Source organism: Carcharhinus amblyrhynchos, chromosome 30 (genome assembly GCF_965287045.1).
Source record: "Carcharhinus amblyrhynchos chromosome 30, sCarAmb.v2.hapA, whole genome shotgun sequence".
Taxonomy (NCBI): Eukaryota; Metazoa; Chordata; class Chondrichthyes; order Carcharhiniformes; family Carcharhinidae; genus Carcharhinus; species Carcharhinus amblyrhynchos.
The window spans coordinates 18,699,461-19,790,450 of NC_137353.1; the positions used below are offsets into that span (position 1 = coordinate 18,699,461).

A 1,090,990-nucleotide genomic window follows, 5' to 3' on the forward strand; every position below is an offset into this window, starting at 1 on the left:
TGATGTTTTTACTGTTGAGTTACCAAGTCCAGTAATGTGTGAGAACAAAATTGATAAACATGGGTGAAAAATTGGAAATGCGCCTTTAGTTAATTATTGCGTCTGTCTACTGAAGCTATTTCCATCCCCTGTGCACTGCCGTCTTCAAATCCTCTCAGTCAGTTCTCCTTGTATCACCTGAGGCAAGTAAGGCACAAGGCATGTTAAGAATTTTTCTAATCTCATTTCAAATGGATGGTGGGGCTGGGACTTAAGCTCCCATGACATTTAGCAGCTGCTTCCTGTAATAAGTCTTTGGAGGCAGAAGTCCCTTCATCAGAATTTCTTTATTTACAATTCCAACAGCAGTACACAGAGTGCTATCCATCAGCAATCTATCTTCGGGAATGCCAGAAGAGCTAACACTCTCAGTTAAATACAAGAAAAAACACCCTGATCGGCCCATCAATTGACTTCTTAATCAGGGAGTTCATATTCCAGTAGGCCAACCTCAATGGCCTGACTGAAGTCATTACACTTCCTCTCCAGTCTTCTGTACTCTTGAAATTGGCTGTTATTGCATGCTATTTGAGACCTTGTAATAAAAGACAGTGTTTATTTATTAGTCACAAGTACGCTTTCATTCACACTGCAGTGAAGTTAGTGAAAATCCTCTAGTTGCTACACTCTGTTGCCTGCAATATATTTGCAATATTTTATCCCATGATGTTTCCTCTTTACACACACACTTGCAACAGTCAGACTCCCTTTCAGATGCTAACTGTCAGAAATATACTGAAGGTCAATTAGTATCTGAAAGGGAAAGTTAGCATCACGTTTGAGGTCATCTCCTTCAACTGACGGATTCTCATTAGAACCAGACAGAATTATTTCATAAAATATGCATAAAAGTACTCCCGACAACATTAATCCCTTACAGCTAAGAATGTAATTTGTTTTGATTCAGAGATGCATATTTAGATATTTATAAACAAATACCAAACAATCCTACAAATCAGGTATATTTTGAAATGCATTTGCATTACTGATGAATTTTTGGCATTACAATTATTGTTTCAGAATCCAACAATCTTAACAGCCTCCAGTGATCTGCAATGTGAGATAATTTTTGAACTGAATGCATTAATGTAGAACCTATGCTTGGTAGTTTGAATTCTGAACAAAAAGTCCAAATAAAAGTGAAGTTTACTTTTTCTCAGTCGGAAACATTCATCACATCATAGAAGGTGCTTTTAGTAGCATCCTGAATAACTGACTAACTACTGATGGGCTTCTTTTCGTACCTCTGTTCACAGCAACCCGCACATCCAGTCAGGTAACATTTCCAATTGATTTCTTTGAACACAACCAGCAACTGACTGATGTTGAGTTTGGGGGAAACGATTTGCTCCAGGTGTACAACATGCAACAAATTAAACATCGACTGAACTCCACGGGCATGTATGTTGCCAGCACCAAGGTATGAGTCCATCAGCCAGCAAAAGCACCAACTCTTTTCACAATATGTTTTGCTCATTTTTGATCTGTTGCCAACTACTTGGCAAACCTCATCCACCCTTCCAATATTTCCATATTGCAGGAAGCATGAAAAGTGTAGACAGTGAATACTAGAAGGCATAGCACTTTAGTGACCAGTTGGTTCATCAGGTCTACAAAAGGGCTAATTAGTTTCACTCTCCTTTTCAAGTATATAACCAGTTCCCTATTGAAAGTTGCCATTAAATTTGGGTCGCGCTCCAGAACATCATAACCAGCTGCGTAAAACAAAACAAAAATCTCCTCATTTTGCCTGTGGCAATTTGACAATAGTATTAAATCTGTATTGTCTGGTTCCTTGCTCTTCTGCCAGTGGAAATAATTTCTTGATACGTTCTTTGAATTTTCTTTTGGCAATGTTTGGATTGCTTGGTAAGGGAGAAAATTTGTGTGATTATCAACTACCAACGGAATGTAATGTGCAGATACAGGCAGGTTTACTGAGGTTTGTAACATGTTGCATATATTTGATGATAAATTGAAATGTTAATTTTACCAAATATAATTGCATCTGCAATTTTATTGCAATTTTGGACTCTTTGCTAAAGGACATTGTTCTCTGAGCCCAAATCAATTCAAAGATGGGAAATCTGAGACTTAACATCTTTTTCTTTAAAGTTTTATTTATTAGTTACAAGTAGTCTTACATTAACACTGAAATGAAGTTACTGTGAAAATCCCCTAGCCGCCACACTCCGGTACCTGTCCGGCCACAGTGAAGGAGAATTTAGCATGGTCAAATCACTCACCTAACCTGTACATCTTTGGACTGTGGTAGAAAACCAGACCACCTGGAGGAAACCCATTCAGACACAGGGAGAATGTGCAAATTCCGCAAAGGCAGTGATCCAAGCTGGGAATTGAATGCAGGTCCCTGGTGCTGTGAGACAGCAATGCTAACCACTGTGCCGCCAATCTATGTTTCTTGTAGAAGGTAGAAAGGGGACCCCATACAGATTTTTAAAATGTTAATTAAAATTTAAGGCAATGTAGATTGAATTAAGTTAGCTCCCAAAGCACAATAACACAAGATTTGGAAATCTTAACCAGTGTGGTCTTATCAAGACTGATGATTGGGAAATACCAAATGCCAAATTCACATTCTGGACATTTCACTGATTGCTATCAGTGATGTGAGGGGATGATGTTTAAGGTTTCTTGCTGTGTAACTGGAGCTACTATTCACTTAGCAACTTGGATTGGACATATTGCAGTTGGTAATCTGAGAATAATAATTGTAGTTGACATGTATTGCTAGACATCTGTGTCCTTGCTATGTTGCTTGCTGCAACACTTTTTTATAAAAATCTTAAAAGTGCAACAGAAATACTGGGTTCTAATACACATGGTGTCAACGGCAGCAGTTGTTGAGGATGTGATGAAATGAACTAAGTTTATTACAATATGCTTACTTATTGCAGCAGTTTCAATAGCTGAGTATCCAGAAAACTAAAGGCTACCTTCTTTTCATATAAGCATTTATGCACCTATCATTTTGGCTCAGTCCATCTACTCAACTGCCACCTCAGGCAAAGTCTAGAGGGACCAAACATACATACACTAGTCTGAAATTTCCTTCTGTCAACTGACTTGAGTTGCTGAGCTTTTTAATCACTTCTCTCACATTTTTTTGGTTGTTTCCTTGTCTCCTCCATGCCTTATCATCTCAGTTGACTCACATGGCCTCCACAGTACATGTCTTCCAGAAGGATCTGTGCTTTGTATTCTTGCAAAACTCTACTGGCTCATCACTCAGCAAATTAATTTTAAAAATCCTTATCCTTGGTGATTTTTCGCCAAATATTTGTGCAAACAATTCACGACTCCATTCTCGGTTTATTCCTTGTTCCACAGCCCCTGCACCTCACCATTATGGATATCTTTCACTCATTGTACCTCAAACTTGTCTAAACATTGCCTTCCTATTTTCAAAAGCTTCCTAAAAACTTTTCTCCTTGTTTTTCCAATGTCTGCAGTGAAGTGGACCAGGTTCCAATGTAGAGTAACATATAACAGTAATAAGATTCTCATTTAGTTTATTGCTGTCATTTTAAATGTGTTTGCTGTGGGTTGGTATAAGAAGAATGGTTAATCCTCGGCTTGCATATCTTTCCCATTAGATGTCAATCTGTAACAGTGGACCAGAGGAAATTTAATAATTGGGCAATAGTCAGTAGATTTGCACTTGATTTGATCTGCTTTGGTTGATATTCAAATTCTCTACTTGGTTCTTTACAGCCAGGTGGATTTACAGTGGAAGGTGTCAACAACAATGCCACCATGGTAATGACAGGGATGCGGATCCAGGTTGGGACACAGGCCATTGAGAGAGCACCATCATACATTGAAATTTTTGGCCGCACAATGCAACTGAACTTGACAAGAGCTCGTTGGTTTGATTACCCATTTACCCGTGAAGAAGCATTACAGGCTGATAAGAAACTAACTATTTTTGGTAAGTGTGAACTAGCCAGGAGAAATGCATGCAATCCCAAATTTATAGAACATGTTATCCTGTAGGAGAATCATAGCAATTTTTTTGCACTGACCAATCATGACCCTGTTGAGACAGGCCAGGGTTATGTATTTCTGTATTAATGTCCTGTAACTGTTGCATAATTGTTTAGCTCTCTGTCCCAGTTTTCTGAACTCAGCCTAGGAGTATGCAAGAAGTGTTAGGTATTTCTGCTCTTTGGGAATAAGTACATTGCTGTTCTCCCAGTCTAGACCTCTGGCAGAGATTTAGGACCAAACCACCTTTATTTCTTATGTGCTGGTGCATCTCTTTTGTTCTATTCAAGATCTCAATGTTATGTTTTCTCTTTTTTTCCCCTGGTCCTTGCAGTTGGTGCTTCAGTTGATCCAGCTGGGGTCACAATGGTAGATTCAATAAAAATCTATGGGAAAACCAAGGAGCAGTTTGGTTGGCCCGATGAACCTCCAGAGGATTTCCCATCAGCCTCGGTAAATAACGTCGCTGTTCCAAGTGTCAGCCAGAGTAACAGCACAGGAGAGGTGGACTCAGCCACTCCAACTTCCACCAGCGGCTCTGTTCTTGAGAGGTAAGCACAAGCTGGAACTGCTTGAAGTTATGTGAACTGCTTACTAACTTCCAGCTCTTCAGTTGGTGAGGAACAAATGAAGAATGAAGTGCATAAAATTGACAGCATTGTAAATTAGATTCCATTGAATAATAAATGTCAAAATACACTTTGCCCCAAGCTTTTGACTCCTAATGGAGAAAAATTGACAAGAGTGATGATACAAAACAATTGTTTACATGAGAAATGATCTTTTGTCCCTCTTGCAACATTTGTTCTGTAACCAAAATCTGGGCGTTTTGGAGTTTCTTCTTGCTGAACCATGTGTGGCTGTTGTGTGAAAAGCTTTTCATTACAGCATGATCTCAGATTGTGTCCTGAGCTTGCCGTTTCTGCACAGGTGGATTCGTATGTTTCTCATGTTCCAAAATACAGTTGAATTGGGAAGTATTTAGATGTATAAAGATAACCATTTCTTCCTACTCCTTTCATTTTTTTCCTCTGTTGTGTTTACAACCCTGGGCATGTCTGTCCTAATCTCTGCCATGAATGCTGTTTTTGAATTCCCTGTATCCATTCTTATGTATATATTGTGGCTATTATTCCAGATCAGAGCCCTTTTTTGTTTTGCACCATTCTCTCTGTTTTTCTCTTTACCCCTTTCAGACTTGTCTATCCTGTTTTCTTCTCCATCCTGTCATGTCACTTTATATTTGCTCTCCTAATTGATAACTTTCTCTGCTTCCCTACTCTTTTGCCCCTGCTGCAGACTTGAATGTCTTGAATAAACATTCAGCTACTCCCTATGCCTCTCTTGGCATCCTCAGAAGGGCCATTGCAGACTTTGTGCAGGCAGCAATCCCAGCTGCCTCATACTCTTAGAACAAAGATAATTACAGCACAGGAACTATTACTAAGGACTATTACTTACGTGGCGAAAAACTGCAGCAGGCGACGGTGCAGAGGGACCTCGGGGTCCTTGTGCATGAGTCGCAAAAACCCAGCCTGCAGGTGCAGCAGGTGGTCAGGAAGGCGAATGGGATGCTGGCCTTCATAGCGAGGGGGATTGAATATAAAAGTAGGGAGGTCTTGCTGCAGCTGTATAGGGCATTGGTGAGGCCGCAGCTGGAGTACTGTGTGCAGTTTTGGGCGCCGCACCTGCGCAAGGATATTTTGGCCTTGGAGGGAGTGCAGAGGAGGTTTACTAGGCTGATACCGGAGTTGAGGGGGTTGAGCTATGAGGAGAGGCTGAATAAACTAGGCTTGTACTCGTTAGAGTTTAGAAGAATGAGGGGAGATCTCATTGAGACGTATAAGATGATGAATGGGATGGATAGGATAGAGGTGGAAAGACTCTTCCCGCTCAAAAAAGACAGTAGGACTAGGGGGCACAGCCTCAAGATAAAGGGGGGGCAGTTCAGAACGGAGTTGAGGAGGAACTTCTTCACTCAAAGGGTGGTGAATCTCTGGAATTCTCTGCCCGTTGAAGTGGTGGAGGCTGCCTCGCTAAATATTTTTAAGAAGCGGGTTGATGGGTTTTTGATAAGAGAGGGGATTAAGGGTTATGGGGAGAGGGCGGGAAAGTGGAACTGAGCCACGACAGATCAGCCATGATCTTATTGAATGGCGGGGCAGGCTCGAAGGGCCAGATGGCCTACTCCTGCTCCTATTTCTTATGTTCTTATGTTCTTATGAACAGACCCTTCAGCCTTCCAAGCCTGCACTGACCATGCTGCCGAACTCAGCTTGCAACCTACTCACCCAATATGTTGGTTGGGGACTAACTTCACCCACCCCTCTGTTCTGCTTGCCTATCCAGCACAGCCCCTTGAATTCTGTTAACACATCAACAATTACCAAAAGCCATCCCTTACTTTGAATGTTTGCATTTGATATTATACTTTTGAAATCTATTTCTACATCCAAGCTACATTCTGCACCCTCTCATTTCCTTCTCTATATATAGTATGCTTTATCTGTACAGCACGCAAGAAACTATACTTTTCACTGTATACTAATACATGTGACAATAATAAATCAAATCAAAAATTTGGTTTAGTATTGACATCGTCTTGCCTTTCACCAAAGCTGCTGTGGCTGACTATACTTTTCATCATCTCTGCTATCAGCAATTTAGCCCTTGTTACCAAGCCATGATCTACTATTTTTAATCCCTCAGAACTTTTATTTGGTAACTCCTCTCAACCCTCTCTTGCGCCACATCCCCACTGAGCCCCACACCAAATTTCTCCACAAAGTATTCTCCCTTTCTTAGCCCCTGAGCATTTCCAAATCCTCTGTGATTTTAAATTTTCATCTCAACGTCTTTTTTTTCTCTGTATTGTGTCCACTGCTTTCCACATAAGCTTTTCTCCTCCTGTTTATACTCACTTAACCTTGTGGCCTCTTCACTTGATCACTTATAAGAATACGGTCAGAAATGTTCTCGTATTCTTCACCTTACTCCCTTTCAATCCTCAGTACCTTCTGCACCTGCTTCTGTAAAATAAACTACCCAAAATTATCGATGCACTTACAAAGTCCCAGTTGCCTAGACTTAGGATTTCCATTTGCCGTAATATTTCTGCAGCTGTCAATTTGCTCAGCCATTCCCTCAACTCTATCTTCTGATGCCCTTGTGCCCAGAAAGCTGCCTCATCCTGGTCCATCCTCTGGTATGGTCCCATCTTGGCTCCCAAGAGCCGAATTTGTGCATATCTGGTGGCTAACTGCATTAGCAATTCATCCATCGAGCTAGACCACATCATGTGCAATTAGGCCTCTTTCATCTCCACCAAAACTGCTTATAATTCCTGGATCATCTTGGACAGCAAAGACAATTAATGCTTATTTTCTACATGATCATACATCTGTTTAAGTTCCTGGCATGTATTCCTTTTACTCTCTCCTTCACTGTCATCTCCCATTAACTATCCTTCCTCTCTAGCCTTGAATCAGCATCTCTCCTTAGTCTCTCTCCTTTCTCCCCTCTTCAAACTCATCTTGTGCATAGGACCTAGTTCCTTGATCTCATCATAGTAAACTGCTAATTAGCCAACTTTTCTTACTGCTTCCAGTGTTAGCTACCATTGTACTTGGTTCCTTTTCTGCTGGTATTGTTCCCTTCAAAACTGTCAACCCCTACAAGGCAGCCACTCTCAACTTCTTTGACTTTGCTACTGCTCCATTTTCAGCCTCCCTTTTGATTCCTTAAATGTTCTGTTGCCTCTCAAATCCGTGCCAGACTTTCCACACTCGAATCTCTCAACTCTGCAGTCCACAGCAACAAAACAGACCAAATCAAATTGACAAATAATCCCTGTGACTGTCTGTTTCACGTTCTTGATCTGCCTGCAGTCATTGACGTTGCTGACAACAGCAGTCTCCTTGAATGCCTCTCGACCCATGTCATTTTAGTGTCCTCTGTTCACCTCCCCGACTTAGCTTCATTTATGACTAGCTTAACATTGCCAAAAGGTCTCCTACAAAGGTTGCTCTTTGCATTTTCTCAGTGTTTGCTCCAGTGTCCTCCAAGGAATGATCATTGATTTTATCTACATGTTACCCCATCATTATATTATCCAACTGTATTAATGCTAACAATAGCCACCTCTATGTTTCTCAACTTCTTCACTGTTTTTCTGTTATTGGACTGCTTGTCCAAAACCCAGACAGCTACAGTTTCCTTCAACAAAACATGGTAACCCAAAACCATGTCGGTGGCAACACCACAAATTCCATATCCTTATCATTGATTCCATCCTCCCTCCCCCACCACTATCTCTGGTTGGACTGTTTGCAGTTGTGACATCCTATTTAACCCTGAGCTGATCATTTGATCCTCATCCAAAAAACCACCTCCGCAATGTGCTTCCATCCACACCTAGCTCAAACCCTGTTACTCAAATCCTTATCCATTTCTTTGAACTATTGCTGTTTGCTCTTGACTAGCCTCCTACTCTCTACCCTCTGTAAATTTACTCTGCACCAAGACTGCTCACCAATCTCTTCTGGGCCCACTGATCTAAGCTGGCCAATGCCTCAAAATTTTCAGCCACAAGTTTAAATCCCTGCAAGACTTTTACCTGTAATCTACTATAAACCTTCCCTTCGCATCACTGCCCCTTCAACCCCAAAATTTGCTTTGACCTGGGCCTCATGCATCTAACCGTCACCCTCACTTTGGCTCACTTTGACAGTTGTGCTTTCAGGCATGTAGACCTAATGCCATGGAACTCCATCCCTAAACTCTTTCATCTCTCCCCCTGTTACAATCATTCCAGAAAATCCCTCTTTTTCCTTTCACGTTATCTCATCTTTTGGAATAGAGGTTAAATTGGTGGCATAGTGGGAATATCACTAAACAAGTCATCCAGAGGTCCAGATGAATGTTCTGGGGAAAATGGGTTCAAATTCCACCACGACAGCTGGTGGAATTTAAAAATCAATTAATAAAATCTGAAATTGAAAGCCAGTTTCAGTAATGACCATGAAACTTGATAGCTGTAAAAATCCATCTGGTTCACTAATGTCCTTTAGGGAAGGAGAGCTTCCATCCTTACCTGGTCTGGCTTACACGTGTCTCCAGGTCTACAGTAATGTGCTTGTCTCTTAAATGCCCTCTGGAATGGCCTATTAAACCACTCATTTGAAGGACTGGCATATATCTCATGAAAGAATAGGGAGAAAAAAATGACTGATTCTAGCTCTGCCCAGCACTATGGGTTTTTTATGTTTAAGGCACCATAGAAAGGCAGTTTGTTGAATCAAGGAAAAAGATTGAGTAAACTTAAGGATAAGAGGATCTCTTACTTAAGACCCTATGAGGTGTGTAAAATTATGCTTTTTTTTATGTTGAGCTGATGGACTTTATGGTCTTGCTCAAAGCATTGATAGCTTAACATCAATTCCAGATGTTTAAAGAAAACTGATCAATTTAAAATGGCAAGTTTTGAATTACAAATAGTGTGTTTACACTTGGAGAACAGATACAAGGAATTGGGGTTTAAGGAAAACCAGATCTTTAAATGTTGAGACAAGAGTGGAGGAAGGGAAAGTGAGGGTAATCTGACAGCTCAAGTTGTCAGTGGCAAGCACTCAGAACAAATGGATATGTTTCCTGAGTATTTTCAGCCTGTCAGGTATTGCTGTCAGTGGTTTTGAATGTTTCAGGGTTTTTCTGAATGGTAACAAGTTCTACACTAATCCTATACGCTCGGACTGGAAACCAGACGATGCTTTTTAAAACCCCAGTATTCTTCTCCATTTGAAATTGAAATCTCCCAAGGGGTTTCCCCCACAACCTGCTTATCTTGGTTGTGAGCATGGTTGTGTGCTTACTGACTCAATTTCCACAATTGCAAGCAGTGCATTGAACGGGATCATGTAGGAATAAAATCTGAGAACTGCAAGTAATCCATCTCCACCAGGCTTGCCATCCTTCTGTGAGGATTCTGTGCTGATGGCCAAATGTTCGCAGCAATCTCATTGCATGACCCATCACATCCTCTGTGTGCAGGTTCTGCATGCCTGGCTGCTCGTCTTCTCTTTCAGTTTCTTTTTCTGAAGTGGTAAAAGGATTGTGTTTACTTTATTTAAAGTTCTCACGTGGTTTTCTTTTCTGTTGTTCCCTGAAAGTTGTGAGGCTGAATCCCTAAGCTCCTTAGACCGGTTAGTATCCCTCCTTTCTCTTTATCCTATTCTCTCTTATGTTTGTGTCTGTGTTCGTGGCATCTCACTATTTAGAACAACAGTAACCACGCACAATGTTGTCATTTGAACTGAAGACTCTTCAAAATAATACTGAACCCAGGAAATATGTTTAAATCCATGAAATCATCTTAAGCCATATCAGACATCTTGTATGGATAGACCTCAAATTTCCCATCAATGTGGAAGTATGAATAACTTACTGGGCAATTGAATTCTGCAACAATATCTCCAGACTGCATGTATTTGTTTTTTAAAGCTGTCGGTATTTTGGTTCTTTTATCTCTTGAGAGGTTATATTGGCAAGTGCTTTTAGAGTAAATTAAGTTGGTGAGCTTTATTCATCAACAGCAACTTGTGTTTATGTAGCACCTTTAACATGGTGAAATGTCCCATGGTGCTTCACAGGACGGTGGTCAAACAAAATTTGACATTAAGCAGGTATTGAGCAGATGATCAAAAACCTGACCAAAGAGGTCGGTCTTAGCGGATACCTTAAAGGAAGAGAGAGACATAAAGAGCTGGGAAGGTTAGAGAGGGAATTCCATAGTTTTGGGCCTTGGAAGATGGAAGACCCCAATGGTGGAGCAATTAAAATTGGATCTGCGTAAAAGGCCAGAATTGGAGATGTGCGGATAAAGTTTTGTTTTTGATGTGAATGGTTTGAATATGAGTTCAGAAGTGAAATCTTCATAATTTTGCACAGTGCCAGAATAAATGGAAGAGCATGTAATGAGAGAGAACTCTATCAGATTCAGAAGGATTTTGACATTACAGTTAAATTAGTAATGTGGGAGAGGACTTTAAATGTGGATAAGAATAAAATAAGAGAACAAGGAACCAAAGGGGGAAATGCTAAGTGGAAGAGTGGAGCAGTGAGCTGATACAATTACAGTGACTCACTATATTAAACAGTCACTATAGTCATTTGTTGCAGGACTAGAGGGATATTGATGTATACGGCATTAATTAGACTCCCATCTGAAATACTTGTGTTACCTGATCATCAGAATGCTTGTGTTGCCCTTTCAGCGATCAGGGATGAATAACAAAGCTCATGTCCAGTTGATCTTGTTGAGATTTTGAAGATTGTGAATAGAACTGAATAATGTGGTACAGGGTCAGCATGGAAAACCTTCAGTGTGATAAAGGATTCAAGTACTATTTGAAGCAGTAATATCAATGGGTTTAGGAACTTAGAAGGAATTGAATGATATAGCAACAACGTGAATTGTTGGACTTCATCTTTTGGGCATGGATTTATTATAATTTTTGCTTTTGACTTTTGTCCATCCATATCCCAATGTTGTCTGCTGGATTTCAAGTTTATAAAGCTTTTTCTATAATCCTTCAGAACTGTTTCCATTCACTCAAAATCCATTTGCCTCCCTCCTTTGTCACTGTTGCAATTTTGATTTACATTGGAAGTCATTGTCTGAAGCTCTGAATTATCCCTCTCGGCTTAAGTTGCATAATGTTATAATAATCACATTCATTTAACTTTTCTAAGTATTAATTTGTACTATTAATGTTCTTGTATACAGTTACGATCCTTTGTTCAAAAACAAAACTATTTATGATGTGTGCTTCAGCTGCAAGGCTGCCTTTATTTTCCCTGAGTTGAGTTTGAACTCAACAAAAATTTTCATCTGAAATGGCTTTTTAAATATGCTGTTAAGAAATGGTGCGCAGGCCCTTAGTTATCAGAAGTAAATTAACCATTTGAGCCTTGGAGGAAAATATTGGTAATTCTGGTCTTAAGTATTGAATGTGTTCCAATTTTGGAGACATTCTTCTTTCCATCTTTTGTGAGAGCAACCAAAGAATAGAATTATCCTAGAAATATTACTTGTTGGTTTAGGAAGTATCAAAGCCCTTTTATGTGTAGTTTATTAGTAAGAAACTCTCCTCCCTCTACCATTAATGAGTTCAGCAATTGAAAATCATGTTTCTCTTTCTCTTTAGGCTGGTGGTGAGCTCAATGGAAGTGCTGGAAAGCTGCTTTGCTGTTGGATCCTCAACTGAAAAGGTAACCTTATTTGCCTTTGTGATATGGGGGAAGGGAGAGAAAGGGTTTGCGCTCTTTACTTGCTTAGTAATTAGTGAGGAAGGGCTGTTTGCTAGAAATTTCTTTTGATTTCTCATTTTCCACGTGTTCTATTTGAGGATATATAGAGAACGAGTTACTCAATGTAAAATCTGAGAACATATAAATTTACCTTTTAAATGTTTACTGACTATATCTGTCCTCTCACAGGAAAAGAATAAACAGACAGCTTTGGAACTGGCCACCACATTGCTGTCAATGCCAACTCCATCCACTGTTCAGCAGCAAACAAAGGGGCTGCTGGCGAGTCTGCACAGTAGCCGTGGCAGTTATCACAATCACAAGGTAACGTGTGCTGATTAACTGCTTTTCACACACTTATGTGGAACCAATCTGTGTTAACACTAGTGGCGTCTGCAAGGCTATGTATTTATTATGGGGTTGAGAAGTGGAAACTTCACTGCTACAGTTTCACTGGTTTTGAAGAGCACAAGCCAGATAGTGACTGGGCTACAATGTTTAATGCATTTACAGCATGCTTGGAGCAGTACCGGGTGCACTGGACTGGCTTACTTTCAGATTGTTGATGGAATCAGCTAAGCTTTCATGCCAAAATCTGTTTTGGCTTTCCCATTTCATTCTTCAACTCAGCAAGAAAATATATGCCATCATGTATAAGAGAAGATGCTGCAACAAGAGATACTTTGTTCTGCAAGTACTCTGGTGCTGTTTATAATACCAGAAAAGGATTGTGTGAAAGTGTAGCAGGCATTCAACTGGTTTGTAATGTACGAGTCACATAATTATACTATCCTCAGCAAGATGTGCTCAAATAGTTCTCTTTGTCTGATCAGGATCAAGCTCTGCTGAATAATGCTGTGCAGATTCTGAATACTTGGAACAAGGATGGTCGTGACCTTGATCCAGAAGTATTCCAGCGGCTGATAATCACAGCACGTTCCATTGCAATGATGCGACCCAATAACCTCGTGCACTTCACAGAGGTGAAAGCACCACAAACGGATAAAGGTGAGCAAATTCAGAAAATACTGGAAGTATCCCAACAGGCTGCTGTATCAATAAAGAGAATGGATGAACATAGCTCAGCACAACACTGAGGGCCGAAGGGCCTGTACTGTGCTGTACTGTTCTATGTCCAAACCCAAGATCAAGCTACCCACTCCCTATCATTCTGGTGTGGTCCATGTACCTATCCAATAACCACTTGAAAGTTCCTAAAGACTCCACTATCACTACAGGCAGTACATTCCACGCCCCAATCACTGAGTAAAGAATCTAACTCAGACATCTTTCCTATATCTCCCACCATGAACCTTGTAGTTATGCCACCTAGTAACAGCTACATCCACCTGAAAAAATAGTCTCTGCATGTCCACTCTATCAATCCCCCTCATCATCTTATAAACCTTCATTAAGTTGCCTCTCATCCTCCTCCGCTCTAAAGAGAAAAGCCCCAGCTCCCTTAACCTTTCCTCATAAGACCTACCCTCCAAACCAGGCAGCATCTTGGTAAATCTCCTCTGTACGCTCTCCAGTGCTTCCACGTATTCCTTATAGTGAGGTGACCAGAACTGCACACAGTATTCTAAATGTGGTCTCACCAAGGTCCGGTATAGTTGTAGCATAACCCACAGCTCTTCAGCTCAAACCCCCTGTTCATAAATGCTATAAGCCTTCTTCACGGCTCTATCCACTTGGGTGGCAACCTTCAGAGATCTGTGGATATGAACCCCAAGATCTCTCTGTTCCTCCACGTTCCTCAGAACCCTGCCGTTGACCCTGTAATCCACATTCAAGTTTGTCCTACCAAAATGAATCACCTCGCACTTATCAGGGTTAAACTCCATCTGCCACTTTTCTGCCCAGCAGAAAAGTTAGTGTTCTGAGTATAGGTATTGCATCAGGATTCGAAACAGGAAGCGAATAAAACAAGATAGTATTATAGAAGGGGAAAGACAGAAGCAGATATCAAAAACTAGAGTGGTTAAATGTCCAGCCAAATTGGTTTTGAAAAGGTGACAAGAGACCAAAAGCTAATGGATCATATTCAGTCATCATTCCAGTATTTGAGCGAAAAGATAGAGGACAAAATGATACGAACTTCACTAGAGAAGGGAAAAGTTTCTGAACTGAGCGCATTCATGTATCCAGACCGATGTGGATGCAGGTGCCCACACTTGTAAACACACGCATGCGTGGACACACAGAACACTGAAAAAGTAAAATTTAAAAACTGAAAGTGCAGGATTAATGCTAAATAAAAATGCTAACAATTAGGCAACATTCAACTGAGTGAAGATAGTCAACGTGCCAGTTACAGATTCCCATCAAAACTATGTTGTATAAAAACAGGAGCAGAGTATTTAGTTCTATGAGCCTGTTCCACTATTCTGTTAGGTCGCAGCTGATTTATAATTCAACTCCATTTACCCACCTTTGATCCATATCTTTTGATATCCTTGCAGAATAAAATCTGTCTAACTTAGTTTTGAAAATTCTAACAGGCCCAACATCCAGAGGCTTGGGTTGTGAGTTTCAGATTTTTATTACTCCCTGTATGGGAGGGAGGTGCGGAAATCACTGATTTCACTCCAGAGTGCCCCTGATGTAGTCTAAGTACCTTAATTAGATATCTGCTTAATTGTCTAAACTCAAGGGACTATTAACCAAGTTTTTGCAACGTTTCGTCTTATTTAACCCATCAAGACCTGGTACCATTCTGGTAAATCTGTATCCAACCCCAGGCCAGTAAATCTTTGCTGAGGTTAGCGTCCCAAAGCAGGGCTTTGTACAACTGACGTATCGCTGCCTCCAGCCCCCTGATTTGCTGATTCCCTTTTTATGCCCTGCGCTAGCTTTTGGGTGAAATTCTCGTGAACAGATTGCAGGAAGTACATTTAATGTTTGTTAGGGAGGAAATGTTTGGGGCTTTGAACAGTGCTGTAGGAAGAGGTTAAGGAATAGATTTGCAGTATGTTTGGCAGCTGACCATTGGGCTGGGAGTATGACCAAGTTTCCTTGAAGGATAATCTATCTGGACAGGAGAATAAAAATGTGTTTAATGTGGGACTGTTATAGTTAATGGAAATGGTAGGAGTGATGTAATGAATGTAAAGGAGGTGAAGGTAAGAGGATGTCATAGTACAATACATAATACGCTTAATCTTAGATTGTCATTGTCTTGCATTAGCTGATCTTGCCAAATGCAAGCAGATTTTGTATGTCTCTATTCCACTGTGGACCAGTTACAAATAGGATAGTAATGCTTTGTTCATGTGTGCTCTGCCCAAAGGCTGCCTGCTGATGTTTTCTTGACAGTTTTTGTCAGTGATGGTTTGTGAATATCTTCCACTTATAGGGATAGGTTAAGGAGACAGATCTTCAGTCTGCTGGAACAGGAATTGAACTGTATTGTTGACACTATTCTGAGCCACATTCCAGCCATTTAGCCAACTGAGCTGATAGATAATCAGGATATTTCAGCAAGATCCAGACACTTGAATAAGCTACATTTACTATTCATCAGTTCAAATTGTTATCTTGGTTCCAGTAAAACTATATTCAAAATGAATGTTTACTGTTCATCCAGCAGCATCTGTTAACCATTCTGAATCCACAGTAGCAGGATTGTGTAATGCTGACTGTTGGTAATGAATTTTTAATCTTTACAATGATGTAATATCTGCTACTGGGTGGGTGAATAATCTGCCAAGACTGAAGTCTAGTCTTGTGTATAGATTAAACAAAAACAGATTTGATAAATCACTTTCAGCAGAGAAGTGTTCCTTATACTGACTGAAGGTTACCATGCATGGAGAGTTAAACAATCAGCATTGTGCAGTCAAGACCTGTTAGAGCATTGCATCTTGTTGGAGTGCTGGGCAGTTAATCTGAGTATTTGTATGTGAATATTAGTGCAGATCAAGACAAATGACAGGGTTTCATGTGAACATTTTCAACCAATAGCTGAATACACTTCACAGTGGTTATTTTGTTGGACTTGTGATGCCAGAAGCCCGGACTAATAATCTAGAGACATGAGTTCACATTCCGCCATAGTATTCTGTAATTTGAACTGATTTTAAAAAATCTTAAAATAAAAGGCTAATATCAGTTTTGGTAACCATGAAGCTACTGGATTGATGTAAACATTCAACTGGTTCACAAATGCTGACCCTTATGTGGCTCCAAAGCAAGTGGATGAAACTTAACTCCCTTCTGAAATGATCTAAGAAGCCACTCTGTTGTAGCACACAGCTACAAAGAAGTATGATAAAACATAAATTGCCTACCTGACAGCACCGTGGGAGTACACTCACTACAACAACTTCAGTGACTCAAGAATGCAGCTCACCGCCGCTTTCTCAAGGGCAATTAGAGCTGCACAATAAATGCTGGCTTTGTTAGTTATGGCCACAACCTTTGAAGAAACAAAAGTAGGGTGAGGCAGATACTCTGGAGTACCAGATTTAAAACCTGTTGTATTCTACCTAAAGCCAATTATCCTTTATCCTTTATTTTAGAAGGAGCAGATGAAAGAGATCAAACCCACAGGAATGCAGAAGTCGAAGGCTGCAGTTTTATTATGCAATTAGTCACTCATTTCTGGAGGCTCCATGCTTCCAAACCTAAGAATGCATTCCTGGCTCCTGCCTGCCTGCCTGGTAAGACAAACAATTAACAGAATGACTGCATGTTTATTTAGTGCATCAGTAAAGTAACACACGCTATAATTTGGACAAAATATACCAAAGTAAGATCCTAGCCACCAATCAAATATAAGTTTTAAAACTGGAGCCAGAATTCTAACAGAACATAGTTGTCTATGCTGTTTTTGTGAAAGCAACATAAATGGTTCACATTGTCTAAATGATAAGAATACTATTTAAGATTGTTTTGATTTGTAAGTAGTGACAAAAAGACATCAGATATTTTCTCAGGAAAATAAATATTGTAATTAGCCTTTTTACAGTGTGAGTGCTGAGTGTTAGCAACAGAGAGAAGTAACTTTTCAAATACCTACAATAACAAAATGTTCCAAGGAACATCATAAAGCAATTTTTTTCAATAAATATCTATTCTGTACCTCACTGCTTCATCTGCTTTACTTGTGCTGATTGTTAAAAAAGATTTAGTTGAAGAAAATATTCTTCAGTAATGTTTTCACTGGGTCTTCAATCTTCTGTACAGGTCTGACTCACATTGAGGCAACAGTGAATGCGCTAATTGACATTATTCATGGATATTGCACCTGTGAGCTGGACTACATTAACGCTGCTGCAAAAGTTTATATGCAGATGCTGCTATGTCCTGTAAGTCCCTCTGTTTTAACAGATTTTTTTTTATTGTGATCAATGTTATAACTACATTTTGTGACCAATGAACAACATTTTTAATATTGTTAAGGAATGAGAGTCAGTGTGCGTATATACACTAGTGTTATGCAGTTGTGAAATGGTTTTTATATTGGTGCTAGTTCCCTTTGTGAAGGGGCAGTATCTGTCTTCACTTGGCACTTGCTAGTGTTTGGATCTCAATAATTCTGAGTTGTTTTTTCCTCAGGACCAGTCAGTGAGTTTTGCCTGTAAACAGGCACTAATTCGTGTATTGAGACCACGGAGCAAACGTAGACATGTCACACTGCCATCTCCTCCTCGCAGCAACACCCCAATGGGTAAGGAACGAGAGATCTGAACAATGCCCAACAAAATGCAGTGATGCATTGTATCTTGAAATGTCTGGTTACAAACACTGTTAATGCTCACAAAAACAATGGATATACCGATTCCCTTTTACAAGCTTTGAAATCTGTACAAAGTTGTACTGTTTAAAGGACAAAAATTACACCCTTTGTGATAATTAAAAATGTATTTTTCATCTCGCGTCTTCCCTGCCTGAATAAAGGCAGTGGAGATCTATGTTTACAATCATCATTACATAAAACTTTGAATCGATCACTATTAGGAGTAGGAATTCTAATGCATTGTGTATATTTTGTACCAGGATATTGTCATATTGATATATACAACAATGTGTAAAAATTGCCCAGGACACCAGCGAACTTCAGTGTACATGCATTGCATACTTGAGGTTTCCCTGTTCGCATGATTTTGCATTGAAGTGTAAATGTTACTTGAACTCAAGCCTGTACTGATTCCAAGTCAGTGACCACAGAACATTAAACAAAAAAAGAAATGTTGGAAAATCTCAGGTCTGGCAACATCTGTAAGGAGAGAAAAGAGTTGACATTTTACGCCCAGATGACCCTTTGTCAAACTTTGATGCTGCCAGGCCTGCTGAGATTTTCTAGCATTTTCTCACTTGGTTTCAAATTCCAGCATGCGCAGTCATTTGCTTTTATCCAGTTTTTTACCACAGAACATTAGTTTGCAGTACAAATGATTTTAGTCTAAAGATCTGTCTCCATTTGTTTTTCAGGTGATAAAGATGATGATGATGATGATGATGCTGAGGATAAAATGCAACCATCGGGAATGGCAGGCAATGAAAATATCCGTCAAGAGAGTCAGGAACAAAGTGAAGTGGATCATGGAGACTTTGAGATGGTGGTAAGCACTTTGTAAAGATCTGCAATGTCTTGTTGCAGAGCCTTTTACCTCGGATGCTGATGGCTAACACAAGGGGACATAGCTTTAAATTAAGGGATGGTAATTATAGGACGGATGTCAGAGGTAGGTTCTTTACTCAGAGGGTAGTAAGGTCGTGGAATGCCCTGCCTGCAGCTGTTGTGGACTCGCCAATTTTAAGGGCATTCAAATGGTCAGTGGATAGGCATTGGAATAGTTTAGGTTAGAGGGTCATTAGATTGGTTCCACTGGTCGGTGCAACATCGAGGGCCGAAGGGCCTGTACTGCGCTGTAATGTTCTATGTTCTAAAAGATGAGAAGAAAAGAATAGATGTAGTTGGAGTTAATTCATAGAAACTTTTCATTGAATGGGGATTGAACGGGGATGGGGGAAACTAAAATCACTTTACTACATCACACCGGCAATATCGTCATCATAATACATGTTACTGCAGTTCCTAGGTAGTGAAACTGAAGATGAGTTAACTAGCCAAACTGTAAAATGTATTGATTAGTTTTGATCAGCAGCAGTTTTAGTAAAGTTTGCATTTGTAAATCTCCTGCTGCTTTTCTTTTTGATCTGCTTATGACATCATTTTCCTTTCTTTCCCAGTCGGAATCAATGGTTTTGGAGTCGGCTGAAAATGTAACAAATGGAAACCCTTCTCCTCTGGAGGCACTGCTGGCGGGAGCAGAGGGCTTCCCACCAATGTTGGACATCCCTCCAGATGCAGATGATGAGACGATGGTGGAACTGGCCATAGCCCTTAGCCTGCAACAAGATCAGCAAGGTACAGTACAATGTTTCTGATTCATCCAGATCTGCAGCATTATGAATTAGGGAGCAATGGGATACTTGGGATCTGCACAGACAATTTTTGCTGACTTGCAAAGAACTGAACAGAATGAAGAAAGATTCCTAAAATCCTTTTCTTTAGTAGTTTTTACAAAAAAAATTCAAAGTGTTAGAAGCCAAAACAAGAAAAATGAGAAAAGCTCCCTCAGCTCATCTGTCTTGTTTAAAACCTGGATTCAGACAGAAAATACACAGAAGGCCTGTGAGAGAGAACAGATAGGTTAATGTTTCAGGTGGTGACACTTTGTCAGAGCCAGGCAGCTCAGATTCAGCATGTGTCATTCGGGGTTGTTACTTTGACTTAGTTTATGTAATCTCTACTTTGGTGAGACTGAACTTGTAGATCTGGTGAATTTGAAACCTATGAAATCATGCAGTTCGCTGACTGGGTGCAGCCAGTCTGGATTTTAGAGATGCTGTTCCAGCTATGTAATTTAATATTTTATTGATTTTTGAAACATATTCTGGATTCTGTAAAGCAGGCAATGTGATTCTGCTTACGTAAACACAAGCTTAGTATCTTGTTGTTACGCCTGCTGATTGAATGCAGGGGTCCTGAATCAGATTTCTGTTGATTTTTACCTTTTAATAGGTAGCAGCAGCAGTGCACTGGGTCTGCAGAGCCTCGGACTATCTGGACAGGCACCCAGCTCCTCCTCATTGGATGCAGGAACGCTGTCTGATACCACAGCCTCAGGTAACTATAATGGCTAAATCTGGTATGGGTCTTTAGAAAGAAAATGTTTGTCTGATTGGGTCTTCATTGTATCAGTTGTTGTTGGACAGTGTTGACGATTCAGGGTGGCCATTTTAAGCTGGCTCTGTGGTGCTGTGGAGTTGTAGTTACAAATTGTATTGCGAATTAAATAAAATGAAGTTATAGTGCAATTCAATACAGTTAAAGATATTGGGTGGAATTTTTTGGCTGCGCTCCCCCTGAAATTGGAAAATCCTGCCTGAGGTCAACAGACCTTTGCGAGGTCCATTCCCCGCCCACTACAGTTCCTGGGAAGACTCCCCCATTGTGTTAATACTCTTAGTCAGGGACATTGGATGTTAGCTCAGGTAGCTGAGCATTGACTGTAACAAGAATTTTTAAGCCATGGAGTCTTCACTTTATTTGCTTGTTTCGGCTAGCTCTCAAGCCAAGACAACATTTTCTGTGTCTGTATGTGTAAAATGTGAAGTTCTGACAATTTTCAGTTTGGCAGGTGAAGACAATTGTTCCCAATTGATTTGCCTCACTTGAATTAAATTTCATGAATTAGAGTAATTGATAGGTTGTAGACAACGCCATAGCTCAGATGATTTCCCCCCTCCGCCTTGGCTCGAAGGTGATAATGTGGCAGTAATAACCTACAGGTGGAGACAGATATGGAAAGTGATAAAGAACCAGCCACGGAGAAGTTAAGATTCTGACTTTACTATTTGGACACCTGCTCCATGAGAGGTGTTACATTGAGTTAAATGGGAACCAAGCATTTAAAATAAACACAGTTGAATAATTATAGCTAGAATTGTTTTGCAAGTTGCAAAGTCATGTATTTTCTTTGGAGTGGGGGTGCCCTAAGCAAAATGATATGAATCTACACACGAGGAAATGTGCCATTTGGCCCATCCTGCCCGTGTTGGTGATTACCACTCCACCATAAGCAAATGTCAGTCTTGCATTTAGTCACCTTGCTCTTGTTTCCAGTCAACTCTTTAAACTATTTCTCCAGTCTAATCCTAAATGTCACAGTTGCTGCCCACATGAAGATGTTTATCCTGCTCGCTGTTCAAAATGTCTTGCATAGTGGCTCCTCATTTTTATGAAATCAAATTAAATTTGTATAGGCTCCCTGCTACCTCATGACTTGTATTATACACTTCTTGTGATAAAGCCTGGAATTTCATTAACTTCTGTTAAGGCTTGATCTACCTGAAGTGCAACCTTTAATGACCTGCGAACCTCTACCCCTCCCGCAAATTCCTCTGCTCTTCCACAACATCTAGCCTGCATCTTTACCTTTCAGTATAGTCACTTGATGTTAATTATATAGTTACAATCCCCAATAAATGAAACGAGGCAGTTTTTGAAAACTCATCTGTTTTGATGAGGACTGAGTTTAAATCACCACTATGCTCACTGTGTAAATGGCTTCTATTAGAGAGAGCTGAATGGAAATTAAGTGCTTAAATGTGCTGAACAGCCAGTCTGTGTGACAATGGGAAAAGTCAGTTTTGCAGACAAATTAAAGAATTTCTTAGTCACCAAGCAAAACTCTCTGCTCCCAAGTTCCTTTTGTCTTTTTCAGCAGTCATTAATTGTATGTCCAGATGCTGAAGAATAAAGCTTTCTTCTGTCTGTGGGTCTCATGTCTATGTGAGAAACTTTTTGTTGTTTGATCAGCTGCTAGAAATTTTCTGTACCTATAATGTCCTGCTTCTTAATTGTTGCGATGTTGAAAAGCTGCTGAAGGCTGTGCCAAGCCCATGGTCTGCAGCTATGTTTGTCTCAAACGTCTGTGCTTGTGCTCACGGTTTGTAAATATGGTGTTTTTACCTGTAACAGCCGTTGCTATGCTTTTAGCTCCAGCCTCTGATGATGAAGGGAGCACAGCGGCAACAGATGGATCAACGCTGCGAACATCACCTGCGGAGCATGGTGGCAGTGTGGGGTCAGAGAGCGGGGGCAGTGCTGTTGACTCAGTGGCTGGAGAACACAGCGGTAAGCATTTGACCTAAATATGCAGTAAGATGCTAACAGTTTAAAAATAAAATAGATGGAAGAGAAATTAGTTTAAAACTTTGCATTTTTGTACCTGATCCCTATGTACACACAATCCCTTTTTATCTTTAGAGCCAAGGCATTTAAGTGCATTCTAGTTGATTTATATTTTAAGAATATTTTGAGGATTGGAACATATTGTTTCACAACAGATCTTCACTTCACTACCTGTGGTTTACATACTCTGCAACCAGAGTTGCCTCAGCCATCTTACTGCAACTTCTGGTATTGTGTTATTTCAGGGATGACAGTAATGTGGAGACAACAGTATGCCACAATCAGCCTGAACAGGAATAGGGCCCGAGAAATAAATTAATCACACTTGTTATTACCTCACTGTTCTCAGGAAGAAATTATTGACACAAAATATATAATTGTGCAGTCATCAGTTCATGTAGCCATAATAACCCATAGTGGCGTATATATAAATACGCATCTATGCAAATGATCGTGTGTATGTATGTATAATATAGCGAGATACAGGTTAACATTTTTAAAAAATCTATATAGTGTCTGGACGCAGTAGTGCATATGGAGATACTACAGTTGAGGGGCATCCTACAGGACCAGGCAGTGTCAGTTCCAGCACGGGAGCCATTAGTACCACAACTGGACAGCAAGAAGGAGAAGGGTCAGAAGGAGAAGGTGAAACAGAAGGTGACCTACATACGAGCAACAGGTGAGAAAATGCATTTTAATCTCAAAATTGTAAAGTTATTCTTCCAATTCAGGTGCAGTTTAAAACGGGTTAGATTTCCTCGGACCTTAACCAGAAGTTCAATGAAAAGTTGTGTAAAGGGCTGGTGCTTGAGTAATCCCCTTTACTCCTTATCTCACAGGCTGCACATGGTGCGTCTGATGCTACTCGAGAGACTTTTACAGCATCTGCCACAGCTCCGTCACGTTGGTGGAGTTCGAGCCATCCCCTACATGCAGGTGAAAATTGTTTGTCCCAGCAGACTTTATCTGACTTATTTTACATTTCTAGGGTGATACAAAACGTAGTTTTATGTTGGGTAGAAATTGGCATATTAGGTCCATCGGAGAGATAAGTGCTGAATGTATTGTGTTGTCGTTTGGAGAAATTGCAGTGACACCAAGGATCAGAAATGGAAAAATGCTAAGTGCTTCATGTCTAGGGCTTGCTCTGGTTTTTGTTTCCCTTCCGTTACAAAGCCAATTAAAGGATGTGGATGCACTAAAATTGATGCAATCTGAGCTCGTATCATTGTCATTTTGTAGCATTGAACTCTTTATAATTCTAAACACACTGCATTTTCTTGTGCAACACTGATTAGTGATTGTGTCTTGTACCTCTCATCTGCTTCATTTGGTCTTTGATCCCTTAAACATTAGCAATACACCTAACTTGTAACATAGAATGCAGTCCCGTCACATAAGCCAGTTAAAACCCTTCAAAATGAAGCATCTCTTAAAATAGAACTAACTAACTGTCTGGTGGAGTAGGTCAGGACTTGATCCTCCTTTTGAGTTTAGGGAAAGCTTCCAGTTCCAGCACACTTTGACATCTCAGCTCCTTTTACAAGTATCAAAACATTCTACAGGAACAAATGAATAGCCATCATAAAGGAGAATTAACAAATAACAACCATAAAGGAAATGCAGTTAACAAAAAAATCAGGGACCAGTTTTTATGCTGTTGATCAGTTTGGAAATGTCTTTAATTTGTGCACAGGCTTCATGCGTTATTGACATTTTCTATGTACATTTCCTGTCATCCAAAAGGTAATCTTAATGCTGACTGCAGACCTGGATGGAGAAGATGAGAAAGATAAAGGAGCCTTGGACAACCTTCTGTCTCAACTCATTGCAGAACTGTGCATGGACAAGAAGGTACTGGGCCCTCAGCAGTCAATCTTCATGTGCTTTTCAGCATTTAAAAGTGAACCTTCTATTGATAAGCAGCTCCTAGGTTTGTGCAGGGCTGTTGTGGTGATCACATGGAGATATTACATAATAATTTGGACCCTTGAATTCTCCCTTCTCCCACCCACATTCATGGCCCTTCAAATCTGCACCGACCGCAATCCCACCCAGGCCCTATCCCCAGAACTTGAAGTGACAGAGCAGAGTTTGTGTAGTATATATCCTAATGATTATTCAGGCTTAGAGGTTCATTGGTGTCAATGAATCCCAATATTACAACACTTTGTTATATGTTAGCTATGTTGAATGCACTAATCCATTGAAATCTGCAAACTGCATCAGCTAGTCTCTGAGTAAAAATGCCGCTGTAGTCTATTATACTGAATGTTGTTACACATACGTACTTGACACACAGCAACCCAAGCAGTTATGGGCAGACAAAGGGAATGAGTGCCCAAACAGCACCTTTCTTCACATTGTACGCTGTGGTGGTTATGATTCTGGACAAGCTCAGTGTTGTAGTTTCACAAAGGCAAGCTGTGGAATTGAATTCAAGACATCTTTAAATTTGTGGACAGGCACCAACAGAATAACCATGAAAGCTACTAGATTGTTCTAAAAAATCTAGATGGTTTCTGATGCCATTCAAGGAATGGAGGCCAACCTTTTTGTCTGGCCTGGCCCTCACACAACTTCAATCCCACACTACCTGGTTGACTCTTAATGTCCCCTGAAGTGACACAGCAAATCATCCACAGTAAACAAGTGCTTTTAAAGTTAAGTGACAAGAAGAAAATGGGGACTATTACCACCTAGACTGCAGTAATTTAAGAGGAAATCCACCAGCACTGCCTCAGGGCAATTAGTGGCTTCCGGTAATTATAAATTTGCCGGTTTTGCGTATATCTTGAGAACCAATGAAGTTAAGAAATTCAGAATCTCTCTTACTGAATTGACTGTTTATAATTGTGTTGCTCAGGATGTTTCTAAGAAGAATGACCGCAGCCCACTCAATGAAGTGCATTTGGTGATCATGAGGCTTCTCAGTGTTTTTATGTCCCGAACTAAATCAGGATCAAAATCTGCTTCTGAGGTAAGTGACTGATGAACAAACCTGTGCAAATCATTGCACCATTTCTGTTAGTGAAATAATTTTTAGCTGCTTTACTTATGGGGAGTTTATAAAATCTGCTTGTTCTTAAACAAAATGTAAGGACAGTGGGGCGGGGCACGAGAGAGAGACTGAAATCCTCAATCTCCTTTCCCTTCTGACTGTAATCAACGTAATTTAATTTCTAAGGCTGCTGTGTGTCCCCAAACTGCTAGTCTGGGGTCAACAGCAGCAAACTTCCATAGATTTAAACAAGGGGTTTTTTTTTATTCACACACTGCCCTTGAAAGGTCTATTGCTACGTCAATCACAAGACATTCTCAGGAAAGATATAATTAGAGACAGTAGTGGACTTCCACAAATACTAAAACCAAACAGAATAGCTAGCAGTTTGGGTGTCTGAGAATAGAGTGAAAGAAGGAGGGAGATCTTCCCACTAGAACTGAAGTTCAGGTAGGTTCAGATAGCTGGGATCAAACCAGAAGGCTTCATTCAAAGTGAAGACTATTCAGCCAATTGCATAGACAGGTCCTAATGGCTATTAACCAGAGGCCCTATTTTTTATTTACAGGTGACCTAGGAACTGTTCAAAACTGGTTGGAGGAGGCTTCTAAAGAACTTTAAGCCCCTCTGGTCTTTAGAAAGCAGAATGACATGGCCATTTTTTGCCATTGTGGTGCGGTTAATACTGCATTACAGACTGCTCAGTCTCTTCCTGTTTTGTGGATAAAAAGATTTCAGTGTCAGAGAACAGTTTCATTCATGTGATGAATGGCCATTAATACACAATGGAAGACAAATGATTATCTTTCATTGTGCTGAATGATTTTCACATGATCAAAAACCATTGATATACATTAGAAGGTAGATAGTGGTCTTATGCACTTCATTGTTGATAATCAATCTCAGTAGTATCCTTTATTACCTGGCAGAGTCAGAGAATCGGAAAGTTTATTTTCCTTGTGTTTTGGAATAAGCCTTGACAGTAGCAGGCGTGAAATTCCACCAAAGAGTGCTATTTAAACGTGTCCATTCAAGAGAGCCCTCTGCCCATTATAATCAAATTTGGAACTTTCCAGTAAGCTTCCTAGGCTGTTGAAGTTGCAAAAGTCAGATGATTCTTTGGCAACCACCTTAATAGCTCATTAGGGTCCATTTTAAAAGAACAGTTTTTTAAAAATGTAATATTTAATGCCTGGACTGGTATGACAAAAGGAGCATAGATTTCCTGGAGGTTGCAAAAGTAATTATTATATTCCTTGCAGGCTTCCTCATTAATCTCCAATGCCACAGCCACTGCTTTGTTAAGTTCAGGAGCCATTGACTATTGCCTCCATGTTCTTAAATCACTGCTGGATTATTGGAAAACACAACAGGGTGAAGAAGAAGCTGTGGTAACAAGTCAGCTCCTGAAACCACACACTTCTTCATCGCCTCCAGACATGAGCCCATTCTTCCTGCGACAATATGTGAAGGTAAGGCTTTGTAATTAAATAGAAGGCACTGAAGTCGAGTATCAATAAAAAGACTGACATTATGCTTACAGTATGGGAAATAAACTATTAGTTATAGATTTGCAACATGTTTGAAAAGCAGGGAAAATATATATATGTTTACATATTTGAGATAAAAGATAGAGTTTATGTAAATGTGGGGAGGGAAGAATACACATTTTTGCATGAAGTTAAATTTTGCAGCTGACAGATATGTTAATTTTTATTGTGTTTGGTTCAATGGCACAAGTATTTAGGATTTTCTTTTTTAAAATCCTTCCTTAATATCTGCTGATTTTCAGGGTCATGCTGCAGATGTATTCGAGGCATACTCACAGCTTTTGACTGAAATGGTGCTGAGATTACCATACCAAATAAAGAAGATTGCTGATGCTAACTCTCGGGTCCCACCGCCTATCTTTGACCATTCTTGGTTCTATTTCCTGTCGGAAGTGAGTGCCTGATTCAGTGTTGCACTGCAACAGCAGCAGTTTGTGTTAGCATGTATGTTTGTGCAGTTGCTGTGTTCCTTTAACAGTGAAAACTTGCTCTCGTTCCAGTACCTAATGATTCAGCAGACTCCCTTCGTTCGTCGTCAAGTTCGCAAGCTCTTGCTATTCATTTGCGGATCAAAGGAGAAGTACCGTCAGCTGCGAGATCTGCACACACTTGATTCACATGTCCGAGGAATTAAAAAACTGCTGGAGGAGCAGGGAATCCATTTGCGTGGTGGTGTGGTCACAGCTTCATCAGGATCTGCTCTGCAGTACGACACACTCATTAGCTTGGTAAGTTGATGCTTACTGCACATAATCAGGGTTCTGAAATTTCTGCCTCACAGCAGACCACTAAGTCCTCAAAATTAGTCTGCTACTGTATAAGTGTTTGTATTATTGAATAATAATTCAATATTATTTGCAATATTGAATTAAGGGGCCTTTTTAGGCTTTTGTCTTGAACTTGCATTTAGCACTGTTCACAGTTTAATGTACACTGTATCTTTCATCAATTTTATTTTTCAACACTGCCAATTTTCAATTTACCAGTGCATGTTTGTTACTCTTTGCTTTATTCAAAGTGATTAAATGTTAGTTGATCTCTTTGCCTCTTTCAGATGGAGCATCTAAAGGCCTGTGCAGAGATTGCCAGCCAACGGACAGTAAACTGGCAGAAATTCTGCCTCAAGGATGATTGTAAGTGTAACATTCGCTAATTTCTCCAAGTTGCAAAGTTGGTGTGCGTACAAACAATTCATTGAACCTCAGTCTTAGACCCACCTCTGTGTTCTGCTACAGTTTCAAGATTGACTAACTTTTTTAAAAAAAAGCAGCATTTTTCTTCTCATATATCCCAGATTCAAAGAAAACACACATCTGGACTTGGCTGACCTGTCACACACCTTCAAGCTAATGTAAAGACTGTGGGATCACTGCATCCCGATTATAATTGAATGGTACAAGACATGGACCGTGCACCAAATCTGTGCCAGTCTTTGCCATATAAGCCATCTTGTTTAATTCATCTATCTCATGACCTTCAGTACTTTTTCAGGCAACTAATTTTCTTCTAAAACAATATATTAACTCTGCTGCTACAAAGATTTATGCACAAAATCCCATTTAAAGCACCCACAATTTAACAATAAATGAATTTTAAATGAATTACAACATTCCCTCCACTAAGTGCATATTGACTGCCTTTTAGAAAACAGCTACAAAACATTCTCATCATTTCAGCAGAAGAAATTTTTTGAACTTTGCTGGGATTAAGGTTTGTATTTATGCTGTAAGTAAATCAAGTAAACTTTTTATCTATGTTTGCCTCTTTCCTTCCCCTCCTCCTCCCCTCCAGCTGTTTTATATTTCCTGCTGCAGATTAGTTTTCTTGTGGATGAAGGAGTCTCCCCGGTTCTCCTCCAGTTGCTTTCATGTGCACTCTGTGGCAGTAAAGTGCTTTCGACAACATCGTCCAGCAGTACAGGGGGCACTGGGACAACTGCAACCTCCTCCAGCTCAGGGCAGACTGGGTCTCAGTCCAAATCCTCCAGCAAAAAGAGCAAGAAAGAGGAGCGAGAGAAGGAGAAAGATGGTATGCTAAAAGAACATTGTTAGAGTACAAACCATTGTTGGGAGAATTTTACTCTTATATGTACATTCGCATATACAATTAATTTTATAGTAAAATAAAAATATTGTTTAAAATAACTGTTAAAACAAATAAAAATGGAATTTAGATATTAGGTCAGAGAAAAAAATCTACAGACTTGAACCTCAACCAGTAGTTGGATTACTTATGGCTGCAGATAATGCCATGCATGAATTCTAGATTTTCCTTCAATGTCACTGATTTTAGAGTTCCTTTTAAAGAATGTGATAGTAAACAGTTAATATTTACATTTTCCCCCCCGTGACAATCTGTTAAATAAAAATGTGACTGTGCAGTGGGTAAATTTGCTATCCTTTCAGTTTCTGAACCTGGGGTCAAAACCAGATTCAAACTGTAGGGGGTCTGGACTGTTTTCTGCTGACAGTGCTGCATGAAATTCTGAAGTCTGGTGTGCTCGATTTGTTTTGTAGTTATTACAGATCCACAAAACAATGGTCGCCATGATTTAACAAAATTGGCAGCCGTGCTGTAAAACGACAGGTTGACTGGTATAGGAAATGGAAACATTTATACTGGAAAGCAATCAAGGTTCTTCCCAAGGCTAAGAACTTTGTTGAAAGAGACGCATGATATCCTCTTGACAATGCTGCAATTGACCTGGGAATGCTTGATGGAACAGAGCTTTACTCTATATCTAACCTCTTTTGTAACTACCCTGGTAGTAGCTTATGGTGTGGTTTATGGGACAGTGTTGCAAGTGCTTTACTCTATTTCTAATCCATGTTGAATCTGTCTAGAAATGTTGCCTGACTTGTCGCCCTGTAAAGTATCCTAGCAAGATACAAAACTACATAAAATATTCCTACTGTACTAATGGGAGAAAACAAAATCAGACTAAATCAATAACTGCGGCAGCATCTCAGGTCAAGATGTGGATTTATCATTACTCTTTCTTGTCCTTTGGTCAAAACCTTGGAATACCTTGTATTTTGGGTAGATGTACATGATAGAATCAGCACCACCACAAGGAAGGAAGTGCATTGACTCAGCCCACCTAGGGGTGGGCAATTTATGTGCCCTTGTCAGTGATCTGAAAGCAAAACTCAAGTTCCTGTCATTCTGAACAGTAGGAATGCCATGCTCGCTCATGCCAGCTGATAACATTTTCTCCATTGTTTTTGACAGAGAATACAAGCAGTCAGGAAGATCAACTCTGCACAGCTTTGGTCAGTCAGTTGAATAAATTTGCTGACAAAGAAACTTTGATTCAGTTTTTGCGATGTTTCCTATTGGAATCGAACTCCTCGTCTGTGCGTTGGCAGGCTCACTGCCTTACTCTACACATCTATAGGTAAGTCAAGGGTCCGTTTCATTTTTAAGAGGATAAACACCAACATGCACTGCTTAGGGCTAATGGCCTGTTAATGTCGTAATCTGAACAGTTTAAGCAATGCATGGCTGAACTTAGAGCCCTGTGTAGGAAGCTACAATAACAACAGCTGAGAGAAGTCAATTGTGGAGGTGTTTCTGGGTTTATAGCCAACTAGACACAGTTCAATTTCAGTGAGACAAAGTTGTAGCAGTATTTGAGACAGAACTTCAGTTATCTTCCACGGAAGGCTTGAAAAAGATGTATGTATGGAAATTAACAACAAATACGAGGAGGTTTTCAAACATCACTATGTTGGATATCGCAGTGGCATAAATGGGAGCAGAAAATTGCAAATGAACATTAACTGAGTGAGCAAAATTGAAAGATGGAATTCAATGTTGGGGCAATTTTTTATATCGTTACTGACAATGCCAGCATTTGTTACCTATCCCTAATTGCCCTTGAGAATACAGTGGTGAACCAAAATCATTTGCAGTCCATCTGGTATGGTAATCACACGATGTTTTAGAGAAGGAGTTCCAGGATTTTAACCCAATAACAATGAAAGAATATTGAAATATTTCCAAGTCAGGCTTGTGAGTGGCTTGGAGGGGAATTTTCAGGTGGTGATGTTCCTCTGCCTTTCCTGTCCTTGTCCTTCTAGGCTGCAGATGTAAAAGCTGTTGTTGAAGAACGCTTGGTGAGTTGCTGCAGTGCATCTCGTATATAGTGCACATATCTCCCCATGTGCGTTAGTGAATGAATGTTCATTCTTTGGAAGTGTTGTTGGATGTGATGCTGATCCAGCCTTCAACAACCTCAATCATTTTCCTTTGTGATAGATATGACTACAACCAGTGTTGAGTTTTCCCCTTGATGTCAAGAGCAGTTACCCTTGTCTTTATCCTGGACGTGCTCAGCCTCTTGAATGTTGATGGAGCAGCACTCTCAAGGCAAGTGGAGAGTAATCCATCACATTCTTGACTTGTGCCTTGTAGATGGCAAGCCTTGAGAATCAGGAGATAAATTATTTGCATCAGAAGTCCCAATCTCTGACCTGCTTTTGTAGTTGCAATGTTTATACGGCTGATCTAGTTCAGTTCATGGTCAATGATAATGCCTCTGCACCCCACCTCAGGGTGCGAATGGTGGGTGATCCAGTAATGGCATTGGCACTGAATGTCAAAGAGCAATGGTTAGATTCTCTCTTGCTGGAGATGATCATTGCCTGGCACTTGTTTTGCATGACTGCTGCTTGTCATTTATCAGCCCATGTCTGAATGTTGCCCAGGCCTTGCTGCATATGGACATGGACTACTTCAATATCTGAAGAGTTATGAGCAGTTCTGAACATTGCGCAAATATCTGTTACCTCATAATGGAGTGAAGGTTCATTGATGAAGCAACTGAAGATGGTTAGGCCTGGAACACTACCTTGAGGAACACCTGTGCTTCCCACAGTCCTGGGGCTGAAATGATTGGCCTCCAATAAACACAATCATTTTCCTTTGTGATAGGTATGACTACAACCAGTGTTGAGTTTTCCCCTTGATGTCAAGGACAGTCTCATCTCCCTTCTTGAGTTTCAGCTGTTTTATCTATGTTTGGGCCAAGGCTGCGTAGAAGTCAGGAGCCGAGTGGCCCTTTCGGAACCCAAACAGCATCAGCATGCAGGTTATTTGGTGTGTAAGTGTCACTTGATTGCACTGTCACTGACACTTTTCATTACTTTGCTGATGATTGCGATGAGGCTGATTGGTTGTATATGGCCAGATTGGGTTTGTCTTTTTTTTGTGGGTAAGAAATCCTAAGCAATTTTTCACATTATCAGATCGTACTAGTATTGGAGCTGGACTGGAACAGTATGTCTAGCTACAATAGTTGTTTAATTGTCTACCACTATTTATGACTGGATGTGCCGGGACTACAGAGCTTTTGATCTGATCCGTTGGCTGTGGGATTGCTGAACTCTGTCTGTCACGTGCTGCTTCCAGTGTTTGCAAGTGTGAAGTCATGTTGTAGACGTTGACACGTAAGTTGATTGTTGGAAATGGGGTTTTGGTAGTTCCTGAATTTGGACTTGCTGAACTACTTGTATGCTGAACGTAAAATGTGAGTGCCAGTGTGCATGGGTGGCTGCCATTTTGAAACATTAAAAAATATAAAACTGATAATTCATATTAAATTAATTGTTAACAAATGCCTTTAACCACAATGAAAGCATTTGAAAACCAATAAAATTCATTGGCTTTGGCATCCAATGAAAAGAATTCATGGAATTCCTTGAGACTTTTTGTCTATGGAGTCGTCAGAAGCATCCCCCTTGGATCAGATGTGGTGCTTTCAGTTTCAGGATCATCTGTCCACAACAAATCATCCCTCACTCCATCCATTGACTTGGATATTCCACACTTTTTGAGTGCTCTGATGACAGTTGTGCACTAATATCCTGTTAGTTGATGACAAAACCACACAAGACATCAAGCATTTGTATTTCCACCCTTTATGAAGGCTTATCCTCTCTCTCACAGGTGGGAGGAGGATTAACTACAGCCTGGATTTCTCTTCTCCGTATCCATCCATAAACAGACAGGTGCTCTGTTTATATGAAGATGATGTAGTGGCACTATCACCAGACTAGTAATCCAGAGGTCCAGGCTATGCACCGAAGAATGGCTGGTGGAATTTAAATTCAATTAATAAAACCTGGAGTTGAAAGCTAGTCGCAGTAATGGTGACCATGAAACTATGGTGACTATCTGGTTCACTGATGTCCTTTAGGAAAGGATATCTGCCAGCCTTACCTAGTTTGGCCTACATGTGACTCCAGAACCACAGCAATGTGGTTGACTCTGACTGCCCTCTGAAATGGCCTAGCAAGTCACTTAGTTCAAGGACAGTTGGGGATGAGCAACAACTGCTGTTCTTTCCAGTGATGCCCACATTTCATGAAAGAATTTTTAAAAACTAGTGGCATATTTTCCCCAATGATTAATTTTGGAGTGATCCAATCCCCTATTAATAAACCCACAGCAAATCTGAGATGAGCGTAGGTTTATCTTACACGCGTACGCAAAATGCAAGAAGAGGTTTTGCAACATCAGTTCCTTTTGCACTTGGACATTAAAAGAGGGATAAGGAAAAGAAAAAGGATACAGGGCAAGACCATGATTAACGTCTCCTGAGTCCAGAATCACAAGTCCAACAGTGTCTCCCTTTAGAGGTTAACGGGCTGAAACTTGCAGGGTGATCAGTCTTCCCAGAGTGGGTACTTCCATGATGGAAGAAGGCATGCAGAGATGAATTTAATTTTGCAAACATTGATCCAGGAGTTCTGATGTTTCCAGTAGTATACAGTGTGTAGGTGAGGGCCAGGCAATTTACCTGGACAAAACTCTTTCTCCTGCTATCTCTTGGCTGACTGCCTGATATTAGTTCCATACAGCAATATCATGTTGAACAACTTGGAGATGGTCATGTGACATACCTCCCACCAGTTCGTCTGAGCTTTGGACAAAGGATGTATTTCTTTTAGGTCTGGAATCTCAGGATATTTAATATAGGAGTCGGCATCCCTTTTGTCCTTGCTGGCATACCATCTCCATGGCCAGAGTTCCTCCTTTGAAATGTAAAAGGTATTGGTGCATTTCTTTGTGCAAGCAGCAAATCAAATTCCAAAGGGCATTAGTGCCTCTTTAAAGGCAAATAGGTCCCTGCTAGTTTCTGAAGGCAAGAAGTTTTGCAGTTTGAGTCAGGCTAGTCAGGCAGGTCAGTTTGTCCATTTTAAATATAAGATTTTATAAAGTAGTCAGTCTGACATTTTTTTCTTCCTGTCTTTTGGACGGGGCATCTCCATCAACCACCCATATATTCCTTTGGGCTCAAACATGAATGACTTGTTGAGGCACACTTTCAAAGATTAAACTATTGATTTTAGAACCCCTGGTTTACTTGCAATTTTGGTGTTAACTCTCAGACAAATCTTGTTCTCCTTGTTTATATGGAATCTGAAATGTGACCTATGCCAGTAAGCCACGGGACACCTATTCCACATTGTCAATCCATAATTTCATTCTATCGTCAACCATCCAATCGTTGTCATGGACGTGCTTAAAAGTTCCTGTACGAACTTGATTTTTGGCATGGTTTTACATTTTAAAGTTACCATAGGTACTAATTTTGTTCTGTTGACCATACAGTTTAGTACCACTGTAAATTTCTTCATCAAATGCCCTGTGGTTTTCACTAGAACTGTTTTCAAACATTCCCATTGCATAGTTCAGTAGCTGGGCACATCAAAATTCATTGGCATTTCCTCCATGTTGCGCATGTGGCATAATGGGTACTTGTGTCATTATTGCTGATGAGATGAGGAGCTGGAATCTGATCATCTTAGCATCACAATGTTGCATTGTCTCTAAGCGATCTTGGTCTGATAGCACCAGAGCATCGTGACCTCTTGCGAGCTACTCCCAGTATAGCCCTCTAATTTCATCTTTGACACCCCTTCTGCACTTTTAAAACTGAACTCTAACTCTTCTAAACTGTCCTGCAACATTATGTATAGATACATATATAGATAGATATACGTATCTCTCTCTATATCCTTTCCTTTTCCCCGACGTACCTTATGAACAGTATGTTTTGCCTGTATAGCATGCAAGGAACAATATCTTTCACTGTATCCCAATACACAAGATGATAATAACTTGAATCAAATTTTGATTCCCCAAACCAACTACACAATTAGCTTTTGTGCTGAAATCTCTGCCAGATCAAGGTTTACTTTGATCTGCTTAAGAGGGTATATCCATGTTGCATTTCTAGTGACGATGAAACCTTTCTGACAATTTTTGAGGGCCAATTTCAGTACATGCTTCTCATAATCAGGCCAGTGCCTGGTCCCTTTTCTCATAAGAAATAGGAGCAGAATTAGGCCATTTGGCCCACTGGATCTGCCCTACCATTCAATCATTGCTGATAATTTTCTCATCCCCATTCTCCTGCCTTTTTCCCCATAACCTCTTTATTAATCAAGAACCTATCTATCTCTGCCTTAAAGACACTCAATGACCTATCCTCCATAGCCTTCTGCAGCAAAGAGTTCCACAGATTCACCACTTGCTGGCTGAAGAAATTCCTCTTCTGTTTTAAAGGATCGTCCCTTTAGCCTGAGGTTGTGCCTTCTGGTTCTAATTTTTCCTACTAATAGAAACATCCTCTCCACGTCCACTCTATCCAGGGCCTCTCAATATCCTGTAAGTTTCAATAAGATCCCTCCTTGTGGCGCATTTGGTCATGCAAGTCTTCAGAGCGGGTTCCTCCTCCTCCTGTCCTTGCAGTTTTTTTCTTTCACACCAAATTTTCTCACTGCCGCACAATCACTCGATGAGTTATCAAATGTTGCAACTTTTAGTTTCATACTACTTGTGTTTTGTCGGAAGACTCATTTTTGTTTGTTGCTTGCAATGTGGGATCTGATTTGAGTGGATGTGCCTTGAAACCCCACTCACCTTTGCAACCCATTCTGTATTGCCTGCTGGATCCCTTGCATCCAGTTATAAGGTAAAACTTGTATCTGAGGGACTAAAAGTTAAGGCTGATCACCAGTGTAAGTTTATCATGTTGTGGCTGAAAATATGCTGAGTATATGCAAAAAATGGATTTTTTTTAGGGTTGGGGGAAAATGGGATCATCTTTTACCCCACAATTTATGGTAATTGTTTCATTGCCCAGCACCATTTACGACTGGATGTGACAGGACTGCAGAGTTTTTACCTGATCCGTGTTTGTAAAATTGCTTGACTGTTGCATGCTGTTCCCCTATCTGGCAAATCTAAAGTCATCTACTTTAAACCCACGGTAGACAAATCAGAGTATTTTGTAAATGGCAAGAAAGATTTAGAATCTAAGTACAGAATTACTAAATATTAGTGGGCAGATAGGAAAAAAAAACCTCAGCAAGTTTAAATGGTATGTTGGACTTTGCCTGCAATACAATGAGGTGAAAGCTGTCCTTAGCTGTGCAGCATCTGGTTAGACCCCCTTGGTGAAGCCCAAGGGCTTCAGGATTGGGTTGCCACAGATGTTGCAGGGACTCTTCAGAGAGTGAAGTCCAGGACTGGGACGTGTGGAGTCAGCAGCAACGGGAAAGAGGGGAATTGTGTGGAGAGTCAGATCAAGAGCTGGTTAGTGGGAATAGGGGGGCATTGGAATGGGGGTACTGAGGAGGTTGAGAACAGGGGACATGAAGTAGATGTGATGTCAGGTATGCCATGGGAACCCACTATCTCATGGTGGTGATTTGATTCATTGCCCATACCTATATTTTTTGATTTGTTGTGATTAGGAGCTCTGGCAAATCACAGCAAGAGCTGTTGCTGGACCTGATGTGGTCAATTTGGCCGGAGCTTCCAGCTTATGGACGCAAAGCTGCACAATTTGTTGATCTGCTGGGATATTTCTCGCTCAAGACTCCACAGACTGAAAAAAAGGTAAGAAAATGTCAATAAACTGTGGCTGACTGACGACTGTTATATGATAATTGTTGTAGAGATTTTGGTTGCTTTGCAAGTTCCTATTGGTGCTGAATACAACTTGTCGCCTTTGTTCTCATCCTAGCTGAAAGAATATTCACACAAAGCAGTTGAGATTCTTCGTACTCAGAACCATATTCTCACCAACCACCCCAACTCCAACATTTATAAGTGAGTAATATATTTGTTTAAACGTCTGTCCTTTGACATAAGTGAGCATATCCTATGTCCATCTAGAACTGTTGAAGAGGTGCTGCGGTGTGCTTTTATGCTGCTTAAATAATTCATAATGTTCCTATTTTTTCTGCTTTTGTTTTGTTCCAGCATGCTGTCTGGTCTAGTCGAGTTTGATGGCTATTACCTAGAAAGTGATCCATGTCTTGTCTGTAATAACCCCGAGGTACCGTTCACTGTAAGTATAGAAGTACACCTGGCTCAGTATGTGCCTGACATTGCAATAAGCTCTACTGTTAAGTTTTATCCTTTCCTCTGGAAAGTTGTTCCTTGAGGGTGTTCCTTGACAGCTAGTTCCTTGTGGTTCTCTGTCATTGTTAGCAGTTTCTTCCACGAGTAATATTGTTTAGTCATACAAAGAACAACCCAGCACAGGAAACAGGCCCAACGAGCCCGTGCCACCATTTCAACAAAGCATTTTCCTACACCTACCCTGCCCTGTGTGTATGTGAATGGTACCCCTAATGTAGCCAGATTCAGGGGAGAATAGTGTAGGGTCAATTTGGTACACCAATCAGCCTAAGAGCACATCTTTGGGGTGTGGGAGAGGAAACCGGAGCACCCGGAGGAAACCCACGCAACCACAGGGAGAATGCGCAAACTCCCACAGACACAGGCCCAAATCCATGTATCTGCACAGCTAGCAGTGATAGTCACTGAGCTGTTGTGGTGCCTGTCTGCTGGTCCAGGATTAAGCACACACAACGACACGAAGTACTAGGCCACTCTTGAAACCTCCAAGAGCAGCCCACGCACGACCCACCATGTGCATGCCCCTCGTTTGACAACAAGGTGGACCGACACCTGTGGATTAAAAGAGACAAAACATTAACACGTAATATTACATATCCAGAGTCATCCCGAGGTTCTGGCCCTTTTTAATACCGTCTACTATAACCCTCCATCCCTGTTTCCCTCATGTGTCTATCTAAGTAAACCTTAAACAAGTCCAACATGCCTGCCTCCACCACCTTACTTGGTAGCGCGTTCCATACCCCCCACGACCCTCTGCGTGAAAAACCTTCCTCTAGTATCCAAATTATACTTCTCCCCCTCACCCTTAGATCATGACCTCTCATAATAGTTGTCCCCAATCCAGGGAAAAGCCTGCCACTGTTGACTCTATCTATTTCCTTCATTATTTTATACACCTCTATCAGATCCCCCCTTAATCTCCGTCTTTCTAAGGCGAAGAGCCCCAGTTTTTCCAATCTTTCCTCGTAACTCAGTCCTTCCATACCAGGCAGCATCCTGGTAAACCTCCTCTGCACGCTCTCCAGGATCTCCACGTCCTTAGTATTCCGTAAGCTTTCTTCACAACCTTCTCTACCTGTGTTGACATCTTCAGAGACTTGTGCACCTGCACTCCCAGGTCCCCCTGTATTTCTGTGCTCTTAATCGGTCTACCTTTTATCATGTAACTCCTCCCTGCATTATTCCTTCCAAAATGTATCACCTCGCATTTGTCAGGATTAAATTCCATCTGCCCAATATACCAACCTATCTATATCCTGCTGTGTCACCTGACAATCTTTCTCAGTATCCACCAATCCTACCATCTTGGTGTCATCTGCAAACTTGCTGATCACACCACGTACGCCCTCTTCCAAGTCGTTTATATATATTACAAAGAGGAGAGGTCCCAGTACTGAGCCCTGCGGCACACCACTGGTGACTGTCCTCCAGCCAGAAAAGGACCCTTCCACTCCTACTCTCTGTCTCCTATTGCCCAGCCAGTTTTCAATCCATCTAGCTACCTGTCCTTGTATCCCATGTGCCTTAACCTTTTCTACCAGCCTACCGTGAGGGACTTTGTCAAACGCCTTACTGAAATCCATATAGATGACATCAACGGCTCACCCATCGTCAACCGTTTTTGTCACCTCATCAAAAAATTCTACCAGATTCGTAAGGCAATCTGCTCAGTTACTTCTCAGGTGGTTTTGAAATAAATCAATTGTATAGCTTTCTGTTGATATGGTCTGTACCAGTTAAATCAGCATGTCAACAATACCATTTCACAGAAACCCCCCACTTCCTGATGATTGAGTGATGTCCCTTTCGGGTAAAGCGGCTTCCCAGAATAATGTTTTCATCAGAGAGATCAATAGTTGAAACTGGCCGAAGGAATGAATCTCACACTGAACTGTTAGTTGCCTCGGTACATTTGGTTTTCTTGTGTACGTTGTCCACGTGAATTAAAACTACCAAAATTTTATCTCTTCAGAATATTAAACTTTCGTCAATCAAGGTAGACACACGCTACACGACCACGCAGCAAGTGGTGAAACTGATTGGCAGTCACACCATCAGCAAAGTGACTGTGAAGATTGGAGATCTAAAACGCACTAAGATGGTTCGCACCATCAACCTGTACTACAACAACAGAACCGTGCAAGCTATTGTAGAACTAAAAAATAAGTGAGTATCTGGCAATGACATTAATGTCCTTATAAATGATGATTGATGAATATTTAGTCTTAACCTTTCCATAAGCAGTCTGTGCAGTTTGCATATTGATTCTGACTGAATTATTGTGTGCTCGGGCTATAGTAATGAATATCACCTTGCCACTCTTTATACTTTGAGGTGAAAGTTTTTTACATGATTGTCAGCTTTGATTTGGTGGTAGTGCTCTCAACCCTGAGTTTGGGGGTTGTAGGCCCCATTCCACAAACCTGAGCGCACAATCTGGGCTGACGCTCTAGTACAGTACAGAGGGAACGTGGGCTATTAGAAATGCTTTCTCTTCGATGAGATGTGAAACCATCTGCGCTCTCATGTGGACATACAGGATTCCATTACACTATTCAAAAAAGATCATGGGAGTTTTCCTGTTGTCCTGGCCAATGTTTATCCCTTAGTCCACATCACTAAGTCAAATGCCTGGCCGTTTATTTCATTGTTGTTTGTGGGTTTTGTCATGCATACATTGGATACATCATTTCCCCAGCAGTGACGACACTTCATAATTGGCTGTGAAGTGCTTTGAGACATTCTGAGTCTCAAAAAGGCTGTCATAATTACAAATTCTTTCTTGAATGGGAAACACAGCCAGAAGGTAGTATTGGCCTTTTCTGCTTGATCATTTTAGGTGATTTTAATAGCAACAGGATAATGGGATACTTTAAATTTTACAGTTTATAATGTGACTGAAGTTGAACATTGTGATTTTTGCCTCACCAACTAAGTGACCATCTCTCCTTAGGCCTGCTCGTTGGCACAAAGCTAAAAAAGTCCAATTAACACCAGGTCAGACTGAAGTGAAGATCGACCTCCCGCTCCCCATTGTAGCATCTAACCTCATGATTGAGTTTGCAGACTTTTATGAGAATTACCAGGCATCAACAGAAACCTTGCAATGTCCACGCTGCAGTGCATCTGTTCCTGCCAATCCAGGCGTTTGTGGTAACTGCGGGGAGAACGTGTATCAGTGTCACAAATGCAGGTGAGTGGGGATTGTGGACAGTTGATGCTATGATAAAATGAGACTAAACAGTAACAGAACAAAACTACACTTTATTGTAGAGTTTAGAGATTTCTCTCAGATAGTGCTCTGTATATATGACATTTGGATGGTATTAATGTATTTTACTGGCTATCAATCACTGCTCTACGATTTGTAACAAATCTCCCTTCGTGGTCCTTCTAAATTGGGGCAACACGATGGCACAGTGGTTAATACTGCTGTCTCACAGTGCCAGGGACCTGGGTTCGATTCCCAGCTTGGGTCACTGTCTGTGTGGAGTCTACATGTTCTCCCTCTGACTTCGTGGGTTTCCTCCAGCTGCTCCAGTTTCCTCCCCCAGTCCAAAAGATGTGTTGGTTAGGTGATTGGCCATGCTAAATGTGCCTTAGTGTCAGGGGGATTAGCAGGATAAATACGTGGGGTTACAGGGATAGGATGTGGGTGGGATTATTACCAGTGCACGCTTGATGGGCGGAATGGCCTCCTTCTGCAATGTAGGTGTTCTAGGATTCTATGAAATTATGTAACTCACAATCCAGTAGTTAAGTTTCTTCAATATTGTTGGAGCATACTCCTCCAGGCAAGTGTATCACACTGGGTTAGGAGCGAATTGCTAACCTCAGAATCCTAATCTCTGATCTGCTTTTTAGTCACAGTGATTATGTGGCTAACCCAGTTCAGATTTTGGTCTGCAGTAACCCCAAGGACACTGTCTTTGTTTGCGTTGAGTTGACTTGATTTGACTCCGAAGTTTGTTGAAAAACTGAATTCTGACTCGAGAGTGATCTTGCTTTCATTTGCTGTTGAGTCTTTTGACTTGCGAGGGTAACATCTTGAGCAAATTCTGTTCATTGTGAGTAATTCGGCTTTGTCTTTACAGGTCTATTAACTATGATGAAAAAGATCCATTTCTGTGTAATGCCTGTGGATTCTGCAAATACGCCCGGTTTGATTTCATGCTGCATGCCAAGCCATGCTGTGCAGTGGATCCGATTGAAAATGAAGAGGACAGAAAGAAGGTGAAGTTGTCTGGGGAAATATTCTCATTAAGTTTCTGACTTTTCCAGTAACTAATGCCCTTTCGCTTTGATGTACGAAATTTTGGGAATGTCTGGTTAAGAACTCAGTGGACTCCAGCCCTTTTGATACATTTTGTCTTTCTGTTGTTTAAATCGCTGTGTTGTCATTTTTTCTAACATTATGTTTTGGTTTTTGTCCTGCAGGCAGTCACAAACATAAACACTTTGTTGGATAAAGCTGATCGTGTTTATCATCAGCTGATGGGACACAGGCCACAGCTTGAAACTTTGTTGGTGAAAGTCAGTGAAGCAGCTCCTGAGAAACCACAGGTAAAGGGTGTGTTGCTCTGGTTGGGTGACAGTTAGCACAACAACTCGCCCATTTATATCCCTTTAGTCATGAATGGAATCTCAGCCACGCGTCACAGAAATATTCAGAGAAGCAGACACAACGGGGGGAGGAAAGTACAGAAGTGATGTTAGGAGTAAGTTTTCCACTCAGAGGGTGGTGAGTGAATGGAATCGGCTGCCATCAGTGGTGGTGGAGGCGAACTCGCTGGGGTCTTTTAAAATACTTCTGGATGAGTATATGGGGTTTAATGGGATTGGGGGTTATAGATAGGTCTATAGATTGGTAGGTGTTGATGTGATCGGCGCAACTCGTGGGCCGAAGGGCCTGTTTGTGCTGTAGTGTTCTATGTTCAAAGTGGCAACTAAAAACTGCACTGAATAGATGCGATTAAAGATTACTTTTAAAGATAGAGAGGAATGGATGGACAAAGGGAGCAAGGGAGTTCCAATGTCAGAAATATTTCCCTAGAATAAGAATGTGAAATAAGCTATGCCTGGAATGTCTAGCAATTATTGTGTCTATTCCATGATTAAGTGATGAAGATTGATTTACCCCGTTCAGTTCTTCACATTTGACAGCTACGATTTTGAGTTAATTTACGTTCACTGTTTGACATATGTCTGGGATTCTGATTCTTCAGAATTATATTTTCAAGTCTGTTGTGTTCAGTTTCTGATTCCATTTCACAGCATGACCAGCACAAATGGAGGCTATTTAGCCCAAAGCCACAATGCCAACTCTCCAAAAGCTTTCTAATTAATCTGAATTCACTGCTCTTTCCCCATACTCTGCAAATGACTTGTACATATCCAGTTCCCTTTGGACGGTCCATATAGAATCTTCCAGGCAGTGTATTCCAGATCTCGCCAACTCATTGTGTAACAGAAGATTCTGCTTACTTGCATTTGGAGCTTTTTGCCTATCTGTGTGCTCTGGTTATCAACATCCTGCCAGGAGAAACAGTTTCTCCCCCATCTACTTTTAACAAATTCCAATGCTGTGTTAAACACGTGAACTTTCTTTGCTTTAAGAACATTCCCAGACTCTCCATGTGTAACTTAAGTCCCTCAATCCTGGTACCACTCGAGTAAATCCCCACTGCACACTACCCTTGATATCTTCCTAAAGTGTGCTCAGAATTGGCCACAGTACTTCACTGGGACCAAACTAATGACTTTTAATGGTTCAATATAACTCCTTTGTACTTATATTCTGTTTATAAATCCATGCATCCTATCTTTCTTTTTAGTAGCTGTGGGAATGGGTTGCATTTTGAAGGACAAAAAATTATCCTTAGTCATTGTTCTCTCCTATATTTCTCAGGATGATACCAGTGGTGTTGCTGGAATCAGTTCTACAGCAGCAAGTGTGAATCGCTACATCCAGCAGCTGGCTCAGGAATATTGTGGAGATTGTAAGACATCCTTCGATGAGTTGTCCAAAATCATTCAGGTAGAAAAATCTGAAGAAATATAAAGTTTGTCCAACGTGTAAGACTTAACAAGCATAACATAACTGGAAGCTGTGGACAGGATGAACGTACATAGAACATAGAACATTACAGCGCAGAACAGGCCCTTCGGCCCACGATGTTGCGCCGACCAGTTAAAAAAACAATGACCCTCTAACCTAAACCAATCCCTTTTCATCCATAAACCTATCCACGGATCTCTTAAACGCCCCCAAACTAGGTGCATTTACAACCGCAGCAGGCAAGGCATTCCAATCCCTCACCACCCTCTGGGTAAAGAACCTACCCCTGACATCCGTCCTATAACTACCCCCCCTTAATTTAAAGCCATGCCTCCTCGTGCTAGCTTTCTCCATCCGAGGAAAAAGGCTATCACTGTCCACCCTATCTAAACCTCTAATCATCTTATATGTTTCAATAAGATCCCCTCTTAGCCGCCTTCTTTCCAGCGAAAACAACCCCAAATCCCTCAGTCTCTCCTCATAGGACCTCCCCTCCATACCAGGCAACATCCTGGTAAACCTCCTCTGCACCCTCTCCAAAGCCTCCACATCCTTCCTGTAATGTGGGGACCAGAACTGCACACAGTACTCCAAGTGCGGCCGCACCAGAGTTGTGTACAGTTGCAACATGACGCTGCGACTCCTAAATTCAATCCCCCTACCAATAAACGCCAAGACACCGTATGCCTTCTTAACAACCCTATCTACTTGATTCCCAACTTTCAGGGATCTATGTACACATACACCTAGATCCCTCTGTTCATCCACACCACTCAAAGTCCTCCCGTTAGCCCTATACTCAACACATCTGTTATTCCTACCAAAGTGAATTACCTCACACTTCTCCGCATTAAACTCCATCCGCCACCTCTCAGCCCAGCTCTGCAACCTGTCCAAGTCTTCCTGCAAACTATGACACCCTTCCTCACAATCTACCACACCTCCGACTTTGGTGTCATCAGCAAATTTACTAATCCACCCAACTATACCCTCATCCAGATCATTAATAAAAATTACAAACAGCAGTGGCCCCAAAACAGATCCCTGAGGCACACCACTCGTAACCGAACTCCATGACGAATATTTACCATCAACCACCACCCTCTGTCTCCTATCTGCTAGCCAATTCCTGATCCAATTTCCTAGATTACCTTCAATCCCATACATCTGCATTTTCTGCAGAAGCCTACCATGGTGAACCTTATCAAACGCCTTACTAAAATCCATATAAACCACGTCAACTGCCTTACCCCCATCCACCTCTTTGGTCACTTTTTCAAAAAACTCAATAAGGTTAGTAAGGCACGACCTACCCGCTACAAAACCATGCTGACTATCTCCAATCAATTCATTACTCTCCAAATAACTATAAATCCTATCCCTAACAATTTTTTCTAAAACCTTGCCCACAACAGAAGTGAGACTCACCGGTCTATAATTCCCGGGGAAGTCTCTGTTCCCCTTCTTAAACAATGAGACAACATTCGCTGACCTCCAATCTTCCGGTACTATACCAGAGGCCAACGACGACCTGAAGATCAGAGCCAGAGGCTCTGCAATCACTTCTCTTGCCTCCCAGAGAATCCTAGGGTAAATCCCATCCGGACCAGGGGACTTATCTATCTTCAATCCCTCAAGAATATCCAGCACATCCTCCTTATCAACTGTAATACTGTCTATTCTACTCCCCTGCAACCCAGTGTCCTCCTCAGCTATATTCTTGTCCCCCTGCGTGAACACCGAAGAGAAATATTGGTTCAATGCCTCTCCAATCTCTTCCGGTTCCACACATAACTTCCCTCTGCTGTCTATAACTGGCCCTAATCTTGCCCTAACCAACCTTCTGTTCTTGACATATCTATAGAATGCCTTAGGATTCTCCTTCATCCTATCAGCCAAAGTCTTCTCATGTCCTCTTTTAGCCCTTCTTAACTCACTCTTCAACTCCCTCCTAGCCAATCTAAAGTTTCTAGTGCACTACCCGAGCCCTCAAGTCTCATCTGAACATAAGCCTCCTTTTTCTTTTTAACCAACGAATCAACTTTTTTAGTGCACCACGGTTCCCTAGCCCTACCAATTCCTCCTTGCCTGACAGGGACATACCTATCACAGACTCGCAGTAGCTGCTCCTTGAAAAAACTCCACATTTCGGACGTTCCCAGTCCCTGTAATCTCCTAGTCCAACCTATGCTTCCTAATTCTCTCCTAATGGCCTCATAATTACCCTTCCCCCAGCTAAAACTACTGGCCTGAGGTTCATGCCTATCCCTTTCCATCACTAAGGTGAACGTAACCGAATTGTGGTCACTATCACCAAAATGCACCCCAACTTCCAAGTCTAGCACCTGGTCTGGCTCATTTCCCAGCACCAAATCCAATATAGCCTCACCTCTAGTTGGCTTATCTACATACTGACTCAAAAAACCCTCCTGCATGCTTTGTACAAAAACTGACCCCTCTAACGAGCTAGAGCTATAGCAATTCCAATCAATATTAGTAAAGTTAAAGTCCCCCATAACAATTACCCTATTACTTTCACTCCTAACCAGGATCGTCTCCGCAATCCTTTCCTCAACCTCTCTAGAACTTTTAGGAGGTCTATAAAAGACTCCCAACAGGGTGACCTCTCCTCTCCTATTTCTAATCTCCACCCATACTACCTGAACAGACAAGTCCTCATCAAACTTCCTCTCTAACACTGTGATACAGTCCTTGACCAATAATGCTACCCCTCCCCCCCTTCTACCTCCTTCTCTACTCCGACTGAAGCATTTGAACCCCGGGACCTGCAACATCCATTCCTGACCCTGCTCTATCCATGTCTCTGAAATGGCCACAACATCAAAGTCCCAGGTACTGATCCACGCTGCAAGTTCATCCACTTTATTGCGAATACTCCTCGCATTAAAGTATACGCATTTCAAACCCTGCTCCGCCCCAGCCCCACGATGCCGTGCATTGCAGTCCCCATCTATGTCCCCCTCACTTTCACCCCCTCTACTCAGGATCCCACCCCCCCTCCGAATCAGTTTAAACCTCCCTGCATAGCCTTAGCAAATTTACCCCCCAGGATATTGGTTCCCCTCTGATTCAGGTGTAGACCATCACTCTTATAGAGGTCCCACCTTCCCCAGAACGAGCCCCAATTGCTCAAGTACCTGAACCCCTCCCTCATGCACCATCCCCTCAGCCATGAGTTCAAACTTTCCCTCTCTCTATTCCTCTCTAAACTATCCCGTGGCACAGGCAAGAGTCCGGAGATAACCACTCTATCAGACTTGGCCTTTAGTTTCCACCCCAACTCCATAAATCTCTGCTTAATATCCCCTTCTCTTAACCTCCCTATGTCATGCGTCCCCACATGAACTATAACTTGGGGTTGATCTCCCTCTCCCCTAAGAGTCCTGAATACCCTTTCCGATACATCTCGGACCCCAGCCCCTGGTAGGCAACACACCAGCCCCGAGTCCCTACCATTACTTCCAACTCTCCTATCCGTCCCCTTAACTGTACAGTCCCCAATCACAAGGCCCAATCTTTTACATCCCCTAACCACCTGAGCTTTCACACTAGGCTCACCCCCAGAAACCTGCTCCCTTCGGTTATCCCCAGTTGATTCCTCCTCAACTGTAGCCTCCAGGACCAAAAACCTATTTTGGAGGGGAACAGCCCCAGGGGATTGTCCCCCCAATTGCTTCTGAGGCTATATAAAGCTCTGCTCAGATCCCATTTGGAGTATTGTGAGCAGTTTTGGGCCCTCTATCTAAGGAAGGATGTGCTGACCTTGGAAAGGATCCAGAGGAGGTTCACAAAAATTATCCTGGAGCTTGTCGGAAAAGGAATGGCTGAGGATTCTAGACCTGTACTCGGAGTTTAGAAGGATGAGGGGGGATCTTATTGAAACATACAGGATACTGCGAGATCTGGATAGAGTGGATGAGGAGATGATGTTTCCACTAGTAGGTATAACAAAACCAGCGGCCACAACCTCAGACTAAAGGGACGATCCTTTAAACAGAGATGGAGGAATTTCTTCAGCAGAGAGTGGTGAATCTATGGAATTCTTTGCCACAGAAGACTGTGAAGGCCAGTTCATTGAACATAGAACATAGAACATTACAGCGCAGAACAGGCCCTTCGGCCCACGATGTTGCGCCGACCAGTTACAAAAACAATGACCCACTAGCCTATACCAATCCCTTTTCGTCCATAAACCTATCCAGAGATCTCTTAAACGCCCCCAAACTAGACGCATTTACAACTGCAGCAGGCAGGGCATTCCAATCCCTCACCACCCGCTGGGTAAAGAACCTACCCCTGACATCCATCCTGTAGCTACCCCCCCTTAATTTAAAGCCATGCCCCCTCGTGCTAGCTTTCTCCATCCGAGGAAAAAGTCTATCACTATCCACCCTATCTAAACCTCTAATCATCTTATATGTTTCAATAAGATCCCCTCTTAGCCGCCTTCTTTCCAACGAAAACAACCCTAAATCCCTCAGTCTCTCCTCATAGGACCTCCCCACCATACCAGGCAACATCCTAGTAAACCTCCTCTGCACCCTCTCCAACGCCTCCACATCCTTCTTGTAATGCGGGGACCAGAACTGCACACAGTACTCCAAGTGCGGCCGCACTAGAGTAGTGTACAGTTGCAACATTACACTGCGACTCCTAAATTCAATCCCCCTACCAATAAACGCCAAGACACCGTACGCCTTCTTAACAACCTTAAGTGTCTTTAAGACAGAGCTTCATAGGTTCTTGATGAATAAGGGAATAAGGGCTTATGGGGAAAAGGCAGGAGAATGAGGATGAGAAAAATATCAGCCATGATTGAATGGCAGAGCAGACTCGATGGGCCGAGTGGCCTAATTCTGCTCCTATGTTTTATAGAACATAGAACATTACAGCGCAGTACAGGCCCTTTGGCCCTCGATGCTGCGGCGACCAGCGGAACCAATCCAATGACCCTCTAACCTAAACTATTCCAATGTTATCCATATGCCTATCCACTGACCATTTGAATGCCCTTAAAGTTGGCGAGTCCACAGCTGCGGCAGGCAGGGCATTCCACACCCTTACTACTCTCTGAGTAAAGAACCTACCTCTGACATCCGTCCTATAATTACCAGCCCTTAATTTAAAGCTATGTCCCCTTGTGTTAGCCATCACCATCCGAGGTAAAAGGCTCTCACTGTCCACCCTATCCAATCCTTTGATCATCTTGTATGCCTCAATTAGGTCACCTCGTAACCTTCTTCTCTCCAATGAAAAAAACCTCAAGTCCTTCAACCTTTCCTCATAAGACCTTCCCACCATACCAGGCAACATCCTGGTAAACCTCCTCTGCACCCTTTCCAATGCTTCCACATCTTCCTTATAATGCGGCGACCAGAACTGTACGCAATACTCCAAGTGCGGCCGCACCAGAGTTTTGTACAGTTGTAACATGACCTCACGGCTCCGAAATTCAATCCCTCTACCAATAAAAGCTAACACACCATACACCTTCTTAACAACCTTATCAACCTGGGTGCCAACTTTCAGGGAGCTATGCACATGTACCCCGAGATATCTCTGCTCGTCAACACTACTAAGAGTCCTTCCATTAGCCCTATATTCTGTACTCCTGTTACTCTTACCAAAGTGCATCACCTCACACTTCTCCGTATTAAACTCCATCTGCCATCTCTTGGCCCAGCTCTGCAGCTTATCTATGTCCCTCTGCAAACTGTAACATCCATCCTCACTGTCTACAACTCCTCCAACTTTGGTGTCATCAGCAAATTTACTAACCCATCCTTCTACACCCTCATCTAGGTCATTTATAAAAATGACAAACAGCAGTGGCCCCAAAACAGATCCTTGAGGTACACCACTTGTAACTGAACTCCAGGGTGAATATTTCCCATCAACCACCACCCTCTGTCTTCTATCAGCTAGCCAATTCCTGATCCAAACTGCTAAATCACCCTCAATCCCATGCATCTGCATTTTCTGCAATAGCCTACCATGAGGAGCCTTATCAAAAGCTTTGCTAAAATCCATATACACCACGTCAACTGCCTTACCATTATCCACCTCTTCGGTCACCTTTTCAAAAAACTCGATAAGGTTTGTGAGGCACGACCCACCCTTCACAAAACCGTGTTAACTATCCCTAATCAATTTATTTTCCCCTAGATGATTATAAATCCTATCCCTTATAATTCTTTCCAAAACTTTGCCCACAACAGAAGTAAGGCTCACTGGTGTATAATTCCCAGGATGGTCTCTACTCCACTTCTTGAACAAGGGGACAACATTTGCTGTCCTCCAGTCTTCTGGCACTATACCTGAAGCCAATGACGACAAAGGCTCTGCAATCTCCTCCCTAGCCTCCCAGAGAATCCTAGGGTAAATCCCATCCGGCCCAGGGGACTTATCTATTTTCATACTTTCAAGAATTGCCAACACCTCCTCCTTATGTACCTCAATCCCGTCTAGTGTACTACCTGGTATCGCAGTATTCTCCTCGACTGCACTGACTTTTTCCTGCGTGAATATTGACGAAAAATACTCATTCAGTGCCTCTCCTATCTCTTCAGGCTCCACGCACAACTTCCCACTGCTGTCTCTGACTGGCCCTAATCTTGCCCTAACCAATCTTTTATTCTGGACATACCTAACTTACGGTCTAACTTGCCAACCATTTTAGCACCCTTACACTGACTTCTACAAAAAGTATCACTGCTGGCAATGGGATATTCTCTCAGGGAAGTAAAACAGGCTCCACAATCTTGCTTGTCCATTTTGACTCAAGCAAGCAGATCATAGTAACATGTGCTGCATCACCTTATGGCATAGGGACTGTACTTCCCCATAAGTTGGAAGGTGGCATGCAGCCGCCTGTTGCTTTTGCTCTAGGATCTTGTCTGATGCCTAGAGGAAGTATTCAGATTGGTGAAGAGAGTCTAACAGTTACATTTGCTGTTGAGAAATTTAATCAGTACGTGTATAATTTGTTTTGTTACTGTGTTGGTTGAATGTCTGGGTGTAAAAATGTGCATAATTTTTGAACTTTTGTTTAAATAAAGGATTAATTGGGTTGTGTGACTCTAATAGAACAGTTTGAACATTTTACTTATTTTGCAGAAAGTCTTGGCTTCACGGAAGGAACTGCTGGAATATGATCTTCATCAACGAGAAGCTGCAACAAAGTCATCACGGTCGTCAGCTCAGCCCACATTCACAGCCAGTCAGTATCGAGCTCTGTCTGTCCTAGGCTGTGGGCACACCTCTTCAACGAAGTGTTATGGTTGTGCATCAGCTGTTACTGAGCACTGTATAACATTGCTTCGTGCCCTTGCTACCAACAGCACTATCCGACAAATCCTAGTTTCTCAGGGCCTTATCCGAGAGCTGTTCGATTATAACCTGCGGCGTGGTACTGCCTCAATGAGAGAGGAAGTCAGACAACTGATGTGCTTGCTGACTAGGTATGTAGGGGGGAGGGTCAACTCCTTGACTAATATTAAAGGGCAGTGTTTCTGCAATCAATACATGAAATCAATAGTCAGTGTTTTCTGTGCCTGGGTTGTATCTGTTAGAATATTTAACAATCTTTTCCGGAACTATAGTTTCAGAAGGTAGACAAGTGCAGTGCTGCATCCAGACCAAATATGCATCTAAAATAGGTTGACTTTCCTTTTTCTCTTCCCTTTCTGTGTCTCTTCCTCCGTTACTCTTCCTATCAGATGTGTTTGATTATGCTGCAGACTGAACCCAGCTTTTAGTAGCCTACAGCACAGGGTTGATGTCAAATCAGAAGACTGGAGTGATTGAAGAGTCATTGAGAGGGTTAAGACTTTCAGTAGCAACATTCTTTATGTTATTGTTTCTCCTCATCAGTCGTACGCAGAATGTCTAATTTCAAAAAATGTTTGGAGAATGCTGCAAACACCACCTTGAAACAGGAATGTCCAAATTTGTGCCCTGTCCCTGCCACCTACGTAAAGTACTGTGTATCAATGTACGAAGACAGGATTGCCTAATGCAAGGCTGGAGACAGACAGGAGGCAACTGCATCCATTGCTGTGCTTTGCATCTTGTCGCCTCTATGTAAGGCATCAAAATGTTGCTACTAGCTTCGTTTTAATGAGGTGAATCTTGAGGATGAACATCAGAGTTTTCTTTAAAAATGATCTGAAAGATAATCATGGCCAGCCTCCAAAGTAATGCAAACCCTGGAATTTTAAAGGTGTATTACTTAAAACAAAGAGCCTGACTCGGTGCTGTCCTGCCCCTCTTGCATTTCCATCAGTGATATTTTATGTGCTGTCCACCTCTAGCCTGAAGGGGATGAAGAACCTGCTGCTGTAAATTTAATGGATTTTGCTCAGCCTTGCTCCACCTCTATTCCGGGCATATCCCCAGAGAAAGCATAGGTATATTCAACAACAGCCTTCAGTAGTCTAAGATCTCAGTCAGAAGAAGTTGACTTTTAAATCCAAGTTTTTCATTTTTAAAGTTAGTTGAGTTCAAAGGCTCAGGGACAGCTCCAGATTGTGAGTCTGTGAAATCATTGGAACGTTCTTTTAAAACATTTTATCATTTCAGTTTGATTAGTTACTGGACCTGAACAGTGTATCAGAGAGAAATCCTGTCATTGTTGAACTTAATATGGAAATTGTCGGTATTCATAAGAACATAAGAAATAGGAGCAGGAGTAGGCCATCTGGCCCTTCGAGCCTGCCCCGCCATTCAATAAGATCATGGCTGATCTGTCGTGGCTCAGTTCCACTTTCCCGCCCTCTCCCCATAACCCTTAATCCCCTCTCTTATCAAAAACCCATCAACCCGCTTCTTAAAAATATTTAGCGAGGCAGCCTCCACCACTTCAACGGGCAGAGAATTCCAGAGATTCACCACCCTTTGAGTGAAGAAGTTCCTCCTCAACTCCGTTCTAAACCGCCCCCCCTTTATCTTGAGGCTGTGCCCCCTAGTCCTACTGTCTTTTTTGAGCGGGAAGAGTCTCTCCACCTCTATCCTATCCATCCCATTCATCATCTTATACGTCTCAATGAGATCTCCCCTCATTCTTCTAAACTCTAACGAGTACAAGCCTAGTTTATTCAGCCTCTCCTCATAGCTCAACCCCCTCAACTCCGGTATCAGCCTAGTAAACCTCCTCTGCACTCCCTCCAAGGCCAAAATATCCTTGCGCAGGTGCGGCGCCCAAAACTGCACACAGTACTCCAGCTGCGGCCTCACCAATGCCCTATACAGCTGCAGCAAGACCTCCCTACTTTTATATTCAATCCCCCTCACTATGAAGGCCAGCATCCCATTCGCCTTCCTGACCACCTGCTGCACCTGCAAGCTGGGTTTTTGCGACTCATGCACAAGGACCCCGAGGTCCCTCTGCACCGTCGCCTGCTGCAGTTTTTCGCCACGTAAGTAATAGTCCTTCCTACCATTCTTCCTACCAAAGTGGACCACCTCACACTTGCCAACATTAAATTCCATTTGCCATTTCCTGGCCCATTCGCCCAGCCTATCCAGATCCTTCTGCAGACTCTCCACACCCTCCGCACAATTTGCCTTTCCCCCAATCTTGGTGTCATCAGCAAATTTCGACACCCTACACTCGGTTCCCTCCTCCAGATCATCTATATAAATGGTAAATAGCTGAGGCCCCAGCACCGACCCCTGGGGCACCCCACTAGTCACCAACCGCCAATCCGAATAGCACCCACTGACCCCCACTCTCTGCCTCCTATTTGACAACCAATCCTCTATCCACGCTAACACCCTACCCCCAACTCCATGTCCTCTGACCTTCTGCAGTAACCTCTTGTGAGGTACCTTATCAAACGCCTTCTGAAAATCCAGAAAGACCACATCCACCGGCTCTCCTCTATCCACCGCCCTAGATCTCACTGGAGAACGTTGCTTTGTAGCTTACCTGATTTAAATCTAAGTACAACAGAAGGTGGACAAAGCAGGATCAACTAGGAATGTTGTCAGACTAACATTTCACCTGGTAGCGTTTTCTACATTTGTTAACATTTAAATGAAAGCTTCAAAAGAACAAATTTTAACATAGTAAAGGATGCGGAATGCTTCACAGCAGCATTACCAAATAAAATTTGAGTATTAATGCGGGTGACTAAAAGCTTGGTCAAAGGGGTAGGTTTTTAAGAAGCATCTTAAAGGAGGAGAGGCAGAGAAGCCTATGGACTAGGCAACTACAAAAATGCTTACCAGTTGTAGGACAGTGGGAATTGGGAATATGTACGCAACCAAATTTGAAGAAGAGTGGAAATATCTGAGGGCTGGAGAAGGTTTCAGAGATTGGGAAGTTGGGGATGAGGCCAAGGAAGTATTTGAATACCTGGGTGAAACTTTTGAATTTAAGGCTTTGCTGGACCTGGAGCCAAGCTAGAGCAGATAGTACAGGGGCAAAAGTTCAGAGGAACTTGGTGTGAGTAATAATATGGGAATAGGAAATTAAGGTTGCAATCAGTTTAACTCTGCTTCAGACAGTGGCTAGAGAGGAGGAGGATGTTGCATCTTATTTGTGCTCAGCATATTCCAAAGCCCTTCACAGACAATAAATTACATTTGAAGTGTAGTTGCTGTTGTTATGCCAAACAAACACTGCAGCTAATTTGCACAGAGCAAATTCCAACCAGTGACCAACTGAAATTAAAACATAAATGCTGGAAATACTTAGGAGGTCAGATAGAATATGTGGAGAGATAAGCAGAATTAATATTTCATGTTGATGACACTTCAGCTGACCTTGTCAGAAGTAACCAATTTATTTGATTTTGTTGAGTGCTTGTTGCATGGAGGCAAGATCACCAAAATCATTTGTTGCTGCTCCTTAAATAGTGCTAGTGGATGTTTTATGTCTATCTACCTTAGGCTGATAGCCTTATTTATCTTAGTGTAAAACAGTGAATGGCATTACTCCTTCACTGCTGCACTGAAATGCCAGCCAAGATTATGGACTTGAAGTCCTGGTTTGGGACTTGAACCCCACAATCTTTTGATTCTGTGGCAAGAGTGCTATCAGCTGAGCCTAGCTGATGTTTAATACATTTGCTGGAAGCTGTTAACTTGCTTAGTTATTGGATTGTTACTCCATTTATATAACCATCATATTTTGCTCTTTACTTACAGAGACAACCCAGAGGCAACACAGCAAATGAACGACCTAATTATTGCCAAGGTTTCAACTGCACTGAAAGGACATTGGGCCAATCCTGACCTGGTGAGTATAAGGGTTTGGGCCTGCAGTTGAAGACAAAGGAATAGTGCTTGCCATTGTTCTCAAAAAGCTGCCTGCAAAGTCTTCTCGGGCTTTAGAGCACAATGTCACTTTAACTTGCATTCCCTACATATGATCTATGACATCCAGCATTGATCAGCTAGTCAAGTTGAAGAATTCAAAGAATAGGAAAGCAGGAACTATAAATCACATTTAAATCATTGTAGAGAAATAAAGACTGAGGCATACATATTGCTTTAAGGGAGAAATGTAAATACTAGAGTCCAAACTTCATCGTTTTTTTAAGCATTTCCAGTTTTTAAATATACATAGTAAAAGATTTAATTCATTTTTCAAGACTGGAGAGCAGAAACAATAATTGTAGCCTAGTGCCAATATTCCCTCTTAATTTGCTTTGCTGTGCATGACCAGTTTATTTCAGTGCATGGTACATTTATGTATTACAAAATAGATATATATTAAAATACAGCACACTGCGGTATTTTACAGGCATGAACATTGAGCAGAGTGTGTGGTACCTTTCTGGTTGTGCATGCAACAAAGCTTAAGCTTAAAAACTCAACTTACTCCTGGCTTAAGTTTTCATTGGGCTTACAATGAAAATAGTGTTTAAATTATTGAAGATCACAACATATAAGTAGCTGATAATTAATTCCATCTGTAAAGAGTAGCAATGCAGCCAGTGGGGGAGAAGGGCATCACTGACAGCAACTCTCAGATGTCTGCATTTAACTGTGCTTATGTCAGATGGTGCTGCCAGTATTGGGACTTGCAAATTCCAAGCCAGTGGGTTTCCTCTTTTGGCTTAATCAGCGATTTCTATGCTTTTAGAAGTTCTTCTGTGTTTTGCTGAAAATAATTTGCATATCACAATGTAAAATCTGCAACATGAAACTAGGCAATTAGGCAGTGTTCTAAAACATAATTTAACTTTTTTTTCCAAAATATTACTTGACATTTTGAAGAGTGGTAATTTCATGCCAGGCGCGGTGGCGTGCGCCTGTTATCCGGTTACTCGGAGGCTGAGGCTATCGGATCGCTTGCAGTCAGGGGTTCTGGGCTACCAGCGGACTGTGCCGATCGGGCATCCGCATTAAGTTCAGCATCTATATGGTGCTCCAGGGGGAACCTCGGATCATCAGGTGGGATAAAGAGGGGTAATTTGATGCAGTTTGATTAATACACCCGGAAATTAGTATTGAATAAGAAGTATTTTAATCAGTGGCGGTCTACAACCTATAAGTAACCCAATTTTAAATTACTTCTAAAAAATATGAAGTTATTTGGTCTTCATATTAGGGTACTGTGGTCAGCTTCTTTGTAGATTTGTTTAAAAAAAATACATTCAAAGCTTTTAAAACATTCTTGTCTGTGTTCTTGAACCTCAAAGGACTAGCTTAACTTGAGGTTTCTCAAGCAAGTGCTGTTATGGGAACCTAGGAGGTTAATTCATTCAGTTAGGTGGTATGGGTAGTTTTTTAGGCAAGGTTGTTCTCTTTTGGTGTCTTTTTTTCCTTAAACTAGTTTAAATGATTGTGGAAACCTGAACCTAATATGTGATTGAATTCTGCAATTTTTGCTTGCGTTACACTGATTTCAGGCAAAATGCACCAAGAAAAACAGCACAGTTGAGTGGAAACTGTGTCTCCATTGTGAACCAGCTGGTAGCTCCCCTGTGACAACCAGACACCATGACTTTATGGTATGGTGCAATATAATTCCTTGAGGTTTCACATTTGATGCCATGTTCAGTGCTGATACGACTGATCACAACTGGAGCAAAAAGGTTTATTTAATCTTTATATACCTGCTGAGGGAGGGGACTATAAGCCAGGATTTTGATTCCTTGTTGCTGTTCCATAACCCTGCTGAGAAGTGCAGGGGAGAAAATGTAAGGCTTTAATGTTGGTACAGATGATGCAACACGGTAGCACAGAATTGGAATTATCCTGTGTTCTGGAGGCTCCACTTAGAGAACACTGGGCCAATCTGATCAATTTAAAGGCTGAGTGAGTGGGTAAGATCATGGCAAATAAAGATAATATAGGGGAGTGTGAAGTAAATCACTTGTTGGAAAAAAACAGAGAAGCAGAGTATATTTTAATGGTGACAAAATGGGAAATGGTACTCAAAGAATTCTGCGTTCAGGTACAGTAAAGATTTAGAAAAGCAAATAGTATGTTGGCCATTATTACAAAAGGATTGGGATATCTTACCATAATACTATAGGAACTTGGTGAGACCACACCTGGAATACTGAGTACAAATTTAATTTCCTTACCCAAGGAAAGATTTATTTGCCTTAGGAGGAGCGCTAGAAGGGTCACTAGACTGATTCCTGGGATTAAAGGATTGTCTTCTCAGGAGAAATTGAATAGGCTGGACCTAAGAAAGACTGTCTGGATTACCTGGTGCTGTCTGGCCCAGCTGTTGAATTTTCACAGTGGAGGCATTCAAATGGCTGTACAATTTCATTGCTTTGTGAATTTCCCTGGTGCCTAATCTACCCTGTTTGACAACAATCACAGAGCTGGAATGGTGATTGTCCCACGGTCTTGGTCTGATCATCCTACAGCCCTGGCTAGATAGTGGTCATGATCCTATGCTGGCAAATTGGAAGCCAGGGGTTCAAATCCCACTAACACAAGTTGTTCAGTTTGCAGGTACATCATCCAAACTCCAGCTGCCCAAAGACTGGAATTGTCTGAAACTTGGACATTTTCTCTTGGGAGGCCTGGGCACAGCCCCGGAATAGAGTAAGCACAGGATTGAAGAGGCCATTCCTGAGTTGATCCCAGAGGATGGGCTTTGACAATATTCCAGCAACAGTGCTGAAGACTTGTGCTCTACAACCTGCCACACTCCTAGTCAAGCTATTCCAGCACAGCTACAGCACTGGCTTTTATCCAGCAATATGGAAAATTCCATAAAGAAAAGGACAAATCCAACCCAGTCAATTACTACCCCATCAGTCTTCTCTTAATCATGAAAGTGATGGAAGGGGGTCATCAACAAAGCTATCAAACGGCACTTGCTGAGCGGTAAGCTGCTCAATATGGTTTCTGTCAGACTCATTTGACTGCTGACCTAATTACAGCCTTAGTTCAAAGAGGGACAAAAGATCTGAACTGGTGAAGTGAGAGTGACTGCTCTTGACATCAGAGCAAAAAAGTTGTCAATTATGAGAAGGGAGGTGGTCAATGCAGGACTGAGGGTGTTGTACCTAAGTGCACACAATATACGGAACAAGGTAAATGAGCTTGTTGCGTACATTAAAATTGGCCTGTACGATGTGGGCATCACAGACGTGTGGCTGCAAGGGGATCAGGGCTGGGATCTAAATGTCCAAGGATATGTGTCCTATTGAAAGGATAGGCAATGGGCAAAAAAGAGTGGGTTTGCATGGTTAGTAAGGAATTAAGTTAAATCGGTAGCAAGAAGCAACATAGGATCAGAAGGCACAGAATCTCTATGGGTAGAGTTGAGGAATTGCAAAGGTAAGAAGACCCTGTCATTCGTCTGAATACAGTAAAAAGTCTGACAACACCAGGTTTAAGTCCACCCGATTTATTTGATAGTAAACTCACAAGCTTTCGGGGTTTGTCCCTTCATCAGGCGAATGGAGAGTTCTGGCCTCAGACAGAGCATATAAAGCACAGACAGTTTACAGATTACTGATTAGAATGCGAATCTTTACACCTAACCTGCTGTTCCAGTCCTAAAGTCCATATCCACGTCATTCGTCTGAATCCCAGCGAAAACAACCCTAATCCGGACAATCATAACATCAATCCCACCATTCCTGGAATCAGCCTGGTAAACCTTCGCTGCACTCTCTCGAGAGCAAGAACATCCTTCCTCAGAAAAGGAAACCAAAGCTGCACACGCTCCTCTACGTGTGGCCTCACCAAGGCGCTATATAATTGCAACAACTCATTCCTGCTCCTGTAATCGAAACCTCTTGCCATGAAGACCAACATGCATTTGCCTTCTTTACCACCTGCTGCAGCTGCATGTTACCTTTTGAGTTTAAGAGCCGTGGGGTTATGCTGCAATTATACCGGACATTGGTGAGATCACATTTGGAATATTATGTTCAGTTCTGGTCACCTCACTATAAGAAGGATGTGGAAGCATTGGTGGGAGTGCAGAGGAGATTTACCAGGATGCTGCCTGGTTTGGAGGATGGGTCTTATGAGGAAAGGTTGAGGGAGCTGGGGCTTTTCTCTTTGGAGCGGAGGAGGATGAGAGGCAACTTTATAGAGGTTTATAAGATGATGAGAGGGATTGATAGAGTGGACGTGCAGAGACTATTTCCTCGGTTGGATGTAGCTGTTACTGGGGGCATAACTATAAGGTTCATGGTGGGAGATATAGGAGGGATGTCTGAGGTAGATTCTTTACTCAGAGAGTGGTTGGGGTGTGGAATACACTGCCTGCTGTGATAGTGGAGTCAGACACTTTAGGAACTTTCAAGCGGCTACTGGATAGGCACATGGAGCACTCCAGAATTATAAGGAGGGGATAACCCGATCTTGGGATTGGATGTAGCTGAGTATGACACTGAGGGCCGAAGGGCCTGTACTGTGCTGTAATGTTCTATGTTTCTATGTTCTACAATAATCTCTTATCTAGGGATATAGATAAGCTGCAGAGCTGGGCTGAGAGGTAGCAAATGGAGTTTAATGCGGAAAAGTGTGAGGTGGAGCTGGAATTGGAGGAACTCCGGATAATTTGGGAGGTTGAGGTGGACATTGATAGGAGTTACAAGGAGATAGTCACTCCTAAAAATGAGTCTTAGGTAACTGCTAGGAAGAGGGGTAAGAAGCAATTGGGGAGACAATCCCCTAGGGCTGTTCCCCTCCAAAATAAGTTTTCTGTCCTGGAGGCTACAGTTGAGGAGGAATCAACTGGAGATAGCCAAAGGGAGCAGGTCTCTGGAGGTGAGCCTGTTGTGAAGACTCAGGTGGATAGGGGAAGTAAAAGATTGAGCCTGGTGATTGGGGACTCCACAGTTCGGGGGACAGATAGGAGAGTCAGCAGTAATGGTAGGGACTCAGGGCTGGTGTGTTGCCTCCCAGGGGCTGGGGTCCGGGATGTTTCAGAGAGGGTGTTCAGGAGAGGGGAATCAGCCCCAAGTCATAGTTCATGTGGGGACGCATGACATAGGGAGGATAAGGGAAGGGGATATTAAGCAGAAATTTATGGAGTTGGGGTGGAAACTTAAGGCCAAGTCAGACAGAGTGGTTATCTCGGGACTCTTGCCTGTGCCACAGGATAGTTTAGAGCGGAACAGAGAGGGGGAAAGTTTGAACTTGTGGCTGAGGGGATGGTGCAGGAGGGAGGGGTTCAGGTTCTTGAACAATTGGGGCTCATTCTGGGGAAGGTGGGTCCTCTACAAGAGTGATGGTCTACACCTGAATCAGAGGGGAACCAATATCTTGGGGGGGAAATTTGCAAAGGCTATGCAGGGGGGTTTAAACTGATTCAGAGGGGGGGTGGGATCCTGAGTAGCAGGGATGAAAGTGAGGGGGGCATAGATGGGGACTGCAATGCATGGCATCGTGGGGGTGGAGCAGAGCATGGTTTGAAATGCATATACTTTAATGCGAGGAGTATTCGCAATTAAGTGGATGAACTTGCAGCGTGTATCAGTACCTGGAACTTTGATGTTGTGGCCATTTCAGAGACATGGATAGAGCGGGGACAGGAATGGTTGTTGCAGGTTCTGGGGTTCAAATGCTTCAGTTGGAGTAGAGAAGGAGGTGGGGGGGGGAGGGGTAGCATTATTAGTCAAGGATTGTATCACAGTGTCAGAGAAGAAGTTTGATGAGGACTTGTCTGTTGAGGTGGTATGGGCTGAGATTAGAAATAGGAGAGGAGAGGTCACCCTGTTGGGAGTCTTTTATAGACCTCCTAAAAGTTCTGGAGAGGTTGAGGAAAGGATTGCGGAGACGATCCTGGATAGGAGTGAAAGTAATAGGGTAATTGTTATGGGGACTTTAACTTTACTAATATTGATTGGAATAGCTATAGCTCTAGCTCATTAGAGGGGTCAGTTTTTGCACAAAGCGTGTAGGAAGGTTTTTTGACTCAGTATGTAGATAGACCAACTAGAGGTGAGGCTATATTGGATTTGGTGCTGGGAAATGAGCCAGACCAGGTGTTAGACTTGGAAGTTGGTGTGCATTTTGGTGATAGTGACCACAATTCGGTTACGTTCACCTTAGTGATGGAAAGGGATAAGCATGAACCTCGGGACAGTAGTTTTAGCTGGGGGAAGGGTAATTATGAGGCTATTAGGAGAGAATTAGGAAGCATAGGTTGGACTAGGAGATTACAGGGGCTGGGAACGTCCGAAATGTGGAGTTTTTTCAAGGAGCAGCTACTGCGAGTCCTTGATATGTATGTCCCTGTCAGGCAAGGAGGAAATGGTCGAGCAAGGGAACCGTGGTGCACTAAAAAAGTTGATTCGCTGGTTAAAAGGAAAAAGGAGGCTTATGTCAGGATGAGACTTGAGGGCTCAGGTAGTGCACTAGAAAGCTTTAGATTGGCTAGGAGGGAGTTAAAGAGTGAGTTAAGAAGAGCTAAAAGAGGACACAAGAAGACTTTGGCTGATAGGATTAAGGAGAATCCTAAGGCGTTCTATAGATATGTTAAGAACAGAAGATTGGTTCGGGCAAGATTAGGGCCAGTTAGAGACAGCAGTGGGAAGTTATGTGTGGAACCGGAAGAGATTGGAGAGGCATTGAACCAATATTTTTCTTCGGTATTCACGCAGGGAGACATAAATGTAGCTGTGGAGAACACTGGGTTACAGGGTTGTAAACTGGATAGTATTGCAGTTGATAAGGAGGATGTGCTAGATATTCTTGTGGGTTTGAAAATAGATAAGTCCCCTGGGCCGGACAGGATTTACCCTAGGATTCTCTGGGAGGCAAGAGAGGCGATTGCAGAGCCTCTGGCTCTGATCTTCAGGTCGTCGTTGGTCACAGGTATAGTGCCAGAAGATTGGAGGATAGCGAATGTTGTCCCGTTGTTTAAGAAAGGAAACAGAGACTTCGGGAATTATAGACCGGTGAGTCTTACTTCTGTTGTGGGCAAAGTTTTTTAAAAAATTATTAGGGATAGGATTTATAGTTATTTGGAGAGTAATAAATTGATTGGAGATAGTCAGCACGGTTTTGTGAAGGGTAGGTCGTGCCTTACTAACCTTATTGAGTTTTTTGAGAAAGTGACCAAAGAGGTGGATGGGGGTAAGGCAGTTGACGTGGTATATATGGACTTTAGTAAGGTCTTTGATAAGGTTCACCATGGAAGGCTTCTGCAGAAAATGCAGATGTATGGGATTGAGGGTGATTTAGTTAATTGGATCAGGAATTGGCTAGCAGACAGGAGACAGAGGGTGGTGGTTGATGGTAAGTATTCGTCATGGAGTTCGGTTACAAGTGGTGTGCCTCAGGGATCTGTTTTGGGGCCACTGCTGTCTGTAATTTTTATAAATGATCTGGATGAGGGTATAGTTGGGTGGATCAGTAAATTTGCTGATGACACCAAAGTCGGAGGAGTGATAGATAGTGAAGAGGGGTGTCATAGTTTACAGAGAGACTTGGACAAGTTGCAGAGCTGGGCCGAGAGGTGGCGGATGGAGTTTAATGCGGAAAAGTGTGAGGTAATTCACTTTGGCAGAAATAACAGATGTGTAGAGTATAGGGCTAACGGTAGGACTCTGAATAGTGTGGATGAACAGAGGGATCTAGGTGTATGTGTACATAGATCCCTGAAAGTTGGGAATCAAGTAGCTAAAGTTGTTAGGAAGGCATACGGTGTCTTGGCGTTTATTGGTAGGGGGACTGAATTTAGGAGCCTCAACGTCATGTTGCAACCGTACAAAACTCTGGTGCATCCGCACTTGGAGTATTGTGCGCAGTTCTGGTCCCCACATTATAGGAAGGATGTGGAGGCATTGGAGAGGGTGCAGAGGAGGTTTACCAGGATGTTGCCTGGTATGGAGGGAAGGTCCTATGAGGAGAGACTGAGGGATTTGAGGTTGTTTTCGTTAGAAAGAAGGCGGCTAAGAGGGGACCTTATTGAAACATACAAGATGATTAGAAGTTTAGATAGGGTGGACAGTGATAGCCTTTTTCCTCGGATGGAGAAAGCTAGCACGAGGGGGCATAGCTTTAAATTAAGGGGTGGTAGTTATAGGACGGATGTCAGGGGTAGGTTCTTTACCCAGAGGGTGGTGAGAGATTGGAATGCCCTGCCTGCTACAGTTGTAAATGAGCCTAGTTTGGGGGCGTTTAAGAGATCTGTGGATAGGTTTATGGATGGAAAGGGATTGGTTTAGGTTAGAGGGTCATTGCTTTTTTAATTGGTCGGCGCAACATCGTGGGCCAAAGGGCCTGTTCTGCGCTGTTATGTTCTATGTTCTATATTTCCTAGAATTTAAAAGAATGAGAGGCAATCTTGTTGAAACATGTAAAATTCTTCAGGATCTTGACAGGATGGATGCTAAAAGGATGTTTTCCCTGGTTGGGCAGTCCAGGAGTAATTTCTGGATTGTCCAGCCTCTGTGACTCTATTTTTAAAAAACATTTAGACAGTTACATGAGTAGGATGGGTATAGAGCTTTAAAAAAAGACGATATGGAAAAGTTGGGCCAAAGGACTGTTTCCATGCCGTAAACCTCTATGATCCTATAAATAGGGTTCATCTTAGAATAAGATCATGATCATTTAGGAATGAGATGAGAAATTTCTTCAGTTTCTTCAAATTTTCTACTCCACTGAGCAGTAGATGCTCCATATGTTCAAAACCAAGGTTGATAGTTTTTTGGGTACAAAAAGAATTAGGGATACGGAAAAACTGTGGGAAGGTGGAATTGAGATTGATTAGCGGAGCAGGTTTGAGGAACGAATGGCCTATTTCTGCTCCCATTCCTAATGTTTCTTATATTCCAAAGTGACTTTTTAAAAATAGACAACCACTTGCTATATTGGAGTACAGTAGTTAGATTCTTAGCAAATTGACAAAGTAGCATTCAAAAGTTTTTAAAAAGTACCTAAAAGAAACAGCTTAATTTACAGTGCCTCTTCCATGACTGCACGCATGAGCAATTAGCAAAGCCTCTCTGGCAATTAGTTCAGCCTGTCTTTCCGTGGGCATTTGGTGAAGACAGGCTTGAGCTTGCCTGTGCAGTGTTTAATACCCTCTTAACATACAAGTTCAATATTTTAATATTTTGGGGAAAATTGCTTGAGGAAGTGGATGAGTGAAATACCTTTGAGATGTAAGATGGTTACCACCACCCACTTAACTACACCAAACTCAAAAAAAACTTCTGGAGAAGAAAATTGGGGAAGATACGCGAGACTACTGGTTAAACATAAATAAAAACAAACATATATTCACACTCACTTTCGAGCAATTTCTTACGTATTCTTGCACATCATCATAGGCTGTCAAACCCGTCCTCATGCCCCACCTTCTCACATGTACTTTCACTCTCATTAACATTTTGCCTCTCTCTGAATTTTGTATGTTTATTTCTACTTTCAGGCTAGTAGTCTTCAGTATGAGATGTTGTTGTTGACTGATTCAATTTCAAAAGAAGATGCATGCTGGGAGCTGAGACTTCGATGTGGTAAGCTTAACTCTGTGAAATTATTTAATAAAACTCACAATAGCAAGCAGTCTCATTTTCTAAGTTATAATGAAACATTGTCTTCAACAATTATTTTCATTATAAAACATAAAAATCTACGGAAAATTAGTTTAGATCAGTTCAAAACTGCATTGTTGCTAGACCACATAAATTTTGAATTACTGCATTGTGTCCTGATTTGTTTTTCCATCCATAGCTCTGAGTCTGTATCTGATGGCTGTGAATATTAAGACCCCAGTGGTTGTTGAGAACATCACTCTGATGTGTCTGCGTATTCTACAACGACTGATTAAACCACCTGCCCCAACCAGTAAGAAAAACAAGGTGAGCCTGCTTACTGGTGATGAATACACTTACGCAACCTATCTGCTCTCTGATCTAACACATTGATCCGGTTGCTTCTCTCTCTCTCTTGTTTATCACTATGCTCGCTCTCTTCTGCAGGACACCTCTGTTGATACACTTACAACTGTCAAACCCTATAGCAATGAGATACATGCGCAGGCTCAAGCATGGCTCAAGAAGGATCCCAAAGCATCATATGAGGCTTGGAAGAAGTGTCTGCCTGCCAGAGGTAGAGACAACCTTCATTCGTGATTTCTGATTTTAGTATGTTTACAGGTTTTAATGGTCCATTTCTAGGTTGGTGTGTATGTACAGAGAGTTACCACACCTGATGAGTAGAAATGCTTTTTTCATATTGTAATGTTATCAACAGGAATCTGAGGTGATTTGGAATACTATAGTGTTTATCTGTGCTGCAGAATCATAAGAACATAAGAAATAGGAGCAGGAGTAGGCCATCTAGCCCTTCGAGCCTGCACTGCCATTCAACAAGATCATGACTGATCTGAAGTGGAACAGTTCGGCTTTCCCACTTTCTCCCCATAACCCTTAATTCCCTTGTCTATCAAAAACCTATCTACCCGTGACTTAAATATATTCAGTGAGGTAGCCTCCACCACTTCAATGGGCAGAGAATTCCAGAGACTCACCACCCTTTGAGTGAAGAAATTCCTCCTCAACTCTGATCTAAACTGCCACCACCACTCCCCCTCCCCCCACCCCCATTTTGAGGCTGTGCCCTCTAGTTCTGCTTAGTAATCCTAAAACTAAATGGCTTACTGTGCACAAGATTTCCACAATAAAACTTTAATGGCTTCATTTTCTCCAACAGTAGGAGAGAGTAACTGACTTATTCGTTCATTTAAATAATCTCTATGGACTGAAGTGGTTTACTGAGTTCTTCCTCCTTTCTTTGATCTTCTTTTCCCCCGCTGTAGGATTCAGCAGATAATCACTGCCAAGTCTCTGTCAGCACTGCTTTTGATGCAGCTGGTAGAGAATATATTTTAAAAGGCTCAAATTACTTGTGACAACTGGTCACCCATTTGGCAGCACCTATTGATGGTGTGCCTGAGATCAGAAGCACATTGATCGGAACTTGCTAGCACGAATTGCCGTTTCACTGCAGTATTTGGAAAGTCCACACACTGCGCCACTGTTATCTTAATTTGCATAATGGACCATTGCCCTTGCTCAGTTGACTTTGATCAAATGTGATGTGACATGTGCCTGAGCATATTGGATCCTGTAACAAACTGTGAGAGTAGGGGTGCAAGCCAGCACCAAGTTGTGCAGTTCCAGGCAATATACTGAACCTGACTAAGTGACTTGAGCTGCTCTACTTCATTTTAAGAAACACAAAACAAGTACTGACAAATTATGCAGAATCGGGTCCTTGCACAACAAAATATTGTGAACGAAATAGATGATGAAATGATGGACTCATTTTGAATCATTCCTCTGGATTGAAGTCCATTAGTTAATTCTTTTGAGCATAGATGAAAGCTTTGTGATAACACTGATTGATTTGTGACTCATTTCCAACTCCCAAACAGCTTTGGACACTGAAGGAAAAACACCAAGTAAAACTGAGCTACGACACCTCTATCTGATGGAGAAGTACGCTTGGAAATGGAAACAATTCCTGAGCAAACGTGGAAAAAGGAATTCGCCATTAGACCTCAAACTAGGACATAATAACTGGCTTAGACAGGTAATGGGCAAAGATGGTAACACAAGAGGATAAAAGTATAAGAGCAAGACTGGCATGGGCCATTTACAGCAAAGATTTACCACCCATTATCTTCAATATGTGTGTTTAGATGTAACAAGCATATTCAATTTTTTCCTACCCTCACATACTGAGTGAACTTCTCCCCAGGGAAAAGAGAAGTTGGCAAGCAATAGTCTTTATACAGGAAGTTTCGTTCAGTCGGAGCATAAACATCAGCAGAAGCCAGGTGGGCAGAATGACCTGTTTCTGTGCTGTAAATTCCATGTAATCTACTATTTTCTTCATTTTGTAGAGAGACTAAGACTGGAATTCTGATGTTGGATGCCCTGCACCATTGCCAGTGATAAGAGAATTTGGTGCTCAGCCAAACCTCCATTCACTGCCCAGAACCGGAGAATCCAGCCATTGTTTTTGTTCAGTACAGTAATTGCAATCCTGCACGAATTGGTGTTCACAGGGAGAATCTAGCATTTGAACAATGCAGCATCATTGACTCATATCTTTAAGATATGATTATAGGTTAATTATAGTTCAAATTGGTCCCTGTAAATTTAATGCTGTCCCCTCTTGCCCACTTGCTTGTGATTACTTCCTCACATTGCTATATGTGGGAACTTCACAAAGGGGAAGACTTGGGCATCAAGCAGCAGGTGGAGGAACCTATGGGCTGGGAAGGAGGAACTGAAAGTGCAGAGAAAATTTTAGGGACACTTCTGAAATGGAGGAGGAAGAAAGCAATGGAAAGTCTGATAGAATGATACACCAGGAAGAGGACATTCATCAGTATGTCTTTGCTGATCCTTTGAAGGGGCTATCCAGTTAGCCCCACTATCCCCGTAGCATTGCAATTTTTTCCCTTGTCCTTTCTATCCAATCCTCTTTCAAAAATTACCATTGAATCTGCTTTTGCCACAGTCTCAGGCAGTGCATTCCTGATCACAATATGTTTCCAAGTGAGCTTTGAAGACATTTCAAGAGGGTAGGAGTTCTGACTCCTGAGGAACAGCAGAAGGCCTGAGCTGGAAAATGTGGCTGAACAATTCACAGAGAACAATGGGCAAAGCCACAGCGACGTTTGCAGACAAAATTCCTAGTGTTGATTTTCTGGGACTTGACAAGATTCTGGAACTTGGGGTCAAAGATGGTGGGTTACTGGGAGGGAGTATGGACCTGAGTTCTAGATTAGCAAAGGTTTGTGAAGGTGGGAAGAGTGTGAGGTAATTATTTCAGAATAATACAGTAGTGGTTTATGATTTCAGCAATGATGGGGATGAGATCAGGTGCAAGCAATCAGTGTTGTGGAGGTTGTCTGAACTAGTTATTGTGAGACAGGGATTGAGATCAAAATGAAAGACATCACTATTGTAAAACTGTGCATAATTTATTAAAAATGATGCAAGATTCCTGAATCCAGGTATGTATTTGTCATAATTAAAATGAGAGCCACAGTCAACTTTCCTGCTGTGGCCCCTAATAGCAATTGTTTTGCTTCGTGTGAACTTATTCATCTGGAAGGAACAGGTTCTTTCTTCACATATTGCCAATCCTTTGCAATATGCTTCTAATCCTACTCCTGACATTGTCACAAAATTCAACAGCAATTCTGCATTTGTTCACTCCCCGCTGAGTGGTGGCCAAGGCTCTGTCTCCCTCACCAATTGGGAGTCTCCCCCCTCCCCAGGCTAGGTAGCTGAGCCCACCCCTCTCTCTCCCCTGCTGGGTGGGTGTAAGTCCCCTTCCTTGCTGACTGGGCAGCTGAGGAACCTAAAATTAATGGTCTTGCCTGTTTTCTGCTGTTCTAAAATCATTGTGCCATTATGAGTGGCACACAAGCCATCTGACTTTACTGTTTTTCAGGTCCTGTTCACTCCTGCAACACAAGCTGCACGGCAGGCTGCCTGTACAATTGTGGAGGCACTTACCACCATCCCAAGCCGCAAGCAACAAGTTCTTGATCTTCTTACCAGGTACGTTTCTTTCAGCAATCCAGTTCTAGCCAGTTGGTGATATTTGTCAATATTAAACATCTGTGATTTTTGATTTGTATTCTGATCAGGTATCCAAGTTCCCTAATGTCTGTGAAAAGATTTGTGCAAGTTGGAGCAAGGGCAGATCAGCTTCATCAGACACTGTGAACTTATCCATGAAACAAATTTGCACTTGTAAATCCTTAGAGAAGGAAAGTGTAAAGGGGATATGATTTTATTGCAAGTAGATTGGACTTTTAACAATAGATAGTCTTGGCAGATATTTCTTCAGTGTTTTATATGAATATTATTTTTCTTGTCAACGTGTTATTCGTTCTGCTGGTATGTCAATTGCACGACATGTTCTTTAGCAATAAAAACTGAAAGGCTGGAAATACACAGCAGGTTATGATAACATATCATTTTGGGTCTGTGACGTTTCATCAGATCTGGGAAAAGTTAGAGATGTAATAGATTACAAACAAGGGGTGGGTTGGATTGGGGTTTGGCAGGGGGCTGGCAGAGCAGTTGCTCTAAAGTCACACCTCCAAGAAAACATCACAGCCTAGGATTGTGGATTTTCACTAATGCTAACCCCATTTGTTGATCAATGAGCAACCTTAAAGACTCAATGTTCATAGGTGGAACCACTGGGACACCTGCTCAATATTAAAATGATACTTTACAATTTCAGCTTTGTTTTTGTATTGTCAGTTACCTGGATGAGCTGAGTGTTGCTGGTGAGTGTGCAGCTGAATACCTTGCACTCTATCAGAAACTCATCAAACCGCCTCATTGGAAGATCTACCTGGCAGCCCGGGGAGTACTGCCATACATCGGAAACCTGATCACAAAGGTCTGTCTTTGCTTCCATTCCAAAACAAATCAGAAAATCCTCAGGTGGTACAATTCTTTTCCGTAACATTATGTCATGATTTGCACAGCCATTTGTCCCCACCCTGCTTAATGTCCCAATTAATTGGCTTCAGCCCAAACTTCAGAGTGAGGAAATGTTTACCAGTGTTTCTCACTCCCACACCCTGAGTTATTCAAGTGTGTCTGGTTGGCATTCGCTGCGAAACTAATTACTTGTTAATCCCTCAGGAGTCTATTGCATCATTTGGGTTCATTAGTTCCTAGACAGGTTTAAAGCAGATGTGCACAACCAATATGCTGACAACACTGGTTTAGGTCAGCTGTAATGGACAGGGTGACATTTCAGAATTGTCATTTTGTACCTGTCTGAAGGGTCGGGATATGAGCTGTAGTCTGAGGAAGTAGGTGGGTGCGTGATTGCTATTTTAGGGATTGGGTTAATTGAATCTCTACCTTCCATTGTTTTAGGGCGACATTTTATTGGAATATCATTGTCAGTAACGTCTGTTATTGGGCAATACTACCCCCATTGAAATGACTTTTTACAGGGGCATTAGACACCTTCAAAGGGTTCAATCCCAGTTATCAAAATTTTCCTGTTTAAGTACTGTGGGAACAGAGTTTGCAGTAACTTCATTACAGAAGTTTCATACAGCAGAATCCCAACCGTGCAGGAGGTGGCAATTTGGCCCATGGAGTCTGCACTGACCACAATCCCACCCAGGCCCTATCCCTGTAACTCTGCATATTTACCCTGCTAATCCCCAGCACTAAGGGTCAATTTACTTTGGCCAATCAACCTAACCTGTACATCGTTGGACTGTGGGAAGAAACCAGAGTACCCAGAGGAAACCCACAGAGACGCATGCAAATTCAACATAGATGCCGGCATTGAACCCGGGTCCTTGGATTCTCTGGCCACGCACACCCAAGACCAGAAATTCCCACCTGAGCTCAGTGGATCTTTAAATCGTCCGCCAAATTTCCTGTCTTGCCCACTATGATTCCTGTGGCAGGCGAGACAGGAGAATTTCAGCCTGTGTAGTTGTGTGTTAGTATGAAATAGAAATTGCCACGAATTTTACATGAAATAAGTGTTCTCCCTGTTTGACTGAGCAATACCTTGTCGTCTACGGTCTTCATTTAATCATGAATCTCATAAGAACATAAGAAATAGGAGCAGGAGTAGGCCATCTAGCCCCTCGAGCCTGCCCCGCCATTCAATAAGATCATGGCTGATCTGTCGTGGCTCAGTTCCACATTCCCGCCCTCTCCCCATAACCCTTAATCCCCTTGCCTATCAAAAACCTATCAACCCGCGTCTTAAAAATATTGAGCGAGGCAGCCTCCACCACTTCAACGGGCAGAGAATTCCAGAGATTCACCACCCTTTGAGTGAAGGAGTTCCTCCTCAACTCCGTTCTAAACCGCCCCCCCCCTTTATCTTGAGGATGTGCCCTCTAGTCCTACTGTCCTTTCTGAGCGGGAAGAGTCTCTCCACCTCTATCCTATCCATCCCATTCATCATCTTATATGTCTCAATGAGATCTCCCCTCATTCTTCTAAACTCTAACGAGTACAAGCCTAGTTTATTCAGCCTCTCCTCATAGTTCAACCCCCTCAACTCCGGAATCAGCCTAGTAAACCTCCTCTGCACTCCCTCCAAGGCCAAAATATCCTTACGTAAGTGCGACGACCAAAACTGCACACAGTACTCCAGCTGCGGCCTCACCAGTGCCCTATACAGCTGCAGCAAGACCTCCCTACTTTTATATTCAATCCCCCTCGCTATGAAGGCCAGCATCCCATTCGCCTTCCTGACCACCTGCTGCACCTGCAGGCTGGGTTTTTGCGACTCATGCACAAGGACCCCGAGGTCCCTCTGCACCGTCGCATGCTGCAGTTTTTCGCCACGTAAGTAATAGTCCTTCCTACCATTATTCCTACCAAAGTGGACAACCTCACATTTGCCAACATTAAATTCCATTTGCCAGTTCCTGGCCCATTCGCCCAGCCTATCTAGATCCTTCTGCAGACTTTCCACACCCTCCGCACAATTTGCCGTTCCACCAATCTTGGTGTCATCAGCAAATTTCGACACCTTACACTCGGTTCCCTCCTCCAGATCATCTATATAAATGGTGAATAGCTGAGGCCCCAGCACCGACCCCTGGGGCACTCCACTAGTCACCAACTGCCAATCTGAATAGCACCCATTGACCCCCACTCTCTGCCTCCTATTTGACAGCCAATCCTCTATCCATGCTAACACCCTACCCCCAACTCCATGCCCCCTGACCTTCTGTAATAACCTCTTGTGAGGCACCTTGTCAAATGCCTTCTGAAAATCAAGAAACACCACATCCACTGGCTCTCCTCTATCCACCGCCCTAGACACATCCTCATAGAACTCCAATAAGTTTGTCAGACACGACTTCCCCTTAACGAAACCGTGCTGCGTTAATCTCCTCCATTAACTTGAAAGGAAGCTAAATCTTACTGTTAAAAATCAAAAGGAAAAATGCTGGAAATATTCGACCAGCCAAACAGCATCTGTAGAGAGAGAACTATAGTTAACATACCAGGCCATAACCTTTTCTCGGAGCTTCAGGGTTGTTCTTTTCATTGTATTACTTATTTTTCCTTATTAACGTAAATCTAATTTTCCCAGTCCCGTTCAAAATTCTTCAGTATTCAAGAGATCATCTGTTCATTTGTTATGTTGCCATTAAGGTATATGAATGTGTTCTTTTACATAGTTAGATCTTTACCACTAATTCTGTACAGAACAAAAGGCAATAGTGATTGAGACAAACTAAAAATTCTCATTCAGGAGGACAGCAGGAATCCTGTTAAGGGGCAACAAGGTGTAGTCCAATTGCATAGCAAGTTAGTCTTGTGCATTACTGAGCACCATCATTTGTTTCTGCTGAGTTCACTGGTTTTAGCCTACTGTTAGATTCCTGATTGCTATTCACTGACTCCTATTGGAGAACATGTGTAGATGTCAAGTGAGGACAGAATAAGGCTTAGCTGTGTTGACTTCCATTGTAGAATAACCACACTGTAAAGCCACCCTAATGAAAATTGTCCGCTTGAATGAAATACTAGACGGTGACCAGAGCCTGGGTCATTCAAGGTGTCACCATTTTCTTGAGAAATCAAAGAATAGCAGTCTTTTAATTGCTGAATCACCTTTGCCCACCATGTCTGAGTCTGTCAGTCACAATTCTCCTGTCACCTGATTTGTGTTTTAGGAAATTGCCCATTTACTGGCACTGGAGGAGGCAACACTTAGCACTGACCTTCAGCAGGGGTATGCATTGAAAAGCCTGACAGGTGAGATGTACATTTGAGTGTTACAAATCAGTGTTGCACACTACCTACCAATAAATAATTTCATGTATTTTCCAAATTCACTGTTTTTGCTGCCATTTCAGCACTGCTTTCATCTTTTGTGGAAGTGGAATCGATAAAACGTCACTTCAAGAGTCGCTTGGTGGGCACAGTGCTGAATGGCTACTTGTGTCTGCGAAAACTGGTGGTTCAGCGAACAAAACTGATCGATGAAACACAAGACATGTTGCTGGAGATGTTGGAGGACATGACAACAGGTAATAGTAAAGCACGTTCAAACTTCCTTAAACTTGAGCTCTACTCACATTTAAAGGGGAACCAAAGTTTTTAGTACTTTTTTCAGAGTGTTCCCTGTCTCTCTCACTTTAAGATAAATATAATTATGTCTTTTCTCTAATTGGTAGAGCATACTTTCTGTCAGTTGGTTTGGATGTCTGCTCTGGTGATCTAAGTTATTGTGCATGCCCTATGTTAGCTGTGGTCTAGTGGATTCAAATCTTGCTGAGTCAGAGGTTGTGGGTTCAAGGGATTTGAGCATGCTATCTAGCCTGACAATTCCCAGTGCAGGAATGAGGGAGTGCTACATTTTATGGATGTGCTGTCTTTTGGATAAGACATTAATCCGAAGACCTGTCTGGCCTTTCATGTGCCGTTGGAAGAGTGAGAGCATTCTCCCAATATCTTATCCCTTGATCAGCTTCACTAAAAACAATTTGTTAGCCATTGTCAAATTGTTGTTTGTGGGATCTTGCTGTGTGTAACTTGGCTGCTGCCTTTCTGCATTATGACACCAGGTTAAAGTCCAACAGGTTTATTTGGTAGCACAAGCCAAAGGCTTGCCCCAGTCTAACACTGGCATCTCCACATCATTTCTGCATTACAACAGTGACTACATTCCAAAAAAGATTTGGAGAATCCCAAGGTTGCAAAGGACAGTATAAATTGGCTCTGAAACAGCTCTTCCAATCTTCAAAAGCCTATATAATTCTGAAGACCTCTATTAGACCACATTTGACATTTTTCTGAAAAGCTTCTGAGAAGTTGTTTATCCTCAGAATTAAAGCCTGTCATCCCTGGTGTCACTTTAGTGAACTACATCATAACCATGACACCTTCCAGAAGTGGTTCACCCAAAAACTGGTTTCAATATTCAAATCATTTTGAATTTCTTCAATAAATTGCACTCCACCTCTTCATCTAATTAATATAAATGGCAAATAACTGAGGCCCAGCACTAATCCATGTTTGATCCCTAACGTTTGTGGCATTTCTGTTTCTCAATTTAGCAGGGTGGATGAAGGGAAGAGTAGATGTTGTACCTATGGATTTTTAGAAGGCATTTGATAAGGTGTCATGCAAACAACCATTACACAAGATTAGATCTCATGGGATTGAGAGTAAACAGGGAGAAAAAATAAATGGTTTGTTTGGGATGGCAGGATTAACAGGGTAGGCTGATATGCTTAAAGCTCTCGGTGAAAATTCGAGCCTACTTGTTTCTTTCAGGAGTGAAGAAAATATTACGCTATTGATCAAATTCTAACCCACATACTTTTGTAGGTACAGAGTCTGAAACAAAGGCATTCATGGCTGTCTGTATTGAAACTGCTAAACGATATAGTCTTGATGATTACCGAACGCCAGTCTTCATCTTCGAGAGGCTATGCAGCATCATCTACCCGGTAAGCACAAAGGAAGCATAAGAATAAATGAATTTGTACATTAGACAAACCATCTGGCCGATTGGGAAATAAACAGTTCAGTCAGAAACCATATCTCCCTGAAGGTTAAGGTTCTACAAGACTGGATGCTGTATTAATGAACCATGTCAAAGCAAAATACAAGTAAAAATCCTTACTAAGCGCTGTTTAAGACACCATCATGCCAACATTATATACTTCTGCAGTAGCTCTGATGGTTAAACTAGAGTGTAACTGAGCAACAAGTGTTAGAAAAACGCATTTATGTTGTACCTTTAATACAGTAAAAAGCCTCAAGTCCTTCATAAACGTTTAGGAAAGAAAACTGATCTTCAACCAAAGAAGAAAGTAGAAGAGGTGACTTTGTTCAATGAGGTGGGTTTTAAGAAGTCTTAAAGGAGCAAGGACACTGAATGGAGGCCATTTAAAGAAGAGAATAGAGGCCAGAAACATGGTCGCCAGTGATGGACAATTGGAGAAAGAATGTAAAAGAGTTTGGAGATTAAGGCTTATGTAACTTTTAAAGCAGTTAACAGAAGGAAGGAGAGCAGAGTCACAAAGGGCTGCAGTACAGGTGAAAATGCTGCTAATATAGAGAAGTAGGTGGTCTGTGATGGAGCAAATCTGAGTTCAACTTGCAGTTGAAAAGTACACTCAAGTTGGTTCAGCCTTCAGTAATGGTCAGAGATAAATGTTGGGATGTCAAAACAGAGGTTCAGAACTAATCTGGAGACAAGATAAGTTCAATGTATGAAATTTTGGGTTTGAAAGTCAGACAAGCAACTGAATGGTGATTTTTTAAAAAGTGCTCTTGCAATCTTCGTTGGGTGAATAGGCAGCAATTTTCCTCACTGAATAATCCTATATCTGATGTTTGTCACTGATAAAACAAGGGTAAAGATTTGCTATCTCCAGCATCCACAATATTTTGCATTTATTAAAGATAAAGATGAACATTTTTATCAATAGATCTGTTCTCTTGGCAGGAGGAAAACGAAGTGACAGAGTTCTTTGTAACATTGGAAAAGGATCCACAACAAGAAGATTTCCTACAGGGCAGGATGCCAGGAAATCCTTACAGTAGCAATGAGCCTGGAATTGGACCACTCATGAGAGACATTAAGAATAAGATTTGTCAGGATTGTGACCTTGTAGCACTGCTAGAAGATGACAGTGGAATGGAGGTATGTATCAGTACAGAAAGAAACAGTAACAAAAAGATGCCATGGTTCCAATAATATTCTGGAAGCCACATATGGCATTGTAAATTTAAAGTTTGAATCATTTTTACGCTTGTTCTTGGGATGTGGGTACTGCTGAAGGTATTGTCCTTACTGAATTGCCCATAAGGTGGTGATGGCCACTCCGGTATGCTGCAGCCTGAGAAGTGCTCCAACAATATTGTTACATAGGGAATTCCAGAATACTGTCTCAGTGACAATAAAGGAATGGTGATGTATGTCCAACTCAGGATGGCATTCAACTAGGAGGCAATGGTATTCCCATATTGTTGCTGTTGTCCTATTTGGTAATGGAAGTAGCTGACAGAGTGATACTATTGGAAGTAGCTTTGTCATATTTCTGCGCTAAACTGAAGTAGCTGGTGGTGCTGATGCCTTTTTGTTTCCCCATCCCGCACCACCTTGTTTTGAAAACCCAGTGTCACTTTCTTTTCCTGTTGTAAGAAACATCTGGCTGAGACTGTAAACTAACATGTAATCACCATGGTCCAGAAACTTAACTAGACCAACCAGATACTGTGGGTACAAGATGTTAGGAATTCTGCAGTGAGTACCTCACTTCCAGGCTCCCTAAAGCCTTTCCACTATTTGCAAGGTGTGAGTTAGGAGTATAATGGAACACTCCCCACTTGCCTGAATGAGTACAAATCCAACAACACTCAAGTAAAAACAACCTGTTTGATTGGCATCCCATCCACTATCTTAAATGCTCACTCCCTCCACCACTGGCACATAGTGGCTGCAGCATGTACTATATACGAAATGCATTGCAGCAACTTACCAAGGTTCCTCTGACGACATCTTCCAAACCTGCAACCTCTACTGCTCAGAAGAGTGCCAACGTGGGAACTCCACCACTTGCAATTTCCTCTCCAAGTCTCACACTATCTTGCCTCGGAAATAAATTATTGTTCCTTAACTGCCACTGAGTCAAAATCCTGAAATTCACTGCCTAAATGCTCTGTGGGGTATCTATGCCCTACAGCCTATAGTGGTTCAAGAAGATTTTCGAGGGCAATTTGGGATGGACAATAATTGTTGCCTTTGCCAATGATGCCTGCATTCTGTGAACAACTTTTGAAAATGTAGAATGTTAGCAGAATGCTCTCTCTCCCGTTAATCAAACGACAAATTCCACTCCCAGATTAATTTTAGTTACATATGCTTTTGACAATTAATATTTTCAATCAGCTTGAGTCAGTTTATAACATTTGTTATAAATGCGTTGTTAAAACCTAACAAATAAGGGCAGGAGAAGAGCAGAGCCTGTCGAACCTGCTGCGCCATTCATTCAAGATAATCATAGCTGATCTTGGACTTCAACTCCACTTTCCTGCTCAGTCCTCAATTCCCCGAGAGACGACAAATCTGTCTGTCCCATCTTAAAGATATCCTAACTACAGTAGAAAATTTCAAAGCTTCACCCTTTGAGTGAAGAAATTTTTCCTCATCTCGGTCCTAAATGATAAATAATTTTGTTCTCGCCCTGTGCTCCCTTCATAATCTTGAATGTTTTGATGAGCTCACCTTTCATTCTTATAAACACCAGAGAGTATAGACCCCATTTGCTTAATCTTTCATCATAGGACAGCCGTCTCATCCCAGGGACCAATTAAGCAAGCTTTCACTACACTGCCTCCAATGCAAGTGTATCGTTCCTTAAATATGAGACCAAAATTGCACACAGTAGTCACACAGAAGACTGGAACAACTGAAGACTTCTTTATTCTTGTATTCCAATCCCCTTGCAATAAAGACCAACTTGCCATTTGCTTCTGCTTGATGTACCTGCATGTTAACTTTTTGTATTCCTTGTGTATGTGTACATCCACATCTTTCTGAATATCAACATTGATAAATTTTACATCTTGTAAAGATATTCTGCTTTTTTATTCTTTTAAGCAAAATGGATATCTTCCTACTTCCCTGTATTATTCCCCATCTGCCATCTCGTTGCTGCTCAAGAACCATAGAATCCCTACAGTGGATTCAGTTTCTTCCCACAGTCCAAAGTTGTGGGGGTAGGTTGATTGGCCATGCTAAATTGTCCTTTAGGATTAGCAGGGTAAATACTTGGGGTATGGGCATAGAGCCTTCATGACATTGTTGTTGGTGTAAGCTCAATGAGCCAAATGACCACCACCTGCACTATTTTGTTTAAAACCCTCTATACAATCCTGGTTATACAATTCACCAGAACACTACTCTCAAGGTAGTTCAGCTGAGGACCATCCCAACAGTACAGAACTTATTTCCTCAGTTCTGGTGCTAGTGCCTCAAAAATCAAAACCCATTTCTCCCACACCAATCCCTGAGCTGTGCAATCAATTTTCTCCTTTTATTTACCTAATTTCCTTGTGGCTCAGTTAGGAATCCAGAGATGATTATCTTTGCGGCTGTGCTTTGTAATTTATAAAGTAAAGTTTGTTTATTTGTCACAAATAGGCTTACATTAATACTGCAATGATGTTACTTTAAAAAAAAATCCCCCTCTCACCACATTCTGGTGCCTATTCAGGTACACGGAGGGAGAATTTAGTGCGGCTAATACACCTAACCAGCACACTTTTTTGGACTGTGGGAGGAAACCAGAGCACCTGGAGGAAACCCACCCAGACATGGGGAGAACATGCAAACTCCACACAGTGACCCAAGCTAGAATTGAACCTGGGTCCCTGGCACTGTGAACAGCAGTGCTAATCACTGTGCCACTGGAATTTAGCTCCTCGGTGCTCATATTCCTTCAGTAGAATCTCTTTCAAAGTCCTATCTATGTAGACTATGGCAATTGGATTCTTCTCATCCCACTCCCAAGTTCCTCTCCTGCTTGGTGGAGATGTCCTTAACACTGGCACCAGCCAGGCAACACAGCTTTCAGGACTAGCCCTCTTGGTTGTAGAGAACCGGTAATTCTTCTTGCTTACAGTATAACTTTTATTTAGTAAACATAATATTGATAATCTAATATCTGGAAATTTTTCAGCTCCTTGTAAACAACAAAATTATCAGCTTGGACCTACCAGTGGCTGAAGTGTATAAGAAAGTCTGGTGTCCAGCTAATGAGGTGAGTGCAAGCCAGCAATATAGAATGATCAAGAGATAGAGATACAAACCTGCAATCGTTAAGAGTACAATTGGCTGCTTGGTTGGGATGGGAATTGTTGGGTATCTCTGAATAGATAAACTAAAATGGTTTGAAAAGATACATCAGTGTGATGTAGTCTGGTACCAAAACATTTGTTTCAGTTGTAACTGTGAATTTAACTTCCAAGTGATTATTCAGTAAGTAACCAATTTGAATGTTGCACAGGGGGAGCCAATGCGTATAATCTACCGAATGCGCGGACTTCTTGGAGATGCCACTGAGGAGTTTATCGAATCATTGGATTCAACTACAGGTAAAAACATCACTGACACATGTAACGGTTCTGTTTACAGTCACTACCTCTTGTCCCAAGAGCATGTTCTAAACATATCTGTTGCTCTGATGTTCACTGCCTGTGATACATCTACAATAGTTTACTATAATTTTCTCATCTTAATTATTGTTCTTTCTGAGTAGATGAAGAAGAGGATGAAGAGGAGGTGTATAAAATGGCTGGTGTAATGGCTCAATGTGGCGGTCTCGAGTGTATGTTAACTCGATTGGCTGGGATCAAAGACTTCAAGCAGGGGAGACACCTTTTAACTGTGAGTATCAGATGTGGTATATTTTCTGTGCCCATCATTTCAAGGTGTATTATACAAATGTTGGGGCTCAGTGGCTAGATTCGTGGAACCAATTCTAAGAAACGTAATTTGCATCAATTTTAAGACTTTGCTTCTGCAATAAGGACGCCTGATGTAAGGTACAGATCCTGCCTGACGCGCACTAATGTGTGCTGGAGTGATCAGACAATACAGTGATCATTGCCATGTGCAATTGTAAATGGCTGGCTCCAAAATACTTAGTACTCTTCGAAAATCTGATTTGTGACAGCATCACAAAGTGCATCTAACTATTTCAGTAACAATGGGAAAGAAACTGAGGCAACGGTTGTTACAATTATGCTTTGACAAGAGGAGCATTTTAGATAATCAAGATCTGCTTTTAAACAGCGCAAGAAAAGGCACAGAGAGGAACAAAACATAGGTCCCGAGGAGGTAAAAAGTTAGAGTATGTCTGTTACTAACATCTGTTCATTGAAATATAGAATCCCTCTAGTGCAGAAGGAGGCCATTTGTCCCATTGAGCCTGCACTGACTCTCCCCATAACCCCACATATTTACTCTGCTAATCCAACTAACTTGCACATCTTTGGACTGTAGGAGGAAACTGGAACACCTGGAGGAAACCCACTCAGACAGGGGAGAATGTGCAAACACCACACAGATACCTAAGGCCAGCACTGAACCAGGGTCCCTGGCCCTGGGAGGCAGCAGTGCTAATCTCTGTGCCGGTGTGTTGCCCCGATCTGTTGTCCCAGCAAATGGATTTCTATCTGAACAAAGAAAATTACAGCACAGGAACAGGCTCTTCGGCCCTCCAAGCCTGCACCAACCATGCTGCCCGACTGAACTAAAACCCCCTACTCTTCTGGGAATCATATCTCTCTATTCCCATCCTATTCATGTATTTGTCAAGGTGCCCCTTAAAAGTCACTACCTTATCCGCTTCCACTACCTCCCCCGGCAACAAGTTCCAGGCACCCACTACTCTGTGAAAAAAATCGACCTCATACATCTTTAAACCTTGCCCCTCACACCTTAAACCTGTGCCCCCTTGTAACTGAATCTTCCACCCTGGGAAAAAGCTTCTGACTATCCATTCTGTCCATGCCCCTCATAATCTTGTAGACTTCTATCAGGTCACCTCTCAACCTCCGTCGTTCAATGAGAACAAATCAAGTTTCCCCAACCTCTCCTCATAGCTAATACCCTCCATACCAGGCAACATTCTGGTAAATCTTTTCTGTACCCTCTCCAAAGCATCCATATCCTTCTGGTAGTGTGGTGACCAGAATTGAACATTATATTCCAAGTGAGGCCTAACTAAGGTTCTATAAAGCTGCAACAGGACTTGCCAATTTTTAAACTCAATGCCCGGGCCTATGAAGGCAAGCATGCCGTATACCTCCTTGACTACCTTCTCCTCCTGTATTACCACTTTCAATGACCTGTGTACCTGTACACCCAGATCCTTTTGCCTGTCAATACTTTTAAGGGTTCTGCCATTTATTGTATATTTCCTATCTGTATTAGCGCTTCCAAAATGCATTACCTTACATTTGTCTGGATTAAACTCCATCTGCCATCTCTCTGCCCAAGTCTGCAACTGATCTATATCCTGTTGTATCCTCTGATGGTCCCCATCGCTATCCACAAATGCACCAACCTTTGTGTCGTCCTCAAGCTTACTAATCAAAGCAGTAACGTATGTTATAGGTCCTAGCACTGATCCCTGAGGAACGCCAGTTATTAACTGAAGTTACTAACTTTAGCCAGGAGGCCGTAAATTATATAATCAAAAGATAAGGCATTGAGCTTACATTGTCTCCTGTGCTGTCCCAATGAAGCTCAATTTCAGAGAGGGAAGAATCTGACTAAATGGACGTCTTCAGCAAAGCAATCATTCAATCTGTATTCGCTTTTCCCAGTTTAGAGGAGACTGTTCTGTGAAAAGGCAAAATATATTAAGTTTAAAAAAAGAAGTAAAATAGTTTCACTTGAAAGGAGTACATGAACCCTGGACAATGGGAAGGTAGAAAATGAAAGCCAGATGTTGCATCTCTCCAAAGGGGAATCAGTGTGGAAGAGACTTATCAGAATGTTGTGGAGAGGACGATCCATTTCTGAATCCTGAAAGGTGGGTGAAGGGTAGGTTTGTTAGGCAATTATATCAGAGGAATTGTGTGTCAGGCACTTTCACCTGATTTTTGGTGTCAGTGACTCTGGGCAAGACTGCATGTGGCGTATTACTCCTATACCATATGTAAAAATAAATAATTTTCTGGATGCCTGAACTATCCAGGATTAATGTCATGGACCCCAGTATTATCTTCACAGTAGCCCTTGAATGTTGTTGCAGGACTTGCTATTGTTCCCACAGTTCTTAGTAAATGTTTACAGTGCCTAGTTTTAGATTTTTTGAAACATCTCTGACATCAACCTATCACTGATTAATCCTCCTTCCCATCTTCACAGTATAAAAGCAGAAAAATACCAAGCTACTCTTTCCCATTTTTATCGAAATAGTTACCGGTGTTTTGTGATACCGTCAGAAATCAGCTCTGCCTGGAACTTTGTGTTTTGCTAGCTAGCAGATTACCATTACTCATGACTATAATCACTTGGTCTTGTTACCCAGGCACAACATTGATGTGCATCACATTTGCTTTAAGCAGGATATATGCCTTATAAACAATATTTGACATCTACTACAGCGAATTTTTAGAATTGTTGCAAATTGATGAGCTGCTGTAATTGGGTATTAGTTTCACAGAAACTATGCCAACAGCTATAACAACACCAGGTTAAAGTCCAACAGATTTATTTGGTAGCACAAGCTTTTGGAGCACTGCTCTTTCATCAGGTGCATGGGACTTTAACCTGGTATTCTGAGACTCCTTACTGTGCCCACCCCAGTCCAACACCGTCATTGCCACATAACAGCTATAACAATTATGCTTTGATGATAGGAACTTTTTGGACAAGCAAGATCTGCTTTCAAATAGCACAAGACCAAGGCTTAGAACACTCTAAGGAATCCAGTTGTATGGCCAGGCTTTTTTCAAGGAAGCATCTGCCCCAGCTGCAATATATGACATGTTCCTAAACAACAGCATTATTGAGTGGTTGCATTCTGGTATTGAGCAGCAGTTTTGCCTAACCACTCAGTCAAAAAAACCATCCTGTGAGGCTCTCACCTCTCAAGATATTGAATCTCCCTCTTCAACCCAACAATCTGATGGGCCAGGTGGAAAGTCAGTACCAAATGAAAAATATATATGTCCAACAGCTTTCTTCTAAATCATGTTGTTAAGTATATATTTTTCCGTATTTCATGGTTGGCATTAGGTTGCAGCCTATCTCCATTCAAAATATTGGATTGCTTTTGATAGCCATGACTGGGAGAATAGCACTTAATGACTCAATCAGTATGCCTCATGCCAAACATTTAATGTATTAGTCCTGCAAGATCACTATTTGTCCCTAACTGGGACCTGAACTGACCTTCCATCATTAATGCAAGATCTATTCTTTCTGTGACAGTTTTTATCATGGGAAACTAGAATTTCCTTTTGTAGGATTAGCAATGAATTTTAGTTGCTCAATTATATTTAATTTCACACTTCAGTGCGCCAAATGATTTCACCTATGATGGTTTGATGGTCTGGATATTGTGTGATTTAAGGAATTTGGAGATGATGATAATTCCTTGATAGCAATGTAGGGCTGTTGAAAGAATTTTGGTGAGTTGATGCAGAGTATCCTATACTTAAATACTACAGCCTCACTGCACTGTTAATGTAGGGCGTTAATGATGGGTTCAGAAGCAGAGGCCCCAATCAAGTGGCTAGCTGTGTCCCCAAAAGTGCTGTACTTATGGAGTACTGTGGTCACACCTTACCAGATGTGTGGAAAGTATCCTGTCACACTTCTGACTTGAGCCCTACAGTTAGTGGAGAGTCTGAGAGGATGAGATGTAAGCCATTCATCAAAGTTTCCAGCCTCTTCTTTGCTTGTGTAGCTACAGTATTTATTTCGCTGGCCCAGTTATACTTTCAGCAGTGCTATTATCTTCTGGCAAATAAATCCAATGTTCTAGTCCGAAGTCATTCTACCTACTCCTGCACATATCTATTCCTGCATATCACTAAGTCAAGTCTCAGTCAATAGGATCTGTAAACCTTCTATGTGGAGTAACTCTCATCTATTAACTAAGCATGGACTAGGTTTGGCAACTGTCAGTAATGATCTTGGCATATGTCCTTTGGGGCTAGCATTTCTGCCCCTGCAACGGCTTCCCTCTCTTCATTATTGTACTGTTACTTTGCTACATTGTGGAAAGTGCTGAATAAGGGAGATAGATAATCTATCTTGTAAAGTGTCTATTTAAATGCCATTTTCTCCGCATATTGAAACTCCCACTCAGTTGTCATGCAGGTTTTGTTGCTGGTTTATAGTTTTAATTTTTTCATTATTTGAATCAGCTGATTGTCTGATAGCTGGCCAGGATTTGCATGTTGCATATTTGCAGGAAGCCATGTGCATGGTAAATCATCGTCAAATGAATACTCTCTTAGCATGCAACTTCCCCAGAATGGATCCAAACACAAAATTATTCAGAAGGCTTCATTTGGGAAAGGCCTTATGAGGTATTCTGGAGTATTTGTTGATCATTTGAACTGAGACTTTAAACTCATTGGGTCAGTGCTGAGTTACATGTTTCACAATAGTCAAGTGTCACAAAGTATTTTTCTCTTTTACTCAGGTGCTACTGAAGCTGTTCAGTTACTGTGTAAAGGTGAAGGTGAATCGACAACAGTTGATTAAACCAGAGATGAACCCGCTGAACGTAATGCTGGGAACCCTCAACCTGGTGAGTCTCAGATCTCAAATGGAAATATTGGTGTAATTCTCCCAAAAACATTTTAAGTACTGAAATCACAGGAAAACTGATGTAAATCACAATTGTTCTCTCAGTGCAACTTCAGACTCGAATCTCCCACACTCTGTGCAATGCAGAGGTCACAATCGTGAATATAATTAGAAGCTTGGAGGGCAGGGCTTATTCACGCCAGAGGCTGATAGTTCCAGGCCCCTATCAGCCTGCAGTTTGCTGGCCAGCATAGGACCCTTGCAGTGCTGCCCCTCCTGACACCCCTATGGCCCAATCGCAGCCCCCAAGAGCATTTCCAGGCCAGCCTCAACCAACACCCCGCCCCCACTTCCTCTGCCTCCCCCACTATCTAGGAGCGTCCTGATCGCTGGCCTCCCTCCAACCACAACCGTTTGCCATGCAGAGTGGCAGCGAGACCCCCCCCCCCCCCCCCCCGCCGCCATAAATCATCTCCTAGCCCCCGTCCCCAGCTGGCCTCTGCCCCGTTGGTGCTGCCTTATGCCTGATGGGCAGCGCCAAGGTGCCCCCTGGGCACTGCCAGGGTGCCCATGCCCCCAGGGCACCACGCCCATGCCGCCTGTCCCCTGGGGGGCCCTAATTGCTTTTCCCTTCTCTTCTTCTAGTGGGGAACTAGTCCGAACGCTGCCTGTTGAAAATTGTACTGGGGAGGGTGGGAGATGCTAGCGGTCCTGGTGAATCCAGTCCTTGGTCTGGTGAATACATTTAAATTGTATTTAAGATAAAATTTCCACACCAGCCCTGCCTCCCAGCCAATTTCCGGTGCTGCGCAAATGCCGCCAGAAATCCGGACCTGGGAGGCGCAATCGCAGCGCAAACTCTCACAGGAATTCCACAAGTTGGCCGACACCCGATTCTCCCAGCCACCACACTAAAACAATTTAAAAATTAGTGTGGGGGGATGGGAGAATCGTCCCTATTTTAAATTTATTTACATTCATCAAACATTCCCCCAAATGGAACACTCGAGCAGATGTTCCACCTCAGTCTCATGTCTGTGCAAAGCAAAAAGTTTCTGTGTGGGAGACTCTTAATAATGATGCAATTCCTGGGTCCTTTTACTCCAAACTTATGAAAGAGGGTTAACTTGTAAAAATAATAAGTTGTATTGTTGAAGGAAGTATAATATATTCATTTAGATTACTTGAAATATTAGAAAAGGTTGGCAAATGCAGAGACAATCTAGAGAGCAAGATTCTCCAGATGACTCCATGAGCCCTGACAGAGATAAGTCTGATAATCTCCTGGAATTCTCTAACCCCAAAGTTGAAAACCTACATCTTGCATAATGTGACCAACTTGAAAAAAAAATTGCCTGTTGCTGACAAAATTATTTTCTTTTTTTGTTTGTTGGTTGTGTTTAATAAGGCATTGTTTTTGCATTATAGGCGTTGCTTGCGGAACAGGAGAGTAAAGACAGTGGTGGTGCAACAATTGCTGAGCAAGTGTTGAGCATCATGGAAATAATTCTAGATGAAGCAAATGCAGAGCCACTGACTGAAGACAGAGTGAGTACCTTAATCAAATTCTTCACAACTGAAGATTCTTCCGCAATTTGAATATACAGAGTGGAGCTAAAATATCGTGTGGAATGCGACTCCAAGAAGTCTGCACCCAGAACAAAAATAAAACATTAAGAAAAAATGGTTGCGCCAATTTGAGCAGCCCAATAACAGACAAGTTAAGTTCAACTCAAGCATTAGTAATTACACTGCAATTTGTCTTGTTGCCCTCAGTAAAAACTAGGGGACCCGATCTTCTTAAAGTAGGTCATGCTGAAAGTTCAAGTGTAGGCACTGATTGAATCTGATTTAGTTGTAATCCCGTCCTCTCACAGAAAAAACCCTAAATACTGATATTCACTTGCAAGGCTTATTCATTTGCCATTCATTCTTCAGATGAGTATCACTGTCAAAGCTGGGAGGTGAACTACCTTCTTGAATCACTGTGGTGTATATAATGTAAGTGCTTCCATAGTGAGATTAGGAGTAGGGAATTCTGGGGTTTTGACCAAGTGATTTTGAAACAGGATGGAACTGCGGGGATGCAAGTCCAAGAAGACTTGAAGAGGAATTTGGTATTCCCATGTGCCTTTATCCCAAACTGACTCCTGGGTGGCAGAATTGTCACATGAGGAGAAAACAGGTGGAACAAAGAATAAAGAAAAGTACAGCACAGGAACAGGCCCTCCAAGCTCATGCCGATCATGATACCCTAACTAAACTAAAGAAAGAAACCATCTTCTTTACTGGGCCCATACCCCTCTATTCTCTTCGTATTCATGTACCCATCCAGATGCCTCTTAAATGTTGCTGATGTACCTGCTTCCACCACCTTCTCTGGCAGTGCGTTCCAGGCACCCACCGCTCTGTGTATCCCTGCACATCTCCCTTAAACTTCCCCCCCGCTCACCTTGAACTTGTGTCCCCTTGTAACTAACTCTTACACCTTGGGAAAAGCCTCTGACTATCCACCCTGTCTATACCCCTCATAATTTTGTACTTCTATCAGGTCTCCCCTCACCTCTATCTTTCCAGTGAAAACAATCCTAGTTTATTCAACCTCTACTCATTGTCAACACCTTCAAGACCAGGCAACATCCTGGTGAACCTTCTTTGCACTCTCTCCATGTCCTTCTGGTAGTGTGGCAACCAGAACTGCACACAATACTCCAAATGCAGCCTAACCAAGGTTTTATGCAGCTACAACATGATTTCCCAACCCGATTTATTTATTAGATCACAAGTAGACTACATCCCTCTGCAGACTATTTGTGTCGTCCTCACCACTTGCCTTCTCACTTATTTTTGTGTCACCCATAAACTTGGCAATAGTACATTTGCTTCCCTCATCCAAGCCATTAATATATATACTGTAAGTAATTGTGGCCCCAGCACAGATCCCTGTGGCACCCCATTAGTTACAGTTTGCCATCCTGAAATGCCATGGGGCTCTTATCTTTTAAGTAACCTTTTTTGTAATACTTTATCAAACGCTTTTCGGAAATCATAGCATATTATGTCTACTGATTCCTTTTTATCTATCTTGCTTGTTACCACCTCAAAAAATTTTAATAAATTTTGTCGGGCATGATTTCCCCTTCATGAAGCCATGCTGACTTTGCTTGATTATATCATGCATTTCAAATGCTCTGCTGTTACATCCTTAATAACGGACTCAGTAACGTTTTCCAAATGACTCGGGAGCAGAACCCCTAGTGCACTTGCCCATTGAGCCATCCGTATAGCTTCTGCAGGGAATGAAAGGCAAAAAACATAAGAAAAAAGAATGAGGGGAAATAAATTTTTTTTACGTGCTCCTCCGATCACAATTTCAGTTATGGTTGTTAGATAAAAAAGGTTTTTAATATACTCTTGAATGTATTGAAGAGAAGAGGTAATCTGGAATAGTGGGAGGCCACAATAACGACAGATGAAAAAGACAGAACTGATTGAGTAAAGATGAGGAAGGAAGGAACAAAGAAGCTTACGAGTGTGAATGGAAATGTAGGACTAAAGAGATTGGGTGAGGATGTGGAAATATACGTAGAGGTGAAACTTTTTGGGGGGGGATACAGAAAGCCATTGGATTCATTGGTAATGGAAATATGGACATTGAGCAAATAAAAACATAGAGAATGGTATACTGAATGAACAGCAATTAATGAAGGGTTGAGACAGGACAGCTGACAATGTGGACATAGGAGAAATTGTGGCCCCAAGTGATGAACGCATTGTTAACTTCTCTGACAGCGAGGATATTCTCAAGGTGGTAACAGACAATCTTGCTGAGTCTGCAGTTGTAGAAAACTTGGCGCAGGTTTCCCACCAAAAGACTTTGCACAAGGTTACAGTCAGGGAGGTTGATAGCAATAAGGGTAGAAGCACACAGGAGTGAATGGAAGCCAAAACGCATGGCTTCAGTTTTTGCCTATATTAAGTTAGAAAAAAATTTGATGCATTCAGTCCTTAATATTGGTTGGCAGTTGTTCAATTGAGTAATTGCTCTGAAGAATAGAGCAAAGAGATAGAATGGTTAAAGCATGGCCATGGTGGCATCGCCATTTATGTGGAACATTATGCTTGGATTCTGGTATTGCCAAGGGAAAGAATATAGTCAATGAGTAAGAAAGGACCAAGGATGGACCCCTGTGACACAGTGAGTAAAAGGACAAAGCCAGTATAGAATTCACTCAACTATCTGAGCTCAAAGTTCATGAATTGAAATCATTCCAGCTGTTTAAGAACACAATTCACAAGACATAGAGATGTTTCTAAGCTTTAATTAACCCAAAAAGTTGACCATTATATCCTCTCTCTCTCTCTCTCTCTCTCTAGGTATAAAATTCTCTTGTGTGTAATAAAAGTCTGTAGCTAAATTTATTTCTTGCCACTAGGGTAACCTACTGCTGACAGGAGACAAAGATCAACTGGTGATGCTGCTGGACCAGATTAATTCGACATTTGTCCGTTCCAATCCCAGTGTTCTCCAGGGTTTGCTGCGTATTATCCCATACCTGTCCTTCGGAGAATTGGAGAAAATGCAGATTCTTGTTGATCGATTCAAGCCCTACTGTAATTTTGACAAGTAAGAGACAGTTGTTGGCCTATGATTGGTGATTCACACGTATGAACATCTTGGAGCCAACTACTTTGACTCGGTACTTTTGCAGAGCTAAGTAATTCACAGAAAGTGGTGGAGGAGCATTTAATTTGCCTGAATCAATGCAACTTCATGATGCATCTTCACTTTCGATTTAAAGTGATGTGAATAAGAAGACACCGTTTATACTAAAATATTTAAACAAACAGATTTTTAAAGTTATTCTGAAGGTTGGAGCATCCTGCTCAGCCTTGCTTCCCCTCACTTTTCAGTTTTCACTGTGATTGTTATATTCACTGCCTTTCTCATTCTTTCTATCTCTTTGTTGTGCTGTTCTCAGATATGATGAAGAACATAACACAGATGACAAAGTTTTCCTGGATTGTTTCTGTAAAATTGCTGCAGGAATCAAAAACAACAGCAACGGACATCAGTTGAAGGAACTTATCCTGCAGAAAGGAATAACCCAGAATGCTTTAGAATATATCCGGAAACATATTCCAAGTGCCAAGAAGTGAGATTCATTTCACTAGTACTAAGTGGTTAAAATTGTTTAGTTTTTAGATGTCATGCAATATTTCATGGGAAATTGTCGGGTCAAAGACATGTTAATAGAAGGATTCCTGTGAGGCTTTGTATACACGAGGAAGAAAGGCAGGAGTAGAGGTCATAGAAATACCAAATATTTGGAAAGGCACTCTGTTCCTGATTACTGGCTAAGTAACTGAAACTCCAGTTTTAACATTTACACTGTTATCTGCTTATAGTCTTGATGCAGATGTGTGGAAGAAGTTCTTATCAAAGCCAGCTCTTCCTTTTATTCTCCGCCTACTACGGGGACTGGCAATGCAGCACCCTCCTACACAAGTAAGTTTTTATCTCATTCTCATCTCTCCCATTTATCAACACTTTCTCTGGCTCTTGTACATTTCCTGTTCTCCGAGGTTGCTACACTTCCAGTATTGGAAATCAGAGCAGGTAGCTATTTTGTGGAGAATTTGTCCTCCATCATAGGCTCTAAATTCAAGGGGTATGCTTATCTGTTGTGGGACGAGTTCCCAAGCATGTTATCAAAGGATTAGCAAAATGAAAATAGAATAATGTGCAGGAGATGTGACCTAGTGGCATTGGAAAATACTAGCAATAACCAGGCCTATGGCACCTCACCTAGTTCTGCTGTAGAGCAGGGTTGGGCAAAGAGCAACTGAGCAGTAGTGATAGGGGACTCACTAGTTAGAGGCACAGACAGGCATAGAGACTCCAAGATGCCGTGTTGCCTCCTTGGTGCCAGGGTCAAGGATGTCTCTGAGCGGTTGTAGGACATTCTTAAGGGGAAGGGTGAGCAGCCAGGGGTCATTGTGCGCGTTGGTACCAGTGACATAGCTGGAAAAGGGATGAGGTCCTGAAGTGTGAATATAGGCAGTTAGGCAGAAGCCTAAAGTGTTAGATCCTGAGGATAGTAATTCCTGGACTACTACTGATGCCACTTGCTAGCAAGAATAGGAAGATTAGGCAGTTGAATGCATGGCTTAAGAGCTGGTGCAGGGAGCATTTGTGGATTATTGGAATCTCTTCTGGGGCAGGGGTGACCTGTTCAAGAGGGACGGATTACACCTGAACTGGAGGGGGACTAATATCCTGGTGGGGAGATTTGCTAGAGCCACTCGGGAGGGTTTAAACTAGTTTGGCAGGGAGGTGAGACCCATTGCAATTGGGAGATAGAAGGTTGAAGACAGCACAGAAAGTTAATAGAGAGGCCCTGGTCAAAATGGAGGAGGAGGCATCTAACATGCATAGGCAGCTGGGATCAAGTGGATCCCTGGAAGAGTATGGAGGATGTTGGAGTACAGTTAAGAGAGAAATCAGGAGGGCAAAAAGGGGACATGGGATTGAAGATAAGGCAAAGGAGAATCCAAAGAGTTTCTTCAAATACATAAAGGGCAAAAGAGCACTGAGGGAGAAAATAGGGCCTCTTGAGGATCAGCAAGGTCATCTATGTGCAGAGCCACAAGAGATGGGTGAAATCCGAAATTAATATTTCTCATCAGTATTTATTGTTGAGAAAGGCATGGATGTTGGAGAAATTGCGTAAATTAACAGTGATCTTGAGGAGTGAATATAACACAGAAAAGGAGGTGCTGGAAGTCTTAAAAAAGTGCATCAAGGTAGATAAATCCCTGGGACCTGATGAAGCAGACCCCAGGACATTGTGGGAGACTTGGGAGGAAATTGCAGGTCCCCAGCAGAGATATTTGAATCATCAACAACCGCAGGTGAGATTGGAGGGTAGCAAATGTTCCTTTGTTTAAGAGGGGCTGCAGGGAAAATCCCCACTACAGGCCAGTAAGCCTAACATCTGTAGTGGGTAAATTGCTGGAGGGTATACTGAGAGACAGAATCTACAGGTATTGAGAGGCAAGGACTAATTAGGAACAGCCAACATGGCTTTGTGAGTGGAAAATCATATCTCATGAATTTGACTGAGTTTTTTTGAAGGGTAGAAGGTAGATGAGGGCAGTGCAGTCAATGTTGTCTATATGAACTTCAGCTAGGCCTTTGACAAGGTGTCACATGGTAGGTTATTGCATAAGGTTAAAGCTCAAGAGATCCAGGTTGAGGTAGCCAATTGGATACAAAATTGGCTTAATGACAGAAGACAAAGGGTGGTTATAGAGAGATTTTTCCAACTAGAGGCCTGTGACCAGCAGTGTGCCTCAGGGATCAGTGCTGGGTCCACTCTTATTTGTCATTTATATTAATAATTTGGATGAGAATTTAGAAGGCTTGGTTAGTACATTGTAAATGACACTATGGTGGCATAATGGATAGTGAAGAAGGTCATTTAGGATTGCAGTGGGGTCTTGATCAGTTGGGGCTAATGGACTGATGAATGGCAGATGGAGTTTAATTTAGATAAATGCAAGATGATGCATTTTGGTAGACCAAATCAGGGCAGGACTTATTCAGTTAATGGTAGGGCGTTGGGGTGAGTTATAGCAAAGAAATCTAAGAGTACAGGTTCATAACTCCTTGAAAGTGGAATCACAGGTGGAGGGGATGATGAAGAAATATTCGGCATGCTTGGTTTCATTGATCAGAACATTGAATACAGGAGTTGGGATGTCTTGTTGAAATTATACAAGTCATTGATAAGGCCACACTTAGAATATTGTGTACAGTTCTGCTCACCCTATTATAGAAATGATATTATTAAACTAAAAAGAGCGCAGAAAAGATTTACTAGGATGCTACTGGGACTTGGTTTGAATTATAAGGAGAGATTGGTAGACTGGGACTTTATTCCCTAAAGCTTAGTAGGCTTAGGGGTGATTTTATAGAGGTCTATAAAGTAATTAGGGGCATACTTACGATAGCTAGTCAACATTTTTTCCCAAAGGTAGGGAAGCCTAAAACTAGAAGGCATAGGTTTAAGGTAAGAGGGAAGGGATACAAAAGCATCCAAAGGGGCAATTTTTTTTCACACACAGGATGGTGAGTGTCTGGAATGAGCTGCCAGAGGTAGTAGGAGAGGTGGGTACAATTTTGCCCTTTAAAAAGCATTTCGACAGTTACATGGGTAAGACTGATATAGAGGGATATGGGCCAAATGTGGACAATTGGGACTAGCTTAATGGTAAAAACTGGGCGGCATGGATAAGTTGGGCTGAAGGGCTTGTTCCCATGCTGTAAACCTCTATAAATGACCTCTGCTCCAATGGCAGCTCAAGTCTAGGCCATGACCTGTTTCTAGCTCAAGCTCACCAGCAGCTGAGCAGTTGGAGTATATTGAATCTAATTTTTTCACATTTGTTTTTATCTCCAATTGATTTTACTTTGCTTTTGAAGTTTATCAACAATATTTTGATGTGCAAAACTTTTTGTACTTGCAACAAAATCAACGTTTAAAAAACAATTTAGAGAAAAGGGGAGTTCGAAATTAACATTGTTATAAAGCAAAATTCAACTGTAAAAGAGTTTTCAATATTATAACAACAAATGAAGATGCAGATTGGATTGAAAATGCAGATGTACCAATAACTGTTAACTAAGAATAAATGGCTCCTTCCAGGAGGTATTCATCAGAAAGACACTGACCACTAGCATATGAGATTTCATTACAAGACTCCGTGATTTTGATAGTACTAACAGGGACATCATCCTAGGCTGCATTTAAGTTTTTAAACAGTCTCAGGAATGAACATTACAGTAGACAGTACAATGTTGCTCAGAAATCAAGAGGTGGATGAAGGGTCAGCTGAAAGAGAGCACGTTGTGAATAGAAGTCAGGGAAGTGAAGTGCACCTGAGACAATTACTATAAACACTGAAGTCCAGACTGTTGTTATGCCAGTGGCATCTTGGACTAATTTATCTCTCTCACAATGTATTATCAGATGTTAATTGGAACAGACTCCATCACAAACCTACATAAACTGGAGCAGGTTTCCAGTGATGAAGGCATTGGGACTCTCGCAGAAAATCTACTGGAAGCACTGCGGGAACACCCAGAAGTCAACAGGAAAATTGAAGCAGCACGAAAGGAGACACGAGCAGAAAAGAAGCGGATGGCAATGGCCATGCGGCAGAAAGCACTGGGCACACTTGGAATGACGGTAAACATTGAAACTTGTTTAATAAAGTGTGTGATACTAGACTGTGCATGTGCGTTAGGACCAAAAGTTGTGCAAACACTAAATAGCCTATGTCCATGTTGTAATTTCTACATAATACTATTCTAATCCTTTTTTGCCAACCCTTTACTTCCCTTTTTTGCTTTTCCAACCTGTTCTTCAACTCTGACATCATCTCTGCTGCAATCACTAATGTGAATTGCATTGTACTCTCGTGACTTCTTCATCCTAGATCATGGGCTCCCAAAATTGTATATGCAACCCCATTTACTGGTATTTAACTCCATCTGCCATTTTTTTCCTATTCCATCAACTTGGCAAAATTCTTGTCATTTTCTTTAGTCTTTGGAATTATTTATCGTGTTTCCTGTTTTAGTACTTTCTGCAAACTTGAAATACCACATTGCTGTCCACAGTAATCAAATGTGGCCCCAGACCTGAATACTTTGGGGCACTACTACCCATTTTCAATCCTTGAGAAACTTCCCTTTACATCTACTCTAATTCCTCCATTCTTAGCAGTTTTTAATACACCTTGCTACCCTTCTAACTCCATATTTACATGTAACCTTCTGCAATAGTTTTCTCAGTATCAGCTTTGGCTCAATAATAGCATTCTTGTTTCTGGGTCAATGGATTGTAGGTTCAAAGACTCATTATAGAATTTGAACACACAATCCAGGCTGACAGTTCATTGCACTTTCATTTGAGACACTAAAATAAGATTCTGTCCAACCTTTTAGACATAAAGAGCACTATTTGCAGAATTTTTGGGTGCTTCTCCTTGGGGTGCTGGCCAATATTTATTGCAAGCCACTGTCACTCAAATTGTTTAACTGGCCATTTATATCATGCTGTTTTGCCCACATTAAGATCTATTCCACCAACTTGTCAAACTTGCCGTTTTCTTTGGTCTTTAGAATTATTTATTGTGCTACTAATATTTTCTGCAAACTCGGGAGCACGCTGACATGCACAGTAGACAAAAGTGGTCCAGAACTGAATATTTTGGAACATTAAATTGAAGTGCTTTGGGACACCTTGAGGTCATAACAGCTGCTTCACAATTGCAAGCTTATTGATCCTCCTTGGTTGGCTGTGCCTTATCGACAACTTTTTGAAAATCTTGAACATCACACCTATTGAATTATGCCATCTAACATCTATTCACAAAATTCGTTCAGGTTTTCCAAGAAAACCACCTTTCTGAAATCCATGTTGCTTTTAATCACTTCCTTATTATTTAGAAATATTGTAATGTCATCATAGTTTAAGAATCCAAATTTCCTTTACCATACATAAATTAAGTTGCCTGCACTAAATTGGGTAAATGTATACTATAGAGTTCACTTTACAGACCTCTGATACACAGTATATCATTTCTAGGGCTCTCCACTTTGCCTTCCCTCATTTCTTTCAGCATCCTTAGAGTTATCCTGCCAGATGTGTGTGCATTTTTAAGTCATCTACCTTTTCTAAAATGTTTATTTGGGTATGAAAGATTGTTACAAAAATGGCATGGATCATTACAGTTTGAGCTGTTTGTGTTTTGTGAGTAGAATGCCTCGGGCATGCCATGAGCTTCCTCTTTGCCATTTGTATAATTTTAAATTGGCATATTACTAGGTGAGCCATAAAACAAGCTACAATCAAACAAACAAATCTGACCTTACATATTTTCCAGTATATAACTATGTTCTCAAAACACAGGTATTCATTTTAACTCTCAACTTGATCTTTCACCAAAGCGCAGTCATCTGTATTTATGCATGTGTTGCTGATACTTACATAATAATTATTGGATTCACTTGCAAGTGTTGCAGCCCACAGCTCTTATATTGCTGTACTGACAACATAATTTACAGTAACTTCATTGCAGTGTTAATACAAACCTATTTGTGACACTAATAAATACATTTTAGCAACTTCAGAGTTATACCATACTTTGCAGACAGTGAGAGCAGTGTCTGCTCAACCACTCTCATCTTAAGAATAAGAGATGATGATTGTGAAATGGATTACTTCTGTAGGAAAACCGAACGTAACCACGGTGCAATGTTCACTCTGTCCGGCAATTACATGGAAGGGTGAAACCATGATCAGGCCAGGGACAAGGCTAGCCCATTGCACTGGGGGTGTGCTGACGCCTGTGAACCTGGTTTTCCTAAGCTAGGGTAGAGTAAAGAATCAGGGTAACCAATGAGGTAAACCATGGCTTTATCTGATGTAATTTTTAAGTGATCTAGGTCTCTTGGCTAAGATGAAGCATTAGATCAAGCTCATTAGAGGGTACAGTGCCTCAGCTTGGATCTCGTTTGATCAAATCCAAAATGGGACACAAAGTCTTGTTAACTTGGATCTTGTTTGCCCCTCGTGTGGGGACCATGATTGGACTTGATTTGAATTGGCTTTTTGATTAGAAATAAAGTACCGAAGGATTCCTATTTTTAAAAAAGACAATGATTGAAGGTGTCCACTTTGGAAGCAGCGCAGCAAAAAAATCAAGAATAAAGTTGTTACTTGGTAGAAAAATACTAATAATTATAATAGCATTTGTTTAACTAATAATACATATTTTAATTGGAAAAGCTGCACAGCGACTTTAAAGCAACCCCACAGTTGTGAGAAAAGACATCTAAAAGTGGACTTGCTACTAAGAACACACTGTTAAAGGTAGTTGCATCTTATCACAGAATTCGCTTTTGGACAACTTAATGTCTTTGCATTTATGTTGTACATATTCTTTTTAAACAGACCAATGAGAAAGGTCAGGTGGTCACCACAACAACATTACTGAAGCAAATGGAAGAGCTTATTGAGGAACCAGGTTTGACATGTTGCATTTGTCGTGAGGGTTATAAATTTCAGGTATGCCTACTTTGTTCAGAAGAAATGTAGTTGCATGTAGCTTCATGATATTGATGCTTGCTTTTTTGGCAATCATAAAAAAAATCCTTATTTTCTCTGTTACAGCCAACCAAAGTATTAGGAATTTACACCTTTACAAAGCGTGTTGCTATTGAAGAGTTTGAGAACAAACCACGGAAACAACAGGGATACAGTACAGTCTCACATTTCAATATTGTCCACTATGATTGTCACCTTGCTGCAGTAAGGTATTGGTAACCCTACCCTTTTTTTTCCCATTGAGATTGAGAGGTTTTGATTGAGGAAAGCTATTTCAAATAATGAGCGAGATGGTAACTACAGGGCATAAATTTGAGAGCATGAATTTTCAGGCCACCTATGAGGACAAAAAAAGAGTTCGGACAGATTTCTAACACAGTGGTTGTTAGAATATAAAATGTCTAATCACCAGTGTTGGAAGCAGAATACATAAAAATGCTGAAAAAGGCAAAGGATAACCATTTGAAAGGATTCTGAAGAAAGGGACTAATTGGAGTGGCCTTAAAGTCCCTCAAAGCTGTAGCAATGTTTCTGCACTAATTTAGTAGCATTACATTTATTTGAAGAATGTTGTGATTTTAAAAATATAAGGGAGCAGAATTTTATGTTCTTGCATTTTGGAGTATTGGATCATTTGAACATAGCAAATACGTGATGAATTGGGTGGGGAGGAGTGATATTGAGGCAGTGCACCTTGTTTACTGTGGCTTAAACTAATAAACAAGTAAGTTCCACCCTTTCAGTTATCCTGGATTCCTGCACCTAACTAATCAATGCAGGAATGCACAACTTCCCAAAGTTAACGGGAATGGAGAGAGGGTAGGGTTTGCGGCAGGCATTTGGTATATCAAAACTCATCCGTTTTGTAAATGAACTATATTTTGGTACTGTACTTGTATTTTATAATCATTCGGTTATTTTTGCAGATCTTGTTTGAAAGAAATATTCATATGAAAAGATTTATCCATACTAGCATAGTGAATGGTTTTATTTACTCCCTACTAAATCACCCATGACATGATTCAGAGGTAGTTTGGAGTTGGATTGGAAATTTTTAGTTTTCAGGTGGAATTCTTTTTAAGTTTACCTTAAAAAGAATTGCTCAAGTACTTCATGAGAACAGGCAAGTCAAGATAATTATACCTTTTTGCATAGTCCACAATTTTCACTGTTTGTAAATTACAGACTCTGGATCAGGAAATCCCAATATTAAATGACTGGTTTTATTTTTTGTAAGATTTTATTTCTGTAACATAATGAATGGTTATAAAATAGGTGCAAGAGTTAACTATATATAATTCCCAGACTTCTAATTAAGTCACACTATGATTTACTAAAGGGTAGTACTAACCCAGTGAGATTGGTTTCAATAATTTGTGATGTAATTTATATAATTATTGATGATTTGGCTAACTTTAGTGAGTTGTTCCTTTTAGGTTGGCCCGTGGTCGTGAGGAGTGGGAAAGTGCTGCATTACAAAATGCAAACACAAAGTGTAATGGATTACTTCCTGTGTGGGGTCCACATGTCCCAGAATCAGCATTTGCCACATGTTTGGCAAGGTAGGAGATTTAATTTAAGCACAAAATGTAAACAGAGATTGTTCATTCTAAAATATTCCCTGTCATTTATATCGGGGGAGTGAAGAACCCAGGAACTGAATAAAAAATTAGAAATTTGCTGATTTCACACATTGAGGGGCGGGGATGTAAGAAAATTTGCTAAACCATAGGAAGATATAGTGAGGCTGGCAGGATGGGCAGTGAGGCAGCAAATGCAGTTCATTGCAGAAAATTGTAAAGTTATATATTATGTAAATAAGAATAGACAAGGAAAATAAGTATTACATGATGAGTATTGAAACGGAGGATGTTGGCATAGTGTTTGATGTACGTTTTTTATTTTTAAAAAAGCAGTTGGAATCCTTCATTTATTTGGAGGCAGAGAATATAAAAGCCAAGAGAGAATTTGTTGAACTTTTAAAGATCTGGAATTACTACTTTGTCATTTTGGGCGTCCCATTATGGAAAAGATGTAAAGAAATGTGCAGCTTAAAATAACAAGGATTTGAACCAAAGAATCCCACATTCGATTGTCTAATGACATTTTCCTAATCTTCCTTCTATTCTTTTTGTTATAATTATAAATTTATCCTCTCTCATTACTTTTCTTCCAAACATTGGAAACAGTCCAGGTGGACTTGAAACTCAAGTTCAGTGTTTCAGATCTGACTTTTAGACCCGTTCTCAGGCACCCCTTTACGCACTCTGCCTGCAGAAATATCAGCAATTCCGAGTTGTGCTGCAGAAGGCCTTGGGCAGGGCTTAACATGCCCAAAACCTTGCAGCTCCAATCGGAGCCTTCAGCTGCACAGCAAAAAAAATTGATAGAATGCGGCTCCCCTGCCATGTCCCTCCCGAGCCGGCTAATGCCTCCCCCTGGCCCCCACAGACATTGTTCCACCCCCTCCAACATTACTTGAGCCCCTTATCTCCTCCTACTCCCGATCGCAGGATTAGACAAGGTAATGCACAAAGGAGAACATGTACAGTCTTGAGCCAAATGGCTTGTTCCTATATTGTACAATTCAGAGTTGCATTCAGATGTTGAGCATGGTAGTGTACTGTATATTTGATTATCTTGTTTCTGATTTTAGACACAATACATACTTGCAAGAGTGCACAGGCCAACGTGAACCCACCTACCAGCTAAACATTCATGATATTAAGTTACTCTTCCTGCGTTTTGCAATGGAGCAATCATTCAGTGTTGATACTGGTGGAGGAGGCAGAGAAAGTAACATCCACCTCATCCCATACATAATGCATACAGTCCTTTATGTTCTTAATACGTAAGTATAGTAATTTTTTCATTGAATTGTAACTGCTTTATGAATTGCATGGACATTGTGATGATCCTGTGCTATTGATATATTTTATATTTTTGTAGAATGTTTTAAAGTTCTTTTTTTTCTACAAGGGAGTCAGTATATTTGGGAAACATAGCTCAGATGCTGGAAAGCAGAATGATTACATTTTAGCCATGTAGTGTTTATTTAGCAGAAGGCTTCATGGACTGTTGTTTATAAATGGAGATTTCCCATAGGGTTTCTTTTGATTGAAGAAATGGAATGTGAGTTTAGGTATTCAGAATCATCTGATACAAGAAATGGGGTGAGATTAGTTTGTAGCAGAGAAACAGTTTCTGTTTCAGTTTAGATTTCATTGGTGACTGGACTTGTTTAGAGAGGTCTGTTCTCACTATGCAAAATCTCTCTCTGCAAAGTTTCCTTGCACCTTTAGGACTTCCTACACTAATTTAAAGATTGCTTAGGTTTGCTAACAGTATTTAAAGTGGGTTACCACTTTAAATACAGTTAGCAAACCAAGACAATGGGAAGTTAGTCTATGGGAAGACTGTTGCTTACTTGGAACCGAAAAGAATCATAGAATCCCTACAATGCAGAAGGAAGCCATTGAATCAGTACCGACAACACTCCCACCCAGGCCCTATCCCCATAATCCCCGACACTAATGGGCAAAATAGTGATAAATTAGAACTTGAGTTGTTTCTTTCCATGTTTAAAGATTGTCCAACTGTTGAGTTAACTACTTCATTGTATTAGTGTTATACTTAAACTATGTTATGAATTGTTATGAAACTATGGTTGTTATGTTTGTTATGAAACTATGTTATGAGAGCTTGTTTTGATTTTTAGAAATCCCTATTTTATCAATGGAATTACTCCTTTTTTCACCTATAAGCTAAAACAGAAAGATTGTTGGAATCTAGTCTGGCTTCACAAAATACCTTGGGGTTCTGGTCCAGGATCCTAACAACACTGATGTTATTTAATTATTTCACAGGACCCGGGCAACGTCAAGAGAGGAGAAAAATCTACAGAGTTTCTTGGAACAGCCGAAAGAGAAATGGGTTGAAAATGCGTATGAGGTTGATGGAGCACATTATTTCACAGTCCTGGCATTGCACATTTTCCCACCTGAGAAATGGAAATCTACCCGTCTTGATTTTCTAAAACGTCTCTTGGTCACTACCCAAGCAAGGAAAGCATCACCAAGTGGCTCCAACAAGTAAGGGAATCAACAAACAGGCAGAAAAGTCAATACTTTCATAACTAGCAAATCTACTTACTACAGGCATCAAGTCAGGAAAGTGTTATTTGAGAGAATTTCCCCAGCCCATATTGTTATAATCCAAAAGTGACATCTTCTTCAGTCTAAACCTCCCACATTTACTGAGGAATCAACGTCAGCCCCCTAAAGAAATTGAACACTGTCTCCTTAAAAGCAACATGATCGTTGACAGAGGCGATAGCAGGCAAATTTTGATTCCGATGGCATTCTGTATCTTTGTATATTGCTATTTTTTTGAGTCTTCCAATCCATTGGCCTGTAAATAGATTTTTCAAATTACTTTTCATGTAAGCAAATTCTGTAGTCCTTTGTCTCAATATAAAATAGTTATGGCACTGATATAGATTTGAGCCCAGTGGAATTTAGTCCAGCATTAGATCAAAGAAAAGTTGGGATACTTCAAAGCATCTCTTTGGTTAACTCTCCAATTGAAGCCCCTTCCCAAGTCAATTAATTCTCCCTTAAAGATATTGGTCCAGAAAATGAATTCTCCCAACAGAGTCATTCCACCAGAAAATAAACTTGTCCATTGAAGCCCTTATTATAAATGAACTGTCTCATCTAAATCAACTTCTTGTCGACATTAAACTCTCATTACAACATCAAATTATGGGTGTGATTCTCCCAGCTAACGCAGCGGGTCAGGAGGAATCAACAGAGGCTGTTTAGTAAGTTTCTCACAGGGCGCCATGGCCTCTGCAAGTCTCCGACCACTGGATACCCAGCATTGTCAGCTTCGTGCTGGACATCGCCACGGAACTGATCTCCATATTTAAAGTCAAAATTTAAAACTTATTAGTGGGGCTGGGAGGAAAGTCTCCAGACCTGCTAGCCTCCCCTCCCGCCAAGAGTGTTTCACTCCAGCAGGGTTTACAACAGCTCCCCATCTATAGGGAGCTAGTGGCTTGACCCCACTGGAGTGATAGGAAGTTGAGGGTAAAGGGGGACTTCCAGCTTGGCTCCCTGGCACTGCCCACTGGGCATTGGGCAGTATCGAAGGGGTAGGGCCTCTGGGGTTGACCAGAAGGGGTGGGAGGTCCCACTGCCACTGTGCACGAATTGAGGACAGAAGGAGGGAAGGGGCTGATTGGGCGTGGCCATTGAGGCAGAAGTGAGGATATAAGGAAATCAGCACTGCTGACGGTGGGGCCGGGGGTCAGGGCTGACCCAGAGACGACGAGGGGGGTGGGGGGTGGTTTGGAGGGGCAGCATTACAGGGTAATGGGGCTGGCCAGCGATTGGGAGGCTGGCAGTGTGGGGCTGCTTTGCATGAGCCAATCTCCACTCTGACAGATTCGCGCATATGCAGTGGCCCACTCGGCGCTACGCTGCCAGCCTGTTGGGCGGGATTCGCGATTCATACTAAGGTGCTCTGCAGTGCTGTGTATAGCAGATTCATTTTGAAAATCTTGTTTATAAAAAAACAACAGGATTTGTTTTACTCCAGTTTTTACACAAATTCGACACTTAGAATTTTTTTTGAGAGAATCTCAGCCTATATCTTGAACATACTAAATATTTTCTAGATATTAAATTTAATTTTCACTATGTTTTGGCCAGAATTCTGCCCAAAAAATAAGTGCTGAATTTGCTTGAAAACTGGAGTAAGTCATGCTGGTTTCTTTCAGTGGGAGTTCAGCGAAGAATCTCCCACATTCTATACACTGCAGAGGCCACTAAAAACTAAGGGGCCTGGTCTATTCCCACTGGAGCACACTGAGCAGGACACTGCACGTGCCAATCTGTCAGTGGCGAGATCAGCGCGTGCATAGAGGCCCAGCACTGACAGCCTCCCGATTGCTGGTCAGCTCAATCCCTGGCCAGCCACATGACCCCACATCGTCATCCCTCCACCCTCTTCACGGCCCAATCGTTGGCCCCTCTGATGAGTCCTGGACCCAGCTCCAACCCTGATCTCTGATCCCTATGCAGAATGGCAGTGGGACCCCCCCCAAACTCCCCTGATTGCGCCGATCAGGCCCAGCGCCTCATATACATGGCCCCTTTAGCACTGCCTTATGCTCAATGGGCATTGGCACCCTGGCAGTGCCAGACCCTCTGAGGGCCCCCAATTGCAGCCCCCCCCCCAGCGGGGTCGGCCATTAGTTCCCTGAAAATTGGGAGTTACTGTAAACCCCGCTGAAGTGAAATACTCCTTGTGGGGTGGGAGAGGCTAGCAGGCCCGGAGACTTCAGTCCCAGGCCTCCTAACGGGATTTAAAATATATGTTAATGTCAATTACCATAAATTATTCACCTCCCTGCCAATTTCCAGTGAGGAATTGATGCTCACAGGCCAGGATGTCCAGAATGGATCCCACAATGGCGCTGCTGGAATCTACCAGCCTGCTGCACTGGACAATTACCGCAGCAGGATGGGAGAATTGCCCCCTTTGTGTCCTCTGGCCCTTGCTGTTTCATATACTTGGAAATAATACAGATTTATCTGAGCTGTACTTGCATGTTGAACTCGTATAATAGTTTGAAACTTACCACCTTTTGGCCCATTGTGTCAGTGCTGGTTTTTTGAAAGGACTGTTATGCTTAGTACCACACCCTAGTTTTTGCCCACAATACCAAGTTCCTAATCCTCAAATACATATCCAAATCCCTTTTAAAATGACTTATGGATTCAGCTTCCACCAACTTCTATGATAGTATTCCAAATGCAAAAAACTCTTTGAAAAATACATTTCTCCTCATCACCCATCTAGATCTTTGTCAATGATTTTAAATCTAGTACATCTAGTTGTTGATCCACTTGCCAGAAAAATGCATTTTCTCTATCAAAACTGAGCATTATTTTAAAAAAACCTCTGTTAGGTCAGTTCTTAACCCTTTATCCGAGGAGAACTATCCTACACTCTTCCAATTTCTTTTCATAACTGAAGACGCTCGTTCCTGCTAACATCCCGATTAACCTCAAATGTACCCTTTCAAAGGCTTTCCTGAAATGTGGTTCCAGAATTATTCTGCTGAAGCACCACCAATGTTTTCTAGCATGATCGCATTGCTTTGATATTCTATTCTCACGTAACCCATATTTTGAACCAATTTATTAACTTTGCCTATCCCTATAAGGATTTGTATATATGACAATAGTAATGGACCCAAAGCTGACCCCTTGGGACCACCACACTCATCTCTGAGCTGGAAAACTACTTACCCACCAACACCTTCTGTTTCTTGTCTCTGAATCAAATTCATACCTCTACTGCCACTTTCCTCTTAATACCACGGGCTTATAACACCTTCATGAACTTCAGCATTACATTTTGTTAAATGCCTTCTTCAAGTCCTTGATACAACACCGATTGCATTATTCTCTGTAACCTCCAAAACGTTCAGTCAAGTTGGTCAGACACGATTTACTTTTAACAAATCTCCTTTCTAAGCGAAAGTCTGTTTTATCCCTGATAATGTTTTCCAATAACTTTCCCATCATCAATGTTAGGCTGACTGGCCTGTAGTTTTCAGGTTGATCCCTCTTTTTCTTGCATAGTGCTATGACATGAGCAGCCTTCTAATTCTCTAATACTACTTCTGTATTCACTGAGGATTAAAAGTTTGTGACCATGGCCTCTGCCATTTATTTCAACGTAAAAAATCTGACAACACCAGGTTTTAGTCCAACCTATTTATTTGATAATATACTCGCAAGCTTTCGGGTTAGCCCCTTCGTCAGGTGAATGGAGAGTTCTGGCCTCAGACAGAGCATATAAAGCACAGACAGTTTAGAGATTACTCTCTAAACTGTCTATATGCTCTATATATAAACTATATGCTCTGTCTGAGGCCAGAACTCTCCATTCACCTGACGAAGGGGCTAACCCGAAAGCTTGCGAGTATATTATCAAATAAATAGGTTGGACTAAAACCTGGTGTTGTCAGACTTTTTACTGTGTTTACGCCAGTCCAACGCCGGCATACCCACATCATTTATTTCAACAACATAAGATGCATTCCATATGATTTATCAGTTTTCAATAATGCAATTCTTTTTAGTACGTCTTTATTACTATCCTGTCCATAATTTCCTCTATTAGTGTATAACCTTCACACCATCCACTTCCTTTTTGAAGATAAGTGCAAGGTTTTCATTCCATCCTTTAGCCATGCTCAGGTGAATTACGTCCTTGGTCTTTGCAGCATCTAATAAATAGTGCAGATTAGTTCACTTGTGCCTTATCTTATGATTGGATGAGAAGTTTGCTGCTTCAGGTAGTATTGATCCATTGAACATGGGCCTGCTTGATAAATGAAGGGCAACATCTTGTCAACCTTGACAGTGTAGGCAAACCCATTGCAGAACAACTGTTAAAAAATTGGTGAGTGTAACTTGCTTCATTCAGGATGTTCCAGGATACTAAAACATATTAGAAAGTTATTGTTTCTTGGATCAATGTGAGGGATACCTTTAAGTCAACTGAAACGCTGCCATCTTTCATTAAACATTATTCCTTTGGTAGGTGAGAGTATTAAATATTTCGATGCTGTCAGGTGCAAGCTGGCCTGAAAGAAATACATCCTTAGAGACCTAATACTTGCACATACGCTACTTTAATATATTTCCGGCTAACAAAGTTAGCTTCACGTATCTATCCTCCTTGTGTTTTTCCTGGCTGAAATTTGTGTTTTACAATTTTACTATGGAATGGAAAATAACAAACTTCTCATCCAATCATGAGATAGGACACAACTGAACTAATCTGCACTATTTATTAGATGCTGCAAAGACCAAGGGCGTAATTTACCTGAGCATGGCCAAAGGATTAAATGAAAACCTTGCACCTATATTCAAAAAGGAAGTGGATGGTGTGAAGGTTATACACTTATAGAGGAAATTATGGACAGGACAGTAGTAAAGATGTACTAAAAAGAATTGCATTATTGAAAACTGATAAATCACATGGAATGCATCTTATGTTGTTGAAATAAATGGCAGAGGCCATGGTCACAAACTTTTAATCCTCAGTGAATATAGGAGTAGTACTAGAGAACTAGAAGGCTGCTTGTGTTATAGCACTTAACGAGAAAATGAGGAATCAACCTGAAAACTACAGGTTAGTCAGCCTAACATTGATGATGGGAAACTTGCACTTATATAGCAACTTCAACATCCTCTGTATGCCAAAAGGGTCTTTATAACCAATGAATTTCTTTTGAAGTATAATCATTGTTGGCAGATCCTACAGCCAATTTGCACATAGCAAAATCCCACAAATAGCAGTGAGACAAATGACCAGTTAATCTATTTTGATGGTGGTGGTTGAAGGATACTTTTTGCCTGAACACCAAGAAAATATCCTCCCACTTTGACGAGTGCCAAAGAACCTTTTAAATATAAGGGCCTCCGTTTAATGTTATCAGAATACAAGATTTTTCTCTCTGGATTGCATTGCAATGTTAGCCAAGATAAACATAGAACCCTAAAGCACAAAAGAAAGCCATTCAGACAGTTGGGTCTATGATAGTTCTTTGAAAAAGCTATCTAGTTAGTCTTATTCTCAGTATGTAACCCTACATTTCTTTTCCCTTCATGTATTAAATTTCATGAATTTGCTTCCACTGCCCTTTGAGGCAATGCATTGCAGATCATCATTACTGTATGAAAACCTTATTATTTTGCCCTGGAATTTTTGCCAATTATCTTGAATCTGTCCCCTCGGGTTTCTGACCTTTTTTCCATTGGAAATAATTTCTCCCTATCTACTGGAGCAAAATCCCTCATGACTTTGAAAACCTGTAAGGAGGGAAATCTCAGCTTCTCTTGTCTCTTCATAGAACAAAACCCACTCTAAGATCTTTGGTATTCTAAATTTCTCTTTATAAAGTGAAGGGTTCTGTATGTTTTTGTAACAGCCTGTTTTATATGCTGACATCCTGGAATGAGTCTTGAACCCTATGGACTTTTGAGAGCAGGAATGCTATTATTAAGCTGAAATCTTATTTTTTACTGGTAATACTTATATACTGTTTCATTTATTAGTTTTTAACTTCTTGCTTCTCAGTGCAGCGTAGTAAAGATTTGTTTGAGGTCAATCGAGTAGCATAAGGAAAGATTGCTAACTACACAAATATTCTTAAACAGATAATGTCATCGGTGATTTTCTACTGTGCCAATTACAATAGATATTATTATTGTGTGGAGATTAAATGTATTTCAAAGAATAAGACAGACTGCATGAATCAGTGTTAAACACTATTTTGGTAATCCTTCTCCTCTTCTGTTTTCTAAGTACAATGAACTAAGATTATATTTTAGAGTTGTTTGAAGTATGTTCTGTGTCATTTTTTGATTAAATGTTTTGTTTTTTAGATTGTCTGACAAATCTGTAAAGGAATACTCTGTGTACCGTCCTGTGCTGCTCTGCTGGGGATTAGTGGATCTTATGTATGGAATATTTAAGGTATGGTATATATTTGGGGATGTATCAAGCAAATTCCCCTGATTTATTTGAGACACTAGATACGTGGCCATGGCCTGTTTAAAGAGGCACCAGACACATTGCCCTGACCTTTTAGGAGGACATGAGGCACGTTGCACTGGCTTGTTTAGGGAGGCACCAGGCACATTATCCTGGCCTGTTTCTGCATATCTGCTCTGATGGGGCTCAGTCAAGTTAATTTCTATGTTTTCACTTCAAACTCAAAATGCATTCAGAGGAGATAATGATTTATGTTTGGATACCAGGGTTGTAGTTGGGATTAATTATTCTGAGAGTTTGGTTATGTAATTCTTCTTAATGTTCATTCATTTTACGTCCAGTGCCACTTTTTTCCTCAAACTGCTTAATGTCTGTATGTTCTGCTTCTTCATAAACTAGCCAAATTATTCCCGTTTACTGCATTGTACACTTTTATTCTGAAATCTTTTTCTACTTTGTCACTATCAGAAGGTACCTACAAGCAACACAGAGGGTGGCTGGTCCTACTCTCTTGCCGAATACATCCGACACAATGACATGCCAATCTATGAGGCAACAGACAGATCTCTCAAAACCTTCCAGGATGAATTCATGCCTGCTGAGTCATTTGCTGAATTCCTAGATGTTGCAGGTTAGTATTTAAAGACTGTCCATTCACTTTCTTCTTCTACCCCAGTATAAAATAACTACGGACCTTTCTCCCAAAACAACAAGGTAGCTAAAAATTAGGGGAAAGCAGCCGCATAGTGGTATTGTCACTTGTTTAGTAATTCAGCAACCTGGGATATATTCTGGGAACCTGGGTTCAAATCCCACCGTATCTGGAATCTTAAAAATCTAATGATGGCCATGACACCATTGCCAATTGTCATAAAAACTCATCTAATTTATTAATGTCCTTTTGGGAAGGAAACTTGTCATCTTTTCCTGCTCTGGCCTACATGTGATTCCAGATCCATACTAACATGGTAGATTCTTAAAATGTCTTCTGGAATGTAATTAGAAATGGACAATAAATGCCGGCCCAGCCAACTATGGCCACATCTTGTGAATGATTAGGAAAAAAATGCCTTGATTTATTTGGGCCTCAAATGCTCATTCTGCCTGATGACATTTGTCATGAGAATTGTATCCACTGTTGTTGATACCAACATGATCCTTTGTATCATGGCCATCAGAGAATTGCAAATTTGAATTTCAGGCATATTCTTTGGGTAGATGAGATTTTGGTGGTGGTGATGATGATGATGAGCTTGGCTCACTGTCTGCGCGGAGTTTGCACGTTCACTTTGTGTCTGCGAGGGTTTCCTCTGGATGTTCCAGTTTCCTCCCACATTCCAAAGGTGTACAGGTTAGGTGGATTGACCATGCTAAATTCTCCCTAAGTGTCAGGGAGATCAGAAGGGTGCATTCGTGGAGTTAAGGAGATGAGGCCTGGCTGGGATGATTGTCAGTGCAGGCTTGATGGGCTGAATGGCCTCCTTCTGCACTGTGGGGCTTCTATACCAATAAGTACTATAACTGAAAGATTAAGCCTTTACTGGTTTTATCGCATTTCCTCAAAAATCTCTCCAAACAGGTTACACACAATTAATGACTTTTAGTTGTGGTGATGTGTTGTTTAGTTAAATTCCCACAAGAATCACTTAATCTATGAATGCTTTGTGTTTACTTTTTAGGTCTCTTAACAGAAGTTGAAGATCCTGACAACTTCCTGAAAGACCTTCTTAACTCTGTCCCCTAAAATGTTCCAAATTCATCCACTCAAAAACAAAGTAAATATTTAACTGTACTTTTAGAAATATTGTGTTTGCATTTTCACTCTTCAAAGCAGTTGAAATTAATTTCTGCCTCAGTTCTGCAGCAATGGCTTCTTTCTGTGTGAGCATTCTGGATTGAAGATTTTAACGTACATGTGTACAGAGGAATAATACTGGAATTGTCATTTAACCTGACTGCATGGAGTACAATTGGTTTAATTTCCTATTTTGTTCTTGTATTCAGTACTTCACAGTAACATGTTGCTTATTTAAATGTTGTGCTAAAGCTCTAGTTCACTATTTCGTCCAATAAAGTTAAATCATGATCTTTATCAATGCCAATCTATAATTGATTCAGTATTGAAAAAACAGACTTAACTTGTTCAGCTCTAGCTCAGATTAGGGCTCATGTAGAATTTTATTTGTGAATTGCATAGTAAATGGCAAAAACACTTAAATCTTGGCTAGGGTTAGTATCACATTTGAAACGTTCACAATTGAAAACATTGAGTATTTGTTTCACAAGTAATAACGCTTGTGAAACAACAGCAGCTTGGGTATATACAAGATGAATATTCCATGGTTTATGACTTAGAATCTGGAAGTATCTACTATTCAACCATCTAAGTTCCAATATGGAAACTATACTGAACAAAACAGAACTTAATGTATCCTCTTGCTTGCTCCATATTTGGGCTTTTTTTAATAGTTGATAATCAAAAGGGGGTAGCTGGCTCGACTTTTAACTTTGCAAATTCCATGTTTCAATTATAACACAATGCGGACAAAGATGCAACCAAATACAGCTTTCACTAATATGCTCTGATGAAAGATCTCCGACCTGAAATGTTTCCTTCTCCACAGATGCCATCTGACTTGTATTTCCAGTATGCTCTACTCTAAATTTCACTAAGATCAAGTCTGAGTCCCACCATCATTAAGAGATTCCATCACTATCTTATCCGATATCAAACTATAACAAATTGCTGGATATCTCAAATAGTATCCATCTCAAATTCTAAATGTAGGTATCCCATGTACCAACATTTACTATAAAGCTGATCAGGAAGAAACAAACCTATGTATAGGGTTTCTACAGTCTCCACAATTGTGATTCGTACGCCAGGCAATGGCTGCTATTACAAGGCAGCATTAATAGATCATACATTAATAGATCATACATGTCTCATACATTCCCTTTAAATTAAAGTGAAATGGATTAAGCAGCTTTCAACAACTTGTTTCCTATATAGAGCAAAATGTCCCAAAGCACTTGACAAGAGCAACATCAATATGAACATTTTTGACATGAACCACAAAAGAAGATATCAAGCTAGATAACCTAAAGTTTGATCAAAGCAGATTTTAAGGAGCAGTAGAGAGTTTTAAGGAGGAAATTCCAGATTTTAGGACCAGGGCTGCTTTAAGTACGGCTGTACTGGTGGCATAATTAAAATCAAGGATATGTGCGAGGCTAGAATTGAAGGAGCAAAGAAACTCAAAGGCCTATAGGATCAGAGGACTTTGCACAGATCAAGAAGGATGCGGCCATGAGGAATTTGAAAACAAGAATGAGGATTTTGTAATTAAGACAGCGTCAGATTGGGAGCTAGAGTAGGTCAGGAAGCATATGATGATAGGTGAAATACTTTCAGACAGAGTTAAGGCAAGGGCAACAGAGCTTTGGAAGAGCAGAAGTTTATGGAAAATGGAAGCCCTGCCAGGAAGGCATTACTAAAATCAAGTTGAGGCAGCATTAGAGAAAGGTGATGTCCCAGCCATAGAAATAAACAGTCTTGGTGACAAAGCACATCACTCGGTCAAACACAACACCAAGGTTGTGACTTTGCTTCATTCAGTTGCCAGGGATGAAAATACTGGCCAGAAGGGAGAAATTGTGGCAGAGATCAAAGACAATGGGTGATTCTCTCATCCTGCTGCACTACAAAATTAGTGCAGCCAGCTGGGAGATTCAAATCTGCGCTGAGCATCCTGCCAATAGCATCTCCCAGTGGTGGATTTCCAGCTGCGTCAGCTCTGCACCAGAAATCGGTGGGGAAGCACATAAATTATTTAAACCAGTATCTCCATATATTTTAAATACAATTAGCGAGCCCCGGACTGAAGTATCTGGGGTGGTATGCCTGGGTATTGGCATCTTGGCAGTGCCAGCTTGTGCTCCCTGCACTGTCCAGGAGGCATGTCCAGTGGGCATCTTGGCAGTGCCCACCAGGCATAAGGCAAGGCATAATGGGGGTGAGACCCGATGGGGCAAGCCTCATGGGGGGCGGGGGGGATGGTAGGTCCCACAGTCCCACTATTCAGCACATTTGGATCCAGCAAAGGGGAGGGAGGCCAGTGATCAGGGCTGGGCATTGAAGTGGCAGCAGGAGATGGGAGATCGGGGCTGGGGGGAGATCGAGGCTGGGCCCAGGCACATTTGGGGGGCCAGTGATCAGGCTGTGTGAAGGGAGAGACAGAGGGCCGGCATTGCAGGGCTGGCCAGCAGATAGGGGCCACTCTGCAAGCGCTGCTCTGAGCTGACAGATGTGCAGTGGCCCACTGGGTGGGACTAGGCCTTGCCCACTAATTTCTGGAGTGAATCATACTGAGGCCCTCTGCAGTGCACAGAACATGGGAGGTTCTTTTTTAAATTCCCACTGAAAAAACCAGCGTGAGTTACTCCAGCTTTCGTTCAAATTTGAGACTTAGAATTGTTTTGGGAGAATTGCCCCCAATGACTTCAATTTTTCCAGAGCTTAGTTGGAGGAAATTTCTCTTCATCCAGTACTGAATGTCAGATAAGCATTGTGACAAAATGAGACAAGTGGATGAGTCGTGTGAGGTTGTTGTGAGAAAGCTGTGTTGTCAGCTCTGTTTTTGGATGAATCACTAAATGGCATGAGAAGTAGCAGAAAACCAAGGGCAGATCAGTATGGAAGCCCCTATGTGATTTCCTACCCATGATTAGATACATAAAAACGGAACCAAAGGGTAGAGCTACTGAGCTGGATGACAGCAAAAAAGTTGAAGAAAGATGCAGAAACGTCAAGAAGAATTATAAGAGGCTTGAGAATGTAATTTGTGACTTTGATAAAGGCTGTTTCAATGCTATGGTAGGGCTGGAAATCTGATTGGAGAGATTTAAACATGAATTGAAAAATGATAGGACCGAATTTGGGAAGTAATAATCCTTTCAAAGACTTTGGAAACGAATTGGAATGGAAGGGTCTGAGGGACCAGGAGGTGGATCTAATTTGATTTATATTGTCACTTGTATTACAATGCAGTAAAAAGTATAGTTTCTTGTGCGCAATACAGACAAAACATACCATTCATACAGAAGGAAATGAGAGAGTGTAGAATGTAGTGTTACTGTCATAGCTAGGGTGTAAAGAAAGATCAACTTAATGCAAGGTAAGTCCATTCAAAAGTCTGACGACAGCAGGGAAGAAGCTGTTCTTGTTTCGGTTGGTACGTGTCCTCAGACTTTTGTATCTTTTTCCCGAAGGAGAAAGGTGGCAGAGAGAATGTCCGGGATGCGCAAGGTCCTTAATTATGCTGGCTGCTTTCCTGAGGCAGTGGGGCAACACGTGTGTTGGCCTGAGGGATCCAGGACAGGTTGTTGGTGATCTGGACACCTAAAAACTTGAAGCTCTCGACCCTTACTACTTTGTCCCTGTTGATGTAGGAAGGGAATGTTCTCCTTTACGCTTCCTGAAGTTGATGACAATCTCCTTAATTTTGTTGACATTGAGGGAGAGATTATTGTTAACACACCAGCTCATCGGATTCTCCATCTCATTCCTGTACTATCTCGCCATTGTTTGAGATCTGACCCATTTCGGTATTGTGGTCAGCAAACTTGAAAATTGAATTGGAGGGGAATTTGGCCACACAATCTTTGTAGGGCACTGGTGCAGAGGAGGTGTTGTAATGAACAAGATTGGTCGAAGAGAGCAACGCAGGAAGAAACTGATGAGAAATATGAATTAGTAACTGGTGAAACCCCGTGAGTTGGAATGTTTTCTGTAGTAAGGGAAACTGTAATATCTGAACCAATGTTGCACATTCTCAGCTTCAGTTCATCAAAAAAATCAAGCAGCAAAATGATGGAGTTCAGAAGTGAAGTCTGTCCCAGCGAACATCAGCATAGTTTGTTTCTACCCAAAACAAACTGACAACTTAAAATACTTTAATTAGCATGTTTGAAATTGCCATTAATGAATTTTTTTTTGACCAATGAAACTGATTATTTTAAATGTAGACATTTTAAGTGTACAGACTGCACATGAATTTAACTCAGCAAAATTTCAGTGCAGTACCAGTGATAGGCAACCTAGGCTAGTGAGTGGGCTGCATGATTGGCTCTCCTTCATCACAATGGGCTGTAAGGCTGAAATCGGGTCTGTTCACTAACCATGACCTCATGAATCAGATGAAATAAATTCACACATGCCAAAAATCACAATCATATATTAATAGAAGTGGCAACTTCAAATGGTAAGAACAAAATAAATATTTACACTTTGGTCTCACAACGTATGTGCAATCAATTTGCAACTCACCTCATTTGCCTAGGTTTTCATAGCAGTAGGGAAAAAAAAACTACACAGACAATAATCAACAGATTGTGGCAACCCCCATGCTTGGGCAACGGTCAGCAAAATGTCTTGCGCACCGCACTCAAATGAGCCACATGTGGCCCCAGATTGCCCAATACTGAACTAGGCGTAGCTTAAAGCCTAAGCCTTAAATAATTTCACAAAATTCTATTACCTAAATTGAAAGGCAGAGAAGTACCTACAATTGGATATAGTGTTTGTGGTATGCAAGGTATTAACAAGAAGGTAAGGACTCATTTTTAAAAGAGTCATTTCTTTAAGGTGGTATATCATAAACTGGAAAGCCTCTGTTCAGACAAGTCTGATTGCAAGTTTGGGGAGTATTGTCATTTCAATTCTTGGCACTCATCATTGCTTCTGTAGCAAAAAGTGGAGTTTATTCACTTTTCAAAGTTCCTATAAAGCTTTAGCGCAACCTGATACAAAAAGTTTCCACACCCTGTTACTTTGTTTATTATTCCTTTTGTTCTCTTCACCAAAGCCTTAAGGGAGAGGATACTCTCTAAATAATCTCTTTGCACGAAAGGTCTGTCAGTTTTGTTTGCTTGCCTAACTCATCTTAATCATATGGTTTCCGTGGAGAGGTGATGGCATAATGGAATTGTCCCTAGACTAATAATCCAGAGGCCTAGGGTAATTCTCTGGAGACTCAAGTTTGAATCCCACCACATGGCAAATTATGAAATTTGAATTCAATAACAAAATCTGGAATTAAAAATCTAATGATAACCATGAAACTATTGTGAATGGTCGTAAAAACACATCTGGTTCACATATGCGTTCGTGTGAGTCCGGATCCATAGCATTGTGGTTGACTCGTCAATGCCTTCGGAGGGGCAATAAATGCTAGCTCAGCCAGCAACATCTATATTCCATGAAAACAAAGAAAAATAACCTTGCACACAAAATGGTGCTTTTTATTTATCCACAAATGTGGGTTTCCTGGCAGAGCCAGCAATTATTGCCCCATGCCTAATTGCCCGTAAAGGTGGCAGTCATGAGATGCCTTTTTGAATTGTTGCTTTCTGTGTAGTGAAGATACGCTCACATTACAATTAGATAGGGATTTCCAGGTTTTTAACCCAGCAATAACGAAGGAATGGCAATTCCTAAAGTCTGGATGTGTGTAGCTTGGAGGTGATGGTTCTTTGTGTGTACTATCCTTGTCCTTCTACATGGTAGAGGTTGTGGATTTAGGAGATGCTGATTAAGAAGCCTTGGGAAGTTGCTGTAGTGCATTTTGTAGATGACACACATTGCAGACACTGTGTGCTGCTGAAGTGTGTGAACATTTAAGATGGGAAATGGGTGCCAGTTAGGTAGGCTTCTTTTCCTGGATTTTCTTGAGCCTCCTGAGTATATCTGGAGCCATGCTCATTCTGGCAAGTGAAGAGTATTCCACCGCACTCCTGAATTATGCCTTATAGATGGTGAGAGGTTCCTAAGAGCAAGGAAGTGAGTCATTCACAACAAACTACCCAACCTTTGATCTGTTCTTGTAACCACAGCATTTATATGGCTGGTCCAGTTAAGCTTCTGAACCATGTTGATGGACTCAACAATGCCATTGAATGTCAAGGGGAGGTGGTTAGACTTTCTCTTGTTGGAAATAATTATTGTCTGACACTTGTGTGTTGTGAATCTTAGTTGCCAATGTTTTTCACATCAGAATATTATCCAGGTCTTTCTGCATGTAGGCACACATTGCTTCATTACATACATAATTGCTAACAAGCTGGGGCATAAGTGATGGTGATTGGGGCTAGGACACTGCCCTGAGGAACGCCAGCAGCAGTATACAGAGCAGCGTGAGAGTAGCTAAAGACAAAGAGGTTTGCATTTTTTTGTGACAAATCATGTAAAAGCACTTTAATGATCTGTGGTGAAATGGAAATGCTTCTAGGCCACTTCAAATGGATAGAATTATTAGACTTCAAGTGAATAGAAATGTTAGTTCTCCTTTTGTTTACCTTCTATTACCCTCAAGCGTATGGACTAATGCATTTGTATAAAATTACTGGTGACCTCAGCATTTTAGCATTCCATGTAGTTAGTACATGTAATACCGAATGAAGTCCATCCTAATAACAGAACGTTACCTTGCTGGGTCATGTACGTGAAAAGTAAGGCATAGGACTACAGCAGTGCTTATCAGACTATTTTCTAATGTGAGACAGTTTTTACTCATATACAAACACATTGTAATCAGTTCATCTTTCCACTCTGCCACTTTCCCACCCCACCCCACCCCACCCCACCACACACACAAAAAACTTTTTCAATCCACCTCCCCCAACACACTGCAGCCTCTTCCCTACCCCTCCGCCTCTAAACAGAAGCCATTCTTCCCAAAGCACCTCCCCTCACTCACGCAGCCCTCTCACCGAGAAACACTCATTCATTCCCTCCCTGTCTCCCCACCCAGATCCATTCACTCATATTTTCCTCTATCCTGCATTTCTACTTGGATTTCTCCATCTTGTCCAGCCTTGGTTCCTTGTCACTGTCACCTCCCATTAGTGGGTGCTTGCATCTCTTGGCTGGTGTCATTGCCAGGGATCCACACAGCAGGGCAGGAGCTTAGCTTCTTCCACCTCCAGGCACTTCTTATTTTGTTTTTTGAGAAGTCAGCCAGTTACCATTGGGAGCAACTGTCAGTACAACGGGTGGGCGTCTCAATTTTCTTTAAAGGCTTTAAAATGTGACTATCAGAAACACAGAAGCAAATGGCAGATTTCCTAAACCCCCAACATTGGAAAGCCACCTTCAGGTGGAAATTTCTCATCCCTGGTGCAGAAATTGAGATAATTGGTCTCCAAGAACCATAATCAACTTCCTTTGTGATAAGTGTGGTCAGCCACTTGGGCTCCATGATGCTATACTCAGCATATGCTACCTTGATGACAAGGGCATTCACTCTTACGTCACCTCTGGAATTCATAGATTTTGTCTATGTTTGGACCAAGGCTGGAATTAATTATGCCTGACAGAACCCAAATTGAATACGGTGAGTAGATTGCTAGTGAATAAGTGTTATTTGACAACACTGTTGCTAATACCTTCCATCACTTTGCTGATGCTTGGAAGTAGACTGTGGGACAATAATTGGATGGATTGAATTTGTCCTTCAATTTGTGAAAAGGACAATTTTCCTCTTTTGTTGGGTAGATGCCAATACAATGCATTGGAGCAATCTGGTAAGAGGGACAGCTTTTTCTGGAGCACAACAGCTGAGATGTGGTTGGGTTTCATGCCTTTGGTGTCTTCAGCTGTTTCCTGATATCACGTGGAGTGAATAGAATTGGCTGAAGACTGGCTTGTGACCTTGTGGTAAAATATGTCATGATGCCCAGATTTGAGTTGCTGGAATCTAGCAGCTGCTGTTCTGAATCAAGACCACATAGCACGGTAGTAGGGTCTCACATCATGAGAGAAAGTGTCCTTGGTGTGAAGATGGGATTTCATCTTGATGACAATCAGGTGGTTATTCTTTCCAATAATGTTGTGGGCAGATGCAACAGGTAGACTGGTGGGGATCAGGTCAAGGGGGTTTTCCACTCATGTAGTTCTCTCTCCACCTGCCACAAGCCCAGTTCAGCATTTTTTCTGGATTCGGCCAGCTTGAACAATGGAGCTGTTGAGCCATTCTTGATCATAGAGTCCCCACCCAGCGTACATTCTGTGCCCTTGCTACTCTCATATTTCTTCCAAATAGTGTTCAACGTAGAGGAATACTGATTTAACAGCTAAGGGAAGGTAGTGAATACTAATCAAGCAGTTTCCTTCCTCACATTTGACCTGATGCTATGAGAATTCAAGGAGTCTGGAGTAAATGTTGAGGACTCCCAGGGCCACTTCCTCCTGAATGTTTATTATTGTGCCACCCGCCACCTTGCGTGGGTATGTTCTGCTCGTATTACAAGACATACCCAGGTGAAAGAAGAGTTTAGATCATTGGCCAAAAGATATGATTCTGAGAGTAAGGCTATATATATCAGTTTTTTGATCGACAAGTCTGTGAAACAGCTCTTTCAATTTTGGCATAAGTTCTGTGATGTGAGGAAGACTTTGCAGGATTGACTTAGCTGGGTGTGCCTTGTCATGTCTGAATCCAGTACCTAGGGTCTAACAGTGACACTTTGCTCATTGGTTTGACTGAATCAATTTGATTCTAATTCATTTGTCTTTAGTCGACTGGAGAAATATTTGACAGGTCACCAAGAGACAAGTCCTCTCGCTAGCCAATTAGTCATTTTCCCTGATAGACGTGTGATATCATGGCAACCTGGAAAATTAGCAAAATCTGCCAATACCTTTAAAATGCTGACAACACAAAAAAAAGGTTATTGGAAAAGTTAGTAGTCATTGGTAGTAGAGAACTTGATTATTGCTGAAAAAAGTGACATACTATCAAAGCTTTTTGTCTTGCACTCATCAAAACAGCTGGGCAAGAAAAGCCACTAATAAGGGAACAAAAAATTATACACTGAAGAGAGTGTTGATTGGTTGGCATGTGGACTTTGGTAGAGATGTTACCTTTGAGAATGCAGCAGAGAACTATTTACTGCCAAGTTTTTGTTTCAGATTCAAACCAGGCATCTCTACCAATCACAAGTGCCGAGTGGATGATCCATCGCGGCCTCCTTCTTAGGTCCCAGCAACATAGATGCCAGTCTTCAACAAATCCGATTCACTCTGTGATGACAATATTCCAGCAATACTATTGAAGACTTGTGCACCAGACCATTCCACTCCCCTTGCCAAGCTGTTCCAATATACAACATGGGCATTTACTCAGCAATGTAGAATGTTATCCAGGTATGTCCTGAACACAAACCCACATGCCAATTGTCATCCCATCCCATGATCTCTCAATCATCAGTGAAGTGAAGAAAGGGGTCATCAACAGTGCAATCAAATGGCAACTGCTTAAGCAATAACTGGCTCACGGATGCTCAGTTTGGTTTCTGCCAGGGCAACTCCACTCCTAACCTCATTACAACCTTGGTTCAAACATGGACAAAAGAGCTGAATTCCAGAGGTTAGATGAGAGTGACTGCCCTTATATCAAAGCCGTATTTGACTGAGTGTGACTGAATAAAACTGAGGGCAGTGGGAATCAGGAGGTTAGAATCATACCTTGCACAAAGGGAGATGATTGTTGTTGGAGGTCAGTCATCTCAGCTTTCCGGGACATCACTTCAGAAGTTCCTCAGAATAATGCCCCAGGCCCAACCATCTGCAGCTGCTTCCTTCCATTATCAGTTCAGAAGAGGATGTTTGTTGATGATTGCATAATATTCAGCACAATTCATGACGACTCACACACTGAAGAAGTCCACGTCCAGATATAGCAAGACTTGGACAATATCGAGGCTTGAGCTAACAAGTGGTAAGTAATATTCATGCCATGCAAGCATCAAACTATAATCACCTCCAACAAGAGAGAATCTAACCGTTGCCCCTTGACTTTAACGGCATTACCATTGCTGAATCCTTCAATATCAACATCCTGGAGGTTACCATTGACCAAGAACTGGAATAGTCATATAATTACTGTGACTATAAGAACAGGTCAAAAACTAGGAATTCTGAAGCAAGTAACTCCCCAAAGCCTGTCCACAATCTACAAGGCACAAGTTAGGACTGTGAAGCAATACTCTCCTCTTGCTTGAGTGCAGCTCTAACACTCAAGAAGTTTGACACCATCCAGGACAAAGCAATCCCCTTGATAGGCACCTTTTCCACAAACATTCACTCCCTTCAGTAGCAGCAATGTGTGCCATCTATAAAATGCACTGAAGGAACTTATCAACGCTCCTTAGATAGCACTTTCCAAATACACGATGTTACAGTTAGAAGGGAAAGGCAGCAGATACATGGGAACACCACCACCTTGAAGTGCCATTCGCTGACTTAGAGGAATATATCACCCATTTGTTCACTGTTAATGGGTCAAAATCCTGGAACTGCCTTCCTAACAGCACTGTGGGTATACCTATACCACTCGGACTGCAGTGGTTCAAAAAGGCAGCTCACCACCACCTTTTCATGGGCAGTTAGGGACAGGCAATAAATAATGGTCTAGACAGAGATACCCACATCCCCTGAATGAATAAAGAAAAGTAAAAACTCCTTTAAAGGGAAAATCCAAATGTTGAACGAACGTTTAGTGACAGTTTCTCATCAGCAGGCTAGTCTCACGAATTCGAAACAATTATTATTTTCCTACCTATTTCAATTTTAGAACATAGAACACTACAGCACAAACAGGCCCTTCGGCCCACAAGTTGCGCTGATCATATCCCTACCTACCAGGCCTATCTATAGCCTGCAATCCCATTAAATCCCATGTAAACCTGCAATCCCATTAAATCCCATGTAGTCATCCAGAAATCTCTTAAAAGACCCCAACGAGTTCGCCTCCACCACCACCGACGGCAGCCTATTCCACTCACCCACCACCCTGTGAGTGAAAAAAACATTTTCTAAAAGCATTCTACTTCATCCATAATTCATAATTGTTTTTCACCCGCCAATCTAGCTCATGCAGTACATCTCTTTCTAATCAAATCAACTTGACAGCTATTTAAGATAGTATTCCTCTTTCCCTTTTCCAGTGGTTTTCTATGCTATTCCCACACAAAAAAGGCTAAATCTGGATTCTTTTTAATTCCCCAATGCTCTTTTTCATTTCTCCTTCATTTTCATCCATTTCTTGTTTCTATTTCCATACACAGCTCTGTTCAATGTTGTCTTTTCCTTTACCATGCTTCTTTTTCCCCACCCATGACCTCTTGCCACGTATTCTTCCCAACTGCCCTTATCTAGATGTTCTGCTTTTGAATGTCTTGCACTCTTCACTCCATTTCCTCCCATTTATGTATTTTTCCTCCCTTACTCCACTACCACCTTTTCGTGAGTTCAGTATTAAATACAGTCAACTCCCACCACTCATGACTCCCTCTATTACAAATTTGTTTGCCCACGCAAAAGTATTTGTACACCCAATCACAGTCCCAAATCTTTTGTGCATCTGCAATTTAATGTTCAAAATTTCTCACTTTAACATATGTTGGTCCCAAGATAAATAAAAAATTGTTTTCTATGGCCTATAATTTCAATGTTACTGTGTTGTCTTTCCCACGTTGATAGAGCACCATCAAAGGAGGTTAATCGTCCAATCAGAGCATAAATAAAGCAGCACATAAAAAAATAGTAGAGGGTTGTGCTAGTGTTACCAGTGACAATGAAGGTGCTTCTCCTTCAACTTCCAAAGGATTCTCAGTCAGCACAGGACGGTTTGATCACTTTAAAAACGTACCTGGCTGCGTAATATCAAGTTGATGTTGGAGATTGCTTCACTGACCATGGAGCATTTCCAAAGCTGCTGACAGAATACATTGCACAAAGCGGTTACCAGACAGGTCTGCAAGACAGATTAAATTGCTCTGTTCTGAAAGAAAGTGCCAAATAGGACCAAAATTTCAGAAGAAAAGCTCCTGGTTTTAAAGCAGCAAAAGACAGGTTGACACTTAGAACCATAGAAACGTCACGGCACAGAAAGAGGCTGTTCAGCCCATTGTATCTGTGCTGGTTGAAAAAAAATGAGCCATCCATTTTCATCCCACCTTTTAGCATCTGGTCTGTAGCCTTGCAGCTTACAGCAAGAGAATAGATTGAAAATATACAATAAATTACAGCATTGTAATATTAATTAATATTATGTGCCAATGTAGCTGGTCAGAAAACTCTCAAGCTTTTAAAGGGGAAAATAAATCTCATTTGCCTGTCTATTGGAAGGCTAGTTGTAATGCCCAGGTTACAGGAGCAATTTTTGAAGACTGGTTTGCCAATTTCTATCAGAGATCAGGATTTATATGATGGAAAAGAATCTGTCTTTCAAGGTCTTACTTATCCTCAGTTCTGTAGATGAGCTCAAAATATTTGGGGTGATTCTCCCAAAAAAGTTCTAAGTGCTGAATTGACAGGAAAAATGGTATAATTCACAATTGTTTTCTCAGTGGGAGTTCAAACTTGAATCTCCCACACTCCGTGCACTGCAAAGGTCACAGTTGTGAAAATCATTAAAAACTCGGGGGGGCAGGGCCTATTTACGCTAAAGTCTGACAGTTCTGCAACTCTGTGAATACACAGTGGCCCTGAATTGTCAGCCTGCAGTTTGCTGGCCAGCCCGGGACCCCGACAGTGCTACCCCTTCAGCAACGCCCCCCCATGGCTCGATCGCAGTCCCAAATGATCATTTCCTCCCCCCCGCCCCCCCCCCCCACCCCCACCCCCACCCTGTCCCAGAGCAATGTCCACACCCCCACCTCTGGGAGGCAAATCCTCCCCAACCTAGCTGACCCCCACCATGGGAGGTAGCCTGCCCCAGTCACTGGCCTCCCTCCCTCCAGCCCACATCTCAAGGCAGCCGGATGCTATATCCCCATCGATTGCCCCAAAGACCTATCCACAATGGGCTCCAACCCTTGACAATGCCTGATGCCTGATGGGCAGTAATGGGCCCCCAGGCATGGGCATTTTGCCCCTTGGGATGTGCCAGAGGGCACAGGTGGCACTGCCAGGATGCCCATGCCCAGGGGGCACCACCCCCACTGAATCAGTTGCTCCCCCTTCATTCTAGTGGGGTCTCCCACTGGTTCCCCGGAAGTGGAGAGCTACTCTAAACCCTGCCAGAGTGAAATTGCACTGGCGGGGTGGGAAATGCTATTGGGCCTGGAGAACTCAGTCTTGAGCTCGATAATGACAGTTAAATCTCATTGAAAATAGATCTTCCTGCCGCTTTCCTGCGTGGTCGCGACCGCACCTGCTCTCTCTGCAGTGGGAGACACGCATGCATTGGGAACGTATGCACGAATCCCATAAATCGGCACACATGCATGTCTCACATTCCAACCCACCAAAAAATTAGCAGGTCAAAATGGGAGAATTGCTCCCATTAACTCTGTTTCTCTCCACAGCTGCTGCCAGACCTGCTGAGTTTATCAGACCCCCTTGAAACTATCATGAAGATCACAAACAAAGAAGTAGGCCATTGGACACATCTTCTCCATAACAGCCCTTTGAAAAAATCTACAATTAGCCTTGCTCTTTGTCCTTAGAGCTTCAAGTGTTCCTCCTTCAATTATCCAGTTCTCTTTTGAAAGTTATTATAGAATCTGTTGGCACCGCTCTTTCACACAGAGCTTTCTAGATGATAACGTCTCAATGCTGAAAAATATTTTTCCTCGTGGTCCATTTAATTCTTCTGTCTGCTATGCTAAAGCTGTGTCCTCTAGTTACCAAGCTTTTTGCCATTGGAAACAATTTCTCCTTACTTATTCGATTGAAACCCCTCATGATTTTAAACATCTCTATCATGTCTCCCTTTAACGTTCTTTGCTCTAATCAGCACAACTCCAGTTTTTCTAGCTTCTCCAATAACTGATGTATTTCATAGGAATTAGGAGCGAAAGTAGGCAATTCAGCCCTTGCAGCCCACTCCACCATTCTATACGATCATGACTGATATCCATCTCATCCTAACTCCATTTCTCTGCCTTTAGCCCTTTGTCCCACTTTTGATCAAATATTTATCTATCTCTTTCTTGAATCCATTGATTGGTTCTGATAGGGATTGATTCATTCTTGGTGTCATTCTCATTGCACTCGCTGGAAAATCCCACCCTGGTCAATGGTCCATTGCACGATCCCCACCACCTGCTATGATTCCCGTATCAGGCGGGACAGGAATATTCCACCCGTTGACTTAGAATTGTTCACAGTACTCCAGCTGGGACATGAACAGTGATTTATAAAATTTATGACATTTTTGCTCCTGAACTCTATGCCTCATTAATAAAGCCAAAAATTCCACATGCCTTTTTTAACAATTTTCTTAACTTGTCCTGCCACCTTCAAAGATTTGTGTATGTGTTCTCTGTTTTGCGCCTCCCGTAAAATTGTAGCATTTACTTTACATTGATTCTTCTAACAAAATTTCATTTCACAATCTGTGATAAATTTCATCTGCCATATTTCTAGCTATTTCACCAGTGTGTCGGTGAAATGTTCCAGACTATTTGCTACATTTCCAAGTTTCGTAATTTTCAACTTGAAAATTATGCCCTGAACATGTGCATGTCAGTGATACTTATCAGAAAGGGGAGGCAATAGTCAAGTGGTATTATTCTCTCCGACTATTAATCCAAAAACTCAGCTAGTGTTCTGGGAACCTGGGTTTCAATCTTGCCACGGCAGATGATGGAATTTGAATTTTTAAAAAAATCTGGACTTAAGAAACTACTGAAGGCCATGAAACCATTATCGATTGTCGTAAAAACTCAGCCAGTTCATTAATGTCTTTTAGGGAAGCAAATCTGTCATCCTTACCTAGTCTGGTCTATATGTAACTCTAGTACCACGACTCTCAACTGCCCTCAGGCAAGTAGGGATGGGTCATAAATGTTGGCCAGCCAGTGACACCCATGTCCCATAAAAAAAGAGCTGTGGGCCCAAAACTGACCCCAATATTTCTCTCCAGCTTGAAAAGTTGCTCTCTCAGCCCTGCAATTGCTTTCTGATCCCCAATTTTATGGTGGGTCATTTATTTCAATTGGCTAGATGGCCAACATTCAAAATATCACCAACAGTATGGCATTGTTCCCTGTTTCAGTTGGAGTAGAGTTGGGACTTGTCTTCTTGCCTTGTCCGAGTGTGGACGGCAATGACAAACCACAACTGACAAAAAAACTGCCAAGTAAAAAGTTCAGGATGAAGCATCAGCAGATAATGAGCCAAGCACACACCTTTAGACAGAGCACACACGCAATGCAATGGAATCAATTTCATGTTCAATTAGCTACTGCCCCTATTAATCACATGGCATGGACTTCAATTTTGCCAATGTAGTACTTTGTCAAATGCCTCTTCAAAGTTCATTTGTACCACTAATATTGTCCTTTCAACCTGTATTATTTTCTTCAACACAAGCAAATTTGTTTTCAAAATATCAAGAACAACAAAATATTATCAGCTTTTTTAGATGTGTAATGTTTTTGAAGCTGTTGGTAACCCTTTGCTAGATTTCTACATTACTAACAATTAATTTGTTGGCTGCCAAACTTGCCAGTGATCAATGATGTTTTCCATGACGTTAGCTACCATCTCACAGTCTCCTTCCGAATTTCCACAAGCCTGTGATGCAAGTTATCTGGCCTGCGGGAGTTGCTAACCATCATTTCTTTTAACCCTTGAGTACCTCTATCTCAAAATATTCTAGATTTTTTGGTGCACATCAACAATCAATTAGTAATTTATCATTATAATTTTCAGTAAATTCTTCTAGGAAATACAAGTGTCTAATTTTAATATTTGTTTAGCCTATAGTAAGAGACAACATTATTATAAACTTTACACCTTTGGCATGCAAAGTTCTCCTCCTATCAGATCATTGTGCTTACATGTTCACAACAGTTGTAATTCTCCCCAAATAGAAAATGTATATTGGAAAAAAAAATTCAGTGTACGGTTAAAGATTAATTGTGCGGTTAACATAGCTGCTCAAACTCCATATGTCATGCCTTCCAAATGATTAGAGTTCTGTTAAACAATAAAATGGATAAGCTACAATGTCAAAGAAGGTAATAGACAACAAGAATAATAGTTTCCTCAATGTCAGAATATACCTGTGCCGCATTAATGAAATTAGGTTCAGCAATCGCAAGCCATGTTCTTAATAAATGTAAAGGAACCACAGTCAGGAATGAAATCCCAGGTTTATAAAAATTGAAATTACCCAAACGTTTAAAGTATCTTTTGCCTAACAGAGAAAGAAGACAAACAGCTGGTTGCCTTGCTCAAAAACTAAAGCAAGTGTTTTGTGAGACACTTTTAGTTTGTTATACCTAAGATTGTAACAGTGAAATTTTCTTATTGAAATGGGTTTTTGAACTTCAGTTACTTTGTGTATTTTGTACATCCACCCAATGCCTACACATTTAATTTGCTTTTGGAGAGGAATAGTGTTGTGAACTCCCTTCAAAAACACATCCTGTTTTCATAACATCAAGAACTGTCCCTACAGAGTGGAATGTGTTTACACCCTGAGCAGAGGAAATGAGCAATATTCCTAATTTTCAGCTTTCAATTACATAAGTCGTCTGTTATTGAATAGGATATGTTAGAACGTGAACAATCCTAATTAAAATAAAACATTTTTCTCACAATTACTGAACTCAACACCTGCTCCCTACACAAGAATTTGCTGAGCCTGGAATTTCAAAGCCAAATACACTCAAAGGCTACAATTAAACATTCTTTTACACAAAGCTTACAGACAGAAGACTCCAGATGTACAAGTCAAGTTTTTTTCAACTAGAACTAACCAATACAACATTATTAGGTTTATATTTATTAGATAAGCCACTACACACGGTATGGAAACTAAGGTGGTCTCACGTATACGTTTTCTTTCCTATGAATAAAGTGAAATGATACAATGAAAATTAATTTCAAAAGCTGGCTTGTAATATGTATATATCTGCAACAATGTTGCTGAATTTTAACATGCTTTATGGTGGTAGTTAATTTCCTCAATATTAATTGAAAATTTTAAATGAATATATCTTATTTGTTAAAGTTGGTGGGCATCTGAATTGAGGGGGGTTTGCACTATATTCTACACAGAAATATTTAATGTCTGATTCAACTATAAATTACAAGAAGTTTTCCCAGAGTAAATATTTAAAATATTGCATGTTCCAAAAGGCAAGGAACTTTCTCCATTGATAATTCAGGCTGCCATTTTGAAACTGGATCTCATTCTCCCAAAAAAATTCTCTAAGCGTCGCATTCATGTAAAAACTAAAGTAATGCATGCTGGGTTTTTTTCAGAGGGAGTTCAGAAAAGAAACTCCCACACTCTGTTCATTGCAGAGGTCACTAATGTGAATTTCATTAAACTTTAGGGCGAGGGGCCTATTTCTGCTGGAGAGGCTGAAATCAGTGTGCTGAGTAGGCACTACACAATCTGTCAGTGTCGAGATCGGCACATGTGCAGTGGCCCCACAACGATGGCCTCCCGATTGCTGGCTAGGTCGATTGCTGGTCAGCCCCACCACCCCTGCAATACCTGCTCTCTGCATGGCCTGATCTCTGGCTCCCCAATCATTCTTAGGCCAGCCCCAAACCCCCCCAACCCCACCCTGATCTCCAGCCCAGCCCAGCCCACCGGATGTCACCCCCACCTGCTGCAGGTCTGATACCCACCCCTCCACCCAATTGCTGGCCTCCTTCCTTTCCCCACTGATCCTGACTGTAGAGTGGCAGTCCCACCCCCACCAATTGCCCCCTAAGCCCTGCTCCATACGCTTCACCCCCTTGGCACTGCCCCATGCCCGATGATAAATGCCAAGATGCCGCATGGGCATTGTCACTTTTTCCCTTGCGTGGTGATGGTGTCCCAGACTGGCACTGCCAGGGAGCCAATGCCCAGGGGCACCTCCCTCACCACCTTACCCTCTTGGGGGTGGGGGTGGGAGGGCTCTGATTGTCCCCCACTTCACTCCTGCTGGGTTGGGCCACCAGCTCCTTGGAAGTGGGAAGCTACTGTAAACCCCGCTGGAGTGAAATACTCTAGCAGGTTGGGAGGGCTAGTGGGTCTGGAGTCATCAGGCCCAGGTCCACTAATTGCATTTAAATTATATTAAAATTAGAATTAAAACACTTACCCCACCTCCCTGCCAATTTCTGGTGCAGAGCAGATGCCATGGATGGTGTCACCGAGAGGTATCATGTACATGAAAAAGTAAAGGCAACTGAAGATGGAACCTTACAGAACTTTTTTCGCAGTCAGAATAATTGTGATTTTGCAAGAGAAGCCATCAATGGAGCTGCACTGGGTGAAGATCCTACAGAGGTCTGGGTTTTCCTCCTGATGGTGTAATGGAAACAGGCCAAATACTTAATAGCCTAAACTTTTCACTCATCAGGTGCATGTACTTGATGACCCCAGAAGTGGACATGAAACACATTCTTGGCCAATCCCAGAGCATGATTTCAAGAAATGTATGCTGTGAAAGGCTTAGCGCTGGTGGGGAAGGCAGGTGCTGAGAAAAGGGATATCAAAGGTTGGCACTTCCAATGTGCTCCCTCAGGGGGACAGCCACTGTGGAGCTGTAACCAATGAAAAATAAATATCAACAGAAAACCATACCCTGAGTGTTGAGGTAGCACAATTAAGCCCAGACCTCAGTACCAGACACGTGTTAATTTTTTTTTTGAGTCCATGCTTTTCACAATGCCATGAAACTCAGTTCCAACTGATGACATCTGAAATGTCTGCTAGAGGAGAATTAGTATGTAATGCCAGAGGTGACCCATCCACTTAGGTGTGAAGATTATAGTTTGCTCCTGAATAGCTTCCTGGTGGCGCCTCAGAATCCATCAGCAGACACAGAGCTCAAAAAGAAATTTAATTCATGACATGATTGTGCAAGTCATTGACTTAAGAATCTTAGAATTGATTAACCTTTATGAGATGGAGATGTTGAGGACTGTCATGGTATGAAAGCAATTCTCCAACACATCTCTTGATCAGTGCTTAGCAATATTGATGAAGGGAATAGGTTTTTTTGATTGCTGTGTCCAAAGCTGTCTCGGCCACATCTCTTCCAAATGACAAAGCAATGCAGGAGGCACATTTCAATGAATATAGGGTTTAAATGTTTGGCAATAATCACATGATGGTCTTAGTGAACCCTGTCATAGAGGTTAATTTTAACTCCACTTTTGGGTGCAAGCTTTCTTTTATTGATCATTGCATCCTGTTATCAGCTGATTATAATACTGCTGTAATGCATATACCCAATAGCCTTGCAGTCTCTTGAAGGATGCCATGGACATTGACTTAATTGGCGCCATGGTTGAAAGGCCTACGCTATGTACAATTGCTTGTGTGTATACCCCTGTGTAATGTTAAGCACATTCCATAGCGGACTCATAGTCTCGAGGTTATTGTATCTTCCAATGATGAACCATTGTCATGGTTAAAAGTAACCTGCATTTTCTAAGAGATTGTCATGCTCTAGTAGCTTGTCAATCTGACCTCTCCTTTTCTTAACGCCACTCTTGCTTACCACTACCATATTCCCCCCCACCTTAGATTATACCATACCACCATATCATCCCCATTTCTTTGCTGTCCCAATTTACAGTCTGAAAATGCCTCCCCTAACTGTGCCATTTGCCTCAGAATACCATGCCTCCAACACCCCCAAGACCAAAATTGTTCAATGACTGACCACATCTTGCACATTATGCTTGCACAACTATCACTGCTGAAGAGATGACTTCCCCCCTATCATGGCCAATGCAGCCCTAGGACAGTATCTTCAATAATCTTTTTGATTTTTTACCCCATCCTTAAAGTTACAAAGCCAATGCTCAAGACTGGAATGGACAAACCCAAATCCATTCCTTGCCTCTCCAAAAATCAAATTCAAATTGAATCCAATTCATGGTCTCCCATAAAAGAGACAAATAAGGTCTAAGCTGACAAAATAAGGCATTGCACTCCATCTTGGGCTTGATCTGATGCTAGATCTTAGCAAGACAGTCTTTTCAATATGTCCCTGACAACATGGCCTCAGCCCCAGAAATCTCCTCAATATGCTTCCAATAGCGTGGCCCCAGATCCAAAACAATATCTTCAATATGTTCCTGATAGTGTGTCGTCTGTCCACACAGGAGAGACACATTGAATAACCTGACATTGTGGCCGCAGCCCCAGGATAGTCTCTGACTCCTCCTTGGACAGTCTTATAACTCTTGTAATTCCAGTGAGCTGGTCTTTTAATGAAGCATTCGTTACATGGAAATGAATACAAATGTAGCCCCCAACATAAATCAGCAAGAAACTCAATCTAATCTGTTATCAAAGTCGAAAGAACAAAATTCCAAACTGAATTATCGCCAGCAGACAACAAACTATTCCGACCATGCCAAATTTAGCTCCCTGGCCAATGTTTCTCATTGCTGGTGGAAGCATAAAATTCCGGCCACACGAGGAGGGGTCAATGATTCCCCTATTCTCCTAACCCACATCTAACCATAATTGTTTTCTGCAAGGCTAAACAGGACTTGCCTGATATTAAAGGAAAAACGTGACTATTAGAGGAACTACACAGCGCCCACCCAGGGATGTCTAAGACGAAAATGCTGGTTTGCAGTTATATGTGATGATCCATGTTAGACACAGACATAGAGGGTAGGATCTTCCAGCCATGCTCGCCCCAAATCTGGGAAATCCCACCCAAGATCAACATATCTTTGCACTCTCTGTAAATAGTTACTTTGTTAATAAATTGTTTTGTTGTTATTCCTTTCAGTGATTGCAACTCCTTCTGAGATTCCGCAGTTAGCCAATTGATTGAGCTATTATGGCCAGAAATCTCCCAAAAGAATTCTAAGTCCCCAGTGTGCAGGAAAATGGGAGTAAATCCCATTAGTTTTTTTAGAGTTCTTTCCAGAATGAATCTCCGACTTTCAGTGAATCAGAGTGTCCTAGCGGGATTCACTCCGGAAATTTGTGGATAGGGCCTATTCCTGCCAGCATAATGCTGAGTGGGCCACTGTGCATGAGCCAATCTGTCAGTGCGGAGATCAGTGCATGCACAGTGGCCCTGGATTGCCAGCCTCCAAATTGCTGGCCAGCCCCTCAACGCACCCCCGCCCCCCCCCCCCCCATTACTGGCCTACCATCCATTCCCTCCACCCCCTGCCCCCCCCCCCCCCCCCCCGCCCCAGCCACCCCGATTGCTGGTCTCCCACACCTCCCCAGGCAAGTCCCGATGTCCCCCTCCTGCCAGCCACGATTCCCCCTTCCCCCAGGGCAGTCCTGATCTCCCGATCCTCCCACTCTTCCCTCCGGCAGTCCCAATCTCCCGATCCTCCCACTCTTCCCTCCGGCAGTCCCAACCCCAACAGCACTGCCCCCACCCACATGGTAAGATGTCTCACAACACCAGGTTAAAGTCCAACAGGTTTATTTGTAGCAAACGCCACTAGCTTTCGGAACTGGCTGTTCCTTCATCAGGTGGGTGGGAGTTCTGTTGGACTTCAACCTGGTGTTGTGAGACTTCTAACTGTGTTTACCCCACCCAGATGGCCAGCGCAGATCACCTTTTCCCTTCCTCTCTCAGTCATCCCAATGCAGAGTGGCAGTGGGTCACCCCCCCATTCCCACCCACTGCTCACCCCCAATAGACTTCACCCCCTTGGCACTGCTCAATGCCTGGTAGGTAGTGCCAGTTTACCCCTTTGGCAGTGCCAGAGTATCTTAGCCAAAACCGCTCCCACTCTATCCCCATAATCTGTGCGTTGTACCATGGCTAATCCACCAAACCTACACATTTTTGGACACCAAGGGGCAATTTGTGCATGACCAATCCACCTAACCTGCAAATCTTTGGCTTTTGGGAGGAAGTTGGAGCACCCGGGCTCCAAAGTCACCCCAGGCTGAAATCAAACCTGGGTCCCTGGCACTGTGAGGCTGCAGTGCTAACCACTGTGCCACCGTGCCAGTCGCCCATTATGTTTTCTCTATGTTTATTCTCTTCCTCAACTCACTATCATCCAACTCTTGCCACTTCTTTGCTGATGATTTCATTGTAAATATATCAAATGACATTCAGCCTCCAAGCCCCAGAAAGAGATATTGGACCATGTGACTAAAGCCCGGCCAAAGATAGAAAAGCAAAATACATGCAGATGCTATAAATCTGAAATAAAAACATAAAATGTTGTATGACTGGCAACATTTGTGCAGACAGAGAAAGAGGACTAACATTTTGGATTGATAACCTTTGAACAGAACTGTCAAAAGTTGAAAGTGTAATACGTTTCAAGTAGGTCAAATATATGGAGGAAAGTGAGAATACAAAGTTGTGGTGTGACAGAAAGCGTTAAATGACAAATGAGGTCAGACAATCCGTTTAGTGCAAAAGGAAGTCATTCAGTCCATTGAGTCTGCACTGACAACAATCCCACCCAGGTCCTATTCCTGTAACCCCACATATTTATCTGCTAATCCCACTGACACTAAAGGGTGATTTAACACGGCCAATCCACCTATCCTACAGAATCCCTATAGTGCAGATGGAGGCCATTTGGCCCATTGAGTCTGCACCACCCACAATCCCACCCAGGCCCTATCCCCGTATCTCCACTTATTTATTATGGCCAATCAACAGAACCCGCACTGTGAGAGGAAACAAGAGCACCTGGAGGAAACCCACGTCGACATGGGGAGAATGTGCAAACCCCACACAGACAGTGACCCGAGGCAGAACTGAACCCGGGTCCCTGGCTGTGAGGCAGCCGTGCTAACCATCTTAGTTGATAGAATAGAGCAAAAGGGAATGGGACAATGAAAGAAACGAAAGACGTGTTCAGAAAAGGTGTGAATGGCAGAATGATGAACCGCTGCAGTCCGAAGATTAAAAACAGGGATAAAAAACATATGCAAAGGAAACAAAACGGTGCGACTGTGATTTCAGTCAGAAATTATTGAGAAGTTCGGTGAAAGACGTTTTAACGGTGGCGAGGGAATACCTCAGGTTGGAAGGGTTCTTTCGGCAGTCTCACATTTCGCCAATTCCCTCAACCGATCAAGCACGAGCTCATGCACGTGCAGCCAATAACCGCGCGTCACCCCGGCTCGCGGGGATGAGTCTGCGCACAGGCTACGACGTTCAGCCGCGCGGCCTCGGCTCGCGGGGATGAGTCCGCGCACTCAGGCTGAGGGGGCCGAGCCGCGTGCGCGAGGTGGGTCCTGTTGCAGCCCCACCCCCCTCTGACGCTGCGACTCTACAGTCACCCTGAAGCCGCGCGCGACGCGATTCTGTGCCGAAGTGACTGAGCATCACGGACGTGTCAGTGGAGCATCGCTCTCCCATTTCTGAGACCCAGGCGGCGTCTGGCCCAGCCCTGCCCTGCCCAGCCCAGCTCGTCTCCTTCCCCGGGCCATGGGCACTCGCCCGTGGCCGCTTCACTGAGTCCCGAAGCCCAGCCCTGACCATGAACCCGGCGGCGATGCCTCCGCTGCTGAGCTGCGGCCTTTCTGAGCCCAACCCCGTCACCCTGGCGCTGCGGAACGACCTGGGCTCCAACATCAGCCACCTCAAGACCCTCAACCTACGTTTCCGCTGCTTCCTGGCCAAGGTCCATGAGCTGGAGCGGCGCAACAAGCTGCTGGAGAAGCAGCTGCAGGCGGCCCAGGGGCCGCGGCGGGGCCGGCTGGGCCGCACCCGGGCAGTGGCCACCCAGACCCGGCTGGATTACTGCACCGGCTACAGTTACTCGGCCGGCAGCTATAGCTTCACATCTGGCGCCGGCTCTAGTTATTCGACTAGCTCCGCTTACACACCCAGCTCCGGGTCTGCTTACACGCCGGGTACCGGTTTCTCCCCCAGCACCGGCTCTGGTTACACTCCTTGTGCCGGCTACACTCCCGGTGCCGGCTCCAATTCGGTTTACACTCCCGGTGCCGGCTACACTCCCAGTGCCGGCTCCAATTCGGTTTACACTCCCGGTGCCGGTTACGCTCCTGGTGCTGGCTCTAGTTCGGTTTACGCTCCTGGTGCCAGCTCTAGTTCGGTTTACGCTCCTGGTGCCGGCTCTAGTTCGGTTTACGCTCCTGGTGCCGGCTCTAGTTCGGTTTACGCTCCTGGTGCCGGCTCTAGTTCGGTTTACGCTCCTGGTGCCGGCTCTAGTTCGGTTTACACACCCGGTGCCGGCTCCGCTTACATCCCCGGTTCGGGCTCTCTGCCTCACCACCATTACCCGAGCCGCCTCCCCGGGACCATTTGGAGCTTCACCCACATCAGGAAGGTGGGAGGCGGCCTGGAGACGGTGCAGGGACCCGGCGTGTCTTGGACCCACCCGGACGGAGTCGGTGTTCAGATCGACACCATCACCCCCGAGCTGCGGGCCCTCTACAATGTGCTGGCCAAAGTGAAGAGGGAGCGAGATGAGTACAAGAAAAAGTGAGTGAGCGCTTTCACTGCGGAGTTTGGTGCAATATCTGAGAATGGGCAGCAGCTGGGAGACTGATAAATGAGCAGCCTGTTCACTGGGCAAAATTCATAATTTTTCAGAGTTAAAAGGTAACTTGCTGGAAATCCACACCATTGAAGCTAATAAGCAAAGATGGTTTGGGAGTAATAGCTAATCGGTGTGATGTTGCCATGTAACGATCATGTATTGCAAATGCATATTTTAGCAGTTACTGGTAGTCAGTGTCAAGACTGTTCTGAAAAATTAGATCTTTTGCTAGCAATATTTTAAAAACATTAATCAAGGAAGTGGGACCGATATTAGAAAATTGTAACTAAGAATCGCTGACTTTGCTTTGAGAAGCTTTTGCTAAGATTGGAATGTCTTAACGATGTTCATTGGGTTTATGGGTTCTATCGAGCAGTAAAGAGCCCCTGGTCAAATTGAAACCCATCAACGAATCTTTGATAAAGGATTATTAAGGTCATATTTGGGTCTTTTGATAGTCCGCAGTGTGATCATAAGAATTGTGAATTTTGAGGTTTAGTAAATTGATTTGCATAAAGTGGTAAAACATTGCAAGACCCATTTCAATTTGAGTTTGTCCACAAGATTTTCAACATAATATCCACTAACGAGGTGGTCCTCTTGAAGAAATGGTGATCAAGTAGAGAGCCAACATCGATGGACTTGGAAAGATTCACCAGGGGTCAGGGGAAGGTGGGCTGGAGCCACTTCCTTTTCCCCACTCCACAATAACCCAACAAGCCATTACTGTTTCAACTGGGCAAACATGCAAGATTCTGTAAGCAAATTAAACTCCATCAGTATCCTCAAGTATGCGTGAGGACTTTTACATTTATCAGTCCTGAAATATGATATAAAATGAGCCTTGAGTTTCAAACTTTGCATGCACAGAAACTAACTGTTAGTGTTGTAATGAAAATATGACCTGTGTGGTTTTCCTGGTTTCATTTGGTTACCTAGATGGTTTATGTGTGACACCTGATGCACAAAATAATTTGTTACACATTTCAAGCAAGGTTTATTTGTAATGTTATATGTGGCAGAATCATATTCATGATTTAGATTGTTTCTGTGCATTGTTCTGAAATGTTGATGTCATAAGAATGTTTTGTCTACTAATATAATGCAACTCCACCATTTTTTCCTTAGGAAGGGCCATATGAAATGTATTTCTAAATTAAAGATCAAACACGTCCTCATTTTAGATTTGATAATTGAAGGAGATGGAAGTTAACTATAGAACACAGGTTATGAATCCAGCATTTGTTAATGCATAATTTTAGAAACTATTGTCAATGGTTGAGATTTTGTTATTCTGAACACATTGAAAAAGTGTGTTCAGGTTCTGCAGGACAACATACAAAATTTTCAGTGCAGAAAATTAATCCAAATATTTCTCATTTTTAGCTCTGTCAAACCTAAATTTCTGCAGTTCCAAACAATTCTCTGCTCAATGGACCGGCACATCATTTTATACAGTCAATTTGGATTTCAAATTCATTTATCAAACACATTAATTTAGCAATCCAATATGATCATGTTTAGGAAGCGGTTAGGAAGGATAGGCAGGAGGAAAGAGGGGGTGGCGTAGCTCTGCTGATTAAGGATAGTATCAAGGTGGTAGCAAGGGATGATGTCGGAGCCAAAGAGCAGAAAGTGGAATCGTTGTGGGTGGAGATTAGGAACAGCAAAGGGAGGAAGACGCTGGTGGGTGTCGTCTATAGGCCCCCAAATAATGATCTGGAGGTGGGGCGGGCTGTTAACGCGCAAATAAGTGCGGCGTGCAGGAATGGGACGGCAGTAGTTATTGGGGGATTTCAATCTGCATATTGATTGGTCGACCCATGTTGGACGAGGTGGGCTCGAGGAGGAGTTCTTGGAGTGCTGCCGGGATAATTTCCTTGAACAGTGTGTGTTGGAGCCGACAAGGGAGCGAGCTATCTTGGATCTGGTGCTATGTAATGAGGCGGGTAGAATTAGGGACCTTGCGGTGAAGGATCCTCTTGGAGAGAGCGATCATTGTATGGTGGAGTTTCTGTTGCAGATGGTGGAGGAGGAGAAAGTGGGTTCCCGGACACGCGTCCTTTGTTTGAATAGAGGGGAGTATGGTAGGATGAGAGAAGAATTGGCGAATGTGGACTGGGGGAGCGCGTTGGAAGGTAGGTCTGCTGAGGAGCAGTGGAGGATCTTTAAGGAGATCTTTCTTGGTGCTCAGCAGAAATTTATTCCGATGGTCAAAAAGGACCGTAGGAGGAGAGGTAATAAGCCGTGGATAACAAAGGAGGTGAAGGAAAGTTAAATTAAAAGCGGAGGAATTTAGAGTAGCTAAGAGCAGTGGGCGAGAAGAGGATTGGGAAAGGTTTAAATGTCAACAAAGATTGACAAAGAAGTTAGAACATAGAACACTACAGCACAAACAGGCCCTTTGGCCCACGAGTTGCGCCGATCACATCAACACCTACCAACCTACAGACCTATCTATAACCCTCAATCTCATTAAACCCCATATACTCATCCAGAAGTCTTTTAAAAGACCCCAGCGAGTTCGCCTCCACCACCACTGACGGCAGCCGATTCCATTCACTCACCACCCTCTGAGTGAAAAACTTACCCCTAACATCACTTCTGAACTTCCCTCCCTGCACCTTAAATCTGTGTCCTCTCATAGCAACCATTTCAACCCGGGGAAATAGCCTCTGAGAGTCCACCCTATCTATTCCTCTCAACATTTTGTAAACTTCTATCAGGTCGCCTCTCAACCTTCGTCTCTCCAGGGAAAAGAGTCCCAGCTCCCTCAACCTAACTTCATAAGGCATGCCTCCCAGTCCAGGCAACATCCTTGTAAATCTCCTCTGTACCCTCTCAATAGCTTCTACATCTTTCCTATAGTGAGGCGACCAGAACTGCGCACAATGCTCTAAATGAGGCCTGACAAGGGTCTTATAAAGTTGCAGCATTACCTCCCGACTCCTAAACTCAATCCCTCGATTAATGAAGGCCAGTACACCATACGCCTTCTTGACCACCTCCTCCACCTGCGAGGCCGATTTAAGAGTCCTGTGGACCCGGACCCCAAGATCCTTCTGCTCTTCAACACTACTCAGACTTCTGCCCTTGATAGTGTACTCGTTCATCCCGTTGGTTCTGCCAAAATGGACGACTACACATTTATCCGCGTTGAAGTCCATCTGCCACTTCTCCGCCCAGTCCTGCATCCTACCTATGTCCTGCTGCAACTTTTGCCATCCTTCCAGACCATCCACAACACCACCGACCTTAGTGTCATCAGCGAACTGACTTACCCATCCCTCCACTTCCTCATCCAGGTCATTTATGAAAATGACAAACAACAAGGGTCCCAGAACAGATCCTTGAGGCACTCCGCTGGTGACTGACCTCCATTCAGAAAAAGCCCCATCCACAACCACTCTCTGCCTTCTGCAGGCAAGCCAGTTCTGAATCCACAAGGCCAAAGGCCCTTGGATCCCATGCTCTCTCACCTTCTCAAGAAGTCTTGCATGGGGGACCTTATCAAACGCCTTGCTGAAGTCCATGTACACTACGTCCACGGCACTTCCTTCGTCAATGTGTTCAGTCACATTATTGAAGAACTCAACTAGGCTTGTAAGGCACGACCTGCCCTTGACAAATCCATGCTGACTATTCCTGATCATGTCAAACCTCTCCAAATGTTCGTAAATCTTGTCCCTCAGAAGCCTCTCCATCAGCTTACCAACCACTGAGGTCAGACTCACCGGTCGGTAATTTCCCGGGCTATCTCTGTTCCCTTTCTTGAAAATAGGAACTACATCCGCAATCCTCCGGAACCTCTCCCATCTCCATTGACGATGCAAAGATCATCGCCAGAAGTTGATAAAGGAGGGTAGGAGAAGCTATGAAGCTGGGCTAGCACTTAATATAAAAAAGGATAGCAAGAGTTTTTATAAATATATAAAAAGGAAGAGGCTGGCTAGGGTGAACGTTGGTCCTTTAGAGGATGAGAAAGGGGACCTAGTGGTAGGGGATGGGGATATGGCTAAGGTCTTGAATAACTTTTTTGTTTCTGTCTTCACGGAGGAGGACGTGAATAATTTGCCGGGTGTTAGCGATGGAAAGGTGGTAAGACTGGAGGGTCTTAATGACATTACTGTAACTAGAGAGGTGGTGCTCGACAGACTGGAGGGGCTGATTGTGGACAAGTCCCCAGGACCGGATGGAATGCATCCGAGGGTTCTGAAAGAAATGGCGGAGGTGATAGTGGATGCCTTGGTGGTTATTTTCCAGACGTCGCTGGATTCCGGGGAAGTGCCGGAAGATTGGAAAACGGCTAATGTTACGCCGTTGTTTAAGAAGGGTGCCAGGCAAAAGGCGGGGAATTATAGGCTGGTTAGTTTAACGTCTGTGGTAGGTAAAATGTTAGAATCGTCATTGAGGAAATTGCGAGGCATCTTGAAGGGAATTGCTTGATAGGGCAGACGCAACACGGTTTCATTAAAGGGAAGTCGTGTCTGACAAATTTACTGGAGTTCTATGAGGATGTGTCTAGGGCAGTGGATAGAGGAGAGCCGGTGGATGTGGTCTTTCTGGATTTTCAGAAGGCGTTTGACAAGGTACCTCACAAGAGGTTATTGCAGAAGGTCAGGGGACATGGAGTTGGGGGTAGGGTGTTAGCGTGGATAGAGGATTGGTTGTCAAATAGGAGACAGAGAGTGGGGGTCAATGGGTGCTATTCGGATTGGCGGTTGGTGACTAGTGGGGTGCCCCAGGGGTCGGTGCTGGGGCCTCAGCTATTTACCATTTATATAGATGATCTGGAGGAGGGAACCGAGTGTAGGGTGTCGAAATTTGCTGATGACACCAAGATTGGGGGAAAGGCAAATTGTGCAGAGGGTGTGGAGAGTCTGCAGAAGGATCTAGATAGGCTGGGCGAATGGGTCAGGAAATGGCAAATGGAATTTAATGTTGGCAAGTGTGAGGTGGTCCACTTTGGTAGGAAGAATGGTAGGAAGGACTATTACTTACGTGGCGAAAAACTGCAGCAGGCGACGGTGCAGAGGGACCTCGGGGTCCTTGTGCATGAGTCGCAAAAACCCAGCTTGCAGGTGCAGCAGGTGGTCAGGAAAGCGAATGGGATGCTGGCCTTCATAGCAAGGGGGATTGAATATAAAAGTAGGGAGGTCTTGCTGCAGCTGTATAGGGCATTGGTGAGGCCGCAGCTGGAGTACTGTGTGCAGTTTTGGGCGCCGCACCTGCGCAAGGATATTTTGGCCTTGGAGGGAGTGCAGAGGAGGTTTACTAGGCTGATACCGGAGTTGAGGGGGTTGAGCTATGAGGAGAGGCTGAATAAACTAGGCTTGTACTCGTTAGAGTTTAGAAGAATGAGGGGAGATCTCATTGAGACGTATAAGATGATGAATGGGATGGATAGGATAGAGGTGGAGAGACTCTTCCCGCTCAAAAAAGACAGTAGGACTAGGGGGCACAGCCTCAAGATAAAGGGGAGGCGGTTTAGAATGGAGTTGAGGAGGAACTTCTTCACTCAAAGGGTGGTGAATCTCTGGAATTCTCTGCCCGTTGAAGTGGTGGAGGCTGCCTCGCTAAATATTTTTAAGAAGCGGGTTGATGGGTTCTTGATAAGAGAGGGGATTAAGGGTTATGGGGAGAGGGCGGGAAAGTGGAACTGAGCCATGACAGATCAGCCATGATCTTATTGAATGGCGGGGCAGGCTCGAAGGGCTAGATGGCCTACTCCTGCTCCTATTTCTTATGTTCTTATCATTGATGAAAGTAGACTTTGAGATCACCAGGGGGTTGAAATATTTCTAGTGGCTTTGGCAACTTTAAATATCAAGGAGTGTTCTTATCCTGTTGTAAATTTTTTTGGTCCTTTGCTCTTGCATACTGTTGTTACTGATTTAACAGCAATGTATTTTTCTTTTCAATCAGTTCTGAATTTTAAAATTATTTAACTATCTTCCAATAACTCCCTAATATTTTTCTACATTCCAGTGATCAGCAATTTTTTTATCCTAACTGTAATTTTAATTTCTTGCATGATTCTGGTGATTTATATACCTTTTTTCGTCTTCATTCTCCTAATGCTATGAGATGTCCAGAGCTGTGGTCCCATTGGCATAGCCAAATGTTTTGCACTGATTCAATGTCACCTCTTTGCTTTTACATTCAGTACATAGGAATAAATTCCAAAAACCTGTTGGCCTTTTCAAAGAGCCTTTTTCTAACTTCTCCCACTCTCCAGCTTAGTTCCTTCTGTGTGCCTTCCTTGGTGGAAAGATAGATAATGGCTGGTAGTGGAAATTCAAATTACTTTCTGAATGCACTTGAAATACTGTGTGCAATTCTAGCGTATTATAGAAAGGATATTATTAAACAAAAAGATTTACTAGGATATGCCCGGAACTTGATGGATTGAGTTATAAGGAGAGGCTGGACAGACTGGCACTTTTTTCTCTGGAGCATTGGAGGCTGAGGGGTGAGGTCTTATAGAGGTCTATAAAATAATGAGGGACATAGATCAGCTAGATAGTCAACATCTTTTCCCAAAGGTGGAGGAGTCTTATAGACTTAAGGTGAGAGGGGAGAGAAACAAAACTGTCCAGAACGGCAATTTTTCCACACAGGGTGGTGAGTGTCTGGAACAAGCTGCCAGACATAATAGTAGAGGCAGGTACAATTTTATCTTTTAAAAAGTATTTGGGTAGTTACATGGTTACGATGGGTGTACAGGATATGGGCCAAATGTGGGCAATTGGGATTAGCTTAGTGGCTTTAAAAAAAAAGGACGGTATGGACAAGTTGGGCCGAAGAGTTCGTTTCCAAGCTGTAAACCTCTGACTTTAAATACAGCTTGTCTTTGAATCTTTTATTGCAAAACTAAATCTTAAAACATATCTTAAACCACTATTTCACGTCAGCCTTTGCTATTCCCAGTCAAACTTTGAATCTCACTGATTCTGGTCCACCACCTAGTTCAAAGTGTTTCTGATGCACAACTTTCTTGTCTATATATTTTGTCCAATTTATGTTTGGCTATTTTCCTGTGTTTGTGACAGCATGAGAATGAAATCCATTGTCGAATTGGGAAGTGGTAAATAGAGGGAGGGAAAGAAAGATTGAATCATGAGCCGAAAAATACGAAGTACGTTTTTAATTTGGAAAAAGTCTTCAGCAGCAATTAAAACCTGAAGGAGTAAGGTTCCACAAATGAAATATTTGTAATTGTTTTGACTGCCAGAGAGGTTGATTGGTAGTATTGAACATCTACCATATTGTACCTAGACTTGAAATTATTTAACTTTGTGTCAGGTTTATTGAACATCTAACAGGTAAGTACAGGAACTTAATGTTTAAAAGTTTAAAGTTTATTTATTAGTGTCACAAGTAGGTTTGCATTAACACTGCAAAGAGGTTACTGTGAATTTAATGTCACTCAGTGTATTTGAATGGAAAATCAGTCAGAGAAATGCCATTTTTACAAAAAGCAGGACAACATCACTCTGATAGTGATGTCACAATTTCCACTTTTTAATTGTACATGTACCTTTGCTTGAGGTTGCAGTGGCTTTTGCATATAAACAGTAAATGCCTTTGGCCTGACCCTTACTTTGTCTAGTTGACTGAAGCTATCTCAACCTACTTTTGACTGGCTGAAACAATATTTGGATGCTTAAATTGAACAACACATGACTTCATGGCCAGTTTTGATTGTTTCATTCCATTTCCTCCCTCCCCTTCCCCTTTCACAGCTGAATTTGATTACTTTTTAATTCATTCACCAAGGTAAAGGGCTATTTTGGAAATTGACCTACTGAACTGCCTTTTTGCCTGCTTAATATGTTACAAGCAACATTGTAAATGGCTCCTACGGTACTAGTAAATGGCAGTGCTATTTGTCTGTTAGTGTAGACCGCATAAGTACTGGGGACTGTCCTCGTTTTCATTGTTTTTCTCAATGTACTGCATATATTTGCATTGAGTTTTATCTGTCCACTCTGTCAATTCCTACCTCTTATATTTTCTGTCATGATTTGTAATGCTCTCATTTGGTATCATTCAATATCATTCTTTTAAAATTTATGTAGACGTTAGGAAGAGGCTCTAGCGTAGATCTCTGTACACCATAAGCCTCCTGTGCCTCATTATGTATACATAAATCACATTTCCTTTATCCAAACTTGATTTCCTGAAAAACACAATAAAGCTAATTGAATGCTATTTGCTCATTACAGATCCATGGCTGATTGCCCCGATTAATCCATATCTTCCACTAATTTCATTCTGCATTATGAACTGTAGAAATTTACTCAGAACTAAAATAAGGCTAGTTGTTGTATAATTAGATATTTTTCCCTTTTTTCAACAGGGTATGTATAATACTGCCACCCTCAAGTATTTTGGTCTGATCTGTGGTCAAACATATCTGAAAAATTGTGATTAATGCTTTTCTTTCTCAAACCACCTTTAGGACTCATATAGAAATCATCTGAGTCTTATGATTTTTCCATTTTTGCTATTAACTTAATGGTGTCCACCTTTTCCATAATGTCTCTGCCATATTCACCAGTCATTCTTGCAGAATTATTTTAATCCTTGTCCACAAGTGCTGACACATTTGCACCTACTGTGCCATTTGGCTGAAGTTAAGCTATGTTTCATTCTGGACCTTCCTGTGACAAAAGTTTCTGGTAATATACTGATTTTTCACTTATGGGAATTGAGTCTGATCCATAAATGGAGGGATCATGGAATCACACAGCATGGCAGGAGAACATTCAGCCCATTGAGCTAAGCAAGATGCCTTTGTCAGCTTGCTATCCTTACTGATCAAATATGGAGATGTTATTTTAATTTCAAGGCAGTTTTACTTTATTTCGCTGTTCCTCCTGAGTGACAGATTATCAGCTTAAATGTTTCTTTTTCATATTTATCTTCACAGTTTGTGAATGTTTGACATCTCACTTTTTGGGCAGTGTTTTCTCTCCTGTCTGATGAATCTTTAATTCTTTGTGCTCATGGTTTGTTTATTGTTTGTTATAAATGGGCTTCACAATCCAAAATCATGTTATAATGTAGGCTCATTATAATTGGTTATAACTGAAAATGCGCAGGAAACAAGTAAAACTTACAATCAGATTTAAACTATTGACACTCTGTACATTGGCAGTAAGGGGGAAGGGGATAATGTTCATCAAATGGCTTAACATTTAATCTGGTAAATGTGACTTCAGGTTTAACATCCCATCTCAACAATATGACAGGACACTATCTTTGAGACACTTACTCGATGATGTGCCAGAGTGTTTGACCAAGTGCTGCTCTGGGGCTTGAAATTTTTGCTGCATAGGGAAAATGCAACCAGCTGAGTCGCACTGACAATCTGACACCCACAGATGAACTGGGAATAAAGTAAAACTAAGAGTTGAAACCAAAATAGGATTTCCATATTTGAGTGAAGCAAGTGAACTAATACCTAGTTGAGTTCTTCGATAATGTGACTGAACACATTGACGAAGGAAGTGCCGTGGACGTAGTGTACATGGACTTCAGCAAGGCGTTTGATAAGGTCCCCCATGCAAGACTTCTTGAGAAGGTGAGAGGGCATGGGATCCAAGGGCCTTTGGCCTTGTGGATTCAGAACTGGCTTGCCTGCAGAAGGCAGAGAGTGGTTGTGGATGGGGCTTTTTCTGAATGGAGGTCAGTCACCAGCGGAGTGCCTCAAGGATCTGTTCTGGGACCCTTGTTGTTTGTCATTTTCATAAATGACCTGGATGAGGAAGTGGAGGGATGGGTAAGTCAGTTCGCTGATGACACTAAGGTCGGTGGTGTTGTGGATGGTCTGGAAGGATGGCAAAAGTTGCAGCAGGACATAGGTAGGATGCAGGACTGGGCGGAGAAGTGGCAGATGGACTTCAACGCGGATAAATGTGTAGTCGTCCATTTTGGCAGAACCAACGGGATGAACGAGTACACTATCAAGGGCAGAAGTCTGAGTAGTGTTGAAGAGCAGAAGGATCTTGGGGTCCGGGTCCACAGGACTCTTAAATCGGCCTCGCAGGTGGAGGAGGTGGTCAAGAAGGCGTATGGTGTACTGGCCTTCATTAATCGAGGGATTGAGTTTAGGAGTCGGGAGGTAATGCTGCAACTTTATAAGACCCTTGTCAGGCCTCATTTAGAGCATTGTGCGCAGTTCTGGTCGCCTCACTATAGGAAAGATGTAGAAGCTATTGAGAGGGTACAGAGGAGATTTACAAGGATGTTGCCTGGACTGGGAGGCATGCCTTATGAAGTTAGGTTGAGGGAGCTGGGACTCTTTTCCCTGGAGAGACGAAGGTTGAGAGGCGACCTGATAGAAGTTTACAAAATGTTGAGAGGAATAGATAGGGTGGACTCTCAGAGGCTATTTCCCCGGGTTGAAATGGTTGCTATGAGAGGACACAGATTTAAGGTGCAGGGAGGGAAGTTCAGAAGTGATGTTAGGGGTAAGTTTTTCACTCAGAGGGTGGTGAGTGAATGGAATCGGCTGCCGTCAGTGGTGGTGGAGGCGAACTCGCTGGGGTCTTTTAAAAGACTTCTGGATGAGTATATGGGGTTTAATGAGATTGAGGGTTATAGATAGGTCTGTAGGTTGGTAGGTGTTGATGTGATCGGCGCAACTCGTGGGCCAAAGGGCCTGTTTGTGCTGTAGTGTTCTATGTTCTAATGCCAGGCACTCTATTGTAACAAGGTTATGTTCTCGGGCCCCCTACTCCCCTCCTTATACACCTATGACTGTGGCCACACTCCTCTCCAACTTGATTTTAAAGTTTGCTGATGACACTACTGTAGTGGGTCAGATGTCCAACAAAGACGAGATAGAATACAGAATGAGGTGGTGAACTGGTGCGAAGACGATAATCTCTCCTTCAATGACAAAAAAGGGAGATTGTCATCGACTTCAGGAAGCGTAGTGGAGAACATATCCCTGTGTACATCTTCAGGGATGAAGCTTGACCATTTGTCAAGCTTCAAGTTTTTAGGTGTCCAGACCACCGCACCCCCCCCCCCCCCCCCCAACCCTCCCAATGCCGGCACGAGTTAAGAAAGCCCACCTACTTGAGAAGACTAAGAAAATTTGGTGTGTCAGCTGCGACACTCTCCAACTTTTACAGATGCACCACAAAAAAACATTCTTTCTGGTTATATCACAGCTTAATATTGCTCCTGCTCTGTCCAAGACTGCAAGAAAGTACAAAAGGTCGTGAATGTAGCCCAATCCATCACGCAAACTATTGACTCTCTATACTTCCCGTTGCCTTGGCAAAGCAGCCAGCATAATTAAGGACCCCACACACCCTGGATACTCTCTCTCCCACCTTTTTCCATCAGGAAAAAGATACAAAAGTCTGAGATCACATATCAACTGAAACAAGAATAGCTTCTTCCCTGCTGCCATCAGACTTTTGAATGGACCCACCTTGCATTAAGTTGATCTTTCTCTATATTCTGGCTATGACTATAACGCTACATTCTACAATCTCTCATTTCCTTCTCTATGAACAGTATGCCTTATCTGTGTAGTGGCAAGAAACAATACGTTTTACTGTATACTAATTCATGTGACAAATCCAAATTTGCTCCATTTCTTGGAAGTGGTGTGATTTTTGAAATGCCTTTCTTTAGCTTCTGGTGTTGGGAGAAATTTTATGAAAATGTGCACGCTGGTATTAGAAACCAAGTATAATAGGTCAGTAATCTCTCCAGGAACACATGCACAGATTTTGGCAGTCTTGTTCAGTCAGCTTTAAAATGGTCTTAAACTGAAGATACAGATTTTGATGCTGACATTATGAACTGGCATTATCGTGTTACCATACAGGCTTGACATCACCCTCCATTTGGGGAAAGTAGATCTCTATATTGGAGTACTTGTCACCCTTGCACACATTTATTTTAGTGCCATACTAACAGGCAATTGACGTTTTTGAGAGGATTAAAAATTAGTTTTAAAAAGTTGCTACTTTCTCTTTTGGCTTTTACTGTGACAAGTGGAGTCACCACAATACTGGCTGATCATGCCTTCATATCAGCTATAAATTCTTTTTTGATTGGGAGGTGGTTTTACAGCCAGATGATGCCCTCCTGCTAACTTTCCCCATTTATCCAGGCTGAGGATCAGCACCAATGCAGCTTAAGAAAATGCATTTAAATCTCAACTCTGCTTGTACTGTCAACTTACTAGCTTTTCATTGACTCAATGAAAAATGTCTAGTACAATTGACCTCTAATATTTTCTCAATTAGGTTTTCTTGTTTGGTTGTTCCAGTTTTTATCTTGCTGTACAAATGTCAATGGTGTTGTTGTGTTTCACCAGGCTTGGAGCTCTTGTCAACCTTTCATTTATCTGAACTGAAAGTTCTTTTGAACTGAGAGCTTGTTTACAAAGAGACTCAGTTGTAGTCGGGTGCTTCAGAAATTGAATAGTACATTGCAGTTCTTTCTGATCCGAATACTAATGATCAGTGTTACGTTTTGGGGTCTGTACTTTGTTAACTCTAGATACTTTTGTCTTCTGTGTTTGAGTAATCTTGTGTTTGACTCTGCTATATTCACTGAAAGGAATGTGTTTTCATTTGCCATCATATTTTTATCATTTATGGGATAAACTGAAAATTGCTTTCAATTTATTTTGCCATCTTACTCTTTGGAAGGCTAGAAATAATGTAGTAAGCTTTCACTAAATCTTTAACTGGCAAACAGATTTATTACACTGTAAAAGCATCCAAATTGTATAATACCACATTTACAGTAATCTCAATTTCATTGACATTTTTGTTTAAAATTCCAACGTCCTCTAACTGTATCTGGGGAATTGTTTATACTAAGGTATATTGGACGGCATGATGATACAGGTTAGCACTGTTGCCTCTCAACGCCAGGGACACGGGTTCAAATCTGGCCTTGAGTCATTGTCCGTGTGGAGTTTGCATGTTCTCCCTTTGTCTGCATGTATTTCAACCACATGCTCCAGTTTCCCCCACACTTCAAAAGATGTATGCATTAGGTTGATTGGCCATTCTAAATTGACCCTTAGTGTCAGGGCAATTAGGGTAAATAGGTTAGGTTAGGGAGGGTGGGACCTGGGTAGGATTGTTGGTGCAGGCTCGATGGGCCAGATGACCACCACCTGCACTGTAGGGATTCTGTGATTCTAAGGCCATGTCTGTTATGTGGACACGGTGTTATATTAAACACCTTAATTTCCAGGGCTCTCTTTGCATTTGCAGGATTTCATTCCCAATCCCAAACTCAAGATTTATCTGAAATGCGTGTTTTATAATTTTTATAATGCATGGAAGGCAATCCTAATTGTAGATAGGATAATATGTCCTTGGGATTTAAAAGGATGGTTTACATCGATGGGTGTAAGAACAATGGGCAATTGAGGCTGCAGCCAGTTGTTGAAATTGTAGATTATTCAGAAAAATAATAGCACAAGTTTCTCCAATTAGAAGTTGCTTCCAGATGCAGCAAGATTTTTTAAATGCTATCCATCCTTTGTGATGCTGGCAAGTTTTGAATAAAAGTGTTGCTGCAGTTTAATAGTTGATCATTTTATATTCTAAGTAATGGCAGTGATAAGTTTGGGATAAATGAAATCAAAAATGAGCCAATGCCTTTAAGTGAAATTTAATACTGGTGTGAAGCGTTGGGTGAAAAATGAGTGACAGAAATTATGTTTTAACGCTGTATTCAGTAATGAGATCAAATTATCTCTTGCATCCGGCTGAAGAATGTGGAACAAGTAGCTGTTAGTTGCTTAACTATCAAGGAGATCTGTGGGTTTACATGTGGCTCCTTTAAACCTGAGCAAAGAAGTTTAAACAGTTCACACTGTTATATCTAGCAGCATAGATCTCACATTTCATACATGTGTAATGATTTGATTTTATTGTCACATTTATTTGTATACAGTGAAAAGTATTGTCTTGCGTGCTATACACATAAAGCATGCCTTACGTAAGGAAGGAAAGGAGATGCAGAATGTAGTGTTATAATCATAGAGCATAGAGAAAGATCAACTTAATGCTCCGTAGGCCCAGTCAAAAGTCTGATGTCAGCAAGAAAGAAGCAGTTTTTGAATAGGTTAGTACATGATCTCATACTTTTGTATCTTTTTCCTGGTGGAAGAGAGAATATCCGAGATGCGTGGCTCCTTGATTATGCTGGCTGCTTTTCCGAGGCAGCGGGAAATGTAGACAGTGTCACTGGATGGGAGGCTGGTTTGTGAGGACTGGGCTTCATTCACGACCCTTTGTAGTTTCTTGCAGTCTTAGGCGGAGCAGGACCCACACCAAGCTGTAACACAACCGGAAAGAATGCTTTCTATGGTGCATCTTTAGAAGTTGGTGAGAGTTGTAGCAGATATGCCAAATTTCCTTTGTCTCCTGAGAAAGAAACGTGAGTGAAGGTAGAAATAACTTATTGTCAAACATATCATGGCCTTCATAACATAATCGCATTACATAATACATGTAGGAAAGTAGAAATGCAAAATTTATATTGCATATCCCCCCGCAAAAAGGTGGTGTATAGTCGAATATTTTGGGACTTTGAAATTGATGGATTGTTAAAGTATCGGGGAAATAGAGTGACGGTGGGGTAAACGGAGTTGAGTCAGCATGATCAATTTGAATGACAGAACAGGATTGAATAGCCTCCTTCTGTTCCAGTTATTCAAGCTGCACTCTGGCCTTGGATAGTAGTGTTCCTCTTCAGTCAAAAGGTTGAGAATTTAAGCCATTCCAAAGACTTGAACAAATAATTCAGGCTGACACTTTGTGTAATACCGAGGGAGTGCTACACCATCTGTGGTACTATCTTTCTGGGTGAGATAAAATCATAGAATCCCTACAGTGCAGATGTTAAACCAAGACACAATCCAACCTCTCAGATGAATGTTAAAGATCCCATTGCATCATTTGAGAAAGAGCAGGGGAGTCCAACATGATCAAAACCAGATTATCCAGCAATCTATGTCATTGCTGTTTGTGGTGCCGTGCTGTGTGCAAATTAACTGCCTGCATTGTAGGAACATCTGAAGTGCTTTGTTCTAAGTGGAAACTTTTATATAAATGCAAGTTGTTTCAAGTCTGTTTGCATTTCAAATGTGCCAGAAGCTTAGTGGTTACTGGGAGAAGGTTGCAACTGTAATTTAGTGCTTTTTCATGATGTTTTATGATTCTGCTGCATTCTAATTTTCTTAGGCAAGCTGCAACACTGAAACGCCAAGGTATGTCTCAAAACACATCAAAGTTGACTTGGCGATGAAAACATTTTGTCATTTATTGAGAATTTGCATGTTTGTCTACACACAATTAAATGATGCTGTGGGAAGGGTAGGGCTAGGGTGAGGCTACTATGAGTAATATATTTTTGATATTGTGAACATGAAGGTTCACCATTTTACCATTTTTAATTCTTGGAAAAAGAACTAATGACACATGCCAGGGTGCCTGCGAGCTAGCCTAGAAGAGACTGTTTACATGTGTACAAAAAGCCCGCACAACTTTGTGAATAAATCCACTTGAGTTTCATGTTGACCAAGCTCTCTTTGGGATTCAAGTTATTTCCAGAATGATCTTCCTACGATTGAAGATTTTAATCTGTCAATCTTGGGTTGTATTCTCCACTCACCTGCGATGTAATTGGGGAAATGGGGATTGTTTTTAGGACGAAAGTTTGCAAATAAATTAGTCGTGTACAGTATCTTGAAAATGGTCATTTTATTGACATAGTTAACAATGTATTTTAAGTGTGCAGTGGTTGTTGAAATGGAGCTAAATATGCTAGCTGCCTTTGCTATGCTAATAAATCTTTAAAATGGAAAGAAAGAAATGAACAATTAAATTGTTACCATTGGATTTTTTTCAGATATGTTAGCCAGAACACAACTTAGAGTAGCATGCTAGTTTTAATATTTTTACTCTTAAAGGGCAGAGAAAGTGAGAGCTGAACAGTGTGTTCTATATTGCAGTTGTTCACAAAATCTGACTAATGTTTAATGAGCACCTTTTTCTTGTTTGCATGCCTTGTGGTGTGTTATTGGGGTGTACTATCAAAACCACAGTTCTCTCACCAACTGATTTGTGGTATTGCGTCTATGTTGGAATAAAGAAATGATTGTACAAGGTTGGAATTTAATGATGCAACAGCTGAATGAAAGAGGAGGTGGTTTATGTACTTTGGATCTACTAAACCCTACCCATCTCTGTACAAGAATTATTCAAGAATTTAAATAAATCACGGGTAACACATATTGGGAAAAGCGTTGTGGTTTTGGCCTTCCAAAAGAATATTAATAATGCTAATTATCTGAAAACCAAGTTCACCTTGTGTTCTCCCCTTTTTATTTTCTCCCCACTACCCAAAGAAATGTGATCAGCAAATGAGAATAGCTTATATAAAATGTCTGTTACGTTTTGTCTGTATTATACAAATACAGTGTCCCAAATCTGCTATTTAAAAACCAATGGTGTCCAAAGACATCACAAGACATGTTCTAAAGCTGTCTTGCATTAATTTTTATGTAACATAACTTAGCGGCTTGTTGGGCTACATGCTGCATTGGCATACTGGTGCACCAACTAGTTAATGCCTTCACATAAGTCTTTTCCCTCATTCAATGGCCTGAACAATCCTTGACCTGGCTTGAATAGCCAGAGACTGGCAAAATCTGAAATCTAACACTGACTTAATTCCTAGTTTAGTGGTTTTGAGATTACTGTATTACCATAGCTAATGGAAATTCAGTGAAGTAGCAGCTGTGTAGTTGCTTTGTTAGACTGAGGCGCTGCAGGAATATTGTTAAAAGTCAACAGGCTATGTATCATTGTTGAAATGTAAACATAATTTTCAGAAACTTTATGAATTTTAAATTAATTTGATTAACTGTATTTTGTTCCCCAAATTTTCCATGAATCAGCTTAAGTACATTGCGCTTGGGATGGTTTTGCAAATTAAAGGGGAAGTAATAGTTTTTTTGCTATTACCTTGGCAAATAGGTTTTTTTTAATTGTCTTGGGACTGTTTGTTTCTTGGGAATATTGGTGCATTATAATACTGTTGCTAAGCTTTGTGGAATGAACATTTTCCACTCATCTGCAAAAATGTCCTTTTGACAAGTACAGACTTACCCAATTAAATTGAGATTGTAGCGTGTCATAAATGGAATCCTGCATTAATCTACACTAAGTAAATTTGAGTGATGCTTGGGACAGAGTCAGCCACGCCTGATTAGGTGTGGTGATCCACCACACCCAAACTGATCAGGTTTCTGGCACAGCATGAGAATAAGACTGTCAGTGAATTCCAAACCTTCACACTCGCAATTTTTCCAGAATTTCCACACCTCTTTTGTGAAAGTCATGGCACAGGGTAGATAAACCTGTGCAGAGATTCAGCCCTAATTTTTACCCATACCTTGAATTTCTTAGCAGAAAGCAGACCTATATTTTGTGCATTTACACTGTGCACATTTTAGTCAGCTTCAGCTTCTATTGAAGTATTTCAGTTTGTGTTCTCTGGGAATGGTTTCAATGTAAACTAGATGGAAAATTGAAGTTGAGACCATATACAAAACAAGGCTGACAGATTGTGTTTTTCATCAACCTATTTTGAATAGTTTTATCTCAAGAAAAACAGATTGACCTTTGAAAGCTTCTCAGACTAGCATTTACCTGTGTTTTGGTCTAGATTCTGCTTAGGGACAACTGTGAAAGAGGGAGTGAAGAGAGAGGCAGAGGCAAGTGTACAGAAATAAACGTCCATGCAGATTTGTTGAAAAGGGGCAACCAAGCTAACCCAGATAATTACAGGCCAGTTTCACATCTGTAGTTAAAAATATTTTGCAGTTGTCAATTGTTGTTTAAATTATTAAATATATGAAGAGGAAATGTTAGAAACAACCAGCAAAGATCTCAAAGGAGGATTGTGCTTGACAAACCTGATCCAAGTTCTTTGAGGAGGTAAGGATGTCATGGATGGAGAAAAACAGTGGTTATGGTGTACATGGATTTACCTTGAAACGTTTCCATGAGGTTCCACACCAGAAACTATTGGAGAATACTAAGGGATACATGACTTGTTGGTTGCAAGTTGAATTTAAAAACTGCTTAGAAACTAGGAAACAGTTGGAATGAAGGATAGTTTCTCTGTGGTTGGAAGCGTTGTAGTATCTCAGGTTTTGTTTCTGTTGACCATGTACCGCAAATCAGTGATTTTGATACGAGACAGGAAAGTTTTTGGTGCACATATTTGAAGTCCATTCTAAAAAGGTAAGCGTAGTAAATAGTTCAAAATCAAAGGAAGCTGCAGTGGAACTTTGCTACTTAAGTGGCATGGCCAACAAAAGTGGCAGGTGGAAATCAATATGCAGTAAATGTGAAGTAGTACATTTCCCATTATAAAAGAAAAATCTATACTTTGGGGGAAAGCTGGGGGATGTGGAAGATCAGAGGAATTTGAGAGCATCTCTTGTTCTGCAAAACCATAGATTCTCCCTTAACGTATGAGCAACAAGCAGAGTAAGCCATTTGGTGGCCCCTTCAGTCTACTCTGCCATTCAATAAGATCATGACTAACCTGATAGCAACCACAAATCTGCATCTTGCTTAGTCTGATTAACCTATCACCCCCTTGCTTGCTAATAACCTGTCCAGCTCTGCCTTAAAAATATTCAAAGACTTTGCTTCCACACCTTGTCAGGAAGAGTTCCAAAGACTCAATGTTTCACCTCATCAGTGGTTTAAATGAGCAGACCCTTATTTTTAAACAGTGACCCGTAGTTCCAACTTCTCTCAAGAGGAAACAACATCTTCACATCCTGTCAAGACCCTTCAGGATCTTGTATGTTTCAATCAAGACACCTCTTACTATTCTTAACAATCTACTTCCAGCAGATACAAGTCTAGCATGTGCAATGTTTCTGCATAAGACAGCCCACCCATTCCAGGTATTAGTATGGTAAACCTTCTCTGAACTGCTTCCAATGTATTTACATCCTTCTTAAATAAGGTGACCAATACTCCAGTACTCCAGATGTGGCCTCACTAGTGCTCCGTGTAACTGAAGCACAACCTCCCTTCATAGTTTTCCAACTCATTATTCTCTAGCACAGTTATATTGGACCATGCAAGCTGCTTCACCCCAATCCCAGACTATCAAGCAATAAAATCATTCGCTCAAGATCACCAAAAACCCAGGTAAACTCCCAGGTGCACTTAAAATCGACCCTAACTCACCAAGGCTGGAATTTCCCCTGCTGTGTCATTGGGACATTTCACCCAAAATTCACATCCTATATTTTTTGATGTGATTAAAATTTCAAGCCTTTTGTGCACATTACATATGTATTTCTAAAGATATGCTATCTTGGAAACTTTCCAATTTTTAGCATGACTCATGCACTGCAGTAAAAATACCTTGAAAAAAATATGATCTTGTAGCTCAAACAAAGCAATAAAACAAAAAATGATTTTTTTCTTGCTACACCTGAAATTATATGTGTAATTTTACAACTATTTCAAACAAATATAGTTGCAGGAATTTTTGTGCACAACTCTTAATGCCACTGCTCCATGACAACCAAATGTGTTCAGATTTAGGGACCAATAGGTAGTGTAGAATAATTATAAACAAAACAAGTGCCCAAGTTTCCATTTTTTCTTAATCACTGGGTATTTAAATCCCAATTACATGTGTCCATAAGCAGAAATCTCCACTCCCAGGGTGTCCACCTACAACCAGCATATGTTGCTTGAAATGTTGCTTTAATTTCAAAAAGGTAAAGGATTAAAGTTAATTTCTGCTAAAAGATATAATACTCAACATATTCACAAGCACATTTTTGCATAAAATCCAGAATATTTGTTAGAAAATGGAACTTTATTGGTAAGTCACTAATTAGTCCAGCTGGAATGCACACTAGATTGCTGAAAGTAGTAAAGATGGGAATAGCTGAGGGATTGATCATAACCTTTCGATCGCTGTTGGATACAGAATTAGTGCCACAATATGAAAGTTGTTAATGTTATGCCACTATTCGAGGAAGGGGAGAGGGATTAACTATGAAACTGCAAACCAGCCAACTTTACGTGGGTGGTAGGGAAATGATTGGAAACATTATCAGAGGTAAAATGAACTTTCTTTTGGAAAGGCCTTGACTTATTGAAAAGACCCTACATGGATTTTTTACTGTTCGGGTAACTTAATGGAATTAATTGAGGTAATGAGAAACGTTGACTATGGTTGTGCAATCAATAGTATGCCTCTCAACACCAGGTTAAAGTCCAACCAATTTATTTGATAGTAAACCCACAGATAAACTGGTTGGACTTTAACCTGGTGTTGAGAGACTTCTTCCTGTGTTTACCCCAGTCCAACACCAGCATCTCCACGTCATGTGCAATCCATGTGATATGACACTTAAGCATTCCTGTGAAGTGCCCGTAGGATGTTTATTAAGAAGATTGAAGCCAACGGAACTGGGGGGAATGTGACAGATTTGATCCAGTGGATGCAGTGAATGGTGACGGATAAGTGTTTTTCAGCCTAGGAGGTGGTTTGCAGTGGTGGTCCCCAAGAGGTTGTTTTAAGTTGACTGTTCTTTTCAAATTTAACAAACAATTTACATTCAGGGAGCAGCACTGTAAAGTTTACAAATGATTCAAAACTTGACAACCAAATATAGAAATGAGGATATTTATAGGTTTTAGGATGAACTGAGCAGGAGCATGGTAAATGAGGCTCAGTACAAAGAGGTGAGAATGTAGGGAGCACAGGCATCTTGGTGTTTACATATGCACATCCAGGGAATGTTGATATGGTGTTTATTAAAAATCTTATAGGTCACTTGGGTTTCTAAATAATCAGAGCTCGTTGATTTAAAATCATTGGCAAAAGATCCAGAAAAGGAGGGAAGTTTTTTTTACTCTTTTGTAGTTGTCAGGATCTGGACACTCAAGTGATATGCAGTTTGATTTCATAAGTAATTTTAAAAGGGAGTTGGTCAGGCATTTTCAAATGCCTGAACTAGCAAAGCAATGGGCAAATGTTTGTGGTGATGGGACAAAATGCAATTGCACTTACAAAGAGCTGGCAGAGTGTCCACCTCCAGTGCTGTAACATTCCATAATTTATTCTGATAATGAATCAGAGAATACATCTCATTATGTATTGCATAACACCCCTGTTATAAAGCAGTAAATCTTCATGCTCACGGTGAATATTGCCACAGGGGAAATAGCTAATTAACATCATAAAAACATTATATTGTGATACAAGCATATCTGAGTTGAAAGGAAGTGTGTATGTAATAATTAAGTAAAAGTATAGAAATTTAAAATGTAACCTAAATCTCTTTGAACATTAAATATGGGATTTTCAATGTCCAATCTCTAAATTGGCCTGGGTTATGATTAGCAATGAGAGTACAAAGTAAAAGTTGGATTTGTGCAGGTATAGGCCAACAATAATCAATCTTTGTAAGCTCATGGGAAATGCTGCCTTCAAGGAGCAGAATAATGCATTATACATTTCTACCCTGATGGACAACCAACTAACCGATTTATAGTAAGATATCCTTAATATCTCAAGCAGAGTACTCTCAGGATTCTCTGACCATATACAATAATGTCAAAGCTAAAATTAGAATGAATTATTTTTGTATGTTTCACTGACTTATTTACTTTCTAAATTTGTGTTTTATCAAGTAAAGTATAGACTACAATATAAATATAAATCCAGTATAAATTCTGGCACATTCTCATTGCCATTAAAGGTAAACTGTTTGTGTGGTGTTGCTGAGGTCACGTTGAGAGGGACATGCCTTTGATTTTTCTTTCTTCCCTCCTTTAGACGAGCCTTTTTGGGGTGGATAGTTATACCAAGAAAATATATTTTATTGGTAGCACTTCCTTTTGAATCAGAAGGCTGTGTTCAAGGCCACTCCAAGAGTTTAGTACACTAGGCTGACTTTTAATTGCAGTTTTGAAAGAGTGCTGCTTTCTGTTAGCTGAGCAGTAAGCCCCATTTGCGTCATCAGGTGGAAGTAAAAGATGCCAAGACACTTCTGGAATAGCGGGCAAGTTCTCCTGGTGTTCTAGGAAACAACATTTATCGGTCCTTGCCAAATGCAAATTGGCTGTCATATTTTTATATTCCAATAAAAACCATGCATAAAAAGTACTTTGCCCACAATCAAGTATGTTAAGTATCTTGAGGTTGTGTAAGACATACAATGGAAGTTATGTGCATTTATGTTCCCCAATTTCCTGTTCATTGGATGGTGAGTTTAGAGTGGACCTGATTTAAACTGTACACCATCAATTATGGAAGGTGAGAGCTATTGGAAGTTTGTAATTTTATTGTTGTTGCTGAATGTCCCTTGATTCATGGTTGACATCTACACAGGTTCATAAATTTTACGAGATAAGCAGGGTCCTGAAAGTAAGATTTGCTTCTTGTTCTTTCCTCCTTTGCTGCTGCTCTGCCTCATTCATAAGAAATTATGACTCAAAACATGATGCAGCCTGATTGTCAATTTGTTGCCATTCTGAATGATTAGTGGTCAGTTCCTCCCAGTCATTAATATCAATGATGCCATGCTTTAAGAAGAGCTTCAGAGTGTCTTTGAAAGTAGGACCTGGCTAGGGAGAATTTTTTTGCTATCCAGACATAATGCCCACCCATTGAATTTGATTTTGTGGGAGTTTTGCCATTTGTGTGGAGTTGGCTTCAAGAAGGACACAAGTTTTTGTTCCACAGTCTCTCCATTGTATCTGGAGGATGAGGCAGAGGCTTTACTCACGGGCTTTCTCTAAAATTCTCAAGTGTAGCTCTTGCACAATCCAGGTCTTGTTGCAGTATGAGTCAAATGCTTTGGTCAGGTTGACAAATGCAATGAAGAGTGTGGTTTTGTTCTCAACAATTTTCTTAGATTTGTGGCAATGAAGACCAATGGGGTTTCTCTGGAAGGTCATATTGCCTCTGGGAAGATTTCTTCAGTCACGAGAAAAAGGCCACTCGGGGGAATTGCGTGTCAGTATTTTTCCTGTTATGGACCAGAGGGGAATACCTCAATAGTTTTCACAGCATTATTTATTTGTTTGTATATTGTTTTTATCGTGATTTTCTCTTTGTGAATGAGAAAAGGGTGAATGTATTCGTTTCTTCTACCATGATCAGTGCATTTCCAATTTTTCTTGTGCTGTGTATTGTTTTCCTGGAGCTAGGCTGATCAGCCAGTGATGTGGAGAAAAATAATCCTTGTATTGAGTTGAGTTTATTTTGTCTGTTTTAAAATGCACTGTTAGATACAATAGGAAAGGTCCTTTGCTCATTTCTCCATGCCGTTGCACTTCATTGTTCATTTGCTCATAAGGACCTTCCATTTTCAGCATTTATGAGAAATGAGCAATGTGACTAGGAAGATGATGAGTTGGTTTCCTGTTCGCTTCCTGTTAGCTTAGAAGGAAACACAAGTCCTCTTTCTGAAGGATTCTCTGCACATAAATAGTCGTTCTCCCTCGGCTCCAGCTGTTCTATCAACATCTTGAAAATTTACTGGTTCCACTACCATTGGAACCCTTGCATGGGGTGTCTTGCAAAACGGCAAGGACAACCATCCCTTCAGGCCTCAAGTGAACTTCTTAGCCCATTGCTTATACCTTTTTGATTAGCCTCACAATGCACAATAGAAGGCCCTACAAATAAGGTCAAGGGGTTTGGTCTTTTTTTTAATGCTTGGTTCAGACTAGCCTCTTTCCCTCTCCAGTGCAACATTTATGTTTGCTTCATCCAGGATTTCCCAACCATATCAATAATTAAGTAGACCTGGCCTTGCTATTTATATCATAGGCACACTCGTTTTGAGAAGAGCAACTCGGATCTAAATTGAATAGATTTCTGAAGAGAACCTTGAGCAAATCAATTAGTGCAAAAGCTTATTTGCCAAAGACAGACAACTGTCCCAGTTTTCTGACAGTTATTTTGGTGATATTTATCCAAATTTAGTGGATTGAATGGATTGAGAACAGTGAATGTAAATGCATTGCACAGGTAATAAATTGACTTTTTTTATTCTACTGTATTTCAAGAATTGACTTAAAAGAAGGCTCTCCAGTCTGATTCTAAATCTTAATCCCTCGTCCCATAGTTTTGAACCAAAAGTGTTAAAATATTAGCAGCAGTCAAGCGAGATTCGAGGCTGGCCTGGAGCACTTTTAGTAGCAAAGGGAACAGATTGCAATTTAGTCTGTGTAAAGTCATGTTTAATTACTTTTCTTTTGTCAATTATGTTATACTTGTGTTAATTTTTCACTAAATATAATCAATAATCTGTACAGATTATTCAAGCATTGAGCAAGACATTTGAAACACAGGATTGCACAAACCTCTGCTGTAATGCAAATAGAATTCATATCTTTAGACAAATTGGCTTGTTGAGTTATTTTCACATTTGTGCTTGGGATCGCTGGCAAGGTCAACACTTACTGCCTTTGAGGATGAATTATATTTTTTAAAAAATGCATTCATGTGAATACAGAAAAGATTTTTAGAAAGGATTTTGCTGAATGTATTGAGTACTTTTGGTGTCGAAACATAGAAAATAGGAACAGGAGCCATTCAGTCCTTTCAGCCTGCTTCCCCATTCGTTATGATCACGGCTGATCATCCAATTTACTAACCTGTTCCCTGCTTTCCTCCACCCCATATCTTTTGATCCCTTTAGCCCCAAGAGCTATGTTTAACTCCTCCTTGAAAACACACAACATTTTGGCTTTAGCTGTTTCCATAGTAAAGAATTCCACAGGCTGTCCGCTCTGGGGAAGAAATTTCTCCTTATCTGTCCTAAATAGTCTACCCAGTATCCTCAGACTGTGACCCCTGGTTCTGGACTTCCTGCCATTGGGAACATGCTTTCTACATGTATCCTATCTAGTCCTATTAGTGTTTTATAGGTTTTTATGAGGTGGCCCCCTCGTTCTTCTAAATGCCAACAAGTATCCTAACCAACTGACTCTCTCCATGTACGTCAGTCCTGCCATCCCACGAATCCTCCAAAAATATCTTCCCTCAGATAAGGGAACCAAAACTGCATACTGTTTTCCAAGTGCTCTGCTAATAAATGTTTTATCATGGAATCTAGCTTTTCCCCACTACCGATGTCGGGCTGACTGGTCTATAATTCTTTTAACCTTCCTTTTTAAATAGTAGGGTTACATTTGCTGTCTTCAGTCTGTAGGAACTATTCCAGAGTCTAGATTGTTGGAAGATGACCACCAATGCACCCACTATTTCTAGGACTTTTTGCATAAGTACTCTGGGAAATAGATTATCAGGCCATGGGGATTTATCAGCCTTCAATCCCATTAATTCCCCCAACACCATTTCCCTACTAATACTGATTTCTCCAGTTCCTTCCTCTCAGTAAACCCTGTGTTCCTGAACACTTCTGGTAGGTTATTAGTGACCTCCTTTGTAAAGACAGAATCAAAGTATGTATTTAGTTGGTCAGCCATTTCTTTGTTCCCCATTATGAACTGCCCTGCTGCTGACTGCAGGGGACCTATATTTGTCTTCACCAATTTTTTTCTCATCACATACATACAAAAGCTTTTGCAGTCAGATTTATGTTCCCCAGACTCTTGCTCTTCTACTCTATTTTTCCCCTTATTCCCTTTGTCCTTTGCTGAATTCTAAACTATTCCCAATCCACAGCTCTACTAAATTTTCTGGCCAACATATATGCATCTTCCTTGGATCTAATACTATCTCTAATTTCCATTGTAAACCATGGTTTGGCCATCTTTCTCATTTTGTTTTTGTGTGACAGGAATGAATAATTGTTGCACTCATGCCCTCTGAATATTTACCATTGCCTATTCATCATCATCTCTAAGTAACATTCCCCAATCCATTATCAACTTGCACCTCATACATTGTAATTTTTTTAGAATCAGGGCCCTAGTCTCAGAATCAACTGTGTCACACTCCACTTTGATGAAGAATTCTATCATGTTTTGATTGCTGATCCCCAAGTGACTTTGCATGACCAGATCGCCAATTATTCCTTTTACAGTGTTTAGAAGCAGTAAAACAAAAGGTTGCGATCTAGAGCCAAAGGTGTAACTCCTAAGGCAAGAGAAATAGTTCTCAAATTGTGGCTTTGTGACCATATCCAGAATAGAGTTTTATTCTCATTGTTAAAAGGATATTAAGGGTTTAGATGAGGTAGAAAAGCTATGCATCAGGCGGCACGGTAGCACAGTGGTTAGCTTGGCTGCTTCACAGCTCCAGCGTCCTGGGTTCGATTCCCGGCTCAGGTCACTGTCTGTGTGGAGTTTGCACATTCTCCTCGTGTCTCCGTGGGTTTCCTCCGGGTGCTCGGTTTCCTCCCACAGTCCAAAGATGTGCAGGTTAGGTTGATTGGCCATGCTAAGAAATTGCCCCTTAGTGTCCAGGGATGCGTAGGTTAGAGGGATTAGTGGGCATAATATGTAGGGATATGGGGGTAGGGCCTGGGTGGGATTGTGTCCAGTGCAGACTCGATGGGCCTAAGGGCCTCTTTCTGTACTGTAGGGTTCATGAGTCTAATTCCAGACTGCAAAGGACAGAACTTGGTGGAGTGAGTTAGCAGTTTAGGGTTTTTCTGTGTTGAAAAGAGAATGAATATTTTTAAGAATAAAGGTTTTGGAGACCTGGATTCAAATGTTGCTGTTCACAAAATTCAAAGACATATTTCAAAATTCAGTATGATGAGAAATTCATGCAAAATATTTTTAGTGAAATGATAAGTATGAACTCTACTCAATAAACCTCAGGTTTCTTCTGGCCATATACATTTGTGTAAACAATGTGGAACTTATTAAAAGCATGGAACATGAAACCGTAAAATCTGATTGGATTTAAACATACTTGTGCTGGTTCCTGCCAGCACACAGGCTTCAGAGGTATTGGATTGAGATGTACTGGCATAACTTGTCGGAAGTTGGCTAGACAGCACAAGGTCCAAAGGACAACTGTCTGCCAATTATAATTGTTTGTTATTTGGTCACATCGAGCATCTGGTAATCAAGTGAAGACAACATGCCACTTTGATCTTTTAATCAAAAGATAGTGTGTTCTTTGAAACGTGCGATTTGCATTTCCTAACAATCATGTGGGCTGATTAACAATTCGTGAGACGTGAAAGTAGACCATTCACTAATTTTACCTCTTTGTAAAAGCTGAATAATTGGTCCCATTTCCTTCCTTCAGAAATACACCAATTCAGCCTTTTTCAGATGCAACCTTTTACAGATCCTGCTTCCCAGAACTTGTCCCACTGTCAGGAATTTGTAGCCCTCCCTTCTGCAACATTTTCCAACCATATGTTTGTCTGTTTTATTTTTTTCTCCTGTACACACTAGCAAAAGATACTGGGCAAATCCAGAGATTACTACCTTTGAGAAACTATTCAAGTTTTCCACCTAAATTCTGAAACTCTAAGATCGCAATGCTATTGTTTCCGTAGACCATGATCATCTCACCACTCATCATATTCTCCTCCAACCCACCCTGTCAGAATTTTCTATACTGAGTCTGAGATAGCCTCTACCTCGCCACCACAGAGGTGATACATAATCCAAGACTTGCATCAGCAGTTGTGGAATTGCTTATTATTGGAACTGCTTTGGTGACTAAATGCTCTTTGGGTGGCTAGGAGTTGTGATAGCTTCTCTAATACGATCTAAATTCGACTTCAGGGACACTTGATGTTTTGATACTCATTTATGCAAGTGGATGGTGCAAATAGAATTCATATGTTGAGTTTTTTCCAAATTGCTAGCCAGAACTAAATACCTATATCCTATTGCACATGAGGAAGGTCAAGAAAGTTGATAAGTGTTTTATCTGATGGTGCGTCTGCTGTTGGGGAAGGTAATGGATTGTAATCTGCAGTTGATAATCTGAGATGTACTCGCTAATTGACAAAAGTTTGTCTTGCACCAAAATTAATCTGATGTACTTGCTCCAACTATTATCTCAACCGTTACGGTGTTGCTTTGAAAGCTGTTAGTTCAATCATTATAGTGTTATGATTCCTGTTGTAACGATACCTGTTTCTGCCTTTAGGTGGGAGCAAGAACTCAGTCTCAGAGAGCATCTGCAGGAAATTGTGGCTGCATTGCAGGTGGTAAGATATGAACATTTTATTTTTAATGAGTTAGTCCAAGATATCAGTGAATTATTTGTGTGCATGCTTTGGGTTGTTTTGGATGGTGGGTGTTAATTTGGAAAATATGAGCAGAAGTAGGCCATCCAGCCTTTCAAATCTGCTTTGTCATTTAATGTTTGTGACAGATGCTCTATCTCAACACAACACTCTTGTGCTCTCCATACCTTTTAATACGTTTAGGATCTAGAATTTATCCACTGAAATATGTTCAGTGACTTGGCCTTCACTGCCTTCTGTGATTTTTAAAAAAAAAAATTCCCACAGGTTAACCATCACCTTGAATGAAGAAGTTTTTCCTCAGCTCTGTTCTAAATTGACCCTTGCATAACTTGAGACTGTGACCCCATGTTCTAAACATCCTAGCCAGAGGAAACAACATCCCTTCCCCCCCCCCCCCCGCCCCCCGACTCCCTCTGTTCCTCCTCTTCTCCTCTCCCCACCCCCCCTCTAAATGTCAATGAAGACGGGCCCAATTGACCCAATCTCTCATCATTTGACAATCCCACTCTCAGTTGAACTGTTCTCAATCCTCGGGAAACTTTTTTTTTCTAGCAACTTTCTATGCACTGTAATTTGAGATGTGATTATGTGGATTTTCAGTTCCAAAATTAATTTCTGTCTGTACTTTATGCAAATACTCTATGCAAAATCAGGGCTACAATGGCATCCTCTGCTTAAATTGAAACTGGGACCTATTTTCTGCCAATATCTTTAAAGTTTTTTTCTTGAGCTTGATAGAAACAGTTTCGTATTCGTGGTATCTTGCTGATGAATTTAAGCTTGTGTTTTCTTGTGTCTGTATAATGGGTTATTCAAAACTGCACACACTACTACTGACATCAGCCTAGCCATTGCCTTGCATGAATCTTCAGTCTTGTATGTGATCATGCTATTTATAAAAATCAAAATTACTGTTGGCTTTTTTATGGAATAATCTGTAGGCACTTGTGCAAAGACATTTACTCCATCCACATATTTCTGTTTCTTGTTTTACCTCTCAAATGCATAACTTCTCCACATTGAATAACATCTGCAACCTACCTGCTCATTCTGCTAATGTCTATCCTCCTTACTCTTGTATTGAATCAAAATGTCAATGAATGTGCTTTCTGTACCCAATTGCAAATTATAGACCTCCTTAATGTGCTGATGCTTCAGGCTCATTTCACAACATGCTTTTGTGGTCTAGGTAGATTCAAACTTGGGTTCCAAAGTTGAAAGCATATGCTTTAACCTTTTATGTAATTCAGAATTACTTTTTTAAAAATGATTTATTTTAATCAGCACGATAGAGCAAGTCTGCAAAGGCTAATGCCAGCTTTCAACCTGGTGGATTTTTTGTTATACAAAAAGATTGTATTGCAGAGTTGGTTTGATCATGCTGTGCTCATCCTCAGTTTCCTGATTGTGATGTCACAACTAAACCTGTACTTCATTTAATGTTTGCAGTTGTTCCTTGGTTTTCTTTTGTGACAGCTGAGAGCTCTGTGCTTGTGATTTCAGGATTCTCAGGAAGCTGAAGCCATTCAGAAGGAACTCAATGAGAAAGTGGAAAAGTTGAAGTCAGAGCTAGTTGTGTTTAAGGGCCTGATGAGTGATGTAAGTAGTTTACAGGTGAGCAGAAGAGTTGCCACGATAGAGATCATAACGAGCAGTAATGTGGCCAAAAAGAAATGAAAAGTTAAAAAAAAACTTGGTTATCTTTTAATCCATTTTTTAATTAAAAAGAAATACATGGCATGAACTATCCTTCTCTCACTCATGGTGTATAAAATGAGAAGTTGTTTCTGTGCCCACTCAATGCATTAATTTTTGCAGCTTTGTTTGATATTGGTTTCCCTCATTGACACAACATCAACTGCCATTATGGAAGACTTAGACCATCCTGTGCACATAGAAGAGTTTCCTAATTTTGACAGAATGGACTTGAGTCAAGGTTGTCCACTCTTGTTCCTGTTTCTGAGAAAAAGTCACTGGAAACCAACCAACATGGGAAGGGAAGACATTGATCAGGAATTGAATGGGAAGGGAATCCAAAACGGAATGGGAGTTGGGGAAACGACTGCAAAGTAATAAGAACAGACTTGGTGGGCAACTGGTGTCACAGTAAAAAGTCACCTGACGAAGGGACTAACCCGAAAGCTAGTGAGCGTACTATCAAATAAATCAGTTGGACTTAAACCTGGTGTTGTCAGACTTTTTACTGTGTTTACCCCAGTCCAACACCGGCACATCCACATCACAACTGGTGTCAGTCAGGGGCTAAGAAGCAATTATAGAGAAATGTGGAGTAAGGGCTGATGCACAAGATAGATACTCAGATTTGAAATCCATTTGTTTAGTATTTGGATTGAAAATGCATGGGGGGGGGAGCAGAGAGAAGGAGGAAGTGGGCATGTCTGGAGGAGTCTTATGTGAGGGGTGGGAAGGAAGATGCTTGGGGTTGTCCTTTCAGGGTTTATTCTGGAGCAGTTGGCTGAGGACATTGAGAGGAGCAATCATTGCCCATCCCTAATTGCCCTCGACAGTGGTGGTAAGCTGCTGCTGTAGTTGCTGTGGAGTAGGTAGACCTACAGTGCTGTTTGAGAGGGAGTTCCAGGATTTTGACCCAATGACAGTGAAGGAACAGTGATGTATTTCAAGTCAGAATGATTTGGGAGGGGAACCTCGTGTCTGCTGCCCTTGTCCTTCTGGATGGTAGTGGTCATGGATTTGGAAGATGCTGTCTAAGGAGACTCAACAAGCTAAATCAGAACTGCATAAATTTAATATCCTTAAGAGTAGAGAAAACTATTAGAATTTTCTTTTACTCAAGGTTGCTAGAAAATGGAATACACAGCTGGAAAGTGGTGCAAGTAGAATCCACAGTTGTTTTTAAAAGAATTATACAACAGAGAGCACTATTTGGCACATTTTACACATGCTAGCTCCTGGAGCCATTCATTAAGCCCATATGCCCTCCTTGTTTTCCTTTCTCCTTATAACTGCTGTCCCTTCAAGTATTTATCCAACTCCCTTTGAAAGTTATAATTGATTTTGCTTCCACCACCCTTTTTCGACAGCACATTGAGTTTATCGTAACTCACTGCATTTTGTTTTTAAACAAACATTTTGCTCATCCTCCTGAGGTTCTTTGCCAAATACTTCTGGTTATTGATTCTCTTGCCACTGGAAATGGTTTGTGTCAAATTACTCTGTCAAGCCCTCAGAATTTTGAATGTCTCTATTAAATTTTCACATAACCATTTTTGCTTAATGAGAAAAATCAAAATCTCTTGTGTACCCACTTATCTGAACATATTTTTCATGCTAGGACATCTCTTCATTGTCTCCAAGCCTTCCTAAAGTGTGGTATCCAGAATTGAACATATTACCCCAGTTAAGGCCTAACCAATGATTTGTAAAGGCTCACCGTAACTTTTGAACTATGCCTCTATTTATAAAACCAACGATCCCATGTGCCTTTATAACAGCTGTACCAAGTTGCCTCCTTCAAAGGTGAAAAAAAACTAAAGAAAAAGGCAGATCAGTGGTTCTTAAATATTCTTTTGGACAGTTGGTACAACTGCAAGAGACTACGTTGCGCAGTAAAATATTACATTTCATTTCAGGATTTCACTTGATTATGTAAATGCTGCCCATCTGCAACAGTTTCCAAACTGGGGAGTAAGCTTCAATATATATGTTGATAACCACCCAGCTGTACCACTTCACTGCTTTTCTTAATCCTTCTGAAGGTCTTATTGCTGACTTTGCATTGTCCACCCTCCCAAAACTCCCATTTGTGTAAAAACTCTGGCTCACTCATCTGTTACCACAGTCCTCACTGATCTTTGGCATCCTGTTCCTCAATGCAATTTAATCCCTGTCTGTATCTCTACAGTTTTCTCTCACCTGTGCCACAATCACAAGCATGTTTAAAGAACATAAATTCATGCTGAGAATTTTTTAATTGAACATGAAGATAGTAATAGGAACATAGGAATTAGGAGCAGAAGTAGGCAAATTCAACCCTTCAATCAGATCACGACTGACCTCTTCCTGGTCTCAAATCCACCTCCCCACCTGTTCCCTTTATCCCTTTTTTGTCAGAAATATATCTCTCTGCTGCTTGAAACTGTTTAGTACTATGAGGCAGCGAGTTCCATAAATTCACCACCTTCTGCGAGAAGTAGCTCCCTCTCATCTCAATTATAAATGTACTGCCTTTCAACCTATACCTGGGACCTCTTGTTCTAGATTGCCCCATTAGAGGAAACATTTGGTCTACACTCACTTTATCAATCACTTTTGATATTTTATCAACTTGATCAGATTCCCTTTCACCCTTCTAAACTGCAAGTATAAACCCAAACTGTTTAATCTCTTCTCATATGTCAACCCTTTCATCCCCAGAATCAATCTGATAAACCCCCTCTGAACTGCTTCAATGCCATCACATCCTTCCTCAAATCAGGAAATCAAAACTCGGCACACTATTCCAGATATGGTCTCACCAACACCCTATGCAATTGCAACAACACCTCTCTACTTTTATAATCTCTTATAATCTCTTTGCAATAAATGCCGACATCCCATTTGCCTTTTTTATTAATGCTGTGCCTGCGTACCAACTTCGTGATTCATGAACTTGATCCCTTTGCCCGCATGCATTTTGAATCTGCTTTCCATTTCGGTCATTTGCTTTTCCATTCTTTCCTGCCAAAATGGATAACCTCACACTATCCACTTTAAATGCCATGTGCCAAATTTTGGCCCATTCTCCTAGCCTATCTATATCCATCAGTAAATTTTTTTTCGAGTAATAGACTTCACGAGAACATAGGTTGGTGCACTGTGAGAACGTAGTTGATAACCTGGGGACACAGAATCAAGATGTTGACAGAAGAAATGGAGGTGATTATCAGGAAAAGCTTTTTCATGGAATGAGTGGTTGGGATTTGGGAAGTGCTGCCTGTAGATTCAATCAGACTCCAGAAGGGAATATGTTGAACACTTGAAAGAGAACAAATTGTAGAGATATAGGGTATGGGTGGCAAAGTAGAACTAACTAGGTTGTTCTTCAAAGGAGTCAGTGCACCACTTGATGGTCTGAGTGGCAATCTTCCATGCTGCACTCGTTTATGATCCTGCGACCCTCCCAAGTCATTGACTCAGACATTGTGCCCTTAGCCCAACCCTGATGATTAAACCTTGGGCTTAAGGTTTGGAATTCTCATTTGAGTTTTGACTTGCCCAGACTCCAGATGGTTATAATCTGATATAATTGATTCTGCTCTCTGGAACACTTCCCCATCCCCTTTCTTTGCTTTCTCAAAACCCAAATTTTCACCATCTCTCCACTTTGAGGCTCAATCTGTTCTAACTCACTTTATATTGATGAGTGATTGGAGATGCTTTTATGCTAAATGTATGTTGCCATTGGTGACCGAGATAGGGTGTACTGATTTTCAGCTTCAATCTGTTCTGCCAATGAACTCTTGAGTGACCATTTGAATATTTGACAATTATCACTTTTGATCCTCTTTAAGCCTCCCTTTACATATCACAAACAGAAAGAGATGCTGTAATGTGCTCCTACCACTCAGCTTCTGCCTATTCATTTAACTGTAATGGAAAGTCCATTCGTGTCATGTCCAGACAGTGAAATGTCTCATTTGATATGCTGTGTAGCTTTTGATTTTAATAAAATGTGGTTGATCATAAACATTTCCCAATGGTGGGTTTGAGCTGAAATTACATGAAATTTGAGGCTATTGTTATCACTGGGAAATAGTACCCATTGTACAGTTCCCAGGAGGATGCAACAAAGGATCATTGATGCTTGTGGGAAATAAGCTTCACTTTTGCTGGGTCAAAATTATGGAATTCCTTTCCTAGAAACTCATTGGGTGTACTTAGACCACCTGAACTGGTGTGGCTTAAGAAGATGGCTCATCACCAACTTCTCTAGGGCAGTTAGGGACAGGCAGTCAATGCTGCCCTAGCCAACAGTGCCCACGTTTCTTAAACAAATTTGGGCTCGAGATGCTCAATTCCTCATACTAATAATCACGCACTCTTAATGATTCATTGGGGTATATCAAAGTTGAAAATGACAGAGAAATGCTCTGAAAAAGAGACTCAGCTAAAGATTGTCTGAGTTAATCACATCCTGAACGTTCTGAAAAATTCAGCATAGGGTATTTTTAAGAATTACATTTGACTGGATATTCTTGATACTCTTGACAACTAGGTAGCATTGGCTTGGATACGGCATATATAGAACCAAACTCCAAATGTAAAAAATAAAACCGATCAATTACTATAAAGTAATCCACATTAAATGTTGAGACATGACATGCTTGCTGAGTCAGGATGATGTCATGTCTCAAATAAAATTTCAGCTAGAACTTTGTCTTTGTTATCTGGAATTCTCATTAGAGTTTTGACTTGCCCAAACTCCAGATGGTTATCATCTGTGGTATATTTGATTCTGCTGACTACAGACCCAGCAGTGTGGGTGTGCAAGATTTAGCCACAGCTGCGATATGTTTATTCTCATGCCATATTTGGTAGAATTGCTACTGGAATGTGACGATGATTTTTGCTGAAGGTTCCACTTTCAGATGCATTCCACTTGAATGCAGTTTGTTATGGTCGTTGAAGTGGAAGTCACATAGTTTCTTTAATGAGCGTCTTGTAACTCTGCTGAATGAGCTTTTTCTTTTCAACCAATGCAAGAATTCTTTTTGTGTCTTGATTGATCAAATACAAGTTGAAGTTTACAGCACCAGAGACTATTTGACTCATGTTTGAGAAATTTTGAATGATTGTTCTGATCTTAATTGTATTGGTTTGAGCAGAAATGCTACTGCAGTTTTGAAATAAATCTGTTTTCTGCAATGAATAATTCAGGAGCAGAGGCAAATGATCTTGACAATTTGTCAAAATCTTTCTTCTCTCCACTCCCTCTGCTCACTTTAAAAGAAAAAATGCTAAGCTCTGGAATACAATTATTTCCTTGCCATTTGTTTGCTGGCACTGTAGCTTAGTATGGACCCAAAAGACTCTTTGGTCATAATGAGGACTAATAAATGTTCATAATTGGTTTTGTCTGGGAGTTCAAGGAGAAAATGGATGGCTAGACAGCAGGTTGTGAATGGGCATTTTATTAATAGCAATGTGCAATCTGCAAGCGCTGGTTTTGGAAGTACTGCATGTTCAAAGGTTGAACAGTGGTTTGAATGTTTAATCCACTTATGATGTATGAAGGAGAGGCGACACCATAATTGCTGCAAGGGCACCACATGTGAAAATAAGCAGCAGCTGGATCACTGTCATATAGATGGTTGATGCAGTCATTTTCCTAACTAGATTAGGACTGAGATCAAAAATTTTAACTGCAATTTTGCTGGGTGCTGTGCCTTCATTTAGCTAACGTACAGACCTTCCTGCTGTAAATTTAGAAGCTTCAGGCTTTACTGTCCATTTAAGTTTGTCATTCCTTAGAGCTTGGGTATCTGTATGTTTAGAAATTTCCATTCTGCCAGCCAAATAAATGTTTGCAGGTTTCAAGGTTGTGTGGAGGATTTGTGTATATTGTTGTACAGTAGAATAAAGACATACAGCAACGATGACTTTATAATCAAATGTTATGACTTGAGATAAGGTGTCAAGACTGTGTGCTTGTCAGGGGGAGTGCAATGTAGTTGTTTAGCTTTGTAAATTTTTCACATGATTGATATATTTGAGTTTAAAATGAACAACAAGAGATCTGCATTGGGATTATCTTCTGCACTGACCCTGTTACAGAATAAGCAAGTTGCTGTTGCATGTGTAAGAAATGTGGTATTGGAATAACTGACCATTTAGGTACACAGCCTGTCCAGAATGTTTCACCGTTCAATTGAATCACAATGGATCTGTATCGTTTTCTGCCTTGGTGTGTAATTGTTTATAACTTTTTTGTCTAATAAAAATCAATCTCGGTTTTAAGGTTTTTATTGACCCACCCACCTCAAACGTTTTGGGGGGTGGGGGGGGAGGGTGTGGTGGGTGAGAGACTTTCAGATTTCCACTACCCCTTGTGTGAAGTGGTTCTTCCTGATATCACCCCAAGCAGCCTAGTTCTAATTCTAATGTTTTGGCCCTTAGTTCTGAACTGTCCCTATAGGAAACAATTTCTCAATCATCTTGGACATACAAATTACATCGTCTCCTTCTATATTCCAGCTAGTCCATGTAAATGTCTCCATAATTTAACTCCTTTACTTCAGTCAGTACTATTCTGGCGAAATTGTGCTGTAACCCCTCCAAGCCCAATTTCTCCTTCCTAAGGCATGGTGACAACCGAATGCTGCACTCATCACAGCATTACATAACCAACATAATTTCACCCTCATTGGATTCCAATCCTTGGAACTCCAGCCTAATATTTCATTAGCCTTTTAAAATTGTGTTGTATCATTTTTAGTGTTCAGAGATTTTTGTATTTGAACCCCAAATCTCTGCTCATTTTCCAGTTGCAAGCTTTTCATTTAGAAAGTATGCTTGAGCTGTCTGTCAGATTCCAAGTGGATGACCTGACACATTCTGCTTGATATCCACTTGTTACCATAGATTAAATGATAGACAAAACCAACAATATTTGTTTGCAACTTTCTGTTCCTAGTCACATGACTCACTGTACTATTTAACTTAGTGTCAGCAAACTTGGATATACTTCATGATATCTCTTCCATCAGCTAAGTGAGGCCCAGGGTAGACCCCTGTAAGACACCACTAGTTGTATCCTGCCAATTTGAAAGCATATCCACTATTCCTATTCTCTGTATCTTCAGTATCTCTCCCACCTATTTCTAATGGGTTGCCTTCCCTTTCATACACACTCAACTTTGTTAATACGCTCACGTGTGGAAACTTATTGATTGTCTCCTTTGTCTATCATGTTGGTCAGTTCTTCAACAATTCAGCTAGGTTAGTGAGATATTTTGTATTTGAGTATTCTATGTTGGTTCTCTAATCAGTTCATGTTTGCCCAATTGCCCTGTCACTATATGCCAAAGAGATTCTAATACTCTCCAAGTAGTGGAGTGGCATTGACAATTTTCCAATCTAAGGGATCAGTTCCTGAATTGAGTGTTTTTGAGATCATGAGTAAAATGTCTACAAATCTCCCGTCTACCCAGTTTAATACCCTGGAGAGGCAACCAGGTCTAATTTTCTATTTCGTCTTATTTTAACATTTGTTTTTTTAACTCATTAAATCCAGTAAGTTCCTCCTTTTCAATTTACTTTCAATTACCACCACTTTATTTTTAGAATAGTGAAAAAGAACTAAAGGAAAACATACTAAAGAATATGATGGGTCATGATATTTGCTTTGCATGTGTGAAATAAGGTTGCAAAACTAGAATGTAGTTTCATTGAAAACTTGACTCCAGCTGAGGCAAGATAGAGTTAACTATTCCAAGCTGTAAAATTTTAATACTGAACCTGTTGTATTGGGAGGGTATTACAGAGCAGCAAAGAGTAAGAAATAGCAATTTAATTTGTAGATAATTTTGAGACTTACAGTATAAATATAGGGGATTTCAAATATCCAAATGTACAGTGGGATAAGAATTTTTTTGGTCAACACAGGAGGGGTAAATAAGACACATGCAGGACTGTTTTGTTATTCAGTATTGTTCTAACGAGGAAAGAAGCAATGATATGGTTCTGGGTAACAAAGCAAGAAAGGTAGGAGAATACTTGGTAAACAGTGACCATAACTGAACTGGTTATTGAAAATATTTAAAGAAAACGAAGAGCTTGGCTTGAAATTGGCTATTTTCAATGGGATGTAAAACAACCCATCAAAAATAAAGACCAGCATGGGGGAGATTTAACTCAGATCAATAAATATATTTTGTCTAGAGTATTAGTGTTAAAGTTCTCAAATCTGAGTAGTTAAAGCAACCTTAGATTAAAAATAAAATGAAAAAAGAACACAACATAAAGGGAAATATGAGGCAAAAGAAAACATTGCCATTACCCTTTTTTAAACTATCATTGACTAAAGTGAACTTGCTAACCTGACTTTTGATCAGATAAGCGCTAAGACTTGTAAAACTGTGCTTCATTTAGTATTACTAATCAACTGTAGTCAAAGAACTAGATCACTTGTTAAAGGGTTGCTACAATGATATATTTGCCCTATGAGATTAATGCGGGTGCCCCTCAATATCTGGAAGCAAATTGGTAAGCTGATAACAGCAAATATTTTAAACATGTGCAATGTTTGAAATGCTGATGAACAGGCCATATACATAATGTAACATTGGATGGTTATTGTACAAGCTACTAACCACAGCATTAGGACTCTCACAGCAGGTCATCTATTTTAATTTATAGACATTTTTTCTGCGTTAGAGCCCTTTAACACTGTTGTTTCAGTTGTACTAGCCAATGTTCACTACTAAAAATGTCACTAACAACTGAAACAAAGCAGGTGATGCTGCTTTGTACAGCATTGCTGTTTCTCCAGGTCCCATGAAAACTCAACAAGTGAGAACAGATAATGGAAATATGAGTAATTGAGATTGGCTGTATGCAATACATTCTGTTGTATGTTTACATGATCATCTGTTGGGGTAATTATTAAATCTGCCTCTTACTGTTTGTAAAATAAACATTTTAAAATGAAATAGAATTGTGCATTTTGCGCCTATACTGTTGACTCTTCTCTTTGGCTTTGGAGGCACAATTGTTAATATGGTTTATGGTGGGGAGAAACAAAATGGTTCCAACAACATTTGTTATTTTAAAATCAAAAGTGCATACAGTGAACAGCAAAAACAATTCTGCCGGTGTTTGTGTAATTTGTTATACCCTTGTGAAATGTGCAATTTTAAAAAAAGTTTGCTGTTGTCTTGTGCAAGGTTCGTTTGCATTGATTTGCCTTTGACTGCAGGAATTAATCAAAGTTGAGAGTTTCACTTTACATCACCCGATCCAAAAGCATAGTTCATAAAACCTGTGATAGAATTACCTTCTGTGCTGTTGCAGCAAATGTCCGACTTGGATACCAAGATTCAAGAGAAGGCGATGAAAGTGGATATGGATATCTGCCGGAGGATTGACATCACTGCCAAACTCTGTGATGTGGCACAGCAGCGAAACTCTGAGGATATGAGCAAAATGTTCCAGGTGAAAGAAAATAGCAGTTGAAATTAAGTTTATGTTCATGGGAGCAAAGGCCTTTGATATTGGTGATTAATAGGTTAACACAATCCCTGCCATGGAGTGATTTCAGTTATAGTATGTTTAATGAATAGCTCTCAGACTGAGTTTCCTGTTTCACATGACCTGTCTGCTTGGCAATCATTTATTACAGGAAAGGATCTGCAGAGCAATGTTTGTTGAGACTTAAGAACTGGTCACCTGTTTTACAAATCATAACATTGTAAATTTAAATTCTATCTGTTCTATAGAATTTGAGAGAATTGGCAATTTAATGAGTAGGTATGCCTTTCTCAGATGCGCTTAAATGAAAAATAGAATGATTCCAATTTGTTTAGTTTTAAAATTTTAAATTAAAACTGATTTAATTACCTGTTGTTGTTTCTGGTTTAGAGCCAGGTTTTCTCACATGAGTCAACTACATTGGTTCTTGCCTCTGCTGTCTCATAGTTCTACTAATCTGTCTTTTCCTTGTGTCCTTTTTCAAAAAAAAAGTCAAATATTGAAATTAGATTAAACCCTCCTCCAAAGCATTATTTAATTTTCCACAATGTCATTAGTTCCAGCCCAATCCTGTTGAGGTACAACTTGCCCATCTTGACAGATCCTGCCCAGAGCTGGTTCTAATGTCCCAGAGATCAGAAGCCCTCCGCCATGCATCATTTCTGCAGCCATATGTTAACCTACTTATTTTGCTGCTCTTATACTTCTGTGATCCTGCTCTTTTAACTTCATCCTGCTCTTTACCTTAAGGTGGCAACTGTCAGCAAAAAGAAAGAGAAGAAGCTAGCATGTGATGATGAGAGCTCAGAAACTGATGGGGATACCACACGGCATTCTGATGATGATGTCAGCACATCCCTCAATATAACTGATGAAATGAAACGAATGCTCAATCAACTGTAAGTAAAATATTCCTCAGGTTACATTGGTTTAGTCATAAAAGATAAACTACTTTTATACAAAGTGGTTTTCCTATTGATATTTGATTATTAGCATGGGGAAGATGGTGAGGAGGAACATCCTTTATGGTTATTTTAAAGCCTTATGAGTTTGATTAATTTCGTTCCATAATGTATTTAATTTTGGATTACTTTGTGGGCAGGATGCGCAGTAAGATAATAGTTATTCTCAATTCAAGAATGCATAATTGATGCTACACTCTTTGAGGTGCTTTACTAAATGTGACTAGTGCTGCAGCATGGAGACGTGGATGTATTTTTGTACTGTGCTTTCGTAGATGGGAAGAAGATGTATATATAATTTTCTACTCACTAAACTCTATACTGGGGGCAGAAGTATAAGTGAGTGAGGCAAGTGCCCAGCTGTGGAAAATAATTTTAAATCTGTGTCCTGCAACCTTCGACAAAGGTTTTTTTATGCTCTATCAACCCTTCATGATTTTAAATACCTCTATTAAATCACTCCTCAGTCTTCCCTATGCTAAGCACAACATCTCACCTTATTTAGTCTTCCTATGTAACTAAAGCCCTGCATCCCTTCTACCATTCTAGTAAACCTCCTCTGCATTCTCTCAAAGCTTTAACATCTTTAAAGTATGGTGCCCAGATTGGGATGCAAGATTTCAGCTAGGTTATAACTAGTGTTTGAAAATTTCCTCCCTTCCTATGCCCACTGGTGTCCCTGCTCTTGCATCCCCTATAAAATTGTACCACTTAGTTTAAATTGCCTTTCCTCATTCATCCTAAGGGTGATCTTGTGGCGCAGTAGGCAGCATTTCTGCTTCTGAACCAGATGCTCTGGGTTCAAGTCCCATGCTGGCGTTGGACTAGGGTAAACACTAAGAAGGCTGACAACACCAGGTTTAAGTCCAACCGATTTATTTGATAGTAAACTCACAAGCTTTTGAGGTTTCCCTCTTTGTCAGGTGGATGGAGAGTTCTGGCCTCAGACAGAGCATATAACAGCACAGACAGTTTACAGATTGCTGATTAGAATGCGAATCTTTACACCTAACCTGCTATTCAAGTTTTAAAGTGGTTGAAGTTTCCCTCGGCTGGACATGTATGCCCAAACCATCAGGAGGTGTGTTAACACCAGATTCATCAGCCACACTCACAAGACAGCCCCGAGCATCACCCAAGCACAACGCAACGCCATCCACGCTCTCAAGACCAACTGCAACATTGGCCCCTCCTTTGTCTGCTGGTTTGATGACATTGTCATACTGAACAGAATGGATTACTGTAAAGAAGTGTACCGACCACTAAACAATGAGGAACACTGCAGACAGTTACCAGCAGATCTGACCAAAGAACACACTCGGCAACTCAACACTCCGATCAAGACCTTTGATCCGGACCTTCAGAGCACCCTCTGTGCTCTCATTGGACGTATTCCCCACGTTGGAGATCTCTACTGCCTCCCAAAGATACGTAAGGCAGACACACCCGGCCATCCCATCGTATCAGGCAATGGGACCCTGTGCGAGAACCTCTCTGGCAATTTCGAGGGCATCCCGAAACCCATTGTACAAAGAACTCCCAGCTTTTGTCGTGACACTACGGACTTCCTACAGAATCTCAGCACACGTGGAGCATTCGAACCAGGGATGCTCCTTGTCACAATGGATGTCTCGGCGCTCTACACCAACATCCCCCACGACGATGGCGTTGCTGCAACTGCCTCAGTACTCAATGCTGACAACTGCCAGTTTCCAGGTGCAATTTTACAACTCATTGGCTTTATCCTGGACCATAATGTCTTCACCTTCAACAACCAGTTTTTCATCCAGACACACGGAACAGCCATGGGGACCAAATTCGCACCTCAATATGCCAACATCTTCATGCACAGGTTCGAACAAGACTTCTTCACTGCACAGGATCTTCAACCGATGCTATACACTAGATACATTGATGACATTTTCTTCCTTTGGACTCATGGTGAACAATCACTGAAACAACTATATGATGATATCAACAAGTTCCACCCCACCGTCAGACTCACCATGGACTATTCTCCAGAATCGGTTGCATTCTTTGACACATGCATCTCCATCAAGGACAGTCACCTCCGCACCTCACTGTACCGCAAGCCCACAGACAACCTCACAATGCTCCACTTCTCCAGCTTCCACCCTAAACATGTCGAAGAAGCCATCCCCTGTGGACAAGCCCTCCGTATACACAGGATTTACTCAGATGAGGAGGATCGTGACAGACACCTCCAGACATTGAAAGATGCCCTCGTAAGAACAGGATACGGCGCTCAACTCATAGATCGACAGTTCCGATGAGCCACAGCGAAAAACCGCACCAACCTCAGACAAACACAGGACATGGTGGACAGAGTACCCGTCGTCATCCAGTACTTCCCTGGAGCGGAGAAGCTACGACATCATCTTCTCCGGAGTCTTCAACATATCATTGATGAGGACGAACATCTCGCCAGGCCATCCCCTCACCCCCACTTCTTGCCTTCAGACAACCGCACAACCTCAAACAGACCATTATTCGCAGCAAACTACCCAGCCTTCAGGAGAACAGTGACCACAATACCACACAACCCTGCCATAGCAACCTCTGCAAGACATGCTGGATCATCGACATGGATGACGACATCACGCGTGAGAATACCATCCACCAGGTACACGGTACATACTCTTGCAACTCGGCCAACATTGTCTACCTAATACGTTGCAAGAAAGGATGGCCCGAAGCAGGGTACATTGGGGAGACCATGCAGACGCTACAACAACGGATGAATGAACATCACTCGACAATCACCAGGCAAGACTGTTCCCTTCCTGTTGGTGAACACTTCAGCAGTCACGAGCATTTGGCCTCTGACCTTCGGGGTAAGCATTCTCCAAGGCGGCCTTCATGACACGACAGCGCAGAGTCACTGAGCAGAGACTGATAGCCAAGTTCCGCACACATGAAGGTCTCAACAGGAATCTTGGGTTCATGTCGCACTATCTGTAACCTCCCATGACTTGCCTGAGTTTGCAAAATCTCACTTACTGTACTGTCTGGAGACAATACACATCTCTTTAACCTGTGCTCAGTGCTCCTTCCACTCACATTGTTAGCCACTTTAAGACTTGAATAGCAAGTTAGGTGTAAAGATTTGCATTCTAATCAGTGATCTGTAAATTGTCTGTGCTGTTATATGCTCTGTCTGAGGCCAGAACACCCCATCCATCTGACGAAGAAGGAAACCTCAAGCTTGTGAGTTTACTATCAAATAAATCGGTTGGACTTGAACCCAGGACTTGATCACCCAGGAGGATGGGTTCATAATGCGGCCGAACATGTTTCCAATCTGTAAATCTTACCACCTGCCATGTGTGTGTTGGAAAAAGGACGACAGACTCCTGGTCAGCCATATGATGGAAAGAAATTTGGAGCCTCTATCATAGCTATCCATAGCTGCAGAGTACAACGTGCATATAAAAGGGCATCTTGCTGCAGGAACTCAAACTGCCTGAATGATGTATAACACACCATTCATTCTACCAAAACACATACCTTCAGCTTCTATGTTAAATGCCAAGTGTCAGTCCATTTTATTAATCTATCTTCCTGAAGTCTGTCAACATCCTCATTTACTGAGTTTTGATCATCAGACATACCCAAGGTCAGGATATTAAAATGTATCAAAAAGAGCAAGTGTTCCAACACCAATCACTGGGTTGCACTCTTCCAATCCTCTAGTAGCATCCCCATAGATACAAAAGATTATGGCCAGAATCTCCATAATGTTCACCCTTTTTATGCCTCAGTAGCTGAGGATGCAACCTATTTAAGCTGGTTGCCTTTTCTACTTTGAGGATTGACAACCTTTTAAATATTTCTCTTCCTGTTTTTATTATTCCTTCACTTACTGCTTTGGCAGTATATTCTTACTGAAAACAGATGCAAAGTTTAATACCTCAATCATGTCTCCACTTACACAAGAATATCTCACTTTTGGCACTTAAGCAGCCCTACCCTTTCTTTGACTATGCTTTTTAATATTGGTGTTTCTAAAAAAAAAACTTCTACGTTCAATTTTTATGTTGGCTACTAATCTATTCACCTTTGGCCCTCCTCACAGTTCGTTCTTTTAGATCTCTCTGCACAGAATCATTATTATAGTGCAGGAGGAGGCCATTTGGCCCATATCTGCATCAGCTCTCCAGACGAAAACTTCACTATGCCATTGCTCTCATCATTTTCCATTATCCTGTACATTCTTCCTTTTTTAAATGCTCAAATTCAAACTGCCTTATCCACATTCAGGCAGTGAAGTTAATCAATTTGCTACATGAAATGTTTTACTTCCTGTCGCCACCACTATTATGAATTACTTTAAACCTGCGCCTTCGCATTCTCAATTATTTCACAAATGAGAACTGTTTTTCCCCATCTAGGTCCTGATTTTGAATACCTTGATCAAATCTCCTCGGCCTCCTTTTTTCCCCAAAAGAAGACAGTACTGATTTTTCCAATCTAGTTTTTATAAACTGAAGTTCCTCATCCCTGGAACCATTGTCGTGAATCTCCCTGTATCCTGCTTGGTTCTCTATTGTATTACGTACCTTACAATTGTCATAAGTCTAATTCTCATTTTAACCTCTTGGGATCTAGCTTTTGACCCCATCCTGTCCCCAGAACTGAAATGTCTACTTCAGCTCTTTTTTTTTGAATCCATCCTTCCAAACAGTGGAAGAACATCATACAGCAGTTGTGTTCCTGGACTAATAATCTAGATGGAGTTTAAGTCCCACTGTAACAACATGATCATTTTAATTCGGTTTTTGAAAATACAAAGATGGTATTGTTAAGTGATAATGACGCTGTCAGCTTATCATTTGGTTCACATAGCCTTTCAATAAAAGAAACCTGACCTTGCATCTGATCTGGTTTACAAATGCAAGCTTTGCCAACAACGCCCAAGTGGTAAGAATGGATACATTGAAAAACTGATGCAACATCCCTCAGTGCATTGAAGATGAGAGTCACATACTTAGTTTTTCAAACCTTTGGGATTTGGCCAGAGTCCCTGGAAAAATATCTGCAGTAGGGCTCAATCGTCTGTCAATTCCTTCAAAACCCTGGACTGAAAATTATCAAAGCTAGGAGCTTTAACTGCTTTTGTGTTTCAAGAACCCCCTCAATATGTTTCCTTGTGATTTCAAAACATTTTACTCTAGATTTGTGTTTAAACTGTGCCTCCAATTCTAATATTTCTCACCCCATTTCTTTTGTGAACCATGTTGAAAAATAATGGTTCAACAATTCAATTTCTCCAACTTTACAAACCATCTATTGTCCTTTTTTTGTGGGCTACCTTCTCTCTGCAGCTTTTGTTTACTACCGACGTTGATTGTTGTTTTATGTTTCTACTGTTTTCAGCATTATTTTCCTCCAAATCCCTTCTTGCATAGCTCATTGTTTCCTGACATTCCTGAGGTATATTTATAATTTTTGTTCCTCCTTCCTGTCCATTTCCTACATATTCAAATTTAGGAATTTTCTTCTTTTTCTCCCATGTCTGTCTTAACATTCCCAGCTAAAATGGTCTTACTATTTTATTCTACCCTAACACTTCTAAGGGATAAATTAATCAAAACCAGAAACAATCCTTTCATTCTATTCCACATCTTTTCTCATATCCTTTTTGCCATTTCTAAGCAGTTTTTTTGCACTTGATCAGCATATTTAAAATTTAGCTTTTTTTAAATTCTCTTCCTCTTGTTCACTCTGTTGGAGTTATATGTAGTTCCAAATGTTGTCTTCTACTTTGTATATTATTCTCTACTCTTGTTGATTCCTTGATGACTTCGGGAGAGAAGAGCTTTGGAACACAACCTGCATTACCCATTGTGTAGCTGAAATTAATCATTTGTGTTTCTTCCCAGGCGAGAGACATTTGACTTTGAGGACGACTGTGACAGTTTGAGCTGGGAAGAAAATGAAGAGACACTACTCCTTTGGGAAGATTTTGCTGAGTACACGGCCATTGTGGAACCTCCAACAGAGGTACTCCTATTTGCAAGTGAATAATTCTGTGTAGACTGGCGGACTAAGTGAGGAGCCTGCATTACTCTGAATTTTAAGAGATGTTCTCAAAAATCTCTGTCTAGGCTATAGTTCTACATTACATTTGGCTGTTATTCATTAGTGAAGCCTTTGTATAGTATCAATGTCTGCCCCAGAGATTCTCATTGAATTAGGATAATATTTCCTCATGCTTAAGGTCTCATTGGAATCATTGGTAACTTTAAAGTAATAAATAGTTTGTCCCTCTAAAATACAGAAAGCAGAGAGAGTCCAGTACTGCCCTCCTTTTCCTTGCATCTTGAAGTGACCACTCTAACCCCAATGCAGTATTTGCACGTGAGCAAGTCATGTAATTTTGTTTTTCGACTCCTTGCATTATCTGCAATGTTGCTGTAAACCATTTCTCAGCTGACAAGGTAGTGAATAAGCTGTTATTCCTATCTGTCAGAGGTTCTGTGTTCGAGACCGTTAGAGTGGGCTGAATAACCTGGCCTCTATTTACCCAGCTTCTGATTTTTCTTTTCCCTCCTCCTCCAGGCTACCTGGATGGCACATTATGTGGAGATTACAGTAAGTACTAGCCTGTACTCCCATGAAATCTATATCTGAGTGGTGTAACACTGCCAGTTATGGGTAATGTAATTCCATCTTCAGTGGTGTTTGCTGCCTTAGTGTTGGCCATAATACAGGATGTGTCCCCCCTCTTCAATGGTCCAAGTAACTCTGGACAAATTTGGCGACAGAATTAGAGGCAGGTTATAGATGGAGAGGGGAATCATTTTGATCCCAAAGGTATTCATTCACTTAAGATCGTGGTGCTAAATCTCAATTGTGTACAAAATGTACACAATCAATAGCAATAACTGCAGTCATATCTATCAACCTGAAAGAGGTGTTTTCTTTGCAGAAGTGATTTGGTAATGGAAGTTTTGCTTTTCTGTTGCTCGTGCTGATCTCAAACTTTTGAAGGGTCACTTAATGTTCATCTAGTCTGATCTCAAACAGAATACATGTGTTTGTAATCCCACAGGGGATTATTCTTATAGATATTGAAGAAGAGTTAAATATGTATTAATGTTTTACTCAAAGGATGAAACATTGGAAACTGTGATCAAAGAAACGGAATCACTCTTCAAAACTAGGGAAAAAGAGTATCAGGAAACCATTGACCAAATAGAGGTGAGATTTATTTCAGTATCCATTACACAGTGCCTCATAAATAATTTTCAAACAATCTCGTGCTTTGCATCCACTTCTATTGCCTATTTTTTCACTCAATGTATGAGTTGTCTCCTCTTCCACTCCCCACCCCCCAACCCACTGATCATGCTTCACTATAACTGTATTTTCTTTTGGTTTAGCTGGAGTTAACCAGTGCCAAAAGCGATATGAACCGTCACCTCCATGAATATATGGAAATGTGCAGCATGAAGCGTGGCCTCGATGTGCAAATGGAAACCTGTCGTCGGCTCATTAAACAATCAGGAGGCAGGTAAGAGAGCCCATGATAAACTTCTCAGACTTCTTAATCTCTCCAACCTCACTAAGGAAAGAAGTTGCTATGCTTGTGTACAGTATTCAACTCAACGTTAGTCTGATCTAGCTGTTTTTAGATCTGACATATTTTAATGTGGAGGTAAGGGGTGTGAATGTCCAGCTGGAGTGAAATGGTTTTTCTAACATTGCCCACCCAAGTTTGTAATAGTTGGACTGAGGTGACTGGCAACATGCTCAGTTTTTCTTTTGCACCCTTCGGCTCAAGTCTTGTACCATAATTTTTCTACGTGCAAGCTGATAACAGCATGGCGAGGGCATCTGGAACATCAGTGAATAGGGCTGACTTTCTAAATTCTTCACCAGCGAAATTTAAGAATTGAGAAAGAAACTGAGAAACAGTTGAGGCAAAAAGAGTTAATTAGTTCACTCTATGAAAAAGAATAGAACGGAAAAGAAAGATCAGATTGAGGATGAAAAGAGAGAAAGGAGAATGTACTAAACACAACTTCCTGTGCAGATCCTACAAGTTAATAAAAATACTGGGGCCAGTGAGGGCACAATGCTGTTTGTGGGAAGTAAATGGCAGAGCAACGTAATTTACCAAGCACGTTCTGGAGATTTGCTATTTATGGCATCTCTCAATTAATTGAATCTGTTGGCCGAATTGTGCATGCAAGTAACCACGCGTGTCGTTCTATCCTGGCTGGGGAATGCACTGACCAAAAGGGTGGTGGAAGTAAATTTCAGTAGTAACTTTCAAAAGGCAATTTGAATTAATATTTGAAGGGGGAAAAGTTATAGGGATATGGGAAACGAACAGCAGAGTAGGAATAATTTTGATAGCTTTTTCATAGAACCAATATCAGTTGAATGGCATCCTCCTGTTCTGTGAGATTCTATGATCTTAGAGCATGATTTTTGTGTTTAGTTAACTTTTAATTTGAGACTTCCTTTTCTCTATCTACCCAACAGGAAATCTCCATCATTCAGTTCTGCAGCAAGCAGTGACTCAGGGAACACAGATGAAATCACTGATGAGTTTGAGCGAGATGGTGAAGGCGATAGTTCTGTGAGCTGATGAATGGATACATGTGACTCAACCTGCCTGTACCTACAGCAATTACCTTTTAACCCTATTTTTGCTAGGGTGCAAAGGGCTTTTTACATGTACATATAGTCAAGCCCTGAGCATTGGTGTTGTACAGAACAGTAACATCAGACAGAAGAACATTTGAGGACTCCCAGCTGGTGCAGAAACCCACCGTGATATTGACTACTATGCAAGTGGCTTGCCTTATACATCAAGAGCCTTCATCTCCCTAGGGGAGATGAACTCTGCAGCATTTCTGAAAGAGAACAAAATGTCTTTTGAAATGCATGTGGTAGCTGTTAATAATTGTAGAATGGGTTAAATGAGTGGTTTATTTACTAAGTGTTCATGTTATTTGGTAGATGGGATCACTGGCCATTTTGGGTTTCTACAGGTCTTTGATGTAAACAATTTGAATCTGATTAAACTGCTGTAATCACATAGCAATGGCTGAAACAGTTTGGACTGTTTGGCATGGTCAATTCATTCTGCACTGAAAGTTATGAACGTAAACCTCGATTGTCTTTATTCTCTGTAAACTGATGCTGCTAAGGGGCTGGATTATTGTGACCTGTGCAGAATCATTGTTTTATTGGGCTGTATTTAATATCTCAATACTGCCAGTGTTGTATTTGGGCATAAGTTACCATAGAAGTTGTGTAGGGTGCTGCTCTTTTCTGAACAATTGGATTACATTTATAAATTGGAAACTAGATAATTTATCCAATTGCTTAACCATTACTCCCAGAAGATAAAATTTGGCACAACTGTGAGCACTTGATTTTTTTCCTGAATTGTTGGGCTTCACTTTTTTGCCATGTGGCCCCAGAAAGAAGCTAGATGGAATCTGCCTTAAAGTTGAATAGAATAGAAATATATGGGAGCAAATGATCCTGTGACCATGAGCAGTTGATGACTTCGGTGCTTCTATTCCATAAATTTGGCATTTAATATCAATCGCAATCCTTGGAATCCTTCTGCAATTCAGTTTTAAACAAAACATACCTCAATGATCCTGATTGACAGGAGATGTTATTTATGGATAACAATAGTTTGTAACATGTGTTCTAATAAATTAACCAGCAGCAACTTCACAAGAAGATCCAGAACCAGGCAACACCACAGACATCTGAGCTTTGAGCCTTTGTCTCTCAAGCAGGATGTTCCTGTCACGGCAGTTTTATTCCGTCCACAAGTGGTAATGCTTGGCCCAGAAATGTTATTTACTTGCTGATTTTTGCCCTATATCAGTTTAGCACGCACAATAGCTCAGTTTGTAAAGCAGGCACCTGATTGCTTGTAATTGCATTACCTGGGATGTATCAGTGTTAAAATGATGGGGCTTGTACATTGCCTATGCTGGAATCTGACCATGGTGCAGAATATGTTGTCATCAGTGACATCCTGACTTCAAGTCATGGAATTGGAAATATTGACAAAACTGTTGTTATAACTTTAAAAAAATTGCATACATTAGTTTTTTTTAAAGTGCCCTGCACCTTATTATTTGAATTTTATATATTTTCTCATTCTTTAGCAAATCAGTTTAATAAGTAACCTCCCATCAGGCTTCATATCCACTAATTTTGAAATGCCGTTTAGTTGGTTTATTTCAGCAGCTTGGTAACCAAGCCTCTGATTTATATCTACTTTAGTTTTTTGTGGGAATGTCTCATCTGCTTTTGATTTTTATCAGCATGTGGTCATTGGAAGACAATTTCAGTGACTGGGTGAAGTTCTGGGAATGAAGGTTCTATTTTTGTACATACTCAAAAGACCTGTCTAAAGCTATAGCTAGAAAGGAGCAAGTGTTCTGTAGAGAACAATCCCTTAAGTCAGTTATTGCTTGTTATACTTCCAATTTCAAATAGCTAAAGAACTCCTTTCTCTCAACTACATTTTAATGACGATATACATTAGTGTAGGACTGACTGGTGTAGTCAGTTTTAAATGCTGTCCTATCACCCATACATTCTGCTTCAAATTTATTATCTCAGGCCATAATTTGGTTTTAAAATAAGTAAACTTGGCACTACTGCAGTAGGGGAACTTTGTAAGTAAAGAGAGAATTGCTCTGGCTCAGCAGAAAGAGCTTTATTCTGCATCTGAGCTTTATTCTGCATCTGCAGTTGCCCAAGGAATAATGCCTATGCTGGTGCCAAAATGAAAAAGAAAATTTAGTAACTTATAAATCCCTCATCTTGACAACCACTGAATTTTAAGAACGTGAAATTACCCATTAAGCCTGTTCCTTGTATAAAGTGTAAATGGTAGCTAGAATTAATAAATCTATAATTTATCCATTCTGTTGTGGAAGTACTGCATTTGCATTGGAGGCTTGAATTGAATGGAGTATAACTGAAGAAAAGACCCACTGTGGCTTTTATGGTCAATACCTGCCAATAGTGAATAGGACAAGCAGGCTTTTCCAAGCATGGGTGTGTGGACAATCCAGGAGAGTGAAGTACTTCCTCTTTTAATCTTCTAATTATTAGTGTACCCAAGTAATCTGTCTTCACTAAAATTTAGATCTTAAAAATTGGCAATGGGGTGACAGTTTTCAGTCAAAGCCTCTTTCCAGTGTGGTGGTTTCTGGTGAAACACTAAATCAAACTTTGTAACAATGTCACTCTTGGCTAATGTGCTTTGTTTAGTTCTCTTTTCAAAGACTGAACCATTTACCTGTGAGCAGAGCAAAGGTCGGTGAAAACTGATGGTCAAAACAAATGGATGTTTAATTAAAAGTTTTAATGCTGAGCTGGTCTGTTGTGAGTCTCTGACCTGTCCTCTCCTGAAGCCAGTCCACCGAATGGGATAATGTTCTATCTTTTTCCCCGAGGACTTAGGTTTAGCAATTTGACAGTATTGTAAATAGTTTAAATACTTTTATTTAAATGTACATTCAAAGCAATTGTCTTGATATTGGATCCCAGAATTGGAATATGTTAAATGTATCTGCTGAAGTGGTTACTTGATGAGGCAGAGATTGTGGTGTTGATTTGATATCTAATCGAGATGCGGATTACACGAATCTCTTGTTCTCTTAAAACTCTGAAAATAAATTCCATACACTCTATTTTTTGCTTTGGTCATGATGGTCTGTGCAGTTAACGAAAGACGTGGGGACTACTGCATGTTTAATGGATGTGATTTGGCAATTTGTGCCCCCGCCCACACTGGGTGCAAATTTACTTCGTGACTACAACTGGCTTTCCGTGGTTGCCTTTTTTAAAGTTCGTACCCATGGCAAGGGTGGCTTTCACGTGGTTATTAAATCGATTGCTGTACGGAACTTTGTTTTCTCGTTGGCAAGGCTGCTCAGTTAACATGAAAAGAGGTTAGATGCAACAAAGTAATCTGCTGTTTTCTTGTCATTTAAAAGATGCTAGCATTTCAGTTTTATTTCTCTTTGGACATTCGTAACGACAGAGAAACACAATCTCCAATTGACTGCTGAGCAAGAACTGAAATGTCAATAACGCACGCTAATTCTCGTGGCTGTCGCCACCATGTGGCGATGTACAAATGGTAACCTGGAGTTTTCTAATGCATTAACTCGGCGCCACCCATTTTATTTATAATCCCCAGTATATTGTGTAAACGTGGATGTGAGCTAATTTAAAAGTGTGAATGGGACTTGTTTGACTGTCAGTCATGGTGGGGTCCCATATATGGGTATATCAAAGGTGCAAAACTGTCAATTTATTCTCAGTTAATACTTGTATGAAATTAAACTGCAAAAAGGTCGCAATAAAGTGAATGATTAATTTACCTCGTGTTTGCAGACACTGCAGCTTTCTATTATCAGGCGGTCATGACGCTAGGTGGGAAAAGTAACATTTCCCATGTGTACAATTTCTGGTGTCCGGTTACAGTCGCTCTTCAGTATTGGGTTTGACGCCGTTGGTTGGGTTACGCTTGCCCTTGTGCTGCAACATTTCTGCATCGATTTTGTGTCTGGTTGTAGTGTAATTTTTTTGTGTCTTTTCAAACAAAAAGAAATAACTCCCGCTAAATTTCTGCCGTGTTGAATAGATCACACTGGACATTCCAATTTGTATTGGACTTGGCCATTTACCCTCGAAAATGTGTATTGGGGGAAAAACCCGTGGAATTGCACTGAGAAGGAGCAAATGTTACATTTTCTCAGCAAATCCGTGTCTGCGTGGTTTTCCTCCGGGGCGTTCCCGTTTCCTCCCACACTCCAAAGATGTGCGGGGTAGATTGTCCATACTAAATTGCCTCCTTCGTGTCAAAGGAATTAGCAGGATAAATTCGTGGGGTCACAGAGATGGGGTCTGGGTGCGATTGTTGTCGGTGCAAGATCGATAGATTTAAAGACCTTCCTCTGCACAGTAGGAATTCTATGATTCCAAATCTGGCTACCATCCTGTGGGCATCATAAATCACTGGAATTGCCTTGTCCTGGCTGAATTGTATTCAATTGAATATTGAGTTATGATCAATATCCTGTGAACATGTTAAATGTGTTTTGATAGTAAATGCCCAACACTGAAAGGTTAGAAATACAAAAAGTGTGTCCTTGCCTTGCCATCTCCTACCTCGTTTACTGCTGTAAATATGTGATGCGAAACCTGCTGCTACACATTATTAATAGAGGCTGAACGGACGGCAAACCTGGAAAAATAATCAATGGCCAGCTCTCATAAATGGTTTTAAACTTTTTTGTGTGGGGAACCTGGCTCCCATTTCTATCTACTTTTGTGATTGAAGACTTTTTTTTTGAAGTCCGAATTATATGGACCAATGGAGAATAAAAGATTCGCGGACTGAAATTTGGAAGCCAGTGGCTTTTATGGGAGGGTGAGGGGCAGCGAAGAGAAACTACAACAAATGTAAACTGCGTAAATGTCGAAACTGATAACATTACCAAATTCTATTTAATCTGCATGTACCAATTAATTATTCAAATTAGACAAAAATACATCTGAGTTTGAGTTCTGATTCTAACTAGGAGCCAAGCTGAGGTCCACTCGTTGCGCCCCTTAAATACCGATGTCATGTTCTGAAAGCACACTTTCTCTTCAAAGATGACGATATTAGCAAAATGGAACGAGGACAAATACAAAAGATACAAACTTTGCAGGACAACAGAGTGCAAAACTGGTAGGGGCAGACTGAAATCACATCACCAAACAAAGATTGACAAAGAAGTTGATAAAGAAGGGTAGGAGAAACTATGAAGCTGGGCTAACGCTTAATATAAAAAAGGATAGCAAGAGTTTTTATAAATATATAAAAAGGAAGAGGCTGGCTAGGGTGAACGTTGGTCCCTTAGAGGATGAGAAGGGGGACTTAATGGTAGGGGATGGGGATATGGCTGAGGTCTTGAATAACTTTTTTGTTTCTGTCTTCACGGAGGAGGACGTGAATAATTTGCCGAGTGTTAGAGATGGAAAGGTGGTAGGACTGGAGGGTCTTAATGACATTACTGTTACTAGAGAGGCGGTGCTCAACAGACTGGAGGGGCTGATTGTGGACATGTCGTCAGGACCGGATGGAATGCATCCGAGGGTTCTGAAAGAAATGGCGGAGGTGATAGTGGATGCCTTGGTGGTTATTTTCCAGACGTCGCTGGATTCCGGGGAAGTGCCGGAAGATTGGAAAACGGCTAATGTTACGCCGTTGTTTAAGAAGGGTGCCAGGCAAAAGGCAGGGAATTATAGGCCGGTTAGTTTAACGTCTGTTGTAGGTAAAATGTTAGAATCCGTCATCAAGGAGGAAATAGCGAGGCATCTTGAGAGGAATTGCTTGATAGAGCAGACGCAGCACGGTTTCATTAAAGGGAAGTCGTGTCTGACAAATTTACTGGAGTTCTATGAGGATGTGTCTAGGGCGGTGGATAGAGGAGAGCCAGTGGATGTGGTCTTTCTTGATTTTCAGAAGACGTTTGACAAGGTACCTCACAAGAGGTTATTGCAGAAGGTCAGGGGACATGGAGTTGGGGGTAGGGTATTAGCATGGATAGAGGATTGGTTGTCAAATAGGAGGCAGAGAGTGGGGGTCAATGGGTGCTATTCGGATTGGCGGATGGTGACTAGTGGAGTGTCCCAGGGGTCGGTGCTGGGGCCTCAGCTATTTACCATTTATATAGATGATCTGGAGGAGGGAACCGAGTGTAGGGTGTTGAAATTTGCTGATGACACCAAGATTGGTGGAACGGCAAATTGTGCGGAGGGTGTGGAGAGTCTGCAGAAGGATCTAGATAGGCTGGGCGAATGGGCCAGGAAATGGCAAATGGAATTTAATGTTGGCAAGTGCGAGGTGGTCCACTTTGGTAGGAAGGATTATTACTTAAGTGGCGAAAAACCGCAGCAGGCAACGGTGCAGAGGGACCTCAGGGTCCTTGTGCATGAGTCGCAAAAACCCAGCTTGCAGGTGCAGCAGGTGGTCAGGAAGGTGAATGGGATGCTGGCCTTCATCGCGAGGGGGATTGAATATAAAAGTAGGGAGGTCTTGCTGCGGCTGTATAGGGCGTTGGTGAGGTCGCAGCTGGAGTACTGTGTGCAGTTTTGGGCGCCATACTTACGCAAGGATATTTTGGCCTTGGAGGGAGTGCAGAGGAGGTTTACTAGGCTGATGCCGGAGTTGAGGGGGTTGAGCTATGAGGAGAGGCTGAATAAATTAGGCTTGTACTCGTTAGAGTTTAGAAGAATGAGGGGAGATCTCATTGAGACGTATAAGATGATGAATGGGATGGATAGGATAGAGGTGGAGAGACTCTTCCCGCTCAGAAAGGATAGTAGGACTAGGGGGCACAGCGTCAAGATAAAGGGGGGGCGGTTTAGAACAGAGTTGAGGAGGAACTTCTTCACTCAAAGGGTGGTGAATCTCTGGAATTCTCTGCCCGTTGAAGTGGTGGAGGCTACCTCGCTAAATATTTTTAAGATGAGGGTTGATGGGTTTTTGATAAGAGAGGGGATTAAGGGTTATGGGGAGAGGGCGGGAATGTGGAACTGAGCCACGACAGATCAGCCATGATCTTATTGAATGGCGGGGCAGGCTTGAAGGGCTAGATGGCCTACTCCTGCTCCTATTTCTTACGTTCTTATGTTCTTAAACAATCTTGACTGAGCTTCCTTCAGAGATTCATAGAAGATACAATAAGTTCTTTTGCACAGAACAGAAGTGTTTTATTTTCTTAAATAACACAAGACAGAAACGTGCCATTTGTAGGATCTGGCTGAGAGCAGTCTGCACTGCCGCTCAATTAGGTAATGCTGTTCTGTATCTTGACTCCATATCTTTCATACCTTTTACGGAACAAAGATGTATCAATTTAGTTGTGCAAATTTTGATTTGCTCCTGATTCTAACAGCTGAGGTTTTTGGAGTGACTTCTAGATTTCCCCTCCCTTTTACTACCTTGTTTCTTTGAATCACCCATAAACGATCTAGCTCTAATTAAGGTTATGCTCCCTTGCTTGGGACTTCCCTGCCTAATAGGGAAAATCATTCCTCCTTTAATCATTGTAAATATCCCAGACATCTTTAATCTATACTCTGGTAAATACAAGCCTCGTCTGTGACTTGTCCTCCATTTAACCCTCAACTTTGCATTGGTCTAGTGCAGCTATGCAACACTCCCTCCATAACCAATGTATGTTTTCACAAGACCCAGTGCTTCACCAGTTGGAAAATACTGATCTGTCCATGTTGTGTCCAAGTGGATGACTTCACAATTTCCATCACTGAATTCTTAGTTTTTGCCAACTTGCTTTATTATGTCCCTTTGTAATTTATAAACACGTCAAAATGAATGCAGGTTAATTAGACAAGTCAGTGTGGATTTATTAAAGGTAAATTGTGTTTGACTTAATTGCATTCTTTGAACTTCAAAATAATGGAGAAGATTAAGTGGACTTTCAAAAGGTGTTTTACAGTGAACTGTGTAATAGATTTGTAAGCATAATTAATTAAAACTGAGATTAAAGGATGGCGGTGTGGATTTTAAATTGACCAAGGTACAGAAAGTAGCATATTGGTGATCAATTGTTTTTCAGAATGGAGGAAAGCATATATATCCCCTGGGAGGTGGTGTCAGGGCTACCATTTGCATTAATGGCATGAACCTGGGTAAAAAGGACATAATTTCAAAGCCTGCAGATAAGATGGAATCTGGAAATTTAGCAAATAATAAGGATCATATCACATTTGACAAAATGGACATACTGGTGAAATGGGTAGAAAAATGCAAATAAAATGTAACTGACAAATATAAAATATTTTGGTTGGAAAATTGAGAGGCAATATATACTAAATTATGCAACTTTAAAATGGATGCAGAAACAGACTCAGTGTACATAAATCTTTGAATATGGCAGAACAGATTGAGAAGCCTATTAAAGCATATTGGATTCTTGGCTTAATTAAGAATGCAATCAGAATACCATTTCTCTGATAGCTAAAGTAGATTTTGAGACCATTCAACAAGTTGGCATGAAAAATTTGGGAAAGGTGAAGGGCTTGTGGGTTGGTAATATATTAGCATGGTGAGAATAAATGGGTCATTTTGAGTTGACAGGTGCTGCAAGGATCAGTGAGGCCTCAGTTATTTACAGTCTGTGGCTTAAATTATGGGATTGAACATAATGAAAACTTGAGGGTAGAATGTTAGAAGCTGTGTGAAGAAATCACAAAAGTGACATAAAAAGAAACAGCTTAAAGTGACAGAAGGGCTGTTAACCTGAGGACATAAAGTCAAGGAGATGAGCAAATTTTCTGCAGTCTGTTTTTGTGATCTGGATTGCATTTCCTGAAAGGATAGTAGAAGTAATTTAATAGTGTGATGATTTGTACTTTGAGAAATGCCCTGTATTTTGTTTTTGTGCAGTTTCCCCCATAAGACCAGAATGAACCCGGGGGAGTATTCTGAAAGAGGGTTTATTAGTTTCCTCATTTCTTGAAACCTAATTGTTATAAATGTCCAGGTGACCCAAGGCTGCCAGGATGAAAAGCTAAGAATCAGAGTAAACAAAGCTAATTGCAATGGTTTCAGCCTTTTTGCTGACAGGCAGTTCAGGACACAGAATTGGTGTGTGAGTGGAAACAAGCCAGGCTTCCCACAATTGGATCTGTTTTCTGTTAGAACAGATCTTGGTGTTGAAATAAAACTGAGAATACAGCAGAAACCATGATGTACAAGTGGAAAGGACATGGAACTGAAGATGGGAAGAACAAGTGATTCTGGATTGGACGAGGTGCACTGCAGCTGATTGTATTGTCAGGGTCAACTGCACCATCAAAAGGGATCAGAGACAAGCGTCTCTGAATTTTGTGCCATCAGGATGATCGTGACCCAAGTGAGAGAGGATTCATATATGTGCACTTTGTCGATATTATCTGTTCCACGGACTTTGGATGGAATATGGACGCTGCTGAATGTGACTATCAGACTGAAACAATTGAGTAGGAAGTTCAAGTTCCTACATAATGGTAGCTGAGATTGCACATGATGCCACACTTATGTGGGAAAGGATACAAACATATGTAACTATGCAAGGCATATATTTGTCTTGACCAAAGTGGAAGTCACTCTTTAACTGGTGAAAGATATTTCATGTAAATGTTTGAATTATTTTGGTTTTAGGTGGTTTCTTGTAGTAAAAGTTTTAAAGTGAAATCCGGTAATTTGATTTTCTTTCACTTAGTGTTGTGGAGATTCCTTTTCTTTTGACAGGTATTGGCTCAATGGAAATCATAACTTGGAAGTCGGATTTGGATAATCCGACTTGGGACACACTGGATAGCTCTTCCAAGGAGTCATCACATGGCCAAAATAGCTGCCTCCTGTGCTCTTTCATTGAGATATGTATTATACAGATTCTTAGAGGAGCATCACTAGTTATATCCTACCACTTTGAGTGTAACCATTATCCATACTCTCCATGAACTGAAATAGGTGAAAGGTAGAGACATACACAGAATCAAGAGTTGGTCCTTCAAACCTGCTCTGCCATTCATTCTGATCATGGTTGATATTCAATACCCTGATCCCACCTTTTCTTCCCACCCCCATATCCCTTGACCCCCTTTAGCCCCAATAGATATATCTAATTCATTCTTGAAATCACACAATGTTATGGCCTCAACTACTTTCTGTGGGAGTGCATTCTGCAGATCAGGTGAGGTTGAGCCTTGTTACAGTGGTCAACATCAGCCAGCCTTGTGTGAGGAAGTTCATCTTGGGTTAAAACGTGACATCAAGTTTGAGAATAGACTTCTCAGCGTGTTGTCAGGGAGAGAGATGGAGTCAGTCACTAGAGAACAGAGTAGTGAGGACCTGAAAACAATGGCTTCAATCTTTCCATTATTCACTTGGAAATCTCTGTTTCTCTGGTCCTAGATATCAGATAAGCAGTCTTATAATTTAGGAACATCAGAGGATTCAAGAGAGGTGGTGGTGAGCTAGACCTTGATGTCAGTAACGTATCTATAAAAACTAATGCTATATCTTTGAATGATGGTGCTGAGAAGCAGCAGGTAAATGCTTAACAGGAGGGAGCTAATCATTGGGAGACACCAGATGTAATGGTGCAGAGGGGAAGAGAAGCCATTCCAAAGTGATCTTCTGGTTATCGTTAAGATTAGAATGGAACTATATGAGGGCAGTCCCACCCACCTGGACATCAGTGGAGAGACATTGAAAGAGGATAATGTGATCAACAATTACAAAGGCTGCCAATGAACAAATAAGGGCTATGAGGGAAAGTTTACCTTAAACGTGGTCACATCAGATGTTGTTTAGGAGTTTAAGAAGAGCTGTTCTGGTCCTGTGGCAGGATTGAAACCTGATTGGTAGGATTTGAACATGGACTTCCAGCAAAGAACTAATCTGCAAGGCAATGATGCATTCAAGAATTTTGGAGATGAAAGGAACATAAGAAATAGGAGCAGGAGTAGGCCATCTAGCCCTTCGAGCCTGCCCCGCCATTCAATAAGATCATAGCTGATCTGTCGCTGCTCAGTTCCACTTTCCCGCTTTCTCCCCATAACCCTTAATCCCCTCTCTTATCAAAAACCCATCAACCCGCATCTTAAAAATATTTAGCGAGGCAGCCTCCACCACTTCAACGGGCAGAGAATTCCAGAGATTCACCACCCTTTGAGTGAAGAAGTTCCTCCTCAACTCCGTTCTAAACCACCCCCCTTTTATCTTGAGGCTGTGCCCCCTAGTCCTACTGTCTTTTTTGAGCGGGAAGAGTCTCTCCACCTCTATCCTATCCATCCCATTCATCATCTTATACGTCTCAATGAGATCTCCCCTCATTCTTCTAAACTCTAACGAGTACAAGCCCAGTTTATTCAGCCTCTCCTCATAGCTCAACCCCCTCAACTCCAGTATCAGCCTAGTAAACCTCCTCTGCACTCCCTCCAAGGCCAAAATATCTTTGCGCAGTTGCGGCGCCCAAAACTGCACACAGTACTCCAGCTGCGGCCTCACCAATGCCCTATACAGCTGCAGCAAGACCTCCCTACTTTTATATTCAATCCCCTTCGCTATGAAGGCCAGCATCCCATTCGCCTTCCTGACCACCTGCTGCACCTGCAAGCTGGGTTTTTGCGACTCATGCACAAGGACCCCGAGGTCCCTCTGCACCGTTGCCTGCTGCAGTTTTTCGCCCCGTAAGTAATAGTCCTTCCTACCATTATTCCTACCAAAGTGGACCACCTCACACTTGCCAACATTAAATTCCATTTGCCATTTCCTGGCCCATTCGCCCAGCCTATCTAGATTCTTCTGCAGACTCTCCACACCCTCCGCACAATTTGCCGTTCCCCCAATCTTGGTGACCTGCAGATGGTTCAGAAATTACAAGGACAGAGAGATTAAAGTATTTTTTTGAGAGGAGTGGTGACAATAGATTTAAAGCACAGAGAGATAAAACCTGAACAGATTGTTGTTTACAATATCAGCTACCAGCAGGGCCAGAGGTGGAAGTTGGGTGATGGGCAATTTAATGGGAATAGTTTCAAATGGACAAGAGGTTGGTCTCATGGATAACTAGAGCTCAGAGATAGCATGAGGGCAGTGTAATGATACTGTGCCTTTTAGAAATGTATTCATTTAATATTTATTGTAAGTGGTATGTTTGGAATTCAGCTGTTTTACACTGCTGATTTGTCTGCACAGGCCGTTCACATGCTGAGAATGCAGGCTAATGATTGATTTTGTGTTTGCTTTAATCTGATTTATGCATTTTTGTTTGTTTTGGCTTTTCCCCTGGTGCTTCAGAGTACGGTTTTGATTAGGTTGATTGACAGAGGCAGAGTCATGTGAATGGGTGAAGCTGAGTTTGCTGAGAAAACAACAGCTCACTTTCATTTTAAAACAATTTCTGTCTGGACGTGAAAGAAGCAAGAGGTGTCTTTCTGTCTCTCTCGAGGCTGCTACTTGGGGCTGTCAGAAGACAGGTGGCTCTAGGACTGTTAACAGGTATAAGCACGTAAGCCCTGGGGGTTTGGTAACTGATTCTGAAGTCTATAAGAGGAATGTTGTTTGAATTGGAACTAATAGAGATGGTTTGGCAGTTAAGATTTGTATTTGGTCATGTTTAAGTATTTTAATTTGTTATATTTAAACTGTTGTTAATTAAAGTTTGCTTTTATAAAAGATTTCCAGTGTATCAATAGAATTACACCTAGAGTGAAACACATTATCTTCTCATTAATACCAAAATAGAAAAATTATTTAGGTCTTGTTGGGCTTCACAACATACTTTGAGGTTCTTGCTCTGTACACTAATAGTAGATAGGAGAGAAACTAGAGAAAGATGTAAATTTAAGATTAGGGTAGGGACTAATAAGTGAGAATAAGGAATTCTAAAATGGAAAAGTGATAAGAATAACAATTCAGTGTAAAGCGGAAAAAGGTGTGAAGTAGACTGTTTTTACATAATATAAGCAAAGGCAGACTAACTAAACCAACAAATATTATATTTTAAGGATGTTAGGGTTAATATGGTTGGACTGGGAAAACAATACCACACACACAATGTTGTAGAGGATCAAGAGCATTTGAGAAAAGTCGACATTATGATAGTGCCACGTCCAGGCTATTCTTTGGAGATGTATAATTGTTTGTTGACAATGAATGATTCATATTCAACCATCCAAGCCTCCAGCCACCAAACAATTTTATAACTTGATAACAGCAAGTGCAGGACCCTGAAATCCCAAAACACTGCAAAATCTCAAAGGTGAAGACAACTGGGAAAGGAGAGCTGTGTTTGAAATGAATACTGAAGAGAATAGTCATACCGATAAGATGGAGAACAAAGTAGCAAAGATAAGTGACTACCCAAAGGCTGAAAGGAAGGGTTAGAGTACCTGGAGCTGTCAAACAAAATCTCTACTTCCCATCAGTAAAATGAGACTCTGGATAGACTCATCAAATAAATATTGATTAGTGGGAAGCCTTTAAAAGCGAACAGAGGACAACTAAAAAAAGCAATAAGGGGGGAGAAGATGAAATGTGAGTGTAAGCTAGCTAGTAATATAAAAGATAGGAAGAGTTTTTTTTCAATATATGGAAGATGAGAGAAAGGCAAAAATAGCCATTGGACCACTGGAAAATGAGGCTGGAGAAGTAATAATAGGAAACAAAGCAACGGCAGAGGAACTGAATGGTTACTTTGCATCAGACTTCACGGTGAAAGATACCAGCTGGATGCCAGAGCTCCAGGAGAATCAGCGGGCACAAGTGAGTGTAGTGGCAATCACTAAGGAAAAGGTTCTGGGAAAACTGTAATGTCTGAAGGTGGCTAAACCTGGACAGGATGGACTACACCCTAGGGTTCTAAAAGAGATAGCTGAGAAAATTATGAAGGCATTGGTGGTGGCCTTTCAGGAATTACTGGAGGCAGGGAGGGTACCAGAGGACTGGAAAGTAGCTAATATAATATTGCTGTGTAGGAAGGGAGGGAGGTAGCAGACAGGAAATTATAGGCTGGTTAGCCTGACTTTGGTCATTGGCAAGATTTTAGAGTCCATTATTAAAGATGAGATCGCAGAGTATTTGGGAGTGCATGATAAAGGACTGAGTCAGCACAGCTTTGTCAAGGGGAAGTCATGTCTGACAAATCTGTTAGAGTTCTTTGAGGCGATAACAAGAAAGTTAGATAAAGGAGAACCAGTGGATTTGACAAGGTGCCACATAGGAGATTGTTAAATAGGTTAAATGCCCATGGTGTTAAGGGTAAGATCCTGGCACAGATGGAGGATTGGTTGACTAGCAGAATGCAGTGAAAGGGGATAGAGGGGTCTTTTTCAGAATGGCAGCTGGTGACTAGTGGTGTGCCTCGGGGTCAGCGCTGGGACCACAACTTTTGACAATATACATTAATGATTTGGAGAAAGGAACTGAAGGCACAGCTGCTAAGTTTGTAGATGATACAAAGATATGTGGAGGTACAGGTCATATTGAGGAAGCTGGGGGGGGGCTGCAGAAGGACTTGGGCAGGTTGGAAGAGTGGGCAAAGAAGTGGCAGATGGATTACATTGTGGAAAAGTGTTAGGTTATGCACTTTAGAAGGAAGAATGGAGGCATAGACTATTTTCTAAATGGGAAAATGCTTAGGAAATCAGAAACACAAAGGGACTTGTGTTTGACTTGGACTCATTGTTCAAGATTCTCTTAAGGCTAACCTGCAGGTTCTGTTGGCAGTTAGGAAGGCAAATCCAATGTTAGCATTCATGTTGAGAGGGCTAGACTACAATAGCAGGAATGTACATCTGAGGCTGTATAAGGTTCTGGTCAAATCCCATTTGGAGTACTGTGAGCAATTCTGGGCTCCGTATCTAAGGAAGGATGTGCTGGCCTTGGAAAGGGTCCAGAGAAGATTCACACGAATGATCCCTGGATTGAAGGGCTTGTCATATGAGTCTCTCACATTTTTAGTTTAAAGAAGTTGAATCTCTCGTATTTTTAGTTTAAAGAAGTTGGACACACTATTGTACCACTCTGTATTGTCCAGTTAGATGTTGCTCCATCAGCTGTTTAACTTATGGTGGAGCTTATGGCCCCATTCACTCATCATCCTTGTGCTAGCTGACCTACATTGGCAGTCAGTTAAGCAATGGCACAATTTTAAACTTCTGTCATTTGCAACCATGCCTCCAGCTGCCAAAACCTTAAGCTCTGGAATTTCCTCCCTAAATGTTTCTGCATCTCTAGCTCTCTTCTGTCCTTTAAAACCTACCATTCTGACCAAGTTTTTTTGGTTATATGCACTTTTTTTGTCTGTGTTAAAATCTGTTTGATACTGTTCCTTTAAAATACCTTGATTTGTTTTACTAGCTTAAAGGTACTTTATAAATACAATGTTTTTATGGCTATGTGGCTGTAGTTTCATGTTTTAACATGCATTAGTTAAGCATGACTAGGTTGATAAACCTGACTCAGAAGGTTGTGGATTGAAGTCCCACCCCAAAGTCTTGAGCACATAATCCAGACTGATACTCCCAATACTGAGTAACACTGCTATGGCAGACCTGCCATCTTTAAAATTAGACTTTTTTATCTTTTCAGGTAATTGTATAAGATCCCATTGTGACACTGCCTTTAAGAAATGTCCTTGTGTCATATTTCTTGTGGAGAGATTGTTTACAGATCAGCTCTGATTACGGTGCTGATTGCCGGTCAGCAACCGGCAAACCATATGCTGAGCATGCAGAAAAATAATTGCTTCTAGCCATTGGGGTGTTGGTTTTAATCTAAGGTGGCGATAGAACGCAGAAATAGAAAAACTATAGCACAAACAGGCCTTTCGGCCCACAAGTTGCACCAATGATATCCATACCTACTAGGCTTACCTATAACCATCTGCCACTTCTCCGCCCACCCTTGCATCCTATCCATGTCACGCTGCAATTTCTGACATCCCTCCAAACTATCCACAGCACCACCAGCCTTCATGTCGGCAGCAAACTTACCAACCCATCCCTTCACTTCCTCATCCAGGTCATTTACGAAAACTATAAACAGCAAGGGTCCCAGAACAGATCCCTGGAGCGTTCCACTGGTGACCGACCACCACGCAGAAAAAGACCCATCTACAACCAATCTCTGCCTTCTGCGGGCAAGCCAGTTCTGGATCCACAAGGCAACAGCCCCTTGGATTCCATGCCCTCTCTCTTTCTCAAGAAGTCTTGCATGGGGGACCTTATCGAACGCCTTGCTGAAGTCCATATAAATCACATCTACCGCTCTTCCTTCATCAATGTATTTAGTCATGTTTTCAAAGAACTCAACCAGGCTCGTAAGGCACGATCTGCCTTTGACAAAGCTGTGCTGATTACTATTGAATATGATCAATAGTGATATTATTGCTTGATTACTAATCCAGAAGCCTAGCTAATGTTCTGGGGACCTGGGTTTGAATCCTGCCACGGCAGCTGGTGAAATTTGAATTCAGTACAAAAAAATTTAGAATTAAGAATCCAATGATGACCATGAAACCATTGTTGATTGTTGGAAAAACCCATCTGGTTCACTAATGTCCTTTAGGGAAGGAAATCTGACGTCCTTACCTGGTCTGGCCATATGTGACTCCAAAGCCACAGCAATGTGGTTGATTCTCAACTCCCTTCCAAGGGCAACTAGGGATGGGCAATAAATGCTGGCCAACCTGCAACGCCCATGTCCCATGAATGAATAAAAAAAGTTTTCTTTTGGTGTTGTTCCCTGGGTTTCAGATTAGACTTTAATGAGGTTGATTGACAAAATTGTGGGAATGGGCAGAGCTCTGATGTTCTCAGTCAACATACAGTCCCTTTAAACCCACAGGCTGGCTGTGGTCAGACAACATGCCATTCAATTGATCTTCCATATATTTCTCCCAAATTTTCTCTACATGAGTATGTGGATATTAAGGAGGAGAATGTGTTAGAACTTTTGAATTCTATCAAGATAGATAAGTCGCCGGGACCAGATGGGATGTACCCCAGGATACTGTGGGAGGCGAGGGAAGTGATTGCAGAGCCCCTGGTGATGATCTTTGCATCGTCAATGGAGACAGGAGAGGTTCCGGAAGATTGGAGGATTGCGGATGTAGTTCCTATTTTCAAGAAAGGGAACAGGGACAGCCCGGGAAATTACCGACCGGTGAGTCTGACCTTAGTGGTTGGTAAGCTGATGGAGAGGCTTCCGAGGGACAAGATTTACGAGCATTTGGAGAGGTTTGACATGATCAGGAATAGTCAGCATGGATTTGTCAAGGGCAGGTCGTGCCTTACGAGCCTAGTTGAGTTCTTCGATAATGTGACTGAACACATTGACGAAGGAAGTGCCTTGGACGTGGTGTACATGGACTTCAGCAAGGCGTTTGATAAGGTCCCCCATGCAAGACTTCTTGAGAAGGTGAGAGGGCATGGGATCCAAGGGCCTTTGGCCTTGTGGATCCAGAACTGGCTTGCCTGCAGAAAGCAGAGAGTGGTTGTGGATGGGTCTTTTTCTGAATGGAGGTCAGTCACCAGTGGAGTGCCCCAGGGATCTGTTCTAGGACCCTTGCTGTTTGTCATTTTCATAAATGGCCTGGATGAGGAAGTGGAGGGATGGGTAAGTAAGTTCGCTGATGACCCGAAGGTCGGTGGTGTTGTGGATGGTCTGGAGGGATGTCAAAAGTTGCAGCAGGACATAAATAGGATGCAGGACTGGGCGGAGAAGTGGCAGATGGACTTCAACGCGGATAAATGTGTAGTCGTCCATTTTGGCAGAACCAACGGGATGAACGAGTACACTATCAAGGGCAAGAGTCTTAGTAGTGTTGAAGAGCAGAAGGATCTTGGGGTCCGGGTCCACAGGACTCTTAAATCGGCCTCGCAGGTGGAGGAGGTGGTCAAGAAGGCGTATGGTGTACTGGCCTTCATTAATCGAGGGATTGAGTTTAGGAGTCGGGAGGTAATGCTGCAACTTTATAAGACCCTTGTCAGGCCTCATTTGGAGTACTGTGCGCAGTTCTGGTCACCTCACTATAGGAAAGACGTAGAAGCTATTGAAAGGGTACAGAGGAGATTTACAAGGATGTTGCCTGGACTGGGAGGCATGCCTTATGAAGTTAGGTTGAGGGAGCTGGGACTCTTTTCCCTGGAGAGACGAAGGTTGAGAGGCGACCTGATAGAAGTTTACAAAATGTTGAGAGGAATAGATAGGGTGGATTCTTAGAGGTTATTTCCCCGGGTTGAAATGGTCGCTACGAGAGGACACAGATTTAAGGTGCGGGGAGGAAAGTACAGAAGTGATGTTAGGGGTAAGTTTTTCACTCAGAGGGTGGTGAGTGAATGGAATCGGCTGCCGTCAGTGGTGGCGGAGGCGAACTCGCTGGGGTCTTTTAAAAGACTTCTGGATGAGTATATGGGGTTTAATGGGATTAGGGGTTATAGATAGGTCTATAGATTGGTAGGTGTTGATGTGTTCAGCGCAACTCGTGGGCCGAAGGGCCTGTTGGTGCTGTAGTGTTCTATGTTCTATGATTGTCATATGAGTGTTTCTAAATTTCATTCTCAGAAAGACAGACTTTAAAATCTGCTTTCAAATCAATGCTTTCTCTCAACTGTTTTTATCATGGATCTGCCTCCAGGTTTTCCAACTAGCCTTTCAATTAAGGCTTTCCCTCAGCTGTTTTAGCAAGGATCCATCTCCAAGTTTTCCAGTGCTTCTTTCAGTATTCCTTTGTCTTAAGTGCTCTAACAAAAACCCTGAGATCCACCCACCAATTGCTTCACAATTATTTCAACTAACTTTTCAAAGTCTGTGGTAAGATATCACAACCCTTAGAACTACTAAAGATATCTTCCCATACTCTCACTCGCCAACTCCTCCTGAGCTCTGTCTGTGACTTCACTGAATAGAATCCTGTTCTAGTTCCAGTTTCCTCTGTTGCTTTAACTTCAGGCTTCTTGGAAATTCCCCTCTTCAGTTCTCTGATTTCCTTAACAAGCTGTCCTTTAGATTTCTGGCACACCTTCCTTCTTTCCTTCTCCAAGCCTTTATTTATTTTTCATGTCAGAAACTCTTTCAGCGTAATAGAAACACAGCCTTAACTGAAACCAAAACTCCCTTACGTGCCAACACCCTTGTTTACCATGACTGTTATCCTTTCCGACACAAAAACATTAAATGAAACTCATTTAAATATATACCTTATTTTAAGATTTAACGAATCACTTAGCATTACCTCTGTTTTCCTGACACAATTGTAACTTTGGTTACACAAAAAGTGCTTCACTGACTTTATGACACTGGCTTTATGACAGCTTGGGGGTGTGATATTGAAAAAAAATCAAGTCTTTCTCTTCTTATAGTGGCTGCATGAATGTTTCACAATATCTTTTCTGGGCATCAGAGTACGACAGCATGCATTTGTATAACATCTGGTTCAACCTGAGCCAGTGGCCAAAGATGAAGTTTGTGTCTGGAACCAGTGACAATGGCTACAGCTTTCCTAATATCTAGTTGGACGTTGGGCAAGCTGCATCACAAATAAAAGTCAGGAGAGTGGTAGGTGTTAAGAGATGGATGGTGTCAGTGACATAGATTACCTGAAGTTGTGTTTTTGTATGTCACCAAGGGCCAACAGATAGATGAGAAATAGCATCACAGAATCCTTACAGTTCAGAAGAAGGACATTTGGCCCAGAGAGAGAGACAGTACCTTTCCCTACCATATCCCAGTAACTCTACACATTTACCATGACTAATCCATCTAATCGACATATCTTGGGTCACTAAGAAGCAATTTAGCATAGGCAATCCACCTAACCTGCATGGACCTCTTTGGAGTGTGAGAGGAAACCCACACAGATACAGGGAGAATATGCAAACTCCACACAGACGATCACCCAACGCTGGAATTGAATCTGGGTCCCTGTGAGGCAGCAGTGCTAACTACTGTGCCACAGTACTGCAGAGTTGTCAGGATAGATCATTGGGGAACGTGAGTTGTAATGGTGAAGGAGGGGGAAAAGTCAGTGGAGATGATTTTCTGACCATAACTGGATAGATGAAAACGGAATACGTGAATGCAATCTCATCCATCTGGACAATTGAAGAGGCAATGGAAGAGGAGGATGTAAGGAACAGTGTCAAAGACTGCAGCCAGTTAACAAAGAATGAGGAGAGATGGTTTACCATTGTGACAGTTACATAGGATTAATTTGTAACTTGAAAATGGATCATTTCAGTAATGCGGTAAGGCTGAAACTCGGAATCCGAGTGGACGCGGGGCGGACAATGGGAAGGTCCGTTGACCTCAGGCAGGATATTTTCACATCTGGGGTCAAGCAAGGTCATAAATTCTGCCCATGGAGTCTTGTGGAGATGGGCATATATTTGTGAAGGAGCTAAACATTTGAGACTTTTTGTGAAGAAGAAACCACAGTGGTTAACAGTGTTGTCTTACAGCACCAAGGATATAGTTTGGATTCCAATCTCAAGTGGCGGTAGTGGTTATTAGCATTGCTGCCTCACAGTGTCAGGGATCCGGATTCAATTCTGACTTTGGGTGACTGTGTGGAGTTTGCACATTCTCTCTGTGCCTGCGAGGGTTTCCTCCAGGTACTCTGGGTTCCTCCCACATGCCAAAGACGTGTGGGTTAGGTGAATTGGCCATGCTAAATTGCCTTTTAGTGTCAGGGGGATTAGTGAGGTAAAGATTTGGGTTTACAGGGATAGGGCCTGGGTGGGATTGTTGTTGGTGCAAGAATATAGGACCCCCTTCTGCACTGTAAAAATTCAATGAATTATAGAAACCCTACAGTGCAGAAAGAGGCCATTTGGCCCATCAAGTCTGCACTGACCATAATCCCACCCAGGCCCTACCCCCATATCCCTACATATTTACCCGCTAATCCCTCTAATCTACGCATCTCAGGACTCTAAGGAACAATTTTAGCACAGCCAATCAACCTAACCCGCATATCTTTGGAATGTGGGAGGAAACTGGAGCACCAGGAGAAAACCCACACAGATACGAGGAGAATGTACAAACTCCACAACCCAGGTCCCTGAAGCTGTGAAGCAGCAGTGCTAACCACTGTGCTACCGTCCCGTGAAGGGATGATTTGAAATAGGTTGGTAGTTTGTAAGGTCAGAAAGTCCTGGATCGAGCGAGATCCGAATCCAGGCGGTTGCGCAGTTGTCTACCACACAGCACTCTATAAGTGACCTTCACCATGGCTCTGAAGGCTAGTCTAACGTTCTCAGTATCAGCTGCGACTCAGTTGGCGAGCCACAAGTGTTCAAATCCTACTCCAGAAAGTTTGGGCACAAAAACCTTGGCTGACCCTCAGTGGGAGAGCTGCATTGGCAGAGAGTCTTTTGGGTGAAACTTTAACTCTCAGGTGGACATTAAAGATCCCATGGCAGGGGTGGTATCTGTGAAACATTAACCATTGTTATCTTGTCTCTCTATAGGAGATCGCAGACCTGAATTTGACCCTAATTACCCTCCCTGTCAGTGAGAAGGAACCGCTGATTTGGTGAAGGGGCGGGCGGCGGCGCCAGCGGCACTGAGTCCGGATCGGCAGCGTTGCTGCGGGAGCGGGAGGCAGCTATAACCCGCCGCAAAAAATAATATTAAATAAACAAAATATACAACGGGACCAATTCGCCAGGAGACTGCTTGACCCTGCTCCGGGTGTCCGGTTAGGGCACGGGAAAGGCTGCCTGAAGGAGACAGATAGACTGTGAGGCGCCATGCTGAGTCTCCGGCGGCTTCTGCTGAAGAGCCGCGGCGGGTGAGTGAGGGAGGAAGCGGGGAAGGGAGAGGGAGACCCCCAAGGCTCTCCAGGCCCAGTATAGGGAGAGACGGGGCGAGCAGCTGTGGCGGCTGGGCCCGGGCCTCGCAGGGCGGTCAGGGTGCGGGGAGCCCAGGGGAGCAGGTGGTGGCGGGCCCGGCAGGGTAGAGGGGGGAGGTTGAGGAAGGGAAAGTGCGCACCGGGCTTGGGCTGCGGGATCTCTCCCCAAGCGCAGAACCCGCTCTTCACTGAAAGACATGAGGCTCCCAACTAGGAATTGGGTTCAGTACTTTGTACCCAGCCAAACCAACACTCTGTCTCCCCCCCCAACCCCCGGTCTCTCCCCCCCCCCCGCCCCCCCAACCCAACCCCCGGTCTCTCCCCCCCCCCCGCCCCCCCAACCCAACCCCCGGTCTCTCCCCGCCCCCCCCCCCAACCCCCGGTCTCTCCCCGCCCCCCCCCCCAACCCCCGGTCTCTCCCCGCCCCCCCCCCCAACCCCCGGTCTCTCCCCGCCCCCCCCCCCAACCCCCGGTCTCTCCCCCCCCCCCCAACCCCCGGTCTCTCCCCGCCCCCCCCCCCCCCAAACCCCCGGTCTCTCCCCGCGCCCCCCCCCCCCAAACCCCCGGTCTCTCCCCGCGCCCCCCCCCCCCAACCCCCGGTCTCTCCCCGCCCCCCCCCCCCCCCCAACCCCCGGTCTCTCCCCGCCCCCCCCCCCCCCAACCCCCGGTCTCTCCCCGCCCCCCCCCCCCAACCCCCGGTCTCTCCCCGCCCCCCCCCCAACCCCGGTCTCCCCCCGTTCCCCCCCCCCCCAACCCCGGTCTCCCCCCGTTCCCCCCCCCCAACCCCGGTCTCCCCCCGCTGTCTCCCCCCGCTCCCCCCCCCCCAACCCCGGTCTCCCCCCGCTCCCCCCCCCCCCAACCCCGGTCTCCCCCCGCTCCCCCCCCCCCCAACCCCGGTCTCCCCCCGCTCCCCCCCCCCCCCCCAACCCCGGTCTCCCCCCGCTCCCCCCCCCCCCCAACCCCGGTCTCCCCCCGCTCCCCCCCCCCCCAACCCCGGTCTCCCCCCGCTCCCCCCCCCCCAACCCCGGTCTCCCCCCGCTCCCCCCCCCCCAACCCCGGTCTCCCCCCGCTCCCCCCCCCCAACCCCGGTCTCCCCCCGCTCCCCCCCCCCCCCCCAACCCCGGTCTCCCCCTGCTCCCCCCAACCCCGGTCTCCCCCTGCTCCCCCCCCCCCCCAACCCCGGTCTCCCCCTGCTCCCCCCCCCCCCCCCCAACCCCGGTCTCCCCCTGCTCCCCCCCCCCCCCAACCCCGGTCTCCCCCTGCTCCCCCCCCCCCCCAACCCCGGTCTCCCCCTGCTCCCCCCCCCCCCCCCAACCCCGGTCTCCCCCTGCTCCCCCCCCCCCCCCCAACCCCGGTCTCCCCCTGCTCCCCCCCCCCCCCCCAACCCCAGTCTCCCCCTGCTCCCCCCCCCCCCCCCCCCCAACCCCGGTCTCCCCCTGCTTCCCCCCCCCCCCCCCAACCCCGGTCTCCCCCTGCTCTCCCCCCCCCCCCCCAACCCCGGTCTCCCCCCGCTCCCCCCCCCAACCCCGGTCTCCCCCCGCTCCCCCCCCCAACCCCGGCCTCCTCCCCCCCACCCCCAACCCCCGACCTCGACCTCCCCCTGCCCCCGACCTCGACCTCCCCCCGCCCCCAACCCTGGTCTCCCTCCCAACCCCCGGTCTCTGTGGAGAGACAATAGAGCCAAAATTTTGAGTTTGGAGCAAAGCATTGGAATAGTCTAGTCTGACAGAGCATTTGCTGCCAAAACGCTAATCATGTCTCTGCCTCTTTCAATGCATTGTTGGCCAGAATCTCACATTCTATCCTCCCTAAACTTGAGGTCATTAAAGATCTGCTATCTATGTATGACCTAACCCATATCATGTTCAGTTCACCCATGTGCTCGCTGATCTACAATGGCTCCCATTTAAGAATCCCGATGCTTGTTTTCAAATTCTTCCCGGCCTTCTTCCCCCTGTCCCTCTCCCTATCTCTGTAATCTCCTGCAGCCCACAAATCTCTTAAGATCACTGCGTTCATCTATTTCTGGCCTCTTGTTCATCCCTGATTTTAATCGATGGCTGTGCCTTCAGTTGTCCAAATTTCTGTCTGCAGTGAGCCTGGTTTAACTTCAGACTTTATCTGGGAGAGGGGATTGAACCAGCGGCGGGAGTTTGTGTGGAGGCCAAAGGTGATGGCCTGTATCATGTTTAAATGTTGACGATTATCTTTGGTATGATTACTGTCTGTAATCATTTGCAGGCTCCGGTTGCAACACACAGCTCCAGTAGCTGTGAAGAATGAACCAGTCCTCGATTTCAAGCGAGGGAGCTCAGAACGACAAGCCCTGGAGGAGGTCTGGTCATAAGTTTTACTTAATATCTGGTATAACCTTTGCAAACACATGAATGAATAAAGTTCCAAAAAGTACAAAAAAGCATCAACATTACAGTTAACCAAATGAACAAAACAATAAACTGAACCATGGAATTGCTTTCATAACAGTGTATCTAAGCGCTCCAACATGTGTACACCTGGACCTATAGTCCTTCTTGTATTTGGCCTCTATGCATCAAAGTTGTTGCTCCAAAGACTGCATTTGTTACCCATTTCTAATTTTTGCCAAGAAGGTGGTGATGGACCAACATCTTGAGCTGCTGCAGTCTATGTGACAATAATGCACGTATCACCACTAATTTCCTTCTTTATCTTTGAACATTGGAGTGAATGACCATTTCAGAGAGTATTTTCAGCTTGAACTAAGAGGATAGTCGGTGCAAACCTGTGAGAAGAAATTGCTTGCTTCTTGTTGTAAAATATTGTGAATCTATGCACTGCCTGTGGGAGTGAGTCCACAAGGATAGAAACGCTTCGAGCAATTTCTAAATTTATCCACTCCTTTGAGCCCACTCTGTTATTCAGTGAAATCATGGCTGATCTAGTACTTTAACACCATTTCCTGCACTATCCATGTATCTCTTGATGTGTTTACTATGTAAAAATCAATAGATTTCAGTCTTGAACATACACAGTGATTAAGCCTCCACAGTCTCCTGGTACAGACAATTCCAAAGATTCACTACCCTTTGGGTAAAGAAACTCCTCCTCATCTCAGTCCCAAATAGTCTGTCCCTTATTCTGATTCTGTGGCTCCTGGTTTTAGACAAACAACAACCACCCTCTTACTGGGGGAACATCCTTCCTACATCTACCTTGTTGAGCCATGTAAGAATTTTGTACATTTGAAGGGGGCCACCTGATATTCTTCTAAACTCGAGAGAATAAAGGCTCAGTCTATTTAATCTTCCCTCACAGGACAATTACTGTATCCCTGAAATTAGTTTGTTAAACCTTTGTTGCACTTCCTCTAAGCAAGTATATCTTCCCTTGGGTATGGAGACCAAAACTGCGCGCAATACATTTACTGGCAATCATTACAAGGAGCAAATGCTATTCGGTGATGTTACACAGCTGTCCTCTGAGGAGTTGATATCTGAAATTATAGCTTTCCCAACTTCAGATAGCAATTCCTCAGAGGACAGTTGTTGACAATCAGGTTTAACTTCTCAACTTGATTGTCAGAACATGCCCATAGATATCTCACTAAACTACATTATCTCTTGAGCCCGAAGGAACAATGATCTGGCAGAAAGTAGTAAAATCTGTGGACTCCATTGTTAATCCATTAGAATAGAAGAAGCTCTAATTCCTTCTGGATTCTAACAGTGGAAATAGAAATACTTGGTAGCATTCATTTCTATTAGGATAATTTCCTGTTTTATGTATATTATTGTTAGTTGAGTGTTGTTCTCCCTGGGATTCCTAATCAATATTTACCAATGGAAAGATGAGCAAAGTAATGTGACAAGCCTTTCTCCTGGCTGTGTGGAAGAGAATATAGTATCAGTATACATTGTCAAGTCAACAAATCCAATTCAAAGAATTATGCGGGGAAACTTGCAATTTAACTTTTTCCAGCTCAACAACAGCATCATTTTGTTACCATCCTCCTGTACCACCTTAGGTGTACAACATAGTGATCAATGTCACTTCCATCTTCACAACTTGCTTGCCTCTATCTTGGTGCTTCCACTGCTGAAACTCCTGTAGGTACCTGTGGTTTCTCCAAGGTCCAAAATCCTTGATTCTGCCCTTGCTAGTCTTCCCATCCGCAACCTCCAGAAACTCCAACTTATTTAAGACTCCGAAGCATGTATCATATCCTGCACTGTTCACCCATCAGTCTCAGTGACTAACCGTGTGTCCATAGAGCACAAGGTTAGGCAAGGTAACCGTGGTCGTGCGGAGGCAATGGTTTGAAGGTGGGGAGGTAAAGTATGTTGTAAACCTTTGGGAAGAGATTCCAGGGAGCAGATCCACAATGATTGCAGGCCCTTCCACTACAGGTGAAGTGCTGTGAGCAAACAAATGTAGAGAAAGTAGGAATCAAAAATACAGAATTGTTATAGCATAGAAGGCCGTTTAGAACATAGAAAACTACAGCACAAACAGGCCCTTCGGCCCACAAGTCACGCCGAACATATCCTTACCTACTAGGCTTACCTATAACCCTCCATCTTACTAAGTCCCATGTACTCATCCAAAGGTTTGGCCCATCGTATCTACGCTGGCTCTTCAAATGAACCTTTTTATGCCATTCCCCTGCCTTTTTCCCATATCCCTGCACATTGTTTCTATTGAAATAATCACCTAATGTCCTCATGAATGTCTCAATTGAACCTGCCTCCACCACACTTCCAGGCAGTGCATTCCAGACTCGAACCACCCTCTGTGAAAAAGTTTTTTCTCATATCGTATTTGCTTCTTTTGCTAATCACTTTAAATTTGTGCCTTCTCGTTCTTGATCCTTTTATGAACAGGCACAGCTTCTCCCTATCTACTCTGTCTAGTCGCCTCATGATTTTTAAAACCTCTATCAAATCTCCTACCCTTCCTTCTCTCCAAGGAGAACAGTCTCAACCTCTCCAATCTATCTTCATAAATGAAGTTTCTCATCTCTGGAACAATTATAATAAACCTCTTCTGCACTCTCTTCAATGCACTTCCATTCTTTCTGTAGTGTCCGAAGGTAAATTGAATTCATAGACGATGGCTAAACTGGAATGCATGTCTGAACTGAGTTGTAGATTTGAGGAAGTGCTTTTTGTTTTTATGTGAAAGGTAACAGTATTAGATTTATGAATGTGACGTGTGCGTTTCCTGTTCTGTCCTCGAATTTGATGAGATTTGTCTTTTCATCAGGCCCTAAATGATTTGAAAGGAAAGACACTTGAGGTTCCCTGTGTGGTTGGTGGAGAACCTGTCTGGACCAATGATATACAATACCAGCTATGTGTAAGTATCACCAGCACTGAATTAGACATTTATTCAGATGAACCTGGATTTGCTCAGTGTCTGAATGTTGCAGGAACAATCTGATTTATATTATACTTAACTACAAAACACGATCTCAATATGAATTAAGATTTCCTTGTTTTCTTTATTTTAGCCATTTAATCATTCACACAAAGTGGCCAAATTCTGCTATGCTGATAAGGTAAGCTGACTCAACAGTGTGAAGGACATACTGATGGGACTATCTTCTCATCCAAACTTTTGTTGATTTAAAAATGTTACCAAACTAAATTGTTCTATCTCAAATGAGTAGCACACTCCCCTCTTAAGCTGTGGATTCATGCTTCACTCTAGAGACTTGTGTGCATTATCCAGACTGCTGTGGTGAGGGACCAGTGCCCTGTTCTAATGGGAAATTACTTTGCATGTCAGTAAGATAATCTTTCTACATTGAGAACGTAGGAATTCTTTTCTTCTTAAGTTGATTGTCGTTTGCGTAAAGTAAATTCACATACAAGTGAAGTTAGATGTTTGTATTTCACCTGAATATTTTCTCACTGAAATAGAATCTGATTCCCCTTTTCTCTCTGTTACAGCATTTGATTAATAAGTCCATTATTGCAGCACTGTCTGCCCACAAAGAATGGGATCTCAAACCTGTTGAGGATCGAGCACAAGTATTCTTTAAAGCTGCTGACTTGATTAGTGGGCCAAGACGGGCTGAGCTTTTGGCCAGAACCATGTTTGGACAAGTATGTAGATTTGATTTCCCCCTCTCATTTCCCCTCCCACACACACGCGCTCTCTCTCTCTCTCTCTCTCTCTCTCTCTCTCTCACATCCCCCCTCTCTGAGAAAGTAGAGGCATTGGTAGGCTTTTTTAACTTTTATGTCGGCATGGAGGGAGCAGGACAGGTTGTTGGTGATCTGGACACCAAAAAACCTGAAGCTCTCGACCATTTCTACTTCATCCCCATTGATGTAGACAGGGGCATGTCCTCCACTAAGCTTCCTGAAGTTGATGACTATTTCCTTCATTTTGTTGACATTGAAAGAGAGATTATTGTCGTTGCACCAGTTCACCAGGTTCTCTGTCTCTTTCCTGTGCTCTGTCTTGTCATTGTCTGAGATCAGACCCACTGCAGCGGCCAATTTGTACACAGCATGAATGTTTTGACTTTGACAGTGTTGGCTGAGTGAGTGGGGAGAGCTCCACTACTGTTATTCAGAATAATACCATGGGATCTTTTATATTCATCTGAAGGTAGACCGGGCCTCAGCTTAATATCTAGCATGAGAGATAATTTGCAAAATTCCAACACTCATCATTACACTAATAATGGACATTTTCTTCTGTTTTTATCTTTAGGGTAAAACAGTAATTCAAGCAGAGATTGATGCAGCTGCAGAACTAATAGACTTTTTCCGATTCAATGCTAAACATGCTGTGAAACTTCAAGATGAACAGCCAATTAGTGAACCACCAAGCACCAACAAGACACTGTACCGGAGTCTGGAGGTGAGAACATTTTCAAAGGAGTGACTGGTACAGAAAAATATGTAAAATAAAATTGGAAGAATGGTAGAGATGTAGTGACGGAATAACATACACTGACATCTCTTGGCTACTAAACTGATTAAAAAGTGCATTGCCTGCCCATTTTTGAACTCGCTTGATTTTAATTTCCACTGATATTAATGGAAGTGAAAAATGGTATGGGTTTTATTACATATAAATAACCAGCTTTGCCAGTTTACTGCATAAGTGAGTGGTGAGGTGACAGTCACTCATGAGGGGAGCCCGCTGACACAGTGGTTAGCATTGCTACCTCACAGCACCAGGGACCCGGTTCTATTCCAGCCTCGGGTTACTGTCTGTGTGGAGTTGGTGCACATTTACCCATGTTGGTGTGCGTTTCCTCCGGGTGCTCTGGTTTCCTCCCACAGTCCAAAGATGTGTGGATTAGGTTGATTGCCAAGCTGAATTGACCCTAGTGTCAGAGGGATTAATTGGCAGGATAAATATGTGGGGTTACGAGAATGAGGCCTAGGTGGGATTGTGGTCAGTGCTGACTCAATGGGCCAAATGGCCCCCTTCTGCACTGTAGGGATTCTATGGGACAGGCTGAGATCAGCGCACGTACTGCAGCGAATGATCCATAATATTTTATGCATTGATTTCTGATACTGTGCTTTTACCACCTTCTTCTTCCAGGGTTTTGTAGCTGCTGTTTCTCCATTCAACTTCACTGCAATCGGTGGAAATCTGGCAGGAGCTCCAGCACTTATGGTGAGAAATAAGATCAACAATTTTCTCTTTTTTGATGAGAAAGGTTAGAAAGTGGATTGGTACATGTGAATCTCCTGGTGCAGACAGGATCCAAAAGGTTTTCATAAATTTTAGCCCTATAAAAATGAATAAATGGATTTTTAAACTTTTTTTTTAAAGAACTAAATAACAAGCAATAATCTAACTGAACCCAAGGGATTATTTTTCATTGCTGTTGGGTACTTTCCAAATTGGTAAAGGCTTAAAGTTCCTTTTATTTGTAACGTTCAGTTGGGAATTAATAAATGTGCTAATGAGGGTGAAGCTGTTGAACAAATGAACTCAGTCTCTTGTGCCTTACAATTGTAGTATTCCTACAGGAGGCGTCCCCGTCCCCCTCCCCGTCCCCCTCCCCGTCCCCGTCCCCGTCCCCGTCCCCCTCCCCGTCCCCCTCCCCGTCCCCCTCCCCGTCCCCCTCCCCGTCCCCCTCCCCGTCCCCCTCCCCGTCCCCCTCCCCGTCCCCCTCCCCGTCCCCCTCCCCGTCCCCCTCCCCGTCCCCCTCCCCGTCCCCCTCCCCGTCCCCCTCCCCGTCCCCCTCCCCTGACACATTCCCCCCACTAGTCTCCCTAACTACAAATCTTGGGATACTAAGGGGCAATTTAGCATGGCCGATCCACCTGACCTGCACATCTTGGATTGTGGGAGGAAATTGGAGCACCTGGAGGAAACTCATGCTGACTCATGTAAATTCCACATGGACAGTGTGATCTCGGACACTAGTTACATCAAATAATAGTAAAGGAGTTTGTTTACTGAAATGGCTGCTGCAGAGCAGTAAGTTTAAAGGGGCCAATGAATTTGAGAGGCCAGGGTAAAAGTAAGGAGATAGGGTTTGGGCAATCGGATTGGGAGTTCAGGGGATGTGAAATTGAAAAGGGGGTAGTTTTGGGTGGAGTAGGATATTGGTAGAAAGGTATAGGAGGTTGGTGATGAGGGGGTGGCTCCCAGTGCTGGACAATGGTCCAGATGAAGCTATTCATCTGCTGTGCAAATGCTTACCTGAATGTCCAAGAGGGATTCCCCAGAGCATCTTTGGAGTACCTCCCAATCCAATGCTGGGAGCTCAGAGATTACAGTCCAACATATTGTGAAATTGCAAAATTTGATTAAATTAACTTGTATTTATATGCACTATTAACACTATAAAAATGTCCCAAGATGCTTCCCAGGAATGTAAATCATACAAAAAATTTATTCCAATCCTTGAGAGATATTGGCACAGGTGACCAAAGACTTGGTCAGAAGAGGTGGGCTTTGAGGGGCGATTCCAGAGTTTAGGGCCAGAACAAAAATATGGGGAAGAGATAAAATGGACAGTACAAAAATTGTTTCCCTTGGTGGAGAATTCTAGAACCAGGGGACATAAATTCTAAGTATGTGGCAGAAGGTGTAGAGAGGACATGAGGAAGAACTTTATTTCGCAGAGGATAGTGGGTGTCAGGAGTTCACTGCCCGAGTTGGTGGTGGGGGCAGTGACCCTAAACTCTTTTTAAAAAAGTACCTGGATCTGCACCTACAGGGCTGTGGGACAGGTGCAGGAAGGTGGGATGAGAAAGAGCACCTAGATGTCTTTCGACTGGCATGGACAAGATGGGCCGAATGGTCTCCTTCTGTGCTGTAGCTTTTCCATGGTTCTAACAGCCAAAGACAAGGCCACCAGTGACTAAGTGAGTGGTGAAAGTAGGTCATCTTGGTGATGGAGAGGGTATGGGGTCAGTAGCTCTGTTCTGGGTCAAATAGGACACTGATCTTGCAAACAGTCTGGTTCAGCCTCCAACAATGGCAGGGGGAAGGATGGAGTTTGTGGTTGGGACCAAATACATTGGCTTCAGTCTTTCCAATATTTAATTGATTGAAATTTCTGCTCATTCAATATTGTGTCTTGAATAAGCATTGTGAGAAATTGGAGGTGATGGTGGGTTGAGCCGGGTATTGTTCATGTACATGTGGAATTTGGTACATTTTGGATGAACTTATCAGCGGCATTATTTAGATAAGAGGTTGGGAACCAAGGACGTATCCTTAGTGACTCCAGAGGTAATGATGCAGAGAAGAGAAGCCATTACAGGTGATTCTGTGGCTACACCAAGATAAAAATTGAACCAGAGGCAAACAGTTCCACACATCTGGATTACTGTGTAGAGGTGTTGGAGAATGGTGTGGTCCGAAAACTGACCTTTCACGTATCTCTATTTCCCTCCAGTCTAATAAGCAACCATTCAACATAACTCCCAGCTTTCTTCCTCTTAGCCAATTTCATATCATAGTCCCGTTTTAATCGCAAAGGCTTTTGTTATAATACGGTACATTTCAAATGCCTTTTAAAAGTTGATAAGTATTTTCTGTATACCCTTGACAAATCTCTTTGTTACTTCATCATTACTTCATTACTTTGGAGGCTGCCTCGCTAAATATATTTAAGATGCGGGTTGATAGGTTTTTGATAGGCAAGGGGATTAAGGGTTATGGGGAGAAGGCGGGAATGTGGAACTGAGTCACGACAGATCAGCCATGATCTTATTGAATGGCAGGGCAGGCTCGATGGGCTAGATGGCCTACTCCTCCTATTTCTTATGTTCTTATTATCAAAGAACCTAAATCAAGTTTGTCAGGTGTGCCTTTGACAAATAACTTGTTAACCAATTAAATGAATTAAATTTTGCCTCCCAGTTACCTTGCCTAAAGGTTTTCCCCCTCTTAGGATCAGGCTGACTGATCAGTAAATGTCAAGCATGTCTCTCTCTGCTGTCTTTTGGAACAGGTTGCAAAATCCTCCAGTCTTCTGGCCTTTTTTAATGTATTTTTATCCTATTTTAATTATGTACCCTTTCCTGTTTTACCGTGACATTGGTAGAATCCTCTTTTTGTGAAGACAGAAGCAAGGCATTTCTCGGGAGGGGCACAGTGGTTAGCACTGCTGCCTTACAAAGCCAAGGACCTGGGTTCAGTTCCGCCCTTGGGTGATTGTATGTGTGGAGTGTGCACATTCTCCCTGTGTCTGCGTGGGTTTCCTTCAGATACTCCGATTTCCCTTCAGTCCAAAGATGTGCGAGCTAGGTTGCTTGGCCATGCTAAATTGACCCTTGTGTCAGGGAGATTAACAGGGTAAATATGTGGAGTTATGGGAATAGGGCCTGGGTGAGATTGTGTCAGTGTAAACTCAATGTGCCAAATGGCCTCCTTCTGTGCTGTAGGGATTCTGAGATTCTCAGAATCTTAGCCATGCCATATGCTTCCTGCATTTTCCTGGGGCATGCTATTATTTGCATTGTAGTTTTAGAATTAATTGTGAATTTCCAGCAGGAATGCAATCTGTTGTATTATTCTTTTAGGGCAATGTGGTAATCTGGAAACCCAGTGATACAGCTATGGCTGCGAGTTACCTTGTGTACGAAATACTACTTGAAGCCGGACTGCCTCCAAACGTCATCCAGTTTGTTCCAAGTCATGGGCCACTGTTTGGAGAAACGATTACAGAATCTGAGCATTTGGCAGGAATCAACTTCACCGGTAGTGTCCCGTAAGTAATGACAACGGCAACAAGGTCAGAGCAGTTTTAATGTAGTCCAAGGTCCAAAAGCACAACACAGCAGTGTTACATTGGCTTCAGTCTTCGCAGTGTTTATTTGGAGAAAATTGCAGCCCCTGTAAGATTGGATGTTGGAAAAATGGTCTGACAGCACAGAGACAGTGGGGAGGTGGTGAAGGGATATGGATGGCACCGTTTCTGGGATTGGAAGAGAGTCAGAAATTGTAAACCTCTCGGATCAGTGTCACGTATTGGTCTATAGTGCAAAGTACTGTTTCTTGCATGCTGTTCGGACAAAGCATGTTGTTTGTAGAGTATACAGAGGAGAAGGAAAGGAGAGGGTGCAGAATGTAGTGTTACGTAGCTAGGATGTAGAGAAACATCAACTTAATATAAGGTAGATCCATACAGAAGTCTAGTCTGTTGGCAGCAGGGAAGAAGCTGTTCTTGTGCCGGTTGGTGATCTCAGACTTTTGTATCTTTTTCCAGACGGAGGAAGATAGAAGAAAGCGTGCCCGGGGTGTATGGGGTCCTTGATTATGCTAGCTGCTTTTCTGAGGCTGCGGGAAATGTAGACAGAATTTAAAGGATGGACTGGGCTACATTCACAACCCTTTGTAGTTTCTTGCGGTTTTGGTCAGACAGGAGACATACCTAGCTGTGGTATATCTAGAAAGGATGCTTTCTATGGTGCATCTGTATATGTTGGTGAGAGTTGTAGCAGACGTGCCGAATTTCCTTATTTTCCTAAGAAAGTAGAGGCGTTGGTGGGCTTTCTTAATTTTAGTGTTGGCATGGAGGGACCAGGACAGATTGTGGGTGATCTGGACACATAGAAACGTGAAGCTCTTGACCATTTCCACTTGATGTAGACAGGGGCATGTCCTCCATTATGCTTCCCAAAGTCGATGATTATCTCCTTCGTTTTACTGACTTGAGGGAGAGATTATTGTTGTTGCACTAGTTCGCCAAATCCTCTATCTCTGTTGGGTCTATTTTTGTCCTTTGTTAAATATACACGTCAATGTCACGGCATTGTGTATGGGAGTGAGGAACAAGTCCAGTTTACAGGAGCAGGAGGATTGATAAGCAGACATGATTTAGTCACTATTTTAAAGTAATACATTCTGTTCTTTATTCTAAAAAAATTAGTAATAAATGACTAGCTATGGTTAAGCTGTAATTTGAAAGGAGAGTTTGCTGGATCAGAGGTGTTTCCCTGAGGTGCAAAATTGACCACCATCACAATTTCCATGATAAGTATGGGTATAGAAATTTAGATTGAAAGCAATTGCTTTTGGATTTTTTTTGCAGTAAGGAATCAGAACAGACACCAGGGGCTAATTGTCATCTGTAACAATTTTAAAATGCAGGTCCCTTTAAGGGTAAATCATATCAAGCTTCAGAATGAATTGATAGCAGGTGATTCTCATGAGAATTTGTACTTACTGGCTGGATTTTACCCCTGTCGAGAATTGTTCCTTGGCAAGGAGTGGATCCAGAAGGGAAGAGTGGAAACTGGTATTTGTACTCAGCTATAGTATCATAACAAACAGTCATAGAATCGTAAAAACCTTACAGCACAGAAAGAGGCCATTCAGCCCACCGAGTCTGCACCGAACACAATCCCACCCAGGCCCTACCCCTATATCCTTACATATTTACCCATTAATCCCTCCAACCTACGCATCTCAGGACACTAAGGGACAATTTTAGCAAGGCCAGTCAACCTAACCTGCACATCTTTGGACTGTGGGAGGAAACCGGAGCACCTGGAGGAAAGCCACACAGACACGAGAATATGCAAACTCCACACAGACAGTGACCCAAGCTGGGAATCGAACCCAGGTCCCTGGAGCTGTGAAGCAGCAGTGCTAACCACTGTGCTACCGTGCCGCCCAGTCATGAATCATCAGAATGTCTTTTGTTGCTTGATTCATTAAATGGATATTCGCCTGTAAAACATGGTGGCAGAGGATTGGCCTCAATCTGTGCAGGTGGAAAGTTAAAATAGAAGGTAGTCACTAAAATAGAAGGCAGCAAAGTTCAGGGTGGCTTTTATGGCAAAATGGCTGAGTCATGCTGTAGGATTGCAAACTATACTATCCACCAGTCCTTTCGGAATTGGTGCCATAACAACAGTGGAACAACGAGGCGGACATGCGGGCTCAGGTCACTTCTGTAGACAACAGTCAGTAAGGTATGGCACTGATCTTGACTATACCAGGAAGAAAGATTAGAGAGATAAAATGTTTTTGGAACTGAATGTGTCTGACTTGGTTACTGAAGAGGGATTGCCAATTCTATGACAACTTATGGACTGCATGTACAAGAGAGGTTAGAAGTTTACACAGCATGATCAGATTTTAATGAATTTAAGAAGATGAATAATCAGTCCATGGAAGAATATGTAATGGATTTTGAGAGGTTATATAAAAAAACTAATGAAATTGGATCTAAAATTCCAGTGTTTGTCCTTGCATTCTAATTACTGAATTGTGTATAAATCTCTCACATGGATAGACTTCTAGTTTTGATGGGCATTCAGTTTCTTGGTGAGGACTCTCTTGGAAAAATGCTGCCGTAAGAAAACAAGTTTGGGCTACCTTTGTGAGAGATGTTGGAAATTCTGCAGTGATACGGAAATTGGAGGATCCATAATTACTGACTCTCAGAATCAGTGAGGGCCTAGTCTCAGGTGCTTCTACAAGAAGGAATTACTCAAAGGCATCCAGAGGTAGGCTGTATTTATGGATCAAGGCTAAAAGCAAGTTTGGGATGATAACAACAGCAAATAAATCCCAGGAATACAAGGGGAATAACTACTAGGTGTTTCCAGTGTGACTCTAAATATCAGTTTGAAAGGAATTGTCCAAATGTCATGAGTCAGGCATTTGAAGTAACTCATGAAACAGACAGTTCTGATGAAGAAGATGAGGATGAATGGCAAGAAAATGTTGTATTAGTGACAACAAGCTTGAGTTGGTCTCGGAGTACCTCGGTTGCCGATTCAATCACTTGTGCTGTACGAGATAACAACGGCATTGTGTGAGGTTCATTGACTAAACTGTGGAAACCCTTGACAAAGCACATCAGAGAGTCAAGGAACATGGAGACATGACCTGCTTTTGATTTGGGTACGATAATACATTGACATCTTTCACAAGAGTGGTTCTCCAGGTGAAATTGCAAGAATAAGTCATTCCATCAGCACTGATATGGTTCAGATTGACATACCGTTATTGCCGAGTAAGTCTTTGATTGAAAAAAACAAAAATGCGATTGGACGTGGAGAGTAACAAAGCATTTACCTTTGATAAAACCACAAAATTGTAGTTCACTGGATCTGGACGTTGTGTTCTGTTGCAGAATTCGGGAGTTTCTTGTCAAGAAATATTGTTGACCTCTGGAGATAAAGGGTCTGGCTAGTAAAAAGAGAATTATCTGGAAATTGCATAAATAGTTTGCCCATCCTTCATCACAGAAGTTAGTCACTGCTTAAGGATGCCAGGGTTGCGGGTAAAGAATATGAATTCCTTGTAGAACAGATCACATCTCAATGTCAACATCATCAAGTCCAGTTGTTAAGTATCTTGTTAGCCTGGGAATTTAACAGTTACCGTGCACGTAAAGGTATGGGACAAGGATCAGAATATTTACTTGTTATATTTTGTAGATTCCTTCATTTCCTTTTCTATGAATGGGATGTTTTGTCTGTGTAGTGTGCAAGAAACAAAATTTTCACTATGTTAATATGTGTGACAATAATAAATCAAATCAGATATGGCAACCATGCTCAGCGTAGCTATCGTAATAAACAACAAAGATAAATGGGCAATAGTTGGTTTGAAAAGCCACAGAAAAGTGGGTTGGCACAGACCTTTGGGTCATCAACAAAATTCTTAGCAGAAATGGAGGTGAATTTGCGAATGAAGAGTTTAGGGGCATCTGTGAGAACTTAAAATGTCATTTTCATCTTCACCGTAGCAGGAAGTCTGGTCAGCAATGGCTTGTGTCAAAATTAATGAAATGTTATGCAAGATACTGACAGATTAGCCAAATTGCAAATTAGAAATACCACTGGCAAGGGAAGTGCATGCGAATAATTCCTTTCAGATGATAACACTCAGACCAGTTAGCGCATGGTCGGAATTCAAACTTGCCTTCAGTACTGTGTGACAATCCTCCAGCATTAGAATGAATGATGTGGTCAAATGAGCAGTCACTTAAATGTGCTACATGCTGAATGAAAAGTGCTTATCAAAGATGAATCAACAGAAGAAATTGGAGAGCTTTTTATATAAGAACGTCTGGGGGAGATTTCTGATGACCCAGTTTGTCATACGAGAGAAGGGCGCAGGGAATGAACAGTTGCGATGGAAAATTATTAGATGTGATGGGAAAACTCTAATAATACAAAATAGGAATCAGACAATAAGAGTACTTTCTTCACAAGTAACCGGGATAAGTAATAAACTTTCAAATTCTAACGTGATGATTGATAATAAGGCCACTTGTATTTGCATGCCCATGAGTTCTAGAATTTGGAGCCAGAGGGGCAGGATTTGCAAGCTCAGGGCTCGCATACTGATCGTGAGAAAGGAATCTCATGCAGGGATATCTTGCCTGACATAGACTCTCGGATGATGTACCAGCCAGAAGGATCAGACAACTGGTGGGAAGCCATGATATAGCTTGAGTTTGAACACTGATTGAGGAGATATGTTTAGGAGAAGGAAAGGAATGTGTACAGTAGAAAGAATCTCTAGCACACATTCTGTAGGAGTAGTTTAGTAAGAAGTCTCACAACACCAGGTTAAAGTCCAACAGGTTTATTTGCTAACACAAACCGCAAGCTTTCAGAGCACTGTTCCTTCATCAGGTAAGTGGGAGTTCTGTTCATAAACAAGGCATATAAAGACACAAACTCAATTTGCAAAATAATGGTTGGAATGCGAGTCTTTACAGATAATCGAGTCTTAAAGGTACAGACAATGTGAGTGGAGAGAGGGTTAATCTGTGTTTAAACAGGTGCATCCAAGGAAACCCATGCAAACTCAGGGAGAATGTCTATATGGGCTTTACACAATCATCCAAGGCTGGAATCAAAGCTGGGTCCTGGTGCTGTGAAGCAGCAGTGCTAACCGTTGTACCACTGTGCTGCCCTAGTTTTTTTTTATTCATTCATGGGATACGGGCATTTATTGCCCTGAATTGAGCGGCTTGCTAGGTCATTTCAGAGGGCATTTAAGAGTCAACCATATTGCTGTGGAGTTATATGTAGGCCAGACCAGGTAAGGACAGCAGATTTCCTTACCAAAAAGACATCAGTGAACCTGATGGGTTTTATAACAGTCAACAAGGGTTTCATGGTCATCTTATAATTCCAGATTTTTTATTGAATCTGAATTTCAACATCTGCCATGGTGAGATTTGAATCTGGGTCCCCAGAGCATTACTTTGGGCCTCTGGATTACTAGTTCAGTGACAATACCACTACACTATCGCCTCCAATTAGTATTCTTGCAACATCTCAAGGAGGCACCAGGAATAGAGTGGAAGCTTGGGAAATATCATAAATGTGCAATGGGTTAAATAATGCTTGTTGGAGTATTTTTTGGTAAGGACAGCTATGTTAAAGTTAGGATGTTCACAACTGAAGGTGGATCCAGTGAGGCACTGTAAGGAAAACCTTTCAGGCATCTTTTTCATAGAATCCGTACAATACAAGAGGAGGCCATTTGGCCCATCGAGTCTGTGCCAACCACAATCCCACCTAGGCCCTATTTCCATAACCCTACATATTTACCCTGCTAATCCCCCTGACATTAAGCATCAATTTAGCATAGCCGGTCCACTTAACCCACACATCTTTGGACTGTGGGGGGAAACTGGAGCACCTGGAGGGAACCCAATCAGATGTGTGGAGAACGTGCAAACTCCACACAGACAGTGACCCAAGGCCGGAATTGAACCTGAATCCCTGGCGCTGAGAGGCAGCAGTGCTAACCACTATGCCACAATGCCGCCCTTCTTGATGCATGTGAATGATTTTTTTTGTGTGGGATGGAACTAATGATTTGAAGAAAATGTTATTAATCAAATTAGAAAGGAATTTAAAATCAGCACTGGAGTTTCTGAGAATTTTAAATGTGTTTGGAGATTAAGCAGGGTGAGTCTGACATCATTTCACATCAACAGTCTTACTTGGACAATACCAATTCCATCACAATTAATTCATGCCAGATCAGGACAGAAATGCACGGCTGTTACCACGGATGAGATGGAACAGCTGAAGAATCTGCTGAGGTGCACAGACAAGACTAGATACAAGTTTTGATGTGCTGGGACTTGGTCTTGTCATGAAAAATCTAAAGGTGGAGGACATTTTGAGAGTGAAAAAAAAAGAAGTTTACGCTAAAGTTCCCAATACTGGATGGTCCCAATAACAATAAATTTTTAGTTTTAGTGATGCCATACACGCAAACCTTGGCAATGAATTTTCCAGTGTAGAAGGATTTGTGATATTTCTTGTGGGAGAGAATAGGAAAAATTGTCCCCTGGCTTGGGAGGCGAAGAAAGTAAGGAGAGCGGTGAAGAGCATACTAGCTGCTGGAACTCTTGCTCCCGTTGATATGGTGTTCTTATTGTCCAAGATCGTGGAGGAATTGCAATATTTAAAAAAAAGACTGAAAAAATAATACCTATATAATGTTACATAACCAATCTTTGTGGGATAATGTACCTTTTACAAAAAGTGTACATGAAAAAAAAGCATAGGATAGCCAGTTTAATGCAGATGTTGGAGAGGAAAGAGATCTTCAAGCTAAGGTGGGTAGATGCAAGTCAGCGATGATTGGACTGTTTCACCAAGAGGAATGCTTCTGCAGAAAAATTGTTGAAGCGTCTAGAAGAAGGATGTCTCGCTATCTAACAATGGGGAATTGGAAATAATCCTTTCCCTCTTTTTATCAAAGTATCTTTGTCTAAAGACATTTTTTTGCTTAAAAGAAAGGGAATCCGAAAATGTTCAAAGTGCAGATCCCTTGAAGAGTAAATCAGGCCATGCTTCAGAGTGAGTTGAGAGTAGATGATGCTCATTGGAGCCTGTACTTAAGAGCTGGGTTTTTCCTTAATAGGTGGTTGCCTCTAGACAGGGGAGAGAATCCAGAAGGGATGAGAAACTTGTATTTGTACTGAACTATAGTTCAACAATGAAACAGTTGTGAATCAAAGAAATTCTGCTGCACAATTCAGTAAATGGATATCCATCTGTTAAACAGTGCATACCAAATAAAAACAGTACCATGTTTAAGAAGAGAAAGGTGATGTCCTCTCTATTTGTTCTGCCAATTACCCTCAATCTGTGCCCTTTGACTGCTGACCCTCTGGAAGAGTAAACAGTGAGAAACAGACTAAACTGTCAAAGATTTTGAACACCTGTGTCAAATCCCTTAATCCACTTTGCTCTAAGTCTTTTAGAAGATTATCCTTAAAATTATCTATAGCTGGTCTGTGATGAGTTGAAAATTGTTTGGTACTTCCTCAAATGTTTAAAAGTTTGAATGCTTGTTTTCTATACGTCTTTATTACTTGGCCATTTCTTCTTCTTCAGAACATTTAAACACCTTTGGAAGTTGGTGGCTGAGAACCTGGACAAGTACCGTACCTTTCCTCGCCTGTCTGGAGGTAGGAACATACTTTTGTAACTGTAATGAACCCCATTTTGGGAGGAAGGATGAGGAGAGATAATGTAAAAGATACAGTTATAGAGGGGGTGCAGAAATAGAGGATCCTGAGAATATCTGTGCGCAAATCTTTGAAGAAAGCAAGACAGGTGAAGAGAGTGGTTAATCTCTTAATCATAGAAATCCTACAGTACAGAAAGAGGCCATTCAGCCCATCGAGTCTGCACTGACCGCAATCCTATCCAGGCCCTACCCCTATATCCCTATGTCTTTACCCACTAATCTGTCTAACCTATGCATCTCAGGACACCAAGGGCAATTTTTTACCATGGCCAATCAACCTTTGAACTGTGGGAGGAAACAAGAGCACCCAGAGGAAAGTCACGCTGACATGAGGATATTATGCAAACTCCACACAGACAGTAACCCAAGCTGGAAATTGAACCCAGGTCCCTGGAGTTGTGAAGTCGCAGTGCTAACCGCTGTGCTACCGTGCCGCCCACTAGTGTTACATAGGGGATTTGGGCTTGATAAATAGAAGCAGAGCTTATGGATGTGATGATGATTTTTGTATAAAACACTGGTTTGAGCTCAACTGGAGTATTGTGTCCAATTCTGGGCACCACACTTTTGGAAGAATGTGAAGGTATTAGGAAGAGTGCAGAAAAAAATTATAAGAATGGTTCCAGGGCTGAGGGACTTTAGTTACAAGATTAAGTTATGGTAGTTTGGACGATTCTTCACTGGAGAAGAGAAGATTCTGAGGAGATATGATAAGAGGTATTCAAAACCATGCAAGGACTGAACAGAGTAGATAGGGAGAAACTGTCCCCACGGGTGGGAAGGGTCATCAGCCAGAGGACACCAGTTTAAGGTGAATGTTTAGTTTATAGTTTACTTATTAGTCACAAGTAAGGCTTACATTAACACTGCAATGAAGTTAGCTGTGAAACTCCCCCAGTCGCCACGCTCAGGCCCGTGTTTGGGTCAATGTTCCTAACCAGCACATCTTTCAGAATGTGGGAGGAAACTGGAGCACTTGGAGGAAACCTACACAGACATGGGAAGAATGTGCAAACTCCACACAAACCGTGAACCAAGCCAGGAATTGAACCCGAGTCCCTGGCGCTGCAAGGCAGCAGTGATAACCACTGTGCTATCGTGCCATCTACCTGGCATCAGAGGCTACGTTATGGCAAGTGGTTAGGATCTGGAATGCACAGCCTGCGAGTGTGGTGGAGGCATATTTAATTAAGGCTTTCATAAAGGTATTGGATAATTGATCAAAGAGAGAATATTTTCAGGGCTAGGGGAGTGAGACTAGCTGAATTGTTCTTGAAGAATGTACATGAACACAAACTGAATGACCTCCAGTATGCTGTTATCATTCAATGCTTCTGTGCTAATCCTCTTATCATTTACAACACTTCCAACTCATCCACAGAACTAAGAATTTTACACAATGTAACTAGCCGGCATTTCTGAAGTCCTTTGTGCAGTTTCAAGGGAAAGTTCCCAAAATATGTAATGGAAATTAAATTCCAAATCAGTGCTGGCAAAAGGAGATTGCGCCTCGAGGATAGATTTTGTTAATAGGGAATTTTGAAGCTCTGCACACTGTTAGGCTGAACTGCTGCAGCCACCTGAAAAATTCTGCCTCCTCTTGCATTACATCGGGTATGCACTCGAATAATGATGAACAAGACAAGGGGTGGTACGGTAGCACAGTGGTTAGCACTGTTGTTTCATAGTGCCAGGGACCCAGTTTGGATCACTGCCTGTGTGGAGTTTGCACGTTCTCTCCGAGTCTGCATGGGTTTCCTCTGGGTGCTCCAGTTTTCTTCCATGTTCTGAAAGACATGCTGGTTAGGTGCATTGACCTGAACAGGTGCCGGAGTGTGGCGACTAGGGGAATTTCACAATTTCATTGCAGTGTAATTGTGACTAATAAATAAATTTTTACTTTAAACTGCAGCTTATTATCAGTATACTATTTTGCATAAAGGCAAGTGTAAAGAGCTCAAAATAATTTGATCGATGACCAGACTGAAAATTCAAGGCCAATACTGTAGGAAAACATGAATCATGACTGATTTGTTGTGAACAATAAACATCTGCTAAAATCCCAGTGCTTAAACAGTACTATAGAAACCCCTGGATGAAAAGGATGAGAGTTTTAACTGAATATGTCTTTTCCTGCTCTAGCTCAGTGGCTTTTCTTCCCTACAGCTGTCATGCTAATTTGGTCTATCTATCAAAATGTAAAACTGGGACCCTTTCAAACTGTAGCCACGGGATTTGTCTTGTGATCCATCGCGGTGCCAACATAGAGGATGAGAAGGATTTAAGATTTTTAGTTGGTTAACCCCTAGCTGCCACTCACTCACTCACTCACGCACACTTGCAGGTCTCTAACGCAAGCATGTTTCTAAGGGCAATTCTTATTTTTACAGAATGTGGTGGTAAGAACTTTCACTTTGTGCATAAATCAGCTGATATTGGCAGTGTGATAAATGGTACCATTCGTTCTGCCTTTGAGTATGGAGGGCAAAAATGTTCAGCCTGTTCAAGAATGTATGTGCCTGATTCATTGTGGCCTGAAATTAAAAAGAATCTCCTGGAGGAGCAGAAGAAAATAAAAGTGGGAAATGTAAGTAAGAATGAGACAAAATTCAAACAACTTGTCCTGTTTTGTTTTTTTTTAAATTGAGAATCCCAGGCAAAATGTCATGGTCCATAAGGTAGGACACTAGGAAAATTGTAATATGAGGTAAATCAGGAAATAGTAATTAGATGGAACCAAGCTTGTGCTTTAAAAGCCTGTGGATTAAAGAGAGAAGTTAATGTGAGCACTGTGAAATGTTTTTGGGCTTAGCAATTTGCATGTATCTTGAGTCTCAAACACCAGCTGCAGTCAAAAATCATGTTGAATCCTAAATCGATATAGATTATACTCTTCTGTTCATCTCCTAGGTTACAGGTTTCAAAGAGGAAGCACTTTTAGGATTGCACACTTGTTTATATATTGCTCCACCCTAGCCCTGAAAAAACATGTTCGAGCTCTGTCAATTTGCTCTTCAGAGCCTAGACTCCAGTACATTCTATCCTCTTCCCCTACTCCACTGACTGAGTGCTGGGACTGAAACCTGAGTCTCTGAACTTTGAAATCTTTTTCCAGACTTCCTGTACCCAGCTGTGTGTCTGCTCAGTTCAAAGACTTTTCAAACGTTAGCTCTTGAGGTCACCATCCACAATTTATGTTCCTATTGCTGCTCACTCTTCATCTGCCCCTTGTGAAATCCCTTTATAAACACAAGTTGTAATTGGTTTTGACAGCATCTGTGAAGAGAGAAGTGAGCCAACATTTCGAGTCTAGTTGACCCTTCACCCAGCTCTGACTTGAAACGTGTGCTCTGTTCTCTCTCCACAGATGCTGTCAGACCTGCTGAGATTTTCCAGCATTTTCCGTTTTTGTTTCAGATTCCAGCATCCTCAGTATTTTGCCTTTATCTTCTGTAATTAGTTTTAATGGATTTGGTATTCCTTTCTGGATACTGGGACATCTTTGTGGAACTTGGCAGTGCCCACGAAGATTTACAATAGCAAAACGATCTTAAGTACAAGCAGCCATATTCAACCATTGTATTAAGAAGAACTGAAACCATTGACCTCATGGTCAAATACATTTAAACTGTCAATTTATTGATTATCGAACATTAGAATTTTTGGACAGAGATTGGATCTGTTAGTTTTAATAGGCAGAAATGCCGATTCAGAAAACTGGAAAAGCCAGAACATCCTCATAAAAGCTGCCCTAAATACAGACCTTGTGATATGTGAAAACAAGGAGTTATTCTGAAAGTTCATTGTGACACAGGCTTTCATGAATTAACCTTCAGGTATACTCAGGAGCTCCTTACTTAAAGGCCTAATGAACAAATGAGTAAGTTTGTACAGTGGCAAATTCAAAACCTGCTGAAGGAAGGTGTGAAACTAAAAGCATGTGAGTTATTGTCCTGGGTGATCTGGAGATGTTTCTATAAAATTTTAATTATACTTTTTGGGTGGATGGGGACGCTTTTAATAGGGGAGGCAATGGCTTAGTGCAATTGTCACTAGACTATTAATCCAGAAACTTAGCTAATGATATGGTGACCCGGGTTGGAATCACTGCAGTCTGTGTGCGGTGGATTGATCCACAATATTCTAGGGATCCAGGTTTGAATCCTGCCATGGCAGATAGTGGAATTTGAATTCAATAAAAAAAAATCTGGAATTAAGAATCTACTAATGACCATGAAACCATTGTCGATTGTCAGAGAAAACCATCTGGTTCACCAATGTCCTTTAGGGAAGGAAATCTGACATCCTTACTTGATCTGGCTTACATGTGACTCCAGAGCCTCAGCAATGTGGTTGACTCTCAACTGCCCTCTGAACTAGGGCAACTAGGGATGGGCAATAAATGTTGGCCAGCCAGTGATGCCCACGTTTCATGGATGAATTTTTTTAAAAAATCACATCGGTGCCTGCCATGCAAGCCAAAATTAATTTTTCTCGGAAAGGTTTTGGATGTGTAAAATTAAAATAAATCAGTCTTGAAGACTTCGAGTTCAATTATCTTCACAACATAGAATCCCTACAGTACAGAAAGAGGCCATTTGGCCCATTGAGTCTGCACCGACCACAATCCCACCCAGGCCCTACCCCCATATCCCTACATATTTTACCCACTAATCCCTCTAACCTACACATCTCAGGACACTAAGGGGCAATTTTTAGCATGGCCAATCAACCTAATCTGCATATCTTTGGATTGTGGGAGGAAACCGGAGCACCCAGAGGAAACCCATGCAGACACGAGGAGAATGTGCAAACTCCACACAGACAGTGACCCAAGCCAGGAATTGAACCCAAGTCCCTGGCGCTGTGAAGCAGCTAACCATTGTGCTACTATGCCGCCCATGTTCTACTGTCCACGTTAACAGTTCTGCAATCCACGTTAACTTCTGTATTACTAAAATCTTGGATCAAAGTCCTGGCTCTCTCTCCTAAGTGCAGATGGACCTACATACACCACAAGGACTGCAGCAGTTCCAGAAGGCAGCTCACCATTACTTTCTCGGGCAGTTAGGGATGGACAATAGATGGCCTAACCAGTGAAGCCTATGTCCCTTGAATGAATAATAAAAAACCCAATAATTCTGTGTTCTACCAAAGAAAACAAATAAGCATCACTCCCTATCTCATTCTGTCATAAACATTCAATGTTACATGAACTGTTTTGAATAAAATAAACTTATTTTTTAATGTCTTCAGCAGGGGAGTAAGAATCATTGGAACAGCACAGTAGAACTGATTTCTGTTAAAGGGTCACACCCGAACATTAACCAGCCTTTTCCCCTTTTAGATCCAAGTCAACCACCGACTATTTCAAATATTTTCAAGTGTTAGGCTATAAATTACAGTTGGTGATGATTGATAGAAAGAAAATGCTTAACATTCCTGCAGCACATTCCTCTGTCCGCTTTTATTAAAGAGAGGAGTTCACATTCCTCTGTCCTTTTGTTTTCGAGAGGAGTTAACCCATTTAAGATGAGTGGAAAAATGCCCTGTATTAGAATAGCGTGTGGAGGAATGCCCCATGAGCACACTGAACATTGGTATGCTATTAGGACCATCAGTAATTATAGAACTATGTTGATTTTGTACTGGAAGTAAAAGCCATTACACATTAGTGAATTTTAGTTGATTATCGAGTATAGTTTGCACCATGAGAGGACTGAATTTTATGCGCTCGGATGAACCTGACCTACGGTTTAGAGATCTGTAATCTTATTACATTCTTATTGATGATTAATGTAAATGTTCACATTGCTGAATATGAATGTGTGACTGCACTAATTTGGATAGTACACCTGCACTCCCCATTTACCACTCAGTATTAAAATACCTTCACAAATATGCAAATTCTGAAAACTGGTTTCAGAAATCTTAGTTGGGCAACATTAGAACACTAAGCTGTAGTTTATATATTTCTTATTTCCAGCCGCTGCTAATTCTGCAGTGCAGTGGGCAGAATGATTAAATAACGCAAGATAATGTATTCACAACAGGAACAACCTCCGCCTCAACACCTTCTCCTCTTCAGATCAGAGAGCTTTTGGACAAACTCCAGAAAGTTGCTTTGAAGGCAAAGTAAATGTTTTAATTTCAAGGCCAAAGGCGAAATGTCTGATTGTTAACTCTCATAATGAATATAAGACCTGTGTTATTTTGATTCCCAGGCCTTATTTAAATACATTAGATCCCACTCCGAGTGCCAGCAATGTGACATCAGCAGACAGGACTTGAAAGGCTGGAACCAAGTCATATAGGCACGGTCCTCAAAAGTAGATCAAGTGAGGTTGTTAAAGTGATGGCCTTTTGTTGTTGAGGAATCTGGGCAAGGGGAGGCTTGTGATTTCTGCCGAGACAGTAAGAAGCCCTTTAACCTAAAAATCATTTGTGTTAATTACCTTTTCCTGCACCAACTGCTCCTTGACACTGAGTTTTGATGGCTAGGCCAGATCCAGGAACCAATCTGACTACAAGAAGTTAAAATAGCTTTGGAGTCTCACATCATCAGATCCTGGCTGTTGTGTCCCAACTGAAATATGCTTGTGTTAACTAGCAGGAAGGTCAGCATATGACATGCTTTTAGGATCTAAGCCTCTGTGCCTACCCTAATCTCATTGGACTTGGTGGGGCTGGGCGAATAGGTTCATGATAGTGCTTAGTTCCTCCTACCATTCCTTTGCATCAAGCCTCATCATCAAATCTTTCCCTTCCTTTCTCCCTTGTACGTGACTAGCTTTGCCTTGCGTCTGCCATTCACCTCAGCCATTCCCTGTGGTAGCAGGTTCCACACTCTGGTTGGTTAAAGATATTTCTCTCACCGTATTTTATATTGGTGACCCTGATGGGCCTTATTCTGACGTCATGGAACATAAACACAAACTATTGGGCAGAATGACATGCTTTTGTGCTGTAAATACTTTGCAGTATTTTTGCAATTTATTCAGCTATTCCTCAGAAGATGCAGTGCTTTAACAGCTCTCTACAAAAAAATGCAGTTTACAGCCAATTAAGTGTATTCACAGCTGTAGTTATTAAGCAAAGTGGCCAATTTATGCACAGCAAGGTCTCACAAAACAGCAAGGCGTTGTTTTTAATATTGTTAGTCATGGAATCAATATTGCCCAGCGCACTTGGCAAAACTTCACTGTCTTCAAAATAGTTACATGGGATCTTTAACGTCCATGTGATTTTCGTGGGCATGTCTCTGGAGTGGGACTTGAACCTACAACCTTCTGACTCAGATGCAAGATTGCAACCACTAAACCACAGTTGACAATTAATTCTCCTCTTTATGAAGTTTATAATGTTTATTTATTTGTTAGTCACAGGTAAGGCTTACGTGAACACTGCAATGAAATTACTGTGAAATTTCCCTGGTGCCTGTTTGGGTCAATGCACCTAACCAGCATGTCTTTTGGAATGTGGGAGGAAACTGGAATACCTGGAGGAAACCCACGCAAACACTGGGAGAACGTGCAGATAGTGACCCAAATTCCTGGCGCTGTGACGCAGCAGTGCTAACCACTGTGCCACCATTTTTTCAAAGGTGCAAAGAAAGTTATGCCACTGTTTCAAGTCTCTCCTGATATATTTAAAGAGAAGCAAGATAAACACAAAAGAAAAAGGAGCAGAAGGATATGCAGATAGGATTAGGTGAAGTAAGATGATGTTTACAACATCTGCATAAACCTGTTCAGCAAGTTGGCTGCTTCTGTGCTATTTATTCCATGCAATAACTAATTTTTAGACTCTATCCGTTCTATCACAAAGACCATCTAATTCCATCTTTGTAACATTGTTTATCTTCATTTATACCTGAATTCACCTGATGTTGAAACCCTCACCCATGCCTCTAGTCTCCAGATTCTCACAAGCTGGGCAGGAAACCATTGCATTAATCTCCTCCACCCTCTACAGATTTATACCCATTCATACGCTGTTGCTTGTACGCTACGCCCCACAAAGCCCCTCATTAATCATTTCTGATTTGCAATGTTCCCTGGTGTACCAACTCTAAAATGGAAAATTCTTGTTCGTGTTCAAATACTTTCATTGCGTAACTCCTCCAGGCTCTCACTCCACCCCAAACTCTGCCACTGTCCTCTTGTGAATGCCTTTCACCCACACCTTCTACCACTGTAAAACAGCTTGGGACATTGTGCTGATTTAAAGTCATCAAAGAACAAAGAACAACACAGCACGGGAAACAGGCCCTTCGGCCCAACGAGCCCGCGCCGCCGTCCCACTTGCTCAGTGACCTATTCATAGAATGCAAGTTGCCGTCGTAGCAATAGTATTAACCTCTAAAGCATATTCTATTACAATAATGTAGCGTTGACGGTGTTCACGTTAGTAATCTTGTGGTGTTCCCATTTGACATTGTCAGTGCTGGAAATGACATTAAGGCTCTGAAAATTAAAATGATTTGGGGCTCTTAAAGTTGGCAAATGGAGGAGACTACAATTTAATTGGTCTAAATTAGATCTAACCACCGAGCCCAGGGGAAAGAACTCAACAAATTGATGTTTGAGTTTTATCAGGGAATTTTGTTTTTACAGGTCTGCAATATTTCTGGATTAAGTTGATTATATAATGGATCTTGTATTGACTCTGAGCTGAGTATTGAGTCAAAGTCACACTGTAATACTAATTTGTGTTTTTGATAACATTTTGTCTCTTTTAGCCAGTGGATGACTTTGAAACATTCTTTTCAGCAGTTATTGATAACAAGGTAAAGACAATTATTGCCTCATTCTTAGTCAAGTAGAGAAAATTTCATCCTTCATGTTTTCTGTTTGTGTCCTAAGTATTGCAGCAGGATGATTTTTCTCTTTCTTTTAAAATTCTCTCAGTCTTTTGCTCGGATAAAGAAATGGATTGAACATGCACAGTCTTCTCCAAATCTAACAATAATTGCAGGTGGGAAGTATGATGACAAGATTGGTTATTTTGTGGAGCCGTCAATTATAGAGACAAAGGACCCTCAGGATCCCATCATGAAAGAGGTAAGAGTGTCACTTACCGCAGAATTTCTGCCAATTAATGAGGGAATACCTGACTTTCAAAAGAAAGTCAGGAAGCTGACAATATAGCATCTCTCTAAATGGATTACATTGACCAATTGGAAGAGCCACATGTACCTGTCAAAATGCAGTGATTTCCTCATGTGTGATGAGTATATATCATATCATAGAATCATAGAACTCTACAGTGCAAAAGGAGGCCCTTCGGCCCATTGCGTCTGCACCGAACGCAATCCCAAAATATATACATATATCTGTATCAATATGTTGTAGCAATATCCTCGGGCGGAATTCTCCCATCCCAGACTAGGTTCCATGGCAGGGACAGAGTATTTCCTGCTACAGAGGTTGATGGGAAATCCTGCAACTACCAAACCACGATGACCTCCATCTCTTCTGGATCTCTGCGGGCTACTCAAGGCATTCTTAAATCCCGACTTTTGCATCTGGACCAGCATGTTTTCTCACTGACAATGTGGAGAACCAGGCGTGGGGAAGGAAGATTCAAGTCAGGCCTTCATCTGCATCCCATTAGATGCAAATCTAGTTCACACCAGCTTCTTATGTGAATTGCCACCCGCCATAGCAGCCAGTACTGAAAGATCCTACAATCATTTCATGCTGGTGTCAAACCAGTTTTTTTTTACCTCCCAGTGACTTCCTTTCATTGCCCATCATTAAACCTGCTGACGAGGGCTTGGAAGAATTCTGCCCCTTGTCTGTGATGAGTTCATTTTGAATGTTTTAGAACTATGTCACTGGGGGCGTCACTGTGTGGAGTTTGTACATTCCTCCGTGTCTGCTCCGCGTGCTCCAGTTTCCTCCCACAGCCCAAAGATGTGCAGGTTAGGTAAATTGGTTCTCCCTCAGTGTACCTGAACAGACGCCAGCATGTGGCGACTAGAGGATTTTCAGAGTGACTTCATTGCACTGTGATTGTAAGTCTACTTGTGACCCTAATAACTAAACTTTAACTTTATCAAAATTTGCTTCAGAAACATTTGCACAAATATCTTGGGGAGATTGATCGTGCTGAGTACTGAGAAAATCTGCCACCTTAATGTCTCATATAAATTGCAAAACATTGTTGAATGAAAAGTTTTTTTTTGTATGTAGTTTGGGAAGTGGTTGCTTTTCAGTTTCTGTAAAGCTGTGATTTTTAATTAGTATAATGCCTGTGCAAGGAGGGGGTTTGCATGGGGGTTGAGTTATTGTCTCCCTAGTTGTGAAATGCTGCCGTCTGCTGTTTAAATTCCCAGGGTTTGCAGGCGTTGAGATACAATGACATCAATCGAACCCCAGTGCCAATTTAACCCAGGCTGTGTGCATCTTATGTGGCGCAGGTACATAAGGGAACAATGCCACATAATAGATCGAGAGCCAGAAGCAGCTTGGGTAAAAGTTGTGGAGCAGGATTTTGGCTCCCTCCACAACCACAATCATTACCCATTATTTTTTCCTTTCCCCTCACTCACTGCTGCGGACTGATTCTTCAGACACCAAATTGTTGCTCCCTGCTGTCTAGAATCCCACTCCTGACTGCCAGTCTCCTCCTCCAATCTCCTTGAGATCTTAAAGAGTACAGGGGCTTTTAAAATGGCTGCAGCCTCTCAACGATGCAATACAAAAGCTTGTCACACATCTGCATGGCCCAAGTTAAAACTGGGCCTCATGGCTCTGCTGCTGCTGCAATGGAGTTATCAAGAAAAGCTAACTACAAAATATGATCTAATTCAATGTTTCTTTTCTTTCAGGAAATCTTTGGACCAATCGTTGCAGTATATGTTTACCCTGAAAACAAGTATCAGGAAATTCTGCACTTGGTTGACACAAGCACCCCTTTTGGTCTCACTGGTGCTGTCTTCGCCCAGGATAAGTGAGTTTTTATTGAGGTGGAGGGTGCTGCAGAATATAACCTGTTACTATGATCTGTGGTAATAAATATTCCATGTGATGTACAGAGTTTACGTTTTTTAAGTTTAACTTAACTAAACTTAAAACTGTAGCAATTCTTCCATGTGATGTATAGATAGTAGTCTTTGCCAATCTCTCTTGTTTAGAGCAGTATTTAAACTCACTGGCAAAGGTTTGTACTTAAAAATGATCTATACTAATGCATCTAGGCTGTTATACTTTGCAAACTTCATAAAAGAAAAAGCCAATCACTTCCTGCCAGTTTCTTTTGATTGGAAGACTGTCCTATGATAATTAGGGCTTATCCCGGATTCCAGGGTGCCTCCCTCGAGTATTCCTCCAGTAGCCCATGAGATTAGTGATTTAAATTTCCCATTGCAGTGCACCCCTGGCTCAATCACATCACCCACAAAAGACTGTGAACACGTGGATTGCAATCTGAAGGAGGCTATGGTTTTGGGAATTGGGAACGTGGGTATTAATGCTTCATTAAACATGCTCCACTTGCCCCATTTCAATCCTCGGATCTAGATCCAGCGCTGGCTTCTTCCTCATTGGACTAGAAACAAACAGATCAAATTCTCCTGTACACATTTTAGGGATTCCTTCCCCATTTGTTCCCTTTACTCTTTTTCTTTCAATTTGCAATAGGATAATTGAGATAAAAACAGAAAATGCTGGAAAAGCTCAGCAGGTCTAGCAGCATCTGTGAAGAGAGTAACAGGGTTAATGTTTTGTGTCCAAATGACTCTTTAGAGTCCTACATTTTCTGTTTTTTATTTCAAATTTCCAGCATGCAGAGTATTTTGCTTTTATTTTAGGATAACTGATGTCGCCCTTACAACTACTCTAAACGAAAATAGAGCAGATGCTGGAATTTGAAACAAAAACAGAAAAATGCTAGAAAATCTCAGCAGGTCTGACAGTATCTATGGAGAGAGAATAAAGCCAACATTTCGAGTCTAGATGATCTTTCATCATTAGAACTACTCTATTCCTTTTATACTTTCTGGAATTTGCTCTTCCATTTTCTTCACAGTGACACCCAGCAGTGTGATAGCTCCTGTTCTGTTTCTTCCCTCTAACCAAATAGATCTTTCCAGGTCTGTTCCTATATCTCTGGTCAATATCTTTTATTTCTTTGAAATTAAACTGGAATCTAGACTGCAAAAACTGTGAACTGAAGGAGCTTAAACACTGGTGTGTGGGAGAGGGATTCTGAGCTTCTTGCAGCTGATTGAGTGCTGTACATAATCTCAGCTGAGCCTTCAAGACTGCTGGGAACATCTGTACAATTCGTATAGCGACCAACTAGAACAACCACAAAAAGAGAGACAACCAATGCCAATCTCTAAGGTGTCTTTAAAGACACCTTTGTTCCCTTTGTAGTTGACAAACTACAAAGTTTCATTGTAGTTGATCAGTGGAAAAGGAAAATTGGAGAGAGGAATCCATGTGGGAACTTAATGAAGCAACAGCTGGTGACCAATTACAAATAAGCAATGTTGAGATGAGAACCAGCTTGTTTCTTTGCCTCTCTTTGTGCTTGGTGTCTAATGTAGAGAGGACTAATTTGGAAATTAGTGATTTGTGATGCATATGGATGTTTTAATTTTTACACCATTTCTAAGTTCCAAAATGCTAATTGAAATGTTTTACATCACATATAATTATGAGTGACTAGGAACAGTTATCTGTAATTTATTTCCAATGTAAGTACATTTAACATTGAGAAACAATAACATTTCATATAAACTAAGGTGGGAGTCAAGTTATAATGTTGACAAATAGGCAATATCAAGACTTTGGGCGGGAGTTTCCAGTTCTGCCTGCCCTGAGTCCAGAAATTCCCACCTAAAGGCTATAGATTGATTCCCACAGCAAATGGGACTGGAAAATATACTCCATTGTGTTAGGATCCTAGCTGATGCTACTCTTGAACAAGTCAGATTCCAGAGCACGACCTGGCTTGATGCGTCCTAATTTCTATTTTTTTTAAAGTCATGGTGGACAGTTACTGAACAGATTCACAGGAGTCTGCTGATGAACCTTTAACAAAAGAAAAAACATCTGTTAAACAAGAAAAAAAAGTCTATATTGCACTAGGCAAAAATGATTTCAACACAAACACCAGTAAATGAGTCAAATCACACTATCCTTTCACCCCAACCATACAGATACATACACAGTCGGAAAGATAATACAACTTACAAAATCTATCTGATACTGACTATTCAGGATGTGTTTGTGGTACATGTGAACTAATAGGTGAACTGTGGTCAATCACAGCACACTCCAACCAGGTGCCACAAAAACAAATTCTATGGATTTCTCATCAACGCTCACCAGACGCTGTTGCTTCAGGAGCCAAACCTGGTCTCACTAAAATTGTCTTTCTCACGAGGGCTTTCAGTCTTCACACTGAAGAACCTGCCTTAGAATTCTCTCCCAGATGAAGCTTCTGGTTGGACATTTTCAACTAGGATCCACTTAGAGTTTCTTTTCATTGCTTTGTTACCCTGGATCTTTGTGAACACTCAGCCTTCACCTTGCCTGCTCGCTCTCAGACTTGCGGCTGCGCCAAGTGGGCCCCATTGCTTCAAAGGGTAACCTGTGTCAAATCTCTCTTTCCAGTTGGTTCTGAGGGAACATGTTTCACTTGTATCACTGCTACAGTTGTAGCAACTACTGTAGTCATATCATCCTTATCAGACCCTGCTTATATTTCCACCTTCAATTTATCTGCTAACTCTTCAAGTATACCCTTTACTTTAAATGCTCGACTGTTAGACTTTCTAAACCCAGAAAAGTCGTAGCAACAGTCAAAGCTATTTTTAAAGTTCCAACTCCTGTAAAATATTTCTCACAGTTCTATTTCAATGCCCAGTACATTTACAGGATTCACAGGGCCCATTTAAGTTCAAGAGTTCTAAATCCCATAAGAGGCCCCACCATATAACGATCTGGATATTTGGCTGCACCAAGCTGAACACCATTGCTCCCAAAGGTACCTTTTCCAACTTTTGGATACCTGCTCAGGTTCTCAGTCTTCATTCAAGCCTACTTTGCTTCAGGTCTGCTACCTGCAGCTGCATCTCTTGAGCTCAGAGCCTTTACCCTGCTTCTTATTATTAACTTTACTCAACAGGATCCATTTCCGATTCCCATTCTTCTTCCTTGACTTGGGACTGTCATCTGGGATCTGTTTCTGTCTCAATCCCTGGTTTGAGATTTTTTTATTTACTTGGGACCTGCTCCTTAGGACACCTTCCTTGAACTGGGGCTCTGGTTCCAGGTCTCCTAACCTTTATCCACTCTTTCACTTTTGGTCTTTTTCTTACCTTCAGTGCAGAGCAGATTTCCACTGTGAACGAATTAAAAGATGAACTGAGTGTGTGCAGGGCTGTTTACTGACCTGAAGGCGGTGAAAAAGGACAAAACAGCATTTATGCAACCATTTTCCAGCTAGCACATGCAGAAACCCTGAGGGGCTCCCCAATGAGAACTGTAGTCCCTGAACTTTTGACTAGCGATTTAAACTGTACTTTGTATTTTCGTTTTGGGGTTTGTCACAACTACTAGATTCCAAATTCAGGACTGCTGACACACAGTATTCTTAACCTTTGGTGACAATGTACAGCTGGCAATGTCAAGTTACACATCTGGCCCAATTTTAATTTGCATCACTGTCAATTTGGAGAGATGTTTAAATGTTTGGTGTTATCATCCAAGGTTTAAGAAGGTCGCACCCCTTTAAAAAGATCCCTTTTAATTGAAATTTTGATTTGATTTCAAAACATTCTTTATTTCAGAAACGTTGTAGCTGAAGCTTGTAAAATTCTACGGCATTCTGCTGGAAACTTCTACATCAATGACAAGTCAACTGGTTCGGTAGTGGCTCAGCAGCCATTTGGAGGAGCTCGTGTCTCTGGTAAGTGGGTAGAGTTTAGAACAGTCTGTGTTAACGACATTACAGAGAGTCATATTTCTGTTGGATATTTTTAGAGCTGGTATCCATTTACTCCAAATTCCTTTCAGGTGTCACATTTACAGTTCAGGATGTGAACCTCTGTTTTGGGATCCTTCATAATGTTTTATTTTCAGCATATCTACAGTTAAGGTTTATTTATTAGTGTCACAAAAAGTTTATTTATTAGTCACGAGTAGGCTTACATTCAGTGATGTTAAAATGCCCTAGTCACCACACTCTGGTGCCTGTTCAGGTCACTGAGGAAGAATTTAGCATGGCCAATGCACCTAACCAGCACGTTTTTCGGACTGTGGGAGGAAACCAGTGAACCTGGAAGAAACCCATGAAGACACAGGGAGAACATGCAAATTTCTCGCAGACAGTGATCCAAGTGGGAAATCACACCCAGGTCCCTGGCACTATGAGGTAGTATTGCCTATCAATGTGCCGCTTTCAAGTAGGCTTACATTAACACTGCAATGAACTTAGTGTGAAAATCCCCTAGTCGCCACACACCAGCGCCTGTTCGGGGACGCTGAGGCTAAAATATGAACTTTCTGTCGCTAATTGTGTCTTTGGCACTGAATCTTCTAAGGTTGCCAGCCTGACGACAAGTACATTCTTATTTATCAATATTGCACCCAGGTTAGTGGTTGTAGTTGAATTTGTGAAAGGTTTTTAAATGCTGGAAAAAATTTCAAACTTTTGATCTGACTACCTGCGTGCTGGTTATTGCAAAAGTCTTTCCTGTTGCCACCCCATCCGGTGATTAAAATGTTTCTAATTTTAAAAAACCATGCAAAAGGGAACTACCATTCCTAAAGACCTGCCCACCATTGAACAATCAATTTTCTTGAATCCTACAAATCAAACAAATTGGCAAAATAGAAGTTAAACTTTGCACAAGTGTTATTTGGACATTACAAGACTTTTGTCTTGGAAAATGGAGAAGATTTTCTAAGAATACAGTAAACTCTGATTATAGTTAAACAATTCACACCGGCATTAACAGCTTTTATTTCCTGCTTTTCTCAAGGAACTAATGACAAAGCTGGAGGTCCTCACTACATCCTCCGTTGGACATCACCCCAATCTGTAAAGGAGACACACATCCCTTTGACTAAATGGAGGTACCCTTACATGGAGTAGGTACATTAAAAGCAGCACAGCTGTGCTCCAATGACCATTGTTACAATTTAGTACTAAAATATCTACAACTGTTAAGCCACTACCTGAAGCTTATATCGGCCGTGCATTTGGGAAATGTTGCTTCCGTCCACTGTTATTTCTGAGTGGTGTAAAAAAACTAAATTCTCAAAAGTCTGCCTCAACACAGGTCAAAGTCAATGGCAGGGTTTATAACATAAAAGACTGAAGACTAAGTGAGGACATGTTTTAGTAAGTGCGCATGTAATTTTAATAACATTCTGTGTATTTTATTTCAGATTATGTTTAAACAGTAATTCACAGTATTGACACAACACGAATTGAATGTCTGACTAATGCTCTGACAAAAGCTATATGGGTACTTGCTAATGATTTTCAGTATGCTCAGTATTTTGCTTTTGTATGAATACTTAATATTTGTTTTATAATCTTACCTCTATTGTATAACTGTTTGACAAATCACAAGCTGCCAAAAAAAATCATCAGCATAAATCTGAACTCAAATTGCACTGTAGGAAGCACTAAATACACTTGCAATAATTGTTAAACATCCAGTAGATCACCAGAAAAATTGAAATAGTGGTAAAATACTGGAGCGTAGCACTGAAGGAAAACTAGGAATTTACTGACTTCAGAATGTTCATCAGTTTTTTTCTGTGGTGAATTGTTTTCAATTGTAATTTCTTCTTTTTTGGTTCTGGGCAGTGTGGTCTCTTTCTGTCTTTATTTTAAATGAATTTTATTGTTTAATGTGATAACCAGACCAGCAATCTGTGGGACCTCCTCGAGTGAGCAACATAGGAGAGCGATTTTAGAATCGGTTTAACTTATGGTGGGATTTTGTGCTGTGCCTTGTTAGCAATGACTAAAAGCTCTGAAAATGAAACATGCAGAAAAATTATCCCGTTTTATAAAATGTCCGAATGGCGATTGAAAATGTAAGTGCGAAACACAAATATTAACAATGAGGAACTTCAGTCTGAAAGAACATGGAATACTTGCTGCTTTTGTGAAAGAATGTGAAAATGACTGCATCGTGAATGCATAGCTCTGAGGTTTTGTTTGGCTGAATAATATTAAAGAATACCTGAATTGCAATCTTCTGTTTTCCTTACATTATTGTCTCTGATAATTGAACGAAATGCAATTCTAGGGTCCCTTTTCCTGTGAAGGCCAGAGCTGGAAACATAAGATTCTATTAATAGTATACAGCATACCACTGTATCCTGTACAGTAGAATTCCTACAGTGCAGAAGGATGCCATTTGGCGCATCAGGTCTGTACTGACCACAATCCCACCCAGGGCCTATTCCCATAACCCCAATTATTTACCCTGACACTAAGGGGCAATTTACTATGGCCAATCAACCTAACCTACACAGCTTTAGATCTCAACTAGAGAATCATGGTTTAGCCCTTAGAGTTATGAGTTGGGGAGAGAGAGAAATGAGAGAGAAATCATGACTATTTTTCCAAACTTAAAATGTATTAATTTCTTATTTAAAGCATATAAAGGATAGTATCAGTTATTTAATACTGGAGAACATTGGTTTTCTGTACAGGATACAAGATTAGAAGTGGGGATATTCACTGCTGATTGGACAGTTTTCCCTTCCCTTCCCATAAGTCCTCAGATAATGAAGTTATCCAAATGCAGCAAGATCTGGATAACATCCAAGCTTGGACTGAGAAATCCATTTGTGTCACAAAAGTGCCAGGCTGACTATCTCCGAGTACAACAAATCTATTCACCTCCTCTTGACATTGAATGGGATTGCTAGCATCAAATCCTTGAATACCTTAAGGGTTACCATTGCCCAGAACTAAACTGGACAAGCCAGATAAATACTGTGCCTTCAAGAGCAGGTCAAGAGGCCGGGAATTCTGCAATAACCCACCCCCTGACTCCCCAAAACCTGTCTACCATTTACAAGTCGAGAGTTTGATAGAACTACATTCTTCCAGGCAAGTGGCAATTAGTTCAACAACACGTAAGAACCTCAATGCAATCCAGGTCAAAGCAGCCCACTTGATTGGCATTCCATCCATCACTGTAAAACATTTGCTTTCTCCACCACCAACTAACTGTAGCTATAGTATGCCAACTTCCAAGATGTTCTGTAGCAACTTCCAAAGGCTTATTTGACACCATCTCAAACCTATGATCTCACACCACCAGGACAAGGGCATCAGATGCATGGGAACATCCCCAGTGGAAAATTCCACTCCAGGTCACACACCATCCTAACCTGTAAATACATCACTGTTTCTTTGTTGTTGGGTCAAATTCCTGGGAGCATTTCCATCCCACTGACTGCAGCAGAAGAACTTCACTCACCATCACCTTCACTAGGGAAATTTTGAATGGGCAATTAATTCCAGACTTAACAAGAATGCCGACATCCCATCAATTAATTATTTAAAAAATTATAACAATTGTTTCCTCATCTCTACCTTTGATGTCTTTGACACCATGAAACCACCGACTCTCTCCCATAATGCACATTCTCCCTGGTATGGCCATCTTGCTCATGATTCAAAGGGCATAGCTTTGAACATATCAGAAGCAAAACCATCAGCCATTCATTGCCAGATCTGGCAATGAACATATCAAGCACAATCAGAACCTGCTTTCCCCTGCTAAAGCTGCTCACTAATATCACCTTGCAATGTCCCTTTCCTGTGTCCTTTCAAGGTATTTTTCTGTCTCGAACTTCCATTTACTCCCATCCTTAAACCTGCCATCTCTATTTTGGGATTCTCTTTTTTGTAGTTCCCATGTTTGAGCCTTTCCAGTAAGTTTGCCATTCCTGCCACTGTGCAAACGTCCCTAAATCAATGAGAGAAATTAAATCTTGTGACTCTGACTCCTATTTTGAGTTAAAACAAATAACCAACAAAACTAGATCAAATAAACAGAGGCACAAATTAAAAGGATATCCTCTTAAAGATATATTCTTGAGCAAAAAAAAAGTTAAAACATCAAACCAAAATGTGACTAAGAGAATCAATAAGGCAATCAACCAGTTCCTGCGATGTCCACCAGGCACTGAAGGCTTCAACAGTGCCATTAGACTCCGTGTTCTCCCTCTTTAGGGACACCCGGCCATAAATGTAGCCATTGTAGAGGGGCAGACAGGCGGGTCGGATGACTTCCTTGGTTGCCTGCTGCCTGGACCTGTTTATGGCAAGTTTGACTGTGCCTAGGAACAGGTTCCCTGTGACTGATGCATTTTTCCTCCTCATCTTTCTCTGCAGCCTTTGATGTGTTTAACAATATCATCTTCCCATACCTCTCTGTTAACAACAGCATGTGTCTGCCCTCACCTGGTTCCATTTATCCAGTCAAAGCTAGAGAATGATCTCTAGCAATGACTTCTCTTACCCCAGTACTGTTACCCTAGAGTGTAGCCTTGGGATCTTCTTCACCCTCTTCCATTGTGAATTAACCTGAAGACATAGATAGGCTTATCTCCCTTTACAAAGGTCGATGACAACTGCTGACTGATCCATTATCTCTGCTTTGTCAGACAAGCAGCAGTTTCTCCCAGTTAAACATTGACAACTGAAGCCATTCTCTTTGGCCACAAACTCTATCCTCACCACTGGTTTAATGGCTCTCCTGGCTACTGTCCAAGGTTGAAGTTGACTGTTCACCATAGTTGACATCTTTTTAATTTTAGTCCACTCATTTTCATAATATTGATTTTAAAAGAGTACATTCATATGGATTACATGATGTTACAACTTTTGCATTAATTCTTTGTTCTTGTGAGACTCCAGGACTCCCATACAATGGATTCCCAAAGTGCATTTTGTACAGTGTAAAGATTGAGAAATGATTTTTCATTATTAAAATGTTGTCAGGCAGAGCTGATGATATGTGTGAGTTAGGTTCATTGGCCATGCTAGTTGTCCCTTAGTGTCAGGGGAATTAGCAGGGTAAATGCATGGGGTAACAGGGCTAGGACCTGGGTAGGGTTGTTGTCAGTGCAGGCTCAATGCGTTGAATGGTCTCCTTTTGCACTGTTGGGATTCTATGATATTGGATTGTACTATTGATACCACATTGTCTACAATGGAAGACATTGTCTGGGAGAAGAACATGAGCACTCACGAGCAAGTAAAGTGGTGAGGGAGTGAAGAATTAGCTTTCACATGTTTTCCTACATCATATATTTCTACAATACAACAGTGACCACACTTCAAAAAGTACTTTATTGGCTGGAAAGCTCTTTGAGACATCTGATCGTGAAAAAGCACCATGCAGTTATTTTTTGATATATTAAAGTTCTGTTCTAATGTTTCCTTATGTGGTTCAGTGTCAAATTTTGTTTTGAGAATCACCCTGAGAATCTCCTTCAGATATTCCCACCTTGCACCCACCGTGATCTGTAGCTGATTCACAACTCTGCTACCTGACACATACCAAGCACTGTTCACCCATCAGCCATGTGCTTTCAGACCTACGCTGGCTCCAAATTCGTTGACGCCTCCAATTTAAACTCCGCATTCTTGTTTTCAAGTCATTCCATGGCCTCGTTCCATATCTTTGTAATCTGCTCCAGCTCTACAACCCTCTGAATTCCTAAGATCAAGGAAATGCACTATCCAAGATTGTGTTGGAGGGAGATGCAAGCAGCACTTCCATTTCAGAAAGGAATCAGGTAGGCATCTGAAGAGAAAAAAGGAATTGCAGGATCAGGGCAATAGTTTGGAGGAGAGGAACTAGCTGAGTTGTATCATCTGTTGCAGAGATATGGTACAGGCACACTAGGCCAAACAGCCTCCGTCTGTGCTGTAACCACTGTTCATTTCACTCTCCAATTCTGTCCTCTGCTGTATTCCCAGTGTTACTTGACTTGCCATTGACTACCAGAACCGTACATGCTATAATTTCCTCTTTAAACCTCACGAATTCTCTTTCATCCTTTAGATGCTCTTAGAACCTGGATCCATTGTCCTCATTACTGTTTTAGTATCAGTTATAATCAGCCATGATTGAATGGCGGAGCAGACGCAATGGGCCAAATCTACTATATCATAGTCTAAAACTACTTGATGGAGCTTTTGGTCAGCTCTCCTGATCTGCAGCTTAGTGTCAGATTTTACTTGATAATCATTCCATTGTGCAAACCGCTGCCTCGGAAAAGCAGCCAACATAACCAAGGACCCCACACAGCCAGACATGCTCTCTTCCACTTTCTGCCATTGTGAAAAAGATAGGCCACATACCAACTGACTCAAGAACAGCTTCTTCCCTGCTTCCAGACTTTTGAATGGATCTACCTTAAATTATGTTGATCTTGTCTACACCCTTGCTATGACTGTAACAGCACATTCTGCATCCTCTCCCTTCTTTGTCTATGAATGGTATGCTTTGTATAGCATGCAAGAAACAATACTTTTCACTATATACTAATACGTGACAAAAATCAAATAAAAAAATTTACTGTTTTAAAGGTGCTTTGTAAATGCCAGTTGTTGTTGTAGTTATTGGTAACATCAAAATTTCTCCCATCCTCGATTTCCTCTCTTCACAGGCACACTCTTGACCCCCTCAACTTCAACAGCTAATGACATGAAGCCATAAATTAAAATATTCACCTATAGGGGAGCCAACCTCTGGAAAGGTACATCCAGATGTCACATGCCCTGCTCCCATCTGATTCAGATAGGTGCAACAAGTATTCCAGAAAACAGCAGCATTAAAATGGCCACAAGTGTTACAGGAGCAGTAAACATCCTTCACACCTGGTTTTCACTCAGTGGAAGTGGTTAACTCTCTTCCCCTGGAGAGTATTAATTAAATCTCTCCATCAGATGAATATTAAGAGGCCAAGACTTAATGGTTTAGTTTTAGGACAAAGGGACCTGGGGGCTCCTGACTGCTCTCTAGATTCTATCCTCTACAAATGTCATCGAAATTGATTATTCGTATTTAAACCAGCAGCAAATTCCATTCCCCTATCACTCCAGTGGTCACTGACCTAAATTGGCTCCTGGCCAAGCGATGCCTTGTTTTTAAAATTCCCAGCCTTGTTTTCTGATCTCACTATATGACTTTGTCCCTCTTTGTCTCTCTAATCTCTGTTGGTTCCACAACCCTCTGAAATATACATGCTCCTTTAGTTCTGGTCTCTTGTGCAACCCCAGTTTTAATTGTCATTCATGGTTGTGACTTCAGTTACCTAAGACCCCAAGCTCTTGAATATCTCTCTACGCCTCTCTGCTTCTTGATTGCTTCTTTAAAACACTTCTTAAAACCTTCCTCGTGCACCCTAATATTTCCTTATGTGGCACAGTGCCATGTTTTTTTTAAGCTTATTTATTAGTGTCACAGGCAGGCTTACATTAACACTGCAATGAAATTATTGTGAAAATTCCCGAGTCACCAGACTCAAGCGCCTGTTCAGATACACTGAGGGATGCCAATGCATCTAATCAGCACATCTTTTGGACTGTGGGATGAAACTGGAACACTTGAACAAAACCCACACAGACAAGGGGAGAGTGTGCAAGCTCAACACAGACAGTGACCCAAGCCAGGAATTGGACATGTTCCCTGGCGCTGTGAGGCAGCAGTGCTAACTGTGCCACAATGCTGCTTCTGTGAAGTACCTTGAGATATTTCACTATGTTAAAGGTGTTATATAAGTTGCTGCTGCTGTTGTAGATCTCAACTGAAGGTGGAAGGGCATATTGGAAAGCTATTTAGCAAAACATATGGGATCTTGGGGCTTTGTAAATAGAGATATTGGATACAAAAGAAGGGAATTTATCTTGGACTGTTATAAATGTCTGGTTATAGGCCATGCTGCACCCAGTTCTGGAACCAGGAAGGATGTGTGGAACAGTGTCCTTTAAGGTGCAGAGGAAATTTACAGACTGGTTCCAGAAATTAGGGATTTTGGCTACAAGTTTAGCTTGGAAGGTTGGAATTGTTTTCTTTGGAACAAAAAATATTCAAGGCACATTTGATAGAGGTGACAACAAGTTGACGATAGGTTTGGATAGGGTTGACAAAGAAAAACTGATCCAAGGACAAGGGAACACACGTAACATTTTGGGCAAGAGATGCAAGGGGGATATGAGGAAGAACGGTTTTACGCAGTGAGTAACAATGACTTGAAATGTGTTGCTCGTGGCTGGAGTGTAGATGATGGATGATTTCCAAAGCAAATTGGATGAGCACTGGAGGATAATAAATTTGTAGGGTTACAGGTTCAAGGATCGAAACTGAATGGATTACTCTGCGGGGAGCTGGCATGGATTCGATGGGACGAATGTCTGAGCTGTGGCTATGAGGAAATTTCTCCAAATCTGGGCATCCAAACCCAACCTGCGCTTTCCGAAATTTGTTTGTTCCGAACCCTTCAAATCTGTGAAATCTCTATAATTTTTATTGTTATTATTTATTGTCAAAGTGTTTCTCGGAAGAATCTACATTCACTCTCAGTGTGAAGAATAAACCCGGATTGTTTGTACTGCGGAACCTTTGTTCCTGCCCCGGCACCGGGGGGATGGCTTTCTGCGCTGCTACCGGAAGTGCGGGATATTCAGGACGGGGTGAGTTGCCGAAGTCCCGGTCACCGTTTATCTGTTTTAGTTCAATTCCTCTCCACACTCCATCCACGCCCCCTCTCCCACTCTCCACGCCCCCCTCCCACTCTCCAGCCCCCAAACTTTCCATCTACACCCCCTCACTCTCCATCCACACCCCCCCAGTATCCATCCCCCTACTCTCCATCCACATCCGTCCCTCAACTCTCCACCTTGCCCCCCCAACCCTCTACCTTGCTCCCTCCCCAACCCTCTACCTTGCTCCCTCCCCAAAACCCTCCACCTTGCCCCCCCAAAACCCTCCACCTTGCCCCCCCAAAACCCTCCACCTTGCTCCCTCCCCAACCCTCCACCTTGCCCCCTCCCCAACCCTCCACCTTGCTCCCTTTCCTGCCCTTCCTTAGGGCATACTCAGGCTGTGTTCCATCCTGGAGAAAAATTGTAGAATCCCTATACTGCAGAAGGAAACCATTCCATCAAACCTGCACCAACAAAATCCCACCCAGACCCTTTCTCCATAACCCCATCTATTTATCCTGTTAATCCCCTGATACTAAAGGGCAATTTAACATGGGCAATCAACCTAACCCTCACATCTTTGGACTGTGGGAGGAAACCCATACAGCCATGGGGAGAATGTGCAAACTGATTTGATCTTATTTATTATTGTCACATATTAATATACAGTGAAAAATATTGTTTCTTGAGCATTATATTGACAAAGCATACCATACATAGAGAAAAAAAGGAGAGAATGGAGAATGTAGTGTTGCAGTCATAGCTAGGGTACAGAGAAAGATCAACTTAATACAAGGTAGGTCCATTAAGAGGTTGAATTAAAGCATTGTTAGAGAGTTCAAAAGAGTTAGAATAAAGTTTTAGAAACATAATACAAAAGTAAAAGAATTAGAAGGAATGCTAGGCGCAGCCTACAAGAAGTCGTCATGCCCTGGTGCCGTCATGGATCAAGAAAATCCAACATGGACAAGACACCAAAGGCCGGAATTGAACCAGGGTCCCTGGGAGCATGTGACAGCAGTGCCAACTGTCATTGTCAGTGCTCAAAGAAAATGACAATTTTACCAGGTATAAAAATATTTAGAAAGGCAGGGGATGGTTGTTTGGATGACAGTCAAGCATTATTCAGTTGGGTAACAGATCTTTTTGCTTTTTGAAATAGGAAGACAGTATGTCACAGGGATGGATGTATTAGTTGACATATGGCTAGAGTGTGGGGCAAGTCATGTGACAAACCTCCAGAAATACATTTAATCATTGTTGGCAACTCTATTCCCTCCCTTTTCACTCCCCTTGCCTCCCCCATATATTTGATGTTCTAATGGAACAGAGACTAACTACACACCATATTTCTTTTTCAGATAAAACCGAGGGCTTTCCCCATATGCTCCTGAATGAAGAAATATAATGTTTCTGTCAAGGTTGGCTTTGCAACTTGTGAAAGTACCTAGATTTCATGGTAAGTTGAAGTCAGAAACAGTTCAGGTCAAAGAAAAACCATTTGCCCCATCATCATTACTAACACAGTAACCATAGAACTCAGAAATCTAGTCAGTACTTCTCTGCAAGTCTGAAATATAATTCCCCTGCTCTTTTCTTCCATTTGTTCAGTATCATTTTTTGCTTTAACTATTTATCCAACTTCCTATTTTTGTCATTTCTCTGGCTGAAATGCAATGTTCCAACTTTCTTAAAGAAGCAGCATTCTTGACTGACTTTCTGGTTAGTTGTTTCCCAGGTGATGAGTATGAAAATGAAGATTTAGTGGAGAGGCAATGGCCTAGTGGTATTATCATTGGACTATTAATCCAGAAACTCAGCTAATGTTCTGGGGACCCAGGTTCAATTCACACCATGACAGATGGCAGAATTTGAATTCAATAAAAAAACTGGAAGAATTTACTGATGAAGTGAAATCACTGTCGGTTGTCAGAAAAACCCATTTGGTTTATGAATGTCCTTCCGGGAAGGAAATCTACCGTCCTTACCTGGTCTGGCCTACAGAACCATGGGGGAACTATGGATGGGCAATAAATGCTGGCCAGCCAGTGACCCCCATGTCTCACAAATCACATTTAAAAAACTGTAAAAGGAGCTATGTTATGGCTCATGTAGGATCCAACAATATAGGAAAGAGTAGAATGTAAGTATGAAGGACTTTGACATTGATGGTAATCCTGTGATTACTCCCAGTGCTACACACTGACCAGGTCAGGGGGAAGCAGATTAGGCATTTCCATCTGGCTGGATAGACAATGTAGAAGAAAATGTTTTAATTTTCTAGGAAAGGACAATTTCTTGATAAGAACAAGCTGCACAAAAGAAAAAGGCCTCACTGAATTGGGCAGGTACCACTGCCCTGATTGACCAGATAATTAGGGAATTCCCCAACCCCACTAACCCCACCTCCCCAACCCCACTAACCCCCCCCCCTCCCCAACCCCACTAACCCCACTACCCCCCTCCCCAACCCCACTAATCCCCCCCTCCCCAACCCCACTAATCCCCCCCTCCCCAACCCCACTAACCCCCCCCCCTCCCCAACCCCACTAACCCCCCCCCTCCCCAACCCCACTAACCCCCCCCTCCCCAACCCCACTAACCCCACCTCCCCCCAACCCCACTAACCCCACCTCCCCCCAACCCCACTAACCCCACCTCCCCCCAACCCCACTAACCCCACCTCCCCCCAACCCCACTAACCCCACCTCCCCCCAACCCCACTAACCCCACCTCCCCCCAACCCCACTAACCCCACCTCCCCAACCCCACATCTCTTATCCCCATTTCGAGTGCTGGAGCGGGCACAATATCTACTTGTATGAAAACATAATCCAGGAATGTAACGCATCCATATTTCCGATCTGAAATGGATATTGGTGTCTGTCACATTTGATTTTGTCTTTTTAATTCTTTTGAAGGCAGGCCATTAAAAAACTTGTTAAAATAAGGAGATGTGAATCATTAATCTACTTAATTCACAGCATATGAATAGCCAGAGTGACAGTAATGAATGGGCTCACTTAATTTGACCTGTATTGTCACCAAAATGAACCAGCTCCTCTTTTCAGCACCAGTGGGTCGTCTTGCTTGATTAGGATCTTTTGCATTCATCTGGGAGGGCAAAACATTGGTCTTGGTTTAATGTCTCCCTCAACTCCATTGTTTGCTGGAGCAGACGAGTGAGGGAGCAGAGAGTCAGATAAGAAATTACCTGTTAAAAACCTGTTTAACTAAGTTTAAAGCACTTTCGTAGTAAGAACTTACCTTGTAGAACTGTAAAGCATTTTTGTGGGCTTTTTGTATTTACCGCTTTAAGAATTCTAAGGGAGTGGATAGCAGGGATTGGTGGGTCAGCAGGCTTTAAAACAGCGCCAGGTTTAAAAGGAGGCCTGGTGTAGACAGTGGGCAGCAGAGTGAGAGGGAAGCAGAGTGAGCTATTAGGGCTTAGGATCAAAGGGCTGGGGAGAAAAAGGGCCAGGTAAGTTCGTGTTGAAATTTTCAATACTACTACAGTGAATAATGGAGGGGCATGTGATGTGCTGTTTCTGTATGATGTGGGAGCTGGTGGACCCCAGCGTCCTTCCATGTGACCATGTCTGCAGTAAGTGCAGATTGCTGGAGGAGCTCCAGCTCAAGGTAGATGAGCTGGCCTCTGAGCTTCAGACACTGAGGCTCATCAGGGGGAGAGGGGGTGCCATTGTCAATGAGGTGCAAGAGACATCCACCCCCCCTAGACTGGCTAACTCTAAGGGTCAGGAACAAGAGGGGGCTGCTGAGAGGAGGAAGGAGGGTGGGGACCGGATGAAGGAGGGTGGGGACCAGATGCCTCAGCCTGTCAATCTGCATAACAGGTTTGAGGTTCTTGCTTCCAGTCTGGACGAGAACGAGGGAGGTGAGGTTGGTGAGCAAACTGCACACAGTACAGTGATGCAGACGCAGGATATAGGCAACGAGAAGGTGATAAGGAACGTAGTCGTAATTGGGGATAGTGGGGTTAAGGGTATTGACACTGTCCTGTGTCACAATGACAAAGTGCACAGAAGGGTGTGTTGTCTGCCTGGTGCTCGGGTCCAGGATGTCACATCTGGGCTGCAGAGGAACCTGGAGTGGGCGGGTGAGAATCCGGTCGTTGTAGTACATGTGGGTGCCAATGACATAGGCAAAATGCAGACTGAAGATCTGGGGAGGGAGTATGAAAAGCTGGGAATGGAATTAAAAAGTAGAACCGACAAGGTGGTTATCTCTGGATTACTACCTGAACCGTGTGCAGACGGGTGTAGGGTTGATAAGATTAAGGAAGTGAATGGGTGGCTCAGGGATTGGTGTGGGAGGAATAAGTTTGAATTTATGGGGCATTGGCATCAGTATTGGGGTAGGTGGGACCTGTTCGGGTGGGATGGGATTGGTCTGAACTGTGCTGGGACCAAAGTCCTGGCGAATCATGTAAATAGGACTGTAGACAGGGCTTTAAACTAATTGGTGGGGGGGGGGGGAGGGTGCGAGGGTAGGTGACATTACGGGGTCTAAAGTTAAGGAGAGGGTACAGGTAAGGGAAGAGGCCGAGGATGTCCCAATAATAAAGGGAGTAGGGGGCGTGAGTATGGTTGGTGGCGTTCTGGCAAATAGGGTCCAGGTGAAGGCTGGGATGGAGGCACTTTATCTAAATGCACGAAGCATTCGGAATAAAGTGGATGAGCTGGTGGCGCAGATCAGCACAAATGGATATGATCTGGTGGCCATTACAGAGACGTGGCTGCAAGGTGACAGGGACTGGGAGCTGAATGTCCAGGGGTATCAAGTGTTTAGGAAGGATAGGTGGGAGGAAAAAGGGGGGGGGCGTAGCTCTGCTGATTAAGGATAGCATCAGGGTGGTAGCAAGGGATGATATAGGAACCAAAGAGCAGAAAGTGGAATCATTGTGGGTGGAGATTAGGAACAGCAAAGGGAGGAAGACGCTGATGGGTGTCGTCTATAGGCCCCCAAATAATGATCTGGAGGTGGGGCAGGCTGTTAACGCACAAATAAGTGCGGCGTGCAGGAATGGAACGGCGATAATTATGGGGGATTTCAACCTACACATTGATTAGTCGACCCATGTCGGACGCGGTGGGCTCGAGGAGGAGTTCTTGGAATGCTGCTGGGATAGTTTCCTTGAACAGTGTGTGTTGGAGCCGACGAGGGAGCGAACTATCTTGAATCTGGTGTTATGTAACAAGGCGGGTAGAATTAGGGACCTTGTGGTGAAGGATCCTCTTGGGGAGAGTGGTCATTGTATGGTGGAGTTTCTGGTGCAGATGGAGGAGGAGAAAGTGGGTTCCCGGACACGCGTCCTTTGTTTGAACAGAGGGGAGTACGGTAGGATGAGAGAAGACTTGGTGAATGTTGACTGGGGGAGCGCGTTAGAAGGTAGGTCTGCTGAGGAGCAGTGGAGGATCTTTAAGGAGATCTTTCTTGGTGCTCAGCAGAAATTTATTCTGATGGTTAAAAAAGACCGTAGGAGGAGAGGTAATAAGCCGTGGATAACGAAGGAGGTGAAAGAAAGTGTTAAATTAAAAGCGGAGGCGTTTAGAGTAGCTAAGAGTAGTGGGCGAGAAGAGGATTGGGAGAGGTTTAAATGTCAACAAAGATTGACAAAGAAGTTGATAAAGAAGGGTAGGAGAAACTATGAAGCTGGGCTAGCGCTTAATATAAAAAAGGATAGCAAGAGTTTTTATAAATATATAAAAAGGAAGAGGCTGGCTAGGGTGAACGTTGGACCCTTAGAGGATGAGAGGGGGGACTTAGTGATAGGGGATGGGGAAATGGCTGAGGCCTTGAATAACTTTTTTGTTTCGGTCTTCACGGAGGAGGACGTGAATAATTTGCCGGATGTTAGCGATGGAAAGATGGTAGGAGTGGAGGGTCTCAATGACATTATTGTTACTAGAGAGGCGGTGCTCGACAGACTGGAGGGACTGATTGTGGACAAGTCCCCAGGACCGGATGGAATGCATCCGAGGGTTCTGAAAGAAATGGCGGAGGTGATAGTGGATGCCTTGGTCGTTATTTTCCAAACGTCGCTGGATTCCGGGGAAGTGCCGGAAGATTGGAAAATGGCTAATGTTACGCTGTTGTTTAAGAAGGGCGGCAGCAAAAGGCAGGGAATTATAGGCCGGTTAGTTTAACGTCTGTTGTAGGTAAAATGATAGAATCCGTCATCAAGGAGGAAATAGCGAGGCATCTTGAGGGGAATTGCTTGATAGAGCAGACGCAGCACGGTTTCATTAAGGGGAAGTCGTGTCTGACGAATTTATTGGAGTTCTATGAGGAGGTGTCTAGGGCGGTGGATAGAGGAGAGCTGCTGGATGTGGTCTTACTCGATTTTCAGAAGGTGTTTGACAAGGTACCTCACGAGGTTATTGCAGAAGGTAAGGGGGCATGGAGTTGGGGGTAGGGTGTTAGCGTGGATAGAGGCTTGGCTGTCTAATAGGAGGCAGAGAGTGGGGGTCAATGGGTGCTATTTGGATTGGCGGTTGGTGACTAGTGGAGTGCCCCAGGGGTCGGTTCTGGGGCCTCAGCTATTTACCATTTATATAGATAATCTGGAGGAGGGAATGCGTACTCGTTAGAGTTTAGAAGAATGAGGGGAGATCTCATTGAGACATATAAGATGATGAATGGGATGGATAGGATAGAGGTGGAGAGACTCTTCCCACTCAGAAAGGACAGTAGGACTAGGGGGCACAGCCTCAAGATAAAGGGGGTGGGCTGTTTAGAACGGAGTTGAGGAGGAACTTCTTCACTCAAAGGGTGGTGAATCTCTGGAATCCTCTGCCCGTTGAAGTGGTGGAGGCTGCCTCGCTAAATATTTTTAAGACGCGGGTTGATGGGTTTTTGGTAAACGAGGGGATTAAGGGTTATGGGGAGAGGGCGGGAATGTGGAACTGAGCCACGACAGATCAGCCATGATCTTATTGAATGGCGGGGCAGGCTCGAAGGGCTAGATGGCCTACTCCTGCTCCTATTTCTTATGTTCTTATGTAAAAGATGGCAACAGTGTAGCACTCACTCTGTGCTGCACGGAAGTTCCAGCCTAGGTTATGTGCTTAAGCCTCTGGAGTGAGTTATTTTTGTTCATTTATGCAATGTGGATGTTGCTGGCTAGGCTAGAATTCATTACTTGTCCTTAATTTCTGTTGAGAAGGTGGTGATGAGCTGCACTGCAGTCTTGAGGTGTAAGTACACCCATCGTGGTGTTAGTAAGTGAGTTCCTGGATTTCGGCCCAGCAACAGTAAAGGAGTGGCATTATATTTCCAAGTCAAGACGATGGGTGACTTGGAAGGAAACTTTCAGGTGGTGCTGTTTCCCATGTGTCTGCTGTCCTTGTCCTAGTTAGTAGCAGTTGTGGATGAGGAAGGTGGTGCCCACGGAACCTTGAGTTGTTTCAGTGCATCTTGTGGATGGTGCACAATGCTGTTATTGTTTGTGGGTGGTGGTATGAATGAATGTTTGTGGAAGGGATGCTAATGAAGTGGACTGCTTTGACCCAGATGGTGTCGAGCTTTTGAATGTTGTTGGGAGCTGCACTCATCCAGGCAAGTGGAGAGTAATCCATCACACTCCTGACCTGTGCTGTGTAGATGTTGGACAGTTTGGGGAATCAGGAGATGAGTAGTTCACTGCAGAATTCTTAGCTTCTGACCTGCCCTTGTAACCAGTGTATTTATATGGCTAGTTCAGTTTCTGGACAACGGTAACCCTCCCAGGATGTTGATACTGGGGGTTGAGCAACGGTAATGCCATTGAAAGGCAGGGGCAATGTTTAGATTCTCTCTTGTTGGAATGGACATTGCCTGGTACTTGTGTAGCACGAATGTTACTTGTCAGTTTAAGCCTGAATATTGTCCAGATCTTGCTGCACTTGGACATGGACTGCTTCAGTATCTGAGGAGTCATGAATAGTGTTGATCATTGTGCAATCATCAGTGAATGTCCCCACTTCTGACCTTATGACAGAAAGAAGGTCATAGGTGAAGCAGCTGAAGATGGTTGGATCTAGGACCCTGAGGAACTCCTGCAATGATAATATGGAACTGAGTTGGTTGACCTCCAAGCACCAGAACCATCTTCCTTTGTTGAAGGAATGATTCCAATCAGATTTTCTCCCAATTTCCTTTGACTTCAGTGATGCTCGGGGCACCTTGACGCCTCACTTTGTCAAATGCTTCCTTGCTGTCAAGGCAGTCACTGTCACATCACCTCTGGAATTCAGATCTTTTGTCCATGTTTGAGCCAAAGCGGCAATGAGTTCTAAAGTTTGGCTGAACCCAAACTGAGTGTATATGAGCAGGGTATTGTTAAGTAAATGCTGCTTGATAGCACTGTTGATGACTCCTTCCATCACTGCTGATGATCAAGAGTAGACTGATAGGGTGGTAATTGGCTGGGTTGGATTTGTCATGTTTCTTGTGTACAAGACACTCCTGGGCAATTTTCTACATTGCTGGGTAGGTGCAAGTGTTTTAGCTCTTTTGGAGCACAAGTCTTTAGTACTATAGCTGGAATATTATCAGGGCCCATAGCAACATCCAGTGTCTTCAGCCATTTCTTGACATTACATGGGATGAATTGAATTGGCAGAAGACTGGCACCTAATAGTGGGGATGCCCCCCCACCCCCCAACCACCACCACAATTCATGCCTAGATGTGACAAGTTTGCACAGTCTAGATCTAATCCATTGGTTGTAAAATTGCTTAGCCTCTGTCTGTAACTGGCTGCTTAAGCTATTTGGCATGCAAGTAGTCCTGTATTGTAGCTTCAGATAGAACATAGAACATTACAGCGCAGAACAGGCCCTTCGGCCCACGATGTTGCGCCGACCAGTTAAAAAGCAATGACCCTCTAACTTAAACCAAACCCTTTCCATCCATAAACCTATCCACGGATCTCTTAAATGCCCCCAAACTAGGCGCATTTACAACTGCAGCAGGCAGGGCATTCCAATCCCTCACCACCCTCTGGGTAAAGAACCTACCCCTGACATCCGTCCTGTAACTACCACCCCTTAATTTAAAGCTATGCCCCCTCGTGCTAGCTTTCTCCATCCGAGGAAAAAGGCTATCACTGTCCACCCTATCTAAACCTCTAATCATCTTATATGTTTCAATAAGGTCCCCTCTTAGCCGCCTTCTTTCTAACGAAAACAACCTCAAATCCCTCAGTCTCTCCTCATAGGACCTCCCCTCCATACCAGGCAACATCCTGGTAAACCTCCTCTGCGCCCTCTCCAAAGCCTCCACATCCTTCCTATAATGTGGGGACCAGAACTGCACATAATACTCCAAGTGCGGATGCACCAGAGTCTTGTACAGTTGCAACATGACGCTGCGGCTCCTAAATTCAATCCCCCTACCAATAAACGCCAAGACACCGTATGCCGTCCTAACAACCCTATCTACTTGATTCCCAACTTTCAGGGATCTATGTACACATACACCTAGATCCCTCTGTTCATCCACACTATTCAGAGTCCTACCGTTAGCCCTATACTCCACACATCTGTTATTCCTGCCAAAGTGAATTACCTCATACTTTTCCATATTAAACTCCATCCGCCACCTCTCGGCCCAGCTCTGCAACTTGTCCAAGTCCCCCTGTAAACTAAGACACCCTTCCTCACTATCTACCACACCTCCGACTTTGGTGTCATCAGTAAATTTACTAATCCACCCAACTATACCCTCATCCAGATCATTTATAAAAATTACAAACAGCAGTGGCCCCAAAACAGATCCCTGAGGCACACCACTCGTAACTGAACTCCATGACGAATACTTACCATCAACCACCACCCTCTATCTCCTATCCGCCAGCCAATTCCTGATCCAATTACCTAAATCACCCTCAATCCCATACATCTGCATTTTCTGCAGAAGCCTTCCATGGTGAACCTTATCAAACGCCTTACTAAAGTCCATATATACCACATCAACTGCCTTACCCCCATCCACCTCTTTGGTCACTTTCTCAAAAAAATTAATAAGGTTAGTAAGGCACGACCTACCCTCCACAAAACCATGCTGACTATCTCCAATCAATTCATTACTCTCCAAATAACTATAAATCCTATCCCTAATAATTTTTTTCTAAAACCTTACCCACAACAGAAGTAAGACTCACCGGTCTATAATTCCCAGGGAAGTCTCTGTTCCCCTTCTTAAACAATGGGACAACATTCACCATCCTCCGGCACTATACCTGTGACCAACGACGACCTGAAGATCAGAGCCAGAGGCTCTGCAATCGCCTCTCTTGCCTCCCAGAGAATCCTAGGGTAAATCCCGTCCGGCCCAGGGGACTTATCTATTTTCAAACCCTCAAGAATATCTAGCACATCCTCCTTATCAACTGCAATACTGTCCTGTAACCCAGTGTTCTCCACAGCTACATTTATGTCCCCCTGCGTGAACACCGAAGAGAAATATTGGTTCAATGCCTCTCTAGTCTCTTCCGGCTCCACACACTAATTCCCACTGCTGTCTCTAACTGGCCCCAATCTTGCCCTAATCAACCTTCTGTTCTTAACATATCTATAGAACGCCTTAGGATTCTCCTTAATCCTATCAGCCAAAGTCTTCTCATGTCCTCTTTTAGCCCTTCTTAACTCACTCTTTAACTCCCTCCTAGCCAATCTAAAGCTTTCTAGTGCACTACCTGAGCCCTCAAGTCTCATCCGGACATAAGCCTCCTTTTTCTTTTTAACCAGCAAACCAACTTTCTTAGTGCACCATGGTTCCCTAGCTCTACCAATTCCTCCTTGCCTGACAGGGACATACATATCAAGGACTCGCAGTAGCTGCTCCTTGAAAAAACTCCACATTTCGGATGTTCCGAGACCCTGTAGTCTCCTAGTCCAACCTATGCTTCCTAATTCTCTCCTAATAGCCTCATAATTACCCTTCCCCCAGCTAAAACTACTGTCCCGAGGTTCATGCCTATCCCTTTCCATCACTAAGGTGAACGTAACCGAATTGTGGTCACTGTCACCAAAATGCACACCAACTTCCAAGTCTAGCACCTGGCCTGGCTCATTTCCCAGCACCAAATCCAATATAGCCTCACCTCTAGTTGGCCTATCAACATACTGAGTCAAAAAACCTTCCTGCACGCTTTGCACAAAAACTGACCCCTCTGCGCCTAATTTCTCGGTATGCCTGGTGTTGCTCCTGGCATGCCCTCCTGCACTCTTTATTGAACAAGGATTGATCCCCTGTTTTGATGGTAATGAGGGACATGCCCAGCCATGAGGTTATAGATTTTGCTTGTGGACAATTCTGCTGTTGCTGATGGCCCACAGTGCCTCGTGCCCAGTCTTGAGTTGCTAAATCTATTCAAAATCTACCTCATTTAGCATGGTGGTAATGCAATGCAACATGATGGTGGATATCCTCAATGTGAAGATGGACTTGGACTCCACTATTAATACTGTTGTGCATAGATGCATCTATGCATGGCAGGTGGGTTGGTAAGGATGAGGTCAAGTTTGTTTTTCCTTCTTGTTGGTTTCCTTACCATCCTGATGACAGACTTGGCCAGTTCAGTCAGTGGTGATGCTACTGAGCCATTCTTGGTGATGGACATTGAAATCCCCCACCCAGAGTATATTCTGTGCCCATGCCACCCTCAGAGCTGCCTGTATGGTGTTCAACAACAAATGCTGGATCCATAACTTTCTAACTTTTGGTGATAGTGCTATATGTCGAGCCCCTTGGAAAGCATGTCACCATTCAAGATTAGATTAGGTAGATGAATCAACGGGTGCAGGAATTGGGCAGGTAAATGTCATTGTGGCTATGTCTTTGTGTGGAAGGTAAATGCCTACATGCACTGGGTGGGACAAATGTCATTGCTTCCTTGTATTGCAATGTTCCATGGAGTCTTTCACAAAAGTTCCGTTGTGACTGCAACTGTTTGTCATTTTGCAATGACCATTAACCGCTTTGTTAACCATTAACTGATAAAGTCACGTAACCCAAGTTGGCACGTAAAATGAACAATAATAAAAACATGGGACCATGACTAGTAATATTGAGACTGTCAGCGATTCAATTTCTAAATTGTGATGAGATGCAGTTCCCTGTTTTGCAGTTCCATTTGTAATACATTTGGTTTTCCTCACCGTTTGCTTTTCAGGAGGGCATAAAATCTTAGTTTGTTGAAGCTCTCTTTCATGGTGTGATCAGCTAGTGAAACATTATTTTACCTTTTAAATTACGTGACTTTGAGGAGCTTTATCGTCTGAATGGCGATGTGCAGAGAGGACCTTCGCAAGCAAATAATTAATTGCCTCACTGGTTAGCAGTGTGGCTGAGCTCTGACATTCACAATATAGTATTTAGACAATGTTTATTCATACATTAACCATGATATGAAAATATACAGACTTTTCCAGTGTAAGTGGTTAATTTCTCAACCAAGAAATTTCAGTAACAGAAGCATTGGTAAATTCCAGAGGTTGTGTTGTGCATGTTTTCCTGTGTCTGTATGGGTTTTCTCCAGGTACCCCATTTTCCTTCCACAGTCTGAAAAACATGCTGGTTAGGTAAATTGGCCATGCTAAATTCTCCCTTGGTGTACCCAAATAGGCGCTGGAGTTTGGCGACTAGGGGATTTTCACAGTAATTTCATTACACTGTTAAAGTTTACTTATTAGTCACAAGTAAGGCTTACGTTAATACTGTAACGTAGTTACTGTGAAATTCCCCTGGTCGCCACATTCTGGTGCCTGTTCAGGTCAATGCACCTAACCAGCATGTCTTTCAGACTGGGAGAAAACTGGAGCACCCGGAGAAAACCCACACGGACATGTGTAACATGCAAACTCCACACAGACAATGACGCAAACTGGGAATTGAACCCAGTAGTTAGCAGTGCTAACCACTGTGCCACCATGCCACCCACAATGTAAGCCTACTTGTGACACAAATAAAAAAAATTTTTAAACTTGCTTTATGGGGCAGCAAAATACATTTCCTTCGAGTCAGCTAGTGACCAGTTATTGTTGCAGTGTCATTTCAACAGTTTCCTGTTTAAAGTGATTGAGCAGCTGAAGCCAATACATTGCTAACAGATTTTCTGAATCCACATATGACAAAGTAGGTGCACATTACAAAGGATTTATAACACCAAATTAGGCCCAGTCTGCCACTGAAATTATCGAAAATCTTCCTAGTTTGAAGGTTTCCCAAATGACCAGTCTCTGTGGTCTAAACACTGACTTAATTGTGTTGCATAGCGGAAAGGAGATTGTAAACCTAATTTATGTTCAAGTTTTTTGGTTTCTTCAAAATGTTGTTTTACTTGGTCCCCTTTCAATGTTGCCCTTATCCTTGGACAAAGGTAGATGTAAGTGAGGTAGATGTTGTTGTTGGTGCTGTCAGTACTGCACTATGGTTTTGTTTCATTCATTCATGGGTCATAGGAATTGCTGGCTAGCCAGAATTTTTATTGCCCATCCCTTGTTGTCCACAGGTATTTAACAGTTAACCATATTGCTGTAGGCCTGAGTCACACATAAGAACATAAGAAATAGGAGCAGGAGTAGGCCATCTAGCCCTTCGAGCCTGCCCCGCCATTCAATAAGATCATGGCTGATCTGTCGTAGCTCAGTTCCACATTCCCGCCCTCTCCCCATAACCCTTAATCCCCTCTCTTATCAAAAACCCATCAACCTGCGTCTTAAAAATATTTAGCGAGGTAGCCTCCACCACTTCAACGGGCAGAGAATTCCAGAGATTCACCACCCTACATAGGCCAGACCAGGTAAGGATGGCAGATTTCCTTCCCCAGAGGACATTAGTGAACCAGATGGTGCTTTCTAACAATCAACAATGGCTTTATGATCATCAGTTGATCTTAATTCCAGATTTTTTTTTTATTGAATTCAAATTCCACCATCTGCAGTGGTGGGACTCGAACCCGGCTCCCCAGAGCATCAGCTGAGTTACTGGATTAATAGTCTAGCGATAATACTGTTAGGCCATCGCCTCCCCATAAGCCTCCATAAGAATGTGCTGTTTGTCTGTGAAGTGGGGAGTCCTTCATGCCTATATCTCTACTTCCTCAGTGGCATGTCTCAGTTTCTCCAGAAAATCGAGACTAGAACTTGAAATGTGTTCCTCAAACAATTCAGTGCTTTTGCAAAAGACTTAAACTAAAATAGCTGTTGGATTTTATGCAAACTCCATTTTGTTTATAGGAATGCGATCTGTCCTTGGTTCTGCTACTCAGCAATGTAAAGCACTATCCAGAAACTGCGACACACAGCCCCATCAAACTAAGGTGAACCCACAGCGCTGGTGTACATTGGAGCCTGAGCTGGAGGAGTTCTTGATTCCACGGAAACTGTCCATTAGTCCATTAGAAAGTTGGTTGACGATTAGGTACTGTCTACCCAGATTGGATCAAAACCCTGAGCAAAGTATCGGGATAAATGACCGACATCCTTCTCAGGAGTATGGCTGCCCTTCGACTGAGGGAGCTCTGCACTTTGGAGAGAACGAGGAAGCGACAAATGACAACATTGATAAAATCCAGTGTAAAAATGTACTGAAAATCCGCAGGAGAAAAATGAACAGGCACAAGTACAAAAAGTTGCTAAAGCGTACAAAATTTTTACGAAGACGGATCAAAGAAAACCGCAGGCGCAGGCGACAAGTAAGTTAATGGAATGACAGCCACACAAAATGTTTGGACTTTGTCAATAAGCCACCTAAGCAAATGGGACACGTGTAAATATAGTTTAAAGGATAAGCCAACATTAATTCCATGAGAAATAGTTTCACAGTATTTACATTTCATATCCCTGATTACTGTGTTAGTGGTACAATAATGAACTAAAGGTCACTATTGTACCATTCAACTATTGAAGCACATTGTGCCATACACATTTATCATAACATGTTGTGCCTCTTGATAAATGTGTTAAAAATTAATGAAAGCAAGTAAGTTCCCACCATCTAAGATTTCTCTTCCCACCTCTGTGTTTCTCACAGACATTGGAATATTTCATGATTACTGACAGGCATACAAAATGAGAGTCAAAATGCATTGTTCTACCCTTTTTAAGCCTGGGTCATCATTCAGTGCAATGTTGGCTGATATTCTATTTGAGTTTCAATTCATAGAATCATAGAATTGTTTCAGATAATTGGCCATTCTTCATATATCAAACAAAATTGGGAGTTGCAAATTGTTATTTGTGTGTGTATATATAAATAAACGTGCGTGTGTGGGGGATGATGGACAGGGCAGGAATGAAAACTTCATTCAACCATGTGCCCACCTGACATACACACAACCAGTTAACTACTGTGAGCCACTGGCTGGCAATGGGGAACAGATGTGACAGAAGCTTCTACCCCACCCTGTCCCTCCATTTCCTAGAGCCAGTTATTCTTCCTGCCTGTGGTTAGCCAATGCAGTCCTTTATCACAATTCGAATTTCAGATATTCCTGACCTTACTTGCACAGTTCAATATCAACGCATGTGTATGTGATTTAGTAAGTATCCTGCAGAGAACAAGGTATAATCTATTTTTCCGACCCTGTGTTTTCACAGGCGAAGTTTGAGAAGGATTTGAAGCGAATCTGGAAGAAAGCTGGACTGAAGAAGCCACCAGAAGGTTGGCAGGCACCAAAGATATTTGTGAAACGATACCATGGGAAATCTGAATGACATGGGAACAGCAGCTGTGTTCTATATAAAGTGAAAGAAAATGTTTTGAAGAGTAGTTGTCTGGAGTTCTATTTTAAAACTGTAATGATTCATGTCCTCTTTGTAAAGAGGAAATGTGGTCGACTATGGGATAAAATGGATGATTCGCTGATAAGTTTAAACTTTGAATTTGTGAGTTAGATATTCAGCTCAAAAATAATGAGGTATTTTCTAACAATGACTGGCATTTAGATAGTGCTTTTAAAATAGTCAAATATGCTTCACAGGAGCATTATCAAACAAAATTTGACACCAATCTGCATCAGGAGAAATTAGAACAGGTGACCCAAAGCTGGGAGCAGGAGGTCAGTTTTTTGGCATGCCTTGGAGGAGAAGAGAGGTTTAGGAAGAGAATTCTCAAGCTCAAGTTCTCAACAGCTGAAAACATGGCCACCGACAGTCAAGTGATGAAATCAGGATGGGAGGAGTGGAGAGAGGGTTAAACGGCTGGACGCGGTTTCAGAGATAAGGAGGGCAAGGAATGGCGGGATTTCAAATCCAGGTGAGAATTTTCAAATGGTGATACCAGACTGGAAGCTGATGGGTGCGAGGTGAAAGAGACTTGTTGCTAGTCAAGATGCAGGCAGCAGTGTTTCGGGTGAAAGGATGGTCATCCAGGAGGTAAAAGCATGGATGGGAACTTCTGTAGCAGATCAGCTGAGGCAGGCATGGAATCACATAATATTATGGGAGTGGAAGTTGGCAGAATTGTAGTTGGAGAGGTTATGGATCAAATAGGTTTCCATGGTTGCGAGCTGTGTGGTTCATCCTCAGACAGTGACCGAGAAAAGGGTTGGAATAAGTGGCTGGAGAACAGTGTACATGGTGGGACCAAAACCAAAGTGAACTATAGGCTCACCTAGCTCCTGGGTAATTCCAAAAATAAGCACGAGGTACATGAGCCATACATCCCAAGGAGCTGTCTTTGTAATTACTTGCTGTCGCTGCACGTTTTGGGTGTTTTTTGGTACAAGTACAGCAAAGTCTCTCTGTCAACATGTAATTATGTCATGACATTCAAGAACTATCCTGTGTTTCTACTATTGCAAACGTGAAGAACCTCACATTGCCGCACATTATACACCATTCACAGCAGTAAGCCATTTAGCCCTTTCAATTTGTTCCACTATTCAACAAAAACCCCTCAACTCCATCTACCCATTATGATTCCGTAACCTTGAACCACTCAGTCAGCAACATGAGCCAATCTCAGATTTAAAATTACTAATTGAGCTATGTTTCAGGTTTAGAAATATGAGAGTACTAAATAGACACTATTAAGGAAGAAGGGTCAAAGAGGGAAGATTGGTGTGTGGAATAAAGGGGGGAAAACACATCCATTTAAGGTGATAACTTTAAGGAGAGTAAATTCACAGACTGGGAATGAGCAAATCTGTGGGAAGAACTTCCAGCCAGGGCCATCGGAAGTTCTAGCTCACATTTTGAGAAGTTTATTAATTAGTGTCACAAGCAGGCGTACATCAACACTGCAATGAAGTTACTGTGAAAATCCCCTAGTCGCCACACTCTGGCGCCTGTTCGGGTACACTGAGGGAGAATTTAGCATAGCCAATGCACCTAACCAGCACGTCTTCCAGATTGTGGAAGGAAACCCTCACAGACATGGGGAGAATGTGCAAATTCCGCTCAGGTGGTGACCCAAGCCAGGAATTGAACTCGGGTCCCTGGCGCTGAGAGGCAGAGGTGCACCTGGAGGAAACCGATGCAGACACGGGGAGAACGTGCAGACTCCACACAGACAGTGACCCAAGCCGCGAATCTAACCGAGGCAACAGTGGTAACCAGAGTGCCATCAGGTACAGTATTGGAGCAAGACAAATATAAAATCTCATCCTCACTGTTGAGAGTAATATTTTGGTTCAGTTAAGTTTCTTTTGATGTTTTGTTCACAGTGCACGAGCAGGGGCTGTTTCCTCCCACAATCTGAAGGACGTGTTGGTTAGGTGCTTTGGCCATGCTAAATTCTCCCTCAGTGTACCTGAACAGTGTCTTTCTTGTTTCATTTACTGATGTTTTCTTTCCTTTAAAAAGAGAGGATAAAACCCAGCTCAAGTAGGTTCAGAAACTGGTCTGCAGATTTCAGGCAGGGGTATAGCCTCACCACTACCTCCCAGTTAGAATAGTTGCATGTTGGACAGATGTGGTTTCTGCCCCAAATGTCCAGAATTTGTCTGATCCAGACCTTCCCCGATCCTGGAATTCTGACTCATTTATTCAGTTATTAAGTGAAGGCCATTGTTTCAAAAGGAGAACTTCTAAATGTTTTAGTTGGAGAGAAAGAAGGCTCACCTACTGGTTGGGAACTTAATTTGACAGTGGTAGTTGCAAGTTTAGGCACAATGTGATCACACAAAAAAAACATAGCAATACTGGAATGTTTAACAAACAAATCAACTTTATTCTTAAAGAATATCTGTATAGAATCTCTATACATGCTGCATATGAAGCAGTTTTTTTTATACATAGAATAACAGAATTTTATAGCACAGGAACAGGTCATTTGGCCCAATCGGTCTTTGCTGATGTTTATGAGACTTTCATTAAAAATATACAAGGTTGATATATTACTTCCTGCTTCCTAGACTACATTATGTACAAGGCTGCATTTGAAAATGGCAAGCTCTGCAGACTATACCCGTATAATCTGCCCTTTAAATCTTGTTTTTATGATACAACAAAGCAAATACATAAAGTGGCCTGTCGCATGCTTTGGAAAAGTACTAGCCCTTTAAATACGAGTTTGTAATAAATAATATTTTATTAGAAAACTGTAAATGATCATTCCACTAAGAAAGTGCTGAGAACAATTTTATTCATTATCCCAGGCTGCCCCTCTCCTCCCTCCTCTTCCTCACTAAAACCCTCCTTTATCTTCCCTCCCTGAAGGATCATTTAGAACTGAAACATTAATTCTGTTCCTCTCTCCACGGATGCTGCCAGACCTGCTGGGTTTATCCAACATTTTCTGTTTTTAGTCCATTCGTGACCCTCCTGAGACCTCTTGCCCAACTAACCATTGGTCGTTTCCACTGCTATCTCACAGCACCAGGGACCCAGGTTCAATTTCAGCCTTGGGTGACTATCTATGTGGATTTTGCACATTCTCCCTGCGTCTGCATAGGTTTCCTCCAGGTGTTCTGGTTTCCTCCCACAGTCCAAAGATGTACAGATTAGGTGTCTCATAGTGTCCTAGGATGTGTAGGTCTGGGGGATTAGCGAGAAATACGTGGGGTTGCAGGGAGAGGGTCTGGGTAAGAACAAGGAAGGAGGGTTGGTACAGACATGATGGGCTAAATGGCCTCTTCTGTACTGTAGTGATTCTATGATATTAAATGATTGCCCAGTGGTTGTTCACTCATGCAGGGGGAAACTTAAATGTTTTTGTCTGAATTAACCTCAGTGGGATTCACTGGAAAAGATGATCAGGAACAAGAGCACCCTCCTTTCTATTGTCAAGGTGCTAAGGCCTATTATAGATGCTTCATTTAACCCATGTCAGCTCACTTATCACATATAAGGGGAGTTTGGAGGATTTCATCTTCAGATTTGTGAGTGTCAGTAATATCTTAAACTACCTTATGGGCAACAATTAATTGGGAATCTGCTCAACAAACCAGCTGATCTTTTATTATGATCCCTGGGAGAAGGATGTCCTGGCATTGGGAAGAGCCAGGGGAGTAAATACCTCACCCAGAATGAATACAACTGGAGGCAGCTTGATCTGTCAACTGAACAGCCTCAGCTTAAATCAATCCTGCACAGAACGCGTAGGCATCACGCACTTTTACAAATATCATACAGTATTGCACAAGTGTTAATAAACATCACAAAATGAGGATTGAGACAAGTTCACCGGCACACATCAGCATCGTGATACATTGTCATTGACTCAAAACCTCGGTGTCCCACCTTGGATTGGGTTGGGAGTTGGGGATGGTGCTTGGGAGAAATCACAGTTCCCTTAACATCCATAACACTGGATTATCGTATCACCTTAAATTAGAAAGAAATGCTTCCAACGTTCGCCCCTCTTCCCCTCACACTGCGGGCTCAAGCCAGGATCCAGTTCAACATCTCGTGTATCTTAGCCATATCCTTCGCAGCTGAGCTCAGATGATGAGTTTCAGCAACAGCAAGATAACATGGACTAGCTGGACCCTTCCCTTACCAGAATCACCCCTCCAACATCCCCCTCACTGCCCAGCAGGAGTATAGAATCATCGAATCCTACAGTGCAGAAGGAGGCCATTAGGAGAAAGGTGAAGCTCACATAAAAACATTTCTTTCAACTCACATTTTAGATCTGTATCCTACAACTTACGGTGCTTCTGGTAATAAATATCAGAATTGTCAAGTGTTCTCGGTCCCTAGCTGGAGCCCTGGGATTGATCCAAGCCACTCTCGTGTCCTCAAGGTCTCACTGGCATTGATTGCACTTCCTCGTGAAGTGACCATCACCATCAGCAGGTGAGCAACACACAAGTCTCCAGGGAACCTGAGCATGGGCCTCGGGGAAACCTCTCCAGCTACCTGCAGGAATGGCTGATGTAGAAACTTCTCCTGTTCAGTTTCTCGGGATTGTTGGACGCCATGTGGGAAAATTCCCTAAAAATGTCATGGTACGTTTCATCGCCTGCAAGAAGGAAAAGAAAAATGTACTTAGTTGGGATCGAAAGATGTTTTACAAGACAATGAGAGGGGGGTGCGGTGGGTAGCACCACATTTGGTGTATTGTTTTTAATGCCTCTTTATTGGTAGGACCCAGAGAGCCTACAGCATCAGGAATGGGAGGCTTGAGATCTTAGGCCTGACCTCAATTTGGACACTGAGGGCTCCGAGGAGATTCAATAAGCGATTAGGATCTGGTTTGCACCTATTGAAAGGATGGTGGAGGCAGGTTCAGTTCTGGCTTTTACAAAAACCTTGGACAAGAACCTCAAAGGAGAAAAAAAAGATGCACGACTATGGGGAACAGATGGGAGAGTGATATAAGCAGAATTGTTCTTCCATAGATATGCAGGGCTGAATGGCCTCCTGTGCTATAAGCATTCTATGATTCTGTGATTGTTTCCTCGAATTTGACGATCAGTAACAGGTGGTCATTATTTGAAACTGTCACTCAGGGAATGAGGAGAAAGTTTACAAAAAACCATGAGCATTGTTGAAACACACAAGTTTTTACACTGGAGAATAGTTAGAGGAGAAGATAGAATCTCATCAGAGAGAAGTGAAGCAGAGGAAGATACATAGCCATGGAGGGGTGGCAGTAGTCTGGTTTCTCCATCAAAGAACTTAGATCAGGTTTCTCCAACATAGGCTGGTCCAAGGGCCAGGTGCAGCCCATGAAGCCCTTCTATGAGACCACCAGAACCACGGTTCAAAATGCCAGTAACAGGCAAATTGGAATGGAAGATTCTGGAAGGAAAATCTCCTCCAATCACTAGTGAGCCTATCAGCAGATAATATGGGAGAGAAACAGTCAGTGATTGGAGGGGCAGCAAACACCAATGGTGGTGAGTTCAGGCCCAGAGGACAGAGAGCCAGGGACCAGGTCCCTGGAAACAGAGCCAAAAACAAGCCTGAGGGAAAAGGTCCCTGGGGACAGAGAGCCAGGGAGCAGAGAGTGACGGAACAGGCCCTGGGAACAGAGAGCCAGGGAATGGACTCCTGGGGACAGAGAGCCAGGGAACAGACCCCTGCAGACAGAGAGCAAGAGAACAGGCCCCTGGGGACTGACAGCCCAGGGACAGGCCCCAGGGAACAAAGACCCAGGTTGAGGAGAGGCTGGCTGAGAGGTCTGGGAGTGAAATGCTTTGGAGGAAGAGAGATGGGAGAGGCTGATTGCCACCTGTGAGAGGTTGAGAGTGAGTATATGTCAGTCAGCAGAGGTGGGGGTGGGGCTGGGGTGGTTGAGAAAGAGAGTATGCATGGGAGTGAGAGAGAGAATGTATCCGTGTGAGCGAGTGAGAAATGAATGTGTGGGAATCACAGAGAGAGAGAGATTGCGTGGGAGAGTGAGACACAGAGAGAGATTGAATATGAGAGTGAGAGAGTCTGTTTGTGTTCATGGGAGTGAGTGAGAGAGAGAGATAATGAGAAAGGGGGTGAAAGTGTGTTTGTGAGAGTGAATGAGAGAGAGTGAATGTGTGTGGGAGGTGAGTGAGTGAGTGTGATTGTGTCTGCTGGCTCAGGTTTCTCATTTTCACCACAACAAACCAACCCATACACAAACCTGCTCACACTGGGTGAGTGAGCGAGTGAGCTCGGCACCTGCACTGACTCTCTCACATGCTACTGTCTTTAACAGCCTAATGCTATGACATTGCTTTATTTTTCCTCAGCAATTGCTTATTTTCTTAATACCTCAGCCTTTTTTCTGAAATTCAGTTTAATAATGTACAAAAATTTGCTTGTTGGCTCCTTGAGAGAGGAAAATGTGGAAGTTGCTCCCCCACCCAATGTAAAGATTGGAGAGGCTTTTTGAATAGCTGCCTCTGTGCTGTAAACACTGCCAGTGCTGCTTGTAATCAATGACCTTTTCTATTTAATTAAGAAAAGATGCCCTTGGTTTTATTCCTCATTCTCTCCTCCAGAGCCACTGGATGCCAAAAATGAAGGAAGGTTCTAGAGCCACTGGATATTAAGAGAGAAGGTTCTAGAGCCACTGGATATCAGGCGAGGGATGGTTCCAAAGCCATTGGATATTATGAGGAGACAAAGTTCCGGTGATCAGAAGAGAAAATGCTGGAAAATCTCAGCCAGTCTGGCAGCATCTGTAAAGAGAGAAAAGAGCTGACGTTTTGAGTCCAGATGACCCTTTGTCAAAGCTAAAAGGTATAGAAAGTGGGAGATATTTATACTGCAGGGGGAGGGAATGAAAGATGAGTCATAACCACAAAAACGAGAGAAAAGGCTGCTGATGGCAGCCCATAGAGAGAATAGAAGTTGAGAATGACCGAACGGCAGAGAGGCTGAAATCAGGGGGTAAACTGTGACAGACGAAGAAATGGGAGGAAGTGGGGAGATGAGTGGGAGAGAGAGAAAATGGAGAAAAAGAGGCTAAAGGGAAGCAAAGGGGGAGAAAAGGTAAGAAAAGGGGGGACAAAAAAGGAGGAATAAAAATAAAAACAATAAAGAAATAAAAGGAAAACAGTTAGAGATTGAGGCTAATTCCTACATGTTGTCCAGAATGTGAATTGTTAGCCCAGCATGGTTATTTTAAGATCATTCTCTTAGATTATCTATTCCAAGAACTGCTTTGTTTTCTCACACCCTACACCTCTGTAATTGTATTGATAGAGCAGCAGGGGGCAGCATTTACTCACTATGCTGCTCCAGACAGAACGGAGACACTCAGCAATCTTTCAGCTTTAACCCAACATTTAAGAGAAATTTAACACAAGAGGCAAATAGGATGCCTCCCACTGCCTCAAGTGTTGTATGGCTCATGAGACCAGAAGGTTGACTCTGGGGTAAGAGGAAAGGAAAGGTAAGTTTATTTCAAACTCTGTTTACATACTCAAATATGTTTTAGTCAATTTGCTTCTTAAGTTAGTTGTTATAATTGGCCTCAATACCTCTGGCAAAGAACCGTAGAATCTACAGCATGGAGACAGGCCTTTTGGCCCAAACAGGTCCATGCTGACCAAAACACCCATTTAAACTAATCCCATTTGCCTGTATTTGACCCATATCCCTCTAACCCTTCCCTTCTGCTGTCATCATTTAGTAACCCCAGCTGGGTTGTGATGCCTCCTAACATTGCTGGGCTCAGTTTCCCAGTGGTGGCATCAACACTTGCGTTCAAACAGGAATATTTCAGAGAAATTTGGGTGAGAAAAGAAGGAAGCCGTGTTTGAGTTGATCCTTTGATTTTGATTTGGTCCTATCAGAGTTTGATTTCTTGTGAAATCATTGAGTGATTTTGTATCTGATTCAAACAGGATTCTGTTGATGCAGACAGTATTACACTATACAGAGATGATGTGGAGATGCCAGTGTTGGACTGTGGTGGGCACAGTAAAAAGTTTCAGAACACCAGGTTAAAAGTCCAACAGGTTTATTTACAATCACGAGCTTTTGTTTTGCTGTGTGAAGGAGCAGCGTTCTGAAAGCTTGTGATACTTCTTATTATACAGATAGTGTAACCTGGTTTAAATCATAAACAACCCCATCTGAATTGTCCAAATTCTTCCCCTTTCGGTTAAAAGCAAAATACTGTGGGTGCTGGAATCTGAAATAGAAACAGAAAATGCTGGAAAATCTCAGCAGGTCTGGCAGCATCTGTGGAGAGACAATAGAGTCAATGTTTCGAGTCTGGATGACCCTAACTCTAATGTTGGTGGGAGGGGAGATTGGTTGAGTGGTAATGGTAAAGAGGTTCAGACTAATGTTCCGGGCGTACGGGTTCAAATCACACTATGGGAACTGGCAGGATTTAAATTCAGCCTGGAACTCTCTTCCTCAAAGGCAGGGGAAGCAGATTCTTTGAATATTTTTAAGACAGAGCTGGATTAACAAGGTTATTGGCAGGCAGGAATGTGAGGTTGAGGGTACAATCAAATCAGCCATGATCTTGTTGAGTGGCAGAGCAGGCTCGAGGGGCTGAGTGGCCTACTCCTAATTCCTAATGTTGGTAGATGGACAATTTAGGGACAGTCAACCTGTGACTAGTTTGAGTAACCCGATTCCACTGATGGCCCAATGGGTGAATGTGTGGAATGAAACCAGATAATACTGGGAAATCTCAGCAGGTCTGACAGCATCTGTGGAGAGAGACTAGAGCCAACATTTGGAGTCAGGATTACCCTTCATCAGAGTTCATGTAAATATCTGCTGTGACTGTGGGCTAAAGGGATCATCAAGATTTTAGATGGCCATTTACCAAGACAGTGACCATCCCGCTGACCAGGGAAGGGGGGATATTGAAGCAAATTACCAATTGGTCACTCCCTGCTGGTAGGTACATAATTGAGTGGTAGGCAAGGGTAGAACTGTTCAAATCCAGCATGTGGAGTTATAAATGGATAGCCAGTTTGGCAAAGCACTGGGCGGATGGAGAACGTGAACCATGTCCGGCAGCAAAGGATGAGGTTATTAGGAAATAGTAGATGTGAGGGAATTCAGATCAGAGATTAGGTGCTTGATGGCTGGCACAGACATAATGGGCCAAAGGGCCTCTTTTTGTGCTGTAAAGCTCTCTGAGATCAGGCAGGATCTGAATGATTTGAGGTCCTGGGGTCAAACTGAAACAAACTGCAGAAAACAGGCTAGAATCAATAAGCCCTTAAACCATTGATAGATTCCAGATATTAACAGCATTATTTTAATTATAGCTTAACATCTCTTGTTAAGGCACCTGCTAACACAATTACACTGGGCTACACATACATTAAGCGATGTGAAGATATTACCAGTTTAACAGATCAAAAACTTCATTTCATTCTTGCTTCCTTGTTTAGTTAAATGGATTTTGTTTTCCACAAACTTCTTAGTTAGTCATCACTTTGCATTTCTCCTTTACATTTTTTCCCCTCCAATGTCTTCAGCAACTGTCTCCCTTGATGCCTGAATGAGAGGTGACCTGGAAGCAGGCTGAACACTTCCACACACCCTCTACCCTCCAGCTCAGTAACACAGTGAAACTGGGCTCAGCTCCAACTACCCATCTTGTGAGCTCAGCCAAGCATTGCAGCCAGCAAAACAGATCAAAGCGGGCATGAGTCCTGTGTCAAAGTTGACCTCTCGTCTCCATGGCTACCGTCATCTATGATGCCTTCGTTCAGTTAACAGCAATTGGATTTCCCAGTGGATTTGATGAAGGTCCTTACTCCCCCACTTACCAATCCCTTACAGGAGAAACATGTCAGGTGAACATGTTTTAAACAAGTCACCTTGCACTGAGATTCTTGTTTTGCAATAAGAAGTCAACCATAAATCGCTTTAAAAATAGGTTGTGGGGTGGGGGGGGAGCGGTGTTTGATGGTAGGGGAGAATTTTTAGTCTAGAATGGTTTCACTTTGATTTACATTCTCGTGTCACAGGGGCTGGCTGAACATATGGTGCTCAGTGTAAATCCTGAAAATGATGGCGAATGCACTGTGTCTTCATGAGAAAGAAAGGTTAATGTATGAGGTGTAACCCTTCAGCAGATCTGGCACAGTCAAAGGAAGATCCTTCTATTGTGCTGACAAAGCCTCGTCAAGGTTCACTGCATTCAAACCAAGATTCAACACCCCATCTCTAACTCTCATTCATTCCCAGTAACCCCTTATCCCCCACCTCCATCTCTCTCCTACACTATAGACTTTTCAAACAGAGGCAGTGAATCATTACACTCCTGATTTATCAAGTCGTCTGTCCTGTTTGCCCTCAGTGTTGTACTGCATCATGAACATTCGCTCCTGAATAGCTCAATGAAAAAGGATCTTTGATTTTCCCCACAACAGTCGGGGTGGCTAATCTGAAAGACTGAACCATTTTTCTGATGGACCTGCTGTGGCTTTCTTACACTTTCTGTTCCTGTCTCAGATTTCTTTTAAAATTATTAGTGTCACAAGTAGGCTTACATTAACACTGCAATGAGGTTACTGTGAAAAATCCCCTAGTTGCCATCTGCTCAGGTACACCGAGGGCAAATTTAGCACAGTCAATGCATTTAACCAACACATCTTTTGGACTGTGACAGGAAACCGGAGCACCCGGAGGAAACCCATGCAGACACAGGGAGAACATGCAGACTTCGCACAGACAGTGACTCAAGCCAGGAATCAAACTCAGGTCCCTGGCGCTGTGAGGCAGCATTGCTAACCACTGTGCCACCTTGACTTCTTACATTTGTGGCTCTTTTCAGAGAGTTAGAATATGCGCAATGGACAGAGTGGCCTTTACGTACTGTAAAGTTCAATGAGTCTATAACATACAGGATCGAAATGGTTTCAATGCTTCGACACCTGAGACAACTGTGATCAAGCATTCAATCCAAGCCCACAGCGCTTGGTTATTGAGTTCCATTAACTCTCAGTTCACTGGTGTCCACCAACTTTGGGAGGTGGAAACTGGGAGGATGCAGGCACTCCATCAGTTTCACATTGCGACAACGTGCATTCGCTACAAAATCTGATTAGTCCCAGAAACTATGGAGCCACAGAGAGGCTGGGGTTTGTGACGCATTTCAAATGGAAGAAAATCGATTGGGATAAAAGCAAATTACTGTGGATGCTGGAATCTGAAACAAAAACAGAAAATGCTGGAAAATCCCAGCAGGTCTGACAGCATCTGTGGAGGAAGAATAGAGCCAACGTTTCAAGTCTGGGTGACCCCTCATCAGCGACAACTCAACGTTGGCTCCATTCTCTCTCCACAGATGCTGTCAGGCCTGCTGAGATTTTTCTGCATTTTCTAAAATCGATTGGGATATGGAATGAGTTAAGGCAGTTACAGCAAATGTGAATTCAGATCACTGAGGGAGACAATTTATATATAGATTTATAATTTATATATAGATTATATATTTATATATAGACTTATAATTTATATATATTCAAGGTCACAGCAGCTCTTCTCCATTCTGGAGATTCTTTGCGCACTTCCAGCAGCTTTGGTTAGTGACTGCTCCCTCTCCAATTCCCAAACTGGATTCTTCTCATGTTGTTCCTATTCAGCTTTCTCCCTTTTGGACCAATAACTTTGGGAATGTCTGACTATCTAACCTCCGTCAGTGATCATGTTTTCACAAAGTACAGCACCTTGAATACCTGTCCAGTGTTTTGAGCTATCAACAGGCCAATATCTATTAGCTGCACCTTTGTAGATTTGAACTCTTGACCTCTGCAGCTTCTTTGTCAGGGAGCTGAAAGGACCATCTGCATGACAGCATAAATCCGAACGCAAATTAAAGCTCTTCAAGCTAAAAAGTCAGAGTCATACAGCACAAAAAGAGGCCCTTCAGCCCATCATGTCTGTACTGGCCATCAAACACAGTGGCACAGTGGTTGGCATCACTGGCTGACAGCACCAGGGATCCGGGTTCGATTCCTGGTTTGGGTCATTGTCTGTGCAAAGTCTGCACATTCTCCCCGTATCTACGTGGGTTTTCTCTGGGTGCTCTGCTTTCCTCCCAAAGTCTGAAAGATGTGTGGGTTAGGTGCACTGACCATGCTAAATTCTCCCTCAGTGTACCTGAACAGGCGTTGGAGTGGCATCTAGGGGAATTTCACCATAACTTCATTGCGGTGTCACTCTAAGCCTACTTGTGATAGTAATAAAGAAACTTTAAAAAATACCCATCTATTCTAATCCCATTTTCCAGCACTTGGTCCATAGCCTTGTTCGTGATGGCATTTCAAGTGCTCATCTAAATGCTTCTTAAATGGTGTGAGAGTTTCCACTTCTACCATCCTGTCTCCTTTCAGGCAGTGAGTTCCAGATTCCCACCACCCTTCCCCGGTTATCGGCCACTGAACCTCAATACGTTTTTTGAAATGCCACATACAATAGCTGGGTATTATTTTTTAAAACAGGAAGATCCTGCATTTTAAAATGATTTGAAGAGGTTTACTGCACTTGGTCTCCTGAGCTGGGACAGGAGGCAAGTTGTGTCTCACATTACTCTTGGCTGGTAGGTGACACAGCTTGTTGCTGTATAGGTGCCTGGTACAGACACCTGTTGATTTAGGTTCAAATGTGTTGGTACCAAGCCTTGTCAGGTCTGTGGATATGGAGCTTGGCCGAACCCCTTCCACCTCCCCCCATGTTTTTTCACACACCCCAGCTTGTGAAATTGGAGTCAAAGCTGTAAGAATTCAGCTGGTTTAGCAGCGCCTACAGAGAGAGAGGGAGAGGGGCAGAGCTAATGTTTCCAGTCTGTATACAGAAGAGTTAATTGCATTGGACTGGAAACTTTCTCTTCTTTCTCCCTCCAGAGATGCTGCCAGGTCTGGTGAGTTTATTCCCCCCCAGCATTTTCTGTTCTTATTTTAGATTTCCAGCATCCACCCCCCCCCTCCAAGTCTTAAAGCTGAATTGAAGCTTTTTGCAAAGTCAGTCGGCTAGGCAGCACCTCCGTCCTCCCACCAGCCTGGAAATCAGCCCATTGTGTGCTGCAGGAACAGGCATGCTGAGAACGCCAACACATCTTGTGGGAATTTTACCGATTCGGGGCTGGCGAGGCTCACAGAACGGAATTCTTCGTTGGCCTCAGGCGGGATTTTACGAGCCTTGCCCGAGTGAGGTTGCAAAATCCTGTGTTGGATGACTGAGGAGCTGGGTGTTGTTGGCGATTGAATAAATCACAAACACTCAGAGTCCGCTCATGCAGAGAGAACAGCTTTTTGTTGGGGGGGGGGTGGTAAGGGGGAGATGGGCAATAAAGTTACTGGCTTAGCCGGCAAGAATTAAAATGAAAACTTGCTCAATACAAGGCACCTTTCCCCTCAGGATATTCCTCAGTAATTTCAGTGAAATACTTTAGAAGTGTCTTCACTTTCATACAGCAGGCAGCCAATGTGCACATAGTAAGCTCCACAAACTGCCAGCTGTTTCATTGAATGTTGACTGAGGAATTTTCACCCAGTACATCGGGGATAACTCCCCTCTTCAGGGAAAAAAGCACCATGGGGATCTTTTATATCCATCTTTCAGAGCTTCAATTTAACATCTAGAACCAAAGATTTGTTTGCACTTTGCAGGTTCCCCCCCCATCCCCCGCTCACTGTGCCAGGAGGGTGGATCTGTATCTGATCAAACCCCTGGACTGGGGTTGGACCCACAACTCGGAGAGTAAAGAGGAAAGTGGTCGGGGAGGAGAGTTCTGCCCCTGTCAGTAGTGAATGTTGCTGGTGGGCCCAGAGAGAGAATGGGGTGGGGGGAGAACTTGGGAGGGGGATGGGGAGGACTGGAAGGGGGGGTGGATTGGGGAAGGGGTGGATTGGGGAAGGGGTGGATTGGGGGAGGGGTGGGGAAGGGGTGGATTGGGGGAGGGGTGGGGAAGGGGTGGATTGGGGGAAGATGAGGCTGAATTATCCATTGTAGCCGGACAGTCACTGGAAGTTGCCATTCTGGTGAAATGTGCACGTCAGTAGAAAGAGCAAATGTGGAGTGAGTGAGTGAGCTGGAAGAAGGCAGCGGAGAGCATCGATTGAGGTTAGGAGTTCAAACTGAATTTATTAACAGTTTCTCAAAAGACATTAAGAAAGCAGACACAAGGCAACAGTCAAAAGTGTAAATTGTACAAAGATATTCAGCTGCAGAGTGCATCAGTCTGAGTACAACATTCAGTACAGACAAAGAGTAAGATAGCACAGCCTTGTGGCAAAGCAGGCAGTGAGAGGGTTAAAAGTTGCTTAGCGTATTTACAGCTGTACAGCAAGACTCCATTCTACAGCATTTCTACAGAACTTTTCACTATTACTTTAGTTAAACTGCAGGTTCGTACCATCTATGCTATCTAACATACACATAAGTAGCTTTTGTGTTTTGCCAATTCATCTTTTGGCATTAACTTCCAACCACCAGCCCCCCCCCCCTCCCCCCCCCCCCCATTCCCCACTGTGTCTCCTCCCCTGAAGGGTACTGAGCTCAGGGCCACAGGGTGTTGGCTGTCTCCTAAGCCCTCCACCCATTGCTAGAGTGTGGGGTACCTATCAGGGTAGCTGACTGGGGAGTATGATTGCTCAGTCCATCCTGCGGGGTGTTCCCCGCAAGACTGACTGGAGACTGATCAAGGTGGGGGGGGGGAGAACTCTTTCTCTCAGCCCCCCACCCACTCCCCTCCAACCCAACAACTGAGGGTCAATTCTAACACACCCACCAACTGAAAGGAACGGACTCCGCACTTCCTGCTGTGAAAGGCTCCTTGTAACAAAACGGAGCCTCAAAGCAAAGGCAGGAGAATCCGCTCAGGATTTCAATCCAAACTTTCATTCTGTTATTTCAGCCCATCTGTCTATTGTTACCTAGATTCAGTGTACATCTTGTGTCTTATCCAGTCTTTGGCAGGAAGTAACAGTTTCATTGTACAGCAGTGTCCACTTTAAGGGATTTTAGAATACATCAATTTTCCTTTTAAAAACAGCACATTCAAATCTTGTATCAGGAAGCCCGTTTCCAGGGTGTTGTGTAGTGGTTGGTTCTGGTGTGGAGGGAAAAGTGGCGTTTAATTCCACATTAGGCCTTTTCAAACAAAAAAAACTGGTTTCCAAAATAGCAGTTTGAAAGAATCTGTCTGGGTGTGTCGCCTGCAGTCACCCTGATCCCTACAGTGCAGAAGGAGGCCATTCGGCCCATTGAGTCTGCACTGGCCACAGTCCCACCCAGACCTTATTCCCATAACTCATTCATATTTACCCTGCTAATCCCCTGACACTAGGGTCAATTTATCATGGCCAATGCACCTAACGCGCATATCTTTGGAGTGCGGGAGAAAACCGGAGCACCCGGAGAAAATGCATGCAGACTGAGGGGGAATGTGCAAACTCCACAGACAGTGACCTGAGGCTGGAATTGAACCCAGGTCCCTGGCACTGTGAGGCAACAGTGCTAACCATAGTGCCACCCTACAGACTGGATTTGCAGCAAGTTTGATAAATGATCCCTCACTTATGGGAGGGGGTGGAAATCTGGGTTCAGGTCAGAGTCCAGACTATGAAGATGAGAGTCTTTGACTGCACAGGTTCTATATGAAAGAATGTGAACAGATCCTGAGACCTGCCCATACTAATCATTCATTTACAGACAGCTTGGGCTTAGTAGCAGAGCAGATAGAGCTTTTTTTTTGCTGGTTTTAATTCTGCTATCCCTGAGTTGGTTTGATAGGGACTGAGGATGCCTTCATTGGAAAAGAAAGTTCATTTTCCGAGCATAAAATTAGAAGGAGCCAAATAATGGCTGGAATGTCATAGTCTTCACAATTGGACCTTGGCACATGAGCAGGGCTGTGCTGGCTGTAATAGTCTAGACTAGAAAGCTGCTATCTGACTGAAATCTTCCTTCCTTCACCTCAGGTGTCTGTCCTACAAACTCCAGCTGCTAGACAATAACTATTCCTGCTTCTTTATAAGTTGAGGTAAAGGGCGGTTGACTGGGAATGTTTTACGTTGATTATTTTTTTCTTTATTTTATGTTTTTTATTACCAAAAGTCACTAATCTATCCCTGGGACAGGGAGGGATTCTGACCTCCACATGTGAGGACACCATACTTGTTTAAACAAGCTTTTGGTTAATGCTTCTGAGCACATGGTGCATAATTATCTTTGCTCTGAGCCCAGGCCAGATAAATATCACATAATCGGAATGGGGATATGGATGTAATTTAAGCCTGGCTGGACAGATGGTTCTCGGGAGTGGAGCAGCAGGTTTGGCTCTGTGTTTGTGTAGCTGGATATAAAGGAGAACTCAGGCTCCATCATCACCTCCAATCTACCATCGCTGAAACTAGTTTCAACACAGGGCTGAAACAGCAGCAGCTTGGGTTACCATCTCTGGAGAATCTGGAGGCGCTTGTGTCATACCTGGAGTGTTTCAAGGATTTTGGCATTTTGCCAGTGGTTGCTACCTGAAAACAAGAGAGAGAAAAAAATAACTATCTCAGTGGCATTAACCTGATTAATCTCCTTGATCTCAAACAGCAGATGCTGTTGGAACTCGCCTCTTGAGCCAGGGACCTGGAGATCCCTCACTGAAGTATCAGGAAGTTTGAGGTGACTCTATTGTAATCACCTTGAATCTTTCCTTACCAAAGGAAACCAATCAGATTATTAGTTTTTTTTGGTATAATAGTGTATTTATTAGTGTCACATGTAGGCTTACATTAACACTGCAATGAAGTTACTGTGAAAATCCCCTAGTCGCCACACTCTGACACCTATTCAGATACACTGAGGAAGAATTTAGCATGGCCAATGAACCTAACCAGCACATCTTTCAGACTGTGGGAGGGAACCAGAGTACCTGGAAGAAATCCAAGCAAACACAGGGAGAACGTGCAGACTCTGTACAATTAGTGACCCAAGCCAGAAATCGAACTCGGGTCCCTGGTGTTGTGAGGCAGCACTGCTAACCACTGTGGCACTGGTTCCAGCAAACTTTGATTTTCAACCACACTTCTAGGTGGTTACACAATCACAGTGCATTAAGCAATGCCAGTCAGATCCCCAGCGATATGTTGTCAACTCCAAAAAGATACTTTTTAGGGGACGTGGTGTTATGTATAATGAATTACAATTCATTGCTAAGATTAAATCTCAACAGCTCAAAAAGAAAAGCAGAGATCTTATAAACTGCTAAAGAGATTCTGCTAATGAAATGTTAACAGCTTCCATGACAGAGGGACTTAAACATATGTGGAGGTATTTTTAGATGCAGCAGCATCGTGGTATGTTATGTTATTGGAGTAGCAATCTAGAGACATGAGTCCCAATCCCACCCGTTAACTAAATTAAATCCCCAATAAGAAGCTAAAATCAGAAATGGTGACTATGAATCTATTGTTGTAAAACCAACCATGTTCACCAATGCCCCTATAGAGAAGGAAACCTGCCATCCTTCCCCATTGTGGGCCTGTATGTGAGTCTGAAATTCGAGCCTGCTCCATTATTGGATAATGTCATGGCTGAAATGGTTCTGATCTCAACTTTATGTAAGCCTTGACTCCCTTGTTAATCAAAAACCTGTCTAACTCTGCCTTGGATCAATTCAGTGACCCAGCCTTCACTGTCTTCTGGGGGAAGAGAATTCCACAGAATGATCCATTGAGAGGAAATACTTCTCCTTATCTCTGTCTTAAATGGTACGCCTCGTAAACTCTGTTCCCTGGTTCTAGTCTTTCCCACAAGTAGAAGAATCCTCCTGGCATCTACCCTATTCTGCATGTTTCAATAGGATCATCTCTCATTGTACTAAACTCCAATGGGTATAGGCCCAACTTGTTCAACTTTTCTTCATAAGATAAGCCCCTTATCCTAATAATTGAAAGACTGAACTCCAGTCCCACAACAATGTGGTTCATCCTTAACTCCTTTCTGAAACGGCCGAATGGTTGTATTTACCATCACCTTCTCAAGGGCAATTAGGGATGGGAACTAAATTCTGGACTTAACAGTGACATCCATGACTCTCAAGTGAATACTGAAAGGAAGCTATGAAACAAACTGCTGTAGGGAGAATAAACGCAAATCAATTTAATGAACAATTGGGGCCCATAAGAGGTGGATCCAGTTTCTGGTTAAAGAAGTTTGCAGACAGAGTAAAAGAACTCCTGCTCTCACCAACAGTCAATATTCCAAAACAAGTCAAGACAGGTCAGAATTCCTGAGGGAGGATCAATATTCCTGAAATTGCATTGTCTGAACCCTGAAATTGTCTGCTGAATGCCTGCTCCTGGGAAATTTCTACCTCAGGATCTCAGGTGAATGGAGGAATGAAGTTCTTTCCCATCAGGATGAATTTGGGAATAGTTGTGCAGAATTGCAACCTGTATGTCAGTTGGGGGTTTAACTTGTGTGCAGAATCAATGGCTGGCTGCATGGGTGTCACATGACCTGTGGAATTGTTAAAGGTGAACATTTCGTTGAATTTCTTTGTAATGCATTGCATTAAAGTGGGAGCCTGCAGCCACTATTCCTAACACAGTCTCTACTAACAGGAGATTGTCAGCTCAACCTCTGAGTGGCATCCAATTGTTTTGCTATCAGTGGGGGGGCAAGGCGTAAAGGGGGAGGAGTGGGGTGGAGGGGAAAATCGAGGGTGAAGTCAGGGGCGTAGGATAAAGAGGGAAAGGAGTGAGGGGGAAGTGAAGGGTGTGGGGTAGAGTGGAACTGGGTGGGAGAAGGGGTGAAGGGGGGCTGTGGGGTGGAGAGGGGGTGGAGAGGGGGTGAAGGGGAGTGAAGCGGGGGTTGTGGGGTGAAGAAGGGGTGAAGGGGGGGTTGTGGGGTGGAGAAGGGGTGAAGGGAGGGTTGTGGAGTGCAGGAGTGTGGTGGGGAGAAGTGGAGGGTTAAATGGGGGAAATGGGGTGGGGGGTGAAGGAGGTGAAGGGGTGTGGGGTGAAGGGGGAGCGAAGTGGGTTGGGGGATGGTGGGGCGGAGGGGGAGGGGTAGGAATACTGTTCAATCCCAACTCTGGGAATTCTCCCAGCTCTGAATATGAGAGCCATAGAGCAGCAAACGGCAGGCCCACTACACTTCCTGGCCCAGGGGAGATGGCTCTGGGTATAGTGCTTTATTTACACTGTTGCTTTCTGCCCAAAGACACATTTCACCAGCTTGTAAGGATCTTGCATTAGACTATGAAACAATGTTATGCACAGCGTTTAATTAGAGATGCCGGGAGTCACAAATCAGTTTGAAAACATCGCTCCATACACAAAGTACAAGAAAAAAAATTCAAAATGAAAAACAATTTTTTTTGTTGAAGCTGAACCTGTTGCGGACCCTGTCGACCCAGGCTTGGTTGCAAATCAAACAGCTTTCACAAAACGCGGGTAAAAGAGAACTCGCTGTGTGCTCTAATCATCTACGCTGAGTTAAAGCAGTAGAAATCTGCACAGTGCGTCACACAAAATAAAAGCTCCGAGACATTTTCTGCCTGTACTGCACCGATACAAAACGAAGTGTTGTCAATTTAAAAAAATACACTCTATGGTGTTACAAAAAAAACCACAAATCCCCAAACACAGTTACCTGTATTCATTTTTTGTTTCATTGCACTATTCCTCTGGGCAAGTCATATAAATAAACATTTAAAACAACACGTCCACTGTTGAGAAAATTCACAAAAGTGTAACAGAAAACAATACTGTAGGTAGGAAAAGTGCACAAAGTTGTTCTCATACATATAATCTAATTCATATTCCATTTCATTTTAAATAAATTGTCCTAACCGGAACAAAATTCCATTTTAATATTTACAGAACTTCTTCCCCCTACCCCCCGAGTTCTTAAAATGTGTAATTTTTTTTTCGAGAAACAGCAAGTTGTAACCACCGTTACCAAGCAATACACATCAGCACACAACACCTACTGTACAGGAACAAGGGCAGAATCTGTCCTATGCTTGTAACCAAGGTCACCTGATCTGTTCATAATAATTACAACATCGAGATTTAAAAAAAAACAAAAGGTCAGTGTTACCAAGAAACCCAAATCACAGAAAACAATCAACTTCTTTCCAAACTGCTCAGGTTCTGGGTTACTAGATGCAGCATCTCAACAACGTAATGTTCGACTGGTTAAAAGATCAAAGTCGTTCATATGGCTCAACACTTCCCTAATTACATTTCTAGGGATGTTCTTCACCGTAGAAAAGTTGAGTATAGTATAAAGGAGTATTTTAGTTGCCATTTCAAGTTATTTAATAGTAATTCATTGGCAAACTAACCCTGGCTGCTTCTAAAAAAAATGATGTTATTACAGGGAGTCCCTTGGGACTGCAGCTTGCTCGGCACGCATTTGCTGATAGGTCTTCCCATTGAATGGGTTTTTTTTCCTCTTTCTGTAACCGTGGCAACGATTTTTGCAGCACCATTGCAAAAAAAAACCCCAATCACAGCACACAACTTTAACGTTACTTGTCTCGGACCTGACCTAACATAGCCTGGAACACGGTGAGCCCCCAGGCAGTGTTGGTGAAAGTAGAGAAGGTTTTGCCCAAGCTTCAACTGTTTTATTTGTGTAAAGTTTCCATTAGAAACAAAAGATTGAGAATACATTTTTGATTCCATTTTTGTAAATGACAGGCTTGTTTGCTAAATGCCGATTGTATTTGTTAACCTCCTCCCCCTTACCTGTGCTTTTTTGAATATTCTTGATTTATTTATAAATATACTCCCACACAATTTCCCTTGTGGCTGCCCTGAGCCTTACTTCTTGTACTCAGGGGACTACCTGTAGGTGTGGTTGTGTCCATGGCAATGACCAACATGCACCTCCAGCCAGCAAGGGGTGTTGAAGAAAACAGTTTCTCCTCGCACTAATATCTCCCAGTCTCATGATTGCGGCTGTTTAGGTGTTATTGCCGATTGGGACACTGTGTGCCCCACACCCCATTGAGAAGCATGAGTATTGGCAGCAATGCTTCCCCTGTTTATGGCAATGGGGTAGGACTGGTAATGCATAGTGTCAAAAAAGCAGCATGGGAGGCACTGCTGCCACATGGCGTCAAGGACTGGGGTTCAATTCCTGCCTTGGGTCACTGTCTGTGTAGTGTTTATACCGGAGTCCGTGTGGATTTCCTCCGGTGTTCCAATTTCCTCCCACAGTCCAAAGTTGTGCATGTTAGGTAGATTGGCCATGCTAAGTTGCCCCTTAGTGTCCCAAGATGTGTAGGTCAGGGTGATTAACTTGGTAAATACATGCGGTTACAGGAAAGGGCCTGGGTGGGAACCTCTGTTGGAGAGTCGGTGTAGACTCAATGGGCCAAATGGCCTCCTCCTGCACTGCAGGGATTTTATGATTCTAAGTGAGGGTGTGAACATTAGCCAGGGCTGACATTCACCCTTGGTTTGTCCCTGCAGGGTACCAACACAAAAGAGCCAAGAAGAACTAGCTAGGGTAAATGCATGGGGTTTGGGGATAGGGCCTGGGTGGGATTGTGGTTGGTGCAGACTCAACAGGCCGAATGGCCTCCTCCTGCACTGTATGATTCTATGAAGAATTACCATTAAAAGTGGGCATCTTTTAAAAATCAAACACAGCTATAGGGAAAAGATCAATTTTTAAGTTTGGGCAATAATTTAAAGAAGAGTTCATCAGGGTTTTATAGAAAAACATTTGGATCCTACAGTTTGTTGATTTATAATCAGAAATTTACAGCTCTCAAACTGAGCTTCTCTGATTTTAAGTGGAAGGAAGCACACTGACCTTTTATTTGAAGAACTCTGAACTGCAGTTACAGATTACTCTCTCTTTTCCTCTGCTCTTCTGCAGTCACTGACTTCTGGCGTACAATTTTACAGCTGCCTGCAACTCTCTGTACCTCATGCAGTGATTACAGAGAGTGAGTGTTCAAAACCCTTTGACTGGGGCAGTGGGCATCAATGTTGAACCCAGCCCTGTGCTCGATCCAATGTCTACAGCACATCCTTACAGGGATTGCTTGATAGTTACCAGGATTGGGAAACGTTGGTTGAAAATTCCCTCTCTTGCCCAGAGGGACTGAGGACAATTGGAGCACCTCTGCTTGCACCTACTGAGACCAGCCAGTTGAGTAAAAAAGCTTGCTGATCTTTATGGGTCAGTACCATGCCAGGGACCACCCAAGGACACTAATCCTTGAGAGTGCGGAATGTTTGTGAATGACTACTTAGTTCCATGCTTTAGAGCAACCACATTAAGACTGAAAGTGTGAAGAAAGGATCTTTTTACACAAGACGAAATAAACTTGAAGCACTGTCCTTTTCCTCTTTCACCATCAATGCCAGCTGTACACACACAGTCATAAAGAAAATAGCTCATCACCTCAACGTCTAGTCAAAAGAGGCCCAGTTATCATCACTACATCACCCAGTCAGGTTAGTTAGTGCTGGTTTCCCTAGCATTCATCTATCTTAAGGCTGATAAACTCCTGTATGCACTTCCTGTACTGAAGCTCAGTGGGACTGCTGCTAGGATATTGACCTGGCTGGCCAAATGGGCCTTCCGTCTCCCGCATCTCTTCATTCATTCTTGCCAGCCGCAATCTGTGGGCAAAGAGAGAGAGAGCAAATTAACATTTTCCCAAGCAACAAAGGAGGAGAAATGGTCACATGTCCTCAAGGTGAACTTTGAAGGTTAACATCTTAATTTGGGGACTGAGGCAAAAGTGTGGCTTCACCACTCACTTTATACCCGTGGAACCTGGGTTAAATTATGACTCAGCTTAGCAGAATAATTCTCTCCCTCTTCAGATAATTAACTTTCATTAAACTTTCAGACATCTTAAATGGGTTTCCTACAGGGGACAGAACTGGTTGGCTGTCTTGTTTAATGGGCCATTCTTCATGCACACTCTGATGTTGGGCTAATGTTAACAGTGGCAGGAAGCAGGCAGCCAGCTGGTTATCATTCACCACACCCGATTCTCTTTATAGTAGAGACAATAGGAAGGGAAACATAAACCTGCTTATCTGGCAGCTGTTTTCTGCCTTCACTTATAGATTATCAAGCCTTAACTGTCAGCAGCCACTTTGCTGGGGACAGCATCAGAGTCAAGCCTATTTCTGTCCACGTGCACCACTCCCAATCTCCCTAAATGCACCCAGACTACAGAATTTAAACTGAGATCAGCAGTGGCCAGATCAGCGAGGTGTCAGATCTGCTTGCTCTGGAAGCCAAGGGCCAAAAGTTCCTCCCAGGCCCTGTCTGAATCTCCCCAGCAACTATCAGAAGCGGGTGCAGAGCAAGGAAAGGGGCAGAAGCTGGCTAAGTCAGGAAGCAATGACCCTCTGCCAACAGAGACATGCTGGGAGGGAGTGAGGGGTCAGATCTACTGCCTGGCACCCTCAGGAGGATTCCTGCAGAAGGTCTGATCTTCGTGGCAACTGATTCATGGGAGCCGTGCCTGGGAGTAATTATAGGTAACCTCACAACCCTGCCCTATCTGTCCTCATCGTGAATGATAAAATTGGACGTCAGCAACAGAACAACGGGAAATGGGAAACAGGGCCCAGTCCAGCAACCCGTACTTGGGTCAGAAGAAGTAATGCTTTTCAATTTGATAACAGTAACCATTTTCATTGAATCAAATGGAATTAGAAATGCGGATTTTCAAATGATGGTGCTGGGACATAAACAATATAACAGAATGCAGGTTTGATAACAATTCTCAAACAGCAAGGACGAAGCTGTTGGGGCGGTGGGGGGGGGTGGAAAGAGAGGCTTACAGTGTCACGATGTCCGCATTGGCTGCTTGAACAGCAATGCTGAGTGGATCCTGCCCATCATCATCCACCGCGTTCTGACTGGCTCCTCGCTTGAGGAAGAGACAAACCTGACTGTAAAGAAAGTTACGCGAGGGTTAGTAAACACGTTAACTCTCAAAAGCTCACATTTAGACAATGCCTCTGATGTGTTAAAACCTCCTAAGGCGCCCAGCGCACTATGAATACGTTTACAGTTCACAACACAGAACCAGGGGATGGGAGGGAAACGTAATGTTAGAATGAGGGCGAGTTCAAAAGGTAGTGGAAACCCAGTACTCTTCCCAAAAGGCTGTTGAGGTTGGACAGGGCAGGAAGGTCAACTGAAAAGTTCAAGACACAGATTGATAGATTTTTGTTAGTTAAAGGGTATTAAAGGATATAGAACCCAGGAGAGGAAATATAGTTCAGTTGTAGAAGAGCCAAGATTTAACTGAAATGCTAAACAGGCCGGAGGGATTGAATAATCTCCTTCTGTTCCTGCGTGAGTGCATCAATTACTCTGCAATCCTTTCAGACTGGCACAGAGAACTGTGTCAAAGCTTGACCATGTCAGGCTTCAAAAGAGCTGCTGCAGACCCGATGGGCCGAATGGCTACCTTCTTTGCAGTAACATGCCATGAGTCTATAAACCAATGGTTCTTGGGCTGAATAGAAAGGGTCTTTGGAAGTCGAATTGCTCCTCTCCTCCCCTGCTGGGGAAAGTTGCTCTCACCTCCAAAGCTGAAGGCTCGAGGCAGGTTAAATGGAAAAGGTTTAAACTTGGAAAAGTAGGAAATAAAAATAGAATAAAAAGTGGGGAAAGGAGAGAATAGGAGGGCAGATAAAAGAGAATACTGCAAACGTAGGGAAAACATACATTTTATTCTAAACCGTATCTTGATGCTTAATTGTACAGAGATTCTGTAAGGGAATGTTACTGTCATTGCACAAAAGCTGAAATCTGACAAATCTAGTTGGCCCACAGTTAGAAGAAGTTTCTGAACCTGCTAGAGATTTTGGGAGTTATCAAGTGCAGCCACAGAAGCATGAGGAGGTAGGGATAAAGAGACACCGAGCAAAAGAAAGAGGTATTAGAAAGGGGGAGATCAAAAAATGTGTGAAGCATGTGGGTTTGGAGGCAGAGTGTGAGATGAAAGGAGGAAATCCCCATTCCGTGGGGGCTAGGAACCTGCAGGCTCCAGTGAGGAGGAGGAGAGGATGTTCAAGGCCAGAATGGTGGGCGGGTTTACAGAAATAACGTGGGGCAGGGCCACGGACTGGAATTTATTACCTACATATGGATTTTAAACATGAGATAACAGGGCACCAACAGACAGTGTATATCAGCAAGCAACAAGGCGATGAACGGGTTAACTTGGTGCAAGGTAGGATTCAGTTTTTAACAAGCTGAAGTTTGTGCAGGACAGGAGACAGACCAGGACAGTGTTGAAGTGATTGAGTGTGGAGATGATAAAGGCATGTGTGATGTTTCAGTTGTAGACGGACTGAGGTAGGGGAGGCATCAGAAAGTGTTCAGGGTCAAAATAGATGCTGAGATTGAGAACATCAAATTCAGCCTAAATACAGGTGATCCGGGAGGGGGATGGGGCCATTGGCAAGCGCCCAGCATCGATGACTTTCCTGTGTTTAGCTGAAGGAAGTTATGGTTCCTGTAGGACTGGATGTCCAATGCACATTTGGACAACGCAAGAAGTGGTGGAGGGATAGATAGAGACTAAGGGTCAAAAATATTCTTCAAATGATACCAGCCTCAGCAGTTTAGCACACATTCCTTACCCGGTGTGTCCCAGATAGGTGGCATGGTGAATTGGACCACGGCCCCGAATGTCTTTTTGATTTACATCAGCCCCATTTTGAAGCAGAAATTCGCAAGCAACAAGTGAACCCTGTTGAAGGCATACAAGGTAAGAAAGTTACATCTGAAGGGCTACCAATCCAAGAGCAGAAAAGATAATCTAACAGGAACACCTGTCTAGTACAGACTTAATACAAACTCAAAACTTCCCTGTCTACTTCCCGCCTTGAATGCTAAAATATTTACAGGCCCATTCACCATTCTTTGACAGACGTTCCAAATCTCTATCTCCTGGAAGGACAAGGGCAGCAGATGTGTGGGAACACCACCACCTACAAGTTCTCCTCCAAGGCACACACCATCCAGTCTTGGAAAGATGTTGCCTTTCCTTCACTGTTGCTGGATCAAAATCCTGGACCCCCTGCTTCTCTAACAGTACTGTGGATGTACCTACACTACATGAACTGCATCAGTTCAAAAAGCCAGATCTCAAGGGCAATTAGGCATGGACAACGAATGCTGATCTTGCCATCGATGCCCAGATCCCAAGAATGAAAAATAGCTTTTACACAATCCTCCTGTGCTTTACCAGTCCACTGTTCTTTAACTGTAACCCAGGGTAGAGAGGGCTGAAGGGTTATCTGACCACCAATGATGAACAAATGAGACCAATTCTACTCCTGTCTATTATCCACAGTTTAGTGACACACATCAGTGCTCTACCTATCACCAATACTGTAACAAACCACCACTTAAATTGTTTTATTTTTTAACCTCTGTTATCCTGTTAGCAAAACGCGCATAATCATCTCTTAAAACCCCTGGAGGTGAAGTGCTGAAACTCACCCCAATGACTGCTTGGATTAATGGAGTTTTATTTTCATCCTCATCATTGACCCAATTGACATCAGCACCATGGGCCAAGGCCTCAGCCATTACTGCCAGATTGCGAGCATGTGCGGCCTTGTAGACCAGGATCCCAGGGTGTAATTCTCGGAGGTCCTCAGAGTCAGAAGCTTCAGGCTCGATTTCCGCCTCCCCACTCGACTCCTCTGAAACTTCGCTCACTGTGAATAGTAAAGCGACAGTCAGCCATTATCCAGCCAGCCCGACCTCAATTTAATCCATTGATTAGATTGCACATAACTAGCAGGCCGCAGTGTAGCATTAATCTGGGGTGGAGGTTCAACAGAAGTGTGTACAGAATGACTTCTGCTTTATCATCGCTAATATAACCCAGAGATAAGAGGCAGCACAGTAGCACAGTGGTTAGCACTGCTGCCTCACAGCGCCAGGGACTTGGGTTCAGTTCCAGCCTTGGTCACTGTCTGTGTGGAGTTTGCACATTCTCCCCGTGTCTGTGTGGGTTTCCTCCAGTTTCCTCCCACACTCCAAAGATGTGCAGGTTAGGTTGATTGGCCCCTAGTGTCAGGGGGGCTAGCGAGAGTAAATATGTGGGGTTACGGGAATAGAGTGGGATTGTGGTTGGTGCAGACTCGATGGGCTGAATGGCCTCCTCCTGCATTGTAAGGATTCTATGATAAGGTAAGATGCTAAATGTGCGAGCATTGCAATCTTCTATAATTTTCCAACCTTGTACCCAAAGCACATTTCAGAAACTGAAGTGCTTGCAGCTCAAGGCCTTCCAGCCCTTCGAGTGAACAGTTACAAAATAGTGAGTGGTTTAGGCCATAAACTCCAATGTTGCTGGCTGGGAGCTTGATCTATTAATCTAATATCGTACTGACAGTGTGTGTCAATTCAACACATCTCTTAATAAGAAAAAATTCCAATAAAAGAGTAATCATTCTTTTAAAACAATTATCAGGGGTGCATTCCTCTCCGGAAGATGCGTACCCATTTTGGGTGTTATCCCACACAGGAACTATCAACTCTCTTTTATGCTATTTTGCTAGCCAGTATTCCTCAATGAGTATTGACATTTATGAGAATGGTTTTGGGATGCATCACAATCTAGCTTTACCCTATATAGTCCATTAAAGTAACTTTGGTGCAGGAGTCGTGGGACTGTGATCAGGAACTGTAAGAAGTCTCTCCAGGTTAAAGTCCAACAGGTTTATTTGGAATCACTAGCTTTCGGAGCGCTGCTCCTTCATTGGTTGAGTCCAGAGCGGTGCTCTGAAAGCTCGTGATTCCAAATAAACCTGGTGGACTTCAACCTGGTGCTGTGACTGTGCCCACCCCAGTCCAACGCCAGCATCTCCACATCATGTGATCAGGAAGGTAGACCAGGCTTAATCGTAAGTGATCACATTTTAATTTTTAAAAGCCATTTTGAGAGCCAAATTCACGAGAAGGTTTGTATGTTCCAGATCTGGATAGGCTGAGTGAGTGGGTGACAACCTGGCAGATGGAGTATAATGTTAGCAACTGCGAGGTTATCCACTTTGGTAGAAATAATAGTAGGAGGGATTATTATTTAAAAGGCGAAAAACTGCAGCATGTACTCGTTAGGGTTTAGAAGGCTGAGGGGGGGATCTCATAGAGACGTATAAGATAATGAAGGGGATGGATCAGGTAGAGGTAGAGAGATTCTTCCCGCTTAGAGAGGATAGCAGGACTAGAGGGCATAGCCTCAAGATAAGGCGGGGGGGGGGAATTTAGATCAGAATTGAGGAGGAACTTCTTCACTCAAAGGGTGGTGAATCTCTGTCCGTTGAAGGGGTGGAGGCTACCTCGCTGAATATATTTAAGTCACGGGTAGACAGGTTTCTGAAAGACAGGGGAATTAGGGTTATGGGGAGAAAGCAGGAAAGTGGAGCTGATCCACCAGATCAGCCATGATCTTATTGAATGGCGGGGCAGGCTCGAAGGGCTAGATGGCCTACTCCTGCTCCTATTTCTTATGTTCTTATGTTCTGTGTATTGCTGCAGGGAAATTCAGCTCATTGGTGAATTTTATTCCAGCAAAAGCATGGAATCCCTCAGTCGTGTTTCTCAGCCACATCCCTGCTGGGAAGCAATCGGAAACAGGACTTACCTTCTTCTGTGACACTGTCCACAACTGTACCGAAGACCAGGATATCGGTGCTACCATCAGTGCTGCCACCCAGGCCACTGTCGCTGCTTAAACCTGCAGGGCCAGCAGACAGAGAACAAGAAAAAGTTTAGCACCTTTACACTGACAAGGGAGGTCAAGAAGACAAGTATAGGTAGTGAGGGGCAAGGATGCCGAGAAACCACATCATTGGAGCACAATCAATACAATTGCAGCCTGTGCTGTGGATTCAGTCACTCAGGGTGGTGCAGTGGCACAATGGTTAGCACTGCTGCCTCACTGCGCGAGGGACCCAGGTTCAATTCCAGCCTCGGATCGCTGTCTGTGAGGAGTTTGCACGTTCTCCCCATGTCAGTGTAGGTTTCCTCCCACAGTCCAAAGATGTGTGGGTTAGGTTGATTGGCCGTGTTAAATTGACCCTAGTGTTGGGGGGATTAGCAGGTGACAGGGTTAGAGCCTGGGTGGGATTGTGCAGACTTGATGGGCCAAATGACCTCCTTCTGCACTGTAGGGATTATATATCTATATTTATTGTGTACCTAGCCAGTACATATGCTATATATGGCCAGTGCTGCATACTGGATTCCTGAGAATATACTTACTACGAGGCCCAGCTGTTGTGTCAAAGTAGGAGAACAGGGAATCGAGTTCATCGGGACAAAACAGGGAGTCTCTTCGAAATTTCCTCTCCAGGGCGGCCGCTGCGTTTCGCCACGATGACCAAAGGAAGAAAAGCAGTGATTAGTCCAAGCGGGATTACAGAGGGAGGAACAAAGCTAATACTACCAATCACTTTCATTTCTACTCCAATCACTCTCCCCCATCAACCCTGTTTTCCTGAAGGGGGTGGGCTCACATGGGGCACTGCTCCTTCAAACATTCACACATCATCATTCTTTCATGGGATGTGGGCGTCACCAGCAAAGGAAGCATTTGTTGCCCAGCTCTATTTGCCCTTGGACTGAGTGGTTTGTTAGGCCAGTTGAGAGGGCAATTAAGAGTCAACTGCATCGGATCTAGAGTTACATATAGACCAGGCAAGGAAAGAATTATAGAATCACTACAGTATAGAAGGAGGCCATTCGGACCATTGAATCTGTACCAACCACAATCCCACCCAGGCCTTAATCCCATAACCCCACACATTTACCCTAATCCCCCTGACAGTAAGGGCAATTTAACATGGGCCAATCAACCTAACCCGCACATCTTTGGACATTAGTTTATGACAATCAACGATAGCTGTCATAGTCACCATTACTGAGACTAGCTTTATATTCCAAATGTATTAATTGAATTTAAATTCTGTCAGGTGCTGTGGTGGGATCTGAACCCAGGCCTTCAGAGCATTAACCTTGGTTATCAGTCCAGTGACATTACCACTACCCCATGGGAGGCTTCATGTGCACCCTGAGGCAGTGAGTATTCGATCATGTGCCCTCATCTTGTCATATATTTGCTTTCATCTGGAATGGTCACTAAATGCCTTCTTCATTTTTGTTTCTTATCCTGATTCCACTTTTGCCACCTTGGCTGGCATTAGTCAACTCTGTACAGGGTCTGTAGACAAGCTCTATGGACTGGCTTTTACACTGGACAATCTATTTAATTATCCTTTTCAGTTTATTATCAATTATTTTACATTATTTTACAGTAAGATGAGTACTGTGTGATCTGTATTATATTATTCCTCAGACTAGAATTCTCCAAAACTATTGGAATTATTGATGCTTAGAAAGGACTGGATATAAGTGATGGCTACGATGAAAGAGTCATTCGGAGCTATTAAAAAAGTCACAGGGACAACCGCCCTGTGGTTTGGTTGGTAAGTGCACCTTCAGTGTGACCCTGTGCCACAGAGGAAGATCCCAGCCAACTCTGTGTTGAACCAGCACGGTTTCGTTAAGGGGAAGTCGTGTCTGACGAATTTATTGGAGTTCTATGAGGATGTGTCTAGGGCGGTGGATGGAGGAGAGCCGGCGGATGTGGTGTTTCTTGATTTTCAGAAGGCGTTTGACAAGGTGCCTCACAAGAGGTTGTTACTGAAGGTCAGGGGGCATGGAGTTGGGGGTAGGCTGTTAGCGTGGATAGAGGATTGGCTGTCAAATAGGAGGCAGAGAGTGGGGGTCAATGGGTGCTATTCAGATTGGCGGTTGGTGACTAGTGGAGTGCCCCAGGGGTCGGTGCTGGGGTCTCAGCTATTTACCATTTATATAGATGATCTGGAGGAGGGAACCGAGTGTATGGTGTCGAAATTTGCTGATGACACCAAGATTGGTGGAACGGCAAATTGTGCGGAGGGTGTGGAGAGTATGCAGAAGGATCTAGATAGGCTGGGCGAATGGGCCAGGAACTGGCAAATGGAATTTAATGTTGGCAAATGTGAGGTTGTCCACTTTGGTAGGAGTAATGGTAGGAAGGACTATTACTTACATGGTGAAAAACTGCAGCATGCAACGGTGCAGAGGGACCTCGGGGTCCTTGTGCATGAGTCGCAAAAACCCAGCCTGCAGGTGCAGCAGGTGGTCAGGAAGGCGAATGGGATGCTGGCCTTCATAGCGAGGGGGACTGAATATAAAAGTAGGGAGGTCTTGCTGCAGCTGTATAGGGCACTGGTGAGGCCGCAGCTGGAGTACTGTGTGCAGTTTTGGTCGCCGCACTTACGCAAGGATATTTTGGCCTTGGAGGGAGTGCAGAGGAGGTTTACTAGGCTGATACCGGAGTTGAGGGGGTTGAACTATGAGGAGAGGCTGAATAAACTAGGCTTGTACTCGTTAGAGTTTAGAAGAATGAGGGGAGATTTCATTGAGACATATAAGATGATGAATGGGATGGATAGGATAGAGGTGGAGAGGCTCTTCCTGCTCAGAAAGGACAGTAGGACTAGAGGGCACAGCCTCAAGATAAAGGGGGGTGCGGTTTAGAACGGAGTTGAGGAAGAACTTCTTCACTCAAAGAGTGGTGAATCTCTGGAATTCTCTGCCCGTTGAAGTGGTGGAGGCTGCCTCGCTAAATATTTTTAAGACGTGGGTTGATGGGTTTTTGATAAGAGAGGGGATTAAGGGTTATGGGGAGAGGGCGGGAATGTGGAACTGAGCCACGACAGATCAGCCATGATCTTATTGAATGGCAGGGCAGGCTCGAAGGGCTAGATGGCCTACTCCTGCTCCTATTTCTTATGTTCTTATGTTCCTAATGGTTAAACACCAGGGTAAATAGGGACACAGTTTGCCTCAGTACCCGTGGGAAAAGGCGGCACATCTCCCATTCCAAGGCAAAGCAGAGGATTGTTCTAGATGCTGCTGGGATCCAGTGTAGAGAGGTGAAAGGAAGCTTTAGTGGGGCATAAACTGACACACAGACATGTGAGGCTGAATGGCCTTGATTCTGTGTGATAGACTCAATCAAATGCACACTGAGTTGCATGTCACTTGGCTATAAAACCCTTTGTGTTCTAAAAACTTGGACTGTCTCCACACGAGGAGTAGCCACTTGACCAGTGGCCTGCCCATTCCTGTGTAGCCCAAGTCACACCTTCAGGTAAGGAGGGGATGTAATTTAAAAACACACACACACACACACATACACACACACACAGAATGGACAGAAAAAATGAATTTGGGTTATTTGGTTTTTACCTGCTGCGAATGTTGCTGGTGACACACTGCCGGTGTCCTGTCGGTACCTCCTCCGGGCGGTCGGAGCTTTGGTGGAACTGTTGTGCCGTCGGCATTTCTTGACGCTCCACCGCCGCGGTTTCCGTTCAGGGTCCGTAAGGGCATCGGCATTGGGCAGCTTTTTAAGGAACTTCTTTTCTACATATTTGGCTTTGATCCAGGCTTCTTTCTGCTGCCTAAAGCAAAAATGTGTGAGAAACGAACAGAGCAACACCACCCCCCCACAACACCCGCTAACTATTTGCATACAGAGGGTATGAAGACAAGGTGGCAGAGATCCAGGGATATTAAACATTTCTCAGAGGGTTTGCTGTAGCTCCCCGCAGCACGGTTGTTACACATACTCTCTGTGTGTGAGCTGCAAAATCTCAGTGCATCCTGTGGATTGAACCTAAGTGAACTAATCACAACCTGGGGGTCAGTGGGAGCATGATGCTGCTCTTAAGTTCCCAATGGGCTGAGGACAAGGAAAATCAGCCCGTGTTCCTTCAATAAGGTGAGACATTGAGTGGCCACGGCATGTGATGCCTCCCACTTAGGAGACAAATATTCGTTGCCTAGGTTTACATGTGACTGGCACTTGCTTATGATCATAGAATCCCTACAGAGCAGAATGAGGCCACTCGGCCCATCAAGTCTGCACCGACCACAATCCTACTCAGATCCTATTCCCATAACCCCAAGTATTTACCCTGGAAACACCCCTTGATATCAAGGGTCAATTTAGCATGGCCAATCAATCTAACCTGCACATCTTTGGAGTATGGGAGGAAACCGGAGCACCCGAAGGAAACTCATGCAGACTCAGGGAGAATGTGCTAACTCCACACAGATAGTGACCTGAGGCCGGAATCGAACCCAGGTCGCTGGCGCTGTGAGGCAGCAGTGTTAGCCACTGTGCCACCCGATATTGGACAAAAATCAGGAAGTGGAGGCAGATTCAATTGTGGCTTTCAAAAGAGAAATGGATAATTACGGGAACAGAAAGACTCACAGAGCTTTGGGGAGAAGGCAGGGGAGTGGTGGGACTAGCTGAGATACAATGCAAAGAACCAGCACAGAGAAAACAGGCTGAATACCGTCCTCCTTCAGGTGTCCTAACAATAATATGATCCCGTAGAAAGACCACCCCCACCCCCTGCAGGAGGCAGCATCTTCAGGAGCAAGAGAACAATATTTCAACACAATTTATTTTTAAAAAAAAAGCCCCTCATCAAAGGATGTTTGTGTTCACTACAGGCCACCGAGTTCCCCACAGCTACAGCAAAGCCTTGCTTTGTGTCAGAAAGGTAGCCTGTAGCTTGGTGGATAAAGCCACTCTGAGCTCCTCTCCCCGAGTCTGAGGCAAGTCAGTGTTATTTTGGAAGGATCTGAGAGTTGTAAACATGGCCAGCAGATCCCCAGAGTGGCAGGTAGACTCAAATCAGACAACCCACCACCATCTGGCAGGGGAGGCAGCACCATAATCACCAGTCTACTGGGAACAAGGCTAGAATTCTTAATGAGATATTGACTGGGAGAATTATTTCAAACCTGACCTTGTGCTTGCTGGCTGTGGTTTCTTCAGTTCATGTTCCCCACATCTTCCTTCGTATATGTGATTAATGGTGTTGTTTCCAAGCTCACACATCAACTGAAAGGGAACATTTTAATTTTAGGCAGCAAAAAATAATTCAGATTAAAAATAAAAGGTTGACGGAGATGTGAATTTTATCAAGATCTAAAGCTCAAGTTACCTTAAGTAATTCTGGCTCCCAGGAATCCAATGTGAGTGAACGAACTTTGGAACACTGGACACCCAGGCTCCTTTTATAAAATCACAAAAAAAAGGAACAACGCAAGAATCAAAGACACCTCAATTAATGATATTTGCAAAAGTAAAACACAGCACTGCAGATATGCTTTCCAAATTTGTACTTTGGGCAGAATGAGCAGTGGGAAATCCAGTGGGAGTTCAGAGCCTTCTGAGATAGAAAAGTCTTGTGGGGCCCACTGAGCTATTGGTCTGAATTCCTTCTCTGTATACTTAATATACCTTAAACTCTAGACCGAGACTCAGATAATAAAATCTATAACGGGCTCTTTATATTCCAGGATCGTAAAGCTACACATTGACCAAAGGGCTGCAAAGTGCAACCCTCACTATTAGCTCTCACCTTTGAAAATGAACCATATTGGTTAACTGGGAAAGAGAATTTTTGAATCTAGCCTCATCCTCAGCTAATCACAATCATCAGGTCATGCAGCATGGAAGAAGACCATTTGGTCCATCAGGTGTCTGTTCTGGTTTTACGGTTGAGTTTGGGGCATGGTAGCACAATGGTTAGCATTGCTGCCTCACGGTGCCAGGGACACGGGTTCGATTCCCAGCTTGGGTCACTGTCTGTGTGGAGTTTACAATTCTCCCTGTGTCTACGTGGGTTTCCTCCGGGTGCTTCAGTTTCCTCCCAGAATCTGAAAGATGTACTGGTTAGGGGCATTGATGCAAACAGGCAACGAGGGGATTTCCACAATAACTTCACTGCAGTGTTAGTGTAAGCCTTACTTGTGACTAATAAATAAACTTTAACTTTTGTTCTCCCATTAGTCCAACTCACTCACTCTTTCCCTGAAGCCCCATAAAAACCCCAAGGTCAGTTTTACTTCTTTTCACTTTATTTTGTGCTCAGTGTGATGCTGAATGTTCCCATTTCTTGGAATCCAATCACAGCATCGATCATCCCCATTCCCAATCAGATCGGTGTTAATTTTACTGATTCCAACCTCTACCACACCAATGTGTGGCATTTTCTCACCTCCGACCCCAGCTACCCTGCGACTCTCCCAGTGAGGCTGCCAGTTTAATAATGTTGGGGGTCATTTTAACTTGAATTGGGGGCAAAAAAATGGGACACTGACAAACCAGGAGCCTGAAACAATAAAAGAAATTGGAGGTGGCATAAAACGAATTCAATTTCACTCAATTTTTCACCTGGCAACGATCTCCTTCGAATCAGTGCTGAATTAGAGAATGGATCAGCATCAGTAGTTAATGACAACTCCAAAACTCACTGCAGCACAATAGTCAGTTTTAGTCTGTCACTACATAGTGTCTAGTGTGGATGTAAATCAGTTTCCCAATAAGGCTGCACTATTGCTGCCATAGTAGCTTCAGGGGGATCAGCTGGTTACTTAATCAAAACTAAATTTAAAATCATAATTAAGTAAAAAATTGATGGATTTTGAGAAAATAAAAACTTCTTGCTTGAGACTGTTTAATCAAAGTGACCAAGAGGTCATATACTGTTTGTTTGATCTTTTCACTGCCTCCAGTGCGATCGGTCACCCTGGGGAAATTAAAACAGCGATTTACTTCAATGCATTGTCACCAGCTGGAGCCAAGCAAACATCTGAAAGGTTCTGAAACCAGTTTCAGTGCTGTGGTTGGCAAGTCCAGAGAAACCTCTCCCAGGCTGTGCTTTTTGTAAGTGTAAGGCTCATGAACTGTTAACATTGGAAATGTAGCAACAGATTGCCAAACCTCAACAACTTGTTAGAAATTACAAAAACAATATCTAAACTACAATCTTTATTAAAATACTAAAATGGGAGCATGCCCCATTGATCACATCACCTCACAGAACCAGGGACCTGGGTTCAATTCCAGCCTCGGGTCGTTGTCGGTGTGGAGTTTGTACATTCTCCCTGTGTCTGCGTGGGTTTCCTCCAGATGCTCCGGTTTTTTCCCACGTGCCAAAGACATGCAGGTTAGATGGAATGGCCAGGCTAAATTGACCCTAGTGTTGGGGGATTAGCGGGGTAAATATGTGGTGTTACGGGAATAGTGCCTGGGTAGGATTGTGGTCGGTGCAGGCTCAATGGGCCGAATGGCCACCTTCTGCAGTGTAGGGATTCTACGATTCTAATTCCAGCCTTGGGTAACCATGTGGAGTTTGTACTTTCTCTCTATATCTGCTCCAGTTTCCTCCCACATTCCAAAAGATGTGCAGTTAAGTTGATTGCCCCTTGGTGTCCAATGTGTGTTGGGGGATTAGCAGAGTAAATATGTAGGGTTACGGCGATGGGGCCTGGTTAAGATGCTCTATCAGAGAGTCAGTGCAGACTTGATGGGCTGAATGCCTTCTTTTGCACCGGAGGATTCTATGATCCTGTTTCTTTGCCACAGCGACTCTAATTTTCACTCTTTTTCCTCACACAATCTCATTTGTTTTTCCTGTGAAGAAAATACATCTGTTTTCTACTGGCTTCCAACTGTTATGGGTTCAATACTTTTCTAGAAGTCAACCGAAAGCCCAAACCTGAGAAAGACAAATCCTCCATCATGTCTGAGTGTGGAGAAGAAGATTAAGACACACATGTTCAAAATCCTGATGGGTAATGAACAGGGTAGATAGACAAACTGTTCCCGCTTTTAAAGACATTTGGAATGAGGGGGCACAGATTTAAATGACTTGCAAAAGAAGCAAATGTGATGTGAGAAAAAGAATTTATTGGGGGGTCTGGAATGCACTGCCTGGAGGTGTGGCAGAGGCAGGTTCAAACAAGAGATTTGACTAGCTTAGGATTGTTTTCGCTGGCGTTCAGATGAATGAGGGGGGGAATCTCAGAGACTTATAAAATTCTAACAGGACCCGACAAGATAGACGTAGGAAAGACGTTCCTGATGGTGGGGGAGTCCAGAACCAGGGGTCACAGTCTGAGGATTCAGGGTAGACCATTTAGGACAGAGGTGAGGAGACATTTCTTCACCCAAAGAGTGGTGAGCCTGTGGAATTCATTATCTCAGGAAGTAGTTGATGCCAAAACATTGAATGCATTCAAGAGGTGGTTGGATATAGCACTTGGGGCAAATGGGATCAAAGGTTATGGGGAAAAAGCAGGATTAGGCTATTGAGTTGAATGATCAGACATGATCATGATGAATGGTGGAGCAGGCTCGAAGGGCTGAAAGGCCTCCTCCTGCTCCTCTTTGTTTCAGGAAGGGATTGGGTGATTCGTTCAATAGAAACAATGTGCAGAGGTATGGGGAAAAGCACTAAATCATGATGCTCATTTGGAGAGACGATGCAAATACCATGGGCCGAATGGCTTCCTTCTGCACTGTAATTCACTGCGCAGTGACTTAGTATCATAGAATCCCTACAGTGCAGAAAGAGACCATTCAGCCCATCGAGTCTGCATCAAATTCCGCGATTCTGTGATCTGGGCATTTACCTGTGAATACCAGAGCACTCGATGCACAGCGTTATTCCCAGGTTGATGCTGGCCCATCGAGGGTCAGCCTGCCCGCAGTCGCAGCACTGGTCATTGCCGGCGATTCCCTGCACCCGCTGGAGGATACTCTCGCCCTTCACGCTGCGGTCCCGCGAGTCACTGGCTGAGTCGATGCTGCTGGTGGATGGCGATGCGGTTCTGTCCAGCCTCTGCCAGGAAGACATGGGAACAGATTTCAAATGGGGGGGACACCCTCGCCGAGTTCTCACCGGGAGCTCCGCTAACAGCTCACTCTCATCCTGTCACAAACTCACAGTGACTACACTTCAAAGCCTGGCGTGAAACACTCAGGGACATTGTGACACATTAATGTGTTATATACTCACAGCGCATTAGTAAAATAATGTGTCTGTGAATATTAGCAGGCAACGCTGACAAGTAACACCACTAAACCAGACGGAAGCACACAGCCTCAGCTGACATTTCAGTGCAACACTCTGCTGAGGGTGCAGTCTTCTGGATGAGACAGTCATCTCACAGAATCCCTACAGTGCAGAAGGAGGCCGTTCGGCCCATTGAGTCTACACCGACAACATCCCATCCAGGCCCTATTCCCATAACACCTCATGTATTCACCCTGCTAATCCTTCTGACACTAATTTTGGCATTTTATCTGCATACCCACCCCACGGGATTGTACGAATCTCAGGCGCACTTGCCAGTAAAGTTCCGCCCTGGGGGTCAATTTAAAAACCGAAAGAGAAAACGGTGGAAAATCTCAGCAGGTAAAAGTGCTGATGTTTCGATTCCAGATGACTCTTTGTCAAAGCTTTGTCACCTCTTATTTTATATAAGGGTCGATTTATGATGGCCAATCAACCTAACCTGCGCATCTTTGGAGTGTGGGAGGAAACCCACGCAAACAGGGGGAGAATGTGCAAACTCTGAACAGACAGTGACCTGAGGCTGGAATTGAACCCGGATCCCTGGCACTGTAAGGCGAGTGATGCTAATCACTGTGCCACCCCCATCTGGCAGCATCTGCCCTTTTGGTGAACATAAAAAAATCCCAATGACACTCTCCAATTCTAGTTTTCTTCCAATGTATTTACTGGCAACAGGTTTTTCTCAAGTCTATTGAGAAAACCAGTGAGAGACAGATTTACAATTAGCAATGTTGGGCGTGTGGTGGTTAAACGTGTCATGCTGTCAGCTCTCAGCACCTGGGGTACTAGCACTGAGGTGAGGTTGTAGAATTAGAACATTGAGGTAAATAGTCAGTGCAGCTAACAGCCGGTCAGAAGCTATGCTGTTTTTATAGTGACAGAAGCAGCAGTCGGCAATGTAACACACACTGTAACCTTACAGGTAATAAGACGGGGTGTGTTTATCATAGAATCCCTACACAGTGCAGTACTTGCTAACCATTGCCTAATGGGTGTAAAAGCTTGAGGAAAACTGTCTGCTGCTGCTGAGGTTGTCTTTAATCTGGTTTGTCACAAATGCTTTACCTGCTCAATGGAATAAGAGCTCAAGGCACATTGAGGTCAAACTGAGGCTAATTGCTGTCACACTGAAAAATCTGTCTTTAGATTAGTGACTGCTTGTAAACCTTTGACTCCTTTCTGGGATCCAGGGCAACAGGAAAATTCTGTCCCCACACTTAAGATTTAAAATGAAAGATCTGTGATTTTATTTTTGCTGCTTTACCAATATGAAATTTGAATTCTTTAGATGCAAATACATAGTTTGCACCCGAGTGTGCTATAATGTTTGTACATTTTGACACTTATTGTATCATATGACTGAAGCATAAGTGGTCACCTGATGGGGTAGACCGGGCCTCAGATTAACATCTCTTCCAAAAGAACAGCACCTCTGGCAGTGCAGCCCTCCTTCAGTTCTGCAGTAAGGATGAGTCCAGATTTTTTGTTCGGGTCATAGAGGTTTATAGCTTCGGCCCAACTTGTGCACGCTGCCCTTTTTTTTAAGACCCCAAAGCTAGTCTCTGGAATGGGACTTGAAGTCGCAGCCCAGAGGCCTTAATGATACTAATGAAACCGCAGCTGACACCAGGCTGATTGGCAGACAGATAAAAAGGCCAAGGTTTCTATTACTGTTGAAATGACCGTCAGGGCGAGGGGACATTGATCTGAAAGGCTGTGTGGGACTTACATTGATATAGTTGTTATCCGGGCTTTCTCTATATGCAGTGGCAATGCTGGCTTGCACTGCCTGAATCCAGGCGAGGCGCAACTTTTCAGAGTCCGCCTGCAACATACAGCTCCTGTATAAAAGAAAGTGCCTGGTCAGGTAAAAATCTTAGAAGATTCATAGAATCATAGAAATGCTACAGTGCAGAAAGAGGCCATTCGGCCCATTGAGTCTGCACCGACTACAATCCCACCTAGACCCTATCCCCATATCCCTATATATTTACCCACTAATCCCTCTAACCTATGCATCTCAGGACAATAAAGGGGCAATTTTAGCATGGCCAATCAACCTAACCTGCACATCTTTGGACTGTGGGAGGAAACCCATGCAGACATGAGAAGAATGTACAAACTCCACACAGTGACCCAAGCCAGGAATTGAACCCAGATCCCTGAAGTTGTGAAGCAGCAGTGCTAACCACTATGCTACCATGCCACCCAAAGATTGGATAATATTCACTCTCTGCAAGAGGCAATAAAATGTTTTCTGTTCCTTTGGTGCCTGAAATGGAACATTCAAAATGATTCCCACACATGTGATGAAAAGGTGGTGACTGCTGTCTTTTGCTGAACAAGATCAGAGCAAACCTACTGCATTTCTTGGCCTGAAATCTTTCAGCCAATCTTGAGTGACTGGAGGGCAAATAAAAAAGGCCAAGGTTTCTACCACTGCTTCTCCTTCTCAAAGTCTGATCAGAAATCTAACCTCTATCTTTGGACAACAATCAGATTCCCTTTGGGTTGGGACACGAGGTAAAGTTGGTAGGAATGCCCAACTTGCACAAGGTTCAAAAGCCGAAACTCTTGACAATTATTTCCTGTCTCCAGACCGATCCAAATGCTGGGGGGAGTTTGTGCCCAAATCAGAAAGCAGAAACCAAGAAACAAGCCTCAGGCGCAGAATGCTAGTGCTGGCAGTACTTTAGTACCCAGGCACTGAGGGCAGGGTTTTGATATGTGTAAATGACCTGGACTTGCGTACACAGGGCCCAATTTTATCATCTACATTCTGCCTGGAAATGTTGTAAAGGAGAATTTTTTAATTCATTCATAGGATGCGGGCATCGCTGGCTGGCCATCATTTATTGCCCAAGTTGCCCTTGAACTGAATGGCATTTCAGAGGACAGCTGAGAGTCACAATGCTGTGGCTCTGGAATCACATGTGGGCCAGACCAGGCAAGGACGACAGGGCATTAGTGAACCAGACGGGTCTTTCTGACAATCAACAATTGTTTCATGGTCATCAGTAGACTCTTAATTCCAGATTTTTTTTATTGAATTGAAATTCCACCATCTGCTGTGACAGGATTCAAACCCTGGTCTCCAGAACGTTAGCTGAGATTTTAGGTTAACAATCCAGGCCACTGCCTTCCCAATAGTAGCAGAATTCAGGACTGGTGGTGAAATGGGCAGACAAGTAGTGGTTAAAATTTAGTGCAGAGAAGTGTGAAGTGACACATGTTGGTAGGAAGAATGTGGAGAGGCACTGTCAGCTAAATGCTACAATTTGAAAGTGGATGTTAGGAACAGAGAGCCTCAAATGTACACACATCTCTGAATCATGCAAGAAAAAGGAAAGCCAGGATATTGAGCATCTCCCTGTCAGGGATGTGATTATCTGACCCTCACTGTTAAGGATCACAGATGGAGAAGTGACGACTGGGCAAGATTCCGCATAGCAGTGGCTGGATTCTGCTGCTCACTCACTTGTTTGGAGAGACAACCTCAAAACAAAAGCGTCTCTCAATGTCCTCACAGGGTTTGACAGAACATAGTCGCAAATCGTCCACCACCACTGTTAGCGCATCCTGAAAGTTAAAGCAGAACAGTCATCAAAGATGGTAGATGGCCCATGGATGTCAGGAAAAAGAAGGTAATTTCATCCAATCACTAATTTAAGTCCCATCAAAAATGCTGCTAATTTTGGTAACTCCTGCGTGTGTGTATAATGCCTACATGGAGTGAAGCATCCAAAAGCAGTTCATGGACATGTAATTAGATAAACATTGACTCCAAACTAAAAAAATTACCCCAATTTAACAAGGTCACCTGATTAGCAAGGTTGCAGATTAATATTACTCTGTCCTTCCCAGGATGCCTAGCGATAATCTTTGCTGCCTAGCAACACCAAACAGCCAAGTTGGGCAATCAATACAGCTGGAAGTGATATGCAGGATGGACAGATTTCAGAGTTGTGGCCTTGTCAAATTCTGTTAAGGGACTATGATGCCCCCTAGGGTGGCTGCTGCATGCGATAGTTACAAGGAGGAAGGCCCCCTGTGCCACTCCCAGCATCAAAGCAAGCTGGTGAGGAGCTTGAGGCAAATGGACACCAATGAATTGTTACTTCCATCAAGGTGCCAGTTCTGTTTTGCTAAGGTAGGCACTTCCCTTAGTCTCAGCCTACAGTAGGTAAAGTGGATGCTGGCAGGATTATGATTACTGCCTGTCTTCCATTGCTATTCACCTGCTTTACAACACCAACAGAAACAATTTACACATGTACAACTCCTTTGTCATAATGAAATGGCCCAAGATGTAATTGGAGGTTGGAGGGCTATCAAACAAAAAGTGATACTGAGCTAAAGAAGCACTTTCAATCATTACTGAATCTCCCACCATCAATATCCTGGAGAGGGATAATCACTGACCAGATGTTTAACTGAACCAGCCAGTAGCTACAAGAGCAGGTCAGAGGCTGGGAGTTTTGTGGTGAGTAACTCACCCCACTGACCCCACCCCCCCTCCCCTCCACCACCACCAAAGCCTGCCCATTGTACAAATCAAGAGTGTGATGGAATATTTCCATTTGCTTTGATGAGTGTGGCTCCAACAACACTCAGAAAGCTTGACACCATCTAGGATAAAGCAGCCCCATTGGATTAGTATCCTGTTCACCACCTTCCATATTCACTCTGTCCATCACTGATGTACAGGGCAGGATTTTACAGCCCCGCTCAAGGCCAACAGAGATTTCTGTGGTTGGACCCTTGCCCACTCCAATTCCGTGGTGGGCAAGCTGATAGTTTCGGCAACAATGTGAGTAGTCTATACCATACAGAAGATACACCGCAGAAACTTGCTAACCCTCCTTTAATAGCATAAGTCATACCACCCAGAGGACAAGGGCAGCAGGTGCATGGGAACACCACCACTTGAAGGTTCCCCTCCAATCCACACATCATCCTGACTTGGAATTATAATCACCATTTCCTCATTGTTGCTGGGTCAAGACCCTAGAACTCCCTTCCTAACAGCACTGTGGATTTACTCACACCAGATAGACTGCAGTGGTTCAAGAAAGGGACTCACCAACACCTTCTTAAGTGCAATTAGGGATGGGCAACAAATGCTGGCCTGGCTGACAATATTTATGTCCCATCAAAGTTTTGAAAAAATTAGGACAGGTGACCAAAAGCTTGGTCATGGAGGTAGGTTGTAGGAAATCTCTTTAAGGAGGAGAGAGCTGGAAAAGTGGAGAGGTTTAGGGAGGGAATTCCATTGCCTGGGACCAAGTTGACACGGATCACCAGCGATGGAGGGAAGGAATTGGAGAATCCACAAGAAATGGATTTGGGAGAGCACAAGTCCAAAGAGGGCTGTGAGGCTTGAGAAGGTTATAGAGATAGGAGCGTGATTTTTGTTTTAGTAAAAGGGTTTGGTGGGCTAGGAACTAATTAGGCCAGTGAGTATATGAGCGAATGGCATGGTATGATTTAGGATACAGGAGCAGAGTTGTGGATGACTTCATGTTTACGGAGGGTGGAAGATGGGAGACCTGGAAGATGGAAAACACTGGAATTGTTGAGGCTAGAGGTGATGGTTTAGGGCTTAGCAGCAGAATTATGTCAGACCTTAACAATTGAAAAATCAGGCTTTGATCTTGCCTGCAATGTCCTATGATGTGAAATAGTTCATTGATGCTCAAAACTTGAGCCTACACATGAAGAACGGTGAAGTACAGCAGGTGTGCCTGGTATCCCAGGTATTATAGCCCAGTACCAGTCAAATTAGAGGGGAAAAGCGCAAATGGGAAAGAAAGCTTTACCATAGACTCCTGAAAATAAAAGCCACTGCTCAAATCTATCTGAAAGGGTAAACTTCAGTGTTATCTTTTCACCTCACTCCCACACACACTGAATGTTGCAAGCGTAACTGTGAAGTCAAATCATAGATTCAATCAGTGAAGAATTACAGCTATAGTTTTCAGAAATATTAAAGATTATTATTGATATATTGGTGCAGGTGTATTTCCATTTTTTTCCCGCCTCTTTGACCACAGTCGTTGACCTTCCCATGTTGCCTTACTGTTGAGGGATCGCAAACTCCCACATGACAGCAATACTCCCTGCTCCGACAACAAGCATCACTGGCTGGGGGCTTACTTTAGGCAAGGTGTGGGCAAAATGTATAGATTTTCTTTAGGCCAGATGCCCTGTTTTTATACGGCTTTCTAGCTCAAGGTTTGACTAACTGCTAACAAAACCCCTGAGTCCACAAAGGCCTCATAGCCTCAGCAAAGCAAGATAAAGAGCTTAAACAACTAGGACCCGAAGCACTGAGGCAAAGCTTAAAAGCTCAGGCAAGGAGCAAATTATCTCTCTGAAAAATCAAGTAAATATCATACTGTGGACCTCGTACCTTCATTTTCTTCTGGTAGACCAGCTGGCTGTTTTGTATTGAAAACCACCTCCTGAAAATAAATTTGAGGAAAAAATAACAGTTAAACACCATCAGATATATTTCATCACTAAACAAATGCAAGGAAACTTTAAAAAAATGTTCTGGTGCAGTAAAGTTCTCAGGCTATGTTCTGAAGTCAACAACACGGCAATTCCTATTAAACTAGCTTCAGCTTTAGATCAGGATGGGCCATAAAAGATTTCTAGTGCTATCAGCTAATGGCTGTCTTCTATCAATGATAACCTATATGTCAAGAATAGAGTAAAATGAGATATCAATTTTCCAAACCAGCCGGTTACTCGTGTCGACAGGATTAATAGGTGGCTGTCTGAAGGGACAGCAGAACAAAGCAAGTGTGGGGGCAGCCTCCAGTGATAGATATGTTACTGCCATAGGACTGGATTCAACTGCCAACATTCTCACAAATAGAAAGGTACAAGGCTGAAACCTCTTCCAGTTACAATGACAAAGACAAACAACTTTCTTCCTTTAGAGTGTTATAAAGAGGAAAAGCTCCCAATTTGGAACTGTCCATCCTGGGAACGCAGAAAGGAGACTCGAGTGTAGAGGTCTAAATGCTTGATAGGATCTGTGGAAACATCAGCAAGTTGACATATTCCTTGCGGGTCTTATTTTTGTTCTTTGGCTGATTGAGCCTCCACAGTGAGAGCTCTGTACATATCCTCTATAAACATACAGTATCTTTTAACATAATGAAAATATTCACCTACTGCAGGATATATTTGGCATTATATTTCGTGGGAACATGCAAATTAGGAGTGGGTGTAAGCCTCTTGTGCCTGCTCCGCCATTTAATTTGATCATGGCTGGTCTGATTGTGGCTTCAAGTCCACTCTCCCACCTACTTCCAATAAACTTTGACTCCCTTGTTAGTCAAGAATCTATTCCGACTTCAAAATATTCATTGACCCCATCTCCACTGCTCTCTGGAGAAGACAGCTCCAAAGATTCACGACTCTCAGAGAGAAAAAAAAACACCTCATCTCCATCTGAAATGGGAGACCCCTTATTTTTAATTTTAAAGGCCCATAGTTCTAGTCTCTTCCACAAGAAGAAGCATCTTTTCAGCATCCACTCTATCAAGGCCCCTCCGGATCTAATGTGTTTCAATAAAATCGCCTCTCAATCTTCTAAACTCCAACGGAAACAGGTCCAACTTGTCCTCATAAGATAACCCCTTCATCCCAGGTATATTGTCAGCCTAATCTTTGAGAATCCATTCTCAAGCATGCAACAGGGAAGCCCAGAAATTCTCATTTCAGCTGGGTGAGAAATGTTACAGGGATGAAATAGGAAAACATGCAACTTACTGAGTATCCCGTTTTAATCGTTAGGGAGGAATAATGAGGTTGGGACACACCCTTAGTGCAACCTTCAAAAGATGCAAGCATCTTTAGAATTTGCCATGCAAGAATTCCAATGTGCAAACCTGCCAGATATACACAGGAAATTCAGGGGTGCACTCCCTCAGTGCAACTCTGTGGGAACTGAGCCAATTTTTTTTATTACAAATACACATTCAAACAAGATGCTCTGGTCAACTGGGAAGTTGGTGCAGCCTTTAGACATCTCCAGGAATACTGACAACTGTTTTCTCCTTGGCATGGGCAGAAAATGATTACCACACCTCCTTTGGCCTGGTCACCATATCCAAAAGTGGCAAAGCCTATCCTTCTCAGAGTGCAAATATCAACCATAGCTGGAATTCAGATGCACACTTGAGGATCTATTACTCTGTCCTTGTATCCTTGAAACTGTCTTAAAAATGTACGCTCATATGTTTGTAATATTTCCTCTGCTGAGTAGATGGTTACCCAAAATTTAAGCACCCATTAATAACGAAGGCTGATCAGTGAGACACCATGATTGACACAAGGCAAGATCCAGAAACATGCAAATTCTCAATGATGACACTGCTGCTTCAGATAGAAGGGATATTAAACTGAATTAGTCATATGGTCTTAAAGGAATGCTGAAAGTTGTGTTGAATACAGTAAATGGATGTTGGACTTGGGTGAAAATTGACTGAATCAAATTTTCTTGCAGAAACCAGCTTGAAAAGGTAGATGATGTTCCTGAAATGATTACTAGGCGTAGGGTGTGTTTACACCTTAACTTCAAGTTGCACCAATGCTAAGCCCATAAACTAAGTGTAGTTCAGTTGTCAGTGTTGATTGCAAAGTTCCAAAGGCTGTTGGTTGGCTATTATCTAACATATGCCTTTAATTCTCCCAGTTTAGAAACACAAGAGGAAACATCACATACCGGTTCCATGTCTTAAAGGCATTGCTCGCTCTCTTGAACAAATAACCTTCCATCACCACCCCATTCGGAGCATCAATATTGAACTCAACTTTGGAATCATCGTATGAGAAGTCCTGTAGAAGGGGAAAAAAGTGCATTTGTAATGGATACAAATACTTTGACACTCAACTGTATCAAATTTAGCCTTTCAAAGGTTGATGATGTTGTCATCCATATGGCTTGATGACCAATGTAACAGCAAAGGATACATCTGAATATTGGAAAGGATTAGAGAAACAAAACATGATGGTTCATTCTAACTTTTCTCATACTTGTGACCAACAGGAGTGGGCGCTGCTTCCATATTTATGTCAATAAATTCAGCTCTACTCCAGTGGCACAGTGGTTAGCACCGCTGCCTCACAGTGCCAGGGACCTGGGTTCAATTTTGGGTCACTACTGTCTGTGTGAAGTTTGCAAGGTCTCCCTGTGTCTGTGTCTGGTTCTTCCTGGGGTGCTCCAGTTTCCTGCCACATTCCAAAGATGTGCGGGTTAGGTTGCTTGGCCATGCTAAATTGACACTAGTGTCAGGGGGGGATTAGCAGAGTAAATATGTGGGGTTACAGGGATAGGGTCTGGATGGGATTGTGGTTGGTGCAGACGCAATGGTTTGAATGGCCTCCTTTTGTGCTGTATGGATTCTGTGATTCACCTGCCTCAATACTACAACTGCCTTGGCGATTTAGATTGCCTATCTGTTTTCTCTAACTGAATTATTGATCTATCTTACTCAGCCCTCAAAAAAATTTGGAGCCATGCCAGCAACTCCATCACTCTCCTTTGTGTTTGCTATAAGCTTAATTGCCCCATAACCTTGTCGTTCAGATGATGGTTTAAACTCCATGTCCCTTCCAATATTAAGACTATATACTATCATCTCTGCAACATTAACTGTCTCTGTTTCTTCCTCTGTCCCAACACTAAAACATTTATGTGCTTTCAATTCCTCAGGGTGACTTCTCTGCCAATCTCGCCCACTTTCCTAGCATCATTCTGCATAACTCCAACTATTCCAAAACTCCAGTGCTCACATTTCATCTTGCTCACATTCTAGACTTTATTAAGTCCACTACCCATCACCACGGCTTCACTTAAAATAATCGCCCTGAAATGGACTGAATGATTAACAAACCTCTCCATGAGCTCTGGTTATCGCTGCAGCCTCTTCCAGCCCATAGCCCACATCACTCAATCAGAACTCCTGAATATTCTTGTGCTCCTGTTTTGCTGACAGTTAGGCCTTGTTCTACTCAGCTTGCCTTAGCGGCAGCACTCTTGTCATTAAATCAGTAGGCATGGGTTCAAAATGTTGCTCCTGGACTTGAGTACATAATCTATGTTGATGCTTCGATGCATTAGTGAAGGCGTGCTGCATTACCAAAAGGTGCTGTTTATCGGATGCGGCATAAAAGCTCCTGTGGCACTTTTGTTTGAAGAAGAGTTGGGAAATGTCTATTATGCTGTCAGCCCAAAAATGCAATGCTCACACTGACAGCAGCCACTAGATGGGGCTATTAGTCAGGAATCTTCATCCTGAGGCACCTGGTTGCATTTTGAAGTAGCGAAATAATGCTCCCTTAATGGCTCAGTGAGGTAATACATTGTGCAGTGTGCGACTGTGTCTCACAAACCAGATGATCCCAGGTTCGATTCTACTATTGATCACTTCAACTTAGGTGAGTGTTCAGCCACAGCTAATCTTAGAGCTAGGAAAGGTGGGAGGAATCAACAACAGATTCTAATAGCTATCATTGAATACCGTGAATGCTGGCTGAGGACAGGAACCGGGCTCGACGTGGGACACCCTAGGGCCGGATAGTTTGTCAAGATTCACTGTGTGATCTCACAATGGTGGCGTCTGCATAGAAAAAGCACCCAGCGGGACAGACTTTGTTTGTAGGCGTGAGAGAAAGCGAGTCACTCTCAGAGCAGTAAATGAAACTTTGGAGCAGGCTGGAAGGGCTGAAAACAACAGAGGCTGTCACACACACACACCGATATAATCTTTTAAATAAAAATCCAATCTGTCAATCCACTGGAAACTAAAGAAAATTAAAAGTGTATTAATAAATACAGGTCACATTATCAGGTATTTAACCAGATCAAAGGGAATCCTAACATACAATGGGACTGTGATCTCCTCTAGCCATGGTGCTGAAATTTCAGGGCATGCCATTTCATTTACTTAAAAACATATCGTGACTGGACCCATCTCATTAGATATGTTCACAAACGCATCCAAGCAATGCTAATGAGAGCTAATCTGATCAAACATGGCCCGCAGCAAGGCGAGCACTGTCAACAAGGAGACAAAAAACTTTGCCCTTTACCTCTCCATGTATTAAAAAGGTCAGATCCTTCATCTCATCTATTATTAATGGAAAGAGGCAGGCATTTTTAATTTGACTTCTTCATAAGTGATACCACGGATGCTTATTCCCCCAGCACCAACCACCCCCCTGCGCCCCCCCCCCCCCAACCCGTCTCAAACTATGACAACCAGTTAAAAGACTAGGTTGCCATTCACGTTCACCATTCACAAACATCAAACAATTTCATTTGATCCCTTCTCACAATTGTGTCCTCCACATGCCTTCGACAGCCTCTTCCATAAGAATCACTGAAAAGTTAACACTGAAGAAAGAGGCCATTCAGCCCATCGTATTTGCGCTGGCCAAAAGTGAGACAAAAAAAACTAGCCGCTCATTTAAACTCCTCTTCCCAACACCGGGTCCGTAGCCTTGCAGGTTCTGTAGTCACATTTATTACATTCAAATAATTGGCAAAATCTGGCAGCAGGAAAACCTTGGACCAGAGCTTCTCAGTCAATTCCAATCTTATTGCTATTGCAGCCCTGGTACGACTAAGTAACACAGAGAGCGCGAAAATAGGAAATATGGGGTCGAAGTGGACCTATCTATCAGCTAGTTCAACATGTTAAAGTTCTGAGCACTGATGGGATTTTTCTAAGTGGGAGTCCGATTTCACCAAACTGAAACTCAGTCCCTCTGGAGGGAGCAGAATGAAAATTATTTAACATCCATTCTTAATACATTCTCGGAATACCCCAGACTGAGCTCCGGAAAGGCGGATCCTGTGGGAATGTCAGTTTCCACCATAATGAAGAAACTTAAAACGTTCAGTGAGAAAGCGTTCGCCGAATGTTGATCAGGTCGACTGCATAAAATCCGTGCGTTAAATGTTAACTGTGGCTCGGATTTGCAAATCTGGCAGCGTTTAAAGCAATGCCCACGCGTCTCCTACACAAAAGAAACACTGCTTCCTTGTGCAGCGAGGAGCGATAACAGCAAAGAATATATTACCAGATACAACATCTGAAGCACTCCAATAACAGGTACAATATTCTATTGTGGACCGCAGCTAAAAACTCAGTCGCCAATTTACAATTGATTTATTACATCAGTAGAAAACACACTTTAAACATTCTGCGCCTCTCTCTTGCTTTTTAAAAACCGAGCTAATTATAGCAAATTTCCATTTTGCATTAAGGAAGTAGTAATTCTTTTTGTTATTAGCCGCGATTACAGCAGCCAGGACACGCTCTAATAGGGCCCCATGTTCACCCTGTGTGAATGGGGCTTTGAGTTAGTTTACATCCCGCCCAATTTACCAACTCACCAATGTGTAATCGAGTCTGCCAAAAATCTTCATTTTTTTTTGTTCCCCCAAAGATACAAGAAGAATAGAAAATTGGAACCAGACTCAGGAAAGACGAGGAAGCCTCAGAAAGTTCTTATCTTTTTAAATCATAAATGCATCGCCCAAAGCAAACAAAAAGTCGTTGGAGGAAGCCAGGTTTCAGTTGTAGCGATAATCTTGATGCTGTGTGGAAAAGCCCTCTGGGCAGCTTTGTCCCCTTAGCCTTTTGGAGAGACGCTCTGTGTCTGGCTGTCCCCTCTGAATGCCGACGCTGCTCTGCCTGCTGTAGAAGCGTGTCAGACCCACAAGAGCCACCTGCCCGCTGTTCATGCCTCTAGTCCCACACAATAGCTTCCGTTAGCATACAGCTGTCACCTCACTTGTAATTGCCACAGTATGGTTTGAAGTTACTCTCCCCCACCTCCCTCCAAAGTTTAACTCTTTCTGCCCCCTTGCTCACTAACGGCAAGCCTGCCAGCAGCAATGGGTGGAGGGCAAAGAGTTAAAAACCAGACCATAACTTCACATTCATTCCGCAGCCTGTACCAGAGGGCAATCCCCGCCCTCTCTCAGCAGCAGATAGGATAAGGCACTGCACATGCTCAGCGGTAAGCTGCTATTTATTGGTGGTTTGAGGCTCCATCTGCTTCATTCTGTTCTGGCATCTCTGCTTAATCAGGCAGACACCAGTCTTTTACCAGCCCTCCCGCCCCCCAAACCCTTTGCACTTTCGTTGCTAAGGAATAAATCAAATTGCTTTTTGTTTCAGAGAAAGGGCAAAAAGCCCCTCAGGGAGTAAAGTATAGGAATTCCGAGAAATAATTCTCTCAAGGGCAGAGAACAGATTGAAAGTTAAGAAGGTGACAGAATCCTGGTCAGCCTGTAAAACACGAGAAATAGTTTGCACTCTGAGACGCCTGTTTCCTATTATTAAAGTATCATTGCACTTTTTTTCGATTGCAATGTGTTGACGCATTTTGACAGATACATGGAAAGGGTTAAAGGGATATGGGCCAAATACAAGCAACTGGGGTTAGCTTAGATGGGCATTTTGGTCGGCATGGACCTATTTGGGCCGAAGGGCCTATCTCCGTGCTGGAGATTCTATGAGGCATGTTGCATTGATATAATATTCAATGCACACACTATACCACACTGCCTTTTACTGGGTGGCTCAGGTCGAGAACCACCCTGTGGAATTGAGGGGGTGGCACAGTGGTTAGCACTGCTGCCTCACAGCACCGGGGACCCGGGTTCAACTCTGGCCTTGGATCGTAGTCTGTGTGGAATTTGCATGTTCTCCCCATCTTTACGTGGGTTTCCTCCCACATGCCAAAGATGTGCGGGTTAGGTTGGTTGCCATGCTAAATTGACCCTAGTGTCGGAGAATTAGCAGAGTAAATATGTGGGGTTACGGGAATAGGGCCTGGGTGTGATTGTGTTTGGTGCAGACATGGTGGGCCGAATGGCGTCCTTCTGCATTGTATGGATTCTATGATTCCAGGGAGTTGCAGTGGTTTTTAGTGTGGAATGCAATGCTTGCCTGATGTTATCTACTTCTGGCTGTGCTGCCAAGGCCTCATGTGCTACTTTGTCCAGAGGGATGCAGAATGCTCCTCTGTTGTGTGCTGTGTGAGGAGACTTGTGTTGATGATGCAGGCCAGGTTGGTCAGGGCCAGTGCGCACATCTGGAATAATTTGGTCCAATTCAGTTCCTAAGGACACTGGATTTTTCAGTGGACTGGACTATTCCTCACTGTGCCTCCATCCATGTTGACTGAGTGGTAGGATTTCTACTGAGTGGTAGGATTTCTGCTGGTGATAGCTCAGTGGAATACACTGCTGGGCTGCACTGAGAATGAGATCTCTTGAATTCACTAACACTGCTACAGCATAGCACTTATAGGAGGGATATGTTTGCACTTATATAGCGACCTTCCTGCCCCACCACATCTCACAACCAATGAAGTCCTTTTCAAGCGTAGTCACCGTTGTTATGTTGGAAATGCCACAGCCAATTTGCACACATGAAGGTCCCACAACCATGTCTAGGAGAGTTTTGTTCTTATTACAACAGGTTAGGACTAGGACTAGGACTAGCATTTAGCACAAGAGGATCTGACGGTGACATTATCCTGGCTAACCACTTCTGCTCGGAAAGTGAGCAAAGGAATCTGGTTCCAGTCTGTTCAATGTTCATGCAGTAACATCAGACAGCCTAATTTCCAAGTCGAAACTCCTTTTGCTTGTTTCAGCCAACCTTCAAGCCTGACCTTTTGTTCTTGTTAGTCTTAGAGGTCACAGAATGTTGCCTGTGGCACATCAATAAAAGAACATCAGCTGCTTAGCTATAGAGTGATTTAATATTTATAGACCTTGCACAGCCTTTGCTCTTTAATTTTTATACCTCTCCTTCTCCTTGATCAGAATTTTCCTCGAATTGAATTCTTTGTGGAACATCTGTTGTCTTTTGTAGGTTTTCTCCTCCCCTCGGTCCTCTCCATTGTGGAAATGCTCCATCCTATATTGCTGCAGCACACCATTGTTATCTTGTATGTTCCCCCTGCTGTTTCGTCAATTCATGTTTGGCTCCCTGGTTCCCAAGCCCGTGCTATTTTCAAAGAGGAAGGTTTCCAGTCTTTGTCCCTTTCCCTCAGTCTGGAATTGATTTGTAAAGTATTTGCTTGTACAATGGCAATTATTGTTGCTTAAATCTTGGACAGATGAAAAGGAAACGGTTTCAGCTTGCCAAGAGATGGGTGCAATCTGACAAAAATAGGCCTCAAGCCAAAGATAAGATGTGAAGAGGGGGTATCTAAAATCTTGGTTAAAAAAGGTGGGCATTGGGGAGAATCATAAAGGAAGACAGGGAGGGGTGTAGAGGTGAATAGTGCTATAATTGAACTCCTTACTCAACATCAGAGGTGGGCATACAAAATTTGCTAAGAGTACCCCACACCCTCCCCATCTCATTCCCTCATCACTTTGCAATGAATTGCTCCTTCCATCAGATGAGGTGAGGACTAGGATCCCAGAGACCAAATAACTTGAAAAGTGACATTTTTGTGACGGCCAGTGCCTATAAAGCCACACCCAAGTGAGGGTTGTCACAGAATCACTACAGTGCAGAAGGAGGCCATTCAGTCCATCGAGTCTGCACTGACCACAATCCCACCCAGACTGTATTCCCACAACCCCACATATTACCCTGCTAATCCCGACACTAGGATCAATTTAGCATGGCCAACCACCTATCCAGCACATCTTTGGACTGTGGGAAGAGCACCCTGAGGAAACCCATGCAGATATTGGGAAAATGTGCAAACTCCACACAGATAGTGACCTGAGGCCGGAATTGAACCTAGGTCCCTGGCAGCAGTGCTAACCACGGTGCCACTGTGCCACCCCATTTAATGCCTTCATGAGAGAATGTGAAAACAAAATACATTTATACTCGACTGTGGTTCATTTCTGCTTCCACAAGTTCGGAATTCAATCAGATTCAAAAAAGACGTAACTCAACATCATACAGTCAAAGCAAACTATAGAATCAGATGGAAATGCAGCGTCTCCAAACAGATAACAATTTACTGCAATCATTTCATTTTGTCAAGTTGCAGATTTGATATTTTGGACAGTCACATTTAAAAGAACTCATGCCAGCCTGCAGCAACAAGCTGGCTGATATTTCATGCCTCCCCATACACTGTAGTGTATTATATAAATGGCCTATTTTAGTCATCAGTTACATAAGCACAGTCAACAAGAATATGTCACCTTCAGTTTTAAGCCTAGTTGAATTTCTGACATAGAATTCACATTTTCTGCTTATTGCCATTTTAACAGTACCTGACATAATGATGTCACTCACCACTTAATGCCCACTACATGCATTTTTTTTTAATAGAGAAGTTACTGATAACGGCCACTGGCTCTGGGTCAGCCAACTGCAGGGCTTTTGTACTTCTCAACAGTAGACAGAGATGTGTGAGGAAGGGACTTCTAGATCCTTATGTAATGCTTTATGCCCCCCCACTTTAAATTACAACTTCGGTACCCACGGTAGTACCAGGTGCAGTGGCAATGTTGGAATGTAAAACAGAGCTGCCATTCTGGAGGCTGAATTTTGAGCTCTTTTAGAGGCAGTCCTGCCTGTGGCAGTGAACGTAATCGTTCATCACTATGTTCTGCCAATGGATGGACTGAGTTACTCATGCCTTCTGCACAGAGCACCAATGCTGGTTTGGTTATAGTGCTGGCAAAGTACATTTGACTGCTGAACATCAGTGAAATGTGTTTAACAGTTCAGGCGACTCACTTGGTCTTGTTCCTGAGGCTTTGTCCTGGTTGTGGTGAACGGAGAAAGGACTCTGCCAACATAAAGTGGTGGTCGGTGGGGGTGGGGAGGGGAAGGGAGGAACAATGCTTGTCTGGAGCTGCTATTCCCCTTTTTGTGAGGGGCTACCTTATCCTCCTGCATTGCAGTTTCAATGTTCCTTGGTTGAGGCAGCCAAATGGATGACTGCTTTGTGGAGCACCTTCACTCAGTCCGCAAACATGATCACAATCTTTCCGTTGCTTGCCACTTTAAACTTGGACTGTTGCAATGCTCCAGTGAATGCAAGCTGCAGAAGTAGCAACTCATCTTCCGATTAGGCAAGTTACAGTCCCTAGGACTCAACTTTAAACTATGACCATTCTCCTCCATTTTAACCCCCTTTTTTATATCTCGTACATTTATGTCTCAATGCAAAAACGCTCCTTCCCCCTCCCCCCACCCTGGATCATCTATCACTTGTTCATCAGATTGCTACATTTTTGTTGCAATCTTTTCCAGTTTCAGTATAATAACTAACAGAGTTTTCTTCTCAGTTCTGATGAAGAGTCAGACTGACTCGAAACGTGAACTCTGTTTCTCTCTCCTTACAGATGCTGCCAGATCTGCTGAGATTTCCCAACATTCTCTGTTTGGCGCAGGGCTTGTTTTGCGAGGGCCCCTAGGATGATGATTTTTCAAAGTCATCTCAGCCTTTTGGCAAGGATGAAATGTCGGATCAAGCCCAAGATGGGATGCAACGTTTCATCTTGTCAGTTTGGATCTTTTTTATCTCTTGTGGGGACCATGAACTGGATTCAATTGGATTCTGAATTTGGGTTTTGGAGCAAGCGAGGAATGGATTTGGGTTTGTCCAGTCCACTCTGCGCATTGGCTTTGTGACTTTGAGAGTGGAGTAAAACATTTTTGAAAAGATTGCTCCTTGGCTTTTTGGCTAAGATCAAGGCTGGCATTTTACCACCTTGCCAGCCCCATAATCGGAGCAGGTGAAGCTTGCAGAACGGAGATCTCCGTTGGTCTCCGGCAGGATTTTATGATCTTGCCCGAGCAAGGTCATAAAATTCTGCTCCAAATGTCAGATTAAGATCAAGATCAGGTGGCAATGCCTTTCCTTGTCAGCTTGGATCTTGTATGCCTCTCTTGTGGGGACCATGAATTGGAATCAATTTGAATTGTTTTTTGAAGCAAGCAAGGAGATAAAGGGCTTGCCCTGTCCACTTTGCATATTTTTTTTTAACTTTAAGAAAGGAATAAAAACTTTTTAAAAAAACATGTTCTGTTTGCCTTTGATTAGCAAGCTGAGGATCCCACTTGCCTTTTTAACCTGTTCTGCAACTTTCGAAAGATTTGTGTACATAATCAGTTGTGTAGCATGTTAAAAGCAGTGTAAAAGTCTGAAGATGCTTCACTAAGGAGGAGAATGAACGCTGTCCTTGGTTCAATATTTCCTTTCCTGCTTTATAAATGATGATGGGTTTCCCCCTCAGGAATGTGATGAACACACAGACCTTTCCAGTTTATAAGCTGGGAATTTTTTTGTAGTTATTTCTGGTCTGTTGCCATAACTTTGCTGGAAGTGGGGAAGTTCTCACAGGAATTCCGTTGCACTTCCAGTCTAAACATATTCCTGGCACTTTTACAATGACACAATAGGGCTCATTTTAAATGTCCCAAACTGCTTTCCAGTAGCTATTTTATAATAAAAGGATCATTTAACAGTATAGGATGATTGAAGCACACTACTGAGTGTGTAGTTACCTAACATCATAACAATTTGGATTCAAAGGAAATCTGAATACAAAATAGTTCTGCTTCAATTTGTTGTTGATGGGTTATTTTTCTGTGGTGGTGGCGGGGGGTGGGTGGAAAGCCATCAGTGGGACTCAATCTAAGGTGTTAAAAGTAGAATTCCAGTTCTTGCCTTTACAAGGGGTAGCTGAGTAAATCACAGTTGCTGGTTCCTGGTTAAGGTTCAGTCAATTGGCCAGTGACTGCATGACATGGTGACACATCCAGCAGATTCACTAACAGAGGCATGGCAACAAGAATAGGCCATTTGGTCCATCAAGCTTGTGGTATCTTTCAGTTGGATCATCGTGGGCCTGTGACTTGACACCTGCCCTTGTTTGAAAATCTCTTGATCCTCACACTTAACAAAGAGCTGTCAGCCTCCTGGACAGAAAGTGGAAGGTGACAGAAGTGGAGAATGATCTTCTGTCACGACAAAACAAAGGGCCTGAAATTCTAGAGTCAATGTTCCACCACTGGAAGGAATACCTGGAGACCAACCACGAACAACTTGAAACTGCGGGAATGGAGTCTCTCAAATAGTTGGCGTTGGCAACCTGTTCAAAGTGCCAACCCAAAAAGAATGGGGAGTCAAAGGCCTTTATTGTATTGACCAGGTAAGTGCAATTTCCTTGGTTCTGTGCTCCCAGACAGACTCCAGGGAGGGCCTGACTTGGAACTGCATTAACCAATGCAAAATTTATTGTCCGATTCTGTGAGCATGTGTCTTAGGATGTGAACAATTCACCTGCAAGCAGTGGACTATTAGAAGCCTGCGTACTAGATTGTCATAAAGCATTGAAATAAAAAATCCTTGGGGAAATGTTCTGTTAATTTCTCACAATTGACGTCAAATTTTCCAGGGGCATTGTTCTTAAGAGGCCGTCCATTAATTTAGGAAGAATGTCAAAGTCAAAGTTTGCAAATCTTGTGACATAAGGAAGAAAAACTCTCCAGTTTCATTTAACTGATGGAGCCTTAATGACTTATAATGGCTTTTAAAAGCAATGTCTTTCCATTGCCAAACTTTCCTTTTAAAAATATAGAGCAAGTCGCTGTTTCCCATGAAGTGCACTGGATGATGCCGACAACATGTCAAAAGTGCTTGAGGAGCAGCAACCATGAATAATGGAGCTTCACGCACTGGAACATGAGTCTCCTCATCCACGGCAGCCCAAAAGTGCCAGTGCACAAATTTAACTCATTCACTGCCTGACGGTTCATAATGATTCCCCGCCAAAAAAGAAACAACCACTGTGGCTTTTAGATGGCACAATTCGAGCCACAAACTCTCTTACCTTTCCGTTGCCTGAACAGAGCCCAAAGGCTGGTGTAACTCACCCTCTTGTTGACACGATTTTGTGAATCATGATAATAATGGATGTCAGGAGAAACTCGAGCACTTATAAAGCACAGTTCACATCTTCAGGATCCCCTCAAAACACTTTACAGTTAATGTAGTCAAATCACTGTTGCAATGCAGGTACAGCAGCAGTCAATTTGTGCATGACAAGCTCTCACAAATAATAAGTAATATGCTCTAGGGTTTTGATTGAGAAATAAATGTTGGAGCTATGACTTTAACACTACATTCCTCACTCCCTCCTTTCCTTCTCTATGTACGGTATATTTTATCTGTATAGCATGCAAGAAATAATACTTTTCACTGTGCATCTGACAATAATAAATCAAATCGTAATCAAGAGGAATGCTCCTGCCCTTCTTCGAAATAATGGCGTCCATTACATCCACTGGGAGGGCAGGTGAGGCCTCAGTTCAACATCTCATCCAAAAGACTAAGGAGTGTGAAAGCTGCCCTTGGAAAACAGAGTATTTCCTAACAGACATTTTCAAAATTATGCAGGGGATTGATAAAACTGATTCACCAAAATTATTCATTTTGGCAAGTGAATCGAACGCCAGGAATACAAGTGACAGGTTCCAACTTAGTAATAAAGGGCTGTCAGGTGAAACTTTCCACTCAAAGAACATTTGACTTGATTTGATTTATTATTGTCACATGTATTAGCACACAGTGAAAAGTATTGTTTCTTGCATGCCATACAAAGTATACCGTACATAGAGAAGGAAATGAGAGTGTGCAGAATGTAGTTTTGCAGTCATAACCAGGGTGCAGAGAAAGGTCAACTTAATGCAAAGTAGGTCCATTCAAAAGTCTGACTGCAGCAGGGAAGAAGCTGTTCTTGAATCAGTTGGTATGTGACCTCAGACTTTTGTATCTTTTTCCCGATGGAAGCAGGTGGAAAAGAGAATGTCTGGGGTGTGTGGGGTCCTTAATTATGCTGGCTGCTTTGCCAAGGCAGCAGGAAGTATAGGCAGAGTCAATGGATGGGAGGTGATCAAGATTATTAGAGGTAACCATCAAAAAATACATTCCTGGAGAGGGATGACATTAAGGATTATGGTAAGGAGGTGGGTTAATGGGATTGAGGTCAATCTAAAGAGATGGGCCTCTCCCTTTTCTAAAATTTATTATGGTAAGATTTTGTTAGGCTGGGCCATTTTTGTTTTACTGAGAGAATGAAAGAACAGCAGGAGTGTTAGCAATAGCGTTCAGTCGTGTTAGACAGATCCATGAATCAAATTGCCTTTGTTGTCCAGCACTTCAGCAACTTGGCAAGTGTGTTGTTCAGTCAGTGCAAGAGGGCCCACCACTCTCTGAACTACCGGAATTCTAACAACATCCAGTGCTAGCGCTTTAACAATCGATTCGGTACGTTATTAACAATCACATGCCTTCAATTTGCTCAGGTGATATAGGTCTGCATTGATTTGATTCACTTAGAATTCCCAACTGTGAAAATAGACTATATTTATGCATAAATAAATTAGCCAAAATTGCTCAACTTAGAAGACTCGCAAAACAATTCAAGGTAGATTAATGAAGACAGTCTAGGAATTACTGGATACTAGCAGGCAAACACTTATGTTGCTTTCTCTGCTATGTTAGCAGGGATGTCAACCAGTTTAAAACAAATGGCTCAAAGCCTGGCTTATAATGGTGGAGAGTGACATCTAGACATATGCATTTTACCCAGCTTGTAGTTTTCATTCAGATAAATTTCAGTTGTTCTCTCAATACTGTAAATGTGAAGGATTTATATACCAAGACCAGTGAAACATTTTTTTTCGCATTCCAAGTCAAATTATTTCACTTTGCACTCAGCTCATATTGTAACTTGGCTACATGAGCATTTATACTTTGCCCTTCCTCCTGTAATGTGGGTACTTTAGCAGGATTATTGAATAATACCTGCATGTTTTTGAGTTTGTAGAACTGTTTTTATTAATCTCTCCATGTTGAAAGGCAGGTTGATAGCGATCCTGGCTTTATTATTGACACTGAACAGCGCTACATTTTTGTTGTACCAGTAAGTCTGTGTAGTCAAGGAGACGCTACTGTATCTTTAGTCATGGCTTCAGAGACTGGCAAGTCCTGCCCTTCCTCTTAATTCACTGGCTGAAGCAGTGGTGTCAATAATCACTAGCTTAAATTTATCTTCTTTTTGCTCTGTTATGCAAGAGGGCTATTGCTGGAGTGATATGCTCTCTTTCTGCAATTCACTGACACGCAACAAACAAAACAGAGATCGCCTTGGGCACTAAACTCAACGTTGCCTAACTTAGTCAATGAATCTACCTCCACTTCCTCCACAGATTACAGCTTCTGGGAATTTTGTGGCTACAAACAAGCCTGGCATCACTAAAGATCCCCCTAACACCACTCAGCTTCCTAGAATAAACACAGACAATAGATGAATCAGCCTTGCAGCAGTGCCCTCCATTTCCCAAAAGTGGAGTTAAAGTGATAAGCAGCATTAAACACGATTTCACAGTGACATGTAAGATAGGTACTTACTACCATGAAATGGTGCAGCGAGCTCGGAGAGAAAATTGTTCCAAATGCATAAAGAGTCTTTCGGTTAAATTAGGAAATAAAACAGTAATGTACACTTCCTGGCGTTGCGGTATTCACATGGATTCTTCAGAGCCTTTTCCCTTTCATTATTTGGTAGAACATTCTACTTACAGTGTAAGGGAATTGAACATTCTGGGGGTTTACCACTGACCAGAAATTTAACGGATTAACCATGTAAATACTGTGGCTACAAGAGCAGGTCAGAGGCTAGGGGTCCTGTGGGGAGTAACTCACCTCCTGATCGCCCAAACCTTGTCCAACATTTACAAGGCACAAGTCAGATGTGTGATGGAATGCTCTCCACTTGGCCAGATGAGTGCAGCTTCAACAACATTCACAAAGACTGACGCCATCCAGGACAAGGCAATCTGGTTGATTGGCACCCCATCCAAAAACATTCACTCCCTTCACCATTGACGCACAGTAGTAGCAGTGTGTACCATCTGCAAGATGCACTGCAGGAACTCACCAAGGCTGCTTAGGCAGCATCTTCCAAGCCCATGACCACTACCATCTAGAGGTACAAGGTCAGCAGATACTTGGGAACACCACCCACCATCTGGAGATTTTCCTCCAAGTCACTCCCCACCCTAACTTGGAAATATATCACTGTTCCTTCACTGTCGCCAGGTCAAAATCTTGGAACTCCGTTCCTAACAGCACTGTGGGCGTATCTACAGCACAGGGACTGCAACAGTCCAAGAAAAGCACCAGCTTCTCAAGGGCAATTAGGGACAGGCATTAAATGCTGGCCTAGACAGTGATGACCACATACCATAAATGAATAAAAAAAGTCAAAAAGAAATTGGACTGATCTAATCTCTTCATCTCCAATTAATTATCTGTTCTGGTTACTCTACCTCTTTATTTCAGTTCTGAGTGCAGGTCAGACACTGAGTGCCGTCACTGAGTGCAGAAATGTAACAAATAACTGTAATTACAAAACATAATGCCAGCTGCATTTATATTGCGTCAGTCTATTGTGCTATCTTTTGTCTGGATTACTAACAGAATCGTTGAGCTTTTGATGGACAGGAACATTGGTGACTTTGTTTACGGAATATCAAAAAGCATCCAATATTGAAGAGTTCCATTTCTGAAACTAACTAAAACCAGTTAACATTAAAACTTGCGTTCTGCATTGAATCAGTGAGAGATTAACTCTAACGATAGGAAATGATGCACCAATTTAACAGTTGAAGGTAATTCCATTGGAGGTGGGGGGAGTGGGGAGAGTGCGGGTGTAGATTTCTCTATGACTCATTCTGCAATGTGCCTTGAGACTCCTGCTAGTCCATCATACACAAGCTGTGAGCAGCGACAGAAACTTAAACTCTCACATCTGTTGATAAACAAAGAGTATGGATTATTTTCAGCATATCACAGAATGGGGCCTTTGCAAGTGTGGTCCAAACTACTCGAGGGCAATTCTAACAAAAATCTCTATTTAATTTGATACATTCCCAAGGCATTCTTGCTGATATCGGTGAAGGAGGTAGAATTGTTACAGATCGGTGTGGAATTGCTTCTTTGTAATCTAGACTAGCCAGTGGACATTAAAGGTCGGGGTGATGCATTATTTTATAAACATTAAGAGGAGCATTAAGTAGGCAACTGCTACCTTGTGTGTTATCATTTATTTGGGTGGCAATGGGGACATAGCAATGTACCACAGTAGCTGGGCATGAGGCAGGGGGCAAAAATGAGCCAGGGTCCCTATTTCTGGTCACTCTTCAGACATTCCCCGTTGGAAACTACACTCTCTCCAATACTGGGGGTACAGGGCTGCTGAGTGTACCCATAGAGCTTTACCCAGAGGCCAGAATTTTTTCGGCACACCCACCCCGATTTCAGGAAGGGCGAGGCTCGCAGAACGGCGTTCTCTGATGGTCTCGGGCAGGCAGGGTGGTAAAATTCCAACACATGTCTTCAGGAGAGTGGGAAGGGGTGGAAATGAGCTGGGGACGATTTTCAGTGCTCTTCTATAATATGTCCCACATTTCTGATCACTTTTTCTTGATTACACAACATGTTCCCAAAGGGGAAACGGTTTGAGAAAATGAGAATGTTTGCAGGACTGCCTCCTTGCATTTTCATTGGTACAGTCATGGATGTATTACATTTCAAAATCCTAGGTTACCCTACGTTGTTTGATTCTGCCCCTGCTATCTATCACTATACTCTCATCCCTCTCACTCTCACCTCCAGACTTCACTCAAACAATGTCCCCTTCGCCAGCCTCTCACCCTCTGTAGAATTCAGTTCCTCCAATCCATTGCTGGCCTCATTTTCTCTCCTGTAAAGGGGCTGCTCAATCATCACTGCTTCACTCGTCAATTTATGTTGGCCCCTGAGTCCTCACAAAGGGGATGTGTCAGACTTTTTACTGTCCTCACAAAGCCACAGATTTCAAATTCTTATCCCTGTGTTTAAGTCCTTTGAAGTATTGCCCCTCTCTATAACATTCTCCAACTCTACAGCCCTTTGAGATCTGTGTTCCCCAGATTCTTGTCTCCCAAGTAGAACCCATTTGTCTTTGCCTGACATTAGCTTCCTAGCCTTAGACCCCTGGCTGCAAAATTTCTCCTTAAATTCCCTTGCCTCTACAGCTCTTTCAAGACTCTCCTGTAAACCCATGCCTTTGAGCAAAATTTTATCTTATTTTGTCTGATCATGCTTTATGCTTGCAACATTTTTTTATATTAAAGGTGTTACATAAAATGAAAGGTTGTATTGTTCCCTGTATCTAGTTAACATGAAATTAGTGTCAATAGATCACAGCAAGTTAAATTGAGCAGAAACTTAACCAGACTAGCCATATAAATACTGTGGCTACAAGAGCAGGTCAGAGGCTAGGAATCCTGAAGCAAGTAACTTACCTCCTGACTTTCCAGAGTCTGCGCATGATCTACAAGGCACATGTCAGGGGAGCGTGATGGAATATTCTCCATTTGGCTGGATGATTGCAGCTCCAACAACATTCAAGAAGCTCGACACCGTCCAGGACAAAGCAATCTGCTTGATTGGTACCCCATCCACAAACATTCACTACTCCACCATTGATGAACAGTGGCAGCAGTGTGTGCTATCTCCAGGGTACACTACAGCAACTCACCAAGGCTTCTTAGATAGTACCTTCCAAACCTATGACAGCTACCATCTAGAAAGACATGGGCAACAGATACATGGGAACAGCACCATCTAGAAATCCTCCAAGTCATTCACCATCTTGACTTGGAAATATATCATTGTTCCTTCACTGGGTTAAAATCCTGGAACATCCTCCCAAACTGCACTGTGGGTGTACCTACACCACAGGGGCTGCAGTAGTTCAAGAAGGCAGCTCACCATTGCTTTCTCAAGGGCAATCAGGGATGGGTGATAAATGTTGGCCTAGCCAGCAATATCCACAATTTTGAATGAACTCTTCAAAAATTCCAAAGCGTGCCTTCAGGAGATTTGATTTTATATCAAAACCAGCTACTCAAACCTGTGTAACACAAGAGCTGGGTCACACTTACAACACTGACAATAAGATGTCATAAATTGCACAAAGGACATCGATGAACTGGACAAAAGTCAGAGAAGAGTGAGTATATCAATTTTAAGATTTAGTTATGAAATGAGATTCAGATTTAAGCTCATTCTCCCTTGACAAAGGAGATGGAGATAGGCTTCATGTCTTTAAACTGCTAAAAGCTGAAGACAAATAGACACAAGTAACTTATTTAACTCAATGTGATTGCCAATAAATGGCAGGAGTTAAAAATTAACAGCTTCAAGTAATAGAAAAGAGAAGAATCACCTGTTTACTCTCACAGAAAAAAACATATAGACTCTAATTATTTTGTTCAATAAGCACTGTAGAATACAATGGTTCATGTACTGATAGTTCCAGGGTTGAGTCACTGCTGAGAGCAGGATGTGCTAAATATAAAGCTGACGAGTTTTGCGGTGATTCGAGTGGCCTGCAGGGGGCTGTTTATGGGCTCTGTTAAACTGGGCGCCAAATTGACTGGAACACCTGGAGGAAACCCTCGCAGACACGGGAGATCATGCAAACTCCACACAGACAGTGACCCAAGCCAGGGATTGAATCTGGGTCTCTGTACTGTGAGGCAGCAAAACTAACCATTGTACCACCCATTCTCCCCTGGGTTTCCTCCAGCTAACAAACAAAGAACAAAATCAGCCTGGGAAACAGGCCCTTCGGCCCAACGAGCCCACGCTGCCATCTCAACACCACCTCTCTACCCATGAGCCCTATCTAATGTTTTATGGCCATCCAGATTGAGGGAAAACTGATTTAGGGACAATTTATTCCTGCCAATCAGCCTAACAGCACATCTTTGGGGTGTGGGAGGAAACCGGAGCACCCGGAGAAAACCCACGTAAGCATGGGGAGAATGCGCAAACTCCCACAGACACCAGCCCAAATCCATGTGTTTGCACAGCAATCAGCGATAGTCACTGAGCTGTCGTCTTGCCCAGTATCTTGTCCAGTTTAGGCACACACTAACGACATGAAGCACTAGGCCAATCTCGAACAACCAAGAGCAGCCCCAGTACGACCCATCGCGTGTATGCCCCTCGTTGGACACGAGGTGGACCGACTTAAAACCTGTGAATGAAAAGAGAAAAACATGCTCCGGTTTCCTCCCACAAACGGAAAGACGTGCTGGTTAGGGTGCATTGGCCATGCTAAATTATCCCTCAGTGTACCCGAACAGGCGCCGGAGTGTGGCGACTGGAGGATTTTCACAGTAACCTCATTGCAGTGTTAACGTAAGCCTACTTATGACAAATAAATGAACTTTAAACTTTATTTCTTCATATTCCTTCTCACAGTCACATTCATACACAATGCAAGTTTTTTTTGCACAGAAGGTGGTGAATGTCTGGAATATGCTGCCCGGGGAGGTGGTGGGAGCAGGTACGATAGTGGCATATAAGGGGCATCGAGACAAATACACGAATATGATGGCAATGGAAAGATACGGACTCAGTAAGTGCATACGGTTTTAGACAGGCACCATGATTGGCGCAGGCTTGGAGGGCCAAAGGGCCTGTTCCTGTGCTGTACTGTTCTTTGCTTTACAATTTCTTTTCCTTTTCTCTTGCTTTCTTTTCATTTATACTTCCCTTTGATGCTTGTCGTGAATTTTTCTGTTGCATGCCCTTCTCATCTCATTGATCCATTTCTCTAACTAAGCCCCTCTAACGTAAGGCGCAACGCAGACATGAACACTGAAAAGGTGCTTTGCAATACACAAGATGCCAGAATATATTTCCCGTATTGGTGAATAAATGTGAAGAAAATGTGTGCAAGCACCAGTTTCCCTGATGATTCTGCTGACACCAGTCCAGTAGACAGAGGAAAAATATCATTCCATAAATTTTCTCCAAATGTCGCAGTCTGACATTTACTGAGCCGAGATGGTTTGCACAACCTTATGTCATTATGTCACTTGGGGTTCTTTAAAATGACGGAAGCTCTGAGAGAAATGAGAGCACTGGCTATCTATCTGACTCAGGGCTTTGAGTGAAAATCATTAATATTATTGCAAGATTGGGATGGAGGGCTGTGTGACCACATTTCATCAATCTGCATGGGCGTGGAGAGGAGGTTAGAAGCATGCCTTAGGAGGTCGGATGGTATTTTGGCTGGGAAGACTGATTGTCCTTTACCTCTATTATCATTTTCCCAATCCTACATTACTTCATCCTCCAGCTGTCACATCACACATAATATCGATCCCACTCTGAAAGGGCAGCAATCACAACGCTCCCTCAAGTGGCCAGGCTCTGAGTAATTACCATCATGGGATCATTATGTACCAGTGCAGAATTTTCTTTAATGTACACATCAGCATGACTTGTTTCCTCTAGCCAGTACTTCCAGAAATAATCATTGAATGATTCTTACTCCAGGATTCAATCCCTTTCCTCTGTCCCCCTACCCTACTGCTCCCACCTCCACAAATTTAATCTTTGATAACGCCATTGCTGTGTTAATACTGAGATCAGTTCTCACTCATGTATTTGGTTTCTGGAGTGAAGCTTATCTCGACCCTCTCTGCCTCACTGACTGCCTTTTCTTATTTACATTTTTGGAGGTTCCTACATTACTGGCACAGTGGTTAGCGCCACCGTCTCACAGCGCCAGGGATCCGGGTTCATTTCCATCCTTGGATCGCTGTCTGTGTGGAGTTTGCATGTTATCCCATTGTCTGTATTGGTTTCCTCCGAGTGCTCCAGTTTCCTCCCACATGCCAAAGAGATTAGGTTGATTGGCTATGCTAGATTGCCCCATCAGTGTCAGGGGATTAACAGGGTAAATACGTGGAGTTAGGGGAGAGGGCCTGGATAGGATTGTTGTCAGTGCAGTCTCTATAAGCTGAATGGCCTCCTTCTGCATTGTAGGGGTTCTATGGTTCTATTTCAAAATAATTATAGCGGCTAAACAGACCATTCAACCCACTGAGCCAGGGAAGCTTATATGATCCACCCAAACCTCCTCCAACCCCTCTCCATCAACACATCCTTCTATTCCTTTCAGTCTCTTGTGCTTATCAAGCTTCCCTTGTTTCCTTACTTTGCATTGGATTTTGTTAATCCTGTTTAAATCATGTTAGTGTAGACCTTCATCCCTACTATAGTACTGACCAATTTATAGGGGCCAAATTTAAGAGAATAAGTGAACCATGTTTAAAAAAAATCAGAAGGGAATGGGGTAGTTCTCAGTGAAACTTTCATTCCAAACAACAGAATATCTTTAAGATGATAAATGTTGCGTTTATGCCCGATATCACAAGTATCAACTTACTGAGGTTTTGAGAAGTTGGTTTGGAATTTATGGGCTGCCAGAGGTGTTAGCGTCAGATAATGATCCACAGTTTATGTCACAAGAGTTTGAAATATTTCTGAATATGAATTAAACCAAATACATTCTAATACCCAGCAACAAATAAGAACATAAGAAATAGGAGCAGGAATCGGCCATCTAGCCCTTCAAGCCTGCCCCACCATTCAATAAGATCATGGCTGATCTGTCGTGGCTCAATTCCACATTCCCACCCTCTCCCCATAACCTTTAATCCCCTCGCTTATCAAAAACCCATCAACCCGCGTCTTAAAAATATTTAGCGAGGCAGCCTCCACCACTTCAACGGGCAGAGAATTCCAGAGATTCACCACCCTTTGAGTGAAGAAGTTCCTCCTCAACTCCGTTCTAAACCGCCCCCCCCTTTATCTTGAGGCTATGCCCCCTAGTCCTACTGTCCTTTCTGAGCGGGAAGAGTCTCTCCACCTCTATCCTATCCATCCCATTCATCATCTTATACGTCTCAATGAGATCTCCCCTCATTCTTCTAAACTCTAACGAGTACAAGCCCAGTTTATTCAGCCTCTCCTCATAGCTCAACCCCCTCAACTTCGGTATCAGCCTAGTAAACCTCCTCTGCACTCCCTCCAAGGCCAAAATATCCTTGCGCAAGTGCGGTGACCAAAACTGCACACAGTACTCCAGCTGTGGCCTCACCAGTGCCCTATACTGCTGCAGCAAGACCTCCCTACTTTTATATTCAATCCCCCTCGCTATGAAGGCCAGCATCCCATTCGCCTTCCTGACCACCTGCTGCATCTGCAGGCTGGGTTTTTGCGACTCATGCACAAAGACCCCGAGGTCCCTCTGCACCGTCGCCTGCTGCAGTTTTTCGCCACGTAAGTAATAGTCCTTCCTACCATTATTCCTACCAAAGTGGACCACCTCGCACTTGCTGGTGCTGTAAATGCACTCTATCACCCAGCAACAAATGGTGCTGTTGAAGGAGAAATCAGATTGTGAAGAGGTCTTTGTAGAAACATTCGTGAGGTGATAAGCTAGACAGCAATTTTCATGTTCCTCTTCTGCAAAGGCTAGGTAATTTTCTGTTCTCTTGCAGGAAAAAAAGAGTCTTCAACAGATTGCCTTACTGATGAATTAGTTTTTAAGCATGCTCGCAGGATAAGGTTGAGTTTGCTTAAATCTGATAGCAGTAGCAAAGTGAGAGAAAGACAAGGCAAAATTAAGATGAGTGGTGATACAAGATATGAAGCTGGTCAGAAGGTTATGCTGAAAAACCACTGAGGTGATAAGGAGAAGTATATGATCGGAGTTGTAAAGAGACTAGGGGTGGGATCTTGAGCCCACTCTTGTGAGATTGTCTGTGAGATTGCTGGCATGGGCAAAACCCAAAAGTTGCTGATCCTGTTGGTGAGATTGCAACTTCCGATTTTCACCGTCCCTTGCTGGCAAAATAATCAGGATAATGCCTAGAATGGGCCTGAACATGATTTAATAGATTTTAACATGTTTAACTCAACACCCCCAACACCAAATGTTTACCCCACCATTTATGTGACGTTACATCAGCGAGGTTTATAACATGTCAATCTGGGGGCATAAAGGTGAGTATCGCTCCTGGGGGAGAGGGACATGATTAGGCAGTGCCCTGGCAATGCCCCCTGGCACAGGTTGGCACTCCTAGGTTGGCACCATACCAAATTTAATCATGATACTCCAATCTCAGTGCAGCCAGACTTTGTTGGCATGTTTAAGTCCTGCCATCCTGTGAGCAGCATGATGGCAAAGTGGTTAGCACTGCTGCCTCATAGCGCCAGGGACCCAGGTTCGATTGCTGGCTTGAGTCATTGTCTAGGTGGAGTCTGCACATTCTCCCTGTGTCTGCATGGGTCTCCTCCAGTTGCTCCTGTAAGAACATAAGAATTAGGAGCAGGAGTAGGCCATCTGGCCCCTTGAGTCTGCTCCGCCATTCAATAAGATCACGGCTGATGTTTTTGTGGACTCAGCTCCACTTACCTGCCCGCTCACCATAACCCTTAATTCCTTTACTGATTAAAAATTTATCTATCATTGCCTTAAAAACATTCAATGAGGTAGCCTCAACTGCACAGATTCACAACCCTTTGTGTGAAGAAATTTCTCCTCAACTTAGTCCTAAATCTGCTTCCTCTTACTTTGAGGCTATGCTCCCTAGTTCTAGTTTCACCCGCCAGTGGATACAACTTTCCTGCTTCTATCTTATCTGTTCCCTTCATAATCTTATATGTTTCTATAAGATCTCCCCTCATTCTTCTGAATTCCAATGAGTATAGCCCCAGTCTACTTAGTCTGTCCTCATAAGTCAACCCTCTCAACTCTGGAACCAACCGAGTGAATCTCCTCTGCACCCCCTCCAGTATATCCTTTCTCAAGTAAGGAGACCAAATCTGTACACAGTACTTCAAATGTGGATTCACCAGCACCTTATACAGCTGCAACATAACCTGGCTGTTTTTAAACTCCATTCCTCCAGCACTGAAGGACAAAATTCCATTTGCCTTCTTAATTACCTGTGCACCTGCAAACCAACTCCTTGAGATTCCTGCACAAAGACACCCACATTCCAAAGATGTGTGGGTTAGGTGGGTTGCCCATGCTAAATTGCCTCTTAGTGTCAGGGGAACTGGCAATGGAAATGCATAGGGTTGTGGGGGTAGGCCCTGGGTAGGATTATGGTTGGTGTAGACTCGATGGGCCAAATGGCCTCCTTCTGCACTGTAGGATTCTATGACATTGTGAAACTTGGCCAGCTGTTTTTTTGACAGAGTGTGGTCCAATCTGGTGTTTTGATGGCTGTAATACACCATTACTCTGGACAGAAATACACCATTTTTCTCATCGGAACCAACACTCTGCCAAATTTTTGTAAGATCACCCCCTTGGTGTATTGAGTGAAGATTGGAGAAGGACTCAATCAGCGCTATGAAGATCATTTGCCTGAAAGGGTAAAGGGAGGGCACAAGAAACCTACTATAGTCCAAATCCTCCAACACCCAAAGTGAAAGTAAAGAATAAACTGAAAGTTTGCTAATATCATAGAATCCACCAGTAGAGCAAAGTGAATCGGATTATTTGAAGTAGACAAATCAATCACTGCCCCAGTGCCAACCATGAAGTAAAGTTGATAGGCAAAGTTCAGGTTTGACAAAGTCAGAGGTGTTGAAACAGCAGAGGCAAGCTAATAGAAGTAGAAGGAAATACCTAGACAGAGAAAGAAGCCAGATGGTTAATTGAAAGTATGTAGGAAGAATGACTAAGTCATTCCTTTCATTATTCATTGTTAAATCATGATACTTTTGTTCAATACTTACTGCTGCTAACAAAAAACAAATTTTTTAAAATGTAAATGATTCTGGCTGTAACAGTCAGATATGTTCTGGATAATTATTACAGTCAAACAAGTGTGCAATCCAACCTGTTAAATTTCAGATATTGTTGATGTTGAAATGTTATATTAACTTATGAACACGTACCATTTTATATTTTAATGTATATGTTTTTTTTAAGTGGGAAAGGAGTGTAATAAGGTGTCAACATTTTGTTATATTGCCCTCTCTGCCTCCCTCTCGGAGATATAAATAAAGTTGGTTCAATAAAGGCTGCCTTAAGTTGAGCATGTGCTACTCTTACTCAGCGCAATCCCAACAGGTTCCATGTAGTTAATTTAGAAAACCGTCCACAATAAGCTGATTCCTCAATTGAAGTGATCAGGGTACGCAGCATGATTTCGTTTCTGGTGGTTTAGTGACCAGTGATATTCCATAAGTGATTCTGAATCATTTCTCATGTGCAAGTCTTGAATCATAGAAGTCCTACAGTGCAGAACGAGGCCATTCAGCCCATTAAACCTGCACTAACAACAATTCCACTCAGGCCCTATCCCTATAACTCCACCCTACTAGTCCCCCTAATACTAAAGGGCAATTTAGTATGGCCAATCAACCTAACCTGCATATGTTTGGACTGTGGGAGGAAACTGGAGCACCCGGAGGAAACCCATGCAGACACAGGGAGAACGTGCAAACTCCACACAGACAGTAACCCAAGGCCAGAAATTAGGGTTCTGGCACTGTGAGACAACAGTGCTGCCCGTCTAGTTGATAGATGTCAGAGGACTATTCATTCGGATAGTGTTGGGAACTTGGAGATCAAGTGGTCCAGTTCCTTATCGGCTTCCCTGATTCTGATGGGGTGCACTGCTGAAATCCCCTTATTCTGGCCAGGGATGTTGAGGCCAAAGACAGCCCCCTCCTTCCAAACCTGATTTGAGATTAGTTCACAGGGTGCGGTGGTTAGCACTGCTGTCTCATTGTGCAAGGGACCTGGGTTTGATTCCTGGCTTGGGTCACTGTCTGTGTGGAGTCTGCACATTCTCCCTGTGTCTGCATGCTCTGGTTTCCTCCCATAGTCTGAAAGACGTGCTGGTTAGGTGCACTGGCCATGCTAAATTGTCCTCAGTGTACCTGAACAGGTGCCGGAGTGTGGCGACTAGGGGATTTTCACAGTAACTTCATTGCAGTGTTAATATAAGCCTGCTTGTGACGGTAATAAATAAACTTTAAATTTTAAATAGTGACACCTTCCCAATCTGCTCATGACTTTAACAGGGAATGCAAGTGGCCACGAGGACACATTTTTCACTTTTATATATATAAAAACTAACTTGTGCATTTGAGATTTTTGAACCGGAATGTTAAAGAGCAGGACAAATAGAGAGTAATAGCCATGGAGATAAGCAGGTAATCAGCTAACTTCTAATTGTCATATCAAACCAGCTGTTATAATGTGTTTAATGAGGACAGCCTACAGAGTCTGGCTAACAATCAGGATGTTATTTTGAACCACCCTTGCAGAAAATCTGAAGCTGCCTAGGCAAGAATATGTTGATTTGAATTTTAAAGAAATGATGAGAGGCAGCAGGCTCTTGCCTGAAAAGAATTTTGACAGATCTAGCCTCTGGTTCCCAACTTGCCAACCATATTAATGCTCTTATGTCAGATCAATCATCTACGGGACTCTACAATAAACTGGAACGCAGAAGGTGACTAACTCCTCCTGCTGCACATGAACTTCAGCTCATTTGCTCTTTCTTAGGCCACTCGCTAAGTTGGCTTGCGATGAAGAAACATCTATTTATTTACCCCCCCAATAGATAGGGGAAATAAATCGATGTTTATTTCCCCTATTTAACATATAGGGGAAATAAACATCTATTTTTAGATGTTATTTTGGGGAGACTGTGCAGATGCTACAACAATGAATTAATGAACACTGCTCGACAATCACCAGGCAGGAGTGTTCTCTTCCTGTTGGGAACACTTCAGAGGCCACGGGCATTCTGCCTTTGATCTTCGGGTAAGCGTTCTCCAAGGCGGCCTTCACGATACACGACAATGCAGAATTGTTGAGTAGAAACTGATAGCCAAGTTCCGCACACATGAGGATGGCCTCAACCAGGATCTTGGGTTCATGTCACACTATCTGTAAACCTCACAACTTGCCTGGGCTTGCAAAATCTCACTAACTATCCTGGCTGGAGACAATACACATCTCTTTAAACTGTGCTTAATCCTCTCTCCACTCACATTGTCTGCACCTGTAAAGACTTGATTACCTGTTAAGGCTCACATTCCAACCATTATCTTGTAATTGAGTTTGTGTCTATATCTGCCCTGTTTGTGAAACAAATCCTGCACTCACCTGATAAAGGGACAGTGCTCTGAAAGCTCGTGCTACCAAATAAACCAGCTGGACTTGAACCTGGCGTTGTGAGACCATTTATTATATCCTTGTAACCTCACATAATCCTCTTGGCATTAAGGGGCAATCCCACCCAGACCAGTTCCCTGTAATACCAAGTATTTACCCCACTAGCCTACACATCTTAGGAAACTGGTGCCGACTGGATGGACCAAATGGTCTCCTTCTGCACTGTAAGGATTCTATGACAACTCTTTATGAGTGATTGGTGCCTATACCATAGCAAACAATATTGCTCTGTTTGATCAATTTTGTGCTTGAATGTCAATTTGTGACAATTTTATAAAGCCTCCATTATGTGCGACTCTTCAAACAATTGTCCCAGAAAAGTCCAAGCCATCTCAGGAAGAACATGTTATTTTGTATTTTTATAAGCGCTCTTTCACCTGAAGGGAATCATGTCAGATTTACTCTCTGATGACTTAATTGGCAATTGTCTTAAGATGCTGACATTTTCCAACAGCATTAGAATTGAAACGCTCAACATTAAAATGTACCACTCACGATTTGAATTAATTCTTCAGAAATAAATCAAGCAGCACAAATTAAGATGCTTGGTTTTGAGAAATGCTGCTGCAGAAGCAGAGTTCAGATCATTATCGTTGTACCAATTGGTTCAGCTGTTAACAGGTCTGTTGCTAGGCAAAAAGCTCCTATTTATATGCAAATTGATGATGAGTAAGCTTCATTTTCCTCAGTGTGTAAATGGTAAATCTGATATTCTTTCTGTCACTTTTTCCTATTTATTTATTTAATTCCAGGCTTAATTTTCCTCAGAATTTCCTCCCTTGGAGGTGGTGACTTTGGTTTTTCTATTTGAAGTATCTTCACTCCCAGGGATGGGAAGCTTTCGAATTTTTTTTAGCTCAGAGGGTTGTAGTTGCAGAGACACTGGGGGCGATCTTCAGCCCACACTCATTGTCCATGCAAACACCAGCAGGGGCTCCAGGTCTGGAAGTTGCAGATCTCGTTGGCAAGATTGCAATCTCGGATCTTCCATAATCTTCGCGACATCATCCAGTTCACGCCCATAACAGGCATGGGTCTAACTTACATGCATTCAATAAATTTTAACATAAGTAACATATCCCCCTACCAGATATTGACCCTAATCCACACTCCCTGCTGTATATTGACACCATGCCGATGTGACATCACAGTGGGCAGCACAGTGGTTAGCACTGCTGCTTCACAGCGCCAGGGACCCAGGTTCGATTCCCGGCTTGGGTCACTGTCTGTGCAGAATCTGGACTTTTTCCCTGTGTCTGCATGGGTTTCCTCCTGATGTTCCCACAATCCGAAAGATGTGCTGGTTAGGTGCATTGACTATGTTAAGTTGCCCCTCAGTTTACCCGAACAGGTGAGTCAACTAGGGGATTTTCGCAGCAACTTCACTGCGGTGTTACTGTACTTGTGACACTAATAAATAAACTTTAAACTTTAAAACTAATAAATAAGCAATGGCGCCATCTACAACAGGTTCACCTAGACATGGGGTGGAGGTGGGTTCCTGCTCTGAATGTTGGGGGTGGGGGGAGGCCGATTTGATGAATGGAGTGGGGGGAAAGGGGTCAATGATTGGAGGGGGTGGGGGGGGAGAAGTGCCTACTCTGATCGGGGGTGGGAACTGAAGATCCTGAGACTTCTGTGGCGGGCTGGTAGTGGGGTATTGCTGTTCTGATCCGTTAAGGATGACACCCCGATCTCAGTGCAGCTGGGCTTTGCCAGAGTGTTGAGGCCCTGCCCCCCTGAATGATGGCATGAAATATGCCCCCGTGATTTTTCTTTTGACAGAGGTGTGGTAGAATCTGGGGAGAAAACCAGTGTTTATCTAAGATCTCCCCCGCTGAGTATATTCAAGTTGGCATTGATAGATTTTTTGGATACTCAGGGAATCAAGGGATACGGAGATCAGGCAGGGAAGCGGTGTGGAGGTTCAAGATCAGCTATAATTGTACTAAACGGGGGACCAGGCTTGAGTAGCTGTGTGGTCTACTCCTGCTCTTGGTTCTTATGATATTGCTGCACTTTTCAATGGGTGCTGGACATCGTCTGCTACCTCACCAGGCCATTCAGTCTGTGCAAACTCAGACATCCAGGCCAAAAGGCTATTTGGCCATATCTACTGCTCTTTCACAGGATTTCCCCAGGCAGCAGCTATTGGGTGAATGCTTAAAAGATGCCTTTTTGAGTTAGCTTCCTGTTAATTTAAATGGTAGTGTTGAAATAAACAAATGAACGTGTGTTAAAACAGTACTGTGTGGAGTTCAATGTGAGTACACCAGAGTTGAAAACAGTGACAGGAACGTCAGGGCATTTTACCCCGCATTGAAGATGCTATATAAATGCAAGTTGTTGCTGTATTTCTGGTGCATGCCTTTCCAGTTAGCCAGTGAAAATTGGTGAAGGTCAGCACTCGGCCTGTTAGCGGTTGATTGTTCATATTTTTAAGATGTGCCAGTGATGGGCACTGTTTTCATTAAGGGCCGAGAGCACATGTAAAGAGAGTCCGTCTCCCGGCACACTTGAGGCCTCCCCTGACTGGTGGACTGGAGTGCATCACCAGCCCTGGGAACAACATTTTAATTTGATGTTTCCTTTGGAAGTATTTTTTTAATTATAGTTTCATGAAGGGTCTGTCATCCCTGTTAATTGTTAATTAGTTTATTGTTTATTTAAAAGAGTATAAAGGGAATCTGCTGGGACACAGGGTTAGTCGTTAGGAGGCAGAAACCCGTGATGCTGCATCCTGTGAATAAACCAACTATTAAGGAAAAGACCTGGGTCTTGTTTCGTACTTGACCCATTTAACACACCCACCAGTTGGGGAAAAAAACCAACCCTGCTGGAAAAATCTTTATATTTGCCAACCAAGGGCAGCTACTGCCTCCTTCAGATGGCAGCCCAGCTACCAAAGTTGTGCAGCCAATGTTCTAACGTAAAGGGGGCTAATGATTTTGCCACAGACAGGTACTATCCAAGATTGTCCTATGCTGCGAAGAAACCGATACGCGACAAAGTTTTACGCTGTGGTTTCAGTCAGATCCTGCCTTATTTGAGTGGGAGGCACAACGGAAATAGTTCCTTCCCGCCTCACCCTGACAGCTACATGCTGCAAAATGTGACTGTGGAAAATACATGAGAAACTGGAACGTGGCTAAAGGGCCTTGTGGAACAGCTGAAAGTTTTCTACCCTCATGACGAGGTCGGGCAAGGTTTCTGGAAATTTAACTTAACGTGAAGCTGACAGGCTTTGAACTTCAGCCGCCCTCATTTGTGAAACCTCCCTCGTGTTGAACCATCACAAAAGACAAAGGCAATCACAGCTGCTGTCCCCTCCTTCTCCCATGAGCCAGACTGATGCAGAGAGCTATTCGAGCCGAATGTCATTGTGTAGGAGGCCAACAACGCTGAAGCCGGTAGGAACTCTGTTAGGAGGTTGAATGATGAGCTTTTGGCTGCAGCGTGCACCATTGTTTGATGCGCCTTCTCCTGCAGCTAGAGGGGGATTGGGGGGGGGGGGGGCGCAGTGGTGGGAATGCTGATAACAAGCTTCTGCCAAAGATACAAGCACCAACACAAGATTAAAGGTCGTGCTGTAGATGCTGGGGTGGCGCAGTGGCTAGCACTGCTGCCTCACAGCACCAGGGACCCGGGTTCAATTCCTGGTTTGGGTCACTATCTATGTGGAGTTTACACGTTCTGTCCGTGTCTGCGTGGGTTTCCTCTGGGTGCTCCGGTTTCCTCCCATAGTCTGAAAGATGTGCTGCTTGGGTGCATTGACCCGAACAGGCGCCGGACTGTGGGCAGTGTTAATGTAAGCCTCACTTGTGACTAATAAATAAACTTCAAAAAAAACTTTAGATAAACAAGAGGAGGGATATATGGATCTCAAATACCCTTGAAACTATAGTCCAAAAAAATGGTAAAAACCATCTGGCTTGAATTCTCTTTGCATATAAGATACTAATTTTCGTTTCTATATTTAAGGATTTTCAAAAAAAGTTATAAAATCCTTAGGGACAATTATAATCAGTCATTTACTGATGATTTTTTTTAGAAGAGGATTCCCATATATTCTCATTGTTTCTTTCCAAAAATCAAGTCATGAATGACAGCATCCATGAGTCCATATGTGCACTGCATGGTGCAAATGGTGTGCTGAGGTGACTGATGGTGATGAATGTGCATCGCTTGGCCTGATTTGCAGCAGGGAGAGAAACAAAGATTACTTGATTTAGATTTTCTTAAAGAATCTGAAACTTCTTTTTAGGGCAACGTTTATTTTATTCTTGTCCATCCTATCAAAGTGAGTTTATTGGACAAGACAACTTTTAAGTTCTGTGCTGGCTTCCTTGGGTTTTAGTACTATTGTTCTTTAGGAAAGGAAAAGTGCCATCCTTACCTGGTGTGGCCTATATGTGACTCTAGATTCATAGCAATGTGGTTGACTCTTAAATGCCTCTCTAAAATGACCTAGCAAGCCACTCAATTCAAGCGCAATCAGGGATGGCCCAGTGGTATTATCGCTAGACTACTTAACCCAGAAACTCAGCTAACGTTCTGGGGATCTGGGTTTGAATCCCACCATGACAGATGGTGGAATTTGAACTCAGTCAAATAATAAGAACTACTGATGACCATGAAACCATTGTCAAATGTCGGAAAAACCCATCCAGTACACTAATGCTCTTTAGGGAAGGAAATCTGCCATCCTTATGCGCTCTGACCTATGCATGACTCCAGAGTCCCAGCAATGTGGTTGACTCTCAACTGCCCTCTGAACAAGGGCAACAAGGGATGGGCAATGACTGTTGGCCAGCCAGCGATGCCCACATCCCACAAATTAATAAAAAAAGATGCTGGCAAAGCCAGCAACACCACCATCCCCGAATAGAGAAACTATGTTCAAAATAAAAGCTGATTTTCTTGGGACTTACCCCCCTTTTTAAGTCCAGTTTATCCGCCCATTAATTTTCATGCAAAAATAGAACTTTGAATCACATGCTTAAAGCAGTAACAACTAACTTTAACAATGTTTAAAATTACAACAAACTCAAAAGAAGGTGTTAAACCCACACTTATAAAATATTTCACTGTTGTGAAGGGATGCTTTATGGGTGGCATGGTGGCACAGTGGTTAGCACCCGGGTTCAATTCCAGCCTCAGGTGACTGTGTGGAGTTTGCACATTCTCCCCATGTCTGCAAGGGTTTCCTCCCACAGTCCAAAGATGTGTGGGTTAGGTTGATTGGCCATGCTAAATTGCCTCTTTGTTTCAGGGGGACTAGCATGGTTACACGGATAGGGCCTGGGTGGGATGATGGTTAGTGCAGACTCAGTGGGCCAAATGGCCTCCTCCTGCACTGTAGAGATTCTATGCTAACGCGCATTGTTGACCCCTGGGGCATAGGTAGCATCCTTACTTAATTTAGAACATAACAGGCCACCACTACACACGTCAAAAAGATGTTCTGGAAACTTCTACTGGCCAACACAAAACATCAGAAGTTATTTAGTATGAATGATCTTGGTAACGCCTATCTTGACAGGTGCATAAACCAGAAAAAATAGTGAAAAAAAATGATTGTGGTTTAGTCTAAACAGATAACATAAAAAGTAAAGGTTACTCAAAACTCCAATTGATTGAATTTGCTTCTATAATAAACAACTGAATCACATGCAGCATCAGAGAGAAATCATCTCTTGAAGTGGTTGGGTGCAACGGGACAAGATGCTTGCACAATCTCACTGGCGTTCAAGTCACGGCTGCTGTCTATAAAGGGGTGAAAATCATTGGTATTTATTGCCAATGACCTTGTCAAAATTACTAAACTAAACTCGGCACAGATTCCCAAACAAATTAGGATTTGTCGTCTCCATCTCAAATTGTGATTAAGGACTCTTTTCTTTCTCTACACAGTCCAGCATCATGTAGTCATGCTCCAGTGCAATCCACATTACCCACTGCCTACATTAATCTTGCTGGCAGGGACAGCAGTGAACTCCCCAGCAGTCTCCAGTCTGCGCACCTTCCTCAGGGAAATCAGCAGCCGTGTGAGTAGCAATTCTTTGTTCTGATTACGGTGCCTGATACTAGTTTGAATCCACATCAGTTTGACGGTCCTTTAAGCCGCACTTGCACTTCAATAGGCTGGCATTAAATAATTTTAATTACAGACCGGCGCAGTTACACTACTGACATTTTATTCACTGGAGTTTAGAAAAATGTGAGGAGATCTCATTGAAATGTATAAAAATCTGACAAGGGCTGGATAGATTGTAGAACATAGAAACCCTACAGTGCAGAAAGAGGCTAGCTGGTCCATCGAGTCTGCACTGACCACAATCCCACCCAGACCCTACCCCCTTATCCCTACACATTTACCCGCTAATCCCTCTAACCTACGCACCTCAGGACCCTAAGGGGCAATCGTAGCATGGCCAATCAACCTAACCCGCACATCTTTGGGCTATGGGAGGAAACCGGAGGAAACCCATGCAGACATGAGGAGAATGTGCAAACTCCACACAGACAGTGACCCAAGCCAGGAATTGAACCTGGGTCCCTGGCACTATGAGGCAGGAATGCAAACCCCTGTGTCACCGTGCTGCCCATTATTAGTTAGACTAAGGAGCAGGGTGTCTAGAGAGAGTCAGCAGCAATTTGTGATGGGCAGGTAGTAGAATAGAATCATAGAACCCACCACTCCGTTTATTAACTGTCACAGAACCAGCCAGGGATTTGCACAGGTCTTAAAGGCCTGAAGTGTTGCTCTTTCCCAGGTGATATTCCCACCTGGTGCCTATTCCCAGGCAGTATTCCTACTTGATGCTCATTCAGTCCATTCGGATGGGTTAAACACAGGAATGAAACAGGTTCAGTTACAATCTCTTTGTGGGAGGGGAAGAAAGTCAGCACCTAAAGTGTCCTGTAGAAAAAGGGTCATGGGCGGCACGGTAGCACAGTAGTTAGCACTGCTGCCTTACAGGGATCCAGGTTCAATTACCAGCTGGATCATTGTCTGTGTGGAGTCTGCACATTCTCCCCATGTCTGTGTGGGTTTCCTCCAAATGGTCTGGTTTCCTCCCACAGTCTGAAAGACGCATTGCTTGGGTGCATTGACCCGAACAGGTGCTGGAGTGTGGTGAATAGGGGATTTTCACAGTAACTTCATTGCATTGTTAATGTAAACCTTACTTGTGACTAATGAAATAAACTTTAAGACCCTTAGCCTTCTCCTCTTCCCATCTTAAGCAGGCTCTCATCAAACTTGCTTCACTCCTTTAGGTGTTTTGCCTTTAGAAATAAATCGATGAAAAAACACTCTACAAGGATATCAACAGGATTTGTTTTGCACTTACCTGTAGCAGAGTCTGTAGAGGTTTGATTGGAGAGCATCAAGGTGAACCGGGGGGGGAAAGAAACAGAAGAACAAGTTAGCACATTCACCCGATTTGATTGGGAACATTCATCCTGCAATTAAATGTGATCAAGTTAAGAAGACTCTTGTGAGCCTGCCCTTATATTCTTGCCTTGTCTGAAGTATTGAAACCACAAACAAACACAGGATGAATTTATACCGTTAATGCAGCATTGGTGGCTTTGCCTCTGACCGATGCTGCAGTTAAAATGCATTCAATTGTCTGGGTCCGAGCGGACTCAGCATCCCAAAATTCCCTGGAGGAGGGAATTGCACTTTGGAGTCAGGTTAGAGTTTCCTTACTGTTACCTCCCAAGTTGTTGTCACTGAGATGTGGCTTCAGTTTTGTTGCACTCTGTTACATTCCAGAGTTGGCAATATAGGAGGGTATGACAAACTGTGGACTTCAATTCCGTTCACCACTTAGGAAGTAAACAGTCACAATTCTGCAGCCAGGACGTGTCTGTTATTGGCAGTGGTTTTGCCTTGTGGGAAACCATAACCTTGGCACTCACCATCACTGCCCCTGGGATTGAATTGCCATTGATTGTGAATGCAATGCCAGTAACTTAGATTTATTTCTTCCAGTGCCATTAGCTTTACAGGCCAATTTTACCCATCAGTAACACTGTCTGCTCGCTGTGTACACACAGGCCGCACTGTGCAGCAGTTGGGTGGGGACTCCTCACTGGTAATATGTAACATCAGCCCCAAGGCTCTCCATAAAATTTAGCAATGACCTACAGCTTTTCTTTCAGCGCTTACACATACAGGACTATTAACAGTATTAGATTGAGCGCAAGATTATGCTGTAGTATTGCAGAGTTGCTTCAGTCACAGTGGATTCTCTGTTTTACAAGGCCATTAGAACTTACAGCTTCAGTACTACCTGAGACAGACACTGATCTCATCCCATTTGGCTATTTAAAAATCAATTAATGCAGTAAGGACCAATTAGCCCATATAATGCTGCCTCCCTGGAGAATACTTTCATTTTTACCAGCCTATAATTTTGTGGTAGATGCTTATCAGCAAATTTTCATCAACTTGCTTCCCAGCCTCCCTTGCATGGACAGGTGTGTACTTGTACGGCATCAAACATTAAGATCGAGCAAACCTCCCTCCTTCCTTCACTGTTGCTGAGTCAGACCCCTGGATCTCACTTCCTAACACGGTGGGGCGGCACGGTTGCATAGTGGTTAGCACTGCTGCCTCACAGCGTCAGGGATCCAAGTTCGATTCCCGGCTTGGGTCACTGTCTGTGTGGAGTTTGCACATTCTTCCCGTGTCTCTGCGGGTTTCCTCCGGGTGCTCCGGTTTCCTCCCACAGTTTGAAAAACGTGCTGGTTAGGTGCATTGACCCGAACAGGTGCCGTAGCGTGGCGACTAGAGGAATTTCACAGTAACTTCACTGCAATGTTAATGTAATCCTTACTTGTGACTAATAATAAATAAACTTTAAATTAACAGCACTGTGGGTGTACCTACACCATGCAGACTGCAATGGTTCAAGAAGGCAACTTCTCAAGGCAAGTAGGGATGGGCAACAGATGCTAGCCTAGCCAGCAACGGCGATATCCCATGTCTAGATTAAAACATCTGCATAGTTATGGGCAGGAAAAGGCCTTTGGTGCATCTGACCCTACCTATTCCCTTGGCATATTTCCAACCCTGAATCCCATTTGTTGATAGGAACTTTCCTAGTTCCATTTTGATATCCGTTAAGGTTTCTTGTTCCATCGCCATCTTTGTAAACTCTCACAGGACAGCATTCACTGTCCATTCAGGCACCACAAGCTGGAACTCAAACTCTAAAACCATCCACTTCCATTGCAACCTTCATCTGTTGTGTTATATCACGTGGGGTTCCCAAACCTTTGGATTTCAACCCCCAGTGGGGCCACAGGTTGAGACACCGATGGTGGCCATGGAGTTTAGCCTGAGTTTGGACAATCACAAGATGCATTTAAAGATTGTGCTTTTCCTCATTGTTGGGTGTGGCTTGATTGTCCATTCTCTGAGATGTCATTGGTGCTTCAGCAGCAGCCTGTAAAAAGACGGCTCTTCACTTTCTTCCAGGGCAAAACCCAGCAGTTTTAATTCTGTACCCTCGTTCTCCCCCCCACCCCCAGCATTCAACAACTCTCTAAATTCTACAGATCCCTCCCCTTGCCAGTTTTTACTCAGGCGTCACACATGTAGGCAGGATTTTATGGCCTCGCTCATCCCAAAACTGTAAAGTCCCGCCCGAGGTTAACAGACCTTTCCACAGTCTGCCCCTCGCCTGCTCCGATTCCCGTGGCAGGCGGGGCAGTAAAATTCCGGACACAAAGTCTAAAGCTTTAAGATGGGGCCACACGAGGAAAAGGTCTGGGAACCTCTTGTGTTTTGAGCTCCCTAATAGAAAGGAAGACTTTGATTTTTCTAGCACCTTCCAAGACTCCAGGACCTCCCAAAATGCATTACAACCAATGATGTACTTTCTGAAATCCAGTCACTGTTGTAAGGTAGGAAAGCGTGTCAGGCTGTTAGGGCACAGCAAGATCCTACAAGCAACAATGTGACAATGACCAGAAAATGTGTGTTCAGTATTGTCGATTGAAGGATAAATTGGGAGACCTTCCCTAATCTTTTTCAAATAGTGCTGCGGGATCTTTCATGTCCTCCTGAGAGGGCAAAGAGGGCTGCAGTTGAACTCATCTCATCCTAAAACCAGCACCCCTGACAGCGCAGCACTCCCTCGGTACTGCTCTGAAGCGTCAGCCTGGATTCTGATAATGGTCTGGATAATTAGGGTCTGTGACACTTTGGTGTAACATTTCACAGACAATCCATAAAGTTTATGCTTCAGCAAATGATTATCAGACCCCCTCAGCAATTCTATTGATAGACGTCTTGTTGCTAGTTTGATGCTGGTATCTAAACAAGTTGAATATTTTCTGCTGATATCTCCTCTTCACCTAAAGGGTTAATCTGTCTTTTTGTTGTCCTGGCGTTGACAGATATTTCCCCTGTATTTTCATTTTAATAGTTTAACTTTGATTAACCATCAAAACCTTGTCGGAATTTAAAAAAAAAGCATCTTTCTCAATCCACAGATTTATTCAAATGCCTCTGATAAATACATGAAGGAAAATCCAATCAGCATTTCACAGAGTACAACATGAAACTCTTCAAATCTAATGTGTAAAACAGTGAGAGAGAGGGGCAAGGGATATCTAGGAATTGTCTCAGGATTAATATTGGCAAAGCCTTCAGAGGTCATTTATGATTTTTAATTGGGGATTAATTCCAGGTGGGGTTTAAAGGGGATCACGAACTTAAAATGCTGGAGGAACTCAGCAGGTCTGACAGCCTTTGTGGAGAGAGAATAGAACCAATGCTTCAATGCTGTCTCTATTCTCTCTCCACAGATGCTGATTTTCCAACATTTTCTGTTTTTGTTTCAGATTCCAGCATCTGCAGTATTTTACCTTTATTAAAGGGGAGGGAACTTGTTCTAATAAAGGGGAGGTGTCTGTGTGCACACGAACATTCACTCATTTTAGACTCAGTCAGGCACTTCTTCCAACCGCCACCACTCTTCTCCATCCCTGAAGATGGTAGCTGCCACTCCTGTGCTTCATTCAAGGGCTGGATTGTGCGTGTGAAGGCAATTGGTGTCTGGCTATTTTAACTGGCTGCATCATGGCCAGGTTTGCTGCTATTTACCTCCGCCATTCACCCGTACACACGCTCCAGCACAGGTCACTGCACGGCAAATAGGAATCTACACTTCTGCTGATTTCATCATCGCCTTCACGCACAGGCACCAATGCCCATTGTTGTCCCGCACCCAGCACTATTCCATCCACCATCATAGGTCATTGATCATATCGAAAACAGGAGAGGTTTAAACAGATCCAACATAATCTCAAGATTTACCCTTCAGAAACAAAGGGTGTACAAACAGACAGACACATGCACATATTCAGCAAAATACACATGCACCTATCCTTACATGCATGCATTAAAACATGTATACAGTCACATGCATGACCACATACATGTGTGTAGGTGCACATGTATACACTTAATAGTACACAGATACCGTTCATTGAATCCTACAGCACAGAAGGAGGCCATTTGGCTCATCAAGTCTGCACCGACCACAATCTTACCCAGGGCCTATCCCCATAACCCCATGCATTTACCCCTGCTAATCCCCCTGACACTAAAGGGCAATTTAGCACAGCCAATCCACCTAACCCACACATCTTCAGACTGTGAGGGAGAAAACCCATGCAGACACGGGGAGAACGTGCAGACTCCACACAGACGGTGATGTAAGCTGAGAGGCAGCAGTTCTAACCACTGTGCCGCCCCCAAGTGCAGAAATACACACACACACAACACACACACACACACACACACACACACACACAGAGTCCTCAGAAACATGTGGCAGAATCTATTCAAGTATGTGTGTGCGTTTTCTTTAAATGGGAAATGGAATGACAGACCATCTGGCAGAAAAAAGACAGCCTTTCAGAGAAATTCATTAAAGGCTGAGCAGAGAACAAAAATCCAGCCAGATGTATATTGGAGGCTGAGTTAAAGAGTGCTGTGGAATTTCCTTTGATCTCTTTGTGCGTGTTCATTCTAGTCACACGGATGTCAGGTTAACTGCGCAGTTAAACTGCGCTGTTAACCATTTCACCACTTACTATAACTAGCATAATGATTCAGAGTAGCTTGCAACTTGCACAGGATTTACATGGCGATGACCTTGCAATTTCTGGTGTCTTTATTTCAGGAACAACAAGTACCTTCTGCTCGCTCCAAGTTCTATAGAGTCTGCAGGCCCATCCACTGAAGCATTCTCATCTTGTCACCAGTAACAGGCACTGATCTTAGCCCTTAATACTGAGCACTCAGTGCTGCAGGTTTGTGCACTATCTCATTGATATCACACAGCTTCCTCAGAAGCCTTGATACAAATATCAACTCAGAATATGATAAGAGGACTGTCACAGGAAGAACGAATGTGTATTTCTACAGTGCCTTTCAAGAGCTTTATGGCCAATGAAATGCTTTCAAAGTAGTTGTTGTTATTACAGAATTCCTACAGTGCAGAAGGAGACCATTCGGCCCATCAAGTCTGCACTGACAACAATCCCACCCAGGTCCTATCCCTGTAACCTCACATATTTACCCGCTAATCCCTCTAACCTATGCATTCTGGGACACTGAGGGGCAATTTAGCATGGCCAATCAACATAACCTGCACGTCTTTGGACTGTGGGAGGAAACCCACACAGACACAGGGAGAACATGCAAACTCCACACATTCAGTGACCCAATTGAACCCAGGTGCCTGGAGTTATGAGGCCGTAGTGCTGACCACTGTGCCACTGTACCGCTCTGTTGTTGCAGAGTTGAAAATATGGCAGTTAATTTGTATGCAGCAGGGTCTCAAATAATGAGCAGGTAACCTGATTTAGCGCCACTGGGTGAGGAATCAATACTTGCTGGGCCTCCCTTGCTCTTCACCAGAGAGTGTCATGGGGTCTTTTACATTTAAAAGCGAGGTGAGGTCTCACCTGAAAGGCTGCACCTGATACAGTACAGCACTCACTCTGAAATGCACTGAGGTGCCAGTCTAGATTATGTGCTCAAGCTCTTGGAGCTGAACCCACAAACACGGAGGTGAGAGTGCAGCCACAGAGAGTGACAGAGAAATACCTGCAAATGGGCAACTCATTGTTTCAGCTTCATCATCGGAACTTGATGCTCTGCCCACCAGAACTCTCCTGATTTTGAGAAGAGGGCACATGGCTGACATCAGGCAAATAGCATTGCTGGCCCCCTGCCCAAGCCACTGGCAGCAACAAAAATGATCTTGCAGCTTTCAAAGCTGCTGTAAGTATTGGTGTGGTACAACATTAATAAAATGTTTCCTAAATAGGACATCAAACACTGTAACTTGCTGATAATGGCAGGGTGGTCTGGGACTCTGTAGTTGCCCAGTCTGAATACATGTCCTTAGTTTAACAAATTCTGCACTGACCTTGCGGCAACATCACAGTAAACTGATATCCGTTTGTAAAGCTGTTTATAGTTAATGTCCAGAGGTAGCAGTATCAGCACAGCTTGGAGTATGACTGCCTCTGGTGCGATACGCAGAGATGACACACAGCCTGTATCTGTGCACCAGGAGTTTTATTTACCGTGCTTTAAAATGTCTCCTCTCTCTGGTGTTTTGTTTACAGTGTTTCAAAACGTCTGCTCTCTCGTGCTTATAACAGTTCATAGAATCCTACATTGCAGAAGGAGGCCATTCAGCCCACTGGGTCTGCACTGACCACAATCCCACCTATCCCCATAACCCCATGCATTTCCCCTAGCTAGTCCCCCTACACTAAGGGGCAACTTAGCATGGCCAATCCGCCTAATCTGCACATCTTTGGACTGTGGTGGAAAACCCATGGAGACATGGGGAGAATGTTTGCCTACCGTTTGATTTTGTTTTTCTAAGTGACCACACCTAGCTTTAACTAACCACATGCAAACAGATACCAGACTCACACAATGAAACATGGAACAAATGAACACACAGGAAAATGATTTCTCTACATCCACACCATCACCTTGACATATGGTTCAGGGCATGTGTGAGGAATGGGGCAAAGAGGGATAATACTTCCCCTGGAAATCCCATTGTAGTCTGGCAGCAAACAATAATATGTATGCCTGTGCCATGCTGGGCTGCATATGGACTCCACCAAAAAGAAACAACCCATTCCTTCACCAATAAAGCAGCAAAGTGCCATTCTGAAACCGTGGCAGTACTGTGGTGAGTGGGTAGGTGCACATCCCTATGGTGCTCTTGCTGCTCAGGGATCTACTGTTATCATGTGTACAAACATATGAAATTGGAGCAGAATTAGGCCATTCAGCCCCTTGAGATTTTGTCTGATCTATTTGTACTGAGTTCCACATTCCTATCTACCACTACCACTACTACCTTTGATTCCCTTGTAATAATCTATCTACCTCTGCCTTAAAAATAGTCAGCCAACATCATCTTCTGAGACAGAGGCAGAATTTTCCAGCTGCCCTCGCCCCGAGTTAATGGGGGTAGAATGTGGGAGGCCATCGAGGAGTGTACACAATAATCAGGTTTAGAGGGAACAGATTTATGAATGAGGATTTCAGCAGCGTATGAGCTGAAAGAATAAATGACTGCTAAAACTTTTGTTTTCAATTACTTTATGTTTTGATGCTTGTGTGATGTGATTCAGCTCTGCTGTAGGAACTCTGAGGAAACAACTTGCTGACTCCTTTACTGCCTGCCTGAGATACTGATTGTGTTTACCCATTGTTGGAAAAACGTGGCATTTTCCACCATGTCCATCAAGAATCTCATTGTATTCATCTCATGAATCGTAACTCATTTTTTTGGAACCTTAAATTATGCAGCTTTATGCAACCCCATCCCCCAACCCTGCAGATTCGTACAGAGTAAGCTCCACCTTTCAAATGTATCGCAGTGATGAGGTGAGGCTGCTTCTAACAGAATTGGGGGCCAGAAACTCATCGAGCCAACAATTCCATTGCAACAATAGGACAGACAAGTCGTTAAAGCCAATGGATCATTAAAACTGGGTCTACCAAATAGAATCTCTACAGTGCAGAAGGAGGCTATCAAGTCTGCACCAACCACAATTCCACCCATAACCCCATGCATTTACCCAAGCTAACTGTTGCACTTGCCTGAAAACTCTCATACAAAACCACAATCTTGTTCTGCCTTAGGGTTACAGTCTGAACCACAGAGGTGTCAGATGTAACTCAATGCAGAGAAGGGCAAAGTAAATTTAAGGATAAAGAGCAGTTAAAGGAACAATACCCTAACTGGTAAGGTCCCTAACAAATTAGAGGGATAGAGATGTGGATGCATAGACTGTTAAAGATGGAAGTACAGTACAAAAGGATTCTGAATTGCACACACATTTATATATTTATAAATGTCTGTCTGTTTGTTGGCAAACTTCTCCAAGATCCTCAGCACAATCTCTGCTAAATATGGTGCGATGGTAAATTGGACCAAGAGACATGTCACAGGGGAACTGACACTTAACCTCCCACTCAGGGGGCTTTGGCATCCTAGCAGGACATCTCATGTCTCTGCCTACTTTGTGTCTCTGTTGACACTGTAACTCAGACATGCTTTAACCAACCTGAACTTACATTCCAGAAAAGAATGCGATGAATTTAAATAACACGTCCCTCACTTCCTTTCATGTTTTATTTGTTTCATGTATGTAACACTCGGAAATACTGCTTGGTAAAGAAAGTGACAGGCAGTATGCAGAGCCAGGGAAGATGAAAAGGCTGGAACAAAAAAAGCAAAATGTTGATGGAAAACGACAGGCAGCAATTAGAGAAAGGAAAGATGAAGAGACAGGAGCAACAGAGAGTGACGCGACACAATGCAAAAGACGCTTAAAGGAAGCTTTCACCTATGATACTTATCAGAGTTAGGAGTCAGACCCAGAATATGATATTGGCAGTAAATCAAATACATGTGAATATTATGGTGCAAGGAAGTGGAATAAAAGAGCCACCTTTAATGTGCGGTACAAATGGTAAAGTATGATTGCCCCTTCTTAACTGAATCACCTGGCCCGTTGAATGTTGGAAACAAAATCAAAACACACTTTTTGAAACACATTCGAAAATATCACAGCTGACTGAGATCACCAAGAAATCTCTTCAATTTGCCTCGTGGAGGAAGAACTTTCCATGCAGCCTATCACAAAATATTTAATGTTTCAGCAATCGTGCAGAGAGTGTCACTGAAAATGTAGAGGGTGATACTTCAGACAATGACTTTTGATGCTATTGCTGAAATATACAGAATATTAACAAACAGAGGAAATAGATGCGGATGTAGAATTTGACCCTGAGGATTCTGAGTGATACTGAAGATATGTGATGAGGGTAGATAGCACCAGGTGAAGAGCTAGCATGTTACAGGTGCAACGGACTGAATGGCGTCCTCCTACGCAAAATATGCTATGATTTGCTCCCTTGGAGATGGTAAAAGTGCAATTTCTTTGTTTAATTTAAATCCTCTATGTTATATAACATTTAATGGTTTCCAATTTAAAAACTCACAGTACAATTATTTCATGGCTGTCTGATCCTATCATGGACTGGTTCATTAATTCCACTGGATCCATTGCCTGCAGCTGAGAGTGTTGTGGGTAAGGTGAAACATATTCTATAAAATCTCCAACCAATGGATTGTTTTCAAATATTTCAAGATGATGATATTGGTAATTCTGAAAGTTGTAACGTGGTGAATTTCAGGAGAAATTTGTTGGCGCCCTGTCCACCTCCCATACACTAAACAAGCATCTGAGCCTCCAAGGTGTCGAAGCCAACACTCAGGAGGTGCACTGCTCGCCACATTGGTACGGGGCACACCACTGAATCACAGAATGGTGATTCAGCACAGTACAAAATGGGGTTATTCAGCCCAATGTATCTGTGCTGATTCTCTGAAGGGAAACAAAGAAAGATGCCCTCTTGACGTCCATTCTTTTGATCTCTTTGAAGCACTTTAGGATTTTTCTGGGCACTGAAGGCATCCTATGGCTCCACATTGCTGTTGTGATTTATGGAAAGGGCTTAGAGTTTGTTATAGGCCCTGAAGACAGTCATAGAATCCCTACAGTGCAGGAGGCAGCCATTTAGCCCATTGAGTCCGCACTGACAATAATCCCATCCAAGCCACATTCCCGTAATCCCACCCTGCTAATGGACACTAGGGTCAATTTAGCATGGCCAGTCAATCCAACCGGAGCACCTGGAGGAAACCCACGCAGACATAGGGAGAATGTGCAAACTCCACATAGACAGTGACCCGAGGCTGCAATTGAACCCGTGTCTCTGGCACTGTGAGGCAGCAGTGCCAACCACTGTGTCGCCCACTTTGATCTTCCCATATTTAATTTGGGAGAATTGTGGTTCATCTTACACTGGGTTTGACACCAGAGAAACTGGGGCGGGGTGTGCGCAAATTGAGACTGGAAAGGTAGAACCGAGTGTCTACGTGTGGAAGCTGAAAATGTGACTTTTCAGGTGATGCGGGCATGAGGCAGCATGTCAGTGAGGAACGTGAGGGTCCAGAGACAGACCCCTGAGAGTCTGCTGAGGTGACGGAGTGGGGAGGGAGGGGGACAGGAGGAGAAGCCATTGCTGGAGGTATTCTGGCTACAAGTGACTGTGTAAAAATTGTAACCAAACAAGGGGCAAGTTAATCAAGCTGGACAATGGGGGGGATAATGTGGGGATCAACCATATTAGGCAAAGAAGGATGGTAAATATACCAAAGAAGTATGGTGATTTAGTATTACCTTAGTGCTATAGCAAGTATAGAAGTGGGATTGTTTGGTGAAATGATCTTTTTAAGCTCCTCAATAAAAGTACAATACTGCAGATGCTGGAAATCTGAAATAAAAACAGTAAGTGCTGGAAAAATCTCAGAGGTCTGACAGCATCTGTGGAGAGAGAAGCAGAGTTAACATTGAATCTAAAATGACGTATCTTCGCTTCCTCAAATGTTGCCAGACTTGTTGCATTTTTTCAACATGTTCTGATTCCAAGTTCCTTTATTTTTATGTTGTACAGCAAGACAGTATCGTACCTGTTGGTTAGTGGCAGTAACAAAGATCAAAAGCAGCCACATCAACGCTCTGAGGCTCTCCTGGAGTCCACTTGTCAATATTAGTGGGGTAGGATATTACCCAAGCTCTTTGTGTGCATCCAACGCTCCTAACACTCTCCGAGGTACTTGCTGTTCCCCACCTTATCTGAGCGCAGATGGCTAATGAGAGATCAAGCATTGCCTGCGACTTACCCGCTGCTGTATCAGTGCGTGTTTATGCTCCATTTCCCTTTTCTCCACTGCTGAGTCAATCACAAGCTGGTCCAGCTGAATAGGGGGAAGAAAGCAAAAAATAAATCTGTTGGTAATAAATCTGCACACACAACAAGGCTCAAGAATTTCTCCTGCACAGAAAATGACGGCCTAAACATCAGCCGAAATAAAAGTGAAATAAAAATATGACGAGATTACGAATCTATCTTGAACCGTTCCTTGAATTTAAAGGAAGCAGCTTCGCTCTTGGAATAACGACAGGAATTTAACCGTTCAAGAATGGATTGACCTGGGTCTGTTTCGAGAATTATCCATTGTTTATGTCATTTCTTTAGTGAAGTTTAACGTCGCAAACATTTGGATTATGCCAGCAGGATTTCCATGATTGATTGTCCCTGCCAATGACGTGACGGGAATCCTGACTTCCATTTGCATCAATTTAAATATCACCATCAGACCTTTACACCTGATTGTTCCACCCCCCCTCCCCCCGTTAAACTGCCCATTAATGCCAGCGTGAGGGCACTTTACTGTCTGTCTTGATGGCCTAGTGCTATTAACCCATTAAACTATTAATCTAGAAACTTAGCTAATGTTCTGGGGACCTGGATTCGAATCCTACCATGGCTGATGGTGGAAGTTGAATTAAATTAAAAAACCCGGAATTAATAATCTGATGACCGTGAAATGATTGTCGGAAAAACCCATCTGGTTCACTAAGTGCCCTTTAGGGAAAGAAGTCTGCCATCCTTACCCAGTCTGGCCTACAGATGACTCCAGAGCCACAGCAATGTGGTTGACTCTCAATTGCCCTCCAAGGGCAACTAGGGATGGCAATAATTGCTGGCCAGCCAGCGGCGCCCGTGTCCCACGAATGAGTAAAAGAAGAGTCGTGACAGGGTCCCCCATGATATGCTCCTGGCAAATTAATCAGCACAGCCCCCATGGGAGAGAGGGTCATGTTTGCGCAGTATCCTGGAGCTGTCTGGGCACTCCCCTACCCTGGCGCTTCCCCTTCAGCACTGCTGCCTGGGCTGTGCCAAGGTAGAGCCTGAGCACTACAAAGGGGCAGAGTTAGGGGGGGGAGAGTGTTTCTTGGGGGGGGGGGTGCGGGGGTGTTAGTTTCTGTGGGGTTGGTGTTGGGGAATTTGTGGGAGTGATACTGGGAGTGTTCTGTGGTGGGGGGGTGAGAGTTCTGTGGTTGCAGGAGGTTGGGGGGGAGGGTGAATTTTCATAGGGAAGGTGTCTCTTTTTTTTTTAATTTTTAAAAACAGCACCCCCCCCCCTCCCCAATCTTTTAAAAACCCAAGTTGCTGGCAGGGCTCTGTGATGTCATGAGACCCACCCCTTCACTTTCTTTCGCTTTTAATAATAACAGCAGGAAAACCAGCAGCACGCTATCCTTGTCCTTCCCCATTCAAGATGACACTTAGATAAAGAAAATTGGAAAATTCTGCCTTTGGAGTGGGACTGCCGGAGGAGTTTCTGGCTCAGAGATAGGGACAATTACCCACTGTGCTACAAGGCCTCACCCTTCACCTGAACCTCCCTTCCATTCTCCCCATTTGGTTTAAAATTCCAGTTACAGCTCTACAGCCCTGCCTGCGCAGAGATATTTTGGCCTTGGAGGGAGTGCAGAGGAGGTTTACTAAGCTGATACCGGAGTTGAGGGGGTTGAGCTATGAGGAGAGGCTGAATAAACTGGGCTTGTACTCGTTAGAGTTTAGAAGAATGAGAGGAGATCTCATTGAGACGTATAAGATGATGAATGGGATGGATAGGATAGAGGTGGAAAGACTCTTCCCGCTCAAAAAAGACAATAGGACTAGGGGGCACAACCTCAAGATAAAAGGGGGGCGGTTTAGAACGGAGTTGAGGAGGAACTTCTTCACTCAAAGGGTGGTGAATCTCTGGAATTCTCTGCCCGTTGAAGTGGTGGAGGCTGCCTCGCTAAATATTTTTAAGACGCGGGTTGATGGGTTTTTGATAGGAGAGGGGATTAAGGGTTATGGGGAGAGGGCGGGAAAGTGGAACTGAGCAGCGGCAGATCAGCCATGATCTTATTGAATGGCGGGGCAGGCTCGAAGGGCTGGATGGCCTACTCCTGCTCCTATTTCTTATGTTCTTATGTTCTTAAATGCTCCAGCTATGATGAACCATAGCCCATCCCGATACACCATCCTCCCACGTTCACCAGGACTCCAGCACCACCCAGTCTCCAGAAAACGGGAGGAGACTCCCACGCCACCAGAATGTAGTTCATCGACAACTTCTACGCGGCTCACACACAATAGATCCAGCATATGCTCAATAGCTCTGAATTCAGGGGCAGGTTATAATTAGTCAAAAAAAAAGACCTCAATGCCTGCAGCCACTTTTCCTTCATTGCCTCAATGAAACAAGTTTTTATTCTTAATTATGCGATTAATTAATCCTCCAGGGTACTGTGCACTCAGTTTCAGTGTGCGTCTTTTAGTGATATTTCTGGAACTGTTCTCTTCCAGGGCATTTCCCATTTTCATCTGCCACAAAGTAATACTCTGCTGCTTTTGATGTGTTGTAGTAATTTGACATGTGAAATTAATGCAGCTTATATAGATGAAGTAGAACTAATATATATCCCACACTTGCATATATAAATATATATTATTCATGTTTTACATTACATACAAAACCAATTTTTTAAATGTACTTTCCTCCCCGAGTTCGCCCTCTTTGTTTCCTGTGGTTTATTCTGAGGTAAAGTTCCACATGAGCTGGCTGGCTAGTTATGGCTTAGTGTTGGTAGCCACTCTCACCTCTGACTCAGGAGGCTGGGGGGAGGGTGGGTTAGCAGCTGTCTGTGCTCAAAGCCCACTCCAGAGACTTAAGCATTTGACTAAGACTCCAGTGCAGTACTAAGGGGATGCTGCTCTGCTGGATGTACCATCTTTCGGTTGGGACTTTAAACACAGGCCTCTGTCTCCCTCCTCAGGTGGTTGTAAAAGATCTTATGGCACTGGTCAAAGAACAGTGTTCATCCAGTATCTTGATCAATATTTATACAATATACAACACATCAGTTGGTCATTGAGGGTGGCACAGTGGTTAGCACTGCTGCCTCACAGCGCCAAGGACCCGGGTTCGATTCCGGCCTCAGCTTTGTGTGGAGTTTGCATATTCTCCCCATGTCTGCATGGGTTTCCTCCAGGCGTTCCGGTTTCCTCCCACAGTCCAAAGATGTGCGGGTTAGGTGGATTGGCCTGGTATGTTACCACTTAATATCAGAGACACTATCCCCCGATATGTAAATATATGGGGATAGGGCCTGGGTGGGATTGTGCGCATGCTCGATGGGCTGAATGGCCTCCTTCTGCACTGTAGGGAGTCTATGATTATCATGTTGCTACTTGTGGCCATTAGCTGACAGTAAATTGGCTGCTGCGAATCCTACATCCCAACAGTGGATACAACTGGCTGTGTAACATTTCAGAAATCTTGAGGCTGCTGTGTAAATGTAAGTCATTCACTTTTTCTTTTCACTGTCCACTATCTCATCCATATGGCAATACTCTTACGGAAGCTAGGACTATTCAGCCACTGAGACGTCACAGTCAGGGCCAATTTTGCTCTCGGCTGACCTTTGCATTCACAGAGTCTCCAGTAGCAGGAATCCCGGGGTGGGGGGGAATCGGGAGTGGGAATATAGTGGGTTTTTGTCTTCGCCACCACCCAGCCACTTGCGTTGTTTGGGAGGGCCTAAGTGGGCAGGCCCACTTGCTCATTGCCACAACAGAGGGTGCAGTTGTTCATTAAGCCACCGGGGGAACTTCGTAAATAAATGAAAGGGAGACTCCAGTCATTAAGCCTCAAGATAATCCTCTTTCACAGAAATCTGCTAATAATCTCAGCAGATGAAGCCTTTCCCATTAAACCCTTCCTCACGATTCTCATTAATCACTTGCCAGCTGCAATGGCCACAAACTAATTAACATTGTGAAAAAAGGAAGTTAAATAATCTTGAATAATAATATCCACCAGTAATGCCTTAATCTAAAAGCACGACTGCAACATCATTACATTAAACAGCCTCTTACCTCTGTGGCCAGTTTCTTCATGTATGGATCAAGCTCCTTAAGTAAGTCGTAGCCTTGTTGGAAGAAAGTATACTGGGCGTGCATGAATGACAGCATCTGGAACGCAGAATGACAAACCAACAGACAAGTTTTAATATCTAACATTTTCCCACAATTTATCCAAGTTACCAGAAGGGGAATAATTATTACACAGAATTCTCCCAAATCCAGTGATAGGCTTCCTTTAAATGTTTTCACAAAGAAACCATGGGTGGCTCAGTGGTGCAGTGGTTAGTACTGCTGCCTTACAGCATCTAAACCTGGATTTGATTCCGGCCCGGGGTCTGTTTGTGTGGAGATTGCATGTTCTCCCCATGTCTGTGTGGGTTTTTGTTGGCTGCTGTGGCATGTGTGTGTCATACAAAAGTCTGATGTATGCACCATTAGGATTTGGAAAGGTTAAGAGATATCACGAGTGTCATTTCTCTATGACCCACTGCAACACCTACCGCTTACCCAATGGCAGTGACTTGTCACTGGTGAGTGCCACACAGTGTGTGGGTATTAAGTGTGCATTTGTTCAGTCTGAGTGCTAGGCAGAACATGAGTTCATACTCAGTGTTGGAGTGTTACAATGAGAGTTTACACCCAGTGTTAGTGTGAATGTATATCCAGTGTTGGAGTGTTACATTGTGAATTTATATCCAGTGTTACAGTGAGAATGTATATCCAGTGTTGAAATGTTACAGTATGAGTTTATAACCAGTGTTACATTATGAATTTATACCCAGGGTTACAGTGTGAATGTATATCCAGTGTTGGAATGTTACAGTGAGTGCTTATATCCAGTGCTAGAATATTAGTGTGAGTTCATACCCAGTGTTTTAGTGTGAGTTTAGATCCAGTTTGTACCCTCTGTCACATGTTACAGTGTGAATTTATATCCAGTGTGGGAATGTTACATTGAGAGTTCATACCCAATGTTACAGTGTGAATTTATATCCAGTGTTGGGCGTTACAGTGATAGTTTATACCCAGTTTGTACCCAGTGTCGGGTGTTACAGTGTGAGAACTTACGCCCCCTGTTGGAGCATTACAGCATGACATTTTAAATCAAATCCAGTTTACAAAAGGAAGCCAGAAAAGGTTTTCAAATGTCAGCAATCTGATTGCCCAAGGAGGAACTTCTGAAGCTTAGAATATTTATATTAAGAAAACAGAAGCATGTGGCTACTTCTCTAGATAGCAAATAAGCAAAGGAAATCTGTCTTACCGCGTCTAATATTTCAAACTTCTTCTTTGCCTGAAGAACGTTAATCTAAGAAAGATAAGATCATGAGTTAAGGTTCATTATCAGATGCTGTGAGCTCAAATACATTAGCTGGCTATATTCTCTGTTTTATTGATAATTGGGTATTACTATGTGATGATGGATGTTATTTTTAAAAATATTTTGAGATTATGTTTGTATTCTGCATAGGCAAAAAAACTGCAAATGGGTGTGAGTCCATTATTAATTAGACTAGGGAAAGGTTACTGGGGACAACTTGTCCGTGACAACCAACAGATAAAAGAATATGTGTTAGGTTCATGCATTTGCAACGAGGGGTCATAGTTTAAGTTAAAAGTAAATCGGGTTGGATCTAAAATTTGAATTGTAATATAAATGAAGACATGGTGTTTCAACTGTTGAGTTCCAAAGGGGAGTTCCAATGTGACAAGGAACCTTTACAACTTCCAAAGATTTCACAGGTAAACAGGGGAAAGTGTGCTAAATTTGAATGACCGAAAGTAGAGATAAGATAGGAAAACATGAAAGATTTTTACATTTGGAGAAGTTAAGTTCAAATTGAGGACAATGGAACTTGAGATGAAAGAGGAAGAAAAGATATTTTAGGAAAGATGTTTAGCTGAGTGATGGCTGTGTGAGGAAATGTTCTGAAGCCCAGGCCTGTGTGCTGGGAAGGTGTGAAAGTTTTGAATCTGAACCAGTCATCCAGTTTCAAGCCAGAAATGTCTTTCTCAGATAACAGTTTGTTTCTGAACTTTCTTACTGCATTTCCATATCTGAGTGGGAAATGTTTGAGGTGTTGCGCAGTGTTCGTTTATTAAAGTGACAATAATTCTCTGCTTTAGGCAATACTATTGATTTTTAGAGTTAAAAGTCTATAAGTTCATAAGTTATAGGAGCAGAATTAGGCCAGTCCGCTCCACCATTCGATCATGGCTGATATGCTCCTCATCCCCATTTTCCTGCCTTCTCCCCATAACCCTTCAACCCATTACTAGTTAAAAATCTGTCTAACTCCTCCTTAAATTTACTCACTGTCCCAGTATCCACCGCACTTTGGGGTAGCAAATTTCACAATCCTTCGGGAGCAGTAGTTTCTCTTCATATGAAAGAGTTGTTGCTAAGAGGGTAGTTTACTTGTATAATTTTGACCAGATGGGTTTTGGGGGTTTGTTCTGTAAGATTGTTTTAACAGTGTAACTTTAATCTCATGCACTTAAGTTTTTTTCCCTTTTTAATAAAATGTTAATCTTTAAAATCCTAAAGGTGTTACTGGGGTACTATGCTTTTTTCTACTCATTTTCAAAATACAAATATAAAGGTTAATGAATAGTAAGACAGGTTTCCCTCTGAGACTTGGCTCGCTCAGCAAATAACATCTGCTGCGGTCATAACAACTATGACTAATATTTCCTATTTTATTGAGGGTTGTCAGTAATACTTCCTGTTTTGCTGATTGTTGGGACTAATGCGCTCTGTTTGGTGTTAGCCGGTGTTGATGCTCCTTGTGAACTCTGGCTGTTTCATTGATCACTGCTGCACAGCTCATGTTAAACACGTCAACAGTGCCGTACTGTCTAGACAATGCAGCCAAAAAGGCATCCAGGCTGAACCCTTTGTTGCTATGGAGAACTGAAGATTGGCTGCTGATACACCAGACAAAGGGGGAATGATATAGCGAGCTGGAGGGCCATGCAGACAGTGATGATTTTTCTATATTCATTTTAAGGCACATTTAGGACAATATGTCTCAATTTTACAATAATAATTCATTGTCATCCGCGATTTGAATTGAATGATTTAGTTCTAACTGGTGAACACCACAGTTAAGCTATTAAGCTTATTAAGATCATAGAACTCTACAGTGCAGAAAGAGGCCCTTCAGCCCATCGAGTCTGCACTGAACACAACCCCACCCTGGCCCTACCCCCATATCCCTACATACCATACCCACTAATCCCTCTAACGTATGCATCTCTGGACACTAAGGGGCAATTTCTTAGCGTGGCCAATCAACCTAACCTGCACATCTTTGGATGTGGGAGGAAACCGGAGTATTTGGAGGAAACCCATGCAGACACGAGGAGAACGTGCAAACTCCACACAGACAGTGACCCAAGCCGGGAATCGAACCCAGGACCCTGGAGCTGTGAAGCAGCAGTGCTAACCACTGTGCTACCGTGCCGCCCATTAAGCTTATTTATTAGTGCTACAAGTAGGCTTACATTAACACTGCAATGAAGTTACTGTGAAAATCCCCTAATCGCCACACACTGGTGCCTGTTCAGGTACACTGAGGGAGAATTTAGCATGGCCAATGCACCTAACCAGCACGTCTTTCGGACTGTTGGAGAAAACCAGAACACCCGGAGGAAACCCACGCAGAAACAGGGAGAACATGCAAACTCCACACAGACAGTGACCTAAGCCAGGAATCGAACCTGGGTCCCTGATGCTGTGAGGTAGCAGCGCTAACCTCTGCCACCAAATAAAGGTCTCAAAGTATATTAAATGAGGGTCATCTCAAAGCTTTGTTATTTAAGGTGGGGAAGAATTAGAAGAGCCTGGAACATGTATATCATACAGACATCACTGCAGCAATGTGGCATGATTACAAGTTGCACTGTGTGTCTGTGAACAAACTGGAGCTCTGATAAACTCTGTGATATAAATGTGATTCCTGTTTAAATAGGGGAAACTCTTCAAGCAGAAATATCATTTCATTCAATTGTCATATTTCTTCTTGTCTATTTCAGGCTGTTGCCCTTCATATTGTCAGAGAGATGGTTGCAGCAAGTCAGCTACTTGGGGAGAATTACCGAGACTGAATGTTGACGGGTGGGTCAGTGGGGGAACTGAGTAGAGCACTTCCAAAGCAACACTTTTTGTATTCTCTCATGGAACCTGGACATCACCAGCTTGGCCAGCCATTTTATTGCCCATCTCTAACTGTCCTTGAGGAGGTGATGGGAGCCACCGTCTTGAATCGCTGCGGTCCATGTGGTGTAGGTGCACCCACAGTGCTGTTAGCAAGGGAGTTCCAGGATTTTGACCCAGCGACTGTGAAGGAATGGTGAGTGACGTGGAGGGGAACTTGCAGATGGTGTTTTTTTCCAACAATCAACAATGGTCATCAGTAGATTCCTAATTCCAGATATTTTTTATTGAGTTCAAATTCCACCACCTGCCGTGACAGGATTTGAACCCGGGTCCCCAGAACATTAGCTGAGTTTCTGGATTAATAGTCTAGTGATAATACCACTGGGCCAAAACCTCCCCAGCACTTGTATAACGCAAATGGTACTTGCCATATATCAGCCCTGCTTTTGGTATCTGAGGAGTTATGAATGGTGCTGAACGTGGTACAACCATCATACAGTAGTCCCATCTCTGCCTGTGACGGAGGGAAGGTCATTGATGAAGTGGCTGAAGAGGGTTAGGCCTGGGACACTACCCAGAGGTTGTCCTGGGGCTGAGAGGGTTTGACCCTCAGCAACCATGACCATCTTCTTTGTGATGTGGCTCGCGACACAGAACTAACACAGGGGCTTACACTGAGTGACATACGGTGCCTAATAGGCACACTTATATACATGAGGAGTATCAAGTCAGTGACAGCAGGGAGCCGTGATGTAGTAATCTGACATTTTTGACAGTGTAATCTCAGAATTATCTGTAAAAGCCTATTGTGACACGGCTGAACGGTTCCTGCATCCTTTCCCACATGTTGAAGCTAATTACTTACTGACACTGGAATGGATTTCAGGCTGGGAAGAGGTTGGTGGGAGCATGGTGCTGCCATCATGTGGCAGACTGCTGGAATTGAAGTCAAACAGCGGCTGAACATCAGTCGGCCTGAGCCGTATCTCGAGCCATAGAATAAACAGGAATTTGCTGATTTGACTGAGGTCTTGGCTGAGCTTCGAGTCCACGTTGTCAGATTACACGCGACGTGGCAGAAGGAAGGGTTTCACAGAGTGGTCAAAGCGTGGAACTTGTTCCCACAAGAAGTAGTCGTGATGAATAGTGTAGATGGATTTAAGGGGACAATGGTTAAATACATGGGTTGGGGGGAGGGAATAGAAGGATATGGTGTATTGAAGTAAGGTGGGAGGAGGCTTTTGTGGAACATCAACGCTGGCTAGGCTGAATGAGCTGTTTATTGTGCTGTACTGGGCGGCACAGTGGCAAGCACTGCTGCCTCACAGCGCCAGGAACCCGGGTTCGATTCCGGTCTCGGGTCGCTGTCTGTGTGGAGTTTGCACTTTCTCCCTGTGTCTGTGTGGGTTTCCTCCGGGTGATCCGGTTTCCTCCCACACTCCAAAGATGTGCGGGTTAGGTTGATTGGCCATGCTAAATTTGACCCTAGTGTCAGGAGGATTAGCAGGGTAAATGAGAGTTACGGGAAAAGGGCCTGGGTGGGATTGCGGTCGGTGTAGGCTCGATGGGCTGAACGGCCTTCCTCTGCACTGTAGGGATTCTATGAAATTCACTGTCAATGTTTCTGAAGCTGAAATGAGTTCAGAACAGGGAGGAGATTCACAGATGAGGAAATCTTCATGGGGGAGGGAGGGTGGACAATTAAACAGACTGGATGAAGATTGAGGCAAATCTCGAAGCACATTAGGAATAAGGGAGAAACAGCTTTAAAAACTGAGGGGATGAGACACCCAGAGGGTGAGATGAGACATCGGGGGGGAGGGGTGAGACACCGGGGTGGGGGGGGGGAACGGTGGGGGGAGACACCGAGGTGGGGGGGGGTGGTGGTGAGACACCGAGGGGGTGAGACACAGGGGGCAGGGCCTAGGGGTGATCGCTGGGGGTGGGGGCTCCCACTGCAGCTCTGCACGGGGAACGGTCAGGGTTGGAGGGAGGCCAGTGATTGGGGATGGTCTGCAGAGGGGCACGGTTTGGGGGATGGCCACTACTGGGGGCGGGGGGGGGGGGGGGGGGGGAGGCTGGAAATTAGGGCGCTCCTGGACGGGGGAGGGGGGAGGTGATCAGGGCTAGCCTGGGAATGCTTGTGAGGGTCATGATCAGGTCGTGGGGGAGGGGTGTTGGAGGGGCAGCGCTGCCGGGGTCCAGGGCTGGCCGGCAAACATGGAGACTGACAGACCAGGACCACTGTGCATTCACAGAGTTCCAGATCTGTCAGGCTCCAGTACAAATCAGCCCCGCCACCCCGGGTTTTTAATAAGATTCACAACTGGGAACTCTGTAGTGCACAGAATGGAGAGTCTCGTCTGAACTCCCACTGAAAAAATAATCGGGCTTTAGACCAGTTTTCTCACCAATTCAGCACTTTTAGGAGAATAACATTTCCCCCCCCCCACTGCTGCCCACCTTTAATTGCAGCGAGTTACATCATGGGAACTATGGTGGGAATTTGACTCCAAATAATTTAGCACCAGACCCGTTCTCCCTCCCAGTGGCTCACAAACCAAACAAGTGCAGGAGATGTGGGTTTTATAAACAGAATTTCAACACACTCTGTCAAAAATGCAAGCTGTCAGAATACTTGGTCCTTGCCAACTCCAGTCAGACAGATCCGGAATGATCCCTAGTCTCCGGATCATCCTTGCACTGGCCTTCAGGGAAAAACGGAGATTTTAAAAACGGGAGGAGAATTTGGAATTTTGAATGCAACTTATACATATTGTGTTATTGCAATCTGGAATGCACTGTCTGAAAGGACGGTGGGAGCAGATTCAATCGTAACTCCCAAAAAGAGAACTGAATATATATTTAAAAGCAAAATCATGAGGAGACAGCAGGAGAGTGGGATAATTGGGTAGCTCCTGTAAAGAGCTAGCATGAATACAATGGTCTGAATGGCCTCCTTTTGCACTGTCTGTTTGTATTGAATTCGAATACGGAATAGAGATAGGAAGCACTCAGCAGCAGGCAGACTTTAAGTTCTGCTCTGATCTGTGAGGCGAAAGGAGCTTTAGCTTTTAACTCTGTTGTTTTTTAATGTCAGGATCAAGAGCCCCTGACAGCCAATTCCCCCGATAGTGTCAGCCTTCACTATTAATGGAAAATCAATCCAGTGCAGCCGACAGAAAGAATGAAATATGAAGGAGGATGTCTGAATTAAGCAGGACGAATCTTTTGTGCCTTTTTTTAAAGAAGTTGAGGGCTCAGTCTTCCATCTAAACCCGACACGCTAATGTTCAACATGGAAGTCTCTTACTGAGAGAATAAGATCAAAAACATGTGTATTTGCTGCCATCATGTGGTCATTGAAGGTATACATTGAAAATAAGAAGCCTTTTCATTAACAGCCCTAGACTTTCCTAAGCAGCATCATCTCCCATTTTCCTTGCCTGACATGTACAAAAAAAGCATCGTCATGTTGAAGTAGTTTGAAGCCAAGCTAGCAAGAAGCGGTCACCGGTTTTATTTCTGTATGCCTGATGCTAACTCATACCACCACCACCACACCCCCCGCCCACCCCCCACACACACACAAAGGGACTGTTTACTTAAATCCAGTAAATCTGCACAGAGAAAGGATTAAGGTCCCCAAACATATCCAGGAGTGATAGTGGGGTGTAAACAGCTAAAACTGCTCAGTACAGAGCACTAATAACCTTCACTGATTATCCACATAATCCTTTTACCCATTAGTTTACAGGAATGGAACTGAGTGGCGAAAAAGGCAGCTCCCAGTGACAGGTATACTGCAGGTAGGTGCCAGTAATGTGTGGCTGACTGATCCATAATCAGCCTCTTAGAGTCATAGAGGTTTACAGCATGGCGTCCTTTTTTTTTAAACCTCTAAGATAAACCCAATTGCCTGTGTTTGGCCCATATTGCTCTATACCCATCTTACCCATGTAACTATCTAAACGCTTTTTAAAAAACAAATTTGTACCCACCTCTACTATTACCTCTGGCAGCTTGTTCCAGACACTCGCTACCCTCTGTGTGAAAAAATTGCCCCTCCAGACCCTTTTGTATCTCTCCCCTCTCACCTTAAACCTATGCCGTCTAGTTTTACACTCCCCTAGCTTTGGGAAAAGATGTTGACTATCTAGCTGATCTATGCCCTCATTTTTTTTATAGACCTCTATAAAATCACCACTAAGCCTCCTACGCTCCAGGGAAAAAAATGTCTCAGTCTATCCAGCCTCTCCTTAACTCAAACCATTAAGCCTTGGAGTACTGCTGACCTGTCTGGATCAGATATTGGATTACTGAGTCTGACAAAATATTGACATGTTTCCAGTCTTCATCTGGGAGGCACCTCAACAGCATGAGGCCCCCACATCCCTCCCCAACAAACACAGATCAACAGTTTGATGCTCAGGAATGGCAATGATGAGCAATTCAAGCTTCCTCCTGAGGTGCTGCCCATGGGATGGGCACACAGTCCACCTTACTGAAAGGCACCTTCTCCGGATCAACAACTTGTCTGCAACATGGCGACACCCAGTCCTAGGTGTACAGACACAATTCTAGCATCCAGTTTCCCTGCAGTACTTTCTAATCCCAATTGGGCGGCATGGTGGCATAGCGGTTAGCACTGCAGCCTCACAGCTCCAGGGACCCAAGATCGATTCCCGGCTTGATTCCTGGAGCTTGCACATTCTCCCCGTGTCTGTGTGGGTTTCCACTAGGTGCTCCGGTTTCCTCCCATGTTCCAAAAATGTGCAGGTTAGGTGCATTGGCCATACTAAATTGACCCTGGGATGCGGAGGTAGTGGGATTAGCAGGGTAAATATGTGGGATTACGGGGATAAGGCCTGAGTGGGATTGATGTCAGAGCAGACTCGATGAGCTGAATGGCCTTCTTCTGCACTGTAGGGTTTCTATGATACTATTTCTATGAATACTGTGTTATAGAGTTCTCTCACCAGCTCGGCAGAGGGTGTATCCATCTAAAACATTAAATTCCATGATTAAATTCTGTATATTTGACGTTTTCAAATCGAGGCAATATTTGCCTCATTGGACAGTGGAATGTGTGTCCTTTCCAGATTCAGGCAGACACATGTGGGTGCCCTGGCATTGATAGAACACTTACTGTCTGGTAGCTGAACACTGTGCTGGAGCAGTCATGGGCTCTGTCACCTTGGGATGGAGGTGCAGCGGTGCGGTGAGAGTGGGGGGTGGGGGTGTGTGGTTGTCGGTGTTGGCGTTGAACTTCAGATCTGTACAGATTCTGTGTACAGCTGTGATGGAGAGCAGGCAGGAGTTGTCTGTTCCCTGGTGCTTTGACAGTCTGCATCATCAGTCATACCCAGTGGGCGCTCCCTCACCTTGGCTACGGATTGAATCATGCTGATTGCAGGGCGAACTGACTGAAGCCCGTGCTGCTCGGTTCACTCAAATCCCAATATTTTCTGCATATTTCCAGCTCCAATTTACTCTGTCCCTGAACCTTACCTCCTTCTGTCTCTCCTTCATCAACGTTTTGGAATTGGAACAGTTTCACATGAACAACACTCCCCGAATTCCCTCCACCCCACTGCACTACTTTTGATGGGATTCCAGTTCTGTCGACCTTGAGCTTCACAGCAAGCAGAAACTAAAACCCAGAACACTTAAACCACATCAGGGTGGAGAACAATATGAGGGAAGCTTTGAAGAAGTGGCTGGAAGCCAGACAGAAAGATGACTGCAGTGATTTAATGAGCTGACTCCTTAGCACACTGCTCCATCCTATCACTGAGTGCTTAGCTTATGTCACGTTCACTGCTTTAATGTACCTTCTGGTTATCCATTACGTCATTCTCCCTACAGATTAATCCCTCGCTGGGGACAAGCTGCTCTTCTGCAAGTTGCACATCAATTTTCATTGTTTATAACTGGGGAAATATCTCCCTCGGCATCCTCTACTCGAGGCAGTTATCTCCTCTCCTGAAGCTGTTGGCTCCTGGTTTAGTTACAGCTGCCACTCATCCCAGTGCTCCACCCTTCTGAGCGCATACAGGCACGGCACGGTGGCACAGTGGCTAGCACCCCTGCCTCACAGCTCCAGGGACCCGGGTTCGAATCCCGGCCTCGGGTCACTGTCTGTGTGGAATCTGCATGTTCTCCCTGTGTCTGCGTGGGTTTCCTCTGGATGCCCCGGTTTCCTCCCACATTCCAAAGATGTGCGGGTTAGGTGGATTGGCCATGCTAAATCGTCCCTTAGTGTCCCAGGATGCGTAGGTTAGAGGGATTAACAGGGTAAATTTGTGGGGTGACGGTGTTAGGGCCTGGGTGGGAGTGTTGTCAGTGCTGACTCAATGGGTTGAATGGTCTTCTTCTGCACTGTACAGTTTCTATGATTTTTACACAATGAAGAACGACAGGCTATTCAGCTGCAGGCACCATCACAGTCTTGCCTGATGCTGCCTTATCCAATGTCCAAACTTCCTATCACAAGCCACTGGACTGTGTCCAAGGACGGGCAGTCTGATTTTTTTTGCCTGGTGATTCTGTGTCCACCTGCAACTGGTCAACTCACAGCCTGGACTCAGATCAGCACTCGCCTGAATCTCCCTGGACTGGGGCACCATACACACTTCACAAGTACCAACGTGAAGACTGAACCAGGTGGAATTTCACACTGGAATCAGGTTTGGCACTCAGGCCTTTGGGAGGGTCCTGGTATCAGAGAGAGCCCTCCTGCTTCTCCTTACACAGTGGTCCAGAAACCTTCAGCTTTGGAGCATCTCCTGAGGCCCAGTTTCTCTGTTTCCCGTCATACCTGAAGGACGTAGTCGAGTGCCAGGTGCCTGAAGCATTTCCTCGTCATGGTCAGTGTCCCCGTGGCCTCCTCCACTTCGTGCGTCTTGTTGCGAGTCGCTTGCGCGTTCTTGATCAATGCCAGGTCCATGTCCTCTCGGACCTTATCAAAATGCTTCTTGGTCTCCTTGAACTTCCGAACATCTCTGCATTTTGACAAGAAACACAAATATTCTATTAGTGGGATGGGGTGGTGGGAGGTGGGGGGGTGGAATTTAAAGATTCAGTTTCATATGTGACTCATATGAAAATATGTCCCAAAGGCCCACTACACAACGGGCTTTCGCAAACGGAGAAATGAACCTCTCTTCCAGTGAGGCTCAAGGCACCTTAATTGAATTTGACCAAATTACCATGGTTGAAGGTGGAGTTAAGTAGGTAATAGAAGAACAAGAGTGAATATGATTTTTTAAATGTGTTCATGTGGGTGTTTACTGCCTATCCCTGAGGGCATTTAACAGTCAACCATATTGCTGTAGTTATATGTAGGCCAGACCAGGTAAGGACAACAGATTTCCTTTCCTAAAGGACATTAGCAAACCAAAATTGTTTTTTTTATAACAACTGGCAATAGTTTCATGGCCATCAATAGACTCCAGGTTTTTATTGAATTCAGATTTCATCATCTGTCCTGGTGGGATTTGAGCCAGGATCCCCAGAGCATTACCCTGGCTCACTGGATTAATAGTTCAGTGACAATACCACTATGCCTGTGCCTCCCCACATAGTTTATGGCACTTGCTAAAGAGTGACTAGTTGGATGTGGTATCAGACAGCAGCCTAAGGTCTGTGGGGCTGGTGCCACTAGATGGGGAGGGGAAGGGCAGGACAGTAGAAGGAGAAAGATGAACAGAAATTGAGTGAAACCTTGTACATAGTTACTAAGGGGAAGCATTCTGCTTTAGATGTGGTTCTGTGCATTAAGTTCATAAGATATAGGAGCAGAATTACGCCATTCGGCCCATCACAGCTGCTCTGCCATTCAATTATGGCTGATATACTCCTCATCCCCATTTTCCTGCCTTCTCCCCAGAACCCTTCAACCCATTCCCAATTAAAAATCTGTCTAACTCCTCCTTAAATTTACTCACTGTCCCAGCATCCATTGCACTTTGGGGCAACGAATTCCACAGATTCACAACCCTTTGGGAGCAGTCTTTTCTCCTCATATAAGACTACACACTTCCTTCCCTTTATATTCTATTCCTTTAGCTATAAATACCAACATTCCATTTGCTTTCTATATTATCTGCTGTACCTACGTTAAACAACCGCTAAAGATGGTATCGATTGGCAGGCATTCATAGAATCCCTACAGTGCAGAAGGAGGCCATTCAGCCCAACTCTGCACGATCACTATCCCATTTAGGCCCTTTTCCCATAGCCCCGCATATTTTCCCTGCTAATCTCCTGACACTCAGGGGCAATTTAGCATGGCCAATGCCCCTAACCCACACATCTTTGGACTGTGGGAGGAAACACCTGGAGGAAACACATGCAGACACGGGAAGAATGTGCAGACTCCACACAGACAGCGACCCGAGGCTGGAATTGAACCCGGGTCCCTGCTGCTGATAGGCTGCAATGCTTACCAATGTGCCACTATGTCACCAAGTCAAAGGGAATTAGTCAAAGGGTAACAAATGCAAGGTCACAATTTTCCACCATGCAGGATATGTGCCAGTATCTGGCACATTGAACATCTGGCACAAGTATCATTCATGGGTTCACTATAAATACGCACTGTATTAAAGTGCACAAAAAAACTCTCTCCTAACCTAAAAGCATCTGTGGCCCGAATGAAACCCTTCTCTGCTACACAATGCTCTGATTCTATCCGATTACACAATTAAATCTTTTCTAATCAGAGGCTGGGAGGATAATGTGAATGAATCGGATGTACAGTTCTCTTAGGGACCAGCAGTTGCTTTCCTCTCCTTTGATTCCTGCCCTTGTTTAAGCGATCAAGTTGCCACTGTCCACTCTCATGACGTTCATCAGTGGTTCGTTGGCAAAGGATCGAGTCACGTGACCCCAGCCAGATGTTCCCCGCTAAATCCAGCCCGCTGTGTGTGCCTGCTGTTTACTGCAGCTGATTTCACTGAGCCAACTCTGGTCTAGCAAAATGCTTTAAATACAGTAGCTTATCAACTGAGAGTGGAGACAGTAGACCAAGGCCCGCACTTCCCCCTCAATTGGATGTTTAAGAACTCACGGCATTACTCCGACAATTAGCTGGGGCACTCTCCCTGGTGTCTTGGCCAACATTCATCCTTCAGTCAACAGATCATTTTCATATTGATGTTTGTGGGGGTTTGCAGTGTGCAAATTGGCTGCCATGTTTCCTTTCTTCCAACTTCAAATACGTTGGGATGTCCAAAGGTGCTATATAAATGCAATCTTTTCTCTTTTTTTCAAAACCCAGAACCTTTAGTGCCTTGTGTGACTTGACTTTATTACAATGTCTGATAAATACTGCAGGGTGTGATTTGCATTCCGATGAGGAAACATTCTTCCACACGCACTTACTCATCCCAAAATAGTCTGCCCAATTAACATAACTGCATGGTGCATGTACCTGTTATCACCACCGTGCGACCCACTGCGGGCTGCCTGAACACAAGAAATAGGAGCAGGAATAGACCATATGGCACGTCGCGCCTGTTTGCCATTCAGTATGATCATGGCCGATCTCGGGCTTCAACTCCACTTTCCCATCCACTCTCCACATCCCTCGATACCCCGAGAGACCAAAACTCTGCCTGTATCTCAGCCTTAAATTTATTCAATGAAGGAATATTCAAAAACCCTCCAGATTTCAAAGATTCCTAACTACTCGGGTGAAGTAATTTTTCTTCCGTTTTAAATGGTTGTCCCTTTATCCTGATTCTGTGTCTCAGATTCCCCAGTCCAGAGAAAACAATCTCACAGCATCCACCCTATCAAACTCCTTCAGAATCTTACATCTTTCAATGAGATTGCCTTTCATTTGTCTAAACTGGTACAAGTATAATCCAACATGGTGGCTGGTCCATCTAACATATTCTTCCCTGACTGAAGGAGAAAATAGCTATTAAAGAGAGTTCCACCTCCACCCCAAAACCATTGAATCTACTTGCACTGCTCACTTTCCATGATAACATAAGGTTACCTTTTGGGGGAAGAGGGTCTGCCTGATCCCTTCCTTATTTAGAAGTTTCTAAATGATCTATTTGAACACTTCACCAAAGTAGAAAATTTACCTCAGTGGGGACAGTATATTTGGCAGATATCCCTGCCCACTCCGCACTGATTGATTTTCTGCTGGGTAACAGGGGATGTGGAATGCACCTACCCAAATACTGCCCAAAAACTTAAATCTGTTTCTGTTGGTGGACCCAACTTAATCGTCCCATTAACAATTCAAACCCCACACCCCCCAGTCAACAACACAAACCCCCATTTCAGCAATTCTCTTCCTATGCCCCCACCCCCAACCCCAACTCAACAACACTGTAATCCTATCCCACCCCAATTTTCACCCTGGAATCGCACAATGTTTGAGGTGTTAAATTGGGTCACCTCAGGCATTGGGTTAATATTTGTCAATGGATTTTTTTTCCCAATTCATAGGAGGCAGCACAACTCATGTTAATGAGACTCGGATTTGAAACATTGCAGGCATCTTTTACTCACTCCGATGGCTAATTGCCCACCTTGCCCCTTCCTTCCCCTCTAATGGCAAACTCCTAATTGGAAATTGCCAGGTATGTGACCTGAACCCAAGTGAGGGTCAGGGACAGTCAACTGGATGGCCCATCACTACCGACACACAGACCAGGAAGAAGATCTAAGGTCAGGTAGGTCAAAAACTGATACAAGGGTAAACTCAACCACAACAGTTTGTTATCTAATACCTCTTGACTTGGTCAAATGTGCTGAGGTGCTTCACAGTGATTTTGTATCAAGGAGATACTGCCTGGGTTCAGGTCACACAGGCAGATACTGACACCAAGACATGTAAGGAGATACTATTAGGTCAGACTCTCTAGAGGTTAGAAGAGGAGGGGATCTAATTAAGGTACATAAGACGTTAAAGGGGATTGACAGGGTAGACATAGAGAGGATGATTCCTCTTGTAGGGCAAGAGGTCATAGTTTCTGGATAATGGGTAGCAGATTTAAAACCGAAATGAGGAGAAACTAATTCTCCCAAAAAGTGGTGAATCTGGAATTCGCAACCCTAGAGTGCGGTGGATGCCAGGACATTGAGTAAATTTAAGGAGGAGATAGACAGATTTGTAATTAGTAATGGGTTGAAGGGTTATGGAGAATGAGCAGGAAAGTGGAGTTGAAGCAGTGATAAGATCAGACATGACTGTATTGAATAGCGGAGGAGCTGATTTGTCTACTCCTATTCCTAGTTCTTATGACCGAAAGCTTGGCTTGAACAAGTGTTGTTAATAAGGCTGAGTGGGATAGAGAAGGGGAGTGGTTCAGGAAGAAAATTCTAGACCTAAGCAGTTGAAGGCACTGCTGCCACTGGTGGAGCCAAGAAAATCAGGCATGTGCATGGAGGTCAGAACAGGAGGAGCACAGAGGTCGCAGACAGGAGATTAGGGCAGGATGAGAATGTGGGGGAAATCGACCAAGGATGAAAATGATAAAGGCAAGGTGTCCTCGGACAGGAAGCCAATGTTCAGCAGAACAGGACCTGGTGCGAGTCAGGATTTGGGAAGCAGAGTTTAATAGCGAGAAATGAAACTTAACTCTTCACATAGTGCCGGCTGGGTTTGTCTCAATTTGTGGGTTTCAGCATGAATAAGTTAACCCTGGTGTTTCAGGAACTCCCATTAAATTATGCTCAGGGCCAACACAAAGCTTTCGCTGATCAACTCGAAATCTCAAGTGAAATAATCAGAGAGGAAAAGAACAAGGATCAAACCTTCCCCCCAACTCAGTCAATTCACGGACGCCATAGCAACTACCTCCTTCCCAGAAGAAGCAGTGCTGCCCATTCATTTGATTTATGTGATGCTAAATTCAAAATATCCCATTGGCAGCTCAGGTTAACCCAGCTAGAGTGCACTCCTCTTAATATCCACAGAGGACAACTCCCAGAAGCTGAGCGACGTTACCATTGATCTGATGTGGTCTGTGTTCTGTTCGCCACTTATTCAGCTGAATATAAACAAAAACGTCCCCTTAAAGGAGTGGCACCAATCGGGGAAAATATTGCATTGATTTCCAGGAGATTGGGAAGACGATTTCTCGAATGTGATAGTAACTACAGTGGTGTTTCTGTCGGCTGGCACTAACTGCGGGATGCTCGGACTAAAATCTTCAATAATCCCACACTGTTGCCTGTCCTGAATGTAAAGCTGAGGTAGCCTCAGCCACATATCTTCACTGACAATGAACGTATGGCTGAGGGAAAGGGCCTAACACCAGGGTCACCAACTCCTCCAGGGATAGCCCGGAGGCTTCCAGGAGAAAGTTTACGGGAGCACTCCTTAAAAACAAAGGCCTGTATTTCTCCGAACAGTTGTTTGTGAATTATGAATTTGTTGGAAGATGGCTAAAATAACAGTTTTTGATGGACAGTCAAAAATCATTGAATCTGCTAATTAGGAGGCTTTTTAATTTCCAGTTGGTTGGCTAGACATGATTGGCAACCAATGGCAGGGCAGCTAGAGGGAGGAAGTCCAGTGATACAGTCGACTAGAATTGAGCACCTTAACTAACATAAAACTTACAAGCAAGTGTTAGCTGATCAAAGTATAGTGTGCCACAATGTGGCGCACAACCCCTTTTTAAAAAATCCCACGCAAGTATTGCCTCAATGCAAACCACCCCCCATCCCCCTCCCACACCGGACCATCTACCTTTTGTTCTTAAAGTTGCTATTTTCTTACGGCTAAACTTTAATATTTAACACATTCTCCCTCCCTTCAGTCCTGATGAAGAACCAAAAGGCCTTTAAATGTTAACTCTGCTTTCTGTCCTTACAGATGCTGCTAGGCCTGCTGTGTATTTCCAACATTCTCTGTTCTCATTCCTAACAGCTCCTAATCTTTCTTTTTATTCATTAATGGGACCTGGGCTTCGTTGGCTGGCCAACATTTATTGCCCCTCCCTAGTTGCTTGTGGGCAGTTGACAGTCAACCACATTGCTGTGGCTCTGGAGTCACATGTAGGCCAGACTGGGTAAGGACGGCAGATTTCCTTCCCTACAGGACATTAGTGAACCAGATGGGTTTTTCTGACAATTGACAATGGTTTCATGGTTATCAGTAGATTCTTAATTCCAGATTTTTGTTTTTAACTGAATTCAAATTCCACCATCTGCCATGGCAGGATTCGAACCCAGGTCCCCTGAACACCAGCTGAGCTTCTGGATTACTCAGAGGGTGAGGACGGTCTGGAATGCACTGCCTGGAAGGATGGTGGAGGCGAGATGCCTCACATTCTTTAAAAAGTATCTGGATGAGCACTTGGCGCACCGGAACATTCATTATGGGCCAAGTGCTGGCGAGTGGGATTAGGTGGGCAGGGTGCATCAGTGCAGGCTTGATGGGCCGAAGGGCCTCTTCTGCACTGCAGGATTCTGTGATTAATATTCTAGCAAAAATACCACTAGGCCATTGCCTCCCCTCTGACTGCAGGGACTTCAGGTAAGGGGTAGGATTGGGGCTAGCTCTGATTGGTCACTAGTAAAGATCCTTCAGGTGTTTCACACCTAGGCCTAACTGTGAGGAACAGACCTTCCAGCAAGTTACCAGACAGCAGCCAATAACCACTGAGTGAGAAGGAGAAGGTGCAGAAAATACTAAATAAGTTCACCTCAATTCTCGATGAATTTTTGCGCAAACAGGGGTTAACCTATCTTTTAGATGCTGACAGGCCTTCTGTTTATCCTGTCATTTTCTATTTTTATTTTATATTGTCTGTATTCATGACTTTATCTGTCTCTGGTGTTCTGAATTTACGGTTAAAATGATCGGAATTGCGACAAGGGAGCGTGTTTTCCCACTTGAATTCCCTCAGATGTCACTGAGCTATGAATGGTTCTCGGGAGCCTTGGCCAGAGTGGGAAACAGAATCAAAGAATCCTTACAGTGCAGAAGGAGGCCATTCAGCCCATCGAGACTGTGCTGACAACAATTGCACACAGGACCTATCTTCGTAACCCCAGCTATTTACCCTGCTAATCCTCCTGACACTAAGGGGCAATTTATCATGGCCAATCCTCCTAACCCGCACATCTTTGGATTGTGGGAGGAAACTAGAGCACCCAGAGGAAACCCACACAGACATGGGGAGAACGTGCGGACTCCACACAGACAGTGGCCTAAGGCCGGAATTGAACCCAGGTCCCTGGTGCTGTGAGGCAGCAGTATTTACCAAAGTCAGTTAGCCATTCTCAAAGCCCCAATTGTAACCTCATCCCCTTTAAGAAAATTTGCTTTGCTGACCTTGGTGTTGTGTCCTTAGCACCTCAGGAAGGGCACGGCAAACACAGAGTGCCATGGGTGAATTCTGTGAAGCTCGCTGCCCACGGTTACAGGTTGAAGTGTCAGGTCCAGCATCTGTTCTGCTAATGTTATTTTCCTTGCTTCCTGCAATCTGATTCCTCAAGATCCACCAGCTTTTTGATATCTTGCCCAAATGGCTGTCGATCTTGCTATCGCAGTCCTCTCCCAAATAATCGCCCACCTTGCCACCTCCATCGACTTGAGCTCCTCCAAATCTCTGCAGCCCACATCCTGATTCTGGTTCCAATATCTTTGTGTTCACTGATTTACACTGGTTCCCAGACAGGCAAGATCTCGATTTAAAAATAAAATTCAAATTGGTCCTCACTGCCACCCCCCCACCTCCTCCCCCACTTCTTTCTCTGTAACCTGCTCCAGCCCCTCAACCCTCCCCCACTGCCATCTCTGTAACCTGCTCCAGCCCCACTACTCTCCCCCACTGCCATCTCTGTAACCTGCTCCAGCCCCACTACTCTCCCCCACTGCCATCTCTGTAACCTGCTCCAGCCCCACTACTCTCCCCCACTGCCATCTCTGTAACCTGCTCCAGCCCCACTACTCTCCCCCACTGCCAACTCTGTAACCTGCTCCAGCCCCACAACCTTCCCCCACTTCCATCTCTGCAACCTGCTCCAGCCCCACAACCCTCCCCCACTTCCAACTCTGTAACCTGCTCCAGCCCCACAACCTTCCCGAGATCTCTGCACTCCTCCAATTCTGGATTCTCATTCTGACTCTCATTCCACCATTGACAGATGTGCCTTCAGCTGCCTGGGCCCTGCCAGAGCCTTAGGTTAGGCAACTCTCTCCCTTCACTCCCCTGTCTTCCTAATCCTGTCTCTTTCTTTAAGATGCTCTGTAAACGTGCCTCTTTGACCAAGCTTTTGGCCATCGGTCCTTAAGTCTCCTTACATGACCAGGTGTGAAGTTCTTTGAGATGTTTCACTGTATGTGTGTGTGTGTTGTTGCTAATCTGAGGGAGGGTGGGTGGTGGCACTGATTATCCCATCGAAGGGAGCCCTATCCAAGGCAATAGGGAAAGAGCAGGGGAGTGAGACTAACCAAATAATTGGCCCAAAAGGCCCGCAAAGATATGAAGGGCCATACAGCTTCTGTGCTGTAGAGGGCAGCACAATGGTTAGCACTGCTGCCTCACAGCGCCGAGGACCCAGGTTCGATTCCCAGCTTGGGTCACTGTCTGTGCAGAGTCTGCACGTCCTCCCCATGTCTGAGTGGGTTTCCTCCGGGTGCTCCGATTTCCTCCCAAAGTCCAAAAGATGTACTGGTTAAGTGCATTGGCCATGCTAAATTCTCGTTCAGTGTATCCAAACAGGCACAGGAGTGTGGTGACTAGGGGATTTTCACGGTAACTTCATTGCAGTGTTAATGTAAGCCTACTTGTGACACTAATAAACAAATAAACTTAAAGCATGTTCTCCTCTGGGTGGTCCAGTTTCCTGCCACTGTCCAACGATGTGCAGGTTAGGTGAACTGACCATGCTAAATATGCAGGGTGATAGGGATAGGGTGGCAGGGAGGACCTGGATGAGAAGCTCTCTTGGGAGAGTTGGTGCAGACTTGTTGTGCGGGGTGATGGGGATAGGGTGGAGGGGAGGGCCTGGGTGGGATGCTGTCTCAGAGAGTCAGAGCAAAGTCAATGGGCAGGATGGCCTCTTTCTGCTCTGTAGCGATTCTATGGTTCTAATATTCAATGATTCCACACCTCGGAAGAATGAAGAGCTGCTGGCACATCCCAACCCAACAGGAATTAACACCTTTAGCGAAAGGTAGGCAGGAGAGGAGATTGGAAAATATATTTTCACAACTTCATCTTAACACCTTTTAGCTCAGCAACTGTGGCTCACGAAACAAATTCCATTTACATTTCTTCATTAAAACATGAGAAAATATCCAACACTGTTGAGCACATCATGTACCTTCCTGCTCTCAATCATTCAAAATTAGGGGAAAGAAACTGGATGGACCTATCAAGCGAGCATATTGAATGAACAAACAGAAATACGCCCTTCAGGCTATCTGCTCCCTTCTGCTGATTTTGAAATCCGAAGCTTCTCATCATTCACCCTCGATTAAACTTCACGTTCTTTCCCCGTGTTATTGTCACATTTGCTAACAGCCTGCATTATAGAGCTGGGCAAAGGCTTTGTTTTGGAAGAAATAGCTGCTTCACACAGGGTAAATGCCTGGACCTTATCGCTGATTGCCAACACAGTAGTTCCCAACCGTAGTCAGGCACTGTGAAAACGCCCCAATTCGAGGAGGTTTACCCAGGTTTACGTAGGATACATTGCACAGGAATGGTGCTGCACTCCAGCCTCCTCCCATCTTCCCTCACCAAATCCACCATCGTGACCCTCAAATGGCAGAGCAGACTCGATGGGCCGAATGGCCTAATTCAGTTCCCCTATCTTATGAACTTATGTTTCCTTTCTCCCTACCTGCTTGTTTAGTTTCCCCTTAACTGAATCACAGGATTGTTATGGTATGGAAGGGAGACCATTCAGCCCATCATGTCTGCACCAGCTCTCCAAATGAGCATTATGACTTTGTGCCATTTTTCCTGCCTTTTCCCCACACTCCTGCACATTGTTCCCATTCAAATCATCTAATGCCCTCTTGAATGTCTTGATTGAACCTGCCTCTGCTACAACCTCCATTTGTGCTGTAATTAAACTGCATTGTTCGGGTCCTTCATAATCAACCTCTGAATGATAAAGGTAAAGTAACATGATGGTATCAGGGAACCTCACATTCAGCAGCTCCTGCACACTTACAGACCGTACCCTGCAGATCAACTCCAATGATGAGACAGAGTACAGGAAAGAGATAGAGAATCTGGTGAACTGCTGTGACGACAATAATCTCTCCTTCAATGTCAACAAAATGAAGGAGATTGTCATTGATTTCAGGAAGCATAGCGGCGAACAAGCCCCTGTCTACATCAATGGGGATGAAGTTAAAATGGTCGAGCTTCATGTTTTCAGGTGTCCAGATCACCAACAACTTGTACCCCATGCTGACATCAATATCTCTGCTTTCTCAGAAGACTAAGGAAATTTGGCATGTCAGCTACAACTCTCACCAACTTTTACAGATGCACCATAGAAAGCATTCTTTCTGGTTGTATCATAGCTTGGTATGGCTCCTGCTCTGCCCAAGATTGCAAGAAACTACAAAGAATCGTGAATGTAACCCAATCCATCACGCAAACCAGCCTCCCATCCATTGACCCTGTCTACACTTCCTGCTGCCTCAGCAAAGCAGCCAGCATAATTAATGGCCCCATGCACCCTGGATATTCTCTCTTCCACCTTCTTCCATCGGGAAAAAGATACAAAGATCTGCGGTTACGTACCAACCGACTCAACAAAAGCTTCTTCCTTGCTGCTGTCAGACTTTTGAATGGACCTACTTCACACTAAATTGATCTTTACACCCTAGCTACGTTTAAAACTATATTCTGCACCCTCTCCTTTCCTTCTCCATGAACGGTATGCTTTGAATAGCATGCAAGAAACAATACTTTTCACTGTATGCTAATACACATGACAATAAATCAAATCAAATCAAATCAAATCAAAGTCTGACCCCCTTGTTTGTGGACTGAATCCAGTGTCGGGTGAAGAGCAGCTATTGGGGAATGGTGGCTTTATACCTCATGATTTCCCAACCCTGTGAGTCTTATGATTGTCAGAGAGTCACCTCCTCCAATGGTATGGAACTCATTGGTGCTGAGGGGTCATTGATTGGTTCTCTGTGATTATCTGTATTACAACCACACAATGATAGAACTTCAACGTTTGCAAAGTGCTTTGTGATGTCCTGCGGTTATGAAAAGATGTAATGTAAAGCTTTCTGGCGACCTATCATATTCTTTTTCAAATTCTGTGTATTTATTGCCTTTATTTAATTTATAAGTTCTGTTTTTTAATTCCTTGTGATAGGATCTTGTCCGTAGCTGCTGGCAGTTAAAGAAACAAGATCGGAAGAAATGCTGTACAAGGATATATATTATATATATGTACATTCATCCTGACTCTCAGCTGGTTGTGGACCTGGCTTGTGATCTGCATATTTTGTCCATATTTTTCTGCACCACTTCCTGTTATCTGTTCTGCCCATCAAAATATTTTTTTTTAAAGAACAAGTACAGCTGTGGATCCAGGAACTGGGACACTTCCAGTAATGTTATTCCGTTAGGTAGCAAGCAATGTCCTGGCAGAGGTTACCAAGAATGATACTGATGTACTTACTCTTTTACAAAGTTATTCAGCTGCATCCTGACAGATCTCTGAGCTTGATCGGAGAGAATCTGCAACGAGAAAACAGATAACCGTTACCATCTGGGTTTTTAACCGCAACAGCATCTTCTTTCTCTCTTATAATGAGGACCACCTCGCGAGTTTAACCTGAAGGGGTGACCTTGTGATCTGGTACTCCAGCAGCGCACAGATCTCAGGAAACAAGGCACTGTGTGTGCCAGTCTTCTCCCGAGATACGCTTCCCGAGTGTCACTCCCCTCTGTGCATGCCCGGAGTTCCTCTTATATAACTCCAAACTCTGCATTTGACAGACAGTATGATCACAGGACTAGCTGCCACAGGTTTTAAGTTTATTGAGTGAGATTAGAAAAGATTTGTTTTCCTTGTCCTGCTCCTACATTTTCCAGGGGGGATGTAAGGGTTAGGTTGATTGGCTATGCTAAATTGCCTCTTAGTGTCAGGAGGATTAGCAGGGTAAATACGTGGGATTACAGGAATAGGGCCTGGATAGGATTGTGTTTGGTGCAGACCCGATGGGCCAAAGGGCCTCCTCCTGTACTGTAGGGATTCTATGATCCAGCTGCTGTTTTCCTGTGACAAAACACACCACATGGCCGGGGGGGGGGGGGGGCGGGGTCATGGTTGGTGGGACCGGAAGATCCCACTGCACAAGTGGCAGAAAAATCCCATCCGATAACTCCACTCTTGCCACGCTGGCTGTGGTAAAGCTAAGCCTGTGTTGCACAGGGATCAAACCCAGATGCTTCCAAGTCTAAGGGGCAGGTCATTTAGCACTGAGATAAGGAGGGGTTTTTTATTCATGAGGGTGGTGAATCTTTGAAATTCCCTCCCCCAGAGGGCTGTGAAAGTTCAGTTGTTGAGTATGTTCAAGACTGAGATCGATAGATTTCTATTGTGACATTAGTGTACCTTGAGCAAGTTTTTTTTAAATCATGCACTCTGCAATTGCAAGCAAACTTTTTCAGTTTGTTTTTCTCATTGTTGCTGGGCTGTCTACGAGAGCCTTTTTACTGCTGCTTAAATGGGGGTTTGTTCATTTTTACTGGGATGTTTCTGACTCCGCATTGTTAGGAGAAAAAATGGGTGGCAGGTCAGGTGATAGGAGTTTTCTTTTATTTTCAGGTTGGAGCTGCAGGTTTGAGTTTTAGTTTTAGAAGGGGTACCAAGCTAAAAAGATGTCTCTCTCTTTTCCTGGTTTGGGAAATTCTGCTGGTTAGCTGAAAGCAAGGTCTTGCCTTTCTGAAGGGGGAGAAATCGGCTGTTGGTGGCTAAAATCTTTGGTGTTTTGAGAAGCTGTTCTGACTTCAAACTGTTCTAAGTCTGTCCAGACTTCATCTAAAGGTCACAAATCCAGTATCTCGTGAGCATTAAACGTTGCTGTGTTAAACCTGTGGAAAGGGTTTTGTCTATGGCAAGGCTTTTGTTAGATTGGAACATTTTAGATATATTGTTGAGGGTTAAACATTATCCTGGTTATTTTGTGTTGTTTGTAATTGAAAGAAATTATTGCTAATTTTCTTTCCATACAAATTAACTATATTCTTAAATAAGCTTTGTTTGATAAAAGCTCCCTTGTGGGTCATTTGAATCATACCTGAAGTAAAACCTATCATGCCTATTCTAGCCAAATTCAAGAAGCAAAACTTATGATCCAGGTGGGCTCCATAAAACCCTTTGAACCATAACACTGCATATTAAAAGCATCAGGGACAAGGCAGGAAAATGGTGTTCGAGTCGAAGGTCAGCCACGATTGAATTAACTGGTGGAGTTGGTTTGAAGGGCTGAATGGCCTACTGCTCCTATTTCTTATGTGTTTCCATTGCCCACAACATGTGGTACAGTATACAGCAGGTGGCACACTCATCCATTAGCAACTTCAAGGCAGCTCACTTGTTTAATTCATGAGGCTACATAATGATGCTGCCAAGATCACACCCTTCCCCACTGAGTGCCCATGATGATGCTGCAGTTCCCCAACCCACTTTCTCATGAGGCAAAACCCCACTCTCGCTGCTCCATGATTGGTTAGAACAAAGAATAAAAGAACAAAGAAAATTACAGCACAGGAACAGGCCCTTTGGCCCTCTAAGTCTGCACCAATTATGCTGCCCATCTGAATTAAAACCCCCTCCCCTTCCAGGAACCATATCCCTCTATTGCCATCCCATTCATGTATTCGTTAAGTTGCCCCTTAAAAGTCATTATCATATCTGCTTCCATGACTTCCCCCGGCAGCGAGTTCCAGGCACCCACAACCACCCCCAAGGTGACCTTGAAGTCACCTCATCCCTTTCTGTGTCCTCTAACTTGTGTCAATCAACAAGAAATTGAACTCAGGCTGTCAAAAGTGGCGACACACAAGGAACAATAAGGCCTCCTTGGATTTTGGCCAGACTTGGAGTTTATTATTATAAATCCAAATATTCAGTTATATGTAAAACACAACAGAATGAATCACTATGTCAGTGTTTAAAGCAATCATTTTCCTAAGCTTATTAAAGTGGTGGCCAAGGTACCACATTCTCAGGAACCTTTGAATCTAGATGGCGTCTCTTCATCCTCCACAGTTAACCCAAACACCAAACACTCATTTTAATGTTGTGCACTATATCCCTCCAATATATATGTACCCTCCCCAGACTCTCTGCACAGCAGAGAATGTCTATTTCCACTGCAAGAGCCAGGTACTTTTTTTTACTCATTTGTGGGACATGGGCGTTGCTGGCTGGCCAGCATTTATTGCCCATCCCTAGTTGCCCTTGAGAAGATGGTGGTCAGCCACCTTTTTGAATTGCTGCAGTCCACGCGCTGTGGGTTGATCCACAATGCCATTAGGGAGAGAGTTCCAGGATTTTATCCCAGTGACTGCAGAGGAATGACGATATATTTCTAAGTCAGGATGGTGAGTGGCTTGGAGAGGAACTTGCAGGTGGTAGTGTTCCCACGTGTCTGTTATCTTTGTCCTGCTAGATGGAAGTGGTGGTAGGTTTGGAAGGTGCTGTCTAAGAGTCTTTGGTGAATTGCTGCAGTGCATCTTGTAGATAGTACACACTACTGCTACTGAGCGTCAATGGTGGAGGGAGTAGATGTTTGTGGGTGTGGTGCCAATCAAACGGGCTGCTTTGGCCTGGATGGTGTCAAGCTTCTTGAGTGTTGTTGGAGCTGCACCCATCCAGGCAAGTGGGGACATTCCATCACACTCCTGGCTTGTGCGTTATAGGTGGTGGAGAGGCTTTGGGGAGTCAGAAGGTGAATTACTCACCACAGTATTCCTAGCCTCTGACTCATGCGTGTTTGAGACTCACTGCCTGCAGCAGGGGTGCAAAGGTTCTGGTACCGAATACTGCCACAATTCTTAAGCCATATGCAGCACTCGTGACATTGAGGCAGTAGTTCTTTTTGAACCACCCGTCCCAAACACTGTGCTACCAAGATACCAAACGCCCATGAGCGTCATCCTAACACCTCCTTAAAATAAAAATCCCTCTCCCTTTTCGCCATCCCAAATGTCACGTGATCAAATGACATGTGATCAAACTTCCAGGAACATGTCCGACCAGCACTGGCAATCCCAAAATTTTTGCACGAAGCCACACTATAATTCCCCGGAATACAAACTGTGATTCAGACAGTGATCCATTTATCACAGTCTTGGAGTCAGTTTCTCGGAGTCATATTTCAGTTTCTCCTAGTGTGGGAACAGCACATGAAGGAGCAATGCTCGGTGGCTCTCATATGCTTCCCAGATGCAAAAATAAATTACATTGTTCCTTCGTTAGTTAGGGGAGCGTTTAAGGGAAGTAATCCTCTTTGTATCTTTCTGGAAAAGGCTGGAAATGAGGAAATAGCAACAAAACATAAGCAGCTGATACCTATATCCATTAGGATTATTGGATTATGTATTTTTATTTATTGTGAGAATGGAGACGATTGAATGCGTCAATACATAAGAGCAGACAGATTCTGCCAGATATGTAATAAATATTTGGCAGTTGCAGTAACCACGTGATATCATATCTGAGCCAAGTTGATGATAAATTAAATCCACTACCGCTTCCTCTCCAGACTGTTAGTCAGCACCCCAAGTGCCTGTGACATTAATAGCACCATCGCAGATATAAGAAATTAGCAGAAATTCAATCCTGTTCACTCCCCTCTGCTCCCCTGTGCCCCTAAAAGTACTGACTCACGCTGGGTACAGATCCCCAGGCATTGGCTACCATCCAATCCCTCACCAAACTGACCATTCTTGATGTGGGGCCTAGGCAGTGAGTGTTGGCAGGCCATTCTCCCGGGGGGGGGTAGTTCGCAGCTGCATTCTCCTGTCCTCACCGGCGCCCAAGCACGCAGACTTTCCTTCAGGAGTCATTCAATGGCATTTGGGACTGAGAACCTCGCCTGGTGTTTCTCTTCACCCGGGTACAGAAGCTAGTTGGAATGTTCTTATTGCCCCCCTGTATTAGCTTGTCTAAGTCAGCATTGTGGACTAAGCTTGAAATCTTCCTGATTTATACAAAGTATTGGCAACAAATTAGCCTCATAGACCAGCTGCCTGCATTCATACAATTTCTGGATTGTAACTTTTTTTTGTTCATTCATGGGACATGGGTGTCGCTAGCTGGGCCAGCATTTATTGCCCATCCCTAGTTGCCAGAAGCCAGCTGAGAGTCAACCACACTGCTGTGGCTCCAGAGTCACATGTAAGCCAGACCAGGTAAGGACGATAGATTTCATTGCCTAAAGGGCATTGGTAAATCGGATGGGTTTTTCTGACAATTGACAATGGTTTCATGATCATCAGTAGATTCTTAATTCCAGATATTTTTAAATCGGATTCAAATTCCACAACAGCCGTGGCGGGGTTTGAACCCGGGTCCCCAGAACATTAGCTGAGTTTCTGGATTAATAGTCTAGCGATCATACCACTCCCTGATGTAACTGTTTATTGCCTTACCAGTTAGTTACATCCGTAATATTCTGCACTGATTCTGACCATGGAGGGGTACAATATGTGAAATTAAAAGTGTTTAATATTATTGTACTGGGCTAGTTTGTAATCACTGAGGTTGAAAACCTTTAACAAATTGCAAGTCAACCGGGCAATAAAATCGCCGAGGTACTAAATACCCATGAGACTTGTTGCAAACACCTCCTCAAAATAAATATAAAGCTTGTCAGAAGAGAACTTGCTAACGACAGATGTTTCATTTCATTGACACGACAAGCTACGCTGACATCCAGGCTATTGAAAGGAATGACAAGTATGACTCAATGTAGCTGATGGGGTTTTACCATAACGCGTGTTACATTCCCATCTGTATTCAGTCGTGCAATCACAAAGTACAAGTCCCTGTCACTCAAAAAGCAATGGGGTCATGCGCAGGAGCCAGTAGGATGAAGGGGGCTGAAGTCAATGTGTACCCTAGACATTGGGGATGTGATCAGCTGTTTTCAGTTCAAGGCTTGTGCCTACTAGGAAACACTGGGCCTCTGCACATTCCAAAATCCATTGAAGCCAATAGACAAAGTGCGAGGTTGGCAGACTGCGGCTCACAATGGTTACCTGTGAGCATAACTCTGTGATGAGCAGCCTACCTCCTGACCCCACAAAGGGCAGCACAGTGGTTGCTACCTCACAGCACTAGGGACCCAGGTTCGATTCCCGGCTTAGGTCACTGTCTGTGTAGAGTCTGCACATTCTCTCAATGTCTGCGTGGGTTTCCTCTGGGCGCTCTGGTTTCCTCCACAGTCCAAAGATGTGCAGGTTAGGTGGATTGGACATGCTAAATTCTCCCTCAGTGCACCCGAACAGGCGCTGGAGCGTGATGATGAGGGGATTTTCACATTGCAATGTTAATATAAGCCTACTAGTGACTAATACATAAACTTTAAATGGCCTCCTCCTTCCATGTTTCTATGTTTAAACATCTTCCCCTATCTACAAAGCTGAAGTAGGCAGTCTAATGGAACTCCATTCCTCTCAATTTGTGAGACCTTCCTGGATAATCAATTACATTGTCGCTACTTCTGCTCAACTCAACACCCATCCCTTCCACACACCGCGCACCACTCACCCCCCCAGTGCAAACTGTATGATTTACAGACTACTCTGCAGTAAGTCTCCAAGGCTACCACTGTTAAAAAGGGCAAGAGATCACCAGAACGAGCCCGCTCTGGATGACACACCATTCTGATGTTTTCACACACTCCTTTTCCTACATCGGCACCATGCCACAATCTTGCCTGCTCAACACCATCATGAGATAATCATTAGTTTAATGACTGAAGTCATTCAAGAAGACCTACTAACACCACAACTAGGCCTCAGGATGAAGACAGCCCATGGAGTTCAGACCCAGGCTTTGGATGGAGATGGATTGGGAGGACTTGGGGCAAGGAGAGGAGGTTGAGGGCAAGGGAGGAGGGTGTGGCTTTTGGAAACTGGGTGGAGAGGAACAAAAGGGGTTAACCTCTTGGGGAGGGTTCAACCTATCCATACAGGACACCCCCACAAATGATGTGTCCACCTTTTCCACAAAATTGTTTTAAAAATGGTCTTCTTATTCTCACCTGCCTGCCCATGCCAACCATACAGTAGCATCGGCAGCATAATATTCAGGTTAATTGATTTGGTAACAAACTCAATTGCTCATTTACTATTTATTTTGAAGTGGTGAGCGGGCTGCCAATAACAGTCCAGGCTGCCCATCATTTTATGGGGACAGTCTTAGGAGTAGGTGGACATGCGGTGGACTAACCACTCATCGTATTTTACAGTGCCTGTAAAATCCAGCAAATGAGTTCAATTCCCACAACAGCAGCTAGGAGAATTTAAATTCAATTAGTTAACTAAAAAATCCATCTCATTAGTAATGATCACAAAATCCTGGAGAGTCAAAAACAAACCCACCAGGTTTACTAATGCCTTTCAGGTGAAAAAAATCTATCATCCCTTACCCAGTCTGGCCGATGTGTGACAGCAGTATGATTAACTCTCAGGATTAAGTATGTTTATTTATTAGTCACAAGTAAGGTTTACATTAACACTGCAATGAAGTTACAGTGAAATTCTCCTAGTCGCCACACGCTACAGTTCGGGTCAATGCACCAAACCAGCACATCTTTCAGACAGTGGGAGGAAACTGGAGCACCCAGAGGAAACGCATGCAAACAAGGGGAGAACGTGCAAAATTCCACACAGACAGTGACCCAAGCTAGGAATCGAACCTGGGTCCCTGGCACTGTGAAGCAGCAGTGCCAACCACTATACTACCATGCCGCACTGTGGGCTAAGTGCTGGCAAGTGGTATTAGGGAGGAAGGTTAGGGCCTTTCATGCGTCGATGCAGACTCGATGGGCACAAGGATCTCTTCTGCACTGTAGTATTCTGTGATTCGGAGTGAGATTGAGTGTATCGAGTCAGGGGAGAGGGTTGGGTGTTCGGGGCAATCACACACGTCAGGCGAAATGCACGGATTGAATAAGATCAATTTCTGTCAGTGGAAATGTCCACATCAGCAAATCAATGCCTTTGCTGAGACAAGGAATTATCTGATGGATAATGAAGGACGGCCAACATTCCAGGGATACACATGGTTGGCAAGCAGCCACAACATGGGTGATGAGGCAGCAGATGCCATGCCAGCACCAGACGCAATGCACTGGGAGTAAATTAATGGCTGGAGCCTGATGGAGATTTGCTGCCCTCAGAGATTACGTCAGGAGTCTATCCCAGCACGTTCCCTGCTTGGGGCCTCATCAATCTCTTTTCAAGGGCTGTGATGTGCCAGTAAAGGGGCAAGATAAAGACCAGGCAAGAATGAGAAATCAGCAGTAACCCTGCTCCTTTAGCCAGGAGGATGAACGTGATGGAGTGCAGATCCTCCCAGCGGAGTACAGTTGCTGTCAGTGGGCTTGTCATTGTAAAAACAGCATTCTGTTTCAGAGGGATTTTGTTCTACCAAAGTTCAGCATTCTGAACTGGAATGTCGTTTCTACTACACTTCCTTAAATGCTGGGAAACACAGTTACAAAAGCTGCACCCAATTTTACAAACCACACATTTTCAACTCTTCATTTCTTTGTTTAATGAGATATATCATTTTCATAATGTTTTGAACCCCACCCCCCTCCACAGAAAGCCATCGTCTCATCACATGGAAATCATCAAAACTCTACATTGCAGAAGGAGGCCGTTCAGCCCATCGGGTCTGCACTGACAAAAAAAGTCCCACCCAGGGCCTATCCCTGTAACCCCACATATTTACCTCTGACCTACGTATCCCAGGACACTAAGGGGCAACTTACCTTGGCCAATGCACCTAACCTGCACACCTTTGGACATTTGCTGGATTGCACTGAACAGTCAAAGGGCTGCACATCCATGTACACAAATCACTTACATCTAGTCTACAGGTATAAAACATAATCAAAAAGACTAGTGGAATGCTAGCCTTTATCTCAAGGCAGTCAGAATACAGATGGAAAGACTTCATGAACCTAGTGTGTAAAAATCAAGGTCTATGGAATTACAGTTAATGTTAAAGTTGGTTATTTAAAAGTAATCAGTATAATACTGGTATATGTAGAACCTGCCTATAATCTGGTATTTTAAAAAAATGTATAAAACCGTACAACTAATGTCAGTATAGATTGAGTGTGAAAAGAGTGATTCTAAAACTAGTAAACTAGACGAATATACGGCGAGAGCCAGACATATTTCACTTGTAATCATTAAACGTTCCTTAATTATGACAATATTTTGTTGGTGTCCCTCAAGCTGGAAAGGTGCCAGCAGGCAGTTTGCCAACGGTAACATTAGATTTGCAGCTGGCAAGTAGCCCACTAGTAAAGCGTTGATTCAATCCGCCACACTGTATCGTGCGTCATTAGGGGCACAGATATTCCACTGCGATTGTCCGCCAGGTGACTGCTGGCTCTGAAGGAAGACATGGTCCAAGCGACGATGGCTGTCCTGCAGGGCACAAGCAATCCAAAACACCACATCTCCTGGGTAATCGTCTTACCAGTGAACACCAAACATCTGTAGAATTATATGCATTACAGTATACACTTGGGAAGGATTGCTCCCAAATTCACATTTTTTAATTAAGTAGATAATTAAGTAACGCAAGACTGTAATATTCCGGAATTATCTTGGAACCAGACGGCACTGAATGAAGCCATTCAGCCCATCATGCTGGTGCCAGCTTCTTGAGAGAGTTGTCCAATTAATTCCACTGCTAGCTCTTTTCCCATAGCCCTGCACATTGGTTTATCTAATTCCCTCTTGGCGGTTACTGTTGAATCATGTTTCATCACCCTTTCAGGCGGAACATTCCAGATCTCTCTGAGTTTGTCCAAGGGCTAAATTGAAGAATGTTTTTCTTTGCATTGTTGGACTAGAGAACAATACAGTGATATCAGCAGGCATGATACCTGGGATCATGAATTACAGTGCAATTTCCTACAGTAAAATACATATTTACATTGCGCGCCCACTTTTACTTGAACTGCGTTGGTCATCAGTGCATTGGAGCAACAACTGGCAGAGGGAAATCTCATTGTGTGGTGTTGATGTTAGCGTGCGGATATTTTCCGTTATAAAGTTAGCGCACGATTCACCACAACACAAACTGCACAAAGGCGACTGCCTAACAGCTTCAGATCTCTGGGTGCAGATTGTTCTGGATTGGGGCGGGGGCGGCAGGGGGTGGGATTGGTCCCACATAGACAGGCAATGAAACAACAACATTACTGAGAATATGATATCCAGTACACAGCTGATCACTGTTCCAGATGAATCATTATTCCTATAGTGGCTGTAAGCAGCTCATTTATGTCACAGCACTGAAATCAGTGCATTCCCCTACACCTGTGCAGACATTACCCTTTCCCTCCCATGATAGACAAGGAACAACGGTCTTACCTAAACAAAATTCTAATTATTACACATAATCTTTGACCATGATAACCACTACTATGTGTGGTTCTCCTTCTGGTAACAAAGAGTAAGAGCAAGGGGTAGAATCATAGAATGGTTATGGCACAGCAGGAGGCCATGTGGTCCATCATGCCTTCCGATCCCGCCAGTGGGAAAGGCCGGAAAATCCCACCCTATGTTACTGTTTATTTAGCCAAGGTTCCAAATGCTTTTCATCATCTTCTCAACCTGTCCTGGCACCTTCAATGATACGTGACATATATCCATGGCTGTTCAGAGGTAGATTGCTGTCTCATTTTCATATAATCAAACAATGATGCAACATGGAGGAAGACCATTTGGCCCCTTGTGCCTATATCGGCTCTTTGAACCCACTATACAATCAGTCGCTTCCCTCTGCCCTTTCCCTAAAGACTTGCAAAACCTCCCCCCTTCAAGTATTTATCCAGTTCCCTTTTGAAAGTTATTACTGAATCTTCTTCCACTTGTATAGATGTGCGGGTTAGGTTGATTGGCCATGCTGAATTGCCCCTCAGTGTCCTGGGATGTGTAGGTTCGAGGGATTAGCGGGGTAAATGTGTGGGATAGTGGGGATAAGGCCTGGAGTGGGATTGTTGTTGGTACAGACTTGATGGGCTGAATGGCTCCTTCTGCACTAAGGTTTCTATGGGTTTCTATGTATAATGACATGGAGATGCTATTGTTGGACTGGGGTAAACACAGTAAGAAGTCTCAGAACACCAGGTTAAAGTCCAACAGGTTTATTTGGTAGCAAAAGCCACTAGCTTTTGGAGTGCTGCTCCTTCGTCAGGTGAGTCCTCACCTGATGAAGGGGCAGCAAGCACTCTGAAAGCTAGTGGCTCTTGCTACCAAATAAATCTGGACTACCTGGTGTTGTGAAACTTCTTATTGTTTCTAAGTATAGCCAGTAAAAATCCATGTCATAACAACTTTTGTAAGATTCTCCTGTCCCTCTCTCTGTTTCTTTGCCCGTTATCTCAAATCTGTTCCCTTAATTGTTGGTCTGGAGCTGGATACTGGTCACTTATTTTGCATTGTGAAACATATTTCCCACTGGCGCAATTTGCTCCTTTGATAACTTGTTGTGAACCAGTCCTTACTCACAGGGATGCTGGATTCCCTGCTGGATGAGAATGAGCAGATGAACATTCTGTGTTGATTAAAGCTGTGTGTAAATGAGGCTATGTGACAGCCCCACCCTCTTCTGTTTCTTTCAAACCCCACGGTGATATTTTATTAAAATAACTGTAGTCAAATCCAATCGTCAGAAGCTAGTCCTGATCCAAACCTGGATTGTTAATTCCCCGCTGATCTACCCCAAGAGATGGCTTAGCACACTTGATAGCTTTTCTGCCTCTAGTTAAAAGAAGTTGTGGGTTCAAGTCCCATGATGGATTTGAGCACAACACCAAGGCTGGCACTCCAGTGTAATACTGAAAGGGCTCTGCTTCAGTAGAGATGCTGTCTTTCATATGGAACCTTGAATGAAGGCCACAGCTTGGGAGCGTTGTGCAGAGGGTGGCATGATGGGGTCCCTTGTTCAAAGGCACTCCAAGTCTGATTGAGGGACTCAGCATTGGCGGGTGGGTGAGGTTACTGCTGAAAGCCAATCCCCTACACTTGTCTCTGATGCCCTCTCCCTACCATGTCACTGGTTCTGCCATCCTCAATCACCTTTAGCCTCAGATCCCTCATTGATTCTGTGTCTCTGGTGGTCAGATGGGAGCATGGCCAACAGCTACCACCACACTGAGTGAGCTGCCAGCCTCTGGTTGGCTGGCAGCTCTTGGGGCTGAGATTTCCATTCCTTGGGGACCTTAATCCTGGAGAAGACCTGATGCCAGCCATGTAAATGCTGGCTGGGCACCTAATTTTGGTGGGCCTCCCCCAATGGTGACCAATGGGCAAGGCCATTATTGCAAACATTAAACTTCATCCTCTATGGAAGCTATGGTATGTATATACCATGACTGGGGAGTTATGAATGAGCTAAATATTGTTTTGCATTGCCACCAGAGATAGAGGACAGGATTTTCTGCACCGCCTAGCCCCCACCCCATCCCACCCCCCAATATAGTGTGGGGGGGGGGGGGCAGAAGAGGCTTGCCATTAGCTGCCAGTGGGATCTTCCAGTCCTGTCCATGTCAGCGGTGTTTTGTGTGGCTCGTCAGTCATGCCGCCACAGAACCCGCCACAGGCAAGACTGGAAGACCCCACCAGCAGCGAGGGCTGGAAACTTCAGCTGAGAATTTCCCTGATCGCCCTCCACAGCTGGAGATAAAAGACATTGAACCTTCTAACTGCACATTCACACCTGAATCCCCAGAAAATATTCTGGATGAAACTTTAGCCTTTGGAACATTTCCTCTTGCCCAAAGCAACCGAATGGTAACTTCTGAATTCTGACTGAAATCAACAGTAGCCCCAGAAATGTATTCTTTCTAAAACATCTCGCTGGGTCTCACATCAAAGCTGCTAAATGTTCAGCATAACCAGCAATACATGGGGACTGACTACTGGCAGTTTGGAAGTACAGCTCAGAATTCCAGGAATGTTTTCTTTTTTAAAAACATACCTTTCCCAATTCCACAGAGGAACCCTGAGTAACTAATACTTTCCCAAACTTCCCACTGAGTCAACTTTCAACACTTGTGGTACATGCAGCAATATTACTCATCTGGTCAACATTTTTACCAGATGTTTGACTCCTGATTAACTGCTTTGCTTCTTTCTCCACATGTTCAAGGGTCTCTGCTTCATCATTCAGTGCACACGGTGCCGTAAACATGTCCAACTCCATAAACTTAGTCCTGTCGCTGCAGTCCGACACAATTGTTATAATTGGCTGTTCACTCACTGAGCAAAGGAGGAAACTGGAGTTAATCTTTCCTTAACGTAGCTTCATTCACATAACCTTGAGAACACGGAACAGACTCCCTTTTCTGCCACACCACTCCCCCCCCCCCCCCTCCACCCCCACCCCGAAAAGCCCAACAATGCCATTGCTTTCTCAGGGGACTAAGGAAATTTACCATGTCTTCTACAGATGCACCATAGAAAGCATTCTTTCTGGTTGTATCACAACTTGGTATGGCTCTTGCTCTGCCCAAGACCGCGAGGAACTACAAAGGGTAGAATGTAGCCCAATCCATCACGCAAACCAGCCTTCCATCCATTAACTTTGCCTACACTTCCCGATACCTCAATAAAGCAGCCAGCATAATTAAGGACCCCACGCACCCTGGACATTCTCTCTTTTACTCTCTTCCGTCGGGAAAAAGATACAAAAGTCTGAGGTCACATACCAACAGACTCAAAAACTGCTTCTTCCCTGCTGCTGTCAGACTTTTGGATGGACTTACCTCACTAAATTGATCTTTCTCTATACCCTAGCTATGACTGTAACACTACATTCTTCACTCACTCCTTTCCTTCTCTGTGTAGAGTATGCTTTGTCTGTATAGTGCACCAGAAACAATACTTTTCACTGTATATTAATATATGTGGCAATAATAAATCAAATCAAAGGTAGAAACTGGTTCTTATATATAGGTAAGAATAATGCGCTATCCTTTCCCCAGTCAGTAACAAAAGCTCTCACTCAAAATTAGAGCATGCCCTTCGTTGTGAAGCGTTGCAACGTTAATGTTAATATCTACTTCTATATGAAGCTCTCTCCCTTCCCTTTACACCATCTTCTATCTACTCATGTTACATCTTTGTTTTGGGCAGGATTTTCTGGCCCCCTTATGGCATGTTTTCCAGCAGCAGAGGTGGCTTGCAATTGGATGCCGCTGGGATCTTCCAGTCCCGTCGATGTATACAGTGATTTGTGTGACTTACCCATCCCACTGCCAGGTAGCCTGCTGTTTGCGGGGTAGTGGGGAGGTCACCTTTTGTGGGATCGGAAGATTCCGTCAGCGGGGGAGGGCCGGAAAATCCCGCCCTTTGGTTCAGCTCCGGCTGTTGTTTTTATTCCGTATTCATTTAGAGTCATGCAGCACAGGGAGTGGCCATTCAGCCCATCGTGTCGGTATCATCTCTCTGAAAAAAGCTATCCAGTTCATCCTACACCCTTGTTCCTTTGTCCCAGTCCTTCTTCAGATTTTCCCTTCCTAGTCCCATTTGTTTGACCTGTTTGCGAGTGCCCTAACAGAACGGAGTGGAACAGTTTACATTAGCAATTCCCTTTGTCCATGCGGACATTGGAATTTATGATCGGAAAAGCTGATGCCAAAGTGTGGCAAATTACATAATGTTAAAATTTATTTATTAGTCACAGGTAAGGCTTACATTAAAATTGCAATGAAGTTACTGTGAATTTCCCCTAGTTGACAACAGGAATTAGATCAGAAATGCTCACAGCCGTTAAGATCTATAAATAATAGAGAAAGTACATTGGCTTTAAGAGCACCTTAAGTAACGCTGCCGGTTATCACTGCTCGTGATGACTGTGATAACTGAGAGACAACAAATGCCTCCACTAAAAATGGTATACAATGTTAAGAGGTGGTTTTACCCATGCCTTGGCAGGCACAGTTATGCCAGACTGGCAAACAATTTAGTCTGTCCGGCCTTTCTTCCGACAAGGGTTTCCAACAAAAACCTTTCTCACAAGGAGCTGCGTGTGTGCTGTTGTCTCTGTTATTTCTGGGGTTCAGAAATCTGGCACAAGTGATGAGGATCCCAGAACATCGGAAGCCTAACATCATCCCTACCAGAACGGAAAATACATGAAAGGGGAGAAAGCCTGTTAGAGAAACGCCACATCATAATGACAAGCTGAAGCAAAGAGTTGCTCAAGATAATGGAATGCACTGAATAATGCTTTCTTTTGAAGGCTTGAAGAAAATCAACCAACCAGCCCTGTTTCCTGTTGGAAATCTTATTTGAGCAAAACATGGCCCACCTCCAGCTGACAAAACACTAAGGCATTACCACAATTAGAATGAATGATCAAGTCTCCCAAGAGGCCACTTGCTGCTGGGTGGTCTTGAGACCCCAGAGATTAAAGTCCCATCTCCAACCGTGCAAACAACCTAGGTGAAAAATAATAAGGGTACTAAAAGAAATTGTGCTTTGTAAAAAGATCAGCCAAGGTCTTGTTGAATGGTCAAGCAGGCTTGAGGGGCTGAATGGCCTACTTCTGTTCCTATTTCGTGTGTTTGTATTCTTTGAATACTTTCGTTTATTAGTTATAAAAATTCAGACATCAGGAAAAGGGCAGCTTGATTGAAAAACATCAGGAAGCACCGGTCTGTTAATGAAGAGTCTGTTTGTGTTCCAATTAGTGTGGGAAGACAGGACGCTGTGAATGTGGACATGTTGGGTGGGAGTATGAGGGTGGTTGTTTCGAGGGAGGTTATGTGATCACACCTCCAGCAATAGGCCCAATCATCACTGGCAACTCTGCTGAGCACTGAGAGTGACTTATTTAAATATTTAAGTTTACAATGTTGAGAATCAAGGTCTTGCATCTGGAATGTAGTGATCAGTCCTCTGGCAGTGACGTAAATCTTCTTCTTCTTGCGTTCTCTGCCCAAAGGCAGCACTCAGCGCCACAATCTCCACCATGGGTAGGGCACGGGGGCAGGTCCCAAATCCACCCCAGACAGAAATGGGGGTTGAACCCCCATCTGTCAGTCTGATCCATGTCAGTTGTCCAGCCAACTGAGCCAAATGGCCTTGCAGGAGTCTGAGCTGCAGTGGCAACATACACTCTTACATGCATGTTGTGGCCTGGAGTTATGGAGAGTGATGGTAGAGGCTTCCACTCTTACAGCCTGCCTTTGGTGTACATTGGAAAGATTTTCACGTTGACACTCAAACCTGCTTGGCTGCATTATGAGTGCACCTTCCTTGGACATCAAGTCCTGGAGTTGAACTTGAACCTGGAGCTCTTGATTCAGAGACAGGGACACCAGCTAATGTGCCACAAGACCTCCACTTTGACTTAAAACTAAAGATTTGAAAATAGGATGTACTGTATGTGCTTTCTCATGCAGGGAGCTCTGGAGTGCTGCCTCTTGGAGAACAAGGACGAGGAAGGAAACTGGACAAATATTTTAATGGAGATTCTAGTTGGACTTTAGCTCTGAGAGTAAATGTGTGAGAAAGGATTAATTATTAGCAGCCTTCACTGCAGTGGTGGATACATCCTGTGGCAAGTCAACAGAAAGTGGTCATCCCAGACTGCCACTTCCTGGCCGCCACTGGCAGGGTGGTAAAGCTCACCACTACACCACTGCATTCAACACAGTGTGACTGCAATCCCAGTCATTGTGTGCAGCTGACTCAAGATCAAGATAGAAAACCACTCAAGATCTCCTACTCATGATTCCAGTCAAGTCTCAACCATTTCTTGTTGTGCCTTCAAGGACACACAAATAACAGCAAAACCACCTTTCTAACACACAGAACAGTTCACCAAACCTTTGCGAAATGAATATTCAGCGTCTCCCACAGAGCAACGTGGGAGAAGGGTGGTTCATCTTTTGATTTTATGATACATCTATTTTATATTTAGCAGCATACATTATAAACATAACCATGATTACAAAAGAACAATCAGGAAAATTTAATTTGTATACTGGATATCTCAAGTCAGGAATGCCACAAAACATAACAAAGAGTTTCTACGATTTATGATTATTCTGCTGCTAAGGTGTAGCTATACGGCTACCCCAAAGTGCGGTGGATGCTGGGACAGTGAGTAAATGTAAGGAGGAGTTAGACAGATTTTTAATTGGTAATGGGTTGAAGGGTTATGGGGAGAAGGTAGGAAAATGGGGATGAGGGGCGTATCAGTAATGATCAAATAGTGGAGCGGACTCGATGGGCCGATTGGTCTAATTCTGCTCCCATATCTTATGAACTTTAAGTTCACGAGTTTAATTTTGCAAATTCTGAATTCAAAGATCACTTACATTCTAATCAGCAAAATTATAGCTTTCTTTCCCTTCTTGTTTATAAAGGTTGCTCTGCCTCTCTAATAATGTACAACTCTCTGAAGTGTGTTGCTTGAGGTTTGATGCCTTTGTGCTGGATGCCACACTTACATACCCACTGGGAAGCACTCAAATTTATAAGACAGAAAATGTGCAACTTTGAGCACTTAGCAGGACAAGGACAGCAAGTGCATGAAAGCAACACTATCTTCAAGTTCGCCTTCAGATTTGGAAATATATTGCCACTCCTGCACTGTCGTTGCTGGGTCAAACATCCAATATCACTGTGGGTATGCCCACACCACATGAATCCAGCAGTTCAAGAAGCAAGCTCATCACCACCTTCTCAGGGGCAATTCGGGACAGGAAATAAATGCTGCCTGATTAGCAATGCCCATATTCCAAAAATGAACTAAAAAAAAGTCTTTAATCATTCAATTGCCAAGTGTGTTGCCTGATGCGAAATGCAGTCTAAAAGAACACGAATGCTCCAGGTTGGAAGCATGTTGTGTGCTGTGTTAGTGGATTTCAGCATAATATTGGGGATGATAAAATGGGCTTTGAATCCATTGCAGTTTCAACTTTAGATCGTAGTGCAGTGACACTTACTGGAAAGTATGACATGCCTTACTCTGGCTACTTCGTAGAATCACAGAACCCTACAGAAGGAGGCCATTTGGCCCACTGAGTCTGCACCGACAACAATCCCACCCCCAGACCTATCCCCACAGCCCCACACATTTACCTCGCTAATCCCTCTAACCTACACATCCTGGGATACTATGGGCAATTTAGCATGGCCAATCAACCTAACCACACATCTTTGGACTATGGGAGGAAACAGGAGCACCTGGAGGAAACCCAGGTAGACACAGGGAGAATGTGCAAACTCCACATAGACAACCCAGGAATTGAACCTAGGTCCCTGGCGCTGTGAGGCAGCAATGATAACCATTGTGCCACCGTGACGTCCAACCCTAAAAGCTTCAACTCTAAACTTCTATAAAATGTAATAGATGCAGGTGCAAGATTTACATTGTGGATTTGCAAAGCAAATGCCAGAATTTCTTTACATGTCTCAGGCCAAAAAGACTGCCATGAATTTTTCCTTGGGAAATGGACGGCATCAAATAGTAAATGTTTTCAAATGGAAACAGGAATAAGAAGCTTTTGTTACAAGCATTGATCGGCCTCAAGATAAAGGGGGGGCGGTTCAGAACGGAGTTGAGGAGGAACTTCTTCACTCAAAGGGTGGTGAATCTCTGGAATTCTCTGCCCGTTGAAGTGGTGGAGGCTGCCTCGCTAAATATTTTTAAGAAGCGGGTTGATGGGTTTTTGATAAGAGAGGGGATTAAGGGTTATGGGGAGAGGGCGGGAAAGTGGAACTGAGCCACGACAGATCAGCCATGATCTTATTGAATGGCGGGGCAGGCTCGAAGGGCCAGATGGCCTACTCCTGCTCCTATTTCTTATGTTCTTATGTTCTTAAAAGGACAAAGCAGCCCACTTTATTAGCACCCCATCCAACACCTTAAACGTGCACTCCCTCCATGGGCGCAGTGGTGTGTATCATCTATAAAATGCACTGCAGCAAATTATCAAAGCTCCTTTGACAGCATCTTCCAGACTCAAGGTCTCTATCATCTGGGCGGACAAGGGCTGCAGAAACATGGGAACCCCAGTACCTGCAAGTTCCCCTCTAAGCCACACATCATCCTGACCTGGAATTGTATTGCTGTTCCCTCACTGTCTCTAGATCAAAATCTTGGAACTCCCTCACTAAGAGCACTGAAGATATACCTACAACCCATGCACTGCCATGATTAAAAAGGTGCTTCACCATCACTTTCTCAAGGGCAATAAATAAAGTACCGACCCACCTACTGATACCCACATCCTGTAAACAAATGAAAAAAACAAGAGTTGGAGCTGTGCTTTTTTAGAAAGGAGAAATTTGAGAAGATATTTGATAGAGGTGTTCAAAATCAAGAGGGGTCTGGGCACAGTAGATAAGAAGAACATGTCCCTGCTGATGTAAAAGATTGTGGACCAGAGGACATTGCTTCTTTTAGCCAATCCTCTCCCACCAATGTCTGTCTGAGAGAAAATATTTCATGCAGCGAGTGGCTCGGGTCCAGACTGGACTGTTGCCCCCATGGAGTGATGGAAGCAGGTTCAATCCCGACTGTCAAAAAGAAACAAGGTAATTATCTGAAGAGGATCTATTTGCAGGGCTACAGGAGAGTGAGAACAGCAGAATCCTAATTACAGAAGAACAATCAGGAAAGTTTAATTCCTATACCAGATACCTCAGAAGCTGGATATCTCAAGTCAGGAATGCTACAAAACCTGTCATAGAGTATTATTCTGCTGCTAAGGTGTAGCTATATTGCTTTAAGTTCACAAGGTCTTTAGCACTGCTGCTTCACAGCTCCAGAGTCCTGGGTTTGATTTCCGGATCAGGTCAGTCTGTGTGGAGTTTGCACATTCTCCTCATGTCTGTGTGGGTTTCCTCCGGGTACTCTGGTTTCTTCCCACAGTCCAAAAATGTGCGGGTTACGTTGATTGGCCATGCTAAGAAATTGCCCCTTAGTGTGTCCAGGTTAGAGGGATTAGTGGGTATAATATGTAGGGATATGGGAGTAGGGTCTGGGTGGGATTGTGTTCGGTGCAGACTCGATGGGCCGCAGGGCCTCTTTCTGCACTGTCGGGTTCTATGATTCTATGATCCTGAATCCTGAGGTCATTTATATTCCAATCAGCAAAATCACAGCTTTCTTTCCCTTCTTATAACTGTTTATAAAGGTTATTCTGCCTCTCTAACAATGTATAACTCTCTGAAGTGTTATACATTATTAGAGAGGCAGAACAATGAGCTAGAACGGACACGACAGGCTGAATGCACCGCCCCCCCGACCCCTTTTCATGCTATAACAGTCATGCAATCCTATGAAAGGGCTTTTCAGAGGACAGACAGTGCCAGGGATCCAAGGGTTAAAGAATAGGGGTGGCAAACCGGCGAACAACAGGCTGTGTCGTGAGAGCCTGTGGCAATGAAGGTATCACACAACAGCTCAGACAAAATAACTAAATGATAAAGAGAATCGGCTACATACGTCCAAACTTAATTTGATGCAGGGCTGGGGGGGGGGGGGGGGGCATGCGCAAAACGAGGGCCTCCAAACAAGTTTCCAAGTGCCCCGCAGAGAGCAACATAAAAAGAAACAATTCAGACCTTTTACATGTGCAAACCGCTGCCAGAATTCCAACAGACTATACAGTGTTTCAGCACAATTTCTCACTAATCCCATATTGCTTCCAACTCCTTGAACTGGCACTCTGTTTACAGAACCCGCTGTGAGTGACTATTTCCTGACAACCTACCTGAAGCAAGGCCACTGGAATGTTTACTTATTTCAAACAATTTCAATATGCTTCAAATGTCTTTACGTCTCGATAATAATCGAGCACTCTTTTCACAAACATCTCCTCAGAACAATTTCCAGTCAGTGACCTGCAACACAAGACCCTCAGCACAGCTTCATTGAAAGGCTGTGCAAACAGTTAAAGTAAAAAGAGTTTATTTATTAGTGTCAAAAGTAGGCTTACATTAACAATGCAATGAAGTTACTGTGAAAAGCCCCTAGTCACCACACTCCATCGCCTGTTTGAGTGTGCTGAGGGAGAATTTAGCACGGCCAATGCATCTAACCAGCACACCTTTCAGACTATGGGAGGAAACTAGAGCATCCATGCAGACACAGGGAGAACGTGCAGTCTCTGCACAGACAGTGATCCAAGCTGGGAATTGAACCTGGGTCCCTAGTGCACACAATTAGCACACAGACCAACTAATCTATAGGGTTCAGCTGTGACTTGCTCATACCTCTGTGTTGGAAGATTACAGGTTCAAATCCCACTTCATTGATTTAGGCAGAACAACATCACTCAAACAGATTGGTCATTATCACCTTATTGTTTGTGGGAGCTTTTTTTTATTCACTCATGGGATGTGGGTGTCGCTGGCTGGCCAACATTTATTGCCCATCCCAAGTTGCCTGAGGACTGATGCGTGTCAACCAGATTGCAGTGGACCTGGAGTCACATATAGGCCAGACTGGGTAAGGACGGCAGATTTTCTTCCCTAAAGGACGTTATTGAACCAGATGGGTTTTTCTGACAACGACAATGGTTTCATGGCCATCAGTAGATTTTTTATTGAGTTCAAATTCCACCACCTGCTGCAGCTGGATTCGAACCCAGGTCCCCAGGACATTGGCTGAGTTTCTGGATTAACAAGCTAGTGATAATACCAATAGGCCATCACCTCCCCAAACATTGCTGTGCCAATCAGCTGCCACATTTCCTACATGACAACATTGACTATAATTCCTGAAAGGTGCTGTAGAAATGCAAGTGCTATTTTTAAGTGACTTAAGTGACCAAAATCCTACTTCAGTGGGGGCAATTGAGGATTTAAATCACCAGATGCCTCCGCAGATCATGAACCTCAGTCTAACTGCAGTCCCACACCAGCGAAGATGGCATGGGACCTTTTGACTGTCTTCAAGCTTCCTATCATGACAGAGAGCCTCTTGATAATGGCAAAAATCTGCGTATGAATGTATATAACTTCTAGCAAGCATAAATGGACCACATTACACGCTTGACAGGTTATCTTAAATCGGTTGCTAGGGTAGCTATCAGCGCAGTCAGGATTGTTCAGCAAGTGCTACCCAATCACAGAAACTTTCTTTCCATATAACACCAAACTTAAACATAAGCCTTGAAATGATTATTGGAGACACAAGGACATAAATGTTAGATGTATTCTCAGGACATTCTTCTGTCCGTGGTTTCCGTTAAAACTGCATGGAAGACAGCAAAGCCTCATTGGACAGCCACTTTTTATATCTATCCACTAATGTTGCAAACAATCATTTCTAGACTGTACAGTGGACAAAGGTATTGAAAGAACATTGATTCACATCTTTCAACATTTCAACATTACACGGCAAGGATTAGCATAGTGGCAGCGGTTAGCACTGCTGCTAACACAGTGCCAGAGACCCAGGTTTGATTCCCGGCTTGGGCCACTGCTTGTGTGGATTTTGCATGTTCTCCCCATGTCTGCGTGGTTTTCCTCCGGGTGCTCCGGTTTCCTCCCACAGTCCAAAGATGTGCAGGTTAGGTGGATTGGCCATACTAAATTTCCCCTTATATCCCATGATGTATAGGTTAGGGGGATTACTGGGGTAAATGCGTGGGGTTATAGGAATAGGGCAGAGGGTGGCACTTGGGAAGACGCTCTGCTGGAGAGTCAGTGTGGATCCAATGAGCCGAGTGGTCTCCTTCTTCACTATAGGGATTTTACGACCATTGAATATAGCACCATCCAAATAAATCTTCAAAGTTGCAAGACAATAAAAGAAAGCAATATAAATATGTAAAGATGAAGCCTTTCATCTCACGGTTGGTGTTTTCCATTCATTTTGATTGCTCTGTGTAAGGATAAGGAACTGACATCACAACAGTGTGAGTGATCCACATTCATGAAGAAGGAGAAGAGATTCACTGAAAGATCTACAACGTTGGAGTAAGGACAAGAAAATCCACTTGCGAAACCTAAACCACCCAAATCATCGACAGTTGAGATTGGTCAGAGTGAACGGCATTGGAAAAGCTGAACCCAGAACTGAAGTTTGGCCTATAGATTAGATTTACAGTTTGCTCACACAATAGCTACATGATAAACATAAGAACATAAGAAATAGGAGCAGGAGTAGGCCATCTAGCCCTTCGAGCCTGCCCCGCCATTCAATAAGATCATGGCTGATCTGTCGCGGCTCAGTTCCACTTTCCCGCCCTCTCCCCATAACCCTTAATCCCCTCTCTTATCAAAAACCCATCAACCCGCGTCTTAAAAATATTTAGCGAGGCAGCCTCCACCACTTCAACGGGCAGAGAATTCCAGAGATTCACCACCCTTTGAGTGAAGAAGTTCCTCCTCAACTCCGTTCTAAACCGCCCCCCCTTTATCTTGAGGCTGTGCCGTCTAGTCCTACTGTCCTTTCTGAGCGGGAAGAGTCTCTCCACCTCTATCCTATCCATCCCATTCATCATCTTATACGTCTCAATGAGATCTCCCCTCATTCTTCTAAACTCTAACGAGTACAAGCCCAGTTTATTCAGCCTCTCCTCATAGCTCAACCCCCTCAACTCCGGTATCAGCCGAGTAAACCTCCTCTGCACTCCCTCCAAGGCCAAAATATCTTTGCGCAGGTGTGGTGCCCAAAACTGCACACAGTACTCCAGCTGCGGCCTCACCAATGCCCTATACAGCTGCAGCAAGACCTCCCTACTTTTATATTCAATCCCCCTCGCTATGAAGGCCAGCATCCCATTCGCCTTCCTGACCACCTGCTGCACCTGAAAGCTGGGTTTTTGTGACTCATGCACAAGGACCCCGAGGTCCCTCTGCACCGTCGCCTAAAATCATACACTAGGCAATCTGCTCTTTATTATATTCTGTGCAGGAAAGCAGAACTCCAGAAGAGACTTTCCAGATCAAGGTGCAACTTAAGGTGCAAGGTGCAAAAACAAATCAATATCCTTGGGCAGGGTTTTCTTGCCTCAGAGGTAGTTACATGTCCTTGGGTTGAAGCTGGTGTGTAACAAGACACAAACAAGGGAATAGCTTTAATAATGGATGAAATTTGGCTCATCCACTTGAGATCATTGGCAAAAAAAAGAATTGAGGTGGATCCAAATGATAACTGATCTACGAGAGACATGATGACAAGAACAAATGAACAGGAGTAAGCCGGGTAACTCCTTGAGTCTGTTCTGCCATTCAATAAGATTATAGGCAATCTGCAACTTTACTCAACGTACACAGGAACATGGGAATGTCAGCAAATTCAGCCCTTCGAGCCTGGTACCTGTCTTATTACCAAATCCCTTAATATCTGGGTAGAGTTTGCACATTCTCCCTGTGTCTGCATAGGTTTCCTCTGGGTGCTCCGGTCTTCTCCCACAGTCTGGGTTAGGTGGATTGGCTATGCTAAATTGACCCTTAGTGTCAGGGGGATGAGCTAGGGTAAATACATGGGGGTTATGGGGAAAGGACATGGGTGGGATTGTGATTGGTGCAGACTCGATGGGCTGAATAGCCTCCTTCTGCACTGTAGAATTCTAAGATTCTATCTTTAAAGAAAACCTGACTGCAATTTCTTTCTGTCAATTATTGCCGAAAGTTTTACCTAATTGTTAAGAATAGTGTATAATTTTTAAGTTGAATCTGTACATATATATAGAAAGGTAAAATTGTTCCAGTTTCATTTTTGGCTGTTTATGAATCTTGATATCCAGAGACCTGGCTGATCGTGTGGCTGAAAGGTCAGTCTTTTGGTTTGTTTATTTAATATGCATTTTAATAAGGATTTAGAGTCCCAGAAGTTAAAGAAATGAATTAAAATGGAATTAGACATTTAGTGATTTTGGGGGAAAAAAACAAAGTTAAAACAATTGGGCCGTTGCCTGGCCACAGTAGTTAAGTGACATACAGACAGAGAGAAAGAAGGAGAAGACTTTACTGTGTGTCAGAGTGTGAAACATAGAAGATAGGAGCAGGAGGAGGCCATTCGGCCCTTCGAGCTTGTTCCACCATTCATTATGATCATGGCTGATCATCCAACTCAATAGCCTAATCCAGCTTTTTGCCCATAACCTTTGATCTCATTCGTCCCAAGTGCTATATCCAACCGTCTCTTGAATAAATTCAATGTTTCGGCATCAACTACTTCCTGTGGTAATGAATTCCACGGGCTCACCACTCTTTGGGTGAAGAAATGTCTCCTCATCTCCGTCCTAAATGGTCTACCCTGAATCCCCTGGTTCTGGACTCCCACACCATTCCCCCCTGCATCTACCCTGTCTGGTCCTGTTAGAATTTAATAAGTCTCTATGAGATCCCCTCTCATTCGTCTGAATTCCAGCAGAAACAATCCTAACCTAGTCAATTTCTATCCATACATCAGTCTCGCCATCCCCGGAATCAGACTGGTAAACCTTCGCTATACTCCCTCCAGAGGAAGAACGTCTTTCCTCAGAAAGTGAGACCAAAACTGTACACAATATTCTAGGTGTGGCCTCACCAAGGCTCTGTATAATTGCAACAACACATCCCTGCCTCTATATCAAAACCCGTCGCAATGAAGGCCAACATATCATTTAAAGACAGGTGTTTTCAGATCTCTAAGTTGAGAAATACTACTGGGAGAGTGAATTTAGGTAACTCATGTAATTGTCCTGCAGCTGAAGCATATTGTGAGTTTCTCAAGTTTTGCCTGTCTTGGGGAGTGATACAATTTGGGTGAGAATCACCAAGTGAGTGGTCCAGAAATCACCGGAAGAAAATTGTTTGTGTGTGAGCCAGTCCCAGGTGAGGAACCTTTGTGTTAAGCTGGTGGTAACCTATCACTTGTTTACGTGGCTGTAAAGATATTGTTCGGTATTAGAACACTAGGAAATTGAATCATCTTCTTGTGTTTCTATTGAGATCTTTCCAAACTTTTTGTTTTGTGTAATATGGTTCATCTTTTTTCATAGAATCCCATACAATCCCTATAGTATAGAAGGAGGCCATTCGGCACATTGAATCTGTACTGACTACTACCTCCCCAGGCCCTATTCCCATAGCCCCACACATTTACCCTGACAACTTCCTTGACACCAGGGTCAATTTTAGCATGGCCAATCAACCTAGCCTGTACATCTTTGGACTATGGGAGGAAACCAGAGCATCCGGAGGAAACCCATGCAGACACAGGGGGAAAGTGCAAACTCCACACAGACAATGACCAAGGCTGGAATTGAACCCGGGTCCCTGTGAGGCAGCTGTGCTAACCACTGTGCAACCGTGGCGCCCCAAAAATTCAATATGTTTCAATATTTCATTATTTGTGTTAAAAGTTCATTAGCAGATTTCTGTGAATGTGTTCAGCAACTTTTCTCCCTGGTTTCTAAAAAAAATCTATCAAGCCAGGTTTCACGCTCAGATTGGACATGGTCAGTATTAACATTAGGTAGGATCGTAACACTATGAAACTCCTTTGATTTCTAATTTAACTGGGTTTTAATGCATTAACTCAAAAAAATTCTTATTGTATTAGTTATTGGAATGTAGTATTGCAAAAATGTAATTTCAAGGTCTAAAGCATAGATTTTTTGATAACAATGTCAAGAACTTTCTGTGTGGTGTTTTGACCCACTGAATGTTCTCAGGTCAGGATACTTGCGTTTGCCGAGGCACAAAGCAGTAAGGTTATGCTGGAATTATATGAAACATGGGTTAGGCCATAGCTGGAGCACTGTGGGAAAGACCTGATTGCATTCGAGAGAACAGAATACGGAGATTTATGAGGATGTTGACTGGGCTGGAACATTTTAATTATGAGGAAAGATTAGATACGCTGGGGTTGTTTTCTTTCAAGTAGAGGAGACTGAACTAAAGTTTTTAAAATTCTGAAGGATCTTGATAGATTGGATAGGAAGCCCTTTTGTTGAAGGATTCAGAACCAGGAGGCATAGATTTTGATTTGATTTATTATTGTCATATGTATTAGTATACAGTGAAAAGTATTGTTTCTTGCCTGCCATACAGACAAAGCATACTGTACATAGGGAAGGAAAGGAGAGAGTGCAGAATGTAGTGTTACAGTCATAGCTAGGGTGTAGAGAAAGATCAACTTAATGTGAGGTAGGTACATTCAGAAGTGTGATGGCAGCAGGAAAGAAGCTGTTCTTGAATCAGTTGGTACCTGATCTCAAACATTTGTATCTTTGTCCCGATGGAAGAAGGTGGAAGAGATTATGTCCTGTCCTGGTGCATAGGGTCCTTAGTTATGCTGGCTGATTTTCCAAAGCAGTGGGAAGTGTAGACAGAGTAAATGGGTGGGAGGCTGGTTTAAGCGATGGATTCATGAGCTACATTCATGACACTTTGTAGTTTCTTGCGGTCTTGGACAGAATTGAAGTCATTGCAGATTTACAGTACGAGGTAATAGATTTAAATGGGATTAATTGATTAATGGGATTTGACGACAACTATTTTTCGCCCAGTGAGAGTGACGGGGGGATATTTTTCACCCAGTTAGAGTGACACGGTGGAGCGGCAGTGCCCTGGAACTCAGTGCCTGACAGGGTGGTGGAGGCAGAAAACCTCACAGCATTTAAAAAGCAACATTGAAAAGTGTAAATGCACTTGGGGTGCTGTGATCCAGAAGGCAATAGGCCAAGAGTTGGAAAGTGGGATTAGGCTGGATGGCTCTCTGTTGGCTGGTGCGACATGACGGACTGAATGGTTTTCTGCCACCTTGTCAATTTATGGCCTAGATTTTCCAGCCCCGTCATGGTGGGACTAGCCGTGAGAGATTCGGCAGCCCAGCAAAAAGTCCACTGATGGAACTGATGATCCCAGTGGTCAGTGGAGCTGGAAAATTCCACCCAAGATCCCGTGATTCGAACTAAAAGTCCACAGTGGCTCCCAGAGTGCAAGCTGCCAGTGAATGTTGAGTGTGATGTTGTGGGCGTGGGGTACCTGACCTGAACATCAGGACATAACGAAATGCAGCAGCTCGTCAAGTGAAAGCCTTTTTCTATTTGGCTGGCAATGGGAATAAGATCAGTTGGGCACAGAATGGAGTTAAATGAGAACCCACGGGATCAGTCAGGGGGGCAGTAAAAAACCCCTGGGCAGTATTCCGAAGATGAGGATGGGAGTTTTCCAATCGGCACAAATATGTTTCAACATTCTGAATCTAGAAACAAGCATAATAAGCATCTTCTGATATTAAAATAAGAGTCAAAATCCATCCAAATACTAACAAAACAAGTTCATACAAAAATACTAATTCCAAAGAGGTCTGCATCCTTTTACCACTTGCGTTTTGCAGGCTGTTTATTTTTGACACTTGTTCTGTATGTGTGGAATTGGGACATTTAACATGATAGACAGAAGCCCTGATTTGCATGAAAGATGCATTTGCTCAGAATCAGGAAGGATGGTGTAAATTACGCACGCATCAAGCTGAAGTGGCAACTCACAGCAGGGGCACTTCCAACGAGAACTGGGCAAGCTTGGCAACCTTCCGCTTTCCCAGCCCCACTTGGCTGGACGACTGTGGCCGGAAAAAATATCCTTTATACTATGGAGGAATTGAAGAAACTAATTTTAATTGCTCCTGACAGGACAGTGAAAAAAAAGGACTTGTGTTTATATCGTGCCTTTCACAGTCCCCAGACCACTCAAGAGCTTTACAACCAGTGAAGTTCTTTTGAATTGTCGCCAATGTTGTAATGCAGGAAACACAGCAGCCAATTTGTACACAGCAAGCTCCCACAAACAACAGTGTGATAATGATCCAGGTGATCTGTTTTTGTGATGCTGGTGCTGGGATAAGTATTGGCCAAGACACTGGGGATATCTCACCTGCTGGGCCGGATTTTCTGGCCCCCCAGCATCACGTTTTTCCATAAGACCGTAAGATATAGGAGCAGAGTTAGGCCCTTTGACCCATAGAGTCTGCTCCACCATTCAATCATGGCTGATATGATTTTCATCATAAGAAGTCTCACAACACCAGCTTAAAGACCAACAGGTTTATTTGGTAGCGCACTCCACATCATAGCTACCATCGATACCGCAAGCTGCCAGCTCCAAGTGGAGAGGATCTCCAAGAAGATCGCGCATATTGACACAGACATCAAGTTTCTACAAAGATGCATGGTGTTGTGAGACTTCTTACTGTGCTTACCCCAGTCCAACGTCGGCATCTCCACATCATGATTCTCATCCCCATTCTTCTGCCTTCTCTCCATAACCCTTGATCTTCTTATTGATCAAGAACCTATCTATCTCAATAACCTGGCTTCCACAGCCCACATTGTAGCAATGAGTTCCACAGATTCACAACCCTCTGGTTGAAGAAATTCTTCCTCATCTCGGTTTTAAAGGAGTGTCCCTTCACTCTGAGGTTGTGACCTCAAGTTCTAGTTTCTCTCACTCATGGAAACATCCTCTCCATGTCCACTCTATCTAAACCTTTCAGTGTTCTGTAAGTTTCAATTAGATCCCCCCTCATCCTTCTAACCTCCACTGAGTACAGGCCCAGACTCCTCAACCTCCTCATTGACAAACCCTTCATTCCTGGGATCATTCTTCCGATGGCAAAGGCAGTTTGCCATTGGTTGCCAACAAAATCTTCTGATCCCGTTTATGTCTATGGCATTTTACATGGTTCACCTGTCCTGCCACTGGGATATCTGTCGGGGGGGAGGTTCCCCTTCAATGGCACACAAGATCTCATTGGTGAGGTGGACTGGAGAATCGTACCCACTGTTTTCTAAACAGTGACATGAGGCCTTCTACTCAAGAGAGCAGACTCAGTGCCTTCAATGCTTCATTCCAAAGACAACCAAGGTGTCAATATTTAACTTTTGGTCTGGGGGAAGCGTGGAGATCCCAGCTGGAGATTATTTACATAATGAAATTAAATAAAAGACAGGGTCAGGCTAAACAAGGATGCACCTAACAAGCATCCCATGTACACTCACTTGCTGAGGCTCACCATGTGAACTACAGTCACTTAAGTGAGAGACTGGAGGAGATTTGCGTTCAGGGATCAGTACCCAACTAGTGGGACGGTGGGAACAAAGACAGGGTATCAAAAGTTTGCATCAGAAATGATGCCAAAGTACAGTGTGTATTTTGAAATGTGTACACATTTTTTATTCTTCATTCTTTCATAGGGTGTGAGTCTCACTAGCAAGGCCCATTTATTGCCCATCCCTAAATGCCCTCTGGACAGTGGTGGTGAGCTGCCTTCTTGAACTGCTGCAGTCCATAGGACGTAGGTTCACCCATAGTGCTGCTACGGAGGGAGTTCCAGGATTTTGACCCAGTGACAGTGAAGGAATGCTGATATATTTCTAACGGTGAGTAGCTTGGATGGGGAACTTGCATGTGGCGATGTTCCAATACGTCTGCTGCCCTTGTCCTTCCAGGTGGGGGAGGTTGTGGGTTTGGAAGGTACTTTTGAAGAGCTTTTGTGGATTGCTGCAGTGCATCGTGTAGATGGTAGGCTCTGTTGCCATTGTGTATCGGTGGTAGAAGGAGTGAATGTGTGATGGTGGAGGGGGCTGTTTTTTTAAAATTCATTTACAGGATGTGGGCTTCACTGGCTAGATCAGCATTTATTGCCCATCCCTAGTTCCCTTGACAAGGTTCTTAAACTGCTGCAGTTCCTGAGATGTAGGTACATTCGCAGTGGTGTTAGGGAGGGAGTTCCAGGATTTTGACCTAGCAACAGTGAAGGAGCAGTGATGTGTTTCCAGGTCAGGATGGTGAGTGACTTGGAAAGGAACTTCCAGGTGGTGGTGTTCCCTGTTTTCTGCTGTCCTTGTCCTTCTATATAGTGGCAGTCGTGGGCTCAGAAGATGTTGCCTAAGAAGTTTCTGTAGTGCATCAAGTGATGGTACACACTCCTGCCACTGTTCATCAGTGGTGGAGGGGGTGAATGTTTTTGGGAGGGATATCGATCAAGCGAGTTGCTTTGCCCTGGAATAGTGTTTACTGACGGAATATTGTCAGGGCCCATGGTCTTTGCAGTATCTGGTCCCTACAGCCTTTTCCCATATCATGTGGAGTGAATCAAATTGGCTGGAGATTGGCATCTGAGATGCTGGGGATCACTGGAGGAGGCCGAGATGGATCATCCATGCGGCACTTCTGGCTGAAGATCGTTGTGAATGCTTCAGCCTTATTTTTTGCACTGTTGTACTGGGCTCCTCCATCATTGAGGATGGGGATATTTGCGGAGCCTCCTCCTCCAGTGAGTTGTCTAATTGTCCACCACCATTCATGGCTAGATGTGGCAGGACTGCAGAGTACAGATCCATCAAAAACAGCTAAAGTTCTATCAACTTACTACCAACATTTTCCCCTTCTGGAGGTATTGACTTGTGCTTAAGTAAGGTCTCGAAGGCACCTCTCCAACAATTCACCTGACCGATCATTCTTTATGTGTGTGCGTGTTTAGGAAAAAAGTAACATGTGGCAGGCCTGTTACAGCAGGAGGTTCAGAAAGTCATATTTGACTTTGCCTTAGACTCCAGACAAATGGAAAGCAAATGTCCTTTATCTTTATAGACCATAAAATGTTTGATATTTCCAAAATTAATGCTGCAAACACTGGTTGGACAATATAAATATACAGACCACAATGAGAAAATATCCTTGTAAATAGGAAAGGAATTGTGCATTACATCATGTTGTTTGGTGGGAATCAAATTCCCTGTCCTACTTAGCTGTTACATTGAGGTAATCACAGAACTGATATGGTGGAGAAGGAGGCCGTTTGGCCCAAAGTGTCTGCACCAGCTCTCCTCTGATCAAGCATCATGACTTTGTACCATTTCCCTGCTGAATTCCTCAGAACTGTTGAACTCTCACTGTCGATCCAGTGGGACACTGCAAATCCCTCTGGAAAATGGCAGAGGCCCAACTGCATCAAGTCTCCTTCATTTCTGAGTTCCTTCTTGGTCTTATAAGGATGCAGACTGTTATCCGTCACTTGTGTGAGCTGTGGCTCAGCTGTTACTAATCTCACCTCCTAACCCAGAAAGTTGGGGTTTCAAGACCCACTCCAGGGATGTGAGCATATGGGGAACGCTGACCATCCCAATGTAGTACTAGGGGAGTGCCAGAGGTGATGTCGTTTGGATGTAATGTGAAATTGAAGCCACACCAACACTCTTAGACGGAGTTAGAATATTGTGTGGCATTATTTTGAGACAGAGCAGGAGAATTCTCCTTGCTGTTGTGGCTGATATCCCTCAACCAGCATCACTGAGAAACAGATTATCCGGTCATTTATTACATTTCTGTTTATGGAATCGGCTGATGTGTTTTCTACATTACAGCAGCGACTACTCTTCAGATAAAAGGAGTATATCGATTGTAAAGTGCTTGTGGTTGTGAAAGGTGCTCCATAAATCCAAGGCTTTCTTTTCCAAACCACCTTCACTCTCATCAGCCCCAAAACAGCAGGAATCTTTTTATTTGTTCATGGGATGTAGGCATCGATGGCCAGCATTCATTGCCCATCCTGGGGGCATTTAAGAGTGAACCACATTGCTGTGGATCTGCAGTCACATGTAGGCCAGACCAGGTAAGGACAGCGAATTTCCTTCCCTAAAGGATATCAGTGAACCAGATGAGTTTTACAAATTTAAACAATGGTTTCATGATCATCATTAGACTTTTAATTCCGTTTTTTAAATTAAATTCAAATTTCCCCATCTTCTGAGGTGGGATTCAAACTCAAAGCATTAGCCTGGGTCTCTGGAGTGCAAGTCCAGTGACAATACATCACTGCCTCCCCTCTCTCTGAGAAGTTTATGAGATTTCTGTATGAAGAGGCTTGTGCCAGATGTCCACTCGCCCTGAGATGCTGTGATAATTCTGTTTATTGTGCAGGCATGGTGTGAATTTTAAAAAATGTCTGTCACCATCTTTGCTGTGACTAACAAGGCCGTACTGTAGACAACACGTACATTGCCTTCTGAAAAGCCACTGCCAGAGATTTCCTGCTTGAATATCTGACAAATCACACTTAAAATCTGCAGACTGAGTCTGGCGTGTTTTTTCCTTCTGTGTGTAACATCTGGACAGCCTCACAAGGCAAGGCAAATGAGCAAAAGTTGCCTTGAATATCTGGTGCCAGTTTGGTGTTGAAAGGTTACAGTCTCATGCACACCATCTAGCTCTGATCAGAGAGTGTTGAGGCCGCCACACTTCAGGTGTAACATTTTGTTTGCAGTTACAAAATAATGGCACAGTGATTAGCACCACATGCTTCACAGTACCAGGGACCAGGGTTCGATTCCCGGCTTGGATGACCGTCTGTGTGGAGTTTGTACGTTCTCCCTGTGGCTGTGTGGGTTTCCTCCGGGTGCTCCGATTCGCTCCCACAGTCCAAAAATGTGAGAGTTAGGTTGATTCACCATGCTAAATTGACCTTTCGTGTTAGAGGGATGCAGGGAGATTAGCAGGGTAAATATGTGGGGTTGCTGGTATAGGACCTGGGTGGGATTTCAGGCTCAATGGGCTGAATTGCCCCCTTCCGTACTTGAGGGATTCTATAACTTCTACAGAAGTATTTGAAAAGAAAACAAGTTTTTTTTCCTGCACTTACACATTCAAAATATGCCCTTTTTTACCACTGGATGAACTTATTTACATCAATTCATACTTGAGGCCTTACTGGGAGCTACCATTTACACACAGTTCTATTAAGCAGTATCCTGTTCCTGTCCTAATAACATGTTGTATTTGTCAATTTATTGTGAGCAATCTCACAGGGCCCATCCACTAGTTTGCTGACAGCTGGATTGTGTAGCGTGAACCACGGTGGAAAATTTGCCTTGAGTCAGAATCTTGCCACACACCATGGCTTGGTCACATAATCCTGGCTGAAACTCCACCATCAATACTGACCAAGGGAGAGCTTGTGGAACCCTCTAACCTGGATTTTCTGCTCAGGAAGTGTCAGTACACCCATAAGGCTTTCAGTAGCAATTTTATATATCCCAGTGGCTTAACTGCCCTCTGAGATATGGTAGTAAGAGTCAACCACTTTGCAATGAAACCAGAGTCACGTGTAGGCCAGACCAGGTACAGATGGCAGATTTCCTCCCCTGAATCAACTGGGTTTTTACAACAATCCGAAGGATTTGGATTGGTGACAATTCAGACATTGCTTAGACTGGCATTTTAATACTAGATTTATTAACTGAATTATGTTCTATAGCTGTGCTGGTCCTATCCTTCAGGACAGCAATTCTGGTGTTTGAAGAGGGAGCTAACACAATCCTTCCTTGAGAAGAACACACCCGTTGTTCCCTCAGTGATCTCAGCTCTTGACAATTGTTTGAAAATGGGGACCAGCTGTATTGAACACTCCAACGGCAGATATTCACTGGAATCCATATGACAATGAGTTGAATTCTTCTTTGTGTGTCCACCATATGGAGATTGGAATGAGGACTGATTAGGAAAGTCTGCTCACATTGCTACGTGGGGGAAACATACGTGGCAGGTTTCAGCATGTTTTTACCACATGGGATAACGGAGGGACTTTCTGCTGACACTAGGAGCAGCTCATTTGACACGAGATGGGATCATCACACAGCTCTGAAGTTAAGCTCCACTGGTAGATTTTGCGGCTGCTTTTAAACTTAATCCTCCACCTTTTTACACATTACAGGAATCACAAAATATCAGAGATGGATACCTTACCATGTGGTAGTTGATCATTTCCTGTAAGCTTTCTCCAAACTTCTGGAGGCATTCCTGAAATAAAGGGACCAAAGTGTTGATTCAATATGGACATGACTAGAACTTTCACTAAAAGCATAATTTCAGACAGACGTGGACAGCATAGCAATTCCCAATAAGCTATGACTGGGTCTTCTTTGGAGGCGACCCAATAAAGGTGGAATTCAGAGATATGTAAGGATCTGGTCATGAAATTGAAGAGGTCGGTGAGTGACAAAAACATCAGGAAATTCAAAATGACCCATTTCAAATTGTAGAGGTGAAGCTGCAAAGCTTGAGTAAAGCTCGCAGACTGAGAATCGTGTAAGAAGCAGAGATTATACTGTTACCAGATGAATGAATGGACAGCACGGTGGCACAGTGGTTAGCACTACTGCCTCACAGCGCCAGGGACCCAGGTTCAATTCCCGGCTTGGGTCACAGTCTGTGTGGTTTACACTTCTTCCGCGTGTCTGCATGGGTTTCCTCCGGGTGCTCCAGTTTCCTCCCACAATCCAAAAATGTGCCGGGTTAGGTGGATTGGCCATGCTAAATTGTTCCTAGTGTCAGGGGGACTAGCAGGGTAAGCGTGTGGGGTTACAGAAATGGGGATTGTAGTCAGTTTAGACTCAATGACCTCCTTCTGTACTGCCAGGATTCTATGATTCTATGAATTTAGGATCTATTATGTCTAGATTTCTTGGCGTGAATGGATGCCCTCAGAAACCTAAAGTATCTCTGTTAAAATTGGACTTGCAGTGGTTTTAAATGGGAAGGGGGTCGAAATTCCCAATCATCAAGTTTGCAGAGGAAGAGGTCAAGAACAGGCCAAGACCCAGGCACAAAACTAACTTCTGCCAGCCTAAAGTTAAGTAGCTTCAGTTGGAACAATGGGGTGTCACAGAAGCTTATCCACCCCACCTTCCCAGCTAAGGGAGAAAATATAACAAAAATTGAACCTAAAAACCACATGACACTATGTTGTTCTTTCTTACCGATATCATTTCATCCTTCCTGCACTGTTGAGAAAGGTCTCGGATTCCATTGACAAAGTGCTTGTTGGCTGTGGTATACGCTCTCCCTGCTTCAATCATCCCACTGCACAATTTCACCAACTACACAAGGAGATACAAAACATGGAGATTCAAATTCGGTTGTTAGAAATGTTAAATGCCATTAAACAACGATTTTACACAAGAAATTAATTGATAAGATTGTCTCCCTTTTTACGTGGGTTATCCTTCCCTGTACATTTGAGATTTCATTTCTAACTCTGATACAAAAGCTTCAAAGTAGGGTTAAGCATCTCTCACCTAACAAATGACTTTAACACCAACTTTAACACATTACACTTAGCACACTCAGCACCCTGTGATGTCTCTAAATTAAACTATCAATTAGTGTGGGAGGTTCCAAACTCACAAGGAAAGGGTTTGCAATTATCCAGAGTTGTTTAGGACCTTGATTATTATTTATATGAGCTGAATTACAGCTCAAGTCACAGAGGTTAAAGAACAGCATTTTAACAACAACAGGCAGAACTTGCTCTTGTTTTGACTATTGTGTCAACTCAAGAAATACAAAAGTAGTGTCGCCCACATCAGCTTCCTGCCAATTTTTCTGACTAAGCCTTTTGGCAGTTAACAAAAATCCTGGGTCATAGAATCCCTACAGCGCAGAAGGAGGCCATTCGGCCATTGGGTCTGCACTGACCACAATCCCACTCAGGCCCTACTCCTATAATCGTACATATTTATCCTGCTAGACGCTAGGGTCAATTTAGCAAGGCCATTTAACCTAACCCGCACATCTTTACACTGTGGGAGGAAATTGGGACACTCAGGCAAAACCCATGCAGACACGGTGAGGATGTACAAACTCCACACAGTCACCCGAGGCCAGAATTGAACATGGGTCCCTGTGCCATGAGGCAGCAGTGCTACCACTGTGGCACCGTGCTGCCCCATCCTATGGCATCATGTGTCAAGGATGGGGGAGATCTCCTGGAGGGTGGGCAGTGATACAGCATGCAAAAGATGCCCAGTTACTGTCCATAAACACCTACTGTTGTTAATCCCTAGTTGCCAGTTACTGGAACCCAATACTTCTCTGAATGAGCACACCCACCGGTATCACATTGTGGGTCTCGCTCCTTCACTCCAAGTGTCAAAAAAAGGCAGAAAAAGCTGACATCACAGCCGACAAGCTACACACTGCTTTTCCCATGAGGAAAGTAAAGTTTGTTTATTGTTCACAAGCAGGCTTACATTCACACTGCAATAAGGTTACTGTGAAAATCCCCTAGTTGCCACACTCCAGCACCTGTTCGGGAGAATTTAGCATGGCCTGAACTGTCACTTTGGAAAATTCCGCCCAATGTCATGCTAGATGATGGATATTGGAATGGGACATGGTGTCCCTCAGAATACTGATAATGGGGAGAGAGAGCCAGGCATTTCCATTTGTTTTAACTGGCTGATCCTGACAGCATCTTATTGGATGGATTTTGCACAAAGTAATTATAATAAAGTTATTCTGGGCAGCAAAAGGAAGTTGTAATGGACTAAAGGTGATAATGAAGGATGCTCCCAGCATCCCAAAACTACTCAGTTGCACTGAAAAATACAGAGCAGAATCACAGAATCTCTACAATGTGGAAGGAGGCCGTTCGGCCCATTGAATTTGCACCAACCACAATCCCACCCTGGCCCTATTCCCGTAACCTCACATACCCTCCTAACTCCCCTGACATTGTAGAAAAGCCAAAAATACGTCCAAGTTCATTTAGTCTGCAGGTTCTCCCCATGTCTGCGTGGGTTTCCTCTGGGTGCTCTGGTTTCCTCCCACAGTCTGAAAGGCATACCTGTTAGGTGGATTGGCAATGCTAAATTGCCCCTTAGTGTCAGGGGAATTAGCAGGGTAAATATGTGGATTACAGGAATAGGGCCTGGGTGGGATTGTGGTTGGTGTAAACCTGATGGGCCGAATGGTCTCCTTCTACACTGTAGGGATTTAATGATTCTACGATTTTATGACTATACGACCATAACTGTGCATGCTTTGGGACATTGGAGTGAGTTCTGAAGCAACATTGTACAAATAGGATTGAACTTTACTTTAATGGTAGTCACCCAGAAATGGCGGAGTTAGTTAAGAACAATAATGGCGAAGGGATTTTAAACAAGTACAGCCAGGTCAGAGGTGGAGGTTGGGGGTGGACCATCTGAAGATGAAGGCACAGACAGCACAATATTGAATCACAACAAAAGTGCAAAGGAAAAGGAAAGGTTTGCACTCATAAGGTGACTCCCATAAAATCAGAAATCACAAAGCGCTTCACAGACATTGAAGATGTAGTTAATCACAGTGGTGGGGTGGCACAGTGGTTAGCACTGAGGCCTCACAGCTCCAGGGACCCAGGCTCGATTCCCGAGTTGGGTCACTGTTTGTGTAGAGTTTACACATTCTCCCTGTGTCTGCGTGGGCTTCCTGCAGTTTCCCCTCACAGTCCAAAGATGTGCTGGTTAGGTGGATTGGCCATGCTAAATTACCTCTTAGTGTCAGGGGGGCTAGCTAGGGTAAATGCATGGGTTATGGGGGTAGGGCCTGGTGGGTTTGTGGTTGGTGTAGACTCAGTGGGCCGAATGTACTCCTTCTGCACTATAGGGATTCTATGATTCTATGAATCATTCGCACACAAGTTCCCACAAACAGCAGTGTGATGATGTCCAGATAATCTGTTGTTAGTGACTGAGGGATAAATAATGGCCAAAACATTAGGGATAACTTCTCTTCTCTTTAAAATGTGATCCACCAGACAGACTAAACTGGCACCTCCAACAGCGCAGTGCTCCCTCAACACCCAGGAAAGCTGGGTGGATCTCTGTACCTCTGGGATGGAACCTGTTATCCACAATCTTCTAATTCAGAGGCAAATTGAAAATAAGGAATCCAAGATTGAGAATAGGCTGGCTGAGCAAGATGGATCAAGAGGTAAGGAAATCACAAATGTCAAGAGACAATGCAGATGTTCTATGGGATGGGATAAAGGCAGAGTTAGAAATAAGTAGACAGCTTTCTTACAGAAGGGCCATTGGTAAGTGGCTTGGAGTGTAAAATTCTACAGAGCTCTGGGACAATGTCAGCTGAGGATAGGCCTGAGTGCAATTGTGGTCCCCCCCAACGACTGAACACATTGCCTACATTTACAATTCAAGCTCGGACAAAAACAAAGATCATTTGCAAAAAAGAACACCAATTGCCTATGTGGAACTGTATTCTAGCATGAGTCACAGCCTGTAGGAGGGGAAAAGGGGAGGGGAGGAGAGGTAGGGACAGGGAGAGAAGAAAGTGGAGATGAGAAGAGGGGGGAGAGGAGTGGGAGGGGGAGAGGAGTGGGAGGGGGAACGGAGTAGGAGTAGGGAAGGGGAGGGTAAGAGATGGGAAGGGGAAGAAAGGAGTCAGGTGAGAGGGTAGGTGAGGAGAGGGGAAAAGGAGAGGAATGGGGAGGGAGACAGTGGAGGAGAGGAATGGGGAGGAGGGGGAGAGGAGCAGAGGAGTGGTTAGGGGTGGGGAGAGATGAGAGGGGAGATTAGGAGAGCAGCACGGTGGCACAGTGGTTAGCAGGGCTGCTTCACAGCTCTAGGGACCTGGGTTTGATTCCCGGCTTTGGGTCACTATCTGTGCAGAGTCTGCACGTTCTTCCTGTGTCTATGTGGGTTTCCTCTGGGTATTCTGGGTTCCTCCCACAGTCCAAAGATGTGTGGGATAGGTTGATTGGCCATGCTAAATTACTCCTTAGTGCCCCGGGATGCATAGGTTAGAGGGATTAGTGGGATAAATATGTGGGTTTACGGTGATAAGGCCTGGTTGAGATTGTTGTTGGTGCAGACTCAATGAGCCAAATGGCATCCTTCTGCACTGTAGGGTTTCAATGATTCTATGAGCTGGGCAAGAGGCGAGGAGCGGGGAGAGATGAGAGTGTTCTGGTCCCTTTGGCTAATTACCTTCAGGAAGAATTGAGGCCACCCAGCATTATTTTTGAAAGTCTCATTTACTGGCAATTAGACAACCCATTGTTTAGGATCCCAATTCTTGCAAACGATTAATTGCTTTCAATATCGCTATCATTACCATGGGGACGCTACTGCCACTGAAGTTAGTTCTACTTTAGCTAAAGCTGATATTCCAGGCTTAATTGATAAAGAATTTTATGAGTGTTGTTTTCTGAGAAAGTCTTCCATTAGCTCTTGCAGAAAATTGCAATGAAATACTCCTTCAAATTGGGATTGAAAACAGCTCAGTGTTTGATTATAATGCACCGCGGGCTCAAAATCTTGATCAGCAGCACACAGCGCATCTATCTGATGATGGTGAAACCACAGAATTCTAATGAGATCACACAGAGACATGCAAATGCAAACAAAACAGCCAGAAGAGCCACGAGACACATGCAGCTGTTTGCAAAAACAAAGCCAGGAACCCCAGCAAGGCAGTCTTTATTTCTTAGACATCAAAGGAAAAGGATCAAACTTCCTGTGCTCTTCCATTACTCTCTGCTGCTACCTATTAACATGCTTTCCGTGTTCTATGCTCAGAAAAATTGAGGTCATCCAAACTTTTGCTGCCCGTGGCGAACTCACACCAAGAACTGTTCACCCCCATGGTTGCTGAACCGTACTGGCTGCCAGTTAAACAATGCCACAATTCTAAAATTCTCATCTGGTTTTCCAAATCCCCGCTTAGTTCTCCCCCTCTCTGTGATCTCCTCCTGAGATGATTGCACTCCTCTAACTCCGGCCTCTGGAACATCTCCGATTTTAATCGCTCCAACATTGGTGGCCGCCACTTCAAGCTACGCTCTGGAATTCCCTCCCTAAACTGTTCCGCCTCCCTGGATTGGTACATCTGCCCTGATATCACCTTCCTTGGGCACGAGTTCTGGAACCGTCTGACATCTTGGGATAAAAACAAAATGGAGATTGCTGTCCATTAATTCTCTTCCTCTCCACAGAAGCTGCCTGACCTGCAGAGCTTTTCCAGCGTGTGTTCTTATTTCCGGTTTCCAGTATCTGCAGTATTTTAGTATTTATGTAGTTTGAAGTTTATTTATTAGTGTCACAAGTAGGCTTACATTAACACTGCAATGAACACTGTGAAAATTCCTGAGTTGCCATACTCTGGCACCGTTTCGGGCACACTGTGGAAGAATTTAGCACGGCCAACACACCTAACCAGCATAACTTTTGGACCATGGAAGGAAACTGGAGCACCTGGAGGAAACCCACACAGACACAGGGAAAACATGCAGACTCCGCACAGACAGTGACCCAAGCTGGGATTCAAACTCAGGTCCCTGGCACTGTAAGACAGCAGCTAGCCACTAGAAAGAGTCAGGAAAAAGACACAAAAGTCTGAGGTCACATACCAACTGACTCAAGAACAGCTTCTTCCCTGCTGCCATCACACTTTTGAATGGACCTACCTCGCACTAAGTTGATTTTTCTCTATACCCTAGCAATGACTGTAACACTACATTCTGCACTCTCTCTTTTCCTCCTCTGTGAACAGTATGCTTTGTTTGTATAGCGTGCAATAAACAGCATTTTTCACTATATGCTAATACATGCGACAATAATAAATCAAATCAAATCAAATCAAGGAAGTGCCACGCTGTGCAGGAATCGGATGAATGATCTCATCCTCTCCACCAGGGTAAATCATCCTTCACCTCCCTCCAATATCAAACTCTCATTGTGGCATTATGTACTCAAATGTTAACTCTTTTTGTGGATCTCACACATCCATTAACAAGGGACATATATTGTCTCTCAGATACTCTCATATCACCATCATCCCATCTGTCATGTTGTTCCATCCTCTTGTCCTCCTGGGGAGGCCTCACCCCCTTTGCATAGTCACATTGTGAAGGGCACAGCAAAGTGTAATTACATGGAAAACCCTCTCCGGTGTGTACTGCACAGAGCCATCCGAGTGTTCCAGGCAACTGAATCATACCTTTGGAAGTCTTGCGGTCTGCTGTAGGAGGGAGGGTGTTAGCAACTTTGTACCTCTCCTCGGCACAGTCTGACGCACTGGAGTCATTAGCCACTATTTACTGGGTAACCCCACCCACCTTGCAAAGGGACAGCCTGTTCTGAAAGCTTGTGGCGTTTGCTACAAATAAATGGACTTTAAGCTGGTGTTGTGAGACTTCTTTCCGTTTTTACCCCAGTCCAACGTCGGCATCTCCACTTCATAACCTTTTTACCCCCAGCAACCATTCCTGGAGACATTCTGGATTCAGTTGTTGTGGTGAACATTCCCATACTCCCCTGAGCCCATCCATCACCCGTGAGGCACCCATGCCCCATGTGGATCTCTACCCATCCCATCTGGAGATTGCAGACATCCTGTTCCAACACGCAATGCGGTATTTACTTGATCCCCTTGTTTGTGAGCATTCCGTGCAGACGTGTCAGAGTCCAGCATCCCTCCCCTTGACCTTCCCTCTGCCTTCCATTTTCGTCACCCTCATCGACCTCTTTGCATCCTTGCTCTTCCTCCCCCCACCCTTGCAAAGCCCTCCTTCCACACTGTCCCCTTATCTTTGTCAACCTTTACCTTGCAACCCAGCCCCAATCGAACTTCAGTCCGTTGGAATGAAGTGTCCATGATTCCGCAGCTCGGCTGGGGGGCATGACCCTGTCTGCCCAGTGGTGTTCATCACAGCAGGAGTGGTGCAGTGTGATGGTAGGTAGGTTATGTGTGCTGCACACCCCCTGAAGTCTCGAGCAAACTGAAGTCTGCCTTGTGCACGTCTTGCTTTTTCAAGCAGTTTTGACACTGACAGGGTTTTTCACTGGGTGGTGGTGGGGGGGGCAGAATTGAAAGGCCTGACGAGATTCTGATGTGTAGCTGTTTTAATGAGCATTCATGAGATGCAAATGAATGCAAATAGGGATCACGCCACCAGCCAGCGGGAGTACTGACCCACCATTGGAGGATCTGTTTTTTCACACTGGTGGGTTTTTGGCTTTCCCACTCCGGCTGAATCCTCTGGCCCACCACAGTGGGCAGGATGGGAGAATTCCGCCCAACCTTTCAGATCAGTGACCCCCCATCAGAACTGCTGAACAATGAGTTTTTAAACAAGGGGGAAGGGACAGGAAGAACGAAGGGGAAGGGTCTGCGTTAAGGTGAAGGCCAAAGGGGGGATTAAATAACAAAGCATTGTTTCCACAAGCTTGTTCCTTTAATGTAGGATGTCAAAAATCACTTTCATTTGTTTAACTGTTGATTTGAATACCAGATGAATAAATGGCATAAACATGGGCCATGATTTTCCACTCCCATTTACATCGGGCAAATTCAGCGACTGGAGGGGAAATATCGCGAGAAGCTAAAGTCGGGCTTTAACTCAAACCAGGAAGTGATGGTCTCCTCCCACCAGTGACAGGCCACATTTCCTGATTTCCAATCTCAATCTTTTTTTGACAAAACAATTAAACTAAATCAAATTAACTGAGAGATAAATTAAAAGTGGTTGCCCCCAAAAAGGAAGGAACCGCCCGAAACTAAAGGCAAAGTATCTCTTTTGACACCAACCATATAAACGAACTCAAATTAATTTAGGGACAAATTAAAAGGGGCAGCTCCCCAAAAAGGAAGGGGGGACAGCCTGAACCAAAAACAAAGTCGAAAGGAAACTTAAAACATGAAATCAAAAGGTGATTATCTGGGTCGATAATGCACCCCAGCCCCTGTGGTGCCCAGCAGGCATGGAAGGCTTCAACGATGCCCTCAGACATGGCACACTCCCTCTCCAGGGGCACCCGGCTGTGAATGTAGCTGCAGTAGAAGGGCAAACTGTCAGGTTAGACGGTCCACTGCCTGGACCTGTTGATGGCAACTTTGGCCAGGCCCAGGGGCAAGGTCATGAGGAGATTCTCTGTCTTCCCCACCCCTCTCCCCCTCTGCACTGGGTGTCCAAAGATCAGGAGCGTGGGACTGAAGTGCAATCAAAACATCAGTAGAAGGTTTTTGAGATAGCTAAAAAGGTCTACGACAATTAATGTAGACATAGTCCAAGGACTCTGCAAGATTGCAAAAAGGGCATGTCTCTTGGGAGCCCATGAACTGCTGCAATCTACAGTTGTACAGAGCTGCTGCATACACCACCATGTCAGGAAATTCATTCTAGCAAGTTATCATTATCAGGCCCACTCTTTGGAACCATCCCCCATGTCAACAAATTCATCATAGCGGCATGATGTCAGAGCAGCATGGAGCTCGACTGGTCTCCCATGGTCTGCACCTGGCTAGAAGCACTGCCAGGGGATCTCAGGTGAGTGCAGCACTCGGGGTGGGGGGGAGGGGTGGGAGCCAGCCTAATGCTGGGGATGGGGTGCGCAGGTTACACCTGGCTGAAGACTGTTTCCTGGTTTGTCAGCTAGGATGGCCTTTAAAAATGACGCCCAGATTGCCTCTGATTCATCCGTCCCACCAGCAATATGCTATGAAATCTGTGAGTGCAAGTGATTTTTTTTCTAAGTGCCGTACTCTATGGCAGAGAAAGTCATAGGCTTCAGTGTGCTTTTCCCACTGGACGTTGGCCTCTGCTGATATTGGAGAACATCCCAGCCACGGTGTTGATAAATAATGGTACACGTGCTCATACCTTCTCTTTTAGTAGATTGTTCCAAGTCTCTCTAGGTGGATACAGCTTTCATAAATTCTCATTACTGGCTCCATGGTAGATGCGCCTCGCTGAACCATACCAACTGGGAAATAACACCAGCTTCAAGCCACTGAATTTGCTGACCTCAGCAGAGATAATTGAATATCCCTGCACTGGTACACAAGCGAGATTAAATTAGGATTACTGTTGCCTGCCTGGAGTATGTAACTCACAAGGATGATATTTTCCCCGTCACAACTGGTGAGCCGCAGAATTTAAGGAATGAAGCAAATGCTGTGGTGATAGAGTGATGCAGCTGAGAGGCACACAGACACTGCGACTCCATCCCATCATTTACTTCCAATTTATTCATTTATCCTTCCCACTCCTGAAGTGAGATTCCGTCTCGGAAGCCTCTATTTCGTCCTGGCAGCTGTTCTTAAACTAGGAACACATTCTTAGCCAACATTCCCAGTTTCACACCTTGCGGCATTGGTTGACCAGGCAGTGAGCAGGGGTGGAGAAACTTTATGATTTCTTCCCCTCACCAAAAACAGGGGTGTCAAAACCCCTGATCTCAGCAACTGACCTTCCTGCTCTCTCTGACCGTATCAAAAGTTGGTTTGAAAATGTTACATATACAAAGAAAGTTTATTTATTAGTGTCACAAATAGGCTTACATTAACGCTGCAGTGAAATTACTGTGAAAATTCCCTGGTCACCACACTCCATTGTTTGGATACACTGAGGAAGAATTTAGAATGACCAATGCACCTACACCAGCATGTCTTTCAGACTGCGGGAGAAACCGGAGCACCCGGAGGAAACCCACACAGACACAGGGAGAATGTACAGACTGTACACAGCCAGTGACCCAAGCAGGGGATCAAACCTGGATTCCTGGTGCTGTGAGGCAGCAGAGCTAACCACTGTGCCATTGTGCTGCCCCATATAATATCTAAAACTTTATACTTGAGAGATGTTTCGAGAATTAGGGGAAGCAATGGCACATTTTGTCATTGAAGCTCTCACTGTGATATTAACCACATGCAATTTTTATCTATTCATCAGGGTCGATGATAGGAGTGGGCTTACTAATCTAAACCGAGAAACACAGTCATTCCCTTCACTAAGGCTGTCATTAGGGTAAACTGCAGGAGTTTAATGAGCTTGGAACCAGTGATTCTGAATGTGGTAATAAAAAGACTTGCAGTTAAAAAGCAACTCTCACAACCTCAGAGCATCCCAAAGTGCTTCATTGTTAATTGAATATTTTAGAAGTGTAGTCACTGTTAGAAGTTACTTGATTGAAGTATGAAAGATCCTGATTTGTCTCGACAAGGCAGAAGTGGAAAGAATGTTTCGTCTTGTGGGTTGAGTCCAGAGCAGGCTCCAAGGGTCGAACGGCCCCTCCTATTTTTTATGGTCCTTAGGGGCACTATTTTAAAGTTAGGGGTCACTCTTTCAGGATAAGATTAGGAGATTTTTTACCTCTCAGAGTGACCTTGGAATTCTCTGCTTCAGGAGGCAGCGGAGGGGTCTTTGAATATTTTGAAGGCAGAGGTAGATAGATTCTTGTTAGGCGAGGGAAACGGGTTACTGGGAGTAGATGGGAATGTAGAACTTGAAACACAAACAGATCGGACAGTCGGCTTGAGGGGCCAAATGGCCTTCTTCTGCTCCTATTTTGCATGTTTGCTATGAAATGTGACAGGTAATTAGCACACAGTATTGTTCCCACAAACTGTGACACTCTAATGGCTACATAATATGATTTTTCTTTAGTGATGTTGATTGAGGGAAAAACATTGCGCGGGGCACAGGGATAACACTTCAAAATAATGCCATGGGATGTTTTCACCTGAGACAGCCGATGGGACCTTAATTTAACATCTCATCCAAAAGACAGTGCCTTAAGAGATAGCGTCTCTGACAGTGCTGCACTCTCTCAGTACTGCACTGAGTGCCAATCTAAATCTTCCCGTTCAAATCACTGGAATAGGTGTTGGACCCACAACCCTTCTGACTCTGGGGCAAGTGTGTCACCCACTGAACCTGATAAAACAAGGAGAAGATAGCATCAAAGTCCTCAGTGACGCCCAAAGCTCTCTAGTCAACTCCTTCTCAAAGACTGAGAAAGATGGAGAAACTAATCATTGCTCCAAACTTTCCTGAGCAATCACAAGCTATATTTCTAGAATGCGTTCCTATGGGTTCATCATTTATTTAGAACGCTTTAAAGTGACTGAATGGTAATTTACACTGATTTTTAAGTGCTGTCAGGAAGTGCTGAAAGTGCTTTTACCCTACATGACCTTGTTGCTTTAGCGAGGCACTGACTCCAGAAAATACAACATTCTTTAATGAAAGGCAAGTGTTTGTTTTCTCAATGTGCTGCCTTTGTAAATACAGTGTAAAGAGTACGCAACTTGCAAATTGGAAACTCCAAACTTGAATCAAAATCAGGGCTTATTTTATTCTTTGTCCCAGTCCTGGTCGAGTGAAGGAAACAACTGTTCCAGGGAGCAGTGCATCATTGAAGAAGCACTGGCTCTGTCCACTGGGGAATAGGGAGCAGAAGGAAGAATGGAAATTAATGGACTGTCCATGTTTCTTGCTGTACATATCAGTGAGTGGGATTTACACAGATTCAGACACACTGCAAGTTGAATAAAGGAGTTGTTTACCTTGGCACGCCTCATGAGCCCTGAATCAACCTGTTTGCTGTTCTCTCCAACGCAGCATTGTCTTTATTGATTTGATCTGATTCACATATATTGGGATACAGTGAAAAGTATTGTTTCTTGCAAGCTATACAGACAAAGCATACTGTTCATAGAGAAGGAAAGGAGAGAGTGCAGAATGTAGTGTTACAGTCATAGCTAAGGTGTAGAGAAAGATCAACTTAATGCGAGGTAGGTCCATTCAAAAGTCTGACAACAAGGTGTTCTTGAGTTGGTTGGTACGTGACCTCAGACTTTTGTATCTTTTGCCCAACAGAAGAAGGTGGAAGAGAGTATGTCCAGGGCGCATGGGGTTCTTGATTATGCTGGCTGCTTTGCCAAAGCAGTGGGAAGTGTAGATAGTACCAATGGATGGGAGGCTGGTTTGCATGATGGCTTGGGCTACATTCACGACCTTTTGTAATTTCTTGCAGTCTCAAGCACAGCAGGACCCATACTGAGATACAACCAGAAAGAATGCTTTCTATGGTGCACCTGTAAAAGTTGGTGAGAGTCATAGCAGACATGCCAAATTTCCTCACTCTTCTGAGAAAGTAGAGGCATTGGTGGGCTTTCTTAACTATAATGTCAGCATGGGGGACCAGGATTATTCCTAATGTGGCCTCACCAACAAGCTACACAAGATTAAAGCTATCATTCTGACTTTATAATGAGTGCCTTTGAGATATGCCCCAACTCTTGGTTGGCCATCCTGGTAACTGCAGTACAATCCAATGGCAATAACATGCTACCAGTCTTAAGATAAACATGTGGAAACACTTAATATAATGCTAAAGGGTTATGATTAAAACAACAAAACTCATTCATCCAAATCTGTCTGAAGTTCATCCAATTTTCCACCCAGGATAAACAAACATTCAGCCAATTTGCAAATTCTAATACCACCTTCAGTTATCCCAGAAGTACAGTGTTCCATCCCGGTGTCATTCAGCCATATTATTCCTGCTGGTAGAAAATCCACGTTGCCAGTAAAAAGGTTACTCTATTAGACATTTCGCCAGGAAGGTGCCCATTTGGTTTTACTAACTGACGGTAAGTAATACCATCAATTTGCGTTTACTGGCAGAAACGGCTCGCTCGAGATTGAAACTAGTTTACTATTGATTGGAGCCAGAGATTAAGCTGAAGTTTGATTCATGCACTGGGATTAAAGAGAAGATTTCTGATGCTCAGATAATTTTCAGGGGCTGAACTAGAATGAATGCATTTTAAAAAGTGCAATAAAAATAACCAGTCGGTGCAAATGGTTCTAGAATCATAAAATCCCTGCACAGCAGAAGGAGGCCATACGGCTCATTGAGTCTGCATCGATCACAATCCCACTCAGCCCCTATCCCCATAGCCCCACAGGTTTACCCTGCTAATCCCCCTGACACTAAGTGGCAATTTAGCATGGCCAATCAACCTAACCTGCACATCTTTGGATGGTGTGCAGATTAGGTGTATTGGCCATGCTGAATTGCTCCTTAGTATCCAAAGATGTATGGGTTAGGTGGATTAACCAACAAGCTACAGAAGGTTTGAGTCAACATTTTGACTTCTCCTTGTGTTATCAGCCATGGTTCGGTGGGTAGCACAGTTGCCCCCGAGTCAGAAGGTTGTGGGTACAACACCTATTTCAGTGATGTGAACACAAAGATTCAGGTTGGCACTCAGTGCAGTACTGAGAAAGTGCAGCACTGTCAGAGGCGCTATCTTTTGGATGAGATGTTAAATCGAGGCCCTCCGTAAATGCACGGAGTAATGGGGATAGGGCAAAGGGGAGGGCCTGGGTAGGTTGTTATTTTGGAGAGTCGGTGCAGACTCAGTGGTCCAAATGGCCTCTTTGTGCATTGTCAGAATTCTCTGGTTCTACATCCAGATAGTGAGCAAAGTATTTTGCAGCAGGAAAGCATCGAGTTGCATTGATGCACGAAATGAGCATCATTGCTCCTTCTGAACAGAAGACTGTAAGACATTCCCACTTTAAGCAGATACTAATTACACTGCAACACAATATTATTCCAGCAATCATGTGCCCAGAAAGCTAGATATTGTGATTCTTCTTCCGAGTGGATTTCTACTGTAGTTTTATTGTCAAAGGCGCCAACTGGCCTCTGGACAAATGCCTGCAGTTGCTGTTACGAAATGTAGCATTTTAGGCTTCATCAAAATCAAACTGAACCAAAACCAGTCACAAACAAGCAAAAAGGATCAAAAATCTGCTGAATTTGCCAGGTGTACCGGCGCTTCGTGCGGGGGATGGCACGATATGGGGTTCGGACTCCTCCAAGATTCCACACTAAACGCTGCAATCATAATCAGGTTTCCGAGGAAGATAAGCCGAGGTCAAGTACTGCTTCACAAAGCGATAGCGTAGATCAGACGGGTTATCGCACACACATCTCCAGTAATCAGGCAGTCCAGTCATTCACTCCAGTTAGGAAATGTTAAGGGGCGGGGAGGCAAGAAGAGCCAAAAAGTAACGTCCCATAAATGTACCAAAAATAGGTTGTTTACTGTATGCCGCAGATGTGTTTTGCACTGTCGTTTCGGTGTAGTATATTTTATGGTTTGCTTCTGAATAATGAATACTTGATGTCATGTCAGACAAAATGTTTTTGAGAGCAGAATAATTGACTAGATTTAACTGATCAATGAGATAAAGATGCTTTTATATGGTGCACTGTCTTCAATAAAGTGTTATGCTTCTGGAAGAAAAGGCCAGTTGCCAGATATGTGCTTGCTCTAAATGTTGAACTGAGATCAAAGATTCGCAGAGTGGCCATTGGCAGAGGTTCAGAGTTCACATTAGTTACTTTCAGGGTTCTTCAAATAAATGGGAATCAGGGATGGAGTGAGATATTGAGTTGGAGGTGGAGTGAGGTATTGAGTAGAAGATGGAGTGAAGTTTTCAGTTGGAGGCAGGGTGAGCTATTGAGTTGGGGATGGAATGAGGTACTGAGTTGGAGATGGAGTGAGGTACTGGGTTGGAGATGGAGTGAGATACTGGGTTGGAGATGGAGTGAGGTACTGAGTTGGAGATAGTAGAGGCAGGTACAATTTTGTCTTTTAAAAAGCATTTAGACAGTTACATGAGTAAAATGGGTATAGAGGGACATGGGCCAAATGTGGGCAATTGGGACCAGCTTAGGGGTTTAAAAGGGCGGCATGGACAAGTTGGGCCAAAGGGCCTGTTTCCATGCTGTCAACCTCTATGACACTCTATGAGATGGAGTGAGATATTGAGTTGGAGGCAGAGTGAGGTTTTGAGTTGGAGGCGGAGTGAGGTTTTGAGTTGGAGGCGGAGTGAGGTTTTGAGTTGGAGGCGGAGTGAGGTTTTGAGTTGGAGGCGGAGTGAGGTTTTGAGTTGGAGGCGGAGTGAGGTTTTGAGTTGGAGGCGGAGTGAGGTTTTGAGTTGGAGGCGGAGTGAGGTTTTGAGTTGGAGGCGGAGTGAGGTTTTGAGTTGGAGGCGGACTAAGGTATTGAGTTGGAGGCGGACTGAGGTATTGAGTGCGTAGCATTTGTACCTTGGGCTGACAGGTTTTACTGCCTGTTTTCAACTCCACTGGAGATGTCTGCATTCTGAATCTGTCCTGCTTTTTCCCTCTGCACTGTAATCCGAGCAGTCTGCTTCACTGGAACTGTTTGTTACACTGAGTTTTCACATGATTATTGCTTAATGTGCAGCACATGCAATGCTCTGCTCACTGCACTTAGGAGCACTCTCTGCCTCGTGACAAATAGCTGCGCATGACATTGTAATGCAGCAAACTGCGTCCAAACTCTGTCAGGCAATAACCAGTTTCTGACTGCGTTCTGGTCACCTAGAGTGAAGGGGCTAGTCCCAAATAGGCTATGGGATGATTTCTGTGCATTGCTTTATTTTCACACTAAGGGAATATAGAGTGGTAACTGCAATCCGATATAACACTTCCTCCCATATCCAAATATTCTGAAGATTTGATATCTGACTGTTTTATGTACAAGCGCGTTGTAACAAAAGAATGACTCTTTAAATAATTTAAGATATCCTGACTACTCTGGTGATGTAAGACTGGGCTCCCAGTCTACTAGCTCTTGATTTCGGGTTCTGGCATTAATTGGCACTTAAGGCTCCAGATCCTTGGGAAGTAGCCACAAGTAAACAGACTGGATTGAAGTGACACTGGTAAGGTTCAAGTAGTCACAATGTGCAGATGCCAGCATTGGACTGGGGTAAACACAGTAAGAAGTCTCACAACACCAGGTTAAAATCCAACCAGTTTATTTGATAGTAAACCCACAAGCTTTCGGAAATGCTGCTCCTTTGTCAGGTGTCTGGAAAATTCTCACACACCTCCAACTTTCCACACACCTGATGAAGGAGCAGCGTTTCCGAAAGCTTGTGGGTTTACCACCAAATAAACTGGTTAGACTTTAACCTGGTGTCAAGAGACTTTTTCAAGTGGATCATAGCTTACAGTCCCAACTTGAAACGAGAGAGAGATTCAGGTAAAACTTCAGAGAACACCGAGGTCTCTCCTGGACTTGAAGCATTTCACTTACTTACTGCACCAGATGGGAATGGTGTTGGATAGCCTTGGAAGCATTCAGACAATTGGAAAAGTGCACAATGCTAACTCGGAGGTATCCACAGTTCTGGTACAGTAAGAAGTCTCACAACACTAGGTTAAAGTCCAACAGGTTTATTTGGAATCACAAGCTTTCGGAGCACTGTTCCTTCATCAGGTGAGTGGAGAGGTAGGTTCCACAAACGCGGCATGTATAAATCTGGTGTTGTGAGACTTCTTACTGTGCTCACCCAAGTCCAACACTAGCATCTCCACATCACAGTTCCTGTAGCCTAAGAAGATGGATCAATCCAGCTGTGCCTGCAGTACAAAGGTCATGATTAACCACTTTCTGGAGCTCTGCCTGTACACTTTGCCAAAAGTTGAAAACCTGTTCACGTCCTTAAAGAAGATAATCCAAAGGGAGACTCCATTATTAACAATAAACCAAGCTGATGTTTCCATAGATACATAACTGGAAATCTGAAAAAAAGAAACTACAAACAAATCAGTCCAAAATTTCAGAGATTCCCCAATTTCCCTGATAGGCAAGGTTAAATTAAACTAAATTGGGTCTACAGTTAATGACAACCGTCCAGGCATGATATTCATTGCAAACTCACAAGCATTCTTTCCAAGGTGCCAGAAATAACTGCAGCTACATATGCAGCTCAGTCTGGCTCAATGGTATCTCAATTCCAGTTTGTCACTGAGAGTTTTATACATTATAAAGTGAACACACAAACTCTCAATATAGCCAAAAAACACAGGAGACCTGTTTGTCTTCAAGGATGAAGATGGTACATTATAGATTATGCCGACACTAACAGCGCAGTGTTTACTCTGCAATGTTCACATTGTACTTAATAGCACTGGATTCACTTGAGTGCATAGCATTTATGGGCCGCAAGGTGGCACAGTAGTTTGCACTGCTGCCTCACAGTGCCAGGGACCTGGGTTCAATTCCCAGCTTGGGTCAATGCCTGTGGAGTTTGCACATTTTCCCAGTGTCTGCGTGGGTTTCCTCCAGGTTCTCCGGTTTTCCTCCCACAGTCCAAAGATGCGTGGGTTAGGTGGATTGGCCTTTAGTGTCAGGGGGTCTAGCTAGGGTAAATGCTAAGGTTAAGGGGATAGGGCCTGGATGAGATTGTGTTCGGTGCAGACTTGATGGGCTGAATGGCCTCCTTCTGCACTGTAGGATTCTATTCTATGATTCTATACATAACGTTCTACTTTACCTTACCTACTTTAATGGTTAATGTTTATTTCAAACTATACAAAGTTAAAGTTTATTTATTAGTCACAAGTAAGGCTTACATTAACATTGCAGTGAAGTTACTGTGAAATTCCCCTAGTGGCCACACTCTGGCACCTGTTTGGGTCAATGCGCCTAACCAGCACGTCTTTCAGACTGTTGGAGGAAACTGGAGAACCCAGAGGGAACCCAAGCAGACACGGGGAGAACATTCAAACTTCAAACAGTGACCTGAGGCCGGGAATCAAACCCAGGTCCCTGGCACTGTATCACAGCAGTGCTAAACACTGTGCCGCCATGCCACCCCACCTTACATTTAACAAAGTAATACTTGTCTTTATAGTAATGTGGTCATTAGCATTAATAGCGCAGTATTCCTTTTTAACAATGTACAGGATGCGAATTACTGGTGTCATATTTGCTGCTATGCTTACCAACATACTATTTATGTCTATAACTCTGACCTGAGCAACATTGCTTACCTCTTCCCTGACTTCACTGCAAGTGAAACCCTTGAAGAAAATCATATGGACTTTGAAACATTAACTCTGGTTCTCTTTCTCTGCAGATGTTGCCAGACCTGCTGAGGTTTTCCAGCATTTTTTGTTTATTATTCTACATTGCTCTCCTGGACTGCAATGAAACTTGGCGAAAGTTCTGACTCAACCACAACTTGATGTTGGATTGAAATCTGGCAACACAGGATCGGTTAGACCACACTTAGAGCACTGTGTGAGTTCTGGTCAGCATGGGAGGAACATGGTGGAGGGGGGTGCTGGGGGGGTGCAGCAGGGCCGGAAAATGTGGTGAGCAGGGAAAACTTCAGTGGGACCAGAAGATAGGGGTTGCAAACTCTGCCCCATATTATTAAAATGATACAGAGGTAATGGCAAGGGTGCAGAGAAGATTTACAATAATGATACTGTGTGATAATGATAATGATTATGTGTGGGTGTACAGGGCAGGAAAGAATTGACAGGCTGGGTTTGTTCACTCTTTGGAAAAATAAATGCTGACGGATGATCTAATTGAGGGCTTTAAGATTATCAGCAGTTTGATAGAGCAGGTACAGGCATTTTCCAGCCCCATCGGCTGACAGGATCTTCCAGCCCTGCAGTCTTTAAAATTATCAGCGGTTTGATAGAGTGGGTACGGGCACTTTCCAGCCCCGTCAGCTGACAGGATCTTCCAGCCCTGCGGTCTTCAAAATTATCAGCGGTTTAATAGAGTGGGTATAGGCATTTTCGAGCCCCGTCGACTCATAGGATCTTCCAGCCCTGTGGTCTTTAAAATTATCAGCAGTTTGATACAGCGGGTACAGGCATTTTCCAGCCCTGTCAGCTCATAGGATCTTTCAGCCCTGCGGTCTTTAAAATTATCAGCGGTTTGATAGAGTGGGTACGGGCACTTTCCAGCCCCATCGGCTGACAGGATCTTCTAATCCCCCGAAGGGGAACCCCACGATGGGTTCCTGGCAGTGGGATGGGCAAGCAACGTGAAATGTCGTAGGCATTGGCAGGACTGGAAAATCCCACCAGTAGGGGAAACTAGACGAGACTAGGAGGGAGAAGGGAAGAGAAAGTTATGATAGTTGATTTAGATGAGGAAAAATATAAGGAGGCTTGCGTGGAGCCTAAATACAGGCATGGGCCAGTTGGGGCTCACGGGTCTATGTCTGTGCACAAGGAACTACAAAAGGTCATGAATGTAGCCCAATCCATCAGGCAAACGAGCCTCCCATCCATTGACTTCTACATTTCCCATTGCCTCGGCAAAGCAGCCAGCATAATTAAGGACGCCTCCCACCCCAAATGTTCTTTCTTCCACCTTCTTCCGTCAGGTAAAAGATACAAAAGTCTGAAGTCAGGTACCAACCCAGTAAAGAGCAGCTTCTTCCCCGCTGCCATTAGACTTTTGAATGGACTTATCTTGCATTAAGCTGATCTTTCGCTACACTCTAGCTATAACTGTAACACTACATTCTACACTCTCTTGTTTCCTTCTCCATGAATGGTATGTTTTATCTGTATAGCCCACAAGAAACAATACTTTTCACTGTATGTTATACATGTGACAATAATAAATCAAATCAAATATATCCTATGTAATCCTATGAACTTGGAGCTGGGTGAGAGGACAGAGAGTTAAAATTGGATATTGCCAATGTAAACATGGAGGACAATGGGGACAGATGGAGCCCCAGGAGAGGGTAATGCCACGCAGATGAAGAAGGAAGATGCAGTGATCCACTGTGTTGGACCTTACAGACAGGCTGAGGAGGTGCTACGGTCACCGTCACAAAGGGTGTCATTGGTGATTTTAATTAGTGTGATCTCAATGAGGATGGAGCATGAGGATCTGAAGATGGGTCTGTCCAATTCTGTATAGCAGTATAAATTCAGGTCTACCTGTAGCTTGACTCTGCCTTTAGACCAGAGGCTGAGAGCATTAAAAAATAAATCTCAGTAACCTCTAATGCTCTCTCAGTAACTCTCTCCGTTATCTGTCTAAATATCTCTGAAGGCATGTTTGAATGCAGAGTAGCAGACATTTCCAAGTCTACTTGGCTTTATATTAGACCCTGATCATAGGCCATGTTTTAGCACTATAATTACAAACAAGAATGTCCGATGCATAGCTGAATGAAAGTTAAATAATTCAGCAGTTATGTTGTTTGCACTAATACGTGCCACATGAGGGTACGTTGAGAGGCATTTCCTGCCCTTACCACACATAACTGGAACCAGTGTTTAAACGATTCATGTTGAGTGCAGACTAAGGGCTGTAAAACCAAACTAAGGTCAACAGTATTCGAAGAATAACTACTGTTAACTCCAGTGGGGACCTGACCCCATCCCAGGGAAACAGTGGAGATCCAGTTATCCCAAAAGATCATGTTGGTTCTACTCGGGAGCCACACGAGTGAGTAGAGGATGTGGTCAGGATGTGAAAAGGAAATCCTTTTATTTGAAATAAAGTCATGGAGTGGCCCCTTTGCTTGATGTCAGAGGGTGGGGGGTGAAGGTGCAAATAATCTCTCTACTCTGCAGCCCCACCCCTGCAACTCCAACGAAAAGCAAAAGATTAAGTTTCCATTGGTACAGGCACGGTATACCAATCTACTGAGACACTCACCCACACACCTGATAACATCTGCTGGAGTCAATTCAGGAATGCAATTCACAGAAATTCACAGAATCCTACAGGGCAGAAGGAGGTCGTTCGAGCCATTGAATCTACCCCGACCACAATCCCACCAGGCCCTATTCCCGAAACCCATTTCCTAACCACTGTGCTGTCCCAATCAGCATGATCCAGCTGTAACCACCAACTGCAGCCATTTGTCATATTGCAGGTTCATAGGCTGCAGTTTTACAGCTGAGAAACAGGCCGTTTGGTCTAACTGGTCTGGCTGGTGTTTATGCTTCACAAAGTTCTTCTCCCACCATTCTACATTGAATCCGATCGGCACATTCTTCTATTCCTTTCTCCCTCGTGCTTCCCCTTAATGGGACCAATGCTAATTGTCTCACCCACTCCACGTGTGGTGATGAATTCCGCATTCTCATCATTCTCTGGGTAAAGATGTTTTTGGGTTCTGACACAGAAATTCCAACCACTGAGAAGGGCCTTTCCTAATTTGCAGAATCCCTGCAAATGTTTCTGCTGCATGGTTGCACGGCCTGAGCAGTCCTCCAACACCTTGTCGGAGGCACTTTGCTTTCATGGGTGAGCACCAGGAAGATATTAATTACTAGAGCTAGCTGGGTCTGCCCCTAGCCTCACCCGACAGCCAAAGACGTGCCCTCACCAACAGAGTTCACTGGGTGACGATCAGGAGCTGGAAGCCTGGCTGATTTACTTTCACTCTTTACCCGAGATAACTATGATGCTAATTATGGACCCCCTACTGCTGTTACTGAGACAAGCTCAGAGCCGGAGTGGAGTTGAGGAGATTAGTTTTTTTAAACACAGTGACTCGGAATGCACTGCCTGGAAGAATGATAGAGGTGGTTTCAATAATTGTCATGGATTCACAGAATCCCTGCAGTGCAGAAGAAGACCATTCGGCCCATCGATTCCACTGACAATTCCACCCAGGCCCCTTTCTCTGTAACTCCATGAATTTACCTTGCTAATCCCCCTGATGCTAAGGGGCAATTTATCACCTAACCTGCACAGATAGAAGGAAAACAGAGCATCTGGATGAAACCCACGCCGACGCGGGGAGAATTTTCGAAGGGAAATGGATATAGACATGAAAAATAAAAAAAGGTACGGTGTGAAGGAAAGAGCAGCGGAGTAAGACCAATTGGAAAGCTATTTTAAAGAGCCAGCACATGCATGATGGGCAGAATGGCCTTTTCTTGGTGCACCATGATCACCTAACCCAGCATAGGCCAGACACTGAAACTGGGACCTTTTTGTTTTTTTTGTAATAGTATCACTGTGGGTAAATATTAATACTGTACTATATGCAAAAAAATAAACAGTTTTTCATCTCCTTTCTCAGAAATAAGTATAGTGCAGAGTTAGGATCCCAAGTAAAGTTACTCCCTGGTGTACATATATATATCCTCGGCAAGTTGGACACTTACCTGATGAAAACTTCAGTAATTTTTTAAAAACGTTCTTCAAGCTAAGTGATGGCAAATACTAGCAACAACCAAAGTGAGTATCAGGCAATCACAGATCAAATACATAAATGTGTACAAACACAATACAGAGCTTCACACTAACTGTTCAGTGACTCTGGGCAATGCAACAAAGAGAGGCTATGACTTGGATTGAATTAAGCTTCAGGATCAACATTTTCAACGTGAATGGGAAGTGGTGAGGGAGAGGTGGGGGGGAGGGGGGGTGCTTGGGGGGGCACGGTGTACAAGCAGGTGCAGCAAATACCACATGGAAAATTCTTGTATCAGTGGAAACCCAAGACACTTGAGCTTTATAACTAGAAGATTTGATTCATAAATCTTCCCTGAGAATCTGTACATTTTTATTTCAAGTCACGGATGAATCCACGTCAGGAGTCCTGAGAAATTATTTATTTCTGAAGGGCCAGCAGATCAGGCTGCAACAGAAGGCGGCCTGCAGTGCGCCAGCTGCAAAAATACTGACAACTATTTTCTGCATCCTGGTCTATTTCCCAGATACCTGAGTGACAAAGTACAGAACATGCCACAAAATGCTGACATTCGCCACAAAATGCTGATCTGATCAGAGGTCATTGCGTACAGTGCAGAAGCCTAACGGTCTGGCCTGACTGAAAGGAAAAAGGTCAACAAGCTTCAACCCTTCCCCTCGCCAACTGCAGGCACTTGGGATGCACGAACCAATGCCGTTCAGTTCGGCCTGTTACCAACAGAAGGAGGAAATAATTCAGCAATTGAAACTGGCAATTTCTGGCGAACATAGTTTTAACCAACTGACATCTTGAGCTGAGATCCAGCACACACAAACACCTGTGTTCAAAATACTTATTTTCATTAGTATTTTGTTCCAATATCATTTGCATTACACATGCCTGCAATCAATTTTCAAATAACCATCTGCACATAAAAAACCTTGCTCTAAAGCTACAGCAATCATACATAAACGTCCTGCTTTCACAATGCTCAGTAAAGTACCCTGCCTGCGTCCGCACCAGCAATTTGCATTCATAGAATGCCCCTAACTTAGTAAAATATCCCATGGTGTTTTACAGGAGCTTTATCAAGAGAAAAATTAACATCAAGCCAAAGAAGGACCCAAATCTGGGTCAAAGAGCCATAAAGGAGTGAGAGGTGGAGATGTTTAGGGAACGAATTCCAGAGCTTAGGACAACGACAGCTGAAAGCTTGAGGCATCCTGAAGGTCAAGCCCAAGACTGAGACCCCAGTTCACACGCTCAGTTGGCACCCATTCACAATTGCAAGTTCCTGCCAATCACAGGCCCAAAAGGGAGCAGTGTGAAGTGGAGGGCAATGATATCTGCAACCAAAACCTCCCCCGTAAAGATCTCAATATCCACTCCTAACAAAACTTACTTTAAGCCTCCAGGGAGTGAGGCAGCTCCACCAATGATTTCCCAGGATGGGTGAGATTTCTGAATGGTGGGCAAGGCTCGCACAATGTACTCAGAAGAAGTGCTTTTATTCAAATGTCAATCCTTTCCTGATTACAGCTCATGTAGTTCTGGTACTAACCTTGCAAATCTTCCCTGCACCCTCTGCAATGTCGCTATATCAGAGAATCATAGAATCCTACAGTGCAGAAGGAGGCCATTCAGCCCATCAAGTTTGCACCCACCGCAATCCCACCCAGGCCCTTGCCCTATAACCCCATGCATTTACCTTAGCTAGACCCCCTGACACTAAGGTTGATTTAGCATGGCCAATCCACCTAACCAGCACATCTTTGGATTGTGGGAGGAAACCAGAGCATCCAGAGGAAAGCAGAGATGGGGAGAATGTGCAAACTCCATACAGACAGTGACCCAAGATGGGAATCGAACCCTAGGTCCCTGGCGCTGTGAAGCAACAGTGCAAACCATTGTGCCGCCCTATTCTTCTAGTTCCTGTGATTCTGCCCCTTGATGTTCCTGCCTTGCTCTCCCACATCGAAGAATATTCTATGAACATCCTTTTTTATAAGATGGTGACCAGCACTATTTAATCGCCTGTCGATCTCTGTCTCCTGGAGGCCATTAATTCTGTTCCCAAATGGATAGTGCCAATAATGCAGAGGTTCAGGCAGGCATCAGGTCCAAGAATCATTTACCTTAAAGGCTGAGCTAACAACTTGTCTGACTGATTGACAAAGCCACAATTCTGATCCTAACCAACATCTCCCTGTCGTGATCACCAGTCATTTCCAACACTGCGAGCATTGATTTTTTTTTAGCTGCCTGGGTGGAAATTATCTGAAAGTGCAGCTGTCGAGATTGATGCCAGCTGATCCTCTGACCCTTACACTGCCTATATCAAAGAGGTCGGAGGGAACTTGCTGGAATACTGTAAACAGCAGAGACAAGGGAAAAGAATGAAGTAATCAGCCATTCTAATCCAACCCTGAGCACCGAGAGTAACCAAATAAAAGGGACTAAGAATGTGTGGTGCCTTGTGTAGAATCTGCTTGGTTCAGTGTGGGATAAAGCAATCAATGCACATAATTTGCCTTAGCAACCACCAGAGACGGACTCCATGATGGGTCACGTAATGAGTGGGACAGTGTCTGTATCTCACAAACACATTTTATTCTCAGCTGGCAACCAGAGAATAAAAAGTAGATATAAAATCATCGGCCAAAGAACACAGGGCAAGGTGACGGGCATTCTTATATTTTGACACAGTGGGTCTTAGAGCCACAAAAATGTCCCACCAAAAAAAAATGAAGGAAGCAGAGTCGATAATAGCTTTATAAAAGGCAGCGGAAAAGTATGTGAGAAAGAAAAGGCTGGAGAATAGGGACCAACGGTCTAGTGCTTACAAAATGCTGGCACAGCTGCACTGGGCAGGATGGCCTCCTTCTGTGCTGCGGGCCTCTTTGACTGATTCTATGTTTGTGCACAAACAGCTATTTTCGAGCTGTCTTCGATCCAATAACATGCTTGGCCATCCAGTGGGCGATTGATATTCTAGTCAGGTTCTGTGGAATGGTCTTCATTGAAAAGCCTGATCAGCGTAACGCTGAGAGGTTGTGCATTCTTCACTCACTAGGCTCCAAAGCATGGATTGCCTGGGGACTTACAGCGCCTAAGATGATCATTGGTCACTTGCTGGGGTGCCCAAAACTAGGGGTCATTAATAGAAGACAGCCACTATGCAATCCAATAAAGGAATTCAGGAGAAATTTCCTTTCCCAGCGAGTTGTTACAAAGGTGCAGAATTCCAATCCTCTTCCCGTACCTAAGGCAGACTTTCGTATCAATTTGCGAAACAGGTTGCTAGTTTGCCATCTAGCTTTCCCTGAATCTGTGCTTTCCACCTCAACTATTCCTGTGGTCACACACACTCACACACTTGGCAAAGGTCCATCGAGCTCTAGCATCACATGACATGCTCCATATCTTCTACCTCTTAGCTGTATTTACCAAAACAGACAACCCTATTTCCCCCTTGGGACTGTGACATTATTATCCACCTCCCTTTGGACAGTTGGTTCACACATTCATAAATTATTCTTGCTTTTCCAGCAAACAGGCAGCTTAATTCCAGTTCCATTCCATCCCATTTCCACTTCCAAACCAATATATCACGTCTCTCAAGAATGTCCCAAATCCTTTCCCACAGCTGACACTTTCTACGCAACACCAGAATGAGATGCATGTTCTCGTCAAAAGCCCACTTGCAACCCCATGTTAGCATTTAGTCACACATGAAGGTTCCTAAACTGGGCTTGTCTCAATTTTCAATGAGTCATTTTCTACAGATACCACATAATCTGCAGCTGTAATACCAAACATTTCAACTGCTCTATTGGTTAAGTGCTGCATGCAAAGTGTTAAAGGGTAGGTGTTGTATGAATGGGCACTTTCAGTTATTCCTAATGGGATGCTATGATCAAAAATCACATACTTTCAAACTATTTGTTCCACGTCAACAGGCTGTAAACAATTTCTCCCATTTTCTTTTGGTAAAAATAGTACCAACCACCATGGTACAGTGGTTAGCACTGCTGCCTCACAGCGCCAGGGACCCGGGTTCGATTCCCTGTTTGGGTCACTGTCTATATGGAGTCTGCACATTCTTCCCATGTCTGCGTGGGTTTCCTCTGCGTGCTCCTGTTTCCTCCCACAGTCTGAAAAATGTGTGGGTTAGGTGCATTGGCCATGTTAAATTCTCCCTCAGTATATCCGAACAAGTGCCGGAGTGTGGCGACCAGGAGATTTCCACAGTGACTTCATTGCAGTGTTAATATAAGCCTACTTGTGACATGAATAAATAGACATTAAACTTTAAAACACAATGAGTCAAATGGCCTCTTTGAGTTGTAGCGTTTTATGATTCCATCTACCCAGTTAAAATTTTAACGCGCACAATAAAAAGTTTGCAAGATGTGAGAGAAAATAATACTGGAGTCAGTTGATGAATAGTTTGTTCTCTTTGACGTACATCAGTATCTGTAAATCGCAACAAGCAATAACACAGTAAAAGAACAGGAGGGTGTGCTTGTATATTAGTGATGGACTGTTAAATGTAACCTTGACCACTCCTTAGGTTACAAGGAGAGCTTTATTTTAACATGAGAAGTAAAGAGTATTTATCACAAAGTATAATTTAAATGTCCTCCCTAATCTTACTCCCGAGCTCTGAGTCCCCCTTTCGCAATTTCCACAAGACCCCCGTAAAGCAAGTTCCCTCAGAGTTTATGTTCAAAGATACATTTTTCTTTCTTCATTAGGCAATTTTTCACTCTCACAATCACTGCTCACTTCCCTCTCAATCTCAGTTCCAGGGTGGAGGCAAAGTTGTCAGGATGTGAATTGAGATTCTGAGTTAAATGGGCCTATGGTCACTGAGGGAGAGACTGGGCCACGACATGCCCCCACTATATCACACCGTCTCTCCATATGCCATCCTCGCCGACCTCCACTGGCCACCCCCAGGTCGCTGTATGAATACCTTGAGCCAACAGTTGGTGTTAGTTTTCATTATGCACATTACAAAAGAAGATAAATAATCAGCCAGTATTCAACACAGCTAAACAAATAAAAAATAGACTAGAGTTAAAAAACATGACCAAACAGCTTTGGAACGTTCCTCCCGAGGGGATGCCGGAAGCAAAATGGTTAGTCCGGTCCCTTTGGCTGCAGTGTTCCGAGGTCACGTGAAAAATAATTCAGATTGTTAGCATCAGCAGAAAGGCTTTGTGAGCAGAACCACTCCTAATCCACCAAACTGTGCACATCGAGGCTAGTGACTAAAATCTCAGCCTGCAGTGACCTGCACGGCCCAGCAATAGCACATAGGTTTGCTGATTTTGTTGGTTATGACGCAATTAATAAAAGAAGGATATCTCTTGTATTCTTTTCAACTGTAGGAGCTTTTAGATTGTTCTCCTTTCACAAAACCCTCCATTGAATCTCCATCACCACTCTGCTGCCCCAAAGTGCCAGAGATCTGGGTTTGATTCCCGGCTCGGGTCACTGTCTGTGTGGAGTTTGCACATCTCCCCGCGTCTGCGTGAGTTTCCTCCGGGTGCTGCGGTTTCCTCACACAGTCCAAAAGATGTGCTGGTTAGGTGCATTAGCCATGCTGAATTCTCCCTCCGTGTACCCAAACAGACACCAGTATGTGGTGACTAGGTAATTTTCACAGTAACTTCATTGCAGTGTTAATGTAAGCATACTTGTGACATGAAAAAAAACTTTACCTATCCTTTCCAAATTTAGCTTTTGTATGATATGTAGCTGTTGGTGCATCTGATGCTTCACCTGAAAGTGAGGTTGGCCAAGTACCAATTCATTTGCACTCCCCTTGAAGGCCTATAAAAGAATGACTGTACACAACATGGCGATTGGGAATAGATGTCGCAAGAATTTGGAGCCAAAGGCTAGAAGATGGTTATAATGTAGCTAGGTCCCTCGCCAATCACTCCCATTGTCCTCTCCCCTACTCTGACCCTAGGATATCACTAATAAAACACAATAATCTGGAAACATGCAACACGTGAGGCCCTGACAGTCACAGGGAGCCAAGGAAAGTGCGGAAGAGTCCAAAATGGTGGAGATCCTGATGATCTTAGCAGCAGTAACTCAGTAGCTCTGCTTCTCACCTGACAGGTCAAATGGATAGCTTGGTTGGCAGTGGGGAGGAAATTCTGGCAGTGGGAGGCTTCAGCTGGGGACCTTTGGCGATGGTCCCCGGTATTAGAAAGGGGTTTCTGAGGATGACTGAAGGGTTGTAGGTTGGGAGAGCTGGAGTTGGGTAGGCTACAGACTAATTCCTTGAGAGGCCTAGTCCTCTTTGCCACACAGAGTGCTGAAAGAGTTGCTTAAATTCAGTGCCAGGAATCCCACTGGCCAGGCCTCCCTCATATGGTCTATTAAGTTTAAGTCATTGTAGCGACAGTGTCATCAGGCTGCGACTTTGGGTTGTCAATTAGGCCTCTACCTGCCTTTTGTGAGAGTCTCTCCCATGGCCTCATTTCTAACTTGACAAGTTTGAGGTATGGAACCCCTGGTTGGGTTGCCTGACCCTGATATTTTAACTTCTGTCCCCTTTGTCCACTTTCTTCCCTGTCCGTGGAATGGTGGTGGTGGGGTGCATTTGTGTAGGTGTATGTGTGTGGGTGTGTAATGCGTATGTGCGTGGGGGTGTGGGTGTGCATATGTGGGTGCATGCGTGTGTATGTGTGTATGTGTGTGTGTGTATTGTGTGGGTGTATCGGTGTGGGTGCATGTGCGTGCGTGTATTTATGGGTGTGTGTTTCTGTGTGGGTGGATGTTGGGTGTGTGTGTGTGTACATGTGTGTGTGGTGGGGGTGTGTGTGTTTGTGTGTATTGTGTGGGTGTGTGTATATGTGTGGGTATGTGTGGGTGGATGTTGGGGGTGTGTGTGTGTGTATGTGCATGTGTGTGTGTGGGTATGTATGGGTGGATGTTGGGGGTGTGTGCATGCGTGTGTGCGTGTGCATGTGTGTATGTGTGTGTGTGCGTGTGTGCATGTGGGTGTTTATGTATGTGTCTGCATGTGGGTGTGTGTGTGTGTGCATGTGGGTGTGTGTATGTGTGTGTATGTGCATGTGTGTATGTGTGTGTATGTGGATGTGAGTGTGCATGTGTGGGTGTATGTGTGTGTGCGTGTGTGTGTGCATGTGTGTTGTGGGGGGGGGGTATAATTCAGTAACATATACTCTGAACTGCTGAATTCAGAAAACAATCATTTTAAAAGATGTCCTGAACCCTTAGTGAGTGCCATCCTTGATCCCTGATTTTTGTAGCTGGCAATAGACACAGGTTCGAAAGTTCATCTTGAAAGCTGAAAAATAATTGTTTCTGGAAAGGTCCCAAAAAGAAAGACACATTGGCTGATCCCTCCATCCTGACTTCTAAAACTCAGCGTCACAGTAAGATAAGCGTATGAGCAGGACATGGTAATGAAGACAGCGGGGATCTTTTCCCCAGTGTCCTGACCAATATTTACCCCTCAGCCAGCATCACAAAAACTGATCATGTATCTATCTCACTGCTGCTTGTGGGTGTTGCTGTGCCTGGTTTGGTTGCTGCTGTTCCCTACAATGCTAGACTTCAAAAAGTAGTTCATTTGCAGTAAGATGCTGTGGATTTCCTAAGGCGTGACAGGAATTGAGCCATTTCTTGCTATCTATTCTTCCAATTGTTCAAAGTTGCCTTACAATTCAACATGCACCAACAGTGTAGAATCACGGCGATTGTGTAAGTATTATATTGCCGCCCTGCCAAGGTAGGTGATGACCTTTGACACATGACTCACCATCCCCCAAGATCAGCTTTCATTGGTTAACTAATCTGTGGACTCAGAAGGCTGCGACAAACTGTCTGGTCCTCCCTCTCCAAAGCTGCATGACATCACCTCACTCCTTGGTGTGGTTACTGCTGTGTGACCAACCCCAAGCAGCCATTGTGTGCCAACTGCTTCTTTTGCTTTTATTAATTTATAAAAGGCTTGCCTGTGGCCTGCAGCTTCAATCCGAGCTGCAGAACGCCCCTTACCCCAATAATTACAGGACACATCACTTAACTGCATACGTTCTTGTCCTTTAGCACGTAGTCATTGCAGCAGCGCACACAGCATTACCTCATCGCTGCCTGGGCAGCTTATATATTCTTTAATGGAAAACAGCATCAAGTGGCTCTTGGTAAACAAACCCCAAGCTGCCTTGTTTTCAATTTGACTTAGCATTCAGCCCTGAACTTCCATTTTCCTGACATGCAAACAGCATTTAAATATCCTACACTTTTTCTGAGCAGGATTGTCGAATTAAAGTGGCTGTCAGATGTGGGAAAACATTAGTGCGTGAGGACTGCTAAGTACATTGAATCGAGGCTCTTCAAACTCATTCACTGAAGTCTCATTTCCCAAGAGAAAGCGCCCATTGTCTCTTCTCTATGGGTTAGATTCAAACTGGCTCCCAGAGGCAAAAGAACAGTGTTTTAATGCATTGGCCTATTCAGTCCTGCCAAAAGGAAACTAAAACAGTTCTGTCCTTATGTGGCCGAATAGAGACTGTCATATTTTGATTGGCAAATGCACAGGGCTTGCCTTATGGACCAGAATTAGACCATAAGACCATAAGACATAGGAGCAGAATTAGGCCACTCAGCCCATTGAGTCTGCTCTGCCATTCAATCATGGCTGATACTTTTCTCATCCCCATTCTCCTGCCTCTTCCCCATAATCTCTGACTCCCTTATTAATCAAGAACCTATCTATCTTTGTCTTAAAGGCACTCAATGACCTGGCCTCCACAGCCTTCTGTGTCAATGAGTTTCACAGATTCACCACTCTCTGGCTGAAGAAATTCCTCCTCATCTCTGTTTTAAAGGATCGTCCCTTTAGCCTAAAGGTGCGCCCTCGGGTTCTAGCTTTTCCTACAAGCGGAAACATCCTCTCCACGACCATTCTATCCAGGCCTCACAGTATCCTGTAAGTTTCAATAAGATTCCCCCTCATCCTTCTAAACTCCAACAAGTACAGACCCAGAGTCCTCAACCGTTCCTCATATGTTCATTCTAGGGAACATTCTTGTGAATCTCCTCTGGACCCTTTCCAAGGCCAGCACCTCCTTCCTTGGCCTCTAGAGTTTGGGTGTTTCTTCTCAGACCAGATGAGAGTAAAGATCAAGAGAAAAAGGAGGTACGGACAGTGATTAACACTGCTGCCTCACAGTTCCAGGGATCTGGGTTCAATTCCCAGCTTGGGTCACTATCTGTGTGGAGTTTGCACATTCTCCCCGAGTCTGCGTGGGTTTCCTCCAGGTGCTCTGGTTTCCTCCCACAGTCCAGAGATACACGGGTTAGGTGCATTGGCCATGCTAAATTGCCGCTTAGTATCCTGGAATGCATAGGTTAGAGGGATTAGTGGGGTAAATACGTAAAGTTACGGGGATAGGGCCTGGGTGGGATTGTTGTTGGTGCAGACTCAATGGGCCAAATGGCCTCCTTCTGCATGGTAGGGATTCTATGAGAGAAACATTAGCAGCAGGCGCTCTGAGTGTGTGAACATGACAGGTGAGGTGTGGAGTGGGTTCAGTTACAGTGGCTCTTACATCAGAGAACACATATGAAAAATTAAGTCTTGTAGTGATGTATGAGAGGTCAGCAATATCCCACTGACTCAGAACTGATAGGAGAAGAGGGAATTGGGAGGAAGAGCTGATGGAAACACTATTCCATTAAATGATTTGAAGAATGCATTCTCTGTACAAAGGTGCAGAATATGAAATATTATATGAAGATTTTAATTCTAAAACAGACCACAGTTTTCTTTGAAGTTTACATACAAAGGGAATATTATGTCCTCCAGCAGGGGACTGTGCCTGTGTCAGGCTGTTAATTGTACAGATTTCACTCTGGAAACAAATCAGGCACATCATTGTAGGGCAAGCTTTCTGAGTAAAAATGTCAATGTTTCGACTTACTAAATTGAACCAAATGAGTGTTGGCTTCCTGCTGAATTGAACCAAGTACACATGGTTTTCTCCAGCCTGACAAACCTGGATTGTTGTACTGACTGGCCTTTTGCTGTGCTTTAAATCTCTGCAATTATTTAATGGCACCACAACCTATTTAGCCCATTCATTGCACAATCAGCCAAATGAAAAATGAAAATTTTACATACATTATTTTGCATAAATTGATTTAAAATTACTTCTAAAATTAATTTTCTGCTGTGAAATGGGGAATCAGCATAAGCATCCAGCCCTCCTCAGGACAAATCTAGCAAGGTTAGATGGAGGGTAAAGCTTGCCCTGTCCGACCCTAACCATACACCATAACCTCAAATTTAAGACAATTTGTTACTGGAGCTGTATGACATTCTTTCGGTTTCCAATCCAGCCATCATGTGGTCTTTCTGGCTAAGAATTGAGTGCCAGATAGAGGCAGTTTTGAGTTGGCACACATGCTCACTAAGGATAGGGTAGAGATCACCATTTCACACAACATTTTCATAGCCAGACAGAACTTTAATCCTTTCAGTCTTGGCTGAATTTTAATCTGATAAATGAAAGACCAGCTCACCCCTCAGTCCTGTGTCTAGATTTCTAAACTGGGGTTGATAATGTGGAGTATTAAGCATCAAATGAATGGGGGAGTATGTTTCGTTTGAATCAAGACTCAGGGACTGATGCATCTTGTTAGGATTTGGAATTCTGTAGAAATTGGGGCCGTTCATTGGAAACCTTCCTTACCCTGGTGCGGACCCAGGCTATTACTGGATTCAGAACCATCGCCCACTTAAGTGCCTGATGCATAAAGCTGAACAACATTCAGTTTAACAGATTCAATTTGAGATTCACGCTGTGATCCAAGCAGGTTGCAAGACACTTGAATAAAATGTACCCGTTCTTCCACACCTGCTGGATTTGCAGGATCATTTTTGGAAATTGAATCTATTTCAGCCTCTGCGATGACGAAGGTGATAAAAACACTGCCTGCTGTGAGACTAAACAACACTGTACCAAATTAGCTGAGTTCACCCGGTTGCCAACAAAGACCTCATGGCTGATTTCAGTTTCCCTAGACCACCAACCCAGGCTAGTGTGTGGGTTGAATGAATGGCCCTCCTTCAATCTCAGTGGGCCACAAGATTGAAATTGGGCTTGTTCACTAACCGTGACCCCATGAATAAGATTAAAAACATTTAATACATGCTGAATATTTCATAATGAGTTATAGAAAACGTTTAATCATTTACATTTTAATAGAACTATCAACTTCAAATGGTAAAAGTAAAATAAATACTTCGGACGCAGAGGGACTATGCGGCTCTCACAGCCAATGTTGTGTGCCATCAACATGCACCCCCCCTTCACTTGCCCTTGCTTTACAGGTGAATCACTTTAGTCATGCCAGTAGGAAAAAAATTGCAGTGGAATGTGGCAACACCACATATGAATAACAGTAAAGAACTCAGATGGGCCACATCTGCAGGACTGCAGGTTGCCCCAACATTGCTCTAGACCCTGGAGAGACTGAGAGTCAAGCAGGCAGCTTGTTTCCAATCACTGTGCTCCAATGGGTGCTGGAACGTATAGGTGTGAACATCCCCTGAGAATCGCACTGTGCTCACTCTAAACTGCAAACCCCGAGAAATGTTCTTTCTGAATGTTTTTGATGACAGGATCAGATGATGCCCCTCAATGATTGAATTGGCTACTGATTTTCTCTGTCTAGACTGGTATGTGAAGAATGGCTGGGATGCTAGATGAATGGCCAGCAATCATGGAAACCCCTTAGCAAGGACCTGAAGGGAAGATCTAAGGAATAAACCCACTTTAAGTTGAACACCAGACTCGGATTAAAATGCCTAATTCCAGTTCTCTTTCCGCACCTGACTGAGTCAGACTGGTAATTCCCAGAACAGGCCACTAGCCAGTCACCAGGGGCTTAGAGATTGAGGGGTGCCACTCCACATCAAGCGTGGCTGACCAGGAGTCTTCCCTGCCGTTACCGCCAGCCATTGATGTGTTTGTTAGGATTTGCAGGTCAACACTCAAACTGTTTGACTATGTTATGAACGCACCTTCCTTGGCCATCAAGCCCTGGGTGGGACTCGAACCAGGAGCTTCTGGTTCAGAGGCAGGATGCTTGTACTCGTTAGAGTTTAGAAGAATGAGGGGAGATCTCATTGAGACGTATAAGATGATGAATGGGATGGATAGGATAGAGGTGGAGAGACTCTTCCCGCTCAGAAAGGACAGTAGGACTAGGGGGCACAGCCTCAAGATAAAGGGGGGGCGGTTTAGAACAGAGTTGAGGAGGAACTTCTTCACTCAAAGGGTGGTGAATCTCTGGAATTCTCTGCCCGTCTTATGTTCTTATGCTACTCAGTGCGTCACAGGACTTCCGAAAGGCCTAAGGTGCTAAATAGATGTGAGGTTTCAGAGCTGGATTTATGTGTTAACAGTCACTCACCTTATCCAGCTTTGCTTCGATTTCCACAACATCAGTCTCCACCTCCTCAATTGTCGCCCTGTAACAAAAACAAAAGTGTTAGGAACTCAATCAGCACCAACATCACGCCAGTTTACACCAGGATTTCCCTTTCTACCCACTGCATCAAAATCTGATTTGAGCATTTATTTAAACCTTACTGACACTGTCTGTTGAATTCAGGTAGGTCAACAGCCATAAAAATGAGATATATGCATTTTATTGCAAATAATTTGTCCGTACCATGCAGCAGAATTTACTGAAACTGAGAACTGGGAGATTTAAAAGGTTTTAAGGGGGAGATTTTTCGTTTTATTTATTTGTAGTACATGGACGTCACTGGCTGGCCGGCATTTATTGCCTATCCTTTGTTGCCCCAAGGCTGAGAGTCAACCACGTTGCTGTGGCTCTGGAGTCATATGTAGGCCAGACCGGGTAAAGATGGCAGATTTCCTTTCCTAAACGACATTAGTGAATCAGATTTTTTTTTCAACAAGTGACAATGGTTTCATAGATTCTTAATTCCAGATTATTTTTATTGAATTCAAATTCCACCATCTGCCGTGGTGGGATTCAAATGCGGGTCTCCAGGACATTAGCTGAGTTTCTGGGTCAGAGTCGAGCGATAATACCACTAGGCCAAAGCCACCCCATTTTTGTGTGGAATCAATCATGTGCAGTTGTTTTCTACCTGCATTACACCCAGTTTTATTCATACCAGCTTTTAGTCAGAGAAGAAGAAGGGGCAGGATTTTTAAGCCTGATGTGCGGAGGCAGGTGGCAGGCATGAAAATTTGCCACCAACTGGCGTGGCAGTTTGCTAGCAGCACAGGCTCCTTTCCTGGAGATGGAATGGGGGTTGGTGACAGGAAGAATACCCGCCCCCAAATGACAGGTAGCCAATTAAGGGTCTTTGTATTGAAGTCTAAGAACATTGGAGACTCTGCCAACACTGTCCGTGACTACGACATGTATGTAGAAATGTATGCTGGTTACCACAGCAATTTAGACTCCTTATGGAGATCAGTTGGCTCAGTTCCCGGGATAGCCAGTGTGGTTCAGACTGGTGTCAACAGTGCAGGGTTTAATCTGCATCCCAGTTGGGGTGGATTCAGGACCTGCATCCTTGCCCTACCTGTGGCGGAGGTCGTACTACTGTGTGCCAGACCAGCCTCCAGGCAGAAGATTGCATAAAATATGAAGGCCCAAAGTCAGAGGAGCCTCTAGGTCCTCTGAGGCATCAGGGAACAGGCCAGCAACCTGGATGCTGAAGGCCAGTGCTCCAGGTAGGCATCAAGGCCCTCCCTACTTGCCTAGCCTCAGTTGCAGGTAGAGGCCACCATCTGGCTGGGTTTCCCCTCCACAACGGCCAATGGCTCCTTACTCCTTTATTTAAAACTTGAAAAATTTGGAGAAAGGGCACCTTCACCTTGAGGCACCTTCTTGAAAAAGCAGCCTCCTCTGTGACAGACGGCCTCCTATTGGCCCTCCATCTTTAACAGTGTGCCTGCCAGTCTCAATTGGATGCTGAATTCCCCTATTTGCCACTAATTTGGAGAAGTAGATGACTGCTTTCCACACAGGATTGGAACCTTAATTTGGCCCTGCTGGGGTCCCAACTCAAGGACAAAATCCTCCCAGGGGCTCTAAAGGAATATGGTAATTGTCGCTCAAAGGGAAACACAGCAGAGTAAGGGTCAACAGATTTGGGTGACCAATCAGGACAGAGTAGGCAATCACCCCAGGGGGAGGAGCTCTCTAAGCAGAGGTATTCTGATAAGTTGCTGCTTTTGTAGATCCTCGTAAATAAATCATTTGACGTTGACTAATGACGTCTCTGAAACTGCATAATTACAAAGATCTATCTGGACCCTCTCTGCAATTCCTCCACATGATGTAACACAATATCCTGATTAAAGTGCATTTTTCCTCCTTCCCTGATATGGTTTCAGTTTAATAACAAAATGAACACAGAGTGTGATATGTTTCTCTATACATAAGTATAAATTCTGCACATTCTATATTCTGCACTCTCTCCTTTCCTTCTCTATGAACGGTATGCTTTGTCTGTACAGCACACAAGAAACAATACTTTTCAAGGTATACTAATACATGTGACAATAATAAATGAAACCAGATCAAGTAAAATTGTAGAATTGTGACCTTGCGTATTTTCCCTTGGTTCAGCTCTGAGTGCCAGATAGTGTACTGACAGAGATATCAAGTCTGTGCCAGGGCAATGCTAATGTTGGCAACCTTGCTGGTACTCAACTGGCAACACTGTAAAGTATTATAGCCACTGTGCCACCTTCTAGAATTCTACCAAGTTGACCATCTCTAGGAATAACGAATCTAACCATTTCCCCTCGACATTCAATGGCATCACTGACCCTCTCACTATCAACATCCTGGGGGTTACCATTGACCAGAAAGTGAACTGGAGCAGCTGTATAAAGATTGTGGCTACAAGAGGAGGTCAGAAACTGGGAATTCTATGGAAAGAAACTCACCTCCTGACTCTCCAAAGCCTGTCCACAAGGCACAAGTCAGGAGTGTGACGGAATACCCCCCACTTGCCTGGATAAGCGCAGCTCCAACAGCATTCAAGAAGCTCAACGTCATCCTAACCCGCTTAATTGGTATGCCCATCTATCACATTCAACATTCACTCCCTCCACCGTTGATGTACAGAGGCAGCAATGTCTATTATCAATAAGATGCATTGCAGAAACTCACTAAGGCTCCTTTAACCATCCAAGCCTGTAAAGCCCACCACCCAGAAGAACAAGGGCAGCAGATGAATGAGAACATCACCAGCTTTAAGTTCCTCTCCAAGCCACTCGCCATCCTGACTTCCTTCACTGTTGCTAGGTCAAAATCCTGGAACTCGCTTCAGCAGTGCTGCCGGTGTTCTAACAGTCATGATGTGAAGATGCCGGCGTTGGACTGGCTAAACACAGTAAGAAGTCTCACAACACCAGGTTAAAGTCCAACAGGTTTACTACCAAAAAAAACTGTTGGACTTTAACCTGGTGTTGTGAGACTTCTTACGGTGTTCTAACAGCACATAGACTGCAGCAGTTCAAGGAGGTAATTCACCATCACATTTTCAAGGGCAATTCAGGATGGGCAATAAATGCTGGCTTGGGCAGCGATGGTTACATTCCGCGCATGAAAAAGAATGTCCCTAACGGAGTGGCGGATAACATCAATCCTGTATGAAATCTCACATTGGAGGAAAGGTCTTGCATTTATATGGCACTTCTCATAACCATTGGAAGCCTCAAAGTGCTTACAATTGTGAAGTCAATTTAAAGTATAGTCATGATTGTAATGTAGGAAACGCAGCAGGCAATTCAGCAAACTCCCACAAACAGCAATGTGATAATGAGCACTTAATCTGCTTTTGGTCATGTTGATTGTGGGATAAATATTGGCTCAGTCAACAGGGATAACTCCTCTTTGTCAAAATAGTACCATGGGATCTTTAATATCCACCTCAGCAAGCAGGTGGTGTGTTAGTTTAATGTGTCATCGAAAAGACGCCAGCTCAAGCAATGAAGCATCCCCTCAGTTCTGCAGTGAATTGTGCCCAAGGAGTGGGACTTGAACCCAGAACCTGGTGACTTGGAGGCAAGAGGGTGACCAACCAAGCCATAGCGGGCACTATTTGTTGGCCGCTATCTCTTTGACAAAGCTTTTGGTGTGTAAAGGGTGCAAAGATAAGCCCAGCAACCATAGACCAGTTAACCTTGATGGTGGGGAAGCTTCTAGAAATAATAATTCAGACACAATTAATTGTCAATTCAGCAAATGCGGGTTAATGAAAGAAAGCCAGCAACTTGACTAGCCAGCTGGGATTTAGTTGGGGTGGAGGGTGTTGCAAGAGTATGGAATAATACATCTAATCAGTATGGTGGCACAGTGGTTAGCACTGCAGCCTCACAGCTCCTGGGACATGGATTCGATTCCTGGCCTGGGTCACTGTGTGGAGTTTGCATGTTCTCCCCATGTCTGCATGGGTTTCCTCCAGATGCTGCAGCTTTCTCCCATAGTCCAAAGATGTGCAGATTAGGTTGACTGGCCATGCTAAATTGTCCCTTTGTTGTCCTGGGATGTGTATGTTAGAGGAATTAGTGATGTAAATATGTAGGGTTTTGGGGATAAGGCCAGGGTGGGATTATTGTTGGTGCAGACTTGATAGCCTGAATGACCTCCTTTAACACTATGAGGTTTCACTGGTAATCAATCACTATCAACCCGTCATCACTTCAATGATCCTATTCGTAACAACTCCACCATTCTGTCTCTCAATTGCCAAAGCACTGAGCTTCTGTCCCAAAATCTCTCCAAAGATGTGTGGGTTAGATTAATTGGCCATGCCAAAATTGCCGCTTAGTCTCCTGAGATGCGTAGGTTAGAGAGATTAGTGGGTAAATATATAGGGATATGGGGGTAGGGCCTGGGTGGGATTGTGGTCGGTGCAGACCTAATGTGCCCAATGGCCTCTTTCTGCACTGTAGGGTTTCTATGATTCTCCACCTTGCTACCTTTGTCTCCTCCTCCAAACTTTGATCAAGCATCAGCTCAACTTCCCTATATCACTATACATGACTTGGTGTCGGAATTTATTTCCCAATGCCCCTATGACATGCCTTGGGAGGTAAGGCCCTATGTAAATACGATGTGTTGAAAAAAATCCACATCATCTTGCTGTTGAAAGCCACCATAAGAATCACCACATTATCACTCAACACTTGGGTTTGTCTCCATGGGCACCAAACCCTCTTCATGTAGCTTTCCATTCTCCTTGGGTAAGCTCAGACAGGGAGCCTAGTCAACTAAAGGAGACACCACAAACTCCATATGATCATGTCCTCCTCAATTGGCATTTGTGCAGTAACTGGGTATGGGATTGTCCCTAACCCAGGGGCATCAAGCCTAATTAGATAGCCAATACAGCTGGAGATCAGTTAATTCTGCACACATCAGAGATCAAGTATTGCACCCACTCTGGTTGGTTAAGGGGGTTGTGCATTTACTGAATGAATTATTATTGTTTGCTGAAGGGGCATCAATTCTTTTGGCTTTTGTGTCAAATTTCAACAGGTGTAGGTGTCCTCGTGGGAGTTGCCACTTCAATATTCATGCAGAGACACAAAGATATCACAACTCAACAGATCATTAAGCTCTTGGTATCTTTTTATTTTTACCAGTCAATCTTTCCAGGATGTAAGTGGAGGGTGAATTAATTCTGAGCATCATTGCTGGTTTCATATGGCTATTTGGGCTTCTGTAAACCAATCAGAAAACCTTCACTGAAGTTTGAGATTACAGAACAAGAACCTTACAGAGTGGAAGGCAGATCTTTCACTTCCAGTTTTCTGAGCATGATATGCTAAAGCAACACAGAATTGTTACCGCACAAAAGAAGACCATTCAGCCCAACGAGTGGAATTCTCCCATTTGGGACTAAGTCCTGCGGTGGGACGGGAACGGGGAGTGTTTCTTGCTGTGGCGGCCAATGGAAAACCAGGCTGAAGATTCAGGCCCCAACCTAATTAATTATGCATCGAGGGCTTAGTGCCTTATTCCGTGGTGGTGATGGTGGGGCTTGATTGTGCATGTCCTGCTGTCACATCTGGGTGCCATATTTAACAGGCAGCCAACATCACTGACCAACAGGGGCGGATGGTGGCACAGTGGTTAGCACTACTGCCTAACAGCGCCATGGACCTCCAGCCTCAGGTCATTGTCTGTGTGGAGTTTGCACTTTTTCCCCGTGTCTGCGTGGCTTTTCTCCAAGTGCTCCAGTTTCCTCCCACACTCCAAAAGATGTGCGGGTTAGGTTGATTGGCCATGCTAAATTAACCCTAGTGTCAGGGGTATTCACAGGGTGAAAATGAGGGGTTGGGGGAATAGGGTTTGGGCGGGATTGTGTTCAGCGCAGACTCGATGGACCGAATGGCCTCCTTCTGCACTGCAGGGATTCTACAAGAAAAAGATCAGAAAGAAGATGAAGAAGGTAGATGGACCTTCAGGAACATGCTGAGGCTGGAAGATATCTTCCTTGATGATACTGATGCTGGACCATCCACTTGATAGATGCTCCCTCCTGGGTCCAGGTTTATTGGCAACGTCTACCCTTAATTCTGGAGGTAGCTACAGGCATTCTTCAACTAAGTCCTAATGTTTGCATGCGTTCTGGACTGGCATGCTTTCCTGTCAGCATTGCAGAGAATCGGTCACGGGTGGGAGATTTGATTTGATTTGATTTATTATCATCACATGTATTAACATACAGTGAAAAGTATTGTTTTTTGCACACTATACAGACAAAAGATATCATTCACAGAGAAGGAAATGAGAGAGTGCAGAATGTAGTGTTACAGCCGTAGCTAGGGTGTAGAGAAAGAGCAACTTAATGCAGGGTAGGTCCATTCAAAATCTGACAGGAGCAGGGAAGAAGGTGTTCTTGAGTCGGTCGGTACGTGATCTCAGATTTTTGTATCTTCTTCCTGATGAAGAAGGTGGAAGAGAATAAGTCCGGGGTGTGTGGGGTCCTTAATTATGCTGACTGCTTTTCCGAGGCAGTGGGAAGAGTAGACAGAGTCAATGGATGGGAGGTTGGTTTGCATGGATGGACTGGGCTTCGTTTATGACCCTTTATACTTTCTTTGCAGTCTTGGACAGAGCAGGGGCTGTACTAAGCTGTGATACAACCAGAAAGAATGCTTTCTATGGTGCATCTGTAAAAGTTGGTGAGAGTTGTAGCAGACACGCCAAATTTCCTTCATCTTCTGGGAAAGTAGAGGTGTTGGTGGGCTTTCTTAACTACAGTGTTGGCATGGGGGGACCAGGATGGGTTGTTGGTGATCTGGACACCTAAGAACTTAAAGCTCTTGACCCTTTCTGCTTCGTCATTCTACTTCATGATTCCAGTAAAACCTTCACCCAAATCCCATTAGCAGGATGTAGTTTCACGGCGGCCTCCAGCAGGTTTCCCCCTCCACGTGGTGAATACCAGTGGAGGATCCTGCAGGAAATTCACCTCAATTTCTGGACTCTCATCAAATTCTCCCCCTCCCCTATCTGCCATTGAACCTGCTGGCCTGGGGCTTGGGAAAGTTCTGCCCAGTGTGTCTGCACTCTGAATGAACAGTGCCCACTGCCATTCTCTCGCCTTCTCCATGTTCCCATCCTGAAGACTCATTTCCCCCACAACTAAAAATCAATGACTTACCATAGAAAGATTGGAACTTGTGACAGGGAAACAATCCTGTTCAAATGAACCAGGAATTAATGAGGAATATAAACACTCAGAATTATAACTTTATTGATGAACCATTGCTAAAATTCACTAAGGATCCTTAGGCAGCACCTTCCAAACTCACAACCACTTCCATCTAGAAGGACAAGTGCAGCAGATACATGGGAACACCACCACCTGCAAGTTCCCCTCCAAGTCACTCACCATCCTGACTTGGAAATATATCACCGTTCCTTCGCAGTTGCTGGGTCAAAATCCTGGAATTCCCTCCCTAACGGTATTGTGGATCAGATGGATTAGCACATAGACTGCAGTGATTCAAGAAGGCAGCTCACCACCACCTTCTCAAGGGCAACTAGGGATGGGCAATAAATGCTGGCCAGCCAGCGACACCGATGTCCCACAAATGAATAAAACAAAATGCAATGTCACACTGCATTTGACTGCAAATGTCATTGCCTTCCAATGACATTTGGTTAGAAGAGGAAAGGTACATGATTGCAAATGATGTCTTTTCTCATGGGTTCTGCTGCTTAAAGGAGGCAGCCACCTGCTACTACTCAAGCTGCTTTGGGAATCAATTACTCTGCAGTCCATTCTACAGAGTACCACTCAACAGGTAGATTTTAAAGGGATCTGATCTGTCTCGGTTAGCTTCAAAGGCTCATGTTAACAATTACCAAACAGCTCCAACAAAGAATTTAACATGTCACCAGGCTCACACCAGATGGGCATTTTGCCAAGAGCTGACATGCATTAATCTTTTGAAAACATCAAATTAAGCATAATCACTCCACCTGGGAGCAACTGAAAGGTAATAAACTAATGAAAGGGTTCAGGTGACATCATGAAACATGAGCAAGGTGCGCACAGTTCACAATCACTGCATGAATCCCGGGATGAGATTACACACTTGAAATCCCCCTTGCTGTCCTCCAATTTCCAATCTGCCTCTCCTGGGGGCATGACTCATGCTGGGGAGGGGCAGCAGCCACCATTTTTAACAGGATCAGGCTGCATTTAATTGTTAATGTTGATAAAGAGCTGGCAACAATCAGCATTTTAAGAAAAAATGAGTGCCAGCATCCTGAACAGATGAGTGTGAAAGTATGCACACTATAACCCATCAGTGCACCACTTTCACTATAACTCTGTGCTGCCAACCTGTGTCACTTTAAAATGGATACCAGCGTAATATTGGGATCTGCAGCTTAAAGTCATAACAATTGCTGAAGGGCACAGATATGCCATGACTTGCATTTAAGTAGCGCTTTTTAAGGTAGTAAAACATCCCCTGGCTTGCCACAGAATGATAATTTGTCTGTGTGAAGTTTAGACATTCTCTCATGTCCGCGTGTGTTTCCTTTGGGTGCTCCTGTTTCCTCCCACAGTAGGTTAGGTTGATTGGCCATGCTAAATTGCCCCTTAGTGACAGGGGGACTAGCAGGGTAAGTATGTAAGGGGATAGGACCCGAGTGGGATTGTTGTCGGTGCAGGCTTGATGGGCCAAATGGCCCTCTTCTGCACTGTGGGGATTCTATGATTGTTAAAAACCCATTCATTACATTTAACCTCCTTTAATCCCTTATTACTTGTTTTCGTAGTCTCACTTCAAAGATTTTATGAGCACTGGCAGTCAATAAAAATATGAACTGACAAGCATCCAAATATGTTAATGACAGCTTGTGAGAGCACTCATGCAGCACTAATCCAATCACAAATGGTTATTGTCAGGCTTATTTGAACAGGCAGAGTGAAACAGTCAGCATCAATTTTTCCAATACTCCAGAATTTTTTAAAAACTATTTAAAAGGCAGGAGGCTTAAATACCTTGTCAGTGCTCTTTGAATCTGTCAAGGGAGCTGTCAATGTGTTTATGGTTTAACAATTCCACCTGACCTCTCCCAGTGGGAATCTGACCTCTTCTGAGGGTGAACCCAGGAGAGCACCCTAGCTCTCTGAACAACTCTGGTAAGTTTAGATCTTCTCCTATCAGGTCCAATCTGCACATGTTGTATATCCCACTCCTTCTTTGCTAAAATCAGATCAGGTTAAAGACAACTGCCCTTCCAACAAACGTGGCTGCCACCGCGGTGGATGGTGGATGTGTAAAGTTCAACCTGCCATCCACAATGTTCTTCCAACTGTAAAAATGACGGGAGCCGAGATTTCTGGATTTAGGGGTCTGGGACCAATTTTACAATGGTGGTGCAGAAATTCTGGCCCTAGTCCAAGGAGTTGTGAGGACAGATAACTAAAATCTTGGTTAAGGAATTGGATTTTAAGCAGAATTTGAAAGAAGGAAAGAGAGTCAGAGAAATGGTGAGGCTTCAGGAGAAAGTCCAGAGCTTAATAAACTTGGCAGACTCGTCTGTTTAACAATATATCCAGTAGAAAAATCACCACAAATTGCTCACTCTTTTTAAACAAACTACCGCAATGTGTCATCATATTGAATGGCAGAGCAGGCTCAAGAGGCTGAAATGCTTACTCCTGCTCCTAGTTCTTATGTGAAAAGATAATTTCAGAAGGAATCAAAGTTAAAAGTTAAAATTAAAATTTTATTTATTCATGTCACAAGTAGGCTTACATTAACACTGCAATGAAGTTACTGTGAAAATCTCCTAGTCGCCACACTCTGGTGCCTGTTCGGGTACACTGAGGGAGAATTTAGCACGGCCAATGCACATTACCAGCATGCCTTTGCACTATGGGAGGAAACCGGAGCGCTCGGTGGAAACTCACGCAGACACGGGGAGAATGTGCAAACTCCATACAGACAGTGACCCAAGACGGGAATCAAACCTGGGTCACTGGAACTGTGAGGCGGCAGTGCTAACCACTGTGCCGTGACGAATCTAGCAATTTACTTCTATTTAAACAGTGGATAACAAACAATAAATTTAGCAAATGACTGAGGAACAATGGACAAGCTGATTGTGGAATCCACTCCAAATCTTTCCACAGTTATTGCAAACATGGATGTGGTTTGCTATAATTAAAGAAGAGGCCAAAGTTCACCAAACCACTGTTATTGTGTTAAAGCAAATGTAAAACCTGTAGCGTCTTAAACCACTTTAGATTGTTGACTCTCACAGTCAATGCAGACTGTAATCACTGAGCTTGTGTGTTGAACAGTAGGAACATAAATATCTGCAATATAATGCTAGCAAAACATTATCATTGTGGTATTATAAAGTAGACACTCAGTTAGATTAGGCACAAATAAATAGTTAAATATGAATCGAATCAGAATGAATCGCTCCTCTTGGAATCAGCAGCACAGAATGTTTTTGACTTTAGTATATTCTGCCTTGCCATTATAGGGTTAAAGTAAGCGCCATGATGTCACTTTTAAGATAACATATATTAAAATATATCCCAAACAGGTCAAACTCTCCACTTTGTTGTCATGACCTCAAATCCGACATCTTACAACTACCCAATGGTGATTGCCATATTCACTGTAGTTAATGCTATCTCTGGTGAATTGTAAATCTATGTTGCATTTTATGAGCATTAATAAGCCACACCACCATAGAAAGGCTGCAGTGGTATTATCCAGCACTGGGTGCAAACAGATACAGCAATTCTACGTGCCGCTCATCCTAAATGTGACTTAATTACTAAAACCTATTTGCACAACATACATCACAGTTAGTCTATTCATTGCTGTTGTACCATTCTGAAGATTTAACTATGATGTCAATGCCTTAATGACACACTGAGAGCTTTCTTTAATGAACTGGTGTTTGTTTTCGCACTTTTCCACTGCAGGAAGGGTTTGATTAGGGCAGAAGCTGACTTATGGGAGCCCTTTTACAGCTACACACTGAGAGAAAGGGTCCTTGCCCAGACTGGAGATCTATAGGCACGTCCCTGCAATTTTCCGTTATGTGCTGGCAGTAGTTACCAGCAACAAAAGCAGAAAACGTTGGAAAATCTCAGCAGGTCTGACAGCATTTGTGGGAGAGAATAGAGTCAACCTTTTGAGTCTACATGACCCTTCGTCATCCTTTCCACTCCCCACCACCCCCATCCATGATCAGAGCCGGCACCTCTCCCCCCACCACCCCCCCACCCCTAAACAATCAATGCTGATGGCACTCCCCCTAAGTTCAGACCCCTCCCCACCCCTAACCGCACCCCCCCACAACTCAAACAGCCATCACTGGGCATCCTTAGCTCTCATGTCCCTTCCACCACCACAAATAAATGACACCCCCCCCACCCCCCCCCACCAAGAGGCTTCTACTGGACCTTGGCACTGCCCCCATGGTGCCAACTTGGCTGTGCCAATCTATACCAGGGGGGCATTGCCAGGCCAGTGCCTGGCTATGTCCCTCTCCCCCGGGGCTAAATTCATCTTTACGCCCTCAGGGGGATCCCCATGACAGGTTCACATCCGGGTCTGTGTGTGTTTCCTCCGGGTGCTCCTGTTTCCCCTCAGTCCAAAGGTTAGCTGGATTGGCCATGCGAAATCGCCCCTTACTTTCAGGGGGACTAGCTAGGGTAAATACATGGAATTATGGATGGGGATGAGGCCTTGGTGGGATTGTGGTTGGTGTAGGCTCGATAGACCAAATGGCCTCCTTCGGTACTGTTAGGATTTTATGAACTATGAATTGTGGCTAAAGTGCTTTGGGACATCTGGTGGTTGTCAAAGGCGCTATACAAATGCAAGTCTTTATCACAATTATCGACTCATGATACGGTGTCTTGTCATTTGAGACACTTCAAATCACTTCATACTCTACTTTTCGGAGAGTACTAATAGTTGATGCACAGGAAAATATAGAAACCATTCCATACTAGCAACCCCACATACAGTGTTGAGATGAATGACTGGACCATCTGTTTTTTGTAGTGTTGGCTCAATGATAAATGTTGGTGAGGGCATTCATAGAATCACAGAATCCATACAGTGCAGAAGGAGGCCATTCAGTCCATCGAGCTTTCACCAATAAAAATCCCATGTACTTACCCTGCTAAACCCCTGACACTAAGGAGCAATGTAGCATGGCCAATCAACCTAACCTGCACATCTTTGAACTGTGACAGGTTACCAGAGCACCCAGAGGAAACTCACGCAGACACAGGGAGAACGTGCAAACTTCACACAGACAATGACCCAAGACTGGAATCGAACCCGGGTCCCTGGCGCTGTGAGGCAGCAGTGCTAACCACTGTGCCATTCACTGGGAGAACTCTCTGCTCTTTTTTCAATAGTGCCAAACAATGACTCACTTTCATCGGTGCCACCAAAAATAGTCAATGGGACGTGAATGTAGCCATCAACAGACAGCACCCTCACAGTAGAGTACTCCCTTAGTACTGCATTAGAGTCTCAACCTGGATTATATATCGAGGTCTTAGTAAAACTTAGACTGACAACGTCTGACCTGAGGGAGTTCAACTAACTAGCTTGACCCTATTCTCCTCCATGTAACATGTGTTATACAATGGGATATGATTTTCCACGTGACCAGCAAAGTGTTACAGGTCAGTCTGTGTGCTTAAGCATTACACCAGTGATTACACTTCAAAAGCAGATCACTAGTTGTAAAGTGTTGGGATGTTCTGCAGTTGTGAAAGGTACAATTTTTTTCTTAAATGCTGGAACATTTCCACTTTGTGGGTCAGTTGTACTGCACCTTTTGTATTAGTGTGGACCAATTTTGGGGTTTGCACAAACACAATGTTTCTGAGGGTAGGAAAAGAACAAACACAGCCTCCATCAGATGCATGTAGTCATTGAGTAATCAGGGTGGAGGGGGTTCAAATCTCAAACAACATTTTCTCATGTGCAAATCACTCTATTTACTGTGGCTATTTGAGTGAAGCGCGGTGCTGACACTTCAATATCAGTTGGATTAATATTAGAAACTCCCCATCTACTTAACATCGGGAAGAGGAGAGGCATCAGTGATTGACACCGGGACACCGATCAGTTTGTAGTTCAGACAGTAAAGGGAAGCTTGATGCTGAGGACGATGCCTTGCAGTGCTGGTGCCAATTCAATGATCTTCTGTTCGAAGACCTCCCTCTTCATTCAGGATGGCTTCACGGTTCCAGCCTAAACATCTGGGACGTCTCCTGGGAGCCGGATCTGCAGTTTCTCCAAGTCTGTTAACTTTAATTACCTTTGATGGCGTGGGTAGGACTGCCCTTGACTCTTTGTGTATCCTATTAACGTCCCTGCAGTCTATAGACTAAACAACTCTCCACAACAGGCACAGTTCTGTCCTTTTACAGAGTATTCAACAGATCTGCAGCAAGAGTTGTATTGGCATGTATCGATTATTCACACAGACACTTCTCAGTTTAATTCTGATGATGCAAGCAGTATAAAGACTTTCTTAAATTTTGTTCTTACACAGAAATCTTTGTGAAAACACGAGACTACAAGATAGTTAAATATTCTGAGACCTTCTTATCTGGATTTAGCCCAGTTAGCAGCCAATGTTAGTGTAATTCTTGTCTACGGCTTGCATTTATCTAACCACAGCAGAGAAAAGCCAAGAAGTAAATTTGTTTCCTATCCTGTACGCCAAATAAACAAAATAAACACTCTTTGTCTTCTTAGTACCATAGCACTTTGCCTTTTCAAGTATTAGGTACTCGGGGAAATAACAGTGCCTGCAATAGACTGGATTATATCCACAAAATGCCAGATTTATATTTCATATCCTGTTTACATGAGCAATACACAGACCCCAGAAGTGAAGCCTCACAGTGCATCAACTATGAAAGGGCAAAATGACTCAATCTAGACAATCCTGTTGCTTGTCCTGTGGTAAGAAACAGTCACTATTTTAAACAAGATTAATGCTGTTTCACTGGAATGCAATTTGGCTGAGAGGTCCTCAGCGATTTCAGTATTATGTTTGTACAGCAGGATTTCACAGTGCATCTGCTACAAGTTCAGATTCAAAACAACTGATGCAGAGAGTGAATCTGGAATCACAAGTGGTTTGATGTTCCAGTTGCGCACACTGCAAACAGTAGCAACGAGTAAAGGCGCCAACTTGCATTTGTCTGCCTGAATTCCATGCAGTGCAGGAGTCTTTAACCAACTTCTGGTTTTATTGGACAGCACAGTTTGGAAATTTCAACTCTCCAAATACATGGATTAGAAGACTAAATGAACTGGGGATAAGCAAAGAGTCCCTCCTAATTCAAAGTGCAGCTGGGTTAGAGAAATGAATTAGGAGTTTATACAATTTGAAATGGCTTCAGGCTGCTGTGGTATTCTCTTGATAAACCTGAAAGAAACAAATATTGATGCAAATACTGAGGACGTTATATTCACAATGATGAAGAGCCTCGCTGTTTCTTCAAAATGCCAGAAGAGGTTGATATTGGAAACCTTGCCCCAGCACACGCAACCTATCATTTTTATGGGGGTGGGAATGGGGGCAGGTTGCATTTCATGGAAGCAACTTCCCACGTAAATCATCAGTTGCCTCTACCCATTTCTAATTTTGCTGACCCAGTTGTGTGAAATACGACATGTGCAGGCAGACCTGGGTCAGAGCAGTTCTGAACTTTGTGGGGTCCTTTTGAGAGCTGAGTATTCTTTTGTAGAGGTACGGTAGCGCTTTGGATAAGGTCCCGGAACAGTTTTGGACATGTTAGGAGTCCCATGGGAATGTTAAAAGTAGATATGAAGAGTGGTAAAGACTGCATAAACTTATTAACAGTCATGCACATTGGAACTATCAGAAGTGTCAAAATGAACTGTCAAAGGAAACTGTCAAGCTGTAAAGGCATTTAAAACTCCTGCTCTTTAAAGCTTAGGGGGAAAATGTCTGGAGTGTTTTAAAAAGAAGGTACTTCAATCTGTCTGTTGACATAGGTTCAAAGACTACCGGACTGAATTAGTGTGGCGTAAGACTTCACAACCTCTTGTTATCACAATAGGGTGCCTGCCAATCAGTTTGATTGATAGGTCCAAGTGGTTATAGGCTCTTTGAAGTGGAACTATGAATTCAAATACTTGTTTTTATAAGGGATTATGCACATGAATGATACATGTTCTTAGAAGGCTTTATGTAGTTGAAAGAACGTAAATATAATAATTGAACTTTCTGGCAGTAGAGACGGCTCATCATTAGTTGCTGTGGGATCTTCCAGTCCCACTGATGTCTAAAACATTTTGAATGGCTCACCTGAACTGCTGCCCAATTGTAGAGCTGGGAAATGTCCTGACTCTGGGAATGAGAATTCAGGCCTAAATACTGGATTCCTTTATTCGTTAACAAGACTGGATTCTTCAAGTATTGCTGACAATTTCTTTTTTCCTAATCTAATACAAGTTTATGGATTTGTTTCTTACATTTCTAGAAAATATGCATAGAATTTAACAAGAGGCTATTCGGCCTCTCATATGTTCAGGCTCTCTGTAAGAGTATTCGGTTTTGTATCATTCTCCATCGGCCCTTTTTCAAGTTTATTTTTCAAATATCTATTCATTTCCCTTTTAAAAGCAACTACAGATTCTGCTTGTTCTGGTTCATATTCTAACAATCCTGTGTATTAAAAAGTCTTCCTTTTCTTTCCCTTTTATTCTTTGTGGATGGTCTTGAATGTATGCCCCCTCGTTACCATTTACCAATCAATAGAAATAGTATCCCCCTCCTTATTCTGTCAGAACCTCTCCTGATTTTGAACACGTCAGCCAGATTGCCCCTTTAAACTTCTGTATTTTAATTGAAAGGGTTGCAGTTCCTTCAAACTCTCGAGAACTGAGGCCCCTCATCCCTATTTTTATAATAAATTCAGTAACCTTTCCAACTGAGATGTGTCATGGTAAGACGAGAATCCACTCGCCATATTTAAATGAAGTCACCTCCCGTCGACCCAGGGTGCTTTGGCTGAGCCAAAAGCCAGGGTCACCAGAGGACACTTCCTGCACTTACAGGGGCAGAGCAGTCCCATGCATTTCCTAGGTCTAACCATAAACATTTAGTTACAAATGACTTTGCCTTTTGAAAGGTGGTTTGATTACAAGGCAAATGGTTGATGCTTTGCCAAGTCTTAACTTCATATTTCACTGATTTGACTCTGACATGGTCATGCCTCAAAATAGATTGGCCCTTAACAGTTACTGCTGGTGGATTTCTGAGTCACTCTAGATACTTTTTTTTATTCATTCATGGGACATGGGCGTCACTGGCTGGCCAGCATTTATTGCCCATCCCTAGTCACCCTTGGAGGGCAGTTGAGAGTCAACCACATTGCTGTGGCCCTGGAGTCACATGTAGACCATACCAGGTAAGGACGGGATATTTCCTTCCCTAAAGGACATGAGTGAACCAGATGTGTTTTTCCAACAGTCGACAATGGTTTCATGGTCATCAGTAGATTCTTAATTCCTGATATTTTTTATTGAATTCAAATTCCACCATTGGCCGTGGTGGGATTTGAACCCAGGTCTCCAGATCATTAGTCGAGTTTCTTGATTAATAGTCTAATGGTAACAGTTTAACGATAATACCACTAGGCCGTCGCCTCCCCATCTCAGAGAAAGTACAAGATTTATTAAGATGAGAATTGTTCTCTAATAAGAGTGATGATTGAAGGGAACTCTGCTGGAGGTACTTGCAATCGTAAGGCATCTAGGCCGAGCAGGTGGAGGGAAAGTGTTCCTCTCACTGGAGGGATTGACAACCAGAGAGTTAAAGTGATTGACAAAAGAACCAGTGGTGTCACAAGGAAAACCTTTTTGTGGTTACGATCTGAGGGTGTGGTGGGAGCAGATTCGAACATGGCTTTCAGAAGGGAATCTAAAAGGAAAAAAAACTGGCAGGAGTTTGGGGGATGACAGAGGAGCAGGGGCTAACTTCGTCTTGCAGAGAGCTGGCACATACATGATGAGTAAGATGGCCTCCTTCTGACTGTAACCATTCTATGGTACTACAACCATTCTCTAATCAGAAAGGGAGATTGGAGGTACTGGGATGCTTTTCATTAAAATAGAGAAGGTTAAGCAGCAATCTGATTCCTACGTGTTGCAGTTGGGTAACGAGAGAACACACATTTTCATAGTGTAGGAATGAGCAAGAAACCAACATGGCAAGCGACACTGGTGTCTATAGTTCACTGAGGGAGCCCGAGTTGCTGTGGCAACATGCATTTTTCCATGCATGTTGCAATCTGGACCAATAGTATTGGCACTATGGATAGTGAGGCTCCTTACCGTCATGGCTGACCAGGCATCTCTTCTTGCTGCCTGCCGGCGGCTTGAGTTGCCGTACTTGTCTGCATTTTGAATGCGCTTTTCTCAGTCATCAAGGGCTGAGGTGGGACCTGAACATAGGGCTTGAGTCAGAGGCAGGGACACTACCCACTGGGTTCACAAGACCTTTCAGTAAATCAGCCAACATCTGCATCAAAGATTTAGGGAAGGTGCACCAACAACAGTAGAGCATTAATCTGGTGTTGGTACAGGACAGTGAAGAGGAACATTGGCACAGCCTCAAAATAATGAACTGAAAGACCACCCCAGTGGTGTTAGTGTGATCTCAAACTGGAATCCCACTGGATTTGGATAGAAACATCTGCAATATGAAAGTGGCAAGACCTTTAATTTCATAGAACTTGTCATGTGTCCTTGGGCTTGGAATCACTGATCATCCTTTTAAAATTGATGTTTCTACATTACGCAATTGCATTCTTATATTGCATTTCATTCACTGGGATCATGACATTAATTTTAGCCCATGAATCACAAAAGGCCAGTTATACAGGATCAGCACGTAATTAGAAAAGCTAATGGAATGGTATCATTTATTGTGAGTGTAATTGATTACAAAAGTAGGAAAGTTATGCTTCAGTTATACAGGGCATTGGTGAGACCACGTCCCGAGTACTGTGTACAGTACTGGTCTCCTCATTTAAAGAAAGATGAAAATATGTTATAAGCAGTTCAGAAAAGATTTACTAGACTGATACCAGGAATGGGCAGGTTGCCTTATGAGGAAAGGTTATAGAGGTTTGGTTTGTATCCACTAGAGTTTAAAAGAATAAGAGGTGACTTGATCGAAACCTTTAAAATCCTGAGCAGTATTGACAGGATGGATGTGGAGAGGATGTTTCCTCTTGTCAGAGAATCTAGAACCAGTGATCAGAGTTTAAAAATGAGGAGAGATGAGGAGACATTCTTTAAGGCAGAGACAAGGAGTTTTTTTTCCTCAGGAGGCTGAGAGTCTCTGGAACTCTCTTCCTCAAAAGGCAGGGGAAGTAGAATCTTTAAATATTTTTAAGGCAGAGCTGCTGGGTAGATTCTTGATTAACAAGGGAGTGAAAGGTTTCAGCAGGAATGTGGGTTTGAGGTTACAATCTGATCCATCTCGAGGGGGCAAACGCTCCTGCTCCTAGTGCGAATGTTGTTTATCCAAATATTGTGAGAATGGGGATCTTAGTGCCTGAGGGAGTTGCTGAATAGAATAGATGAGGGAAAACTTAACAAGCAGATAAGGGAGAAGGTGGTTATGATGGTAGATTTAGATGGGGAAAGATGGGAGGAAGCTCAAGTTGAGCATAGATACCATTATGGACTACTTAGGCTGAATGGCCCATTTCAGTGCTGGATATCCTATGTAATTGGATAAGTTGTCTGTGAAAAGAGCTGGATTGATTGGATCAATGGCCTTCTCACCTTTTTCAGAAAACCTCAGTAAAGTTGCCCACTCTGATAAACACTTTTGGCAAAAAGAGGTTATGCTGCTTCAGTAGATGGTGACAGATCACATTGTCAGTTCATTCACAATACAAAATTCCAGTTGCCCCTTCAAAACCCTCCTGTTACCAACCGAATCTCCATTCAACGACGTTATCATGGGCGACATGGTGGTACAGTGGTTAGCACTGCTACCTTACAGTACCAGGGACCTGGGATCAATTCCGGCCTCAGGTCACTGTCTGTGCTGTGTCTGCATATTCTCCCTGTGTCTACGTGGGTTTCCTCCCACACTCCAAAGATGGGTGGGTTAGATGGCTAGGCTTTGCTAAATTGTCCTTTAGTGTCAGGGGGACTAGTTAGGGTAAATACATGGGGTTATGGGGATAGAGGATTGTGGTTGGTGATGGCCTCTTTCTGCGCTGTAGGGATTCTATGATTCTTTATCGTTTAGTCCTACGTAGTTTCCTCTCCTGGCCCTGACTTTGGTGTTGATTTGCACAGAAGGTAATGGAGTGTTTGAAATAAAGACGAGGAGACCTTGTGAAGCCTGACTTGAACAAAGGGGACACTCAGCTCTGACTGAAATCAATTGGAAGTTCAAAGAGTTTACTGACTATAGCTTCCCTACGTCTGTATCAAGCTGTGCCACGCTTTGCCACCAACCACTGCACTCGAACGATCAACTCTTTAAAGATGAGAGCACTGTACCCTGAGTCTCCATCGATTGCTTCATTAGTTTGACTTCCAGAGGGCAGTGTCCTGAGATAAAGCAGAGTCTGCAGCAAACCTTACAGTCACTCCTGCGATGGTGAGCATTTTAAACCATTGACCGCCTCTCAAGGGCTGCAATTTACTCTGTCTTTTAGAAACAAGGGGACCCCGAGACAGTCCCACATCTATTGTGCACCATTTTGCAGGTCTAAGCTTTTAATAAGATACTGCTTTTATCCCAGGAGAGAGAGAGAGAAAGAGAGCATCTACCCAGGGCAGTTGGTTACTGATTGCAATGATTGTTTGCACAGACAATATAATTTAAGGACAGTGACCAGTTTATTGACTGTCCAGCTGCCTACTTTAGAAAGCTTTTCTTGTAACTTTCAAAGAAAATTAGTTAAAGATTTAAAAAGGAAAAATGGGATACAAAGAACAAAGAAAATTACAGCACAGGAACAGGCCCCTCGGCCCTCCAAGCCTGCGCTGATCATAATGCCTGCCTAAACTAAAATCAGATGCACTTACGAACTCCATATCCGTCCATTTCCATCCTATTCATGTGTTCGTCTAGTTGCCCATTAAATGCCACTATCGTACCTGCTCCCACCACCTCCCTGGGCAGTGTGTTCCAAACATTCACCACCCTCTGTGTAAAAAACTTGCCTCGCACATCTCCTCTAAACTTTTCCCCATGCACCTTAAGCCTATGTCCCCTAGTACTTAACTTTTCTATCCTCGGTAAGAGCATCTGACTACCCACTCTGTATATGCCACTCACAAGCATCTATCAGGTCACCCCCAACCTCTGTCGTTCCCCCAGTGAGGTCCATTGTGCCAGTGGGATGTAGAAAGAGCAGGGGAGTGGGATTAATTGGATAGACATTTCAAAGGGCCAGAATGGGCATGATGGCTCAAATGGCCTTCTGCACTTTATGATTTTCCTTATTGTTTCTCAACAAAACGTTCATTATTTAGCTTCTGATAGTTTTCCATTCATTTTCTCAACAGTGTCAAAAGTAGTATCAATATGCAAGTTATGCTCCATCCCCGACCTTACCCCTGAGGCTTGGTGCAATGTCATATCCCCAATTCAGAAGGGATCGCTGGACAATGAGCATTTTGGCTGTTTATAAAGAGAATTTTGGCTGTTTATAACTTTCCCAAGCCCACGGCTGCTGAAACTAACTGCATACCACTCTCGCTACATCTCCTGGCAGCCCACCTCAAATCAGTTCATTAGGAACAGGCAAGGGCCTGAAGAATTATCACTCTTGACTCAGTGGTTGCACTCTCACCTCTGGGTAAGAAGGGTATGGGTCCAAGTCCCACTCTTGATTACCTGAATATACAAATGGGGACATAGTTCAATGCAGGACTGAAGGGGGGCTGCACAGTCGTTCTGTGAGTTTCCCAGTCAGGCAGACACATCAGATCCCATGACACGATACAAATAGGGTTGACCAGACAATCCTAATGGCCTGGCTTACAGTTATCTGCAATGAAAACCACTGAAATAGGTTATCATTTATTTCATTGTGGGACAGTGCATAAATCAAACCTGTTCTGCCATTCTATTATTAATTTAATTTTTCACTATTTAATTTGATAATAGTTACTCAGTATTTTTACTCTGTCTACCCACTTTGATCCCATAACCCTTAACAAAAATCTATCAATTTTAGTATTGAAGTTTTCAGCTGATGCCCACCCCATGGGTTTTCCGTTAGTGCGAAGAAATGTTTCCTGAATGGCTGAACTTTAATGCTGTGCCTCCCTGTCCTGGACTTCTCCCAGCAGGGGATTTTGTTAGTCTCTTGTCTACCAGGTCAGTTTGGCAGATTGTTCTCCCGGGGAGTGTCTCATCGCCACCTGATAACCTGCCCAGGAATGACACGCTTCATATCAGGTAGTGTAGAAAATCCCAGATATAGGCCAAACGTCCCATCAATGAGTGGCGCTAGGTGCTGCAAAATTCCTGAGAACAATCCTCAAGGAAGACACAGTACTGCTGGGATCTGTTGCCCTCAACTGCGAGTTAATTAATAACCTCAGTCCAGACAATTGAGATAAAATCTTTCAAAAGACTGAATTATAATAATTAAATAATCCTTGAGTTTTTCCTTCAGGAACTGAATTCCTACTGCGATGTTAACAGTCAACCAGAGCTTAGTGACTGACTAATTATTTTGCATAATTTTTACCTTTGAGCAATATTTTAATGGTAAAGCGTATGTTCAAACACTTCTGGTGAAGTGCAGCTAAATCCCTCATCGAGGATTGTACCATCTCTGGTTGGCAGCGTTCTTGAAGGATTCGTTACTTAAACCCCTGCTTTCAGCTTCCCAATCTAGTTAAGCAGTCTTACATTTTTATCCTTCTCCCATATTTTTATAACAAGTTAAAAATAGAAAAATATACTTTTTTAAATGCCGTTCCCCACTCACAATTTTTAGTTCAGTTTATTTATTAGTCACAAGTAGGCTTACATTTACACTGCAACGTAGTGACTGTGAAAATCCCCTAGTCGCCTCACTCAGGCGCATGTTGGGGTACACTTAGGGGGAATTTAACTTGGCCAATGCACCTAACCAGCATGTCTTTTGGATTGGCTGCAGTGCTAAGCCATTCGTGGTGGAATTTTGCCAGCAACCAAGTACCTTGATGATCTATTCATTGCTCGAATTAGGACCTTGCTGTCATTCAAGCACTAGGTTCATAGAGTCATAGAGATTTACAGCATGGAAACAGGCCCTTTGGCCCAACTTGTCTATGCTACCCATTTTTTTAAAACCCCTAAGCTAATCCCAATTGCCCACATTTGGCCCATATCTCTCTATACCCATCATACCCATGTAACTATCTAAATGCTTTTTAAAAGACAAAATTGTACCTGCCTCTACTACTACCTCTGGCAGATTGTTCCAGACCTGTGTGTGAAAAATTGCCCCTCTGGACACTTTTGTATCTCTCCCGTCTCACCTTAAACTTATGTCTTCTAATTTTAGACTCCCCAACGTTTGGGAAAAGATATTGTCTATCTAGCTGATCTGTGCTCCTCATTATTTTATAGACCTCTATAAGATCATCCCTCAGTCTCCTACTCTCCAGAGAAAAAAGTCCCAGTCTATCCAGCCTCTCCTTATAACCCAAACCATCAAGTCCCGGTAGCATCCTAGTAATTTTTTTCTGTGGTCTTTCTAGTTCAATAATATCCTTTCTATAACTTCAACAAGACATTCCAATTCCTGTATTCAATGTTCTGATCGGTGAAACCAAGCATGCCAAATGCCTTCTTCATCAGTCTGTCCACCTGTGACTCCACTTTCAAGGAGCTATGAACTGTACCCTGGATCTCTTTGTTCTGTAACTCTCCCCAGTGTCCCTACCATTAACTGAGTAAGTCCTGTCCTGGTCCAATCTACCAAAATGCATCACCTCGCATTTGTCTAAATTAAATTCCATCTGCCATTCATCAGCCCTCTGGCCCAATTGATCAAAATCCCGTTGTAATTGGAGATAATTTCCTTCACTGTCCACTATGCCACCAATCTTAGTGTCATCTGCAAACTTACTAACCATGCTTCCTATATTCTCCAAATCATTAATATAAATGACAAATAAGAGTGGGCCCAGCACTGATCCCTGAGGCACACCGCTGGTCACAGGCCTCCAGATTGAAAATCAACCCTCAACAATCACCCTCTGGCTTCTGTCAAGAAGCTGATTTTGCATCCATTTAGATACCTCACTCTGGATCCCGTGAGATTTAACCTTATGCAACAATCTACTGTACAGTGACTTGTCAAAGGCCTTGCTAAAGTCCACATAGACAACATCAACTGCACTGCCCTCATCTATCTTCTTGGTTTCCTCTTCAAAAAACTCAATCAAATTTGTGAGACATGATTTTCCACTCACAAAGCCATGCTGACTGTCCCTAATCAGTCCTTGCATCTCTAAATGCCTGCAGATTTGTCTCTCAAAATACCTTCCAACAATTTTCCCACCACAGATGTGAGGCTCACTGGCCTGTAGTTCCCAGGCTTTTCCCTGCAGCCCTTTTTAAACAAAGGCACAACACTTGCCATTCTCCAACCTTCTGGCACCTCACCCGTGACTATCAATGATTCAAGTATCTTGGCTAGGAGACCCACAATTTCCTCCCTAGCCTCCCAGAATGTCCCGAAATGTTTACTGAACTCCCAAACACACAGTTGGATTCTACTCAACATCGAGCTAAATAAAGGTCTTCCCTAAAAAATTAATTTCATCTCAAATTCTTTTCTTTGATCAATTGTCAGGATTTTCCCCACCCCATCACAAAAAAGGCATGCATTGCCATGGCAACTGCTCCACTGTCACCATCACCATGCCAACAGGAAGTCGTTATTTTAGCAGCATTAACCAGTTTTCTGATGCCTTCTCCTGGGCAGCAAAACTAATCAATGAACACAAGTTATGGTCACAAACCTTGACTTGTTCTTAGCCTACTCCTGACTAGTAACAGATAGGGGTATGGAGATTAGCACAGCTGCTTCATAGCGCCAGGCACCCGGGTTTGATTCCCGGCTTGGGTCACTGTCTGTGCAGAGTCTGCACGTTCTCTCCAAGTCTGTGTGGGTTTCCTCCAGGGGCTCCTGTTTCCTCCCACAGTCTGAAAGAGGTGCTGGTTAGTTGCATTGGTCATGATAAATTCTCCCTCAGTGTACCCAAATGGGTGCCAGTGTGTGGCAACAAGGGGATTTTCACAATAACTTCATAGCCTTACTTGTGACTTATAAATAAACTTTACTTTAGATATTAAGAATAAGGAAAATTGGAAGCCAAATAAAGAATGTATATTGATTGAGAATGGCCTCTTGGAACTCCCAAGTTATTACTAATGGTTTTAAAACGATGTGACACTCAGTTAATCCAGGTTAGTTCATGTTTATCTGCCTATTACTACTGGATTTAAGGTGGTTTTTTGAAAGAAATATGTAACTAAATGATTGTGATGTGATATAATGACAGCTTCATTCAACTCTGTCCAGTGTCATAATTGCTTCATTTAAGAGAGCCCAATTTATGAGAAGAAAATAGACTGGGGAAATAATCCTAACAACAGGAGCTCGTGGCAAATCAATGGTAATCAGGAGGTATAAAATTTCCTCATAAGGCTTGGTGCCATGTTTTGCTTTATAATGTTCCTCTGAAGTGTCTTGGGATATTCAAATACGTGATAGGAGCCATATAAGTTTAAAGAAGAAAGAGGACTTCCATCTATAAATTGCTTTTCATGACTACCAGATGTCCCAATGCAGTTTACAACCAATTTTTTAAAAGATCAATTTTTATAGGGTGTGGGCGTTGCTGGCTAGGCCAGTATTTATTGCCCACCACTGATTTCCCTTGAGAAGGTGGTGGTGAGCTGCTTTCTCAAGTCGTTTGCAGTCCATGCGGCATAGGCACACAAACAATGCCGTTGAGGAGGAAATTCCAGGATTTTGCCCCAGTGCCAGTGATATATTTCCAAATTAGGATGGTGAGTGGCTCCAATGGGAACCTCCAGGTCTTGGTGTTCCCATGTGTCTGCTGCCCTCGTCTTTCTAGATGGTAGCAGTTATGGATTTAGAAGGTGCTGTGTAAGGAGCTTTGGTGAGTTCCTGCAGTGCATCTTGTGGATGGTACACATTATTGCCACCGTATGTTGGTGATGGAAGGGGCACCAATCAAGCGGGCCACTTTGTCCTGGATGGTGTCAAGCTTCTTGTGTGATGATGGAGTTAAGTATTCCATCTACATTTCTGACTTGTGCCTTGTAGCTGAATGGACAGGCTTTGGAGAGTCACTCACTGCAGAATTCCTAGCCACTGACCTGCTTTTGCAGCCACAGTATTCATGTACCTAGTCCAGTTCAGTTTCTGGTCAATGGTAACCCCCAGGATGTTGATAGCAGGGGATTCAGTGATGGTAACATCATGGGGCGACGGTTAGATTTTTTTTTGTTGGTGAAGGTCATTATTCAGCCCTTGTGTGGTGCGAATGTCATTCGCTACTTATCATCCCTAGGTTGGATATTGTGCTGGTCAGGCTTCATTTGGGCACGGATTGCTTTAAAATGTAGCTGTGATGTAGGACACGTAGCAATTAATTTGTGCACAGCAAGCTCCCACAAAGGACAATATGATAATGAACAGATAATCTGTTTTATATGATGTTGATTAAGGGATAAATACTGGGCAAGATACTGGGGACTACCTCCTTGTTCTTCTTCATAATAGAGCCAATGGGATTTTTTACATCCACCTGAACAGGCAGATAGATGGTGCATTGGTTTTTAATGCCTCTTCCAACCATCGGCACCTCTAACAGTGCAGTGTTCCCTCAGTGCTGCATCAGAGAACGAGCCTTGATTTTACTGCTCAAAACCTGGAATGCAGAACATTGATTCAGGGACGAGTGTGCTATCAACTGAAGCCACAGCTAAGATACAAGTTGCTATTGGTGTCTCTGACCTGAGCATCACCAGAATCCAAGTTGATATTTTCTAGTTACCAAGCGCATTGGTGAATGACGATAAATTAGTACAAAATCCAGGCCTTTGAGTCACTTTGGGTCTTACAAACATGAGGTTTGATCACAATCTTTCCAGAAATATTACGCCTTTTCCTCACTTTTTTTTCCAATTCTCTCTTCTCCTGAAGATTGTATCTCCCCTGATGAAATGCAGTTCCTTCAGTGTCAATGCACCTCCAGTCCCACAACCAAATGTTAGCTATTCACGTGAGTGAGTGCTGCCTGGGTGCCTGACCATGAGGGCACCACGTCTCAGTCGAACAATAGTTAATATCAGTTCTGTTCCTCACTTTTGTATTGCAGACATTGTCAATTTAGTTTAAGTATAATGATGAATTTGCAACCAGGGATCTCCTTATTTGTCTGCCATAACTTCAATGGCTGAGCAACGGAAACTGGCATAATTTTTTAAAAGTGTATTTATTAGTGTCACAAGTAGGCTTACATTAACACTGCAATGAAGTTACTGTGAAAATCCCCTAGTCACCACACTCCGGCACCTGTTTGGGTACACTGAGGGAGAATTTAGCATGGCCAGTGCACCTAACCAGCACATCTTTCGGACTGTGGGTGGAAACCAGAGCAATCCCACGTAGACACTGGGAGAACATGCAGAGTCCACACAATTACCCAAGCTGGGAATTGAACCCAGATTCCTGGCACTGTGAGCAGCAGTGTTAATCACTGTGCCACCCACAATGATAAATGTAAATGTCACTTACAGCGTGCTGAACCTTGTTGGGAAATGATTATGTTGTTTATAATGAAATTATGTTGTTTATAATGAACACCATTATTAATGCCCGAATCAGCCAGCAAACTCATGCAATTAAGAATTTACTAGTTGATTTACATGCTCCCTATTATCTTAAAAAAAAATCCTGGATTTGAACTTAAAATACCCATTAAATTTGCTTCAAAAAGCTAGAGCTGAAACGTAACAATAATGTTGACCTTTAACAATGTGATAATACCAGTCAAGCTCTCTGATCCAGAAAGGGAACCATTTATATTGTGATTGTTTGGTAGTACAGAGCTCGAGTATTGCTGACAAAAGGTATTTTGTCAAAGCTCCAAAGATGTGCGGGTTAGGTGAATGGCCATACTAAATTGTCCCTTAGTGTCAGGGGGATTAGCAGGGTAAATACATGGGGTTGCAGGGATAGGACCTGGGTGGGATTGTAATCGATGCAGGGCCGAATGACCATCTTCGGCGCTGTAGGGATTCTATGATTCTTTTTGTCTTGCACTCATTAGAGCAACCGCAGGAATATCAATATCAGAGGAAGAATAAACTTTGTACTGTATGTAAAGAAATTGCTTATTGGTTGGCAAATGGATCCTGATTGGTAGAGGTGTTGCCATACTGGAATGCACTAGTAAGAGTGACTGATAGTTAACTGCCAAGCCTTCTTTAAAAAATTAAACCAGGCAGCTTCACTCTGATTATCAAGGCATTGCCCTAAGGAATGAACCAACAAATGGCTGTCACTTATTTTACTTAAGTGCAACAGGCGCGATGCCCACCCATGTTCTTTCTGTCTGCAAACAACATGTTTGCAACACTGAATCTTGCTGGCAAAACAATGTTGTTGCAATGGGTGAAGACCATACCCAAACAGCCTGTATGCCTGCAAAACTCAAAACACGTAGAATCACATCTAATATTTGCTAACTAATCCTCAGCTTGTTAAAAATTATGCTGACAACCAATTTAACACTGCCAGTTGGATTCACAGTGCGACTCACTTTTGTGTACTAGAAGCTACATTAATATTAATACACACCGCTGTGTTCTTTGGCACTGCCAATTAGACTCCTCTTGCCAATCAATCAGCAGTCCCTTCTCATACAGCACAAAATTGTCACTTCGCCTGACAGTGGTATTCTTGTGATTAACCTGATGAGTGCAAGATGAAAAGGTTCAACAAAATGCTTTTTTTCCAGCAGTACTCAATGTTGAATCTCATTCCTGAATGTAATCAATTGATATTAGAGAAATGTCAAACATAAGATTTTCACATTTTTTCTTTCTTTGCCTATTTTTTACTCTCTTTCTTAATCCATCTTTTCTTGCCCTCTGCATTTCTGTTCTCTTAAATAATTTGACCCTAATTCATTCACCCTCCCCCACCTTCCCTATTTCCTTCTCAATCCTTAAATCTAATGAATTAAAGCTGTTGCGGTATTTCCCTAAGGTCCCAGATGATCTGTTACCCTCATTATCAGTTCACATTTTTCTAACAACTTGTAGTGACAGAGATGTTCGAGCTGCAGGGTGTGAGAATAGCGTTTAACCAGCAGGGCCTGGAACAGGATGGCTTTGCTTCAGCCATTATCCTTCAGGGTTACTGTGGCTGTTCTGCAGAAGTTACTGGAATAGGTGAGACAACGATAGAGGAGGGTGAATGAATTAGAATGGAACTACTTACAAGATGAGAAATGGAGACGGCGAGAAAGATTGGATTAAGAAAAAATATGAAACTCTTACATTTGACACGCCTCTGCAGAAAACCATCCAGTTTATTTATTAGTGTCGTAAGTAGGCATACTGTAATTACTTAATCAGGCCATTGAGGTTGGCCTATTGACATACGAACTCTCCGATTAAGGGGCCAATTGATGGACCAATCAGGAAGACTTTACTTTGTACGTGATGGGAAGTTCCTCTGGCACACTTGAAGGTAGACTGTTGTTGGAATTGTAAATAAAGGGATTCTGAAGGAACTTTGCCTCTGTGAACTTATTACACTTACATTAACACTGCAAAGAAGTTACTGTGAAAATCCCCTAGTCGCCACACTCGGGCACCTCTTTGGGTACGCTGGGGGAGAATTTAGCATGGCCAATGCACCTAACCAGCACATCTTTCGGAGTGTGGGAGGAAACCTGAGTGCCCTGAGGAAACCCACGCAGACACAGGGAGACCGTGCAGGTTCCGCAAAGCCGGGAATTGAACCTGGGTCTCTGATGCCGTGAGGCAGCAGTGCTAACTACTGTGCCACTGTGCCGCCCAGATTTCCATTTATATAGGACCTTTCAGAATCTCAGGGCATCCCAAAACACTCGACAAGCAAAGCATTTTATAAAGTGTGTCATATAAGAAACATAGAAGATAAGTTATGCACAGCAAGCTCCCACTAACAGTCAAACCAGTGGACAATAAGCCAAACAAACTGAACCAGTGGACAATAAGCAGACTGACTCAGTCAGTCAGTGACACTGCACTGTCAGCATTAAGCGCAGCTAAGTAGGCCACAATGAAGAGAGGGAAAAATACTGACCATGGATTCACATTTAACTAATAAAGGCAGAACTGCCCATAAAGCCCTAACTACCCACTGTTCTTTCCCAAACCCCCAGAGCTGCTTACACTGGAGAAAGAGAAAGCAGCTGTAACCAAGCATTCAAATATTGCTTTCACAATAAATATAACACAGTCAGGGCACAGGAAATTCGGCCACATCTTTACTTTATTATGTTTCTTTCTTCCCAGAATCTCAGTGTTAACACTGCAGCCTGACAGCTCCAGGGACCCAGGTTCAATTCCCAGCTTGGGTCACTATCTGTGCAGAGTTTGCACGTTCTTCCTGTGTCTGTGTGGGTTTCCTCTGGGTACTCCAGTTTCCTCCCACACTCCAAAGATGTGCAGGTTAGGTTGATTAACCATGCTAAATTGCCCCTTAGTGTCTCAGGATGTGTATGTTAGAGGGATTAGCAGAGTGCAAATGTGGGGTTTCAGGGATAGGGATTATTGTCGGTGCAAATTCAATGGACCGAACGGCCTCCTTCTGCATTGTAGGGATTCTATGGATCTCCTTCCCCACCCCTGTACTCCATTGTAAGCACCAGCCTGGACATAGGTCTCCTTCCCCACCCCTGTCCCCCAGTATAAGCACCAGCCTGGACAAGTGCTTCATCCAAGTGGCCATTCCCCACATGTGAGGCCTTTCTGTGAGTGCCTGAGCTACTTAACTGTGGAGGGCATTGTAACTGAGCTTGGCTCTTCTCTGCACTTGCTGGTCTCTGACGCACATTGTGAAGCAGAGGATGCAGCACCCACTGTTACCCTCCCTGCCAACAAACACACAAACTAGATCCCAGAAGAATTACAATTTCCTTTCCATCCACTTCCTGTCCTTTCATTTGGGAAGGCAGTAACTTACAGAATGATAAAGAAATGTTTCAAAGGGACAGGAATCACTAAAACAGGAGCTGGTTAGCTCAGCTGGCTAGAAATGGTTCAGAAAAGGCCATCAGAAAGGGCATAGATAAGGTCAACGCCTTTTCAATAAGGTAGGGGAGTCTCAAACTAGAGGACATAGATTTAAGATGAGAGGGGAGGGATTCAAAAGGGTCCAGAAGGGCATTTTTTTTCCCACACAGAGTGGTGAGCGTCCAGAGCGAGCTGCCAGAGGTAGTAGTAGAGGCGGGTACAATTTTGTCTTTTAAAAAGCATTTAGATAGTTAAATGGGCAAGATTGGTATAGAGAGATATGGGCCAAATGTGGACATTGGGACTAGCTTAGTGGTAAAAACTGAGATAACTTACTGAACATTTAAGATCCTGAAGGGACTTGATAGGATGGATATCCAGAGGATGTTTCCTCTCCTGTGGGAGACTAAAACTCGGGAACATTTTTGAGAATATGAGGTCTCGTTTTTAAGACAGGAATTAGGAGAAATGTTTTTCTGAGGGCTGTGAGTCTGTGGAATTCCTCTCCCCAGAAAGTAACCAAGGCTGGAACTTAAATTTACCCAAGGCCAAGTTAAATTTTTGATAGACAAAGAGAGCAAAGGGTTATGAGGGACAGAAAGTGAAGCTGAGACCACAAGCAGATCAGCTATGATCTTGTGGAATGACAGCAGGCTCAATGGGCCGAATGGCCTATTCCAGTTCCTCTTTGAGTTGGCAAAGATGTTACCTCCAAGCCAAACTGCATCTGAACATTACAGTGGTTCTATCCCTTTAAGACAATATTCGGAACTACAAAGCCAGAAAGGGTCGCATGTTGTAACAGTTATCGAAGAAAATGGGACAGCAGCCATTTGTGTCCCTTGATCCTTACTGCTTGCCTGTCTGGTATGCACTTCCTTCTTGGCTAGCCTGAATACCATATGTCCATTTAAGGAGATTAAACACAGGTTCATCTAATGTTTCCCTGCTTTGAAATTCCCATTTATGATTTTTGTGGGATTTGGTTTTTATAACTGAACCCTCAGGAATGTGACAACTTCAAAACCAAGCAGCTCATGGCAAATCTTGCGGACTTGGAAATGTTGACAGCTATTGCCTCTTGCTCTGGGTGGGTGTGTGGGGAAAAGTTCAAATCTTAGTTCCACCAAACATCTTAAGGGCAAAGGAACTGTTAATGCTCTGATAGTATTTGAAGTAACTCAACATGAACCCATTCAAAGAATTCTTTGTATCAATATATAGGATGTGATTATGGCAGACAAATATGGGCTGGATGTTGGGAAATTTGTTGTGGGAGGTGTTTGTAAATGTACATGGACAGAACTCTAATGGTTTCGAAGGTACTGGCGACATAACAAAGTACCAGGAATACATAGACTCAGACCAGGAAGTCTGATTCCATCACTACAGCTGAATAAACAGCCAGGTAATTGCAGTAATCTGGCACAGGCTCCATGTAAATGAGGTAGGCCTCAGACAACATGCTGATGAGTGCCAGAGTTTACACATTGCATACTGATGAGTCACTGAAACATTCCCCAAAGGGATGAAAAAGCATCGTAAGCGTAATTCTTTCATATTACACGGTGACAATTGGAAATAGTGAGATCCAGACTATTGCCTGAGGGGGTCGAAAGGGAACTATACTGAGGTTCTTTTTTCCCTTGTCTACCCTGGATTTTTTTTGTATATTTTTGCCTCTACTAGGAGATTTCACATTGATGGGGGTGGGAGTGGGTGGTGTTTAATCACAACATACTGGCAATAGTGAGTCAGGATCTGAAGGACAAGCTGACCCTTTCCAGTTCTTCATAGAATCCCTACACAAGGAGGCCATTTGGCCCATTGAGTCGACACCAACCACAATCCCACCCAGGATCTTTTCCCATAACCCTTATTTACCCTGCTAATCCCCCTGACACTAGAGTCAATGCAGCATGGCCAATCAACCTGACCCACACATCTTTGGACTTCAATTTGTTTTTATTCATTTGAGGGACATGGGCATCGTTGGCTGGCCAGCATTTATTGCCCATCCCTAGTTGCCCTTGAGAAAGTGGTGGTGAGCTGCCTTCTTGAATCGCTGCAGCCCACGTGCTGTGGGTTGACCCACAATGCCATTAGGGAGGGAATTCCAGGATTTTGACGCTGCGACTGCGAAGGAACGATGTTACATTTCTGAGTCAGGATGGTGTGTGGATTGGAGGGGAATTTGCAGGTGGTGGTGTTCCGATATATCTGCTGCCCTTATCCTTCCAGATAGAAGTGATCATTCAATGTAGAAGGTTTGAACGCAGGAGTAAAAAGGTTTGTTTTCTAAAAAAAACTCTTTGCGCAAGTAAAGTGGAAGAAAACATTAACTCCGATTCAGGAGTTCATGAAGATGTGTCCATTCTTATTTCAGTACTTACTGTTCACCATTAGCATGAGATCAGACAACTGTTACACACATTTATACAGATCTGTTACTCAGTAGGTGCAGTGTTAGAGTGATGTGAGCCATATAGCAGGAAGGTTCATATTGAGATAGGTGTTATATGATCTGTTACAGGATTCATTGACCAGACAAGGTGGAGCAGGAAGAAAGCAGCTCAAAATCTATCCAATTGAGGTGTTTACGATTTAAAAAGTTTATAGCGTAATTTGGGAGGAACTATTTCTCTGGTGGGTAAATCCAGAACAAGGAGGCTTGATGTTAGAATGAGAGCCAAGCTGATCAGAGATGCTGCCATTGCCTCATACAAAGGACATGGGGAAGTCCAGAACTCTCCCAAAATAAAACTGGGAGGCTTGGTTAGGTTTCTATTGTCTGAAATATAGAAGGTTAATGGGTGATTTATTTGATGCTTTTAGGATTTTGAAAGGAATTGATAGAATAGAAGGAAAAATAAACATTTTCCACTGGTGGGGGAGTCAAGGATAAGGGAAAATGACCATAAAATCAGAGTCAGCTCATTCAGGCGTGACATTATAGGAGAGATTTCTTCATACAAAGTGTAAAATTCACTCCAACTAAAAGCAATGAGGTTTGGAGTCTCTTGAATCATCGGAGGGATAGATTTAAGCCAAAGGTCAGCCACGATCTAATTAAATGGGGAACCGGCTTGAGGGCCTGAATGGCCTACTCTGCCTTGATCATTGAAAATACCCAAACTGCCATTGATAATTATTTTGCTAGGTAAAGGGAGCCAGGATAGGTGGATGGAATTGAGACACAGGTCAACCATGAATGGCAGAACAAACTCGAGGGCTTAATGATCTTTTCCTTTTCCTATACCCCTGATCACCATCCCTTGGTGCCTGCTGGAACTGTAGGCATTCACAGCAATCAGGTTGCTGCACTGATTGGTTACAGCCTGTGCTTTAAGGGCTGGTTAAAAACACGCAGGAAGAATCTCTTCTCACACAGAAGGAGGCTATTTGGCCCATTTTACTTTTATCAATTCCTTGGAAGTGGCCATCCAATTTGTCCCACATCCCCGCTCTGTCCCAAGTGCCAAGGGGACAAGGTGTTTGAGGGCTGCTGGAACAGTGTCCGTCAGGTGAGAGGAGAAAATAAATTTAATTTCCCATTTGGATTGGTTTCCATGGCAATGCTGCTGTTTTTTTCTCTAGCTGAGGGTTGTCGATGAACAGCAGTGGGCACTATGGAGACAGGTCTCTCCCAGGACATAAACAAAAACTGCCATGACACAAAGATTAAGTGGATTCACAGCCAACTGCTGGTTCATCAATGGATTAGAGTTTCATAATACAGGCCAACAAGAGACAAAGTGAAGGCAGAGCAGTGGCAATCATTACCTAATTTAAAACTGGTGAAAACGTGTGGATGGTTTTACTGATTTTTTTTAATAAACCATTACGTCAGGAAACATTTGGCAAGATTTGAAGACGGGGTGTGCACTCTGGCACAGAACAGGAGAAAGAAACCAAGCTCCCCACCCAATTCCATCAATATACTTGTGGCCAAGTGAGAATGGTTTATAAATGTGGATAATCACCCAACATATCATCGTCTCCCCCTCACTCCTCAATCATGCTTATGCAGGCACTCATTCCACAGAATCATTGATCACATGTTTGTTTTCCGTACCCAATTTGTTTCGCAAACTCAATGTGACTAGGGTTGCTTCCTGCGTGGCTTTATAGATCACTCCTGGATATTATTCAAAAACGGCAAGGATGCATGCAGGTTCTTGGCTTTCGTCAATGAGACTTGTTTCACCGAGTGGGTTAACCACTGCCAAATGGATGCAGAGCTGGTCTCACAGACCTTCAACTTTGAGGCTCTCAGCCATGCCCATTTCACTATTGGGGCCACCTTATAGGCACCTCAAGCAATCAGGCTTTGGGACAGAATCTGCTGGCAAAACAATGCTGTTTAACGCGCATACTGTTACTAGCGCACAGACTTCCCAGCAATATGTCGCGAGGATCATATATTCTGAGAGTGACGAATCGCCACAAATTGCTGGATAATGTGTGCTAATCTACTGTCATCCTCCTGAAAATGCCAGTCCATCAGCAAACTCTCCTTCATTTTGTTGCATTTGTGCATCAATTACCAATTTCAGCTCATTACGGGTAAATAATAACATCAGGACACTTTCAATTGTGATGTTCCTATAATACGACACAACCTTTCTGGCCCAGAAAAGGAACAATGTAGAATGTCCCTGCAGGGTGAAAATTGTTCCTGGAGATTTTTAAAAAATTAAATGTAAAATTAAAAAGAAAACTTACTTTTTGTGTAGAGTTGTAGAACAGTTACAGCACAGAAATAGACCTTTTGGCCCATCATGCCCATACTGGCTCAAGAGCAACTCTGCATTTTTTCTGAATTTTTTTTAATTTCTCTTTTCTGACTTGCATTCACCCTATTTCATGGTAGCACACTGGTTAGCACTGCTGCTTCACAGCACTAGGGACCCGGGTTCAATTCCCGGCTTGGGTCACTGTCTTTGGACTTTGCATATTCTCCGTGTGTCTGCATGGGTTCTCTCCAGGTGCTCCAGTTTCCTCCCACATTCTGGAAGACATACTGGTTTGGTGCATTGACCTGAACAAGCACTGGACTGTGGCGACTTGGGGAATTTCACAGTAACTTCATTGCAGTGTTAATGTAAGCCTTACTCGTGACTAATAAATAAACTTTAAACTTTTCCTTCTCCATGGTTTGTTTCTCTCTTGATCTGTAAGCCTCAATGGATAAATAGAATCTACAGTACAGAAGGAGGCCATTTGGCCCACTGAGCCTGCATTGACAATAATCCCACCCAGATTCTAACCCCACAACCCCCCATATGTAACCTCCTAATCTCTCTGACATTAAGAAGCAATTTATCATGGCCAATCAACCTAACCTGCACATCTTTGGATGCACATAATAGATAAATAGATAGATATTTGATCATGTTGTTGAAGGCCCCAGGTTCCCCATCTCCTTGGTTACCAAATTATATTCACAATATTGTACAGTGCAAAAAAAATGATGGAATTGAAGGGTGAGGGGAAAATGTCCAAGTAATGGGGTGTGAGATGTTTGTTCCATTCAGGGCCAGCTAATGGAGGGTAAGAGTAACTAGTTATCTGTGCTATTGATGCCATGAATCTTGCAGTCTTGCCAAGCTGTAACTTCAAAGACAATTAAACAAAGACAAACTGACATAAGGTAAAGTGATGCCTCGCTGTTATCAGTCGACAGCTGAGTGATCCAAATGCTGAGCTTTCTTAAACAATGCGCCTTCAGACAAATACAGTAGGGTTAGCTCAGCAAAAACATACATGTGCGCGATTAAAACTCAACCTCTGAGGGCCCACTAAAGGGGGACTAGGCAACTTGAGATTATCAGTACATCACTCCCAACCCTGCAGCTGCCTGCTCACTATTGCTTGAGGTAAGCGGACTTTCAACAGCACGAGCATCTGTGAGAAAAACAGCGACACCGGGGCTGGCTGCTGTTCTGACCATAAATCAGAGAGATACAAAAGAGATTGTCACTCCCTGTCATGCCCCGAATGTCACACTCACAACGGACAATGATCGATCGCGAGAATGTAATTTTGGTTTGCAAAATAAATGGAAAAGAGAAAGAAAAATTGACGAGCAGGATTGCTGGCATCTCGCATCTCAGCCACCAAGGCTATGACACTTATCGGTTGGAAAGTGTGTTGTCAATTGTGGAACTGAAACGACACATCAAGAAGCCTCTATTAATGGTATGTTTGTTTTTGTGTTAGGAATCAGAAGTGATGGACATTGAGTACATATAAATAGGGGACACTCTGGCAACCGGTGGGCTGGGGTGCTTAAAACCAGATTTTGATTTAGTTCAATAAGTTTCCTTTGGCGTTTTGTCTCTTTAAGGGGCTATCATTTTAATTTGATTTGTTAATATATCCACATGTTGTGTTCAAAGAGAGATGCAATGCCCCTTTATAAAGGCCATTAATCAGCTTAATTGATATACTCAAAAGAATACAAGTCGGCACTGGTTGGGACACTGGGGGTTGGGGGAAGTGCTATTAAAAATGGACAAAGTCGATAAACTCAGTACAGAGTAGAGCTGTGTCTTGATTCACCAGCTGGCTCGGATTCCATAAACAGGCTCCAGTTTTGAGTAAAAAAGCAAATGACTGCAGATGCTGGAATCTGAAACCAAACGAGAAAATGCTGGAAAATCTCAGCAGGTCTGGCTGCATTTGTAAGGAGAGAAAAGAGCTGACGTTTCGAGTCTAGAGGACCTTTTGTCAAACGGTTTAACAAAGGGATATCTGGATTTGAAACGTCAATTCTTTTCTCTCCTTACAGAGGCTGCCAGACCTGCTGAGATTTTCCAGCATTTTCTCTTCTGGTTCCAGTTCGGAGTAAACTGAGCTCAGCTGGACCGGTGATTTGGACAGAGTGAGGATAGATGGAAAAGGTTCTCCTTGGAACTGACATGGTTAAAAGGCGACAAAAACAAGACTTTCGGGATGATTGCAGATTTTGGTTGAGCAAATAGAGGAAACCTAATTCCTCAGGTGAGTGGGTCAATCATCAGACACCATAGATTTAAAATCATTGGCAGGAGACCCGAAGCAGATGAAGAGAATTTCTTTCACTGGACAGAGTCGTGGGGATCTGGAAGGATTTACCTGAAAGGATGGTGGAAGCAGATTTCATAAATAATTAGAAAAAGGAGTCAAATAGGTACATGAAGATGAGAAATTTCTAGGGTGACACAGCGGTTAGCACTGCTGCCTCACAGCGCCAGGGACCCAGGTGACTGTGTGGAGTTTGCATGTTCTCCCTGTGTCTGCATGGGTTTCCTCCGGGTGCTCCAGTTTCCTCCCACACTCCAAAGATGTGCAGCTTAAGTGGATTGCTAAATTGACTCGAGTGTGAGGGGGATTAGCAGGGTGAATACATGGGTTTGTGGGAAAAGGGCCTGGGTGGGATTGTGCTTCGTATGGACTCAATGGGCAGAATGGCCTCCTTCTATACTGTAGGGATTCTGTGATTATGGGCAAGAAGCAGGGCAGTGTGAAGAATAAGCTCGACTTCTCCCTCAGATATCCATATGGACTGAACAGACTCCTTTTGTGCCTTAAGCTTCTGTGATGCGACAACAGACCTCAATGTTACTGGGATGTCGGGGTGGGGGTTGTGCTGCTGGGATCTTCTGACTTCTGATCACCAGTCAGTAAGAAGGTCGCCAGGAGATGACTCTGTGGTTATTACTTCCAATAGTCAAACAGCTTGCTGACACTCTATCTAAACCTCATAGGTACCGAGGTGGGTGACTGCAGGCTTCTGTGAGGCCCTGTGTGCAAACCAAGATTGGTATCTTCTGCAGAGAAGGGAGCCGAAGGAGGAAATGTCTTATATAGTACTGTGAATGGGACTGTCATGAACTTCTGCTGGTCCACTAGTGGTTAACCAGCCAAAATTCAGTGGCAACCCTGACATAATGGCCACGTTCAGCCACATATGCTTTATCTTTCGAGTTGTTGCTGCCAGAGATATGATTAGGCTGGGTGAAACTTCAAGGTTCGTAATTAACTCAACGTGTAAAGTTCACCAATGAGTCCGATTTGTTCATACTCTATATGGTGCACACCGAAGTCAGTTACGCAAGACAGTTGTTTCCATATCCATCAATTTAATGACATTATCCGGGCCTGGACCTGTTCTCAGACAAAAACTGAGGAAACCTTTCAGCCAGACGGGGATATAATTTTATCATTTATTGAAGCTTGCAAGAGATTTGGATTCAATTCAAGTCAACAACTCCCTCCTTCAATGTGCTGTACATATGTGAAAGACTACAGGCCTGCTGTATATATGTGTAGGACCTTGCAATCTTACTATTACCCTAACAGACAGAACTGTGAGAAATGCTGAGTGCACCATCTGTTGCCTAGTTCCCTGTTGGGCCCTGAACTCCAAACACAGCTGGGGGAGTGTTGCAGGCCATAGATAAAACAGCCCCATGAAGAAGAATTCCAGCAACTTCTTCCAGTTTCTTTGAAGGTCCTGCCTTTTCTCTTTGTGGTAAATTCCAAGCCTGGTTCCACTCTCCATTGCTCAAGGATATAACAGCATTGTGTCAACGCTCTCTCAACTTATTCCCGGTCTCAAGGCAAAGAAGCGGCAGGGAGAGAAACAAGACTGGGAATGATGGAAATCTGAATAATGAGATCCACTGGAAAATCTTCCAAAAGAGTAAGGTGAAGAGGGAAACATCTGACCTTGGATTCCTACTGTGCGTTTACACTCAAAATCTGATTTACTTTCCCAATGTTCATGAACATGCTGCACCTTTTATGCATTTTCTGTTCATTTCATGTTTAACTGGTGAAGTTTAACTGGTTTAACGTGAAGTTAGTAACCAGGATTCATGTATCTGCCCTTTCTATCTGCCTCTCCCTCCCTAGCTGCTTTAACCCATGTGGTGTATCAGCCTCCTCCAAGTACCCAATACACGGAGGAAGCATGTGCATTTATATAGCGCCTTCCACAACCTCAGGATGTCCCAAAGCACTTTACAGCCAGCAAAGTACAAGTGAACTGTTGCAGGAAATGCGGCAGCCAAGCTGCACAGCAAGATCCCGCAAACAGCAATGCCATCAATGTCCTCCACCTGGGACAGGGCACTCTGACAGGCCAGCACTCCTCTAGAACTGCACTGAGATTTGGCCTCAATGTTGTGCTCAGAATTTTTCCGTCTCGTCCGCCACAAGAATCGTAGTGGGCAAGGGGCAGACCATGCAAAGGTCTGCTGACCTTGTGGGGGGAGGTGGGGGGAATTTCCAGCCTCAAGGCCGGAAAGTCCCACCCCAAGTTTTTGGTATGGGACTCTGAACCCATAAACTGCTGACTCTTGAGGTGAGAGCACTCCTACTGGGCCACGACTGTCACTGGCATCATTGCCAGCACACCAGTGGTCTGTGAGATACCTTGTATAAAGTGCCGCGCCTCAACAATCTATACAGACCATTATGATGTACTTACAAAGGTTAAGGATATTGCTAGCCTTAAGGGGGAGGGCAGGGTTGGGAGAGAACAGGGAACTATAGTCCTGGAAGGGAGAAAAGAGGCAGTGATATGACTGGAGGAGTCTGGAGGGAGGAGAGAAACTGAGAGATACACTCTATGTAAAGGGAGAGAAATGATGCTGGCAGTAATCTTCTGAGTAAAAACGTAGAGGGGAAGCTAGCACTTGGTTTGTGCGGAGCAGACTGAGTAGCAGGCCAAGGGAAATACAACCACTCCTCGCCTCACAACCACAGCACTCCCTGGTAACCCAGCCTCCTGCCACAGGAAACATTTTCACCTCACTATCAAATCCCCTCATTGTTTTCAAAACCTCTATTAATCTCCCCTCATCTTTGCTGCTCCAAGGAGGCCAATCTCAGCCTCTCCACTTCGCTCACCAGTCTGAACAAAATTCAAATCCCGGATCCCTCATTCTGAAAGGTGGCCATTACCTTGTCGGCCCAATTAGTCCCAGTGAAAGTGTCAGCAGTTATTTATCCATCTTGTTGCCACGAGAGAATTCGGGATTACACAGACTACTTTCATAAATTAATAAAAACAACCTGAAACATTAATTCTGCTTCTCTCTCCATGGGTGCTGCTTCACCTGCTGAGTATTTCTGGCATTTTTTAATTTTTAATTTCAAATTTTTATCATCTACTGTATCTTACTTTGCATGTCTTAACATGGGATGGGTTCTGTTGGTGTTTGTGTGACACATCACACTGAGACCTCATACCCACATCCTCCCAGTAGTGAATAAGCTCTACATACACGTGTGGGGAGAGTTACTGCAACTTTTGAACAACGCAGTGCTGCGTCATGCCTTGATCATATGCAACTGGAAGGCATTACTTGGGGTTTTACTTCAGTTCATATTTAGAGACAGTTACTGTACCAAGGTAGGAGATATACGCTTGTAACATTTCATTCTGTGAACAAATTTAAGACTAAGATTGGCTTCAGTATCATCCTTCACCAACTGGTACAATGTCCAAACTCAGACCTGCCACTTCATCTGTCTTTTTGTCCATAGAAGATGGATAAACATGCCATACACAAACTCTTTTGAAAAAGGAGAATTTGATCTACATGGTTCAGCTATCCCAAAAATCAATGGTCTACTCTGCTGGATCCATTAGAGAAATATTGGACTGTCTGCTGACCTCTTAACTCAATTGGTGCACTGCATTCAGCGCACGGGTAAACACTGTATCCCGCCTAATTAAATCTGGATATCACTGAAGGATGCTTGAACACTCTTGCTGTAAATGCATTAGTCATCTAAATGACACTTTACTCTTTGGTTAATGCAATTTTTTCACTTACACAGGCTTGGTAACGAAAACGTATGCATTAATAATAATGAATAATGAGCTGCAATTTTCTGGGAGTGTAAGAACGTTTGATTAATTCTCTCAAAGTTTTGTTGCACAACAAAATTGGGCTATTAATCCTTGCTTGGGTGTTGTGCTTTAATATCTAATGCAGAATAATTTGAATCAGTAATGACTGATTACATTACAATGACGTTGCAGCCATAGCTTGGCTTGCTAGTTTATTATTAAGAGCCATTTCCAGGGATGTTGCAACATGTCGCCTCCTGGAATAATGTGGCCTACATTTGCACATAATAACTGTCTAACTTCAGTTATACTGTGGGCTGTTGCCAAAGCACTTTCTGCACAGAGAAAAAAAAATAGGCTTAGAGGGCCATCAGCTTCATTATAGAGATGGGAGTTTGGTCAGGTTCTTTCACTTGCTGTCTGACAACTTGGACAACCCCACATCCGAAAACTTGGGATAACTGCCGGGAAAGATTAAATGGACTGGGAATCTTTTCGCAAGAAAAGAGAAGGATGAGGAATGGCCTAATAGAGGCCTTTAAGATTAAAGGGTTGGATAGGATAGTCATAGAGAAGACGTCTCCACTTGTGATTGGAGATCATCTATATAATATAGCCAGCATTAAGTCAGAGATTCAGCAGAAACTTCTTTGCTCAGAGCAATGAGAATGCGGAACTTGCTACCACAAGGAGTATTTGAGGTGAACAGCAAAAGTGCACTTAGGCAGAAGTTAGATAAACACATGGGAAAGAAAGGGATAGAGAATTAAGCTGAAAGTGTTAGATGAAGCGGGGTGGGAGGAGGCTGATGTGGAACATTAACACTAGCACGTGGACCAGTTGGGCTGAATAACCAGTTTCTGAGCTGTAAATTCAATGTAATTCCACATTTATAAAGGAATTCTTTGCTGGAAAGATGAACAAGGAAATGGAACAAGACAAGATTGTTGGAGTTATGGGGATAGGGCCTGAGTGGATTGTGGTTGGTGCAGACTCGATGTGGTTTGAATGGTCTTGTTCTGCACTGTATGATCCTACACTGGAGACCCTCCAAACCTACAGTCCAGTACTGGGGAGGCAATGGCATAGCAGTATCGTCATTGGACAAGCAATCCAGAGACCCAGGGTAATGCTCCAGGGACCTCAGTTTAAATCCCACTAAGGCAGATGTTGAAATTTGAAATTCAATTGAAAAGAAATCTGGAATTAAAAGTCTAATGGTCACCATGAAGCCATTGTTGATTGCTGTAAAAAAAATCCACCTGGTTCACTAATGCCTTTTAGGGAAGGAAATCTGCCATCTTTACCTGGTCTGGCTGGCATGTAGCTCTGGACACACCTCACTGTGGTTGACTCTTAAATACCCTCTAAAATGACTGAGCAAGCCATTCAGGTCAGACTGTCCCTGAAAGGAAATTGAACCTTCTCAGAAAATGGAAACTTCTGGTTTCTGGGGTTGTTGGAGATCAAATATCTCAGACTCAAGACATCACTGTAGTAGCTCCTCAGCTGTAGGCCCAACTAGTTCTAGTTCCTTCATCACTGACCTTCTTTCCATTATAAAGTCAGAAGTGGAGATATTTGTTGATGATTTCACAAAGGTCAACACCATTTTGAAAATCGTCAGGAACTGAACCAATCTGTAATCATCCAAAACCTGGTCAATATTCAGTCTTGGACTGACAGGTGATAAGTAACATTTGCACTGCACAAATGACAATAAGAGAGAATCTAACCATCTCCCTTTCATATTCAATGGAATTAACATCACCGAATATCCTCTATTCACATCCTGGGAGTTTCCATTGACCATAAACTTAACTGGACCAGCATGTAAATAGTGTGGCTACAAGAGTAGGTCAAAGCCAGGGGAATTCTGCAATGAGTAACTCATCTAAAGCCTGTCCACCATCTACAAGGCACATGTCAAGAGTGCAATGGAATACTCTCCACTTGCTGGAAGAGTGCAGCTCCAACAATACTCAAGAACCTCATCATCATTCAGGACAAAGCAGTCTGCTTGACTGGCACCCCATGCACCAGTGATGCACAGTGGCAGCAGTGTGCACCATCTACAAGATGCACTGAAGCAAGTCACCAAGAATCCTTCAAGAGCACCTTTCTAACCAACAACTTTACCACCTGGAAGGGCAGGGGCAGACACATGGAAACGCCACCACCTGGATGTTCCTCTCCAAGTCACTTACCATCCTAAATAGGAAATATCGTTGCTCCTTCGCTGTCACCAGGTCAACATCCTGGAACTCCCTCTTTAAGAACACTGTGGGTGCACCTACACCACAGGTCTGGATTGGTTCAAGGTGGCAGCTCACCACCGCCTTCTTGAGGGCAAATAGGGATGGACAATAAATGTTGACCTTGCCAGTGATGCCCACATTGAGTTTTTTTCTAAAGTAGTAATGGGGAGGTGATGAACCCCAGAGAAAAATGTTTATTCAGGTCCACATGCAATGTCTCCTGTTTAATTTAGTTAAAAATCGCGACACAGGAGTGACTATCTCCGATCAATAGCATATTATCTCTATGTAAGATTCTATTCACAAAACTCATACATATTTCATCAGAAGGAAACATTTATACATTTTTTATATGGTGCGCTCAATAGGAATAAAGTAGTTTAGGTCACAGGTTCAGTAGCTACTAGCAGAGAAAGCAACAGGGTGTTTATTTTCTCAGTGATGGGGCCTTGTTACACACAAATGGCCATGATCCATTTTCTACACTCTCCACATTTCCATCACCTTGACCCTTTAGAAGTTTTAACATTTCATTGCTTAACCTCCATCAATCAAAAATGCCTCTGCTACTCGGAGCAGGGGAGGGGTCTGTGCAGCTAGGATGTCTCATACAACCATCACACTCTTTAGCACTAAATGTTTCTGAAACCATATTTCTTAAGTGCCCTGGGATGGAAGGGCAAAATATACAGATATTCCATTCTTCAGTGTGTGTGTGAGGTGTGTGTGTGAAGTGTGTGATTGTGTGTGTATGTGTGGGGTTGTGTGCATGTGTGTGTGTACGTGTGTGTGTCTGTCCAAGTCCGTGGCACTGCCCCCCTGCGACTCCAGGACTGCACAAGCGTCACGCCTAACCAGCCACTCTGGGTGTTGGCTGTTATGCTGTAACATAACCTTCTACTCTCCCACTCCACAAATTGTTTCAACGGAATAACTTCCTTACATTCTTCCTCCCCCCTTCAGGTCCCACATCGCCGTGGACTCCAATTAGATTGGTCCATGATAATGCTTGGTCAAGTACTGCAATGGCAATACTGCCATTGCCTTCTGCAGTATGGTGGACCAGCAAACACTTCCTCCCTTTAACGCCTGTCATCAGGTACATTTTACGGATTTACAGTCTGATAATCAACCTTTGGCCAGGTTATAAACGTACCTTCCATGACATCAAGTCCTGAAGTGGGACTTGGCCTGGAGCTTCTGGCCCAGAGGGTGGGATGCTACCCACTGCATTATATTACTCAACAAAAAAAACCCAACGGGGGTGTTCAGATACTGATTGTGATGCTGGAAGTAATTCTATGTAGCATTAACCCTGGGATTTTCCTAGGGTGCAAATCTCACACTGCTGCCTCTTCAATTAAATGTGAAAAGCTATCTTAATCTGTAAGCTGTGGTTTTCATTGATAAATGGAGTTGCTCTTACAGCCTGGATTTTGCCAATAAATAGTTGGACCCACCACCCGGACTGAAGGCATTTCCCAAGCCCTCGCGGGTGGGTGGTGGCACCCTGGATGTGGAGGGGGCTATTCTGCAGGTGCCCAGGCAAATGGGCAATGTCACAAATAGATGTGGCCGCTGCTGAGGCTGCAGGGGGGGAGGTGTGGAGGAGGAGGAGAGGGCACCTGAATATTGAGGTGCCCGTGAAGGCCAGATCTGGGCCAGGCGTCTAGGCCCTGGAGATTGGCAGAGCCACGGGAGGCAACCGTCACCACTGAGGAGCCCCTTCTGGGCCATGGGTTGGACAGAATGGAAACCACCCCCCCTTCCCCTGCCACATCAGAGCCCTCTGCGATGCCATCAGGATATACCTGGGCAGTCTTTTCACACAACAGCAGCCTATTTGGTAAATTGGAGACAAGGGTGTAAAGCGGTTGTTATTTAGCCACCTGCTCCTTGCAGTCCAGTGGCTGTGCCAGTGCCATTCCCACCACTGACAATACAGCGTGCTGGCAGGAGGGTGTCAGGTCCCCCCCCCCCCCCCCACAACACCTTGTGCCATCATTTTACTAGGCCTCCTGCTTCTCAGTCCCTCTCCAGAGCTGCAAAAGTCTACCCCACAGTAAAACAGAGACTGTGAAAGCATTAATAAGTTCCAGTTTTCATTTCAGTTATTTGTTTCAAAGCGGTTAAGCTATTAACTGACAATAATCTGTATTATCGCCTCTATAATTAAAAGCTTGGCTTTAGACCAAGTTGCTGACAGGTTATCAATGAGTCCATATGGCACAAGACCAGCTGCTGGAATGAATATTTAACTGGTAAACCAACAGTAGGTCATAGAGACAACAATGGCTTGAGGCCAACAGACCACAGCAAAACTGCTGCAGAGAAACACTTACTGCTCCATCTCATAATGACTGATTCACTTGGATCCTTCTAACCTTTGTGAAGAAGGTAACTGTGTAAATTAATGGAACAGAATTCATACCCGATTTTACCATTGTGTTGCGCCCATTTTTGGGCACGAAGACTTGGTAACGTTGGGTGTGAGGCGAGTAGTGTGATCCAAGTCCGTTCCGTATCGGTTCCCCCTTTACCAAGACCTGAAAATGGCCACTATCAGGACCACGCCTCAAATGGGTGCGACGGCCATTTAAATGCATTTGCATGTATTTAAATTGACTTAATGGGCTGCGCGGCCCAACTTTACCGGCAGTTCCCTCCTTACCACAGTGTTTGACCAACTAGAATTGGCACCAAACAGAAATGCTCCACAAAAGTCCAATTCGGACGCACGATCAGTGAGGGTTAGTGAGGAGGTAAGTCCGACAGCTCTCTGCTTGAGATGGGTGGGGGGTGGGGGGGTGGTGGAGGTGGGCCCACTGCCACTCTGCCTGTGATCAGTGAGGGGGAAGTGGGGGGAGGGGGAGTCCGCTGCCACTCTTCCTGAGATCGGTGTGGGGGAAGGGGTCCACGATTGGTGTTAGGGTGAGGATATGGGAGGGATAACATGGTCAGGAATGTTGTGGGGGTGGGGCAATGTCTGTGGGATTCAGGGGGAAGCATTATCCAGCCTGGGAGGGATATGGCAGGGGAGCAGCATTCTATTATTTTCTTTCTGCGCATGCGCAGTTGGAGGCGCTGATCAGAGCTGTAGGGTTTCGGGTGTGTTAAGCCCCGCCCACAGTCTTCTGCAGTGCGATTTGGAACCGCTGATATTTTTGCAGGCACAGCGTGTATGGAGATGTCTCAGAACGGGTCTAAAAATCAGATCTGAAACACTCCCAGTTTCAAGTCCACCCAACATTTAGAATCAAAGTGGTAAAATCATCACACTACCGTTTAATCTTTCCCGACAGTTATAACCTTCATCACATTACCTCTCACTGGGGCTAGATGGAGGCTCCACAATGGCTCATTTGATAAATGCAGCACCATATGAGACACTGTGGTACACATTGCAGGAAGCTCCCCTGTTCAAGCTGCATTAACGTAGCTGATCTTAGCTTGGGCAGGAGTTCATTAATCTCAGTGGTCCTGTGCTTAAGAAGGCAAAAATTAGCCAGGGCCATTTAACCCAAACCTCTAAACTTGTAACAGTTGATTTTCAGTGCCAGGGAGGTTACCTGGCAGTAATTAAGACTTCTAAAATCTTTAACACATGTGCACACTGAAATAAATAAGCCCTAGCTTGCTGTAGTGAATTCAATGTGTATCTACATTGCAAAAACAGGAACTTCATACCAGTGTATTTCAATAGTGAATTGGACCATGAGCTGCCATTCTCGAGAAGCTAACGTTGCAGCATTGCATTGTGGGCAGTAGTTTACAGGTTTTCACATTTGACCCTCACATTTACCCTCACAAGAAGTCATTGTGCAATTTGCACACTAGTAATGACAAAGTGTTGTTCGCCTCACTGTTGTATAGATTGTATCCTGGTCCAATATTAAAACCAAACATCTTACAGCCAAAACAGAAATCTCGCATCTTGTTACAAATTTAAGGTACTATTTTCTGTCAGGTGTTTGGGATTGCTACTATTTTGGGCAACTTTTAAAGGCCACAGGTCACATTTGCCTTCATCAGGTGCAGTGATAGTAGAAGCAATGTCTTCCGTTGAAGTTTCAACGCAGAGACAGAATCAAGCAGTTTCTCTTCATTTTCAATTATACATTGCAGCCATCATGAAGTTGACCAATCTATCTGGTCCTTTGTGTGATTGCTGGTGAGGTTTTGCAGTGGATGCATCATGTGTAGTAAGGCAGGAGTGAGAGAAACATGAGGCTCCTCTTACTCACACACTGTGTAGATGCGTACCACAGCAATGGAACAACCAGCAATGTAGCAAATGATTCATCCACACCGCTACTGCTACCAAAACCACATACAATTAATGTAGCAAAATGCCACAAACCACTTTGCGAGACCATTATTAATCAAAAATTTGACACTGAACCACATAACGTGCTAGAAAGCTCGGTCAAAGAGGTAGGTTTTGAGGAGCATTTTAAAGGAAGAGGGAAAGTTAGAGGCAAAGAGGTTCTGAGAGGGCATTCCAGAGCTAATAGCCAGGGCAGCTGCAAGATGGCCACCAATGGTACAGCGATCAAAATATGTGGAAAAGGCCAAAAGTGGAAAAGAGCAGATATCACGGAGGATTGTGAGTGCTGTGGAAGGTTACTGAGATAGGAAGGCGCAAGGCCATTTAGGAATTAGAAAACAAGGATAATGACTTTAAAATGAAGGCATTGCCAGACAGGGAGCTATTGTAAGCCAGTGAGTGATTTATGTGGAGTTTGAAATAAAAAAAGGATCAGAATTAAAGATTTTATATAGAAGCTTTCATGACCTTAGGATATCCCAAAGTGCTTTACACTCAATGAAATACTTTTATTTGAAGTCATTATTGTAATGCAAGGAAGAGGCAATTTTCACACAATCAGGTCCCGAGGAATATGATAATTCCCAGATGATCTCTTGCTCGTGATGTTGATGAAAGGATAAATAATGGCTAAGACCAGGCAAAACATCCCTGTTCTTCTTTGAATATTGCCATGGGATCTGTGGACACATTAAGGACAGACGGGGCCTCTGATTGCTGTCTCATCTGAAAGACAGCACCTCTGACAGTGTAGCACTCCCTCAGTGACTGCAAGTGTCAGCCTAGTTTCTTGAATAGGACTTCCAACTCACAGCCTTTTAAAAATGTTACCACTGAACCATGGGCTGAGACCTTCGGGGCGTCTCAGTCCATTTGATGAAGGGAGTTGATGATCTACAGCACTGAAAAACATCACAGGACATAACGTTGCTCATTTTTCCATAAGCTGGATTCGCCGGAGGCTGTTTACAATATTTCTTTTCCTTTTGTTACATTCTCCACTCCCCTTTCCCACATGGAAGCTTGTTAAAAGTGTGTAATAGCCAAATCCAGAAAGCTCCGGCCAACAGGAGGTAAAACACGAAACCATGGTGATGAAGAACTGCTGTCATTTAGGATAATTATTTCTGTTTAACCAAGGAATTGATTACAGATTTGCGCTGACAGAACGTCCGACACCCACTGATTGTCTTGTTACTGCGCCAGTCTGCACAACCCTGCTGAATCTAAACACATACTGGGACTGCCACCTGTCTGGCTGAGAAACAGCTAAGCTCAAACTTAGAGTAAGCTGTCTAGAAAATCTCTCAAATGAAAACCAGATGCCAAAACTACTTCTATATTATGTATATAAATATGTGTGTATAATATATAGGAATAAAAGGTACCATTTCCCATTTATGCCTGTTTTTATGCTGTGGAGCCAATATAGTCAGTGAACTTATTAGAGTCTTTGATGTACTTTCTGAATTAACAACTTAACTTACTGCACCAAAGGCATTGCTAAATTCTCCCTCAGCGTACCCGAACTGGCGCCAGAGTGTGGCGACTAGGAGATTTTCACAGTAACCTCATTGCATTGTTAATGTAAGCCTACTTGTCAGACTAATAAATAAAACTTAAACAAGCAATGAACCAACATTACTCTACTCATCTCTCCACCTCCTCCCCCCCCCACCACCACCAGCCCCCCCAACACACACACACACACACACACACACACACCCCCCCCCCCCCCCCCCCCCCCCGCCAAGCAATGCTGGACTTACAGCCAACCCTTGGTTGGTTCTGGAAAAGAATAGCATTCTAAACACAGTTGGGCTTGTTGTTCAGGAACCTGGACTTTTCAGGGTTGGATGGTTGCATCGAGAGGCAATCTTATAGAAGTGCACAAAATAGTCAATAAAACTTGCATTTATCTGGAGTAAGGTATCCCATAGTGCCTCAGTGGAGAATAATCAGGCAAAATGTAACATTGAGCCCCATAAAGTGATATTAGGACACGATAATCAAAAGCTTGATCAAAGAGGGAAGTTTTAAGGACCTTCTTAAAGGAAGAGAGTGGTGGAGAGATGGAATTCCAGAGCTTAGGGTCTAGGCAGCTGGAGATAGAGTCATCAATGATGGAGCAATGACAATCAGGAGGCCAGAATTGGAAGAATGCAATGTCAGGAAATGCAAAAGGGAAAGCCAGAACATTACTCTGAATAAAATCGCGGGAAGGTGACACAGGGCCAAAGTAGTAAGAAGGAAAGTTAAAACTATCCAGGAGGTTTGTCAAACATTGGAGACTAAGCAATGGAATGGATTCCTGGATAGAGTAATGAAGGCAAATCCTGGGAATCACGTAACAATCGGAGAGTCTGTGGGTGCTGAGTGAACAAATTAGGATGGGTAATGGTCTTCCTTATCCACATGCCCATCAGGGGTTTAGAGTACAAATTCCGGAGGGCAGGATTTTCTGTCCGTGCTCGCCCAAAAACCAGAAAATCCTGCCTGAGATCAACAGACCTTTTCATGGTCTGCCAACAATTCTTTGGCGGGGGGGGGGGGGGCGTGTGTGTGTGTATGTTGAATATATATCGCTGAAGTCACAGGTTACCAATAGAGGGGAAAGTGAGGATGTCATGTGCAAGGGCTTTCAGTCAACAGGACAGAGAGTTTCATGAAGTTGGGGTCCGTTATAGAGCTGGAACAGACTGCGATAGGGCAAAGTATGAAGAGATTGAAACTTGATGAGAATTTTCAATTGGAGATGTTAAGAGAATGGCCAATGAAGATCAAGACATCAGAGAAGCTTAGCCAGCAGGAGAGAATGTGAGCAGTAGAGGTTTGCATGAATTGATGTTTACCCAGGGTGATGGTTAGGACGTCACCCAGGAGAGCACTGGAATGAGAAAGAATGAAGATAATATGGGCACAGATGCACACCTGCTCTGGCTGTTATCTGTTAACAATCTGGAGATTAAGCATCAACCCTATAACCCTGCTGGTCTGCCTGGCCCAAAGCTGAGACCCAATGAACCAAAATATGGTGAGGCATCACTCAAGGTCAGATCCCACTTAAAACAAATTTTCTCTCACCCTCTGTTAAACACTCTATTGATCGATGAATCTGTTTGGATTTCTTTACCCACAACATGGTTACTTCCTACATCATAAAACATGTTGAATTTCTTTTCATTCATCATGGGGTGCTGACGTCACTGGCTTGGCCGGTATTTATTGCCCATTGCTAACTGGCCTTGAGAAGGTGGTGGTGAGCTGTCTTTCTGAATCACTGCTATCCCTGTGGTGTAGATAAAGAGTGCTGTGAGAGAGGACATTCCAGGATTTTGGCCCAGTGACAGTGAAGGAAACAGCGATATACTTCCAAACAGGATGGTGAGTTGGAGGGGAAATCACAGGTGGTGGTGCTCCCATGTGTCTTTCTAGATGTAGGTTTTGAAGGGGCTCTGACAGGTTGATGCAGAGTATTGATTATTTTAGTTTCACAACAAAATCTCCAGGCTGTTCATTATTTTCCTAAAATGCATTTTTTTCTCTCTTGCAGCCAATAAACTAGATTTTAAATTTGAATAAAGCTTAAGGTCCAATAACCTATAGCTGTAGAGTCACGATAAGTGAGTAACTGGTAAAGTCCATTCTGCTTAAATCATGTAATAATTTTTAAAAAAGAGAAACTAAATTCCCATTTTGCTGCGCTATTCACGTGATCTTATTTCAAATTATTGAATCATTCAATTTCTTTTAACTATCCCTCTCTGTCATGGCCACCTACAAATATTAAACTCTTCCATTGCCAGTTGGTCTGTTCTTTGGTTCACAACAGTAGAGCAGCTTGGCTAGTTCCTCTCCGCTGGGCCCCTCATGGTGCAGAATGCAGTGATGCGCTGCTAACTCAGGAGCTTGGTATGAGATCAGAGTCCTTCATTAATCCCAATTAGCACCTGGCCCACAGGATCCTGAATCTCTTCCATTGACCAACTGTCTCCATGGCTGTTCCGCACTCAGAAGTCTCCTTGCCTCCTGTGTCACGTATTGCCAAGTTTCACACATTTGTTGCTGCTTACTGCTAGAAATCCTGTCACTCTGCTTAAGAATAGCAGGCAACTCGATGTCCTAGATGTGGACAAATAGAGTAGTCCCCGGGCTTTTACAGGTACATCTGAAACCAAGGCCTACAGCCTCATGTAAAATAATCCATCGAGTTGTGGACACCCACTGGGTCTCACCAGACTGTCCACCAGTGCATCAGGCTTTGAATCTTAAGCCACTGTGCCATCAGCCCCTTGCTAAATTGCAATTGAGGGGAGGAGAGGGAGAGTGACTCGAGAAGGGGGAAAATCAGGAGGGGGGGACATAAAGTGGGAGACGATTGGTTATATGATCGCCATATTAGTGAGACACACACACACACACACACACACACACACACACACACACACACACACACACATACATACACAACCATCAAATTTCTAGGCCAATTATTCTCTTATAACAATGGCCATACAATGGCCAATAAAAATACCATACCTAAAAGCTTAATTCAGCAAAGCCTGGATGCATGGTTACGTACAGGTTGATTGAAAGATGCCTAATGCCAGAAGTATATCTATATTTACATTGTAAATAGTTGTCATAACTGTAATTATATAAATATTTCTACTGCCAAGTGCTGACATAAAATGGAATGTCAAATATTTTGTTAATTCTTCTCCCATTCTGTGTCTTCCACTCTAAGGGGAGGTGATGACCTATTATCGCTAATGTTCTGGGGGCCTGGCTTCGAATCCCGTCACAGCAGATGGCGGAATTTGAATTCAATAAAAAAGAATCTGGAATTAAGAATCTACTGATTACCATGACAGTATTGTCAAGTGTGGGAAAAACCCATCTGGTTCACTAATGTCCTTTAGGGAAGGAAATCTGCTGTCCTTACCTGGTCTGGCCTACATGTGATTCCAGAGCCACAGCAATGTGCTGACTCTCAGCCCTCCAGTGATATCAGCCAGTGATGCTCATGTCCCACGAATGAATAAAAAAATTCTGTGTCTTCTAATAATAATAATTTTCTGCCAAACAACCAGCAAGTGGATTTTGTCACCAGTTGTGATGAAAACCCATTTCTGGGTTTGATTATGGGTGGATCCTAGGGGTGCAATCAAGTGGAGAAACGGGAGAGTGACTGGGGAAGGGAGGGAAATTGGGAGGAGGGGAACATAAAGTGGGAGAGGATTGGTTTTCTGGGTTTGACTAGGGGTGGATCCACTGCAAAATCATTGGGTCATTCATAGAATCATAGAAACCCTACAGTGCAGAAAGAGGCCATTCGGCCCATCGAATCTGCACCGACCACAATCCCACCCACGCCCTATCCCCACACCCCTACATATTCACCCGCTAACCCCTCTAACTTACGCATCTCAGGACTTTAAGGGGCAATTTTTAGCATGGCCAATCAACCTAACCCGCACATCTTTTGATATTCTACAGGTTGCCAGCTCTTAAGATACCAAGAGATTTCTTATCACAAAGAGAGTGGTCACATCTGGATTTACATGTTTTCCAATGACAGGACACAGAGCTGGCAAACCAGCTTATCCCATCTTCTGGTAAATTATCTGGTAGCCTGTCCTACCCAAACATTACCATTTGAGGTTACACCAACCCAGCTTTTGTTCAGTGGGAAGTTTAGGAATTTCTTAAACTGTAAATTAGACATGGTAAAGTCCCTTTCACATTTCCTGATCTCTCATGATGTCATGCTTATGGGTTTGCATGTTATCAAAGTTTCAACCAACTTTACATCTTGGAAAATATAAAACCAAAAGAGAAAATGCTGGAAAACCTCAGGTCAAAAGGACCCTATTAGCTTTGAGAAAAGGTCATCCGGACTCGAAACATCAGCTCTCATCTCTTCTTACAGATGCTGCCAGACCTGCTGAGATTTTCCAGCATTTCCTCTTTTGGATTCAGATTCCAGCATCTGCAGTAATTTGCTTTTATGGAAAATATGAAACTTCAGTCTCACGAATCACTTTGCTTCTACCCCACTGCCAGTCTGACCCTCAATCAGACCTTATCCCTATCCCATGCTGTGCCCTGCTCCCGACCAGTATTTTTAAAAAATTTTGTCATGGGCTGTGAGTGTCGCTAACAAGGCCAGCATTTCTTGCCCATCCCTAATTCCCCCTGGGCTGAGTGGCTTGCTAGGCCATTTCAGAGACTTGTTCAGAGTCACTGAGTCAACCAGTTAAGGATGGTGAATTCCTTTCCTAAAGTACACTAGTGAACCAGATGGGTTTTTACAACAATCCATGATAGTTGTCATGGCCATTATTACTGACACTAGTGCTGGTATTTTACTGCCTCACCCACCCAAGGCTCATAAGATCCCGCCCGAGATTCAGAGTGATCTGGGTGTACAGGTACACAGGTCATTGAAAGTGGCAAGGTAGGTGGAGAAGGTAGTCAAGAAGGCACACAACATGCTTGCCTTCATCGACCGGGGCATTGAGTTTAAAAATAGTCAAGTCACATTTCAGCTTTATAGAACCTTAGCTAGGCTGCATTTGGAACAGTGTTCAATTCTGGTCACGCACTACCAGAAGGATGTGGAGGCTTTGGCGAGGGTACAGAAAAGATTTACCAAGATGTTGTCTGATATGGAGGGCATTAGCTATGAGAAGAGCTTGAAGAAACTTGGTTAGTTCTCACTGGAACGATGGAGATTGAAGGGCGACCTGATAGAAGTCTACAAGATTATGAGAGGCATGGAAGAATGGATAACCAAAAGCTCTTTCCCATGGTGGAAGAGTCAACTACTAGGGGGCACAGGTTTAAGGTGGAAGGGCAAGGTTTAAAGGAGATGTACGAAGCAGATATTTTACACAGAGGGTGGTGGAACCCATAGTGGAAGCAGATACAGTAGTGACTTTTAAAGGGTGTCTTGACAAATACATGAATACAATGGGAATGGAAGGATATGGTCCTTGGCATAGTGGTTAGCACTGCTGCCTCACAGCTCCAGGGACTGGGGTTCGATTCCCGGCTTGGGGCACGGTCTATGCACGTTCACCCGTGACTGCATGGGTTTCCTCTGGGTGTTCCACGTTCCTCCCACACTCCAAAAATGTGCGGGCTAGCTGCATTGGCTATGCTGAATTGACCCTTAGTGCCCCATGACACAAAGATTAGAGAGATTAGTGAGATAAATATATGGGGTGACGGGAATAGGGCCAAAGTGGGATTGTTGTCGGTGCAGAGTTGATGGGCCAAATAGCCTCCTTCTGCTCTGTTGGGATTCAAGGATGTTCTGCGATCATGAAAGGCATTATATCGATACAGGTCTTTCTTTAATTTTAAAGGGAACAGGACTGGGCCTGACTCAACTAACAACAGTAAAAAGTCTGACAACACCAGGTTTTAATCCAACCGATTTATTTGATAGTAAACGCACAAGCTTTCGAGGTTTCCCTCTTCGTCAGGTGAATGGAGAGTTCTGGCCTCGGACAGAGCATATAAAGCACAGACAGTTTAGAGATTACTTATTAGAATGCAAATCTTTACACCTAACCTGCTGTTCAAGACCTGAAGTGGCTGACAATGTGAGTGGAAGGAGCACTGATCACAGGTTACAGAGATGTGTATTGTCTCCAGACAGCACAGTGAGTGAGGTTTTGCAAACCCAGGCAAGTCACGGGGGTTACAGATAGTGCGACATGAACCCAAGATCCCTGTTGAGACCGTCCTCATGTGTGTGGAACTTGGCTATCAGTCTCTGCTCAGCGACTCTGCGCTGTCGTGTGTCGTGAAGGCCGCCTTGGAGAATGCTTACCCGAAGGTCAGAGGCTGAATGCCCGTGACCACTGAAGTGTTCGCCAACAGGAAGGGAAAAGTCTTGCCTGGTGATTGTCGAGCGATGTTCATTCATCCGTTGTCGTAGCGTCTGCATGGTCTCCCAACAACGGATGAATGAACATCACTGGACAATCACCAGGCAAGACTTTTCCCTTCCTGTTGGCGAACACTTCAGTGGTCACGGGCATTCAGCCTCTGACCTTCGGGTAAGCATTCTCCAAGGCGGCCTTCACGACACACGACAGCGCAGAGTCGCTGAGCAGAGACTGATAGCCAAGTTCCACACACATGAGGACGGTCTCAACAGGGATCTTGGGTTCATGTCGCACTATCTGTAACCCCCGTGACTTGCCTGGGTTTGCAAAACCTCACTCACTATGCTGTCTGGAGACAATACACATCTCTGTAACCTGTGATCAGTGCTCCTTCCACTCACATTGTCAGCCACTTTAGGACTTGAACAGCAGGTTAGGTGTAAAGATTCGCATTCTAATCAGTAATCTCTAAACTGTCTGTGCTTTATATGCTCTGTCCGAGGCCAGAACTCTCCATTCGCCTGACGAAGGGGGAAACCTTGAAAGCTTGTGCGTTTACTATCAAATAAATCGGTTGGACTAAAACCTGGTGTTGTCAGACTTTTTACTGTGTTTACCCCAGTCCAACGCCAGCACATCCACATCATGTCAACTAACAACCCCAGAGGTCATCAGTTCCAATCCAATGACAAGTTGGAGAATACCAAGATCTGGTCATTTGTACACTGACATTTATGAAATTATCTCAAACTGTTGGATTGTTGTTAAAAGCCCACCCATTCAGGAAGGGCACCCTATTAATACTGCCTGCACTGGCCTTACACTACATGGCAAACTCTTAATGGCCCCCAGTCCCCCAATTAATCCTGTTTGTTACCATCACCCACCTCCAAGCCCAATAAAGGAAAGTACCCTGTGGTCAAGTATGAAAGTAAAAAAGTCCCAAAAATGTTGTTGGAGGAAATAATACAGGGAAATCCTTGAATAATTTTATCAAGGTACATTTTACTGAAATCCCCCCACCCCAGCTTAAAGTTTGAGAAATACTGTGTTATGTGTCAAATTTTCTGGCATTGTTAAAAAAAATGCAATAAATGAAAACTAATCAATGTATTCTTTGCTCTCATGGTTACATACAAACATGTAAACATTGACATGGGCCTGTTATGTGTCTGTGAACTTGCACCACTCGCCTCAGGATGTGTGACTCAATCTGTAGTTAGTCTTTAGCCTTTTCACATATGCAAAAAAAAGTAAAATTTTGAATTTTGGCTCACACTCAATGATAAAGAATATAAAATGTTAATATTGATGAAGGTGCACAATCAATGATATGGTGTGTGTGTGTGTGTGTGTGTGGGTGTCCTTTGTTGAGGGCTCTGAATGGGTATATGGATCCTTCCTGTACCTGCTGTCCCCAAGGGAAGGCTCCATCACTGAGCATGCTCAAAGCAGACATCAATAGATGTCGATGGATTGACATCAAAGGATACGGGGATAGTGCAGGAAGATGGTGTTGAGGTAGAGGTCCAGCCATGTTCTAGTTGAATGGCAGAGCAGGCTGGAGGCCTACTCCTGTTTCTGTGTTCCGATGAATAAGAGTGCAGCTGCCTCCAACTAAATCCAGATTTACTGCAAATACCAGTGGAAGAGAAGTTGGAGCATTTTTTATCATGGAATCCCTGCAGTGCAGAAGGAGGCCATTCAGCCCATTGAGTCTGTACTGACCACAATCCCATCTAGGCCCTATTCCCACACATTTACTCTGCTAATCCCCCTGACACTATGGTCAATTTTAGCATGTCCAATCAACCTAACACAGGCATCTTTGGACTGTGTAAGGAAACCTGAGCATCCAGAGGAAACCCACACAGGCATGGGAAGGAAATGAAAACTCAACATAGACTTTGACCAAGACTGGAATTGAACCCAGGTCGATGTGAGGCAGCAGGGCTAAATCTTCGGTTCTATTAGTTTATCAATAGTTCTATTCACTTTGTTATCTGCACCTCAACTCACACCAGCCAATGGCGCTCACTGTCTGTTTGCAGGGTTACTGAGCCTCAGCCCCATCAATATGCTGCCCTTTAACCAGCTCCAGGTAGCTGGACAAGGTGGGATTGATTTGCCTTGGCGAAGCTGGCACTGCTGCCTCATCCCTATTCCCTTAATACTGCCCTTACATCCAAAACTCTGCAGCCTGTGTCCTAACTCACACCAAGTCCCATTCACCCCATCACCCCTGTGCTTGCTGACTGTCCCTTAAACACTTCAATTCCAAATTCTAAAGTTTATTTATTAGTGTCACAAGTAGGCTTACATTAACACTGCAATGATGTTACGTGAAAATCGCCTAGTCGCCACAATCCAGCGCCTGTTTGGAGGGAGAATTGGTTAGCACGGTTGTGAGGCAGCAGTGCTAACCACTGTGCTACCACTCATCCTCATTCTCATCCTTGTATTCAAATCCCTCCATGGCCTCGCCTCTCCTGATCTCAGAGGTTTGTGGGGCTGGAGGAGATTATAGTGTTCCTCCAACTCTGGCCTCATAGAAACCTCAAATTGCCTTCAGGTTAGCACCGCTGCCTCACAGCACCAGGGACCTGGGTTCAATTCCCGGCTTGGGTCACTGTGCGGATTCTGCACGTTCTCCCCATGTCTGCGTGGGTTTCCTCCAGGTGCTCTGGTTTCCTCCCACAGTCCAAAAGACGTACAGGTTAGGTGCATTGGCCATGCTAAATTCTCTCTCAGGTGCTGGAGTGTGGCGACTTGGGAATTTTCACAGTAACTTCATTGCAGTGTTAATGTAAGCCTACTTGTGACACTAATAAATAATAAATAAATTGGCAGCTTTGCATTAGCTGCCAAGTCTTTATTGTCTGTAATTGCTTTCTTAAACCTCTCTCCTTCTCCATCTTTGACAAAGATTTTGGTTACTCATCCTAACATCCCTTTATGTGGAATAAAAACAACAAATAGAGCTGGAAAGACTCAGCAGATAAGGCAGCGTCTGTGGGAAGAAACAGATTTAACAAGCAATGCCAAATGTTGGCTGATAACATTCCTGTGTTAAAGGTGCTATATAAATGCAAATTGCGCAGCCTGTTCCATTTACTGCTCGATTAGAAAGAGACAACCAAAGTTGTGTCAAAAACAAAGCTTCTTTCAAATACTTTCCCTTCAAATCCAATCGCAAATGCGAGAGTGTAAAAATTCAGCGGCAACTGCTCTGTGACACAAGGTGGTAGCCCAATGGTAGCACAGTGGTTAGCACTGCTGCTTCACAGCTCCAGGGACCTGGGTTCGATTCCCGGCTCAGGTTACTGTCTGTGTGGAGTTTACACATTCTCCTCGTGTCTGTGTGGGTTTCCTCTGGGTGCTCCGGTTTCCTCCCACAGTCCAAAGATGTGTGGGTTAGGTTGATTGGCCATGCTTAAAAAAAATTGCCCCTTAGTGTCCTGAGATGCGTAGGTTACAGGGATTAGTGGGTAAAATATGTAGGGATATAGGGGTAGGGTCTGGGTGGGATTGTGTTCGGTGCAGACTCGATGGGTTGAAGGACCTCTTTCTGCACTGTCGGGTTCTATGATTTTATGATGACTGATCATACAGCCATAGAGTTTTACAGCACTAAAAAGAGGCCCTTTGGCCCCTTATAGAATCATAGAATGCACGGCACAGAGACAGACCCTTTGGCCCAAAGTGGTCCATGCTGACCAAAAAGCCCACCTAAACTAACCCCTTTTGCCTGCATTTGGCCCATATCCCTCTAACTCTTACCTATTCATGATCTGTCCAGGTGACTCTGTTGCACATTCCAGGCATGCGGTCATTTGCACCAACATGTTATAAGCTTGTGGCCCACTGCACCCTCAATGTAGTTACAGCCATGCACAGGTCCAGTGTTCAGAGCTGTTCACCGAGTTGTTTGCTCTTTGGAAGCAATTGCTGTTTTAGGCTAGTTTTCTCAGTTTGGTATTTATGCAGTCAATCTTACAATTATTTCTGCAGCTGCCTATTTTGTTGCTTGAGAAACAATATTTGTCAGTGCATTATCTACAAAATCTTCCGCTTGCTCTCCTAAACCTTTACAATCAAGTCAGCCCAAAAGCAGAGGGTGCTTTGAGCTTGTGAAGGCGCATTCATGGTGTGAACGAAATAGTCAAGAGTCAGGATTCAAGTATGCGACTATTTGCTTGCTGAAACCGACACTTCCAAGTTCAAAGCCTTGAAGTCTTCACCCAGACGACACGGCTTCGAGCAATCGTTTCAACTGCGCTGAGAGAACTGAACAGTGGAGCACATGAATTATTATGTTTCATGACTTTTACCATCGTTGTACAACATTTCTTTTGGAAGCAGATGAGGATTATTTCTTTATGTGCTCTGGAGTTTACATTGTGTCCCTGCAGAAGTCTGTCAAAATGCTGAGAAAATACTCCTAATTCACTGTAACTTGATCAGGCCAGGTCTCACAGGGAGAAAGGGGTGATTTTTGGCAGCCTGGTTTGACAACAGGGGCTTTGACTGACAGCAGAAACATGGCAGGGAAATAAGGGTCAAATCTGAAACTATAACCCCTGTTTCCTTCCTCGGCCCTGTTGTTTGTGGTACCAAGCAGTATGAAAGTGCCTTCCAAGGTAAATGTAAGAAAACGATAACAGTTCCTCAGCAGTTTATTCATGTCTGCTTCAGGCAATGAGATGAATTAATATTCAACTGGGTGAGTATGACTCTAATACTGAGTGCTTCCACACTCCATCTTCACCCAAGTGCAGCCCCTCATGTTCAGTAATCTGTAGAACCATAGAATCCCTACACTGGAATTTTCCTGTCCTGTCCACACGGGAATTGTAGCGGGTATGGGACAGACCACACAAATTGACTTTGGGCAGGATTCTCTGGTTTTGGGATGAGCGCGACAAAAAAATCCCACCTCTAGAGTGCAAAAAGAGGCCATTCAGCCCATCGAATCTACACCAACTTCCCACCCAGGCACATCCCACCCCCTGCCACATCCATGTAATCCCACACATTTCCCATGGCTAATCCATCTAACCTACACATCTTTGGACACTAAGGGGCAATTTAGCATGGCCAATCCAACTAACCTAACATCTTTGGACTATGGGAAGAAATCGGTGCACCCGGAGGAAACACACGCAAACATGGGGAGAACATACAGACTTCACACATTCACCCACAGCTGAAATTGAATCCAGGTCTGTGATGCAGCAGTGCTGACCACTGTGCCATCCAAACTCACCCCGCTCCTACCCCAGAGCAGATTCAGAAATCTGCAGCAACTAAGTAAATGCAAAATTTACTAATGTACAGATTCAGCAGTCACCAATATGACTTTTTTGCTCTTATAATTTAATTTTCACATTTTAAAAAGTAGTCACAGCTTCTGATTATTTGGACGTTTGATGATACATTTTTTGGCACAGACATGTTTGCAATTGGACATGATGCAGTTTTAAGGATTCTTGTGTAAACGCAAGTTCTAAACAATAGCTGTTGAGTGATTGTTGTCTTCTGAAAGAAGAAATATTGGCATTTCTATAGCACCTTTCACAACCTGAGGATGTCCCAAAACCAATGAAGTATTTTTAAAGAGTGGTCACTGTTTTAATGTAGGAAAAATGGCAGCCAATTTGTGCACAGTAAGATCCCACAAAGAGCAATGTGATAATGAGCAGCAAGTTGCTGATGTGGATTGAGGAATGAATGCTGGTCAGGACATCAGCTCCCCTGCTCTTCTTCACAATAGTGTCATGGATATCTTATACACCCACCTGAGTGGGATGACAGAGTTTCTGTTTAACATCTCGTCCATCCAACACTGAGGCACCTCTGACAGTGCAGCACTCCCTCAGTACTGCTCTGGACTGACAGCCTCAATGCTTGTGTGCATGTCCCTGGAGTGGGACTTGAATCTACAATCTTCTGACCAAAAAACGAGAGAGCTATCAAATGAGCCACTCTGAAAAAATTTGTGCTGTCCAGTGATGCGAAACTTACTAAACAAAGTGGCAGCCCAGGCATAGGCAACATGTCTAGTACTGAATCTGGAAGCTGGGAGCAGAGAATTCAGTGGGCATTTGGGGGCTGCACAGTGGCACAGTGGTTAGTTAGCACTGCTGCCTTACAGTGCCAGGGACACGGGTTCAATTCAGGCCTTGGGTCACTGTCTGTGTGGAGCCTGCACGTTCTCCCTGTGTCTGTGTGGGTTTCCTCCGGGTGCTCCGGTTTCCTCCCACAGTCCAAAGATGTGCAGGTTAGGTTGATTGGCCTTGTTAAAATAACCCTCGTGTTAGGGGGATTAATAGGGTAAATACTTGGGTTTATGGGGATAGGACCTGGATGGGATCGTGGTTGGTGCAGAATCGATGGGCCAAATGGCCTCCTTCTGCACTGATTCTATGATTCTGTTCTGTGTTCAGGGCTGAAGATGACCTATATCCTGCCTTGTTCCATATGGCAAAGGTCATACACAAATATGACTGGCTGCACTGGAGTCTAGTTAGGAATCCCTGTGTAACATGATGATTGAATACAGTCATTCTGACTGCTCCCACATTCATCCAGAAGCCCAGCCGCTCTGACGAGCGAGGGTTTTAGCATATTCCGTCACTTCAAATGAACCCACACTCACTCGGCACCTATCACTTTAAAGTGGGAATGACAGACCGAGGCGTGGGGGGGGGGGGGGGGGGGCGGATCGTACATTGGAAAAAAAGGATGATTTTCTGGACAGAAAACTTGGAGGTAATCGGATTTTTACAACTGAAATAACATTCGAGGTCGCACATGGAGCGACCTGGCTCAAAGAAGCAATTTGCTAAATGATGCTCTGAAAATGATCACAGCTGCACTTTCCCACTCGTGCCCCGGAGCCCGAGAGAGAACAAAACGTGAAGTAGCCTAGTTGTCATGGTGAATACACACGTCAGGTAACACAGAGGAAATATCTGACATTGTGCTTTCAATCAATTGGTTCCATTACTGTCAGAAAGAGCCACAAAAACGTGATTACTTTAAAAAAAACTCTAATTGAATAGTTGGGTCAATTCTGGTTGGGATTCATTTCTGAGCAGCTCCTAGAACCGTGACTTATAAACATTTTGGTTTTGCGTTGTTGGCTTTCATTTTCAAGAACTGCTGCCCTGGTTTGGAGAAGGTTTTGAACAGAACAGCTCTTTTGGAGCCAGCTAGAATCATCTGTACCTCAATAAGCCCTGTTCAAATATTGAAATAAGTAACGAGTGCATCATTTTAGCAGCTAACACAATCGGCACGTCCCCCGTCACATCACTGTGGACCTCAATAAAATGAGCCATGGGCCAAGGGTTGGAAAATGGGATGAGAACAGATAGGTGCTGGATGGCTGGTGTGGACATGATGGGCCAAAGGGCCTCTTTCAATGCTGTAAAACTCTATGGGTAGGATTTTCTGGCTGCACTTGCCCCAACTTGGAAAATCCCGCCCGAGTTCCACGAATCTTCGCATGGTCTGTGTCCCGCCTGCTACAATTCCCATGGTGGGTAGGATGGGAAAATTGCACCCTATGACTCTATGACACTGCACGCTCTGATTAGCAACATCATACAGGGTGAATATAGGGTGGCGGGAATCTGGAACTCACTGCCTGAAAGGGTGGTAGAGGCAGTAATCCTCACAAAATTTAAGCAATTAGATGAACATTTGAAAAGCCGAAGCACACAAGGCAATGGACCAAGTGCTGGAGAATGGGATTCGAATAGAGAGGTGTTTGGTGGCCAGTGCAGACACAATGGGCTGAAGGGCCTCCTGTGCTGTAATAAATTTAGACACCCTCTTATTACTGAAACAGTATAGTGCCACCATTGGTAAAACCTGACATGTTTACATGGATAGATTTTGTTATAAATGTGAATTAAGCAGTATGTGATTGGAAAAACAGACACGAAAGTGTAATAAAATAACAGGAACTGAGGCTGGAAACTTGTGCAGATGCGAAATTCTAACACCAGAGGCTATAAAAGAAATAGATTTTGCAGCAAAGAACCTATATTAATATATTGCCTTTTATAACCTGAGGTTGTCCAGAAATCCATTACAGCCAATGAATTGATTTTTTTAAGTGCAGTTACTGTTACTCAGTAAGTAACCATGGAAACACAACGAGGACCTCAATAAGAAGGTGCCTGAACTTATCCTGTGTAGTTTTGCAATTTGGAATGTTTGGTGTCTTGGGTCCCATTCTACTGAGATCAGCAGCAATATTATTAGGGTCACATTAATTGTATTTGTTGCTAAAAGGCTTTTCATTAGTTTGTCTAAACCTAAAGAGCAGTCATTGAGGGTACAAATGATTCTTGGAGGGCAGTACAAACTGGCATTGTGTGAGTGATCCCACACTATACTTACATGGCCATTTAGTTTACTTAATTTATCAGTCACAAGCAGCTTACATTAATACTACAATGAAGTTGCTGTGAAAATCCCCTAGTCGCCACACACCGTCGCCTGTACGGGTACACTGAGGGAGAATTTAGCATGGCCAATGCGCCTAACCAGCACGTCTTTCGGACTGTGGGGAGGCAACAGGAGCACCCAGAAGAAACCCACACAGACATGGGGAGAATGTGCAAACTCCACACAGACAGTGACCCAAGCCAGGAATTGAACCTGGGTCCCTGGCGCTGTGAGCCAGCAGTGCTAACCACTGTGCCAGCATGCCACCATATATTTCTGCTTAACATCTGATGCCGAGTCTCTGTCCCGCACAGTTAGGTGCCCGACGAACCATTCAGGAATTTAAAAATGTTTGTTTTAGGCATTGGAATTATAGATTCTACACTGGTATACAGAACTGCTGTACAACATAATATGTCTACTATTTCTGGCCTGGGAAACAAGTTTCTCATTCTCTGTTGACTGATAATTACTCAGTGTGCACATTGTAATATGATATAAAAATCAATTCATAGTGAAAAAGCCCTCATTGTGAATAATACAAATCCACTTCTGAACAGTTACAGCAATTGGTAATGACCCATCCTGGGATTCCCCAAGGTAACCACAAAGTTTATATGCAGCTACATGGAGTTTTAGTTTACAATCCTTATAAAATGCCCCATAGAAGTTTCAGTTCTTATTCTCACTGCAGCAAACAGCTATCAGGAACTTTGAACAGGAATGCAATTAACTCAGTACAGAAAATGGATTAAGCTCAGTATGTTTTGGTTTTGCGTTGCATTCTTGATATTAACACATAGAGCCATAATGCAAATGAGAGGTGGGGCACCTCTTAATATTATTTAAATCAGCTGCCACTGGGAGTCTGATTTTAATTTAACGCTGGTCAGTCGGGTTCCAGCAGATAAGCACTTTTTATAGTGCTGCTTGTGGGCCAGGAGAAGCAGGAGTGCTTTCCCTAGCTCCACAAACAAAACTGTCCTCTCAGGCCGTACTGGGCACTCCACTCATGATCTTGAGCCTCTCTCCCCATGATCTCAACCTCCCTTCTTCCCTCACAGTCGCTGCTCCCCCTACCCCCAATTTTTACTCCCTTCCTCCTTGCTGCCGTGTTCACAGCACCCTCCAATCATTCCCAGTTGCTGGGTACATTCCCACCAGTTCCTGACTCCCGGCCTTCTACCACTAGCTTTCCAGCCTGGCTCCCATTTGACCCGTCAGTCTGGGATTAGCCTCCAGTCACCAGCTTTCCCGCCCTGTCCCTCCCCGCAACCATGCTCCCCCGTCTCTCCCTGCACATACTGGGGCTGTTTTTCACTATGGTGCACCTTCGGGAAGTTAAACTTCAGTACGCTGATTTGTGGCAGCTAGAATTATTTTACTTCAATTAATTCAATGCAGCAACCCGTTGTGCCATGAACCATCTTAATGAATCAAGTTACCTCACTGTTCACATCTTCTATCCAATGAACTCTGGGAAACAGAGGCCACAGACTTTGTACAGGACTGAGCCAAGAAAATTTCTACTCAACAAGTGTCTAAGAGTCCGATAAGGATAAGTACCAGAAATACAGATAAAAATGAGTGGCAAGTCCTCACAGAAGAAGTTTTAAAAGTACATATTTCCAAAGCTATGTATTAAAACATGCTTTAGATGAGCACTTGAAATGCCACAGCATACAAGGTTATGGACAAAGTGCTGGAAAATGGGATTAGAATAGATAGGTGTTTAATGGCCAGCTGAAGGGCCTCTCGCTGTGCTATAACACTGTATTGACAGGATTTACCCACCTATGTTTCATGGAGAGGGGGGAGAGTGCGGCTGCCATTGGCCAGTGGCAGGATCTTCTGGTCCATTCATTATCAATGGGATTTCCTGTTGGGTGCACACCTGCCCCCTCAGGTTTCCCAGAAGCTTCTTTCGTGGAAATGGAAGACCCATCAGTGCGAATGGTCAGAAAATTTGGCACAATGGTTAGCGCTGCTGCCTCACAGCACCAGGGACCTGGGTTTGATTCCCAGTTGGGTCACCGTCTGTGCGGAGTCTGCACATTCTCCCTCATGTCTGCATGGATTTTCTCCGGGTGCTCTGGTTTCCTCCCACAAGACGTGCTGGATAGGTGCATTGGCCGTGCTAAATTCTCCCTCAGTGTAGCCAAACAGACATCGGAGCGTGCCGACTAGCTCCCTTTCTCACAGTAATTTCATTGCAGTGTTAATGTATGCCTACTTCTGACACTAATAAATAAACGTTAAAAAAAACTTTATATGTAAGTGATTTTGGAACTTCAGTAAATTTCTTGTGTCTCTGGAGAACCAGAAAGCCACATTAAAAGCTAAGGGGGCTAAATATTTCCCTTCTTTCACTCTCTCACACTCTATGGAACTGAATTACTGCCATATGCAAACAGATAGACCAGGTGATACAGGAGTTGGAGCTGGACAGTACAGATGAAAATATTCACTCTCCTCTTTTTTTTAGGTTGACAAAGGAGTTTTTATCCTCTTAAAATCAGCCCAAGCTCCTAAACATCACTGACTTCATAATTTAAGCTAGTCACTTACTACTCCAATTCTGCATGATCAGATCTAAAAGGAACGTCATGGCTCTCCTGTTTTGATTGTGGTCCATGAAACAGCCACGAAATGCCCAACAATGGACCATTCTTGGCATTTTCCTGATGTTTCGTGTTAAAGTCGTTTTAAATGCACAATTATCCTCCTGTCACATGCCAGTCTGTTGACTGTGAATGCTGGAATCCCTTTAGGCTCCGTAATAAACCCATTCCCACTCTGAAAACGTGACTGATTTTCAGCTTCTGCTCTTGAAATCATGTAGAACAATGTAATCTGGTTCATCGATGCTTCATTTTCAACGCTATGAGAAGGTGCTGCATTCCAACTGTCCAAACTTTAGTGATGGTTCAGAGAAGAGGATAGGAAATAGGGCATTAAAAAAAATAATGGCCTATGGGTTCGAGAGAAAAGACCTCCTGTGTTTATTTGATGTTCTGGTACATTGGGTCTCTGCGTGAGAAGTGCTTGCTGATACATAGCTGTCCACAGGACATAAGTCATCAATCACAGCACTCCCATTTCTTCCAGTAGTAGAGAAAAAAAAGCAATAGATCTTTAATTTTAATGAGAAAAAGAAGCCTGTTACAGAATAAGAGACTCTCAGAGGTTATTGCAGGTCATTCCTTTTTTGGAGAATCCTTTATGTGTGGGTTAGGTGGATTGGCCATGCTAAATTGTCCGTTAGTGTCGGGGACTAGCCAGGGTAAATACATGGGGTTATGGGAATAGGGCCTGGGTGGGATTATGGTCAGTGCAGACTCGATGGGCTGAATGGCCTCCTTCTCACTGTAGGATTCTATGATTCTATTTACCATTTTGTCTTATTTTCTTTCCTATTCAGGCGCCAAACTTCTCTTGTCAAGACCCCTGAAGCTGATGCCTGCACTTTTACTAGTTTTCAGCCAATCACCAAGCAACAATAACACAATGCCCCACCTTCCTCAAAATGTCTTCCCACTACAGACATTTTTAAATTCATTCAAGGGAAGTTGGTTATGCCAGCATTTAGTGCCCATCCCTAATTGCCCCCAAGGAGGTGGTGGTGAGCCGCCTTCTCGAACTGCTGCAGTCCATGTGGTGTAGGTACACCCACAGTGCTGTTAGAAAGGGAGTTCCAAGATTTTGACTCAATGACAGTGAAGGAATGGCAATATATTTTTAAGTCAGGATGGTGAGTGACATGAAAGGGAATTTCCAGGTGGTGATGCACCTGCTGCCCTTGTCTTTTTAGATGGAGTGATTAATGGTCTGGAAGGTGCTGTCTAAGGAGCCTTTGTGAGTTCTTGCAATGCACCTTGTAGATGGTACACACTGTGAGTGCTAGTGTCTTAGCTCTACCTCGCGTGAGACTTTATTTCCTCCAAATAGACTGATTCATAGAATTATTACAGCTTTTATTAAAAGGACATTTGCAGAAGGAGATATTTTGACACGGCTACATCTTGTCCAGAGTTTATGGAAACATTTCATGCAATTACACACAATCCAATCAACACACACTGCAAGGGATCACTGGTCTGGTTAATTCGGTCAAGGTAAATCTGACCATTGTTCCTGTTCATTGAATCAATAATGATTCAGTCCCAAATAGAAAACTACAGTCAGATTTCATGTAAACCAGTATCTAGACAAGCAGTACAGAACATTAATTAGCACTGCGGAAAATGTTGCCAATATCTTTGGGAAAGCAATTTATGTTGGGATAGGGGTGCCAGACTATTGCAATTTTGGTTCTTTCCTCTGGTCATTGGGTCCACCTTGGAAATGGAAGAGACTTTGATTAGGTGGAAAAAGTATTTCCGACTCCTGTTATTTTCAAGGTGCAAATTAAGAAAAGTTGACCTGGCCAGTGGTCAGCCTTTGACTCTTCTATCTGATACCTTACAGCAGAAAAGAGCTGCCTCAGGACAAGTAACTTGTTCAGGGAACCTGCCATACGCAGACAAACGGACTAAGCCACAGAACAGCAAAGTTTAAAACGATTAATAAAAGTAAATGACCTGCTGGGCAAATCTAATGCAATTAGAATTTTACAATTGGTACAAGAGAGGTCAAGCTTTTTAAAAGCAGCAGTTAGATTAACTTGTCAGGCTGAATAATCGCAGAAATAATTTCAGCAACAAACTTCAGCTGACTGTTTCAGAGGCGTACCATGCCACACGCATGCAGAGCATCAAAAAAAATCACATGACTTTATTTTGGCGACCCCCCCAGCTCCACAAACCTGAGCAAGTTTGTGGCAACATATGCTTTTGACCAACAAAATTTCTAATTAATTACATTCTAAAGATTGGCTGCAGCCAGACAATATCCCATTGTTAAACATAGACAATATTTGACTCCAGACCTAAATGTGACCTCTCCAGAGATATGGTACATTTGTTTCTCCTGGCAAGGAGTAAAAATCCCACAAGGTATAGTGTGGAGGAAGCCAGTCGCACTCTTACTCACTTGTTCTTTCCTAAGGGATAGCTGAATGTTTTAATATGCTGCAGTGAAAGATTTAATATCCTACACATGGACCACTTCCCATTAATGAGCCTTAAACTGGAAAACATTCCACAGACAATGGTTTCCTTTCCATCCGATGAGTATCGTGTATTCGGAAATACACAGGAGTTACAAGAGGCCATTAGGTCCAAACAGTGCTGTCAGTATTCACCCGCAATGTTTGGAATTAGTCCGAATCACGCTTACCAGCCCTGTCCCCATATCCTTCATTCACCATGAGACAACAAAAATGCATGAGCAGAAGCAGGCCATTCAGCCCAGCAAGTCTGTTCCACCAATCAGTGAGATCATGACTAGTCTGATACGATATGGAGTTGCCGGCATTGAATTGGGGTAGGCACAGTGAGTAGTCTCAGTAACTAGTAACTAGTCTGATGTGATAATCCTCAACTCAACTCCGTAGTCCCTGATTTCCTTACTGATTAAAAATCAGTCTATCCCAACCTTAAACATACTTGACAACTCACCCTTAACAGCCCCCTGCAATAAAGAACTTCGAAGATTCATTACCCAGGCAATTTAATCCTGAAGGTTAAATTCTCGGTTCGAAATCACTTACATTTAATCTTTTATCTATGGCCCCTGGTTTTTGATTGGAACTGGGCTGGCTTCCATCTGCTTATGTGCTGCCACCAATCTTCTGGATGCCTCAAGGCTTAAGATCTTGCTTCCTGAACAGTTCTGCACTAAGTTGAAGAGACCTCCACCCAACTCTTTATGCAAACCTCCTGAATAATCATTAATAACAACTTATATTTGTACAGCACTCTTAACATTGTGAAATGTCCCAAGGACTTTTATAAAACAAAGTTTGATGTGTGTTTGGCGGGGGGGGTGGGGGGTCACATAAGGAGATATTAGATGGCCAAAAACTTGGTCAAAAGCTTAGACTTTAAGCAATGACTTTAAGGAGGAAAGTGAGTTAGAGAGGTAGGAAGGGAATTCCAGTGCTTCAGAATGAGGCAAGTGAACGTACTGCCACCAATGGGTGGACCAATTACAATTGGGGATCCAGAAGAGGCCACAATGAGAGGATTACAGATATCTTGGATGGTTATGGGGTTGGAGGAGGTTACCAAGACATAGAGGAGAAAGTCATGGAGGGATTTAAAAACAAGGATTAGAATTTTAAAATTAAGGAGTTGTTTGACCGGGAGCCAATGTAGGTCAGTAAGCAAAGGGGTGATGGGGGAATGCAGGTTAAGACACGGGCAGAGAGTTTTAGATGGCCTCAAGTTTACAAAGGACAAAGGATGTGGGCAGCACAGTGGTTAGCACTGCTGCCTCACATCTCCAGGGACCTGGGATCAATTGCGGGTCACTATCTGTGTGGAGTTTGCGGATTCTCCCTGTGACTGCGTGGGTTTCGTCCAGGTGCTCCAATTTCTTCCCACAGTCCAAAGATGTGCAGGTTAGGTTGACTGACCATGCTAAACTGATCCTAGTGTCAGGGTGATTAGTAGAGTAAATATGTGGGGTTATGTGAATAGGGCCTGGGCGGGATTGCTGTCAGTACAGACTCAAAGGGCCGAATGGCCTGCTTCTGCACAGTGGGGATTTTATGAGAGTGTGGAAGACCAGCCAGGAGCGTGTTGGAGTCGTCAATTATGGAGGTAACTAAGGTACGGATGAACGTTTCTGCAATGGATGAGCTGACATAGGGGTGAATTTGAGTGATTTAGGAAGGTGGACATAAGTGGTCTTCGGAATGGCATGACTATGATCATTTTAGATCAGGATTGAGAAAAAGAATACATTGCATTTGTCTCACTGAAGGACTACACAATGATCAAATAGTGACAGTGATCTAATAATGATTCTTCCAAAATGTTATCTCAGGATCCTGGATGGAAGAGACAACTGAACAGTATTCATTCCTTTTAGCAAGTGAACAAATCCTCACAGTGTCATTGAGTAACAACAATTAGTGCCCAGCGTTAGATCCCGGAGCAGGGAGGGATAGGAATTAATTTGGCTGGTCGTGTTTGATAGCCAAACCCATTATAGACAATGGAATTGAGTCACAGCATATAGTGTGCAGCTGATCTGATACCACTCATCTTGCAGAACCATCCAGACAGATTTCTATCCCTTTGTCTCATCCTTCATTTATCCTTGAGTTTAGGAGGCTGTTCTCCAATATATCCAGTATATTCTAATCTACCTGTCCAACTAGGAAATATATCACCTTTCCTTCATTGTCACTGAGTTAAAATCCTGGAACTCCCTACCTAAAAGTACCAGTTGAATACATTCAGCAGATGGACTGCAACAATTAGCCTTACCACCATCAACTCAAGGGCAAATAGGGAAGGGCAATAAATATTAGTTTTGCCAATGATGCTTACATCCCATGAGCACATTAAAAAAAACTTCCTTCTCTAAAAAACAATACCTGGAGCATCATTAAAATGCAAGCAGTTGAGATCTCTCTATTACAACAATTGCCTCTATCCACTATCCTACAATTCATAGAATAGAATTCATAGAATCTGTACAGTGTAGAAGGAGGCCATTCAGCCCATTGGGTCTGCATGAACCACAACCCCACCCAGGCCCTCATCCCCATAACGCCATGCATTTACCCTAGCTAATCCCCCGACACTAAGGCCAATCCACCTAACCAGCACATCTTTGGATCATGGGAGGAAACCAGAGCACCCAGAGGAAACCCACACAGACATGGGGAGAATGTGCAAGCTCTGCACAGACAGTGATCCAAGCTGGAATTTGAACCTGGACCCCTGGTGCTGTGAGGCAGCTGTGCTAACCACTGTGCCGCCCCAAAAGTTCTGAGAAACTTATTCCAGTTTGTAATTATTTCCTTTCCTCTGCATTAAATCCTCCCTGCATAACTTTCAATCTGTTTCCTTTTACCATCCTCTCTCTATGTTCTCTCAATCTTCTTTCTTCCAGTGCAAACAGTAACTTGAACCTTGCCTGGAATCATTCCGGTTACTTTTTTGTAGTTTTTAAATACACTCACTTTCCTTTTATGTGCAATATTCTAAAATGTCCTTGTTCTGACTTCTAATCAAATGTCTGAGTTATTTTTCTTCTTGATAACTGCTTTGCAGAAAACAGAAGACCTCTGAATACAGTTACTGATAACTCCCCCCTCTTTTTCTTTTCAGCCTCTGCGAGTGGAGGCTCTTTCATGTTGTACACATTTATTGTAGCTTTCACTTCTTTCCTTGTTCTTTTTCTTTCTTCGATTGTCAATCTCTATCACCTCATTGACCGCCCACACAAATTTGTGCCTTTGGTAACCTTAATGATAAAGTACTGAGAGTGTTCAGATCATTCCTGAGTGAAGAGGTCTAGGAGCAGATCCTGTGAGATATCACTATTCCCATTCCCAGGCAGCACATTTTGACGGGATTTTCTGACCCCCCCGCTTCCGGTCAGATCTTCCAGTCCTGCCGAAGACGTCCCTCCTCGATGGGTTCCCTGGCGGCCTGGCCAGCAAGCAATACAAACAGCCAGTGACATCCTGGTGCCAGTCAATGGAGAGCCACGTCCGGTGTAGGAAAACTCATCATGCAGGTTTGGGCTGGAAAATCCCAGCCCAATTATCCCCACTTTCAGTCCTCTGCTGTTTGTTTGTCACCCATACCTTGAGCTTGAACCTGTCCTGCTGATCTCACTTGATGAATGTTGGCTCAAAACCGGAGTTCTGCCTATTAGGTTAGCTTTGTTCACTAACTTAGTTTCCTCTTCAAATTAATTGACATGTAAAGTTTATGCTGGCTGCTCTGTATGATGCCCCTGCTGTTTACATATTTATTTAGAACACCCCTCTATGTGCACATTCCCCAATGTGCATTCTTAGGTCAACTGCTCTAATGACATGATTTGTGCACTGACTGTCCGTTTATTGAAGATTGGAACTGGACTTGCTCTGTACCAGCCCTGAAAAGCACTGCGCTAATATTTATGAACCTCTTTAAAATATCAACCAAGGCATTGCTAATTTCCCCTAATCCCTGGGAGATTCCAGGATATATCCGATCTGGCCCTATGGCTACTTAAATCTTTTCACTTTTCACGTTCTCCTTCCTCCAATCTCCACACATGTCATGCATCACTTGGCCTCATCTGCTGTGACTGGAATTTGTTTATAACTCTCATTTTGTGAAAATTGATGGAGAGAATCTGTTCAGCATATTTGCCTTTTCCTGATCATCTGGAATAGTTTTAACCAGTTTATCTTTTAATGGACCCACCTGTTCTGTGACCTTCCTTTGAATAGTCACATGGAAGTTTTTTTTGGGTTCCTCCAGCTGTCCCACTGTGATCTGTCTGAATCCCCATCCTTCCTTTTTTTTTCCCTCACATCTTTTAAAGTGTATCTGCTCGTCTTAAGTTCCTTCTACCCTTAATCCGTGGGCTAAGAACTGTGGGGATTATGTCTTCCCATCATGTTTGCTCCCCTCTTATGTTGCCAACTGATCCTCAAGTTCAGCACCCTCCCATTTTAAACAGGAGAAATTTCAGTCTCTTGAAATCTGTGCTTCACCTGAATACTTTGCAGTCCAGGATGTGATACATCCAGCTTAGCTCCTGAATCCCTCAGTTCTGTCCTCTCAGTGATCCGCACAAATGCCACTAATTTTCTTACCTGCCTGCCCAGGTTTGCAGATTCAAGCCCACCCTATCTCAATGTGAAAAGGGTCAAACCCCCATCTTAACTCCCTCAGTTAATGGAATGGGAACTAGGCCGGTCTATTTCCAGTTCTTTGGGACGTCCACACTGTCTAATGGCTCTCCAAAATTGACTGAGTGCTTCACAAATCTCTGGCCTGTCTCTCTGAAGTATATTTGATGGAATTTATCTGTCCTCGAAAGTACTTGGTTTTAAAATCAAAACCCTCAAGCCGTTACAAATCGTTTGAAGTTGGATGGATATTGTGTGTGTTACCTGGTTAAGAAATCATTATTTACCATGTATATTTGCTCCTGTTCATCCTGACTTTTAACCTGGGGCTCTGCGATTGTCCCTGGATACTTTCTTGCTGGTGTAATATGGGATGAATTTGTCAGAAGTTGAGTCTTCTGATATACCAATTCCCACTTCTCTCTTTTGCTAACCTCCTGTTTAATTTCCCTGTTGATCCATTTTGTAGCAATGTTGCTTATCTCGTTTCCACTGCATGTATGTCTTGTTCGGTGTTGCTCCATATTATAGGAAAGATGTGATTGCACTAGAGAGAGTTCACAGGAGATTCACCAGGGTGTTTACCGGGCTGGACCGTTTCAGCTATGAAGAGGGGCTAACTAGGCTGAGGTTGTTGTCCTTAGAGCAGAGAAGGTTGAGGAGGTCCTGATAGAGCTGGACAAAAATTATGAGGGTTATAGATAGGGAGGATAGGAAGGAAATTTTTTCCTTAGTTGAGGAATCTGTAACCAGGAAGCATAGATTTAAGGTAAAGGGCAGGAGATTTGAGGAAAAACTTTCACCCAGAGGGTGGTGGGAAACTGGAACTCACTGTCTCAAAGGGTGGTAGAGGTGGGAACCCTCACATCATTTAAGAAGCATTTAGATGAGCACTTGAAATGCCAGAGTGCACAAGGCTATGGACCAAGTGCTGGAAAAAGGGATTAGAATGATAGGTACTTGATGGCCAGGTGCAGACATGATAGGCAAAAGGGCCTCTTTTTGTGCAGTAAAACCTTCTGCTTTAAAGAATGTGGGTTACGTTGATTGGCTATGCTAAATTGACCCTAATGTTAGAGGGATTAGCAGAGTAAATATGTGGGATTACAGGAATAGGGCCTGGGTACATTGTGGTCAGTACAGACTTGATGGACTGAATGGCCTCCTTCTGTACTGTAGGGATTCTGTGATTCTATAATCTTCTATTTTAGTTGAGCAGATTATGTTAAAGTTGCGCCGCCCCATCTATTTTACCAATCCTGCCCAATGGCCAGTCAGTTGGCCCATCAATAATTGTAGGTGACATTTAAGCCAATTTCCCACTTGTCAGCTTGAATGTTATTGCGCAATGGTCATCTATTTCTGCTCACTAAACATAGCTGGAGTTATTCACAAGAAGTCTGGCAGTCAAATCTGGCAGATCGACGAGCTCAGAGCTGTCCATGTGTCCATTCCCAGTTGATGTTCAGTTGGTTCTGCTACTTTGCTATTAACCTCATCATTCTGTTCTTGCCCATCCCTTCTAAACGGGTCAGAAAATAATAAACTATCCTCCTTACTTTCGCCCTACAGTCAATAATCAATCCAAAATGTTTTGTGCACCCATTTCTCATTGCACACAATGAATAAGGGATTTTCACACACACACACACACACACAAACAGAAAAATGCTGGAAAATCTCAGCAGGTTTTGACAGCATCTATAGAGAGAGGATGGAGCCAACGTTTCGAGTCTAGGAGACCCATTATCAGAGCTCTGATGAAGGGTCATCTGGATTCGAAATGTTGGCCCTACTCTCTCTCACCATAGATACTGTCAGACCTGCTGAGATTTTCCAGCATTTTCCTGTTTTTGTTTCAGATTCCAGCATCCAGAGTGTTTTGCGTTTATTTAAGAGATGTTCACATCATGGCTTTTCCTGTACTACTTAAGTGTATTACCTTCCCAGGATTCCCTGACATATACGAGGCAACCTCTGCCACTGTCACTCCTGTTCTGTAAGCTTGTAAAATTATGCCCTCTTCCATCATCCCAGGTTTAACCATGACGTGATGTCTTACAAGTTGCTGATTGCCATCTGTGTCTCCAATTCAACCACTTAAATAGAATGCTTCTGGCATTCTGTTTGCACTTCAATTTAGACCATATCTCCATGTCCTGTTCAGTTTTACGATTCCATCTGTTCTTATAGACAGTACTGCTACCATTCTGGCTGCCTATCTTTATTTAATTTAAATGGTATCTATAAAGATTGTTATATTCCTTACAAGGTATTTAATGTCCTCAATCTTGGTTATCCTTAGTCTCGGTAGCCTATCTCCCTATCAAAACTCTATCTATTCAATGTGGCCTAGGCCTGCTTTGGCATTGCTCAACAACCTCACGTACCTACAATCTATCCACCCTGTCCTCAGTCTCCCACTCCTATTCTTTTATCAACATTGTTGATTCATATTTTATCCAACCAAGCTTCAGTCTCAATCAATCCAATCTCCGATCATTCTCCCCTCTTTGTCCTCAACTAAGCCAAAACTGATCCAGCCACTTGTCAACCTCCAACTGCTTTCGAATGGCCCCTACAGTCTGCCTGGTGTTCCCACCATCCCATCTTCCCAGCCTATTCTCAAACCCGTCCCACTTTATCCTCAATCTGCTCGATGTGAATCAAGCTCTCTATCCTTAAACAGATAACCGAACCAGTAATCCATTTTGGCTTAAGGTTGATGCTGATAGAAGCTAAGAAGTGCCAGAAGGTTAAGCCTAATACCGTGATTTCTTTATTCCTTTAGTTGGATCGCACTCAGTTCTGATTTATAAGCTGAGAGCCGTCCGTGTGTTTATCATACAGCATTTTAAGATTTTTTTTCTCATATTCATTCTATTTGTGGAGCAGAGGCAGCTGTGCTATTGTACCAGCAAATGGAAATATTCATGTAAAGCAATTACTATTAACCGTCCATTATTCAAATGAAAATGATGTTGCTGTACTCGCAACCAAAGAAAATTCTTGTACACAGGAGTGAAAGCTGTCCACTATTTGTGTTTGATAGCATCTTCAGAGCTGGTCTGCTTTCCCTTTTTAACAGAACCAAATGGATTCAAGTAGGTTTGCCTGCGAAGTTTTTTTTTGCTCTTTTTGCATTCTGAACATACAACTCATATGGAATTCCTATCTGAGGGACAAATTTCTGTTACCAAGAGACACACAACCGGAATCTTGATATCCACTGTGCCAAATCTCACAGCAATGCTCCATCGCAAAGGATGTCTTCAAATCCAAGAGATGCTTCCAACAGCTGAAGTTAAGAACTCCAAAGAGCTGCAAGTTGTAAACCCCACGCTAATATTTGATATATCTCATTGCTCCAGCCAATTTTGTTGCAAATAAATGAGTAATGTAAGGGGGAAAAAGATGGAATTCCAGTCAAATTCTCATGGACACAGAGCCAAATTTGTGAAAGAATCTTAGACTGGGACCACCATCCAAGTAACCGGGCTTTTAGTGCTGGGATCAATGGTATCCGATATGCATGGGATTAACAGAATGGCATAGCCACATATTGGGAGCTGGGCTTTCCACTGCAGTCAATAGGAGCTTTGTAAGTGCCAAGTGTGTTGGTGGCATAATTATGTTGGCGCAGTGTGGTAACAGCTGTTCGTGTTATCAAAACAAGCTGAAGTTTTTGTTCTTTCCATTCTTAGATAAAAATAAACACAACTTTGCGCGTCTGTTGTGAATACAGTACATTGAACAAGAGAATGGAAATAAGTTGGAGGATCTGCATGAAAAGCTGTTGTGATTTATTGGGCTTCTGAATTATGCAGTCTAGGCTGCGGCCTTAATCCAAAATCAATGGTAATGATCTGTCACTGAAACCATTCCATCAGGTTAAAAGCTTTATTTCATTTTTCTTGCCCTCCTTAGCTGTCCCTACACATAATATACATACTTTGATCAAGGACTCAGTGGATTTTAACAGTTTCTTTGTTCCTCCTGGATATGACTATTCTTACATGCACCTTACCCATTGTTCTGTGTTCTATCTTCTGTAAACTCATGGTCATTAAAAACTTGTCTGCCCCTTTTTGTCACTTGCACCAGGTTCCCCTTTAAGTTACTCATGTGCCTGCTACATGGTCCCCACCCCCACTGCATTAGATTCCACTTGAGAAGTGTGTGTCCTCTCATTGCCATTTGTACGTGTCAAATCATTCTTCTCGATCTAGTGTCTGGTGAGTCCAGCACAAGACTGCCCGCAATGTCACACAAATTGTCAAGCTTGTTTACAGAGGGACACTGTTGAAAAGGCTGACAGGAAGGAAGATATTTTCACCCTGCGCGGGTGGGATATTTCTCTGAGGCTGAGATAATGAACGCAGGATGGGACACAGGCCACTGCCCTCTTTCTGACTCTGCTGCACAATGGTTTTTTTGATCCTTTAATCAGCATTGCTTTAAAAAAGCCACTATTTTATTATTATTGCATTGCTGTTAGTGGGAGCTTTCTGTGCACAGATTAGCTGCTGCCTTTTCCTACATTATGGCTGGAATTCTCCCATCCCACCCGCCACTGGAATTTTAGCAGGTGGGTTGTGGACAATGTGAAATCCCATTGACAGTTCTGGCATTTAGATCAGCGTGGCCGGAGAATTCCGCTCATAGAGTGACGACACTTCAAACAGTACTATTGGCTGTGAAGCGCTTTGAGACATCCTAAGGTTGTGTAAGGTGCTACATAAATGAAAGACTTTCTTTCATGCTACTGAGGCTACCAGACATGTAAATGCACCCATTTTCCAGGTGCACCGCCTTATTCTACACACAAGTTACCACTCTGTGAATTTTTAATAAATGCTTAAGGATTGGCACTGTCCCATCTGGGCCATCGGAGCATTGTCCACCTTGGACAGAGCTTGACTCCAGTCAGACATTTCTGCAAAATAAAGGGGCGTTTGTTCCAGTGTTCAGGGGAGGTGATGGCCTAGCGGTATTATCGCTAGACTATTAATCCAGAAACTCAGCTGGAGACCCAGGTTCAAATCCTGCCACAGCAGAGAGTGGAATTTGAACTCAATAAAAAATCTGGAATTAAGAATCTACTGATAACCACAAAACCATTGTCGGAAAAGCCCTTCTGGTTCACTAATGTCCTTTAGGGAAGGAAATCTACCATCCTTACCTGATCTGGCCTACATGTGACTCCAAAGCCACGGCAATGTGGTTAACTCTGAACTGCCCTTGGGCAACTAAGGATGGGCAATAAATGCTGGCCCAGCCAGCTATGCCCATGTCCCATGAATTAATAAGAAAAAGAATTTTTAAAAACATGTATCGCTCAACCAAGAGATCTGAAAAGCAGTCTGAGCATCATCGCATTGCTGTTTGTGGGAGCTCAGTGTGCACACATTAGCTGTTAGTTTCTCCACATGACAACAATGAGTATAATCCACTTGCTCCAAACACTTGAGGTCCTGAAGTTGTTAGAGTCACTGTAGAAATGCAAGTTCTTTCTTTTTTACTTCAAACTTTCTGTGCCTCAGAAACGGGTGGGGGAGTCCAGAACCAGGGGTCACAGTCTGAGGATTCAGGGTATACCATTTAGGACGGAGGTGAGGAGGTATTTCTTCACCCAAAGGGTGGTGAGCCTGTGGAATTCATTACCACAGGAAGTAGTTGATGCCAAAACACTGAATGCATTCAAGGGGCGGCTGGATATAGCAATTGGGGCAAATGGGATCAAAGGTTATGGGGAGAAAGCAGGATTAGGCTATTGAGTTAGATGATCAGCCATGATCATAATGAATGGCGAAGCAGGCTCGAAGGGCCAAATGGCCTCCTCCTGCTCCTATGTTTCGATAAATCACAGTGCTTGTTCTGTGTGCTCTCCGAGTGATAGCTCAACCACCACTGACTGAGTTAACAGTCAGTGGCATGGTCTTTGACACTGAGTTACCCACCCAACCAAAAGGCCCTGCCTGTCGGGGAACCGAAAACCACAGCTGCCGTGAAGTACAGAACGAGGCAACTGCGGATGGAGTGAAAGGGAATCTGCTAAACTTTACAATCAACCAGCTTCCCATCCACTCAGGAAAATTAACGGGAAAAAGAAAATATTCGGAAAGGATGAAAAGTTCCAACAGGTGTCATAGATCTTATATTGGAGCACTGGGAGGAATTCACTCTGTCATTTTCCTAGAATAATTCAGGTGATAATGATACACTCCCGCTGCAAGGTCTGCAGATTTTGAGATTAAATAATTGCTGAAAATTAGATCGGTGAAAATTTGAAGTTGTGGTTGATATGGCTGCTGATAAGGGCAAGATGGGGCACTTCATCATTACAGGCTGTTGGCAGATGGACTCCTGACAGCCCATATGTATTGGAGTTCAGAGCTGCTCCCTCCACATTGTGTGCAAGCTGGTGTCTATCATCAGGGGCCACTTCAATTGTGGCTTCCAATTTGAATGTCCTCCCCTTACTGGAGTCAGTGTCGACTGATGCTGTGCAGATTAGCAACTGGGCAGGACTCAGCTCAAATCAGCATCCGCACAGTCCTACAGCAAAGAACATTACAGCCTCAGTACACCATCTCTTACACCTGGAAATGTTCGAATCTGTGACTGCCAGCCCAACTATTTTTTATTATTCATTCCTGGAATGTCAGTGTAGATGGAAAGACCCATATTTGTTTCCCATGCCTAATTTATTTATTCATTCATGGGACGTGGGCATCACTGACTAGGCCAGCATTTATTGCCCATCCCTAATTAATCTTGAGGAGGTGGTGATGAGCTGCCTTCTTGAACATGTGCTGTCCATGTGGTGTAGGTACCCCCACAGTGCTGTTAGGGGGGCCAGTTCCAGAATTCTGACCCAGCGACAGGGAAGAAACAGATGTATAATTCCAGATCAGGATGATGTGTGACTTGGAGGCAGTGTCCCATCAACCTGTTACCATCTACTGGTACAGTTCACAGGTATGGGAGGTGCTATTGCAGTAGGCAAGTTGCCATAGATGGCACACACTGATGCCACCGGTGATGGAGTGAGTGAATTTTTAAGGTGGTGCGTGGGTTTTCAATCAAGTGGGCTGCTTTGTCTTGGATGGTGCTTTGCTCCCCGAGTGAATAATGGTGAATGATCACCAATGGAGGAACAGTAAATCAAACATACGTAAACAGCATTATGAACCCAAAATACTCTCAGCCTAAATACTTCAGCATTGGCTTGGCTCAACTGGTAGCACCCTTGCTTCTAAATCAAAAAAACTTGAGTCCAAAACCTACCAATGAACCACAGCATATATTCTAAACTGACACCACAATGCAGCACTGAAGGAGGACTGCATTCCCACATATAAAAGACCCAAAGGCAGTGTTCAAAGAAGTGGCAATGCCGACACTGGACTGGGGTAAGCACAGTAAGAGGTCCCACAACATCAGGTTAGAGTCCAACAGGTTTATTTGGTGTCACGAGCTTTCGGAGCACTGCTCTTTCAAGGAGTTGGACTTCAACCTAGTGTTATGAGACAACTTATTATTCAAAGAAGAGCAAGTAGTGTCTTGGCCAACATTCTTCCATCAAACAACAAGTTAAAACAAATCACTCATTGCTCTGCCATTCTCGAGTCCTTGCTGTGTGGAGGTTGGTTGCCATGTTTGCCACAAAACAGTGACCACCCTTCAAAAGTAATGGCTCGATTTTGCTGGAGCTAGATTTCTCGTGACGTGGCCCCATCAGTCAGACTTAGTTTCTGCACGTTTACGTTTCAAAATGTTTTGCCCACAGAGTGTGGGCTGACAGCAACATGCTGAGGACAGCAGGGCATCTGGGTCAAACAATTTAATTCATTACATTAATCATCGAGAAGTACAGGAAGGCCTGAATTTGAGTGGCTGAATTCAATGTCAAATCAGAGGCAAAATGAAGTGGGAAAGAAAGATTGGATTAAAAGAGCGAAGAGTCAGAAAGGAAAAATAAGAAAAGAAAGCTAATCTAAATCCTGATATTTTCAACATCTCCAACAACAACTCATACTTGAAGGGAGGAGACACCACCCTTTCAGTTATTCATTTTCTGAGCCAGAGGAATTGATTGGCAGTCATTGCCAATTCTCACATATTTAAAAGGGTACTTGAACCGCTCAATACTAGATTTAACATTCTATGGCAACGTTAATGGGCAATTACGATGCAAGTACAGGAATTTCAGATAAATCACACTGAGGTTAGGGGTAAAACGTCATTCTCACAACACAAATCGACCACAACTTGTGGAAATGCGCAACTGATGGGAGATCTATTGCGTGCCATTAGTTATTGGCCAATTCTTGCATTAATAAGGGCGAACATTGGTCACGTGCCATTATTTCTTTAGTAAATTCTGGGCCAATGTAATGTTGAGATGCCTGAAGGAGATGGTAAGTTATTTATCCCTACATTCACAGCAATGTCACAGAACACAATATACAACCTATTCCGTCTTTCACCATGACCTGGATCTGAAATTCCTCTCACGCTCTTTTCTACGTGTTGCTCCGGCCCCCAGAACATTAAGCTCACTTTTTATATCCCCCTACACTTTTGTAGCAGTTTGCTTTTATTTTAGGTTTCTTGCCTGTGTTTCTTTTATCCTCATTTTTAGGTCACTGCGTGAGTCTGTACTCTGGCAGCCACTTGTGAAAGGATAGATCATGATTGGATTCGGAGCCTCAGGTTTTGAAACTTATTACACGCTGAGCCTGGCTGCAGTTTTTGTTACGTTTTCACACAAATGAGCAAGGAGAGAAGTTAGGAGTTAAACTTGGGGGCATTTGTAATTGGTCAAATGGTGACATTCTGGGAGGTGCAAGTCCAAGTCTGCTGTGTGCGCTGTAGAGGAATGCTGGAAAATACAACTGTAGAGTTACTTTGCTCTTTCCCTTCTGATCTATACAACTGTGTGTGTGTCTAATTGTAGCCAGTGCTACCCCTTTGCTTTCCCTGACTGGCTGCACATCAGGAATGTCACTTGGCATTCCACTTCAATGCCCAGAGGAAATGGCACAGCAACATTTTTGTTTAAAACACGCAATCCGTCAGGGCCCCCACGTTAAACCAAAACTCTGCTGCTCGCTCCGAAACTAGGAAACACAAGAGGATATTTAGATACGCCTCAGTTCCCATTCCTTGCATTCACCACCAACAGGTTATCATCTAACACAAACAGACCTGTCCTGCTTAAAAGTCACGTTTTTGATTGTTTGGGGTTTTTTTCTCCCTGACATTCCAGTGCTCCATCTTGTTTAAAGTTCAAAGGTCTGTGTACTGATTTTTTTCTCTCAAACTCCCATATTGCACCACTTTGGAGTGCAGACTAATTAGCTGCAGGCTATGGGAGATGATTCTGACTGAGATTGTTTAATGAGGGGAGTAAACATCAACTTATTCCCTTAAACCACGGCAATCTCAAAGAGAACAGCTTTCTCATTGGAGTTACAGGAATGAGCGCCCTGCAACTTCAAAGGAAATTCTTTGACACCCAGTCCAAATTTCCCCTTTCCTTTCCCCTGGCGGGTCATGATTTTAGCTCCTTCGGTGCCCACCCACCTGGCCATTCTCCATGTATGTGGACTCCGATGCTTCTCGTAAATAGAATTACAAAACCGGGGAAGAGATGCAAACATTTATACAGAAAAGATCCAGTCACCACATTTTAGACGGAAGGTAAGGGTCCAGGGGAGATACACCCCAGGGATGAGGATGTTAGCTGAAAAGGTTAGGTTGAGGAAGCTGGTGTTCTCCTTGGAATGAAGGATATTGATGGGAGATTTGATAGAAGCATACAAATTATTTCAAGTTAAGACAAGTAAAAGGTGCTCCCAATAGCTGATGGTGCAAGGACTGTGGGGCACAGATCTAAGATTTTGGAGAAGAGATGTAGGGGGAGGGATGTGAGGGAGAACATTTTTCTGCAGCAAGCAGGAATGACCTGGCATCAGGGTAGTGGAAGCCAAGATGATCAGTAATTTTAAAAGGAAACTGGGTGAGCACTTGAGGCAAATCAACTTGCAGGGCAGGTATATGCTGGGAATGGGACTGACTGATTTGCTGTACAGAAAACCAACCTGGTCTTGATGGGCCCAATGGCCTCCTCCTGTACCATAATGGCTTTATCTGTGAGCTCCGACTGTTCACAGCCTTAGTAGTCAGTGAAGCTCCAATCTGAGATTCCAAGCCCACAGTCCTTCCATCACGGAAGTGATCTACAATCAATTTCCTTGCATTATTCAACACTGCCTCTATCTCAGTCCATCTGCTGCAAACACTTTCATCCATGCCTTTTTCATCAACAGATTCAATTACTTCAAATTCACTCCTTATTGGCCTCTCGTCCTCCACCTCCCATAATATTCAGCTCATCCACAATTCTGATCCTCACATCTGATCATGCGCCTTGCCCCTCTGACACAACATGCGATATAGCTGCAGGTTTAAAAGTCTGGGGACTGTAGGGCAAGCAGCATATTAAGTATGGGCAGCACGGTGGCACAGTGGTTAGCACTGCTGCCTCACGGTGCCAGGGACCCGGGTTCAATTCCCGGCTTTGGTGACTGTGCGAAGTTTGTACATTCTCCCTGTTACTGTGTGGGTTTCCTCCGGATGCTCCGGTTTCCTTCCACAGTCCAAAGGTGTGCAGGTGAGGTGGATTAGCCATACTAAATTTCCCCTTACTGTCAGGGGGATGAACTAGGTTAAATGCGGATAGGGCCTGGGTAGGATTGTGGTTGGTACAGACTCGATGGACTGAATGGCCTCCTTCCTCACTGTAGGATTCTATCATTCTATGAAATATGGTATTCCTGTTTTGAGATTCTGGGACAGGATGAGTTAAACAAATGATAGTTTCCTAAAGATTGAGGAAAACTGGGCAAGGGGAGACTAATATAGCCATAAAATAGATTGACAGTATTTGCCCCATTCAAATAAATGCATAGAACATTGGACAAGATCCAAGAGTATAACATACCCCTCTCCAACAAGTTTTCCAGTATTTGTTGTGTCCAGGTATCCCAATATCACCAGGTACAGAATTCTGAAAAATTATCCTAATTATCTTGTTTGACATGGTCACCTTCAGAGTACCTCAGGTTCATCCTTTGCTTTTCTCTATTCTTGTTCATATATCTTCTCAGGATGACATTACAATAAGCATGTGGCAATTTTCAAATATCTGCCTTTACCTTTAGGGAAGGGAATCTACCATCCTTACCTGGTCTGGCCTACATGTGACTCCAGAGCCACAGAAATGCGGTTGACTCTCAATTGCCCCCAGCAACTACGGATGGGCAAATGCTGGCCAACCAACAGTGCCAATGTTAGTTAGTTAATTAATTAACTAACTAACTCTCTCTCCACAACTGTGACTGTAGCTGTCAGTTTAATGTCAACTGGTGGATAAGCCAAAACTCATTGCAACTCAACATTGATAGATGCTGCATCTTGATCTTTTCTACCTTTCTAGATACCAATTCAAGCACAAACCATTAAAATACAATTTTGGTGCCTTGCTTGATCCTTAACTGTTACTCAAACTAGTCTACGATCATTAACTTCAAACTCCAAATTATCACTTGTCTCCTTCATTATGTTAATATTACTCTCCTCACTTGCCTCCATCCTCACTAATAGTGTGATTCTTCCTGAACAGCATCATTACATCCCACACAAAGTCTTACTCTCCTCCTCTTTCCTGCCTCCTGCTCAGTTTGTGCATTTCAAAATCCTCATCCTCAGCTACAAACCCTTTCACGACAATTCTCTTTTCAACCCCCGCAAGATCCTGTAAACCAACAAGAAAACATTTCCATCTCTCTGTTCTTCCAACTCTGGACTTCTCCAGGGAAAATCTGTTCCCACTGCTGGAAGGATTGAAAATGAGAGAGAATGAGAATCAGATTTCAGTAACTGGCATCGGGTGCAGTGGAGACACAAGGAGAAACCTTTTCCGTGCAGTGAGTGATTACAGTCTGAATGCACTGCCTGAGAGTGTGGTGGAGGCAGGTTCAATCAGGCATTCTAGAGACAACTGGATTACAAACTGAAAAGGAACTGCAGGGTTATAGGGAGAAGGCAGGGAATAGAACTAGGCACATTTGAAGAGCCCATACATTCATGATGGGCTGAATGGTCTCCTTCTGTGCATCCCCCCTCCTTTTGCTCTACATATTGCCGGATATTGCCATCAGACTTTGAATGGACCCACCTCACGTTAATCTTTTTCTACACCCTAGCTATGACTGTAACATTACATTCTGCACTCTCTCTTTTCCTTATCGCTGAATGGTATGCTTTGTCTGTATAGTGCGCAAGAAACAATACTTTTCACTGTATACCAATTCATGTGACAATAATAAATCAAATCAAGTCAAATCAGGAAGACTGTATCTATCCTGCCACACTCTGGAACTCTCTAAATCTTGCTACTTATTGTTCTATATACCTTCCAATCTTCAAAAGCTTCCTCAAAAATTCCCGAAAGATGTCTTTGGCCATTCGATTGACTTCCTTCATTTTCCTGCTTGGGTTGGATGTCTGAATATGAAAGGCTGGATAACACTTTGTCGCAGGAGAGAGGCTATAAAGTCACTCAGTTTCTATCTAATATAAAAAAAGAGTAATGCCGATAGTAATCTCAACAAAAGAGAGATCCAAGGGAAGTTGCAACTGGGCGCTATGATTGAAGGGTATTTGTTCCCTCATGAAAACATCCAGACTGTAGGAATTCATCACTGGTGAAAGAGTTTTGCCTAATACCAGGATGTGCTAATGGAGTGAAGGATAAATAATCCAAAAATACTTTAGCTTGGAACTTCTATGTCAAGTGCCCAGGGACGTCCTGTCAGCACAGGTCTCAGGGGCTTAATCAGGTTGTGGTTTGGGGTCACGGCCACATTTTTCACTTCAAAGTTAAAAATAAGGCTTTTGACACTTTAGAATTACACAGCTCCAGAATTTCCCTTCAGCCTTTGAACTTTCCACTACCAGGAGAGTTCGTTCCCAAGTATAACTCTCTAACTGAGGAAACTGGGGGAGGGGAGAAATGTGCATATAAAACCCACGGTATACTTCATAGAGTTTGGTAGCAAGGTCGTCAGAATAACTTCAGAAAATGAATGTTCTCAATTCTAACATATTAAGATAGTGCGTTTACTCATCTCTACCTCTGCAGCCTTGTGAAGCCTTGTTAATAATTCTGGAGATTTCTGTAAAGTGAACCAATGGAGCAGAACTGTGCACATTTGATTTGAGTTCGAAAAAGTCAGTTCATTCTCTTTTCATGCAAAGGGGTACATGTCTGCATGTTACATATAAACATTGAAGATAGGATAGGGGGAGGCCATTTGGCCCTTCGAGCCTGCTCCACCATTCATTATGATCACGGCTGATTGTCCAACTCAATAGCTTAATCCTGCTTTCACCCCATAACCTTTCATCCCATTCACCCCAAGTGCTATTTCCAGCCGTCTCTTGAATACATTCAATGTTTTGGCATCAACTACTTCCTGTGGTAATGAATTCCACAGGCTCACCACTGTTTGAGTGAAGAAATATCTTCTCATTTCCATCCTAAATGGTCTACCCTGGATCCTTAGACTGTGACCCCTAATTCCGGACTTCCCCACCATAGGGAACATCCCCTGTTCATCTACCCAGTCTAGACCTGTTAGAATTTTATAAGTCTCTCTGAGATTCCCGCTCATTCGTCTGAACTCCAGTGAAAATAATCCTAACCTAGTCAATCGCTCCTCATACATCAGTCCCGCCATCCCGGAATCATGTACTTCCCTCATATAAATATTGTGGCTACAAGAGCATATCAGAAGCTGGGAATTCTGTAGTAGGTAAGTCACCTCCTGACATCCCAAAGCCTGGCCACTATTTACAAGGCACAGGTGAGGAGTGTGATGGAATACTCTCTGCTTGCCTGGATGGGTGCAGCTCCACCAACACTCATGAAGTTGACACCATCCAGGACAAAGCAGCCCGGTTAATTGGCACTCACTCCATCACCTTAAACATTCACTCCCTCCAATGCTGATGTACACTGGCAGCAATGTATACCTTCTACAAGGTGCACTCATCAGGCCTCTTTCAACATCTTTCAAACCTAAGACTTATACTACCTTGAATGAAAGGGGAACAGATACATGGGAACACCACCGCCTGGAAGCTCTCCTCCAAGTCACACAGCATCCTCACTTTGAAATATATCAACATTCCTTCACTGTCACTGGGTCAAAATCCTGGAACTCCTTCTCTAACACTCTGCATCTACAGCACATGGACTATAGTGGTTCGACAAGACAGTTCACTTCCACCTTCAACGGGCATTGGGAGTGGACAATAATTGCTGGCCTATCATGTGAAAGAACATTTTCTAAAAAACTACCTTTCCAAAATTGTAGGAATTTTGGATCCTCCTGTTCATTAAAATAGAAATTTGAATTTGGAAACGTTTCTTTGACCTCGAGTTCCAGTTGTCACCATATGTGGGTGCGGCAGATAGAGGTGACACCGCAGGTACTCACATAATCAAAATTACTTCAGTGGAGGGGAAGTGATATTGTCACTGGACTAGTGATGCAGAGAAATACTCTAGTTCGAGTCCTGCCACCGCAGATGGTGAAATTTGAATTCAATAAAAATCTGCAAATAAAAATCTAATTGTCTAAACCATTGTCAAGTGATTCACGAATGTCCTCCTTACCTGGTCTGGCCTACATGTGACTCCAGGTCCATACAATATGGTTTACTCTTAACTGCTCCCTCAAGGGCAATAAAGGCTGGTCCAACCAGCAACACCCACTTCTCATGAATGAAATAAAAAAAACTTCGGTGTTCCAGAGTGATACCATGAAAAGCAAAAGACTTACAAAAGTCATGCCCTACACACCTTGAGGAGAGGCAATCTTCAACAATCACAATCTTTTGATCATTTGCTATTCAGGCATTGCAAGTAAATTAGCTTCAAAACAAACAGCTTCCATTTGCCTTTCACAGCCTCAGGACACACAAAGAACACTTTCTAGCCAATGAATTACTTTGAAGTGTAATCAATGTTGCAGCAAAGGGAACACAGCAGCCAACTTACGCACAGCAAGATCCCATAAATGGGGATCAAATTAATTACAGGTTTTCTGTATTAGCGATGTTGGTTGAGGGGTAACTATTAGCAACAGAACTTGGTTAATCGCGTGCTGGTCGAGATATACCAGTGGTGGGAAAGGCAATACTTTCCCACTTACGGTAGCCAGCATCAGGACAGGCAGCAGCAGATCAAATGTCCTTGGGCTCAACAAGGTGCCTCGAAGCCAACCTCAGAAAAAAAAACAGGCCCAATGCAAGGCTAGAACATAGAATCTTACAATATGGGAAGGGGCCACGCAGCCCATCAAACCTGCACTGGTTCTATCAAAGAGCTATCCAATTACTCCAACAAGCTACTCTTTCCTCATTGCCATTATTCTCTTTTAATTACATAAGGGAGGCAATGGCCTAGTGGTATTATCGCTGGACTATTAATCCAGAAACTCAGCTAATGTTCTGGGGACCTGGGTTCAAATCCCTCCACGGCAGATGGTGGAATTTGAATTCAATAAAAAATATCTGGAATTAAGAATCTACTGATGACCATGAAACCATTGTCGATTGTCAGGAAAAACCCATGTGGCTCACTAATGTCCTTTAGGGAAAGAAATCTGCTATCCTTACTTGGTCTGGCCTACATGTGACCTGAGACCCAGAGCAATGTGGTTGACTCTTAACTGCGCTCCAAAGGCATCTAGGGATGGGCAACAAGTACTGGCCAGACAGGAACGCCCATGTCCCATTAATGAATTAAAAAAACCCAATTCCCTTTCAAGACTTACTTATGTATCTGCTGCCACCACCAGCAGTGCATCTCGATCATAATAACTGGCTACGTGAAAGGAATTCTCAGCTCTTGTGCTGCTTATTTTAACAATTCTCCAATGGAAACAGTTTCTCTTTATCTAACATTTCAAAACTCCTCATTATTTTGAAGTTTCTGCACCAGCTGATAAAGCCAACAGGCTGCTAATTTGCAACAAAAACTTGCTCAGTTTTACACTGCCAACTCATGCACACCAGATTCTGGTGTTTCCTAACACAGAACCTCAAATGTATAGCTGTCAATTTTTTTTAAAAAAGTCTTAATAAAGCCAGCCTTTATTGCCCATCCTGATGCCCTTGCTTGCTAGGCTGTTTCAGAGAGGCATTTAAGAGAGACACTGCTGTGTGTCTGGACTCACATGTAGGCCACACCTGGTAGGGATGACAGATTTTCTTCCCTAAAGGAGTTAGGCACAGTGGTTAGCATGGCTGCCCCACAACACTAGGGATCTGGGTTCGATTTCCAGCTTGGGGCACTGTCTGTGTGGAGTCTACAGGTGGTCCGGTTTTCAACCACAGTCCGAAAGATGTGCTGGTTAGGTGCACTGGCCGTGCTAAATTCTCCCTCAGTGTACCTGAACAGGCACCAGAGTGTGACAACTAGGGGATTTTCACAGTAATCTCATGCAGTGTTAATGTAAGCCTACTTGTGACACTAATAAATAAACGTTAGTGATTCAGATGGGTTTTTCTGACAACTGTCATCGATAGTCTTTTAATTCCAGATTTTTTAAAAATTAAAATTTCACTAGCTGACATGGCAGGATTCAAACCCAGAGCATTATGCTGGGTGTCTGGGTTACTAGTCCAGTGACAATTCTACTGTGCCACTGCCTCACCTTAACAAGCATTCTTTTACCAATCACAAGAACTGACCTCTTTATAGCCAGAGACCTGGAACCTCAAAAGTGTAAAACTGGAGAATTTAAGGTGGTGAAAAACAAAACCAATATTCTTTTTCTGACTTGAACCTAATAAAATGGAAAGTAATTAAATTGGCTTCTGCATCCACTCAGCAACATGGTGATCTTCGTGTTCAGTCCACAGAAACCGTTTCATGTGGATTTTATGGCTGCAGAATGATTCATGGCTCCAGCGAATACCCAGCTTTATTCTGTCTTGTATTGAATTTAACAGCTAGTCGTTCTAAGGTTTTATCACCAAATATTGTGGAAGGGTTCTTTTAACATATCCATAAAAGTATTTTTGTTTCTGTGCAGAAAAGTACAGAAGGTAAAGTGAGTTTGTTGAAATGTGAGGGACTGCAGTTGAGTTTGGGATACAAGATTGAAAGACTTTCTCTTTGGGGGGTGGGTGTCATACTGTACATGGCCTGCTAAAGGAACAGACTTGATGGGCTGAAAGGCCCTTTCCCATTCCATACTTCCCTATATTCCAATGATCTTCTGGAATTATCTGCAGGAAATGTAATGCAAAGCAGCAAAGTTGTTTTAACAACTGTTCAATATATCTGCTAAAATGACAATTTTAATTAGGAAAATAGTTATTTTCTTTCCAGCCCATGTTAAAATGATTATCTCCCCTCACACCACACCAGCCCTTAGCCAAGAAACAGGCAGATTCTCAGACTCTGGCAAATCTTTTTTTTCATTTTACCTCTTCTATCAGTCGTCCTGTCTTGGTAGCAACCTTGCTAACTAGTTTCTCTCATTCTCTTCCCTTCCCTCTGAGGTGCGAAGTCATGCTGAGATATATTAGATTTGATTTATTATTGTCACATGTAATAGTTTACAATTAGAAGTATTGTTTCTTGTTACCTATCAATTCTTTACCCTATCAATGTCCCTCATAATTTTGAGCATCTCAATCAGATTTGGGAAAGGTAAGGTGCCTTTTGGAATTGGTAAGAGCAACATGAATGTGCACAAAAAATGATATGTTTGGTAGAACTGTCAAGTTTTTGAGGAATTGAATCAATGGCCCTTTAAATTAAAGTCTTCAGTTTAAATAAATCAGTTCTTGCAACTTCACTCTATTGGTAGATTTAAGCTTGAGGGCTTTCATTATAGGATTACAGCCGCATGAGTCATTCCAAAACCTTACATTATCTTAGTGGGGTGCCTTTCAGTTTACAGTTTGGTTAACAGCTCCAAGTGGTCATAAAGTATTTGGTGTGGGGCTGTGAATACAAATGTGTGTTTTCATGGGGGATTAAGTACTTGAATTAAACATTTGCTTCTATAAGGGGTTAAGTGTTTGAAGGAATTTAAATGTATTGAAAGGGTTTTTAATGAATGAGTTTTTTTCTTTAAAAAAGTCTGTAACGTACACTTGGAATATAATTCTATTTCATCTCAGCTTGGCTCCTGAGATCAGCCATGGTGGATACTGGATCAACTGACATGGTGGGTATAAGGGCAAAGGGTGGTGGGTAGCGAGCAGGAGTGGGGAGATGGATGGGACATGTGGAATAAATGTGGGGGGAGGGTGAGGGTTGTTATTTTTTTCTTATAAGTCCTGGAGCACCAAGGTAACACAACTTGCTTCCATACCTGACCATCCCTGTGGCTGCCTCTGAATACATTTTGATGGGGTGGGAGGGTGCAGATTACCATCAACACCCACTCACCCACTGTCCCCTTCCAGAACAAGAGTTAGAACATTCGGGACACTTTCGCCCAAATCAGGTTTGCGAAGTTAGAAATTTTCCCTACTCTGTGTTCCCAAGTTAACCTTTCAGATCAGTGACCTTTCATCAAGCTGTTCATTCTGTTTCTCTCTGAGATGCTCCCTGAATATTTCCAGCACTTACTATTTTTATTTCAGATTTCCAGAATCTGCAGTATTTTGCTTTTGTATTAGAGTCAAGCTCCAATCTGTCTTTAAACAGCATATACCAGCGGACCGTAGAGGGGCAGGGGGTCTCTAAATAATGATCAGGATTGATTATTTCATGGACGACACGGTGGCACAGTGGTTAGCACTGCTGCCTCACAGTACCAGGGACCCGGCATCTGTGTGGAGTTTGCACATTCTCCCCATGTCTGCGTGGGTTTCCACCAAGTGCTCCGGTTTCCTCCCACAGTCCAAAGATGTGTAGGTTAGGTGGATTGGCCATGCCAAATTGCCACTTAGTGTCAAGGGAATTAGCAGGTTAAATATGAGAGGTTACAGGAATAGGGTCTGGGTGGGATTGTGATCAGTGCTGACTCAATGGGCCGAATGGCATCCTTCTGCACTGTAGGTATCCTATTGGGATGAAGCGTAGGATTCCTCTCATTCTATTTCTGGGAATACTGACAGCCCTCAATATATGAACTTGCAGATAATGTGAACATGTGTTCTGCACTGTTCCACGACCAAGGCAAAGCAATTACGGTGATCCATTCCCTGTGCAAATTAAACGATTTGCAGATCACCTTTCGTCAAATTCAACAGCCTTTATTTAAAGGTACAGCACCTGCCCCAGCCCAACTTGTGATCTGTTCACCTTTAAAGCTACAGCAGGCAGCTGGTATTCTTGTGTGAAGGTATGCACACTGCTCTGGAAGGTTAGCTTGACCCTTGTGTAAATAAAAAAATGAGTTATGAAAAAAAAAGTACAACAGCTGGTTCAACCAAGACTCATTAGAAATGTTAATCTCTGTAGAACGGACACTGTAATTAGTTATGTGAAGCACAGTAAGAGATGCTGACAAGGTGCTAAGGTGCTGCATATTTACAAAATAGTCTCTTAACCCTATGACCCAAACTACGGAATGGAATAATATCAAACCAACCATTCGGACCTTGCTGATAGTTTATCAGGCCTATGTTCTCAGCACCTTGTTATATCGCTGTGAGACATGGACATCAAGAAAAGCACATCAACAATTTCCATCTTCGTTATCTTTTCCATAAATTCATTCACGGGGTGTTGGCTTTGCTGGTGAGGCCATCATTTATTGCCCATCCCTATTTGGGGCGGCACGGAGGCACAGTGGTTAGCACTGCTGCCTCACAGCAGCAGGGACTCGAGTTCGATTCCTGGCTTGGGTCACTATCTGTGTGGAGTTTGCACATTGTCCCCGTGTCTGCATGGGTTTCCTCCGGGTGCTCCAGTTTCCTCCCACAGTCCAAAAGATATGCTAGTTAGGTGTACTGACCGTGCTAAATTCTCCTTCAGTGTACCAAACAGGTGCTGGAATGTGGTGACTAGGGGATTTTCACAATAATTTCATTGCAGCATTAATGTAAGCCTACTTACATAAATAAACTTTTAGTTTTCTTTGAGAATGTGAAAGTGCACTGCCTCCTTGAGCCACAAGCCATCCCTGAGATGTCGGTACAACCACAGTGCTGTAAGGGAGGAAATTTCAGGATTTTTGACCCAGCCACAGTTAAGGAAAGGCAATATATTTCCAAGTCAGGATGATGAATGACTTGGGGAGCCTCTAGGTGATGGTTTTAGCAGGTATCTGCTGCTCGTCCTTCTAGATGGTAGTGGTTGTGGGTTTGGAAGTTGCTGCCTAAGGATCCTTGGTGAGTTCCTGCAGTGCATCTTGTAGATGGACCACACTGCTGTCACTGTTCATCGGTGGTGGAAGGACTGAATGCAAGGGGTAGCAATCAAGCAGCTGCTTTGTCCTGGATGGTGTTGAGCTTTTTGAGTGTTGTTGGAGCTGCACTCATCCAGACAAGTGGAGAATATTCCATCACGCTCCTGAGGGGTGCCTTGTAGATGGTGGACAGGCTTTGGGGAGTCAGGAGGTGAGTTACTCTCCACTGGATCTACTCTGGTAGCCACTGTATTTATATGGCTAGTCCGGGTCCAGTTTCTGGTCAATAGTAACCCTCAGGATGTCGACAGTGGGGGAATTCAGCATTGTGTGTGTATGCCGGCAGGATAATATCACAAATGTGGCAATGCTCTCATAGGCATTTATTAGCACTAATCGAATAAAGGTATATTGTTGGCTTGGGCACATCCAGAAAATGGAAGACAGTCGCATACCTAAGGGCTTTCTGTCTGGTGAGATAGCCAGAAGCAGGCGGCCTGTAGGATGGCCAAAGCTCCGCTTCCAGGATGCTTGCAAAGTGCGACACATGGACCTTCAATGTCAGTTATCCCACTGGGCAGTCACTAGCCGATAACAGAGGAAAATATTGACATTGATGCAAGGCACCACGGCAACAGATACCAAAGGCAAAAGCAACAACAACATGATAATTCCTGGCATTTCACGTGTAGCACCTGCCTCTTGAGGATTGGCCTCCAGATTGTCAGAGTGCCACATCCCATCCAAAATGGATTGTTTGCTGGGTGTGCATCACCTTTCACAGATGGAAGGAATGCCAATGGCCGCTGACCTAAACTATCTGCTTGGTCCTGAAGGTAATCAGACAGTGGGAGAACCACCCTGCTCGGTTGCTGTAGTCGGTATTCTGAACTGAGCTTTTGGTTCCTAACCTCCATCTCTCAGCTAAAACCTGGGAAGTGCGTCACCCCAAATGCTGGAATACAGTCACGTCACTCCCAAAAATATCTGTGTCCTTCCCCCCAGGCTGTCCTCCTCTCATCGAGGTGTGGTACAGTCATAGAATTCTGACAGAGCAGAAGGAGTCCAATCGGCCCATCGAGTCTGCACTGATAACAATCCCACCCAGGCCCTTTGCCCATAATCCACATATTTATCCCACTAATCCCTCTAACCTGCACATCCTGTTACATTAAAGGGCAATTTAGCATAGCCGATCCAACTAACCCGCACATCTTGGACTGTGGGAGGAAACCGGAGTATCTGGAGGAAACCCATGCAGACACAGAGAGAATGTGCACACTCCACACAGGCAGTGACCCAAGCCGCAACTGAACCAGGGTCCCTGGAGCATTGAGGCAGTTGTGCTAACCACTATGTCACCCACAGGCCTCATTCAAAAAGTCATCCTTTGTATGTGAACCGGGACAGGGAACGTCATTGGGTTTTCAGCTGATGCAGAAGGAGATGTGGCTTGCACATTCTAGCAATGAACAGCCAGATCCTGGGATATTGAATCTCAATGAGGACAGCTAACTGCGCCGTGGCTCAGGATTGAACCCAAGAGCTCCGGGTTGGCTCAATTCTACATTGGCCAGTGCAATTACCTCTCTACTGCGGAGCGGGGGGGGGGGTGCAGTGAAATGTGAGCTTTTACTTCATATAGTTCCAGTTATAAAATGTGATTAACTTTCCAACTCTGAAGAAATCAAGGCCACCATCAGGCTTCTACACAAGGAATCAGTGCTCTCCACGTCCTTCCCTGTTTGCAAGCTGATGTTGGTGTTGCAGTCATGTTGAAAAGCATTCCATGACTCAGTGGAAACGGGGATCACCTCGATAATGAAAAGTGCTGAATCCAGCTGACCGAAAGAATGCAGAGGTTAGAGGACAGATGGAGCCCCAGCATCACGTGGCTGGTTCCACGCAGCATTCCCCTCGTCTGAATTCAGGTCGGAATGACCGCAGCAGACAGTTCAGGACAAGGGATAAACATGCCTCAAGCGAGTTAGGTGAACCTCCGGGCTTCGATTGAAAAAACCCAAACAGTGTCACAAAAACACAGCCAAGTGATTCAGAGAGCTAAACATAAAGCTCTTTCAATGCATTTCATTTTTCTTTTGTTGCCAAGTCTTCAAGCAGAACAGAAAGACTCAAATCATCTCAGTGAGAGGGGTGGAGGGGAGTTATATTTCTGGAGAAGGGAGCCCAATGTTGACTTTGATAAACTAACAGCATGATGCATTAGTGTCCTACAGCCCAGGCTCACTGACCCCTCAGCCTCATCATTTTAAATCGCTCATTTTTAATATGGATCTCCATCAATAAATGTTGATAAAGGTGGAGAGAAAAGAAGGGGGAGATAGAATCCCCACAGTACAGAAGGAGGCCACTGGGCCCATCAAACCCATACCAATCATTATCCCACCCAGGACTTATTCCCACAACCCCACACATTTACCCTGCTAATCCCCTTGACACTAAGGGACAATTTTAGCATGGCCAATCAACCTAACCCGCACATCTTTGGAGTGAGAGAGGAAACTGGAGCACTCGGAGAAAATCCACACAGACACGGGGGAGAAAGTGCAAACTCCACACAGACAATGACCCGAGGCTGGAATTGAACCAGGGACCCTGGTGCTGTGAGGCGGCAGTGCTAACCACTGTGCTGGCCCAGAATCTCCTACCTCTGTGCAGGGTTATTAAACTAAAAGACTGTGAATGCAGAAGGAACAGATGGTGAAGCAGCATTTGAAATAAAAAGGTTATCACGAAAGGTTTACACCTGAAACAGTAATCCTGCACTGACGGTTATGTAACAAACTGTTTTTAATTTCTAATGTTCACAGTCTTTTCGTCTGAGAGAAAATCGATGCTGCAGTGATAAATAATATTTTTGTTATTGGGATTGTAATACTCCAGTCCCACAGGGTACACGGTCCAGAGGAAGAAGCGACCAGAGTTTTACAGCCAGTTTTACAAAATGATTCATCATTCTCATTATAGTGCCTAACGCGTAAAGCCAGCAATCAGATTTGGAGCCATGTAACCCATGACGTCACATTTGCCATTTAAGCTCTTTACAAACTGCGCCCAAGGTCCAAGCAGGATTAAAAATACAGTCATTTGCCTTAAATTAATTTGACCTTTTCCAGATGCAATTCGAATTATACAGAAGGCACAAGAACAGGATGGGTTCGGGCCACGTGTCGGTCACTGTGAAGCCAATGTACTTACACCTGGGTAACACTGAAGATGGTGCACCGCCCTGCCGGGAACCATGAGAGGCAGCACAGGAATAAAGTGACAACAACACTGCATTTTCTACAATCAGTTTAAATTGTGATTGTTTTCCATCCCCAATTTAACTATAATCTGTCAGATACCCTTTCCTAGGGTAGAAAAGTCAAGTACTAGAGGACATAGATTTAAGGTGCAGAGGAAAAGTTTAGAGGGGATGTGCGAGGCAAGATTTTTTTTTACAGAGGGCAGTGAATATCTGGAATGCGCTGCCCAGGGAGGTGGTGGGAGCAGGTACAATAGCAGCATTTAAGGGGCGCCTAGAGCAATACATGAATAGAATGGGGAATGCACTTACAGACTACGTAAGTGCATACGCAGGAATTTAATTTATTTTGGGCATCATGATCAGTGTACGCTTGGAGGGCTGAAGGACCTGTTCCTGTGCTGTACTTTTCCATGTTCTTTGTTTTTTGACACAGTCTCCCCACTGTTGAGAAAGGTATTTTTTTCCTGCAGGGGAGGCCAGGGTTTGAGAGACATAAACCCATATGTTAACATACCACACCATCAGACCACTGACGCCTCAGGTTAGCTCTGATCATTACAGCACAAAGATGGCAATTAACCAGAAGAAAATCTCGTCGGATGATCACTGTGTGGAAGCTGATGGTAGGTTTAGATTTCTGTCGCTGTCTCTGATCCCAAAAATACAATCATTATCGAGAGAGAGAGTTTCAGCTTTATCTTAGGCAGACAACCTTCGGCAACCAGCAGATGGGTGAATATTTTAAACTTTGATTTGGCCTGGGGCAGAGAAGCTTTGAGAAGAACAGAATCGTAACTGAAGCAGGAACAAACACAGCGATACCCAAAGCTTTCCAGTCAGCTTGGCAAGAGAGCAGCCTCGTTTCATTCCAGCAACTGGAGCCAAACCTGAAGGAGGCGGGGAGAAGGAAGGGTTCATGTTTTGGAAGTGTGTCTGGCCCAATGTAACAATAATTTGGTCTGTATGAAGTCTGCTTCTAACACTCCTCATTAGCAGGGGCTAACTCAGGAATGACAGTGTGTCTGTTAACAGGCTGCTGGTTGTGGAATCTCTGCCTCAGTCTTTCACTGGCATTCCTTTAACAATGGCATAAAAACATCACCAGTAGGAAAATTCTCAGTTTCGTATTATTCCTCATCCCCATTTCCACTCTCTAAATAAAGGAGTAGGATTCACACAAAAGCTCATAGCATTGGCCTCTTATGCTGCTTACTGAAAACACTTTGGTACTTAATTATGAAGTGGGAGGGTGGCCCTGAAAGCTCTTTTGGTAAATCCATCACACAATGTCGAACTGAGTGAGAAATAAAGACCTGCATTTCTACAGCACCAATTAAGGCTTCAGGATGTTCCAAAGCATTGTACGAAGTACTCTGGATGTGTGCTCAATGTTGTACTGTATTGTACCAATTTGTACACAGCAAGTCCCACAAACAGCAATGTGATCACGAGCAGAGTCTATATTTTAGTGATGTCAATAAATCTTAAATGGGGCACCAGGGATGAACTCCCCCATTCTTCAAATAGCGCCATGGGGTCTTTTACATGCAACTGAGGGGGCAGATGGAATCTCAGTTTAGCGCAGTGGTGGGCAACCTGAGGCATGGGGGCCACACGCGACCCAATTGGGTTGAGTGTAGCCCATGAGACATTGTGTTGATGACTGCCAATGCACAGGGTTATCACTGATTTCTGTCCGCATAGTTTTTGTCCGTGTGACTGAAGTGATACATATGTAAAGCAAGGGCAAGTGAAGTGAGGTATGTGCTGATTGCACACAACATTGACTATGAGAGCCATGTGTTCCCTCTGAGTCCAAAGTGTAAATATATCTTTTGTTTTTACCATTTGAAATAGACGATTGTTCTATTAATATATAAATGATTAAGCATTTTCTATAACTCATTATGAAATGTTCGGCTATATTAAATGTATTTAATCTTATTCAAGGGTCATAGTTAGTGAACAAGCCCAATTTCAATCTTGTGGCCCACTGAGATGAAGGAGGGTCACTCATGCAACCACTCACTAGCCCAGGCTGCCCATCACCGGTTTAATATCCCATCTGAAAGATGACATCTCCAGCAGTGCAGCACTTCCTCAATATTGCACTGGGGTGGCAGCTGGATTTTTGAGCTTAAGCCACTGGAATGGGACTTGAACCCACAACCTTATGACTCAGAGGCGAGAGTCCTGCCAAAACTGATCCTGGGTCACACCCTTCAGAGAATCTGGTGGGGGAGAGATGGGGGTAAAATGAGAGGGAAAATGTGGGACATGGAATTCCAATGCTCTGTCATCAGCCAACATTACAGCAAACTGCTACCCAATGAACATTCCACTAATGCTTTTCTCTCTGCTTTCCCTGGAGAATTCCTCTCAGAGAACAGTATGCCCTTTTTCTTTACTATTGCAATTTAATTGTTGAAATAAGATTATCTTTTTATTTTATGGCTATTTTTAATTGCTGGCCAGTCCACGTGGGTCACACTTTCATCATTTGGCTGGATTGAACCATGTCTGTATACATATTTTCTCTCTTCCATTGCCTGTGTCATGTGTTTCCCTTGTTTTTTTCTCTTTTTTATTCTGTCCCTATTTCATTTCCACCATATCACTGGTTTCTTTTCTCTGTATTGGTAAATATGAGGCAAGTACCATAGAAAATGCAGTGCATGGTGGCACCACCTCTTCCTCATAGTGTCAGGGACCCAGGTTTGTGTGGAGACTGCACTTTCTCCCCGTGTCTGAGTGGGTTTCCTCCAGGTGCATTCGTTTCCTCCCATGGTCTGAAAGACATGCTGATTAGGTATGTTAGCCATGCTAAATTCTCCCTCAGTGTATCTGAACAGGTGCCAGAGTGTGGCGACTAGGGGATTTTCACAGTAACTTCGTTACAGTGTTAATGCAAGCCTACTTACGACACTAATAAAAAGCGCCCACTTCCGTCTTTTTGGCAGGTTGATACTCCTGGCTTCCCTGGGAGCCAAGAAAATGGAAGAGCAGTGGAAGGGGATCAATAGATGGCAACTTTGCCACAAATCCCAATAACAGGGTCATCCATACATTTAACGAGGGGCTGCCTAATCCTGTATCTGGCCACCTTCTCTGACTCCTATCCTGATTGCAATCAGTAGAATGTCCAAGATACCCTGGAAAGTGCTCTGACATGTCCCTTTGACTTGTGAAGGAAGTGGGAGGTGGCTCCTTTCCTTTGTTTTTGGACTTGTGTGCAACCCCCACCCCCTTCACCTCACCACTAGTGGCTTTGCCCTCAACAACTGAGGCATCAACTTCTGTAATGCCCTCCCTAAATCATCTGCCTCTTTGCTTCCCTCTGCTCCTTTAAGATTCTTCTTAACGTTCACAAGTTTTTGACCAACCCTCCTTATATCACTTTGAGCTGAGCATGTACTCATTTTCTTTCTGTGAAATGCCTTGGGCTGTTTTTCTGTGTTAGAGAGAGACTGTACATTTGTTTTCATTCATTACTGGTCTTGTCATCAATACTGGCCCAGTCAAGATGAAGAAGCCCCTTTTAAGTGACTGGTAGGAACATGTTGGGACAGGCCCATGAGAAGAATGGAGGGAGGGTTGCAAAACAGGTTGTGAGCAGTTCCAAATTACTGACCATTTTCATGCCGAAGACACTTATTGAAAAGCATACCCGCCATAAACTAAGCATAAATAATCCTAAACAGAGGTTAGGAACACTGGCAGCTGAAATGCAGAAACATTGGAAAGAGAGAGGTGCGAGTCAGACATGGACAAAACAAAGAATGTGTGTGAAATTAGGAGAAACAAGTGGAAAATGAGTGGAGCTCAATGTGACAAATTGGTGTTGCGATCGGGGGTCTGAGGACGGGGTGCTCAGATACAAGTCCAGACACCAGGGGTATTATCCTGACTTCCTAATCTCCACGGGAACTCTTGCCTTTCAGAAAGCACGATCGGAAATTTGGACACCACTTTGTGTGCCTTTTCCAACCACTCATTTAACATGGTTGGAAAATCTTTCCTAGTGCACGCCCAACCTGCTGTGAGTGTTCGCCAAAGTTGGGAAATTGTCATAGATCATAGAATCCTACAGTGCAGGAGGCGGCCATTTGGCCCATTCAGTCTGCACCGACAACAATCCCACCCAGGCCCTATCCCCATAACCCCATACATCTACCCTAGCTAGTCTGCCTGACACTAAGGAGCAATTTAACTTGGCCAATCCACCCCACATCTGTGTGGACTGTGGGAGGAAACCCACACAGATATGGGGAGAACGTGCAAACTCCACACAGACAGTGGCCCAAGCCAGAAATCGAACCCTGGGTCCCTGATCTTGTGAGGCAGCAATGCTAACCACTGTGCCACCCCCAGTGCCCCCATGGGTCCTGAAGAACCATTCCAAGCTTTGGATTATGACCATTCCAAGCTTTCTTCCATCTCTGCTTATAAAGAACCCAATTACTCATAATTGGCCTAAATAAGGAATTTTCTTTTATAATCCATTGGTTATGATGCACTGGGTGATATCCTGGGGCACCATAAGGCATTCTGCAGATGTAAATTTATTCTTTTTCCTCTCGTTATCTTAATCGGGCTAAATACTCATTACATTTAACAGCTGTCAAAAATGTCTACATTTTTGTCTACATTTCAAATTATAAGTCTTTCTTTTCTTGCTTCATTGAGCTGTTTTTATTTCTGCCTGGTCTTGTACAAAGTACAGTATAAATGGCATAGCAGCATTGGCACTGGACTCATAATCCAGAGGCCCAGTTATAGGGGTCAGAGTTTGAGTCCCACCGCAGCAGTTGGTGAAATTTGAATTCAATAAAATTATGGAATTAGAAGTCCAATGATGACCATGAAACCATTTTTTTAAAATCTAGTCTCCATTAGGGGAGGAAATCTGCCAGGTTGGACCTGCCTGTGACTTGAGATGAGCAAAAACATGGTCGACTCTGAAATGGCCTAGCAAGCCACTCAGATCAAGAGCAATTAGTGACGCCTATATCCCATGAATGAATCAAGAAAGGATCTGCCAGCATTTTAAACGGTGGCACGGTGGTTAGCACTGCTGCTTCACAGTGCCAGGGACCTGGGCTTGATTCCGGCTTGGGTCACTGTCTGTGTGGAGTTTGCACGCTCTCCCCGTGTCTGTGTGGGATTCCTCCGGGTGCTCCGGTTTCCTCCCACAGTCTGAAAGACGTGCTGGTTAGGTGCGTTGACCTGAACAGGTGCCTGACTGTGGCAATTAGGGAAATTTCACAGTAACTTCATTGCAGTGTTAGTTTAAACCTTACTAGTGACTAAGAAATGAAAACTTGAAAAAAAAAGCTGAAAGGACAATGTTTCAGTTGTCAAAACTGGAAACTGGGGAGATAATGAACCCTTAAATGGAATGGATGCAAAAGACAGGAGAAGGAAAACAGAATGAACCATTGGCTCAAATATGTGTTTTTGTCTTGAGGTGATGGAAAGGTTATGGATGGAGATCATCTCTTGAAAACAAGTCAAGGGCATGAAAGAACAAAAGTGTGGATGGCATAGTGATTAGCACTGCTGTCTCACAGCGCCAGGGACTGGGGTTCGATTCCAGCCTTGGTAGACTGTCCGTGTGGAGTTTGCATGTTCTCCCCGTGTCTTTGTGGGGGCTTCCTCTGGGTGCTCCAGTTTCCTCCCGCACTTCAAAGATGTGTAGTTTATCTAGATTAGCCATGGTAAATGCACGGTGTTATGGGAGTGGGGTGGAAGGGAGTGCATGGGTGGAGTACTCTTTCGGAGAGTTAGTGCAGACTCGATGGGCTGGATGGCCTCTTTCTGCCCCAGAGGGATTCTATGTCAAAATATGTTAATGAGACAGTGAAGAGAAACTTGGGAATGCAAAACATAAAATAAAGAATGTTGGAAGTATAGAACAAGCCCAGGAGTGTCCAAGACCCAAGATAAGCCTGTCTCCCCCTCTATGCCATTGTTGGTGAACAATGCTCCTTTACACAATTTAGGTTTTGATCATTTAAAAATGTCAAATCAGACTGGAAGCAGGAAAGAGTAAGATAAGGCAAGAGTTAGAATCATGGTTAGTGATCTGCGTTTCCCCTCCCAAGAAAGATTCACCAGAAAGCATTAATAAGCATTCTATCTGACTCCCCCCACAACCACTCATCATGTGCTTCTTCAACACCTCATTTTAAATTGTCATTCCCTTTGCTGCCATGCCTCTCCATAATTGCTGCCAACCCTACATTGCCTCTCCCATACAAACACTCTTCTTCCTCCAATTCTGGCCCCTTGTTCTCCCTCCACTCTCTTCACTATTAGTGATGTGCCTTTAACTGCTCTGGACCCAAAGCTCTCTGGAATTTCCTGCTTGAATCAATCCATCTCTCCACCACCAACATCCTCTATAAATTCCCATCAATTTGACTAGACTTGGGTGATGCCTTTCTAATATCTCCTTCCTTGACCTAGTTTTTGGATCGTTGGCCTGAGAATTGATGATTCAGGGGATGATTTCCCACATTGACAGTTCAATATAAAAAGTGTTAAACAGCTTCCGCACTGTGAAACACAGAACCAAAATGGAATGCTGGACTTCTAACTGAAAAATCTAACTGTTAGCGTCTGGTTTACATCTTCAGAAATTCCCTCTCTCTTTCGCTTCCCCCCCCTCACCCAGCTACCTTCTCTACTTGCTTATAAATCAGCCTGTCTGGTGCAGACTGGATGGGTGGCAGTCCTGTCCGGGTCAGTAGGTATATGAGAGTATCATGACCCCATCACTGACTCAACTTCAGTTACAAGTGAAATAAGCCAAAAACACATCATAAAAGTTCACTCTGCAACAGATACAGCATGTGCTGAGGAAGAAACATTCGCTGACAGTCAGCAAACATTTTTGGAACAATCTGTTCATAGGCTTGTTATTTTTGCTAGGGTACTCATCCGGCCCCCTTTCCCTCTTTGTCCACATTTACCAGCACGTAGATGCTACGTGTCACAGCAGATAACTGTCCACATCCAGTCGTAGGTCCCGGAACATCACTTATTTAGACAGCTGTTTGCAGCAAAGTGCAGGATGTGTTGTGTAGAGACACAGCTACGGAGGTCTAATAATACTGTCAGAAGTTGCAGTGTGTTGACAGTGCTCAAACTCTGCAGCTCATATTCTTCAGTGGTATTTCTGACTGATGATCACTAAATCTTATTAGTGACCGACAGGATGTGTGTTGTAAGGATGGAATGAAGACTGGGGAAAATAATTACATTCATATATCAGGAAGTCTTGCTGGTGGCTTACATTCTGCACTAAATCACTCATTCTTTTGTGAATCATGGCCAAATAACTTAAGGCTTCTTGTGCATATGTGTATTACCACCTTTACATTACAGCACTTATTTGTTTGAACTACATCCTCATTTATATTACACCTTCTAAATTTACAGTACTACCTTCCTCTCACTATAATGTCTCTTTATTTGCATTACTATATCTCATAAGAACATAAGAAGCAGGAGTAGGCCATCTAGCCCTTTGAGCCTGCCCCGCCATTCAATAAGATCATGGCTGACCTGTCGTGGCTCAGTTCCACATTCCCACCCTCTCCCCATAACCCTTAATCCCCTCGTTTATCAAAAACCCATCAACCCGCGTCTTAAAAATATTTAGCGAGGCAGCCTCCGCCACTTCAACGGGCAGAGAATTCCAGAGGTTAACCACCCTTTGAGTGAAGAAGTTCCTCCTCAACTCCGTTCTAAACCGCCCCCCCTTTATCTTGAGGCTATGCCCCCTAGTCCTACTGTCCTTTCTGAGCAGGAAGAGCCTCTCCACCTCTATCCTATCCATCCCATTCATCATCTTATATGTCTCAATGAGATCTCCCCTCATTCTTCTAAACTCTAACGAGTACAAGCCTAGTTTATTCAGCCTCTCCTCATAGTTCAACCCCCTCAACTCCGGCATCAGCCTAGTAAACCTCCTCTGCACTCCCTCCAAGGCCAAAATATCCATGTTTCTTAGTTATTACATTCGATATTTTGCCCTTTTTCATTCTTTCATAAGGTGCGGGCATCATAGGCAAGGCCAGCCTGTGTTGCCCACTCCTAATTGCCCTGGAGAAGGTGGTGGTGAGCTACTTTCTTAAATTGTTGCAGTCTTTATCTGTGCAGATGCTTCCCAATGCTGTTAGGAAAAGAGTTCTGGGATTTTGATTCAGCAACATTGAAGGAACAATGATGTGGTTTGAAGTCAGTATGGTGAGTGGCTTGGAGGGGAACTTGCATGTGGTGCTGTTCCCATGCATCTGCTGCCCTTGTCCTTCTAGGTAGTGAGGAAGGACAATGTCAAAGGTACCTTGGTGAGTTGCTGCAGTGCGTCTTGTATACAGCACACATTGCTGCCACTAGTGGAGGGAGTGAATGTTTAAGGTGGTGGATAGACTGCCAGTTGAATGGGGCTGCTTTGTCCTGGATGGTGTTGAACTTCTTGAGTGTTGTTGGAGCTGTACTCATCCAGGGAGGTGGAGACTATCCCACCACACTCCTGATTTGTGCCTTGTAGAGGGTGGATAGTTGATGGCATTATTTTTACACCAGTAAAGTACCTCAGAATTCTAACCACTGACCTGCCCTTGTCGCAGTATTTATATAGCTAGTCCAGTTAAGTTTCTGGTCAATGGTAACAGTCAGGATGTTGATAGTGGGGGATTCAGTGATGGTTAGATTTCCTCATGTTGAATATGGTCATTGCCTGGTATTTGTGTGGTGCGAATGTTACTTGCCATTTATCACTGTCACTAGCCACTCACTTTGGCAGTTTTTGTGTCCTCTACAATGCTGAAGGCACATTTTTCCTAAACATAGACAAGGTGAACAAAAACTTGACGCAGAAATCATATTCATCTGCACACTCACTCCAAAATATACTCTGTACTGCCAGTTAGTTCCTCTCTGCTAATTGAGAAAGCTAGGCAAATACTCTTCAAATTGGGGCATACTCTAAACTAACAAGTGGTTTTTAGTCACATGAAAGGAGTTTGAATGCGTCATGCAGTGAATTATACATGGTTATACACTTCACATTTATATGAGTAGAATAAGTTACACACTTTTTCTTTAAACATGGACAAATAAATATACATTAAACATCACTGTCATAATTTAGACAGTTCTTTAGCTAAACAGGCTCTGACTTTTAAGACACAAAGCATGATATAGAAATTACAATACGCAACAAATCATTTGGCCCAACCAAGTCTTGCTCGTGTTAATTGCCAATGTGAGGCATAGGGTGGGATTTTACAGCCTCGCTCGTCCCAAAACTGGAAAATCCCACCCGGGGTCAACGGGAGCTTTCAATTGGTTCCCCCCTCACCTGCTCCGATTCCCGCGGCGGGGTGGGGGAATGGTAAAATTCCAGCCATAATCCTAATACCACATGCACAGCCTGATCCCATATCCTCCACTTTTTAACCATCCATCAACCTGATTCTCAAATGTTAACACCGTCTATTTTATGTGTTGATGAGTTCTACAACCTCCAGTTTCTGTGTAACAAAGTTCTTTGCTCTAAAACATTTAACTTTATGTTATGATATGAGTGCCTCAATTATGAGATCCTGAGATTAGTATGATTAAACATATATCATTTATTGTTAATCTCTAACTATTTAAGATCTCAGGCACTGTCATGCATGGTGTTGTTCCTTAGATGCAGGCTGTTTCCAAACTATTCTCTCTGAGCCTTTTGCCATGTGACTCTATACATCATACCACGGGCGATGCTACTCTCCAGTCCCGCGTTAACTTTTACTCTGTTGAGCACCGTTACATTACAATGGCATGCAGATACATGCAACATCATATAACACTTCATATCTATACATCCTTTTTCTAGAACCCCTTATTGTTTTGTATTGTAAGATTCACAGAAGACTTGCTGTGGTCTGCCAATATAGACCTGATAGTGAAGGGTCCCGACCACAGGTTGTCCATCACGTAGTGCTCGAGCCTATTGATGCCCTGTCTCAGAGGATGCTGCCACTGAACATTTTGACCCCAAGCTGTGGTCAATTCACTGACCTGATACAAGCTTGTGTCTGAGTACCTCTTTAGGGGTAGGCGAGCACAAAGGCAGCAGTATCAAACAGTATCCCTCACAAACACATTAGAACTAACAGTCATTCATCAGTACAAAATAAAGTCAATCGTAAACAACAGCTTCTCACTGAGTGTAACAATTCTGACTAATTGACACCGTGAACATTATTTTCCAGTCTCATTGATTTACACTTGTGAAAAACGCTGCAGTTTGCTCATCTGGAACCAAATTGATAGGTTTCCCTTTGATAAAGATTATGGGTGATCCTGTTTTAACTCTTTGGCCTAGAAATCCCATAGCCTGCCCCGACCTCCTGTCAGTGTTAGTGTAAACCTACTTGTGACTAAAATAAATTTTAAAAACCTTATATTCCGGCATGGCAGCGGGAATCAGAATTGCGTTACCCGCCTTGATGACCTGGACCAAAAAAAAGGCGCCCAAGACTCATGCCTGAAATTGCATTGGACCCTTTGCAAATAATGACAACAACTTATCTTTCTATAAATCATCTACATCTTCCAAGGTGTTTTCCAGGAGCATTATCAAATAATATTTAACACTAAGCTGCATAGGGAATGTTAAGGTTGATGGACAAAAGTGGTACATCTTAGGCAGTATCTTAAAAGAGGAAAGAGAGGAAGAGTGGCAGAAAGGTTAAGGGAAGAAATTCCAGAGTTTAGGGTCTTGGCAGCTATAAAGTCAGGGGGAGGGGCATCAATGATGGAGCAATTAAAAATGGGATGCAATAATGGGCTTTCTTTCCCAGCCACCTTATATCTCGCTCCTGCTCCACATTATCTGTTTTTACACGGTTAGCTCAGTTACAAAAGATTAAGGAGAAGTTAATTTGCGTAGTGCCATTTGCAGCAGCTCTATGCAAGACATAGCTCCATTCACCAAGGCAGGGCGTACCATGCAGCACTGTCCAACCCTGAGGAATTGTCGCGAGTCTGTATGATGCCATTTGGAAATGAATTTCTTCCCCTTCATTTTTCTGTGCAACTCATATCCTATCTACGTCACTGGCTGCAAAATGTTTTGGGGCATCAGGTGTTCAGAAATGTTTGCTATATGGGCAAATCTAAATGTAAGTCTTTCATTTTATATGATGGCATGGAATGCCATAACAATGGCAATAATTATACTAAACAGCACAATTGTGCCGGAATCTGGTGTTGGTTTTTGGTCAAGGCGCATCATGTTGCCACTTCCCCACCAGTTTTGTTTATCCCATTATACAGACAGTAGACCAGCCTGAAGGCTGACTATTTGGTATTAGGGAGCTGTATTATGCATGCGATATATCACCCTCCTCTCTTGTTTAGTCTATCTTTTTGTATTCCAGAGAACCTGTCCAAGAAAAGTATTACATCATGTGGCGTTAATCTTATTTTTCTTCTATTAAGAAAAATATAATAAATTCAATGCATCAAACACAAACTGCACCTAGGGCTTGGAAATTTAAGATGGAAAATTGGAAGTGCTGGGGAACTGTGCAGAAACCAGTTGTGCAACAACTGAAGCTAGCCAAGCTGCCATCACCAGAGGGAATGAAGATCCATCAGATTCTGCTATTATACCAGCAAGATTTAGTGTATTTTTGCTTCTGATATTTTATGGCCGACTTCTGCTTAATATGATCAAGAGATTCTGCAGATAAGTGAGCAAATGTAATCCAAGGACAGACAATCTTCCTGTCTCTGATCTGAGTCACCATCTAAACCAACTCATGTGATTTTACTAATATCAATTGATCGCTTGAACTTCCCTTCCCTTCTCGTGTTCAGACTCCTCACTGTGTCCTCAAGACTTTGCCACCATGGCACGTGGGCATAGTGGTTAGCACAACTGCCTCACAGTGCCAGGGACCTGGGTCCAATTCCCAGCTTGGGTCACTGTCTGTGCGGAGTTTACACGTTCTCCCCATGTCTGCATTGGTTTCCTCCAGGTGCTCCAGTTTCCTCCCACAATCCAAAAGGTGTGCTGGTCAGGTGAACTGGCCATGCTAAATTCTCCCTCAGTGTACCCAAACAGGCACTGGAGTATGGCAACTAGGGGATTTTCACAATAACTTCATTGCAGTGTTAATATAAGCCTACTTGTGACACAAATAAATAGACATTTACTTTCATCTTGTAAGTTGTCACAAAGGTTTGGAGTTGCTTCACACGCTATCACTCCAAAGCTTACAATCTGTGCAGCAATACAACAACAACAACTTGCATTTCTATACTACCTTTAACATAGGGAAATATTCCAAGGCAGCATCACAGGAATGCAATTGGATAAAAATTGTCATTTAGTCAAAGGAGGAGATATTGGACTGGTGACTAAACATTTGGTCAAAGATTTCTTGACATGTTCATATTTTTTCAAAATTGTGCTGTAAATGTGGGTCTTTCACCTCTGTAGCTCAATAAAAAAGATCACAATTGTGTGAAGCCTCTCTGTTCACAATGTTAAGACAATCATCACTGTCATACAAATATGCCAAGTTGTTTTCAGTCAACGTCAAGGCTAATGGTTTCTAAACTGATGGCTTTTCGTGAACAACCTTCCACAAAATTCAGCTCATTGCCAAAGAGAACCTTTTTTGATTATTTATTAGCCACAAGTAGGCTTACATTAACACTGCAATGAAGTTACTGTGAAAATCCCCTAGTCACCACACTCCGGCACCTGTTTGGGTACACTGAGGAAGAATTTAGCATGGCCAATCCACCTAACCAGCATGTCTTTCAGGCTGTGGGAGGAAACCCACACAGACACAGGGAGAACATGCAGACTCCACACAGACAGTGACCCAAGCTGTGAATCGAACCCAGGTCCCTGGTGCTGTGAGGCAGCAGTGCTAATCACTGTTCCACCATGCCACCCTTGTTGCTCCAGTGGATGCACTCTTCCCCACAGGCACAGAAATCAGATATGTCTGTAGAAAGGAAGGAGACAGTGCTGGATCTTCTTCTAGGGAATGGAATGGGTAAAGTATGTAATGACAGGGTAAAGAAATATTGTGAGACTCAAAGGAAACACTGGAAAGGAGACGGAACAGTAAAAGGTAAAGATACTCATTGGAATTGAAACTTCAACAAAATGAAAAAAGGGACAGATAAATTGAAGAGAAAAATCAGCAAATAAGGCAGCGAACATACAATGGGAAAAGTTCCAACAGGAGATGAGTAGACAAAACTGACATACTCACAAAAGAAGTAAAGGAATGCAATAAAAACTAGAATCCCTTGGATAAGTAGAGATTAAATTAAAACCAGACTTTAAAAATATGATAAGGCAAATCGCAAGCTAAAAACACAAAAAGAAAATGGAATGTAGGGATGAGAACGTTTGTACGATAGTGTAGAAAGACTGCCCGGGGAAATAAAGGGCAAAACATAGTGAAATAACACTTAAGGAAAGGGTCTGGAATAAGAAATTTCAGCACAGAGGATGAAGGAATTTCCAAGGTTCTAAATGAATATTTCACTTTGGTTTCCAAAGAATCTGGCATTGAGAATAAACACAGGAAGTCAGGGCAAGACAACAATAGGCTAGTGACAACTAGGAGATTTTCACAGTAACTTCATTGCGCTGTTAATACAAGCCTACTTGTGACACAGATAAATACACTTTAAAAACTTTTGAAAACTTCAATAATAAGGAGCCTGAATATTCATCGAGTATCTTAGCACATTCACAAGATGTCCCAAAGCAATTTACAGTTAATAAATTATTATTTTTCAAAATGCCATCACTCACTTTAATCTGAAGTAGTAGCCATTTGCACTCAGCCAAATCCTCAAAATAGCAAACGCATGAATGACAAGTTTTTTTTTGCTGATGTTGGTCTAAGGAGAAATGTTGGCCAGGTCACAGGGAGAACTCCAATGTCTACTTCAAATAGTGCCAGCAAATAGTTCAAATCTACTCAGACAGATGGGCTCTGCTTTTGACATCTCGCCCAAAAAATACGTGCTTTCAACAATTTGCATATTGCATCGGCATGTCAACATCTCATATCCACAACTTTATGATATAGAGGCATCAGGACTAACTCAGAACCAACTCATTAAGATAAAAGTAACTAATGTTAAGACTAGAAGGTAAAATTATCACATTTGTGTGTATGTTTCAGTCCAGCATGTGCCATCGGTTAGGGTGGCATGGTGACACAGTGGTTAGCACTGCTGCCTCAAAGCGCCAGCGACCCGGGTTCGATTCCTGGCTTAGGTCACTGTCTGTGCAGAGTCTGCATGTTCCCCCCGTGTCTGCGTAGGTTTCCTCCAGGTGCTCCGGTTTCCTCCCACAGTCCAAAAAATGTGCTGGTTAGGTACACTGGCTGTACTAAATTCTTCCTCAGTGTACCCGAACAGGTGGCGACTAGGGGATTTTCACAGTAAGTAATTCCATTGCAGTGTTAATGTAAACTTACTTGTGACAATAATAAATAAACTTTAAACTTAAACTTTGAGTGGTTGTGTTTCTAGATGTTGGTAACCGTTGGTAATATTAGTTTAATCATCCATAATGGCACCTGATGAAGGTACTCTGCCTCTCTGTAACAATCACTCAGCTCTCCTATCTTGAGGTGAGAACATTATTCCTTTAATTGAAAACTAATTCCCTGAAATCCCTGCGTTTAAGCCCAGAAACTAATTTGAAAGCTTCATTACAAATTGAATCAGAGTGAAGGATGGGGCCGCAACTTTGAGTGATTAACGTAATTATTGGGTTGCCATTAAACAATTGATAGTCTCTGTACCCAGCCCTGTATTTACAAACTGGGTAATCGCTACCCTAACGTTATTCCACAATAAAGAAAATCATTACAAAATCTGACCTTAGACCTTGAAGTAAATTTATAGAATTAAAGCATCAATACAATGTCCGTGGAAAATGCTGGAACTGATAGCTAGTTCTGGCCCACCTTATGTAAAATGCAATGGTTGAGGTGATAATTCATTCTCTGCTAAACCTATGACAGAATCTGAATTTCTATTTTGCTCCACGCCGATTTCTGATTTTTTGACTGAAAAGCTCTATTTACTAACCCAGATCATAGAATCCTACAATGCAGAACACAGCCATTCGGTACAATCCCACCCAGGCCCTCTTCCCGTAACCCCATGTATTTACCCTAATAATCCCCCTGACACTAGAGTCAATTTAGCATGGCCAATCAGCCTAACGCCCAAATTTTTGGGCTGTGGGAGGAAACTGGAGCACCTGGAGGAAACTCCCCCAGCCATGGGGAGAACAAGCAAACTCTCCCCACCACCACCCACCCCCCCAACACACACACACACACACACACACACACAGTGACCCGAGGCCAGAATTGAACCCAGGTCACTGGCGCTGTGAGGCAGCAGTACTAACCACTGTACCACTCCGGATATCCCATTCTACACCCTTTCCTAGTTTTACCATTCCCTTGACCTTTTCCAGTGTTATCTGTGCTTTTAAAGTCTGTCAAAGCTGTTGTTAATGCAGACTATAATTAGATTTGATGTGGAGTCTTCCCAGTTCAATCCTGCAGTTATTACAGTAATCAGACTCCTCTTGGCAATACCTGCTCCCTCCCAAACAAGTCAAAAGAAAAAGAGGGAACTTGTATTTACATAGCACCTTGAATCTCCTCTGCAAATCTCTGACTGTTTCAGTGATGTTGTTGTTATCCTAGCAAACAAGGCTAGGATAACCTTTACACACAGAAAGGTATCACAAACCACAATGTAGCAATAAGATGGCACAGTGGTTAGCACTGCTGCCTCACAGCTCCAGGGAACTGGGTTCGATTCCTGGCTTGGGTCACTGTCTTCGTGAAGTTTGCACATTCTCCCCAAGTCTGCATGGGTTTCCTCTAGGAGCTCCAGTTTCCTCCCACCGTCCAAAGATGTGCGGGTTAGGTTGATTGGTCATGCTAAATTGCCCCTTAGTGTCCCGGGATGAATAGGTTAGAGTGATTAGCAGGGTAAATATGTGGAGTTATGGGGAAAGGGCCTGTGGAGATTGTTGTTGGTGCAGACTTGATGGGCCGAATGGCTTCTTCCTGCAGTGTAGGATTCTGTGGTTCATTTGTTTTGGTGATCTTGGTTGAAGGTTAAATATTGCTAAATAAAGCAAGCTAAACACTGTGAGAGCTCTGTTGTGGTTCTTCAGTGTGCGTCATGGGGTAATTTATATTCATCTGAAAAGATGGACATGGCCTTGGTTTAACATTTCATCTCAAATATGTCACACTCCCTCAGACTGGACTGACTCAGAGAGTCACGCAAGACACTTAACACTGGGTGAAGCTGATGTTTAGTGAGGTTACCTCTTGAGGTGTAGAACAGATTTTATTTGTACAAAAACCCTTAAAAAGATTTAACAACCTGTCGGAACAAAATGATTCTAATTGAACATTTGTGGTTGACCATGTGTCCATTTCCCAGCAGGCTCTTGGGATAACTGTTCCTAATTCTTAGCCCAGGAAATTATCAGTTACCAGCTCCGCGGAGGCAGGAAGCCAATTAAGCTGATTACAAAAGTTGATTACAAACGCAATTAGGGCGAATTTTGCCACTGCTGACAGAGTGCCATGCGCAGGGGCCGTCATCTCCATGGAGACCAGGCAGCCATCAGAGACTGAGGCTCTTTATGCCCCAAGATGTGGCACATCTGTGGAACACCCAATACATCTGCAGGAGTTTCCCTGCCACTTCATGGGGCCTAAATTCACCCATAGTTATTGTACCTTTATTACACATCTCCGAGGCATTTCCACATACATAGCACAATGTGTATACCAAATCAGACATTGAACAGATCACCATTAATCCAGAGGCCCAGGCCAATGGTCTGGGGGACACAGGTTCAAATCCCACAGCAGCTGGTGGAATTAAAATTCAATTATTAAAGGTAATGTTTTCAGTAATGTTGACTATGAAGCTACCATTGTCATGATTGTTGCTTCACTGATGCCCTTTGGGGAAAGAAATCTGCCATCTGTCCCTGGTCTGGCCTACATGTGGTACTAATATCCCTCTATACCCAGGAAACAACCTAGTGAACCTTCTCTGAATGTCCTCTGGAATGGCTGAGCAAGCCACTCAGTTCAAGGGCAATTAGGGATGGGCAGCAAATGCCAGCCTCGCCAGCGATGCCTGCATCCCAGGAAAGAGTTCAAAATCTAAGAATGATGTCTGAGTGCAGATTGTCTTTTATCTGTAGTTTAAGACCCAAATGGTTGTTTTAGGGAGATCCATATGGAATTGGACTGTCAACATCCAACATTATCTCATTAATACACCTTCAAATGAAGATTTGGATGAACGTTTACTACTGAGAGTGTGAAGTAGCAGAGAAAGTGGCATTCAAAGAAAAGGGAGTCTATTAAAGTTACCAGGATATAAGAATCACGATTATGAAAACTTTTTGACTGAACTGGTGTTGAGGGGGGTGGTGGGGTGCGGCACTAAGTGACTGGCAAAAAATGGGTAGAGAAAAGAAATGCGAGGTGCAGACCCGGTCTGCTGGGGTCTTCCTCTACTGCCTCATGACATGACGTGATTGGAGTACTCCCAAGAACGTACCCAGGCATTCAGGATTTCATATAGCTTAGAGGTCTCTCACATCACCTCTGATTCTTCTGCCAATGACCTTATATCTGTGCCCTTGATCATATCCAATGGCAGAGCAGGCTCAAGGGGCTGAATTGCCTCCTCCTGCTCCTAGTTTTTATCATTCTTATAACCCTTCTGTTATTGGAAAATAGTTTCTCCTTATTGGCTTCAACAGGAAATCCTGTTGACGGTGACAGGGCCAGGGAATCCTGCTGCCAGCAAATGGTGTGCCACCTCCCACTGCTGAGAAATACCCGGCTGGGAGGCCAGAGAATTCTGCCCCTTACATCGCAGGCTTGGATGTACTTAATGATCCAGCCTTGACAGCTCTCTGTGGTAAAGAATTCCATAGCCTCGCTACCCTCTAAATGAACGAATCCCTCTTCATCTCAAATTAAGATGGGTGACCCTTTACTCTGAGGTTACGCCCTCTGGTCCAAGATTCTCCCACAAGGGGAACAACCTCAGTATCTACTCTGTAAAGCCCTCTGAGAATTCTATATGTCTCAATAAGGTCATTCTTCTATTCTCCAATGAGCACAGGCCCAACCTACTCAACCTCATAGGAAAATCCCTCTATACCCAGGAACAACTGAGGGAACCTTCTCTGACTGCCTGCAGTGCCAGTATTTATTTCCTTAGATAAGGGATCAAAACTCTTTGCAGAATTCCACTCACTGGAATAGCCCTTCACAATAATTTATTGCTAAAACAGAGGAAAATGAAGAGAATGCGTTAAGTTTTCTAACTGATTACCTCATAAACCTGTCTTCTACACTGATCACGTCTTAATGAGTTCTTAACAAGGCCTCAACTCCCCCCACGTGATTGGAAAACTGCAGATATTGGCTGATAATGGGGGAACAGTCATTGGCCTGAAGTTGTTAACTCTGTTCCTCTTTCCACAGATGCTGCCTGGCCTGCCCTGGTTTGCCAGCACTCCTTGCTTCCATTTCAGATTTCCACAATCTGCACCATTTCATTTGAGGGAATATTGATTTGTTGGCACTAACTCTAAAGTGTTTGTCTCTATTTCCTGTTACAGCCTGCACGGAGAGAAATCTCTGGCCACTGGCCATTCAATTTTAAAACAACTCTCTCACTTCTGTCAATACAGATGTCAAAGTTGCAAGCAACTTTTCAAAAGTTATCTCCCAGCAAACTTGGAAAGCATTTAATTGAACCATGAAGTGACTCAATTATTGTCAATTTTATTAGGCAATTAAACTGTCAATCACTGGATTGTGGTGGCAGCACAATTGCTGTGGTTAGCCAGGCCACGATTGTAAACCCCCTGTTACATTCACTGAGAAGCCTGGATTTTCCACTGCTGTCTGCCTATATTCTAACGATCCTCTTTGTGAGTAGGCACCTATCTTTTAAATAGTGCTGCAAACTTTTATGCCCAAATAAGCAGCCAGAGTGAGCCTCGGAGGGTGGCACAATGTTAGCACTGCTGCCTCGCAATGTCAGGGACCCGGGTTCAATTCCGGCTTCGGGTGGCTGTCGGTGTGGACTTTGTACATTCTCTTTGTATCTGCATGGGTTTCCTCCAGGTGTTCCGGTCTCCTCCCACAGTCCAAAGATGTGAGGGTTAGGTTGATTGGCCATAGTAAATTTCCTCTTCGTGTCAGGGGGAACAGCAGGTGTTAAGGGGATAGGGCCTGGGTGGGATTGTGGTCAGTGCAGACTTGATGGGCCAAATGGCCTCCTTCTGTACTGTAGAGATTCTACGATGATCTCGTTCAAAAGGTGGCACCTCTGAAAATATAGCACTCTTTCAGTGCTGCACTAGAGTGTCAGTGCAGATTACATGTTCAAGTCTAGAATAGTTTACGTGATCAGATTTCTATACAGAAATAATGTAATGACCTCATGCTTTTTCACCACCACTGGAAGATGATGAGAGTTGCTAGCAGCAGGTGCAGGCACAAAGACTCTCTTTCTCTGTCTCTCAAGAAAATAAAAATGACAGACTTGACAGTAGCTTGAATGTGAAACATCCCCCGAACACAAAGCTGTGGAAGCTCATTCTCCAGCGAGGGTTTTCAAAGCATTTGATAAAAACAAGCTCAGAATTCCCGCTGTGCAGCAGGAGGAAAGAGATGCTTCCAATCATCAGTTGGATCAGTCTGAAAATGCTGCCTCCGTTCAGATTGCAACCTTATGGATTATCACTGGTACTGGGTAACAGGTAGGTAGAGTTTGAGCTACTGGCTTGAAGAGGGCTTGAAATTGTCTCAGGCCTTGGCTAATTGGCAGACCATTCGAAGCATCCTCTGATATCTGATTCCCTCGATTGCAATGGAACTGAATAGTGAACTTTGTGTATAATGTGAAGCTGTGATACCACAGGCCCAAGACGAATTTCTAGCCCTGAGCGTTTCCCACGACAAACCTATTGAAACACTCAAAGGACAAGTTTTGAGGTCAGCTTTATGAATCATAGACCCCCTACAGTGCAGAATGAGGCCATTCGACCCATTGAGTCTGCACCGACAACAATCCCGCCCTATCTCCATAACCCCACATATTTACCCAGCTTAACTCTCTGACACTAAGGGCCAATTTAGCACAGCCGACCCACCTAACCTGCACATCTTTGCACTGAGTGGAAACCGGAGCACCCAGAGGAAATACCCTCAGACACAGGGGAGAACGTGCAGACTCCACACAGACAGTGACCCAATCTGGGAATCAAACCTGGGTCCGTGGCGCTGTGCCACCGTGCCGGCCCTAATGGTGCACTGTAAATGCTTAATATCGTAACGTTCTTATTTTAGCAGACTTATTGTGACCAAAATGATCCAAATGAAAGAAAAAACAAAATTGTCGAAGCATTTCAAACAATTTCATTGGTTCTCCCTCTTCCATTGACAACTCTGCCGACTGATCATTCCAGGACTTTTGTCTTTTCAGTAACGTCGGAGTAATTATTCCTCATTAAATCTCCACTGCTCCAACTCCCTGGGTGGGAAGGATTGTTTCCTGGCATCAGTCGTCAATTTGCCTTTTAATGTAATGTACTTGCAGCCCTCTCACCCGGCGGTCCTGCTTTGAATGGAAATGGTAATAATGCAGAGTTTGCTGTACGGGTACAACACCATTGTTGTTCTAAAACCGTGTATCCTCTGAATCACTGTAAACAATATACAGGAAACCCCTCACGTATATTAACAGCGGCTTGTGAGCCATGACTTCACCCATTTCATTATGGCATCTTCCTCCAGGAATCTGGGTCAGAAATCTTCCTGACGTTAGCGCAGGGCTGAGCACTCAATTGTTGAACTGGGGTCAAGGTTGCTGTCACCATTGGGTCAGGGATATCTTTCTTGTTCACAGAGCAACTGAGTGTCCAGTTGAAAAGGTAGTTTTTTACTCCTGTATGAGACACAGACCTACACTGAGAGTTTGACATTCAGGCCATTGCTGACAAAACATATCTTGCCAGTCGCCTCTTCTACTGGGATGTCAACTGTAGGCCCCAATTGGTAACTCCCTTGCCTCTGAGTCACGAAGGTTTGGATTCAGGTCCCACTCAGGGTTGGCGCACAAAATCAAGGCTGACACTCCAGTGCAGTACTGAGAGAGAGCCACGTGTTAGAGGTGGCATTTTCTTTGAATAAGATGTTAAACTGAGGCCACAGCTGCCTGCTCAGGTGGCTGTAAAGGACCCCATGGTTTTGAAGAGAGCAGGGGAGTTATCCCATGTTGAGGTCAATATTCATCCCACAACCAACAGACTATCTGGTCATCATCACATTGCATTTTGTGGGAATTTGCTTGTGCACAAATTGGCTGCTGTATTTGGAGTTTAGAAGAATGAGAGGTGATCTTATTGAAACACATAAGACTCAAAGCTGAAAGCATTATCTCTTCTTTGTGGGGGATCTAGAAGTAGAGGCCACAGTATAAAGATAAGGGATCTCCCATTTAAGTTGAAGATGAGGAAGGATTTCTTCTCTGGGGGAAAACAGAAATCATAGAATCGCTAAAGTGCAGAGGAGGGCATTCAGCCCATTGAGTTCGCAGCAATCTCACTAGGTCCTATCCCTGGAATCCCACATACTTATCCTGCTAATCCCTCTAACCTACGCATCCTGGGACAAAAAGGGGCAATTTCGCATGACCAATCCACTGTACATCTTTGGAGGAAACCCATGCAGACATGGGGAGAACATGCAAAATCCACACAGACTCTGACCCAAGCCAGGAATCGAACCCAGGTCCTGGGTGCTGTGAGGCAGCAGTGCTAACCACTGTGACACTGTTGCCACCCCAGACTCACTCAAGCTCCACTATCTAAACCAGCTTAATAGGTGCGACCATTCTGTTATTGAGGCTGAGGATTCAACAGCCGAACAATTTCTGCTAACAGGAGTAGCTTCAAGCATCATGTGGTAAGTCACTACAATGACCCCACAATCACCATCCCCACTGCTAACTAGCGAGGCCTTCAAACATTCTCCCTTAATCAAAAGAGAAACAAGAGCTATAGTGATGCCGCGAGAATATGAAAATGTCGTGACAGTGCAGAAACACAGGAAGGCGTGTTGCTAAAGTAATGATTACAAAACGCCCTTTGCTGTGGCGAGATTTCATAATAATTCTGTTTGTCAGAATTCCAACTCTGTTTGAAAGCGGTCATGATGTGGTCATAAGAAACCGGCAAAGAAATTCCTTCGTTTCGGAAGGAAAACTCTACTGTGCCAATGATGTTATTCAAAAAAGCCCTTAGCTAAGCAATGCAATTGCGGTTCCAATTAATCTCTGCACCCTGGGCTAGGGAAGAGAGAGTCAAGAAAACCATCCTGGGTTCTTGCTCCTTAGTAAGAAGTCTCACAACATCAGGTTACTCCAGTCCAACGCGGGCATCTCCACATCACTCCTGCTCCTTGTGCAGAGATCTCTGCTGTACAGTATACCTGTGGAAGTCAGGTTGCAAAGAGAGTGGGAGATTTTGGCATGGCAGGGGAAGGTGGAGCTGAGAAAACTAGAAAGCGACAGGCTTGATGGACCTAATTGACTTGCTCATGTTTCTAAAGGTTCTACTCCCAGTCATGACTCTGCTTTTATAACAACAAATTATATTGATGTACTACCTTTAATGTGTGAAATGTCAATATGTCAGCAAATGCCTGCTTTGGTGATTACATTGCTAAGCCAATTACCTTATTAAAGACGTGATTACTATTGGCTTAAACTCCAGAAGAGTATAAATGAACATAGCGGGTGGAGGAACCATAAGTAGTTTATATCTCTGCTGAACCATATGCAGAATAAACTTGTTGAAGGTAAAAGGCAAGCTTCTGCATTATTTCTCCATCATATACTAACACTACCAGGTCCCTGGACAACAGGGTGGCACATGGTTAGCACTGCTGCCTCCCAGCGCCAGGGACCCAGGTTCGATTCCAGCCTCAGGTCATCCTGTGTGGAGTTTGCACGCTCTCCCCATGTCTGTGTGGGTTTCCTCCAGGTGCTCTGGTTTCCTCCCACAGTCCAAAGATGTGCATGTTCGACGGATTGGTCATGCTAAATTGCCCCATCGTGTACAAAAATGTGTCGGTTAGAATGATTAGCCATGGTAAATGTGTGGGGTTATGGGGATAGGGTGGTGGAAAAGGTCTGGGTAAGGTGCTCTGTCAGAGAGTTGGTGTAGATTGGCCTCTTCTGCACTGCAGGGATTCTCATGAACACATCGATATCAATGTCAATTGGAGCTAAATAACCAAGAAACGATGGGTGGATATTGTGTACCAATGTATGACGTAAATTGGAGGAGATGGTGATGTAATACCCTGTATCCGTGATTCTGAAACCATTAACAGCTGAAATATCTTACCTATGGGAATGAAGCTGGATGAACAATAGAATGTAGCAGGAATAACTTGGCACAGAGTTGCAGGCAATCAGTCTGTTGTCAGAAACATAAAACAACTAAGAAGGGCATGGGGGGCGGGTGGGGAAAGTGACATTCTTCAGTGAACACACTTTGGGCAGTGTATAAGGAAGTAGGGAATATGTACACAGAATTGTTGCATTCAAAGCCTCACAACACAGCAGCCCCTCAATACTCTGGCACTAATCCAGCTTGCTGCTCAGACAGAGAGGTATGGAACTGTGTGGACAAGATTGGTCATTTTAACACTAATTTATTGCCAAGCAGAGGAAAAAATTTGACTTAAATACCAAAATCCATTTTCCTGCATAATTAATAAGACCGATCTGGCTTGCTGGAATAATGCATTCCTGTCTCACACTAAAAATTGGAAACAGATGTGACCGTTCACTAATCATCTTAATACGGTAGAATGAAGGCCTTTTGCCTTTCAAAGCCTGAGTAAGTTTTTTTTTAGGTGTAGTCATTCGATAGGACTTTCCAACTGTTCCCACCAGCTGGATCTTCCAGTCCTGCTGATGGCAACCACCGCGCCATGAGCTGAGCGAAAATAACGGAAACCCCGTTGACAGCGGCAAGACTGGAAGATTTTTGACTTTATTTATTATTGTCACATCTGTTAGTATTCAGTGAAAAGTATTGTTTCTTGCACGCTATACAGACAAAGCATACCGTTCATAGAGAAGGAAAGAAGAGGGTGCGGAATGTAGTATTGCAGTCACAGGGAGGGAGTGGGGGGGGGGGGGGGGGGCGGGGGGGGGGGGAGCGCGGTGGGGGTGGGCAGCCAGTTTGTGTACGGCAAGATCTCACAAACAGCAATCACAAAATGGCCACATAATTTGTTCGGCCTCCGAGTCAGTGATGCTATCGCTGAATTCAATTCAAACCGTGCTATTTTCCAGGGATTCGATTCAGCAATGTTATTTTCGGTATAATTTGTGGTGTTAGACCTCTGTGGATTTAGTAGAAAAGATAGGAACTATTTCAAAGGAATATCTTATTCCCCAGAAATATTTTGAAACCGTGCACGTAATTCATCACATTCCCAGGGATCCAAGTGTTTTTTTTTAGGATTTGGTATCACTGGTTAGACCAGTATTTATTATCCATCCCTCATTGCTCTTGAAGAAATGACAGTAAGCTGCCTTCTTGAACCACACTAGTCCTCATGGATTAGGTACATCCACAATACTGTTAGGTAGGAAAAGAAACAGAGAGTGCTGGAAATACTCGACAGATCTGCCAGCATCTGTGGAGAGAGAAATGGAGTTAATGTCTTGAGTCTGTATGACTTTTCTTCAATGCACTCATTGATACACAATCAACGTCAACACAATAGGGGCGGCACAGTGGTTAGCACTGCTGCCTTACAGCGCCAGGAACTTGAGTTCAATTCCCAGCTTGGGCCACTGTCTGTGGGGAGTTTGCACGTTCTCCCTGTGTCTACGTGGGTTTGCTTTGGGTGCTCCAGTTTCCTCCCACAGGCCAAAGATGTGTGGGTTAGGTTGATTGACCAAGCTACATCGACCCTAGTGTCAGGGGGATTAGCAGGGTAAATATGTGAGGTTACGGGAACAGAGCCTGGGTGGGACTGTGGTCGGTGCAGACTCGATGGGCGGAATGACCTCCTCCTGCACTGTAGGGATTCTATGGAATAGATATTATATCAGAATTATAGACAATCACAAATTTGGGATTGAATTCAAAGCTGCCACCTCAGTTCCAGGGTTCAAGTTAGGCACCTGCTCATCTATGAAAGATTTGACTCTCAGAGAAATGACTTGACCTAATTGTAAGGGAATTGGGGAAGAGTGAAATTCAGCCAGGACTCCCACTCCAGACGGCCGTCTGCTGAGGGAAAATGAGGGGACGGTTATCAGGGATGGGGAATCGATGGTGATGTGTTGCCTGCTGTATAACCCACCGTCAATGCTCAGAAAGGAAGATTGGTCACTTGGCCATAAACACTGAGAAGGCACGCATCCAAAGAACAGCCTGCGTCAGTGTCTTGGAGTGAAGAGAGTTGGGGAGAAGAAAATGAGTATTTACATTAGGCAGACGAGAGAAAGTAACCACATTTCTCTTCATTAGTTGTACGTTAATCATTTCTCTGTTCCAGCTATCTTGTGTAAATTGACTGTAAGCTCTGTCTTTTGTGCTTTAATCCCATTAATAATATTTAAGTGATTTACTGTTGTAAAATCCAAATGATTCCTACCCCATTGCTTCATTTAGACTCTGAAAGCCAATCCAAATCAGACAGAGCTTGAAAGGTTATGATATTGTACAGACATACATGGAGTTTGCAAGCCAGCTGCAGCGGTACAGGAAGTTGGGATTCTTTTGCTCTAAGCAAACATTTACACTATGAATGACTCCACTATAACATGTTAAGACAAACAGCATCTCTGAGACAAAGAAATTCAGTTTAAAGATAGCTCTTAGATCAAACAGAATTAATCACAGGCACAGTATTCATTAGTTTACAATATAGAGATTGTATTTCAAATGGTAAAAAAAGAAAGTACAGAAAATATATCTAATCTTTCATGGGATGTGGGTGTTGCCATTGCTAATCGCCTCTGAACTGAATGACTCACTCAGCCATTTCAGAAGGTTGTTAAGAGACAATCACATTGCTGTGGCTCTCGAGTCACATGTAGACCAGAACAGGCTTGGATGGCAGATTTCCTTCTTTTTAGTGAATCAGATAGGTTTTTAACGATCATCACCGTTACTGAGACTAGCTTTCGAATTCCACTAGCTGCCAAGGTGGGATTTGAACATGTGCTCCCAGAGGATTAGCCTGAGCCTTTCAATTATTCATCCATTACCATCGTGCCTTTCAAAATATCCTTCCCAATTAACTTCATAATATATTCTTCTCAAATATTGCGCATCACTTGGGACAAAAAGGTCATTGCTTTCGCACGACTTTTAGTAAAAAGGCAATTTGCATATTGGGAGGTTTTTTTTATTCTTCATAGAATCATTTGATTCAATGTGGACATTGTTCACTGGCCCACCCTAATTCCTTTTGAGGGGACATTTAATAGTCAACCCCATATTGAGTACAAGGGTCATATATAGGCTAGACTAGGTAAGGATGACAGATTCCCTTTTTTAAAGGACATTAGTGAATCAGGTAGGTTGTTAATGACATAGCTTAGACATTTAATTCCAGATTTTTATTGAATTCAAATTTCACTGTCTGCCATGGTGGGATTTGAACCCAGGTCCCTCGAGCTTTACCCTGGGATTACTAGTCCAGTGACATTACCACTACACCATTGCCTCTCCCCATTCAAAAATGCACCCAGTACAATTGTAGAACTTGTCCTTTGTGATGTACATCATGTCTGGCACAAGCATTTCCAACTGTATAACACCAGGGTGGAGTTACTGGTTCCTTCAATTTGGTCACTAGTGATTGCTGAGTTGAGGAAAACTTGAGACGATGAACTTAGGGCTTCACACACAAAACATTTTCGCTCATTTCCTATCGTGCACTGCTCTGAACATGCTGAATCAACCCAGTGACAATACGGTACTATTCTCAAATATAACTCGGTTCAAATTTTTGAGAGTTAAAGAATTTCTGAGTGTAAAGGAACATTTTATACCACAACCCAGAAAACTGCTTAATCCGTAAATGTTGGAGCGATTCATGAGATAATTTTTTCATTTGATTATGAAAATCTACATCCATTTGAAAGCTGCAGCAAATTAAGTCTTTTTAATAGTAAAGTAATTCCTTGAAGGCAGAAATTTATAAGTGGAAAACTTGTGACTACCGGGAAAACTTGTGAAAGGAGGTTATCAGTGAGGAACTGCTTCAACAAACAAGGGACTGTGGGCAAGTTAGGCAGAGGAGATTGACAGCCAGGGCCTAGAGCCGCATCTTAGTTTCTGGGCCCTTTACCCAATTAAACTGCTGTAATGCTCTAATTCCACTAGTTCGAGGTTCTATCAACTCCCAATCCAAGTCCAACTGGACCCTTTGCCTTCATTTTCCAGCACCAACTCCAACCGTGCCCCATTCCACCAAAACAAAACACAACATCCCCAAAGCCTCCTCTCAACTGTTCACAAAACTCAAATACATCCTAGAACATAGTAGTGGGAACAGTTGTAGGCTATTCAGCCCATTGAACCTGCTCCACCATTCAATCTGATCATGCATGATCCTCCATCTCAATGCCATACTCCTGCTCCCTCCCCATATCCCATGACACATCCACTGTCTAGACATCTATTTTTTTCTTAAATACATTCAGTGACTTGGTCTCCAGTCTCGTGCGGTAGAGAATTCCACAGATTCATCACCCTCTGAATGAAAATATTTCTTCTTATCTCAGTCATAAATGCCTCTCCCCTCCACCCCAGCCAAGGGAAACATCATCACTTCTGTGTCCAATCTATTCAGCCCTGTCAGAATTTTATATATTTCATTGGAACAAGCTCCAATGATCCCAGACCTTAAAACCTCCTCTCCAATTGCTCCCAAATTCCCTTACCTGCTGAGTCTGGATCCCAGAACAATGGTATATTCCACCCAGTCACCCCAATCCTGGGCATGTCCTCAGTCCCCTTGGGTCCCCATCCACACAGAATCCTAAGACACTGGATCCTAAGATCCTCTCCTCCCAGTCCCTGATAAAGTATTGGTATGGGACACTGTGAGGAACACTACAGGATCATTGCTAATGGCAATTTATTTATGCTGTCTAACGGATCATCAATTTATTTAAAACAAAATGTTTTTGCACAGCTAATCCAGTTGTGGCCCCATTGGCAGAATGTTAATAGATTCAGCTGATGATGTAATTGTTTCATGGCATTATTAATCATTAAGAAATCTCACAACACCAGGTTAAAGTCCAACACTCCGAAAGCTCGTGATTCCAAATAAACCCTTGGGACTTTAACCTGGTATTGTGCGACTTCTTACTGTGCACACCCCAGTCCAATGCCAGCATCTCCACCTCATCGGAAATCATTGGCACATTAAACTCTTCTACTGCCCATGCATTCGAATGGCATTGTCCTTCTTTGTCCACGACTAAAGGCTGGACAAAAGATCCCCTCCTTTGCGCTGATCACGGTTACCAAAGGCTGCTACTTCTGATCTTCACAACACTGCAATGTGAAGGTGACCTGATTAACTTGGGGTGCTTTGGCAACCCGTCATGCTGCAACATCTCTCCGTTTCACAGTCTCTTTATCTCCAGCACCGACCAGTCGAGGGGCTCCTATCATTTATAATTTCATTTGTATCTTTGACTGTAAACCCAGGACATTGTCACTTAAGAAGTTTCTGCTTCCCAACCCCCATGCACGCCAGAACAATGACCTACACTTGACCATTAAGATACGGCTGTGACTCTCAACCTCTCTCAAAGCCAGAATGGGAATGCCTGGTAAAAATCAGAGCTGTGAGGACATGTTGACAAGGCTGGGAATAAAACATGGGTGTGAAAGAACAGGGTCTCTTGTGTGTTTCAAAACTGTCAGTATGGGATTACCTCTTTTGCTTTGCTGGCCTTCCTAACCTGCTAATCATTCACAGATTCCCTTAATGAACACAGTTAACAGCAGAAGCTTTTTTCAAACATGTAAAAGATTTTGTACCTCCTCTCCTGAAACCGCTGTCTAGTGCTGCATCAGAGTTCCACATTCTCCTTCTGGGATATTACCCAAGTAATCCCTCACCTGGCCAGATTATTCAATTGTGGACGCATGACAGCAAAAATGAGTGAAGAGGGCATTCAGCAGAGCACATATCTCCACCATGCTGTGTTAACTCAATGTTATTACAATCAAGCAGCTTTTTCTTGAGGCTTTTCCCTGCCTGATTGTTGCTCTGTAACTACAAAATTAAAAAAAAGGGAATTTTTTTTAAGAGCTTCAGGCCAATCCATGTCCAATAACCTGCTCTGAAAACTCTGCTCACAATTTGACAGCTGGGACAAATTCCACCACAGCAGCTGAGACAAACCACAATATCAACAACATTCTAAATAAAGCAACACACAATATTCTTTAATAAACAGTCAATTTGCCTTCTCTCTCTGTGTTAATGGAACACAGAGACACTACAGTGCAGAAGGTTGCCATTTGGCCCATCAAGTCTGCACTGACAACAATGCCATCTAGGCCCTATTCCCATAACCCCACATATTCACCCTGCTAATCCTCTAACCTATACATCTCAGGACACTAAGCGGCAATTTAGCATGGCCAATGCACCTAACCTGCATATATTTGGACTGTGGGAGGAAACCCATGCAGACACGCAAAGAATGTGCAAACTCCACACAGGCAGTTGACCCAAACCAGAAATCAAACCCAGGTCCCTGGAGCTGTGAAACAGCAATGCTGACCATTGTGACAACATGCCAGCCTTTAAATCCTTTAAAAAAAATCCAAGATCAGGTAGAGTTTCACTGAAAACTAACCAGCTCTTCCTTGGGCCATACCCGATCTGTGTATCGAGTTTAATTGAAATCCATCCATTAGTTTCTGAGATATATCGTTTCCAGACAGCCTAACAAATAGCGGGTGAAAACATTACATCTGCCCACTTATTTGCAGCTGGAGAATTTGCCCTTTATCGCCTGTTTGCAGTTGGGTGCTGAGATCAACCACATAGCATACAAGGCCACCCAGCTAAAACCAACTGCTGTGACTGAGCACCAGTCAAACTGCACTTATCTCAGATCTGACTGGAAGAGCAGAAACGTCCTCCAATTAAATACTGGGAATACTGAAGCCATTGTTTCTGTGCCCTGGTCCAATTTCCGTTCTCTAGACCTTATCCATTTCCCTAGCAATGGTCTGGGTTTAAGCTAGTCTGCTTGCAAACTTGATGTTACACCTAACCCCTGAGATGAGCTTCTGACCTCATATTCCCACCATCACTAGGACTGCTGATCTCCGTCTCAGCCCTGAGAAACAATGTTCTGAGTCCAGGGTTGGAGCTCAAAAGTCAAGGCTGACACACTGGTGCAGTGCTGAGGGAGCAACTGTACTGTTAGAGGATGTTGCCTTCCAATTGAGACATTAAACCAAGGCCCCATCTGCTTGCTCAGGCAGGTGTAGAAGATCCCATGACAATATTCTGAAAAAGAGCAGGGGAGTTATCTCTGGTGTCCTGGCCAATATTCACCCCTCAATCAACATCACAAAAATACAGATTATCTAGTCATTATCTCACTGCTGTTTGTTGGAGTTTCCTAAGTGTAAAGTGGCTGCTATGTTTCCTTACATTACAACAGGGACTACATTTGGAAAAAAAGTGCTTCATTGTCTGTAGTTGCTTTGAGATATCCAGTAGTTGTGAAAAGCAGTATATAAATGCAAGTCTTTTTTGTCTCAGCTCATCTCCTGCCTTTGTTACTTGGCTATCCCATTGCAATCCTGGCTGGTCTCATATGTTCCAACCCCCATAAACTTGAGTCATTTAAAACTCTGTGCCTATGTCTCAACTCACATCAAGTCCTGTTCGCCTGCCACCCCTGTGTTTGCTGACCTACATGGGCTCCTGATCAAGCAACTTTGAGAGTTTGAAATTCCCATCCTTGTTTTCCAAGGAACTACAAAAGATCGTGAATGTAGCCCAATCCATCACACAAAATCAGTCTCCCATCCGTTGGCTCTGTCTACACTTCATGCTGTTTTGGAAAAGCAGCCAGCACTAAGGACCCCACACATTCTCTCTTCTACCTTCTTCCTTCAGGAAGAAGGCACAGAAGTCTGAGGTCACGTACTAACCAACTCAAGAGCAGCTTCTTCCCTGCAGCTGTCAGACTTTTGAATGGACCTACCCCGTATTAAGTTGATCTTTCTCTACACCCTAGCTATGACTGTAACACTACACTCTGCACTCTCTCGTTTCCTTCTCTATGAACAGTATGCTTTGTCTGTATGACACACAAGAAACAATACTTTTCACAGTATGTTAATACATGTGACAATAATTAAATCAAAATTAAACCCTCCATGACTTCACCCCTCCCTATTTCTGTAATCTCCTCCAGCCCGAAAACCGTACAAGGTTCTCTAATTCTGGCCTCTTGACCAACCTAAGTTTAAACATTCCATCCATTGCTGATGGATGTACCTTCCTTGGCCCTAAGCTCTGGAATACCACCACCCCCCCCCCCCCAACATCTTTCACATCTCTACTTTGCTTTCCTCCTTTAAGATACTCCTCAAAGCTGCCCTCATGGATCATGCTTTTAGTCATCTGACCCACTAAGGGTGGCACAGTGGTTAGCATTGCTGCCTCACGGCGCCAGGGACCCAGATTCGATTCCCAGCTTGGATCACTGTCTGTGTGGAGCTTGCACATTCTCCTCAACTTTGTGTGTGTTTCCTCCCATAGTCCAAAGATATGCGGGTTAGACTGATCGGTCATGGTAAATTGCCTCTTAGTATCAGGGGTACTGGCAGGGTAAATATGTGGGGCTACAGGAAATAGGGGCTGGGTGGGATTGTGGTCAGTGCAGACCCGGTGGGCCGAATGGCCTCCTTCTGCACTGTAGAGATTCTATAACTCTTTATGGCATTCAGTTTCATATTTTGTTTCATAATGCTTCTGTTAAGCACCTTGGGAGGCTTTATTATATGAAAGGTGCTGTATAAAATATAAGTTCTTGTTGAATTTGGGCCTGAAAGTATTCTTCATTTAAGAGAAGCGTACTTTTCTGCAATAACCACTTCCCTCTGACATCCCACTTAATGACTTCTGCTGTTGGCTGATCATAAGATAGCAACGCTGGGGCCATGGAAAAAGGCACAGCTCAGAGAGTGAGCTGGAAAGAGGCCTATGCTGGAACTCAGCCAGCTGCAAAACAAAACAAGAATGGGAGAAAGTGAAATAGAAAAAAAATATACACAGGCGAGCCTGGACACACTGGCAAGCTTTACTGGAAGACCCTCCCTGATCATTTCCCAAGACGAGGATTGTCAGAACTCAATGTATTACCTCATCATTTTGGGAACAGCCCGTGCCTCTGGGGTTACTGGTGATATGTAGTAACGCAAATCAGTCAATCAAAAATGCTTCGTTTACCAGGCATAGGAATAGGAACAGAGACAGATAGAAGTCTTAAATTGAGTTTCTGCAAATTAAAAGGCAATTTGGTGAAGCATAACTGCCACAAGAGATGATGATGATCTATCCCCACCTACATTCTGTTTAAGCACAAACAGGGATACAAGAATCTGGGGGCATTATTGTAGAAGTTGGTGGGGTCAGTTCCAAAGGCCTGAAACTGGAGACGAAAACAGACAGCGCTGCTCTTCTACCCAAGAACAGAAAAGCTCAAGACCACTTACATAAGATTGTCACTAAGAAATCGAATTGGCCATTCAGAAGAAACCTCTTTACGCAGGGTGTGTGGAAAACGTGGGACTTGCTAGCACAGTGAGTAATTGAGGCAGAAGGCAGAGGTGCGGTTAAGGTAAAGTTAGAGAAGCACATTAGGGAGAAGGGAATAGAGGGCAATACATGACATGGTTAGATGAAGAAGGATGGGAGGATGTTCAAATGGAGTACAGACGCCAGCATGGGCTGGCTGGGCCAAATGGCCTCTTTTCACCCTGTATCTTCTATGTTACTCTGTGATGCATCAGGTGTAATCTTATTTATTTACTATATCACAAGTAGGCTTATATTAATACAGCAATGAAGTTATTTTGAAACCTTTCTAGCTGTCACACTTTGGCGCCTGTTCGGGTACACTGAGGGAGAATTTAGCACGATCAACACACCTAACCAGCATGTCTTTGGACTGTGGGAGGAAACTGGAGCACCCAGAGGAAACCCACACAGACACAGAGAGAATGTGCAGACTCCACATAGACAGTGACCCAAGCTGGGAATTGAACCCGGATCCCTAGCACTGCGAGGCAGCAGTGTTAACCACTGGTGCCACCATGCTGCCCATGAGGCAATCTTATTTGCCCAAGCGTTCCAAATTACCACATTACAAGATTGGAAGGCCTTAAGTTAAATGTGGTAATCAATGGTAATAGCAAGCAAATGGATCTATTGCAATTTCTCAATGGACTACACCATGCTCCCAGAAGTGCAATATAGTGGGCATGGCTGGTCAGGCACCAAAAGAGTTGTCAGTGTGATATTTATTGTGGAATTTAACTCTGAAAACTGGATTTGGGATTGATTGGAGTATTTTTCTGCATTTTTATTTCAATCTTACTTGACTTTTGTCAGCCAGTCAATGCACTTTGCAATTACAATTAACAACCTGGATGTCAAAATTATTTTGCGTAGTTCTTCTTGTGCTTTCTCTAAAAGGAGAAAGAAGTAGGTTAAAGGACAGATGTAAGGGACACTGAGTGCATGTACTCCTGCAAAACCACACTACCATACATACGGAGTCACCTGCGACAGACTGAATACAACAGCTCCTACAGCCTCCTGTTCAGAGTGGCAATGTGTCCTAGAGTCTAATGGTATATGACTTGTGCCATTCATCAGAGAGATAATGAAGGCCCCCCATAGTCTTGGCCTATCGTGCCTCAGATTCATTGTAATGACATCCGCAGCAGTCAACCTGCAATGCGCAGGTACATCAGGCAGGTCACTGAGGTGCAGTGTTGCATAAACAACCAGCAGCAGAATGAGAGGGCATCGTGATGTTTCTGCTCTCCCAAAGCCAGCAGGTTTGTGATGCTACTTGTGGTTATCCAGGTCGTGCTACTCAAAGACACGACCTCAATGAGTCAGGAGCGCTTCCACCCCACCTACGTTCAGGTGATCAATGACCAACCCCATGGGACCATGTTGAGAATGCCCACTGCCCAGGGCACAGTCGAGAATTCATTTTGTCTAATGCAATCCTTCGAGCTATTTGAAGCATCTTCAGATTGGGTCAGTGGGTTACTCTTTACAGCCTCAGTTGGTGGCGTAATGGCATCAGCTACAAACACCAAGATACATGTTCACTTATTGTGCATACTACCTGTACAGTCATCTTGAGGCAAGATGCCAAGATTGATCTGGGGTATTATACAGTATTGTATTTATTTTGCCATTACTGCTTTTTTTTGGTGTGTCTGCCTTTTGCCTGATGCAACCTTTGGAAAGGCTGAAGACCAATCTGTCATTGCACCAGCCTTTTCCATGCTGGCATGCACTGTTTCCCATACATCTGTTCCTTCAGAAACCTTAGCCCGTCTAGAAGCCCCTTTCCAGTCAGGGAATCAACCCGGTAAACACTGCAGCACCAGGGCATGCCGCAGGAGTAAATTCAGCTGAAATGTTACCTGTCAGAGAGAGAATGGTGTAACGAATCAAAAGGCTTCCATAAAGTTTAAGTTTATTTATTTATTAGTCACAAGTAGGCTTACATTAGCATTGCAATAAAATTACTATGAAAATCCCCAAGCCGCCACGCTCCGGCGCCTGTTTAACACGGCCAATTCACCTAATCTGCACATCTTTGGACTGTGGGAGGAAACCGGAGCATCCGGAGGAAACCCACTCAGACATGGGGAGAACGTGCAAACACCACCTAGACACCATGACCCAAGCCAAGAATTGAATCTTGGGTCCCTGGTGCTGTGAGGCCACAGTGCTAACCACTGTGTCACAGTGCCGCCCATCTGCTCACAAGCTTGAGAGAAAGCTGTCAAAGATTTAGAGAGAGTTAGCCGTGAGCAGCAGCAACGTGCTGGCCTCAGATATGAAGGCACTAATCCCGACCTTCAGCAATGGCTGCAGTTGAGACAGAGCAGAACCAGGCATAACCCAGCAATAGCACTATGGAAATCATCACATCACAAACTGAGGACAAGACAATGAACAGAAACAGTGGGTTGGTCTGTGCATCGTCCTATCCATTATTTAGGGTGTCAAATGTTTCTGCATGTATCACACACCAGGCTGCTGATTATAAACATCCGTATGATTCACATCAGAAAGTCAAGGAAGGAAATGTACATTTAAAGAGACATCTCGTTATGAAAAGGTACTTGATGATCCTTTTCCATTTATTTGAGAACTGACTTTGCACACACACACACACTCTCAATGTTGTAACGTTTCTTCCCTTTAAATGAAATTGTCTGTTACATGGACTTCTTCACAATCACTTGCTTTCATGTCTGACACTGACCCTGTCAATTTTATTCCTCTCGCCAGATACATGTAGGAAACTGGCAGTGATTTTACATTTAGTTGCTACCATAGACAACATTCATCTGAAACCTAGCCTTTCATATTGACAAGAGTCATGGAGGTTTACAGCATGGAAACAGGCCATTTGGCCCAACTTGTCCATGCCACACCCTTTTTTTTTAAACCAGCTCCAATGGCCCACATTTGGCCCGTATCCCTCTATACCCATCTTACCCATGTGACTGTCTAAATGCTTTTTCAAAGGCAAAATTTTACCCACCTCTACTACTGTCTCTGGCAGCTTGTTCCAGACACTCACCACCCTCTGTGTGAAAGAATTACCCCTCTGGACATTTTTGTATCCCCCACAAGGCCCATCTGAATACGTTTTGTTTACAAGGCCCACCAAGAGTTGGCACCATTGGTTGCTACGCTGCTGGGATGGTCTATTAACACGGAAGGGATTATCAGTCAGGTGACAATGGACACGGATCTGAGATCTATTAGAAAGACATGGCTGCTGGATTGTGGGAGGTGCAATCTTTTGAATGAGATATTAAACCACCTGCCCTCTTAAGGATGAACATAAAAATATCCCGTGGCACTGTGTGAAGAAGAGCAGAGCAGTTTGCCTGGTGTTATGGGCCAGCATTTGTTCCTCAGCCAACATCATTACCAAAACTGGGTATTTCCTTCTTTGCTGCTTGTAGGAGTTTGATGCACAAATTCCACTCCCTAACCACTGACTCTATCCATCCATCTCCATCTTTCTCCCTGTCTAAGAGTGAACTAGACTGTGCGCAACTTTGGTTCTCCCCCCTCTAGCAACGTTAAAATCATCATCGTCTTTATTTTCAAATCCTTCCATGGCCTAGCCCTACCCTATCTCTGTAATTTCTATCAGCCCCACAACACACCGAGTTCTTGGCACTCCTCAATTCCACCCTTTGCTCTTCTCCAGTTTCAGTTGCTCCACTATTGGCAGCCATGGCTTCAGCTGACTAATCCCTTGGTTCTGAAATTCTCTTCCAAAACCTCTTCACGTCTATTTCCATCTCCTTTTAAGCCACTCCTTAAACCTTTAACATAAATGTTGGTCAACTGGTCTAATATTTCAGTCTGCGGCTTACATCTCAAGTATTGTTACTCATAATAGCCCCATGAAGTGTTTTAGGATGTTTTACATTATAGGTGCTATATAAATGCAGTGTACTGGGAGGAAGAAATAATCCATAAACGACTACAATCTGTATTGTTTTTGCTGATGCACAGCTCCCAATGTGGGTGACACGGCGGCGCAGTGGTTAGCACTGCTGCCTCACAGCGCCAGGGATCTGGGTTCGATTCCTGCCTTGGGTCACTGTCTGTGTGGAGTCTGCACGTTTTCCCCATATCTGCGTGGGTTTCCTCCAGGTGCTCCAAAGTCCAAAGATGTGCGTATTAGGTTGATTGGCCATGCTAAATTGTCCCCTAGTGTCAGGGGGATTAGCAAGGTAGATATGTGGGATAACAGGGATAGGGCCTGGGTAGGATTGTTGTCAGTCCAAGTTCTATGGGCTGAATGGCCTCCTTCTGCACTGTAGGGATTCTTTGACAATGAATACTGAATCTCCCAAAGTGAATTCTTGCAGACTTTCCAACATGGGAGTTGAGGACAGCCACTGCTCTGGTGTTGGTCAATGTTTATGCTCTGAATTATGAATGGTGCTTACTGCAAGAAACAGGAAACAAAAAAGGAATCCCATTCAATGGAAAAAACAGTTCAGATTGGTGCCTGGGACTACTTCGGATCTAATTTTTGTGTGAAACTCTTCTCCTGTTCCTGTTGAAAAATACAACACCTTCCTATTTCCCAGTCAAACGCAACCATTATATCTTTTATTTTATTGGTTTCTTCCAGATTTTTTCCCCTTTTTTCTGCTGGCTGATGCAAAACTGGATACTGAGGTCTAGATTTTCCAACTGTAATTTAATAGGAAGAGAGTTTTGCATTTAAATATCATATTTCACCAACATGCCTTACAGCCAATGAAGTACGGATGATAATCCATTGAGTTTAAATAGATGATTGCACATTACAATTGTGAAACCTAAGTCCTGAGTATCAGATCTTGAAGAGATATTTATAGCTGAACCCACTATTGTTCTCTTCCGCGCCCCCCCCCCCCACCTCATGTTCATACAAGGTTGTTTAATAGCTATGAGGAGCAGGAGCTTTGTATCACTGTGTTGGCTCCGATGCATCCTCAGTGATGACCTTTGTTGCAAGCCACCTCGTTGGGTGGTCATCACCCACAGTTAATTCCAGTGAACTCCATGTCTACGCAAAACGGTCTCAAGTCTTTAACAACTAGACACTGGAACACACTTTACAAATTAAGCAGCTCCTCAAAGGCCGACCTAGTGTCACTCATCTCCACACTTGAATGCAAAGAGACAGAGCAGCCAATCCAGAATTCTCTCCAGTGCCTGAGAAAACACTGACAAATACAGACGGCCAACTGCAAACTGGAAATCTGGTCATGGGCAGTGTGCAATTGAACTGAAGGGTTTATTAAAATATGGTAATATTCTGCCAAAGGGGACCAGAGCTGTAGGGAGTTACTTCAGGGCTGTACTTCTCCTGGTCCGTACTAAATCTTTGATAGATCTTTGAAAGCACAAGTATGTTTTGTAACTGAGTTCTTTGTAGAAATTGTTTTTGAAAATCTTTCAATAGTTAGACGTGTGCAATTCTCTCCTGTTTGTTCTTAATGCAAGAAAATTGCACCTGTGATATTGTTTGTCAGCATTAATCATTAAATCTTGCAGGAAAAGTTATTTATAAGCAGATAAAAATCCTTCTGGTTTTCTTCATTATTGCTTCCGCATTAGTTATACATTTGAATAGTTTTATATTTTAATAATTTGAAAGCTGATTATTACACTGTGTTCAATTAACACAGTGGAGCAGAACATCAGGCCAATGATTCTCAAAAACATAAGGAACATGAGACTCCATTTGAAAAGAAGCAATGGAATAAATGCAATCACTAATGAATTCCATCATGGCCTGAACTTAGACCCCAAATATGCCAGGTTGGTTTAAAAAAACCTACCAACCATGCCCTCCGCCTGATTAACATTAGTGCAGTAAATTTCCAAGGGTAGTAAATGAGCTATAACATGTCTTCACTTGGATTTAATCCCCATTGCTGTAGTTAAGGCAGTGAGACTAGAAGAAGGTGTGTCTTGTTTTGAGTGTCAAAGATCTGATATGCCACAGATGGTGTTGCTAATAGAGAAAGAGCAGCAATCTCCTACTTACTTATTTAAATCCTTAAATAATTTTGCTTTTCAAACAACATCAAAGTCATACTAGTGCACTCAAGGCCCGGAATATGTCTTATCACAGGACCTCTCTCATCCCTGGTGCTGAAATCGTGGCATTGCCCCCAGTTCCACTTGTGCTCTCTGAGTAACTTGCAGAGCCTCCTGTGCATTGATTTTGTTCTGACACCACAGAATCATTACACAATGCCCAAAAAACACAGCTCAGACTCATGGCCGAATTCCCTTTGACTGCTAAAGGCGAGCACAAGTACTTGAAACTGCACGCGGTGTTCACTCTTAAGGTAACAGTCTTAAAATTTGAATGGACGTGGAAGATTGAAGTATCCATAGGGAATAATAGCCTTGCTGTGTCACTAAGGCAGGTTTGGATGTCACAGAGACAGATTTGTGCATATGGTTTCCTCCGGGTGCTCTGGTTTCCTCCCACAGTCCAAAGATGTGCGGGCTAAGATGTGCCCCTTAGTGTCCCAAGATGTGTAGCATAGGGGGATTAGTAGGGTAAATACCTGGGTTACAGGGATGGAACCTGGGTGGGATTGTTGTCAGGTGCAGGCTCGATGGGCAGAATGGCCTCCTTCTGCACTGCAAGGATTCCGTGAGCAATCTGTTCACATAGCAAGTCTGGATCATTATCCAGTTTGTGCTTGCTCTATTTCAAACTGTTTACACAGCAGGCAAGGTATCCAAAAACAAAAGATTGCTTGGAAAACATATGGGCAATTGTGTCTGATTCCAAACACTTAGCCACCTGCCCAACAAGTGCTGCAAATTGATTATCTGCTCTTTATTTTGTAAACTAAAGATAATTGGGAATAGGTCTGTGGATTTGAGTGGGTAAAAAGTTGGCAATATAAGCTGTCAACTGTGGCACTCTCACCTCTCAGGGAAGTCATGAGTTCAATCCCCATTCCAGAGGTTTCTTCAGTTAAGTACTGAAGGAGTGCTGCACTGTCCCTTGTACCGTTAAACCACAAACCTGTCTTCCCTCTGCGGCAGATGTAAAGGATCCCACTGGGACCTGGAGCAATATCTATTCCTCGACAAACATCACCGGAAAAGCAGAGGATTTGGTCATAATCACAACGCTGTTTGCGGGAGCTTGCTATGCACAAATTGGCTGCTGCGTTTCCTACATTACAATGGTGACTGCACTTCAAAAGTACTTCATTGGCCGCAAGGCATCGGGGGACATCCTCGGGTTGTGAAGGGTGGTTTTTAATTCTATTCTCGCTTGTTAAATGAAAATATACTTATTCATCCTTCTAAACTTAATTTTTGTTTGAGCTTTAGCAACATGAAACTGAAACACTGGTGGTGGGAATAATCTAAGGCGCTGAACTGAGAATAATGCGAGAAACACATAGGCACATTAAAGCATACATGGTGTACTAATACCAACAAACCTAGCAATGTTGCATATAGTTATTGCAGAATTATAGTAACCGTCCTCTCAGAACATTTTCTCAATAGACCATACAACATCAATTTACAAAGACTTTAATTTTCTAATTACAGTTTTGGGTGATATAGAATCATAGAATCCCTACAATGCAGAGGGAGGCTGTTCAGCCCATCAAGCCTGTGCCGATAACAATCCCACCCAGGCCCTATCCCCATAAACCCACATATTTACTCTGATAATCCCTAACACTAAGGGGCAATTTAACATGGCCAATCAACCTAACCTGCACATCTTTGGACAATGGGAGGAAACTGGAGCACCCAGAGGAAACCCATGCTGACGCACAGTCACCCAAGGCTGGAATTGAACCCTGGTGCTGTGAGGCAGCAGTGCTAACCACTGTGCCGCCCTTATATATGTGTTATATTAAAGGGAGTAGGTTACATCTTGTCAGAACGAGAAGTTCCAAGAATTGTATCCATCAGATTCCTCCCAAATATTTGCAATTAATGCAAGTTTTGCCACAGGATTATTCTTAAATTCAATTTTAAAATGCTTTTTGCAAATGATCATGTTATCTTTGAGAAGACTATAGCAGACAACAATGCTCCACTAACACTGCACCTACTTCAGCCTTGTTGTGTTTACAACTAAGATAGATGGGAGGGGGGCTAAATGTAACACTTTACCCAAATTAACCGGAGTGTAATTTTGCATTTGCTATTTATAAAGACTGGTTATCTAACTGGTTCCTTCATGTTTGTTCAGCTACTCATGTCTTAATAGCAGCAGTTTGGATCACCTTGGCTTATGTACCTCTGTTACATAAATGAACAAATCAGTAACAGAATATTGAAGTGTAAGGAAGCTGACTTGATCACTGAAAAATCTGAGAATGGGATCCCATGTTTTGTTTTGAAGATAAGTTGAAGACAAATTCAAATTTTAACTTCTGCTATTCAAATAATTCCCTGTAGTTAAGATCTTATTAATATTATCAGTCTCAAATAGTCTGCGTGCAATCACGCACACAGATATAACACACACATAATTTACATACACATGCATAACACACTACACACACACACAAATAACACTCAGACATAACACAAACATCACACATACTAATAACACCCATACACATAAGTAACATGTACATGTAACACACAGTACATATCACACACCATACACACACCACACACTACATAACACAATAATAACACCTGCACATAATACAAACAAATAACACCCATACAAACACATGTAACACACACGCAATACACACTATGCACACATGCATAAGGCATCCTTTCATGTCTTTCTATTAACAGTTAGCCTGGATAATTTGTCTGAAGACTAAAAACTCATGACTTATTTTGTGATGCAGCATCACATGACAAAAGTAAGTTCAATTCCTAAATGTAGGAATGTTCTGAATTTTGTTACCATCTTTATTCATTTAAAATCCATGATATTTGTTTGTGTCCTTCTGTTTTCTTCTTGTTATTCTTTAGAAGGATGGATTTCCACAGAGTGGAGGTAAGCTATGTATAGGGACCCATCTGAGGCAGCATGCTTGCATATCCTTCAGGAAATGAAATACAATGGGAAGGGGTTGACAACTAACATTATCCCATCAAGATTCAATCCTCATTACCCTCAGGGATTTCCAGCAATATAAAGCTCCACGTGATAGTACACATCACCCCAAGCAAACTCTGAGACACTAAAAATACAAAGTTCCATGGACAGCACAGCACAGAAACAGGCCATTCACTCCAACTAGGGGACTTTCACAGCAACTTTATTGCTGTGTTAACGTAAGCCTACTTATGACACTAATAAATGCACTTCAAAACTTTAAACAGGCCTGCGTTGGTATTGATGTTCCACACAAGCTTGCCTCCCACCTTACTCTATCCAGGTTTATGAGCATTGGCTTTGGTTCCTTTCTCCCTCGTGTTTGTCTAGCTTCTTAAACCCACCTGTGCTAGTTGCTTCAACTATTCCTTGTGGTGGCAAGTTCTACAAACACAGCATCAGATTTTGAAATAGCACAGAACTCCAAATGTAGACAGGGAGGATCCAGAATTTGCATAAACAGACTTTTACAGATTTTACAGGAAATCTAAAATCAAAGCAGAAAATGCTGGAAAAACTCAGCAATTCTGGCAGTGTCTTTGAGAAAGAGAGAGACAGATTTAATGTTTTGAGTTCCAAAAAAGAGGCATATTGGACTCGAAAATTCTTCATAACTAAACCCTGTCAATTTGGTATCTCTTCACCATTGCTATGGTTCTAATATCTTTCCTGGACTAAATGCAGTATTGCAATTCTCGTTCAAGTTCAAATCTATGTAAAGGAGTTTTTAAAAATTCATTTAAGGGATGTGTCATTGGCTAGGCCAACTTTTACTGCCCATCCCTAACTGCCCTTGGGGAGATGGTAGTGAGCACGATTGACTGTAGCAGTTTGATACAACTGAGCGGCTTGCCAGACTATTTCAGAGGGCAATTAAGAGTCAACCACATTGCTGTGGATCTGGAGTCACATATAGGCCAGGCCAGACAAGCTTGGTAGATTTCCTTTCCTAAAGAACATTAATGAACCAGATTTGTTTTTAATAACAATGGTCATCAATAGATTTTTAATTCCAGATTGTTACTGAATTCAGATTCCACTAATCTGCCTTTGCGGGATTTGAACCCAGATTCCCAGAGTATTGTCCTGGGTCTCTGGATTACTAGTGAGTGGCAATGCCACTATGCCACCTCCCCTCTTTTTACTGAGCTTCCAATTTTAAAGGGGTATGTGTTGGCATCCCTGGGCACTTCTATATTCCTCTGCCCTCAAGAATCTTACAATTAGGTTTTATCTCATTATTTACCTCTCTGTTTTTTCTCAAAATGTACTACCTATATTTTTCCACACTGAGCTGCATCTAGCATCAGTCTAGCCTGTTTGCTGACCTCGCTGCATCCTCCTTAATCTTCTGCTCACATATCCACTAACTTAGCATCACTCACGGGGTTTGATATCATGCTTCTATTTCCAAACCATTTATATCAGTTTATCTCCTGCGGCATCTCACATGGACAATGATAGAATTGCGAATGATCCAGCACAGGAGGAGGCCATTCTGCCTGCTGTGCCTGTGCTGGATCAAGTGGTCTTCAGATACAGCAGCAGTTAAAAGGCAGGAGATGCTTGGACCAAGGCAAGCAACCATCATTCTGCCCTTTTCTTAAAAGTCATAATTCTGCTTTGATTTTAAAAATTTCCAGTATAAATTCCTACATCCCTGGAACGGAAAGAATCTATATTAACTTGCAGCACTACTACTGTACCTATCTAGTGGTGGTGGTGAGGCTGCAATTCATCAATGGAGAGTGGGTTTAATTACAGCTCCACAAGTTTCCATCCTCAATATTGACATGGGATTTTATTATGGGAAAAGTTAGCCGGAACTGCATGTAGATGTAACATTTCAATACCTTACATGGGGAATAGCAACCAATAGAACTGGGCAAAAATTTAGATGATGGTGGCAAAACGAGACTTTGTAGGAAAGGATTACAGGAAGCTTTAAAAGAATAGAAGCAGGAAGCCATGCAAAGAGAGCATTTGAAATATTGATCCATAAAGTGATGAAGCCAGTGGCGAGAGCTCCAGTAGCAGAGAGGTAGGATGTGTGTATAAATGTGGAGAATTCCCAAGGTGAAAGAATGCACTCTGGGCAATGGGCCAGATATGTGTAGCAAACTCACTCAGGGGCAAGGAGTATGCTAGTGATGTGCAGTCGGAGGCTGAGTCTCTGTTAGGAGCCAGTAATGGAGATGGAATTACATGCAGATGAGAAGCAAAGAGGATTGTTTCACTTTTACCGAAGCTTAGGAAGTTTTGATTGATCCAGAAGATGATGTTGGATGGACCGCTGGATGGAGCAGCAGCATTCTTGTCCATGTCACACAAACTGGTATTTAGATAATGACTCAGAGAGGAAGGATAGCACTAGGTTTCCTTCAACGCCTTTTTATCTTTAACTGGACTCCTAATTCAAGGCTGTGACAACAATGCAGAACATGGAAATTACTGTCCTCTGTGTTCTGCCACATTTGCTTTTTCCGATATTTGGACTGTGACTTTTCCCTTTCTACTGCGCGACAACAATTTTGGCAATCGAGCAGGAGATTCCCAGATATTGAGGCTCTTACACAATGGTCAGTGAGTGACCTGGTTGACACAGCCTTGATCCCTAGCAATCACTGGGCAAACAGTGAAGCCTACACAACAGCCTGGTTCGCACACTGACCCATGGGTCAATAATTTGAGCAGCTACACAATAAATGCTTCCAGGATGGAAATCTAACATGTAGACCCCTTTGCCTATGATTAGAATCCATTCTTAGGATATACTGCAAGTTGGCCTTTATTGCCCACCCTCTGTTGCTTTTGACTGGGCGCAATTAGCCATCTTTCCCATAGGTGTGGATGTGAGGTGGACAGGGCATGGTATGGGCGGCAGGTTCGAAGGAGAGCAGGAGGAATGTGGCAGCTATGAGGTGTAACTCATTCTGACCACGTCATCACTGCTTTTTGAACTTTGTCAGCTAGACCAACATTTATTGTCCATCCCTCACTACCTTTGAGAAGCTGCCTTCTTGAACCACGGCAGCCCATGTGGCGTAGGTACCCACAGTGCTGTAAGGGAAGGAATTCTCTAGGATTTTGATCCAGCGAAATTGAAGGAACGGTGATTATAGCTCTGAGTCAGGATAGTGAGTGAATTTGGGAGAAACTTGCAGGTGGTGATGCTCCCGTGTGTCTGTTGCCCGCAGTAGAGGGCATGGGTTTGGAAGGCACTGCCTGGTGAATTGTTGCCTCGTATAAATGGTACACACAGTGTACTGGAGGTGTGAGAGAGTAAGCATTTATGGTGGTGGATGGGGTGCCCATCAAATGGGGCTGCTTTGTCCTGCATTCTGTGGAGTTTGAGCATTGTTGAAGCTGCACTCATCCAGGCAAAATGTGACTTGTAGATAGATGATGGACAGGTTTTGGGGAAATGAGATATAGAAGTTGATAGTGCACAGAACCAATATGTACATATCTAGGAGTTAACTCAATTACTATCACTGCTCTTTGGTTAACCCCCCTGAAACCATCCACATAGCTCTTAGTAAGACTCACTGCTCTGTTCACAGCATCTTACAGACAATAGTGGTACCCACAACGAAATATATAGTAATCCAGTCCAATTGCAGGGATGAAGGAAAAGAGACTTCAACCGAGGAAATAAGTAACTTGCATGATTTAAACATAACACAGCAATCAAAAGCACGCTGATGCACAGAACAGGAGCGGAGATGTCCATTATTACACATCTGCCTTTATCCTCAGCGTGGCATTTTTACGGGCACAGAATTAAGGACCGTTTCTCACCCCGCTCCCCAATATCAAGATCCGACATCATGCAATCTCTTGCCATCAAACACACACACACACACACAAAAAGATCACAAATTGACAAACGAGCAGAAATCTAACAACGACTGAATCGAGTGGAGCTGGATTCGGAAATGACTGGGAAATAATGTGAGGCTAAGATTTTCTTAAATGAGGAACGGCGCCTCTCGCCCTCCTTTGCAGTTACTGCACTGGCTGCAACTGACAGCAGAAATGCCACAAGTCCAGTGACAGGGCGGCCCATTACTTAATTGTATTTATTGCCACACTGCTCCGCCACCCCCAACGACCCCCCCCCACCCCCGCGTCACTATTATCATTAAGGTGTTAAGTCCTTCGGCACCAGGCAACCACTGTGCAGCATCATCTAACAAAAGAGAAAAAACACCGCATGGCGGTTGGCTATTATTTCAACATTTTGGATGGATTAGCTACTGCTGAAATTGCAGAACATCGCGGGGCCACGGCAAGAAATCGCCCGCTGCCTTGTCCCATTTGGGGAAAAAAAAGGGCGTTTTAAAATGGACAAGAGTAAACGTCCTGATGTATGTCTGTCAATCTTGCTCCCGTCCTAGGTCCCACCACACCGGGGGGAGAGTGACCACCACCCCTACTTTCGCCAGGAAACTATTGTCACAGGGCAATTTGTGCAACGCGTGTGTCTTTTGACAGAACACCTTTTGTGAAGGCTCACACTCTGTTCCTGAAGGGCGTCCCATTCAGCGGCTGAAACAGGCGTTATTTCAGCTGCTTTGAGTAGGAATGTAATGGAACCAGTACAGCCTCGCCTTTTAAGGCTCATATTCACACAGTACGTTTTATGAATATATCTGCAAACTCGAAATAATGCTGGGTTTGCCAGATTTTCTCTGAATTTAAGGTATATATTACATCCCCATTGTTACATGCCTACAGCACCTACTCTCAGAATCAATGAATCCAGCCAGATATAAGTCATGTCCAATGATTGCACACCCCTTACCTGAACCGAGGGGAATCTTTCACACACTCTTCAAAATCCACTGTCATTTTGAGGCTGTCTTTCTCTCTCGTTTGGCATTCACCCTTCATTTAGTCTGCTCATCGCCTGATCCAAAGGGAAGGGAAGGGGAGGGGGTGGGGGAGGACAAGACAAACGCGGAGGATAAGCCTGCGACCCCGGGCTTGATTTAGTCCAAAATGGTAGGAATGGTTTGCATCGAATCCCAGACTCTCGGAGCCATTCTCTTGCTCCCTCTGCCTCTTTGCCGGGATACAGAGGATCGCACAGCCGAACCCACGCCTCTGAGAGCTGTCAATCAGACTAGTGTGGAGGGGAACGCCCGGCGGGGCGCTGTGACGACCCAGGGGGCCGCCATCTTTGATAAAGGCGCGGTGCGCGTCAGTGACTATCCACTGGGGCTACAATTGATTGGACTTTCAGCTTCAAAAAAAAGTTTTAAAGTTTATTTATTAGTGTTACAAGTAGGCGTACATTAACACTGCAATGAAGTTACTGCGAAAATCCCCTAGTCGCCACACTCCGGCGCCTGTTCGGGTACAAGGAGGGAGAATTCAGCATGGTTAATCCACCTAACCAGCATGTCTTTCGGACTGTGGAAGGAAACCAGAACACCCGGACGAAACCCACACAGACGTGGGGAGAACGTGCATACTTCTGCACAGCCAGGAATTGAACCCAGGTCCCTGGTGCTTGTGAGGCAGCAGTGCTAATCACTGTTTCACAGATCAAATGCAGGAGTCCAGGTTGGGGAGCCCAAACAGGGGCAAATGCCCAGGATGAAATAAAAGGACTGATTAATGATTGGAGATGTACATGGACCGCTGCTTGGTGTTAGTATACAGATTTTCCCCACACTGAGAATGAAGCCATTTTTATTCCAGTGTGACTGCTTCATTGATAAACTCTCCATTCCCATTCTGTCTGAATCAACAGAGACACTGACAACCCCAGGAATGGCCACTGCCCCCAAACCACCACCCTCTGTCATTCCCTTATTTCTCTTTGCTGATTGTCTTTTAAGGGCAACACAGCAGAGTAAGGGTCACCTGACCTGGGTGACCAATCAGGAATCAGGGTGTGGAATCAATCTATGGTGAGAAAGATTCTGAGGGAGACACATTTTGGAAGCAAACTACAGCCCACGTTGCTGCTATACAATTCTTGTTAATAAATATCTTTTGTGTACACGAATGAAGTCTGTGAAAGTGCATCTTTACATGTGGCAATGAGGATAAATTATCCTGACACCCAGTTTTAATCAAAGTCTGAAACAAAAAGTACTCAGCAGAATGCCTCACTTTGGATGAAGAGACCCATTAGACTCCTCCATGGAACACTGATCACAATATGCCAATTGCCTTGGATATTATCTCCAGCAAATGGAATAGGGGAGGAGACAAATGCAAAGCAATTCTCCTAAGTGTCTATGGAGCTCAGACATATAACCTTATTTGCAATCTTACTGCACCAAGCATGCTTGACTCCAAATAATTTAGGCAGCTCCTCAATTTAGTGAACGCTCAATTGCAAAATCAACCATCAAACACTCCAGAGATTTTAATTTACTTTGAGGGTGAGAGCCCCGGGCAAATCGATCGTGACTTACATTGCTAAACGGGAGCAATTATCGGAGTACTGTGATTTTGGAGCCACCCTAAATGACATATTACGAGATAAGTTAGTCTGTGTCATGAATAACGCAATTCAACGCAGATTATTTGCAGAGGTTGACATAAGTTTTAAATGAGCAATGGAGAGAGCATTGGCCATGGAAAGTGCTGCAAAAGAATGCACAAAATGGTACCGTTCAGCAGTTAGGGCAGGAACCTCCAGTCAGCTGTGGCGCCAAAACCATCGAACCAGTCATGAAGTGGGAAACAATTTCAGCTACCAACAAAACAAAAAGGTACAGAATAGGCAGTTAGTAATGCTTGAAGGGGAATGTTATAGATGTGGAGGTAATCACACTGTAACAGTCATATCAGTTTAAGGACGCTTTTTATTATCACAAAAGAGTACAATTGAAAAAGCTGTGCAGAGCTAAGTCAAGATCTTACAAGTATACAAGGTGGAACACCAGTGATCCTGGTATTCACTCTTTGTTTAACCTAAAAACAGGCAAGATTGACCCTATTACTATAATGCCCTGGGAAGCCTCTTAAGATGGAAGTGTATGCAGGGACATAGTCACTGAGATGGGCATGCATACACCTAGACAGGGAGTCCAACCATTAAACATGAAGACCACTTCTGCCAAATCGAAGACTTATCTGGGAGAAGCAATAGAAATAAAAAGCACCCCAATGGTACCTGTAAACTATGGACAATAATCCTACCCAGCTCCCAGGAATAATAGTGAAAGGTGAAGGACCAAACCTTCTCGACCATGATTAGCTTGAAGAAATCAAGTTGAATTAGGCTGAGATTTTTCAAGTGTGGGAAGGGTGCCCAAACTGATAAGAAAATATGAGAGCATCTTCTTGATGAATTAGGCAAAATGAAAGGGCTAAATGCTAACATTTATGTGGATCTGGAGGCAACTCCCAATTCTTTAGGAGAAGACCTGTACCATATGCCTTATAGGAAAAAGTGGAAACTGACTTAAACAGATTGGAAGAACTAGACATTACACAGCCAGTTCAGTTCACTTCTCAGAGTGGGCATCACACATAGTATTGAAACCGACAAGACCATTCACATTTGCGGAAGTTGTAAGCTAACAGTTAATCAGGCCGCCAAGCTGGATAAAAATCCAATCCTGAGAATTGAGGACGTGTATGCAAAGCTGGCAGGAGGTCAATCTTACACAAAAGCTGGATATGGGTCATGCATATCAGTGACTCGAATTAGATGATGATGGGCTATGTCATGAAAAATACACACAAAAGCATATTCCAATATACATGCCTGCCTTTTGGCCTGTCTTTGGCACGTGCAATATTCCAAATAACATAGGAGAGTCTGATATAGGGGCTACGTAGGTTGTAGTGTACCTTGATGATGTCCTTATAACAGGATCAAAAGAAACTGAGCAATTGCAGAGTTGGAAGGGGTATTAAAGAAATTTCAGAGGCTGGAGTTCACCTCAAGAAAGAGAAGTACACCTTTTAAACCACTGAGGAGACCAAGCTGGGGTACTGTGTAGATACACAATGATTATATCCCGTGACAGATAAGGTTACGCTGATAAAGGAGGCACCTGTCCCTATAAATATAACTGAACTCAAATAATTTTGGGGATGGCAAACTACCATGGATGTTTTTTTAGCAAACTTATCAACAATATTGTCCCCCTTACATTTTCTGTTGAAGAAACACCATCATTGGTCTTGGAAGCTCCCCAAAAGCAAGCTTTCAATTGAAACATGGAAACATAGAAAATAGGAGCAGGAGGACATCATTCAGCCCTCCGAGGCTGCTCCGCCATTCATTACGATCATGGCTGATTGTCCACCTTGATAATCTAATCCTGCTTTCTCCCCATAGTCTTTGATCCCATCGCCTCAAGTACTATATCTGGCCACCTCTTGAACACAATCAATGTTTTGGCAATTGCTGCATTCCTCAAACATGTTAGTACACTTTCACCCAAGAACTGATTTGACCCTGCAATGTCTCGCCACATGATGTTGGTGCAATGTTGTCCCATGAGATGGGTGACAGCTCTGAAAGGTCAATAGGGTATGTATCGACAACCCCTTCAGAGACCGAAAAAGGCTACTCACAAATCGAGAAGGAAGAACAACCTTTGGCATCAAGAAATTCCACCAGTGTTTACATGGTAGATACTTAACCATTGATTCTGACCACAATCTGCTCTCGAGTCTCTTCAAAGAGGATAAGGCTACCCTGCTGATTACCTCGGCAAGAATTCAATGATGGCATTAACTCAGTCCACCTACAAATATACTTTCAAACATCGAGCTGGAATGTACACAGCGAATGCAGATGCTCTTAGCCACTTAACCTTGCAAAAAAGTATCACATGTATTCTAGTACCACAAAAAATCATCATGGCATTAAATTTTTAGATAGGTTGCCAGTCTCGGTGAAGCAGGTCAGAAATTGAACCAATCAAGATCCACCTCTGTCCAAAGTGAGAGACAAAATACTCCAGGATGGGTAAGTGAAACAGTTTCCGAGGAAATAAAAGCATTCTTTACTGGCCAGAATGAATTGCATTGTCAAAATGGTGTCATAATCTATGGAGCAAGAATGGTCGTTCCTGTGCCAGGCAGAGAATTGTTCCTCACTGAAATCACGGCGTTCATTGAAGATGAAGATGTTTGTCAGGAGTTATGTGTGATGGCCTGGTATTGATGCTGATATCGAGAAGCTAGTCAAGCACTGTCAACAGTGCCAGCTGCAACAAAGGTTTCCTGCTACAGCCCCACTGCACCCTTGGGAATAGCCTGGCCGGCCATGGGTACTAATCCATATTCATTATATTGTTTCATTCCTGGGCACAATGTTTTTATTCTTGATTCATGCACACTCTAAATGAATGAACATTTTTGAGGTGAAGTCACCTACATCACATACTACCATGAAAGATTATGCCAATACTTTTCAACTGACGGATTACATAGAAACATAGAAGAGAGGCCATTTGGTCCTTTGAGCCTGCTTTGCCATTCATTATGATCATGGCTGCTCATCCAATTCAATAGTCTAATCCTGCTTTTTTTCATAACATTTGATTCCATTCATTCCAAGTGCTATATCCAGCCGCTTCTTGAATACATTCAATGTTTTAGCATCAACTACCTCCTGTGGTAATGAATTCCACAGGCTCACCACTCTTTGGGTGAAGAAATGTCCTCTCACCTCCGCCCTAAATAGTCTACCTTGAATCCTCAAACTGTGACCCCTGGTACCTTAAGTCATGGTGCCAGACAACGGAACTGCATTCACAAGCGCTGAGCTTCAAACTTCAATGCTCTCAATGGTATTAAACACATTAGAACTGCACCTTACCACTCAGCGTCAAATGGATTCCCTTTTTCCTCCCTCACTTACTTCATTTCACCCTCCAAACTTTTCTTCCACCCTCTGTCCCACCATTTCCCCCTCTGATCTCTGCCTCTTTCACCTCCCTCCTATCTCCCTCCCTCATCTTAGTCCTTCCTCATCTCTCTAAAACAAAAAGGGCAGTCACGCTGCTCGAAGTGTATTATAGACCTCCAAAGAGTGGAAGGGAGTTAGAAGAGGAAATATGTAGACAGATGTCTGAGTGCGTAAAAACAATAGGACTGTAACCATTGGGGACTGAACCACCCTAATATCAACTGGGGAAGAAACAGTGTGATGGTACAAGGGCACAACATTCTTGAACTGCATTCAAGAGAACTTTTTAGACAGTGTGGAACAAGCTGGAGAGGGGCTGCAAATCTAAATATGTCTTAGGACAAGTGGATGAAGTATCAGTGGGTGACTATTTTTGAGATAGTGACCACAATGCAGTTAGATTTAGCATTATCATGGAAAAGGACAGAGATAGAACAGGAGTAAAAGTTCTAAACTGGGGGGGAAGACAAATTTTACAAAGCTGAGAGGTGAGCTGGCAAAAGTGGATGGATACAGCTGTTAGAAAGAAAGACAGTATCAAAGCAGTAGGAGGCATTCAAAGGTGAGATTCTACAGGTACATTGTAGACAGGTCCCCTGTAAATAAAAAGGGTGGGACTGTCAAATCTAGAACCTCCTGCTTATCCAGAAGCATACAGGGTAAAATGAAGGAGAAAAAGAAAGCTTGGCAGACACAAAAGTCCAATATAGAGGAGTATAGAAAGTACAGGGCTGAAAATGAAAATTAGGGAAGCAAAGAGAAGCTATAAAAAATATTGGCAGGTAAAATCAAAGAAAATCCTAAGATGTTTTACCAGTACATTAAGAGTAAGAGAATAATTAAGAAAAAGGCAGGGCCTATCAGGGATGTAGATGATAACTTGTGGGTTGATTCAAAAGTTGTGGACAGGGTTCTCAATGAGTTCTTTGTCTTCACTAAGGAGAGGGATGACTCAGACATTCTAGTCAAAGACGAGGAGTATGAAATATTAGACACAATAACCATTGTGAGAGAGAAAGTATTGGCATCCTTGAAGGTGGATAAATCACCAGGGCCAAATGGATTGTGTCCCTGGCAGGTGAAGGAAACCAGAGTGGAAATAACAGATTCTCAGAGGATCATTTCCCAATCTTCACTACACCCAGAGGATTGGAGGTCTGTGAATGTTGTACCATTATTTAAAATGGTGCGAAGGATAAGCCAGAAAACTATAGGTTGGTCAGTCTGAATTTGGTGGTGGGTAAGTGATTGGAAACAATTCTGAGAGATAGGATAAACTGTCACTTAGAAAGGAACTGATTGATCAGGGATAGTAGGCATGGTTTTGTTAGAGAAGATTGTGTCTTACTAACTTAATAGAATTTTTTGAGAAAGAAACAGGGAGGATTAATGAGGGTAGTGTATTGGATTTCAGTAAAGAATTTAACAAAGTCCCACAAGGCAGACGGGTCAGAAAAGTGATATCTCAAAGAAAATAGGGGAATGTGGCTGGTGTCTAGATTTTATGATGCATGACAGCTGACAGCATTGCTGCTGAACTAACTTTATTACATATTTTCATAACATAAACATTCAACTGCAAGGCATCTGAAGATTTGTTTCCAACAATCTCTAACATCTTAGCTTCAGCCCCCTGGATCAGATGGCCCTATATATAGTCCAGAGTAAATTGTACAGTTTATAATACTGGAGTCCAGAACAAGAATCACTTACCATGACAGCAGATTGGATCTAAAATTGGCTCAGTGACAGAAAGCAAAGATCAATTGATGATTTTGTGAATGGAAATTGTTTCTTGTGGTGTTCCACAAGGCTCAGTGTTGGAGCCCTCAGTGTTGTATATATTTATGATTCAGACTTAAATGTGGAAGACATCATTGGGAATTGGAGAAGATATAAAAATTGTCCATATAGTTCATAGTTTACAGGATAGTTGCTGTCTCCAGATTGATATCAATGGTTTGGTTAAATGGGTAGAAAACTGGAAAGTGGAATTCAATCCGGAAAAGTGTGCATTTGGGGAGGGAAAACAAAGAAGAGAATGCGCAATGAATGGGAAGATATTGAGAAGGGTTGAGGAAGAGAGACCCTTGGAGTACATGTCCGCAGGTCCTTGAAGGTGGCAGGACAGGTGGACAAGGTGGTCAAGAAAGCAGATGGAATACTATATTTTATTGACGGAATACAAAAGCAGCGATGTAATGCAAGAACTGTATAAAATGCTGATTAGGCCACAGCTGGAACTGTGTGTCATTTTGGTCACCACATTATAGGAAGGAGGCAGTGTACAGGAAGTTTACAAGAATGTTGTCAGGGCTTGAAAATTGTAGCAATGAGGAGAGATCAGATAGGCTAGTTTTTTTTTGAAACAGAGGAAGTAACACCTAATTGAGGTGTTATGAGGAGGTTAGATAGGATGGACTGGAAAGACTTGTTTCCTGTGTCTGACAGATCAATTACAAATGGGCATTGATTTAAGGTAACTGCTAAGAAGATTAAAGTGATATAAGAAAAATCACCCAGACGGTGATGGGAATCTGGGAATTTACTGCCTATGTTGGTAGTTGAGGCCAAAATGCTCAACTCATTTAAAAGGAATGCTGGATCTGCGTCTGAAGTGCTGGGACCTGCAAAGCTGTGAACCAGGTGCTGGAAAGTGGGATTAAAATGAGCAGCAACATTCTTCTAACCTATTTTAATTGAAATAGACAGAATGGGCTGATTTGGCCATTCTGTACCTTTTTTATTGGTTCTTATCATGTGCTCCTCTCCCTCTCTATCTCTCCAAGGTTCTTCAAACCCTGCCCCAACCACTCATCTCCCTCCTTAATCTCCATCCCTGCCTCACTTCCACCCCTCCCTCATTGCTCCCCCTACAATCATCGTCTCCATTATCCTCTCATCTCCCGCCCTCCTCATTTCCGTTCCCTTGTTCTGATATCTGCCCCTCCTTCATTTCCCTCTTTCCCACCCACCCTGATCATATTCTCAGTTTCATCTCCTTCCTTCCTTCATCTTTATCCCTCCCTCATTCAGCTTCCTCTCATCCTCTTCCTGCCTCCCACCCTTCAACTCCATATTTCCCTTATCCCCCCTCCATCACTCATTACTTACCATCTCCCTTCCTCATCCATTCCTCCCTCCCTCCTGCATTTTCTCTCCCTCCTTCCCTTACCTTGTCTCTCAGAGTCCATTGTTCCCTCATCTCCCTCAGAGGTCCATCTCCCCTCATATCCCTGTCTCTCCCCTTTATCTCCCTTCCTCCCTCATCTGCCCTCACTCACCTTCTCCCTGACATGCTCCCCTTTAAATCCCCAGCATCTCCCTCTGTCCAAAATTTGTCTCATCACCCACCCTCCCCTATCTCCCCCTCACTCATCTCCCAATTGCCCTCCTCCTCTTTCCTCCCATCCCCATGTCTCTCCACCTTCCCTCTCTCCCTCCCTTCCCTTTATCTCCACCTCTCTCATCTTGCTCTGTCATCTTCCTCAATCACTTATCTCCTTTCTCATGTCCTTCCCTCCCTCATTTCTTTCCTTCGCCTTCTCTCCCTTACCTCCCCACATCTGCCGCTCCCTAGCTCTTCTTCTTCTGTCAGCCACATTTCCATCCCTCCCTCACCTTCTTCCTTTTCTCCATCCCTTATCTGCTGGGGCCCCTCCTCCATCATCTTCTACTGTCATGTCCGTCAGCTCCCTCCACTCTCATGTTCTCTGCTCTCTCCCTCATCACCATCCTTCCCTGCATCTCCATTTCCCACAGTCCTTCAACGTCCACATTCCTGGTTCATATGGTGGCATGGTGACACAGTACTTAGCACTGCTGCCTCACAGTGTCAGGGACCCGGGTTCGATTACTGGCCTGAATCATTCTCTGTGCGGAGTTTGCATGTTCTCGTTGTGTCTGCGTGTGTTTCCTCCCAGTCTGAAAGATGTGCGGGTTAGGTGCATTGACCATGATAAATTGTCACTCAGTGTACCCTAACAGGCACCGGAATGTGGCCACTAGGGAATTTTCACAGTAACTTCATTGCAGTGTTAACATATACCTACATGTGAAACATATTTCTCCCTCCATCCATCTCCTTCCCTCAATTTCCTCCCCATTTCCCTGATCACCCTCATCTCCCAAACCCTGCTTCTCACCTTCCTTTCTCCTTTCTAAATCTTCCTCCATCTTCTCTCTCCTTGTCTCTCCTACCTTCCCTCATCCCCAACCTCAGTTCCTTCAATTCCTCCCTCACCTCTCCCTCCCTCGTCATCTCTCTCCTTCATCTCTCTCTGTCTCCCTCATCATCTCTCCCTCACCATCATCTCTCTCTCTCCCTCATCATCTTTCCCTTCCCCCCTCATCTCTCTCTCACCCTCACTCATCTTTCCCTCACCTTCCCTCATCTCTCTCTTCCTCTGTCTCTTTCTCCCTCTCTCGCCGCCAAAGCGGAGCGCCGCCTCTCAGTGGCTCTTACCCAATGACGGTCTCAGCTGTGCGTCGCAAATAGAGAAGGCCCCCGAATGCGCCCTATCTCCGGCTCTGCGACCCTACCGCTGCTGCTCTAAACAGCGCCTGTCTAAATGTCCCACCCGCGCGGGGAGACTGGCAGCGCCGCAAAGCGTCAGGATTGATCATAAATATCAGATAAAATATTAAAGAGATGATTAACTTATTCTGTGCTGTCTGCAGTCGGCATGTTAGTGTATATTGGTGTCAGGATGTTGTTGTTGTGCTCCGGGGGTCCTGGCTGCCTCCTGTCGCTCTGGGGATTTGGGCAGATTGTCTCCGGGCGGCAGCTCCAGTGCGACCAATGGCGGAGAGGGCGCGGTATTTAATATATTTCCAGTATCGGGGCACAGGCTACAGGTGGGTGCACAAACTGTCAAAGTTTATTTATTAGTGTCACACGTAGGCTTACATTAACACTGCAATGAAGTTACTGTGAAAGTTCCCTCGTCACCACACTCCAGCACCTGTTCGGGTACACTGAGGGAGAATTTATCATGGCCAATGCACTCTAACCAGCACGTCCTTCGGACTGTGGGAGGAAACCCACGCAGACACAGGGAGAATGTGCAGATTTTGCACAGACAGTGACCCAAGCCAGGAATGGAAACCAGGTCCCTGGTGCTGTGAGGCATGAATGCTAATTTGGAAAGTTACGATTGCCGCTCTGCCCAATCTCAGGTCTCAGATTGGCCCTGGCCAACGGACTGCAGTTTCTTTCACCCCAGTGTCTCAGAGGAAAGCAGAATTGGCCCGGCAGCCCAATTGCATCCTGATGGCTATTGAGTGACTCCTGCCCATCACACCCCTGCTACCTCAGCTTGGGTAAAGAGGGTCCGAGCCCTGCCACTTGTAAGTGAAAAATAGCTGCTTGCCTGAGAGCTCCTGATTTTCTGATTTGATTTGTATTTATGTGTATTGGGATATAATGAAAAGTATTGTTTCTTGTGCGCTATACAGACAAGGCTTACTGTTCATAGAGTATGTAGGGGAGAAGGAAAGGAGAGGGTGCAGAATATAGTGTTGTGTTGAGTTGAGGTTAGAGTGCAGAGAAAGATCAGTTTAGTATATAGTAGATCCATTCAGAAGTCTGATGGCAGCAGGGAAGAAGCTCGTTGGTTGGTCCGGACAGAGAAAGGTGGAACGTGATCTGTATGGGGTCCTTGATTATGCTGGCTGCTTTTCTGAGATAATGGAAAGTGTGGATGGAGTCAGTGAATGGGAGGCTGGTTTGCGTGATGGACTGGGCTCTGTTTACAACCCTTTGTAGTTTTTTTTTGTGGCCTTGGTCAGAACAGGAGCCATACCAAGCTGTGATACAACCAGAAATGATGCTTTTTATGGTGCTGACCATAAGCCATAAACAAGCGTCATTGGGAGGGGAGAGAAGTAAATACGTTTCACTTTAGGTCACCATGGATCACAGTTTATGATTGACTTTATGGCTTTAAAAAAAAAAGGGACTCCCTGGGAAGAATCAACCAACAGTGCTGCTGAGAGGGAGAGAGGCCTGGAGTTTGGAGGCCTAGGGCTAGAGGCTCTAAAGCCTAAAAGCATCTGCAGGAGGAAGGACAGGAAGAACAAAAAAGTAGCAAATCTGTGAACAGAGTTCTTGGGCTTGTTGCACCACCCAACTAAGGTTGGTGTCTGTTACTGGAGGGGGGGGAAGAAGAAGGACCTCCACAGTGATTGAACTCAGACAGAACATGCTGGAGTAACAACTCTGTCCTTAAGCAACTGGCTTTGCTGATTGTATATTGTGATTTAGCACATCAGTGTTAGCAGGAATCCACAGTCCATTCAAGGAACCCTGAGACTACATACCTTTGAAAGATTTGCTTTTTATGTTCTCTTTCTGTGACAATTGCTAGATCCAGCTGTGACCAGTGTCATTAATACGTATTTGTTGCATGATATAATTGCAAATAAATTAATTTGTCTCCTCCATTGTGAACAATTTTGTATGTATTTTTCCTAATTTATTCTTTCACGAGGTGTGGGTGAATCGCCCTCTTGAATTGTTGCAGGTGTAGTTACACCCACAATGCAGTTCGAAGGGAACTCTAGGATTTTGAGCCAGACACAGTGAAGAGACAGGAGAATGGTTCCAAATCAGGATGGTGTGGAGGGAAACGTATAGGTGGTAGTTGTATTCTCTTACAACCTGCCCTTACCCTTGTGGATGCTGGAGGTTGTGGGTCTGGAAAGTGATTTCCTATGTCATGATGAGTTCCAGATTAGATATGTGGACAGAACTATTTTGTTAAACATCACAAAGCATAGGCTTTCTCTAGAGTTACTCTGAAAGCTGCAAATTCTCTTATGCCTTGTTACAGTTCACTGCATTGCACTTGAGGGTTAATTATCTAAGGTGACCTCTAATACAAGCAATATATTTTCACTCTTTGCAGTGGAGTAATGAAAAGTCCTCCACACCAACCTGTCCTTGGGGTTCAGAATTACTTGGAGGTAAGTGGCCATAACCATAACAGTGTAACACACTAAATTTGGGATGCAATGTATTCACTCATCTCCAGTAATCAAGAAAGAGGTGAAGAGTCAGAAATATATAGAGCAGTTGCAGCTTAAATGTGATTGTGGAGCGGTACATACCTTGGGAACCTGTCTCGGGCTGCTCCCCTTTCTCTCCATTGGCTTTTCAATTGAGACTGGGTCATCTGACTTTGATATCAATGATAATTGGTCGTCAATTTAAAATGATTGCTGAGTGAGGGTGGAGGTGGAATCAAGAGATCTTGTTGATATTTAGATTCTTGACAAACAAGTAAGTCAAAGGTTATCGGGGAGTAGGTGAGAATGTGGGGTTGAGGTCACAACCAGATCAATCATAATCATATTGAGTGGTGGAGCAGGCTTGAGAGGCCGAATGGCTTATTCCTACTCCTATTTCCTCTGCTCGTATATAACTATACAGAGGGTTGTTTGAGCATGCAATTCTTTGTTAAAGGGGGTGTAGAGACAAAGACTGTTACGTCGTTTATGGGAAAGGTAGATGAATACTCACAATTGCAGAATGGTCATGACACCAGAAGAAGGCTGTTTGGCCCATCGTGTCTGTACTGGCTCTCCCAAATAGTAATTTGCATAGTGCCACTTCTTCACTTTCTCCACATAGCCCTGCACATTCCCCTTTTCCGGTAATAACCTAATTCCCTGTTAAATAGTTCAGTTGAATCTTCCTCCATCACACTCTCAAGCAGCATATTCCACATCCCAAGCACTCACTGTGTGATAACGTTTTTCCTTATCTTTCCATTAAGATACAACAATGTTGTATGAGAGCAGGGCAGTGAGACTATTGGATTGGCCTGATAAAGAGCATTGGGAGAGGCATGGTGGGTCGAGTGGTGTTTATACCTTCATACAACCCTCATGAGGAGGTTAGAAGCTACAGGAGTATCTTGGATTTATCTAGGTAAAGCGCTGAAGGTACAAGATTGGTATTGGGATAGATACAGCAGGCCAATGAGCCAATCTGCCTCTGAAGAGTAATGATGCAGAGCTGCCAATTACTGACAGCAGCAAAGAGCTATTTCTGATCTAATGAATACTGGGAAACCATAACAGATGTGAAAGCACCCACTACCCTGGATGGTATTTTGTGAGGGGACATTGGTTTTGTGAGTTGGTGAGATCTCCACATTCCCTCTTTTCAGAAGGGCCCACCGTGTGAAGTGCCAGCTGTTGGAAGTCCCATCCACCTACCAACTGGCAACTCTTTATTCGCTGTACTGCCACTGAGGTAGCAGTAGTTGGTACATCACCCACCCCTGGCCCAGGATGACCAGGGAACCCAGACCAGAATTGGATAATGGTGGGTGAGGATCGTTAGGCAATAAAGGCAGGGGGGGCGTAGCTCTCAGTGGATCCATCCTTCTTAAATCTCAGCAGTGGCAGGAGAAGTGGTCATGACCCAAGTCCCCTTCATGAAGTACCATCCAGGGTGGGAGGATAAGGCACTTCATTGGGCATTAATTTCCCACTTAAGAATTTCAGTTGGCAGTGAGACGGCAAGGCCGCCCATGGGTGTTCCCATTGTGGACTTAATGGGGGTGGAGGCAGCAAGGTGGTGGGATCCCCATCTTCTACCCTCCCACCCAATTAAACACCCCATGCTATCAATCCTGTCATGTGAGAGGGCATTAAATACCATCTTGACTGATTTCACCCCAATGATTGGCCTAGTGTTCGAGATGATGGGCAGAGCATACCAGATCACTGAGTATGGTCATTACAATTCTTTCCCAATCCCTAAACCAGTAACGTTGTCATCTCTCCTATTCAGTGGCTCCAGCATTGATGTGCTGGGTGCCATTGCAAGGAGTGGCTTGTGTATTTGGCTTGAGGTGTGAAAAGCATGAAAAAAGTCAATGGATAAGTTTAGTCATGTTATCGAAAGTGATTTATATTTTGAGCAAATCCTTATTTGCACATCAGAAATGTTAGTTGAGGAAAAAAATAGAATAAAGGTGATAGGAATTCATAAAGTTGACAGACAAATCTTGACAAAAACATGGCAGCAGAAAATAGAGTAATAAGGAAGGAAACACACACAGATGTATGACTTCTAATTTTAAAGATAAAACATGGTTATAATGGCCAATAAAACAATGTATATTAGCCATCAAAAATTAGTGTGTTCTAAACAGGATAATAATGAAACCTTTTGAGAGGATGATGAGCAGAGGGAAGACAATCTAAACCTAGGAGTCCACACACGGCAATTTTTGTGAGTAGCAGGGCAATCTGATTGGACTATTGACTTTAGTAGTTCAGAACTTGTGTTGCTGAGACACATGTTGTTAAAGCTTTTCATCTTGCAGTCATCAGGACATTTTTCAAGAGCACCAAATGTAAGAAGACCAACAATTCGCTCTTCATAGAACAGAATGAGAGGCTTCAACAACATGTCTTTTTCCAGCAATGTTCTTGACTTTATTGTCACATATAGAGAAGTTCTGGCAAACTTTTATAAGTACTAGTTAGGCCTGAGAGAGAATGCAGTATCCATTTCTGGACATCACACTTCACGATGGATATCAAGGCCTTGGAGGGAGGGAGGAAATTCACCTGCCTCACCAAGCATGAGGGATTTCAGTTCTGCAGCGACATGTTGATTGTTCTTCTCTGAGCAGGGAAAGTTTAATAGATGTGTTAAAACTACATGAGATGTTGATAGAGTAAGTAAGGAGAAGCTGCTTTGTGGCAGGTGAATTAGTAACTAGAGGACACAAATTTCAAATAATCAGTAAAGGAACCAGAAGGGAAGCGAGGATTTTTTTTTAACGTGGTGGATTTTGCAATCCAGAATGCAATCCACAAGGGTGGTGGAAGCTGCTTTAGTACTAACTTTCGCTGGGCAATTGAAAAGGAAATGTTTGCCGGACTATGAAGAAAAAGGGATGGTGCGAGGTGGGAGGGTGGGGTTAAAAATTTCAGAGAGCTGATATTAGCATGATGGCCCTGTTGGCAAGTCTCCTGCGCTTGAGATGTTGTGATTCTGTGAACAGGTCACCTGGGGTCTGTTAGAAACAATATCCAATAGTTTGTGTCTAAGAATGCAGGCCTGGAGCACTTCACAGCAGAAGTTATACAGCTTCCTCACTCTCTGCCAGTATGTTCTTGGCATTTTGATATTGGATGAGTCTTTAATAATCCTCATTCGAGTTACAAATGCAGAGCAGCCGCCAACCTTTGTCATGGTGTAGGAAAGTTGGATTAGAAACTTGTGTTTGCCGTCAGGAGTGTGGCCTGTTTGCACTCCGGATGACAAGATCGGATTAAAAGCCATAATTACCGAGAGGAGTATACAAGCTTTCCTTTTATGCTGGGTGAATGAGCTAATTTTGCACTGTAATGTTGTAAACTTTATGGTCCTTTTATCATCATGCTGCATCTGACTCCTAAGTTCAGTCAGGGCCTGGGCAGTCCACAAATATCAGGGCTGATGAACTAGTCACTCATATAAAATGTGACTTTACTATGATTGCCCTCCTATATTTTGTAAAGTAATTTTTTCATAATTTCATACAACTGAACGTTCATTCAGTGGACCCTGTAACCTAGCAGGTAAGTGTACACCCAGTCTGATACTGCTTGTTGATACTGCTTGTGACCTTTTCCAACCCGAATGCTTACCTTGGATGAAAGAAAATTACTGCACGTGCTGGAATCTGAAACCAAAAGAGAAAATGCTGGAAAATCTCAGCAGGTCTGGCAGCATCTGTAAGGAGAGAAAAAAGCTGACGTGTCGAGTTTCGAGCATTTGACAAAGGGTAATCTGGACTCGAAACGTCAGCTCTTTTCTCTCCTTACAGATGCTGCCAGACCTGCTGAGATTTTCCAGCATTTTCTCAATTTTTTATCTTGTATTTTGTCAATCTCCTGGCAAGGGATTTATTTGCTTTCCCCACACGCCACCACATCCCAAACATGTCTCTATCTGTGCATAAAAATCTGCAATTTGGATTGAATCACAAGCCATTTCAGTGAAGGAAACTACTGAACCTTGCACACTGTGAACAGCTGAGGGGCTGGAGCTGGTTGCAATGTATTGAACTTTGAATTCAGTAGTGAGAAGTATTTTAGCTGAATCAGAGGTTCTGTAATGGGAGTGAGTAGGATATAAATTAGAACCAGACTCTGCGATTTTAGGCTGGGGTCAGAGTTGTCCCTTTGTTGATGTCACAACTGATGGGGAATTTGAATCCATTACATCGGCAACATTCCTGTGGCCTTTGAGTGAAAGGATTTGGTGTCGGGAATTTGGCAAGTGGAATGTTGCTTTATGTCCAACAGGGGTTTTCTGGATGGAATTGTTTTTAGACGTGGGACTAAAATGGCCTGTTGTCCTGAGCTAGCTGACTTCAATTGGGAAAAGCTAGGGAGGGGCAAAGAACACTGAGCATTTCCACTTTTGATCATTATCTATTGAGACTCATTGGGAAGCCTCTGAGGTGTCTTCTGTAAGACAGTAAGATATAGGAGCAGAATTTGGCCACTTAGCCCATCCAGTCTGCTCTACCATTCAATCATCGCTGTTAAGTTTCTCAACCCCATTCTTCCATCTTTCCCTTGTAATCTTTGATCCCCTTACCAATCAAGAACCTATCTATCTCTTGCTTAAATACACTTAATGACCTAGCCTTCTGTGGCAATGAATTCCACAGATTTACCACCCTGTGGCTGAAGAAATTCCCCCTCATCTCGGTTCCACAGGGTCATCCCTTTGGCCTGAGGCTGTGCCCTTGGATCATTGACTGGAGAGGTACTGGAAACTGGATCACCTCAGAATCTGTGTGTGGTGCTAATGTAAATCTCATATATCACAGGTTCTGTTAAGAAGAACCCACTTTTAATTAAAATCAACCCTCGCTGTTAGGGGAGAATCATCAGTCAGACTCCCAGCCATTCTGTATCTTGCATTATGTGCTCTTCATCCTACTGTCGTGTGTGTGTGCTGTACACCAGATGGACAGACCTGGGCCTGCCACAGATTATCATTGTGGAAATCAAATGCATTCTTTATTGTGGTTTTCTTTTAACTTGATTTCCTCCATATGGGGCTGAAACTTATCTCCTGCCTGGAGCTCATTAGAAAGGGAAATTTCTGGCTAATAAAATCTTGAGAATCATCTGACAAGTTATGTTCACAGATAGTTGGGCAGGTGAGAGATTACAGCACTTGACATTCTTGTTGTTGAATATGTCAGTGTCAAAATCCCTGTAGTACAAAACTCACTTTTTTGAGGGAGAGGAACGTGCAATTTGTAACCCCCTTTTGGAATCTTCTTTTTTCATCTACTCCCTATTCCACCATTCCTAATTTCTCCTCTTGTTTTGAAAATACTGATTATTGCAGAGTTCCCATTCCAAGGTAGCAGCCATTCTGCACCTCATCCCTCACTAATGCAGGGGAGCATTTGCTGCATGATTCCAGTAGTGACTGTCTGGCTCTTTACCCCTCAGTGCATCAGAAGGTGATTCAAGCTGTTGGAATGGTGGTCCAACATTAAGGCAAAAAAGAGGGACAACTCTGACTCCAGCCTAAAATCGCAGACTCATTTCCTTTTCCCACATGTACTAATTCACGTCCTGCTGACCCCCATTACAGAAATCAATTCAACTGAAATGCTTCTCTATATTGCCCTGCCCCCAGCTGTTCATGGTGTGCAGGATTCAGCAGTTTCCTTCATTAAAATTGGGGCAGCACAGGGGTACAGTGGCTAGCACTGCTGCCTCACAGTGTCAGGGACTCGGGGTTCAATTCCAGCTTCAGGTCTGCACTGACCACAATCCTACCCAGGCCCTATTCCGGTAACCCTACATTATTTGGCCTGCTAATCCCCTGATACTAAGGGGCAATTTAGCATGGCCAATCAACCTAGCCCGCTCATCTTTGGACTATGGGAGGAAACTGGAGCATGTGGAGGAAACCCATGCAAACACGGGGAGAACGTGCAAGCTCCACATAGAGTCACCCGAAGCTTCAGGTGACTCTGTGTGGAGTTTGCTCGTTCTCCCCATGTCTGCGTGGGTTTCCTCTGCATAGTAACACCGTGTCAAAAAGTCAGGACTTCCTCCCACAATCCAAAGACATGCTGGTTAGGTGCAATGGCCATGCTGAATTCTCTCTATGTATCCGAACAGACGCCGGAGTGTGGCGAATAGGGGATTTTCACAGTAACTTCATTGCAGTGTTAATGTAGGCCTGCTTGTGACTAATAAGATAAACTTTAGGAACATGAGGTAGTTCAGAAGAGCATTGCTGCTGTCCTCCATATAACTTGAAATACCCATGAGAAACAGCAGATAGCAACTTCCTTGTTCAAAGCAAATCACATTCAGGGATTTCACCAATTCCTGTAAGGAAGAGGTTTTGTTGAACAGAGAATAAAGAAAAATGTCCTTCACTCACTCAACAATTTATCTTGGACTTCTATACTTTGAAAGGTAGCACTCAAACATGGAAACATTCTCTTTTTTAAAAATAATTTCTATTCTGAACCTTCAATACAGTTGTCACATTTGAAGGAAGCTGTCAGTCCTTGTCCTGCTCTTCAAAGTGCGGCTAATGTGATTATTGGTTCTTATCTCTGTTGGACTGAGCATAAACAACAAAGGGTCATTGCCTTGCTCAGAGATTCCTTAAAAGGAAATATATAAGGGTTGGAAAGTTTAGCTTATCCAGGTCCTGGATAAGGCGTTTCATATAGCAAGGTATATATATAGCAACTGTGATGGTTTCCAACTTAAACAAGTATCAGAAAGCTTAGTGAATGGCTGAGGGCCTTCAAGCTGTTGTTACGATGCAGGCACTGGGAGAACGTCACATGTCTGTCCATAGGAGGCATCACAACAAATACTGGCCTTGCCAGCGCTACACACAGGCTATGAAACAGCTATTAAAAAAGTGAACAAGCTTCTAAACATGGGCAATCCCCACACTTGTCAGCACTCAATCTCACACTGGGCACATTCCCACAGGAACAGACAGCCTCTGGCCACTTTGCAGCAGCAAGGAGTGAATCCTTTTTTTTAAGTTTACTTATTAGTCACAAGTAGGCTAACGTTAACACTGCAATGAGGTTCCTGTGAAAATCCCCCAGTCGCCACACTCCGGTGCCTGTTCGGGTACAAGGAGGGAGAACTTAGCGTAGCCAATCCACCTAGCCAGCACATCTTTGAACTGTGGGAGGAAACCGGAGCACCTGGAGGAAACCCACATAGACATGGGGAGAACATGCAAATTCCACACAAACAGTGACCCAAGCTAAAAATCGAACCTGGTACTGTGCCGTCTCTGGTCAAATTGTCTTATGTCTATACGCTCACTTCTGGTCACTGTTTTACAAGAATACAAAGGCATTGGAGAAGGTGCCAGTATGATTAATAAGGATGATATCAGATTTTATGGGTACAAATATCAGACAAGCAAGACCAAACAGGCCCTTTTCTCTGGAAAGAAAGGAGGCTGAGGGTGCAAGCCGATTGAGGCCTTTAAAATTCTGAAGGGATTTTGATCTGGTAGATGTAAAGAAAATGTTTCCACTTGTGAAGGAGTCCAAACGTACAGCTCATAAATAAAGATAGTCACCAATAAATCTATTAAGGAATTCAGGAGTTCAGTAATTCCAGAGCGTAGTTGGAATGTGGAATTAACAAGGAGTAACTGAGGTGAACAGCACGGCTGCAAAGATTGGTGGAACGGCAAATTGCGCGGAGGGTGTGAAGAGTCTGCAGAAGGATCTAGATAGGCTGGGCGAATGGGCCAGGAACTGGCAAATGGAATTTAATGTTGGCAAGTGCGAGGTGGTCCACTTTGGTAGGAATAATGGTAGGAAGGACTATTACTTACGTGGCGAAAAACTGCAGCAGGCGACAGTGCAGTGGGACCTCGGGGTCCTTGTGCATGAGTCGCAAAAACCCAGCCTGCAGGTGCAGCAGGTGGTCAGGAAGGCTAATGGGATGCTGGCCTTCATAGCGAGGGGGATTGAATATAAAAGTAGGGAGGTCTTGCTGCAGCTGTATAGGGCATTGGTGAGGCCGCAGCTGGAGTACTGTGTGCAGTTTTGGTTGCCGCACTTACGCAAGGATATTTTGGCCTTGGAGGGAGTGCGGAGGAGGTTTACTAGGCTGATACCAGAGTTGAGGGGGTTGAGCTATAAGGAGAGGCTGAATAAACTAGGCTTGTACCCGTTAGAGTTTAGAAGAATGAGGGGAGATCTCATCGAGACATATAAGATGATGAATGGGATGGATAGGATAGAAGTGGAGAGACTCTTCCCGCTCAGAAAGGACAGTAGGACTAGGGGGCACAGCCTCAAGATAAAGGGGGGGGCAGTTTAGAATGGAGTTGAGGAGGAACTTCTTCACTCAAAGGGTGGTGAATCTCTGGAATTCTCTGCCCGTTGAAGTGGTGGAGGCTGCCTCGCTAAATATTTTTAAGACGCGGGCTGATGGGTTTTTGATAAGCGAGGGGATTAAGGGTTATGGGGAGAGGGCGGGAATGTGGAACTGAGCCACGACAGGTCAGCCATGATCTTATTGAATGGCAGGGCAGGCTCGAAGGGCTAGATGGCCTACTCCTGCTCCTATTTCTTATGTTCTTGTGTTCTTATAAGCATCTGGGGGAGAAAGAAACAGAACAAAGAACAACACAGCACGGGAAACAGGCCCTTCGGCCCAACGAGCCCACGCCGCCGTCCCACTGTCTCAGTGACCTATTCACGATTTTAGTCTACACCTAATGTAGGAGGATCAGGGAGGTCCAATTTAGGGACAATTTAGTACCCAATCAATCAGCCTAAAAGCACATCTTTGGGATGTGGGAGGAAGTATTTGCTTGCTGGACAGGAGGAGGACAATGTGGAGCAGTGAGACTGGCACCCACTTCTTGGGTTGAATGGCCTGTGCTGTAAATGTTCTGTGGTTATTTACCCTGAGATTGCTGGCACTAATCCTTGCATCCGTACTCTCACCCAAACTGATAAAGGACTGAGCATTTGACTGAACCTATACCCATTGGCCTCCTTCTACACTGTAAGGATTCAATCGACCCATCGAGTCTGCACTGACCACAATCTCACCTAGGCCCTATTCTCGTAACCCCACATATTTACCCTGCTAATCCCCTGACATTAGGGTCAATTTAGCTATTTGAATAGCCATTCAACCTAACTCGCACATCTTTGGACTGTGGGAGCACCTGGAGGAAACCCATGCAGACACAGCCACGCAGACTCATTTGGTCCATGTGCTTTAGTGCTACACTAGGCAGTGCCTATTGCCACATAAAGTGTTGAGCTTTTAGATTATTGTTAACTTTTGTACTGATTAATGTAAAGTACTGATTTAAACAACAGTTGATCTGGTTTTCTTTTTGTGTAGGTATTATTCATTATGGAATCACATTTTGACATGACACCCCTGCAACCAGGAAGATTCGTGTCACTTTGCTTATGATCTCATTATATAAGTGCAAGCTGTCATCATAATTAATGGCCTTTTAATGCAATGAAAGGCCCAAGGTTATTCACAGGATCATTCAGACAGGTTGTGACACTGAGTCACATACCGAGATGTAAGGACAGGTCACTAACAGTTCAGCCAAAGAAATAGGTTTTGGGAGGAGAGAGGCAGAGAGATTTGGGGAAGGAATCCCAGAGCTTGGGAGTTGAAAGAATGGCTGCTAATCGTATTCAAAGAAGACTTTTTAAAATGTATTCATTCATGGGATGTGGGTTTCTCTGGTTAGGCCAGTATTTATTGCCCATTCCTAATTACCCTTAAGAACGTGGTGACGAGCTGCCTTCTTGAACCGCTGCTGTCCATTTGGTGTAGGTACACCCACAGTGCTGTTAGGGAGGGAGTTCCAGGATTTGGACCCAGCGAGTGAAGGAATGGCGATATATTTCCAAGTCAGGATGATGATTGGCTAGAAGTGGCTAGCAGATGGTGGTGTTCCCATGCATCTGCTGCCCTTGTCCTTCTAGGTGGTAAAGACCGTAGGTTTGTCAAAGTGGTGTCTGAGGAGTCTTGCTGAGTTGCTGCAGTGTATCTTGCAGAAGGTATACACTGCTGAGTGTCAGTGGTGGATGAGGTGCCAATCAAGCAGGCTGCTTTGTCCTAGATGGTGATGAGCTTCTTGAGTGTTGTTGGAGCTACATCCATTTAAGTGGAGAGTATTCCATCACATTCCTGATTTGTGCCTTGTAGATGGTGGACAAGCTTTGTGGAATCAGGAGGTGAGTTACGCGCCTCAGAATCCCAGCCTCTGACCTGCCCTTGTAGCCACAGTATTTATCTGGCTGGGTCCAGTTCAATTTCTGGTCAATGGTAACCTCAAGGATAGTGGGGTAGACAAGACAGTCAGGAGAATGTTGGACTAGGCGAGTCTGTGGATAACAAAAGCATAGATCAAGCTTTCAGCAGCAGAAGAACTAGGACAAGGAGAAACGATGTTAGGGAGGTGGAAGTGGATGGTCTTGAAAGTGGACAGGATATGGAGTTAGAGACTCAGCTTAATCAAATAGACTGAGGTTGTGGATAGTCTGAGCCTCAGGAAGTGACCAGGCAGAGCGATGGAGTCAGTGGGAAGGTTGTGAAGAGATGGAAGATAGTAGCTTCAGTCTTCCCAGTATTTAACTGGAGGGAATTTCTGCTCATCCAGGTACTGGATGTCAGACAAGCAGTGTGAGAAATTGGAAACGAGGTTGAGAGAGGTGGTGAGTTACAGCTAGCCGTCAGAAGTCATGTGGAATCTGATGTACACTTTAGAACGAAGTTGCCCAAAGGAATTCTTATGAATAGAAACAGGAGGAAAGCAAAAATCTATCATTGGGGATCTCCATTGCCAATTCTGGGCCTGCAGCTATTGCAGCTGTTTGTGTTTCGGATGTGGAAACATTATCGTCAATTCATCTTTTTTTTCGCTTGATTGGAATAGAGGTGTGGTAACTTATGGTGTGAAGAGTGGTGCTGGCTGATCAGACATTACCACCCCATACTTTTAGATGAGACTGAATAAGCATGGACTTGGTCAATCCAATCCTATGTGAGCATGGCATGGACTGTGGGAATAAGATGAGTTCCTTGAGGATCTCTCTTAAACGTTGGATTTTCTTTCCTTCATTGGGTTGGTGACTCCTGAATTTCAGGAATATTATTTTGATTTCAGGCCACATTAGATGTGATCTTGGGTAATAATGGCTTGGAACTGTAGAAATCCAAGTTGTATTACTCTGGAGTTCAGCTCCCAGTGCATGTCTTTCACTTGTGGGGAATTTGGGGGAGAACTATTAGGTTACAGCATCAATGCCTGACCCTGCTAATACTTGCTGTTCAGCTGATCAATCTTCTTGATCTATCATAACCCTTCACAATAATAGGCACATAGAATCCTGCACTGCAGACAGAGGCCCTCTAGCCCATCTTGTCATGGCTTTTTGAACGATCTAGCCAATTCTCAGTTTCCCACCCTTTTTTCCTTTTCCAGTATGTGTTGAATTCCCTTTTTGTAAGTTCCTGCTTCCACTGCCCTTTCAGATGGCAAATTCTAGATCATAAGAACTCCTGATGTGTACAAAAATATCCTTTTCTTCCCTCTGGCTGTTTTGTCATACACCTTAAATCTGTATCTCTGATTACCAACTTTCCTGCCAATGCAAACAGATTCTGCTTATTAACTCTCTCAAATTCTCCTCATAATTTTTGAGTGCCTCTGAAGTATCCTTGAACCTTCTCTGCTCCAAGGAAAATAATCCCGGTTTCTCCTTAAAACTAAAAGCACTCGTTCCCTGGTGTCACGCTTGCTAATCTCCTCTCCGCAGCTCTGGCATCCTTACTGAAGTGTGATGCCCCAAATTGGCTACAATACTCCACAATCCAAGCTTGAGCAATTTTTTAAATGTATAAAGGCTGCTACGTATTTATATCTTTGGAGGAAATTTAAGAACATAAGAAATAGGAGCTGGAGTAGACCATCTAGCCCTTCGAGCCTGCCCCGCCATTCAATAAGATCATGGCTGATCTGAAGTGGATCAGTTCCACTTACCCACCTGCTCCCCATAACCCTTAATCCCCTTATCGATCAGAATTTGTATGTAAACATCCTCAAACTCTCCCCTGCCTCCCCCTACTCTCTGAAACTGTGCGAACAGAGTAGGAGATAAATATATTTTTATTTGCCAGTTATAAAGATGAGACTAAATTTCTTTCACCGTCATGCCCACGCATCCAGGTAGTTCTTGGTAAAAGACCGTGAAGTTGCTGAATGTCTTGTCAGCTGCCAGCATTTTTGCATCAGTAACTTTAACTGTTGCACAATTTAAAAAAAAATTACAGGAGGTGGGATCATTGGCTGGGCCAGCATTTCTTACCCATTTCTTGCCCTTGCCCAAAGGGTATTTAAGAATCAACCACAGTGTTGGGCTGGAGTTACATGTTAGCTAGGCCAGCTGAGGATGGCAAATTTCCTTCCCAAAAAGGAACAGGATTGGTTTTTACGATAATCGATTTATGTTCGTTGTTAGACTTTTAATTCCAGAATTTAAAAAAATTCAATTCCAGCTGCTATAGTTTAAAGTTTAAAGTTTGTTTATTAGTATCACAAGTAGGCTTACATTAACACTGCAATTAAGTTACTGTGGAAAATACCCCAGTCACCACACCTCCAGCATCTGTTAGGGTACATTGAGGGAGAATTTAGCATGGCCAATGCACCTGACCAGTACATCTTTCGGACTTTGGGAGGAAACCGGAGCACCCAGATGAAACTCACGCAGACGCTGGACAAATGTGCAATCTCCGTGCAGACAGTGACCCAAGCCGGGAATCGAACCCCGGCACTGTGAGGCGGCAGTGCTAACCACTGTGCCACCGCGCCGATTGGAGCCAACGTGCCCGGAGCATTACCCTGCAATCCTGGATTACCAGTTCAGTGATAATACCCCGACACCACCTCCTTAAACTGTGATATTCCTCCCACATTCTTACCTAGGTTTGAGGTGTGCCCACAGTTGGTGATTTAGCTGTTTACGTTGTGAGACAACTGAGCGGAAATGAAACAAAAGCTGCATTAAGCTCATGAGTGAGATTATAGGGGCTGCATTATCATAGAATCATAGAAATCCTACAGTGCAGAAGTAGGCCATTCGGCCTATTGAGTTTGTACTGACCACAATCCAGCCTAGGCCCTACCCACATATCCCTACATATTTTACCTGCTAATCCCTCTAATCTACACATCTCACGACTCTAAGGGACAATTTTTAGCGTGGCCAATGCATCTAACCCGCACATCTTTGGATTGTGGGAGGAAACCGGAGCACTCGGAGGAAACCCATGCAGACATGGGGAAAATGTACAAACTTCACACAGACAGTGATCCAAGCTGGGAATTGAACCCAGGTCCCTGGAGCTGTGAAGCAGCAGTGCTAACCACTGTGCTACCGCGCTGACGTTATGCATGGCAGGATTGCTAGAAGGGCCATGCATTAGGACATCAAACTGATGGTTCACTGGAATGCTGAAGGGCCCACAGTGCATTTCAGGCCTTTTCTGTCTGTAAAAGAATTGAGAATTTTCCCTGAAAACTCCCTCGCTCTCGATCAAAAGGAAGCTGAGTTTAAAAACTTTCCTAGTACAGAGTTTGACTCTGTAGCTGCCTCCCCCTTCCCCGTTCCCATCGTTTTCACTGAGAAATCAAGCCTTGCTATCACGTGTAGACTTTTGCGTGTCTTCCAATTATTCTACGTCTTTCAACAGAAAGTCTTTGTTCTCAGGATTTGGAGCTGCTGTATGTTTAGGAGCACTGCCAATGAGAGAGAGAGGAAAAAAAACAGGGATCTCAATAAAAGAGAAAGCCGAAACTTGAGCTGCCCAGTCACAGATTGGAGTTCAATACAGCAATGCCTGTGTGTGTTGTACACATGCACGGTTCTTACATTTACGCAGCCATGCATTGCCAGGGGGCTTTGGCCATCGCCTAGCGCAAGATAAAACTGCCTCATGTTTTCTCTTATGCTTTTCACCTGAGTATACAATCTGGGTCACGCTGTAGGTGTTGAATTGAAGCAACTGTGGCAGCCAAGCCTGATTAAAAAGATGGTCATGGTATTATATGGTGTTAGGGCGGCATGGTGGCACAATGGTTAGCTTTGCTGCCTCTCAGCGCTAGGGACACGGGTTCGATTCCTGGCTTGGGTCCCTGTCAGTGTGGAGTTTGCACATTCTCCCTGTGTTTGCGTGGGTTTCCTCCCACAGTCCAAAGATGTGCGGGTTAGGTTGATTGGCCATCCTGAATTGCCCCTTAGTGTCAGGGGGGTTAACAGGATAAATATGAGGTTATGGGGATAGAGCCTGGGTGGGATTGTGGTTGGTGTGGGCTCGATGGGCCAAATGGCCTGTTTCTACAGTGTAGGCATTCTATGTGGAAAAACAGGTGTCCCAGCCAATAGTCCATTCTTCACTCACCACCAGAATTTCAGACGTTATCATTCACCTTGCTGAATGTCTGTGGGATCTTGCTGTGTATAGATTGACTGCTGAATTGCCATTTCAAATAGTGCTAAATGGATTTTGAGAACATTTGGTGAATTCTGAAGACATAGTGAAAAACTCAATAGCTACCAATCCCTTTCCTTCTTTCTGAAGTTGGAGGCGAAATCTTGCCCAAGCGATGGAGGTGCCATTGTCAAGGTGGGCAGCCAGCGTACTCAAACAGGCAAATGTTTAGGGTATTTGCCTTGCCGTAATGCCAGGAGGAGGTAATGAAGACCCCACAGGAGAGGGAGGTGTCCAATTCAGGATGAGGCAGGTGGGGAGGGGTGGTGTCTAGTTTAAGATGAGGCAGGTGGGGGGAGGGGGAGGTGTCCAGTTTAGGATGGGGCAGGCGGGGGATGGGGAAGTGGGGGTGTGAGTGTCCAGGTTAGGATGAAGCAGGCAAACCTACCACACCATCGGCCCTTTAATTGGGCCAACAGCTTTGGAGCTTTGACGGTAGCACTGAAGCAGCAAGGAGAAGATGGGAGCCTCCTCATTTTGAGACGTCCTTGGAAAGAGGAGATGTTTACTAGGAGCTGGAGAATGGAGTGGCTGCTTTGGGACTGGGCGGATGTTGTTTTTGCCAACAGCCCTCTCTCTGATACCAGTGGCCAAGGAAAATCACCTTTAATTGGGCAATTAATCATTCAGGTTGGCCATCCAGCTGCCCCCATTTGGCAGGCAACTGTCCCCACCACTGGGAAACTTTCCCAATGGTGTTGTGGCAGCCCCTCTGATAATCAACGAGACCTTTGTGTCCTTGTGCATCAGTCACTGAAAGTAAGTGCTTAGGTACAGCAGACAGTGAAGAAGGCAAATGGTATGTTGGCCTTCATAGCAGGAGGATTTGACTAAGGAATAGGGATGTTTTACTGCAATTGTATAGGGCATTGGTGAGGCCACACCTGGAGTACTGTGTGCAGTTTTGGTCTCCTTATCTGAGGAAGCATGTCCTTGCTATAGAGGGAATGCAGTGATGGTTTACCAGGCTAATTCCTGGGGTGACAAGTCTGTCATATAAGGAGAGACTGAGTCAGTTAGGATTGTATTGATCGGAGTTTAGAAAAGTGAAAGGAGATCTCATAGAAACTTATAAAATTCTAACATGGTTGGGTGGGGTTAGGACATTCCTGATGGTGGGGGAGTCCAGAACTAGGGGTCATAGTTTGAGGATAAGGGATAAACCTTTTAGGATTGAAGTGAGGAGGAATTTCTTCACCCAGAGGGTGGTGAATGTGTGGAATTCGCTCGGATAGCTGCCACCTGTGGCCAATAAAATTCCACCCTTGGTGACATGCATAGAATCCCTACAGTGCAGAAAGAGACCATTCGGCCCATCAAAGCTGCACCAATCACAATCCCACCCAGGTCCTATTCCCATAACCGCACTTATTTACCCTGCTAGTCCCCCTGACACTTGGGTCAATTTAGCATAGCCAATCAACCTAACCTGCACATCTTTGGAGGAAACTGGAGCACCTGGAGGAAACCCACACAGACATGGAGAGAATGTGCGAACTCCACACAGGCAGTAACCCGAGGCTGGAATTGAACCCGGGTCCCTGGCGCTATGAGGCAGCAGTGCTAACCGCTGTGCCACCATGCCATGTTCAGATTTCTCAATTTCAAAACCCGTTTTCTGTCTATTTAAAAACCAGTCATGGTGCCTGTGGATTGCAAAAGCTGGGTTGAGTCCGACTGGTTATACTGAGCCACTTGAACACGGTTTCCTGCAATGTTGTCACCAAATGGTTGGTTATGGAAAGGTTTCTGGAGCTGGAGAGCAGTTTTCATCAGTGCTTTCCAAGTCCTCTAATTACAGCAGTATGTGGGCTACAGGCAGAGAGTGGGAGAGGAAAAGACAAAGCCATATTTCAGTCACGAATATTTAATTTGCTTCTCCTCTTCCAACTATTTTCCATTCCCTGTGGAAAGTGGATACAGAAGCCTGGCGAAGTGTGCAGAATGCTGCTGCTTTTAGCAAAGTGCGGCCGTTTTCCCTGGCTCTGACACAGCTCTGAGACTGGTTCATGCATTCAATCGAATAAAAACAGCTGTTTTTAAAAAAAAAATGCTCCATTTTATAAAAAAATGACAAATGGAAATTATCTATCTGGCTTCTTTGCCGTTACAGTCATGAGGGATATTGGAAATAAAGTTAGTGTGTGATGAGAAGGAGGCCATTTAAAAAAAAGTGTAGCCCGTTTAGAATTCTGAGCAACGATATTCCAGATTTAAGATTTCCTCAAGTTTCCTGCACACTCTGTTGAGAGTATGGCTACAGTTGACCCTCTTTTAGTAAATATTGTCACCTGGAAAACCTGTACAGAATATTGTTAACAGTTCCAGAGAATCTCACTTTTGAGGTAAGACTGCAGCAGAGAGGCTCTGATGAGGTAATACCACTGTACACATTCCTTCCCTCCAACACCTTTGTTTGACCTGTGGATCTCCTTACCTCCCTTCACCTCAGGCTAGGAATTACAATTGACAGTCTAATTGTATATAAACCTTAAGATCTTCTAATCTAGCCACCCTCCTGGCTTTTTAACAGAGGCTTTCACATGTTTAAGGCCTTCCAGTAAAATAACAGAGCAAGGAATTCCAATCTGAGGGTTAAGTGCTTATTTGATATCATTGCTGATAGTAACACCCAGGCTGTTTTTCACCCAAGTGTCAGGCTTTTAAAATCCGCTTGTTGTCACCTAATCTTTACTTCTGATTTACGTTGCCTTCTGTTTGCTCTTTCAGCCTTGAAGGGCTCCTGCAGATTGGGCCATGGCCTTTCAATTTAATTTCTATTGGAAAGACAAGATGGGACTGAGGGGTAGTGCGACTGCTGCAATTTACTGATCTGTGTTTCCACTGTATACTAGTGCGCAGTGCAGAAGCTCCGGCCCATCAATGGGGTTAAAGTCTCAATCTCCAGTCGTACGGACAGTGGGGTACATGCTCTGTGCAATTCTGCTCACCTTGACATCCAGAGGAAGGAGGGAAAGCCACCGTTTTCAGCCGAGCTCCTTGTCGAAGCGCTGAACTTCCATTTGAAACCCGAGCCAATCAGGTGAGTTGACCAGTGCGAAGACGTGAAAGACTGTTGCTGAGAAATGGACAGGTTCTCAGTTCGCCTTCCCTCTCCGCTGATGGGTTCTGTGTGTCCTTCACTTCATGTTTGGTGTGGAAATCTTTTCAGCAACAAACTACAAAGGCTCGTGAACAGAGCCCAGTCCATCACGCAAACCAGCCCCTCATCCATTGAGTCTGTCTATACTTCCCGTTGCCTCGGAAAAGCAGCCAGCTTAATTAAGGACTCCACACACGCCGGACATTCATATAAAAATTTGAGGTCACACACCAACCGACTCAAGAACAGCTTCTTCCCTGCTGCTGTCAGATTTTTGAATGGACCTACCTCGTATTAAGTTGATCTTTCTCTACACCCTAGCTATGACTGTAACACTACATTCTGCACTCTCTCCTTTCCTTCTCTATGAACAGTATGCTCCACTTGTATAGCGCATAAGAAACAAGACTTTTCACTATATATTAATACATGTGACAATAAATCAAATGACCACAATGTAGGACAAGGGTCAGCAACCTTAATAAAGAGCCATTTTGTGTAATCACAAAAGCAGTATCTTAAGAATTGCAGTGCTATCATTTGATTTTACAAATTATTGTCACACATTTGGAGACAGTGAAAAGTATTGTTTCTTGCGCGCTCTACAGACAAAACGCACCAATCACAAAATATGTCAGGGAAAAATAAAAGGATAGGGTGCCAAATATAGTGTTGCAGTTACAGATAGGGTGAAGAAAAAGAAATTAATGAATACTATTAATGATGAAAAGCAAAACAGAAATGGGGCAGCACAGTAGCCCAGTGGTTAGCACTGCTGTCTCACAATCCCAGAGACCCAGGTTCGATTCCCAGCTTGGTTAACTGTGTGGCGCTTGCATATTCTCTTTGTGTCTGTGTGAGTTTCTTCCGGGTGCTCTGGTTTCTTCCCATGATTCAAAGATGTGTGGGTTAGATAGATTGGCGATGCTAAATTGTCCCTTGCTGTCAAGGGACTAGCTAGGATAAATGCATGGGGTTATGGAGGTAGGGCCTGGGTAGGATTGTGGTCAGTGCAGACTCGATGAGCTGTATGGCCTGCTTCTGCACTGTAGGATTCTATGATTCTAAGAGAAACATGTTTCAACAACAATTCAAGGTTTTTACAAGAAAAGTTGTGAATTGAGTGTTATTTTCTTACAAGTAAAATGTTTAATAAAAGTTTAGTTACCAACAAAATGGGTTCGATCAACCAAGGTTGGAAGCAGCCCTTAATGATTTGCAGATAGCAGACCCCTGGAGTAGGGAAATTAATGTGGGTACAGTTGTATAACATACTGTTAAATCAAGAACATCCCCCCCCCCGCCCCCCCGCCCCCCCACCGCCGCCATTGTTGCCTTGCTGTGTTGTTACTCACACTCTGCTGCCTATTTCAAACAATTAGCCGCCTGTACAGTAAAGGGGCAGCACAGTGGTTAGCACTGCTGCCTCACAGCACCAGGGACCTGAGTTCGATTCCCGACTTGGGTCACTGTGCTGAGTTTGCACTTTCTCCATGTGTTTGCGTGGATTTTCTCCGGGTGCTCCAGTTTCCTCCCACAGTCCAAAGATGTGCTGGTTAGGTGCATTGGCCATGGTAAATTCTCCCTCAGTGTATCTGAACAGGTGCTGGAGTGTGGCGACTAGGGGATTTTCACAGTAACTTCATTACTATGTGAATATAAGCCTATTTGTGACTAATAAATAAACTTTGATGGATAATGGTAGATCATGTAAATTCATCCGTGGAAGTAGAACACTGTCCAAAAATGTTTCAAAATTTGTGGGTGTGCTATCTTTCTATCCCCTTTGACACAGAATCTTCAAGTGTCTTAACCAACAAATAAATCTCTGCAGATATTGAATTAATTATTTTGTGACTGGCTTGAAGAGAATTGCAATTTTTCCTCAGATGGATCAATATCACAGCGAGGCGAATGAGTCTCACCCTGGAATAACGTATTACTGCTTTGATGGAATGTTAATTTTTAACCAGTAAAATTCAATCAGCGATCATCACATCTTTTGAAAAGAATGGAATTGAATAGACAGGGCTTGAAATCTGAAACCTTTATAAGTACCCAATCTTCATCAGCACTTCTGAAGATTGCTTCATTATTTACTTGAGATAAGGACCCACGCTGTTATTTTGTTTAAAACCCTGAGAACAATAAAATGGTTCACACTAATCACTGGGTTATTGCTTTGTTCAGCCCCTGTTCCTCTCTGGATGATGTCTGAGAAATCTACCCAGCCTTCAGCTGGTCTGTTTTCTTTTGTTCTCTGGAGACCTGGGCTCAAAGATGGCAGATGGAACTTAACGTGGACAAATGTGAGGTGATGCGATTTAGGAGCTCTCCCGCAGAAGAAAAGTATACAGTAAATAGTGGAGCCCTTAGAAATATTAGCATACAGAAGGATCTACGCGTGCAGAAGACCTGAGTATGGCAACTCAGGTGGACATGGCGGCCTTCATGAGTCAGGACATTGTGTATAGGAATTGGAAAATCATATTGCAGCTGTATAAGACTTTGGTTAGACCGCATTTGGAGTATGTGTGCAATTCTGGTCATCATAGTACCGGAACGATGTTGATATATTGCACAGGGTGCAGAAAGTATTTACCATGATGTTGCCTGGTTGGAGGATATTTTTAAAGTTTATTTATTCATGACAAGTAAGGTGTACATTACACTGCAATGAAGTTACTGTGAAATTCCCCTAGTCGCCACAATCCGGTGCCTGTTCGGGCAAATGTACCTAAGCAGCAGGTCTTTAAGACTGTGGGAGAAAATCAGAGCACCTGAAGAAAACCCATGCAGACACAGGGAGAACGTGCAAACTCCACCCAAGCCAGGAATTGAACCCGGGTCCCTGTGAGGCAGCAGTGCTAACCACTGTGCCACCATGCCAATATGGACTGTGAAGAAGGGTTGGGTTGTTTTCTTTGGAGCATCGGAGGATGAGGGGGGGACTTGATGGAGGCTTACAAGATTATGACAGTGGATAGTCAGAGTCTTTTTCCTAGATTCAAAGGATCAATTACTCAGGGGCATCGGTTGACAGTGAGAGGGGGAAAGTTTAAAAGAGATGTAAAGGGGCAGGTTTTTCACACAGAGGATGGTGAATGCCTGGAACGTGCTGCCGGAGGGGGTGGTGGAAACAAGTTCTATAGCAACATTCAAGAGGCATCTAGATAGATACATGAATAGACAGGGAATAGAGAGACATGGATCACGTAGGAGCAAGAAAATATTAGATTAGAGAAGCATCTATGTCAGCACAGACTTGGTGGGCCTGTTCCTGTGCTGTACTGTTCTTTGTATACATATGAGGAAAAACATTGCAACATCTTTTAAGGTCTAAGAATTTGTATCTCTGTGTATCGCAGTCTGCCTGTTTGGGCGTTACAGAAATCATTTGAATAACAACGAGACAATTAATTTGCGTATGCTTGCAGCAATTTTTAAAATATATTGGCACAGTGGTTAGCACTGCTGCCTCACAGCACCAGGGACATGGGTTCAATTCCAGCCTCAGGTGTGTGGAGTTTGCACGTCCTCCCTGCGTGAGTTTCCTCTGGGTGCTCCGGTTTCCTCCCACAGTCCACAAATGTACAGAATAGGCTGTAGGCTGATTGGCCATGCTAAATTATCCCTTAGTGTCAGGGGGACTAGCAGGGTAAATATGTGCTGTTCCGGGGATATGTAGGGCCTGGGTGGATTATTGGTGCAGGCTTGATGGCCCTGTAGGGATTCTACGATTCCATTCTATGATTTCTTTCAGAATATATGTCATGTTGAAAGAGAGACAGATGAGATGAGACCTGTAGCAAGAAAGTTATGCTCAATTTTTATAAATTACTGATTAGGTTGCAATTGACATATTGAATTAAATTCTGGACCCGGTATCATACAACAAAATTCCTACAGTGTAGAATAGGCTATTTGGCCCATTGAGTCTACACTGTCTGACAGAATATCTTACTCAGGCCCTCTCCCACAGCCTAGCCCTGTAATTCCATACATTTATCATGGCTAATCCACACAACTTTGGAATGTGGAACGAAACTGGAGCACTTGGAGGACACCTGTACAGACATGGGGAGAACGTGCAAACTCCACACAGACAGTCACCCAAGGCTGAAATTGAACTCGGGTCCTTGGAGCTGAGGCAGCAGCGCTAACCATTGTGCCAACATCTTGCCTTGTAGGAGCACGTTAGGAAGAACGTCACAGTCTTGGAAGATGTACCTCTAAGATTGGTGGCCATTCAGAAGGGAATTGATACATACTCGACAAAGGAAGATTTACAGAGCTATGTTGCAAACGCAGGGGAGTGAGACGCATTGGCTGGCTTTTTGAAAGAGCCAGCATGGGGCATAAGGAGCTGAATGTCCCCCTTTGCTGTGTTATTCCATGCATGATAAACAGCAAGAGAGCTTGAACATTTAATTGCAAAATGTGAAAGGGAGCTCAGAGCCTCCCCTGTTTAACTCTTGTTGGGCTATAGTTTCAAGGTCATAGACGTCTCACCAATACCTCAACCAAATTGGCTTTTCTTGTGTGTGAACCTTAATAAATGAGAATTGGCAGGCTATCTGACAGGAAGACAATTCTCTTCCCGTTAAACATAATTGGGAGCCAAGAGTAGTCTGTTCGCCACACCCCTCCTGTTCTCGCCAAGCACCCACATAGGTAAGAATGCCTGTATAGAAATTAGGAGCAGGAATCCTGCCTTATTTCCCTTCTCTAATCCAGGGCATTGAGTTTGATTGATTGCTGCTATTGATTCAGAGTAGGCTAGGCATTAACCCCCAGGACTTTCTTAATCAGTGTGATTCAGTTCCATTCTGGTTATTACTCTTAACAAATGAGTCATCAGGATAGGTGGCTGCCTGAGGGATTAAGCAGAGGATGTGAGGTTGAGCATCTATTGTAATCCAAAAGCTGAATGACCTGAGATGCTTCATCAAATATTTTTCAAGGGTGTTTTCATTAAAACTGAGAAAGTTAAAAATGCACTTATCTGTTTTTTTATTCGTTTCATGAGATGTGAACGTCGCTGTCTGGGCCACTATCTGTTGCCCATCCCTAAGTACCTTTGAGATGGTGGTGGTGGTGAGCTGCTGCCTTGAACCACTGCAGTCTATGTGGTGTGGGCACACCCACAGTGGTATTAGGGAGGGCGTTCTAGAATTTTGACCCATTGACAATGAAGGGTGGCAGTATATTTCCAAGTCAGGATGGTGAGTGGTTTGGAAGGAAGCTTTCTGGGGATGATTATGGAATACTGCAGTGCAGAAGGAGGTCATTCAGCCCATCAAGTCTGCAGTGACTACAATCCCACCCAGGCCTATCCCCATAACCTCATGAATTTATCCTAGCTAGTCCCCCTGACACTAAGTGGGCAATTTAGCGTGGCCAATCCACCTAATCCACACATCTTTGGACTATGGGAGGAATCCGGAGCACCCAGACGAAACCCACACAGACATGGAGAGAGTGTGCAAACTCCACGCAGACAGTGACCCAAGCCCGGAATGGAACCAAGATCCCTGGCACTGTGAGGCAGCAGTGCTAACCATTATGCCATTGTGCCAGCCTTCCCATGCATCCACTACCCTTGTCCTTCTAGCTGGTAATGATCTCAGGTTTGGAAAGTTCTGCCGAAGGAGCTTAGGTGAGTTTCAGCAGTGCATCTTGAAGATGGTTCACACTGATGCCATTGTTTGTCAGTGGTGGAGGAAGTGAATGATGAATGTGGTGGATAGGGAGTCAGTCAAGTGGACTGCTTTGTGCTGAATGGTGTCCAGCTTGTTCAATGTGGTTGGAGCTGCACTACTCTGAGGACCAGCCAATGGTGACTAAAGACCTGTGGCACCTTAAAACAAGCCATTTTTGACAGGGGGCCACGGGCAGCGTACATAGTTACTTGGGCCTTGGCAAAACCTTTCACAACATCAGGGTATTTCCAGAAGGAAGAATAAAGAACAAAATCCAAGGCTCATTCTGTGGAGTCTGGCGAACAAAGAACAGATGCAGTAAGAGGTTATTGCAGAAGGTCAGGGGACATGGAGTTGGGGGTAGGGTGTTAGCGTGGATAGAGGATTGGTTGTCAAATAGGAGGCAGAGAGTGGGGGTCAATGGGTGCTATTCGGATTGGCGGATGGTGACTAGTGGGGTGCCCCAGGGGTCAGTGCTGGGGCCTCAGCTATTTACCATTTATATAGATGATCTGGAGGAGGGAACCGAGTGCAGGGTGTCGAAATTTGCTGATGACACCAAGATTGGGGGAACGGCAAATTGTGCGGAGGGTGTGGAGAGTCTGCAGAAGGATCTAGATAGGCTGGGCGAATGGGCCAGGAAATGGCAAATGGAATTTAATGTTGGCAAGTGTGAGGTGGTCCACTTTGGTAGGAAGAATGGTAGGAAGGACTATTACTTACGGGGCGAAAAACTGCAGCAGGCGACGGTGCAGAGGGACCTCGGGGTCCTTGTGCATGAGTCGCAAAAACCCAGCTTGCAGGTGCAGCAGGTGGTCAGGAAGGCGAATGGGATGCTGGCCTTCATAGCGAGGGGGATTGAATATAAAAGTAGGGAGGTCTTGCTGCAGCTGTATAGGGCATTGGTGAGGCCGCAGCTGGAGTACTGTGTGCAGTTTTGGGCGCCGCACCTGCGCAAGGATATTTTGGCCCTGGAGGGAGTGCAGAGGAGGTTTACTAGGCTGATACCGGAGTTGAGGGGATTGAGCTATGAGGAGAGGCTGAATAAACTAGGCTTGTACTCGTTAGAGTTTAGAAGAATGAGGGGAGATCTCATTGAGACGTATAAGATGATGAATGGGATGGATAGGATAGAGGTGGAGAGACTCTTCCCGCTCAAAAAAGACAGTAGGACTAGGGGGCACAGCCTCAAGATAAAGGGGAGGCGGTTTAGAACGGAGTTGAGGAGGAACTTCTTCACTCAAAGGGTGGTGAATCTCTGGAATTCTCTGCCCGTTGAAGTGGTGGAGGCTGCCTCGCTAAATATTTTTAAGAAGCGGGTTGATGGGTTTTTGATAAGAGAAGGGATTGAGGGTTATGGGGAGAGGGCGGGAAAGTGGAACTGAGCCATGACAGATCAGCCATGATCTTATTGAATGGCGGGGCAGGCTCGAAGGGCTAGATGGCCTACTCCTGCTCCTATTTCTTATGTTCTTATGTAAAAGGACAGTACATGGTTGCCAAACTGCATAAGAAACTTTGGCACTCTTCCAGGCATTCCGGGAAAGTCTTTAATAAGTTATTACAGTAAATGATGAGCCGGCATAGATTTTATTTCAGATGTATCCTAATCAATATATTGTCCCGGGCAGATTCTGCTCTGATCCCAAGAGCAGGAATAATAAATTGTTGAAGCATTTCTTTATATGACCGCAAGATAAACTTAAATTCTTAAACTTGAAACAGTGCCCACATGTTACAAACTGTTTTAGAATGGAGGCAACACTCCTTAACTGGAGTGTCTTTGGCTGAACAGTGCTACTCTTGCTTCTGAATCAGGACATCATAGATTCAAGCCTCATTCCAAAGAGCTGAGTGCTTAGTGTAGGCTGATACTTCAGTGCTGCCTTTCCTTAAACTGAAGTTCCTGTCTGCTCCCTCAGACAGATATAAAAGATCCCAGGGCATTATTGGAACAGGCCTGGTTATTGACCTGTTAGCTGTGTGCATATTGTTCTTCCACATTTTAGAATCCTTGCAGTGCAGAAGGAGGCTACTTAGCCCATCGAGTCTGCACTGGCTACTGTTGTAGCCAGGCCTTATCCCCCGATCCTATGTATTTATCCTGCTAGCCTTCCTGATACTATGGGACAATTTAGCATGGCCAATCAACCTAATCCACACACCTTTAGACTGTGGGAAGAAACCGGAATATCCAGAGGAAACCCACGCAGACACGGGGAGAACATGCAAACTCCATATAGATAGTGACCCCAGGCTGGAATTGAACCCGAGTCCCTGGTGTTGTGAGGCAACAGTGCTAACCACTGTGCCACCATGCCGTCCTATTGGATGTGAAGGAACTATGGGACTTGCTAAGGTGTTGAAAGATGCTTGCAAGTTATGATGCCAAACCTTTTAATATCATTTTAGGGGCGGCTGAACAATTACCAAAACACCTACAGAGAATACTGAGACCATGGCCTAAAAGTTCGATAGTATGTGCCTGTTTTTTAGATGTGGAACTGGTGCTCCTACAACCAATATGGTGAACGTGGCACACCTTTTCATCATGTGCTGGAAGTGCAGCATCCGCTCTATAGGTAAAGGAGTTATCGAGGGCCTGCGTCTGAAACAGACATTGCAGCCCTTTTTGTCCTCATATAGGGGGCCATACACTTGTTTGAATCCCCCTGCCGTATAACTGAGCTGCTCTGGCAGAGCCCATGCCATGAAGGGTGATCTACACATTGGCCTTTCCAGTTGGATTGCTGGAGGAAACATCCACCAAGAAGATATATTTCTTAAAAGAATATTTTCCTGAGTGTTGTTGGGAGGTAGAGGACTGCTTCTTCCATCTCCAGTGCAGTGCTGAAGTCTGTTGTGGTATCCTGCCGATCATCACTTCTCTCATCACCAGACCAATATATAAAAACTCCGTGTTGTCAGGTCAACTGTACCTTGTGGAATATTGGCTCTTAGTTTAGCATATTGATTTTCTCTTTCTGAATACAGTCTGATAAGGTGCAGCAGCTTTGCTGCTGACCTCCCATACCTCACCACTATGTCTAGCATGTCGATACATTAGTGGAAATACACTCTTAAACCACGTTGACCCTTTTGAATGATATTCAATAATTCATCCTAATTTAACCCCATTAATATGTGTTAGTGACAATATTTTCATTTTGGGACGTACAAGGACACATTTATTGCCTATTCCTGGTTTCCCTTTTTAAAAAATTCATTTGTACAACATGGACGTTGCTGGCTGGTCAGCATATTAAAGGGAAGTCGTGTCTGACAAATTTACTGGAGTTCTATGAGGATGTGTCTAGGGCAGTGGATAGAGGAGAGCCGGTGGATGTGGTCTTTCTGGATTTTCAGAAGGCGTTTGACAGAGTACCTCATAAGAGGTTATTGCAGAAGGTAAGGGGACATGGAGTTGGGGGTAGGGTGTTAGCGTGGATAGAGGATTGGTTGTCAAATAGGAGGCAGAGAGTGGGGTTCAACGGGTGCTATTCGGATTGGCGGATGGTGACTAGTGGAGTGCCCCAGGGGTCGGTGCTGGGGCCTCAGCTTTTTACCATTTATGTAGATGATCTGGAGGAGGGAACCGAGTGTAGGGTGTCAAAATTTGCTGACGACACCAAGATTGGGGGAACGGCAAATTGTGCGGAAGGTGTGGAGAGTCTGCAGAAGGATCTAGATAGGCTGGGCGAATGGGCCAGGAAATGGCAAATGGAATTTAATGTTGGCAAGTGTGAGGTGGTCCACTTTGGTAGGAAGAATGGTAGGAAGGACTATTACTTACGTGGCGAAAAACTGCAGCAGGCGACGGTGCAGAGGGACCTCGGGGTCCTTGTGCACGAGTCGCAAAAACCCAGCTTGCAGGTGGTCAGGAAGGCGAATGGGATGCTGGCCTTCATAGCGAGGGGGATTGAATATAAAAGTAGGGAGGTCTTGCTGCAGCTGTATAGGGCATTGGTGAGGCCATAGCTGGAGTACTGTGTGCAGTTTTGAGCGCCGCACCTGCGCAAAGATATTTTGGCCTTGGAGGGAGTGCAGAGGAGGTTTACTAGGCTGATACCGGAGTTGAGGGGGTTGAGCTATGAGGAGAGGCTGAATAAACTAGGCTTGTACTCGTTAGAGTTTAGAAGAATGAGGGGAGATCTCATTGAGACGTATAAGATGATGAATGGGATGGATAGGATAGAGGTGGAGAGACTCTTCCCGCTCAAAAAAGACAGTAGGACTAGGGGGCACAGCCTCAAGATAAAGGGGGGGCGGTTTAGAACGGAGTTGAGGAGGAACTTCTTCACTCAAAGGGTGGTGAATCTCTGGAATTCTCTGCCCGTTGAAGTGGTGGAGGCTGCCTCGCTAAATATTTTTAAGAAGCAGGTTGATTTTTGATAAGAGAGGGGATTAAGGGTTATGGGGAGAGGGCAGGAAAGTGGAACTGAGCCACGACAGATCAGCCATGATCTTATTGAATGGCGAGGCAGGCTCAAAGGGCCAGATGGCCTACTCCTGCTCCTATTTCTTATGTTCTTATGTTCCTATTTATTGCTCATCCCTAGTTCCCCATGGCAGTTAAGAGTCAACCACATTGCTTTGGCTCTGGAGTTACATGTAGGCTAGACCAGATAAGGATTGCAGATTTCCCTCCCTAAAGGACATTAGTGAACCATAAGGGTTTTTCTGACAATCGACAATGGTTTTATGGCCACCAATAGATTCTTAATTCCAGATACTTTTTATTGAATTCAAATTCCACCACCTGCCATGGCGGGATTCGAACCCGGGCCTCAGAATGTTAACTGAGTTTCTGGATTAATAGTCTAGCGATAATACCACTAGGCCATCACCTCCCCTCATCTGGTTGCCCTTAGGGGCTGGTCCAGAGGGTATTTATCATCTTCCATACTTGTTGGCTATAGCAGTTATGGGCAGCGGACTTCCTTCCTTGGACATTAGCTAGGCTGACAGCTTTCGTTGTCAGTTTCCCAGCTTGTAAATTAACAGGCATGTGATTCAGTTACTGAGAGGCTTGAATTCACATCCTCAGAATTGCTAATTCAGTACCAATAACCAGGACACTGTTGTGAAGCACAGCTAACTTTGATACTATCTTTGGCCCATATTTATGATCTGCAGTTCTTGGAAGAATGCAACAGGAGAACTAACAGGTGTGGGAACCCTAATTGACTTCTTCCCACTCTGACTGATGGTACTTTTATTAAAAAAATTCTTTCATGGGATGTGTTTGTATTTGCTGCCCATCCCTAGTTGCTCATGAACTGATCTTGCTAGGCTACATTTGTGTGGGTCTGGAGTCACGTGTAGACCAGATCAGATAACGATGACAATTTTCCCTCCCTAATGGGCATTAGTGAACCAAATGCGGCTTTTTTAATGACAGTCAATGATAGTTACATGGTCACTATTGCACTGTCTATCTGGACCATGTGGCTTGAAACCACACTGGCTGGTGTATTTACCAACGTTATCAATTAGAATACTTTAAACATTGTGGCCCAATCATTGCCTAACTTGGTTCATTGCTGTGGTACCTTTATTGATTTAATTTCTGAGCTTGCTGCAACACGTGAGGCCTGTGCTCAAAGCCCAAATTATTTGCCACCCTCTGGCCAAGTGGTATATTCCAACATGGCAGATTGTGACCCCAATTATGCTCAACCATCATCAGTTAACAGGATCTCTTACTGAAGGAGGAATTAACCATGTTTTGTTGCATAGTTACGAATACATCTTGATATTCTTATTTGATTTTGTTTTCTTGGCTTAACTTCTCTTTCTTGGCTCTTGTTTCAACACAACCTCCTTCGGATGTGAGGATCAGCCAAGCGAGTTTAAGGCTTGCATTGACTCAGTAAGAGACATACCTGGCACCAGGCCGATACCCAGCTTCAACTTGATAGTTAGTTAGAGAAAATTTAGAGCAATACTTAGCCAACAAAGTGATTATTTTTTCTGTATTGTAACAGGCTTTCTACGATTCCATTAGAACCAGGGAGAAATTGGAAATAAGATTGATGTTGAAAATAATGTACTAGCTATTTAAATATGTGGTGGTGGGGGGGTGTTGCAGAGTCTGTGTTGCTGTGGCAACATGCACTTTTACATACATGTTGTAGCTTTGAACTATAGATGGGAATGATAGAGATTCCATTTCTTTCCACCACATGGCTTTTACCGCCTACCTTTGGCCCATGTTGGAAGGATTTGCTGGTTAATATTCAAATTATTTGGCCGGTTAGTGAAATTGCCTTCTTTGTCCATTACAGTGGCGCAGTGGTTAGCACTGCTGCCTCATAGCACCAGGGAATCGGGTTCGATTCCTGGCTTGGGTGACTGACTGTGTGGAGTTTGCACATTGTCCCCTTGTGTGCATGAGATTCCTCCGGGTGCTCCGGTTTCCCCCCACAATCCAAAGATGTGCGGGTTAAATTGTTTGGCCACGTTAAATTGCCCTTTAGTGTGAGGGGGGCTAGCTAGGGATAAATGCATGGGTCATGGGCCTGAGTGGGATTGTGGTCAATGCAAACTCGGTGGGCTGAATGGCCTCCTTTTGCACTGTGGGATTCAACGATTCTAACTCCTGGGCTGGTTTCGAACTTCCAGCTCAGAGGCAGAGATGCTACCCACTGTGCCGTGAGACTTCCTTTTAAATATATGTAATAATCTTTAAATGAGGGACGTGTAAAAGCAAGCCACGTTTTCAAACTGAAGCAATTTGGTCTTGCTGCAGATGTTCAAGCTGCTGGACGTGCTGTACATTGATCAGCTCAGTCTGATGTGAATAGAATCCTGGAGTGGTTCTGACACAGAGGGAGACCATTTGGCCCATTGCGTCCATACTGGCTCTCTGGAAGAGCAACTTACCTAGTTCTTTTATCCCACCTTTTCCCGTAATCCTGCAATTTCTTTTACCTCAGCTCATGATCCAATTCTCATTGGAAGGCCTTGACTGAATCGGCCTCCGCTACGTTCTCAGGCAGTTCATTCCAGATCCTAACCACTCACTGCATTAAAAAATGTTTTCCCTCACATCACCATTGCTGCTTTCAATGGCGATTTAATTATTTTAATAACCGTAGAACTGCTGTTCAAACTTTTTCTTCCTCAAATTTGCCCTTGCAACATTGGCCCCAAAGCCATTGTGTCCTCTACCTGTCTCTATGACACCTGTGGCCCTGGGCAGAACTAACTGAGTTCTGTACCTATGGACCATGGCTCACAGCTCGCCTTGCTATGGTAAGCTAACAGAACTGGAATTCAAGACTCTTGCTTCCCAGTGCAAAGTAAATGCTTTTAGGAGTTAGGCTGTCCGGACATCCATAATGCAGATATACTGTCAGTCCATTTATCTCCACTTTTCAACTGAACTCCAGTGGGATAAAGGGCAGGAGGTCACTGTATGGGAGAGAAAATGGATGCTTCTCAGATTGGCAAGATACATAGCAAGCCCAGGGAATCGTAGTTCAATGTAAACCATAATATGTTTTGGGAAGAAGTAGTGTGAAAATCTACCCCAAACCAGAACTTTTATAATGGAGTGGAGGAACAGCAATCTGAAGGTACAGATACACATTTTTACTAGTAGGTTCAGGGCAGGAAAAGCTTTATGAAAGATAGATTGAATTCTGAATTATTTTAAATACAAAAGCAAGGAGATGCTGATGATTCTGTCCGAGACATTGATTTGGCCACAGCTGCAGTACAATATGCCCATTAGAGAAAGAATATTAGAAGCACAGTTAAGGTACATCAGATTACATCATGTCGACAGCAGAATTATTCCACTGCTTTCAAGATCTGTTTAAGTGATAATGCACATTTCTACCTTGGCTTCCCACATAAATTGTACCTAAATTATCCTCTTCAGACACAAAGACTTTGGTCTATATACACTATATGAGTGACAACATGTAAGGAATTATTTTTTAAAATCCCTCCCAAGGTCAATGGACCTTCCCATGCTCCACCCTCGCTCGCTCTGATTCCTGTGGCGGGCGACCCGGTAAAATTCTGGCCTATGATACCTTGTTTTGTACTCCCCCACCATTGGGAACATCCTTCCTGCATCTACCCTGTCTATTCCTGTTAGAATTCTACAGGTTCCTATGAGATCCCCCCTCATTCTTCTGAACGCCAGCGAATATAATGCTAACCAACTCAGCCTCTCCTCGCCAATCCTGCCGTTCCAACAATCAATCTGGTAAGCATTTGTTGCACCCACTTTATAGCAAGAACATCCTTCCTCAGATAAGGAGACCAAAACTGCACACAATATTCCAGAAATCAGTGTTCAAATAAACAGCAGCTGTGAAATCAAGGGATGCATCCCAGAATTAAAGCAAAATGCTTGAAATCAATGTTTGCAAAAATTACTTCGAAACTAGTACTGGAGCATCTGTGGTCATTTCTGTGAGGGGCTGTAGGGTTAATAGTACTATGTCAATGCAAGTTGTTATTGCCCAGATCCAGAGGCTCACCCTGTGCCTTCAGGCCCTTATTTCTGACTGATCTTAGGAATAATCCAGTGAGCCTAACCTCAGATTCCAGCCTTCAGTGTTCTGTCAAAGCCCAGATTCCATTTATTACAATAATGATGAAACGATACCAAATCTGAGCTCTCCCTGAGTGCATTTAAATCCTTCGTCCACCTCAGTTGCTGATGCCTGCTGCATATCAGCATATGATTGGTGCATCCTGCTGTAGAAAGAGGAGTGTGCAGATGCCAATTATTTACTGCTGTCAAATGATAATGGATTGGGATGAAGCTCAGTCCTTAGACTACTGGTTAAATGGTCCAGAATGCCATATAATGCCAACAAAGTTCCTGGAATTATAAATCAGCAATGTGAACCTTCTGCCTTACATGGACATATCTCCTCACCCTGAGCAAAATTGAATGGGATCTGCTGATCTGACACAAAACATAAGACATGGGAAAATGCACGGATAGATCTGATGGAAGGCTGTTGTCCAAAATATTAATCTATCTCTTTCTTGCCAAGTGTTGATCAACCTACTGAGGCTCTTCTGCATCTGCTGTTTCTATCCCATTTGTAGCTCAGGATTTGTGAAGGCAGATTCCTGTTGTAACTCCTGACAAAGGTGTAGAGATCCCGACTCTTTCCGGGGTGTTTTGTGCAGTCCTGCAAGGACCATAATCTCCGCCCAGATTTTGCAAAGCCGATGACATCATGGGTTGATCCTAGGGCCAGACGTTCCCACTTCTCCCGTTTAGCTAGGATCCAACAGGGAGGCTGGGTGCATTGAGTGAAATGGAATGGATCTGGCTTAGGGGGTGCTGGACTTTGCCAGCTGCTTGAGGCAGGTAGACACTGAACAGGTGCTCTCTGAGTGTTGTGGGCATCCATCTACTCCATGGAGGTTTGGTGCTCCTCCACTAGCCTTGCAGATTCTGTCAGGATTGGTGCAGGACACAATGGCCTTGACCCGGCTTCACAGGGCAGTAACCCTCTTATTCCTGCACAAGGCATGGGAAACAAAGCAATGGAAGAGAAGCCGTAATTTCAGGAGTAAGGAAACATGCAAAATGATATTTAATTTCCATCAACATCAGTCTAGATTTTCCAACGGTAACTCGTTCACCTTTTCATAATTTACTTGCTTTTTATTTGTTCATGAGGTGTGGACATTGCTCACTTTTATTGCCCAGTTTTTATTGCCCATCCCTAATTGTCCTGGAGAAGGTGGTGATGAGCTGCCTTCTTGAACTGCCGCTGTCTATGCGGTGTAGGTACACCTACAGTACTGTTAGGCGGGAAATCCCAGAATTTCAACCCAGTGGCAGGTGAAGGAACGGCGATATATTTGCAAGTAAGGATGGTGTGTGACTTGGGGGGAATCTAATTCCCATTATGTTTCTCAATGGTAGTGATCGTGGGTTTGGAAGGTGCTTTTGAGGGATATATCATTTGAGATAGTTTATGTTGTAAATGTACGCTCACCTTACCCATTTTAAACGTTGATGTGGAGATGCAGGTGTTGGACTGAGGTGGGCACAGTAAAAAGCCTCTCAACACCAGGTGAAATCGAAAAGGTTTATTTGGAATCATGAGCTTTTGGAGCGCTGCTCCTTCATCAGGTGAGTGAGAAGTAGGTTTACAAACACAGCATAAATATAGGCAAAGGCACAATTGCAAGATAATTACAGATTGGAATGTGAAGAACATTGTGATTGGAGGTACTTTATTTGAAACTAGCTGTTAATGTAAATCTGCAAACTGCACAGATATGATTGATAACTTGTTCAATTATTGTGAGTTAAAATGTCTTCTCCAGATCAATGCCAAGAGCTGTGAAGTAACTTTATTGAAAACATCAAAGGAGTCAAAGATAATTCAGTGTGTAAATGTAATCATGCTATTGTGGGAAAAAAATGTTTGGAGTTTAATTTTAATATTAATTTCAATTACTGACGAAAAAATTGCCAGATGATTTCCTTAGAATAAACATTTTGAGTAAATTCAGTTGTTTCATCAACCGACTGGCAAAATGTTGACATTTTAATGTCATGTTCTTCCATGTTAATATGTTCCCATGGGACATTTTTATTTGAAATGTTTATGTATGCAAGGCTAAAGTTTCCTTCCAGAGGCTGGAAACAGGTGCCCAGAGTGTTTCTGAGTCCTGAATCTGACCCTAGGGGAAGCAATCAATCTTTGGAGCTTTCACAGAAGGGCCACCTTAATTGGCATGGAGAAAGTTTTGCCATCCAATTAATGGCAACAAACAGGCTCTGCAAGCTGGAGGTTCCTCATGAGCCCAGTTGGTTGTCCCCTTGTGGGATTGGGCTTCATTGCTGGCCCCTGAACCTGCCTCAGTGAGACGGCTGGTGCCAGAAATGGGTTTGGAAAACCAGCATGTTGAGGAGGCTCAGAAAATTCGGCATATCCGCTACGCTCTCACCAATTTTTATAGGTGCACCATAGAAAACATCCTTTCTGCATGTATTACTGCTTGATATGGTTCCTGCTCTGTCCAAGACTGCAAAAATCCACAAAGGATTGTGAACGTAGCCTAATCCATCACACAAACCAACCTCCCATCTATTGACGCCATCTACACTTCCCGCTGCTTTGGCAAAGCAGCTAGCATAATCAAGGATCCCATGTACTCTGGGCATTCTGTCTTCCACCCTCTTCCATTGGGAAAAAGATACAAAAATCTGAGAACATGTACCAAGCAACTTCTTCCCTGCTGCCATCAGACTTTTGAATGGATCTATCTTGTTTAAGTTGATCTTTCTCAGCTATAACTGTAACACTATATTCTGCACCCTCTCTTTTCCTTCTCCGCTATGAACGGTATGTTTTGTCTGTGTTGCACGCAAGAAACAATATTTTTCATTGTATCCTGATACGTATGACAATAATAAATCAAATCAAACTTTTGGACCTTGTTCACCCCGGTCCCCCACTTTGGCAGAGCCCTAAGCCTCAGCCACAGTTTCACTGTTAAATATTGAGATAGAAACTATGGCTAGAATTTTATCGGCACGCCTGCCCGAGACTCCTCGGATCGTGGCTGAGAGTGCCATTCTGTGACCCTCAGGTGGGCACGCTGGTAAAATCAGTGCATATGACTACAAATCAGGAAGCAACGTTTGTGGATAGGGTGTGCCCAGCGAAGACAATATTTTTAACAATACATAATTATATTTGTACATAAACTATAGTATATGGAATTTCACAGTAACTTCATTGCAGTGTTAATGTAAGCCTTACTTGTGACTAATAAATAAGCTTAAGATAAAATATATGCTCACAATCTTATGTTATGTAGAGAATAGCAAACAGTGTTTTATAACAGAGCAGAATTATTAGATATAATAGTTTACTGGGCTTATTTTGGCACTTGCCGAGAAGTATTTCCAGGCCTATAAGAGAAACCTTGCTTAAACTGTTACTGACAAGATGCATTTGCAGTGATGTGCTTTGATCATATCTCTTCCACTTTAATGTGAATTTTGCTGGGCTGATCAGCAGATTTTCTGACTGTCTTAATCATGACTTATACCCTGAACCTGACAAAGACTGTTTCTCTTTAAACATTTTTCGGCAGTGTCTTGAAAGCTTTTCGAGTGGCTGATGACTTCAGTGCCCGGTTCAGGGCGCTATCACGGACCTATATGTACCGGCTTGTGACAGGATGCTGCCACCGTTCTCAGCTTCCAGTCTTTGAAAGGAATCTTTGCTGGCCTGCTGCTAACAGGTGGGTCGAAAGATCACTTTGTGTTGTTACAATTCGCTTTGACTTCTCAGAAGCGTTGGCCTTTCTGCATACTGTGAGAACATGTGAGGTGGGGGGGAAGTTGTAAAGGGACACTCAATCCAGGTTCCTCCATATAGGCATGCAACTTTTCAAACTCAAGCCAGGAGAGGAAGTTGGACTTTGTTAAAGAGCCACAGGAATTGATTATACTATACAAATATGCCCATCAATCTTTGCACTGTCATTGTTAATTTAGAAATCTCCTCTATCAATGTGACTTTTAACAAGCTTAGTTTCCAGATTTTTAATATGAGTCTGAATGCATTCTCTTATTCCCTCTTACTCTCTCATTCTTCCTCTACACCTGACTTATTATCCGTTATTGGTCCCACTCTCCCATACGGGACAGGATGGCCTAGTGGTATTGTCGCTAGACTATTAATCCAGAAACTCAGCTAATGAGGGGGAAAGGGGGGAAGGGTTCATTGGAGATGTTCAGGGGAAGCTTTTTACACAGAGGGTGGTGGCGGCCTGGAATGCGCTGCCAAGTGAGTGGTTGAAGCAGTTATGTTAGCCACATTTAAGATTCATCTTGATAGGCATATGAACAGTCAGAGAATAGAGGGTGTAAGTAGCTGGTTTAGATAGGTAAATGTGATTGGTACAGGCTTGGAGGGCCAAAGGACCTGTTCCTGTACTGCACTATTCTTTGTTCTTGGGACTGGGATTGAATCCCACCACTGCAGATAGTGGAATTTGAATTCAATAAAAAAATCTGGAATTAAGAATGTACTGATGACCTTGAAACCATTGATGATTGTTGGAAAAACCCATCTGGTTCACTAATATCCTTTAGAGAAGGAAATCTGCCATCCTTACCCAGTCTGGTCTACATGTGAATCCAGAACCTCAGCAATGTGGTTGACTCTCAACTCGGGCAACTAGGGATGGGCAATAAACGTTGACCATGGGCAACGCCCATGTCCCACAAATGAATAAAAGAAAATTTAAATTTTTCACAATCTTTCACAATCATTCCTGTCTACTTATTTCTTTTTTTTCCCTTGTCACTCTCATTCCTTTCCTTTCTTGCCTACTTTTCTTGCAATACCTCTCATTTATCCTCTTTTTCATTTCTTCTCTCCTTTTTCCCTTTCTTTCACATTCTCGCTTATTAGTCTCTCATCTTTTCATTCATTTGTTCCTCCTCTCTCATTCCTGCACAGTCATTGAGAATATTCACAATGGAAATCAATAGTTGACTGGATACTATTGACATTAAGAGAAATGGGGATAGAGCAGGAAAGCACTGTAGAGATGGATGATCAGCCATAGACTCATAAAAGCCTACAGCACAGAATAGGCCCTTTGGTTCATCACATCTGTGACTGTCAAAAACAACGATCTAACAATTCTGATTCCATTTTCCAGCACTTGGCCCATAGTTGCTTATAGCATGATCTCATTGGGTGGTGGAGCAGGTTGAATGGGCTAAATGGCCTGTTGCTCCAATGTTCTGACAATCACTGGTTAGGCCACAGTTAAAATATTGTGCGTACATGTTTTATTTCACTTCAACACCTGTGGGTTTATATAAAAAAAAATTGGGTAGAATTTTCTGATGAGAACTTTGGACTCACCAGTGTCTGTGGAGCTTTGCCCATTGTTACACGATCCTGCCAGCAGGAAGTGCCAGAACATTTCAGCTAATGTTTAAATTTATTCATACAGTAAATGTTGTTCAGATTTCCAGAGAGCTGACAGTACGAAGGTGGCTGAATTAACAGCAATTATACCATTTTAACATCTTTGTAAATTAATCTTTCACACACTTCTCTACTCAGCAATTAATCTTCCCCTGGTTATACCATCATGTTATTACTCAAACATAACATTCAAAACGAGTTTAATAGAATGAAACACAATGATGAAGTTCATCGCAATTCTCAGCAGCAATGATTTTGAATATTCCTTCTAAGGAACAAGGGGTAAAGTTTAAAGGAGATGTGAGAGGCAGGTTTTTTACATGGAGGGTGATAAGTGTTTGTAACGCGCTGCCAAAGGAGGTGGTAGAAGCAGATACAATAGATAGAACCTTTAACAAGCGTCGAGACAGATACGTGAATAGGCGAGGAATAGAGGGAGAGGGACTGCGCAGAGGCAAAAGATCTTTTGTTCAGAAAGGCGTCATGTGTCAATGCAGGTTTGATGGGCCAAAAGGTCTGTTCCTGTGCTGTATTGTCCTTTATAGAATAGAATGCATATAGTGCAGAAGGAGGCCCATCGAATCTGTACCAACCACAACTTCACCCAGGCCCTATTCCTGTAATCCTATGTATTTACCCTGTTAGTCCCCTTAACACGAAAGAGCAATTTAACATGGCCAATCAACCTAACGTGCCCATCTTTGTGGGAGGAAACCCACGCAGAGATAGAACATTACAGCGCAGTACAGGCCCTTCAGCCCTCGATGTTGAGCCGACCAGTGGAACCAATCTAATGACCCTCTAAACCTAAACTATTCCAATGTTATCCATATGCCTATCCACTGACCGTTTGAATGCCCTTAAAGTTGGCGAGTCCACAACTGCTGCAGGCAGGGCATTCCACACCCTTACTACCCTCTGAGTAAAGAACCTACCTCTGACATCCGTCCTATAATTACCACCCCTCAATTTAAAGCTTTGTCCCCAGACACGACGAGAACATGCAAACTCCACACAGACGGTGAGCCGAGGCTGGATTCAAACCTGGGTCCCTGATGCTGAGAGGCAGCAGTGCCAACCAGTGAATATATTTTACTGTAATTAGAATGCATCAAGCAGTAAAGGGGGAACAGAATTTAATCCTGTTAAGGAATAGAAACCTACACTTAGCTGATAATTGCTTTACTATTTTTGCTGTACAGCAGCTAATGTCAAGCAGAACTGGTCACCATAATGTCAGTCAGTCGTGCCAAAGGGAATACTTATATTTGACCCCATGGTTGCCTGGCATATTCCAGTCAGTGAGATTGTGCGCAGTCGTTGTTAATTGTACATTAATTGGGTGTTTAATTGTACTCAGCTGGTGGGCATTAACTGGGGATTCACTCGTGCTCATTCACTTTTCCTGAAGGAGGACCTCCTTGTAGGCCTGGCCAAGGTGGCCATGAACAGGCACCTTGTGGAGGGTCGCCTGACTCGACTGTCTGCCCCTCTACCACGGCAAGGTTCACTGAGAGAGAGCACATGGTGTTAGACCTTCTGTGACCAGTCGACAGAAGGTGGCACAGCAGTGGTTAGCACTGCTGCCTCACAGCACAAGGGGACCTGGTTCAATCCTGGCCTTGGATCACTGTGTGGAGTTTGCAAGTTCTCCCCATGTCTGCGAGGGTTTTCTCTGGGTGCCCTGGTTTCCTCCCACAATCCAAAGAAATGCGGGTTAGGTTGATTGGCCATGCTAAATTGCTCCTTAGTGTCAAGGGGATTAGCAGGGTAAATATGTGGGGTTACGGGAATAGGGCCTGCGTGGGATTATGGTAGGTACAGCCTTGATGGGCTGAATGGCCTCCTTCTGCACTGTAGGGATTCTGACACCACAGGCGCTGGGCTGCCTTAACACCCCCCAGAGTGACATTTTAATTTAATCTGTTAAGCTTCTTTCTGATGTTTTGTTTCAGTTACAGTGGTTGTTTAGTTTCCAGGGGCCTTCACCCCTCCCATTTTTGTTTAATTTATTGATTATTGTGTTACTAAAAAAGAGTGTCAGACATTTAAAATATATGAGTGGATTTGAAGTAGTGAGATCCCCAGGTTACCACCCAAACAGCCTTGCTGCATTTCCTGAGAAAAGTGATGTTTGTTTTGTGAACAACATTCAATTTGAAAGATTAAAATGACAGAAGGTTTGTACAGAAGCAAGCTGAAAGAGTGTTCTTGGATTGGAGGTACACAGTATGCCTTCTAGGTCTCAGTAATTGCATAACGACTGGGCTCCAGTTCTATGCTTCACAAGCTGACTATCTAATTTGTAAAAGTCAGTGTGGGTAGCACTTAGTGCAGTAGAAATTGGCTGGTGCTCTACCTATTTCTTGGTTGTGTAATTGGTGCAAAGCAGACCAATTTAGCAGTGAGACCAATCGACGTAGACAATCTCACTGCTACATTTGTGCAGTCCTTTTTCTTCCACACAAGTAGATCCGGGGCCTTAAGCCTGTTAAAGTACCCATTTTCATTTTGCAAACTCTGATTATATCAGTTTTCACCTTCTTGTGGGCAGTGGATAACAGGTCACTGAATCATAGAATCACTGCAGTGCAGAAGGCAGTCATTTGTCGCAGCAAGGCTGCACTGGCCACAATCCCACTCAGACCCTATCCCCATAACCCTACTTATTCACCATACTAACCCCCTGACACTAAGGGGCAACTTATCACGGCCAATCAACATAACCTGCCCATCTTTGGACTGTGGGAGGAAACCCACGCAGACACGGGGAGAATGCATAGACTCCGCACAGACAGTGACCCAAGCCAGGAATTAAACTGAGGCCCCTGGCGCTGTGAGGCAGCAGTGCTAACCACTGTGCCACTGAACCATCCCAATTTGTTTGTAATGAGGACTAGGTGAATTTTTTTAAAATGTTTTTTAAAATTTAAGCTGTCTCTTTGAAATCAGAAGTAACAAGGATTGTCTTCCACAGAACTCCTTAGGCACCTTCCTTAGTCCTTTCCAAATCCCCTCTCCCATCCCAGTATGGTAGCACAGTGGTTAGCACAGTTGCTTCACAGCACCAGGGACCCGGGTTCGATTCCCAGCTTGGGTCACTATCTGTGTGGAGTTTGTACATGCTCGCCATGTCTGCATGGGTTTCCTCCGGGTGCCCTGATTTCCCCTCACAGTCCAAGGATGTGCAGGTTAGGTAGATTGGCCATGTTAAATTCTCCATTAGTGTACCTGAACAGGCACTGGAGTGTGGCGACTAGGGGGTTTTCACAATAACTTCATTGCAGTGTTAATGTAAACTTTGTGACTAATAAATAAAGCTTTAAACTTTTGCATTTACCGGAGGGTTGCTGATGTAGGCATTTAAGTTTCCATTCCAACTCATTGAACTTTCATTCCTCTTTGAGCCTCTTCAGTTTGACTGGCTAATGAAATCTGCACCAGATTTATTTCTAAGTCAGTGAATTTCTAGATTTTTCTATAAGACTAAAGGCTTCTTTCAGGCACTGAGCTCCCCTGTGAAATTTAAATTGAAATCTCTACAACATCTGGCAGCAGTGCACTTCCACGTCAGCTACACAAAGTAATTTTTTATTTATTATTAGAGTGCAGTAGATGTCTATTGGAATTACATCCAGCCTTTTCATTTTAGAATGTTCCCAATCCTTTCCTTTCCAGTGTTCACTCCCAGCCTCTCCCCAGTCCCAGAGGCTGACTGCAGCTGGGGAGCTGTTCCTTGGGCTCAGTTGCTTCCAGCTCATCGACCCAGATGTCTTTCATTGATGTGTAAGAGTTTGAGATCGATGTCAGCAAACTGACTGCTCACAAAAAAATCCAAAGCATCCCACCATGGAGGACATGATATAAACTCTGCTGCTACGGAGCACCCATCAGGTTAACTGCTGCAGCGCCGAGCATCACGGTAACAACACATAGTACCAGCAAGTGTTGCTGTATACAATGAGTGTATTCTGGGTACCAAGATACTAGAACTGACACTGAAAACCGGCGTTGTAACGCACTGACACTGAACACCGGCATTGTAACGCACTGACACTGAACACCGGCGTTCCGACGCTCACTGGCGCTCAGCGCCGGCGTTCCGGCGCTCACTGGCGCTCAGCGCCGGCGCTCACTGGCGCTCAGCGCCGGCGTTCCGGCGCTCACTGGCGCTCAGCGCCGGCGTTCCGGCGCTCACTGGCGCTCAGCGCCGGCGCTCACTGGCGCTCAGCGCCGGCGTTCCGGCGCTCACTGGCGCTCAGCGCCGGCGTTCCAGCGCTCACTGGCGCTCAGCGCCGGCGTTCCGGCGCTCACTGGCGCTCAGCGCCGGCGTTCCGGCGCTCACTGGCGCTCAGCGCCGGCGTTCCGGCGCTCACTGGCGCTCAGCGCCGGCGTTCCGGCGCTCACTGGCGCTCAGTTCCGGCGCTCACTGGCGCTCAGCGCCGGCGCTCACTGGCGCTCAGCGCCGGCGCTCACTGGCGCTCAGCGCCGGCGTTCCGGCGCTCACTGGCGCTCAGCGCCGGCGTTCCGGCGCTCACTGGCGCTCACTGGCGCTCAGCGCCGGCGTTCCGGCGCTCACTGGCGCTCAGCGCCGGCGTTCCGGCGCTCAGCGCCGGCGTGCCGGCGCTCACTGGCGCTCACTGGCGCTCAGCGCCGGCGCTCACTGGCGCTCAGCGCCGGCGTTCCGGCGCTCACTGGCGCTCAGCGCCGGCGCTCACTGGCGCTCAGCGCCGGCGTTCCGGCGCTCACTGGCGCTCAGCGCCGGCGTTCTAACGTTGAACACCAATGCTCTAATACACGCACACTGAATAACAGTGTCTTTAAACTATTGGCTCAATTTTCTGGCTCTGCGCGTTTGTGGGATCTTCTGGTCCTGCCGATGGCGTATCTGCACCGTGTGGTCCCCGGCAGACAGGAGAGGTTGAGAGAGTGATGAATAAAACATACAGCATCCTAGGCTCTATTCCCCTTAACTTTAGAGACATGGAGCAGGGAAGTTATGTTAAACTTGTAAAGAACACTGCTCTCCTCTAACCAGAATATTGTGTCCAGTTCTGCGCCCTAAAGCATTGGAGCGCAGAAAAGATTCACAAGAATGGTTCCAGAGATGAGAAACTTCAGTTACAGGTTGGAGAAGCTGGGACTGTTTCCGTGGGAGGAGAATTGATGGAGGTATTCAGAAGGATCTGGACAGAGTAGTTGGAGAGAAATTGGTGGCAAGATTGAAAATGAGAGGGCACAGAGTTAGAGCAATTGGTAAAAGAACCACTGGAGGCATGAGGAGAAACTTTTTTACGCAGCACTGAAAATCATTGTCTGAGTTTGGCCAGGGATATTTATCTTGAAGTTCGAGTTATACTCCTCACAGAGTCAATGCAGCCCAGAAGGAGGCCATTTACATAAGAAATAGGAGCAGGAGTAGGCCATCTAGCCCTTCGAGCCTGCCCCGCCATTCAATAAGATCATGGCTGATCTGTCGTGGCTCAGTTCCACTTTCCCGCCCTTTCCCCATAACCCTTAATCCCTTCTCTTATCAAAAATTTGGTCCATTGTGTCCATGTTGAAATGGGAAAACACCAGAATTCAGGAGCAGGAGCAGCAGCCACGTGCTTGGAATTGTCCGCAATGGCTACCCAGCTGTTGGAAGTATTCAAGACAGATCATCAGAGTTTTGGACTCAAGGATATGAGGATCAGGCTACAAGATGTATCCTGATTTAAGCAGTTGGCAGAGCAAGCTTGAAAGGCCATTAGGCCTACTGCTGCTTCTCATCCTTATCTTCTTATGTATGAAAACCAGCGCAAATAGTATGTGTGCAAACAATATGAAGGGATACTTGGGGGGAGTGCTGGATGCTATGAGTTCATGTGGAACTATATCACAATCATGTGTCTCACATAATAGTAGAGGGGCAAAAGCTTGGGAGGGTGGGTGTTGAGGAAGGAGCTTGGAATTAGGGTTTTATAGTGAATGAATGCTTCTTGCTTACAAAATGATCTTTTTGGTCTTGGCAAAAAAATACTGTGCATGCCTGCAAAAAGTGTTAGTAGTTGTGGCTCGTATATTAGCAATACAATTGCCATACAGTGTGTTTGACTACACTTTCATCAAGTGTGTAAACCGCAAGAGGAAATAGGAACCTGTCAAAGTTGGTCTGAGTTTGTGTTGAGATAGTGTTCGAACCTCCAAAGGACTCGGGTTAATGTAATCTGGATGCAGTTTCTGCTTACGTTATGAATGGCCACTTTCATTCCCAAACAGACCTTTAAACACTGACGCCATGAAAGAGGCAGCCCAGATCCTGCTGGGCACACACGACTTCAGCACTTTCCGCTCCTTAAGCTCTGAGACTCCCTTCAAGTCGCCGCTGAAGACACTACTTCAGGCGGACATAATGCCAGGTTTCAGCATCGCTTTGCAGCAAAACTTCCACAGGTAAGACACAACTCTGGAACTCCCTCCCTGCTATCTGTTAGTGACTGAGTATTACCTTGCTGCACTAACCACTGTTTCCCCATCTGAGCCCTTGCAAGTGGATGGCCTTCTCCCATCTTCTGCACCTTCTTCCACTCTGTTTCACCTTCAGCCAGTTGCTCAGAGCTACATGCTGCCAAGGTTCTTCCTCCTTCCCTCACCAGAGGAAAACACCTGGTCTTCATTGAGCACCGTCTCACATGAACACTGTGAAGTAAGTGAGTTTCAAGCATAGCTGTGAGAGCTTCCAGTGCAGCACCCCGGCAGCCCAAGGTAGTCCTCCAGCTGAAACACCTCAGCATTTTCTGTTTTTTTTAAATTGCTGCGTTCAACCCCATGCTTTTTTCAAAAAACAAAATTTCTTTTACAGGTAAAGCTGCTATATTTGCATTTCTATAACACTTACCAGGCGCAAGACTAGTCAAAAACACAGATGCCAACCCAAATTATGAAGCTATAGTGCTGGGGGAGGTTATCAGGATAGAGAGGCAAGGCCGTGATAGGATTTCAAAAATTCAATCTGAAGTGAGAATTTTACATTTATGGCACTGATGGAGAGGGAGCCAATGTAGGCCAATGTTAAGGCTGATTAAAATCTACAGTGCAAAGGAGGCCTATTGGCCCATCAAGTCTGCACCAACAACAATCCCACCCAGGTCCTATCCCCGTGACCCCACATATTTATCTTCCTAGTCCCCCTAACCCGCACACCATTGTACTGTGGGAGAAAACCGGAGCACTGATGAAACCCACGCAGACTCGGGGAGAATGTGCAAACTCCACACAAACAGTGACCCGAGGCTGGAATTGAACCCGGTTCCCTGGCGTTGTGAGACAGCAGTGTTAAGCACTGTGCCACACTTGAGCAGCGAGGGTGAGGGCTGATTGGTCAGTGAGGTTAGGTTAGGCTTGATTGTTCTGCGAAGCTAGGCATGAGATAGAAAGGTTTTAGGTGAGGATGGGAAACGGATAAGTATAATCATTGTTGTGTGTGTCAATAATATTTCATGTGTAAAACAATATTGTTTGAGATGATCTATAATTTACCACTGGAGAGAGAACAGTAAAAGAGCAGAGGAATTCTAGTTATTCTTTATGGACCACTACAACCATGTGTAACATCTTACAACTGTCTGAGATCTCTGGCATGTTGTGCAGGGTATTCTTTAATCATTTACAGTATGTTTAGTGACATTATCCAAAAAAAAGACCAGTTTATTGTCGAACAATAAAAGTGGGAGCTGTCGAGAGCGAGCATTTTTTTTAAAAACTGCACATTCTCCTTATTCTGCCTCATGTTTATATTACATTTTAATCTCAACATCGTTGCTGCATTCCCAACATGGATAATATGTAATGAAACAGAATAGATTCTGGAACGAAGCGGGCTACCATTTTGGTTCCAGCATGAATGAATCACAATGCTTGGTTTGGCTGCAAAGTACTTTTCCTTCAGCCCTTCCTCTGAAGCTGAACACTCGAACATGCATCAATGTGTCATTTGGCACAAGCACAGAAGATTCATTTTCAAAAGGATTTTTTCATCGCCAATCATTAATATTCTGTCTCAGTTACTTGGATTCACAAGCAAAATGACAAGGATGGAAATATTTGCATGACTGCCCTCAGTGAGTTTAGTGTATTTATTAGTGTAAAAAGTAGGCTTACATTAGTATTGCAGTGAAGTTACTGTAAAAACCCCCCAGTCACCACACTCTGGCGCCTGTTCGGGTACACTGAGGGAAAATTTAGCATGGCCGATGCACCTAACCAGCATGTCTTTCGAGAGGAAACCAGAGCACCTGGAGGAAATTCTCCACGCAGACACGGGGAGAACGTGCAAACTCCACACAGACAGTGACCCAAGCTGGGAATTGTACCCGGATCCCTGGCGCTGTGAGGCAGCAGTGCTAACCACTATGCCACCGTGCCGCCCATAGTGCTGCTTGGAACTGAAGCTTCGGATATCATATTTGATGATTTGGAGACAGTCTAGCCATTCTGGTTCCAGAAGCCCGTTGAGAATTCCAGCTAAAGCCAAGTTCACTTCACAACTCCTCAGATGAAACCTCGCCATCAGTAACAAAAATGGTTGAATGTTCTTAAACTTGAGACTTCCCATGGAAAGAGCTGGAGCCATGGGCTATTTATTTTAAATGTACAGCACCTCCTCAAAATGTGCAACTGGTGGCTCATTTAAATGTGAACTTGGATTAAGCGAAGCAGATTACATCCAGATCTGCAGATTTCGTGGCTGTTTAACTGTCAGTCACAAACCTTGGTCAACATTTTCACACCCAGTGTGCATTGAGGGAGCCAGTGAGACCCCAGTTTTGTCATGAATATTTCATTCATCTCCCCCATGGAGAGACCTGATAATAGGCACCAACTTTTTCCAGAATTTATATTCCGAATTGGAAGACTTGCTATGATATTCTGTGGGTTGCAACAGTACTAGTTATTCCAAAAGTGTCTGTACATCCCAGTATCTCTCTATATTGTAATGGAATCCATGATGCAAGATTGATGTTCCCTTGAAATCTGAAGTGGCTATTCGTATCTTTCTCCACATGCTTCAGTCTCATCAAAGCCAGACTGAAACAATACGTGAACTGTGGATGAGCTCTGATACAAATGAATAGGTTGCTCTGTTTCACAGTGAGTGAATATCCACAGCAACATTAAGATCAAGTATACCTTTCTTAGTTAGTATAACTTGTCTGCGTGTAGTAAGACAAAATAATGGACTTGTCACACACCCCGCAGCAGGGGGCCAACTTAATTGACTTGGAACAAAACAACTCGCTAATCTCCTGCTCTTTATTCTGGATGTGGTCAAAGCTTGATCACACAGCTTTCTGTTTAAAAGGATGCCTGACTTTGTAGCCCCTTGGTGGATCTGTCGAGTGTGTATTTTTAAAAATCTCTCCCCACAGCCAAAAAGGAATCATAGAGTTCCCAGCACGGTTGGCGCAGGGAGTTTACCAATTGTTGAAACAGATTAAACCAATTCTTTATTATTTACAAGTCAATGAGGAAACAACATCAAAACTTAAGATACGTTTTAACCGCACATCATTTCACTGCCACTTTGTAACTTGTATAATGTCACATTAATTTAAAACAGTTAAGAGACATTTTGAAATCAATTCAAATAACTCCACACACATCCAGTTTACTGGCTCTCCTGTTTTGTATTGTAGTCAGTTCTATGGGGAAATGTGAAGTATTGAATTTCCAGTTGGCACTGTACCTGAGTATCAGAGGCCTGTTTAAAATATGAGATAATCGATCACAAAGCTTACAATTTGTGTGAATTTCAATCTTGAGCTTGAGTCTCGTACTAGCAATGCTAGGGGAGTTTTATTTCTCCCCCCTCAATGTGTCAGTCTTGTGGTACACTTCAGCCTGTGTTTTATTTTTCACTGAAAGATCTCAGTAATTAAAAAAAAAATTCTTTCATTGGATCTAGGTGTTGCTGACTGGGCCAGCATTTGTTGCCCATCCTAATTACCCCTTGAACTGGGTGTTTCGCTTGGCCAATGCAGAGGGCAGTTAAGAGTCTGCCATCTTGCTGTGGGTCTGGAGTCACATATTGGGTAAGGACAGCAGGTTTCCTTCCCTAAAGGACATTGGTGAACCAGATGGGTTTTTACAACCTTTGATAACGGTTTCATGGTCATCATTAGACTTTTAATTCCAGAATTTTATTGAATTCTAATTGCATCATCTGCAGTGGTGGGATTTGAACCTGGGTCCCCAGAGCAATATGTACTTCCACCACTGAATATGAGGAGATGATGTTACTTTGCTAAAATCATTAAGCCAGGGTATATATAAGGAGACATGGTAACTGCTGAATTCAATGAGGCTCGTAAGAATTCCAGATAAAGCCAAGGTTAACTTCACAATTGTGGTTTTCCTCCTCAGGTGAGCTTTATATTTAACACTGGCCCCTTGTTCAAAATTCTCCCACAAGAGGAAACATCCTCTCTACATCCACCCTTTCAAGACCACACAGGATCTTGTATGTTTCAATCAGGCACAGTGGTTAGCACTACTGCCTCACAGCACCAGGGATCCAGGTTTGATACCCAGCTTGGGTAACTGTCTGTGCTGAATCTGCACATTCTCTCCGTGTCTGCATGGATTTCCTCCTGGTGCTCTGGTTTCTTCCTACAGTCTGAAAGACATTCTGGTTAGGTGCATTAGTCATGCTAAATTCTCCCTCAGCGTACCCGAACAGGTGCCAGAGTGTGGCGACCAGGGGACTTTCACAGTAATTTCATTGCAGAGTTAATGTAAGCCTACTTTGACATGAATAAATAAATCAAGTCACCTCTTATTATTCTAAACTTGAGTGGGTACAAGTCTAGACTGTTCAGCCTTTCCTCATAAGACAACCCATCCATTCTGCTCCGAACACATTTACATCCTTCCTTAAATGTCAATTTTTTAAAAATTTGGTAACACCCCTGTGGACTGTCTTTGGACAGCATGTTAAAGGTGCTATATGTATATACACAAGTTGTTTCAAAATGAAAGCAGTATAAATTTTAAAATGACTGTATCCCTGGAAATTATCACAAATTTTGGCATAAATCTTTATAATTTAGACCATAAAAAATGTTTCTGCTATAGCAAATGTCTTTCTTTTAAAATAACTTCTCCACAGAATGTTTAAGACTTTGGAGTTTGCCCAAAGTGTTGTGCAACAGATCGTTTCTTGGACACGGATATGCAAGCTAATGTAAGCGATATAGGGAGTTTTGAATCATTACCAAATATGCACATTTGCATTTGACGTGGGTTTCTTTTTTTTGTGAGTTTGTGGTTTGAATGTAATGCAATCTCCTGGGTATTCCATTTCCCTGCAACTCTGTCAAATCTGCCCATTTCCTACTATTGTCTCATCATCCATAAGACACCAGACCCAAAGCCTTCCCTCCTCAGGGCCACCAATTCAATTTCCTTTCCTAACCCATTTTGTAAAGTCAGCTGATCTCATCTGCCTTCTCGGGACCTTGTTAGACCGACAATTTACCCTATTAAGACCAAAAGTTGCAAGTATTTGGGTATCATTTACATCTAACTTACATCTGTTGTTATGTCTTGGGTTTTTAGATAATTCCTTTGGGTTCAGCGTCATTGAACACTCTGGAAAGTGAACCTGTGTCCGCCTGCTAATCAATTTATGCCTTTGCCGCGACAGTCAGGGAGAGACAAAGGAGTCAAAGAGAGGACCTTCATTCACAATTATTTAAATGGTTTTGAGTGAATGAAGTCACCAGTGAGGCTTAAGACAAAGACAGCGGTCAGGCTGAAGTTACCAGTAATGGGCTCCATGTTAGCAAATAGGATTGCAAAGGTTAGGTTCGTGCTGCAAGTTATCACAGGGGAAGTAAAGTCTGTCTTTATGGTTTTGTATTTAGCGCTGTTCATTTATCTGTTTTAACGCTCGGTAAATTTTATTTAGTGGTTTATAGCCTGACCTACAATCTTTGAGAGTAATATGTACTTCCGCCCCTTGAAGGTGGCATCTTGCTAAGTTCATTAAGCAGGATATACATAAAGAGACATGGTAACTGCTGGCATTCACAGATTGAAACGCGTGGCAAGGCAGCAGAATATAAAGGATTCAGACGATGCCAAAACCATGACAGTGAGGCTCAAGGACATCAGGTTACAGTGTTGCAAACAAAGCTTTTGAAAACGGCCAGCCTAGATTAATGAGAAAATAGGCCTGGCATTAAAGATCGTGCACTTCAAAGGCTTACACAAAAGATTATTGTGCTAGGTTACACCATCCATTCATATTCACTGCTTTGTGTCGCGTCAGCTCCATTAGATGTAACTGGCCTGGGATATTCAAGTGCTGCTGAGTGTATGCAGCTGATAAATGAGTTAGAGAGGAAATTATTAGACAAGGACTTGCTTTCAGGAGTTAATTCACCGGCACGGCCTATCTCAAGACTTTCACCCAGATTTATCAGTGAGTGTCTGCTCAGTCTTCAGTATTCTGACAACAAAAGAAAGAACTTGCTGCTCACCAAAGCAGCACAAAGGGAAGGCAGTGTTTGATTTGTCTTTGCTCTAATCATGTTGAGCCACCAGCTGTGTGATAAATTAGCACAAACTGCTCTTTAGAATCCTGCAGTGCAGAAGGAGGCCATTAGGCCCATCTGCACCGACCACAAGCCCACCCAGACCCTATCCCCATAACCCCATGTATTTACCCTAGGTAGTCTCCCTGACACTAAGGGGCAATTTAGCACGGTAAATCCACCAAACCCGCACACCTTTGGACTATGGGAGAAAACCAGAGCATCTGGAGGAAACCCACACAGACATGGGGAGAACATGCAAACTCCACACAGACAGTGACCCATGCCAGGAATCAAACCTGGGTCCCTGGCACTTTGAGGCAGCAGTGCTAACCACTGCACCACCGTGCCGCCCTTTCTCCAAGGGATGAAACTGGTTTAAGATTCCCGCACCTGACCGTACCACTGCGGCTGGTGAATCTGACTCTCGCAGCGATACTGAGAGAGAAAAATAAAATGACATTGTGTCTCAAAAGGTACCAGCACCCATTTGTCATTTCCTCCCTAATGCCTCTAGAGGCAGTAGTACCAGCAGCTAGAGGATCCATCCTTACTGGCAGTAGACAGGCTAATGTGAAAGGGTCCTAATTTGTACTGTTACAATGACTCATTATTGTGGCTGGATAAAGATTTGAAACCAGGCTAACGTAGTAGAATAGTTTGGTAATGACAGTTGGATTGACGTGAATATATTCTGGACTTCTGTGAGGATCAGTGTTAAAATGCAACCAGTAAATGGAAGAGCTTGTTTCTGCTAAGCAAGTTCTCAGCTATCGAGCACAAATACTTTGATACAACTTGAATCCAAACAATTCACATTTACACAGTGCCTTCAAAGTAATAACACATCATAGAATCCTTACAGTGCAGAAGGAAGCTAGTCAGCCCTGAATATAATCCCACCCAGGCCCTATCCCCATAACCCCATGTATTTACCTTGCTAATCGCCCTGACACTAAGGGGCAATTTAGCATGGCTAATCAACCTAACCCGCGTATCTTGGACTGTGGAAGGAAACCAGAGCACCCGAAGGAATGCAAACACAGGGAGAATATGCAAACTCCACAAGATATTGACCCAAGGCCAGGATTGAACTAGGTCCCTGGCGCTGTGAGACAGCAGTGCTAACCACTGTGCCACCGTGCCGCCCTTCTGCCAATGGGAACAGTTTCTGTCTACTCAGGACCTTCATGATCTTGAGAATCTCTACCTCAAAGAGCTTCAAAGAAGCAATTATCAAACAGAATTTGACACCGTGCTACAAGCTTTGTTGGAGTGGTAGGTTTCGAGGAGTGTTTTAAAGGATGAGAAGAAGTGGAGAGGGAATTCTCGAGCTTAAGTTATAAAAATAGATGAGGTGTCGCTTCTCGGTGTTGTTAAATCTGGTATTCAGTCGGAGATCATCAAGTGTTGTAAACTTCAGCTGTTGACTTTCTTTTACAAATACTTTGGGGAAACGGTGTGGTAATTGGTTATCAAATTGTTAATGAGCTGTTGGAGTGAATGCAAAAGGTTTAGGAGAGTCATCTTGGTCAATGAGACAGGAGTTACTGTCCAAGTCAAAGCAACAGAGGAGCAGTACCTCATGATGACAAGAGCTCTGCTACATGTTTGACCTGAAACCACAGCTAGGTATCGGCACTGCCCTTTCTGTGGGGGCGGGACATTAATTTGCCTTTAGTGTAAGTTTCCCTTCCAGGTGATGATGGACATGTGGTTGAAACTCTGAGAGAAGGCTATTGATTCAGGGTCACTCACTATCCTGATAATTTGTGTTTGTGTCTATAGGTTGTGTGTGCCACTAACATGACTGGTACTGAGAATGATGTTCTTTGCTCTGTTGTGAGCTGTTGTGCTCTTCAGGGCTGGATGCACATTCCTACCATCTCCTGAAATTGAGGGGAGAGAAGAAGGAACATTTTAGAAGAAAGGAACTTTTTTATTTGCATAGCATTTTTTACATCCTCATATTTCAGCTAATAAATTAGATATTCAGGAGACAGTTAGATTCACTGTTGTGGAGCATACCTGTGGTGAAGAGCTGTTGATTACACGTGAATGTATTTTCTTCTTCGATTTACAAATTTGGCATTTATACACTGCAATCTGAACGTAACACCATCCATTAATGTATCTGTGCCAGTTCCAGCCTTAGGTACTCTTATTGTTAACATTGCTAATAAGATGTCAGTTCCTTCCGGATCTCAGTGCCATAGACACCCAGAAGGAGGCCATTCAGCCCATCGAGTCTGTATTGGCAAAAATCCCACCCCAATCCCTATCCCCACAACCCCTTACATTTATCATGGCCAATCAATCTAATACACACACCTCTGGACTGTGGGAGGAAACCAGAGCACCCGGAGGAAAGCCACGCAGACATGGGGAGAACATGCAAACTCCACGTAGACGGTGACCCAAGCTGGGAATTGAACCCTGGCCCCTGGAGCTGTGAGGCAGCAGTGCTCACCACTGTGCCACCGTACTGCCTATGTAGCTGTTGATAATGATCCATTATTGCCTGCCACAATAACAGTGCTATACATGAAATAGGTTAACGTGAGTTGTTTTAGTGCCAGCTTTCACCCAGTGCCACTGTTGTGTTATGTAATACATTTTCCCAGTTGCCCAGTTTATGACGTTCAATGTCCCTTCTCAGGCCATCGAATTGCATCTCTATTTTTTCCCAAGTTCTACTTGCGGTGGATTTCTGCAGTTACTTTCCATGCAACACCTTTCCTGACTTTGTCTGCTCTCCTTTCCCGATCAGCTGCTTCTGTTTTGAATGGAATCCATCCATTAACACATCTGTCAGTGAACCGTGCTTTCTATCCACAATTCTCAGCCATTCTGTTAAAGACTGAAGAGGAAACTTGCATTCATCTTAGCCCTTTTGACATTTTTAGCACATCCCATAGCCAGTGGGCTCCCACAAACACCAGATGGGTGGCACAGTGGTTAGCATTGCTGCCTCATGGCACCAGGGACCCAGGTTCGATTCCTGGCTTGGGTCACTGGAGTGGAGTTTGGACGTTCTCCCTGTGTCTGCGTGGGTTTCTTCTGGATGCTCTGGTTTCCTCCCACAGTCCAAAAATGTGTCGGTTAGGTGGATTGGCCGTGGTAAATTGCCGCTTAGTGTCAGAGAGACTAGCCAGGATAAATGCATGGGGATAGAGCATGAGTGGGATTGTGGTAGGTGCAGATTCAATGGGCCGAATGGACTCCTTTGCACTGTAGGATTCTATGATCTGCTTTGGTGATGTTGATAAATATTGGCTGAGGGATAAATCTTCGTTATTTTTCTAATAATTGCCATGGGATGTTCCTAATGTCTTCACGTCCAGTGATGTAGTTTTGAAGTGTAGTCACTGTCAATGCAGGGAAATGTGGAAAGTTGATTTGTACACAGCAATGAGAAATGAGATAATCCTATGTTTGCTTGAGGAGCAAATGTTGGACCAGGTTACTGCGGTAATCGCAGCTTCTATATTCACCTGAGAGCAGACAAGGCCTTGGTTTCACGTCTCATCTGAAACATGGTTCCTCCAAATGTGCAGCAGTCCCCCAGTACTGCAGTGGAGTGTCAGCCCAGAGTTTGGGCTCAAGACTCTGTGGCAGGTCTTGGCTCACAACTGAGATTGCTCCCACTGCATCATGGTTAGAATGAATGATCTTTGGGCCATAGCTCTATTACAGATTCTATTATTATATAACCTTGTTAATCGCCTGTATCCGACGCGTGAAACTGTCTTCTTACTAAGGCAAGAATCTGCTGGAGTATTTATAGTGGTTTTATTGTGTTTTGAAGGAGGTGTTAGGAAATCTGTGTTGATGGTCCGTATCCACTCAGTTATATGCATGAAAACATCTGCAAATGTGGTTTAACGGAGAAAGACAGAGGACAGTATGCCTGTAAATACCTTAAATCTTGTCCCTGTTTTGGGATAATTCATTCCATCTGTTTTCTTCAATAATTTTGTCATATATCGCCAATGGTTTAATACTGGGATCCCAAGCGCCAAGAAACAGTTTCTAATGATCCTTTGCTGGCTTCCAAGAACTCTAGCCAACATTATCTTGTCACTTGCCTGTGTTTACTTACAGCTCTCTCAGCCCCACATATTTTACATCTAAAGAACAATTCCAGACCAGCTCATGAAATATGCTTCAATGTTTAAAAATCAGTTTTGAGTTTAACTGCCATTTCAGCTGACAGCTTTTGAGCTGCCTTATGCTTCAAGTCTAAGGAGATGGAGAAAAGTCAGCATTGATTAGTCCTAAGACATATGTGTCAGCCATTAGCTGAGGACACAGTTATGTTGAAAACAGAAGGATGAGGAGCTGAATCTCATTGAAACTTAGAATACCGAAAGGCCTGGATAGAGTGGACATAGGGAAGATGTTCCCATTAGTAGGGGAGACTAGGATCCGAGCGCACAGACTCAGAATAAAGGGACGATCCTTTAGCACCGAGATGAGGAATTTCTTCAGCCGGAGGGTAGTGAATCTATGAAACTCATTGCCACGGAAGGCTGTGGAGGCCAAGTCATTGAGCGTATTTAAGATAGAGATAGATAGGTTCTTGATTGGTAAGGGAATAAAAGGTGATAGGAAAAGGCAGGAGAATGGAGTTGAAAAACGTATCAACCATCATAGAATCCCTACAGTGCAGAAGGAGGCTATTCAGCCCAGCATGTCTGCACCAACAACAGTCCCACCCAGGCCCTGTCCCCGTGATTGAATAATGGAGCAGACTTGATGGGCCAAATGGCCCAATTCTGCTCTTATACCTTATGGTTTTATATCCACCTCCTTGAAGGCTAAGCCATTCGCCTTCTGGTGCTAATTTTCTCACCAGCCTACCCCACTGCGAAGCTCCAGGCTGCTTCTTGTGCCTCAGGCTTCACTCTGCCTCAGGCTTCACTCTGCCTCAGGCTTCACTCTGCCTCAGGCTTCACTCTGCCTCAGAGGCTTCAGCTGATCTGCACCATTCTCTGGTAGACTGGGAGCAAAAACTTTATGGGTGGGACAACTGAGGAACAGTGGGGGACCTTCAAAGCGATCTTTCATAGTGCTCAGCAAAAATATATACCAGTGATAAGGAATGATAGTAGAAAAAGAGATAATCTGCCATGGATATCTAAGGAAATAAGAGGGTATCAAATTGAAAGAAAATGCATGCAAAGTGGCAAAGATTAGTGGGAATCTAGAGGATTGCGAAATCTTTAAAGGTTAGCAGAAAGCCACGAGAAAAGCTATAAAAAACGGTAAGATAGATTATGAGAGTAAACTAGCTCAGAATATAAAAACAGATAGCAAAAGTTTCTACAAATATCTGAAACAAAAAAGAGTGGCAAAAGTAAATATTGGTCCTTTAGAGGACGAGAAGGGGGATATAATAACTGGAAATGAGAAAATGGCTGAGGCATTTAACAGGTATTTTGTGTCGGTCTTCACAGTGGAAGACACAAAGGCCAAAAATTGATGACGGAAAGGCTATGGCAGGTGAGAACCTAGAAACTAAAATTATCACAAAAGAATTAGTGTTGGGCAAGTTAATGGGGCTAAAGGTATTCAAGTGTCCTGATCCTGATGGAATGCATCCCAGGGAACTAAAAGAGATGGCAGGAGAAATAACAAATGAACTAGTGGTAATTTACCAAAATTCACTGGACTTTGGGGAGGTTCCTGCAGATTAGAAAACAGCAAATGTGATACTGCTATTTAAAAACAGAGGTAGACAAAAGGCAGGTAACTATAGGCTGGTTAGCTTAACTTCTGTAATAGGGAAAATGCTTGAATCTATCATCAAGGAAGAAAAAGTGAGATATCTGGATATAAGTTGTCTCATTGATAAGACACAGCATGGGTTCATGAAAGGCAGGCCATAATTGGGTGGAATTCTTTGAGAACATTACATCTGCAGTGGACAGTGGGGATGTGATGTATCTGGATTTCCAGAAGGCATTTGACAAGGTGCCACACCAAAGACTGCTACGTAATATAAAGATGCACAGTGTTAAGGGATAGAGGATTGATTCACTAACAGAAAGCAAAGAGTGGGGATAAATGGGTGTTTTTTTGGTTGGCAATCAGTGACTAGTGGTGTGCCTCAGGGATCAGTGTTAGGACCACAGTTGTTTATGATTTACATAGATGATTTGAGTTGGGGACCAAGTGTAGTGTGTCAAAATTCACAGATGACACTAAGATGGATGGAAGAGCAAAATGTATAGAGGACGCTGAAAGTCTGCAAAGGGATATAGATAATCTAAGTGACTGGACGAAGGTCTGACAGATGGAGTACAATGTTGGTAAATGTGAGGTCATCCATTTTGGCAGGAATAACAGTGAAATGAACTATTATTTAAATGGTAAAAAAATTGCTGCATGCTGCTGTGCAAATAGACCTGGATGTCCTTAGCAGGAATCTCAAGGAGTTGGTTTGCAGGTGCAGCAGGTAATTGAGAAGGCAAATGAAATTTTGTCCTTCATTGCTAGAGGGATAGAGTTTAAAAACAGTGAGATTATGTTGCAGCTGTATAAGACCTGGTAAAGCCACACCTGGAGTACTGTGTATAGTTTTGGTCTTCTTACTTGAGAAAGGATATACTGACACTGGAGGGAGTGCAGAGGAGATTCACTAGGTTGATCCCTTAGTTGACAGGGTTGGCTTATGAGGAGAAACTGAGTAGACTGAGGTTATACTCATTGGAATTCAGAAGAATGAAGGGAGATCTTACAGAAACATATAAGATTATGAAGAGACTAGATAGGATAGAAACAGAGAAGTTGTTTCCACTGGCGGATGAAACTAGAACTAGGGGGCATATCCTCAAAATAAGAGGAAACAGATTTAGGACTGAGTTGAGGGGGAACTTCTTCTCACAAAGTGTTGTGAATCTGTGGAATTCCCTGCCTAGTGAAGCAGTTGAGGCTACCTCATTGAATGTTTTTAAGGCAAGGGTAGATACATTTTTGTACAGTAAAGGATTTAAGAGTTATGGTGAGTGGGCGGGTTAGAGGAGCTAAGTCCACAAAAAGATCAGCCATGATCTTATTGAATGGTGGAGCAGGTTCGAGGAGCCAGATGGCCTACTCCTGCTCTTAGTTCTTATGTTCACTCCTGAAATAAACCCTTCTCCTGACTGGCTGACTTCAATATAAATAATTAATTTTGTTAGTTTCCCTGGGCCTGGCAACAATTAATTTAATAGATCATTTGGTCTGTGCTCTGAATTAATTTGTGCAATCTTCCAGATTAAATTTGTTAGTGTCTCCATAAATCTCTTCATGCTCTGTCTCCGGTGTGAAAACCATAAATAATCATCTTCCTTCCCTATGATAGTAACGTTAAATTCATTGGGTGACATCCCCGAGCCCACTGACCAAAAAAAAACTATGATTGTGTGCAAGTTGTAAATGAATTCGTAAAATCATTCTGGTTCTATTTATTTCCCTATTCCAGTTTGTGGGAAAGGTGTAAGTATGAAATTCAGACCGCAGCAACTAAAATAATTAATTCAGCACTTGGTAAGGAAAAAAAATTGTCATCAGGAAAAAAATCATCTTTTGAATGGTAGGCTCCTGTTTATTCCAATGCTTTGCTTCCCAGTCTCTACACTCCATGCTTTTCAGCCCATTCCAGAACTCTGCTAATAATACCTTTATCCTGCGCCAATCGTACTCACCAACCGCTCCAACACCACAAAGCTATTTACAGTACAAGAAGGAGGCCATTCGGTCCATCGTGTTTCTGCCAGCTCTCTGCAGGTCAATCCAGTCAGTCCCACCACACAGCTTGATCCCTGAGGCCCTGCAAGTTTACTTCATTCAAATGCCTACTAATTTCCTTTTGAAAATTCTGGTTGTGTCTGTTTTCACCCTCTTCTGTCCAGTGGGTTCCAGGTCATAGGATCATAGAATCCCTCCAATGCAGAAGGAGGCCTTTCGGCCCATTGAGCCTGCACTGACCACAATCCCACCCAGGCCATATTCTTGTAACCCGCATATTTACTCTGCTAACCCCTTGACACTAAGGTCAGTTTAGCATGGCCATTGAACCTAACCAGCACATCTTTGGACTGTGGGAGGAAACTGGAGCACCTGGAGAAAACCCACGCAGACATGGGGAGAATGTGCAAACTCCACTCAGACAGTGACCTGAGGCCGGAATTGAACCTGGGTTCCTGGCTTTGTGAGACAGCAGTGCTAACCACTGTGCCAACATGCCACCCTCAGCCATTAACAGCCACTGAAAAAAAAGTTCTTTCTCACATTCCTCCTGCATCTCTTGTCCAAATCCTTGTACCTGTGATCCCCGGTCCTTGTTCCAACAACTAATGGGAAGAGTTTTACCCTCTTTATATCTTATCTAAAACTGTCCTAATCTTATACAACTCCGTCACATCTCCCTTCAATCTCCTTTGATCCAAGGAAAACAACCTAAGCCTTTCCAACCTAACCTTATACCTAAACTTCACATCTTCCTTCAAGTGTGGTGACAAGAATTATGTGCAGTATTCCAGCTGTGACCCAACCAGAGCTTTATAAAGATTTAGCATAACTTGCCAGATTTTGTACTCAGTGCCTGTATTTATGAAGCGTAAGGTCCCATTTGCTTTGCTAACTCCTCTCTCAATATGTCCTTCCACCTTCAAATATTGATGCACATGTACCCCCTCGGGTTCCTCTGTTCCTGCATATCCTTTAGAATTGTGCCATTAAGCCTTTATCGCCATCCCCTATCCCTTCCACCGAGATGCATCATTTCACACTTGTCTGAACTAAATTCCATCGATCACAGGTCTGCCTATTCTGCTAGCTTACCTGTGTCCTGTTGCAGGTGCGTGCCACTCCTCCACATTTGGAATAATCGGCAAATTTTGAAATTTACACCAAATTCCAAGATTCGAATCATTTATATGTAGCAGCAAAAGCAATGGTCCTAGCATTGATCCTTGGAGAACACCACTGTCTACTGCTCTTCATTCTGAAAAACACCATCCACCATGACTTCTTGTTCTTAAGTGAATTATTCCTCCAAAGGAACGCTGACCCTCTGCTCACTAACTTAATGGCTCCTGGTTCAGCAATGCCTCAGATTAAAGTTCTCAGTCTTGTAATATGTCTTTTTTTAGTCTCATTCTTCCTGATCTTTGTAGCTTCCTGCAGCTTTGCACTCCACACTCCTCTCAAATATCCCTAACCTTTTGTGCATCACTCCCTTTGCTCTACAGTTGCTAACCATGATACTCACCTGATGAAGGAGCAGCGCCCTGAATGCTCATGATTCCAAATAAATGTGTTGGACTCTACCTGGTGTTGTGAGACTTCTTACTGTGCCCATCCAGTCCAACGCCGACATCTCAACATCACAGTCATCAAGGCCTCAATGCTCTGGATGTCCCTCCCCTTCTCTCATTCTTCAAAGCTGTCCTTAAAACCTATCCAGTGTCTTTTTTTTTGCAGATGAAGCCTCTTAACTTTACTTATCTTGACCAACAATGTGGAGTCATTAAATTTTTTCCTGCGCTGGTTGACAGCTGACAGGGTGACACAGATTCCATTGACTGCTTCAGCAGTCTCGTTCTGTAATGTTTGCACGTGGCTTTTTACGTGGCTTCCTGTGCCTAGGCCCCCAGGAGTCTGGCCATCACTTTTGCTAGAAACACGTAAATGGATGAGTCCAATACCTGAGGACCAATATAAAGACTGACCCTCCTCCTTCTCTCCGTCTCTGCATGGCTTTCCTCCGGATGCTCTGGTTTCCTCCACACCCCAGAGATGTGCGGGTTAGTTGGATTGGCCATGCTAAATTCTCCCTTAGTGTCGGGGGATTAACTAGGGTAAATGTATGAGGTTATGGGAATGGGGCATGGGTGGGATTGTGTTTGGTGCAGACTCGATGGGCCGAATGGCTTCTTTCTGCACCATAGGGATTCTATGATTCTGCTCGATCCCTCTCCATCCTTACTTATTGTTCTTTGTGGATACCCCATGCATTGAAAAAAACATGTCACTTTAATCGGTTTCTCTCCCTGCCTCTACTGGTGAATCATTGTCCGGCAGTTTCATTGCTGTCATCCTGCCCCACAAAATCCAGTAGGCCCCTCGAAAGGAAGGGCGATGGTAGTCACATGAGCACGCGGAGTTCCTGCCCTGCCGTACACCCCTGAGTAGAAGGGGAACCCGGCCCATGGGCTTTTGGAATGAATCAGGTCAGTGGAATAATTGGTCCTTCAGAGTCTCCTACTTTCAGATAGGGGTCGAATTAAAGGATGCCAGAAGAGAACCTTTGATTTCCACAGCGCAACTCCCGCATAAACCGATTCATTGAAGGCTGCGCTTTTAGTCAGAGCTGTAAATATTTGTTTAGAAGTGAAGTTATTGTTAAGGCGCAATTGTCCTTGAATTCCAGCAATCAAAGTATTAAATTATTTTAAGTGCTTTTTTTTTGCACGGTTCAGTTGATACAATTTCAGTAGGGATTGATTTTTTTTTTAAATGATTAATCGCACTCAGAGTCATAATTGCCTACTTTTCAAATGCATGCAAAATAAATTCTGATGTGACATTTTTATTTCGCTGTGATGCTAACTTACTGTGCTTGTGAGTATTAAGATGAAGCACGTCAGAACATTAAAGGGCAATGCCAGCAGCTGCTTCCATCGGCAGGATCGCTGTTGCTAAGCAATAGGAGGAAGTGTGTCTGAAGTGGTAATGGTACTTGACAGGAAAGTGCTTCAGAGCAACAATGCTTGTTATATACCAGAACGGCAGTTAAGGGATCTATTATTTATCTACTGCTGTTTAGCTTTTAGCCCAGTCCTGGAACTTAGTGAATTTAAAAATGAAAAAGAGGCCAATGCTGGAAGAAGCCATCACCATTATAAGGCCAGGATGCATAGCCCTGACGCTCCAGCTTGAGACACAAAGGGCTACCTTGCCCAGTGCGTAGATCAGCAAGCCAGCTTTCAAGAGATGACCCTCTAAGCTCCGAGCACCCTATTGAAGCCAGCGGACCACGGCAGAACAGCACCTAACTGGCCAGTCTGAGGAGGGTGCTAGCAATACAATGATAGGCGATGATCTCTCCCACCGTTGGAAGTAACCCTTGCCACTCGTGCTATCCACCAACCAACTGAGATTATAACTTGCAGTTGTTTCTTCCCGTGTCAGCATAACCCATGAAACGGGAGTGCCCCCTCTCCTCCTCCCGACGAGGCACAAAGGGCGTAAATGCTGTGCATTTGGGGGCCAGGCCTCCTCTAGGTCTCCTGCAGTTTTATTTGAGTCTGCAAGACGCCCAGTTTATATATGTCCCTCCCAGAGGAAGGGACCTCCTCTGATGAAGAGGCTGTGCATTGGCGCGAGAGGCTTATGTGTTCAGCAATCATTGGATAATAGTTGTATTGCTGGCTGGAGGTAAGAGCTGACCAGCAAACTGGCCACTATGTTAATTGATTTAATGCATCACATCAAACAGAGAAGCAAGGCATCAACAACTTATACAAGCCAAGAGAAACAACTGAACAGTTTCCATTTTTGATAGATCAGACAAGTATTGGGTATCTCCGGGCAATGCAGAGTGCCAAAAACAGAAGTTCATCAACGTACAGGGTCCCCAGAATGTTTGTCCTCTTGAATCAGCAGAGACTCCACTGGTCGAATTGGGTGAGCCAAATGGGGCGGCACAGTGGCACAGCGGTTAGCACTGCTGCCTCACAGCGCCAGGGACCCGAGTTTGATTCCTAGCTTGGGTCGCTGTCTGTGTGGAGTTTGCACATTCTCCCCGTATCTGCATGGGTTTCCTCTGGGTGCTCTGATTTCCTCCCACAGTCGTTACTTGGATTGGCCATGTTAAATTGCCCCTTAGTGTCAAGGGGATTGGCTAGGGTAAATACATTTAGTTATGGGATAGGGGCTTGGTGTGATTGTGGATGGAATGGCCTACTGCACTGTAGAATTCTGTGGGTAATGCCCAAAGGCATGCTTTGTAGTGAGTTTGCTATCAGCTATCACCCATGTCTGTAAATAAGATTTCCACTTGACCAGGATTGAAGTCAATGGATGGGAAGTCCCAGCTGCTGACCGGATTGCCTGGGGCCGAGAAGTCGGGAAGGACATGGAAAAAGAAAAAACGACCAGATGGTGGAAAAGGGAATCCGCCAGAAGGAAAAACTTCAGATGACCCTCAGGCTAACGCAGGAGGCGCTGCCACTCACACATTGGCCTCTGCAGCCATTACAGAAGAGACCAGACATTCTGGACACAGTCAATCATCTCTCCAGATAGGCAGATGCCAAACATTAAGTTGTATAATAACATACATATAATTTTTATACACACACACACACACACACGCGCGTGATCGTCTGGATCAAGTTTTTTGGACAAGTTCATTTAAATTGGTAACCTTTAAAAGGAGTGGTTTCTACTTCAGGCAAATATCTGTCAGTGAAGGTTTAAAATAGTTTTATTTACAAGATCGTTGCAGGAGGCCATTCAGTCTATATTGGCTTGTCCGTCTGGAGTATATAAATTGCTGTGCTCCCACTATGTTTCTGTTTCCACTATCCTCTAATCAAAATATTTTTGCTGCTTGTGCTTCAGATAACTCTCGAAGGTGATTCCCAACTTTCTGTCCTTGAGGGTGCTTTCACCTGCCCTGAGATTTAATTCTTGTGGAAAAATGAACAGATAACCCTTGTTTTTAAGCTTCTATCAGCCACTGTTTCTATCCTATGTTTATACAAGGGATCCTCCTCCACTTTGAAAGTGGCAAAACAGCTCAGCACTCAGCACTCCCTACCTAACAATCCAATGGCAGAGTCTTCACAAAGACTGCAACTGTTTACGGAGACTGCTTACCAGCAATATAATCCATCACACAAACCAGCCTCCCATCCATTGACTCTGTCTACACTTCCTGCCGCCTCGGCAAAGCAGCCAGCATAATTAAGGATGCCAGGCACCCCGGACATCCTCTCTTCCACCTTCTTCCATTGGGAAAAAGATACAGTAGTCTGAGGTCACATACCAAGCGAGTCAAAAATAGCTTCTTCCCTACTGCGTTCAGACTTTTGAAAGACCTACCTTACACTAAATTGATTTTTCTGTACACCCTAGCTATGACTGCAACACTGCATTCTGCACTCTGTCCTTTTCTTCTCTATGAACAGTATGCTTTATCTGTGTAGTGCAAAAAACAATACTTTTCATTATATACTAATACATGTGACAATAATAAATCAGATCAAAGATAGGCTATAAATGCTGGCCTAGCCTAGACCATCTGCAACCTAAATGAATGTAAAGTATTTTGTTTGTGTCCATCTATCTTAAAAGATATGTGCCTGTTTTACACACCAAGCTACAGAGACTGAGGCAGCACTCAGTTAGCCACACAACTGGATTGGTTTCCAGTGATAACATGAGCACGTATTTTCTGCCATTTTCAGTTTGTAGGGTTCTCCGTAAAGCTTTGATAAACTCATCGCTGTTTACTGTCATATTACGAACTGTGCTAATGGGGCAAAGTGCAGACCCAGCACTTAGCTCAATCTCCGTTTCGCACCATGTCTTGTGGTTTATTTAATGGCATCAATTCCTGTTTTTTTTACACTAATGGCAATCATCTGACCTAGGCATCTGTTGCACTCCATTAAATGTTGGCAGTGAGTTAAAAGGCAACAATTAAATGGAATGTTTTTTGGTTCAACGAGTTTGTGTGCCACATATTTTTCCAGGTTTTTTTATTTTCCACCCCTGACTCCCCTAATCACGTGAAGTGCGCTGACTGATCCCAAAGCTTCCCCAGTACCACGCTTTCTCTTTACTTTCCCCCTCTCTTTACCTGACAGCCAAGGACCCTGCCCACTCTCCATACCTCTCCCCTGTAGTTGGCTTTGACTGTATGTCCAGAGTGTGTATGTAAGCATGTTTATTACACTGTTTGGGGGAGAGAGAGGGAACTGCTCATATCCAGCCTCCTTAGGATGCTTCCTTCTAGGAGTTACTAGGTATTGATGAGAATGGAAACACAATGAATTTTTCACATTCAAGGATGTTGAGGGTGTCTTATTTTCACAGTTTCTGGTGACATCTGAAACTTTAAGTTATTCTCCAATAATCATAATCATTGAATCGCTACAGTGCAGAAGGAGGCCATTCAGCCCATCGAGTCTACACCAACTCTCCGACAGAGTATCTTACCCAGGCCCTCTCCCCGGCCCTATCCCCATAACCCCACGCATTTACTGTGGCTAATCCATCTAACCTTCACATCTTGGGACACTAAACGGCAATTCAGCATGGCCAACAACCTAACCTATACGTGTTTGGAGTGTGAAAGGAAACTGGAGCACCCTGAGGAAACCCACGGGGAGCATGTGCAATCTCCACATAGACTGTCACCTGAGGCTGGAATTTAACCCGTGTCCCTGGTACTGTGAGGCAGCAGTGCTAACTGCTGTGCTGCCCATACTATCCTTCAGTCTGTCAAACCTTTGTAATTTACACAAAAAGCACACTAAAATTGAGGACACTAAAAGGTTATCCCACTATGTGAAAGGCGGTGAAACTAGTTCTGATTTGAGATCCTCATTCCTGGCCTTCAGTTTATGATTAACTAGTCATTTTAAAACAAGCACCAATGGCATTGCTCACCAGAGATCAGAGATAAGGAAGTCTTTTATTTGTAAGGTCTTTCGCATCCTCCAAGTGTTGGTCAGCATTTCACCATCAAAGCAAGTGTAGATACTGTTATTTCATAGGTACAGAATATTCTCGATTGTGTGGACTGGTTCATGAAGTAATTTGGATTCTATATGTGAACAGTACTCCATTACAACACATGTTGAATGTAAGCCACTTATACTCAAGTAAACCTCACAGGTTAAGCCAAGCACATTTTTATTTTGGAACAAGAACACTGCAGCATATAATGCAGGTGTCCCAGCCTTTCAGGCTAGGATAGAAATGTTTTTCACTCTCAAAACAAAATGTGGGGTCAGTTACAGGTCATGCAGCGCATCAGAGCAATTGTTCGATTGACGGGTAAACTTAACAACTTGGAATCTATTGTTCAGGCTGGAATACAGCATCTTAGGTGTATTTAGAATGTCGAAAATATCTGAGTGCTGGAGTTAGAAATTGTGGCATATCTTAATTGTAGGAATCATTGATGAAAAGTATAAACTTCCTATAATTACACCTAGCTCAGAGCTGTTCAGCTTGTTATGATTTCATAGCACATGTGCCATCTGTGAGAAAGTAAGATTTTTAACACACATTTTGTGTGCGTGGGTGTGTTTTTATTTGTACGTGGGCAGTGGGTGTCACTGGCTAGGCCAGCATTTATTGCCCATCCCTAATTGCTCTTGATGGTGACCCCACCGCCTTGAACTGCTATTGACCACACGGTACAGCTTCAGCTATAGTGCTGTTAGGAAGCGAGTTCGAGGATTTTAACTGCTTTTTGGGGCAACATGGTGGCACAGTGGTCAGCACTGCTGCCTCACAGCATCAGGGACCCGGGTCCGATTCCCAGTTGGGTCATTGTCAGTGCGGAGTCTGCACACTGTCCCCATGTCTGCGTGGGTTTCCTCCAGGTGCTCCGGTTTCTTCCCACACTGCAAAGATGCGCAGTTCAACTTGATTGGCAATACTAAATTGCCTCTTGTATTGGGGGATTAGCGGGTAAATATGTGGGGTTATGGGAATAGGGCCTGCGTGAGATTGTAGTCAGTGCAGACTCGATGGGCTGAATGGCTCCCTTCTGCACTGTAGGAATTCTATGATTTCAATGCATTGCCAATGATGTCAAGGTGGTGTGTAACTTGTGTGGGGGTGGGGGAGGTGGGCTGGAGCTTGGAAGTGGCTGTGTTCCCTTGCGCCTGCTGCCCTTGTCCTAGGTAGAGATCACAGATTTGGAAGGAAGTGTTGAAAGAGCTTTCGTGGATTGCTGGAGTGAGCGTATGTGTATATATAGATAGGTATGGAAAAATAATTTGGATTGGTAAACTTAAAACCTCTTTAAAGAAGACCATCTAATACTCTTAAATCCTTTTTTTTGAGTCTTGCATTCCTTCTACAGGGACAGCTATCAGAAAGATTTCTAGTGTAGTTTTATACACTGCTGTCAGAATAAACACATGATGCATCAGTGAGCTGACCTTAACGGAGCGGAGAAAGGTTTATTTCTCATTTAACATTTGCTAAATGGCATTGTGATCCTTGAAGGCATGATGGTGTAAATTTGTGGATTTAGCACAGTGGCTGGGGTAGAATTTTCTCCAACTGAAACTGTTAGAAAAGACATAATTTAACTGGACATTAGCAGGAACCTAATTATACACAATATCACTGAGCTGGAGAAACAGTGGAAGTTAGCTTAGTTAACTAAGGGCTTTGCAGTGACCTATGCTGTTTAAAGTAAAAGTAAAGTTTGTTTATTAGTCACAAGTAAGGCTTATATTAACACTGCAATGAAGTAACTGTGCAATTCCCCTAGTTGCCACACTCTGGCGCCTGTTCAGGTCAATACACCTGTGTTGGCATTGGGGACAATGTGATTAAGCCCTGACTGAGGCTGCCACTTTGATATCTGCTCTTGGGTTCCATGGAGTAAATTTGGGCAAGAGAGAGGGCTGCTGACTCTTGTCAAAGCACGATTTAATGAGCTCAGGAGAGGAAAGGGGAAATGTATGGTTGAAGGAGGGCTAAACCCCAAGAATGTTGGCCCCATTTGAGGAGAACTTTGCACTCCTACTTCCTACAATAGGCCTCTTCAGACCTGTTTCTTTGTCTCCCACATCCAGCCATTCCAATGGTACAGAAATAAACACCAGTCCCTGTTGCTGTTATAATTGACATTAACATATTTGAATTAGAGATTATCATAGAAGAGATCATAGAATCCCTACAGTGCAGAAGGTGGCCATTTGGCCCATCGAATCTGCACTGACACCAGTCCCGTTCGGGCCCTATTCCTGCTTGGTTACCCAGCTAATCTCTCTAACCTATCACATCCTGGGATACCAAGGGTTACTTTAGCATGTCCAGTCAACCTAACCGTATCTTTGGACTGTGGGAGGAAGCCGGAGCACCTGGAGGAAACTCGTGCAGACACGGGGAGAATGTGCAAACTCCACACAGACAGTGACCCAAGCCAGGAATCAAACCCAGATCCCTGGAGCTCTGAGGCAGCAGTGCTGACCACTGTACCACCCCAATTATAGGGGTCATTCTGTCAACACAGATTGATGCCACAAGTGCAGAAAATACTGCAGTCATATCAGCAAAAGTGATGAGCCAACAGTAGAATTAAACTTAAGAGAATTTTCCTGCTGGCTGTACAGTAGTGGACTAGAGGCCCCGGGAGAATATTAACACAATATCAGGTTTTGCTGCCAGGAAACATACACGTTCAGAGCACAGGCACAAGAGTTTGATATGTTTAAAATAGGCTCATTTGGTCATTACAGTTTCTAAAGCAATTTTGTGAATCTTTCAGGATAATTTACAGAGGTGGAACTGATTGCTGCTGCTATACCATCTTTACTATACAAAGATACACTCGCTCATTTAAAGCCTTTGAGAATCAGATGGAAGATATTGTAAAGCCAAGGGAAGGTTATGATTTTTCGATCAAACTAAACTTGAGGAGTGTTAAGTATAATTAATTTCAGTGGCATTCGCTTTGAGGCCCAAAGGGAAAATGTAACGGCTGCTAGTCCAGTAAAAATGTTCATTAAAAATAAATAGGCTGCAGGTGAGAAATAACTCACAGCCAACATATTCCAAAGGGGAAACCAGAGTAAGAGCAAGGTAGGATTTACCTGAGATGGTCCATTTGAGGAATAGAATTTCCTCCCACCATCCAAGACCTTGTTTTGGATGCTAACCAGCACCCCTTTGAATACAGACTGTGAAGCTAACCTTACTACATCTGTGTGGGTGCCTTGGGCGGCACATATTATTCCTTTATACTGCTCTTAAGGAAATACAAGTTTGACAGCACGTCACAAACAAAAGAGCCTACATTACACATTACAACAGTGACTACACTTAAAGTACTTCATTGGTTGTATAGTGCTTTAATTTCAGAGATTTAGGGCACGGTGGCACAGTGGTTAGCACTGCTGCCTCACAGTGCCAAGGACCTGGGTTCAACTCTGTCCTCAGGTGAGTGGCTGTGTGGAGTTTGCACGTTCTCCCCTTGCCTGTATGGGTTTCCTCCAGTTGCTCCGGTTTGCTCCCACAGTCCAAAGATGTGGACATTCCATCTACTGTGGGAATCGTAGCAGGCGGGACATGGACCATGCAAAGCCCCATTGACCTCAGACAGGATTTTCCAGCCTTGGGGCGAGTGTATCTGGAAAATCCTGCCCTTAGTCTTTGGAATGATGCATCATATTCAGCCCTTTTATTTGCCTTTTCAGGTGCACATAAAGGAAGTTGCAGTGCTATACCAATGAGAGCCAGAGGTTCTCTCTGATTCCTGACCATCAGTTCTCCCTCTATCAATCCCATCAAAAACAGGCTGTCCAGACATTCATCACACTTGCTGTTTGAGGATTCTTGCTGTGGACACCATCAGCTGCTGCAATTACTCACACAACAGTGACTGGTCCCCAAAAAAAAGAACATTGCTTTGGGACACTCTGCTTTGAGATCTACAGTCAAGGCACTAATGCAAATTTAAAGGTCCCAGCAACAATCCTGAATAGATACTGGCCCATTGCACACTAAGAAGTAATTAGGTAAGTGCATGATGCAAAGAAGCCCCTTTCCAATTAATTAATAAACTTTTAAACGGGCTGTCTGCAGAGAAAATTATTTTCAAAACTTAAATCTTTAACTTAATTATGGTCTGGGCCACTGCCAATGCTCAGGTATTCGGCAGCAAGGAGGGAGTGGGCACTTCCATTCCTTATTACAGGAACAGAGCACTCACGAATTTGGGGATGGATGATGAGGAGTCCAAAGCCATGGCAGGAATCGTCACAGAAGTTCCTGGTTTGTAACTCATTTCCAATCCACTGAGTCCCTCAAGTTCTGAAAGGATTTTTGGTGTGCTATTCCATTATGGGATAACATTGCTGCCAAGTCCAAGCCTAGCCTCCCTCCAAATGGCTAATGTTACTCTGGGCTGAATGTCCTCACCTACAGCAAAATCCCATTGCATCTTGCTGTAGGTACTAATCCGGGTTCAATTCCTGGCTTGGGTCTGTCTGTGTTAAATTAGTACATTATTCCCTGCGTACGTTTACCTCCTGGTGCTCTAGCTTCCTCCCACAGTCCACAGATGTGCAGGTTAGTTGGATTGGCCATGCTAAATTACCCCTTAGTGTCCCAAGATGTGTAGGTTAGGGGGGGTTAGTGGGGTAAATGGGGCTTATGGGAGGTTGGGCTTGGTTGGAATGCTCTTTTGGAGTGTTGGCACAGACCCAATGGGCTAAATAGCTGCCTTCTGTACTGTAGGGATCCTGTGAATCCCATTTTGTTGCCCTCATATAATTAGACTTAAGGCAGAACAGTGGGAAATATATTTATTTTCAACGCTGCATTCTTTTTTTCTGGAAGGAATGCAGATTTTTTTTCTCTAAGTAGCTTGTGGGAAAAGTGGTACATTGTCCAACCAAGAAACGGATGCTGACACTTGTCTCCCATTCCATGCATTGTTTGGCCTTCTAGCAGAGAGCTAATCACCTTGGCTAGGCACAAGTAGCCTGATAAGATGTATATAGTTGGTGGGGGCAGGAAGCAATGCCCTCAGTCTGACGCATAAGAGCTGCTAACAGCACATGAGCATCATTTTAGTTCCTTGGGGAGAAGCAGCTTCCTGCACAACAGCCTCTTGTGGAATAATACAACTGACTGCAGAAACAAAGGCAGAATCTCAAGACAAGCGCCTCCCTGTCTCAGAAATCTTTAGCCAATTTCACTCAGCTGCCCACACCTGCTCTGCTCCCTCTTTACTTTGTATGTGGGCCAGTGTTACTGAGGATTTTGGTCTCCAACAATACTGTGGGAAAGTTGTGCTCAGAAATTATTTATCCTTTTTTGAAATGAAGGCCGCAATCCAGAAACCTGACATTTTGCAACATCAAATCATAATTTAGAGGCTTTAAATTATTAATTTGATTTGGATTTTTAATGAATGCTCCTCGCCAGAGGGGCCAAGCACACCAATCCGTCTTTGAACACCCCTCCACTCTGCCTGGTCCTGCCAGTGTTTGTGCCCGTTCAGTTTTGGGCATCGCGAAATGTGGCATTTTTCCCAACTTTGCTACTACATGATTTGCACACAAGGGACAAACCACTGTGTTTGTATGGTTTGAAGATTGTAGAATCATAGAATCAGACAGTGCAAAAGGAGGCTGTTCTCCCTGAGCGACCCCACATTAGATTTTGAACCTTTCCAAGATGCAGCTAACTGGTTATGGAGCACAATGTGTGTGGCAAGGTCGGAAAGGAGAGGGCAAAGCCCTCATATGCCCCCCTCCTGCCACCAGGAGTGGAATCAGGAACCCGCAGTGTGCTGCAACGTGACAGGAAAAGATCAGCTGCTTGATGAAGCCTGCCCCATACAGTCATGTTACAGCTCAGCATCATAATGCCCAATGTCTCCCAGCCACAAAATCTCCGCCCAACAATGATAAAAACAGATCTTTTAACACTCACCATCAATTCTGAGGAGCAAAAAACTTCTGAAAGTTTTTTTCTCTGAACTCCAAAGGAGGTTAGGGCAAATCCCAGGAGACTGTTCCAACCATATCTCAACATCACGTCCCAACATCATACCTCTTGGATGTCATAGTGTCATGAATCATCCAGCTGGATTTTGACTAGTTCATTCAGAGCATTGAATTCAAAGATGCTCTGTAATGGAACTTGCATGCATAAGTGAACATTTGAAAAGAAATTACAGTACTGAAGGGGGATATCGATTTTAACTATCTCTTCTGAGGTGCGTTAAGCCACTATTCTCATTTGTAAACAAAGTACGTCAGATAAATGGTATTTAAGAATATTTTAAACAAAGTGATCTGATTCTCATCTCAGTTTGTTTTTAATTTGAGTTTTGATGTAAATGTTGGTCCATCAATTCCTCAGTTTAAAACTTTACCTTCTTGCCTTTAAATCCATCCATGGCCTCACACCCCACCCCCATCTATGTCTCTTCCTCCAGCCCCACAACTCTGCAAGATCTCTGAGCTCCTCCAACCCCGGCGTCACCAGGAAGTTCAATTTTAATCAAACCATCACTGGTAGCCACGTCGTCCATTATCTTGGTCCTCAGCTCTGGAATTCCATCCTTAAACCTCTGCACCTCTCTTTTCTTCCCCTTTAAGGTGCCCTTTAAAACTTTAGCCTTTTGACCCAAATTTTGGCTCAGTGAGAATGAATCCTGTGAAGTGTTTAGTGACTACATTAATAGCTCTATATTACTGCAAATTATTACCAGTGCAATGAGGTGCTGGGGTTGCCCATGTGATTGGAGCCACAATTTCAAGATGGCAGTATTGCAGGCCGTACAGGTCGACAAAACATTCTCAAACAAAAAGGAAATTGACCCAGCAGAATGTGGACATCAAATTGCTCATCTTGTCTGAAGTACATTTATCAAGAGTTTGATGTTCAGGCAATATTGCTTACTCGTATCCTGAGCTGAAAAACTGACCAGCATTTTTGTCTCAATTGACTGCAGCCACTTGGAATTCTGGGAGCTGACCTTCAGGAGCAGGTCCTTCCTCTACAAACAGGTGAGTGTGGAATGCAAGCAACCTGAAATATTGCTGACTAAAAGTAAAAGCTAATCAACACCCTTTTCTCAAGCAATGTAAATTTGTTGTTCCTGTTGATATTTGATAGATAGATAATTGTGATTCTGTCCTGAAGGGTTTGGGATGAAAAGCTTCAATAACGTGTCTTTTTTCCCAGCAATACTCGAGTAATAATTTCTTTTTAAATCTCAAAGAGCTAAAATTATCCACATTGGTTGATTTCTTTATACCGTGCCTTGTCCTGATAATCAATATCGCGGCACAGTGGTCAGCACTGCTGCCTCACAGCACCAGGGAGCTGGGTTCGACTCTAGGCTTGGTCACTGTCTGCGCAGAGTCTGCATGTTCTCACTGTGTCTGCGTGGATTTCCTCTGGGTGCTCCGCTTCCTTCCCACAATCTAAAAGGCGTGCTGGTCACATGCGTTGGCCGTGCTGAATTCTCCCTCGGTGTTCCCGAACAGGCGCCAGAGTGTGGCGATGAAGGAATTTTCACAGTAACTTCACTACAGTGTTAATGTAAGCGTACTTGTGACACTAATGAATAAACCTATACCTCATTTGTGACTGCAATACTCTCCAATGTATTTTGCAATATTCCTCACTTCACAAAGCAGATGTCAGGAGAATTTGGTGTAATATTGGTTACAGGTGAAATTCAGCCATATTTGAAAAGACTTGTATTTGCATAACAATTTATCATAGTTCCCAGAAACAAAAGTGCTTCATGTACAATTAAGCACTTTCTGCAATGCAGTGAATGTTGACAGTTAAACAAACTCAACAGTTGTTTTACGCACACAAAATCACACAACCAGTAATAAGATAATTGACCAGTTAATTTGGCACTTTATGTTGGCTGAGGGTTGAATGTTTGGCCAGAAGGCACTGAGTACCACCCATTCTTGGTCAGTTAGCATAAAAATCATGTTCCACGTTCTTCGTTGCACAGGGATCACTTAATATCCAAATGGATAATCAGACAGGCTGTTGATTTAAACATTTCATCTGGGTGCCAGCACAACCAACAATGCAGCGGAACCTAGTACTGCACTGGAGTGCTGGCCAGGATTATATCTGAGAGTTTGGAGTGCTGCAGCAGTTGGCAGGGGTGTGTACAAATGTTTGGCATCAGCTGTATCCATTTGCATAACGCTATATTTATTCGTGTTATATTACATCTGCCACATACGAGTCCATCACCCCAGTGAATCCAGACCCACTTGTAATTTAGTTTTATCATCCAAGATCCTATCAGCCACACAAATCTTTGTTTTATCCGCCACTTAGCACATTGCTCCCTCACAGCCTTTATTCCGATCATTGATAAAGAAGGTATAGAGCAGTGGCCCTGACACTGATAGTTGCTCCACTGTGTGAGGTGCTCCAAGCTACTGGCAACATCAACTTTTTACTGAAGGGCGTGAGATTGCAACCAGTTTCTGGTTCAGTCTAGGATCTGCTTGCCAATCGCACATGGCTCTGAGTGTTCTGCGGCACCTTGTTAAAGGACTTTTGAATATCCAGATTCACAGCTGATCTGCATCCAATGACTCAGTAACTCCCTTAAAAAGTCTCCGTCTGTTTGAGGGGAGGAACGTGACCTCAATTAGTGGTCAGCCAGTTTTTACTGCGGTTGCTCTCTCTCCACAGTGAAGCTGATGAGCGCTAATTGCCTGAAACTGTAAACATTCTCAGCCCTATCTCAAATTACTACCATCGCTATTCATAGCTCAGCACTACAATATGCCTTTAAAGTGCACTATTGTTGCCACAGCAACTAGGACGACTTGGGAGGCAGATGTGGATTTGATGCGGGTTCAGGTTTGGTCGGGATGAATTTTTAACCTGTCTGGCTTTGACCTGTCTTCCCATTACATAGACACAAATTTAAAAGTAAAATTAAACAATGCAGCTGTAACACAGCAAATCACCTAGAAATGTCGCAAGGTCACTTTTTTTTTAATTCATTTGTGGAACACAGGCGTCACTGGCTGGCCAGCATTTATTGCCCATCCCTAGTTACCTTTAAGAAGGTGGTGGTGAGCTGCCTTCTTGAATCGCTGCAGTCCACATGCTGTGGGTTGACCCACAATGTTCTGGGGACCCGATTCAAATCCCGCCACAGTAGATGGTGGAATTTGAATTCAATAAAAAAAAAATCTGGAATTAAGAGTCTACTGGTGAGCATCAAACCATTGTCGATTGTCGGAAAAACCCATCTGGTTCATTCATGTCCTTTAGAGGAGGAAATCTGCTGGCCTTACCTGGTCTGGCCTACATGTGACTCCAGAGCCAGAGCAATGTGGTTGATTCTCAATTGCCCTCGGGTAACCAAGGATGGGCAATAAATGCTGGCCAGCTAGCGATGCCCATGTCCCAGGAATGAATAAAACAAGTCCCGGAGTGGAACTGAAACCTGCAACTTCTGGCTCAGAGGAACGGACCCTACCCATTGTGCCACAAGACCTTGGAAAGTAATAGTTCTTTATCACTGGCCATAAAATGTGTCCACTGTAAAATCACATGGGGCATTGCGCAGATTGCAGCAGGAAGCATACAGTGGTAAAGATTGTTCTGCTGGGCTGGAGCGGAGTGCGTGTTGAACCCATGCTGTCAACCGCTGGAATTGCGTAGGTGAATAGTTAGTAATTCCCTTGACATTAAGAACACAGATCAATGGGCTGGTATTTTGTGAGAGTTTGAGGTGAGTCTATTCAGTGACCAAGGCCTTGTTCCCTCCACCAGTCATTTCTCCCCTATTCTTCTAAGAGCTCTGGCCTCTGGGCAATGACGCCCACATGTCTTTTGATACTTCACTCAGACAAAAATTTACCACAGAGGCCAGTGTTCCAACAGAGATTAAGAGTAGATCACAATTGGTAGCCCTGGGTTGTTTGTTACATAAGAACATAAGAAATAGGAGCAGGAGTAGGCCATCCAGCCCTTCGAGCCTGCCCCGCCATTCAGTAAGATCATGGCTGATCTGTCGTGTCTCAGTTCCACATTTCCGCCCTCTCCCCATAACCCTTAATCCCCTCGCTTATCAAAAACCCATCAACCCGCGTCTTAAAAATATTTAGCGAGGCAGCCTCCACCACCTCAACGGGCAGAGAATTCCAGAGATTCACCACCCTTTGAGTGAAGAAGTTCCTCCTCAACTCCGTTCTAAACCGCCCCCTCTTTATCTTGAGGCTGTGCCCCCTAGTCCTACTGTCCTTTCTGAGCGGGAAGAGCCTCTCCACCTCTATCCTATCCATCCCATTCATCATCTTATACGTCTCAATGAGATCTCCCCTCATTCTTCTAAACTCTAACGAGTACAAGCCTAGTTTATTCAGCCTCTCCTCATAGCTCAACCCCCTCAACTCTGGTATCAGCCTAGTAAACCTCCTCTGCACTCCCTCCAAGGCCAAAATATCCTTGCGTAAGTACGGTGCCCAAAACTGCACACAGTACTCCAGCTGCGGCCTCACCAATGCCCTATACAGCTGCAGCAAGACCTCCCTACTTTTATATTCAATCCCCCTCACTATGAAGGCCAGCATCCCATTAGCCTTCCTGACCACCTGCTGCACCTGCAGGCTTCCTGTTATAGAATCTACAATGCAGAAGGAAGCCATTTGGCCCATCAAACCTTCACAGATAACAATTCCTCCCAGGTCCTGCCCTATCCCCGTAACCTCAGATATTTACCCTCCTAATCCCTCTGACACTAAGGAGCAACTTAGTATGGCCAATCCATCTAACCCGCACATCTTTAGACTGTGGGAGGAAACTGGAGAACCCAGAGGAAACCCACGCAGACATGGGGAGAATGTGCAGACTTCACACAGACAATCACCCAAGGCTGGAATTGAACTTGGGTCTGTGGTGCTGCGAGGCAGCAGAGCTAACCACTGTGCCACCCTATCATTGCCAAAGTGGGAATGAGGGCCTTCAGTCTCGTGGCGAGATTTGAGATGTTCTGTTTAGAGAGGAAAAGATTCTGAGGAGATTTGATAGAGGTGTACAAAATCATGAGGGGTCTGACAAAGCAGTTTCCGTTGTCAGAAGGGTTGAGAACCATAGGCCACACTGATTTAAGATGATTAGCAAAAGAACCAGAAATGACATGAGGAAAAAAGCTCTTATGCAACAGGTGGCTAGGATCAGGAATGCACTGCCAGAGAATATAGTGGAGGCAGATTCAATTGTGGCTTTCATTAGGGAATTGGATAATTATCTGGAAAGTTGAATAAACAGGTCTGTGTGGCAAAGGCAAGGGAGTGGGGTGCGCCCTGTAGCTCTTACTGTGAGTCAGTGTGGACAGAATAAGCCAAAGGGGCTCCTCCTGTGCTATAACCATTCTATAATCATACTGAGACCAATTGTAGCATCACAAGACCCCTTGTGTGTGAACAAGTAAGACTGAACAGGCCAGTGATCAAAGCTGGAGTCTTGTAGGTCCTAATGGCTCGCCTTTGCGATCAGACGGGCTATGGGGGGGGGGGGGGGGCACACTCTGTGGGGAGGGCCGGAGGTGAGGAAGTCCTGAATCAGACAGTGACCAAATAAAGCAGCGAGATGGTTGTAGAGCCCCTCTGTACATGTGGTCAACCCTTAAAGAGACTGGGGCTTCATAGATTTATTGTTGAGAGGAAAAGAATTGTTTGACCTGAAAGAGGAAACCCAAAGAGGAATTCCTATTGAGGTCAGAGGAAATGATACAGCTGAAAACATCAGTCAGGGAGACGGGTTACTGCGGGTGTTTCCCAGCATGGGGTGAAGCAGGAGCAATACAACGTGATACATACCAGACAGTGTGTTAGAATGTGTTCTGGATGGTGTGAAAACTGGTCCTAGACTTATTAATATGAAGGAAAATGATCACATTTGTTTGTCTTTATGGGCAGCACAGTGGTTAGCACTGCTGCTTCACAGCATCAGGGACCCATGTTCGATTGCTGGCTTGGATCACTGTCTGTGTGAAGTTTACACAGTTCTCCCTGCGTCTGCGTGGGTTTTCTCCGGGTGCTCCGATTTCCTCCCACAGTCCAAAAGACATGCTGGTTAGGTGCATTGGCCATGCTAAATTCTCCCTCAGTGTATCCAAACAGGCGCCAGACTGTGGCAAGTAGGGGAATTTCACAGTAACTTCAATGAAGTGGTAATCTAAGCCTATGACACTATAATTAATAAACTAATTGATTTGACCTGCCACACATTTTGCCACACACCTTCACTGTAGCATTGTCTCTGTGTATTTTGAATCAGGCAGCACAGTAGTTAGCACTGCTGCCTCACAGTGCCAGGGACCTGGGTTCAATTTTGGGTCACTGTTTGTGTGGAGTTTGCACATTCTCCCCGTGTCTGCGTGGGTTTCCTCTTGGTGCTCCAGTTTCCTACCACAGTCCAAAGATGTGTAGGTTAGGGAGATTGGCCATGCTAAGTTGCCCCTTAGTGTCCTAAGATGTGTGGGTTAGGGGGATTAGCCATGCTAAGTTGCCCCTTAGTGTCCTAAGATGTGTAGGTTAGGGGGATTAGCCATGCTAAATTGCCCCTTAGTGTCCAAAGATGTGCAGGGGGATTAGCAGAATAAATATATAGGGTTGTGGGGACAGGGGCTGGGTGGCATTGTTGTTGATACAGACTCAATGGGCCAAATGGCCTCTTTCTGCACTGTAGGGATTCCATGACTCTGAATCTATCCAAGTTCGGGTGGCTTTCCTGTGAGGCTGGAATCTCTAACAAGCGAATGAACCTTTTGGCCGTCAGCTTTAGTCATTCAGAAACCAAGCAGCCACTCCAATGGTGCATTAATTGCAGTGAGTGCTGTGAAGTGTCCAGACCTTCCCTATTATATTCCCAGTTGAAGATTACCGTTGACAGTGATTAACGTACAGTATGATCGACCATTGGCAGACCAAACACATCAGGACACAAAGTCCAAGACAGATAGCTCATAGAGACCTCTGGTGGCTGCACCAGGGAGTTCCCCTAAGCAGCAATCACACAAGGCAAACATTTCATTGATTTAATTAAACACTCGGCATTCTGATGACGGAGAGAGCAATGAAGTCTTGCTACAGTTGCACTGGGCTTTGGCAAGACCATATCTGGAGTGTTGTGAGCAGATTTGGTCTCCGTACCTAAGAGAGGATATGTTACATTGGAATGAGCACACTAAAGGTTCACTAGATTGGAGCCTGGGAGGAGAGCCTGAGAAAACTGCACCAATGCTCTCTGGAATTTAAAAGAATGAGAGATGATCTCATTGAAACTGACTAGATCCTGAAGGGGCTTGGCAGGGTAGACACTGAGAGGTTGCTAGCCTGAGAGAACAATCTAGAACAGTAAAGTTAAAGTTGATTTCTTGTTCACAAATAAGACTTACATTTACACTGCAATGAAGCTACTGTGAAAACCCCCTAGTCGCCACAGTCTGGCTCCAGTTTAGGCACACTGAAGGAGAATGCACCTAACCTGCACATCACAGGGCCATCGTCTCAGGAGAAGGGGATAATCACGTGGGACTGAGATGATGAGAAACTTCTTCATGCAAAGGGCTTGTGAAATTCTGGAATTCTCTACCCTAGAGGGGTATCAGACATATATCATTCAGTATATTTAAGGCTGGGCTAGACTAACTTTTGGTCCCTTAGGGAAGCGAGGAAAATGGGGTGGGCAGGACAGCAGAGTTGATACCAAATGTCATCATATTGACTGATGAAGCAGGCTGAAAAGCCATATTGTCTAATCCTAATTAGAATTATAGAATTCCTGTAGTGCAGAAGGAGGCCATTCGGCCCACCAAGTCTGCGTCGACCACAATACCACCCATGCTCTATTCCCATAACCCCATGCATTTACCCTAGCTAGTCCCCCTGACACTAAGGAGCAATTTATCATGGCTAATCCACCTACCTGCACGTCTTTGGACTGTGGGAGGAAACCGGAGCACCCGGAGGAAACCCACGCAGAGATGGGGAGAACATGCAAACTCCTCACACACACGGTGATTGAAGCCGGGAATCGAACCCAGGTCCTGGTGCTGTGAGGCAGCAGCGCTAATCACTGTGCCACCATACTGCCCATAATTCTTACGCTCTCATCAAGATAACTGGCCATTTATGTCATTATTATTAATGGGCCATCCAGTGGCAAAATTGGCTGCAACATCGTATGGACTGCAACGTTTCAAGAATGCGGCTCACCACCACCATCTGAAGGGCATCTAGGAATGGGCAATAAATGCTGGCCAGCCAGCGACGCCCACATCCCATGAAAGATTTTTTTTAAACTTAGAAAAGGGAATTTGTATTTGAATATAGTCTTTCACATCCTTGGAATTCCAGCCTTCTGATATTACCCAACCTCAGAGTATTACCTCAGATCCCATCCACCGATTTATCCTCACATTCCCAGTTGGGGATACAGTACATGACCTCTGATCTCTGCCCCACTTCGTCACAACATGCCTGACTCCAGATGGTTCCAACCTAATTACCCCATTGCACTGTTGAGGCACCCACAGGTAGGTATTTTGGAGTTAAACATAAATGAGTTTATTCAGTGTAAATGCTAACATTTCCTTTGAATAAACCCATACTCACTGACCAAAATTGCAACATCTTATGGACCTCCGACTTGGCTTGTAATTGGTGAGTTCTCTGTCACCAAACATTTCTGAAAAAAGTAATGGCAGAGACTTGTCAGATCTATCAGTATGTAACATTGTGGTTTCATAGTTCAGTAACCAGCTTCATTGGTCTGAAATTATTTATCCTTGAATCTCTCTTGTTTCATGATATGGATCTATCATTGTTGCTCAGTTAGCAAAGAAATATAAAGACACAAGCCAATGTCCTTGGTCCTCACCACATCCGTAGCCAGTCATCTACATTCCTCTCCCTGATGGCTATCAGAGGTTGTACCGGATATGTTTGCAACCTGAGTGTTTTATCTGACCCTGTGGTAAGCTTCCAACCACAAGTGGGTGCTACAGTAGTTGATCAGTATTTTCACAGAACATCAGTATTTTTGCAGATATTGATCACTGCTGCCTCACAGCACCAGGGAGCTGGGCTCAAATCTGGCCCCCAGTGACTGTCTGTGTGGAGTTTGCACGTTCTCCCCATGTCTGCGTGGGTTTCCTCTGGGGGCTCAGGTTTCCTCCCACAGTCCAAAGCTTTGTGTGTTAGGTGGATTGGCCATAGTAAATTGCCCCTTGGTGTCAGGGGGACCAGCAGGGTGGATAAGTGGGGTCATGGGAATAGGGCCTGGGGTGGGATTGTGGCCTGTACAGAATCAGTGGGCCAAGTGGCCTCCTTCTGTACCATAGGGCTTCTATGCTTCCCTTCTTCTATACAAAGACTGCCTACTTCCAACTCCATTGCATTACCCATCTCTACCCAAGCCTCAGCTCATCTGCTACTAAAATCTTCATCTATCCCATTGTTACCTTTAGAGTTAACACTCTGCCTGAATACTAACTTACAACATGCCCCAATAACCCAGCACCCTGTACTCATTGACCCATTCTGGCTCCCAGAGCAGCAATGCCTCAGTCTAAATTTCTCAATCTTGTTTTCAAATGCCTTCATCACCTCAGCCCTCCTGATCTCTGTAACTGTCTTCAGTCCCACGGGTCTCTGAGAACTTTTCACTGTTCTGATTCTGGCCTCTTACTCCTGGCCTGTTTTAATCATTCCACCATTGGCAGCCGTGCCTGCAGTTAGTTAGGCCTCACATTCGGAAATTCAATCCTTAAACATCTCGCTACTGCTCTTTCCTCTTTTAAAAACCAACTCTTTGACAAAGCTTTTAATGTTTCCTTATGTGGCTCGGAGCTAAGTTATGTTTGAGATTCCTGTGAAGCACCTTGAGGTGTTTAATTCATTGAAAAGTGTGTTTTAAATGCAAGCTCTTGTGGTTAACATTTCTATTCAGAGAAATTGGTGACAGAAGCATGAACCGACACGAAGCCGGTGGCTTTAACTGTTTGACTTGCGTCATGCAAAGGCAGAACTGTGCTTCCTGATCATGGGATTCAAGGTCCCTTCATACAAATCCCTGTGCAAGCTTGAGTGCTAAAATAATGCAGTTGAGCAAAACCAAAACTGCTGGAGATTAATCCTATGAGTTCGTTGCTGCAGCATTTTGGGCTGGTGAGATTTACAAGTAAAGAATATAATTTGTATAATTTATAAAAATTACCATGATCACCATTGTTTTGCCACTTTAATTTTCACAGATATTGATCAGAAATTAGCACTGGGCAGGGAACTCCTGACATGAGAGGGTTAAGGGAGAATACTGTTATCACTGTTCATGATTCACTCTGTCACTGGATGACATGTGGTTCATTGTTCATTTTAGATATTGGTGTAATCTCATTTTTTTTTAATTTGTTCGTGGGGCATGGGCGTTGCTGGTTGGCAAGCATTTATTGTCCATCCCTACTTGCCTGAGGTCAGTTGAGAGTCAACCGCATTGCTGTGGCTCTGGACTCACATGTAGGCCAGACCAGATAAGGACGGCAGATTTCCTTCCCTAAAGGGCATTAGTGAATCAGATGGGTTTTTCCGACAATCGACAACGGTTTCAAGTTCATTGAACCTACCTGAACCGCGTGCAGATGGGCGTAGGGTAAATAGGATTAAAGAGATGAATGGGTGGCTCAGGGATTGGTGTGGGAGGAATGGGTTTGAATTTATGGGGCATTGGCACCAGTATTTGGGCAGGTGGGACCTGTTCAGATGGGATGGTCTTGGTCTGAACCGTGCTGGGACCAGAGTCCTGGCGAATTGTATAACTAGGACTGTAGTTAGGGCTTTAAACTAATGGGGGGGGGTGGAAAGAAGAAGAAGAAAAGAGAGAAATTACAATGTCTAAAGTAAAAGAGAGGGTACGGGCACGGGAAAATGTTGAGGATGTCCCAATAATAAAGGGAGTAGGGGGCATGAGAAAGGTTGGTAGTGTTCCTTCAAATAGGGTCCAGATAAAGGCTGGAATAAAGACACTTTATCTGAATGCACGAAGCATTCGGAACAAAGTGAATGAGCTGGTGGCGCGGATCAGCACAAATGGATATGATCTGGTGGCCATTACGGAAACGTGGTTGCAGGGTGACAGGTACTAGGAGCTGAATGTCCAGGGGTATCAAGTGTTTAGGAAGGATAGACGGGAGGAAAAAGGGAGTGGGGTAGCTCTGCTGATTAAGGATAATATCAGGGCGGTAGTAAGGGAAGATATAGGCTCCAAAGAGCAGAACATGGAATCGTTGTGGGTGGAGATAAGGAACAGTAAAGGGAGGAAAACGCTGGTGGGTGTGGTCTATAGGCCCCCAAATAATAATTTGGAGGTGGGGCGGGCTATAAACAAGCAAATAAATGATGCGTGCAGAAATGGAACGGCGATAATTATGGGGATTTAATCTACATATTGATTGGTCGACCCATGTCAGATGCGGTGGGCTTGAGGAAGAGTTCTTGGAATGCTGCCGGGATAGTTTCCTTGAACAGTGTGTGACGGAACCGACGAGGGAGCGAGCTATCTTAGATCTGGTGTTGTGTAACGAGGCAGGTAGAATTAGGGATCTTGTTGTGAGGGATCCTCTTGGGAAGAGCGATCATTGTATGGTTGAGTTTTTGATGCAGATGGAGGATGAGAAAGTAGGGTCCCGAACCTGTGTCCTCAGTTTGAACAGAGGGGAGTACGATAGGATGAGAGAGGAATTGACAAATGTAGATTGGGGGCGCAGATTGGTCGGTAGGACTGCTGAGGACCAGTGGAGGATCTTTAAGGAGATCTTTTTCGGTGATCAGCAGAAATATATTCCAATGGTAAAGAAGGAATGTAGGAGAAGGGATAACCAGCCATGGTTATCAAAGGAAATAAAGGAGAATATTAAATTAAAAGCTGATGCGTTTAGAGTGGCTAAAAGTAGTGGGCGAGTAGAAGATTGGGAGAGGTTTAAAAATCAACAAAGATTGACTAAGAAGTTGATAAAGAAAGGAAGGATAGACTATGAAGCTAAACTAGCACTAAATATAAAAAAGGACAGTAAGAGTTTTTACAAATATATAAAGAGGAGGAGGCTGGCTAGAGTGAATGTTGGACCCTCAGAGGATGAGAGGGGGGATTTAGTGCTGGGAGATGAGGAAATGGCTGAGGCCTTAAATAAGTTTTTTGCCTCGGTCTTCACGGAGGAGGATGCGAATAGTTTGCCAGATATTAGAGATAGAAGGATGGTAGGAGTTGAGGGCCTGAATGCGATTACTGTCACTAGAGAGGTAGTGCTTGATCGACTAGCAGGACTGATGGTGGACAAGTCCCCAGGACCGGATGGAATGCATCCTAGGGTTCTGAAGGAAATGGCAGAGGTGATAGTAGATGGCATAGTGATTATTCACCAAACTTCGCTGGATTCCAGGGAAGTGCCGGAAGATTGGAAAACGGCTAATGATATGCTGCTGTTTAAAAAAGGTAGCAGGCAAAAGGCAGGGAATTACAGGCCGGTTAGTTTAACGTCTGTTGTTGGAAGAATGCTTGAATCCGTCATCAAAGAAGAAATAGCGAGGCACCTAGAGAAGAACTGTTTGATAGAGCAGACGCAGCACGGATTCGTTAAGGGGAAGTCGTGTTTGACAAATTTATTGGATTTCTATGAGGATGTGACTAGTGCGGTAGACAGAGGGGAACCAGTGGATGTGGTGTTTCTTGATTTTCAAAAGGCGTTTGATAAGGTGCCGCACAAAAGGTTGCTTCAGAAGGTTAGGGGGCATGGAGTTGGGGGTAAGGTGTTAGCATGGATAGGGGATTGGCTGTCAAATAGGAGGCAAAGGGTGGGGGTCAATGGGTGCTATTTGGATTGGCGGTTAGTGACTAGTGGAGTGCCCCAGGGATCGGTGCTGGGGCCTCAGCTATTTACCATTTATATAGATGATCTGGAGGAGGGAACCGAGTGTATGGTGTCGAAATTTGCTGATAACGCCAAGATTGGTGGAATGGCAAATTGTGCGGAGGGTGTGGAAAGTCTGCAGAGGGATCTAGATAAGCTGGGCGAATGGGCCAGGAACTGGCAAATGGAATTTAATGTTGGCAAGTGTGAAGTTGTCCACTTTGGTGGGAATAATGGTAGGAAGGACTACTACTTACTTAGAGGATTGGTTGTCTAATAGGAGGCAGAGAGTTGGTATCAATGGGTGCTATTCTGATTGGCGGTTGGTAACTAGTGGAGTGCCACAGGGATCGGTGCTGGGGCCTCAGCTATTTACCATTTATATAGATGATCTGGAGGAGGGGGCTGAGTGTAGGGTGTCGAAATTTGCTGATGACACGAAGATGAGTGGAAAAGCAAATTGTGCAGAGGGTGTGGAAAGTCTGCAGAGGGGTCTAGATAGGCTGAGCGAGTGGGCGAGGACCTGGCAGATGGAGTACAATGTTAGCAAGTGTGAGGTTATCCACTTTGGCAGGAATAATAGTAGGAGGGATTACTATTTAAAGGGTGAAAAGCTGCAGCATGCTACGGTGCAGAGGGACCTGAGGGCCCTTGTGCATGAGTTGCAAAAACCCAGTCTGCAGATGCAGCAGGTGATCAAGAAGGCTAATGGGATGCTGGCCTTCATGGCGAGGAGGATTGAATATAAAAGCAGGGAGGTCTTGCTGCAACTGTACAAGGCACTGGTGAGGCCACAGCTGGAGTACTGTGTGCAGGTTTGGTCGCCGCACTTGTGCAAGGATATTTTGGCCTTGGAGGTTCACTAGGCTGATACCGGAGATGAGCGGGTTGGACTATGAAGAGAGGCTGAATAGACTGGATTTGTACTCGTTGGAGTTTAGAAGGATGAGGGTGGATCTTATAGAGACATATAAGATGATGAATGGGATGGATAGGGTAGAGGTAGAGAGATTCTTCCCGCTCAGAAAGGACAGCAGGACTAGAGGGCACAGCCTCATGATAGCGGGGGGGGGGGTAGTTTAGAACGGAGTTGAGGAGGAACTTCTTCACTCAAAGGGTGGTGAATCTCTGGAATTCTCTGCCCGTTGAAGTGGTGGAGGCTACCTCACTAAATATATTTAAGACAAGGGTAGATAGGTTTTTGGCAGGCAAGGGAATTAAGGGTTATGGGAGAAAGTGGGAAAGTGGAACTGAGCCACTTCAGATCAGCCATGATCTTATTGAATGGCGGGGTAGGCTTGAAGGGCTAGATGGCCTACTCCTGCTCCTATTTCTTATGTTCTTGTTATTAGTAGATTCTTAATTCCAGATGTTTTTTATTGAATTCAAATTCCACCATCTGCAGGATTCGAACACGGGTCCACAGAGCATCAGCTGAGTTTCCAGATTAATAGTCTAGCAATAGTACCATCTATTGGAGCCTAGATTGGGATGAAGGGTTTCCATGGGCTGTGCTAACTTGCTGTAGAACCATAGAAAATTACAGCTCAGGAAACAGGCCTTTTGGCCCTTCTTGTCTGTGCCGAACCATTTTTTTGCCTAGTCGCACTGACCTGCACTTGGACCATATCCCTCCACACCCCTCTCATCTATGAACCCGTCCAAGTGACCCTGCATTTACCACTTTATCCAGCAGCTCATTCCACACTCCCACCACTCTTTGCGTGAAGAAGCCCCCCCAATATTCCCTTTAAACTTTTCTCCTTTCACCCTTAATCCATGCCCTCTGGTTTTTTTCTCCCGTAGCCTCAGTGGAAAAAGCCTGCTTGCATTCGCTCTATCTATACCCATCAAAATCTTATACACCTTTATCAAAGCTCCCCTCATTCTTCTATGCTCCAGGGAATAAAGTCCTAACCTATTCAATTTCTCTCTGTTACTCAGCTTCTCAAGTCTCGGCAACATCCTCGTGAACCTTCTCTGCACTCTTTCAACCTTATCTACATCCTTCCTGTAACTAGGTGACCAAAACTGTACACAGTACTCTAAATTCGGCCTCACCAATGCCTTATATAACCTTACCATTACACTCCAAGTTTTATACTCGATAGTCTGATTTATAAAGGCCAATGTACCAAAAGCACTCTTTACGACCCTATCCACCTGTGACGTCACTTTTAGGGAATTCTGTACCTGTATTCCCAGATCCCTCTGTTCAATTGCACTCTTCAGAGTCCTACCATTCACCCTGTATGTTCTACTTTGGTTTGTCCTTCCGAAGTGCAATACTTCACATTTGTCTGTGTTAAATTCCATTTGCCATTTTTCAGCCCATTTTTCTAGTTGGTCCAAATCCAAGCTTTGAAAACCTTCCTCACTGTCCATTACACATCCAATCTTTGTATCATCAGCAAATTTGCTGATCCAATTTACCACATTATCATCTAGATCATTGATATAGATGACAAACAACAATGGACCCAACACCGATCCCTGCGGCACACCACCAGTCACAGGCCTCCACTCATAGAAACAATCCTCCACAACCACTCTCTGGCTTCTTCCACTGAGCCAGTGTCTAATCCAATTTACTACCTCCCCATGTATATCTAGCAACAGAACCTTCCTAACTAGCCTCCTATGAGGGACCTTGTCAAAAGCCCTGCTAAAATCCAGGTAGACAACATCCACTGCCTTCTCTTCATGCACTTTCCTGGTAACCTCCACGAAAATCTCTAATAGATTGGTCAAACATGACCTACCATGCACAAAGCCATGTTGACTCTCCCTAATAAATCCTTGTCTATCCAAATATTTGTAAATGCTATCCCTTATCACACCTTCCAATAACTTGCCCATCACCGACGTCAAACTTACTGGCCTATAATTTCCCAGATTTCTTTTGGAACCTTTTTTAAACAACGGTACATCATGAACCACCCTCCAATCATCTGGCACCTCCCCGTGAATACTGAAATTTTAAATATGTCTGCCAGGGCCCCTGCAAGTTCACTACTAGCCTCGCTCAAGGTCCGTGGGAATACCCTGTCCGGTCCTGGGGATTTATCCACTCTGATTTGCTTCAAGACAGCCTGCACCACCTCCTCTTTAATCTGTAAAGGTTCCATGACCTCCCTACCTATTTGCCCTTTTTCCGTAGACTCCATGCCTATTTCCTCAGTAAATACGGATGCAAAAAAACCATTTAGTATCTCCCCCATCTCTTTTGGTTCCATACACAGTCTACCACTCTGGTCTTCAAGACGACCAATTTTATCCCTCACTATCCTTTTGCTCCTAACATACCTATAGGAGCTCTTTGGATTTTCCTTCACTTTGTCTGCCAAAGCAACTTCATATCTTCTTTGAGCCCTCCTGATTTCCCTCTTAAGTAGCTTCTTGCACTTTTTATACTCCTCGAGCATCTGATCTGTTCCTTGCCGCCTGTACTTTTCAATCGACTCTCTCTTCCTCTTAATCAGTGTTACAATCTCCCTCGAGAGCCAAGTTTCTTATTCCTATTTACTTTGCCTTTAATCCTGACAGAAATATACAAACTCTGCACTCTCAAAATTTCTCCTTTGAAGGCTTCCCACTTTCCATTTACATCCTTACCAGAGAACAGCCTGTGCCAATCCACACTTCCCAGATCCCCTCTCATTTCATCAAATTTGGCCTTTTTCTAGTAACTGGTACTATCTGGTTACTATCTAGGAACTGGTTACAGAACAGGATTGAAAGAAGCATTATACCAGGTTAACTGCTTTGACTGCCAAAATTGATTTCTAAAGAGCACAGGCCACAGACAAAGTAGAAATTTCTGATCAAAAAAATGAAATGGAACTAATAATGCTCTTCCGAAGTGTTCTTATAATGTGAAACCTTGTAATAATAGGTTTTTTTAAACATGCTGTTGTTCCAGGTGAGGAGAATGACAGGGGCTCTGGTTGCTGTTGGACAGGGCAAGCTAATGCCCCAACATATAGCAGATCTGCTTGAGATGCGGGATTCCAGGGCTTATCCACAGAACATTATAGCACCACCTGATGGCCTGTTTTTGAAGAATGTGGAATATGACACAAAGGGTAAGAAGCTAGAACATCAAAAAGGTGATGATTGTGTGATTCTTGCTTTTGTTTGTGAGAGAAATCTTGGCACAATAAGCATACTCATGTGCACTCGCACTCGTATACAGACCTGCGCGCACAGGTGCATTGACTCACATTCACAGACACTCATATGAACATACATAAATAGAGTTTATGCACACACCAATATATAGACACTTAAACATTCTCACATATACAGACGCTTGCATTCATATATACAGGCACTGACACTCGTACGCGCGCGCACACATACACACACACACACTCTCTTATATATACAGGTTGCTCACATGCATACAGGTACTCATTTTTCAGACACTCCTCCGATACAGACAAATGTGCACTCTCATATACAGGCACTTATTCTTACACAGACACACCTAGGATACTGTTATGAAATCCCACTGATGTTATGTGCAAGAGTGTTCTAGCCTGAAACACTGGTTTCTCATAGTGTATCTTTTTTTGGATATTAATAAGAAACATTTGCGGAAAAGGTGAAAACTCAGATGTCTCTTTAATTCAACAACAAAAAAAGTATTTGTTAAGTGGAAGAAAGATAATAAAACACTACAAAGAGCAATCTAATACTTAGGCAAATTAACCATAAGCACTTGGTCCCTCAAAGACTGAAAACAAAAGTATCTGTTTTCCCTGTATTCCTAAACTCTGCTGATACCCCATTTCCCAAACAACAACCTTTGATCAAATCTAGTCAGTGATTACCACACCAGTCACTTTAAGTGACCAGAACTTGGGAATGGTATTCAATTCAGTGAGAAAAATGATCTTTTGCGCAAAGCTGGCTTGCCTTTAGCACTTCATCTTTAGCTGAGCTATTTCCTGAGGATGGCTGCCCCTCTCCCATGCTCTTCTGCTGCCTTCAGTCCCTAATCTGTGGAATGGCTGCCTCTCTCTATCTTGCTGCTGCTTCCTCAACACCTCATCTGTTTCCTGACTATCTGCACTCTGACTACTAATTGAATCAATTGCACAGAAACACCCTGTTCCCTATATATAGACATATAATCCCTACAGTGCAGCAGCAGGCTATTTGGCCCATCGAGTCTGTACTGACTCTCTGACAGAGCATCTTGTCCAGGCCCACCCACTGCTTTTAACCCCATGTGTTTACTCCACTAACCCCCAAACCTTCATATCTTTGGACAGTTAAGGGGCAATTTAGCATGGCCAGTCCACCTAACCTGCACACCTTTGGACTGTGGAAGGAAACCGGAGCACCCGGAAGAAACCAACACAGACACAGAAAGAATGTGCAAATTTCACACAGACAGTCACTCGAGGTTGAAACCAAACCCGGGTCCCTGATGCTGTGAGGTAGCAGTGCTAACCACTATGCCACCGTGCTGCTCTTACTCTTAGTTGCTACCTAGTTTATAAAGTACATAACAATTTGATGTTAGTTGTGCAATAAAACCATTCATTTTAATAGCATCCTATCATTTTACGACAATACTCACATATAAACAAATACACAGAAACTTGCATACTATCAGTCACACCGACATATTCAAGCAAGACGCATATGCAAACACTTTTACATATGATATACATACTGATTCACACTTACATAACATACACTGATGCACACAATTTGTTCACATAAATATATGCATTTAACTTAGTCATTGATAATTCAATAGGGAGTTCGAGTGAAAGTCCTTTATCCAGAGAATAGTGAGAATATGGTACTCACTCCCATAAGCAGTAGTAGAGGTGGTTCAGCATGGTAACACAGTGGTTAGCACTGCAGCCTCACAGTGCCAGGGACCTCGATTTAATTCTGGCCTTGGGTCACTGTCTGTGTGGAGTTTGCATATTCTCCCCGTGTCTGTGTAGGTCTCCTCCGGGTGCTCCAGTTTCCTTCCACACGCCAAAGATGTGCAGATGAGGTTGATTGGCCAAGCTAAATTGACCCTAGTATCAGGGGGACTAGCAGGGTAAAGATGTGCTGTTCTGGTAAAGGGCCTGGGTGGAATTGTGGTCAGTGCAGACTCGACAGGCTGAATGGCCTCTTTCTACTCTGTAGAAATTCTCTGTAGATGGACTCAAAGGGAAGCCAGATACTATCATGAGTGAGTAAAGAATAGAAAGGTGTGTTAATAGGGTTAGATGAAGAGGAGCGAAAGGAAACCTATTCAAAGCGTAACACCAGCATAAACTATTGGGCCGAATGGTGTGTCTCTGGGCTGTACACTTCATAACTTGACCTCTCTGAGAAGTTTACACAAGTACAAGTATGGATACAAACAAATATTAATGTTCGTGAGCATGTAACTATGTGTACACGGCCACACTAATGTATACAAACATGCATGCATATGTGCAAATATACACCTACTCACACGCTCTTATTTAAATAGGGTGGACCAGTCAGAGGCAGTTTGGTAGATTCTGTGGTCGGTAAGTCGAGATAACTAAGATTGCTCAGAGAGTGACACACCAAATTAAAAAGAGGAAGTCAAAATTATTGTTATTGAAATGATTTTGCAAAATGCGTTCAACCTGCTTTACTTGTTCAACTCAGTCTTAGTTAGTCAGTGATTATAGAGGCTCTCGCAGTCAGGTTGGTGAATGAACCACACAGAACAGGAAGGACCTGTCCTTTCTCTCTGTTGTATTTGCTGGTTTTAGCCAGTGTGATCCCTGGATTCTGGATCCCTAGATTAAGAAGAGAAATGTTTGTCCAAAATGTCTGCTGAGAATGGACTGATGCAGAGGGGAGGGGATCAGGCTCAGCTGTGATGCCCCCCACATTCGAATGACCTGCTGAGTACTCAGTGCTGAGGCTTCTAATTGAAGAATTGCTGCTTTGACCAAGGGGCTGTATCCACAGGTAATTGTGAAATTGAACCCCAGTAAGGGTCAGTGCCAGTTTCTGCAGATCTGGACCCCAGTAAGGGTCAATGCCAGTTTCTGCAGATCTGGACCCCAGTAAGGGTCAGTGCCAGTTTCTGCAGATCTGTACCCCAGTAAGGGTCAGTGCCAGTTTCTGCAGATCTGTACCCCAGTAAGGGTCAGTGCCAGTTTCTGCAGAATTGAACCCCCGTAAGTGTCAATGCCAGTTTGTGAGAATCTGAATCCCAGCTAGGGTCAGTTCCAGTTTCTGAGGATTGGGCCCCAGCATGGGCCAGGTCTCACTGAAGAGAACAGAGTAATATTTTCAAATGGGCAAAATTTAACCAAAGGAGTTCATTAAAGGGAAATTTATTAGAAAAGATATTAAAATATCTACAGTTGACAGGGTCAGAATTGCTCTCGTATGGAATGGGTTTGTGTGTTGTTATTGGTCCTCTACACTGTTTTCTTCTTCCCCAAAGCAGGGGGACAGTAATATCGTGTTGGGAATTATTTTGTTAGCTGGTCCTCTAATTTGTTTACACTCCATCCTACAAATTGTTTAGATGTTTTGAGGGAAAGGATTGCTCCATTTTGATTGTATTAATGTGAAGCAGTAGAACCTCCTACGTACCGCTTTACATTAAGTGGTTTGCGCACACAGCGTCTCCAATTGGAAACCACTGATTAAACAACAAACTCAGCACTGTTCATGTGCAAAGCATATTTGTCTTGCATGTCAGTGGAGGTTGAGGTTTGCCAGCAGTCCAGCCACTGTTATGCATGCCAGATGTTCCAGCTGTGAGTTTTAAACAGATGTCAATGAAGGCGTTTCTCCAGCAACCAAATCTTGAGGGCCCCAGAGGTTTAATTGTGAATTGTCATGGCAATTGTAAAAAAAACTACCTCTTGTTTTGCTTTACAGACCTTGAAGTGAAAGAAAGTGTAATTCAGTGATTGTGGATGGTCCACAGACTCGGCCAAGTATCTTGGAACAGACTTCAGGTTCCAGAGCCTGTTGTAGCAAAGAAGAGGGGAAAAAATAGACTTGCAATTATTTAGCATTTTTCACAACCACCAGATGTCTCAAAGCACTAGACAACCAAAGAAGTATTTTTGAAGTGTAGTCTCTTGTGATGTTGGAAACGTGGCAAGCAGTTTGTGCTCTGCAAGCTCCCACAAACAGCGATGTGATCACGAGCAGATAATCTGTACTTTTCAGGTGTTGCTTGAGGGATAAATATTGGCTATGGCACTGTGGAGGACCTCCCTCCTCTGGTGCCACTGGATCTTTCAATCCACCTGAGAGAACAGTGAGGTGTCGCTTAGAAAAGACGTCACCTTTGATTCTGCAGCACTCCCTCAGTACTCCTCTGGACTGTCAGCCTAAGTTTTTGTGCTCAAGGGGTTGGCATCCCCTCCAACTGGACTTAATGAAATATAAACACCAAATCCTGCACAGGAACAGACCAAACAACACAAAAAGCACACAGAGGCAGGCTGTACTGTCAGGGGTTAACTTTTAAAGCATACCGATATCGAAAATAAACCAATACTATGTAAGGACACTGGGACATCATCACAAGATCACTGCCATCAGATAACTAAAGAAACTGGGGAGGCCATCATAACAAATGGCCCCAGACAAAACAGCTGTCAAGCAAACAGCACCATCAATGGCCAAGGAGAAAAGGAACTTGTTGGAGACTTATCAGACTGGGAGCCAGAGACATCTCACCTGAATGGGATCCATTTGTTCCTGTTAAGGAAACAACATCAGGGATAAATAGGTCTGTGTGGACCACGGCATCTAATGGACTAAAGAGATGCTAAGCACTGACTTCCCAGCAGGATGACTTCAGGAAGTATCTCACCTCTTCAGCAGAATGTCTTTGGAAAATGTGTTCTTGATATTTTCATTAAGGATTGTAATGAAAGGTCAAGACTGTGGGCTCTGGCTATGTTGCTGGAAGGAGAATCGAGGCCATTCACATTGGCTCAAGCCTTTCAACACTGAGCAGACCAGTCGTGTTAGGGTTTGTAAATTTTCTCATCCACAAACTGATGATATTGGCCTGGTAGTTCAGACTGCAGTCAGGGATGGTCATCCTGACTCGTGGAACTGCAGCCTTTGACCCGAAAGGGTCAATCGAGTGGGGTGTTATAATTTATCAGCTAAATCCTAGGGGCACTGGGGCAAAGGTTTAAGATAATGTTTTAAAATTTAAATTTAATTTATTAGCATCACAAGTTTACATTAAAACTGCAATGAAGTTACTGTGAAAATCCCCTAGTTGCCACACTCTGGCGCCTGTTCGGGTACACTGAGGGAGAATTTAGCAAGGCCAATGCTCCTAACCAGTCTTTTGGAGTGTGGGAGAAAACCGGACCACCCAGAGACACTGGGAGAACGTGCAGATTCCGTCTGGACGGTAACTCAAGCTGAGAATCGAACCCAGACTCCTGATGCTGTGAGGCAGTACAGATACCATCAGATGCACTGAGCATTTCCAACGTTTGCCGCTTCTATTGGAGCAAAGATAACCTCATTTGCCTCACCCTTTCTGATTATGGACTCTAGGCTTTTCCACCTCAGGAACCAGGAGGGTCTGCTTCCTCACACATCAGCAGAAGACTGGGGAGAGTCCAAGAGTTGTCGTCCTAAAAGGCAGCACCACAATCCCTCCCACTTTACTAGTTACAGCCTCCTCAAGCCCACGGCTCTGCATGATATAGATAAGAGGTAATAGAACAGAACATAGAACATTACAGTGCAGAACAGGCCCTTTGGCCCACGATGTTGCGCCGACCAATTTAGAAAAAATGACCCTCTAACCTAAACCAATCCCTTTCCATCCATAAACCTATCCACGGACCTCTTAAACACCCCCAAACTAGGCGCATCTACAACTGCAGCAGACAGGGCATTCCATTCCCCCACCACCCTCTGGGTAAAGAACCTACCTCTGACATCCGTCCTATAACTACCACCCCTTAATTTAAAGCTATGTCCCCTCATGGTAGCTTTCTCCATCCGAGGAAAAAGGCTATCACTGTCCACCCTATCTAAACCTCTAATCATCTTACATGTTTCAATAAGGTCTCCTCTTAGCCGCCTTCTTTCCAACGAAAGCAACCCCAAATCCCTCAGTCTCTCCTCATAGGACCTTCAAATGGAGATTGTCATGCCCAAAAGCAGGTTCTTCAGGTCCTTTATCCTGAGATGTACATCCTGAGATGTATTCTTGGCAGATTTTATTGGTCCTGGTTTGCCATTGTGTTCAGGAGCAACAGGGTGGGTAAAGTACCTCTCAAGTCTACCTAGGTTACAATGGGGATAAAACCCATGTTTTTGGTGTTGATCTCTAGCCAACTGAACTAACCAGTCTCTCTCTGAGATTGCCAAAGCCCCTGTATGCAACCATCCAGGAAAAAGAAGATAACCTGTTGAGTAATTAAGTTGAAAGCCTCGATGGCAAGTCTTTAATATTTTCAGTAGAGCGGTTACCACTGGCTCACTGTCACTTGACTGTTGCAGATATTTCTGGGATTACTGTACTCTCTGTGATAAAGTTGTGTTTTGATTCCATGTCGCAGCAAGCAATGGCCAGGGTCATGTCCGACAGTAAGTGCAGAAAGAGGCCATTTGGCCCATCGAGTCTGCTTTGCCATTCAATGTGATCATGACTGATGTGATGTGATAAACCCTCTTTCCCGCCTTATCCCCATAAACCTCGATTCCCTTACTGATTAAAAATATGTCCATCTCAGCCTTGAACATGTTTATCGACCCAGCACCAGTTGAAAATTGCTTGGGACGGTCTCCAATTGTGGTAGCAAATATTGAAGCTCAGGGAACCTAAAAGCAAACACCCAACCATCTAAATTCCCTCCTGATCATGTGAAGATTGATCCCAGAGAAGGTAGCTCGGTATCTGCATTGTTGGTGTCAGAACTACAGCTTCTTGCAATGTATGAATCACTCAGGGCGCTCTGCATTAACCACATCCCCGGAGGTGGGCGTACCAGAACTGGTGCTCTGCAGAGCTTGAGTATGGGGTGATGCCTGCTCTCAGATGGAAAATTGAAATTTGAGTCCCTGGCCCACATCTCTCTTTCATATGATTCAGTTAGATAGAGATGAGTAATGCAACAGAAAGCGGTGTCTCGTGGCTTGGGCGACATGGTGGCACAATGGTTAGCACTGTTGTCTCACAGCTCCAGGAACCTGGGTTCGATTTTCGGCTTGTGTCACTGTCTGTGTGGAGTCTGCGTGGATTACCCCCGGGTGCTCCAGTTTCCTCCCACAATCCAAAGATGTGCAGGTTAGGTGGATTGACCAGGCTAAATTCACCCTAGTGTCCTATAGGTTAGAGGGATTAGCAGGGTAAATGTGTGGGGTTGTGGAAAGAGGGCCTGGGGTGGGGTTGTTGTTGATGCAGACTCAATGGGCCTAATGGCCTCCTCCTGCACTGTATGATTCTATGATTTCACACATAGCTTTCTGCTGAATAAGCTGGAATTCCTTTTTCTGTGTGTCTTATATCACTAAATTAGTGAATTATACTAGAAAATGAGTTGCAAAGGTTTGGTACTTTGTTGAGCTGAACCAGGTCTCCAATTTTTAAAAAATATTTCTTTATATTTGTTCATGAGATGTGGGCATCGCTGGCGAGGTGAGTACTCAATGTCCTTCCCTAATTGCCCTTGAGAAGGTGGTGGTGAGCTGGCTTCTCGAACTGCTGCAGTACATGTGGTGTAGGTACACCCACAGTGTTCAGGGAAAGAGTTCCAGGATTTTGGCCCAGCACCAGTGAAGGAATGGTGATATATTTCCAACTCAGCTTGGTGTGTGGCTTGGGGTGCTGGTCCTCCTGTGTGTCTGATGTCCTTGTTCTTTAGAGCAGTAGAGGTCACGGGTTTGGAAAGTGCTGTCCAAGGAGCCTTGACGAGTTGCTGCAATACATCTTACAGAGCTATTGGGCTGCTTTATCCTGGATAGTGTCGAAATTCTGGAGTGTTGTTGGAGCTGCACTCAGCCCGGCAAGTAGAGGGTATTTTATTGTACTCCCAATTGGCAGACAGGCTTTGGAGAGTTACTTAGAATCATAGAATAGAATCATAAAATCCCTACAGTGCAGAAGGAGGCCATTCAAAATGGCCGAGAGCTTCGAGTTTTTAGGTGTCCAGATCGTCAACAACCTGGTCCCCCCATGCCAACACTATAATTAAGAAAATCCACCAACACCTTTACTTTCTCAGAAGACTATGGAAATTCGGCATGTCCACTATGACACTCAACTTTTACAAATGCACCATAGAAAGCATTCTTTCTAGTTGTATACAGCTTGGTATGGCTCTTGTTCTGCCCAAGATCACAAGGAACTACAAAGGGTTGTGAACAGTGCCCAGTCCATCACTCAAACCAGCCTCCCATCCATTGTCTCTGTCTACCCTGCCCACTGTCTCAGAAAAGCAGCCACCATAGTCAAGGACCTCATGCACCCCCCACAAAGTCTCATCCACCTACTTCTGGGAAAAAGATACAAAAGTCTGAGGCCACGTACCAACCAACTCAAGAACAGCTTCTTCCCTGCTGCCATCAGACTTTTGAATGGACCTACCTCACACTAAGTTGATCTTTCTCTGCACCCTAGCTATGAATGGTATGCTTTGTATTGCACGCAAGAAACAATACTTTTCACTGTCTACTCATACGTATGACAATAAATCAAATCAAAATCCAAGTAGAGCTGGGGTGTCCGTGCCTCTGACTGCTTTGGGGACGTGTCAGTGTGGTGTTCTTAGAGTTACCCTGAGTCTAATGTAGAGATACGCCCCACCGAGGTGCCTGTCTCTGCGCTGGTGGAGGGGGCAGTTGAGTGCTGCAATGGACCTTCTTGAGCCTTTTCATCCTCAGATGTGCTCCAAGGGATTGGAGCATTGCTCGGCTGCATGGATGGCCTGGGTGTACTCATGCCTGCAATAAATAAGTGACAGTTTTAGTGAATAGTTCAGAGTGCACTGTGATTTATCAGGATTGAGGAGCTGAGATCTGTGCTGGCTCGTTGGGAAAGGCTAATCTCCGTGTTGCCCCAGGACCTGTAACCTCCCCAGCAGGCTCAGCTGCAGCCTCTCGAATTCCACGAGGGCACTGTCCTCTGTTGTTCCTCCTCCAATCCGGACTCGCTCACATTGTTGTGGGCCAGCTTGTCCTGTGAGGCAGTAAGAAAAGCGTGTGATCAGAGGGACAGGGCTGAGCCTGTTTAAAATGCAATTCTCCCCAGAAAGGGCCAGAGGATGGAGTGTGAATGACATGACAGACGTGGAAGTGTCCATGAGAGACAGAGTGTTGCTATGTGTCCCTTGTTAACGAATGTGCGAGATCTGTGTTGTTATGTGTCCCTCCATTAATGGATGTGCGAGATCCATTTGACTACATGACGCCAGGCTGAGATTTTGATATTGAAGGGAGTTGAAGGATGAATTACCCTGTTGGAGAGGATGAGATCATTTATCTGCATCCTGCACTGCATGGCACTTCCGACAGTTACCAATCGCACTGACTTCCTAAGCAATCACCTCCCTGCCAGAAGGGTGAGATTGGTGTGTTTCCTAGGTAGAGGACATACCTCTGTATCAAACACGTTGAATCAAGACCTCAGGGGTCTTGAAGGGGGATCCAGACGAGTTGAGGCTATCATCCTTTTTCCTCTGGGCTGCTGACAACCTGCAACACCTGATGAATACAGGTGGGTTGGCGAGAGTGATATGAGTGTGCTAGACTGCTGTTTAAATATGGCACCGGGACCTTTGAACCCACCAGCTGACAGCGGGGCAGACGAGTCAGTTCCAGATCTGCCAGGTGATTCAGGGAGATACGCACTTGTGTTTAATTAATGAGTTTCCAAGCGCAGAATCGGGCACAAGTTCACACCATTCCAGTCAGCGGGAGCAGCACCACCAAAAACTGACCACACCACACTTAGACAAAGAAATGGACAAATCCACCCCTAGATTTTCATTCAAAGCCACCAATGGATTTCCTTAATTTTCCAAAATCCTTGCATTCAACTTTTAACCCTCACCTTTTTAAAAGCATCGGGTAAATAATAAATGATAAGGAAGTTGCCTCAGTGGATTTAATATTTGGCCGAGGGGTTTAGCAGCACAGGAGCTGGGCTCCGAGCTTTAATATCAAGAAGGCAAGGTCGATCCCTGGGTTTTGGCAAGAACCAAGTGCTGGAAGATTGTGCTGAAGGCAAAGAATGGTGAGTGACTCAAACAGATTTCCATGTTGATGATTAAGTTTTGTGAATTGTTACAGTGTGTGGCTGGAATTTTCTAATTCATATTATAAGTTTATAAGACGTAGGAGCAGAATTAGACAATTCAGCCCATCGAGTCCACTCTGCCATTTGATCCTGGCTGATATGCTCCTTGTCCCCATTTTCCCGCCTTCTCCCCATAACCCTTCAACCCATTACCAATTAAAAATCTAACTCCTCCTTAAATTTACTCACCATCCCAGCATCCACTGCACTTTGGGTAGCAAATTCCACAGATTCACAACCCTTTGGGAGAAGTAGTTTCTCCTCAACTCTGTTAAATTTGCTAACCCTCACCCTTAGACTGTGACCTCTCATCTTAGAATGTCCCACAAGAGGAAGCATCCGCTCCATGTCTACTTTATCCATATCTTTTATTAAGAGGATTGACATTTGTGCCTAGAAATCTCCTTATATTGCACTTTCCAGATTACGGAATCTAGTTGATCTAGAATCTAGACAAATTCTTCACTGTAGTAGAGGTCAAATATTAGGAAGCTCTTGGTAAAAATCAGTGTCAGGAACTAGAAAGGAAATCACCCAAAGGTTGTTGCTGAACAGAGCAGTATTCAGGTTTAAACATGGTCAGGTTTCTTCTGGAGAATGGATTGAGAATGGAGGACTGATGATTGGATTGACAATTCCAACAGGTCCGATCCTCCTCATAGAATCGCCACAGTGCAGAAGGAGGCCATTTGTCCTATTGAGTCTGCACTGGCCCAAAGATACACAAGGCAAACACACCTGGCCGTCCCATCGTATCGGGCAATGGAACTCTGTGTGAGAACCTCTCCGGCTACATCGAGGGCATCCTGAAACCCATTGTACAAAGAACCCCCAGCTTTTGTTGCGACACTACGGACTTTCTACTGAAACTCAGCACACACGGAGCAGTTGAACCAGGGACACTCCTCGTCACAATGGATGTCTCAGCGCTCTACACCAACATCCCCCACAACGATGGCATTGCTGCGACTGCCTCAGTACTCAATGCTGACAACTGCCAGTTTCCAGATGCAATTTTACAACTCATCCGCTTTATCCTGGACCACAATGTCTTCACCTTCAATGACCAGTTTTTCATCCAGACACATGGAACAGCCATGGGGACCAAATTTGCACCTCAATACGCCAACATCTTCATGCACAGGTTCGAACAAGACTTCTTCACTGCACAGAATCTTCAACCGATGCTATACACTAGATACATCGATGACATTTTCTTCCTTTGGCCTCATGGTGAACAATCACTGAAACAACTATATGATGATATCAACAAATTCCACCCCACCATCAGACTCACCATGGACTATTCCCCAGAATCAGTTGCATTCATGGACACACGCATCTCCATTAAGGACGGTCACCTCAGCACCTCACTGTACTGCAAGCCCACAGACAATCTCACAATGCTCCACTTCTCCAGTTTCCACCCTAAACCTGTTAAAGAAGCCATTCCCTATGGACAAGCCCTCCGTATACACAGGATTTGCTCAGATGAGGAAGATCGTGACAGACACCTCCAGACCCTGAAAGATGCCCTCATAAGAACAGGATATGGTGCTCGACTCATAGATCGGCAGTTCTGATGCGCCACAGCGAAAAACCGCACCGATCTCCTCAGAAGGCAAACACAGGACACAGTGGACAGAGTACCCTTCGTCGTCCAGTACTTCCCCGGAGCGGAGAAGCTACGACATCTTCTCCGGAGTCTTCAACATATCATTGATGAAGACGAACATCTCGCCAGGGCTATCCCCACACCCCCACTTCTTGCTTTCAGACAACCACACAACCTCAAACAGACCATTGTTCGCAGCAAACTACCCAGCCTTCAGGAGAACAGTGACCACAATACCACACAACCCTGCCACAGCAACCTCTGCAAGACATGCCGGATCATCGACATGGATACCATCATCACACGTGAGAATACCGTCCACCAGGTACATGGTAAATACTCTTGCAACTCGGCCAACATTGTCTACCTGATACGTTGCAAGAAAGGATGTCCCGAAGCATGGTACATTGGGGAGACCATGCAGACGCTACGACAACGGATGAATGAACATCGCTCGACAGTCACCAGGCAAGACTGTTCCCTTCCTGTTGGCGAACACTTCAGTGGTCACGGGCATTCAGCCTCTGACCTTCGGGTAAGCATTCTCCAAGGCGGCCTTCACGACACACGACAGCGCAGAGTCACTGAACAGAGACTGATAGCCAAGTTCCGCACACATGAGGACGGTCTCAACAGGGATCTTGGGTTCATGTCGCACCATCTGTAACCCCCGTGACTTGCCTGGGTTTGCAAAACCTCACTTACTGTACTGTCTGGAGACAATACACATCTCTTTAAACTGTGATCAGTGCTCCTTCCACTCACATTATCAGCCACTTCAGGTCTTGAACAGCAGGTTAGGTGTAAGGATTCGCATTCTAATCAGTAATCTCTAAACTGTCTGTGCTTTATATGCTCTGTCTGAGGCCAGAACTCTCCATTCACCTGACGAAGGGGCTAACCCGAAAGCTTGCGAGTATATTATCAAATAAATAGGTTGGACTAAAACCTGGTGTTGTCAGACTTTTTACTGTGTTTACACCAGTCCAACGCCAGCATACCCACATCAAGATTATGAGGGGCATAGACAGAATGGATAGTCAGAGTGGACTTTTTCCCAGGGTGGAAGAGTCAATTACTAGGGGGCATAGGTTTAAGGTGCGAAGGGCAAGGTTTAAAGGAGATGTGAAGCAAGTTTTTTACACAGAGGGTGGTGGGTGCCTGGAACTTGCTGCCGGGAGAAATAGTGGAAACAGATAAGATAGTGAGTTTTAAGGGGCGTCTTGACAAATACGTGAATAGGATGGGAATAGAGAGATATGATTCCCGAAAGGTAGGGTGTTTTAGTTCAGTCGGGCAACATGGTCAGTGCAGGCTTGGAGGCCGAAGGGCCTGTTCCTGTGCTGTAATTATCTCTGTTCTTAACTCTCTTTCACAGTGTCTTACCCAAGCACTCTCCCCAGCCCTGTCCCCGTACCACCACACATTTACCATGGCTAATCAATCAAACCTACACCTCTTGGGCATTAAGGGGCAATTTAGCATGGTTTGCACCCTCTCTCTATGAACAGCATGATTTGTCTGTATAGTGCACCAGAAACAATAGTTTTCACTGTATATTAATACATGTAACAATAATCAATCAAATAAAAAAAAAATCAACTTAGCCCACACATCTTTGGAGCATAGGAGGAAACAGGAGCACCCAGTGGAAAACCATGCAGACATGGGGAGAATGTGCAAACTCCACACTTGCAGTGACCCAAGACCTGGCCTTTCACCAGGATCCTGTGTCACAAGTCTTTGTACTGGCTAAATTTAAACTCAATAATTAGTCTGAGAAAAAACCCTTACTGTGCCATTTGGACTATCGAGGCTGCATAGGCAATAATTCCACCCAGGCCTTATCCTCAGGCAAACTCCACACATTGTGACCCAAGGCTGGAATTGAACCCAGGTCTCTGGTGTTGCGAGACAGCAGTGCTAATCACTGTGCCACCTTGCTGTCCACATAAGCCGGAGGTGCTTTCACCCATTCCTAGAATTTAGAATGGTTTGTGTTGTGTGAATTTACCCACATTCTCAGGCAGTCCAGTCATTCAGAATGGAAAAGCCAGGCACCACAGGTTCTGTGATGTCTTAATTGCAGCACAATTGAAGTTCAGTAATGACTGAAACTACAGTCAGAGAGATAAATCTTAACATCATCATACAAATTCATAGGGTTTGGATGTATAAGAAACTGTTGCGATTATAGATGTTGCAGTTTAAAGCATTTACTATGGGCGGCACAGTGGTTAGCACTGTTGGCCTCACAGTGCCAGGGACCTGAGTTCAATTTCAGCCTCGGGTCACTGTCTGTGTGGAATTTGCACATTCTCCCCATGTCTGCATGGGTTTCCTCCGGGTGCTCTGGTTTCCTCCCACAGTCCAAAGATGTGTGGTTAGGTTAATTGGCCGTGAGAAATTGCCCCTTGGTGTCGGGGAAAGGGATTAGTAGGGTAAATGCAGTTTGGGGATAAGGCTTGGGTGGAATTATTGTCTATGCAGGCTCGATAGTCCGAATGGCACAGTAAGGGTTTTTTTCTGAGTTTAGTTATTGAGTTTAAATTTAGCCAGTACAAAGACTTGCGAGACAGTATCCTGGTGAAAGGCAAATGCATGCTGAAGTTGCAACACAGTGACAATACAATTATACAACTTCCAGAATACATTGCACACACCCACTGGCTCATTCCAGCCAAATATGAACCAATCATCATTAGTACAGATCAGTCATTATTAGTAAATATCATATACCTCACCTAATTACAGATATTCTCTGACAACATGGGAACAATAAGTTCTAGTGGTTTCTTCTGATTTTCTCATGGCCACCCCAGACTCTTATCTGGTCTATTAGCTGCCTGGAATCACTAGCTTGTCCTTGTTCAATGAATGTCTCATTCACTGAGCTGCCTGGTACTCATGCTGATAGGAGCTATGCTTCTATGGGTGTATGGAGTGTGGTTCACTTTACTGGCCTTTTTCCCATGATGCTTTAGACCACTGTGGGATTAGTCAAGATGAATGCCAGTTTAATAATACACTTTCAAAGGCACATGTTTAAATTCTCTAACTGTGGTAATATGTTAAATATATATAGCACTGCTGCCTCACAGCGCCAGGGATGCCGGTTCAACTCCCAGCTTGGACCACTGTCCGTCTGGAGTTTGCAAATTCTCCCCGTGTCTGCGTGGGTTTCCTCCGGGTGCTCCAGTTTCCTCCCACAGTCAAAAGATGTGCAGGTTAGGTGGACTGGCCATGCTAAATTGTCCCTTAGTGTCAGAGGGTCTAGCTAAGGACAATGCATGGGGTTATGGGGATAGGGCCTGGGTGGGTTTGTGGTCGGTGCAGACTCGATGGGCCAAAGGCCTCCTTCTGCATTGCAGGAGTCTATTATATAGGTGATTCTTATCCTAAGGTAATCCTCTCTGATCGAATAGTCTTTATTAGTCTTTCAAATCCCAGAGTATTTTGAAGTAAATTGCCCCATAGTGCAGGGTAAATACGTGGGGTTACAAGGATAGGGCCTTGGGATTGTTGTTGGTGCAGACTTGATGGGTCAAATGGCCTCCTTCTGTACTGTAGGGATTCCATGATTTCAAAGCCATTCAAATACTCCAACATATAAGAGACAAATCAAGTTTCAATTAGGACTACGTTTATTTAACAATACACAACCTATGTGCTTAACAGGAAATGACTTGTCAAGGGGAGTAAGATGTTGTGGTCCAAGAACTATTTTTAATTGTGTGTAGGAGAACAGAAAGCATCTATAGACGTCCTTTAGGTGCTGAATTGCAGAACACTCTGTTGTGCAGTCTGCTTCATGCCTTTGTTGTTTGCAGAGGAGGTCGCCTGTGATCTAAACCATTGGTCGCTGTTGCAATGTGTGGGATGAGGCTGCTGTCTGAGAAGTGAAGTGAATGTGTTTGAGAGCCACTTGTTTCATGGGGTCCTGACTTTCAAAACCCTTTCAATCGCTGAGATTATAGTAAAACCAGGAAGGATCGTTTCTGTGAGACCATGAGCCAGACCTGGTGAGTGTTGTACACAATATTGTATATTCTGCTATTATTCAACTCCTTTATCTATAAAACTGATACCCAGAGAATGGCAATGTCTATGTTCTTCTAAAGTGAGAAAAGCCTTTAAAGCAAACAAGTGAAAAGCAGAAAATGAAGCCATTTAATGTGATTTAATTATCTCATATAAGTGACAATAACAAATTTCAACTGGAATTAAATGTGATTTGATTTGATTCATTATTGTCACACATGTACTGGGAGTAAGAAGACTCACAACACCAGGTTAAAGTCCAACAGGTTTACTTGGTAGCAAAAACCACAAGCTTTCCGAGCGCTGCTCCTTTGTCAGGTGAGTGGGAGTTCTGTTCACAAACAGGGCATATAAAGATACAAATTCTGTTTACAAAATAAAGGTTGGAATGCGAGTTTTTACAGGTCTTCACGACACATGACAGCGCAGGGTCGCTGAGCAGAGACAGATAGTCAAGTTCTGCACACATGAGGATGGCTCAACCAGGATCTTGGGTTCATGTCACGCTATCTGTAACCCCCACGACTTGCCTGGGCTTGCAAAATCTCACTAACTGTCCTGGCTGGAGACAATACACATCTCTTTAACCTGTGCTCCACTCACATTGTCTGTACATTTGAGACTTGATTACCTGTAGAGACTTGCATTTCAACCATTATTTCGTAAATTGAGTTTACTCTTACCTGACGAAGGGGCAGTGCTCCAAAAGCTAGTGGCTTTTGCTACCAAATGAACCTGTTGGACTTTAACTGGTGTTGTGAGACTTCTGACTGTGTTTACCCCAGTCCAAAGCCAGCATCTCCACATCGTGATGTGTATTGAGATACAGTGAAAAGTATTGTTTCTTGCACGCTACACTGACAAAGAATACTGTTCATAGAGTACTTAGGGGAGAAGGAAAGGAGGGAGTGCAGAATGTAGTGTTACAGTCATAGCTAGGGTAGAGAAAGATCTACACCTTTCTCTACCTGGTAGGTCTGTTCAAAAGTCTGATGGCAGCAGGCAAGAGCTGTTCTTGAGTCAGTTGGTACGTGACCTTAGACTTTTGTATCTTTTTCCCGACAGAAGAAGGTAGAAGAGAGCATGTCCAGAATGCTTGTGGTGTCCTTAATTACGCTGGCTGCTTTTCCAAGACAGCAGGAAATGTAGACAGAATAAACAGGTGGGAGGCTGGTTTGCGTGATGGTCTGGGCTATGTTCACAACTATTTGAAATTTCTTGCACTCTTGATCAGAGCAGGAGCCATACCAAGCTGTGATACATCCAGAAATGATGCTTGCTATGGTGTACCTGTAGGAATTGGTGAGAGTTGCCTCCCTGGGTTCAGGATATATGTTAGTCAAACATCCACCTTCATCAGAAGCACAATGAACTTACACCTCTGGTTGGAAGCAAATCCAGTAAGAAGTCTCACAACACCAGGTTAAAGTCTAATAGGTTTATTTGGTAGTAAACGCCACAAGCTTTTGGGGCTCTGCCCCTTCATCAGGTGAGTGGAGAGTTCTGATCACAAACAGAGTTCTGATCATATAAAGGCACACAGAGTTTACAGAATACTGATTAGAGTGAGAGCCTTTACAGCTAATCAAATCTTAAAGATGCACATAATGTGAGTGGCGATAGCATTAAGCATAGATTAAAGAAATCTCTTTAACCTATGCACCTGGGAGAAACCCACATAGACATGGGGAGAACGTGCAAACTCCACACACACACACACACACACACACACACACACACACACACACACACAGACCCAAGCCGGGAATGAAACCCGTCTCCCTAGCACTGTGAGGCAGCAGTGCCAATCACTGTAGTCTGTAGGAAATGCTGTGCAAAGTCCTGAGTTTGTGCAAGTCACTATTTAAGTGCCTTCTTCAAGAATAAATATCCAACTGCTTCCTAATACTCAACTTAAGTTTAAAGTTAAAGTTTTATCACCCAACGCACATACACTGTATCCACTGACTCCCTAACACTGGAGTCTCCAACAATTGAAAATCAAACTTGAGAACACTGCTGTGCGCAGTCCGGGAGAAAAATCATTGGAATGTGAGAAACTTTTAAAAAAATTCCCTTTACAAGAAATGAAAGTATTGAAAATGGAGCTGTTTGGCTGATAGTCAATCATCGCCCAATTGGGTAATGAGATTTTGCTTTCCAGTTGGAGTAGGAAGGTGACGCATGGATACATGTGTTGTCCCATGAATGGCTGGAGCGGGTGGGTGGAGTTGGGGAAGATCATGAGATGAAACCTATGCTTGCACTGGAAAGGGGTGCAGAGGAGATTCACCAGGATGCTGCCTGGGATGGAACATTTATGTTATGAAGAGAGGTTGGGTAGGTCTGGGTTGTTTTCGTTTGGACAGAGTGGATAAGGTGCAGCTGTTCCCTTTCGTTGAAGGTCAGTCATGAGGGGGCATAGGTTTAAGGTGAGGTTTAGGGGGGTTGCAAGGAAAATCTTTTTTGCCAGAGGGTGGTGATGGTCTGGAATGTGCTGCCTGGGAGGGTGGTAGAGATGGATTGCCTCATATTCTTTTAAAAAGTAGGGAGAGTACTTGGCACATCATAACATTCAAGGTGTGGATGGGCTGAAGGGCCTCTTCTGCGCTCTATGATTCTATGAATACATTTTATCATGATTGGCAACACCACCTGACACCTTTCCCAAAATTCCTGTCACTTTGTCGGAAGTAAGACTTTCCTTGGTTTCTGGATGGTCGATCCAAGGTGAAAAGAGGTTTGCTTAATAAAAATGCCAGCTGTGATACTTGCTGAAAGCAATTCCTCTGGTAACATTTTAATTTTTTTGTGTGTCCAGATCCCCTTAAAAGACGCACCAGCGATTGTATAACGTAGTCAGAAGGTCAACTGACGTGAGACGCAAACATGAACAACTCAGTAGAATCTTCCACAGGCGGGAATTGCAACCTTGAAGCTGATTTCCAGTACTATTTATTTCCAGTGGTCTACAGCATTGTGTTCATCCTGGGCTTGACTGGGAATGTTTTGGCTTTGTGTTTACTGACCAAGAAAATGAAGAAAGCCTCCCCATCCTATGTGTACATCACAAACTTGGCTGTCGTAGACATCGTTTACTGTTGTACCTTGCCCTTCCGTATTTACTACCACATAAAAAAGAATGATTGGCCCTTCGGGGACATAATGTGCCGGATTACGGGCACCCTCTACTTTGCTAGCATTTACCTCAGCGTCGCTTTTCACAGCTTCATTTGTCTGGACCGATACATCGCAGTGGTCCACCCGAGAAGATACATCAGAATGAGAAACACGCACTTCTCCAAGTTGGGCACGGTTCTGGTGTGGGCGTTCTCCCTGATCATCATGCTCTCCTTGGTCTTCAGCGGTTCACTAAGTAGCACCTTTAAAAACAACACCATAGCTTGCTTCGAGAACTTTGACCCCGAGACCCTGAGCAAGAGGATAGCAGTCTATAACATCGTGGCACTCCTGTTTGGTTTTATCATTCCCTTCACCATCATCATCGTATTTTACCCTTTGGCGGCCAAGAAAATAGCCCAGCTTAACCGCAGTGCCTTCACTGAAAAGGCTCTGACGATGATCCGAGCCATTTTGGTGATCTCCATTCTTTGTTTTGTCCCTTATCACGTCACCTATTTTTTCCATTTCCTCTCTCGCCTGCAACTTATTGAGAACTGTGCCTTCAGCAGTTTCCTCTATAAGTTCAGACGGGTTACCATGGCCTTAGCCAGCCTCAACAGCTGCTTAGACCCTCTGATATACTACTTTGCAACCACCCATTTTAAGTTGCGTTACAGTCGAAAGAGATCCATTCAGCAAGTTATAAATCTCCGCAGACGAACAAAATCGGTCCAGCAGAAAAGTGAGCCCTGACATTGGCGAACTCGGTGACTTGGGGTCTGAATAGAATTATCGAATCCCTATAGTCTAGAAGGAGGCCATTTGGCCCATTGAATCTGCACCAACCACAGTCCATGTTGTGAGCTATCAGCACACATCTCCCTTCACCTGCCCTTGCTTTACATGTGAATCACTTCAGTCATGCTGGCAGGTGGAAAAACTACACAGATGAAAATCAGTGAATGTGGCAACTTGGCGCATGAGCAGTGGTCAACAAAATATCTTATGGGGCTGCACTCAGAACACAGGTGGGCCACATGTGGCCCCCAGGCTTTAAGTTGTCCACCACTGCTCCACCTTCATTTTGAATATCAATTGTCTAACTAAAAGAACGTGGTGCAGAAAGCAATTTTTCTATGTCTGTGGCTAAAGAAATAATGGCTTACTAAGTTAATAATGTTGATGGTGAATGGATAGGGATTTGATAATCCATGTGGTGTCCCCATGGTGTATGGAATCCAATCTGAAAACTTGTTGAGGATAGATTCAAGGGCAAGAAGACTTGATAGCTTGTTAGTGATTGGGAGGAGCTGTGTGCAGAGCAATGCAGTGCGCATTGAATAATGTTGAGTAACTTAATTCCATTTAGGGTTCTGACTAACTTGCTAATGGGAAGGATTACTCCAGTAATGTTCAGTGACACACAGCTTAGCGCTGAGCAAATCATTATGAAGATGTACCAGCAGCAACTGTACTAACCTAAACTCCAGGTAACTGTTTTTGTTCTCAAAATTTTAGTTTCCTTCTCTGGTCTCTTTGTTTGAAATGTTAGTCTTATTTTAATCGTGTCTTTGTGTGGAATTTAGTCCTAGTTTTTGTCTTTTGTTGCCAAATTTTGGTTTGCATTTTAATATGTTTTTAAGAAATTTTAAGAGAAAAATGTTAATTAAAAAATATATTTTTGCTTCAATATTTTCTGTGTGGTCTTTCCAAGAATTTACTTCAAAAATGTCATATTTCATGTATCAAAACTCATCAGTTGGCAAGAAATCATAAAGTCAGAGAAACCCTACAGTACAGAAAGAGGCCATTTGGCCCATTAAGTCTGCACCGACCACAATCCCACATTATCTCTACATTTTTATCCATTAATCCCTCTAACCTATGCATCTCAGGACGCTAAGGGCAATATTAGCATGGCCAATCAACCTAACCCACACATCTTTGGACTGGGAGGAAACCAGAGCACCCAGAGGAAACCCACGCAGACATGAGGAGAATGTGCAAACTCCACACAGGCAGTGACCCAAGCCAGGAATCGAACCCAGGTCCCTGGAGTTGTGAAGCAGCAGTACTAACCACTGTGCTACCATGCCACCCACGAATATTAAATAATCAACTGGAATTTGAACTATGGTCTATGTTTCAGATCAGGGAAGTGGGACTAATTGAATAGCACTTTCAAAGAGCTAGTGCAGGCACAATGTATTCTTTGTTGTATGAATCTATATGTGCCTTAGCTGGGCTGGGAAAATACAATAATTTGTCAACTCGTTAAGGCCTTATGTTGTTGAAGAAAATAACGTAAAAAGTCTGACAACACCAGGTTTAAGTCCAACCGATTTATTTGATAGTACACTCACCAGCCTTCGGACGAAGGGACTAACCCCGAAAGCTAGTGAGTTTACTATCAAATAAATCGGTTGGACTTAAACCTGGCGTTGTCAGACTTTTTACTGTGTTTACCCCAGTCCAACGCCGGCATATCCACATTAAGAAAATAACACCAGTTCATATGACGAATGAATTAACAGGACCCTTTATCAACTGTGGGAGAGACAGTTATGGGACACTCTCTGCTAATACAATCCTGTTGGGATCACCCCACAGATCCAAAGATGGGGCTGAGTCGATCCTTGCTGGCTTATGAACTTGTGCTAGATGGAAGCCCAATTTCAGTGAGAAAAAAATACCAAGAGTTAGGGGTCATGTACCTTAATCAAGTGAAGAGCAATTGTGGCCAATGTTTGTCAAAGTTCACCTTAAGGTGAGCAGCACTTAACAAGGCCCTGATTAGAGTAAAGGGGGCTGAGGGAAACCTGGGAGCCTTGTAGAAGCAGACTCAACATTGGGTCCTTACCTCTTACTGACATCTGGAGGCCTAAGGCCTGCAAATGCTCAAGACAACCTCAGTGCCAACAACAAAAGATCAAGTTACTCAAGGCCCAGAAAAAAACCGTAAAACATTTATCAACATCAGGGGGTGATTTACAGGTTCTCCTATATGAAGGCTCACTGGGAGACCCATTTCTATTAGATGTCCAGAATATTTTGAGGGAAAGCATAGCTCTCTAGCTACTAATTGGACAGTTGATTCATAATGCAGAGCAACACCACCAGCATGACTTCAATCCCTGTACCAGGGTTTTCATCAAGGCCCCATCTTCTCAACCTTGCCCCTTGCTTGAGGTGTGGTGACCCACAGGTTAAATCACCACCCGTCAATTCTTTCTCTCTAAAAAAGGTCTTCTAGGACATTGGCAACTTTCATTTTGAATGAAATTGTGGGTGTGATGGGCCAAAGAACCTCTTCTGTGCTGAATGGGTTCTACAAATTGGAGTTGAGCTTTCCTATCCTCGATTAAATAGCTTTATAAAGCCTACAGCTACTTCAGACAGGAGCCTCAAAAGCCCAACCTACTGGAATATGCAACCAAGCTCAGTTCAGGCTCTTTTAGATGTGTTCATAGGATGTGGGCATCACTGCTAGCATCTACTTATTGTCTAATCCTTATCACCCTCAAGAAGGTGGTGGTGAATGTATCAATTGTGAAATAGTTCTGTTAGGTAGGAAGTTCAAGATGTTGATTCAGAGCTGATGAAGGAACAGCGATGATATATTTCCAAGTCAGGACAATATGTTATATGGAGGGGACTTTGCAGGTGGTGGTATTCTGAAATCTCTCCTGCCCTTGTTCTGCTATGTGGATAGCAGTCATATGTTTGGAAGGTGCTCTTGACAAGTAGTTGTGGTGCATCTAGTAGATGGTACACAATGCAATTATGGTGTGCTGATGATAGAGGGAATGATTTTTTTGAAGTTAATTGATGGGGTACAAGTAGAAGCAGCTTGTTTCATTCTGGATGGTGTCAAGCTTCTTGAGTGTTGGAGCCACTCAAGATCATTCCATCACTCTTCACTTGTGCTTTGTAGATTGTGGACAGGCTTTGGAGAGTGAAATGCTCGCAGAATTCCAAGTCTCCACCTCATTCCTACAGCCACAGTAGATATATATACACAGCTGGTCCAGTTACATATTAAGTAATAGTAGACAACCTTATGTTGGTTTTGCATTCAAGGGTACAGATATCCAGCAGATGGCAATGCTTACAAAAACCAATCTGTTTGTCTTGCTTAGCAGAGGATGTCATAAAACAACACAAAATGGATCATAAATCCAAACATCTTATTTTAAAACTTTATTTTACAAACATGGTTTTGGTAAAATATCAAAACAATATGTAAGCCATTTCCTTTCTCAATTCCCAGTTCAGCCCACAAAGATCTGCCTGATTAGAAAACTAAAATGGAACTACAGCAGAACACTTTTCCATAAACAAGAAGTCACTCATAATCTACAAGTTGAACACATCTCAGCGCTCCCATTCCCAATGCTCTATCAACAACAACATATCTAACACAACCACTTGAGTCCGGGAAGGCAGGACTCTTAAATAGGAGGCGAATATAAAAATATCAAGGTGGTAATCTTTCTGTGCTGTTTGCTTCTAAAACCCAATGGATCAGAGAGCAATGGACTGAGGCAGTCCTTTCTTTAATAGGGTTATCAGGTAACTTCCCAATTCTTCATCCTAGGAAAGAAAGTATATTTTGTCAGTAAACAGTGTACTTTTCAGAAGCAGCATTGTGAGTGAGACCTGTGTATGACTCGTGCAGGGCTTTGCACAAAAGGTGAGGACCTGGTTAATCAGGGTCAATGGGACCCCTGGACTAGCTTCAAATACATTAGGGGTTTAGAGAAAAATGTTCGAGACTTTAACCTCCTAATTGGGCAGGTTGATTGGCCAGTCTTTTCCTGTCTTTAAAAATGCTTGCAGGTTCTAGAACAACCCAGTTTTTTTTTTCAGTGAACCTCTCAGGCTTTCAGCACAGTAGGTGTGGCTTCTTTCTCTGCTGCACTTTGTATAATTTTCCTGTGTTAAAGGTACTATATAAATGCATATTATTGTTAAACAGGTAATCTGTTAACAATGGCACTTCAGTTTTAGGTGGGAATTCTCTGCTTAATTAAAAGCTTTCAACTGTTGGAAACTGAACAAGTAATTTTTCAACTGGTATCATACTCAAATTTGATCAGGTTCCACTCCAAAAATAAACTTGGTGCAATTTCCATTCTGCTGCAGTTAACCTTTTGGTTTTTAAAAAACATTCTTCACCACATAAAATGGAACCGCCTCCAAGTAACCTATCGCCCACTGTGTTATTGTGGGTACCAACTGTGAAGTTACCTTACCTGAATCATGGCAGTTACAAATCGGAAAATTCCACATTCTCTCATTAAAGTGATGAAATTTGCTCTGGGTCACAAGTTTGTAGACCATTACAGATTCTTATTTACTTAATTTACACATGTCTCTTAAGCAGGGTAAAGACCCTTACGAAGATTTGCATACAACTAAGTGAACCCAGCAGTTTGATAAAAATGATTAAACAAATAAGCTGAGAAACAGCCAGCCTCAGTAAAAGACAGGACTGAGTTAATGTAATTAAAGACAAATAAATAAAATTATCCAGGCCTTCATTCCCTTTTCAGATCATCGGTTTTAAGATTAAATGGAAGAGGTCATTCCTGTAAATAATCTATGATTTCTTTGGAAAATTGAATAATTAATTTGTCAAATTGAAGTGAGTTTGCAAATGATATGTTGAAAGGTGACAATCAGGGATAATCACAATCACAAAACCTCCAAAGAACATCATCATGATGGTATAATTTCAGAGGGCAATTTGTAAATATAAATAACTAGTTAAATTCTCAACAGAGTGTTCAGTCAGCACCAATTCCCACTGAGTTGACTGGGGGTGATGAATCTGTTCTGCTCTGTTGCCCATTTTAATCCAGCTGTCACAGTCTAATCAGCAGATGGAACAATCACTCACTTACATTTAATAACACTAACACAGATTTACCGATCTGCTCATCTTCCACGAGACGGTTGCTTCTTAGCTTTGAGCTAGCAGAGGACACCACGTCATAGACAGACAGAGATATACAGCATGGAAACAGGCCATTCGGCCCAACTCGTCCATGCCGACCAGGTTTCCTAAACTGAACTAGTCCCATTTGCCTGCATTTGGCCCATATTCCTCTAAATCTTTCCTATCCATGTACCTGTACAAATGTCTTTTAAATGTTGTAATTGAACCTGCCTCTACTACCTCCTCTGCCAGCTCATTCCATATACTCACCACCCTGCGTGAAAAAGTTACCCCTAGGTGCCTTTTAAATCCGTTCCCTCTTACCTTAACCCAATGCCCTCCAGTTTTGGACTTCCCTACCCTGGGCAAAAGACCTTGGTATTCACCTTATCTATGATTCTATAAACCTCTATAAGGTTTATCCTCCTACGCGCCAGGCAAAATGCTACCAGCCTCTCCTCATAATTCAAACCTTCCAGTCCCAATATATCCAGTCAGCTATAATCTCCTAAACCCTCAATATAAAGAATAGTTTGTGATTGCGGTACATGGAATATGTAGAAAGAAAAATCTCCATCTCATATGGGTGAGGAGTTGATATTTTGCATGGAAGATATGTATGATTTCTCTGTATCAGTTTGAAATACGTAAACAGTAATTCCATTTAGATTTTTTTTTCTGCTGGGGTATAATCGGCTTTCTCCCTTAAACAGGTATTCAAACTTTTAAAATATTCAGCATCTACCACAAGGGTTTGCTAGAAGCTTCAAATTTTATACAGCAGCCAACAAGATACTCGCTTCATGGTTAACTGCAAATACAACACTTCAGAGCCAGGACACTACAAAAATAAACCACCTCCACAGCAAGCTAGTTTTCAGAAATGTGAATGTCAGGATTGCAGGAACTAGGCCTTGACTCCATGATACAATCAATTATCCAAATTAACTCATCCCCTTAACATTGCACATGGATAGTCTGAGCTCTGATGTTTCACTATTAAGCTGCTCTGTCCCTTCAAGGCCGTTCAATTAGTTCTATGGAGACCTGGGCTCCACCAATCCTTCCGAAACTGGAGGAGATGGAGGATAAAGGAGTCGCTGAACAGTGGATCCCGAATCCAACTTGTAGAAGTTAGTCTAAATAGACCTGGCGGTCAATTACGAGGGAAATGTGAAGATTGCCAGGGACTTGCAACTTGTGTCTCCAGGTCAGTCTGCAAACCGGGTCACTAACTGAAATTAACTACCTTGGATCACAGAATGAAGACAGTGCCTTTATAAACAAGAGAGTAGCTTTCAGTCCCTTTTGCAGTGACAGCATGATGTATGGATACTGCCAAAAGTTCAGGATCTGTTTCACCAGTTGAGGGAATTCTCCTCAACATTTGACTAACCATCATAGCAATCATCCTGTACATAGAGTAAGCAGGTCAGAGAATCTGTGCCAGTGGGACTGCTCAGGCTCTTGGCTACTGCAGCCGTTCACAGATAAGGCAATATGTTTTTGACTGTTAAGCCATGTTTCAAACTCTGGGTAACCCTGCAAGTAAGCACACGTGCCAGGATAGGCATGAACTGGCGTAGACATATGCCCACATAGTGCTCCATAGCCCACCAGTACCATTCTGCAATGAGGGCATCCCAAGAGATTGGCTACTTCCTTTAATCTGATTTTGTACTGCAGATCGTCATATTTATTTAAGGGAATTGGTTTGAATATGAGCAGAGTCGTCCTCCTTCTTAGAGAACAGAAATTTTTAGATGGCGTGGTGCCTTTGGAAATTACCCAAGTTCACCAATTACTAACCTATAAAAACAGTGCATGAACTATGAAAGACATTAGCTAAACCTCTAGCTGGATACTTGATAAGATTTGCAATATTCTGAAAGGAAATGGGAGGTTTGCAGGATTCGCCACTGTGCCCAAAAGTCCCTCCTTCTCCAGACTAGGTTCACTCACCTGGTAAGTCCATGAAACTAACACATCTTTAGTACTCTGATCATCAGACATTGCACTGATTTTGATGAGAATGGACTCCACCATCACAGAACCATCAGGGAGATGCTGAATGGGGTAGTCCTTCAAGATGCTGCAAGAAACCAATAAAGGAAGAACATAAGAACATAAGAAATAAGAGCAGGAGTAGGCCATCTAGCCCCTCGAGCCAGCCCCGCCATTCAATAAGATCATGGCTGATCTGTCGTGGCTCAGTTCCACATTCCCGCCCTCTCCCCATAACCCTTAATCCCCTCGCCTATCAAAAACCTATCAACCCGCGTCTTAAAAATATTTAGCGAGGCAGCCTCTACCACTTCAACGGGCAGAGAATTCCAGATATTCACCACCCTTTGAGTGAAGAAGTTCCTCCTCAACTCCATTCTAAACTGCCCCCCCTTTATCTTGAGGCTGTGCCCTCTAGTCCTACTGTCCTTTCTGAGCGGGAAGAGCCTCTCCACCTCTATCCTATCCATCCCATTCATCATCTTATACGTCTCAATGAGATCTCCCCTCATTCTTGTAAACTCTAACGAGTACAAGCCTAGTTTATTCAGCCTCTCCTCATAGTTCAACCCCCTCAACTCCGGTATCAGCCTAGTAAACCTCTTCTGCACTCCCTCCAAGGCCAAAACATCCTTGCGTAAGTGCGGCGACCAAAACTGCACAGACGCATCCTCATAGAACTCCAATAAATTCGTCAGACATGACTTCTCCTTAACGAAACCGTGCTGCGTCTGCTCTATCAAACAATTCTCCTCAAGATGCCTCGCTATTTCCTCCTTGATGACGGATTCTAGCATTTTACCTACAACAGACGTTAAACTAACCGGCCTATAATTCCCTGCCTTTTGCCTGCCACCCTTCTTAAACAATGGCGTAACATTAGCCGTTTTCCAATCTTCCAGCACTTCCCCAGAATCCAGCGACGTTTGGAAAATAATCACCAAGGCATCCACTATCACCTCCGCCATTTCTTTCAGAACCCTTGGATGCATTCCATCCAGTCCTGGGGACTCGTCCACAATCAGTCCCTCCAGTCTGTCGAGCACCACCTCTCTAGTAACAGTAATGTCATTCAGGCCCTCCACTCCTACCATCTTTCCATCGCTAACACCCAGCAAATTATTCACGTCCTCCTCCGTGAAGACCGAAACAAAAAAGTTATTCAAGGCCTCAGCCATTTCCCCATCCCCTACCACTAAGTCCCCCCTCTCATCCTCTAAGGGTCCAACATTCACCCTGGCCAGCCTCTTCCTTTTTATATATTTATAAAAACTCTTGCTATCCTTTTTTATATTAAGCGCTAGCCCAGCTTCATAGTTTATCCTACCCTTCTTTATCAACTTCTTTGTCGTTCTTTGTTGACATTTCAACCTCTCCCAATCCTCTTCTCGCCCACTACTCTTAGCTACTCTAAACGCATCCGCTTTTAATTTAACACTTTCCTTTACTTCCTCTGTTATCCATGGCTGATTATCTCCCCTCCTACGATCCTTTTTAACCATCGGAATAAATTTCTGCTGAGCACCAAGAAAGATCTCCTTAAAGATCCTCCACTGTTCCTCAGCAGACCTACCTTCCAACGCGCTCCCCCAATCAACATTCGCCAATTCCTCTCTCATCCTACCGTACTCCCCTCTGTTCAAACAAAGGACACATGTCCGGGAACCCACTTTCTCCTCCTCCATCTGCATCAGAAACTCCACCATACAATGATCACTCTCCCCAAGAGGATCCTTCACCACAAGGTCCCTAATTCTACCCGCCTCATTACATAACACCAGATCCAAGATAGCTCGCTCCCTCGTCGGCTCCAACACACACTGTTCAAGGAAACTATCCCGGCATCATTCCAAGAACTCCTCCTCGAGCCCACTGCATCCAACATGGGTCGACCAATCAATATATAGATTGAAATCCCCCATAATTATCGCCGTTCCATTCCTGCACGCCACATTTATTTGCGTGTTAACAGCCCGCCCCACCTCCAGATCATTATTTGGGGGCCTATAAACAACACCCACCAGCGTCTTCCTCCCTTTGCTGTTCCTAATCTCCACCCACAACGATTCCACTTTCTGCTCTTTGGTTCCTATATCATCCCTTACTACCACCCTGATGCTATCCTTAATCAGCAGAGCTACGCCCCCCCCTTTTTCCTCCTGCCTATCCTTCCTAAACACTTGATACCCCTGGACATAATTAAAATAGACTTCTTAAAAAGTGTCTGCTTGAACTATCTTGGAACCTTTTAGTATATCAATGCTTTTTAAACAATAAGAAATGTTCTGATAAATTATTTTCATGTCCATTTCGCCTCCCTTGGTTGAAAAGATCAGTAATTTAAGTTAGAGACGCTGCATAATATTGATACTGAGGGGTTAATATTACATTCCAATTTTGGCCAACAGTCTGTAATTATTAAGCATGTTGTCAGTTATTTTAGTTTGAACGTAAATTGAATAGTAAGCGTCCAAGGACACAAACAAAGGACAGTGGCACCAGCAAATGGACTATCTCTTTTTGATTTATTATACGAAGTCTCACAACACCAGATTAAAATCCAACAGGTTTATTTGGAATCACAAGCTTTCGGAGCACTGCTCCTTCATCAGGTGAAAGCTCGTGATTCCAAATAAACCTGTTGGACTTTAACCTGGTGTGGACAGACTGTGCCCACCCCAGTCCAACACTGACATCTCCACACCACCAATTTATTATTGTTACATGTATTAATATAGCGTGAAAAGCATTGTTTCTTGCGCATTATACAGACAAAGCATCTTAGACAGGAAGAGGGTGCAGAATGTAACAAGAGTAAAAGATAGAATTACAGGGTATGCTGGGCACAGCTTGCAAGAAGTCACCACTCTCCAGGGGCCACCTTGGATCTCTCTTGTCTCTTTTCCCCAATGACATTGATCCATATTATCATGCAAGTAAACTGGATAGATTATATAATGGACTCCAGTCCAGAACAGGATGCCTAACCACCAGATGGAGAACAGGAATTTGTCATATTTTGGGTTTTTCCTTACCATTTTGCCACAGCAAAGGTTTGGAAAAGAGCTACATTTAAACACAGGCTTTGATGGAAAGCTCTGTCAGAAGCGTGGTGGCACGGGGACACAGTGGTTAGCACTGCTGCCTCACAGTGCCAGGGACCTGGGTTCAATCCTCAGGTCATTGCCTGTGTGGAATTTTTACATTCTCCCTGTGTCTGTGTGGCTTTCCTCCCACAGTCCAAAGATTAGGTTAGTGCAGATTAGGTTGATTGGCCATGATAAACTGACCCAAGTGTCAGGGGGGGTGAGCAGGGTAAATATGTGGGGTTACAGGGATAGGGTGGGATTAATGGTCAGTGCAGACTCAATGGGCCAAATAGCCTCCTCCGGCACTGTAGGGATTCTATGAAAAAATGGTTAATGTGCTAACGAGCTAGACACTGAAATCTTTTTCCCGAAGGTTTAAATTAATGTGTTAGCTTGTCCTGGTGATCACTAACCACCTCACACCCATTATGTTGAGAAATCACTGGTCCCACGTGTTTAACAGGTGGATAACCATTTCCCAGACAATTTTCTCTGATTCATAACTGTTCTATTGTGCTATAGTTAAGGACAAATATAAGTTTCTCTTCCCTTCTGGATCCTCTCCTTATCCAGGTAACCCCTATTGGGGAAAAACTCAGCTCTTAAGTACAGGTTCCAATGAGCATCATCTACTTTCAACTCACTCTGAAGCATGGCCTGCTTTACTCTGAAAGGGACCTGCACTTCTAACATTGTCACCAGGTGTGCAGCGGAAGTTCTCTTCCATAGGCTCTCATCTCTGAGTGTAACTGCAGGGAGATAGAGACAGGATCACAAATAGGGACTGGAATTCTCCCATCTTGCACATCCCGCTACCCCTGCCAGCGAGAATGGAGAATTTGGTGCTCAGCCAAATCTCTGTTCACGGCAGCAGGACTGGATAATGCCAGTGAGGTCAGAGAATTCCAGACAGGATGTCAACTTTTTAAATGAAAATCTGTTTTGGCCTACACTTGGAAAGGTTAGCACACAGGATGTTGGGGAGAAGTTATTTCAGCTGAAGAACATATCATAGAATCCTTATAGTGCAGAAAGATGTTATTCAGCCCATTGAATCTGCACTAACTCTCCAAAAGAGGATTCCACTTTGCTTAGGCCCTCCAGTGCCTAAGACAAGCATTGAGACATCCTTTGGGTTATGTTATTGCACAAAAAGTTATTACAGAATACCAGTCAATTCCAATGCAGAAGGAACATTGGACCCAAATGTGGGAGGAACTGACACCACCAAATCCGAGAAGGTATAGGTACAGATCCAAAATTGTGATAGCAATTGACAGAAAATACAAATAAAAAAATCTTCTCTTATTCCTCCTGCATTATAGCAGTCAATGAACAGAACAATAAACAGTTTTGAATTATATTTTGTTTGCAGCTCCTTGTGTGCGCACATTTGGCTGTTTCTTGGTTTATTATTTAATGCTTTCTATCCTTTTCAGCCACTTATTTCTCCTTGAGTCGTATGTCAAATTCCACCCCTGTATCTTATGGTTACAATACAAACAAATGAAGCTAGTTATTGATCTACGAGGGGCAACTTACTCACTTTTTCAGGTGGTTGTATATCCGGTTTAAGGTGTCTTGTTCTGAGTGGTGATCCTGTATCTGAACTTTGCATGTGTAACGAAGGTGATGTTCACTGAGGCCCAATTCTTTCACAGCCTGCTCAGGTGAAACTAGGCGAAGGCTCTAAATGCAAAAACAACAGGACTGAATGACTTTTATTTTTTTCTTTCAAGTAATCCCCAAATTTCCACTAAAAATACATGAATCATGCATTACTCACATTATCCTTTATAATCAGTGTACCGTGCATTAGCTTTGGTTTCTTTGGATCAGGTACTGGACCTACATAGACAGAACAGCAAATTCAGAGACTGTGCTGACAGGCATCATATTTCACACTTCCGAAAAAGATTGTGTTATTTTCTTGCAAATCTACTACTATATCAATTTCACGCCTCTGCAGGAAATTGTAATGAATTTCAGGACTAGAGGGCACAGCCTCAAGATAAGTGGGGGGGGGGGGGGGGTGCAGTTTAGAACGGAGTTGAGGAGGAACTTCTTCACTCAGAGGGTGGTGAATCTCTTGAATTCTCTGCCCGTTGAAGTGGTGGAGGCTACCTCGCTAAATATATTTAAGACGCGGGTAGGTAGGTTTTTGGTAGGCAAGGGGATTAAGAGTTATGGGGAGAGGGCGGGAATGTGGAACTGAGCCACTTCAGACCAGCCATGATCTTATTGAATGGCAGGGCAGGCTCAAGGGGCTAGATGGCCTACTCCTGCTCCTATTTCTTATGTTCTTATGAATTTCCTGATATAATATAAATAATATAATGTTACATTTACATGCACTGCTGAACACCCACACGCCTGGATGTACAAGTTACCCTGTTCTCTGAATAGCAGTAGAGTGGTAGCCTCCTGCATTACAGTTCAACATTGACCTGTTACTATACTGCGCTTGATGCCTGATCAGGATACGGAGAACGTCCCCAATCTGAAGGGGCTTTCCAATGGATAACCCCCCTACCTTCCCACTCAAGATCAAGGTCAAGGTCAAGGGCAAAAACTTTCTCTGTTTCCCAGTCATTGGGCTCCTGGTGGCCTGAGAATTGATGTTGGTTGAGAATTGGGGCACGGGCTGACTTCCTGTCGACGGCCCTGTCCATTCCACTGTAAAATCACACCTGGGTCCTTGTTATTTTACACTTTATGCTTCTCCTCCTCCTCCTATAGAACCCTAACCCAGCCTGGTAGTCAACAAAACATGACACTGAAGGTCTGCTGCAGATGTCAGAAGACACGTTAATCCCATTGTCTACACTGGAATATAAAGCTCAGATTTGAAAGAATGGTGCAAAGTATCACTTAGCTGACCATCACCCTTACTTTTGTGTTATTATAAAATTACCTTCTATAACATTCTTTTGACATCACCCCTGTTATAAAACTGCACAATATCCACAATGTCACAGACAATCTACAGTATTTCTATTGTTACAGTCCGCTTGGAATGCCAACAAATTACAACTGAACATTCTTTAAAGAAATGAGAGAAGTCAGTCATTTACCAATTAGACCTTGGGCCTTCAAAGGACAAGTCAAATTAAACATTACTCTTTTCCAAAAAACCCAGGTAAGGTGCTCTTTTGGAGAGTTGGTGCAGACTCGATGGTCTGAATGGCCTCCTTTGCACTTTGGGGATTCTATGGTTCTTTGGATTCTATGTCCTGAGATTATGAAAAGTGCTAGATTAAATACATATCCTTCTTTCTTTAGTTGAGGTATTTTTGCCCCTTTGCTGAAGCAAGGAATCTTGCAGGCACATAGTTCCATAAATGCTGGTTATGCTGTGATACTGTGAGTGCAGATAATGAGCATGAGCAAGTTGTTCGATGATGGGAAGCATCATTGTTGAATTCTAGTTCTTCCCTGGCCAATGTCCAAGCACCTGTAGCTTCCAAGTTGAGAATACAGGGCAGGGAGCATTTTCCAACTGTTCACATAACTCTTCCCTTGGAGTTATCTATGTGCCCCCTTGCCCAGCAACAAACTTGTGAATAAACTTGGGGCAGTCTTGGCCAGTTCCAGGCTGAGCAATGCAATAACCAATGGAACCATCATACTTTTACTTATAAAGAGAATTTGAGGCCTTTAAAAGACAAACTGGGCTTTTTCCTAACTCTTAAGGACCAAATTCATTACCGAGAGTTGAATCCCCCTTGAGCAAGCCGAGAGAGATATCCACGGGAATATTGGGATTCGTGACAATTGCAGCTGTCTCTCCATTGGCTGGCATGTAGCAATTAATACCTGAACAAAAAAACATATAATTAAGTCTTATTTACACCACATTAATTTAAAAACGTATTTAGTATTACATAGCAACAAAACATCATTTACAAAAACGATGTGGGAAATTTCACCTTGGCAGTGGATAGGCACATGAGTACAAAGTGCCAGGACCGATAAAGCAGGCAATAACCATGTTGGGAAGGGCTTTCATCTGCAATTAGAAGGAGTGGATGGCAATGGCCTAGTGATATTATTGCTAGACTGTTAACCCAAAAACTCAGCTAATGTTCTGGGTACCTAACTTTGAATCCCGCTATGGCAGATGGTGGAATTTGAATTCAATAAAAAATATCTGGAATTAAGCATCTACTGACGAAACCATTGTCAATTGTCGGAAAAACCATCTGGTTCACTAATGTCCTTTAGGGAAGGAAATATGCTGTCCTTATCTGGTCTGGCTCACATGCGACTCCAGAGCCACAGCAATGTAGTTGACTCTCAACTGCCCTCAGGCAACTAGAGATGGGCAACAAATGCTGACTAGCTAGTGATGCCCATGTCCCATGAATGAATAAAATAAAACATTCCTGACTGGGATGGGAAGAAACAGCACATCTAAGGGCCGTGTTTAAGGACAGCAACATCAGATGATATTTGTAAACTACGTGCTACCAATGGGAACAAAGACAATGCAGCAACAACTAAAGGTTTTCATCAAGTGGAAGTCTGTGGGTTACAAAGGGTTACTGCTTCATTGCTGCGGGCAGTAGAATGGTTCAAAATTACAACTCCAGGGAAAAAAAGGTTTCAACTGATTGAGTTTTTTGGGGTCCATTTTGTGCTGATTGTGGTGAGGGATATCAGTATTCAAGAACAATAAATATTTCTCCTTTGGGCACAATTTCTTTTATATCACACATCCCGAAGCTCAGTATATCAAGACCAAACACAGTTTAAAAGTCACTCAACCTGCCTGAGAACAGCATCCCTACCAGTGTGATTTTCTTCATTTCACACGCTGGCCATCTTGATGGCCTTTCAGTTACCAAATTGGTGCCAATTTATCCTACAACGTGGGCTGTTCTGGGCTTTGTATACACACAAACACCAAGTTAACATCACCCACGGTAATTTTACACAGGGTAGTGAAACCTGGCAGAGAGCTCTGTCCAAGCTGCCTGGGAGGATTCAAATCCAAATCCCAAGGACGCAAAGAGAAATGTGCTAAATCACTACACTGGGTCAAAGCCCAATAAATATCACAAATCCCAGCTAGAGAACAGTTGGATAAAGCTCTGCAATAAGAGAGCACTGGTTAACCTTTGTTGCTTGGATAGGAAAGTGATTAGGAGGCACAAGAAAAGCAGATGGGTTTGACAGTTAATGACAAGTGGTGTTCTGCAGAATTCCCACTAGGAGGCCAGTTCACTTTATGTTAAATGATCCAGATTTGTACATAATAAATAACATTTCCAACTTTTCGAACGATGCAAAGCTAGGAAGTATAGTGAAATTAAGAAGACAGTTTGGTTAAGTGAATGGCAGTAATAGACTATCCTGTGAGGTTTTGAGCACAGGAATGGCAGACGGGAATTCAGTTTAAATGAGTAAGCACAGAGCAGTATAGTTCAGCAGAGAAATGAGGATTCAAGGGAAGGGATGTTTTACTGCAACTGTATAGGGCGTTGGTGAGGACACTCTGGGAATATTGTGTGCAGTTTTAGTGTCCTTATCTGAGGAAGGACATCTTTGCTATAGAGAGAGAGTACAGCGAAGGTTTACCAGGTTGATTCCTGGGATGGCAGGTCTGTCATATGAGGAAACACTAAATCTGTTAGGACTATATTCACTGGAGTTTAGAAGAGCGGGAGGGGATTGCATAGAAACTTATAAAATTCGAACAGGATTAGACAGGGTAGATTCAGAAAGAATATTCTTGATGACAAGGGAGTTCAGAAATAGGGGTCATAGTTTGAGCACAAGGGGTAAACCTTTTAAAACTAAGGGAAGGAGAAATTTCTTCACCCAGAGAGTGGTGAATGTCTGGAATTCACTACCACAGAAAGTAGTTGGGACCAAAACAGTGTGATTTCAAGAAGATGTTAGGTATAGCTCTTGGGGTTAAAGGGGTCAAGGGATATGGGGGGGGGGGGGGGGGGGGGGGAGGGGGTGGAAGGGAGATCAGGATATTGAATTTGATGATCAACCATGATCAAAATGAACAGTGGAGCAGGCTCGAAGGACTGAGTGGCCTACTCCTGTTTCTAGTTAATATGTTTCTATGTAGTGGTCCAAGCGAAATCAAATAAAGTAAAAGGGTTCTGGGCTTCATTACAAGACATAAAGCAAAGTATTATTTAGGCTGTCTCATCTTGAGGAGGACAGACTGGGCATGGAGTAAGTACAGCAATAACGTACCTGAATGATACTTGGGATGATGGAATATAACCACATCAAAAGATTGGATAAACATGGATTAAAAAGAGTGGAAGTGGTTATTTGATTTAAGTATCTGTAATGAAGAAGGGAATAGCAGGATACAGAGAGAAAAACAGTCCACTTGTATTGGAATCTGGATTGAAAAGTACTTGATCTTAAAATTTGAACACAGCCTATTAATCATAAATTCAGAACCAATTTCTTCATGAAAAAGGCTATGAGAATGTGGTAATCTTTGGTTCCATCTGGAGGACTAATCAATCTGTTTCCAAGTATCCATTCAGGAGCGTGAGGAGATGAACAAATTGAAGTGTTCATTGTTAGTTATGTACAATATGTTGATTTTCTGAATATCTTGTCCTATTCTTATTGTATATTATTCATTATACTTTTTCACGTTAAATGATTAAATCTGGGGACTTAATGATGTGGTTAATCTGCGTTTGCCTTGTAGAGAATAAAACAGTACATGGGCTTCAGTGAGACTTACTGAACTCTTGCTCAATTTTCTCTTTAAGGAATCCCATCTTCTTCGCCTCTCCATGGACCAGGAGCACATTTTGTGGTTCTACTTGGCGGATAAGCTGCATGATGCCTTTGGCGTCAGCATGCGCACTGAATGACATGTATTCCACCTGCATCTTCACTTCCAACTGGGGAGGATAACGTGAGCAACAGAAGTAATGAGATCAAATACAGACAAAATTATCTCCATTCAAATCTCAATTCCAAATTTAGATTCAATGCAAAAACAAACCATGAAGATACATTGTTATTTTTAAGACACAATGAACCATAAATCTGCTGTGTGACATATACTGTAACTCCTAATGCCTAATAGTCAAGAATCTTTAAAAATAACCCACAAGGAGACTAGATCATCTTGACTAACGATGAGAGAAAAAAGCCGCCTCAGCTGGAATTCGGCACTTCCCACATTGTACACTTACAATTTTAAAATGGAAAGCAGATCCAAATGACAATGCTAATTGATGGACAAAGAATTAAGAACATAACCTCCTCACATATACATCTGGATGGATTGAGATTGGAGGGATTTATGAAAATAGATAAATTAACAGGTCAGAAGAAAACAGAGAATGAGATTAAAGTTACAAAAATACAGGATACCATTACGTGGAAGACTTCTATAAATATAAAACAGGCAAACATTTATTCAGTGGAACAGCTGGAGTCCCAAAGGAGCTCACTGCAGCAAGTCAGAAATTGGCTGAGTCACAGGAAATAAAAGACATGGAACTGCAGCAAATTAGAGGGAGGCAATTAATGGGTGCTTGAGGAATTAGCAATAAGGCTTTTTTTAAACAATGTAGATAAATGATTCAGGACAGTGATAAAAGCAATGCTATTAAGTTTGTTAATGATATGAAATTTAGCAGTGGGGAAGGAAGAGCTACAAATAACTGGGATTAAGCACATCAATTACAGGAAATCTGGATGAATTAAAGCTCGGACTCACAGTTGCCAGATGCGGACCAATGCTTGGGGAGGTGGGAAAGTAGTACTGGAACTGCAAAGTGAATGATAGAAGAATACAGGCCACACAATAAAGAGAGGAATCGGGAATCCTAATGGATCTCCTAGAGAGAACTGTACACAATTTTGGTCACTGATTACAATCAGCAAATCCTAGTATCAGGGGAGACACGGAGAAGATTAGACATCTGAGCTACGAGAACAGACAATGAAGTTGGGTATGTTACCCAGAGGAAAAAAACAATTAGGAAAGACCATAGTGAAAGTTTGACTTCTAAATTAAAAGTAGAAAAGTCATCAGCATCAGTAGGGTAACATATTCGAATAATAAGAATGTAATGGGGAGGAGAATGCAGAGGCAATAACCATCGCCTCCATCATCCTGCAAATGAGAATTTAAACCAAAGCTCCTTCCTTCTTCCAGATCAGGTGGATGTTAAAGATCCCAGAGGACAAAGTTCAGGGAGTTCACAAGATGTGGTAATAAATTGCTTCCTCAACTAATCGTGCCAGACAGATGAACTGGTTATTCAGCTCATGAGCATTTCATGGGATCTGGTTTCCAAGTTGCTTTACATTCAAGGCAATTAATTTTAACTGAATCAATCTGATGAAGTACCAATAAAAACAAAAGCCTTTTGCTTTGAGGCTGACTAAATGGCTCATAATGGTCTTTTTTTCCTAAAAATGCTAAAAGCCCAATTTAATAACGTGTTGCAAAGGAACACTTACAGTTTGTCTTCCCTCCATTTCAAGTTTCCGCTGGCCACTTAGGATTTTATGTCCCACGGTTCCTTGTACGCAATACCCTGGCATGATGACCTAAAAGAGCAACTGAACACCTTAGAGCCCAAACAATTAGTTTTCAACTTACAGATGAAAAAGGGTAAATTTTGAAAACTGGGTGTCAATCGACATGCACTCTTACCATATTTTTATCATTGCCTGCCCATTTCCTGAAAATCTGGAGGGACTGCCCAGCATGAAGCATGCCTGGTGTAGCAAAGACAACCTTGTTTTTTTTGGGGGGAGGAAACAAAAAAAAACAAAAATCAACCCTTATGTCTGACTTCATCAAATATTATGGTACAAATCTTTTCCATTTTAATTTCAGAATTAAATAAAGCACAATTGTGAGGATCTAATGACTAATAAATTAGCTTTTATTGGTAGAGGGATTGAATTTCAGAGCTGTGAGGTCATGCTGCAACTGTACAAAACTCTGGTGCGGCCGCACTTGGAGTATTGCATATAGTTCTGGTCGCCGCATTATAAGAAAGATGTGGAGGCATTGGAAAGGGTGCAGAGGAGGCTTACCAGGATGTTGCCTGGTATGGTGGAAGGTCTTATGAGGAAAGGCTGAGGAACTTGAGGTTATTTTCATTAGAGAGAAGAAGGTTACGAGGTGACCTAATTGAGGCATACAAGATGATCAGAGGGTTAGATAGGGTGGACAGTGAGAGCCTTTTTCCTCGGATGGTGATGGCTAACACGAGGGGACATAGCTTTAAATTGAGGGGTGATAATTATAGGAAGGATGTTAGAGATAGGTTCTTTACTCAGAGGGTAGTAAGGGCGTGGAATGCGCTGCCTGCAGCAGTTGTGGACTCGCCAACTTTAAGGGCGTTCAAACGGTCAGTGGATAGGCATATAGATAACATTGGAATAGTTTAGGTTAGAGGGTCATTAGATTGGTTCCACTGGTCGGTGCAACATCAAGAACCGAAGGGCCTGTACTGTGCTGTAATGTTCTATGTTCTATGAACAGATCAAAATGCCAAGACAGCTAAAGTAAAACAGATCGTTAGTAAGGACAGGTAAACCTTTCTAATACAGTCCATTCAATCTATTATGAGAATCTTCATAAATGCAAGTGATCAAACACCATTCCAGAAACCAATGTTTGGTTCAATTCTGTTTGGGTAAAGCGCAAGATAGAACAGGCGATGGCCAAGTGGTACTATTGCTAGACTATTAATCCAGAAAGTCAGCTAATGTACTGGGAACTTGGGTTCAAATCCCACTACAGCAGATGGTGGAATTTGAATTCAGTAAAAAAAATCTGGAATTAAGAATCTACTGATGACCATGAAACCATTGTCAATTGTCAGAAAAGGCCATCTGGTTCACCAATGTCCTTTAGGGAAAGAATTCTGCTGTCCTTTCCCAGTCTGGCCTACACGTGACTCCATAGCCACAGCAATGTGGTTGACTCTTAACTGTCCTCTGAACTGGCTTAGCAAGCCACTCAGTTCAAGGCCAATTAGTGATGGGCAATAAATGCTGGCCAGACAGTGACACTCATGTCCCATGAATAAATAACAATGAAGTGTTGGAAATAAACTGGAATGAGATTTTCTTGATTCTAATTCAGGATTGGGGACTTTTGCCCACTTTTTGGGAGTCTGATTTTCTTTCCAAAAGCATAACCCTACCTCTGTGAATTTCCAGGTTTCCTGCTACCAGAGTAGTATTCTACTCGGTTACATTCATTGAATCATAGAATCCCTACAGTGCAGAAGGAGGCCATTTGGCCCATCGAGTCTGCACCAACAACAATCTCACCCAGGCCTTATCCCCCTAACCCCACGTATTTACTCTGCCAACCTTTGCATCCTGGGACATTAAGGGGAGATTTTCGCACGGCCAATGCACCTAGCCCACGCATCTTTGGACGGTGGGAGGAAACCCAACAGACACGGGGAGACTGTGCAAACTCCCCATAGATAGTGACCCAAGCTGGGAATCGAACCCAGGCCTCTGGAGCTATGAAGCAGCAGTGCTAATCACTGTGCCACCATGCTGCCCATGATTGATCAGGAAGTCTCAGTTTTGCTCTAATCAGTTGGTTAATCTCTTAAAATCTTAAAATGGTAGCTGAGTCATTACTGTTGGCTTCACTGCCACCAGGACAGGCAATAAGAACACAACCAGTGTTCCTGTGCCTGACCACTATCCAGTAATTATGTGAACATGCTGGTGTTGGACTGAGGTGGGCACAGTAAGAAATTTCTCAACACCAGGTTAAAGTTCAATGGGTTTGTTTGATGTCACAAGCTTTCGGAGCACTGCTCCTTCATCAGGTGAGTGATAAAGGAGCAGTAGTCCGAAAGCTTGTGATACCAAATAAACCTGTTGGGCTTTAACCTGGTCTTGTGAGACTATTTACACTATCCTGTAAGCTCTGGTGGAATGCAACACATTGTTCTTGGGTGAGTACAAGGATGGGTTTGATAGTATGTCCTTTACTGTTGAATAATCTGATAATGTTCGCACACAAAGGGCAGAATTTTCCGGCTGTGCTTGCCCCAAAACCAGAAAATCCCACCTGATGTCAACAGACCTTTGCACTGTCTGTCACCCCGCCCATACGATTCCTGTAGCAGGACTGACAATAAAATTCCCCCCTGCCCAGACAGTCTTTACTTTGATAAATTGTCAGCACCCACAGAAGTACACTTTTGTTGCAACTTACTTAAAACAGGATGGAGATAGAAATAAAAAAGGTCTGGGTCAATTCATATTTTTTCAACTAAAGTAAACTAGACTAGCCAGACCTAGCAGGGAATCATGGAATTTTGCAACACAAACTACTTGGTCCATTGCATCAGGAAGACCTGGCAGGTTAGTAACATTTTACTCTTGCCATACGCTTGAAAATTGTCAATCTCCAAGTATTTATCAACTTCCCTTTTATGGTCATTACGAATGCTGCTTCTTTTAGTTTCCAATTGAGTAGTCAGCCTCTTCTTACATAAAGGAATTTCTCCAAATATCTCCTTCATTCTTTTGTTCATGATGTGAAATGAAACCTTTTGAGTTACCAACTAAACGACTGGTGGTAGTAAAATCATTGCATTAATACTATTTTCCAATTAATCTAATCAAATTACCTCAGAATTTTCAATATCTATGTCAAATCCTCCCTTAACCTTCACTGTATTGTGAAAAGAGCCGCAGTTTTTCTGGTCTCTGTACGCAAATAAAATTTTGTACCCCATACCATCTTAACTATGTGGATGGCATGGTGACACAGTGCTGCTGCTGCCTCACAGCACCAGGAACCCAGGTTTCCTCCCATACTCCAAAAATGTGCAGGTTAAATGGATTGGTTGTGCTAAATTGCCCCTTAGTGTCCCACATATGGGGATTAGCGGGATAAATGTGGGGTTACAGGGATAGAGCCTGGGCGCAACGCTCTGTTGGAGAGTCAGTGCAGACTCGATAGGCCGAATGACCTCTTACTGCACTGTAGGGATTCTACGATTCTAACTAGCATCGTCTGTACCCTCTGGGTTTCAACCATACCACATGACTAAAGGCACATATAGGCAGTTCAAAATATGAAATTAGTCCATTTTAAAAATGATCATAATATCAACTCAAACAACAGAATTAGAAACTACCAAATGATCAAAACAAGTCAACATATGACAGCAAGGTACCATTGGTCCAGGGTTGTCAGCATACGTCCTATCAAAGGCCTTGATGTGTTTGAACTCAAACATGTTCCGCTGCACAAATGTCTTCCGAATTTTCTGATTGGTCCACGTAATGAATAGTTTATAATAATGGTTAGCTTTTTCTGTCAGTCCAGTTGAGAAGTAAATAGGTGCCTTCAAGTTCATTCTCTCCCTGAAAGAAGACGTGACAAACACTTTATTAGTGATGTATTATTATGGGTGATTTAGCCAAATGACTGAGAAGGAAAGTGAATTAAAGTGGGTAAAATCCAATGTCAAATCAATTAGGAGAGTGAAATAAACAGAGGGAAAGAAAACCCAGGACAAAGCGAGAGAGAGAGAGGTAGTGAAAACAAGTAAAAATTCTTTTGAAAAATTGTCATTTTTAAAATTGTCCCACAAAGTCCAAAGCCTGAAGAAATGAGACTCATGTTTGCAGGAGTTAATTTTCAGTCTCAGAGATGTTGACTAGTAGTAATTAGTAATTATCAAATTGTTAAAACAGTATTTGTATTACTAATTACTAGCTCCAAATATCTGAATCGGACTGTGCAGACACAGCACCTTCTTGGCATTCAAAGCTGTTTATGGTGAGGCAGACAGACAGATGATGTTTTCACAAAGTGATGCATCTTGGATTGTATATACCTTACTCCTGAAACTGCTGTACCACTCACACACAAGTGATGTGAGTGGCATTACCCTCATCATTAGTTAGGTAGCAAATCTGGCCTGTTCTGCTTTAAAAGTCAAATGTTATGCTATCTAATGTACAATATGTTAATACATAATACAGCTAATCCATACAGGCAATGCCACAGAAAAATACAAAAAACCCCATACAAATGAAAAAAGAAGTGGGGCTGGGAGGAACTGAAAAGAAGCAGTCAATAGAGGAACTCATAGTTGGATTGTGAGTATCAGTAGAAACAAAAACCAGACCTGGAAGGGAATGAGAAATTCAGCGCAGGATTTTAGAGTATGGTTTTGTCTCAAAACTGTAAAACCTTGCCTGATGACAACAGACCCTCCTATAGTCCATCCCTCACCCGCTCCAATTCCCATGGTGGACTGGATAGTAATATTCTGGCTCTGGAGTTTGTGATTTTGAAGTGCTCAGTGTTTCTGGGTCTTCTGTGCATGGCAGGCGCAGAGAGGAAAGATGTTGTCAAGAGGTTGAGGCATGGAAGACTTAGGTACTCATCAGCTGGAGGTCTGGTGTGATGTGGTTTCCTTCTTTATTTCAAACTGCTGCTGAACATCTTTTAAAGCTTTATATCTACCTCATCTCACATTTTCAGGAAATTAAGCATGTCTGGATCAGCCTAAAACAATGGTCAAGGAAGGGACAATGGGATTGCTGGGTGAGACAATGTCTGGCCCACCAATGTTGAACTGGAACAAATCTGGGATGGTTCAAGACTGGAGATTGGAAAAGCAGTCTGACAACATAGAGGCAGTGGAGTATTGAGAAAGTGATGGAGAGGTGGATCTGGGTAAAGTTACAGTTTATTTATTAGTCACACATAAAGCTTAGATTCACACCACAATGGAGTAACTGTGAAATTCCCCTAGTCGCCACAGTCCGGCACCTGTTTGGGTCAATGCACCTAACCAGCCCATCTTTCAGACTGTGGGAGGAAACCAGAGCACCTGGAGGAAACCCACGCAGACACGGGGAGAATGTGCAGGCTCCACATAAACAGTGACTCAAGCCAGGAATTGAACACTGGTCCTTGGTACTGTGAGCCAGCAGTACTAACCACTGTGCCACCATGTCGCCCACACTGGATGTCACTGGTGTACATGTTGCTATGAACAATGTCACACAAACAACATGTTAAAAGTTGAATTTGTTCTTGCCTTCACATGTGCTGTGTCCCTGGCAGCATGCTCTTGGTAGTTTTCGTCAGTGGGGGCTTGTCAGGGACAGGACGAGGAGGTAGGTCCCTAGTCTACCTCAGCCTGAAAAAGAATCAAAACCTCGCTGCTGGTGTTATTCTGATCCCTGCGATAGCTATCTAGCCGACTGAGTTAACCGCCCCCTTATAAAAAGCTTATCACATTTAACTAATGAGAGGGAACAGAAGGGGGAGGTCAAGCTAGGTGCAGCTGAATTTTTCATCCTCAGTATCTAAGACCCACTCACTGACTTCCTGCCTTTGTGAAAAATGATCTTCACTTTTAGGCACGCTATTTCTTTGAAAGCTGCCCTGAAACTTACCAGAAAGTTTCCAGCAGGATGCAAAGCTCCTGGGCTCGTCCGAGGGCAAAAACAGGAATCAACACCTATTAAAGTGAAGATCAGTCAAAAATGTATTTGTCACAATATCAACATATGGTTAAAAATTCTAAGGAACCATTTGAAAAATAATTACATTTATTTATGTTGTATTCGATTGGGTCCCCTGGTTGTCTAGTGGGTAAAGACGCTGGAAGGATTCTATGCTTGAACCTCAGTTTTGCTTGCTAGTCTGTGCTGAGAAGTAGCTGATCTTGTGCGTGTGTGTGTGTGTGAGCATGGTTGACAGGTGGGTTTGGAGAGTCTGGAGTTGCTGGCTCCTGCAGGAAATGGCTGTGTGAACATGTCGGGATGTTCAGGCTGGGGCTAGGATGCGAGATTGCTTCTCCACATAAGAGCCCGAACTGTTATTTGATGCCGAGATTCGAACATTGATTAGGGTACTGGATGCTGTCTGTTATTTGTGGAGCACAGAAACAGGGAAGAGGGCATTCAGCCCCTCCTGCGCATGCCACCTTTCAATTAGATTGTGACTGATCTGCATCTGAGCACCATATAGCTTGTGCCAGTATGAGTAAGAGCAGAACAGAAAATAAAGAGAAAACCACAAGGAATCATTATAAATGTCGTAAAATACCACTTACCCGGGGGAGGGGGAGAAACCAGTCAGTGGATGTTCATTGGAGGATGGCTTAACACCAGCGACCCCCATGATTCAAACCCTCTATGATTTAAACCCCAATGGGAAGGTTGATTACAACCATTTCTATCTCTACTGGGGCTCCATGCTCTTTCTGACCTGCTCTCTCCCTCTTGCCTTGTTCCAATTGCTCCCTGGCACTCATTCCCCTGTTCAACCCATTTTGAATTTCAAGCCCAGGCTACAAAGCTGGAAGAGGACTACTAGTGACAAATTAAAAACTTTACATTGCTCACACTTCCTATCAATAAAAAAAAAGCCACATTTCTAATGGAAATTGTAGCACCAAAACACGAGGCTACATTTCACCACATGACAAGTTTGAGTGAATGTGGACATGGCCAGTTCTCATAGTTCTTATAGAATGTATAATTTTAAAATGGAGAAGTAACCATACCTGGACACCCTGGTCCAAACACCCTTAGAAACATAGAATCCTACAGTGCAGAAGAAGACAATTCAGAGCATTGAGTCTGCACAGAGCATAATCCCACCCAGACCCTATTCCCGTGACTCCACATATTCACCCTACCAATCCTCCTGACATTAAGAGTTAATTTAGCATGGCCAGTCAACTAACCCACACAGCTTTGGACTATAGGAGGAAACCGGAGTATCCGGAGGAAACCCACACAGACACAGGGAGAATGTGCAAACTCCACAGTCAGTGACCTGAGGCCAGAATCAAACCCGGGTCCCTGGCGTTGTGAGGCAACTGTGCTAACCACTATGCCGCCCTCTCCCGCCCTGCTTCATCAGAAGATTACACTAAGTCTTGATTACCTCTGTGCAAATCCATGGGAGATTGACTAACATATGCTCAACTTTGAACCTATTCACTTTTTCTTTCCTTATGTTTTGTTTGTCCTGACATCAAATCTAGGTGTATGGATGTGGCTGCCCTTTTGTAATTAAGATCCCATATGATAGCAGTGTCTGCAGGCTATCAGACTGCTGAGCACTTATCCAATATTGGCAAACAGCTCCAGCTGGGGCCACTTGATGCAGGGCACAGAGGGCAGATATAGCATTAAGACTATGATCAGCTAATTCAACACAGACCAGGCACTGAGTCTGGAGACTACAATAAGGTTCAGATCAGCTTTAATCAAATGAGCCATTCGCAGAGCTTACATGAATGTCAACTAAAACGTTGACAGAAACATCTGTGGAGTAGGCACAAAACACATCTGCTTTTCACCTTTTTCAGAGTATAATATTTTCATACCTTTCCACCTTTTTCTATTGCATCATGCACTTTCTTCAGAAAGTCTCGTTCACGGCAACGCTTTGAATCTCGGATTGTGGTAGCGTATGTCGATTCCGAGATAAATAAATTAGGACGACACTTGTCAATCCAAGCAGCTCTGAAACAGGGAAAGGCAAGTCAGGGTTTGACAAATCGCTTTAATTCCTCAAAACGCAGGGTCATTGAATGTTACTGTTACAGGCTGTTCAGTGCATCAACTCTGCACTGGTGTTTCTCTATCATAGAATTTCACAGCACGGGAGGCCATTTGGCCCACTGTCTCTGTGCTGTCTCTTTGTAAAAGCTATTCACTTAGCTCCATTCCCTTACTCCTTCCGCATAGCCAAGCAATCCCACTTTCTCATTCACTGCCCATGTATTTTAAGATTTTTTTCTTTTAAGAAGTTATTTAATTCGTTCTTAAGTTTCTGTTTGCATACAAGCCTCAAAGAATCAGTTTTATTCTATTGAATATGACATGTTATACTGTACTTGTAACAGGAATCCAGTAACATTAAGATATTTTCTAAATAGTAACAACACACAAGATAATGAAGCCTTGGGAATTATATGTAAAGTTTTAATTATTCAATTAATTCATTTAAAATTAGGGGTTGCCCTTATAGGACTGAGATAGGGAGAATTTTTTTCTCTGAGGATTGTGCGATTTTGGAACTCTACCTCAGAGGTAGGTGGTGGAGGTAGGGTCACTGAATCTTTTTAAGCTGGAGGTAGATTAATTTCCTTGCCTAATAAGAATTAAGGGTAATCAGGGGTAGTTAGAAATGTGAAACTCAAAACACAAAAATGGTCAGCTGCAATCTTATTGAATAGCGGAGCAGGTTCAAAGGGTCGAATGGTCTCAGAGAATTGTACCTACATAATTTTTAAAAGCCAAGTTCACCATTTGGCCAAGATGAAGCATTAGATCGAGCCCAGGAGAAGCTGCAATGTCTCATCCTGTCAGGTTTGATCTTGTTTGATCGAGCCCAAGATGGGACGCAAAGTTTGTCAGCTTGGATCTGGTTTGTCCTTCATGTGGGGGGGTAAATCATGATTGGACTTGATTTGAATTAATGTATAAGTGCTAGTGAGACACTTTGTGGATGCCTGTGGTATTACAGGTTGCATCATAAATATTTGCAATAAAATAAAAAGTATGCTGAACGGTAAACACTGGTCTGAAATTTCTTTGATAGAATGACTGGAGGTTTATGTCAAAACTTACAACAATTAGGTGCTTTGGTATTTGTACGGAAATTTTCTGCGCAATTCATCAGCACACAGAGTAAATCTCACCGTGAACATTCAGAAATCAGTATAAGCAGGGCTTAAATAAAGTCCTGAACTACCTGAGCATTTTCATTTTTTAATATTCATACTTGAAGAATGACAAGGTTTCAATTAATCAAACCATCATTCACATTCACGAGGGACAGCATGCTCAAAAAAGTGCACTCAAACTTTTTAATGCTAGTCAGTCGTCCTATACATGCACCCAAACATCTAGATTCACAGCGCAGGTCACAGTTTGAGGAATTTTTAACAAGTGCCACAGTTGAAGGATTTGACTCTGTGACAAACACTTCCGACACTCAGCAGAGTGTAAAATGACAGACGTGGGAATTCAGCTCTGACCCTCTCATAAAGAAAGCAAACACACCTACACTACATGGTGGGCATGGTGGGAAATCAGGGAGCAGAGGCCAGGTAAAGCTAAATTCTAAAGTTTATTTATTAGCCTAAAGTTCATTTATGCGTTACATTTAGGCTTACATTAACAGAACAATGAAGTTGCTGTGAAAATCCTCTAGTCGCCACACTCTGACACCTGTTTGGGTACACCGAGGGAGAATTTAGCATGGCCAATGCATCTAACCAACATGTCTTTTGGACTGTGGGAGGATACCAGAGCACCAGGAGAAAACCCATGTGAACATGGGGAGAACGTGCAGACTCCACACAGACAGTGACCCAAACTGGGAATTGAACCCGGGTCCCTGGTGGTGTGAGGCAGCAGTGCTAATCACTGTGCCACCATGCTGCCTCAAAAGAAGCATAGCAGATGTGTAACCCGATGTTATATCAATTATTCAGCAGCGAGAAGTCGCAATATTGTAACATTCTGACCAATTCACCGGCCAAGTGTAATAAAAGAAAATATATTTAGAAGCACAAGAAGACACAATGCAGAAACTCACCCTAGATGTCGATCTGGTGTCATGTTGTAATCACCCTGTAAATATTTAAACCAAAATAAATACAATCAGAGAGAGAAAAGCCAATTTTATAAAGGAAACTCAAGTAAATACGAATACTTTGTTGAGGTCTATCTCAGCATCCTTCCCAATTTAAATAAATTGACGATCCAGTGCTTTCAGACAGCTCTCAGTACGTCATGATAAATGATCTTAGCACCTCCTGAGCTAAACTTCAGCTGCTTCATCAATCACCTTCCTCCCAAGGTCACAAGCAGGGATGTTTGCTGATTATTGCACTCATAACTCTTCCAACACTAAAACAGTACGTGTATGTATGCAGCAAAAACCTGGACAACATTCAATCTTGAATAAAAGGCAAGTTAATGTTTGCGCCAAGGAAGAACGAATCACAACAAATTAGAATCCAAGCACCTCTCCTAGGTATTTAAAGGAATTACCATTATTGAATTCCTCCATCATCAAGATCCTGTGGTTTACCCTTGACGAGAAATGCAACTGGGCCAACACTGCAAGTACCATGACTACAACAGCAGGTCAGAGGCTGGAAATTCTGTGGTGAGTAACTCACCCCCTGACTCCTCAAAGCTTTTCTGCCTGTTAATTATGTATTAGTGGTGATTAACTGCATGCTATTCGTGAGCATTAACTGGCATTCAAGAGACACTGATACAAACTGTAGTGTGGTTGAGTTAGGAGGTGTATACTGATAATAGTTCACTCTGTAAATTAACTTAAAACTGAGTAAAAATTGGCTCCAGAACTACCCTTCCAACAGCTGGCTTTCTGGATAAAACACCACCATCTAGAAGGCACAAGTCAGGAGTGTAATAGAATACGCTCCACTTGCCTGGATGAGAGCAGGTCCAACAATAATGAAGACACTTGATATCATGCAGAACAAAGCAGCCTGTTTGGCTGGAGCCTCATCCGCCATCTTAACCAGTCACTCACTCCACCATTGAGAAATATACCAGAGCAACAATGTGTACCATCTACAGGATGTATTACACCAGTTTGTCAAGTTAAAATGAAAGTTTATTTATCAGTTACAAGTAGTCACACTGCAATGAAGTTACTGTGAAAATTCCTTAGTCACCACACTCTGGCCCCTGTTTGGGTACAAGGAGGCAGAATTTAGTATGGCCAATGCACCTAACCACCTTCTGGATTGTGGAAAGAAACCAGAGCAATGGAGGAAACCCAGGCAGATATGGGGAGAATGTGCAGACTCCACACAGACAGTGACCCAAGACGGAAATTGAATACAGATCTGGTGCTGTGAGGCAGCAGTGCTAACCACTGTGCCACCCCATGCCTCCTTCAATAGTACCTTCGAAACCCTTAAACTTTTACAACCTGGAAGAGCAAAGGCAGCAGATGCAGTGGCACTGGACGGGGTGCAGGGGAGATTCACTAGGTTGATTCTGGAGTTGAGAGGGTTGGTTCACGCGGAGAGACTGAGTAGACTGAGGCTATGCTCATTGGAATTCAGAAGAATGAGGGGAGATCTTATAGAAACATGAAAGATTATGAAGGGAATAGATAAGATTGAAACAGGGAAGTTGTTTCCACTGGCGGGTGAAACTAAAACTAGAGGGCATAGCCTCAAAATAAGGGGAAGCAGATTTAGGACTGAGTTGAGGAGGAACTTCTTCACACAAAGGGTTGTGAATCTGTGGGATTCTCTGCCCAGTGAAGCAGTTGAGGCTACCTCATTAAATGTTTTTAAGGCAAGGATAGATAAATTTTTGAACAGTAAAAAAATTAAGGGTTATGGTGAGTGGGCCGGTAAGTGGGACTGAGTCCACAAAAAGATCAGCCATGATCTTATTGAATGGCAGAGTAGGCTCGAGGGGCCAGATGGCCTACTGCTGCTCCTAATTCTTATGCATGGGAACACCATCATCTATAAGCACACCTCCAATTCACACACCATCCTGATTTGGGATGTTATCACTGCACCTTCACTGATGCTGGCTCATGTTGCTGGTCAAAGTCCTAAAACTCCCACCCGCACAGCACCATGGGTGCACCTACACCACATGGACTGCACAGGTTCAAGAAGGCAGCTCACCACCACCTTTTCAAAGGTAATTCAGAAATAGCAACAAATGCTGGCCTCAAATTCCATGAATCAATGAAAGAAAAAGCAGACTGGAAGATCCAGCCTAAGTTCCATCTCAAATTTCTATCTGGTGACTGTTAATGTAAATGTGTGAGGATACGATTGGACTTGGTTATGATGCCCTCCCCCAAGATTCAGTCGTTTTCCAGTGTGCTCAGTTAAGTTTGCACATGAACAATACTGCAGACCACTATCACTACTAAAGCCACAGTCCAACATCAGCAGCTTCAGGAAACGTGAAAGTAAATGAAAAGTAACAGGACAAAAGTAGCATATGTGGGATCAGCATATTGCATATCCCAGAATAAGAACAACAACAATAGGATTAAGACCCCTCGCCATTCAATAAGATTATGGCTGATCTAACTGTGGCCTCAACTCTATTCTCCTGTTCCCTTAGCCCTTGACTTGCTTGTTAATCAAAATACTAACCCAACCTCCACTGGTCTTTGAGGAAGAGAATTCCATAAATGATCCAGAGAAAAAAATTTCCGCATCTCAGACTTAAACAGGAGATCCTTAATTTTTAATTTTTAAACTGTGTCCCCAAATTCTGGATGCTTCCTACAAGGAGAAACATCCTCTCAGCATCCACTCTGTTAACTCCCTTCAAGATGTTACATGTTCACCTCTCATGCTTCCAAAGCCCCAATGTGTACCAGTCCAACCTGTCATAAGACAACCCCTTCCCTCCTTCTAATGCAATTATATTCGTTCTTAAAATAAGGAAATCAAAACTGTACACAGTACTCCAGATGCAGCCTAATGAAGGCCCTGCATAGCTGTAGCAACATTTCATTACATTTATGCTCGAATCCCCTTGCCTACATTCCATTTGCCTTTCTAATCACTCACTGTACCTGCTTGCTTATGATTCATATAGTAGGACAGCCAGATCCTTCTATGTCATAGATTCTGTAATCATTCTCTATTCAAACAATATTCTGCTTTTCTATCGGACAAAATCACATTTTCCCACACAATTCTCCTTCTGCCAACTTTTTGCCCATTCACTTAACCTATCTACATCCCTTTACTTTTCCATTTATCTCTGTCATCAGCAAATTTAGCTAGCATATACTTGGCTCCTTCACCCAAGGCATTGACTTAGAGATTGTACATCAATGTAGTCTTCTCCCTCAGTGTATCTGTCACTATGACTCTCACCTTGGATTATACAGATAGTTCAATGCAATGCAAAGCTTTGTAGTACCTCTGTGATCATTCATGTCCATGATGGCATAGCCCATAAAAAATCAATTGGAATAATTAGTCCTGAAGCAATTGTTTGGCCTTACAGCCTTGTTGTAATAAATGGCAGCATGCCCGAGGTTCGTTCATACTCACAGTGTACACCACTGATTCGGAGCCCACCCGGATTTGAACCATGGCTGCACCCAGCACATGTCCAGCGTAATATGCTTTAATTTCAAGTTCATCATCAACCTAGAAGATCATTCCAAAATACAAATCAGTATTTTCTAATTCAAACAATTCTTGTAATCCCGTTTGCAGCATGACAGCTGGGTACGGTGGCAGGCAGTATAGGTGGAAGATCAATGAATCAGTCTTGGCATCAAGGAGCAACAGGGTAGAAAATCCATTCATTTTCAATAACATTAAAACAAAAGTCCTATCTATGGTATGAGTAACTGGAGTTTATCTATGCATCCTGCATATCTGCTCTTCTCATAGAATTCCTACAGCGCAGGAGAAGCCATTTGGCCCTTGGAGTCTGCACTAACTCTCTGACAGAGTATCTTACCCAAGCCCTTCCTATCCCTGTAACTCCACACATTTCCCAGGCTAATCCTTCTAACCTACACTCTTGGGACACTAAGGAACAATTTAGCATGACCAATCCACCTAATCTGCACATCTTTGGATTGTGGGAGAAAACTGGAGCACCTGGAGGAAGCCCATGCAGACACAGAGAGAACGTGCAAACTCCGCAAAGTCACCCAAGGCTGGAATTGAACCCAGGTCTCTTGCATTGCGCGTCAGCAGTGCTAACCACTATGCTACCCACTCTTCTAGTACAAGTTAATATCTCGAACTTAGTAAACAAAGGACTGTAACCAACGCATTGCTTACCTGCACAGTTTGATGTAAATGAACAGCTACAACTTTCTTCATACAGTCTTTGATCATCTGAGAAGTAAAGAAGTTTGTCTCTCCTTTCTTATCAACTGTAATCTTTCGATAATCTTCGAGAAGGATTGGGCAAATGGCTTTTGTAGGATGGGTCATGTATATAGGGCCATCGTAACCAATCATCTCACTCATATAAGGAAGGGCACCACAGTGATCCAGGTGGAAATGACTGAGAAGAATAAAGATTATATTGTTCAATACGATAGCAAGGGCATGTTTTCAAACATACTGGAAAACCTAGGTTAACTGAGGAAAATGCCTGATTTTGAGAGATCAAGATTAGGATGTTAACAGCTCACCCATCGCCTACATTGCTGAAGAATCCCTTTTGGATTCATTATGAAGTCCAATCTATCACACATACCAGCCTCCCATCCATTGACTCTGTCTACACATCCTGCTGCCTCGGAAAAGCAGTCAGCATAATTAAGGACCTCATGCACCCCGGACATTCTCTCTTCTATCTTCTTCTGTCAGGAAAAAGATACAAAAGTCTGAAGTCACATACCAACCAACTCAAGAACAGCTTCTTCCCCATTGCCATCAGATTTTTGAATGGACCTATCTTGCACTAAGTTGATCTGTCTCTACACCCTGGCTATGTGTTACATTATGCACTTTCTCCTTTCCTTCTCCATGAACTTTGTCTGTATATCATACAGAAAACAATACTTTCCACTTATACTAATACATGTAACAATAATAAATTAAATCACACCAGTTTCTTCATTCTATATACTCTGATTGGAGGGTGTTTACAGGTCATAAAAAGAAAGCAGATACTGAATGGAACTGAAGAAAATCCATCACAGTACACTAAAATAATCCTTACATTTTCAAAATAATAGCAAAACCAATGTTAAATCTTTTGGGAGTAAAATCATTGTTTGTGACATCAAAATGCTGCAGAAGCTGGAAATCTGAAATAAAAGTAGAGAATGCTGGAAACACTTAGCAACTCCATCAGCGAATCAAGTTCAAAGCAAACACCATGACCAAAAGTAAGGTCTCCTCTATATCAGTGCAGCTCTGCTCCAATGGTGAAAGTGTAATATTTACCTGATGATGACACAATCCAGAAATTCTGTCAGCCGTCCATTCTGAGTTATGTAGGAAAAATCGGGAAAGCGTCGCTGGGAAAGCAATAACATCAGTGTCAAATTCTATTTGATGACTTTCCAGTAAAGCGCAATGCGATTTTTACAGGCAATATATAGAGCAAATTGCCATTATGATTGAAAGCAAAAAAAAATTTCATACAGAATACGGCCATTTGGCCCATCAAGTCTGTATCAACCACAATCCCACCCCGGCCCTATTCCAGCAACCACACACATTTACCTACCAATCTCCCTGATGCTAGGGTCAAATTAGCACAGCCAACCAACTTAACCCACACATCTTTCGACCGTGGGAGGAAACCAGAGCACCTGGAGGAAACCCACACAGACACAGGGAGGATGTGCAAGCACCACACAGACAGTGACCCCAGGTCGGAATTGAATCTGGAATCCTGGCACTGTGAGGTAGCAATAAAGAAGCAATAAATCACAAACTACTGGACAGTGCTACACAGACCAGGAACGTTCTGGGTCAATTCCCAGTTTAATACTGCTGCAGCATCTGGAGAACAATGGGCAATGTACAGCCACAAAGGAGGCCATTTGGCCCATCAGATCTGTGCTGCCACTTTAACTGATGTTACTGTCCTACTCTCTCCCCACTGCTTCAAATGTTTATCCAAGCTCCTGTTAAAAGGTGCAATGGGATCTTTGCTTGTTGAGGGAAGGCATAGTATATTCCAACAAACTTACAATGAAGACATTTCTTTTGGCCTCTCTGCTCATCCTCTTAGGGAAAAATTAGAGGGCTCCTGTGTTTAATCGTTATCCAGAAATGTGCTGAAAGTGCAAGTGGGTGAATGTTGAGTGAAGGTAAAAATCAGGCTCATCTGTTATACCCATTATGATCGAGTACTCTCCCTATAATCATGAGAGTGTTGTGACTTAAGTGCTCCCAGCAAAAGATCTTTGCCCAGTGGAACTGCATTGTTAGAAACCTAGGCTTGATCAGTGCATCATTTTCCAGCCATTTACTTAAAAACACATTTGCCTGAACTTCAGCCACATGTTCAGAAAGGAACACACTGCCCAGGGGAAGCACAAAGTCATGGAATCACCTGGGGTAGAAGAAACACCAGAGGACATCCAATCACAAGAAGAGGTGACTGAATTAAGAAAAAGCAGGAAAGAAATTACTGAGATTTGTGTGCATTTGTAAGTACATTGGAAGAAAGTTCCTAAACTATTGTCCCCATCTGTGAAAAGGGGCAAAAAAAAGATTTGTTGTAATATTTCAGTACAAGAACTACTTGCTACAATTTCTGACTTGGCTTGTGATGCAGCCATGACTCAGGCCATAATTCTCCGGCTGTTCATAAGAACATAAGAAATAGGAGCAGGAGTAGGCCATCTAGCCCTTCCAGCCTGCCCCGCCATTCAATAAGATCATGGCTGATCTGTCGTGGCTCAGTTCCACTTTCCCCCCTTCTCCCCATAACCCTTAATCCCCTTGCCTATCAAAAACCTATCTACCCATGTCTTAAATATATTTAGCGAGGCAGCCTCCACCACTTCAATGGGCAGAGAATTCCAGAGATTCACCACCCTTTGAGTGAAGAAGTTCCTCCTCAACACCGTTCTAAACTGCTCCCGCCTTATCTTGAGGCTGTGCCCTCTAGTCCTACTGTCCTTTCTGAGCTGGAAGAGCCTCTCCACCTCTATCCTATCCAACCCATTCATCATCTTATATGTCTCAATGAGATCTCCCCTCATTCTTCTAAACTCTAACGAGTACAAGCCTAGTTTATTCAGCCTCTCCTCGTAGTTCAACCCCCTCAACTCCGGTATCAGCCTAGTAAACCTCCTCTGCACTCCTTCCAAGGCCAAAATATCCTTGCGTAAATGCAGCGACCAAAACTGCACACAGTACTCCAGCTGCGGCCTCATCAGTGCCCTGTACAGTTGCAGCAAGACCTCCCTACTTTTATATTCAATCCCCCTCGCTATGAAGGCCAGCATCCCATTTGCCTTCCTGACCACCTGCTGCACCTGCAGCGGGATTCTCCAGTCCCACCGGTAGTGAACCCCCAACTGCAGGTATCTTGTTGGTGTGGAATGACGTCAATGGAATCCTCATTGACAGCAGCAGGACCAGAGAATCCAGCTGCTAGCAATCAACACATACCTCCCCCTGGTGGGAAATATGAGGCAGGAGAATCTTGCTCTAAGAGTTCATTTACAACATGGTAAGTACAGTTTGTAAGCAATGGGCTCAGTTTAAATCCTAATCCTTAAGTCTGCACTTTTCATTTGCAGTTACAACATGAACCATTGTTACACATACCTAACTTTTATTCCACTGATAGTTTCATGAAAACTTCAGGGATATAATTTGTTGCATGAACTGTACATATTAAAGGTTATAATATGTGGAGTTGAAGTTAAACAAAAAAAACCTTATCCTATCTTAGAAATAGAGGCTATTCATAAATTATTTAGCTTGGCAGCTTCCCAGATCTATTCATTGCATGAATTTGTTGGCCCATATACACTAAGTTTGATCCTCTGTCTAAGTGGGGAGCAAATTGTGAAAGAAGCCAGGTCTGTCTGATTTCATTCCATGTACAAAGTGAAAGGGGCAACATCATTCCCACCCCTTACATCCAAAGGGATTTCAGGAGGGTTGTATCTACAGGGAGTTTCGAGATTACTACAGACATTTAGGAGCTATGGGAATAGTGGGATATAGGGATAGAACAGGAAAGCAGAGTTCAGGTAGTAAATCAGCCACGATTCTACTGTTAAGTGGATGAACTTTTGAGAGTTCATAACCTCTGTTCCTAAATTCGGTCTTCTTGCACTCTCCCTAGGCTATCAGAACACATTAGGAAATGAACAGAACCAAGGGCCTTTCCTCGGGCTCAATGCTAATCACTGCCAGCACAGCAGTGTGGGCATTGGTTACCTATTGCAGTTCTGGCAATGAAATTGGGCAGCAGGAGGCTGGGAGGCCTGCAACGTTTCTACTAGTGGAGCAACAGTCCAAGAGGTACTGAGCCCATGCCTTTAGGGGACACATGAAGACACAAAAATTGACAAATGAACCATATGAACTCTGGTCATGAGATTCCATTATTTAATAATTCTTTATCTTCATCAATTTTTCTATAAGTACTTACATCATCATTATATCCCATGTGCATTCCACAATCCAGCATTACATTCTTCCCACCAATTGAGACCAGGATACAGCTGCGGCCCACATCCTGGCCTGCCCCTTAAAAAGGAAGTACTCGTCAATTTTGAAAGTTCATGTTAAGGATTGCATCCAATAGATTGGTTGAATGTGTGCCTTCTTACCCAAAGGTGTGACTTTTATTTCCGGCATTTGCAACCAGTTTCCCTGCACCAAGATCACAAGACTGATGAAATCAGACACTCATCTTAAATTCGGCAAGGCAGATCTGCTAAGTTTAAAACAGACATTATCAGCAAAATGCATCATAAGAGATCACTTGGGTTCAACTGTTTGTTGTCTCCTATGTATAGATAGGAAATAGGAGGAGAGAGGAGGGTGTCTCTGTAGAGAGGGAAAAGGAGTGTTAGTGTATTCTGAAGTCGGGACGAAAAATAATCGTACCACCAAGTATCTGCAATAACTGTAGAATAATCTTTTCAACTATATCTCTACATCCTTTTAAAAAATGTCTTTCTCAAATATCTATTCAATTCCTTTTTTAGAAACGGTTAGTCACAACCTCAGCCAGTGTGTGTGAAGACAATTCTAATTTTCCCAATCACCCTTTAAATACTAACAACTGGTGAAATCATAAAAGTTGTGGTATTGCCACTTCAACTGAAGCAATCTATTCTGGTCAGATTTCCTTTCCATATTTCTTTCTCCAAATGCCCAATTCAAATACTTATTCAATTTACTTTTTAAAGCACGTTAGTCACTTGTGCAATGATTGTGCATGAAATAGGTTGTGCTAATTATTCCCTTTGTCCTTCCAGTATGATTGTCAATCTGGTTCCACTGTGCCAACCATTTTTGTTGTTTACCCATTAAAATCTTCAAAAGCCTAGAAAACCTCTATTAAATCTATTCGCTCCATGAAGAAAGACCCAATTTTTGAGCTGATTGTAATAACTACATCTTATTTCTTGTACTATGTCCAACTACATCTCCACAAAATAACTTAAGAAAGTTTTGAATGTTAAGGGTGCTGTATAAATAAAATGTGCTGCCTATCTTTCAAGTGGATCTTCACAATACTATGAGTGCAAAGCTTTGATTTCTTTTCAATGTTCCAACATATAGAGACTCATCTACCTTTTCAAACTGCCCTCATTCTCACTTTATAAAGATGTTCACAAAATCAAAGGATGCAGTGATACAACAGATAATTAAAAATTAAAGAACTGATTTCAGTACCAGTGAAAGAGACCATGAAGCTGTCAGGTTATTGTGAAAAAAAATCCAGTTGCCTTCACTCTGATGGCTCCAATCCTCATTCATATGCAATCTGCCAATAATTCAAAAAAAATGTTTTTGCTCTTAAAATTGAGTTATCCAATGATTTGAATTTTGAATGAACCTACTTTATATTCACTTGATATTTCTCTATACCTTAGTTATGACTGCAACACTACATTCAACAACCTCTCCTTTCCTTCTCTACATATAGTATGCTTTGTCTGTAAAGCACACAAGACACAATACTTTTCACTGTATACTAATATGTGATAAATTAAATCAAAAAACATCATGAATCCCATTAAAAAATGGGAACTTTTAAAGATTAAACTGCCAATTTGAACTGAATAGACTGCACTGCAACTGAAGTGCAGCAAAGATCCAAATGGTGGAAGTGGACAGAGGAAAAAGCCAGCTAAGGCCTCATTCATTGGCATAATATAGAGACTAGAAGCAGGAGTAGGCTATTTGGCCCTTCGAGCCGACTCCACCATTCATTTTGATCATGGCTGATCATTGAATTCAATATTTTGACCCTCTTCCCATATCCCTTGATCCATTTAGCCCGAAGAGCTACATCTAATTTCTTCTTGAAATCAGACATTTTAGTCTCAACTACTTTCTGTGGCAGTAAATTTCACAAATTCACCACCATCTGGGTGAAGAAATTTCTTCTCACCTCAGTCCTAAAAGGTTTACCCATTATTCTCAAACGATGAGCCCTAGATCTGGACACCCCCACTATGGAGAACATTTTTTCTGAATCCAAGTTTACATTTATTTATTTGTGTCACAAGTAGGCTTACATTAACAGTGCAATGAAGTTACTGTGAAAATCCCTAAGTTGCCATCCGTTTGGGGACATTGAGGGAGAATTTAGCATGGCCAATGCACCTAACCAGCACCTCTTTCGGACTGTGGGAGGAAACCGAAGCACCCGAAGGAAACCCACAGGGAGAACGTGCATAGTGACACAAGCTGGGAATAAAACCCGGGTCCTCTGTGCCACCATGCCGCCCCAGAGTACAGTGAAAAGTATTGTTTCTTGTGCTATACAGACAAAACATACCATTCATCAAGCACATCGGGAAGAATTACAGAATTCCTATCGTGCAGAATAAACTATTCAATCAATCAAGTCTGCACCAACTCTTACAGTATCTTACCCAGGCTCTCTCCTATCCGATCCCAGTAAGCTCACACATCATGTGGAGATGCCACATAATGGACTGGGGTATGCACAGTAACAAGTCTCACAAACCAGGTTAAAGACCAACAGTTTATTTTGCAGCACAAGCTTTCTGAGCGCTGCTCCTTCATCAGATCCACCTAACCTACACATCTTTGGACAGCAACGGCAATTTAACATGGCCAATCCACCTAACCTGTACGTGTTTGGCCTGTGGGGGAAATCTGGAGCACCTGATGGAAACCCATGCAGGCACAGGGAGAATGTGTAAACTCCACACAGTGATCTGAATCTACCCTGACTAATACAATTTTGTAAGTTTCTATGAGATCCCCTTTCACTCTTCTACACTCCAGTGAATATAATCCTAACCGATTTAATTTCACATTATTAACCAAAAGCTTCAGGTTACCTCAGTGCAGTTAAAAACCCAACTGGGTTTATTGCCTCTTTCTTGCTGCACTGACCAGGCTGCGGGTTTTAAATATACGGTGGTGGCCCTCCTCAGGTCAATGACAGAGGCTCCGGGCCTCTCCTCTAATACCGCAGCTTCTAAACCGGGCAAAGTGGCCACGACAGCCTCAGGCCTACCTCACTACCAGGCCGGACCCGAGCAGGCCGGCGTTACCAGGGTGTCCGTCAGGCCCCGCCCCCACCACGGCCTGCCTGACTGACAGGAAAACCAACCAATGGGGAGGCGTCGCGGGCCAGGGTGGGATTTCCGGTTAGGGGTGGCGCTGTGAATGGCCAATGGACACCGGTAGGGCTGGTTTCCGGTTTGAAGATGGCGGCCCCCGGGAGTTTCAGTCTGGCTGAGGTCCTGGAGTCCTTCAGAGAGTGTCTGACTGACAGTGGGGAAATCCTGCTAGAACACTACTTAAATGGATGGAAAGGGCTGGTAAAGTGAGTGTGGCTGCAAATAATCCTCTCTTCTAAATCAACCTCACTTATGATGTGGAGATGCTGGCGTTGGACTGGGGTGGGTAGTCAGTCGTCTCACAGCAGCCGGTTAAAGTCCAACAGGTTTATTTGGTAGCACGAGCTTTCGGAGCGCTGCTCCTTCATCAGGTGAGTGAACTCCAAATAAACCTGTGGACTTAACCTGGTGCTGTGAGACTTCTTATCGAACCTCAATTAATGTGAGAGCAAAGGACTATTTAATAGTGTACAAAACTAACAAGGCAAAATATTTGGGAGAATGAGATGATGTGAGCCATTTCTTATGATAATGGAGATTAAAATTGTGTGAATTATCAAATACATCTGAAAGTAATCTCTTCATTAAATAGCTTTTCACGATTTATACATCATGTGAAATCTTACTTCTCAATCTAATGGCATTATTTGCAGAATCCCTACAGTTCAGAAAGAGGCCACTAGCCTCATTCAGTCTGCACTGATTCTCCAAAGGAGAATCTTATGACTGCACTTCCTGCTGCCTTGAAAAAGCAGCCTGCATGATCAAAGACTCCATGAACCCTGGACGTACTCTCTTCCACTTTCTTCTGTTGGGAAAATGATACAAAACCCTGAGGTTACATACCAACTGACTCAAGAACAGCTTCTTCCCTGCTGCTTTTGAATGGACCTGCAATATATTAAGCTGCTCTTTCTCTACATCCTAGCTACACCTTTTCCTTTTCTTCTTTATGTACAGCATGCTTTGTCTGTTTAATATGCAAGAAACAATACTCTTCATTGATTGTGTATCAATACATGTGACAATCAGCTCAAATCTTACCCAGGCCCACTCCTCCTACCGTATCCACGTAACACCATGCTTTTGCCATGGTCATTCCATCTAACCTTCACATCTTTGGACTGTGGGGGGAAACCCAGGCACACATGATGAGGATATGCAAACTCCACACAGACCAAGGCTGGAATCAAACCTGGGTGCTGAGAGGCAGTTGTGCTAACCATTTAGCCACCCACTATACTGAATTATAGCTGAAAAGGCAGCTTCAGATTTTGGGATATTGCCCGAACCATGTCCTCCCAAGAACATTGGCCTGAATTCTACAGTCAGTGACAAAGCAAGGATGCTCACTTTGATCTAGCAATCTCTATGGCCTCTATTTCTCCTTTTCTAATGACAGTTTAAATCTGGCACCAAGTCAAAGGGATCTCTTAGTGTGCAGCAGCAGCTAATGCCAGTGTGTAGGGTAAGTAGTCACGGGTCGAATGCACAAACTGTGCGCACACAGTCACCCAAGGCCAAAATTGAACCCAGGTCCCTAGCACTGGATCAGCAATGCTAACCACTGTGCCACCCTGCTGCCATCTTTTAGCTGCATCCTATGGAATAAATTCCTGGTATTCAAGTTGCAGCTACTTTTCTGGATGTGACAACTTGCTTGACAATAGACTGATGTGGCATTTACTGTAGAATTATTGCTTCTCAATTGTTTTTAATTTAAATATTAGGTCAGTGATTGAATTAAATTTTTAGAAGTCAGAAGGTTGGCGTTAATGGTTTGTTATATTTCTGTTTGTTACTCTCTAGGTTCATGAATAGTCTCGGGACAGCCTTTTCCTTTATCTCAAGTGATGCTGTCACCAAAATCCAAATTCTGGAAAACTACAGATCTGGTGCAAATGGCCAAGAGTATCTCTCAGTTCAGTCAATGGTGAAGTACGAGGTGGATCACAATCTTGTGGATCTGGAGAAGCAGGGTGACCACTGTAATTCAGGCTGTCGGACTTTACTGCGGCTCCACCGTGCCCTCAGCTGGCTGCAGCTCTTTCTGGAGAAGTTGCGAGTAGCTTCTGACGATAGCAAAACGTCCACCCTCTGTGCAGAGGCCTATAATGACTCCCTGGCCAACCATCATCCCTGGATAGTACGCAAAGCTGCAACTGTTGCCTTTTATATGCTGCCAAACCGGGCAAGCTTCTTTGAGATTATGAATATGGGCCCAACAGAAAAGGTCGTAGCTATACTGGGAGAAGCACTGCCAATCGTTTCAAAGACTTACGATATTACAGAAGATCTATATAGTCAACACGGCTTGCTTGATCTTCCTTAACCGTGCTCTTTTGTAAAGCAATTGGGTTATGAGGTGCACTGGGTATTTTAATGGTGGTTCTTCAAATACAAACTTCAGCTACCAAATATTTCACATTTAACAGCAAAATCTACTTCAGTTATTCACTTGCGAATGATTTATTGGCCATTCCCTTCATCCTGTGAAACTATTTATTAAAACGGGTGAATATTAGTTAGCCCTTCATGTGTATGAGATCCCTAGACTGAGAGGATAAAACTATCACCTATCTGTGTGGATTCTTCATGAAGTGAAGTTGATAAATTTTAAACTATTCACTAAAGGCTCCACAGCACAAAGAGACATAGGATGACTAGTATGGGAAGTGAAAAATGGGTTTAGATACAGACAGGATAATTCTCTAATATTAGGGCAAATTATGGGGAGTGTTGCTTTGCATTTAACTATATTGTAGCTAATCTGAGAATGATTACAGGCACTGCTGTCCAAAATAGAAAGCATTCCATTCCATAGAACCACTATCCCTAATCTCCGTTATTTACTCTGGTGTTGATTTGATTCATGAAAAGATCTGCTTCAGGACTCCTTTCATATTGTTGTGGCTGCAAGTGGCGTTCAGCACACATCAGATGCAATATTAGCTGCAGCAGAAACCACTGCTGACCGGCATCACATACACATTTGTTGGAAAGTTGACTGAAACAACCTCAGTACCATTTTTCAGGATGAAGATGATCTTTCACAAAACTTCAAGAACATTCCATTTGCACTGCCTCGAGCTCCAATACACAAACTAACCTTTTATTCAATCTCTATGACTGACCAAGGACATGCTTTAATAATCTTTGGATGAGTAAATGAAGACACCTGATCTTCAATGAGAAAAGTTAACACTATAAGTTGCCAACCATTATTTTCCCTTCTCTCTAAAGGTGGTTCTGCTGGTATATGATTCCAAGGGTGTCAGAAACTGCTACCTTTTCCAAATGTCCATTCGTCATGTCTGAATGTGGGCTGTGAGCCTACTTGACTGTAGTATGTATCACAGTTCAGCCTGATTTTGTTGTCTGTGACTTGAACATTTGGGCATTTTACAGTAGGTTATGGGGGTTGGCCAACAGTGACCAGGATTATGATTGTGACTGACATTTTTTGTTGTTCTTGTTTCTTTTGCCCAAGGGAAGCAAAGCCATTTGAAATGCCTCAGCTGAAACTGGGCAGCTTAGTCCAAGCCATGGATTGGCCCTGGGCTATTCCCAGCAAGTGGTAGAGTTGAATAATTGAGCTTGTAAGTGTGAGAAGATCAAACATAGGGTAATGAATCACCTTTATGTAGCTCTATTATACTCCAAACAGGTACGTTTTTAAAAACTTCCCTCCAACTTTATCAGTAATAATTCTTAAATTGAGTTGTTCTTGGATCCCAGATGCAGATGTACTTCGTCCAACTATGATCAAGTCCTGATGAAGTGTGCGAAATGTTCTCATTTCAGATAACTGGCCTTTTAACACACTGTCCATTGCTGGTTCTAATCCCCTTCTCATTTGTTAATCTCAGTCTGTTATGCAATTTGAATCAAGTTCAGTAAAGTCTACTGTGTGGAATGAGCAATCAAACCATAAGATTACTAACAGGCTAATAAAGAGATCCCAATCCCTGCAATCACTTTTGCAAGAGAATTAGATTGGATTGGGAGAAATTTGAAGTCATTGCAGAACTGTAAGGTTTACAGAACTTTTTGCACTATATGTTTTTTTTAGTTTATACACTGCATGTATTTTTTTAACAATATAGTTTCCTTTGCAAGTTAAGAAATGAAAAGGGAAATGTTTCTCCCACCTCTTTCTGGGTACAGTTCGACTGACGTTTGCAGTTTCCGGAAAGATCTATCAACACAAGACCCTGGATAGTGTCTTGTTGTCAAAGCGGTTTGATATGTGACGTGGATCTTGATACCCAAATATCGGTGGTTAACAATCAGCTATGGTTGTTCCTTCCCCTGTCTGTTCGCTGTCTTGTGCGCTCTCCCTTTTCCACCACTGCCAGTCACCAGTCAGCCAGATGGCTTTTAATGTTGCAACGGAGAGCAGCAAATCTTTGAGTTGAAACCTTTTGGGACTGTGCAGGGGCAGTGCACTTAATTCAGTGGATTAGCTGGGGAAGATGAGTTATTTATAACCCAGTTACAGAAGAGCAGAAATGAGAGTCAGTGAAATGTGTTCACGGCACCAGTCTGTTAACTGGTTAGGGAGAGGAAAAGCCACAGCTGCCGGAAACTGTGTAGAATTTTTGCGCACAAAAAAAACAAGGGTCAGTTTAGCAGTGATGTGGTCCAAGAAGCTACAGGGTGATGTCTAGACTGGAGCATGAACAATAACTACAGTAACAGTTCATCCCAGAGAGAGGAGTCACAGCTTTCAGGGAATGGGCAGAAATAGGTGGGGAAAGGTAACAAAAAAAGGTGATTTCACAATTACAGATGGATTTGAATTCATTATGTGAAGAAAGTTCATCAAGAAGTTGATCTTGATTATTTGCACTGACATCAATGTTATTGCTGGGATTTTTTTTCATAATCCTAGTCACATATCAACATTAATCAACATGGATGTAATCGACATAAGTCTTTGAGTTGTCAAAAAAGGTTAATTCTTACGATCCTTGTCTTTCACTATTATATGTGAATAGGTTTGACCTGCTTTTGGCAAATTTCTATGTGTTAGTCCAGTTTTAAACTTGTCTGAAATTCAACCATTGTAATTGTATTATAATTGTTGGACTTCTTCCTCATAAATGTGGATGTTTATAATATCAGAAATATCTTTACATTTGGTCTTCAGCCTGAGATAATTTATATATAAAATTTAAGATATCTTTGTAATTTTGAGGTAATTATGTTCACTTTGTATAAGCATTAAATTGAGGCGCGTATAATTTTGCTTTGTGTATTAATTGTTAAGGCTCATCAATCTTTGGGGTGTAGGAAAGCAAATTGAATTTCTTAGGCTGCTGACACCGAACGTCATCCGCTGGTTATCATGTTTGCGCTCATTGGTTATGTAGGAAATAGGAGCAGGAGTAGGCCATTCAGCCCCTCATGTCTGTTCTGCCATTCAGCTAGAACATGGCTGATCCACTTCAATGCCACTTTCCCGCATCATCCCCAGATCCTTTGATAAATTTCTAGTTATCAAACTATCAGTCTCTATCTTGAACATATTCAACGGCTGAGCCTCCACAAGTTTGAGGCAGTGAATTCCAAAAATTCACTACCCTCTGAGTGAAGAAATCCCTCCTAATCTCAGTCCTAAATGCCCTTGTCCTTTATTCTGAGGAGTCATCCTTCCTGCATCTACTCTGAGCCCTGCAAGAATTGTGTCTGCTTCTCTAAGATCACCTCCTTTCTTCTAAACTCTAGAGAGTACAGGTCCAGGCTCCTCAACCTCTCCTCGTTGTACAATCCCAGGTTTCAGTCTGATAAACCTTTGTCGCATCCTATGCATATCTTTTCTTTCTTTGGTAAGGACACCAAAACTGTACACACTGCTCCAGGTGTGGTCTTACCAAGGCTCTGTATGATTGCAGTAAGACATATTTACTCCTGTACTCAAATCCTCTTGCAATAAAGGCCAACCAGTCATTGCCTTCCTAATTGTTTGCTGGACCTGCATGTTAACTTTCAGTGATAAGGATGCCCAGGTCCCTTTGGACAAATGGATAACTTCACGTTTTTTCACATTATATTCCATTTCCTATGTTCTTGCGCACTCACGCAGCCTGTCTAAATCCTCTTTGTATCCTCACAATTCCCATTCCCATCTCATTTTGTACCTTAGACAAATTTGGAGGTATGAGATTTGACCCCCATATTTAAATCACTGATATAGATTGTGAATAGCTGGTGCCCAATACTGAATCTTGTGGTACCCATTAGTCACAGTCTGTGAACCTGCAGATGACCTATTTATTCTTTCAACGGTGTGAGAGTAACTATACTGCTTTGGATAGCTAGATTGCTGCAGATCGCTGCAGTGGGAGATTAGTGTTTCATTACAGGGGCAATTTGAGACTAAAGCACATGTTCCTTCAGAAGAAACAGAATTCTGCTCCTGCTCAAAAATAATGTGATATTTATATTTGGCCTGTCCAGGGTCCATCCAAAAATCTCAAAACTAGGTTCCCTATTAATACCATAGGACCCCACTTCCCCAATTGCTTGACATGGGCTAATGCTTTAGACAGATAATGCTTTAGATGGCCAATGTTAAAGTGGCATAACCAGTGACCTCAGTGAAAGCAATGAAACCTGATTTTTAGATATGGGTATTGAGTACGAACTGGGGAAGCAGTTTAACAGGTTAAGAAAAGATATTTAAAAATTTCTTAATGCTCCAAACCAGTACTGCCTTAATCAAATGGCCCAGTTGTTCTAGGTCTGGAAATATAATTCCCCTGCCTGCTTTATAGAATTCCCAAAACTAACTTATATGGTGACCTACAGGATTTAGTTTGCAAAAATATATTTATATAAAATTTAAATACACATGACAAAAAAAGACAAAACACTTCAAACTGTTATAAAGTACAATGATTTTCACATTTTCTCTGCACTTTGTGCATCTTTTACCAAGTTGATGATCCTCTAGCAGCAGTCGATGTTTGACCCTGTGTACGTGGGAACAGCCCGTAATCATGATGTGGAGATGCTGGCGTTGGACTGGGGTAAACACAGTAAGAAATCTCTCAACACCAGGTTAAAGTCCAACAGGTTTATTTGTAGCAAATGCCACTAGCTTTCGGAACTGGCTGTTCCTTCATCAGGTGGGTAGGAGTTCTGATCACAAACAGGGCATATAAAGACACAAACTCAATTTACATGAATAATGATTGGAATGTGAGTCTTTACAGCTAATCAAGTCTTAAAGGTACAGACAATGTAAGTGGGGAGAGCATTAAGCATAGGTTAAAAAGATGTGTATTGTTTCCAGACAGGAAAGTTAGTGAGATTTTGCAAGTCCAGGCAAGTTGTGGGGGTTACAGATAGTTTGACATGAACCCAAGATCCCAGTTGAGGCCATCCTCGTGTGCGGTGGCGCAGAGACTTTGTGTCTGCATTAAGGATCTGATGGGGAGTGCCCTTCTCACCACCAGCCAAGCTAGGTCTTGATGTGTGTTTGAAAATTCTGGTGATGAGGTGTTGTGTTAAATGTCTCTGACAATCTGCTCGGGGAACCATCCAATAGGATCCACTATCTCCTCCTTCCTCTAAGCCTCGAGGACATTACATGCAGACCACTGCTTGATCATCTTGTGGTCAAATGTATTTTTCTGACCAACTTTTTTCATAAGTGACAAGTGATATAGCACGGTCTAACTACTGAAACCTATCCTTCACAACACTGGGGACAGAACTTCAGTGCATAGTGACCCTTTGTGTTTGTGTACTGAGGATCGACGCACAGCTTGATTCAGCCACCCACAAAGTTGGGCCATCAGGATGAGGGCGGTGTTGGATACGTTTTTTTCCCCCTTTATCCAGAGATTTGTGCTGGTGTCCTTTTGAACATGAACCATCTTGGACTTCCAGATGAATTTGAAGATGGCTTGGGTGACTGCTAAAGCACAGGATTGGGGTATTGGCCAGATCTTCGCCATGTACAGCAACGCTGAGAGTATATTACACCTGATGGTAATGTTTTGCCCACAATGGAGAGGGAGCATTGCTCCCCCATATCTAGTTTTCTTTACCTTGGCGATATGTTCCTCCCAGTTTTTGGGGCACACCCAGCTGCTCTGAACCATATCCCCGGCACCTTCAGGTAATCCGTCCTGATGGTGAAGGGGACATAGTATTGGTTAGTCCAGTTCTGAAAGAACACAGTTGCCGCGGTTTACCTTAGTTCCTGAGGCCAGCTCAAACTGGTTGTAGGCGTTCAGGAGCCGACATCATATCCGAGCAGAAAATGACAATGTCATTCATGTACCGGTGAGCTTTGACTTGGGTGCCTCTGCTGCCTAAGGTCATCACTCTAATGCCTGGATTCTTCCTGATGGACTCGGCAAAAGGTCTATGCAAAACACAAACTGGACAGAGGAGAGAACGCAGCCCTGCCTGGCACCAGATTTGACCTGAAAGCTTTCTCATTCTCACCCATTGATCGAAACTGTGCTGCTGATGTTTGTGTAGAGAAGTTGTATCCAATTGCAGATTCCCTCTCTGACCCCCAATTTGAACAGCACATCCATCATGTAAGTGTACGATCTTCCATCAAATTCCTTCTCATGGTACAGGCTGATGAGGCAGGTATCCACCTTCCTATTCTGCACTTAACTCACGCTACTCAGAGATGTGATTGTCTATCAGATGTTTTCCTGCTGGATACAGCACAGGTCTGGTCAGTGTGGATCACCAACTCCAGAACAAATAATTATTTCCTCCTGACCAGATGAATGGCCTGTGGGGCAGCCAGCTCATTCATCGCCTGTAGCTGCTAAAATGCAGTACCCCACACTGCTGCAGGAACAGCAGGTCACATGTTGGTCACACATCACAGAGTATATTTCATGTTAATAGAGGCAATTTTAAACCCATTTTTAAAATGCAGATATACCAGTCTCAAAGTCCAGAGTCAGGTTCAATCTGCTGGATGTGTTCCTGCATTCCTGTTGTGTTGACGGACTGTTTCAGGGTTGAGAAACCAGCTCTGGTCTGTGTCGGGTCTGTAACATCGACTGGGTGAGGTGGGGGCTTGGGGTTTGTGATCATGGGTTCAGCATTGCAATTGGTCGGGATTGCAGGCCAATCTTTGCCTCAGATGCTGCTGCTCTCGGATTCCCAGAGTTGGTGTGTCTCTTTGTGCTTCTTTTCCAGGATCTGGCATGCATTGGTCACATTGCTGCAGATGGAAATTGCTGCAAAGATGCACGAAAGACTTGTAGTGTTGCAACATTAACTGGAACACCTGGGGACACTTTACCACACGGTGGCAGCAAGTCTGCTGGGTTTCACTTTGGATACCGATGTTGCTTGGGCTTCCTGCCAAACAGACAAGGCAACTTTTCTGCAGGAGAGTCACTTGGACTTGAAACATTGACTTTGTTTCTCTCTCTCCTCAGACCTGCTGAGGTTCTCCAGCATTTCCTGTTTTTTATTTCAGATTTCCAGCACTCACATCATTTTGCATTTATTTATGTGTGTTGTCCGTGCTAAATTCTCCCTCAGTGTACCTGAACAGGCACTGGAATGGGATGGCTCAGGTCTTTTCACAGTAATTTCATTGCAGTGTTAATGTAAGCCAACTTGTGACAAATAAATTTAAGACAACTCTTCTGTCCCCTTGGTTTGGCTTTCTGTATGATTCTGCGTGGTGTATACCTACATTTGGAATCAGACTCGCTCCCATCAGCACACCTACAAGTGGCACTCACCCATCGCCCCATCTTCATGGGCTGGCACGGTGGCACAGTAGTTAGCACTGCTGCCTCACAGCGCCAGGGACCAGGGTTCAATTCCGGATCACTGTCTATGCGGAGTCTGCACATTCTCCCTGTGTCTGCATGGGTTTCCTCCAGGTGCTCTGGTTTCCTCCCACACTCCAAATATGTGCACGTTGATTGGCCATGCTAAATTGACCCTGGTGTTAGGGGATTAACGGGTTAAATATGTGGGGTTATGTGAGTAGAGCCTGGGTGGGATTGTGGTTGGTGCAGACTCGATGGGCCAAATGGCCTCCTTCAGCACAGTAAGGATTCTATGGTTCAAAAAATGCTGGCTTTTGTCAAATTCAAATTACCTCCACACTGGCGTTATTGGGGATGAGAAAATTGTTGACAAAACTCCGGATAATCATAATTTGAAGAGGACATTGTCCAAAATCAGTTGTTTGAGGGTTTTGTAAAGGTTGGCAGTTTCTATCATTATTATATTCCAAAATGAGTAAGATTTATTACTATGACATGTATTACACATGTAGCCAGTAGATGGTGCAATTTATTTGCTACACAAGTGGATGAAACCACCAACAACATACATTCATATTAATCATTCATCAAATATCCATTCTATGCTAACCACTGTGCTGCCCTCAATGAGTCATGGTTAGATGAGTCGTGGTTAGGAACAGATTCAAACTGAGAGCTGTATGTAAATGATATTGTTCATATTGTTTCCGGTGACACTCATCTTGCAGAACCAATGTTTATCTCAGCAGTGCCAACCAGAAGACTTTAGGTTTGATTCTCAGTTTATGCTGAGTTAGGTGATCTTATTCAAGGGGACGGTGGAGGCACTACAATTAGTTTCTGTATTTCTACAGTGAGGCTGGGCTAATCAGTTAGTGTTTCTGAGCAGTTCTGCTGGAAAGAGCACACAGGCACTTCAGGCCCAATGTTACCTCTTCATGATGACTAATGGGATTCTCCCAAAAAGCTCAAAGTGCCAAATTCATGTAAAAGTTGAAATAAACCCTGCTGTTTTTTTTTAGTGGCGTGTTCAAAATGAATCTCCCACACTCAGTGCACTACAGAGTGCCCTAGTGTGAATCACTAGGTGTGGGCCTTATTCCTGCTGAAGAGGCTGGTCATGATGTGGAGGTGCATGTGTATGCATGTAAATTGAGTTTGTGTCTTTGTGCCCTGTTTGTGATCAGAACTCCCAGCCACCTGACGAAGGGACAGCCTGTTCCAAAAGCTTGGGGGTGCTTGCTACAAATAAACTTGTTGGACTTTAAGCTGGTGTTGTGGGATTTCTTTCTGAAGAGGCTGGTAGCAGAGTGCTGAGTGGGCCGTTGTGCTGATCTGTCCGGGTGGCCCGCCTCGATCTTCACCCCCACAATCCAGGCACCCCTCCCCCATCCGATGGCTAGCCCCAATCAACCCTTCACTCCCTCTGTTACTGATCCCGACGCAGTAAGACATCTCACAACACCAGGTTAAAGTCCAACAGGTTTATTTGGTAGCAAACACCGCTAGCTTTCGGGCCTCTGACCTTTCGTCAGGTGAGTGGGGAGTTCTGATCACGAACAGGGTATATAAAGGCACACACCCAGTTTACAGAATACTGATTAGAATGCAAGTCTTTACAGCTAATCAGGTCTTAAGGGTGCAGACAATGTGACTGGAAATAGCATTAAGCATAGGTTAAAGAGATGTGTATTGTCTCCAGACAGGACAGTAAGTGAGATGTTGCAAGCCCAGGCTAGTCATGGGGGTTATAAATGGTGTGACATGAACCCAAGATCCCGGTTGAGGCCATCCTCATGTATGCAGAACTTAGCTATCAGTCTCTGCTCAGCGACTCTGTGCTGTCATGTGTTGCGACAGCTGCCTTGGAGAACAAAGAACAACACAGCACAGGAAACAGGCCCTTTGGCCCTACAAGCCTGCTCTGCCCATTTTAACATTCAGTGAGTGCCTCATTCCAATCCTTCTTCTACCTACGACTTTTGTCTATGCCTCTTGGACTCCACAATAAAGGGGTGCAAATTTAGGGAATTATATGTGCGCCAGATTAAGGAAGGTCTAATTTAGGGACAATTTGTTAACACCAATCCGCCTAAAAGCACGTTTTTAGGGTGTGGGAGGAAACCGGAGCACCCAGAGAAAACCCACACAAGCACGGGGAGAATGTGCAAACTCCCACAGACACCGACCCAAGTTGGAGATCCGACCCTGGTCTATGTATCTGCACAGCAAACAGTGATAGTCACTGAGCTGTCGTGTTGCCCGTCAGTTGGTCCAGTTTAAGCGTACACTAACAACGTGAAGCACTAGGCAACTCTCGAAGTAACATCCAAGAGCAGCCCTCGCATGACCCACCACGTGTATGCCCCTTGTTAGTCAACAAGGCGGACCGAATCACCTGTGGATGTAAAAAAAGAGACATCAATAAACATACACAGGCTATACAGACGGAAGATCCCCAGAAGCTCAAACATAAGAGACAGGTGAGCCATAAAATATGTTGGACAACCCAAAGGAATCTATTGATTCCCAGGAACATCCTGAGGCTCTTGATCCTTAACTAGGACAATCTTTGGTATCCCTCCATCCCTAGTCTGCTCATGTGCCTATCTAGGTAAGCCTTAAACAACTCTAGCGTGCCTGCCTCCACCACCCTACTTGGCAGTGCCTTCCAGGTCCCCACAACCCTCTGTGTGAAAAACCTCCCTCTAACATCTGAATTATACCTCGCCCCTCTAACAGTAAGCCCGTGGCCCTTCGTGATTTTCATATCCAATCTGGGAAAAAGCTTCCCACTTCACTCTATACCCTTCATAATCTTATACACCTCTATTAGATTTCCCCTCATTCTCCATCTTTCCAGGGAGAACAGCCCCAATTTGCCCAATCTCTTCTCATAGATAAGACCTTCCACATCAGGCAGAATCCTGATAAACCTCCTCTGCACTCTCTCCAGGGTCTCCACGTCCTTCCGGTAGTGCAGCAACCAGAAGATTGCTTACCTGAAGATCAGAGGCCGAATGCCCATGACCGCTGAAGTGTTCACCAACAGGAAGAGAACAGTCTTGCCTAGTGATTGTTGGGCAGTATTCATTCATCCGCTGTCGTAGCATCTGCATGGTCTCCCCAATGTACCATGTTTCAGGACATCCTTTCCTGCAGCGTTGACAACGTTGGCCAAGTTGCAAGAGTATGTACCATGTACCTGGTGGATGGTGTTTTCATGTGAGATGATGGCATCCGTGTCGATGATCCGGATTGTGTGGTGTCGTGGTCACTGGTCTCCTGAAGGCGGGTAGTTTGCTGCGGACAATGATCTGTTTGAGGTTGTGCGGTTGTTTGATGGCAAGAAGTGGGGGTGTGGGGATGGCCTTGGTGAGAGGGACTTGAGGTTGTTTTTGTTAGAGAGAAGAAGGTTAAGAGGTGACCTAATTGAGGCATACAAGATGATCAGAGGATTAGATAGGGTGGACAGTGAGAGCCTTTTTCCTCGGATGGTGATGGCTAACACGAGGGGACATAGCTTTAAATTGAGGGGTGATAAATATAGGACGGATGTCAGAGGTAGGTTCTCTACTCAGAGGGTAGTAAGGGCATGGAATGCTCTGCTTGCAGCAGTAGTGGACTCGCCAACTTTAAGGGCATTCGAATGGTCATTGGGTAGGCATATGGATAATATTGGAATAGTTTTGGTTAGAGGGTCATTAGATTGGTTCCACTGGTCGGCGCAACATCGAGGGCCAAAGGGCCTGTACTGCGCTGTAATGTTCTATGTTCGAGATGTTCGTCTTCATCAATGGTATGTTGAAGACTCCAGAGAAGATGTCATAGCTTCTCCGCTCTGGGGAAGTACTGGATGACGAAGGGTACTCTGTCCATCGTGTCACATGTTTGTCTTCTGAGGAAGTCAGTGCGGTTTTTCGCTGTGGTGCATCGGAACTGTCGATCGATGAGTCAAGTGCCATATCCTGTTCTTATGAGGGCATCTTTCAGCATCTGAAGGTGTCTGTTGCGATCCTTCTCATCTGAGCAGATCCTGTGTATACAGAGGGCTTGTCTGTAGGGGATGGCTTCTTTAACATGTTTAGGGTGGAAGCTGGAGAAGTGGAGCATCATGAGGTTATCCATGGGCTTGCCATTGTACAAAGAACCCCAGCTTTTGTCGTGACACTACGGACTTCCTACAGAAACTCAGCACACATGGAGCAGTTGAACCAGGAGCACTCCTCATCACAATGTCTCGGCATCCCCCATGATGATGACATTGCTGCAACTGCCTCAGTACTCAACGCTGGCAACTGCTAGTTGCCAGGTGCAATTTTACAACTCATCCACTTCATCCTGGACCACAATGTCTTCACCTTCAACAACCAGTTCTTCATCCAGACACAAGGAACAGCCATGGGGACCAAATGCACACCTCAATATGCCAACATCTTCATGCACAGGCTTGAACAAGACTTCTTCACCGCACAGGATCTTCAACCGATGCTATACGCTAGATACATCGATGACATTTTCTTCCTTTAGACCATGATGAACAATCACTGAAACAATTATATGATGACATCAACAAGTTTCATCCCACCATCAGACTCACCATGGACTACTCTCTGGAATCAGCTGCATCCTTGTACACACGCATCTCCATTAAGGGCGGTCACTTCAGCACCTCACTGTACCGCAAGCCCACGGATAACCTCACAATGCTCCACTTCTCCAGCTTCCACCCTAAACACATTAAAGAAGACATCCGCTATGGACAAGCCCTCCATATACACAGGATCTGCCCAGATGAGTAGGATCACAACAGACACCTCCAGACACTGAAAGACGCTCTCATAAGAACAGGATATGGCGCTCAACTCATCCGACAGTTCCGACACGCCACAGCGAAAAACCGCACTGACATCCTCAGGAGATAAACACGGGACACGATGGACAGAGTACCCTTTGTCGTCCAGTACTTCCCCAGATCGGGGGCAAAGGCTGGCATTGCCAGGGTACCCATGCCAAGGGGCCACCCCCACCACCTGACCCCCGGGGCACACCAATTGCCCTTTCATTCATTCCAGCAGGGTATCCCGTTAGTTCCCCAATCATGGGGAATTAGTCTGAATTCTGCCAGAATGAAGTACTCCTTGTGGGGTGCAAGATTCAATCGGGACCTGAAAGTTCCTGATAATGAACTGCTAAACATATTTAAAATACAATTAAAAAAGATTCAAATGATTTACAGCCTTCCCGTCGGTTTCCAGCGTGGTTTGACTGGCGACTGTTCACCGGCTCTGGGAGATGTGCATGAATTCCCACCACATACATAAATCACCGGTACAAGGCCAGTGACATGCATCTCCCACCTTGACCACCAGAAAAGTTGTGGGTCACGATGGGAGAATTGCGGCCATTTTCTCTATTGCTGTTTTCATCAAACTAAGAAAATAAAGATTTCTACCAACAGTCAGTTCTGTCGAAAGGTCATTAATTTGATACAACGAGTCACCTTCCAAAAAAAAGCTGCCACATGCTGATTATTTCAGTATTTTCTGATTTTGTTGCAGAGTTCCAGCACACTGCGTATTTTCTTGAAAATGTTTGCTCTACTGCCAATTCACAGATGCTTTCAGACTTGCTCCGTTTATCATTCAGTATCATAGCTGCTGTTTTTACTACAGTTGTTATTTTTGCCAGCCCCAAAACTAGTACAATTGTTTCTCAGATCAGGTCCTGGTCCCCCCACACTGACACTATGGTTAAGAAAGCTCACCAACACCTCTACTTTCTCAGAAGACTAAGCCCACCAATGTCTCTACTTTCTCTGGGTGGAACAATGGCACAGTGGTTAGCTCTGCTGCCTCACAGCACCAGGAACCTGGGTTCAATTCTGGCCTTGGGTCATGATGGGGTGGAGTTTGCACATTTTCCCTGCGTCTGCGTGGGTTTCCTCCAGGTGCTCCGGTTTCCTCCCACAGTCCAAAGATGTGTGGGTTAGGTGGATTGGCCGCGTTAATTAGCATCGGGGGACTAGCAGAGTAAATATGTGGGGATACAGGGATAGGGCCTGGATGGGATTGTGGCAGGTGCAGACTTGCTGGGCTGAGTGGCCTCTTTCTGCACTGTTGGGATTCTATGAAATTTGGCATGTCCACTATGACTTCCACCGCCTTTTACAGATACACTACAGAAAGCATTCTTTCTGGTTGTATCACAGCTTGGTATGGCTCCTGCTCTGACCAAGACTGCAAGAAACTACAAAGAATTGTGAATGTAGCCCAGTCCATCACGCAAACCAGCCTCCCATCCATTGATCGCATCTACAATTCCTGTTGCCTTGGGAAAGTAATCAGGGACACCACACAACCTGGACATACTCTTTTCTAACTTCTACCATTGGGAAAAAGATACAAAAATCTGAAAAGATGTACCAACTGACTCAAGAACAGCTTCTTCCCTACTGCCATCAGACTTTTGAATGGTCCTATCACATATTAAGCTGCTCTTTCTCCTCAACTTGTTGGTAACTTCAACACTCTATTCTGCGCCCCATCCTTTTCCTTTTCCCTATGTATTTCATGAATGATATGCTTTGCCTGCATAGTGTGCAAGAAACTATATTTTTCACTGTATCCCAGTACCTGTGACAATCAAATCAAATCAAAAGGGCCACACAGTGGTTAACACTGCTGCCTCAAAGCACCAGGTTCAATCTCGGCCTTGGATAACTATCTGTGTGGAGTTTGCACGTTCTCCCTGTGTCTGCAAAAGTTTCCTCCAGGTGCTCCAGTTTTCCCCCACAGTCCAAAGGTGTGCAGGGTAGGTGGATTGGCCGTGCTGAATTGCCCCTTAGTGTCCCAAGTTGCGTAGGTTAGGGGATTAGTGGCATAAATGTTTCAGATTACGGGATGGGGGTAGAGTCTGGGTTAAGATGCTCTGTGGAGAAAGTTAGTGCAGACTCGATGGACTGAACGGCTTACTTCCGCACTGGAGGGTTTCCATGAAATCGTTTTTTTTGTAGCGGTTGTTATTTTTTGCCGGCTTTGAAACTGGCGCGACTGTTCAGAGAAATTGAATGTGTTTCAAGCATTTTGGGGAGGAAAAGGCACACAACGGGAATGGCAAATCTGGATTGAAAAGAAATGGCACTGCGCCTTTAGTAATGGCGGCGGTTTGCCCAGAAAGCTTCGCGCGGCAGAAAGTCTCCTATCTCTGCAATGGGCAGCGGGAGTGCGCATATCCGGAAGTGTGTGGTGGCACTGCATTGTGGGTGGGAGGTGTTGGAGTGACTGGAGACAATGGCAGGTAAATTCCTCCCTGACTGTTAGCATTTGCTGCAAGCTGCTCTTCTCATGTACAGCAAGCCTCATGATAGCTCTAAAGGCATTCTTGTAGTGTTGTGTCTTCTTTCAAGCAGCAGGCCCATTTAATTTTTTCTGTTGTACTTTGTTCTCAGATGCATTACTTGGAGATTGGGCCCAGCTGCTGGACAGCCCACATCAGTCTCTTCCCCCTCTGCTTCTCCTCACCCTCTCTGTGTTTTTTTTCAAGTTTATTTATTAGTCACAGGTAGGCTTACATTAACACTGCAGTCAAGTTACTGTGAAAATCCCCTAGTCGTCACACTCCAGCGCCTGTGCAGGTACACTGAGGGAGAATTTAGCATGCACCCAACCAGCACATCTTTTGGACATTGGGAGGAAACTGGAACACCCGGAGGAAACTCACGGGGAGAATGTGCAGACCCACACTGACAGTGACCCAAGCCGGGAATCAAACCTGGGTCCCTAGTGCTGTGAGACAGCAGTGCTAACCACTGTGCCGCCAACATAACCTCCTATTCCTTTCTCTCTTATGTATCTATTTAATTTCCTGTTAAATGCACTTGTGGCCTTTCCTGAGCTCCCCTATGCCCCTCAGTGCCCAGATGTCCAGGACAGTCAATTCCAGTCCTGTTATCCTCCCACATTCCCTCCAGACCAATTCTTGAATCAGCTATTGGAGAAATTTGTCAAGGGGCTGGATCAAGCAGATTTCATTTTGTTTTTAGTCCATCGGCTCCCGTGAGGTGAGGCGATAAAATGTTTCTGTGCTGGAGGATTGAAGAGGACAAAAATCAACTAGAATTCCTGATTCTGGTGATTCTAATAGGAACGTATGTGTTAGCTGATGATGGTACTGTGCTTGGACATGAGAAAAAACCTTTTCTCTCAGTGAGTTGTTGGCGTCTGGAATGCACTGCTTGAGGGTGTGGTGGAGGCAAGTTCAATCAAAATTTGACTGTTATTTGAAAAAGAGAGAATGTGCAGGGTTATGGGGAAAAGGTGGGAGAATGACACTTGTTAAACTGTCTATTTGGGGAACTGCTGCAGATGTGAAAGGCCTTGTCCTTCACTGTAACAGTTCTTGTGATGCTCTCCCCATCATCATGAAACTTAACAATACTCACTAGTGGATTATGGTCATTTAAGTTGAGTGGCACTGATGAAACGGTTGCACTTTTGGATCATTTCAACTCCACCACCACCCCAGGGATTCTCACCTTTCATATCTTTAATAATTCTCATGGCCAATTCCCATATATTTTGAGAATATATTTTATTGCATTGAGAGATAGATAAGCTCATGGTGATACATCCTGGACAATAAATCACAATCCCTGTTTGCAAATTATTTACATGCGAATGTAGTTCATCCTAAAGATCCCTAGAATCTTTTCTGAGTTTGCGTATACTGTAGTGTATAAAATCCAGAGCTTACTGAGTGTAAAAGATGAAGTGAATGTATTAAAGAACAGGTAGTCTAAAATTTCTGTAATAAAATAATATTCTGTGTGGAATCTATCACCTAAAATTGTGACAGGAACAAAAGCAGAAAAGTGCTGGAACATCTCAGCTGGTCTGACAGCATCTGCTGAGAGAGAATACAGCCAATGTTTCAAGTCCACTTGAAGGGTCATCTAGACTCAGTGTTGATTCTACTTTCTCTCCGCAAATGCTGTCAGACTGGCTGAGATTTTCCAGCATTTTTCTGCTTTTGTTTCAGATTCCAGCATTTGCAATATTTTGTGTTTATCTTAAGACAATGACAAGTTTTGATAGAGTGGATAGTCAGTCATTTTCCCAGAGTCAAATGGTCAATTACATGGGAGCATAGGTTGAAAGTGAGAGGGGGAAAGTTTAAAGGAGAGGTAAGGGGCAAGTTTTTCACACAGAGGGTGGTGAATGCCTGGAATGTGCTGCAGGAGAAGGTGGTGGAAGTAGATTCTATAACAATGTTCAAGAGACATCTGGGTAGATACATGAATAGTCAGGGAATAGGGGGATAGAGACCATGTAGAGGCAAGGAAATATTAGATTAGAGAGGCATCTGTATCGAGACAGACTTGGTGAGCTGAAAGGCCTGTTCCTGTGTTGTACTGCTCCTGGTTCTTAAAAAACAATAAGAGTTGGCATCGAATACTATCAGGGCATGTTTTAATGGTATATTTTAAGTAGACGTATGCAAGTACTTTTTAAATGTGAGCTTTGTTGCATTCAGGCAGTGGGTTTCAAGTTCCTTCCCTTGTCAGGGTGAAAAATGATTTATCACTCCCTCTCCCCTGAACAATCAGTGGCATTCCCATTGCCAATTCCCCCTGCATCAACATTCTGGGGCAGGAGAGTCATCATTGACCAGTAACTCAATTGGACCAGCCATTCATATCACATCAGAAGCTGACAAATGGCTTACCTCCTGAAGTTTTACAGCAGCAGGAAGACTTGGCAACATAACAGGTGACCAGGCAGGAGAGCAACTTGCCCACTTTTTACTTTGACCATGGTGAAACATTCTGTGCTTTCTATCAGAAAATGGTTTGGCTCCTGATTCCAAAGGTGTTCTCAGCTTTCCAATCTGTATAAAGCAGAAAGTGGTTCAGAGAAGTGTGTGAATGGAGCAATGTGTGAGTGATAACTTAAACACATTCTGAATCAAAGGTTTTGTAGAATGTTGGCCATTCTTCACTACCACCACCATTGAATGCGGCAGAGTAATGTTTTCATTCTTGTTTGCTTGTCTGTTTGTAAATAATATACCTTGACACCTAATGGATGGATTTAAAGATACTTGATACAGTGATAGATAATAGCCCAAGGAAGAACTGATAAGCTTTTGGTGAAGAAGCAGATCGAATTCTGGAATTTGTTATACAGGATCTGTTAGCATTGAGAGACAGGGTGAATTGACTGTAATTTTTTTTAGAATGCTGTGGATTGTTTTACTGAGAAAGTTGTTGATTGTTTTAGAATGTTATGGATTGCCTCAGCCGCCATGGTGATATTTGTGCCAGCTCTCAGTATTGAACAGTTTTCAGAGCGTGGATTAGCCTGTAGCCTCCACAGTGAGATGGAAGCTCCTAATAAAAAGATTTATTTGTTCAGATTTGCAGTTACAGAGCATTAACCGGACAGGAAAGAGCCTCAAGGAAGAGCTATGCAATTGTAGTAACATTGAGTTAACATAGTGTGGTGAAAGTATGCACACTACTGAGTGCTGCTTGTCTCTGTTGTGATTGGAATATTAGCATTGATTGTGTGGCTACCTTTCTCATGAGTTAATATTTATCAACAGAGACTGTCTTTATCCTGTGGGTTTTGTAACAGGGTATTGTAGACTGTAGTGTGTATTATAGACACGTTGGAGTATTTTTTGCTTATGTTCAGCTTCTTTTAATTTGGTTAGACACACGAGTTTCTTTCTTATACTGATAGTTGCTAAGTGGGGCACTTGAGCTGATTGATGAGACTGGAGTTTAACCAGTGCCTCCCTTACTGGTCCATCTGAATTGTCCCATTCTGCCCTGAAGATTGATGGAATGAGTGGACAAGGTGAAGGTGAAATTTAACACAGAGAAAATTTAAAGTTTATTTATTAGTATCACAAGTAGGCTATTAACTAATTCATTTTAGTGGGAAAAATGCAGAGAGACAGTGTAAAATAAAATATACAAAATTCTTAAAGGTGCAGAACCATAGGAACCTGGGTGTATCAGTGAAAGTGGCAGAACAGGTTGAGAGAATCATTAATAATGAAGTATATGGCATGCTGGGCCTTTTCAATAGGGGCTTAGAGTACAAAAGCCAGGAAAGTGTGTTAAACCCATATAAAACACCACTGGGCCTTAACTGGAGGATTATATCCAACTCTGGGCACCACTCTTTAAAAAAGATGTGACATTAGAGACAGGGCAGAAAAGATGGACAAAAATCACACCAGGGATTCAGATGTACAGAGAGATCAGAGAAGTTGGGACTGCTTTCCTTGGAGAAGAGATGATTGAGAGGGGATTTGAGAGAGTATTCAAAATCATGAGGCGGGGGGGTCGGCGTTCTGGACAGAGTACTGAGGGAGAAACTGTTCCTGCTGGTGGAAGACTAGATTTAAAATAACTGGCAAAAGGAGGTCTGGCGATGTAAGGAGAAATGCTTTCACATGGTGTGTGATTAGGATCTGGAATGTACTGCCTCAGTGTGATTGAGGTAGGTTCAATCGAGGCATTCAGGAGGGAATTGGATCATTATCTAAAAACCAAAAAAATTGTTGGGGTGAAATACCCCTTCAGAGAGTCAACACAGAAATGATGGGCCAAAAGGCCTCTTATGCAGTGTCCATCTACTCTATGATTAACAGACAGAAGTGAAACAGGAGGCGGTCAGATCTGCCTAAAGGAGAGGGATGGAGAAACACCAGTTGGTAGTGTACAGATTTCTCCCCAGGTGTTGAATGTGAATGTATTTGCCTTTTAAGGAGTAGTGATTTGTACCTGATATTAGCCTGTTGTGTTGCAGGAGTGACAGGAGGTCTGATGGAGACGGGGCAGCAGTTAGACTCAGGCGCTCATTCTGGAGAGGCTGCTGTAGATGGGACTGCTCCACCCCCACCCCAGCCCCGCAAGAACTCACGCCAGTACGGCCAAAAGCATTTCATCTGCAATGAGTGTGGGAAGAGCTTCAAGCAGTACTGTGACCTCAAGCGGCACGGCCGGGTCCACACGGGCGAGAGACCCTTCCGGTGCCCGTCCTGTGGCAAGCGGTTCAGCACCTCCTACAACCTGTTGATCCACCAGCTGGTGCACAGTGGCGAAAAGCAGTACAAGTGCCGGGTGTGCGGCAGAGAGTTTGTCCAGCTGCACCACCTGGTCACCCACCAGCGCACGCACACAGGAGAGAAGCCCTACCCATGCCCGGTGTGTGGCAAGGCTTTTCGCCAGTCCTCCACCATGATGGTGCATCAGCGCATCCACGCCGAGGAGCGGCCGTACCACTGCCCCGAGTGTGCCAAGAGCTTCAAGACCTCGTCCAATCTCTCCAAGCACAAGCGCATCCACAGCGGTGAGCGGCGCTTTGCCTGCGAGGTATGTGGCCGCCGCTTTCTCCACTCCCACCACCTGGCCACCCACCGCCGCACGCACATTGGCGAGCAGCCAGCCTTCTGCCCGATCTGCGGCCAGCGTTTCGGCAACCCGGCCCAGCTGCTGGCACACCGGCGGGCCCACGCTGGCGAGCCACCCTTCAGCTGCGAGACCTGTGGCCGGGGCTTCAAGCAGAGCTCGACGCTGGTGCGGCATCGGCGCACGCACACCGGGGAGAGGCCGTACGTCTGTCCCATCTGTGCCAAGGCCTTCCGGCAGACCTCCACCATGCAGGTACACTACCGCACACACTCTGATGATCGACCGTACTGTTGCCTGGTATGTGGCAAAGGCTTCAAGAGCGCCTCCAATCTAATCGGTCACCACCGTGTTCACAGGAGGTAGGGCACTCAATAGCTACAGCCACCACACAGATTGAGCCATCACGCAGCATCTGCTTTGGACCAGACTCGTCATTTGCTAAAAGCATCAAGCAACTTTAAACTGGGAAGATTTTTATGTTGAAATTCATTAGATAAGGGCATCCCTGTGAATGACAGAGACACGAATAGATGCAGTTTGATTTAATCACTGTCTTTTTAAAACTCAAGTCTTGGGGCTTTCGGGGAAATCAGATGCCAGCTTAATAGTCTTGTATCGAGCCTACTCTGGCACAACTTTGTGACGTTTCCCCGGCAACAGGTTTGAGCTGAAGCCCAGTGCACAATTTTCAGTCATCCCGACAGACCTTGTGATTTGGTGCTGTTTACATTGAATGTCTAATTTATGAAGTCGCAGTCGCGCATTTGCAGGATCTATGAAAGATTTTCTCCGCTCTGAATGAAGTGAAATATCCCAGGAGTCAGAATGTGAGAATTAAAAGATACTAAGAGGAAATGGGCTGATGTTCCCATAAGTGAAGAGAAAAGGTGTATTTAAAAATCATTTGCAAAGAGTCTGATTAGCTCATAGGGTTGCGATCCTTTATTATTCTGTCTAGTCATTGCTTTAGATAAAAGATGTTTTATTGTCATTGTCTAACTTTTCTATTCAGTTGTGATGTTTGTGTAATAATTTCACTTCATATTTTAAATCTGTGTTTAAGCACGATCCATTGTGACGCTGTATCGCTTTTGAATTGAGACCTTTTGGTGCCATAAAATTGCCCAAACCTGTCACCAAGCAGGGTTAGCCATTTAGCAGCATGGTGGCACAGTGGGTTAGCGCCGCTGCATCATGGTGCCAGGGACTCGAGTTCAATTCCTGGCTTGGGTCACTGTCTGTGTGGAGTCTGCATGGGTTTCCTCCAGGTGCTCCAGTTTCCTCCCACATTCCAAAAGACGTGCTGGTTAGATGCATTGGCCATGCTAAATTCTCACTCAGTGTACCTGAACAGGTGCCAGAGTGTGGCAACTAGGGGATTTTCACAGTAACTTCATTGCAGTGTGAATGTAAGTCTACTCGTGACACTAATAAATAAACTTTAAACTATTAGCAAAGACTTAACTAGCAGGGTTATGACTCGAGCATGTGTGAATGAAGATGTATGGCCAAAAGCTAAAGGCATAAATCCAAAAAACTTACTGTGTATTTGTTTGAAAACACAAAATGTCCAGTTTTGCTCTTTTGAAGCCTGGTGGGGAATTAAATTCTTGTTTTCCCCAAACTGGAATCCACTATTTCAGCAGGATCGAATCTGGGGATTTTCTTGGTTCCAATTTTTCTTTTGCAAAGTCTCATTTTAAGGAAGTTCTGTCCACTGTGAATTCCCCATTGAATAATATTTTACCACACTGGAGGGAGTGATGGCATGACCTAACAAGGGAGTTCGGCTCTCCTTTCCCTCCCTACGTCCAGAAGTTTCTCATTTACTGTGAAACAGGGGTGATGGCTGAGGCCAGTCTTTTAGAACGTGGTGCCTGAAGGAACAAGGATAGGGCAGGACAGCACACTGCTCACAAAATGTCTTGAAACATGACTTTCAGGCATATGGACACTTTCATTCCCTCTCCTGAGAGCTAAAAGAACATATCTGTCCAACTTGCTTATCAAAATTGATCAATTATAGCACCAAGCACTCTCAGACCAGATTTAACAGTCATGATGGGCAGCATGGTGGCACAGTGATTAGCACTGCTGCCTCACAGTGCCAGGGACCCCAGTTCAAATCTGGCCTTGGGTTACTGTCTGTGTGGAGTTTGCACATTCTCCCCGTGTCTGTGTGGGTTTTCTCTGGGTGCTCTGGTTTCCTCCCATGGTCCAAAGATGTGCAGATTAGGTTGATAAGCCATGATAAATTGCCCCTTAATGTCAAGGGGATTAGCAGGGTAAATGTATGGGGTTATAGGTATAAGGCCTGATTGGGATTGTGGTCGGTACAGACTTGATGGGCCGAATGGCCTCCTTCTGTACTGTAGGGATTCTGTGATGCAGCATAAAGCTGTCTCTATCAAGGCTCTGCGGTAAAGGTCAACTCCAGGGTCAGAAGAATATTTTCCATATCTCGAACCATCCATCCTTTCACTCAGAGAACTCCAAGGGACTTTGCCAATAAGTTTCAACTTCAATTTTTGTGCTATAGGTCCATGCTGACTCAAAATTGGATTGAGGCTGCTCTCAATTGCTGTAAGATTTGATTATCAGGACAGAGGACTTTCATTCCACTGATTTAGTCTGGATTTGAATCCATGTTCCAGAGGTGAAAATGTCACTTTCCAAACTGTCCCTTCACTCCTGTGTATTACTATCCACCACCCAACTGCTTGTGGAATCATAGAATTCCTAGAGTGCAGAAGGAGGCCATTCAGCCCATCAAGTTTGCACTGATTCTCTGACACAGTATCTTACCCAAGCCCCACCCTATTCCTGTAACACCACACATTTACCGTGGCTAATCCATTTAGCCTAAAAATCTTGGGATGTTAAGGGCAATGTAACATGGCCAATCAACCTAACCTACACATCTTTGGACGCTAAGGGGCAATTTAGCCTGGTCAATCCACCTTTTGGGAGTGGGAGGAAAAAGGACTACCTGGAGGAAACCCATGCAGGTGGGGGAGAACATACAAACTCCATACAGACAGTGACCTGAGGCCAGAATTGGACCTGGGTCCCTGGCGCTGTGAGGCAGCATAGCTAATTACTGTGCCACCATGACCCCTGTATATTACTGTCTTCCCAACCCTTGCCATTACTCAATCACTCCTGTATATTACCAAACCGTCAGTGGCATAGTCCAAAGATGTGTAGGTCAGGTGGATTAGCCATGCTGAATACATGGGGTTATGGAAATAAGGCAAAGGGCAGGGCATGACAGTTGGTGTAGACTCAATGGACCCTATGGTTCTATTACCCAGTCACTTCTACATGTTATGGTTCCATGAAAAAGTTTTTTTTAAAAACTGAGGCTTGTGTATAATCAACCTGTAAATATAAAATCAATATTCATCTTCATTTGAAGGCAGGATCCCTTACCCAATGCGTGAATCACGGTCTTCAGATAAAGTGACTGGAAGTTTCCTTTACTCTTTATGAAGGCACACATTCTACTCTCCTTGAGCTGTGACGACGTTGAATACAATTTCCTGTGTCGTGGTGTTAGAATTTCCCAGTAAAAGGCAGAGCTGATGATCAACTTTCTGTCTGCAATCTAGCTGGTTTCTGTACATGTCTGATATTCCTGTTGAACGTTTTGAATTAACTTTCCATTTTTTTTGGATGTGGGTAGACCAATGGAACTGCTAAATTGCTGTACAGCTTCTGTACTGAGTAACATTTGAAAACCATAAACGCCTACTGACATGTTTTCACTCCTGTAAATACTATTTTCCCATAGTTTAATAAGTGGGCAGTAGATGTACTAAATGTCAGTAGTAATTATCTCTTTGAACCATATTATAACAAGAGTCACTCAATAGTTACCCCATCCATAAACATCCATCTGATCAACAGTGGCAGCAGTATGTACCATCAACAGGATGCACTGCAGAAACTCACCAAGGCTCCAAAGGAGGTGTCTTCCAAACCCACGACCGCTACTATCTAGAAGGACAAGACCAGCAGACACATGGGAACACCACCACTTGCAATTTCCCTTCAAGTCACTCACTATCCTTTCTTGGGAATATTTGATTTGATTTATTGTCACATGTAATGGCATACAGTGAAAAGTATTGCTTCTTGTGTGCTATACAGACAAATATATCACTGTTCCTTCACTGTTGCCAGACCAAAATCCTGAAGTTCCCTTCCTATGGTGGTACAGTGGTTAGCACTGCTGCCTGATAGCACCAAGATCTAGGGTTCAATTCCTGGCTTGGGTCACTGTCTGTGTGGAGTCTGAATGTTCTACCCATGTCTTCATTGGCTTCCTCCAGTTTCTTCCCACAGTCCGAAAGATTTGCTGATTGGGTGCATTGACCATGCTAAATTCTCCCTTGCTGTACTGAACAGGGGCTGGAGTGTGGCAACTGGGGGATTTTCACAGTGACTTCATTGCAGTGTAAGTAAGCCTACTTGTCATGGCACAAATCAATTCCTGCCTCCCAGGCTGCCTGGATCCACTATAGTTCACCTATTGCCATGACAGATCCACAGCAGATGCCATTATCCTGACCATACATTCAACCCTGGAACAACTAAATAACAAAGACATCTATGTCAGACTCCGATTCATAGACTACAGCTCAGCCTTTAACACCATTATTCCTATGAGACCCATCTCCAAACTTCATGGCCTGGGGCTCGGCTCCTTCCATTGCAACTGGATCCTAGGCTTCCTAACCCACGGACAGCAGTCAGTAAGGACAGGCAACAATACCTTTTCCACAATCATGCTCAACATGGTGCTCTGCACGGCTGTGTCCTCAGCCCCTTACTATACTTGTCATTACATCTATAACTGTGTGGCCAAGTTCCCATCCGAATTGATTTTCAAGTTCACTGATGTTGCCACCATAGTGGGTTGGATTTCAAACAATGATGAAATGGAGTACAGGAAAGAGAGAATCTGGTGCAAGTACAATAATCTCTGTCTTAATGTCAACAAAATGAAGAAGATAGTCATCGAATTCAGGAAGCGTAGTGGAGGATATGCCGCAGTCTACATCAATGGGGACAAAGTAGAAATGGTTGAGAGCTTTTAAGTTTTAGGTGTCCAGATCAACAACCTGTCCCTGGTCCCTCCATGCGGCGGGACACCAGTCCAACCAGCCTCCCATCCGTTGACCGTCTACATTTCCTGCTGCCTCGGAAAAGCAGCCAGCATAATCAAGGTTGCAACACCCCCCAGATGTACTCTTTTCCACCTTCCATCGGGAAGTGGATACAAAAGTCTGAGGTCACATACCAATTGACTCAAAAACAGCTTCTTCCCTGCTGCCATCAGACTTTTGAATGAACCTACCTCGCATTAAGCTGATCTTTCTCTACACCTTAGCTATGACTATAACATTACATTCTGCATTCTCTCCTTCCCTATGTATGGTATGCTTTATCAGTATAGTGCACAAGAAGCTATAATTTTCACTGTATACTGATACATGTGACAGTAATAAATCAAATTTTGTAACACTAATAAATAAAGTTTAACTTTCTAAATTAACAGCACAGCGGGTGTACCAACACCTAAGGGACTGCAGCGGTTCAAGAAGGCAGCTCAACACTCCTCAAGAGTAATCAGGGATGGGCAATAAATGCTGGTCTATCCAGTGACACCCACACAGAATCACATCAAGTGCAGAAGGAGACCATTCAGCCCATCGAGTGCACAGACCACAATCCCACCCAGGTCCTATCCCCATAACCCCATTCATTTACCTTATCTAGTTCCCCCTGATGCTAAAGGGCAAGTTAGCATAGCCAATCCACCTTACCCACACATTTTTCAACTGGGAAGAAACCGGAACACCCAGAGGAAACCCACGCAGATATGAGCAGAATGTGCAGACTTTACAGTGACACCAACCCAAGCCAGGAATTGCACCCTTGCATCTGGTGCTGTGAGGCAGCAGTGCTAACCATTGCCTCACAGTGCTGCCCCAAATGAATTTTGAAAACCATTGGTGTGGGTTGTAGTATCACCTACAATAGGCCAGGGAATCCCCTATTTTTCTAATGGAAGCCTACAACCTGTATAGTATAAGGTTACAATGCTTGATGTTGCTCAGGGATTTGCATAGATTGGGTTGTGGGGAGGGGGGGCAGTGGCTGGGTAAAGTGAGATGTTTAAGGAGGCTAACTGCACATAGTAGTGGGTGTTTGATGACCCCTGCACTATTTGGGACTGACATTGTGTATCATTGTGCCCACTGGGTGCAGAAACCGTAACATGCAGAAGTGGCTGCTTTCACAGCGCTTGGGATCTGGGTTTGATTCTGGCTCGGGTGACCATGTGAAATTTGCATATTCTCCCCGTGTCTGCATGGGTTTCCTCCGGGTGCTCCGGTTTCCTCCCACTGTCCAAAAGATGTGCTGGTTAGGTGCATTGACCCAAACAGGCACTGGAGTGTGGTGACTAGGGGAATTTCATTGCAGTGTTAATGTAGGCATACTTGTAACACTAATAAATAGTCTTTATTAATGGCACAATAGGGGAGGGAATGGGCAAGATATTAAATGAATACTTTGCATCAGTATTCACCAAAGAGAAGGACTTGGTGGATGATGAATCTGGGAAAGGGTGTGTAGATAGTTTGAGTCATGTTAAGATCAAAAAGGAGGAGGTATTGGGGTTCTTGAGAAATACTAATGTAGACAAGTCCCCAGGACCTGATGGGATATACCCCAAAATATTGAGAGGCAAGGAAGGAAATTGCTGGGGCCTTGAGAGAAATCTTTGTATCCTCACTGGCTATAGGGGAGGTCCTCAAGGATTGGAGAATAGCCAATGTTGTTCCTTTGTTTCAGAAGGGTAGCAAGAATAATCCAGGTAATTACAGGCTGGTGAGCCAGTGGTAGGGAAATTATTGGAGAGGATTCTTTGAGACAGGATTTACTCCTACTTGGAAATAAGTGGATGTATTAGCGAAAGACAACATGGCTTTGTGAAGGGGAGGTCATGTCTCACTAACTTGATTGAGTTTTTTGAGGAAGTGCTGAAGATGATTGATGAGAGTAGGGCAATGGATGTTGTCTACATGGACTTCAGTAAGGCCTTTGACAAGGTCCCTCATGGCAGACTGGTGCAGAAGGTGAAGTTGCATGGGATCAGAGGTGAGTTGGCAAGGTAGATACATAACTGGCTCAGTCATAGAAGAAAGAGGGTAGCAATGGAAGGGTGCATTTTTGAATGGAGGGCTGTGACAAGTGGCATTTCTCAGGAATCAGTGCTGGGACCTTTGCTGTTTGTAATGTATATAAATGATTTGGAGGAAAATCTAACTGGATTGATTAGTAAGTTTGCGGATGACGCAAAGGTCACTGGATTTGCAGATTGTGATGAGGACCATCAGAGGATACAGCAGGATAAAGGTCGGTTGGAGGGTTGGGTGGAGAGATGGCAGATGGAGTTTAATCTGGATAAATGTGAGGTAGTGCATTTTGGAAGGTCTAATACAGGTAGGAAATATACAGTAAATGGCAGAACCCTTAAGAGTATTGATAGGCAGAGGGACCTGGTTGAACAGGTACACAGGCAACATGGTTGGAGAAGGTAGTCAAGGCATTCGGCATGCTTGCCTTCATCAGCCGGGGCATTGAGTTTAAAAATTGGCAAATCATACTGCAGTTTTATAGAACCTTAGTTAGGCTGCACTTCAATTCTGGTCACCACACTATCAGAAGGATGTGGAGGCTTTGAAGAGGATACAAAAAAGATTTACCAGGATGTTGCCTGGTATGGAGGGCATTAGCTATGAGGAGAGATTGGATAAGTTTGGTTTGTTCTCACTGGTTCGACGGAGGTTGAGGGGTGACCTGATAGAAATCTACTAGATTGGACAGAATGGATAGTCAGAAGCTTTTTCCCAGTAATTGAAGAGTCAATTACTAGGGGGCATAGGTTTAAGGTCTGAGGGGAAAGGTTTAAAGAAGATGTATGAGGCAAGATTTTTACAGAGGGTGGTGCGTGCCTTAAACCCACTGCAGGGGGAGGTAATGGAAGCAGACATAATAGTGAGTTTTAAGGGGGCGCCTGGACAAATGCATGAATAGGATGGGAATAGAGGGATATGGTCCCTGGAAGGGTAGGGGGTCTTAGTTCAGTCGGGCAGCATGATCGGTGCAAGCTTGGAGGGCTGACGCGCCTGTTCCTGTGCTGTAATTTTCTTTGTTCTTTGTTTGTTCTTTATTTTATCACAGAGAAAGACAAACTGCATAACAGAGGAAGTGGTGAGAATGACGTCCTCTTCATTCATTTTTTTGCAACAATGATCTTTATCAGCAAGAAATGATCATTCCCGTACTTTGGCAGTGCTTATCTCTGCGTTCACGTTAAGATCATCTTCAAGCAGAATTGCAGAGGCATTTGATCTATTTATTTAACCAAATTTGAGGCACTTATTCTCGTAAAGTAACCCAGGATGACAAACCAGTATCTATTACATGTAAACCTTGGTCATGTTTGCGGACAGTACCCTCCCTTTGACATTTTTGAATTACCCAGAAACACAAACTGAGATAACCCATGAGCTCATTCATTACAAGAAGGTCAATATTAATCTTGATTACAACCCGATTATCGCTCAGGTTAGGTTGGTGTGAATATTAACTGAAGTATCGCATGTGATATCGCAGTCATGGAAATTGGCCATCAGGTGCCAAATGGCAGCAATAAAGCAAGTCAGCTGAACAATGTTTCATTGGAATAAATGTGCATTACAAAAGTTATGTCAGCCAATGCTGGCTCCAGAAGAATCTCAATGATTGAGCTGTGTTCCCTAAAACCATTCAAATGGGTCTGTCTCCATTTGAAAGTGCATCCACAATCTCTTTGTAAAGTTTACTTATTAGTCACATGTGAGGCTTACATTTAACACTGCAATGAAGTTACTGTGAAATTCCCCTAGTCACCACCCTAGGGGGCTCATTTGGATCAATGCACCTAACCAGCAGGTCTTTCAAACTGTGGGAGGAAACCGGAGCACCTGGAGGAAACCCAGGCAGACATGATGAGAATGTGCAAACTCCACATAGACAGTGACCCAAGCCAGGAATCGAACCTGGGTCCCTGGTGCTGTGAGGCAACAGTGCTAACCACTATGCCACTGTATCTGAAATAGTTAGTGCCAATTTAAAACTACTTCTTCCTAGTTTGAACTATGTATCTTTAAGTTTGTTTATTAGTGTCACAGGCAGGCTTATATTAACACTGCAAGGAAGTTACTGTGAGAATCCCCTAATCGCCACACTGCGGCACCTGTTTGGGTACACTGAGGGAGAATTTAGCATGGCCAGTGCACTAAGTAGCACATCTTTCAGACTGTGGGAGTAAACTGGAGTACCCGGAGGAAACCTAAGCAGACATGAGGAGAATGTGCAGTGTCCACACAGACAGTGACTCAAGCTGGGAATTGAACTTGGGTCTCTGGCACTGTGAGGCAGCAGTGCTAACCACTATGGCACCAAGCTACCCTGCCTCCAGTCATCTCTAGACCCTCCAATGTTTCTTTATAGCATTATATTCCAAATTCATTAATTGAATTTAAATTCCACCAATTGCCACAGGTGGGATTTGAATCCATTACTCTCGCACAACGCAAAATAAAGACAGGCAACTCAAAGGCCAGATGGAATGTGATCAAGGTTTTACTTAACTCTGGATGAATGATGGAGGGGGGGGAAGAGGTACGAGAAAACAGCTTTCAGAACCATGAAAATAATTAGAGACTGGGGGAGGCGGGGGTGGAGGCGGTGGGGGGGTACTACCACAGTGGTATTGTCACTGGATTAGTAACCCAGAGACCCAGGGCAAGATCTGGGGACCTGAGTTCAAATCCCAGGAATTGAAAATCTAATGACCACGAAAGCATTGTTGATTGTCATTGAAAACCCATCTGGTTCACAATTGTTCTTTAGGGAAGGAAATCTGATATCTTTACCGGGTCTGGCCTACATGTGACTCCAGACTCACAGCAACCTGGTTGAATCTTAACCACCCTCTGAATTGGAAGGCAGGAAGGGATGGGCATTAAATATCCTATAAAAATTAGTTCAATAAAACAAAATAATCCCTAAACTTAACTAAATGCAATGTGAAGATGAATATATGGGAATTGGAGCTGAATTATGTAAAAACTTCCCAGGGTCATTCAGAATTTTATTCCATGAGCATGGAATGGCTGTGTTTCAGGAATGCTGCCCCCCAAACTGGGCCTGACAGTCCAGGATCTTTCTCCCTCCCCGGTTTTTGTCTTGCAAGGTGAAGGAGGTTGTCATCATAGAAACCCTACAATGCAAAAAGTGGCCATTTGGCCCATCAAGCTTGCACCAACAACTAGCCCACTGGGGCCCTATCCCCAGAACACTATGCATTTACCCTAGCTAGTCCCCCTGACACTAAGGGGCAATTTAGCACAGCCAATCCCCTTAACCCGCACATCTTTGGACAGTGGGAGGAAACCGGAACACCCGGAGGAAACCCACGCAGACACGTGGAGAACTTGCAAACTCCACACAGACAGTCATCCAAGGCCAGAATTGAACCCAAGTTCCTGGCGCTGAGAGGCAGCAGTGCTAACTACTGTGCACTATGTCACCCATGAGTGACTCCTCCCAGCTTCAGTGAACTTTTGACAGCAACGGACAACTCCTTTGAACTTCCCTGCTGGTGCTGAGTGCAATTTTTGGATTGTTGGCCCTAGTGCAGTATTGGACATGTGGGAAAATTGGCTTGGTTTTCTCATGAGTAGAATGCTCAGAACATCATTTGCGACAATGAATAAATATTGAAGTATAAAAGGAGTCAGCCTTTCAACCTTCTGAAAAATTGCCAAGTCCAGAATTCCCTTTCTGAAATAGATTGTCACTTAAGTTTGGGGGTTACCTTGTAAATCACTTACATCATGCATAAGTGGTTAAATAGAAGCAAAGTACGACAGCTGTTAGGAATCTGAAATAAAAATAAGAAACAGTAAAAAAACTTCAGCCTGCCTGGCAGCAGCCATGGAGAGGGAAACATTTTGCAGCTGTGCTCACCCCAAGACTGGAAAATCCCAGCTGGAAAATCAACAGACCTTTGCAATGTGCTGTCCCACCCTCAACGATTCCCATTGCAGGTAGGATGGGAAAATTCTGCCCAATGTGCTTGAGTTCATATGACTCTTCCTCAGAGCTGGAGAGAGGTAGAAATGTGATGGGTCTTATGCTGTCGAAGAGAAAGGGTGAGCAAAATAGGTCAGAAATGAGTTAGAGCTCAGGAAAGATTAAGTGACAACGTTGTCATGGACCCAACACAAAGGGAGTGATAATGTGAGTATTAAAGACTCAAAGCAAGTGTGAATAGTGGTATGAAGGTCAGACAGCAGATTGTGTTAATAGCACAGGGACTGTCAATTTCTGAAAGCAAAATATGAAAACAAAGTTACAGACTGATCCCTGGGGGGAGGAAGTGAAGAGGTTGGAGTGGAAAAACATCAGAATGGAGGACAGAGTTCATGCTCTGAAGTTGTTGAACTCAGTGTTGAGTTCAGAAGGCTGTGAAGTGCCAAATTGGATGATGAGGTGCTGTTCCTCCAGTTTTCATTGGGTTTCACCGCAGGCCAAGTACAAGAAAGGCGAGGATGATAGCAAGATGGTGAATTGAAATAGCAAGCAGCAAGGTCAGGATCATGCTTGCAGATTTGAGTGAAGGTGTTCTGCTGAGTGGTTAACCCCAGTCTGTGTTTAGTCTTTCCACTAGAGGACTTGGTTTCTGAGATCAAGTGCATTGCATTCACAGAGGTTGCCGCGTCTCCTGAATCTTGCACCTGAACCCCTCCCATTTCCCTCTACCCTCCAATCCCATCCCACTTCGAGCAAAAGGCACAGAGTACAACTGGATAGATTGAGAAGTTTAGGGCAGCTTCTTCGTAACAATATGGTTGTTTGTTTAATAATCAACACACCACCGTTTTGTGAGATTTTTCACATTTTATTTATTTAAAAATACTCTATATATTACAAAAATATAATGCAATTGGCAAAAAGAGTATAGGCGGAGAATTCAGCATTTATCAATCATCATCTTTTCCCCTAAAGGATCATATTACCAGTGTCAAAACAGCTGTCTACTCAGTAAAGTGCTCTGGTTAAGAAAGTAAAATCACAAATCCTGCAACAAAAAGGTTGAGAATTTGCTTTCAGTAATATATATTGTCACTATAATGTGGTCTTTTAACTTTGTATATTATGCGAGCCATTCTTAAAGCATCACAGCAGAACATTCTGTACAATATATACAGCAGCACATCTTACAAGCAACTTAGGACCACTAATGTTGGCTGAGGTTTGGATTGCACTATGATGGAACAGGTACTTGATAGGGAGGGTGGCTCAACATGTTATTAAGAAGGAGGAACAAAGGAAGAAGAAGTTCCAAAGCCAATCCCTGCAACACCCACTAACTTCCACCATCCACTTGCTTATTGAGAAACCTCGATTTACTGCATCCTTTTAATCATCTCTTGATTCCATCCTCAGCTTTTAGCCAAGTCTCATTCCTTTCTTAGCATCCTTGTCCTGTTAACAGCATTTTAATTGAATTATTTACAATTCTTTACCCGTAAGTGAATGCTGAAGCAAAGAAAAATAATTCTATAATTTCCATATCAATTATAACCTTACCATTTGCTGCAATTGGTCACTGAACTTGATTGATTACTCATCATGGGAGATACACATCTTTAAACAGCTCTCTTTCCTTCCTGAAATATCTCTGGATTGTACTGTGCTTTTCCAACATTTCCCATTATTGCTGCATTATTTTACCAGTAAATTTCATACTCCAATTTATCAAAGCTCTGGATGTGCACGGTGGTACAGTGGTTAGCCCTGCTGCCTCACAGCACCAGGGACCCAGGTTCAATTCCTGGCCTCGGGTCACTGTCTGGGTGGAGTTTGCACATTCTCCCCGTGTCCATGTGGGTTTCCTCTGGATGCACCAGTTTCTTCCAAAGATGTGCAGTTAGGTGGATTGGCCATGTTAAATTTTCCCTTAGTGTCATGGAGATAGGGCCTGAGTGGGGATTGTGGGCTTGACAATCTGAATGGCCTCTTCTGCACTGTGGGGTTTCTATGATAATTAACTCTTCTTAAATCAAGCTATTTTCATTTTTCCCCTTTCTATTTTAACCTTAGCAAAGAAGTCACAAATCCCTATTTTCTCCTGTCACTTTTATGCTGTTCACTACCTGCAGCCAAATCTAATGCTGGATCCTTTCTTGCAGGTGTTGTAATTCACTGAAGTAAAAACTACCATAACAGCGCTGTCATATACGACTGTAGCAATTCACAGCCAATGATGCACTTTTGAACTGTGGTCACCGTTTGCAATGCAGGAAAGGTGGCAGCTCATTGGCACCCAGCCAACTACCACAAACAAGATAATAATTGCCAAACTGGTGGCACGATGACACAGTGATTAGCACAGCTGCTTCACAGCGTCAGGGACCTGGGTTCGATTCCCGGCTTGGGTCACTGTCTGTGTAGATTCTGCACGTTCTCCACCTGTGTGCGTGGGCTTCCTCTGAGTGCTCCAGTTTCCTCCCAAAGATGTCCAGCTTAGGTTGATTGGCCGTGCTTAAATTGTCCTTTAGTGTCAGGGGGACGAGCTAGGTTAAATGCACGAGGTTATGGGAATAGGGACTGTAGTCAGTATAGACTCGATGGGCCGAATGGCCTCCTCCTGCACTGTAGGATTCTATGAAACATTTTGTTTTCAGGTTGAGGAATAAATATCGACCAGCACATTAGGGGTAACCCACCTGCTTTTCTTCAGAGTGGTGCCACGGGCAGTCACATGTAGAAGCAGACCAGGCCTTGGTCTATTTAACCTCTTGTCAGTGAGAGCATGAGCCTGCACTCTCGGGATGGGAGAAATTGTATGGAGAAGAATATATATGTTTTCTTTAAAAGCTTTAAATCAGTGATTCTAACACAGCTGAGTCAATAAATTCTTCATTAACATTAAAAAAAGTCTTCATAATACATTGCCTACTGAGATCCTAAATGATTCACCTAAATCTTTTTTAAAATTTACACTGTCGGGGATGTGGGTGTCGCTGGCTAGGCTGGTCTTTGTTGCCCATCCCTTCCTGCACTTGAACTGAGTGGCTTGCTAGGCCAGTTCAGAGGCAGTCTGGTCTACACGACTGTGATTGGGCAGCACTTGTCATATCTAGCAAGAATCATGTAGGCCAGACTGGGTAAGGATGGCAGATTTCCTTCCCGAAAAGGGTTTTTACAACAATCAATGATAGTTCCATAGTCACTGGCCTTCAATTCCACATTTTTCTTAACAGAATTCCGACTGCCATGGTGGGATTTGAATTTGTGTCTACACAGCTTTAGCCTCAGCCCCTGGATTACTAGCCCAGTGATGTTACCACTACCCCGTAAATTAGCAGCTGAACACACTATAACATCACACCAAAGCCTTCTTTCACAATGAAACTGATAAATGGAAAAATTAAAATAAAATAGTGATTCTGTGGAGCAAAGTTGCAGAAATTGGAAATCAAAACAACATTTGCAATTGGGTTGAGGGTGTCCCATTATCAGCAGAACTGGGGAAGTTCAGCATTTCTTTGTTTGCAAAGTTCACAGATAGGTTTATGAAATGGGCTCCATCCAAGAGCCTTGTGAATTGAAATATTTAACACTTAATGGTTGAAAGCAAGAAACCACATGCAATTAGTTTAGATAGCCATCTCCATTGATATCATAGACCAATAATGCCATTTGAATGTTTTATACAGTCATAAGATAGTATCACGCTCCATATTATTACATAAAGAAGACACAACCAGAAGGCGCTTAGCATAATCCCATTTAAAAGTGCAGCACTCAATGGGCTGGGAATATAGCATGAATAAGTGGCAGTAGTAAATCCATAATATGAATTTGTCTAAAGTGGGAATATAGATGTGAGCAGAAATAAAAAGACCGACTTGCATTTCTGTAGCACCTTTCACACAAGCTCAGACTCTTCCAAAATGCTTTACAGCCAATCAAACAGGGAATATGGCCACCAATTTACAGTAAGATCCCATGCACACAGAAATGTGGCAATGCCCGGGCAATCAGTTTTATTGATGTTGTTTCAGGGATAAGTCTTGTCCAACGACCTCAGCGAGACCTCCTCCTGCTCTTCCTTAAAATAGGTGAATGGAAAGGATCCCCCGGCACTGATAGGGGTGGACAGGGCCTCAGTTTAACATCTCATCCAAATGATGGGCAAGTTCAGTGAATATTGTATCCTCTTTATCTGAATTTTAAACCTAAATTCGGACCTAAATGAATAGTGAATTGGCAATTAGTCAGTGGACATTAGCTACTAGTTAGATATGAATCATTTGTAATTTGCTAGGATTATGAAATGGGAGGTGGCGGAGAACTACTTTTGAAGTAAAGACGTTACACAGTGTGAACTTGGTTTAGACAGTTCTAGAATAGCAACTTGGATAGAGTGAAAATTTAAAGCAAGGTCAAGACAGATGAGCTTAGTAGTTCAACTGAAATTTAAGGAAAAGTGAACAAGTTAACCGTCATATGATCATTAATACCATGAAAAGCGACACAGGAAAGGACTGTCATATATTGTTCCAGTCGGAATGGAGGTTTCAAATAGAAGATATTACCCGTAAAACTTTTTGTTTAGTCCCTGATGTGACTATTACAGCAGTCTTTTCGTCAGACAGCAGATCAATATACAAGTCAAGATCGCTGTCAAGATAAATACTACAAAATATAAATAAAGCAAAATGCAAGTTAAACTCTCCAGCAAATATGGGAGCCGCTGATGTCCAAATCATACATTGAAATCCCACATAAGAAATTTGTTTGAAAAAAAATATCTGTTAACATTAAGTGTTCTGAATCCAGCCAAAGCTACGTAACCGTGTTGGAAATGTTTCTGAAGATTTCCTCTGTTTGTTACTTCTAGCCAAATTGTAAACCGGTAGTTAAAATAGCGACCAGAGAAAACCTTTTTCAAATGCCATTTCCAGTATTGCCATGCAAATTACAATAACTTCTTCACTAAGAAAAAAAATGCTGAAAAGAGGGACATTGTGTTGCTGGAGGTTTTTGATGATACTCATCAGGACAAACACAAGAATGCCAAATTTCAAATGATCACAGCACAGGAGAAAAGGGTGTTAGTTGATTTGCTAGTTGACTCTGATTGGCCAAGGCATAGCCATGGAGAAAACAACGGGGTACCATACACTCACCAAGCTCCTAGTCATTTAAAAAAGGTGCAAGACTTGAACATAGAAACATAGAACAGTACAGCACAGTACAGGCCCTTTGGCCCTCAATGTTGTGCCGAGCTATGTCTGAACCCAAGATCAAGCTATCCCACTCCCTACAAAACATATTCCTTTTGTTTGCGGAGAACGGGTCCTTTGTATGAATTTATGTTATATCTAGCAAATATAAATAAGCTACGTTGCAAGCTCAACTTATTATCTTAGATTGGTTGTTAGTGTAGCTACCAGCACACTCAGGATTGTTTGACAAGTGCTGCCCAATCACAGAATCGCACCCAACAGTAGAGGTTTCTACTGGGTGTTGCCAGCATGAGCTGGTTGCGTACAGTCTGTATTCTGCCTGTTATGAACAACCGAAAGAACATGCTATTTGAGTTGATCAGCCAATGATTTGATTTTTTTTCTCCAAGCTGGCACTGGAGTGAGACAACTTCTTGCAAGGTGTGTCCAGCATACCTTCTAATTCTATCTTTTACTCTCATTCAATGCTTCTAGAACTTCATTCTATAACTGTAACACTACTGTCTGCACTCTCTCCTTTCCTTCTCTATGAACAGTATGCTTTGTCTGTATAGTGCGCAAGAAACAATACTTGTCACTGTATACCAATACATGTGACAATAATAAAGCAAATCAATCGTTGAAATGTACGGCTGACATAGCTGGCATCGCATCAATCAGCACTCTTACATCCAATAGCTGTGACCATTTGAAATTTGACATTCTTGCATTTGTCCAGATATGTGCAGGATGAAAGATTTTGGCAACATGTCCCTTTTCAGCAATATTAAAACTCTGTACTACCAAGTGACTGTTTAAACAAAAATTAACTCATCTAAGATGGCACAATAAATGCTTAGCATTTGTTACCCTTAATTTACATAAAGCGATTTCATGGAAAAAAATGTAGTGTGAAAATTCCCCCAGAGAACATATATTTTTTGCAGTTTTCATAATTATTTCCATGCAAAGCTCTTTTCGTTCAGAGGTGCCACCATATGCCCATTGTCATCCAATTTTCCTATCCTATTACAGATTCAATTTGGCTCTACTTTCTACAGTGTTAACGAGATGTGTTTTCCTCACGTACTTGCTTTGTGTGGCACAAAATGTAGACCTTGTAATAGGCTCCTCAGCATATTCCATACAGGATTACAGCACTAAAGCTGGTGACTCAGCCCATCATGTTTGTGCTAGCTCTTCACAAGGAAAATCCCACTGCCCTGCTCTCTTCTCCATGGCATTGCATCCAATTTCTTTGAAATCAAAGTCACACCACTATTCAGCTGAAATTTCAAACTTGCACAAGACTACACAAAGCAAAACATCCAGTGACATATTCCTCTATCGCTACAAAGCACTGATGTTGTAACAAACTCAGTAATCATCCACCAAGCTACAATAACATTCCCCCCCCCCCCACCATTTCTTCCATTTCAAACATTTGACTGAGTCCTCTTGCCTTCATTTTCCCAGTTCCTGAGACTTTCAAGTGATGATTTCTTTTAGCACTCGTCAAAACCACGAAATGGAACACTTGCCCCCACAACCACCCCACCCCCCCACCCCCCCCCCCCCCCCACCCCCACCCCCCACCCTTCATCACCCTGTATCGATCAGTGGCACAATGGCGCAGTGGACATCACGGCGGCACAATGCTTAGCACTGCTGCATCACAGCACCAGGGACCCAGGTTCAATTCCGACCTTGGGTCACTGTCCGTGTGGAGTTTGCACATTCTCCCCGTGTGTCTGCATGGATTTCCTCCAGGTGCTCCGCTCTTCCTCCCACAGTCCAGGGATGTGCAGGTTAGGTTGACTGGCCATGCTAAATTCACCCAAGTATCGGGGGATTAGCAAGGTAAATATGTAGGGTTACAGGAATAGGGTCTGGGTTGGGATTGTGGTCAGTACAGACTCAATGGGCCGAATGGCCTCTTTCTGCACTGTAGGGATTCTATGACCTCAATCATTCTCAGATCAGCATGGCCAAGTTCACCTTCCTCTACATGCCTCAGACCCAACCTCAAGATTAACATCCCCATTGAACATTTTTCTCTTTTTGTCACAGCAGCCATTAATTCATTAGCTGGTGGTACAAGAAGCCAATTCTCTCTAATATTTGGCTTTAAACATTTTTATTTAATTTGTTCATGGGATGAAGGTATCCCTGGCTGGGCTGGCATTTATTGCCCATCCCTGAGGGCATTGCTGTGGATCTGGAGTCACATGTAGGCCAGAGGACATGAGTGGATCAGATGAGTTTTTATGACAATTGAAATGGTCACCATTAGATTTCTCATCCAAATTTCACCATCTGCCTGATGGGACTTGAACCCGGGACCATTACCCTGATTCTCTGGATGACTACTAAACCAACAATACAATGTTAAGAATCTACTGATGACCATGAACATTTTATTTATTAGTGTCTCAAGTAGGCTTACGTTAACACTGCAAAGAAGTTGTTGTGAAAATCCCCTAGTCGCCATATTCTGGCACCTGTTCGGGCGCACTGAGGGAGAATTTAGCATGGCCAATGCACCTAACCAGCACCATTGTCAATTGTCGAAAAATCCCACCTGGTTCACTAATGTCCTTTAGGGAAGGAAATCTGCCATCCTTAGCTGGTCCAGCCTACATGTGACTCCAGAGTCACAGCAATGTGGCTGATTCTCAACTACCCTCTGAAATGGCCTAGCAAGCTGTTCAGTTCAAGGGCAACTAGGGATGAGCAATAAACGCTGACCGAGTCAGCGACACCCATGTCCCACGAATGAATAAAAAAAACCCCACTGCGCCATTGCCTCCCTTGGGAATTGAGCTGCAAGTTTTGATTGGAATCCTATAAGCTACCACCTCAGATTTTCACTGCGGCCTACCTTCATATTTGGAGCTTAAGGCTCAGTGTGTCAGCCTACTGCAGTTTTTCTTATCTTGCCTCCTTCTGACTGCGCATGTGTCTGTCATTGTGAGCCTGATTTCTAGGATGTTTATTAAAGTCAAGATTGGTGCAGGATGGTTAACATTCTGGTAGTAAGTCCGCTATTCTCCCAGCATCCTCCCCTAGGCTTCCACTAAGCTACTTATACTGAACAAGCTCTCTCTTATTGACAGATCAGTTTGAGGACTTTTGTGCCATTAGTTTTGAGCAGCTGTATTCAATAATGGTTGGAGATGAGATCATTCTATTCACAACTTGCGGAGACTCCAGCACTGGTCTGACAGTAGGGACTGCCCATTTACTCTATAATGAGCACAATTTCCCCTTGCCTCCACTATTCACTCTTAGCCCTTATCTTGCACTAACCTTCTGTCGAACCTCCTACTTGAGAAGCCAAAGCCACTGCTGAGGTTTCTCAAGAGATTGAATTGTTTCTGTCTTCACATTGGTCCGATCACGGGGTGGAGGAAGCATTGTTTAAGAGGGGAAGCTCAAACCTCTCTGCAAACCCGGCGAAGGGTAATAACAGGCCTATGGACACCATGAGGAGCATCATACACCTCCGACCAAAAGTGAAGCAGACCATTTATGAGTTTCCTGTTTAAACAATGTTAGTAGAATTTACTTTACCAGACTAACTCACTTTTGGCCGGACATAGATGTCATAAACTTTTTCCCATTTTCTAAGGGAAATTGCCGGATTTAAAGCAAGCATTCTGATTTCTTGGTGCTGACCAATAAGAACATTATTCCTTAAGGAATGGATGGTTACCAAGCCATTTTTGTATCCTGCAATCAGCTGCCACTGATAGTTGACCCTTATAAGCACTGAAATAATATTCAACCTACCGAATAGGAGAAATGACCTGATGGATTGAACGGCCTCCTTCTGTACAGTAAGGACTCAATGAAATACTACACATTCCCATTACAGTCCTTCAACTCTCTGGCGAGCCTCAGAGATGTATGGAAGGATATTAGCAAATAATGTTCAGTATTCGGAGGAAAACCTATTCATAAGGAGGTCCGATAAAAAGTGACAGATTTGTTCTTCATTTCAGATATCGGGCAGTGAACTGACACGTTGAAATTAGTTAAAGACTCCTCCATACCCATGACTTGTCAGTTCTTTACTTGCACAGATGTAATATCCTCAGATACTTCCTGCACAGGACCTTTTACATTTTGCTTAATCCCAAAACATCGATGGAAATCTGTAAGCAAAGATGCAGTAAAGTTCCATGTTAGTTACAAGGTGCGCTCATCAATCTGTGTGCTGGTGAAAAGGTTACTAAATAGCTTTGCTTTCAATCATTTCTAATCAGGCTTTTCCCAATTCAATTACAGATGAATAGAGACAGAATCCAGGTGTAAAGCTAGGGTGAAAAGGCAGGAATTACATAAAATGTATCCCTATTGCCTACTCAGCCAACCAGGATTTAATCATAGTCATAGGATCCCTACAGTGCAGAAGAGGCCATTTGGCCCATCGGGTCTGCACCGACTCTCTGAAAGGGTATCTGTTGATTAGTTCAGTTGGCTGGACAGTTGGTGTGTGTGATGTAGAGTAACATCAACAGCGTAGGTTCAATTCCTGTTCTGGCTGAGGTTACTTACTCCTTGCCTGAGGTGTGATGACGCTCTGGTTAAATCACCGCCTATGGTCATCTGTGACCTTGATAACTTTACCTTTTGAACAGTCAGAACCGGACTTTGTGATTCATCAATTTAGTACTAAATGATTAAAGTAAAGGTTGGAGTGTGGATTTTGATTCCATCCTGCATCTACTGAGGGATTCATGATGTGGAGATGCCGGTATTGGACTGGGGTAAGAAGTCTCACAACACCAGGTTAAAGTCCAACAGGTTTATTTGGTAGCAAAAGCCACTAGCTTTCAGGCCTCTGACCCTTCATCAAATGAGTGGAGAGTTCTACTGAGGGGTTTCCAGGACCCTTTCAACTTGTTTGCTATTTATTTTTATGGAAGTGATGAATAATGGTATTGTGAAGCAGATAAAGAATACAAATGAAGAAAGGGATGATGTGTGGGATCTTCCAGTCCCGCTGCTCCATGTTTTCCGATGGCAGGGATGGCTTACTCTTGGCCGCCAGCGGGATTTTCCAGTCCCACCGAAGTTTAAGGCGTTTGGTGTGGCTCGTCTCTCCAGCCACTGGGGAATGCGCCCAGGAGGAGACGTCACTTTCAGTGGGACTGGAGAATCCCACCTGATGTCCTCACCTTGTTTGTTCATTCCAAAGTGCATTCGTCTCCTCTTAATCAGGCAAATGAGAAAAATCACAGCTGCTGTAACGATGACGCCGATAAAAAATTGGAGATCCATGGACAGGACTAAGGAGAAAAGATAGCATGGTATTGAGATGGTCAATATTTAAAAACTTTAAACACTCCAGAGCTTTCACTTATTAATTACTAGCACTTTTATCACCATCATGGAAGCAAAAATAACTGGCACTTACATAGGACCTTTCAGACAGTAAAACCACCCAAGCAGCATGCTTCAGGACATACGAGGACAAGTGACCAAAAGCTTGGTCAAAGAAAAGTGCATTAAGACGTCTTAAAAAGGAGGGGGGAAGAGTCTTAGGGAACAAATTTCTGAATTTGGGGCTTAGACAACTGAGCCAGCTGATGAAACAAAGGAAATCAGGGAGATGCGAGAGGCCTGAACTGGAGTTCTTGTAGCACATCTGTGAAAGACCAAATATAACCTGAAGCATGCCTCTGGTGGCTTACTGGATAAATGTGCTCTTTGGTGTGGCTGTGAATCATAAAAAATAAAGCTTCTACACTTGCCCATGTGTTGCTTGCCCTTGATCACTGTCCGGTGGACTTAGCTTGCAATTCTGCAGAGCTGAATCTTGTTCCCTGGATGTTTTTTCCTCTTTGTCTTTCAAATGAGATACTAGAGCCCTTGTCTACCTTCTCAAGTGGTTGTAACAAAACCTGTGATACCTTCTGAAGAAGGGGAGCAAGGGAGTTCTCTCTAGTTTCCTGGCCAATATTCATCCCCAACCAAAATCCCAGAAAAGAAGATTATCTGATCATGATCACATTGTAAAACTTCATTGCGCAGAGGTTGGCTGCTGCTTTTCCTGCAATGTAACCCTGACTACACATCAAAAGTGCTCCATTTGCTTCAAGATGCTTTGGGCTGATGTGTGGTTACAAAGGTACAATAGAAGGTTAGTCTGAGTCGGGACAGAATTAGGCTGGGCCAATATTGATCCCAGGTGTATTTGACCAACTGGGCTTCCCACTCCAGACTCCTACATGAGGGAGAGCTTCTTGGTGGCACAGTCGTTAGCGCTGCTGCCTCAGAGCTCCAGACACCCGGTTCAACTCAAGCTTCGAGTCACTGTCTGCATGGAGTATGCACATTCTCCCTATGTCTGTGTGGGTTTCCTCCCAGTGCTCCGGTTTCCTCTTATAGTCCAAAAGATGTGCAGGTTAGTTGGACTGGCCATGCTAAATTGTAACCCTTAGTGTCCCAAGATATGTAGGTTTGGGGTAGGTAGGTTTCGTCAGGTGGGTGACGAACCTGACGAAGGAACAGCCAGTTCCGAAAGCTAGTGGTGTTTGCTACAAATAAACCTGTTGGACTTTAATCTGGCGTTGTGACACTTCTTACATTGGGTACACACCCAGAGATCGGACCTTGTCAATCAGGGTGGATCAAGCCCTAATCGATTGATTGACAAGAATCAGGAGACCACCCAAAAGGACATGAAATCAAGGAGGGATAAAAGGTGCAGTCTCTCTTTCTCTCTCTGACCCCATTAACGGGCTACGACAATGCTGACCATCGACAGCAATGACCAGCACGAAGTGAGCCACCACACCTGAGAAGGAAGGAAGACCAGAACTAGAATACCAGACCGGACTATGCACAGGACCACAGAGACCAGCACACAGATAAAGGCCAATATCTGCTTGGGTACTTGCCAGAAGTCAAGGTCTAGTATTGGACTTGAACTTTAGTATTTTCTGTAAGGTAACTTACTGGTAGTTGGGTGGGTGATTGTTGATTGTGCGTTTTAAATAAATATTGGTTGTACTAACAAGAACTCTACTTGCAATTCTTTGTCCATCGTATAAGGGTTAAAACACACTGTACAGCAGGCACAACAAATTGGAGACTCTGGTGAGACATCGACAAGAAGTAACTTTGTTGCTCTGATATCGAATCCCACAGAATCTATATTAAACAATTATTTAAAACTCAGAGCCAACAGGTGTAAACTCCTTATTAGACAAATAACTGCTTTCTGGAAATTATTTATTGTGCATGCGTTTTTACTAACAAGGAGAATAGGTTTACACTAGAATCCAGAGGGATTAGGACCGGAACATAGCCCAAAGTCATACCCACAGTCCGATCAACTCCCTACCCCTTGTCGTTGAATATAGAATGGCAGGAAACAGCACAAAGTGTCCCATATGGGAAACAAAAATCAAAGAATATATTGAGAAGAAAGGATGGCCCCTATGGGCAGAATCTTATGCTAATACTGAGATGGGACTGGGATCCCTAAAAGTATTGGGACGATCTGAGGAAAGTTCAGGGAAAACGGGAAAGCAAATGTGAGAAAGTGACTGCCATTGTGAACTGCTTAGGACAGCTGTTAGGAACAGAAAAGGAATTAAACACAGTTCGTAAGGAACTGGAGGAATCAAAGCAGGCACAGGAGGAAAAAGGAGGAGATTAAGAAACTAAAGGAACAACAGCAGGAGAGGATCGTGCAAATAAGAGCCAAAAAGGACAGAGAGGTAAATGAATTAAAGAGAACCAACCAGAAAAATTTGTGACATTTGGGCAATTTTTAAACTCAGTATGAGAGAGCCTACCAAGACGCCCAGCGCGCTGTCTTGGCAAGAGGTGAAGCCGAGTGGGCAGTCGCACAATTGGAAGCTCAGCGTACCGACCTACAGGCGGCAATAAAAGTGCTACATCAAGCCAGTAAAGAACAGAGACAGGCAACCGCTGATCACTCCAAATGCCAGCGAGAAATTTCGTGGCTGGTATCCTTATTATTGGTTCAAAATGGATTTATGTGTACCTTCGGGGCAGTTGAGGAAGAGGAGATAGAGGATGCAGATTGGGGAGAGTTAAAGGAGAACACTAAACTGTATATTATGCAAACCGAGGGTTGGGGTCCACCACCATCTTTCCCAAGGGAAGTCAGATTCACCTCCAGTACCGATGCACCCAGTGACAACTGAACCTCGGGTAGGAGAGGCTCAGGGCCCAGCTGTTACATACACGACCCCATTTACAGTGGCACAATTGGCCAAAATCGCAAATAAAATCCCAACTTTTGAGCCATCGGCTGACCCACTCAGTTCCTTTGAGAATGTTAGGCAGCAAAAGATAACGCATGGGATGGATGAAAGGGAAGAAGTGAAGCTGATAGTCATGTGCTTCAGCAAATCTCTACGGTGTGCCCTGCCAGCCCCTCAAAATGTTGGGGAAGGATCCTTAAAATGAAATTAAGAACAAAGAACAACAAAGAACAACACAGCACAGGAAACAGGCCCTTCGGCCCAACGAGCCCGCGCCGCCATTTTAACATTGTGAGATCCCTCTTCCACCCAGGACCCTTGTCTATGCTTATGGCACTCCACATTGGAAACCAGATTGAGGGGAGACTAATTTAGGGACAATTTGTTACACCAATCAGCCTAAGAGGACATCTTTGGGGTGTGGGAGGAAATCAGAGCACCTGGAGAAAACCCATGCAAGCATGGAGAGAATGTGCAAACTCCCACAGATACTGGCCCAAATCCATTTATCTGCACAGCAAACAGTGATAGTCATTGAGCCATCGTGTTGCCAATCAGTTTAAGCGTACACTAACAACGTGAAGCACTAGGCTACTCTCGAAATGTCCAAGAGCAGCCCTCACACGACCCACCGCGTGTATGCCCCTCTTTAGACAACAAGGTGGACCAAAGCACCTGTGGATTAAAAGGACGTGATATTGACTTCGGTAGAGTTTGATAAAGGGGATCCTGTAGATGGGTTAAATAAATGTAGACAGAAGAAAGGGGAGCATCCGACTGACATTGCTGGATCCACCTCGCAGGAGTATATGGGGAATTAGATCGGGCTAGATTATATGAGGCTGATTCACATGGGCTGGGACATTAGTCTCGCACACCACAGAGGAAGGCAAGAAAACCTGCACTAATTTTGACCCCGCAGAAACCACACACAGTGAAGCACGGGTTGTCCGATGGTTAGCTCGAGTCTAGGAAGTTCAGGGACCCCCAATGTCATGATCAGATAGGGAAGCGAGAATGCTTCTGAATAGGACTAACCGCGGTCCAATATGGAGAAATGAGAGGTAGGGGGGATTCCCAACACCAGAGAGGTACAGCTCCACCATATACAGCAGCCCCAGGGAGACAGAGAGGGACATGTTTCAATTGCGGGCAGCCAGGACACTTTGCCTGAGATTGTAGGAGACCCCCACCATCACATACACGGTCCCCGAGACTACCAGGACCACCAGCTCCACCAGCTAGGCCTCTAGCTCTTAGAGCTTCACACATTCAACTGTGCAGCAGTCTGCCACCATGACTGAAGCAGGAAAGTTGTTTGTTGGCGGTCTGAATTTCGGCACAGACAAGCAGTCCCTGGAAATGGTTTTCTCCGAGTACGGGCAGATCTCTGAGGTGAAAATGATTAAAGACAAAGACACCATGGCGTCTCTTGGTTTCAGCTTCATCACTTTCGAAAACCCAGAGGAAGCCAGAGACATGCTGCAGGCAATGAATAGAAAATCCTTCGATGGGTGCCAGATCTGGGTGGGTCATGCCAAGAAAAGGTGTGGAGGCGGCCATGGTATGGTCGAGGCGGATATAGCGGGGCTACAGTAACAGTGGCCACAGGAGAGGAGCAGGAGAGGGCTATTGGGATAGTGACAGGAGCAGCGGCTGTAGTGGAGGAGGCTGGTATGATACAGGAGACCGTGCTATTCGAGTGTATACAAGGGCCAAGATGGGCAGCACGGTAGCACAGTGGTTAGCACGGCTGCTTCACAGCTCCAGGGACCTGGGTTCAATTCCCGGCTCAGGTTACTGTCTGTGTGGAGTTTGCACATTCTCCTCGTGTCTGCGTGGGTTTCCTCCGGGTGCTCTGGTTTCCTCCCACGGTCCAAAGATGTACGGGTTAGGTTGATTGGCCATGCCGTAAAATTGCCCCTTAGTGTCCTGAGATGTGCAGGTTAGAGGAATTAGTGGGTAAAATATGTAGGGATATGGGGATAGGGCCTAGGTGGGATTGTGTTCGGTGCAAACTCGATGGGCCGAAGGGCCTCTTTCTGCACTGTACGGTTCTATGATTCTATGGATACTACTACGGTGCTGGTGGTGGTTATGGAGGCCGCTCATACAGGGATATGATTGATCAAAGCAAGTGAAGCATTTCTGCTAGATTCAACCTCCCACCTTGTTCCTAAAGTGGCTCCTGGAATCGCAGAAAGAAATATCTGATGAAATTTGATTGCCTGTTATGTTAAAATGCTAGAAAACCATTTTTACCATGATTATTCTTATTATCCAGCTGTTGACTCGGGGTTAACTTGTTATGAGGATTGAATATTTCATTTAAAAGGACATGTGGCTTTTAATGAATTCAAATGTCTTCACTTGGAAAATTGGCACGGAATGTCTAACGCGGGATTAAGACCAGAAGTTGAATATTGCCAGCAATGTACCCAGTTACTTTTGAGTCAATTTCCTTGCCACTGAAAAGTAATGAGCGATCTCCCAACACAGCAGCCTTTTCCTGTAACTTATTACAAGACTCTTTGGAAGCAAACTGATGGTCTTTTCTTTCATTTCCTGAAAATTGTGTACTGATTTTCAAAAATCAAATGTCATTTGTTATACTTTCATCAGCTGGCATGGTTCTTTGAACAGAATGTTGCCACTTGGTAGTCAGATCTTTTGCCAATGAATTATCTGAATATAATGCACCTTCCGAAAAAAAATGGAAGGTGGGGGGCATGGACAGTTTAAATACATGTTTATACATCAAATATCAGATGCAATATCAACAGGCATTACATTGATCTCCTCAGGACATAGAACATAGAAAACTACAGCACAAACAGGCCCTTCGGCCCACAAGTTGTGCTGTTGATATCCCTACCTACTAGGCTTACCTATAATCCTCAATTCTATTAAGTCCCATTTACTCATCCAGAAGTCTCTTAAAAGACCCTATCGAATTTGCCTCCGCCGCCACCAACGGCAGCCGATTCCACTCACCACCACCCTCTGAGTGAAAAACTTACCCTTGACATCTCCTCTGTACCTACTCCACAGCACCTTAAACCTGTGTCCTGTTGTGGCAACCATTTCAGCCCTGGGAAATAGCCTCTGAGAATCCACCCGATCTATATCTCTCAACATCTTAAACACCTCTATCAGGTCCCTTCTCATCCCCTCCAAGGAGAAAAGACCAAGCTCCCTCGACCTATCCTCATAAGGCATGCCACCCAATCCAGGCAGCATCCTTGTAAATCTCCTAGGATGACAGACAGCGACAAAGATCAACCTACAATCTACCTCATCGGACTCATCATCAGGATAAGCACGCAGGACACTCCAAGCAAGATGAACTTTTTGTATCGTGGCTATTTGTGGTTTGACACAACAACAAGACGCGGGGTCTGCCCTCGGATCATGGCTTCCTCTAATTCACTAGCACAATGTTTACAGAGAACCCGCCAGATTTACCCTAATGGACAATAATGGACAGTTGAAAATATCGGAACATACTCTGGACTTGCGATTGTAATGCTTTTTTGAAATGTTTGGTTGTTTGTAATTGGCTGATTGTAATGATTTTATTTTAGAATGCGCGGTTATTTGTAATTCATGATTAATAGCAGAATGTTTGTTGTCTGTAGCTTCTGGAATGTAAATATATTGTAGGGATGTGTTATTATTGTATATGCTGATATCTGGGCCTTGCTTGAGTGACTGGGGAATTCTTGACAGATACTGGCTCGGAGTTTGTGATCCATCATGCTTCGTATTCAGGATCAAAGGGGGGACTGTGGCCACCTAAAATGGCGATTTATGGAGTACTCTGGGACAATTGGGCAAGAACTAAAACAGCAGGCTGCAGCCAAAAAGACTGATAAAGAGGCCGCAGCTCAGACAACTGAATATACAGGAAGTAGGCCATCCCAAAGACAGTGGACACTCTCTATCAAACATACTGGTTTACCAGACAAAGGGGAGCCTTAACCCCTTATTTGGGAGGGAGGTGTGTGACCTACGTGCCTCCAATACCTACAGGCATGGCCGTTGAGTACACACCCAGAGATCGGTGTGACAGCACCTGATTGGACTCTTACTGCTCAGAGTGATCAAGACCTGATTGATTGATCAACAAGAATCAGGAGACCACCAAAAAGGACATGAAACCAAGATGGGATAAAAGGTGCTGCACAACAGAAGAAGCTCTCTCTCGCTCTCTGACCCGTCAAACGAGCTACAACACCGGTGACCATCGCCAGCAATGACCAGCACGAAAAAAGACACCACACCCGAGAAGGAAGGAAGACCAGAGCCAGAATGCCAGACCAGACCAAAAGACCAGACTACGCAGAGGACCACAGAGACCAGCGCACAGATAAAAGCCAATATGTGCTAGAGTACTTGCCAGTCACACAAAGTTAAGTCAAGGTCTAGTATTGGACTTGAACTTTAGTATTTTCTGAAAGATAACTTATTGTTGGTTGGGTGGGTGATTGTTGACTGTGCGTTTTAAATAAATATTGGTTGTAGTCTACTCGCAATTCCTTGTCCATCGTACAAGGGTTAAAACAAGAGTTACATTTGTTGTGTCTACAAATGTAACTCTTCCAACAAGGTTACTTCAGTGTAGTGGGAAATCCTTGCCGCTGGAGTTAAATGCACAGTGTTGAGTGCAAAGATGGAGACCATTTAAAACCTTGTTCATCACAACACTATACAGAAATAATACATAAGAAACACTGAAACGATGTTGAACTATGAGGCAGTCATTAAATTTACCTGGTTGACTTTGTGTTGTTACTGATAGACGTGTTCTAGTTGTATACAGCACTGATGTACTGGACGCAGTTGTAGAGTTGGGGGCCCTTCTTCCTTCTTCCTTAACTGTGGTGGTCTTTATAGTAGGGATGGTTATACCACTTGGGTGAGACATGAGGCAAGGTGGAGGATGGAAAAAAAGATAAGTACCATAGAATTCCTGCTGTGTATAATGAGGCTATTTGGCCCACTAAGTTCGCACTGACTCACGAAAGAGTATCTCACCCAAGCCTAACAATCCTTCCCCTGCCCTATCCCAGTAACCCCACGCATTCACCATGGTTAATCCACCTAATCTATATATCCCCTGGACACTAAGGGACAATTTAGCATGGGCAATCCACCTAACCTGCACATCTTTGGACACTAAGGGACAATTTAGCATGACCAATCCAACTAACCAGCATACCTTTGGACTATGGGAGGCAACCGGAGCACCCGAAGGAAGCCCACATAGACATGGTGAGGACATCCAAACTCCACACAGTCACCCAAAGCCAGAATTGAACCAGAGTCCTTATGCTGGTTATGCCAGTTAGATAGAATTGATTTGCGTTGGATTTGGTATTTATTTATAAACAGTATCTGTTGCAACATAGAAATACACAGGACTGGAACAAACCTAACTAGAACTCAAAGACCCCAAGGTATAGCTTCAGTGCATCATTCTACCTCTCATACCCTTAATTACTTTCTCTTCCTCTTTTCAGCCACTTTGTAAAGACATTGGAACTATCAAGCTCTCAAATTGGAATGACCACAGTGTTATTAGTGATGCCCTCAACCATTGAACACATCACTAATGCTAAACTGCCATCAGTGTAAATGATTACCTGTGAGCTGGTGGTTTAATATGGAAGAGTTTGATATTAATAATCAATGAAGGTGTGTAGTGGAAGTCTGACTATTTACTACTTATCACTGTGTTGAAATGACCATGGGGAATTGCTACTTAAAGACGTGACATTGTTTGTCCTGTAAGAAGAGACAGCTGGAACTCTTTGGTGGAAGAGCTTCTTGTGGTTTAGTAGCACTGAAGAAATGTTTTACGATAAACCAGCTTGAATCTAAAGACCAGTCTGGAGTGATCCACCATAGCTGGTTCTTAGGATTCTTAAGTTCATTTATTATTGCCACAAATAAGCTTACGTTAACACTGCAATGAATTTACTGTGAAAATCCCCAATTTGCTGCATTCAGGTGCCTGTTCAGGTGCACTGAGGGGGAATTTAGCATGGCCAATATGCTTAATCAGCATGTCTTTCGGACTGTGGGAGGAAACCGGAGCAACCCTGGAGGAAATCCATGCAGACACGGGAGAACGTGCGAACTCCACAAAGTAACCCAAGTCGGCAATCCAGTCCAGGTGCCTGGGCTGTGAGACAGCAGTGCTAGCCACTGTGCTACTGTGCTGTCACTATTCGCTCATTGCGAGTAACAAACACTGCATATTAACCCAGAGACAGATCTACTATTGCTTAGGACATGCTATGCTGGATTAACAAGGGGATCAGGGATTATGGGGAAAAGGCAGGAGAATGGGGATGAGAAAAATATCAGCCATGATTGAATGGCAGAGCAGACTCAAGGGGCTGAGTGGCCTAATTCTGCTGCTATGTCTTATTACTTGCTGCATTATCTTTCACTTCAGTTCATGTGGAATGTGAACGTTTGTTTACAGGAATTAATCTTTTTGTTGGGCAACTAGCTGGGAAAACCTCAAATCCTGATACTTCCATCACATAATAGAGACCTGCGCTGCCTCAGAACAGACACAAATCAGTTACAAAGATGTACAAACATTTTATATGTACCTTTTCTGAGGTACGCGACGTGAGCATGGTTCCTTGTCTCCTTCATCCGAATAAAATCCTTCTGGACAGGGCTCACAGGTCTTCGAGTCTTCCGTGAATGGAAATAAGGCAAAAAGTGGCAACACGGTTAAGCACAAAGTATTCTGATGAAAGGTCATCAACAAGCAATGTTAACTCTGCTTCTCTCTTCACAGGTGAGTATTTCCAGCACCTTCTGTACTAAGTTTAAATTTCCAGCCCCCGCAGTAGTGTAATTACAAAGGGAGTCATGTTCACCACGATTAGCAGATGATTTTATAGTGGCCAATTAACTGATTCAGACCTATTCTTATCCGTGATGAGCTTAGGAGCCTCTGAAAGCACTAGTGGACTTTTGAGACATTGGGCAGGATTTTACCACATTGCTCGAGCGAGACCTGAAACTCCCACCCGAAATTCCTGAAACTCCCACCCGAGATCAACGGACATTTCCATTATCCGCCCCTCACCCTTTCCGATTCCACGCTGAGCGGGGCAGTAAAATTCCAGTGATTGTTTTTGCTACACCTTCACTTGCTGTGATGGAACCCAAGTTACATAAAACTTATAAAGTGTACTTTTTCCACTCCTTTCAAAATGCGGTTACGAAAGGGATTATATTCTCTCACACAGATAAACACAAAAATCTGCGGATGCTGGCATCTGAAACAAAAACAGAAAAATGCTGGAATATCTCAGCAGGTCTGACAGCATCTGTGAAGTGAGAATAGAGCCAACGTTTTGAGTCTAGATGACCCTGATGACCCCTAATTTAGTCACTAAATGGCTAAGAAAGATTGTTTAAAAGCACAAACAATAACTCCAACTTGGTCTGTTCTATGATGGTTCCCTAAAATGGATAAGAAAATTTAGTCTGTTCCACAACAGGATAACTGTTATTTAGTACAATGTAGGTGCAATTGAAGTTCTTAATTAGGAATATTTATATCAATTATTAGACAATACTAAATATAGTGGAAGAGATATCTTAGTTACTCCTTACATACTAAGGCCAGCCAGGATTCTGCATTTTAATTCTGCTTTGCCCTTGCTTTTAAGCCTATACTGAATAGTTGAAGTTATTTTGCATTGAACCTTACTTTATATACATTGATTTAAACCTTGATGTGATTGTTTTAATTATTGATCAGTTGTTAACTGTAGATTTAGACATTCCCTCCTACACAAGGATTTTTCTTGCACATTACATTTACAGCTGCTGTTTTGACTGAACATTGGAGACTCGCCAGCATTGAAAAAAATTAGATATCTTTTCCCTCCGTTATTTTCAAGAGTTCTTCTGTTGTTGACCCCAATGACCCTTGGATTACAAGCTAGGTTTTACGTAGCATGGTCAACTGGTGTGGTCACCAGGAGATGTAATTTGATTGTATGAACTCATCATTTGATGGTGCTTTCATGATGCTTGATGGATGGCAGATGGGAAGGCACCATCAGAGCACCATTGGGCCTCCCAGGGTATTGGGTACTGAGGGGAATAGGCCTCAGCCCCTGAAATTTATTGATATTCACGCTGGTGGCCTCTGCAGTACACAGAGTGTGGGAGGTTCTAGTCTGAACTCCCGCTTGAAAAAAACCCAGCATGAATTACTCCAGTTTTCACACAAATTCAACACTTAGAATTTTTTTGGGAGAATTCCGCCCATGAAATTTTAGTGGATTGGTCATGCTAAATTGCCCCTTAATATCTCAAGATGAGCAAGTTAGGTGGATTGGCCATGCTAAATTGCCCTTAATGTCCCACGATGTGCAAGTTAGGTGGATTGCCATGTTAAATTGCCCCCCATTGTCTCAAGATGTGCAGGTTAAATGAATTGGCCATGCTAAATTGCCCCTTAATGTCTCAAGATGTGCAGGTTAGGTGGATCGGCCATGCTAAATTGTCCCCTAATGTCCCAAGATGTGCAGGTTAGGTGGATTGGCCATGCTAAATCGCCCGTTAGTGTTCAAAAATTTCTAAGTTAGATAGATTGGCTATGGAAAATGCATGGGATAAGAGGGATGGGGCAGGAAGGGGGAGATACTTTCTCAGAGAGTTGGTGCAGACATGATGGGCTGAATGTTCTCTTCTGCACTATATGCATTCTATTCTACGAAAGGAAAACTTTTACCAATTCAACATCCTGTTGTGGAACAGACTAAATTTTCTTATCCATTTTAGGGAACCACCATAGAACAGACCAATTTGGGGTTACTGTTTGTGCTTTTAAACAATCTTTCTTTTTTCACATATACCCTTTCTATTAAATTATCCTTCTTCCTTTTTACTTTCATGTATCAATTATACTTGTTATTCAACTTGGCATTGTCACCCTTCACTTTTGTGTCCACAGTTGGACTCTGAAAGGCCTCACGATTTGCTCGTCGGGGTTCAATGCAAGGGGACACCCATCATCTGTGTTCAATCAATGATTAATGATCATCCAAGGACATCCTGAATAGAACTGATTGACTATGGAAACATTCCCATTCATCGCTTCATTGGAACAGGAGTTTCACATTGCCACATTTTGGGGGTGTTTTACAGAAAGGGCTCTTCTCAAGGCTGCCCCTGGTATATAAGGAGCAACTAAGATATCTATTCCACCAAATTTAGTATTGCTTAATAATTGATATAAATATTCTTAATTAAGAACTTCAATTGCACCTACATTGTACTAAATAACACAGGTAGAGGCTCTGATTCTTATTGTAACCTTCTAGGTGTTGCAGATGGAGTTTTCATTTTCAATGAAACCCCCTGGATCTTACTGCAGTTAGGCTCCTTTTCCAGAAACTCAACCTACGCTGCTTAATAAGTGCCTAGAAACAGCTGAGCTATCTGCTGGTTAGGTCTTCCACTCTATTCGTAGAATAAAATGCATACAATGCAGAAGAGGACATTTAGCCCATCAAGTCTGCACCAACTCTCTGAGAAAGTATCTCCCCCTCCCCCCTCATCCCTCTAATCCCATGCATTTTCCATAGCCAATCCATCTAACCTACACATTTTTGGGCACTAATGGGCAATGTAACATGGCCAATCCATCTAACCTGCACATCTTGGAACATTAAGAGGCAATTTAGCATGGTTATTAGACTTTTACTTCCAGATCTTTATGGAATTCAAATTTCACCATTGGCCCAATTTGGGATTGGAACCTACATCCCCAAAAGCATCGCCCTTGGTCTCTGGATTACTATGTTGCTATGTTACATGCAGCCATAGAGTGTGACAAAAGGAGGCATTGGATGTACTCGCAATGACAGAGTCCATGGCCTTATCTGGGATGTAAGGCCACAGCCATTCAATGATGTAGGCAAGAGGTTATGGCTTCTCAGTCTGCTTTGCTGCAGTGGGAGTGTGAAGAGGAGAGTTGGTAGCAACACCAAGGGTGGCTGTTTGGGAGACAATGGCTGACATACAGGCAGATGATTCTGACTATTTTCATTGAATCCCTACAGTGCAGAAGCAGGCCATTCAGCCCATCAAGTTGGCACCAACCACAATCCCACCTAGGCCCTATCCCCATGCATTTACCCTGGCTAGTCTCTCTGAAACTAAGGGGCAATTTAGCATGGCCAATCCACCTAACCCACACATCTTTGGACTGTGGGAGGAAATCGGAGCACCCGGAGGAAACCCACGCAGACATGGAGAGAATGTTTAAACTCCACAGTGACCCAAGCTGGAAATTAAACCCAGGTCCTTGGTGCTGTGAGGTGTGCTAACCATGGTTCTCTCCCCACCCCCTCCCCCTCTCCGTTCTTCCCTGTTTCTTCTGCTCCTCCTCCTCCACAGCTGATGCTCTGTTCCTCATTCAAGTCCCGCAGATATGGGGAGAATGTGTGCACTCCTCACAGACAGCGACCCAAGCCAGGAATCGAAGTCGGGTGCCTGGCGCTGTGAGGCAGCAGTGCTAACCACTGTGCCACCGTGTCGTTTTCTTTTCTTGTAGCGCATTAAACGTTATTGGTTTCATACCTGATTTCCATCGTTTGTCTTTATCACACTGGCATTCAGCGTTAGATGTGCTGCTACATGGCCTTTTACACACGGCATTGACTGCATCAAAACACAAAGCATTTTCACAAAAGGTGCTTTTATAACAGAAGGACCAGAATGAAAAATATTTTGCTGTTCGTCTAATGAATGCTGATCTTTTAAAAAAATTAAAACATAATGAGGGACATTATCTCATTCAAACCTCCAGCTCCTCCCAACACATCTCTGATAACATGGAACCAGTTTAGGGAGGGAGTCCCTATCCAGGTATTGCTGTGTACAAAACTGAGGTCTCATCGCCTCTAACATAACAGTCTTACTAACTACATAGATTAACAATAGACTGTCAGCTGGGACAGTCAAGGCTTCTTAGAATCATAGAATCCTACAGTGAGAAGGAGGCCATTCAGCCCATCAAGTCTGCACCAACCATAATGCCATCCAAGCCCCATCTCCATAACCCATGCATTTACCCTAGCTAGTCCCCCTGACACTAAGGGGCAATTTAACATGGCCAATCCACCTAACCCGCACATCTTTGGACTGTGGGAGGAAACCTACGCAGAGACGGAGAGATAGTTTGAACTCCACACAGTGACCTAAGCTGGAAATTGAACTCAGTTCCTTGGCGCTATGAAGCAGCAGTGCTAACCACGGTTCTCCCCCCCATCCCCTCCCCCTCTCCTTTCTTCCCCATTTCTCCTCCTCAGCTGATGCGCTGTTCCTCAATCAACTCCCTCACCTCAATGCTGGGAAAGGGAGAATGTAAAAAGGAAAGAGAAGGAGCAGGCAATGGAATAAAGGCAAAAAAAAATGCAGATGCTGTAATCAGAAATTTAAAAAACGGAAAATGCTAAAGAAACGGTCTAACAGCATTCTGTGGAAAGAGAATAGAGACAACGTTTCAAGTCTGGATGACCCTTCGTCAAATGGAGTGAATGTGGAGAGTTCCTATGGCTAAGATCAAGTATAGTATGGACATGGACATGAAGTCATTAGGTTACATTTTAGCTTCATTTGAAGCAATTTTTAAAAGCGGCATCTTGGCCTTAAGATGCAAATGAGATCAAGCCTTGGAGGAGGAGCTATACCTATGCCAGTCAGCTTGGGTCACATGGATCAAGCCCAAGGCGAGAGCCCTGTCTTGTCACCTTGGATCGGGAATGTCCCAACTTGTTGAGACTCTGAATTTGATTGGGTTGAATTGGAATAAAAAAAAAGACAGGACTTGGGTTTGGCAAAAGGGAAACCTTCCTTCTAGGCTGGAAATAAATTGTGGATACAAAGTTGTACATGTCTTCATTCTTCGATTGAAAGCAATAAGCACAATTAGAAACACAATATTCACCTGTGGCACAGTCTGTGCATTGGACACAAGAGCTGTATGTGTTCCACCCTGACGAATACGTTCCCCCAGGACATGGCTGACATGCTGCTTCTCCTTCAAAACTTTCGCATCGCTCCTTCAGGAAGAATCCTATTTAAAAAATGCCATTAGTGCTTTCTGTCAGACTCTGGGAATTAATGACTTGACTATAATTATTGTTGGAATACGGCACCCTTGAACTGCTGGGTAATCTTGATTAACCACTGTTTGGAGCCTCTAGAAATTCTGACCACAGCAACAAGCGGAGGCCATTCAGCCCCTTGGTCCTACTCCACCATTCAGTTGGATCATGGCTAATCTGTACCTTAACGCCAATCCATCCACCTCAGCCCCAACATCCTGTGATAGCTTTAAGGAATAAATCCGAGTCAGGAACAATGTGAAACTTGCATTCTGGAAACACAGATCATCAATTGACATTAGGAATAAAAATCCTTTGCTGGAGGAATGCATTGTAGGGCTGAGGTTAAAGATTCTAGAGTCCATAAACTTATTTTGGATATTTTGTCCGTAGGACACTCAATGACTTATATCAATGTACAAACATTCTTAATCTGCAGGATTGCACAATTATATTACCAGGAGTAAAAAGTTAGGTTTATTTCTATTATGCTTTTTCTGTTAGTATTTTTGAATGGACTCTTAGAGCTAAACAAGCAATCCCTCCATGGTTAGAGAACCAAAACAGTGGAAGAGATAAGTACACCATCAGTAAGGCTCTTGGAAACCTCAATGTTAGAATGGTATATTAACCACTGTGTGATCACCAAGACAGCAGTATCCCTGGTTCCAGCACAAAATAGCTACTCAAACTGTGGCGCCTGCAACTGTATTGATAGTGTCCATGACCCCTCTTTTATTTTTAAATTTACTCTTCTATGGGATGTGGGCATCCATTGGCAAAGACAATATTTGTTGTCCAACGCTAATTGCCTTTGAACCAAATAGCTTACTAGCCCATTTTAGAGAGCAGTTAAGAATCAACACCATTGCTGTGGGTCTGGAGTCACATGTAGGCCAGACCAAGTAAGGACGGTAGACTTCCTTCTCTCAAAGGGTGTCAGTGAGCTAGATGAGTTTTTACAACAGTGAATGACGTTGACTGTTACTGAAATTTATTAATTGAATTTAAATTCCACCAGCTGCCATTATGGGATTTGACAATCCCCCAGATATTACTCTGGGCCTCTCCATTATGAGTCACATTACGAGTCACAACCATTGCTTCTTATAGTCCAGCTCCTAAATAAGTAATAAGTCCTAATTATGGGCAATGGCATGACTGTGACCATGTTGTTTTAATCATATAATCATATAGAATCATAGAGATTTGCAGCATTGAAACATGCCGCTCAGGTTTTACCATGAAGCTAGTCCCAATTGCCCATGTTTGGCCAATATCCCTCCATGCCCATCTTATCCATGTAACTGTCTAAATGCTTTTTAAAAGACAAAATTGTACCCACCTCTACCAAAATGTGCTGCTGGAGATTGCAATTTGTGAAATCAGTTACAGTTACTGTTTACAACACATTTGTGTTATATAATTAGCTATCACAAGAAGCGCACTAGCTTATGGGACGCTACGACAACGGATGAATGAACACCGCTCGGCAATCACCAAGCAGGAGTGTTCTTTTCCAGTCGGAGAACACTTCAGCAGTCATGGGCATTCAGCCTCTGATCTTCGGATAAGCGTTCTCCAAGGTGGCCTTCATGACACATGACAACATATCCAATGGGAGTATCACACAGCTCACTACACCATTGGCTGATGCATTCAGAATGCACTGTTTTGCCATACAGACAAATTCATTGAAATTCAGGAGATCTTTTGGCAGGGATACTCTGCAGTCTATGTGGAATGAGTAGCAGAGGGGGATAAATTGGATAGCTCTCACAGAAAGTCAATCTAGACACGGTTGCTGACAGTTGTCCTTCCATGCTATGTGGCTTGACGGTTGAATGACTTTCAATATTAGGCTGATATTTTTTAATAATTGCCCGTTTTCTAAGTGGCAGATTATCACTGACTATAGCAACTGTCAGCTGATATACTGGAAGATTCTGCTGCGCTCAAAGTGCCCCTTGACAAGCAGCGCACCAGCTTACCAGGGGACATGTGCCAATGAACAGAGCTGTTGATTCGGTGAATGGTATATCTTCAACAGAATGTATCTGAATCAATTACTTTTACAGTGTATCAAAATGTCACAGTGCCCATGGTTAAATCTGTCTTCAGACCTTCTCCTTGTCAAGCCACTCATTGTCTATTGAGGTGATTACATTGGTGCACTTGCCAAGGTTATCTATCTATACTTGTCTATATCATGACGCTGAAAGATGCCCTCATAAGAACAGGATATGGCGCTTGACTCATCGATCAACAGTTCCGATGCGCCACAGTGAAAAACCGCATCAACCTCCGCAGAAGACAAACATGGGACACGGTGAACATATTACCCTTCGTCATCCGGTACTTCCCTGGAGTGGAAAAGCTATGACGTCTTCTCCGGAGTCTTCAACATGTCATTGACGAAGACGAACATCTCACCAAGGCCATCCCCATACCCCCACTTCTTGCCTTCAAACAACCACACAACCTCAAACAGACCGTTGTCCGCAGCAAACTACCCGGCCTTCAGGAGAACAGTGACCACGACACCACACAACCCTACCAAAGCAATCTCTGCAAGATGTGCTGGATCATTGACACGGATGCCATCATCTCACGTGAGAATACACCAGGTACACAGTACATGCTCCTGCAACTCAGCCAACATTGTCTACCTGATACGCTGCAGGAAAGGATGTCCCGAAACATGGTACATTGGGAAGACCAATGCAGACACTACAACAAAGGATGAATGAACACCGCTTGACAATCACCAGGCAGGAGTGCTCTTCCTGTTGGAGAACTCTTCAGCAGTCTCGGGCATTCAGCCTCTAATTTTCGGGTAAGCATTCTCCAAGGCAGCCTTCATGACACACGACAGTGCAGAACCGCTCACCAGAAACTGATAGCCAAGTTCCACGTACATGAGGACGGCCTCAACCGGGATCTTGGGTTCATGTCACACTATCTGTAATCCCCAAGACCTGCCTGGGCTTGCAAAATCTCACTAACTGTCCTGGCTGGAGACAATACACATCTCTTTAACCTATGCTTAGCCCTCCTTCCTCTCACATTGTCTATACCTTTAAGACTTGGTTACCTGTAAAGACTCGCATTCCAACCATTATCTTGTAAATTGAGTTTGTGTCTTTATATCCCCTGTTTGTGAACACAATTCCCACTCACCTGAAGAAGGAGCGATACTTCGAAAGCTAGTGCTACCAGATAAACTTGTTGGACTTTAACGTGGCATTGTGAGACTTTTTACTGTGCTTACCCGAGCCCAACGCCGGTATGCAGTCCAACGCCGCATCATATATCATGAAAGCCCTGCCTTCTCAACCTTGCCCATTGTCTGAGGTGTGGTTACCCTCAGGTTAAATTACCACCAGTCAGTTCTCCCCCTCAAAAGAGGAGAGCAGCCAATTATCAATTGGAATGATGACAACTTTTTAGTATCTAGAAATGAGGAACATCATTTGTTCGCTTAAATAAGGTGATACTTATACAACCAATATTGCTCACACATAGCAGTAAAATGCAGGTATAAGACCTTCCATTCTGTTCATTGTATAGCCATTGAGAATTTAACTGACTTCAAGTGATTGGCATCAACTGGGGAATTACTTAGGCTCCTAGAAACAAGATCCTCATGCAGCAGCCAGTTTTTAAATAACCTGGTCCTTCTGGAATTCACAGTGAGTTAGAGATAGATAGAGTCCATACAGTGCAGAAGAAGGCCCATTGAGTCAGCACCGACCACAACCCACCCAGGCCCCATCCCCACAACCCCATGCATTTACCCTAGCTAGTCCCCCTGACACTAAGGAGCAATTTAGCATGGCCAATCCACCTCACCTGCACATCTTTGGACTGTGGGAGGAAACCGGAGCACCCGGAGGAAACCCACGCAGACACGGGGAGAACGTGCAAACTCCACACTGACAGTGACCCAAGCCAGGAATTAAACCCAGGTCCCTGGTACTGTGAAGCAGCAGTGCTAACCACTGTGCCACCAGGCCACCAATTGCTTTGCAATTTGGTGTATACAGTTTTTTTTAAGAACTTTGAATTGCAAAGAGGAAGTTTCTGAATCTAAGTTGTCGCAAGCTATTAATTTGCTTAACAGTTTGCCAGAATATCAGCAATTTTTTGAACAGTATTTTAAAAAGCAAAATATCCACAAAATGGGAGTTTACAGATGCGTGCTCAATAATGAAGAAAATAAGATGGATTTCAATTTCATGTCACATAATGGAAACATTCATTTTTAAATATTTACTTCAGTGGAATTTACTATGATATCACTTTTAAACTTCCTTCACAAGTGACTCACTTAACTTTCATATATTTTCCACCGCACTTTCAGCAAATTTCTGGATCGCCCACTTTTTTCTAACATTTGCCTTTTCTCGTTATCAGTGATAGCTGTACTTTTTCTTCCTTGGTACCTTCTTTCAGTCAGAGTCACGTACCAAGCTTTTTGCTATTGCTGCCCACATACCATTCAGTTATTTATACAGCTACTGATTACCTTGCCCACTTCAGCGCCATATTTGGTTTACAAGTACTTTTGGTCCCTGGAACAAGTTGTAATGACTGATTAGTGTCCTGTGCGGTTACCTTCTGCTTATAACAACTATTTTCACTGGAAGTTACTTTTCTCCTTCGCGTGACTGAAAACACAACCACTTGAACAGACCGTCTTCTGTCCACATTGTTAGACTGTAAAGTTCTAGTCAACAGCCTGTAACTGGGTTTAAATTTATTAACTAAAAGGATCAGTCATCAGAATGTCACACTTTACTGGTAGTGGATGCTGTCCAAATAAGTTTCTTGCACTGACATATTCATGTTACACTATTGGTAGCACATTCTCTCAAATCCTTCCAGTGAAATTGTTAATAAGACCATACGATTTAGGAGCAGATGAGGCAATTCAGCCCATCGAGTCTGTTCCTCCATTCAATGATCATAACTAGAAAAAAATGCCTCCAAAACACTGGGCTGGCGGTATCCAACTTCATTTCACTGCGGACGCTGGAATCTGAAAGCAAAAGAGAAAATGCTGGAAAATCTCAGCGGGCCTGGCAGCATCTGTAAGGAGAGAAAAGAGCTGACATTTCGAGTCCAGATGATGATCCCTTGTCAAGGCTAAAAGGCATAGGGAAGTGGGAGATATTTATAAAGCAGCGAAGGTGGATGCGGGGGGGGGGGGAGGAACATACAGACATTCTGTCAGAAAGAACAGCAAAGCTTCTTCAGCTCTTTTCTCTCCTCACAGATGCTGCCAGACCTGCTGAGATTTTCCAGCATTTTCTCTTTCGCTTTCAGATTCCAGCCTCTGCAGTAATTTGCTTTTATCCAGTGTTTAACGCGCTGTCACTTCTCTTGCAGGAATACCTACCCTGGAGAAGTACTGTTCTTCTCTCCGACTGGATTTCCAAATGTCTCTCCCCCGCCCCCCCCCCCCCAAACACCTTCACTGCTTTATAAATATCTCCCACTTTTCGTTTTGACCTTTTCTCTCCTTACAGATGCTGCCAGACCTGCTGAGATTTTCCAGCATTTTCTCTTTTGGTCACATCTTCATATCACTGCACCCCTCACTCTCAAAACACACGCATTTCCTTTCCGCCCCACTCGCACTGAGATGAAAAATTGTAGCAGTTAAGCATTTTTTTTTGCCGAATACATTTTTCTCTTTTAAAGAGCTTAGTGGTGCATCAGCCCTTTAACTCTCAGCTATTTATCACACCAAAGCAGAGTAAGTGGAACAAGAATGTTTCCTGCTGAGTGCTTGCCTTCCTCTTCCTCCTGTCCTCGCCCTTTCCCTGCCCCCTTCTTGTCACTGAAAATCCCCCTCCCATTTCAGGATGCAAGACTTCTGCTTCAAACCTTCCTGAGGCTTCTGAAGCTGCTCCATGACCTACACGCTGACCTTTACCTCTGCGGTGACTGCTGCAACTTCCACTTCCCGTCTCCTATATTTTCACTGAGGTGGCAGAGGAGGATTTTCAGGGCTGCGAGGGTGCCACATTCCACTCACTGGAGCTCAGAATTCAGGGATCACATTGAATGGTTCCACCACCTCCCCCCTCCCCCCTCCCCCCCCACCCTCTTTCTTTGTGGCAATGAAGTCAAGGGGACTCCATGCCAGAAACTGCAGAGGCTGGTGTAGAGGGAGATTGAGGTGTACAGACGGGCAGGAATTCTGAGCGTGAGGGAAGGCTGGAAGTTCAGTGTAAACCTGTTAGCTATCAATGTTTAGGAATATAGGAATTAGAAGCAGAACTGGGCGATTCAGCCCTTCGAGCCTGCTCCGTCATTCAATCAGATCATGGCAGATCTCTCCCTGGTCTCAAATCCACCTCCCTACCTGTTCCCCATATCCCTCTTTCCCTTTTTTTTTATTCGAAATATATCTATCGCCCTCTTGAAACCATTCATTGATTCAGACTCCTCCTCACTATGGGGCAGTGAGTTCCACAAATTCATCATTCTTTGTAAGCAGTAGTTGCTCCTCATCTCAGTTTCAAATCTACCGCCTCTTAACCTATATCAGTGATCTTGTACTAGGTTGCCCCACAAGGGGAAACATTTAGTCTACATTTACTATGTCAATCCCTTTTGGTATTTTACGTACCTCAATCAGGTCTCCCTCTCAAACTTCAGCGAGTATACGCCCAAACTGTTTAACCTTTCTTCATATGTCAACTCCTTCATCCCCGGAATCAATCCAGTGAACCTCCTCTGAAGTATGTCCAATGCCACCAAATCCTTCCTCAAATAAGGAGACCAAAACTGGACATAATACTCCAGATGTGGTCTTACCAACACCCTACATTGGCTACACTAGGATGGGAGAGAGTGGTGCACCATTATACTGAATATCAGCAACAGTCAATTTGCAATGTTGTCCCTCTATTTTCCTGTTGTAGTCTAAAGTCATGTGTCTATGTCCTGAATGAATAGAAGATAATAAGTGAACACATGTGGATTAAACATACCAATATATCACACCAAAAACCTGGGCAAGCTGGTTACATAGGAACATGGCAGTAGAGAACCTGGGAGCTGGTGTAGGGCCTCCAAGCCTGCTCCGCCATTCAGTATGATCATAGCAGAGATCCACAGCCACAGAAAGAGACCATTTGGCCCATCATGTCTATGCTGGTTAGCACCTATCCTAATCCCATTTTCCAGGACTTGGTCTGCAGCTTTGTATATTATGACATTTCAAGTGCTCATCTGAATGCTTCTTAAATATTGTGAGGGTTCCTGCTTCTACCACCCTTTCAGGCAGCGAGTTCCAGATTCCCACCATCCTCTGGGTGAAAATGCTTTTCCTCAAATCCCCTGTAAAATCTCCTCCCCTTAATTTAAATCTACACTCCCTGGTTATTCAACCCCTCTACTGAGGGGAAATACCTTTTTCATTCTTGGGCGTGAGCACTGCTAGCTGGCCAGCATGTATTGCCCATCCCTAGTTGCCCTTGGAAGGCATTTGACAGTCAACCACATTAGTGTGGGTCTGGAGTCACATGTAGGCCAGACCAGGCAAGGATGGCAGGTTTCCTTCCCTAAAGAACATTCTATTTATGCCTCTCATAATTTTGTACATCTCTCAATCAAGTCCTACCCCCAGCCTCCTCTGCTGTAAGGGAAACAACCCCGGCCTTAATAATGACTGATATATCACAGCATGATGGCACAGTGGTTAGCACAGCTGCTTCACAACGCTAGAGACCCAGGTTCGATTCCAGACTTGGGTGTCTGTCTGTGTGGAGCTTGCATGTTCTCCCCGTGTCTGTGTGATGTTTTTCCTGGTGCTCCAGTTTCCTCTCACAGTCCAAAGATGTGCAGGTTAGGTGGATTGACCATGCTAAATTGCCCCCTCAAGTCCCAAGATGTGTAGGTTGGGGGATTGGGGAGTAAATGTGTGGGGTTACAGGGATAGGGCAGGTGGGGTGGGTCTGAATAAGATACTCCATCCCAGAGTTGGTGAAGATTCAATGGGCTGAATGACCTCATTCTACACTGTCGGGATTCTATCATTGGCAGTTTCCATCAGTGATTAGAATCCACAATGGGAAAATTGACAGAATTGCAAGCTGATATGAAAATTTAAATATATTGCAAGGTCTGTTGATAACAATGAACTGAAAAGATGTGAATATCGGTATTTTTCCTCCACCAGTGCTTCTTTCAGCTCTGATTTCTGCGGTACCATCTTAGTGAAAAGAAGATTCTCTGTAAGAGGCTGGTGCATTTACCAGACAATGTTACATGTTTAATACCATTATTCATATCTTAACTCATTTGGAAAGATTCTTAGAATTCCAGCAATTGCTGCATACGGTTTCTTGAATGATTCCAAGATCTTCACAATGCTTCGCAAAAATCCACCCCATATATTAATCATGCTGTGTGGGAAGATCACCATTCTGTCAGTCCTATTTGAACCTTGTTCTTCTCCTGAGTTTAGTTATAGATAACTATTTGATTCTTGTTTGCTTGATATTCATTATCTTACTCATTTCCATCAGAAACCAGCCTCCCACCCATCAACTGTCTACACTTCCTGCTGCCTCGGCTAAACAGTCAGCATAATTAAGAACCCCACGCACCCCGGACATTCTCTCTTCTACTTACCTCTGTCGGGAAGAAGATACAAAAGTCTGAGGTCACACACCAACCAACTCAAGAACAGCTTCTTCCCGGCTGCTATCAGACTTTTGAATGGATCTATCTTGCATTAAGTTGATCTTTCTCTACACCCCAGCTATGACTGTAACACTACATTCTGCACTCTCTCATTTCCTTCTCTATGTGCGGTATGCTTTGTTTAGCGCACAAGAAATCATATTTTTCACTGTATGCTAATACATGTGACAATAATAAATCAAATCAAATCAAAGTCAAGTCAGATTACTTCTTGGACACCACTTTTCACAGTCGAATCGCCCCCAACTACCTCATGACCCATGACATTGCTAAATAAGAGCAACTTTTCTCTGCATGGTCTCCAATGCTGGGGTATCTCCCATGTCTCTCAATAACCAGAACAGTGTTACTTGAAGGGTAGTATAACCAGAATATAACCAGTGCAGAAGAGGTTATCTGGCCCATTGAGTCTGCACTGACCCGCTGAAAGAACATCCCCACCAAGCCCTCCCCTCCACCCTATCCCCATTACCCCATGTTTTTGCCACAGCTAATCCATACAACCTACACATCTTCGCACTGCGGGAGGAAAATGGAGCACTCGGAGAAATCCCACACAGGTATGGGGAGAACATGCAGACTCCACACAACTGGCATATCTTGGGAGTATGGGAGGAAACCGGAGCACCCAGAGGAAACCCATGCAGACATGGGGAGAATGTGCAAACTCCACGCCGACAGTGACCTGAGGCTGGAATTGAACCCGAGTCCCTGGCGCTGTGAGGCAGCAGTGCTACCTGCTGTGCAACCGTGCCACCCTATAGCCAGGCCACACAACAGTTAAATTGCACCTTCCTTTAACTTTTAGCCTTCTGGCCACATAGTGCAGCGTCTTAATAGTTCTGATTCCTTTTGTCCTACATTGTCTGAGATTGGTGGAGTTGAACCTATGGAGACTCTTGTGCTGCAGTCTCAATGTGTGAGGGAACATGTGACTTTTAGTTCCCATATCTGGTTTAAATTTTCTTCTTATCAGCAGCATGCTACGATTGTACTTGCTAAATTCCAGTCAGCAGGGTTCTGCCCACTTACCATGCATTTTGTCCAACTCCTTCTGACCTGCTTCCTCCCAATCCTACAGCCCCACTTGTTCAGTAGACCTGCCAATTTGACTAATTTTCATTGCGTCTCTTCCTCAAATTAATAATCTCGAAACACTGACCGATTCCATTATTCAGCGCTGAAGATTTCTTTTCTCAGACCCCAGTGTAATTCCCCTAGCAGCCAGTCAGAGATTACTTCTTAAATCAGTCATTACACACCATCCTGACTTGGAAATGTATCGCCCTTTCTATACTGCGTTGGGTCAAAATACTGGAATTCTCTCTCTAACAGCACTGTGGATGTACCAACACCACAGGGACTGCAGCAGTTCACCATCACCTTCGAGGGTGATTAGGAATGGGTAAAAAGCTGGCCTCACCAGCGACCCCCAACATCCCGTGAACGAACTAAAATCAAATTCTACACTTGTCTACATTTCATCCCTGCAGCACTGAATTCCACTAATAGAGAGATTCTAGCAGAATCTCGTCAAATACCTATTGGAAATTTGGGTACCTGGACCTGGCATGACTCCCCATTTGAGTGGGTGATTCCTCAGAGAAGTGGGCAAGACTGGTGTGGGCCCATTCTCCGTTTGAACTCACGTTGCCCATTGCTGAGCAACCCCTTTGTTCCGCAGATCAACCGTACTCTCAAACAATATCCCCAAGTCTTACCCAAACATGACAGATCTTTTTCATTCACTTATGGGACATGGGTGTTGCTGGCTGGCCAGCATTTATTGTGCGTCCCTAGTTGCCCTTGGAAACAGTTGACAGTCAACCACAATGGTGTTCCTTCAGCTTTGACAAAGGGTCATCTGGACTCAAAACATCAGCTCTTTTCTCTCCTTACTGTCAGACCTGCTGGGATTTTCCAGCATTTTCTCTTTTGGTTTCCAGAACATTAGCTGAGTTTCTGGATTAATAATCTAGCAGTAATACTACCAGACCATCGCCTGACCAGAAATTAGACTAGTATTCATTCCCAGTGCAGTTAAGCGGGGTCCGTTGTGCTGAGTCTCCCAGCTGGAATCCCCCTTGCTAACATTCTGCAATTGTGACAGACACAAGGAACACACCACCTTCCAGCAATACCAGTAAGAGGGGAACTTTCATGTTTTGAGGAAGTTTGGAAGAATCTGACTTTAACTGAGATTACAGGTCACAGATTGAATGTACAAATAAGTAGAACTGAAAGCAGGCAATGCGTCCATAATAAAATGCTGATTTATAAATATGCATCCAACTTATAGTTTGAACACTCACTACGACACACATACAAAATATCATTGAAACTAATCTGCAAGTCCCTGTCCCAGCAGACATGCCATTCCAATTTTAGGCCAGTGGGTATCAGCAGATGGGAGGGAAGGTTGTAATCCCCAGGAATGACTCTGAGAGTGAGCAGAGCACATTGAGCTGTGTCCTCTCCCCCCACCCACTCCGCACCCCCCCCTTATCACCCCAATCCATTGTGTGGGGTACTTACCTGCACTACACTTGGGACAGCAGCCAACCACACCGCGGATCGTCCACGTGTACTGGTTGGGTTGACAAGATTGAGTCGTGCCAGGGCAGACGATCAAGGAAAGTGTGAACAGGAGCAGATGATTGTAAGCCAGGCACCACATGTTCACTGCTGGTGTCAGAGAGAAAACCCACTGCGAGATGCTCGTTACTCAAATCCAAGCAGATGTACTCAGCCTTCTCTTTATAGACAGAGCAAGATCAGGGGATTTCCCCGCTTTCCCACAAAAATGGTATTAACAAGTAGAGCAGGCAGTAACTCATTGTTGACACACAGGTTCAGAAAAATGAGAGAGGATATTTTTTGATTGTTGATGGGATAAAGGGGACGGCGTTTGCCACAGGAAGAGGCAGGATAATTACCAATTCTGGCAGCTGCTGAAAATGCATAATGATGTTTACATAGAAACACAACATAGAATGTTACAGCTCAGGACAGGCCCTTCGGCCCTAAATGTTGTGTCGAGCTATGTCCAATCCCAAGATCAAGCAATCCCACTCCCTATCATTCTGGTGTGCTCCATGTGCCTCTCCAATAACCGCTTGAAAGCTCCTAAAGTGTCTGACTCCACTATGACAGCAGGCAGTGCATTCCACACCCCAACCACTCTCTGTGTAAAGAATCTACCTCGGATATCCCTCCTATATCTCCCACCATGAACCTTATAGTTATGCCCCCTAGTAACAGCTACATCCACCTGAAGAAATAGTCTCTGCACGTCCACTCTATCAATCCCTCTCATCATCTTATAAACCTTTATTAAGTCGCCTCTCATCCTCCTTCGCTCCAAAGAGAAAAGCCCCAGCTCCCTCAACCTTTCCTCTTAAGACCCACCCTCCAAACCAGGCAGCATCCTGGTAAATCTCCTCTGCACTCCCACCAATGCTTTCACATCCTTCTTATAGTGAGGTGACCAGAACTGAACATAATATTCCAAATGTGGGCTCACTAACGTCCGGTATTGTTGCAGCATAACCCCACGGCTCTTAAACTCAAATCCCCTGTTAATAAACGCTAACACATTATAAGCTCACAATCCCATAACCCCATGCATTTACCCTAGATAGTCCCCCTGACAATAAGGGGCAATTCAGCATGGCCAATCCACCTAACCAGCACATCTTTGGACTGTGGGAGAAAACCAGAGTACCCAGAGGAAACCCATGCAGACACGGGGAAACATGCAGACTCCACACAGACAGTGACCCAAGCTGGGAATCGAACCTAGGTCCCTGGTGCTGTGAGGCAGCAGTGCTAACCACTGTGCCACCATGCCCCTTCCTTAGATGGTGATGAAGGAGCAGCGCTCCAAAAACTCGTGATACCAAATAAACCTGTTGGGCTTTAACCTGGTGTTGTGAGACTTCTTACTGTGTTTACCCTAGTTTTACATAAATGGGACAGGCATCAGGATTGTGTAGCAGTTCAAAAAGCCTTGCTGGCATCGGGTGCAAGGGGCATGTTGGCCTTTCTTTGTCCCTGACACTGAGCCATCCTGTACCCTGCAAAGAGCATTCTTCATGATGGACTTTCTACCCACTGAGCTGCAGTTCAGGAAGTATTCAGCCTTTCAAAGCCCTGTTCAGGTCCCATTGTCTTCAGGAACAGGGCTTCTGAAAATTTTCTGCCAAAGTTACCCCAAGAAGATGGGGAAATTCCTCTTATTCAATTGAAACTTAACGTGCAGTTATTAGCGTTACAGAGGGTCCGATTGTTAATTATGCAGAGTTTGAAAAATAAAGCAAAAATTAAGAAAACGCTACAAAATACGTTTGCTGAACAATCATCCGAAGATGTGTGGGTTAGGTGGATTGGCTGTGCTAAATTTCCCCCTAGTGTCAGGGGGAACTAGCTAGGGTAAATGTATGGGGTTATGGGGATAGGGCCTGGGTAGGATTTTGGTCGGTGTAGGTCTGATGGGCTGAATGGAGGATGTGGGATTCTATGATTCTATAACAGTTTGCTATCTTAGACTCCCTACAATGCAGAAGGAGGCCATTTGACCCATTGAGCCTGCACCGACTCCCTCTGACAAAGTACCTTATGTAGACCCTTTCCTCTTCCCTCCCTCTGTAACCCTGCACATTCACCATTGCCATTTCATCTGACCTACAAATCTTGGGACACTGAGGAACAATTTAGCATGGCCAATCCACCCAATCTGCACACCTTTGAGTGTGGGAGGAAACCGGAGAGCTCGGACGTAACCCACGCAGACATGGGGAGAATGTGTGAACTCCACTCGGACAGTCACCTGAGGCTGGAATTGAACCTGGGTCCCTGGTGCTGTGAGGCAGCAGTGCTAACCACTGTGCCACCCTGAAGGAAATTTACCATCCTTACCCGGCCTATATGTGACTCCAAAGCCACAGCAATGTGTGGTTGACTTTCAGCCATCCTTGGGCAACCAGGTATGGGCAATAAATGCTGGCCAGCCACCGACGCCCATGTCCCATGAACAAATAAGAAAAAGACTGCCGCAAAGTGGTTTAAGAAACAGTAACATAAATAGCACAATGTTAGGAAGGGAACAGAGAAAGATATCTAATTGTCATTGTAAATGAACCGGAATAGAATTGGCAAACTGCTGGCAGTAGTACAGATGCTTTATAGAGCAAAGTTCTCACCTGCAATTTTTGCACTTGCGTGTTATTTGAAGAATTATATTTCTACATTGATGTTAAGGCTATTTTTAACTCAATGAAAGGTTACGTTTGTGAATATGCACGCACGCATCAAAGTAGTGAATGGGGCCAGGGAGAGTACAGCAATCAAACCTCTTTGGTTTTAAGTCATCTGTCGACAAAACTCAAAGAAGCTCTTCGGGACATTTTAGGCGGCAGATTTACAGACAATTTTCCCTGACTCAATCATGCGCGCCTTCGTAAAACAAAGTGCATAAAATAAGGGGAAAAAAAAAGCAAGCTGGCACTTATCCTCGGTGTTGTGGGCGGGCACACATGAAGCCACACAACACAACGTCTTCATAATTGAGCACATAATATTCACTAACAGCTGCTGTTTACATAATGCTTTCAGAGTCCGTGTTGTCATTCATGAAGACATTGGGTGGGATTTTCCAGGCCTCATTCGCTCCGTGACTGGAAAATCCTGCCCGAGGTCGGCAGACCGTTCCATGGTCCACCTCTCGCTTGCTCCGATTTCCCAGGGTGGGCAGGATGGTAGAATTCCAGCCTAAATTTTTTGTCGAAATGTAACCGGTGACTATTTTGTACTGGATATAATGTGACCAATGGTAACAAGCTGTAATAGTCAGCTGACCCAGTAAACAATGGAACCAATGATAGAATGAAGTGATGGTCAGCTGACCCACTATGAATAAGAACCTGTTGGGAATTGTGGGGAACGTGGATTGGCCGAAGGTGAGGCTCCAAGTTTGGAGTAATGAAGTTTCTTCATTAACACCTTTCTTTGATTTATAAGTTGGATGAAGTTTTGCTATATTTTAATGTTTATATTTGAAGAGTTCCTTCCAAAGACACACTTTAATAAAATGTTTAGAAAATATCAGAGTGCTCACTATCTATATAAAAGCATTGGAAATTCAGAGACAAAAGTATACTTATTCTGACCTTCAAAGCTGATAGCCATGGTGACCTTTTCATTGTACGTTTCACTCTTCCATGAATTTTTCCATAAGCAACCACTTATTTTTAAACCCTGGCCCTTAGTTCCAGGTGCTCTCACAAGAGGAAACTTCCTCTCCACATCCATCCTGTCAAATTTCCTTGGGATCTTTGGAGAGAGAATAGGACCAGCGTTTCAAGTCAGGATGGCTTCATCCTGACTAAATGTTAGCTCAATTCTCTCTCCACAGATGCTGTCAGACCTGCTGAGATTTTCCAGCGTTTTCTGTTTTTGTTTTCAGATTCCAGCATCCGCAGTATTTTGCTTGGGATCTTGTCTGTTTCAGTCAAGTTCCCTGTTACCTTTCTAAACTCCAGAGGATACAAGCCTAGCCTGTCCAATGTTTCCTCATCAGATGACCTATCCATTCCTGATGTGAGTCGAGTAAACTTTTTCTGAACTGCTAATGCGTTTACGTCCTTCCTTAAATAAAGAGTCCAATACTGTGCACAATACTCCAGATGTAAATATTTGCAATAGTCTTCTAGCCAGGACACAAGGCGATGAGGAAAGGTGCTTCCTCTCTGAAGACCATGAAGTTTTGGAACCTTCTTCCTCAAAGAACGGGGGGAGCAGGAGTCTTTGAATATTTTTAAGGCAGAGTTGTCTAGATTCTTGAGCAGCAAGGGGGTGAAAGCTTATCAGGGGTAGATAGGAACCTGGAGTTGCAGTCAAAGCAATGCTTGCATTGAATGGTGAAGCAGGCTAGAAGGGCTGAATGGCCTAATCCTAATCCTGTAAAGTTCTTCCCAGTTTCCATTTTAAATTTACTTTCTAGCAATTTAAATTAGAATTTTGGTTCTTTTCTTCAGTTTATTTTGAATTATATTCTAGACTTATTACAGCTATTGATCTATGTCACATTGTATTTTCTTTATGACGTCTCCCCTTAACTCCCACCTAATAGACTTAAAAGAGAAAGGATGAAAGAATCTTGTAAGTTTAAAGTTTATTTATCAGTATCACAAGTAGGCTTCCATTAACACCTCAATGAAGTTATGGTGAAAATCTCCTGGTCGCCACATTCCAGTGCCTGTTCGGGTACACGGAGGGAAAATTTAGCATGGCTGATGCACCTAACCAGCACTTCTTTCAGACTGTGGGAGGAAACCCACGCAGACATGGGGAGAACGTGCAAACTCCATGCAGACAGTGACCCTAGCTGGGAATCGAGCTTGGGTCCTTGGCACTATGAGACAGCAGTGCCAACCACTGTGCTGACCTTCACATTCACCCTGGACTTTTATCCTTTCACCCTCGGGAATCAGTCCCTCCTTGGGGTTATTGCCAGCCTTTTACAGATGGCACAAACTATACACAAATATTCCAAGATACTGCATTGTAAAGTCTTAATGTGCAAGAGGGTATAAAGAATGCTGGGTGATGTTCTTTGGCACTCCCCCTATTCCCCATGGCATGTTTCTTAGCAGACCGCCATTGGACAGTGACAGGATCTTCCAGTCCCGCCACTGTCAATGGGAATTCCAGTTGAATCCACCCCGTGCCACAATAAGCCATTGGTATGAATAGCCGGAAGGTCTTGCCCAATGGTAGTGATGGAATTACTTTACACAGGAGATGTAGATTATCTGAACAGACAAACTGGGATGTAATGGGGTTCAATAGAAAGCTGGAGAGATCATTAACAGAGTAGAGTATCGCTAGAGGAGGAGTTTGGTATTTTCAAAGCATGCGCCCGCTTAGGTAGATTGCAAAGGCTTCTGTGTGGTCCCCACCTTCTCCATCTCTAAGGGTGGCACAGTAGCACAGTGGTTAGCATTGCTGTCTCACAGCGCCAGGGACCCGGGTTCAATTCTGGCCTTGGGTCAGTGCCTGTGTGGGGTTTACACATTCTCCCCATGTCTGCACGGGTTTCCTCCAGGTGCTCCGGTTTCCTCCCACAATCCAAAGATGTGTAGGTTAGGTTGATTGGCCATCGTAAATTAGCATGAGGGAGATTAGAAGGGTAAATATTTGGGGTTACGGGGATAGAAGCTGGGTGGGATTGTGGTCGGTGCAGGCCTGATGGGCCGAATGGTCTCCTTCTGCACTGTAGGGTTTTCTATGAAGTGGTGTGTAGCTATCCACTCTCATTTCACTCAAAGCCAACCTGCCACCGCACTGCTCCTGTTCCTCAGCAATGTCAGTGAGATGCTACACCAGTGGGGCATAGGGTTGGTCACCTCATTATGGATGCCCCCACACTCTGGGAGGCAATGCTCAGTGTGCTGTGGGCTCACAGGTAGGGCTGTGTTCTGAAACAAGACCAGCACTCTAACCAGGTTCAATTCCTCACTTGGATCGCTGTCTGTGTAGAGTTTGCATGTTCTCCCCGTGTCTGTGTGAGTTTCCTCCGGGTGCTCCAGTTTCCTCCCACAGTCCGAACATATGTGGGTTAGGTGGATTGGCCATGCTAAATTAATCCTTATGAGTCAGGAGAACTAGCTAGGGTCAATGCATGAGGTTATGGGATAGTGCCTAGATGGGATTGTGGTCGGTGCAAATTTGATGGGCTGAATGGGCTCCTTCTGCACTGTAGGGATTCTATGATCTGTGATGCAGAGATTATGTCCAAGTTGCCTAATTTTCATCGCCCTACTGCTCTGTCTAGGTGCATCCGTGATTTTTGCAGCAGAGACAGAGAGCAGCTCACTCGCTGACTGCACCAGCCTCTTTTAGATTACTCTGGTCTACTCTCATCTTCCTGGTGCTGCTGGAGGGATCTGTTGGCCAATCCCATTGGAAGTCCCACTGGGCCCTGGTCAATGAGTGCCATGGGGTTCAATCACTTCAGGGCAGGACAGGCACAGACAGTGTCTACTCCAAGCCCCCTGGGTTACTCCGTCCACTGGCCCTCGTCTAAAAACTCTTTCCAAAAGCATCATCATCATTCTGTCCAATAAAAACATTTGTAAAGAGTATTTCTTTCTCGAATCGGTGATTTTATTTGATTTGATAAGCGCCGTGTGATAAAACAGATTCACATGAACAATAATTACCAAGAAGAGGTGATCAAAGTCAAACTCAAAGAATAGCAAGATAAAGCTCAAATATTTTGAAACAAATGATCATGTAATAAGTTACCAAGCTTCCCATTGGGAAGTTCAATGCTTGTTATCAACGGTGGCTCAATGAACCTCTAGGAGTGCCACGGTCTGTTGTAAGAAGTCTCACAACACCAGGTTAAAGTCCAACGGGCGTTGTGAGACTTCTTACTGTGCACACCCCAGTCCAATGCCAGCATCACCACATCACGGTCTATTGTGCCACAGGGGTCTACTTTTCAAAGAGAACTTTCATTCAGGAGTCACCTTTCTATGCCTGAAACGCATATTACAAGCTTTTACAAGCAGAAACTACGCAAACAAAAGCATTTAGAGAAGCTGTTTCAAAAGGTAATTCCCAGAAAATAAGAAAAAGGCAGTGACGGAAGCAATCCCTCATCGTGCACTATCCTGAAAATCTGCCATCGCAAAACTGCTGAAAGGGTTTATTTTTTGTCGATGTATTCAAATTGCCGTTATCAGTTGTCAAACACTAATCTTGCATCAAAGAGTAAACATGTAGATTAATACTAAAGATCACCAAATATCTGGTGTGAGCACAGCTCTGAGTCTCCGGTAGTTATCATTTATTAATTCCAATCTGCAATGCCTCGACTGATGGGCAGAAACTAAAACAACTTGAGCCATGTGTATTTATCATTCTGGAGGCAATTATGTCGCTTATTCACATAAACCTGTGGTGTGGTATCTCTCTCACAATCTGCAAACTGAATTAAAGCATCCTGTGTCCACAAAGGGTGAATCTTGCTCTTTTGCGCTCACACTATCATCGCATTTTCAGAGGCGCTGGAGCCACGAAAACCCTCTTTTCCAGCCCAAGTAATTGGCCTTTGTTATAAACGCTTGGCGTGGAAATCGGGAGGAAACCACACCTGGCGGTGTCCATTTCAGAACACTTCAGTCAGCGATCATGGTTAAAAGTCTCACGTTCTTAGCAGACGCTTCATGTGCTTGCTTCCAGATGGTTTTGTTTTTGAGTGGGCAGATCCACGGTGGATGTGCAGACGGACTGGAATAGCCGGGACGCTTCGGAAAAGAGAAGCACTGTTTGAGAATTTTTGACCTTGAAGGGGAGCAAGTAATGAAACCACGTAATGCGTCCCGGCTCTGGACAGCAGTGCAGATTGGGATTGCAGGATGAGCCTTCAGCACAGCCTAGTGGTGTTTCACATTCCCTTTAAGCAACAGTGTCCCAGTGGTGAGAGGTTTACTGTTGGAGATAAAATGCCAGCTAGAAGCGGTCTGGCTACTGCGCAGCATGACCAGAGTTCTCCTCACCCCTCGCACAGTGCACCAAGAGTGGGCCAGAATGTTCCAGTGACTCACAACAACCATTCACACCAACTCCTCTGACAAAGGGTCATCTGGACTCGACACATTCAGCTCTTTCCTCTCCTTCCAGATGTCAGCAGAGCTGCCGAGATCTCTTTTTAACTCACACTCACTCGTCCCCTGGACACCTGCTCCGTCAATCTCACTTTGCGGCTCTTGGCCAATTCTAGCATTAAAAGCTGATCTGGTCGTTTCTCGGATGATGAGGAGAGATTTCAAGCAAAGTTATAAAGTGGTCTTTCTGCTTCCAAGGTGAAGGAGCTGCCTCAGTTGGGGGAAATTGTACGCACACAGGATACAAACAGCAGAATTATGAAAAGCATTTTTGTTTTGTTTAAGCACATTTGAGGTTGATAACAGTTTGAGAGATTCCCAAGTTATACGATTCTGATGTGGGGATCCTCTCCCTCTTCAGAATTCTTCATGCACGCTCTGAGCGTAATTCATTAGCTTACTTCCCGTGAAGTATTCGCTGTATTTCAGAATCTCTTCCAGTTCAAGGTAGTGGTCTTGGTTCTCGTCTGCCACAGCTATCATCTGTTTAGCCTCATTCAGGGCACTGTATTCATTCATGGGATCCATGTATTCCTGTCAATGAAACAATAACCAGTTACTTACAGTTGACTTATTTTTCTCTGTGTGGCCGAGCAAGGCAGGAACATGAAGGGGCAGAGTCGTAGAAACTAAGAGTACGGCCACACAGTGGCACAGTGGTTAGCACTGCCACCTCACAGCGCCAGGGACCCCGGTTCAATTCCTGGCTTGGGTCACTGTCTGTGTGGAGTCTGCATGTTCTCCCCGTGTCTGCATGGGTTTCCTCCGGGTGCCCCGGTTTCCTCCCACAGTCTGAAAGACGTGCTGGTTAGGTGCATTGGCCATGCTAAATTCTCCCTCTGTGTACCCGAACAGGCACTGCAGACTAGGGGATTTTCACAATAGCTTCATTGCAGTGTTAATGTAAGCCTACTTGTGACACTGATAAAGTAAAAAAAAGGAGTAGGCCATTTGGCTCTTTGAACCTGATCCGCCATTCATTTTGATAATCAACTTCAATATCCTGATCCCCCCCATAACCCTTTAGCCTAAGAGCTTTGTCTAATTACTTCTTGAAATTATTTTTACTTAAAGAGGAAAACAATATGAATTATGAGGGAAAATGGGATAATGTCGCTGGACGAGTATTCCAGAGGTGCAGATTAATACTCTATACATGGGTTCAAATCCCACCATAGCAGCTGGCGGAATTTAAACTCAATGAACCAAATCAGGGATTACAAAGTTCGTCACAGTAATGGTGACCATGACAGTGTCACTGACTGTCATTAAAACTCCATCTGGTTCACTAATGTCCTTTAGGGAAGGAAATCTGCCATCCTTACCTGGTCTGGCCCACACAGGGAGTTATTTGTGATATTCTGATCTGGCATGTCCACCACAACTCTCACCAACTTTTACAGATGCACCATAGAAAGCATTCTTTCTGGTTGTATCACAGCTTGGTATGGGCTCCTGCTCTGCCCAAGACTGCACAAAACTACCACGGTTTGTGAATCAAGGTTTTGCTGCCTCAGGAAAGCATAGAGTCATAGAAGTTTACAGCATGGAAACAGGCCCTTCAGCCCGACTTGTCCATGCTACCCATTTTTTAACCATTAAGCCTTTTCCAATCGCCTGCATTTGGCCCATATCCCTCTATATCCATTTTACTCATAACTGTCTAAATGCATTTTAGCAGCCAGCATAATCAAGGGCCCTACACACCCCGGACACAGTCTCTTCCAAAGTTAAAATTAAAATTTATTTATTAGTCACAAATAGGCTTACATTAACACTGCAGCAAAGTTACTGTGAGAATCCCCTAGTCGCTTGTTTGAGTACACTGAAAGAAAATTTAGCATGGCCAATGCACCTAACCAGCACGTCTTTTGGACTGTGGGAAAAACCACTCTGCTAGCGGGAAAAACATACAAAAGTCTGAGGACACACTCCAACCGACTCAAGAACAGCTTCTTTTCTGCTGCCATCAGACTTTGGAACGGACCTACCTCATATCGAGTTGGTGTTTCTCTACACCCTAGCTATGATTGTAACCCTACATTCTGCACCTTGTCCTATCCCTCACCCCTATGTACTCAATGAACAGTCTGTGTAACACACAAGAAACAATACTTTTCACTGTATCCCAATATATGTGACAATAATAAATCAAATCAGATTTGTCCCTCGGTTAACTTCACAAAAAAACAGCTGATGTGATTGTTAACACATTGCTGTTAATGGGAGCTTGCTGTGCACACACTGCCTGATGCATGTCCCTACATTACAACTGTGACTACATTTCAAATAGAATTTTGGAGTACCTGGTTGGTGTGAAAAGCACTAAACAAGTTGTAACTCCTTCCTCTTCTTTAAAAGAGTGAATTGAAATGGCAGTTTGCTCCCTTCTCCCGCTGGCTGCGTTCTCTTTTGAAAGAACAGATCAGCAATTGCTCAACCTCAACCCTGCAGGGAGTCACTCATCTCAAAGCAGCCTCTTCGTTATCTGCCCCAAGCATAGAAAGTATTTAAAAATGGGCGGCCCGGTGGCAGTGGTTAGCACTGCTGCCTCGCAGTGTCAGGGACCCGGGTTCGATTCCCAGCTTAGGTCCCTGTCTGTGCAGAATCTGCACGTTCTCCCCGTGTATGTGTGGGCTTCCTCCCACAGTCCAAAGATGTGCAGGTTAGGTGCGACTGGCCATGCTAAATTGCCCCTTAGTGTCCAAAGATGTGTAGGTTAGGTGGGAAATGTGTAGGCTAAAGGAAAATGTGTGGGCCCATGGCCCATGTGAGACGGCAGTGCTAACCACTGTACCACCCATTTTTAAATAATCATTTCCATCCTTGGGGCAGACAGTGGAGAGGCTGCTCTGAGATGAAACGTGTGTGGTTACAGAGATAGGGCGGGGCCTGTGGAAGATGCTCTGTCAAGAGAGTCGGTGCAGACTTGATGGGCTGAATGGCCTCTTCTGCACTGTAGGGATTCTATGGTTCTATGAAAAATCCAGCAACAGTGTGTGCCCCATTCCTCAGGGCATTTGGGCATCATTCTGAGCAAATGTGCCTGTATTGTGCAGGCATTACGTTGGCTGTAAGGCAGGCATTCTGCATCTTTAGATGGCTCTAACGTGCTGAGGCCATGGGTTTGAGGCATGGCTGCGCAGCTGGAGGTGCCATTGGTTGAAAGGATAAACTGAGAACCCCTGTGCCAACGCGGGTAGGTACAGAGGATCCCACTGTACTATTACAAAGGCAATCAGGAGAGTTTCCCTGGGTGACCAGGCTAGTATGTACGTCTGAGCCAACATGACTAAAACAGATTATCCTCTCACTGCTCTTGACTGTGGAAGTTGGGTGGGAGCAAATTTCAAGGTAAGAAACACAGCAGTGGTGACAATGGGCAGGAATTTCCTGTCTGCGGGATGTTCTGGTGCCATCAAAGGCAACCTTTTCCTGCAGGTTTCCCCGGCAGCAGAGAAGGCAAACAACGGGAAACAACATCGACGGTGGTGGGAAGATTCTACCGCCACCAAACACAATGCATGGTGGGTGGGGGTGTGTGTGTGCGTGCACGCATCACTGGCTGGGCAGCATTTATTGCCCATCCCTAGATGCCCTTGTTCAGAGGGCAGTTGAAGGTCAACCACATTGCTGTGGCTCTGGAGTCAAATATAGGCCAGACCTGGTAAGGATGGCAGATTTCCTTCCCTAAAGGGACATTAGTGAACCAGGTGGGTTTCTCTGATAATGGTTTCATGGTCATCAGTAGATTCTTAATTCCAGATTTTTTTTAACTGAATTCAAATTTCACCATCTGCCCTGGCGGGATTCGAACCCAGGTCCCTACAACTTTAGCTGAGTTTCTGGATGAATCAACTTTTCCATAATACCATGAGGCCATCACCTCCCCATAAACTTCAAAAGGTAGTTAGTTGACTGTAAAGCCCTTTGGGACATCCTGAAGTCACAAAAGGCTCTATCTACATGCAAGCTTTCTTTATTTTCAGTCAAGGAGTGACTTCGTGACTCTGAATCCAAGTCCCAGAACTGGAGTGAGGAAGAAAAAAAACATGGAATTGGAATGGATATCATGTTGAAAACACTCAAACAAAGGTTCCAAACACAGGATACATTAAAAAAAATCGATATGACTCAGCAGAAAAGCTAATTAGTAAGAAGCTATACCCACTTCCCTTTCCCAAAGATTAAGGTGCACACAATCTAAACCACTCCTTAAAAATTAGTCAATTCAGCTCTCAGTTTGCTTGGGTTTCATACCTAAAGAAAATTTAAATCAAAATTTTTAAATTTTTATCTAGAATGCTCACATAGTACCCCACCCCAGGTTCTCTCACAATGTGATGAGCTGTGAGAAAAAAATCCAACTGGTTCATTGATGAGGTTGTAAAAACTCATGAGAAAAACCACTGACATGTCATTTTTGTCTTTTTTTTTCAAATGAAACTGTGCTTGACCACAGGTGGCTTATGACGGGAAAAACATCTCCTCATTCCGCATCGAGGCCACTTGCTAGATCAAGATGTAAGATGTAACGAGTGTGGTTGACAGAGGGGAGCTGGTGGATGTGGCGTTTGTAGATTTCCAGAAGGCGTTCGACAAGGTGCCTCACAAAAGGTTGCTGCAGAAGATTAAGATACACAGAGTTGGGGGTAAAGTGTTAGCGTGGATTGAGGATTGGCTATCTAACAGGAAGCAGAGAGTTGGAATAAATGGGTGCTTTTCTGGTTAGCAGTTGGTGACTAGTGGCGTGCTGCAGGGATCAGTGCTGGGGCCTCAACTGTTTACCATATACACAGACGATCTGAAGGAGGGGACCGAATGCAGGGTAACAAAGTTTGCTAATGACACAAAGATGAGTGGGAAAGCAATTTGTGTGAAGGACGCGGAAAGTCTGCAGAGATTTGGGTAGGCTGAGTGAATGGGTGAGGATCTGGCAGATGGCATATAACATTGGCAAATGGACTATTATTTAAATGGTGAAAAATTACAACATGTCACTGTGCAGAGGGACCGGGGGGTCCTTGTGCATGAATCGCAAAAACCCAGTCTGCAGGTGCAGCAGGTGATCAAGAAGACAAATGGAATGCCAGCCTCTATAGCGAGGGGGATAGAATATAAAAGCAGAGAGGTCTTGCTGCAGCTGTACAGGGTACTGGTGACACCGCAACTAGAGTACTGTGTGCAGTTTTGGTCCCCTTATTTGCAAAAGGATATACTGGCCTTGGAGGGAGTACAGAGAAGGTTCACCATGTTGATTAAGAGATGAGAGGGTTAGCTTATGAGGAGAGATTGAGTAGATTGGGCCTTTACTCGTTGGAGTTTAGAAGACAGAGGGGTGATCTTGTAGAGACATATAAGATAATGAAGGGGCTAGATAGAGTAGAGGCAGAGAGATTCCACTTAGAAAGGAAACAAGAACTAGAGGACACAGCCTCAAAATAAGGGGAAGTCAGTTTAGAAAAGAGTTGAGGAGGAACTTCTTCTCTGAGGGTAGTGAATCTCTAGAATTCTCTGCCCATTGAAGTGGTGGAGGCTACCTCATTGAATATGTTTAAGTCACAGGTAGATAGATTTCTGATCGATAAGGGGATTAAGGGTTATGGGGAGCAGGCGGGTAAGTGGAACTGAGCCACTTTCAGATCAGCCATGATCTTACTGAATGGCGGGGCAGGCTCGAGGGGCTAGATGGCCTACTCCTGCTCCTACTTCTTATGTTCTTATCAGTGTGTTCCGGCCAAGTGACTTGCAGTGGTTGACAATCTCTGTACAGAAAGAAGTTACATTGATGGCGCCTTTCATCAGCTCAGGATATCCTAGTGTGCTTTACATGAACTTTCTGTAGTGCAGCCACTATTGCCTTGTTGGAGTCAATCTGAACACACACAGCTCCCAGCAATGTGATAATGACCAAATATTTTATTTATTAGGGTCACAAGTAGGCTTACATTAACATTGCAATGACCAGATTATCAACTTTCTGTGATGTTTGGTACAGGTGGCACAGTGGTTAGCACTGCTGCCTCACAGCGCCAGGGTCCTGGGTTCAATTCCAGCCTCGGGTCTGTGCGGAGTCTGCACGTTCTCCTTGTGTCTGCATGGGTTTCCTCCAGGTGCTCTGGTTTCCTCCCACACTCTAAAGATGTGCGGGTCAGGTGGATTGGCTGTTCTAAATTGCCCCTCAGGAGATTAGAAAGGTAAATACATGAGACTACGGGGATAGGGCCTGGGTGGGATTTTGTCGGTGCAGGCTGATGGGCTGAATGGCCTCCTTCTGCGCTGTAGGGGTTATATGAGGGGCGAATCTTGGGCAGGAGATTGGGGAGACCTCCCCTGTGCTTCAAATAATGCCAGGGGTCTTTTTTTTCACATCTTCTACAGGAAGATAGAGCCTAGCTTTAATGTCTCATCCAACAGTTGCACCTCTGACAGTGCAGCACTCCCTAATGCCATCCTTCACAGGCACTGAAATCCCTGCAGCAGACAGTTAACTGTCAAATTTGTCAGAGTTTCCATACCCACCCCCTCTAGCCACTGGATGGGGCCACCCCCACCCCCACCCCCATAAAGTCAATGCAGTACCTGAACTGCTGGCTAGATTGACAGTCCATAACCAAGCCCAGACTGAGCTTGTGGGTGACAGGGCTTAATGCCACACCAGCCAGAACTTTCACACTCTGGACCTTTACAGAATGGTTATGGTGCAGAAGGCGGCCATTCAGCCCATCATGTTTGCCTTCACTCTCCTAACAAGTGTCTGGTGCTGTTCCCCTGCCTTTTCCCCAGCACGCTGCATACTGTTCAAATCATCTACTGCACTCTCGATGGCTCGATTGCACCTGCCTCCACCTCAGTTCCAGGCAGTGCATTCCACACCCTAACCACTCATTGCGTGAAAAATGTTTTGTTTCCCCACATCACATATTGCTTTCTTTGCAAATAACTTTAAATCTGCGCCCTCTCGTTCTTGGCAGTTACAAGTGGGAACAGTTTCTCCCCATCTACTCGCCCAGCCCCCTCATAATTTTGAGCATCTCTACCAAATCTCCTCTGAAACCCTATTCTCTCCAGGGACAACAGTCCCAATCTTTTCGATCTATCCCCATAACTGAAGTTTCTCATCCCTGGGACCATTCTTGTAAGCTACAGAGTCAGCATCAAGGAACTGGAAGGTTGTTACTGGAAGACTAAAGAGAAATGTTCAGCAGGCATCTGCCAGCTCCTTGGTTGGCCACCAAAGCAGAGGAAGGTGCAAATCACCTCCTGAAGGAATCACAAAGCCACCAGGAATGACCTTCAAGCTTGCAGCAGACGAATCAGCCCAGTCGGGAAAAGTTAATCAGAATAAGACAGAGGAGCAAAACTGGGCCATTCAGCCCATCGAGTTTGCACTGCCATTCGATCATGGCTGATAAGGGACGGCAGGGTGGCACAGTGTTTCACACTCCAGCTGCCTTACAGCTCCAGGGCCCGGGTTCGATTCCCGGCCTGGGATACTGCCTGTGTACGATCTCCCTGTGTCTGCGTGGGTTTCCTCCCCACTTTCCTCCCACATTCCAAAGATGTATGGGTTCGGTGCATCGGCCGTACTATATTGCCCCTTGCTGTCAGGGGACTAGCTAGGGTGAATGCAGGAGGTTAAAGGGATAGGGCCTGTGTGGGATTGTGGTCATTGCAGACTCGATGGGCTGAATGGCCTCCTTCTGCATTGTAGGATTCGATGATAAGTTTCTCAACCAATGATATCTGGATGATCTCGATTTTGAGATAAAATGGCTTCATAATTAATAACACAGAGAGCCAAAGTGACACAATTTTTATGATGAAACAATTACGGTTACTGCAGGTTTGCAGGCAGAATTTTCCAACACATAGCGTGGAGCGGTGTTGATATCAGATGTTGATAGTGAGGTGTTGGAACTGAAAACCACGTCAGTTGAAACAGCAATAATTCAAATATTTGCATGACATGCACCTATTGCACGGCTGCCAACCTCTTCCCGCAATAAATTACTTCACAAAGAACCAGCTGTACCTAAAACGTTGGTGTTTTCAATACAAGTGTTTACTAAAGAAATGGCTGTGCTTTTACACTGTTAGCATGAAAAGGCGTTTGAAGAAAGTACCCACCTCCAGCTCTTCCATTGTGACAATGCCATTGTGATCTGCGTCAATAACTTCCTCAAACTCCTTCCTTCGCTCTTTGACCCAATCGTCATCGACATCTTGAGCCTCTTGGTTTTCCACCGTGCCAACTGGCAATGAGATGAACTCTGAGACCGTCAGCCTTTTGTCTCCGTCTTGATCTGCGGGAGGCGAGGGGCCAAATCCATGAGTACAGCAGCAGACCAGAAAACAAAAACTAAATCCCAACAAACAAGGTCGAGGGGACCGTTCAAACCCGGCCGCTTTGTTCAACCGTACTGTCTGGGTGAAGACAGCGCGACAAGAGAAAAAGAAACATCATCTCGAATTCAAGTGATTGAGATTTCACTAATTACCACTGATACTTTATAGGCAGCATTCCCCAACCATGCTCCCCACAAAACTGGATTATCCCACCTGAGATTGACAGCCCTTTGCAGGGTCTGCTCCCTCCCCGCGATGGACGGGATGGGAAAATTTCCCCCCTTTAAATGTCCACATGTTGTACAATTGCACGACTCACTGTTCAACCTTCTCCCCCAAATCACAAAACGTTTTCTGCAGCTTTCTTTGTGGGAGGTTAAGGAATTACTAATTTTGTCCCTCTCTTGTTCATGGGATGTTGGGGGGGGCGCTGGCTAGGCCAATACTGATTGCCCATCCCTAACAGCCCTGCACAACAGAACTTTCTCCCATCCCGGCAAAAGGGGTTGCTTTGGGTGCTCCTGCCTGGATTCCATTTTTGGCACCATAAATTGTGTTCTGAGCTGGCAATAAGTTGCTCCCCCCACTTACGCCCTCAAACCTTGCAGGGCATCAAGATTCGATCTCGCCCGTCCCTGCTCCACCCAACACAAAGGCAGTGTGGCGCTCCCATTCTTCAGCAACAACTTTGTACAGGTGCCAAGGGTGGCACAGTGGTTAGCATTGCTGCCTCACAGCGCCAGGGACCCAGGGTCCTATCTGTGTGGAGTCTGCATGTTCTCCCTGCATCGGTGTGGGTTTCCTCTGGGTGCTCCGGTTTCTTCTCACAGTCTGAAAGAAGTGCTGGTTAGGTGCATTGGCAATGCTAAATTCTCCCTCTGTGTACCCGAACAGGCGCCGGGGTGTGGTGACTCGGGGATTTTCACAGTAACTTCGTTGCAGCGTTAATGTAAGCCTACTTGTGACAATAGTAAATAAAGCTTAAAACTTTAAACACGGCCACCTTCCCCGGGTGTCAGAATGGGCTCCCTCCCCCTGGAAATTAAGATGGCATCAACGTCCTTCCAGAGAGCTCACCAGCAATATCACCGTATTTGTCAGAGTGCCTTTCCAGCAGCTCCCCGGTGTGAATTTAATTCCCATTGAAAAGCTATTTTATATTCTCCCCTCACGTTTTTTCTGAAACGTCTTGGCAGCGAGCACCATTTCCCTGGCAACAGCAGATAGTGTTTTCCTGGGTTAAGGACCCCTCGGTGTGCGTCATCTGATTCCATATTCAACAGATGGGTTATTGCAGAAGAGCAGGGGTTTTCAGAGGTGAGTGTGGGTTTGTTTTTTGAGGTCTTGTATCAATGGGAGCGCTTTGTTAGCTGTGAGTCAATATTATTCTTTGAGTTGGTTCTCCCCCTGAATTTCAGAAGGGTCAAAGTGTGTTAACACAGGAAGCTACTCGAACATAGAAATTCACAGAATCCCTACAGAGTAGAAGTAGGCCATTTGGCCCATCAAACCTGCGCCGATAATAATTCCACCCAGGCTAATTTATCATGGCCAATCCACCTAACCTGCACATCTTTGGAGGAAACCTCTGTACCTGGAGAAAACCCACACAGACATGGGGAGAATGTGCAGGCTCCACACAGTGACCCGAGGCTGGAATTGAACCTGGGTCCCTAGCGCTGTGAGGTAGCAATGCTAACCACTGTGCCACCATGCCATCCAAGTGGAGCTTGATATAAATTATTTATATTCATACAAGATGGATTCCTTTACTAACCCTTGTTCCTGATCTCCAACATGGTGGGCGGCATGGTGGTTAGCATCGCTGCCCCACAGCACCAGCGACCCAGGTTCGATTCCCAGCTTGGGTCACTGTCTGTGTGGAGTTTGCACGTTCTCCCTGTGTCTGCATGGGTTTCCTCCGGGTGCTCCGGTTTCCTCCCACAGTCCAAAGATGTGCCAGTTAGGTGAATTGGCCACGCTAAATTATCACTTAGCGTCAGGAGGACAAGTTAGGGTAAGTAAGGGGTTATGGGGATAGGGGATAGGGCCTAGGGGGGATTGCAGACTCGATGGCCTGAATGGCCTCCTTCTGCACTGTAGAGTTCTATGAATATCTGCAAACACGTGATGAAATTCATGCTGCACTGAAACTTCTAACTCTGAAAAGATTCTGCTCTGCTGAAGTCAACCTGACACTCGAAACGTCAGCTGATTTTGTCTTTGTGTCAATGTTACTGTTTTGTGAATGACTTTGATGGTGCAGGTTTCAAAGCGTGGTTCAGCTGAACCACAGGAGCCGTCTATGAGAGGTTGGACGGTGCGCTGCACAGGGACCCTGACACAATGGCATATAGAGCGGCCTCGTAAGCCAAAACTAGAAATCATGTTGGGGTAATGAGCACCCTGTATGTGCTAGTCCAACAAGAGAAACAATAATCTTTCAAGTCTTTTCTGCAAGCACTGGAGTACTTGCAGGTTGTAAATAGGTGGTGGGCTGTTTACCACATGTCAGTGGAAAACCCCAAGTTGAAAGAGAGCACGTCACGTCTCCCTGAGTAGCTTTTTTTTAAAAGTTTATTTATCAGCGTCAGGCTTACATTAACACTGCAATGAAGTTGCTGTGAAAATCTCCTAGTTGCCATATTCCGGCACCTGTTTGGGTACACTGAGGGAGAATTTAACGTGGCCGAACTTGCACGTCTTTTGGACTGTGGGAGGAAACCGGAGCACCCGGAGAAAACCCACGCAGACACGAGGAGAATGTGCAAACTCCACACAGTGACCCAAGCCAGGAATCGAACTGGGGTCCCTGGTGCTCTGAGGCAGTGCTAACCACTATGCTAGCTGCAAGAGGAGTTAAAATAAACTGCCATATTGTCAGCGGCTTCTGCATTACAAGCTCCCCTCATTTCTTTCCTCGAAGGTCTCTCAGCTTTTTCCTAGTCTCTCATCTCTTAATTGCCCTCCACCAGCCGGTGGTCGAACCTTTTCCGAGCCTCCTGCCAGCATTGCTCCAGGAAAGCTGGTCCCAGAATGAAGCAGGAAAGCGGTTTTCACCTTCCGCTCTGAATCAGCACTTCCCAGCACAACACTAGTAAAGTCTGTACTTTGAGATAATGATCACTCACCTCACCCTATAGATCAAAAGTAAAAGATAGCATGTGTGTCTTGGCTGCATTTTACTGCAGAGAGAAATGGGACATTTGCCCTTCCCTCACTGCGTGATATATGACGGGTTTGACACAGGACAATGCCTCACTCAACCCACTTCCTTCAAGTCCATTACTTCCGAACTCTCCTGTTGCACACATCAGCCTGGATGGAACGTATGTCTGCCACTGAACTTGCCGTCAGAAATATTGGGTGGGATTTTGCAGCTCACACTGTGATGGGTTCTCTCAGGCCGGGCACAGCGAGCCAGTCAGAAGTTTCAGCAGCTCTGGAAGATCCCATCAGCAGGCGGGGCTGGAAAATTCTGCTTAATTTGGGGAACTTAAGCGCCACTGACCTGCTGGCCAACACTCTCTGAAAACAACTAAAAGGGAACAAGTGCGGCCTTACCTGAAACAAAAACAGAAAATGCTGGAAAATCTCAGCAGGTCTGTGGAGGGAGAACAGAGCCAACGTTTTGAGTCTGGTTGCCCCTTTGTCAGGTTCATCCAGACTTTAATATTGGCTCTGTTGTCCCTCCACAGACACTGCCAGACCTGCTGAGATTTTCCAGCATTTTCTGTTTCTGTTTCAGATTCCATCAGCTGCTGGAGTATTTTGCTTTTTATCTCTGTGGCCTTGCCAGTCCCGCAAACAAGCTTAAATGGTAAAACAGTGGGCTAGATATTCCTCCCTCTCCAGGGTGTGTTTTGCAGCAGCGGGCGGTGGCGCGCCACTCACTGTGGCAGGATTTTCCAGTCCCGCTGGTGTCAGTGGGGCTTCCCTTTGAAGTCAGTCCTCGCTGACAGGAAATCCCTGGCAGGGCTGCGTGATCCCGCTGGCGTGAACGCCAGCAAGACTTCAGCAAATGTGTTCAGCTTGATATGCCAGCTTCCCACTTCTCATGGTCTCGGGGGAAGACTGACTGCTCACTACCTGGCAACGGCGAGTCACCTGACACTTCTGTCACATGACCTCTCAAGCTGCCTTGAACATTATTGGTGAAGGTCAGGCACCTGGAACTTTGAGCAGTCTGGTTCATATTGCAAGCCAGGAGTCAGTAGCATCAATAGACCCAGATACTCAGGCCCAAGGCACACAGGTTCAAATCTCACCATGGTGCAATTTAAAGTCAATTCATAATTCTGGAACTGAGTGTTGGCCTCAGTAATGGCAACCATCCATTGATTCTGTCTACACTTCCTGCTGCCTCGGAAAAGCAGCCAGCATTATCAAGGATCCCACGCATCCCGGACATTCTCTCTTCCACCTTCTTCCTTTGGGAAAAAGATACAAAAGACACGTACCAATCGACTCAAGAATAGCTTCTTCCCTGCTGCCATCAGACATCTGAATGGACCTACCTTATATTAAGCTGCTCTTCCTCTAAGCCCTAGCTATAACTCTAACACTACATTCGGCACCCTCTCCTTTCCTTCTCTGTGTACGGTACGCTTTGTCTGTGTGGCGCGCAAGAAACAATACGTTTCACTGTCTGCTAATACATGTGACAGTAATAAATCAAATCAAAAAAATTACTATTAAAATCCTATCTGTGGCATTCATTTAAAGGAAGGAAATCTGCTGTCTTTACCCGGTCTGGCCTACAAATGACTCCAGATCCAAAGCAACGTGGTTGATTCTTAACTGCCCTCTGAAATGGCTGAATGAGATATGTTCAAGGGATGGGCAACAAACGCTGGCCTTGCCAGCGATGACCACATCTCATGAATGAATAAAGATAACATAACACTCAGTATGGGAGGCTCAAATCTACTCCCAGCTTCTATTTTTAGCTAATTGAAGAAGCAGCAAAGAGTGAAATGAATAAAATGCCTATTTTTGTTGATAGCTTTCCAAATGAGAAAGCCCGTAAAGTTCACTGCTTAAAACTAGCCTTCTGGAAAGTACAAAAATAACTAACTTCCTGGCTTCCCAGTGTGCGATTTCGGGTTTAGCCCTAAAATGGACTGGGGAATCCCTCTTGGAAGATCCAGAGGGATTCCTGGGTTTGTCCGGCGATTATCCAAAAGGCTAACTTCCCCTGGACCATTGCGCTGGGCTGGGAACCTGCCAACAAAGCAATTTAAATTGCTAACTTCAAGTAGTTCTTCCAGTTTTACCCTAATAATTATTCAGAAAGAGTTAGAAGGAAAATGTCACTTCTAACTTTGGACCCAGACCTGTATGGGACATCCCTCACACCCCTGGGGGACATCCCTCACACCCCTGGGGGATATCCCTACACTCCCCCACAGATGAACACATCCCACCCTACTGTATTTCTAACCATCTAGCTGCACAAGATTCCCCACCCCCCCCCAATCTGAATGGCGCTCATGACCCGAATGACCCCTCCCCAACCCAAACAGCTCCCCCCCCCAACCTGAACGCCTTCCCCCAACCGTCCCCCTGCAAACACCCCCCTGACCAGAACGACACATCCCCAGACACAAAGAAAACTCCCCCAACCTGAATGACACCCCCAAACACGACGCCACTCCCCCAACCTATCGACACTCTTCGCCTCTTCTCAAAGCCGAGGGAAATCTTCTTGCCCTTTTGCCTGAATTCCATTGGAATCATCGCTGCACACCCCCCGCCACTCCAGTTACGCCTCACGCTTCCTCCCGACTAGCTGCAGCTAACACCCCACCAGTTCACGTCAGGGTTATTCTGCTCACTGTGTTCCCCTGTTCATGCTGCTATGAGATTGTTTCCTTGAATGTTTTCATTCATCAGTTATAAAGATATTGTAGACCGGATATAAAGGCTGTTTAATAATTGAACACTGTCTAACTGGGTAATTAAGAGACGGTTTTGCTCCAGTTAGCGAGCAGGAATGTGGCACACGGTAAGGATGGACAGACTGTGGTGACCCGTAGCCAGAGTGTGGGGGTGGGGCAGTCGGAAACAGGAGACTGGGAGTTGACACCGCCAGGCTATGGCACAAAATTGGAGTCGGCAACCCTTTCCTGCAGGAAAAAGGCATCACGTGTCATCAGCCATCAAAGTGGCATTGTGGTTAGCACTGCTGCCTCACAGCACCAGTGACCCAGGTTCGATTCTCAGCTCGGGTCACTGTCTGTGTGGAGTATGCACACTCTCCCCGTGTCGGTGTGGGTTTCCTCCGGGTGCTCCAATTTCCTCCCACAGTTCAAAGACGTGCGGGTTAGGTGGATTGACCATGCTAAATTGACCTTAGTGTCAGGGTGATTAGCAGGGTAAATAAGTCAGGTTGTGGGGATAAGGCCTGGATGGGATAGTTGTCGGTGCAGGCTCCATGGGCCGAATGGCCTTTTTTGGTACTGCAGGGATTCTATGATTCATCACAACTTCCTTGATTTTGAACGTTATAGCGTTTATTTTAAGAGAAAGAAAATCTTTTGTGCATTTTGTGTTTGTCCCATACCAGCCATCACTCAACAAACAAAAAGCCAGATTCAAATTCACGAGATTCCAATCTGTGACGACCCCTCATCGCGCAGCAATTAAACTCCTACTGACCTCAAGACCTGTTTGCTTAACAGCAGAATGACATGGTGGCCCTTGCAAATCAGACCCCTCACTGCATGTATGTATTGGCAGTAATGCCCAAGGAGCTCAGCTAATTATCTTATTAAAACAATTTTAAAAAAAACACTCCATCAAAATGGCTGAAATGCTTTTTACCTAAATCGCGGATAATCTCCTTCACCATAAACTTCAGCATTCCACGGCTGTGTTCTGGGTGCAGGAAAGCCAAGAATTCTTCTTCATTCAGAAGATGGTCCGCTGGAGGTTCTTCAGCCTGAAACCAGCGATCTTTTAGATTATCCAGGACTTCCTGAGCTGCAATCCAACCAAAGCACATTTTATTAACCAGCGATTTTAAGGACGGCTTTCGACTTGGGAAAGAAGATTATGCACATTGAAGAACTTAGAAACATAGAACATTATAGCACAGTACAGGCCCTTCGGCCCTCAATGTTGTGCCGAGCTATGTCCAATCCCAAGATCAAGCTATCCCCTCTCTATGATTCTGCAGTGCTCCATGTGCCTATCCAGTAACCACTTGAAAGTTCCTAAAGTGTCCGACTCCACTATCACAGCAGGCAGTGTATTCCACACCCCAACCACTCTCTGAGCAAAGAATCTACCTCGGACATCCCTCCTATATCTTCCACCATGAACTTTATAGTTATGCCCCCTAGTAACAGCTACAACCACCCGAGGAAATAGTCTCTGCGTTCACCATCAGGTGAACATCTATACAGGATTCTCAGAGGGTTTGACAGGGTAGATACTGAGAAGTTGTTGCTCCTTGTGGGGGAGTCTAAGTCCAGGGGGCATAACCTCAGAGTAAAGGTTTACCCATTTTGGACAGAGGTGCGGAGGAATCTCTCAGACGGGAGTGAATCTGTGGAATTCTTTACCGCAGAGGGCTGTAGAGGCTGAGTCATTAAGTATGTTCAAAGCTGAGATAGATTTTTTAATCAGTAAAGGAATCAAGGGTTATGGGGAGAATGCAGGAAAGTAGATTAATCCTATCAGATCAGTCATGATCTCATTGAATGACAGAGTAGACTGGATGGGCTGAATGGACCCCCTGCATCCCAGACATTCTCTCTTCCATCTTCTGTCGGGGAAAAAGATATAAAAGTCTGAGGTCACATACCAACCGACTCAAGAACAACTTCTTCCCTGCTGCCATCAGATTTTTGAATGGACTGGCCTTATGTTAAGCTGATCTTTCTCTATACCCTAGCTATGATTGTAACACTACATTCTGCACGCTCTCCTTTCCTTCTGTATGAACCGTATGCTTTGTCTGTTGAGCGCGCAAGAAATAATTTTCACTGTATGCTAATAATAAATTAAATCAAACATCTTGTGGAAAAAGTTATTGCACCATCACACACCAGGTTTATTACTTTTGTTGGACAGTTCAAATTGGTTGGGTTTTTTTTAAAAAATGGAAGGAGCAACCCCCTCCTTTTCAAACAACGGCAGCCGGAATTTTCCAGTCCTGTCCGTGGAGGGCAAGGTCATGGGCGGGTATGGAAAATTTGTTCAAAGAAGAGTGGGGGGTGGGGGGGGGGAGGGGGGATGAAATAGTTCCAGTGCCTGGGAGGTTGCCTATGTGCATTGGGGTGGGGGTTACATGCTCGCCTTGTCTCACAGAGGGAGGTCAGTTCATTCCCATGTTTAACCAAATTATACACACGTAATGCAAGGGCAAAACAGTGGAACAGTGGTTAACACTGCTGCCTCACAGTGCCTGGGACCCGGGTTTGATTCCTGGCTTGCGTCACTATCTGTGCAGACTTTGCACATTCTCCCCGTGTCTGTGGGGGTTTCCTCCAGGTGCTCTGGTTCCCCCCCCCACCACACAGTCAGAAAGATGTGCTGAATTCTCCCTCAGTGTACCCGAACAGGCGCCAGAGTGTGGCAACTGGGGGATTTTCACAGCAACTTTGTTGCAGTGTTAATGTAAATCTACTTGTGACACTAATAGATAAATTTGAAAGTTTAAGTGAAGTATATGCTGACCACACAAAACATTGACTGTGAGAGCCGTGCACTCACTCCTGCATCCAGGATGTCTTTGGCTTTAACCAATTGATGTTGATGACAGTTCAATTAATATAAGAATGATTAACTTAGAATCATAGAATCTCTACACTGCAGAAGGAGGCCATTCAGCCCATCGAGCCTGCACCGACAACAGTCCCACCCAAAGTCTATCCCCTTGACCCTACATATTTACATTGCTAATCTCCCTGACACTAATGGGCAATTTAGTATGGTCAATCCACCTAACCCGCACATCTTTGGACTGTGGGAGGAAACCGGAGCACCTGGAGGAAACCCATGCAGACATGGGGAGAATGTGCAGACTCCACACAGACAGTGGTCTGAGGCTGGAATTAAACCCGGGTCCCTGGCGCTGTGAGGCAGCACTGCTAACCACTGTACCACTTATGAAATATTCATTGTGCATTAAATGTATTCAAGGGTTATGATTAGTGAACAAGCCTGATTTCAGTCTTGCGGCCCACTGAGATGGAGGGGGGACATTCAGGCAGCCCACTCACTAGCCTAGGTTGCCCATTGCTGCTGCAATCTGTTCTAATCATGCTTTTGGACTGGAGTCCAGAGTAGCTTGTGCTTTGCTTCAATGATGTGCTTTTATTTTCACCACTGGCAACTTTGAAAAATAAATACACACTGCCAAGTCTACGAAACGTTGAAAAAAAATGTAACAGACCGAGAGTGCCCTTTCCGCTAGGGAAAGTGTTTCCTTTGCAGTCAGTCCCCCAGCCGACCTGGGTTCACTGTGTGTACACTACAACAAAGCACACCAGCCAGATCGCCAGTCACCTCACGTTGAGTAACCGCAGAATTGGTGCAGCAATGTGGTGGCGAGATCGAAATTGAACTCATCAAAATGCCACCTGGCCGCACAGAACAATAAAGAACACCCACTACATCACTCAACGTCCGAGGAAGCAGGTGGTAAAATGCCAGCTTCAAGAGGTACCAAGTATTTGGCAACCATCCAATCTACGAAAAAAAACTGAAGTCCAGAAAGCAAAGCCAGAGGTTCTCCAGGATACTCGGCTAAGGAAATTTGGCATGTGTGCTATGACTTTCACCACAGATGCACCATAGAAAGCATCTTTTCTGGATGTATCACAGCTTTGGTATGGCTCCTGCTCTGACCAAGACTGCAAGAAGCTACAAAGGGTTGTGAACACAGCCCAGTCCAGCACTCAAACCAGCCTCCCGACCATCGACTCTGTCTACACTTCCCATTACCTCTGAAAAGCAGCCAGCATAATCAAGGACCCCATGCACCCTGGACATTCTCTCTTCCACCTTCTTCCGTCCAGAAAAAGGTCTGAGATCAGGTACCAACTGATTCAAAAGCAGCTTTTTTCCTGCTGCTGTCAAGACTTTTGAATGGACCTACCTTGCACTAAGTTGATCTTTCTCTATACCCTAGCTCTGACTGTAACACTACATTTTGCACCCTCTCCTTTCCTTCTCAATGAATGGTATGCTTTGTATAGCGCACAAGGAACAATACCTTTAACTGCATACTGATAATGTGACGATAATAAATCAAAAAGAAAAAGAAGAAATGGAGATAAAAGGACTATGATTGGGGGTACTTTGATCGAAATGTCTGAGTACAGCGACTGATGATCAGATAATAAATCACACTGTTTCGTCTCAGTATTTGCTTTGTGTCAGGAAAGCAGGATCCCCATGTAAGCTGTAACCACAGGATAAGTGGGGTGTTGGTCTCAGAATACGCAGAACTGAATTGTTGAAATGAAAATGATAAAATGCCAATTGGCCTCAAAAAGGAACTGAAAATCCACCGTGACCTAATTTTTACATCATTCTTCATAGCAACGTGACTCCTTAGTAATCAAATGTTTCTGACTGACTCAGAGAAGCTCTGGAGACCTGAGAAATAGTCCTGGGGTAGAATTTTAACGATCAGCACACCCCATGCTAGTGCCAATTCCCCAAAGCCCACTACCATTTGCCATCCACTTGAACGTTGATTGGTAATGGACAGGACGTCCATCCGTGCCATTGGAAAGACATCCCACATGGGCGGCACGGTAGCACAGTGGTTAGCACTGCTGCCTCACAGCGCCTGGGGCCCGGGTTCGAATCCAGCTTTGGGCGACTGTCTGTGTGGAGTTTGCACGTTCTCTGCGTGGGTTTTCTCTGGATGCTCCGGTTTCCACCCACAGTGCAAAGATGCATGGGTTAGGTTGACTGGCTATGCTAAGTTAATGTCAGGGGGATTAGCAGGGTAAATATGAGGGGTTACGGGTTTAGGGCCTGGGGTGGGATTGTGGTCAGTGTATTTGGGGTACAGTGTCTGGGAGAGCATTTGTTGCCCATCCTTAATTGCCCCTTGAACTGAGTGGCGCGCCAGGCCAACTCAGAGGGCAGTGAAGAATCAACCACAGTGCTGTGCGTCTGGAGTCACATGTAGGCCAGACCAGGTAAGGATGGCAGATTTCCTTCTCTAAAGGACATTAGTGAACCTGATAGGGGCTTTATTTATGATGTTTGATCATAGTTTCAGGGCCACCATTACTGTGACAAGCTCAATTATTTCAGATTTTTTATTCATTGAATTTAAATTCCACCAGTGCCAGGGGCCCAGGTTTGATTCTGGTCTCGGGTGGCTGTCTGTATGGAGGCTGCACATTCTCCCCGTGTCTGCGCGGGTATCCTCCCACAGTTCAAAGATGTGCATGTTCAGTGGATTGGCTAAAATTGCCCCTTAGTGTCCAAAGGTGTGTCGGTTTGGGGGATTAGCAGGGTAAAGGCATAGAGTTATGGGGATAGAATGGGTGGATTGGGTCTGAGTAAGATGCTCTGACAGAGAGTCGGTGCAGACTTGATGGGCTGAACAGCCTTCTTCTGTCCTGTAGGGATTCTATGATAGATTCTCTGGTAATCTGGGTGTTCTGTATTTCAGGTGGGTGCAGCTACCTCGTAGGCTGCCCAACCTCCCTGTCCTCTCACTCTTACTCTGCTCCAAAGTTCTCAACGGGAAGCCCCTTTGATTTGATGTGGGAGGTTGGGGAAGAGCTGCGGGAGGTGGGGGCTGTGGAGGAGGCGGACACGATTAGAGATGGAGACCATGAACAGAAAACACAAAAGGTGAAATATAAAACACAAAGTAAAATATTCATGAGCCTTTGCAGTTTCTTACTTCAAACATCTGCCCTCATTGAGTAAAGGTTTTTCATGCTACATCCTACAGGACAATGCTACACTGTGCCACATAAGGGGTGATTCATCCCACGTTCAGCATTCATGCCCCATTGTCCTGCAATTTCCCTTTACAGCAACTTGTATCATCCTCACTTCTTTAATTATTAATCGGCAAAATTTTGTAATTTTACTCTGCACTCCCAAGGCATTTATATACAGCAGATGAAGCAGTGCTCCCTGCACCGATCACTGGGAAACACCAACGTCCACCACCCACTTGTCCGAGAAACAACCATCTACCACCTACTCACTGCCTTCTGTTATTAAGCCAGTTTTTTAATGCACTGGAAACTGGCCTTGATTTTGTTAATGAGCCTTTTGCGTGATACTTTGGCAAGTGCTTTCTTGAAACCATATAAACAACATCCACCACACTCTCTCCAGCAATCTTTGTTTATCTCAGTTATGGGAAGGTGATGGCCTAGAGGCATTATCGCGAGACTGTTAACTCAGCTAATGTTCAGGGGACCCGGATTTGAATCCCACCACGGCAGAAGCAGGAATTTTAATTCAATGAAAAATAGCTGGAATTAAGAATCTACTGATAACCATTGTCAATTGTCTGAAAAACCCATCTGATTCACTAATGTCCTTTAAGGAAGGAAATCTTACCTGGTCTGGTCTACATGTGACTGCAGAGCCACAGTAATGTGGCTAACTCTCAGTTGCCCTCCAAGGACAAGTAGGGATGGGCAATAAATGCTGGCCAGCCAGCGACGCCCATGTCCCACAGATGAATTAAAAAAAAATCAATTAGATGTGGACCCAACATCAATGACTGGGGAAAACCGATTCTAACCTGAAGCTCAGGTGAAAAGAAGGAAGTCAATAACAACCGACATAGCGTTGCGTACATGACTCACCCATTCTGCCACGAGGGAGCCTGTGACCGGGACGGGGGGTGGGGGGTGGGGTGGGGTGGGGTGGTCAATTTCGGCAGGACAGGAAGATCATGCTGGCAGGAAGGACTGGAAAATCCAGTCCAATATCTCAAAGAGCTAGAATAGGGCAACTACAAAAGTTGCATTGACGATTTTGTGGCAATAAACAAAGCAGAATGATTGACCTTACCCAGCACCTTTCCACTGAACTCCATGCCCACATTCTACCTTTAACCCTGGTTATAGATTCCAAGCCTCCGCTAGATACTTTCTTTGGCTTGACATCACTAATCTTGGGAGGCACCGTGGCACAGTGATTAGCACTGCTGTCTCACAGACTCAGGGACCTGGGTTCAATTCCGGCCTTGGGCCACTGTCTGTGTGGAGTTTGCACATTCTCGCCATGTCTGTGTGGGTTTCCTCCGGGTGCTCCGGTTTCTTCCCACACTCCAAAGATGTGCGGGTTACGTCATTTGGCCTCCTTAAATTGCCCATAGTATCAGGGAGCTTAGCAAGGTAAATTCATGGGGTTACAGGGATAGGGCCTGGCTAAGACTGTTGTTGGTGTAGACTTGATGGACCAAATGGCCTCCTTCTGCTCTGTAGGGGCTTGATTTATTGTTGTCACATGTATTAGTATACAAAGAAAAATATTGTTTCTTGTGAGCTACACAGACAAAGCATACCGTCCATAGAGAAGGAAAGCAGAGAATGCAGAATGTACTGGTACAGTCATAGCTAGGATGTAGAGAAAGGGATTCTATGATTCTCTGGGCAAATGGTCAAAATCGCAGTCCCTATGTGAGGTGCAAGAAGATTTGGGAATCTAGGTAAATAAATGATTAAAATATGTCCAAAGTGCAAAAACAGAAAAGGCTAATGAAATATTGCCCTCTAGGGAGCTGGAATATAGAAAGGATGATTCAGTAGTATAAAAACTTGGTCAGAGTATGGTATTCAGTTTTGGGTACTGTACCTCAGGAAGGATATACAGATCTGAAAGAGGATATATGACAGTGTGATTAGCAGGGCAATAATTACCCAGACATTGATAATATACAGGATGATTTGACACAGGTTTTTAATGCTGAGTTTATCTTCAGAAACAACACTACATTTTTTTCTTAATACACTTGTGGGACATGGCATCGCTGGCTGGCCCGCATTTATTGCCCACCCCTAGCTCCCCTTGGAGGGCAGCTGGGAGTCAACCACTTTGCTGTGGCTCTGGAGCCACATGTAGGTCAGAGCAGGTAAGGAAGGCAGATTTCCTTCCCTAAAGGACATTAGCAAACCAGACGATTTTCCCCGACAATGACCAATCAGTAGATTCTTAATTCCAGATATTTTTTATTGAATTTAAGTTCCACCGTGGTGGGTTTCGAACCTAGGCTCCCAGAACATTAACTGAGTTTCTGGATTAATAGTCGAGCGATGATACCACAAGGCCATTGTCTCCCCATGGAAGTACGAGCACACCCAGGAGCATAGCCATTGGCAATGGTTTGATTATTGTGCTGCGCGTTTAGTCACATACAGGGAGTGAGTTAAATAGGACAGCACAAAGCCATAGCATCGGGAGACGTGAATCAATAACGTTTTATCATGGCGGGAGGTTCAGTAAATACTCAGCTCACAAACAACCCCATCAGTGGAACAGAAAGTATTTTCAAGTTTCTGACATCTAAGTTTAACCCATTCAGCGGTGAATTAGGCAGCTCAAAAAATTCCCCAGATGTAAATAGCAAACAACTACCTGGTATTTCAGATCAAACTGTTTCCACTCCTTTGCGGATAAAAAATGCTGACTTCTCAGCAACGTTTGGAGGCAAAACTGATAACATCTCCAAAGTGAGCACCATTAGTGAGGGGGCGCTCAGGTTTTCTGCAACATGGCTTTGCAAAGAGAGAAGGAAACAGGAAGCAAGGCGAGCCTCAGAAGGTCTGGTTGGTGTCCTTTTCAAAAGGTTAAGGTGAGCAGATCTATCTTTGGCTCTTTCCACCTTCGCTAAACTAGTAATGGGCAATTAATGCTGGCCAGCCAGCCATGCCCACGTCCCATGAAAGGATAAAAAAAAGTGCACTTCCACAGATGCTGACTGCCCTCAGGTGGCCTATTCTCCATGGATAGTAAGGCTGTTCAACCACGAGAGGCATCACAACAGTGCCTGATCCAGGTCTCGTCACCACCCCGCTTGCATTTTCTGATGGGAGTCACTGCTCAGCATTCAGGAGTGGGAATCCTGGCAGATCTAACCACATTTTAACAACAAAAAATTTCACATGGCATTTTTTCACTTGAAATGCAGCCCTGAGCTTGATTGTGACAAAACACATTGATGAAGGAAGAGCAGTAGATGTAGTATATATGGACTTCAGCAAGGCTTATTGAGAAAGTGAGGGAGCATGGGATTCAAGGGGACATTGCTTTGTGGATTCAGAACTGGCTTGCCCACAGAAGGCAAAGAGTGGTTGTAGATGGATCTTTTTCTGCATGGAGGTCGGTCACCAGTAGAGTGCCCCAGGGATCTGTTCTGGGACCCTTACTCTTTGTGATTTTTATAGATGACCTGGATGAGGAAGTGGACGGGTGGTTTGCTAAGTTTGCTGATGACACAAAGGTTGGAGGTGTTATAGATAGTGTGGAGGGATGTCAGAAGTTGCAGCGAGACATTAATAAGATGCAAGACTGAGCAGAGAAGTGACAGATGGACCTCAACCCAGATAAGTGTGAAGTGGTTCATTTCGGCAGGTCAAATAGGATGGCAGAATATATTAACGGTGACCTACCTCCATGCAGAAAAAGACTCATCTACAAACATTCTTTGCCTTGTGGGCAAGCCAGTTCCGGATCCACAAAGCAATGACCCCTTGGATCCCATGCTCCCTCACTTTCTCAATAAGCCTCGCATGGGGCACCTTATCAAATGCCTTGCTGAAGTCCATATATACTACATCTACTGCTCTTCCTTCATCAATATGTTTAGTCACATTTTCAAAAAATTCAAGCAGGCTCAGGGCTGCATTTCATGTGAAATTTTTTGTTATTAAAATGTAGTTAAACCTGCCAGGATTCCCACTCCTGAATGCTGAGCAGTGAATCCCATCAGAAAATGCAAGTGGGGCAGTGACAAGACCTGGCATCTTGGAAGATCAAAAGAATCTTGGGGTCCGAGTTCATAGGACACTCAAAGCAGCTGTGCAGGTAGAAGCTGTGGTTAAGGCGGTGTATGGTGTACTGGCCTTCATCAATCAAGGAATTGAGTTTAGAAATTGAGAGATAATGTTGCAGCTATATAGGACCCTGGTCAGACCCCACTTGGAGTACGGTGCTCAGTTCTGGTCGCCTCATTACAGGAAGGATGTGGAAGCCATAGAAAGGGTGCAGAGGTGATTTACAAGGATGTTACCTGGATTGGGAAGCATGCGTTATGAGGATAGGTTGAGGGAGCTTGGCCTTTTCTCCTTGGAGAGACGAAGGATGAGGGGTGACCTGATAGAGGTGTATAAGATGTTGAGAGGTATTGAGCGAGTGGATAGTCAGAGTCTTTTTCCCAGGGCTGAAATGGTTGCCATAAGAGGACACAGGTTTAAGGTGCTGGGGAGTAAGTACAGAGGAGATGTCAGGAGTACGTTTTTCACTCAGAGAGTGGTGGGTGCGTGGAATGGGCTGCCGGCAACAGTGGTGGAGGTGGATTTGATAGGGTCTTTTAAGAGACTTTTAGATAAGTACATGGGACTTAGTAAAATAGAGGGTTATAGGTAAGCCTAGTAATCTCTAAGGTAGGGACATGTTCAGCACAACTTTGTGGGCTGAAGGGCTTGTATTGAGCTGTAGTTTTTCTATGTTTCTATGGGTTTTTTTTATTCGTTCCTGTGACTGGGCCAGCATTTATTGCCCACTCCTAATTGCCCTTGAGCACAGCAGCTTGCTGCACCATTTCAGAGGGTATTTTTAAGAATCAACCACATTGCTGTTGATCACATGTAGGCCAGACCAGATAAGGGTGGCAGATTTCCTTCCCTGACGGACATTAGTGAACCGGATGGGTTTTTAAATCAATGATGGTTATCAATGGACCTTTCGCAATTCTAGTTTCTTTACTGAATTCAAATCTTGCTGTCTGCCATGGCGGGATTTGAACCTGGGTCCTCGGAGGCTGGGTCTCAGGATTGCTAGTCCAGTGACAATACCACTATGCCACAGCTTCCATCCTTAATCCAGAACAATTCCCCACCCCTCACTCGGCCAAGTTACAGCAACAAGAGGCAAATGACCTGCTCTCAAACCTACACGAATACAATGTCTTCTGCAAAGAGGACTGTCCGATCGTCTCCATTCTCCAGTCCCAATGAGGCTAGGAATCTTTTGGAAAGACGGAGGCTGAGGGGAGGTCTGAGAGAACTCTACAAAATTATGACAGGCAAAGGCTGGGTAGATAGTCAGGAGCTTTTTCTCCAGCTTGAAAGTGTCAATTACAAGGGGGCACAGGTTCAAGGTGAGATGGGGAAAGTTTAAGGGAAATATATGGGGAAAGTTTTTCACAGTTCATTTATTAGTGTCACAAGTAGACTTTCATTAAGACTGCAATGAAATTACTGTGAAAATCCCCTCGTCGCCATTCTCTGGCATCTGTTCGAGTACACTGAGGGAGAATTTGGCGTGGCTGACATACCTAACAGCACATCGTCCGGACTGCAGGAGGAAACCCATGTAGACATCAGGAGAACATGCAAACTCTGCACAGACAGGGCCAGGAATTGAACCCGGGTCCCTGGAGCTCTGATGCAGTAGAGCTAATCACTGTGCCCACGTGGTGGGTGCCTGGATCGCTCTGCCAGAAGAGATGGTGGAAGCAGGCACATCAGCAACATTTCAGAGACATCTGGATGGGTACATGAAAAGGGGGGGGAATAGAGGGATATGGACTGAGTACAGGCAGAAGACTTTTTTTGTAATTTAGTTAGGGCAACATGATTGGCACAGGCTTGGACGGCAGAAGGGCCTGTTCCTGTGCTGTATTTTTTTTTGTTCCATCACTAGGAATTATATAAATGCAATCCTAGAAGGAGCACTGTATGATACAGTGCATCAGGCTCAGTTATTCAATCTACTGGCCTCATAACTCTTTTTGGAGATTTGGGGTAATTACGTGTCTGAGGTAAGAAGAAATTAATGCTGGTTCTTTCACCATCAATATAGCCCGCACCGCTATATTGAATATTATTTTCTTAATGACTGAAATCAGAATTTGGCATCAACACCACGCAGGAAGGGCACAGTTTTACGTGTGTGCATTTTGTTAGTTTATTGCCAGTAGATACTTACTTTCTTCATCAATCTTCAATTCCTCGTTGTTCTTGATTTTCTCCGCAATCTCTTTCTCATTAAACCCCTTGCTTGCCAGAAACTTGATCCGATACTCGTCCCAGGACACCTGACCTACAGGAAGATGGTACGAGTTTGAACGAAAAATTAGAAGCGTGCTTACAGAAAATTGCGCAGCATAAAACGCACAGATAATTTGGCGCGGAAGAAATTAAACAGATTCTGCCCGAGGTGGAACTGGTCCCAAACCCAGAAATGACTGGGATTGCACTCTCTCTCTCTCTCTCTCTCTCACTTAGCACCCACTCATTTCTTTCATCAGCAAAAAAAAAAGATTCCCTCTTTCATTTCTAAGCAAAATCTGTGTCCGTCGTCTTTCTCGTTGAGCACATTCATCATCCTCTGAAGTAGCAGAAATTAATTAAAACGTGGCTGCTGTTTTCCAGTCCCTCCCACGGCAGCTCACCATCAGTCGCTAGCAGTATTTTCCTGTCTGGCCGAGATACCCTGCCATCAGGGAACCTGTCACAGGATGGGGGACAATGTCTGACTTCAGCGGGACTGGAAGATCCCGTTGACGGAAAGGGCTGAAAAATGCTGCCTTGTATAATTTATGGTAGGTCCAACATCTCAGCTGTTAAACCCCACAAGAGGGTGGCACGGTGGCAGAGTGGTTTGTGCTGCTGTCTCACAGCACGGGGATTGTGCCAGAGAACTAGAGAGTGGCAAATGTTATGCCTCTCTTCAAGAAATACACAGGTTAGAGGGATTAGTAGGGTAAATATAGGAAGAGGGCCTGGGTCCGATTGTTCAATTGGATTGCTTGAGGGTTACAAGGTAGCTAGGAATGAGTTAAACAAAAAAAGGGCTCAGGAAAGCTAGGAGGGGGCATGAGAAGTCCTTGGCACGTCGGATAAAGGAAAACCCCAAGGCTTTTTACTCTTATGTGAAAAATAAAACAATGACCAAGGTGAAGTTAGGGCCAGTCAAGGATCGAAGTGGAAACTTGTGCATGGAGTCAGAAGAGATAGGTGAGATGTTGAATATATACTTTTCAGTGCTCACTAAGGAGAGGGGCCATGTTTTTGAGGATGAGAGTGTGATACAGGCTGATAGGAGGAGGAGGCAGATTTTCTGAGGGAAGATGTATTTGCAATTTTGAAAAACCTGAGGGTGGATAAGTCCCCTGGACCAGATGGGATACATCCTAGGATACTTTGGGAGGCAAGGGATGAGCTTGTGGACTTTCTCTTTGATCTTTGGGTCCTCACTGTCCACAGGGATTGTGCCAGAGGACTAGAGAGTGGCAAATATTATTCCTCTCTTCAAGAAAGAAAATAGGAATGACACCAGTAATTATAGGCCAGTTAGTCTTACTTCAGTGGTCGGTAAGTTAACGGAAAGGGTCTTGAGGGATAGGATTTATGACCATTTGGAAAGATGCAGCTTAATCCGTGATAGTCAACATGATTTCGTGAGGGTAAGTCGTGCCTCACAAATTTGATTAATTCTTTGAGGAGGTAAGTAAGTGTGTAGACGAAGGTGGAACAGTTGATGTTGTATACGTGGATTTTAGTAAGGCGTTTGATAAGGTTCCCCATGGTAGGCTCATGAAGAAGATAAGGAGGTGTGGGATAGAAGGAAATTTAGCCAACTGGTTAAGTAACTGGCTATCTCATAGAAGACAGAGGTGGTGGTGGAAGGAAAATTTTCAGAGGCCAGTTACCAGTGGTGTACCACAAGGATCAGTGCTGGGTCCTCTGCTATTTGTGATTTTTATCAATGACTTGGAAGAGGGGGCTGAAGGGCGGGTTAGTAAATTTGCTGATGACACCAAGATTGGTGGAGTAGTGGATGAGGTGGAGGGCTCTTGCAGGCTGCAAAGAGACATTGATAGGATGCAGAGCTGGGCTGAAGAGTGGCAGATGGAGTTTAACCCTGATAAGTGTGAGGTGATTCATTTTGGTAGGACAAACTTGAATGCGGATTACAGGGTCAATGGCAGGGTTTTGAGGAATGTGGAGGAACAGAGAGATCTTGGGGTTCATATCCATAGATCTCTGAAGGTTGCCACTCAAATGGATAGAGCCGTGAAGAAGGCCTAAAATGTGTTAGTGTTTATTAACAGGGGGTTTGAGTTTAAGAGCTGTGAGGTTATGCTACAACTATACCAGACGTTGGTGAGACCACATTTGGAATATTGTGTGCAGCTCTGGTCATCTCACTATAAGAAGGATGTGGAAGCATTGGAGAGAGTGCAGAGGAGATTTACCAGGATGCTGCCTGGTTTGGAGGGTAGGTCTTATGAGGAAAGGTTGAGGGAGCTGGGGCTTTTCTCTTTAGAGTGGAGGAGGATGAGAGGCAACTGAATGGAAATTTATAAGATGATGAGGGGGATAGACAGTGTGGACGCGCAGAGACTATTTCCTTGGGTGGATGTAGCTGTTACTAGGGGGCATAACTATAAGGTTCATACTGAGAGATATACAGGGATGTCTGAGGTAGATTCTTTACACTGAGTGTTGGGGTGTGGAAAGCACAGTCTGCTGTGATAGTGGAGTCGAACACTTTAGGAACTTTCAAGCAGTTATTGGAAAGGGACACGGAGCACGCCAGAATGATAGGGAGTGGGATAGCTTGATCTTGGGTTCAGACATAGCTCGGCACAACATCGAGGACCGAAGGGCCCATACTGTGCTGTACTGTTCCATGTGCTATTCTACGAGACTCAATGAGCCTCCTTCTGCACTGTAAGGAATTTTATAATTTCTAAGAATTAAAAGTTGACAGTGCGGTGACCAGAACAAACCTAGACAGAAATTCTCTCATTCCACTCCAAGCGCTAAAGATAAATTGGTTTGCAAAAGATTTCACATTTTATTAGTTGGCCAGATTGCTAATAGGGATTTGCAGACTTGATAGACTGTGACAAGCGACAAGTAACCTTTCCTTTACTTCTAGGAAAGCCATGTTTTTCTTCTTAACAGGTGAGTGATGAATTCCCGGGCTCTTGCAGACGTCAGGGGGAGGGGAAGTTGGGGGAAGGAAATGAGTCACCTCGAGGAGATTAAGGTATTTTACTGATATTAAAGGTGAAAGACGCTAATAGCTTCGATCAACCTACTTGTTCCGGCTGAACCACTTATCGCAGCTGTCACAAGATTATTTACATAGTGGCTTTAGCAGATTGAAATGGCCACCAAGCACTTCACAGTTACACCATCTAAAGCAGTACGTCAAACCCGATCTCCTTAACAAAGCAGGGAACTCCCTGTACTGGGAGCAACTCAGTGAAGGCTCACCAGGCTGGCTGAAGAGCTAAATCGAATCCCTACAGTGCAGGATGAGGCCATTCAGCCCTTCAAGCCTACACCAACAACAATCCTACCCAGGCTCTATCCCAGTAAACCCACATATTCAGCCTGCTAGTCCCCCTGACACTAAGGGGCAATTTAACATGGTCAATCCACTGAACCCACACCTCTTTGGGCTGTGGGAGGAAACCCACACAGACACAAGAAGAATGTGCAAACTCCACAGTCACCCCAGTTAGCACTGCTGCCTCACAGTGCCAAGGACTCAGGTTCGATTCCCGACTTGGATCGCTGTCTGTGTGGAGTCTGCACATTCTCCCCATGTCTGCATGGGTTTCCTCTGGGTGTTCAGGTTTCCTCTCACAACCTGAAAGACCTGTTGGTTAGGAGCTGTGGCCATGCTAAATTCTCCCTCAGTGTACCTGAACAGGCGCCAGAGTGTGGCAACTAGAGATTTTCACACTAACTTCACTGCGGTGTTCACGTGAGCCTACTTGTGACAATAGTAAATAAAGTTTAAATCAGAGGCTGGAATTGAACCCGGGTTCTTGGCACTGTGAGCCAGCAGTGCTAACCACTGTACCACCATGCTGAAGGATTGTCAGATGAGGAAAGGTTGAACAGATTGGATCTATACTCATTGGAGGGGGGGGGGGGATGTGTGCGCGCTTAACAGGGTAGATGCCGAGGGGGTGATTTCCTCTTTAGAGGAATCTTGAATTAGAGCATATGGTTTCAGAATAAGGGGCCTCTCACTGAACACTGAGATGAAGAGGAATATTTTCTCCCAGAGTCGGGAATCTGTGGAATTCTGTTTCACAAAAAGAGTGCTGGAGGCTGGGTCAGTGAATAAATTCAAGACACAGGTAGGTCAATTATGGGAGTTCAGGGTTACGGAGGAGCAGACAGAAAAAAAAAATGCAGTTGTGGCCACTATTAGATCCTCCATGATTGTATTGAATGGCACAGCAGGGGCTCGAGGGGCTGAATGGCCTGCTCCTATTCTTATTTCTGATGTTCTTAAACCAGCAAGGAGAGATGACTGGCTTTTATAGGGAGGTGAGGGAGATGTGGAGATGAAACCGTTTCTGAAAAAGAACAACTTGCATTTATATAGAGCTTTACGATCAACGCCTGAAAGCACTTTGCAGCCAGTGAGGTATTTTTGGGCTGCAATCATTGTGTAATGTGGGAAACACTGCAGCCAATTTGTGCGCAGCAAGATCCGACACTTAGCAACACATAACGACCAAAGAACCTGTTTGTCTGCTATTTCCGATTGAGGAATAAATATTTGACTGTGTCACTGGCGAGAACTCGCTCGCTATTCTCAGGAACAGTGCTGTGGGGTCAGTTACATTTGTCCTGAGGTGGGGGCCGTGGTTTGGAGCCTCATTGGAAAGCTGGTGCTCACAACAATGCAGCACTCCCTCAGTACGGCACCGGCCCATCAGCCTAGAATTTTGGTGCTCGAGTCCTGGAGTGGGACTTGAACCCAGAACCTTGTCACTCAGAAGCCAGCGCTAAGGCTGACACAGGGAGGAAACGGAACTTTCGACCTAAGGAGGCAACTGAAAACCGTCAGCAAAAATATTGCCTTCTTTATCAAATATTTTCTTTAATTCATCTACGGAATGTGGACCTCGCAAACTAGACCAGCATTTATTGCCCATCCCTAATTGCCCTCGAGAAGGGGGGTGGGGAGATGCCTTCTTGAATCCCTGCAGTCCCAGTGGTGTAGGTATACCCATGGCGCTGTCAGGGAGGGAGTTCCAGGATTTTAACAGGAAAGGAACAGCGATCCATTTCCAAATCAGGATGGTGAGTGGTTTGGAGGGGAACTTCCAAAAAGACACAGGAGGTTATTAAGTCATGGCAAGACCTACCACAAACAGAAGCAAGAATGTTAAAAGGGGAATGAATAGATATTTGGAATTCATTTTGTAAAGGATACACAGAGGAGAGAAGGGGATTAACTGGATAGCCCTTTCAGAGAGACTGCACAGGCGCATTGGACTCCCTCTGAGCTGCACAATTCTGTACAACACCCACCAAAATATTTTGCAGGAAAATGCTCCTCCTTTAAAAGCAAAATGCTGCCCACTAATGGGGCAGAATTTTACAGCCCCTCCCACCAGTAGAATCGTACTATCATAGAATCTCTACAGTGCAGAAGGAGGCCATTCGGCCCATCGTCTGTGCACCAACAACAATCCTACCCAGGCCCTATTCCCATCACCCCACATATTTGCCGGTTGGGTATCCGTGGTGGGCTGGGAAAATCATACCCAAAGTGTTGCTTAACTGTGGATCAGAGGGCACAAGGAAGAATGGGGACTTGGGAGGAGTTGGGATACAGGCAGCAGAGGTCACCTCTAGCTTACAGAGAGTGAAAAGTGGAATATGTAATGATCAGTGATGAAAGTGGAAAGGATGCTTCCTGTTGTGGGCGAGTTTGGAACCAGGTGGCAGTGTTTTAAAATGAAGCGGTCACCCTTTCGGACAGAGGTGAGGAGACTTTCTTTCTGTGAGGTTTGTGAGACTTTGGAAGCCTTTGTTTCAGGAGGCATTGGTGGTGGGATCACGGAATGTTTTTAGGATGGAGTGCGACTGACTCCCTTGTCCAACAGGAATTAGGGATCATAGCTTGAGGATATGACCCTTTTAGGACTGAGGTGAGGAGAAATTTCTTCACCCAGAGGGTGGTGAATGTGTGGAATTCACTCCCACAGAGAGTAGTTGAGGCCAAAATGTGCGATTTCAAGAAGAAATTAGATATAGGTCTTGTGGCTAAAGGGATCAAGGGATACAAGGCAGGGGGTGGGGTTCAGGATATTGATCTTGCTGATCAACCATGATCGTAATGAATGGTGGAGCAGGCTCGAAGGGCTAAACATCTACTCTTGCTTCTAGTTTCTGTGTAAGAAACAAAGAACATCCGGGGTTGATGGGAACGTAGAATTTGAAACACAAACAAATCATCTTCTCAAATGGCTGAAGAGGCTCGAGGGGCTGAATGGTCTACTTCCACTCCTATTTCATAGGCTCAGAATCTCTACAGTGCAGAAGGAGGTCATTCGGCCTACCGAGTCAGCACTGACCACAGTCCACCCTATCCCCCTAAGCCACGTATTTACCCTGCTGGGCTCCCTGATGCTAAGGGGCAACCTAAACTGCACATCTTTGGACTGAGGGAGGAAACCGGAGCATCCGGAGGAAACTCTCACAGACACGGGGAGGACGTGCAGACTCCACACAGACATTGACCCGAGGCCGGAATTGAACCTGGATCCCTGGCACTGCAGTGCTAAGCAGTGCGTCACCGTGCTGCCCACCCCAAATGTCTCCTTGCCATTGCAGAGTTCACTCACGGTCTCACAATCCTGCATGAAGTGAATGAATAGGGAAATGTGCTGGACTTGGGTCTGCCTTTTTACATTTGCCTTCATAAAATTATACGCTATTTACTAATTGCTGCTCCAAAGAGCTGAGATTAAGCTGGTTCACATCATGCAGTGCAACTGCAAGAGCACAAACCACATCTGAAAAGGGATTTTGTTCTTAAATCACATGCATCTGCTGTCAGCAATGATACCAGGGCATTGTCATCTAACCCACCACTTTCACAGGACACACTTTCATGTGGTGATTAACAAAACCATTGTACATTCAATGTGATGCTATCTCAAGATTGTTCAGCTTGGATCAAAGATGTTCAAAACCGCAACAGGCTTTGATAAACTAGAGCAAGGAGAAAGGGTTTCCGCTGGCAGGAGGACTGGTAAGCAAAGGACGCAGGTATACGATAATCAGTGAAAGCAAAAATGCTGCAGCCGCTGGAAACCTGAGACAAAAAACAGGAAGTGCTGGAAAAGCTCAGCAGGTCTGGCAGCATCTGCGGAGAATGAAACAGAGTTAACATTTCGAGTCAGGATGACTCTTCCTCAGAGTTATAGAGAAGGGAAATGTGGTGGATTTTATGCTGTACAAGAGGGGGTGAAGCAAAAATAGAAATGCAATGATGGGTGGAAGCTGGGAGAGGTTGCAACAAAGGTGTGCAGGGCACAAGACAGAGGAAGTGTTAATGGCAGCGTGAAGGACTGACAGTGGCATCAAGTCAAGACGGCAGAGTGTGTTAATGCGAGAACAAAGGTCAGCGCTCAGTGAGAGCAAAACCTAAGAACAAGTGAGAGATGGCCCAGTGGGGGTTGTTTGCACTGGGACAGAAGAGTTTTGGATTTTAGAGAAAAGTCAAGGAGGAGGGGAAAGGTCAGGTTAATGTTGTTGAACTCAACATTGAGTTCCAAAGGCTATGATGTGCCTAATCGGAAAATGAGGTACTTGCTCCTCCTCAGGTTTAGAAATATTTTGCAAAAGGAGGAAGGTGAGGATATTTAAAAATAAATAAAAGGTAGCATGTTCTGAGGATGTGGGGAGAACACACTGGAAAGATGGTGAAAGCCAATTCACTGGTAACTTTCAAAAGGGACTAGGATAAAAACTGTGGCAGAGTGATAGGGTATTTATCCATAAGTATTGCTCTGGAGACCAGTGTTCAAATCCCACTGGGATAGATAGCAAAATTTGAATTCATTAAAAATCTGGAATTGAACTCCTAACAGTGACTATGAAACCACTGGTGATTGTCTACATGTGACTGGCCTACATTTGACTCCAGACTCTCGGTATTGCGGTTGATTCTTAACTGTCCTCAATAAATGCTCGTCCTGCCAGCTACACCCACACCCAATGAATAGAAACTAACTGTACGATCTCAAAACCACCATTCTCCTCCGCAGAGGCCACAATCCTGCTGACCAGATCTTACTGAATATCAAGTTTCACAACGTTCCTTTCGAACAAATCGTGCCTTACGTGGAAAGATATCCCACATATTTCAACGGTAAGAGTTGTTTTTCTTGGCGGCACAGTGGTTAGCACTGCTACCTCATAGCACCAGGGACCCAGGTTCGGTCCCAGCCTCAGATCACTGTCTGTGTGGAGTTTGCACACTCTTCCCATGTCTGTGTGGGTTTCCTCCAGGTGCTCCAGTTTTGTCTTGGGTGGATTGGCCATGCTAAATTGGCCCTTAATGTCCAAAGATGTGCAGGTTAGGTGGATTGGCCATGGTAAATTGCCCCTTAGTATCTCAAGACGTGTAGGTTAGGGGGATTAGTTGGGTAAATACATGGGGGTTATGGGGATAGGGCCTGGTTTGGAGGTTCTATTGGCGAGTCGGTGTAGGCTCAATGAGTCGAATGGCCTCCTTGTGCACTGTAGGGATTCTGTTCTACAAGATGGGGAAGAGTTGTTATCTAACACCTTTCAGCAGGGAATTGTATAAAGCCCCTCAGGTGAGTGTATACAGTGAACCACATGGATCATAACCACATTGAAGCCCCTCTTGATGAAGACAACTTCAATATCATTTGGAAATGTCTGTGATATTTGTTTGTGTTGAAGCACCTCAGAGTTGAACGTGATCTAGGTAGAAAACATGAACGTTATCGCACTCTGTAGTGGCCATTTTGAAACGTTCCATAGCGTCCTTTCAGATATTTTAAGAACAAAATACACCTTTGCAAAACAATCTCAAAACCACCATTCTAATCAGCTATCAGAGCCCGAAATGAGATTAAAACCAAGCAAACATGAAACAATCGCAGGACAGAAATAGATGAATCGTTATCCGGCTTGTGGAGAGCAATACTGCACCTGATTACCTGGAGTTAAAACATGCACTGCAACAGAAATGGAAACACTGATTTATTATCTAATCTTCAGTGATGCACGAGGCAGGATAAGAGGAGTGTTGTGATTCCTCTGATAAACACTGCTTTCAAACAGAAACAAATCAGGCGGACTTGCAAACAGGCACAAAAAAAACCTGGTATTTAGAAGAGCAGACATTGAAGAATGCATATAAATTCTCAAACAATTGAAATCTTGATGTCACAGAATTAGTCACTGGACTAGCGACAGTTGCAAGCTCTGACAAAGGGTCACCCTGACTCGAAACGTTGGCTCTATTCTCTCTCCACAGATGCTGTCAGACTTGCTGAGATTCTCTGCTTTTGTTTGTAATCTTGGTTGGGAGAGCGAGAGCAGGATTTTCCGTCCCCTCAGCGGCACGTACCTTACGGTGGGAGGGGGCTGGCCGTCAGATAGAGGCGGGATCTTCCAGTCAATGGGCCCTCCGTCCTTCGCACTCTCTTCCGCAGGGGAACGCGCGGTGAGGGGGTGGTGTCGGTGGTTCCGGAAGATCCTGCCGGTGGGAACGGCCGGAGAATTTCGGCTCGCAGTAGAGAAAATGGAGAACTGGAGAAGGATTTCTTACGAGACTGGAATGGAAAGTCATTCCAGAGGATTCAAAGCTGATTTAGTGGCAGTGAACATGGCCAAGCAGAGATGTAAAAGGACAGTGGGCAGAATTTCCTGGTCTTGCTGATGTGGCAAACCAGCCTATAATCTATTGGCTTCGGCAGGACTGGAAGATCAGCAGTGTAAATAACCCCAGTTTTTACCAAGGAGATGAGAGCAGGGCACATGACCCACTAAGTGACCGGTACACCTGCAGAATCCAGGGATTTGATCCGAATGGCTGGTCCTCATTTAAATAAATGTTCCCGGAATCTTGGGGGTGGGAGACAATTTGGAAGCCAGGGACTCACAGGGACAGCCCCAGTCACATTCCTCACACCACACCGATTATCATAGAATAGAAACATAGAATCCCTCCAGTGCAGAACGACGCCATTCAGCCCATCGGGTCTGCACTAACCACAATCTCACCCCGGCCCTATTCCTGTAATCCCACATATTCACCCTGCTGGTCCCCTGACACCGAGGGAGAATTTAGCACGGTCAATCAACCTAGCCCACACATCTTTGGACTGTGGGAGGAAATCGGGGCACCTGGAGGAAACCCACGCAGACATGGAGAGAACGTGCAAGCTCCACACAGACCCAAGGCTGGAATTGAACCCGGGTCGCTGGCGCTGTGAGGCAGCAATGCTAACCACTGTGCCACCGTGCTGATTATAGCTCCGGGTCTCTTGTCAAGGATAAGAAGCTCAGGTATGGCGCGAGCGTAACTGCTTTGGCTGATCAGCAGCTGCAGAGAGAGAAGCCGGAAAACCCTCAGCCATCATCACCAGGAGTGAAAAGCAGCTGGTTTGAGGGACGAAGACATCAGCTCAAGAAACAAGCACCAGGAGAGGGAGTATCACAAAACAGCCTGTGACAGGCCTAAGATGCAGGGGGAGATCATTAAAAACTGATAAAAGAAAGAAAAACAGAAAATGCTGGAAAATCTCAGCAGGTCTGACAGCATCCGTGGAAACAGAATAGAGCCAACGTTTCGAATCTAGATGACCCTTTGTCAGAGCTATAGAGAACAAAAAGAGAGTTTCACTCTCCATTTTTCAGGAAGTGCTTTCACTGGCTCGGAACGTTTGGTAAATTTGGTGAAGTTCAAAGCAAGCTCGAGGAACCACATCTTACCGTCCTCCACAGGTTCTGCCTGATCTAATAAGGATGCTTTGGAGAGCTTGCTTTCTGTTTAAAAGAAAGGGACAGAACACTCAGGGCTCCTGAAGATTTAAGAAACAGGGAATCATTGGAGTGTGCCTTGCTGGTGATAGCGGTCTTTGGAAAATCTTGGGAGTGGAACAAGTTTCGATAGACTTGGGAAGATTTAACCTGGCTTGGTGGGTAGAAGTGAACTTATGCTGGAGAGGCACGAATGAGTTCCTATAAAGCTACACTGCTTGAAGCATGGCAAACAGTAAAAGGATTTTATAAGTTATGACAGCACTTTTTCTTCAGGTTTATGTACTGTTGGCCAGTTAATTGATGTTTGATCTGTGTTGGTTCCAGTTTGTTACAGTAAAAGTCTTATAATCTGCATAACATAAGAACATAAGAAATAGGAGCAGGAGTAGGCCATCTAGCCCTTCGAGCCTGCCCCGCCATTCAATAAGATCATGGCTGATCTGAAGTGGCTCAGTTCCACTTTCCCGCCCTCTCCCCATAACCCTTAATTCCCCTGCGTACCAAAAACCTATCTACCTGTGTCTTAAATATATTTAGCAAGGTAGCCTCCACCACTTCAACGGGTAGAGAATTCTAGAGATTCACCACCCTTTGAGTGAAGAAGTTCCTCCTCAACTCCGTTCTAAACTGCGCCCCCCCCCTTATCATGAGGCTGTGCCCTCTAGTCCTGCTGTCCTTTGAGTGGGAAGAATCTCTCTACCTCTACCCTATCCATCCCCTTCATTATCTTATACGTCTCTATAAGATCCCCCCTCATTCTTCTAAACTCCAATGAGTACAGACCCAGTCTATTTAGTCTCTCTTCATAGTCCAATCTGGAATCTTGTTCTTTGGTTCTTCCGTCAGTCGCTGAGAAATGAATCTTTTGTTTTTAAAAAGTTACCCACCTACTGTGGGCCATTTAGCTCCATAAGCAATTCTTTTGAATATATTTCATCACTGGAGTGCATCACTCAACTACGAATATATCCCAGTTAGAGCATCCCAAGAAACATAGGGAAAACAGACACTGAGCTAATGGAAAGATAAGGGAGAATGGTTAACAGAGGTGGGTTTTAAAAAAGGAGGTTGTTATAGGTGGAAGGTTGGGTGGAGAGGTTTGGGGAGGGATCTCAAATTCACAAATCAACCGCATTACCATTTCCGTCAGGGTCTACAGCTTTGAAGTGTAGCTTGTTCTCCTCTGTGGCCTGTTGGAAATGCTCCTCGGTCTTTTCCATAATCCATCGCTGCATCTCACTCGCACTAATTTTCTTGTCAGCATTGGCATCAACCCTGAAGAAAAGGAAGACAGTGAACGTTACTGCCCGACAGAAAACAGCTCTTTGGCACGACAGCTTATGGTCTTATATCAGTGAGGGATTCAAGAGTTATGGGAATACGGTGGGAAAGTGGAGTTGAGGACGATCAGAACAATTACGGTCTCATTGAGTGGAGCAGATGGGCTGAATGGCCTACTCCCGCTCCTACGTCTTGACCTAGTGGTAGGGGATGGGGATATGGCTAAGGTATTGAATAACTTTTTTGTTTCTGTCTTCACGGAGGAGGACGTGAATAATTTGCCGGGTGTTGGCGATGGAAAGGTGGTAGGACTGGAGGGTCTTAATGACATTACTGTTACTACAGAGGCGGTGCTCGACAGACTGGAGGGGCTGATTGTGGACAAGTCCCCAGGACCAGATGGAATGCATCCGAGGGTTCTGAAAGAAATGGCGGAGGTTATAGTGGATGCCTTGGTGGTTATTTTCCAGACGTCGCTGGATTCCGGGGAAGTGCCGGAAGATTGGAAAGCGGCTAATGTTACGCCGTTGTTTAAGAAGGGTGCCAGGCAAAAGGCAGGGAATTATAGGCCAGTTAGTTTAACGTCTGTGGTAGGTAAAATGCTAGAATCCGTCATTAAGGAGGAAATCGCGAGGCATCTTGAAGGCAATTGCTTGATAGAGCAGACGCAGCACGGTTTCATTAAAGGGAAGTCGTGTCTGACAAATTTACTGGAGTTCTATGAGGATGTGTCTAGGGCGGTGGATAGAGGAGAGCCGGTGGATGTGGTCTTTCTGGATTTTCAGAAGGCGTTTGACAAAGTACCTCACAAGAGGTTATTGCAGAAGGTCAGGGGACTTGGAGTTGGGGGTAGGGTGTTAGCGTGGATAGAGGATTGGTTGTCAAATAGGAGGCAGAGAGTGGGGGTCAACGGGTGCTATTCGGATTGGCGGATGGTGACCAGTGGAGTGCCCCAGGGGTCGGTGTTGGGGCCTCAGCTTTTTACCATTTATATAGATGATCTGGAGGAGGGAACCGAGTGTAGGGTGTCGAAATTTGCGGATGACACCAAGATTGGGGGAACGGCAAATTGTGCGGAGGGTGTGGAGAGTCTGCAGAAGGATCTAGATAGGCTGGGCGAATGGGCCAGGAAATGGCAAATGGAATTTAATGTTGGCAAGTGTGAGGTGGTCCACTTTGGTAGGAAGAATGGTAAGAAGGACTATTACTTACGGGGCGAAAAACTGCAGCAGGCGACGGTGCAGAGGGACCTCGGGGTGCTTGTGCATGAGTCGCAAAAACCCAGCTTGCAGGTGCAGCAGGTGGTCAGGAAGGCGAATGGGATGCTGGCCTTCATAGCGAGGGGGATTGAATATAAAAGTAGGGAGGTCTTGCTGCAGCTGTATAGGGCATTGGTGAGGCCGCAACTGGAGTACTGTGTGCAGTTTTGGGCGCCGCACCTGCGCAAGGATATTTTGGCCTTGGAGGGAGTGCAGAGGAGGTTTACTAGGCTGATACCGGAGTTGAGGGGGTTGAACTATGAGGAGAGGCTGAATAAACTAGGCTTGTACTCGTTGGAGTTTAGAAGAATGAGGGGAGATCTCATTGAGACGTATAAGATGATGAATGGGATGGATAGGATAGAGGTGGAGAGACTCTTCCCACTGAAAAAAGACAGTAGGACTAGGGGGCACAGCCTCAAGATAAAGGGGGGGTGTTTTAGAACGGAGTTGAGGAGGAACTTCTTCACTCAAAGGGTGGTGAATCTCTGGAATTCTCTACCCGTTGAAGTGGTGGAGGCTGCCTCGCTAAATATTTTCAAGAAGCGGGTTGATGGGTTTTTGATAAGAGAGGGGATTAAGGGTTATGGGGAGAGGGCCGGAAAGTGGAACTGAGCCACGACAGATCAGCCATGATCTTATTGAATGGCGGGGCAGGCTCGAAGGGCCAGATGGCCTACTCCTGCTCCTATTTCTTATGTTCTTATGGATACATACAAAAAGGCATCTGTTCGATTAGCTCTCTTGGTCAGCAAGGTGGCACAGTGGTTAGCACAGTTGCCTCACAGCACCGGTTCACAGTCTGTGTGGAGTTTGCACATTCTCCCCCATGTCTGTGTGGGTTTCCTCCGGGTGCTCCAGTTTCCTCTAATGCTCCAAAGTTATGCGAGTTAGGTTGATTGGCCATGCTAAATTGACCTTAGTATCAGGAGGATTGGCAGGGTTAATGTGCGGGGTTGCAGGAGTGGGGCCTGGATGGGATTGCGGTCGCTATGGACTCGATGGGCCGAAATGCCTCCTTTTGCACTGTAGAGATTCTATGATGATTCTCATCACAACCTATTGCTGTCCATGGCTTCACTCATTAACTGGCACGTTTATCAGCGGACAGTATTTGTTTTCTAACTGTCCAAGAGAGGAACCCCTTTTCCCATCACCTTCAAAAATGGTTCAACCCTGATGTAGACAGAAGCAGTCAGGGTAAACAGCTTGAAGACGAATTGATACAAAAAAAAATTCCCAAGTTTCTTGAGGAATGAGATGCCAAACATGGATTTACGGCTGACAAGATTAAACAATGTATTATATTCAAAAGTGTCTGTTGGGGAAGGGCAGAACTGGAGCTAATTTTTACTCTGTTGATTTACAGGGTGAAATGGGAGAAGCAGATACCTAACTACCCTCTCCATACCCAAAACTCGCGCTACGTCCCCTTTGACCCTGTGCTCCCCAACCCCCGTAGCTCCTAATCCAGCAATGCACAAAATTCTCACTTTGTGAGAATGATGCCCTCCACCTGCGCGTAATTACATTGATTGCAATCAGCTTTCCAGGCAAATTAAACAACCTTACTAAAATTACAAAGTAAACCTCAACTTACAATGTCCAAGTTGTGTTTAGATGTGTTGTACAATTTGTCTGTTTAGCTGGATGGTGCTTTTGTTTTAATAAGGCCTTGATTCTCCAAAGAGGAGCGACACCTGGAATCTGGCAACTGGTACAATTTGTATTTATGTTTGAGAAATCAAGCTAGTTGCCTGGTGAGGACTGAGCATATTGGGCTTCTGGCCTCCCCACACTGAAGGCCCAGACCACTGCGATCCCCTGGTTACGTGGGCAAGTCTTTGGATTCAATAGCATTGGGTTTGGGCAGTGATCCTGGTCTCTGGGATGAGGGAGAGACTCGCAAGTGAGCGATCGGGCTCCTGGAGACAGGGGTCAGGGGCTGAGGGGCAGGAGAGTGCTTGGAAAGGGAGATCAAGAGTTGTAATAGGAATGATATCTGTGGTAAACACTTTGCATATGTCTTTTTAAAAAAAAAATGCAATGTTCAGTAATGAAGAGGGGAACAGTCAGCTTCAGATCCAATGATAGTGCTTAGAAGTTAAAAAAAAACACTACAAACAGGCATTATATCACTCTATCATGTATAAGCATGGCACAGTAATTAAGAGCAGCGCAGTGGCAAGTGGTTAGCACTGCTAGGATCTGGGTTCAATTCCCAGCTTGGGTCATTGTCTGTGTGGAGTTTGCGTGTTCTCTCCTTGTCTGTATTAGTTTCCTCCGGGTGCTCTAGTTTCCTCCCACAGTCCAAAAGACGTGCTGGTTAGGTGCATTGGCCATGCTAAATTCTTCCTCAGTGTACCCGAACGTGTGCCGGAGTCTGGTGACTAGTTTAATTTTAATTTATTATCAGTCATGCGTAAGGCTTACATTAACACTGCAATGAAGTTACTGTGAAATTCCCCAAGTTGCCACAGTCCGGCACTTGTTCGGGTCAATGTGCCCAACCAGCACGTTTTTTGGACTGTGGGAGGAAACTGGAGCACCTGGAGGAAACCCACAGACATGGGGAGAACATGCAGCCTCCGCACAGACAGTGACCCAAGCCGGGAAGCGAACCCAGGACCCACCGTGCTGCCCTTATGCATGCTGAGAGTACTCTGTATATCCAATACTTGTAAATAAAGAAATTCTGGTGAAGGAACTTCCGTCTCCGAGGACTTATTACACTTATCTCCAATCCCTCATTGGTCTGGCTCCTTTCAGAAACTCTGCAACATCCTCCAAGATCTCTGCCCCCTTCCAATTCTGGCCTGTTGCACATCATCAATTTTAGTTGCTCCATCTCTCAGTTGAAGTGTTTCTTCAACTGCCTAACTCCTGGAATTCCCTCTGCAAACATCTCCACCTCTTTCTCTTTAATTTTGATGCTCTGTAAAACTCATCACTTTGACCATACCTCAGGTCACCTGTCCGAGTATCTCTTAATGTGCCTCGGTGTCAAAGTTCTGTTTGATTCTCTCTGGATTACACACCTAGGGATGTTTTACAACATTACCAGTCACTACGTGAAAACAAGCTGAAGTTCAGAAGCAACTGTAACAGGGTTGGTATCACTCTCAGCTTTGAGGCACAAGTGTTTGGGGCTTGACACTCCCAATAGCCCACTGAGGGAGTGCTGCACTGTCAGAGGGTGCCGCCTATTGGATGAGATCCTAAACGAAATCCGACTGCCTGGTGGGGTGCAGTAAATGGTCCCAGTAGGTGAGTTACCCCTGGTGTCCCAGTCCAAGATTTATCACCTCATCAACTTGGCAAAGAGCAGATTGCCTGCTGTTTGTGGGATCTTGCTGTGCATAAATTGGTTGCTACATTTCCGACCTTACAACAATGACTAAGAGTTTAATTGGCTGAAAACTGATTTGAGATCATGTCTGGTGGTCGCAAAAAGTGCAACATAAACCTCTGTGTTTTTCTAATTAGTGGCTCTTTCTATACCCAATGCAATTTGGAGTTGGTTTCACCTGTGGAGTTGTTACACTTAGGCTGAGGAGAGAACATGAAAGATAAGGAAGAAAACCGCCACCCTGAAACAAAAATGCAAGGATCACCTTTTTGATAAGAGAAAGCTGCCTTCCCCTTTTCTAACACTGACAAACACAATCAAAGCAGTGTCATATGGGATCTTTTCCATCCACAAGACAATGGCACAGTGATTAGCACTGCTGCCTCGCAGTGCCAAAGACCTGGGTTCGACTCCCAGCTCGGGTCACTATCTGTGTGGAGTCTGCATGCTCCCCTCCCTCAGTTCAAAGATGTGGGGGTTAGGTTGTCCATGTTAAATGCGTGGGTGTATGGGGATAGAGGGGAGGGGCCTGGGTGAGATGGTGCAGGTTTGACGGGCCGAATGTAGAGATTCTTTGGCTCAGGCAGACTGGCGGGGGGGGGGGGGGGGGGGGGAACAGTTACAGCTTAATGCATCATGCATTAGCTATGCAGTGCTGCAGCAACAGTGCAGCACTCTCTCAGCACTGCACTAACTTGTCAGCCTTGATTTTTGTGTTCAGACCCTGGAGGGAGACTTGAACCGAGAGCCGGGCGACTCAGGGGCAAGTGTGCTCCCAGCTGAGCCACAGCTGACCCAGACCAACAGCTCGCCTACATAGGGTGACTTTTCAGAGAGTAAGATTTGTATTTCCAGCATTTTCCATCTTCAGTGCAAGATGAACGAGGGCGTAAGGAAATCTTGCTCAAAACCACAACCAGGTAAAGTACCAACCCAGAAGGAAACTGTCTGTGCTTTGTAACTACACCTTCATCTGCTGTGGGTGTAAAAGGCAAGGTGGCTACCATATAAAATCCATATCTTTATCATTCTTTCCTAAAATCTCAGTCTTCTGCCAGCCAGTCTTCTCCTTTGATATAGTCTCAGTGTTATCTTAAATCAGTCTCTGTGTCTCTTCGCCTCCCCCCCAACCTCCTCCACACACCAAAATCGGGTGAGTAGACAGGAAACCTGTTTCCACGTCTCTCTGAACGCTGACTAGGAGCTTTTATACCACTGCTGGCCACAGGTTACCCTTGCAAGCAAGCAGACATCAAGATTTCCCTTGGCTCGATCACTAGTAATTATAACGAAGGGGTTGAATTTAACATTAACTGCTCCTTTCAGCCGGCACTAATACTCTGATGTAGCACATTTCCAATGTTCAACAAACTTTTCCCATATCCTTCATGTTTTGATGTTCATTATTCTCGTTATTTGACTACATTGTTCAACTTCCCTTTTTTTATTCGTTCAGGGGACATGGGCGTCGCTGGCTGCCCACCATTTATTGCCCCTGGGAAGGACTGCTTCATGCTTAGGTCAATATAGGATGAAGCGACTGGTATTACTTGGTTGAGAGGATACTGGGACGACTGTGTTCATTGTCGCCCACTGACCGGCCTGAATCAGTGAATCCCTACAGTGCAGGAGGAGGCCATTCGGCTCATTGGGCCTGCACCGACAATAATCCCACCCAGGCCCTATCCCCATAACCCCGGGTATTTACCCCTTGACACTAAGGGATAATTGAGCCTGGCCATTCAACCTAACCCGCACATCTTTCGGACTGTGGGAGGAAACCGGGGCACCTGGACAAAACCCACGCAAACACGGGATGCACGAGCAAACTCTATACAGTTACCCAAGGCCGGAATTAAACCCTGGTGCTGTGAGGCAGCAGTGCTAAACACGTTCCTCTGATACACAATGTTCAAGCGACACAACGTCCCCGATACAATGACGATCAATGCATCACAGGAGCTTGACCCTGATTGTTTGTGGAAGTTTAAGTTTACTTATTCATTAGTGACACAAGTAGGCTTACATTAACACTACAATGAAGTCACTGTGAAAATCCCCTAGTCACCACACTCTGGTGCCTGTTCGAGGGAGAATTTAGCACGGCCAATGCACCTAACTAGCACGTCTTTTGGACTGTGGGAGGAAGCCGGAGCCCCCAGAGGAAACCCACGCAGACACAGGGTGAACGTGCGGACTCCACACAGACAGTGACCCAAGCCGGGAATCGAACCCAGGCCCCTGGCGCTGTGGGGCAACAGTGCTAACCACTGTGCCACCTACAGGGTGTTCAAAAGGAAATTAGTGGGGGCAAATTGGAGCTGCTCTGTAGCAAGGACATCAGAAACAGTTCTATTTGTCCTTTGCCGCTGGGGCTATTTTTAACATGTCGCTTTCAGCGAACTGCTGGGGGTGTTACCAGCAAAGACTCTGGCCCCGTAGAGAAAAACAGGTGAAGAAAATAAGTCTCGGCACCTGAAAAGAACTTACATTAATCTAGCGCCACGTGGATGAAGCATCCCACGGTGCACGAGAGAGGACGATGGAAAAATCTGCCAGTAGCAGAGGTGTAATATAGCATTAGAAAAAAGTACTGATTCAACGGATGGAGGAGAGATTAGATAACAATTGACAAAGGCAGCCGGGGGAGCGTAGGTGGTTTAATATAATGAACTCTCAACAAAGCAATTCAAAGCATAAATTTAGATCAAAAGCAGACATCCGAGGGTGGGGAAGATTTCAATGTTTAGAAAGTATTCTAATATCACACTTGTAAAAGTTTTAGTGCCAGGAAATGTACTATTTCGAAATTAATATCCCTCTCAGTGCACGCCTTGAAATGAGGTTAAATGTGTACAGTGCCTCGTAAACGTCTTTCACCCTCTCCCTGCAACATTCAACATTATTTCCAGTGTTTGTGGAATCTTAACTAATTTGAATCATCTTTATACCATCGGAGTTTCCCAATGCTCTTAAAGTGGCACCTCTTCTCCCCCTCCTCCCGCCACTGCATACACAGCGACTTCCATCTCCCCAGACAGGACACAGACATCCACCCCACCCTCACGCACCAGACAGACGCAGCCACTCGCTTCCACACCTAGACACACACACACAGACACACACAGACACAGACACACACAGACACAGACACACACAGACACAGACACACACAGACACAGACACACACAGACACAGACACACACAATCCTCAGTCTACGACGGAGTTCACCCGGGAACAGTTTTCTGGTTAACAGTGGCTGTGAACAAGATATGAAATAGCTGGGACAGCGTTCTGAGGAGACGGCTTTCTAGAATTTCAATTTAAGAGTCCATTCCAGAGCAGTCTTCAAACAACCAAGCAATCGGGCTGTGGCCAAGTAGAATCATAGAATGCAAACAGTATAGGAGGAGGCCATTCGGTCCATCAAGCCTGCACTGACAACTATTCCTCCCCACCCCCGGCCCCTGTTGCCGTAACGCCATGTACGACCCCGCTAATCCCCTTAACCTACACATCTTGGGACACTAAGGGCCAATTTAGCATGGCCACTCCATCTAAACCGCACATCTTTGGCATGTTGGAGGAAACCGGAGCACCTGGAGGAAACCCATGCAGACACAGAGAGAATGTGCAAACTCCACACAGACAGTGACCCGAGACTGGAATTGAACCCGGGTCCCTGTCACTGCAAGGCAGCAGTGGTAGCCACTGTGCCGCCCCAGTGTGACCGATCGTTTGCAATGGCGACCGCCAGCCCATTCAGCTGCCACATTGAGCCACGACATCGCGACCATGAGTAGCGGCAGAGAGGGAAGGAAGAGGAAGTACATCCCGAACTCCGGATCCCATTGGCGTCGGGACATCCCACCCCACCCGCCCAGAATCTGCGGTGGGTGGGAGGGGTCAGTCACATGAAGACCCTCAGGGAGACATTATCCTCCAATCAAGGGACAGCGTTGACAATGACCCTTCCTGGAAAGTGTGTAATTAAGAAAGCCGGAACCACGTCCAGCCAACACAGCAAAATACACAGGACGTCAGGAAATGGTTTCACGCTGAGACTGGATTGTTGCTGGACAAGGAATAGCTGAGTAAGGATAAGGCAATTTAAAAGTGAAAAAAAAAGTATGAACAAACGTGTTTCGAGTGGGTGGAGATAAAAGGTGCAGACGATAGCCAGGAATACATCAACTGTGGGGGAAAGTGATACCAAACAAAACAGCTCCAATCAGCAAGAAACAGAAATGAAACAGAAAGTGATGGTGCTGTCTGCTATTAGTGTCTCATTAATGCCGGAACCTGGAGCCAGAGGAAAAAAGAATGCATTTGGCTTTTGAAATTAATCATTTGTTTGTTCAGAAAACAACTGGAGGTGGTTGCCGGAATCAGGAGCTGCGAGAACTACATCCCCCCCGCTGGGCCAGAAAACTGACTGCCTGGTGCTGAATCTGCAACTTGTCTCTTTGCAGCCACCATCCTCCCCGCAACCCCACCTGCCCGCTCACCCTCAAACAAATGAGGATCCAAGATAGCGCTGGAGCAAGGTGACTTCTTGCAAGCTATGTCCAGCGTACCTTTTAATTCTTTTACTCTTCTTTATGCTTCTAAAACTTCACTGCTCTGCATTTTCTCCTTTCCTTCTCTATGATCGCCATGCTCTGTGTAGCGCGCAAAAACCAACATTTTTCACCATATGCTAATACATGCGACCATAATAAATCCAATCAAATCAAAATGGAGATTCTAGATCCTCCCCTCCTTAGTCTACAAAAGGAATTTTAATTTTTAAAAATTCTGCAATGTCGCAAGTTACTGCCCTCATGCATCAGTTGCTGAAAGAAAGTGTGCAGGTACAGCAGGCAGTAAAGAAGGCAAATGGTATGTTGACCTTCACAGTGAGAGGATTTGAGTATAGGGATAAGGATGTTTTACTGCAATTGTTTACAGGGCATTGGTGAGGCCACACCTGGATTACTGTGTGCAGTGTTGGTGTCCTCACCTGAGGAAGGATGTCCTTGCTATAGAGGAAGTACAGTCAAGGTTTTACTAGGCTGATTCCTGGGATGGCAGGTCTGTCACATGAGGAGAGGCTAAGTCGGTTAGGATTATATTCACTAGAGTTTAGAAGACTGAGAGGAGATCTCAGAAGCTTACAAAATTCTAACAGGGTTAGACAGGGCAGATTCAGAAAGAATGTTCCTGATGGCAGGCGAGTCCAGAACTAGGGGTCAGAGTTTGAGGATAAGGGATAACCCTTTTAGAACTGAGGTGAGGAGAAATTTCTTCACCCAGAGTCATAGAGCAATACAGCAGAGTGGTCCATGCCAAACATGATGCCCTCCCAGCTAGTCCTAATTGCTCACCTATGGCCCACATCCCTCTAATCCTTTCACATCGATGAACTTATCCAAATGTTGCTATTGTACCTGCCTCAACCACTTTCTCTGGCAGCTCATTCCATATACACACCACCCTCTGCATGAAGTTCCCCCTCACCTTAAAGCCTTCTGGTTTTCAATCCCCTACTCTGGGAAAAGACTATGTGTGTTCTTCCTATCTAAGCCCTCATGATTTCATACACCTCAGTAAAGCCACCCCTCATTCTAGCCTGACCAACCTCTCCCTATAACTCAGTCTCACGAGTCCTGGCAATATCCTCGTAAATCTTCCTTGCATTCTTTCCAGGTTATCAATGTCTTTCTTGTAACAGGGTGACTAAAACTGTACCCAATACTCCAAGTACAGCCTCACCAACGACTTGTACAGCTGTAGCACGGCAGACTCCCACGGGGAAATCAATGCAGAGGGAAGGCAAACACGATTGATGCAATGAAATGCATGCGGGTGTCACAAATGCATGCACCACTGTAGGTATTGTCCCAGAGGTGAAAAGCAAATGTAATGACCCACTCCTTCTGCATTAAGAGGTTTCACACTTTCTCAATATCCTTTTAGTTAGCCAGCTTGCGTCTGATCCAGTCACCAGTTAAAAGAGGGACTCTCCCTGAGATATCATGGAATCATAAAAACCCCACAGTGCAGAAAGAGGCCCATCGAGTTTCACAATCTCACCCAGGCTCTACCCCCATATCACTACATACTTACCCGCTAACCCTAACCTACACATCTCAGGACTCTTAAGGGACAATTTTTTAAGCATGGCTAATCAATCTAACCTGCACATCTTTGGAATGTGGGAGGAAACTGGAGCACCCGGAGGAAATCCACGCAGACACGAGGAGAATGTGCAAACTCCACACAGACAGTGACTCAATCCGGGAATCGAACGCAGGTCCCTGGAGCTGTGAAGCAGCAGTGCTAACCACTGTGCCGCCCAATGTCACTGGCCTTGCAGCACATGCACAGGTAACCAGAGCAACAGACCTGGTCATCAACAGAACAAAGATGGATGAAATGACTTTGGAGCCCCAGGCTGATACAATCACTACAGTGCAACAGGATGCCATTTGGCCCATTGAATCTGCATTGAGCACTTTTTATTTAAATTTTACTCAGGCCTTATCCTTGGAACCCCAATGTATTTACCCTGCTAATTCTTCCTAACCTACACATCTTAGGACATTATGGGTTAATTTAGCATGGCCAATCCACCTAATCTGCACATTTTTGGAAATGGGAGGAAATTGGAGTGTCCGGAGGAAACCCATGCAGACATGGGGAGAATGTGCAAACTCCCACACAGACAGTGACCCGAGGCTGGAATTGAACACGGGTCCCTGGTGCTGTGAGGTAGCAGTGCTAACCACTGTGCTGCCCCATCCCTCTCACCATGGTCCATCTAGGGGGTGGGAATCCATAGGAAACCCTTTGGGGATTACATATTCCCAAGAAGGTTTGCCAAGAAATGTAAATGCTTAAACGTGACCAGTTTAGCTGGTTTATAGAGCCGGCTAAAGTGTATAGAGGCATGTCAACACAGCTGTACTCAAAGAAACCAAACTGTATTGTATTTTGTGTAAAATCAAGTTTGAACGGTAATGTGTTTCTGAAAATTTTATGAACGAGGTGTAGTTCTTGGAAATAAAGAAGTGACGATAAAGGAAAGAATGGAAACAAAAGGTTTCTCCTTGTCATGCACCGTCAAAAATTTATTCTTTCATGGGATGTGGGCACTGCCAACAGGCCAGCATTCATTGCCCATCCCCAATTGCCCTTGAACTGAATATTTGGCTGGGCTGTTGCAGAGGACAGTTAAAAGTCAACAACAGTGCTGGAGGCTCGGTGGCACAACGGTTAGCACTGCTGCCTCACCGTGCCAGGGACTCGGGTTCAATTCCAGCTTCGGGTCACTGTCTTCATAGAGTTTGCACATTCTCCCCATGTCCGCGTGGGTTTCCTCCAGGTGCTCCAGTTTCCCCCCACACTCCAAAAGATGTGCAGGTTAGGTTGATTGGTCAAGATAAATTGCCCTTTAGTGTCAGGAGGATTAGCAGGGTAAATATGCGGGATTACGAGGATAGGGCCTGGGTGAGATTGTTGTCGGTGCAGCCTGATGGGCTGAATGGCCTCCTTCTGCATTGTAGGGATACTATGATTCTACACGAAGGTGCCAGATTCGCTGGTCTCCAGCTGCTCTGGGGTCTTGTTCTCAGATCTTCCAATCCCCCTCCAAACAGTAAACCTCAAGAGGGTCACTGCTGTCAGGGGCAACCTCCGAGTCTGTTAGCCTTCAGCAACCATCGATATACAATCTTCCAGAGACCAATCCTCCAGAACAAACCCCCACCTGTCAGCCAGGTCACCTCAAAACAGACCCGAATCCCGAGAAATCAAAGTCCATTCTGCTTTTCCTGGTGTCTGGTTGTTTCTTTACAAATTGACACTGGAGTGAAGCCGAGTGCTAACGGGCAGAGCGCATGGGACAGCGAGCGAGAGAGAATCCAGCTTTGTCATTCTAACACATCCACTGACCAGAAACCACAGCAGATGGCCAACCCACCATCAAACAGAACCACTTCCAAATGGCTTCAGAGGTTTTCTTATCAGGGTGCGCAGCCAGCAAGTGTTTCACAGTCAATTTCTCTTAACGTTTGACGAAATGTCACCTTTCTATAAGTGTTTGAAAGCAGGCTCTCCCACCACAGCAAATCTCTGACAGAGTGATGGTAACACTGTCTTTCAGTCTGTGACTCAGGCTCCTTCTTCAATATGTGTGTGTGTGTGTGTGTGTGTGTGCACGCATGTGCCAGTGTGTACAGACTGGCACACACACACTAGACAGATTTCACTGAAAAGCCTTTCCTGTCCCCAGATATTCTAATGTTAACAGTGCAGGACTCCAACAGGCAAAGCCAGCAACGCTGACCTGGCTGAGGCAAGCGGGTGGAACAGACACTTTCCCCAGGAAAAATGCACTCTGTGTTCAGTAAGGTATATTGCGTAACAGTTCCATTTTTTCTGATGTTCAAATTGAAGAAAGTGCGGTGCAACTCAGTTCCCTTCAACACTGCGTGTGACAGGCTGAGTGACTTCACAATTCCAGGCAATATTTACAATACCAAATGTCAAATGTCCCACCAGCCACAGATTTCCCAAGAACTGGGATAACGACAAAGTACTCCCACTTGGAGTACTGTGTGCAGTTCTGGTTGCCTCACTACAGGAAGGATGTGGAAGCTATTGAAAGGGTGCAGAGGAGATTTACAAGGATGTTGCCTGGATTGGGAGGCATGCCTTATGAAGATAGGTTGAGGGAGCTAGGTCTCTTCTCCCTGGACAGACGAAGGTTGAGAGGCGACCTGATAGAGGTTTATAAAATGTTGAGAGGAATAGATAGGGTGGATTCTTGCAGGCTATTTCCCAGGACTGAAATGGTCGCTACGAGAGGACACTGGTTTAAGGTGCTGGGAAGCAAGTACAGAGGAGATAAACTCAGACTCATAGAACCCTACAGTGCAGATAGAGATGTTAGGGGTAAGTTTTTCACTCAGAGGGTGGTGAGTGAGTGGAATCGGCTGCCGTCGGTGGTGGTAGGCGAACTCACTGGGGTGTTTTAAAAGACTTCTGGATGAGTACGTAGGATCTAATGGGATTGGGAGTCACAGGTAGTTCTATGGCCTGGTAGGTATGGATATGATTGGCGCAACTTGTGGGCCGGAGGGCCTGTTTGTGCTGTAGTGTTCTATGTTCTAAAGTGACTCACTGGAATCCAGAGAGAGCGTGCAGAGGGACAGGGAGTGAAAGACTGAAGGGGAAGGAGAGAGAGAGAAACAAAAAGAAGAAGAGAAAGCACAAGAGAAAGAGTGGGAAGGGAGAGAGGGCAGGAAAGCAGGAGGGCCCGGCTTGATGGAAGATTGCAGGAAACGCGAGGGCGCAGGAGGGCACGGGCAAGGCGGAGGACACAGGAAAGCGGGAGGGCACAAGGCAGCTGGAAACTGCCTGCCATCTCGGTACATTTTCCACCAATGGCGTTCTCTTTCAAGTTTAGCCACTGTTGGAACGTAGGAAACGTGGCAGCCAATCCATGCCCTGCTCTTCTGCAAAATAGCGCCATTGGATCTTTCGCAGCCAATGGAAGAGGGAGGCTGGGCCTTGGTTTAGTGTCTGATGCAAAAGGCAGCAGCTCAGACAATGCAGCACTCCCTCAGTACTGCCTGCCAGGACCAACCTCAAGCCTGGTGCTGCTGTGGGATTTGAACCCAGACCCTCGGGACTTTCCGAGGCGAGTGTGCTGCACTGCGGGGGAGGGATGAAGTCTTCGGTGAAGGCTGATAGTTGTATCTGAATGCTTGCCGCAGTGGAGAGCATGGAGCAACTTGGCACAGGGCCTTGCTCACAGAGCCTTCTCAGGTTCACAGGGGGTCCGTCAATCTGCTCACTGGGGGCATCACCGTGGGGAAGTGGCAGCATGGAGCACGAATTCTCTTTTCTTTCTCGGGGGAGGGCATCAATCCTGTCCCCGACCTCTTCCAGCTGTTGCCTTCCAGCCACCCATGCCAAGATGGTGAAGCCAGACCTCTAGGGCCCAGAACTACTCGAGGCCCCCCCTCCCCCCGCCACGCACCCTGAAGGTCAGCAGCCTCCAACCAGCCATACTGCAGCTACTGAGAGGCCACCTAATAGGAGCACTCGGAGAGATAAAGCCAGACACTCAGAGTGCCCAAGCCTGCTCAGGTTACCCTTATTTGCACATTTTAATGATTTAATTTGACTTTGCAGTTGATGTTGGTATTAATTTCTGTGAACTGTGGGAGGAACCAAGACGTCACTGTGGCCAGTGAGATGGTGAGTCAGAGTCTGGGGAGGTATAATTGCAGATTTTTCTCATGAATAATCTGATCACATCACTCCCCACCTGAAAGGTCTGTGGCCTCCACTTCCTCGTACACTTCCTCCTCCTCTGCAGGCTGGTGAGCTTGGTCCCCGTGGGCCTGGAAGCAAATTCGGTCAGCACGATATTTTAAGTGCGTCCGATAACGTCTGCAGACCAGGGCGGCTCTGGTAGACGACTGAAATTTTAGCCAATGATAGGAATGGGGCAGACATTCAGGATAAACAAGCTGGCGAATGACCTGGCATCATCGCGATCGGGAGGGACATCATGGTGTCTTTACATAGTGCTGATGGTGGGTGGGGGTGGGCAGGAGGGGAAGGATCCTTCTTGCCATTTAATGTCACATCCAGCTGCACGAGGTTAAGACAGTACTTTTATTAGAGTGGAGAGTTCCAAACAGCATTGAACCCCACCATGTGGTCAGTGTTCATTGGCTTCCTCCTTCTGTCGGGCATGTTTGCAAACATCCTGGACCCCGTTTAGAAACCTTAGCTAGCCATATACTAGGATCCCTACAGTGCAGAACAGGCTATGCAGCCCATCGAGTCTGCACACTCCAGGGTATTTTATCCAAGTCCTGTTCCTCTGCCCTATCCCCACAAACCCAACACGTTTCCCACGGCCAATTCCCCCCCAACCTACACTTCTTGGGACGCTAAGGGGCAATTTCCCACAGCTAATCCACCTAACCAGCACATCTTTTGGATTATGGGAGGGAACCAGGGCACCCGGAGGAAACCCATGCAGACACGGGGAGAACGTGCAAACGCCACACAGGCAGTGACCCTGAACAAAAATACCCATTGATGGGCCCCAAGCTTAACCCGGTGTATTTTCTATTTTTGTCCTACAGTTAGCCTTATTAGCTCACTGATCTATGCTTCAGGTTAATGCATTGCTCTAGCACAAGAACCTGCCAAAGAATGCTGGGCCAGCATTTATTGCCCATCCCAAACTGCCCTTAAATTGAGTGGTGCACTGGGCAATCTCAGAGGGCAGCTGAGAGTCAACGACATTGCTATAGCTCTGGACTCACATGTAGGCCAGACAGGCAGATTTCCTTCCTTAAAGGGACATTAGTGAACCGGATGGGTTTTGAAAATCAACAATGGTCATTTTTTTTATTGAATTAAAATTTCACCAGCTGCCAAGGTGGGATTCAAAGAATCCCAGAGCATAACCCTCACTAACCTAGTGACAATACCACAAACCCATGAGTCACACACAAGCTCAGATTTCCTCTACGACGCAAGGTCGATTACTTAACAGAGAAAAACTGAACGTCTAGATAACACCCAAAGCTTCAAACAGTTCAACTCTTCCCCCTGGTGGAGAAGACAAAAGAAAGAATTTGCATTTCCATAATACGTTTCACAGGAGATCCCAGGGATTCCACAGCCGATCGACCGTAGGCTGTTTGTAACCTGGAGAGACAGAGACAGAGACAGACAGGCGCACACACACAGGCGCACACACACAGGCGCACACACACAGGCGCACAGTCTCCATGTTCAAAAATGAATTAAATAACAAACAGATCTTTTTTTTACCCCAGAGGGGCTGGTGGGAGAATAAACATGGACAAGGACACAGGGAAAAGACCAGTTTGTGTGAAAATGTTGCTTACTGTCATTGCTGCCCCTGCCTTTGATTTGTGGTCAGATTTAAACTGCACTAGTAAAGGAGAAACTCATTACAGGAGAGGTGACTCAATCTCAGAGATGTGAAGGTGTCGGCGTTGGACCGTGGTGGACAGGGTGAGACACCAGGTTATAGTCCAACGGGTTCATTTGAAATCACAAGCATTGGTGGTGACTTTGCTGGATGAAGGAGCAACGCTCTGGGAGCTTGTGATTCCAAATAAACATGTTGAACTTTAACTTTATCTTTTTACTGACCTTCGCAGTCAGCAGTGAGTGCCCTTGCTTTGCTGCTGGCTGGGAAGTGTAGGCCGCTGCTATTTATTGCCCATTCCTAGTTGCCTGAGAGTAGTTGAAAGTCAATCACATTGCTGTGACTCTGGAGTCAGAAGTAGGCCAGACCAGGTAAGGATGGCAGATTTCCTTCCCTAAAGGACGTTAGTGAACCAGGTGGGATTTTCCGACAACGGTTTCACAGTCATCAGTAGATTCTTAATTCCAAATATTTTATTGAATTCAAATTGCCGTGGTGGGATTTGAACCTGGCTCCCCAGAACATTAGCCAAGTTTCTGGATTAATAGTCTAGCGACAAGACCATTAGGCCATCACCTCCCGTCTGTTAGTTGTGGTCAGAGGAGGACAGGTAGTGGAGTTGGCCATTTTCCCACACAGTGAAGGGGCCATTTTCTCAATAGATTGCACCTCTTCTGATCACCAATCCTCCCAAAACCATTTGCCCACACATGTTGAAATTCAGCATTTGGAGCCCGGTCCCAAGACCTTCCTCATTTTAGCAATGACTGGGCAACGAAAATTGGGAAACGAGGGGACGTGGGGAGCCACGCTGGGATGGCTCTATAATGAATAAGCACCTTCTGAAAAATTTTCCCAGAGACCAAGTGCCCACTCACTCCCAGTCAGCCAATTAGTGGGGTCACAGCCTCACTATGGGCCAATTTGTGATGGTAGCAGTATTTCCCTACCTTGCCTGTTCCCCCCCACCACTGTGCGCAGATCCAGCACCTCAATTCCTTCAACCTCCTGGTGGCTAACCAGGGGTCAGGTCAGCACCAGTGGCTTCCTGCCCCGGTGTGAGGGGCGCAGGGGACGCAAGGCCGCAACCTTGATCGTTACTACCCTAGCAAAGGCCTGAAGCCAGCACAATGGCCCAGCCAGCTTCGATCCACGTGAATCTACTGGCAATGCAGCTACCTGAGGGAGGTCTCCAAGTTGGGGCACCCTCACAATCGCCTGCCTCGACACCACCCAGCTTTCCCCAATGGGTCTGGTAAAATAACAAGACCAACATTGCCTTATGAACACGTTAAACCTTTGTCCACGGTGATCAGTACATAGGGGCATGTACTGGAGTAGGCCATTCAGCCCACTTCACCATTCAATAAGATCATGGTTGATCTGTGGCCCAACTCCACGTACCTGCCCTAAGCCCCATCTCTCAATACCACTGCTCAATAACAATGGGTGGGATTTTATGGCCTCACTCATTCCGAAACCATAAAATACCACCTGAGGACAGCAGACATCCCCATTGTCCGCTCCTATTCCCATGGCAGGTGGGGCGGTAAAATTCCAACCGTAGTGTCTACCCCAGACTTAAACCTAAGAATTGAACCAGCATCCACCGTTGTTTAAGGAAGAGAGTTCCAAACCTCCATCACTCTGTGTGTAGAAGTGTTTTCTAACCTCTCTCCTGAATGGCTTGGCCTGAATTTTTAGACTGTGATCCCTGGTTCCAGAGCCCTGAACTAATGGAAACAATTTATCCTCATCCTCTCCACTCCTGTAAATATTTTGCAGACTTCAACCAGATCACCCCTCAACCTTCTGAATTTGTCTAATCTCTCCCCGTAACTTAATCCCTGAAGTCCAGATATTCTTGTAAACCTGCGGTGAGCTCCCTCCAGGACCAAAACTTCCTTCCTAAACTTTGGTGTCCACACCTGCTCATAGTACTGAGAGTCTGTCCTAACTAGAGTTTTGTGCATAACATTTGCATCCCTATACTGCAGCCCTTTTGATATGAAGGCCAGCATTGGGTGGCACAATGTAAAGCAGCATTGTGTCAATCACGTCGCCAGGGACCCGGGTTTGATTGCCGGCTTGGGCCACTGTCTGTGCGGAGTTTGCATGTTCTCCCCGTGCCTGCGTGGGTTTCCTCCCACAGTCTGAAAGACGTGTGGGTCAGGTGGATTGGCCATGCTAAATTGTCAGGGGGACTGACTAGGGTAAATGCATGGGGTTATGGGGATAGGGCCTGGGTGGGATTGTGGTTGGTGCAGTTTCGATGGGCCAAAGGGCCTCCTCCTGCACTGCAGGGAATCTATGATTCATTCCATTGGCCTTCTGAACTCTTTGTCACAGCGCCTGTCCCTACATCAACAAGCACATAGGGTTAATTCTATAGGATCAGTGAGTACGCAGCTGCAACATTCCAAAACGCCCCGCGACGCCCCAAATCCAAACGCCCCGCGACGCCCCAAATCCAAACGCCCCGCGACGCCCCAAATCCAAACGCCCCGCGACGCCCCAAATCCAAACGCCCCAAATCCAAACGCCCCGCGACGTTCTAAAGAAAAGTCAATCCGCCTTATTCCCCAATGTTGACGGATCCTTAACAAAAAATTTCCAGGATCTGGATCTGCATTTTAACCGGTTCTTCTTTGGGTCGTAACCCATCAATGTACCAAGTTTTGTTGGAATCTGTCCATTAGTTTCCCAGGTATATTGTTTGTAGACAAACAGATGGGCAAACAAGGTTGAAAGCATTCCCGCTGCCTGATTTCAGTGGGGTCCAGTGACTGCAAAGCCAACAAACTAGCTCAAACTTCATACATCTGACTGAAGAATGCCAAGATCTCATTCAGTGATCTTCAACCTGTGTGAGCGCAGTTTAAATTATTCATTGAAATGACAGGTATGAGTTGGTCCCCAATGAGACATTCGTTGAAACATGCTGCAGGAATCCTGGTGGCTCTGTGACCACTTCTCCTCAACTCACACTCACATGTATTACAACCTTGAACACCTAGATAACAAGGACACCTATGTCCAATTCCTATTTATTGACTACAGCTCAGCCTTCAACACTATTATTCCCACAAAATTCATCTCCAAACTCCATGGCCTGGGCCTCGGCACCTCCCTCTGCGACTGGATCCTGAATTTCCGAACTCTCAGACCGCATTGTTTGCTGGAGCAGAGGAGTGAAGGAGCAGAGAGAGAGAGAAAAGAATTTACCTGTTAAAAACCTTTTAAATTTAAGTTTAAAGCACTTTGTTCCTTGTAGAACTGTTTAAATCATTTAAAAGCATTTTTGCGGGCTTTTTGTATTTACCTCTTTAAGAATTCTGAGGGAGTGGTTAAAAGGGAGTTGTGGGCCAGCCAGCTTTAAATCAGCGCCAGGTTTAAAAAGAGGCCTGGTGTAGACAGCGGGCAGCGTCGGAGCGGGCAGCGGAGTGAGGGGGAAGCAGAGTGAGCTATTAGGGCTTAGGAGCAAAGGGCTGGGGAGAAAAAGGGCCAGGTAAGTTAGTGTTGAAATTTTCAATACTACTACAGTGAATAATGGAGGGGCATGTGATGTGCTGTTTCTGTATGATGTGGGAACTGGTGGACCCCAGGGTCCTTCCCAGTGACCATGTCTGCAGTAAGTGCAGGTTGCTGGAGGAGCTCCAGCTCAGGGTAGATGAGCTGGCCTCTGAGCTTCAGACACTGAGGCTCATCAAGGGGAGAGGGGGTGCCATTGTCAATGGGGTGCAAGTGACATCCACCCCCCCTAGACTGGCTAACTCTAAGGGTCAGGAACAAGAGGGGCGTGGGGAGAGGAGGAACGAGGGTGGGGAGAGGAGGAACGAGGGTGAGGAGAGGAGGCCTCAGCCTCTCAATCTGCATAACAGGTTTGAGGCTCTTGCTTCCAGTCTGGACGAGGACGAGGGAGGTGAGGTCGGTGAGCAAACTGCACACAGTACAGTGATGCAGACGCAGGATATAGGCAAGGAGAAGGTGAAAAGGAACGTAGTAGTAATTGGGGATAGTGGGGTTAAGGGTATTGACACTGTCCTTTGTCACAATGACAAAGTGCACAGAAGGGTGTGTTGTCTGCCTGGTGCTCGGGTCCAGGATGTCACATCCGGGCTGCAGAGGAACCTGGAGTGGGAGGGTGAGAATCCGGTCGTTGTGGTACATGTGGGTGCCAACGACGTAGGCAAAGTGCGGACTGAGGATCTGGGGAGGGAGTATGAGAAGCTGGGAATGTAATTAAAGAGTAGAACCGACAAGGTAGTTATCTCTGGGCTACTGCCTGAACCGTGTGCAGACGGGCGTAGGGTAGATAGGATTAAGGAAGTGAATGGGTGGCTCAGGGATTGGTGTGGGAGGAATGAGTTTGAATTTATGGGGCATTGGCATCAGTATTGGGGTAGGTGGGATCTGTTCGGGCGGGATGGGGTTTGTCTGAACCGTGCTGGGACCAGAGTGCTGGCGAATAGAGTAAAGAGGACTGTAGACAGGGCTTTAAACTAATTAGGGGGGGGAGGGTGCGAGGGTAGGTGACGTTACGGGGGCTAAAGTTGAGGAGAGGGTACAGGTAAGGGAAGAGGCCGAGGATGTCCCAATAATAGAGGGAGTAGGGGGCGTGAGTATGGTTGGTGGCGTTACGGCAAATAGGGTCCAGGTGAAGGCTGGGATGAAGACACTTTATCTGAATGCACGAAGCATTCGGAATAAAGTGGATGAGCTGGTGGCACAGATCGACACAAATGGATATGATCTGGTGACCATTACAGAGAAGTGGCTGCAAGGTGACAGGGACTGGGAGCTGAATGTCCAGGGATATCAAGTGTTTAGGAAGGATAGGCAGGAGGGAAAAGGGGGGGGTGTAGCTCTGCTGATTAAGGATAGCATCAGGGTGGTAGCAAGGGATGATATTGGAGCCAAGGAGCAGAAAGTGGAATCGTTGTGGGTGGAGATTAGGAACAGCAAAGGGAGGAAGACGCTGGTGGGTGTCGTCTATAGGCCCCCGAATAATGATCTGGAGGTGGGGCGGGCTGTTAACGCGCAAATAAGTGCGGCGTGCAGGAATGGGACAGCCGTAGTTATGGGGGATTTCAATCTACATATTGATTGGTCGACCCATGTTGGACGCGGTGGGCTTGAGGAGGAGTTCTTGGAATGCTGCCGGGATAGTTTCCTGGAACAGTGTGTGTTGGAGCCGACGAGGGAGCGAGCTATCTTGGATCTGGTGCTGTGTAATGAGGCGGGTAGAATTAGGGACCTTGCGGTGAAGGATCCTCTTGGGGAGAGTGATCATTGTATGGTGGAGTTTCTGGTGCAGATGGGGGAGGAGAAAGTGGGTTCTCGGACGCGTGTCCTTTGTTTGAACAGAGGGGAGTACGGTAGGATGAGAGAAGAATTGGCGAATGTGGACTGGGGGAGCGCGTTGGAAGGTAGGTCTGCTGAGGAGCAGTGGAGGATCTTTAAGGAGATCTTTCTTGGTGCTCAGCAGAAATTTATTCCGATGGTCAAAAAGGACAGTAGGAGGAGAGGTAATAAGCCGTGGATAACGAAGGAGGTGAAGGAAAGTGTTAAATTAAAAGCGGAGGCGTTTAGAGTAGCAAAGAGTAGTGGGCGAGAAGAGGATTGGGAGAGGTTTAAATGTCAACAAATATTGACAAAGAAGATAATAAAGAAGGGTAGGAGAAACTATGAAGCTGGGCTAGCACTTAATATAAAAAAGGATAGCAAGAGTTTTTATAAATATATAAAAAGGAAGAGGCTGGCTAGGGTGAATGTTGGTCCCTTAGAGGATGAGAGGGGGGACTTAGTGGTAGGGGATGGGGAAATGGCTGAGGTCCTGAATAACTTTTTTGTTTCTGTCTTCACGGAGGAGGACGTGAATAATTTGCCGGGTGTTAGAGATGGAAAGGTGGTAGGACTGGAGAGTCTTAATGACATTACTGTTACTAGAGAGGAGGTGCTCGACAGACTGGAGGGGCTGATTGTGGACAAGTCCCCAGGACCGGATGGAATGCATCCGAGGGTTCTGAAAGAAATGGCGGAGGTGATAGTGGATGCCTTGGTGGTTATTTTCCAGACGTCGCTGGATTCCGGGGAAGTGCTGGAAGATTGGAAAGCGGCTAATGTTACGCCGTTGTTTAAGAAGGGTGCCAGGCAAAAGGCAGGGAATTATAGGCCGGTTAGTTTAACGTCTGTTGTAGGTAAAATGTTAGAATCCGTCATCAAGGAGGAAATAGCGAGGCATCTTGAGAGGAATTGCTTGATAGAGCAGACGCAGCGCGGTTTCGTTAAAGGGAAGTCGTGTCTGACAAATTTACTGGAGTTCTATGAGTATGTGTCTAGGGCGGTGGATAGAGGAGAGCCGGTGGATGTGGTCTTTCTTGATTTTCAGAAGGCGTTTGACAAGGTACCTCACAGGAGGTTTTTGCAGAAGGTCAGGGGACAGGGAGTTGGGGGTAGGGTGTTAGCGTGGATAGAGGATTGGTTGTCAAATAGGAGGCAGAGAGTGGGGGTCAATGGGTGCTATTCGGATTGGCGGATGGTGACTAGTGGAGTGCCCCAGGGGTCGGTGTTGGGGCCTCAGCTATTTACCATTTATATAGATGATCTGGAGGAGGGAACCGAGTGTAGGGTGTCGAAATTTGCTGATGACACCAAGATTGGAGGAAAGGCAAATTGTGTGGAGGGTGTGGAGAGTCTACAGAAGGATCTAGATAGGCTGGGCGAATGGGCCAGGAAATGGCAAATGGAATTTAATGTTGGCAAGTGCAAGGTGGTCCACTTTGGTAGGAATAATGGTAGGAAGGATTATCACTTACGTGGCGAAAAACTGCAGCAGGCGACGGTGCAGAGGGACCTTGGGGTCCTTGTGCATGAGTCGCAAAAACCCAGCTTGCAGGTGCAGCATGTGGTCAGGAAGGCGAATGGGATGCTGGCCTTCATAGCGAGGGGGATTGAATATAAAAGTAGGGAGGTCTTGCTGCAGCTGTATAGGGCATTGGTGAGGCCGCAGCTGGAGTACTGTGTGCAGTTTTGGGCGCCGTACTTATGCAAGGATATTTTGGCCTTGGAGGGAGTGCAGAGGAGGTTTACTAGGCTGATACCGGAGTTGAGGGGGTTGAGCTATGAGGAGAGGCTGAATAAACTAGGCTTGTACTCGTTAGAGTTTAGAAGAATGAGGGGAGATCTCATTGAGACGTATAAGATGATGAATGGGATGGATGGGATAGAGGTGGAGAGACTCTTCCCGCTCAGAAAGGATAATAGGACTAGGGGGCACAGCCTCAAGATAAAGGGGGGGGGGTTTAGAACGGAGTTGAGGAGGAACTTCTTCACTCAAAGGGTGGTGAATCTCTGGAATTCTCTGCCCGTTGAAGTGGTGGAGGCTGCCTCACTAAATATTTTTAAGACGCAGGTTGATGGGTTTTTGACAAGAGAGGGGATTAAGGGTTATGGGGAGAGGGCGGGAATGTGGAACTGAGCCACGACAGATCAGCCATGATCTTATTGAATGGCGGGGCAGGCTCGAAGGGCTAGATGGCCTACTCCTGCTCCTATTTCTTATGTTCTTAAACAGCAAGGATAGGCAACAACACCTCCTCCACGATCATCCTCAACACCAGTGCCCTACAGGGCTGTGTTCCCAGCCCCCTACTACACTCCTTATACGCTTATGACTACGTGGCCAAATTCCCTCCAACTTGATTTTCTAGTTTGCTGATGGCGTCATGGAAGTGGGTCAGATCTCAAACAATGAGACGGAGTACAGGAATGAGATAGAGAGGCTGGTGAACTGGTGCAGCAACATTAATCTCTCCCTCAATGTCAACAAAATGAAGGTGATTGTTATCGACTTCAGGAAGTGTAAAGGAGAACATGCCCCTGTCTACATCAATGGGGATGAAGTAGAAAGGGTCGCAAGCTTCAAGTTTTTAGATATCCAGATCACCAACAACCTATCCTGGTAGCCCCCCCCCGACTCCCTGCTGACACTATAGTTAAGAAAGTCCATCAATGCCTCTACTTTCTCAGAAGACTAAGGAAAGTTGGTATGTCAGCTATGACTCTCACCAGTATTTACAGATGCACCACAGAAAGCATTCTTTCTGGTTATATCACAGCTTGGTATGACTCCTGCTTTGCCCAAGACCGCAAGGAACTACAAAAGGTCATGAATATAGCTTAATCTATCATGCAAACCAGCCTCCCATCCATTGACTCTGTCTACACTTCCCGCTGCCTTGGCAAAGCAGCCAGCATAATTAAGGACCCCAAACACCTTGGACATTCTCTCTTCCGTCAGAAAAAAGATACAAAAATTTGAGGTCACATACCAACCAACTCAAGAACAGCTTCTTCCCTGCTGCCATCAGACTTTCGAATGGACCTGCCTCGCATTAAGTTGATCTTTCACTACACCCTAGCTATGACTGTAACACTACATTCTGCACTGTCTCGTTTCCTTCTCTATGAACGGTATGCTTTGTCTGTATAGCACGCAAGAAATAATACTGTGTGTAAATACATGTGACAATAATAAATCAAATCAAAATCAAACCCCATCAGAAACTTCATGTATGGATCTGCGTCCTACAATGCAGTTAGCACCTTTTGCTGCTGCAGGACCTTCCCAAATGTAGTTTGTGGGGGCAGGGGATCTTTGCATGGTTCTGTATTGCCCGCTACGATTCCCACAGTGCACAGGACAGGAAAGTTCCGTCCCTTAGTCTTTGCATTTAAAGAACAAAGAACAGTACAGGACAGGACAGGCCTTGGGCTCACCAAGCCTGCTCCAACATACAAGGCACATTTTCCACGTGTCTGCATGGGTTTCCTCCAGGTGCTCTGGTTTCCTTCCACAGTCTAAAGACGTTCAGGTTAGGTTGACTGGCCATGTGAAATTGACTCTTAGTGTCAGGGGATTAGCAGGGTAAGTATGTGGGATTATGGGGATAGGGCCCGGGTGGGATTGTTGTCAGTGCAGACTCAATGGGCTGAATGGCCTCCTTCTGCAATGTAGTGATTCTATGATTCAAAGGCTCTGCTTCCACTGCCTTTTGAGGAAGAGAATTCCAAAGACTCGTTTCCCTCAAGACAGGATATTTATTCTCACCTCTGTTTTAAATGGATGACCCTTTTACCTTGACAAGAGGAAACATCCTCTCCACATCCAGATGTGGGCCCGCCAGCCTATCCTGCGTAACTGCAATAGTTTGAGTGTCACTAGACCAGTGGTGGGTACTGGGGGGGGGGGGGGGGGGGGGGGGGGGTGTGGTGGTGGTGGTGGTGGTGGTCACACATAGCCCATCTGGGTTCTGAGTGCCGCCCACGAGACATTTTGTTGGCAGTTGCCTATGGAGTGTTGCCACATTTCCCCAATTTCCATCTGCATAGTTTTTTTTCCTGCTGGTATGACTGAAGTGATTTGCATGTAAAGCAAGGGCAAGTGAGGTATGTGCTGATTGCACACAACACTGACTGTGAGAGCTGTGCACTCCCTGTCTGTCCAAAGTGTAAATATTTCTCTTGTTTTTACCATTGGAAAATGATGATAGCTCTATTAATATATAAATGATTAAGCATTTCCTGTAACTCAATATGAAATATTCGGTGTGTATTAAATATCTTTAATCTTATTCATGGGGTCATGGTTAGTGAACAAGCCCAATTTCAATCTTGTGGCCCACTCATTAGCCAAGATTGCCCATCAGATGTACCTCACCTAGAAACGTTCAGGTCTCGGTTACCAATTTCAAAGATTGGAATTAACATTGCGATATCTTGAAACAATTTAATCGAACAAATGTCCCATGGAAGAGATACTTAATGGCGCAGTGGTTAGCACTGCTGCCTCACAGCACCAGGGACCTGGGTTTGATTCCTGGCTTGGATCACTGCCTGTGTGGAGTCTGCGTGTTCTCCCCATATCTGTGTGGGTTTCCTCCGGGTACTCTGGTTTTCTCGCACAGTCCGAAAGATGTGTTGGTTAGGTGCATTGACCATGTTAAATTTTCCTTCAGTGTACCCAAACAGGCGCCAGGGTATGGTGACTAGGGAATTTTCACAGTAACTTCATTGCTGTGTTAGTGTGAGCCTACTTGTGACAGTGACAAAATAAACTTTAAACTTAATGAAGGGTACAGCTGTATAGTTCTTTGGGTAACAACTGGCAATAATTTGTAAATTAGCAGAACACTTTAAATCTCAAAGTGCAAAACAGCAATAAAAAGCCCAAAAGCAAAGACTACATTGGGAAATGAAAAACATAATCGAAAGAGTGTGTTGTAGGGATTTTCTTTTTAAAAAGCAAAAGTTTATTTATTAGTTACAAGTAAGGCTTACATTAGTGCTGCAACGAAATTACTATGAAAATCTCAGAGTTGCCACATTCTGGCACCTGTTTGGGTACACCGAGGGAGAATTTAGCATGGCCAATGCACCTAACCAGCACATCTTTTGGACTGTGGGAGGAAACCGCAGCACCTAGAGGAAACCCATGCAGACATGGGGAGAACATGCAGACTCCGCACCCAAGCCAGGAATTGAACCTACATCCCTGGTGCTGTGAAGCAGTAGTGCTAATCACTGTGCCACCCCAACAGAGAAGATGGAAAGAACTGAGTAGAGAGGGTCAAAGTGTAGTGGCTAAATGAGGGGTCGGTAATAGGGAAGGGGTGAAGAAGAGGCTGGCTGTTAGCCAAGTGGAGGGAGCATGCAAGAATTTGAAAATTAGGCTAAATTATGAGGTCAGCCCCCTGATGCATCGAAACCACTGGATCTTGGCGAAGATGTGATAACGGCAGGGCAAGTGAGGATGTGATTTGCAGACATAAGTTTATCAAAATCTAATGTAAAAAACGTAAGGTCAGCTTCACAAAGCACCTTGGAGTTTCTGGCCTGAGTCTTAACCAGGAGAAAACTATGCAATTATCCCTTCTGTGTCAGACAGTCTGCAACTAACATTCCAGCTCAACAGCTTGGAGCCTGAATGACTCAAAGCAAAAGATATTTCCTGCAGATGTGCCAATGTGAAAACTCCCACACATGTTCTCTATATACCCTCCTGGTCAGGGTTTTTACTTAAAAAGAAAGAGGGGGCACTGAAATTAGGTGAAGCTGCAAATAAAGGCGATAATGATATCTCTAAATCGGATTCATCCCTGCCCAGTTGCTCTGAACGGCGACATTCCTGCTGTAAACATGCAGAAGGGACAGGGTTGTTTGTCTTGCATCTCCAGTCACACACACACACCAAAGGGAATAGTGGGGGATCATCGAAAAGGATGAGCAGGCAGATCATTGATGCCTTTAAACCATGTCCGAGACCTTACTTCCATGGCCAACAAATCCCAGATTGGGACTTGAACCCAGAGCTTGGGGTTCAGAGGTGGGGACACTACCCACTGAGCCACACAATCTCCAGGGAGGGAGCAGGGAGAAACATTATCTTCTTATAATGAATTCACATTAAAAGAAAGAGAGGCAAGCGCTTCCTGGAGTTGTTCACAGAATCTATTTGCATAGGCAGGATGCGTGTGTTTGCAATCAGACTGGAGGCCACGTTCTCTACAGCTGGGAGGAAATTCACATTCCAAAACACCAAATACAACAACAACAACTTGTCAGTACACAGCACCTTAAGAATGGTAAAATAGTCCAAGGCACTTCAGAGAAAATGTTATCCAGTAAAAATGGACCCCAAGCCACACAAGGAGAAATCGGGAATTCCGAATCGAAGTCTTTGCGACCTAACCAATGCAGGATGGAAGGATTTGCAAAGGCAGGAAGGGACTCACACAAAGAAACAAGCTGATTCAAACCTCAAAAATGAAGTCCAACGAGTTTGCCTTCATCATTTGTTTTACAATTTAACATCTCGCATTCCCAAAAACTGACCCTACAATTCTCAATAAAGGCAGGACTCCTTTTGCACTGTAATCCACACTGGACCAAATTGCAGCTTTTATTCTTTATTCCATCCATCACCACGGCAACTGTCTCAAACTGAACCAGACTGTCTGGAAATTCAATCTTCTCTTCAATCCAAGACTGCATTCTGGACTCCATAACAACAACCTGCATTTATATGTTGCCTATACTAGAGTACAATGTCCCAAAGTGCTTCAACAGGAATCAGACTAGAATCTGTCAGTCCCCATCGCTGTGACCTCCCCCCGCCCCACCCCAGTCCCCCTCGCTATGGCCTCCCCCTCGTCCCCATCGCTGTGGCCTCCTTCTAACAAGCCACATCCATCCTCACCCTCAAATATTCCATTCCCATGACTTGCACTCTGCACTGTGTGGCCTGGGGTCCATTTTTACTGGATAACACTTTTCCTGAAGTGCCTTGGACTATTTTACCATTCTTAAGGTGCTGCGTACTGACAAGTTGTTGTTGTTGTATTTGGTGCTTTGGAATGTGAATTTCCTCCCTCCTTTCACCCACTGGTGGTGATAGTGCTCTTAGTCGCCCAGGCCCCCTCTAACACTCCGGAATTTCCTCCCTAATTTCTCCTGCCTTTGCTTGCAGACTGTTCTTAAAGCCATTACAATCACCAGTCTCATTCCTTCTTCAGCTTGAAGAAGGAATGAAACTGGTGTACCTCTACCGCCTACTTTAAAATACAATTTCAATGTAAAGATGGTGTCCTAGGCCCAACCATCTTCAGCACTGACCTGCCCTCCATAAGGTCAGAAGTGGGGACGTTGACTGATGATTACAGAGTGTTCAGTTCCATCTGCAACTCCTCAGATAATGAAGCAATCTGTCCGCGTGCAGCAAAACCTGGCTCAGGCTGATAAGGGGCAAGTAACATCCGTGACACACAAGTGCCAGGCACCGACAAGACGGCATCTAATCACCTTCTTGGACATTCAGTGGCATTACCATGGCTGAGTCCTCCATCACCAACACATTGGGAATCACCATTAATGAGAAACTGAACAGGGTTGACTATATAAATAATGTAACTACAACAAAAAAAAATCAGAGGCTGGGAATTCTTGAGTGTGTATTTCACCTCCTGACTCCCCACAACCATCTATAAGACACAAGGCAGGGGTGTGATAGAATTCTCTCCTCTTGCCTGGATGAGTGCAACTCCAATAACGCTCATGAAGCTTGACATCATGCCAGCAAAGCATCCACCACCTCTACATTCACTCCCTCCACTACCAATCCACAGTGACAGCTGAGTGCATCACCTTCAAGATGCACTGTAGGAACTCACCAAGGCTCCACTGACAGTACCTTCCAAACCTGTGACTTCTACCACCTGGAAGATAAGGACAGCAGATACAGGGAACGTCACAACCTGCAAGTTTCCCTCCAAGTCACTCACCAGCAAGACTTGGAAATATGTCACCGTTCCTTCACTGTTACTAAAAGCCTTTGATTGAATTTATTATTGTCACATGTATTAGCATACAGTGAAAAGTATTGTTTCTTGCGCACTATACAGACAAGCATACCATTCATAAAAGAAAGGAGAGCATGCAGAGTGCAGAATACAGTGTCACAGTCAAAGCTAGAGTGTAGAGAAAGGTCAACTTGACGCGAGGTAGGTCCATTCAAAGTCCGGTGACAGCATAAAAGAAATTGTTAACATGAAAATATCATCACCATCGTGGACTGCAGCAGCTCAGGTTGATGGCTCACTTTCAGTGCTCCCACTAAAAAGTCTAGCCGTACATCAACACAGAAGACGTCACGGAGACTCAGCACAAGTCAGCACCTTTACGATATTGTTTATATATGAGGTTGTTCATGAAGATCCCTCCTTCTCAACCTTGTCCCTTGCCTGAAGTGCACTGATCCTCAGGTTAAGTCACAAAGAGGAGAGCAGCCTATGGTCATCTGGGCAGAATTTTCCTGTCCCACCTGCCACAGGAATCGTAGTGGGCCCTGGGCGGACCATGCAAAGGTGGGAATTTCTGGCCTTGGGGTGAGCGTGGCCAGTAAGTCTGGCACATAGAATCAGAGATATCCAGCATGGAAACAGGCCCTTCGGCCCAAATGTCCAGATTTCCTAAACTCAACTAGTTCCATTTGCTTTCATTTGACCCGTATCCCTCTAAACCTTTCCCATCCATGTACCTGTCCAAATGTCCTTTCAATGTTGTAATTGTATCCACCCCATCACCTCCTCTGGCAGCTCACTCCATACACACACCACCCTCTGAGAGAAAAAGTTGCCCCTCGAGTCCCTTTTAAATCTTTCTCCTCTCTCCTTAAACCTATGCCCTCTAGTGTCAGCCTCCCCGACCCTGGGGAAAAGACCTTCATCTTATCTCTGCCTCTTGTGATTTTATAAACTTACTTCTGTGTGACCATGCAAAAATAATTCAAAGTCACTGCACACTTAACCGAGGAGGACATGTACAACAAGAATGAGAGGGGGCATTGCTCACCTTCTCAAAGGAAAGTTGGGATTGCAGCAAGCGCTAACAATTCCTACATGCCAAGATGACTAAAACAAAACGTTTGCTGCTACCCGTTAGCCATATGCCCTCCACAGAGACTAGAATAGCTCTCGCTAAACATTCCAGCGAAGCTGTGTAATTATTAACTCACTCCATGCAGATAACACAGACAGAATAGAATCAACACTGAGACTGGGGCAAAAAAGCAGCAAATATTGGAGCAAGAGACTCACTGTGTCCCTGACAACAACTTATATAGCACTGTTAACATAATAAAATGTCCCAAGGTGCTTCATAGGATCATTATAAAAGAAAGTACAGCATCAAGTCACGTAAGGAGATATCAGGTCAGATAAAGAAAAACTTAGTCAAAGAGGTTGGGTTTATTAGTGTCACAAGTACATTAACACTGCAATAAAGTTATTGTGAAAATCCTCTACTGGCCACACTCTGGCACCTGTTCGGGTACACTGAGGAAGAATTTAGCATGGCCTAACCAGCACATCTTTCGGACTGTGGGAGGAAACCAGAGCACCCGAAGGAAACCCATGCAGACACGAGGAGAATGTGCAGACTCCGCACGGACAGTGAGCCAAGCCAAGAACTGAACGCGGGTCCCTGGCGCTGTGAGGCAGCAGTGCTAACCACAGTGCCACCATACAGGACAGGAGGGGAGCTGTAGACAGGGTATTTCAGAGTTGGTGGACCGAGGCAACTGAAGGCAGGATCAGTAACCGAACAATTCAAATAGGGAATGCTGAAGAGGCCAGAATTAGAGGAGTGTATATATTTTGAAGGGCTGGTGGAGATCACAGAGATGGAGCGTGCTAAGATCATGGGAGGGATTTGAAAGCAAATGAGAATTTTTAAAATCAAAATAACGAATGTCACACACATACATTCTCTTACGTGGCATGTCTGACTCTTAGGCTTGCCTCGGGGATCAATATAATCTAAAGCACAGGTGACACCGCAATTCTCATACGTGTACATAGAAGCAAATTACTGGGCTTGCTGGAATCAGAATCAAAAACAGGAAATGCTGGAAAATCTCAGCAGGTTTAGCAGCATCTGTTCAGATAAAACAGAGTCAACAATTCGAGTCTGATGACTCTTCATCAGAGCTCCACTCTCTCTCCACAGATGCTATCAGACCTGCTGAGATTTTCCAGCATTTTGATTTTGCTTTGGACCACAATTCTCATCCTTGTTCAGAAATCACTATCCACTGATTGCGGGACAAAATGCATCAGGAACAGATATTCAAAGATTTTGCATTTATTCTGAATGCACTGTTATCTGAATTTATTATTATAATCTTAAAACTTTTGGCAGTAGCGTTGACACGCATTTATTGTAATCTGAACTGAATGTAATCTTTAAAGTTTTGGCACCACTATTGACACACACTTACAGTAATCTGAATTTATCATCTTAAAAGATTTTAAAATCTGTACAAGTACAGAAGCAGGCCATTTGGCCCATCGGGTCTGTACCAGCCACAATCCCACCCAGGCCCTATTCCTGGAACGCCCACACATTTACCCTGCAAATCCCCCTGATACAAGGGTCAATTTAGCACGGCCAAACAACCTAACCCGCACATCTTTGGAGAGTGGGAGGAAGCCGGAGCGCTTGGAGGAAACCCACACAGACACGGGGAGAACGTGCAAACTCCACACAAGACAGTGACCCGAGCTGGGAATCGAACCTGGGTCCCTGGTGCTGTGAGGCAGCAGTGTCAGGATCATTCTGGTACCAGTTTTGGCTGTAATCTGAATTTATCATAATCTTAACACAGAAAATGCTGGAAAATCTCAGCAGATCTGACAGCATCTGTGGAGAGAGAATAGAGCCAATGTTTTGCCAGAGCTGAAGACTCTTTAGCTCTGATGAAGGATCATCCAGACTCAAAATGTTGGCTCTATTCTCTCTCCACAGCTGTTATCAAACCTGCTGAGATCTTCCAGCACTTACTGTTTTTGTTTCAGATTCCAGCATCTGCAGTATGTTGCCTCTATTACAGTTTTAAGGGTCTTGCTACCAGTATTGCCACACATTTACTGCAATCCGACTTTATTACAATTTTTAAGCTCTGGCTACCAGCATTGCCAAAATTGCTGCAATGTGAATTTACAATCTTCTTATAAGTTTTGGCACATCTGTGCTCACGCCCACCTCCCCCACAGCTCTTGTGCGCAACGTGACTTCCTTGAAGAACATGACTTACTTCTCAAAAATGCCAATCAGCTTCTTCCTGTTCCTTATGGGTTCCGAGTCCTCCTCGAACTCCTCCATCTCCTTGCCCAGGAAGACCTCCTGGTGGAAGTCCTTGTTCAGGACCCCCCCTTTCTCCAGCTTGAGGCCGTTCAGGTGGTTGGGGGGCTGGATCTCGTTCTCGTCCTTGCCGGCGCCCGACTTCTCCTTCCTGATGGCCGAGTTGTTGGTGGGCCGAGCCTGCACGCCCACCAGCAGGAAGACGCAGAGGGAGGCCAGGCAGAGGCTGGCCAGGCTGCCCAGCACCCACCTGAGCCGTCTCACCTTCATTGTGTGCTGGGTGGGAGGGAGAAGCTAACAAGGGGGTGGGCTCAGACGAGATGCACCGCACAGTCACAGAAAGCTGCGTCAATTTCACCTACCTGTCATTATCAGCCTAGACCAGACCAGACAGAGAGAGATTCTCCCCTCCTGCTCTTCACTGGGACTGAGAGAGAAGGAGAACCTGTCAGTGTCCCGTCCCCCCCCCACCAACCAAAACCAAACCTGCAGACTTTGTACACGTGGCTGCCCCAGATCTTTCAGAGAACCTGCAGTACAAAAGGACTGCGAACAGGAAGCCCACACTCAAATAAATAAATAACCCTCCGGGGAGGGAAAGCAGCTTTCAGCAAGATCAGACTCTGGTGAATGAGGAAGTACTTGGTTCTCTCTCTCTCACTGGCTCTCCCTAGCCTGGATGACTTTACTTTCTCTCCCTCACTCTGCTGCCCCTCCTCTGGGAAATGAGTGGCTGCACTCAGCTGGAAAGGGTGGGGGGGGGGAGCGCTTAAGCGTAGCAAGAACTTGTGTTTGCCAGCACAGAAAAGTGCTGGAGAAACTTAACCCCCTGTGCAAAGAGAGACATGGATTGGAAAAAAAAACAGTCACGCCGGATTCGAAACGTTAACCAAAATACTGTGGATGCTGGAATCTGAAACAAAAACAGAAAATGCTGGAAAAACTCAGCAGAACCTGCTAAGTTCCAGCGTTTTCTGGTTTTGTTTGAAACATTAACTCCTATTTTTCTCTCTCTCCACAGATGCTTTCAGACCCACTGGGTTTATCCAGCATTTTCTGTTCTGATTTCAGAATTCCAGCATCTGCGTTTTGCTTTTATTGACTTTATCGATTATCATTCAAGTCATAAAATATACCCAGTGCTTAACCAGGGCTGTATGTATTTTCTTTTATATATAATGTAAAGACACTGTCACATAAGATCGTGGTGGCACAGTGGTTAGCACTGTTGCCTCGAGGCGCCAGGGATTGGATTCAATTCCAGCCTCCGTTCATTGTCTATGTGGAGTTTGCATGTTCTCCCCCTGTCTGGGTGGGTATCCTCCGGATGCTCCGTTTTCCTCCCACATTCTAAAGCTGTGCGGGTTAGGGTGATTGGCCTTGCTAAATTGCCCCTTAGTGTCAGGAGGATTAGCAGGGTAAATGCACAGGGATAGGGGCTGAATGGGATTGTGGTTGGTGCAGACTTGATGGGCTGAATGGCCTCCTTCTGCACTGTAGGGATTCTATGATCTTGGATAAATAAAAATACAGTAAAACTTGGAAATGACTGGCACTGGTCTTTTACACCTTAAAATAGAATTCCAGTTCAAACTAGAATTCATTTCTCCGTTGAGAAGACGCTGGAAAATCTCAGCAGGTCTGACAGCATCTGTAAGGAGAGAAAAGAGCTGATGTTTTGTATCCAGATGACCCTTTGTCAAAGCATCAAAACTTTGACAAAGGGTCATCTGGACTCGAAACATCAGCTCTTTTCTCATAGATGCTGTCAGGCCTGCTGAGATTTTCCAGCATTTTCTCTTTTGGTTTCAGATTCCAGCACCCGCAGTAATTTGCTTTTATTCATTTCCAAATTTGCTGTTTTATTCCGCCTGAAAGAAGAGAAGCGGCAGAGAGACTTAAGAGAATTCCAGAGCTTAGGGCCTTGACAGCCTAAGGCACAGCCACCGAGATTGGAGTAGTGAAAATCAGAGATGCTCTCGGGGTCAGCGTGAGAGAAGCACTGACTCCTTGGAGGGTTGTGGGGCAGGAGGAGAGTTACAGAGGATAAGGAGGCTGCGGGAATTGGAAAACGAGGAGGACAGTTTTTAAAAATCCTGGTCCTGTTTTAAAACTGGGGCCAGGGTTGGTCAGCGAACACAGGGGAGACAGGGAACAGGACGGCACAAATAGGGAGAGCAAGAAGTTTGAATGACTTGAAGTTTACAGAAGGTAGAATGTGGGAGCTCAGCTGGACAGGAGGATATGAGAATAGGCAGGTCTGGAGATAACAAGGGTGGGATGAAGGTTTCGGCAGGGGATGAGGTGAGCAAGGCAGAGTTGGACAATGTTGCAGAAGTGTTATTTGTGGTTTAAATTATAAGGAGAGGCTACGACTTTTTTCCTTGGAGCATAGAAGAACGAGGGGTGACCTTGCAAAGGTTTATAAAATCATGATGGGCAGAGATAAGGTGAATAACCAAGGTCTTCTCCCCAGGATAGGGGAGTCCGAAATTAGAGGCTTAAGGTGAGAGGGGATAGATTTAAAAGGGACCTGAGGGGTAACTTTTTCACATGGAGAGTGCTACATATATGGAATGAACTGCCAGAGAAGGTGGTAGCGGCGGGTACAATTACAATATTTTAAAGGCATTTGAATGGGTACATAGATGGGAAAGGTTTAGAGGTATATGGGCCAAATGCAGGCAAATGGGATCAGTGCAGTTTCGGGAAACCTGGTTGGCATGGACGAGTTGGGCCAAATGGCCTGTTTCCATGCTGTGTGTCTCTATGACTCTACAACATTTATGATCCATTTTCATTCAGCCATCCAAAGAGATTCCAATGACCTCTTCCTCTGAAACCCAATTACTTCTTTAAGTTAATGCCGCAGGTTTTGAGTCCACTACTTTAATCAGAAACGTGTTCCACATGTTTATCATTCTTTCAGGGAGGTAGGGTTGCCAGCTCTGGCCAAAGCCATCTCTGGAGGTTTGACCACGTGGTGCTCTCTCCTTTGCTGGCCTCGGACTCGAGTTCTGTGTGAATGTGACATTTCGGAACAGGACTCTGTGTCAGAGCTGATTGATCCGCACTTGGAGTTCTCAAGTTAAAACTAGGCAGCACGGAGGGACCTGAACCTGACCAAGAGATTGCAGAGAGGGGCTGTGGGCTCTTGTCACAGAGCACATCATTCTAAACTCAGCCCAGTACCAAAAACACATCCTGAGATCAGATTCAGTTGAGTTTTTATCAAAATTACAGTACTGGAAAAGGCCATTTAGTGCTACCGATGGCACACTCTCCTGTAACACCTTTGCCCTCCCAAAGATCCTTTGATATACCTCCTTCTCGAATACTTCTCATATTTCATTTGAACAGGAGGAATTTACCACATTTAATGGCACCACGGTGGCACAGTGGTTAGCACTGCTGCCTCACAGTGCCAGGGACCTGGGTTCGATTCCTGGCTTGGTTCAGTGTCTGTGTGGAGTCTGCACGTTCTCCCAGTGTCTGCATGGGTTTCCTCCCACAGTCTGAAAGACATCTGGTTAGGTGCATTGACCATGCTAAATTCTCCTTCAGTGTACCCAAACAGGTGCTGGAGTGTGGCGACTAGGGGATTTTCACAGTAACTTCATTGCAATGTTAATGTTAGCTGATTTGTGGCATGAATAAATAAACTCAAAATTTAAACTAGTGTTTCAGCACTGCCCAAGAATGACTAAATTTATTTCAAATTACCTTTACTGATATTCCAGTCTCTACCTTCATTGTGAAGCATCCCTATGGTCAAATTGCCTTCAATCCAAATGCCTTCTTCTTGACTATCTCTCTGCAAAAAGCAGTGTTTTTTCCCTTGTTCCCCATTCTCACACCAGTGGAAATCATCTAACACTATTTACCCACAGTGCATGCCAGCTGGGGCTCAGTTTATCACACTTTCAACTCTGGCTGCGGGTGTAAGCCCCACTCTAGGCCTTGAACATGGAAATCGAGGCTGACACTCCAGTGTGGTACTGACTGTGTTGTCTTAGAATCCCTACTGTACAGAAGGAGGCCATTTGGCCCATCGAGCCTTTACCGACAACAATCCCACCCTATACCCATAACACCACATATGTATCCTGCTGATCGATATGATCGACGCAACTTGTGGGCCGAAGGGCCTGTTTGTGCTGTAGTTTTTCTATGTTTCTAATCCCCGCAAAACTAGGGTCAATTTAGTATGGCTAGTGAACCTAATCTGTACATCTTTGAACTGTGGGAGGAAACCAGAGAACCCGGAGGAAACCCCTGCGGACAAGGGGAGAACATGCAAACTCCGCACAGAGCCTCCCATCCATTGACTCTGTCTACACTTCCTGCTGCCTCGGCCAAGCAGCCAGCATAATTAAGGACCCCACGCACCCTGGACATTCTCTCTTCCACCTTCTTCTGTCAGGAAAAAGATACAAAAATCTGAGGTCATGTACCAACCTACTCAGGGACGGCTTCTTCCCTGCTGCCATCAGACTTTTGAATTGCATTAAGTTGATCTTTCTCTACACTCCAGCTATGACAGTAACACTACATTCTGCACTCTCTCGATTCCTTCTTAATGAACGGTAAGCTTTGTCTGTATAGCGTGCAAGAAACAACACTTCTCACTGCATGTTAATACATGTGACAACAATAAAATCAAACACAGTGACCCAAGCCAGGAGTCGAACCCAGGCCCCTGGTGCTATGAGGCAGCAGTGCTACTCACTATGCCATCCTGTCTTGTGGATGTGACATGAAACCAAGACCTCCAACAGATATGAAAGATCCCATGACACTATTTCAAAGAAGAGGCAGTGAAGTTCTCATTAATATGCTGGAAAATACCTGTCCCACGATCAATGTCACATAAACCCGATGACTCATGCAATCTGCAAATCAGTTTCTGTGTTCCGACATGGCAGCAGTGCCTACAATTCAGAAGTATTTCATTGGCTATAAAGTGCTTTGGGATGTCTGGTGCTGGTGAAGGCTGCTACATAAATGCAAGTCTTCCTTTTGGGTCCCTAACTAATTCCACCTGCTCCTTAACTGAGTGCCTTGCCCTTGGTGCTGCTCCCATTCACCACATTACAGCCACTGCTTCCAGGTCCAGCCCTTTCCTCTGTTTCCCCCCATTCCCTTTTTCAAGTCTCAACTCTCCCTGACCTCTAGCCCCCTCCCGTGATTGTCCCCCACCCCACTTCCCCAATGACTCCTCCACTGGTTCCAGTTCTCGTACAATGGTGGTTGGTGGGAAGGAGGGGAGCTGTGGAGGAGGGGTAATGTCACAGAGTTGTGCAGGTAGTCACTGATGTGGTGGGAAGGTTGACAGTTTTATTACATAGATTAATTTCCTGCTTACTGTCCTTCTCCCTTTGAATCTGTGCACCCTTCTACTCATGGAGCTCAAATTCAATTTCAGGTTAATTTTCTTTAACAATCTCTGAACTTTTAAGATTACCTCTTAATACATCCTTAACTGCTCACAGCCTCAGTACCCTAATTAACCCTGAACTGAGCTTCCAATCTCACATCCCCTCTATCACTGAGACTGTTGAGTCTATCACTCTGTCAGTGAGTCAGTATAGACTCGATGGGCCACAAGTGGCCTCCTTCTGCACTGTAGGGATTCTGTGATCACTGTTGAAGTCTCCATTCAAGCTTTCCTTAGTTAGATTATTCTAATGGTCTCCTGGCCAGACTTCCAGCTCCCACCCTTCAGTCAATGCAACTCATCCAAAACTCTTCTGTCCATATGCCAGCTCACATCAAGACTTGTCAGCCTCTCACCCAAGTGCTTCCCATCCCTACTCCTGGTTCATTAATGCTTCCATTCTCATTCTGGTACCCAAATTCTCCATGTCTCCCTCCCAAATTTGGAACCTTCTACCATCTTCCAAGATCTTTATGCTCTTCCAATCCTGTCCTCTTACTCAGATAAATAGTCTTTCATCTCACTCTCTGAGGCCATGCCTTCAGCTGACTAGGCCCTAGCTCTGAAGTTTCCTCTTTAAATTTCTCCACATTTCTTCCCCCTCCACCTCACCTCTTTCCCTCCACTCCTTTAAGGAGCTCCTGAAAGCCTATCTAGATTCATAGACATTTACACCACAGAAGGCGGCCATTTGGCCCATTGTGTCCATGTGGATCAACCAGATTGGACTACGCTAATTCCATTTTCCCAGTGCTTGGCCCATAGCCCTGGAAGTTATGAAAGTGTAAGTGAATATCTAAATATTTCTTAAACGTTATTAGATTTTATGACTCTACCACCCTTTGAGACAGTGAGCTGCAGATTCCCACCATCCTCTGGGTGAAAATGTTTTTCCTCTTTAGTCTTCTCCCTCTTACACCCCTTGGCTATTGACCCCTCTACTAATGGGGAAAAATGCCTTCCTATCCAACCTATCTGTGCCCTGCATAATCTCAGACACCTCTATCAGGTCCCACCTTCACCTTTGCTGTTCCAAGGAAAATAGCCCCAGCTAATTCAATCTGTCCTCACAGCTCGGGCCTTCTAACCCAGGCAATATCTTGATAAATCTCCTTTGCCCCCTCTCCAGTGCAATCACATCCTTCTGATCATGTAGTGACCAGAACTGCACACATTACCCCAGTTGTTGCCTAACCAGAGAGCTGCTTTAGCTCAGTGTCAGTTTTGTCCGATCATGCTGCTGTGAAACTCTTGGAGCACTTTACGCATGACATTATAGGTGCTATGTAAATGTAAGTTGTTGTTATGTTATAAGAGAGGTCATCAGCCTCATGCCTTTCCCCGCATGGCCTCCAGAGGACAAAGATCTCTTGTTTCATAGCAGCCAGAACTGCACAGACCCAGGAATCAATGTGAAGCTTTGATCGTTATTTCCTCTGATATAAATTATGTTGTTCAGCGGTTTATTGGCTTTGTTGATTGCTGCTCTGTGTTTAGAATCATAGAATCCCTACAGTGCAGAAGGAGACAATTTGGCCCATCCAGCCTGCACCAACAGTAATCCCATCCAGGCTCTATCCCCGTAAACCCAGTGCCAGTCATTTCCAAGTTTTACTGCATTTTTCTTGTCCAAGATCATAGAATCCCTACAATGTAAGAAAGAGGCCATTTGGCCCATCCAGCCTGCATTGACAACAATCCCACCCAGGCCCTATCCCCATAACCCCATGTATTTACCCTGCTAATCCCCCGATTGGGGTAATTTAGCATGGCCAATCCATCTAACCTACATATCTTTGAACTGTGGGAGGAGACTGCAGCACCTGGAAGCAACCACACAGACATGGGGAAAATGCACAAACTCCACACAGACAGTCACCCAAAGATGGAATTGAACCCGAGTCCCTGGCACTATGAGGCAGCAATGATATCTGCTGTGAGCTGTAGACATGTTTAGCATGTTTACAATCCTGAATCATTCTTATAAGTTGTTCAAGGTGACTCAGTACAGTAAGCTGGTGCATGTGTTGTAACAGTAAATGAATATAAATATCACCAAATGTACCAGAAGACTTATCATCGTCACTGTTCTGATTTTATCTAGCCTTGAATAAAGCAGTTTATGTTTTGTGTTTGCTCAGTCCTGCATCAGAGAGCATAAAAAGCACAAGACACAACAATCTGCTCCTGTTCACAACAGCTTGTTATATTCCTGGGTAGTAGATATAGGACACAAAGACCTCCGTGAAAAGAAACAGCCATTCAATCAATTTAAGGGAGTGTGTGGCACATTAAGCCTGAGGAGGTATGTACAATAGACCCAAACTGTTAATACTCAGCTACTGGATTTGCTGAGATTATGGGGAGGGAAATGTTCCTGTTCCACTCACCATGAGGATCGTAGCAGCTGGGGGCAGACCAAAGGTGTGCTGACCTCAGATGGGATTTTGCGATTTGATGGCGAGCGTGGCCAGAAAATCCCACATGATGTATTTTGCTTCCAGTTCGTAATCATGTTATGGTCCTTATTAGAGGTCCAGAAATTATATTGTTTTCTCTTCTTCCTATCACCATTTGTCCACATTAGAACAATAACTACACTTAAAAATACTGAACCAAAACAGAAAACACTGGAAACTCTCAGTAGGTCTGACAGCATCTGTGGAGAGACAATAGTGCAACGTTTCCAGCCTGGATGAGCCTTCATCAGCTGGGTCATCCAGACTCAAAACGTCAAGTTTGTTTTCTCTCAACAGGCGCTGTGAAGCTGCTGAGATTTTCCAGCATGTTCTGTTTTTGTTTTATAGAATCCCCACAGTGCAGAAAGAGGCCATTTGGCCCATCGAGTCTGCACCAACCATAATCCCACCCAGGCTCTATCCCCATAACTCCATGCATTTACCCTAGTTATTCCCCTGGCACTAAGAGGCAATTTACCATGGCCAATCAACCTAACTTGCACATCTTTGGACTGTGGGAGGAAACCGGAGCACCCGGAGGAAACCCATGCAGGCACGGGGAGAACATGCAAACTCCACACAGACAGTCACCCAAGCCGGGAATTGAACCTGGGTTCCTGGCACTGTGAGGCAGCAGTGCCCACCACTGAGCCACCATGCCACCCAAATTCCAATTTCAAATTCCAACATCCGCATTTTATCTTAAAAGTATTGAACTGTTTGGTCAATTGCTTTGGGATTTCCTAGCAATATAGAAAGCACTATATATTAAATACAGTTCTCTGTTTTTCATTTCAATAATCTCCTTTTTGCCTACTCTAGTTGAGACTCTTGCTGGTTTGCCCACAGCCAAGTATTTAACTCAGTCTCATTGTCGGAATATTACCATTTCACTCTTCAGTTCACTTTGCAATTTAAATCTTACAAGCGTCTTTGATTGTTATTCAGTATCCTGATCAAAGCTGTCACAGTCTCTAGATTAGATTACATTTGATATCTGCTGGGTTCAGTGTTAGAAGCCACTATTTGGGCTGATCAGGTAGTACCTAACGTTCAAAGAGTTCTTTGCCTTGCCCACTGTTTTGAGATTTTCTTAACGTTGAAACATAGAAACATAGAAGATAGGAGCAGGGGGAGGTCATTTGGCCCTTCGATGCTGCTCCACCATTCACCATGATCATGGCTGATCATCCAACTCAATAGCCTAATCCTGCTTCCTCCCCAGAACCTTTGATCCCTTTTGTCCCAAGTGCTATATCTAGCTGCCCCTTGGATACACTCAATGTTTTAAACCCTTTGAGGCCTTTCAAGACTTTCCTGAGAGCTTAACAAATCATAGAAGAATCACAGAATCCCTACAGTGCGGAAGGAGGCCATTCAGCCCATCAAGCCAGCTTCAACAACAATCCCATCCAGGCCCCAACCCGCAACACCACATATCCGCCCTGCTGGTCCTCCCGACACCAAGGAGCATGGCCAATCAACCTAATCCGTGCAAGCTAGCGACAGGGAGAATGTGCAAACTCTACACAGACAGTGACCCAAAGCCCTAATCAAACCAGGACCCTGGCACTGAAGCAGAGATGCTAACCATCGTGCTGCTCTGTACATCAATGACTGAAATGCCACACATATTACAACATGAACTTCCCTATCTCTTCACAGAAGTGGAATATATCTTATCTAGAGAGGATGGAACTTTTGAACAAGTGTTGATTCATTTAGATAAAAGATGTGAATTACCGCGAATAAGTTCCAGAGCGAAACCAGCTCAGGCTTTTAAAATGTAAACAGCTATTGCAGAAAAAAAAGACAAATCTTTGCAAAGTGCTCACACTCTCCTTTGCGTAATGGGAGCCCTGGACACCAAGTTGTCAATCATAATTTTTACCCCAAGGTGAGAATTAACCCCTTGAGAAAGGAGTAGGAGTCCATGGCTGCCTAGTTAAACACCTCAACGTGCAAATAGGAGGCATCTGAATGCTTATGTAAGTCAAGGAGCTACCTTCTCACATCTGTCCAAACTCCCAGATTGTTTAGATCTCACTGTCCTTGCCATGTATTCAGCCTCCACAATTACATTTTTCCCTGACACAATCTCTCCTTTCTAATAACTAACCATTTACTCTTTATATTTGTGCAAAATCCTTATTTTATAAGGGTTTTGTACAAATATAAATTTTATTACTACTTACTGGTATTTTCCTATTATCTTTTATTAATGAAATGATAGAGCACAAAAGGAGGCCATTTGATCCATCATGGCTATGGTGGCTCGTTAAAAGAGCGACCTAATTAGCCTCATGCCCCGATCTTTTCCCATAACCCAGAAAATGCCCCCTTTTCGCAGACTTATCCAATTTCCTTGTGAAAGTGGGATAGTGCCCAGTAAGCTGAACTGGCACCGTTTAGTGCGCGCAATGGACGTGGTTAATGGAGCGTGGCCATTGTTGCCATTGGCATTTCCTGTGTTGTGGAATCACAGAATCTCTGCAGTGCAGAAGGAGGTCATTCGGTCCATCAAGTCTGCATTGACTCTCCAACAGAGCATCCTACCCATGGCCAATCCTCATAGCCCACATAATTACCCCACTAATCCCCCTAACTGACATACCTTGGGGCACTGAGGGGTAATTTAACATGGTCAATGCACCTAATCTATACATCTTTGGAGTGTGGGAGAAAACTGGAGCACCCAGAGGAAACCCACGCAGAAACGGAGGTTGGATTGATTTAATATGATGGAGCAGGAGGATGAAATCTTTACTAACCTGGAGCCAGCAGTTAAAGCAAAAGATCACAAAAACTAGCATTCCTGTGATGTGGTGTTGCTGTGCCAAACAGGACTACAGGATGGAGTTTTGGCGGGAAGAGAAAGATGGTTGGTGTGGTCAAAGATGGAGAAGCCTAAAGCTGGATCTGGGATTGGGAAAAGTGAAGATTGCTGCTTCTGCTTCTGTCCACAAGGTCATTACTGATGTTCCAGATAAAGATCATTCTGGTAGGTCTATTCGAAGGAGGCTAACAGGAGCACAGTTGAGAAGGCTCTAGGAGAGTGCCCCATTTTGTACTCGCTGAACCCAGGTTCACTGGGAGCTATCACCTGGTGAGATTTGGTGGCTTAAGTCCTTGGAGGAAAGGATCTGAAACTCTACCTGAAGGAGATCTTTTTCATGAAGGGCTTAATGGCTGAAACTGCTGCCATTTGTGATGAGTGGGCTGCCTGATAAATCCAAGATCTAAATTTGTTGTATCGGCTTTTTAATCTGTACTTTATCACACTGACCTTTTCTTTCGTAGCACAGTGGTTAGCGCTGCTGCCTCAGAACACCAGGGACCCAGTTTCAATTCTGAACTCGCATCACACACTGTGGAGTCTGCATGTTCTCCCCATGCCTGCATGGGTTTCCTCCAGGTGCTCTGATTTCTTTCCACATTACAAAGATGTGCAGGATAGGTTGATTGGCTATGCTAAATTGTCTTTACTGTCAGGGAGATTAGCAGGGTAAGTACATGGGGATGGGATTGTTGTCAGTACAGGTTGAAGGGCCTCTTTTTGTACTGTAGGGATTCTATGATTATCCTTTACTGTTTCCACCTTGACTCTATTATATCATTTCTGAATTGTTCTCATAATCCACACCAGGGATTTGCCCCAGTTATTTTCCAGGGTTTGTGTGTTTTATAGGTAAATAATAATTACACTGCTAAAGCTATTTTCAATGCATTCTAAAAGCATTCTGCACTTTGACTACATGCAGCACTTTTATCCTAGTCTGTCTCAGGACAACTACAATTACCTAATTTTATGGCTCTGTTGTTCTAAGATATCTTGTTGTACTACCAATCTACACCTTTATCAGATCTCCACATTTTGGTGACCTGCATTTCCTTGGATTCTATCTTAACACAATGCCCTACATTCTAACTTAAAGGCAAAATACTGCAGTGCTGCCAATGGAAACACCAAAGTAATGTTTTCACAGTGCCAGGGAGCTGAGTTTGATTCCCGGCTTGGGGAGATCACTGTCTGTGTGGAGTTTGCACATTCTCCTCCTGTCTGCATGGGTTTCCTCCCACAGTCCAAAGATGTGCGGGTTAGGTTGATTGGCCATGCTAAAATTGCCCTTTAGGGTCCTGGGATGCGTAGAAGGATTAGTGGTAAAATAGGTAGAGACATGGGGGTAGGGCCTGGATGGGATTGTGGTCAGTGCAGACTCCATGGGCCAACTGGCCTCTTTCTGCACTGTAGGGTTTCTATGATTCTACCTGGAATTAAGAATCTACTGATGACCATGAAACCAATGTCAATTGTCGGAAAAACCCATCTGGTTCACTAATGTCCTTTAGGAAAGGAAATCTGCCGTCCTTAGCTGGTCTGGCTTACATGTGACTCCAGAGCCATAGCAATGTGGTTGACTATTTAACTGCCCTTGGGCAGTTAGGAATGGGCAATAATCCTGCCAGCTAGGAGGAGCAAGAATTTAAAATTTCAATGGCGTGTGTGTGTGTGTAAGAGGTGCATAAATAAACAACACAGCAACACAAATGGATCTATATACTTGGTTTTAATTTATTGACCATAAATTGTGCAATATTTAAACAATATCTTCTTGCACAGCTTTTTACATAATGATTTCAGCATTTTAAAATAAATACACCACGATATTTCTTATTGGATCATAAAAGTCAGCATGGATATTCCAGCTGAATTAGTTAAGAGCCTCTGCCGCATTTCTTTCAAAGTCCACCTGTCCTTTGAGTTCTATTAATAGAACATAAGAAATAGTAGCAGGAGTAAGCCACAAAGCCCTTTAAGCCTGCTCCACTGTCAATATGATCATGACTGATCTGACCATGGCCACAACTCCTTTCCCACCTGCCTCATCCCCAGCACCCCTTCCCCTATTGTTCAACAATCTGTCTCTTAAGTTTAAAATGTATTTATTAGTGTCATATGTAGGCTTATATTAACACTGCAATGAAGCTACCGTGAAAATCCCCTAGTCACCATACTCTGATACACTGAAGAAGAATTTAGCATTGCTAATGCACTTAACCAGAATGCCTTTCAGACTGTGGGAAGAAACCGGAGCACCCAGAGGGAACGCACGCAGACGTGAGGAGAACATGCAGACTCCACACAGTGAACCAAGCTGGGAATGGAACCTGGGTCCCTGGCGCTGTGAGGCAGCAGTGCTAACCACTGTGCTGCCCATATTCAATGACTCAGCCTGCCACAGCTCTTTGAGGTGGAGAATTTCAAAGGTCCATGACCCTAAGAAAAATATTCTCTCTTATCTCGGTCTTCAATGATCAGCGTTAGTCAAGGACAGTCCAGGGAATTTACACAGCAGGTCTGTACAAGTTTTAGTTGGCTGCTGTTTATGGTCAGTCATTCAGGGACAGACTGCCCACTGGCAGAATGTGTGCTTCATCATATGCTTGTTAAGATTGACGATGATTAGTTGACAGGTAGACAGGGACACGTGGAGAATAAGCAGCGTTGCGGGTGGAGTGGGCAGAGAAGGGCATGAAGTTAAAATCTGGGATGAGAGAAATGATGACCATGTGGGAGGGTATTAGACAGAAGAAAGGTAAAATTAGAATTTGGATCGTGTTATAAGCTGTATGCGCAATATCTATGACTGTGAAATTTCATGGGAACATCCATGGTAATTAATCTTTAGCTTTTGAATCTTTCCAATTGCTTTTGTTCTACATACAAGTTTTAAATCTGCAATTTTCCAGTTTAGGAGATGTATTTGCTGTAAATGAAACAACTGAACAGCGCAAAATTTAAATAAATGCACAGCATTAATAATAGTACAAAAGGACATTTCAGAAATACACAATTATTCCATCTTTTGCTCTAAAATGCTGAGGTCTACATATTATACAGGACATTAACCTTCAGTACTCTTTCACAACATTAACATGGATACAAAATGTGCTACAACTGACAATAAGATTCCAACAATAACACAAAGGGAAATAAAGCTTAAAGTACTGGAACTTAACCCAAGTGACAGATAATAGAATTTTTTTTTAGCTGTTAGTTGGCAAAAGCCTGGGCATAAACACAGGTGAGAATAAATTGATTAGACTGGTTTTACAAAAGGAAACCAGTAAGAGATCAATTTACAAATTTACCACCACAGTTGCTAAGAAACATCTGTGGGCACAGCACACGGTTTCTCTAACCATTATTTGAAATTTAGGTTCCCTGACAGAGGTTTGGAGACAAGAAAATCCCACCAACAGCAGACCTCCTGAAGCATTGCCCTTAGAAAGTGAGCCATCCTCAGAGAGCTAATGAAACTTAAAACAAGGTGGCAGAAGTGTGTGGCTCCAAGTGTGATGAGTAACTTTATAAGACCATAAGACATAGGAGCAGACATTCGGCCCATCGAGTCTGCTCTGCCATTCAACAAGATCATGACTGATCCGATTTGACAATCCTCAACTCCACTTATCTGCCTTATCCCCATAAACCGTGATTATAAATCTGCCTCCCTCAGCCTTGAACATACTTAACCACCAAGCCTCTACAGCCCTCTGTGGTAAAGAAATCCACAGATTCACCACCCTCAGACAGAAGAAATTCCTCCTCATCTGTCTTAAACGGGAGGCCCTTGGCGATTACGCCCACTGGTCCAAGGGAAAACAACTCCTCAGCATTTAGGAAAAAGATGCCACCCAAGGGCATGACTAAATGGTGATGCCCAAAATAAGGAAGGCACACCATCCATGGCAAGGTTAATTCATCACAGATCACCATTTCTCAGGCCTGAGTGAAGGAGAGACTATTTTGTTATTCATTTTAAAAATCATTCTGAATGGAAGGCTAGCATTATTAACCAGTACTAGGCTTTATTACCAGAATTATATGCTGCTTTCGTAGACTACAAATAAATTAATTTCCATTCATCCATGGGGTTGATTCTATAAAGCATTGTACAGTAAGAGGAAATATCAGGAATAGCAGCACAGTGAATGACACAGCACTCAGAGAGAGGTACACAAGTTCAAATCCATCAGCTGGGTCAACAGCCAGAAGTGTGCCTCACTCAATTAAATAAGTACACACAGTTTAACATTTCCAACACAAGACAAGAAGCACAAGAACTCAAGTCCAGGTTTACAAGATCTTCTCAAATTGGGCTCAAGCAAAAACACATTTGGAATAAATAATGATCTTCCTAATCTGCACATTTCCCAGATCCACGTCCAGTTAAAAATTTTTACTGGGTCAAGGCTCAAAGACAAGTGATTCATTTGTTTTCCTATTATTTCTCCATTCTGATCCTGGTATAAAGGTTTTCTCCTTGGGACTGGCCACTTTAATTGTAAGTTCTCAATGGAGAGCAAAGGATGTGATTTGCCATGGGAAATTCTACCAAAAATTAGTCAGCAGTATTGGATTTTAAAACCCACACACTCCCCAAAATGGCGTCATCACCTGTTTTTTCCCCCACCTATGTGGCCAGCTGTGCTCCTGAAATTGTCACTAGTTACAGCCCTAGATGCAAGCGTGCAGCCCAGTGCTCAGAGTACACAAGGTATTTGTTTCCTAATATTTAGCCACTGAGTAATGTACCTTACCAGACCTTAGTTGTCATGTCATTGATTAAAAGGTGCTTGTGTGTGACAGAACCCTGTCTCAATTCTCATCTGCTGTGCGGGACTTGGACTCCAATTGTAACAAGCTGCGTTGGGCTTGATTCTAATTAGAATACAGCAACACTGACAAGGCTCTTGGACAACTGAAATGGGTTGGAATAGTGCACCAATTTCTGGCATCAGTTTAAAAACACACACAAAAGCAACTTAGCTTAGATACTCAATCTTTTTATCCAGCATTTTGACCAGAAGCAATGATGTTTTTAAAAAAAAGAATAATTTCCTTCTCTACACTATCACTGATTATAGAAATCATTGCTACTTTTCACATGATGTTGCTCAGTACTGTGACAAATCTGTATCTTCTCTCAATTCGGAAACTTGTGTGGAACAGTAGCATGTCAAACATGACATTTCTCTGAATATTTTACAATTCCATTACTAGAGGAAAACATTTATTGTAAAATATGCCAGGACTGTTATAGTGTTTGTCCTAAATAGTTACCTAATATTGTTGATTGTCAGAATGACAATTTCTAAAGCACTCAAATTACAGTAAACCAAATTTGTTTGTCTCCCAATGGTAAGAAGCAGCTCAGTAAAAATCCTTGGTTTTCATTGTGGATTCTTCTGTTATCCCAGAGAACAGAAGAAACTCAATGTAATCCACTCTTCTAAGGCTAAACCAGCCAAACTACCTTCTCCCCCAATGCCCAGTAAAGTTGTACTTACTGGGTATTGGGTAGTTAAGAGAAAAATACACCAATGTTAGCAGTTAATCACATAACATTAGGTCTCCAGACGCAGGCAAACAAACAGTCTCCAAGCAAATTTAGTTGAATGAGTTATTAAAAAATTCTGTATTGCAATTCCTGAACACAAAAACTGTCCCTGGGTGACTATTTTCAAAAGGTTGGCATGGCAACTAAAAATCAGGAAGATATAACACTTCAAGTTTTGTTTTAGATAGTTTTTCTTTCATAACTCCTCTGGTCGGGTGAGAAAGAATTCTAACCAGCCCCAGTTAGACAGGAGCAAGCTATGATGAAATAAGTCGCTCGGAAGCACTCTAAAGGCTTCTACCTATATAAGCAGCATATAAATTTATACACATATACACAACACAGGCACACAGATACACGTGTATATACATGTACACAATAAAATTACTTTTACTACAATGGGATTACACAAATCCCAGAACTTTAGACTCTTGTGCAATTAAATGCAACACACTGTAAAACCAATGGAGTGATCTCCTCAGGTTGGCATAATGGGGTAGGATTAGGAACACCAGGTGTTCTTTGGCATGTCCTTCACACAAGGAAACAACGGGAGGAAAAATTAAAAACTTGTCTTATAATGGCAGACGAGGAATTGAACCCTCGGCCCTGCAATGAACCAATCTGTACGCTGATCAGAGAACGCAGCAACTTTGTGCTTTTTGGAGAAAAACTGTTCAAGATACAATCCCTCCAACTGGCAGACTCAGCATTGAGTTAACGGATAAGAAGTGCGCAGTGTTGGACATACTGGAAATAGTTGCTGTGCTAATGCCGGAGCTCCTTCCAGGAGAAATGTCCTGCATTAACATCCACAATATTGTTTTGAAATCACCATGCAGGTCTCACTGTCTCCTTCTCTCTGGTGCTATGTTGTAGTGTCAGGGTATGCCATCTTTCCGCTGGCAGCACTGGGACGGTGGGACGTACCAATCGTAAATATAACTCAGTCTCGCTTTAATTTCTTCTTTGCACAGTTTCCCTTCTCTTTGGAGTGTCTGGTGCTTTTCCAGCATATCCTCAATGCTCTGCTTGTGTGTCACAATGTACTTGTTATTGCACCCGCGCGATTTGTACTCTGTATCGAATCGTGGGTCGTGCAGGCGTTTGACATCTACTGGTGCCAGCCAGGCCCCTAAAGATACATCCTCACTCTGCCACACCTTCAAGTAATCAATGTTAATTCGAATGTAGTGTACCAAATCAGCAGACAGAACATACCCTCCCCCCAAGGCATAGGGTAAGTAATAGTCACACAGAACCCAAGCGCTCTCCTTCCATTTCCCCCCAGACTTAACCCTTCCACGTCCCGAAAAGAAACCCCAATAGAGTTTCTTTGGCTCTTTCGTCTTCAGTTCTTCCTTGATGATATCTAACCTGGCAAAAGTATCATCATCCGCCTTCAACACAAACTTGCAGTCGACATTCTGGTCCAACCAGGCGTACATGTGAAGGATCTTATTGGTAAGGTTTTCATAGGAGTCCTTCAAGTCTGGGAGCAGGAGGAGATCATGGTGCCGAGCATTTTCTTGCTCCAAATTCTGAACCTCCTCTGCTGCAAGCCCACTGGTGCCGATGGCAAAGTACGGGAGAATTTCTGGGTCCCGGCTGGCCAGCCACGTGCTCCTGATGATGCTTCTCCGCTCGGTATACTTGGGGCCAGTGGTGATCATCAGCACTAGGAAAGCAGAGAGGCCTTTGGTTTTGCCATGGCCTGGACCGTTGCTCCGTCTTTCAACCCCGAGAGGCAAGCCAGGGGATTTCAAAGTCTCTGAGGTGCATTTTGCCAAATAAAGCAGCATCAGTGCAAACAAGGACAGGGTTGCGATGCCGAGGGCTGTTTTGTGGCGGCAAACAAGTCGGACTAAATTCATTGTGCAAATGCTTGAATTTCTGGAGTGCTTTCAGCTGGAGGGAACAAAAAAAAACAGATTATCGTTACAACAAGTAATAAGATTCTTTCATGCCAGTAAACAGCCTGATTCTTTCAAACAACGGTGACACAGTGGTTAGCACTGCTGCCTTACAGCGCCAGGGACCAAGGTTCGATTCCCAGCTTGGGTCACTGTCTGCGCAGAGTCTCACGTTCTGTGTCTGCATGGGTTTCCTCCAGGTGCTCCGGTTTCTTCCCAAAGACGCGCTGGTTGAGTGCATTGGCCATGCTAAACTGTCCCTCAGTGTACCTGAACAGGTGTCGGTGCATGGCGACTTGGGGGTTTTCACAGTAACTTCATTGCAGTGTTAATATAAGCTAACTTGTGACTCGTAAATAAACTTTAAAACTTTAACTGTGGCAGGCATATCTTTGGCAGCATTTGGTGATACTGCAACCACATCATGGCTCCCATTACTTACACTCTGAAATGATTTTCTCAATTTCATGTCTGTCACTTCTTTTGATTTATCACCTTCTGACAGCAGCTTGTGTGAGCAACATCAACTAATGCAATGTAAATTAGTGAAAAGAGGCAGCCAGACACATAAATCAAACACAGGCTAATAGATACCTGGAAATAAGCTAATATCACTGCGGTCATGATTTGTAAAACAAGCATCTATGCAGGTTCAAAATCAGCTTTCAGTTAGCAGCTCTTTCCCAATATGTTAGTCAGAATCCTTCACACAAAATAAACGCAAGCATTTATCATTTTTGGAAGAAATTCAATGTATTGCTATTCTTAGGAGCTGCCATCCAAGTCATCAACGAAGCAGTTATTAGCATCTACCCTGTATCTGAAGGGTGTTGCATTAACAAGTCAAAGTGAGTTTACTGATGTCAAATCTCTGGCTGGCAAAGCCAACTGTGGGAACAGGTAGGTCACCGTTACCCCAGAAGGGAAAGCAATACACTGCATAACATTCCGGAGAGAAGTAGTACTGAGTTTTGTTTCTAAACAGGAGAAAAGACTTCAGGGGACATATTCAGGTCTTCAACGAAGGACAATGCTTTGGTAGACCAGCTATATATCTTGTATAGTGAGTACAGAATTACAAAATCAAGCCTTGGCCAAGATTAGAATTTTTTTGTGGACAAGTGCATGGAGTGGTTAATCCCAAGTCAAAGGGCTGTCTTGAAAAGAAACCGGATTTGTTGAGAAAGATCAGGCCCATAGAGAATGTGTAGGATTACATATGAGCTATGGAAGGAGCAGACTTGATGAGGTGAATATTGCCTTGTCCTTATCACTATCCCACAGGAGTAGACTGTCAGCACAATGGTTGACATTTAACAGTCCCCTATATTGATGCAATGTTTATGAGAAGCAATCACTCCTCTATTATTGTTCCTGCAGAGCTGCTCAAATAAATGTTCTCATTAATTTCAAGGACCTGATGTGATCCCCTGGGCTATCTTGACACATCAGCCAATGCTTTCAGCCAGTTTCTCTCATGGTTTTAGAATAGAGAGAGTTCTGTGTTCAACTGAGAATGAGTTAATTAACGTGCAAAATGGAGACAAAGGTTGTAGAAAATAGAGAACAGACGTAGGTTATCTATCTCTCAGTGTTACCTAACTTCAGGGCTGTAATGTTGACTGGGTTCTCCCTGTTATGTGTGTTATAATAAGGATGACGCAAAAATCAAAGCCACAGGAAATAGATTTAATCCAGACAGAAACCAGATACATTGTAAAGAATATAGGGCACAGAAACTGGCCATTTGGCCCAACCAGTCTCCTCCATCTAAAGCTACAATCATAATCCTCTAACCCCTTCTCCCTCAAACTTGGCTAGTTATCCCTTATACTGTTTGCTTCAATAGATCCATGATCAGGTGTTGGTCTCACGATTTGCAGCGACAATTGTTTGAAACCATCAGCCCAGTGCCATTTAAAAATATTTCAGAATTATTTTGACAGTGAATGGCATTCTTTTCTGTAGTTATGTGAAAGTCATGAAGGTTAACTTCATTTAGTCTTGGAAGCAATTCATAGAATCCCTGCAGTGCAGAAAGAGGCCCTTCAGCCCATCGAGTCTGCACTGACCACAATCTCACACAGATCCTGTTCCCGTAACCCCACACATTTACCCTACTAATCCCCCTGACACTAGGGTCAATTTAGCACAGCCAGTCAACCTAACCATCTTTGTGGGCGGAAACCAGAGCACACGGAGGAAACCCACACAGACATGGGGAGAATGTGAAGACTCCACACAGACAGTGAACAAGGCTAGAATCGAACGTGGGTTGCTGGCACTGTGAGGCAACAACGCTAACCACTGCGCCCCCGTGCCAGTAGGTGCAGGTTGACTTCTGCAACAGAAGTCAATTCACAATGTTAACAAGGTCACTTTACCCAATGGATTCATCCAGGTCTCTGAATTCTGAAAACACTGTTGCCCTTTGCCTCTCTCCCATGTGCTAAATTGTTCTTAATCTATTCTATTCCAGATCTCATGGTTACCCACGTGATAACATTTTCCGTAGGTTGGAAGGATTGTTACTGCTACAAAGATGGATTAAAATGCTTATAACAAATGGCCCACTAATTAAATCAGGGCTTAACGTTGACAACTGCAGCTTTAGAATTCCTACCTGCTGACAAGTCGCTCCACTGTCTGACAGACACAGACACTAGTGGCCTGTGCTAAACAGCAGTCCCCACACTGCTGGTTTGAAGACCTCCGTGGCTCTGATGCTAAATTTTGCAGTTACATCGCACACCAAATACCCAGTAATTAACTGTGATCCAATCTCAGAATGGTATTGCATTATCCTGTGACCTACAGCTGCATAAACATTCTCAAATGCAGTCTTGCTATTCAATGCAGCAGAATATTATTCAGCACATCATCGTTAATCAGGTAGCAGTACTCATAATTTGGCTCAGCAACATAGTAATAATCAATATAGCATTATTATTGCTCACTACAGTGCAGCATTATTCAGTGGAGCATGGTATTCTGCAATAGAGGGGAAAGCAGGTCGTGTTTTTGTTGGAAAAGTTCTGGTGTTCAGCTCAGGGTCAAAGAGGACACCAAGGTTGCAAACTGTCAGGATCAACCGTGGTAAAAGGGAGAAGAGGATGAAATCAGTGGCAAGTGAATGAAGCCTCTGACAGGCTGAAGACGATGCTCAGTTTAACCACTTATCTAATGTTGGGTGCCGAATAAGCATTCTGACAGCCGAGGCAGTGGAGTGACAAAACTCAGAGCAGTGTGCCAGCTGTGTATGGGACTTGATTCCATACAGTGCAGAAGGCAGCCATTTGGCCCATTGAGTCTGCACTGATTCTCTGACAGAGTATCTTACCCAGGCCCCCTCTCCCGCCCTTTCACCACGGCTATTCCACCTAATAGAAAGGATATTAAACTAGAAAGGGTGCAGAAAAAATTTACTAGGATAATACCAGGACTTGATGGTTTAAGTTACAAGGAGGGGCTGGATAGACTGGGAATTTTTTCCCCTGGACCATAGAATGCTTAAAGGTGATCTTATAGAGTCCTATAAAATAATGAGGGGCATAGATAGTGTAGATAGTCAACATCTTTTCCCAAAGCTGGTGGAGTCTAAAGTTAAGAGAGCATTGGTTTATGGTGAGGGGGGAGAGATACAAAAGGGTCTAGTGGGGCAATTCTTTCAACACAGAGGGTGGTGAATGTCTGGAATGAGCTGTCAGAGGTAGTAGTAGAGGTGGGTACAATTTTGTCTTCTGAAAAGCATTTAGACAGTTAAACATGCAAGAGGGGTATAGAGAGATATGGGCCGAATGTGGGCAATTGGAACTACCTTAATGCTTTAAAAAAAAGGCAGCACAGACAGATTGGACTGAAGGACCTATTTCCATGCTGTAAATCTCTATGACACTGTTCTCATGAAAGGCTGTCAATCTGAAATGTTAACTTTCTTGCTCCATGGATGCTATGTCACCTGCTGAGCATTTTCTGGTTTGATATTAGCTTCCTAGATTTAAGGAGCCAGTGGAGTAACAAGGGCACGGTTTTCTTCTCCCCCCCCCCCCCGCGCGCAAGGACGACCGCATAACATTGAGTGGCTTTGACAAAGGAAGGGACTGACCGTACCTGATGTTACCTAGCAGAGTGATTAAGCCAGCTGCTTGGGGAGGTGGGGGGGGGGGGATGGTTTGGCAGTGGGTCATGTATAGGGGTTGAAGAGTGTATGCCAAGGAGAAAAAAGATGGACAGTGGTGAAAAAAGGCCAAAGGTCAAGTTGGAGATTGAAACCACCGAGAACGATGCCTAGCTCAATGCGGAGGCACGAGGTTATCTCTAAGTCACACAGATGTGCTTGTAGAGAATCAGGATCTTGAAGGGGGGGGGGGGGGGGGGAAGAGGAGGAGGAGGAGGACAAACAAGATGAGGATTCATGACTATTTCCACCACAGTGACAGCTCAATGCACTGCAATGTTATCACTCAGAACAATTCGATCAGAATTATTCAGGTGGTGATGTTTGGTATAAGCTAAAACGTTACTCAGGACAATGCAATACCATCATTTAGGACAACATCATTCAAGACAGAGCAGCATGATTATTCAGGCAAGTGGAGTATTATTTGAAGTACTGTGCTAATATTTAAGATATTATTATTGAGACACACTCAGATGTCATGTAATATTTCAGGCAATGCAGCATTGAGCTAAGTGTTATTATTTAAGACAATGCAGTGATGTGATTCTAGGATGTTACTACCCAGCGCTGCACAATATTGGAGCGTTACTACCCAGCGCGGCACAATATTGGAGCGTTACTACCCAGCGCGGCACAATATTGGAGCGTTACTACCCAGCGCGGCACAATATTGGAGCGTTACTACCCAGCGCTGCACAATATTGGAGCGTTACTACCCAGCGCTGCACAATATTGGAGCGTTACTACCCAGCGCTGCACAATATTGGAGCGTTACTACCCAGCGCTGCACAATATTGGAGCGTTACTACCCAGCGCTGCACAATATTGGAGCGTTACTACCCAGCGCTGCACAATATTGGAGCGTTACTACCCAGCGCTGCACAATATTGGAGCGTTACTACCCAGCGCTGCACAATATTGGAGCGTTACTACCCAGCGCTGCACAATATTGGAGCGTTACTACCCAGCGCTGCACAATATTGGAGCGTTACTACCCAGCGCTGCACAATATTGGAGCGTTACTACCCAGCGCTGCACAATATTGGAGCGTTACTACCCAGCGCTGCACAATATTGGAGCGTTACTACCCAGCGCTGCACAATATTGGAGCGTTACTACCCAGCGCTGCACAATATTGGAGCGTTACTACCCAGCGCTGCACAATATTGGAGCGTTACTACCCAGCGCTGCACAATATTGGAGCGTTACTACCCAGCGCTGCACAATATTGGAGCGTTACTACCCAGCGCTGCACAATATTGGAGCGTTACTACCCAGCGCTGCACAATATTGGAGCGTTACTACCCAGCGCTGCACAATATTGGAGCGTTACTACCCAGCGCTGCACAATATTGGAGCGTTACTACCCAGCGCTGCACAATATTGGAGCGTTACTACCCAGCGCTGCACAATATTGGAGCGTTACTACCCAGCGCTGCACAATATTGGAGCGTTACTACCCAGCGCTGCACAATATTGGAGCGTTACTACCCAGCGCTGCACAATATTGGAGCGTTACTACCCAGCGCTGCACAATATTGGAGCGTTACTACCCAGCGCTGCACAATACTGGAGCGTTATTACCCAGCGCTGCACAATACTGGAGCGTTATTACCCAGCGCTGCACAATACTGGAGCGTTATTACCCAGCGCTGCACAATACCGGAGCGTTATTACCCAGTGCTGCACAATACTGGAGCGTTATTACCCAACGCTGCACAATACCGGAGCGTTATTACCCAGTGCTGCACAATACTGGAGCGTTATTACCCAACGCTGCACAATACTGGAGCGTTATTACCCAGTGCTGCACAATACCGGAGCGTTATTGCCCAGTGCTGCACAATACTGGAGCGTTATTACCCAACGCTGCACAATACTGGAGCGTTATTACCCAGTGCTGGACAATATCATTATCCTGTACAAACGGCATTGACCAACTTTGATGAAATTATAGAGATTCCTCGATTTACCGCTCCATTGAATTTTCTGACGGAATGAGGCGGCTGGCCTGTCGATTATTCAGTCAGGCCTCTCTCGCTCTCCTGCAGCCGCTGCCGCCTCCTGGGGAAAAGCACAGCAACAACACCCTCCCCACCGCCGGCAACCCGGCCGGCGTCAGGCCATCCGCGACGCGATGGTATCATCATGGTGCTGACGCGATGACGTACGCCCGGAGGCTGGCGTGATAACGCAAGCCCGGGAGCTGACGTGATGAGGTACACGAGGGAGTTGACGTGATGACATTCGCCCGGGTGTTGACGCGATGACGTAACCCGGGGGCTGACGTGATGACGCATACCCGGCAGCTGACGGGGTGCCGCTGGGACTCTGTCGCAAAGAACATGACGGGGTAAGGGAAGTGGCGACCGAGCTCATCAGCGCCTCCCATAGCCCGGAGGATTCAGTGGCTGCATTTCATTCACATAGCGGTGGGATATTGTACTTCAACTATTCCATTAGTGGTGGCTATGCCTTTAGTTCAGATCCTAAGCTCTGCATTTCCCTTCCTAAATCCCTTCTCTTTAAAATCTATTTCTCGGTCATCTCCTTATAAAAGCAAAATAGTGCAGATGCTGGAATCTGAAACTAAACCAGTAAGTGCTGGAAAATCTCAGTAGGTCTGACAGCATCTGTGGAGAGAGAATAGAGACAACGTTTCAAGTCAGGATGACTCTTTGACAGATGGTTCGGAACTCTACCACCTTGCCTGCCACAGAATTGGTGCGGGCGAGTGTCCGACAACGGGAATCTCCGTTGACCTGGAGTGGGAATTTCCGGTCTTGCCCAAGTAAGCCTGTAACATCCCACCCATACTGTCAGACCTGCTGAGATTTTCCAGCATTTTCTGTGCATTGAATATCTCCTAATGGTTGGTAATTGCTTCTGTAAAAAGATTAGGCGTGTTTTATTGTGATGAAGGTGCTCTATAAATGCAAATATTTGTGTATGCAGGTGCTGTGGGCCTAGCTCTTCTGCTTCCCCCAGGTTTGACTCCAGGCCTTGGGTCACTATCTGTACGGAATCTACATTCTTCCTGTATCTGTGTGGGTTTCCTCCGATTGCTCCAGTTCCCTTCCATACTCCGGAGAGTTAGGTGGATTGGCCATGCTAAATTGCCCCTTGGTGTCCAAAGATGTGCATGTTATTGGTATAGCACTGTAAAAAGTCTCACATTACCAGGTTAAAGTCCAACAGGTTTATTTGGCAGCATAAGCTTTTGGAGTGCTGCCCCTTCATCAATTGAGTGGAGAGTTGGGTTCACAAATGGAGCATATATAGATACAAACTAAATTACAAGATAATGGTTGGAATGTGGTCTTAACAGGTAATCAAGTCTTTACAGGTGCAGACAATGCAAATGGAGAGAGGGTTAAGCACAGGTTAAAGAGGTGTGAATTACCTCAAGCCAGGACAGTTAGTGAGATTTTGCAAACCCAGTCAAGTTGTGGGGGTGATAGGTAGCGTGACATGAAGCCAAGATCCTGGTTGAGGCCACCCTCATGTGTGCGGAACTTGGCTATCAGTTTCTGCTCAGTGATTCTGTGTTGTCATGTGTCTTGAAAGCCGCCTTGGAGAACGCTTACTTGAAGATCAGAGGCTGAATGTCCTTGACTGCTGAAGTGTTGACAGGAAGGGAACACTTCTGCCTGGTGATTATTGAGCGATATCCGTTCATCCATTGTCGTAGCATCTGGATGATCTCATTCTGCTGCCCAATAAACCTGTTGGACTTTAACCTGGTGTTCTGAGACTTCTTATTGTGCCAACTCAATTCAACACTGGCATCTCCACATCATTACTGGTATAGGGCAGTGGAGTGGGCCTGGGTGAGATGCTCCTCTGGAGAATTGGTGCAGAATTGATGGGCTGAATGGTCTCCTTCTGCACTGTAGGAATTTTATGCAGCTTCTAGTTTCTCTCTACTCTTTATTTACAGCAAGTATGTATAAATTTGTCTTTTGCATGAGGTTGGAGCTACTTCTGATCTCTCTGATTTCTCTGTCATGTGATCTGACATCAATGTGACGCATGATTCTTCATTTTACAGAGCTGGTGGCTCTGACATCCATCATTGTGAAGCGCTTTGAAATCTTAGTCATGGCACTAATCAGTTGCAGCCTCCTGGACTGTCTGGATCCACTACAGTTTGCCCACCACTGCGACAGGTTCATAGCAGATATCATTTCCCTGGCTCTGCACTCAACCCTGGAACAGATAACAAGGACACCTATGTCAGACTCCTATTATTGAATACAGCTCAACCTTAAACACTATTATTCCCATGAAACTCATCTCCACACTCTGTGGCCTGTGCCTCGGCACTTCCTTCTGCAGCTGGATCCTGAACTTCCTAACTCACAGACCGCAATCAGTAAGGATAGGCAACAACACTTTCTCCACGCTAATCCTCAATGCTGGTGCCCCACAAGGTTGTGTTCTCAGCCCCCTACTGTACTCAGTGTACACCTATGTGTGGCCAAATTCCCCTCCAATTTGATTTTCACATTTGCTGCTGACAGCACCGTAGTGGGTCAGATCTCAAACAATGACGAGACAGAGTACAGGGATAAGATAGAGAACCTGGTGAACAGGTGCAGCAACAATAATCTCTCCCTCAATGTCAACAAAATGAAGGAGATTGTCATCGACTTCAGGAAGCGTAAGGGAGAACGTGTCCCCTCATCATCAACGGGGCTAGTGTAGAAAGGGTCAAGACCTTCAAATTTTTAGATGTCCAGATCACCAACAACCTGTCCTGGTTCCCCCCCCATGCCGACACTATAGCTAAGAAAGCCCACCAACAGCTCTACTTTCTCAGAAGACTAAGGGAACTTGGCATGTCAGCTCGACTCTCACCAACGTTTACAGATGCACCATAGAAAGCATTCTTTCTCGTTGTATCACAGCTTGGTATGGCTCCTGCTCTGCCCAAGACCGCAAGGAACTATAAAAGGTCCTGAATGTAGCCCAATCCATCACGCAAACCAGCCTCCACAACCACAGCCATCTAGCTATGTACTAGGCATGACTCTAACCAGCAGAGAGCTGGCCCCCTGACACCCATGTTTCCAGTTTTGCTAGGGCTCCTTGATGCCTCACTCGGTCCAATGCGGTCTTGATGTCAAGGGCTGTCACTCTCACCTCATCTTCAGAATTCAGCTCTTTCGTCCATGTTTGAACCAAGACTGTAATGTGGTCAGAAACTGAGTGACCCTGGCAAAACCCAAACTAGGTGTCACCGAGCAGGTTATTGCTGAGCAGGTGCTGCTTGATAGCACTGTTGATGACCCCTTCCATCATTTTACTGATGATTGATAGTAGACTGATTGGCCGGGTTGGATTTGTCCTGCTTTTTGTATAAAGGACAAAGCTGGGCAATTTTCCACATTGTTGGGTAAATGCCAGTGTTGTAACTGTACTAGAAGAGCTTTGCTAGGGGAATGGCAAGTTCTGGAGCACAAGTCTTCAGTAGTATTGCCGGAATGTTATCAGGACCCATTGCCTTTGCAGTATCCAGTGCCATTTCTTGATATCAAGTGAAGTGAATCGAATTGGCTTAAGACTGGCATCTGAGATGTTGAGGACCACTGGAGGAGGTCGAGATGGATCATCCATGCGGCACTTCTGGCTGAAGATTGCTGCGAATGCTTCAGCCTTATCTTTTGCACTGATGTACTGGGCTCCTCCAACATTGAGGATGGGGATATTTGTGGAGCCTCCTCCTCCAGTGAGTTGTCTAATTGTCCACCACTATTTATGACTGGATGTGGCAGGACTGCAGAGCTTAGATCTGACCCGTTGGTTGTGGGATTGCTTAGCTCTGTCTATCAGTGTTCAGTACCCTGCACCCTCCAGTCAGTGAGTCTAAAAATCAAGAAACATCAGAGAGGTACAAAAACCACGAATCTTGATTAGAAATGAAACAATTGCCCTGTTTGTGAACCCAACTCTCCACTCACCTGATGAAGGAGCAGTGCTCTGAAAGCTCTGATACCAAATAAACCTGTTGGACTTTAAGCTGGTGTTGTGAGACTGTGCCCACCCCAGTCCAACGCCAGCATCTCCACAGCATAGCACCTGTAGAGAGAGAGTAGAGACAATGTTTCAAGTCCGGATGACCCCTGGCAGAGCTGAAGAGAAGGAAAATTGGACAAGATTTATTCTATGAGGATGAGGGGGGGCTGTAATTGGACAAAGGGAATGTCAGTGACGATAATAAAGGCTGGGAAAGATGCTGAAAGCGTCCATTAAGTGATCGGAACGCATGTACGGCAGAACAAAGATACAGATTGTCAGGGGGCTACCTGAGGAATGGAGCAGTTGGCCCTGATGGTGGGGAGGGGAGGGTGGTTTGGAGATAAGATGGAGAGCGAGATTTCAGAAGTGGATGAATAAAAATAAGAAAAAGTGATAAAATGGATGAATGAGATGAAAAGAAGAAACAAAATAAACGGAATTGGGGTGAAGGTGGAGGGGAGGGTTCAGGCTCTGCAGTTGTTGAACTCAATGTTCAGTCCAGAAGCCTGTAAAGTGCCCTATCGGAAGATGAGGTGCTGTTCCTCCAGTTTGCGTTGGGCTTCTTGGCTCTCCCTTCCTCATCCACTAGATGGCAGACTGAGCAATCATGTGACCCTTGATGCTGTTAATAGGAAACTTTGTTATATTCGTTCATAGGGAGGTGGCATTTGTTACCCTTCTCTAATTGCCCTTGACAACGTGGTGGTGAGCTACCTTTTTGAACCCCTGCACTCCCTGCAGTGAAATGTACCCAGAGTGCTGCTAGGGAGGGAATTCCAGGATTTTGACTCTGCAAAGGGCTGAATGGCCCACTCTTGCTGCTATTTTCTGTTTTCTAAGGGAGCCTGAGAAGTAGGAATGGAAGTCATATGTAAAAGAGTTGAGAGAATGTGAGAAGTTCGCTTCCGTTTTTCACAGCCATTGTCTACATTTAGGGAAAAGGGAGGAGGAGTGGGACTAGCACAACCTCAATGGACCAAATGGCTTCCCCCTGTGATACAAATGTTCTGTGGTTCAAGTGTTTGTCTTTTTGGCTTTTTTAATTCGTTCGTTCGTGGGACATGGGCGTCACTGGCTGGCCAGCATATATTGCCCGTCCTTAGTTGCCCGAGGACAGTTGAGAATCAACCACATTGCTGTAGCTCTGGAGTCACAAGTAGGCCAGACCAGGTAAGGACAGCAGATTTCCTTCTCTAAAGGACATTAGAGGTTTTTCTGACAATCGACAATGGTTTCATGGTCTCCAGTAGAATCTTAATTCCAGATATTTAGTTAATTCTTAATTCCAGATATATAGTTAATGAAAGAAAAATAAAATCAATAAAGTATCTGATTGAGTTCAAAACACAAAACCATTGCATCCAGGTTAAACGAGATAAAGTGCAACCAGAATATGGAGTAAATAATTTTATGTAACCATCTTAAGCATTGAGATACTAGAGAAAATTTAACTTAAAGGCACCAGAACTCAGTGGCTTAATGTGAATTTAATATGAAAGATTGGTATTTGAACACATATAGATTTACATTATTCTTTCCTATGGCAATTGTACATAACAATATTCTGTTCTGGAAGATGACTTTTTGTACAGATTGTACCTACACTCTGCCACAGGAGGTCACTAAGATACAGTACTTAGCATCCAATTAGCATTGTCTTAACACATCAACCTACTTCAGCTCCGAGTATTGAAGTTCACTCCCTTGTTTTACACTGCTGTCAAATCCCATATCCAAATCAAACTCTGCATAAAACAGAACATCTCTTGGTTAATGCACTTTTCAGAATTCTACGTGATTGGAATGGAAATGCTAAAAAAAGATGGAATTCCTGAAAGCTAATCAGCTGATAAAATAGTAATCTGCGCAAATTGAGCTCGAAGAACATCTGTTGACATTAAACACATGGTTTAAATATGTGGGTGTTGTGCAACCATTGACGGCCACGGAGAACCGCAGTCTCGTAAAGAACAAAGAATTACATCAAAGTTACAACACGGAAACAGACCATGCGGCGCAGCCAGTTCATGTTAGTGTTTAACTTCCACATGAAAAACAATGCTAATCCCAAACCTCCACCCTGTTCACTTGCCCGCCTATCTCTCTGTCCTTCAGTCACCTATATTCTTAAATGTTGACTTCATAGAATCCATAGAATCCCTACAGTACAGATGTAGGTCATTCGGCCCATCGAACCTGCACTAACAACAATCCCACCCACATATTTACCATCGCCAATCCCGTCCCACTCAGGGCGGGATTTTCTGGCCACGCTCACTTCAGAACTGGAAAATCCCATTCGAGGTCAATGGACCTTTCCATGGTCCCCCCAGCCCGGCAGGCATGGTGGGAAAATTCCACCCTAGGGGTCAATTTAGCATGACCAATCAACCTAATGTAACCTGCACATGTCTGGACTGTGGGAAGAAACCGGAGGAAACCCATGCAGACACGGGGAGAACGTGCAAGCTCCACACAGAGAGTGACCCAAGGCTGGAATTGAACCCGGGTCCCTGGCACTGTGAGTCAGCAGTGCCATCATGATTCTGGTTCAGTCACTAATTCCAGTTCTCCAGCCTCACAATCTTATGTGTGAAAAGAGTTTCTCCTAATCTCTGTCCTCAATCGCTAGTGTCTAATTTTATATCCATACCTTTAATTTTTGTGCTCAAAACCACTCGGGGGATGGAGGGGGGAAGAATGTTCTGTTTCTATTGATTCCGTCTTAGCTCTTAATAATTCTTCGACCAAATCATTACACAAGGTCCTCTGTTCTTAAGTAACAGCCCCTAATTTTTTGTGTCTTTTTTTTCTATTTGTATATCTCCTCATGTGAAGCAGCTTACTATTGAACCAGGACTGCACCATCCACCCTATGCACATCCTTCCTACAGTTTGGTGCCCCAGACCCCAGTCTAACTATGACCTTCCTCAGGGTTTGTATGGATAACACTGTTCTGTTGACTATTTTTTGAAATTGACAGTCCTGGTCACTGATTACATTTCTGATAAATCTTTTCTAAAACTATTTAACCAACTATTAATGTGTTTTAATGATATGAGATGAAAGTAACATTAATAATCAATTGTCCATAAGCATTGTTATGAAACCAACATGCCACCATCTTGAAAATGGCAACCCATAATTAAAATTATGTTAGTACTAATTTGTAATTTATAAAATAAGTTTAACATACTGGGAAATGAATTAAAACTCCCAACAGGGATAATTATTGGGAGTAGACCCAAATAACAGAAGTTCTAATCAGCTATATGGTGTGTTCCACCAGCATGCCCCCACCACCAGCCCCAGGGGTCGGTGCTGGGGCCTCAGCTATTTACCATTTATATAGATGATCTGGAGGAGGGAACCGAGTGTAGGGTGTCGAAATTTGCTGATGACACCAAGATTGGGGGAAAGGCAAATTGTGCGGAGGGTGTGGAGAGTCTGCAGAAGGATCTAGATAGGCTGGGCGAATGGGCCAGGAAATGGCAAATGGAATTTAATGTTGGCAAGTGTGAGGTGGTCCACTTTGGTAGGAAGAATGGTAGGAAGGACTATTACTTACGTGGCGAAAAACTGCAGCAGGCGACGGTGCAGAGGGACCTCGGGGTCCTTGTGCATGAGTCGCAAAAACCCAGCCTGCAAGTGCAGCAGGTGGTCAGGAAGGCGAATGGGATGCTGGCCTTCATAGCGAGGGGGATTGAATATAAAAGTAGGGAGGTCTTGCTGCAGCTGTATAGGGCATTGGTGAGGCCGCAGCTGGAGTACTGTGTGCAGTTTTGGGCGCCGCACCTGCGCAAGGATATTTTGGCCCTGGAGGGAGTGCAGAGGAGGTTTACTAGGCTGATACCGGAGTTGAGGGGGTTGAGCTATGAGGAGAGGCTGAATAAACTAGGCTTGTACTCGTTAGAGTTTAGAAGAATGAGGGGAGATCTCATTGAGACGTATAAGATGATGAATGGGATGGATAGGATAGAGGTGGAAAGACTCTTCCCGCTCAAAAAAGACAGTAGGACTAGGGGGCACAGCCTCAAGATAAAGGGGGGGCGGTTCAGAACGGAGTTGAGGAGGAACTTCTTCACTCAAAGGGTGGTGAATCTCTGGAATTCTCTGCCCGTTGAAGTGGTGGAGGCTGCCTCGCTAAATATTTTTAAGAAGCGGGTTGATGGGTTTTTGATAAGAGAGGGGATTAAGGGTTATGGGGAGAGGGCGGGAAAGTGGAACTGAGCCACGACAGATCAGCCATGATCTTATTGAATGGCGGGGCAGGCTCGAAGGGCCAGATGGCCTACTCCTGCTCCTATTTCTTATGTTCTTATGTTCTTATGGGAATCACATTCAAGTCAGGATGCACTTGTTTTCGTATTCATTTGTGGGACCTGGGCGTTGCTGGCTGGCCAGCATTTATTGCCCATCCCTAGTTGCCCTTGGAGGGCAGTTGAGAGTCAACCACATTGCGCTGTGGCTCTGGAGTCACATGTAGGCCAGACCAGGTAAGGATGGCGGATTTCCTTCCCTAAAGGACATCAATGAACCAGATGGGTTTTTCCAACAATCAACAATGGTTACATGGTCAGCAGTAGATTCTTAATTCCAGATATTTTTTATTGAATTCAATTTCCACCAACTGCTGTGGTGGGATTCAAACCCAGGTCTCCAAAACTTTAGCCGAGTTTTTGGATTAGTAATCTAATGATAATATCACTAGATCAGCGCCTACTGAAAGGCCAAGCTGATATATTTCAAGTCTTTGACAGGTTACCATCGTCACCATCTTCTGTCAGCTGTAGCTCAGTTGGCCGCAGTCTCATCTTGATGCAGAAGGTTGTGAGTTCAAGTCCCACACCAGGACTTGGGCTCAAGAATCTAGGCTGACACTCCCTTACAGCACTGGGGGATCACTGCGCTATCAGATGGATGTAAGGGATCACATAGAACTGCTTTGAAACTGAACTATGGAGTTATTCCTGGAGTCTTGGTCAATATTTATCTCTCAATCTATGTCACAAAAGCAGATTATCAGGCTATTATCACATTGCTGTTTGTGGCAGCCTGCTGTGTACAAAATAACTGTTCCATTTCCTACATTACAACACTTCAGAAGTAATTCAGTTGATGTTAAGTGCTTTGGGGTGTTCTGTGGATGGGAAAGGCACGGTATAAACATACACCTGCAAGTCCCCCTCCAAACCACTCACCATCCCTGACTTGGAAATATATCACCGTTCCTTTACAGTTGCTGGGATAAAAACCTGGAATTCCCTCCCTAACAGCATTGTGGGTCAACCCACAGCACATGGAATGCAGCAATTCAAGAAGGCAGCTCACCACCACCTTCTCAAGGGCAGTGAGGATGGGCAGTAAATGCTGGCCAGCCAGCGACGCCCATGTCCCACAAATGAATAAAAAAATCCTTTTTTCCAACAAATATATCATTTTTGGCAACATCCTAAGAACCATAGTTAACTTACTAAAGACTTCAAATGTAGATACAAAATGGGATTAAATTGGCATGGAGGGAAACAGAACTGGAATGTATAAAAAAATGAATCCATCAAGAATTATAACGATTCGGCATGGTGACACAGTGGTTAGCACTGCTGCCTCACGGCTCCAGGAACCCAGGTTCAATTCCGGCCTTGAGTGACTGTGTGGAGTTTGCATGTTCTTCCTGTATCTGGATGGGTTTTGTCCGGGTTCTCCAATTTCCTCCCAGACTCCCACAAAGATGTGCTGGTCAAGTTGATTGGCCATACTAAATCGTCTCTTAGTGTCAGAAGACTTGCAGGGTAAATCCATGGGGTTATGGGGTAGGGCCCCTAGGTGGGATTGTGGTCAATGCAGACTTGATGGGCCGAATGGCTTTATTCTGCACTGCAGGGATTTTACGATTATATAACCTGGTGACAAGTATTCGGAATTTCACCACGTGTGAGGTTCTTTAAAAGTCATGACGTAAATATGCCACTTTACATATCTATCAAAGCAGACACTGTTGTCAACTCTGCTGCATGTTCCCCTCATTTATTCTTATGAACATGAGTTTCCCTAGGCTTATTGTTCACTGATTGGAACCTATTGCCTTCACTGCGACAGCTGTTACTGTTGAATATCATTCCCTGAACTGAAGGCACAGTCAAACCCACACTCCCTCTGCCAAGTTATATGCCGATAATATTTCAGAACAGGTTCAAGACAAGTTCCAGTCGCCAAGATGAAGAAGGATTAAAATGTTGTCTAACTGATGAAGTGCCAGCTTTGTCTTGGCATGTAGCTGTCATGTTTCTGAACTCGAAGACTGTGAGCTGAAACCCCAGTGGAGGCTTGGGCATGATAATCTTCGTTGACATATACTGCTGCATTATCGGCACTTGCTAATGTTAACTAAAGTCTCTGTCTGCTGGTAAAAGATTGAATAGCCACATTTGAAGAAGAGCAGGGTACTTCTCTTCTGATACTTCTGATGCTCTGACCAATACTTTTCCCTCAAACCGAAACGATTAACTCATTTGCTGTTTGTGGGACATTTCTTGGCACTTTCATCTGCAAAACAGTGACTGCAGTTCAAAATGATTCCATTAGTAATAACACACTCTGGGACACCCTCTGGTTCGCTTGCATAAAGCTACGTTAAATTTCCCAGAAATGGAGAGGATGGAAATTTTAACTCATATTTTTGCCAAACTTCCCTTTTATATTTTGGCAGCAGCTTTCTCTGAGGCTTTGAATTTTGCAGGTCTTTGTTGACCCGTTTACATTCTTTTTTCAATTTTTAATTCTCAAATCTTTTACCTGATTAACCAGGGGTGGGTGCGTGGATCTTATTAGTGCTCTGCTTGACTACGCTGGGTGTTGTATATGAATGAACGTGGATGACTAATGTTCCCTTCTTCTGAGATCTAAGTTTCCTACCAGCGCCTCTTCCTACTTGGTGGCTGTGAAGAATCCAGGTATGGAAAATTGGTCATATATGAATCTCCGGCACGATATTTGGTGGAAAATTTCAATTGGACTTGGCTCTACTTGGTGTCATAGTTGTCAGTACTGCTGCCTCTTAGCGCCAGAGACATGGGTTCGATTCTGGATTGGGTCACTGTTGGTGTGGAGTTTGCACATTCTCCTTGTGTCTGCATGAGTTTTCTCCGGGTGCTCCGGTTTCCTCCCACAGTCCAAAAATGTTGGTTAGGTGCAGTGGCCATGCTAAATTCTCCCTCCGTGTACCCCAACAGGCACCAGAATGCAGCAAATAAGGGATTTTCACAGTAACTTCATTGCAGCATTAACATAAGCCTACCTGTGACACTAATAAATAAACTTTAAACAATGCCAATCATCTGTAATGTCCACTCATACTGTAATATCCAGTCATTATTAAACTGGAAAAGATGTAAAAAAGATTTGCAAGGATGTTATCAGGACTGGAAGTTTTGAGTTACAAGGAGAGGCTGAATGGGGGATTTTCACAGTAACTTCTATGCCTATTTGTGACACTAATAAATATAATTAATTTACTTTTCTCCCTGGAACATAGGAGGATGGGAGGGTATCCTTATAGAGGTTTATAAAATCATGAGGGGCATAGATAAGGTGAATAGCCAACGTCTTTTCCCCAGGGTAGGGGAGTCCAAAACTGGAGACTATCTGCTTAAAGTGAGAGGAGAAAGATTTAAAAAGGAGCTGAGGGGCAACTCTTTCACACAGAGGGTGGTGCGAATATGGAATGAGCTGCCAGACGAAGTGGGTACAATTACAACATTTAAGAGAAATTTAGACATTGATAGGAAAGGTTTAGAGGGACATGGGCCAAACACAGGCAAATGGGACTAAATTCAGTTTAGGAAATCTGGTCTGCATGAATGAGTTGGGCCAAAGGGTCTGTTTCCGTGCTGTATCTCTGTATGAGTCTATCAGGATCAATATGATTGAGCACTTATCCCATGGAAGTAGATATGGAAATCAAAGAAAATGTATGATACAGTAAGGAAGTCCTGTCGTGATTAATGACAAGAAATTGCCCTCATATCCAACTAGCCCATTTTACAATTCTCTTCCCAGATCTAGATTTTATTTATTTATTAGTCACAAGTAAGCTTACATTAACACTGCAATGAAGCTATCGTGAAAATTCCCTAGCTGCCGGCATCTGTTCAGGCACACTGAGGGAGAATTTAGCACCTAACCAGCACGGCTTTCGGACTGTGGGAGGAAACCAGAGGTACACTAAGACAGACTTTTGATTGTTTCCAGTAACTCCTGATTCTGGTTGTTAGTCTGTTGCTGGTATACTACTCCACATCAAGTGTGGCTGACCAGGAGTCCCTTCCGCTCTTACTACCAGCCGCTGGCATGATCTAGAAGGATTTTGCAGGTTGCAACTCAACCTATTTGGCTGCTTTATGAGTGCAGCTTCCTTGGCCGCCATGTCCTAGGATGGGATTCGAAACTGGAGCTTCTGGCTCAGAGGCAGGGATGCTACCCATTGTGCCACAGGACCTCCTAACTCAACTGCATGCTCATAAATGACTGTCTGATCAACAGACCAATATAAATACTTTTAGTTCTAAATATTTTAAAGTAAAAATAGCTTTTACAGTCTTAGCCAAAGTTTGAGCTCGAACCATATATTACAGCTCTGGCTGGATTTTAATCCATTGTGAACTTGCTTCACCTCCAAGGCAATGCTGAGAAGGTAGCCCCAGAGTATATGGCACAAAAGCAGATAGGATAGGGCAAAAAAATCACCAAAACTCGAATGAGAGGTAAGCTTTCCAAACAGCTGATAGCCCATTTAAATCCACTTTCACCTAATGAGCTTAGACACCACACAGAAGAGAACGTAATGAGAAACAGGATCTTCTCATTACCACCTCATGTAGCACCCCCCCTCCCTCCCCAATTAGAAATGATAGAATGGGGGCAGACTAATAAGGGCAGAGCTCTGTCAGAAAAGGGAAATGCCCACTATCAACTGCCCAATTTACAGCACCCATAGTGGGCCACTGGGAAGGGAAAATTGACACAACATTTAAAAGTGCTTACAATTTCTGCTATTGGTACTTTAAAGAGTCAGGATGATTGGCACTTTAATTGGGCTGTAGTAAACTGTATTTTTTACTAACTGTGGAAGTTCATCAACGGATAACTTTTTTAAAAAGTTTTTTTTTAACATATACTACTGTCATTTTGGGTCCATTGCTTCTACATAGTGTAGAGCTGAATGGGCATGGATGTGCCATAACATGGAATGGGTTGGCATGAGGGGTCGTGTGGAGGAAGCATAACTTGATATCATAGAATCATAGAATCTACAGTGCAGAAGGAGGCCATTTGGCCCACTGAGCCTGCACTGACAACAATCCCACTCAGGTCCTATCCCTGTAATCCCACAAAGTTACCCTGCAATCCCTCTGAAACAAAGGGACAATTCATCATGGCCAATCAACATAACCTGTGCATCTTTATATTGTGGCAGGAAACTAGAGCACCCGAAGGAAACTCATGCAGACACGGGGAGAATGTGCAAACTCCACACAGACAGTGACCCGAGGCTGGAATCGAACCTGGGTCCCTGGCGCTGTGAGGCACCAGTGCTACCCACTGTGCCACTATGCCCCCTGTTCTGTTATCTATTAATATTACTTAAAATATGAATTAAACTCGTTTAATATTTAAGTTGGCAATGACGAGCTGAACAAATTTAATTAAAGTGATGACTTTATTATTTCATTTCAATTCTTTCGATTTATATTTTAAAAGCTTGAAATAGGATGTGGAGCACAAATAACCAATTTAAATACATCCACATACTAATGATTCTTATTTTTATTGAAAAGTAGAAAGTTTAGAATGCAAAGATTTTAAAAATGTGTTTGATCAAATCTTTTTCATTTACTAAACATGGTAATATGATTTCTGATTGGAAACGGAGCACGGGGGGGGGCGGGTGTGTGAGGTCAGATATTGCAAGTGCGGGAATGGTGTGTTTCCATTAGCTCTGGTGCTACTCATCTTTTAACCCTTACCTTCATCCTGATCCACGGCCCATAACTGCCTAATCTTGGAGTGAAAACTCCATGCAATGGGTGGAGTTTTACCGGCTCGTCTGCCCGAGTTTCGTACAATGTCACTTAAGGCTAATGAAGAATGACATTCTTCGAGCCTTGCCCACCCCCGGAATCAGGGCAGCCGTGCCGGTAAAATTCCAGCTATGTCCCTGGAAGGTTTCTGGTTAGGTTTTGGGACAATGCGCCAAATTAAGGAGTGACACAGTGGTTAATTTTGCTGCCTCACAGCACCAGGGACCTGGGGTTCAATTCCCGGTTTGGGTCACTGTCTGTACGGAATTTGCACATTCTCCCCGTGTCTGCATGGATTTCCTCCAGGTGTGCCGGTTTCCTCTCACAGCCCAAAGATGTGTGGCTTAGGTGAATTGGCCATGCTAAATCGTCCCTTAGTGTCAGGGGACTAGCTATGGTAAATGTGTAGGAATAGGACCTGGGTGGGATAGTGATCGGTGCAATGGGCCAAATGGCCTCCTCCTGCACTGTAGGGTTCGATAAATTTATGAAAACCCTTTATGGTAAGGAGCAGTCGGAGTCAGAGTAAGAGAAATAAAGAATTCTCAAAATAGAACTGGATATTATACTGGAGAGATAGGGTAGCAAAGGCTAAAACTTTCAATAACTGAATAACAGCCAAGCGTTTTCTCACGCAGTAAATCTTTGTCCGAATTCATTCATTCATAGAAACATGGAAAAATAGGAGCAGGAGGAGACCATTTGGTCCTTCGAGCCTGGCCTGTCATTCATTATGATCATTGCTGATCATCAAATTCACTATCCTTAGCTGCCCCTTCTCCCTTGATCCCTTTAGCCCCAAAGAGCTATTTCCAATTCATGGGATGTGGGCTTCATTGGCAAGGTCAACAATTGTTGCCCATTCCCTAACAGCCCTTGAACTGAGTAGTTTCTTGGGCTTTTTAAAGATTCCACCATGTTCCTGTGGATCTGGAGTCACGTGTAGGCCAGACTGGGAAGAGGTGACACCGGAGGAACACAGGAGAACAAAAAAAGTGTTCAGCAAAAAATGCTTAAATTCTGCAATCTTGTGAGAGGGTTTTCATTTCGATTTGTGGGTGTGTTCGGGATGAAAAGGAAATGCTTGTATTTGAGAGTGAAGATCGACTGATTTGACAGTGATATATGAAGGTGTACACTGTGAGCTGGCTGGTCAGAGGTATTTTCTTTTAGGGATGTCCATGTAATGATTTAATTATTAATGATGTAATAACTGACAGTCCACAGTTACTGCTAAAAGGTTTTTATTTGTTCTTCCGTGGGACATGGGTGTTGTTGGCAAAGCCAACAAGTGTTGCCCATCCGTAATTGCCCCTTGAACTGAATAGTTTGCTAGGCCATTTCAGAGGGTAATTTAAAGTCAACCACCTTGCTGTGGTTCTGAAGTCACATGTAGGTCAGATGAAATAAGAACAGATTTCCTTCCCTAATGGACATTAGTGAACCGGGGGGGTTTTTACAACAATCCTTCTCTGAACCTCTATTCGTGAAGTCACGAAACCCATAGCACATTTAATAAGTTATGACAAGGTCAGCATTTCTGGGGCTACTTTTAGATTCATTTTCAAATGTAATTTAAATTCCCCCAGATGCTGGGGGAACCAACCATAGAAGGAGGCCATTCGGCCCATTGACCCTGTACCTTCACCAATCACAACCACGTGCATTTACCTGGCTGATCCCCCTGACACTAAGAGGCAATTTAGCATGGCCGATCCGCCTAATTTGCACACCTTTGGACTGTGGGAGGAAACTGGAGCACCCGGAGGAAACGCACGCAAACACGGGGAGAATGCGCAAACTCCACCCAAGGCTGGAATTGAAGCCGGGTCCCTGGCGCTGTGTGGCAGCATTGCTAACCACTGTGCCACCATGCTGCCCATTGTCTCCTAATCATTAGCCCAGGCTCCTGGATTACTCGCCCGGTAAGAATTCTGACTCCATCTATTCGACACACTTCACAGTGTCTTATTAATGGAACAACCTTTAATACTGAAATATATCCCGTCATGACGGAGGTTCAGTTCTGGTAAACAGGAGAGTGAAACACATTTCCCTTCATTTATAGTTACTTGTGCAACAGTTAGGCCTCGCTCCAGACTGACTATTTTCCAATCAGTGCTGATCACAGTCGACTCTTCTCTGTCCAGCAGAGGTGAGGTAATGGAATTCGGCACAAAGTAAAATTAAGTAAAATCAAAGCAGCTGTTGAGAATAAAAGCAGTGCTGGCAATGTCATGTGGACGCCGTGCTTTAATCAGTTCTCTGTCGCCATTCCAGCACACAAGCCCACGGGAATGTTCATTAGAACCTTAGCAAGCTTTCATTGTCACATGCTTCATTGTGTTGTAAACCTCTATTACGGCCAATATCACTTCTGGTTCTTTGATCTGGCGCCCAAATGACATGCTCCTATTTTTTTCAATCTTGTGGTGGTTTTTAATAAGGAGAGAGCTTGGATTTGCACAGTGCCGCCAACCTCCTTGGGGCCACTTCAATGCAGACAAAGCATTTGTAAAGTGCACTGACTGTTGTGTGTTGGCAACCCAACGACCGTGGTCCCATGAAAAGCAGAAGGGATAATTGTCCAATTAATTTGCTCCCGGCACTGTTAACTGAGGGACGAGTGTCATCCTCGATGAACCCCCTCGTCTTCTTTGGGATCGTTCACCCAGAAAGACAGGTGTGATCTTGGTTTAACAGGTCACCTGAAGGAAGAGGGAATTCTGTACCCAGTGAGTGGTGAGAATGTGGAACTGGCTACCGCAGGGAGTGGTTGAAGCAGATAGTATAGACACAGCTCAGGGGAAACTAGACAAGAATATTAGGCGCAGTAAGAAGTCTCGCAACAGGTTCATTTGGAATCACGAGCTTTCGGAGTGCAGCTCCTGCATCAGCACTTCGAAAGCTTGTGATTCCAAATAAACTTGTTGGACTTTAACCTGATGTTGTGAGACTTCTTACTGTGCCCACCCCAGTCCAACGCCAGCATCTACACATCCAGAATATTTGGGAGAAGGGTTTAGAGGGCTAAGATGATATGATTAAATGAGAAAAGATGGGGGGGAAGCTTAAATGAAGTGTAAATGCTGGAATGGGTCGAAGGTCTGCCCCTGTATCATGTAATTCAATGTAAATGGCATCACTTACAACGTAAAAAGATAAAAAGAATTATTTATTAGTGTCACAAATAGGCTCACAAGAACACTGCAATGAAGTTACTGTGAAAATCCCCTAGTCACCACACTCCATCGCCTGTTCAGGTATACTGAGGGAGAATTTATCATGCCCAATGTACCTAACCAGCACTCCGTTTGGACTGTTGGGAGGAAACCGGACCACCCGAAGGAAACCCACGCAGACACAGGGAAACCATACAGACTCCTCACAGACAGTGACCCAAGCCGGGAATTGAACCCAGGTCCCTGGTACTGTGAGGCAGCTGTGCTAACCACTGTGCCTCCATGCTGTAATTCAGTGTAACATTCCTTCAAAGGCAAAAATTATGACTCCATTTTTTCTCTCCCCTCCCCCGCCCCCAATCCGTGGCTCAGGTTGTATCGCATCTCCTCTGACCCATGGCTCACATCAGATAACCGATGAGAGACCAGCTTTGACGCAATTTATTTCTGGGTCTATTTTCACAGCCTCTGTTATATGTCAGTGGTTTCCAGTATGCAGAAGTCTGGCTGGATTTTCACTGAATTGGGATGACTCGGGAGCCCTTTAAAAGTGGTGGCCTGGTTGTAGATCCCGGGATTCCTAATCCTACACCTGGAATTCTGGGGTTTTTAGATGTGGCTTTTGGCCGGTTCAGGTCAAAAGCTCGCATTCTGACCTGGCTGGCCCCATTGCGGGGATAGGCGTGTCTTTAAGCTCTGCATGTTTCATGGAGTCAGGCCAGGTTTTGAATGGGCTGTGATTCACGGCACGTCAGAGGTGTCATGAAACATGATGTACATGAAGGGACCTTTTAAAAGGTAAGTTCCTAAGGTCCACCTCATGCCCCTCATGCCAAGATATGCGCCCAAACAACCCCAATTACCCCCATGCTCCTTATTCCAAGCTGTGATTTTGACTAGGACAGCACAGTGGCACAGTGCTTAGCACTGCTGCCTCACAGCGCCAGGGACCTGGGTTGAATTCTGGCCTTGGGTCACTGTCTGTATAGAGTTTCCATGTTCTCCCTGTGGCTGCATGGGTTTCCTCCGGGTGCTCCAGTTTCCTCCCACAGTCCAAAGATGATTCACTATACACTATATTAGAAGAAATCAACCCTATAGTGACGATCGGATATGTAAATAAAACTCTTAAAAAAGTCATTTATAATGTCATTACGTTAAAAACCTTTTCTACAGTGCAATAAATGTGTCAATCATCTGGACCCTTACAAGTTTCAATAGCCGAAACTGCAAGCACTTGTAACATCTTAACCAGTATGAGTAGACATTGTGAAATTTACAGCAGAGATAAGGGAGTTAGAGTTGTCAACCAAGCAACATTTTCTCTGGGATGAAGTGTTTTAGTACTCTGATGAATGTCTGGTCTTCAGGCAAGAATATATAATAAGGCTTGGCTGAGAGCCCAGAAATCCTTTAGTCTGTTTATTTTCACTGGAAGGAAGTCCCACAGTACCAAGGTGGGCCTTTTAACCAGACCACCTTAGCACCTACAGCCTCTGCGTTTGGCTCTAAACTTCATCTGGGGATAGCTAGCCAGACCCATGCCTGCAACTGCTCTCCATGCAATGAAAATCCAGTCTTTGTGGGCGGTCCCTAGGCTGGTGTGCCAAGCTGGGAATTTTGCCAACTCCTGCTAGCCATATCAATGATAAAAGTCCAGGCCAATGTTTCCACATGGGGATGTCCAAAAGTGATGGCGCTAAATAAAGGACAGTTTTAATAAACCCAGTAAAGTATTGTGGTGCACTTGACTCAGGGAATGAGGTGAGAGTATCCAATATGTTCCCACAGGTGAGATGCTTTTTAAACAGCAGCTGGATAAGGACATGATAGAGAAAAGAAGAAGAAGAGATGTCAATAGAATGACATGAAACAAGGTGAGAGGATGCTTCTTTAAACACCAGTATATTGGTATTGGGCAGAATGGTTTGTTTCAGTGCAATTAATACAAGGTAATATTAAACCTAGTTCTCTGCTGTGAACCTTGCTCCCTTTGCTGGGTGGCACAGTGGTTAGTGCTGCTGCCTCACAGTACCAGGGTCCTGGGTTCACATTCCAGCCTTGAATGAATATCAGTGTGCAGTTTGCACATTCTCCCCGTACCTGTGTGGGTTTCCTCCAGGTGCTCCCACGTTCCAACGATGTAGGAGTTAGGTTGCAGACATTGACCCAAGCCGGGTAATTGAACCTGGGTCCCTGGCGTTGTGAGGCAGCAGTGTTATCCACTGTGCCCCATGTTTGTACAAAGAGGCTATAATTGCCTGAATGATGCAGAAGCAGCAGTCGGCTAATTCTTGCTGAATGTCATAGTTCCAGTTCAGATTGATGGAGATCTTCATCTTCGATCTGTATCAGACGTCCTGATGAGCTGTCACTTCATGGCTTAATAAGACAGAGTCCCCTGCTATTAGTGAGCAGACATTGGGTTGGAGGTGGAATCGACTACACTCTTATAGCCAGAGGGTGTTATTAATGACAGTGACTCTGCACAGAAACCGGTCGCTACTGGAGACCACAGGGATCAATGTTAGGGCTAATCTGGATGAAGGGATTATTGGAAATGTCCACAAGTTCACAGCTAATATGTTAATGGAGGTTAAGACCTTGGAAGAAACATGTCAGGCAACATCAGAAATTGAACTGGACTAACTAGACAAATACTGTGGCTACAACAGCAGGTCAAAGGTTAGGAATTCTGCAGCGAGTGAATCACCCCCTGACTCCCCAAAGCCTGTCCACTGTCTACAAGGCAGAAGTCTTGAGTGTGATCGAATACTCTACACCTGCTTGGATGAGTGCAATCCAAAAACACTAGAATCATAGAATAATAGAATCCTTTCAGTGCAGAAGGAAGCCATTCAGCCCATCGAGCCTGCATCAACAACAATCCCCATAACCCCATGTATTTACCCCACCAATCTCCATGATTGTTACCTGGCAATTTACTATGGCCAATCAACTTAATCAGCACATCTTTGGACTGTGGGAGGAAACCGGAACAGCCGGACACAGAGAGAATGTGCAAACTCCACACAGACAGTGACCAAGGCTGGAATCGAACCTGGGTCCCTGGTGCTGTGAGGCAGCAGTGCTAACCACTATGCCACTGTGCCGCCCTAATCAAAATCACAGAAGCTCAACACCATCCAGGACAAAGTAGCTGCTTGCTTGCTGCCCTTTCTACAAACATTCACTCCCTCCACCATTGACAAACAGTGGCAGCAAGTGTATACCATCTATAGGATGCTCTGCGGGAACCCGCCAAGGCTCCTTAGGCAGCACCTTCCAAATTAGGGATAGAAAATAAATGCTGGCCCAGTTAGTGACACCCATGTCCCATGAATGAATTTGAAGAAAGGGCTAACTCCAGGCCTATGTAGTCCATATATGATGGCAAACTTAAGAACTGATGCATGGGAGAAAAAGCCAAGGTATTATAGTACATGAGTCATTTAACATTTGTGACCAGCACTACAAATTTATCACTGGGCAAATCCAATATAAAACAAACAAAATTACACTGACCTTGTACAAGACATGGTTATGTTTCATTCAGAATACCATGTCCAGATTGATTTACTCCTGTGATTAAATTTATAGAGACCCTGAGAGGGTTAGAAGAGGTCACGAGGGTGATATCTAAAAGCCTTATTTACAGTGAAAGACTTAGAGAGCTGGGGCTTTTTGCTCTACAGGTTCAGATTTCAAGGAGATTTGATTGAGTCTGTTAAGATATTGCAAGGAAAGTGTGCTTGCTATAGAGGGAGAATGGCGAAGCTTTATCTGGGAGGGCATGTCTGTCACATGAGGAGAGACAGAGTTGATTAGAATTATATTCACTGGAGATTAGAAGAATGAGAAGGCATCACATAGAAACTGATAAAATTCTAACGGGTTTAACCAGGGTAGATTGAGAAAGAATGGCTGTGATTCTCCCATTGCGGCCCGCAACTTTTCTGGTGGGAGTTGAGTGTCGCTGGTCTTGTACCGAGATTTGTGTGTGCGCCGGGAATGCATGCGCAGCTCCCAGAGCCGGAGTACAGTTGCTGGTCAGATCATGCTGGAAACTGGTGGGAAGGCAGGGAGGTCATTTGAATCTTTTAAAAATGTGTTGTAAATATGCTTTGCATGTGAATATCGGGAACCTTCGGGTCCCAATTGAATCTCCCACCCCGCCAGGAGTACTTCACCCCGGTGGGGTTCAGACTAGCTCCCCATGTTCAGGGAACTCGCGGGAGTGGCCACTGGAACGAAGGGGAAGGCAATCGGGGGCCCCCCCCAGGGAGTGGTGCCCCCCCCCCAGCGAGTGGTACCCCCTGGGCATAGGCACCCTGGCAGTGCCCAAGGGCCAAAGTGTCAAGGAGGCGGGGCCTATTGTGGGCAGGGCCGAGGGATGATCGGTGGGGGTGGAGGACCCTGCTGCCTCTCTGCATTGGGATCGGTCTGAGATGAGGGAGGGCAGCGATTGGGGAACGCTGGGGCGGGGGGGGGTTGATCTGCCAGGGGTGGGGGGAATCTGACCCGGGAAGGGTCGGGAGGGGGTCTGCCAGGGTGAGGCGTGTGGAGGCATTGGCACTTCTGGGGGTGGGTGGCGAGGGCTAGGCACCGGGGTGCTCCAGGACGGGGCGGGGGGTCAGGGCTGGCCCAGGAATTGTTGTGGGCTGCGATTGGGCAGTGGGGGGGGGGGGGGAGGGGGCTGGAGGGGCAGCATTGCGGGGGTCCCAGGCTGGCTAGCGATCGGGCTGGCTCGCAAACAGGGAGTCTGACAGATCGGGGCCACTGCGCATGCGCAGAGTTCCAGAACTGTCAGACTCTGGTGCGAATAGGCCCTGCCCCCCCACTCTGGATTTTAATGATACTCACAGCTGGGGACTTCTGCAGTGCACAGGGTGCGGAGATTCAGGTGAGAACCTAAACTGATAAAACAATCGGGATCTGGAACATTTTTCCCGCTAATTCAGCACTTTTGGGAGAATCGTGGCCAATGGTGGGGGAGCCCAGAACTGGGAGTCATAGTTTGAGGATAAAGATAAACCTTTTAGAACTGAGGCGAGGAGAAATTTCTTCACCCAGAGGGTGGTGAATCTGTGGAATTCACTACCACAGAATGTAGTTGAGGCCAAAACATTATCCTGATATCAGGAAGAAATTAGATGTAGCTCTTGGAACTAAAGGGATACAGGGATACGGAGGGAAGGGGGATCAGGATATTGAATTTGACTATCAGCCATGATCAAAATGAATGGTGGAGCAGGCTTGAAGGGCCGAATGGCCTCCTCCTGCTTCTAGTTTCTATTGTTTTATTTTTCTATGACCCATAGGGAAGACAAAGGGACACGTTCAATGCATTGAACTGGATTAAACATCATGAGGATTTCCCTTTTCACAAAGGGTTAGCAACCTTTGGGACAAGTGAAACATTTAGTGAACACGGAATTACTGCTCGATGTCTCCCTTACTGTGGCTGACGTCATGATTTGCAAAAGGTTGTTAAGTGCGTTGGGCAGTATTGTCCTCTCAATCAGTGTCATTTCCTGGAATATGTTTTCAGTCACCTTCAGAGGTCAGAGAGAAATGTCCTAGATTGTTTTTCATCCCTAGTTTGGCCTTAGATTTTGGCTCAAGTTTCATTTGCCTCTTTCAGGAAATTGGATGGTTGATGGTGGATAGAAGCTGATAAGAGGGTCATGGTGTTAAGTTACACTATCATGATATGAACCCCCCCTCATTTCCGAATGCTTACATTCTCGTCTTTTTCAGTTCCTTGTCCTGTGGTGTGTTGATGACAGTGGCATGACGGTGCAATGGTTAGCAATGCTGCCTCACAGTGCTCGGGACCCGGGTTCAATTCCAGCCTTGTATCACTGCCTGTGCAGAGTATGCACGCTCTCCCCGTGTCTGCATGGGTTTCCTCCGGGTGGTCCAGTTTCCTCCCACAGTCCAAAGATGTGCGAGTTAGGTGGATTGGCCATGCTAAACTGTCCCTTAGTGTCCCGGGATGCGTAGGTTAGAGGGATTAGCAGGTAAATAAGGGGATAGGGCCTGGGTGGGATTGTTGTCAGTGCAGACTCGATGGGCCGAATGGCCTCTTTCTGCACTGTAGGGTTTCTATGGTTTCTAACTTCATTGCAGTATTAATGTAAGCCTATTTGTGACACTAATAAATAAACTTTAACTTTGCTCTGATTTGTATAGCTTTGTGTGCCAATGAGTAAACCGTTCTTTCACTGGACCAGTGGGTGAAAAACATGAGCTATTTTTTAGATTTTAATATTTTTTGCACCATGTAGGTCTTATGGTGCTGTAGCATCCATATCCCTAGGCCAGAAGCTTTGGGTTCAGGTCCTATTTGGAAGGCGCATTCGCAATGTGGCTGAAAAGATTAAATATCAACTTGTAAATCCTTCCAATATGCCTGGTGACAAGCGGTAAACATAGAAACTGTTCGAAACATAGAAATATAGAAACTAGAAGCAGGTGTAGGCCATTCAGCCCTTCGAGCCTGCTTCACCATTCATTTTGATCATAGCTGATTATCAGATTCAATATCCTGATCTCACTTTGCCCTCACACTCACCACCACCCCTGCCATATGTGGTCTTTTTAGATTTTCAGAAGGCGTTTGACAAAGTACCTCACAAGAGGTTATTGCAGAAGGTCGAGGGACATGGAGTTGGGGGTAGAGTGTTAGCGTGGATAGAGGATTGGTTGTCAAATAGGAGGCAGAGAGTGGGGGTCAACGGGTGCTATTCGGATTGGCGGATGGTGACTAGTGGAGTGCCCCAGGGGTCGGTGCTGGGGCCTCAGCTTTTTACCATTTATATAGATGATCTGGAGGAGGGAACCGAGTGTAGGGTGTCAAAATTTGCTGATGACACCAAGATTGGGGGAATGGCAAATTGTGCGGAGGGTGTGGAGAGTCTGCAGAAGGATCTAGATAGGCTGGGCGAATGGGCCAGGAAATGGCAAATGGAATTTAATGTTGGCAAGTGTGAGGTGGTCCACTTTGGTAGGAAGAATGGTAGGAAGGACTATTACTTACGGGGCGAAAAACTGCAGCAGGCGACGGTGCAGAGGGACCTCGGGGTCCTTGTGCATGAGTCGCAAAAACCCAGCTTGCAGGTGCAGCAGGTGGTCAGGAAGGCGAATGGGATGCTGGCCTTCATAGCGAAGGGGATTGAATATAAAAGTAGGGAGGTCTTGCTGCAGCTGTATAGGGCATTGGTGAGGCCGCAGCTGGAGTACTGTGTGCAGTTTTGGGCGCCGCACCTGCGCAAAGATATTTTGGCCTTGGAGGGAGTGCAGAGGAGGTTTACTAGGCTGATACCGGAGTTGAGGGGGTTGAGCTATGAGGAGAGGCTGAATAAACTGGGCTTGTACTCGTTAGAGTTTAGAAGAATGAGGGGAGATCTCATTGAGACGTATAAGGTGATGAATGGGATGGATAGGATAGAGGTGGAGAGACTCTTCCCGCTCAAAAAAGACAGTAGGACTAGGGGGCACAGCCTCAAGATAAAAGGGGGGTGGTTTAGAACAGAGTTGAGGAGGAACTTCTTCACTCAAAGGGTGGTGAATCTCTGGAATTCTCTGCCCGTTGAAGTGGTGGAGGCTGCCTCGCTAAATATTTTTAAGACGCGGGTTGATGGGTTTTTGATAGGAGAGGGGATTAAGGGTTATGGGGAGAGGGCGGGAAAGTGGAACTGAGCAGCAACAGATCAGCCATGATCTTATTGAATGGCGGGGCAGGCTCGAAGGGCTAGATGGCCTACTCCTGCTCCTATTTCTTATGTTCTTATGTTCTTATGATCCCTTTAGCCCCAAGAGCGATAAGAGTGAGAGATGTTCCCGGACTGCAATACTGCCGAAGGCAACAGCAAACAAGGCAGTATTTTGCCGACCATAATCACGGGGCCAATCCAACGGATGGGCTTGAGACCTTTCTGCATATCCCGTTTTGGGAGAAAGTAATTTTCGACAAGCCCTGTGACACGGTTTTAGAGCAATGTGCCTTCATCTCGGAATAGGAGTTCAAAATCCAATTCAGAAAGGGACGCCTGTTTATCTGTCGCTGGCAGCTCAGAATATTAATGAAATGGATTTCTAGCTGTCTCCTTCCAAGTCTCGAGGGAAATTAGCTCAGAATACAACACTCAGTTCCACTTGCACAACAGCTGTAAACTTGGATTCTTTCCTGGGAAATTCAAACTTAAAGCAGTTGAAATTCAAAATATACAATCTGCACACTCGAAACGCAGTATATCATTGCCAACTCAGAATGTTAAAATAAGAACTACTGCTCTAAGGGCGGCACGGTGGCACAGTGGTTAGTGCTGCTGCCTCACAGCACCAGGGACCTGGCTTCGATTCCAACCTTGGGTCTGCACGCTCTCCCCGTGTCTGCTTGGGTTTCCTCCAGGTGCTCCGGTTTCCTCCCACACTCCAAAATTATGCAGGTTTAGGTGGCTTGGCCCAGCTAAATTGCCCCTTATTGTCAGGGGAACTCGCACGGTAAATACATGGGGTTATGGGGATAAGGCCTGAGTGGGATTATGGTTGGTACGGACTTGATGGGCCGAACAGCTTCCATCTGCACTGTAGGGATTTTATGATTCAGTGGCACAGTGGTTAGCACTGCTGCCTCACAGCAGCAGGGATGCAGGTTCGATTCCTGTCTTGGGTCACTGTCTGTGCAGAGTCTGCACGTTCTCCCCATGTCTGTGTGGGTTTCCTCTGGGTGCTCCAGTTTCCTCTGAAAGACATGCTGGTTTGGTGCATTGGCCATGCTAAATTCTTCTTCAGTGCACCCGAGCAGGTGTCAGAGTGTGGCGACTAGGGGATTTTCACAGTAACTTCATTGCAGTGTTAATGTAAGCCGACTTGTGACATTAGTAAACTAAGCTTTCAAATATATAAGGAAAATTAACTTTTTCTAAAAATAAACTTAGAGAGTGAAGGAGTAATGATCCCATTCAGTCGGCAATGATAATTAGTCCATTAGGAGCTTAAATGTACTAATTTATAAGCATGTACAATTTGTAGACTGTGAGAAGAGTGTAGAATTCCAAAAGGACATAGACTGGTTGGTGGAATGGGTGGTAGATGGAATTTAATGCAGAGATTTGTGAGGTGATTCATTCTGGTAGGAAGAATGTGGAGAGATAATAGAAAATAAGGGGTACAATTCTGAAGGGGATGCAGGAGCAGAGGGACCTGGGTGTATACATGCATAAATCATTGAAGGCAGCAGGATAGAGCAGTTAATAAAGAATGTAGCATCCTGGGCTTTATCAATACAACGCAAGGGCAAGGAAGTTATATTAAACCTGGATAAACTGACACTGGTTTTGCCTCAACGAGAGTATTGTGTGGAGTTCTGGGCACCATAAGTTAGGAAGGATGTGAAAAGATCAAAGAGTACCGAAAATGTTCATCAAAATGGTTCCAAGAATGAGGAAACTTCAGTTACATGGATAAAGTGGAGAAGTTGTGATTGCTTTCCTCAGAGAATAGAAAATTGGGAGGAGATTTGTTTGATGTGTTCAAAATCATGAGGGATCCGGACAGACTTGAGAGAGAGAGAGAGAGAGAGAGAGAAATTGTTTCCATTGGTGGAAGGATCAAGAACTAGATTTAAGGTAACTGGCAAAATGAACAATAGTGACATGAGGAGAACCATTTTTCACACAATGAGTGGTTAGGACCTGGATTGCACTTGAGAGTGTGGTGGAGGCAGATTCACACAGTGAGTGGTTAGGATCTAGAATGCACTGTCTGAGAGAGTGGTGGAGACAGATTCACACAGTGAGTGTTAGGATCTGGAATGCACTGTCTGAGAGTGTGGTGGAGGCAGATTCACACAACGAGTGGTTAGGATCTGGAATGCACTGTTTGAGAGTGTGGTGGAGACAGATTCACACAGTGAGTGGTTAGGATCTGGAATGCACTGTCTGAGAGTGTGGTGGAGGCAGATTCACACAATGAGTGGTTAGGATCTAGAATGCACTGTTTGAGAGTGTGGTGGAGACAGATTCACACAGTGAGTGGTTAGGATCTGGAATGCACTGTCTGAGAGTGTGGTGGAGGCAGATTCACACAGTGAGTGTTTAGGATCTAGAATGCACTGTCTGAGAGAGTGGTGGAGACAGATTCACACAGTGAGTGTTTAGGATCTGGAATGCACTGTCTGAGAGAGTGGTGAGACAGATTCACACAGTGAGTGGTTAGGATCTAGAATGCACTATCTGAGAGAGTGCTGGAGGCAGACTCACACAGCGAGCAGTTAGGATCAACAATGTATTGTGTAAGAGTGTGGGGGAAGCAGGTTCAACCTAAGCATGCAATAAGGAATTATCTGAAAAAAGAGAAGGTGGATGGTTGTGGGGAGAAGGCAGGGGAACATCAATATTACTCCTTCAGAGGGCCAACGCAGACTTGACAGGCTGATTACCCTCTTTCAATGCTCGTAACCATTCTGTGACATTATAGTTTGGGCTTGTATTTTAACAAACATAGATCACATGTAGTTTCCAGCTAAGTTGGCTTATACAGATAATAGCATCTGTTGCCCCATCAGAATAATTATCGCTAAAGGCTGCTGGGAAAACTTGGCCACATCATTCTGTTGGCAACACTCTCATTACCGACGCACCATTTTTGAACTGTCAGTAGCAAACTGTCCGGCAGCTGTTCAGTTCTGCCGACGTGGCAAAACTTTAATGCATCGGGACTGCTATTTTATCACATGATTAAATGAATGGGAAAATATGCAGTGAGGTTTTCAGGCTATACTAAAGGCCCAGACAAAAATAAAGCAAACCCAACACAGCAAAACATCAAGGCTTCAAACACATCAAAAAAAAGTTGAAGAGTGAGGGCAAAAAGAGAGTTTCTGTCAGATCTCCATCCTTCTGTTTCCCTCCTCCTCCCTTGCCTCCATCCTTGACTTTGCCTCAGCCTGGTTCACTTGTTTTCGTTTCATTCATCTACTGTAGCCGTAGTATGTTGCTAATGTTTCAAGTCTGGATGGCCCTAGAAGGGTCATTCAGACATGAAACATTGGCTTTATTCTCTCTCCACAGATGCTGTCAAGCTGCTGAGATTTTCCAGCATCTTTTGCTGGGCAGAAAAGAGCAGGGCTGTACTTCTGAGGCTGTACAAGGCTCTGGTTAGACTCCATTTGGAGTATTGTGAGCAGTTTTAGACCCCATATCTAAGGAAGGATGTGCTGGCCTTGGAAAGGGTCCAGTAGAGGTTCACAAGAATGATTCCTGGAATGAAGAGCTTGTCGTATGAGGAATGATTGAGGACTCTGGGTCTTTACTCATTGGAGTTCAGGAAGATGAGGGAGGACTTTATTGAAACTTACAGGATGCTGCGAGGCCTGGATAGAGTGGACATGGAGAAGATGTTTTCACGAGTAGGAAGAACTAGAACCAGAGGGCACAACCTCAGGCTAAAGGGACAATCCTATGAAACAGAGATGAGGAGGAATTTCTTCAGCTAGAGAGTGGTGAATCTGTGGAACTCTTTGCCGCAGAAGGCTGTGGAGGCCAAGTCATTGAGTGTCTTTAAGGCGGAGGTAGATAGGTTCTTGATTAATAAGGGGGTCAGGGGTTATGGGGAAAAGGCAGGAGAATGGGGATAAGAAAAATATCAGCCACGATTGAAGGGCGGAGCAGACTTGATGGGTCGAGTGATTCTGGGTCTAATTCTGCTCCTATGTCTGGTGGTCTTTTTGTTTCTGTTTCCAATACCTGCAGTATTTTGCCTTTATCATAAGTATGTCCTTTGCGGGGTATCTCTAGGAAGCATGAGGGCAGGAAAGAGAAAACAGGAGCTTAGTGTAATGTGTGTATTGAGCATCAGAGTAGGAGAAAATCACACCTCAACAATGATGGATTGCTCACCATCCTCACTCACCTACCTGTAGACCAACATCAGCCCAATCTTCAATGGCATGTCACAGCTCGCTCGTGTCGCCGTGGAAACGAGGCCTCACCATTCTAAGCACCAGGATTAGGCTCTGCATTGCCCAATAACAAGCATCCATTGAATTTTTATATCTTCTCAACTTAATCATAGAATCCCGTCAGTGCAGAAGGAGCTCATTCAGCCCATCGAGTCTGCACCGACCACAATCGCATCCAGGTCCTATCCCCTCAATCCCTTGCATTTATCCTGATAATCCCCCTGACACTGAGGGGCAATTTACCATGACCAATCAACTTAACATCTTTGGACTGTGGGAGGAAACCCACGCAGACACGGGGAGAATGTGCAACCTCCACACTGACAGTGACCCGAGGTCGGAATTGAACCCGAGTCCCTGATGCTGTGGGACAGCAGTGCTAACGACTGTGCCATAGTTCCGCCCTCTAATATATTAATGAGATAACCGTACCAACTGAGACCAACAATTATCCAGCTGAAAGGACAAACTCGTGAGGCGAGTAGAGTTTCAAAATTTAAATGAAATTTAATTCAGCCAAAAACACTAGATTGAGAAAAGGAAAGAGATCGAAAGGCGATCGGCATTGATGTTGTTAAGAATTTGTGCTTTCTAACCACAAGAAAGAGGAGTTACCCAGTAGTCAGTTGAAAACCTGTTTCTGTGGAGTTATAACATACAGCTCTCCCAGTGGGATCGATTCATTCAGAGCCAGAAAGGATAGGGAGGTTGCTGTCAGCTGATAAATATTAGATACTAGGCCCAGCTGTTGTGGGAGCACGGCAGATAAGTAATCGCTTCTGGAAATTGTTTTTAATATATATCATTCCCACTTCTTTCATCTTGATACTCTTAAAGAATTAGCAATGTTCCATATGATCAATTAAACTTTTTAAGGGATGAGGGTGCATGGGGATGGATATGTTCTATTTGGCCGTGTGCCATTTCTGCCCAGTGTCTGTTTGTACAGTTACTTTCAATCATGTGTCCACCTCTAGAACATCCTTCGTTGAATCCTAGCCAAATCATTTGGAAGTTCAAGACCACACAATAGAACACTGCACTGTTGGTTTGACACCCAATCTGTTTCCCATGCAATCGTTCACCAATGGTTTTGCGAGTGTGGTTTGACCTCCCGATTCAACCTCATTCCCTTGATAAAGTTCAGTGTTTTTTTTCTCTCCACCGCAGCGGTTGTCATGGAGATAGTCCATGGGATGTCGGATCTGCCATACCAAAGCTCTAGATTCATTGAATGTGGTGGGTGGGTGGAGTCAATATCAGGCGTCCAACAATTTCACAAGCCTGGTCTTTATTTCTGCAGAGGGTGAGGACAATGGGACACTACGGGGTTTGGCAACAACAGGGGGGAAATGAGGCAGGAGGCACCAAATAAACGTGGGAACAAAAAAGGTTATGTTTCACATCGAAATGAAACAGGGAGAAAGCAGAGTGGGCAGAGGGACAGCGATTGAGGAGCCAGATTAAAACAATGTAACATCAGGGAGTTCAGGCGCTGGTAGATGGAGAACAGAAATGAGACCTTCAGAATGGGGAAAAAAAGCCAGTTACTCTGAATGCTGCATTGTTGGTTTGGCACCCGACCTGTTTCTCTTGTAATTTTTGACCAATAGTTTTGTAAGCGCGTTGTGTCCTCCCGATTCAACCTCATTCTCTTTGACAAAGGGTTATTGGTACTGAAACATCAGCTCTTTTGTCTCCTTACAGATGCTGCCAGACCTGCTGAGATTTTCCAGCATTTTTCTCTTTTGGCTTCAGATGGAGGAGCTCAGTTGAAAACAGATAAATGGATTGCCTTCCCATCCATTAGATATTTCAAGGAGAACCTGAGTTTGGACTCCAAGGGGGTGGGTTTTCTCATCTTGTCTGCAATTGTAGCAGGATGGGGGCGGACCTTAGTTCTCTCTTAATAATCTCTTCCACCTTCTTCTGTCGGGGAAAAGATACAAAATTCTGAGGTCACATACCAACCGATTCAAGAACAGCTTCTTCCCTACTGCTGTCAGACTTTTGAATGGACCTACCTTGCATTAATTTGACTTTTCTCTACACCCTAGCTATGACTGTAACACTATGTTCTGCACTCTCTCGTTTCCTTCTCTGTGAACGGTTTGCTTTGTCTGTATAGTGTGCAAGAAGCATTACTTTTCACTGTATGTTAATACATGTGACAATAATAAATCAAGTCAAAATCAAATCAAAACCATGCAAAGCCCGTTGACCTTGATGAGCGCAATGGGATAATCCCGCCCTAGACTGTAAGGTTGAGGAAACAGTTAGGGATAGAGCGGATGGGAGAAAGCAAGAGTTAGACAAACAGGAAACAGATACATGAGAGATAACAGCAGAAAAGCTGGAAATACTTGGCAGGTCAGACAGTATTTGTGAGGAGGAAGAATTGGTGTTTCAAGTTGATGGCCTCTCGACAGAACTGGACGCTGCCTGACCTGCTGAGTATTTCCAGCACTTTCTGTTCTTATTTCAGATTTCCAGCATCTACAGTATTTTGCTTTAGTTTGTGAGACGTTACTTTGAATGTTTCGAGCATAGAGAACAGCAACAGGCCATTTAGCCCAACTAGTCTATCCCGATGTTTCTGCTCCACTTGCCTGTCCTCCAAACAAACTTCATTTAATCCCCATTAATGTTTCCTTTAATTTCTTTCTCCCTCATGAGTTTATCTGGATTTCCTTTAAATGCACCAGGACTATTTATTTCAACTACCAGTTGCGATCCCATGTTCCACATTCTAACCATTATTTTGATGAAGAACGAGCTCTAATTTTGGACTCCCTCACAAGTGGAAACACAGCATTACCTTTAAAACCTTCATCGCCAGGGACCCGGGTTCAATTCCGGCCTTCAGTGAAAGTCATTGTGATGTTTGCACATTCTCCCCGTGTCTGCATGGGTTTCCTCCGGATGCTCTGGTTTTCTCTTACACTCCAAAGATGTGCGGGTTAGGCGGATTGGCCATGCTTAGTGTCAGGGGGATTAACTGGGTAAATAGGTGGGGGGGTTAAGGTGCTGGGGCCTAGATGGGATTGTTGTCCGTTCAGGCTCGATGGACCGAGTGGCCTCCTTCGGCTCTGGAGGGATTCTACGATTCTATGAATTCTCACCTCCCCTTTCCCATACCATATGTTCTGGGCTTTCCCTTGCTAGAGATTTTGCACCCGTGAGCATTTTGCCTTTGGCACTCCCTTCCCCCACTTTGACAAGAGAGGGATGGGGGAGGGGTGAATGCAGATGTGGACCAGATGTGCCTGATCGTTTATCAGAAAACAGCAGCTGATTGGGGCTTCAAAACTCTGATGTCAGTCCCAAACTCTGACGCTTGTCAGGCACCTTGTTGGGTTGCTATAGTGAAGGTCTTCTCTATTTTAAATAGTTGACATCGAATTTAAACATACTGATGATCAAAGTACAGTTTCACTCCAAAGGCAAACTAACTGGCAAAATAACTTTCCCTTTGATCAGAGAATTATGAGAATTTGAACAGCACAGTGTGGATTGAATAGCCGGACAGATGCTTCTCTTAATAAATCATTATGGGCGAAATTCTCCCATTTTGAGTTGGTGTCCGCAACTCTACCACCTCTCCCACCCCAGAACCAACTCGGGAGAGGGTCCGACAACAGAAATCTCCATTGACTTCAGGTGGGAATTTCCAGACTTGCAGTCATAAAATCCCACCCACTCTGCCATGGTAAAGGGTTGAGGGAGGGGGTGGTGGTTGGAGGTGGTGGTTATGCACCCAAATGTTTCAGACCCTGCCCAGTGATGGGGCAAGAGTGAACGGTGTGTAATCCGCCATAGTATCTTACCTGAGCACCAAATTCAGAAGGTGCCCAGCAACACTGACCCCCGGTTGAAGAAAGGAGGAGGATCTCCTGAAAATAAAGATGGATTTCTGGGAGCATTCTGGGATGCAATCTGAAGATGGAACGTTCTGAAAGATGGAATGGCGGGGACATTCTAAGACTGGAAAATGGAACTGCAAGAACATTCTGAGACTGGAAGATGGACCTCCTCCAGGCCACTTAAACTAGAAGATCCAGCTGCAAATGCAGCCCCCATGGTGTTCTGGGTTCCAGGGTTATGCGAGGCCTCCGGAGGAAGCCCTTGTCATTGTTCCAACATCTGCATGTTGTTCCAAGCTTGTTCCCTGCGGGCGTCACGGAGAATCTGGCGCGGGAGGGCCGGGCCTGGATCTACATCCCATTAACAGGCTGCAGATAAGGTTCATGCCAGACTCTGGTGGGCTTTCTGACCTGCCATGGCTAGTGGAGATCTCGTTGTATATTCAAGCTGGCATGAAACCGATTTCTGGGCCTCCACCATTTTCTCCCGCCATGGAGGCCAGGCCTTGGGAAAATTCAGCCCTTTATCTCTCCTTGGTCTTGAGGAGTGACTGAGGAAACTCACATGTTGGGGTTCAATCTCTGAGGGAACTCACATCATGGGGTTCAGTGCCTAAGGAGACGTATTGGGATTCAGTGTTTTTGAAGATTATGTGACAGTACTGTGTCTTTAAGAGATTTATTTTGGTTATATTTATTTCCCTGCAGGATATTTCTAGCAGGCTCTGGAATTCTGTCGGCACCATGTTGTTTGTGACCGGTGTCCTTTATTGTTGCTGAAGCAGGATAATTGAACCAATGTTGATTTTAATTTGAATTCATGCAGTGTTTTAATGTCTCCCCTGGGATTGCTGAGTGGAGCTTGATTGGGGTTGTTTGACATTCTTGCCAGAACTCTACCATCTCACCCGCCATGGAATTGGAGCGCGCGAGGGTCCGAGAATGGAAATCTTCATTGACATTGGACGGGAATTTCCGGTCTCGCTCGAATGAGTCCGGAAAAGTCTGTCCTTTATTTCATGTGACTGAGGACAGCTTTTTTCCCACAGAGCATTCTAGTTTTAGTTTCATCTTCAGTTGTTGCCAGAAGCTGATGGAAGAAGGCAGTGTCTCTCTGTCTGTCTCTCTCTTTCCAGAGAAAGTTCTGAAAGTTCCAAGACTGGGGTGTCTCAGAGATTTGATCCAACATTTAAAGGACCAATTCACAGTAAGTGTTAAAAAGCTGCAAATCCACCATCATGTGAGCATACTTGCTTTAGTACTAACTTAGCCTGAATATGTGTCTATGGGGTTGCTTTACATTGGAACAACAGAGATAGCTAGCAGTAAGGAGTTATACTGTGTTATGTTTAAATCTTGTAATTAGTAAAAGTTATGCTAATTCTTTTTGTTATATTCTAACTGTGTGCTTAAATAAATTTTGTTTGATAAAAGCTTCCGAGTGGGTAGCTTGAATCATACCTGGAATGAAATGCCTCATGTTCACCCAATACCGAAATCAAATGTAAAACTTAGGGTGTAGGCTACCTTCACAAAACACCTTGGAGTTTCTAGCCTGAGTCCCAATTGACATGCTGAGAATCAGTGCCTTAGGGAAGACGTTTTGAGGTTCAGTGACTTAAAGCATTAACATGATGGGGTTCAATGCTTAGGGGAATGCACATCAATATAAATAAAGCTGAGGAGAGATGTAAAGTGGACTGGTAATTCACTATCACTCGTGTTACACCATGGCATAGTCAAAATCTACACTCAAGTGCTTTGTAAATAAACAGCCAGTCGGTCGTACAGAGTGGCAGAGTGGTTAGCACTGCTGCCTCGAGGAGCCAGGGACCTGAGTTCAATTCTGGCCTCGGGTCGCTGCCTGTGTGCAGTTTACACATTTTCCCCATGTCTGCATGGGTTTCCTCTGGGTGCTCCAGTTTCCTCCCATAGTCACAAAGATGTACAGGTTAGATTGATTGGCCAGGCTAAATTGACCCTTAGTGTCACGGGGACTAGTAGGAGAAATACGTAGGCTGAAGGAGTTAGCGCCTGGGTAAGACTGTTGACGATGCAGGTTTGATGGGCTGGATGCACTGTAGGATTCTATGGATTCTATAACCTGAACATTCCTGAAAAGAGATGTTGCTGAAGTATTTCATCTTATACTCCTGTAGTATAAATTGTGATCGTTTAAATCAAAAGTGGGAATTGGAGTGGATGAGGGCCGGACCATGGGAAGGTTCGTTGACTTTGGGTGGGATTTTACGGTTTCAGGGCGAGCGTGGCTTTAAAATCACACCCTTGGTTATCTCCTATTTATCTTGGTGAGTGCAAGGTGAAAAACTTCGGAAACGTGTCCCTTTTTTGGCAACACTTTGGGTGGAATTTTCCCATCCCGATCGCCACAGGAATTGTAACAGGCGGGACACGAACCGTGCGAAGGTCTGTTAACCTCGGGTGGGATTTTCCGGACTTTGAGGCGAGTGTGGCCGGAATACCCCCAACCTCTGTGTATCAGGACAATGTCAGCGCCACAGAGAACATTCCACTGTACTGTAAGTGACAAGCAGGGGAGTGCATACTAAATAGCCCTTAACAGGGAAAATGTTTTAAACTGAGTGGTTTATGACAAGGGAGGAGTGTACTGTTTATACACCAAAACATTTTAATGTTGATCTATGTTTAATGATTTTCCGCTATGTAAACAGTTTAAAGTAATAACTTGAACAGACCAGAAACACTGTTGAAATTTGAACATAAATGATTTTCATCCTCTTGTTACTTGTTAACGTCTTACAGTAACACTTTTACAGCCATCCGATGTGGACTAGCTCTGCCCATTCCGCAGTATTTTATGTAGCTGGGAATATCTTGTGGGATTGATTTGAGGTCTGGGGGGGGTGGCCCACCAGGGTCCTGATAGTGCCAGTCAGAGACTGGTCCAGCAGATGAGTTCCCTAGGTCACCAAGCTGCCAATGGTGACTAGTTGTAGTTTGCTGCCTGCAGGCAATGTTGGGTAGCCTGAAGGCTGAGCTAGCACCAGCAGCAAGGTTTGTCCAGGGGCTGTTGCGGGTGGGGGGACCTGGGCACTGCGGATGCAGTACAGTCAATGCGAAGGGGTGAAAATCCAACGCAAATTAATAGACCATTTTTGAGTCTGCACCAACCACAATCCTACCCAGGCCCTATTCCCATAACCTCACATATTTACCCTGCTAATCCCCATGACATGAGGGTCAATTTAGCATGGCCAATCAACCTAACCCGCACATCTTTGGACTGTGGGTGGAAACTGGAGCACCTGGAGGAAACCCACGCAGACACAGGGGGAATGTGCAAACTCCACACAGACAGTGATCTGAGGTCGGTATTGAACCCCGATCCCTGGCGCAGTGAGGCAGCACTGCTGCCCAGTCTTTGCTTTCTCTTCCAAGTAGGGCCTTATCTAACCACCACTTCCTCATCCGAGCATTTTCCTTTTAAACTTTGTTCAACTTTGTTGGAACGGCCCCTCAATTAGGTTTTCCAATAGTTTAATTTAAAAATAAAATTTATTCTCGCTCTGACTTCATTTCTTGGGCCGTCAAGAAATTTGATGTTTAGAACTGGTCTTTCAAACAAAACACTCTTTGGATTTGTCGAACTGTAAGTGTTTTTGCTGAAGGAATGAGCCCCCTAGCTTTTACCACATTGGCTTGTTTCCAATCCATTTGGACAAGTCCAGAATTAGTTCATTCCCTTCTCATTTACACTTTACAGCTCTCCTCTCTAATCTCATGTAGCAGCCTCAGGTACATACTAGTCATCCCTATTGGCTCTGAACCTGTCTGGGGCCTCCATGTAAGTTATGTCGCTCATTAGATTTGAGTGTAGAATCTCTTAAATGGCGAGTACGCTATTAGTGTCTTCTGTAGTGAATTCTTCAAGGAAGGGATAATTTATCATTAAGTATTTTTGGTTTGTCAGTTTCAACCCTAGTTGAACTCTCAGAGGATTTCAATTCCTCTTTGAAAGTCGCCTTGCTTTTTGTAATACAGCAAGAATGTATCTATTGCATTTAGCTTCTATAATTCCTCTTTTCCCTTCAGTGTGCTGCCTGGAATTTTTTTATTCATTCGTGAGACATGTGTGTCGCTGGCTGGCCAGCATTTATTGCCCATCCTGAGTTGCCCGAGGATAATTGAGAGTCAACCACATTGCTGTGGCCCTGAAGTCCAGACCAGATAAGGATGGCAGATTTCCTTCCCTAAAGGACATTAGTGAACCAGATGGACAATAGTCATCAGGAGATTCTAAATTCCAGATTTTTTAAATGAATTCAAATTCCATCATCTGTCGTGGCGGGATTCGAACTTGGGTCCCCGGAACGTTAGCTGAGTTTCTGGATTAATCGTCTAGTGATAATACCACTAGGCCATTGCCTCCCTGAAATATCGTCTTCTAAGCTCCTCGCCCTCCCATTCTGGTCTCTGTTGTGTGTCGCCCTTCAGCTCTGCTGCATTCTACTGAACAATGTTGTGATAGTCCAGCCTTCTTATTTGGGTGAGTATCGAAGGATGGGCCCCCCTCCTCCCCGCGGCGTGTTGTCTGGTGGTGGAGACGGCTTGTCTTAGGCCGCTGGAGTGATTTTTATCCTGCCGATGCCATGGCCAATACCGTGTGCAGATCCCTAATGCCTCCAGTTTCCATGAATAATAACAGACGGTGTTTAAAATCAACCACGCCAGTGGCTGCTGTCAGTTTTTTAACCTGGGTGACTGTATTTGTAATTGGGGGAGACTTGCGGCCAACAAAACTGTAAAATGGGGTTCAGGGTGGACTCAGATTATACCGAGTTCTGTGTTATACACAAAGGCCGTGAGTGGGCAAAGATCTGGATTATAATGGTGGAAAATGTGAAATTATTCATTTTGGCAAGAAATATAAAAAAAGAACCGTATGATCTAAATGGTGAGAGATTGCAGAGTTCTGGGGTGCAGAGGGATCTGGGTGTCCTAGTTCATGAATTACAAAAAGCTGGTATGCAGGTGCTGGTATGGTGTTTTGCGCAGCTTGCCTGTCCCACTGCCAGGGAGTCCGGCCTAGGGTTGTCACCTTCGGCAGGACCAGAAGATTCCACCGACAGCAGGGTGAGGCCTCTGCTAACTTCTGTCCCATCTCTTGCCCTCTCCTGTTGTTTAGCAAATGCTGGCTGGACATTTGAACTAAGTGTGGAGAATATGAGGAGGTACATGGTAGACCTCAGAGCAACTAGCAAGGGTAAATGCATGGGGTTACGGGGATAGTGTCTGGACGGGATTGTGGCTGGTGCAGACTCGATGGGACGAATGGCCTCCTTCTGCACTGTAGGAGTCTATGATTCTCTCAATGTCTGGGAAAACAAAAAGAAAGGTTGGTTAATGTTCCGAGTGATGACACTTTGTCAGAACTGATGAAGCAAGGTAATTTTGAGAAGCCTGCCTAAAACACAGCAAGAACAGAACTATTCCAAAGCAGCAGCTGATGGATGTATCAGCCCACAGGCACATTTTACTCTCAGTTGGGAAGTGCTGAAAGACGTGTAACAAAAGAAATCTCAGCCAGGTTGTGAAATGGCATTCAAAAATACAGCAGTTCCAGAGAGAAAGGTGATTAATTGAGAATCACTCATTCATTACAACACTGTAGGAGGCCATTCAGTCCACTGTGTCAGTGCTATCTCTGCAAGAAAGCCTCATCTCGTTCCACACGGTGACACAGTGATTAGCACTGCTGCCTGACAGCGCCAGTTACCCGAGTTCGATTCCCAGCTTGGGTCACTGCCTGTGTGGAGTTCTTCCCCTGTCTGCGTGCGTTTCCTCCGGGTCCTCTGGTTTCCTCCCACAGTCGGAAAAACATGCTGGTTAGATGCATTGGCCGTGCTAAATGCTTCCTCAGTGTGCCTGAACAGATGCTGGAGTGTGGCGACTAGGGAATTTGCACAGTAACTTCATTGCAGGGTTAACGTAAGCCTACTTGTGACACTAACACTTAAACTTAAAACTCTTCCATCTTTTTTCTCTAGACCTGCAGTTAGCTTCTCTTCAGATAATGATCCAGCCCCTTTTTGAAAGCCACAATTGAATCTGCCTGCACCACACTATCTGGCTGTGCATTCCAGATCCTGGTCAATCGCTGTGTAAAATCATTGTCATTGTTGCTTCTTTTGCTGCTTGCCTTAAATTATTGCCCTCTGGTTCTCAATCTTGCTGCAGCTTAATTATGAACACGTCGATCACAGTTTCCACTTAGTGTTTTAATGTAATTATTAATAAATCTTAGTAAGACATTGACAAATAGCCCCAGTTTCTCCAGTCTGTCTACATGAGTTCCTCATTTCTAGAACTATCCTCACAAATATTTTTCCGCACCCTCTTTAAATCCTTCATAAAATTCTCAGAACTGGACTCATTAGTTCTGTTGAGGCCACACAGGGGGAATTTTAGGCAGATTCCACATATCTTGGTGGGATGAGAATGGGAGAATCTAACATGAAAATTGGGAGGGCAGCTGAAGCCTGGGGCCTGCTGTATTTAATACACTGGGAACCCACTATAATGTGGTCTGGGGGTTTGTCACCTCCTCACCACGTTATAGGTGAGGCTGTGTTATTTCGCAACCTGGCAGTCAGACTTTATCCTACCGATGCCAGGACTAATCCTGCTTGTAGATCCCAACAGCTTCCAGCTCTCACACTCCAAAATAAATGAATAATAGTAGACGGTGTTTTAAATCAGCCACATATATGACTGCATTTTTTTTGAATTGGGTGGCCGTGTTTGTAACTGGGGAGACTTGGGGCCAACACAATTGCTGAATTAAAGTTTGGGGGGCCCAGGTTGGACTCAATGATACTGAGTTCTATGTTCTACACAAGGCCAAAGTGAGTGGCCAAAGATCTGGCAAATGGATTATAATGGGGGGAAAATGTGAAATTCTTCATTTTGGCAGGAAGAATAAAAAATAAACATATTATCTAAATGATGAGAGATTGCAGAACTCTGGGGTGCAGAGGGATCTGGGTGTCCTAGTTCATGATGAATTGCAAAAGACTAGTATGCGGGTGCAGCAAGAAATTTGGAAAGCTAATAAAATGTTATCATTTATTGCAAGGGGAATTGAATACAAAAGTAGGGGGGTTACGCTTCAGTTGTACAGGACATTGCTGAGATCACCCCCTCCTGAGGGTTGGCTGATTTCTGGCTGTCTGGTGCTGTCTTAGTGCTGCTGATTGGCTGCAAACTGCCTAGCCACTCCAGAGATTTGCTCCCAGCCCTGCCCAATGATAATGGGACTGGAAAATCTCAGTCCTTGTTCTTTAATCCTTTTACTTGACATAGACATAGAGTCCCTACAGTGCAGAAGGAGGCCATTTGGCCCACTGAGTCTGCACCAACCACAATCCTACCCAGGTCACATACCCCTAACCCCACATATTCACCCTGCTAATCCCCCTGACAGTAAGGGGCAATTTAGCCTGGCCAATCAACCGAACCTGCACATCTTTGGGGACTGTGGGAGGAAACCGGAGCACCCGGAGGAAACCCATGCAGACACAAGGAGAATGTGCAAACTCCACACAGACAGTGACCCAAGCTGGAAATCGAACCACGTCCCTGGCGCTAACCACTGTGTCATTGTGCCGTTCCACTTAACTGCCTTCCTGCGATGTACTTCTTGTTCCATCTGGTTTCTGGACTTTCTCATGTTATTTTGGGAAGTTTGCTTTTTGCAGCTGCCTGGTCCTGTCCAGCTGATTCTAGGTCCAGCTTAAAACTAAACTCAGAAGTTCTTTCTAACTTAGAGTGGCCCCTGGTTGCTAAACAACAGCCTATTCTTTCTTTAAACTCTGTTTGTTTTCATGTTGTGTACTCTTTAAGTTCAATGCAAGCACAGTTTGAAACGAAACCAAAACATACAGACATGCAGGCACCTTTGTTTAACATGAGCTAACTGAAGTTTCAACCCTCAGCAACTGTATTAGCATACAGTGAAGAATATTGTTTCTTGTGCGTTAGACAAGGTATACCGTTCACAGAGAAGGAAACGAGAGAATGCAGAATGTAATGTTATAGTCATAGCTAGGGTGTAGAGAAAGATCAACTTAATGCAAGGTGGGACCATTCAAAAGTCTGATAGCAGCAGGGAAAAAGCTATTCTTGAGTCAGTTGGTGTGTGACCTCAGACTTTTGTATCTTTTTCCTGATGGAAGAGGACGGAAGAGAGAATGTCTGGGGAATGAGGGGTTCTTAATTATGCGGCTGCTTTGCCGAGACAGCGGGAAGTGTAGACAGAGTCAATGGATGGGAGGCTGGTTTGTGTGATGGACTGGGCTTCGTTCACAATCCTTTGTAGTTTCTTGCGGTCTTGGTCAGAGCAAGAGCCATACCAAGCTGTAATACAACCAGAAAGAATGCTTTCAATGGTGCATTTGTAAACATTGGTGAGAGTCATTGCGGACATGCCAAATTTCCTTAGCCTCCTGAGAAAGTAGGGGTAGTGGGCTTTCTTAACTATAGCATGAGAGACCAGGACAGTTTGTTGGTGATCTGGGCACCAAGAAACCTGGAGTTCTCTACCATTTCCACTTCATCCCCATTGATGTAGACAGGGACATGTTCTCCACTATACTGCTTCTTGAATATTGAAAAGAGAGACGCATTGTTGAAGATTTCCGTCTTTAACAAGAAGCCAAATGCAAGAATGTAAAATTTTAAATGGTTGCAACAATTTGTGCTGCAGGAATAAAGGATGATGGATCCTGAGTGTGCTAAACGACCAATGTAAGATAATCAGATGAGTTCATATCATGGCTCATTTCTATTTGTTAGCAGTGACATATATTCATGCGCAGGGACCTATTCTCTGCAAACTAACGGAATACAATCCAGTCTTGCGCCTTTTTGAATTACCCCGGAGCTAAGGGAGCCAATAGGTTCTCTATGGCAATGCTCGGCCAATTATATTCGACATGCCAACCAATCCGTACCCTTTTCTGTTGTAGTATAAATTGTTGTGGTCATTTGAAATTTGGAATTCTTGCATTTGTCCTGATGACTGCAAGAGGAAAGGATTTTCCAACATGTTGCTCTTTTCAGCAAGTGAAATAAACAGAGCAAAGCTGTTTTGCTAAATCTCTGAATTAAAAATGAAACTGTCAAATAAATAAACACTTTTTTGCCCTACCTTATTAAATCATTTTTATGCCTGGCTAACCTTTGCTTTTCTTTAGGAAAGAAAGTGCACATAAAATACCATCTGCAGCTAATATTTGTTCGCTGTGTATTGTAAATAGTACGTGTGTTTTGTGAACCATTCATAATATTAACGCACAGGTCAGTGACCTGTCAGTGCAATTATTTCCAGACACTCACTGCATTAGATCTGACATTTTGTTTGGCCGTGAGTGAACCAGTTTATGTCCCGCAGTTATTCCAGTTAAAAATTTTATTTGACTTACTGAGAATTGTCGCAAGGCATGTATGCATCATTTCATTTCAACACATACCAAGGTCAAGGATGATCCGAATATTGAAATTTGGGAATGGAAAAATTCAGTAATATTCCAGTCCAGAAATTGATATATACGAGCATTGGAGTTGTACGTTAAGGAGGCTGGTATTGGTGGAGCAGGGGTCAACAGTGCCCAAACACTGGAAATATAATCCACACTCCTGTCTCTGCATTTTACAGTGTGAATATGTAATAAGCGCTTGGAGGCAGAAGTCCCTTCACCAAAATCCCTTTATTTACAAGTCTGACAACAGCATACAGAGTGCTTTCAGTTAGCAGCCTACACTCGGAGTCCCAGAGGAACTGACACTCCTGATTAAATAAAAGCAAGAGACTCCCTCATTGGTCCATCAATTTGGCCCTTAATTAGGGAGTTCATATTCCAACAGGCTCACCTCAATTGCCTGATTAAAGTCGCTACAAAATGACAATTGTAGCTCTGTAGGCTAATCGCAGTGAGCCTTTCACAGATTATAGGCCAGGATTTCCACCCACAGCCAATGGATCTTTGCCTGATCCAAGAAGATTTTAGTCCCCCCAGTGACAATTCCCACCATGAGTGGGGTTGGGAAACCTCGGCCTTTGCCATTTTGGAGGTAGAAGCCCTTTTCCAAATGGTGCAACAATGAGTTAGACCAACTTGAAAATGTTAACTGTTGTGGTACATTTCTTGACTAGCAAAGTTTAGACACAGGTTTTTGTGTATTTGTATGTATATATGGGCGGCATGGTGGCACAGTGGTTGGGGCTGCTGCCCCACAGCGCCAGGGACCTGGCTTCAGTTCTGGCCTTGGGTCACTATCTGTGTGGAGTTTTCATATTCTCCCCGTGTCTGCGTGGGTTTCCTCTGGGTGCTCCGGATTCCTCCCGCACTCCAAAGATGTGCGGATTAGGTGAATTGGCTGTGCTAAATTGCCCATTAGTGTCAGGGGGACTAGCAGAGTAAATAGATGTAATTACAAAGATGGGTGGCATTGTTGTAGGTACAGGCTTGATGGGCCAAATGGCCTCCTTCTACACTATAGGAATTCTATGATTCTATATTTGCACTGGTCTAAGGTATTTGGCCTGCCTAAAAATAGTTGGAAAATAAGATTATTTTTGTGTACATTATTTAATGATTGATTTATGAAACTGGACTAGAATGTGAACTTATTGGCGCTTTTTATTTTGGTCAGAATGAGACAGTGAGCCAGTTAGTGAATGATGGGAGGTAGTTGGAGGTAGTGGAACTTTTTTGCTTCATTCTTGGGACATGCACATCACTGGCTGGCCAGCATTTGTTGCCCATCACTAGTTGTCCGAGAGCAGTTGAGAGTCAACCACATTGCTGTGGCTCTGGAGTCACATGTAGGCCAGACCAGGTAAGGACGGCAGATTTCCTTCCTTAAAGGACATTAATGACCCAGATCGGTTTTTCCAACAATCAACAATGGTTACGTGGACATCACTAGATTCTTAATTCCAGATATTTTTTATTGAATTCAAATTCCAGCACGACATGGTGACACAGTAGTTAGCATTGCTGCCTCACAGTGATTCCTGTCTGTGTGGAGTCTGCACGTTCTCCCCATGTTTGTGTGGGTTTATTTTGGGCTTTCCAGTTTCCTCCCACACTCCAAAGATTAGGATGGATTGGCCATGTTAAATTGTCCATTAGTGTCAGGGGGTTTAGCAGGGTAAATATATGGACAGGGCCTGGGTGGGATTGGTATAGGTGCAGGCTCGATGGGCTGAATGGCCTCCTTCTGCACTGTAGGGATTCAATGATCTGCGGGAATTCGAACCCGAGTTCCTGTAACTTTAACTGAGTCTCTGGATTAATAGTCTTGCGGCAATACCACTAGGCCATCACCTCCCCAGGTCACAATAAAACTTGAGGTGGGCACCACAAAGCAGGGAAGGGAAAGGTCATTGAAGCTCTTCCAGCTTTAGTGCATGGAGAGACTGGAAATGGTGTGGAGCCCCCTCAGGCTGTACAGCTCACATTAAATGTCTCCTGTTAACATGATATTTATCACAATTGGAATGAAGGGCAGGATTCTCTGGCCTCCCAGCCACAGGGGGGCAGCATGGATTTCCCAGGTGGCGGGATTCTCTGTTCCCGCTACTGTCAATGGGAATCCCTGTGGATGTTGCCTCACACTTGCTGGGAAACCCACGGGTGGGGTGTGCTGCCAACGGGACTGGAAAATCCAGAGGGCGTGAACAGCTGGAGAATACCATCCAAAGGGTCTCAGAGTGCAACATGATCTATGTAGATAACTTGAATATCATGGCACAGTGGTACAATGGTTAGCGTTGTTGCCTCAAAGTGCCAGGGACCCGCATTTGATTCCCGGCTTGGGTGACTCCAGACCCCAGCAATATGGTTGACTTTTAACTGCCCTCTGAAATGGCCAAGCAAGCCACTCAGTTCAAGGGCAATTAGGGATGGGCAATAAATGTTGGCTTTTCCAGCGATGCTCACGTCTCATGAACTAACATAAAAAAGGTAGAAAGCAACGAGAAACAAGAAGAGGCGAGGGAGAGAAAGGGAGGAGCAAAAGAGACAGAAGCAGAAGAGGAGGCAAAGAAAACAACTTAAAAACAATATTCTCCAACACCACAAGAGCTCCACCGGTTTATACAAAATTCTGAAAGATTTAAATTAATGAACAACATTTTAAAATGTGTATTCGCAATTATGCGGGGGCAGAATTTATTAAAAGGCACGCAGACAGACACGTATAAATGTTTAATGCAATTTATGCAATTAATTTTCCAATATTGGAGGAGATGCATAAACAATAATCTCTCCGTGACACAGAAGAACTAAAACATGTCTGAAACAAGGGCATGAGTAAACACGAAATACTAACGTAAGCAGAAAGGATTAAAGGTTAGTGCTGGTTTTATAGTGAGAGTCAGAATCAGGTCAGCTTACAGAGAGACAGTAAGGTCGATCTTCTTCTGTTTAGTGTCTGGAAACAGAGTTGGTCGACACAAAGCAGAGGGAAAAGTGGCAAGGTCTCATGCTGCTGGATCTCACCCCCTCTGCATTGTCTGTGATCTCTGTGAAGCAATGATGCGATTAAACCAATCGCTATAACTGTCTGCACATTAGAAACATAGAAATATCAAAACTAGAAGCTTGAGTCGGCCATTCAGCCCTTCGAGCCTGCCCCATCACTCATTTTGGTCGTGGCTGATCATCAAATTCAATGTCCTGGTCCCCTCTTCCCTGTCATATCCCTTTATCCTTTTAGCCCCAAGCGCTATATCTAATTTCTTCTTGAAATCACACAATGTTTTGGCCTCAACTACTTTCTGGGGTAGTGAATTCCATCTGGACGGAATCCCCTCTGGGTGAAGAAATTTTTCCTTACCTCAGTCCTAAAAGATTTACTGTCAAACTATCACCCCTAGTTCTGGAGCTAAGCAGCTAGAACATGTTTGAAATAAGAGCATGAAGGAATAGTATTGACCTCAAAGGTTTTCACAGTTGGGTGCAATCAGTCCACCACTGCATTGTCAGAAGTGTAATGGAATATTCTCCACTTGTTTGTGTTTGGATAGCTGCAGTACCCAAGAAGCTCAACACCATACAAAGCTCGAGAACTCAATACGCGCACAAATATAGGCCTGAGTTCTCCCAAAAACATTCTGTGCCAAATTCACCTAAAACCGGGAGTAACTCCCGCTGATTTTTTTCAGTGAGATTTTCAGAATGAATCCCCCACGTCCTGTGCACTGCAGGGTGCTCTAGTGAGATTCATGTTGAAAATCAGTGGGCAGGGCCTATTCCCGCTGGAGAGGCTGGCACAATGCGCTGAGTGGGCTACTGTGCATGTGTCGATCTGTCATAGTGGAGATTGGCGCACATGCATTAGCCCCACACTGTTGGCTTCCTGATCGCTGGCCAGCTCGATCACTGGCCAGAACACTAACCCCGCATTGCTGCCACACAAACCCCCCACACCCCCTGATTGCTGGCCTCACAGACATCTCCCGATGTTTCCTTCCCCGCCAGTCCCGATCACCCCGACCCCCCCACACCTGCAGTCCTGATGTCCCTATCCCCTGGCATTTCTGTAGCCCTCCCCCCCCCACACACAACGCCGATGGCCAGCCCCCTCAGCCCCTTCCTTCCCTCTGCCTCTGATCTCAAGTGCAGAGTGGCAGTGGGAGGGAAGGGGCTGGTCCCCACACTCACCGACCTCCCAGCACATAGGCTCCCCCGTAGGCCCTGCTCCCCTCTGACCCCACCCCTTACACTGCCCGATGCCCGGTGGGCAGTGCCAAGGCACCACTTGGGCAGTGCCAGGGGGCCAGGCTGGCACTGCCAGGCTGGTAATGCCCAGGGGGAAGCCCCTTTTACCCCCAACCTCCTGGAAGACCCTATGGTCTCCCTTCACTCCAGCAGGGTTGGCCTGCCAGCTCCCTATTCATGGAGAGCTGTTGTAAACCCTGGCTGGAGTGAAACACTCCTGCAAGGAGGGGGAGGGAGAGGCCAGCGGGCCTGGAGACTTCACTCCCAGGCCCGCTAATGAAATTGAAATCAATGTTTAAATATTTAAAACAGCTTTGCGCCAATTTCCAGCGCAGAGCTGACAATGTCAGAAATCTGGGGCCCGTAGGCACCCAGCGGGGAGCCTGCTAAACGGTCTCTGCTGATGTCTGTGACTGGGAGAATCACCCCCATAAATTAATAAAGTACAATATTATCTCATTAACTGCTCTGAACATGCACTGAGCCAAGGGCTGCAGTTTGCAATGTCTACAGGATGTCTTGCTGCAACTCACCAAAACCTCTTACCTGCACCTCCCAACCTGAGGCTTCTCAGGTGAACAGGAGCAACAGGGGTGTGGGAATGTCCGATTCCAACTCACACACCGTTCTGACTTGGATATCCTGCCCTTCGATCAGAAAGCTGGAAATTCCAACCTATTGGCACCGAAAGTGCCCCTTCGTTGGAAGAATTTACATCGCTGCAACCTTCTGAAGACAGCGGGGTTAGCAATAAATGTGTGTGTGACCACCACAGCTTGAGAATAGATTTTTAAAGATTATTAATCATTTTGTTTTAATTATGTTTGAACTCATTAACACAACGCAAAACAAAATATTGTCACGTTAATTTGATTGCAAAGTGACAAAACGAGCGGGATTTTCTTACCGCCCAGAAACCAGAAAATCCGCCCCCCCCCCACCTGAGGTCAACAGACTTTCCATGGTCCACCCCTCACCCTGTCCAATTCCAGTGGCGGGCAGGAGACTAAAATCCACTCCAGTATGTTTGGATCGTCTGAACAATCTTACGTTTTTCGAATTCTCATGATGAAAATGGACTTTTGTCCATTTCCATGACTGGTAATTCCTGGAACAGGTCGCTAGTTTGTCGCCAGGAGGCTTATAGCTTGAAGGGTCCCACTCCACATCAAGCATGGCTGACCAAGAGCCTCTCCCACACTTAGCGCCAGCTCTTGGTGCATTTGGAAAGATTGGCAGGTTGGCACACTCAACCTGCCTGACCGTGTTATAAACCCACCTTCCTTGGCCATCAGGTCCTGGGGTGGGACTTGAACCTGGAACCTCAGGCTCAGAGGCAGGGGTACTACCCATTGCACCACAAGGTCTCCAATGTTGCATTTAGTTTATTGTAAACATTACGTTTGTACTGAAATCTTCACACAGTTCTGGAATCTGGACTCTGAATTTGAGATGAAGTTTCATGACTTTAACAAGTATTTTATTCTGATCTTTCCCATCTGTATCAGGATCCAGAATACAGGCTAAGCACCCATTATCTACAAATCCAAAACCAAATCCAAAGCCAAACACATCTAAAAACAACACTGTTTTTGATTTTGATTTGATTTATTATTGTCACATGTATTAACATACAGCGAAAAGTATTTTTTCTTGTGCACTATACAGACAAAATATACCATTCATAGAGAAGGAAAGGAGAGAGTGCAGAATGTAGTGTTACTGTCATAGCTAGGATGTAAACAAAATCAACTTAATGTGAGGTAGACTCAGAAGACTGATGGCAGCAGGGAAGAAACTGTTCTTGAGTCAGTTGGTTCATGACATCAGTTTTCTATCTTTCTCCCGAAGGAAGAAAGTAAAGAGAGGATGTGCGGAGTCCTTGATTATGCTGGCTGTATTCCCAAGGCAGCGGGAAGTGTAGACTGAGTCAATGTTTGGGAGGCTGGTTTGTGTGATGTCTTCGTTCATGACCCTTTGTAGTTTATTTTGGACTTGGGCAGAGCAGTTGCCATCCCAAGCTGTGTACAATTGGAAAGGTGCTTTCTGTGGTGCATCTGTAAAAGTTGGTGAGAGTAACTTCATTGCAGTGTTAATGTGAGCCTAGTTGTGATAACAATAAATAAACATTTACTTTTTACCAGCCCTGTGCCTCAATATTAACTTGTTTTGTTAGATGTAAAACATGGAGATAAATGTGGCCCTTGATTTGTTTTAACTTTTCTAGAAACTGGTACAGAACAGTTGAGCTGCATGTAATGTAAATATTCCCGTTTTCCCAGGGCAGCTGCAGAGATTTTATGACAGTACTTGACTGGAATTCCATTTCCCCCTTGTTGTTTAATTTGCCTCCATGGTGATGCATTAGTTTTGCCTCATGGTGCACTATTATTGGGAACATTTTCCCTTTGGAACAAAGAGCACCAATCACAAACTTTCACCATTTCTGGCTGAGCTGGTGGATCAGTTAAAAAAACAACTTTCCTTCGCCGTGTTGACAAAATACAAATTTTTAGTTCAAATAGATGGGAGAATGGAGTCTTCGGTAAAGACATTCCAGCAGTTCGTAGTCATAGAATTCCTATAGTGCAGAAGAAGCCATTCAGCCCATTGAGTCTGCACTGACAAGGTATTCTATACCCAGGCCCTCTACCCCACCCCATCCCTGTAACCTCACACATTTCCCATGGCTAATTCATCTATCCCATGTGTCTTGGGACACTAGCATGGCCAATCAACCTAAATCGCACATACTTGGACTGTGGGAGAAAACCGGAGCACCCGGAGAAAACTCTCACACAGGCACAGTGAGAACATGCAAACTCCAAACCGCCAGTCATCCAAGCCGGGAATCGAACCCGTGTTCCAGATGCTGTGAGGTAGCAGTGCTAACCACTGTGCCACCATGCTGCCCTTTAGACATAGGCTTCAGGAACAATAGGAGAAGTCTTTTAGCCTGGTCTGAGGAAAATTAGCAGAATAACGAAGCCAGGTGAGGCAGCTAGGTTTGAACTTTCTTTGTGAAGACACCTATCCTGCATGTCTTTCACTCTGTGGGAGAAAACCGGAGCACCCGGAGGAAACCCACACAAACATGAGGAGAACGTGCAGATTCCACACAGGCAATGACCCAATCCGGGAATCGAACCCCTGAGACAGCATTGTGCCACCTGGATTAATAGTCTAGCGATAATACCACTAGGCCATTATTTCCATGGTGGCACAGTGGTTAGCACTGCTGCCTCACAGTGCCAGGGACCTGGGTTCAGTTCCTAGCTTTGGGTCACTGTCTTTGCAGGTTCTCCCCGTGTCTGCGTGGGTTTCCTCCAGGTGCTCTGGTTTCCTCCCACATTCTGAAAGATGTGCTGGTTGGGTGCGTTGACCTGAACAGGTGGCGACCAGGGAATTTCATAGTAACTTCATTGCAGTGTTAATGTAAGCCTTACTTGTGACTAATAAATAAACTTTAAAACCTCCCCACCCAAATTAGGAAGTAAATTAGCTGGCAACCTGAGTACAACAGAAATACCGAGAATTGAAGAAAACAACATTTAAACTATCTTTTTCCATGCAGTTGTCACACTCTCTGTTTCTAATCTGATATTGACATTGGCTTTCCAAGGTGAAGCTGAATCCAATCAAAAATATTATTGTTTGTCAGAGGCGGAAGAAGCAATTGTTTTAAATTGTTTTCTTTCAAACAGGAAACCTGGTTATGTTATTTAGGCAGTGGAGCCAAATGGAATTCCATACATCCAAAGATCTGGGGAAAGTTTGATTAAAGTTTATTTAACATCCTTTTCAACTAAAAAAAAAATTTGATGAGAGAAAATTGAGTGTACCAAAAATAATGATAATAACAGCCAGAATCTTTTTCCCAGAGTTGAAATGTCGAATACTAGGAAACATGCACTCAAGGTGAGAGGGGGAATGTTCAAAGGTGTGAGGGGTGAGTTTTTTACACAGAGAGTGGTCGGTGTCTGGAACACGGTTGCCAGGGCTGGTGGTGCAGGCAGATACACTAAATTAAACTAATCCCTTCTGCCTGCCTTTAGTGCCGATCCCCTTATTCCTTGCATACTCATGTGCTTATCTAAAAGCCCCTTAAACACCCCCAGTGTTCGGCACAACATTGTGGAACGAACGGCTTATCTCTGTGCTGTACAGTTCAATGATAAAAGCAAAATACTGCGGATGCTGGAATCTGAAACATAAACAGAAAATGCTGGAAAATCTCAGCAGGTCAGACAGCATCTGTGGAGAGAGAATAGAGCCAATGCTTCGAGTCTAGATGACCGCAGAATCGTAACATTTCGATTCTGGGGTCATCTTCTCAAAATGTTGGCTCTATTCTCTCTCCACAGGTGCTGTCTGACCTGCTGAGATTTTCCAGCATTTTCTGTTTCTGTAATGTTCTATCTCTAATGTAACCAAACGTCCCAAAGGGGTTTGCAGAGGGAGAGGAGGAGAGTCAAGGGGGAGTTGTTTAGGCGAGGCGGTGGCCTAGTGGTATCATCGCTATGGTTTTTAATTCAGAAACTCAGCTGATGTTCTGGGGACCTGGGTTCGAATCCCGCCACGGCAGATGGCAGAATTTAAATTCAATAAAAATATCTGGAATTAAGAATCTACTGATGACCGTGAAACCATTGTCAGAAAAATCCATCTGGTTCACTGAAGTCCTTTAGGGAAGGAAATCTGCCATCCTTACCTGGTCTAGCCTACATGTGACTCCAGAGCCATAACAATGTGGTTGACCCTCAAGTAGCCTCTGAACAAGGGCAACTAGGGATGGGCAATAAATGCTGGCCAGTCAGCGATGCCCATGTCCCACAAATGAATGAAAAATAGGGAAGCGGCCAAAGGCACAGCTGAGTTGTTTTGCAGAGCTGTTTGACACGGAGAGTCTCGTAAAGTGGAATCTTCTGCTCTGAAATCCAGTGGAGGGTGTGGCTGCCCCTCCAGGTACTGTATGCTTTTCGAAACGCAAAGCTGGTCTACGAATTTCACAGAATTGCAGCAAAAACCAGTTGGAATTTCTGTAAAAATTCTCAACTGCATTTTTAACCAATCCCCGTGCGGGTTGCATGCTGCTCCTGTAAAGAACATGCAAATCTGAATGACCCATCAACAAGTCAGAGTAGAACATGTGGACAGAGGCAAGTTGATTACTCTTTCTGTCAACTTCAAGTTGAAATGTTTTGTATTGTACTTTTAGATATTTGATGAATGAGTTATATTTTTAGAAAACAAAAGTCACAAAAGGAGGGCACTGAATGATGTTCAAATGCAACAAGATCTGGACTATATCCAGGCCTGGGCTGACAAATAACAAGTGATGTTTGTACCACACAAGAGCCGAGCAATGACTAATTCCAACAAGAGAGGACCTAACTACCACCCCTTGCCATTCAATAGCATAATCATTGCTGAATCCCTCATTATCAACATCCCGGGGCTTACTATTGACCCAAAACTTAACTAGACTATGAATACTATGACTATCAGAGCAGGTCAAAGACTAAGAATCCAAAGGGGAGTAACTCACCTCCTGACTCCCCAAAGCCTGTCCACTATCTAATGGTGGCACAGTGGCACAGTGGTTAGCAGAGCTGCTGACTTCAGCTCATAGAATTCCTACAGTGCAGAAAGAGGCCATTTGGCCCATCGAGCCTGCATTGACAACACAGTCGCTGAGTGGTTAGCACTGCTGCCTCACAGTGCCAGGGACCCGGGTTCGATTCCTGGCTTGGGTCACTGTCTGTGCTGAGTTTGCATGTTCTCCCTGTGTCTGCGCGGGTTTCCTCCAGGAGCTCCGGTTCCCTCCCACAGCCCGAAAGATGTGCTGGTTAGGTTGATTGGCCCTTGCTAAATTCTCCCTCAGTGTACCCGAACAGGTGCTGGAATGTGGCGACTAGGGGATTTTCACAGTAACTTCATTGCAGTGTTAATGTAAGCCTACTTGCAAAACTAATAAATAAACTTTAAATCTTTAAAACATCGGTGTCTCCGTTGCCTGAAAATGGGGGATGAAGGGGTGACTAGAAAATTCCACCTGTATTACAAGAAAAAAAACCCTCTCAGAGTGCTTCACATGTGAAGCTTCCCTTAATCTAAACTGGACTTGAATACAAAAAATAAATCAAACCGACACAAAACAAACATGAAATGATGACGGATACTCATAAAATATTTTTGCATGAGATGTGTGCACCAGAACTCTGGCACATGGCATTTTGAACAGCAGAAATCCAGCCTAAGACATGCTTAAGGCCTGAGGCCTACCTACTTTCCTACAGCCTCCCTGCAGATCTGTAGTGTGACTGATGGGGGAAATCTCTGTCAGTGTCTGAGCTTAGACTTTTGCTGTCGGACTGTGATTGCGGAAACTTGGCTTTAGTGCTTGAATCTGTCATCTCAGCTGTCTTCTTGTAATAATTGCAAAATAATTGCTTTGTATTCACTTCAACAAATCAAAGCAACATGGAAACTTGTAGCTTGTCCCGAGGATCCTTGTTTATCTATCATTGCTGGCACTCTAACATTTACAGTCAGACTGTGAAAAAAAGGCCCATTACTCAAAGCCAATGCTGCTTGCCAAAAGGAAGACACAAACATGGAAGAAGAAAAGGTTTACTCTTCAGTGACTGGCAGCTTGTTGTAAGTGATATCAGCCAACATTCCAGTGGAAGTTAGGGAATGCTCCAAATGGTCCACTGATGCTTCTTTGGAAAGGAAATCAATTATCTGCCTGTGACTTGAGTGCCACTTAAATCTGATTGGTTCTCAGGCCTGAATTTTCACTCCTGGGTCAGCAGCACAGAGTCAGGGCAATTCCTGGCTTCCCAAACCCGACCCAGGAGAAAGTGCCCCCAGATGGGGTAGTGATCGGGTTGGGTGAAATCAGAGTTGTGCCCATCAGCTCTGGAAGGTGTTTGGGGATTGCAGAGGGGGCTTCTGGGTGTGGAGGTGGGCTGGGTGAAAAGGTCCAGCTTGGCACTCCAGCACTGTGAAAAATAGAATGAAACTATCAACAGCCCTCTATCACTCACCCTCCATTGCTCATCCTCCCCCCTCCAAGCCCTCTCTCTCATCCTCCCCTCTCCCTCTATCACCCTCCCCTATTGCTCACCCCTCCCTCTCCATCACTTACCACTCCTCCACCATCACTACCCTCCCTCTCCCTCGTTCACTCTTACCCCTTCATCACTCACCCCTCCCCTTCCATCGCTCCCGCTCCCCCTCCCTCTTCATCGTTCACCCTTCACCCCTTCATCGCTCACCCCTCCCCCTTCATTGCTCATCCACCCCCTCCCTCTCCACTTTTCACTCTCCCCTTCCATCACTCACCCTTCCCCCTCCATCGCTCCCCCACTCCCTCCCTCGCCATCGTTCACACTTCCGACTCCATCACATCCTCCCTCTCCCTCCATCGCTTGCACCTCCCCCTCCATCACTCAGCCCTCTCCCTCCAGAACTCACCCCTTGCCCTCTATTACTCTCCCCACACATTCCCCATGCCTCATCCATTCCAACCCATTCTCCCCCATTCACCCCCTTATGGTCTCATACTCTCTCATACGTTGCATGTCAATTTAGGTCCCTCTACTCACCCCATGACCTTTTATAGCCCCTATTTCAGCTTAGTGCCAACTCAGGCCAATCCATACTGCTCACCCATTACTGTTTGCCCTTACACTGTCCATACCAATTTACCCAATATCCACTATGATCTCAGGACCCATGCTGTGATTAAATATGGTTCTTTAATGCCTATTGATGAATTCAATAATTTTCAAATCCCTCTAATTTATAAAAAGCCATTCAATATATTTTACTTCCTTTGATCCATTATAAGAACAACCATTTGTATTTATTGTCCCACTTCAAAAAGTTTATAAGCACTTGAAGCTGTCAATCAAACTGTAAACTGACATGCACCTCACTATGAGAACAATAGGCTGTGAAATCAGTCACACAGCACTAATCCTATAAAGGTAACTTTCGGACTTGTATCAACAGACAGAGAGAAATAGCAAGCCCTTTTTTTTAACACTAAAGTTAAAGTTTTTAACACTAAAGTTAACTTTAAAGGACAGGGGATTTAAATGCCTTGACAGCTTGATAGCTCCCTTTGGCAGCTTTTTTTTTGGCGGTTCCAATGAGTTTAAGCACTTTTTACGCACATTCACGTTCAGATTTAACAATCCCAAAGGGCACTTGATCTCTCCCAAGGTGGGTATTACCTCTTCTAAAGGTCTCCTGGGACCATATCCAAAAAGATCTCTCTCCAATGAATGCTGGTAAGTTTAAGCATTCTCCTGGCAGGTCCAGTGTGCATAAATCATATTTCCCACACCCTCCTTATGAAAATTAGACCAGACTGAAGGGAGCTACAATTCGACATGTGTAGCTGTGAACGTGAGCCACAGATTTGCAAAGTTTGATCTATCCTCATCCCTCCCACCCACAATAACGCTGCAGGTTAACTTCAGTGCCAGAGTTTTGGGATTCAGGTCTCTTGTGCTATTTTTGCAAACTTGGCGAACCTCTCCATCTCGTGAAAGTTCAGGGGCCTTAGCTGCCAGTTGTATGAAAGTGTTACAGACAAGGATTATAATGGTTCAAGAAGAAGGTTCACCATCACCTCCTCAGGACAATCGAGAATGGATGATAACTGCAGGCCTTGTCAACAATGCTCAATACTCTGAGAATGACATTTTCACAATGGAAATACTGGCTACATGACTTTATAAAGTGGGGTTAATTTTAAGTCAGGATGGCACGGTGGTGCAGTGGTTAGCACTGCTGCCTCACAGCTCCAGGCACCCAGGTTCGATTCCTGGCTTAGGTCACTGTCTGTGTGCATTCTGCACATTCTCCCCATGTCTGCGTGGATTTCCTCTGGGTGCTCTGGTTTCCTCCCACAGTCCAAAGATGTACAGGTTAGGTGGATTGGCCATGGTAAATTGCTCCTTAGTGTCCCTAGGTGCATAGGTTAGAGGGATTAGTGGAGTAAATATGTGCAGCTATGGGAATAAGACCAGGTGGGATCATGGTCGGTGCAGACCTGATGGGCTGAATGGCCTCCTTCTGCACTGTAGGGATTTATGATTCTAATGCAGTGCATTAAATGCAGTTAGGCCTCATTTGGAGTACTGTGTGCAGTTCTAGTCACCACACTACCAGAAGGACATGGAAGCTTTGGAGAGAGTGCAAAGAAGGTTCATCAGGATGTTACCTGGTCTCGAGGGTGTTGACTATGAGGAGAGGTTGAATAAACGAGGATTGTTTTCACTGGAAAGAAAGAGGTGAGGGGAGACCTGATAAGAACATAAGAACATAAGAACATAAGAAATAGGAGCAGGAGTAGGCCATCCAGCCCTTCGAGCCTGCCCCGCCATTCAACAAGATTATGGCTGATCTGTCGCTGCTCAGTTCCACTTTCCCGCCCTCTCCCCATAACCCTTAATCCCCTCTCCCATCAAAAACCCATCAACCCGTGTCTTAAAAATATTTAGCGAGGCAGCCTCCACCAGTTCAACGGGCAGAGAATTCCAGAGATTCACCACCCTTTGAGTGAAGAAGTTCCTCCTCAACTCTGTTCTAAACCGCCCCCCTTTTATCTTGAGGCTGTGCCCCCAGTTCTATTGTCTTTTTTGAGCGGGAAGAGTCTTTCCACCTCTATCCTATCCATCCCATTCATCATCTTATACGTCTCAATGAGATCTCCTCTCATTCTTCTAAACTCTAACGAGTACAAGCCCAGTTTATTCAGCCTCTCCTCATAGCTCAACCCCCTCAACTCTGGTATCAGCCTAGTAAACCTCCTCTGCACTCCCTCCAAGGCCAAAATATCCTTGCGCAGGTGCGGCGCCCAAAACTGCACACAGTACTCCAGCTGCGGCCTCACCAATGCCCTATACAGCTGCAGCAAGACCTCCCTACTTTTATATTCAATCCCCTTTGCTATGAAGGCCAGCATCCCATTCGCCTTCCTGACCACCTGCTGCACCTGCAAGCTGGGTTTTTGCGACTCATGCACAAGGACCCCGAGGTCCCTCTGCACCGTCGCCTGCTGCAGTTTTTCGCCTCGTAAGTAATAGTCCTTCCTACCATTTTTCCTACCAAAGTGGACCACCTCACACTTGCCAACATTAACATTAATTGATAGAGGTGTACAAAATTATGAGAGGCATAGACAGGGTGGGTAGTCAGAGGCTTTTCCCAGGGTGGAAGTATCAATTACCAGGGGGCAGAGGTTCAAAGTGAGAGAGGGAAAGTTTAAAGGAGATGTGTGGGGGGAAGTTTTTCACACAGAGAGTGGTGGGTGCCTGGAAGATGCTGCCAGGGGAGGTAATGGAAGTAGGCACATTAGCAATATTTAAGCGGGATCAGGATGGGTACATGAATAGTGAGGAATAGAGGGATACGGACCGAGTAAGGGCAGAAGGTTTTTTTTTAGTTCAGTTGAGCATCATGATTGACATGGGCTTGGAGGGCCAAAGGGCCTGTTCCTGTGCTGTAGTTTTCTTTGTGCTTTGTTCAAAGTACAAGATTGCCCTTTCTCAGAGCATTACTGGCTATCTGAAAATTGGCAACTATATTTCCTACATTAAACAATGACTACACTGCAAGAGGCACCTCATTGGCTGGAGAGTGCTTTGGGACATCCTGAGGTCATCAAAAGTGCTCTATGAATGGAATTTTTCTTTCTATTATTGTTATTATCTTTGGAGAGGGCAATGGTGCCACAACACAGCTGCTGGAGGATGTTCTGAGCTGTGGTCACAGATGGAGAATTGTTAAGTTGGTGTGCTAATGTTACATTTGGACCACACTAAGGTCAATTTATTGCATGGAGGATGCACTAACATAAAAAGATTTTCTGCGTCATGCCAGCCTCTCTCTGAGGCGCTCTCACATGCCTCTGGCTACTTCACAAACCATTTCATTTCAAATAAACAGCCGCACTGTAACAAGATTGCTTCATGACTCATTGAGGGCCCACTGTAAACAAACACTAATATTGTCTTCAAAGCCATTGACTGATTAAACAGGTGGTACAGTCGATGGTCTGTGCCGTCACACAAACATCGGAGTGTTCCTTCTGGAACAGCTGTGTATACAAACAAACAACCTCAAGAGCTTTCTCCACAGATGGCACCCTGTGGAAGTTTTGGATTTAACATCTGTCTGATCCACGGGCCAGAACAATGGAGAGGAGTTAACCCGAACCAACTAATCTGGGACAAGAGACACCTGAATTCACTTGGAATACGCCAATTTCATCAAGTTCTTTCTTTATCTGCGGCCGCAGTTAGCTACACAAATGTCTGTTGACTTTGGCAGGACAGGAAGACACCACCAGTGGGCGGGGCTGGAAAATTCCATCCTTTGAAACAAAAGTTGCAGAGAATCCACCTATGTTCAAGGATTAGATAATAGACATAGGGATCAGATAGACAGAGGGAGATAGGCAACTAGGTGGGTGGGTCGGGAAGTTATAGGTGGGTAGGGGGATGGATGGGTAGGTTGGTGAGTGTATGGGTGGGCGGGGAGGTGGGTGTGTGTGTGTGTGGGTGGGTGGGTGGGAATGTGGGTCGATAGTTGGGTAGTTGGGTGGGTAGTTGGTTAGGTGGGTGTGTGTGTGTGGGTGGGTGTGTGTGTGTGGGTGGGTGGGTGGGAATGTGGGTCGATAGTTGGGTAGTTGGGTGGGTAGTTGGTTGGGTGGGTAGGCAGTTGGGTGGGTGTGTGGGTGGGTAGATGAGTGAGTGTGTGGATATGTGAATGGGTGGGTGTGTGTGTGGATGGCTGGGTAGATAGCTGTGTGGGTCTGTGGGTACTTGAATGTGCGGGGAGGTGGATGGATGCGTGGGTGGGCATGTAGGTGGAAGGGTGGGCAGTTGGGTGGGTGGGCAGTTTGGTGGGTGGGTAGTTGGGTGAGCGGGTGCATGGGTAGTTGGGTGGGTAGTTGGTTGTGTGTGTGGGTAGTTGGGTGGATAGTTGGGTGGCTGGGTGGGTAGTTGGGTGAGCGGGTGGGTGGGTAGTTGGGTGGGTAGTTTGGTGGGTGGGTGGGTAGTTGGGTGGGCCGGTGGGTAGTTGGATGGGTAGTTGGGTGGGCAGTTGGGTGGGCCGGTGGGTAGTTGGATGGGTAGTTGGGTGGGCAGTTGGGTGACTGGGTGGGTAGTTGGGTGGGTGGGCAGTTGGGTGGGTAGTTGGGTGGGTGGGTGGGTAGGTGGGTGTTTGGGTAGTTAGGTGGGTGTTTGGGTAGTTGGGTGGGTGGGTGGATAAATAATGGGCTCCCTGGAAAGCATCATAGCGACAGGTTCACATGACGTTATAAATCGAACAGGTAATCGTCAACAACAAGGTGATGGGGTTTGAAAACATCACCCTTTCTCAGCAAATCTCAAATTCTGCGCCACTTCATAATTTATAACAATTATAGACAATTATTCCATTCTAAATACAGTACAATATACGAAAGGAATAGCAATATTATAAATATTTAAGTATATAAATAATTACATAATGTCACAAAAAGCATTGTTTTTTTTGAGTTGGTTGGTACGTGACCTCAGACTTTTGTATTGTTTTCCCAATGGAGGGAGGTGGAAGAGAGAATGTCCGGGGTGCTTTGGGTCCTTAATTTTACTGGCAGTGGGAGGTGTAGATGGAGTCAATGGATGGGAGGCTGGTTTGCGTGATGTATTAGGCTACATTCATGACCTTTTGTAGTTTCTTGAAGTGTTGGGCAGAGCAGGAGCCATACCAAGCTGTGATACAACCAGGAAGAATGCTTTCTATGGTGCATCTGTAAAAGTTAGTGAGAGTTGTAGCTGACATGCCAAATTTCCTTAGTCTTCTGAGAAAGTAGAGGCATTGGTGTGCTTTCTTAACTATAGTGTCAGTATGGGGGGACCAGGATAAGTTATTGGTGATCTGGACACCTAAAAACTTAAAGCTCTCGACCAGTTCCAGTTTATTCCCATTGATGTAGACAGGAGCATGTCCTCCACTACACTTCCTGAAGTCGATGATAATCTCTTTCATTTTACTGGCATTGAAGTAGAGATTATTGTTGCCGCACCAGTTCACTAGATTCTCTATTTCATCCCTATACTCTGTCTCATTGTTGTTGGAAATCCAGCCCACTACGGTGGTGTCATCAGCAAACTTGAAGATTGAGTTGAAGCAGAATTTGGCCACACAGTCATAAGTGTCATAAGACCACATTAATGTTAGGAAATGATTCCTGAGGTAAACATGCTTTTATTATTTGAGATAAATATGCCAAGGGACATAACTGAAAACTGTAACCAATCATCTAGTACAAGCTTTAGGGAACAAACACAGTGGTCTCTTGCTCCTATTTGAGGAGGCAATGGCCTAGTGGTATTATCACTAGACTATTCATCCAAAAACTCAACGAGTGTTCTGGGGACCTGGGTTCGAATCCCATTATGGCAGATGGTGGAATTTGAATTCAATAAAAAATATCTGGAATTAAGAATCCAAAGTATTTGACCACAAAATCCTTGTCGATTGTGGGAAAAGTCCATCTGGTTCACTAATGTCCTTTAGAGAAGGAAATCTGCCATCCTCACCTGGTCTGGCCTACATGTGACTCCAGAATCACAGCAATGTGGTTGACTCTCAACTGCTCTGGGACAACTAGGAGTGGGCAGTAACTGCTGGCCACCCAGCGATGCCCATGTCCCACGAATAAATATTTTTTTTTCACAAAACCACTGATGGTCATGACTCAACTGCTGTGGGATTCTGGAATTTTCTGCTTAAACCTCTCTGCCTCAATCTCCTCCTTAAAAATGTCCCTTAAAGCCTATCTCTTAGACTTGGCCTTTGCTCCTCTGCCCACAACATCTTTTTATGCAATCTGAATGGTTAAATTATGACAATCGTGCTTTGGGAAGTTTTACTAAGGCCGGAACTCTACCACCTTGCCCACCACAGAATCAGAATGGGCGCGGGTCCGACAACGGAAATCTCTGTTGACCTCGGGCGGGGGTTTCTGGCCTTGCCCGAGTGAAGCTATAAAATCCTGCCCTGTGCGTTGGAGACGTTACATAAGTGCAAATTATTGTTGATAACACAGAAAGGCCTAGAAAAGGTTGATCCTGAACAGTCAGGGTTCGGAAGTCCACGCTAAACTAACTGGCAGAAATTTTGCAAGGGTAATGGAATACAAATATTGCAGAAAATGTTGAAGAGAACATAGGGAATAGGAGAAGGCTTTACAGTCCCTCGAGCCTGCTCCACCATTTGGTAAGATCATGACTGATCCGATTGTGCCCTCAACTCCATCAACTTTGGAATGTGCCCAGTGACTCAGCCTCCTGAGTAGAGGACTCATAACCCTGAGAGAAAAAAAATTACATCTTATCTCCATCTTAAATGGACAACTCTTTATTCTGAAACTCATTATTCTAGGTTCCTCTATGAAGGGGAAACATTCTCTCAGCATTTGCTAAGTGCTTCAATTCGATCACCTCTCATTCCTCGAAACTCCAGCGAGCATGGGCCCAACCTATTCTCCAAAAGAGCATTTAATCCCCAAGAGGGGATCAGCAATTACACATCGAGTGTACAGCACAAGCACAGGCCATTAGGCCCATCCGGGCCACACGAGCCTCCTCCAATCCCATTTCATCCCCCTCAAACAGCATACACTTCTGGAGATGTGGGGAAAGTATAAAGCAGTGGGTTGAAAGGAACAAAAAAAGTAGCTAAGTGGAAATGTTTCAAACCGCAATGTAGTTTAGGTTATTATAGCTGCTAGGGGGTCAGGTTAGCTCACTTGGAAGGGTAGCTGCTTAATGACGCAGAGAGACCCCAAGAGTGCTGGTTCAATTCCCATCCTGGCTGAAGTTATACATCTTCTCAACCTTGCCACTCGCCTGAGGTGTGGTGATGCTCAGGTTAAATCAGCACATGGGCACAGTGGTTAGCACTGCTGCTTCACTGAGCCAGGAACCTGGGTTGGATTCCTGGCTTGGGTCACAGTCTGTGTGCATGTTCTCCCCGTATCTGCGTAGATTTCTTCCAGGTTTCCTCCCAATGTGCTGGTTAGGTGGATTGCCCACGCTAAATTCTCCCTCAGTGTACCCAAATGTGCGCTGGAGTGTGGCGACTAGGGGATTTTCACAGTAACTTCATTGCAGTGTTAATGTGAGCCTACTAATAAATAAACTTGAAACTTGGAACACTAAATAGCTCTCTCCCTCAAAAGGGAGACCAGCCAATGGTCACCTGGGACTTTACCTTTATTATTGTTGCTGTAGAAGATATGGAATTGGGAATTCAAGTCCCTGATTAAGAACTGCTTTTCTCTTGCTTTTAAGATTCTGTTAAATCTGGTTCCTAGACCAGGGATCTCCAAACTACGGCCTGTGGGCCACATCCAACCTGCAGCGGGTCGCATCCGGATCAGAGTTTGGAGACTGCTATCCTAGACTGTACGATGGAAGGACCAAGACTTTCACATATACATACCCACGGTTGACCTGGGGGGGCACCACCACGGGAACCATAGCAGGTAGGTGGGCGGGGGGGCAAACCACGCAAAGGTGTGCTGACCTCAGGTGAGATTTTCCGGTTTTGGTTCGAGTGCCAATATTTGGGGACGTTTGCTTGTGCTGTGCCAGAGGTTACGCTGTTGTGAGGAAAGGATAGGCAGTTTGAAGGTCGGATGTGGGAAATCATATTCTGGGCACAGTTTATTGATTACAAGCAGGCGTTGGCAATGTGATTTACGGCAATTGAGATCAGGCTGATTTTTAAATACACCACTTGATCCTGAAATAAAAAGCTATAAAATTGCACTGTCACTGCTGCTGGATTTTTATAAATAAATAGTCTGGATCATAAAACACAGAAATGAATGTCTGAAACTGGGGCCAATGCTGGCCTTTTACACATAAATAACACAGGGAATATAACTCAGAGATTGGCAGGTGGTGGATTTGGAATGGAGAGCACGAAAGCATTGGGAAGGAGAAGTCTCACAACACCAGGTTAAAGTCCAACCATTAATTTGGAATCACGAGCTTTCGGAGCGCTGCTCCTTCATCAGGCGAGCGTTGAGACTTCTTACTGTGCCCGCACCAGTCCAACACTGGCATCTCCACCCAATAGGAAGGCTGGCAGTGGGAACTCAATGTGGCAGAATCCTGCAGTGAGGGAGTGGGGTTTGTAGAGGAACTAATTTAGGAGGGGATTGGGGTGGGGGGGGGGGGGGTGAGGACTTGTTGGTGGATTGTTTGGCAGCAGGGTCTCCCCACTGTGTAGGCCAACAAGTGCAGGAAGGCAGCTGGTAGGTCAGTGGATATGTGTCGTCACCTCTGATTGGCAGTTGTCCTGGAGATTTCATCAGGTGACCTCCCCACTCACCCACTGCCCCGCCCGCTTAGACAACCTTTCCTTATTCCTCCCCAGCACCCCAAACCAAGACTTTTATTACCAACTGACAGAAGTGGGAAATATACAGACCGCAATTCTCCGACCATTCACGCCAGCTGGGTTCTCCAGTCGGGAGCGTACTCCCGCCCGTGTGGGGTGATGTCAACGGGAATTCCCGCTCACAGCGGCGGGACCAGAGAATCCCACTGCTGGCAAATAATGTGCCACCTCCTGCCGGCGGGAAACATGCGACTGGGAGGCTGGAGCATTCCGGCCACAATTTATTTTGATGTCACTATAATTTGTCCAGCCGGTTGCTGAGGACACTATTCATCCCTGGAAATGCCGTGGCATTTGGTAACCCGACAGTGACTCAATGGGGGCAGAAATTGTTTGGTGTCTGAATTCAGTCAAGTCCCAGTGCCAGTGAGAGCCACTGACTAAAAGCTAATGGACAGCCATTAGCAGCCTTTCCCCTTGTTTTTGTGGCTATGACTCATCTTTCATTCCCTCACCCTGCAGTGTAAATATCTGCCACTTTCTAGGCCTTTTAGTTTTGACAAAGGGTCATCTGGAATCAAAACATCAGCTCTTTTCTCTCCTTACAGATGCTGCCAGACCTACTGAGATTTTCCAGCATTTTCTTTTTTGATTCCAGTGACAGACACTTGCCAAAACCAACAGGGCCAAGCAAGATTAATCCATTTGTCTTATCAGCTTAAAGTTTATTTGTTAGTGTTATAAGTAGACTTACATTAACACTGCAGTGAAGTTACTGTGAAAATCACCTAGTCGCCACAACTCGGGTACACTGAGGGAGAACTTAGCATGGCCAATGCACCAAACCAACACGTCCCTCAGAATGTGGGAGGAAACCGGAGCACCCGGAGGAAATGCACGCAGACACAGAGAGAATGTGCATACTCCACACAGACAGGAGCCCAAGCTGGGAATGGAACCCTGTGCCCAAGCTGGGAATGGAACCCGCGTCCTTGGCGCTATGAGGCAGCTGGGGACGACACAGTAGCACAGTGGTTAGCACTGCTGCTTCACAGCTCCAGGGACCTGGGTTCGATTCCCGGCTTGGGTCAATGTCTGTGTGGAGTTTGCACATTCTCCTCGTGTCTGTGTGGGTTTCCTCCGGTTTCTTCCCACAATCCAAAGATGCGAGGGTTAGGTTGATTGGCCATGCTAAAATTGCCCCTTAGTGTCCTGAGATGAGTAGGTTAGAGGGACTAGTGGGTAAATATGTAGGGATATGGGGGTGGGGCCTGGGTGGGATTGTGGTTGATGGGCTGAATGACCTCTTTCTGTACTGTGGGGTTTCTATGATGATTTCTAACCATTGTGCTGAGCAGGACATGAGCAGGGTGCAGAGAGCTTATCACGAAAACTTAACTTCAGTCCCAAGTAGGGTAAAGGTTGACCATTCATGGACACTGGTACAAAGGGGTGATGAATTGGTGAGGGAGGTTAAAGCATTAGTACAGCCACATCTGGAATTCTGTACACAGGGTATTCAGGCTCCAGAGGCCACACAAAGAGGAGCGACTAGACTTGATGCCCAGCCTGTGGCATCTGAACTACGAGGCAAGGTTAGAGAGCTTGGGATTGTTTACAGGAAAGAAAACCCAAGGGAAACATTATTCAAGTATTCAACATACTTAAGAGAATGAATAAATTGCTTTTCATAAGTAGGCTTGCACTCATGAAAAACCAGTGGGCACAGGTTCAAGCTTAAAGGCAGGAGCTTTAACTCGTTTAGTTTATGCTGAGGTTGGTGAGCGTGAAGAAGAGGATTTTTGTATTATTTATGGGATGTGGAAATCATTAGCAAGGCCAGTATTTATTGCCCAACCCTAATTGCTCTTGAACTGAGTAGCTTGTTTCAGAACGCAGTTAAGAGCCAACGACATTCATAGAATAGAATCATAGAAACCCTACAGTGCAGAAGGCCATTCAGCATGGAGGGATTTTCTGATGACCGGAGGTTGGGCCTGTGCTCATTGGAGTTTAGAAGAATGAGAGGTGACCTTATTGAGATATAGGGTTCTCAGGGGACACTGACCACAGTCTCACCCAGCTCCTATCCCCATAGCCCCATGTTTTTACCCTAGCTAGTCCCCCGGACACTAAGGGATAATTTACCAAAGCCAATCAACCTAACCTGCACGTCTTTGGAGTGTGGGAGGAAACCGGAACACCTGGAGGAAACTCACATAGACACAGGGAGAATGTGTAAACTCTGCACAGACAGTGACCCAAGCTGGGTATCGAACCTGGGTCCCTGGCACTGTGAGGCAGCAGTGCATCCACTGTGCCACCATACTGCCCCATTGCTGTGGGTCTGAAGTCACATAGGCCAGACACAGTAAAGACAGCAGATTTCCTTCCTTAAAAGACATTGGTGAACCAGATGATGATGTTTTCATGGCTGCCATTACTGAGACCGGCTTTGAATTCCAGGTATTTTTTTATTAAAAAATTGAGTCTATTAATTAATTGAATTCAAATCATACCAGCTGCCATTTGAAGCCACTTCCCAGAGCTTTAACCTAGGCCTCTGGATTGTTGTCCAGTGATATTACCATTACATCACCATCTCCCCAATTGGAGTCAGTAGGTGATTGGAAAGGCAAGTGGAATGTTGGTCATTTTTCAAAGGGGATGGAATATCAAAATGGGGAAGTCTTGCTAAAACAAGACAAGCCACTAGTTAGACTAAGCCTGAATACTTTGACAATTTTGATCCCCTTATCTAAGGAAATATATATGGCGTTGGAGGCTGTCCAGAGGTCCCAGACATGGAGGGATTTCCTTATGAAGAGAGATTGAACAGATTGGGCCTGCATTCACTGGAGTTTAGAATGAGAGGCGACCTTATGGAGACACATAGGACTCTCAGGAGGCATAACAGGATAGATACTGAGAGATTGTTTCCCCTCATAAGAGAGTCTAGGACCAGAGGGCAAAATCTCAGAGTAAGGGGTTGTCCATTTCACACAGTGATGAAGAGGAATTTCCTCTCTCAGAGGGGAGTGAATCTGTGGAGTTCTTTACTACCGAGAGAAGTGGAGGCTGGCTCATTATGTTCAAGGCTGAGAGAGACAGATTTGTAATCAGTTAAGGGAATCGAGGTTTATGGGGATAAGGTGGGAAAGTGGAGTTGAGGATTGTCATTGTAATGACTTCAATCAGGCCACTGAGGTTGGCCTGTTGGAGTATGAATCCCTGATTAAGGATCCAATTGTTGGGCCAATCAGGGAGTCTTTGCCTTGTATTTAACTGGGAGTACCAGTTCCTCTGACACCCCTGGAGGTAGACTGCTGACTTAGTATGTTGTATACTGCTGTTAGAATCCTTAAATAAAGGGATTCCTGCCTCTGGAGACTTATTACAGCCATGATCTCATAGAATGGGGGAGCAGACTCGATGGGCCCAATGGTCTGTTTCTGCTCTCATGGTGTAGCCTGTAATGTTTCAAGGAGAGATATTTGACAGGGTGGACAATCAGAGTGGTCTGGGACAAGGATGAGCTGCAGCCTCATTCCTTCTTTCACTTTCCAGCTTCTCAAGCATGTGTGATTGTTAATTTCCATCCCTTTCACTTGGCTTTGATTCCTGAATTGTTTATGTAGATTAAGGTTGATTTGCCATGACTAACATCTGGTCTGTATTTGCATTACATGTTCTCCCTAAACAAACAAGACACATTATGATGTGTCAATTCTTGAATGAAGTGAGTATTTGCCTAATTTAAAGTGAGCCTCATGGTCTTAAAATCTTTAACCTTGGTAAGGAGCCTAGATCAATACACTGGCTAGGCACCAAGGTTAGAATGAGACAATATCTAGAATTAATCATTAGGTGATGTGAAATTTGAAGTTTAAATGTCATGTCATTACAGGAGAAATAGAAGACACGTGAAGGGAGAGAGTCACTTTTGTTATACCAGAGGACTTTCGCAAAGCACTTATAGCTCAGATAGAAGAGGGGAGAGTTAGGAACCCAGGTTCAATATCAGCCTTGGGTCTCTGTCTGTGTGGAATTTACATATTTGCCCTGTGTCTGTGTTGATTTCCTTTGCATGCTCTGGTTTCCTTCCACAATCCAAAAGATGTGTGGGTTAGGTTGGTTGGCCATGCTAAATTGCCCTAGTGTCAGGAGGATTAGCTGGGTAAATATGTGGTGTTTGGGGGGGGGGTAGGGCCTGAGTGGGATTGTTGTTGGTGCAGGCTCAATGGGCCGAATGGCCTCTTTCTGCACTGTAGGGATTCTACGATTCTGGTTTGATCAGTACTGTTATTTTGGCACACTGATTAATTAGAATAGCCAAGGAAGATTGTAGTAGGGGCAAAATATTAAGGGTGAGATGACAAGGATGATCTATTGGACCTGCACCTTTCCCTTTGCATCCTGAGGTGCTAAAAGATGTCTGCCTATATAAGGGCTAATTTACCCTGTTCCTCTCTGCTGCAGTGTTGAACTGAGGAAATGTAGCCCTGGTGCAATGTCTAACATTGATTGAATGAGACTGATTTATATCGGGTGAACAGCATAAAAATTAACCACATCGGTCTTTGGGTTTCCTCCCACAGTCTGAAAGATGTACTGGTTAGGTGCATTGGCCATGATAAATTCTCCCTCCGTGTACCCGTACAGGTGCTGGAGCGCAGCAACTAGGAGATTTTCATAGTAAATTCATTGCAGTGTTAATGTAAGCCTACTTGAGGCACTAATAAATAAACCTGTACTCCACATTATTTATTATTCAACAAATGCAAATCCCCAAAGCCAAGCTCTGAGTTTAAGGTGATGAGACTACCCCTTTGTCTGTAGGGGGTTGTGAAGCTTTCTCTGTATCTTTCCACAAGGGGTTTGTACTGAGGCCCCAGCACTGGAGGTTGGCCCATTGTCCTGACCCGAACCTATTGAGCAAAGAGCACTGCTGCCATGATAGTTCATGGGCTGCTATTTGACAGATGAGGGTTTGTCATAAGGAATTTGTTAGTGACATCCTGTATTTCCCATTCCCTGATCCAAAGGCGGATGGTTCTTGTTTGGGAAGTGTGTTCCATGTTGGGATGAGATAACAGGTGGCAGCTGGGTTCGAAAGGTCATTATGAAGTAGTAAATGAGGGAAAGAATGGATGGTTTCAACCAGCTTGTGGCTTTACGTCAGCGGGCGGGCGGATGTGAAGGGGGAGTGATGTTTACAAGGAGAAGAAGCTAAGGAAGGAGTGTTGAGTGGAGAATTTGCATTGTTGTATTCAGTGAAGTGTCAACAAGATGTGTGCGATGAGCTTTGGCAGAGGTGTGCAATGCTCTGCTGTGGAGTGTGATAAGGCCAAGTCCTGGGGTCTGGAGTGTTGTGGCAGCAGTGTCTCATGGAGTCATAAAGGTTTACAGCATGGAAGCAGGCCCTTCAGCCCAACTTATCCATGCCTCCCTTTTTACTTAACCACTAAGCTAGTCCCAATTGCCTGTGTTTGGCCCATGTCCCCCTATACCCATCCTACCCATGGAACTGTCTAAATGCTTTTTAAAAGACAAGTGAGACCTCTCATGTAGGTCCAGCAAGTTTACTTTGGAGTTTCTGGTTTTGACTAACACAACAGTAAAGGACATGCACAGTTACGATAATGAGATTGGTTGGGCTTAGGGGATGATAGAAGCATCACCTATTAGTCAATAAGCTTTTGTTTCACCACGTGAATTAGTCTAGAAGAAGCCCCAGCATGGTGGCACAGTGGTTGGCATTGCTGCCTCACAGCACCAGGGACCTGGGTTCGATTCCCAGTTTGGGTCACTGTCTGTGTGGAGCCTGCACGTTCTCCCTGTGTCTGTGTGGGTTTCCTCCGGTTTCCTCCCACAGTCCGAATAACGTGCTGGTTAGGTGGATTGGCCATGCTAAATTCTCTGTCAATGTACCTGAACAAGCGCTGGAGTGTGGCAACTAGGGGATTTTCACGGTAACTTCATTGGGATGTTAATGTAAGCCTACTTGTGACACTAATAAATAAACTTTAAACTGGTATGGCAAATGAACTAATCTTGTTTGGCCCTCTTACATATCAGTTCTGGCGACGTGGCTCTCACTGGCAGTGTGCCAGGACAGACCCGTTCCTGCTTTCCATCTCCATGCTGAGCTGGTGTTCCTGGACAGCACCATGCGACCGGACGCATAGCTCTGCTGTTTCACCAAGTTGGATCAATCCTGCACCTGGGTTGGGGAGTACAGGGGACTCCTTCCCCCCCGGTGCCACTGTCTATCTGGACAGGAACGTGCTACAGGACTCATGCAGTCACCACAACAAAGGTCCAAAGTCTAACTGAGGGTGGAGTGCAAGGTGAGGCTGTTGATGGAGGGGTGTGCCGTTGGCATGACGAAGGCAAGGGGGGGGGGGGGTGCAGGAATGGGGGAAGGGTGAGGGCTTATGATGTCAGGCAGAGAGGTAAGGAGGTGGATGAAGAAGATGAACAATAAAAGGCTGAGGGGAGGAAAGGTTGACCTCGACAGGTTGTGTGAAAGTCACAAACAAGGGAGGGGTTCAAAGGGATGCCACACTGGTTACTGGAAGATGAAGGCTCCAGATGCGATGGGTAGAGATCCAAATGTGAGAGGGGGGGGACTCATGGCACAGGGGGAGGGTGTTGGAATCGAGGAACAGATTTCTTGAGGCCTTTTTCCTCTGGGTTGCTGACATCCTGCACAGTCTGGTGTGGAGAGAGTAATATGAGTGTGTTATGTATATATATCAACAGCATTATAGAGAATCCTTACGTCAAACTATAATAATAGCTACCTCTGAAAAGCAGTCGGCCTCATTAAGGAGCCCATGCACCCCGAACATTCTCTCTTCCACCTTCTTCCTTCAGGAAAAAGGTACAAAAATCTGAGCTCATGTACCAACCGACCCAAGAACAGCTCCTTCCCTGCTGCTGTCAGACTTTTGAATGGACCTACCTCGCATTAAGTTGATCTTTCTCTACATCAGGGTAGAATTTTACTGGCACATCCGCCTGAGGTTCGTACAATCCCGCCCAAGGCCGATGGACAGTCCCGTTCTCCGAGCATCCCCGCCCCCAGAATCGGGACAGGCATGCTGGTAAAATTCAGGCTCCTAGCTATGACTGTAACACTACATTCCACACTCTCCTTTTTCCTTCTCTATGAACGGTATGCTTTGTCTGTATAGCATGCAAGAAATAACACTTCACTGTATACTAATACACGTGACAATAATAAATCAAATCAAACAGTTCCACCCTATACTGTACCTATTTCCTTCTTTAACAACCTATAGCAAGATAATGCAATAGGAATTAAATTTTTAAAAATTCTTAGAAACACAAATCGGATTATATAAGATGCAAACCTGTCAGATAGTAGGAATCTGCGTCTGGTGTCAGGTTTAGAAAACGGTAGCCCATTTGATGCAGGGCGAAGACTTGGTTTATAGTATTTAAAATCAGAGTGAGGAGCTCTGTTGTTTACTGAAAGGACATTACAAATGTTGCCAGACTCAACATCTTAAATTACAGTGAAAGATTTTGCAACAAGAGGTCTGGAGACTCAATGTCTGGCAAAGATTACAAGACTCACAACTGTATTGTGAAATTTAAATGGAAAGTTATAGGTTGAATGGGCTGCCATATATTCAGTCTGTCCCACATTCTGAATGACTGGACAGTGTAACAATATCTGTACATGCAAGAACATTAAACCCTGGTGCTAAACAGAGGGGGGAAACAAAAGGTGTTTAGAATGGATTTCTAGTTTTTCTTGTGCCTTACTATCGATAGCTTGCTAAAACATGTCTGGGCAAAAAAGGGCACAAATTATCATAAGATTTACAAAAAGCGTATTTTCTCTGATGAGCAAGAATTCTCTTTTCTTGCTGTTTTGATTATCATGAACAGCAAGAATAGAGAATTCTAGTGTAGAGATTGTTTTTGGTAAACCATGTAAGGATATCCAGTTGGCAGAGTGGTTAGCACTGCTGCTTCACAGCATCAGGGACCCGAGTTCAATTCCAGCCTCTGTGTGGAGTTTGCACGTTCTCCCTGTGTCTGTGTGGGTTTCCTCCCACATCCCAAAGATGTGTGGGTTAATTGATTGGCCATGTTAAATTGACACTTGTGTCAGGAGGTTTAGCAGGGTAAATGTGTGGGCTTATGTGAATTGAACCTGGGTGGGATTGTGGTCAGTACAGACTCGATAGGCCAAATAGCCTCTTACTATACTGTCAGGATTCTATGGACTCGAATCATTAACTGTGTTTTTCTTTCCACAGATGCTGCCAAACTATTAAATGCTGGAGCCAAGAGTGGACATGTTATTAACAACATAGCTGTCACCACACAATTTGATTTGATTTATTTCTGTTACTTGTATTAGTACACGGTGAAAAGTATTGTTTCTTGTGTGCTATACAGATGAAACGTACCGTTCATAGAGAAGGAACTGAGAGAGTGCAGAATGTGGTGTTACAATCATAGTTAGGGTGTAGGGAAAGGTCAATTTAATATGAGGTAGGTCCATTCAAAAGTCTGACAGCAGCAGGGGAGAAGCTATTCTCGACTCAGTTGGTATGTGATCTCAGACTTTTGTATCTTTTCCCTAATGGAAGAAGGTAGAAAAGAGATCCAGGGGTGTGGAGTCCTTGATTAGCTGGCTGCTTTTCCGAGGCAGTGGGAAGTGTAGATGGAGTCAGTGGATGGGAGGCTAGTTTGCAATGTAGACTGGGCTTCGTTCATGAGGCTTTATAATTCCTTGTGATCTTGGGCAGAGCAGGAGCCATTCCAAGCTATGATACAACCAGAAAGCATTTACCCACGCTAATATCCCGACATTAAGAGGCAAGTTAGCATAGCCAATCCACCTAACTTGTACATCTTTTTTTGACTATGGGAGGAAATCACAGCGCTCAAAGGAAACCCATGCAGACATGGGGAGAACATGTGAACTCCACACAGACAGTGACCCAAGCCGGGTATCAAATCTTGGTCCCTGGCGCTGTGAGGCAGCAGTGCTAACCACTTTGCCACCATGCCCCCCCTTGGGTAACAAGCATTCCATGTAATTGGAACTGGGTGGGGCAGTTGTATTGGGTGGCCATTAGCTCAGGGGCAGACATTGGCCGATGTAGTTTGGGGTGGGGATTTGGCCTCAGCGAACTAGTTTCCTCTTCCCATTCCACCTAAATCCTTAAAACAAAACATTGAAGGCAATGGAGGAAATTCTCATTCTTTGTATGCCGGACCAGATGTGGGAGGAATGCCATCAGGCTGGGTTTAAGAGTGTAAAAGTGAAAGGAAGAATATGAGAGTGGCAAGATAGCACAGTGGTTAGCACCGCTACCTCATAGCGCCAGGGACCCGGGTTCGATTCCCGGCTTGGGTAGAGTGTGTGGAGTTTACACGTTCTCCCCTTGTCTGTGTGGGTTTCCTCCGAGTGCTCCAGTTTCTTCCCACACTCCTACCCATGTGCAAGATGTGCAGGTTAGATGGATTGGCCATGCTAAATGTCCATTGGTACAATGGGGACTAACTAGATTAAATGCATGGGGTTATGGGGATAGGGCCTGGGTGGGATTGTGGTCAGTGCAGATTTGATGGATCGAATGGCCTCCTTCTGATTCTAATACTGGTGGGGAAATGGGAGGAAGGGAATCTCATTTGACAACTTTGGATGAATTACAGAGTAACATAGAAGCCCTACTGTGCAGAAGGAGGCCATTCGGCCCATTGAGTCTGCACCCACAACAACCTCACCCAAGCCCTATCCCTGTAATCCCACATATTTACCCTGCAAATCCCCCTAACCTACATATCCTGGGACACTAAGGGACAATTTAGCATGGCCAACCCACACATCTTTGGACTGTAGGAGGAAACCGGAGCACCCGGATGAACCCCACGCAGACACGAGGAGAATGTGCAAACTCCACACAGGCAGTGACCCAAGTCGGGAATCGAACCCGGGTCCCTGGTGCTGTGAGACAGCAGTGCTAACCACCATGCCACCCTATTCATACAGGATCCACGCAGGAGCTGCCTTTAAGGTTGAATACAGAGATGTCAACAGGAGGCAAATGGGCAATATTGGGTTGTGGGCAAAAAATATAAACAAGATTAAATTCATGAAGCATTGTCCATGGCAACAAGTGAAGGCCTGTCTCTGCCTTAGTTCAGGTTTGGTCTCACATTACAGCTGATACAACTGCTCCCAGGCACTAGAATTCGGCCGCTTTTAAGGATTAAATGAATCTTGTCCCGAAAGTAAGGAAGCGAAGAGATGCTTCCAACTACTTACCTTTTGAAGTATCAGCTTGTGTTACCCTGGGAAGGTTAGGATTCAGCGTAACCAGTGAAGCTACGGAGCCGATATCCAGTCAATAGCAGAAACCCGTGAGGTTAGCATGAACTCTCTCGCACTGGGTGCCCTCATTCCCATTTTAATGATTGAACAGAATAACTTTGGCAGCAGTTATGATCATTAAAAGTCACGCTGATTCTGGCTTTAAGTGTGATCACAGCATAATGTTTCCCTCCTGTGGTTTGTATCTTCCTCCCGACCCGCCACCTGCCTCACAATCTCTCCTCTTTTCATCATTCCTCCCACAGAATCCCTACAGTGCCTGAAGGAGGCCATTCGGCCCATTGAGTCGCCACTGACTATCTAACATTGCAGCCCTCCCAGGCACCCCCCTCCACTCTATCCCCATAACTCCACACATTTACTGTAGCTAATCCTACTAATTTGCACATCTTTGGACACTGCGGGACAATTGAGCACGTCCAGATATACAGTGCCAAGTCATAGAAGCTCTAGAGTGCTGAAGGAGGCAATTCAGCCCATCAACTCTGTACCTCCCACCATCCCACCCAAGCCCACATATTTACCCTTCCAATTCCCTGACATTGAGTGTGGCCAATCCATCTAACCTATACGTATTTGGACTGTGGGAGGAAACAGGAGCACCGAGAGGAAATCCATGCAGATATGGGGAGAATGTGCAGACTCCGCACATTCACCTGAGGCCAGAATCGAACCCTGGTCCCAGGCACTGTGAGGCAGGAATGCTGCATTGTTAGAGGGGCTTTCTGGGTGAGACATTTGACTCTGAGTCCGTGAGCCAGCTTAGGTGGATGTGAAAGATCCATTGGCAATACTCTGAAGCAGGGTAGGGGAGTTGACCTCTGCTTCCTGGCCAATCTTTATCTGGTCATTATCACATTGCTATTAGGGTGCTTGCTGCTGCCTGCAAGTTGGCTGCTACGTTTGCTACGTTACAATAGTGACTTCAAAAGTACTGAATTGGTTATAAAGTGCTTTAAATGTCCCTGCTATAGAGGGGGTACAACAAAGGTTTACCGGACTGATTCCTGGGATGGCGAGTCTGTCATGTGAGGATTATATTCACGGAGTTTAGAAGAGTGAGAGGGGATCTCATGGAAACTTATAAAATTCTAACTGGATTAGACAGGTAGATTCAGAAAGAATATTCCCAAAGGTGGGGCAATCCAGAATTAGCAGTCATAGTTTGGGGTTAAGGGGTAAACCTTTTAGAACTGAGGTGAGGAGAACTTTCTTCACCCAGAGGGTGGTGAATGTGTGGAATTCACTATCACAGAATGTAGTTGAGGCCAAAACCTTGTGTGATTTCAAGAAGAAATTAGATATAGCTCTTGGGGCTAAAGGGATCCCGGGATGTGGGGGGAAGGAGGATCAGGATAGTGAATTTAATGATCATTCATGATCATAATGAATGAAGGAGCAGGCTCGAATGGCCAAATAGGCTACCCCTGCTTCTAGTTTCTATGCTTGTTCAGAATGTTAGATACCAACAGGGTCAGCTACTTACTGGACCCCCAACTTCCTCAGAAGCAGTCCTCCTCTATCCCTGTAGGCTTCACAGTTCTGCAGGTGTATGGTCCTCCAGTATCCCAGCATGCCACGATTCTCCAGCTTCCCACAATGCTTTGCACACCAAACCTTAAATCATTGTCCTTCCCCATCCCGCTGCCCAACCCTTGTACCATCAGCCAATAAGAACAGCTTTTCTTTGTCGATCTTCTCTAATCCTGTCCCCATCTTGTACACCTTCTTTCAAATCCCCCCTCAACTTCCTTTGCTCCAAGGGAAACAACCCCAGCTCTCCCAACCTGGTGCTGTAGTTAAGACCCTTTCTCCCTCACCATTCTGGTGAATCTCTCGAGAGCACTCATCTTCTTCCCAAAGTGTGGTGATCAGGAGTGGAAATGGTACGTTTGTTGTGGCCTAAGCAGACTATTATAAAGATTCAATTGCAGAGATCTTTATTCAAAAATCTGAGGGATGCCCTGATAGTAAGGTTATGAAAGAGTTTAGTAAGGAAGGCTTAATGACCTGGGTGAGAGTGTCACCGGTGCAGGCTCAAGGATTCAAATGCCCCCCTTCTATTCTACTGGTGGCACAGTGAGCCACCTTCTATGCTATGGGTGGCACTGCTGTCTCACAGCGCCAGGGCAAATTGTGCGGAGGGTGTGGAGAGTCTGCAGAAGGATCTAGATAGGCTGGGCGAATGGGCCAGGAAATGGCAAATGGAATTTAATGTTGGCAAGTGTGAGGTGGTCCACTTTGGTAGGAAGAATGGTAGGAAGGACTATTACTTACGTGGCGAAAAACTGCAGCAGGCGACGGTGCAGAGGGACCTCGGGGTCCTTGTGCATGAGTCGCAAAAACCCAGCTTGCAGGTGCAGCAGGTGGTCAGGAAGGCGAATGGGATGCTGGCCTTCATAGCGAGGGGGATTGAATATAAAAGTAGGGAGGTCTTGCTGCAGCTGTATAGGGCATTGGTGAGGCCGCAGCTGGAGTACTGTGTGCAGTTTTGGGCGCCGCACCTGCGCAAGGATATTTTGGCCCTGGAGGGAGTGCAGAGGAGGTTTACTAGGCTGATACCGGAGTTGAGGGGATTGAGCTATGAGGAGAGGCTGAATAAACTAGGCTTGTACTCGTTAGAGTTTAGAAGAATGAGGGGAGATCTCATTGAGACGTATAAGATGATGAATGGGATGGATAGGATAGAGGTGGAGAGACTCTTCCCGCTCAAAAAAGACAGTAGGACTAGGGGGCACAGCCTCAAGATAAAGGGGAGGCGGTTTAGAACGGAGTTGAGGAGGAACTTCTTCACTCAAAGGGTGGTGAATCTCTGGAATTCTCTGCCCGTTGAAGTGGTGGAGGCTGCCTCGCTAAATATTTTTAAGAAGCGGGTTGATGGGTTCTTGATAAGAGAGGGGATTAAGGGTTATGGGGAGAGGGCGGGAAAGTGGAACTGAGCCACGACAGATCAGCCATGATCTTATTGAATGGCGGGGCAGGCTCAAGGGGCTGGATGGCCTACTCCTGCTCCTATTTCTTATGTTCTTATGTTCTTATGAGTTGGGTTCAATCTGGCCTTGGGTCACTGTCTGTGTGGAATTTGCATGTTCTCCCTGTGTCTGCGTGGGTTTCCTCCGGGTGCTCCAGTTTCCTCCCACGTCTAAAAGTGTGCGGGTTAGGTTTATTGAGCATGCTAAATTGCCCCTTTTTTGTCAGGAGATTAGCAAATATGTTAGTTACGGGGACAGGGCCTGGGTGGGATTGTTGTCAGTGCAGGCTTGATGGGCTGAATGGCCTCCTTCTGCACTGTAGGATTGTATGATTCTATAAGGAACAGGGACTTCTAATCCAGACAGTGGATGGAATTTTCCATTCCCACTTGCCACGGGGAGGTGGACCATGCAAAGGTCTGTTTCCGGTCTTGGGGTGAGTGTGGATGGAAATTCCCACCTAATGTTTTCACTTCTGGGAAAGGCCAAAGCGAGGGACAGTAGATATAAAAGTCATTAATAAATCCAATAGGCCAGGGAATTCAAGAGAAAGTACTTTGCTGTGGGGGTGGTGAGGAACTGGAACTCACTACTCAATAAAGATGTTGGGGCAAGCAGCACAGAAGCATTTAACCACAAACTGAGGGACAAAAATCCCAAGGGAGAAAGCAGCAGAAGGCTATTCCCATGGGGTGACAATCAGGAAGGATATGAAGGTATTGGAGAAAATGCAGAAAAGATTAATGGGAACGGTTCCAGTGATGAGGAACTTCAGTTAAAGTTTAAAGTTAAATTATTAGTGTCCCAAGTGGGCTTGCATTAACACTGCAATGAAGTTACTGTGAAAATCCCCTAGTTGCCACATTCAGGCGCCTGTTTGGTACACTGAGGAGGAATTTAGTATGGCCAATGCACTCAATCAGCATAAGAACATAAGAACATAAGAAATAGGAGCAGGAGTAGGCCATCTAGCCCTTCAAGCCTGCCCCGCCATTCAATAAGATCATGGCTGATCTGAAGTGGATCAGTTGCACTTTCCCGCTTTCTCCCCAAAACCCTTAATTCCCTGTCTATCAGAAACCTATCTACCCGTGACTTAAATATATTCAACAAGGTAGTCTCTACCACTTCAACGGGCAGAGAATTCCAGAGATTCACCACCCTTTGAGTGAATAAGTTCCTCCTCAACTCTGATCTAAACTGCCCCCCCTCCCTTATCTTGAGGCTGTGCCCTCTAGTCCTGCTATCCTTTCTGAGTGGGAAGAATCTCTCTACCCCTACCCTACCTAATCCCTTCATTATCTTATACGTCTCTATAAGATCCCCCCTCAGCCTTCTAAACTCCAACGAGTACAGACCCAGTCTATTCAGTCTCTCTTTCTTGTCCTGGATATCTTTTGGACAGTGGGAGGAAACTGGAGCACCCGAAGGAAACCCATGTAGACGCAGGGAGAACGTGCAAATTCTACACAGACAGTGACCCAAGCTGGGAATTGAACCAGGGTCCCTGGCACTGTGAGGCAGCAGTGCTAACCACTGTGCCCCATACTGCCCTATCTAGATAGATAGGAACTGCTTTCCTTGGAGAAGAAACGGTTGAAAGGAGATTTGATAAAGGTGTTCAAAATCAAGAGGGGTCCGGACAGAATAGACAGGGGGGAATCTGTTCCCATTGCTGGAAAGATTGAGAATGAGATTTAAGGTCATTGTTAAAAGAAATGATGGAGACACAAGGAGAAACTTTTCACGTCGTGAGGGGTTAGGCATTGGAACACTTTGCCTATAAGTGTGGTGGAGGCAGGTTCAAAAATCTGGAATTAAGAATCTACTGATGACCATGAAGCCATTATTGATTGTTGTAAAAACCCATCTGGTTCGGTAATGTCCTTTAGGGAAGGAAATCTGCCATCCTTACTGGGTCTGGCCTACCTGTGACTCCAGAGCCACAGCAATGTGGTTGATTCTCGACTTCCCTCAGGGTTGGGCAATAAATGCTGGCCAGCCAGTAACACCCACATCCCACAAATAAAATAACCCATTGGAGCCCCTGTGGAATTGCAGATCACTAAACTGAGACATGGGGGGGCACTTTCCCCTTCTGCCTGCCATGGGAATCGGAGCGGGTGAGGGGCAGACACTGCCCTGAAGAATGGGTGATAAATACTGGCCCGGCCAACGATGCCCACATTCCATGAATGAATAAAAACAAATCGAGGCATTCCAAAGGGAACTGAATTCCTTCCAGAACAAGAAAGATGTGCAGGGTTACGGGGACTGGCACTTGGTGAATTGCTCATTCAGAGAGCTAGCATCGAAACCATGGGCTGAATGGCCTCACCCTGAACAATTCTGCGGTAAAGAGGGATGGGAGAAGGTTTGTGTGAGGCATTAACACTAGTGTACATCAGCTGGGCCTGTTTCTGGGCTGTAGATTCAACGTAATTTGATGAAAAGTAACATGGGCGATTAGCATCGAATGGCCGGAATTTTACCATTCCACCTGTCACGGGAATCGGAGCGGGTGAGGGGCGGACTATGGAAAGGCCCGTTGACCTTGGGCGGGATTTTATGGCTACGGGATGAGAGAGGCCATAAAATCCCACCTAAGGTGTAAGAATCCTGTCAGACAGTGGTATAGATGAAGGGGCAGATTATACCAGGTGGAAGACCTATTTGGATTTAGTTTATTATCTCCTTATTTCAGAATCTCCTCCCTATGTGAGCTGGTCCCATTACCAGGTAATGTACTGCTCACTTCCCTCTAGAGTTTGGCATGAATCAGAAAGGTTTAATCTTGCCCCATGACTTTGCAAAGCAAGAGCTTACAGCCTCCACATTTTATAAGATTAACTTCCAAGACATTTGTGTTGATGACATTGCCGCCTCTGTCTAAACACTGCGTCCAACCGATTGCTAAAGATGCACTGAGCCTTCAGACACTGATAGAAAGCAGGATAAGTGCCTGGAGATAATTGTCTAACTGATTTAGGAAGAGCTGCTCTGAGCAGCGCCAATCTGTTTACTGCGAGATTCCACTGGGATGATACTTGTGACAGCTGCCACAACTCATTCCCATGGAGATCAACAACGGATGTAATTGGATAGCACAGAAAGTGACTGCTAGTTGTCTGCTCCTGAGGACCTTTAAAGATTTATCCGTCCTTTCTCCAGATTAAATGATAGATATTTGGCAGTTTCCAGGGAGCTGCGCTGGACCCCCACGGATACTCGCGTGCTTTCAGAGTTCAGGCTATCGAAAGAATGAGACTATGATGCAAAACTCTAAGATCACGGGGTGAAGTTTCTCGTTCCACCCGTCACGGGAATCAAAGGGAGTGAGGGGTGGGCCATGGAAAGGTCTGTTAACCTCAGACGGGACTTTCCAGTTTCCCTCTTGAAAATCCCGCCCCACATTCAACCTACTCAAGAACACCATCTTCCGGCACAGTGACACAGTGATTAACACTGCTGCTTCACAGTCAATTCCCAGCTTGAATTACTGTCTATGTGGAGTCTGCACGTTCTCCCCGTGTCTGCGTGGGTTTCCTCTGAGTGCTCCAATTTCCTCCCACAGTCCGAAGGACATGCTAGTTAGGTGTATTAGCCATGCTAAATTCTTCCTCAGTGTACCCGAACAGGCACCAGAGTATGACAACTAGGGGATTTTTACAGTAACTTCATTGCAGTGTAATATAACCCTATTTGTGATACTAATAAATAAACTTCAAACTTTCCCCGCTGCCGTCAGACTTTAGAAGGACCTACCTCACATTAAGTTAATCTTTCTCTATGTAAGAAATAGGAGCAGGAGTAGGCCATCTAGCCCTTCGAGTCTAAATGCTGGGTGATACATCCTATCCAGAACTACAACACTACATTCTATACCCTCTTCTTTCCTTCTCCCCTATGTACTCTATGAATGGTATGTTTTGTCTGTATAGCGCACAAGAAACAATACTTTTCACTGTATCCCAGTACGCGTGACAACAATAAATCAAAACAAATGAAATCGAATCAATTCCAAATCATAAACAGCTTCTCTCCTCATTCTCAAGAAACATGCTTCTCATCTCCAACCAACACTGACATGGCAATCTTCTGTAAAATGGAAAGTGTCCCATTTGCTACAGACATGAGACATTGTGCTGGATATCACGTTCCCATTACAGGTTCCTCTACTTGTTGGAGAGCCATTGGGAAAACCATGTTGTCTCAGCAGGGGAGGTGTGACTGAATTTAGTGTCTCACGGGCACTTATCTGTCCAGCATTGGGCCTTCCCTGTAATTCAGCGTCCTGAGGGTGCCAGTCTCCTTCACAAGAGCTGCTGACCAATCAGAGGCAGTGTTACTGCTGGGTGTGCTGGGTGCCGGGACTTCATCAGGGGTTGAGCTGGAGGTGAGTGAGGGAGGAACGTAGTTGCCTGGAGGGGGTTGTGGTGGTTGGTGCAGAGTTTGCTTGCCTCATGAATGCTTTGATTAACACATTCATGACCTTGGAGTCCAATACAGTGGATTTGCCTCACTGTCTCAGCACAGTGCTCAGGCCTTCACACATATCCGGAGTTAGGAAAAATCCAGCTATGCTGGAATTGTGCAGGTTGGTGCGGAAAATGGAGACGTGTCTCTGGGTGACATCACGTCCACCATACCCTCGCTCCCCCCCCCCCCCCCCCCCCCCCACCTCACCCAGCCCCAAAAGTCAACCCATGTGCACTTATTCAGTATTCTTAAAAAAGCAAACATGATTTTTTGGACCATCAGAAGCTTCATCGAAGTACATACTGCACGTTAATCCAAGAAAGGTCTTCAGGACAAATCCCTCCCCTTTAATACGGGGAGAAATTTGAAAGCAGGCCGTGCTGACAGCTGTATGAACCCTCTTGTGAAATTTGGGACTTAATCCAGGACTTCACAGAATCATAGAATCCCATAATGGTTATTCGGCCCATCGAGCCTGCACAAATAACATTCCTACTCCCGTAACCCCACATATTTACCCTAGCTGGTCCCCCTGGGACTAAGGGGCAATTAATTTAGCATGGTCAATCCACCTAACCCACACACCTTTGGGGCGTGGGAGGAAACTGGAGCACCTGGAGAAAACCCACACACACAAAGGGAGAATGTGCAAATTCCACACTGACAGTGAGGTCAGGATCGAACCTGGGTCCCTGGTGCTGTGGGCAGCAGTGCTAACCCCTGTGCCACCGTGCTACCCATGGCCACCAGATGTTCCAAAGTGCAGCCAATGAGGTGTAGACCCTCTTGTGCTTTCACAGATGTCTGGCAGTCACTGGAGTGAGGGAGAGTCCGTCAGTGTTGTCACTATGATAATATTGGGAACACAGCAGCTAACATTTGCTCAGCAAACTCCCACAAACAGTCAGGTGAGACTGACCAGGTCATCTGTTTTTCCTGATGATGAATGAGGGAGAGATGCTGGCCAGGACACCAGGGATAACTCCCGGGAAAAACATCACCATGGGATGCACCCAGGGCCTCCGATTAACACCTCATCAGAAAGTCAACACTCCCTCAGTACTGTATATAAAAGCAAAGTAATACTGGCAGTCTGAAAACAAACAGAAAAAGCTGGATAAACTCACCAGGTCTGGCAACATCTGTGATGTCCCCAGTCTTACTCCATAAGAGGGAGGGACAGCTGGAGGGACATCGTGGTACCCCCTTACCATTTCGCATTGCCATTGCATGAACTCACCCAGGGCAACGGCGATGGAGTGCAGGTTGGCACACATATTTCCAGCAGGAAGTGGGTGTTCTGCCGGATCAGGGTCTCCCTATCATCCTCCATCCTCCCCATGGAGACCTGGAGGTGTCCATGTGTGGGCACCATGTCATCAGAGAGCAGGCAGACAGGCTCCTCTGCCTCACCTGCCATTCCATTGAGGGCTTCCAACTGTCTCTGCCCGCTGTTGCCCCACCTCTTGCTGACTCTCCATCTGTGAGTTAGACAGCCAATTCCGGAGGCTCGGAATCTGCCCTGGATCTCACAGCTGCCTCTTCCCCAACGGTCCCCCAGGTCAGCTGAAGTTGCTTCCTCCTCCTGTGGACCGTGCAGTGACCACCGCCCACCTTCTCTCTCTTCTCCATCCCCCCACCCACAATAGACAATTAATTACATCGGGGCTGGAAGATACGGTGTGATTTCCCATCAGTCTCCGTGGTGGGACACATTCTCCGTCCCTGCCTTTATTGTGGCACTGAGTCCCGGATGGGAGAATTCCAATCCTGGGGTGGGATTTGAACCAGGGCTTTGCCAGCTGCAAGACAGAAACACAACCACCTCACCTACCTCAGCCCATAGGCTTGAGAGTATGTGGGTGCAAATCCATCCCTGCCCATGCCTGGAAATGGGAATCATTTTTCGCCAGTGCCTGCAGTAATGTGTCAGAAATGGCTCCAACTTGGTCAATTTGCCATTCTAAAGCGAAGCAAGATTGTCGCTGGAGCCAAGTTAGAGAAGGTTGTTGAAACCCTCTAGAATCATAGAACCAAAGAAAAATACAGCTCAGAAACAGGCCTTTTGGCCCTTCTTGTCTGTGTCGAACCATTTTTTGCCTAGTCCCACTGACCTGCACTTGGACCATATCCCTCCACGCCCCTCTCATCCATGAACCCGTCCAAGTTTTTCTTAAATGTTAAAAGTGACCCTGCATTTACCACTTTATCCGGCAGCTCATTCCACACTCCCACCACTCTCTGCATGAAGAAGCCCCCCTTAATATTCCCTTTAAACTTTCCTCCTTTCACCCTTAACCCATACCCTCTGGTTTTTTTTCTCCCTTTTCTAGTTGAACCCTCATGGTTGAGGGGGTCAATCATGAGGGCGTATAGGGTAAGGGGCAGGAAATTCAAGGGGGATTTGTGAAAAAACCTCTTCACTCAGAGACTTGTAGGAATCTGGAATGCAGACACGGGGAGAACGTACAAACTCCACACAGACAGTGACCCAAGCTGGGAATCGAACCTGGGTTCCTGGCGCTGTGAGGCAGCAGTGCTAACCACTCTGCATGACTTCGAGCTACAGCTAAGCTGCAAATAATTAAACTCCTCAGGTCTTGTCACTAAATCAACTTTTTGCCTAATGTCTTTGAGCATTTCCCCCAATAATTGCACACTCCACCAGTAGACGAACAAGCCTTTAAATACTCGTGCTAATTAAGCAGTGCTTGAGAAATGTTGAAGCATTCTTGTTCCGGATACATCATAATCGGTAAGTGTTCATTCACCCTCTCACAAATTGCATGCCTGAAAACTGCTGTGATATTTACAGTTTGCATCTTTTAAGAGAGGAATAGGGAATCCTGCCATCTCACAGATAAGCTGCATTGGGCCTCAATTGCCTCGACAAGCAAAATGGTTTTCACTTCTCAAGGTACCAGCCGACTCGAGAACAGCTTCTTCCCTGCTGCCATCAGACATTTCAACGGACCTCCCTTATATTAAGTTGATCTTTCTCTACACCCTAGCTATGACTATAACACTACTTTGTCTGTATAGCATGCAAAACAATACTTCTCACTGCATGCTAATATACGTTTCGATAATAAGTCAAATCAAATGCAGCATGGTGGCACAGTGGTTAGTACTGCTGCCTCACAGCCCTAGGGACCTGGGTTCAATTCCCGGCTTGGGTAACTGTGTGTGTGAGTCTGTACATTTTCCCTGTGTCTGCGTGGGTTTCCTCTGGGTGCTCTGGTTTCCTCCCATAGTCCAAAAGATGTACATTGGCCACACTAAATTCTCCTTCAGTGTACCCGGAATATGGCGACTAGGGAATTTTCACGGTAACTTCATTGCAGTGTTAACGGAAGCTTACTCGTGACACTAATAAATCAGATCAAATCAATATTGAAGGGATGACCAGTCTGGAGGTTTGAGCCCCACCGCAAACCTCCAACAGAGGCGATCCCACAGTTAAAATTGGGTGCCCTGAATTTGGTGCATTTTCTCTCCCCCCAGCCCGATGAATAGTTGAGTTAGTGTGACATACAATAACCTTCATCTGTTATCTGAGCCCGAGTGAGCATGCCAAGAGCTTGCACGCCCTGGTATTACAGGATATTGGTATTTATCACAAACAAACGAGCAAAATCATTGTAATTACAGCCGCTGTGTCGCTACAAGTAATGCCTGCTGATTACCACGCAATGGCAGTGAATAGTTCTTTTGTGATAAGCTGATGGCTTGCCAGATAAGTATTGTGTAAACTAGTAAGGCTGGCTCGATTCTCAATCGGAGCTTAATTAGCAAATTCCATTCATCTGAGCAAGACATCTTATTTGATAGATGCTGCACAGTCTCTGATGATACAATGTTCCCTGGGGCAAAAGGATACACTACCTTGGCAAATGACAGATTTCCAAGTTTGCCATCATGTGTTCTTTCAATGTCAATGCGAGGGGGGGCGTGGGGGGTATAATGCAACCTAAAGTTCGACATTCTTTCGCAAAAAAAGTATTTGTCAACTAGGAGTAAGTGACTTGTAAAGGGTTGAATGGTGAGTATCTTATCTTGCGAACTGACTTCAGGGAAGGGCTTGCGGAGAGAATGACAAACACATCTTAAGTTGCACATTGTTGATTAAAATTGGAGTGAGGAATTCCTGCAATGCTGGAAGCTGTCCAATCTCCTCGACTTGCTGTCTCTATTTCACTTGGACTCGCCGTGGTGAAGACATCACTTGTCAGTGGAGCAGTTTGGCTGAGTGCTTGGGTTGGAGTGACGGACAGCCTGGTTCCAGTCTTAGCTGGACATAGTGTCAGCTGCCTATTGTGGGTGTTGCAAAGCCTCCTACTAATACGGCACGGTGGCACAGTGGTTAGCACTGCTGCCTCACAGTGCCAGGGACCCTGGTTCGATTCCTGGCCTTGAGTGACTGTCTGTGTGGAGTTAGCACATTCTCCCTGTGTCTGCATGGGCTTCCTCCGGGTGCTCTGGTTTCCTCCCACAGTCCAAAAATATGTGGTTTAGGTGGATCGGCCATGCTGAATTGCCTCTTAGTGTCAGTGGGACTAGGTAGGATGAATGTATGGGGATGAGGCCTGGGTGGGATTGTGGTCAGTACAGACTTGATGAGCCAAATGGCCTCCTTCTGCACTGTAGGATTCTATGACTATAACTGGAAAACTCCAGCAGGATTTTGCGGCTTTGCTTGAGTGAGATTGGAAGTTCCCGCCTGTGGTCAAGGGACATTTCCGTTGTCCACCCCGCGCCCGTTCCAATTCTGTAGTGGGCAAGGCGATAGAATTCTGGCAATTGTTTTTTTTTAGTTCCTTTATTAGTGTCACAAGTAAGCATTAACACTGCAATGAAATTACTGTGAAAAATCCTCTAGTCGCCACACTCTGGCACCTGTTCGGGTTACACTGAGGGAGAATTTAGCATGGCCAATGCACCTAACCAGCACATCTTTCTGACTGTGGGAGAAAACCGGAGCACCTGGTGAAACCCACGCAGACATGGGGAGAATGTGCAGACTCCACACAGACAGTGACCCAAGAAGCAGTGCCCTGTGCTACTGTGCTGCCCACATTGCCTGCATCTGAAATGAAAGCCTGTGGACTGCTCCACATTTGTGTGTGTGTCTGTGTGTGTGTGTGTGTGTGTGTGTGTGTAAGGAGTTTGTGTGTGTATGTGTGTAAAGGGTGTGTGTGTGTGAGTGTGTGTGTGTGTGGGTGGGTGTGTTTGTGAGTGTGTAAGGAGTTTGTGTGTGTATGTGTGTAAAGGGTGTGTGTGTGTGAGTGTGTGTGTGTGTGGGTGTGTGTGGGTGGGTGTGTTTGTGAGTGTGTAAGGAGTTTGTGTGTGTATGTGTAAAGGGTGTGTGTGTATGTGTGTGTGTGTGTGGGGGGGGGGGGGGGAGGTGGGTGGTGCATAAATCTGCTGCTGTAGCAGGTCTTAAAGGGCTGCTGCCAGCCACTGAGATGGGATAATATTCCCTTCCTGGGGTAAAACTCCTTCTTCAGGCAGCAGTCACTGCTTGCTGGGCCACAGCTGTGTCTCGATACTGTGTCTGAAAGGACAGTGTGGGGCCTTTCGATGATGTAAGTGCGAACGATGTCAGTGCCACACACAAACTGTGCCCTGGAGCTGTGTCGATATGAAAGCTTGTGTCGTATGTGTGGCCCTGTCTGAGCACTGCCAGGTACTACACGTCAGCTACAACATAATGGCTGCAGACAGGGAGGAACTTTCCAAAATGGTAACATTGGTATGTGTTTACACCTTCCAGAGAATGGGGTGCCTCACCAGCCGGACAGAATCCAGCGTGGACACACTGTTACACTCCAAGCACTCTTGGTCATTCTTTCATTCCATTGCAGGTGTAGTTTCAAACCAAACTCACTCACAGGAAATGGCCCTGCTTGTTTTGATGGACTGAATCCCAATTTAAATGACAAGCCGCAACGCATGGGTTTCCACCAGGTTCTCCAGTTTCCTCCCACAGTCCAAAGCTGTGCAGGTTAGGTGGATTGGCCATGCTCAACTGCCCCTTGCTGCCAGTGGGACTAGCAGGGTAAATACTTGAGGATAGGGTCCAGGTGGGATTGTTGTCAGTGAGGGCTCGATGGGCTGAATGGCCTCTATGTGCACCGTAGGGATTGTATAAAAATTAACTCCCGCTGTGGTTTTGGGTGCGTGGATGGATCCTGAGATGCAAACTCCCTTACTGCTCCAGAAATGAAGCCTGGGCTACTGAAACCCCAGAGCCTCAGTTAAATTAAAGTTTAAAGTTTATTTATTATCGTCACAAGTTGGCTTACATTAACACTGCAATGAAGTTACTGTGAAAATCCTGTAGTCAACACACTCCGGCGCCTGTTCGGGTACACTGGGGAGAATTTAGCATGGCCAATGCACCTGACCAGCACGTCTTTCAGACTGTGGGAGGAAACTGGAAGAAACCCCTGCAGACATGGGGAGAACGTGCAAACTCCACACAGACAGCGAGCCAGCACTGGGAACAACAAATACAATAGACCAAATAAAAGGAAGAGAAAGTGAAGCATTGCCTACCCTGACACGAGTATTCTGGACCTTGAACAGTGAGGAGGGAGGAGGTAAAGGGACAGGTGTTAGGGAAGGGATGGGGAGGTGGGTGTGATGGAGGGATTGGCCAGATGGAGGCAGCGGTCCCTGCGGAATGATGATGGGGGAGGGAGGTGAGGCTGGGTGGCAAGATGCATTTAGTGATGGAATCACGCTGGGAATTGTTCCTTTGAATGCAGAGGTGGAGAGTGAGAGCAAGGGGGATCCTACCTTGGTTCTGGGACGGAGGGCAGGGATGCAGGAAATGGGTTGAACCCGTTACGTGTGACTTGTCCCTTTTAGGGCAACACGGCAGAAAAGGATCCAATTGGGACTGAAAGTGGGTAATCACTAAAGGGGGTGGATTCGTCTCTTAGGCAGAAGACAGCCAGCTTGTAGTAGATATATAGGGACCAGGGCAGCTGGGGGCTGCCAGCCCCTGTAATGTTTTCCCTTGTTAATAAATACCCTTTGCGTTCCTGACAAAGTCTGTGAGTGTGCATCATTACATTGGCAAGTGCCGTATCAATCACAGGTGGGGGGAATCTGTGAAGGAAAGAACAGACATGTTAGAAGTACTATTCTTGAAGGTGGCATCATCAGAACTGATGTGACGGAGGCGGAGAAACTGGGATGGAGTCATAGAAACCCTACAGTGCTGAAGGAGGCCATTTGGCCCATCGAGCTTGCACCGACAACAATCCTGCCCCAGACCCTATCCCCACAACTCCACACATTTACCCTGCTGATCCATCTACCCACCCTGGGACACTGAGGGGCAATTTACTATGGCCAATCAACCTAACCCACACATATTGGACCATGGGAGGAAACTGGAGCACCCGGAGGAAACCCACGCAGACAAAGGGAGAATCTGCAAACTCCACACGGACAGTGACTCAAGACGGGAATTGAATTCAGGTCCCCGGAGCTGTGAGGCAGCAATGCTAAACACTGTGCCACTGTGCTGTCCTTATAGGGGGTGGGGTGTGAGGAGCTGTTGTCAAGGTATCTGTGCGAATTGTTTGGTTTATAATGAATATTGGCAGTCAATCTATTATCTGAAGTGGAGGCCAAAGGTCAAGGAAGGGAAGGGAAGCGTCAGAGGTGGACCATGCACCCAACCCAGCACATCTTTCAGACTATGGGAAGAAACCGGAGCACCCGGAGGAAACCCATGCAGATATGGGGAGAATGTGCAAAGTCCACACAGGCAGTGACCCAAGCCAGGAATCAAACCCAAGTCCCTGGTGCTGTGAGGCAGCAATGCTAATCACTATGCCACCCAGGAGCTGTTGGGATCTATTCTTTCAGTCTTCCGACTGCATCAAACAATTTCTCAGGATCAATATTAGTTGGAATTTCCCACAAAGCCAGTCATTATACTGTCATGTGCTGGAAGTCACATATCAGTGCAAAGATATTCTAGTGTTCTGTGTAAACCCCGGGTATGACTGGAACAAGGAGTTTTACACATAACCCACAAAATGGCAGGCAAAACTGAGGCCTATGTGGTTACCCACAGACACACCTTTTATTTGCAGGAAGTGAGTTAAGTTAAGGGAGAAACTAGTTAGTGACAACACAAGTTCAGCCAAGCAGAGGAGAGTGGGGCTGGTTGGGGATTCAGGCCTCTGCTTAAGGAAGAAGCAGAGAGTCCTCAGACCTTCCTGGTTGGGGATGGAACACCCATAGTGAAGAAGAGGTGTTTAGGGTCAGGGAACTGGAAATTGTTGATATGACACAGGGCATCAGATGAATCACGATATCAGGTGGGAAGGGACTGAACAAAGAGAGAGAGGATGGAGTCAAGGAATGAGTTCTGCAGGGCAAAAACAGCCTGTTGCAATGGTTCTCCAAGAGTAGCCCTGTCTGTGGATGAGAGAGAAGCAGGCTGTGTGGGGTTGGGGAACTATGAGGTTGGAGACAATGAAGGGAAGATCACCAGAGGCAATGAAGTCAGTGATTGTCCTGTAGTGGCTTGATGGTGGATCCATGGTCCAGGGGAGGTAGGCGAAAGTGTCCTGAGAGTTACTCAGCCTCGATGTGGAAGAGGTCAGTACTCCAGATAACAATGGCAGCAGCCTTGTCTGCAGGTTTGATCACAAGGTCAGGGTTGGATTGAAGAGAACGGAGTGCAGCAAATTCAGAGGGAGACAGGTTAGAGTGGGCGAGAGGGGCAGGGGAGTTGAGAGGTCTGATGTCCCACTGATAATTCTCAATGAAAAGATCAAGAGCAGGTAGGAGGCCAGAGGGTAGGATCTGGATAGAGAGCGTAAACTGGGGGTGAGTGGAAGGAGCCATCGAACGGGGGATAGATTCCTCCCCAAACTGAGCACAGAGATGGGGGTGACAGAGGAAGAGTTCAGCATTGTGTAAGCTGGAGGAGAAAAATCTCATCTTCCGTCTGGGCACATTACAGTGCTCAGGTGAGCTCGGCAACTTTAGATTTGGACCTTTGTCCTCCATCTTAGAGTCCTAGAGTCAGAGAGGTTTACAGCAAGGAAGCAGGCCCTTCGGCCTGACTTGTCCATGCTGCCTTTTTTTTAAAACCCCTAAGATAATCCCAATTGCCCATATTTGGCCCATATCCCTCTATACCCATCGTACCATGTAACTGTCTAGATGCTTTTAAAAAGACAAAATTGTACCCGCCTCTACTACTACCTTTGGCAGCTCATTCCAGACAATCTTAAATTCTCCTTTCTTCTCTTTCCCTTTTCTTTTAACTATTCTGTACATGTACTGCCTCAATACAAAACCTCCCCTCTCACGCTTGGCTATCTCTCGTTCGTTCTGAAAGTTGCTATGTTTTGTTGCAGCTTTTTCGCTCCAACGTTCTGCCTCCTTTCCATTCCAACAGAGGGTCTTAATCGTTAACTGTTTCTCTGCTGACGGAAGCTGACAGACCTGCCGAGTGTTTCCACCTTCCTCCTGGTCTTGTTTTCGATTCCCGTGTCTTGCTTATTTTAGAGTTTGCGCTTCTTAGACAATAGACAATGCTAATTGTTTGAGCGACCAAGCTTTTCTGAGCCATGGTGGGGATGAGGGGTGCATTGAAGCTTGTTTCTCAAGTATTTTCTGCTCTGAATATAGTAAAAAGGCAGTCAATGTAATTTAAACTTTTATACAAATACCTTCTGCTCTGGCATGTCTGGATCTTGAAACATGTCAGTCAGGTTGTGTGACACAGATGAGGACATCAAATACCAGGGCACCGTAGTTTTGAATGAAAATTGACTAAAAATGGGCAGGGTCAATGTTGGCAGCAGTTCTTTGACTGGCAGCTCCTTGTGGCTGGAAGCATCATATCGTGCCTGTTGTCTGAGTGCAGTTAATCAGTCTCCAGCCTGCACTTGGCAGGGATTCTAACTATGATAGTATGAGACACAAATTGGCCCATGTTCTAACTGGAAAGATAGGGAAGGATCTGATAGGAGTTTATAAAATTTTGAGGGATTATAGATGGGGTGAACAGTTGGAAGCTTTTTCCCAGGGCAGAAGTGAGAATTACAAGGGGGCACAAGTTCAAGGTAAGACGGGGGGAAGGTTCAGTGGAGATGTGTGGGGAAGTTTATTTACACAGAGAGTAGTGGGGGCCTGAATGCGCTGCCAAGTGAGGTGGTTGAGGCAGACACATTAGCGATATTTAAGACTTTTATGGATAGAAACAAGAACAGGGGCATAGAGACAGTTGGTGTAGATAGGACAACGTAATCGGTGCAGTCTTGGAGGGCCAAAGGACCTGTTCCTGTGCTGAACTGTTCTTTGTTCTACGATTGTCTGGGAAACACTACAGAAAGACAGTGGACAGGCAATGGCAGGCACTGAGGGAACAAACAGGTGAACTCCTGAAGCTGTTTATTCCTGCTTGGCACAAGAGCGGTAAGGGAACTGTAGCCAAACCATAGTTTACAAGGAAAATTAGTGATAGTATCAGATTCAAGGAAGAAGTATACAAGTTGGCAAGAAAAAAAGCAATAGGCCTGAGGATTGGGAGCACTTTAAAATTCAGCAAAGGAGGACCGAGGGAATGATTAAGAAGGGGAAACAGTATGAAAAGTAAGCTAGCTGGGAACATAAAAACAGGCTTTAAAAGTTTCTATAGGTGTGTAAAGAGAAAAATGTTAACAAAACCTAACGTAGGCACCTTACAGTCAGAAAGGGGGGTATTCAGGGGAATAAAGAAATGGCCGAGGAATTAAATTTGTACTTTGCATCAGTCTTCACAGATCGATTTGGATAGGCTGAGTGTGTGGGCATATATATGGCAGATGCAGTATAATGTGGATAAATGTGAGGTTATCCACTTTGGTAGCAGTAATAGAAAGACACATTATTACTTGAATGGGTGTAAATTGAGAGAGATGGATATTCAGTTGCTGAAAGTAAGCGCACTGGTGCAGCAGGTAGTAAAGAAGGCAAATGGTATGTTGGCCTTCATAGCGAGAGGATTTGAGTAAGGAATAGGGATGTTTTACTGCAATTGTATAGGGCATTGGTGAGGCCACACCTGGAGTGCTGTGTGCAGTTTTGGTCTCCTTATCTGAGGAAGGATGTCCTTGCTATAGAGGGAATGCAGCGATGGTTTCCTTGGATGGCAGGTCTGAGATATGAGGAGAGACTAAGGTGGTTCGGATTATATTCATGGAGTTTAGAAGAAGGATACAGGGGGTGAAGTTGGTCTTTGGTGGTCGTACATGCGTGGTGATAGTTTATTTCACACTAGAGCCAGTCACCATACTAATACCATCACCAAAGACCAATTTCAACCCCTGGATTACTCATACTCATCCAAAAAATAACGGGGAGTATAAGATAAGAGGTCACATCGCTGCTGTAATTACCCATCTCATGAAATTGAAACTAAGAATTTTACATTCAGCTGGCACTGGCATTCATTGAATGGAATATGTTTTAATCTGTTGCAGTGAAGAATATTATGGGAATGGTTAAGAAGGGAAAAATAGAGTATGAAAATAAGCTAGCAGGGAACAAAAATTGACTATAAAAGTTTCCACAGGTGTGGAAAGAGAAAAAAAATTAACAAAAATGAATGTAAGCCCCTTACAGTCTGAAACAGCCTCAGAAAAGTCAAAATGCAATGTTCCAGGCTGTTAATCTGGTTCTTTGTCATTCTATGTGATGTTGGCGAAACTACCAATATTCATCATCTTTGCTCCACTGAAACTGGCAACATCTTTGGGAGCCTGCACGTGTGGACTACTGGGGAAATTCAGAACCTACTGCCATTGAACCGACTGTTAAGATGATGTATAGAAGCCGCAGTAGAGGTTCCCACAGACTGGTATCTCCTTGACAACCAATCTAACATTGTGTGTCCCACTGTAAAAAAACACTTGACAAATGTACATCTTATTAAATGAGATGTAACTGGGATTTTAACAGTGTAACAACTTCAGAATTACTGCTAAACGCCCACATTGGCCCCAAAAAGCTAATTTTTAATCATTAAATATACTTCACTCAATGAAAATTTAAATCAAAAGTGAATGATTTTAAGTGCTTTTAACTTCCAAGAGTTAGATTTTTGTTCTCAAGTCCCAACTCCACAAATAACCTACTCGGGAGAAAGGGCCCCGGAAGTTCCAGTTTTCATTAGGGAGTGGGAGGGGGTGTGTGGGGAAGGGGGAGGATAGGGTCTGCGGCAGGAATGGGGCCCACTGCCCCCAGAAAGAGCTCAGAGGCAGCTGCTGAGGCTGCCATGTGCCAAGGCAGGCTGTGTGAAAGGCCCCTCTGGATGATTCAGGACTTCAGCCCAGTTGTAAAAAAAATCAGCCTTCCATCTTCACTCTTCAAATCTCCTCAACCTACCACACACCCTCCCCATACTACATTGATGCTTACTCATGTCACCTCAGGCCCCATGGTTCTTAAATCTTCCATTCCAACCTATATCCCTCTTTGCACTGCCCCATCTCCCTTCTCTGGAAACTTTGTGAAAACGCATGCCTCCCACCATCCTTTGCTCTTATACCCTCCATGTCAACTCACCCAGTATTCATCATGGGCAGACCTCAAGAACCACGCTGAGGCTAAATAAAATAAAGTTCTAATTGTCTATTACAGACATTATTTTTATAAGAAAAACACTAATTCATAAAAACACATTCAATATATATTTAAATTCCTTCAACTATTTAATCCCTTACAAAAGCAAACATTAAAATACACAAACCCTTTAAAAACAAGCGTTTATATTCATAACCCTACAATGACTTTATAAGGACTTGAAGCTATCAATCAAACAGTGACTGGCAGGCACCCCACTGTGATAGTTATAGGTTGTGGAATCTACCCACAAGCATATGCCAATAGACATTGTAAGAACAGACATTGTTGTTTTTAACTGCAGATTTTTTAAATTTAGAAGACAGCGGATTTAAATGCCTTGAAAGCATAATGGTTCCACAAACCTTCTTTACTACATATTAATGTCTATCCTTACCAATCGCAAAGGACACATAGCCTCTTCAAAAGGTCATCTTACTTATCCAAGGGGGAACCCTACCTCTCTGAACAGCTGTAACAGCTTTAGACCTTTAGATCTGTTCTAAAACCAGGGGACACAATTCCAGAATAAAGGGCAAGTCATTTAGGGCTGGGATGAAGAGGAATCTTTTCATTCAGAATCTTTGGAACTCCCTACCTCAGAGGCCTATGGAGACCCAGTCATTGTGCATGTTTGTGACAGAGATCCATAGATTTCTGGACAGTAAAAATGTTAAGGCAGGAAAGGATAGTGTGGGAGAAATGCCATAGAAGTAGTTGCTCAGCCATGATCTAGTTGAATGGTGGATCAGTCTCAAGGGGCCAAATGGCCTACTCCCGCTAACTGCTTCCTAAGTCACTACTTCTATGCAATTGGTTGCTTGTTGACATCATTACTTCTGCACGCCAAGAGATTCATAAGAACATAAGAAATAGGAGCAGGAGTAGGCCATCTAGCCCCTTGAGCCTGCCCCGCCATTCAATAAGATTATGGCTGATCTGATAGTGGTTGGGTTCCACTTACTCGCCTACTCCCCATAACCCTTAATTCCCTTATTGGTTAAAAATCTATCTATCTGTGACTTAAACACATTTAATGAGGTAGCCTCTACTGTTTCAATGGGCAGAGAATTCCAAAGATTCACCACCCCCTAGGAGAAGAAGTTCCTCCTCAACTCTGTTCTAAATTGACTCCCCCGTATTTTGAGGTTGGGCCTTCTAGTTCTTGTTTCCATTCTAAGTGGAAATAACCTTGCTACTTCTACCCTGTCTAGCCCCTTCATTATCTTATGTGTCTCTATAAGATCTCCTCTCCACCTTTTAAACTCCAATGATTCCCGTGACATTTAAGCTACCATCAGGAAAAGGGAGAACAACAACACAGAGATCACTGGGGGTTCGAGGGCAGCTTCCTTTGAAGTCAGTGGTGAGCATCCTTGCTTTGCTGCTGGCTATAAAATCCAGGAACAGATTTATACCATTTCCATAATAGCAAATTCAAACCAATAATCTAATACAGACACATTGACGGAATTCTCCCATTCCGCCTGCCACTGCAATTGTAGTGGGTGAGTTGCAGACAATGTGAAGACCCATTTACAGTCGGGTGAGAATTTCCAGCTTTTAGACAAGCGCAGCTGGAGAATTCCACCCATTTTCTTGTTGCTATCTCTTAAGTTAAAGTTTATTTATTAGTGTCACAAGTAAGGCTTACATTAACACTGCAATGAAGTTATTGTGAAAATCTCCTAGTCGCCCACACTCCGGTGCCTGTTTGGGTACACTGAGGGAGAATTTGGCATGGCCAATGCACCCAACCCAGCACATCTTTCAGACTATGGGAAGAAACCGGAGCACCCGGAGGAAACCCATGCAGATATGGGGAGAATGTGCAAAGTCCACACAGGCAGTGACCCAAGCCAGGAATCGAACCCAAGTCCCTGGTGCTGTGAGGCAGCAATGCTAATCACTATGCCACCCAGGAGCTGTTAGGATCTATTCTTTCAGTCTTCTGACTGCATCAAACAATTTCTCAGGATCAATATTAGTTGGAATTTCCCACAAAGCCAGTCATTATACTGTCATGTGCTGGTAGTCACATATCAGTGCAAAGATATTCTAGTGTTCTGTGTAATCCATGTTGGAAATATATTGCCCAAACATGCTGAGTTACTGACCAGAATTAAAACAAAGTTATTATCTCTACTGAAAATGCATCATTGCCTTCCTTGAAATGTCCATGTATGGCAATCTGACTCCTTTGCAAGGATTCATTTGCACAGCGTTAAGTGCTCTGGTAAACTGCAGGGATACTAGCAGCGTGGGTGGATGCTTGAATACGTGGCACAGTGGTTAGCACTGCTGCGTCACAGGGACTTGGGTTCAATTCTTGTGTCTGTGTGGAGTTTACGCATTCTCCCATTGTCCACGTGGATTTCTCCCAGTGCTCCAGTTTCCTTTCGCAGTACAAAGATGTTCAGGTTATGTGGACTGGCCATGCTAAATTGTCCCTTAGTGTTCAAAGATATGTAGGTTAGCTCGATTAGCCATAGAAAATGTGTGGGGTTCTGGTGATAGGGAGAGGGCTTGGGTTAGATACTCTGTCAGAGAGTTGGTGCTGACTCAATAGGCCGAATGGCCTCCTTCTGCATTGTAGGGATTCTGTGATTCTACATCATGAAGGATGATGCAGAACTCATTCACAGGATCCTTGAGGGGAGCCTCTCAGACATCTCTTGACAGCTGGGCCGAGAACAGTGACTGCCGATGTGTTACTTCCTCATGGTTCTCCTAGTGCATCATGTTCTGCCACATGCAGTGGTCCTCTGCTTTTGTTGATGGCCATTTGTCAGCTACAGAGCAAATGGTGCATTAAACACATTATCAATCATACTCTTAAATCAATTCTGTTCTGTAACTCATCACCTGCCAGCAAAGCAAAACAGCTTATTTGGCCAATGCACACACTGATAAGGTATAACTGTTTAGCATGATGGTAACTTCCAGTTAATGGCTAGCTCAGCTTGTATTCATTAGTGGGATATGGGTGTCGCTGGCTGGCCAGCATTTATTACCCATCCCGAGTTGCCCTTGTTCAGAGGGCAGTTGAGAGTCAACCACATTGCTATGGGCCTGTAGGCCAGACCAGGTAAGGACGGCAGATTTCCTTCCCTAAAGGACATTAGCGAACCAGATGGGTTTTTTCTGACAATCTGTAATAAGTCTTCGGAGGCAGCGATCCTTCCACCAAAATCCCTTTATTTACAAACTACAGCAGTACACAGAGTGCTAGCAGTCAGCAGTCTACTGGGGGTGCCAGAGGAACTGACACTCCCGGTTCAGTACAGAGCAAAGACTCCCTAATTGGCCCATCAGTTGGATCCTTAATTAGTGAGTTCATATTCCAATAGGCCAACCTCAATGGCTTGATTGAAGTCATTACATAATCGGTTGTCAGGAGATTCTTAATTCCAGATTTTTAAAAAAAAAATTGAATTCCACCATCTACTGGGGTGGGATTCAAATAAGGGTCCCCAAAGCTTCTAGATTAATAGTCGAGTGATAATACTTCTAGGCCATCACTTGCCCTCAGCAACGTGGGCCATGAAACTAGTGAATCAACTCCTTTTGCTGTTATTTTGCAGTGAGTGGGGCAAAGTCGTTTAAATATGGGACAACCTTGAAATAGTTACTGCCTCCTGCACAGATGACACATGATAGTATTAGTAGCAAATTTCAACCTTGCTGAAAGACTCTGGAAGGAGTTGCTGTGTGTTAGAGGTTTATTGGTAACTTGCAGGTTTGGCCCTAGAAAGCCAGCTCGGATGTAGCACATTTCCCTCCGAACGATGCTGAGTGTAAGGTAAGGAGAGCTTCATCTGCGGAAGGATCTGAGGCTCTATCTAGTGGTGGAAACCTACAGCTGCAGGTGTGACCGTCACAGAGCAGTGCTGCCTAAATAAGGAGATTGCAGCAAAGGATGGGAACAGGAGCTGGGAACTGGCAGGCTGCCCGCTCAGCCATTTTTGGATGGGAGTTTAAAATTTCCAACTTTGGAAATGAGTCGATGATGCTGTCAGTTAACAATAATACAGTTCATTAGCAGGAGTTGATCGATGTGGCCCATGTTGCAATGTGCACTTAAGGTCCTTGTAGCCAAGTCATGTGTAGCATTAGAGGTAGAAGATCTTCGCCAGAGAGAGTACAGCTCAGCTATTGTGATGTTTGAGGAACAGGAAGAAAACTGCTCAGGAAAATCTTATTGCTACTCCTCTTAGTTAAGGTGATGTGATTTATTAGTGTCACGTGAATTGGGATACAGTGAAAAGTATTGTTTCTTGTGCACTATGCAGACAAAGTATACCGTTCATAGAGTACATAGGGGAGAAGGAAAGGAGAGACCAAAGAGCATAATGTTACAGTCAAAGCGAGGGCGTAGAGAAAGATCAGCTTAATATAAGGTAGATAAATGCAAAATATTGCGGATGCTGGAATCTCTCTCCAGATACTGTCAGACCTACTGAGATTTTCCAGCATTTTTTTCTATTGTTGTTAATGCGAGGTAGGTCCTTTCAGAAGTCTGATGGCAACAGGGAAGAAGCTGTTCTTGAATTGGTTGGTATGCAACCTCAGACTTTTGTATCTTCTTCTCCATCACCTGGCTACCGAGCAGGCTTCTTTCTCATCCACACCTATGGCACACTCAGACAGACTTTCATCTGTTTCCATAACTGGTTGTTCCTGGGTCAGTTTAGCTTAGCTGGCTGGATGGCTGGTTCACGATGCAGAGAGCCACCTGTAGTGTGGGTTCAATTCCCACTGAGGCTATTCATGAAGGCCCTGCCTTCTCAACATTGCCCCTTGCCAGAGGTTGGTGACCTTCAGTTAAATCATCACCAATCAGCGCTTTCCCCCACCATGAGTCTGTCACCAGGGGCTTATAACTTGAGAGGCGACACTCCATATCAAGCATGGTTGACCAGGAGTGTCTCCTGCTAATAGTGCCAGCTATTGGTGTAGTTGGAAGGATTTGCAGGTTGACACTCAATCTGTCTGACCGTGTCACGGACGCACCTTCCTTGGCCATCAAGTCCTGGAGTGGGATTCGAACCCGGATCTTCTAGCTCAGAGGCAGGGAAGCTACCCACTGCTCCAGTAGACCTCCACCAGGTAAGTTACCCGACATAAATAAAAGAGCTGGAAAATCTTGAAACAAAAATAGAATAGACTCCTGCCGTTCCGACAAATGGTTACACCCGAGATGTGAATTTCCTTCCATCATTTCAGATACTGACTGAATTTTGTGGAGTTTCTCCAGGTGCTCCGATTTCCTCCTACAGTCCAAAAGTTGCACAGTTAGATGGATTGACCTTGGTAAATTGCCCCGTAGTGTCCAAAGGCGTGCAGGTTAGATGGTTTGGCCATGGACAGTGCTTGGGGTTATGGGGACACAGTGGAGGAGGGAGCCTTGGTAGAGTTTTCTTTTGGAGTGTTGGTGCAGACTCGATGGGCTGAATGGCCCCATTCTGTACGATAGGGATTCTATTGATTTCCATCATCTTCTACCCTGGACAGGGAGATGTTGTTGAATTCATTTTAGTGAGTGATTGCATTTTGTACTGTCCACCTTACATACAGCAGCACAAGAGTTGGTGCTGTCGGAAGGAATGGATATTGAGAACACTGGCAGGAGAACCCTGGTCAAGCAAATAGTTACCCCCTGGACGGCATCCGGCTTCTGAAACATGACCAGGAAATGCTGGCAAATCCCAGCAGCTCTGTCTGCATCTATAAGGAGAGAAAGTTAGTTAATGCTTCAGTCTTCTTTATCAGGAGAGAAGGGAGGGAGAATGTTACAGGTATTAAAGTGTAGCTGTGAGAGTTTGTAACAGAATGCATCCACAGTATTTGATTAGAGCTTCTGCACTTGTCCAGAAAAAGGAGTAGTATTCCGCCATGCTATGAATCTCCAGAGATTTGAGATTATTGAGATTCATCTATAAGTTTATTTATCTGTGTCACAAGTAGACTTACATTAATATTGCAATGAAGTTACTGTGAAAATCGCCTAGTCACCACACTTTGGTGCCTGTTTGGGAACCTGAGGGAGAATTTAGCATGGCCAATGCACCTAACCAGCACATCATTTGGACTGTGGGAGGAAACCGGAGCACCCGGAGGAAACCCATGCGGACACGGGGAGAATGTGCAGACTCCGCACAGACAGTGACCCAAGCCGGGAATCGAACCTGAATCGCTGGTGCCCTGAGGCAGCAGTGCTAACAGCAGTGGATGTAACGGGTACAGATTGCCCTGGGGACAGATGAAACACATGAAAATAAGGGGGAAACAATGCAGTGAGGGACTAAAGGGTTCTTAACTTTGAGATGAATAGAACATAGAATACAAAACATTACAGCGCAGTACAGGCCCTCCGATGTTGTGCCGACCTGTGAAACCAATCTAAAGCCCATCTAACCTACACTATTCCAATATCATCCATATGTTTATCCAATGACCATTTAAATGCCCTTAATGTTGGCGAGTCCACTACTGCTGCAGGCAGGGCATTCCATGCAATCGTTCCTTCCTGCTCAGAATCCAATATCCTCCATTCAAAGGTGACTCACTCGACTCACAACTCTGGGCTGTGCATCAAGAACATCATCGATTGATCATCGTCCTTCTTAATCCACCTTGCGTCGTAGATTTTGTTCCTCTCTATCTGCTCTGTGGCTGCTCTGGTGCTGTGCGGAGATGCCCAATGCTGGCAATTGGCACAGAGTAGGAGGTTGGCAGCTTTTCCTGGCACAGTGTATGGCACAGTGATGCTCTGAAATCCTGGTATCTGTGAAGAAGAGAATGAATAGACATCACTAGCTTGTGACACATTTGACACATCTCAGTTAGAAGTTGGGGTGAGTTTTCCCAACCTGCCCGCCATGGGGATGTGAGTGGGCAAGTGGCGGACTACGGAAAGGTCCGTTGACCTCAGGTGGGATTTTCCAGTTTTTGGATGAGCACAGTTGGAAAATCTTGCCCGTTATGTTTATGTACAAATTCAAAATTTACAGCAAATTTCCTTTCCTAAAGAACATTAATGAGCCAGATGGGGTTTTACAACAATCAGCAATGGTTCCATGATCACCGTTAGACTTTTAATTCCAGGTTTTTATTCAATTCAATTCAATTTTAACCATCTGCTGTGGTGAGATTTGAACCCTGGTCCCCAGAGCATTACCCTGGGTTTCTAGTCCAGACAATACCATTGCGCTACCGCCTCCGCTATAACTTGCAAACATACAAATGATGAGCAGGAGAGGGCCACTCGGTCCCTCAGACCTGTTCTACCATTCATGGCTGATCTGATTGTAACTTCAACCCCACATTCCCATCTAACTTGTGGATGTTTGAGCCTCAAGTGTAACATCTCCTCGAAACATCAGATATCAATCCGTTGCCAGGTTACACTTTGTGTGCCACGTTAGAAAGTTACATGTAGAGTGTGGCTATAAATGGTGATAGGCACCACTCACATGGACATTCAAGTTCCTGCTCTATAAGCTGTGGCAACCATCAACAGAAGAAGATACCATCTAGTGAAAGCTCATTGATGGGGTTGCCAGCAGCAACTCAATGTATTGTACACTGGGGGCTCACAATTTATAAGACCATAAGATATCGGAGCAGAATTAGGCCATTTGGCCCATTGGGTCTGCACCGCCATTTAATCACGGCTGATAATTCTCTCAACCCCACTCTTCCTTTTCAGTGAGATCCATCCTCATCCTCCTAAACTCCATCGAATACAGACCCAGACTCCTCAAATGTTCTTCATACATCAAGCTTTTCATTCTTGTGAACCTCCTCTGGACACTCTCCAAGGCCAGCACATCCTTCCCTAGATATGGGGCCCAAAGTTGCTTGCAATATTCCAAATGTGGTCTGACCATAGCCTTTCAAAGCCTCAGCAGAGAGTGAGCCTGCTTTTGTATTTTAGTCCTCCCAAAATGAATGCCAAGGTTGCATTTGCCTCCCTAACTATCAGCTCAACCTGCAAGCTAACCTTAAAAGAATTTGTTGTTGAGGGCATTTCACATTCATTCATGTCCATGGCCATAAACACAATATTGTGGTCACCTCATGGGCAGTGCCATCTCTGTGGCCACCAAATTTCAGCAGGCAATACAACCAACCCCATCACTGGCAAAGATAACGTAGAGTCATTGAGGTTTACAGCATGGAAACAGGCCCTTTGGCCCAACTTGTCCATGATGCCCCTTTTCTCTTAAACACCAGGCTAGTCCCAATTGCCCGTGTTTGGCCCATATCCCTCGATACCCATCCTACCCATGTAACTGTCTAAACACTTTTTAAAAGTCAAAATTGTACCCGCCTCTACTACTATCTCTGGCAGTTCGTTCTGGACACTCACCACCCTCTGTGTGAAAAAAATGCCCTTCTGGACTCTTTTGCACCTCTCCCCTCTCACCTTAAACCTATCTCTAGTTTTAAACTCCCCTACCTTTGGGAAAAAATATTGACTATCTAGCTGATCTATGCCCCTCATTATTTTGTAGATCTCTATAAGATCATCCCTCAGCCTCCTACGCTCCAGAGAAAAAAGTCCCAGTCTATCCAACTTCTCCCTATAACTCAAACCATCAAGTCCTGGTAGCATCCTGGTAGCATCTTTTCTGCACTCTTTCTAGTTTAATAATATCCTTTCTATAATAGGGTGACCAGAACAAGACACAGTATTCCAAGTGTAGCCTTACCAATGCCTTATAGCAGTCAGAAGTCTCACAACACCAGGTTAAGGTTTATTTGTTTGTAAGCACCATTAGCTTTCAGGGTTCTGCCCCTTTGTCAGGTGAGTGGGAGTTCTGATCACAGACAGAGCATATAAAGACACACAGAATACTGATTAGAATGTGACTCTTTACAGCTAAACAAGTCTTAAAGGTGCAGACAATGTGAGTGGAGATAGCATTAAGCATAGGTTAAAGAGATGTGTATTGTCTCCAGACAGGACAGTCAGTGAGATGTTACAGGCTCAGGGGATTACGAATAGTGTGACATGAACCCAAGATCCCGGTTGAGGCCGTCCTCATGTGTGCAGAACTTGGCTATCAGTTTCTGCTCAGCGACTCCGCGCTTTCGTATGTCGTGAAAGCTGCCTTGGAGAACGCTTACCCGAAGATCAGAAGCCGAATGCCTGTGATCACTGAAGTGTTTGCCAACAGGAAGGGAACAGTCTTGATTTCTGCAGTCCTCAGACACTCCCAGGGGATGGGATCCATACACCTGACTGCCGCAGGCAATTCGCAAACAAATCCACATCACATCATTCTTCCTGCTTTTCTTCCCAGAACCATTTCCTTGATCAGAACTTAATTCACACCAACCTGAAATACAGCTTTAAGAGTGTGCTGGTGTATTATTAACGTGAGTTGAGTACATAGCGCCTTGCTGGCGAGATGTTAGGAAATTTGCACCAGCCTCATTAACATTAAAGATGACATTTAAATAAACTCTCACACATTCTGTGCAAGAACAGTTTAGACTGGTTGCAAAAGATCAGCTGCAAACATCCAATTTCAGCAGGGATCAGGCAAATCCCGACAGTGGGAATGATCCCAATAGACAAAATATTTGCCTTAATCCTTCATCTCAAAGATGGCAAAGACAGGGTAAGATTCCACAGAATAACTGGCTTCCTAACTCTGTAAATTCTTTTGTGATTTTTATTTGTGTGTTCTGCAGGCTGTGAATCATAGAACCCTACCCAATCGAGTTTGCACCGATCACAATCCCACCCAGGCCCTACCCCCATATCCCTACATATTTTACCTGCTAATTCCTCTAACCTAAGCATCTCAGGACACTAAGGGGCAATTTAGCGTGGCCAACCAACCTGCACATCTTTGGACTGTGGGAGGAAACTGGAGCACTTGGAGGAAACCCATGCAGACACAGGGAGAATGTGCAAACTCCACACATAGTGACCTGAGCCAAGAATCGAACCCAGGTCCCTGGGGCTGTGAAGCAGCAGTGCTAACCACTGTGCTACCGTGTCACCGTGGGTGAGAGAAGAGTAGAAATACTACATTGATTAATTTTGCCCAAACTTCTTCTGTTAGACTGGGGGAATTACCAATACCTGCCTTATCAGGCTTACCATTCAATATTGTTTCCTCTCTGGTGACTGTGCTCCCTCTATTTCACATCAGCTGTCGTGATAATATATCCTCTACTTCCTCAGAACACCAGTTGTTCTGAACACCAGGAATTTTACAGCCTATCAAATTTTAAAGTTTAATCAAGCTCAAACCCCAGCTGCATTCTTGTCACCGGCAACACAAGATAAAGGAAGTGGACAATTTACTCTGCATACTGGAGGTGTAACGATTAAATTTGTTGCTGGTACTATCTGTACAATCCTGTATAAGGCAGGGAATAATGACATAATTGCAATAATTACTGCATTATATAATGTAACATAGAAAGCATCCTTTCCAGATGTATCACCACTTGGTATGGCTCCTGCTCTGACCAAGACCACAGGAAACTTAAAAGGGTTGTGAATATAGCCCAGTCCGTCATGCAAACCAACCTCCCATCCACTGACTCAGTCTACACTTCCCGCTGCCTCGGAAAAGCAGCCAACATAATCCAGGTTCCCACACACCCCGGACATTCTCTCTTCCACCTTCTTCCGTCAGGAAGAAGATACAAAAGTCTGATGTCACGTATCAACTGACCCAAGAACAGCTTCTTCCCTGCTACCATTAGACTTTTGAATGGACCTACCATGTATTAAGTTGATCTTTTTCTACGCCCTAGCTATGACTGTAACATCATATTTTGCACCCTATCCTTTCCTTCTCCTCTATGTACTCTATGAACGGTATGTTTTGTCTGCACAGCGTGCAAGAAACAATGGGCGGCAGAGTGCACAGTGGTTAGCACTGCTGCCTCACAGTGCCAGGGTTCAATTCTGGCCTCAGGTCACTGTCTGTGTGGAGTTTGCATGGTCTCCCTGTGTCTGCATGGGTTTCCTCCGGATGCTCCGGTTTCCTCCCACACTCCAAAGACATGCGAGTTAGGTTGATTAGTCATGATAAATTGATTCTTAGTGTCAGGGGGATTAGCAGGGTAAATATGTGAGGTTACGCAAGTAGAGCCTGGGTGGGATTGTGCTCAGTGCAGACTCAATGGGCCAAATGGCCTCCTCCTGTACTGTAGGGTATCTATGAATCTTACAGCCCGTTCACACCACGGGCCCATTGCAGCATAGATGGGGAATTTGATAACAAGTCAAATCTCCCTTTGTTGCAGCAGGACGGAAAACTCCTGTCGGTGTGAAGGACTGGAAAATTCTGGCCAATACTTTTCACCGCATCCCAACACGAGGGACAATAATAAATCAAATCAAAACTAGAACATACCTAAGAAGTATATAAATGATTTTAAAACAGCTATTGCAGAGAAAGTCTCCCCCTGTTTGGTTGTGGTGAAGTCTCTGTTCTGTTTTGGGATCAGAGCGACTACAATGAACAATGTTGACTCAAGCTTTACAATTACTGAGAAAAGTTACATAACACTATGTGCCAAACCTAGAATGGGTTTAAGATGCACAGATACTCCTTTCACTTTTTTGCTGAATTTAAAGTTAATCATATTTGTGGCTAGTGCTGTGAGTAACACATCCGGTACCAGCACTTTCTAGTTAAGGAAAGACTCGCCTTTCTACATGACCTCGGGGCATTCCAAAGCACTTTCCAGCAAATTAAGTACTTTTTTGAAGAGTAGTCAATGCTTTCATTTGGGAAATCCAGCAGCAGATTAACTGTCAGTGTTTGCTGTGTGATAATGACCCAGATCATTTGTTACTGTGATAAATATTGGCTGGACCACCAGTGATAACTTGCCTGCTCTTCAAAATAATGCCCAGCTTCTTTTACATCCATCACCTGACGAAGCAAACAGGGTTCCACCTGAGAGGTGGCAGCACTCCTCAGTACTGTACTTGGAGGTACCACGCTAGACATTTCTGACGAGAGGTCATCTTGGATCTATTCTCTCATAAAAACTCTACAGTGCAGAAGGAGGCCATTCAGCCCATCGAATCTGCACTGACAACAATCCTACCCAGGCCCTATCCCCATCACCCCACATATTTACCCTGCTAATGCCTCTAACCACACATCCCGGGCCACTAAGAGGCATCGCCCCACAAATGCTGTCAGACCTGCTGAGATTTTCCAGCATTTTTTGCTTTCTTTATGCATTCGTGGGACATGGGTGTTGCTGGCTGGTTAGCATTTTTTCCCCATCCCCTAATTGCCCTCGAACTGAATGGGTTTGTTAGGCCAATTCGGAGGGCAGTTGAGAATCAACCACATTGCTATGGCTCTGGAGTCACATGTAGGCCAGACTGGGTAAGGACGGCAGATTTCCTTCCCTAAAGGACATTAGTGAACCAGATGGGTTTTTCTGACAATTGACAATGGTTTCATGGTCATCAGTAGATTCTTAATTCCAGATTTTTTTGCTGAATTCAAATTCCACCAGCTGTGGTGGTGGGATTCGAACCCAGGTCCCCAGAACGTTAACTGAGTTTCTGGATTAATATTCTAGAGATAATACTAGTTGGCCATTGCCTCCCCCTTTCAGATTCCAGCATGCGCAGTATTTTACATTTACCAAGCTAGGTTTTCCTGACTGCTGTGGGATTCAAATCCACACGATGGCACAGTGTGGATTAGCACTGCTGCCTCACAGCACCACGGACACGAGTTTGGTGGGACCCACTACGGAGGGGAGGTTGCCTTCATCGGGAACATAAGATCCAACTGACAGGAAGGGCTATAAATTCCTGTTGATGGGCTGGAACTTCCCATCCTAGTTCACGGCTGGGATTTTCCGGTGTCGCTGAAAATAAATGGAATTTTGACTGAAATGCCAAATTTTCCATTCTCGCTCACAACTGGACCCGCCATGGACGAGATTGGAGAATCCCGCCCATCGTGTGGAACTGGAGTTGGCCAGACCAGTTCTAGGTCACAAATCACTCCCCCAAAGATATTGTAATGAGTTACAGTGGCACAGTGGTTAGCACTGCTGCCTCACAATGCCAGAGACATGGGTTCGATTCCAGTCTCGGGTCACTGTCTGTGAGACGTTTGCATGTTCGCCCCCATGTCTGCGTGGGTTTCCTCCGGGTGCTCCGATTTTCTCCCACAGTCCAAAGATGTATAGGTTAGGTGGATTGACCAGCTAAATTGACCCTTAGTTTTGGGGTGGGGGGGTGGAATTAGCAGGTGAAATATGTGGAGTCACATGTAGGCCAGACTGGGTAAGGATGGCAGATTTCCTTCACTAAAGGATATTAGTGAACCAGATGGGTTTAGGGGGATAGGGCCTGGATGGGATTGATGGGCCTAATGGCCTCCGTCTGCATTGTAGGGATTCTATGAGACACAGTGGCAGGTTGGAACACTCTCGGTAAACAGTATATCAGTTGAATTTGTCATGATAGTTTGGCAGTTTTTGTGGTCATTGTCCCAGTGCTAGCTCACAAATCATCAATTATTTCAGTTCAGTTTCTTACAGTAGGGTTATGCACTCTCAAACTTCTAGAGTTGCAGCTTAACCACTGGGCTGCCGTAGCCTGTCCGTTGGGGCTGAAGTTTTGGCTTCACTGGACCAGGAGCAGATTAACGTTCCCCAACATTCTCTAGAGTTTTATGCACTCTTCAAACACTTTTTTTTCCTCAAATTAATGAGTGTTTATGCTTCATTTGGACTCCTCTTAAGCAGAAATCACGGATATAAACATAAAAGATTAGGATTCTGTAAATAAACATTATCTGCAGAGCGCTGTATCATTTTGCTCTGGGCTTTGGCAGCTCGCATTATCAAGAAGGACATTGTATTCCTAAAGGGATATGGCTATTGATAGAATGAGCCAACATATTTGTGTGGGAGAGAGAGCAGACAGGGACTCATCTCTATAATCCCAGGCGTGCTGGCTGCCAGTGGGGCTTTATAATGAACTGCAACTATTTTGCTGGAAGCATCTATCAGTAATTTGTCTGTACCTGCATGCCTGGTGCCGTGGAGAGTCTGCGCTTACCGTTTAGTTTATCAACGGGTACCCCAGACAGAGGAGACTGCAGTCTCTTCTGCCGTTTTCCAGCCTTTTAGGTCTATTATCACTTGGACAGCAGACTGGTTGGAGATTTCACATTCAGAATTGCCAAAGTATAATGACAGAGATTGAAATGTTCCAAAGTATTACATTTCACGGCTGTATACAGAATCTATAATTTTCAGGAGCCATCGTGAAGCCAAATCATCTCCTAAAACAAACAAGTGCTTTTTTCCCTCCCCAAACAGCTTTAAGCTTCAGGATATCCAGAAACGGAAGCGCCGGTCTCATATCGCATTGACTCATGAGGGGCAAGGAATTTATTTTGTGGAGCACAAGCTCGGAAACGGCGGAGATGATCAAATCTCTGCTGCTAATTCTTGCTTATTTCTGGTGATTTGTATTTATTTGTGATTGTAGATGTTGGCAAATCCGTTAACAGTTCTGCCTCTCCACATACTGTGCACTGATGTCAGGAAGTGACACCTTGTCATTTTTATGGTCATTCGTTCCAAAAAGTGACATGTTTAAATTCTTCAGGGCAGGATTGAACCAGCCAATGATGGGGAAAACGGCAGTGCTTCAGGGAGCAAAAGAAATTGACAGCAAATTGGGGAGAGATTGTTGAGTGGGAAATTGGAGTTGATTGTTTGGCACTGGTGACAGTATGGATCCTACTCTTCTCACCTACCTCTCTCCCCATGAGGCTGGTGGCTATGTCTCCCTCCCATCCATTGACTCCGTCTATACTTCCCGCTGCCTCGGAAAAGCAGCCAGCATAATTGAGGACCCTCCGCACTCTGGACATACTCATGGCACAGTGGTTAGCCTCACAGCACCAGAGATCTCGGCTTAGCCACTGTCTGTGCAGACTCTGCACGTTCTCTCTGCACCTGAATGGGTTTCCCCCGGGTGCTCTTGTTTCCTCCTACAGTCCTGAAAGACGTGCTGGTTGGGTGCATTGGCCATGCTAAATTCTCACTCAGTGTACCCGAACAGGCTCCGGAGTGTGGCAATTTTCACAATAATTTCATTGCAGTGTTAATGCTTGTGACACTATAAATAAACTTTTCCACCTTCTTCATAGGAAAAAAGATACAAAAGTTGTGATTATGTATCAACAGACTCAAAAACAGCTTTTTCCCTGCTGCCATCAGATTATTGAATGGACCTATCATATATTAAGTTGATCTTTCTCTACACCCTAACTATGACTGTAACACTATATTCCTCACCCTCTCCTTTCCTTCTCCCCTACGTACATTATGAATGGTATGCTTCTCTGTATAGTGCGCAAGAAACAATACTTTTCACCGTATACCAATACATGTGACAATAATAAATCAAATCAAATTCTGCCAGCATTGCCAGATTGCAACAGGCCAGATGTCTGCGGGGATTCGAATGGTCAGTTTTACTGGTCCCTGTTACCCACCACCTTGACTTCACCACACTCCCAAATCCCAGCAACGTTTCTCAAGGCCCAATCTTCGGGGTGAATTCCAAGTGCTCTCAGATTCCGGAACCACCCCAACGATCCTCGATCCCAAGACTTCCCTCTCTAATACTTCCCCATTCAAGCGATTTCAGTTTGAAATTCCAGCCCAGTTACCCACAAGCAGAGCGCCACTGTCATCTCCCCCACCATGGGTTGGCAGACCTCCAGGTTTACGTTTGACATGATATAGACATTGTAAACATAACCAGTAATTGGAAACGTAATGAGGCACCTCAGGGTACCACATAATGATAGAAATTGCATTGTACTTTATGTCATGTTAAATTTGAACTGTTGTATAATGAACTTTACAGATTGGGGCGGCACAGTGGCACACTGGTTAATTAGCATTGCTGCCTCACAGCATCAGGGACTCAGGTTCAATTCCGGCTTGGGTTACAGTCTGTGTGGAGTTAGCTCATTCTCCCCGTGTCTGTGTGGATTTCCTCCAAACACCCCAGTTTCCTGCCACAGTCCAAAGATGTGTGGGTTAAGTGGATTGGCCATACTAAATTGCCCCTTAGTGTCGGGGGGACTAACAGGGTAAATATGCAGAGTTACAGGGATAGGTCTAGGTGGGAATGTTGTCAGCACAGACTTGATGGGCCAAATGGCCTCCTTCTGCACCATAGGGATTCTATGATTTTATGAATAAGTTATATTTTGTGGGGAAGAAAATTAATAAGGATGGAAAAGTCCCGGGGGGAAATGGAGGATTTTATTTGAAGTCTTTGGCCAGAATCAAAGCTTAGGTAAGTTAGCAGTGATGGAGAGAGAGGAACCGAATACCAAACTCTCTTTTTCTCCACGCACAGGCCTCGGTTTTACTGTTTCTGCCCCAGGGCCAGTATGCCAGTCCCAAGCTTGGCAGACAGGGCAATGGTGCAAAGGGAAACTGAGGTGTTTCACAGCTTGGTATGGCTCCTACTCTGACCAAGATTACAAGAAACTACAAAGGGTTCCCAATATAGCCCAGCCTATCACTCAAACCATCCTCCCACCCACTGACTCCATCTACACTTCCCACTGTCCCAGAAAAGCAGCCAGCATAATTAATGATCCCACGGATCCCAGACATTCTCTCTTCCACCTTCTTCCGTCAGGAAAAGATACAAAAGTCTGAGGTCATGTATCAACCGACTCAAGAACAGCTTCTTCCCTGTTGCCATCAGACTTTTGAATGCACTGACCTTGCACTAAGTTGATCTTTCTCTACACCCTAGCAATGAGTGTGACACTATAATCTGCACCCTTCCCTTTCCTTCTTCCCTATGTACTCTAGGAACGGTATGTGTTGTCCATATAGTGCAAGAAATGATACTTTTCACCGATTGCCAATACATGTGACAATAATAAATCAAATCAAACTTTCTGATGTTATAGCTTGCACATCAGGCTCCCCCCCCTCCCATACCAGCCAAATTCACACGAATTCCACACACTGGAAGCAGTCACTGCATTTTTGAATTTTGGAATGAGAGGTGGGGAGGTTACAGAGATGAGATACGTTCTGCCCCGTGTGCACCCACCAACCAGTGCCTCACCAGTCCCACCACCACACAGGGAGGGGGGAGGGATACTATGGGGGACCAGGGGGACACTGGGGAGGAGGGCTCCAATTAGAAAGAGGGCCTGTGCAAAGCAACAGCAACACCCCAACCTTCACTGCCTTTCCTGTTCAAAACCCATGCAGGCTTTACCCTCAGACTTTCCACCCATTGCCAACTTTCTCTAATTAAATGTGAGCAATTGGGAAATGGCTGTTCAGAGGAGTGGGTGGGCTTCGTTAGGCCTGATCCGCTGCCCATGGCTAGATTGGGGTAGGCAGTAGGAAGACTAACCATGGAATTTTCTGTATTACCTGCAAACTCACCCTCAGGAAACCACTGAATTCTGTCCAATTGAATTGAGCCACAGATATTGTCGCTTCAAGCTGCAGGACACACCTACTCACTTGGGTCCAGCACAGAATCTCAGGACAAGAGTCACACCAAATTATCCTGAGGATTTTGCTGAAGGCTGCTATTAAAAAAACACGCTCAGAGTAAACTGAATCAACGACAGCTGAGAATCCTCGAGGAGATAGGCCTCACAGAAACAGGGTCAGGGTTTGAGGCAAAGAGTTAGAGGGTCATTCTTTTAATTAGTAGTAAAAAAATAAAACTAGCGTCGCAAGACGAAACCAACAGGGAGACGCTTTAGTCCCGTTGTGGACTGAGGAGAATCTTCAAGCTCCTTTCAGTCTGTATCGGACACCACTGAATCCACAGGGGGAATGGATCTGCAGTGTTGAAGCTGGTCACTGAACTAGCCGCTGAAGGGAAGGCAGTGATAGTGGGTTTTAACTGGCCAATTATATGGCAAATAAATGTGCGGGTGTCCTCCTGCAAACTATCCCCCCCCCCCCCCCCCTCCACCCCACAGAGCACCACCGCTGTACTGAACCATTTCTTCATCATTGAACACGTGTTTGGACTCATACTGGAGAGGATGATATCTTAGACCCAGTGAGTCACAACTGACAGGTGACCGAGGGGTTAAAGGGCTGGACGCTTTGCTAAGTTGGATCACCCTAATGTACCTGATGAAGGAGCAGTGCTCGTGATTTCAAATAAACCTGCTGGACTTTAACCTGGTGTTGTGAGACTTCATGGGGACATGGGGCATAGTTTCATAGGGACTGAGTCCATTTGCACTCAAAGGCTTCACAAAATGATTAACAGGCCTCGATCTCCAACCATTTGCAATGTTTGTCCAGGGATTCTACAATATTCTGTCAAAGTTAAGACAGGAGATAGAGAAAACCCTGCAGAATTTCTTGTCCCATAGTCTGTTAGGAACTCAAAATGCTTTCAGAGAACATAGGTCATGTTTAGCAATCCTCATTTAGTTTCCCAAAGACATTACTGGGACTGTAGGTGTCTCATTCCTGAATTTGCTATAGGCTTCCAATGCCATATGAACGCACCATCCCTCCCCTACCCTCCACCTCAACAAGGAAACAATGGCCTAGTAGTATTATTGCTAGACTATTGATCCTGAAGCTTAACTAATGTTCTGAGGACTGGGGTTCGAATCTTGCCATGGTAGATGGTGGAAATTGAGTTCAATAAAAAATCTCTGGAATTAAGAATCTACTGGTGGCCATGAAACCGATTGTAGGAAAAACTAGTTCACTAATGTCCCTTTGGGAAGGAAATCTGCCGTCCTTACCCAGTCTGATCTACATGTGACTCCAGACCCGCAGCAATGTGGCTGACTCTTAAGTGCCCTCTGAAATGGCCTAGCAAGCCACTCAGTTTCAAGAGTCATTAGCGATGGACAATAAATGATGGCCTAGCCATTGACACTGTTGTCCCATGAACGAATAAATAAAAAATGTATAGCTCTAATGATGTGGAGCGCCCTGAGGTGTTACATATTTAAGGTCTGATGCCTCTAAGGCGTGACACTGAAGGTGTGATTGTAAAGATGAGCTAAAGACAAGATTTTTAATTATATAGATTTAACTCATAAGTAATGTGCTAAGAGCAAATGTCACTCTGCAGAGTTGACTGCTGTAGCAACCACAATGTGATAAATTGCTAACATACCTTAATGATAAGCTTAACAAGAGATTATTCTTACACATACCTGATTAAAAGATTTTAGAAGCATTTCCAGGCTGCAGACAGTGTTACACACACCAGACTATATTTAATAACGCTTTTATCGTGATTTGTTCCCATGTCTTGCCGCTTGGAGGAGAATTCTTAAGTGTCGGTCTCCTGGTTGGATTGTATATAGGGCGGCACAGTGGTTAGCATTGCTGCCTCACAGCGCTAGGGACCCAGGTTCGATTCCAGCTTCAGGTCACTGTCTGTGCGGAGTTTGCATGTTCTCCCCGTGTCTGTGTGGGTTTCCTCCGGGTGCTCCGGTTTCCTCCCACAGTCAAAAGATGTGTGGGTTAGGCTGATGGTAAATTGCCCCGCAATGTCAAGGGGGACTAATTAGGGTAAATACGTGGGGGTGCAGGGATAGGGTGGGATTGTTGTCAGTACTTGGTGGGCCGAATGACCTCTTGCTGCACTGTAGGGATTCTATGAAAAGGTGAGGAAGAACAGGAACAGCAGCAAGGGGAGGAGCAAGAAAATAAAGGGAGGGCAGAGGACATCAGGAAGGGAGGAATTGAAGTTGATTTTACCCATCTATTATGTTAATAGAGGGACCTCCAAAGTTCAAAGCACTACCATTAGTTATCCTGTATTAATTCTGATTGAGCACACAAGTTCCTGTTCTGATTCTGAGCGAGTCACAGCGGAATATGGTGACAAATGGAAGCTTTATATTTGACATAGAAAAATGCAGCACAATTGTGTCTGGACAAACGTGCTTCAGTTTTAGCCAAGAATGTTTCGCTTGGATGGGGATTCTGTAAAATTAAGGTAAAATTAGCCAATTATGGAATATTTGTACTGTGGCCCATTGAGTCTTTCATCCAGCAGTTAGACGTAAAAAAAACCCTTGCAGAAATGAATATGCTTGCACAAATAATGCTGTCTTTAGCTGTAATCTTAGATTGGAACAGCTGCACTGTGCAATAAAATGATATATTGGCACCGTAAATGCCTGGAATCAAAAATGTGTTATTCTTAGAATCAAAATTCTGCATGGTGGGAATGGAAAGATATTTGCAACCTTAAGAAACAAATCTGGACCAATGGCTTGTTAATTTAGAGTGGACAATATGTTTAAGGTTGAAAGTTTATTTATTAGTCTCACAAGTCGGCTTGCATTAACACTGCAATGAAGTTACTGTGAAAATCCCCTAGTCGCCACACTCTTCGGGTGCATTGAGGGAGAATTTAGTATGACCAATGCACCTAACCAGCGCATCTTTCGGACTGTGGGATGAAACCGGAACACACGGAGGAAGCCCACGCAGACATGGGGAGAATGTGCAGACTCCACACAGACAGTGACCCAATCCAGGAATTGAACCTGGGTCCCTGGCATTGGAGGCAGCAGTGCCAACCACTGTGCCACAACCAGTGAAAGGTTCTGCCCTTGCGTTCCTTTCTGTTATACCCGGGGATGATTCATTTGGCAAGTTCTGCAGGGAGAAGAAGGGAATGGGAGTCTCATCGTCCCAGTCTTGGCCTGCTACAGGATGCCACAGGGTGCCTGGGGCTCTCCTGGATAAGGAAAGCAGGCTAGGTGAGGACAGCCATGGGAATGAGGCAGAAAGGAAAGTTCCTTGCTCTATTGCACCTTGTGTTCAAACTACTTGAAGGGTTTTTCACGGCATATGGACATCACTGGTTAGGCCAGCATTTTAATTACCCATCCCTAATTACCCTTGAGAAGGTGGTGGTGAGCTGCCTTCCCGAACTGCTGCAGTCCATATTGTGTAGGTACACCCACAGTGCATTTGACCCAGTGACACTGAAAGGTCAGGTATACAGTTCCAAGTCATAGAATCCCTACAGTGCTGAAGGAGGCCCTTCAGCACATTGAGTCTGCACTGACAACAATCCCACCCAGGCCTTAACCCCAGGTATTTACACTTCTAATCCCCTTGACACTAAGGGGCAATTTAGCATGACCAATCAATTGACCTAAACAGCACATCTGTGGGAGGAAACCAGAGCAACCAGAGGAAACCCACGCAGACACGGGGAGAACATGCAGACTCTGCACAGACAGGGACAAAAGCCAGGAATTGAACCGGGTCCCTAACACTGTGAGGCAGCAGTGCTAACTAATGTGCCACTGTGCCACCCCAGGGAGGAGTTGGAACTGGAAGAGGTGGAAGTGCAAGAGTAAGTGAAGGAGACCTGAGAGGAAAGGGAGCGATAGAGTACACGGCCCATTCTGTAATGGGCTCTAATCATTTATGAACAATACCAGAAACCTTAGTAACAACACCATGCTGATCAATGTATGGGAAGGTGATGGCCTAGTGGTATTATCACTAGATTATTAATCCAGAAACTCCGTTAATGTTCGGGGACCTGGGTTCGAATCCCGCCATGGCAGTTGGTGGAACTTGAATTCAATAAAAATATCTGGAATTAAGAATCTACTGATGACCATGAAACCATTGTCAGAAAAACCCATCTGGTTCACTAAGGTCCTTTAGGGAAGGTAATCTGCTGTCCTTATCTGGTCTGGCCTACATGTGACTCCAGAGTCACAGCAATGTGGTTGACTCTCAACTGCCCTGGGGCAACTAGGGATGGGCAATAAATGCTGGCTGGCTAGTGATGCCCATGTCCCATAAATGAATAAAGAAAAGTCCCTCTACATCCAAGGGTCTCGCATGTTCACTAACTAGTTCATTGTCTCATTGTGACCAAAATAAAAATGAAAAAAATCAGTAAATTCACATTCTAGTTCCGTTTCCTAAATCAATCATTAAGTAAGGTACACAAAAAAAAACTTATTAACCTTCTGAATTCCATCAGTTTCTCTTCCTCGTTCTCCTACAAGACTCTCCCCCAGTCATTCCAGTATGGCTGCTGGAAGATTACTGACCTTCAGTTAATGGTGCGGTAGCTCTGTGGTTAGCATTGCTGCCTCACAGCACCAGGAACCTGGGTTCGATTCCTGGCTTGGGTTGCTGTCTGTGTGGAGTCTGCGCGTCCTCCCTGTGTCTGTGTGGGTTTCCTCCCACAGTCCAAAGATGTGCAGTTTAGGTGGATTGGTCGTGCTAAATTTCCCCTTAGTGTTGGGGATTGGCAGGGTATAAGTTACAGGGATAGAGCCTGGGTGGGATTGTGGTCAATGCAGACTCGGTGGGCTGAATAGCCTCCTTCTGCACTGTAGGGATTCTAGGAATGAGTTTGTGGATGACCTTGAGCAACTGTGGGCCGAGTTTCAGACTTTCCCAGCTCAGCATGGGCAGTCTGTGTGAGCTGGCTGACAACAGTAAGCTGAGATGTCAGTAAGCTGAGCTGAGTGGAAGCAGGGAGTGCCCTGGGGTGTTGTGAGACTTTGTCCTGGGAAAGGGCAGAAGGTTTCATGGAGTCAGTCTCCTGTAGAGGGCAATGCTTCTCCAATCTTGCTGACCTACCAGCCCGGCTGTCTGGCTGCTTTGATGACTTTTAAACAGCCAAGATTTCAGGAATCTGAGATGCTGAGGCATTAGTCTAAGGTTCCATTACAGCAGCCAGGCTAATGATGGGAGCTGTAGGTGCAGCAATGAAAGGGGATTTAACTGGAAACAAGCCCATCAGGTGCTGCATTGTGATGGGTCCCACACCGTGCCCTGACCAGCCCCATGTGGCCTTTCTATCCTCCCTTATTAAATGGGAGACACATTGGGATTGCAAGAAGTGTTGGGAGTTTTGTGGAAAATGATACTTTTAGGGGTGGCTGAACATGCGAGAGTACCAAGGTATTTGACAATGTGTTTGAGGTATTTATGTGAGATGTGGAAGGTAGCAGCAGATGATAAGTGATGAGGTTAGAGGTTCCATCCCAAATCTCCATCACTATTCAGCTGAGTACGAGAGTGCTCCTTCAGAGTGCTCCAGGCAGCAGAAGCATTACTTGTGGACACCAGCTCTGGGCTCAATAATGTTCTTTGCAGCATAGCTCTCATTGAAGGCCTGCTATACATTTGTGTATTGATTCCAGACCAGAGTCATCAGCAAAGTCAGAGGCACAGTGGTTAGCACTGCTGCCTCACACCGCCAGGGACCCAAGTTCGATTCCAGCCTCAGGCCACTGTCTGTGCAGAGTTTGCATTTTCTCCCCATGTCAGCGTGGGTTTCCTCTGAATGCTCCAGTTTGCACCCACAGTCTGAAGATGTGCTGGTTAGGTAGATTGGCCATACCAAATTCTCCCTCAGTGTACCTGAACAGGCGCTGGAGCATGGCGACTAGGGGGTTTTCACAGTAACTCCATATAAGCCTACTTGTGGCACTGATAAATAAACTTTAATCCTTGTTACCCAGTAGTCAGCCTTTGATTTGCCATGCTAGGTCCATGGTATGACTCCATCTTGGTTCTGTTTGTCTCCATTGGTTTCTCCATTGCCCATGCAGTCATCTCCAGTGTAACTTGGGACTCCATCTTGACAATAACTTGCAGAAGCAGCCATCTTCCCCATGTCTGCAACTCTTTTGGCGTGGACTAATCCACTATGGGTGGGTACGAATGAATGTAACACCCACGCATTGACCATGGCTAAATCACCTAGCCTACACACCTTTGGACACCAAGGGGCAATTAGTTGCAGCAACTCACCAAGGCTCCTTCAACAGGATAGGTGGATTGGCCATGCTAATTGCCCCTTAGTGCCCCAAGATGTGTCGGTTAGGTGGATTAGCCATGGTAAATGCGAGGGATTACAAGGACGGGGTCCAGAGGTGAGTTTGGGTTAGATGCTCTTTTGGGAAGTCAGTGCAGACCCGATGGGCTGAATGGCCTCCTTCTGCACTGTAGGGATTCTATAAAGTGCACAGTATGGACTTGTGCCAATTAACTTAGCCGAGAAGTTCCTGCCAATTTCCTGATGATGCTGTAAGTGAAGGTATGACAGTCAGCAGAATTAACCTTTCACAAACTCCCGGTCCCATTTCAAACTGTTGTGAAATGTTTATGGAGATGTTGAAATTCATACATTAAGTCTAGTTGGAATGGTTACTGCCGGTTTAATTGGCCATTAAGTGAATGCATCCCATTACAGGCTTCCTGTATTACAAGTCTGATTCATTGCTATGACACAGAGACATTGTGATTTGCGATTGAATCATAACCCCTGTGCTCAGTGACCAACACTGGCTACCAACACCTTGTTTCTAAAATTCTCACCTTCTCAATGCCCCCGAAAAAGCCCAAAAGAAGGGCAACGAAAGACTCCAGGAGGGCACTGAGAGACCCTCATTTTCCAGCCGCGCTGGCCTCAAGCCTGGAAATTTTCACCTGAGGTCAATGGATATTTGCATGGCCTGCGTCCCGCTCAGTACGATTTCCACTGCGGGTGGGAGGGAAAAATTCCATCTTGGATGTCTAAGTGAAGAGCTGAAAGCAACACTGCGTCCTGTCCTTTTGTATTTGAGAAGTTCCTCGACGTTTTTTTTTATTCATTCGAGGGACATGAGCGTCTCTGGTTGGGCCAGCATTAATTGTAAGAATTCTCACAACACCAGGTTAAAGTCCAACAGGTTTATTTGGTAGCAAAAGCCACTAGCTTTCGGAGCGCTACTCCTTCATCAGGTGAGTGGGAGATATAAAGGCACACACTCAATTACGCGGACTGAGCCAATATGGGTGAGTATTAATGGATGTAGTACCCACGCATTTACCATGGCGAATCCATCTAATCCACCATGTTTTAATTGAGTTGGTGCCTTTATATGCCCTGTTTGTGAAAAGATCTCCCGTTGACCTGGCACTCCGAAAGCTAGTGGCATTTGCTACCAAATAAACCTGTTGGACTTTAACCTGGTGTTGTGAGACTTCTTACTGTGTTTACCCCAGTCCAACGCTGGCATCTCCACATTAGTATTTATTGCCCATCCCTAGTTGCCTGAGAGCAGTTGAGAGTTAATCACATTACAGTGGAGTCACATGTAGGCCAGACCAGGTAAGTACAGCAGATTTCCTTCCCTAAAGGATGTTAGTGAACTAGATGGCTTTTTCCAGCAATGGTTTCATGATCATCAGTAGATTCTTAATTCAAGATATCTTTTTTATTGAATTCAAATTTCACCATCTGCCCTGGTGGGATTTGAACCCGGGTCTCCAGCTGAGTTTCTGGATTAATAGTCTAGTGATGATACCATTAGGCCATGGCCTCCCCTGGTTTGTAGGCCACAAACAATAACGCTGTAATCATTCTAAAAGTAAGACCACCAAAAAGAAGAGGGAAGAGTGAGGAGAAAAGAATCGGATAAACTTCACGGACAGCTATAGCTAATGGAAAATGAGGTCAATGTTTGTGACGCTAACCTAAATGAGAAGCAGCTCAGCTACATCAAAGCAAGAGAAAAAAGCACTGCGAAAAAGGTAAAGTAGCTCAGAAATCAGAGTCACTGCAACATTTACAGTGGGACATTCAGCAGCAAGTGGTGAAGGAACTGGGGTTAAAACAGGAAGATAGAATCATTCAATCTACAGTGCAGAAGGAGGCCATTTAGCCCATTAGGTCTGCACAGACAACAATCTCACCCAGGTCCTATCCCCTTAACTCCACATATTTACCACCCCAAATCCTCCTGACACTAAGGGTCAATTTAGCCTGGCCAATCACTCTAAACCGCACATCTTTGGAGCATGGGAGGAAATCAGAGCACCCGGAGGAAACCCACGCAGACATGGAGAGAACATGCAAACTCCACACAGACAGTGATCCAAGCTGGGAATCGAACCTGGGTCCCTGGCGCTGTGAGGCAGCAGTGCTAACTGCCATGCCACCCCTATAGCATTGAGGAAGGTCTGGTGAGAGATCTTTCATGTAACTAGGCAAAGAAGGAATTGCATTTATATAGCGCTTTTCATGATCACCGGGCATACCAAAGCATTTTACAGCCAATGAAGTTCATTTAAGGCAGAGTCGCTGATGTGATGCAGGAAATACTGGGTGTCAGGAGCTTGGGAATCCGGCAATCGGAAGGGGGGGCCTGGGAAGCCATTGTGAGGCAGGCAATGGGGGCGTCAGTGCACATATGCCGATCCCCCCCACTGACAGACGGCACACACGCAGTGGCCTGCCCAGTGCGTTGATGCCAGCCTCTTGGGCAGATTCAGGCTCTGCCCCCTCCCCTCCCTCTCTGTCATGAATTGCTTTATGCACTCTGCAATGTACAGAGTCCCGGGGAGTCATCCCATTCACCCTGCCCCAAAAAAAGGTGGGAAAAACTCCTGCATTCCCACCCATTGGGAAGTTAACTTTTTGGGAGAAGCACCCCCAGCATCTTTGAAAAATATATCTAAGGGGTTGCATGCTTGACTGCATAAAAATCAGCCTTGCAAAAATAATTCTTCGAGCGCAACCTTTTTGTCCATTCTTGCGAGTTGTCTGGCTGAGATTCCTTGGTTATGCAACAGAAGCAAGAATCATTGACAGATATCCTATTCTATTAAGGAATACTGACAAAGTACTTGTTAAAGAAACAGAGTTAATCTCATTCAGTCTGTTAGCATTTCGGTGCATTTATGTAACATTAGTCACTTGGCATGTGGGAGAATTAGCGCCAGGTCTAGAGCCTGGGGCTGTTATGCCGTTGTGGGTGTACCCAGCAGGCTGTTGTAATAATAACGTGTGCATTGCGGAGTGACTCATTCTGATTCTACTTCCAGTAAAGTTCCAACCTGCTCAGTTGGAACACTGACATTCCTGTCAAAAGTGCTGCAGAGAACAGGAGTGAAATTAACTGGGTGCCATCAAATCCAAGTTACTCGGTATCAAGAAAGTATGCTTGCTGTTTGAATATTCTAATTCAATCACCCATGTCAAATTCTAGAGCAGGCGTTGTGCTGCAGTGGGTTTTCATCCCTGCCCCTGAGCTAGAAGCCCGGGGTTCGAGTCCCACATGATGTGGAGATGCCGGCATTGGACTGGGGTACACGCAGTAAGCAGTCTCACAACACTAGGTTAAAGTCCAACCAGATTATTTGATAGTAAATGCGCAAGCTTTCAGGGTTTGCCCCTTTGTCCACTCACCTGACAAAGGGACAAACCCCAAAAGCTTGTGGGTTTACTATCAAATAAACTCGTTGGACTTTAACCTGGTGTTGTGAGATATCTTACTTCGAGTCCCACCCCAGGACTTGATGGTCAAGGAAGGTGCGTTCATAACGCGGTCAAAAAGATTGAATGTCAACCTGCAAATCCTTCCAAACACGCCAATGATCAGAGTGGGAGATACTCTGGTCAGCTATACTTGGTGTGCTCCTCATGCTATAAGCCCCTAGTGACAGACTAGCAACCTGTTCCAGGTAAAACAGGATTAGACGGGGTAGATTCAGAAAGTATGTTCCCGATGGTGAGAGAGTCCAGAACTAGGGGGTCATGGTTTAAGAATTAAAGGGTAAACCTTTTAGGACTGAGATGTGAAGAAATATCTTTGTCCAGTTGGAGGTGAATGTGTGGAATTCACTACCACCGAATGTAGCTGAAGCCAAAATGTCTGATTTCAAGAAGAAATTAGATATTGTTCTTGGGGCTAAAGGGTTATGGGGGGGAAGTTGGTCAGGATATTGAACTTGATGATCAGCCAAGATCATAATGAATGCAGGAACAGGTTGGAACGACAGAATGGCCTGTTCCTGCTTCTAGTTTCTATGAAATGGTAGAATTCCAGCCATTATCTTGCAGATAAAATAGAGCATCCCACTACGTGGGTTTCAAAAGCAAGATCTTTTTAGTACCCTAAAATGTAATTTACTCCTATAAAATACAATGCAGCTATAATAGTTTCACCTCAATCTATCTCACATCAGTAGAATTGTAAGGACACCTCACAATATCAATTTGTTTTATTAACCTTGACATCGGGTGGGTTCATCACTGTTCTTCTCCTAGGATCGTAAATCGATATTTAAACAGCTTAATGTGAGTTTGCAGTACCCAGAGGAAATATAGCTTTAAGGTTTCTTTGGTTCAGGGTTAGAATGCAGGTGATCAGGAAATGGATAGACGGCCTAGGATCATGCAGCCATGAGGAGTGAGAAGGGTACAGACTCTCGAGGAGTTTGAGGGAAGGGTGAAAGAAGGCGAGGGGTGGGGGTGGGGTAAGCCATTATTAATGCCTTGCCTTCCAGATATTTCAGAAAGGGGCTGCCCCAGCCCACTACTCAATGATAAGCTGCGGTAGTTGATGCGGTTGACCAATGGCTCTCTGCTATCGCTATGACAACTGGTTTGCCCAGAACAAAGTGGTTCAAACAGTAAATGCAAAAAACAACGGGCTAACCTGCACAACGGCGATGATTAAATGGGAATGTTATCAAGATAACAATAGATCTTTGTGCTGTTTTTCAAATAGTGCTGTAAGATACTGTGTGCAGTTCTGATGGCCGCACTGCAACTAAAGACATGGCTTGGAGAAGGGCAACCAAACTGGGGTCTTACACACCCGCGGTGTGGGCAAACATTGACAATCCTGCCCTGGTCCCGACCCGACGGTTCAGAAAGCCCACCAACTCCTCTACTTTCTCAGGACGCTAAGGAAATTTGGCATGGTCGCTACGATTCTCACCAATTTTTACAAATGCAACCTTTCTGAATATATCACAACTTTTTAAAAAATTCATTTGAGGGACATGGACATCACTGGCTGGCCAGCATTTATTGCCCCTCCCTAGTTGCTTGAGGGCAGTTGAGAGTCAACCACATTGCTGTGGCTCTGGAGTCACATGTAGGCCAGACTGGGTAAGGACGGCAGATTTCCCTCCCTAAAGGACATTAGTGAACCCAGTTGGCTTTTTCCAACAATCGACAATGATTTCACTGACATTAGTAGGTTCTTAATTCCAGGTATCTTTTTTATTGAATTCAAATTCCATCATCTGCTGTGGCCTGGTATGGCTCCTGCTCTGACCAAGAACGCAAGAAACTACAAAGGGTTGTGAACGTAGCCCAGTCCATCAAGCAAACCAGCCTCCTATCCATTGACTCTGTCTACACTTCCCGTTGCCTCGGAAAAGCAGCCGGCATAACCCCATTCATACTCTCTTCCACCTTCTTCTGTCAAGAAAAAGGTACAAAGACTGAAATCACACACCAACCAACTTAAGAACAGCACCTTCCCCGCTGTCATCAGACCTTTGAATGGACCTACCTTACATTAAGCTGATCTTTCACTATATTATAGCTGTGACTGTAATACTACATTCTGCCCCCTCCCCTTTCCTTTTCCCCCGTGGCACATAGATTGAGGATAAAGGGGTAAAACTTTTAGCACTGAGGTGAGGACAAATTTCTTCACCCAGAGGGTGGTGAATGTGTGGAATTCACCACCACAGAATCTAGTTCAGACCAAAACGTTGTGTGATTTCAAGAAGAAATTACTCTTAGCTCTTGGGGTTAAAGGGGTCAGAGGATATGGGGGGAAGGGGGATCAGGATGTTGAATTTGTTGATCAGCCATAATCAAAATGAATGGCGGAGTAGGCTTGAAGGCTCGAAAGGCCTACTCCTGCTTCTAGTTTTTATATTTCTATGTTACTCTCTTATATCTCCTTCCATCGGGAAAAAGTCATGTATCAAGAATTGCTTCTTCCCTGCTGCCATCAGACTTTTGAATGGTCCCACCATATATTAAGCTGATTTTTCTCTTTACCCTATCAGTAACAGCAATACTAAATTCCATACCCCCTCCTTTCCTTCTGTGGCACAGTGGTTAGCACTGCTGCCTCACAGTGCCAGGGACCCGGGTTCGATTCCCGGCTTGGGTCACTGTCTGTATGGAACCTGCAAGTTCTCCCCGTGTCTACGTGGGTTTCCTCCGGGTGCTCCAGTTTCCTCCCACCGTCCAAAAGACGCGCTGGTTAGGCGCATTGGCCATGCTAAGTTCTCCTTCAGTGTACCTGAACAGGCGGGTGGAATGTGGCGGCTAGGGGATTTTCACAGTAACTTCATTGTGGTGTTAATATAAACCTATTTGTGATAATAATAAATGAACTTTAAATCTGCCTGTATAGCGCGCAAGAGACAATACATTTCACTGTATCCCCAGTACATTGGCAATAATAAAGAACAAAGAAAATTACAGCACAGGAACAGGCCCTTCGGCCCTCCAAGCCTGCACTGACCATGCTGCCCCACTGAACTAAAACCCCCTACTCTTCCAGGGACCATATCCCTCTATTCCCATCCTATTCATGTATTTGTCAGGATGCTCCCTCTAAAAAAAATTGGTTAAATTCAAGACTGACCAATTCATTTGTAAAACTTGACCAGATGGGATGAGTGAAATATTCCTCTCCTATACTTTACCAATTTTCAACATATCCACAACTCTGAAAAAAGCAGTTTGTTTCCTAATCCTTGCTGTTGCTTGACAATTTAGCAATTACTTTCCCCATTCCTGCGATTGGATTTTTGGATGAGTGAAGAGAGATTATATAACAATCTGCCCGAAGAATCCGAACCTAATCTTTGTTATTTAGGATCCATGTCGGATAGTTTCTCTGGAATGCTATGAATCATTCCCAATGCTATTTACAATGAGCCCAGCAGCACCCGAAACCTCTGCGGCAGGTCTGACAAACTCTACCTGAGGATAGAACTGCAACCTCCAGTCAAAATAATCAAAAACTAAACTCCCAAGTTGTTTGAATATAGCTGTGTGTTGATAGTATGACTGTCAGCAGTGTCTGGGCAGCTACATACCTGCCTGAATCTGAAAGTGCATTGCCTGACAGGGCTTTGGAAGTAGATTCAACAGTAACTTTCAGAAAGGGAATTGGATGTCTATTCGAAGGGGAGTACATTGCAGGGCCACGCGGGAAGAGCAGGGTGGAGGGAGCCCCTTCAAAGGGCTAGCACAAACAACAAGGGGCCCAATGGCCTCCTTCCATGCTAAGGGTAACATTTCCCAGAATCGGCCTGTGTTAGTTTCAGATACCCGTGTGTATCTCGACAGCTGCACAGCCGAGTTTAAGCGCCAGGCTTTCTGGCATAGAGAATGTGTGGTTTGTGCCAACACTCTGGTGGGTGGACCCTCTTAGAGGCTGCAAGGCTGGTTCCACAGAAACCGGGCATCATCTTAAATGGGCACCCCAATCAGAACTAAAAAATTGACCCTCATCACTACAACCATCATGGACAATGAGAACTCCCTCCTCCCCCCCCCCCCCCCCCCCCCCCCACCCTCCACACATAAACATTGGGGCAACCCATCCCTCCTCACTGATATTTACCCTGCCCCACCTCACAGGCCATCAGGATGCCCCCTCCGTCATGCAGGCATTGTTACCCCTCCCCCCATCATTGGCATCGGGGTGTACTCTCCCCCCGTCAACAAGGCACAAACCCCCCCCTTCCCTCCCCCCACCCGCACGATAGTGAAGGTGCCAACTTGCCAGAGGGCAAGATCACAGTCTTGTTCTGCTGCAGGTACACGGGTAAGGACTTCTCTGAGATTGGTACAGAAAGAGGCTGGCAGGAATGCTCAGAAAAGTGCTTGCAGCATTGGTGGGCCTGCCAGAAAACCTACAGTCAATGATAGGGAGCAGGGAAGAGTCCAGCTCCAACCTTGCTCAATGGCTTTGCACACAGCCTACAGTTCATCATTGGAATGGTGGCCAACTCCATCAACACTGAATCATGGCCTCCAGTGGAACATCAACTGTATTGCATGAGGTGAGTGATTCTCAGAACTAATCCACCCTACCATCCCCAAAGGTCAGTGTGCCAAGAGTGGCTGAACCATGTCTCAAACCACACAGAATCATAGAAACCCTACAGTGCAGATGGAGGCCATTTGGCCCATCGAGTCTGCCCCAATCTCAATCCCACCCAGCCCTATTCCTGTAACCCCATACATTTACCCTGCTCATCCCCCTGACACTAAGGGTCAATTTGGCATGGCCAATTAACCTAACCCACACATCTTTGGAGCGAGGGAGGAAACCAGAGCACCCGGAGGAAACTCATGCGGACACGGGGAGAATGTGCAGACTCCGCACAGACAGTGACCCGAGGCTGGAATTGAACCGAGCTCCCTAGCTCTGTGAGGCGGCAGTGCTAACCACTGCCCCATTCGTTCAATGCACTTCGCTGATTGCTATCGCTGCCCGTAACTGTACCAGGAATGGTGAAAAGGATATGGCAGCAATGGGCACAAAGGCTGGAGAGAGGTTAAATTGGTGAGGTGGGGAGGCTGGGGGTGGGGGTGAGGTCTAAATCAGAGACAACAAGAGAAAAAAGATGGCTAAAATATAAAAAAATGAAACTTTTATATTGCTGTGACCTTTCCATGACCCCCTAGGGTTTCCCATTGCCGTAGCAACCATCTAGACAGGCATTCCGAGCACCAGGATTGAAATGCAGAGCCTACCCAAATACTAAGTGAAATAAGACTCAGCCAGTATAAGGCTGCTGGCTTTACCCAGCAGAAGATCCACCAGGAAGCGTATTCCCAATTTCCCTCTTCCTGCGGCTGGAAACTGAGGGGAGGGGAGGATGAAAATCCTAAATTCCTCACTCGTGTACAAGAAATTCCGACTCTACGGAGGTCTAATTGTTCTGGCATTAGGCCAGAAGTGTCAGTCAGTATCAGACGGATCCTCTGTCACCCTTCTCCTCAGTCTTCGCTGCATTGTCAGTGTTGGCGCCTCACACTCTTAGGAGCCCTGCTGTGTCTGGCTGTGAGATTGTACAAGCAGCCTGTACAGACCCAGGTATCGGAACTGTGAGTGGAGTCTGATTAAATTGTACTCCGGAGCTTTAACAGTGACCCCCCCCCCCACCCACCTCCCCACACCTCCATCCACACTCACCACTCCTATTCCAAAGCCCACCTCCCCTCTTACCAAAGCACAAAGGAAGGTGACTGTCAGGAATGTAACCCGCCTCTGGTATTTAATTTGATGGGCAGCACAGTGGCACAGTGCTTTCTCACAGCGCCAGGGACCCAGGTTCGATTCCCGGCTTGGGTCATTGTCTATGCGGAGTTTGCATGCTCTCCTCGTGTCTGCGTGGGTTTCCTTTGGATGCTGCAGTTTCCTTCCACAGCCCAAAGATGTGCGGGTTAGCTTGATTGCTAAAATGCCCCTTAGTGTTGCAAGATGGGTGGGTTAGGGGGATTAACAGGATAAATAAGTGGGGTTGCATGAATAGGGCCTGGGTGAGATTGTGGTCAGTGCAGGCTCGATGGGCCAAATGGCCTCCTTCTGCACTGTAGGGATTCTATGATTACACACCGACTGGCGGAGGAACCTCGCACTCTATTCTGCTGTTTCACATCAGCAACCCCGACTGAAACAAGATCCTTTCAAACTTTAACTTTGAACAAAAAACACAAGAATACAGGCAAGCTGCCAAACGAGGCAGGCTCCAGGAACTCAGGTTAGGATCCATTTCACCAGATCACCCCCCTCCCCACTCAAGTTGTTTTGTGGTGGGGTTTGCAGACAGTCTTTGAGATTGGTCTCCCTTGCTGAAGAACGATTCAGAAGGCAACTTAGATGCGAACGGTGCTGGAATATGCAGTTCATCTGGGAACGTTGACCAGTACAGATTGGTCAGAGAGATGGGCCGGTCCTTCGGGAGAAAGTGGTGCTTCCCCCCTGCTGTAATATCAGGTAGAAATTCTTCACCCATGGTTTAGTTCTTCGAAGGTACAAGAAAAACATAGAACATATAACAATACAGCACAGTACAGGCCGAGCTATGTCCAAACCTATAACAGTAGATGAATGTGGAGTGATCTCAGTTGCATCAAAGATTTGGCATGTCCGCTACAACTCTCACCAACTTTTACAGATGCACCACAGAAAGCATCCTTTCCGGATGTATTACAGCTTGGTTTGGCTCTTGTTCTGACCAAGACCGCAAAAAAACTACAAACGGTGTGAACTAAGCCCAGTCCATCACGCAAACCAGCCTCCCATCTATTGACTCCATCAACACTTCCCACCGACTCAGAGAAACAGCCAGCACCCCGGACATTCTCTCTTTCACCTTCTTCCACTGGGAAAAACATACAAATATCTGAGGTCATGTACCAACCGACTCAAGAATAGCTTCTTCCCTGCTGCTGTCAGACTTTTGGATGGACTTACCTCATATTAAGTTGATCTTTCTCTACACCCTAGCTGTAACTGAAACACTATCATAAATATCATAGAACTGAAATCATTGAAGCCGTACAGTACAGAGAGGCCATTTGGCCCATCAAGTTGGCACTGACCACAATCCCACCCAGGTCCTACCCCCATATCCCACCCATTAATCCCTCTAACCTACACATCTCAGGACATTAAAGGGCAATTTTAAGCATGGCCAATCAATCTAACTTGCACATCTTTGGACTGTGGGAGGAAACCGGAGTACCCAGAGGAAACTCACGCAGACAAGAGGAGAATGTGCAAACTCCACACAGACAGTGACCCAAGCCGGGAATCGAACCCAGGTCCCTGTAGCTGTGAAGCAGCAGTATTAACCACTGTGCTACCGTGCCGTCCTATACTCTTCACCCTCTTCTTTCCTTCTCCCCTGTGTACTCTATGAATGGTATGTAGTGGAGTGCCCCAGGGGTCGGTGCTGGGGCCTCAGCTTTTTACCATTTATATAGATGCCTTCATAGCGAGGGGGATTGAATATAAAAGTAGGGAGGTCTTGCTGCAGCTGTATAGGGCATTGGTGAGGCCGCAGCTGGAGTACTGTGTGCAGTTTTGGGCGCCGCACCTGCACAAAGATATTTTGGCCTTGGAGGGAGTGCAGAGGAGGTTTACTAGGCTGATACCAGAGTTGAGGGGGTTGAGCTATGAGGAGAGGCTGAATAAACTGGGCTTGTACTTGTTAGAGTTTAGAAGAATGAGGGGAGATCTCATTGAGACGTATAAGATGATGAATGGGATGGATAGGATAGAGGTGGAGAGACTCTTCCCGCTCAAAAAAGACAGTAGGACTAGGGGGCACAGCCTCAAGATAAAAGGGGGGCGGTTTAGAACGGAGTTGAGGAGGAACTTCTTCACTCAAAGGGTGGTGAATCTCTGGAATTCTCTGCCCGTTGAAGTGGTGGAGGCTGCCTCGCTAAATATTTTTAAGACACGGGTTGATGGGTTTTTGATAAGAGAGGGGATTAAGGGTTATGGGGAGAGGGTGGGAAAGTGGAACTGAGCAGCAACAGATCAGCCATGATCTTATCGAATGGCGGGGCAGGCTCGAAGGGCTGGATGGCCTACTCCTGCTCCTATTTCTTATGTTCTTATGTTCTTATGTTTTGACTGTTTGGTTAACAAGAACAAATACTTTTCACTGTATTCCAATACATGACAATAATAAATCAACTAATTCTACCAGGAGGAGGTGTGCAGATTGCAGGGCTGACTTTACCAGACTCTTTGCCCTTCTCCAGTTCATTGCTGCTTTGGCCTGCTCAGTGCCTTGAAGTCATTCCTATAAAGGGAGGCGGATGTGAAAAATTATCCTGACATCCCATCCTTTATGACTTGAGCGTGCCTCCGCTTGGAAAGGGATAGTGTCCGGGAGTGGCGATGGAATCCTCTCAGAATAGTGAGGTAGTGAGGAAGGTTATCTGTGGATAACAGGGGGGTTGGAGTGAAAGGCCTTCCTTGCTGAGAATTGTGCTTTGACTTTGACACTCGGGCCATCACTTTAAGATGGCTGAAGCTTCAGGAAGATTATTGTCACTCTTCTATTCATAGTGAATCCGAGACACTTTTGCATGTGTTAACGATTTCTGCGTCAATGGCAAATTTTCCTGACTCTTACCCCCAGAGAAAATCTATTCCCTTTGACGATACCTTGGCTCTCTTGTTGTTTTTGCTCAATGGGCAAAGTATATGCAATTGACCCATAGTACCTACCAAAACGAGGTGGGAGCAGGTATTCCCAATCCAACTGTCTCACATTCCTTTGGATTCACCAGCCAGGGGCCCGAGCATGGGAATCTTTACAAATATGATGGTTGACCTTCCTTTGATTGCCCCCTCTGATCAGAGAGGGTTCGGGAAGGGGGCAGAGGGTGTGAGCCATTCTGCAAGACCAGAAGATAGGTAGGTGATAGAGACATAGGGATATATAGCACAGAAACAGGCTCTTCGGCCCAACTCGTCCATGCTGACCAGGTTTCCTACACTGAACTAACCCCATTTGCCTGCATTTGACCCACATCCCTCTAAACCTCTCCCATCCATGTACCTGTCCAAATGTATTTTAAATGTTGTAATTGAACCTCCCTCTACCACCCCCTCTGTCAGCTCATTCCATACAGGTCTGTGTGAAAAGATTGCCTCTTGGATCCCTTTTAAATCTTTCCCCTCTCATCTTAACCTATGTCCTTTGGTTTCAGACTCCCCTACCCTGGGGAAAAGACCTTGGCTATTCACCTTATCTCTGCCCCTCATGATTTTATAAACTTCTATAAAGCCACCCCTCATCCTCCTACACTCCAGGGAAAAAAAAGGTTCCAGCCTATCCAGCCTCTCCTTATAATTCAAACCTTCCAGTCCTGGTAGCATCCGTGTAAATCTTTTTTGCAGTCTTTTCAGTTTAATTACAGGTAGCAGGGTGGCTAGAATTGTATACAGTGCTCCAAATGTGGCCTTAGCAATGTCTTGTAGAGTTGTAACAATGTCCCAACTCCTGTACTCAATGCTAAGACCAATGAAGGCAAGTGTGTCAAATGCCTTCTTTACCACTTCCACCATTTTCAAGGAGTTATGTACCTGCACCCCCAGGGCTCTCTTGTTGACAACACATCCCGGGGCCCTACCATTAACAGGACAAGCCCTGTCCTGTTTGTTTTACCAAAATGCAACACCTCACATTTATCCGAATTAAACTCCATCTGCCATTCCTCAGTCCACCGTCCCAGTTGTTCAAGATCACGTTCTAATCTTAGACAACCTTCTTCACTGTCTGCACTAATTTTGGTGTCATCTGCAAACCTACTAAGTTTTTTTAATTAGTGTCACAAGTAGGCTTACATTAACACTGTAAAAATCCCACTAGTCACCACACTCCCGTGCCTGTTCGGGTATTCATCAGGGAGAATTCATCATGGCCAACACACATAACCCGCGCATCTTTCAGACTATGGGAGGAAACCGGAGCACCCAGAGGAAACGTACACAGACACAGGGAGAATGTACAAACTCCGCACAGATAGTGACCCAAGCTGGGAATTGAACCTGGGTCCCTGATGCTATGAGGCAGCAGTGCTAACCACTGTGCCACCGTGACACCCAGGAAAGGAGCTTCCCATTCGTACATTTTGACATCCTAACAAAAGTCTATCTTATGGTGGGAATGTTTACGAGTGTAATGAATGCTGGAATCAGTTTGTTCGGTTCGATGGAGAAAGATTAACTGTGATCATGTCATAAAGTGAAAGGCAGATGTGATTTGTTAGGAGGTCTTTGGAGCGTCTACAAGAACAAAAGAATAAATCCTGTAACCTTCTCAGGAGGCACCAACCTGTCAATCAACAAGAGGATTAGAAGGAAAATCCACTAAACTCACAAACATTTACAGGGATTAGCCTTCTGCGCCGTTTTTCACTTTCTGTGATAGAGTTCCCTCACACGCCTGCTGAATCGAATCAAGTTCAATCAGAAGGTGCTAGAATCATTCAGGCCTGGCACCAGGAAAGTCTGGGTAAATATTTGCTGCGGAGGAAGATGCAGGAGAATGGGAATGAGTGCAGGACAGGGTCACTGGCTTTAGATTGCGCTGCCAGAGAACAGGCAGGTCTGGTTGTGTTAATCTTTACAAAGCAGCCCCGATTTTGACTCAGTTTGTGGTGAGTTTGGGTTTCAGTTTCAAATTTGCCCACTGCAATCAAAAGAAACTCTCCCAAGGTATTTAAACTATTGGGCCTCACTTTAATCCTGCTGGTAGGTTTCCCCAGTAGGAAACTGGTTCCTTTTGAGGTGCAATTTTAGGACCCAGTACAGTGCTTCAGTGACCTGAGTGGAATAGTAAGGGTGAACACTGTTCTTCATTTATCAGCCTCTCTCTCTCTAGATCATCACTACCTTTCCCCAGCCCACTCAACAATTCCCATCCTGTCCTCACTCCTGCACATACAACCTCCGGTGTGCAGAAGGGCACGCTGGACTACCTTTCATTCTTGTTCCCAATGCTTTATAAAAACTACTTTCACATCATCATCCATCCAGAATAAAGAACCAAAGACCATGCCTAGGATGAGTTGAAACTGTCCAGCTGAGGTCAGTGAGATGAAGAGGAGAGAATCCGCTAAGCTCTGAAAGGCTTTGATTCTTCTTCTGAGCTGAGGAGAGGGAGAAGTGTGTTGGAGTGTGTTATGTATAAGAGAGGATGGGACAGTGGGAATAGAGGCAGTACAGTCGGTTAGCATTGCTGCCTCACCGGCTTCAATTCCAGCCTCGGGTCACTGTCTGTGGGAGTCTGCACATTCTCCCCGTGCTTGCATGGGTTTCCTCCATGTGCTCCAGTTTCCTCCCACAGTCGAAAGATGTGCCGGTTGGATGGATTGGCGATGCTAAATTGCCCCTAAGTATCAGGGGGAGTAGCAGTGTAATTACATGGGATTATGGAGATAGAGCTTGGGTGGGATTGTGGTCATGCAGACTCGATGGGCTGAATGGCCTCTTTCTGCACTGTAGGGGTTTTGTGATGCTATGAATATGTCAGTGATCAGTGACTACTTGGGAGAGGTTGCAACACAGCTGGAGCAAAACTTAAGAACGTGTGACAGAAGGCCCAGTGGGTCAAAACATGTTTGGGACATATTTAAAACAGGTTAAGATGGAGGAGAAAGATCAAAGCCTGATGTTGTTGAGCTCAATATTGAGACCTGAGGGCTGTAACGTGCCTAATTGGGAGATGAAGTGCTGCTCCTCCAGTTTGGGCTTCACTGGAGAATCACAGCAGGCCAAGGAAGGCGATGTGAGCATGAGCACAAGGTGCTGAATTAAAATGGCAAAGAGCAGGAAGGTTGGGGTCATGCTTGCGGGTTGAGAAAAAGTGTCCCACAAAGTGGTTACCCAATCTGCGTTTAATCTTCTCAATGTAGAGGGGACTGCTTCATTGACTAATAAATACCCTCGACATGTTTACCCTCAATAAGAAGTCTCACAACACGGGGTTCAAATCCAACAGGTTTATTTGGAATCACCTGATGAAGGAGCAGTGCTCCGAAAGCTCGTGATTCCAAATAAACCTGTTGGACTTTAACCTGGTGTTGTGAGACTTCTTACTGTGCCCAACCCCAGTCAGCATCTCCACATCATCAATACTAATAGTAATAGGTTTTATTTGGGCAACAAATGATCACCGACGTCCCAAGGTTTCTTCCTATATTGTGTTTCACCTGCCTGTGTCATTGCTTCAGTGCATGACTTTGATGGTTAAAGTGTATCTATTGGTGTCACAAGTAGGCTTACATTAACACTGCAATGAAGTTACTGTGAAATTCCCCTAGTTGCCACGCTCCGGTGCCTGTTCGGGCACACTGAGGGAGAATTTAGCATGGCCAATGCACCTAACCAGCATGTATTTTCAGACTGTGGGAGGAAACTGCAACACCCTGGAGAAAACCCAAGCAGACACAGGGAGAACATGCAGACTCCACACAGACAGTGACCCAAGCTGGGAATTGAACCCGGGTCCCTGCTGTGAGGCAGCAGAGCTTGGAGGGTGAGCTGGGCAGTTACTAATTTTGAAGTGCTAGCTTAGTGGGCAGACCTGGAGCAGTGACATTGCTCACAGCGGGAGCTCTGGGGCTGGCCCACGGTGAATGCATCATTGTCAGCATGGATTACCTGCTGCCAATCAAACAGATTGTTTCTTCTCCAGATCTCTGGGGAGTGGGATTAGCTGGGAGGACCAGGTGGAGTTTTACCTTGCCATTCCCCTTGTGCTGATGAATCTGCTATCAATCTTTTTCAAACTCAGGGGGTGGGATAGCAAATTAATAATTTCTTTAAGCGATGGCAGGCACATGACTTTACACTAGAGGGAACTTGCTGTTTTGCTGTTGCTGTATTGTTTTGCTGTAGGGCTTTTCTTTGGGCTGTCAGGGGGTTTTCTGTGTTGAACCATTGAGCTGCTCATTATTGCCAAGGATTACTAATTGGTGATAGCCGAGAACATTGCCCCAGCCTCATTTCTCAGACTGTGGAATTACAAGCAACCCCTTGTTAGTGATTGCCCTTCGAAATCTGAGAAGTATTTCCTCTAGTCTTCAGCAATGACTTCTTTATCTCGTTACAGTGTTGGTCTGAGAAGAAAGCTGTTGACATTATTGTACGGTGCAGCCTCTGAAAGCGGGCACAAAATTATATAAAAAAAATCTCTGAACACGGAAAGCATCTCTGTGGGCAAGTGAAAGATCATCTGATCTGTCATTGGGGGACACTATATGGACATGGAGCCACGTGCGGTGGGATTGAAGAGGGAATATTGGAATAGGAATGGGCCATTCACTCCCTCAAATGTGTTCTGTCATTCAATTCAATCACCGCTGATCTGTATCTTCACTCCATCAACACACAAGTGCTTCCATACCCTTGATGTTTTTGTCTAACAAAAATCCATCAATCTCAGGTTTGACATTTTCGGTGGACTCTCTCTGCCATTTATTTTGCAGCGGCGGTTTCCAGGTTTCCATTGTCCTTTGTGTCAAGAAGTGATTCCTGATTTCACCCATGAAAGGCTGAGGTTTAATTTGTAGGTTATGCCCCCTTTGTTTCGGATTCCCTTACAAGAGGAAATAGTTTCTTTCATATGAATACAGGAATTAGGAGCAAAAGTAGGTAAATTCACCCCTTCGAGCCTGCTCTGCCATTCAATCAGATCATCTCTTCCTGGTCTCAGATCCATCTCCCCACCTGTTCCCCATATCCCTTTATCCCTTCTTAAAATTAGAAATATATCTATCTCTTCTTGAAACCATTTAGTGATTCAGACTCCACCTGCACTATGGGGCAGTGAGTTCCACTAATAAACCACCCTTTGCGAGAAGTAGCTCCTCCTCATTTCAGTTTCAAATCAACCGCCTCTCAGCCTATATCTGTGATCTTGGTCTAGGTTGCCTCACAAGGGGAACATTTGGTCTACATTTACTTTATCAATCCCTTTTAGTATCTTATATACCTCGATCAGATCCCCTCTCGTCCTTCTAAACTCCAGCGAGTACGAGCCCAGACTGTTTAATCTTCCATTATACGTCAATCCTTTCATCCCTGAAATCAATCTGGTGAACCTCCTCTGAACTGCCTCCAATGCCACCACATCCTTCCTCAAATAAGGAGGCCAAAACTGGACATAATACTCCAGATGTGGTCTCACCAACACCCTATACAACAGCAACATCACTTCTCTATTTTTACACTCCAGTCACTTTGCAATACACACTAACGTTCCATTTGCCTTTTTTATTACATGCTGCACCTGCATATCGACTTTCTGAGATTCAGGACCAAAGACACCCAGATCCCTCAGCCCTGGTGCATGTTGAATCTGTTTTCCATTTAGATAATAATAATTACTCTCCATCAAAAGTTGTCCAGTTTGCTACTTCAGGGCATTAAACCCAAAGGATATTTATGGCAGCAGAGAGGTAAGCAGCTAGAACCACCATGAGCATGATCTGTGGAACATAAAATCAAGTGGAGACCATCATGGCAATCTAAAAAGGAAATTGGATCCAACCATAGGGTCAGCAGCACAAAGACTACAGGCTTTCTAGTGTATTGTCTTTATTGAACTGAATGTATGGTTGTCTGTAGAGGGTCCTGCAGGGCAGAAGCCACATAGAGCCATAGAAGTTGCCAGCACAGAAAGAGGCCCCTCTGCCCATCATGTCTATGCTGGCCATCAAGCATTTATCTATTCTGACCCCATTTTCCAGCACTTGATCCATAGCCTTGTATGCTTTGGCATTTCAAGTGCTCATCTAAATACTTCCTAAATGTTGTGAAGGTTCCCTGTCTCTCCCATCCTTTCTGGCAGTGAGTTCCAGATTCCCACCACCCTCTGGGTGGAAATGTTTTCCCTCCTAGTTTCCATCTCATGGACGTCCCATAAATTGTTTGTATTCATGTTTTACCCATTCCATCTCACTCATTCCAGATGACCTTACAACCCATTCTTTGCACTTCAATAATATCCAATGTTCAGGACGGGACAGCGTTCAAGAATCAAAAACATTGCCACATCCATCTCTTTCAAGGCCATATCCACATCTTGGAGCAGCCTCAGTTGGACGGTCATTGACCATACCCAGGTGACATGCAGATTGATCACATTTCTGTCATTGCTCCACCCTCTCCAGAGAACTTTGCTGTTGTATAAGCGAGAGCTCGGTCACAACCTAGAGAACGGCTGTTCTTGCCCAGCTCCTGGTGACATGCTCAAAGGTGTCATGGCTGCCTCAATGAAGCAACCTCACCGATCTCCCCTACTCCCTCCACATCAGGATCCAGTAAGAAATACCCCTGATGAATCCTCTGGAGGACAAGAGAAATTCACCCAGGTTTGTTGCACCTTACAGTGAAATTCAGAATCCACAGAATCCCTACAGTGCAGAAGGAGGCCATTCAGCCCATTGAGCCTGCGCCATCCACAATCCCATCCAGACCCCATCCCCATAACCCCACATCTTTAACCCACTAATTACCCTGACACTTAGGGACAATTTAGCATGGCCAATCCACCTAATCTGCACATCTTTGGACTGCGGAAGGAAACCGGAGCACCCGAAGGAAACCCACGCAGACATGGGGAGAATGTGCAGGTTCCATACAGTCACCCGAGATCGGAATTGAACCTGGGTCCCTGGCGCTATGCTAACCACTGTGCCAGTAATGCTGGTAACAGGGGTTAAAATAAAACATTCAGAATCAGCAAGATTCTCACACTCTCCCTTCGATACCTCTGATGAGATTGATGGAAGGAATCCAGTTCTGAAGCTAAGTTGCAGTGGTTCAGTCATTTTCCTTTCATTCTACCATAACTAACCATGGGATGCTTCTTACAGCCGTTTCACTACATTTAATGGACTAACAATTGTGATTCAATCTATTGTTCTATTCTCGTTCAATCAGGTACTTAACTTTTCTTAACATTCCATCTTTCACTCAATACTTCCAAAGACGTGAGTGAAAGGCTCTTTATGACTTCCTTTAACCCCCTGACCCATCCTTGAACCTTTGGGTGGCTGAGAGGGGACCTTAAATACCTTCCATATTATCCAGGAAATCCCACTTAAGGGGACGTGACCATTAGTGACGAAGCTTGGTGGAATTTTTAATCGCATGCTCCCTTTCCCAAGGTGCCATTCAACGGGACGTCCAGAGGTCAGCAATTCCTATTGCCGGATTGTAATTATTTTGACAAAATACAGGACTCCGATTCCGTTTGCTGCTCCTTTTCACTTTGTTAGTGTCTAAGAAAGATGACTCTCTTAGGTCCCATGAGTGTCCTGGGTTTGCCCTTATGTAATTAACCTTATCTATCCAAGGACTGCGTTCCATTAATCAGCCTGACACTCTGAAGGCAATGGGGGGAATCTTGTTTAAGCTGCCAAGTTATAAACTACAAGATCAGCAGCGTGAATCTGTTCTCTGGCAGTTACCAAAGTGGAAACGTTGAGGTTTCCTTAGTTTCTTGGTGAAGAAGGTAACTGATATCTAGTTAAACATGTCAAAGACTGCCACCTAAAAACAGGGCAATGCATCATATAATCGTAGAATCCTACAATGCAGAAGGAGGCCATTTGGCCCATCGAATCTGCACCAACCACAATCCTACCTGGGCCCTATCCTCATAACCCCACAACACCAGGCATTCACCCCAGCTAGTCTCCCTGACACAAAGGGGTAATTTAGCATGGCCAATCCACCTAACCCACACATCTTTCGACTCTCGTTCATATCTATAAGATCTAATCAGTTAGTGAGCTGGTGTGAACAGGCTAATGTCCTGTCTTTAAATAATCCCTGAAAGAGAACAGAGATTAGGGCAACTAGAGAAATAGAGAATGACAAAAGTGCCAACATGAGAAATGAGGCTGTGCTTCAGTGAATGTTGCCAGCCATAAACTTAATCAACCTACAATAATAGTTACGACAGATTAAAGACTTGTTTTAATACTTCACCCCCTACTACTGCAGTCAGTCATTTCTCATCCTTTTTTTGAAGTTTATTAGTGTTGCAAGTAGGATTACATTAACACTACAATGAAGTTTCTGTGAAAATCCCCTAGTCGCCACACTCTGGCACCTGTTTGGTTACACTGAGGGAGAATTTAGCTCAGCCAATGCACTAACCAGCACATCTTTAAGACTGTGGGAGGAAACCGGAGCATCTGGAGGAAACCCACACAGACACGGGGAGAACATGTAGACTTCACACAGACCCAAGCCGGAAATTGAACCTGGGTCCCTGGTGCTGTGAGGCAATAGTGCTAACCACTGTGCTTCCTTTAGCAGAGGGCAGGAATTGGCCACCTTCACAAGAAGGCCCAGGGGGTGCTGCAATATGGTGGAACTCACCACAACACTAAAACCCTCACCCCTCGCTGGAGAATGTATTTCACCTGGCCTGCTGCCTGTGAATGGGTGGCGTGCACAAGATTTTGACAGCTAATTTTAAAATCAGTTGATTTTAGCTATGCCCTTTATTGCCAAGCGTATGATTGTTAATCAATAAAATGGGATATAATGGGATTGGGAGTAACAGATAGTTCTATGGCTTGGTAGGTATGGATGTGATCGGCGCAACTTGTGGGCCGAAGGGCCTGTTTGTGCTGTAGTGTTCTATGTTCTATGTTAAAAGGGCATGCAGATGAACGCAAAAGCACAGCATATATTCTAACAGTGATTCATAGGAGAAGGAGGCCATTCTGCCCATCAGGCCTGCACCTACCACAATCTCACCCAGGCCCTATCTCCATAACCCCATGTATTTAACCTGCTAATCCTAAGGGTCAATTTAGCATGGCCAATCAACCTAACCCACACATCTTTAGAGTGTGGAGAGGAACTGGAGCGCCCGGAGGAAACCCACGCAGATATGGGGAGAACGTACAAACTCCACATAGACAGTGACCCAAGCCAGGAATCGAACCCGGGTCCCTCGTGTCATGAGACAACAGTGCTAACCACTGTGCCACTGTGCTGCCAGCTCCTACATAATTATGGGATGGTAAATAACCCATAATACTTTAAAATAACTCCTGCTAAACTTAGAGGGGCTAAACATAACTCAAACGTAGGAGGTCCAGTTTTCCTGTTTTCTGCCTCACCTCTCCCTTGAGAACCCCTCCCTCCCCAATACCAGGCCACCCAGGCAGGCAATCCACGTCTGAATGTGTTCCATCTGCAATAACACACAACTTGTCAGGAAGCTATCCTATCCCAGCACAGCCCTGCCAATAGACCCACTCCCTGGAAGAGTGTCGCAGCCAGAGACAGGATGGGATGGGAGAACAGCAGTTGCTCCAGGTTGTCTGTCATTGTGATCTCGCTGTGATTGAATTCAATGATTTGATTCTGCTCCCAACAACATCGGCAACTCACCCAACTCCGTGTCGGATATTCTAAGCTTTGTCTACTTCTTTCAGGTTTGAAGCCTTTTGCTCAGCTATTTTCGAAAAGAGGAATTGAATAGAATCCCTACAACGTAGAAGGAGGCCATTCAGCCCACACTGACAACAATCCCATCCAGGCCCTATCCCTGTAACCCCACATATTTACCCTAGCTGATCCTCCTGACAATAAGAGGCAATTTGGCGTGGCCAATCCACCTATCAGCATATATGTTTTACAACCGTAACTAATTGTTTTGTTTCACTTCAGCTTGGATGTGTGGAGTTTGCACATTCTACACCTAACCCACATATCCTCGGACTCTGGGAGGAAACTGGAGCACCCGGAGGAAACTCATGCAGACACGGAGAGAACATACAAACTCCACACAGACAGTGACCCAGGCTGGGAATCGAACCCGGGTCCCTGGTGCTATGAGGCAGCGGCACTAATCACTGTGCCACCTCACGTTCCAGATCTGGTTTTTGTTTAAGTTTTCCAGATGAAAAGGTTGCCAGATAAGGCCAGGCTGATCTCTGATAGGGAAATGAAATGGCAGCATGATCTTGTTTCTGACATCTGGAAGGTTAATCCTTCATTAAGTGCAAGAACCTCCCCAAAAAATGGACAAACTCAGGTGAGTGGCTCCGTTACTGACATTCATCGTATCACTGACTTCTCGTATGATCTAACCTGGTCTGGTCATTATCTAATGAGCTCCAGTACTCCCTTCCATTATCTAATACTATCTAACTAGGCTTATACTGGTTAACCAGGTCTCATACTGCATAACAAAGTCCAGCACTGCCTACTGAGCTCTGGTACATTCTAACCTGGCCTAGAACTACCCAATGAGGTCTGGTAATACATAACCAGCTCTGGCGCTGCTTAGCTAATCAAGGGGATTTTGAACCAGCCAATAAGATTTATCGGAAGAATGCAGTCTTTCAGAGGACAGGGGATTGGTAAAAGGTTAACTGATTGTTGGGCAAGCTAACATGAACAGTTCACACATATGTGAATGCAGCAAGTGAAACAAAACAATTAGTTATGGTTGTAAAACATATATGCTGATATTTTAAATGTATTTCAATGTATTGTACACTTTAGTCAAGCAAAGTTACCAAAAGGCATGATAGTAAAGGTCATTAGTTTAAAACCAGAGGTCTGGGAACCAGTTAGTCAGCAAGTCTTACCAGGAGAATTCCTATGAGGGTACATATTCTGACAAGTTATTCTATAGGTGCATTCACTGTCCAGAAACAAAGATAGATATGCCTCTGGATGTAGGAACACAAATCTATTCAACTTGACAGTGAGCCGGTGGGAGCATCTATTTTGACCTTGCGGTAACGTCTGCTGTTACCAGGCAATAGGGATGTAGTTGGAGCCAAGAAGGGAGACTACATCCATATTAACTGGGCGTTCAGACATCACCATGCTATTAAGTATCATATGGTTGGCTGAGATTTGTACTGATGTATGACAGTGAAGTGAAATTGATTTTAAGCTAATGAAAGAGGAATTATTGATTAGAAAAAGTATAACTGATCTGTATTTGACTCTGTGCTTCAGTTCTTTTGGAAAGGTTCTGTCGCTCTGTCCGTAGAGCTATTTAACTCTTTTGGAAGTCTCCAGTTGGCTGTACATTTGGTTTGTTTTGTTCTATGTTTAATGTTAAATAAATTTTGTTACATCTCTGCACAGAGATATTTGCCTTGCTAGTTTTGAATTGTCTAAGACACAACTGGCCACCTTGAAATTTTCTCACAACAGCAAGGTCTACCAACACCTAACCAGCACTGGTGCACTTAGCTAGGTTTACTAGAACCTATCCAGTTCTAATATTACTTATCTAGATCTACTGCTTCCTAAGTAATTCTGGTGCTACTTAACTAGGTCTTCTAGAACCTATCCAGTTCTGGTACTACTTAGTTAAGTCTACCAGAACCTAACCAGCTCTGGTGCTACTTAAATAGGTTTACAAGAACCTAACCAGTCCCGGTGCTACTTAGCTAGGTGTGCCTGGTTAGACACACTGAGGGAACATTTAGCATGGTCAATGCACCTAACCTGCACATCTTTGGACTGTGGGAGGAAACCCACGCATACACAGGGAGAATGTGTAAACTCCACACGGGCAGTGACTCAAGCCGGGAATCGAACACCATCCCTAGCGCTGTGAGGCAGCAGGACTAACCACTGCTACTTAACTAGGTTGACTAGAACCTAACCAGTTCTGGTGCCACTTATCTAGGTCTACCATTGCCTAACCAGCTGTGGTGCTATCTAATGAGGTTGGCTGTTATGTAACCAGCTCTGACACTATCTGACCACAATATGAGAAAAAAAATCTTTGTCTCAAAGTTTTATACTTAATGCAATACTTCAAATTAACTAAAGTAACAATGCCATGACAAATCCAACATTTGGATTTAATTTCGTGTTTTAACTTGATTCTGGGGAATTGAGCCTCTGACGCTACATTAATATTCAGCCAGCAATAAAAGATTGATGTCTTTGCATAGCTTTACACCTCTTAAAACAGGCTTAGTCCTGTCTAGTATCAACCGAGTGTGAAAGGCCTCGACTGTATCATGTTACTAAATGTTTTTATGTGACAGCATGAGCCTGCCTCATATCTGCTTATTATAAAAATATTATATAGAGTTGGGGAATTGTTGTCTGTGGGTTTACTGTGGGTTATTCAAATTTTCTTACTTGGGTTCACCCACGATTTGGTTGTTTCAGGTAGAACTGCTGGAATGTTCTTCAGCACGTGGAACCGGACAATGTTGATCGGAGCCCATACAAAAATAACCGCAGCACCAAAGGGGCAAAGGCTTTCTGATTATTCAACAAGTGACAAACTGCAAAGAGCCATTGGACAAGAATTTTCATGGCGGATTCTCGCAATCATCTACTGTCACTACATCACTGCATTCAAAATCTTCTGGAGAAACAGCACAGACATTGGGTGAATTGGCCATGCTAAATTGTCCCTTAGTGTCCAAAGGTGTGCAGGTTAGGTGGATTGGCCATGCTAAATTGTACCTTAGTGTCCAAAGGTGTGCAGGTTAGGTGGATTGGCCATGCTAAATTGTACCTTAGTGTCCAAAGGTGTGCAGGTTAGGTGGATTGGCCATGCTAAATTGTACCTTAGTGTCCAAAGATGTGCAGGTTAGGTGGATTGGCCATGCTAAATTGTCCCTTAATGTCCAAAGATGTGCAAGTTGGGTGGATTGGCCATGCAAAATTGCCCCTTAGTGTCCAAAGATGTTCAGGTTAGATGGACTGGCCATGCTAAATTGCCCTTAGTATCCAAAGATGTGCAGGTTAGATGGACTGGCCATGCTAAATTGCCCTTAGTGTCCAAAGATGTGCAGGTTAGATGGACTGGCCATGCTAAATTGCCCTTAGTGTCCAAAGATGTGCAGGTTAGGTGGATTAGCCATTCTAAATTGCCCTTAGTGTCCAGAGGTGTGCAGGTTAGGTGGATTGGTCACACTAAGTTGTCCCTTAGTGTCCAAAGATGTGCAAGTTGTTGGATTGGCCATGCTAAATTACCCCTTAGTGTCCAAAGATGTGCTGGTTAGGTGGATTGGCCATGCTATATTGTACCTTAGTGTCCAAAGATGTGCAGGTTAGTGGATTGGCCATAATAAATTGACTCTTAGTGTCCAAAGATGTGCCGGTTAGATTGATGTGTTGGGTTATAGGGTAGAGCGGAGATTGGGCCTGTGTAAGATGCTCTTTTGGAGAGTTGGTGCAAAGGCTAAATGGCTTTCTTCTGCACTGTAGGGATTCTGGGATTCTATGGTTCTAATGGGCTGAATGGCCTCTTGCTATGACACTTGGAATGGCAGTTTTTAGCCATTCGCACCAGTTCGCCTGGAGTGATGGCAGAACATCAAAAAAATGCCCAGTTGAGTTTTATTTTGTTCTGTAGCTATAGTCCACCCCTCAACATACAAAGATCCACTGGGTCTGGGAGAAGGCAGGATCCAATTGTAATACGGTTGGAGGTTCAAGGAGACAGTGGAATGGGAGCGTGATTCCAGTGAAAAGACTCACCCGGATTGGTCTCTCCAGACCTTGGCTCCCATGAGGTTAACCAGGAGGGGAAGCCACAATTGTTTCCCTGCTCAGGCTCGGGGGTTAAAATGGCAGTCGTCCTTGGTCTGCATGTTGGGAGGCTCAGTGGCTTCTGGTGGATGTTCTTCTTGCCTGCTCTGAATAGCAAGTCAAAATCAACACCAGAGAGAATGATAGGGTCCATGGAATGGTGAGATTGTGGATGATTCAAACAGCCTGTTACATGGTTTCCAGGAGGAGAATTAATTAATCTCTCCTTCAATTCAAAAAATAGTTTCAATCTGTGTAAACGTTACTCTCCTTCTACAGAAGTATTGTGTGTATTGATTATTCTGATGTCATAAAATATCATAGAATCCCTACAGTGCAGAAGGAGGCCATTCAGTCCATCATACCTGCCCCAATCACAATCCCCACCCAGTCCTATCCCATAATGCCATGCATTTACCCAGGTGAGTCCCTTGACACTAAGAGGCAATTTAGCATGGCCAATCAACCTAACCCGCACATCTTTGGACTGTGGGAGGAAACCGGAGCACCCGGAGGAAACCCATGCAGACACAGGGAGAGTGTGCAAACTCCGCACAGACAGTGACCCAAGCCGGGAATCGAACCCGGGTCCCTGGCACTGTGAGGCAGCAATGCCAACCACTGTGCCACCAGGCCACCCTTTTTTCTCATATGCCAGCACGCAAAGTATGTGCAACGAGTTGCTGAGATGTGAGGTTCTGCCGAGCGTCTCTCAGCGCCTGTATCTGTGGAAAATGAATGCCTCCCAATGCTTACTGATCAAATCTCAGTTAGGACCCACCCTCTCCTAGGGGCGGAAAGTGATAAGGTGCGAGCAAAAGTGTTCACCACGTTAGGAGCTCAGCCAGGTGTGGAAAGTAGAGGTTACAAACCCAATCCCTTCCAACAGATCCATTTGCCCTTGGTTAAATTGTCAGTGCATCTCACTGGAAAATGTGAGTGGGGCAGGGGGGCTGCCTTGCATCTTAACGAGGCATTTGGTCTCCTTCCCCCGGAAGAAGAGACATCCTCCGCGATTCAGAAATCTTTAGGGGACCCACCCTAAACTCCTACAGGGAAAAAAACAACGCAGGTTTATTTAGTACCTTTAAGCAGAGACAAAAAAAAACCTTTCAATGTGCTTCCCAGTAGCGCAAGAAACAAAAACAGATGTTAAGCCAAAGAAGAAGAAATAGGATGAGGGACCAAATGCCTGGGTGGGGAGATATGTTTTAAATAGAGTCCCAACATGGTGGCACAGAGGTTAGCAGTGCTGCCTCACAGCGCCTGGGATCTGCGTTCGATCCCCGGCTTGGGTCACTGTCTGTGCAGAGTCTGCACATTCTCCCCGTGTCTGCATGGGTTTCCTCCGGGTGCTCCAGTTTCCTCCCACAGTCTGAAAGATGTGCTGGTTAGGGTGCATTGGCCATGCTAAATTATCCCTCAGTGTACCTGAACAGGTGCAGGAGTGTGGCGGCTAGGGGATTTTCACAGTAACTTTATTGCAGTGTTAATGTAAGCCTACTTGTGACACTTATAAATAAACTTTACTTTAAAAGGCCAAGATACAGGGAGAGGGTGGGAATTCAAGAGAGTAGAGTCCAGACGGTTGGAGGCCTTGCTGCCAATGGTGGGCAGATGGGAGGTGCATTTGCAAACAGACCGCAGTTAAATAAAGCCAAAACATGTAGGAGCAGAAGTAGGCCATTCGGCCCATTGTGTCTGCTTCGTCATTTAATGAGATCATGGCCCTGTCACAGGGTGGCACAGTGGTTAACACTGTTGCCTCACAGCACCAGGTACCCAGGTTCAATTCCAGTCTCGGGTGACTGTGTGGAGTTTGCACATCCTCCCCGTGTCTGAGTGGGTTTCCTCCGGGTGCTCCGGTTTCCTCCCACAGTCCGAAGGCATGCGGGTTAGGTTGATTGGCTGTGCCAAATTTCCCCTGAGCGTCGGGGGATTAGCAGGGTGATTACAGGGATAGGGTCAGAGTGGTGCAGGCTCAATGGGCTGAATGGCCTCCTGCTGCATTGTAGGGGATTCTATGATTAATTTAATGAGATCAACTTCACTTTCCAGCCTGATCACCATCACCCTCCATTCCTTTTCTGATTAAAATCTGTTAAAGGAGTGGGGGGGGGGGGGTTGGCGGCCTGGAGGATGTTACGGGGATAGAGTGGAGTGAGAACCTGAAGGGATTTAAACACAGACGGTGCTCCTTAAAGATTTCACAAAATACTTCAGTAACACAATTTGTCTCATGTGTCAGGCACTGTTTTATCCTCTAAATGCACTGCAAACAGATCTCAGCAAAAACCTTGCAATTATTTTATTCCTTCTTGGGATTAAGCATTTACAACCCATTACTAGTTGTCTGAGAAGATTGTTCCATTTTTAGAACCACTGGTTGTTTTGTACAAACTGTGGTTTGCTCAGTTATTTCAGAGGGTAACCGAGAGCCAACCAAACGAGTGTGGAACTGAAGACACATGTAGGTCGGATTTTTTTTATTATTCATTTGTGGGACATGGGCGTCGCCGGCTGGTCAGCATTTATTGCCCATCCCTAGTTCCTCGAGGTCAGTGGGGAGTCAACCACATTGGGGTAAAGACAGCGGGTATCAAATACAACAGACAGGGATGGTTCATCGAACCTGTCCCTCAGCTTATGACGATTGCAGCATCGTAGCTACGCACCATCCCCGCAATAGCGAACCCAACCCCTTCCTCACCCCTACCCCACACCATCAAATCACTCGACAGAGCCAATTAAAACAGAGAGAAAAAAAATCCCAGGACCAGTAAAAGAAAAGAGGGAATTGGAAAACTCTCCCTTCAGCCTCCTCAGACAATCCTTCCTGAATGGACATTAATGAACAAGTGTGTTTTCATATTTCCCCTTCCAATCTCCAGAAGAATATTTCATAGAAGGTCAAATGGGTGCAAATCCAACCACTATTGTCATCAAACCTCAAGCAAATACAAGCATGTTGAATCCCCCTCCACACGCTCATATTCTTGGAAACAAATTGTTTCAATATTGTGTTTTGTGGAATATGGTTATGGGGAGAAAGCAGGATGAGGCTATTGAGTTGGATGATCAGCTATGATCGTGATGAATGGCAGAGCAGGCTTGAAGGGCCAAATGGCCTCCGCCTGCTCCCTTCTATGTTTCTATATTTCTATCTTTATTATGAACAAGGCACTGATTTGACAAACCACATAGGCAGAATTCTGACATTAGAGGCATTCATGTAGGGGGGAAAATCCTGTATGACACCTTGACCTCTGCTCCTGTATCCCTCACGGGAAGCACATCATAGGTTTTGTAAGATTTACCTCAAGCATTGCTGAAAAAAGACATGTTGTCGAAGCATCTTGTCTTGCATTTATCAGGACAAGAATACACAACAACAATTTATACCGCATAAGAAGACAGTGCCGAACAGTTGGCAAGTGGACTCTGGTTGGTAGAGGCATTGCCATGGAGATTGCACCAGTTATTAATGACAGATATTTACCTTCAAAGGTGGAAGAAAAAACTACTGGACATACTGCCATTGAAGACCATAAGACATAGGAGCAGAATTAGGCCACTCGGCCCATTGAGTTTGCTCCACCATTTAATCATGGCTGATTTTTTTCTCAACCCCATTCTCCTGCCTTTTCTCCATAATCCCTGACCCCCTTATTAATCAAGAACCTGTCTATCGCTGTCTTAAAGACACTCAACGACCCAACTTCCACAGCTTTCTGTGGCAAAGAGTTCCACAGATTCGTCACTCTCTCGCTGAAGAAATTCTTCCTCATCTCTGTTTTAAAGGATCGTCCCTTTAGCCTGAGGTTGTGCCCTCGGGTTCTAGATTTTCCTACTAATGGAAACATCCTCTCCACGTCCACTCTATCAGGCTCGCAGTATCCTGAAAGTTTCAATAAGATGCCCCCCCTCATCCTTCTAAACTCCAACGAGTACAGGCACAGAGTCCTCAACCTTTCCTCATACAATAAGCTCTTGTGAAGGCACAAGACTTAATTTGTTCTAGGGTTTGGGGTGATCTGGATCCTCAGCAGAGGTAGTTTGCTCCTTTGCACATTTTTCATTATTTTGAAGTTTAGGATTTACACAGATATCTCACTGTTTTCATTCAGGTTAGAAAGATAATCGATTGCACGATATAACTTACCATTATTAATTTCCTGCATATTTTAGGAACTCTTTGTCCCAATTTTGGTGATTCATCAATCACTGTTAGGGTGGGGGGGAGAAGAATTTGTTTTATAATTGCTGAAAAAACAATCAAGGATTTAACTCCACCCTCCCAGATCATTCCAGTCAGGGATGCAAGGAATTTCAAAATATCCACATTCCCTACAAATGTTACCATTTTCCGCTTTCTCTTACGGTGGCAGGATCTGTAGGGTGGACTCAGAAAAAAGTTGCCCAACAACCTTGACATCAGAAGTAAAGCATCCTGGCCCATCTGAAATACTTTATAGTTGACACATTTTTAAGCCAAATGTCTTGACATGGTGGATGTGAAGAGGATGTTTCCTTTTGTGGGAAAAGCCAGAACTGTTTAAAAATAAGGGGTGGCACAGTGGTTAGCATTGCTGCCTCACAGCATCAGGACCTGGGTTCGATTCCTGGCTTGTGGCAGTGTCTGTGCAGAGTCTGCACATTCTCCCCATGTCTGTGTGGGTTTCCTCCCGGTGCTCTGGTTTCCTCCCACAGTCCGAAAGACGTGCTGGTTAGGTGCATTGCCCGTGCTAAATTCTTCCTCAGAGTACCTGAACAGGAGCCAGAATGTGGCAACTAGGGGATTTTCACAGTAACTTCATTGCAATGCTAATGTAAGCGTACTTGTGACTAATCAACTTTTTACTTTATGCAAGGAGAAAGTTTCTTTCTCAAAGGATCGTGAGTCTTTGGAAATCAAAGGCGGGCTGCACAGTGGCACAGTGGTTAGCGCTGCCTCACAGTATCAGGGACCTGGGTTCGATTCCCAGCTTGGGTCATTGTCTGTGCAGAGTCAACACGTTATCCCTGTGTCTGTTTGGATTCCCTTCGGATGCTCCGGTTTCTTCCCATATGTAGGTTTTGTGGATTGGCCATGGTGAACATGCGGGGCTATGGGGATAGGATGGAGAGGAGGGCCTGGGTGCGATGTTCCTTCGGAGAGTCAGTGCAGACTCGATGGGCAGCATGGCCTCATTCTGCACTGTAGGGACCCTATGATTCTGTGAATGATGGAAGCAGAGTCTTTGGATATTTTTAAGGCAGAGCTAGATAGATTCTTGATTAATAAGGGGGTGAAAGGTTATTGGGGGTAGGCAAGAATGTGGGGTTAAAGAGACAATCAGATCACCACGATCTTATTGAATGGTGGAGCAGGATGAAAGGCTGCTTTTGACTGCATGTGGCATCAAGGAGTCCCAGCAAAATTGGACTCAATGGTAGAAAACTCTCCACTGGTTGGAGTCCCATCTCACACAAAGGGAGAAGATTGTGGTTGTTGGAGGCCAGTCATCTGAGTTCGAAGGTATCACTGCAGGAGTTCCTGAGGTTAGCGTCCTAGGCCCATCATAGAATCTCCATAGTACAGAAGGAAGCCATTTGGTCCATCAAGTCTGCACTGAATCTCCAACTTTCCCCTATCCCCATAACCCCACACATTTATCCCGCTAATCCACCTAACCTACCCATCTTTGGACACTAAGGGGCAATCTAGCATGGCCAAGCCACCTAGCCAGCACATTTTTGGACTGTGGGAGGAAACCACACAGACATGGGGAGAACATGCAGGCTCCGCACAGACAGTGACTCACAGCTGGAATTGAACCCCGGCCCCTGGCGCTGTGTGACAGCAGTGCTAACCACTGTGCTACCATGTCTCCCTTCCAATAAAAGATCAGAAGTGGGACATTCTCTGATGATTGCACAATGTTCAGCAGCATTCGCAACTCCCCAGACACTGAAGCAGTCCATGTCCCAATGCAACAGGATTTGAACAATATCCAGGCTTGGGTTAACAAATGGAAAGTAACATATGTGCCACCCAGGTACCAGGTAATGACGATCTCCAAAAAGAGAGAAATAATCATTGCGCCTTAACATTCCATAGCATTGACAGCAACATTGTGGGGGTTACCATTGACCAATAACTGAACTGGACTCGCCATATGTATATGGTGGCTATAAGATCAGGTTAAAGGTTAGGAATCCTGTGGGGAATATCTCACCTCTTGACTCCCCAAAGCCTAGCCACCATCTACAAGGCACAGATCAAGAGTGTGATGGAATACTCCTCACTTGCCTGGATGGGTGCAGTTCCAACAACACTCAAGAAGTTCAACATCATCCAGGAGAAAGCGTCACATCTGCAAACACCAATGCTCAGTGGCAGCAGTGTGTACCATCTAGAAGATGTGCTGCAGGAACTCACCAAGGCTTCTTAGACATCACCTTCCAAAGCCACTACCATCTAGAAGGATGAGGGCAGAACCATCTGGAATTCCCCCTCCGAGCCACTCACCATCCTGACCTGGAAATATATCATAATTCCTTCACTGTCGCTTGGTCAAAATCCTGGAACTCCCTCCCTGACAGCACTGTGGGTATAGCTACATTATCATGGATTGCAGTGGTTCAAGGAGACAGTTCACCCTCACCTTCTCCAGGGCAAGCTGGAATGGACAATAAATGCTGGCCTTGCCAGCGACACCCTCAACCCATGAATGAATTTAGGAAAAATTCGGAATTTGATTTGCTCAAAAGTCAGCTCGTCACTCATTTCTTCATTCAACTCCTCTAATCACCCAACCTACCAGTTGATGGATATTTGGACTGTGCAGTGTCCTAAGCACAGAGAGGTTGCGATTGCCCTGTCAGCCATGGTGTTCTGGTGGAACTGTCTTTTCCATTACCGCTGAAACATGAACGGGGTCCATTCCATGAACAAAGCTGGTTCCCGGCAGTGTTCTGCACACAGAGGGGAATTTGGTTACAGAATCTCGGTGGTCTTGCAAGATTACAGATGGGAAGGTTGGCTCCGTTTCCAGAGATACTTTGCCCATTCAATGTCCCTCAAGCCTTCTCTCTTTCCATTCAACCCGGTAACAACATGGACTGTGGGGCCCAGGCTTTTAAAAGGCTGAGTACTGACCTTTAATGAGATATTAAACAAGACAAAATACACTTCAACTGATACATTTAATCACATTGTGAAGTAGTTATTTTTGAAATTAAACCCTTTTTTCACTTGACTTCCTATTTTTCAGACATTGGAAATTTCAGTTACCTAGAAAAAAGTACTTTAGTTAATAATATTTTCAGGGAAGTTTGGAGCGATTTCTGAACAGTGCCACCCAATGGCTCCAGCCTGCAACTACATGATAGAGTTGAATGGCGTCAAAGATAAGGGGTGAAGTTAATCTATGCCAGTCACACTTATCTTAAATCAGCCCCCATTTTACATCACCACTAATTTTCCACTCCACTGGGATCAATGAGCTTGTTTGGGCTCTTCACATAGGCCAACTTCTCCCCCAGCATCGCCCAATGGGATCACTGGTACTCTAGCTGTAGTGCCATCTATTGGAACCAAAGTGGACCAGCTCTGTGTAGACATTGTTCCTCGACACTTGCGTAGGAAACTTTACGTATGATTTTTCAATGGAATTGACAATTTTACAGTCTAATGGAGGATCTGTTAATATTCTTTATTCATTCATGGGACATGGGCATCATTGGCTGGCCAACATTTATTGCCCATCCCTAGTTGCCTGGGGCAGTTGAGAGTCAACCACATTACTATGGCTCTGGAGTCACATGTAGGCCAGACCAAGGTGAAGACTGCAGATTTCCTTCCCTAGAGAACATTAGTGAACCAGATGGATTTTTCCAATGATTGACAATGATTTCACTGTCATCAGTAGACCCTTAATCCAGCTTTTTTAACAATTGAATTTAAATTTCATCAGCTGCCATGGTAGGACTTGAACCCAGGCCCCTGGAATGTTAGCTGAGTTTCTGGATTAATAGTCTAGTGATGGTACCACTAGGCCATTGGGGTAAACTCCATCTGAGTCGGTGGGAATAACTGAAATGGTTAAGAACTGTAGTGGGAAGTTATTTAGACCAAGAAGCATGAGAACGAAAAATAAGACAAAATTATATAATTGGAAAATTTTGTACAATTGTAGGAGATCATGAATAAAGGAAAAAAAATGTGAAATATATAAAAAATAATCTATGCCAGTCATGTGAAATGGTAAATTCAAATGAATTTCTATTTGTTTGTATAATGCATATAGTGTGTGTACAGAATAAATGTATCTATCTATAATACATCAGTAATCTTATGTCTGCATCTATGTCCATTATAAACTTCTGTGTGAGCAATTATAATGGAAAGTACTTATGTAAAGTTGTCATGCAGTAACAATGCCTTTTTGCTGGAGTGTCTCAATGTTGTTCTTCCAGCTTACCCACCTGTACCAAAGAAAAACTCAACCAGCAGAGCGATGGCATAGTGGTTAGCACTGCTGCCTCGCAGTGCCAGGGACCTGGGTTCAATTCCTGGCTTCAGGTCGCTGTCTGTACAGAGTCTGCATGTTGCCTGTGTGGGTTTCATCGGGATGCTCTGATTTCCTCCCACAGTTCAAAGATGTACAGGTTAGGTGAATTGGCCATGCTAAATTGCCCCTTAGTGTCCAGGGTACCAATAGGGTAAATAGATGGGGTTATAGAGCCTGGATGGGATTGTTGTTGGTGCAGGTTGGATGGGCCAAATCACCTCCATTCGTACTGTAAGGATTCTATGATTCAATGTTAATCCTCTCTATCTTAAATTGCCATAGATTTGCTGATTAACCATGAATAATTACTTTAAATTTCTTCATGGGATCTGCCATGCTCCCACTGTAGCTCCAGCAGAACCCATTGGCAATAGCTGATCCAATGCTGTACCGAATTCTGGCAGGCTCCAGTAATATTACCCCCCCTCTCCCAAACGCCCCCCCCCATAAAATATGACCCTCAATCCTTAAATGCCAATGATGCCAAGGGGTGAAAACTGGGTATGGGGACTGGCTCCGCTTGTAGGTCCTCCTTTCTTTCAAGGAGAAATTAGATATTGGGCTTGGGGCTAAAGGGATTTAAAAGTTTATTCGTTAGTATCACAAATAGGCTTACATTAATGCTGCAATGAAGTTATTGTGAAAATCCCTTAGTCATCACAGTCCGCCTGTTTGGGTACACTGAGGGAGGATTTAGCATGGCCAATGCACCTAACCAGCACATCTTTCACACTGTGGGAGGAAACAGGAGCACCCGGAGGAATCCCACACAGACATGTGCAGATTCCACACAGACAGTCACTCAAGATGGGAATTGACCCCGGGTCCCTGGCGCTGTGAGGCAGCAGAGTGAACCACTAATGGGGAGAGAGGGTCGGGGGGGGAAGAGGCAGGATCAGGAGCTTGAATTTGATGATCAGCCATGGTTAAAATGAACGGCGGAGCCGGCTCGAAGGGCTGAATGGCCTACTCTGCTTCTAGTTTCTATGTTTCATAGTCTCCGGAGAGATCAGATCTAATACTGAACCATACCGAGTGGTGAGTTATACTGATCACCAGAACAGTCTGGCTGGGGGCTCACCAGTTGTGGGGTTCAGGTGAGTAAAGAGACAAACGCTTGTGTTTGTGGTTAAATAAAAGAGTATTTATAACACTTTTCACAACCTTAGAATGTTCCAAAGAGCTAATTAAGTATTTTGAAAATGTATTGCCATTGTTGTAATGTAGGAGGCAGAGCAGCCAATTTGTGCACAGAAAGCTCCCACATAAAGCAACACACTAACGAACAAAGAACGGTACAGCAAGGAACAGGCCCTTCGGCCCACCAAGTCTGCGCTGACACACGATGCCTTTCTAAAGACCTTTTGCCTCGACATTGTCCATATCCAACTATTCCGTGCCATTTTATGTATCTGTTGAGGGCAGTAACCTGATAATCTTGCATAGAAATCATAGAAACCCTACAGTACAGAAAGAGGCCATTTGGCCCATCAAGCCTGCATCGACCACAATCCCACCCAGGCCTTTCCCCCATATCCCTACATATTTTACCCACTAATCCTCTAATGTGTGCATCTATGGTCGATTTGGCAAGGCTAATCAACCTAACCCACACATCTCTGGACTTTGTGATGTTTCTTAGTGATGTTGAAGGATAAGTATTGGCCGAGGTGATAAGGGGAACTCCCTGCTCCTTTTCAAAATAGTACCATGGGATCCATTACCGAGAGGACAGTCAGGAACCCTGTTCAAAACTCACAGGAAATATTCTGAACTCTCAAAGACAGGGGCATTTTTAGGTCCCTTTACACGGGGGTCAGGGGGAGCTGGATGGGGTCAGGAGGGCGCATGACCTTTGCATCCAAAGATAATAGTTAAATATTGGCAATCCCAAGCAGCACTAAGCAGGCTGTGTCCTGATCCACCCTGAACGAAACATTCGCTGCTGATCTCATGCTAAAAGGTGCCTTGCTGCTGACATCCAGATTCTAGTGGGGCCCGTGTCAGCTGCCACCACAGCAACCAGAAACAGAGCCTGAGGCCTAATGATATAAATAAAATCCAAGTATGATACAGAAAGATAGTAAAAAGTCTCACTACACCAGGTTAAAGTCCAACAGATAAGTGAAGGGGCACCTGATGAAGGAGCAGTACTCCGAAAGCTCATTCTACCAAAGAAACCTGTTGGACTTTAACCTGGTGTTGTGAGACTTCTTACTGTGTTTACCCCAGTCCAACACCGGCATCTCCACACCACAGAAGGATAGAATGCCTATCTTTAGAAATGGGGCGGTAGATAGGCAACTCGTTCTTGTTCACCCTTTTTATTTTCTGTTCAATAATAGTAAACATGGGGGCGGCACAGTGGTTAGCACTGCTGCCTCACGGCACCAGGGACCCAGGTTCAATTCCTGCCTTGGGTCACTGTCTGTGTGGCGTTTGCACATTCTACCCCGTGAGTGCGTGGGTTTCTCCTGAATGCTCCAGTTTCCTCCCACAGTCCAAAAGACGCGCTGATTATTTGCATTGGCCATATTCATTTCATCCCAAACAGGTGCCAGAGTGTGGCAACTAGGGGATTTTCACAGTAACTTCATTGCAGTAATAATGTAAGCCTACTTGTGGCACTAATAAATAAACTTTATAATTGAATTTTCCTGTGCAAGGAGCTGCCTGTAACTCTCCTTTGATGAACATTCGCCCAAAATGCTTTCCCACCTTTTTCAATAACTGAGATTAATAAGGTACAAAGCTATGGGTGGCACAGTGGCACTGCTGCCTCACAGCGCCAGGGTCCTGAGTTCAATTCCAGCCTCGGGTCACTGTCTGTGTGGAGCTTGCACACTCTCCCCGTATCTGCATGGGTTCCCCTGGGTGCACTGATTTCATCCCACAGTCCAAAGATGTGCAGGTTAGGTTGATTGGCCACGCTATATTGACCCTAGTGTCAGGGGATGAGTGAGGTAAAAATGTTGGGTTATGGGAATGGGGCATGAGTGGGACTGTGATTGGTGCAGACTCGATGGGCCGAATGGCCTCCTTCAGCACTGTAGTGATTCTATTCTATGATAGAGCAAGTTTTTAAAAGTGGGATCCTATGATTAAAATGAACCACGGCGATGTCTTTTGTGCTCCATAACACCTTGATTAGGGTTTGAGTCTTGAGGCTTCGGCCTATCGCTATTTTACCTCACAAAATTTGAGATCATCCTGTGTCAGTCGCAGATTTTCCCAGCTTCCAATTTATGGATCAACGGACACTGTTCCTTCATCCTGGAAGAATCTCGAATGTGTCTTTTCTCCTTCCAAAATCACTTCTGGAAAAGAAACAGGATGTGGGAGCAGTGTGTGATTGTGTGGTAGTTGCGGGAGGCTGATGAAGCAATTCAAAGAAGCGATGTCGGAATCTCGGTGCATCCGAGGTAGTTTTAGAACCGTGGGGGCTCGGGGGGACGGTGGGGGGGCATTACAACACAATGCAAGATGGGTAAATGGGGGTCCTTGAAATGGAGGCCTTGGCGCAGGCAGAGAAGAGGGGGGGGGGGCTGGAATTCCAGAGAGGTGAGAGCCAGAACAGAACACAAACAGAATCAAACAAAGGCAGCAGAGAGAAACTTGGGAACAAACAGAAAGGAACTTAACAGAGGACTTAGAGGCAAATAGACACTTATAGAACAAACGGAGAAAGAGTTTGAAGCAATTAGAACAGGAGCTACAACTGCAAACAACAGGGGTGGCCTTACAAATGAAAGAGAAAACACATTCGGGAGAAATCTCTCCCCCACTCCCAATAACACCTCAGACAATGAACGCTTGTATACCCAGAAAAACAAAAAAAAAAGTTGTTTAACAACCTTCACACTCTGTACAGACTGTGACTCGGGAGCAAGGCTGGCTCAGAGCAGGATACATTTGAAAAGCCGTTCCCAGCTTGCCTGATTCGTGGTTGGGACCCTGGGCACAAGGCCAGCTCACGGCCAGAGACAACAACAACAAAAAAAAAGACTCAACCTCTTGTTTCTAACTGGGAATTTGCAGGCAGACTGTCTGGTGACTGGAGATAAAATTGAAGGCCACTGTGTTCGGGGGTTTGGAGGGGGGGGGGGACAAGGCCAGCACAATGACACTGAAGGTGTGTCGCCAACTGCAATGTCAGCACAAAGTTCTTCTGTTCGCAAAGTCACCGCAGCGTCTGGATGAAGTCAATTTCCTCTCACATCGATACTGGAGGTACTGCCGAAATCGAGCATTGAACCACAGGATACTACAGTGCAGACAAGGCCCTTCGGCCCGTCAAATCTGCACTGACTCACAAAAGGCCCTGACCTGCCTACCTAATCCTGCTTGTCAGCACTTGGCCCATAGCCCTGAATGTTATAGCGTGCTAAGTACTCATCCAGGTACTTCTTAAAGGATATGAGGCATCCCGCCTCCACCACCCTCCCAGGCAGCGCATTCCAGACCACCCTCTGGGTACAAAAGATTTTCCTCAAATCCCCCCTAAACATGCCAGCCCTCATTTTAACTTCCCCTCGTAAGTGACCCTTCAACTAAGGGGAACATCTGCTCCCTATCCATGTCCCTCATAATCTTCAACACCTCAATAAGGTCACCCTCAATCTCCTCTGCTTTGGAGAAAACAAATCAAACCTGTCCAACCTTTTCTAGCTGGAGGTCTGTCACTAGTGGTGTGCTGCAGGGCTCGGTACTGGGACCTCTTCTCTTTGTAGTGTATATAAATGATTTGGAAGAGGGAGTAGGTGGTGTGATCAGCAAATTTGCTGATGACTCCAAGATGGCTGGATTGGCGGGCAGTGAGGAGCAGTGACTGGCAATACAGCGGGATATTGATAGGCTGGTTGATTGGGCAGATACGTGGCAAATGGAGTTTAATCCTGATAAATGTGAGGTGATGCATTTTGGCTGGAATAATGTAGGGGAGAGTTATATGATAAAGGGTAAGCCCATAACGAGTATAGAATCGCAGCGAGACCTGGGGGTGCAAGTGCACAAGTCTTTGAAGGTGGCAGTGCAAGTGGAGAGTGTGGTGAAGAAAGCCTATGGTATGTTAGCCTTTATAGGAAGGGGTATAGAATATAAGAGCTGGAGTCTAATGTTGCAGTTGTACAGAATGTTGGTTAGGCCGCATTTGGAGTACTGCGAACAGTTCTGGTCGCCTTACTACCGGAAGCATGTGGAGACTCTGGAGAGAGTGCAGAGGAGGTTTACCAGGATGTTGCCTGGTATGGAAGGACTGGGGTATGAGGAAAGATTGAAGAAATTGGGGCTCTTTTCCCTTGAAAGACACCGACTGAGGGGGGATTTAATAGAGGTATATAAGATTATGAAGGGTATAGATAGAGTAAACAGAGGTAAGCTATTTCCTATGTTAGAGACACATAGTACGAGGGGCCATGGGCTTAAGGTGAGGGGGGAGAGGTATAACACAGATATTAGAGGGAGGTTTTTCACACAGAGGGTAGTGGGGGTATGGAATGCTCTGCCAAGTAAGGTGGTGGAGGCAAACACGCTAGAGTTGTTTAAGAGTAACTTAGACAGGCACATGAGTGGGTTGGAGATGGGTGGATATAGGAGATTGCTTTTAATAAGGTTCATTAGCATTGGGGCGTCCCTGGTATTGTAAATAGGTATAGTATGATAATAATGTTTTTTCTCTTTTCATTCACAGGTTTTAAGTCGGTCCACCTTGTTGTCCAACGAGGGGCATACACGCGATGGGTCGTACTGGGGCTGCTCTTGATTGTTCGAGATTGGCCTAGTGCTTCATGTTGTTAGGGTGTGCCTAAACTGGACAAGATACTGGGCAAGACGACAGCTCAGTGACTATCGCTGATTGCTGTGCAGACACATGGATTTGGGCCGGTGTCTGTGGGAGTTTGTGCATTCTCCCCATGCTTGCGTGGGTTTTCTCCGGGTGCTCCGGTTTCCTCCCACACCCCAAAGATGTGCTAGTAGGCTAATTGGCTGGAATAAATTGTCCCTAAATCAGTTTCCCTCAATCTGGATGGCCATAAAACAATAGATAAGGGTCATGGGTGGAGGGGAGGACTGGTAGTGTTAAAAGGGCTCGTTGGGCCAAAGGGCCTGTTTCCCGGGCTGTTTTTGTTCTTTGTACCTCTCTTTATAACTTAAATGTTCTATTCCAGGCAGCACCCTGGTGAATCTTCTCTGTACCCCCCTCCAGTGCAATCACATCCCTCCTATAATGCCCTGCTCTAAACTCTTGCCCAATCTTAGTCACCATTCCCACTGGACTGTCTGTGTGACAAATTTGTGGCTCAGTAAATGTGAAGGCTGGGCATGCTTTGAATGTATTATTTGGCATCAGAGTCTAACCCTGACACTGTGACAGCGAGTTACACACACTGCAGGAGTGAGAATCAATCTGCTTCACTTCATCACTCACCTACTCTGCGAGTTCTCTGTTTTGGATTAACATTAAACCTCCTAATGGGATATTAATGCACCGTAACACACAATTCCTGGCACATGCTGCAGACGTGATGGCAAAGTCATCTCAGAAAAAACAAATTGTTAATGCTGTTCCCAGCCTAGATGGGTAAAAGGCAGGGGAGGTAAGAAAAAGAAATGAACCATATTCCTTAAACAGACCACTGGAAATCCTTAGCGGTAGTCACGATGTGGAGATGCAGGTTAAAAGGACTTTAACCTGGTGTTGTGAGACTTCTTACAATCCTTAGGGGCACAGAGCAGCTTAATAAAGGAAAGACACCTTCAACATCACATTGGAACCACAACCTGCAGACAGGCCATTGGACGGATGGGGAAAGAAGAAGAACATTGAAAGCCAGACTTTATTAGCATGCCGCTGGGAGACCAAACTTTAGTTAGGCTGCACCTGGAATATCGTGCGCTTTTCCAGTCGCCAGAGGGATGTTTTGGAGAGTGCGAAGAAGGTTCACCAGGAAGTTGCCTGCTGTGTAGGGCCTTCGATATGAGGACAGGTTGGATACACTCGGATTGTTTTCACTGGAAAAACGGAGGCTGAGGGGAGAGGTTTACGGAATGACGAGAGGCATAGACAGGGTGGATAGTCAGAGGCTTTTTCCCAGGGTGGAAGAGTCGACTACAAGAGGGCACGGGTTTAAGGTGAGAGGGGACAAGTGTAGGGGGGATGTGCGGGGGAAAGTTTTTCACGCAGAGGGTGATGGATGCCTGGAACGCGCTGCCAGTGGAGATGGTGGAATTAGACATGTCAGCTATGTTCAAGGTTCATCTTGATAGGCACATGAACGGGAGGGATAGAAACTGCGTATGGGCACAGAATTGATGGGCTGAAGGGCCTGTTCCTGTGCTGTCCTGTTCTTCAAATGGGGTTGAACAATTACTGGAGAAAACACAGTCAATCGAAGTGTGTACAAGTTGTGAGGTTGGAAATGATCTGTCCTTAGTGAATGGGAATCAATCTGGGTCAGATGCCCGTTCTAAACCCTTGCCCAATCTTACTCACCATTCCCGCTGGACTCTCCATGTGACAAAGCTGTGGCTCAGTAACTGTGACAATAGGAGGCTGTACACTGGACATACATTGAACATATTACTTGGTAAATGCTGTGGGGCATTTTGCACTGAGTCAGAGGACGCGCTACTTTATAGTCAAGAGGTTTAAGATTGGGGCAATGGGTGACCCTATCCCCTCCCTCCTTATTTACACTGGCTAGCTGATCGAAAACAAGACAAAGTTACAGAGAAGCAAATGACCATTTAATGCAGGGAAGTAGCAGCAGTAACATTGGGCAGGGTGCCCTCCACCTCAGCATCCCCCCCCCTTTCCAGGGTGGCACAGCCAGCGTACCGGCTGCCAGCTGGAGCATCATGGCCCATCTTTGACGTTTTGCACGGCTTGACTGGGAAACCCACCACAGCAGTTGCCGCGGGCAAGACTGGAAGATCTTGCCAAGCGGGAACCATAGAATCCTTACAGTGCAGGAGGAGGCCATTCGGCCCATCGAGTCTGTGCTGACTCTCTGACAGAGCATTCCACCCAGGCCATATCCCCATTACCCCACATATTTACCCTGATAATCCCCCTAATCTACACATCTTTGGACTCTAAGAGACAATTTAACACAGCCAATCCACACCTTTGGAAACTAAGGGCGAGTTAGCATGGTCAATCCACCTAACCTGCACATTTTTGGACACTAAAGCACAATTTAGCATGGCCAATTCACCTAACCTGTACATCTTTGGAAACTAAGGGATAAGTTAGCATGGTCGATCCACCTAACCTACCCATCTTTGGACACTAAGGGGGAATTTA

General features: G+C 44.0%; 11 protein-coding genes across 29 annotated transcripts in view; 7 read left to right on the top strand and 4 right to left on the bottom strand.

Annotated features, from left to right (window-relative positions):
• ubr4 (ubiquitin protein ligase E3 component n-recognin 4) overlaps nt 1–109,220 on the top strand; it is a 203,486-nt gene extending 94,266 nt beyond the window's left edge. For 2 of the 5 annotated variants that reach the window (XM_080215508.1, XM_080215510.1), the window contains exons 47-107: nt 1,296–1,459; nt 3,775–3,991; nt 4,382–4,598; nt 10,215–10,247; nt 12,252–12,315; nt 12,544–12,678; nt 13,188–13,362; nt 16,878–17,018; nt 17,545–17,666; nt 17,917–18,028; nt 18,793–18,923; nt 19,555–19,732; nt 20,390–20,494; nt 22,370–22,507; nt 23,078–23,246; nt 23,407–23,503; nt 24,314–24,421; nt 25,434–25,547; nt 26,831–27,040; nt 27,361–27,510; nt 27,619–27,846; nt 28,173–28,251; nt 28,910–29,146; nt 30,350–30,515; nt 36,886–37,030; nt 37,158–37,243; nt 37,397–37,484; nt 39,534–39,727; nt 40,515–40,754; nt 41,656–41,794; nt 41,999–42,124; nt 43,470–43,598; nt 50,757–51,100; nt 54,792–54,882; nt 64,462–64,546; nt 64,764–64,891; nt 65,012–65,141; nt 66,469–66,626; nt 68,505–68,614; nt 69,329–69,470; nt 72,748–72,829; nt 72,931–73,104; nt 74,408–74,529; nt 75,534–75,731; nt 78,772–78,852; nt 79,099–79,186; nt 79,351–79,478; nt 84,262–84,369; nt 85,797–85,916; nt 88,805–88,995; nt 89,351–89,524; nt 89,778–89,877; nt 93,404–93,622; nt 96,395–96,508; nt 96,614–96,756; nt 97,984–98,109; nt 99,204–99,398; nt 100,414–100,638; nt 107,020–107,110; nt 107,597–107,759; nt 108,808–109,220. In XM_080215508.1, coding sequence (XP_080071634.1) covers nt 1,296–1,459; nt 3,775–3,991; nt 4,382–4,598; nt 10,215–10,247; nt 12,252–12,315; nt 12,544–12,678; nt 13,188–13,362; nt 16,878–17,018; nt 17,545–17,666; nt 17,917–18,028; nt 18,793–18,923; nt 19,555–19,732; nt 20,390–20,494; nt 22,370–22,507; nt 23,078–23,246; nt 23,407–23,503; nt 24,314–24,421; nt 25,434–25,547; nt 26,831–27,040; nt 27,361–27,510; nt 27,619–27,846; nt 28,173–28,251; nt 28,910–29,146; nt 30,350–30,515; nt 36,886–37,030; nt 37,158–37,243; nt 37,397–37,484; nt 39,534–39,727; nt 40,515–40,754; nt 41,656–41,794; nt 41,999–42,124; nt 43,470–43,598; nt 50,757–51,100; nt 54,792–54,882; nt 64,462–64,546; nt 64,764–64,891; nt 65,012–65,141; nt 66,469–66,626; nt 68,505–68,614; nt 69,329–69,470; nt 72,748–72,829; nt 72,931–73,104; nt 74,408–74,529; nt 75,534–75,731; nt 78,772–78,852; nt 79,099–79,186; nt 79,351–79,478; nt 84,262–84,369; nt 85,797–85,916; nt 88,805–88,995; nt 89,351–89,524; nt 89,778–89,877; nt 93,404–93,622; nt 96,395–96,508; nt 96,614–96,756; nt 97,984–98,109; nt 99,204–99,398; nt 100,414–100,638; nt 107,020–107,110; nt 107,597–107,759; nt 108,808–108,872 — 8,732 coding nt within the window. In that variant the 3' untranslated portion in view covers nt 108,873–109,220. The remainder of the gene's footprint in view (nt 1–1,295; nt 1,460–3,774; nt 3,992–4,381; nt 4,599–10,214; nt 10,248–12,251; nt 12,316–12,543; nt 12,679–13,187; nt 13,363–16,877; nt 17,019–17,544; nt 17,667–17,916; nt 18,029–18,792; nt 18,924–19,554; nt 19,733–20,389; nt 20,495–22,369; nt 22,508–23,077; nt 23,247–23,406; nt 23,504–24,313; nt 24,422–25,433; nt 25,548–26,830; nt 27,041–27,360; nt 27,511–27,618; nt 27,847–28,172; nt 28,252–28,909; nt 29,147–30,349; nt 30,516–36,885; nt 37,031–37,157; nt 37,244–37,396; nt 37,485–39,533; nt 39,728–40,514; nt 40,755–41,655; nt 41,795–41,998; nt 42,125–43,469; nt 43,599–50,756; nt 51,101–54,791; nt 54,883–64,461; nt 64,547–64,763; nt 64,892–65,011; nt 65,142–66,468; nt 66,627–68,504; nt 68,615–69,328; nt 69,471–72,747; nt 72,830–72,930; nt 73,105–74,407; nt 74,530–75,533; nt 75,732–78,771; nt 78,853–79,098; nt 79,187–79,350; nt 79,479–84,261; nt 84,370–85,796; nt 85,917–88,804; nt 88,996–89,350; nt 89,525–89,777; nt 89,878–93,403; nt 93,623–96,394; nt 96,509–96,613; nt 96,757–97,983; nt 98,110–99,203; nt 99,399–100,413; nt 100,639–107,019; nt 107,111–107,596; nt 107,760–108,807) is intronic. The other 3 variants (XM_080215511.1, XM_080215512.1, XM_080215509.1) reach the window with 2 other exon arrangements.
• Nucleotides 109,221–132,413: 23,193 nt separating this feature from the next.
• On the top strand, nt 132,414–186,447 carry LOC145360324 (intermediate filament family orphan 2-like). 4 transcript variants are annotated; one of them, XM_080215513.1, is made up of 10 exons: nt 132,414–133,561; nt 161,772–161,832; nt 163,378–163,488; nt 172,906–173,046; nt 173,833–173,981; nt 179,948–180,068; nt 180,627–180,659; nt 181,179–181,268; nt 181,451–181,581; nt 182,559–186,447. In XM_080215513.1, the coding sequence occupies exons 1-10, from the start codon at nt 132,594–132,596 to the stop codon at nt 182,662–182,664; spliced, it is 1,911 nt and encodes a 636-aa protein (XP_080071639.1). In that variant the 5' UTR covers nt 132,414–132,593; the 3' UTR covers nt 182,665–186,447. The 4 variants fall into 4 exon arrangements, with proteins under 4 accessions (XP_080071639.1, XP_080071640.1, XP_080071641.1 ...); XM_080215514.1 differs by having other exon boundaries at nt 163,378–163,473; XM_080215515.1 differs by lacking the exon at nt 180,627–180,659.
• Nucleotides 186,448–203,636: 17,189 nt separating this feature from the next.
• aldh4a1 (aldehyde dehydrogenase 4 family, member A1) lies at nt 203,637–240,661 on the top strand. Of its 2 annotated transcripts, none has more exons than XM_080214894.1 (16): nt 203,637–203,764; nt 204,108–204,430; nt 206,732–206,825; nt 209,732–209,824; nt 209,979–210,026; nt 210,421–210,576; nt 211,193–211,342; nt 212,039–212,113; nt 215,485–215,672; nt 223,297–223,370; nt 225,823–226,019; nt 232,173–232,220; nt 232,342–232,494; nt 234,267–234,388; nt 238,239–238,357; nt 239,433–240,661. In XM_080214894.1, exons 2-16 carry the CDS (start codon nt 204,390–204,392, stop codon nt 239,543–239,545), a joined length of 1,671 nt encoding a protein of 556 aa, XP_080071020.1. In that variant the 5' UTR covers nt 203,637–203,764; nt 204,108–204,389; the 3' UTR covers nt 239,546–240,661. The 2 variants fall into 2 exon arrangements, with proteins under 2 accessions (XP_080071020.1, XP_080071022.1); XM_080214896.1 differs by lacking the exon at nt 203,637–203,764 and adding an exon at nt 203,886–204,015.
• Nucleotides 240,662–247,084: 6,423 nt separating this feature from the next.
• aurkaip1 (aurora kinase A interacting protein 1) lies at nt 247,085–262,920 on the top strand. Of its 2 annotated transcripts, none has more exons than XM_080215113.1 (4): nt 247,085–247,132; nt 248,506–248,603; nt 261,387–261,844; nt 262,749–262,920. In XM_080215113.1, the coding sequence occupies exons 2-4, from the start codon at nt 248,552–248,554 to the stop codon at nt 262,863–262,865; spliced, it is 627 nt and encodes a 208-aa protein (XP_080071239.1). In that variant the 5' UTR covers nt 247,085–247,132; nt 248,506–248,551; the 3' UTR covers nt 262,866–262,920. The 2 variants fall into 2 exon arrangements, with proteins under 2 accessions (XP_080071239.1, XP_080071240.1); XM_080215114.1 differs by lacking the exon at nt 247,085–247,132 and adding an exon at nt 247,527–247,940.
• A 1,685-nt stretch (nt 262,921–264,605) lies between these two features.
• On the bottom strand, nt 264,606–595,892 carry acap3a (ArfGAP with coiled-coil, ankyrin repeat and PH domains 3a). Its single transcript, XM_080215115.1, has 25 exons — nt 595,630–595,892; nt 450,968–451,025; nt 416,652–416,771; nt 415,639–415,692; nt 381,338–381,396; nt 369,513–369,696; nt 359,795–359,839; nt 358,543–358,638; nt 354,446–354,520; nt 343,478–343,489; nt 309,708–309,820; nt 307,380–307,431; nt 304,446–304,546; nt 302,697–302,808; nt 300,522–300,730; nt 297,044–297,113; nt 296,846–296,940; nt 295,269–295,483; nt 292,233–292,331; nt 291,613–291,705; nt 289,458–289,678; nt 288,593–288,702; nt 286,778–286,888; nt 285,534–285,595; nt 264,606–267,558 (listed from the first exon to the last, which is right to left on the bottom strand). The coding sequence occupies exons 1-25, from the start codon at nt 595,716–595,718 to the stop codon at nt 267,452–267,454; spliced, it is 2,562 nt and encodes an 853-aa protein (XP_080071241.1). The 5' UTR covers nt 595,719–595,892; the 3' UTR covers nt 264,606–267,451.
• A 9,586-nt stretch (nt 595,893–605,478) lies between these two features.
• On the top strand, nt 605,479–716,000 carry LOC145360232 (tRNA pseudouridine synthase-like 1). Of its 4 annotated transcripts, none has more exons than XM_080215288.1 (8): nt 605,479–605,574; nt 607,626–607,683; nt 625,155–625,342; nt 643,204–643,353; nt 651,321–651,494; nt 679,356–679,410; nt 695,236–695,398; nt 714,093–714,225. In XM_080215288.1, exons 1-8 carry the CDS (start codon nt 605,519–605,521, stop codon nt 714,128–714,130), a joined length of 882 nt encoding a protein of 293 aa, XP_080071414.1. In that variant the 5' UTR covers nt 605,479–605,518; the 3' UTR covers nt 714,131–714,225. The 4 variants fall into 4 exon arrangements, with proteins under 4 accessions (XP_080071414.1, XP_080071415.1, XP_080071416.1 ...); XM_080215289.1 differs by lacking the exon at nt 714,093–714,225 and adding an exon at nt 699,207–701,112; XM_080215290.1 differs by lacking the exon at nt 651,321–651,494.
• A 2,579-nt stretch (nt 716,001–718,579) lies between these two features.
• ints11 (integrator complex subunit 11) lies at nt 718,580–755,736 on the bottom strand. 7 transcript variants are annotated; one of them, XM_080215094.1, is made up of 19 exons: nt 755,457–755,697; nt 753,814–753,904; nt 752,739–752,842; nt 752,558–752,655; nt 749,377–749,450; nt 748,258–748,486; nt 747,511–747,609; nt 744,018–744,052; nt 741,796–741,934; nt 739,850–739,914; nt 737,608–737,797; nt 734,091–734,174; nt 733,895–733,984; nt 732,156–732,318; nt 729,137–729,244; nt 727,215–727,276; nt 726,975–727,117; nt 722,298–722,427; nt 718,580–718,987 (listed from the first exon to the last, which is right to left on the bottom strand). In XM_080215094.1, the coding sequence occupies exons 3-19, from the start codon at nt 752,764–752,766 to the stop codon at nt 718,919–718,921; spliced, it is 1,806 nt and encodes a 601-aa protein (XP_080071220.1). In that variant the 5' UTR covers nt 752,767–752,842; nt 753,814–753,904; nt 755,457–755,697; the 3' UTR covers nt 718,580–718,918. The 7 variants fall into 7 exon arrangements, with proteins under 7 accessions (XP_080071220.1, XP_080071221.1, XP_080071225.1 ...); XM_080215095.1 differs by having other exon boundaries at nt 752,739–752,845; XM_080215099.1 differs by lacking the exon at nt 753,814–753,904 and having other exon boundaries at nt 755,636–755,736.
• A 92-nt stretch (nt 755,737–755,828) lies between these two features.
• On the top strand, nt 755,829–760,959 carry cptp (ceramide-1-phosphate transfer protein). Its single transcript, XM_080215310.1, has 2 exons — nt 755,829–755,947; nt 757,551–760,959. The coding sequence occupies exons 1-2, from the start codon at nt 755,829–755,831 to the stop codon at nt 758,071–758,073; spliced, it is 642 nt and encodes a 213-aa protein (XP_080071436.1). The 3' UTR covers nt 758,074–760,959.
• Nucleotides 760,960–772,967: 12,008 nt separating this feature from the next.
• Nucleotides 772,968–783,630, top strand: LOC145360176 (uncharacterized). The gene is made up of 2 exons (XM_080215183.1): nt 772,968–773,077; nt 777,337–783,630. Exon 2 carries the CDS (start codon nt 777,354–777,356, stop codon nt 778,302–778,304), a length of 951 nt encoding a protein of 316 aa, XP_080071309.1. The 5' UTR covers nt 772,968–773,077; nt 777,337–777,353; the 3' UTR covers nt 778,305–783,630.
• A 48,943-nt stretch (nt 783,631–832,573) lies between these two features.
• Nucleotides 832,574–906,683, bottom strand: sdf4 (stromal cell derived factor 4). The gene is made up of 6 exons (XM_080215188.1): nt 905,989–906,683; nt 872,615–872,751; nt 860,609–860,722; nt 849,278–849,436; nt 842,234–842,409; nt 832,574–834,637 (listed from the first exon to the last, which is right to left on the bottom strand). Exons 1-6 carry the CDS (start codon nt 906,303–906,305, stop codon nt 834,461–834,463), a joined length of 1,080 nt encoding a protein of 359 aa, XP_080071314.1. The 5' UTR covers nt 906,306–906,683; the 3' UTR covers nt 832,574–834,460.
• Nucleotides 906,684–918,480: 11,797 nt separating this feature from the next.
• On the bottom strand, nt 918,481–930,541 carry b3galt6 (UDP-Gal:betaGal beta 1,3-galactosyltransferase polypeptide 6). The gene is made up of 2 exons (XM_080215163.1): nt 930,403–930,541; nt 918,481–924,244 (listed from the first exon to the last, which is right to left on the bottom strand). The coding sequence occupies exon 2, from the start codon at nt 924,208–924,210 to the stop codon at nt 923,218–923,220; it is 993 nt and encodes a 330-aa protein (XP_080071289.1). The 5' UTR covers nt 924,211–924,244; nt 930,403–930,541; the 3' UTR covers nt 918,481–923,217.
• Between the last annotated feature and the right edge of the window lie 160,449 nt (nt 930,542–1,090,990).

Bases quoted from the DNA above. Each gene is read 5' to 3' on its own strand.
- LOC145360324 (XM_080215513.1), top strand. From the start codon at position 132,594: ATGAACCCGGCGGCGATGCCTCCGCTGCTGAGCTGCGGCCTTTCTGAG. The intron at 133,562-161,771 runs GTGAGTGAGCGC...TTCTGCCTTTAG, and splicing joins CGAGATGAGTACAAGAAAAA to GTGGGAGCAAGAACTCAGTC. The intron at 163,489-172,905 runs GTGAGCAGAAGA...GTGCTGTTGCAG, and splicing joins GTGATGTAAGTAGTTTACAG to CAAATGTCCGACTTGGATAC.
- aldh4a1 (XM_080214894.1), top strand. From the start codon at position 204,390: ATGCTGAGTCTCCGGCGGCTTCTGCTGAAGAGCCGCGGCGG. The intron at 209,825-209,978 runs GTAAGTATCACC...TCTTTATTTTAG, and splicing joins ATATACAATACCAGCTATGT to CCATTTAATCATTCACACAA. The intron at 238,358-239,432 runs GTAAGTGGGTAG...GCTTTTCTCAAG, and splicing joins TGGAGGAGCTCGTGTCTCTG to GAACTAATGACAAAGCTGGA.
- aurkaip1 (XM_080215113.1), top strand. From the start codon at position 248,552: ATGTTTCTGTCAAGGTTGGCTTTGCAACTTGTGAAAGTACCTAGATTT. The intron at 248,604-261,386 runs GTAAGTTGAAGT...TTTTGTTTATAG, and splicing joins GAAAGTACCTAGATTTCATG to GAATGCGATCTGTCCTTGGT. The intron at 261,845-262,748 runs GTAAGTTAATGG...GTGTTTTCACAG, and splicing joins ACCGCAGGCGCAGGCGACAA to GCGAAGTTTGAGAAGGATTT.
- acap3a (XM_080215115.1), bottom strand. From the start codon at position 595,718: ATGAAGGGTGAATGCCAAACGAGAGAGAAAGACAGCCTCAAAATGACA. The intron at 300,731-302,696 runs GTAAGTCCCACA...TCTTCCTGGCAG, and splicing joins CGGATAACAACTATATCAAT to AGGCTGGACAGAACCGCATC. The intron at 267,559-285,533 runs GTCAATATCCTA...TCCTTCTTGCAG, and splicing joins AGGCCCATTTGGCCAGCCAG to GCGATGAAACGTACCATGAC.
- LOC145360232 (XM_080215287.1), top strand. From the start codon at position 714,161: ATGAACAACTCAGTAGAATCTTCCACAGGCGGGAATTGCAACCTTGAA.
- ints11 (XM_080215099.1), bottom strand. From the start codon at position 752,766: ATGCCGGAAATAAAAGTCACACCTTTGG. The intron at 752,656-752,738 runs GTAAGAAGGCAC...TTCCTTTTTAAG, and splicing joins AATAAAAGTCACACCTTTGG to GGGCAGGCCAGGATGTGGGC. The intron at 737,798-739,849 runs GTAAGTTTCAGG...GTCTTCTTTCAG, and splicing joins ATCCTGCTGGAAACTTTCTG to GGAGAGAATGAACTTGAAGG.
- cptp (XM_080215310.1), top strand. From the start codon at position 755,829: ATGGCGGCCCCCGGGAGTTTCAGTCTGGCTGAGGTCCTGGAGTCCTTC. The intron at 755,948-757,550 runs GTGAGTGTGGCT...GTTACTCTCTAG, and splicing joins GGATGGAAAGGGCTGGTAAA to GTTCATGAATAGTCTCGGGA.
- LOC145360176 (XM_080215183.1), top strand. From the start codon at position 777,354: ATGGAGACGGGGCAGCAGTTAGACTCAGGCGCTCATTCTGGAGAGGCT.
- sdf4 (XM_080215188.1), bottom strand. From the start codon at position 906,305: ATGAAGGTGAGACGGCTCAGGTGGGTGCTGGGCAGCCTGGCCAGCCTC. The intron at 849,437-860,608 runs GTAAGTATCTAC...GTTGGATTGCAG, and splicing joins ATTGAAGATTGATGAAGAAA to CTCAGGAAGTCCTGGATAAT. The intron at 834,638-842,233 runs GTGGGTACTTTC...TTTCATTGACAG, and splicing joins TCACAATGGAAGAGCTGGAG to GAATACATGGATCCCATGAA.
- b3galt6 (XM_080215163.1), bottom strand. From the start codon at position 924,210: ATGAATTTAGTCCGACTTGTTTGCCGCCACAAAACAGCCCTCGGCATC.